Consider the following 1,135,263-nt stretch of genomic DNA (forward strand, 5'->3'; position numbering starts at 1 on the left):
AAAAAAAAAAAAAATCCCCAACAACAACAAAAAAGAAAATATACTAATCAATTCTTTTAAAATATTACATGAATCACTTTTTTATTGAATAAATGTTTTTGCTTATTAATATTAACAACATAGAGTGATAATCAAAAGATCTTAGTACTCACATTTTGATAAAGAAGTAGAAAACAATCGATACCTAAAACAATTTCTAATTCTATTTTTTTTTTTTTGGTCTTTTTGTCTTTTTAGGGCTTCACTTGCAGCATATGGAGGTTCCCAGGCTAGGAGTCCAATTGGAGCTGTAGCCCCAGCCTCCAGACACAGCAACACTGGATCCAAGCCGTGTCTGCAACTTACACCGCAGCTCTCCGCAATGCTGAATCCTTAACCCACTGAGGGAGGCCAGGGATGGAACCCACGTCCTCATGGAATATTGTTTTTGTGCTACTTATAGTGGAATAAAACATATATTTGCAGTATATGAAGGATCACTTCAGAACTAGCAACTTATTTTAATACGATCTAATTTTGAAACATCATTATATTTTTTCTTGGACTATTTGGAAAAATGAGAAGTTCAGGGAAATACACTGATGAAAATCATCCCACAGTCCAACACACAGTTCTTGATAACCGTTTTGTCTTTGTTTTCTTTTGTTCTTATAAATAGAAATATATTTTGACTTTCAAATAATTTATTTTACCTTGGCTGACTGATATAATAATTACTTTAGGTATTTTCACCTAGTAAGTCTTACTGCTTAAAGAATAATTTGGGAAAAGTATAGAATACCTTGATGGTAGTATTTTATTCATTATTTCCTTAAGAAATCTTTGGAATATGTGAGGAAGGAACACACAGATTTTTGGGGTCTGCTTTTTTTGTTCTTTTTTCTGTGTCTCATGTTCTCAGAATTGTTTGTATGTAGCAACATGCTAGTAGTGCCTGTCTGTCCACCAACCCCAGTCCATTTTGTCAACATAATCATCTAGTAGTTATAGGCATCATTTCATTACATGCTTAGAGAATTAGCATAAATTTTCCAGTTTTAAAAATGTTATTTATCTATATCAATATTAACCTACTTACATGTAAATATAGTCAAATGAATTTGTAAACCCTTTTTTGCTACTCACATTGTTTTCAAGTATTTATAATTTTTATTTTTCATTTTATTAAATAAATGATATATTATAGATAAGTTTGAGCCTAACTTCCATTAGTAATTTTAATTTTACATTTACTGCAACACTCGTAGGTCTTTCTATACTGACTGAATGGTTAGTTAAGTTCATTCAGAAAAGAGGGAGAGAAAATATGAATACATACATTTTAAGCTTTCAAAATTAATATTTCTAGGAGTTCCTGTCGTGGCTCAGTGGTTAACGAATCTGACTAGGAACCATGAGGTTGCAGGTTCAATCCTTGGCCTTGCTCAGTGGGTTAGGGATCTGGCGTTGCCATGAGCTGTGGTGCAGGTCGCAGATGCGGCTTGGATCTGGCACTGCTGTGGCTGTGGTGTAGGCCGGTGGCTACAGCTCGGATTAGACCCCTAGCCTGGGAACCTCCATATGCTGCGGGAGCAGCTCTAGAAAAGGCAAAAAAGACAACAGACAAACAAAACTAATATTTCTAGTATCTGAGTGTTGTCCTATAACATTAAATATTTTAGCCAAAATCCAAAACGTTTCTTCACGCAAATCTATTTTTCCCAAATGACATAAATTCAGTCTAATAATTTAATCATTTTAAGGAATCAAGCTATTTATTTCCTTTTTTGAAAGTTGTTTCAATCAACTGTGTGTTATGTGCATGTGTAATTTAAATTATAAGTTATATAGATTTTGTTATAGTTGGACCATATGATTAAAACATATGTGCCAATATAAATAAACTTTCCTCAACATATACCTGTATTTAGCACAAATTGTTAAATTTGACAAAATTAAACCCGGAATATTTATTTTTGTAATTACATTTTAATCTGTGCACAGCATTTGCTGATATACAAAAATGATATGTTTCTGTGTCATGGGAGTGGATCATTGATTACAAACAAAGAATAGAAAAATGAGTGGAAGGAATTTATTCTACAGATAATTGTGAAGTAATTTTTTCAACAGCACTTTCCTTTCTTTAAAATTACTATTTAATGCAATAGATTTAGTCATTTATTATTTTGTATTGATAACAACATATTCAATATAAACACTTCAGAAAGTTGTTCTTATGGAGGAAACATACTGCATTTTATTTCCAAAGATCTTTCTCTGTGCCAACAAGAAAGACAGCAGGCTTCACATACCGTTTCCTAACACAAAAATTATAATGCAGAATTTCTTCTTTCAGGCCTATGAAGAAAACACGAAACTTTTCTTTTAAAATAAAAACCCTATGTCTAGTCTTAAGTTCGCAAATCACAGATGTTTTATGGCAAAGCTCTTCAAAATTTCTTAGTTTTCAGACTTCTGTCTTAGTATCTTAAGTTCATGCTACCTGGATTTTTTCTCACAGAAATTCCAGATACCTCAATATCCTCTTCTGTTTGAGTATATATCATAACTGTTGTTATAGCAAACCCACATTTACTTTGCTTACTCTGTTTATCTATCCCTAAAAATCTTCAGGAGTTCAGGATTAGAAGCAGCCTTATTTTTCTTGGTCACAGACTCATATTTTAAGCAAATTGCCTTTTACTCAGATCTTGAACATGTTTTTTGGATTAATGCTTTACTTTGTTCTTAGAGGGAAAGGACCATTTCTTATTTTCTAAATTTCCTGATTTCAATTAAAGTATTCGGACCACTCCTCTCTATGGCCTTGAGGGTTTCAGGGTTTCACAGAAAAGTCATAACAACTAGGGAACTCCACTGTATGCATTGCCACATGGCTAATTGTTTACAATTTTTATATGATTATTTTAGAAGCCATATTAATTTATTGAGCTTTACTAAATTTTTTAAGCAGTTTGGTAATGAAATTTGAAATGGATGTAACTTTTAGAATACCTTTATGTTAAATAATTTTTCATGGGTTTTTGAAAAGTCATGCTTTTAAATTTAGGGAAATAAAATTTAATAAAAGCACACCAGAAGGAGCAAATTTAATGCTATTATAATGCCTCTAGAGGGCAGTATGAAATTAGATGAGGCTCTGTCTTAGAATTTTCTCAGGCAAGTCACTCAATATTTGAAGAGGTGACAGTGCAAATGGGACGAGGTGGTATTCTTTGTGTAATCTTATTCATGGATGCAAATAGCTGTGAAATGCAGGTCCTCACACTTGAATCAACAAGTGTTGTAGTGAGGGGATTTTTAAAATTGAGCTCTTATCTCCTTTCCAGAGAAAGAGCTTCTTTTCTCCTATTAGAGTCTATGGACCATTATTGGCACACTCCAAGTATGTGAAGCTTAGAATGTGAAAATAAGCATACTTGTTTTCCAATAGGCATTCTTTCCATGCAAGCCACTATAGGAACCACAGTTTGGGTCATATCACATTATTTTCACATATGTGGTTTGAATTATGAATTTGAGAAAAAAAAAAGATATAAATAAATTGATAATTTAGTAATCATTTCGGAAGTATATCAGATACAAGGATAATTTTTATCCTCAGAGGATTCTTTCTCTCTTTATATCTATATATTTATAGATATCTATATTTAGACAGCTTATACATCCCATGGCATATACATGTATGTGTGTATGTGTTTATAATATATGTGTGTGTACATGTGTGTAATATATGTATATATAGGTGTGTATGTAGAGAGAGTTCTAGATATAGATTTATAGATAAAATACTTCAAGTTATTTCTTAGTACGCGTATGAATGAAAAAGACAAGTAAATATAAGGAGAATGAAACCCTTACTAGCTGCTGTCATTTAACGTCAACCTTTTTTACACAGAAACTGTGCTTCATCCCTGAAGCACAGGAGATATTCCTGAGACCAGGGTGAATTATTTGGCCTGCTCAAGTAGAGAACTCTAATTTACAGCTTTTCATTTCAGTTCTTTTCTTTGTAGATGTATCTTTCCAAAGTTATAAAGTCAATTTGATTTTTCCTGAATAATCATGTCACACCCTGAGGTGATGAAAGAAGATTCAAGGCCCCGGCTGCTTTCCTGTATTCAAAACTGGTTGAAAGCGTGAAGGTTTATTCCTCTTGTTGTTGATATAAAAGGTAGGAGCAGCATGACTGCTTTACTCGTTCTTTTGGCATTCTCTTTGGGAGTGTAGAATATATTTTCTTTTGTAGAATATGCTTCCAAACTGAATACAGAATCTGAGGGATGGTTTTGCATTTTTTCCACTTTTTTTGTGAAGGAAATATTAAATATGCCCTTTAAATTTGTAGAAGTCATGCTTAATTTAAAATTAAGTGCATAAGGAAATGTAGATTTTGGTTAAAAAAACATATTTAAGGTAATTTCTGTATAGCTCACATTTCTTAGTAATCTGTGTTTATATGGTATTATGAATATTTTATGAAACCTTACAGTATCTGAGAGGTACAAAGTATTATTCCTACTTTAAAAACGGGAACACTGAATTTTAGAGTCAAAAGTGACTTCTGTAAGGTTACAGTGTAGATAAACTTTGGCTTAGGCAAGAAAAGTTTTCTGATTCCTGTCTAAAATTTCTTGTTACAAAGAAATCCTTTCTCTGTCAGAAAAGAGACATTTAAGAGGTATCACGTGGTCCATTTGCTTCCAACTTTCTCTAAAAATCAGAAGCCTTCTCAGGCTGATCTCTTCTCTCCTCCAAGACCACACATCCCTTGTGGCCAGTGGGCAGACGCCATGAACTAAAATTGTTCCTATTCCTAAGTCCAAAACAATAGTGAACTGATGGTTTTGCATCAGAATAGTCTGTTCATCCATTCTAAACACACGAGACCAATCAATAAATATATTTATGGCTCTTCTGATATTTTAATAAACATGAGCATTGTGGTGAAGCCCCTGATTTGGAAGCATACAATTGAAATTTCCTACCAGCTCCCAGGGCCTAGAAGATAACATAATGCACATTGATTCAAACAAGGGACATTCACACCTGGTAGGACTGATCCTGGCCTCATAAGTGGTTCTGCTCATTGCACCCCCATGCACACTCTAGCTTGTGAAACTCTTAGAGGTGGCTTGGCTTGTGGATCATGCTGACTTCTAGCAATAACTTCATTCTGTGGGGTCGGTGGGCCAAAATCATGGTTCCCAATCATCGAACAATCTCTAATCTGTTTCCGAACTGCCAGGGTATCTCTCTCTTCTTTCATACATCCTACCTCTGCCATTGCTGCTCATCAAATTGTGTCCAAACTAAGCATCTAAATCCCTTTATAAACTTGCCCAATTTTACTTACTCAATCAAGCAAATGTTCTTCTTCCCCACAATGTCTACACCCAATACAGTATGCCCAAGACTTCATTCAATCTCACACTTTGGGGTTCCAGTTCTCAATGCATCCAGTGGCCTTTTGGGTATCAGTATTTAGTTGCCCCACAGACAAGAAAAACTCACCTTATCCAGAGTGCAGTTCATCAACTCCACACACAAATATGTTTTCCTTCTGTGCTTCTAATCCTGGTAAAGACTGAAATCACAATTACTAGGATGTTTAAACCTGAAACTGCCATTTTTCTTGTCTGTAACTTCTGAATATCTCTGACGTCCTGAATATTTCTGGAATCCATACACTTTTCTCCTTTTCTTGAGCCTAGACCACCATCCTCCCTTGCTTAGATTATTCCAGCATTTTTCATGATGTAACCAAAGTGATTAAAACAATCATCTCTTTACTTAAAACTTTTGACTCCCTTTAGCTTTCAGGACAAAGTCCATAACTTTAACATTACTTATAACACTATATTATGTGGATTTTGCTTATTGATCCAACCATATCTGGCCTCTGACAAGATTAGCATCAGTGATGCCAAAAATTATATAATTTGTTTAGTAATACTTTACAGGAAAACCATTTCCACCCTAATTTTTAAGTGTGAGGGAAATTAAAGCCTCTGAATGTGGTAATGGAGCATTCTCACTTTGTCAAACACATCTGGCTTATCTTGTACATTTATCTTACACATTAGTTCAGACTCTTATCTCCATGTAGATTGTTATCTTGAGCACAACCTCACTCTCAGACACCTTGCTGGGTAAATCTTAGATTAGATTTTAGCTTAGATATCAATTCTTAATGAATATATACCTTATATAAGATAGGCATCTGGGGTCCTACTACGTGGACTCATAGAGCCCTGCCTTTGTTTCGTCACCTGCACATATCATGGTCTCCTGTTTTACTCATAATCATCCACGAGCCTGTAAGCTACATGAGAACAAGGGTTCTATCTCTTTTTTCACATTTCCGTCCTCAGTTTTGGATACAGTTTTTATAACCAATAGATATTCAGTTAGCATTAGATAAATGAATAAAAGTAACAAATATATAATATGTTTCTAAGCTTTGTGTCATATTATTCCTTTATTGAGAAGGCTCATATTTCTGTTCATATTTCTTGTATTCAATATTTTTTATATTTTGAAATAATCTTAAATTACACAAAAGTTGCAAGAGGAGTATGAAGAATATTTGTTCCTAAACTACTTGAGACTAATTTGCCAATTTTGATGCTTCACAACCCCTAGTACTTTTATATTTATAAAAACGAGGATACTCTCCTACATAAGTACAAAGCAACCATCGAAATCAGGAGATAGACATCAATACATCACTTCTAGCTATTTTTCAGACTACTTTCAGTTTTTGCTAGATGTACCAGAATATGTTGACCCACATGTGGAAATTGTAGATCTGATATGTAGAAGGAACACAGGCCTCTATTCACATCACTGAGCTTCTGAATTAATCAACCTGGGAGTTGCCTTGACTGAGGAATTTTCTATTCTTCATAAAACATTTCTACATTGTTTCAGCTACTTTGAATTGGGTTTTCTATTGCTTGCAAACAAAAACATCCTACTTATTAAATGACATTTAAACAATTGCTTGCTATTATTTCATACATGTTGGTCTTATATTTCCATTGGAAATTTGAAATCCTGAAAATATAGTGGACCATAATTTAGAACTATTTTATATATTTCCCAGCATCTGATATAGTATTTCATGTCTAATAAGTATTCAGTAAATATTTGCTCATTAATTATTTTCTTCCTAAAACCTTATTAGAGTTATTCATCTTTGCCTCTAAATTTCAAAGTTAGGGTATTTTATACATTTACATTATCATTAAAGAATTGCTTAGGAACAAAATTATCAAACTATACAATTTTAGGAGCAAACCTTTATTTAAATGGCTTTACTGTGATTTTTTCTTTTGTTTTTCTTTATTGTGAGATCATAAAATATTAGGTTTGAAAAAGATGTATAGATGATCTGGCTCAACCCTCTGTTATAGGCTTAGATTCCATGCCCCAGAAATAAATGCAAGTGTAGTAGACTTTCTCTGAGCTATACAGTCCTGTATATGTTATTCCGAACACTTTGCAAGACATACAGGCTTGACTATATCATACTCTTTTGAACTATTCTTTGGATCAGATACAAAATGTTCTCTGAGAAATACCTTATCTAATCTTTTTATCATATGGATTCAACTATCTTTAATGTTCTTTGCTTCTATTACTCTACTACCATCTCCTATGCTGTAATGTATTATCTAGAAAAGTCTCTTACCTTTTTCCTGCATGCAGGTATGTGTCTCCCACAATACGGTCTATTATCTATGAGAATAGAGAGGTAGAATATTGCAGTTATTAACAGAATGAGTTCTGGAGCTCCTGTCATGGCACAGTGGTTAATGAATCCTACTTGGAACCATGAGGTTGAGGGTTTGATCCCTGGCCTTGCTCAGTGGGTTAAGGATCCGGCGTTGCCGTGAGCTGTGGTGTAGGTTGCAGACGCGGCTTGGATCCCATGTTGCTGTGGCTCTGGCGTAGGCCGGTGGCTAAAGCTCTGATTAGATCCGCAGCCTGGGAACCTCCATATACCACAAGAAGCGGCCCTAGAAAAGAGAAAAAAAAAAAAAAAAAAAAAAAGAAAAGAAAAAGAAAAAAATACTGGCTGTCAATAAATAATAGTTTTAAAAAATAAAAATAAATAAATAAAAGCATGAGTTCTGGAGCTATACTACCTGGATGAAAACCCCATCTTCGCAATTGGTGGCTGTGGGAATTTCAGGAATTTAACATCTCAGGGCCTTTTGTTTCCCTATATGTAAAACAAGGAGAAGAGTAATACTGACCGTTTAGGATGGTTGTAAGGACTAAATTATTTAATATATGTAAAGTTCAAGGGACATCGTAAACACTCAGTGAGTTTATGTTACCTATAATCACTGGTACATATTGTCAATTTACAAAAGGACATTCATCAAATACAATCTCTAAAGAAAGTTATGCATAATTATTTCTGAACTATCCATACTTTGATATGCTGTGCTCTAATCTAATATATTTGCACTTACTTCTTTATACAGGTTTATCATTTATGAATTCTCTGTAATTTAAGACATTTTTAAATAAAATATAGTCATTTAAAATGATTTCAATAAAAGACATTTTTTTGTATTGGTCAACGTATTTCCAAAATCCTAAAAGACAAGCTGCCTTTGAGTTACAGAAAACAAAGGAAATAGTAAAAATGCTATGTATCTTTTTTCCTTTTAAATGTTTAACAAATTTCATGATAAAGTAGTAAGTAGAATTCTAGACAAAAACCGTATAGATAATACATAGTGATTGACAGAAGATGGGATAAATCTAATTTTTACTGATTTTCTTAAAATGACACTTGATTTTACAATTGGTTCATGTATGCAGGTGCTTCTTAAAGATTACTTCAGATATCCCTCAGATTAGGAAAAATTAAGAGGAGATGATATAGAGTGACTAGTTGAGACAAAAAGAACTGGTCATAGGATCAAAGTGAAAATAAAAGGTAAGAATAGATTTGGTGATATTAAAATATGAGATAATGATAGTCAGTAATAATGTTTTATAGTTTCCAAAGTATTTCACTTACACTCTTACTGTCCATATGTTAAAGGGAAGAATTCCCTAATCACTCATTTCCTACCTGGGTTCATACAATTTTGAACTATGGAAAGGACATATTTGAGTATTTTCTAATATTCTATTTTGATTTACTTATTCTTATTTCCAATGCAATTTATGCATGTTTTAAAAAAATAACTTTGGATTTTTTTTATTACACAGTTCGAATAATAATTATTCATCTGTATAATTTCTGTACAGAAATTCCATATCCCTTGTGTTGAGACTCTGGTACATGAGGAAGTATTGTTAAGTGGTCTGTAGCTGGGAGTTGCTGAGAAGCATCTTAATCCCCTGATTCATCAGTTGAGTGAGTTCAGAGGTGGGGTGGTAGGGCAGGGAAAAGGGTATGGAGAAAGAACTACTTTTCTTGCTCACATTTTCCTCCAGCTGGCGACTCACTCCTTTTGTGTTAACAAGCTCTTCTGGGAATATAAGTCAGGAAGGCTAGAAGTACAGATCGTTCTTTTCTGTCTCCTTCATCTAAATCATATCAACTGCTACTGGGAATTATGTTACTGTTTGAGTGGAAGCAGGGAAAAGTCTGGAATGTAGGAAAGATAGGGAAAAAGAGGAAAAGGAAAGGCTGAAAAATTGCCAGGACTTTTCAGGCACCATTCCTTTATGGACACCTTGCTACTTCCTCCTTCTTCATCTTTCTTTTAATGTTGGTAGCACAGGATTTCCTGTGTTCTTGGGCTTTCTAGAAGACACCTCTAGTATCTCCTTTATTTATTCAACATCAAGCTAACACTGGGTTGCCTTTTGGCAAAAGAGTGCTACTGATCGTGGTCAGAGTGGATACCATTTCTTTCCCAACAGTCTTTTTCTTTACATCAAACTCAGATTGACACTGAGAGGCACATATGCCAGAGTGTCAAAAAATAGGAGGCCAAGATTTGTCTTATCACTTCATTCATTTGTCTCATTACCCACCAAAAGGGGGAGTAAAGATCATAGAATTAGGCTTTCCACATGCAGTGTCTCCCTTCCAGATCCTCATCAGAACATCTCAGATCTCCATGCCCCTTTTCACTCCTTCTACACACATACACACACACACGGACACATTTCCTCTAAGACCCTCACTAATCTCACATTTTTGGTTTTGCCATATCTAATTGCATCAAAAATTTGCTTGTGTTATCTGGTGATCTCCACTACCATTGGCTTCAAGTCACAGGCCTTTTCTCCTTTCTTTATGAACTCCTATCCTATTAAGAGTAAGATATAGACTGAACCATCTAGCAGAAGCCTTGGTAAATTTCTGTAAGATTTACTGAATGACTTACAATTGCAGTCAGTATAGCCTGGTCTCATGAAGAAGGTACATTCCTTTCATTAATGTAACTTTGATCTTGTTCCTTGAAAACAACTCAACATTGTTTCATTATTGGGTATTTTACTAAATCTCTAAAACCAGCTTATAAAAATAGGCTACCATATAAGCTTTGGTAGCCAGACAGAAGAATTTTGTCTGAAACATTCAGGATAGAGGGTAGCTGCAGATAAGATCTGACCCCCAATTTTTCTCCCAGGAAAAATGAATCACTTTCAATTCATCTCACTGTGTATGGTGGGGAGGCAACATGCTAGCTTACTTAAAGGATAGTCTGAAAGTTTACTTAATCTTCTCAAGTTAACCTTTTTGATAATTTGAAATATTGTGTATCCTGTATATGACAGGAACTCATTAGCTGTTCACACATTTTTGTTGAATAAGATGACATGGGCTTACTTATATTTATTTTCTTCAAACTTGTCAAATGAGGATATTCATTCATTCAGCTAATGACCACTGCAGGCCTACTAAGCACCAGACACTGTTTTAGAATACTGCTTCTTAATCTTTTTAAATTGTCTCTGCAAAATTTATATGCATTATACAACCTTAGTAACATCTCCTTATTTATGGTGACTTTTTTTTGCTTTTTTAGGGCTGCACCCACAGCACGTGGAGGTTCCCAGGCTAGGGGTCGAATCAGAGCTACAGCTACCAGCCTATACCACAGCCACAACAATGTAGGATCCAAGCCGCATCTGTGACCTACACCACAGCTCATGGCAATGCTGGATCCTTAACCCACTGAGTGAGGCCAGGGATTGAACCCATATCCTCATGGATCCTAGTGGGTTCGTTAACCTCTGAGCCAAGTAGGAAATTCCTTTATGGTGACTTTTAAAGGGACCTAAGGAAGATATGTTCTCCTAGCAAAGGTTCCTTGGAATGACTGGTGGCAGAGAGCCCTGTGTAGATTGAGAAGTTCTTGGCCCCCCTTTCCCTTCTAATATCATAAGGGTTTTTGACCCTCTACCTTCCCTTTTTAAATATCAGTAGCCAGGAAAAGAATAAAGCCTACCGAGGAACTTGAATTCGGCTAACATATAGCATAATGCATTTTATAATTGACAATCATTTTATAATCATAAGTTTTAAATTTCTTGTAATGCAACATTGTGTTTGAAAAGTTTGATTTTTTTCTGAGATGCCTTTTTTTAATATCAAAATTATTTTATGCATAAACAGAAATTTAAAAATGGAAATGAAAGTAAAATTTCTCATCTCTTCTGGTTTTTTTTTACATTATGTTTATTAAAACAGTTTTTTGTCAGCTTATAAAAATATTCTCAAAATTAAATTATTACTTGGAAGTTCCTGTTATGGTGCAGTGGAAACGAATCCGACAAGTACTCAAGAGGATGTGGGTTCGATCCCTGGCCTTGCTTAGTGGGTCAGGGATCCGTGTTGCTGTGAGCTGTGGTGTAGGTCACAGACATGGCTTGGATCCCATGTTGCTGTGTCTGTTGCGTAGTTGTAGTTCCGATTCAACCTGTAGCCTGGGAATTTCTATATACTCCAGGTGCAGTCCTGAAAAGCAAAAAAGAAAAAAAAAATTAAATTATTTCTCAAAGTACTTTGGTGGGACTTTTGAGAAGATATCACAATTTAAAAAATTTCTTCCAGTTCTTCCAAATGTTCAGGAATCATGATATATTGATTGGCTTTAATTTTGTTTTTTCTCAGCACTCTTGAGCAGAAAGTGATTGTTTCATTAAAATCCTCTCAGGATAGTAGATTCATGGAAAATATGAATAGATCCAGACATTATAGATCTGTACTCTAAAATGAGATATGTTTCCATTTATAATTTTAAAATTCCTTACATATCCAAATATTAAAGAGTAGTATAAGAATCAGTAAGGAACAAAAATTAAAAGTAAAGAGATATTAATATCAAACCATCATTTAAACATTAAATACAATGCTTTTGTAGCAAGACAACAGTGCCATTAGTATTCTCCTTAGTTTAACTAAACTTTCGATAGCTTTCCTCCTGACTCTAGGCCCCTAGTTTCCCTTTTCTTAAATCATTTACTTAGAAGATTTATAATTATAAAGTTTTCTCTTCTCCTTTGGGAAGGAAATCTTTTTAAAATCTTCTTGATGGTTTTATAACCCAGAGATGTCTTTCACAAGGACCCGGGAACCACTCCTTTGAAATGTCTAATCAGGAAAGATAGGACTTCTCTTTCCCAATCTCTGTGGAGGGCAGAGAGCTAACTTCTGTGGGACATTTTGCTCCAAGTTGTAAAACTACCTCCCATCATAGTGATATGAGGAAGTTGACTTTTCCTTTGAATAAACTCAGCCATTAGGAAATGCAGGTGGCTCCACCCAGATCTTAAAAACTGTTCCTCTCTTTGTTTCAGTGAAATTGAGCTCAGATTGAGCTCTGGCCTTTTCCCCTTATTGCAATAATCTAGAATAAAGTTTTAATGGCCTATTTAACTTTGGTGCAATTTTTGTTTTGACAAACATTATGTTCCATGGTAGTTAATGCTACAAATGAGCTAAGTGGTTCATAATTAGATAGAATATTCTACTACATAAAATATTTTGTTTCTTAAATAGTATTGATGAGTCATCTACTACAAATGCTTCTGTAGAAATTATATTTTATGTAATAACTTCAAATTATAAGAATTCTGTATCTGATTTATCGTAACTATATAATCTTGTTATATGTGGGAGTATATGTTTGTTCTTGAATGTATGATGCATCTGTTTGTCTATAGAGAAAACACACAAAAAATCTATTTATCTGGCGCATCAGTCAATAAGCCCAGAGATGCTGTATTTGAACTTTAAATTTCTCATGCAGAGAATCCAATAAATTCTTCCGCAGATTCCCTTTGGCATCCAAGTAAATTTCTAGCGCCCTTTAAATTTTTATAGCTATTTCTCCTCTTTTCTTACCCCAGAGGCAATGTTTCACTACTTTCACAATATCTCTACGCCCTGACTTGCTGACCCCCCTCCCCCAGTGTTGAATTAACACATAGCTTCTAGACCCTGCTGGCTTCCCCCTGGATTTTGTCTTTCTGGCACCTTCCCTTTCTTTCTTTCTTTCTTTCTCTCTCACTTTTATTTTTTTTAACTCTCTATCGGTGTCCTTAGTGCATAAACCATAACAGATTCTTAGTATTCCCACAGATTAGCCTAAAAACACCCAAATCCAAGTTTCTCTGTTAATCTATATTTATGTTCATATTTATAGATGCATTACATTTTGCACAGGGTCATGTACGTAAAAACTTAACAGAATGGACCTTTATATTAGAATCGGTTATGATTCAGAATAAAGCCTTGAGGATATATAGTTTATTTTAGAAGAAGCTTATATGTCACTCATTTGTTTTCTCAACTCTGATGAGCAAGAAAAATGTCAGACGATTTTTATTAGTTTTAATTCTTTACGAGGCTTTGAGCTGTAAATATTCTTGAAAAATATCAGAGTCAAGTGACAACAAAAAATAGGAACATTACATTCTGTTGAACATATTCATTTGACAATTAAGAACATAAATATACAGTAAACATTAATTCAATATATAAATATTTATATGTACTACATCATCACATAAAAATAATTGAACCAAATGAAGTGGGGACAGTTTTTAAGTGTAATATATAGAAATTAGTTCAAATCTTATAAATCGGTTTGGCCAAGGTCTCCTTATCTGTTCTTCAGTTTTTATAATGATTGTGGATCCCCGGCAATGATTCCATCAGCGTAGTGGGTAGTGATATTGAAGGAAGCCGAAGTGATAGCTTTGACATGCTGTACCTACTCTATCGTCTTCATATTGATGTGCTGTCTATAGAATATCAAGGATTCATGCATAAAATCACTGATTTCTCAGTTCCAGTAAAGTTAACTGTAGTAAAACGTTGTCTCAAACCTCGCTTATGCTATAAGGTAGCAGCTTCTTTAGCTTTTCTGAGAAACTAATCTGCATTATTTATGAATTGATTTCAATTTCAAATGATGGCATTACTAATTATGCACTACTTTTACCTGTAGTGAAACATATCTTGATGAATATAGCTGTTCTTTGATAGGTAGCACCTCCAATGTGCAAAATTTTACTGTGAAATTTTATGAATTTGAAAGCTACTTCTGTTTATGTTGGATTAAATTCATATTTCTAAATTCAGCAGCCTCTTCCCTCTCTTTCTTGGTTCATTTTCAACTGTCAAAAGTCACAGCTTTCCCCAAAGCATTATAAATAACATAAAACAAATGTAAACGAATGAGAAATAAGGATGACAAATTCCCAAGTATTTTGGGGAGGGTAGTAGGGGATGTGTATGAAAATGCACTCTTTATTCTCTCCATAATTCAATGCTGTATCATTCTTTTGATTCAGAAATTATAAAGCAGCAATAAATCTCACAAATTTTCTTTTAGTCTTAAACCTTCACTGATCTTCCCCACCTTAAAGAAATATAAAAAGTGTACCCCAACCTATTTTTACTCTCTATATCACTGAAAATATATGGCAAATGTAGATAGCAAGAACAGTCTTTGGCTTATTGTTTTTCCTTATATGCTTGTCAAAATATATTAGTTACATAATAATTTAGGATCAAATTGTCTCCCTTGTAGAAGAATTTAACACTAATTTTACAATTTATATAGTAAAGGGGATGCAGTTAAACAAAGTTTCCTTTATTTGATAATCATTCAAGAATATTTGCACTTGAATCATACATGATATCAGTATATCTTTGACAACATAGGCCACCAGCAACTAATTCAGTAACTGTGAATAAAGTTGAATAAATATGTTTATTTTATAAATGGAAAACATTTTTTATGTCTAAAACTTTAGTGAAATTGTTTGAAATATCTTTCATTTTTTTCAAGTGTTCTTCACATGCAGTTTAACATAGTTAAATTTCATTTTTCACATAATAAGTACACTGAGTAGCTTTTTCTTTTTTAGGGTCACATCTGCAACATATGGAAGTTCCCAGACTAGGGGTCAAATCAGAGCTTCAGCTGCCAGCCTACACCACAACTACAGACAATGCAAGATCATTTAATCCACTGAACAAGACCAGGGATCGAACCCACATCCTTATGGATACTAGTCGGGTTCTTAACTCTCTAAGCCACAATGGGATTTCCTGTTTTTGTGTTCTTATGATTCTAATCTGTTATTTCTCATCTCTCATGTTTGAAAGCATAAGACATAGAGTAATTTGGATGCTTAAGTGATATATATAGCTCTCTCTATATATATGTATCGCTTTATATGACCTCCTAAACATCACCAAATAGTTATTTCACAAACTGCCTCCCTTGTAGACTGGGTTACATATTCTTAGAAATGTCACCCAAAATAACTTCCTGCAAACACACTTGTCATCAGCCTTCTTCCATCCATTTTTTCTCATCTAAAGTGGTTTTCTGATCTGAATCTCCTTTCATTTTTTTCTTTATCTTTTCAAAGAGTCTATTGTAAGAATCTCTATTTCTAGACAACCCACTTTAACTTCCTTTAGAAGTTCCCAACACCCAGTTTCTTATTCAAAATGATCTTCAGTAGAAGTGAGGGGAACTGATATTCTAGCAGTTGCAAAAAATATATAGAAATAAATTTGCATATATTTGAAACTCACATAATAGGAACTAAAATTGGAGAGGGATTACTTTACATGTGAAAGTGCTTTTCTGATTGTAAAGTGCTACACAAATTTAAGGAATTATTATGAATAATAATGGTAATGTTGATGGTGATCATGAAACCAGTAGCCTTTACTAAAGACTAGTTCAGCTATGAGGAGTTGTTCAGTTAATTTAATATTCATTGTGGAATACCTTCCAAATCACTGAACTGTCCATATTATAATAGCAGCTATTTCAGGAAGATTTTTTACATGAGTTCATTTACATGTCAGAATCTTCTTGAATGTTCACCTTCAGTGCTAATCTGTGTAAGATGAAAGTTATAAATGTAGAATCCCTATTGTCATGTGGAACAATTAGGAGGTAATTTGATAATTGACTAGATCTGCTGTTATTAATAGATTTTTCTCAAATCTGTAAATGTTTATGTTTAAAACTTATTCTACAACAGAATATAGGGATTCTATATGTGCTATTTTGCACAAAGCACAAAATCAATGGTAAACCATAAATACTGAAGGGACATCATTGTAAACTAGTTATTGATGTGCTAAAAGTCATTTACACCTGCCATGGAAGATAGATTGTGATGCTATTAATTTAAGTGGCAGTGAGTATACTAACATAGCTGCCATGTAAACCAGCAGTCCACCATCTGTAAAATTTTATGCATATTTTGTGCAGATAGCTCTACCGTATTTTGACAACCCCAAATCAGCTTTAATCTGTCAATTTCAAAGTTTGTCACCAGAAAGTTTATCTGAAGAAGCGTGCCTGCTCAATTCATGATAAATGCAAAATGAGTACAGTAGATAACACTTACAAAATGCACCATTTCTTGAAAAAATAAAATTGTTTAACATGGTTATTATGTACTTTCAAGGCATAAAACATTTTTTTAAAAAGCACATCTTAAAATGCCAATATGCAGTAGTATAATGAAAGATATATTTACTCACAGAAGGCATCTGGCAATAGCAGTAAAAGTAAAGATGCTTTTCTCGGCAATAATTCTTCATTCACATAACAATATGTAAGGGGGTAAAGAAATGGTGTAGTGATGAATTTTCATTTCTGGTTCAGTTTGAGGGAGACAACAGTCTCTTCCAAAATTAACATTTTTTTTCTACAGTATCTACAGCCTTTCCATTCCTGGTATTTAAAGCCATTTGACTTTAGCAAAGGGTAGATACTTTTACAGAAGATTCAGGACTGTCTTTCTACAGTACCTCTTCACTTAAACATTCCCCTGGTCCCATTGAGCAGTGGCTAAAAAGTATAAAGATATGGAAAGAACCTGTCTTTTAATATCAGAGAAATTATAGTAAGAATTGGGAGAAGAAAGATGTCTCAAGACAGCACTGTGTCTGATACATGATCACTCATGATTGTTTTTCCCAATTTTAATCTGTTTTGCTTTGCTGATATATGTTTCATTAAGTGAAACAGCAAAAAGGAGCATGATAGTTCATAAAAATTTGTGAAAAAATTTGAAAAACTGCATGGTTCTTCAAAAATTATATTGGGGTATAATCACATAAATTACATGAATGGGGCCTATATTTAGCTCAATATTAGGATCTATGAAAACACAAACCCTCCAGGTCAGGTACCCTAATCATAACCTTTCTCACTATTTTAAAAAGATTTTGGACTCATTTTAGTGAAAATTTTCTTTTGGCTCATACCCTTCGTTATCAGTTGAAGAAGGTTTTTTCATTGAAAAGAAATAGGTTTCATTGAGTGGAAGGTGAGTGGGGTGAGCAGGCTTGTGTCTTTTTTTACATACTGACCATTGACAGATACCACTTTCCTCAAGAAAAATGTCTATGTATTAATCTGCACATACAGAGTGTACTGAATAACTTCCATTTTTTCTTTTTTCCCTAGATATTTTGAACCTTTATAGTTATCAATAATTTTCCATTTACAGACCTCACATTGTTATGGAGAATCATGTATACAGGTTTTACATAGAGCATTTATTTGTTCTCTTTTTAAATTCTAAATGAAATCAGTTTCAGCAAAGCAAAAAATTTCAGGGGTATATTCTTCAAAACAGGAGCTTACCCTCATTGCCTATGTGGATATCTTCTACTCCTTACTATTTTGCAGTTGACCCTTTGATTACATCATTAAAACTTTTTTTGATCCAAGATCACCAGTCACTTCCTAAAGAATATGTTGCATACCATTTCTTTTTTTCTTTTCCTCTCTGCAGTGTTTAGAAATTCTGATCAACCCCTACTTTACTGTTCTGCTTCCTTAGTCTTATAATTCCTTTTTCTGTTTTCTCTTCCTGGTCCTTAAACAACTACCTGTTTCCTGGATATAATCTTCACAATTATGTAATCAACCTTCTGTCTTCTCTTTTTTGCTATCTCTAATCAAGTCCTATAAAGTCTTACAAAATAAGCCATTTCAAATCTCTCCCTAGCCCACCTTGCCAGTGCTAATTCTTTTCCCAAATGTCTCGACATTATTTAATCAACCAATATTTATTCAGTGGTAACTCTCTATCCTACCCCAGGCTTATTCTGGAGGGACAAATGTGAGGAAAAATCAACATGGTCATTGCCATCATGGTGCCTCAATTCTTGCAAGAAAATCAAAATTCAAATAATCACACAAATCAATGTAAAATTATATCTGTGAAGATTATGAGAGCATGTAATAAGAAGATCTGATCTAAGGAAAGCTGCTTTGAGAAGTGAGGCTTGAACTGATGTTTGAAGACATATAAAGACTGATAGTGGACTAGGTGAAAAGAATATATATATATATATATATATATATATATATATGAGTGTTTCAGGGCAAGGAAGAATCAGGTTTAAGGGCTTTTGTGGAAATGTTCTCATTTGTTTCTGAAAACAGCCACTGTGGCTGGAGTATATGTGAGATCAGAGGTGTCAGAAGAGGTCAGATATTGGCTTTTGTAAGCTGTTGCAAAGACTTTTTATCTGTATCTTAAGAGGAAATTTTCTAGCATTTGGGGGGGTGGTGTGTTATGACAGACATTAATTTTGAAAATATGAGATTAGGTGCATATTGGAGAAAAAACTTGAGGGAAGCTGTAGAAGAGAACCTACTGGGTTGGACTAGTTGAAGGATCATGGTGGTTTAGTCTGTTGTGTGTTGGTACCAAAGGGCAACTTGATGGATGAGTAAAGATAGTTGGGGATAAAACCATCAGGACTAGGTGATGGATTAATGTGGGGAAGGCAATGAGAGAAAGTAGAAGTTCAATGATAAAATCCTGGGTTATAAATAGGGATGCCAGAATAAATACAGTCTGCTTACATATAAATTTCAGATAAGCAATGTTTTTTTTTTTTTGGTATAATTATGTCCCATGCAATATTTGGGATATATATATCAAAAAAATTTGTTGTTTATTTGAAATTAAAATGTATTTGATAAATCTGGCAACCCTCTTTCTACCTTGTCATCTCTAAATTAAAACAATGGGAAAGAACCAGGAGGAGAACCTGGGTAAGGCTTTGCTCATGTTAAGTTACTTTTAACTCTAGGACACCTGAGAAGAAATGTCAAAAAGGCACTTGGATTTGGAGCTGAGTTTTTAAAAGTCTGAGATAAAGATTTTTTGTATCATTTCTCCAGAAATACCTCAAATTTCTTGTGTTTTAATTAAAATAATCTTTTAAAAAATCATCAATTCAGTGATTTCCCTTAATATCATCATTTTTGTTGGGAAGAATACCATTATCCCAAGGAAATAGAAATGAAATTTAATCATACAACTGGTTTATCTGTTACATTTCCCTACTGATACACTCTGTTACCAAGCCTTGCTACCACCAGCCCAGTATCTCTCGACATTAACATCTCCCGATATGTATTATCTAATTTTTGCAATCTTATTAGTTTGAACACTCCTTACTTAAAAAAAATAGTATTATGTATTTTTTAAAAAAAAAAAACTTTAGTCAGTTTTTAGTCTATGTTGCTTTTAAAATATTCTTCCTCAATTATGGTATTAGCCTAAAAGCTTGTAGTGACTTCACATTTCCTATAAAATAAGGGTCACTCTGCTTTTATGAAATAACTAAAGTGATTTTCTTGAATCTAAGAGCCTAAAGGGACAAATAGATCTTAAAGAAATGCAAATATTATGCAAAATTAATTTTACTTTTACATGTAGTAGAAATAAGCAGTTGAAAATATAAGGGAACTGGTTTAATTATCTATTACCCTGGAAGAAATGTCTTTAGAATGGAACAGTGGAGGAGTAAGATAGACAAAAATGTCAGGAACCAAACCAACCTATTATCATGTTGATCAGTTAAGCCTGAACCCTAAAACATAGACTATGAGGGTATAGTATAAAGACCTAAGTCCTTCAGGGGGAAATATATATTGGTATTCTTCACTTAGCATTTCATTATTGAGTTGAAACTATTTTAGTGGCTGCCCCATCCAAAGCACACTACTGTCACTGCTTACTCTGACACCGTTATTCAATTTTAAATCAATGCGAATGTTTATAGTCACAACCACACTATGACAGAAGGACTGGCTTCTTGACACTCATTTTCTGTTGCAAGTACTTCTGTTTTCTTATTCCCAGTGTAAACATGTATTGCTCTACCAGGTAACATAAATGTATGCACAAGAATGAACATGGTTTAATAGAAAGCAGTGAAATAAATGTCAAAACACTTTCTGAGACTTACCCAATCTTTATTGGTAGAAGATTATCCACTAAGTGCTTTTTATAAATCAGTGTATTTCTGAATCACTTTGTAGCTATTATTTTGTGATGGTCTCTTTTTTTGTAGTTAGATCCATATATGCATGCTCTAAAGAACAGAAAATAAGTGGACAAGAGCTCTTTTTAAACAGTATGTGTTGAGGACCACTGAGACAATAGAATATTAGGACAAATGGAGTCATTATTCATAAAGTAAATAAAATTGAAGTTGACTATCACGTGACCCCATACTGTACCTTGCCAATGATTTATTTCATCGCCAATGGGATGACATGTGCTAATTGGTTTTGTAGGTATGAGTCAAGTCATTCAATTCCTATGGATTATTTTTAAAGTAAGGAAGGGCATGGATGAAAAGAGGGAAGGAAAATAAGCTAACTCTGAGCTTAGGTTTGCTTTTGACAAGCTAACTTCTGGTCTTCTGTCAAAAATTTCCAATAAATGGAAAATCGACCAGTTTTTCTTTATTGTCACTTTATTGTCATAATTCTTGCTTTTGCAGTTAAAATAATTCCTAGAGCAATATTATTTGCACTTAGAGTCCATTTTGGGTTTCAGTATAACCTAAGTTTGCCTCAGCTAAGAAGCAGATCTAATTAAAAGATTGGAAATGACCCTTTTGATATCATTTGTATCTCTTTTCTTTTCTTTTCTTTTCTTTTCTTTTCTTTTCTTTTCTTTTCTTTTCTTTTCTTTTCTCTTCTTTTCTTTGGGCTGCACCACAGCATGTAGAAATTTCCAGGCCAGGGATCAAACCTGAGCCACTGCAGTATCAACACCAGATTCTTAAACCTCTGTACCACAGGGGAACTCCTAACTCCAGGATCGGAGCCATGTCTATGGCCTACGTCACAGCTCACATCAATGCCAGATCCTTAACCCAGTGAATGAGGCCAGGGATCAAACCTGCATCGTCATGATCCTAGTCAGGTTCATTAACCACTAAGCCATGAAAGGAACTCCTCTTTTACTTTTTAAACATGGCTACTAGAAAATTTTAAATTACTTATGTGACCCAATCTATCCTTCCATTGGATGGTGCTGATCTGGATCTTTGGGTTAGTTGAAGAGAATATCATCTAAGTAGCCTCGGTTCTTGCTACATTTACTTACATAACACTGAATTCTAGGAGTGATTAAAAAAATAAAACAGAACACCTGAGCTTAGATGAAGTTATTTTTGTTCATCAGAAAAACTAATTAGAAGTATTTGAAGTTTTGTTTCTTTTTCTTAAGAATAAATTTAGAATCACTGGCTGAATTTTTTAAAATATATCCAGAATTTTAGAATTGGAAAAGATATTACCTTATCCCAATTATTAACTTTCCACAGAAGAAAATGTTCTTTATCTTGTATTTCCAAGGTTATTTAGAAAGTTTATGGTCAAATGGGAAAGTAAAATTTCTAATTTTTAATAATATTTTGCCTAAGTTTGAAAAAGTATAAGGGAATTGAGTATGCAAGGAATAATTTCAGGAAAAAAACTATTCAGCAAAGCTCATCAAAAAGTTTATTTTGGATTTCCCATTGTGGCGCAGCGGAAATGAATCTGACTAGGAACCATGAGGTTGCGGGTTTGATCCCTGGCCTTGCTCAGTGGGTTAAGGATCTGGTGTTGCTGTGAGCTGTGGTGTAGGTGACAGACTCAGCTTGGATCTAGCATTACTGTGGCTCTGGCATAGGCTGGCGGCTACAGTTCTGATTGGACCCCTAACCTGGGAACCTCCATATGCTGAAGGTGTGGCCCTATACAGACAAAAAGCCAAAAAAAACAAAAGTTTATCTTGGAGTTCCCTTGTGGTGCAGTGGGTTAAGGATCTGGCATTGTAACTGCAGTGGCTCAGGATGCTGCTGTGACATGGGTTTGACAAAGAAACTTCCACATGCCGCAGGCACACCCCCCCCAAAAAAAGAAAATAAAAGCAAAGAAAAAGCAAGTTTGTTTTTAAGATTCTCTGAAAAGCCCTTCTGTACATAAATGGTAAAAAAAAAACAGTTGCTTTTACAAAAGAAATATTTTCCTTTCAAAGATGTTTTACCTATGCTAAAATCAATCAGTATTCTTTCCAAATTTTCTCAAGTCTTTTTGAAAGATGTGTGCCTATACCATAAGATTCAGTATTTAATATGGCAAGCCATTGTAATATGAGTAGCCGACAAAGGGTTAAGATTGGGAGCAAACTTAAGGCCAAACTGATTTTAAAAAGTTGCTGATGTCAAATACCTAGTCTCCTGGGAAACAGTGTACAGGCTGCACCATTGACTTGCCAATTAATCCAAGGAGCTGCATGGCCATTAGTTCAGGAAAGAGACGCTTGCTTGCCCCCTTGCCTAGAGGTAAGAGCTAGGTTTGCAGCTGCCAAGCGGCAGGATGACAGAAATAAATGAAGGAAGAAATTAGGACTAAGAATCTAAGTATTCCATTGTCTTGGCTTGGCTTCAAAGGAAGACCCCAAATTCAAATAAACTATAAGATCTTGTGTAATAGAATAGTCATTTGTGATAAAAAATCTTCAAAGTATAAAGATTTTTTAAGCATCTTAAAAACAGCATCAAAGTGCATTCTATTAATGCTTGTAAAAGTCTAAAACAAATCTTCAAATTTACCTGAAAGTTAAACCCATATCACTTTACAGACCTATAAATAAGTTTTATATAGTAAAATGTGCTGTCTGAATCAAAGATGCCACATTCAGTGAAGAAGTTATTTAAACTCTGAGGATTTATTATTATTTTCACCTTATAATCTTATTAATTTTTGTTATACTTGCTTATTTTCTTGTACACACTGAAGTTCAAGGTTTGGGATTCTTTTAATTGCCACATGATTAACATTTCTATAGGAATTTCCACATAAGAAATGATGCAATGAAAATCACCGTATTTGATCCTGACACTGAGAAATTGCTAGTAGCACATACCTACTCTGAAGTTAATTTAGAACATCCTGGGTTTGCTCTTTGAGGAGGTATTTCATGATAATTCAAAGGAAAAAAACCAAAAAAACAAATTCAACTGAATGCATCCAACCAAACAGTTGAGATCTCAAATTTGTTGTTTTAAATGTACCTTGGCAAAATCACAAGTGTGGGGTCATGAAATGCCACTAATGAACCCATTTAAATTATACTTAGAAAAGTGCTTGTAGTTTCTCTCATCCACAGGTGCAGAAATACCACTGTACATTTAACATATTATATTTCATAACTAAAATGTTTCTGTCATAGATGCACTGCCTTATTGTACATTATTTCCTCTCTTAACTGCGGCTTGGCTCATGGTGCAACACTCTGGGGATGGAACCTAGACCTTGTAGAATATAGTTGGGTACCACTTTGTCCCATGCCACCCTTTTTGCACTGAATCAGAATGAAAAGAGTTTCAGGCAGTCGACAGCTTCATCACTGCTTCCAAGTTCAGGTTGGCTGGGCTCCCAAATCTCTAGGGGTATGTTGGCTGCCAAAGCAAATTAGTCTCACTTTATCTTCAGGGCAGTGACTTTGCTAACTTTATTGGTTGTGTGGGGCCTAGGCCTTCCAACATAAGCAGATGATACATTTTAAGTTTAGTTAAGATAGTAATCCCCTTTCCACCCAAAAGGGTGCTACTGAAAGAATAATTAGAAAAGCTATGAGGGTAGAAGAATCTAGTTAGAAAATGTGAAAGAAATCAAGGCTTAGATTATAGTCAAATGTGGGCAAAAGAGTAGGGTAGTATTAATATAAGAAAACACTGACTTTGGGCCAAAAAATACAGTCTGGAAAATATTTATGTCATTGATGAAATGAAATAGCAGGTTATAACCAATACATGTTATTAAACAGGTATTTTTAAAAGATGATAGACGAATACACAATGGAAGAAGGAATCAAATGCAAGAATCACAGAGAAACTAACAGGATTGAATAAGTCAATTGGAGAGTCATGTGAAACTAACAGAAATATCCTGCCCAAATGAGACTGTTTTAGATAAGCCGCTAGTCCCTCGCCTTCAGCCTCCCAAGTTAGTGAGAAAACTGGAGGTTTGTCTTGTGTGTATGTATGTGTATATTTGTAAACAAGTAAAGAGAACTCTTCATTTACTTCATAGTGAAGCTTCTGGAAAAGAGATGGTGAAAAAAGTACAAATTTTTAGAAGTTGGACCTCAAGTTGTGCTGAGCCCAGAAATTATTAACTATGGACAGATTTTTCTCTCCATTAACAATGTTTCCTATAAATCTAGGGCAAAAGTTTAAATGGCCTGATTACCATGTATTCTTATTTGCTAAATCTGTGATGGGGTCCAGGATAATTTCCTTTCTAACAATGCTTATCTCTAATAGCAAGAGAAGAGACTTTTTCATGTACCACTGCAGCCCCAGATCATTAAATAGCACTTGGCCCATGATAAATACCTAAAAATAGTTCATGAATCAATGAGTGATGAGTAAAAATGTATTGATGATTGATTAAGTTAACGAAGTACACATGATTTGATGCAAATTTTAAATGAGCCAAGCTTGGAGAAACAGTGATCTGGAGATTTCACTCTTTTTAAATTTAATTTTGGAGAATAATAAAAGTAATATTTATCACCATAAAAACTTTTGGTAAATGTGATTTGAAATCTGTGGCATATAGTTGATTGAGATAACTCTGATTTACTCCTCTGTGTTTAAAAAAAATAATTGGATGCTGTAGTAATGATTTCAGTAGACTTTTCCTTCCTCAGTAATGAAACATATTTTTCTTTACAGTGTTAACTCAGACATTACTGCTAGTTAATTGCGTAGAGTATAAGCTCCCCTAACACCATAAGAATTCCTTACTGTCAATCTTTCCATCTTAATAGTTATTACCTCTGAACTCCATACCTATGTTGACAAGCAACAAGAAATAAATTTAGAGAGAGTAACTAAGAATCGATAAGACAAGTTAATAGTATGCTTACTTATATGATCTGCTCATGGTCACTTATCTCAAACATCTTTTCTACTCTCAGTAAAAGGTTTGGAAATAAAGAGTTAAGCAACAGCAGGACTTCTGGAAAGGACTCCAGAAATTTCAAACAGGATTTAATATTGTGTATGATCCCATTTATGATTTAAGATACAATGGATAGGAGTTCCCCTGGGAACCTCCATATGCCATGAGTGTAGCCCTAAAAAGCATAAATAAATAAATAAATAATGAAAAATGAAAAGTAAAAGAGAATAGATAAAGTTATTAATAATGTATTTAAACCAATGTATATAAAATATTATAATTACAATATATAATTGATTTTTTAAATGGTATATTTTGCATTGTTTTTCTTTTGTGTATTTTACACTTTCTACATTTCAATTAAGGCACTAAATTTTAATCTGAAATATTGAATATGTATTTTGACTTCATAAAGTTTACAGGTGGAAAAGTAGAGCCCTGCCTAAGAGTCATTTCACACATATTCAGAGTTTTTCATTAATTTTTATATTAAATTAAATCTGAATTTAAAAACTGAGTTCTGTGTTGGCACTAACCATATTTCAGGTCTTGATAATCATAGGTGGCAAGTTGAACCACATTGCACAGAACATATCTAAACACTGAGCCATTTCTCATTGGAGATGAAACGACATTTTTTCTAACCTTTGATTTACATACTAAGTACAATCATTTCCATTTCTTCTTCTTTGTGTAATATGTGCATTTAAAGATATATTTCAGTTGTTTACAGTGTGCAGTGAAACCAACTGTAGACGTCTCATTTTGGATTGTCAGAGTTCATTGAGTGTATTTCTCCCCAATTCCACACTTGATGTTGATAGTTTGATATAGATCTGGTGAGATAATTATGCTATGGGTGGGCCAGTGCTACAAATTCTACCCCCCCCGCCCCGCCTTGCCAGGACCCACCCACCTAACACACACACACACAGAGACATACACGCGCTTGTGCTGGAGTGCACTAACACTGAGATCTTTTTTTTTTTAATTCTCCCCCCACCCTCCGCTGTACAGCATGGGGATCAAGTTACTCTTACATGTATACATTTTTTTCCCCACCCTTTGTTCTGTTGCAATATGAGTATCTAGACATAGTTCTCAATGCTACTTAGCAGGATCTTCTTGTAAATCTATTCTAAGTTGTATCTGATAACCCCAAGCTTCTGATCCCTCCCACTCCTTCCCTCTCCCGTCAGGCAGCCACAAATCTATTCTCCAAGTCCATGATTTTCTTTTCTGTGGAGATGTTCATTTGTGCTGGATGTTAGATTCCAGTTATAAGTGATATCATATGGTATTTGTCTTTGTCTTTCTGACTCATTTCACTCAGTATGAGATTCTCTAGTTCCATCCATGTTGCTGCAAATGGCATTATGTCATTCTTTTTTAAGGCTGAGTAATATTCCATTGTGTATATATACCACATCTTCCGAATCCAATCATCTGTTGACGGACATTTGGGTTGTTTCCATGTCCTGGCTATTGTGAATAGTGCTGCAATGAACATGCGGGTGCATGTGTCTCTTTTAAGTAGAGTATATATGCCCAAGAGTGGGATTGTGGGGTCATATGGAAGTTCTATGTATAGGTTTCTAAGGTATCAACACTGAGATCTTTTTGAAGGACATTTACCCACACACCACTTGCTGTTTTCAAGATTTGGTATTCATTGTTGTATTATGACTTAGTTCTAAAGTTCCATCATTTCTTCTTTATATGAAGAGACTTTTTTGTTAAATTCACAAATTTTATTGAAATGTTAAGAGAAATAGATTCGCCTCAAGTTTTTTTTTTTTTTTTTTTTTTTTTTTTTGGTCTTTTTGTCTCTTTAGGACCGCACCTGCGGCATATGGAGGTTCCCAAGCTAGAGGCTGAATCCGAGCTGTAGCCACCGCCTACACCACAGCTGCAGCAACACAGGATTCGAGCTGCATCTATGACCTACATCACAGGTCATGGCCGGATCCATAACCCACTGATCGAGGCCAGCGATTGAACCCATGTCCTCATGGATGCTGGTTGGGTTCGTTAACCACTGAGCCACGATGGGAACTCCATAACTTTTTTCTTTTTTTTAACTCCAGCTATTCTCTATGAATACCTTTTGTCTGTATGGAGTAATTATTATAGCTCTAGACCCTTGTTTTTGAAATAATCTGTGACACCCAGCCTCTTTTTTTAAGTAAAATTCTGAAGCAAGAGGTTATCTTTGCATCATAATTTTTGCTGAGATCTTCTAACTTTGCCAGGTAGAGCATCTCAAGAGTGGATAGAAAATCTTGTCCAAATCCATATATTTAAATAACTAGAGAATCAATTTCTTAAGTACATATACCACAAATGATCATTTTGAAGCTCAAGTTATCTAAGTTGTGAGCAGAAATCATTGAAGAGGAAGAAAGATTTCCTTTAACTTTGAATATAATATTTAACAAATAAAATGTCTACTTGTTCATTATGAAACTTATAGCTATACATCAAATTTTAGAATTGAAAGAAAATTAAATATCATGTAGTCTAAATTGCACATCTCACGTATAAAGGAACTGAGCCCGAGAGAGGTCAAGTGACTTGCTAAGATCACCAGCTACTTTGTAGTAGATCCTGGAATGGAACCCATATTTTCTTAGTATTCTTAAAATTCTTATTTCTTTATATCCTTATTAGTAATTTTCTGAGAATTTGTGCAATTGCATGCACATAGATATAAGATTGCAAAATTATTATATACTTAATTTCAGAAGGGTGCTAGGCAAACACATAGAACAGTAGAGAGATTTGCTTTTGGTCCCTGAATACTAAAGAGGTGTCCTAAACTTTAACAATAATAACGTTGTTATCCTCTCCAACCCTGTAAAGTACTTAGGATAGAAATGAAGATATTACAAAATAAAAGCTTCAAAAATTTTGCTTTAAAACATTTAAAGAAAGAAAACATTTTATAAATAATATCCTCAAAAAATATGGAAGGCAAAGGTCAAGGTATTTAATAGAATATAAATACCCTCCAAGTATATAGTAGTTTGTTTTAGCTATTAATTAATTTAAATTAAATAAAAATGTGTCAGTCTGTATTACCAGATACATTATATTTTATCTAAAAATAGAAACTACTTAAAAATAGTAAATCATATTTTATTTGGATTTTTTGTTTGTTTGTTTGTTTTTTTGCCATTTTCTTGGGCCGCTCTCGCGGCATATTGAGGTTCCCAGGCTAGGGGTTGAATTAGAGCTGTAGCCACCAGCCTACGCAGGAGCCACAGCAACGCTGGATCCGAGCCACTTCTGCAACCTACACCACAGCTCACGGCAACGCCGGATCATTAACCCACTGAGCAAGGGCAAGGATCAAACCCGCAACCTCATGGTTCCTAGTCGGGTTCGTTAACCACTTCGCCACGACGGGAACTCCTGGATGGTGTTTTTGGATGTGCAAAGTATAATTTTTCAAGAAAAGCAAAATTCAGAAATTCATTTCAAAAGGACAGATTTTTAGACCATTCTGTTGACTGATAATAAATTCACTGCCAAACATTTCAAGTTTGTAAAGAATACATATTACAGGGTAACCTCAAGTAATATAATTTTTTAAGTAAATAAAAAATTATTACCTGAAATGATAATTATGGAAACTGAATGATAGGTACATGGCAGTTCATTTTTTTGCTACTTTTGTATATACCATTTTAACACAAATAATAAAACAGTAAAAAAGATAAAGACATACCTATTTCTAATAATGAAATCATGGTACTCAAAGTCTTTGTAGAGATGTGGTTAAAAATAACTATCAGGACTTCCCGTCGTGGTGCAGTGGTTAACGAATCCAACTAGGAACCATGAGGTTGCGGGTTCGGTCCCTGCCCTTGCTCAGTGGGTTAACGATCCGGCGTTGCCGTGAGCTGTGGTGTAGGTTGCAGACGCGGCTCGGATCCTGCGTTGCTATGGCTCTGGCGTAGGCCAGCATCTACAGTTCCAATTGGACCCCTAGCCTGGGAACCTCCATATGCCATGGGTATGGCCTGGAAAAGACAAATATATATATATATGTGTGTATATATATATACCATCCTCTTCTATGTAGTAGACAAAACAAGTTCTTTCTAAAAGTACAGGGATGAGAAGAAAACTTTGGATGTTTCAAAACTTTTTTTTTCCCATTAGTACTCTCTCCCATGTTTCTGCAGGCTTCAGTGTGCCTGCTTTTTCACCAAGAGTTATGTAGCCCTTTAGTATACATATTCCAGAATTTTTAAGAAAATCCTCCCATTCTTGTTTAATACTTATTCTTGATTATAGCTTACATTTTATTAGCAGACATCTATCATCTTCATTTAATTTCAGTATTGTGCCAATGTAAGGTAGTCTGTGTTTCTCCAGGCCACACTAACTTGGGAGTGATGAAGGGTCAAAAAATTCTGTAGCAAAGTGGCGTTTCAGTTGCTGCAGATATTTAAGTGGCGGGACAGTTTTGTAGTGGAGAGAATCATAGGGGAGAATATCTAAGATTTGTCTGGGCTTTCTCTTGAGTATTCTCAAGATAGCTAATGCTTCTCCAGTCTTTATCCTTACATGATTGAGTTTGAAGATGGGAAACGGGCAACATCTTTCCAATAAATGTACCCTTACATCCACTGGCCAGACCTAGGTCACGAAGACATGCCTGAGATCTCGGGGTCCCTGTTTGCTTTCCTGTCAATATTGAAGTTTGATTAGAAAATAAGAATGAAGGAAATACCTTTGCCATATAACATGAAATAACGTGTTATTCCATCCCTTCATTGTCATGCAGACATTAAATTTTGGATGGAGACTTTACTCCCATTCTTGATTAGTGAAAGCCAATACACCATTCACCTCTTTCCATGGTGATTAGTTACCTAGGCTTTAGCCAATTGGCAAATGGCGTTTCTCGGGCCACAGGAATGCTTTCAGGGCTAGTGTGATCAAAACCAAGCTGACAGCTTTTGTTAGATCTTCTAGTATACAGAAACTCTCTCTTCTCCTGAGAAGTGCCTTTATGTAGAGGACTGTTTTGACCATTTTGTTTCAATAAGGGCAACCAAATTTAGGATGAATCTGATTCTACAGAAGGCCAAGCAGTAAGAAAAAAATAACTTAGGTTTCATGCTGACATTGTTGAGCTGCTAAATCAAGCCACCTATGAATTCCACCAGGTAGGTGAGCAGTCAGTCCCCTTTTGTCTTGGAGCTAGTTCCTTTTAGAGTTTCTGCTAATTGTTATTCCTCAATAATGTAGCAGGATTTTGATTTTTTATTATGTTCTTAAAAATAAGGATTATATGAAAAATTTGTATTTATGAAATAAAAGTGCTTAGCAAATCTATTGTAAAGTTTTTTTTTTTTTTATGTCCACTCTTTTATTACACGGGATACATTTCGTTAAGTTATTATCTTTCCAACTGCAAGTTAATCAGTCAAAATCAAAGGAAAACCTTGCCTTGAGGTTTTACAGAGATATGTTATATATGTCTTGTTAATACTTTTGTGCTAGTTTAGCTAAAATATTTTTTAACTATATACACAGAATAAACATGTTGGTTTTACATACAACCCAAAATTTATTTGTTTCTTTTTCTGATATTTATAGGTATGAGAAATCTGATTTGAACATAAAACATGCAGAATAAACTTAAACTTGCCTCATCTAAAAATAAAAAGTGTAATTGGAATTTAACCCCTTCATGTTATAAAATTCCTAGTAATCCATCCTTAGAAATTGTGCTGGAGGTAAGGAATCTCATTCATGACCTGCATTGTCATCGGAATGCCAAAGATCTGTGGATTTCTCTTTTCTTTTCACCTTTGCTGCTGATGCTGCAGTTGCCCCTATTATCTTATATCTGCTCTGAGGTACCAACCTTTCTCTACTTGATTAGGCCTAGTGGCCCAGAGCTGCTTAGCTCCCATGCCAAGATTTCTTTGTTTGGATTGTGAAATATTTATATAAAGGAATTTTTTTTTTTTTTTTTTGTCTTTTTGCTATTTCTTGGGCCGCTCCCATGGCGTATGCAGGTTCCCAGGCTAGGGGTCGAATCGGAGCTGTAGCCACTGGCCTATGCCAGAGCCACAGCAACGCGGGATCCGAACCGCATCTGCAACCTACGCCACAGCTCAAGGCAACGCCGGATCGTTAACCCACTGAGCAAGGTCAGGGACCGAACCCGCAACCTCATGGTTCCTAGTTGGTTTCGTTAACCACTGCGCCACGATGGGAACTCCTATAAAGGAATTTTTAAATGATGATTTATTAGTCAATATACATGAGCTGTTCCCAAATACTTGTTTACTTCTTAAGTTGATCTGTAAATCCTTTACACACAGTGTCACAGACACACAAACAGAAACTCGTTTGTTGGGTTAATTTATTTAAGTTTAAAATACCATTTGTGCAATTTATGCCTGAATATATTTATACTCCTGGGTGGAAAAATATGAGAAAATTCTAGCTGGATTGCTTTCCTAAGAGCTTTCAGAATCCAGCATATATAGTACTTAGGTTAGCAATGACATAACATCTGACCTTCCAGCCTTGGCTTTTCAGTGACTGATGATGCCACTGAGAGTTTGAGCCAGCTTATGTACCCCTTCTCAACACTTCACGAAACCAAAGCATAAGACCTGAACATTTTGTGGTGTGGACTTTTTGTTCATTATTTTTATTTAAAATTAAGAATATTTAATTCTGTTACGTAATTTTTTTGGTCTCTAAGTAACCATAAGAAAAGAAAGCTAGTTTTCACATGAAATCATAAGCTCCTTTATCCATATCATGTTGTTAAGTGTGTTTTACATACATAAGAGAAATTGTATTTAAGTGTTTATACATGAATGTGTTTGAGTTAGTGCCCTTACTTTTAATATTTTCTTAAAATGTGATGGCCAGACATATGTGAAGATTACATTTAATGAACTGGCATCACCCTGCTGAGTCTTAACCATCAGTGCATGCCTGTGCTAGGCCAGGTTTCATTTCCAGTTTATTTCAATTAAGTGTCTGTAATGTAATTACATAGCACAGGAAGAATCTGTTGATGTTGTGAATTTGATTTTTAATAAGATTACTCTAAACTATAATGTGCCTTTATAACTTTGAAAATTCCTGTTAGATAATTATCTTTCTATCAGCTGTTAGGAAAAGTCTCATTTACACAATTACTGAGAAGATTTCCTTTAAGGTGTGTTACTGTGAGGACGATATTTAGAATCAGTTCTTAGTTTATTAACTGAAATATCTTTTTTAAAAAATACATCTGGCTTTTTTTTTTTTTTCTTTTTTGGCTAAAGAAAATTCCAAGATATCATACATGGAGAAGAGTTTTCATTTAGAGTAAAATACCTCATGACTTATAAAATTTGCCTTTTCTTAACTTTTTATCCTACCATCTCTGTTCTGCATGCACGTTTTCTTTGCTCTCTTCTCAACTTTTCAACTTTTTATTGGGAAATGAGGCTCTAAGTAATGGTAATCGTTAACATCATGTTGCTAATGATTACTTGGGTTTTGGATTTAAGACATCATTTCCCTGCAATAATTGCAGGGCAAGTTTCCCTTTGCAAGGAGTTTCACTGAGTTTCACTCTTTGAGTAATGTTTATTTGGTCGATATTCTCACTAACATTGAGGAGGAAGTTGTAAAAACTAATGGCAAGTGTTGTTGAAGAGAAACATCCACAATAGTAATTTTATCTTAATTATTACAGTCACTGTTATCTTAAATATTGAAGAATGTCTACACCACTTCCCTTATCTTACTCATTATTATTGATTCATCTGTTCTTTCTAGAAGATTTAAAAATTAGAAGCATATTTTCAAAAATTGATAAGTAAGGTCCACCTTAATGATCACTAAATTGAACATAATCTTATAACTTAAATATGATAAATAAATAAGCATGAGTTTGATTTTATTTTACTACAGACTTATGCTAAAACACAAATGGAATGATTTTCAATGTACAGATTTCTATTATCTAGTTATATCAGCAGCCAGGAAAGAATTGCTTTTATTTTTACACATTTTTTGATAGAAAAATTACTAATTTCATTGTTTCCATCTTTACTAATTTTAAAATCTAACACTCTAAATATAACAGTATTCAAAGGTTAAAAAAAAAGAGAGCTCTGATAGCTATACATGCTAATATCAAATACAGCATAAATAATAATTCAAATTATGAATATGTTCATTCAGTAATTAGCTTATTCTTATTTTCTTATACTTAAAATAATTTAAATCTATAATGAAATCTAATTAAATATAGAATTTCTATGACTGCTGATAGTGTATTCAAATTAGAAATTTTTTTCTTTGTTAAAATTTTAGGAACCTGAACAGGGAAATATTATTAAAGCAATTTTTAATTTATTTGTTAAGTTTTTATAACAACGCTAAGGTCTAGATAATGGACTTAAACCCTCTTGTTTAAATAAGAATACTTGACACTCATTTGTCACTGTGACTTCTTTCAGCTCCACAACTGAAGCTGACCTGAAAGCACTGCCCCCCAAGAAAACCCTTGACTGCAATCTCTGACATTAGAACTCTCTGCAGTCTTTATCCTGGACCTTTGAGACTCAAACTGCCACATTTTGTGAACTATGGTCAGTAACATACCAACCAGTTTTATTCACCAGGGATCAAACTGAGACCGAGTAAGTAGCTTGCTATACTTCTGAAATTAATAGCTATCGTGACAAGAGTTGTTTATCTTTTTCTCTTACTTTAATTGATGATCGCTTATTGGATCTCTAGAGAACAGTAAGTGACTTAGGCTAGTGGGTCCAGAATAACAGATTGAACCAATGGATTTTAACCCTTTAATTTTTCCCCCCTCCTTCTTGGCTCCTAAAATAAGAGTTGAACAGTTAAGTTTGTAATTATTCTGTTCAATACATGGTTTTTCATGTGTAGGACCATGTTTTGTTCTTATATGAATCAGCGACCTAATCTTTGCTTATTTAAACATATCCTAAAATTGGAATGATTTCATTTCTTAATACACACAGAATTGGGGTGGAAAGGAAGAATCTCTCCTGGCTTATCAAGTTTCCTTTGTAAATCTCAATCCCCTACCTTTTGAAATTACAGTTACCCATCCTTGTACTTTTGTAGTAGCAATGACAGATATTTTATTCAGAAGAAAATGTCTTTTTGAAATATTATTTTTTATTAGTACTTTTGCATATGTTAAGATGTGATAGTTATTCGGTGACCTGGTAGCCATGAACTCATAATTTCATCTTCTTTTCCAGAAGAGAGAAGACCCCTAAGGGCAAATCTCTGGTGAGGCGGTCAGGTGTGAGCTGTTAGCAGCCAATACTTAAGGTGGCTGATAGATGGCTGCACCCACCTGGGGAAGGGAATCAGTGTGGGGCCTCACAAAGTTGGCTGCAGTTAAAAAGGAGTATAATAAATATTTCTAAAGTCATGGAATATCATGTAAGTTTAGGTCTCAAAAATATTCCAAATGAATAGGTTGAGGGGCTGTTCCTCAAAATTTGAGTAGTTTTAAGATAAATTTAAAAGTACGATTCTATACAATGAGTAATTTTTACTACTCATTAATTTAGTATATCACAGTCGGTGGTACAAGAGTGAAATTAGGATAAGTGTTTGAATGAAAAAAAATCACAAACTTTTTTTTTGAGAAGCTATAATAATCTTATCTTTTAAGATGATCTTCTGGAAGGATAACTCTCACTTAGAGCATCTATTGGCACTAAAGACTATGACATGCTGTATGTATCATATTGACATTCACTCATTCGTACATTTAATAAATACTTACTATTGAGAACATACCATGTAACAGGCACTATGCTAAAGATACAATAAGAAGAAAATTTAGTGTATAGATAATTTCTGATCAAATAGTCATATAAGAGAATAAAGTTAACAAACTTTGAGTGCTTGCAAAGGAAAATTTGTGGAGATAACAAGAGTATATTGTAGATATGACGGAGTTAGTTTTGGAGTGTAGGGAAAGTTTCCCTGAGGAAATGATGTTTGAGCTGAGGTCTGAAACATAGTAGAAGTCAAAGAAGATGGTGGAGACAATTTGAAGCAGATGAAAGGGAAAATGGTGATTTTAAGGAACTGAACAAATTCCAGGGTAGGTACAAGTTTGTGAATTTGGGGAAAGTTGTTCAAAATGATAGTTATGAAATAAGCCTAGACTGGTTTATGAAGATTCTTATAGACCATAATAAAATTTAGACCTTTACTCTGAAGGCAATGAGAAATCATTGATGAGCTTTAAACAGACATATAACATTCATGAATTTTTATCTTTGAACACCCCCTTGTTACTGTGGGGTGGGACAGGAGTGAATAGTTGCAGGGCAGTGAGGAGGCTCCTACAGTTGTTTGGTGAGAGATTATAAGTTTAGACAAATGAGGAATAAATGGTTAAGATAAAGTGGTAGCTCACTTGCAGGTGTCATAGATAAGGGCAAGGAAGAAGTTTCCATTTCTGCTTTTCCAGCTGGATGGATACTTGTCAATAGGGGTGTTTTCCTCTGCTCTGTGAGCTGATTTTTACTCTCACATTGTTCTTTTTTTTTTTTTTGGAACTATAAGATTTCCCACTGCTTTACATAGAATAGACAGGTAACAGGGACCTACTGTATAGCCCAGGGAAATTTACTCAGTACTGTGTGGTAACCTATATGGGAAAAGAATCTGAAAAAGAATGGATATATATATATATATATATGTATATATGTATCACTGATTTTGTTGCATGCCTGAAAGTAACAAAACTTTGTACATCAACTACAGTCCAATGAAATTTTTTTAAAAAAAGGCTTTTCAGAACTGAGCTGTCATTCCTAAACCTTTGAGATTGGTAGCATAGAGAATGTCATACTCATTTGATCACCAGACTCTGTGACTCTTTTCTTCTGGAGGTTACTGTGGGCCTAAAGCCTCATGAAACACACATGGGGTTTTGTCAAATTCGTGTGATCATTTGGAGGCTAATTTTCATGCTGGTTCTACTGTTTGCATTCTGAGGTATCTCGTTTTTTGTGTTCCCTCTCTAAGAATAAACATTTTTCTTTCCCCCCAACATCTGTGTGCTTGAGGACAAGTGTCAGAGTACTCTCAGGTTGCATGCTGGATTTTGAAAGTGGGAAACACCTTGTTTAGTTTGCGATGTCTGGAGCAGCAATCTGCAGACCCATGGGCTATGTGTATGAGATAGCACATTATCTGACTGCAAAATGAAAAATTCAATAACAAGCTTTAGAGCTGGAAGACACTTCAATGTCTGTTTCATCTTGTTTTACAAATGCAAAAATTAGTGCTCATAAAAGTAGAATGGGCCACTCTTGGTTAGCAACCTTTCAGTGGGAGAACTAGAATTAAAATCCTAAAAATTAGTTTTTTTCCCATTATACTAGGCTTTCTCACAAACCTTGGAACACACTAGCGATTAATACATATTTCTTGAATAAATACATGGTTAAGTTAATATAAGTAACTGCATCTTTTCTCTGAAGCTTCTTCTCTATAACTCCCTTCAGTATGTATAAAATCTTTCTCCTGGGGTATTTTACAGTTCCAGTTTTTAAACCTTAATTCTTCCAAGACAAAGTAAATTGTCATCCAAGTTTCTTTTTAACAGTAGTAAAAATCAGTAGTTTGTTCCAGAACTCTTCCTCAGTTGTCCATAAAGGAAATAAAGGGAAAAAATGTTCACCATATTAAAACAAAGAAAAAGTAAAACTAATAAGTTATTCCTTGAAGATTTCCTATTCATGCTCTGCATCATCTCCTGCCAATCAATGCCAAATGTAGCTTTGGTCACTTCCAGGTGCACATTACTTGTCAGATATGTTCATGGTAGACATTTATCTGTGTTTTTCATTTGTGAAATAACAGTGGCCTCTGAACCAGTAAATCCACACTTTCTCATTTTGGTCTTTTATTATTGTATTTTTCTGAGAACATGTAGCATACTCTTGATGTTCTTGTATTATTCTTAGGGCTCTGATATCGATTCAGTCAGAATCCCCAAGCCCCACATTTTGTACCAACCATTCCCCCACTTCTGAATTGGGAGACAGAGTTGTGTGAAAATGAAGATGCATATGCAAGCAAATTGTGTATCTGAATATCAAAGAGATACAATGAAGATCATAAACATAAGCAAACCAAACAATAACAATGCATGGAGAACTTTTTGGTGGATACAGTGCCCTCAGTAATTTAAAATTTCAAAGAAAGCTACCTTCAAGTTGGCTGAATGGGAAGACAGATGCTGACACACACTCTGTAATGTCTGCTTCTGAAGGAAGTGGGGAAATATTCCAGAACGCATTGAGCATGATTAATTCTCTAGGTTAATTGACGCTATGCCTTGATCTAGATTTCTTCTTTGCAAATAGTTCCCATTTCTCCTAGTTGTTTCACCTTCACTGTATCATTTGTATCACATGCTGTGTCTCACCCCAGGGTTTTGGTAACTGAAACTCATAGGTCACCTCATTTGTGTAAATAGTCTAATTTCTCTTGACCTAGGAACAAGACAGGAATATACTTAGTCAGCTTCTTCCTGGTGCTGGTTTTTATGTTTGCGTTGTTATAGTTTACTGTGATGTTCTTTATGATATATAAGGAAGAAAGAAACTCTTTACTAATTATATGAAATAACCTATACCATCAGAATAATCTTATAAGCAGAGAAAATGATGGCCAAAGTGATATAATTTAACATAGCTAGAAAAACTTTCTATCTTAAAAACAGCTGTTGTTTTCTATTTATTTTGGTGTGTTTTTGTGTATGCACACATGTTCAAATTAGTCATTGGAAGCATTTTTCTTCTTCATGTGGTCTTCTTTTGAAATCAAGAACTTTAAGGGAGAGTATGATATTAACCATTTGATACCCTAGCATCGGTGAATGTATTAGATATTTTCCTCAATTGATGAAGATAGAAATATTGGGTTATGAGACACCAAAAAAGATTTCACTAACTTAGACATTTAAAAGAGGGCAACCATGGACTTGGAGGGAAGGAAACTACAGTTCATCATTCCAATTTGTATGTAGGAGTATGCTTGATAGATCTTGAGGACCTACTAATAGTAGGAAATAGTCTGTGAACATATGGAGGTGGGTTAAGTAGAGTCTTCAGGACTTAATTGTTAGAAGTATACTAATTTCATAGATAGGAAGGTCAGTAGCACTCAAACTAGCGTTTAAGCCAAATCACCCTTTATTCTTATTTTCTGCACTTGATGCTCAATAGGTTGAATCGAAAATGATTTTCAAAGTGAGTTGACACTGGTCAGATTTCTTTTATAATCAGGTGCCAAGATGATTATTCACACATCACATTTACAGAGGCCTTCTTCTCAAGTAGTAATTTCTATAATGCTGGTTAAAAAAAACTAGACAAGATGTAGTTTTTGAGTACAGGTTCTCAAAAAATGTGCAAAGCTGGAATGTAATTGTAGGCTGTATTATTAACTCAAAGGCTGGCATCATTTCAGCATAAAAATAACAGTTATGGGAATGAGGACCCCCTTTTTTTAATCATGAAAGAGCTTGTGTATGGATATTATGAGGGATTTTCCTGAGCCTTATTCTTAAACAGATTACACTATTCAAAGTCTCAAAGAATCAAAATCATGCTCAGCTGGGGCAGTCAATGTGCAGTCTAAACATGTGACAGATGCAGAGAAAACTTCAAAGATGCCATTACAAATGCCTGTGGAGATATTTAAGGAGCCAGATGCTACTGTTTCATGTCTTCCACAGCTCTGAATGTGTCCTGTGATCACCTTCCAAAGAGGAGGTGTGGTTCAATCTGGTGAGGAACAGAATACTACCTAATCTTTTTGTTGTTGTTGTTTGCATACATTGTATGGCTGGGGTGTGAGGGGTTGATATCAGTGACTCTAACAGGGAGGACACACATGTGAATTCGCAATTCCTTATAAAAAACATAAAGGCACAACTGCAAGGGAATTATGTATATGATGTTATTCCTTGAAAGTGCTCCTATCTTAAAAACCCTGATTTATAGGTGTGGATTGCCATGGAAGCACTTTTTTTCGCTCTAATTTTTGGCATTTATTTAGACACCCTGAGAGGTAATAAATATACTCATTACAGTCAATATTTAATTCCCATTTTGTTCTGGTGGTGAGAAATAAATTACTTGGGAGAATGTATTATTAAGTATATGTTTCATTTTCATCACTACCGCATTCTGGATAAGAACGTAATATTTTGGGATAGAATAAAGTCCCAGGTAAATACAAAAGCAGTGAAATTTAGCAAAAAAATTTTTTTAAATGCCACCTGCCTTATTTCAGATGGACTTCTGCCTTTTATATTTTTCTTCTCCTTTACAGCCCGTATAAGAGAATTTGTTTTATCTCAACTTTTAAGAGCACCATTTCATAGGCTTATTATTCTAAATAGAATAAAGAGAAATGAAGACAACTTCTAGGAAACATCTAATATTGCAAATAAAACAACCTAGAAAATTTGAGTCACTGTGTAACATTTGAGCATTTTTTTTGCATTGAAAAAGTGATTCTGCCCATTTGTTCTCTTTTATTATATGAACTATGTGCCTTAGCTCATCCTCTATTAAAAAAGAACCTGTGAAGAGACTGTTTTATTAAGTTTTGAATTGAAATTTGTGGCATTTTATAAAAAACAAAAGTCATAATTATTTACATGAAAAGGGATGGTTATAAGTGGGAAATAAATAGCAAAGAATATTTTTCTTTCTAATGTAAACATCTGGCAGTAATCCTTGCTTACACAATTAATGGGCATTTAATTGGCAATGATCAGTTTATTGCTGCAATATGAAGTGAATGTTTCCCCAGGAACAAACAGCTGTTGCAAGAATTTCACAGTGATTTAGCAAACACCAGGTGATAACTGTATCTAGAATGAAGTGTTCTGTCTTTCAGCAAATCACAATGCCTGGAAGAAAACAAAATGAAAAGTAGCATAGCCAAAGAGATCCAATTGTCACTGACATCAACATCTATCTCAAAAGCAAACTTCATAAAGCAGTAGACTAATTATGTTAGATATTATCCATGCCTCAAATATAAAGGAAAAAGTAATTCCTCCAAGAAGCAAATAATAAGTTGGCATGACAGTCGTCTATTTAAAAGTAATATTTTATGTCTTGTTGTAAAGACATAAGAGTTGATAAAACTTTTTTTGTATTCTATTTTATCCCTTTAAAAGTCTTAGAAAATTTGATAGTCATGATTCTAATTTTTTGATTAAAAAGTTATTGAAGTCATTCAATGGTTACTGACAATTATATTTTTTCTTAATAGATTTTATTCAACTGTCTAAAATTAAATGTACCATTTTTTAATTTGCATTGCTTGTGAGCTGCTTTCCCATTAAGTTTTAAATAAAAAGTTTTTTCATTTTTCATTATGCACTCTTATTACTAATTTAATAAAATGATAATAGCTGTGCAAACTTTCTGTTACTACTCAGCTTTTGGCATAGATTAAATTATACATTTTAAATGTAGCACACTGGCAGACACTCTTATTTCATAAAGCTGAGTTTCATTAGTGAAGAAAGTAATTTTGCTTCAGCAAAAAAATGCTTTATTTACTATACTATTTAGTATTAGCTCATGCTAGGGTCTACGAACAATAAACTCAAATGAACAAAGCATCAAGGGCCAATTTATAGAACAATGCTTTTATTTTTTCATGTATGCATTCTGCAATAATTCATCTCCATGACAAAAGCAGACAATCAATCTTCTTCTATTGTGCCTATTTCAATAAAATTACCATTCTCGATGTAACAAAAGAAAGCTGCCTAAGTAACAGGAGTAGTTTTATAGGCTCAAATCAATAAATTGACCATACTTAAAAAAAACTTTACCCATTAATATGACAATGCAGTTTTATGTTTAACTTCTTCGCAATAGTATTAAATTATTAAGTAGCATTGTTCTTTTTTGTTCAAGAAAAGGGTAAGAAATAAGAGAGTATGTTAAAGGAATGCTTTCACGTCTCTGTGACAAAACTTAGTAGCTCACATATGTGTTGATATGCTATCATCTTATAACTCTGTATTGAAATGCATCACATTTTTGAAATAAAAATCTCTATTTTTTTAGTCCTAAAATTATATGAAATCTATGTACTATTACAAAATGTATTATAAGATCATGGAAGAATGGCAGATTTAAGGCACTCTTATGATATATGATATTGTTTCTAAAGTGAGATATTTATGCGGTAGTCTATGTTAAACACACAAACTTAGGCACATATTTCAAAAAGTGAAACCCAATAATGTCATATGAAATGTAAGGGAAACTTTAGTTCAAAAGTTTACTACAAGTTTCCACACTGGGAAAATAAAGAATATAATAGATATACCTACATAGGCATTCTGAATAACCTGCTCTTTTATTTTTGACTAGAAGAATAAAAATTTAAGATAAAAAATTAAAACTTTTCTAGCCAATATAGAGGGCAATACTGAAAAATGTATTTCGTTTTCATACAGTATATATATAAGTGTATATATATATATATACACATATATATGCGTGTGTGTGTGTGCATGTATGTGTGTGTATATATGTATACACACACTACATATATACACACACTACTATTTTTGGTCCTACATTTCTTTCACAGAAATTAAATGGATTTATAGCAAAATTATTAGATTAAAATATAGTTTCTATATAACTTGCCAGAGTAACAGGATTAATTTGAGCTAATAACACTCATGTCATTAACCACTCCAAAATTCAGATGACTTTAGAACCTCTGAAGACTCTCTTTAATTGTATTTTCTTTTTTTCTGAATTAATGAGGCAGGCCATAACATGTTTCAAGAAAATGAAATCTTTTGTTACAGAAATGTAAATGCTATGACTTAGCATCTAAGATATTATATAGCATAGATGACTGTGAGAATAGCTTCATTGTAGTATGCAGGGCATCATAATAATTCATAATTTTCAAGAATGTATACACTAGTTATATTTAAATTCTGAATATTTTGTGCTCATATTGTCTGTAAATTTATAGCATGATCATGAAATACAGTGTGTTATAAGAATGGCATTCTACATTTGATGTTAGATATTGTGTTTGATTTTAACATTATAGTAATTAATTAGAAAAATTGCAGTAAAAATATATTACTGTAACAAAGTTGAAAGTAAACATTACTGAAAGTTTTACTATATTTTATTGTAAAACAAATGCTTTCATCAAAATGTTTTTAGGTCATAAGCGGCTTTGCCTGATGAACAGTTGCTTATTTTGTTTCCTTTCCTTTGCCCATGAACTGGTTCATTCACTTTGAGTTAATTCCAAGTCAATGTGATGTAATAGTTATTTCCTGAGGGAGATTTATTACTGACGATGAACTCTTACTAAGGAAACTTGTGTACTTATTATATATTACTCTTACTTTGTTCAAAGGAACCAACTTCAAGGAAAACTAGATAGTTGTTTTATGTTGGATGTTTCATTTTTGTCTTGCTATCCTTAGCTTTATATGCTATATAGAAAAAAAAAAAAAACAGAAGATATTCAACAAGAAATCACAATGTTGTTTATCATACCTTGACAACAACACTACTGAATCTTCTTTGAACCGTTATTTATCTTCATAGAGAATCTATGCCTTGGGACCAAGGTCGTCTTTGCTCCCAAGTCTCAAGAAAAAACTTTATAATTCAGTTATTTTTCCCTTGTAAACATCACTTCCTCTCTTCCCCATATGCCTTTCTCTCTTTTCTCCTTTTCCCCTATCACTGCCAAATCTATTTTTTAATGATTTTTAATTTTTCCATTATAGTTGGTTTACAGTGACTGCCAAATCTATTAAAGTGTAATTAATAAATCTTCACAATTTCATTACACACTTCACTTTGGAGTCAGGGCTCAGGGAATTTCCAATCAGTGCATCTGTTTCATTAATCCTGGGACTTCGCTGCATTTTGTTTAAATTATATTACCAGTATTACTATTTATGAAAGTCCTTGTTTCATTTCTTTTATGGATGAAAATATTTCTAACAACAGCACACACTGAAGAAACTAAAGCCACCTATATTTGTAGTTATATAAACCTAAAATAGTCCATTGAAATTTGATATTTTTTTTTTTCCTTTTCACTTGTTTAACAGTCTTATTCAGAGCACTAGGGTACTTCTTTTGTTTTTGTTTTAACTGCGCAACTATTGAATCTCTCTCATACCTGGTTGGTCTTTGCTTGAAGTTAGAAATTGATCTGAGACGGCTTTATTTTTGAAAGAACTTTGGCAGAGAATATGAGCTGAAACCATAATTATTAAAGAGACATCTAGGCTGACCTTTTGGTCAAGTCCATTTACACCAGTTTGATTACTAACTCTATTGCTGTAGCGCTCACACTTCCCTGTCCAACAGAATCATCTGGAGGGCTTGTTCAAAAACAGTTCACTGGGCCCCACCTCCAGAGTTTCTGATTCACTCTGGAGTGAAGTGTGTAATGAAATTGTGAAGTGACAGAGAATTTGCATTTTTAACAAATTCCTGAGGCTTGCTGATTTTTCTGATATAGGGACATTTTGAAAACTTCTGCTGTGTTAAGCAGGATATTTTAAATCTTATGATTTTGAACCTTATAATATGGTAGACATATCATATCAATTTGAGCTTTAAAAAAATATATGATTTAGGAGTTCCCATTGTGGCACAGTGGAAATGAATCTGACTAGAATCCATGCGGATGCCAATTCCATCCTTGGCCTCACTCAGTGGGTAAGGAATCTGGCACTGCCATGATCTATGGTATATATTGTTGATGCAGCTCAGATTCTGTGTTGCTGTAGCTGTGACATAGGCTAGCAGCTGTGGCTCTGATTTGACCTCTAGTCTGGGAACTTCTGTATACCTCAGATGTAGCCCCAAAAAGCAAAACAATAATTAAAAATATTATTTAATAATTTGTCACAGACTCCATTATTTCATATAATGAGGACTGCATGGTGAATGTGTTTTGATTTTTTTACATGACTCTTTTTTAGAGCAATTTTAGGTTCATGGGAAAATTGAGGGGAAGATGCAGAGATTTCCATATACTCCCTGCCCCCAACATATGCATAGCCTCCGTCATTATCAACATCCTGCATAAAGGTAGTACATTTGTTGCAGCTGATGGATCTATATTACTAATCCTAATCACCCAAATTACAGAGTCTGCATCAGGGTTCTCTGTTGGTGTTATAAATTCTATGGATTCAGACTACTGTATAATTCTATGTGTCTTCCATCAGAGTATGGTGCAGAGAAGTTTCATTGCCCTAAAAATCCTCTGTATTCCACCAGTTCATCCCTCCCCACCACTGGCAACCATGATCTTTTTGCTCTCTCTGTAGTTTGTCTTATATGACACTGTAGAATGTCATATAATTGAAATCATACAGCATGTAGCCTAGGTACAAATCCTTTTACTTAGTAATATACATTTAAGGTTGTTTTCAAGGATTGGTTTCTCTTTTTTTTTTTTAAGCACTAAATAATATTCCATTGTCTAGATATACCACAGTTTATCAATTTGACTGCTAAAGGACATCTCACTTGCTTAAAAGTTTTGGCAGTTATGATTATATCTGCTGTAAACACCCATATGTAGGTTTTTGTGGGGACCTAAGTTTTTAATTCCTTTGGGTAACTACCAAGGAGTAAGAATGCTGGATAATTTGGTAAGAAACCATCAAAACCCTCTTCCAAAGTAGCTGTACCATTTTTGAATTCCCACCAACAATGAATGAGAGTACCTCTTGTTCCACATCCTCAACACTATTTAGTCTTTTCAGTGTTCATGATTTTGGCCATTCCAATAGGTGTGTAGTAATATCTTGTTTTAATTTGCTTTTCTCGGATGGTTTTGATATAAATCTATTTATCTTCTTTGGTGAGTTGTCTCATGCTTTTCGGCCCATTTTTTAATGAACTTCTTTGTTCTTGTTGACTTTTAAGAGTTCCTTGTATATTTTAGATAATAGTCCTTTATCAGATGTGTCCTTTTGCAAAGATTGTCTCCTAGTTGGTGGCTCATCTTCTCATTCTCTTAATTGAGTAAGTTTTTAACTTGTGAATTTGGTGCCTTAGGCTAATGTCACCAGATCCTAAGATTATTCTGCAAAGCTGTGTATTTTTACCTGATGAGGCTTTTAGGGATTGAAATTATTTATAAGCCAGAATTGTTCAGTGCTCTGACTAAAGATATATTTCTTTTTATAAATGTCTTTCAACAGAGTGAATACTTCTAATACCTTGACCCCTCTTCTTTTTTTTTTTCCCTTTAGAATTGAACTATCTTGCCTTCATGTGCTTTACGTTCAATGGAGTCTACAGTCTTTCATTTCACTTCAATCACTCTCTTGCCAATTACCTCCCTTTCCATTTCTCTTTGCTCTTCAAAACTAACTCTAAATCAATCCAGTGTTGGTATTTCCTTACACTGTGCCAGGTGGCTGAGTGCTTTTGGGAAGGAATCACACTGAATAAACCACAGCTGATCTATGATCTCTTCCTCAACTAGGTCATCATGACTATCTGGAAGTCCTCCTTTCTTCAGCTGGTTTTCTTTTCTGTCAACTGTGCCTACTTGGAAACTTCTTTTTTTCAAAGTTTTTAGTTAGCTGCATAAGTATTTATACTCTGAAAAAAAAAAGGTTGTAATTTCTGCATAACAGAGAAAATGTTAGAAATTGGAAAAATTTCTTACCACTAAATCCATCCCCACACCCTTAAAGGAGCAAGAGCAAGTTAACCCCCATTCCTAAAGCAAATACCTCTTTCAGTGCTCTGGATGTACCTGTTCACAGAACATCATTTCATTTTTTATTCCCCATTCCAACTGTATCATTATCTTTTCCTCTCCCTCTTCTCCTCCATATCAGCATGAAAAACGTGCTCAGGTTTCTTCCAGTGTTTCCATGTTTCCCTCTAGAGAATACCTTCTCTCACCTTTCTTTGCTACACTTACTGAACAATATGCCTTTTCCCATTGTCACTGCCCCAATCTATATTTAATTCAATGAATTTTATTATGTTTATAGTTGTACAGTCATCACCACAACCTAATTTTAGAACATTTCCATCACCAACACCTAGCCCATCCCTCTCCCCACCATAACCTCTCCTTTTGTAACCATAAGTTTTTCAAACTTTGTGAGGTAGTTTCTGTTCTGCAAAGAAGTACTTTGTAACATTGTATCCTTTTTTTTTTTTTTCAAGAATCCACATGTAAGTGATAACATATGATGTTTGTGTCTCACTGTCTGACTTCATTTAGCATGATGATTTCTAGGTCCATCCATGTTGCCACAAATGCCGTAATTTCATTCTTTTTATGGCTGAGTAGTATTCCATTGTGTATGTACCACATATTCTTTATCCTCTCCTGTGATTTTGGACATTTAGCCATGTCTTGGCTATTGTATAGAGTGCTACAAAGAACATTGGGGGTACATGTATATTTTTGAGGGTTAGGGTTAGGGTTAGGGTTATTTTCTCAGGATAGGTGCCCAGGAGTGGGATTGCTGGATCATATGTAACTCTATTATTAGTTTTTTGAGGAATCTCCATACTGTTTTCCGTAGTGGTTGCACCAATTTACATTCCCACCAGCAGTGTAAGAGGGCTCCCTTTTCTCCACACCCTCTCCAGCATTTATTGTTTGGAGACATTTTTGTGATGGTCATTCTGGCTGGTGAAATGTGGTACCTCATAGTAGCTTTGATTTGCATTTCTCTAATAATTAGCAATGTTGACTTCTGAGTTTATAATTCAAGTTTTCTTCTGGGAATAAATATTCTCTTCCCTTAGCTTCTATACTCTGACCTCTTTTCTTCACCCTATTCATTGTTAAAATACTCTGCTGGCTCAACAAGGTGGGGTGATTCTATCTACATCCAGTCTTTCCTATACCTACAAATGCAGCCTCCACACTGGTCTCCCTCCTGAATAAAAACCTAGGTAATCCAAATGCTAACTGGAGGTCCTCTCCTAAAAGTCCTACACTCATCTTGGACTCAGTATTACTTACATCCTATTTATGTATTTCAAATTGTGTGAACTTGTAATTCTCCAAAAGCAAGCTGATACAGTACATAATATTCTACTTGAACTCAGATGTTAAAGTGTCATGTTACTACTGTACTGCATACTTGCTGTATGTCACACCACCGCTTCTCTCTTCTCTATAAAAATTAGAATGACCAAGTGATAATATATACATTGCAGGAGCACAGCAAGATATATATGCTATAATGTATGTGAAATGCTTTAACTAAAATACAAAGTGCTATAATAAAATAATAGTGGTAATCTTGTCATTATTATCATTTATCCAAATTGAAAATTAAGTAAGCACAGTTGGTCAGTCATTTTTCACTAGAATATTATTTGCCCCAATCAAAGGGCACATTTAGCTATCTTTTTCTCTTATTTGAAAGCTCCTTTTTCTGGTTTCTAGCATTTTTTTCAAAAAGCTGATTCTTCTGGGCCTTCATATAGCTCATGTGTTTATTAAAGGGCTGATTTTTTTTCACATATTTATCTTTTAAGTTTTTTTTTCTTTTCTTAAACAGGTGGTGACAGGCAAGTTTATGTACCACTTCAGTAGTTTTTACTTTTTTTTAACATTATTTGCTTGTAAAGTTAAAATTTGAGATACCTCCATTTTCTTTCAAAGTAGTATTATGTATATTTTTTGTATTGTAAGAATTTTACTACTTGTTCATCACTCTTAAGCCATCTGCTTTCTTATTATATCATAGTCTTTTATGTGACCTTTTTGAAATTTGCTTGTCCTAAACACTGTAACTCAAGTTTTACTCTCAAGCTTCCCTCCATAATTATCACAAACTCTTAACAAAGCCTGGCCACTTAATTTGAAATGTTGTATCATTTTTAACACATATATTGGTTTGCATTGATCACAACTTGGTGTGAAAATAGGTACTTTATTGTTTGATTTACCGTCTGTGAAAAAAAAAAGTACAAACTTTTGAAGATGCAGAGTTGAAATAATGAGATTACTCACACTTTTGCTATGATAAAAATTGCATGTCACTATTGAGAGTGTCATTTTGGGCAAATTTGGTGTTTTCCATCTGTAATGGCTTCATCAATTCTTTTCTTCTGCCATCTATTCACTCCCAGGTGAGTACATACAATCTATAGTATTTAATTTTTTTATGCAACTCTCTCAGAATCATAGAGCTTGTTTAAATAATAGAAATTAAACTGGCAAAAATATCAGCCAAAAAAATCAAGTAATTTATCATATTATAATTAATCTCCTTTCAGGAAGGTATTTCAATTTCCACTCACTACCAGCTTTCACTGGTTTAGAAAGGAAGGACATGATAAAACGCTTGCCTACATTGTTCTTTTTTTAAATGGATCTATATGGTTTATGACTTTATAAACATTTTATAGTTATTTCCTTTTTACAAAGTGATACAAATTTATTGTAAAATATTTAAACATTACAGAAAACAGAAATGTTAAAAATTTTTTAAAAATCTCAAGAAACTCATTTCTCAGAAAGTTTCCAGTAGTATTTGATGATACTGATTTACATCTATGTATAAATGTTATGTACATAAAGCAATAGAATTATATATATATAGAGAGAGAAAAAGTGTGTGTGCGTGTGTATATATATGCATATATATACACACATACATAGTGTACACACACACACACAAAGGCGCCCCCCCACAGCACACAAGTTACTTATTTCACTTAGTGATACATTGTGAATCTCTTCTGTTTCAGCTGAAATAATTTTGCCTCACCTTTTAAAAACTACATAATATCCCTATATGTGGTTAACTCATACTTTATCCAGTTAACATACTTTTAAATATCATTTCCAACATTTTTTTTTACTAAAGAAAAGATTATAGTTAACATCCTTGTACACATACTTTTACATGCTTATGTGAATATTACTGTAGAATCAGTTTTTGCAAAGGAAATCAAAGAAGCTACACACTGAAAAATATGTTGATAAATTGCCTTTACAGAAGATTATTCTATTTTACATGATAACTAGCAATATATAACATCTTTTATGTGCTTCATCCTTATCAACTCTAAACATTATCACTGTGTATGTTGATACAGATAGGCAAAAACAATCCTAAATTTATTTTAATTTTTTGCATTAAAAATCTCATATTCTTTAAATGGTTGTTACTGCTCTTTGCACCTCCTCCTTTTTAAAAGTTGGCTCATTCTTATTTAGTTGTAATATAGCTATCAGAGTTAGGAATAGTTAATTTATGTGTGTTTGTATCTGTTACATACATATTCCCCCTTGTTTTGAACTTTAAAACTGGCCTTGATGTAGTATTTTACCTCATAAAATGGCTATAAGTAAATTGTCTATAGTTTTCATATTATGCTTATAAAAGCCTTTCTAATTCCAATTACCTTCTCAATCATTTTTGATAAGTTTTAACTGTAACTGTAATATACTTTTATTCATTTTAATGGAATGTAAATAATGTCTTTAAAGTGTAACAGAATCTACAAAATATTTTTATTTTGCCTTACATAAACTATTTTTTCAAATACTTGACAAATATACTTCCTTATGAAAAAGGGTCTCTGACTTGCTTAAAAAGAAAAAAAAAAGCTAACATATACTCAGTACACAGACACAACTAGACGTTATAGCTAAACACGATTAGGGCTAATAGGAAAGCCAAAATATAAGTACAGGCTAAGAAGATAGTTGAAAATAAGAAATAAAAGAGAAGTTAATGGAATTAAACTGCTTATTTTAGAGGAAAGAAAGAAAGCTATGTCTTAATGGACTTTGTAGTAATGATAAGATCAACAACAATTAACAATTTACTTCTACACATTGACTTTGAACAAGAAAGTCTGAACCAAAAAATTAGAGAAGAATTTTTATTAGATTGGTACATGTTTTTGACAGTGCAAATTACTAAGTATTGAAATGAACTGCATTGGAAATCTCTAAAAACTGGATACATTTCCACTAAATCTGGAAGATCCTAACAGATGAGATTGCACCATGATTGGGTAAGCAATCCTGAGGCACCTTTCATTATTTTATGATAGCTTTGAAAATGTCTGAAACACCAGATGTACATTTATATTTTTGGAAGTATGCTGCAGGTTTAATTTGGTCTTGCCAAGCCAATTCTCAACTGGTTTCCCCATTTTTTAGTTTATCCTTAGTCCAATTCATCATGAACACTACTTTTTAATAAAAGATGCCAGCCATCGACTCTGATCAGGTTTCTTCCATGTTCAAGGACAATCTGAGATTGGTTTGTCTAGATCTTTAAATTCTTGATGCTCTGATTCCAAAATACCATTCCTGCCCAGCCTCCACTTGCATTTCTTCATGTATATCAACTGTAGCCAAACCTCTCTCTTCACTTTTTCATAGACTGACTGTATACCCTCCTTCCTCCCACCTAGCTATATGTCTATTGTTTAACTGTGCAAATACCATCCCCAATACCTGTATTGTTCTCCATCGCTGTCTATAGAAATTTAATTATTGGAGTTCCTGTCATGGCTCAGCAGTTAACGAAACTGACTAGCATCCATGAAGAGGCAGGTTTGATCCCTGGCCTCGCTCACTGTGTTAATGATCTAGCATTGCTGTGAGCTGTGGTGTAAGTCGCAGATGTGGCTCAGATCTGGCGTTTCTGTGGCTCTGGCATAGGCCGGTGGCTACCTCTCCGATTGGACCCCTAACCTCCTGGGAACCTCCATGTGCCCCAGTTGCGGCCCTAAAAAAAGACAAACAATAAACATTCATTCATTGTTCATACATACATGACATCCCAGGAAGTTTTCCTTTTCTCCTAAGTTGAGGGCACATTTGTTTATATCTTTATCTCCACCTCAAATCTGTAAACTCTACAAAATCAGTGTCTCTTTCTTATTAACAATTCTATACCTAAAGGGGCACCATTGTTTTCATATAGTATCAAGTTTCCTTAAATATATCTAATCATGAGAGTCATAATTAAGGATGCATATTCCTATGTTCAGCCTGGCTACTGCATCAGGATTCTGAAGAGTGGCAGAAAGAAATTTTATCAGAAGGAAAGTTTGGAAGTCACAAACATTTAAGTACTTAATGAAAGAGTGTTAAATAAATGAATGAGTCTCTTTTTATTTCTTTGGTATCCTATTTAAGAACATTTACTCAAGTACATTTTTCATTGACTTACCTGCTTTTTTCTCCCCTATATCTCCATCAGAATACATTGGAAAGAAGGGTGTTGGACTCAGTAAAAGTAATTGCTTTTATTAGCCAATTGACAAATGATATCCTAAGCATCCCTATAAGTCTTAAAAAACAACAATTAAATAGTGGAGCAGTGGATCATACTGTGCCCTGCAAAATGGAGCTTGAGGTCATGAGCAGATAGACCAGCTCAGTGAACCTGGCTTTCTTTCCCCATCTGATCATGTGTTATTGGTCATTGGCATGTTGTTCACTGCCGAGTTCTTTGTTTATGAGGTCACCTCCACCAAGCACCCTCGGGATATCTCCAAAAAACTCCTCATCATTTTGGTGGCCTCACACTTCAAGGGCTTTGGAGTCCTCTTCCTGCTGCTCTGGGTCAGCATCTATGTGTGAGCTCCCAAGGGTTCTAACCAGGTGGCTTCACCAAATCCATGGTTTTGTAAATTTTTTTCTCTTACTGGAAGTACCCCAGCTGCTGCTCACAATAAAGGTAGTGTTTTCCAAACAAACAAACAAACAAACAAACAACAACAAAACTTAGAATACTTTTGAGCAGCACTTTTAAGATATTAGGTAGGACTTTGAAGTAATGTGAAAGGAAAAGTTGGAAAAATGTAATTCAGTGTTCCAAGATATGTTTAAGTCACTCATTAAACTTCACCTGAAAGGGCTTAGTACAGGCACTATGACGAACAATATGGCAATTTCTTTAAAAAAGGCTAAAAATAGAGTTACCATTTGATTCTGCCATTCCTGGGCATATATGTGGAAAAAACTGTTATTCGAAAAGATACATGAACTCAAGTTCACTGCAGCACTATTTACAATAACAAAGACATGGAAGCAATCTAACTGTTCATCAGCAGTTGAAAGGACAAAGAAAATGTATATAACAATGTAATGGAATACTACTCAGCCATAAAAAATGAAATAATGCCATTTGCAGCAGTATAGATGGACCTAGTGATTCTCATACCAAGTGAAGTAAGCCAAAGACAAATATAATATGATATTGCTTATATGTGGACTCCTATAAAATACAAATGGATTTATTTTAAAAAAAGAAATAGACTAATAGACTTAGAAAACAAAGTCTGGTTACCAAAGCGGAAAGGGAGGATCAATAAATTAGAAGGTTGGAATTAACATATACACTCTACTATAGACAAAATAGCCAGCAAGGATCCGGGGAATTATATTCAGTATCTTGTAATAACTTATAAGGGAAAAGAACATGAAAAAGATATACATAACTGAATCACTGTGCTGTACAGCTGACACTAACATAACATTATAAATCAACTAGACTTCGATTTTAAAAAAGACAGGGTAGGACTGCAGAAAGAGCCAGAGCCAGAAAAACAGTGGTCCTTGATCTGCAAATAACCTTGCTCTGTGACCTTTTAAAAACCTCTTCCTTTCAAGGGGCTCAACTTATTCATCTTGTAAAATAAGGGGGTTGGAGTAGCTGATCTCTGAGGCCCCTTCATCTCTAAACTTCATGATCCTCTGATTCTTGTTTTATCTGAGAATTTCATTTATCTATGTGATTTCTTTCTTGCCTCTGAAATGATAATTGAGGGTTGATTATACGTATCCAGTCCAATTATTCATAGATCATAAAGATTCTTATTATTATATGTGGAAGATAAAGATGTATGAATGGCATAAGATTGAAATCTCTACAAAGCCTAATGACAAAAATGCCATTATATACTAAGAATTTTCTTCTTTGGAATATTACAATGGTGTTTTCTGCTGAAAAACTACATTTTAAGAGCCATGCTTAATATTTAGTGTGCTTCCATTCTTGAAGAAGAGAGCTGAATTTTAAAAATAGATGTATTAAATATGCTTTCATATAAATTTATATTACACCATTATTGGAAGCATTGAGCCATGGCAAACAATCTATTACATCATGATTTACTATGCTGTATTGTATCAACTGATGGATTATAGCATGTCATGTTTTGATATGTAAAATCTTTAAGATAATTAAAGAAGCAAACCACAAAAATAGTGCATGTGCCATTTTAAATAAAAATCTTTTTTTTCCATTCTCCAAAGTAATTTTAGACATTTTAGAGGGTTCTATATTTTGGCATAGCTGGGTATCCAGGTATTAGCTCTATGAGGAAATATATAATATACATGAGGAAAGCTATTAAAATAGGACATACGAAAAATAGCCGATGATAACTTTTGAAGGATATAAAAATTGACATTTTATAAATATTCATATTATCTGTTTTCTTCTCTGATTTTGAGTATTGTGTCAACCATGCTCTTATAAATATGACCCCTGTTTTTTAAAGAATCAATATATTTGCCTTCTTTCCTACTAGGTGTTACTATCAGCATAAAGTTGCTACCAAGGAAATAATGCAAATAATTCTTTGTTGGCCAGTTGCCAAAGAAGATACATTTCACAGAAAAATTATCTGCATTTTTAATCTGAACAATGGCATGGCTAATAAGATGCTAACTACTGATTTAAATCAGGTGAGAAAAATGTAAGTTGCCAGAATTAAAATGTGACCTTACAACCTTAAAAGTTTTAAATGCCAAATATTTATAACAGATACATTTTACATGTGAATATAAATATCATTGTTACTGAGCATGATAGACCTAATTTTTTAAAACTAAAGGATAATAATGCAATAATGTTAGAATGTGAGAAAGGTTTGAATATCTGCTATAACTGAGTTCAATTCCTGTCTCCATAATTGGCTAGCTGTGTGGGCTAGACAACTACTTCAAGTCTTTAAACAGGTTTCTTTGCTGTATAAAATGGGACAAATAATCCTCTGTTTTTTAGGGACAATGTATTGTGTGAGATCTCATGTTAAATGTGCTTCACAGAACAGGGCTGACTCCTAAAAAGGCCTCAGGAAATACTGGCTATTATTAGTGTCTGATTTAGACCTGTGATATACCTCAAATTTTTTTTTTTTTCCCTTTTTCAGGGCTACTCCATGGCATATCAAACTTCCGCAGCGTATGGAAGTTTCCAGGCTAGGGACTGAATCAGAGCTACAGCTGCCAGGCTAAGTCACAGCCACAGCAACACCAGATCCAAGCTGTGTCTGAGACCTATGCCACAGCTTGTGGCAATGCTGGATTCTTAACCTCTGAGTGAGGCCAGAAATCCTCATGGACACTATGTTGGGTTCTTAACCTGCTGAGCCCCTACAGGAACTCGAATACTTCATATTTACTCTCTGATATTCAAAGAGTTGCTTTCTCATTTCTTTTTTTTTTTTTAAATATAATGATTTTTTTTATTATAGCTGGTTTATAGTGTTCTGTCAATTTTCTACTGTACAGCATGGTGACCCATGTATGTCTTTCTCATTTCTTACTGAAATTCTGAACACATTTAATATATTCAAACGCTTTTTTTTAACTATGTTCATTGAGTAAATCCTTCATAGTTTTAGAGAGTGTACCTTTTCTCAGACCAATGTTTTCCTGCTTGGCGAATGTAAGTTGCTCATTCTCTTCTCCGCAGAAGAAAATTTTTCTGTATACTTTATATTTTTAGAAACTTCTCCAGCTCATAATAGAGCTGAGGATGATAAAACATTAAAGAATACACAAAGGAAATTCCACTGTTAATCACCATATGATGAATTATTGTGGATAATAGTTTATTTGAATCACTTCATTTGAACTTTTTGGCTACTCCATGGCATATCAAGTTCCAAGGCCAAGGATCAGAATCTATGGCAAACTTGAGTTGATGATTTTCTTTTCTGTGGAAAAGTTCATTTGTGCCATATATTAGATTCTAGATATAAGTGATATCATATGGTATTTGTCTTTCTCTTTCTGACTTACTTCACTCAGTATGAGAGTCTCTAGTTCCATCCATATTGCTGCAAATGGCATGAGTTTTTCTTTTTTATGGCTGAGTAGTATTCCATTGTGTATATATACCACATCTTCCTAATTCAATCATCTGTTTATGGACATTTGGGTTGTTTCCATGTGTTGGCTATCAAGAACAGTGCTGCAATGAACATGCAGGTGCATGTGTCTTTTTTAATGTGAGAAAAGAGAATGTATACATGCATGTATAACTGGTTCACCATGCTGTACAGTAGGAAGAAAAAATAATGTATTGGGGAAATAACAATTGATTGCAATTAAGATTACTTGATAAGAAAAAAAAAAAGAATCTATGGCAAACTGAATCCTTAACTCACTGTGTCAGGAAGCCTTAACTCACGATGTTGGGTTGGAGGTTGAACCAATGTCCCAGAGCACCAGAGAGGCTACGGATCTCATTGCACTTCAGTAGGAACTCCTGAACTTTTTAAACTTTGGAATTAAATGAGAACCCAGCTTTCTAAGTACTCCCCTCTTGGACATCTGCATGCATAGAATTAAAGACAGTGGGATATATTTTTTAAGGGCATGTGCCAGATGCCTTCTGTTTGTTCCCCTGATCCTCTTTCCATCCTCCTCCATCTTGCTCTACACCTCAGGAGGTTATTCTGAAAGGATTATGGTAACAGGGTTCTTTGCCCTCTGACTTCCTATTAGATTTGGCATGTGGGGTTTAGCAGGGATGGGAGAGAAGGTAGAAATTGAGGTTAGTTGTTTAGTCCAACCAAAATCCCTCCTTTCAGGTCTGTCTGAAAGTGTCTACATCCCTACAACACAGGTTACAACTCCTGGCAGGTGGCTATGCCCCACAGACCTCTTTCCGTCTCACTTGGTTCTGGTAACTGCCCCCTTCCTGCTCTTTGGGGCTTGGAGGTGGGAGTGCTCTAGGAGTTTTGCTATTGCTGTATAGTCCCTGGTTACTAAGCTAACCACATGACTTCGCTATATCCTTCTTGCTCTTTGTACATCTCTATATTAAATCCCCCTCCAAATTCTCAGTTTGAGTTTGATTTTATTTCTTACTGGAGGGTCTAGATCCCTAAATGCTTATTTGCATTTTTAATTTGTCTTCAAGTTGCTGTTTAAGTTGTAATTTACGTGAGAACAAAAAGTATTTACTACTTTTTATTTTGCCTCATTTAATAGTCATAAGGTGGTAGATTTATAGTGGAAGTAATAATATATGGGTTATATAACAGTGCTTGAATTGAAGTTTGAAGTTGATTAAGATATAAAAATATGTGTTGAGCAAGGACTGAGGAATGTCTGCATCTCATTCATATCAGGTTTTAAATGAAGAATGGGCTCACACAGGCAGAGTGTGGATTTTTCTGGGGTCTCACCAATCAGATGGGATTCCATTGGCTTCCACTCTTTCTCCACTCTTTGGAAATGTCATCGTAGCCAAGATAAAGTGGTTTTCAAATTTGCCATCACATTCAACATCATTTACTAATATTTGTGTTTTTGCTTAATTTTTTACAAAATTTATATATTTTTCAGAATGTAAATATTTTGAAATGATTGTTTATTGCATGGTATTATCTCCACATAATCACCAGCCTATATGTTTGGCTCCCTTATCAGCAATCCATAGTACTGCAAACTTGGATTAGTTAAGCCCTGAGGGTAATGAGAATGTCCCTTTGTAATCCTGAAACCTGCTTAATCTCAGCTGTGGAGAAAAGCTAAAGATGGGATTATGAATACATAAAATATATTGTTTCATTTAAGCCTACTAAACTCTACTGAATTCACTATACTCCTTTAGTCTAAATGTTTGCGGTCAAGAAGATAAGGCTGAGACAATATTTACTTCATTACAATCTTTTCCATGAAGTTACTTAACCCTAGATTTTTTGCAACTGGAGTTTGAATTCAATAAACATTTTAGTCAATATTTGGATAATTTTGTGAAGGTAATATGATAAAAAAAATCCTCTGTAAATATCTGATTAGAATCAAACATTTAGGTGAGTGTGTTCCCAAAAGAAAAGTGTTATAGCTACTATAATTTTATGGAAGCAAGTTTGTTATATACATGCAATTAGTTTAAGTGACAGTTTTAGAAAAAAAATTAAATGCTTTATAAGGCAGGGCCAATTAACATGAATTGTTTTGTCCACTGTATTTAAGAAATTGTATAGATTCTTGACTGCTTAGGGAGAATTAATATTTTGTTTTTCTTAAAAGATGAGAGAACTCAAAATTCTCCATACCTTGTTAAGTGACTTATAGCTTTTTTTTCCTCAGATTAATTTGAATATAATTCTTTACAACTAGGAGAACTTTACATTTCACCAGTTAATAATACTTTCAAGGGTACATTTTCATTTTGTTCAAACATCACCTTACCTGGAATCCTTTGATTTAGAATATAAAAACATTAAGCATTGAATTGTGAAGTAGTTATGACTGGCCAATTATTAACATAATCTATATAATATATTTGACTGAGACCTTCAAATAACTTATAGAATGAGTACTTTAGGAGAAGTTATATGAATTAACTCTTAGTGGTAGAATTAACTCGTATGGTACATACACAAAAAAGTCCTGTCCTATAACCCAAAAATAGTGTTATGGAGAGAAGAATACATGCAGAAATGATTAAATATTTTGCTTTATGAATATACACAGATGGTCTTAATATCCAAAAAGATCTTTTGTTTTCTTTGCATGCAGTCCTAACATAGTTGTTAAATGTCTAAAAACCTGTAAGCTTCCCTTATGAGAAGTCCCTGTAGCAAGTTTTACTACCACATTGGCTCAAAATATTTTAGCTCAGACGCTACCAAGATCTCTGAAAAATGCTTGTTCATCCTTGTGTGACTAGGAGCATGAAATACCCTTCCTATTTGGGGGTCTTTGTCCCGTAAATATTAATACACCCATTAAACTGATTTGATGCCTTTTAACTTATTTTTTTACTCCAGTGCTGAATCCCCAGATTATAATATCACTACAATGTCATTGAAGAAAGATCTGGGCAAAAATATGAAATGCGAAGCTTATTTCCTTCCCATTAGATTTATCTGTGCCATCCTGATAAACTTCCCATGCCTATCACAATAACCAAAATAAATTGAAAAGCTTTATGTCAAATGAAAGTGAAGACTCTCTAAAAATACCACAGAAATTTATTTCCCAAATACTCAATACCAACTATGTATCAGCACTTTTGGGGGTGCTCACTAATGATACATTGAACAAAAATATCAAAATCCCCTATCCTCATAATCGTACGATCTAATAAGGGGAAGATAGAGACTTTACAAAATAAAAACAAAGTGTCATTTAGGTTAGGTAGAAAGGTGAAGCAGAAAAGAAAAATACAGAGCTTCAGCTTTTTAGGGTGGAAGGGGAAGGGTAGTTGAAAAAGTGACACTCAAACAGTGGCCCGAAGGAGGAGAGGAAATAATCCTTCTGGCAGAAAGAGAGGGGACATGCATTCCTCCAAGGATCCTGGTGTTTCAGGAAGAGGAGGTGAACAGCATGGCTGGAGCAGAGAGAGTGAGGGTGACAGCAGAAGGAATAGTAGAAGTGACCAGAGGTTTGATCTTGTCAATCCTGGCAGGTGGTGTAAAAACCACCCTTTTATTCAGAGGGAGTTAGGAAGTAGAGGAATAGTGAAATAAGGATTGTATTATAAGAGGATCATCCTGATTGCTGAGTGGAGAAAAGAGAGTAGGCTGCAAGTAAACCAGACTGGACATTGTGGAGGTTATGAAACATGGTTGAAAGTGAGATGATATAGAAGTATAATCTTTAGGTTGTGGTGATTCCAAAGTACATGTTAGGCAGGAAGGAATGAATTGCCCTACTTAAAAGATGGTGGAATCTGTAAGAGTACATATTTTTTTAAAAAAGAAAAGAATGGAAAACTTCCCATTTCACCTGGATATCTGATAATTATGTTTCTATGGCATTGTTCTGTATGCTATCAGTGGTTCTATTATAGACCATTTGACTGAAAAGAAAAAGAGGGAAAAAAATGTTTATCTAAATCAAGTAAGCTAAAAATTAGCCAAAAAGTACAATAGGTTAATCATTTGGAAGTTTATCCTTAAGTAGTTGGTAGAATGTTTCGTTGGTATTCTATCCTAACAATGAGATATGTTGTTCATAAAGTTCAAAGGAAATGTACTGAATGGACCCTGACTAATATATTGCCTCTAGATCAAAATCTAAGTGTTATTTAACCAGTAACATTCAGTGCTCAAGAGAGTTACATGCAAAGCAGCAGTTAAAAAAAAAAAAAAAAGGAAGAGAAGGCGAAAATAGGGAATTAATGTTCATTAAATGTTGACTGTATAATAGAAACTATGCTTTATATTTTTCTTACATTACTTCATTTAAATTTCAAAACATTTCAGAAAGTGGAATTAAGAGAAAAGTAATTAGGGAAAAGCATGGAGGCTAGTATAGCTGGAAGGCATGGAAAAGCACAGAGTCCACATGTCTGAGAAATTGGATGAGGGATGCAGAATGGGAAGAGAGAATAAATGCTTTTATATTGAAGTTATTGAAAATTAAGTAGTATTGTGACTATCATATTTGCATATTAAACTGTTTTGGTAGCCATGTGGAAGCCGGGATTACGGGGATCTAAGGCTGGAGAGAAAGGACTAGTTATGTGGATGTGGAATCAACAAATGCACTAAGTGACTATGACCAGGAGTAAAGCAATGACTAAGACGGTGAAGATGGACTCAATTCAAGAAATATTAAAAAATTAAAACAAGGAGACGGTGGTATTACACATGAGGCTTAAAAGGAGAGAGGTCAAGAATGATTCCGCGCTTTCTGGATTGTTGAACAGAAGGAGAATATTGCTGTTAGTCCCCCCCCACTCCCCCACCACAAAGAAAAAGAAGAGAGGTGGCTTGACTCTTGTAAATAATTATCTACATTTGGATGTGCTGGTTTAAAGTTCTCTTTGGCCATCCACATGGACTAGCAGCTTGTTTATACAGTTCAGGAGAATGGTCTAAATTAAAGACTGAGACTCCAGACTGACATAGATAAGTTTATGGGAGTCGATGAAAATGGATAGAGTAGAAAAGAGCAAAAGGACAACAGCCAGCATTGAGAGAGAAAGGAGTTCATTTAAAAAAAAAATACTATGGAAGATCAATAGAAAAACTGGGGGAGAAAGAAGAGAGTAGCGTGAAGTCCTGGGGAAAAAGGGTTGGAGGAAAAAGGGAGGAGTCAACAAGTAGAAATACAAAAAGATGGTCAGAGGAGGTAAGAACCTGCTTAGAAAATTTAGCAGCAGATTTCCTTGCAATCTGGATAAGAACAATATCAGACTGGTGGTTGGAGCAAAATTCCAAGTGAAGTGGTTTAAGAAAGATATTAGCGTTAAGAAAATAAAGGGCAGAGAGGTAAAGTTCTCTGTATTACCTCTAGAAGATATAATGATCATTCCCAAATAAGTCCGCATCCTATTCTTTAGCACTTGTGAGGATATTATTTTACATTGCAGATGTGATTAAAATAAGAATTTTGAGAAATTATCCTGAATTATATGAGTAGGTCCAAGGTAATACCAGGGTCTTTATAAGAAAGATAGGAGAGTCAAAGAAGGGACCAAGTGATGGAAGCAGAAGGATGCAGTTGCTGGGAGTTTTTGTTTTTGTTTTGTCTTTTATAGGGCCATACCCATGGCATATGGAGGTTCTATGGCTACAGAGCAGCCACAGCAACTTGGGGTCCGAGCTGCATCTGCGACCTACACCACGGCTCACGCCAATGCCAGATCCTTAATCCACTGAGCGACGCCAGGGATTGAACCCGCAACCTCATGGTTCCTAGTAGGATTCGCTAACCACTGAGCCACGACGGGAACTCCAGAGTTGCTGGTTTTTACTGTGGAAAGGGACTGGAAGTTAAAGAATATGGGAAGATTCAAAAGCTGTAAAAAACAAGGTAACGGATCCCTGGAGCTTCCAGAAAAAGACAGGCCAACACCTGAGTTTTAGACAAATTGAAGCCCATTTTTTTTTTTCTGACCTCTAAAGTTCTGACCTCTAGATCTTTTAAGATAATAAATTAGTAAAAATAAATAAATAAATAAATAAATAAATAAATAAATAAAAATGGAGTTCCCGTCGTGGCGCAGTGGTTAACGAATCCGACTAGGAACCATGAGGTTGCGGGTTCGGTCCTTGCCCTTGCTCAGTGGGTTAAGGATCCGGCATTGCTGTGAGCTGTGGTGTAGGTTGCAGACGCGGCTAGGATCTTGCGTTGCTGTGGCTCTGGCATAGGCAGGTGGCTACGGCTCCAATTAGACCCCTAGCCTGGGAACCTCCATATGCCACGGGAGCGGTCTAAGAAATGACCAAAAAAAAATAAAAATTTTAAAAAAATAAATTAGTGATGTGTTTACGCACAGGATTTATGGTAATTTGTTTTTAAGAGCAATAGAAAACTAATATATTACCTTTGGCAATAGAAGAGGAATAATAGAAAAATAGATGAAAACACAGGATATATATGAGTGTGACTGTGTGTGTGTGTGCATTGTGTGTGTGTAAAGTCATTATCAAGGATTCTTGAGACTATCTTCAGGAAAATAATGCAATATGGTAGAATAGTAGGTTTGGAATTATTTTTTGGAAGGTTTTATTTGTACATAATTATATAAATATTAATCAGTGTTATGATAATCTTATCCAGTTCCTCCATACAGGTTTGCAGAGACTGAAGAAACAGAGTTGACAGTTGGGTACTTTGATATTTGTGTACTTGTCACATTTTTGTATTCCTCTACAGTCATTTTATTTTATTTATGCCAACTCCTTTCCCATGCCATTTTTGTGCTTTATAGAAATCTCTGTTCAGAGTGTTATTAATAATAATAATGTGTTCCATTTTTGTTTTTTAAAAACTAGTGGAAAGCAAATTCCTGCAGTGTAATGAGGGCCCATGACACTATTCAAACCTTCAAAATGAAGTGAAAATCCTTTGATTTTAACTTTCTATTGGTCGTCATAATCATCCCTAACTAATTCTGCAGCATAAGCATCAAGGCAGTAACATGTAAAATTTAATTTCTGTTGAAATGACATAATTCATGAAAAGAAATGGCCTAGTTTAAAGAAAAGTTCAAGTGTTTGCAATCAAAGTAATCAATAAAATGTGATCCTATATTAATAATGAAACAAGTCTCATTACTCTTCTACCCATTCACTAATTCAGGTTTTTCTCATTATTACCGACTACAAACCATAATTATAACTTATAAATATTTAGGATTAAATGAAATATTTGTCTCCAGTAAACAAATACAGTCAGTTTTCACTAACTTGATGCAGACCTTAACCCTGACTATAAAGTTTAGTAAATCACACATTAACTCCAGCCTCATATAAATACAAGTCAAACAGTTTTAAAAGATTAAAATACAGATGTTCAAGAGACAAGCTTAATCAGCTTTTCTGCTTATAACTGCTGTGTTTGGAGTTGTCCAAGATGACTTGAAGTATGCTCAATTTCTTATGAGACTCCTGTGTAATTGTATTTTAAAGTAAAACAGGATTTTTTTTTTCTCTAAGCAATGCTTTCCTTTGTGTGATTATCTATGTTGATCCTTCTGTCTGAAGTGCTTTCTTCCTTCATCTTCATCTGTCCCAAAGCCCAACTGTAATTCAACTTTTTTTCCTGATGTTTTGCTTGATTTTAAAGGAAAAAAATGCACCTCCACCTCCTTTGGGGATTTAACATTGTAACTCTGTGAACTGATCATACTTTTTCTAGGATATAATCAACAGTTCTAGATGAAAGGAATGGCTCATCTTATCTGGTGATCCCTGGGGATCATAATAGGTGTTTTCAACAGAGCAGAGCATCTATAATGACTGAGTGAAAGATGAGTTTCTACTCTCCTCCCTAAGTGGGTGCAGTATTTTAAAACAATGATTACTACCTTCAAATAATTGTTCTTATGGATTTTTCCCTTGATTCATAAAGTTCCTTAGTCCTTCTTCAAAGTCACATTTCTTAAAAAAAGAAAATTTTCTTTTTTGTTTGTTTGTCTGTCTTTTTAGGGCCACATCTGAGGCACATGGAGGTTCCTAGGCTAGGGGTCAAATCGGAGCTGGAGCCACTGGCTACACCATAGCTGCGGCAACACCATATCCGAGCCACATCTTCAACCTACACCACAGCTCATGGCAATGCCAGATCCTTAATCCACTAAGTGAGGCCAGGGATCAAACTTGCATTCTTATGGATGCTAGTCAGATTCTTTTCCGCTGAGCCACGATGGAAACACTGAAGACAGATTGCAAGCCATAGCTACTCAGCTTTATTTTAAAATACCCAGATATTCTTCCTAATGCATTAATTTATGATCATGACTCACCATTTCATGCTTCACTGGAGTTATTTGGTTTTATTGGAATACATTTAATTTACATTTAAAATATAAATTTTGTCTAAAATAATGCTATCATGTTTTTGTCCACATCTCATATCCCTGATAAAATATAATAAATAGTGTATTTGGCAAGTAATATCAGTCAGGCTCTCTGTACTAATTAATTTGATCTTAACTGCTTTATAGTTTACATCCAACTAGAGTCCACATTTAGTAGATGAAGAAAGTAAGTCAGACTTTAAGTAACATGGCTAAGTTAACATAACTGGTTTATCAGTAGTGTAGAGATTTCAACCCATGATGTGTGGTTCTCAAAAACTATATCTCAGTGCCTCTGCATACTCTTGAAGACTTTTCCTGATTTTTCTAGAATGAGATTCATGCCACTGTTTTTCCTTTTACCTTCCATGTTGCCTCACTTCTAGGCTCAAATCTAGTATAGAATTTTTCAGATACTATTAGTATTTAAATTCTTGAATATACCTGGTTCATAAGATTTGAATGCATTCATATCAAGAGCTCTATATCATACCCTTATCTTAGTGCAACTAAGTTGCATTTATGAGCTTTAGATTTCGCCTCTGTGAAATGAAAATGACAATATCCATATCCCAAGCATGCATATAAATGAGATTAAGTATATAAAATAACCAACATATTTCTTAAAACATAATCATTGCTCAATTCTATTTATTTCATCCTTGGTTAATACTCTCTGCTTTAGAATTGAAGGTATTTAGCTATAGAAAAGAATGATTATATGAAAACACATTTTTGTGTTTGTGAAAATTTCTAAACAAAAATGGCCTGCATTTTGGTATGCAATGGATTGTTGAATGCATTTTCTAGTTCTTTTCCATAACATTAAAACTGTTCCTATCCATACTGATCATCTATCTTTTTCATTTACTGATTACAAATTTCTGGGACACAAACACAATTGGGGGATGATGGTAGATAGCCTCTTGTGTGTGTATGTGTGTATGTATGTGTCAGTTCCTAGTCTTTCCAAAAAATGACTGCAAGTTTAATTATGAACTGAGAAGTGTATTTCACATAGAAGTGTAATACCTAAATTGGGAAATTCGTTTAGTTACAGTTCAATAAGGTGATTATAAAGCTCAGTTTCAGGGAGCTATTTATGTTCCACAAAACGTAGGGTGTGAATTATAAAATACATTTTTGTTCAAGTGAGTTTGTAAAGTTTAGAATCAGGAAAAGTAAAATAGCAAGGTTTTTTTAACTGAACAATTTTCCAAATTATGGAAAACATTTTTTTTTTTTTTTAAATCTCTGAAACACCTATTGGCACTTCCATAAAATACCTATTGGTATTTCATGGAACACACTTTGGGAAATGTTGATTTAATATGCAACAATTGCAAATGTTAAACCTATGTTTCCAGAGAAGTATGTTAAAAGTTGTTACTTGAGGAGTTCCAGCTGTGGCATAGTGAGTTAGAAATCCACCTGCAGCAGATCAGGTCACAGCTGTGGCTTGGATTCGATCCCAGGCCCGGTAACTTCTATATGCCATGGATGTGGCCATAAAAAAAAATGTTACTTGAAATACTGTTACATAGGCAAATTCATTTAGAAAATTCACAGAGTTCAATTATTTTCTCTTATTGAAGAAATTCTTAGAAATTTTAATATAGTGCCATGTATGTTATTAATATGCTACTAACATGTTAAAATCTCTAAGAGGCTACTCCCATTTGCGGCATAGACCAATTATGATTTGATTATTGGTCACTTTTCTGTATAAGTCCCCATTAACATCTCATGGAATACTTGTGCTAGAAAAATAGTTTTAGAAACTTGAAACTAGATCTTTTGTTCTCAGACTGTAGCCTCCCGACTAGCAGTATCAGTATCAAGATCAGCAATGCTAATTCTTAGATCCATCCTAGATCTACTGAATCAGAAACTCTGGAGTGGGGTCCCCAATTTGCGTTTTAACAAGCTTTACAGGTAATTCTGACAAGCAGTACGGTTTGACAACTACTATTTAGATGTTGGTAAGATTGAATAGAAAAATAAGTGCAAATATTTTTAATTGGACTCAAATTAGAAACAAATAGATAATAAAATTATAGAGGTGCTGTTATGGGCTGCATTTTCTCTTACCAAAATTCATATATTGAATAACCCTCACACTGTGACTATATTTGGAAACAAGGCCTTTAAAGAGGTAATTAAGGTAAAATGAGATCACATGGGTGAGCCAGTAGCCCATGTGACTGGTGCCTTCATAAACGGGGCAATTTAAGAAACGCATGCGCATAAGGAAAAGCCCACATGAGCACGTAGCAGAAGGTAGTCATCTGCAAACGAAGGAAAGGCCTCATAAGACCTCAGCGTAGCAAGTAAGACCTGAATCTTGGACTTCCAGCTCCTAAAACCGTGAGTCAATGAATTTTTGTTCTTATAGACACGAAGGAAAGGCCTCACAAGACCTCAGCGTAGCAAGTAAGACCTGAATCTTGGACTTCCAGCTCCTAAAACCGTGAGTCAATGAATTTTTGTTCTTATAGACACGAAGGAAAGGCCTCACAAGACCTCAGCGTAGCAAGTAAGACCTGAATCTTGGACTTCCAGCTCCTAAAACCGTGAGTCAATGAATTTTTGTTCTTATAGACACCCACTCTGTGGGATTTGTTTTGGCAACCAATTAATACGGGTATTTATTCAAATCATTTAACTTTTGGAGTGATTTTGCCATTATAAAGTACCAAGTTTCTTCATGAAAGCTTACAAATGTGCTAATGTTTTGAAAGAAATGATTCGAAGCATTCTCTCAAATGTTTAATTATAGCCTGGGCTGGAGAAGCCCCAAGGCTCAAAAGAAAGTTTAGACAGGAGGTAGTAGCTTTTGTTAATGTAGTTCGTTTTTATATCATTCCTTTTATTTTGCCTAAGTTTAAGGTAAAAGCTTATTTCCATACCACTTCATCCTTTTGGTGTAAGACCTTTTTGTTTTTCCAGGTAGCAGTAGTAGGATTTGGTATTTTGTTTAGAAAAAGTAAAACTTCATTGGAAAACACCTAATTTATCTTGTAAAAACTCCATTACTTTTGTCATTTATTAGTACAAAGTACATTAAAATAGAAACTATGTTTCCCTGGTTTAAAAAAAATTTATCGCACACACCTTTAATAGATGTAATACCATTATCGATTTAAATGATGTCTGTGTATTGAATGTTTTAGGCCTTAGGTGGATAGAGTTAATTCTATATGGCTGCTTGTTCTGAGACTTGCTCTGACATATATCTCATAATGGTTCCTGTTGATTGATCTAATTATATACACATGGTTTTATTGGAGCTTTGTGAATCTGGAGATACCCATGTTTGCTTAATGTTCTACAAGCACAATTCAAAACCCTTTAGGCTTACCAGGATTGTTTCCATAATCCTTAATTGAGAAAAGTAAGCCTTGAGAATTTTGAAATACCCTGCCTAAATCAAGCATCTGGACCAGGAGATTTTTCTCATTAGATTTTAAAAAATAGATTATGTATTTTTTGTGTGAATGTTATTTTAGAATGAAATGAAACGTTTCTCCCTGTGAGTGCATACAAACATCCTTACTTTATGGTCTTTGATTTTCAAACTTAAAGAATGACTATTTTTTCAGAAAGAATATACAAAATAAAATTACAGCATAGTAAGCAGTGAATTGCAGAGAAATAGTAGTATTTCAAAGCAAGGCTAATAATAACCCTTAAATTACTATGCTTTATGGATGAAGATAAATATAGCAGAATTAATTTTCATAACTGTAAGTTAATTTCACTGAACACTTCAATAGTAGGTGTGAATCTATGAATCTCACTTTTTTATTGGTCTCCTTAATATATCAGGAATCTCATCCTGATGCTTGCAACATGCAATTGTGTCTGTGATTTGTGATTTATTCCTTCTCTCTGCAGTTTTAACTATTTTTATAGTTAGAAACTATAACTATAAAACTATATTTTATCTTTTTTCTTTGTATTTCTTGAAGAATAGTTCAGACAAGTAAGATTACTCTGTTTCCTATCCACTCCAGTGTTTTGGGGTTTTAAGTGTCATTTTTAAACAAAGCTTTAGTTCACTGAAAGCCTAAGACAAACCTAAAGTTTTGAAATGTAATTCCCCAGACACATTACATTTTTCTTGACTGAATCAGTTTATTAAATAACCAAAATCAGGTGAAGCAGAAACCGGCAAAAGAGTAATGCTGATAGTTTTCTCTCATAAATCCTACCCACCAGCCCCATCAGATGTACACATGGTGAGCTTCAGTGAAAGACTCCAGGGATGGCTGTATTGGGGCTGCATGTGGTGGCAGGAGTGGGGGAGTCAGAGGACTGCTTAAAAAAGGAAAAGATTGACAAATGGGTGACTTGTTGAAGAGTAGAGAGCTTTATGAGCTCTTTAAGCAGCCTATGTAATTTACTTTCCCGGTACTTACTAACCTTGACTGGAAAAGAGTTGTCTAATAAGCTTCAGGAACTTGAAGGAAGCTAAGTGGGTTTGGGTTCGTCTCAAGTTTAAGATCAATGGATGTTGTTAGTTGTGGTATAAAAACCAAAAAGCTAAACATAACCTGAAGATGTTTAAGTGAGAGTCCAGTGTTAAAATGCACACGTGGGAAGTTACTTTCATGGTTCACCTGTTAACGAACCTGACTAAGATTCACGAGGACGCGGGATCCATCCCTGGCCTTAGTGGGTTAAGGATGCGGCATTGCCATGGGCTGTGATGTGGGTTGCAGATGTGTCTCAGATCTCGTGTTACTGTGGCTGTAGTGTAGGCTAGCAGCTGTAGCTCTGATTTGACCCCTAGCCTGGGAACTTCCATATGCCATGGGTGTGGCTTAAAAAGAGAAAAAAATAAAAAATAAATAAAAAATAAAATGCATACTTGTTCCTTTCTGAACATTTCTTGTCTTGAAAATAACTTAGGGCTGATGCACATTTCTCTTTCCAATACTGGGAGACATTTATGGAGCTTTTATTGTTAAGCACTGCATTAAATACTTTCTTAATTAATCCTCTTAACTATCTTTACATTCATTTTACAGATGTGAAAACTGAGGTATAAAGGTTTAGTAATTTGGGGGTGGGAGTCCATTCTAGTCATTTTTATTGCATTCTTTAAGCAGTATTGTCTGATTGTGAAACAGTTGTTGAAAGTTTGAACACTAAGAAACTGGAATACCATAAATACTAAGAAATTAGTAGTCTCTGTTTTCAACTCGATAACAAGAAAAAATATGTCTTTTAGTCCTCAATCCTGCTTTATCTACTAGTTCCCTCTTGACCATTTAAAGTGTACTGACATAAGAAAGTAGAAATTTAAGAATTAGAATTTTAAAAATATACCTCCCAGCATGTTTACTCTGGGTTAAAACACATGTTTTTCTTTTTTCCCCTCCCATTCAAAACATCTTTATCTGGGAAGTAATTTAAATTTCTTTGTTTATAATTCAATTGTTTTCCTTTTTTTTGTTGTTTTTTTTTTTTCAGTGTTTTCGAATAGACCAAGTATTGGCTTTTAAACCTATTAGTGATGCTCAATTGAAAATTTAATTCAGTTTTTTTCCCTAAATAAAATATACCTAAAGAGAGATGGAAGAAAAAACTTGAAATAGCAGACATGTAGCTCTGCTTTAAATCTGGATTAGCAGTAGTTGTCTTGAAAACATTGTTTAAGTTAACAATATGAAAATGTAGTACGCAGCTATAGTTAGTGAGTTTGCTTTCTTATGTGCATAATATGAGCTTGTAATGGAAGTAATGTCATATAGTATTTAACTCTGACATTTAGTGTTTGCCCTAGTAGATGGTCTTCCTTTTACTTAAGTGCCATTACTTTTATGTAGTCCATTTTCATTGCATTTAGTCCCATTTTAGTAATAATGCTTGCATGATTTACCAGGCAAATGCAATCTTTGCCCTGAATGGCACAGTGCAAGAAAAAATGGAAGCTGTTAAGAGGCTGAATGGCAAAAAAGTATTATTGACCTATGCTGGCAGCCATGTGTTTCAATTATTTTCAAGAATCCATTTGTCAAATAAGTGAAGCGATGTGGGACGTCAAGTTCAAGCTGGGGTTAGTGCCTTTCTACATCTGATATGATGTATCTTCTGTAGCCATTTAATTGAATTACCCAATTTATTTTTCAAGCAACAATGCTCTACCAAGAGCCATGACATTAAACAATTAAATATGAGTTTAAAAGTCTGTATTTTGTGTAGTTCATCATTCCTCTGCAGCAGAAAGTGAACCCAAGGGCCTGAGAGTTTCTGATTTGAGTATAGTAACTTCTTGGCTTCTGGGGAACACCCTAACTGTCTGATGTGGAAGCATTTTCAAAATAATACTTCATAATTCTTCTTTTAGCAGGATGATGGCATAAACATGGAGAAGTTAACTGAGACTACTCCATAATTCCTTGAGTCGTAACATTCTGTGTGGACAGGGAATCTCGAGGCTCTGATCATCTTTCTTACCTAACTAAAGCTCAATGATTTTAGTTAAGAAGTACTTTTCTATTTGATGTGACTCCATTTTGTGCATATAGAGGGGAAATCCTTATGAATAAAATAATCAGGCTTTTAAATAATTATGAAAGGGAAATGCAGTCAAGAAATACTTAGGTTTTCAAACCACTAACGTATTCTGAGCCATTATCACTTAGAAAGTTGTTGAAACTTTTAATGAAAAACAAGTTAAGTGACCATAACTCTTGTGTGAGTGAGGGGGAAAGATGGGGGACAATTCAAAGCAGATGTATTCTGGCTTCAGTTAAGATAACTACTGTAGAAAAAAATAAAGTTTTCTATCTTTTTAGAGGGCTATTTGATGACAAGTATTAATAATAGCACTTTATTTTAGGTTTTCTTTTGTTGCTAACTTTGACATAAAGATGTGTTTTTGATCTGAGGAGAATAACTCCTGAAATGCAGAGAACAGAAGTGACTTAAATTTTTTTTCAATTAACATTCAACAATTAAATTTTAATATGGTCAGGGAATTGTTCAGATCCTTTTGTAGAGGGATACTGCACCTTTAATTATCTGCCCTCTGGTGCCAAGCCTTTTCTTTGAGTGCTTCCATAAAAGCTTATTGCAGCTAGTTATTGAGCAAATTAGTACTTGAGTTTTGGTGAAAAATGTCTTTATTAGTCCTAAAACCGGAGTCACTGTGCATTCCCAGAAGGCGTGATTTTGTTTGATGAATAAATCTAGTAATTATCCTGCTGTTAGGGCTGTACCGCAAATGTCATAAGCAGATAAACAGAGGGAGTAAGCCTTCCGTAAATTCTCTAATTATCTATGTTGGACTACTTATCGCCTGCAGATGATTTATGAGCATATTGATATATCCTTAAGTATGTTCATTTGAGTTCACAGATGCAAATAATTAAGGCACTAGTCATTTACAAAGGAGGCTTCAGGTCAGGGTCATTTCATTATAAAATTTCAGCCTGGCTTGTACTATAAAACAAGATATAGATATAATCGCCTTGACCAGGATATTTCCTAAGAGACATTTAATTTTCTTTCCTTGTCTCCCTATCTGTACTTATTATTCTCACCCATTATTTTCATTAAATAAGACTTTGCAGCTTTCCTATATCACCTATTTTTATTTAAAATTTTATTTATACATTCTTCAAAATATTTAAATTGTTCTTTTAAAATTTCTAAAACACACTTGAAATACACATGTTTTTTATTTTGCTCTTCTTTGTTTATTTAACTACAGGTAACTAATTTTTTAACCTGTAGAAAATTATATAAAGAATATCTTGTTCATATACTTACTTTCTAATTAAGAAATCAAATGTATAAATCCCTAAAAATCTATTTTAATATGCTGATTAACTATATATGGTAGGAAAAAGAAGTTACTCTGAAAAATTGAATGTGAATATTTAATAAAAGTATTTGATATTAGTTCCCTGACACATTCAATTAGAAACAGTTTAAGAAGATGAATGATTTTAAGATATATATTTTCTATATCTTGGTACTTTTTGAGCTGTGATATTGGCATGAAAACAAACTTTTAAGGAGAGTGTAAACACGGTAGCATATTGTTAAAAAATTGTATACAAAGTTAGACAAGCAAAAACAAATTATTTTGATCATTACTAAAAGTCAAAGAGCTAAATAGAATCAAATGAATGTAATCATCTCCTTGATTATTTGATTTATGGGTAAGTATCAAGTCTGTTTTTGCCCAAATCCTTATTAAACTGAGATTTAGATTCCTAATTCTTGAAGGCTACTTAGGGTGTTCTCAAAGGATTTATTTCAGTTTCAGGTCATTTTATTTCCCAACTGACAAGAACAAATTAATTGGAAATTTATGTATACTTAAAAAAAAAAATGGAGTTGTCCCAAGAGTCTCAAACTAAGAGGGACAGTGGCTCATACCTCTAAATTCCATAGTCTACACAGATCCCTGTATGAAAATTATCTGACCTGAGATATTTGAGGCAGATTCTTAGCAGGGTTGCTACCAGTTGACAATCAAGATCGTTACCTTAGAATTTGGTAAATAAAGGGATATTTCTTTTAAATATATAAAGGTGGTATTTCATGAATCTGCCATAATAAGGCATTTTCTTTTGTGTCATTCATTGTTCTTTTCCTCTCCCCAAATACGCTCAAAGATATTTTCATCTCCTTGTGTACCCCTTACACTGCCATGTATAACAGAGATATCATTCACTTGGTTGGGATTCAAGGCATCAGACCTGATCTTCCACTATTCCTTCTCTTCCACTATGGACTAAAACAGTTAAGAATTTTAAAAGCCTATTAAAAAGAAGAATCTGGTTGGCTTTTATTTGAGCTTTTCTATAAAAATACCCTGAACGCCAATCCACTTTTAGAAATTAGCTTATCGGAAATACATAAGTGCAAAAATGTGTCTTATCACACAGAGTTTATCAGCAATGTCATTAAAAACTAAGTCTTAGAATTGAGCTTGCAAAAAAAATCACTTTCCACGTTTCTTGCAGTCATATGCAAAAATTGACATTTTTACAAGAATTACACCTTTGAAAAGTCCTTCTTGGCAAATCATTTTTGCAGATTTTCCACAAATGAGGTAAAAATGCCATTAATAATAGTTTGATGTTATCAGGAAAACTGTATAATTATTTTGTGTTTATAGAATACAGACTTACAAGTTAAATCCTAAAAGTTAGTGCTTGAAGAGGTAAACTTTTTACCCCAAATGTTATTTCAGCATGTATGGAATTATGCATCTAGGAAAAAAATCTTTAAAAGCAAATTAAAATACATAGTTCATATTTTTAATGTTATGTTGAGTTACCTCAGATCAGGGAGAAAGAATAAAATTAGGATGTAAGTTTTCTGACTTACAGTCCCGTTTCATTAACATACTCCTACTTTTCAGTTCCCTATAACTATTATTTTTACTCAAACCCATCTTTATCTTGAGATTTAGGTAAATCTAGAAATTTTAAGTGTCTCTATTTTAGTAAGAGTTCCCATTTCTAGAGTCTTTTTTATTTTTAAGAATTCTAGTTGCTCCATAAAACCTAATAAGAATAGACTTTTCCTCAATTACAGAAATTTAATTTTCAAATTTACATTTCAAGTTATGAGCGCTAAAGCCAATGACAAGGAATTGATGAATGTGGTGAGCAAAGTTTTTGAATGAGTTAAATACAAACACAGTTTTTCTTTAGCATATTCACTCATTTCCATGGTTTCTTTCATATCATTCTATTCCATCTCTTGTTATGTAAAAAGTTGCCGTAAGTTGTATATCTAAGGCATGACTGTTAGGGTATGGCTGATAGCGTCTAGTAAAGAAGAAGAATGAAACTGGTATTTAACAACTATTTTTTTTTTCCTGAGTGGGAGTTTATTTTGTTTTGTTTATATACAGTGTCATATAAATAGGCTATATGACTAAAATTTATGTGTATATACGCGTTTATGTGTGCATATATCTATATAACTTGATCTCAGAATTATCTTTCTAGGATTATTTCTGAGAAAGCATTTTTCTTTGGAGATGAAAAAAAAAAAAACAAGTTGCGAGCAATTGCAGTGTGCCTAAAATTGTGCTGAAACTAATGTCTCAGATGGGCTTGGCTCAGATATTCTGGATGCCTAATGTTAGATCACGGGAATTTTTACTCTGAAGATTAGCAGTGCAAGACAATGATTCCACTGTTGGGATTGCAGCCACTGAACTGCTGGATAGCTGGGAGGCAGAGAGGGGTCATACAGATGTCAAGGAGATCTAAGGCAAATTTTTTGACTTTCTGAAATTGGCTTTGTTGTATTGGGGTCAGAATATTTTTACTTCTTGACAAATCCTTTTATAGAACTTAAGTCCCCCCATGTCTCAGGATTTTAGGTCTCTTTTGTACCTATTGTTAAATAAAATGGAGAAGAGGACACATAAAAAAATAGTGTCATTGGAAGTTCCTGCTCTGTAGTTTGTAAATGATAATTTCATTTTCAAATGAAGACACTCGCATTCTTATTCTCTCTCTTTCTCAGTATTTCTCTCTTTCTCCCTCTCTCATTCTCCCTTAAATACTGGAATGCCCTTTCATTTAATGTTGGTGCCTGAAACTGGGAATGCATAGGGAAACAGGTAAATAGCCATCTTTCTTTGTGGACATTCAATCACTGTCAACAGCTTATTTTTATGAGTGGTAAATTTACTTTCAGAATAAGCACAGTGAAGAAAAAGAATGGGGTGCTAGAATTTAAAGAGCAATATATCACCTGAATAGTGTTCATGCATAAAATAGAATCAGATCCTATTGGACTTATAATAGGACTATTAACTGACCTACAAGGATAAAAGCACAGAGGTAGATACCTAATTCTCTTGCTCCCTGCCTAAGTGAACATTTTTCAAAAGTGCGAACTAGTAGAATCATTGATTTTCCTCTTTGCTATTCTACGATTCTCACCAAGATCTGAGATTATTCCTATTAGAATGACTTTATTAAGTCTCACAGTTTATCACAGAGGAAACAGACCTGGTAAGGAAATAAATGGAGGTTCAAGAATACAACAAATCATAGGTTACAAGTTTTATAGTAATATTATTTGAGTCTCAGAAAATTGTCATACTACTTTGGTGTTAGAGAACATTTCTCTCATTCTTTTGTCTCTTTGCTTGCTCTTGATGACTTGCTTTACCTTTTTCTTTTTGGTGAATTTATATAACCTAATTGGAGAAGTGTGTGTATTTGTTTCAAAATCACTACCCTTGAATTAATATTTGATAATAAGAACAAAAGCAAAACCCCAGTGCAGCTGGTCATAACATCTTAACACTGAGAATTTTGCTTGTTGTTTGTATGGTTATAGTGTTTTAATTTCCTACCATGTTATTGAAAAAGTATATAACAGTATTCTTTATATGTTAACATTTTCAGTTGGTTTACAGAGCTGAATCTTAGAACTACTGTACATTCTTCGTACTTTCTCCAGTTTTTAAATATTTGTTTCATTTTTTTCATCTAGAAGTACCAAAGTTGAGAAGTCAAAATTTAGAAGAGTTAAGAATGAACTGAGCAATGGGGGGGAAAAAATGTAGGTATTTTAAAATTTTGCCGTTGTTGGTAATCTGGAGAATTTACCTTCAAAGCCAGTTATTTAGCATCAGATGAAAGGGGATCAATAAGCAACATAGGAATTGTATACTCTATGGGCTATGCTTTGAATTTTGTCAATCAGGTCATTTCAGCTCTGCTATTTTGGATTCTATGACTAGATGTAGTCTTAGGTGTGGTATGCAGTGTTTTCGCTATAAGCAGAAGTGGAGAGATCCATGCAAAGCCCCATTTCCATGATCTTCTTCATGGTCTGCATTGAGCAAAGAAAGAAATTCACTTACATACCAAAACTACAACCACAAGAATTTTAATAGTGTTTTGTTTAAATTTGGTAGAAAACCCGAGGATGTGTGATTTCTAAGATTCCCTAGTATATTGCACAAGATTACAAAGGGCAAGTAGATTTTAAGATAAAAATTAATATATTTTACAGATATTTTTTTGACCCACACCTTTAAAACAAAAAGTCATTTGCAACCTTTGGCAAATAGGTTCTCTGAAAAATATTGTTGAATAGAGTATGATAACTTTTTATTTAAATATGACTCGAGATGTTAAATTCCAGCTAACGAAGAACTAAAAGAGGGCAAATAATTTTAATGAGAATACACCAAAGCCATATATATGAGAAAGCTTGAGTGCTTTAGCCAGCGTAATTTATTGCCATAATTATACATAGAAGGTAAAAGATTTCTGTAACTGTGCAGCCTTTGTTTTTGATATTTAACTTAATAGGAAGTTGGACAGACAATGTGGGAACCTAATGAAAACACTGGAACCTCAATTTAGACCTGCATATGCTAGCTAGAAAAGATACTTCCTTTATGTCTTACTGCTTCACCCCACCTCTCTACTCCTAAATGTTTCTAATATTTGAATAAAATGAAAATCACCCACCTACAACTCAAAAAATAAAGTTTTACTGTATGTTCTTTTTCAATTTTTATGTTATTTCACAGAATCTTACAGTACACATAAATGGCAGACTTGTGAAAATAACAAAATAATATGACTTTAATGAGAGCATGGTATTTATCATACAAAGTAATTTTTTAACTTACTACCTTTAACCAGACATTTTACTTACTTGCTAATTTTTCCTATTGTTAATTTATGTTGCACATGTATTCCGGTTTTTTTTTTTTTTGGTATTATGTTAAGTCGTAAATATTTATAGCCTAATAAAAAAAAGCCCTGATACATTCAAAGATTTAAAATGAAATGTAATCACATTCAGGACGAACTTTCTACATGAGAAGACTAGAAATTTCTGTGTGTTGGGGAAATACGAGAACAGCTAGGGTGCTATTCCCATTATCTTACACTACCTGCAACTTCCTCACTAAAGAAGCACTTCCTAAGTTAAAACACTGCTCCCTGATGGTGTCTCATTACATTACTATTAATAAGTTGTATGTTAGTAAAAATTAAAGATTCAGATATTTTTCTTGACAAGTAGAAATTGGAGCACTGAGGAAAGAGAACATTTATCAAAGAGGAGAAAGGGACATTTTCCCTTTCTAGGTGTGGACATAAAGATGACTTTACTGTGTTAAACTTTGATTGGGAAGAAGATAACATGAAGAATGGATGTTCTTAGTCAAAGGGGAAAATTCTGAAATAAGGTGAGCCCAGAAATGGGATCCCATATGATACGTAAAATAAGCACATGGATAGTGACGGTAGGTCTTTACCTATTTCTATCTACTTGTCTAAGATAAATACTTAAGGAGATGCAGAGGATGTATTGTTTTCATGGTACTCGATATCTAACATTGGTCAAGGAAAATAAAAGCTAATATGAATGTTGTAACATGTGCCTAATGGTTAGTGTGGTGGTAGATATTTTCTTACATATATGCCTTCATTTCTTCTTTCTTGTTAGGCGCTATGTATTTGATTCCCCATGCTCCATTGGCTCCAGAACTGTTTTATATTAAATCTTTCCTGTATCTTTCAGGCCTCTTCCCTTCCTTGATCTAAGTTTCCAAATAGTTAAAAAAAATTTACAAGTAATTCCTAGTTTTCCTACCATCCTACAAATAATTCCTTAGTTCTTCTAACATCCTATCAAAAGACCACTATGCAAAGTCACCCTTTAGCATCAGTGAAAGTTCTCTTATTTTCCTTCTGATCATGAATTATTTTAGCACTCTACCATTAAGCTTATACTTCTACTGCTTCTGAACAATACTCTCAAGAAATGACACATTTTTCCTAATTTTCTTTTCTTTTTTCCTCATAACATTTCTGTAGCCTTTACCTCCTCCCACTGCTTCTTGAAACTCACTTTCTTTGGCTTATGGTCATCATTTACTTCTCTTTCTATTATCCTAACTCTCTTTTCTTTGTCCTCATTTTATGACTCCTTCTCTTCCTTCTGTTGTTTAGAGAACATTTCTATGTTTTTCTGTTCACGTGGTTTCTCAGCAGGATCTCATCCACTGGAAGTACATCATCTATTATCCATTTACTAGTGATAACAGATTCCATTGTTCTCATTTTGATATCTCACTTGAGCATATTACCTATATGTCCAGTAGGACAGGTGCAAACCCTGCATTTGGAAAATAAAATGTATATTACCTAACAAGTGTAATCTTTGTCCTTGCATTCGCTGTCTCTAAGCTAGAAATAAGAGGCTCAATATTAGTAGTTTCTCTTTAACTCCTTATATTCAACCAATTGTCAAATTATTTTGGTTCTACTTCAGAAATGTCCCTGATTCTTGAATGTTCTTCTCCTTCATTATTGATATTCTAAATCTCATGAAAGCATTCTATTTTAAGAACCTACTACTTGTCTGGGATGGATGACCTTGCATTTTAGTTAAGGAGACATACATGTTAACCAGCAGCACCATGTGTAGAGGTGATACAAGGTACTTTGGAAATAAGAGAACATTGCCCCAACTATCTTTTGCCTATTTTTGATAATTTGGGCCATTGCAATAGCCTCCTCACTTCTGTCCCTGCCAATGAAATATCCTCCAGACCATTATTTTTTCTTAATATTGCTACTAGAATTGTTTTCTGGAGAGACAATGTAATCATTTTGTTCAACTTATTAAAATCTCTTCTAGGATCCCACTTCCTAAGCAGGAACTCATAATCTAGAACACTGAATGGATTTAAGGTGTCCATGAGACCCCATAAAAACAAATGACAACAAAAAAATGGAGTGCCATCAATTAATAATATAAAACTTAAGCTTTTTATGGTCTATACATACAATTGTACGGCGGCCATATTTTACTTCTCAGCTCCCCTTGCTCCTTCTCCACATTAAATTAATCCTCTGCAGGCATGCAGGATTTACCACCATTTCCCACAACACTCTCCATTTTTAAATGCCTTTGTAGCTGCTGTCACGTGACTCAGAATGCCATTCTCCATCACCATAGCGCATTTTTTTGCATTCTTAAGATTGATCAGACTCTTCCTAGCAGAAGTTCCAGGAGTGTTTTGTCACTATATTCTACCTGTTTATAGTAATTTTTAATCTAGTTTTGAAAAGTTAGACTTTTCTAAGTCTGTGTATATGTAATTTAATCTCTTACCACTCTGATAGTTTCAGTTGACCTTGTTTTTCTGATGAAGGACTAACACAACTTAAAAAATCTTTAGCACTTGGCATAGAAGTTGCCCAATAAAAGTTAATACATGTATGTGTAACTGGGTCCCCATGCTGTACAGTGGGGAAAAAAAGTGTGTTGGGGGAAATAACAATAAAGAATAAATTAAAAAATCAAGTTAATCAAATGACAATAAATTAAAAAAAAAAGGAAGCTATTTTTAACCAAGACCACATTTGATCTTAATTCTTATGAGAGAGGAAAGAGCCATACAAAGAACTTCAGCAGAAAATAATATATTTTGGATAAGGAGGTATGTTGTTGAGTTGAAAATGTGAGACCCAGCTTGATCAGAATATATTCGAGGGGTTCTAAGGAAAGCATCATTACTATCAGAAAACTACCAGAGGAAGGCAGTTGTTCACTGGTTGGATTCTGGGGATTTGTTTTCTCATCTGTAATTTACAAGTATACTTTAGTAAAGGAACTAGGTTCTGTCAAAAAATACTTTTGAAAATTGTTCATAGGTAGTTTGAAAGCTAATAAAGAAGATGCCATAGTAGTACAATTAACAGAAAGTAGCATATAGCCTAAAGCCATATAAATAATGAGGATAACACAGGGCCTAGACAATTACAGGGAAAAAGCATTTGGATTCAGTGGTGGTTTTGCTTGTCAAAACTGATAAAGGGAAAAATGAAACATGATACCAATGTGGAAGTCAGTCATGTTACCAGTGGTATTAAGAATGATGGAGAAAGTGTGTGTGTTTGGGGCAGGTAGGAACCAGCATAATGAAATCTTTATTAGACCCCAAGAAAGACTCAACTTAAAATATTAGATAATAGTATTGATGTATGTTGCTCAGTAAATACAGGACTAAATAAAAATAAGGATGATGTGATAGTAATCACACGTATCATTTATTGAGGCTTTATTATATCCTAGGAATGGTACTAAGCATCATCTCCTTTCATTCCATAGCGACCTGATGAGAAAGGTATTATTGCTAATGTAATGTTACAAGTAAGGAATCTGAGAGTTTTAGAGGTTAAGGAACTTGCCCCAAATCATACAACTAGAAGGATGTAGAGCAGTGACTTATAGATATGGGAAAATTGATCCCATACTCCATGTTTTCAGTCGTTACCACTGCACTGCTTCCTTTTGAGGCTATTAGGTTGACATTTCCACAATTTTATTTCCTTTTCTCATATTTTAAAAGTTCATTTTATATTGAGTTACATTCCAACCCTTAAAAACCATTACAGAAGAGTCTGTTTTCTTGGATTGCTGTTAATTGTTTTATCTTACTAAGTTATATTTTCAATTCAATAGCCTTAAAATTATGATTTAAGTATATTTTGTTTAAGTAATATAAACTGCTTAAGAGCTACTTTAATAGTCTCTCAAATTGTGTTTCTTTTAAACTAAATATTTATAATTCTGTATAACTTCTGTGGAGTGGCATTTTAAAAATAGAACATCTAGCTTTCCTTAATATTTTGACTTGTGCAATGTGTGTATTCGAGTTCATTCTCATTCCAGAAGTTTCTTCAGGACTAATTATTTTGTGTGTGTGTGTGTGTGTGTGTTTTGGAGTTAATAAGCTTAGATACTAGGGGGGGAAACAGTGGAAAGATTATACCACAGATAATTAATAAAAATCAATTAGTTTGTTAATGAGTACTCTGTCAGTACCCAAGGTGGCAGAAACCAGCTGGGGGAAAGAAATCAGGATCCCTGAATAGGACATTTAGAATTCCTGAGTCCTGCTGAGAATTCAAGAGGAAATAACTATAAGAAGCGCTTACTTGGGTTAAAACTAGCTAAATTTCCTCTTGAGATTGCAATTCCTCTAGCTAATAAATTTAGTAAAAAAGTGATTCACCTTTAGTGTATGCCATAAAGCATTTTCCAGTGCCTTAAGTACAGTGCTCACTACCCTGTATTAAAAACAAACCCATAGTTGTAAATGTCAATGACTAAGAATATTAGAGCCCTTGCATCTTTCTTATGTTAGTAGAAAAGCTGGAAGCACCCATTACCTCTTCTATGACTTTTTACATTGTATTTATATAAATGGCAAAAGTCAAACATGAGCTGCCAGGGAAATAAAAAATCTGTCTTCCAATGGTCCTTGGGCAAAAAAGCTGACAATTCCAATGACAGCAATTGACCTTCTTTAAAGTTTTTCAGAACAACCTATTCTTCCCATTGTTAATTATATTTATGTTAAAATTACTCCCTCACTATCATGTAATTATGGATCATTTATGGTATTTATGCAGAGTAAATGATTTAGATAAAAAAACTTACTCCATTTGCTATATCTTCTCTAAGGATTGAGGAAAAAAGGATTCTAGTAGAGTGATAACTTTTATATGAATTTGTACATACTGTTATATTGTAAATAAACATGTTCCAGTAATTGATAGGAACCCAAATAAGACTGCTAATGGGTCTCTTTTGAAAAATGTCTAAAAGATGTTTTCAGTATTTGTTACTCTTTATAATAAGTGTTCCAAATTCTGTGAGGAAGATTTATAGTATGGAATAAGATGTATAAAATTTATATTGAAAAATTTTGTCTAATGGCTCCCTCTGAGTCTGAGGTAGGGTCCTGGGGGTAAAAGATCATTGACTTGGCTTCATCATTATTGGCTTCCATAGACAACACGTTCCTCTAATTATCCACACAATTTCTGGGTAGGGAAATGAAGAGAGAGTTCACACACTGATAAGAGGAAAAAATGGACAGAATTGATATTAATAAATGACTCATTAAGTAGTTTTAGACAATTTTAGTCAACTAAATAAGTAAATAAGTTCATGTTCTTCTTTTCAAAAATATATGCAGACCTCTGTGCTTAAAAGCCACATTTATACAACAGGCGAAAGTGGTATCTACACTCAATTAAGTAAACTAGATTATGGTTTCCTTTTTAGCACTCTGCGATGTTTCCTCTTTTCCTCTAGTATGTTTTTAATTTCCTAAGAGACAACAGTAATAGTCTCAGTTCCACGACCTTAAATTTCTTTTAATGCATAGGATTTTTCAAATGTTCTGGCTTCTGTATATGTAGAAAATAGATTTGCTTTATTTCAAAATAGGTTGAAAAGTGAATGAATCTTATATTCATTTTAAGAATATGTAGAGATACTATACACCAATGAGGAATTCATCTGTAAATAGGTGAATTCTTAGAGCATTAATGTAAGATTTATCATTCTCCATTTAACCTTTACTATTCCATTAATAAACTAAATAACATTGCTTATTTTCATTAATTAGTGTATGTTTTATTTTTCCACCAACTAGAAAGAAGCCATTTTTTTGGAGGCCATTTTCTTAGTTCTTCAAAACCCCTTGAGCCCAAAGGGACAAAGTGCACTGACCTGTGAGATAGTGGAGGTCACTATCTAACTTCCTTCAGAGGGGCATGGTCCTATGAAACATGGCAGAACTACCTCAACCTTACCAGAGAATTAACATTTAATATAGAAAATTCAATTTTTAGATTCTAGAATGCATTTCACTTTTGGTCTTCTGATACCACAGACTTTGTCGTAGGCAGTATATGATTTTAAGCATTCTCTTTAAAATTTAAGGAAATTGAGGCTTTAAATTACTTAGTAATATTGCTGAACTTGTGTTTGAACCAGTTACCTCTCCTATGTTGAAAAATAAATGCTTGCATTATCACTGAATACTTAGACAAAATACTTAACCTCTCTGTGTCTTGGCTGGTTCAGCTGAAAATAAGGATACTAATAATGACTGTCTCAAGATTATTGTGATGATTAAGACAAGGGAACTTTTTTTTTTTTTTTCTTTTTAGGGCCTTACCTGCAGCATATGGGTGTTCCCAGGCCTCTAGGCTAGGGGTTGAATCAAAGCTGCAGTTGTTGGCCTATACCATAGCCACAGAAACGTGAAATCTGAACTGTGTCTGTGACCTACACTGCAGCTCACAGCAACAGCCAGATCCTTAACTCACTGAGTGGAGCCAAGGAGCAAACCTGCATCCTCTTGAATACTAGTTGGGTCCATTACCGCTGAGCTACAACAGGAACTCCAGACAAGGTAACTTTTTTTAAAAGAACATATAATAATGCCTGGTACACAATAAGTGCTATAGAAATGTTTGCAAAATAAATCATTTAATCATGTTAATGCAGTCAAGGCATAAAAGCTCTTCCTTGAAAGACTGCCAACCAATAGAGTTGCTAGAGGTAAAGACTTACTCCTTCATTTGATTCTAGGTATTGCATTGTTAATTCAACAAATTGTGGAACTGTTAGTATTTGCTGGGATTAATGTTAGCCACTGGAAATTAGGGAAAAAAATTTGCTGCTCTGAAATAATCATACTCTGGTTCAAGAGATGAAAGCATGCATCTGAATAAAAAATTAAAATAGAGTGTGATTGGTGCTATTAAACAGTGTTGAAAATGCTATAAATTTTGGAGTTCCCGTTGTGGCGCAGTGGTTAACGAATCTGACTAGGAACCATGAGGTTGCGGGTTCGGTCCCTGCCCTTGCTCAGTGGGTTAACGATCCGGCGTTGCCGTGAGCTGTGGTGTAGGTTGCAGACGCGGCTCGGATCCCACGTTGCTGTGGCTCTGGCGTAGGCTAGTGGCTACAGCTCCGATTTGACCCCTAGCCTGGGAACCTCCATATGCCGCTGGAGGAGCCCAAAGAAATAGCAAAAAGACAAAAAAAAAAAAAAAAAAAAAAAAAAAAAAAGAAAATGCTATAAATTTTGACTTAAAGGAAGGCCTCACAAGGAAGTTCTAGTAGCTCTTGAAGGTTTAGTAGAAATATTTCTAGTGAAGACAGAGGGAAATTATTCTTTTTTAGTGAAAACAGGATGGTTGAGGCTGCTGCTGCTTTAGTGCTGCACTCAGACTTTCTCATTCAGGGACAGGGTAGAGCAGCAGCCCAGTGTGGGCCTCTCCCGTTCTCATGCATAAAGGGAGAGCAAGAGCAAGGCGGTGAGCCAAACCATGCAGTCACACTTACTGCTTTTGTTCAGAGGTGACCTGTGTCACATATTCACATTCTGTCAACAAAAGGAAGTTACATCATCAAGCCTCAAATCAAGGGTTAAGAATCTCCCTATGGAAGAAAAGAAGTGAATAATCCAACAGTAATATAAACTATTAGAAGCATTTAGGGAGTTGGGGTGGTGGTGTGGTTGGAGTAGACTATTAAATGTAATGAAATGTAATAAAACAAGAATGATAAATGTTTCTGAACAGCAAAATACCTCTTATCTTGCTTAAACTTATGGACTTTATCAATGATCAGAAATACATTTTAGAAGTAAGACCCTGGCTGAAGAGTGGAGGAAGGCCTAGACTAGGAGAAAGTGGAGGCATAGGGCCTGGTTAAGGACTGAGAGATAATGGGGAAGGAGCTTATCAATAAATGCAGAGGGCCTAGGGAAAGTAGAATTGGCAGAGAACGTGTGGAAGGTGAAGAGTAAGGATTTGGAAAGAAAGAAGTTAGGAGGGTTCCAGGTTGGATGGTTAAGAAGTGAGATTGAATGAGCTAGGAAATATGGAGAAAATCAGTCATTATTAGCAGAGAAGAGGAATGTGATTATTCTGTCAAGGTCAAGATGAATGGAGGCTTCAGAGAATGGGACTTCTGGGCTGACTTCTCAGAAAAATGAGTGTCCATAGTGAAAGGGATCCCAGACAAAGAGAACAGAGTATGGAAGTGCAGTTGGTTTTAAACAGCATGCCATGCTCAGAAATTTTAAGATACTTAACAATCACAAAAAATGTCTTAGTATTCTGTTCCATTTTTGTTCTCAATTTTCCATCTCAGTATGAGTACATGCAAATTGAAAATGAATGCAATAAAGAGAACAAGGTATAAAAAGTCTTTACTAATTGGCTAAACTCCGTAAGGTTAAAGGCCAACTAGAAATCACGCTATAGTCATAAAATGAGTTAAAAAGATGACAAATGATAAGAAATAGAAATTTAAAACATCAATTTCTAATTTTTGAACATAAATCTTTCTTGATATTAACCTTAGTTCTGCTTTTCAAAAAATTGTTCATTGTATTTTAGGAATATAGAAATAGTGACACATAGAAATGGGCATCAATAATTAAGCAAGTTCTCTCTGTTCTATTTAGTTGATTTAACCAGAGTTAATATTGATATCATAAATATCACTGTTCTTATATAATGCTATATGTAAAGCAGAATAAAATTTTATAAAGGTAAATATTGTTAAAATGGATTTTTTTTTAATTTGGCTTTTAGTCTTTTTAAAAAAATATTATTATAGTTGATTTACAATATTCTGACAATTTATGCTATACAGCAAAGTAAACCAGCCATACATTCCTTTTCCCATATTATCTTCCATCATGTTCCATCACAAGTGAGTAGATAAAGTTCTCTGTGCTATACAGCAGGATCTCATTACTTATCCACTCCAAATGCAATGGTTTGCAACTAGTAATCCCAAACTCCCAGTCCATCCCACTCTCTCCTCTTCCCACTTGGCAACCACAAGTCGGTTTTTCATTTCCATGAGTTTGTTTCTTTGCTTGTCTTTTCTGTAGGCAGGTTCATTTGTTCCACATATTACATTCCAGATAAAAGTGATACCATATGTTATTTGTTTTTCCCTTTGTGACCTACTTGACTTAGTGTGAGAGTCTCTAGTCACATCCATGTTGATGCAAACGGCATTATTTTGTTCTTATTATGGCTGAGTAGTATTCCATTGTGTACACAAACCACATCTCTTTAATCCATTTATCTGTCTTTGGACATTTAGGTTGTTTCCATGTCTTAGCTACTGTGTATAGTGCTGCAGCGAACATACCAGTGCTGCAATGAACATATGGGCATATCCAGATATATGCCCAGAAGTGGGATTGCTGGATCATACAGTAGCTCTATATTTGGTTTTCTGAGGTACCTCCATACCGTTTTCTATAGTGGGTGTACCAGTTTACATTCTCCACACCTTCTCCAGCATTTGTTATTTGTTAACTTGTTAATGATGGCAGTTCTGACTGATGTGAGGTGGTAACTTCATTGTATTTTTGATTTGTATTTCTCTAATAATTAGTGATGATAAGCATTTTCATGTGCATATTGACCATCAGTATGTCTTCTTTAGAGAAATGTCTATTCAGGTCTTGCCATTTTTCAATTTTTTTTTTTTTTTTTTTTTGTCTTTTTGCTATTTCTTGGGCCGCTCCCTCGGCACATGGAGGTTCCCAGGCTAGGGGTCAAATCGGAGCTGTAGCCACAGGCCTACGCCAGAGCCACAGCAACGCGGGATCCGAGCCGCGTCTGCAACCTACACCACAGCTCACGGCAACGCCGGATCGTTAACCCACTGAGCAAGGGCAGGGACTGAACCCGCAACCTCATGGTTCCTAGTCGGATTCGTTAACCACTGCGCCACAACGGGAACTCCCATTTTTCAATTTTTTTTTTCTTAAGTTGTGTGAGTTGTCTGTATACTTTGGAGATGAGGCCTTTGTTGGTTGCATTGTTTGCAAAGATTTTCTTCTGTTCTGTGGGTTATCTTTTCATTTTTTTTTATGGTGCCCTTTGCTATGCAAAAGCTTGTCAGTTTGATTAGGTCCTATCAGTTTATTTTTGTTTTTATTTCCATTTCTTTGGGAGACTGACCTAAGAAAATATTTGTACAGTTGATGTCAGAATGTTTTGCCTATGTACTCAGAGTTTTATGGTGTCTTGCTTATGTTTAAGCCTTTAAGCCATTTTGAGTATTTTTGTGCATGGTGTGTGGGTGTGTTCTGGTTTCCTTGATTTACATGCAGCTTTCCTGTTTTCCCAGCACCACTTGCTGAAGAGACTTTTTTCCCATTTTATATTCTTCCGTCCTTTGTTGAAGAATAATTTACCATAGGTATCTGGGTTTATTTCTGTGTTCTCTGTTCTGTTAGATTGGTCTGTATGAATCATGTCATCTACATGGAGTGACAATTTTACCTCTTCCCTTCCAATTTAGATATTTTTATTTATTTATTTTTTGTATGATTGCTGTCACCAGTGCTAAGTTGAATAAAAGTTATGAGAGTGGGCATTATTGACTTGTTTCAGATTTTAGCGGAAGGGCTTTCAACTTTTCTCCATTTAATATTTATTGGCTGTGGGTTTGTCATAAAAGGCTTTTATTATCTTAAGGTGTGTTCCCTCTATAGCCACTTTGGTAAGAGTTTTTAATCATGAATGGATGTCAGACGTTGTCAAATGCTTTTTCTGCATCTATTGAGACAATCATGTGTTTGTTGACCTTACTTTGGTTAATGTGGTATATGACATTGATTGATTTGCTTATGCTGAACTATCCTTGTGAACTTGGGATGGATCCTGCGTGGTTGTGGTATATCATCTTTTCTAGGTGGTGTTGGATTTGGTTGCCTAAATTTTGTTGAGGATTTTTGTGTCTAGAGTCATCAAAGATACTGGCCTATAATTTTCATTTTTGGTATTATTTTTGTTTGGTAGCAGGGTGATGGCGGCTTCATAGAATGTTTTTAGGAATTTTCCTTCTTGTTCAGCCTTTTGGAAAAGTTTATGAAGGATGGGTGTAAGTTCCTCTTTGTATGTTTGGTATAATTCTCCTGTGAAGCCTGGACTTTTGTTTGCAGGGAGTGTTTTCATTCTTTATTCAATTTCATTTCTAGTGATAAGTCTGTTTATTTGATTTTTTTTTTTTCGTGGTTTAGGTTTGTTGGGTTGCATGTCTCAAGAAAATTGTCTATTTCTTCTAGGTTGTCAAATTTCTTGTCATGTGCTTGTTCATAGTATTCTTTTATGGTTTTCTGTATTTCTGCAATATCTGTTTAGATTTCTCCATTTACATTTCTTACTTTGTTTGAGTTCTTTCTCTCCTCCTCTTGGTGAGTCTGGCCAGATGTTTGTTAATTTTTCCTTTCAAAAAACTGGATCTTGATATTATGGATGTTTTTTCTATTTTTTTTTTTTTTTTTGGATTGTCTGTTTTATTGATTTCCTTTCTTCTTCTGACCTTAGATTTTGTTTGTTCGTCTTGTCCTAATTCATTTAGGGGGTAGGTTAAGTTGTTGATTTGAGATTTTTGTTTCTTTTTTTGAGGAAGACCTATATGGCTGTGAACTTCCCTTTGACAGCTGCTTTTGTGGCATCCCATAAATGTTTGTTTGTTTGTTTTTAGGGCCACATCCTCAGCATATGGAAGTTCCCAGGCTAGAGGTCACATCAGAGATACAGCTGCCAACCTATGCCACAGCCATAGAAACGCAAGATCCAAGCCACATCTGCAACCTACACTGTAGCTCGTGGCAACACCAGATCCTTAACCCACTGAGTGAGGCCAGGGATTGAACCTGCAATCTCATTGTTAGTGGTTGGATTCTTTTCTGCTGAACCACTATGGGAACTCCCATCCCATGGATTTTTAAAGGTTATGTTTTTATTGTCATTTGTCTCAAGGTATATTTTAACCTCCCTTTTGATTTCCTCATTGACTGATGGGTTTTTTTAGTAGCATGTTGTTTAGTCTCCATGTAGTCAGTCTTTTCTTTCATTGTGGTTGATTTCTAGTTTTATGCCATTGTGGTCATAGAAGATACTTGAAATAACTTCTGTAGCCCTAAATTTATTGAAGTTAGTTTCATGCCCCATTATATGGTCAATCCTTGAGAATACTGCCTGTGAACTTGAAAATATGTGTATTATGTGGTTTTTTTGGGATGTCGTATCCTGAAAATATGAAGTCTGACTTTCCTATCGTGTCATTTAGGATCTCTATTGCCATCTTGATATTCTGCTGAGAGGATCTGTCCATTGATGTGAGTCGGGTGTTAAAGTCTCCTACTATTATTGCATTCCCATGAATTTCTCCTTTTATGTCTATTAGTATTTTTTGTATGTATTTGTGTGCTCTTTTATTAGGGTCATATGTATTGACAAATATAGTATGTTCTTCTTGAATTGTGCCTTTTAGCATTAAATAGGGTCCTTATTTGTCTTTCTAAATGGCTTTCACTTTTAAAGTTATTTTAGGAGTTCCCATCATGGCTCAGTGGTTAACGAATCTGACTAGGAACCATGAGGTTGTGGGTTCAATCCCTGGCCTTGCTCAGTGGGTTAAGGATCCAGCATTGCCACGAGCTGTGGTATAAGTTGCAGATGCAGCTCAGATGTCACGTTGCTGTGGCTCTGGCGTAGGCTGGCAGCTACAGCTCTGATTAGACCCCTGGCCTGGGAACCTCCCTATGCCACGGGAGTGGTCCTAGAAAAGGCAAACAGACAAAAAAATAAATAAATAAATAAAATAAAAATAAAGTTATTTTGTCTGAGTATTGCAACGCCTGCTTTCCTGTCTTTTCCATTCACATGAAATAATATTTTTCCATCCCCTCACTTTCAATTTATATGTGTCATTTGCCCTAAGGTGAGTCTTTTGTAGGCAGTATCTTGTAGGCTTTTTTTTTTTTTTTTTTTTTTTTTTTTTTATCATCCAGTCTGTCACTCTCTCTTTTGACTGGAGCATTTAGTCCATGGACATTTAAGTAATTATTGATAAATATGTATGTGGTGCCATTTTAAACCTTGTTTTCCAGTTGTTTCTATATTTCTCCATTGTTCCATTATTTTTTTGGTTGGATGATTTGTTTTATGCTTCTCTATTCTTTTTAGTTTTTTAAATGTATTATTTGATTTTGATTTGTGTTGTGTTTTGAAGTATGTTAACCCCATCCTATATCTGCCTTCTTTAACTTGATAGAATGTGTTTGAGCCTATATGACTAGACTTTCCTTCCTCACATTTTATGATTTTGTTGTATTTTTTATCATGTTCTTATTTATCATTGTTCAGTATGTATTTATTGTCATATCATTTACCTTCCAATTATGATTTCCTCCATCCTATTTCTTGTTAATTCTTCTTTATTTAACTTTATGTCTTTATTTTTTTTTCTTTTTTTTTCTTTCAGTATTTCTTACTGTATTTTGTACTCTTAGATTTTGCTTGTTGGGAATTTTTATTTCTCCTATATTAAATGATATTCTTGCTGGGTAAGTATTCTAGGATGCATTTTTTTCCCTTTTATAAGTTATAAACTTATATAACTTCAAATATATCCTCACTTTTGATCTATTAGTCTGTAGAGATCTAGACATACCCTAAACCTAACCCTAACCCTAAGCCGTGAGCTTAAGCCTAACACTATGGCTAACACTACCAATAAGCCTGAGCCTAACCCTAACCCTAAACCAAAACCTAAGCCTAAGCCTAACGCTAAGCTAAACTCTAGCCCAAACCCTAAGCCTAACCCTAGCCCTAAGCCTAACCCTAACACCAGCCCTAATCACAGCCCTAAACCTAACACTAGCCTTAAGACTAACCCTGACCCTAAACCTAACCGTAGCCCTAGTGGTAAGCGAGAGCCGAAGCCTAGACCTAGACCAGGACCTAACTCTAGACCTAGACCTAAACTTAGGCCTAAGCCTAAGCCTAACCCTGGCCATAACCCTAACCCTGACACTAACCCCAGACCTAAGCCTAAACCTAGCCTAACTCTAGCCCTAACACTAGCCCTAAAACTAACCCTGACCCTAAAACTAGCCCTAAGCCTAAGCCTAACCGTGAACTTAACCCTAGACATAAGCCTATAACTAAGCTTAAAACTAGCCCTAAGGCTAACCCTAGCCCTAAACCTAAGCCTAACCCTAACCCTAGGCCTAAGCCTAAACCTAGCCCTAAGCCTAACACTAAGCCTAGCCCTATACCTAACCCTAAGCCTAACCCTAGCCCTAACCTCAACACTAAGCCTAACCATAGCCCTATGCCTTACCCTAAGCCTAGCCCTAAGCCTAACAAAACTCTAACCCTAAGCCTAACCCTATCCCTAAGCAGTAAGCCTAACCCTAACCCTAAGCCTAAGCCTAACCCTAGACCTAAGCCTAAGTCTGTTTCATTGTTTGATCCTTCAGGTAAACTCTCCTACTCTTCTAACTGGGAATTGTTCTTGAGTTTCTTCATTTTGTTTATATTTTTCATATTCTGTGAATTAGGGAAACAACTATTATAGTCTTGGAGAACTATTTATATGCTAGAGTGCCCCTGAGAATTTTGTGAGGGCTTACTACTTACTTTTGACATGAGGGCTGCTTTTTGTTTGGACACTTGGTGTCTGTTACCTCATTGTGTGCAGGCTGCTATCCCCTTGATAGGGTACTACATGTGCTTCCAGAGAGTTGTGGGCAATGTGCAGTGCTAGTAGCCAGTGCCTGGTTGCTGGGCTCTTGACAATGGCAAGGACTCATGGGAAGGTTGCATAGGCTGCTCCTAGTTGCAATGCCCTGGGAAGTTGCAATGACCCTCAGGCAGTTGTAGGCAGCACCCTGAGTGTTTGGCAGTGGCATCAGTAGGGCATGTGTGTTCTCAGGGGAATGAGAGCAACACTAGGTGGTGCTCAGTTGCAGTGCCCTCTTCTGTGCTGACCTCTGAGGTGACTGTGGCCACAGGTGGTGCCTGTTCACGGACCCCTATTGGCGGCGGACCATGCCTACCTCTAGGGTCTGAAATGACTCCAATATTTTGCCCCCACCACATGTAGACCATATAAGAGCCCCCACCTCACACTTAACCCATGAAGGAGGCAAAGCTTCTGGTAGCCTGTGCAAAAGGCATCTGGCACCTATAGTACCACTCTCCCTCAGTCCATGTGTATGCAAATAAAGATATTCCTGTGGTGGTCTGCCCCTCCTCCTCCTCTTGCCCTCCTTAACAATGGCTCATTGCTTGTCCTGTGGGTTCAGACCTCCTCCTGGGTTCTCTCAGCTCTGGTGCTCCGATCCCCCATACTTTGGTGCACTATTCCATAGCCCCTCAGTCTGTCTACATACAGACAACCCTAGTCCTCTCCCTGGAACTGACTTCCTGAGCCTGAGTCAGTGCCCATCCCTCTTCTAAGCATCTCAGTCTGTGGTGTCCTGGGAGGTGATACTGATGGTCTGTGTGGCTCTCTCTCTTCTTTACCCTCCTCAGTCTGGACGCTCAATTCTGAGGCTTTGAGGTCCCTTCATCTCACCTGATCTTATCATCAGGTAGCTTTTCAGAGTGTGGGTTCCTTTTCTCTTTCACAGATCCCTCTTTGCAGTGCTAGTCCCAACTGATTCCTTGTCTCCTTCCCTTTTTTTTTTTTTTTGTTTGTTTTTGTTTTTGTTTTTTGTGTTGTTTTTTTTCCTTTCGTTCTACCCAGTTATGTGGAGGGTTTCTTGGCCTTTTGGGAGGTTTCAGGTTTCCTGCCAGTGTTGAGTAGATATTCTTTGCAAATTGTTCTACATTTAGGTTTGTGGGGAGGGGGGGGAAGTGAGCACCACATCTTATTTCCCTGCCATCTTGATCCCCTCATCTATAAGAGATTTTAAAAGGAGGCCAGTTGCCTAGCTTGGATGGAAAGGAGCAGGTCAGAAAGTTTCCACTGGGTTTAAAACAATTGAGTCAGATTCTCAGCTTAACATTTCCAGAAATTCAGTTGGAAAAAATACTCAATTTTTAACTTTTTGAGCAAAAAAAAACTCCTAAGACACTCAGTCATAAAACATGATAGTAATTTGTTAAATCACAAAATATCAATTATTTACACATCTTTTTGCTCAAAAGAAAGTAAAATAAAAGTAACTTAAAGTGACTTTCAGATTAGAACTGGACAAGATACTAGTTTTTAGTCTGAAGGTAATCTTAACTGTATACATAATATTGACAGAATTCCTGAGGCCCATTCCAGATACAGTGACTCAGGTGATCCAGTGGTGAAACCAGGAATCTTTCAATATTGTTTCAAATGATTCTTACTGAGAGATAAGTTTCAGAAATATCAGCATGATGAATCAGTACTTGCTCCATACTTTTCCTTTTCAAATATGAACCGTGCAAAATTCTGACTTCTTTTTCCAGGTTATTAAGGTTAAAATTCCTGTGGGTTAAAAGTTTTGTTCCTGAGAACACTTATTAGTTGCTATGACTTATCTGAGAAAGAGGTAAACTCTTGATTTGTAGAGACGTGGTGTCTGAAGTATCACGTTTCCACACCATACCTTGGTGAGTTAGTTTGCAGACAATTCATTTCACTTAATTTCATCTGAACTGTGCCTAAATACAGACTATTTCATTGTGGTTTACAATTAATCAACTGCAAGCCTGTAATAGCTTGTCCAAAATTCTTGCCAGTGAATAGATTTCAGAATGATTCTTTTTTTTTTTTTTTCTTTTGATGTCCACACTTGCATATGGAAATTCCCAGGCCAGGAGTCAAATCACATCTGCAGCTGCTAGCATACACCATAGCTCATGGCAATAGTGGATCCCCAGCCCACTGAGCAAGACCAGGGATTGAACCCACATCTTCATGGATACTAGTCGGGTTCAAAAACTGCTGAGCCACAGTGAGAACTTCCAGAATGATTCATATTTTTTAAAAAAGGAACATAGGCCATATCATATACCAAGTGTGGTTGAAACTGTGCTCTATAGAAATAAAAGGAGAAATGTGTATGTATATCTTCTTGTTTTGATTCAGGTCAGGTCCTTAGCAAGCATGTCTTCTCTGTCAGACTCGAGGAGAAAAATCTTATGTGTTGTTTATTTACTTTGAAATAACAGTTGACAGATTGTAAGCCTAAATAATAATGAGAGTGATACGATAAGTTAAAAGAATGAATGCCTTTTTGTTTTAAAAACTTCTTTAATTCATTCCTTAATCAGATATTTGAGTCTCTCTCCCTGTTTTGTGCCAGATACTGTGATTCTATAGAGAAACTATGATCATAGTCTTTAATGTTGGCAAGATGCGAATTAATATTTTTTAACATGAAGACACATCTCCTTAGTATTGGCAAAAATAGAGATGTGTCTAATGTAAACTGTCCATTTCGTGGTATATCTTTCCATGTTTGCTAAGATTAATGAGCTGAGATTTTTCCTAGAGACGTTTACCCTAGTTTCAAAGAAACCAAGGAAATCCAAGGATGCAGTCACCCGTGTCAATAGCAAGAGCAGTGGTAGGTTTTGCTGAAATTGATTATGAATGTCTCTAACTACTGGCAAAACTGAAGTACAGTCTGTTCATATCCATGTGAGGATTAGAAATGAAAATGAAAGCAGGATATGGCAAAGGTAAAGTGAAAGATTTTGCTATTAGGTTGGTACTTTGATCATAAAGATTCAAACATATCTATCACCCTACATCTGTGAAAATGTATTAAAAGGTTAATGAAGTCTTGTACCTTTATGGGTGTTGAACTAAACTGTCAGGTCAGCAAAAATGAAAAATTTTTATACTATAGAGTGTCCTAGGAAATTCTCTGGGGGAAAAAATGAGATTTCTTTACAATTTATTTTAGAACATCCAGTATCTTAACACTGTTCTACACAATTTTGAGGCTGTTTCAAAGGAACTATGTAGAGTTAATCCTGTTTAAAAAGAAATTGGGAAGGCTCAAGAAAATTCCTTCTGTGAGAAATCAGGACAATATAGTACTGTGATTTATATACAATTTATAGATCTTTGAACAAATATTCACCACTTTAATAATTTCGGGAATACAATTGCTTCACATCAGTCTGTAGTATAAGGATCACATCATCATAAGACTGAATATCACAGTGATACTGCCATGGGTTAAATGAGCAGAGCTTCAAGTGTTATTTTTTTAAAAAATTGAAAGGTTGTGGCAGTAATAAAAAGGTTGAATGGTAATGCCTCTAATTGAACAGTAAGCCCTCTTCCCTATTAAGTCACTCTTTCATCTGTCTTTTTAATTATTTCATTATCATTTTGTACTGCAGTTCACAATGAAATGACCATTTGTGTTTAAGTGAAAGCTAATTATTAGGACTGAATTATTGTGCAGTTTATTGATCCCTATGGTGGATTAAGGGCTTTAAGTTCGTCTAGACAGAATAGTTAGCAAAATGACAAAAGGAAACATATAAGACCCTTGGGAAGAATCCCTATGCTCCATAAGCAATTAATGCCTGCCAGGTAATGGAATTTAAGTTTATACTAAATCCAGCAGAGCTTTGACATTTCAACCGCCTTATAAACACATTAGTCTAATGAATTAAGACTTATGAATTGTATTTAGACACAAGAAGGAATAGTAAGTCCAGGATATTTTTAGCTATCATTGATTGAATGAAAAATAGATCATTTTCTCTCTGAATCTGATGAAAAATGGAATATATTCTTTGTGTTTATCTCTGTTCATTCTGTTCTCTGCTGATGGGTGTGTACTAACAATTTCCATTTCCCAGGGAATACTCATCTCCCTTATGGATGTGAAAAGTATGCAGTGATAAACCAAGAAAGGAAAAAAAAATATATATGTGTGTGTATATATAGTACTGCTGAGTAAGAAGCCAAACAGCCTATTCATCTCAATCCAGTGCTGGGAAATTTTTAAAGCAATCTGTCACCACAGTGATGAACAAACCGCAGTCTGAGCTGATGATATAACCCATTGCTGTTATTTATAAGAGCATGTACTTGAGTGGACTTTGAGCAGCTTTATTCAGTCTTTCAGTTATGTAACTTTTTTTTTCTAAAGTGCTAGGTGTTCAAACCTCTTCGGAAAACCTGACACACAAAGTTTTTGGAAAAATTTCTAACATTCTTTTGATATCAACTATTTTGGCTACCACCCTAGGAAACAATTACATATTGGTGATAGCATTTAGTGCCAAGTTTCAGGTATATTTGCCCCCATCTTCCCACAAAAAATCTTAGTGTACCAACAGTGATGATTTAAGGGTCAGATAACAGTTACGTAAGTTATACGCAGTAAAAATCAGGTACATTGTATCTGTCTAGACAGCTGAATTTGCAATAATATTTTTTCCTGTGAAACTTTTGAACATAAATTAGGAGTTGGGGTTTAGCATATTCAACTACTATATATGAAATAGATGACAAGGACCTGCTGTATAGCACAAAGAAAACCAATATTCTCTAATAATATTTATGGGGAAATAATCTGAAAAATAACAGGTGTGTGTGTGTATAAAACTGATTCACTTTGCACACCTGAAATTAACAAGTCAATTATACTCTAATAGTATTAAAAAATATTAAAAAACAAAAGCAGCTTTCTGTTATGTCTTTAAAAACACGTCAAGGACGATTCAGCGAAGAGGCACTGTACCAGATAGCCAGAGGCACGGTTTAAATATTTAAGTGTATTTATACAAAATATATTTCAGGTGCTTATTGTATAAGTTTGGATTAAATTTAAAACATTCATATGCACCAGATATAATCTATTTAGCAATTGCAAAAATGTTTGCTTCCATTATATTTATGCACAATTTTATTGCTTGCATTTGACAGTGGCAAAGTAGTGATTTTAATAATCAAGCATCATATTTTGTAGCAATGGTTATGGACTTTATGGTATTTAAACTAGATTAATCAGTGAAGTATGATAAAGTCAAAAGATTAAACAGAATGTATGTGCTTAAATATAAAACACTAATGGGGGAAACTTGCACGAGGCAATATTTGTTACTATGAAAATATCATAAAAGGATAATTGGTGGGGTTCACTTTCTAGGAAAATGATAGGTTATCTTAGCTGAAGAAGTCAAATTAATGCCTAGGGAAATAGGGCATCCTTCTTATGTATAGACACGGTGCCACCTACATGAGTCGTTTGATTTTTAAAACCTAAAATAAATTTATGCCTTGTATTATATCATTATATTGTTGAATAGAAAGTATGATCCTAGAGAAAAATATTTCTAGCATTTCTTCTGATTTTTCTATTGCAAAATGACTTGTATGCACCTGGATATACATACGCAAATTGTGCCTTGTAACACATTTGGATGACTGGAAGACTCTTAATGAAGTTGAAGTTTAAATGTCCAAATATATTGGAGGGTTAGAAGTAAGTTCAAGTGAAGCTGATTAATTCACTTAATAAAAATGATAATTATGTATGATTGTGTCAAATAAGTTCTCTAAACTTAAAAATATTAACACTTGCAATTTGTTATGTAGTAATAGATAACTAATCTATTTATCAGTTTAAAATATGTAGCAGTTGAAAATATCAGACATTTATTGTCTCAGATTCTGTGGGTTAGGAATCTGAGAAAAGCTTAGCTGGGTTCCTCTGGATCAAAGAGGCTCACAAAGTTTCAGTCAAGCTGCCCAAAGGGGTAGAGTCTCACTTAAAATCTTGTCCTTTTCTCAGCTCAGTCATGTGACAGGGTCCAGTTTCTTGTTGGTTGTTTACCATGGGAATGCCCAAGTTCCTTGCCACCTGATCCTCTCCATAAGACAGTTTAATATAGCCTGGCAGCTAGTTTCCCTTAGGACAAGAAAGCAAGATGGAAGCCTCAGTGTTTTTATAACCTAGTATTAGAAGGGACATCTCATCATTTCTGCCATATTCTAACAATAAAGTAAATCAATAAGTCAAACTTACTCTGGAGAGATGACTGACAACGTTATTGACATCAGCAGGGGAAGATCATTGTGGGACCCTTGGACATGTTGCCTCCTACAGAGTCGATGGCCTAGCAAAAGAGACAGCCAACTATTACTATAGAATGTTGTGACATGATAAAAATGTGCAGAGAGCAGGCAGGTCCCTTCATGGCAGAGTGGGTTAAGAATCTGACTCTATCAACTCAGCTTGTGTTGCTGCAAAGGTATGGGTTCCCCTTCCCAAGGCTGCTTTCATTGCTCTAACTCCAGGCTGGGTCAGAGCTGTGGCTTGGATTTAGCCCCTGGCTTGAGAACTTTCACATGCAGTGGGTATACTACAAAGACTTTCCAATGGGAAAGATGATCCAAGAAGTTTAGAAAGATTAGTAGCCAGTAGCATATTTAGGAGTGGTCAAAAAGTGCATTTCTGGTATTGGGGTATGTATAAAGGCTTACCAGTTACTACAGGTTGATAGTTGCAGCTAAAAGATAGTCTATAATAGTAAAGGTGGGAATTTGGGCTTATGTGGGAAGGTAGCGGCCAAAGTCCTTATATGTTAAATTTGGTGTTTGAACTTTATCCTTAATATTGATAGAGGAATTGATAATTATAAATCTGATCAATTTTATTTTTAGAAAGACCACTCTGGCAACATTATAGAGAATAGATGTGAGAACCAAGAATTGGTTAGAAGACTATTCTGCTTATAGAGGAGGGAAAGAAATTTGAACAGAAGCTTAGTAGTAATAGCAATAGAGAGCATAACATGAAACAATAGCTAGTAGAAAGCTAAATAGATTATGTATTATGCTAGTAGAAAGCTAAATAAAAGCTATAGTGTGAATTGGATATGAAGCAGTGAAAGAGGATCAATGAAAATATATCTAGAATAAACATAGTGACATAAGTAATGTATATTCTGAGAAAGGAATTGAATTTTTGAAAAAGGAAGTAAAATTGCTCTTTCTGATGTGGTGAGTTAATAAAATTATCACGGCTTAGGGCTTGAGTATCAAGGGAAAGGAGCTAAACATAAGTCATGGAAGGACAGTGGTAAAAATCAACCATTTTCTATTACAAGCAAGCAACTATAAACAGTAAGGTGTCAGATGATAATCAGATTGATAGACACTCATCTAAGGAATTGTTAAAGCAGTAGTTCTATTCTGTGTTCATTACACACCTTTATTTTCATCCCTTTTTCTTGTAGGAATTGTAGTACCTTTAGCCAGCATCATAACGTGGAAAATAAAACGTGTGAGAATGTGTAAGGATTCCAAAAACTGTAGCCTTGGATGAGTATCCAGTGTTAAACGGTGGCAACTCTGATGAGAAAATTCAAACATACGTGAGTGATCCTTGAAATTAGACAAACTAAAATGTACCTGTCACTCAAAGTAGAGTCTGCATATCCAGAAATAATGAATAGTATAAATTGCCATACAGTTACTAGGTTCATTGCTATAATGTGCCTATGAGTCACTATATCTTGACCTTAAATGATGCCTGCAATAGAATCAAGGCCAAGTTATGCTGTGTTGTCAAGTAAGGATAGTAACAAAATTGGCCTCAAACCTTAGTGGATAAGAACCCAGATGATATGTGTTGTTTTGTGTACTTTACATAGTTTTTGAGCATTTAAAAAAGGTAAATGATTGCTCTGTATCAAACCAGAACTGCTAAACAATTGGTTTTGAAGTATCTTGTATCATTGAATCACCTAATATCTAGATGTCAAAGGCACTTAGTATGCATACACAAATAACACACACATTAATAAGTTCAATTTAACAATGAACCTAGTAATTGTCTGTGAATTTATACTGAATTCACCAAGGGTCTTTAATCACAGCAGAGATAATGAGAATGTTTAAAAATAAAAATACACTAGTAGTTAAATACTGAGATTTTATTTTTTTTCAGGAAAAACTGTGAAGCTTTCTAAATATTTAATCAAAAACTGGTAAGCATGTAAGAATACATGCTTGATAGTCCTGCATGAAAAATTGAAAGTATATTACAGATGTTAAGTCCTGCATGAGAGTTAGACACTGTGGGTTTGAATCTTGGTTTCATTGCTTAGTAGTTGGAGGATTTATATGGAAAGTAACAAACTTTATAAGACTAAGTGCAGTCATTGGCAAAAATGGAATAATAATGATACCTATTTCACAAAGGAGTTAAATGATTAATCTACTGAACAACAGTTCAAATAATATCTAGATATCAAAGGCACTTAATACAGTTAAAGTATTCTTCTATAATGATATTTCCTTTCAAGTATCATATTCTTAGTGTTTTTATTTTGTGCTTTTGTGTGCTTTATATTAAATAACGAAAAGCATAGGGCAACTTGTAAAAAAAAAATATACATGAGAAATTGTACTAGCATGCTTTGATTCTGAGATCACACTCTAGCCGTTCATATTATCCATTTGCTGAATTATTAAATCCATATTTATTGGGCATCTGTTAACCTGCCAAATCACTAAATAAGGCACTGGGGCTACAGTGATGAACAAAAACAGGCATGATCTCTGCCCTCATAGAGTTTACAATCTCTTGGGAGATGAAGATGCCAATTACATAAACAAATGCAAAAATGAAACTGACAAACTGGTTATAGGATTTGTTGCACTCATATGAAGAATGTGATATTATATCAGCTGTATTAAGTGTCAGTATGCCTATAATTTAGCTAATAGTGAATTTTATAAATGCATATATGCATTTTATTTGAATATATAGTTAACTAATACAATGCATAAATCATCTAGGCTAGTGATGAGTGAATAATAGGAAAGTAATGAATACTAATGTCTTAGCTAGCTGTAATTATGTACCTATTTACAGGTATTATCAAAAATAAAAATCGTCACTTGGGCCATATTCAATGTTAATCTCAACATGCCACCCTGTATACTTAAAATTAATTGGTCCTACTCTAAGAAACAGTAATGTTCAGTGGTAGGTTATGCCTAACTTAAATAGGGATTATTTTTAATTTTGATATATCTGTTGTACTAACATTCAGTATAACATTCAGGTTTCTAAGTGACTTTGAATATTAGAGTGTTAGAGCCTTAAAATCTACTTAGTTCAAATTTCCTCTAAAACAAATTCTTTCTATATTTCATTGGGAGTATAGTTTCACTATACTTTGAAACTCTCTTATGATCCTTAATTACATTATAATTAATATATTAAAACTGAGTTGGCTCAGACTATATTGAACGCTTGCTCTGCTCACAAAATTGCTTTCAAACTTTCAAACTTCATGATAGGATAATCTGGTGAATTTTAAGGAACACCATAACCTAGCAGCATATAGAACATATGAGCATAGCAGTGCTCGGGTAAGTAAACCTTTAGTTCCTAATATTGGTAGAGTCAGTTTTTAAAGATACTTTGCTGCATCAATTTACAAATATCTTGTTTTGAATATAAGTGTACACATTTGATAATGAAAAAAAAATCAATGAAGTGATCATTCTTACCTACATTTTCTAATGACCTAGCCACTTTATAGAAACCACATTTTTTCTTAGAATAGAAAACACTATAAATTGACTAAATTAGTGAAAGTGTATTGATTAATTTTTAATAAGATAGCACTGAATACATGGAATAGTTAATAAAACCTAAGAGAAAGTTGTACTATGAAACAATTAATTTTAAATAGGAAATATTTTTCCTGGTATGTTTATAGGTAGAAATAATACTACTAGCAGATAGAAAGATAATACTACTAGCAGACAAATTGGCAACTAAATATATTTTCACTATTGTAATTATAGAATAAACCTGGGAAATAAGTAGGAAAATGGACACTTTTTTTTCCAGGATACTTCAGCCTCATGTGAGATTTCATACACATTCTATGGAGATGCTTTTATGTGATTTATGGGTCTCCAATAGTCTCCTTTTGTTTAAAATAAGTAATCAAGTTATTCCATGGTTTGCTTTGTTTGATCCTCTTCTTTTCTGAATTTCCTAAGAAGGGGTCACTCCTGGTGTCTTTTAGCTTGGTTGAGGCATTAATCCTTGTTAAATATCTAATTTGTGTAATTTGTTTCCAGTTCCTGGAAGGATTAATTTGTAATACACAGAATGAAAACAAATTTGTTGACATATCCTAAGAGATTCCTCTATCTGATTATAATTAATTTTTTTTATAATTTGTGTCTCAGACTAAAATAATACAAAGATGCAGACTAAGTCATATTAAAATCACATATTTAGAGTTTGCAGGAAGCAATGGGGGTCAAGTCTTTGAGAAAAATTGGACTACATCAGGTTTGGGCACATGATCTAATTAATCATTGGCATCTGCGTGGAATTTTTTTCAAAGGCTCTGATGAGCATTGAGCTATAAAGTGAAATTCAGGGAGAATGATGGAGAATGAGATTTGGGCAACTTTGAGAAGTGGGAACAGAGTGAAAGGCCTAAAAGAAAGAGGATGTGAATGCACAACAGATCCTGAAGAATTGATAAAGCAATGGTGAAGAAATAGCAAAAGCAACATGTTACAAATTTGCATGAACCCTAAATTTCATTGTAGATAGAGAAGCATGTACTACAAGACGGAAAAGGCTAAATTGTTTTGTACTGAAAATTAAAGAAAAATGTAATAGGCACTTGCTGAAAAAATATTTTTTAAAGCATGCGTATCCAAGAAAATAACTATTACCAAACTACTTCTTTTTTGTGTGTGTGTGTTATAAAAATATTTTTTTTAATATTTTTTTTTATTTTCCCACTGTACAGCAAGGGGGTCAGGTTATCCTTACATGTATACATTACAATTACATTTTTTCCCCCACCCTTTCTTCTGTTGCAACATGAGTATCTAGACATAGTTCTCAATGCTATTCAGCAGGATCTCCTTGTAAATCTATTCTAAGTTGTGTCTGATAAGCCCAAGCTCCCGATCCCTCCCACTCCCTCCCCCTCCCATCAGGCAGCCACAAGTCTCTTCTCCAAGTCCATGATTTTCTTTTCTGAGGAGATCCAAACTACTTCTTGACACTGATCTTATTACGTAGGTATTAAACTATCTTCTAATCATTGAAGTAGAAATTGATCAGACTATCTCTGATCAGCTGAAAGATCAGTTTTGCATCTTCTTCTATGAAGAAACATACTACCTGTTTGAAAGAATTTATAGCATACACATGTAGGGCAAATGCTTTTCAATTCATATGACTCAAAAAGACAACTTAATTTTGGCTGTTCTTAATCCAAAAGAAAGTTTCAGGGTACCCCTAGGAGCCTTTCAAATGGAGTTCAGTTTATTGAGAGGGTGCATGGTAATTGGCTTTTATAAAATGTTACAAGGTCACATGTTTCTAAATGAGAACTGTGTGTGTATGGCAGGTGCCAAAGAAATTTACTTGAAAATGGTTTTTTTTTTTTTTTTTTTTTTTTTTTTTTGTCTTTTAACAATTAATTGCCATAGGTAAAAAGCATTCTGTGTTAGAAATTTAACTATCTCGAATAGTATATTTTCCACCTAAATGATTAATGCAGAAGCAGCAGAATGGTACTCTACTAATCATCTTAAAATCATCCATTTATTTCAATCACTCCAAGATGTTTTTAGCTATTACTACCTCAGGCCTTTGTCTACTTTACCGCAACTTTTTAGATAAGTCTGTGTTAATTTTTGAAGTTTGTTTCATGATTATTTGTCTAAGTTTTTTCTTTTCTGTTATTTTCGATATTTTTTTCCATTTCATTTGAAACACTCTAGCTTGATAAAATACACTGATTACTGAAACACTATAAATAAGCCCCTATTGTGTGGTTATGGCTACTGTCAACTTTTTTACTAAGTTTCCCCTTTTTTTATTCTTCTCTCCCCCACCCCCCTTTTTTGCTGCCCCACGGTCTATGAAGTTTCTGGGCCAGGGATCAGATCCAAGCTGAAGTTGTGACCCAACCACAGCTGCAGCAATGCTGGATCCTTAATTCTGTGTGCCAAGCTGGAAACTGAACCTGTATCCCAGGGCTCCAGAGATGCCACAGTGAGAACTCCTCCCTATTTTATTCTTTATTTGATTTGATTGTGGCTAAAATCTAATTAGCTTTTATTCTATTTTTATTGATTTTTTTAAAATCTAAAGATTAAAAATTCAGTGATCAGATGTCTCTTTTTCTTTAATTTTTTTTTTTTTTTTTTTTGTCTTTTTGCCATTTCTTGGGCCGCTTCCATGGCGTATGGAGGTTCCCAGGTTAGGGGTTGAATTGGAGCTGTAGCCACCGGCCTACAGCAGAGCCACAGCAACAAGGGATCTGAGCTGTATCTGCAACCTACACCACAGCTCATGGCAATGCCGGATCCTTAACCCACTGAGCAAGGCCAGGGATCAAACCCACAACCTCATGGTTCCTAGTCGGATTCGTTAACCACTGAGCCATGACGGGAACTCCTTTAATTTTTTTTTTTTTTTTTTTGGCTTTTTGTTTTATTTATTTTATTATTGCTTTTTAGGGCTGCACCCACACATATGGAAGTTCCCATTCTAGGGGATAAATTGTAGCTACAGCTGCCAGCCTACATCACAGCAATAGCAATGCCAAGAGCTGAGCCTTCTCTCAACCTATACCACATCTCACAGCAATGCAGGATCCCCAACCCACTGAGCAAGGCCAGGAATGAAATCTTTATCCTCATAGATTGCAGTCGGATTCATTTCTGCTGAGCCATAAAGGGAACTCCCAGTTTTTTGCTTTTTAAAAATTTTCTCTTTTCTTTCTTAGCTCCCCCTACCCTTTTTCTCATTTCTAGAATAGAATTATGTGTTCATTTACTTTTAATCTTCAGTTTTTATTCACAATGGTTATGAACTTGTCCCATACTTCAGACTTGGCTGAATACCTTCCAATGTTTGTTATACTCAGAAAAATGCTCTAATGACTTAACCATGAAAGTAAGAATTATTAAGAGGGAATTTTATGGTGATCGATAGGCGGTTGTTTAGTTTATTTGAACTGTTATTAAAGTTGAGACATCGTGTCCAAAAATATTTCTCTAAGTTTTAGTCTGGGGAATTTATTAAGGGATTTCTTTAATATGTTAGTATATGCCCCACTTTTTATACAACTACACATTATGAAACAGTACTTGTGAAGAGCTTATTACTTTACCATTTGTTAATTTTTGTGTCTCAAACTCTCTGTTTCACTGTTCATATGTTTTTCTGGCCTACCAAAGACTGAAAAAAGACTGTTGATATCACATATTGATGGGGTTCATTGTGATAATTTCTTTATAGGTTAAAAAATTTTGTTTAATGTGCTTATTGACAGTCTTTATTATGATTTTTTTGTGTCTTACATTACTTCTTATAAACAGCTTATTATATTACTATTATTATACCTGAATTTTTAATGCAGTTTGATATATTAATTATAATAATAAATTTGAATTTCTACTTTATATTATGCTTTACTGAAAATAAAAATTAGTACTCTATGCCCAGTATGACTACACTAACATCTCATATAACCCTTTCAGCAACACTATGATGTTACTGTCATGATTTCTACTTAGAGATCCAAATTTTAGGCTATAAGTAAAAGAGCACATACTTGGATAGTAAGCAGTAGATTAGAATCTTGTTTCATTTCCTTATTTATTGAATTATAGTTCACTTACCATGTTTTATTTCTAGGAGTACAGCAAAGTGATTCAGTTATCATATATATCTATTTGTTTTCAGATTCTTTTCCTTTAGAGGTTATAACATAATACTGAGTATAGTTCCTTGTGCTATAAAGTAGTTTCTTGTTGGTTATCTGTTTTATATACTAATATGTATAACTTAATCCCAAACCCCTAAGTTATCCCTGTTTGAATATTAGGTCATTCCTGTTAGACTCTCTTTGCTATATACCATAACTAGTAAATTATTCTTTCTATTAACTATTAAATTCTCAAATATTTAAAGTCATTAGTAGTGTTCAACTCATATATTAAAATACATTTTTTGGGGTTTAATCACAGAGCAAAACCCAACTGTAAGTTGAATACAAGCTTCAGAAAAATACCTGAACAGGTATATTAAAAAATAAAAACAAATAAAAATAAGAAATTAGGGCTTATAACTGAGATAGATGTTAGATAAAAATAAAGCTTGGAATAAGGCAATCTAGATTAGATATATGTGTGTATATATATATATATTTTTTTTAAATTTGTCTAAAAGGTATTAAATATATAAATATTTCTTAAAAAATAATCAAAAATACTACATACCAGACCATGAAATACAATTAAAATATTAGCTAGAGCATTATTCATAAATAAATGCTGAATAAATACAGATTGAAAAAATCATTAAATAATAAGGATTAAATACAGATGAAAGTAGAAAATAAGTAGCTATAGGAAAATTACAGAAAAAATTAGTAAAATGCTACTCTTTCTAAAGAATAGACAAATAGACTATCAACTAATCTAATAAAAAAATTAAAAGGGAAAAAGCCACAAATATATAAAATAAGAACTTGGAAGGCCAAGTAAATATTGAAACCCAGGAAATTAAAAGTAAAGAATGTTAGACTACTTTTCATATAGAGCTATAAATATCAAAAGCTTAAATGAATTAGGTAATTTTTTAAAAAAATATAGCATATTCAAATTGACCAAAGGAAACAAAATTAAACCAGACTAAATTCCCTAGAATAGATAAGTTTATCAAAGACCTAAGACCGCATGCCTTCTCCTCCACACCTCCAAAACAAGCACTAGAGCAAAACATATCACAGAGAAAATCTACTGGTTAAGCAAAATCCAGGTCATCTCAATGCTACTAAAACTGCTTCAGAGCATTAAAAGAGAAACTCCAAACATACTACGTACACTATATCATTGAAAAAAATCTAGAGATTGGAGAAAAACCTAAATAAAATATTAACACAAGGAATTTTAGCTTATTAAGAAATACTAAATCATGACCAAGTTTATTGCAGGAATGTGAGTATAGTTTAATATTAGGAAATCAATACAATTCACAAATCAACTCATAAAAGAAATTGTATCATATCCGTTAATGCTAAAAAGGCATTCAATAAAATCCAATACCTACTCTTGATTTTATAAAATGAAAAAAAGTTAATGGGAGAGAAATCAATAAATATTTCCTTAACATGGTTAAAACTATATATACCTCATTCAAAAAGTCAGCATCTTTTTACAATGAGGAATTATTTTTCCACTAGCGTCAGGAAAAAGGAAAGTATACATACTATTACCAACAGGATTTTATTGGTGATATTATAGGTGTTAGTAAATGCATTCAGGCCAGAGAAATTAAGAGCCTTGAGCACTGGAAGATGAGGTAAGTTCTCTATTGGTATGTGATAAGTAGTGCACCTGATCAAAAACACAAAAGAAACAATGAGTATTTATTGAGGTAACAGGAAAGAATTAATATATTAAAACCAGTAGCCTTTATGTAGCTTACAGTAAGTAACCCATTAGAAGACACAATGAAAGAAGATTTCAAAGGAGGTAAAATATTTATTGCCTAGAAACATAAATAAGAATGATAGAAACTTTAGAATATTCAAATATACATGAATTTCAAAATAATGAACTGTAATAGACATTAGTCTTCTTAGGATAATTCTACATTATGAGGATTTAGGTCTAAAGTTAGTATATAAATGAATTCTCAATAAAACTTCATATAGAAAAATCAAGAACAGATTAAAAAACTCTGAAAATAGGAAAAAAAAAAAAAGTAAGGGATAACCTTGCCAGATATTAGAACATACTGTGTAGAATCTTTATTAAAGGTGTTGGTTAAAGCTGTGTGTATTTGGCACATGAATAGATGAACCAGTGGAATAGAATGGAAATGTAGAAATAGATCCAAAAACACTTCATGTGTTCTCTCATGGCGCTGTGGGTTAACGTCTGGCATAGTCACTGCAGCCAGATGTGACAGTTTGATTATATTATTGGTTTAATGATCAAGTGTGTTGAATAAAGACAAACTTAAAAAAAGAAAATGTGGTATATGGTATATTATATATATACATATATAATATTATTCAGCTGTAAAAATAGTGAAATTCTGTGACTTATTGCAACATGGGTAAACCTCAAGGGCATTATACTAAGTAAAATAGAGAAGGACAAATACTGTATGACCCCATTTATATGTGGAATTACTTTTTCATTAAACCAAGGTCATAGGTGCAGAGAACTGATAGGTGGTTGCCAATGGGGGATGGTTAAGGAGTGAACAAAGTGGGTGAAGATGAAAACATTTCTTTATAAATATCATCAGAACATGATATAAATTATGTCAATGATAGAAACTTTTACATATGCAATATAGTATAATTAACTAAGAGAGTAACTCTTAAGTTTGCATCACAAAAAATTTATAGCTGTTTTTGGTAATGGATGTTAAGTAGACTTACTGTCAAATATATTTTTAAAATCTGTGTGTATGGGGGTAAGAGAAGCTCCATAAGCAAAATCGAAAGAGATGAACTAGAAGAAAATATTATCAGATTTTTTCTTAAAGTGATAATCTTCAAATAAATAGCTCTTAAAACTTGAGAAGACCAAAAAGTATTACATAAAAAGGAAATATGAGAATCAATGCAAATAGCCAAATTACCTGTAAAAATAGGAATATATGTTCAACATCACTTACATGAAAAGAAATGTAAGCCAAAATTACACTGGGAAATACCACTTCTTAGTAGCACAGTGACACAAGTCCAAAAGTTTGACCATGAACTCAGTTGGCAATGCTCTGGAGAAAAATCATTCTCATATGATACTGTTAAGCGTGATAAAATACGCAAATCCACTGAAGAATTATTTGGCACTATCAGAAAAAAAAATAACATATGTTTAGTCTTTTGACCCAGCAATTCTACTGATTGAAATCCACCCTTAAGATACATCGCCGCAAGTATGAAGCCAAATACACATAAGGCTTCTCATGTAGGTTGTTTATAAGAGCAAAATATTGGGATCAAATAAATGTTCATTAAAAGGTGGATGTGGCATACCCTTAGTGAGCCCATATGATGAACTTATTGGTATAAATTCAGGCTTTGTTTTGCCTTTTCTTTTTACCATTGTACCTGAGGCATATGGAAGTTCCCAGGCTAGGGGTCAAATGGAAGCTGCAACTGCTGGCCTATACCACAGCTATGGCAATGCCAGAGGAGAGCCACCCCTGCAATATAAACCATAGCTTGCTGAAACACCAGATTCTTAATCCACTGAGCAAGGCCAGGAATCGAACCTGTATCCTCACAGGGAAAATATCTGCTTCTTAACTGACTGAACCCCAATGGGAACTCCCAAGTTTGTTTGTTGAGATAATTCTGTCTCTATCACTGTGCATTGTGATGCTTTTGATTCTTTCTCTGGAAATCTAATAACTTTTAGTTCTTAGATTGGATTTTTTGTGTATGCTTTTGCATGTTACTTAGTTTTTAATCTTTCTCTCTACGTTATGGATATGTTTCTCAAATTCATCCTCCATACCAGTGACTTGATTTTCTGTAATCAAATCCAATTGGGACTCCCTCCAATGTGGGTTTTTATTATGCCACTCTTTTATGCTGCCAGCACCCTTTCCATCTTAACTCAGTCAGTTTTATCCTTAAGGCTTCTTGCTTCTGCTTCCTATAACTCATTTCCTCTTGCATTATTTTGAGGACAACAAGCTGCTGCTTGATTTTTTTTTTTTCAAGTATATATTTTTCTTGTGAAGGTTATTTTCAAAGTTATTGTTTCCCTTGACTATTAAAGATAATTTTCTTTTCCTTTCTACTGAAGTAGTAATTCATAGATGTATTTTTATTTGCCTTTAGTGGGCAGAGTGTTTGCCCTCAGGATAGGTACCATGTCTCACAGCTCCTGTTTCTATTTGCTTGATGGTAGGTGGTTTATCCTCTTATATCTCAGCCTGAAGCACCACCCTGAGCTTGATTTGCAATTCGTAAAGTAGTTCTGTAAACTGAGCTTCCATCATCTGTTGCTTCAGTGCTCAGCTTCTTCTGTTCCAAGATACATTTACTGTTGGAATTCTTCTTTTGAACATGATAATGCTCAATCTTCCCCAGTTCTGCTCCTTCCTTGCTTTTTTTCAGTTCTATGCTTCTGAATATAATGTGTGAATCCACATAGTTCTACTTAGGTATATAAGAGGGAGAGAAGCCAATACTTGTCGGTGACAAGGGCTGTTCACTGTATTTTGAGTTTTTGTGCATATCCTATCCTATCTTTTCTGAGAGATTTATTTTGGTCCAGAGTGTGGATTTTTTTATATATAGTACAAGAATGTGCCTTGAATTATTAGGCAGAAATCTTACCCAGATTTCGGCCCATAGCCTTATCTTTGGTTCACTTAGAATCATGAGAACATTAATTGGTGATCTGTAGGAACAATATTATGAACATCTTATGTACCAGCATTTTAAACCTGAAGCCTCAAAGCAATGTCTAAGGTTTTCTTCTTTTTTTCCAGTGATAATGTCAGAGATATCTTCTTTGAGATCATAGGGCATAACTTCTCTATTAGCTCTTCTATAAAGTTTTGTGTATAATAGTCTTTGTGTCCATTTCTTCATTCTTTCCATTTGTTTTCCATCATTTTAAATAAAAAGAGATTGATAAAAGCATTGTATTTCAAAATTCTTTGTGACTTTTGCTTGACTCTCAACGTTATCTAGTTGGGTAATGTTCAGATCTTCACTTGTGGTGGTACAAGTTAGCTATATACTACAGAAAAATAAAAATAGAACCTAAAAATTAAAAATGTGTTGAGGAATATTTGAGTTAATGAAAAAAATTATATATTCACATATGTATATGTATGTATATGTACTACATACAAGAGTAAACATATGAACTTTCAAGTAGAATTAGAAAACAACATGAGTAGTAATAAAACTAGAATTGTTATGGAACATAAAATTTCTCTGCTGTCATTATCTAGGCATGCATTTCTCAGCTTCTAAAACGTTCAGGCTCCATTTTAAAGACATGAAGTGCAGAGTCTTCCTGATTTTACTAATTCCTGGATCACACTTGGTTCTTTCTCCAACTCTCTTGTGAGTATATGGAGGCAATTACCCTGGCAGTAATACTGGTAGCTTCTTGATTCCATCATGCCCCCAACTCTCTGAGTATATGGAGGCAATTACCCTGGCAAAAGCTTTGGTAGCTTCTTGATTCCAACATGCCCCATCAGTCCAGACCTAGAACACATGTCTTCAACTCTTCCTACAATTTTTAGAAGCACTTAATTTCCAAGTTAAATCACTTCATACTTAAAATATTTAGAGATCCTTAAGGATGGAAATAGGATTTGTTGATTTGATATGATTTGGACTGAAAAATGGTTTTCCATTGCCATTTCAAATCAGGAGGTTTCTGGTATATTGGGGTAAAACAAATAAGTCCATTATTATCTAGAATTATATGGAATAAAGTATTTAAGGCTAGTCTTTAGCAGACAAAGGGAAGGTAGCATCAAGTATATACAGCTGGCTCTGTTTCAATACAATCCAGAGAATATAGAAATAAAATAATATCATGCCTTGGCAAGTTCAGAGGCCAAAGGATTTCTGTGAGGACCCTAAGTATCTCCATTCCTTATAATGGAAAGCTTTAGTCAGCTGGAAATTAGATACATGGCTAGAATCTATAATTTGTTGGATTTCAATGTAAATTCAGTTCACAGCTTTGCCAGATTTCTTATATAAATGTCAGCATGTTTACTGGGAGAGAGTGGGCCCCTGAGTATTAGAATTAGGTCATTTAAATAGGTTTAGAAATGTCTAAGCCCAAAGACCAAAATGCTAATAAGCCTCCTTGAATAGCAGAAGCAGCCACTTCAGTGATTGAGAGACTTGGCCTGATTCATGACCTTACCCAAGAAAATTTCCTTTCAAAGATGGTCTGATTTTTTTGTTCATACCTCTAACCTTAGTTCTTTTCATTATTTTCAGAGTCTGTAGCTGAAATCACATTATTCACAAGTGTGTAAATTTTATTAATTTAAAATACACATGTAGTATATACACACTTAACTATTTTACTTATAGTGATTGTGATCAGAAATGTTTGGAGATTACTGTACTAGTCAACAATATTCAAAGAAGCCTATTAAAGATCATATCTCCTTCAAAAGGCCAGAAATATAGAACAGTGTTAGCATTAGATAGAAAAATCGTAGTAAGAATGGATAGCCAGTAAAAATACGGATTCCAAACTAGAAAATCAGAAAGACTAAAGATTTGAGCAACATGGTAGTGAGGGAAAAGAAAAAGCCTTTACTAACCTGAGACTGTACATTATTTTCAAACCACTATATAACATTTTTAAAGGTAATTAAAATAAATGCAAAGGAGGAATGAATTTTAAAAACTCATACAGTGAATCATCCTAAATTCCAATATAATTAAATTTGAATGTATTAAGAAATAGATCTTTTTAATCCCAATTGATGGACTAGAAATCTGAGGCTAAAAGAGATTAACTTGCCCAGATCACACAATAAAAATGATAACAAGCAAATGAAATATACATCTATTGACTCATGAATATTTTTGCCACAGAAGAAAGAATAAGCAGCCATATGTTACAGCGTCAAGTTTTTTTTTTTTTTAAAAAAACTGAATGTTTAACAAAATTGATTTTTAGCAGTAGTTTTTAGGTTCATTGCAAAATTGACCAGAGAGTACAGAGAATTCCCCTATATCCCCTTCGCTACACAGCACAACCTCACCCTCTGTTGACATCCTGAATAACTCGTGCATTTGTTAAAATATATGAAGTACATGGACAATATAGCATCTAAAGTTCATAATTTACTTTAGAGTTCAACCTCGTTGCTGTATATTCTGTGGGTTTTGAGGACTGTATAATGGCATGCATCCATCATTGTACCAAACAAAAATTTCACTGCCCTAAAATTTCTCTGTGCCTAAGAATAGAAGAAAAATTCCTTGACTTGATGAAGAATTCCACCAAAAAAACCCCTATAAATAACATTATATGTAATGGTAAGAAACTTGAATTTTTCCCACTCACCACTCTTTTAAATACTTTACTGTGGGTCCTTGCTAGTGTGATTACAGAAGAAAAGGAAAAAAAGCATATAGATGGGAAAGGAAGAAGTAAAATTGTTGGTAGATGACATGATTGACTACATAGAAAAATTTGCAAGAATTGACCTGTATAATAGCAATGAACAAGTAGAAGTTAAAAACATTATCATTTACACTAGCACCCTCTGAATTAAATACTTAGGGATAAACCTAACAAAATATGTGCAAGACCTATAGGAGGAAAACTACAGAAATTTGAACTAAATCAAAGAACTAAATAAATGGAGAAACATTCCATGTTCATGGATAGGAAGACTCTAGACTGTCAGCGTATCAGTTCTTCCCAAGTTGATCTGCAGATTAATTCCAATCCCAATCTAAATTCTAATAAGTTATTTTGTGGATATCAATAAAATGATGCTGAATTTTGCATGGAGAGGGAAAAGAGATTACTCATCACAATATCATATAATACAGTCTGCTATTGAAGGTTTCTATTCCATCATTGCATTCTTCAGCTCCAGAAATTCTACTTGGTTCTTTTTAAAATATTTTTTGTTTTTATTAATCTTCTCATTTTGTTAACGATTTTCCTGATTTCATTTATTTGTTGGTGCTCTCTTGCATCTTATTGAACTTCTTTAAAAGTTGATTATTTTAATTTCTTTATCAGGCCATTTATAGACCTCCATTTCTGTGGAGTGGTTCCTAAAAGCTCTTTTAGTTTCTTTTGATTGTGTCCTGTTTGATTTTTTTATGATCATTACTGTCTCACATTGATTCCAGTGCATTTGAAGGGACAAATACCTCTTAGTCTTTACAGACTGGTTTTGGCAGGTAAAGACTTTTTTTCTGTCAGGTCTTTGGGATCTCACTCAAGTGGGGTTGGAGCCTGGTCATATGGCTGCTGCTCTGCCAAGTAGCATTCACCATTGGTGGGTCTGCTGCCATGGGTTTGGTTGGACATGGATCCTGTCTGGTCTCTGGACAGAGGAACTGCCTCCAATATTTTGATCAGTAGGGCTAGTGCTGGGACAAGGATCCAGAATTGGGTCCTCAGATAGCCAGCCTTTTACCAGGCGCATGGGTGGGGGGCCCTTTGCCAGCTTCCTGGGAGGCCTCCTACCAGGTATCTGGATAGGTTGTTGTTGGGCAGTCAAGACTGGCTTGGGAGTATGTTTAAGTGGGGCTGGATGGAAGTCATAGGGTTTCGTTCATGGCCCACAGTTCAAGTTGGTGTACCTGTTATCCAAGGCATAGATAGGTGGGACTCCTCCCAGATCCATTGGCAGATAGTATTAGTGCCAGAACCAAGACCATATTAGCCCATAACTGACTTTTTTTAGGGGCTTGGGCCATTTTCATGTTTGTAGCCAACCATATTTGGCAATCCTGACACCTGGGCAAAGTCCTGCATTCCCAAAATGTCCCTCTACTACCTTGGACTACTCCTGGGTTTTTCAGGCTCTCATCTGGATCCCACAAAAGCAATTTGTATTTATGGATGGCTGCTAAATAGTTGTTGCTGTAGGGTAGGAGTGGGGAGCCTCCTTTTTAGCTATCTTGCTGATATTATCATTTCACCCATCTGGGTAAGTTGTATGTTTTATTTTCATTCAATTTATTTTTAAATTTTTCAAGATTTTTGACCTGTGTATGGTATTTAATCTCCCAGTATTTGGAAATTTTTTGGCTGTCTTTATATTACTTATCTCTAGTTTAATTCCATTGTCATCAGAAAGCAGATATTGTATTAATTCTTTTAAATTTGGTAGGGTGTGTTTATGACAGACTGTGGTGTACCTTGGTGAATATTTCTTGTAAACTTGAGAACAATGAATACTCTGATGTTGTTGGGTGAGGTAGTCTATAGATGTCAGTTATATCTAGTTGATTGTGATATTAAGTTCAACTATATACTTAAATGATGTTTTTTGCCTGTTGGATCTGTGCCTTCCTCAGAGAGGGTGTTCAAGTTTCCAGCTACATTAGTGTGCATTCATTTATTTCTCTTTGTAGTTCTCTTATTTCTTGTCTCATGTAGCTTGGTGCTCTGTTTTTAGGTGCATATACGTTAAGGATTTTTCTGTCTTCTGGAAGCATTGTCTTCTTTATCATCATGCAATGGCCACCTTTATCTCTGATAACCTACCTTGCTCTGCGGTCTGCTCTGTCTTAAGTTAATATAGCTACCACAGCCTTTCTTTTGATGAGCATTAGCATGGTATATCTTTCTCCAATCCTTTACATTTAACCTACATGTACATGTATATGTATGTGTTTTATTTATTTTTGTTGGTTTATTTATAAACTTTTAACATCTGTTTAAATCACTTGTCTTTTTTAATAGTTTTTATTTTATCCATTATAGTTGATGTATAGTGTTCTGCCAATTTTTACTGTACAGCAAAGTGAATGTCATATATATAATATATACATATATATATTCTTTTTCTCACATTATTCTCCCTCATGTTCCATCACAAATGACGAGATATAGTTCCCTGTGCTATATAGAGGATCTCACTGCTTATCCATTCCAAATGCAATAGTTTGCATCTAGTAACCCCAAACTCCCAGTCCATCCCACTCCCTCTCCCTCCGCCTTGGCAACCCCAAGTCTGTTCTCCAAGTCCATGAGTTTCTTTTCTGTGGAAAAATTCATTTGTGCCATATATTAGATTCCAGATATAAGTGGTATCATATTATATTTGTCTTTTTCTGACTTGCTTCACTCAGTATGAGACTCTGGTTCCATCCATGTTGTGGCAAATGGCATTATTTTATTTTGTGGCTGAGTAGTATTCCATTGTGTATGTATACCACATCTTTTTTTATTTTTATTTATTTTTCCACTGTACAGCATGGGGACCAAGTTGCACATACATGTATACATACTTTTTCTTCCCATCTTCATGTTACAATGTAAGTATCTAGACATAGTTCTCAGTGCTACACAGCAGGAGCTCATTGTAAATCCATTCCAAGAGCAATGGTTTGCATCCGTTAACCCCAAGCTCCTAATCCCTCCCACTCCCTCCCTTTCTCCCCCTCCCCCCCCCCCCCTGCCCTGGGCAGCCACAAGTCTATTCTCCAAGTCTATGATTTTCTTTTCTGTGGAAATGTTCATTTGTGCTGTATATTAGATTCCAGGTATAAGTGATAATATATGGTATTTGTCTTTCTCTTTCTGATTTATTTCACTCAGTATGAGAGTCTCTAGTTCCATCCATGTTGCTGCAAATGGCATTACAACTGCTTAATCTGTTTATCTGTTGACAGGTATTTGGGTTGTTTTCATGTCTTGGCTGTTGTGAATAGTGCTGCAATGATCATATGGGTGCATGTATTTTTTACGTGAAAATTTTTGCTGCATATATGCCCAGGAGTGGAACTGCTGGGTCATAGAATAGTTCTATATTTAGTTTTCCAATGTACCTCCATATTTCCATATTGGTTGTACCAATTTGGATTCCTACCAACAGCGGAGAAGGATACCCTTTCCCCACACCCTCTGCAGGATTTGTTATTTGTTGACTTAACGTATGTGTTTTAAAAGTAGGTTTCTTAAAGAAACCAATACATAGGTATATTTTTATTTTTTTGTGTTTTGGTCCACTATGACAATCTCTATTTTCCAATTGGCGTATTTAGACCATTTTTATATAATTAATAGTATATATATATATTTTTTTTTTACTGTTTTCTACTTGAGGTCCATGTTATTTGTTCATATTTTTTTTCTAACACTTTAAATATTTCTACTTGATTGTTGCTTGCCTTGTTGCTGAATGTAAGTGGAATGTAATTCTTTGCTTCTCAATAATAAGGTACTGTTCCATCGCATTCCTGACCTGGCTCCTTTAGGATTTTTGTTTTTGTTTTTGTTTTTGTCTTTTTTCTATTTCTTGGGCCGCTCCCGCGGCATATGGAGATTCCCAAGCTAGGGGTCCAATCAGAGCTGTAGCCACCCGCCTACACCAGAGCCACAGCAACGCGGGATCCGAGCAGTGTCTGCAGCCTACACCGCAGCTCACGGCAACGCCGGATCGGATCGTTAACCCACTGAGCAAGGCCAGAGACCGAACCCGCAACCTCATGGTTCCTAGTCGGATTCGTTAACCACTGCGCCACGACGGGAACTCCAAGGATTTTTTTTTATTTTATTTTATTTTATTTTTTTCAAGTTTGAAAATGATATGACCACGTTTAATTTTTTTGACGTGTATCTTACTTTGTGCTCTCTGGGATACCTGGATCTATGCTTTTATTTTTTTTTGACATTAATTTGATAAAACTAGCTATAATTGTTTCAAATATTTCTTGTATTTCTTTCTGCCTTTATTTTCTACTTGGACAAGACTTCTAAATCCTTCCAATTGGAATCCCGAGGACTCTTGACCAAACCTCCTAGAGTATCTTCCACAACCTAGTTACACATAACATACAATTTCCAGTTTTATTCCTTATTAATTTCTATGAGGAAATCTCAGCTTTCTGAGGTCATATGATATACATGGGCTTTCAAATTTCTCTTATTCCATGTGTCCTTATAATCAACCCATATCAATTACAATGATCAAGAAGAGAATACTAGAGTTGAAGTAAATAAAATTTAAATGTGGTTGGAAACAGTTGATATTTACCTAAGTCATTTTCATTGCAGGCAAGTCATTTTTGGTGAGTTGTCTTATGCACAAATTAAGTAGTATTGGCACATTTGTTAGAATCACCTCAGAGTGAATAAAAAAAAAAACTTTTGCCTCTTGTTTTCAATAAGCTGTCAATATTAATCTTGTTATTCAACTATCCCAAATTCTTGTTGGTTTAGGTTTTTGACTTTATTTCTGCCAATGCTTTCAAAAGTATTTATTTATGCTAAGTACTATTGGGGTTAGAGAAAGGAATATTAACATTTAGTCTAACTTACTGCAGTTATTTTTACCTGTGTTCTTATATTGCTCTGACTTTTCATGCTTTTTTTCTGCATTGATTACCATTTCAACAAACATTTCTCCTACATAGTGATATATTTTCAGTAAATTCTCAGCAATTCTGACTTGTATTTGAATCAATCAAATTAATGAAACTGAATGTTATAGATGTTAAAATTACTGAGTTATACTCTCCTTTTTTTTCAGCTGCAGCTGAAAGTTACTGCAGATAACTGTCTGTATTTCTAAACCTCATGAAATTTTAACTTGTGTTTGAAGGTTAGAATTACAGTGCTGCTTCACCAAATGCAACCCACTTGTCTTTGTTGTTCATTGTCTTACTATTTAAATATGGCTCTTGGCATCAGTAGTAAGATTTTTGAGACGCTCTGTTAATGTCCATTTATAAGAAATACAGGGCACAGGAGCTTGCCTAACATAAAGTTAGACTATTTTTGTCATTTGTTCAAATTTCAAATAGTAATAGGCACAGTAGAGTACAGACTCTTCAATCTTAAATTTATAAAGTTTTTTGCACTTATTACTCATGAAATGAAAGCACAATTAAGCCCCAAACATATTTAACATATTTTGAAAATGTGAATTTGTATCAGGTTTGTTTTATACCTAAGTACACTGTGAAAATAATTTTTTGTTTTTTTTGTTTATTCCTGCTGATAAAAAGCCCCAACCATAGTGTCATTAAATTAGGCATACAATTTTGAACTTCTATTATTTTACTCTTGTGGTACACTTATACTACTCAAAAATTTGTTAAAAGGAAACATGACTTTATTATATTTTATCTTTTTTTGTAAAATGTGTTGTCTTTGTTGTTCTACTTAGTTTTCTGTAACTAATGAAATAGTAGTTATCCACTGATGAAAAGTGAGTATTTCAAAGATTATACAAAAATTTCACATTTTACTTTATTTAGGAAATATCTTTTCTCCTTTTATGGGAAAGTTTTCCAAGCTTGATTTGTCTAACTTTTGAGTGATTAAAATAGAAGTGATAAATAAGAATCTGTGTTAGATGCATCTGACTGCTATCTAGAAGGAAAAAAGTTCTCATGGGAAGAGGTACGACAAAGGATAGACAGTGATCTCCACAGGGAAGAGGTACCTATGTAGTAACAAACTCTCATAGCTCAGGCTTTTTCCTGTGTGATTCTTAATTTGTGATAGCATTCAAGGTAGAAATAGTACATTCTATAGAGCTTGTGGAAATGCTACTTCTTGATCTATCTTTCTTTGCAACTATAATTAGTGAAATCTCATATGAAGATTATTTGAAAACATGGTATAACAACATTTTTCCTCAAATACTTAAAAATACTTTATGACTTTAATTTCTCTGCATAGTCCTTCAGATTTGCTATATCAAAAACGGTTTGTTCACATGAGTACCATTACCCAGAAGCACTTTTTAATTTAATGAGACAGACCTCTTACTTTGAAATTGTAGATTTTAAATCCACATAATATTGTATAGCTTCAAGACAATTTAAATACATCAACAGCAATATTTTAACGCATTATGTCAGAGCTTTCAAATGTTTAACCTAGATAGGGACTTTTCTCGTGAATAGGTTTTCTAAAGACATATTAAATATTGGTTGATTTCTTTAGAGCCTTTAAAATTTTCTATATACCAAATTTGTATTTTTAAGAATAATTCGTATACTTAACAACTTACTATTATAGTTACTGTGACCATGTAAGAAATTATTCCAAAGGTAATATTGCATTATGATTGTAACTTCTATGAGTCAGAAAATCAGACAGGCCATAGAGGGTATAGCCTGTTTTTGCTTTACAATGTTTGGGACCTCAGCTGGAGGACTCCTCTACTGAGTGATAAATTCATCTGAAGGTCTATTTACTCACACCTCTGGTAGTTTATACGGTCTGTCAGCTGGGGCCTCCGTTAGGATAGGTACACTTCTGCTTCATATTCAGGATTTCTCCATAAGCCAAGTAGAAATCTAATGAAAAGTGTAGATCGGAAGGAGAAATTCTTGTTAGGGAATCCAGCAACTTATCACATGGATACTGTAGATAAAATCGGGAAGAGAAAGCATTATTTAACTGGGCACCAAGCTGCTGCAAGTGAAATGGTGGTTTTGTTATTAAGGCATGTTAGAATGGGCATTATGTGGGCAACTATCCATATCTGTCACAATTCGTATTCTCTAAGTCTGCCTGAAAATTCTCTTAAGCTTTGAGCTTTCTTTTCTATACAGTTTTATCTGCTACAAAGCTTCTAACTCAATTCTTGCTTTCTAGGGCTAGAGATAATTATATTCTAGTCTGAACCATATTTGAAATAAGTTGTTTATCATTCTGTCTGCATTCATCCCATCTTTGTGATAAATTTAAATACAGTCACAATTATGGCTGCCCAATCATGTTGGGGATAAAAATAGCAAAAATTTTGTATCCATACTCCCTTAATTGCATCTTGTAATATACCAAACTTTCTTTTACTAATTACTTAGTTACAGATTCATATGTTACCTGTAGAATTAGTCACATTTTGAGAGGGGAAAATTTTCATATGAAAGTTTTCCTAAGTAGTTTGTATGTTTGTTTTTCTGTACCCACATCACATGGAAGTTCCCTGGCCAGGGATTGAACCTGCACCACCGAAGCAATCTGAGACACTATAATGATAATCCCAGATCCTTAATCCACTGTGCCACTAGAAAACTTTAATTAATTAATTTTTTAAGCCATTCCCAAGGCATGTGTAAGTTCTCAGGCCAGTGACTGAACCTACACAACAGCAGTGACCCAAACTCCTGCATTGACAATGCCAGATAGTAGAAATAAGAAATGTAGAAGAATGAGCTAAAAGATCAATTATTACTTATTCAAGTCATGTTCTAAATTGTAAAGTACTCATGGAATTAGGGTTCTAGAGAATTTTCTTTAATTCCACTCAATTCACCCAAACTTCTCTGATAAGTTCCTCTTTTAAATCTACAATCATTTAGATTTAACGAATCACTGTTTGTCTTCTGTTTCTTCCCTTCTCCTCTATCCCCTCAATCTCCATATCCTCTTTGGTTATCTCCCCAAGGTGCTCACCTTTTCTTTGAACCTGTAATATACATTACAAGTGGTCCAGATAACTTTAACTCCACTCTGCAGAAATTCAGGAGTTTCTGAATTGCCTAAGGAAAGTCATATCTCACAGGTGGAGCATACTCAGCCCTGTCCCTCACACAATAGAGATGGTAATGGGCTTTCTCTCTCTCACTTTTGGTCTTCCTTATAACTAGCCAAATAATCCCTCTATGAGATCCTTCAATTCTAATTGGGATTTTTATTAGCCAAAGAACACTGAATAGGAATATTTGTCAGGTCTCAGAACTAGTAACTTTATTTACCTGCTTTCTCTAATTTTTACTTGACCTTTGAAAATTTTTCAAAAATGGTACAAATAAATTTTTTTAAATTTTTTTTTTTTTTGGTCCTTTTAGGACCAGACCTGTGGCATATGGAGGTTCCTAGCCTAGAGGTGGCATCAGAACTGTAGCCGCTGCCTACAGCACAACCACAGCAACGCCAGATCCTAGCCATGACTGCAACCTGTACCACAGCCCATGGCAACAGCTGATCCTCAACCCACTGAGCATGGCCAGGGATCAAATCTGCATCCTCTCGGACACTAGTCAGGTTTATTAACCGCTCAGCCATAGCTAGAACTCCTAAGTTAACTTTCTTAAAAACTATTTACATTAAACAAACTTTCCCTCATATAAATATTTAACTACATTTCTAATTCTACATTTTCTAGACTTAGTGAATACTAATTAAGAGTCATATTTAAATAGTTTTGAAATAGGAGTTCCTGTTGTGGTTCAGTGGGTGAAGAACCCAATATAGTCTCAATGAGGATGTGGGTTCAATCCCTGGCCTTCCTCAGTGGGTTAAGGATTCAGTGTTGTCACATGCTGTGCTGTAGGTTGCAGGTGTGGCTTGGACCTGGTATTGCTGTGGCTATGGTGTTGACCTACAGCTGCAGCTCTGATTTGACTGATAGCCTGGGAACTTCCATATGCTGCAGGTTTGGATGTAAACAAGCAAACAGGTAAAAAACAGAGTCCTGAAATAGATATTTTTCTGTTACTATACCTCTTTGTCTTACTCTTTTCTTCTGAAAATGCTGAGATTTATTGCTTGATTTGAAGGCAATACACAATTCTTTTGCCCTCTATGAGGAATTCTCTTCATTTTTCTTCATGACTGTTGACTCTTCTCAGATTTTTCTTTTCCATTTTGCTTCTTAGTCACATCTTCAAGTAGGAAATCAAAACCATGTCATTTTGGAGGCTGGACAGCTTTCTCAGACTATTCCTGCTCTTAGAAGTTTGAGAAACTAGCTGTGTTTTAAGCCTAAGTAGTTTTTGTCCATGTTTAGTTTCTTTGGCAGTGCATTTCTTTTAAAATTTAGTAGGCTTCTTGTTTAATAACTATCAACTCTTAAAAGGAAATTTCCTCTGAGTTATTTTATCATGTAAAAAGAATTGCTGTTTACTACATTTATAATATGATCTTTGCCTGGAGTTTCCATAATTTTTGAAAAATCTTAACAGAAAGTATGGAAGCTCAATCTTAGTTTCCCCTTAATTGCGAAACTGAATTTTAATTATCTTTGTCATTTAATGCTTGCTCAATTTTGTCTCCTAGTGTTGTCGTAAAGCACTTGGTTTGTCATATATTACAAATAACAAAATTTCTTGAATGTCTCCATTTTCTTTCATTTTAACCTGCCAATTAGCCAATTATTATCAGAACTTACTAAATTTTAAATAATCTCCTGTCAAAAACAAATAACAGCAATTAACTCAGATGAGTAACAGTCAGTTTTCTAAACTTCTTTTTTAGGATTACAAATTCATTAGGTTTATCATCTAGGTTCCAAATCTTGTTTTGTCACCCCATGCAGCAGAAACATCACCATTTTTCCAGATGAAAAATCGTCAGTGTTTTCCTCAACCTATCAGTAAAGCAAGACCATAGATTTCAATTTGAGAATTACTTGTTTCAGAAAACTCTAACTTCTGGGATTAACTTCTGTACTAAGATAAGCTGAAGTATGCTACAATAAAACCTACCTTAAAATTTCAGTGCCTTAAAAGAACATTGATTTCTTGTTTATGCAGAATCTGTTGCAGGCCTAGATGAGTTTCCAAGGAAATAGTCTTATGTACAACAACTAAGTAATCTAGGGTGACTGAAGTCCCTACCATTTTATAGTTCCAACCATCCATTGTTGTTACGAGAAAGAAAGAGAACCCAGTGGCCAGAACTGATCACTTGTCATATGATTCTGGCTGTCTGTAAAGGGGCAAGCAGTATTATCCTCTTGTGCATCAGGAGAGAAGACTGGATGATGTGAATGGGCTGTATCTTTTCTCATTGCCTGCATTTGCTGATTTTTATTTTTTTGTCTTTTTTTTTTTTTTTTTGTCCTTTTTTGGGGCTGCACCCGCAGCATATGGATGTTTCCAGGCTAGGGGTCGAATCAGAGCTACAGTTGTGGGCCTATTCCAGAGCCACAGCAACACAGGATCAGAGCCACATCTGTAACCTACACCATAGCTCATGGCAATGCTGGATCCTTAACCCACTGAGCGAGGCCAGGGATCAAACCTGCAACCTCATGGTTCCTAGTTGGATTTGTTTCCACTGCACCATGATGGGAACTCTGCGTTTGCTGATTTTTTACATCCTACCTTTTGAAAGGGAAATTAGTATCCTTCGAAAGTAGAGGCAAAGGTATCATGTGAGTATGACTGCCTCACATGAATAAAATTGAAATAGAATACCATCAACTATTGACTCTAGATATTTAGGACATTTCTTCATTCCAGATGTTAGGATATTTCTTCATTCCAGATGTTAGTTGCCATCAGTCAGTCTATTAAGGCCTACATTAAAATAGACTTGAAACTTTGTACTTACCAGCTTCATACTGGCACAGTAGAATTTCTTTATGAATTTTCAGTTCCATTTTGCTGTCCTTTTTCTTCACTCTCTTGAACATTATGTGAATTATCTTCTCTTACCATGTCTTATAAATATAGTGTATCTCCCTCTATTCCCCTCTCTTCCTTCCTCTCCCTCTCTGTCAGCAGTTATTTAAATGGCAGAATTAACAGAGTTTGGGGACAAAGTAGGTGTGTATTGCAACAATGCAAACCTCAATTGAATATTAGTCTTACTCATTTTTTAAAAAACTTTCCTTTAAAGTTTTTTGGTCTGTAATTTTTCTGACCTTTATCCTCTTACCATCAGTCTATCACCTCCGTTATCATTGCTGCCTTTTTTTGTCAGAAGTAAGAATATTCTTACTCTATTTTCTGTCCAGTTCAATAGCCTCTGCAGCATCTAACTCCAGATTTAGGAGCATATTATTTCCCATTAGCTGGAAGTCAGGGTACAGTTGCATGGCTTCACTTATATCAGGATAAAAATAGATTTCTTTTGGGGTTGACATTTCAGCGCCCAGCAGCTTGATGACTGCCTTCCAGTTAGGCACTAAGAAAAATATCATAGGGACCTAGCTTCTAGAAGCAACAGTGTTTCTTCAGTTAAAGGGTCAAATAAAATGCTTACAGGAGGAAGAAACAGATTTCATTAATATACTTAAAAATTTGGTCATTAAAATTTTAGATATATTTATTAATATCTGGGCTCTCATTAATAAATAGTCAAGAATTAGAAATAAATTCTAATAAATTCTGAATTCATGTAATAGTTTTCAGTGGTTATAAATATCCCTTGATTATTATAAAACTGTCCAAATTAAGACTTTTATTGTAAATCAACTCTACTCCAGTAACACTAAATTCAAAAGACTAATTTGTAAAGGCAAAATTTATTTCCTAATTACAAAAGAAAAATATTTAATGGATAGTGAATTTACAATTTCATATGTATTTATTTTGAAAAAGACCACCTTACTTTGAAGATCATCATATGTTTCATCTAGTCCCTTCATGTGACTTCTTAATGACCAAAAAAAAAAGTTATGTTGCATGCTTATGTATCAAAGGAATAAAAATTTTAATAAATCTTCAGGTTCATTTCTAATCAACCTTTATCACCTATTATTCATCCTACTAAAAATGGAGAAGGCAAGCTTGACAGGCATGTCAAGATGAATCCCTCAAAAAGATACATGTCAACGTTTAAATAGAAAATATGGAAATGCTAAATTACAAAAAGTGCATTTTTATTCAATCCTTTTTACGGAGATTTTAAGCAATGAAAGATAATGAGCAATTTCCTAGAACTTTGAACAGAAATCCAGTGATGAATTATTAGGACTAAAATTTCCCCTTACTAAATAATCTGCCTGCTGGTTTGGGATGAGCTGATATGAACAGCTTTAATGGAATGATTATAAAAACTTTGAAAAATGTATAATAAATAATAATTACATAACATTTAAAATGTCTGTAGTTAGGAGTTTTGTCTTTTCTCCCTTGTTTTTTTAAAATGGCTTCTTTTGTTTCATGATGTCATTATGCATTTTAAAGCCATAGAATGTCTTTTTTGTTTCTTTAAACACAAACTAGACTCACACTATTTCCTTGTGAGAACTTAATGAATATTTCATTTTCACAGCAAATTATGACATGATTATGGGCAGATGTAGATGAGATTTAGGGAGTTCAAAAGCATAGGTTAGGAATAGAAAGTAGAAATATATGCAAAAATCCTCCATTGAAGGATATTATTGTTAATTAGTGTTATTCAAAATGAGGGCAAGAATGATATCTAGGGAATATATGCCACCATGTGAAAGGTTAAATTTAGTAATGCTACTTCCTAATGCTTTTTCCTCTAAAAAGCTTCCTAATTCCTTATTGCATGAAGGTTCTAACCAGGTCAGCAAAGTGACCTCCAACAACTCGTACTGTCCAAAGATCCTGTGATGTATGTGAAATTAATTGACATGTATAGTACTTTGGTTAGGTGATTGCATATGACCAAGAATTAGTATCATGGTCTATGTCATGTGAGGAAATGTAACAAATGATCCTCATCTTAACCCAAAATGTTAATCTATAATTAATTTCAATTCATATTTCCTGGTAATTTTGTTAAAAGAAATAATTATATTCTTATAGGTATTTTAATATTTTAATATGCTTAAAACAGGTCATCATAAATCAAGAAACCTTACAAAGCATGTAGAGATTAAGAATAATAAACATAACTGTAAAATACTTTTGTATCAGTAAATTCATTCAGTATAATAAATTAATCTTAGATCCTTTTAAAATATTTCAAGTTTTTTTCAAAAGTAAAACTCAAATTTTAAAATATTTTCTAGGAAAATTGAGATAACAAAACTTAAACAGATTATTTGAAACCTATCAAATCTGTAGGGAAGATGTTGGAGAAATAAAGATGGGAATTTAAATTGCATAAATAGAATGCTAATTTCCTTTAACTCAAGATTCAAACATTGAACAATTTTTGATGATTATGTAACAAAACCTTGTTACCTTGCCACCAAATTAATTATAATACGTAGAATTTATAGTGAAATGACAACTTTCCAACACATTCCATCTAAGAAGTCATTGTAACACTGGTTCTGCCTCTTTGCCCTTTCTGCTGATGATGATTAGCCTTCGTTTCTGTGAATGAGTCTGGATTGGGCATGTCTGACTAGTACCATCCTTGTTACTCTGACTGCATCAAGTTTGTTTCTTCCCCAAAAATTGCTTCCTGGCAGGCATACTCAGCAGATTGACCTAGTAGAGAGGATGTCTGGGCTTGTGCCAAACAGGCAAAATACTGACATGTACACAAAGCTGTTCAATTTAAAGTGAAGTAGTATTAAAAAAATATTTGAATACAAAAATGTTTATTTTGTATGAGGCCATTGCATAATTAGTTTCCAAGTAAGCAGAGCTTTAGAATAAAGTAAGTCCCATGTCTTTAATTTAAAAATTTCATAGAAGTTTCTCTTCAGATCTGTTCAACTACTACTCTAAATTTCGATAAATTGAAAATATTTAAATGAAAGTTTGAATGATAGTGTAAAGAATGTGTAGCTTTTTAAAACATCTGAATACATAAGAAATCTCCTTGTAATGGAGTAGGTACAAAATTAAGATTTTGTAGGAAATGATGAAATATATTTTCAAAGACAATTCCACATATAAAAGGAATGCTCGAACTACTCATAGCAAATAAGGCGTATTGGCTTATTTTTACATATATATAGCTTTCATGAATATGTATCTCTATAATTATTTGTTTCTAGACTTGTTCATATTTCACATACTCAGCAGTGATGAATTATTTCAAAATTTAAAAATTCAATTTATATTTAAAATAGACGCAAAATGGTAGAATCTCTAGAAATGAATAAATTGAGAAATTAAAATTAAATGCCTTTAGAATTTTTAGATGTAACATAAAAGCCTTGGCATTAAGATGTAATACTGGCAAAAATATCATGTACTACAGCACTATACAGGAAAATTATGGTGACATTTTAGAGAAAGTTGAGGTACAACTTCACTCATAGTTTCACCTAATAAAATCAGTTTTAGGAACTGTTTCATCTTTGGCTCCAAATCAAAGAAAATGAAATAACTATTACAGTAAAAATTTTAAACTTAAAAAAAATTTGTAGCAAACATGATGAGAATGGTTCCAAGACTAACAGGAGGCAAGAACAATGTCTTTTCAGCAAAATTTTATAGTTGCTATGCCTTACCCTGAGTTCTTGTCATTTATTTCTTCTAAAAAGGCTAAGATCCTCATTTAGCAAATTGCAAGCAGGATTGTTTGTGAAGAGTGCATGAATCATAATTGTTAAAACACATGAATTCAGAATTAAGAGAACAAATACTTGTCTTAGATGATTAAAGGTAAAATTGTTAAATTTTATTTCCATCATCTGAGTTATTTTTATTTTTCCCCAACTTTAATGAGGCAACATTGACAAATAAAACTATATATATTTAAATTACACAATATGAAGGATTGACATATGTATACATTGTGAAATATTTACCACACTGAAATCTTTCCATATCTGGGTACATGAAACTTACAGGCCTCCATATAGATTCAATCTAAAGAAGATTTGACTGAGAGAAATCTTAAAAAAATCTTAAAAAGATAAAAGAACGAGATAAAAAGAACAACTTTATATTTCATACAAGGGAGCCACATAGGCTATCAGTGGGTTTTTCAGCAGAAACCCTACAGTCTAGGAGAAAATGGGGTAATACATTGAAAGTTATGAGAGGGGGACAACAAACAAACAAAGCATCAGCGGAGAATACTTTACCTGGCAGAACTGTCTTTCATCAATGAAGGAGAGAAAGATTTTCCCAGGTAAATAAAAGCTGAGGGATTTATGCTTGTCATTGAATTTGCCTTAAGAAATGCTATAAGAATTCTTCAAATTGAAATGAAATGAAAGGATGCTAGTGACATGAAAACATAAAGTATAGATACGAAACCATAAGTATATAGTCACATATGGAATATTTTAATACTGTACTAGGGGTCTGTAAATCACTTTAGTATAAAGTTAAAAGACAAAAATATTAATTAACTATGGCTACAGTAATTTGTTAATGGATACAAAATACAAAAGATTTAAATTGTGACATCAAGACACAAAATGAGGGAGAGGGGAGAAAAAGGATAGAGTTTTTGCATGGGATCAAGGTTAATTTATCAGCTATACATAAATTTTTCAAATTCTTTTCCATTATAGCTTATTACAAGCTAGCAAATATACTTCCCTGTGCTATAAAGTAGGAACTTGTAGTTTACCTATTTTATATATAGAAGTTTATATCTGCTAACCCCAACCTCCTAATTTATCCCTCTCCCCATCTTCCCCTTTGTTGAACACCAGAAACTAACACAAGATTATAAATCAGCTGCACTTCAATTTTAAAATAGAGTTAATTTATCAGTTTAGGATGGATTATTATAACTATGTTTTATGTAAGCCTCAAGGTAACCACAAAGCAAAAAAATCTTTAGAAGATACACAAAAGATGAACTTTACAATTTAATTTCACTATCTTGGCTTCTGTAATGATAAAATTTTGACAGATAAAGCCGGAGTATTCTTAAAATGCATAGTAAAAATATATATATGTGTGCATATGGTAACCCCACAGAAACTGATGTGAAGGAATGAACAGATACATCAATAAAAGTTCAGATTTTCTTCATATAACATTGATACCAAAGAATTATAAGCAGTCTCTCTTAGGTCTGGTCACATCATATCACTATAGGGATTTTAAATGTTTTAGTCTATTTCTTATTTGAATATATTGAAATCTACTTTATCTAAATATATTAAAGTTTTCTAACCTGAACAAAAATAGCACAGAGTTTTAGGATCAACTCTATTGAAAACCATTTGTGATCTCTTTTATAGAATCTTTACTTTCTCTGTGGCTGAAATAGAGCCTATGTCTAATTATTTCCTGAGATTATTGCAAAATAATGCCATGCCTCTAGCCAGGCATTAAATGTTGGTCCAATTCAGTCCCCGAATACAGTTGTATGTTTTGGAGCTGTTCTAGGTACAAGTTAAAACAACTTAAATAAAACAAACCAAAAACCCTACAGTATCTGCTTTATTATGAATCTCATTCAACCTGAAATTTAATTATGTTACTATGTAGGTTCATAATGTGGATTAATAGTTTTATTGTACTCTTGTGATTAGTTTCTGTTCTAATTTCTTTTTCGTTCCTTCCTGACCTTGAGGTGAAAAAACACAGAAGATGTATTCCTTCAATTTAATGCCAGTTTGAGGTGTTTCTCCTGCATCATCAGATCAATGAAAAGTAAATAGCCTACACTTCTTGTTTCACTGTGCAGTATTGATCTTTCTTCAGCTTTTGCTTCCCTTTTTCCCTGCGTCTTGTGTCTTTCAACCCCTGGGACTGAAGTGATTGCCATAGATTGGACAAGCTAACAAGCGCATGATAAGGAACCGCTTTTGTGTGTGTGTGTGTGTGTGTGTGTGTGTGTGTGTGTGTGTGGCATACTCACATACACATGCCTGGTATATAAAGCCTGCTTCCGCATTGAAAGAAAGGTGCCATTTTGTGTGCGGGGCACAAGCCAGTGAGCGAAAGAACTCGAAGAAAAAAACATGAAAGAAGATTTTTTTCCTTGCTACCCCAAATCTTTGCAGATAGTGCTAAATTTGGTGATGAAACTCCTTTGAAAAGTAAAAGACAAGTAGCCTGCGGGGAAAAGTCATATGCTTTTAGCTGTAGCTAATGACTGGATGTTGGCAGCCTATGGGTAAGTATCTACTTTCCTCAGTGTATATGCTTTATCAGGAATATTTGCTATTATGGATTTGTCTTGTTTAGTTTTGCTTTTGGTTATGAACTGAAGACTGATTGCCAACCTTAGAGCCTGAGATAGTTATTAAAATGTGGATGCCATATCCAACATCCCTAAGTAGTCATTTAAGCCACATACTTGACTTGACAAGAGGCATTAGGAAATGAATCTGCCCCTTCAACAATCTGACTTAATCATTTGTGGATTTTGAGGTAAAAGGAAGTGCTTTTGTAAGGATAGGAACTGATCTGTTTTTAAAATATCAAATCATGGAAGGAAACAAAATAACTTGATAAAGCTTAGAATTACTTTGTTTACTCTCTGTCTGTCTTTAAAATGCTCATTTCTTTCATTGTAGCAATGAAACCTCTGAGTCTTATTTTTGGGCCCTCTGCATCCATAGATTTCTCTAGCACTGAAAAAATGGATAAATGAATAATTGATATTCTATCACATGCTATCGTCTCCTTATAGGAGATTTTCTTCTATGCAGCTCACAAGTTTTCTGACATCATGTTAGGATGGTAGGGATCCAGATCTTGACTGAGTGCTTTTTCAGTCATTGCTACTAAACAGAAAGTCAGCTCAGTAAGCTAATGTATATGTAAATTAGAAAGCCACCCTGTATTTTTTTTTTTTTTTTTTATGTTCTCCTTGAATTTAGTTTGCAAACCTACACACACACAGTCTGGGTATCAATCTGGACTCCATGGAGAAAAGGGTCACATGACATAGGAAATAAACAAAGCTTTCGCTTCCCATGGGGAAACTATGACCTGTGTAAGTATTAAGATGATATGAGGACATGTGTAGCATCTTTAGGTTATTACTAATACATTACTAATTCTAAGAATATTCAAAACACACAGATTCCTTTTTCTGATGTGGAGTTCTCTGTACAGTGATTTATGAACTTCATACCAACACTATGGACACCACTGCAGTGCGGCTTATTAGACATTGCTCTCCACCTGACACTTTTATATCATTAGCCTTTTGTTGTCTGAGTAGGAAACAGTATGTGTGTAGCAAATTAAGCATGATGTTTAAGCTTTGGTGTCTTTCTCAGGTTTTACGGCATTTTATACGTCTTGGAGTTGGGTGATTGTTCTAACTCAAGCTATTAAGGAATCCTTAGGGTAACCCTAGTACTGATTTGAAAGCTATTAATTTTCTATTATAGTGTGCTAAAGATGTTCTATAGTGTGGCACTCACCTGCATTATTGAGTCAATGACCAATTGCAGAGTTGCTCTGTGGTGGTTGGAGCTTAACTCAACCCTCTGGGATCTCATTTATTATTTGCAGATATTGATTTTGGAAAAAAAAAAAGAAAAGCCAAGATGTGTGAATATAATACTGACTTAGACCTGGCCTAGAGCTGTTAACTCTTAATGCTCTGCATATGATATGAGTTAGCATATGAAACTATGACACGCTTTGTGGTTTAACACAATATAAATGATGCTATTTTCACAAATATCAGTATCACTGTGTAAATATTGCATCCCTGAATAATCTTGCTTTCTGTTCTTAGAATCTAAACTTAGTTCTTGTCTTATAATTTTCTGATGTCTTATAAATAAGAGAAGGATAATATGTCATAAATAATATGCTGGAAACAAATCCCTGGTGTGTCCTGGATATGATCTCTAGTGTGTTGGTGTATGTGTGTATAGGAGGAATCTTAGTGATAATTTATTTTTCTTAAAGGATATTTTAATTTGGGCAGTTCTTGGGGAGCTTCCTCAAGCACCCTCAGACACTATAAAAGAAGAAACAAAGGAGCATAAACATTTTGGGGGACATTTTCCCCTGGAGGAATCCAACATTCAAAAGGAAACAATGGCAAATAGGCCTCTAGGGAAACCTAGCGTTTGTGGTCTCTTGACTGAGGACACCATGAGAGCCTAGTAAGACATTGGAACCCCGATAGGCAGACAAGTTTGCAAAGTTCATTGTCATGAACCATACAAAAATCACTCTCCTATACCTTGTCTTAATAACTAAGACTTTACATTTCCTTAAAAGATTTTCTCCTTCAAATCTCTTCAATATTTTCATAGAACAGAATTTCTGGGCAGCTGAAGTTATTGGAAAGATTTGCAAATTTTTTTTTATTTAAGGTAAGCCATTTTTGAAAGTGTTGCCTGCCATTTTAATAACAATGTAAAAGAGCAAAACCTATTAAAAATTGTAATCAGCTATCTTCACAACTACCTTTAAAAGGGATTGCTGTTAATAATCCATTTACTCATGTGTCTGAAAATGCTTGATTCCCCAATTTTGTTGAAAGTGTGTGTTAGTTACTTGTAGGCCTTACAAGGATTACTCTATACCATGAAAAGTATATATGACTTTGCATTACCCCCTCTTTAGCAACAGATTTTATTTCAAAATTCGCCAGTCCTGTCTCCTATTTGTAGCTACCTCAAATGACCATGTAAGTGTCCTTAGTATATTCATTTGTTCTTTCATTTTTTACATTAAACAGAAATATGTTGTATCACTTACCTGTTCAGCATGATAGATAATAAAAATAGAAGGATAAATGAGACTTAAAAAAATTCAATACTTATTAAGGGAAAACAAGAAGGCGAAGCTGTGGATTTTAATAAAGTTCAGATATAATACTATAAATGAATGTTATAAAAACTCTAACACCTATAGTTTGTAAAACACAACTACTTTATGATAGAAGCAAAAAGAATGTATGGTATTATTAGTGTATACTAAAATGTAGAATGAAAATGTTTTTTCAGTATGAATTTAATGTTTTGAAAAAATGCCTTTTGGTTACTGATATGCAGAAAGATGTCTGTCAGAATTGCTTAATTCTGATTAATTATTGTGATTGTTTATTAAATATTTGTTTAGTATCCATTATGTGATAAAGGCTAGAGAGAGAAAATAGGAAGTATTTTCAGCTAAGAGAAGAAAACAGGATGGAGAGGAAGACACATTAATCCTTGATCCATATTCTACCTTTAGAACATCTGTTCACTGAAGACTTCCTAGAAAAATGTCACAGGGCAAATTTTACATTCTTCGTTATGTTTTTCTAAACATTAAATAATAATTGTCCTTCAAGGTCAACTTTAATGAAAATAATTCATGTGATAATTTTGTTGTTTCATTATTTTTTGATATCATATTTGTAGTATACAGATGACCTAGAGGTGTGTATAGGATTTTATTTCAAATATTGAGCAGACTGGGGCCAGTTGAAGGATCAAGCAGAAATACTCACAAATTAATGATATTGAATTTAGCTTGAATCACCAAATACCTAGTAGTGAAATGAGATGCCAAACCTCGGACATGCTTACAATATACAAAATATTTAATAGCTTAAATGCTGATATGGCTGCAAATGAGATAGCTCTTGAGGAAGTTTCAAGTAGGGTAGGGTAGAAACCCAAAATCAAAGCTTTAAAACTCAAGATTAAATACTTACGATTTTTAAAATCCAAAAGTACATTTTCAATGACACATTGGTGATCTGACACTACAAATACTTTCCTAAAATGTCTAACATTCTCTTGTATAAATAGTAGTTTTTTTTAATCTGAAAACATAATCATCAAACACATGAGTCAATATTTTTAATGAACACCTTTTTGTTAACAAATAGCAGTGACAATTAACATAAGTGGTTTTGCATGATTAAGATCATAATTCAGGTGAATCTATGGAAGCCATTCCTTTCAGCAGAATGGAGGCCAAATAGCCCCATCACTGGTACAAATTACTCTTCCTTAGCTTCTTCATAATAACTGAGACTATCAGGCTTTTCTTCCTTTTACTTATATAGTTGTTATTGGTTTTATATGTTACAGGCTAACACACAGATAGCAAAAATTAATCCTGGACATGTGAACATCAACTTCTAGTGTGATTTGTTCCTTTTTTAGTGGTCTTTGAAGTAGTACCATAAATACATCCCCAGTACAGAATGAGGCAGCCTGTCATTGCAAAAAGTAAGACATTACTCAAGAGAGGCAGTTTTAGCAAAAGGTCATTTTTAGGCTCACATGGATAGGCAATGAGTACACATCTTCTTTATCACTGTCCATTCATCCAATGGAACAATTTTATTTCTAAATTTAAGAGTTCAGAGATGCAGTTGACCTATGGTCAGAAAAAGATGCTGATGCCGAAAATGGCTTTTATTGCTTTACTGTAATTTGCCTACTCATATGTCCAGGCACCTATAGCAGCAGTCACCGCTGAAATCTACTTGGCCCAGGCTTTTAGACCCTTTTGGTTTCCTTCTCTTGGCTTTTAGCCTAGACTCAGTATTTTCTAAGAAAATTATTTAAATTTTCCCTGTAATTGCAATGTAATTTTCTCCCCCTTGACTCTCAACTGTGTGTCAGTTCATAGTCTTTCCAATTATACTTTCTAAATTCAAAATCACACAAGAACTGAAACTATCGGAGTTCCTGTCATGGTGCAGTGGTTAACGAATCCTACTAGGAACCATGAGGTTGTGGGTTCAATCCCTGGCCTTGCTCACTGGGTTAAGGATCCGGCATTGCCATGAGTTGTGGTGTAGGTTGCAGACGCGGCTAGGATCCTGCATTGCTGTGGCTCTGGCGTAGGCCGGCGGCTACAGCTCTGATTTTACCCCTAACCTGGGAATCTCCATATGCCGCGGGAGGGGCCCTAGAAAAGGCAAAAAGAGACAAAAAAAAACCAAAAAACAAAAAACTGAAACTGTCATAAATCTATGATCCCTAATTGATCCCAACTTCAGTCCTAGTTGATCATGCTTTTGATTGGCTTGTTTTGACTTCCCTGTTTCCGGGTGATGGTGTCAAACATGTTCCATGCTTTCTAAGCTTCAGATTCCTCCTCCTTTTACTCTGCAATAGGCTTCTGATACCACTTCCCACTTGGTTATTTGATGATTCTCTCTGCCACAAGGATGAAATTCCTTCCACTTCCTTTCTCTTGGGTAAGATCAGAGGGCCCAAAATAGAAAGGAATTCTGAGTTGCTCTCAGTGAAAGACATCTAACAGTCTCCTTCCCAGACTTTTTTGACAGGGAACCTTATGATGCACATCAGGGAACTGCAGCATGGTGAAACATCTATCAGCCTGAACTGCCATGGAAGCCAGTTGCTATGGAATTAGCAGATTGTATTGTCATCAGCAAGAAAGGAAATATTGTAATTTTAAGTCACTGAGATGTTGGGGATCTTTGTTCTGTAGTATAGCCAAAAGTGTGCTAATACGCCTCTACATTTAGGTGATGATCTTATTATCCATGATCCTGAAAGGGTTGATATAGTACAGCACATTTTCTTTGTACAAGAATATAATTGTATTTATACCCAAGAATATTTCTGTATCTTTTAGTGCATCAAAGGAAAAATTGTATAGTACCAAATTTTTTTTTATTTTATTTTCCCACTGTACAGCAAGGGGATCCTTACATGTATACATTACAATTACCTTTTGTTCCCCCACCCTTTGTTCTGCTGCAGCATGAGAATCTAGACAAAGTTCTCAATGCTATTCAGCAGGATCTCCTTGTAAATCTATTCTAAATTGTGTCTGATAAGCCCAAGCTCCCGATCCCTCCCACTCCCTCCCTCTCCCATCAGGCAGCCACAAGTCTATTCTCCAAGTCCATGATTTTCTTTTCTGAGGAGATGTTCATTTGTGCTGGATATTAGATTCCAGTTATAAGTGATATCATATGGTGTTTGTATTTGTCTTTCTGGCTCATTTCACTCAGGATGAGATTGTCTAATTCCATCCATGTTGCTGCAAATGGCATTATGTCATTCTTTTTTATGGCTGAGTAGTATTCCATTGTGTATATATACCACTTCTTCCGAATCCAATCATCTGTCTATGGACATTTGGGTTGTTTCCATGTCCTGGCTATTGTGCATAGTGCTGCAATGAACATGCGGGTGCATGTGTCTCTTTTAAGTAGAGTTTTGTCCGGATATATGCCCAAGAGTGGGATTACAGGGTCATATGGAAGTTCTATGTATAGATTTCTAAGGTATCTCCAAACTGTTCCCCATAGTGGCTGTACCAGTTTACATTCCCACCAACAGTGCAGGAGGGTTCCCTTTTCCGTATAGTACCAAATTTTAACTGTAATCCTTACACAATGATCATCTGCTTCTTAATGTTTAATTAAGTCAATTATCTTTAGTAAAAATTTTTAATAAAATATGCTTAGATTTTATATCCGCTAAGCTTTACATTAAAAATGATATTACAAATCATAAATACATATATATTTACATGTAATTTAACATTTATAATTATGCGTATCTACCAAGATAGTTAAGGTCTAATGGAGCCAGAGTTTGAGACCAAGTGTTTCTGAGCAGACACATGACTTTATTCCCTCTGCTATATCAATTTTTTCTGAAATTCTTTATTTCCTTGTCTTATACAATATGCATTTATCCAAATTACCATTTTACCTCTATGGATATAATTTATTACCTATTAGCTATTACAGGTATGACTTAGGAAAGTAACTTTGTCTGAATCTAAGTTTACTCAGGAATAAAATGGACATTATAATACATGCTTGTCAGTTTTTGATGAGACTAAGTGAAATAGTGTGAACATACTGTGGTAGCTTAGTTCCTGATATATGGTGGTATGTGAGCAGTGTTATATGTACTTGTTTATACTTTACTTATATCATTACCTTTTTCCTGAATTGACCAGTTTCTTTGGTTATGAAGTTATTTCTTATTTTTAGATTTGTATCACATTATCTCCCTTCTTAGCCATTTTCTATCTTTCATTTGAATATTTAATTTATTATTATATGTATTCTATTTTTCTGTTATATACATATGTCTTATTACCAGATGAATTCTGACTTTCTTGAAGTTGAGACCTAGTTCATCCCCATTTCTTGATTTATTATGTGTATACCTGATGCTACAGATAACTTTTATGAATGGGACCATCCTATTTGAATCTTCTAGTGGGAAGATACCATTTATGTTAAATCATATTTATCAAAACACTGTGCCTCTTAGAATTCTAAATATAGATCAACCTGATATGCCTTTAACTTCAAGCCATTATGTTGCTTGATAAACAGTGACATTTTCCTAACTCAGCTCAAAGAACAGCATTGGTGAATTTAGGAACAGGTTCTGTCTTGAACCTAGGGAATTAGCTCCTGATTTTTATTCATTAGTCTTTATTCCAGAATGAGGTAGATTTAATACTATTTCTTTTTCATTCAAAATTGTCTCTTCTCTCCAAATACGTATTTTTAATAATAAATGACTGGATGAGAATATACAGTTTGATGTATAAATATTTCCTTCAGCGATTCTGTTCAGATAGGAGACCCATGAAATAACAAAATTTTGAAACATGTATGGTGGAGTCGTAGCTGGAAAATTGATGGGATCATATGAGTTAGGAAGTTGAAAACATGGGCACCTAATCACATTTATCTATTTCCTGTCCTTTGCTGGATTTTCATTAGAAGAGTCTCAAAATAGAATTTTATATAATACATTTATTAACAAATACTTTGAATCACAGGATCATCCATCAACCTTGCACATGGTACTGACTCTACATTTTTTGTGTTCCTTGCCTTAAGTTGGTCACTATAGTGTTTAAGGCTTTTAACTCTTTTACTCAAAGATAATGTTTCTGAACATTGTCAGCATTTTAAATGCAAAGTGCTTCTGTAGAAACTCATGCTACGATGTCTCAGGAGACAGATGGAGCCATTGTTTTTTTTTTTTTTTTCTTTTCTTTTTTTTTTTTTTTTTTTAAGCTACATGAATGTTTGTGGAGACTGACATCCACAAAGTCTAAAGTGCTTCACTTTCAGAAAGTAACCACAATTCAGGTGGGGTGGTCAGTGCCTTTTACTCTTCTGCCACACTCAAATATAACGAAAGATTGCCTCTTCTTGTGCCCTTTGATTGTCTTATCTCTTCCCTAAAACTGCTGTTCATAACACTGATTTAGTCATTTTAAACTGACGATGTATTGGCCCACCAGATCTCAGATATAATTTCTACCATGTCTTTTTTTTGCCCCGAATAAACTAACTGTGGAAATCTTAAAAACAAACAAAACAGAAGAAAAAAACTCAAAAACAAAAACGATGGGTTAGTGAGGTCATTCTTAGAGTAGCATAGCTCTCTCTGGGAGCAGTGAAATAAAGCCTGATAGCGTAGACTCCAAAGCCAGTCGAATCTATAATTGCATTCCTATTCTGCTACTTACTAGAGAGCCTGAGCAAGTGGCCTAACTGCTTTGAAACTTAATATATCCACCAGAAAAAAAAATGGATATAATAATTCAATAATACAATAACAATATAAGGACCTACCTTATAGGGACAATGTGTGGGTAGACTAAATGAGATAGTGAATTTAAAGTCTGAAAATGCTCACTATGGTGTCTAGCACACAGTAAAGCCTTCAGTCACTTTTAGTTTCATTATCATAATCTTATTGATGCAGTTGTTAGTATGCATGATCACTTAGTGATGACTGGCCTCAGGAAGACTTCCTGGCACTGATTGTTATACCTCAAAAATTCTAATTTTTTACATACAGTGTGAAAATGCCTACAAACAATTTCTGGCTAGTGCAGTCTCTCTTTATAGGCCATGTTAGCCAAATAAAATCAGGATATTATTTGGTAGGCTCTGTTCAGAAGACTGAGTTAATTTCAGTATGTAATGGCAGTAGGCCAAGTCATAAGAGACACCCCATCTTTTTACAGGTAGATTCACGTCTGCTCTCAGAATAATGTTTTTCTGGAAATATTTATGAGCCCGCTAACAGAATACAGTGTTGCCTCTATATTCCAGATGCCTTTTTAAATTGTTATTTTCACAGTTAGTAACTTTGGTCAGATTTTGTAATTGATCTGTTATATTGATTTTTAACTTTTAGTAAGTACCATTACCTGCATTGTTTCTAAGTAATTTGGGGGAATGGTTATAACTATAGAACTTCTGGAATTTGTAAATGTGCATTGCTTCTGGAATAGTTTCTTAAAAATAGTTTACTTTTAATGATGATTCTGGTTGCTCTGTTTTCTCAAGCTCTATTTTCTTTCTATGAGATATGTTGATAAAATTTCCTATATTGATATTGACTCTATCTCCTTTGAAAAATAAACTGTTAAGTGCGTTCAAATTCACATTAGTTCTGAACACTGATGTGAAATAGCTTTGAAAATAATAGAAAATTAAAATTTAGAGATCATTTACTGAATGTCATTTTTTGTAAAGGCCACACTTGCAGCATATAGAGGTTCCCAGGATACGGGTCTAATCAGAGCTGTAGCTGCTGGCCTACACCACAGGCACAGAAACTCAGGATCTGAGCTGTGTCTGCAACCTACACCACAGCTCATGGCAATGCCAGATCCTTAACCCACTGAACCAGGCCAGGGATTGAACATGCAACCTCAGGGTTCCTAGTTGAATTCTTTTCTGCCACACCATGATGGCAACTCCTGAATGCCATTATTAAACGTAAAGTCATATCTAGACATGCTCCTTACAATTATGAAAATATGTAAACTTTATTATCAAAAAGACCATTGATAGAAAATCATGTATCCCATTATTTTTTTCTTAGACACACTTATCCTAAGTGTATAATTTCTAAAAAAAAGTCTGTTACTTTATATAAACTGATGTTACAAATCACTGTTTAAATGCAATATAAAGATGTTATATAGTATTGTGCTATAATCCATTGTATGGTTGTAGGTACCAAATCACTGTCTATCTGGCAAAATACAATACTGAATTTTAGTTAATTAATATATTACATAAATTAAGATATTTATGGTATTTATAAGTCACAATATTCTAAGAAAGAATGTGAGACAGACCTATAATTGCTCATTTCATACAACATTTTAGTTAATAATATAATCAAGCTATTAGACTTTTATGTGGCCAAATTTATTTTTCACTTAGGAATAAGGAATGTTAGTTATTTGTATTAAGGAGGCATTAAGAAGTATTTTATATTCTTAATACATGCGGTATACAGAGTTATTTGAATGAAGGAATAGATGATTCAATCAAAACCTAAGTCAGATTCTTTCCATATGTTATTTAGTGTATGACTACATTAAAATTGACCATCTTGTAGTGATTGATTTTATTTATATCCTTTAATCTGCACTTTCTACATAATTTTACAGAATTAGGAGTTCCCATTGTGACTCAACAGTAACCAGCCCAACTAGTATCCATGAGGAATGGGTTTGACCCCTGGCCCCTGCTCCGCTTAGGGGGTTAGTGATCCACTGTTGCCCTGAGCCACAGCGTAGGTTACAGACATGGCTCAAATCCATGTTGCTGTGGCATATGCTGGCAACTGTCTCCAGTTTAACCCCTAGCCTGGGAACTTCCATGTGTGTTGGGTGAGGCCCTGAAAAAAAAAGAAAAAAATTTTTTTACAGAATTAGTCACTTAGTATAACCAATGTAACTGTTGAAGCAACCATGAATCATTTTTATCAGCCTTTTTTAAATACACAGGAAAAGGTGGTGAGTTGTGAATCTTTTAGTACACTTCTCTATACAGTACAGAATGCTAACACTATTGAAGGGATGTGTGTCTTCCAAAAGCATTGTTGTGTCCTTCCAGAGGGACCTGGTCCAGCATGTTTAAATTGATCTGGCACCCTGCACATAATGTTGTCTTTCTGCAGTAGCTGTTGTGATTTCTCCTTTTTCATTTCTTACTTTGCTTATTTGGGTTCGCTCTTCTTGATGAGTCTGGCCAACGTTTCCCAATTTTGTTCACTCTTTCAAAACTACTGCTCTTGGTTTTATTGATTTTTTTTTTCCTGTTGTTTTTTAATTCTCTATTTTACTGATTTCCTCTCTCATCTTCGATTTCCTTCCTTGTACTGACCTTAAACTTTGTTCTTATTTTTCTAATTGTTTGAAGTGGTAGGTTAAGTTGTTGATTTGAAATTTAGCTTTTTTTCTGAATAAGGCCTCTGTTGCTATGAACTTCCCTGTAAGAACTGCTTTTGTGGCATCCCATAGATTTTGAATGGTTGTATTTTCATTGTAATTTGTTTTGAGGTATTTTTTGATTTCCTCATTGATCCACTGTTTTTGTTTGTTTGTTTCTTTGTTTTTTAGTAGCATGTGATTTGGTTTCGATGTAGTCAGTTTTTTCTCTTTTCTTTTCCTGTGGTTGATTTGTAGTTTCATGCCGTTGTAGTCAGAGAAGATACTTGAAATAATTTCTATAGTCTTAAATTTGTTGAGGTTAGTGTTGTGCCCCAGTATGTGGTCAATCCTTGGGAACATTTTCCATGTGCACCTGAAATGAATGTATGTTCTGATTTTTGGGGATGTCATATTCTGAAAATATCAACTAAGTCTAACTTTTCTGTTGTGTCATTTAGGATCTCTGTTGCCTTATTAATTTTCTGTCTAGAGGATCTGTCCATTGATGTGAGTGGGGTGTTAAGATCTACATTATGTTTTCCCATCAATTTCTCCTTTTATGTCTGTTAGTATTTGTTGTATGTATCTGGGTGCTCCTATATTTGGGTGTTCAGGTCTCTTACTATGATTGTATCCCCACATATTTCTCTATTTATGTCTGATGGTAATTGTTGTAGGTAATTAGGTGCTCCTATATTAGGGGCATATATATTGATGATTGTAATATTCTCTTCTTACATTAATCCTTTTATCATTAAATAATGTCCTTCTTTGTCTTTTTTTATGGCCTTCATTTTAAAGTCTATTTTGTCTGATAGGAGTATTGCAGCTCCTGTTTTCCTGTCTTGTCATTGGCATGAAATAACTTTTTCCATCCCCTCAGTTTCAATTTATATATTTCCTTTGCCCTAAGGTGAGTCTCTTGTAGGCAGCATCTTGTAGACTCTTGCTTTTTTATCCAATCTGCCACTCTGTCTTTTATTTTTTTTAATTTTTTTTTTTTTTTGTCTTTTTAAGGCCGCGCCAAAGGCATATGGAAGTTCCCAGGCCAGAGTTCGAATAAGAGCCAAAGCGACAGCAAAGCCAGATCCTAGCCATGTCCTTGATCTATCTACACCACAGCTCCTGGCAACGCTGGATCTTAATCCACTGAACAAGGCCAGGGATCAAACCCATATCCTTATGGATACTTGTTGGGTTCATTACTACTGAGCCAGGAACTCCTACTCTATGTTTTTTGATTGGAGCATTCAGTCCATTGACATTTAAGATAATTATTGATAAATGCGTATTTATTGCCATTTTAAACCTTGTTTTTCACTTGATTCTCTGTTTCTCCTTTTTCTTTGTTTGGATGACTTCCTTTTATGCTTGTGTTGTTTTTAGCTTTTGTGAATGTATTTTTTTGGTTTTGATTTTGTGATTGCCCTGTTTGTCAACTATGTTAACCCTTTACTGTATCAGCTTGCTTTTAGCCTGCTAGTCATATGGGCTCAAAACACACTCTAAAATTGATTTATGATTTTAATGTCCTTTTTCATATCTTTGTGTTTATCCTTTTACTGTTCCTCATGTTCATCTTTGCTTTTACAAATAGTCTTTTTTTAATCTGTATACTGACTTATTTAAGTGATTATTTTTCACTTGGATTTTCTCCATCCTATATCGTCTTACTTCTGTCCTATTTAGAGGAGACATTTCAGCATTTCTTTTAGAATGGGTTTAGTATTGCCATATTCTTTTAGTTTTTGTTGGAGAAAATATTTTTTTCTCCTTCTATTTCTATTTTAAATGGTAATAATACTGGTTAGAATATACTAGGCTGCAAATTTTTCCCTTTTAGAACTTTGAGTATATCTTGCCACTCTCTTCTGGACTATAGTTTTTCTGTAGAAAAATCAGCTGATAGCCTTATAGGGGTTCCCTTATAATTAACTTTATTTTTCTCTTGTTGCCTTTAGAATCCTATTCTTATCTTCAACTTTTGCTATTTTTATTATAATATGTCTCAGTGTGGGCTGTTTGAGTTCAACTTGTTTGGGACCCTCTGTGCTCCCTAAATCTTGATCTCTTTTTCCTTTAGATTTGGAAAGTCTTCAGCCATAATTTCTTCAAATATGTTTTTGATTCCTTTTTCTCTTTCTTTTCCTTCTGGAATCCCTATTATGTGTAGATTGGCCTGCTTTATATTACCCCATAGGTCCCTTATATTGCATTCATGTTTTTTCATTTGATTTTCTGTCTGCTGTCCTGATTGGGTGATTTCAATTATTTTCTTTTCCAAGTCACTTATACATTTCTCTACATTATTCATTCTGCTCTTCAATGCTTTTAACTCAGCTTGCATCTCTGCGAATTAATTTTCTAATTTCTCTTGGGTCCTCCTTATATTTTCTAATTCCTTTCTAAAGTAATCTGCATTACTGTCCATGTACACTCTTTTTTTTTTTTTTTTTTTTTTTTGGTCTTTTTGTCTTTTTTTAGGGCTGCACCTGTGGCAGGCTAGGGGTTTAATCGGAGCTATAGCTGCCAGCCTACACCACAGCCACAGCAATACCAGATCCAAGCCACATCTGCAACCTACACCACAGCTCAACACAACTCCAGATCCTTAACCCACTGAGCGAGGCCAGGGATCAAAACCAACAACTTCATGGTTCCTAATCAGATTCATTTCCGCTGCACCAAGATGGGAACTCCAGTATACACTCTTTAATTCCTTCAGTAATTTCACTATATCCTCTTTGAATTGAATGTCTGTTAGAATGCAGAGGTCTATTGTGTAACTTGCTCCCTCAGGGGAATTCTCCTATTGTTTTAACTGGGAATGGTTCCTGAGCTTCTCCATTTTGCTTATATTACTCTTATTATGGGAGTTTTGGGAAAGCAATTCCTATAGTCTTAGAGAGCTATTTATGTGCAAGATCACCCATAGGTTTCTTGTGAGGGCTTACTCTTTCATTCATTTGTTTTGTTGCCATGAGGGCTGCCTTTGGTTTGGATTCTTGCTGTCTCTTTGCTCAGTGTGGGCAGTCCGCTAGCCCCTTGATAGATGGTGTGCCAGTGTACGTCTTGCACTTGCTTCAGGAGATGGAAGGGAATGGGCAAGGCCTGTAGTCAGTTCCTGGTTGCTGGACCCCTAACAGTGGCAAAGACCCACAGAGATGTGGCATAGACTGCTCCTGGTTTCAGGAATGGCAGTGATCCCCAGGGAGGTGTAGGTGGTACACAGGGCCTTTGGCAATGGCAACAGCAGGGTGTGTGCATTCCCAGGGGATTAAGGACAATGGGTGGCTCTTGGTTGCAGTGCTGTCCTGGGTGGCAATTCCTGAGGTGACTGGGCCTGCAGGTGGTGCCTGTTCATGGACCCTTAGTGATGGCACTCCCTGCCCATTTCTGGAGTCTGAGATGGCTGCAGCAATTTGCCCCTGTGGCCTGTGCAAGAGGTGCCCCACCCCCACCCAAGAGCCTGCACATGCACAGAGAAAGATGTTCCTATGGCAGTCCCACCCCTCCTCTTCTAAGTCTCCCCCATAATGGTGCCTTGCTTCTCCTGAGGGCCCAGGCCTCCTCCTCCTGGGCTGTGGTGCTCTGCTCCCCAGCCTGTAGAGCACTGCTCCCTAGCCCCTCAGGCTATCTCCACACAGCCAATCTAGGCCTCTCCCCAGCACTGATTTCTGAACCCTGAGTCTCAGCTCCCAGCCCCTTTCTAAGCATCTCAGGCTGTGGTATCCAGGAGCAGTGGTACTGATGGTCTGTACAGCTCTCTTTCTGCTTTGCCATCCTCAGTCTGAGTGCTGTGCTTTTCTCCGATGCTTTGAGGTTCCCCATCTGTCCTGGCTGATGTCTCTGTCAGTTGGGTTGCTTCCCAGGGTGTGGGCTCCTTTCCTCTTTCACACCTCCCTCTCAGGAGTGCTGGTTCCATCCTTATTCTTTTATTTTTTTAAATTCTCTCTCTTTTTTTCCCCCTTTTGTTCTAGCCAGTTATGTGAAGGTTTTGTGGCCCTTTTTGGAGGTTTAAGATCCTGTCAGTGTTCAGTAGATATTCTGTGGCAATCATTCTACATGTAGATTTTTTTTTTAATTTTTTTGTTTGTGGGAGAAGGTGAACAGCATGTCTTTCTCCTCTGCCATCTTGATCCCACTCCCCCACAGATACTGTTAAGATCCCTCTATAAACTGAGCAGTCATTCTAGAGAAAGGGAATATGTGTGTGCGTGCGTAAGTGTGTGTATGAGAGAGAGAGAGAACAGGAATAATTCTTCCTCTTGGAAGTTTATTGGAGTTCCCATTGTGGCTCAGCAGAAATGAATCTGATTAGCATCTGGGAGGACACAGGTTTGATCCCTATAGCTATGCTATAAGCTCCTTGGGGTGAGTAAAATAATTTTGGAAAGGTGTAGTAGGTACCAAACCCTGAAAGACTAAGTAATGGGAATTTGGACTTTAAGATACCAGGCTATGAGTTTTAATATTTATATATTTATATGTAAATATATAAAATATGTATAATAACGTATGTATGCATACATCTTATTTGTCTTTATAACTAAATTTTATTTTATAAAATAGAAGCTTTAAGAAGGCAGAGTCTAACCAGTTTTGTTTACCATTTTATCTCAATTACCACTTTGCAAAGGGCCTGGAATGTTACAGATGTTGAAAAATATATAAGTCTTGACCCTGGAGTCTTGTACAAATCAAGAAGTATCAGACTTTTGATACCAAGTTACAGAAATAACCAACTGCTATTATCTGTTACTTATTGCTTTAATTTCCTATCTTCTATTTTTTCATTTTGGAATTTAAATACCTCTAATTAACAGTACTCATATATATGTATATTATACACATATATATGTACATAAGCCATATATATATGGCTTACATGTGTGTATGTGTGTGTGTATATATATACATATGCAGGGTTTTTTTCAGAAAGGGAACTCTGGTGTTAAGAAATTTATTAATAGGATTTTAAAATAGGTCCAAGAGAACATTGGTAATGATAGTCTGTAAAAAGGTAGAATTTCAAAAAGGGGAGATTTAAGGTTTTGAAAAAATAAAAAGTGCTGTTTGGATATATGAGTTCATGATGGCAGAGTTCTGCTCTTGGATGTCCAAGTGAAATAATGGTGAGGCAAAAGCTACAAAAGAGGATCTAATGTAAAAAATAATTATGCCCCAATATGCCCATCACCCTAGCAGGGAAGAATGCCCTAAGGCAAGATGGACATATTAGGAGAAGCTTGGCTCAAGTAAGGCAAAGATGACCAGGTCTGAGGAACCAGTGCCTTTAGCTGTCTCTGGTCCTTAGTCAAGACCAAAGAGAAAGGTTTTTTGAGATGGCCACTCAGATGGATCTCCATGTCTGCAAGAATAAGCATTGGAAGGACCTCCCATGCTCCGAGATCTCTTAAATCCTACCTCTGTGCCCCGCTCCCCTCACAGAGGTGCAGAAATGTTCCATCTTTCCCAGCACCACCTCCCTCCCAGAACTTCATGTGGAAGCTTCCCTTTTCAGTTCCCTGTAGCCCATGAGGAGTGCATGGAGTTTCTCCCAGACTCATGGTGGTCACAGTAGGCTCTGCCTCCACTACAGGCTTCTGGAAACCTAAGCCTATATCCTGACAGACTTGAGCTTCCTTCTTCCTGCTGTCTTCATCCAGGGGTGGGACCTTTGCACCTTTTGGTGTTTTTCAGAGTATCCTCACAGGCCAGCATTTTACACATGTGGCTCACAGAGAGTGTCTAGGGTGGGGAAATTGGAGAATGTAACCTGGAGCCCACAACCACAACCTCTGTTTTTTTTTTGCTTTCGGCAAGGTCTTGTCTCTGCCTGCAGAGGGAGGGGAATAAAAGAAGACCACAAGCTAAAAAACAAATAAACAAAATAACTTTGGCTATTTTGAGTCTAAGTTTATGGAAGTACATAGTGACACTATGCGCTACAGGAATCCCAGAAGCCATAAATGAACCAAACATCTGCTTCCTTTTTAAATCTCCACAATTAAAAAAAATTTACTCTCACTTAAAATTGGCAGATCTGGCAACACAGTAAGAGGATGCCACTGGAACTGAATAGCTGACACCCCCTGTATATGGGACATGACCTCTGGAGCACAATTTAATCTGAAGCAGAGTAATAGTTTTGTGTTTTAATACAGTCTATCTTGTGCAGAAAAGACCTATTGTGTAACATAAAACGGAATGCACCATGTGTAAAAGAAGAAAACTAGTGGAAATATCAGACAATGTAGTTTAATAAAGATTATGTAATGCGTAGCATAATATTTTAATTAGATATATTATAATTTCAAAAGAAATATAACATGAATAAATAAAAATTTAATAGAAATTTGTTACTCCTTTGATTTAATACCAGAAGGTAAATTCAAGTATCTGTCCATCTTCATAATAATTGAAAGTTTTAAATCCTTATGTATGTATGTATTCAATCTTTAAAACTCCAATTTTTGGAAAGTAATTCAGGCCATCACTTATTTCATTTCTGGAATCTGATATCAGTATAGCAAATTTGGACATGTTATTCCTTTCCGAATGAATTAAAGGCACATATTTGTATAACTACTTTTGAACTCATTTACAGAGAATTATTCAAAGTGTTTATTCCAATGAATTATAATGCCAATTTTAAAAAAGCCAAGTCTTTGATCCAAACTTTCCTAGTGAGCTGACATAGATATCTTCTCTCCGATGGTATTAACAAGTTAGTGTCTTTCATCAGTAATAGTCATCTCTTTGTGTCTTATACCAACATTGTTACCTGATCCCTCTGTAGTGCAACAGACCATTACATCCACTAGGCAATCTTGCTCCAGAGTGGATTGCACGTGATAAAATTTCAGATTTAAAATGAACGTTATTTTAAATGTGTTTTAAATTATTTACCATTCTATTATGTTTAAAGAGTACTCATTCGTACCACAGTGCTAAGTACTCATTCATACCACCATTCCAGATACATATGAAAGTACTATCACTTTACTGAGAAGGAGACCAAGATACAGAGCAGTTGTTTTCCAAGACTAGAATGGAAATGATGGACCCAGGATTCCCTGTGACTCCAGAGCTTGTGCTCTGGTATTCATAATGCTTCTCTTTGTAGTTTAAGGGGTGGGTTACCTGTATATACATATGCACATTTAAAAATCTATCAATTATTTATGTTATACATTGTGAGGAAGTATATGTGAGGAATGACTTGGCATATCCTTATAGCAGTTTACTATATGTTTTATGCACATAAGAGGGTGGATTTGAAGACAGTCCATGTTAGTGATCAGAGGAAAATCACTCAAATCCTCCAAATCTCAGGTTCTTCTGTAAAATGGGATTAAACATGAAGTTGCTATGAGGATTATCTGAGATGATAAACATTAAGGCAGTCATTTAGTAACTTGTAGGGAACTATCAATAAACTTTTCCCTGATAGAAGAGATCTGTTACATGCACTGAAAATATATTCTCACATTCTGGCTTTTCACTTTCTTAATGGTATCTTCTGATGAACAAAAATTCTTTAATATGCATTTTAAGTATAAAGTTAAAAAGAATGGCACATGTCAAAACTGTACAAAAGTGATGTTTCATTAAAAGTGAGCCCACTATGTAAGCAGCACTTAGAAATAAAACTAGAATATTACCAGCTCCTCAAAGTCTCCCTCATCCTAATTCCTGCCACTCTTCAAAAGATGATCATTATCCTAACACCAAAGAACATTTGTACCTATTCTTAAACTTTATATAAGTGACATCATAGAGTGTGCACTGTTTTTCTGCCTGGATCCTTTTACTTGAAATTATATTTGTGTGATTCAAAAATGTTGATGCATGTCATTGTGCTTTGTTCATTTTTATTGCTGTGTAGAAATCTCTCATGCTAATATTATTGACCTCTTGTTTCACTAAAGAACATGTAGGTTGTTTTCAGTTTAGAGTTACAATAAATAGTGCTGCTCTAAACATACTTCTGTATGTATCTTGCCAAACAGATGTGCAAATTTCTCTGGGGTGAATATCTGGGAGTAGAATTGACTGTTCCTAACATATGAACATATTTAGCTTTATTACATATGGCTAAACTGTTTTCCAGAGTAGCCATATGGATTTATAATTCCACCAGGAGTGTATGTGTGTTCCCGTTACTCCTAACGCTTCCACTTTAGTAACTGCATTGATAATTGCAATTTTCGTTTAGACATTTGAGTTGCTGCATGCTAATATTGCTCTGTGTGATTAATTTGAAGTTCTTTGATATCCAAAGCAGGTCATCACCATCTTTTATGCCTTGGCCACATATATGTGTGTTTGGTGGCTATTAGTTCTAGAAAGTTCACTCATGCTCTCTATTCCTCTTGGAGATAACAACAATGATTTCAGTCTCTGTAGGTTAGTTTTATAAAGTTCTTTTTTTGCCTTTTTTTTTTTTTTTAAGGGCCACACCTGCAACATATGGAAGTTCCTCACACTAGAGGTTGAATCAGAGTTGCAACTGCTGGTCTATGCCACAGCCACACAAACACCATATCTGAGCAGTGTCTGCGACCTGCACTGCAGCTCATGGAAACCCTGGATCCTTAACCCAGTGAGCAAGGCCAGGGGTCAAACCTATGTCCTCATGGTTACTAGTCAGGTTCATTACCACTGAGCTACAATGGGAACTCAAAGTTTTATAAGTTCTTAACATTCATCTAAATAAAATCATGTGATACATATATCTAGCTTCTTTGGTTCAACATAAGGCCTTAACAATTCTTTCATGTTTTATATTTATGTTTTCTATTGGTGAGTAGTATCTTTTTATATAAAATTACCATTATTTATTCATTCAATCATTTATTACAAATTTGAATCATTCCCAATTTTTGGACATAACATTTTCATTAATTGCTATTTAAAAGTTTTTAATATTATATAGCTTAGCTCTGTCCAATAGAATTTTGTATGCTGTCCACTAGACGCATAATACCATTGAGTGCTTCAGATGAAGCTAGAATAACTAAGGGAACTAAATTTTTAATTTTAATTTAAATACCTATATGTAACTAATGGCAAAAGGGATGGTACAGGTCTAGGTAACACATCTTTTTGTCTGACATATGTACCGTGGCACATTTTCTCCCACTCAGCAGCTTGCTTGTTTATTTATTTTAACAGTTTATTTTCATGAACAGTTTTAATTTTGGTAAACTCCAGTATTAATATTGAAATTTTATTTTCTCTTTGTATGTTGCTACTGTTGTACAGATAATAATTTTATTTAGGTTGACCTTAATATTGAGTCTTTGCTGAATTCCCTTATTAGATCGAACAGTGTTTTGGTTTTGTTTTGCTTTTTAATAATCCTTTTGGATTACACATGCATATATAATCATGTCATGAACAAATATATTTGGATCCTTTTAGAAAATATTGCAACTCAAATTTTATCAGGGCCTCTTGAAATCAAAGATATAAAATAGCAAAAACATTAAAAAGAACAAGGAGAAAGTATATTTCTCTAATTTAGTTACTTAGAAATAGAGTTTGAATTCTGATTTTTAAAATTTACTTTGGAGGATATCACACCAGTTCATCAAATCCTTTGTGTGTCATCTAATGGCTGCTCTGTGTCAGTTATTCAAGCCTCTCTCAGTAATAGGTCTCAAAGACACAATACAGAAATATGCTGAGTCTGTAGAGTCTCTGTCTAAGCCCCAAAGTATGCTCCAAGTGAGTGAAGACCCTTGACATGAGAAGATTATATGAGAACATAATAAAAAGAGCTGTAGCTAGGGCATTTACAAGAGCTAGACTGACACATTAAATCTCTTGAGGCCCCAAGGAGAAGCTAGAGTAAGAGCTAAGAATCTTTCTGGCTTATAGCTCTCTCTACTATAAAGAGCATTGTTGAAAGGATATAGTGTTAACAGGTAAATTGGTTTAAATAATTAAGATGAACATATATGAATAATTAATTACAAAATTAGGATGTCAACTTCTAGTTTCATATAACTCAAATTAATTCTATCTGCAGAGTCTTATATCTGTGAACCCTAAATTTTAAGAGCATATAATCTCAGAAATGGAAATTTAAATTTCTTCTTGATACTAAATGGCTGCCTACATACACTTACAGAATAAGCTGTAGGGCAGAAACTGAATCCATTTTCACTTAAACATTATGGCAGATGCCTCTAGAAATACCATAAAAATGACTAAAATATATGATGCTGTAATGCCTAGGATTAAGTTGCTGCTGATTCTTCAAGTAGTAAACAGTGAAGAATAAGATATGTAGCTTTTGAAGGGACAAGAGCTGTATCCAGTCACTGGAGTACTATTTAGAAAATATCTGTTCAATGCAGTACAGTATATTGATATTTCACATATATTTTTTTCTGAAAACTTAGCAGTGTGACTAGAGCCTAGTGCATGGAGGGGAAGATGGGACCAAATGAAGCTTATGAGGCAGCAAAGAACACCTTATAGACAATAATGAGGAAAATGGATTTTAACCATATATGAGGGGTAGCCAGTGAAGTGATTTTAGTGGTAAAATGACATGACTATGATTGGGCTTGTGGACTGATCTTTATGTAATATATAATCAATAATGCAGAGTGGACAAGAAAAGAAGAATCAAGTTTTAATACTGCGTTACGGAATTGGAACTTTTGAACAAAGGCCACGAACAATTACTAGAACTAAATTAATTCATCAGGAGAAAAAAAATAAAAATGCCTGTGGTTTCTAAAATTGCAGTAATTGCTTAAAGATAAAAAAAAATCACTTAAATCACTGGTTGAGCAATAGGGACTAATTCACTGAAAACTCCTATGGGTGGTGTACAACTTTAAAAATACTAAAAATTGTTAACGGTTAAGCCCTCTTGAGTTGGTAAGTTAATAGCATTCTAGTGAGATGTCTAGTAGAAAATGCTTCATCAGCTTAAAAAATAATAAAGATCAAAGTATAATGAAGAATTGACAATTTTTAGAAACCCAGGTCTCCTAATGTATTTTCATAAGGTATTTTATCCTAAATTAATGTTGATTATCAATAATTTTGTTAAACATTAAATTTTCTAAACTTTAATTTTGTGTTTATATACTAGTTTTTGTATCATAATTGAGAAGTGAAAGCAAAATATCTACTCTCTTTAGTACTGTATTATACAAAGGTAATATTTTATATCCTCTTAATATTTTATTAAATACTATTATGACTTTAAATGATACATTCAAACCTTCTCTGCCACCATATATATGTATGTATGTATATATATAAAATTTGTATAGTATAAAATAAGGTATTTTCAAACCTTCTCTGCCACCATATATATGTGTGTATATGTGTGTGTGTGTATATATATATATATATATATATATATATATAAAATACATATAGTATAAAATAAGGTATTTTGTCTAGAAAGTGGGAGAAGGGTGGAGTTGAGGGAATGGGAAGTATTCTTTTACTTTATAACTTTGAAATATGCTTGAATTGAAAAAAATAAAATAGCATTGGAAATTTAGATACATGTGATTTGATTTTCTACAGATTTTCATTACCTGTCCAGCCTTATTTTCAAATCAGAGTAGGGTACATTTTTAACTGCTGGATGTGGGAAATGAAATACACAGAAAGTTAGTCCAGATGAAGAAAGAGCAGGGGGAAGGAGAAAGAGGATTGTAGCTTTAACCGCATACTCCCTGACCCAAATTCTGTGGCCTCGGAAAATGCACATCAACTAGCCATAAGATTTGTTAAAATGATACCCACTGTGCTAGATATCACAGAACCACAGGGCTTGATTCATTTCTATTTATTCTTAAAGCGGACAGCTGCCAGGTAACACAAATGTGTAACTGGATCAGGGCAGATAGGGAAGGTTCGCGCTACAGACTCCTGGCTAACTAGTTGAGCCAACTCATTTCCATAACCTTGAAATCAGCTCCATGTACTATATATGCAACTGAACTTTTTGTGCTTCATTTAGACTCATTATTATGGGGGTTTCTTTTAATTTTACTATGTAATGTTTTGTTCAAATAAAGGAGTTGTATTGACCTCTACATTTTTGTGGCCAACCCATTTCTAACTTAATACATAACATGTGCTTTACTTTTTATTCCTATCTTATAATAGCTTATTTTTTGGTTTTGTCCATGCCTCAATCATGTTAAACACTAATAATGTCCTTATGGGTTCTCAGGTAACATATTTTGACTAGTAAATCCAATTTATTTAACCTTTTTTAGAAGCTGTTTTTACATTCAGATATTTTGAGCATTTGTTCTATGTTGTGTGTATAATTACTTGGTGTCATAAGAGGAAAATTATTTAACCACCGTCGTTCTCATCTTATAGTCACAAAGTAACCTGATTACCATTTGATTTTGCTAACAGAGGTGCATTTATCAGCAATTAAGAAAATCCAGTAAACTTCTGTGGTTAGTATTATGTCTAGTACCAAAACTCTTGTCTAGAGACAGAAAAAATTGTACAAGTACATTTGGGTGTGGTCATGGGGCTTGCTTTGACCAATAAGGTTTGAGTTGCAGTTCTATATAATTTGTGTCATACTCCATGTTCTTTGTTTTGTGGCTGAGGTAATTGTGAAAACAGCCACTGATTCAAAAGATGTCATAAGTTCAGAGTGGCCTAAAAGGCTAGATGAAGACCTGAATAGCTACCTGGACCCACAGTGGAATTTATGTAACTGCAAAATAGTCATTGTAATATGACATTGAGATTTGGAGATCGTTTTGCCTACAGCGTTCATTAGAATATTCTCACTGACATTCCTGAAACTTTATGATAGACATTTAATGGTACTTATCAATACAAAAATATTATGTTCTTAATGAGGTCCCTGATTTTAATTGTAATTATTTTATATATATTTACACGCTTTATATGAAATTAATTTATATTGGTTTATATAATGTTCAGGAGTTATTTTTAATCACATTTTATAATATCTAGTATTCATTTTCTTCCCAGTATATTTTTATTACCTCACTCTCATTACATTTTTCATTAAGTACAATTCTCTTATTAATACATCATTTTCCAAACCAAAATAACTCTTCCTCAGAAGCAATCGACACTTCCTTTATGGAAATACACCTGTAAAATTAAAGATGGGAGAGATGTTATTTCAGTGTTTCCTTTTTAGTAATGAAGCCTTGCCAAGAACATCACTGTTGATGTTTGGACACTAAACCCAGATGTTGAACATAATGGCACATTCTCAACAACGTCATTAGCTTATGTGTAAAGTTATGCAGTATTACTTTAATATAAACATTCACTTTTTTGGTGATTTCTTTCTGTATGCTTGATTTAAGTACCCCATCTCACATGCCTTTTAATTGCACTTTAATATTAAATTTACATGGATAGAAACCAAAGAATTATGCTAAAACACATAGCCTATTCACATGTAGAGTTAGCACCCTATCGCATTGTGGGATTTAACTGCAATTCATGTAAAAAGTGAGAACCTGAGCAAATGGAGACATGTAAATTTGAAAACTAGAATTGAGAGGAAATATTTCAATATTTCTGTGTCCTCAGGCACTTTGGATATAAAAGCATTGAGATGGAATATGAAACCTTGGTGAAATTTCACATATTTGGAAGTTTTACGTAAAATCAATGATTCGTTCTTTTTCTTCTGAATAGGAAGGAGATCAAAATTTGGGTTTTTTCTTATCCTGATCACCAAGCTCAAGATGTGAAAGAGTTAAGGTTCATTAGAATATCACTTAAAGAGAATTAGGGATGGATATTAGGGACGCTTCCTCCCTCCTCTGAATTCCACAGGGGTATGGTCGTATGAAGGCTCTGTGAAGGAGGCTTGTAGTGGCAGTGGTATAAACACTGTCTATAGCTGACAGCCTTGAAAAAAGAATGGAGAAAGAGAGGCTAAAGGTTGGGAAGGGTAGGAATGTTGGGTATTGCCGATGATGCCCTTAGGAGGACCTCTTTTCAAAGCTCAAGGTACCAACCTTTAGTAGACCAGCAGGTTAGAACAAATCATATCCCTAAATTCATATAGTTTTCCAGATTTTTCAAACATACTCAGAGGCAGCACAGAAATCACAGTAACAGGCCAAGAATAGGAAACAAAAGAATGATGGGCAAATGAGAAGGTAAAATGTTCACATGCCTGAGACACAGACTGTTTCCTGTAGTCTCCTTTAGTGTTTTCTGTGGAAGAGTTGGAAGAAAAGAGACATATGGTTCACATGTCCACTATTCCAACAAATATCCATGACAGCCTTTGAATGCAGTTTGAAATAGTGGTTAGGAATTTTGGATCTGAAACCAGAGTACTTTTTTTTTTTTTCTTGTTAAAGAATTTTTATTTAAATTGCGTTTTAAGAATTCTTTAGAATTTTTCAGATGTAGATGTTTTAATCATACATTACTCTTACGCATTCTTAAGAAAGAAAACAGAAGTAACATATATTGATTAAGTATTCCCAAATCATCTTCAAATTTGGATTATGACTCTTCTGAATTATTTTTTCATGTGGAGTCACTTATATCCATTTTTTCTGAAAATATTTTGCTCTGTACATCAAGAACTCTAGGAATAACAAAAGCACCTTATATACTTTCTCTAATGGCTCTTCAGTATTTTCTTGACTGAAAAACTAAGAAGTTGCAGTTCTCCAGGTAAGCCACAAGGTCAGCTTTGTGTACAAATAAACAAAGACTAGTCTATCCTGGTTGAGAGTGATACTAAGGTGCTATTGACTCTAAGATCAACCTATATTTCTAAGACATTAAAAACTTTAAAAAGTGCATATTTGTATTAGTAAAAAATAGTATGGAGTTAAATTTTGGTTTTTTTTGTTTTTGTTTTTGTTTTTTTTTGGCTTTTTGCTATTTCTTGGGCCGCTCCCGCGGCATATGGAGGTTCCCAGGCTAGGGGTCAAATCGGAGCTGTAGCCACCGGCCTACACCAGAGCCACAGCAACGCGGGATCCGAGCCGCGTCTGCAACCTACACCACAGCTCACGGCAACGCCGGATCGTTAACCCACTGAGCAAGGGCAGGGACCGAACCCGCAACCTCATGGTTCTTAGTCGGATTCGTTAACCACTGCGCCACGACGGGAACTCCTGGAGTTAAATTTTTTTTCACTTGAATCCATTATAGATATATTTACTTACATGTGAGTCTATCAATATATTAAGTGATTATTATTTGCATTCTTGTTAGTCTCATTCTGAGTTGGTAAGAAGATCAGCATTTTAGGTATGTTTTTTTCTCTTTTTCTTGCCTTATTCATTTGTTATCACAGTTGGAGTCCTAATTTTGAGGCCTTCTAGAACTATTATCTACAATTACAATAACCATTTATTGAATACTCTCTGTATGGAGGTGGCCCACTACAAATTCATTCTCTTTAACCACTGATGCCGCTGATGCTGCTTGAAAATGCCTATTTTATCTAACACAAAAGCTGCATAACTTACTATTTTTGCTTCTCTAGATCTGCTTTACAGACTACTTATTTTGATACCTCAGTAGCACTAAGCAGGTGTTGATCCTCAGGTCTGGCTAAGTTTTCTTGACCTCAGTTTCCCTACTTATTAAAAAAGATAGTTGGAGTTGGACTTATCCCCTAGGTTCTCATGATTAATAAGTAACAAACACACTGGTGGGTATGTAATAAATAGCATTTACTGCAGCTACTAAAACTACTTTTATTACTACCATGACATAATGGCAACTTTTCTGGAAGGCACTGAAATAGAAACGGGTACATATAATTCCATGAACTCATACCTAATTTTAATATACGGATGCTAGAGATGCTGTGAATATCAATACTGGTCGTGTTTTCATTTTTATTTCGATTTGAGAATTCAATGGACTTGATACTCTATTTTTATTTAATAAAATTACTAACTTCATTTTACAGTTCTTAGGCATTCTTCACCTTGTCTTTTTCATCTTGTTACTTTTCTTTTAGTGATTGCATTTATCTAAGCTTCATTAAATCCTTTTAGGTAAATGCAGGATATTTTTGGTGACTGGTGTATAGGGTTTATGAAGAGTCATAACAAAAACTGCACCTGAATATCAGAAAATGGAAAACTTTGCCAATCAAGCAAAAATCTTTACACAAAGAGGGGATGACTGAAAATATCTGAACAGGAGAAGGTCATAATGATTTTGGGAATTATTCTGTCATCAGTAAGAAGAAAGAGCAAGGAACTAAAAGCATGGAGGTGAGTTAGTAGGTAAATGATTCTGAGGTCTGAGGTAATGAATGACTATAATATAGCAGTTTGTGTAGGTGTAAGATAGGCAGTACCTTTGAGGAGAATGCATTAATAGAACTTGGAAATATTCTTGAAAGCTGGGACAAAGAAGTATAACAAATATACATGGGGTCAAACACTTTCCTCAGGAAAAATTAATGATCAGCAGGCATTTCTTACAGAATTTGCTGGAGGAAAAAGCAAAATATTCTTCGTTGCGCACATAAGTCTGATTGTACATTTTTTTTACTTGGAGCAATAATAGAAACAGTTCTACGAAATTAATAAAGCCTTTTGTGTTGGCATGTGAGTTCTTCAGTTACACAAAAATAGTAGAAAGTGAAGAAAGAAGTTCTGTGTACATCTGATAGACAGTATTCTCCAGTCAAAATAAGCTGAGAGAATTTTTATTTATTAAATATTTATTAAATAAAAATAGAGTATCAAGTCCATTGAATTCTCAAATCGAAATAATATAGTTTATTAGTTTTAAAGCTAGTTTTGTATTAAAGAGGAGTTAAAAGAATGAGAGCATTGATTTATAAAAGTTGCACCCCTGAGGAGCCGTAGGGTTTCTGGAGCAATTCCTTGGGATTTCTAACCCGGGAAATAGAGTAGGGTAGAATGGCTGGGAATTTGGATTCTAAAAGAATTAGAAATTATAATTTTATGGTATTCGTAGTTCTTGAATACAGGGGTTAAAATGAACTTGAGAGCAATGTCCTTCTCATTTCTTAGTACCAGTGCAATTATTAGGTTTTCTATAGAAAGTCTTAAGTCAAAAACCTCTTTCTTGATACTGACTTGAATAGTGTGTGGTTTTGATGATATGCAGTGACAATTTACTCAGGCTTGTAATGCTCAAAGCAAGGTAGGATAGGAAGAGGTCCATAAATTCACTGAAACCTCCAGGCCTCTGCTCCAGTAAGTTACACATCATGCTCTAGGCAAGGTCACTTGGCCTAAGGCATTTTTATAGACAAGATCACTCTGGAGGCATCTGAGGCACAAGTTTATTTTCTCAGGTCCCAAACCAATATATCTTGAAGCACATAGTTAATTCATTAATGTTTCTCCAGACATTGTAGCAGAAAAATGTAAGAATAAGAGGCAGTTCCCTTTGACACTGAAATGGTCATTCTTAAGGTTTTGACAGAGGATAATGTTTAATGATTGAAAGAAAGACAGCAGATACAGGATGTTGCAGCAGTTTGCAAACGCAATATTCAAAGTTAAGAGATTAAAGATGTGGTGGACTCTTGGTTATATGATATTACATAACAAACCACACCAAAATTCGGTGGTTTAAAACAAAAATTTATTATCTCATGATTTCTCTGTCAGAAATGAGTGAAAGGCATAGTGGAGATGACTTGTCTCTTTCATGACATTTTGGGCTTGAACTGGAAAAGTTGAGAGTGTTAAAATAATCTGTAGGGATGCTACTATCATATCTAGTGATTGATGCTGTCTATCAGCTGGGGACTTAGCTGAAATTGTTGCCTGAAACACTTTACAGTCTGCTTATGGTCTACTCTTGCTTAGAACATGCTGGCCAAGTTCAGACAGAGAGAGAGAGTGGGAACAGGGAGAAGTCATTTCACAAAAATGAGATATTTCCACCATCTTCTATTGTAAGGCAGTAACAAAGATGCAAGCAAGTTCAGGTGAAAAGAACATGGATTACATCTCTTGATGGAGATGTATTACAGTCACATGAAAGAAAAACATGCAGGATAGAATATATATATAGAAGTATCCCTCTTGGTTTAATGTAATCTGCCACGAGAGAAGTAAAAATTGATGAACAATGATGAGCACATTATTGTGCTTTGTTCTGGGATGCCAAACATATCTTTTCTCCTGAAGGTTATGAACCACTTGAAAAATATATATAGGAGTCAGCTTGATAGTGTTTAGAGCTTGAGGGGAAAATGAAGGTCAGGAGTTCCCACTGTGGCTCAGTGGAAACAGATCTGATGAGTAACCATGAGGATGCAAGTTTGATCCCTGGCCTTGCTCAGTGGGTTAAGGATCAGGAATTGCCATGAGCTGTGGTGTAGGTTGCAGGCATGGCTCAGATCTCACGTTGCTATGTCTGTGGCATAGGCCGGCAGCTACAGCTCCAATTTCACCCCTAGCCTGGGAACCTCCATTGCCATAGCTACAGCCCTAAAAAAAGAAAAAAAAAAGGAAAAAAAAGGAAGAAAGAAAATGCAGGAAAAACTCTAAATCAAAATGGTTTTCCCATTGAAATGAATTAAGCACCAGTCCATAGAGATGAGAAGACTTACCCCAGTGAGTTTTTTCTCACTCAGAGCAACTGGGGCAGGGTATATGAGGAGAAGAAAAATGTGATATAGAAAAAATAGATGTACATCTCTGGCCAAGGTACGTTTTCTTTATTCTGTGGAAACATCTTCAATTGGAGTACACTTGCAGTGCTGCCAGATAGAAAATGGAATCGAGGGCAAGCAAAGTCTTAACAGGTGTTGGTACAAACTTAAAGCTTCAAAGGGACTTGCTTTTTGCTGCCAAGAGGATCGATGCAGATGTACACTTTGGCTCCTTTAGACTGCATTGAAAAGTTTGTGAATTTATTCCATGCTAAAACCCACTGTTATCTGACCAGCAAGGAAACAGTTCTCCCTTTGAAATGGTCTCTGACTTGTCATGAAATATTCAAACGAAAGACAGGCAAGGTTTTGATTTTTAATGATTCCATAAAACACATTTTGTGCTCTGTTTCGGGTATGTGTGTGTTGTAGTTGTATTCAAGAGCCAGAGTTTTTAACGCATATCTGCCTCTCTCTCCCATCTCACTACTCTGAGTGGATTTGTGAGGCTCAGGCTTGAGGCTTTCACAACTGAAAAGCCTTTGCCAGCAACACAGGTAAATCACCTGCAGCTGTGAGCACTCTTCACTGAAGGTTCAATTTATTCCATGCTATAGAGTAGTAGTTCATCCCTGTAAATAATTTCATTATGCTCCTTTATAAACATTTTGGTAGAAGAAAATTCCTGGTTTAACTCAATAACATATTACACTTTCCCTGCCCTGCGAATTAGATTGATGACAGTGGCATGTGAGATTGATAATACATAGATCTGTGTTATGACAGCCATTGTTTTAGTGCCAAGTTGAAGAGAAATGCTTCCTTAAATGTATCATTGTATAAAATATTGACCTGGAGAACTTCATTATTCAAGCTGGAGAGACAGTCACTACTTAACAGTAATAAACTGTTTCTGTGTTACATTGAGAATACTTCGGGAAATATGAGAGTTGTCAAATCTCTTGAAAATCCTGTCTTTATAGTACACATGACACTAAAGCTATAGCTGTATTTTCTGCTAATAAAAGCAAAGGCACAGACAGATGTGAAGGATATCATGGCGTACTGACAAGAAACTAAGAAAAATGAATACCTAGTTGAGGAGTCGGAAAGACACAGGCCAATGACCTTGGGAAGCTTTACTCTTTTGAGATATTTTTTTGTTCTTGTAAGGAAAGCAAAGATAATGCTGCATTAGTGTAAAAAATAAAATAAACCTGAGGCTCTAAACTGAACACATGAAAAATATCCTGAAGTGTCTCTTAACCAAAAGTCAAGTTAGATAACATAAAAATAAAAAATGCTGAATGCCAGCCAGAATATCTTAGGAAAGAAAGACATTGTAGAAGTTTCCAAAAATGATATACAGAAGTGCATGTTTTTTTTAAAAAGACAGTTTAAACCAGTATGACATTTCTTTGATTTGTTAAATTAGAAAAATCTTTTCTTAATCTCAACACCTTCTTTCCTCCTGTGAGCATCGTTAATGAAGCCCCTCCCTTTTTAACAAAAACTGTGGTTAATGTTATTACAAAGGTAAAGACATCTTACATGCATTGCTTTTACAGTTAACTTCCTATTTGTGTAGAACAGAAACAACCAAAATTAAAGAATTGGAAAATATTAGCATATAACAAACTTGCTAATTGATGTTTAGTATAACTAGTCATCTTGAAGTGCCTCATTTAATACTTAAAGAATGAGTACACATCAGAGTTTAGTGATTTATTTTCTAATTGTTAGAATTTGTAATTCCGTGAAGAATATATGTGATAATGCTTAGTTTTTCACAATATCAAATCTCACAGAATACCAATAGATAATTCTATTCTAAATTTTTTCAGGTATCTGAAGCTGGTTTTATTTAACCAAAATGTCTTTGTTATGGTAAAACTTCATTTCTTTGGTAATACCTATGAGTAACAGTGTAAATCACATACTTATTTATAAAATGACTATGGAGAGCTCAATTCATAGATATTATATTTTCTCCAGTTTACATATTGTGGGTAGAATGATTTTCCATTACGTAGCATAATTATTTTGCTTTAATTTGTTAACATTTTCATAAAGAAGCATCATATTACTATATTGCCCAAAATGTTTTCAAAAGCTCTTAAAATATGTGATCCTAGAAGGAAATATAGATGCGCGCGCGCAAGCGCGCGCGCACACACACACACACACACACACACACACACACACACAGAAGGAAACTAAGAGCTAAGGAGTATGAGACATTTTAAAAGGAAAAAAATGGTGTCATGTTTCTAATGGATACAAGCAAGGTAGAATAATAAAAATGTTAACACACACCCTTACTACCAAACTTGTGTGCTTTATCTTTAATCTGTTAATTAATATGAATACAAAATTTATCTGTGCCACATGTCCTTGGATTCATTTTAAATTAACTAACAGTTGGCTCCTGCATTCCATAGTTCTAGAAGCCTTTGTTTTATTTAAGACCTGGTTCAGCAGTTCTAAAGGAACTTGAGGCTTTACATATCATTCCCCTAAGTGATCATTTCTTGCAGTCTGCTCAGTGGTGGGAATAGGTAGGGTGGCCTCTTCTTTCTCAGACTTTTCACCTTAAAAGTTGGTTAAGTATTTTTATGTTAGAAGTTCTTGCATATTTTATACCAAGGAAATTAAAAATTATTGAAAATGAAGCAGTTAATTAAAGTGCATGCTATTAATAGTTGAATATCTCCTAGATGGAACTAATTAAGAAAAGCATCCACAAATAATCAGCAAAGTGAAAGCATGGGCTTTCTGGGACAAAATGCCATGTGATAACTCATTCATGAGGTACCAAGAAATGGTCTACTTTTTTGGATATAAGACTCTAAGGCTCTTCAGCTATAAAGTCAGGTGATTCCCTTATATTATCTCTGCTGTTAGTAGCAATTTGACCATCTGGCATATGACATACATTATAGGTCCATGTCTTTCCTCTTTATGTGTTGTGCTATCAACTACACACAAAAAAATGATCAAGTATTTTTGATATTCATCAAGGATTATAAATCACTATGTAATTATAAGTTTAAGTCAAATTGGCAAAATAAATAGAAACCTTCACAGTGTACTGAAAAGTTTCTATTTATAGTTGAGCCATGGTGAACTTACATGGAACATTATACTTGAATTCGGCTGCTTCAACATAGTCAAACATATTTAAACAGTTCTTTTCTACATAGCAGTACTGTATTCTCTTAGAGAAGTTTCCATATCATTCTCCCTTTCCAAACTATCATTCTAGCTTTTAGTACTAAAAGAAAATGTAAGAGATGCTAAATTTTATTTCCTGGCAGGCGTAACATGTCAAGTAGCAGTGAGATAACCAACCTGTGTATTACTGAGATGTTCTAGAACATGTCAGGAAATCATACCTATTTCAATTGTCATGCCCCCTCTTGTAGCTGGCACTCAGGACATTCATCAGCTCCCTTCCTGTTGGGTTACTTGATATAGAATTAAACCATCAGTTCTGGTTCCAGGATTCTTCAACAGTCAAAGTAGTACATCTTAAAATGGCCATCTTAAGTAGTGTCTTAAAATGCGTCATAGAATGATGGAGAGCAAAGGTAAGAAAACCCATCAATAGGACTTTCCTAATAGTATGTTTTTTTGCCTTCATAGGGGCTAATTCTAGTGCTCCTGGCATCTCAGGTGTTTTTTGTTTGTTTGTTTTGGTTTATTAAGATTATAAGCCATTTTTTGTCTACCTTAGGTAGGTATATACATATTTATTCCCATTCACTCTCATTCTACTCCTACCTTTTCGTGTTGCATGTTAAGACTAAGATGATAGCAGGAGGCCTTGGTTAAGGGTTCTCTCTAGCCTTTCTCTACCCACAGAATCCATAGCCCCATTTCTCACCTCTAAGAATGGAACCAGAAGCCATTGACCTCAATTGAAGACAAAGCACAGCATAAAATAAAACCATTGGGTTTCAGAGTGAGAGCAGAGGGAGTAAGAGAGCTAAAGGAGATAAGGAGACAGATTGGTAATGAAAGGAGTGAGAGGAAGGAAAGGGAAAGATAGGAGTAAAGGATCCAGCAAAGGTTCTTACAGGATGGGCCAACAGTGGTGATCTCATGGGATACAATTGAGACTGCTTCTAGACCTGGACTTAATGGACACTACAGCTTGCAAGCCATTATGCAGACCTATAGCCACACGTGTTTTGTGTATTGTTTGGGTCTTCCTTTATAGGATTAATCTTGTGTTAAGATCTGTTGGTAAGGAGTTCCAACTGTGGCATAGAGGAATGGGGCATCTTTGGAGCACTGGGCTGCAGGTTAGACCCCCGGTCGGGCACAGTGGTTTAAGGATTCGGCATTGAGTATCTGTGGCACAGGTTGCAACTGTGGCTTGGATCTTATCCTTGGCCCGGGAACTACACATGCTGTGGGCCATCTAAAAAGGTGGAAAAACAGATCTTATGGTCATAGACTTTATTCTCCCTCTGTCCCAACATTAATGGTAGGGTGTTGATTAGATGAGTACAATTTTATTTGGATGAAGAAGAGATAAAATAGTCTGGGATTTAAAGTTTTAAAGTACAGGTCTGCAGGCAGAGGAGGATACATTAGCTCCCTCGTGTGTTTCTCATCTCTATCACTGGGTTTCCTCTTCCACACAAAGGAGTCAATCAAGACATAGATGCAAACTGGCCACCTCTTTAAAGATGAATTGCATGAAATGTTGTTCTTAAGTGAGAACCATGGGATAGAGCATCTGGTACTTTAGCCCTGTGAAAGGCTGGCATTATGATAATTAGTAGAGACAAATGTGCAAGTCATATAACCAGTGTTCTCAGATGCGTTTGCAAATGAAATGCCAATTTACTAATTTAAATTGGGAATCAATCTGCTCTCATAGGAGAACATCAGTGTCCAGTGGTCAGGGGAACCGAGTTCCAAGAATTGAGGCAATTGAGAAACTTAATTCATACTGAAAAATACACTTGGTAGATGTAGCTTTAGGAGAATATATGTTTTTTAATCCAGCTGGTGGTCTAAACTGTGATTTCCAAACTAAAGTACTTTGGCAGAATGTGTGAGTTGCATAGACTTAAAGTACTAATTTTACTATAAGACTTTTTTTTTTTAATCAGGAATTAGCTAAGCAATTTAAACACATTTGTATTAAACACAAAGTATGTTTTAGAGTATGCAGAGAAATGCAAAAGGCACAAAGTTATTTTTAGATAAAACAAAATGTCCCTTTTTTGAGGAGCTTTGGTACTAGAAAAAACGGGTTCCATACAAACTGGATTGTGCACCGATGGTTTTATTTCTTAACTTTTTAGTGAACTCTAATCAGAAAATTGTGGAAAAGTCTTCAACCAAATTGATAACCTCCAGTGATGAGAGGTTGGAGATGCAAGTGTGGGAGGCACACTTGACACATCCTTTCCCCTCCAGCGCATCTCTGGATAGGCTTCTCTTTGACCATTGTCCATTTGTACTCATCTTTACAGCCTCATTCATTCTTTTTTCCATATACTTTCATAACTTTTCTAAATTTATGGCTTATTTTGCATTGATTACATTCTAGGTTGACTGCTTCCTGATGATATATAAAGGGCACCTTAATCTCATGTGTTTCTAAATCACAGTGCAGGTTGACTTACTTTATAAAAGGTTTGCTAACTCCATCTCCATTATGTAGATTTTGATCAACAATTACATGAAGTAGATCATTTTTTCCCAAGTGTTTTTCTATTTCCTTTACCCTTCTCTTAACTGTTTTTTGACCTAGGGTTTTAGATAACATTGCTTTTCAGCTTTAATCTTTATCTCCAGTAACATTTTTTTTTTTTTGAGTGATCCTCATTTTAAAAAGTTTAAATAAAAGTAAAACCTTCCAAAGAAGAGCTAGGTCTTTTAATCTATGTTGAGACCATTTAGATTAAAAACTCAATTTTCCAATCTTTATGAAATCAAGCCTACTATAATCAAAACTCGGCAAAAAAAAAAAATAGCCTGAAGGCTAGCAAGTATGTGAGTTTAATAAATAATATCTTTTGTTGACTTTCCTGTTTTTCTTTTTTTCTTTCTTTTTCTCCTGTAGAGTTTTAACTGCTTAATTTATGGTCAGGGTAATTGTATGAAAGAAAGTGAAACCAGTGAGAGAGGATGAGTGGAAATGAACATTATATGGCCATCATGTGTTTTTCTATTGAATACAATATTCTAGCTCCCTTTTCCATTCATGTCTCTTCCATCACTCATATTTTATTCAATTATGTCTTTATTTTTATGGCACTTGCTTATTCTAAAACTATATTAGTTATTTAACTGCTCATTTTTTTAAAAAAATGTTATGTATTTATCTATTTTTTGGTCTTTACTGTGCCATGTAGAAGTTCTCAGGCCAGTGACTCAGCCTTCACCACAGCAGCAATCCAAACTGCCACAGTGACAACACTGGATCCTTAACCCCCAGCACCACAAGAGAACTCCTATCTGCTGATTTTTGACTATTCTTATTAAAATGTATGCTTCATGAGAGTAGGGATTTTCTGTCTTATTCAGTTGTTACCACTTAGAGTAGTATTTGATGGATCTTGGCACCCATTTTTTTTTTTTTTTTTTTTTTTTTTTTTTTTTTTTTTTTAGGGCCACACCTATGGCATATGGCGTTTCCCACGCTAGGGGTCAAATCAGAGCTTTGGTTGCCAGACTACACCACAGCAATTCAGGATGTGAGCCATGTCTGTGACCTACACCACAGCTCATGGCAACGCCAGATCCTTAACCCACTGAGCAAGGCCAGGGATCAAACCTGCAACCTCATGGTTCATAGTTGGATTTGTTTCCACTGTGCCACAGGGGAACTCAGGTACCTATTTTTAACCTTTAGTTTCTTGTTCCTCAATTTCAGCACTAATGATATTCTGAGCAGGATAAATCTTTGTTGTGAGATTGTCCTGTGTATTGTGGGATATTTGGCAGTGTCGCTGGCCTCTCTCTTCTAGATATAAATTAGCAACTCCCCAAAGTTATAGCAAACAAAAGTATCTCCAGATATTTTTATATAATAAGTGAATAGAAGAGGTAGTAAAATTGTCCCTGATTAAAAAACATTTGTTTAATAAAATTAGAAGTAAAATGAATCTAAACCTAATCTCCTTCATATAAAAAGACATAAAAGAGCGGGACCAAAGGAACTTGCTTAAACAGACAAAGGGATTTATCAATAGGCAATCCACTTGAACATAAAGTGGACTGTGACATGGAGGGAGGTCATTAAAGCAATCTGAGCAAATAGAGGGTTAAGTTGTACGGACTATTTATTTATTTTGCATTTTAGGGCCACACCTGTGGCATATGGAAGTTCCCAGGTAAAAGGTTGAATCAGAGAAACAGTTGCCAGCCTACACCACAGCCATAGCAATGCAGGATCCTAGGTGCAACTGTGACCAACACCACAGCTCATGGCAACACTGGATCCTTAACCCACTCAGTGAGGCTAAGGATGGAACCCACATGCTCGTGGATACTAGTTGGGTTTGTTTCCGCTGATCCTCACTGGGAACTCCTTGGATGAACAATTTAGAATATTAGCATTTTGGCGTGCCAAGCTCTTCATTTGTCCATAGATAGTGATGCTACAACAGGATTACAGAATTAGCTGTGGATGTTTTAGTTAAGCTTTTTTTTTTTTTTAATTGAGCTATTGCAAAATGACAGTTTTCCAATGTTATTAAATCTCTGATTTTGTCAGGACAGTGTTCTCCTATCAACTGGCCAAAAACCAAATAATGCCTACCATAGGAAGTCCTTTTAAGCAATATGATTGGCTTAAATATAGCTGCATGTTTTTTGTCATTTTCTTTTCTTTTTTTTTTTGTCTTTTTGTCTTTTGTTGTTGTTGCTATTTCTTGGGCCGCTCCCACGGCATATGGAAGTTCCCAGGCTAGGGGTTGAATCGGAGCTGTAGCCACCGGCCTACGCCAGAGCCACAGCAACGCGGGATCCGAGTCGCGTCTGCAACCTACACCACAGCTCACGGCAACGCCGGATCGTTAACCCACTGAGCAAGGGCAGGGACCGAACCCGCAACCTCATGGTTCTTAGTCGGATTCGTTAACCACTGCGCCATGACGGGAACTCCTTTTGTCATTTTCTAAATGCTTGAACAACATTTTATTCTTCAAATTAGTAAGAAAGTATATGATTATGGAGAAACTGGTGGTACAAGTAAGTTGTATGTGCTAATAAATGATAAACTATATGAATCAAAGATAAAAACCACATTTATCGAGCTCTGCTAAGGGGCATTTTCTTGATTCAAATTATTGAAATTAAATACTACTATACATTTATTTCACTGAGTTATTTATCTGAGATCCAGTAGCTAGTAAGTGATGCATTTGAATTCTGATTCCTGGTTTGTCTACTTTAAAGCCAGTTTTCTAGGATATGAACTAGCATAAATTTCTAAATACTGTCCTGTAAATACAATTTGATGAAACCCTAAATGAAAATGTTTTTTAATCCCACTTAAATATTCAACATATTATACACCTCAACAATTAAAATTATTTTTTATATAATTAGTAATATAATTAAAATATATATTGAAGATGTATAGTTATGTGTACTGGAAACAGTTTAAGATTAGACCAGATGTTTGAGTTTTATGCCAGGATCTTCATATTTGTTTAAAGACAGGTAAATCCATCCAGGAAACTACCTAACTATATTGATTTTGGCTGATTTTAGTGTTTTGTCTAGGATAGTACACTTTATCCTTTTGTTCCCTTTTCCTCTTTCATTTAATTCTTGGTGAGAAATTGGTTATTCATTTATATTCCATTCATTCATTCATGTACCTTTATTAAGTCAAGGAATACATTAATTTCTATAACCCACTAGACTGAGATGAGATTTGAGATCTTTGTAAGTTACCCAGGGGTGAAAGAATTCAGCCTATACTTTTAAACTTCTTCACTGAGAAACATTAGGCTGGGGCAAAACTCTGCATTGTAGAACTCAAAAAGTAGAATTAATTTGGTACTCTTTAGCCTTGTGAATACGTAGAGCAATCATGTGCATTTTTGGCCAGGAATTATTTGAAAATCATGTTAAAATAGAATAATCAGAAATAGCAAGCTGTAATTTTATCATTAAAACTTTTTCAAATAATGATTGTTTCTAGGTATTATTTAATATTTATAATGTATGTAGTCCAAAAAGTGATAGCACACCCTTAGTGCACAAAGGATTGGTGCATAGGTTGGCCATTTTATGTTTTGTATTCTTTAATGAGAAAAAGCATATGGTATTTGTTAATTTCTGATATTCCTGTGGGTCCCTTAACAGGGCCATTTGTTAAAATTAAATGGTGTAGAGTTTTTTTTTTTTTTAATTTTTCCACTGTACAGCAAGGGGGTCAGGTTATCCTTACATGTAAAGTTTTTTGTTTAGAGGGTATGGTTCCCTGACTCTTTGTCTATTGTCTCTTATTCCTACAGTACTCATATATCAAGCAAACTCTTTGACTATTTATTTTTTTTTTATTTTGTTGTCTTTTTAGGGCCATACCCATGGCATATGTACGATCTCAAGCTAGGGGTCAAATTGGAGCTGTAACTGCTGGCCACACTACAGCCACAGCGACACCAGATCCAAGCCACGTCTGTGACCTGCACCACAGCTCACAGCAATGCTGGCTCCTTAACCCACTGAGGGAGGCTAAGGATCAAACCTCTGTCTTCATGGACACTAGTTGGATTTGTTTCTGCTGAGCCACAATGGGAACTCCTCTCTTTGACCTTTTAGAAAATATTTTCCAGAAAATGTTGATAATAGTTTACCTTTTTCAATTTTTTGAAATCCACTTTCATTATAATTTTCTAATATATTAAATTTTTAAAAGCTTGAAAAAAATTTTGTGAGTCAACTAATTTTATGTCATATTATACATTCTCATAATACTGAATCAGCTAATTAAGTGTTAATGCTTTTAGTATTTTGATATAATGAGAATGTTCTTAATAGGTATAAAGGATGTATGCCTTTTAAAACATATTTTTGACAATTTTATAAATTTATCAACATTTTATTTAGATAATTAGGTATGAGCAAGATATTTAAGATGAACCTAGTCTTTTTTAACAGGTATATCACGTTAGTAGGACAGAAGAAAGTAATCCTCAGGAAATAAGTGAAAATCAGTAAGGAGTTTATGTTAACTACCTCATTAGAGACCTGTGAGTAAAAGTGGAAGAATATGAATGTGAATCAAGGGCAATTAGATGAATCACTCCTTGGGTGATTGAGAGAAACCAAAGATTCCCAATGAATGGATTTCTATCAAGTTAGAGTGAGATTTTCTTGTCTCTGCCCTTGCTCTAGTTTAAGGTTTGGATAAAAAGAGTGAAGACATCAAATTAGTGGGTTATACTAAGCTGGACCCAGTAGTAGATATATTAAGTAATAAGATTCATTTGTAAAAAACTTGACTAACCAGGACAATGGATCTAATCTAGTATAATAACCAACAACATAACCTACACTAGTTCCAAAAAAACGTTTAAATTAAGATACAGTTACATGAATTAACAAGAATTACTGGCCAAAGTGAATTTTTCATCACTTGTTATTTTCTTAATCTAAAAGTGGTACACATTTATCAAAGAAAATTTAGTAAATCTAGAAATCTAGAAAGGCATCAACAATAATGGCTATAATATTTTCACATATTTTGTTTTTGGCTTTATATACAAATTTAGCTATATTTCCCTACATCATCCACCAATGTTTTTATTTACATATATATGTGATTTATTTTCCCAGTTGTATATTACTTTAAATCACATATAAATTATATATTCTATACAATTATATATCTATATAGATACATAATATTTGCAGATTACTTTTCTATGATACCAATCAATACTAAACTCTGACAGGTGAGGTGTTCTTACAGAAGAACTTTTTTGGTAAAATTACACATTGGTTTCCATAGAAAATGATAATAATAAAGTAGTTTGCTTTTAAGCAACAGACAGTATCATTTGAAAAGGTACATTAATGTGTAAGTAAGTACATTAGAAGAACCCATCAGGTATGATTTTCTGAAGTAATAGTTCTTATACATACTTTTTATGGTACATTGGGTATTATGTAATTTATAAAATGTTATTACTATTATTACATGATTTATGCAATCCTGGATTTTTAATTTTAATATTTCTGTAGAATAAGTGAATTAAGTCATCCATCAACATTTTTGCATTTATATGTGATATGTGTTCCCAGTTGTTGTATATCAGTTTATATTTCTGTAACCCTCACATGAAAGAAAGTTTAATTGAATAAATGCATTACTTCACAAAATTTTCTTCTCTCTATTGGGAGTTCCCATTGTGGTTCAGTGGTTAAAGACCCAAGTATATCTCTGTGTAAAATGGGAATCCGGCCTTGCCACAAACTACAGCGTAAGTCACAGGTACATCTTGGATCTGATGTTGTGGCTGTGGCACAGGCCAGTAGGTGCAGCTCCAATTTGGCCCCTAGTCTGGGAACTTCGATATGCTGCAGGAGCATATGTAAAAAGAAAGAAAAATTCTTTATTGAATTGCAGAATTTGATACTGCAGGAGGAAAAGTCCGGTGTCTGATATATCTCATTCATATGTTTGGATAATATATGTATTACTATTTTCTGAGTACTTGTTGGATCCTCTTTCATTCTTGCAGTGCAAACTGAACCATCAGTATAGTTCATAGAAGGGGCTGCTCTTCACTGATTTTGACTGTAACTTAGGAATCCATAAAATATGCATAGTTCGAGTTTAGGAATATCATCTTTTATAATAGTTTGTGAATTCTTCCTTCAGAATAGAAATGATTCCCAAATTATATTTCTATATTCCTTCCTCCCTATCTCACCTCCCTCCCTACTAACACTTAATCAATTATTGCTTTTCCCCTTCGAGTCTAAGAAGATTTATGCTTGTCATCTGTAAATATCTTACTTAATTCTTCGTAGTCATTAGGAAATTTTTACTGTGCTTTAAAATCTTTTAAAAATTCTATTCCAGTTTTTCTCATAATTTAATCTTCTCCTTAAAAAAATCACCATGTTGCATTTTCTTCTGAATTTTTATCTTATGTATTTCTGTTCCTACTTTTAAAATGCCCTGTTTTCTAATCCTTCTGACAATGTCAAATATTTTAAAATTTTATTCTAGTTCCTCTAAGTCACATTTGAAAAATCATTTTCCATTGAGTCTGCAACATGATACCCTTTTTCCCTTGGAGCTGTAACTGCTGGTTTTTAAAGTTTTTGTTTTGTTTTTCTGCAGACCACATAATTGTTTTTCTCTTTTTATTCACCTTCAGTTAAGCAAGGGGTAGAGTAATGATTTCCATTGGACCTATTCTCTGTTAGTTTGATTAAAAGATTGATGTTTAATTCCCAACTTCTAGTAGGGTTTCATCAAGTGATGGTTCATTAGGCAAAGCTGTCTTATCAGTGGGTCATAATGACTGTAACATAACTTCAGCCCCAAGTATGACTGCTCATTATGCTTATCCTATCTTGACTTGAGTGACCTGCATTTGTTTATGATGCAGCCTGGAGACATAAATATGCATGTGGGTATATATATATTATATATGTGTGTGTGTATGTATGTATGTATATGCATGGTCTGTGTGTATGTATATATGTGTGTATGAATACATATATATATATGTATGTGTATATATGTTTGTATATACATGTGTGTGTTCTTGCCTAATAAAGTTTATGTGTTCCAGTCTTTACACTGATGTACAAATAGAAACCCTATCTACTATCAGTTTGATGAGGAGTTTTGTATTCATTTCCTGGCTTCTAGCAGGCTTTCTTTATAATGCATGGATAGATTTCTTTGGCAAAATTACATCTAAAAAGGCAAGATTGTAGAATTGAAACTGTGAGTAACTATGATCAGTTTGCCTTTGTTTTAAGGCCAAAATAAGAGAGATGTTACGTTCTGATTGGCACTTATACTGTGCTTTTTAACTGGAGAAGGTTGGGGCAAGGGAAAATAATATTTCTGCCTTGTTCAGAGGGTCCTAACAGAAGTGGGCACACAGTGACAATTTTTTAAATATTGACTATATTATATTTTTAGTTAATAAAAATCTATAAATCTCTATGAAATTCTGGTCAGAGATTAGACATCAGTGCTGATTTCTAGTATTGGTTTTCAATTATATGTATTCATATGATTTTCTGCGTCATTAATAACTTTCTAGAAGATGTTTGAGACTTTTTCAGAGTTAGAAGATATTTTAAGTAAAAAGTTTACTCAAAGATTTCAGGAGATTATTTAGCACTAAATGTGGCAATATTATGAAAAGCAAATCATACACAAAACATAATGGAATAGGTGGATTTTAAAACAAGTTATGTATTGTACAAAAACAAAGATAAAATTTTGCTTTACTTTTCATTGGTATGATCCAATAACACCTTGAGTTGTTGGGGTTTTTTGTGTTGAGTTGTAGGAGTCATTTGTATATTTCGGAAATTAAGCACTTGTCAATTTCATCATTTGCAACTGCTTTCTCTCAATCTGTAGGCTACCTTTTTATTTTGTTTTGTTTTTTAATGGTTTCCGTTGCTGTGCAAAAGCTTGTAAGTTTGATTAGGTCCCATTGGTTTATTTTTGTTTTTATTTCTGTTGCCTTGGGAGACTGATGTAAGAAAACGTTTGTATGGTTGATGTCAGAGAATGATTTGCCTATGTTCTCTTCTAGGAGTTTTATGGTGTCTTGTCTTAGGCTTAATTCTTGCCATTTTGGATTTTTGTAAGGCTTTTATAACTGTATTTTATGTTACTTTAATAAAATATTATTCACACTTTTCTGCTTTCTTATTTTTTCAAGCTGCCACTTCTCTTTGCTCATTTAACTCAGAGATCCTTTGGATTGCTAGAGTCAGATGAACTGTTTATTATCGTAGGATGCAAAGGGACCTTTGCTGACATGTTTTTTCAAGGTTCCAGCATTTCTGGCAACATTTACTGGGGAGCATGAAGAATTTCAACTTCTTTGTAAGCTTTACTGAGCAACCTATAAAAGAAGGGATGGAGGCCAATTTTAAAATGTAAATCTGGAACTCCACAAGACAGTGTTATTTTTACTTTTGTCTTCGCCCATACCAGTGAACTTGGTTTCTTTAAAAATTAGAAAAAGTCATCTTAAGCAATGCAATACTCAGGGCAGTTCAAGAATCCCGCATCTTAGATCATGAGACTTGTTTGATCTAACTAAACTTTGAAGGTGATAGACCTCAGCCATGACTTCAGACTCCTGAGTCTCATCATACTCTTGATGAGTGAATATTTTGTTCTTTTCATAAATATGTCCTAAAGATGCCTAAGTTGGATAAATAAATCAGTTTATTGAGAGAATCCTGAGACTTTACAGATATTTAAACCTATTAAAGCTTCTTTAAATATGAGTGGCTCAACTGTAAACACAATTTGAGTATACCCTTAAAAAATACCTATTAGGCTCATGAATATAAAATATATAAAATACTGACATGATAAAAGCCAGTGCTTTTATCCCATTAATAAAGCAAAATGCATTCACTCATTCGATAGGTATTTTTTGAGTAGTTTTACATTCAAGGGGAGAGGGAAAGAGAAACAAAAATGTAACAGTTCAGCAATTGCTTTTAGTAAATTGAGAGAGGTTTCGATTGTTTATGTCAGAGTAATCATGGAACTCATTCAGAAATCCTCAGTTTGCTCACCCACACACTCAGATGTAAGAAGTCTGGGACAGTCCACATAATTCCTCATGTTTCCTTTCCACATTGGTCAGGCACTCTTTGTCTCAGAGCAAAAAATGAGGTCCTAATTGAGATTTGGGGGGTCGTCTCACATGGGAAGCAACATTTCTCTTATGAAACATCAATTTTATACCCAAATCAGAAACTTGACCTTCTTTAGGGAGCCAATGACCCTATCAGGTTCATCTGGGAAGCCAAAACATGTGCCTTGTCTGCAAGAATTTTATACTGTCTTTAGACTCTCAGTCTTAGTTTAAAACTTAAAAATATAGGAGTTCCTGTCATGGCCCAGTGGTTAACGAATCTGACTAGGAGCCATGGGGTTGTGGGTTCGATCCCTGGCCTTACTCAGCGGGTTAAGGATCTGGCGTTGTCGTGAGCTGTGGTGTAGGTTGAAGACGTGGCTTGGATCCCTAGTTGCTGTGGCTCTGGCGTAGGCCGGTGGCCACAGCTCCGATTAGACTCCTAGCCTGGGAACCTCCATATGCCATGGCAGCGGCCCAAGAAATCACAAAGAAGACAAAATAAATAAATAAATAAATAAAACTTAAAAATATAAAGTATATCCATTCTTGTGAATTTTTAACTTCTTAATTTGTTACTTGAAGGCTTAAATTATTTAGTTTTTTTTTCTTTGATCACACTATTAAACTCTTTTTCACTTTATATTCTAGGACTGTTAGTCCATTTATACTCTTGTATTTGTGATATGCTTTAAAATATTTTAAAATATTTTCAAGTATCCATACCATGAACATATTAAATACAGTTTTATAAATGTTAATTATAAAGATTCATAAATACATTCTAAACATTATGAGACCTTTAACTTCCAAAAGAGATATAGGAGTATATCAAAATGGCTCCTTATCAGTACCTAATTTTTCTTTCTTCTTTTTTTTTTTTAGGGCCGCACCCATGGCATATGAAGGTTCCCAAGCTAGGGGTCAAATCGGAGGTGTAGCCACTGGCGTATGCCACAGCAATGCTAGATCTGAGCTGTATCTGCGACCTACACCACAGTCATGGCAATGCCAAATCCTTAACCCACTGAATGAGGCCAGGGATTGAACCTGCATCCTTAAGGATACAAGGCAGATTCATTTCTTCTGAGCCACAATAGGAACTCCTTAATTTTTATTTCAGTTGAGGAGAGGCTGTACATATGTATGAGGTTTCATCATATTAAGGCGAGTAATATAGCCTTGAAGATATTTTTCTGTACCTATTGTACATACCTATTATTAGTCCAAAGTACTCCAATTATGTTTCCTTACTCATGAGATCTTGTCTTTCATTGGTATGAATGTGCAGGAAAGAATGAGGGTTTACCCTGGAAAGTATGACTTTAGTTAGTTTACAAACAAGGAAATATAATCAGATAATTTTGAGAGAACACAAAACCAGAGAAATAACCAAACCATCCCAATATTCTTTTGAGTAGCTCTGCAAACTCTTACAAGCATGAAATGATTAAGGGAGTATGAAACTCACTCTTTTTAGTTTTTAGAATTTTGCATGAATCTTTAAAGTCATTAGGGCTTATGGGTAAAGTGGAAGGTTCAAAGCTGGACTAGAATTTAGGTTAATTATATTTTATCACAAATGTAATTACAGTTTTAATTAGAAAAATACCAGTATCAACTTGGCAGGTGAACCACCTGGAACTATGTAGTAATTAGGCAGATATAATGCCCTCCAAAGTGAAGCAGACAAAAACAAATAAAAATTTTTTTAAATTGTTTAAGAAAATTTAATGTGATACAAACTGGTTTTAATTCATAAACGCTTTAGGAACTTTACATTTGCATGCACAAATGTGTTCATGTTTACAGCATGTAATTTTAAAAATTTATCATAAATAGCATTTTATCGATTTTAAATGTATTCCATAGTTAATTATGAAAATAACTTTCACTTAATGCCTACAATGGATAATGGTAGTCACAATACAATTCTTTGTTTTTTAAAAATATCTTAAAATGCAGCTTTACTCTATTTAGAAATTTTATAACATCGTACCTAATATTATTTTGTGTTTTAAAATGAATTCATTTAACACCTGCACTGGAAAACCATTTAGTTGTAATATATAGCATACCATTTTAAGATCATAATTGTGAATTTATTTTCCATCTTATTCCCTTATGTCCTAAAACCTCCTTTTTTTTTTTTTTTTTTTTTTTCCTGGTTAGCACTGCTCCTGCAGCATATGGAAGTTCCTGGGCTAAGGGTCTAATTGGAGCTGGAGCTACAGCCTAAGCCACAGCAACGCTGGATCTAAGCCACATCTGTGACCTATGCTGCAGTTCACAGCAGTGCTGGATCCTTGGATCCTTTAACCCACTCATGGATACTAGTTGGATTCCTAACCCACTGAGTCACAATAGAAAGTCCCTAAAAGCTCCTTTCTAAATAGATGTTTGCCCAAGTTTGTTGAGGTCTTCATGAAGAGAAGTAAAACCTTTTTCTGTTTTCTCAGTAGAAAAGGGTAAGAGACAAAATAAGATCCAGAAACTGAAATATTGATGGAAGAGGTATATTGTGATGAAGGTGACATCAGATTTACTGTTATCAGTTATGTAAGATATCAATAATACTCATATTATGGACACAATAAATCAATCAACTTATACTTTTCCTATCAATAATTTTTGTAGCCTTGAAATGATCTCCAGCCCTGGTATCTTCTCATAATTTGGTAGTTTGATAATTTCATAATGCAGCATATGTTAGTCTACAAGGGGTAGTCTATGGTACTTAAATCTTATAAAAACAAAATTTTATAGGATTAAACATGCATGTGGAAAAATTAGAAAAAATACAAAAGTGTAAGAAAAAGACATAAATTTTTGCAGTCTTATATAATAATTTCCATATCAATACACGAGACAGAATTTTTAAAGAATATTGAAGGATCTTAATGGTAAAAAGAAAATCAACTTTAGAGAGGTAACAAATATATACAAATGAAATATCTGTAATTGCACATATAAAAATCTTAAGAGATAATTATCATTGGTGCATGTTGATGTAGAAGTGGGATGTTTACATTTTATTAATATAATTGTTTGTGGTACCAAAAATAACACAGTAAAAATAATCATAAAATGTTATATATGAAAGTAGAAAATAAGTTGATAGAGTACTTATTTCAGCAGTCAAAGAAAGGAAACTTGGTATTTTTTAAATTAATGGTTTTTATTTTTTCCATTATGGCTGGTTTATAGTGTTCTGTCAGTTTTCTGTACAGCAGTGATCCAGTCACATATATATACACACACATATATATATACACACACACATATATATACACACACACACATATATATACACACACACATATATATATACATATATATATACACACACATATATATACACACACACACACACATATATATATACACATATATATACATTCTTTTTCTTACGTTATCCTCCATCGTGCCCCATCATAAGTGACTAGATACAGTTCTCAGTGGTATACAGCAGGATCTCATTGCATATCCATTCCAAAGGCTATAGTTTGCATCTATTAACCCCACATACCCACTCCCTCCCACTCCCCCTCCTGCTTGGCAACCACAAGTCTGTTCTCCAAGTCCATGAGTTTCTTTTCTGTGGAAAGGTTCAATTTGTGTCCTATATTAGATTCCAGATATGTGATATCATATGGTATTTGTCTTTCTCTTTCTGACTTACTTCACTTAGTATGAGAGTCTCTAGTTGCATCCATGTTGCTGCAAATAGCATTATTTTGTTCTTTTTTATGACTGAGTAGTGTTCCATTGTGTATATATACCACATCTTTTTAATCCAAAATTTCTACTGATGGACATTTAAGTTGTTTCCATGTCTTGGCTATTGTGAATAGTGCTGCATTGAACATATGGGTGCAGGTAGCTTTTTTAAAAAAATTGTGCCAAGTATTCATTCAGATTCCTGAATTACTTTAATCTCTATTAGAGTTCATACTTGGAAAAGAGATGAAAAGTCGATTTCTCTCTCCAAATGATGACTGGTATGCAAACACCTAGTTATTGTTTTTGAAGTCTTGTTAAAACTCCAGTAGCTCACAATTATAAAATGAAGGCATAAATATTCCCTTCTCAGAAACTTGAATGGCCTCACTGAATTATATTAATGTTTGTATAATATCTCAACCTTTTTACTCATGAATACATGAAAAGCAGATGTTTTATTTGCATTGCTTTGAAGAAATATCAAATTTTGAGTTCTGTGAATTCTTCTGAAAACTCCAAATCTGAAAAATTGTATCAGTCTAATGAATACAGTGTCCCAAGAGAATGATTTCTAAAGTGAAGAAGTAAAAATTCTTTCCTTAGATGAGCTTGGCATCCATATACTGGATGGAAAGATATGATTTTAAACATTGATGTGGCTCTATATTTAAATCTATTGACTTTGAAATGTACAGTATGAGTCAGAACAACTGGTGCTTTTTCCTCACAGCATTTAAGCCAGAAGCATCTGCAGACCAGAAAATAATTCTGTCCTGGGTTGAGTCCCATTTTTCCCTGCAGTTTTAAATACTTAAAAACACTCTTTGATAACGACAAAAGTTGAAAAGTCTTACCATATAATTTTTACAAATCATCTTTTTGTGTAGAGTTGTGTCTCAAATGAATATGTATTTGCATTTAATATTTATACATTTTGCTGTTAAGTAGCAAAAACCAGCAGTTGGGAGTTTTAGAAGAGGTCTAGAGACATTTTCTCTGAAATGTGTAGCAAAGGAATGGATGAAGGAACTCTCCTCTTAGCCAACACATACTAAAAAAAAAATCTGTTAAAACAAAATTTTATATCACAAAGATTTGGATAAAGTGTGGGTCAAGAAATACTTCTTCCATACTAATAGCTACATGCGGTAAATAATATGCTTAATTGACTTAGTATTTAACTAAGGTATTTCCAAATCACTGGTCAGGAAAGGGTTCTTTGTTTTACACTTTCTGTTTTGAGGTAAAATTTAAATGCTTTGAGACCCACAGTTCCTAAGTGGGCAGTTTTACAAATTTCAACAAATATACACTCTTTTTGCCAACACTTCAATTCAAGATAAAATACTGTTTCCCACCTGTAGATTTCTACCCTTATATTGGTAGCCACTGTTCTGGTTTCTATTACTACAGGTTAGTTTCACCTTTCTTTAACATTACATAAATGAAATCATGCAGTAGATACTTTTCATCTGGTTTATTTCACTCAACATAATTATTGTAAGTGATTAGTGTTTTAAACTTTGAAGAATGGTTCTCAAATATCAGACTAAATCGGGCTGAAGGGTAGAGTTTAAAATTGACAGTTTTGGAGTTCCCATTATGGCTTAGCAGGTTAAGAAACCAACATAATGTCTGTGAGGATGCGGGTTAATTCCCTGGCCTTGCTCAGTGGGTTGAAGGATCTAGAATTGCTGCAAGCTATGGTATAGATCACAGCTGTGGCTTGGATCGGACATTGCTGTGCCTGTGGTGTAGGCCTGCAGCTGCAGCTCTGATTCAATCCCTAGTCTGGGAACTTCTATATGCCACAGGTGTGACCATAAAAGACAAAAAATGACAGTTTCAAGGATATTCTACAGCATATCTGACTGTTCCTTGATCGTAGAGCTTATGATACACCTAACTGGCAGTAATACTCAAGTTTTCCACACTGTCAGTCGTCATGTTTATTCCATCTCCAGAGACTACTTCTCATTCAGCTGCCTTCTAAATGAATCATTTGTGTTAATGCATGCATTTGTACCTTTTAAAATTGTTTAAATTTTCATTGCTAAATAGTACTCCATCATATATATATACTACAATTTGTTTATCCACACATATAAACAGGCAGTTGGGTAGTTTCTAGTTTTTAGCTATTAATAAAAACTTCTATAAAATATGCATATAAATACTTTGATGTACATATATCTTATTTTTCTTATATGTATCCCTGGGAGTTGAGCTGTTGGGTCATAGGGTTAGTATAGATTTAGCTTTATGAGAAACTGCTAATTAGATTTTCAAAGTGGTTGTATCATCTAAAATTCCAGTAACAATGTATAAAAATTCTGCTTGTTCTACCTCCTTGCTAAATTTTGGAATTCTCAGTTTGTAAACATTTAGCCGTTTTAATGTGTGTGTAATGTTTATCTTAGTTTAAGTGTATTAAATTTTCCTGAATACTAATGATATCAAGTACTTTTCCACATGCTATTAGCCATTCATTTATCTTCATTCCTTTATTGTCTATCTTTATTATTTTTGCCAGTTTTTAATTTATTTATGCAGTTATTTATTTTCTTAACTTTTTTTTTTTTTTTTGCTTTTTTGGGGTCATACCTGTGACATATGAAAGTTCCCAGGCTAGGGGTCGAATTAGATATACAGCTGCCAGCCTGTTCCACAGCCACAGCAACTCAGGATCTGAGCTGCATCTGTGACCTACCCCACAGCTCATGGAAATGCCAGTTCCCTGACCCACTGAGTGAGGCCAGGGATCGAACCTGCATCCTCATGGACACTAGTGAGATTCGTTTCCACTGCGCCACAATGAGAACTCCTATTTTTTAGCTTAAAAAAATTTATTATATTTGATTTACAATGTTCTGTCAATTTCTGTTGTACAGCAAAGTGACCCAGTTATATGTATATATTTTATTTTTAAAATATGTATGTATACTTTAATTTTAAACTTTAGTTTTTTTCCAAGCAGTTAGGTTCACGGCAAAATTTAGAAGGGACAGAGGCTTCCTGTATCCCTCTTGATCCCACAGAGTGTATCCTCCTCTATTACCAACATCACTCAGAGTAGAACATTTGTTACAACTGATGATTCTACATGTCAGTGTGTCAACATCATATCACTAAACTCTTGTCTTTGTTTAGTTTCTTGGATATGAATAAAACCACCTCAGCTTTCTTATTGTCAGTTTCCATGATACATTTTTTTCCATCCTTAACTTTCAGCCTGCTTCTCCTCTGTTTATTTAAGCTATCTTTCTTATACACTGCTTTTAATTCTGTCTTTATTTTTAATTCTAAAAATAAAAGCTCTGCTTTAAATGTAAGGGCTCTGTGCATAAATATATACTGTAACTGGATATTTGAATTTTTTCATCATTTTCCAGGTTTTTTTAAATAATTGATTTTTCTTTTGTCTGTTCTCTACCTCATTTTTGGTTTCATTTAGATAATCTAAAAAGTTTCAGTATTCCACTTTACTTATTCTGTATACATTTTAGTTACATCTATTCACATAATCTTTTCATGGTTGCTGAGAGATGCTTCCTTGATGTATCATCATTTACTTTAGTACCACATATAGACTCTTGCATTTACCCATATATTTACTATCCCCATTGCTCTTAAGATTTTTTTTCTGAATTTCAAACAGACTTTCTCAACTTTTTTCTTCTGAAAATAAATTCATTTCATTAGCATTTTGGAAGTATATTTCCATTGGTTACAAAATTTTGGGGGCACATTTTCATTCATAGAGCACACTGGGGGTGTCTTTTCATTTTCTTCCAGCCAATGTTGTTATAAGAAGATGGCCATCATCTACATTACACATCATACAGATTTTCTAAATGCAATGCATCTTTTTTCTTTGTTTTAAAGATTTTTCCCTTTGTCTTCATTTGCAGAATGTTGCTGTGATGTGAATAGTTATGCTTTCCTTCGTATTCTATTGACATTTTTTCCCACCAAATTTTGAGGAAATTTTATCCTCTATTGCTTTAAGATCATCATCCATTGTTTGTTTAGTTTTTGGTTGTTTCTCTGTGTTTGGGGGTGTTGGCCCCATTTTTTCTCTCCTCTTCTGGAATTCCAGTATATGTAATTTTGATCACTTGATTCTATTTCTGTTTCCAAGACACCTCTCTCTCTCTTTTCAGATTATATTACTTTAGTTTCAAGCTTATTGACCCTTTCTTCTACAGTCTTGAGTCTGGTGTTTATCACATTTAGTAAATTACTGATTTAAGATATTGTTTGGCAAACATGGTCTTTACCTCTTTCTTTTATCTCAAGGATAATAGTGCTATGCTGTTGTTCAGTGTCTGGAAATAGTTACCTTATAAATTTTGTCTTTTTTTATAGTTTTTCATGTTAGGTAGTTAAGTCCAGTAACAGTCACTCCTGTGCTGAAGGAGAAATCACCTATATTATCTTTTTTATGTTGTCTACAATGTTTATATCTGATATTACTATGACTGCTATTATTTTTGTGCAGGTATAGTTGAAGGAATTAATTCATAGTACCTAAGAAGTATAGGTTTGTGAAAGTTGACATGATGATTTGATGTGCTGTTGGGATGCAGTATAGATTTAGTGATGTTAGATAATCAAATTAGATCAACTTTGTTATAAATTACCACTTTACTGCTTTTGATTTGTATATCTTCACTTGACCCTTAAACCTTTTTCTTTATTAGAGGTCTAATTTTTGAAGTTTGGGTAAACTTTATATTAAATACCAATTACTGTTTTATATGTGATAACTTAAATTTTCCATCAGTAAAGTGCTAGTACTTAGAAATTATCATAACCAGTGATTTTCACATATTATCACTGATTTTATGTCGTTCAAACAGTTATTAAGCAAAATAATATAATATTTTAAATCTATTTTTATGACATGATATTTAATTATGAATTAATTAGAAAATTTCTTGAGGTGTTGAATTGTTCAAAAAAGCAACTCTTGATTTTAAGTTTTTGTTAGAACTTTGTCATTAGTTTGTAGATAGTCTGTATGCTTAATATGCATAAAATTTGGCATTGCTTTATACTCATGAATATACTTTTATTCAAATTATTGCCTGTTATTACTTCTTAAACTAAATTAAATGCTAAATTATAGATATTTATTGGTTATAATATGATATTTTTCTAATGAATAATAAAGCAAGAATATTCTAGTGATCTGTTTCTAAGCTTCAACAGATTTTCTCAGTCATGGCAGTCAATTTTAAACTTAGGATATATCATATAATAAAATAAAACATATTTTTACCACATCATAATGTGATATAAAAAGCCTCTAACAAATTAATAGTCTAGTTCAATTTGTCTCTCTTATTTTCAGCACATGAACTTAGGTGAGCCTTTCCATTTTCCTAATCCCAACGATCCTACCTATAAAATTACTAACATTACTAGCATTAGATCAGTGTTTCTCAATCAGTGCATGTATGGATTTCCAAGTGGAATAACTGTACAAATCTGTATTTACTCACAATATTCTATTATTTGATACAGCCAAACATAAAACGTGGGAGTTCAGATGGTGCAAATTCTCTGCTATTCCTCAAGCTGAGAAATGGAGCCTAATTCCATCTCCTTAAATCTGGACTGGAACTGGGGACTCACTTGACATATAGAATATGGCAGAAATGATATGTAATCCCTAAGGCAAGGATATTAAGTCTTTTTGCTCTACCAGGTAAGGCATCTTGAACACTCTGTGAGCCCTGAGCAGCTGTGTAAGAAATTGGACTGTCTTTAGACCATTCATTGGGAGAAAATTAGCCATGGGTCTCTAGTGCATCTGCATGTCCCATGATCAGAGTTGCTGATTCCTATTTGGGTGTGATTATCTTTTCAATAATGTTTCTACAGTGAACAGTCTTGAAAGGTATGGGTAGTGTCTCCATCAGAGCAGAGGGCAGGCATGCCTACCAACCATTGTGGAAAATTTAGGTTACCCAAGTTTAGGATTTTTCTCATGGAATATAACTTAGTGTATGTGTCGGTCTAGTTGCCTTAGCCTGTGGGAACTGAAGACTTGGAAGACTGATAGAGCATATCAGAATATATGCTGATATTGATGCTCCTTCCTGTGTTGTTAGTTGTAGAGTCATTTATCTGTGATCCAAGAGGTTCATATCTTCTACATACATTCATTAAGTTGTGACAGTCTAACTTTTTCACTTACAAGTTGGGTACAATCTCTGACTCTTCATTTCTGCCACTGCCCTACCAGACAGGCCTCAAGTGCTCAGGCTGGCCTTTTGGCCATGCCCAAAAGATACCAGCCCCTCTAGACCAGTTCCTCTGCCAGTTGAATATCACCCAGTGATCTTAGCACCACAAAGAGCAAAGGAGCCCCCCAATTGAGCATGTGCCTGTCAAGAGATACTAAAATAGTTCATTTGGTTTAAGCCACTAAGTTTTGAGAAACTTGGTTACACAGAAAGAGCTAACTGGAACAGTGCAGTTACATGAGTAGATCCATGCTTGGAGAGCATGCATCTGAACTCAGTATGACTGGATGGTCAATCAAGAGCAAAGTAGTCCCTTGGAATTATTTAGGGTAAAGGAGAGAAGTATGTGAGAGGAGCAATAACGTAAAGCAGAAGAGTGGGAAGATGTCATCTACTAAATGAGAAAGCATTTATTGAGAAGACTAAAGGCTATGTATGGACTGTTTTGTTTAATTCTCACAACTTGTATAAGAAATTTTATAAATAAACCATAGAAAACATAGAGACTAAATTACTCTAGTATAATATGAGAGAGGCTGGACTCAAAACCAGATTTGTCTGATTCCATTATTATATATTACTGCAGCATCGTGCTTCCATTTAAAAATCCTCTGTAACTTCATTAATTTGAATGATGCTCTGATTCATTTTTAGATGAGGAAAGAGAAGAGAGGGAACTAAAAACTTGGTGCCTTCCGTAAACTAAGCATTTTGTTACCGTTTGCACATAACACTTCAGTTCACACTCAAAACACCCCTTTAAAGCAGGTGATGTCATGTCATTTTGGAGTTGAATAAATGGTGGATAAGTGGCTGATACATGATTTACATCATAATCATCCAGTTCTTTTTGTTACATTATTCTTTAGTGTTTGTCTTAAAACCACTCAATTTTGTTTTATCTGACATAAAAATTCTAAATAATAATTCTACCTCTTGGCAGTTAATGTTAGTTAATGTTTGCCTAACATCCTTCTGAAGACTAAGTATTTGCATAGGTTATTCTAATTTAACATTCTTAAAATTCCAAGTCCTTAAAATTATTATAAAACAAATCCTATGGAGTAGATCCCTCATAGTCTGTGTGAGAGTATCAAATGATCTTATTTAAAAGAGGATGGTTATTATGTCACTCGAATATCTTTATTTACAAGTTAAATCTTTTTTTTCTGCCATGCCAGGTAGCCTATTAGACAAATCTTTCTCTCTTTTTCAAAAATTTCAAAGGTAACTGAAAGTTTGAAATACAAATTTTATGAAGTACAATAAGATGTTACATATCAGTTTCAACCTTAATTAATAGTGATATTTAAGAACAAACCCTGGACTAGGAATAGGAGGTTTGATAGAATCCGAAATTTGCCATTAATGAGATATATGCTATAGAGCACTTTCTCAAACCTCATGCCTGCCTTACTTGTAAACTGAAGATCTACTTGGCCACTAAAGATACATTCTAAGCTAATGTGTTATGCAATGCAATGATTATATGATTCTAAATTTTGTCAAAGACTTCATTTTATGTCAGATACTTCTGGATTGCCTACTACGTGCAAAACACTATGTTAAGTATTGTTGAGGTCTATTGTTAACAGAATAATGACCCTCCCAAATAGCCTGCCCCCTAGTTCCCTAACTCTGTATGTTTCATCACAAACAAGAAAAATGAAGGTTGCAGCGATTAAGGTTGCTAATTAGATGACCTTGAGAAAAGGACGTTATCCTAGATTGTCTCTGTGAGCGCAGCACTATCACAAGGGTCTTGATAAGTGAAAGAATGGACTAAGGAGTAAGAATCAGAGTGATGAGACGTGAGATTCAAATGGCCCTAGAGTGCTTTCTTTGAAGATGGAAGAAGGCCACAAGCAAGAAATGTGGGAAGCGTCGAGAAGACAGAAAAGACAAGGAATGGATTCTCTCCTAAAGCCTCTGGAAGGAACATAATCCTGACAACCTGTGGATTTCAAATGAGACCTAGTTAGGACTTCTGACCTTCATAAATGTAAGATAATATACCTGTGCTCTTTAATGCCACCAAATTGATGGCAACTTGTTATATATAGCAGTAATTGGAAGTCAGTACATGGTGCAAATGTGAAAAACACATAATATCTGCCTTCAAAGAGTTTGCATTTTGCCATAAGAAATAAGCTGAGTGTATACAGAATTTATACATGGTTAAAAAAAATGACAAATATACTCAAGGAAATGCACTAACACCTGAACTCAGCCTACTGTCTACTAAATTCAAGGATAAGTGACATTGTAAATACATTCATCCAGCCTGGCACTAGGTTCTAGCTCATAGTAATGATCACAAGCCAACGCCACTCAGCCACATGGGACGTAGAGTCTCTGCAGTGGAACAAATATTAAAGTCATACCAATAAAATACCAACTTGACAATAGGATGACTTAAATGAAGGGACAATACATGTTTCTTAGAGAAGATATAAGAGTGGCATTTGAAATAGGCAGAAAGGTCCCAGAAGACCTCTCAAAAAATGTAGTCATTGAGCTGAGATCTGAAGGATAAGGGAGGGTTAGTTAGTCAAAGAAGAAAGAGAAAAAATTTTTCAGGTATAATCCTTACAGCAGGAAGACGGCAGAAAAAGGACTAAAACAAAGTATCATGTGAATAGAGATGAGAAAAGGGGATAACTAACTGGCAGTGAAAAGAGGCTGAATACATAGACTTAGGTCGGACCATTCAAGGCCACTTAAAAATTTTGAATTATTTTAAAGCTAGTTAAAAAAAATTGAATAATTTTGAATAAAAAAGTGAATAGTTAGATTTGTATAGCACGAAGTTCACCCTATGTGTACTGTGTGTATGACACAGCTGTGTGGAGATAGATATATGTGGTGGGTGTGTATATATATGTGTGTATATAAATAGACATATATGTATATATCTATATACGCACAAATACATCCATACAGTGTATGTTTATGGTGTATACGTATATACATGGATGTACATATGTATGTGTGTGTGTGTGTGTATATATATATATATATATATATATAAAGTATGTATATGTATCCCTATCTATCCATCGAACCCCACACACTAACACACACAAATAGACCTGCTCTAACCCCATCAGAGATGATTTATAGTCTCAGTACCATGAGTAAATGAGATGTGGATAGAATTAAGGAAACCTTTGCGATAGTGAATTGAGTTGATGTGAAATCAAGGAAGAGGATGTTGTAAGAAGCCTGGTGATAATTGTATAATGCTGATGGAATCAGTACATACATCATTAAAAATAACTAGCCTCTATTTAATGCTTACAAGTGGCCAAGCACTATCCTTCACACTTGATATGAATTATTTTACACACCCAGAAGCTCTAGGAGATAAATGCTATTATTGTCACAATTTTGAATAAGAGTACCTTAAAGAACAGAGAAATGAAGTCAAGTCCCGATGTTACATAGCTAGAAAGTTAAGCATCAAGTATTTGAACATGGGTAGGCCCCTATATTTTTGCTACTGCTGTGGAAATTATCCATTTGATATAGCATCAAGGAAGTCATTAGAAACTTCAGTGAGAGTTGTTTTGGTGGAATAATGAGGATAAAAATCAAAAACAGTTGCTAGGTGTCTATTGACTTTCCTTTTCTCAGAAAAGTAAGAAGTAAGGAAATAGCCCCTAGTAGGAGACTACACAAGTTGTGAGGATAATGGAACTGCTCTAAGGAATTTTCCTTCATGGCAAAGCAGGTAGCATGCATCCCTGACCAAATCTCATGTCTTCTGCATTTGGCCAAATCCAGGAAAATATTCACATCTTTGTGGGCTCTTGTGTAACCCCTAGCTCTTATTCTCACTGGAGAAATCAATCCCCTTCAAAATCAACAGGAGCAGATTACCTCAATCAGTTCGCACCAAAAGAAGCACTCTTTTTACAGTTCCTGAAGCCATTCACAATTTGCAAGTTGTGAATGAGCAGGTCCCTAAGCCTGGGAAGATTTCTTATTGCTAAAAGTGATCCAGTTAGGAGAGCAGCGACCTCACTCTGTACTAAAGAAAATGTTTTCTAGCCTGACATTCATTAGTCACTAGTCTCAAAACTTTTTGTATCCACATTTAAGGGCAATAATACACAAATGCACATACAAACTGTGGTATTGGTAGTGGGAGCACTGAGGAATCAGAGATTAAATATACATAAATTTTCTAAATACAGAAAAACTGAAACAGTACCAAAAATGTGATTTTGGTTTCTAGATTCTTTCAAACTTTTTCTAAGAAGTGACTGTTTTTTCCAACAAAAACAGTCACTTTGCTCTAAGGTTTGTAAAGGTGAGAATGTTTCCCTTACGAATTTGAGTGAAAAAAATAACAAAACTTCCTTTTATAGATCAATTAACCCAATAGTGGATAACATTAAAATATTACTCAAAATTAATATGTAGGAATTTAAATAGCTTCAATTTTACTCTATCTCATAACAAAATATAAGTTTTTTTAAAAAAATTGAGAAGTTGATTTTAAACTTTAATATTTCTCTATAACTCAATATGAATTGTTTATGAACAAAAATTAAATTGAAGCACTTTAGCAGAAAGGTCTATTAAAGTTTTTCAACTAGCAGTTGAACTAAAAGGAATAGGATGCAAGCAACTGTTGCTATGATTTATAACTTACCCATTAGTTTCTCAGTAGGATAAACTGAACATATATATATATACATACATACACACACACCTAGCTAGATAGAAGTCACTTGCCTTGGGCTAGCAATTACTGTTCACCAAGGCTTGAGTGTTGAGTAGGAATTAAACATGTTGTAGGATTGATGAAGACCATAAACATAATTTTAATAGAAAGAAAACCTCATAAACTTTACTTTCCCATACCTGACTACCCACCGTACCACTTTTTGCATCATTGAAGACAGTTTTCTTATTGAGTGTTTGCAATATGATGCATCTTATAAATGAGATTTTTAATAAGGGCTAAGGAGAAGAACAGCCTTCTATAAAGCATTTAATCTCCCTTGTTTCATTATTAATCCAAAGACTGTCTTGGTTTTCTTTAAGAATTAGTATTAACCACTAGAAAATTAGGGTGAAGATATTGATATTCTCTGACGATTCTGGCATCCTTAGCACCCTGGTCTAAAAATTTCCATGAGCTAAGATGAATATGGTAAAGATAAGCTTATGTTTTCTATTTAAATTCTTGCCTGAATTTGCAGAATAATGTTACAGAGGGCCAAGTGTTTATACCAGAGTTCCCTGAATCAGAAATACTCAGGAAGTGTTTCCTATTAATTTAAAAGGGAAACATGAAACCTATTTTTGTGCTGTTCATTTAAAGAATTGCAAACTATACTGCGAAGCAGCTTTCTTAAAGGAAGCTCTAAATCGATCGCTTGGTTGTTAGGCACTAAGTTGTGAAGCACTCCTTGTTGTGAAGACTAGTTACTCCAAAGTACTTTGGACCTAACAGGATGCACAATTCTCCCTCCACTCCTAGGACTTAGGCACATGCAGTCTTTGCTTTAGCAGAAATGAAAGGAGATTTTTGTTTAGTACAATGATCACAGCTCTTTAGTTCTTTCAATGGTTAGCATTTTCCAGATTGGTCTGGCCAAGTTTTGAGGGGCTGTTCTCTTGTTTACATGATTAGCTAATCTAGACAGGAGTTTAAGGGCAACTATCCCTAGGAGGTGCTGAGAGCCAGCAGCAGGATGGGCAGAGGTGAAAATAAGGAAAGAAAATTAATCTACATACCCAGCAGGTATCGGTCATTTATATATTCATCTGTTTTCAGTTCTCAACTTGATAAGAGTGTGTCCATTTCATGGTGCCGTGCAGAGAAAATGAAGTGTGTAAGGTCATTCAATAAAGATTAAATTAAAAACATATTCCTATTGCACCCTCAGGGTCCATTAGCCTTGATGAGTGTACAAATACGTTCTTTGTTATATGTGCTCCATCCTGAAAGAGATTGTGTGCTTCACTCATTATAAATGTGCACCTGGAAAGATTGAACATTATCCCCTCTTTTTTAACTGACCTGTGGCCACCGCTGGGTTCATTAGTGCAGAACATCTTTTCCACTGGCTGAGTCTGCCCTATTGTTTGCCTTGGCCAGGGTCAAGTCAAGGGCACCCAGCCTAGATTGGACTCATTTGTCACAGGGTCTAGCAACAAAGCTGATTTCAGCAGAGACGGGGTGAATTTCATGGGGCTGAAACACAACCTTTGACACTAAGAGCCCAGGGCGGCTCAAAGTTGCACAGATGGCCTGCCACCCTTAGGCATCTAGGAACAAAGAATTGGTGAATTATAACAAAAATAAAGTTTCCACAGTCAGCATATATTTTAAGTGTTTAAATTATTTGTGAGGATTTTTGACAGTCTAAAATTGCATCTTGAGCACTTGTGATAATCGCTGTGCTTTTTAGACTATGAAGGAAAAAAACAATTCAGTTGGGGGCTTATTGCTTAACTGGTGTAACGGTGTAAAGTGTAGCAATTTAGTGTGGAGTGCAGGTTTTCCATGGTCAGCAGGAGCCGGCATGAACAATGGGTCGTGCTGAGGTAGCATGTGGAAAATGACTTTAATACACTATATAGAATGGCTTATTGCCTTGGTCAATAGGCTGCAGTGAAGATGGTGTATTCAGCCACTTGGGAAGGTTAAACCTGTCAGGGAACACCGTGACTGATATGCAGGGGCTGCTTATGAGGTCTCTAATGGAAAAACCTGACAAGCAAAGTTATAAAGGTTACACTTGACACATACTTCAGCATTATGCCTTATATTAATCCATTTTTTTAAAGGTAGGGTACTTTATATTTGTTAGAAATTGATGCCACAATAGTATTAACACTCCAGAGGAAACATTTAAACTTTGCAGTAAAGTAAGGAGCATTATAGGATGAGATCACTGCCTGGGTAAGGACACTTGTCTAATATGCTAGCAACATATTGCTCTTTCTCCCAGGAAATAACCTCTGTTCTATTATTATGCTTTATTAATATCATTCAGGATCCATAATTTCATAAATTAATAAATCAGGGCACTGTCGCTTTTTGGGTGGAATATTTTTTATAATCACATTATGGAAGGTTCTGGAAGAAGAATAAGAAAAGAGTGAATTTGTATTTAAAATGTTCTTCCTTTCTCATTGCAAAAGAGAAATTACTGAATAAAATTCTACCTTTGCACTGAAATTTCGGACTGCAGTCTAGCTTATTGTAAGTGGATGATATGAGATTCTCAAAATGATTTCCCTAGGATTCTATTCCTACTAGTGTATAATCCCACAACGATGTTATTTTGATAATCAGATATTGTGTAGTATTCTCAAATATTTGTGTGTGTATACTATATATATATATGATTTATAATATATGTGTAAAAGTGGATGTAATTGGGCACTTAGTTTACAAAGAAAGGAAAGTAGGTGATAATTCATACATTTTCTAAAGAGTTGGTATTATCTGAATTCCTCAATTTTTTAAATTTTAGCAATAAATCAATTATTTGAATATTCCCCAAAATTGCATATGATAATCAAAGAAATTGATGAAGAGTAGGCCATTTTATTCTGTTGTCACTGAGGACTCTAATATATTTTAGTATTAAAATTGTGGAAAAGCCATGAGAATTATGTAATAGTATATATAGAAGAGTGTTAAACATATAATATTTTACTTCCTCTGTCTTCCCCTTTTCTAATTTAATGAGAATCGTAGAAATTGCTCTTGTTTCTAGGTTTTAGAAGAGTTGTCTGTTTGTGAAAAGTGTTGGAGTGACAATACTGGAAAGTGAGGCCCTTTATATTATTACATTTCCTTAAATAAAACTTTCTCCAAAAGATTTATAATTTTTGTGAAATGCCGGTATTTTTGAGAGGAACTGTAATTGAGTGTTAGATTTCCAGCAAGTTTTTGACACTTTAGACATAGGATGGTAAAAAGAATTAAAAATGCAACTCCATAAAATGGCAATTTCTAGTATCTAACTATTTAAGGCAAATTGTTTTTGGCTAACCCATCCTTGTGAACTAAATTTATCTAAATAGGCTAAATTTATCTAAATAATATGCTAAATTTATCTAAGTAGGCAAATCATAGCCAGTAAAACATTATATCTTACCTGATTTAAAACTATATCAAATATGCTTATAGAATTTTATGACATGTTTTAGTTGTTACAATATTAATAATCCTGTGAATGTACATGTATACATATTATTGCTTATATATATGGCATATACACATTTTTCTAGTTGGCTATAATTAAAATTAAAATGTGGTACTTAAAATAGTACCAGAACTGTACTTAGTGGACAGTATAGATTGGCCAAATTACAATCCAATTTTTAATAAAAGATATTTGGGAAAAATACTTTAAAAACTTTTCCCTTGGTTTTAAATGAAAACATGTAAACTTTATCTCTTGTTTTCCATGCTGAAACTCTTCTTTTGGAATGTTCTCCTAATCAAAACTGAACGAATAAGAGTTCAAATGATGTGTTTGCATTCTATATGTCATTTTACAATTCATTATGTTAGCAATACACAAATTACCATAACTAAATATAGTTAGACATTATAAACAAACGTTACATGAGATTGTAAAGGTAACTGTGCATATTACAAAATGTGCTTATTACAAAAATGAATTATTCATATTTTTCTTCAGAGTCAAGTGAGATACATATGCTATGAAGGTTTCAAAGATTTATATGCAGAGGGGAAATAAAATTCTATGGTATTAGAAAAGTGGAAATAAGCCCTATTTTTTTAGAATTGAAGTTAAAGTGTCCAAGAACAGAAATCATTATTGAGCAAAACAGTATAAACTAGATATTAAACCATACCTCAGCAACACTGCAACTCTAGCCAGAAAAAAAAAATACAAAAACAAACAAAAACCTACAAAGTAGCTTGCTTATAAAGTGCTTTCCATCAAATTCTTCTAGAAAAGCTGTAGATAGATTTCACTGCATTATATTTCAGACAAACTATTCTCCCTAGAGCTAATAAAATTAAATCTAAGTGTTGGGTACTTCATATAGACCAGAAACTATGCTAGGCATCAAGGGAGATTCAAATGTATGAAAAGAGGTTCTCACCCTCCAGAAGCTTATAATCATTCCATTTGAACTAAATAAATCTTAATCTCAATAAAAATGTTTATTCCAAACATGCTTTACATACATAAACCGTTCTAAGATACATTTATTGTCTTCCAAAGTGATGGCCATTTTGAAAACATTCGAATTAATTTTTAGTCAATCAAACCAGTGAATCATCATGCAAAAGTCAAATGATGTAAGTAAAATTATTAAACTGAAGAAGTGATATTTAACACGGTAGTTCAAATTGGTATATAAGATTGAAATAATGTTTCCAAGTCCCATAGAAATATTAAACAGTTTTGCTGTTATTTTCATTTTCTGAGTTGACCACCTGTTTGTGTATACAAAATTAATTTTACATGGTTAAATTTTCCTTAACAAAAAATTGGGGGATTGGAACAACAACAACAAAAAAAGCAGCTCAAGTAGAACATGTTATCATGGTCTGTGGTCCTTTCAAACCTAATCTTCCAACTAAATGGAAACTAGATTTTTCAGTTAACGGTGTGAAATGAGTTGGTTCTGCCACTGCACTTCTCAGTGAATAAATTGTGTAATGTTAAAAGGGCATCAATTGGTATTAACTAGCAGTTTCAACAGAGGCCACAAACTGAGTGGATAAGGAAATCAAATTACTCTCTCAGTCCTTGGAGCCATTGTTAAAGTTTTTGAGGTTCTCAGAAAAAAGGAGCTTGTGCATCTTACATTGCCTTTACCTTTCTTGATGATTATCATAAAATTTTATTCCCAGAAGTTATTCTGAGCACTAAATTTTCTTAAGAATGAGCTTTGGTGAGTCAGGATTATGTGATTAGAGTTGCACCAAGTCTCAACTGGAATTAATTTCTAGAAGACACTATCCCATATCCCCTGATTCAGCATTTCATTCTTTATAGTTTCATAATAATGTCAGCCTATGGGCAATCTTACCAGCCATTTTTTGCTCTAGTTTTAGATTATTATTATGGTTATATGTGTGGTACATCTGAGAAAGGGAAGCAAAATAGTAGTCTAGAAAAATATGATATTAATATTTATAAAGTAAGTTTTATGAAAACTCAATTTTAGGTAATTTTGCTTCAGAGGATAAAAGAGCACCCCTTAGGCACAATTTGTCTATTTTTGCTCACTCATCTAAGATCCTAAACATCACTTTGTGAGTGAGACTGTGAATTTTCATAAATAGTTTCTCACTTAAGCATAAAAATGGAACTGAATATTGTGCTATTGGAAAGAAATTGTACTGTTGTCAGATTGCCCCAAAACAAATACTACAAAGTTTTTTTTTGTTTTTGTTTTTTTTTTTGTCTTTTTGCCATTTTCTTGGGCCGCTCTCACGGCATATGGAGGTTCCCAGGTTAGGGGTTGAATCGGAGCTGCAGCCACCAGCCTACGCCAGAGCCACAGCAACGCTGGATCCGAGCCGCATCTGCACCCTACACCACAGCTCACGGCAACGCCGGACCGTTAACCCACTGAGAAAGCCAGGGATCGAACCCGCAACCTCATGGTTCCTAGTCGGGTTCGTTAACCACTGCGCCACGACGGGAACTCCTACAAAGTTTTTTTTTTTTTTTTTCAGATTGAATAGGTAGGGTAATCAGCTTTGTATAAACATACTAAGATAAACATTGATAAACATCTCATAGAAGAAAAAGTACATATTTTTTAAAAGAAATTTTACTTATAAAACAATAAATAAGACTAGTACATACGTGAACCCTGAATAGTTAAGCCCTTTTTACTCAACAAAAGTGATAATCTACCAGTAGAAATATGAGCCAAGAATAACAGTCTTCCAAAATTTATTTAACAATAAAAATGTTTGTTTGCAACTGAAAGGATTTTATTAAGCAAATTGAACCCTAGATGGGGTACTGTTTCATTTTATATAAAGCCAGTGTTTGCTGATAAAATTTTTGAAAACTGAGATGGAATACAACTACATATGAAAAAAGAGATTTAAATTGCTATATTTAAATTAATCCACAATATTTTGAAAGCAAATTTAAAAATCCACTTCTATTTCTTGATTATAATTGAGTCAGGTCACAACCTCTTTGAAGAGTACATGATACATGTTACTTAAGCCACAGGACCTTCTTGATCTTTGGTTGACTTGGAGTTTTGACCTTGCCTCAAAACACAAAGCATTCCTGTTAAGTGATGGAGAGGTCACTGGACTTAGAGCACAGTTTAGTGTTTTATTTTAATAGTTCAGTAACAAGGTGAAGGGAAACAATCCTGAGAATGACTATAATAGATTTATAGCCTTTTCGTTATTAAGATCTCTTAAGATAATTGTTTGCAAAATTATAATACGATCTTTTTAGGACTTCTAGATTTAACATCAATTTATGCTGGTCATATTTCATTTTTGCTATTTTACATGTGTTAATTTTCTTGAAATTATATTTGAGACCTCTTAGGTTTATTTAAAATTCATTGCTTGACTAGAAACAGTGTATTATTCTCCTAATGATAATAAAATCAAATTATGGTTCTATTCCTCAGAAGGACTGTATGAAATGTTTGAATGTTGCTCATATGTTGATAAGTTAATTATGTGTAATTAACTTAAGTGTAAATGTATAGCATTTATATGTAAATATGTGTTTAAAGGTCTAGATGTCTTTAAATGTTTGGTAAATTATTCTAAATATTACCCTGTAAGGGAGAATTTATGATCATTTCACTAATTATTAATCTGAGCTAGAGAAGGCTATACAAACATTGGGATTCCTGAAAATCCCATTTTGAAAATTGATTCATCTAATCTCAGAGTTTCCAATATTAAAGAAAAGGTTTACAGAATGTGGGGGAAAAGTGTATTAAGAAATTTGGGGAGTTCCCATTTTGGCTTGGTGGAAATGAATCGGACTAGCATCCATGAGGATGGAGGTTCAATCCCTGGCCTCACTCAGTGGGTTAAGGATCCGGAGTTCAACAGTGGTGTAAACTGCAGATGCAGCTTCGATCTGGTATTGCTGTGGCTCTGGTGTAGGCCAGCGGCTACAGTTCCGATTCGACCCCTAGCCTTGGAACCTCCATATGTCCTGGTTCTGGCCCTAAGAAAAAAAAAAAAAAAAAAAAAAAACAGGTAAAAGAAATTTGCAACATGAACCTTCATCACATTCAAATAGCCAGTTTTTGATGAATTATAGGCATGCTGTCTTGAAAGATTTTATTTACATAAAATCAGTAAATTATTTTTCATGTAGGATTTTTTAAGAGAGACTCTTTTTATGGATGAGTTCTCTATGTACTCAAGAATTTTACTTTATTTTCTAATAATTTACCAAAAAAAAGAAATAAACTAATTTCATCATTTTTCTTCTAATATGAACTTTATGATGTACAGTTAAAATAAAAATGCACATCTTATGTACATAGTTTCATAGGTTTTGACACATCTCTACATCAATGTAACTGCCTTCAAAATTAAGATATTGAACAGTTTTATCACACTGAGTCTTTAAAGTCAGTCTCCCCAACCCCCAAATCAGGCAATTGCTGGTGTGGTTTATATTATCTTAGGGTAGTTATACCTGTTATATAATTTAATATAATTGAAATTATAAAGTTTGTTTTTGGTCTGGCCTTATTTTCTCATAATGATGTTTTGGAAATGTATACAAATTGTTGCATGTATCAGTTTCCTTTTGTTTCTGAGTAGTGTAATATTATAAACCAACATTTATTCATTCATCTGTTGATATAAATTTAGTTTGTTTTCACCTTCAGCTATTATGAATAGTGTTAATGTAATTATTCATGTAAAAGGCATTATGTAGATAAATGTTTGCATAGCTATCATGTGTACCCAGAAGTGGAATTGGTGGTCCTTTTCAGTTTCTCTCAGCAGTGTTTCATAATTTTCAGTGTATAGATCCTGGAATAACATTCATTTGGGAATGATACATTTATTTTAAATATTTTTTTTTGTGGATTATTGCATCTATATTAGTAAGAGCTATTGGCCATAATTTACTTTTTTTAATAGAGGTCTTGTCTGATTTTTTGCATCAAAGAGGTCCTTTCCGGATTTGTGTATCAAAGTAATAATGCAGGTCTCCAAAAACACCTTAAGAAATGTTTTCTTTATTTTCTGAAAGCATTTGTGTAAGCTTGAAATAATCTGTTAATATTTGATAAAATTCTGTGAAATCAAGTGGTCTCAGGTTTTTTTGTGAAAAAGTTTTCTAATTAGAATTTCAGTTTCTTTAAGGGTGACGGGTATATTTTCTATTTATTGTTTTCCCAATTTATAGTAATTTTTGTCTTTCTAGGCATTCCATTTAAACTATTCAGTTTATTGGTTTAATTTGTAATATACCTCCTATATCATTTAATACCCATAGATTTGGCACTTTGTCATTTTTGATACTGGTAATTTTTGTCTTTATTTTCCTCTTGCTTCATTTAAAATTTATCAATACTCTTGTTCTTTTTAAAGAACTAACTTGGTTTTCTTTCTACTGCACTGACTAGGTCATTGCTATTATCTTTATGTTCTGCTAATTTTTTCTCTTCTATTTGTATCTTTCTACTTTAAAAATAAAGTAGAAGATCATATATTTGAGATATTTACTATTTTCTTAGATAATCATTTAAAGCTAGAAAATTATCCTCAAAGCGTTATTTTACTTTTGTTCTACAAATATTCATGTGTGGTGCTTTCATGATCATTCTTTTCAAACTATTTTCTAAATTTATTTTCATTTCTATTTCTGCCATGGGTATTTTTTTAATAATGTGCTTAATATCAAAATGTATAGGGTCCTTGGAGTTGTTGCTGCTGTTTTTTTTTTTTCTCATGTAATTCCGCTGTGTTCAGAGAATATGCTCTCTGTAATTCCAGTCTTTAACATTTATTGACTTTTTGTGTGTATGGCCCAGCATATTGTGTATATTGGTGAGTATTTTGTATACAGTAATACAAAATTTATAATCTGTATTGAATGAAGTGGTTTATAAATTTTATAAATTATTTTTTATATCGTGTTGAAATTCAAGTCTTTGGTATTTTTTTTTTTTTTTGGTTGCTAGTTGTATTAGTTTTTGAGAGAGAAGAATTTAATCACCAGTATAACAAAATTATTTCTCACTTAGTTCTATAGTATTTGCTGTACTTACTATGTGTGTATATATTTGTACATATACTTGTTACATTTGTTATATGTGCATATAAATATATACATACATTTGTGTGATATATATATGTGTATACTTGTAGAATATATTTATATATAATTTTACCTGCATATACATTTCGTTTTTTATGTGTTCTTAATTAATTAATCCCTTGTCATTATGGCATTTCTTTCTATATACCTAGTAATATTCCTTAATCTGATGTTAACTTTGTATATTGTTAACATAGGTACTCCATTTGTCTTATAATAAGTGTTTTGCATACTGCATCTTTTCCCATCATTTTATTTTAACTTTTCTGTGTATTTATAGTGCATTTCTTAAAGTCAGGATGTAGTTTGAGTTTTGTGTTGCTACTCTTTTTTTCCTTTTTTTTTTCTGTATTGATTTTAAAATATTTTCTTTTTTTAATCCTATATTAGCTTGTTAGACATATTCTTAATATAATTCAGTTGTAATTATAAGGTTTAAATATACATTATTAACTTTTCATAGTCCATGTTCAAATAGTTTTATCTAATACTCTTTTTAATGTAGGAACCTTTTAAAATTACACCTCTGTTTTCCCATTCTGTCATTTTACTGTCATGTATTTTACTTCCACTTATAATCTTTCAAATATATTGCTTTTGTTTTGCTTTAAATAGCTGATTACAGAAATTATATTAATACACAAATATATGAATATATACATATTTATATACATAGAGAAATTTTAAAGAATTAGTTCTCATGAGTATGGAGATTTGATAAATAGAAAAATCAGCAAGCTAGTTTAGTAGGCTGGATACATCAAGAAGAGTTATGGGTCAAGTCCAAAAGAAGTATACTAGCCATACTCCATGAATTGGTGTACAATAGCATGTTTTCTGGCAATTTTTTTTCCCCAAAGTGCAAAACCAGATATACTGCTTGAAATTTTGTCCAGTGGGAGGATTTACCTTTACCTTTACCCCTGTTCCTAGGGGTGTTCTAGCAAAGGAATTGATAGTACTACAACTGTCTATACTTGGGGGCAGTGACTACATACTGTACAGAACCATTGTAAACCAGGTCTGAATTTTCTCTTCCTCTATCAATTAATTATTGGGAACTCTCCATGAGACCTTAGTATAGCAGGATTAGGGACCTTGGCGACTTGGGGTACTTCTTTATGTAACTTACTTGTGCCTTCAGGAACTGTTTTGACCCTATATACCACTTCTGTTCGATAAGCAGGTCCTGATATATATATCCAACTTTACAGCTTGGTGAGTTAAATAATACCCAGTTCATAATGGGCTGTGCAGGTCACATGGTCTTTGGTGTTCTGTCATTAAACATTCTACTCTACGAAGGTCCAATACCAGGTCAAAAGCTGTTTCTCAAATGGAGAGTAGATATTTACAGAGGATGGCCAGGCTTTATATCAAGATCCTGCAGCCTTGCACTGTGCTTTACCTAAAGGTCTTAAGGCACCAGGAGCTTCCCTATCTACATGGACACTTCAAGCATCATTGAATCTACTGGATCATATGGCCCAAATGGTAGTGCAGGTGGCATGGTAACCTGAACCTATTGTGAAGCCTTGTCTTGTTTTAGGTCCCACTCAATTTTAGAGGTCACTTGGTAAATGGACCAGGGTAGAACACCCAGATAAAGAGTGTGTTGCCTGTAAAATTCAGAAAGGCCCAGCGCAAGAGATCCTTCAGTGTGGTCTCAAAATGTTTTGTATCATCCAGACCATTTCCAAATTATTTCCAATGAATGAGCTCCACTTGGAAATTAAAGTAGAAAATCCTGCCAAGCTTTGTCTGATTGGATAGTGGAAATCAGCACGCAAGATTTATAGAATTCCAAATATGTCTCTTTGATCACAGACTAAAGAAGATATCTAAGTAACTGTGTGTAGTAGTATCAGAGTAGCCTAAAATGAAATATGTTCCTTTGTCATCTAAAAAGTTTTGCTTTTTTAAATTAAGTTCCATTTTCATATGAATTGATCTTTCAGTGTTTTAAGACACGAACTAAGCAAAGTCATCTAATTTTCTCTAGTTGATAAACCATTGAGAAATAGAAGCAAATGATTCTATACATACAGAAAAGGCAGAAAAAAAATTTAATAGTCTGTTACTTTTTGTGTGTGTGTGTGTGTGTGTGTGTCTTTTCTAGGCCCCCACCTGTGGCATATGGAGGTTCCCAGGCTAGGGGTCCAATCGGAGCTGTAGCCTCTGGCCTATGCCAGAGCCACAGAAATGTGGGATCCCAGTGGCGTCTGCGACCTACAACACAGCTCACGGCAACATCAGATCCTTAACCCACTGAGCAAGGCCAGAGATTGAACCCACAACCTCATGGTTCCTAGTTGAAATCGTTAACCACTGAGCCATGACGGAAACTCTGATGTTACATCTTTATTGAACTGAAATTCTTTGTAGACAGGAACTGAATGCCATAGTTGAGTGCAATCTTTCATTTTCTGCAAAATTAATGAATATATGTTTTGAATTAAAATCTAGTTTCATAGATATAATATATAGTGTTGTAGCAAGGAAGAGTACTTCAGGATTTTTTCTAAAACTTCTAGACTTAGTTTTTTTTAAAATTATTATATTATCTAATACCTGTCACCATGGCTATTACAAAAAAAATAGGTATTGACGAAGATGTAGAAAGTACTTGGGAATAACTAGTAGAAATGCAAAATGGCACAGCTGCTATGAAAAATAGGATAGAGGCTCCTCAGAAATTAAAAATAGAACTACCATATGATGCAGCAATCCCATGTTTGGTTATTTATGTAAAGTAATTAAAATCAGGATTTAAAAAGATACTAAAACTGATGTTCATTGTAGGTCTATAATAACCAAGGTATAGGGGGAAAAAACAGCTAAATATCCATTGACAGGAGAATGAATAAAAAAATATGTCATACATACATACAATGATAGTCATCCCGTGGTATCCATGGGGGATTGGTTCCAGGACCCCCATGAATACCAAAATCCTTAATGCTCAAGTCCCTTATTTATATATGGCATAGTGTTTGTATGTAACATGTACATAATCTTCCCTTATATTTTGAATCATCTCTAAATTACTTAGACAACTAACAATGTAAATATTATGTAAATAGTTGTAAATACAATGCAAATGCTCTGCAAGTAGTTGCCAGGGTGTGGCAAATTCCAGTTTTGCTTTATGGAGCTTCCTGCAATTTTTTTCAAATGCTTTTGATCCACAGTTGGTTAAATCCATAAATACAGAATCTGCAGATAGGGAAGGCCAACCCTGTACTAATCTGCGTTAGAAAAGAAGTTCTATAACATGTAACAAGGTAGGTGAAGCTTGAGGACATTATGCTAGGTAAAATAAACTAGTCACAGACACAAATACTCTGATTCCACTTTTCCATTTATTTAAATAAAAGTGTATTTTTCTAAGGTATATATTCACACAATCTAAACTAATTCTTAAAGAAAAATGATCCATGCAAATTAAATAATTTCCTAAATTCACATGTTTTTAATTATTGTTATGAACCTTGTTTCTTATTTTAAGGAAAAGGACATTTCCATACAGTACTTCAAAGAACAGGAAAGTCTTCATCAATAATCTCTGTTTGCTGTTCATACACTTCAAAAAGCTTTTTTATGTATTTTTATCCCCATTAGAAATATAGCATTCTTTTCATGTCCCAAAAATATTTTAGACTACTCTCTTTGGAACAGAAATTTGCATTCTACTAGGGAGAATATAAATTATATCTGTATATATTTATAATCTCTGCAATTTTCTCTTCCAAATTGGAAATTTCCCCAGAAATCAGTGGGGAAAAAAAAAAAAGGGAAAATCAAAATTTTGAGGAGATCCCCATACCTGTGAAAACTACATGAGTTTTCTAACTAAATATATTTCTAAAAAAATGGATTTCCCATTGTGGCTCAGCCAGTTAAGAACTGGACATAGGTCAGTGAGGATGTGGATTCGATCCCTGGCTTGGCTCAGAGGGTTAAGGATCTTGTGTTGCCACACAATGCAGCGTAGGTCACAGATATAGCTTAGTTCTGGTATTTCTGAGGCTGTGGTATAGACCGGGAGGCAGCTGCAGCTACATTTCAACCCCTAGCCCAGAAACTTACATATCCTGCAAGTGAGGCAGTTAAAAAAAAAAAAAAAAAAGCAAAACTTTCTATTCTGTTTATAACATTAAAGCTCAAGTTTGTATAAAGTTAATTTGCTTTGAATCATCATCTCCTAGTTTTCATACTGCTTCTCAGAAAATTGTAGACATTTTACTGGGCATTCAAAAAGCAGATTTGAACAGAAGTTTTAATAAAAAGCCAATTTAGAGAAAAGTCAGTATTATTCCAGAGTCTGTTTTTCAGGTAGATACAAAGGACAGGATTGTAGAGTCAAGAATTACTAGTGGTTTTAAATCTAACTAGGAGACTCCTCCTGCCCAATTACTCATGTCACCCTTAGGACTGCTTTTGACCTATCCCATATCTCTGATTCTGGAAAAGTATTCTGCAAGGTTCATTGATGTTGCACACTTTATTTACCTATATTTGCAACCATTTAAAAAATAAAAATTACATGTATATGCCAAAAAAGTAAAAAACATAAAGATACAAGCATAAACTATTGTATTTTAAAGGAAAGAATATAATTGTTAAATATTTAAAAGAAAACACAATAGCATTGTCAAAACATCTTTTGCAAATGTAACAAAAAGAAAAGAATTACAAAAAAATGGTGACTGGATATAATACAGAAGTGAAGGTGATGTAAAAATTAAAAAACAGGAACATGAAAAATGTCTTAGTTACAATTTTAAGATTCTAGATGATTAGGTTTCTAAGACAAAGATAATTGACAAAAAAATACTAGAGTAGAAGGACCCGGTAGAAATTATAGCTTAAAATTAGGAAATAATGATTCTCAAACTAGCATACATGTGTTTGTTTACTTCTGCCACTTATAAACTATGTGAAACTCCATAAATTGTTTTTGCAACTGTGCTTCTGTGTTTTCTGTTAGTTAAAATGTGTGCAATGATAGCATATTTACCTTATGAGATGTGTTAGGATTAAAGAAATTAATATTTTAAAGCATTTATAATACTGTGTGGCCATAGAAACATTTATATAAACAATAGCAGTAAACCACAGTCTAAAAAAAATAGTAGCATAATAAATAAAAATTACAGCCTGAGGAGTTCCCGTGTGGCACAGTGGTTAAAGAATCTGACTAGGAACCATGAGGTTGCGGGTTCGATCCCCGCCCTTGCTCAGTGGGTTGAGGATTTGGCGTTGCCGTGAGCTGTGGTGTAGGTCACAGACGCAGCTCGGATCCCGCGTTGCTGTGGCTCTGGTGTAGGCTGGTGGCTACAGTTCCGAATGGACACCTAGCCGGGGAATCTCCATATGCCATGGGAGCAGCCCTAGAAAAAGGCAAAAGACAAAAAAAAAAAAAAAAAAAAAAAAATTACAACCCACAATCCAACATTTTGGATTATAGATAATAGGAAATCAAACATGGTATACTTTTAAAAGAACAGTGGGCTTATATCTGATAAATTGATGTGCTGAATAATGTCAAAGGGTTCCTACAAGTATTTTGATGATAGAATACATTTAAACATGTAGGGGAAAAAGTCATCTAATAAATAAACAAATAAGAAAAACACTAAGAATTCTGATATGAACAAGGCTAAGCAGGCTGAAATAATGGGAAAGAATCTGAGAAAGTAAGTTTAAACTGAAGCTACAGTTGTCCTATGATATTTTCCACTCACATTAAATAAGAGGATTGCACTTAGTAGCCAAAAGGCATAGAAGCCAACACTTAGGCTTCCAGCAAGATGAATAGGAACACTTAAAAAGCTGTATCTGAGCAGATGAGTAGATGAGAAAGAAAATTTCCAACTAGCAAAAGGGAAAATAAGGTAGTTCTGTTTGAGGCTGAACTCCTGGTATGGGGGAGTAGGAAGAAAGTCATCATCTAAGAATTTCTAATTACAGATTTTGAAGATATCATTTATATTAACAGCTTGTTCTCTAAATCTCAACTAACTTAAGGTAATCTTATGGGATGTTTGAGTCTCTGAAAGGATTCATCTTCAAACTGTGATTCTCAAGGTTCCTAGAGATAAAGCACCATCAAATGTAAGTTTCAAAGCCAAATATCAAACAAAAGTTTACCATGGGGAGAAGCAAAAAAAAATTTTTTTAGCAATTTAGCACTTTAAAAACTTCAGTTAATGGAATTACCAGAAACAAAACATAGAAATTTTTGAGAAACTTGTGAGGTTTAAAATATTACCAATTTTGAGAAAATAATATAATTTAAAAACTCTAGTGTACTTGAAAAAAAGAACTTCAGCTAGACATATATAAATTTTAAAAACATTAAAATCATTTTTTAAAAACTGATATCTAGGTATAAGAAAAGAGAGTATTAGTGAACTAAGGGTATATTGAAGAAAGTATCCAGTATATAATTCAAAGATAGTATAATGAAAAGTATTAGAGTTTAAAATAGGAGTTCCCATCATGGCACAGTGGAAACAAATCCAGCTAGGAACCATGAAGTTGTGGATTCGATCCCTGGCCTCACTCAGTGGATTAAGCATCTGGCGTTGCCATGAGCTGTGGTGTAGCTCGCAGATGCAGCTTGGATCTGGCATTGCTGTGGCATAGGCCAGCAGCTGTAGCTTTTATTAGACCTCTAGCCTGGGAACCTCCATATGCTGTGGGTATAGCCCTAAAAAGCAAAAAAAAGAAAAAAAAATAGGTTAAAACATACAGAGAGTAGAATGAAATGTGGCAGATGTTTATGTAATGTTTCGCAGGAATGGAAGTAGGATAATGACTAAAAATTTTCCAGTGATATTAGTGATATTGAGCTCTTTTCATGTGAGGCCTGGTTTATTACTTATTCACTGGTATATATTATTTGTAAGTCTCAATAAATATTTATCATATTGATATATATCATAATACAACTGGATTTCCAGAATGAGAAGTGATAATCTCACATGTAAGTAATCTCTGATGGCAAGTATTTAGTCACTTGTGATGGAACATGATGGAGGATGATGTGAGAAAAAAATGTGTGTGTATATATATATTATATATATACATATATATAATATATATAAAACTCACTTTGTTGTACATCAGAAATTGACAGAACATTGTTAATCAATTATGATATAAAAATAAAAATGTTAAAAAATAAAATAAATTACTGTTATTGTTAAAAAAAAGCTTTAAGGACTCTATATTTTGAAATATATACTTCTCAACTTCATTTTAAACAAGATAATTTAGTCAGAAGTAAACAACAACATAAACTGCATATAAAGATTTATGGAATTAAACTTTCATACTTCTAGGGAAGTATATAGCTTTAAATAATTGTATTAGGAACAAATTAAGCTAGAAAGTGTTACTAAGAAAAAAATTGAAATGACAGAACAAACTCAAACAGCAATATTTAAGGAAATAGATAACAAAGATAAAATGGAACTATATGCCCCAAAATTAGTTCTTTATAAAATTTAATAACTAATTTAAATATTAACTCTTTTAATAACTCTGGGAAAAATTAGGATAATCTAAAGAGAAGAGAATTTTAGCATTATCAAAAATGATAAAATAAAATCATGGATTGAGAAAAATGGAATATTTTATTTTTACTTTTTTTTGTCTTTCATCTTTTTAAGGCTGCACCAGCAGTCTGTGGAGGTTCCCAGGCTAGGGGTCGAATCAGAGCTACAGCTGCCAGCCTACGCCACAGCCACGGCAAGGCAGGATCCAAGCTGCATCTGTGACCTACACCACAGATCATGGCAACACCAGATCCTTAACCCACTGAGCGAGGCCAGGGATCAAACCTGCAACCTCATGGTTCCTAGTCAGATTCATTTCCATGGCACCACGATGGGAACTCCTTTTTCTTTTTTTTCTTTTTTCTTTTTAAAATGGAATATTTTAAGGAGTTATTCCAAAAAAATGAGAATTTAGATTAATTTTATACTTTTCATAGAACAAAATTTAGTTTATTTTTATAAGAGAAATAAAATTCCTAAATATTCCTATAGTCATCAAACACATTGCATTGGTATTTTATAATTAATTACTGCTTTAGTAAAATAAGCATATTAGTTTTATACAGATACTATCACACATTAAAGACTTTTAAAAAACCAATAATTCTCTACTTTTTTTAAAGCGACAAAAAAGAGGAACTTTATTTTTTTTTTTTTTTTACTATTTTTAACATTGCTGGTACATGCAGATGAGGGCAATACAAATAATAAACCATAGTTGTCTTCATAGTTACAAAATTATTGAGTATAATGCCTCATTTTTCATAGACATAACTTCCTTTTTAGGTCAATTACTTGGTTCTTGATAATATTTCAGTGGTTTGTCTGTCTCTGTGTTATTATTATCTTAATGATAATAGTTGTTTATAGTTCAATATTATCTGGTATCTATCTCCACCTTTATTCCTTTCTTTTTTTTTTTTTTTTTTTTTTTTTGCTTTTTAGAACTGCACCTGTGGCATATAGAAGTTCCTAGTCTAGGGGTCCAATCAGAGCTATAGCTGCTGGCCTACGCCTCAGCCACAGCCAGGCAGCATCTGAACCTCATCTGTTACCAACACCACAGCTCATGGCAATACCAGATCCTTAACCCACTGAGCAAGGCTAGGGATCGAACCCGCATCCTCATGGTTCCTAGTTGGATTCTTTTCTGCCACACCATGATGGCAACTCCATTTTCTTGGGGGGGGGTATTATTTTTTAATTATAAATTACATTTTAATGATCTATAAGATTTTGTTTAGAATTACACTGATTATAGATTAACCTGGGGAAATTTGTAGTTCAGTAAATTTAGCCATTTTCTCTAAAACATATATTTTACATGTTATGAAAATTGTGCCAACTTGACTTTTGGAAATGTCGCATTTACATCATATGTTATTGTGTTTAACTCTATGATTGTTCAAAGACATTATCAAAGAATATCAGTAGTACTGGAGATAAGCCATGTCACTTTTTTCCCAAATGACAGTTTTCTTGATTTATCATGGAGTTGCAGTATCAGATATGGATGTGTCCTTGGCCAGTTAATCTATTCCATCTGGACTCAATTTTTACCTGTATATGCACAATTCAAAAAAGTAAACTGGAAACTGCAAGAAGGAAAAGACATTCATAGGAAACAATTTAAGAATAAAGAGATGATCTATAGGAGTTCCTATTGTGTCCCAGTGGAAAGAAATCTGACTGGTATCTATGAGGATGCAGGTTTGATTCCTGGCCTCACTCAGTGGGTTAAGGATCAGGCATTGCCATGACCTGCGGTGTAGGTTGCAGACACAGCTCGGATCTGGGGTTGCTGTGGCTGTGGTGTAGGCTGGAGGCTACAGCTCTGATTTGACCCCTAGCCTGGGAACCTCCATGTGCTGTGGGTACAGCCCTAAAAAAGACCAAAAAAAAAAAAAAAAGATCTGCAAAGAGAGATCCTAAATTAATTATTAATAAATAATTATTCTAGAATATCAATAAGATTAGGCAAAATTAATTAGAAATGAATATGTCAGCATCCCAAAATAGTCACTTTCTTTGAGCCTCTGTATATAAATGGATATGTAGATAATTCCCTCTGAAAGTTATGCTTTGGAAAGATTAATAATATTAGTTATTGCTAAACATCTATACATGTATATACACACATTTATAATGTATATACACATTGTGCATTTTTTTTTTTTTTTTAAGATTGGTGAGATCTTTATTTTTTTTTTTTTGTCTTTTTTTTTTTTTTTTTTTTTTTTGTCTGTTGTTGTTGTTGCTATTTCTTGGGCCGCTCCCGCGGCATATGGAGGTTCCCAGGCTAGGGGTTGAATCGGAGCTGTAGCCACCGGCCTACGCCAGAGCCACAGCAACGCGGGATCCGAGCCGCGTCTGCAACCTTCACCACAGCTCATGGCAACGCCGGATCGTTAACCCACTGAGCAAGGGCAGGGACCGAACCCCAACCTCATGGTTCCTAGTCGGATTCGTTAACCACTGCGCCACGACGGGATCTCCCACATTGTGCATTTTTTAAATATAGAGCATCCCTTCCTATCTGAACTTCAAGTCAGTAGTTACACATAGGAAACTATTAACTATAAGTGTTTAAAAACCTGGAAATGGAAATACAAAATATACCTGTGCTAGATAACAATGTCTAACAAAGTACAGCTTCTTTAACCTAGTTGAGCGAATCACTGTTCCTTGATTTCAGCTCTAAGCATTGCTCTCTAGTGTTGTAAGCCAGCTCAGTTTCTCAGAGCCTTAGTGTCTTTATTCATAAGCTGAATGAATTATTAATAATCATTGAGCTATTCAGGAGCAATTCCTAACTTGTAGGATGAAATTTCTAAGAATGTCTCAAATAAATGTAAATAAATAAATCTTTTTCTATTCACTGATAGATTCATACTATTGAGAGTAAATAGTGAAAAGTGTTTTGAGATCATCCATGCTCAGGAAAGAGGAAGTTATAAATTTGCTTATGCTCACAGATTTTTAAAAATCTACTACTGCATAAAATTTCAGAATGTAGCCTCAGTATGGATCTTTGAAAAATATTACCTGAAATGGATGAACTAATAAAAAAAAAAATGAACTGTCTAGAATAGTCAGGCTTAGCAAATTTGGTAAGACTTTTCAAGAGTAAAAATAAATCTGTAAAATGGAACAAATTCTCCAACTTAAAATTAGAACTGTGGCCCATGTCCATTCTTTTGCAAACTGATCTCTGTTTTTATTTAAAAAGCAGACATCTGTAGCCTCTCCACAGATTATGAGAATTGTGATCAGAAACACAACATATGGTACCAAGTGATGAATCTGAAGAGACAGAGCTAAGTTTAGATCTAACTAAAATTTCTAGGTTTCTCTTTAAAATTAAATGTAAGATACATTCTGGCGTCATTTATCATTACATAGAATTATATGTATGATATCATTCTTAATTGGTTTCTAAAAATAGAAGTATAAATGTAATGCACGCTTTTTATTGGTCTTTCCAAAAAAATCTTGTTTTTGTTTTTTGACAGATATATTAAAGATTTGTCAATAAGGGAAAAATAAACACAAACATGAGTAAATATTATCTGAAATTTCCAATGAATATGTAGGTATAAACTTCATGAATAAATGACATAGGTGGATTAAAATTTTACTTAGGTACCAAAACAATTCTGATAAAATGTGGATAATTATTTAGCCATCCTGGATTATTTTTTATACTTTATACTGCCTGATGATATCCAGCCATTCACAGTTATATAATTTAAACATAATGTAGGTTTTTTTAAACCCTGAAACTTTTTCAGCAAGTTAACCTACAATAGATATATGCAAAGTAAGTTATGAAACTCCTAGTGCAAAATGCTTAATGAACGAGATAGATGAGGTTCTGTTATTTGTAAACTCTCCATTTTATTTCAATATAAAAATGTGAGACTTACATCTAAGAATACTTTTTATATTGGTTCGGTAGAAATGGGCAGAGTTAACTCCTAGGGTTGACCAAACTTCTGGGAGCTCTCTTGTCCTTTCCCCTGATTTTAAGATATTTTTAGGTTCAGTTCTCTAATGTTTTGCTCCTTTTAGGTGCAAAGAATGATTTTACTATTCTTATGATCCTACTACATATTGGAAAAATTATGGGGCCATCCATCATGATCTTTCATTTTATGCATATTTGGACACAGAAAAATGATTGTATTTCCCTCATGCCCTTAAGAGAGGTGTGTATTGGGATGGGAACAACAGGTTTGTCATTAGTCTCTCTCTAGATTGTTCCTCGAAAAAGATCATGAAAACTCTTTTCTCTTTTGGTTTTGTCCTACATTCTTGAAGCCTTAGGTGAGTAGTTAAGAGCACAAACCAAGAAGCCAGAGTGCTAGGACTCAAATCCCCACTCTAGTACTTATTTGCTCAGGCAAGTTGGGAAAGTATTTAAATTCCCTGTACCTCAGTTTTCAACTTTCAAAACAAGGGAAATAGCAGTTCAACCTTTGTTGTTATATGCTTTAGATGGAATGATTTACATCAGTGTCTGATATTTAATAAACAGTTAAAAAATGTTAGCAGTTATAATTTATTTATAATGATTTGTCCTTCATTGGCAGTTACTGTCACCAACCACTGCTTCTTGGGTTCTTCTGGGGGAAGAGGACACCAATCTCTCTGTGGCTTAGATCCCCAGATATATCATCTATGTGTTTGTTAAGTCCCTGATTTCAACCAAATCTTGGAAGAAGGGAAAGGTGACAGAGATCCTTCTCGGAAATACAGTACCATCTAAGTCAAGGATATGGAATTGATTATCATTATTCTTTAAAAATCTCCTTTGCAAGCTCATTAGAAATCTTATCTGATCATCTCATGCTGAAAGAATTGGGAGCCTAGAAGCCTACAGTGGACTTCTTATACAATTATCACAACCTGACTCCTTGGAGTCTAAGGTTTCCAAATTCAAGATTATTTTATTGGTTTACTATAATAATTTTATTCTGGTGTAGTAATTAGTTGTTTGCTTGTTTGTTTTTTAATTGGGATGTAACAAGTTACCATGAATTTAGCACACGTTTGCTTATAGCTCTGTAGGTTAGAAGGCTAGGTGGGTTCCACTGGGTACTCTGCTTAGTAACTCGTGAAGTCAAAATGAAGTTGTCAGGCAACCTGGGCTTTTATTTGGATGTTTATGAAGGAATCTGCTTCACAGCCCTTCCTTATTGTTGCAGAATCCAGTTTCCTGCTACTGTAGGACTCAGTTCCCATTTCCTTGCTGGTTGGTAGCTCAGAGTTGCCCTTAGTATCTAGGATCTCTCAAGTTCATTCCCCCTGGCCCTTCGGTAATGTTCTCCTCACGCTTCCAATCTCTAATTTTCTCTTTTGCTACCATCTGAAGAAAACTCTTGCGTTTAGGATTAGACCCACTTCCTGTCTTAGAGGAGACTAATGAGTAACCTTAATACATTTGTAAAAGTTCTTTGCCATATGGCAGAGCACAATTAGAAGAGCAATACCAGGAGATCAAAGGGCTATTTTAAAATTTTGCAAATCACACACAGGCAAGATATGTGAATTATCTATGGGGCCTCTTCTATGTATAAAATTAATAGAAAAATCACAGAAAGAAATAGACTCAGATAGTATCAACAAATATTTTATCAACACACACCATGTGTTATTTTTTATAATGCATTTCTTGCCCAGTAGTTGCTTCATAAATTACTATTGAATGAATGAATAAAAATGAGATTGGAGGCAAGGCCTCATCATATGTATTTACTCTACATTTTGTTAGGATGAAGAATATTAATGATTAATATTCATTTGCTTTTTTCCTTAAGTCAAACCATTCTTACCACATTATTTTTAATAAACTTAGTATCTCTTTTTCAAGTATGACTTAATTCATTATTTTTAAAGTTCTGCTTTTTCATCATAGAATGTTTAATTATTTTTGTTTTTAAATTCTTATTTAACTTTGTTTTCATTTTTCTTATCTCTTACTATCTAGATGTTAAAAATAGTGTACCATTGTTTCATGGTTTTCTTTTTTGCTATCAGATATTAAATTGCTTTAAATTCATTAATGTTATAATTGCCCCCCAAGAATTTTTTAAAGAAAAACACAGTCTTTGAGGAAGAACTTGGTATAAATTTCTTATTCTCTGCCCCCTCCATCAACAAAATAGTAATTTAGTTATAAATTCTTTTGTATACTTTAATTTTTTAAATTATACGGACTCTGGAGTAAAAATACACAAAAACTCTCTTAATACTGCTTCATATGTGCCCCTGGGCTGAGACTATATGCTGAGGAACTATCTGCACTCAGGTTGAGCATATTGCCCTACCCAACATTTAGTTTCAGATTTGAGGTTTAAAAATCTCTTTATATTTCCCTTTTTTTTCTCAAATATGCATAGAATTTTATACATTAGTGGCTATGGAGCAACACCAGTTTCTCACTTAGTTGTTCTATTACATAAGGTATGTAATCTAAACAATAGAAATATATATTTACCCTGTCCAATGAAAATAAAATTTAGCACTTGTGCACTTTGATCTGTCTTGACCTAACTCATTCAAAAAGATTATATATTTGCTAGGAAGAAAGTATTTCAATAGGTAGGTGCTAAAGTGCTTAGCATCTTAAGCAACCATACAAAGTTTTGTCCTCTAGTCTTTTGGATTGTGCTTTTTTTCTTTTTTCTTTTTTTTTTTTTAATTTAATTTTGGACTTGAGAAGGAGAGCTTTTCTCACCATAGTCATCTATCTATATTGTTCGTCTACGATCTATCATTAGAAGGCATTTCTTTTTAAATATCTGCCCCAGAAGTCATAATTTCCATTTGAATCCTTTAGAAGCTGCTCACAAGCTTCTTAAATAAAATCTCTCCTTACTCTACATGTTGCCTTGCCAAACGTAATATGACAAAACATGTACTAAGATATTTCATGTACCTGCCACTTTCTGGAAATTTCTAACTTCTGGAACCATCTGTTTCCTCTTGCTGCTAAAGAGCAAGAAATCCGATTAAGAATGGTGATGACGGATGGAAAAGGCTTCTTGATTATGTATTGTGATCAGCCAATGGAATTTATTGTGGAATTTCTGTTCTTAGGGAATTTCAACTACATGATAGATAAGATTTTTCTCCTAAAGGATAAAATCAGATTGAAGGACATTTTAAATTTCTTATATGTCGTCTGTTAGATTTTTTTCACCAATACTGAAAGTTTCTTTTTATAGACTGTCATTTTGCGTGCATACATGGAATGGAGCAAACAAGTATTACGTAGTATAAATGTCAAAGGGCCTATGCATATTTTATGAAGCTGTAATAATTGGAAAATCAAGTAGAGACCAAATCAACTGAAAATAGATACCTGGGGTAATTCTAAGATCAACTAGAGAAATTTATTCCTATACTACTCAGATAATATGCTTATATAAAGAAGAATGGCCAAATAAGTATAAATTTTATATAAGATTTTATCATTTTCTCTACTTAGCTGAATTCCACTAGAGTTCTTTTTTTATGTCAGTGGAAGAAAATGTGACCATTACTGTAATTCCTTCTTTTTTCTGTTAGTGAAAATTGCAATACAAAATAGGTAATGTAACTCTACTGCTGCCCATGAACAGTAGTACCTCAGCATATCTCTACATGAAAGCTTATTTTACTATCACTTAAGGAACTCATTACCCTTTTATGAGGCTTACATGCTGCTTTACAAATATAGCACTCTAGTAACATTATGGAAGCATCATTATTCTTGCCAGTGGCATTTTTTAAAGCAAAGAAAAACTATTTTCAAAATAACCTCCCTCGTGTTCTTAGTCTTTTGTACTCTGCTAATATTTTCTCAAACTTTTGTTGAAATCTTAGGTTTATTTTAGTTCATTCACCATCTGGAAATTTTTTTAAATGTGAGTAAGCATGTATGGTTCTGATTTAAGAATCTTACAAGGTTCTTAAGGAAGTTCTTTGGATCATGTTTAATGGAACAGGTTTCAGCCCCCTTCTACATAGGAGTTGATGGAAGTTCAGCATTAACTTTAGTTGAACATTGACAGTACTTGAATCAAATATCAGAACAAGTACTTATGTCCAAAAAGGACCCAGAAACAGCTATATTAGAAACAGCTGTGTTACAGTTAGCTTAGAAACAGCTATATTACATTAACAGTTACATTAACAGTTATAGAGATATATGACAAAATCTCATGTGAGGGCTGCCTCAACTTGTTTGTTGTTAACAAAAACTAAAATATGAAATTTCAAAAGTGGTTTATTTCCCATAGACAAAAGATGCAAAATTATTTTTATACTATCATAACTCTCACTTTCTTTGACTTTTTAAAAAAATAAGCACATAGCTGAATGAATTATAGTAAATTCTTGGGAATTACAGAAAACACTGAGTATGTCTTATAGGGGAATATTATTTCTCTTTGTGTCATGGTGAAAATAAGTGCAAACAGTCAGTTCTTTGCAAAGTGCACTTCATTTGCTAATTTAGGACAGACTAATTTAAGACATGCTTCTAAATCCACCTATCTTTTAGAAAGGGATATTTGAAATATTTTTAAATATTATGATAAAATTATTTTCCCACATGACTATCAATGAGAAACTTATAAATATAATTTAATATATTTCTTAAGGCAATAAAAACATGACTTCAAGGATTCAGGAGGTAATATTCCAAGTACTACAGCAGGTACAACTAAGGGCTTGTTAACTTCTCTTGCTATATGAAAATTATAGGGTTCTAAGAATGTTGTGGCTTTCTAGAGTTAATATCTATCAGTGGTTTCAAAATATGAATACATTTGAATTGTTTATTACTATTAACCAGGCTTCTCTTTTACCAGTACCTCCTGACTATAATATTTCTAAAATCAGAACAAAGATTTCTCTCTATATCATGGAAAAGGACCTCTAAGAATTACCTGTTCAACTTCATTTATTTATTTATGTTTGGCTGGCCCTGATTTGAACCAGGATGTATGCCAGGGCAGCTGGGGTAAGATGATGCCATAGGGATATGAAAAATTCATAACGATAAAGTATCAGGTAATGAATAACAAATGTATTCACTATTCTGTAGATAACATGACGGCTAGCTCTAAAATGCTACATGTTTTTTTTTCTAGTGAGAGCTCATTATAAAAGTATTAATAGAGATTTTATTACCCATCCAGGAACTTTTAGAAGGCTAGTAAAGAGACACTTAAAAAGGGGGCTTTTCTATCTTATTATGCAGTTGTTGATGTTAACATTCTAAACACAATTTGTAGTTTTATAACTAAACATAAAAATGTGTCAAGTAAATTTGTTTCAAATTTCAGATTTCCAGATGGACATACAAGACACCTGTATATTTGGCTCAATTATTTCAGCACTATAATATACTAATTCAGTTTCATTTAATTAGATTTAAGTTCATTTTTTAAAGCTTTAGATGACTAACTTTGTAATCCTCTTGAATGGACTTTTGATTCTTTTTAACTATTATTATTGGCAAAATTTTCCCTTTTGATATAAGTCCTGGTGTATAATTGACATTACATGAACTTGGAAGTTTTCTCTCTCACTAGCTCTACTCATTTCATTTTCCCCGTTTTCTGTCTTAATCTTGCTTCAGGAGAGGAATAACATTAAAAGTACAATTATTTTAAAAAAAGAAGAAAACTGTTCAACCCCCTTAAGTATACAATAGAATTATATAACATATATATATATATATATATATATGTTTGCTTTTTTCTTAGTTTTATTTTAGCTTAGCCAAGATTTTGTTGTTGTTGTTGTTGTTGTTTGTTTGTTTGTTTTGGCTGCACCTGTGGCATGTGAAAGTTCCTGTGCCAGGGACTGAACTTGTGCCACAGCAGTGACCCAAGCCACTGCAGTGATAATGCTACATCGTTAACCTGCTGTGCCACAAAAGAACTCTAGTCAAGTACTTTTTATATTCAGAATATCAGTGCATAATATCTTGGTGGCACCTTGGGATTGGTAAAGACAGAGAACTGTTTAGGAAAACGAAGCTGCATCATTTCCAGATTTCAGAGAATTACTTTACAGGAAGCAGACTATATATATAAGCAACTTTTTATTAGGAGAAATGAGGAAGAGAAATGTAAGTTTTTAAAGTGAACGGCATATTCAGAGTTGGAATTTTAGTTAATTAGGAGTTAAAAAGAATAAGGAGCCCACCATTGCAGGGAAATTCGAGAGATGGTGGCCACTGACTGCCAACTTTTGGAGTTGATTCAAACTGGAAAATAATTCAAACATTAAAGAAACTTTGGAAAGAATATGACTTTCAAAGTATCAGTAAACCCTGATATTCCATCATTTATTAGATTAACATATATTTATTAAGCATTGACTAAATTTCAAAGATGCTGGGTACTATGTATGGTGAGGTGTAACATTCTTATAATTAATGAATATTAAAAATATAACCTCAAATGTAATTAAATTTGTAATAGTACACATAGGGAATGATCAAAGAAAATATGGAGTTGTCTCACCCATGTCCATCTGGTAATTTGTACCTCCAAATCAATATCTGTAATTAGGTTTAGTTATAAAAATATGTTATGATTAGAATGTTAATATAAACAATTGCAAATAGGAGTAAAAAATATGGACATGGAAAAGCTAAAATTAAAGGAATTTCCCAAAGTGGTGATTGTGATTGATGAATTGACTGTTAAAGGATATTTCTCTCAGGAGTTCCCTCAGTGGTGCAGGGGGTTAAGAATCCAAATGCAGTGGCTAGGATCTCTGCAGAGGTGCAGGTTCAATCCGTGGCTGATGCAGTAGGTTAAAGGATCATGCATTGCTACAGCTGCAGCATAGGTCACAGCTGTGGCTTGGATTCACTCCTGAATTCCTGACCCAGTGACTTCCATATGCCATGGATGTGACCATTAAAAGAGAGGGAGAGAAAGATGAGATACATTACTCTTCACCACCCTGATGTAAAATTCTGAGGACAGAATCTGGTGATATTTTTACTCATGGATGAGGACAACTGTTTGGCTTTATTTGTTAGCAGATATTTGAGTGTGTACTATGTCTCTAGGCATTGTTCTAGGCATTGGGAATAAACAGGTAAATAAAACAGGCATGGTCTCTTTTGCTAATATGTATGGTTTGGACATAAGTTCTAACAATGCTATTGTTCCATTTGGTATTGACAAAGCCATGATTTATCTCAAACGTCAATGATGTCAATATCTCATGTGGCAGAAGAGTGAAACATGGCACACTTCAAGTGAGCCTTTGTCTCTCTTTCTGTCTCCTTCCTGCTACTTTCTGGCATACACAGCTGCTGTGGTTTGTTCAGCTTGTATCACATATATTCATTTAGCAAATATTTCTGAGCACCTGAGGTTTTGGAGGCACTGCTTAAACCCCTGATGATATAGAGGTAAATATAGACAGAAAACTACACAAAAAATATCCTTTAATTTAATTTTGGGTAATGCCCCCAGTGAAAAGATAAAAATAGCATGTGTTGCTATTGGAGGGAATATAGAAAAAAAAATCCATGGGAATTGCTGGAGATAAATAGATAAAAGTTACTAATACCAAAGAAAGGGGAAATTTCAATAGGAAATGGTGTTTAAAAGCTGAAATATTTAGATAAATTAAGCCTGATAAAACAACTCCTTTTTTTTTTTTGGCTGGTAACTCATGAAAGTAATATGAAAGAATTTTTAAATCAATTCATCAGTTAATTTATGAAAATTTTCTCCTAGGAAATAACTACATGTGTCAGAAACATGGTGACTGATGTTTTTCTTTTAATTTTTCTAATTTTCCATTTTAGTCTGGTAGTAAAATCCAGACTAAGTTATAGAAACCAAGTTACAACATCATAACAAAGGCTGGAATATAGATTCAACAAAACACTGCGTAAATCTGGTATATAGCAACTACAAATCAATAAATTAGTGTTTCACAAAACTTTGTCTGCCTGTAGTAGGAATGTTTAATGACATTTTACTTTTGCCTCAGTTTATTATCACGGTTCAAACATCAATAACATTCTAACAATATAAAGTGTCTTCAAATTTTAAACATTTCTGTTTTAATATTTAACAGTATTTACTGTTAGCTATGGAATTATCAGTTTCTCTCAATTATCATGGAAATCAATGTAATAGAAGAAATACATTTAGATTAAGAGAGGAAAAAAATAAAACATGATCTAATCTGGGTAATATTGCTGAGCAATCTTTTCCATAGTGTGTGTCTGGAATGCTGATATGTATTAAGGATCTCTGATCAAATATATTGGAAAATGTTGGCAAACGAGGCAGATTTTTTTTTAATTGCAAGACCTCTCAGAGATCTAATAAAATATAAAATCCATCAAAGTTTTTATTGGGTAGAGTTGCTTTATAAAGTTATGTTAGTTTCAGATATATAGCAAAGTGATTCAATTATACATATGTATATATTCTTTTTTCAGATTACTTTATCATATAGGATGTTACAGAATATTGAGTAGAGTTTCTTATGATGTATAATAGGTCCTTGTATATCTAGCAGTGTTTATATGTTAACCTAAACTCCTAATTACTACCTGCTAACACATTTCCTCTTTGGTTGCCTCAGGTTTGTTTTTAAAATTTGTTTCTGCCTTGTAAATGAGTTCATTTGTGTCAGTCGCATTAGATTTCATCATGTAAATGATAACATGATATTTGCATTTCTTTGTCTGACATATCACTTATTATTATAATCTCCAGGTCCATCCCATGTTGCTGCAGATGGCATTAATTTGTTCTTTTTTATGGCTAACATTCCATTGTATATATGTACCACATCTTTTTTATCCATTCCTCTGTAGATGGATCTTAGCTTGCTTCCATGTCTTAGCTATAGGAAATAGTGCTGCACATATCTTTGGGATGCACATATCTTTTCAAATTAGAATTTTCTCCAGATGTGTGCCCAAGAATGGATTGCTGGATCATATGGTAGTTCTATTTTTAATTTTTTAAGGAATCTCTATACTATTCTCCATAGTGGTTGTACCAATTTACATTGCCACCAGTAATGTAGGAGGGTTCCCTTTTCCCCATACCCCCACACCCTCTCCAGCATTTATTATTAGTAGACTTTGTGATGATGGCCATTCTAACCCATGTGAGGTATCACTCATTGTAGTTTTGCTTTGTGTTTCTCTAATAATTACTCTAATAATTAGAGTAATGTGAGGCATGGTTTATTTCTTATTCACTGGTATATATTATGTATAATTCTCAATAAATATTTATTAATATATATCTAATACAACTAGATTTCCAGAATGAGAGTGAAAATATGCAGTCATTTTGAAATATATTTAGCCACAGGACCTTGTCCTTCACCCCACAATATCTTGCTATATGGACTCACTTTGGGAAATGCTAACATTTGTTTAATTTATGAATTGTGTAATTCCTTTATTACTATGAATATTTTCTATAAAACTTTATAGAGCAAATAAAAAAAAAAGACGGGTATACAGGATGGGAGGAAATAGTTTCAAGTGATATAACTGACAAGGGCTTAATCTCTAACATATACAAACAACTTATACAATTCAACAGCAAAAAAGCCAACAACCCAAATGAAAGGACCTAGATAGACATTTCTCCTAGTAAGATATAGAGATAGCCAACAAGCACATGAAAAAATTATCAACATCACTGATTATTAGAGAAATGCAAATCAAAACTACCACGAGATACCCCTCCTCACACCAGTCAGAATGGCCATCATTAGTAAGTCCACAAATAACAAATGGTGGAGGGGGTGTGGAGAAAAAGGAACCCTCCTGCACTGTTGGTGAGAATGTAAGCTGGTACAACCACTATGGAGAACAGTATGGAGGTACCTTAGAAAACTCTACTTAGAACTACCATATGACCCAGAAGTCCCGCTCTTGGGCATGTACCCAGACAAAACTTTCCTTGACAAAGACACATGCACCTGCATGTTCATTGCAGCACTATTCACAATAGCCAAGACATGGAAACAACCCAAAATGTCTGTCAACAGACAATTAGATTAGGAAGATGTGGTGTATATATACACAATGGAATACTACTCAGCCATAAAAAAGAATGAAATAATGCCATTTGCAGCAATATGGATGGAACTAGAGACTCTCATACTGAGTGAAGTAAGTCAGAAATACAAATACCATATGATATCACTTATATGTGGACTCTAATATACGGCACAAATGAAAAGAAAAAGAAAATCATGGACTTGGAGAATAGACTTTTGCTTGCGAAGGGCGGTGGGGAAGAGGGATGGATGGGATGCTTCAGGTTAATAGATGTAGACTATTGCCTTTGGAATGGATTAGCAATGTGTACCACTGGGAACTATGTCTGGTTACTTATGATGGAGCATAACAATGTGAAAAAAAATGTATACATGTATGTATAACTGGGTCACCATGCTATACAGTGGAAAATTGACAGAATACTGTAAACCAGCTATAATGCAAAAATAAAAATCATTATATATATAAAAAAATGATTCAGAGGAGAAATAAATAGGGCTGAGGAGAACAAAGGGATTTAAACTTTATCCATAATGCTTGTTTCTCTTATTTAAAATTGACAAAATTTGGAGTTCCCATTTTAGTGCAGCAGGAATGAATCTGACTAGTATCCATGAGGATGCAGGTTCGAACCCTGGCCTTGCTTAGTGGGTCAGGCATCTGACATTGCCATGAGCTGTGGCACAGGCTGGCAGCTGTAGTTCTGGTTCAACCCCTAGCCTGAAAACTTCCATATGCTGCAGGTGTGGCCCTAAAAAGCAAAACAAACAAGAAAGAAAGAAAAATGCCTATTATAAAGAAAACTCCAGTTATTGTGCAGTGTTTTGGGAATGCTAAGATGGCTTGAATCAAGTCCCTCCATTCCAGATCTTGCCACAGTGTATTGAAATAATTTGTACTTGCCTGGCTTATTGCACTCTGAACACTGGTATTCATGGGGGATATAAGTTCATAGATAGGGCTCTTTCACCAACTGTGGTGTTTAGGGATAGCTTTGAGAAGGACAGGTAGAGCTAAATTTGTAGACAGAAGCACTAGTAACTAACAGGAGAGTGACAAGGACATTGCAGGTAGAGGCAGTTGCAGTGGCTGAAGTAGTGAAACAGCAGAAATTTTGCAGGAAATTACTGGGGCTAGAAGTCAGGGACTGGAGAGAGTGAAGCTGAAAGCACATAGACCTAGGTCTAATGGGTGTTTGAATACCTTGCTTAGGTGTGTGCTGAACAAAGTGCCAGAAATCATGGGAGCCATGAAGTGTAAGATCAATCTGACAGATAAAAACAAAGGCAAAGGTAACAATGGATATAAGTGGTAGTTTGAGGCAGAAATACATGAGGAATGATGCAAGGGGGATACCAGACAGTATTTATTATATACCTACGATGTGCCAAGCATTTTCTTATTTGATTTCATCCACTTAATGAGCCTCTACATTTAGTAGCTATCATGAACTGCTGGAACAGAAGTTGAGAGGCAATGAATATTCTGCATAAGAACATAGACTCTGCTGCCAAGGTGCTGAGATTTGAATCCGGTTTGTGCAATTGATAGTGTGGCCACAGACATTTTGATGTAGAAATCTAGAGACTTAAAATCTAGAGACTTACAGATAGAGAAACATACATTGTGTGTCAATTCCTCTACCTACACATAAGGACTCAAAACACCACCTATCTATTATAGAACAAGTAACTTTCCCAGGGTTATGTACCTATTATGAAGTAGAATCAAGATTAATCTCAAGTCTGTCTGATTTTGGAATCAAGCTTGCTTTCCACTATCTCAGGACAATGCATGATTAATTTCTAAATACATGATGAAGAGAAGAATTTCCAGGGGAGCTCAGAGCTAGGACTCATTTCAGGTTCAGGTAGTCAGATAAACCTTTATTGAAGAAGTAGGATGTGAGGCAGACCCTGAAAGATGAATGGAATTGTGAGAACTGAGGAGGAAAGGAGTGCATTTTAAGGGAATGTAATGACATAAATAGAAGTATAATGTTAAAAAGTGCCAATATTCATAAATTTATACTTCTGACTTTGGTATTCCCAACAAAAGTATAGCCAGCTAAAATTAACAGGAAAATATTAACCTAAAATCTCTGAAATGGAGTTCCCATCGTGGTTCAGTGGTTAACAAATCTGACTAGGAAAACCATGAGGTTGCAAGTTTGATCCCTGGCCTCGCTCAATGGCTTGAGGATCTGGCGTTGCCGTGAGCTGTGGTGTAGGTTGCAGATGCAGCTCGGATCCCACATTGCTGTGATAATGTGAAATGTGAAATCACTATTAAACTGTTAGTCTAACAGTGTATAGTATGTCTCTGTTACTATACTAAGTAACAATTGAAGAAAAATCATTTCAGTTGGTACTTGCAAATTGCATATACACATATATACCCATATAAGTATATATTCATATATATGTACATTCTGTACACAGAAATACGCAAAAATACTACTCTATACATGTCCTAATATTTAAAGTAATATCATCATTATTCGAAGCAAAACACCTAGGCAGCACTTTTGGATCTTAGCACAAAATGAAAAAAATAATTAAAAATTTGTCAGTTACGATTTTATTAGCTTCAATTTTAGAACGTTGTATTACTTTAAAATAAATGCATTAAGAGAAATTGACTTTCATGATTGTGAATCCAGAACTCCTAAAATGTTCTCTCAAGGTTGAACTCTTAAGGATTACTATTTGCAGAAACTCAAATCTTACCAATTCAGAATCAAATAATAATAACAGCAACAACAACAATTATAGCTAACCTTTATAAGTGCTTGTGAATAGAATGTTTCAGGAACCCTTCTGAGAATTGCGGGGTACTTGATTTCTAAGACCATTTAATTTTCACATAACTGGGTAAGGTAGATGGTTAAAAAACTACGATGAGAAATAAATTATCCAAATCCATCCCTGAAATACTCTCACTTGTGATGGAATACTTGAATTGTCCAGATTTAGATTTTTGTCTACTCCAAGGATGTTCCTAATTGTGGAAGGTCTCTGTTTCACCTAAAATAGAAGAACACACTTGGAAAGGTATTTCAGAGTGGGCAAAATGATAAGATTCCTGCTACTAGAAATCTCTCAGGAAATACAAAGACCTTCCCTATTTGCCAGGATCTTCCCGCTTTCCACCATATGTAAATATAATTTTTTTGCCTGAGTAAAATCAAGACAATAAAGTGCTAAAATGCTAAATTCTGTTTTTATTGGACAGTATAAATACATATCCCTACCTTTTAGATTCTGTACTTAATAGAAGAATTAAATGAGAAAATTGGCATTGCTCTACAGACACTAAAATGTAAATGTCTGTGCATGTTTGAAAAAGAGCAACAAAGTCAGCTTTTTAATCTTTGAACCTGAAACTGGGTTGGCAGCCTGAAAGTGACTAGTTCTGAAGCACAGAATTTAAATTCTCCAATCTAAACCTGGACATAATATATGTACAGCCCACTATTTCCCAAATTTTACATACCAAGTTTATGAACTTGGCCTCTGTCTAAATACTATCTTCATTGCTTTAAGTTAATAATTTTTGCTCTAAATGAAATATTTTAAAACCTAATATCATATTATAAATTAAAAATAGGTTAAATGAAGTATAATTATTGTAATTTCAAAAATGTATCTATGTAGTTCCAAAATTCAAACTTGATGCCATCAGTGATAGTCTTGTTTTATACCAGAAAATGTTAGTTTTGGCCTTTTTTCCATGGTCTTTATTTTCTTCATGCTATAGTTTCCTTTATGTTGGCATTCCTTAAATGTCCTTCACTGACACCAGGCTCACATTACACTGCTCTTTGAGCAATATCTGGACTTTTTCATAAATGGTATCAGCAAACATCACAAAGATTGCATTTTGCAAAAAAGCTGTAGTCATCTATTATTCAGTTTATGTTATTTGGGGGGACTGTCAGTTTTTACCAGTTAGAATTGAGACAAATATGAAAACATTATTTCAATAAATATGCAAAAATAGTCTAAATCACTATTTTTTAATGTCAAAAAAGTTCCACTGGGTTGAATAACAAATGTTTTTAAAGTTTTGAGAAAAAGGAGTTCGTCTTCATTTCTTCTCATCTCTAGCTCCAGAACTCAGAATTTTCTTGATAGTAGCATCCCCAAGATTGGACAAGTAAATATTCAGGAAATATTCGTGACCAGTGGGTACTAGGAAGTAGAAAGGATGCAGTACTACTTGGGATGGGAGGATGTGGAAAGATACATTAGAATTGTAGTCAATGAGTTATAAGTGATGGATTGAAAGTAAGGCCTTTGAAAGCAAAAGAGAGATACTCCTTTTTAAATTTGGCCCTAACTAGTTCTAAGAAAGAGGAGACTTTGTGGCTACTTCATCCTGAGTTCCATTCTTTCCTGGAGTTCCAGAATATACTCTGGTCGGATGTCTAAAAATAGGTCTTAGATCTACAATGGAAATTTGGGTAAAAACTTCAAAGACAAGAGGAAAATGCTACTGGACTCCTGTAGACTTGATTAACCCATAGTTTAGCCCCTCTATGACTTATGCATGTAAACATTATATATACAAATGTGTGTATGTTTATAACTACACCAGCAGCATTAGGAAGTTCCTGGACTAGAGGTCAAATTGGAGCTGCAGTTGCAAACCTATGCCACAGCCACAGCAACATTGGATCCAAGCTGCATCTGTGACCTACACTGAAGTTCGTGTCAATGCCAGAGCCTTAACCCACTGAGCAAGGCCAGGGATCAAACCTGCATCCTCATGGATACTAGTCAGGTTCTTAGCCCTCTGAGTCACATTGGGAACATATATATATATAGATGTGTTTTTTTTTTAAACACATCTGCCTCTATCTCTGGCAGAAGATGAAGCCAGGTGCTGTGTAACACTTATCTCTATCACTGCAATGGCAATAATAGGACTATCTTATAAGGTTGTCATAAGGATTAAAAGGATCAATTCATTTAACATGTTTTGAATAGTGTGAAAACCAAAGACCTTAATAAATGTTAGCCCTTGTTTTTGACTAGCCATTGTTTTTGAATTGTCTAAAACCAGCCTCTTTCTAGAGATCTTGTCCATGATGAGGTGATTGTCATCACAAAAGTTTTCTGTATAAACTGCCATTTGAAACAGTTTTACTTCCCTTATTCATACTATGTCTTACCAAGTCTGCTGGAAACAAAAGAGTGCTGGACAGAGCATCCTTCTAGAGGCCACCATCCAGTTTCACTGATTTCAGTGTTACTTATCCACCTCATTCAGGCAACACAAGCACTTGCATTCTTACTTCCACATATTTTTTAAGTAGATGTTGTGTTAAAATTGAGGCCATTTCAATAAGAAAACAAGATATGCATGGTTGGTTTACTCTTGTTTCTTTTTTTTATTTCCTCAATACACTATTTTTTTTTTCTACTGTGCTTAATACTAAAAATACTCAAAGCTATCAGTTAAAAATGAGCAACACTTTGTGACAGGCATGCTTCTAAGTGACTTCATGTTTGATAATTTTAAAAACAGTTTTATGAAACAGGTATTTTCATCTCCATTTTAAATGGAGTCAGGAAGAAATTAAATAATAGTACAAAAATTAAAAAGTTGATGCATCATGGAACTTGTGTTTAAACCCATGTTTTATCTATTCAAATATGCTGGGCTTTTTTCTTCTGTTGGTCATAGTTTTTATTTTTTTAAGAGGGAAAAGAGTTTCTATCTTGTCGTTATAGTACTGCAAGGATTTTTATTCTTATTTATCATCTTAATAGAATCATTCTAATTTTTTAAGCTTTTATATCTAGCATCATAAAATTGTGTTTAAATTACCTTCTAGATTTGTCTCCCTCATGTAAATCTGAATTGATATTAAGGAAAGTAAAATAGTCTTTCCATGTTCAAATATTTTGGTCTCTGTGAATATTCCCCTTGAGGGGTTCTCCTCTATACCTCATAAATCATGTAATCACTATACGATTTTGTCATGCCAACTAAGTAGTTATAGATACATCACTAAATGACATGTGATTTATAGTTCTGGTAGGTAATCTCTGATGGCATATACCTTTTAATGTCATCTTTCATAGGACTAAGTGCCCTTTATTAGTGACTCCTAAAATTTTTTTAAAATCGAAATATAAATTTTTTAAAAGGTAATCAGAACTGTTTCAGTGTCCTCGTCAGATAGCATATGAATGTGTGTTTATCTGACCTTTCATCAACATCTGACAAACTTTTTATTATGTTTAAAAGAAAAATATAACAATTCCTATCTACACTCAGAAAGGCAGAATTGCTATAATGTTTTCCAACTCTTACTGGGCTATTAAAGATTTCTAAAACATACTTTGACTGCTCATATAATTCCTTTAATTTTTATAAAGTAATTTGGACTATAAATATAAACATTTTTCTTAATTTATATGACATACATTTATAAAAAGAAATTATAGTAAGATGATAATGAGTCACATGTCTGCTGCTTTCTATATTTTTAAGATTTTTATTGCAGTATATCTGATTTACGATGTATGTCTTGTTAATTTCTGCTGTACAGTAAACTGATTCAGCCATACATATACACATATCCATTCCCATATTGGTTATCACAGAATATTGAGTAGATCTCTCTGTGTTAAACACCAGGTCCCATTGACCATACACTTGTCCACTGCTTTCATATATTCAACTGCCAGTTTCAAATGGAGCTACCACTTTTAATTTTTATTGTTCCTTAGAGCATATCTCTTAATAATGCAAACAAATTTTAATTTACTGATATATTAACCTCTTAAGTATTATTTCTTATTTTCTGACTAGTTTGCTTGAACCTTTCATGCTTCCTCTTCCTCACCGTAATACATTCACATCACTGGTTTTGCTACTTTATTGGTTATTTTGGAACTTTATAGTTATTACTTTATTTTTGTTCCGTTCTCTATAGAAATTATTTTTTAAATCATGACTCTGAAAGTCTAGGGTATTAGCAATTCTAGAATTCACCCTTTTTATCTTCCAGATGTGTCACTTCTTAATTGACATTTTCCTTTTATTTTATCAATTGATTCTAAGTCAAATATTAATAAACATTGTTATGACTATGTAAACATTGATTACTGTGGCTCAAAGATAATGGTGAAATACTCTTTCTCATGCTAATTTTTTTGAAATATTTGGCTAGTAATTCTTTTACAGTAACTTGTAGTTATTTAGTTCTTCTAGTATTTCTAGACTAATGTCAGTTCTGTGAAATCTCTCTTTTCCTTGAGAATATTTATGGGAATCCTCCACCACCTGCTCTAGTCTGAATTCAGTATTCACTGAACCTGTTATTTATCCTGGGACTTCTCATAATTCTTCTCTTTGAGTGAATGGATTCTCTTTTTCCCTTAGTGTTATGTATCTCATTTTCTTGTTTATTCTCCTTTTTTTTTTTCATTAATTCACATGGTAGGAAATTTGTCGCATGTCTGAAATATTTATAGTTCACTCTCATACTATATCCTGCACTGTATTCTGTATTCTAGATCTTTTAAAATATTTAATACCATTGTGATTATAAGCATTTGTAAGTCATCAGTTTCTTTCCCCGTTTTTTCTCTTTCCATCATTTCGAAAGCTTTATCATTTTCCCTTTGGTCTTAAGCTTTTGAAATTATATGGCAGTGTATCTTTATGTGAATTTATTTTATTAGATTTACTGAATACTTAATGATATCTTTCATTTTGAAAATTCATGTATGTCTTTTAATAATAATAACAGTAACTAGAACTAGCATTTGCACAGCACTTAATTTGTGCCAGGCACTATTCCAAGTATTCTTGCCTGGTATATCTGAACTCATGTAATCCTCACAAGGCGATAGTGAAGGAAGTATTATTTTTATCTCAGTTTCAAAGATGAGAAAATTTTGGTACATAGAGGTTTAAGTAATTCACTAGAAGTTACACAAGGAGTTAGTGGTAGATGGATTCTAACCTAGAAATTCTGGCTTTAGAATCTTTGGAATCAGATGTTAAACATGTTTTCTGTCCAAATAAGTCTTAAAATTATGTTTGATAAATACTATGGCCTCATTCCATTGGTTACTTTTTACAGAACTACTCTTATTCACTCTGGGACCTCTTGGATAGAAGTTGTTATTCTCTAGTATTTCTCTCTTATTTGACATCATTTTATCTTTTCATTCTATGTTGAGGTAAATTTCTTTATGATCAATTTAACAACATATTTTACTGTTACCATATTTGGTGTTTTATTGAGGTAAAATTGCCTTCATCTTAATGTACATTGTATAGTTTACTGAGTTAATTCCATGTGAGCATATCAATATATGGAACACTGTAATTGCTCTGTAATATCCTATTCACCTCTTTCTATTCAACTTCCCTGCTAGTCCACAATTAACTAGTATTCTAATTTCTGTTTCTACTGAGTACTATTCATAGAAATGGAACTATGAAACATAGAATTTTTATATCTGGTATTTTTCATTTATCATAATTCTTTTTGTGATTCATCATTATAGTTGAATTTATCAGATTTGTTTACACTTATTAGTGAATAGTAATTTACTGCATGAATACACCACAATTTGTTTATACATTTTTCTGATGATGGACATTTGCACTGCTTGTGATTTTTAGTTATATCAAAAAATGCTGGAGTTGCCATTGTGGAAATGAGCTGTAGCTCCGATTTGACCCTAGCCTGGGAACCTCCATATGCTGTGGGTGTGGCCCTAAAAAGCAAACATAAATAAATAAAAGCTTCTAGATATATTTGTGACAACTCTTTGGACATAGGGTTTCCTTTATTTTGAGTAAATAGTAAGGGGTAGAAAGATCAGGTCATATGGTGATTATTTGCCTAACTTTTTAATAAATATCCAAACCATTGTCTACCATGATTTTGACATTTACATTCTGTCTAGAAGTGCATGAGCACTCTAGCTGTTCCACATCCTCATGAACACTAGGTGTGGCCAGTCTTTAATATTACACATTCTAATATGTTCAAATACTTTGCTCATTTTTGTTATTAAAACTTTACTTTTCAGAGTAGTTTAAGGTTCATAGTAAAATTGAGGAAATTACAGATATTTCCCATATACCCCTTAACCCACACATGTTTAGCCTCACCATTATTAATTAGAGTACTGTGTTTGTTATAGCTGATGGAGCTGCACTAGCACATCATAATCATCCAAAGCCCATAGTTTACATTAAAGTTCACTTTTGGTGTTTTGTATTTTATGAGTGTGGATAAATATGTGATGACATGTATCCACCAGTATGATATCCTAAATAATATTTTTTCACTACTCCCAAAATCCTTTGTGTTAAGCCTATTCATCCCAACCTCCACTGTGATCTTTTTATTGTCTCCACGTTTCTAGGATGACATATGAGGGGAACAATGTAGTATGTAGCCTCTACAGATTGCCTTCTTTTACCTAGTAATATATACCTCAGTTTCCTCTCTTTCTTTCAAGGCTTAATAACTCGGTTCTTTCTAGCTTTAAAATAATTCATTGTCTGAATGTACTACAGATTGTTTATCCATTCACCTACGGAAGGATATCTTGGTTACTTCCAAGATTTGACAAAAAATGGATAAATGTTCTATAAACATCTGTATGCAAGTTTTTGTGTGAATATAAGTTTTCAACTTCTTTGAGTAAATACCAAAGGAGTACAATTGCCAAATCATATGATAATAGTATAGGTAGTTTTTAAAAAATGGTAAACTAACAATAATCATTTTTGTTTTACTTGATGACGTATGATGTGGAACATCTCTTCATATGCTTGTTTATCATCTGTATGTCTTCTTCACTGAGGTATCTGTTCTTTGTCCCTTTTTGAAAAATTGGGTTGATTCTTATTGTTGAGATTTTTGTCTTTTTCCTTTCCTACGGCTGCTCCCACTGCATATGGAGGTTCCCAAGCTAAGAATCTAATCGGAGCTGTAGCTGCCACCCTACACCACAGCTACAGCAATGCAAGATCTGAGCCGCATCTCCAACCTATACCACAGCTCACGGCAATGCAGGGTTCTTGACCCACTGAGCAAGGCCAGAGATCAAACCTGCAACCTCATTGTTCCTAGTCTGATTCTTTAACCACTGAGCCACGACAGGAACTCCCGTATTGTTGAGTTTTAAGAGTCTTTTGTGTTATCTTGGATAACAGAACTTTAGCAGGGGTATCTTTTACAAATATTTCCTCCCAGTCAGTGGCTTATCTTCTCATTCCCTTGAAATTGTCTTTTACAGAGCAGGTTTTAATTTTAATGAAGTTCAGCTTATCAATTATTTCTTTCATGATGTGTCTTTGGTGCTGTAACTAAAACGTCATCACCTATCTAGTGTCATCTAGATATTTTGTGTGTATTATCTTTTGGGGATTTTAGTTTTGTGTTTTACATATCAGACTGCAATTACATTTTTTTTCTTAATTTTTGTGCATGGATATCCAGTTGTTTGAGCATTGTTTGCTGAAGAGACCATTTTTGCTCCATTTTACTGCCTTTGGTCCTTTGTTGAAGATCGCTGATCAGTTGATTGTATTTATGAGGTATATTTCTGAGCTCTCTATTATGTTTCATTTTTCCATTTGTGTGTTATTTCATCAGTAGCATATGCTCTTGATTACTGTTGTTTTATAGTAAATTTTGAAGTCAGGTAAATAGTTCTTCTCATATATCCTGTATCTAATTGGTTAGATTTATACAAATTTAACAAAGAATTTCATTATTTAGGTGCTAATGTAAATAGTACTGTGCTTTTAATTTCAAATTCCACTTGTTCATTGCTGGTAGTGAGGAAAGTAATTTATTTTTTTTATATTAACTTGTATCATAATAACCATGCTTATTAATTCCAGGTGATTTTATGTCAGTTCTTTCAGATTTTATGCAAAAATGATTATGTCATCAGTGAATAAAAATAATTTGGTTTCTTTTCTCCCAGTCTGTGTATCATCTGTATCCTTTGCTTGTCTAAATGAATTAACTAGAGCTTCCAGTATGAATTTTTTTTTTACTTTTTACTGAATATTTTTGTAAGGTTTTTATTTTTTCTGCTATAGCTGATTTACAATGTTCTGTCACTTTCTGCTGTAGAGCAAAATGACCCAGTCACATACACATATATATGCATATATAAATATGCAATCTTTTTCTCACGTTATCTTCGATCATGTTCCTCTAAAAGTGACTAGATATTGTTCCCTGTGCTATACAGCAGATATCATTGCTTATCCATTCCAAATGAAATAGTTTGCGTGTATTAACCCCAAACTCCCATTCATGATAAAAACACTTAGCAAAGTCAGTATAGAGGGAACATACCGTGAAGTAATAAAAGCTGTTTACGACAGACCCACAGACAACATGATACTCATTGGAGAAAAACTGAAAGCCTTCCTGCCAAAATCTGGAATAAGATAAGGATGCCCACTCTTACCACTTTTATTCAACATAGTATTGGAAATCCTAGCCACAACAATCAGACAAACAAAAGAAATTAAAAATACCCAAATTGGAAAAGAAGAGGTAAAATTGTCACTCTGTGCAGATGACATGATACTATACCAAAAATCTTAAGGACTCCACACAAAAACTACCCAAACTGATCAATGAATTCAGCAAAGTAGTGGGATACAATATTAACATTCAGAAATCAGTTACATTTCTGTTTAACAATGAATATTAGAAAAGGAATATGAAAATACAATACCATTTAAAATAGCATCCAAAAAGTTAAATACCTAGGAATAAACCTGACTAAAGAGGTGAAAGACTTACATGCTGAGAACTAAAATATTAATCAAGGAAATTAATGAGGATTCAAAGAAATGGAAAGATATTCCATACTTCTGTTTTGGAAGAATTAATATTGTTAAAATGGCCAAACTGCTTAGTATGATGTTTAAAAGGACTGATGAGAAGGTGCATGCTTTCTTTGTTCCTTATTATGGTAAGAATGCTTAAATTTCTCACTGTTAAGTTTCAGATACCTCTGCATTTATAGATGCAAGCTTGTGATTTTCTCTTTTTAGCCTATTGATGTGATGGATTACATTGATTTTTGAATGTTGATGCAGCCTTGGATATCAGGGATAAACTCCACTTCGTTCTGATGGATATTTCTTTGTATACTTTGTTGGATTCAATTTGCTAAAATTTTTTTGAGAATTTTTACAAGTATATTTATGAGAGACATTGGTTTTGAATTTTTTTTATAATGTCTTTGGTTTGGTATTAAGATAATACTGGACTCATAGAATTCATTAGGAAGCATTTTCTCTGTATCTATGAAGCAGTTTTGAAGAATAGGTATAATTTCTTCCTTAGATGTTTGGCAGAATTCACCAGTGACACTATCTGGGCCAGGTGCTGTCTGTTTTGAAAGGTTACTATTCATTTTCCTTTATAAATAGAGGCCTATTCTGATTGTCTATTTCTTTTTGTGAGTTTTGGCAGATTATGTCTTTCAACGAAATGTTTCATATAGGTTATCAAATTTTGAGTAACTTTTTTATATGGTATTAAATGAATTAATTCACTATTATATATAGATATCTCATGCTTCCAGAAATATCTGTTTAAAAGATTATCTTTCTCCTACTTAGTTTCCTTTGCAACTTTGTCAAATATCCGTTTATAGTATATGTATGGGATTATTTCTTTATCCACCTCCAGTGATCTATTATCCTGCCATAATCAAGCTAAATTATTATAATAATTTTATAATATGTATTGCAATATTGTAATATAAATTCACCAACTTAGTTCTTTTTAAAAGTTCTTTTGGATTTTCACCCAAATTTTAGAATTATTTGTCATTTTATTAAAAAATATCTCCTGTATATTTTCATTTACTATTTTTCATTAAAGCATGGTCTGCTGTATATTAATTAGAACTACATCATAACAAGAGACCAATCAAGAAAGAATTTGCATATTAAAATTTTTTGAAACTTGTGATCATGAACATAATATGCCTTTCCACTGTTTAAATCTTTTACATTGCTCTCAATTGCATTTTACATTTTTCCATTATGTAGGTCTTAAATCTTTTTTCTTTGGATTATCCTTAAGATAATATCCTTGAAATTTATACTTTTATGCTGTTATACATGGTATTCTGTATTTAATTTAATTAATTTATTTATTTATTTTTGCTTTTCAGGCACATGGATGTTGCCAGGATAGGGGTTGAGTTAGAGCTACAGCTGCCAGCCTATGCCACAGTCACAGCAATACAGGATCCGAGCTGTGTTTGTGACTTACACCACAGTTCACAGCAATGCAGGATCCCTGACCCACTAAATGAGGCCAGGGATTGAACCTGCATCCTCATGAATACCAGTTGGATTTATTTCTACTGCACCACAATGGGAACTACCTCTTTATTTAATTTTAATGTAACTTGTCCTTTGCTAGAAACAAAATCGATTTTTCTATATTGATCTCGTATTCTGAAATATTGCTATCTTCACTTATTAGTTCTAGTAGCTTTAGTGTAGATCCTAGGATCGCCACATAGACAATTATGTAATCTACACAAAAAGACTTTTACTTCACCTTTTCTTTCTGTCACTTATCCTGGGCTGTATAAGAAAGTACTCCAAAATGTGGTGGCTTAAAACAGTGATTTATCATTGCTTACTTATTTGTTGTTGTTTTTAGTTTAGTGGTTTTTCTATTGTTTCTGCCTGGACTCACTCATGTGACTGCATCAGGATTGCCTCTGTGTTATTAAATTCTTGTGGACAGGAAACAGACTGAAAACTAAAATAACTAAGTTATTTAGCTGAAAATGTCTTTTTCATAGGGAATGGAAAGAAATCTAAAACCTCTTGATGGAGGAGGTACAAAGAATATTTACATTTAATTTACTAAATATTGATATATTTTCCTTCATATTGCTTCATTCTAATTATTAATATTTTATATAAATTTTGCTCTAATTTTAAAATACATGTCTGAGTGTGTTGCATACATTTGTATACAATATATAACATACATGATATAGTAATCATTAAATATCCATGCATAGCAAAGGAAACCATAGAAAAAATACAACATACAGAATGGGAGAAAATAGTTGCAAACAATGCAACTAACAAGGGCTTAATCTCCAGAATATACAGGCAACTCATATAACACAACAGCAAAAAAAGAACAGCCTGATTGAAAAATGGGCAGAAGACTTGAGTAGACATTTCTCCAACAAAGATACAGGGATGGCCAAAAGGCACATGAAAAAATGCTCAGCATCACAAGTTATTAGAGAAATGCAAATCAAAACTACATTGAGGTGCTACCTCACTCAGGTCAGAATGGCCGTTATTACTAAGTCTAAAAATAACAAATGCTAGAAAGGGTGTGGAGAAAGGTGAACCCTCCTACACTGTTGGGAGGAATGTACATTGGTACAACAACTATGGAAAACAGTATGGAGGTACCTCAGAAAACTACATATAGAAATACCATTTGATCCGGCAATCCCTCTCCTGGGCATGTATCCAGACAAAACATTTGTTGAAAAATATACATGCACCCGTATGTTCATTGCAGCACTATTCACAATAGCCAAGACATGGAAACAACCTAAATGTCTAACAACAGATGAATGGATTTGGAAGATGTACATATCCACAATGGAATACTAACTTGGCCATAAAAAAGAGCAAACTAATGTCATTTGCAGCAAAATGGGTGGAGCTATAAACTCTCATACTAAGTGAAGTCAGAAGGAGAGAGACATACCAAATGATATCACTTATATCTGGAATCTAATATATGGCACAAATGAACCTATCTACAGAAAAGAAACAAACTCTTGGACTTGGAGAACAGACTTGTGGTTGCCAAGAGGGAGGGAGAGGGAGGGACTGGGCATTTGGGGATAGTAGTTGCAAACTACTGCATTTGGAGTGGATAAGCCATTGAGATTCTTCTCTATAGCCCAAGGAAATATGTCTTATCACTTGTGATGGAACATGATGAGGATAATGTGAAAAAAGAATTATATATGTATATATAGACATCTATGCATACATTGATAGATATAGTTAACTATATATATACATATATGGGTTTCTTTGCTCTACAGAAGAAATTAACAGAACATTGTAAATCAACTATAATAAAAAATTTCAAAAATATCCATGAACATTAATAATCTGATATTAACTCATCTAAAGAACAGTGGTGGTATTCTACCTTTCTTATTGGTATTGGTCATTTTTTTTTCTTCTTTTCTACCTCATCAGTCTTGCAAGGTGTTGTTATTTATATGAATTACTTTAAAGAACCTACTTTTTGTCTTAATTTTCTATGCTAATTGTTTTCTATGCAAATGGTATGTGCTACTTTTTTATAATAATTTTTTATTTTTTCCACTGTAGCTGGTTGACAGTGTTCTGTCAATTCTTCACTGCACAGCAAGGTGACCGAGTCACACATACATGCATGCATTCTTTTTTCTCTCATTGTCATGCTCCATCATAAGTAGATACAGTACCCAGTGCTATATGGCAGAACCTCATTGCTTATCCACTCCAAAAGCAATAGTTTGAATCCATTAACCCCAGACTCCCAGTATAACCCACTCCCTCCTCCTCCCCCTTGGTAACCACAAGTCTGTTCTCCATGTCCATGATTTTCCTTTCTGTGGAAAGTTTCATTTATGCCATATGTTAGATTCCAGATATCATATGGTATTTGTCTTTCTCTTTATGACTTACTTCACTCAGTATGAGAGTCTCTAATTCCATCCATGTTGCTGCAAATGGTATTATTTTGTTCTTTTTTATGGCTGAGTAGTATTCCGTTGTGTATATATACCACAACTTCCTAATCTGATCCTCTGTCGATGGACATTTAGGTTGTTTCCATGTCTTGGCTATGGTGAGTATTGCTACAGTGAACATACAGCAGGTGCATTTATCTTTTTCAAAGAAAATTTTGTCTGGATATATGCCCAAGAGTGGGATTGCTGGGTCATAGGGTAATTCTATGTATTGTTTCCTAAGGAACCTCCATACTGTTCTCCACAGTGGTTGTACCAATTTACATTCCCACCAACAGTGTAGGAGGATTCCCTTTCTCCACACGCTCTCCAGCATTTGTTATTTGTGGACTTGATGGCCATTCTGACTGGTGTGAAGTGGTACCTCATAGTAGTTTTGATTTGCATTTCTATAATAATCAATGATATTGAGCATTTTTTCATGTAATTGTTGGCCATCTGTATATCTTCTTTAGAGAAATGTCTATTCAGGTCTTTTGCCCATTTTTCCATTGGGTTGTTGGCTTTTTTGCTGTTGAGTTGAAGAAGTTGTTTGTATATTTTAGAGATTAAGCCCTTGTCAGCTGCATCATTTGAAACTATTTTCTCCCATTCCATAGGTTGTCTTTTTTTTTTAATGGTTTCTTTTGCTGTGCAAAACTTGTCAGTTTGATGAGGGCCCATTGGTTTATTTTTGTTTTTACTTCTGTTGCTTTGGGAGACTGACCTGAGAAAACATTTGTAAGGTTGCTATCAGAGAATGTTTTGCCAATGTTCTCTTCTAAGAGTGTCATGGTGTCTTGTCTTACATTTAAGTCTTTTTTTTTTTCTTTTTTTATTTATTTATTTGTTTTTTATTTTCCCACTGTACAGCAAGGGGGTCAGGTTATCCTTACATGTATACATTACAATTACAGTTTTTCCCCCACCCTTTCTTCTGTTGCAACATGAGTATCTAGACATAGTTCTCAATGCTATTCAGCAGGATCTCCTTGTAAATCTATTCTAGGTTGTGTCTGATAAGCCCAAGCTCCCGATCCCTCCCACTCCCTCCCCCTCCCATTTAAGTCTTTAAGCCATTTTGAGTTTATTTCCATGCATGTTGTGAGGGGGTGTTCCAATTTCCTTGATTTACATGCAACTGTCCAGTTTTCCCAGCATGACTTGCTGAAAAGACTGTCTTTGTCCCATTTTATATTCTTGCCTCCTTTGTCAAAGATTGACCATGGGTGTCTGGGTTTGCTTCTGGGTTCTCTATTCTGTTCCATTGGTCTGTATGTCTGTTTTGGTACCACACTGTTTTGATGACTGTGACTTCGTAATACTGCCTGAAGTCTGGGAGAGCTATGCCTCCTGCTTGGCTTTCGTTCCTCAGGATTGCTTTGGCAATTCTGGGTCTTTTGTGGTTCCATATCAAATTTTGGATCATTTGTTCTAGATCTGTGAAAAATGTCATGGGTAATTTGATAGGGATTACATTGAATCTATAGATTGCTTTGGGTAGTATAGCCATTTTTATAATATTTTTTTCCAACCTGGGACCATGGAATATCTCTCCATTTCTTTACATCTTCTTTAATTTCTTTGATTAATTTTCTGTAGTTCTCAGCATATAAGTCTTTCACCTTCTTGGTTGGGTTTATTGCCAGATATTTGATTTTGGGGGTGTAATTTTAAAAGCTATTGTTTTTGTATTCCTTTTCTAGTATTTCATTGTTAGTATACAGAAATGTGACTGATTTCTGAATGCTAATCTTATATCCTGCTACTTTGCTGAATTTGTTAATCAGTTCATGTAGTTTTTCGATTGAGTCCTTAGGGTTTTCTGTATATAGTATCATGTCATCTGTATACAATGACAGTTTTAACCCTTCTCTTCCAATTTGGGTCCCTTTCATTTCTTTCGTTTGTCTGATTGCTGTGGCTAGGACTTCCAGTTACTATGTTGAATAACAGTGATGAGAGTGGACATTCTTGTCTTGTTCCAGATTTTAGTTAGAAGGTTTTTAGCTTTTCTCCATTGAGGATTATATTTTCTGTGGGTTTGTCATAAATGGCTTTGATTATGTTAAGATATGTTCCCTTTATACCCACTTTGGTAAGAGTTTTTATCATGAACTGATATTGGCCTTTGTCAAATTTTTTTTTTGTGCCTATTAAGGAGATCATGTGGTTTTTGACTTTTCATTTGTTAATATGCTGTATGATGTTGATTGATTTGCATATGTTGAACCATCCTTATGAACCTGGGATGAGTCCCACTTGGTCATGTCGTATGATCTTTTTTATATGTTTTTGGATCAGTTGGCTAAAATTTTGTTGAGAATTTTTGCATCTATATTCATCAAAGATATTGGCCTGTAGTTTTCTTTTTTGATGATATCTTTGTCTGGTTTTGGAATTAGGGTTTTGGTGGCATCATAGAATGTCTTTGGGAGTGTTCCTTCTTCAATCTTTTGGAAACATTTAAGGGTGATGGATATAATATCCTCTTTGATGTTTGGTGGAATTTGCCTGTGAAGCCATCTGGTCCTAGACTTTTATTTGTAGGGAGTGTTTTTCTGACATATTCTATTTCATTTCTAGTGACAGTTCTGTTCAGTTGATCTATTTCTTCTTGATTCAGTTTTGGCAGGCTGTAAGTCTTTAGAAAGTTGTCCATTTCTTCTAGGTCATCAAATTTGTTGGCATATAATTGTTGATAGTATTCTCTCATGGTTTTTTGTATTTCTGTAGTACCTGTTGTGACTTCTCCTTTTTCATTTCTTCTTTTGTTTATTTGGGTTTTTTTTTCTCCTCTTCTTGTTGAGTCTGGCCAGATGTTTTTCAATTTTGTTTACCTTTTCAAAGAATGAGAAGAATGAGGATGAGAATGAGAATCTTGGTTTTATTGATTTTTTCTATTGTTTTTTTGAATTTCTATTTTATTGATTTCCTCTTTGATATTTATGATTTCCTTCCTTCTGCTGACTTTAGGTTTTGCTTGTTCTTCTCTTTATAATTCATTTAGCTGGTGGGTTAAGCTGGTGTCATTTGAGATTTTTCCTCTTTTTCGAGGAAGGCCTGTTTTGCTATGAATTTCCTTCTGAGCACTGCTTTTGTGGCATTCCATAGATTTTAGACTGGTTGTCTCTTCATTATCATTTGTTTTGAGGTTTTTGTTAATTTTCTTCTTGATTTCCTCATTAACCCATTGGTTTTTTAGTAGCATATTGTTTAGTCTCCATATAGTTAGTTTTTTTCTCATTTCTTTTCCTGGGGTTAATTTCTAGTTTCATGTCATTGTGGTCAGAGAAGATAGTTGAATAATTTCTATACTCTTAAATTTGTTGAGGTTAGCTTTGTGCCCCAGTATGTAATCAATACTTGAAAATGTTCCATGTGCATGTGAAAAAGTATATTCTCATTTTTCTGGATGTAATGTCCTGAAATTGTTGATTAAGTCTAATTTTTCTATTGTGTCATTTAGGACTCTGTGGCCTTACTGATTTTCTGCTGAGAGGATCTGTCCATTGATGTGGATAGGGTGTTAAATCTCCTACTATGATTGTATTCCCATCAATTTCTCCTTTTATGTCTGTTAGTAATTGTTGTAGTTATCTGGATGCTCCTATATAAGGGGCATATATATTGATGGTTGTAATATCCTCTTCTTGAATGAATCCTTTTACCATTAAGTAGTGTCCTTTCTTATCTTTCTTTATGTCCTTCATTTTAAGGTCTGTTTTGTCTGATCAGAGTATTGCAACTCCTGCTTTCCTGTCTTGTCCATTGGCATGAAATATCTTTTCCCATCCCCTCACTTTGAATCTATATTTGTTCTTTGCCCTAAGATGGGTTTCTTGTAGACAGCAGATTGAAGGCTTTTTCCTTTTTATCTAATCTGTCACTCAATGTCTTTTGATTGGAGCATTCAGTCCATTGACATTTAATTAATTATTGATAAATATGTATTCATTGCCATTTTAAATCTTCTTTTCCAGTTGTTTCTGTGTTTTTCCTTTCTTTCTTTCTTTTTTGGATTGGATGATTTCCATTTATTTTATGCTCGCATAATTTTTTTTTCAGTTTTTGTGCATGTAATGTTTGGTTTTGATTTGTGGTTGCCATGATTTTTAAGTATGTTAACTCCTTCCTGTATCTGTTTGCTTTATCCTGATATTCATATAGGCTCAAACACATTATTTAAAAAAAAAAAAGAATCTATATCTTCTTACTTTCCTTTCCCATATTATGTGATTTTGAAGTCCTTTTTTTAACATCTTCATGCCTTTCTGTTTGCTATTCCTTGTGTTTATCATTGCTGTTACAGTAGGTTTTTTTTTTCCTTTCTTTTTCCTCTTTTATATCTGTACACTGGCTTATTTAAGTGATTGCTTTTCAGTTGTGATTTCCTCCATCCTATTTCTTCGCTTACTTCTTATTTTTATTTAGAGGAGCCTTTCAGTATTTATTTTAGAATGATTTAGTATAGCTGTATTCTTTCAGCTTTTGTTTGTTGGGGAAATTCTTTATTTCCCCTTCTATTTTAAATGACATTCTTGCTGGATAGAGTATTCTAGGCTGAACGTTTTTGCCTATCAGCACTGAAAATATATCTTGCCACTCCCTTCTGGCCTGTAGTGTTTCTGTAGAGAAATCAGCTGATAGCTTTATGGGGGTTCCCTTATAATTAACACTTTCTTTTGCTGCCTTTAGGATCCTCTCTTTATCTTTAATTTTTGCCGTTTTTATTATAATATGTATTAGTGTGGTCCTATTTGGGTTCAACTTGTTTGGGGCCTTCTGTGCTTCCTGTATCTTGATATCAGTATCCTTTAGCTTTGGAAAGTTTTCAGCCATGATTTCATCATATGCATTTTCAATACCTTTTCTTTTTCTTCTTCTGGAATTTGTATTATGTGTAGTTTGGCCTGCTTTATAGTATCCCATAGATCTCTGATACTGCTTTCGTGTTTTTTCATTTGGTTTCATTTTCATTTTCATTTGCTGACCTGATTGGGTGATTTCCTTTATTCTATCTTCTGCATCACTAATTTGTTCCTCTCCATTATTCATCCTGCTCTTTATTTAGTGCCTTTAGCTCAGTTTGTGTTGCTGCAAATGAATTTTCTAATTTTTCTATGTTCCTCCTTGTATTTTCTAGTTCCTTTCTTAAGGATCTGTATTACTGTTCATATCTGCTCTTGATTTGTTGATATTTAGCCTTAATTCCTTCAGTATTTTCACTGTCCCCCCTTCGAACTCAAAAGCTGTCAGACTGCAGAGGTTTGTTTCACTGTTTTCTGCTTCATGTGAATTTTGTTCATTTAACTGGGAATTGTTTCTGAGCTTCTTCATCTTGCTTATGTTTTTTGTTTTTTGTTTTTTTGTTTTTTCTGTGAGTGTAGGAAAGCCAAACTGTGGTCTTGGAGGGCTACTTCTATGCAAGTACTTTGTATTTTTTGGGGGGTTACTATTAGTTTTTGGTGTGGGAGTTTGGATATTTGCTGTCTCTTTCTTAGGTGTGAACAGGCTGTTATCCCTAGGGTGCTGAGTGTGTTTCCAGAGAGGAGGCAATGGGTAGGACTGGTAGTCAGTGCCTGGTTGCTGGGCTCTTAACAGCAGCAAGGACCTGCAGGAAGGTGGTGCAAGCTACTCCTAATTGCAGGGCCCTGGGAAGTGTTAATGAGCCTTAGGCAGATTTACAAGGTGTCCAAAGCAGCAGGGTATGTGTGTTCCCAGGGGAGTGAGAGCAAAAACGAGTAGTGTTCAGTTGCAATGCCCTCCTCTCAGGTGATTGTAGCCACAAGTGGTGCCTGTTCTGGGACCCCTAGTGGTAGCAAGCCACACCCATCTCTGGTGTCAATGGTAACTATGGTGGTTTGCCCCTGCTAGCTGCAGACCATGCAGGAAGTACCCCATCACACTTAGCTCACACAGGAGGGGCTGCACAGGCTGCTCCTAGTTGCAGGATCCTGGGAAGTGACAGAGATCAAGTGTGTGGACACTGCCCAGAGTGTTTGGCAGTGGCAGCAGCAGGGCCAGTATATTCCCAGGGGTGTGAGAGCAACAGGTGGTGTTCAGTCACAATTCTCTCCTCTGTGGTGCCCTTGAGGTGATTGGAGCTGCAAGTGGTGCATGTTCAGGGACCCCTAGTGGTGTTGGGCCATGCCCACTTCTGGAGTCAAAGATAACTGTGATGGTTTGCCATGCCACTTGTAGACCCTGCAAGAAGTGCCTAATCCTGCCTAGCCCCCACATGAGGTGCTGCACCAGTTGCTTCTAGTTATAGGTTCCTGGGAAGGGACAGTGATCAAGCATCTGGGCACTCCCCAGAGCATTTGTCAGTGGCAGCAGCAGGACAGATGTTCTCCCTGGAGAGCGACAGCAACAATAGGTTGTGTTCCTTCGCAGTGTCCTCCTCTGTGGTGCCCTCTGTGGTGGTCGGGACTGCAAGTGGTTCTTGTTCAGGGATCCCCAGTGGTGGTGGGCCATGCCTACCTCTGGAGTCAGAGGTAACTGTGATGGTTTGCCCCCACCACCAGCAGACCATACAAGAAGCACCCTATGATGAAGCATCTGGGTGCTGCCCAGAGCACTTGGCAGTGGCAGGTTCAGGAGGGGTATGTTGCCAGGGGGTGAGAGCAATAACATGTGGTGCTTGGTTGCAGTGCCCTCTTTTTTTTGCTGACGCCTGAGGTGACTGCAGCCACGGGTGGAGCCAACTCACAGACCCCCAGTGGTGACAGGCCTTGCCTCCCTCTGGCCTCTTAGATGACCACCATGGTCCATCCTTGCCACCTGTAGATCATGCAAGAGGCACCACATTGTACTTAGACCCCCTGCTGCCCTTAACCCACAGAAGAGGTACCTGGTCACCTGTAGCCTGCATAAGAAGTGCCCAGTCTTCTGTAGCCCAAAAAAGTGGCTTCTCTCTACCTGCACCAGAGGCACCCCACCCTCTGAGAGCCTGCACACATGTGCACAGTGAGATTCCTATGGTGGTCCTTCCTCTTCCTCTCACCCTCCCCAACAATGTCACCTTGCTTCTCCTGCGGGCCCAGATCTTCTCCCAGGTTCCCTCTGCCATGGCGTTCCACTCCCCAGCCCATAGCCCATCACTCCCCTGCCCATGGCAAAGCACTCCTTAGCCCCTTAGGTCGTCCCCACACAGCCAACCCTATTCCTCTCCCTGGAGCTGACCTCTGGAGCCTAAATCTCAGTGCACAGCCACTGGCCAAGCTTCTCAGGCCATTGTGTCCAGGAAAGTGGTGCAGATGATCTGTGCAGCTCTCACTCTACTTTGCCCTCCTCAGTCCATCTGCTGCACTTTGCTTGGAAATTTTGAGGGCCCTCTTCTCTTTGTTTCTCCTTTTTCTTTTGTTCTACCCAGTTATGTAAGAGTCTTTTGCTCTTTGGGGATGTTTAAGTTCTTCTGCCAGCATTCAATAGATGTTCTGTATGAGTCGTTTTACATGTGGATGTGTTTTATTGATGTGTTTGTGGTAGAAGGTGAGCACTATGTCTTACTCCTCAGCCATCTTGATCTATCTCCCGATATGTGATATTTATCTGTGTATTTATTCCTTTTACTTATATTTGTTTATTTTCCTCTTTTATTGAAGCTGTTTAAGAAGGAGAATTAGATAATTTATTTTTAACAAAAGTACTGAAAATTAAAACTTTCCTTTTTAACACTTGTTTAGCAATATTTCACACATTCATGTACATTTTCTTTTTAATATCATTTGTTTTAAAATATTTCTAATTTTTCTCATTTTAACATGACATTAAGCTTCATTGTTTAATGTTTATTTGAGAATTACTAGATATATTTTATTTCTAATTAAGTCAGAAAATATACTCTTTATAATTTCCATCTTTTAGACTTGTTTTATGGTTTAACATATGGTCTGTCTTGCTAAGTGGTCCATGTGCACTTGAAAAGAATGTGTTTTTTGCTATAGTTGAAAATAATGTGCAATAAGTTGCATCATACTTTAGTGTTTCTTATAAAACTAAATATACTCTTAGCATATGATCCAGCTGTTGTGCCTCTTGGTATTTACCCAAAGGAATTAAAAACTATGTTCACACAAAAACCTGCACATAGCTGCTTATAATAGCTTTATTCATATTTTCCAAATCTTGGAAGCAATCAAGATATCCTTCAGTAAGTGCATAGATAAATAAACTGTGATATATCCAGATAAAGGATTAATGTTAAATACTAAAAATAAATGAGTTATTAAGCCATAAAAAGACAAAGTAAACTTTAATATATCTTACTAAGAAAAAGAATTCCATCTGTAATTCTACGCACTCCTTGACTCCAACTATATGACATTCTGGGAAATGGAAACAATGGAGATGATAAAAAGTCAGCAGTTAATAGGGGACAGAAGGGTGGGAGAAAGGAATAGGCAGAACACAGAGAATTTTTAGGGCAGTGAAAATACTCTGCATGATATAATAAATTTTATATTTTGTGTTTTTCTATATCCATAGAATGTATAACACCAAGAGTAAACTCTAAAGTATATAGATTTGGGGTGATTATGATGTATCAATCTAGGTTCATTCTTGACAAAAAATGTACCATTGTAGTGATGTTAATAATGAGGCTATGCATGAGGGCAACAGAAGATGAATAAGAAATATTCATAACATTCTCTCAATTTTGTTGTGAAACTAAAAGTTACTCTAAAAAAAAAGTCTGACAATTAATAAGTTGGGTCATGAGGGTGGTGGTATTCCAATCTTTTATAGACTTAAATTTTTTCCTTACTATTCTACAAATTATGGAGAGAGAACTGTTTAAATGTTCAGATATGATAGTAGATTTGTTTTTTTCCCCCCATAAGTTTGTAAGTTGATAATAATTAGAATATAAATATATATTTATTTATATTTAATATATTTTATATGTTATTTTATAACAATATATACCACAATTATAATATATTTATATTTAATACATATAAATATACATATCTTATGATATCAGTGGATCAAATAGATAAAGTGGTTTAAACTATATTTGTGGGTAATAAATGTAGAGAATAGGAAAATAATGGAAATCAAAAAGCTTGAAAGACCAGAGCTACAGAAGAATTTTTGAAATTAATGTGCCATCACTGTGATTAGGCTCAGAATTCTTGTCAAATTCTTATTCAGTAAATACTTTTGTGAAACTCTCTTTAGCATTTATATATTCAACTAGAAATATGTCATTTAATTTGTTGACAATACTTTGATTTGCTTTTGTATTGTTTTCTATTTGACTTGATCTAAGCCTATTTTAAATTTTAAAGCCAAGTACTTGCTCATTATTTATTTTTAATTTCTACATGGTGCCTAGAGTTCTCTAATTTATATAAACATGAGCTTTTGAATCACAAAAGTACCTGAGTTGAAAGGAATATGAAAGATCATCTAATCTATTTTCCTTAGATTCCACACTATCAAATACCCATCAAGAGATGACCAACCCTTGTTAATACATTTCCAGTAACAAGAATGATTTTCCCCTAAGAGAGTCAATTCCTTTATCGATCTACTAAAATTTATACTCAACGTTGACTGAAAATATGTATTTTCTTTGTAGAATTAATTCCAGTGCATATAGCCATAATTTTTAGAAAATAACAGGTATATAAAAAATATGACTCACAAAATAAATAACCATGGGGTTAATAAATTGCTCTGTATGCCTTTCAGTGTAACTACACACAAATGTATATGCACCTATGCACAAACTAACAAATCTGAGTATCAGAATGACGTTTCCAGGGCTATTGATAATATTTGATTTATCCGGTGGAAGGGCAGGGTATTATGAAGATCATATGAAATTCAACCAGGAATTTGCTAAGAAAAAAAATCAATGTATAAATATAAGAATAAATCATGAGTTCATTTTTTATTGGCTCATTTAGCTAATGTTTGTAAATCTGACATATGTCCCAAATGATCAATCAGACTACAAGAACTACATCCAGAGAAACATGGATTTTATATTTATTCCATTGTCAGAAGTAGGGAAAATGGACAAGAATGTACAACAAATGTCTGTTAGAGTGAACAGTGATTTGTATCAAAAAGTGGATAGAAAATTGATTTCAGTACAAGGAGCAGGAAAATCAACCATGTTCAACTTTGTAACAGGACTTGTTATAGGCTGGTTCCCAAGGACCCTGATAATGCAGCAGAAGTAGCAGTGGTGTCCATGGTCTTGTTCTCAAAGTACTTTGTTAAGATGGTTATCAAGGAGTTCCCTGGTGGTCTAGTGGTTAAGACTCAGTGCTTTCATTGTTGTGGCCTGGGTTCAATTCCTGGTCTGTGAACTGAGATCCTATATCAATCCACTGTATGCTAGAGGGATGAGGGTAGGGGGAGGGGGTAAATGGTGACCAGAGTTTCATACAGAAATAAATAAATTCAATTCATACAGCTCAATTTGTGTTTTCCATAAAAAGATAGTGTTTTATTACTGTTGTTATGCAACAGTGACATATACAATCTGCATGTGTAAAAATGCTATTTGCTCAGTATATTTTACTGTGCAATATAGTATATGATTTAGTGTACTATTTATATAAGGCCAGATGCTCCAGGTATTATAGCCATCTCTGGTGAGTTGACTGCCATCGATTATATAATGGTGTTAAAATAATTTTGGTAAACAGTTCTTATCTGTTACAAAAACTTATATACTTTTTGTATTTTTAAAAAACACCGATCCCATTAAACCAACACTATAATCCCTTGGTTCAACATTAAATATTTAGTACTGACTTTTGTTGTTCTACAAATGTTCCTTTTTTCCCCTCTCAACAGAGGTCATTCTGTTTCATAATCTATTTAAATAAGTAGTCTTTCTTGTGCTATCATGAAGTGGCAATCTCCAAGCATTTCCCATGGTTCCTTGGTGGGATGGTCACTTAATGATCAAATTAAAGCTCACTCAACCAAATCTATGGAAACAAGAGTTACTAGGCTGCAGTTCTCCTTTTCAGATTTACAGAGCATCCAGGTGGAGTTCATTACTGTGAATCACCCAGCATGATCCCCTGGCAACAGATTAAGAAAACAGTCTAAATTAGAGATGGCTGCACTGCTAAACTTACTCCTCGTTCAAAATGTAAGGACCCCCTACACCTAGCCACATACATCTTATCTGCAGCAACCTTCTATCCAGGGAGATCTCTAATACTATTTGCTGTTGTAGTTGTACAATACCTAAAATATTTATGAATCTGAAAGCTGAAAAATTACAGACTTGTAGCTAATACATTCCACAGCTGCATGTTCTTATTTTGCAAATTTATAACTGGGAACTCACTGCTAACAAACTCCAGCTTTTGAGCAATTGGAAATATTTCTCTAACTCTCCACATTGCCCAGTCTCTGTTACTCTCACTCCCCAGGCTGGGTTGACTGCAATGGTGGTACATCCTCTAGGGAGAGAAGGAGAAGGGATGGATGGAACTATATGCCATCAGTCACCAACAGCCCCTCTGGCTGATTAAGTAGCAGGTGTTAATAGGAACCCAGGGGAGTGCCCTCAAGTTCCCTTTAGCTGAATGATAGTGACATGATTCAAGGCCTGAAGGGTTTGGGACATCTGTATGAAGGGGGAAGGGAAGTGGACTTGTAAAGTGGAAAATAATAAAAGGGTATGTTGTTTGAAAGATTTCTCCTTGAATCCTTAATGCTTCAAAGATTTGCAGTTTTTGAACACTTGAACAACAAAAAGTCTCATACAAGTGTGCCAGTCATTACAAAAAGAAATGACAAGATATACTAACTTTTAAAAGCACTGTTTATTTCTATAGCTTGGGTCTTATTGGAGCTTTATTATAAATTATAAGATTTATTTCTTGTTTTGGTCAGGTATTGGGTAAATACAGAAGGAATTTGATATGACAGTATTGTGAAAAGATGTCATAGCACTTTCAAAATTACAAAGCATAGGCTTATACATAAAATATAAAAAATAGATGTGATTGATAATCCAAATTAGTGATAATTATTATACTATAAGCTATAGATTTTATTTTATCTGTAAAATGAATTGTAATCTTTTTCTTTCTCAGAGGATTTTTTTTAAAACTTAAGTTTGAGGCGTTCTCGTCGTGGCTCAGCAGAAATGAAACCAACTAGCATCCATGAGGACGTGGGTTCAATCCCTGGCCTTGCTCAGTGGGTTAAGCATCCGGCTTTGCTGTAAGCTGTTGTGTAGGTTGCAGACACGGCTCAGATTCCATGTTGCTATGGCTGTGGTATAGCCCTGCAGCTATAGCTCCAATTAGACCCCTAGACTGGGAACCTCCATATGCTCTAAAAAGACACAAATAAAATTAAATTAAATTAAAATAAAGCTTAAGTTTGACATACACAGTATGAAAATACTTTAGTACCCCCCCAAATACTATCATGCTTCTTTCTGCTCACTAAATACCTACCCCCAATTAACTATTTATTACCCAACCACTAACATCATTGATTATTTTTTGTACTTTATATTAGCAAAATTTAATTTGGAGTTAAATTTTGTCTTGCTATAATGCATTTTGTATTCTTTTGTGCTTAGTTTACTTAATATGTAACTTTTACATGTAAATTCATGAAACTTACTCTATGCAGTTATATTTTATTCATTATTATTTTTATCTTCTGTATAGTTGGATGAATATACCATACTTTATTTATACACTATGAAACTGATGGTTATTGAAGTCTTCCAGAATTGATACTAAACTAAGCATAATGTTGGTGAGGGCATTACAATCCATGTCTTTGGTAAGGATTGGTACACATTTCTGTTGGGTATAAACCTAGGAATGAAATTGCTGGATCATAGAGTAGATAGATGATCAACTTCAGGAGATATTGCCAACATCTTTCTTTTTAAAATTTTTTTATTATAGTTGATTTATAATACTCTGTCAATTTCTGCTGTATAGCAAAGTGCCCCAGGCCAACATCTTTCTTACCAATGTGTAAGAGTTATGGTTGTTATACATTCTCACAAATACTACTTTCTTTCTTATTAATTTTACAATTCTGGGGAGTGTCTAATACTTTGTGATTTTCCTTTTCATTTGCCTAATGATAAATGGAATTGATCACTTTTTCTTACATGTGTTGGCCATTTGGGTATCTTATTTTGAAAAGTATTCAGGCTCATCTTTCATGGGTAGGAGATGAATAAAATTGTTTATAATTCTAAATACAAGTCTTTTTTTGAATATAGAAATTGAGGATATCTGTTCCCACACTGAGGCTTGCCTTTTTGCATTTTAATGATATCTTATGAAGATAATATATTAATTTTGATGTAGCTCATTTATCACTATTTTCTGATCCCAGTACCATTAGAGGAAATTAACTATTAATTCCATTTAACCCTTATGAACTCTGAAAAAAAATTTTTTTTAAATTAAGACTTTATAAAGTGACAAAAACCAAAAGAAGCCTAGAAGAAAGTCAACTCAAAAAAAAATTAGGGACTTTACTGAGTAAAATTTGCACTTGTTAGTTTTTTTACCTGTAACTTGTATGCCATGGTCCATATAACATGGAGCTACTGAAGCATAAATTCATTTTATTATATTGAGGAATCATAAGATATAATTCAGGGCTTCTAGTGTAACTGGCAATGAAGAGAAAATTCTGGAAAGGAAAAAGAGGGAAGAATAAAAAATCTTCATGTAAATTCTACCCCAGTCTTTGGTGGAACTCTGAATTAAGTATGTATAGTGAAAACTCTACAGAGCCTGCAGACAGCAGTTATAGTAATGTTAGTTTCAATTGCTTTCAAATAGGGTGGGAAAAGAGTTTGTAGTTTTAGTCCAGTCAGGATAACACTGTTTAAAGGAAGATGACAAAAATTAGAATTTCTACAGATTATCTGGCCAATAGAAAAATAAAATGACGGGACTTGTGAGAAGTGGTAAAATATGACACATAGTCAAGAAAACCCAAATCAATAGAAATAAAAAACAAAATGACAGATGTAATTAGGAGACTACAATTCTAAAGAAATTATTTTAAATATATACAAGAAAATAAAGAAGATTTTGCTTACAAATCTTGAAAAGATGGGAAGCTTCAGCATAAAATGAAATACATTAAATGGAATGAATATTTTGGAACCTAAAAGTTCCTTATCTATAATTTTTTAAATGGCTGAGCTTTAAGCAATTGAAGATGGGAAATGAAAGAGTAAGGAAACTTGAAGATGGATTAATAGAAATAATTTTACTCAAAAGAGAAGAATCAGAAACTGAAGAAAAAATTAACAAAACCAACTGTCCTGTGGGACAATATCAAGTGGTCTAATACGTATGTAATAACTAGGGTGGCAGAAAAAGAAACTGTTCATGTATAGATCATGAACAGTATTTCATTTTATATTTTTATTTATTTATTTTTGTCTTTTTGCCTTTTCTAGAGCCCCTCTCGCAGGATATGAAGGTTCCTAGCCTAGAGGTCTAATCAGAGCTGTAGCTGCCAGCCTACCCCAGAGACACAGCAACGCAGGATCCGAGCTGCATCTGCAACCTACACCAAGCTCATGGCAACGCCGGATCCTTAACCCACTGAGCAAGACATGAACAGTATTTTAGGAAATACTAAGTAAACATTTCCCAGATTAAGATAAAAACATAAATCTAGAAATCCCAAGAATCTCAACCAAATACAAGATAACTGAGAGGAAAACATATACAAACACATCATAGACTCTTGAAAACCACAACTAAAAACAAACAAATGTACAAACAGAAACCTTGAAAACATAAATAACAAAATGCTTATAAATGAGGAAAGCTATGAATTAAGGTTGATTTCTCCTTAGCAATATTGAGGCCAGTAGAAAATTAAGTGGCAGCTTTACAATGCTGAGAGAAAGAAAAAAAATTCTATAGCCAGTGAATATAATCTTCAAAAATAAAAGTAAATCTAATGATTTCCTACTATTTCTATAATAAATCACCACAAACCCAGTGACTTAAACATACATTTTTAGTATTAAAATCTTGGAGGTCAGAAATCTGAAATGAATGACTCTGGGCTGCATTCCAGGCTCCAGGGGGAGAATCATTTTCTTGGTTTTCCCAGCCTCTAGTGCCTGCCTACATTCCTTGGCTCTTGAACCTTTTCAAAGCCAGCAATTGCATCACTCTGATGTCTACTTCTGTGACTGCATTTCTTTCTCCCCCTCTGCCCCATTATTTGCTTATATTTGTGTTTACTTGGGCACACCTGAATAATCTAGAATAATCTACCCACTTGAAGATTATTCATTTAATTATATCATCACTGTCTCTTTTGCCATTTTAATTAGTCTACCGCGGAATTTGGGGAGTCTTTGGGAGCCATCAGTCTGCGTTTTCTGCCTACAAAAGTAAATGAAAACATTTTCAGACAAATCAACCAGAGAATTTCTGGCTGGCATGCCACACTAAAATAAATGGTAAAGAAATTCCTCAGGATGAAGGAGAAGGACACAAGACAGCAACACATATTTAAAAGAAGGATTAAAGTTCGAACTCTGGCCTTGCTCAGTGGGTGAAAGATCCTTGAGAGCTGTGGGTTAGGTTGCAGATGCAGCTTGGATCCTGGATCCTGCATTGCTGTGGCTGTGACATAGGCCAGCAGTTGAAGTTCTGATTCCACCCCTAACCTGGTCACTTCCATATGCTGTAGGTGTATCCCTAAAAAACAAAACAAAAAGAGAAGTGAGGTATATTGGAAATGTCATACTTTTAGCATTTTGACAAATATAAAAGGTTGTTCTTTTTTTTTAAAATCTTCCTTGATTTTATGGTATGGTTAGCATTTTTGTATCCCTTTTGAGAACACTCTCTCTCCACTCCACGGTTATGTATTTTCTATAGCTGATTGTTTTAACATTAATATTTAGATTTGCAATCCATCTAGAGTTTATTTTTGGGCAAAGTATTAGGTAAGGATTAAAATATACTTTTTCCCATATAAATATCCAGTTGATTCAGCAAAGTTATTAAAAAGACGATCCTAGAATGGAATTGCAATGTTAACCTAGTCCCAAATCAAGTAACAGTTTATGTTTCATTCTTATTCTAGGTACTTTATTCCTTTCTTTTTTTTTTTTTTTTTTTTTTTTTTTTGGTCTTTTTGCCTTTTTCTAGGGCCGCTTCCTGTGGCATATGGAAGTTCCCAGGCTAGGGGTCCAATCAGAGCTGTAGCCTCCTGCCTATGCCACAGCAACGAAGGATCTGAGCTGCATCTGCAACCTACACCACAGCTCACAGCAAAGCTGGATCCTTAACCCGCTGAGCAAGGCCAGGGATCGAACCCTCAACCTCATGGTTCCTAGTAGGATCCGTTAACCACTGTGCCACAAAGGGAACTCCGGCACTGTATTATTTTCTAATAATAAAGTCTTTTTTTCCTTCCTTAGACTAATATAATACTCTCTTAATTATAATTCTGCTTCCTTATTTATGACATTTTATTTTCTTAGTTTCTTTATTGCTTATACTATAATTCCTCCAGAGTTGCTCTTGTACAGTATTGCCTTAACTATTCTTGATTTGTTAAATTGCAGTACAAACCTCTAAATCAGCTAATCAATTTATGCCAAATTTTTAGAGTTTTCGTAAGGAATATATTGCATCTGTAGAATGATGTAGGGAGAGCTGATATCTTTACAATATTGATTCTAATCTATGCATAGCTGTATTTTTTCAGTTACTTGTTTTGTTCAACTTTTCTTAATAGTTAATAGTCATGGATGAGTTTCCTCATGGCATAGTTGGTTAAGGACCCAGCATTATCACTGTTGTGGCTCTGATCACTGCTGTGGCTTGGGTTAGACCCCTGGCTGGGAACTTTATATACCATGGGTGCAGCAAAAAAAGAAGCCATAGGTTTAATTTTCTTGTACATGTTGTAGCTTTGTTGTTAGACACTTAATATTTTGATAATATCGCATTATCTCACTTTAAATGTACATATTTTTATGCATGGAAATATTCTTAAATATATTGGACTTATATTCAACTATCATATTAAATTCACTAATCTGTTGGGTTTTCCCAGTACACAATCATGTTTAAACGATAACAATTTCTAATTTTTATTTCTAATTTTTATGTATTTATTTATTTTTATTAATTCATTGTACCCGATATAGTCAGCAAAACAATGCAGCATTCCAGTGATGATACTTGGGGTCTTTCTCTCATACAGACCTCAATGGTAAAATCTTCAATATTTTATTGGTGAGTATGTGGCTAAAATAGGGTCTTAAAATGATATTCTTTATCTGACTAAGGAAGATCTGACCAATTCCTATTTTGTTAAGAGTTTTTAATCCTGAATGCATATAAAATCTATAGCTAGTGAAATAATCATGTGATTCAATTTTTATATTAATATCTTGTGTTAAATTCATTATTTTCAAATGTGTAACAATAATCCCTCTTTATTTGAGGAATACACACCTAGACATACATAATTTGATTTGATTTGTTAATATTTTGTTTATAATTATTGCATGTATGTTCATGTCAGAGAAGGTCTGTAATTTCCCTTTAGTGTAATGTCCTCATAAAACTGTTTTGGGAATCAGTATTAGATTGGCACCTGCTTTTCTCTTTTCTTAAAGAGTTTGGGCAAGTCTGTCTTATTTCCACTTTAAATTTTGGAAGAAGTCCCTGGAATTGCCACCAGATCCTGCCTCTGTGTGTGTGTCTGTGTGTGTGTGAGAGAGAGACAGGCATTGGAGAGCGAGAGAGAGAAAGAGGCAAAGAGGAAAAGAGGGAGAGAGACAGAAGAGAGAGAAGAGGGAAAAGAGAGAACTTTATAGTACATATATAACTATTCATTTGTACCCCCTTTCTCCTTTTAGTTATTGTAAAGAGAATTTTCTTCAGAAATTCTTGAAATTTATACAAATTGTGAAATTTATTTGCTTGAAGTAGTGGCTAAAACCTGATATCTCTTGATTTTTTTTTTTTTTTCATTCCTAGTAGGGACAGTTTTTTTTTTTTTTCCTTTGTTTTTTATTTGTTGTTGCAAAGGTATTTCATTTTTATGACCTTTTCAAAATACACTTTTTCTTTTATTGCAGGCCTGCTGGCAACAACTTTTTCTCAGTTTGTCTGAAAACTAGTTTACATCTTTATTTCAATACCATTTTTCAAGGATTTTTTTTGGGGGGGGTGCAAAATTCTGAGTTGGAAGTTACTTTTCATTTCGCACTCTAAATATTTGCCCATTGACGTCCGAGTACCATGATTTCTAGTGGGAAGTCAGTTACAAGTCTGTCGTTATCTTTCCCTTTCTTTCTTCCCTCCTACTTTGAAGACAATGTCTTTTTTTGGTTTTTTTTTTTTTTTTGAGATTCTTTTGTCTTTGGTTGTCAGCCATTTGACTGATGTGTTCAATTGTAGTTTTCTTAATATGTATTCTGCTCATAGTTCCTGAGCTTCTTAAATATGTATGCTGATGTCTAACATCAGTTTCTGGAAATGTTCTGCTATTATTACCTCAGTGTTGCTTCTGCACCATTACCTGTCTCCTTTCCTTTTTTTATGCTCAGATTGGATATTGTATCTTGATCTCTCTTCAATTCAGTAATCTTTTGATCATTTTTATCCTATTTAATGTTTAATCACTGAGTTCTTACTACACATAATGATTTTTCAGTGCTTTAGCACCATATTATTCTTTTTAATAGGTTCCTATTTCCCACCGATACTTTGTCATTTCTTTTTCTATGTTGTCTATCTTTTCCTATACTTTATTTAACATATTATTAATACATATTTCAAAGTCTTTTCTACTATCTTCACTATCTCAATAATCTAATGGGTCTTCTATTCTCTTTTTTTTTCATTTGAATAACAATCAAATTTTCTTTATTTTTCACATTTATAGTAATTTTTGGATGTATGCTAGAATTTATATATAAATTGACCATGAGCTTCAGATGATAACCATCTTCCAAAAGAGTTTTCTCTGTTAGATAGTTAGGGTAAAGGACAGATAACATCAATCCAATTAGTAATTGAAGTAGTTGAAAATATTTTGACACTTTAGTAAGGCCAGGTCTTCCTATGGTCAGTTACTAATCATAGAATGTGGTCTTTGGAGCTTTCAAGAGGGTGCCAAGGAGTGAATTTTCCTCATCACTGAGAGAGTATTGGAAATTGAGTTCTTTTTAAACTTCTCAGCATATTTCTCTAGTCTTCAACCTCACGTAACCTAATCTGGCAAATATTTTGTGAGTATTCTTATGCTTGAAACCTGCCTCTACCCTGGAAGATATTTGTTTCCCAAAGTACTTGAGACTATGGAAGATTTACTTTCTTTAAAAGTTTTATCCTAGCTCTCCATCATATTGTGCCATTTTTGAATTTCTAGGTTGTTCCTCCAGTTGCATGCAGCTAGGGCTTGATTGTTCTTTTCCCCAAGTAGAGACTCATTGTTCATACTAATCACAATCTTCAACTCAAGCCTACAATTACTAAATGCTTTCAGGGGAAAAAAAATGGTTCTGAGAGTTAGCTCACCTTTGAAGGATTCTCTCTGGAATTTCATTTGTCTAGTATTTGTTGCAATAACATCTTTGTGATGTCTTAAATATTTTAACTTAATTCATTTTCCTAGTTCTATAGTAGAAACATTATCTATCTCACAGTGACCTGTATCATATGTAAGACTGGAAATTAAATTTTCTTTATCAGTTCAAAATAAACACTGCGGGAGTTCCCGTCGTGGTGCAGTGGTTAACGAATCCGACTAGGAACCATGAGGTTGCGGGTTCGGTCCCTGCCCTTGCTCAGTGGGTTAACGATCCGGCATTGCCGTGAGCTGTGGTGTAGGTTGCAGACGCGGCTCAGATCCCGCGTTGCTGTGGCTCTGGCATAGGCCGGTGGCTACAGCTCCGATTCAACCCCTAGCCTGGGAACCTCCATATGCCGCGGGAGTGGCCCAAGAAATAGCAACAACAACAACAACAAAAAATTAAAAATAAATAAATACATAAACACTGTGTCTTTTTCCTAAAAAGAAAAAGAAAGGTTCTTCCTGTGGAACTTTAAATCACGGTTGTGATGGTAATTGTCTAATGACCAGTTCTCCCATAGGGAAGGCAGAGCGGGGGAAAATGAAACTCATATTTGTAGGTTTGCTAATTTTCCTGGTATAAATCCTCCCACCCTGGCCAATTTCAAGCCACCCACATGACATGACTGAATGTAGAGTTAGGAAAAGATGCACATGGAGTTCCTGTTGTGACTCACTGGTTTACAGACCTGAGTAGTATCTATGAGGATGCAGGTTTGATCCCTGGTCTCACTCACTGGGTTAAGGATTTGTCGCTGCTTCGAGCTGTGGTGTAGGTCTCAGACACAGCTCAGATCTGGCATTGCTATGGTATAGGCCTGCATCTCTTCCAATTTGACCCATAGCCTGGGAACTTGCATATGCTGTGAGTATGGCCCTAAAAAGCCAAAAAAAAAGGGAAAAGATGCACAGTCCTGCTTAAATCAGTACCTAGATTTGCAATATGTTAAAACGATTTTCTCTAACAACTAAGGGTTGAAACCATAACTTTCCCTCAGATAATTTTGGGATTGAACTATGTTGATATCCTAAGAACAACAAAAAAATTAATTCAAAGAAATGCAAGCTTTGGCTTACAGAACTCAAACAGTGAAAAACAGTAAGTATGCTGTTAATCATTGGTATCTACCATTTTATAGATATTATTTCTCAGCATTGTCATAATTATTTAATGATTTGTTGATTATCCATTAGCAGGATATTTATAGCAATAGACACTAAATGAATCTTATATAAATGAAAACATTTATGTCTTGTACATTTTCATGTGGACTGTCATAAATAGCAACAAATACAGAGCTGTGTCAAAAATATTTTTAGATGAATGATAGTACAATTAAATTATAACTGCCTGTTTTAAAACAAACAAAATTATTATTTTAAAAGGAATATATAACATTCAAAAAACCACAAAATTAATTACTATGTTAAAAAAAATATTGAGAAGTCCTATTTCTATGGCTCTATAATTAGAGACTAAGACTCAGTTAATAGGAGGAATAGGTAATTACTGTTCATGTTAAGAGAGAATAAAATAGTTTCTTTCTGGGTAGTTTATGCAGTGATTTTAGAGGCAGTGATTTGATCCCAATTAAACTTGAAATTGATCAAAAACAAGAAAGAAATGAAAAAAAGGAAATACTGTTACATAGTTTACTCCCTCAATCAAGAAGCATAAAGAAGAGGACTGTGTGGCTGGGAAAGGATATATGCAGAAACACTTCCAAGAACTGTCCCAGCCAAGGAAGCCCTGCTTTCCTATCAACTACTAAAAGCTGCAGCCTACACCTCCGTCATAAAACATCACAAACTACCACTAGACCAAATGTCACTGATGAGCTCTGAATATAGTCCCCTGCACCTACCATCACCAGAGAAGATTCCATGTGACTAAGGGACCAAACCAGGACTCTTGAAAGTAAAAGTGGTTATTAATACATTAGTAATTAAACTGCAGCACTATGCATGATTCAAGACAGTCTCAGGTAAAACAGGATGTATGGTTACTCTTGGAATTCTCAAGATGCTGAGGCTGTACCTTAGGCCTCAGGATTGAGGAACCTGCCACACTGATTGTGGCCTATTTTAGCTGACCAAAACAAGCCAGGAAAAAGTATACCTGATATTTTCAGCTTCCAACCTGACAATTTGCCTCCTTTGATGGGCTGATTTCCCAAAGAAAATAGTTTCTAGATGCTTAATGGAATAAGAAGATGACAAATATACACCACATCAGCTTTAAAGTAATATCTGGTTTATCAAACCAAGATAGTTAAAATAAATCAGTAACATTAAAGTAAGAAAGCATTATCAGCTGAGTGACCATACAAATCTTTTAATTTTTACTCTGCATTGTACCTACCCTAATTCTTACATTGTATTTCCTGACCTATCAACTTAAAATGATACAGTAGTATAAAATGTTTGCTACTATCTATCCTGACTTTGTTGATGTAGGTGTAGTTCATCCTAACTTAACATTATCCATCTTGCTGATGCTCTTCATATAATAAATTTACAATTGTCTTTTCAGTTTGGACACTGAAAAAACAAAGTTAATTAATGGATAAATAAACAAAATGTTAGTTTATTCTTTAAAACTTCCCAAGTTGCCCACAGATAATTAATTCCACCATTTGACAGAATCCTAAGAAAAATTTCTCATGATTTACTCAATCTCAATTTTTCAGGAATACTTGCATAGTTGTTCACTTCCCAGGGATGCTTCTATCTACTCTAATGCCTTCCCACCTCCATTTACTTTTCACATCTCAACTCATGTTTTACTGTTTCTAACTTCCATGGTAAATGTGCTTAGAGTGGAATGCGAGAGTATTTTACAACATTTAACAGGACTGTAATAGTATGATTACATTATGTCTCCCTTGCCAGATGGATAATTCCAAGGGATCAAAGGATTATACCATTGGCCTCATTTCCTGTAACAAGCAGAATACCTGGCATATAACAGATGCCCATTACCTATTTTATGAATGGACAAATGAATGAAAAGTAAATATAAATATTTGTTGAAACAACTAAATGAATTAAGTATGCTTATCACTTACAACAATCACCCATCAATTTTTATTTTCATATAAAATCTGGTTTGTTGTACAAAACTCTTAGAAGGCAGGAGTTCCCATTGTGCCTCAGGGGGTTAAGAAACCAACTACTCTCCATGAAGAAACAGGTTCAATTCCTGGCCTTGTTCGGTGAGTTAAGTATCCAACATTGCTGCAAACTGCAGCATAGGACACAGATGCAGCTCAGATCTGGCATTGCTGTGGTTGTGGTGTAGGCCTGCTGCTGCAGCTCTGATTCAATGCCTAGCCTGAAAACTGAGAACTTCCATATGCCACAGGTGCAGCCCTAAGAAGACAAAAACAAACAAACAAACAAACAAAAAACACCTCTCGGTAGATATATTTAAATGCTGATATTATCATCGTTGGACAGATGAGAAAATTGAGAGTTTAAGAACTGGGATGAGGAGTTCCCATCATGGCACAGTGGAAACGAATCCAACTGGGAACCACGAGGTTGCAGGTTCGATCCCTGGCCTTGCTCAGTGGGTTAAGGATCTGGCGTTGCCATGAGCTGTGGTGTGTAGCAGACGAGGCTTGGATCCTGCATTGCTGTGGCTGTGGTGTAGGTAGGAGGCTACAGCTCCGATTGTACCCCTAGCCTGGGAACTGCATATGCTGAGGGTGTGGCCCTAAAAAGCAAAAAAAAAAATAAAAAAAGCACTGGGATGATTTTTCAAGAGTCACTTATTGATCTAGTGACTGAAAGATATGTACTAATGGTACTAAAGTTGTACTAAGTTCAATGGCCAAAGAACTAATAGAAAATATAAATTCCTTTCTCTCTCTTAATGGACTTTTGTATAGTATCAAAGACTTTTGACTAAGATATTACATATAACTAATTGCTACTTAATAATACCTACTAAATAAGTGATCAAGTAGTACTGGTATTTGTTATGTTAAACTAAGCTATTAGTAAATTTATTCATAAATCTATTGGTATTTAGGCAAGAAGTCTTCCTACCACATATTTGGCAACACGGTAATCTCTTCCTGCACACGAGTATTTTTAAATAATCAGAAATCTTGCAACTTTGGTGAAGGATTTTTTATAATCAGTATATCACTAAAATTATTTTGATTGTATTATGGCAATTAATGATTGCTATTCTTGCAAACACTAAACAAATTGTTGTAGATGTGTCTTCATCATTATCCAGTCCAGTTGTCGAATTGACGTTTGAGTGAACTCTACTCTTTGGTAACCACTAAGATGTGGTAATTTTCATATGTAAGATTACCATAACTGAAGCTTGTCTCTCAAACTTTACATATTGGTTTCAATAAAGGGATTATTTCAAAATGTTTATCCTAGATCATTTAGGGTCTAGAGCTGTGACTTATAATCTGTTTGTAACATAAGTATTCCTAAGGTATTCAATTTTGCTGTCCAAGGACAGGACTCAAAGCACCCGTGATAAAAAGTATGATATGTGTCCAGTTCAAGTGAGAATCATCATAAGCCTATCCCTAAAGCAAGTCATAATATGTGCATTATCTCCTGCTATAAATTGATTATCTTTATCTTCTTTGATATTTTTTATTCCTCCATTGGAAAATGCTAGTTTCTGCCTTATAAACGCAGGTAAAATATTTTGAGACCCACTATCTTAAACAAATGAATCTTAGCCAGAGTTTTATCATATTTTTGTGCTAAAAGCAGCTGGTTGTCTTTTTCTCTCTCTCTTTTTTTTTTTTTTTTTTTTTTTGTCTTTTGTCTTCTCAGGGCTGCACCCATGGCATATGGAGGTTCCCAGGCTAGGGGTCTAATTGGAGCTGTTGCCGCCGGCCTATGCCAGAGCCACAGCAACGCTGGATCCGCGCCATGTCTGCGACCCACACCATAGTTCATGGCAATGATGGATGCTTGACCCCCTGAGCAAGGCCAGGGATCGAACCCGCAACCTCGTGGTTCCTAGTCAGATTCATTTCCCATTGCACCATGATGGGAACTCTAGTTGTCTCTTTCAAGTAACTAATCAGTAGTAATAAAGTAATGAAGTTTGAAAATGATTTACACATCATAATATATTTACATATAAAATTAGAGTAGATTGGCAATTGAGTCATAAAACAACCATTATTACTCTCTTGTGTTCAGATAGATTTTTACACTCCTGCATTAGGCCAAGAAGGTTAACAAGTATAGGCAAAGTTATTACAGAGACAAAAATCACATTAACATTGGTAAGACTTGGAAAATATTTTTTTTAAGTATGTACTAACACATAATTATATTGAATAGCCAATCAACATATCAGCACTTTTTTGAAATATAGCAGTTATAAATACTTAATGTAATTAATTATACTTTTAAAGGAATTATCGGTATAAGTTGAAAGAACTCTCATGCATTTAGAAAAGTAAAGTGGGGTAATAGCTTCAGTTATGTACAGTAGATGCAATTTGAGAATAAAAATTTTCCCTAAAATTTGTTGGAAGGAAAAATATTCATGAACCTTTGTCAAATAGCAGGTATATTTAAAATATATTTAATTAGTTTTTAAGAAGTAGAAATGATTCTGAAAATCTTTGGAGCAATTGGAAATCATTTGTTAAAATGAAATGTAATTTTAAAAATGAAAATTTTAAGGTAACTTTGGGCTTCTTATAAAACTGATTAGACCAGACAATCTCTTTTTTCTGTCTAATAAACAGAAAACATTGTTTCATTATCATGGTATCTCCAGATTTAAAGCAAGCAATACAAAATGGAAAGCTTTAGCAGTTTGAGGGAAATGAGAAACTCCAATTACAAGAGACTTTAGAGTAAGTTCCAAAAGTTACTTCTGTTAGCTCTGTAAATTGGTAAACTTTGTTCAATTTCATCTGATATGTTTGAAGAAGTAACTTCTGATTTAGGCATAGTCTTGCCCGTATACTCTTGCATCTCTATTATCAAGTATTCCCATATGCATCATAGGTTCTCAAATTGTGTTCTGCAGAAATGGGTTAGTAGGACTCATGATGAAGCAAAAAAGAATGCAACAAAGTTAAGTTTCTCTACATAGAACATCCAAAACAACTAATAGCTAACGTGTATTGAATCTCTCTAAGAGAGAGATCATGTGTGGTGAGAGCATGGGGATGGTAGAGAGATGCAGAGACACACAGAGAAATACTGAGAATCCAAACTTATTTGACCATGCTGTTTGGCAATGGCAGAAGTATATTGTTCCATTTCTTCTGAAATAGTAATCATATTAAACTTTGCTAACTTTCCTTCTTCTAAATTGTAAATCATCAAGCTCATTTCGTCTATTTCTCTTTAAATTTAAGAATCTGAACCTTAATGATGCTCCATGTTCCTCAGAGATCCAAATCTTTAAAATATTATTTATTGATATTTCCTGCCTTAGAAAGTTTTCTATAGCTTTTTTACAATTTTCCAAAAGTGCAGGTGGCCAAATCATTTCTTTTAAGATTATGCAGATTGCTGCTCCTCAAAGCTTGTTCACTCAATGAGGCTAAATACACATCCATGCAAGACGAGGATGGTTTTGAGTCAGAAAAATCCTGAAGGACCAAAAGACCAAAATAAACATGTTTTCAACTCTTCTGACATCTGGTACTCAGTGTGAAATAGCAATATTGAAAAATTGCTAAAAGATGCTTGTTTCAAAAGTTTGATTCAAATAATTATACGCTAATATCTACCAGTATCATTGACATAGTGATCAAAGAAGACTCTTCACAAGTGTGTTCAATTTGACAAAGCTATTCTTTAAATAATACTTTATTATTGGACAATTTAGACATGACAATTCATTTTAAAATATATTTTGTTCATAACAAGAGGATGTTTTTCCCCCAGTCCTCATTTGGAGAATGCAGGGAACACTTTATGTGGCTACGCACTAAACCATTTTGGTTTCCTCAGCTCAGTGAGGCTCTTGTGATAATTGTTCAGAATTGCAGTGCAGTAAAAATGGCACCATAATAGAAAACTTTCCCTAAAGAAAAACTTAATCCTAGGAGAAGTTTAAAAATTCTAAGTTGGAAATTTTTCATTACTCTCACAGTTAAAAAAAATGCTTCAAATTAGAGGAAATATGTTAAGAAATTCTCTTCTACATATTCAAGCACATTGATTTTTAGTTATTTGGTTTGTTAATTTTTCACTCAACATTGCTCATTTATCATCCACTATATATCAGACACTAGTGTATATAACAAAGTAACCTTTATTGGGTTTATATTTTAGTGGGAAGAAATAAAAAATTTAAAAAATACAAATAATACCAGAAGGTGGTAAATTCCATACAGCCATATTATGTTGCCCATGTAGTCTGGGCAATCAGTAAAAGGTAACATGTAATTGAAATTTGAATGGCACAGTAAGCCAGTTAGGCAGAAGTCAGTGACAAGAGCATAACATGAATACTGAGAGGCTAGCACAAAAGACCTTATAGCAGAAGTTATCTTGGAGGAATACACATTCCAAGGCAGTGGGAAAATGGATGATGGGAGAGTGGTAGAATTTGAAAAGAAAACAAAGTGGTATCAGAAATATCACTTTAAGTGAGTTTAAGGAATTTTTAAATAAAGTATTTTAAGCAGTGTGTGATAATATGTGGAAAAAATATAACAGTGTAACTGTAAGCAAGAAAGTAGACTATTACAACAGGTAGAGATGGTGGTGGAATTGGTTGGCCTCAAGGAATTGCAGTGGAGATAAGTTCACTGTTTAGGGAAATGTTCTGGCAGTCAACAGGGACTGGCTGTTGGATTGGACATTACATGGGGATATAAAACAAAAAAGATAATAATAACAGAATCAATAGGGCACTCTGAACATATTCTACTCAATTGTTGTTCTCAGTTGGATTAGCCTGCTTTGGTGTGTTGAGAAATATAACCAAAATTCCTGTCGTGTTTTTGCAATACTTGAACAAAACAAAGATTTTTAAGAGGACCCACACCTAGCTTTCATAAGTTAGAATATGGTAATGAAACCAAAAACAATAAGAAGACACAGTGGGGCAGTATGATTCTATAGATTAAGAAGGCTCCCTGTACTTATTCCATGTTAATATTAGAATGTTCCACTTACCAAATGGTACAAAAAAAATAGTACCATAATCTATCTTGAGTACTTAGGTCAAAATTTGAAATGATGATATGTAACCCTTGCCTCCCAAAGTGTGTTCCTTGGGACACTAGTTTCATGAGATGGTGGTGATAGGTTTGTAAAACATTGCATATTTGTAAAACATTTTATATATACACATATATGTATATATATACACTTATATTTAATGAGTAATATTAACATTTAAATTATAAAATTTCTTCGAGGAAAGCTAATATAAAATATTTCCCAAATTAGACAATTTATCATTATGTTATGGAGCAGCAAAGTCATATTATGCCTTTACCTCCCAGGAATAATAGATCTGCAGGGAAACCATGTTACCAGTAAATAAATTTGTTCAAAAATAGAAGAGCTATCTTCTCTAGAAGTCCTCTTATATAATTAGGTATTTAAACCACCAAGAGGTGGAAAGTGAGGTCAATCTCTGAATCATTACTCAGGGATTTTAGACCTCTGTGGAATATTAAAACCAAGTAATATTTTGTCATGAATATTATGATTAAAAAACAGTTTAAGGAATAGAAGTATACAGCAGTTAATATTTGCTGTGCCTAGAACTAAAATACAGTATGGAGGTACAAGGTTGGAAGTTAGTAAACTGTTCGCAAATATAAATAATTGGTACTGTAATATTTATGGCAAAGCCCATTAAGAGTTGCTGCCTGTATACCACAGGGAACTATATCCAATCCCTTGGGATAGGCCATCTTGGAAAATAATATTTTTTAAAATTGTGTATAAATATATATGTTATAGGCTTCAAGTCCCCTTCAAGGAGATTAAACCCAAAAGCCTCTGGCCATGTCTCATTGTAAGGCCCCTTCCCTTACTTGGAGGAACCTGGGCTGCTCACTCCCTACTAAGGAAGCCATGTCACCCATTCCTCACTCCTCCTCTATATAAATCTGTTCCCCATACAAATAAAATATCCAGCATGGGGAAATAAAAGCAATAGTAAAGTGAGTCAGGCCTTCTTTTTACCCACACGCATGATCTAGTTAATTGGCTAGTGGCCTATGGATGTTACATCTAATCCCTGTCTGTACAATTTCTATAAACTTTTGTGAAGAAACTTGGTTTGGTCTTGAGTAAAAGATAGTCATTTCTCTTAGTGTGGGGTAAGGGTGGTAATGGAAGAACAATAGTCACGCATTCTCTTCATTTAGGGAAAAAGTCAGTGACTTTCTGAGCTCTAGAAAAGTCTTGTCACAGCTTACACTGTCAACACTTTTTTCTTTGTGAAAGTTTGGAATCACATTTTTCAATGTGCATTAATGTACCTTTTCTGAATATATATGATGCTAATTCTGTAAAGATCCACATGTGATAGATCTTACTCTTATTTTCCCTTCTTAGCATAGAGTAGGTCGTATGAAACAGAAGCATGCAAACTGCACACATACACACAAACACACATCCATACACCAAACACACATCCATACACAAGGATTCAGAAGAACATTCTTTTCAGTTGCACTGCCTTATACTACTAATAACACACCTGTTCAGGTCATTCTGTGCTCTGTTCCAGAAAACTAGTGTTAACAAGAATAATCACAGAGCATTCTAGATGGGGTAACCTGTCTTGGAGGAAATAGCATGGGTAGCTTTTTCTCATTTTAGCAAGGACATGGGTATGTGATACTCCACCAAGTAAATTTCAGCTATTTTTCAGTTAAGTCCACCACTCTCTTTGATAATTCTAGATCTTACAGTTCCTTCCTTCTCTTCTTTCTCCCCCACCTTCCAATCTCATTTTTTTTTCTAAAAAATATTGTCACTATCTCTAATATCACTCTGTCTAATATGGTGATATCTCTAATATGATGACTTTTGCATAAAGGTTAAAACTGGGAGTGGTAATACTTTTCAAGTACATTTCTTTGTATTTCTTGAAAATAACATGAACCTGAAGGTAGCATAAAATTTATATTAAAATGACATAGGAGTTCCCCTGTGGCATAGTGTGCTAAGGATCTGGTGTTGTCACTGTAGAAGTCTTGAATTGCTACTGTGGAGCAGATTTGATCCCTGGCCTGGGGAACTTCCTCATGCCTCAGGTATGGCAAAAAAAAAAAAAAAGGAAGGAAGGAAAGAAAGAAAAGAAAGAAAGATTTGGAAAAAATCAGTACATGGACAAGTCACAGGGTGAGCATTTATGGAATTGAATAATTTTCTTAGGATTGTTTTTCTCTCACCCCCTGATAAAATGAGCATTTTCAAGATGTTGCCTAAAAATCATGAAAATTTTTGTTTCTGTAGGTTTTCTACACTTTGGAATAATTGTAGCTAAAATATGCATATATATTTAACTTAAGATGTAAAGAGATATAGGAAGCTTTTTGTTCCCATCATGTGGTATATTACAGAAGGCATGAATATTCTACAGCAAATGCTTTTTTTCTGCCGTCAAGAAAGTCTGTAATAAAGATGGGATAAATGACAGTTGAATTGTGAATACCATTCATTTTAAACCGTGATCCCACATATTCTAAACAGGACTACTAAATCTAGTGTAATAACTTAATATATTTTGATATATTGATAATAATGGTATGGGAAGAAGAAGAGAAATCTTTCAATAATATTTGAGGATTTTTAAAAAAGGAATTTGTTTTTAACACAAAAAAATACCCTGGCTTGTTCTAGAAAAAATCTGCACCATTTAGTCTCAACTACAGAAATTCAAAGGAACAAAAACAAATCATATAATAACTTAATACCACCTCACACCAGTCACAATGGCCATCATTAGTAAGTCCACAAATAAATGCTGGAGAGGGTGTGGAGAAAAGGGAACCCTCCTGCACTGTCGGTGGGAATGTAAGCTGGTACAACCACTATGGAAAATAGATTGGTGGTACGTATCTTAGAAAACTATGCATAGAACTACCATATGACCCAGCAAGCCCACTCTTGGGCACATACCTGGACAAAACTTTCCTTGAAAAAGACACATGCACCTGCATGTTCATTGCAGCACTACTCACAATAGCCAAGACATGGAAACTACCTAAATGTCCATCGAACAGATGATTGGATTAGTAATATGTGGTATATATACACAATGGAATACTACTCAGCCATAAAAAAGAACAAATTCATGCCATTTGTAGCAATATGGATGGAAATAGAGACCCTTATACTAAGTGAGGTATGTCAGAAAGAGAAAGACAAATACCGTATGATATCACTTATATCTAGAATCCAATATAGGGCACAAATGAACCTTTCCACAGAAAAGAAACTCATGGACATGGAGAACAGACTTGTGGTTGCCAAGGGGGAGGGGAAGGGAGTAGGAGGGACTGGGAATTCGGGGTTAATAGATGCAAAGTATAGCCTTTGGAATGAATAAGCAATGGGATCCTGCTGTATAGATCTGGGAACTATATATGATCACTTGTGATAGAGCATGATAATATGAGAAAAAAGAATGTATGCATGTGTGTGTGACTGGGTCACCTTGCTGTGCAGCAGAAAATTGACAGAACACTGTAAACCAGCTATAATTGAAAAAATAAAAATCTTTATTTAAAAAATATAATAAAAAATATAACAGCTTAATACAAATATAATGGCTTTCTTTTCTCCCCAAACTAATTTACTGGAGGATTGTTGTTTTTATGTAGCTACTTTAAAGAAATGATCAAAGATATGTCTTTATTTTCGTTCTACCCTTTTTTTTAACATTTTAAAATTGTTCTTTACATTACCAACTTTTTAAAAAAGTGACAGTGCTATGGACAGCTAGAAGCATTACTTTATGACTTGGAAATACTATGTGAGGTCCTGAGCCTTGGCTTTGCTGTATAGATTTAGTCACAAGGCACCTAAGCACACAGTGCCCTTTTGTACAATAAGAAGTTTAAAAGCTTTTCCCAGACCAGTTAATGTTGAAACTCTTAGCCCAATCAATATTTAGTTAGCAGCTCACAGAAATGGTGGTAGACCTCGTTCTGCACCCAGTATTTTAGATAATAAAATATTAAATCATTTCTTGAAATATAACAAGATTTCTGTTGCAGATTTAATGTGACAAGATAGTATTTTATACTGTTTTTATTAGCAGTATAACAAATGGTGAGTAATAAATTCAGATGTGGTGCCGACAGATTCAGGCTGTCAGAAATACTGGGTGGCTTTGTCTGGTTATTAGAGCAAAAAGCTAGTAGGAGGAATACATGGGGAAAATCTTTTTGTTTCTTCCAACAAATTGCAAATATTTGAGGGTATTATTTTGGAGTTCTTTTTGCTGAGATATTATTTCCACTCATATAAAATAGATTTTCCAGGATGTCAACTGTGACATAATATGCATAGAAATTATTGTTAATTTCTATAGGCATTGGACATTTTCTAATATCATTATATGCCATAACCATAGGTAGCTTGAAGGGAGAAACATCGTATTATATATTCTCTTACTTGTCATGGCACTGAAAAAATATTAGGTATTCTTGTTTATTAACTAGAACATATTTGATACACAATAACTGCATGCTAAAATAATATGAAGCAGAGAACTTTTAAGAATGATGAAGTCAGACCCGGATTAGGATTCTAGAATTGCCACTTTTTGGTTATGTATGTTTGAACAACTTAATTAAAACATCTAGATCCCAGTTCTCTGATGGATAAAATAGGACAGTGTTTGCTGAATGTATATTTAAATATCTAACAGTATTTTTCCCTTAGATGAGAAAAGCCTTATTTGAATCTGTCCCCTCCCTCAATGCTTTAAAATGAGAATAAAGGGGAAAAAAGAAAGAAAGGAAAAGGGACAGTTACAAATCTTGAATTCTAGTAATTTCACATACCCTTAGTTATTTAGAGGGAAATATACTATTATTTGAAAATAATTTAGAAATATACCCAAAACAGAAAACAAAAACCACCAAGATAATCATGCATGTTTTACACTCTTGTATAATGAATCTCAGAGATAGTTATTTAATATCAGAAAAACATTTGAGGATTCTGCTCCGGGTAATTTAGAGTAAAAGTCTTGCAGGAACTAGAATAGTTGGTGCAGGCCATGGAAAAAGCCCTCTTTTTTTTCTGGCAATTGAATGTCACAGAATGAATCAATCTGCAACAAAACTCTCCAGTCAAAGCCTACAAGTTTTTCCATACAGCTAATAGCTTTCTGTTACTCATTCTTAGACAATGTGTTAGATTCTGCAATTAGTGAAGGTTTATGCTGCTCCTAAAATCATATGTTAAAATCCTATCCACATTGTGATGGTTTGGGGTAGTGACTAGGACATGAGGGTGAATCTCTCATGAATGGAATTAGTGCCCTTGTAAAAGGAACCCTAGAGAGCTCTCTGATCTTCATTCAACAGTGTGAAGATAAAATGAGAATTACGCAACCTGAAAAAGGACCCTCACTGTAAACGACTCATGCTGGCACTCGGACCTTGGACTTCCAGCCGCCAGAACCATAAAAAACAAATCTCTGTTGTTTATAATCCTCCTAGTCTATGGTACTTGGTTATAGCAGCTCAAACTGACTAATAGGAATGCTACAACAAATTACCACAAAATAGAGGCCAGAAATCTGAAATCAAAATATCAGTAGGATTCTGCTCTCTCCAAGAGCTCTAAAGGAGAATCTTTCTTTGACTCATTTGCCTTAGGGCAGCTGCATGTATTCCTTGACTTGTGACTGCACAATTCACCTATCTGCCTTCTCTTCAGTGCCCTATTCTTCCTTTATGTGTCTCAAATCCCCCCTCATTTCTCTTATGAGAACATCAGTCATTGTATTTAGAGTTCACCTAGATAATCCAGGATTAGCAACTTGAATCCATAACTGAACTATGTCTGCAAAAACCCTTTTTCCAAATAAGGATATACTCATGGCTTATAGGTGGATGTGTCATTTGGTGGGGGTGGATATGGTCCAGTCCACTCAAAATATGAAAGAATGACTAACAGATATTAAACATTTGAGAGAAGTACTATTACTTAATGGGAAAGATATATAAAAATACAAGAAAATAGGATTCTGATTTCAGTAGCATCAGACTACTTTGATTAGCCCACGCAGAAATAATCAAAAACTGCAAAAAATTAGGTATAAGCAATTACTTGGTGTCAGTAAAAATGACCAAAAGTATACAGGAAGGAGGTGAGATTATATCCTTAAAAGAAAGAAACCAGGAGTTCCCGTCGTGGCGCAGTGGTTAACGAATCCGACTAGGAACCATGAGGTTGCGGGTTCGGTCCCTGCCCTTGCTCAGTGGGTTAACGATTCGGCGTTGCCGTGAGCTGTGGTGTAGGTTGCAGACACGGCTCGGATCTCGCGTTGCTGTGGCTCTGGTGTAGGCCGGTGGCTACAGCTCCATTAGACCCCTAGCCTGGGAACCTCCATATGCCGCGGGAGCGGCCCAAGAAATAGCAACAACAACAACAAAAGACAAAAAAAAAAAAAAAAAAAAAAAAAAAAAAAAAAAAAAAAAAAAAAAGAAAGAAACCATATTGGATAACATTTATCTTTGTTTTATGTAAAGTTGTTTAAATTTAAGCAGAAAGCTTACTAAAGCTCACTCCTACTTACCTGAAGAATTGACAGGTCAGATTTCTTTCACCAGAATAGCTGTAAAGTGAGGAATAAAGTCAAGGAGAAAAATTATCTTGGTTTAGGATTGGGTGAGGGACTCAAAATGTATATTTGAGGCCTGCCCTAATCTCTGGTTAACACTGGAACTGCATATGCGTGAGGAAAATCCAATAGTACTGGTGGGCAAAAACAAACAAACAAAAAATCTAGAGGGCTAAAATAATTAGCAAAGACTTCAGCTGCTTTCAATAGCAGGGTTAATGAGATCTGAGTTTTACTCCAATCAACTTAGTTACCTAACAAAACAAAACACACAAAAAAATAGCATTCTTCAAAGGTATCTAGTATATGCCAAAGTCTCTACAATATATTATTCAATGAGGAACTTCAGACCTACAAAGAAACAGCAATATGTGATATGTAATCAAGAGAAAAAATAGTTAATAGAAAGTGAACCAAGGATAACCTAGATGTAGTAATTAGTAAACAGATTGTAAAAGGAAAAAGTATATCTGTTTTTATTTGAAGTTTTGCTTTTCTACACAGAAATGTTAGAAATGTCTAAAGACTCTACAAAGCTACTGTGATTATTAAGTATGCTAAGTAAGGTTTAAAGGTTAATATACATACACAGATTACATGTTAGGAGAAAAAATAGGATATAAAATAGAAAACCTTTTTAAAATTCTTGGGAACAATTTTAAGAAAATAAAGATTAAAATAAATGTGAAGGATTCCTCCATGCCCATGGAATCAAAGACAAAATATTAAGGTATACATAGATGAATTTCTTCCCAAGTTGACCTATAAATTCAACACATTCTCAATCATAAACCCAACTACCTTTTAAAAATGAAAATTGGAAATTTTTCTAAAATTTACTTTCTGAAGTTTATAGGAGACATCGTGTAGCCAAAACAAAATTGAATAAGACTGTAGGAAGACTTACATTATGTGACCTTAAGACCACTGAAGTTACTATAATTAAGACAGTGTGGCACTGAAGAAGAGAAAATGGATCACTGAAATATAATAGAAATTCAAGGTAGACAAATATAGGATTGATTCATTTCAAATTTGAGGCCAAATATATTTCAATGGAAAAAATATTTTAATACATGGTGCTGAAATAACTGGATACATATATATTTAAAAACTCAGTCCTTGCCTTGTATATTTACAACCCTTAATTTGAAATGAAACATATTTATAAATGGTAATACTGTAAAGATTCTAGAAGAAAACAAAAGCAAACATTTCTGAAGCAGTCACAGAAAGCATTAACTCTAAAAGAACAGCTATGATAACTTGGACCTTAGTAAAATTAAAGTCTTCTGATCATCAAAAGACACTATTAATAAAATGAAAGACAAGACACAAATTGGAATAAAATATTGTCAAATATATGTTTCACCAAGGACTCATATCTGAAGTACATGAAGATATCCTAAACCCCACAATAAAAATAAAATACAGCACAAGTGTACAAATGATTTGAAAACACTTCACCAAAAAAGTATGTGTGTGAGTATATGTGTATTTCCTACTTATTTTTCTCTGAAGAAATCTGACTAATGCACTACTGTTACAACAATTTGGATGCATATTACAACAATATGGATGTTACAAAAATATGGATGCAGGAGAAAGTAGACACAAAAAGTGATCCCATGTTTATGATATCTATATAGCTGGTATGGGTGAGAGTTGTCTTTACCAACTTGAAAGTCAAATCCTATCCCTGCCACATCTTTATATTTTTGAGAGGAAATTATGACTAAGAGGTTATTATTCTAATGAATAGGACTCTTTCCAGCAGAGATCCAGTGTGATTCTATACATAACAATTAGTTTCTCCATGCTTGGTATTCAGGATTTATAGCTTTATTGTGCCATTGGTCCTTCTATAATTTACACATGACCTGATATTTGAAAGATGCCATTTTCTAGCTGGAGCCCAGGCTTGAGCATGCTCCCCAGGCTCAGTTACTGGATTGTTCCTCCCAAATTCTGAAACTCCAAGGAGTGAATAAAAGATACAAAAACAGCAACTCTTATAGGTTGTGGTGGTGGTGGGTGAGAATAGTGTAGCATATTAGCCAAAGGTGTTCATAGCAGTGGTTCTAACAACATCATCCTCCACTGATTCTTTCTATGTTGGTTCTTGGCATTCCTTTTCATACTTTTATTTCTATGTGTTTCCTAAGCCTAGTTCTCCAGTTTTGCCATAATCCAGTGTGCTACCCAGCAGCTTTCTAACAAGTTGCTTTATTTACTTAAGCTAGCCAGAGCTAGTTTCTGGCATTTGTGACCACGCCTCCTGAATGTACATTTATATAAGCCTTAAGACCCTTGGACATACACGTTTTAAGAAATATTCTTAATTTATGTGAACATGGGATCATGCTCAAATGTGTCACTAGCCGCAGCACTTTTTGAAGGTTCTGTTGGTTTGCTTCTAACTGCGATGGGCTAATCTTAATGTTGTAACAGCACTTCTCCATGTGTTGTCGTGTGCCATGCACACGAGAATCAAGGGGTTGGTGGAAGGAGAGCAGTGCTTTTTGCACAGGCTGGCTCCTGGCTTCCCCAGCAGGTTTACTGAATCGAAAAATTTTAGCAAGTATTCAAGTGCATGCCAAAGGTTGAGATGCACTGCAATGTATGTGGACCTACTCCTTAAATTTCATAGTGAGTTGTTTTCTGATCATTTTTTAAAAAATAAGATTCTTAGATAAGAACAGGAACATTTTTTTAAAATCTGGCCAGAAAAATATGTCATTTGAGAGAGACCCAATATATCTCAGTTGCTTTAGGCTACTCTTTGGACAAAAGGAATGTAAATAGCTTAAGGTTTTTAAAATGAGGTGATGTAAATGGGTAGAGGATTAGGAGAGAGCAGGAGAGTGGACTTAAGGATTGCCTGAATCACTGTCTTAAATAATGAGTGAGTTTCCAGTGAAAACCTGACCAGCTGTTTTCCATTAACACTGAAGCTAGTCAGAATAAATACAAGTAGTCTGTTCTTGGGGGTAAATGTTAAGAGCTGGGGATGAGGTGGCAAGAGGAAAGAGGAAATGAGGACAATTTCGGACTAAAAAACAATGAAGTGCCACAAATTACCTACTCAGTTTCCTTGAAGCCCTTGGCACCCAGGATTCAGGATCTCAGAGGAACATCCAACTTCTTAGTAGCCAAAGAAACTATATTAAGGAACACATTTACCACTAAATTGTTACTGAATTTAAAGGAAGCTGATGAATGGCTGGCAAAAGGAGGCTGTCTCGTGATGGAAGCAAAACCAGTTAAGAGGGTCAGCAGTTCTCTAATTATAATGGAGCAGTTAACACCACTGTAATTAAAGCCGTATCAGCATTTCCATCCCAAAGTGTTTTTCATGAGTTGAAACTCAGCTGCAAAAGATTCAGTCTCCACTGAAAGTTGGCATACAGGGCCCAGGAACTCATCAGGGATGGGGCAAAGAAGGGAGACTTTAAAAAATTTATTTACCAAACTTTCAAGCACAGAATATCGCCATAAAGATCTGAGGAAATAATAAATAATATATCCTTCCAAAATTTGTATGCATAGCAAACCCCAGGTGCCAAAGCCATGGTGAAAGAGAACACTTAAGACAGATTGGAAAACAAACAACAAAAATAACTTTAGCTGAAGGATGAGTAGTGTTTATTTTACAGAGAATACTTAGATATTGCTAAAAACATATTTAGTGTTCTTAAATATTTATTTGCCCAAGAAATTTAGATGACTCCAGTGAAGCTGCAGAACATACACAAACACAGTGGGGTTAGTTACAAAGGATGTTATATCACTTTTTCCCTCACACTTCTTTGATATATAACTTTAATATAAATGCCCTCATTTCGTGTTAGCACTTTTTTTAAAAAAGCATGGTTTTTTGTATGTTAATAATGATACAACGACTTACTGTGATATATAAATTTTTATTTTATACATAAGCCACATTTACACCCTAAAACATGCAGTTCAGAACTCAATAAGTAAAACAATAAGACATTAGTGACCTACTATGTATAAGACAGATGTCTAGAGGCTCATTTTAACTTTTATTATACTATGCGTTAATTTTATTTTTGGATATTACATGCACATCAAAATATAATTGACTTTATAATGTTGTTGCTTTAATATATATTACTTGTGATTTTTTAAATCACTTTCATTTTTACTTTGTAGTGTAGGTCTCAAAGCTCCTTGTTTTTAGTAACACCATTCGTTAAGGTCCAGTTTGCTCATTGTCATCAAATCTATAACTTTGTTGTTGTCAAGATGATTAAAGATAACCTTGATTGAAAAACCAGTTCAGATAACTCTTACATCAAGAAAAATAAATTGAATATTCAACATATAGACAAATATTTAGAAGGATAATTACCAAGCTGATTAACATAGTGTCAGGGGACAACTAGATGAGAACCCAGGTAAAATGACTTTAAACTTAATTGTCATATCTTATGTTTTTAAAGGGGAAATTCAGATTTGTATTATTGTTTTTAAATGAATTTAAACAATAAAAATTGAAAGAAAAATTTGTTCTAGAAACTCTGGCAATTAAGAATGAGTAGGAAAGTCTGAAGTCAGGGAGCCTAATTTCTCCAGTTCCATTTTTCTTTCTCAAGATTGCTTTGGCTATTTGGGGTATTTTGCATTCACATACATACATAAAAATTTTTTGTTCTAGTTCTGTAAAAAATGTTATTGATAGTTTGATAGGGATTACATTGAATCTATAGATTGCCTTGTGTAGTATAATTATTCTGACAATGCTGAGTCTTCCAATCCAAGAGCATGGTGTATCTTTCCATCTGTTTGTGCCATCTTTGATTTCCTTCATCAGTGTCTATATAGGTTTTCAGAGTATAGGTCTTTTGCCCCTCTAGGTGGGTTTATTCCTAGGAATATTTTTCTCTTCACTGTGATGGTAAAGGGGATTATTTCCTTAATTTTTCTTTCTGATTTTTCATTGTTAGTGTATTAGAATGCAAGAGATTTCTGTGTATTAATTTTTTATCTTGCAACTTTACCAAATTCATTGATGAGCTCTAGTAGTATAGTATCATGTGACCTTGAGATGATGACAGTCTTACTTCAACCTTTGCAATTTGGATTCCTTTTATTTCTTTTTCTTATCTGATTGCCGTGGCTAAAAATTCCAAAACTAGGTTAAAAAAAAAGCACTGAGAATGGACACCCTTGTCTTGCTCCTGATCTTAACTTTCACAAAACAGACTCAAAGATTTCAAAACCAAACTTAAGGTTATCAAAAGGGAAACATCAAGGAGGGGGGTAGATTGGAATTGGTACTACTGTATACAAAATTGATTGGTAATAAGATCTACTATAAGTTTAGGGAAGTCTAGTCAGTACTCTAGGATAGCCCATATGGGGAAAGAATCTGAAAAAGAATGGATATACATGTATAGGTATGGCTGATTCACTTTGATGTACACTTGAAACTAACGCAACTTTGTAAGTCATCTATACTCAATAAAATTTATAAAAAGAAAAAAATTGAATAGAAAAAATGGAAGTTAAGTTTTACACAAGAGAATAATATCATCTGTCTTCTATTTGCATCTGGATTTAAGGTTCAAATGGCTTCTTAACACATGTTAACTCAGAACGGATCTAAAAAAATTATTACACAGAATAGAAATAGTTCATTGATATAATAATTCTCTACAAACTAATTCAAAAATATTTTATACCTTGCCACTGACTTCCTTTTAGGTGGGTGGTTTAGTGCAATTAAAAGGGAAAAGGTTGTAGCAAGTAATGGATTGGACACATCTTGTAGTTCTTTCCTCTTCTAATTTGCCATTTCTCCTTACATGTGTTCCAAAGTTCAGTACATGCTAAATATAAGTATAAACATATTTATCATGCCAAAAGTCACCTTCTTGTGTATTTTTATTTTATTTCCAATTGTTTCCAAAATGTTATTACTCTCTACTAAAATAATTTATATCATTAGTAAAATACTATATGACAAGATTTTTTTGTTTGTTTCTTAACAAATACCAAGAAGGTACTGCCTACTTTTGTCTGTACCTAAGGTCATGGTCTCATGGCCTTCATTAGGAATAGCCCATTAATGTCTATGAGACTGTCTTTATCTCAGGTAGATAAAAAAATGCATCTTTTCCAAGTATTTTGAATGGGGAAGAATCTTTAAATGTCTGATAAGATTTCCTCATTCTTCTATAGTCCTGCACTTTTAGATTTAGCTTTGATTAAGCCAAGATATATCAAACACTGATATTGAAAAGACAATGGAACATCTCATGAGACAGTAGGAAGATTGATATCTACAGAAATATGAGTGAAATTGATATTTTCAGGGATTCTTTGATTACAAAAACTGAAAAACTAGCTCAAAGTAAGAATGAGACATATTAGTTTACCAAAGTAGAGCTGGATTCAGGACCTGCCAGGCACAGGATCTCAGTGTCATCAGTACATATTGACTCATTCTCCTATGTTACCTTTGTTCCATGTTGATTTCAGTCTCAGGTATGGCCTCTTGTCACTTGGGAGAATAACTGAAATATTTTCAGTTTAATGACATCCTGAAAAGGGAGGTTTGAGTTCCTGTTGTGGCACAGTGGGTTAAAGATTTAGCATTGTCACAGCTTTGGTGTAGGTCACAGCTTCAATTCAGTTTTGATTCTTGGCCCAGTAACTTCTTTATGCCACAGGTGTAGCCAACCATAACGGGAAAAAAAAGGAGATAGTTTTCATTCCCAGTAGTTTTACAAAATCCATTGGTGGACTTGATTACCTCTAATTGGCCTTTTCTGGGTTACATTTAACAACAAAACTCATCACCATGTCCAGGAGGATGCAGTGCCTACATATGACAGACTCAGACATGAAGGAAAAAACCATGATCATTCAAAGAAAACTAAAATTTTTGCTTCTGCAGCAATGGTATATATGTGATTTTCATTATTCCTCCTGTTCAGTGCAACTAAGCACCCTGGATGTGATATATAAATCAGACATAAGAAGACTGAAAGATATACAGAATAAGGCAGACAAAACTAAGATCTCAAGAGAGAACACAGTGATGAGTTCTTTTAATCTCATGTTATCTCAAATGGGATACTGTATAGCTGGCAACCCAGAAAAAGCAATGGATGCACAGAAAAAAATTTTACAAGGAAAACCATACACTCTCTAACCAAAAGGACCACTAAAAGGGCAGCCTAACAAGACAGGAAACTGCTATAAATGCTCTATATCAGCCTCCTGACACAGAAGATGCACACATACAAAAACTAAGTCCCCCTCCTCTAGCAAATGTAAAGCGGAGAGCCTGAACTCAGACCCTATATAGCTATAACAAGTCCCACTCACAGTGTCAGAATGTCAGTGTTCAAAATATTTGGGACCTAGGGCTTGGTTAAGAACTTTTAGATATGACACCAAGACAACAATCTATGCATAAAAGTTAAATTGGATTTCATCAAAATTAAAATATTTTGTTCCGGGAAATACCATGTTAAGAGGATGTTAGGATGAAAAGACAACCTAGAGCCTGAGAGAAACTGTTTGTAAGCCACATCTGATAAAGAACTCATCCAGACTATTTAAAGTACTCTTAAAATGCAACATAAACACATACTCCAATTATAAATAGGGTAAAAAGAGATAATTCACTGACATGAATACACAGATGGGAATAAGCATATATATACTAAGAAGTTCAATATCACTAGCCATTAGGGAAATGCAAATGAAGCCTACAATGAGATACTGCTACATACTTCCAGAAAAGGCAAGCTACAAACTAGTATTAATACTAAATCCTGGTAAGAATGCAAAGAAACTGGATCTCTCATACTTTGCCGATGGAAATGTAAAATAGTACAGACAATTTGGAAAATAGTTTGTCAGTCTCTTAAAAGCTAAACATACATTACCATATAACCAGGCAATTGCATTCTTGCTCATTTAACCCAAGGAAATAGAAACTTATCTTCGTAAAAACCGAATGCATATTGCTTTCATAAAATCATAAAGTGGAAAAATCCAAATTCAAACCATTATGAGTTGGGGACCATTTCTAATTTGTAATCATTGGAGGAAACTGGTTGAGGAGCACCCTGGACCTCTCTGTACTATCTTTGCAACTTCCTATAAAATGTATAACTATTTCATTGGTATAAGTACCTTCATTTTTGTTTTCCTCATACTAGAAAGCCAACCAATCAATAATCTTAGCCACTGGTATCTTTGCTGTTTTTGATTATAAGCTTCCCTCTGCAAAAGGAGAGGACATGTGGCTTAGAAATCTCTACTTGTATTCTGCTAGTGGTACTGATATGTTTGCCCCTTCCAAATTACAATTCAAAATGCCTGCTATTTCTGTTATAATCTTTTACCTTCAGGTGAAGTGTAGTGGGAACAATCACTAAATAATTGCTTTATTTTCCCTTCATGAATTATGTCATAATCAAATTTGTGATGTGTTTTGAGGACAAAATGATATTTCTGTGCTAAGAGTAAAAGGGGAGGGGATTTAATTATTAAATGATTAGTTAATTTTGGTGAACCGAAAGTTTCAAGTAGCAGATTTAAGTCAGAATTCATAGGGTTTTGGAAAAGTATAAGTATACCAACTATATTCAGAAATTATTGATAAAATTGAAAAAAAAATACACATTTGTTTCAAAGGGTCAATATTTTCTTCATCTAAACAAAGTTTAAATGTAAAATTTTCCTTGAACAAGCAGTCTTACTAAACTAGTTCATAATAAAATTATTTTTAAACTTAGTTTATATGAATTCCTAACCATTTAAGTAATTAAATAATAAAAAGTAAGAAACTTCAAAAAGCTTTCAAGAGGATTTGGTAAAATTTCAAACATTTTCATAAAATTTTTATACCAATAATTTCAATTATTTCACTACTCAAGCTTACACATTTCTTTAGTGTTTTTTTTTTTTTATCATTCACAGATATCACTACTGAATACCAGAATCTAATATTGTCAGGGTTTGTGATTAAATGATAAAACATTCTCTTCAATGAAGGGCTGATTTTTTTTTGACCTGGTTGTGGCTCTGGGAGTAGGATACCAGAAATAGCTATCTATTAAGTTAATCGACTGTTCATAAAAGCGTTCATAATAACCAGCTGGATTCCACACAGTGGGTCTTCAACTATATTTACCATCAACTCTGAAAATGATACGAATACTTTGATTTCAGGTTAACTAGCAAAAGTCATTATCCAAAAATTGCACAATTTTATTGCTCCAAACCAAAGTTAAAATGCATAGGAAACCAAGGAAACAGCACACTCCTACTTCCAGGTCTTTCAAAATGGATAGATTCATTTTGGAAGCCCAGATACAAGGAAAAATATCCTCTATTTATGTTTTTTTTTCTGATGTAGACGAGGACTTCCTGGCTTTCATGGAAGCCATGTTAGTACACTGAACTAGAACAGAAGAATACTTTCTTTTCAAATTCAGGCATTTGTTTATGATCGGTAAGAAAGTAAGTGCCAAAAGACAAACACCTTGTTAAAATAAAATTTTCAAAATGGTAAGATCAAGACTCTCACAAATATTAATTGAACAGAATTTATTATTTAAGTGGTTGAGGAAATCAGTAACATGTTATAATCTGTAGGAATAAAAATTTGACTTAAGAGTTACTGCAACTAGATGATGTTCATTTGCATTGTCAGGAAGAGAAATCAGTTGTATTAACAGTTTCTACAATTCTTCTTTCCCAAAGTTCAAACAATATTGCATTAAACTTTTCTTAATTAGAGACATTAAAAGAACAGGTAGAGAAGATCAAGAATTAAAAATGGGAGAGTAGGTAAGAAATGAAGTCTTACTAAGATTTAGTCAGAAAGGCTCTGCACTCCTTGAACTGTCTTTTAGAGATAACTCAATATTTTGGAGACTAAATAATATTTCTTTTCAAGGTAGTATCAGCTGAAGTTCTTTTGCCATTCATTGATAAAGTCAGTTTTCAATGGAGTTTTTAAACTGCAAATTGACCAAATAACTGAAAAAACACATGTATGGCATCAACCAGCTACCTAAGGAAATGTCCAGGTGTATGTGATTCAATTGTATACATAAAAACTGGGTTTTGGAAGTTGAATTTGAAAATCCATTTGTTTGAATTTTTTAGTTGAGCAAAGATAACACTTTGTATTTAGCACTTTTCATGTGATGGATGTTCTATTAAGAATTGAGTTCTCATTCTCGCTGCTGACCTGAAAGTGTTGTCAACATCTATTTATGGTTGAAGGTAGTACCATATTTTTAAAGAGAAAATACCTCCAAAGATTTTATATGTTTGACCTAGATTTTCTCAAAAAGATACACTATCATCTTTAACAGTGCTTTATAATTATTCACTGTGTAAATGTCATTGATATTAATTCAGATTCATTAAATGCTTAAGTTTGAATGAAAATGAGAATTTCAAAGGTAAATAAATTCCTGAAGAGTATATTTACATATGAGAGATGAAACAGAAACCAAGCCGTTTCTCATGACATCAAGATGATGTCACATTTATCTCATTCATAAAATGTCAGAAACAACTTTGACACTTCGATCATTAGGAGCAATTAGTATTCACAATAAAACATCAAACAACCTTGTGAAGAGACAAAGAAAAGACTATAAAAGAAGTCTTTTACACATTGATTTTTATAAAAGCATTTTCCTGTAGAATCGATAGATGCGTAAGGGAATAGAAGACAATTGATTTTGGAGTATGAAAATGGAGTTTATGAAGACTGCAGTCTCTAACCACAGTATATCAATACTCCTTTGGGTATTTTTGCAGGAGTTTAGGTGTTAAAATTCCTTTGAAATTTTGAGTTAGCCATGCATGGTGTGAATGTGTTGTCTCTGCTGCTCATTTGAATCATAACTGTATCTTGAACCCTGAGTTGTTAGATACAGAAAATAGGATTTGGGAAAAGTATTAAGAATATATATATTATTCAGACTCTGCAGAGCACTTGAGATATCACATATATTTTAAAATAATTTTTGAAATTAATATGGATTAAGGAATATAATAAATCTATTGTGTCATATGTATAATGGCTGGAATAAATTATTTGAATTATAATACATAAAATAATAACGTAAGTAGCCACTACCACATTTTTACATTTTTAAATACAAAAATTATTTTAGTATTCTGTTTAAAAAAAAACAAAACAGCATTTTGTATTATCTCTGGTGAATTTTACAGTAATTTGGAGACATTTTCCTGGACCTTTGAGGATTTATGGGGAATATGTGGGAATATAGATGAATGTGTAGATGGATAGATAAATAAGTATTTAAATGATAGATAAATCAATAGAAGGAAGGGAGTAGTTTTGATTCAAAGGAAAGGAACAAATGTCTGTCATTTGTATATATGCTAACTAAAAATGTTTAAAGAACAAAAATAACTGCTGCATCCAGCGCTTCAGGGAAACAGGGAATCCTAGAAGAGGATGATGCAGTATAACAGAACACACAAGACTCTTAGATTTTGAAAGTGGGGGACCAGGAGGCACTCTGTTCCATAGAATAAAGGTGCCTAGGCTTTAGCCCGTATCTTTTTATTAAGGAGGGTGATGAGATTATTATTGATGGGATTAATGAAGGTGACAAGACTAGTGGGCAGGGACAGGCATGGGTGATGACGAGATTATCTTCTTTGTAATATTAAAAGGGGGTCTCCTTAGGACATAATAGAGCTGTTTATAGAATAACATGGTTAATGCATAAGTCCTTCATCTTCTCTTTGAAGGAGACTCTGTACTTCAGAACTTTGAGTCTATATATATTTGCCTTCTGCAGAGTTCTGCTGTTCTGTGGTCTCCAGGGAATAATCTTAGATTTTATTGCACATCAGTCCAGCATGTTGTTTGTTTGATTTTTCAGGGCCACACCTGCACATTTTTAAAGTTCCTGGTCTAGAGGTCTAATTGGAGCTGCAGCTGCTAGTCTACACCATAGCAACAGCAACACCAAATCCAGGACATGTCTGCAACCTACACCACAGCTCATAGCAATGCTGGATCCTCAACCCACTGAGGGGGACGAAGGAATCAAACTGGAGTCCCCATGGATACTATGCAGGTTAATTACCACTGAGCCACAATAGGAACACCACACTTCACAGGATTGAAGCTGAGATAAAGGCTTCTTTTTTCTTATTTTCTCAATCATTTATCATTTAGATTTATTTATTTTCTAATTTTATTGGGCTTGAGTTGACTTACAGTGTTGTATTAGTGTCAGGTGAGATAAAGGCTCTTCAACCCTGAGGTCCCATTTCTTTTAGCTATACCTAACTTTGTGCGAGATGTTACATACATCCATTAGATTAAACCACTACAAAAATCCTTGACTTCAGATTAAAGAGGTAACAGATGTCATTGATGTTTCATTATATTTATATTGTTGAATAATGAAGTTAACATTCTTTCCCCTAACACCTGTTTTGACTACAGAATTCCGCATTGTGTTTCTAAGTTCCTCACAGACAAGCCAACAGTAGTATTGGGGAAGAAATCTACTTTCTGACATTTTGACCCTGATCTTACCCTGGCCATATCCTTTGTGTTTTATTTCTTATGCTTCTTATTTCAGTTGCATATTATTCTCCACTAACCTTGTCTGGTTATGACTTTTATTGTGTGCCATGAGAACTTGAACAATAGTAATAAAATTCATCTCCCATCTCCAATCTCAGCACATCCTTAAAACTTGCTAACAGATTTATTATTATTATTTTGTTTAATAGTTATTTCCCCAATACAATTTTTTTCTACTGTACAGCATGATGACGTAGTTACACATACATGTACACATTCTATTTTCGCACATTATCACGCTCCATCATAAGTGACTAGACATAGTTCCCCGTGCTACACAGCAGGATCTCATTGCTAATCCATTCCAAAGGCAATTGTTTGTATCTGTTAACCCCAAGCTCCCCAACCACCCCACTCCCTCCCCCTTGGCAACCACAATTCTATTCTGCAAGTCCATGATTTTCTTTTCTGTGGAAAGGTTTATTTGTGCCTTATATTAGATTCCAGATATAAATGATATCATATGGTATTTGTCTTTCTCTTCACTTAGGATGAGAGTCTCTAATTCCATCCATGTTGCTGCAAATGACATTATTTTGTTCATTTTTATGGCTGAGTAGTATTCCATTGTGTATATGTACCACATCTTCCTAATCAAATCTGTCAATAGACATTTGGGTTATTTTCATGTCTTGGCTATTGTAAATACAGCTGCAATGAACATGAAGGTGCATAACTTGCTAACAGATTTAGATGTGATCATGTTACTTGCTTGCCTCCAGACCTAAAGGGTATGCTTACCTATTATCCACAGAATAAAATACTAATGCACCATTTGAAATCTTTCTAAGACCTGATCTTTGTCTACTTTCTAACCTTTTCTCCCACATATCCTCATTCACTAGATACCTTTCATAAACAATAGAATGCTCCTGGAATGGAATATATTCACCTATCACAGCTTCAAAGAAGAAATCTTCTCATTTAATTTTGTATGCTCAGCATCAAGCAATCTAGTAGTTATAAAACTTAATAAGTTAATAAATGGATAAGTAAATGATAGTGTTTTAAGAGAAAAATCTCTTAAGAACCTAACATCTGCATACACAAATAGTATATATTGGTGCATGCTAGACAAAATTACAAATAACGTTATTTCAATTTTAAATATCATTAACTTTGGAGTTCCCATTGTGGCTTAGTGGTTAACGAATCTGACTAGGAACCATGAGGTTGCAGGTCTGATCCCTGGCCTTGTTCAGTGGGTTAAACATCCAGCATTGCCATGAGCTGTGGTGTAGGTTGCAGATGTGGCTTGGATCCTGCGTTGCTGTGGATCTGGCGTAGGCCAGGAGCTACAGCTCTGATTAGACCCCTAGCCTGGGAACCTCCATATGCCACGGGAGTGGCCCCAGAAAAGGCAAAAAGACAAATAAATAAATAATTAAATAAATATCATGAACTTAGAGATGATTATTAAAATACAGATAGCCTTTCATCAAAATATTGAAAACTTTTAGTGCAAGACAAGATAAAACTGAACAAGCATATGAAAAATATGACTGTTGACTCTATGTATCTGTGGATTTTTCAGGTTGCTTAAAACAATGCAATTCATAACAGCTTTGGGAAAGTCTTTAAATAATTTAATGTAATAATCTTTAAATGTAATAAAGTAATCTCTGAAATTTTACCAAATTTAGTGTATTCCAATCTATAAAAATGAAATATGCTAAAAATATGTTTTTTTCATTTTTTGGATACATTTTAACTTCAAAAGTTACTGAAAATTAACATTTATTTTTTGTTAGATATCTAAAATAATCTATTGCCATTTTTCACAATGATTGACTATTTTCCTAAACAAGTGTAAAGCACATAAACAGCTATGATGATTTTAGCGCTATTTAAAACACAACAGGGTAAAATCAATGAAGCAAATTTTAAAAAGGACGCCATAGGAAGGATATGTCAGGGAAAACATCATTGGTCCTCTTAGAATATTGTACAATAGAAAGTAAATTAAATATTTGAAATAAATGACAGCATTCTTTTTATTAAAAAAAAAAAAAAAGAAAAACAACCAAAGGGGGGAATGACTGTCTTAAACGAAATTTGCACTGTCATGAAAATTCGAGAATAACAATCAAGGATTTTAGTTGATGAGAATAAATGAAGTGAACATGTTTTAAAGTGTCAGATATTTCATGAAGAAATGACTGTTGTAAGCTTTATCATTGGCCATAGATAAAAACTAAAACTTAAAAAATTACGATATGTTTTGCCAGTATCACATTTAGATTTGGGTCTAAGTTTTAATTTTTAAATATTGAGTACATTTGGCGGGGTCATAAAATACATTAATTTGGAAACACAAGCTCTTAGGCTAAATGTAATATATTATGATTAAAATCATATAAAGTGGAGTTCCTTCTGTGGCTCAGCAGAAATAAATCTAACCAGTATCCATGAGGATGCAGGTTCGATCCCTGGACTCGCTCAGTGGGTTAAGGATCCTGTATTCCCATGAGCTGTAGTTTAGGTTAAAGACATGGCTCAGATCTGGTGTTGATGTTGGCTGTGGTGTAGGCCAGCACCTACAGCTCCAATTCAACCCCTAGCCTGAGAACCGCCATATGCCATGAGTGTGACCATAAAAAGACAAAAAAAAAAAAAAAAAAAAAAATACAAAGTAACGAATAAGAAAAAATAAGACTTTAATTAAAACACTGTTCAATTCTTCTAAATAAAGTCATATTTCTTGGTTTAATTAGATAAATATAATTATTATTTTAATTAAAGCCATTAGACATTTCAAATTTGCACAGGCAACATATCAATATGAAACCAAAATAAAACAAATGCCAAGAGCAATACAGTCCTAATTTCATGTTCCTTATGAGTCATGTATTAAGCTGAAGATGCCACCTCCCATACTGTGTGCACACACATACATGTATATATTTTCATGTACATAAACACTTGTACACAAAGATACATATACACATTTCATTTTTGCCCACACTTAGTAACAAATGTATATAGACATATGTTGGTATACCCACACATATATGTATATAGACCGATACATTTAATACGTATAAATATATCTATCTACACACATACACGTGCAAAAACACATGCTTTATTCTACATGAACAGATACACATGTATCCACAAAACCCCAGTTTCGATTAAGTACTATCAATGGCATAAACACTGGCTGAATTATGTTCATAACCATAACCATAGTTCATTATAGACTAGTATTATCTATATGCTTTAATAAATATTACCAGATTTTTAAGATTAAGAGAACAAAAAATGATATCTTTTTACCTTTTGATTTTATGGAGCAGAACTATCAAAACTGTGATATTTATACTCTATATTGGTCAACAAGCATATTTGTAAAAATTTAAAGAATTTTCATAGATTTATTTATAAAATTTTTTAAAAGGTACATTACACAACTTTAATAACTTATAAAAGAAACTCTGTTTTCTTTACTGAAGAATAATATTTTTAGTTTAATTAGTGCTCCAGGGCTGAATAGTATAATTCTTTCAAAACTCAAGAAAAACAAAGATCTAATGAAAAGTAAATCATCTTTCCAAAATATCAGTAAAATTCATTGTGATAATAGAAGTATTTGCCATACTAAATTAATTCTCTAGCTATTTTATTGGAAGTCATGGCAAAGGACCACAAATTGAGTGGCTTAAAGAACAAATGGAGGAGTTCCCATCGTGGCTCAGCAAAAGTTGGATCCCTGCACTCACTCAGTGGGTTAAGGATCTGGCATTGCAGATACAGCTCGGATCTCACGTTGCTATGTCTGTGGCTTAGTCTGAGGCTTTAGCTCCAATTTGACCCTTAGCCTGGGAACTTCCATAAGCAACTAGTGTGGCCCTCAAAACACACACACAAAAAAAGAACAAATGGGAGTTCCTTTTGTGGCTCAGCAGGTAACGAACCCAACTATGATCCATGAAGATGAGGCTTCAATCCCTGGCCTCACTCAGTGGGTTAAGGATCCAGCGTTGCCATGAGCTGTGTTGTAGGTCACAGATGTGGCTCAGATCCCACGTTGCTGTGGTGTAGGCCTGCAGCTTTAGCTCCAATCCGACCCCTAGCCTGGGAGCTTCCATATGCCACCGTTGTGGACCTAAAAAAAAAAAAAAAAAAAAAAAAAAAAAATTAAAGAACAATTGTATTTTCTCATAATTCTGGAGGCTATCAGTCTGAGAGCAAGGTGATATTGTTAGTATTGTTTTTGTTGCTGTTGTTGTTTTTGTTTTTTTCAGAGTCCTCTCTGGGCTCTCTCTATTGCTGTTGGCTGTTTTTCCCATGTCTGCACTTGGTCTTAATTGGTCTTTATTCTGTGCACGTCTGTATCCTAATTTCTTATTTTAAGGCTGTCAAGTTTACTGGATTATGGCTTACCCTAATCACTTCATTTTAGCATAATTACTTCTTTAAAATATGCCAAATATGTCACATTCTGATACACTAGGGAGTTAGGACTTCAATATATGAATTTAGGGAGACACAATTCAGCCCATAATACATTAGATTCCAAGATAATAAGTCTAATACTGTAAATTGTTCCAGCTTTAATCAGTTGAATAACAAACTATTAGTAGATTATAGTTTACCAAAATTATTTGAATTTTCCATTTTTTACTTTGCTTTGGAGTCCTGCATAATTAGGCCAATGTAGTAGGTATAACTAAGAAATTGTATCAGGCGTCTTGAAAGTGAAAATGCAAATCATTTTACATTCAACAAGTTTTATTGATCTTCATTTCCCTAAAACCCTATTCTGCTCCATCTGTTCAACCTCCCTCAAGCCCCTGGGGACAACTGATCACCCCAAATCCTGTCAACCTCTTATCTCCATATAGTTTGGCCTATCCCAGAATGTCATATAGTTGGAATTATACGGTATGTATCATTTTAAGGATGGATTCTTTCATTTAGAAATATGCATTTTTTAAAGTTCCTCCATATCTTTTCTTACCTTGATAATTTTTTATGGTTTAATAATCCCATTATATGAGTATAAAAGAGTATATTTATCTTTTGACTTTTTGAAGGAAATTTGAGTTGCTTCCAATTTCTGGCATTTATGAGTAAAACTCCTATAAACATTTGTGTGAAATTTTTATGTGGATATAAGCTTTCAACTCAATTAAGTAAATACCTGGGAACCTGTTTGCTAAATCTTATGCTAAGTCTACATTTAGCTTTGTGAGAATCTGAAAAACTGTCTTCTGAAATGGCTGTACAATTTTGCATCTTCACTAGCAGAAAAATGAGAGTTCCTGTTGCTCCACCTAGTAGTGACATTTGACTTTATCAGTGCTTTAGATTTTAGCCATGCTGATAGATGTGAAATAATGTCTCGTTTTAATTTTCAGTTCCCTAATGATGTGATTTTGAACATGTTCATATTTTTATTTGCCATCTGCAAATCTTTTCTGGTGAGGTATTCAGATATTTTGCCCATTTAAAAAATTGTTGTTGTTCTCTTTGAGTTTTTTTAAAGAGTTCTTTATAGAAGCAACACCGAGTAGTTATGCTGCGAGCCACATGGATTAGCAGTGAGATCTGGCTGTGTAGCACTGGGAACTATGTCTAGTCACTTGACGGAGCATGATAATGTGAGAAAATACAGTGTATACAGGTATGTGTAACTGGGTCACCATGCTGTATAGGAGGAAAAAAAATTGTATTGGGGAAGTAACAATTTAAAAAATGTATAAATCAACGAAAAAAAATAAAGAGTTCTTTATATGGTTTGGACCCAAATCTCATATTAGATATGTGTTTTGCAACTACTTCTTCCCAATAAATGGCTTGTGTTTCATTCACTTAACATTGCTTTTCACAGAGTAAAATATTTGTATCTTAAATCCAGCTTAACTGATTTTACCCCCCCCCCATAGGTCATGTTCTTGGTGACAGATCTAAAAAGTAATCAGAAACCCATGATCACCTATATTTTCTACTGTTGTCTTTTAGAATTTTTATTGTTTTGCATTTTAAATTTAGCTATATATCCAATTTTTGGTTAATTTTTATAAAAAGTGTTAATTTCCATACATAAATTCATTTTTTGTTTCTGAATGTCCAGTAGTTCTTGCACTGTGGGTTGAAAAGAATATTATTTTTCATTGGAATTGCCTTTGTTCCTTGACAAAGATTAGTGGCTACATTTGTATGAGTCAGTTTCTGGGCTCTTGGTTCTGTTCTACTAATCTAATTGTCTATTATTTCATTATATTACACTTTCTTAATTATTAGAGTTTTATAGTAAATCTCCAAGTTGGGCATTATAAGTCTTCCAAATATTGTCTCTTTTAATGTTGTGTTGGCTTTTCTGAGACTTTTGACTTTCCCCATATACTTTAGATAAACTTTAGAATTCTGGTTGAGAACTATTTAGAATTTTTTTAGAATTCTGTGAATACCCCAAAAAATAATTGGGTTTATTGAATCTGTATACTAAGGTGAGAAGAATTGACATCTTAAAATATTGGGTCTTGCTATCTTTGGACATGGAATATCTTTTGATTTATTTATTTTTTCCTTCAGTTCTTTCATCAGTTTTATATTTTTCCTCATGTAGATCTTGAAAATATTTTGTTAGATATATGGCTAAGTATCTAATTTTTATGGTGCTAAAGTAAATTATGTTCTTTTGAAAATTTTTTCTTTGACTTTTATTGAAACACAATTGACATATAGTACTGTGCATGTTTAACATGTTCAGCATAATTATTGATTTATATGCATCATTAAATGATTATCACAATATGTTTAGTGAATATCCATTATTCAATATAGATATAAAATTAAAGTGTTAGAAAAAAATATTTTTCTTCTGGTAATCATTCTTAGGATTTACTCCCTTAACAACTTTCATGTATAACATACGGGAGTGTTAATTATCTTTATCATATTGTATATTATATCCATAGTACTTATTTATAACTGGAAGTTTTTACATTTTGACTGCCTCATCCAGTTCCCCCTCCTCCCACCTCTGACCTGGCCACGAGTTTGATCTCTTTTTCTGTGGATTTCTTTGTTTTTGAAGTATAATTGATATACAACACTATGTTAATTCATGTTATACAACATAGTGATTTGATATTTCTATACATTTCAAAATGATGACCACAATAAGTCTAGGTGTAATACATCACCATACAAAGATTTATATGGTGTTTATTATATTCTTCACATTGTACCTTTCATGCTTGTGACTCTTACTTTGAAATTGGAAATTTGAACCTCTTGATTTCCCTCAAGTAGTTGCCAGAGGGGAGAAAAGAAACAGGTGAGTCTATTTTGTCTGAATATTGTTACTCCCACTTTCCTTAGATTTTTATTTGTCTGTAATATCTTCTACATCCCCTCACTTTGAATTTGCATGGGTCCTTAGGTCAGAAGTGGGTCTCTTGTAAATAGCATATATATGGGTCCTGTTTTTGTATCTTCTCAAGCAGTCTGTGTCTTTTGGTTGGAACATTTAATCCATTTACATTCAGTGTAATTATGGATAAGCATGTATTTATTGTCATTTTGTTAATTGTGTTGAATTATTAATTTGGGTGTTGTTGGTTTTTTCCCCCCTTCTTTTTCTGTCTTCTCTTGTGATTTGCTGACTATCTTTAATGTTATGTTTGGGTTACTTTTTCTTTTTTATGTGTGTGTCTATTGTAGTTTTTGGTCTGTGGTTCCCATTAGATTAGGATATGACCATCTACGTGTGTACAGAATTGTTTTGGTTTATGGTTCTTTTATTTTCAAGTGCATTTTTAATGTCCTTCATTTGTTTTCTCCTCAAGCTTGCTAGCTTTGATATCATATTTGTCATTGTATGATTTTCTGACTTTATATTAATTTTGTCATTACCGGTGAGTTTTCTCATTTGAAATGTTCTTGTTTCTAATTTGGGCTTTTTCTTTTCTGCTTAGAGAAGTTCCTTAAGTAGTTTTTGTAGAGCTGGTTTGGAGGTGATTAATACTTTTAGCTTTTGCTTTTCTGAAAAGTTTTTTATCTCTCCATTGAATCTGAATGAGAACGCTGCTGGGTATAGTTTTCTGGTTCTAGATTGCTCCCCTTGATCACCTTAAGTATATATTGCCACTCCCTTCTAGCTTGCAGAATCTCTGCTAAAAGATCAGCTCTTATCCTCACGGGGATTCCTTTGTATGTTACTTGATGCTTTTCCCTTGTGGATCTAATATTTTTTCTTAATATTTAATTTTTGATAGTTTAATTAGTATGTGTCTCACTGTGTTTCTCTTTGGGTTTATCCAGTATGGTTCTGTGCTTCCTCAACTTGTTTCCTTTCCCATATTAGGGATGTTTTCAGCTATAATCTCTTTGAATATTTTCTCTAGACCTTTCTTTCTCTTCTCCTTCTGGAACCCCTATGATGCATATGTTGGTACATTTAATATTGTCCCAGAGAGCTCTTAGACTCTCCTCAGTTCTTTTCATGCTTTTTTCTTTATTTTTTTCCCATGGAAGTAATTTCAACCACTCTGTATTCCATCTCACATATTTGTTCTCTACCTCTGTTATCCTGTTGTTGATTCCTTCTAGTATGTTTTTCATTTCATATATTGTGCTATCCAACTTAGTTTGCTTGTTCTTTAGGATTTGTTGTAACTTCTCTATCTGTGCCTCCAATTTTTTTTTCAAGGTCTTGGATCATCTTTAACTATCATTAATCTTAATTGTTTTTTAGGTAGATTACTTATATCTTCTTCATTTAGTTGTTTTTGTGTGTTTTTATCTTGTTCCTTTTTTCAAAAGCTATTTCATTGTCATCTCATAATATCTAACTTTCTATGTTTATTGTCCCCTTGATGACAGATATGTATATGCACAGCTTGTGCCTCATCTTGGAGTTCTCAAGGGTGGAAGTGGCTCACATGTACCTAGAGTAATTGATGGGAGTGGTGGTATTACACTGTCTCCCCTGGAGCTAGGTGATTATTAGGAATGGGGTCCATGCAAAAGTTGGCAGTTGTTCACAGTTCTCAGGATTGCTTCTGTGGTGTGTGTGTTGAGGTAGGTGGCACTGGCTTCTATGACCCCTCCCTCCTGCTTCCATGTAGCTCTCAGTTTCCTGTAATTGGCAATGTCAGCAGTTGATCCAGTAGTCCCTCCTTTTGTTGGGGAGGCTCTAGGCACTGCTTTCTGTAGCTGGGGGTTGGGGTGGGAAGTTGATTTTCTGTAGTCACTCCCTTTGTTTGACCGGTCTAAGGGACATTTTCTGTAGCCCCAAAGGAAGGGGCTGCTCCATAACTGTTGCTAAAAGATTTTCTCTCTAGCTGTAGGGCCTACACCCTTTTGCCAGTCCCTCCCTTTCCAGGCCAATGGTACAGTGCTCCCTGAAACCACTGCAAAGTAAAAAATAGATGCCAATGGGTGCCTCTCAGCTCCTTTGACTAGCCATGCAACATATGCTTCTTCCATGGTCCCCTGATTGATTGTTCACAGGGATCACAGAGCTTGTGCTATTCTCAAGATTACTCCACCAACCTCCTGTGCTGTGTGTGACTCCTAGGCTATGTGTTGTTTCCAAATTCACTTTGTCCCTTCACTGAGCCTTTTGGGGCTTTCCCCCTGCCCACCAGGCCTCTTGTGACTTCCAGGATCCTTTGTGCTATTACCAAATTGACTTTCTCAGCCACCATGCAGATCACAGCTCTGCACCCACCCACCAGGCCTTTTGTGACTCCCAGGACCTTTTGCACTGTTTCTGAGAGATTTGCTAGTTCAACAAGGTTTTCACAGCTCTCCACCCACCCAGAAGTCCCCTTGTGGACTCCCAGGATTTTTTTTGCTGTTTCTGAGATAACTTTCTCTGCCCCTAGGCAAATCTCGGCTCTGTGCCCAACCAGGAGACCCCATGTGGAATACCAGAATACTGCCTATCTTCACTGTTTCCAAATTCACCTTCCTAGGAAATTAGGGCTCTTCACTCACATACCAGGCCATCTGTGATTCCCTGAGCCTTCTGCACTGTTAAAGCAATTGCTTCAGTGTTCACCCTCCCAGCTGCTGGCTGGGGTCATGGGGCTTGTGCTATTCCTGAGTTCCTTCCATCTGCTCCAAGAGTTCCCTTCACTTGCTCCACTTTCTCTGTAGCCTTAAGGACAGTGGGCTGCTCTGCAACTGTTGTTAAGCAGCCACTGGTGGGGGGTATATTCTGGAACTGGGGCAGTTGGCATCTTGCAGCCTGAGAGCACTAGTGAGGGTAAGGCTATAGTGGAGGATCATACCCCTTCCCTCCACTACCCCTAACAATGGCACCTAGCCTCCAAGCCCAACCGGAATTCTTCAGCTTAGAGCTTCAAATATTGTTCTCTAGACTCCAGTCCTGCAAGGCTCTCTCTGTGCCATCAGTCCTAGTTTTTCCCCATGTAGCCAGTCCCAACTTTCTGTCTGAGTCTGATCTCCAAAGCTGGAGTTTCACTTCCTGGCCCCTGTCCACCCAGCTTATGGTTGGGAAGTGCAGGGCAGTGACACTCTTTGTAGAGGACTATTTCCATTTTAACTGCTTACACAGATTGCTGTGTTCATTCTTCTCCAACACTCGAAAGTCCTTCCTCTGTCTTGGCTAGTCTCTTTACCCATGTTGGGAGCTTCCCAAGCTGTGGACTCTTCCAACTCCCTGCCAGGGGCACATATCCTGACCCACTTTGTTTCTCCTTTTCTCTTCTTTCTTTTGTCCTACCCAGTTTTGGGGAGATTTTCTTTCTCTTTCAGAATTCTGGGGTCTTCTGTCAGCATTCAATAAATTATCTGGGTAAATAATTCCACATATAAATGGATTTTCAATGTATTTGTAGAAATAGGTGAGCTTCACTTCCTATTCCTCTGCCACCATCTTTTCTCTCCTCATTCTTTTTATAACTGAATAATATTCCATTGTGTCTGTGTGTGTGTGTGTATCACATCTTTATCTATTCATCTGTCCATGGGAATTACATTACTTCTATATCCTTAGTAATGTAAATAATTCTTCAGAGAATGTAGGGGTGCATATAGATTTTCTAATTAGTGGTTTTGTATCCTTTGGTTAAATATCCATGAATGAAATTGATTGATCATATAGTACTTCTACTTTTTAATTTTTTGAAGTATCTATATAGAGTTTTCCATAGTGGCTGAACCAATTTACATTCCCACCAACAGAGCCTAAGGGTTCTTTTCTCCACGTCCTGACCAACACTTGCTATGTGTTGTCTTTTTGATATTAGTCATTCTGACAAGTGTGAGGGAATATCTCACTGTGATTTTTATTTGCATTCTCCTGATGATTAGTGATATTGAGGAACTTTTCATGTGTCTGCTGATCATCTGAATGTCTACTTTGTAAAAATAGCTATTCAGAACCTTTGTGCATTTTTTAATCACTGTTTGAATTTTTGATGTTGAATTGTATGATTTCTTTGCATGTTTGCTATATTAACCCTATATCAGATATATCATTTGCAAATATCTCTGTCATTCAGTAGGTGGCCTAATCATTTTTTCAGTAGCTTCCTTCACTGTACAATTGCTATTTAGTTTAAGTCTCATTTGTTTATTTTTGCTTTCATTTCCTTTGTCTGAGGAGTTTACTGACTATGTTTTCTTTAGAACTTTCAGGGTTTGTGGTCTTACATTTAAATCTTTTATCCATTTTTAATTTATTTTTGTTCTTGGTGTAAGAAAGTAGTCCAATTTGATTCTTTTACATATAGCTGACCAATTTTCCCATTATCATTAATTGAAGAGGTTGTTTTTCCCCCAATGCATTTTCTTGCCTTCTTTGTCATATATTAATTGCTCCTATAAGTGTAAGTTCCTTTCTGAGCTCTCTTTCTAGTTCCATTGACCTATGTGTATGTTTTTGTGCCAGTACTATAATGTTTTGATTGTTGTGGTTTTGTAGTATAATTTGAAGTCAGATAGCATGATACAGCAGTTCACTCTCAAAATTGCTATGGCTATTCAATGTCTTTCACATTTCCACACAAATTTTTGAATTATTTATTCCAGTTCTATGAAAAAATGTCATTGGTATTTTGACAGGGACTGCATTGAATCTCTACATTGCTTTGGGTAGTATGGCTATTTTGACAATATTTATTCTTCTGCTCTTGTCATCCTCAGTCTCTTTCATCAGTGTCATAGTTTTCTGAGTACAAGTCTTAACTCATTAGATTTATTTCTAGGTATTTAATTCTTTTTTAAATGGAATTTTTTTTTAAAAATCTGGTAGATTGCTGTTAGAGTATAGAAATGCAAAGGTTTTTGGACATTAATATTGTATCCTGCAACTTTACCAAATTTATTGATGAGATCTAGTAATTTTTGGTGGCATCTTTAGGATTTTCTGTGTATAGTATCATGTCATCTGCCAAGAGTGACATTTTATTTTTTCTTTCCCATTTTGATTGGTTTTATTCCTTTTCTCTTATTGCTGGGGCTAGGACTTCTAATACTATGTTAAATAGCAGCTGAAAGAGTGGGCATCCTTGCCTATTCCTGATTTTCAGCTTTTTTCCGTTGAGTAAAGTGTTAACTATGGGCATGTCATGTATGGCATTTATAATATTGAAGAACTTTGCCTTTGTGGATCACTTTTATTTTAAGTGGTTGTGAATTTTGTCAAAAATTTTTACTGTACACATTGATATGATCATATGATTTTTATTCTTCAATTTGTTAATTGGAATATCATATTTATTGATTTGCAGATGTTGAACCATCCTTGTATCCATGTGATAAATCCCACCTGATCATCATGTATTAATTAACCTTTCAGTATATTGTTGAATTCAGCTTGTTAATTTTTTTTAGGATAATTGCATATGTGTCCCTGAATGATATTAGCCTGTGATTTACATTTTTGTGATAACTTTGTCTGCTTTTGATATCAAAGTGATATTGACCTCAAAAAATGAGTTCAGAACTGATTTTTCAGAATAGTTTGAGAAGGATAGGTGTTAACCCTAAATGTTTGTTAGAATTCACCTGTGAAGTCCTTTGTTCCTAGATTTTTGTTTAAGATTTTTTTTTAAACTGATTCAGTTTCATTACTGGTAATTGGTCTGTTAATATTTTCTCTTTATTTCTGGTTCAATTTTAGGAGATTTTACATTTCTAGAAGTTTGTTCATTTCTTCTAGGTTGTCCATTTTATTGGCATAGAATTTTTCATAGTAATCCCTCATGATCCTTTGCATTGGGCCTAATTTGTTGTTTTTATTTATTTATTTTTAAGTTCATTACATTTTCTACCCTTAGAGAAGTGACCTTTTAAAAGAGATTTCTTATCAGTGGTGAGATTTCTTACCAGTGGCATTTATAATTCATTTATAAGTGCACTCCCCTCTGGTCACCAAAGCTTTAGGTGTACCTCCTGTATAGGCTGCATGGGTACTTCAATTGCAGTGGGTTGGCAATCTGGTAGGTCTAGTTTGTAGCAAAGCTCTATCTTGTGAGGAGACTGTCAGATATTTGTGGTTAGGGCTGGGTCATGAGGTAGCTGACTGTAGCACCCCTCTTTGCCCAGGATTAGTGTTAGCCCACTGGTGGGTAGAGCCAGGTTCCAGAGTGAGTGATTACAGGGTAGAGTTACTGGATCTAATGCAGGCCTGCTGATGGTGGTGCTTGTTCCTAAAACAGCTGGCTAAAGTGTTCAGAGTGTCTTTGAGCTGATGTCAGCTTGCTGGCTGGTGGGGCTGGAGCCTAGCAAGTCCTGGAGCTAATGCTGGTCTGCTGGTGAGTGAAACCAGGTCTCAGGATCTTTGACTATAGAGATCTGAGAGTCCTATAGGTGGTATTGGCTGGTTGATGAGCCCAGCAAGTCCTGACATGGTTCACTGTGGAGTCCAGGGTGTGCAAAAGCTGCTGTCAGCCCACTGGTGGGTGGGGCTAGATTCTGGGGCATCTGGCTGAGGGGCCCAATCTGTCCCAAAATTAGTATTAGCCTGATGGTCCCTGGGCTGGTGCAGGCTTGCTGGTATATGGACTAGATCCTGATATGGCAGGCTGTGGGGATGTGGTATCCTAGAGTTGAATCCTGAGGTCTCTGGCTGTAGGGCCCTGGGGATCCTAGGGTTGGTGTCTGCCTGCCGCTATGCAGGCTGAGGCCCAGGGTTTCCTGTGTGCTAGTGTATAAGGCTGATCCCAGGGTTAGTGATGGACAACTGGTGGATGGGGCTGGGTCCCAATGGCTGGCTGCATATCCCCAGAAAATCTTGGGGTTAATGCCAAGGCACTGGTGGGGGGGATTGAGTTCTGGACCCTCTGATAGACACTGCTGGTTCCAGGGTAGCTGTTGTCTGAAGAGGTGTTAAGGCAGCAAGCCTTCTAGTTTATGTGGGGTGAAGGAGGCTGTGTTTGACTAGCTAGTTGCTTGGTGCGGACAAGCTGGTGGGTGCGGCTGGATGCTGGCACTAATAAGCTAAAGGGAGGACTTCAAAATGGTGCTTGCCAACACCAGCATACTTGTGGTAGCACAAGCTCCCAAAATTTGTTGTTTCCAGTGTAAGCTAGAGTTGACTCCTGCCTCTCCAGAACATCGCTAAAATTAGCAGAGGGATCTAACTCAGGTTCCTTTCAAAGTAATACTTCTGCCCTGGGTCCCAGAGATTTTGCATTTAAGAGTACAGTATTTCCCACAGCCCTCTGGCTCTTCCAAAAGTAAGTCCTTCTCACTCCTTGAGGAGACACTCTGAAAGTGTAATTACCCTCCTGTTTGTATGTCACCCATCATATGGCTTTTGACTATGCTGTGTGTCTGTGTTCTTAGTTGTAGCTTTTTTCTGCTAGCCTTCAGGTGTTTCTCATCTGTCATTGTTATGTAAGTAGTTGTAATTTTGGTGTGCTAGTGGGACAAGGATGCCCAGTATCACAACTTTTATTCAGCTTAGTACTGGAATTCCTAGCTAAATCAATTACACAAGAAAAAAAGTAAATAAAAAGTGTCCAACTCTAAAAACTCCACCAAAAAACTTTTAGAATTGATAAATGCTTTCAGTAAACTTGCAGGGTGCAAAGTCTTCATACAAAAATCAATAGCATTTCTTGGAATTCCTGTCATGGCTCAGTGGTTAATGAATCTGACTAGGAACCATAAGGTTGCAGGTTCGATCCTGGGCCTTGCTCAGTGGGTTAAGGATCTGGCGTTGCCATGAGCTGTGGTGTAGGTTGCAGACACAGCTCGGATCCTGTGTTGCTGTGTCTGTGGTGAAGGCCAGCGGCTACAGCTCTGATCAGACCCCTAGCCTGGGAACCTCCACATGCCATGGGAGTCGCCCTAGAAATGCAAAAAAGAAAAAAAAATCAATAGCATTTCTATACAATATCAACAATCCATGAGAAAAAAAGAAAACAATGCCATATATGATAGCATCAAAAAGAATTAAATACTTATGAATATATTTAATTTATGAATATATTTAATAACCAAGCAAGTGGAAGTGTACACTGTGACTATAAAATACTGATAAAATAAATGGAAGAAAAGAAAATATGGAAAAATTAATATTGTTGAAATGTCCATACTACTTGAAATGATCTATAGATTCAATGTAATCCCTATCAAAATCCAATGGTATTGTTCACAGAAATAGGAAAAACAATTCTAAAATACGCCAAAAAACTAGTACAATCTTAAGCAAAAAAGAAAAGCTGGATGCATTCAAATATATTGAAAAACTAGAGTAATAAAAACAGTGTGATATTGCCATGAAACAGGTATAGAGATCAGTGGTATGAATCATGTGTAATCCTATCACATTAGCAGGCTAAACAAGAAAACTCATATGATTATGTCAATAAGAACAGAAAAGGCATTTAGACAAAATCTAGTATCTGCATACACATACATGATAAAAACTCCCAGAAAACTGGAAATAAAAAGGAACTCCTAAAAAGAACATTTATGAAAATTTACAGATAAGTTTGTATTTAATGGTGAGATTGTAGGTTTTTGTCCCCTAAGATTGAGAATGAGGTAAAAAAAACAAAAAACAAACAAACAAAAAAAAAAAAACAGCCCTTCCCACCATTCCTATTGAACATCATTACTCTCAGGATAACTTCTGATTTCTCCTTTGAACCAGTTGATCAAGAGCAAGCAGGTTAATAGCCACATGTTTGTGAATTTTCTAAGCACTCCTGTTACTGATTTCTAGTTTCGTACAATACTGATTGGAAAAGATGCTTGATATGATTTTAATTTTCTTAAATGTTTTTTGACTTGTTTGGTGGCCTAATATACAATCTATCCTGGGAAATTTTGTGTGAACTCAAGAAGAATGTGAATTCTGCTACTATTGGCTAGAATATTCTATGTGTATGTTAGGTCTGTTTTGTCTAATGTGTAGTTCAACATGTTTTTTTCTGATGTCATTTGTTTTAACGATCTGTTGTTGTTGAAAGTAGGCTTTGAAGTCCCCTACTATATTTCTATTCTGCCTATTTTTGCCTTCCAATCTGTTAGTATTTGCTTTTTGTATTTAGGTACTCCCATGTTGGTGCACAAATATTTACAATTGTTATATACTCTTGATGAATTAACACTTCATCACTATATAATGACCATCTTTGTCTCTTGTTAGTTTTTGAGTTAAAATCTGTCTTATGTGGTTATAGCTAACCCTCATCTCTTTTCATTTCAATTTGTATGGACTACCTTTCATTGCTTCATGTTAAGCCTATGTGTAATCTTAAAGCCGAAGTGAGTATCTTGTAGGCAGCATATAGTTGGATTATATGTATATCCAGCCAATTAATGTCTTTTTATTGGATAATATATTCTACTTAAATTTACAGTGATTATTGTTAGGTGAGTACTTACTACTGACATATATTACCATAAGTCTTTTTTTTTCCTTCCTTACTTTCCTTCTGTCTTTTTTTGTAATTTGGTGATTTACTGTTTTGACTACTTTGTTTATTGTGTACCTACTATAGGTTTTTGCTTTGTGGTCACCACGAAGCTTACATAAAACATCTTGTAGTTAAAATAGTCTATTTTAAGATGATCACAACTTCAATTGTCTAGTAAATCTCTAAATTTTATTTGATATAATTTGTTATTCTTGTTACTTATTTATTTAAAATACGCTGCAAGGGAGTTCCCATTGTGGTGCAGTGGGTTAAGAACCCAATATAGTGTCCATGAGAATGTGGTTTCAATCCCTGCCCTTGCTCAGTGGATTAAGGATCCAGCATTACCACAAGCTGAGGTGTAGGTCACAGACGTGGCTCAGATCTGGCATTGCTGTAGCTGTGGTTTAGGCCAGCAGCTATAGCTCTGATGTGATCCCTAGACTGGTAACTTCTATATGCTGCAGGTGTGGCTGTAAAAAAGAAAAAAATAATAAAATGTGCTTCAATATTCAGAGATACCATAGTAGATATCTGGAAGAACATTTTACTGATGTGTATATCTCACATGCTTTCTCTAATCACTCTTGCCTCATCAGCTACATAATCTTTCTCTGATTCAGTCTCTTCTATCATTTCCAATCTTGTGGTAATTTCTGTATAAATATTTGTTCTTCCTAATATACCTTACCCTATTTCCTATATTTTATACCTTCCTACACAGAAAATTATAACTGATCCCAGGTTTGCTAGATGTATACCCTTAAATTTAAGATCTTCTTCAAACTTATGAAAATCCATTACACTAAAGATGTCAACATCATGCTAAGGCAAAGTAAACTTTATTAAATATTATTGTAATATATATATTTATATAAACATAAATATATTAAATAATATTACTAAGTATTTATTACAAAATATATGTCTTTCAGTTGTCACAGAAAATTAGTTTTATTTATTTTTTTCTTTAAGTATTGAATTTAATCTGTTTACATTTTTGTTTATGATTATTGATATACTTAGACTTATGTAACACTATTACTTTTTTTATTATTTCCCCAATATGTTTTTTTTCCTGCTGTACAGCATAGTGACCCAGTTACGCATACATGTATTAATTCTTTTTTCTCCAATTATTATGCTCTGTTGTAAGTGATTAGACATAGTTCTCAGTGCTACACAGCAGGATCTCATTGCTAATCCATCCCAGAAGCAATAGTTTGCATCCATTAACCCCAAGCTCCCAGTCCATCCCACTCCCTCCCCTTCCTCCTAGGCAACTACAAGTCTATTCTCCAAGTCCATGATTTTCTTTTCTGTGGAAAGGTTCATTTGTGCTGTGTATTAGACTCCAGATATAAGTGATATCATATGGTATTTATCATTCTCCTTCTGACTCACTTCACTCAGTATGAGAGTCTCTAGTTCCATCCATGTTGCTGCAAATGGCATTATTTTGTCCTTTTTATGTCTGAGTAGTATTCCATTGTGTATATATACCACTTCTTCCTAATCTAATCCTCTGTCAATGGACATTTGGGTTGTTTCCATGTCTTGGCTATTATGAACAGTGCTGCATTGAACATGCAGGTGCATGTGTCTTTTTTAAGGAAATTTTTGTCTGGATATATGCCCAAGAGTGGGGTTGCTGGGTCATACAGTAGTTCTATGTATATATAGTTTTCTAAGGTACCTCCATACTGTTCTCCATAGTGGTTGTACTAGCTTACCTTCCTATCAACAGTGCAGGAGGGTTCCCTTTTCTCCACACCCCCTCCAGCATTTGTTATTTGTGGACTTATTAGTGATGGCCATTCGGACTGGTGTGAGGTGGTATCTCATGGGAGTTTTATTTGCATTTCTCTAACAATCAGGGATGTCAAGCATTTTTTCCTGTGCTTGTTGGCCATCTGTACATCTTTCTTGGAGAATTGTCTATTCAAGTCTTTTGCCCATTTTTCAATTGGGTTGTTGGCTTTTTTGCTGTTGAGATGTGTAAGTTGCTTGTATATTCTAGAGATTAAGCCTTTGTCAGTTGCACCATTTGAAATGGTTTTCCCCCATTCTCTAAATTGTCTTTTTGTTTTCTTTTTGGTTTCTGTTGCTGTGCAAAATCTTGTCAGTTTGATGAGACCCCATTGGTTTATTTTTGCTTTTATATCTGTTGCTTTGGGAGACTGACCTGAGAAGACATTTGTAAGGTTGATGTTAGAGAATGTTTTGCCTATGTTCTCTTCCAGCAGTTTGGTGGTGTCTTGTCTTATATGTAAGTCTTTAAGCCATTTTGAGTTTATTTTCATGCATGGTGTGAGGGTGTGTTCTAGCTTCATTGATTTGCATGCAGCTGTCCAGGTTTCCTAGCAATCAATGCTTGCTGAAAAGACTTTTTTTCCCATTTTATGTTCTTGCCTCCTTTGTCAAAGATTAATTGACCACAGGTGTCTGGGTTTACTTCTGGGTTCTCTATTCTGTTCCATTGGTCTGTCTGTCTGTTTTTGTACCAGTACCACACTGTCTTGATGACGGTGGCTTTGTAATATTGCCTGAAGTCTGGAGAGCTATGCCTCCTGCTTGGTTTTTGTTCTTCAGAACTGCTTTGGCAATTCTGGGTCTTTTGTGGTTCCATATCAAATTTTGGATTGTTTGTTCTAGATCTGTGAAAAATGTCATGGGTAATTTGATAGGGATTGCATTGAACCTATAGATTGCTTTGGGTAGTATAGCCATTTTTATTATATGAATTTTTCCAAGCCAGGAGCATGGAATATCTCTCCATTTCTTTATATATTCTTTAATTTCTTTGATTAATTTTCTATAGTTCTCAGCATATAAGTCTTTCACCTCCTTGGTCAGGTATATACCCATGTATTTTATTTTTTTAGGTACAATTTTAAAGGGTATATAGTATTTTTGTACTACTTTTCTAATATTTCATTGTTAGTATACAGAAATGTGATTTCTAAATGCTAATCTTATATCCTGCTACTTTGCTGAATTTGTGGATCAGTTCAAGTAGTTTTTGGGTGAGTCCTTAGGGTTTTCTATATATAGTATCATGTCATCTGCATATAGTGACTGTTTTAGCTCTTCTCTCCCTATGGATGCCTTTTCTTTCTTTTTTTTTTTTTCTTTTTTGCTCTGATTGCTGTGGCTAGGACTTCCAATTCTATGTTGATTAAAAGCGGTGAAAATGGACATTCTTGTCTTGTTCCGGATTTTAGTGGGAAGGCTTTCAGCTTTTCTCCATTGAGTGTTATATTTGCTGTGGGTTTGTCATAAATAGCTTTGATTATGTTATGTTCCCTCTATACCCACTTTGGTAAGAGTTTTGATCATGAATGGATGTTGGACTTTGTCAAATGCTCTCTCTTCATCTCTTGAGATTATCATGTGGTTTTTGACTTTTCTTTTGTTAATGTGCTGTATGACGTTGGTTGATTTGCATGTGTTGAGATATCCTTGTGACCCTGGGATGAATCCCACCTGGTTGTGGTGTATGATCTTTTTGATATGTTTTTGGATTTGGTTGGCTAAAATTTTGTTGAGAAATTTTTCATCTATATTCATCAATGATATTGGCTGATAGTTTTCTTTTTTGGTGGCATCTTTGTCTGGTTTCGGAATTAGGGTGATGGTGGCATCATAGAATGTTTTTGGGAGTGTTCCTTCTTCTTCAACCTTTTGGAAAAGTTTAAGGAGAATGGGTAGAAACTCCTCTTTGAATGTTTGGTATAATTCATCTGTGAAGCCATCTGGTCCTGGACTTTTATTTGTAGGGAGTGTTTTTATGACAATCAATTTTATTTCTAGTCATCAGTCTGATCGGTTGGTCTCTTTCTTCTTGATTCAGTTTTGGCAGGCTGTAAGTCTCTAGAATGTTGTCCATTTCTTCCAGATTGCCAAATTTTTTGGCATATAATTGTTGATAGTATTCTCTCATGGTTTTTTGGTATCTCAGCAGTATCTGTTGTCACTTCTCCTTTTTCATTTCTTATTTTGTTTATTTGAGGTTTTTTTTCTCCTCTTTTTGGTGAGTCGAGGCATATGTTTATCAATTTTGTTTACCTTTTCAAAGAACCAGCACTTGGTTTTATTGATTTCTTCTATTGTTTTTTTAATCTCTGTTTTATTGATTTCTTCTTTGATCTTTATGATTTCTTTCCTTCTGCTGCCTTTAGGTTTTTCTTATTCTTCTTTTTCTAATTCATTTAGGTGGTGGGTTAAGTTGTCAATTTGAGATTTTTCTTCTTTTTTGTGGAAGGCCTGTATTGCTATGAATGTCTCTCTGATCACTGCTTTTGTGGTGTCCCATAGATTTAGACTGGTTGTGTATTCATTATCATTTGTCTTGAGGTATTTTTTAATTTCCTTCTTGATTTCCTCACTGACACATTGGTTTTTTTTTATAGCATGTTGTCTAGTCTCCATGTAGTAGGCTTTTTCTCATTTCTTTCCTTGTGGTTGATTTCTAGTTTCATGCCATTGTGGTCAGAGTAGGTACTTGAAATAATTTCTGTACTCTTAAATTTGTTAATTTTAGCTTTATGCCCCAATATTTGATCAGTTCTTGAGAATGTTCCATGTGCACTTGAGAAGAATGTGTATTCTGATTTTTTGGGGCATAATGTCCTGAAATTTTCAATTAAGTCTAACTTTTCTAATGTTTCCTTTAGGATTTCTATTGCTTTATTGATTTTCTGTCTAGAGGATCTGTGCATTGATGTGAGTAGGGTGTTAAAGTCTCCTACTATGATTGTATTCCCATCAATTTCTCCTTTTATGTCTGTTAGTATTTGTTGTAGGTATCTCAGTGCTCCTATATTAGGGGCATATATATTGATGATTGTAATACCCTCTTCTTGAATGGATCCTTTACCATTAAATAATGTCCTTTTTTGTCTTTCTCTATGCCTTCGTTTTAAAGCCTAGTTTGTCTATGAGTATTGCTACTCCTGCTTTCCTGTCATGTCCATTGGCATGAAATATCTTTTCCCATCCCCTCACTTTCAATCTCTATGTGTCCTTTGCTCTAAGGTGAGTTTCTTGTAGGCAGCATGTTGAAGGTTTTTGCTTTTCTATCCAATCTGCCACTCAGTGTCTTTTGATTGGAGCATTCATTCCATTGACATTTAAGGTGATTATTGATAGATATGTATTTATTGCCATTTTAATCCTTGTTTTCCAGTTGATTCTGTTTCTCTTTTCTTCTTTTCTTTTTTTGGTTGGATGGTTTCCATTTATTTTATGCTTGAGTACTTTTCTTTTCAGTTTTTGTGAATGTAGTGGTTGGTTTTGATTTGTGGTTGCCCTGTTTTTTAAGTATGTTATCCCCTTCCTATATCTGCTTACTTTAGCCTGATAATTATATATGCTCAAACACATCATTAAAATTTAAAAAAGTATTTTTTTTTCTTACTTCCCTTGCTTACATTGTATAATTTTGATTTTTTTTTTTAACATCTCCATGGTTAACATCTCCATGGTTAGATCTATATGCTGGCTTATTTAAGCCTCTGCTTTCCAATTGTGGTTTCCTCCATCGTAGTTCTTCCTTTTTTTTTTTTTTTTTTTAATTTAGTGAAGCCCTCTCAGTGTTTCTTTTAGAATGGGTTTTGTATTCTTATGTACTCTTTCAGCTTTGTTTGTTGGAGAAATTCTTTACTCCCCCTTCTATTTTAAATCATATTCTTTCTGGATAGAGTATTCTAGTTGCAGATTTTTTTTTTCCTTTCAGCACTTTAAATATATCTTGCTACTCTTGGCCTGTAGTGTTTCTGTAGTGAAGTAAGCGGATAGCCTTATAGGGATTCCCTTATAATTAATGCTTTGCTTTTCTCTTGCTGCCTTTAGAATCCACTCTTTAACTTTAACTTTTGCCATTTTTATTATAATATGTCTTGGTGTGGGACTGTTTGGATTCAACTTGTTTGGGGCATTCTGTTCTTCCTGTATCTTGATATCAGTATCCTTTAGATTTGGAAAGTTTTCAGCCATAATTTCTTCAAATATATTTCCAATCCCCTTTTCTTTTTCTTCTTCTGGAACTCCTATTATGCATAGATTGGCCCGCTTTATATTACCCCATAGATCTCTTATATTGCTTTCATGTTTTTTCATTTGGTTTTCTGTCTGCTGTCCTGTTTGGGTGATTTCCATTATTCTATCTTCTGCGTCACTAATTTGTTCCTCTCCATTATTCATTCTGGTCTTTATTGCCTTTAGCTCAGTTTGTATCTCTGCAAATGAATTTTTTAGTTTTTCTTGGCTCCTCCTTATATTTTTTAGTTCCTTTCTGAGAGAATCTGCATTACTGTTAATATGCTTTCTTAATTCCTTCAGTATTTTCACTGTCTCCCTTTTGAACTCAAAATCTGTCAGACTGCAGAGGTCTGTTTCACTGTTGATTGCTTTACGTGAATTTTCCTGTATTAACTGGGAACGGTTTCTGTGCTTCTTCATTGTACTTGTGTTTTTCTGTGAATTTGGGGAAGCCAAACTGTAGTTTGGCACAGTCTAGGGCAGGCTGGTGGGGTGGTTCTACACAGAAAATTATTTTTAGAACTTTTTCCTATCTTACATAATTAAATACAAAATTTTCAATATGTAGTCAAAAGTAGAGATTATTTAATCAAATTTCCTTTTATTGATGAGGAAATTAAAGCTCTAAACTGCATAAGTTTACTTGAATTTTTAATTTAGCAGTAGTATATGTATCGTTAATGTGTACCATCACTTATAGTATTATCCCCATTTAATAGTTGTGAAAACTAAACACAAAAGTATTGTCCAATGGTGAATCATAGAACCCATGAAATTTGTCCCTCAGTTCTGAGCTCTAAAAAATTATGAAATACAGCATATCTTCAATGTTTATTCAAGTTCTCTTTCTCTGGCACCCATCTTAATCTTTAATCTCATTTATTCAGAAAAAATAAATAATAGAAGTAAAAGAAGCTTTTCCAATGGGATGTTGATTCCATGTTTTTTTCCTTCTATCTTGGAAACATAATCATTATTTACAAAACTCAGCTGAATTTCAGCCAGCCCAGGAACACATGAATGACAGTTCCTGAAAGGAATATTTAACTAAGGTTTTTATGTAGCTGACAGTTCATGGGAAGGACAGACTCAACTTTCTAGAAAGAAAGAATATTAATTTTATTATTCATATTAAAAGAAAATCCAAAATTATAAAAATTAGACTCTAAAGCTAAATGTGAATAAAATTTCCTTCTTACAAAGAAATTTTAGGACCAATTACTCTTTATTTCTTCCACATGTTACAGATCTTACAAATGTCTCACATTGTAGTTACTACAAAGAGTCACCCTCTTCCAGGGTCTCATAACATATAATTAAGTAAAATAATATTTATACTGATTCAGTTGATCATGGTGAAAATAACAAGTAAGTCTTTACCAGGTGACTTTGATATAAATTATCCCTCCTAAAACTTTTTTAAAAAATTACTTTATGATAGGATTAGTTTGGTTCTCTTAGGTATACTAATGTTGTAGCAGTAGGGATAATTATAATTCATTCCTATTGATTCCTGTTTGAGTCATAGCCGACAATGGCTTAACCATTGCTTCTGGCATTTCCAAATTATCACGAAAGCTGTTTCTCCACTTCTTCACACCAAGCAGTAATTCTCGTGTTCCTGTTTAATAATCTCATTTCTAATAGTGCCTGAGCTTGAATCAATTGTCAACTTACCCATTGTGTGTAAAATATTTAAACAGATGAAATTATATATACTATAGAATGCAGGATAATAAAAGAAAAAGATAATTTTATTTTTTGTGATTGAAGTCAATTTAATACTTATATATTGAAATCCCAGTCACAATGATATTTAGTTAAGTCATGAACTTGATAATTGATTTTTTTTCAAAGGGAGTCCATAATCTTAAAAGTATTTTTCTTATTTAGCAGCTTAATATCAAAGAAGGGAAGTTAAGAATTTTTGAAACTGTAACATTTTTATTATGAACTTATTATTTTTTCTCCTTGATTGGCCTATATATAAAAATATTTTTGCTTATCAGCCTTCATTGATTAGCTAATATGTTTTCTATTTTTAAAATTAAACATTGTATAACCACTAAAAAATGTTTTGAGCATTATAAAAAATAATGTTGTGATAGTTGAGATGCTATAATTTTAGTTAAAATCAAGGAAGTTAACATTTACTTCATTGTCCACTATATATTTTTAATATTTTGGTAAGTATCTGGAGACCTCAGTTAGTAGTTTCACCATTCATAAACCCCTGAACTCCATATTGAAGCTACTGTTATAAAGTATATTTTATTTATTTTTCTGTCTTCATATCCACCCTCCTTTAAAAAAATATAAAATATTTCTATTGAATTTTTTCATCAAAAAAGAAGTTGTATAAGTACTTGCTCAATTTCAGTTCACATGAAATATCTAAAATTTTGAATCCTTTCCTTTCATGTTTTTAATGTCTCTGATTTCAAATTAACAAAATTTAACTACATGGGTCTAAACAGATAACAAACATATGAGCAAAATTAAAGTATTAAGGATTTTATGTCCTTAGGCCAGTGGCTTATCTCTTGGAGCATGTTGGGTCCCTGGTGAGGCACAAAAACACTTGATTTCATTCTTGTTCCAAAAGAAATACCTCTGTATAAATGGTCCATGTAGCAATTTGATCATTTACAATTGAGGGGCCACTTTAAATCAGAGTAATACACCCAAGAGAGCCATGGTTTCCAAAAAAAAAAAAAAATACAGTAAGCTTATACAGTAGTTTCAGGCACTGGAGGGAACAACTTCTTCATAGGAAAAAAAAATGCCTTAAAATGAAGTAGCATGTTCCACAAAGAACAAAATGTCTGCTTAGAATGAACAAGTTTATTTTGCTAAAAGTACAGTTTCCTCCAAAACTATTGTGCCTAAGTTGACCTATTTCCATTTTTCTTGGCCTAAATTCTCTTTACCTTGATGCAGTAACATCGGTTGTGTTTCTATAATTTTAAAATAGAAAAAAAGTATTAATTGAGCTAAACTATATTATAAAAGAAAGACTCTTTTATAAAGGATATTACAGAATAGGTCACGAGCACAGGAGCTCTTCCACCTCCTTAAGTGTGTGTGTATATATATATATGTGTGTGTATCTAGACAAAGTTCTCAATGCTATTCAGCAGGATCTCCTTGTATATCTATTCTAAGTTGTGTCTGAGATACTCATGTTGCAACAGAACAAAGGGGGTGGGGGAAAAATGTAATTGTAATGTATACATGTAAGGATAACCTGACCCCCTTGCTGTACAGTGGGAAAAAAAAAAATATATATATATATATATATGTGCTTGATAGTTAAGTCATACCAAAGGAGATAACAGAGGATATTGAGAAACTGCAGCTCCAGCACATTGAAATGAACCATAATTCACAGAAATATATAGCCAAAGAGGAAGAAGAATGTGTTGGAATATTCCTGGGAGTTTGAGTGATGATCACGTGTCAGTAGCAAGTTTTTCTCTATAGAACTGTCCAGAGAGTAGACAGATAATCAGAATATACCACATAAAATTAAATATATTATTAAATATTAATAAATCAAATATAATATCTGGACCATATTAGGAAATTCTAGTTCTGATTGTTTATAGGTATCACTTCATTTGCTGAATAACTCATGGGGCCAAATTGCCTATCTCCTGTAGTAGAGAGGATATGTTTTAGATTCACATGTATTTGGATATTAATCCCAACCATTGTACTCCTGACAGATGAGTGAATTTAGACAACTTACTCACTAACCGAAGCCTCAGTTTCCTTTCCTGTAAAAATGGTGCAGGTAAAAACTTTTCAGCTTCCTGGGAACATCAAAAAATTAGGCATGAAGTACATATATATGGCTCAGAATTCTTGGGAACTTGATTAATGCTATATTTCTTTCTCATTTTATCTATTTTTTTCCCTTCTTCCCACCTATGTTCTAGTTTATGTTGAAAACAGAGAGAGAGGGAGAGAGGGGAAGAGAGAGAGAGAGAGGCAGAAGGAGAGAAGGAAAGAAGGAGAGAGAAATATATTTATGAGAAATTCCATCAATAAATTAACTTTTTAAAAAGGCAGGATCAGAGTGGTGCTCAACATTCTAGGTTTATGGTACAGCGTAATTTGTACCTCTTTACTGAGTAGAGGATTTCAAATCTCCCTGCATCGTTACAGATAATTCTCAACATCCAATCATTCACATACTAAATTACTACTCCCCTTGGTAAGCCTCTAGGGACTGTTGTATTGCAAAATAATCTGAGGCTATATTCAGATATAGTAGAGAAGAGTCATGACCCGCTACAATATTTCATATATATTGGCACATTAATACTTTTCCTTCCCTGGAATTGAGGTGTGTCTAACAATCAATGACATGTCACAGTCTTACTGGAAGTATCATTTTTCCTTTCTTTTTTTTTTTTTTTTCTCTTTTAGGGCCGCACTTGCAGCAATTGGAGGTTCCCAGGCTAGGAGTCAAATCAGAGCAACAGCTGCCAGTCTATGCCACAGCCACAGCAATGCAGGATCCACAGCATATCCAAGCCGCTTCTGCAACCTACGCCACAGCTCACTGCAATGCTGGATCCTTAACCCACTAGGCGAGGCCAGGGATCAAACCCACAACCTCATAGTTCCTAGTGGGATTTGTTTCTGCTGTGCCATGATGGGAATTCTTTTTTTTTCCTTTTTAATAAAACATGAAATAATGATGTATAATGACTAATAGAACCTTAGAGTCAATGAAGCATGGTAGCAATATTTGCCATAAACACAGAAGAGACACTGTAGGCCAGAAATCTGTTTTCATCTAGTATATGAAACTTTCCAAGGTCTATGATACATTTGCAAAAATCATATGTTTACTGTAGAAAAAACATTTTTTTCTTATCTGCAGATATGGTGCATTTATGTATATATGTACATGTGTTTGTACATATATATATGTGTGTGTATATATACACACACACACATTATATATTTTAATTCTTTTTAGGGACCGCAGCTGCAGGATATGGAAGATCCAGGCTAGGGGTCGATTTGGAGCTGCAGATGCTGGCTGAGCTGTGTCTGCAACCTACACCATAGCTCACAGCAATGCTGGATCCTTAACCTGCTGAGCAAGGCCAGGGATTGAACCCATATCCTCATGGATAATAGTTGGGTTCATAACCTGCTGAGCCACAACAGGAATGTCTGTATTTTATTTTATAACTTACAAATGTTTAAAGCATACATTCATAACATATATTACAGATAAACAAATTGCCATGTGCAGTGTCATCCTATTAAGTTCAAATAAGTTAAATCAGTTTTTGTAAAGACTCATTAAAACCATGGCCAAAGTCATGTAGTCTATATCTATACCTATATCAATATCTATTTACTGGTATATATTATTATAATTATATATAATTATTTACATTTCTCTATGCACTATGTATTTCTTACATTACATATATTTATTCTAAGACATTGCTTATAAATTTTAACATCTTTTAAAGAACTTGTCTTATAATCAAAAGATGCATTATAATTAGAGTTGGTAGAGATTTTCTTCCTCAGTGATACCAACAAAATTTTACATCTTTCAAAAAATAGTCTTATATTTAATGTAATAGTATCGAAAGATAGATATAAAAATAGGTGAAAGATCGATTGATTGATTTTGTATACATAGGTGCCTGTTAGCCTGCTCTTTTTTTTTTCTCATGAAATAAATTACTCATCAGGAAAATATATTTTAGAAAACATACTACAAACAAATAATTATCTTTAAGAGCAGCAAAGTTATGCTAAATTCCTAGCTTAAATTTACAAAGAGCTCAGTTAGTATTTCAAAGACATACTTTTAATTCCAAAAGTATTACAGGAGTCTTGATATTATGTAGTGAGTAAAAGTATGGATAAAAGAATGCAGATGGTAATGATAGCAGTGGTTTCAACTTGATTGACAAATAATATTACTTCCTTTGCACAGAACCTGAGTTTAAGTTCAGTAATTATAATAAACATATTTTTATTTTAAGAAAAATAGCTATAAGCTATTTTATACTTGATAATTTTATACTTGATTTAATTGTAAATGAAGCCATGAATATATTTATAATTTTATTAAAATATTTTAAAATAAAAACACATTGATCAAAAAGTTGACACTTTTATGTCATAATTCATGAATTTGAAAATACACTGTACTGTTAAATAACTAGGCATATGAGTAAGGCAATAATTATGTGAATATGTACCATTTTTCTTAATATTGGAAATGTTGGAAAAATATTTAAATGTTTCCAGCTATGATGGTTTGAATCAATATATTATAGTTTATTTATACAATAGAGAGCAGAGAGTATGCTAATGTTAAAAATGAGAATATTAAAAAACAAAAAAACTATAAACATAGAATTTAGTTAATGTCTGTTAAATAATGCTATTAAAACTACTAAACAGGTACCCTTGTCTGGAGAAACACAAATGCTTATTATATTGCTACACTTCTGATTTTTCTGTATGAATATACCTAGTTTTATATCAAAAAAAGAAGGAAAATAATTTTAACATGAAATATACCATAGTCAACAGAACTTAATAAGAACAGCTGGGAAATATGGACAAAATTTTAAAGACAAACAATCTTGTCCTCTCACACATATTCTTCTCTAGCTTGTGTAAAGAAAGCGTAATTGCATCATTTGGTTGATGATTAATTGAATGTTTAACTTTAGGCAGGCAAAGGGATGTTAGAACCAGAAAGTGTACAGAAGTAGTTCTCCCCACATGTAGACATTCCTTGCACAAATCGCAGAACTTATATGATCAGCATCTCTTGCTCTCTCTCACCCTTAAATAATGACTCGATTGAACTTTAGAGCTGCCTTTTGCTCATATTGAAAGGCATTCCCAAAAGAAGTTGGTTCAGATTGTATTGTTAGTATTTAAACTGGCAGCAGTGACCTGATCTGAGTGTAGGCCTTCTTCCTGACCTTTGATGTGCTGTCAGAAGATAAGTTAAATCCCAGGCTTCTTGGCATCAGGTTTTAATTTGATATCGTGGAAATGAATTGCATACTCCGTACTAGGATAAATAGGGTCTGTCTCTTACCTATCTTGGGAAGTGGTTTGAGGTACTGCTTAGGTGAAATAATCAGGAAAAAGATTAGAATTTGTCAGCTTCATTACGTGTCTGGTAATTTGCTTCATTCAGAATAAGTGTTTAGAACATTTCTGATTGAGTGTCAGGCATTTATTACCTCTGACAATAGACTGTTGCTGCATGTACTATGGGAGAGCATTGGTTAACAACATATGGGAACTGTTTCTCCTGCTGCTTGAAGAAACTTTTAGCAATCCTACAGTTTTAGAAACTATGAAAAAACAAAGTGCTAGGATCAAAACAAAGAGGATGTGAGCTTGTGACAATATTGAATTCATAAATGTCTCTACTCTGCATCTGACAGTGATATATATGTGTATTATATGTATGTCTTTAGTGTGTGTGCATATAATTTTAAAAGAATGTTATATATTTTAAAAGTAACAAGAAACCTCAGAAATTGAAATTCAAAGTGGATTTATCCTGAACAGCAGTGCAAAGCTGTTTTAGCAAAAATTAAGAGCATATGCTTCAGAAATCAGCTCTAATTTGCAACGAATTGCTTCAGTAAAACCACTTATATCAGTATTGTTAATCTTAATGGTTACAAGTGACCCACGTTTTAATAATCCAGACCATCAGTTGAGTACAGATCTCTTTTTCTAATTAAAAATGTTTGACCACAAGAGGGAGTTCCTTGCCAACTGTTTACTTATCCTCAACAGATACGACAGGTCTGAATTTACAAAGAAAAATACCTTCATATATATTTAGTTTATTCTATGCTTTTAGACTAGGAAATGATGACAATCTATTTAAATGTAAGCCTTCATGAATTTTCAGAATAATATATAATTTGCACTATGAAACTTTTAGGCTAACATATTAATTATTTTTCAGGAACACAATGTTGTGCCATGTTTTTGAAAGTGCTTCCAAATTAGTACCTGCAAAATTGCAGTGCACTGGTTTCTGAACAAAACCCACACTGACATATCAAGGAAACTTTGAGGGTGAAAGTTTCATTATTGTGCACTAGTTTGCTTAATCTGCACAAGTAAAGATAGCTTTGTCTGCATAAATTAATGCACATATATTTTGCTGAATTTGGTGCCATCAGTGAATAGAGGATGGACATGAAATGTGGTGTTCAAACTCCAAAATTAAATTAACATCTTTAAAGAGAAAAAAAAAAAAACATGTTCCAACTAGTTAACTTCTTAGAATATAAATTAATATAAATTAAGGCTATTTTCCTCATGAGAGGTGCATAATATACACAATCATTGAACCATACATTATAAAACTGAAAATATCTCCTCCTCAGTAATAATTTGACTTAAAATTTTATGGAACTCAGAGCATCCCAGTCAAATGTACATGACACTGCTTTGAAAAAGAATCAGCATAATTACAAAATGCTCTTAGTTATTCAGTATTGTTTCATGCTTCTTTTCATTTAAGGTAAAAGAGTAGGATTGTTTTAAAACTTGTGATTCCAAGAGTATGATTTATCCTGTGACGACTCCCAGAGTGTTATTGCATAGCATTCGGAAGTTATACTCAGCAGCATCCTTCCTCATTCTATGATTAGAGCAAGAATTGCCTACAAGTCAAAACATGTGAGCATTTAGGGACAGACACTCCAGCAATACATATCGAGATAATTAATAAGTATAACAGTAATAAATGCTGTATTTTTGGCAAAACTTATTTGTAGAAAATGACTGCATCTCACATGTGTTCCTGGTGTGCCTTTCTGGCACTGGCTATAAATATGGGATATAAGAGAGGAAAATACCAGTAATTCTTTTTGCTTTTCCCTCCCACCCCCTATGGTTCTTGGGATTGTATTATTTTAAACCATTTTTGACACTTTTGACCACATGAAGTCATGCATTTTTAAGAGCTGTTCTTTTTACAGTAACTTGAGCTGACAAGTCAGGAGAGTCGACTTCTTTGGTGACCCAAGTAGCTTACTTAAAAGGGTTCTCCCCACCTGTTTCCAACACAGAGAAAGTGAAGTGTAAAAGGATAGTGCAGATTTTCATATATTTGAGAGTAAGAATTCAAATAGAATAAAAAACAGGGTAGGTCACTAGACACTGTGAAAACAAACACACGTATACACACACATACTCAATTACAGACAATAAAGTGTTTGAAATGAATATCATTTGTCCATGTAGAGATGAAGTCATGATAAATCTTTCAAGTCTGCGACCAAAGTCAAGATGACATTAAGCTAGAAAAATGTAAAATTTAACTCATTTTTTTTTTTTCCAGCAAGCAGTTGTAGGATATATTGTATTATACTCTGTGAAGTAAGAGGGCAGGAATTTTCACTCCCTCCCTCCTCCTTCCCTTCCTCCTTCTTCCTACTTCTCTCTCTCTCTCTCTCTCTCTCACACACACACACACACTCATACACACCCATACTTGTACTCTTCTTTGGGGTTAGTAATATTTATTTTCAACAGATACATTGAAAATATGCCTAAATGTCTAGCAGTAAAACTCAGTGAAAACATCTGGCTGTTTTGGTCTCCATAATGTAAAAGATCCAGATGTTTGAAAATATGCCTAGTGACTGATGTGTGTGTGTGTATAATCTTTTGCTTCACTGCTTGGTCCCATGAAGGCAAAACCTTTTTCTTCACTATATTATCATTATGAGCCATAATAATTTCCCAAATTTACCTCCTAAACATATAACACATTTACATTTTGACTTTTTTATTTGGTATGTCCCTCATACTATCAATGTAGGCACATTTGAAGATGAGTTAAAGAATCACACTAGTCAGCTGGAAGGGAGATTAAGGCCCCACAAGCCTAACTCCTAAATTTAACCATGTCGACAATGGAATGCCAGGGAAGCACAGAGTGACTTGCTCATAGAACTATTTTCCAGCTCTTTCAAAGTCAGGCCTAACACAAAAACTTATAACTTAGCATCCGTAGCTGATAGGGTGAAGACTAAAAGAGAAAAGGATTCCAGCCTTAATAGTTGCTCTAAGAATTTCCTGTTTATATGAACTTTTAAGAAGAGGTCATGTGTTGTTCTATTATTTCTAGTAATGTCTTAGTTTTTGACCTGATTGATAAATTTTAAATATTATATCACTGCTCTCGAGGCCTTTGTTGTCATGATCATGAATACTTTTTTTTTTTTTTTTAGGACTGCAACCATGGTGTATGGAAGTTCTGAAGCTATGGGTTGAATCAGAGCTGCAGCTGCCGGCCTACACCACAGCCACAGCAATGCAGTTTTCAAGCTGTGTCTGCGACCTACACTGCATCTCACTTCAATGCCAGATCCCCGACCCACTGAGCAAGGCCGGGGATCAAATCCATGTCCTCATGAATACTAGTCAGATTTGTTTCCCCTGAGCCACAATAGGAACTCCCTCCAAATATATTTTGATTTTGCAAAACCAACTTACAAGCATAATGCACAAATTTCATTAATCAATATGAATCCTGAAATAAGAACAGTGTAGAACTTTCTAGCCCTGTGTTGCAAGTCAGTTAAGGTGAATAAGTTTTTTATCAAAATAACTTAGGTAAATTACAATAAGCCATTCACAAAAGCATGGTTTAAAATATGCCAAAATATCCACATGCTGCCACTGGACTGAGGGCTTCAGTTAACACTGCAAAAAGCTATCTTTAATAGCTATTGGATGCTCAGCAGGATGAGCAAGCATGGGATTAGAGATAATGATACTTGTTGGAACGGCAGGGAGGCAAAGGAAAAAGCGATCGGCCTCCCTTGGCTTTATAAAAGCATATTGGGAAGAAACTTATATTCAGAAGACATGATATTAGACAGTGATACATTTAATAATCTCTATATTTCTTTTTTCTTTTAAGTTGATCCGAGACAGCTCTTTCAAATTTAAATATAGTATTGAAGTACATTGTTAAGTCTCTTCATGTTGGTGCCTTCTTTTTTCTATTTCCTTGCCTCCATTCTATTTCAGTCCTTGTTCTCTTAAGTGAATATTGGTGTACTGACATTGTAATTGAATTGTCCAATGCTCCAATCGCTCCAAAATAGTTCAAACTATTGAGGGAAGACAAACTGATCTTTCTCATGAGCTGCTATGGTTGCATTTCTTCCTTATTTTGAAATTTAAAGACTTTTCATATTCAACAAAACACAGATTTCATAGATCGGCATTTAAGTTCCCATCCTAAAAGATAGCAACGTTTACTTTTTTTCACTAACACTGATCCCATGTGAAACATTTTTTGAAACATCCCTTTTGGACTCTTGTACCACAAAGATAATTTTCCTCAGGCAGGGAATCCGTACTTTGCCTATGGAAATACGTAATCTATTTAAGTCCTACATTAGTAGGCATATGTTCTGTATGTCTTTATCCACATATCTTATGAGTGAATCACCCGTAAGAGCACTCATCTCTTGACAGCACTCATTTGAGCAATAAGATGGTAGTTATTCTAGAATTAGAGATATCTGTGTAAGAGGCCATCTCCCCATCATATTTTTCTCATTATTACAGCATAGACTATGTCATTTCCAACTTTATTTTACAAAACTGCCTATTTGCTATGTAATAGACTCTATATAAATTATTTATAAATTGATAAATTAAAGTTTGAGTAATGAATTGCATGGACTGTATATAATAACAAAAATGATCTATTTATTAAGACTTTGCAGCCATTTAAATGCATTACTTTCATCATGACTTATTGTTCTGGAGTATATATCTCCAATGGCCAAGGATGATTTTCTGTTTGTCTCTTCAATGGCCAAGGATGTATAATCCAAGATTAGGGCGAGTAAACTGAGCACATGTTTAATCCCCCTGCTCATAAGATAGTCATTTCTTTTGATCAAATGTCACAGCTCTCATCAGGAGGGCCTCTCCCATTCTCCAGTTTCCATAAACTGTTCCTTCTCTTCTTGCTCATCAGACCTAGGTCTGCTACTAAATCTCTTCTGTTACTCATCCTAAGAGACTGCATGATTCCTTGTGGCCATTTTCCATCCCACTCCTGCCATAGATAGTGCCTTTAGAAAACTCTTTTCAAATTTTTCCTATTTGTGTCATCTGCTTTCCAGAAGGATCCTCAATTATGATGCTTCTACAAATGTGCATGTATACACTGGGCACATATACATTGTATAACTACAAAATGATAATTCTCAACAGCCATGCAGCCTTACCTGAACTAACACCTAACTATCTTTACCCAAGGGTGTTATAGAAACAATATGAATTAATTCAGTCACTAGTAACTCTGTTAACTGTGTTGTGAGCTTATGTGCTGTTTTTAGCCATTACTGTTTAGTAAAGAATACAGGTATATCTATCTTTCCTTTTCACTATTTAAATTTGCTAAAAGTGATCATAACCCATGTACAGCCAATATCTCTTGCCAACCAAATCCTATATAAAGTCAGTACACTAGTTACTCAAATTCATACTTGTTAATCATACATCTTTTATTTAAAAAAAATTCTACACTATAACTTAAGCTACTTACCACTGAGAAATTCCTGAAGTAATTTGTAATTCATTCATAAGTAGGCAATACTGATTGTAAAATTGTTCTTTAATATGTGTACGCTACGTTGTGCCTTCTTAGAGGTTAAAGACACCCTGTATTAATAGGCAGTTTGTAGTTTATCAGGAGCTATTATGATAAAATCATTAATAAAACATTTACTTGAAATCACTTCCTTTGCAAGTTTGTCGAGAATTAAAATGGACAAATTAGGTATACAGTATTGGTCTCCTGGTGGGAAACTAGACACAAAATCAACAAATATAAAATTCCATGGTACAAGTAGTTTTCTATCTTAAACTTAAAAAAAAAAAATTCTCACAAATTTAATTCAACCCTCTTATATTTTAAAAGAAAACCGGAGTTCCCGTCGTGGCGCAGTGGTTAACGAATCCGACTAGGAACTGTGAGGTTGCGGGTTCGGTCCCTGCCCTTGCTCAGTGGGTTAAGGATCCGGCGTTGCCGTGAGCTGTGGTGTAGGTTGCAGACGCGGCTCGGATCCCACGTTGCTGTGGCTCTGGTGTAGGCCGGTGGCTACAGCTCCAATTGGACCCCTAGCCTGAGAACCTCCATATGCCGCGGGAGCGGCCCAAGAAATAGCAACAGCAACAACAACAAAAAGACAAAAGACCAAAAAATAAAATAAAATAAAATAAATAAAAGAAAACCTATTTTTTTTTTTGTTACTGTGCTTAAATGCTTTTCTTCAGCTAAAATATGGCTGAACCAATTTGAATACAATTTTGTGATTAAAAAGTGCCCCCCACTGTGAACTTGTAGTAATGTTTCTTCCAAAAGTAGATTATTACAACCAAATTATAAACTCCTAAAAAGAAGGGGGGACATTAAAAATGGAAACACCCATACAACCTTAAGTACCATATAGCAATGCAAACAGCATTGCTCTAATGACAGTAATCCTGCTTGCCTTAGCTGTATTCATGCAAATGACCATTTAGTACAGATGTGGCACACATTTGCATGGTTAATGGCATCATTTTTTCCTCCTATTCTACTCCCCTATAGTATGATCAGCTGTTAAGCTTAGCATTACAAATTCTATGTGCTGTTGCTAACATTAGTGAAAACATAAGGCTGGTAGTTTCCTTGTCAGTGATTTAACTAAAACATGCATATGCACAAAAAATCAAGAGGTGTAAGAAGAGGGATGAGGGTTGAAAGAGGTAGTTGGTTCCTGGCCCAGGCTTTCTCCTTATAAGAGATTCCCTTTCAAGAATGACTCTGGAATATAATCAATTTTTAATACCTGAATAACCTCAATAGTTTCAGTCTGTTTCAACTACAAATATGGAATGTATTGTGTAAATTCAATTCATATAATAGCTTTCTAACTAGATTTGTGTATAGATCTCCCCCCTTCCATTTGTAAATATGCATCTCAATTCATGAAAAGAACATTTACATTTTTCATAAGATTTAATAAATATGTAAGATATTTACTGTTTATTCTAAGAGGATAACTAATATACATATAAAATATTGTTCTTCTTATTACACATTGCCTAATGCTAAAAATTCCAGTAAGAAAGAGGGTACCATATTAAGTAAGAAGCTGACAAATTTATGGCCAAGAAAAGTGCTATATTTTCTCATTTTCTAATATCGCACACAGTCATATGTTATATATATATGTGTGCGTACACACACATACACACACACGCACACACAGAAAGAGAGATAGGCAGAGAGAATAGGGAAAGAGGTAAAGTTTTTTCTACAGTGAATGCAGTTATATTGACTTCTGTTTAACATGACACTACAATAATGTTCATTGGCTACTTGATTTTAAGATATTATATAAAACTCTTTGATTTTATTTTTTAAATATGGATATAACTTTTCAAATATTATATATTTATCATCACTTTACTAAATTTCAGAATTTTATCAGTTATTAAACCTAACCCTTAACTAAAAGGAGCCCTAATTCTCAGTTCAATATTTTCTTCATTCACTTTACTTTATCATCCCTGTAAACCTCACCCCAACATACACATTATCATTTCCTACTGTGCAAAGATACCTTTCCTTCAAAGAGAATGACATATATTCTCTTATAGGTCAGATGCCTATTACAATTCCTGATCTTTCTAAAGTCTTGTTTAGACAGTTTTATGTATCATCTCTCAAGGATATAGATGACTGATAGCTTTATATAAAGTTTCTATATATATACAATTATATTTAAATATATTTAAAATATAACTAAATCAAATTGTAATTTGGCACATCTGAAGAATTAAATTATTTTCTACTTGCTTCACTATACCCAAATTTCTGATTCAAAAATGGGGCCAGCTTCACCATTAAACAGTAGTATAATGTTTGATATACTGAAGATGACTACTATATGATAGGCTTTATTGTTATGCAGAGATTTTACTGTCTTACAGAGACAAAATATCAGAGTGACATGATGAAATAATTTAGGAAAAATTTCACAGCAATATGTATTGGAGTGGGAAAGTACAAAAACAGGGAACTTTAAATAAGCTATGATAATAATGCAAATGATCCATGTTGATGGATATAAATATGGAAATTTTTGTGCAAATGAAAAGAGGAAATGGATTCTGTAGTTGCTAAAAGTGTATAATTAAAAGGAATTAGTGACTTCTGTTTTCTGTTTCCACATGTAATGATCTTAAAAGCTTTTACTCCATCCTAACAAGTAAAAAATCTAAGAAAACTGAAAACCAGCACCTTCTCTGTGTTCTGTAAGATAACACAGGGCAAACTACTGCATTCAAAATTAGAGCTAGAGAGGCAAATACAGGGTGTCTTGTCTTACCAAAGCAGAAACTCACAAACTACAGCCTGTTCTAAGATAGGAAAACCTGAATTATGATTGACCAATTGCTGGAAGTGTAGTGAGCTTAACCAGGTTCCACAGTAAAAATCAGAGAAAATTTTCTTCTTGTTTTTGGCAAGAGAGGAAGAGAAATCATTTTGAATAAGTCAGTGTGCTTTGTTCTTCCTTATAAAACTTACCCTCAAGAGAAAACAGTTTATCAGAGCCTAACCTGCTGGACTATTTACAGAGTCTAACTAACATGAGGAAAGAAAAATAGTCAATTCTAGTGAGCTTTAGCCAAACTTTCCACTTCAGGAGGGAAGAACAATTCTGAGAAAATTTTATGAATTCTATAATGCAGAGGCAGAGATCACTAATAGACTATGATCTAATCATAAGACTAGAATACTTCCGCCTCTTCCATACCTTATCACCAGGTTGCAAAAGATCCACTTACAGAACTTCCTTTTACTTTGCACCTCATTATAAATGATACTAAACATTATGAATCATACTAAAAAGCCAAAAAAAAAAAAATTAAAGAGAGTGATCGGAACTAAACATGGCAGAGATGTGGGAATTAGCAAAGTGAGAATTTAAACCTATACTTAATAGGCTAAGGGTTTTAATGGATAGTAGACAGCATGCAAGAAGAGATGAACAAAGTGGAGAGATGAAAATCCTAAGAAGCAAAAAGAAATGATAAATTTAAAAAAATATTGTAACAGAAATGAGGAATGCAATTGATGTTCTTATTAATAGACAGACACAGCTGAAGAAAGAACATTTGAGCTAGAGGAGGTATCAGTAGAATTCTGGAACACCAAAAGCAAATAGAACAAACACAGAAAGAATAAAACAAAATATCAAAGAACTGTGAGACAACAACAGAAGCTATTTTCCAAGCCACGTCTGCAGCCTACACCACAGCTCACGGCAATGCCAGATCGTTAACCCACTGAGCAAGGGCAGGGACTGAACCTACAACCTCATGATTCCTAGTCAGATTCGTTAACCACTGCGCCACGACGGGAACTCCCATCACAACAAAAGTTTTAATGTGTGTAATGGGGATAGTAGAAGGAGAAGAAAGAAAAAAACGAATAGAAAACTATTTTTTTTTCTTTTTTTCTTTCTTTTTTTTTTTTTTCTTTTTGGGGCTACACCTGTGGCACATAGAGGTACCCAGGCTAGGGGCTGAATCAGAGCTACAGCTGATGGTGTATGAAACAGCCACAGCAAGAGAGGATCCGAGCTGCATCTGCAACCTACAACACAACTCATGGCCATGAGGGATCCTTGACCCACTGAGCGAGGCCAGGGATCAAACCCGCAAACTCATGGTTCCTAGTCGGATTTGTTAACCACTGTGCCACAATGGGGACTCCTTTTGTTTTTTGTTGTTGTTGTTGTTGTTATTTTTGTTTTTGTTTTAGAAAACTATTTTAAGTAATAATGACTGAGAATTCCCCCAAATTAATGTCAGAAAACAAAGCAGAGATATGGAAAGCTCAAAGAATACCAAGTTAGATAAATAGCCCCCCCAAAAAAATCACTACACCTGGGTTTATCACTTTCAAACAACAAAAAATAAACATAAAATGCTAAAAGAGCAAGAGAAAAAAATTCTCAGCTATTGAGAAACAAAAATAAGAATTACTTCACAGTTAAACCCTAAAACCATTCAGAGAATGCAATAAAATATTTAAAAGGTTGAGAGAAAAACAAACACTAACCTAGAACTATGTACTCTGCAAAATTACCCTTCAAAAGTGAAGGTTAGAAAAGACTTTTTCAAACAAACTAATAAACACTAGGGAGACTCATTATCAATATATCTGACTTGTAATAAATTTTAAAAGAACTTCTTTTATTTCCCTTATAATGCTGCCATAGTTTATTTTTCATTATTATTTTTAATGAATTTATTACATTTATAGTTGTGCAGTGATCATCACAATTCAGTTTTACAGGATTTCCATTCCACACACCCAGTGCATCTCCCGACCCCCCAAACTGTGTCCTTTGGAAAACATAAGTTTTTCAAAGTCTGTGAGTCAGTATCTGTTCTGCAAAGAAGTTCATTCTGTCCTTTTTTCAGATTCCACATGTCAGTGATGGCGTTTGATGTTGGTGTCTCATTGACTGACTTCACTTAGCATGATAATTTCTAGGTCCATTCATGTTGCTAAAAATGCTGGTATTTGATTCCTTTTTATGGTTGAGTAATACTCCATTGTGTATATGTACCACATCTTCTGGATCCACTCCTCTGTTCATGACATTTAGGTTGTTTCCATGTCTTGGCTATTGTAGATAGTGCTGCAATGAACATGGGAGTACATGTGTCTTTTCAAGTCATGGTTTTCTCTGGATAGATGCCCAAGAGTCGGATTGCTGGATCAAACGGTAGTTCTATTTTTAGTTTTCTGAGGAGTCTCCATACCGTTTTCCACAGTGGTTGCCCCAATTGACAATCCCACCAACAGTGTAATAGGATTCTTTTTTCTCCACACCCTCTCTCACACTTGTTTGTAGACTTTTGGATGGTGGCCATTCTGGCTGGTGTAAGATGGTACCTCACAGTGGTTTTGATTTGCATTTTTCTAATAATGAGTGATGTTGAGCATCTTTTCATGTGTTTCTCAGCCATCTGTATGTCTTCTTTGGAGATTGTCTGTTTATACCTTTGCCCATTTTTTGATGGGGTTGTTTGTTTTTTGGTATTGAGCTACAGAAGGTATTAATAAATTTTGGAGATTAATCCCTTGTCAGTCGATTCATTTGCAAAGATTTTCTCCCATTCTGTGGGTTGTCTTTTCGTTTTGTTTAGGGTTTCCTTTGCTGTGCAGAAAATTTTAAATTTAATTATGTCTCATTTGTTTATTTTTTACTGTCATAACTCTAATAGGTGGATCTGAGAAGTGTTGCTGTCATTTATGTCAGAGAGCATTTGGCATATGTTTTCCTCTAAGAGTTTTATAGTGTCTAGTCTTATATATAGGTCTTTAATCCATTTTGAGTTTATTTTTGTGTATGGTGTTAAGGAGTGTTCTAATTTCATTCTTTTCTATGTGGCTGTCAATTTTCCCAGCACCATTTACTGAACAGGCTGTCTTTTCTCCATTGTATATTCTTGCCTTCTTTGTCACAGATTAGTTGGCTGTAGGTGTGTGGGTTTAATGCTGGGCTTTCTGTCTTATTCCATTGATCTCTGCTTCTGTCTTTGAGCCGGTACCATATGGTTTTGATGACTGTGGCTTTGTAGTATAGTCTGAAGTCAAGAAGCCTGATTCCTCCAGCTCCATTTTTCTTTTTCAGTATGTCTTTGGCTATTCTGGGTCTTTTGTGCTTCCAGACAAACTTCAAAATATTTTGTTTATTTCTTCCAATTCAAGAGCATGGTATGTCTTTCCATCTATTTATGTCATCTTTGATTTCTTTCATCAATGTCTTATAGTTTTCAGAATACAGGTCTTTTGTCTCTTTAGGTAGGTTTATTCCTAAGTATTTTATTCTTTTGGATGCAATGGTAAACAGGATTGCTTCCCTAATTTCTCTTTCTGATCTTTCATTGTTAGTATATAGAAATGCTGTTGATTTCTGTGTATTAATCAGCTTTTGAATCCTGCAGCTTTGCAAAATTCATGGATGAGCTCTAACAGTTTTCTGGTGGTGTCTTTAGAATTCTCTAGGTATAGTATCATGTCATCTGCAAATGGTGATAGTTTCACTTCTTCCTTTCCAATTTGGATTCCTTTATTTCTTTTACTTCCCTGATTACTGTGGCCAGGACTTACAAAACTATGTTGAATAGTAGTGGCAAGAGCAGACATTCTTGTCTTGTTCCTGATCCCAGTGGAAAATCGTTCAGCTTTTCACCATTGACAGTAATGTTAGCTGTGGATTTGTCATATGTGGCCTTTATTATGGTGAGGTAACCTCCCTCTGTGCCCATTTTCTGAAGGGTTTTTATCAGAAATATCAGAAATATGTGTTGGATTTTGTCAAAGGCTTTTTCTGCATCTTTTGAGAGGATCATGTGGTTTTTATTCTTCAGTTTGTTAATGTGGTGTATCACACTGATTGATTTGTGGATATTGAAGAACCCTTGCACCCCTTGGATAAATCCCACTTGATCATGATGTACAATATTTTTAATGTATTGTTGGATTCAGCTTGCTAGTATTTTGTTGAGGATTTTTGCATCTATGTTCATCAGTGAAATTGGCCTGTAATTTTCTTTTTTTGTTGTATCACGGTGATGGTGGCCTCATGGAATGAGTTTGAGAGTGGCCCTTCCTATTCAATGTTTTGGAATAATTTCAAAAGGATAGGTGTTAGCTCTTCTCTGAAAGTTTGATAAAATTCACCTGTGAAGCCATTTGGTCCTGGACTTTTGTTTGCTGGAAGTTATTTAATCACAGTTTCAATTTCAGTTCTTGTGATTGGTCCATTCATCTTTTCTATTTATCTTGGTTTAGTCTTGGAAGATTGTACTTTTCTAAGAATTTGTCCATTTCTTCTAGGTTTTGCATTTTATTGGCGTATAGTTGCATATAGTAGTCTCTTATGATCCTTTGTATTTCTGTGATGTCCATTGTTACTTCTCTTTTTTCATTTCTAATATTATTGATTTGAGTCCTCTTTTTTTTCTTGATAAGTCTGGCTAAGGGTTTATCAATTTTGTGGATCTTTTCAAAGAACCAGCTTTTCGTTTCATTGATCTTTTCTATGGTTTTCTGTGTTTCCATTTCATTGATTTCTGCTCTGATCTTTATGATTCCTTTCCTTCTACTAACTTTAGGTCTTGTCTGTTCTCTCTGTAGCTGCTTTAGATGTAAAGTTAGCTTGTTTATTTGAGCTTTTTCTTGTTTTCTGAGGTAGGCTTGTATTGCTGTAAACTTTCCTGTTAGAATGGCTTTTGCTGCATCCCATAGGTTTTGGAGTGTCATATCTTTGTTGTCATTTGCTTCTAGGTATTTTTTAATTTTCTCTTTGATTTCTTCAGTGATCCATTGGTTGTTTAGTAGCATGTTGTTTAGTCTCCACGTGTTTGCGTTTTTTGCAGTTTTTTTCTTGTTGATTTCCAGTCATAGAGTGTTGTGGTCAGAAAAGATGCTTGATATGATTTCAATTTTCTTAAAGTTATTGAGGTTTGATTTGTAGCCCAGGATGTGATCAATCTTAGAGAATGTTCCATGTGCACTTGGGAAGAATATGTATTCTGTTGCTTTTAGATGGAATGTCTTATAAATATCTATTAAGTCCATCTGGTCTAATGCTTCATGCAGGGCCTGTGTTTCCTTATTGATTTTCTGCCTGGATGATCTGTCCATTGCTGTAAGTGGGGTGTTAAAGTCCCCCACTAGTATCATGTTATTGTTGATTTGTCCTTTTAAGGTTGTTAGCAGTTGCCTTATATATTTTGGTGAACCTATGTTGGGTGTGTAGATATTTAAAATTGTTAAATCTTCTCCTTGGATCAATCCTTTGATCATTATGTAGTGACCTTCCTTATCCCTTAAAATATTCTTCATTTTAAAGTCTATTTTGTCTCATATGAGTATTGCTACTCCAGCTTTCTTTTGATCCCCCTTTGTGTGAAATATTTTCTTCCATCCTCTCACTTTCAATTTGTATGTGTCCCTAGAAGTGAAGTGGGTCTCTTGAAGATAGCATATATATCAGTCTTGTTTTGTATCCATTCAGCCAGTATATGTCTTTTGGTTGGGGCTTTAATCTATTAACACTCAAGGTAATTATTGATATGTATGTTCTTATTGCCATTTTATTAATTGCTTTGGATTTGTTTTTGTTGCTCTTTTTTCTTCCCTTCTCTTGTTTTCTCTTCTTGTGATTTGATGACTATCTTTAGTGTTGTATTTGGGTTAATTTTTCTTATTTGTTTGTGTATCAAGTGTAGATTTTTGGTTTGCAGTTATTCTGAAGTTTTGATATGAGTCTATATACACGAGATTGCTTTAAGTTGTTGGTCTCTTAATTGCAAGTGCATCTCCAGTGTCCTTCATTTGTACCCACCTCTTCTCATGATTTCTGATTTTGGTGGCATAATTGCATATGGATGATTTCATATCTTTACTGTATATATACCTTTACTGGTGAGCCTTGTCATTTGTGGTATTTTTGTTTCTAGTTGTGGCCTTTACTTCTCTACCTAGAGAAGATCCTTTAGCATTTGTTGTAAAGCTGGTTTAGTGTTGCTGAATTCTCTTAGCTTTTGCTTATCTGTGAAGGTTTTGATTTCTCCTTCAAATCTGAATGAGAGCCTTGCTGGGTAAAGTAATCTTGGTTGGAGTTTTCTTCCTTTCATCACGTTAAGTATATCATGCCACTCCCTTCTGGCCTGCAGAGTTTCTGCTGAAAAACCTGCCAATAACTTTATCAGGGATCCCTTGTATGTTATTTGTTTCTTTTCCCTAGCTGCTTTCAAGATTTTCTCTTTGTCTTTAATTTTGGTCAGTTTGATTAATGTGAGTCTCAGGGTATTTGTCTTTGGGTTTATTTTATATGGAACTTGTTGTGCTTCCTGGACTTGAGTGAGTGGTTCCTTTCCCATGTTAGGGAATTTTTTGGCTATTATCTCTTCAAATATTTTTTTTCTGTGCCCTTCTCTCTCTCTTCTCCTTCTGGCACCCCTATAATATGGCTGTTGGTGCATTTAACATTGTCCCAGAGTTCTCTGAGACTCTCTTCATTTGTTTTCAATCTTCTTTCTCTTTTCTTTTCCACATCCGTAATTTCTACTAATATGTCCTCCACCTCATTTATTTGTTCTTCTGCCTCCTATATTCTGCTGTTGGCTGCTTCTAATGAATTTTTTATTTCAGTTATTGTATTTTGCATCTCTTCTTGTTTAAGTTTTATACCTTGTATCTCTTTGCTCAGTGTTTCTTGTAAATCATCCATCTTTGCCTCCAGTTTATTTCCAATGTCTTGCATCATCTTCAGCATCAATAGTCTAAAGCTTATTTTTCCTGGAGGCTGAGAATCTCCTGATCACTTAGTTGTTTTTCTGGGGGTTTTTCTTTCTCCCTCATCTGAGTTATAGTTCTCTGTCTTTTCATTTTTGTAGGTTTTTTGTGTGGTGACCTTTTTATAGATAATAGCATTGTAGCCTGTCTTACTTCTGTTGTCTGCCACCCTTGTGCCTGAAGTTGGTATGGGGGCTTGCTGTAGGTTTTCTGATGGGTGATGCCTGCCCAATGGTAGGTGGAGCTGATTCCTATGCCTCTGGTGGGTGGGATTTGTCTCTGGGTGAGATTAGAGGCTGTGTGCCTGAGGGGTCTTTAGGTAGTCTGTTTACTGATGGGTGGGCCTGTGATCCCACCTGGATTGTTGTTTGGCCTGGGGCTTCTCAGCACTGATGGTTGGGGCCAGATTTTCCCACAATGGCCACCTCTGGAGAAAGGTATTCTGCTGAATATTCCCGAGAGCTTTGCTTTCAATGTCCTTCCCTCACAACAAGCCACATTCACCCCTGTTTTCTCAGGAGGTCTTCCAAGAACTGCAGTCAGTTTTGACCCAGATTCCTATGGAGACTTTTCTTTGCCCTGGGACCCAGTGCACATGAAAGTCTGTGTGTGACTTTTAAGAATGGGGTCTCTGTTTTCCCCAATCCCATGGAGCTCCTGCACACAAGCCCCACTGGCCTTCAATGCCTGATGCTCCAGGGGCTCTTTCTCCCAGTGTCAGATCCCCATGTGTGGGAGTTTGATGTGTGGCTCAAAACTCTCACTCCTGTAAGTGAGTCTCTATGAAACAGTTACTTTCCAGTCTGTGGGGCTTCCCACCTGGAAGGTATGGTGTTGTTTATATCATATAATTGACTCTCCTACCTCTTGATGTGGCCTCCTCTTTTTCTTCTGGAGTAGGATATCTTTTTTGAAAGTTTCTGGTCCATTTGGTTGAAGATTGCTCAGTATTTGGTTGTAAATTTTGTTGTTCTTAGGAGAGAATTTGAGCTTCAGTCCTTCTATTCTGCCGTCTTAATCCCATCTCTAAAAGAAATTCTTAGAAGCAAAAATATACAGGTCAAACTTTAAGATCTACGTACAAGTTAATCATTGAAGAAAAGTGAAGAAGATACAATTGAAAATTTTATTTTTTCTTATTCTTATTTATCTATTAGATATTAATTTGTTTAGAATAATAACTATTATGTGTGCTATATCTTTGCATTTATGCTTATTAAGCTTATACTTGAGTGAAATGAATGACCACAGTGATACAAGGACAGAAGGGAGGAGATAAGATTATTTTATTATAAGAAAATTGAACTACACTTGAGGTGACAGAGTATTATTTGAAAATGCACAAGAATTACTTGTAAATGTATATTTTAAAACTCTAGGACAACTACTAAAAATTTTTTTAAGAAAGGTATAACTGATATGCTAAGAAAATGAAATTGTATCAAATTCTCAATTCAAACCACAAAAGTCTAAAAAAATATGAAAGAGAGAAAAATAGGAACAAAGAACAAACAAAAACAAATGAAAAAATCAGAAAAAATAACATGGTAGGAATAAATTCATATATACCATTACCACTTTGAATGTCAAATGGTCCAAATATACCAATTAAAGAGAGATTACCACAGGATGATAATATGAGAAAAAAGAATGTATACATGCTTGTGTAACTGGGTTACCATGCTATACATAGAAAAAAATAATGTATTGGAGAAATAAAAAAAAAAAAAACACAAATGCAAAATTCAGGAAAAAATAACATATTGTAGGTATAAATTTAAATACGTCAATACCACTTGGAATGTCAAATGGTTAAATATACCAATTAAAAAGAGATTACCATGGGATCAAAAACAATACCCTACTGTTGTCTACAAGAAACTCACTTTAAATGTAAAGTTGAATATATATTAAAAGTAAATGGATATGAGAAAACCGACCATGCTAAAATTAGTGGAAAGAAAGCAGGGGTAGCTTTATTAATTTCAGACAGAGTAGACTTATAAGCAAGGAGTGTTATTAAGGATAAAGTAGGGCATTACATACTGGTAAAGGAGTCAATTCTCTAAGAAGATTTTACAATCCTTAATATGTATGTATCTAACAATAGAATGTCAAAATATATGAGGCAAAAACTAATGCAACTGCAAGGAGAAATAGATGAATCTACTATAATTTTGGAGACTTCAGACCCCTCTATCAAAAATGAACAGATCCAGCAAGCAGAAAATCAGAAAGGGTATAAGTGATGTCAATGTCAACTGGATATAAGAATTGTTATCTACAGACTACTTCATCTGATGCCAGCAGCATACACAATCTTCTGAAACCCATGTGTAATATTCCCTAGGATAGACCACATTCTGGTACATAAACACACATTAAGAACATGTGAAGAAAATAGATCCTATGATTTCTGCTCTGAGTCTGCGATGGAATTAAAGTATATATAAATAACAAAAAATAACTGAAAAAAGCCAAATGTACACTTTTAAATAACACATGGGGCAAAGAATAAATGTAAAAATAAATTTTAAAATGTTTTGAGCAATATGAAAATGAAAGCGCAACTTATAAAAATTTGTGGGATACAGTGAAAGCAGTGCTTAGAGGAAAATGTATAGCATTGATACAGATACAGCTGATCCTTGAACAGTGCAGAGATTAAGGTACCAACTTCATATGCAGTTGAAACTCAGCATATAGCTTTACAGTAGGCCTTCTGTATTTGTGGTTCCACATCCATGGTTCTGTGTCTGTGGATTCAATCAATCACAATTGTGTACTACTATAATATATATTTATTGCAAAAAAAAAAAACCTCCTAGCATAAGTGGATCCACATGGTTGAAACCCATGTTGCTCAAGGATCAATTGTATTAGAAATGAAAAAAATACATATATCTAAAATGAGCAATCTAGGTTTCCACCCTAGGAGAAAGAAGAAGAGCAATTTAATTCAAAGTATACAGAAAAAAATAAATAATAAAATTAAAGAATACAATAAAATTGAAAAAAAATGTAATCCATTGAGAAAAATCAGTGAAACCAAAAACTTGTTCTTCAAAAAGATCAATAAAATAGATAATCCAATAGCTTAAATAACTAAGAAATAAAAAGAGAGGACACATTAATAAATAATATCAGAAATGAAAGAGGGAACATCACTAAAGGAGTTATAGAAGTTAAAAGGATAATAAAGAAATACTGTGAAGAACTCCATGATCACAGATTTGATAATCTAGATCATAGAGACTAATTTCTTGAAAGACAAAAGCTGGACAAACCCTCACAAGAAAAAATAGAATATCTAAAAGCCTATATCTGTTAAAGAAATTGAATCAATTACTGAAAAACATTAATTGGAGTTTCAAGATTAGCTGTTTGCCTACTAGCCAAAATAAGGAATATGGGGGAGGTGAAAAAGTCTGGAAAGAAGTTTAAAACTCAAAACTATGACTTAAGTAAGAAATTTTGAGTCAAAGAATCAATATAAAGATTCTGTCAAGAAGAAATGCAATAACTAGAGAGAGACTATAATGTTAGAAAAAAAAAGTGGGTGTAAGAACATCCAGTGTGATTAAATGTGGGGAGATAAGTACAAAGGAAGAGGAACTGTTGAAGAAACTAAAAATGTAATAATATAGTGAGAGACCCAATAGACAGTGTCTTAGAGAAAACCTAATGTGATAGACATCTGCTTTTGTTAGCATCCTCTGATAAAATCAAATAAATTTCTTTTAAATGACCCTTACCTCATCATGATCACATGACCCAAGTTTGACCAATGGGGGTCAAGAATGGCTGGTTCAAAAGGGCCCTAGACTCTGACAGAAGTATTGTGAAAGATCCCTCTTTCTGAAACACTAGTAATGTTTTACCTGACAGTTCTGAAATCCCCAATTTTATCACTCAATTTTATCACTTGCAGATAACCTGGCTAAGAATAAACCATGTCAAAAATAATTGAGTTTCTAAGAGATTCTTGAGGTCATTAGAGTTACCTTGAGTTTTAGCTTTTTTTTTTTTTTTTGCTAGTTTGGTTTCTTATATTTGAAATGGAAATTGGCCTGAATACCACATTGAGACCTGAATGGGATCGTATAAGAAGGAGTGCCAGTTGTTTCAGAAAGATTAAATATGCTAAAATCTAGGATAAAACAATTGAGAATGGCAATTATACAATATTCATGTCATTTGTCCTTTGAAATGACTTTTATCATTAGAGGAATTGGGCAAGAGTAAAGAAATTAAGTGAATGTGTATTTCCTTTCACCATTATGTATAAAGAAAAGAGAAAACCTTAAGCAATCAATTATTTCTTTGGTCAGTACTAACAGTAATCAAAGGTAAAAAATATTTAAAAGCAAGAAAACTGTCTACTTATTTGGAACCCTAAAGGTTGCAAAATGACTGTATGACATAATGAAATTTGATCACGTTTCCAAAAGAAAAAAACTGTGAAATGGTCTAAAAACGTATTTCACCCCCAATTTAAAAATGCAAAAGGGGAGTTCCACCTTGGTGCCTTCGGTTAAGAATCTGACTTCAGAAATTTCCATTGTGGCTCAGCAGCAACAAAACCAACTAATATGCATGAGGATGCAGGTTTGATCCCTGGCCCCCCTATGTGGGTTAAGGATCTGGCATTGCCATGAGCTGTGGTGTAAGTCACAGATGCAGATCCTGCATTGCTGTGACTGTGATGTAGGCCAGCAGCTGTAGCTCTGATTTTACCCCTAGCCTGGGAACCTCCGTATGCTGCAAGTTAGGCCCTAAAAAGCAAAAAAACAAAACAAAACAAAACAAAACAAAAAACAAAAAGAAAAAAAAGAATCTGACTTCTGCCACTTAAGTCACTGTGGAGGTATGTGTTCCATATACTGCCTGGCACAGTGGGTTAAAGGATCCGGCATAGTGTGTAGCTGTGGCTTAGTTTCAGTCCCTGGCCCAGAAACTTCCACATGCTGTGGGTGTGGCCATAAAATAAAATTTAAAAATAAAAAAAAAAAGCAAAAGAATGTGTTCCCTTGTGGTGAGCATGTTAAAGATCCAGTGTTGTCACTGCAGTGGCTCAGGTAGCAGCTATGGCACAGGATCAATATGGCCTGGGAATTTCTACCTGCAAGCAGACAAAAAAATGCAAAAGGAGAGCCTCAGGAACTCCATGATTATTTGTTCACATGGTTAGAACATAGTTGATCAACATTCTTCTCTCCTCTCACTCCCATTGCCACACAGCATATTTTCCTTCTCAATCTCTAATCAATGTGATCATTAAGCATTTACATATTTAAAATTAAGGGTATTATCTGCCAAACATCAAATAGTCAGATATTCAGAAGAATGTAGATTTTCACTTGTTTTTTTCTCATATATGTGAATGCTTAATAGCATGTAGACCAGATATTTAGCATAGTTTGTTTACCTGTTTAGTTTTCTGTGTTTATTCAACACTTTAAGAAATATGCAAATTTCTGTGTTAGGATAAGTGAAATGGGAGTAAATTTTTCTATATCTTTAAAAACCAAAATACTTTTGATTAGAGTTATTTTTGCAACAACCTCACATAAAATTTAAAGTATATGAGACACTATTAATTCCCTTCAATAAATTGTTTACTTTTTGTATAGTTTTTGGTTTTGAGCACAACTAAAAATTTATGAACGTATAATCTCATTGAATGTGAAATTCCCTTGAGAATCTGAAAGGAGTCCATCATATCCTCAGGATGATAGCAGATCCCAACAGGAAGAAAGACTGACTTCCTCTTTTTGCCTGGCAAGAGCTCAGCCAATGAGAGATTATCAAAACTCATCCAATGAAAATCCACTCTACTTTGAACTGTTAATTCATCCAGTGGATACTTTGTTTACTATAGCCCTCCCAAATTCCTTTCCCTCTAAAATTCCTTTCTCCTATCCATTTTTACAGGGGACTTGTATGCATCTTGCCATGCTGCATGGTCATGAATGGTGTGAATGAGACCCAAATGCTTCTGTGTATCATAAAGTGGGACTGTATAATGGAACCAAGCTGAGAGCCAGAAAGCATGCCATGTGGGCTACTATCGCAAAAAATGAGGTTAGGCTATAGCAGAAACCATGGTATGGACTGGTTGAGTTCTGTGCCAGATAAAGGAACATTAAGTTCTCCTATTGTGAGGATATGATGGACTCCCTTTTGGTCTCCCAACTCTGTTGAGGTTTCTATTTACTAATTTTTCACACATTTTACTTACTGTTTTACTGATTGGTTATACAAGGATATAACTCAGGAATAGCCAGATGAAGGAGATGCATAGGACAAGGTATGGGGGAAGGGGCAAAGGACTTCCATGCCCACTCCCAGACTTGCCACTTCTCCTGCATCTCCAAGTGTTCGCTAACCCAGAGGCTCTCCTAAGCCTGTCTTTTAGGATTATTAAATGGGCTTTATTATTTAGGCATAATGGTTAAATCGTTGGCCATTGGTGGTTGATTCAACCTCCAGCTCCAATTCCCTCCCTGAATGGTTGTGGGATAAGGTGGGATGTGGAGCTAAGTTTCTACTACCTGATCCTGAATTTGGACACCCTGGCAAGCAGCCCACCTTCTTAGGAGCTTTCAAAAAGTCACATCATTAACATAAATTCAAGTGTGGTTGAAAGGGACTTGTTAAATAACAAAAGACATCTTTATTGCTCTTATCACTTAAGAAGTCCCAAGGGTTTTAGGAACTCTATGCAAGGAACAGGGACAAAGACCAATTATATATTTCTTATAATCAATCACAATATCATATGTGCTCAGGAAAGCAGCACTCTTCCTCACTCTTCCTCTCCTTCTAGTTGAATTAACTTCTCATTAAGAATCTCTTTGATATGGTCATGTCCAAGATTTTATTATAGGGCAGCATTCAAAGGAAACTCTTTCTAAAATTTCAGATGTAAAATGAGACAAAGCCCCTGCATTTACATTTCATGATTTTACCCCCTGATCCACTCTGGTATCAAACATGGAAATAGGAGACTAAAACATGTAGGCTTCAAACTCTGTCTCTCTCATTTGGATCTCCCTTCTTGTCCCATCGATGATAGTCCTGTTGTGGATACTAGATTTTTCCCTTCTTCAACAGTCTATTATAGTCCACTTCCTGAGAAAAAAGTTTTACTTGACCCCTGCAAGTGTCCCTGGCCAGGCCTGAAAATTAAGCTGACAAAAACAGATTAGCAGGAGGAAATCACACACATTTCATTGGATTTTTACATGTACATGGGCGTCTTCACAAGAAATTAAAAACCAACATAGTGACCAGAGCAAGGAGCTCTTATACTTGCATACAAATAAATAATATACTTGTGAAAAAGTGACAAGACAAAGGCGTTTAGGCTAAGAATAATAAATGGTCCAGAAGTAACTGGATGGATGGGGTGCTTGGGGTTAATAGATGCAGACTTGCCCTTGGAATGGATTAGCAATGAGATCCTGCCATGTAGCACTGGGAACTATGTCTGGTCACTTATGATGGAGCATGATACTGTGAGAAAAAAGAATGTATACATGTATGTGTAACTGGGTCACCATGCTGTACAGTATAAAATTGACAGAACATTGTAAACCAGCTATAAATAAAAATATATGAAGTAACTGGGAAGATAAGGGTAAATTTAATAAGATTTGTTTATCCAGATTCTTAGCCCCAAACTCCCTATCTCAGATGATAAGAATGTATTATTTTATTCTAGTACAGAGAGACTACCTTTTACATAAGAGATTTATCTTTTACTTTCAGGGAAGAGAGGTGAATGAGGGGAGGTCAGAGTAACATTCCTGCTTTTGCAATTTTCTCAGGTTCTTTCAGTTGAAGATATGCAGTATATCATGGTGCCACAATTTGGGATAGCATGTCCTAAACACCATCATTAGAGAGGCAATGAAATTTGAATTTTATTTTATCTCTTGAGAAAGCTTGACTATCAAGTTCAATATGAACTTGAAAAATTCTACTTTGTCTTAACCCTTTCTTTCTTGTCTGATGTATTTGGATGGGTTTAGTGGCTGACAACACAGACATTTCCATACCTACAAAGAAAATAATTCATTGCCAGATATTTACTCTTACTCTTCAGGATCATACTGCAGGATTCAGCTTCCCGGCTCAAAACCTAGAAGTTGGTTACTCCCAAATTATTCTCCTTTGCCACAATCAGGAAAATTCTGACGTTTCTAAGGGAGTCTCCCAATCAAGTGGCAATTAAACACAGGGCCATATTGCTGCTGTTAACAGCAAAATGGAGCCTAATACCCTGCATCTCATCCCAGTGTACAATTTCACATTCAAATTATGTATGAGAATACATGATGGTGATGCTGGAAAGATGTCACTGGAATCTGAGTTCTTGTTCACGCAGTCAAGGAATGAACTCCACAAACACACAGGTGGCAAGCAAGCAAAGTCTTTATTATAGGAAAGTAAATAGCTCCAAGGGCTGCTGGGAAGGGGGAGAAGAGCCCCCCTCCCCTACTGTCTATTGTCCTATAGGGGTTTTTATCCTTTAAAGCTGGGGGGTACAAACATGGGATCCAGAAAGATGTGGTTTTTCTCCCATTGGCCTTGCCAGGTATCTAAATCGGTCCTTGTCCAATAGAGATTTTAGAGGTGGAAATGTCCTGTAAGTTTTATGGTTTCTTTGTCCTTCTCTTCCTTTAGACTGAGTTACCATTCCTATCACTCCTTTTTTTATCAGTTGAGGAGTGGGTTAGAGATTAAGGTCCTGTGGGTGTAGGTACACTTCCCATAGTAAACAAGGCCTGTGGGGAAGGTACACTTCCTATAATAAAATAACGCCTGTGGGAAATTACTCTCTGGAGCCCTCAAACCACAAATGCTAATCAACAGCCATATCAAAGAGTGCATCAAAGCCCATGCTCCTACACTGACTAACTGAGTTAGTATTCTGCCTCAATGGGCAGAAGCTAAGTGAAATCTGGGATCCAAACTGAAATGTTTTTTTAACTTAGCACACAATAAAGCACACTATAAGTTGAAATGGTTGAAAGGGTATTGATCTACAGTATCATTACACATGAAATGCGTTGAAGAGAGTACATAGCACGGAATAATTTAAAAATATATTTGAAGTGGTTTTTTAGTCATTATTATTATTGTTAATGTTTGTATTACAATTTGAAATTTTAATTCATCCTTCTCACACTCAGGTGACTTTAGATTAAAAAGATGAGAATTATGCATACTAAAATGCATGAGAAAACCACAATAATACACGTTGAAGTTATCATTGTATATTGCTATAAAATTTTAAAACAATTGTTTAAAAACAATGGACAACCTGAAAGTTGCAAGTTAAGTTTCATTTGGTGCAAAATTAGGACGTGGGCCCAGGAGCCAATATCTCAGGTAGCCCTGAAAAACAGCTCTGAGGAGGTGAGGGGCGAGCTAGGATATATAGGAGTTTTTGCAACAAAGGGCAGATAGCAGGAGCAAAAGAGGTCTGGGCTCACTGAAATCATTCCTGTGATATGCACCTCAGCTATCTGGGCCAATATTCTGAGTTTTTACAGCCCCCAGGGCTCACCACTTACCCTTGGAGGTGGCTACATTCATAGATAACTGTGAAATACCACTCCAAAGAGGCAGGAGGAAATAATATTAGTGTATATGATAAAGGTAAGGGGGAGATACATGCAGCCATGCACATTTTACACATTTTTTTTTCTGGTTTTATGAAGGTTACTACTAGTCATAAGGAGCAGACATCACCATGAAGGTTTTTTTCTAAATAGGATGAGATGTAAGAATTGGGTTCATAAAATCTAAAAATATCTATCTGAAGACCTCTTCTTCCAGTTTTCCCAGAGCACAGAGTGCCTTGTTCCTGATCTCCGCTCTGAGCTCCACTCATGGTCCTGTGGGTCTATAGCGGCAGTGGCTCATGATTTAATCCATGTAGATGCAGACGGCAAGTGATGGCAAATACCAAACTCCAGTTAGTTAACACAACAATTAAAGAAATTGAGTATTTCCTTGGGTTTATTAGATTTAAAATACCAAATTATTCAAGGTTATTTAATGGACCTTTGCCATTTGTTTAAACCTACCCCAAATGGAATTTTAAGTTGTCCAAATGAAGCTCAGAATTTCCTTTTTCTTAAAGGTAATATCTTCATTCCATTGTAATGGAAAAACTATTGACAGGCTTGTATAGATCAATGAATAAGTGCATAGATTTTGAAGTCAAGATTCCCTAGATGCAAATCCAAGCTCTACCATTTACTAGCTATGACACTTGGCCAAATTATTTAACCTATATGTGCCTAAGTTTCCTTTTCTATATGTGGAGGCAATGAAAATTTCTCTTATAATGCTGTTATAAGAGCTGACAAAATAGTTTATGTGAAGTATTTAGAAGCTTGTCTGATGTCAGTTCAATAGGTTTTATTATTAAACTGCAGAGGAAATTTGAAAAGAACAATTTCAAGAGGTTTTCTCTACTGTTTTTATTTTCCTGCAAATGACAATTTCTGATTATATGTGCTATAAATTTGTTTAAAAATCCTGCTGTGTCATCTGAAGTATGTGTGCATGTAAATGCTGATAGACTTCAGAACACAGTTTATAGAGACCCAAAGAATGTCCAAGATTCACTATTACTTGTTAAATAGATTTTCTAAAGTGACAAAAGTTGGTAGCATTTTTCCAAAGGGTGCTTTATTCACACTAACTAATTAAGTGAATGGGCTTTCTGGTTTTAATTAAGTGGAGTGTTTGTATGTATATATGCATGTTTGTATACTCAGAGGCAATAAGGGTGAGATTTTAATACAGAAAGGAAGAAATAGCCATCCAGAAAGTTCAAGCCCGTTCAATTAAAAATCCTACCTGATAGTTTTATGCAATGCAAAGTTAATGGACTGGTTCGAATTCCATAAAATGGTACTTTTTTTTATCATCTGAAATGGCTCATGGATCTCATATGAACATACCTAATATTTCTGGAGCATTACCTCTTCAGAGGTATAATCACACCATGTATCAATAAAGATAAAATACGTGGTAAGTGAAATTTTGCTTTCTGGCTGCTTTGGGATCATATGGCTAATGGCCATGGGGCAGACACTCAGGCAGTTAGAATAGGGAAATTCCTTAGCTCTGAGCAGAGGCAAGATTCCAAGTTATGGAAAATGAGCAAACCAGCAGGTAGGGGCAAGGGTGGCATATTCGTGGATGATTTTAAGTTTGGGTTTACAGGAGTTCAGCGAGGAAGTGTGTTCAGGATATTATTTTAGAAAAGATAGAAGAAAAAGGAATAAGTGAAATAACTGGAATGTGCATTGGCCAATTGTATTGCCTCATGTGGTCTATTTATGTGGATAGACTGATAAATCTGCAAAAATGGGGCCTTAGCTATCAGTAAATCAGCTGACCGGCTTTAAACAATCTACTTGACTTCTTCTCCAGCTTTAGTTTTCCCATTTATAGAATAAAGAGATTCAAAAATGTTAGTTGAGGGCCTACCATGTGCCAGCTGTTAAGCTAGGTTTGGAATACTATGAAAGGCAGCACAGTTCCTTTTCTGAACTGGGAGCTTGCATGATGGAGAGGAAGGCAAGTATCTGGTAAGGTACTATAAGTCCTGTGATTTAATTTCTACTTGTGGGAAGAGAGAGGGAGAAGAATAAAAGTGTACCATCCCTTAATTGCAGATGGGGGCAGAAAAGTAAGATAAGTAGATATTTGTGAGAGGTATGGAGAGAACAGATTTTAGGCAGAAAGAGTGTGTTGGAAATACTAGATTAAGGAAGCACTTTGACACAGGGTGGCAAAGAGAGGAATATAAACATCGCCAAGTAGTTAAATTATCAGATACTGTTTGCTTAGGTATTTGGGGAAAAGCAGATGCTCATGTTGAGCTAAATAATCATCATGGCACTTTCTGGAGTAGGGTGAGAAGGACTATGAGATTTCATTGCCAACAATTATAGCATCCCATCCTCTGATGTGATTGTATTCTACCTTCATTGATATGAATCAGGTAATTGTCCTGAGACACCATAGTTACTTTTTGCAATAGTTTCTCACATAATTAGTCTGCTGAGAATCCTTGAGAAATGCTCTCATCTAAATGTTTTTACAGTTATCAGAGGCTATGAATCTACATCAGGATGAGTGCAATAGCATCCCCAATGTAACCATAAACTTTCAAATTTCATATTTAGACTTTATCTTTCACTGGGTCATTGCTGAAAAGATTATTCATCATGACATAAAAATTGATAGGGATATCAAACATGAAAATGTCCCAACAATTAGAATATAACATCCCTTTCTATTTAGAAGAGAATGTATTTATCCTTCAGGTTAAACTTTGGCCCTATAATCTTTTTAATGATATAAGAGAAATAAGCTTAGGCTCATTGGGAAATTCTCAAAAAGTAGGATAGAATATTGATCATTAAACTGCAGTACAGGTAGCATTGCACACCTCCCATGCTATTGAAGCCCTCTGTATATCTAAAAATTCAGAGACACTCCTATATTTAAATTTTTATTTTATTAAAATATGATTTACAATGTTGTGTTAATTTCTGCTGTAGAGTCAAGTGACATACATACATGTATATACATATATACATTTATATATGCACACACTTTTCATATTCTTTTCCATTATGATTTATCACAGAATATTGACTATAGTTTCCTGTACCTTATGGTAGTACCTTTTTTTTTTCTTTTTCTTTTTAGGGCCACACTTGTGGCATATACAAGTTACCAGACTAGGGGTCAAATTGGAGCTAAATCTGCCAGCCACAGCCATGGCATCACCAGATCCAAGCTGCATCTGCAGCTTGCTGCAATGCTGGCTCTTTAATCCACTGAGCAAGGCCATAGATTGAACCTACATCCTTACAGACAATATGTTGGGTTCTTAACCAGCTGAGCCACAACAGGAACTCCAGAAAAACTCTATTTAGAACTGCTCATGTGACAAGAGACTAGAAATGTATCTTATGAAGAGCTTATATGACATCAAGAAGGCACCACATGATAAATTTTAATAAATTCTACGTTTATGCTCTAATACTAACATATCTAACTTATGTTTACTTTCTAACATAAAGTGGCTGTTGTATCATAATGTGTGTCATCAGATTTTAGAAATAGAAGAAAGTTGAGCATGCATCTAGTACAATTCCTTTGAACTATGTATTGGTTTTCTAGAGAAACTGAACCAATAGGAGATACATATCCTGCTAAAAAAAAAAAAAAAAAAAAAGAGAGAAAGATTTATTATAGGAATCGTTCTTTAATTATTTATTTATTTATTTTTGATTATAGAGTCTGAGAAGTCCCACAGTCTGGGTTGGCAAGCTGAGAACTAGGAAAGACAGAGGTGTAATTCATTTTGAGTCTATAAAGTCTTAAGGAATGTCAAGTTCAAGGGCAGGAGAAGATGGATGTCCAAGTTAAGAGAGAGAGAGTGAGGGAATGTAAACATTCTCCATATTTTGTTCTGTTTGAGCCCCGAGGAATTGGATGATGCCCACATACAGTAATGAACACCAGGTGCTTCACTCAGTTCCCCAATTCAAATGCTAATCTTTTTAGAAACATCCTCACAGTAACACCCAGAATAATGTTTTACCAGTGATATGGGCATCTTAGCCCATCAGATTGACACATAAAATTAACCATCACAGACTAGGTCAAGAGAAGTAATAGAGATGCTCAAGTTCACACAAACCTGAATCCCTGACTCTTGGTCCAGTGCTCTTTCACCATTAGTTTCATGCTTTGTTATGTCATGAAAAGAGCAAATACAGATTCAAAAAGTTCTAGGGAACTTGTAAGTTGTAAGAAAACATATAAACAAACCAAATAATAAAATCCATATTTATGTACATGATTGAATGTCAGTAATTTTTATCTTTGCAAAAGGGTTCACTAAAAACTCCCTTTAAGTAGTAAACCATTAGTTTACTCAATATTTTTATTGGTTTGTATAATATTCATGGCATTATACATTTATAGCATAAAATGTACTCATAAACTGCCTTTGAGTTATTTGAGTTATTTCTGTCCTGAGGGATTCTCAATCTGTAAATGGACAGATAATATAAACAAAAAAACTTGATTAGTGCCTTGGTAACAGATTAAACCATGACTATACCTCAGCCAACCTGCTATGTCATAAAAAATTATTTATGCTATTTATGACACTTAGTTTTGTGCAGGTATATAGGAAAATTTCTTGAAAGCTACCATGCAGGTTCTAAGATAGGGAAGAGTAAAACTCGGGGAGGACAGAAACAGAAATGTCTAATTATTTGACACTGTTATTTGGCTAGGGAGTTAGACATTAAAAAATAAAAGGTTTTAAAAATTGATTATCTTATTTACATGCCCTGTAAAATATTACTACTGTTTGAAAAACTAAGTCTGAGATTTTCTTATACAATTCTGCTTCTAAAATCTTTTCATCGTATTTTTAACAACCTTGATGTTCAGCAGATCTTAAACATTGTTGAAAATATACCATTCTGGATAATATGCTCTCTGTTTTTCCTCTCTCATATATGACACTAAGAGGCTGCCACTTAGTAGACACATAATACAAATTTGTTGAATGAATACATGGTAATTTCCAATGTAGGAATAATTTTAATACATCAAAGAGAATTATTCAATTTCCTGGTCTTTAAACATTTTATTAGAGGAATAAATTCTCACTGAAAACGATGGTAATCACAACTTTATTATCTCCTGTTTATTATGGATGTTACACAGTAAGTGGAAACCGGGATATCAATTGCTCAGTAGCCATAACTACCATGGATTTTCTCATATCTGTATAATCGGTGAAAGAAATTTGATCATAGTATCAAGGAGTGCCTCGCCAATAATCAAGTAATGCATTTTAGCTGTGTCCTCAACCCATGTGATTCCAACAACAACAAAATCATACTAAGAATCTCATGTTGTGATACTAAAGTCTAGATAAATTTCAAACTGTAGTCTAAGACTACTTAGATGATCTCATCTTCCTTAGCAAGCTGCCATAGCTAAGGAAGCTTCTGCAGTGTTGAGTTTAACTAAACTACTCCATAATATTACTGCCTTGGCATCTTTTTTTTTTTTTTTCTTCCCCAGTAACTAAACAGCTTAAAGGGGCCTTGAACTGATCCTAGCTACTCCCCAGTGCATGCCCTACATATGAGCCAACAGAGTCACAAGGAAGTGTAAGTTCTGATGTGACCTTGGCAAACCTGTGGTAATGGTCTTTTCTGCCTCCTATTTCCATCCTGTGTGTGCTGTTTAGATAAGACTCCTGTGAAGCTCACCAAAGCCCAGCTCTCTTTTCTTTGAACTGACCAATCTAGCCTTAGGCCAGGAAAAACTTACAAAGTGCTTCACCTGTAGACCTTAATAAAAGTATATGTCTCAGGAGCTGCAACACCCTCTCTTCGTGTTCTCTGACTTGACCTCACTGTGTAACCCCTTGAGGCATTCCCTGTACCTTCAGGACTTGTGAGTAATAATCTTGTATATCTCTCTTTCTCTTGAAGTCTTTGTTAAAGACTCACTGTTGGACACCTCAGAGACTACTTAAATGTTAATTTAACAGAAATCACAACATACTGGACTTAAGTTTCCAAATTATAGATAACATTATCAATATGATACAAGTACTTCAGTGAATACCTGAATAACTCTTTGGCTACCGACAATTTCTGTAACTTTGGAAGTACAAGGAATTTGACCAAAATAATAGGATGAATTTTACTTTGAATGCTATTTTTCTAATAGTCTATGCCTGTAGGTAAACAGCATTTAGAATGCTCTATTGAAGGAAAGAGACTTGTAAGCTCTTTGTTAACTATTTTTCTAGCAATGCAGTGAAGCCTGAGGCCACACTGAAGGGTAATTGAATGACTTGATTCTTGGTAGTAATTTGAAGAAATTAAGAAATAATTTTCCACACTATGTTTACTGACCTCATGAAAACTATTAATGTCATTAAAAGGCCTGGCTGCATAAAGATAGTCAAGTATCATGGTTGACTTAGCTTTTTGCCCTTAAATCCCTCTGTCAGAGCTGGAATCATTTCACCCTTTCTTTCACTTATTCAGTAAATAGGTATTGAATAAGTGAACCTCTCAGTTGATGAAGGAGTGACAAAAAATGAGGAAGACATGATTCCTCATGTACCTTAACATTAGTAGCTTAGGAGAATCAGATTTAATATTGGGCTCATTTTGACCTCATATGCACATTCAAGTAGTTGTGTCACTGTCTTGCCTTCCTATCTCTGAGTTGGTGTCTTGCTTCCTAGCTTGGTACTTCATTTATTTGGGGAATCATTTTGTACATGTTTTCTTTCAAGTGTTTCTAGAGACTAGAATTCTGCCCCTGATCCTCAGGGTTCATGGCCAGGCTTCCCCCACTACCACATTCTCTACATTAGCCTTGCCATCACAAGTCATTTAAAAATTGGGTAATGCCAGATTCCTCTGATTGTCTCTTTGTCTTCCATACTGGGACTCTGAAATAGATTTTGTTATTGGAACTTCTTGGTGCAAAGTGCACACGTTCTTTAACTCCAATTTCTTAATGACAGTCATAGTACCTTTGCTATATACTGGTGAGTAGCGATGCAAACATGTCAGCAATTTTGCAAGGGCAGAGAATTTTCGTGTTTTAAGCAAGATCTGCTTTACCTTCTGGGCTATGAGGTCTTGGAAAGAGAAAACTCTTGGGGGAAAGGAAACTTTTCTTTCAAACTTTCTAGATTCCTTTGGCGGGTCTAAGAATTAATTCAACATAAGACAGATTAACAGGAGATAATTTAATTTTTTTTTCATTAAAGTATAGTTGATTTACAATGTTCTGACAATTTCTGCTGTATAGCAAAGTGACCCAGTCATACACACACACACACACACACATATATATATATATATATATATAATTTTTCTCATATTATCTTACATAATGTTCTATCCCAAGTGTTTGGATATAATTCCCTGTGCTATACAGCAGGACCTCATTGCTTATCCATTCTAAATGTAGTAGTTTGCATCCACTAACCCTAAACTCCCAGTTCATCCCACTCCCTCCCCCTCCCCCATGGTGAGTCTCTTTCTTTTTTGTAGATAGGTTCATTTGTGCCATATTTTATATTCCACATATATGATATCATATGGTATTTGTCATTCTTTTTCTGACTTCACTTAGCTAAGAATCTTTAGTTCTATTCATGTTGCTGCAAATGGCATGATTGTGTTCTTTTTTATGGCTGAGTGATATTCTACTGTACCACATCTCCTTAATCCAGTTAATCTTTCAATGGACATTTAGGTTGTTTCCATGTCTTGACTATTTTGAATAGTACTGCTATGAATACCTGGGTGCATGTATCTTTTTGAATTGTAGTTTTGTCCAGATACATGCCCAGGAGTGGGATTGTTAGATCATATGGTAGTTCTATATTTAGTTTTATGAGATAACTCCATGCTGTTCTCCATAACAGTTGTACCAGTTTGCATTCCCACCAACAGTGTAGCCGGGTTCCTTTCTCTGCAACCTTTCCAGCATTTGTTATTTGTAGTCTTATTAATGATAGCCATTCTGATCAGTCTGTGGCAATACCTGAAATTTAATTTTGTACAAATGGGAACTTCACATATATGAGAGGTTCCAAGATGAAAAGTTAAAATGAGGTATATATACCATCATGAGCTAAGGACTGAATAAGAGCCTGGGGCTTCCAAGGACAGGGTCATTCATAGGATGAAAATAATAGACTGTTTAGTTATTAGATGTTTGACCTACCATTTAGGTGGGGCCACTTCAGTAATAACTCTTTTCTGGAAGAAATCCCCAATTTAAATTCTTTAGCTAGTTAAATGAGGCATTTCTCTTAAACCCACAGGATCTCAATTGCTCAAAATTATCCTCATGCAGAAGTGACACACATTGGGGAGGCTTGTTCTGAATCCCTACAGAATCAGGTTGTATTCATAACTTGTCACTCAGCATTTAATACATGATTATTTTATTAACTATTTCAATATTTTAATGCAGCATTATATAGAGTAGATGAAGAGGATCACTTCTTTCTCATTCAAGAGTAACTCAGCTCATTTAGCCAAGAGAAGGGAATGACCTAAAGCTGCTAATTTCTCTCCAACTCAGCATTATTTGCTGCCCCCTATTTAGTTAACTTCAAAATAACCCAATGCTTCAGCTTCAGCAATTGGTTAGGTGTGGTCTCCCCTAAATTTCCATAGCAGCATTATCACTGACTTCTTTAAGATTGGCTCCAAGAGTTATATTTATAAAAATGAAATATAATTCATGTACTAAAATATTCACCATTTTAAAATGTGTGATTTGGTGGATTTGTACAGAGTAGTGTACTTGTGGCAACTATTAAATTCCTGGTTTTTATCACTCATACCCATTAGCGATCACTACTCATCCCCTCCAGACTTTGGAAGCAATAATGTACTTTCTGTATCCATGGGTATGCTTATTCTGAACATTTCATCTAAAAAGGATCATGCAATATGTGATGTTTTACATCGCTACCTTTACTTAGCATAATGTTTTAAAAAGTTGTCTGTGTTGTAGCATGAATTATTCTTTTTTTCTTTTTCTTTTCTTTTGGCCTAATAATATTCTTTTGTAAGGATATGTTGCATTTTATTTGTTCCTTCATCAGTTGATGGACATTTGTGTTGTTCCTATTCTCTGGCTTTTATGAATAGTGCTGCTATGAACATTCAACTACTAGTTTGTGTGTGGACATATGTTTTTAATTATCTTGGATATGTATGGAAGATTAGAATTTCTGGCCATATGGTAACTTTATGCTTAACTTTTTGAGGAACTGCCAAACATTTTTAAAAGCGGCTGTACTATTTCACTTTCTGACCAGCAATATATAAGATTTTATATTTTCCACATCATTGCCAACACTTGTTATTATTTGTCCCTTTGATTATAAACATCCTAGTATTTGTGAAAGAGTATCTCACCATGGTTTTGATTTGCATTAACCTAAAGAATAGTGAGTCTGAATATGTTTATCATCTGTTTGTATATCTTTGAAAAAATATTGAAATATTTTGACCATTTTTTAATAGAGTTACTGGAGTTTTTACTGGTGATTTATAATAGTTGTTTATATATTCTGGATACCAAATCCTGATTAGATAAATGATTTGAAAACATTTTTTCCCATTCTCTGAGTTTCATTGTGTGGCTTTCTTCGTTTTGTACTCTGAAACACCAAAGTTTTAAAATTTAATGAAACCAAATTTATCTAATTTCTTCTTTAGTTATTTTTGTATCATATCTAAGAATCTATTGCTTGATCTAAGGTTACAAAAATTTATATTGATGTTTTCTTATAAGAGTTTTATAGTTTTAATTCTTACATTTAGATCTTTGATCTTTTTTCAGCTAATTTTTGTATGTGCTGTGTTAAATGATTATAACTTTTTTCCTTTTGCGTGTGAATATTTAGTTGTCCTCAGTGGTATAATTTGTAAAAGTTATCCTTTGCTCATTGAATTATCTTGGCACCTTTGTCAAAATTTAATCAACCATAAATGTATGGGATAATTATTCTATGTACAGTTCTATTCCACTGATCTGTATATCTATTCCTATGCCAGTACCACACAGCCTTGATTTCTATAGATGGAAAATTTGAAATTGGGAAGCATGAGTCCTCAGAATTTGTTCTTCTCTTTCAAGATAGTTTGGCTTATTCTGAGCCCCTACATTTCCACACGAATTTTAAAATTTTGACAGGACTCTGTTGAATCTATAGATGAATTGGGGGAGTATTGCCATTTTAACATCTTCCAATCTGTGAACATGGGATGTCATTTAATTTATTTTTTAATTTCTTCAAATGGTATTTTATAGTTTCCACTGTTCAAGTCTGGAACTTCTTTTCTTAAATTTATACCTAAGTATTTTATCATTTTTGACACTAGTATAAATAGGATTTCTTTCTCATTATTTATGTATTGAACTTAGATTAATTTTTTCATAATGGTCTTGCATCCTGCAAGCTTACTGAACTTCTTTGTAAGCTTTATTAGTTTTTGTAGATTACTCAGATTTTTGATACATAAGATTATAGCACTTGCAAATATAAAAGTAATTACCTCTTTTTTTCCAACCCAGATTTTTTTTCTTGTCAAATTTCCCAGGCTAGAACCTTCAGTACAATGTTGAATAAAAGTAGTGAGAGTAGTCGTCCTTATCTAATTTCTAATCTTAGAAAGCTTTTAAACTTTCATTATTTAGTCTGAAATTAGCTATGATTTATTGTTTATTTATTTTTAGGGAGTAGGTAACCTTATTAGGTTGAGGAAAATTTCTTCTATTAATATTTTGGTGGGTATTTTTATCATGAAGAGTGTTAGATTTTGTCAGATGCTTTTTCCTCTGTTCAGACAACCATGTGAAATGTGTCCTATATTTATTAATATGGTATATTACACTGATGGATTTTATATGTTGAACCAAACTTACATTCTTGAAATAAGCCCCACATAGACAGGATGTATAAATCCTAGGAATTGCTGATATATAGTTTGATAGAATTTTGTTGAGGATTTTTGTATCTATATTTATTGGAGTGAAGGGTATTGGTCTATAGGTTTTCTTGTGCTGTCTTGATCTAGCTTTGGTATTTGAAGAATATTGTTTTCATATAATGGGTTGAAGTAATATTCATCTTATAGTTTTTGCGCATACATTTTTATAACAGCTTTATTTAAAATGTCCCAAACTTGGAATAACTCTTTCAATATGTACATGAAGAAACATACTGTGGTACAATAGAATATTATTCATCTAAAAAAGAAACAAGGTATTAAGCCATGAGAAGATATGGAGGAAACTTAAATGCACATTAAGTTCACGAAGCCAACTGAAAAGGCTATATGTTGTTTGATTCTAATGATAGGACATTTTAGAAAGAAAAAACTGTGGAGACAAAAAGAAGGATCCCTGGCCAGAGATTCATGGGAAGTGAGGGAAGGAGGTATAGGTGGAGCACAGGGTAACCTTAGTGCAGTGGTGAATCATGACACTTTGTATTTGTCATAACCCATAGAACTGTATGACACAAAGAGTAAACCTTGAAATTATAGACTGTAGTTAATAATAATATATCAGTATTGGTTCATCAGTTTAGCAAATGAAGTACACTAATGGAAGATGTAAGCAATAGGGATAACTGTGTGTAGCAGTGGGTAATAGAAACTCTGTACTTTCTGCTCAATTTTTGGATACATCAAACTGTTCTAAAATAAAGTATATTAATTTAAATATATTATAGTCTACTTCACATTAAAAGCAACTTAGTCACAATAGTATTAAAAAAAATGAGTCTACATGAAAAAACGCTCAACATCAGAAATTATTAGAGAAATTCAAATTAAAACAACAATGAGGTACCACCTCACACTAGTCAGAATGACCATCATGATAAAGTCTACAAATAACGAATGCTGGAGAGGGTGTGGAAAAAAGGGATCCCTCTTTCACTGTTGGTGGGAATGTAAATTGGTACAACCACTATGGAAAACAGTATAGAGGTTCCTCAGAAAACTAAATATAGAACTACCATATGATTTAGAAATCCCACTCCTGGGCTTATATCCAGACAAAACTGTCATACAAAAAGATACACACACCCCTATGTTCACTGTAGCACTAGTCATAATAGCCAAGACAGGGAAACAATTTAAGTGTCCATTTACAAATAAACTGGATTAAGGAGATGTGGTACATATACACAGTGGAATACTATTGAGCCATAAAAAAGATGAAATAATGCCATTTGCAGCAACATGGATGGAACTAGAGATTCTTATACTAAGTGAAGTAAGTCAGGAAGAGAAAGACAAATACCATATTATATCACTTATATCTGGAATCTAATATATGGCACAAATGAACCTATCTACAGAAAAGAAACAAACTCATGGACACGGAGAACAGACTTGTGATTTCCAAAGGGGAGGAGGAGGGAATGGGATGAACTGAGAGTTTGGGGTTAGTAGATGCAAACGATTACATTTAGAATGGATAAACTATGAGGTCCTGCTGTATAGCACAGGGAATTATATCCAATCACTTTTGATAGAACATTATAGAATATGAGAAAAAGAATGTATATATATATGTGTGTATATATATATGATTGGGTCACTTTGCTGCACAGTAGAAATTGTCAGAACATTGTAAATCAACTATACTTTAATAAGAATTTTTTAATTAAAAAAAAAAAACAACCTGTGCCTATACATTTCCAACCACTCTTCCATCCACTTACTGATATTACATGTGAATGAAATTATGTTTTAATAAATGGTAAGTCCATCTACACAGATTTGTAATTATTGCTTTATGCAGTTGTTTTTAAAAATCAGTGAAGGGAGTTCCCATTGTAGCTCAGTGGTAATGAACCTGACTAGTTTCCATAAGGATGAGGGTTTGATGCCTGGCCACACTCAGTGACTTAAGGATCTGACGTTTCCATGACTTGTGATGTAGGTTGCAGATGTGGCTCGGATCCTATATTGCTGTGGCTGTGATATAGGCCAGCAGCTATAGCTTGAATTCGACCCCTGGCCTAGGAACTTCCATATGCCGTGTTTGCTGCCATAAAAAGATGAGGGAAAAAATAAGGTTAGAGAGGAGACAAAATGTATTACCAACAAATAAAACATTTATACTGTCTTTTATATTTTTACCTATGTAGTTACCTTTATTGATATTCTTTATTTTTCATAGGCATTTAAGTTACTAGGCAGCTACCACCTTGTAATTTGAATTCATTTCAGTCTAAAAAGCAAATTCACTTCAGTCTGAAGGACTGAAGAAGTTAGTGTGCTTATGATTCAAGAAGCCATCCTAGCAGTGTCATAAAATTAGCTTCAGGTGTTTTTGCAATAAATCACACAAATATTCTCCATCCTGTGTCAATAAACTCTTCCTTATCCTGCCTTATATTCCGTCTTCCCCAGTACAAATTTTTCAAGGTTCTTCAACTCTCAGAACTTATAGCCCATTTAGCCCAATATTTCAAATCTTTGGGTAGATGTGCTAATTCCCCCTTAGGTAATCATTGTATTCATTTGCTTAGATTATGCTATGACATAAAAGTTCATTATAAATCTAATTGTGGTAATGGGAGACGGCACAGGCAGATCATCTTCCAGTGAAGCAGTATGAGTTGAGGTATTTAAAGTCTGTATATGAGGAAAGGCTTCTCTGCCCGGTCATGGAAAAGAAAATGCCGTCTCTTAGCCTAGAAAATTTAGGGAGATCTGTGCATTGGATATTCATAGGCTCATTTCTCCAGATGTCATACTTCATCTCAGATTTCCCTGTTTTCATATCAAGGCCCTGACTTTGACAAGCAGGTCAGTCTCACTCAAAACCACTTCTTACTTCTTACTATGAAGTAAGTCTCTTTAAAATTGCTACTGGAGCCCTTGTTTTTCAAATCATGGATTAAAATATCAATTTCTTGAGAAAACTATAGCCTTCTTTTTTGTTTTTCCAAACCCCCCAGCATCACTAAAAGGAGTCAAGTAATTTCTGATACTAACTGAGGTAGTTTTTTTTTTCCTGGAAAACTGAGCATAAAGTAAAATTTAAGTCTCAGTCTTTGCTAGAGAGTGTGACCCAAGGCAGTGAAACTGAGGGAAAAGGGTCCAAAAGTAGAGTAAGAAGGAAAAAAGGGTGATGAGTTTTCGATACAGGGACTACCTTACAAGCCATAAAGAGATAAAGCAGAGTGCTAGCCTTGTAGGAAATCTTGGGCAAGTGGTACTTATCAGGACCAGTCACAAGAAGGATAAATAAAAATATAAATGTATTTTACATATCTCCTTACTTCTTGTTCTGCATTGATCAACATTTGTTTTATGGAAATTTGATAGCTTCATAAAATTAGTATGCTCTACCTCTTTTAGCACAACTGCTAATTATAAATATTTAGATTTAAATAGTTGTTCAGTATGTCAGTATGGACATTTGAATTAGCTGTGTGAAAGGCAATTGACAGGTCTTAGTATACAACAAATAGTTATCAAGGAATATCAAAACTAAGTAAATAAAAAATATGGGCTTGATATTGTACTTTTTAAATGAGAGGACCACAGAATGCCAAAAAAATAAAAAATATTTTTTATTTTAAAAATGTAATTTATATTCTCAAAAATATTATTTTTCACATAGAAATTAATACTTCTAAGTTTATTGTAAAATTTTTTACCTGAGCTGCATTTATATCATGAAATACTTGAATATATAGATTATGCATTTTGCTATATACTTTAATATATATTGATATATACTTAACATATGTATGTATGAACACATATATATTAACCAGAGATAAAAATACCACACCATGTATATTTAGCTACCCATAAAGTTATATTTTAATTTTACTCAGATATTTAAGAACTTCTAAGACATATTATTTTGCCTGATTTTAAAGAAAATGTTTTAAGTAAGATATTTGCTGTGAATATTTTTACAGACTCACTTTAATAGGCTAAGGATATTATTTATTCCTAGTTTGCTAATTCTTTTCAGTATGGATGTGGTTGAATTTTACCATATGTTCTTACTACATGGATGGAGTTTATGAATTTAGTTTGCTGATATTTTGTTTAGACATTTTCTGTCTAATTTAATGACTTTAATGAACATGCTTAAATAAAATAAAAAATAAAAAAATAAAAAATTAAAAAGACAGGGAGTTTCCATTGTGGCTCAGTGTCAATGAACCCAACTAGTATCCCTGAGGATGAGGGTTCAATCCCTGGACTCTCCCAGTGGGTTAAGGATCTGGTGTTACCATGAGCTGTAGGCCAGCAGCTGTAGCCCCAATTTGATCCCTAGCTTGGGAACCTCCATATGCCTCGGGTACACCCATTAAAAGACAAAAAACAAGAAAAAGAAAAATTAAAAAGACAGTCCTTTTTAGGTTTTAATATCAAGTTTTTTCCACTGCATAAAATTAGATGAATAATTCCTTTTTTATATATTGAAAAATAGTTTGGTAAGCAGGGAAAAATATATTCTATACATGTATAGTAAAATACAATGAAAAATTATCTGGGAACTATAGAATTAGAGGTTTTTTCCACTGAATAAAATATTATTTCTAAAAACTGTAGCTATTAAAAGCAAAGAATAAAGCATTCCAGTTTTGATTGGAGAACTTAAAGGACTGTGAATTTACTTTGACTTAAATATTCATGCTGAGGTAAAATGTCCATAACCACCATTCATGAGTTTTCAACTTTTTTATTATATATATATATATGTGTGTGTGTGTGTGTGTGTGTGTATATATATATATATATTTTTTTTTTTTTTTTTTGAGGAGGAGGAGGAAGAGTTGCAGAAGTTCCCAGGCTAGGGATCAAATCCAAGTGGCAGCTGTGACCTAAGCAACAGCTGGTGCAATGCCAGATCCTTAATCCACTTGCCACAGTGGGAACTCTTGAACTTTAAGTATTTTTTGATGGCCATTCTCTACAGACTGCTCTTTCTCTGCCCAATTAAAACAGCTTAATAGTCCAATTTGAGAATGGAAGGGAGATATCCATATGAACAAATACAATACCTCCTATATTTATTGAACATTTCAATAGGAAATATTACCATGACTATTTTTGTTAACTTATTTATTAGAGTGTATGGTTTTTAATAAATATTTCAAACAGCCATAAATTTATAATTTTATATGTTTAAAATCTGCTGCAGTCTTGTGAATCGTAGTATTATCAGCACACTATTTTTATGTCTTCTAAATTCTGTTCACAATAAGTTTACATTGTATGATTAATCTGGTAAAACTAGTTTCACATTTTCTCTATTAGTAAAATGTAAGTCCATATTCTGACTGAGGGAATAATATTTAAAAGTTGTAAACCTATTCAAAAAAATTCGAAGTGGGGAAAAATTATAAAAAAACTTCATGGGAAACTAAGTAATTCTGAACTGCTTGGAAAATGCCAAAGATGGATAAGAAAATGCAAAACAAATGAACCTACATAGCTAACCTATAAATTGTTCTCCTGCAAGTTTAGGCAATGACTATATTCAACTTTAGGGGTGCTTAATATAATGACTTGCATTCAAATAAACTAGTTCCTCAGTTACCTGAACCTTTCAGCCAAGTCACATCTATTTTGATGAACAATAAACAGGACAACTGCACAAAGGATCCCAACAGTTTTACTTCTATCCTGTTACTGCTGTAAGAAATTGAATCAAGTAGGCCAATTATTATGGCTGCCTTACTAGTATTTTAAAAGCAGCTAATACTGGTCCCTGGTAATCACTCCCTTGTGGGAATGGAATGTGAGATTCACATGTTCTTTTGTAAGGGTCAGAAATCACCTGGACATAGAGACCTATAGAAGACAAGAATAGGGGTGAGGAGGAAGAAAGGGGCTGCAGGGCAGAGGTGTTTGTATATTTGTGTGGTGTGGGCTTTCAGCAGGATTAGGACAGTTACCATTTGAGCAACTCAGAGATGCTTCCATGTCCTCTTGCCACACATGGCCATGGACCTGGAGCCTTCTACTCATGCTCCATATAGATGTATTTAATTTCTTAATGTACTGGATGCTGGCCAAGGGGTAATTAGCTGATTAAATTCTACTTTTTTTTTTTTTTGATTCTGTGAAGATAGCTTGAACTTGTCTAGCTTTTGCAGTTTTAGAGCTGTCTCGGCAAATTTGGGTTGTATGTCTTTAAGACAATTTCCATTATTATATGCTCACCTGACAACCTTAATTTCAGTAGAGAGTGTTCTTTAAAAATCATAGTTCAAAGATCCCTTCTGCAAGTAGCCTATCTTCCAATATTAGGATAATATTACAGATTTAAGTTTATAACCTTGCTTTTAGGGAAGTAAGTGAAGAAGTGGTTATAAAAAGGTCTTTCTTTTAGTGATGATATTCTACATATTGGTTATTGATTTACAATAACTGCTAATATTTAGAGTGATTTTTGCTGCTTTCCTTTCAATGATCTCAGTCTGTATATTATATACATATATATTCTGTTTACATACATTTAATATATTCTGTATATTGTTCTTTGAATATGATCTTTTCGGTGATTATATTCTATATATTATTTATTGATTTAGAGTAAACATTTAGAGAGATTTTTTGCTCCTTATATTCAAGCCATTTTAAATTGTGACCCTTTCAAAGGAGTGATTCAAAAGTGATTTAACAATAAGTTTTAATCAAATTCAGCTGTGTTTACTGTTTACCATGTTTGTGAACCTGGGCAATTATTCACCTTTCTGAGTCTCATTTCCTGTGTAAAATGGAAATAAGAATACCTTAAGTGTGATTATGAGTATTATAGGAGATAATGTCACATAGAAAATGATAAATACATGGAACTATGATTTTCATTTCAATTATGCACATATATGAATGGAGAGGCTTCTGATGGTCAATAAGCAATTTTGAGAAAAATTGAGAGAATATTCAATGGATAGACTGAACTATTAAGAATTGTGGTTGTATTTCAATTCAAAAATATCTCAAAATCAGACCCTAGGTATAGGTTGTCATTGGTATCATTCATAGCATTTTTCATCAGCTTCATAAATGAATATCATGAAACATTGCCAGTATTTAGACAATCAGATAATTCATAGAATTCTTAATCTCAATTCCATGGATGATTATGGTAGAAAGAACTTGCTCCATCAGTTCTTCTTGAACAGAAGATCTACTGATGAAAGAGATGCTTGGTAATTCATGTTTATTATGAAATACTGTTCTATGAATAAAGACCCTGGCAAATAATAATTCCTGCTCATGCTAAATCTGCTAGAACTCTGACTTAATTTCTTTCCAGTTTCTCTATCATTTTCCAAATCTCTTCTGTCGAACTTGAACTTGTTTGTAAGTAGGGCATTTGCAGTATATCCCTCCTAGAATAGGGTTAACCGAAATGTTGGGATACAACATTTGCCAGTCAATTTGTTAAAATTTAATGGTATATCATACTTTCAATTTTAGTTTATCAAACTGTAGGTACAAGGAAGCACTGTGCCTGCTATTTAGACTCAGGGTATGGAAGCTGATACCCCCATTTCCTTGGTTAATTCATCCTTCCTTTACCTATGCTCTGACCGTATCTTCAGATGTGTTGATGTAATAACCTTGACTTTATTCTTCATTTCAGTGTAGATGTGGATGTATTTTGTTTTTATTTGTTTTTAATATTTTAAACATATTTAAGTTTTATTCTAAAAGTACACGGGTGGTTCAGTAATAGGAAATTTATCAACAGAATTTATCTCATCAAAAGATCTTAGAGAAAAACCAAAGGATCATTTGGACAGATATGAAAAAGGTATTTGATATAATTAACATTCATTCTTTTTGTGTGTGTGTGCGCGTCTTTTGTCTTTTGAGGGCAGCACCTGGGGCATATGGAGATTCCCAGGCTAGCAGTCTAATTAGAACTGTAGCCACTGGCCTACACCAAAGCCACAGCAAAGCCAGATCCAAGCCGCATCTGTGACCTATACCACAGCTCACAGCAACACGGGATCCTTAACTCACTGAGCAAGGGGCCAGGGGTCAAACCTGCAACCTCATGGTTCCTAGTCGGATTCATTTCTGCTGAGCCACGATGGGAACTCCAACATTCATTCTTGATGAAAAATCTTAGTCAGCTAAGCATAGGCTATACATCCTTAGCTTGATCAAGATTGTATATTAGAAACCAGCTGCTTGCATCACAGCAAAGTGCAAACTGTCATATATTCCCATTCATCAGAAGTAAGAAATTAAGTCCTCTAACACCATTGTTAGAGCAGTGGTGGGGACTTCTCTATCCAATGCGAAGAAATGTGAGACATGAGTTAAAGGAGAACAAATTGTCATTATTAGTTGATGGAATAAGTGGCTAACAAAAATTACCAATGAATACTTTCAAAGAAATAAGAATTATATTGTATAGTATATTTAACTTCAGTTTAGTTTTGTAGAAACTTAAGTATCATTCATGTATAGTGGGGTAGTAAACTTGATGCCATGGTCCTAATATAATTTTCTTTGCCCTTTGAGGTCCCTCCACTATTTACATTGCTTATTCAACTACAAGCTTATTTTTAATAGATGTATGAATACATTTCTGAACCTGGTTGAAACATTTCATTGAGCAGTGCTTGTAGGAACATATAATGTCTCTTTTACTCAATAACTAGTAAAAGAATTCCCATTTTATTATGGCTGTTGTATACATGGTGTGAACTGAACTTTTGCATATTTATACCTAGTTCTAAAATTCCTTGTTGATAGATGAGCATCCATAACTGTTAATCTATTCAATTTTTTGAAATGTGCTTAAATTGTGGATACATTTGCAAGTTATCTGGACTACGGACTGTAAGCTTAGGTCTCCTAATTTAAATAATAAAAGATTTTCACATCAGTATATGAATGCCCAATATTGCTCGTGAGCTTCTAAATCATATTCCCCAAAGATTACTAAACACAATCTACTGATATCCATATAGATATCTTAACTTCAATTTCCAAACTTAACATGGTATTTCTTTTATTCCTCCCAATATTTATTGCTTCTCTTACTTTCCCTTCTTTATATCTTCACTGCTGTTGCTGCAGAGTTGCCCTTTTCCATACCTGACCTACTATTAAAAACCTTGCAGAAAAATGATTTCTGAACTTTTTTCCCCTATCCCATCAGTACTGAATTGCTCCCATCATTAACAGTGAGTCATTAATGCAGTGATTTAAAATAAAAGATGTTTCACTGGGATAGAAAAGGAATACACCAGAACACTGTAAATGGGAGTTTGATATAGCTTGAAAAAAAAAAAAAATCCCCCTTTGATATTCAGAAGTACCTCCTCTGATGTGCAAAGAACACAGAATTCAGCAAGGAATAACTTAGTTTTCTTTTTTTTTCTAAAGATCCTTTTTGAAATTTTATTTCATCTTTATTATAGTCGATTTATAGTACCGTGTCAATTTCTGCTGTACAGCATAGAGACCCAGTCCTACATATACATACATTCTTCTTCTCAGTCTATCTCCCATCATCTTGTTTTTAACCTAAGAATCCTGGAGGAAGGCTACTGTAGACCACCCAAGGACATCAGATCTCAGTAAGTTTCTTAGAAGTTATAGACACAAAGCTATTAGGCCACTTCAGGAATCACCTCCTTACTCACAGCAGAAAAAAATGGTGAGAGGAAGCACAAATAGATTATTGTTTTAATGACAAAAGCCTCCTAGAAATCTTGGGCAGACTAATGTTTATGTGTATCTTGCCTGAAGTATCACATACTCACTGTTCATCACAGGAGAGGAAAGTGAAGTGGGTTTTATTTTTATTATCTATTATAATAATAATAGAAAAAGAGAAAGTGTTTGGAAATAGGGATTGAGTTAGGAAAAAGAGAAAGTGTTTGGAAATAGGGATTGAGTTGGCCAATTCCCAGTGTCTGTCACACAAATCTAAGGGAAATGTATCCTGTCAATGTTGATAATTGATGAATCATGGTTCCCATTCCACTCCTACTTATCAAGTCATTTTCCTCACTATCACCAAAGTGTCTTTTTTTTTTTAATAATGTGATCTTGCATTATCTTACCTAAAATGTTTAGTAGATCTTTATTTTCAACATAGCAGTAATCTAGAACAGCATGGTGTCAATGGTACAGTGATGTGATATCTTAGGCTATGACATGAAAATTTTTGTGAATGATTTACTTCATTAAATCATCTTGCAGAGAATAAAAGTTGTGGTAACCCCACACTTTTACCAGTTTATTTTTATATATGATGTCTCATGTTACATGGTAAAGGACCAGCATAGATGCAGTGCAAGCAATTACACTAAACTTGGCTCTGCCCATTGTATTGAGTCTTGTATGCAATTATCATCTGTCATATGTACTACACACAAACAAATGTTGAAAACTACTAACTTGCAAGATAAGGTCCAAAAAGGCTTATATGAACCAAAAAATTATTTGGGACCCGAGTCTTACCAATCTTTTCAGCATCCTCACTCCTGCAATCCTAGGCTTTTTAGTTTCACAATGCACCCTAGTCTTTGTGGCTTTGTTTTTTGTTTCAGTACATTCTTTTCCCTCTGTGTCATGGCATTTCCATAACCTTGTCTAGTCATTTTTAAGAATGACTCTGAGTCATTCTTAACAGTCATTCTTAAAAATGACTCTGAGTCATTCTTAAAAACTCAAGTTAAAAGTAATTTCTTTCAGAAAGCTCTTGACCTCTCAAGTCATAGGTAAATTCTTCTTTTCTTATCACTTTCAGGGTACCTTATTCATACTGCTGTAAAAAGTTGTGATTGCATTATTTTATGCTTCCCCTCTTTTGACTGTAAAACCGTATAAAAATTACAAATGGTGTACTATTAATTCATATATATTTAACCGCTAACATTTTCTGGCATGGAACAGGCAGTTAATCATTTTTTTTCATCCAGGAAGCATTAAGTCAAAATAGGCAATCATCATTTAAAAAAAAACATTTTATTTTGAAGCTAAATTAGGGAGTAACTCTTTTAAAAGTTTAAATTAAATTAAATGTTGCCAAAATTTAGACCAACTAATAATATGACCTGTTTTAAGAGAGCAACACAAATAGTATATAGCTCCCAAATTGTTTCTCTGTTCAAACTGTAAATATAACTTCTGCTGAATCATTTGTTCACCTAAGTAATGGTGCTGCTTGGGAGCTACATAGTATCCAAGCTAATAATCAAAAAACATCTTGGTCATGATTTTGTTACAAATGAGCAATTAGTAAATGTTGGGATAATTAAAACCATCAACTTTTCTTGCTTATATTCCTGAGGTTAGAAATGGTGTGGTATCCTTTCCCCCCATTTATTCACTATCACTACTTCAGTCAAGATGTATTTATTTAATCATTTCAATGCATTAGATTCTTGTACTCAATTTCTGGTCCTTAGAACATCAAACAAGCAAGCATTTGCTTGGTGCTTGTGAGCAATGCAGAATTTGGGAACTTACTCTAGATGTACTAAATCAGAATGTACATTATAACAAGAACTCAAGATTTCTTTTGTGTTAAGATGACAAAGTTCTGAGAATCTAATGTATAACCTTGTGAGGATCACTGATAGCACTGTCTTATATAAATGAAATTTGCTAAGAGAGTAGAACTTAGATGTTCTCACTAAAAAAATAATAAGATAAATTTATAAGGTGATGGATGTGTTAATGCAAGGAATCATTTCATAATATATATATATATCAAATCATCACAGTATATGCTTTAAGTATCTTATAATTTTGTCAGTTACGGAGTTGCCATTGTGGCTCAGTGGAAATGAATCTGACTAGTATCCATGAGGATGCAGTTCCCATCCCTGGCCTCACTCAGTGAGTTAAGGATCTGACATTGCTGTGTGATGTGGTGTAGGTCACAGACACTGCGCAGATCTGTCGTTGCTGTGGCCCTGGTGTAGGCTGGTGGCTATAGCTTCGATTTGACCCCTAGCCTGGGAACATCCATATGCTACATGTGTGGCCCCCAAAAAATGAACAAACAAACAAACAACATGTAAATTATACCCCATTAAAGCTGAAAGAGAGGAACACCAGGAAATTGAAGTTTGAGAGGCAGTGCTTTACTTGACATGATGAGAAATCAAAGATGAAAAAAAACAACAAAAAGTGATTTGTACCTGACCTTCATGAGGCTTACAAACTAGTTAATAGAATCAATAAATTAATACACACATATGTAACCATTAAGTGTAATAAGGAAAACAACACAGTAAAATAAAATTAACAGGAAAGACAATACAGAGTGGACAGTTTAAACAGTCTTTTTATACTAAACCTGAGACCAGACCAGATGAAGGAACAGAAGCCAGGAATAGGGTAATAGCTTTCCAAGCAGGATCACGTGCAACCATCTCAAGCCCAGAAGTTGCACTTTGGTAAATGGAAAAAAAATGGCCAGTGTGGCTAGAGCATGAGTAAGGATTATGGAAACTTTGAATAATTTTGGAAATTATGACTAAACTTTCAATGTGAGCAGCCATTTAAGTGGCTTCAGGAAATAGTAGGAAGCCAGAAAATCATGGATATTTGTCCTACCTCATGTTCCTCTTAACTTTAACCTTCACTGTGAGAGTTATGAAGGGAGTTGAAGGGAGTCTATATAAAGCACTTTTTGAATGGTATCCTCTCCCTTTAAATGGCATCCAGTGTTCCTCAGTGTATCTGGAAGGAATACAGTGGTATTTTTTCTCTCTTTATAATTGTACTAAGAAACACATTAACATGAGATCTCTCCTAACTCACTTGTATTTGTAAGATATGGTAAGATATGGTATTGTAAAATAAAAGCACAATGCTGTAGAGCATTGTCAAACATTTTAATCTTGCATAACTGAAACTTTATACCCATTTGACAACCCCCTTTCCCATCTCCCACCAACCAAGAAACCTCCATTCTATTCCTTGCCTTGATGAGTTTGAAGATTTCAGATACCTCACTAGAAGTGGAATCATGCAGTATTTGTCTTTCTATGCCTGGATTATTTCATTTATCATAATGCATCCATGTTGTTGGATATTACAGTATTTATTTTTACATATAGTCATTTATTATATATATAGCCATTCCAATGTATATACTAAATTTCCTTTATGCATTCATCAGTTGGCAATTATATCGTTTCCATCTAATTTAGCTAGTATGAACAATGCTTTAATGAACATGGGAGTACAAATATTTGAGATCTTGATTTAAATTCTTTTGGATTAATACCCAGAAGGGGGATTCCTGGATCAAAAGTTAGCTCTGTTTTAATTTTTTGGAAAAACCTCCATATGGTTTTCTATAGTAGCTGTACCATGTTACATGCCCACCAACTGTGCACAGTGGGTTCCAATTTCTCTATATTCTAGCTGACACATTGTTTTGTTTTTGGTTTTTATAATGGCCATTCTAACAGGTGTAAGGTGATTTCTCAGTATAGTTTTGATTTATATTTCCCTGATGATTAGTGATATAGAACTTTTTAAAAACATACCTATGTGCCATTTGTATATCTTCTTTGGAAAATTGTGTATTCAAATCTTTCGCCTATGTTTAAAATCAGGTTGTCTTTTGATATTGAGTTGTATGAGTTTCTTATATGTTTTGGACATTAACTCCTTATCAGATATGATTTTACAGGTTGTGTTTCACTCCATTATTATTTGCTTTTGTGCATTTTCCCCCTTTTTTCTTTTATTTATGTATATTTGTGTGTGCACACATTTTCAGATTCTTTTCCATTATAGTTATTACAAGATATTGAGTATAATACCCTGTACTATACAGCAGTTCCATGTTGTTTACTTGTTTTATATATAGTAGCATGTATATGTTAATCCCAAACTCCTAATTTTTTTCTTCCTCCCTCACTCCTACTATCTCCTTTGACAGTCATTAGTTTATTTCCTATGTCTGTGAGTCTATTTCTGTTTTGTAAATAAGTTCATTTATAACATTTTTTTAGATTCCATGTATAAGCGATATCATGTGATATTTGTCTTTTTGTTTTACTTAGTATAATAATCTCTAGGTACATCCATGTTGCTGCAAATGACAGTATTTCATTTTTTTTTATGGCTAAGTAATATTTCATTTGTATATATGAGGATGTGTGTATACAATTACATGTGACATCTTCTTTATCCATTTATCTACCAATGGACATTAGGACATGCTTTCATGTCCTTGCCATTGTAAACATTGCTGCTGTGAACACGGAGGTGCATGTAACTTTTTGAATTAGAGTTTTCTGTAGATATATGCTCAGGAGTGGGATTACAGGATTATAAGGTAACTCTCTCTTTAGAGTTTTAAGGAACCTTCATACTGTTCTTCACAGTGTGTGCATCAATTTACATTACCCCCAAAAATATAGAAGGGTTCCATTTATTACACATCCTCTACAGTATTTATGATTTGTAGATTTTTAATGGTGGCCATTCCGACTGGTGTGAGGTGATATCTCATTGTAGTTTTGATTCGAATTTCTCTAATAACTAGTGACATTGAACATCTTTCCATGTGCCATGTTCCATTCTCTAGAGAAATGTCTGTTTAGGACTTCTGCCCATTTTTTTTTAGATTGGGTTGTGCTTTTTTTTTGTGTGATTTCAAGCTGTGAGCTATTTGTATATTTTGGATGCAGACGTTTTTAAGTTTGATAAAGTCCTACTTGTCAATTTTTGCTTTTGTAAACTAGGCTTTTGGTGTCATACCCACGGAATCATTGCTAAGACCAATTTTAAGGCCACTATTTTCTCTTATGTTTTCTTCTAGGAATTTTACAATTTTGAGTCTTATGTTTAAGTCTTTAATCTATTTGGAGTTTACTTTTTTATATGATTGGGGTACAATTTAATTATTTTGCACATAGATATCTAGTTTTCCAAAACAATGTTTGTTAAAGAGACTGTCTTTCTCCACTCTGTATTCTTGGCACACTTGCCAAAGATCAACTGACTGTATATGCTCTCTATTCTGTTCCATTGGTCTATATGTCTTTATCTAGTACTTTGCTGTTTTGATTAGTACAGCTTTGTACTATGATTTTAAAATAAAAGTGGAAGCCTTCAGTTTTGTTCTTTTTCAAGATTATTTTTGCTATTCAAGGTTCTTTTGGTTTCATATGAATTTTAGGATTTTTTTTCTATTTCCTTAAAAATGCATTGATTCTGTATATTACTCTGGGCAGCATGGATATTTTAACAACATTAACTTTTCTGGGTCACAAACATAGGATGTCTTTCCATTTATTTGTTTCTTCTTTAACTTCTTGTTGCAAATTTATTGAGTATTACAACTTCTTGGTTGAGTTTATTCCTAAATATTTTATTTCTTACCATGCTATGGTAAATGGAACTGTTTTCCTAATTTCCTTTTTGGATAGTTCATTGCTGGTATATAGAAACAAAACTGATTTTTGTATGTTGATTTTATGTCCTGAAACTTTTCTAAAATTGTTTATTTATTCTAATACTTTCTTCTTTTTATTGCCTAATGACTCTGGCTAAGATTTCTAGTGCTATATTCAATATAACTTGCAAGAGAGGTCATCCTGACCTTGTTTTTAATTTTAGTGAGAAAGCGTTCAGTTTTTCACTTTTGATTATGTTATCCATCAGCTATTCATATATGGCCTTCATTTTGTTGAGGTACTTTCTTTTTATTCCTACTTGCTGAGTTTTTTTTTTTTTTTTAATCATGACTGATTGTTGAATTCTGTTTAATGCTTTTACTTCATATATTGAGATAATTATTTATTCTTTATTATGTTAACATATTGCATCACATAGACTGATTTTCATATATTGAACCATCCCTCCATCCTGGGGATAAAACCCATTTGATCACGTTGTACGATCCTTTTAATTTGCTGCTGAAATTTGGTTTGCTGGTATTTTGTGAAGGATGTTTACATCTATGTTCATAAAACATATTGGCCTATAAGCTTTTTTTTTTTTTTGTAGTATCTTTTTTTTAATTTTTTTTTTGGCTGTAGTATAATGTAGGATAATGCTGACCTCACAAATGAGTTTGGATTTACTCCCTCCTCTACGATTTTTTTTGGAAGACTGAATAGAATTTGCATTATTTTTTCTTTAAACATTTGATAGAATTCACCAGTGAAGGTCCTGGACTTTGGAGAGGAAATTTTTGTTACTTATTAAATCTCCTTACTCTTTATTGGTCTGTTGAAATTTTCTATTTTTTCTGAGTTCATTATTTGTAGATTTTCTGTTTCTAGAAATCTAACCACTTCTTCAATATTAATTTTGGCATATAATTTTTCATAGTAATGTCTTAAGATATTTTTTGTTTCTGTGGCTTAGTTATAATATCTTCTTTTTCATTTCTAATGTAATTTGTCTTTTTTTTTTTTTTGTCTTTTAAGGCCGCACCTGTGGCATATGGCTGTTCCCAGGCTAGCCTATGCCACAGCCATAGCAAACCAGATCTGAGCCATGTCTGAGACTGATACCACAGCTCACGGCAATGCCAGATCCTTAACCAACTGAGTGAGGCCAGGGATCAAACCTGCATCCTCATGGATACTAGTCAGATTCATTTTTGTTGAGCCATGACAGGAACTCTGAGTCTTTTTTTTCTTACTAGCTAAAGATTTGTTAATTTTGTTGATCTTTAAAAGCTTTTTAATGCTTTTTATTGATTTTCTGTTTCTTTCCTATTGCGTTTACATCTGCTCTAATCTTTATAATTTCTTCTGCTAACTTTGTGCTTAGCTTGTTCTTTTTCTGATTCCTTGATGTGTAGAATTATGTTGTCTATTTGAGATTTTTCTTCCTTTTTACAGTAGTTTTTATTGTTATGAACCTCTCGGTTTTGACGGTATTGTAAATGTTTTGGTATGTTGTATTTTCATTTTGTTTGTCTCATTTCTAATATCCAGTTTGATTTAATCTTTGATTTATTGGTTGTTCAGGTGTGTACGGTTTAATTTCTACATTCTTACATATTTTCCAGTTTTCTTTTTATTGATTTCTACTTTCATTCCATTGTGGTTGAAAAAGATACTTGCTATTATTTCAGTTTTCTTAAATATATTAATACTTGTCTTGTGACCTAATATGATCTGTTCCAAAGAATGTTCCGTGTGTACCTGAGAAGCTTATGTATTCTGAGGTTGTGTAAAATGCTATGTTTATTTCTGTTAGGTAAATTTGCTCTATAATGTTCAAATAATTTGTTTTCTTATTGGTCTTCTGTGTGGTTGTTCTGTTATTGAAAGTGGGTAACTGAAGTACTACTGTGTTGCTGTCTATTTCTCCCTGCAGTTCAGTGTTTGTTTTATATATTTAGGCTCTCAAATGTGTGCATTTATATTTGCAATTGTTATATCATTTGGGTAGATTGATCCATTTATCATTACATAATGTCCTTTTTTGTCTTGTGTGACAGGTTTTGACTTAAAGTCTATTTTGATTGATAAAAATATGCCATGCTTACTGTTTTGGTTACAATTTGTATTATGTATCTCTTTCCATTCTTTCACTTTCAGCCTTATATGTGCAAATCTAACGGCGCTCATGGACAACATATGTCATGTTTTTTATTCACTTAACCATGCTGTGTGTTTTTAATAGGAGTTTAATTCATTTACATTTTAATTATTGACAGGGAATGATTCACTACTGCCATTCTGTTCATTGTTTTCTCTTTATCTTCTAGATCTTTTGTCTTCTTTTTTCTTCTTTTTCTGACTACCTTTGTGTTTTATTGATTTTTTTGTGGGGATATGTATTGATTCCTTTCTCATTTTCTCTCTCTAGAGATTTTTTTTTGTCGTTATCATGGAGCTTGCATAAAACACCCTTTGTATAATAGTCTCTTTTCAAGTCATAAAAATTTAACTTAAATCTCTTATATTAACTCTACACTTTTACCCCCTGCTCCCCATCCCCCACATATACTATGTTTTGATGGTACCAATTAACATTTTTTTAATATACTGTATTATTAACATATATGTAGAGTTATTTGTTTTAAATTTTTTTTTTGGTCTTATTTAGGGCCTCACCCACAGCATATGGACGTTCCCAGGCTAGGGTCTAATTGGAGCTGTAGCTGCCCAGCAACACCAGATGTGAGCCCCATCTGCGACCTACACCACAGTTCATGGCAATGCCACATCCTTAACCCACTGAGTGAGATCAGGGATCAAACCCGCAACCTCATGGTTCCTAGTCAGATTTGTCTTCACTGTGCCACAACGGGAACTCCAACATATATGTAGAGTTATAGTTTTTTTTAATATTTTCTTTAACATGTATAGCCAAAATTAAAAGTGAATTATATACCATTAGTATAGAAGTACAATATTCTGCATCTATCTATAAATGTACCTTTACCAGTGAATTTTATATGTTCATATGCTTCTAAAATATTGATGCCACTGTCTTGCATTATATTTATATCTCACTATCTATCTTATCAGTTTCCCCTAACTACCAAAAAAAAAAAAAAAAAGAGACAGCTTTACAAATATATATATCACCACAAGTTAGTGTGGCTTCTAGTTTAAAAACACATTATGCCAAGTAATAAATATTCTAGGTAACAGAAATAGTACTTCAGAAAATGTCCAGCTGGTTTTATACTTACAGTTCTGTTAGAGTCTTTTTCAGTGTATCTTTTATGATGAAGTGAAACTTGTCAATAATATTTCTAGAGTAAATATAACGGAGTTTCATGGGGATTTCTTTAAATGTTTACCTATAGAGATCAGAATCATAGCTTAAAAACACAGTCTTACACCATATTCTTCAAGCTACTTTGCTCATAGCACCAAAGGAATTTTCAAAGTAGCATATATTAACTTGTACATTTTAAAGTTGACATATTAAAATATTCATAATTTTAAATAGTTAAAGAATATAATTTCCAGAAGGTTCAAGTATTTACATTTTTTAAAAGTGACTAAATCCTCCCTTTAAATGTATCCTTTGTAATATAAATAACATAGTAATTTAATACTCTGTTTTCATATTTTTAAGTAAATGATTAAACTATTAACAGTTGGAAATATTCTATCATTCCTTATTCTCCTAGAACTTGTATTACATTTCACTCTTCTCTCAAAATTTTATTCCAAAATATATGTGTATTTTATACTTGAGAGATGTATTCTCACCTTAACATTCTTCTCTAAAAAATAAACATTAATATTAGTCTTTTTAAATTGCTCTCCTTCTTAGGCTTCAAGGGTTAATTTTCTTCTTCTAGTTTGTCATCATGACAATTATTTTTACTACATATGTGACCAAAAGATTTATATTAATAATATTTTGATAAGTATACATAAAATAGAAAATTTAGTATAAATGCATTTATTAAGAAATGGAAAAGGGTTATTATTTATTTCATAGATTAGTTCATGCTTGTTTCATACCTGAATGAGCAGGATTCACCAATAATTTTTTTCTAAACATAAGCATGGAGAAAATTTGTTTAGATAACAAATACATGTCGTTAGTAGTAGGATACTATTATAATACTGTGACTGAATTTTTAAATTCCTACAAAATTATATATAAAAATTCTCATTGGGATTATTTACCAAAATTAATTTAGACGATACATAAGTGAAGAACACTACTAAGTTTTCCTTCACTTCTGTTCTAAGTAAATAATCAGAAACCAACAGGGCAGCAAAGATGTAATATTCAATTCCTGAAGTAATTTAGATTTTCTACCTAAAACTTTCCTGTCTGAAGCGGTCCCAAATATTTTTCTACCATGAGCATTTCTCCAGAATAAGATTAGCATGAGGTGAAGGATTCCTCTCTTTGTAAACAGTGTCAAGTATTACTAAAAAAAAGGAAGGGTAGAGGAGAACCTGACTGACTGCAATTCCCAGATCAGGCACATAGGGACGTGAGTCAAGAGAAAACTAATAGGCAGGTCCTAAAAATCTCCCCCAAAACTGTCCCATTGCATGGACAGATGGAAGTCTATAACATAGAAACTCTCTATGCTTCTTTTAGTCTGGACAATCTGTAATATGGGGACTCTGCCTAGGTCTTTAAAAAATAACTTCTATATAGTAAACATAAATTTTGTCCATTCAAACATGTATGGTGTGGAATTCTGAAAAAAAAAAAAAAAAGAAAAGAAAAAGCTGATTACAAAATATTTGCCAAGTAGTTCAATTTGTCCATTTTAAAAAATAAACTTCTAAATTTTATGCCAGAGGAACTTTAACAGAAATGTTGATTTAAATTTCAGAGTTACTGACTTTGAATTTATTCCTTCTAGTAAGACTTGGAGAGTAGAGTCATTTAATTTTTAAGGTTACTCCTATTTTGTGACAATAAAACTATGGCCACATGCAGGAAATCATGTCTTTTTCTTCTTCTCTATAGCTGTAGAAACTTGAATCTAGGTGATATTAAATTTAGTTATTTAGTTCATATAAATTTAGTTGTATATTTATCAACAAAAATATATTGAAAATCTACTATTTTATGGACATATTTCTTGACCTGGAGATAGAGTCATGAATACATGAAAGTCTCTGTCTATAAGTGACTTACACTTTAATAGAGTAGACAGACAGTATAAAGGACAAACAAATGTGATAAATAGTTCAATGGTAGGTAGTGATATGTGAAATAAGAAAAAGGAGCAAATAAGGGGATCATGGAATAAATAAAAAAGGTCTATTTTATGTGGGGTGGTCAGAGATGGCCTCTCTGTGGAGGTGACATTTTAGACAAAAGTGCTGAAGTTGAGAAACAATGTACTAAACGAAATTTAAAGAAGTTTATTTTTGGCTTTGAATTCTATACACTTGTCATACCCATTAATATTTGCACATTGAGAAATGCCGCTTTAGGCAAATCATCCATCCCTTTGAAATACTATTCCCCTAAGAGGAGGCATAATGCAATTATTTAAATTTTATCTTAATAAATTACCGTCATCTTGAATCTATGCAAGATCACATTTAGATGTCCTTAGTTGAAGTTCTGGCAGTTTTCTAACTCATTTATGACCTCATTTCACTAGTTGCCAACGTATTGTTGTGGGGGTGGGACAAGTGGATTAACTCACCTTCATCCAAGTGTACTTTGTTATTACATAAACTGAGTACAAAAGCATCTCACATAAATGATGGTTTTGGCTACTTTAATTTTCAAGTTATAAAGTAACAGCTTCACTTAATGAATGACCTGCCTGAGTGCATAGGATATGAAGTCATTAAAATATGTTTTAAAAAGGAGAATGGAGGACACAAATCTATTTTAATTGATTTGTCCAAAGAACTTTCCCACTGACCCTTTCTCTTGAGGTGGTATTAAGGTGAAGGTCTTGCGTGAACATCAATAACCAAGGGCCGATGCTGACCTCATACAGGTTAATCCATCACAAAATCCTGTCCATGGAGTCAAACGACAAGAGAACATCAATAAAAGATTCAAAACAGTTTATTTTATCTGTAATATATTTCACTGCAAGTTGAAAGAAGGTGCAAAGTGGCCAGTAGTCAAATGGTCATGCATACAATTAATCTCCTCACAGAGAACTGTGTCGTTACAAGCACAGATTTACAATCGATCAAAAAAGAAGAGGGCAGATACTAGAGAGCAAGCCCCTTATATGCAATAACTTTATAAATTAATTGTACTTTTTATTAAAAATAAATCTTCAGGCAATGTAAAATTATCTTTCTTTCCCTCTGCCTGTTATTTAACAAGAACATAGTTCACTGTATGTTCAGTGTGTGCATTTTCCCCAATCACAAAGTTAATTTATCACTCAGTGAATATATTTTATTGAAGGTTTACCAGTCTCTAGGTGCCATTGTAGGTGTTGAGAGTACCCTACAGGACAAGAGACTGAGATCTTGACTTTAAGGTAGCATTCAAAAGAGGGAAGCAAACTTTAAATAATAATGGAATATAGCGTAATAGTGGGGGTTTAGGGAATTCTTTAGTCTGGGTATTCAAGAAAGGCCTTGTGGAAGAGGACCTGAGGTAAGACCACAGTATAGCTGTGTAAAGATGTGGGGAGAAGCTTTTTAAGCAAAAGGAACAGGAGAGGTGAAGGTTATCAGATGTTTATAAACCCTGTGAATGGAGCAAGGGGGATGAGAAGAGAAAGATGAAGTCTAAGAAGCCGTCTTGCAGCCTATATTAAGGAATTTAAAGCTTATTGTGTTGGAAATGGGAAGCATCAGTTGGTTTTAAGTGCTTGCATAATATAGTCTGATTTATGCTAGAGATGGCTGCTACAATAGGTTATTGTAAATCAATGCATTAGAGGGAAGCTAGAGAGAAAGTTGCTGCAGTAGTCCAGGCAAGAGATAATAGCTTGGATTAGGATTACGATTGAGAGAGCAAGAATAGATGGGATTCATAATGAGTATTACCAGTAGAGTAGATTATACTTACTGCTCTACAAAATATCATTTGTGAAGAAAACAAAGAAATGAAATGAGAACATCACTACCAATTTTTGCCTCGAGTAATTACCTGAATGGATAATTGCAACTAGGTGGTTGATTATTGGTGTTTTGTTTTGTTTTTTGCCACAGCAGTGAAAGTTTTGAGTTAACCACTAGACCACTAGGGAACTCCTTCCTTGGCTGGTTCATTTTTATATTTTATAGTTCCTTGCTAAAACTCTCTGTTTTAAACTATTATTTTCCCTAATTCAGCTAGCATTCTTATTACAGATTCTTTGGACTTTTGATAAATTGTTTGTTTCATTAGTTTTTTAGGGGTTTTATCTTGTTCTTTCAGTTAAGACAAATTTACCTACCTTCTCATTTTGTTTCAGTTTGTCTCTATGATATTACATAAAATATATACTAAATGTCTACCAAATGTCTTGACAGAGTGTCCTTCTGCAGGAGCATTCCTACATAGTCTGCATATGCCCACTGGCTTTGGTGGGAGAACTGGATCTGACATGAAAGAGAGTCATACCTTTCTCTAAACCAAGAGCTGTTCTCACCGTGGTAATAGGTAGGACTGGAGATAAAGGAGCTAGGAAAAGAACCAGAGCCACGTATGAGCCTGTGTTTCTCTGCTCAGTGGCCAGCACCATCTTATTGGGGCAGGGTAGGGAGGGAGCAAGTCCCAAGTTGCTGGAGCAGAGGCCCTGCTTTCCTATTTATTTATTTATTTATTTATTTATTTAATTTATTTATTTAGGGCCACACCCATGGCATATGGACGTTCCCAGGCTAGGGGTCAAATCAGAGCCATGGCTGCCAGTCTACACCAAAGCCACAGAAATACCAGATCTGACCAATGTCTGCAACCTATACCACAGCTCAGGGCAATGTCGGGTCCTTAACCAACTGAGGAAAGCCAGGGATCACACCTGCATCTTCATGGATACTAGTTGGATTTGCTATGGCTGAGCCACGACAGGAACTCCTCAGTGTATTTTTCAACTGAGAAATTGCAGTAGTCACTTCTAGAAGTTTGGTTTGTAATGCTTTTTAATTTTTCATGTTTCCACTTAACTACTCAATTTTTTCTTATACCTTTATAAACATATGCAACAAATCTATCATAGCTGTTTTAATGTCTTTGTCTACTAATTTTACTAATTATGTTATTTCTGGGTCTGTTCCTATTGGTTTATGTTTTCTCCTCACTATGGATAACTATTTTCCTGTTACCTTGTATGCCTAGAAATTTTTGATTAGATACTAGATATTGTAAATTCAATCTTCTGGCTACTGGATACTTTTTTATTCCCACAATTATCCCTTAGTTTTTTTTTTTTTTTTTTTTTTTTTTTGGTTGCAGATAAGTTTCTTGGAAATAGTCTTGATCCTTTTGACACATGCTTGTAAGCTTTTTAAATTCATACCATAACTGAATTTAGTTTAAGAATAATTTTGCCCATTCCTGAGGCAAAAACCATCGTGTTCTTCACTTGATGCTCATCAATAGTTTATTTCCTTTTTCTCAAAGAGCATTGTGCTTATTGCTTGTCAAGACTTTTACCATGGCTGATGCAAACAAATTCTTCTCTTAGCCCTCTGTTTGTCCTGGAGATTTTTCTCTCATTATTGTACTGTTCTTTCTCCAGCCTTTAGTAGTTTCCTTATGCATATGTACTGATTAGGACTCAGGGGAAGTCTCATGGAGTCCAGTGTAGATTTCTGAATCTCTCTCTTCTTTGCTCTTGCTTTTTGTCTTTCTCTCTCTACAGTTATCTCCTCTCCAACATTTTTCTCTGTGAGCTCTAACTGTCTTGATTTCTCTAGACTCCAAGTTCACTCTGTCTTTAACTCAGAGAGCTGGCTGGACCCCACAAAGATTGCCCTTCTGTGTGCTACATCCTGAAAACTACCTCTGACTAGTAAACTGAGCAATCATAAGAGTCACTTGGCCTCCCTTCTTTACTGGTTACCTGGTAATCCAATGTCTTAAGACTATTTCGTATGTTTTTCTCAGTATTTTAATTATTTCAGGCAGGAAATAAAACTTTTTTAAAAAAATATTAATTCATAATATTATAATGAATTTTTTAATACTTTCATGAATTTTTGTTTATTTTTAAGAATTATTTGAATAGCAAGAAAAGTAGAAATATGAGTTAAATGTATAAAAGTTACCTCTAAACATTTTTTAATTTTCAGTGGAGGTTAGAGAGACAGAAAGCAGTCTTTATTGATGTTTTAAGATAACTCTTCCAGTAAAGAAAACTATTCCAGTTATTTCCAAAATAATGAATAAAAGAACAGATTATATACATATATATCTCTAGGCTATTGGGCCTGTGAACAATGTATTAGAGCATAACATTTCAAATAAGGAATTTTGAGGTAGGCTGCTTACTTACGCATTGATGGATAACTGCCTAAAGGATTAAATGCACTTTTAGTGGACCCACTGGTTGGACTGTGGATTTTGGTTTTCTCTCATTGTTAGTTCCTATACAGCTTAGCAAAATGATTTACAGGCTGCTCATATTCTGGGTACATTTCTGTCGATATTTTTAAGGAATTCTCTATAGACTTTCTTCAATATCTTTTTTAAAAAATCTAGTAGTAATAACTAAAAAGGATACAGTTTTTATCTACTCTTTGGTTATGAATGAAATATTACTTGGATATGGTTAAAATCACTGTTTGTTCCAATGATAGGCCAAACATATGTAATTTTCCTCCAACTTTCCACAAAAGCAGAGTATGGGAAGTTCAAAACATCCTTCATTAATGACATTATGTTAGCAAGTTTAGTAGCATGAAACAGTTAAATATGAGCAAATATTGACATATGGCAAATTTGTAAGTAGCCACTAGCCTCTCTTTTTTCCAAATGTCATAGGACATTTTAATTACACAAAACTCTTATCAATGTTAATATCACTGGTGTAGCTCAAGGCAAACATTCTAGTTTGTCCTAAATCTGGACTACTCACTCTAATTTTTAAAAAAATGCACTACTGTTATAATGTTTCTAAAAGTTAGGGATCATGTACAATATTCAAAAAATAAATATAAATTTTGATACATTTTAATGGCACATGAATTAAAACTGCATTATAATGAAATTGCCACTGAACATTTCCATTAATATCAAATGAATTCATTATGGCCAGCACGGTTACAATGAATACTAAATGAATTAATAATAATGAACCATTTAAAGTGTTGCCTAATTGTTTTATTTCATTTTTATGTATATTTTGGTCCTATTTTAACTGCTGGGTTAATAGAGAATGACATTAAATAATTCATTTTCTTGCCTAATATCTAGTGATCTCTGTATTTAACCCTTTTTGTTTCACCTCAGCCTGCCTGCCTATTACCTCTTTATTTGATACTATAACACAAAATAGATTAGCAAATATAAGTTTAAATTTGATATGAAAAAGCCTTTGTATAAGAATCCTTTATACAAATGTTCTTTAGTTTTAAAAAAAAAAGTGTAATCTACATTGTTATAATTTATTAAAAAGTTTAAAATCTTAACAATTGCTTTTAAGCTATTTAGAAACCTGTTAAGTTCACTGAATATTATCAAGTCCTTCATCACTGAGTAGCACTGTGTTGGCACAGACTTAACCTAGTTTCTATCTCTTCCCTTGTGTCTGTCAAGTATCTAATCTTCCTCTTCTCAAGTAATATTCAAATCTTTAACTGTTCATCAGAGAAATGCCTTTCTTGTTGGCAGCTTCCTCAGAAAGAACAATGGCCATAGGTTGTATTGTCTTCTAGAATGTTAGCTCAGTCTTCACTTGATTAATTTTTAAATAAGTGAAAATTATTCACCAGAAAATTGACTTAATGTAAATTTCTACCTTCTTTTGATAAATATGAATCTCTGTTAATATGCTGTCTATAATTCTGTATGCTGATAATCAAATAGAATGGAATAGAATCTACACTCTTTAAATACAGAGTTATTCTTTCTAATTCATCTCCATTCGTACTAATTTATTTATGTGACTTACATGAGCCTTGCATATATTTATGTTAATATGACCTCTGGTAATATTGAGATTGATACAAGGTACTTCTTTTTCTCAAATTTCCTCTATCATCCTCCACAGTGCTTGAGATCCTCTTGGTAAGAAACGTGTTTGTAGATAAAGCATCTCCAGTATGCCTTTGAAAACAGAACAGTGAACAGCATCTCAGAAGTACAGTGCTTATAGTCATGAACATTTGTGTCATGGATATCACAGCGTTTCAACAAAATCCTTAAGAAATAGGAACTAAGCAGGTGCTTTCGGATGGAGATTTTAGGAGACAACCCTCATCTAAGGCCTGGATCCTGAAGATGATGTATGAGATCAGCAGACATTGCTTTGGGGTGCTAGACTAAGATGAAGGGTGTTTGACAGAGAGTAAAATGGTACCAACTTGGAGAATATTTTTAAGGAGTCATATGTGTTCACTGAGGCTATGATTCACTTACATTCAACATCATTTGTCCCAGCTACCCTTTGATGTTTTCTTATCAGTCTTTTAAAACTGTTTCCTTAAAGAGAAAGCTTTCTCTTTGGAATATTTTTCTGTGGAAAATCATAAATTCATTCTGGCTCTCAAAAATGAAGGATTTCAAAGGGAGCCTGAAACTGAGAATGCATACTTACTCTACATCAATGGAATATTACTTGCTGTCATTGTTTTTATAAGTGATATGGTTAGTAAATTACTAGAAGGAAATCCTCCATTTTACCATGGTGTAATAACTTAGTAAAAGCTTATAGAAGAATTACTGTGTTTTCTTGGGTGCTTGCTATTATTTGGAATTTGCAGGTAAGTTTTTTGAGGCATGACTAAACAACCCTTGCATTATATACTATTAAAGGATGTTGACTGGGGCAAGGCTGTCTTTCACATACCTATCTGAGAAGCATTGAGGATGATAATATTTGCTTTTAGGATTAGGTATTGATAAAGATTATAATAATATTCTTCTGTGGTCTTTATGCTTTCTAACCTTTATGGAAAGGTTATCGAATCAAGTTACCTAATACAGCTGTCATTTTTTTTTTTTTTTTTTTTTTTTTGGCTGCAACCATGGCAAGTGGAAGTTCCCCAGGCCAGGGATCAAACCCAAGCAACAGCAGGAACAAAGCCAAATCCTTAGCTTCTAGGCCACCAGGGAATTACCATAGCTGTCATTTTTATATTTGCTTTGGTAAAGTTCTAGCTAAAAGAAGTAAAAATTGTCCTGGGCTAGGAATGTCCCCCACCCTCTTTCACTTACAGTAATTATCCAGAGAATTTCTGTTTCAGTTTACCTATATTCTTTTGGTGAAATCCTTTCTCTTTTGGGGACTAAATCATTCTTTCTTTCATTTTTAATAGACTTTCCCAACCCGTTTCTTTAACCTAAATTGAGGAAGAGATCTTTGAAAAACCTTTCATCAAAGGGATGGCTGCCCAATCCCTGCGTATTCTATCTCAGAACTTTTCATCATGGAGGTTTTGAGAATGTTTGATGCCATCTGTGCCTCGATTTTCCTTTCTTCTGATTTTTCTTTTTTTTTTCCCCTTTTCTTTTTTTTTTCGAGCTGAGGTGCCAGCCGAGCCAGCCTGTGCCTCTGTTTTCTGCCAAAGGAAAAAAAAAGGAGAGAGAGAGAGAAATACCATGAACACTAAAATAAGAATTTTTTTCAGTGTTTCTGGTACAAGCACTGTACATTTCTACTGAGTTTTCTATAAGAATCTGTTTTTATCATCCGTAACAATAGAAAAGCCACAAGAAAACTTGTGGTCTATTAGCAGAAAACAGAGGCCCTGGCAAGCTGCAGAGAAGCACAGTCCTATGGTTGGGAAGCTGGGCAGGAACCCAAGTTTGTCCATGCCTAAGAACAACACTGTCTGCTAAAATTACAGTTTTCCCTTTTCACAAACCGCAAAGTTGTGAAACTTTACTAACTTTAAGAAAAGAACAGTTGGCCATACAAAAGATACACTTCCAAATCCATCGAACAACTTACTTATACTTGCAAATGAACCACTTGGAGTGAGTCTTAAAATGTATTTGTTCCAATTATTCTGCTAAGGTAGCAAGCAGAAAGTAATCATTTTCTATGTATACTGTGAATAAAAGACTCCAAATGTTGGTTCCAAAGAAAGCATTTGACCAATAGTTGGTAAGTGGGAGTGGAAGAAAGAGTGCTATAGAAATGATAGCCACATTTTCAAAAGCAAAGTGTGTTTTTGCAGTCTCTCTTTGCTTAAGATGATATCATAACATCAAATTAGAAAAGTCTTTTTTTTTATCTCTGATACCCTGTTTCCAAAATTTTTATAGAGACAAGTATTAGTAATTAAACATGATCATGTAACTCATCAGATCAGATATATCCATGGAAGAAAGGTACAGGTCAACATAGGTTGATACTGCATCAAGCAACTGAGTTAATCACAGAAAGTATTTTTTCTTTTCAAACTTGAGACAGTTATTAAATATTTGTATTGGTCAAGATCCCATTAGGTTATTAGGTGACTGAAAACATGCTGGTTATTTGAGCAGAGGAAATTTAATATAAAGAATTGTTTACTGGTAAAAAGTAGTGAGCTACAAATGGAGAAGGGAAGGGACACTGGAAGGTTCAAAAGTAGCGGATCTCAAAGGACAGTTACTGCCTCCAGGTTAAGAAGAGGAGAAGGAAATTACTAAGGATCAGTTGAATTCTTTTTCCCACTGTTGAACCTCAGAACCCTTCAAAGAAAGCAGAGCTCTCAAAGGAAGAGGCAGCTGCCTGAGGGAAAGGAAAAATGTGGACTGGCTCTGGTCTGTAGAAGCAGCATACTGTTGCCCGAAAGTGTGGGAATTCAGAGCTGGAAGCAGCTGGAGGTAGAGACAGGGCTACCCAGGATGTAGCTGGAGCTCCCTCCTCCAGGCAGCAGGGTTCCCCTGCTGAATCATAGTCATTGATGGCAAGACCTGAAAACAGAGTGTCTTCTACTGCAATTGCCTTATGGAATTGATATAGGACAGAGTAGATATTCAGCCTCATGGCCTTAGAGATGAGTGGCAAATGTTCATCAAACACAATATGAAAATTGGCTCTTTATTCTGTGAGCACAAAAACACAACAATCTTTATTAAGAATAATTCAAAGATTTCTTTCAGCATTCATTTTGCTGTGTATTTTTTATATCCATGAGAGGAGATAAGTTCAGGCTCTTCCTATGCTGCCATCTTGAATTGCCCTGTGTCTTTCTTAATTATAACTGTGCCCTTTCATCAGAAATATATTTCTTATATGTAGAATAATTTGCTTAGGTGAGTTATGTTTTTGTTTTTAGAGTAGAATTTAAAAATCGCTTATCTTTATGTACTGGAAATTACTAATAAGAATGATTTTGGGGTTTTAGTTCTTATATAAATTACCCCAATTCCCTTTTACCCTTCACCAATTTCTTATTATTTATAATTTTCAAACTTCTCACATAGAAGTATTCATGGAGAGAATTATTCTAGTTATGGCCTAAATAAGTGAGGACCTGCAAAATAACTTTTTATGACATTTATTGTTACAAAATGCCACAAGCTATATTATAATAGATAATTCTCTACAATAAAATATTTCAGTCTCTGAGATGACCCACTTATTTCTAATATGATTAAAACAAAATTTCAGTACAAATGAATAATTTATTTAATAAACATATTGAGTGGCTATTATCAGCAAAATTCTCTGTGAGACTTGGTGACAGAAATACTTAAGACCTTGGTCTTAACTTTTAATTACTGAGTGGAGAATTTGGTTGTAACATATTAATTGGTATTATGTACATTTAATGTATTAACACAAATTCTATACTGAAGATTTTATTTCTGATTTTAATGTCTATTAAAAGTACTAGATCCTACCTGTCACATTTCCAGGTGTTAGCTACTTTGTAGTTCTACAGTTCATATTTGTTAAGGGTTTTATTCTGAATTAGGCTCCCATTAATATCCTGTAATTAATTAAGTTTTTCTCTCACATTTTGAGTTTGAAGATAAAAGGTGCAATCTACCTTGGCATTGAAACTATTCACAAAACCATTGAAGTTCACTGCTTTCACAACAGACACTTTATTGTTCATAGATTAATTGGTTTTCTGAGTTTATGTTATTAATGAAACTTATGAGCAACTATTCAAACATCAAACACCCAAAGTTTTTAATACATTTTTTGTTTGTTTTTCACATTACTCATTTTATTGCAAAAACTCCATTAGAAAATAATTTTGTAATATTTTAAACACATTAGAAACAGGGAAAGGTGAGATCGGCAGGAGAGACCCCCCAGAACCCAAATCTTTTAATGCAAACATCATGATGCTCTCTGCTAGCTGTCAACCTGCCTTCTCTTCCTTCCCTGCCAGGCTTTGTAAAGAGCAGTTTTTGTTCACTCTCTCCACTTCACGTATCCTTTTTTTTTTTAATTTTATTTTTTATTGTTATTTCCCCAATACGGGAAGCACGGAGGGCCCCAAACAAGTTGAACCCAAACAGACCCACACCAAGATATATTGTAATAAAAATGGCAAAAGTCAGATAAAGAGAGGATTCTAAAGGCAGCAAGAGAAAAGCAAATTATAAGGGAACTCCCATAAGGCTATCAGCTGATTTCCCTATAGAAACACTACAGGCCAGAAGGGAGTGGCAAGATATATTTAAAGTGCTGAAAGGAAAAAAATTTGCAACCTAGAATATGGTATCCAGCAAGAATATTATTTAAAATAGAAGGGGAAATAAAGAATTTCTCTAACAAACAAAAGCTAAAAGACTACAGCAATACTCAACCCTTTCTAAAAGAAATACTGAAAGGCCTTCTTAAATTAAAAAAAAGAAAGAAAAAGAGAAAAAGGAGAATTAGGAAGGAGGAAACCACAATTGGAAACCAGTCACTTAAATAAGCCAGCATACAGACCTAAACATGAAGATGCTGGAGGAAAAAAAAAAGACATCAAAATCATACAATGTGGGGAAGGAAAGTAAGAAAATACAGATTCTTTTTTTTATTTTAATGATGTGTTTGAGCCTATATGACTATCAGACTAAAGCAAGCAGATATAGGAAGGGGTTAACATACTTAATAAGTTTTGTTTGTAATTTTCCTTTGTAAGTCTATATCAGACAGCATTAGCAGAATTCTGGGCTAAAAATAAATCATTTTCTGTCTCATACCTACAAGTTAGAGTCAGTTATATCAATCTTATCAAAAATTTTCCTCATCAATTCAAGTTAAAACAAGATTTCTATGACTTCAAAATTAAAGTATTAAAAACTAAACAATTAAAATGACCCTTTGCAATATATCTTAGTAACAAGAGAAAAATAAGTAAACAAATGAATTCAATTTTAATACTTAGTAATATTTTAGCATAGTAGATTGTGATTTAAGACCTTAGCTTTAAATTACAATTAAGAAAGAATACAGGACATTTCAAAATGGCAGCATAGGAAGAGCCTGAAATTAGCTCCTCTCATGGACACAAGAAATATACAGCACCATGAGAAACCATTCCCTCTGAAAATAACCTGAAAACTAGCTGAACATACCTGCTCCACAACAAAGCATAAAAAGACCACATCAAGATGAGTAGGAGAGATGGATAAATGCTCTCATCAAAAAACTTGACCTACAGTGTGGCAGCATACAATAGAGAGGCATCTCCCCAGATGGGCGCTTCTCCCAGAGGATTGAAGGGTTAGCACTCTACCCCATGGGATTTATACTGAAGAGATGAGCCCCCCAAACAGCTGGCTCAATAAACCAAATGTCCAAGGGTCCCAAAGTACTATGGGGAATTGAGAATCTCCTTTTAAAAAAAATGAGTTCCCTTCACATTACATATTTTTATTGAAATATAGTTGATTTACAATGTTATTTTCTGCTGTAGAGTGAAGTACAGTATTTGTTATTTACAGACTTTTTAATGATGACCATCTTCACCAGTGTCAGAAGATACCTCATTATAGTTTTGATTTGCATTTCTCTAATAATTAGTGATGTTGAACATCTTTTCCATTTTTAAAAATTTAACTAGAGTATAGTTGACTTACAAGGTTGTTATTAGTTTCAGAAGCACAGCAAAGGGAATCAGATATATATACACACACACACATACTAACACATTCTTCTTAACCATATAGCTTATTATAGATTACTGAGTAGATTTCCCTGTACTATATATTAGGCCCTTTTTAGTTATCTATTTTACATGTAGTAGTATGTATATGTTTGTCCCATTTCCCTAATTTATCCCTCTCTCCCACAGCTTCCCTTTTGGTAACCATAAGTTTGATTTTGAAATATGTGAGTCTGGTTCTGTTGTATAAATTACTTCTGGATCATTTTAATTAGATTTCACATATAAGTGATATCACATGATATTTATCTTTGTCTTATTTATCTTACTTAGTATGATAATCTCTAGATCCATCCTTGTTGGTACAAATGGCATTATTTGGCTCTTTTGTGGCCAGGTAATATTCTATTGTGTATATGTAACGCATCTTTAGCCTGTCTTCTGTGATGGACATTTAAGTTGCTCCCATGTCTTGGCTATTGTAAACAGTGCTGCAGGGAACATTGGAGTACATGTATCTTTTTCACTGGTATGAGGTGGTACCTCATTATAGTTTTGATTTGCATTTCTCTAGTATTTGGTGATGTTGAACAACCTTTTATGTGCCTGTTAGACATCTGTATGTCTTCATTGGAGCAATATCTATTTAGGTCTTCTTCTAATTTTTTGATTGGGTTATTTGGCTTTTTTTTGTTGTTGAGTTATATGAGTTGTTTGCATATTTTGGAAATTAAGCCCTTGCAGTCACATCATTTGCAAATATTTTCCTCCATTTATGTAGGTTGTCTTTTTGTTTTGTTTTACAGTTTAAGTTCTTGGGGTATTTTTTTTATCAAAGTATAGTTGATTTATAAGGTTGTGCCAATTTCTGCTGTACAGCAAAATGACCCAGTCATACATATATGTGTGCATACACACACACACACACACACACACACACACATTATTTTTCTCATATCTTCCATCATATTCTATTCCAAGCAATTGGATATAGCTAGGCTTTCATGTGGTTTCCTTTCTCTGAGACCCAGAAAACAAGCAATTTGAAAAGTGCCGAGGCTATTAGTGAAGGAAAGTCATTTGCAAATCTGAAAGCATTGTCTGGTATTGAGGATGGTGGTGACATTCTCCCAAGAGAGGGAGGCTAGCTGATGCCATCGTTGTTCTCCCCACCTAGCCTACTAGCACAGGTGAGTAGGCTCAAATATGGGTGTGAACAATTATAGCATTATCTTGTTGCCTTAGTGAAGCTACAGGGCTCCTGAAGTTACAACACTCCTGTTATGTCACTAGGGCTGGTGAGGGGGAGAAGTTGTGACATTGTCCTGCTCCTGGTCTAAAGCCAACATATATGCATAGACAAGGTAGTTTTCTCCTACACTGGTGAAACTTGTGGTCATACACAGTCAAGTCATTTTCCCACTGCCTTTCTGAGCAAGAGAGCAGTCCCACTCTCCAGTGGGCATGTGCAATGTACACAGGGGACACAACTGGATGGTCTGGCTCTGGTAGCCAAAATGGCTGGCATTTCTGAGTTCATTGGGACTATAACAATTGGGAAGGAAGTTTTTAGCAGGCTACCACCCAATGGCATTTCAAGACAATAGACTGAAACACAACCCCAGTCTTCATGTGGAAAAGGCATCTTTACTTAACTGGAGCTTTACCCTGAGGGTCAGTCTTCAGGTTTCCCACATATGTAGAGGCTAAGGATGCATTCCAAGGGAACATAATCAGAAACATTATTCCTGCACATGACCTTGGTTTCAATACAACTCAACAATACTCCCCAGAAAGGATCTTATACATTCCTCAGGAGCCCTTATTTTCACAACTTCACCCAAGGGACAGATCGTTTGGTCTAGAGGCCAGCAGAAATTATGATTTTGGCATCATAGGAATGTATCGACTTGCATACTTTAAAAGCTGCTTTCTGAGGTTTTTGGTTCCAATCAACCTGAAACTAGATGTCAAATGAAATTCTTCCATTTGAACACTGACAGGACTCACATATGTTCAATAACAAGGACATATCAAAAATAAATGAGGAAATATAGTCAACCACAAAGATTCAAGAGACAAGAAAGGGCTAGGGCAAGTTTGAGAAAGGAGGGTTACCACCTACACAGGGCCAATCTTTCAACACTGAGAAACATAGAAGTTTTGCCTAATATAAAGAACCAAACACAAAGAGCTAAGAAAGATGAGAACACTGAAATATTTTCCAAATGAAAAAACAAGACAAAATCTCAGAAAAATAATTTAATGATTGAGATAAGTAAATTACCTGATAAATATTCAAAGTAATGGTAACAACAATTCTCACAGAAGAATGGATGAAAACAGTGAGAACTTCAACAAACAGACTATATAAGAAAGTTTCAATCAGAGCTGAAGAATATGGTAACTGAAATGGAAAAAAAAATAGAATGTATCAACAGCAGATTAGATGATAGAGAAGAATGAGTCAGCAATCTAAAGGACAAGTAGTGGAAATCACCCAATCAGAAATGCCAAACGAAAAGATAATTTAAAAAAAAGAAGATAGTTTAAGAGATCTCTGGAACAACATCAATCATATTAAAATTCACATTATAGGAATCCTGGAAGAAGAATAAAGAAAAAAAAAAAGGGACACATATCTTATTTGATAAAACAATGGCTAAAAAATTCCTTAACTTGGAAAAGGAAACAGACATCCAGGCCCAGGAAGCAAACAGAGTCCCAAAGGACTTGAACATAAAGAGGTTCGCAGAAGCCATATTATAATTAAAATGTCGAAGGTAAAAGAGGTAATTTTAAAAGCAGAAAGATAAAAACAACAAGTGATGTATAGGGGAACTCTCATAAAACTATCAGCAGGTTTTTCAGCTGAAAATTTGCAGGTCAGAAAGAAATGGTATGATACATTCAAAGTGCTAAAAGGAAAATGCTTGTGTTCAAGAATACTCTGTCTAGCAAATTTATCTATGGGAATTCATCACCACTAAACTGACTTTACAAGAAATGTTAAAGGGACTTTTTTTGTCTTTTTAGGGCCAAACCACCCCTGGCATATATATGCAGATTCCCAGGCTAGGGGTCAATTTGGAACCACAGCCACTGGCCTACACCACAGCCACAGCAACACCAGATCTGAGCCACACCTTTAACCTAAACTACAGCTCATGGCAATGCAGGATCCTTAACCCACTGAGTGAGGCCAAGGATTGAACCTGCGTCCTCATGGATACTAGTCAGATTCGTTTCCACTGAGCCATAACAGGAACTCCAGAGGATTTTTTTTAAAGCAGAAAAGACCATAAGTGTAAATAAGAAAATATATGAAAAAAAAAACTCACTAGTAAAAGCTAAAAATATAGTAAATTTAGTGGATCAATTGCTTATAAAGACAGCATAAAGGTTAAAAGTCAAAAGTAGTAAAAATCAACTACAACCATGATAAGTAAAGGATACACAAAATAAAAAAATAAGTAAAATATGAAAAAATATAAAACATGGGAGGAATAAAAGATACTTTTAGAATGCATTTGAATTTAAGTACTAGCAACTTTAAATTGATTTAATTAATATATAAATATGAACCTCATGGTAACAACAAACCAAAAGCTTATATAGATACATTAAAAAAAAGAGAGAGAAAGAAATCCAATCATAACACAAGAGAGAACAAGAGAAGAAAGGGACAGAAAACTACAAAAACCAGAAAACATTTTAAAAAATGGCAATAAGGACATACCCATTAATAATAGCTTTAAATGTAAATATAATGCATGCCCCCCAAAAAGTCACAAACAAAATAAAACTGACCCTGTATTGCTGCCTAAAAGGGACTCACTTTATATCTAAAGATACCCTCAGGCTGAAAGTGAAGAAATGGGAAAAGCTATCCAATATAAATGGAAACAAAAAGAAATCTGAGGATAGCAACTTATATAAAATAGACTTTAAAACAAAGACTGACAAAAGATAAGTTCATTACATAATGATAAAGATGTCAATCAAATAAAAGACCAGCACATTTGTAAATATTTGTATATCTAACACTGGAGCACCTAAATAAATATATATAAAGCAAACATTGACAGCCACAAAGGGAGAAATTGATAGTAATGTAGTAATAGTAGAGGACTTTTAATAGCCTACTTTCATCAATGAATACATAAGGCAGACGAAAAATGTCAACGATGAAACAGATCTTAAATGACACATTGCAACAGATGGGCTATCTATCTATCCACATACACACACAGAATATTCCATTCAAAACCTGCAAAATATGCTTTCAAGTGCACATGGAACATTCTCCAGGATAGATAACATGCTGGGCTATTAAACAAATCTCAACACATTTAAGAAAATTAAAGTCATATCAAACATCTTTTTTATCACATATCAAAACACTGTAAAACCAGAAAATAATTACAGGGAAAAAAACTGTAAAAAAACAAACAAACAAACAAACAAACAAAAAAAAAACAAAAAATACAAGATGTGAGAATATACAATGGAGAAAAGAAAATCTCTTGAGTAAGTGGTTCTGGGAAAACTGGATAGCTACATGTAAAAGAGTGCAATTAGAACATTTTCTCACTCCATATCCCAAAATAAATTTAAAATAGAGTAAGGACTAGCATGCAAGTCATAAAATTTCTAGGAAAAAAAATATAGGCAGTAAGCTCTTTGATATTGGTCTTAGCAATATTTTTTGGATCTTTCTCCTCAGACAAGGGCAACAAAAGTAGAAATATACAAATGGGATATATAAAACTAAAAAGCTTTTGTACAGTGAAGAAAACCATCAACAAAACAAAAAAGAAACCTACTGAGAGAAGATGTTTGTAAATTATATATCAGAAAAAGGGACTGATACCTAAAATATATAGAAAGAACTTAGACAAGTTAACATAAAAATTAATTTAAAAATGTGCAGATTAAATGAATAGATCCTTTTCCAAAGACAATATACAAATGGCCAACTGGCTCATGAAAAGACGTTCAACAACACTAATAATCAGGGAAATGCAAATCAAAACCATAATGAGATTATCACCTCACATCTGAAAGAATGGCTATTATCAAAAACACAAAAAATAACAAGTGTTGGTGAGGATGTGGATAAAACGGAACTCTTGTGCACTGTTGCTTCCTATAACTGTCCTGGTTAACCAAATACACATAGTAGATGCAAAAGACATTTGTTGGCTGCTGACTATGTGGGGATGCTTTAAGAGGTGCATGGGGCTATACAGGTGAAGCAAACAATGATGTTGCTCATTCTTGGGGAGAAAATTGTGCAATCATGATGAAATGAGCTATGTGTCTGTCACCAAGAACTCAGCCTACTTATTTAATGCTAATGCTATGATGTCTGCTATTGTGCAGGTTAATGAGAACGAAGAACTATGTGGGAACTCAGAACTGGCTAAATGTTCTTTGTGAATCTGATTTTAAAAGATGATTGAAAGATGCTTGATATTGGCCCAGAAGAGAAAGGGCGGGGAAAACAGAGTCGGCAGAATTTGTTTATAACCTGGTGGTAGGGGAAATGTAAACATAATTGTAATAGTATAAGTGTAGCTTGAGAACGTATTTGAATTAGCTGTAGCCTGTAGGGGGTTATGGAGAGCTTCCTCCACATAGCGTAACGCTTGAGATTCATCTGTGTTGTACCTGTCAGTGATTTGTTCCTTGAGTCTTACTTCATTGTCTAGTTGTACTACTATTTACCAGTTGATGGAAATTTTGGTTGCTTCCAGTTTTCTTAAGAATGCTATATGAATATTTTCTTACAGGTATTTATGTAGACATGTGTTTTCATTTCTTTTGAGAAATACCTTAGAGTGGATAGATCACACACTAACTGTATGGTTAACTTTAAAGAAACTGCCGAACTTTTTCAAGATGACTATCTCACTTTTCATTCTCTCAGCAAGGTATGAAAGTTGGAATTATTCTGTATCTTTGTCAACATTTGGTATTGAGCATCTTTTCAATGTTGGTAATTCAGGAAATGGTGTTTTACTATAATTTGAGTTGCATATTCCTGAAGATGTGTAATGCTGTACACCTTTATATGTACTTATTGGTCATCTGCATATATTCTCAGTGAGGCACATTTTCTCTGCGAAGTGTGTATTTTCAATTATTTAGCCCATTTTTATTTTTAAAAATTTTTATTATAGTTGATTTACAATGATCTGTCAATTTCTGCTCTACAGCAAAGTGACCTAGTTATACATATATATACATTATTTTTCTTACATTATCCTCCATCATGTTCTATCAGAAGTGATTAGATATAGTTCACTGTGCTAAACAGCAGGATCTCATTGCTTATCTACTCCGAATGCAATAGTTTGCATCTACTAACCCCAAATCCCAAGTCCATCCCACTACCCCTGAGCTTGTCACCACAAGTTTGTTCTCCAAGTCCATGAGTTCGTTTCTTTACTGTAGATAGGTTCATTTGTATCATATATTAGATTCCAGACATAGGAGATATCATATGGTATTTTTCTTTCTCTTTCTGACTTACTTCACTTAGTATGAGAATTTCTAGTTCCATCCATGTTGCTGCAAATGACATTCTTTTGATGGCTGAGTATTATTCTATTGTGTATATGTTGCACATCTTCTTAATCCATTCATATGTCAATGGATATTTTTGTTCTTTCCATTTCTTAACTATTTTGAATAGTGCTACAATGAACATAGGAGTGCATGTAACATTTTGAATGAAAGTTTTATCTGAATATATACCCAGGAGTGGGATTGATGGATCATATGGTGGTTCTATATTTAGTTTTCTGAGGTTCCTCCACACTGTTTTCCATAGTGGTTGTACCAATTTACATTCCTACCAACAGTGTAGGAGGGTTCCTTTTTATTCACACCCTCTCTGGCACTTGTTATTTGTAGACTTATTAATGACGGCCATTCTGACTGGTGTATAGTGATACCTCATTGTAATTTCCATTTGCATTTCTCTAATAATTAGTGATGTTGAGCATTTTTTCATGTGCCTGTTGGCCATCCATATGTCTTCTTTGGAGAAATGTCTATTCAGGTCTTCTGCCCATTTTTCAAGTGGGTTGTTGGTTTTTTAGCCATTAGATTGTATGTGTTTTTTGTATATTTTGGAGTTTAAGCCTTGCCCATTCCATCATTTGAATCCATTTTCTCCGATTTTGTAGGTTATCTTTTTTTATGGTTTCCTTTGCTATGCAAAAGCTTTTAAGTCCCATTCATTTATTTTTGTCTTGTCTTTACTTCTATTGCTTTGGGAGACTAACATAAGAAAACATTTGTATGGTTGATATCAGAGAATGTTTTTCCTATGTCCTCTTCTAGGACTTTTACAGTGTTTTGTCTTATGTTTAAGTCTTTAAGCCATTTTGAGTTTATTTTTGTGCATGATATGAGGGTGTGTTCTAGCTTCACTGATTTACATGCAGCTTTCCAGTTTCCCAGCATCAGTTGCTGAAGATTTTCCCATTTTATATTTTTGCCTGCTTTGTCAAAGATTAATTGACCATAGGTGTCTGGGCTTATTTCTGGTTTCTCTATTCTGACCCATTGGTCTGTATGTCTGTTTTTGTACCAGTACCAAGCTGATTCCTGTAGTTTTGTAATATTGGCTATAAGTCTGGGAGAGTTGCTTTTTTTATTCCCCCTCAGGATTGCTTTGGCAATTCTGGGTGTTTTATGGTCCCATATAAATGTTTGGATTGTTTGTTCTAGTTCTGTGAAAAATGTCATAGGTAATTTGTTAGGGATTGCGTGATTCTATAGATTGCTTTGGGTAGTATGGCCATTTTAATAATATAATTCTTCCAATTCAGGAGCATGGAATATCTTTCCATTTATTTCAGTCCTCTTTAGTTTCCTTGATTAACATCTTAGAGTTCTCAGCATATCAGTCGTTCACCTCCTTGGTAAGGATTATTGCTAGGTATTTAACTTTTTGGGGGTGTGATTTTCAAAATTTTTTATATTCCTTTTCTAATATTCCATTTTTAAATTAGGAATATCAATCTTTTTTTAATTGGAAAAGTTTATTCTGATTACCAGTCCTTTCACATATGTGTTTAATAAATGTATTCTCCAATCTTTGGTGTGTCTTTTTATTTCTTAGATAACATAATAGAACTTTTGTGGGGAAATACTTTAATAAGCATTTTTTTCTTTTTTTTTGCATTTCTTAGTGCTTAATGGCCATCCTGTTCTGCAAGAGGCATCCATCTCAAGTAAGATTATTATTTATTTTTTTTTGAATCAGGAATGAAAAAGATGGAGTCAGTTTTGAGGTTTCTGTTTCTGAAAGAAAATTGTATCAGTCTTAGAAAACAGTATTTTTGAAAACATAGATTTATCAAAAGAAAAGGCTTTTTTGGATTTTTTTTAAACTTCCATTAATTCACCAAAAAAAAAACCAGTCTATCCTGAGCCACTATATGATATAAACTCTTAAATTCCTGAATAAAAATTCTCTCTTCTTCCCTTGAAGAGTTTACTTGAGAATGTGAATAATTAGACTAAGGATGTGTCCATGCCCAAAAGAAAGAGGAATCAGAGGGCTCACATCTGGAGGAGTGGCAAATTACAGGAAGATTTTTGAGGAAAACATGCCAATAAATAAGAGCACCCTGGTGTCCTACCCATACTGAAGTCCTGTGGACACCAGAGTACAGAAGAAAGCAATCATCACTGGGGCTTTTGTCTTTTTTCTCAATTTGAACTTTGGCAAGGTTATTTCATTGATAGTTCAGTCCCAGCCAGAGGCAAACACAGTAGAAATTGTGACAGTAGAACAGGTATGATTGCTTGGAGAGAGTGAAAAGAACTCAAATTCGCATCCTTCTGTTCTTTTAGGTTATATAAATGTCTTAAAAATTCTTAAGTATCTTTGAAGTTGGGGTGGAGATCAGATGCCAGGAATGCAGCTGTGATTGGACAAAAGACATCAAAAGTTCTAAGGTGGGTGACTCAAAGGATAGAACAACTGAATTCATGGATGGGGGGGGCTTAGGATGGGGTCCAATCTACAATAAGGAGACAACATTAAGCTCTTTAGGAGAACTGCTGGTACAGAGAATACTCTTCCACTAGCTGTAGCAGTAACAGAAGATTTTGTAAGTCTCCCAGGAGGAGCACCAGCCTGATAATATCTCAGATATTATCAATACAGCAACTAGGCCAATTATTTACTCTGCATTACAGACTATCAAAGAACAGAATATACTGTTCATAATATACTGCCATCTCTATTGTCCTTACCTACAAACACCATGTAACCTATATTCTCAGCAGTTTAGAGAGAAGTAAAATGATTTGGAGGAAACATGGTAGATTGGGAGTTTGTCTGAAAGACTGATTCATCAAAGTGTGACTAAACCAGTGAAATGGTTAGAACACTTCCCATCCTAACATTATGTAGAAGATGTAGTGCACAGGAGAATGATTAGATTCGTATTAGGCTCTGATGGTTTGCTGGGTAATTTCTAAAATCACCACATTTGCTTGGACTATTATGTAGTCTCCGTCTGAATTTTTAGCCCTTGAATTTTAACTATTAGGAATAAACTAGACACAAAATGTAAGAACAACTCTTTGAAGTTCCTCTCTCCTGATTGCTAGGCTTTCTTTTGCTTCACATATGCAGCTTTTATGACAGAACTTTTCAATTCTTAATTCATTCTCTCCTTACCAGGGAGAAGGGGAAATGTGGGACTGACTTAATGCAACTCTCCCAGTGCTTTTAAGTACCTCTGACTCCTTAGCTCAGCCAAGCCCACCCTCCTCATCAGTGGTGATTTTATCCCTTCCCACAGTCAAGTTTTCTCTGCTGTGTCCTCATGCACATCTGAATCCAGATTATGAATATGGATCAAGATCCACGCCATACTCATAAAAGGACACCTTGCCTTCTTCATTTTTATAATACTTTACAACATTTATGAGGTTTTCCCAAAGGAGACATTTGCTGCTGAAATCCCAGAGAGGACTACTAGGGTCCTATTGAGAATCTGGGTCTGGCCCCAGTCTTGCTAGCCTATTACTATTTTCTTTTGGTCCATAGCTATCTTCCTTTCTCAACAATAGGAGATTGGACTGTTTTCCAAGTTTAGGGAAAACTAACCCTGAGAAATCTGAAGTGACGTCAGCTGATAAAAATACATGTCAGGAATAAAATAATGTGGACTAAGAACTATTTCACGTCCCTTGAAACAGGGGGAATCCCCTATTATATACCTGTGATACTTAATGTGGAACACTGTAGTGACCAGGTGTTTCTTCCATAAAATCTCCAAGCTAGAGGCAAGCATTTCCAAACACCCTGATTGAGTTTCCTGGTAAGCATTCATGCAAGTAATACATCAAGATTACTTTCATTGATGTGAAGAACTATGGGGAGACCCACTAATGGTAGGGTATTACATTCTGATAACCACACTATTTACACTTATCATCCAGAAAGGCAGAGAACCAGACTGTTCCATTAAGCTGTCAATCAGAACTTATGAAGAAGCACAGATTGTATGTTACTAGTTTAAATGTAACAAGGCATGAAAATTATAGGATTTTGAGAATGCTAGTCATTCTTTTGCTCTAAAAAGAACATTCAAGAAATTATCTCTGTTTTTTTTTTTTTTGAAGTGATGAATATTTAGGCTCTCACAGGCTCTTCATTCCTGTGCTTTTACAATCATGTCTCCAGAAAAAGAGATATAGCTTGATCTCTTACATTTCTACAGCACTTTACAGTTTATAGGGCACTTGTATGCACATTACTTGCTTTCTAAATGATATTCTGCACAAATATTTCCTCACCTCAGGACCACAAATTCTAAAAATGTTTCTTAGAAGACTATTAGTTGGCTTTTAAAATAACAAATTTGCAATTCTTATTATGTTGCAACAACATTTTGAATGTTTTTAGTGCATATTTGTATGACTTTATTTTGAAAATAGCTAGAGTGTTTTAAGTATTACTGTTAACTACTAACTTGGAGAAAAACAAGTTAATGGAGCAATAGGTTTTATTTTGTAAAATAAGGCATTCCTATATTTCATTATTTATAATTTTATTGGGAAAATATGTGCTAATGTAAACAGTTTTCATATATGAATAAAACATAAGGCAGAGTAGTAATTAATATAAAAGGATTCAACAGCACATAAAGGTTGTTAATATATCTACCTCTTTATATATCAACACCAGTTATATTTCCTTGTAGAAACTAAAGATCTAGAATCAAGCATGCTAATTAATTAGCTTCATTCTCAGTTAACTTGAAGGTTTCTTAAAAAAAAAAGAAACATCAAGTTGACTTGAGCAAGGGAAATGAACACTTCAGATAAAGATCAAGAGGAGAAAGTATATGGAAAGGAAAGTGGAAACATGTCAGCTTGCTTAGCAGGAATAAAGATCTCCTTTAATAACTCAAAGTGGAAAAATCTCCTACCTTGTCATTAAATATAGTGTAATTCTTAGAGGAGCATCAGTTATATATAAATGAGATTATGGGTTCTGCCTAAGTATGATAGAAACAAAAAATATCTGGTATGGTAGAGTGGAAAAAAAGAATTAGAGGAATATTCAAAGCTAATGTTCTTGGTGGTGTCGCTATTGGAACAAGCAGTTTAGTGAGATTCCTTTAATGTGTGGAAATAGGACTTACTGGTTTGTTCAAGAGAAGAAGATGAAGATACTGTTCAAAAGAGGACAGAGTTCTCATTGGAAGGACAAGAAATATAGCAGAACCAGAAAATCACTATAACTGGTTCTGGGTTCGGGTCCCCTTGATGGACATTTGCACAAGAGTATGTGGATCACCACACTACTACTCCATCTTTAAGGACGATGTCTAGTTATGCTCTCCTTGTTTACGTGTTGTCTTTCCCCACACACCTTTAATCTTAGTGTTTGCTCTAGCTCGAAGCTTCAGTTTTCTTAGTTTCAGCCTCTGCATAGACGTATTTGGTGCATTTGTGGGAAGCCATTTTTCAGCTCTCTTCACAAATTGCCCAGTTTGTCTGCCAGATCAACTCATACAACTATGGCCTAAGTGGCCATGGCTTGGGGAAAGAATGAAGACACATGGCTGGCTTGTACTGGCTAGAGCTTCAGGTGGGGCAATTTTCTCAAAAAGGGTTATTGGCATTGTGTGGATTAAGATGAACAAATCCAAAAAAAACCACATGTCTGAAAGGATTGTTGGCTTTCTTATTTGCCTGTGATATTTGCATTTCTGCCTATATCTCTTGTGGGGTTCTTCTAAGCTTTCTGTTTCTACATAATATTCTTCTCACTTTGAGGACTAGGAAACACTCTCTGGTTGTTTGTATCAAGAACTTGGAAATATGAGAAGATAGTCATGGATGAATGAATAAATGTTTGTCCACAATCTTATCCAGTCAGTTAGGATATAGTACCCCCTACAATATTCTACCTTATGTGGTTTCTCCTTCCTAGCACTCTATACCTTGTGTTCCTTTTCTTGGGCATTCTGTTGTCATTTCTCCCATATAACTTACTGAAGCTAATTTACAAAACAAAACAAACAAAAGCTTTGATTCTGGTTAAGCTGCTTGTATCCCAGGTCTTTGTTTTTAGTGATTAGTTTTGGCTCATTTGAAGTCCATCAAGAGGACACTATTTCAAGTATTAATATACTGCAGATAGAGTAAGTATATCATCTAAATCATATCCAATTATTATTGACAGGTGGAATTGAGGCCCTGTGCTAGTCAAGAAGCACTTTTTAAAAATTTGGTGAGGGGCGGGCAGAGCAAGATGGGGCAAACACATCAAAAAACACATTTACATGTAAAACTGCTCTCACAGAACATCAACTGAATGCTGGCAGAAGAACTTAAACCTCCAAAAAGTACAAGAAACTCTTGACATGACTGGGTAGAACAAAAGAAAAAGAGAGAGAGAAAAGGAATCAGGACAGGACTAGCATTCCTGAGAGGGAGCAGTGAAGGAGAAAAGGAACCTACCTCCTGGGAAGCCACCTAACTGATGAAAAATAGGCTGAGTTTGTGGGACCTCAAAGTCGCTGAGAAAAGCATAGCAGCTGGACGGAGAATAGCAAAGCAGAGTGAGAGCCGCACAGATCATCTGAACCACTGGCCCAAACTCCACAGCCTGAGATGCTTGGGTGGGGGCTGGGTGCTGAGACTCAGGCTCCAGAGGTCAGTCCTGGGGAGAGAACTGGGAAGGGCATGAGGGGCTAAGGAGCAGTGCGCCATGGGCTAAGGAGGGGAATACCACAGTAGAGGGAACCTGGGAGAAGGTCCGGATCCGCAGAAGCAAGGCTCCATTGTTGGGGAGGGGAAAGAAGGAAGGGTGGGCTGCTATAGGAAACTCCCTGTGCTGGAGTGTGCACATGCCCCCAGGCTTAGAGGGAGGGGCGGATCTGTGGAAGCTATGGGCAGTGAGAAGCCTCTTGCTCATTTAAGGGAGATTAGGTGCTTCTTGTCCAGGGCTTCTTGTGCAGGCTACTAGTGGCTAGGCACTTATTGTGCGGGCTAAGGGCATCAGGAGGCTAAGTGCAATGTGGTGCCTCTTGCATGATCCACAGGTGGCAGGGACAGACTGCGGTGGTTGTCTCAGAGACCAGAGGGAGGCATGGCTTGCCACTACTGGGGTGCTATGAGTGGGCTCCACCAGTGCCCCCACTTACCTCATGGGTTGCCAAAAATGAAAAAAAAGAGGGCATTACAACCAAGCACCATACGCTGTTGTTCTCACTCCCCTAGGAACACACCCATCCTGCAGCTGCCACTGCCAAATGCTCTGGGTGACCCTCAGACACTTGGTCACTGTACATTCCCAAGACCCTACAACTAGGAACAACTGGTACAGCACCTCCTGCATGGGCTAAGTAGGACAGGGTGCTTCTTATGTGGTCCGCAGGAAGCAGGGACAAACCGCTGCAGTTATCCCTGATTCCAGAAGTGGGCATGGCTGTGGCCCACTGCCATTGGAGATATCTGAACAAAAATCACTTGCAGCCCCATTCACCTACAGGGCACCACAGAGGAGGGCATTGTGACCAAACACCACCTGTTGGTGCTCTCGCACCCAGGGAACACACCTGCCCTGCTGCTGCCACTGCCAAACGTTCCAGGCAGAACCCACATGCCTGATCTCTGTCACTTTCCAGGATCCTGCAGCTAGGAGAACCCTTTACAACACCTCATATGTGGGCTTAGTGAGACGGGTTTTTTCATGCCTGGTCTACAGGTGGCGGGGGCAAAACACCGTGGTTATCACTGACTCTAGAGATGGTCATAGCCTGCTCGCCATAAGGGTCCCTGAACAGGCACCACCTGCAGTTCCAATAACCTCAAAGGAGGGCATTGCAATCAAACACAAGCTGTTGTTGCTCTTACTCCCCTGGGAACACATACACCCTACTGTTGCTACTGCCAAATGCTCTAGTCACCTTGAAGATCTGCCTGGAGCTTATTACCACTTCCCAGGGCCCTGCAACTAGATCTGCCTGTACCACCTTCCTGCTGTTGAGAGCCCAATGACCAGGCACTGACTTCTGGCCTACCCATTGCCTCCTTCTCCCTGAAAACACACTGAACATCCTGGGGATAACAGCCTGCTCCCACTGAAGAAAGAGACAGAAAATATTCAAAATCCCACACCAAAAATAAATAATAACCCCCACAAAAATGCAAAGGGTTATTCTTGCATAGAAGTAAGCTTACAAGACTAGTTTGGCTTCCCCAAACTCACAGAAAAATGAAAGCAACATGAAGAAGCTCAGAAACCATTCCCAGTTAAAACGGGAGAGTTCACCTAAAGCAGTCAACAATCAAACAGAACCCTGCAGTCTGACAGACCATTGAATTCAAAAGGGAGATAGTGAAAATACTGAAGGAATTAAGAGATGATATGAACAGTAATGCTGATTCCTTTAGAAAGGAACTGGAAGATACAAGGAGGAGCCAGGAAAAGCTAGAAAATTCATTTGCAGAGATACAAACTGAGCTAAAGGCAATAAAGACCAGAATGAATAATGCAGAGGAACGAATTAGTGACATGGAAGATAAAATAATGGAAATCACCCAATCAGGAGAGCAGACAGAAACCAAATGAAAAAACATGAACCAATATGAGACCTATGGGATAATATAAAGTGGGCCAATCTACACATAATAGGAATTCCAGAAGAAAAGGGGATTGAAAATATATTTGAAGAAACTATGGCTGAAAACTTGCCAAATCTAAAGCATACAGATATCAAGATACAGGAATCATAGAGGGCCCCAAACAAGCTGAACCCAAACAGGCCCACACCAAGACATACTATAAGAAAAATGGCAAAAGTTAAAGAGCAGATTCTAAAAGCAGCAAGAGAAAAGCAAAGTGTTATCATTTTAAGGGAATTCCCCATAAGGCTATCAGCTGACTTCTCTATAGAAACACTGCCGGCCAGAAGGGAGTGGCAAGATATATTTAAAGTGCTGAAAGGAAAAAATTTGGAACCTAGAATATTCTATCCATCAAGAATATCATTTAAATTAGAAGGGGAACTAAAGAATTTCTCCAACAAACAAAACCTAAAAGAGTACAGCAATACTAAACCCATTCTAAAAGAAATACTGAAAGGGATTCTCTAAGTTAAAAAAGAGAGAAAAGAGAAAAAGGAGAATTAGGAAGGAGGAAACCACAATTGGAAACCAATCACTTAAATAAACCAGCATACAGATCTAAACATGAAGATGTTAAAAAAAAAAAAGACATCAAAATCGTACAATGTGGGGAAGGAAAGTAAGAAAATATAGATTCTTTTTTTATTTTAATGATGTGTTTGAGCCTATATGACTATCAGGCTAAAGCAAGATATAGGAAGGGGATAACATACTTAAAAAACAGGGCAACCACAAATCAAAACCAACCATTACATTCACAAAAACTGAAAAGAAAAGTACTCAAGCATAAAATAAATGGAAACCATCCAACCAAAAAAAGAAAAGAAGAAAAGAGAAACAGAATCAACTGGAAAACATGTATTTATTGCCATTTTAAACCTTATCTATCAATAATCACCTTAAATGTCAATGGACTGAATGCTCCAATCAAAAGACACTGAGTGGCGGATTGGATAAAAAAGCAAAAACCTTCAACATGCCGCTTATAAGAAACTCATCTTAGGGCAAAGAACACATATAGATTGAAAGTGAGGAGATGGGAAAAGATATTTCATGCCAATGGACATGACAGGAAAGCAGCAGTAGCAATACTCACATCAGACAAAATAGGTTTTAAAATGAAGGCCATTAAGAAAGACAAAGAAGGACACTATTTAATGGTAAAGGATCCATTCAAGAAGAGGGTATTACAATCGTCAATATATATGTCCCTAATATAGGAGCACTGAGATACCTACAACAAATACTAACAGACATAAAAGGGGAAATTGATGAGAATACAATCGTAGTAGGAGACTTTAACACCACACTGACATCAATGGACAGATCCTCTAGACAGAAAATCAATAAGGCAAGAGAGATCCTCAAGGAAACATTAGAAAAGTTACTTAATTGACATTTTCAGGACATTGCATTCAAAAAAATCAGAATATACATTCTTCTCAAGTGCACATGGAACACTCTCAAGAATTGATCACATACTGGAGCACAAAACTAACCTCAAAAAATTTAAGAGTATAGAAATTATTTCAAGTACCTACTCTGACCACAATGGCATGAAACTAGAAATCAACCACAGGAAAAGACATGAGAAAAAACTTAATACATGGAGACTAAACAACAACATGCTACTAAAAACCAATGGGTCAATGAAGAAATCAAGAAGGAAATTAAAAAATCCCTTGAGACAAATGGTAATGAAGACATGTCAACTCAAAAATCTATGGGATGCCACAAAAGCAGTGCTCAGAGGTTAAGTCATAGAAATACAGGCCTTCGTCAAAAAGAAAAAAAATCTCAAATTGACAACTTAACCCACCACCTAAATGAATTACAAAAAGAAGAACAAACAACACCTAAAGTCAGCAGAAGGAAGGGAATCATAAAGATCAGAGAGGAAATCAATAAAATAGAGATTCAAAAAACAATAGAAGAAATCAATAAAACCAAGAGCTCATTCTTTGAAAAGGTAAACAAAATTGACAAACCTCTGCCTATACTCACCAAGAAGAAGAGAGAAAAAAATCCAAATAAACAAAATCGGAAATGAAAAAGGAGAAGTCACAACGGATACTGCAGAAATAAAAAAAAAAAAATGAGAGAATACTATGAACAATTGTATGCCAACAAATATGGCAATCTTGAAAAAATGGACAACTTTCTAGAAAATTACAGCCTGCCAAAACCGAATCAAGAAGAAATCAACTGAATAGACTGATCACTAGAAATAAAATTGAATATACCATAAAAACACTCTCTACAAATAAAAGTCCAGGACCACATGGCTTCACAGGTGAATTCTACCAAACATACAAAGAGGAACTTATACCCATCCTTCTTAAAATTTTTCCAAAAGGGTGAAGAAGAAGGAACACTCACAAAAACATTCTATGATGCCACAATCACCCTAATTCCAAAACCAGACAAAGATACCACCAAAGAAGAAAACTATATGCCAATATCTTTGATGAATATAGATGCAAAAATTCTCAACAAAATTTTAGCCATCTGAATCTAACAACATATCAAAAAGATCATACACCATGACCAGGTGAGATTCATCTGAGGTGCACAAGGATGGTTCAACATATGCAAATCAATCAACGTCATACAGCACATTAACAAAAGAAAAAGTCAAAAACCACATGATAATCTCAAGAGATGAAGAGAGAGCAGTTGACAAAGTCCAACATCCATTCATGATCAAAACTCTTAGCAAAGTGGATATAGAAGGAACATACCTTAACACATCACAGCCATTTATGACGAACCCACAGCAAATATAACACTCAATGGAGAAAAGCTGAAAACCTTCCCACTAAAATCCGGAACAAGACAAGGATGTCCACTCTCACCACTATTATTCAACATAGAATTGGAAGTCCTAGCCACAGCAATGAGACAAACAAAAGAAATAAAATGCATCCAAATAGGAAGAAAAGTGGTAAAACGGTCACTGTATGCAGATAACATGATACTATATATAGAAAACCCTAAGGACTCAACCCAAAAATTACTTGAACTGATCCACAAATTCAGCAAAGTAGCAGGATATAAGATTAACATTTAGAAATCAGTCACATTTCTGTATACTAACAACGAAATATTAGAAAAGTAATACAAAAATACTATATACCCTTTAAAATTATACCTAAAAAAATAAAATACATGGGTATATACCTGACCAAGGAGGTGAAAGACTTATATGCTGAGAACTATAGAAAATTAATCAAAGAAATTAAAGAAGATGTAAAGAAATGGAGAGATATTCCATGCTCCTGGGTTGGAAAAATTCATATAATAAAAATGGCTATACTACCCAAAGCAATCTATAGGTTCAATGCAATCCCTATCAAATTACCCATGACATTTTTCACAGATCTAGAACAAACAATCCAAAATTTGATATGGAACCACAAAAGACCCAGAATTGCCAAAGCAGTTCTGAAGAACAAAAACCAAGCAGGAGGCATAGCTCTCCCAGACATCAGGCAATATTACAAAGCCACCGTCATCAAGACAGTGTGGTACTGGTACAAAAACAGACAGACAGACCAATGGAACAGAATAGAGAACCCAGAAGTAAACCCAGACACCTGTGGTCAATTAATCTTTGACAAAGGAGGCAAGAACATAAAATGGGAAAAAGACAGTCTTTTCAGTAGGTATTGATTGCTAGGAAACCTGGACAGCAGCATGCAAATCAATGAAGCTAGAACACACCCTCACACCATGCATGAAAATAAACTCAAAATGGCTTAAAGACTTACATATAAGACAAGACACCATCAAACTGCTGGAAGAGAACACAAGGAAAACACTCTCTAACATCAACCTTACAAATGTTTTCTCAGGTCAGTCTCCCAAAGCAACAGATATAAAAGCAAAAATAAGCCAATGGGACCTCATCGAACTGACGAGCTTTGGCACAGCAACGGAAACCAAAAAGAAAACAAAAAGACAATTTAGAGAATGGGGGAAAACCGTTTCAAATGATGCAACTGACAAAGGCTTAATCTCTCATACAACTCAACAGCAAAAAAGCCAACAACCCAATTGAAAAATGGGCAAAAGACTTGAATAGACAATTCTCCAAGAAAGATGTACAGATGGCCAACAAGCACAGGAAAAAATGCTTGACATCCCTGATTGTTAGAGAAATGCAAATAAAACTCCCATGAGATACCACCTCACACCAGTCCGAATGGCCATCACTAATAAGTCCACAAATAACAAATGCTGGAGGGGGTGTGGAGAAAAGGGAACCCTCCTGCACTGTTGATAGGAAGGTAAGCTAGTACAACCACTATGGAGAACAGTATGGAGGTACCTTAGAAAACTATATATACATAGAACTACTGTATGACCCAGCAACCCCACTCTTGGGCATATATCCAGACAAAACTTTCCTTAAAAAAGACACATGCACCCACATGTTCACTGCAGCTCTATTCACAATAGCCAAGACATGGAAACAACCCAAATGTCCACCAGCAGATAATTAGATTAGTAAAATATGGTATATATACACAATGGAATACTACTCAGCCAAAAAAAAGAACAAAATAATGCAATTTTCAGCAACATAGATGGAACTACAGATGTGTATTTTGTGATCAGTAAACTGAGATCATATAGATAGGTACAGATTTATCTATAGATATCCATATATCACTGGTTGGAGGTATTATTGATCAAAAGTAAGGAAATGGTATAATAAAGAAATTATGTGATTCATTTGTTTAATGTCTTAACTTGACTCTGAGCCTTACTTTCCTCGCTAAGTCGTGAAACCTACATGAAGCTGAACCCATTGCCACATGTGTGATATATTCTCAGTACAGGTAGTATTTTCCTCATACAAGTTTACTGATACCGTTTTATATTTTCATATGAGTGTTTCAGTGTCTTCTAAGGTATCAGGTTCTTTATAGTTGCTGCTAGTTTATTCTTAGGAATTGATAGGAATGATGAAAGCAAAGAATGAATATGTGGGCAGAGCAAAAATGGAAATCTCAGAAACTAGGAAAGTTTATTAATAGAGATAATTTTTCTTTTGGTCTTGCTCTTGAAACAGAAGATAAACTCGCCTCTATTACTTTCCTTGACTATTTTCTTGCTTTTCTTTTTTGGGGGGTTATTTCGCAACAGTTGTAGTAAAGACCTTTCATTGGTGAGTAATAATAAAATATTATTTTAATTCTTTTGATACAAGAGAATCATGGTCAAGTATAATTTTAAACTAGATACGATTTTCTTTTAAAGTATATTCTGTTTGTAAGATTCAAGGCTGTAAAGTATTATGACGAAATAAAACATTTTGTATTTCTAATTTGTCTTTTATAAAAATATAAGGTTTATGTAAAATTTAAAAAAAAAAATCAGTTTGACTTTGAAGTATTTGCAAACTAAGATTTCTCCACCCTGATGATTTTATTTTTTTTATGTACAAGGCTAAACAGGGAAAAAAGTGAAAAATATTCCTCATTAACAAGGAATGGAATTATTACATCAAAATGAGACAAGAGTTAGCTGAAGTTAATAAAAGGGCAATAATTTCATTAAAACACACTTTCTATGTATAAAAACTCTTAAATTAAATTTTCATATATGTATTTATAAATAATTTTGTGTTTTTAGAAAAGGCTATATTTTATGTGTTCAATACAATTATTACTTTGAACAGTTTAATATACTTGAAAGTACAGAAAATGATTTAAACTATTATTCCTCTAAAGGAAATGTCACATTGCATTTATTGATCCACATGTAAGTAGGTTGGTTTTAAGTCAATAATTTACTATTACAAAATAGGAATTAAATGTTTCTATAAGTAGCTTTTAGAATTTATTACAGATATAAAGAATCTAATTTTCTACAAATAACTTGTTTTTCCAGTATAATTTAAAATTATCTTATTAATAAGCAAATGTTATTTAGATTCCAAGATTCTTGGAAAATGCATTTTTGAGGCATTTCTAACAAAAATGGCAACAACAATTTAGCTGGTAATTTCCTATTATATTCAAATTGTTAAAATAGCTCTTTTACTGGTTTTAATAAATCCTCCTAGATTTATGCAAATATACATGAAATATACAGTTTCTGTATATTTGCACAATTTAATTTATCATACTTGATATCACTTTAGATTTTTCTGTTAAAGACATAAAATTTTAAAATTTAAAAAAAACAGTAACTTGGAAATACATATTAGAAATTAAATTAAATTGAAACAAATGGAATAATTTTGATAGCTTTGTTATACTTTAAAAATAGGATTAAAATTTAATATTCTATACATGAAAACTTTAATTCTATTTATGGTTCTATCCCATGGTTTAAACTCTCATAAGATGATTTCTTTGATTTCATAAAGGAAGGATTGTTATTTGTAAAGAATCAAATGTTAGTTTCTCCTCTGGAAAATTCTAGCCATGCAGATGACCATCTAATCTAATTCAAAAGAGACAATCTAACCTCAGTTTTCCTGATTTATTTGACTTCTCATGTGAATTCTCCAGCCTTTTCAGCCTTTTTTTCCTATCACTTAATCCTCAAAAATATTATGAGAATTGGTAAAAAAAAAAAAAATCATTAATTTGATTATCCTTTATTCCCAGGATAATCATCTCTGTGGTGCTATATTTGGCAGATGTTGTTGCCCAATAAAAATCTTCTCACTTATGCTACATATGTTTTTTAAATTGTATTTTGCATTTTAGATCTGTGATTTTGTATGTCTGAAATATTTCTCTCTTAGTAACATAGTTGTCATTCTTTATAACATTGATTCAGCATTGTAACTTTGATTCTTCTGATAAGCCTCCAATCTCATCTGGACTATCAGACTTCAGAAAATCAGCCTGAAGATTTAGACATGGATTCTGGGTATTAAAGAGTTGTCCAGATTTTGCCAGGTCCAAGGGGAATTCCTTTTTCTTAGAGGTGAGTGAAAGGATTCTATATACTAGAAGGTAGAAGTACAAACATTTGAGAAGCATTTGAGAAATATATAGCATATACGCATTTGAGAAATATATAGCAATGAGGCACCCAATGATAACTATGATGGGCAAAGTTGAATGTCAGTTTGATTCTCTAATTTTTTCTTATCCTCCTTTGTATATAAAAAGAAAAAATATAAACTAATATTCCTAGAGTAACCCTGTAATTTATTTGGAATTATTTTTCTCTTGTTTGATAACAAGTATATTGGTCCAGTCAGATTGCAGAAATATCAATTGAAGCCATTTTGTAGAGTATGTATTTTCTTACACTATTCAGGATTGTGAGAGGTATTAAATATCCTGTGCAAGGATAGAGAGATGGAGAGTTGGCTTGAAGCTAAGGAAGGTCCCCTCCTAATTATCCTACCTTAGTGTATAGTCAAAGAAAAGGAATGACCCTTGACTACTTTCTCCTTTCCTTTTCAAGAAAATCACTCTTTAGTTGCTCATTTCTTTTCCCCATGGTCAGGTTGGCTGCATCTCCAAACGCTTGTAAGTACTGTATGTTCTGACATATCCTGAAGTCATGCATTAGCACCTTTTCATTCAGCAAAGGGTGAGAACAGATATCTTTTGGCAGCTGACAGCAGGGAGAAGGCAGAAAGAAGGGGAAGGAAACTGGAGGATGGGGACATGGTGGTGGCCTAGTGGCTAGCAGGACTAATGCACCAGCTGTGAATAATCCCCTTTTTGCCTGCCATCTACTCAACAGATGTCTCTCTGTCATTGTCATGTCCTCAAGCTATCCCAGTAAATGATGTGTGCATTACAACTGAGTCACCAATGTGCAATTGAACCTCTTCACAGCTCAAAATTGTTGATGTATGCACACGGAGGGCCCTGTGCTTGTACTGTACTCTTGTAGGAGCTGGGAGGGGCTGAGGGGGAGGCATCAGAGAATGAGAATGAGAAAAAGGAAGCAGGAGCCAGAGAGGGTAGTGAAATGTCAAGGTTACCTTGTTTTGCCTGGAGAATTAAAAAGAGGGGCATTAATGTCTGCCTCTATTTGGTCTTTTGACTCTCTTAGGCTGAAGCAGCCCCTTGCTGCTCTGCTAGATATACATATCACTTTGAAAGATTAAAAAATGAAGAATGCAGTGATCTGTATTGTATATATGCTTTATTCTGTGGAAAGAATGTTAATAAATACACTGTGAGCCAGCAAAGTTTGCCAATATAAATAATGTGGCATTTCAAAGTCTGTCAGTAAATGTAATTGAATTTTTCAATGTAAAAATACAGTTCAGTTATAAATTGGAGTCATGCTTGACATTAGTTGGGCATTAGAAGATATTAATTAGATATCGCTCACTTCTTGTCTCTGGTTTCTTTATATTAAATGAAATTATCAAGAAAGAGAAATTTGCAAGCATGCAATTTGGAGATTTTTATTCTCAAAAACAAGCTGCCTGGTAATTTTTAGTAGAAAAGAATAAATGCTTTTTTTTTTCCCCAAAAAAACCTTGTCAGTGAGCTGTCTAAAACATGCCCTTCCCAATATGAACACAATATGGAAAAGCTAATCCATTTTAATACTTTGTAATGATAATAAGCTACAGTGAACAAGTAGCCTAGGGAAAAGAGCATAGTAGTCACCTTTAAACAGAAAGAGAATAGCAAGTAATTGTACATTTTTACACTAGGCTGATGACAACATTTCCTGTGACTTTGAACTTACTTTGGCTGTCACCAGCCTGGCAAACATTCTGCATATCAATCAGACAGTTGTATTTCTTGCATGACATTTGCAGCATAATGTAGACATTTACTTATGTGATCCTTGTATGTAAGCAGACCGTTTATATGTAAATAATTGTGTTCCTTCATGCTACAGATGCTGCATGTACAATTGTTAAGACCTTTTAGATCGCAATACCACATAAAATTTTCTGGTATTGTTGTTATTCTTGCTTAAATTTGTCTTCATCCTTCCTTGGCATGGTTCACTCCTGCATGTGTGGTTTATGTGGTTGTGCATGGTACTGTGTTTTACAGCAGTTCTATTTCTGGAATCACAGTCCAAATAATAAACAATGTTTGAATCTTATTTTTCTTGAAGATTTGTCATGTTGATTTCTTGTTTTGTGTTTACTAAACTTCTGTAAGTAATTAGCACAAAAAAAAAGTCTTATCTAGATTGACCTAATTCACATATTTTTCTATTCACATATCCCTGGGCATATGTGCATATTTTTTAATACTTCCTCTTACTTTGACTTTGGGAGGACATACTATTTGAGGGACCAGATTTTTTTAAGCTTTCAATTTAAAATTTCTAAGTATCCAGACTTTCACTCATTACCTTCCTTCCACATAGCTTATTCTTTAAATACTTAATATTGCTTTTTCTGAAATAAAGTGTTCCTACATTGCATAATATGTTACTTATAAATATCTTTATTGATACCATTTTCTAGCTGGACTCCTCTCCATGGTGAGCATTTTGATTAGCGTTCATCTTTGGGACCAGTTAGTCATTTACCTGGTTTGAATTAAAAAGCACTTTAGATTCACTTTGCTTTCCATAAATAATATTCCAGGAAGTATAAGTTAAACCGTTATATGTATGTATGCATGTATGTATGTGTGTGTATATATATATACACACACATACATACACACACACATATATATACATATAGTTTATCTACTACAATTTGTATATTGTTTCTTTTAGCTATTAGCCTCCTCCGTTATACATGTACACTAATTTTACTGCCTCCTTATCTCAAAATTGCAGTAGAGGTATCTGAAGTAGTATAGTTTGATTGTTGATTGACTTGTCTAATACAACAGAATCAGTATATGAGCTTTCTCTTTGAGTCATAAATTCTTGCTCTTTCCAGCATACATCTTGAACAGTCTACTTTTTTAAGCCTTATAAGCCTATAAAGTTGACTTTGATATGTTTACATTAGTGGTAAAGAACAGTGTTTTATATTTTTTATAATATAATGGCAGACTGGGAAGTTAGCAAATTTTCACAATCTGAAAATACCTTTAAGTAAAAGAAATCAAAGCCAGGAATGTCTTTCTCTATTAGATATTTTAGTGTTGATTGCCTTTATAGAAAATAAATATATTATTACCTCTAGTGAATTTACTTAAGAACTGTCTTCCAGGAGAGAGGAGTGATGTCATCAAGATGGCAGCACAAGTTATTCCTAACCTCATTTTCCCTCACAAGAACAACAACTAACAACTATAATTTATGGTTAGCACACTACTGAAAGAATCCTAGAACATGGGATTGAGGCTGAAGCAACCCCCTACACCACAGAAACCAAGAAAGACTTCATTAGAAGGTAGGAGAAATGGATACACATTGACTACCTGAAAGTATGGTTCTTCCAGTAGTGCCCAGCATTGTGGGTCACTTCATGGAAGCTCTTACTCTGGATTTACCCCCTGGAGATGGAGGGGAATTTGTGAGGCTCAACCCTTAGAAATCTGATTGTGCCAGAGAAGAGGGGGAGGGGCTCCCCCAAACCAGCACTCAGATCTTTACAGACCAAGTTCCTATCTGCAGCGCCCAGGGAGTAATCCCAACTAGCAGATTTGCTCATCTGCAAAACCAAGTGGAGAGGCAGTCAGACCAGGGATCTTAACCAGATTCAGGTCTGCCTACTTCAGGCTTGTAAACAAGGAGTTCTGCCAGGGTTCATGGGCAAAGCAGGCTCCAGGCATGGTGAAAGAGCTAAGTCATAGCCCACCTTCTGTGAATCTTGGCTCCTACCACACAGAAAATGTAGGAGTTACCTGAAGTGGCCCCTTTTCAGTCCTGCCCAGATAGAAGCCAGAGTCATAGCTTCACCCATAGCAGAGTGTGACCCCAGCTCAGTCTGTCCGTAAAGGTTGGTGAGAACACATAGAAACTGTATAACCCAATAACTCACAATCCAAGAGACAGCAGAGATTATCATCCCCTGAGCAAATTCAGTGGTTCTATTTGGGTAGGAAATAGGCGCATGGATCAGCTTGAGCCAAAATCATGAACAAAGAGCCTATGTGGCATTAACTGTTTCTCTCACTATGTCCAGGTAGAGAAACTAAATTTGTAGGCACATTTATTGCTGAAAAGAGAGCCGTTAGCGCTTCTGACAAGGGAATCTTACCAGAGCACATTAGAAGCTGTATATCCCATCCCACAGCCCTGGGTACAGTGGCACTTGAACAAAGAGCACAGCCTATGACTTTCCTGTCTGCAAAGCAAAACCAGGGACCTCAATTATGATATGCTTGATTCAGGTACTCCAAACAATGAGCCATGCAGGCCCTGGTCCCTCTACAGCTGCCTTGCTTGGGCAGGAAAGTTAATTCATAACCTCACCTACTGCTGAGTTTAACACCAAGTCCTTACCACCCAGTAAGCCTTACCAGAGAATCAGAAAACTATGAACTCCATCCTATAGACTCACTTGGGTAGAGAATCAAGCCAGTGACATATTCTCCCCCTCCTTCCAATTGACCTCAGGGTCTATTTTGAGGCAAGGTAACTGAGCTCTAACAGCAGACCCAGCCTTTGCAAGGATGTTACAGCAGACAAATCCAGAAATCCAAACTGAGCTGACTAGTGAAGAATTATATCAGCAAAGTGAATATACAAAATCTGGCAGAGGAGACCACATACGCAAATGTACAGATGCCAACATGAGAAATCAGGTAAATGTGATACAACCAAAGGAAATTATATGTATCTATGAGCTATAAGACAAAATTTCATAATTATACACTTAAAAGAGGATAAACTTTAAGTTTAGTGAAGTACATGAACACACAGACAAGTGAAATTAGGAGAAAAAGGAATAAAGAAAATGAAAATTGAGAGAAATCAAAAAAAATACTTCAGAAGTCCTAGAGCTAAAAAATACAATAAATGAATTTAAGAATTAAATACAGAGGTTCAAAAGCAGACTCTTCAAAAGAAGAAGAAATAATCAGCAACCTGGAAGACAGGACATTTGAAATTATTCAGTTAGAAAGCCAAGAAAAGAAAAAAAAAGAAAAAGACTGAAGAAAGCCTATAGGACACATGCAATAAAACCAACAATATTCACATTATAGAAATTCCAAAAAGAACAAAAAGAGAAAGGGACAGAAAGTATATTTAAATCAATAATGGCTGAAAACTTCCTAAACTCAAAAAGAGAAATAGACATCCAAATCTAAGAAACCCCAAAGACTCCAAATAGGGCTACACCAAGACACATTATAATTAAAGTGCCAAAAAAGTCCAAGACAAAAGAATATTAAATATTAAAAGCAAAAGAACAGACAGGCATTATATACAAGTGAGCTCCTCAGACTATTAGAGGATTCTTTTCAGGCATGAAGAAAATGAGATGACATATTCAAAATATTGAAAGAAAATATCTATTAACCAACAATACTATATCTAACAAAGCTATCCCTCAGAAATAAGGGATAAAGACTTTCCAAACAAGCAAAAGCTGAGGAATTCATTATTGTAAATATAGAGTTAAATTTGGATTCTGTAATATGGTAATGGTTGTTTGTAATTCACTTTACAAAGTTAAAAACAAATGTAGTAAAAAAGAATCATAATTATAAAAATTTGTTATTACTTACACAAATTAAACACATGTAAATTGTAACATCAATAACCTAAAATGTTAGGGTGAAGAGGAATAAAAATGTAAGGCATTGGGATTCTATTGAAGTTAATAGTTTAAAATAGGATGTTATAATTTTTAAGATATTTTATGTAAGCCTCATGATAACTGTAAGGGAAAAACCTGCAGTAATTATACAAAAGGCCATGCTAAAGATCAAAGCACACACACACAAAAAGATAGCAGAATAACAAAAAAACAATGAACCTACAAAACAGCCAGTAAACAGTTAACAAAAGGCAATAGTAAGTCCTTACTTACCAATCGGTACTTTGAATGTAAATGAATTAAATTACTAGATCCAGTGACTAGTTTTAAAGGTACATATAGACTGAGAGAGAGATGGGATGGAAACAGATATTTCAAGCAAATAATAACAAAAATAGCAGGAGTAGCTATACTTCTATCAGACAAAACAGCTTTAAAAGTGGTAAAAAGAGACTACAGATTTCATTGCACAATGATAAAGAGGTCAAGCCATCAAGAATATATAACAATTGTAAATCCTTAAACACTAATTACTACAGTGCAAAAACTGAGAGAAGTAAACAGTAATACATTAATAGTTGGGAACTTTGATACTTCACTATGAACAATGCATCAATTATTCAGAGACAGGATAAGGAAAGAGCAGATTTGAATACCAATTTAAACCTAATAGAAACATACAGAATATTCTATCCAAGAAGAAAAAAATACACATTCTTTTCAACTGCACATGAGCATTTTTTAGGATAAACAATTTGTTAGGCTACAAAACTAGTCTTGGCAAATTAAATTTAAACCATGTCAAGTATATTCTCTGACCAAAATTATATGAAACTAAAAATCAGTAACAAGAAAAAAAAAATGGAAAATTCACAAATACAGTCATCCCTTTGGCTTCTTCCAGGAACCCTTGTGGACACCAAAACTCAAGACTGCTCAAATCCTTTATATAAAATAGTATAGTACCATATATACAGTCAGCCCTCTGTATCTGAAGAGGCAAAACCTGCAAAATTGGGCTAGCTGTACATGGAAATTAACAGAATCCTCCTGAAAAAACCAATGGATCAAAGAAGAAATTAAAGGGGAAATTGAAAAGTTTCTTGAAACAAACATAGCAAAACTTATGAGATATAGCAAGAGCAATTTTAAGAGCAAAGTTCATAGGGATAAACACCTATAGTAAGAAACAAAATCTCAAATAAACGATGTAATGATAGGCCTCCAGAAAAAAAAGAATAACCTGAGCCCAAAAGGTAGCAGAAAGAAGGAAATAATAGAGATTATAGCAAAAATTAAAAAATAGAGAACAGGAAAACAAAAGATTAACCAAAATAAGAGTTTGTTCTTTGAAAAAATGAACAAAAGTGACAACTCATTAAACAGAATAACCAAAGAAAAAAAGAGAAAGGACCTAAATCAACAAAATTATAAAGGAAAATGGAGATATCACAAGTGATGCCACAGAAATACAAAGAAGCATAGAGGCTACTATAGACAACTATACATCTACAAACTGGACAACTTAGAGGAAATGGAAAATTCTTAAAACAAAATTCAAAGACTGACTCAGGAAGAAATAGATGGTCTGAATATACCAATTCTAGCAAGAACATGGAATCAGTAATCAAAAACCTCTCAATGAAAAAGTCCAGGACTGGATTGCTTAACTGATGAATTTTACCAAATATTTAATGGATTAATGCCAATCCTTCCTCAAAATCTTCAAAAAATTGGGAGAAGGAACTTTTCTAAGCTCAATGTATGAGGTGAGCATCTCCCTGATTCCAAAGACAAAAGAGTAACAGCAAAAACCTATCAGAAAAGAAAACCACAGATAAATATCCCTGATACATATAGATGCAAATGTTTTCAATAAAATATTAGCAAAACAAATCCAGAATATTAAAAAGGTCATTTGCCATGATCAAGTGGGATTTATAGCTGGGATGCAAAAATTGGTCAACATATACAAATCAATTGATGTGATATATCACATTAATAGACTGAAAGAAAAAAGTCCTATGATCATCTGAACAGAGGCAGAAAAAGTACAAAAGTCAACATATATTCATGATAAAATTCTTAACAAATTGTATGTACAAGGGACTGTACCCCAAATAATAAAGGGCATATACAGTGAGCCCACAAGCAATAACATACTTAATGGTAAAAATTTGAAAGCTTTTCCTCTAAGACTAGAAAGGATGCATACTCTCACAACTCTCATTCAACATAGTACTGGAAATCCTCACCACATCAACCAGCAGAAAAAAAGAAATCAAGGCATCAAAATTTGAAAGGAAGAAATAAAGTTGTTTCTAATTTATAGGTGACATGACTTTACATATAAAAACCTAAAGACTCCACTATAAAAGAGGTCTAAACAATGAATTCAGTACAGTTGCAGGATATAAAATTAATGTAAAAGTAGCATTTCTATATGCTAACAGCAAATTATCTGAAAAATAAAACAATTCCATTTACAATAACATCAAAAAAAGATAAAGTTGGTGAAAGATCTCTACTCTAGAAACTATAAGACTAATGTAATAAATAAAAAAAGACACAAACAGAAAAGGATCCCATGTACATGGATTTGAATATATTGTTAAGATGTCCATTCTACGAAAAGCCATCTAATGATTCAATGTAATTTATATCAATATTCCAATGGCATTTTTTACAAGAGAAAAGAGTAAAGCAATCCTAAACTTTATATGGAAGCACAAAAGACTGCAAATAGCCAAAACAATCCTGAGAAAGAGCAGGTGGCATTACACTTTCCAAATCTGAGCAATGCTGTAAAGCAATGGTAATAAAAACAACATGGCACTGACATAAAAATAAACAGAGAGGTCAGTGGGACAGAACTGAGAGCTCAGAAATAAATGAAAGCATATATAGTTAATTAAAATCAACAAGGGCAGCAAGAATACTCAGTAGTGGAAAGACATACTCATTGGTATATGGTGCTGGGAAAATTGGATATTTACAGGTAAAAAAGTGAAACTAGATGCCAATCATAATGCATTTATATCTGTGGAATTTAAAACACAAGCAGGAGTTCCCGTCGTGACGCAGTGGTTAACGAATCCGACTAGGAACCATGAGGTTGCGGGTTCGGTCCCTGTCCTCGCTCAGTGGGTTAACGATCCGGCGTTGCAGTAAGCTGTGGTGTAGGTCACAGACGCGGCTCGGATCCTGCGTTGTTGTGGCCCTGGCATAGGCTGGCAGCTACAGTTCCGATTGGACCCCTAGCCTGGGAACCTCTATATGCCGCGGGAGCGGCCCAAGAAATGGCAAAAAGACAAAAAACAAACAAACAAAAAAAACACAAGCAATAAAATCAAAAACAAATGTAACTACATTTAAATAAAAAACTTCTGCATAGCAAAAGAAACAAAGTGAAAAGATAACCTACAGAATGAAAAATTTTCAAATCATACATTTAATAAGGGGTCAATAATCTAAAATACATAAAGAACCCATACAACTCAACAGCAAATATATATACATATATATACATATATATATATATATACACGTGTGTGTGTGTGTATATATATATATGTTCAACATCACAAGTCATTAGGGAAATGCAGATCAAAACCACAAAAGGTAATACCTTACATCTGTTAGAATTCTACCTATAACATCTGGACTATGTACTTAGTTATTACTTATAGGAAATGAGTAGTAGAAATGTGTCTTAATTCTAAGCCAATGGAGTTGAGAAGTGAGTGTGCTTTCTCCTCTCTTATTATGTCATTCTATAGCAAACTTGGATCTAGTTAATAGATGTAGTACCACAAAAAGATGAAAGAAGATAGCATCGATATGAAGAACTCAGGCCAGGAAGAATAAGAGTAGTATTGTGTGTGTGAAGAATTATATATTTTTCTATTAATTTCTAGTGGTTTCTATTATGATAAACCATAAGCACTAGGATTTATTAAAGCAGTTAGCAATCTACTATTATAGAAAACAGTACCTTAACTTGAAACAAAAAACTTAAAATATTTTGCAGTGGTTTAGCAGTCAGGTGATAGGTGACAAGGAAATTAATATCCAAAGGAAAGCTTTCCTCTGAACCTCACATGAAAATTACTGAAGAATAAACTGTTCTAAGCAATAGGGATTTCAGGGTATATTACAGCAACACTCGTTAACTTAACTAATACAGGTGACTAAGTAAATGAAGTAAAGATCAGATAAAAATGTACAATTTTGAACTTTATATTGCCTACTTACAAAAATATATAGAACTCATTCTGTGAATGAGCAGCACCATGGCACAGTTTCCAGAAAACTAACTGGGCAAACAGTAAAATCATGAAGAAAGTGTGGTGATATAAGCAAACTGTCAAAAAATATTGAACAGCAGAAACCATAACCTCAAATAGAAGTTACCATGATCTTTCATGTACAGTTCATCATGAGTTGGAAACACTGAATTTTTTCAGAGCATCACCTCTGTACCATATGAATATTATATATAACACTTAGTGAAAAAAAAATGCACAAAACCTCCAGATCCTAAGGCAAAGTAATGTAAACTGTTGCCACAGCTGCCATAGTGCACTTCTTCCTTCCGTTAGGATTCAGGGTTATAGAGGCAGTTTGGTTTCTGTGCTCATTTGCATTCTACATTTAGAGACTGGAGGGGATTTTTTGGAAAAAAAATGTAAAAATCTGCATAAAGGAGAATAAAACATTCCCTGGGAACCACCTTAACCTATATCCTAAGGGAGAACCTGTTTTCACCTTTTTACATTTCTGCTTAAAAATTATGCAAAAATATAATGGGATTTTGCAGTTCATTTAGGCTGTTTTCTTCTAAGATAAATGATAATAATGGAGTCTCATGTTGATTTTATCCATATGCATTTTAGTTATAATTAAAAAAAAATCCTGAACTCACCTCCTTCCATTGACATACCAAATATACAAATGGAACAATTTCCTGTGAAAGAAACCCAAAAACTAGCTGAGCAACTCTTACACATCAGGCAGACCAAATAAAATAAAATAAAATAAAAAGCACATACATATAGCAGAGGTTGAGACACAATCTCATCATAACACTACTATTGTCACAACCCATAATCAAGAACTCCCTGTAATTCTGAGCTTTTCTTTGAGGAGTGAAGAATTTGACTCCTGCAGCTAGCATTCCAACTTTTAAGATTTGTACCAGAGAGATTAATCCCCCTAGACATCTAGCTTTGAAAGCTAATGGGGTTTGTGTCCCTAAGACCCTCAAGGCTATTGTGAATTTAGCAACAATTCTTAAAGAGTTTGCATGGACTCACCATAATTATACCCTAGGGCTCAATGCAAAGACAGCTCACTGAAATGACACTTCTACTAAAAGAAACTCATTGAAACTATCTTAAAAGCTCAGCCTGAGAGGAAGGGATCTAATTTAACACACCAAGAGCCCATCGAAATACTCTCCAGAGACCTCAGAGATGGTCACGAGCCATATTTGTGTTCTCCCTTTGCCTTGCTCCAAGTTACTGCTATCTCCCTGAAAGGAACTTCTGACCTGTCTCTGCCTGGGTTTTGTGGCTGCTACCCAAGGGACACTTCTTGATCACATGGCTCTGATGACCAGCTGGGCTTACATCCCTGGGTTCCATAATAAAGTAACAAATGGAGAAATAGTTTTTAAATAGTTTTTAACAAGTTATGAACCCAGGACACAGTTCAGAGACACAGACAGAAACATCTAGTCTCCCAAAAAAGAGGCCTATTTATTTTAATAGCTCTGGCCTCAGGACAGGCTTATAATTAAACACACATCTGAGAGCCAACTAAAGTCCTCTCTGGACTACAAAGATGACTTTGTAGTCTCCCTCTGCCTCACCCCAAGTTACCAGTATCTCTTAAATAGGATCTCATGCACACATCTGGTACTCTAGCTTTTGTGGCTGCTGCACAGAGGCCTGGATCTAGTGGCCAGTAGGTTTATGTCCACAGCCTCACCAGGATTGTAGCAAAAAAAAAAAACAAAACAAAACAAAAAAAAGAAATCCTTAACTGACTGTCATCCCAGGGCTCAATGAGTAGAAACAGACAGAAATAATCATTTCCCGGTCTTTCTCTGAAATTTGCACATATTAAAACCTGCTGCCTGTGAATCTGGTTTCCAGTCAGCTTGAATTTAAATGTTAACTGAGATTTTTCCATTTACTACAAGGAACCATTCAGAAAAACGTAGGGTGCTTAGACTATCACAGAGGTTTTAGAGACAACCAAAAACCAGGGCAGAGTGGTATAATAGAGTTTATCTCCTACATGAGGCTACACCTGCAAGACTGGGATGGCTGGCTCTTTTATCTAATTTATAGAAACCAACACAGATGGTGAAGAAACTGAGGAATATGTTCCAAGCTAAAGAAAAAGGTAAAACTTCAGAAAAATTAGTGATTTACTTGATAATGAGTTCAAAATAAGGGTCATAAAGATACTAAGGTCAGAGGAACAATGGATGAACCAAGTGAGAATTTTAAGAACAGGATGGAAAATACAAGAAAATAACAAACAGAAATCTAGATGGGTTTTATCTGCATGGTAGATAAAGCAAAAGAAAAGATCAGTGAACTAAAGGACAGGGCAGAGTAACTGAGCCAGAGTAGGAAAAGAAAAGTGAATGAAAAAAAAAATTATACAAATTAAAAATAAGTTACTCTAAAAAAAAAAAGATAATGGCTTAGAAAATTTTTAAAAAAGAGAAAAAATGAAAAAGAATGAAAATAGCTTAAGAGAGGTGAGAGAAAGGGGACAGAAAATTGATTTGGCTGAAATAGTGGCTGGAAACATCCCTAATCTGGAGAGGGAAACAGACATCCAGATCCAGAAAACCCATGACATTCCAAATAAGAACTCAAAGAAACCCTAACCAAGGCACATTATGATTCAATTGTCAGAAGTTAAAAACAAGGAGAGGATTTTAAAAAGCAATAGGAGAAAAATCAACTTGTTAAATACAAAGGAACCTCCACAAGACTATCACCAAATTTTTCAGCAGGAACTTAGCAGGCAATAAGGGAATAATATTCAAGGTGATGAAAGAGAAAAAACTTTCAACCAAGAATACTCTACCCAGCAAAACTATTTTCAGAATTGTAGAAAAGTTAGTTTTCAGACAAGTAAAACCTAAAGGAGTTCCTCATTACTAGAGTAGCCTTACAAGAAATATTAAAGAGACTTCTATTAGATGAAATGAAAAGGTGCTAATTAGTAACAAGAAAACATCTGAAAGAATAAATCTCATTGGTAATAGTAGATGTATAGTAAAATTCAGAATAATCTGATGTAAAGCTGGTGGGTTAATCACTTATGAAGATAGTATGAAGGTCAAAAGACAAAAATAGTAAAAAATCTATAAATAGAGTAATTTGATAATGTATATATAAGATTAAAAGCTGTAAATTATAATATCAAAAAACAAAACTTGCTGGGGGAGCAAAAATGTAGAGCTTCAGAACACATCTAACTTAAGTTTTTTTTTAAACTTAAAACAAGCTGTTATAAGTTATTTTACATAAGTTTCATGGTAACCACAAACTAAAAACATTTACAAGTATAACTCACAGACATATTCCAGACCATCACAGTAAAGTGAGCCACACATAACTAAAGTTATGTTTATACTATACTGTGGTCTGTTAAGCATGCAATAATGGAATGTTTAAAAAAAATTATATACCTTAATTAAAAATACAAACAAAAAATATTACAATAGTGACATCATATATCACCGTAAAATTATAATAGTAATGAAAAAGTTTGGGGTATTGTAAGAATTACCAAAATGTGGTACAGAAATATGAACTGAGCAAATGCTGCTTGAAAAATGGCACCAATAAACTTTCCACATGCAGGACTGCCACAAATTTTTATTGCTTGTTAAAAAAAAAAAAAAAAGGCAGTATCTGTGATTATAATAGGGTGAAATAAAATGAGGTATGACCATAGTATAGACACAAAAGAAAAAGAGGAAGGAATCTAAGCATATAACTAAAGAAAATCAACAAATCAAAAGACAAAAACAGGAGAAGGGGAAATGAACAAAAAGGATTATAAAACATTCAGGAAACAATATGATGGTAATAAATCCATACAATAATTATTTTAAATGTAAGTGGACTAAATTCTTCTATCAAAAGACAGAGTGACTAAATGGATACAAAAATAAGACATCTATATGCTGCCTACAAGAGATTCACTTTGGGTATAAGCTACACACAGACTAAAAGTGAAGGAAAGGCAAAAGATATGGAAACTAAAATAAAGCTGAGATAGCCATACTTCTATTAGGCAAAATAGACTTTTAAGACAAATCTATAAAAAGGGGCCAAGAAGATCATTATAATAATGTTAAAGTGGTCGATCCAACCAGAGTATATAACATTTGTAAGTATTTATGCACCCAACATAACAGCACCTAAATATATAAAGCAAATATTAACAGACCTACAGGGAGAAATAGACAGTGATCTAATAATAACAGGGACTTTAATATCACACTTGTATCAATGAATAAACCATCCAGATAGAAAGCACAGAAATAAACCCATACAAATACAATCAACTGATTACGGCAGAGGAGCAAAAAATATATAATAGGGAAAGGATCATCTCTTTAATAAATAATGTTGGGAAAACTGTACAGCCACATAATGAAATAGAAGTACTCTTCAAAACGCACACAAGAAATAACTCAAAATGGGTTAAAGATTTGAGTATAATACCTGAAATCATAAAACTGTCAGAAAAAAAACATAGTAAGTTCCTTGATGTCAGCCATGGTGTTGATTTTTGGATCTGACTTCAAAAGCAAAGGCAAAAAAAAAAAAAAAATTTAACAAGTGGGATTATATCAAACTAAAAAGATTTTGCACAGCAGAGGAAACCAACAAAATGAAGAGACAACTTATAGAATGGGAGAAAATATTTGCAAATCATATATCTGATAAGGGGTTAATATCTAAAATAAAGAACTAATATAATTCTATAGCAAAAAAATCCAATTAAAGAATGGAAAGATATCTATTCAGATCCTCTGCCCAAAAAAGACATATGAGAAGATGCTCATTAATTATCCCAGGGAGATGCAAGTCAAAACCACAATGAGATATCATCTCATACCTGTTAGTATAACTTACCAAAGAGACAAGAAACAGGAGTTCCCATCATGGCTCAGTGGAAACGTATCTGACTAGTATCCATGAGGATGCAGGTTTAATTCCTGTCTTTGCTCAGTGGGTTAAGGATCCAGCACTGCTGTGAGCTGTGGTGTAAGTCACAGACACAGCTCAGATCCCACAGTAATGCGGCTGTGGTGTAGGCACACAGCTGCAGCTCCAATTCAACCCCTAGCCTGGGAAACTCCATATGCCTTGATGCAGCCCTAAGAAGACCAAAAAAAAAAAGTCAAGAAATAAAAGCTAGTAAGGATGTTGAGAAAACAAAACACTTGCACCCTTATGGTGGGAATCTAAATTGGTGCAATTACTATAAAGGACAGTACAGAGGATCTGCAAAAAATTAAAAATAGATATAACATGATCCAGCAATTTTAGTGCTGGGTATTTATCTGAGAAAATTAAAACAGTAACTTGATATCTGCACCTGCATATTTACTGCAGCAATATTTATAGGAGCCAAGCCATGGAAGCACCTAGGTGTCCATCAATGGATGAATGGATAAAGAAACTGTTGTATAATGTGAAACTGATATATAACATGAGTGGAACTTGAGGGTATTATGCCAAATGAAATAACATCAGATTGAGAAAGATGAGTACCATGTGATCTCATTGTAATGGAGTCTTAAAATGATGAAATAGAAGTTCCCTTGTGGTTCAGTGGCTGGGATCACTACTGCACCCTCGGTTGAATTCTTAGTCTGGGAACTGAGATTCCGTATCAAGCTTCTGAAAGCCATGGCCAAACAAACAAACAAACAAAACACCTCATATATACGAAGAACAGATTGGTACTTCCCCAGAGGTGGGGGGTGAGTTGAGCAAAACGGATAAAGGTTCTCAAAAAGTACAAACTTCCAGTTATAAAATAAGTCATAAGGATGTAATACAGCAAGGTAACTATAGCTAATCATACTGTACTATATATTTGAAAGTTGTTAAGAAAGGAAATCTTAAAAGTTCTCATCAAAGAAAAAAATGTTCAGTGATGGATGTTAACTAGACTTAATGGTGATCATTTTGTTATGCAAATATTGAATCATTTGTATGCCTGAAACTAATATAATATTACATTTCAAATATATCTCAATAAAAACCAAATATATCTCAATAAAAAATGAAGTGGCCAGAGTTCCTGTCATGGCTCAGTGGTTAACAAATCTGACTAGGTGCGGGAAGCCAAGAAAATACAAGAAGCCAAGGAAGGGAGCTTGCCTGAACGGTGCAATTCCGAGGGCAGTCTCCTAATAAAAAAAAAAGGAGGCCTGCCTGAACAGTGCAGTTCCAAGGACAAGCTCCTAATCAGGAAAAGGGGCCTATCTGAACAGTACCATTCCAAGGGCAGGTTCCTAAACAAGGGGATTTCTGCCTGCAGGGCACAATTCAGAGGACAGGCCCCAGAAAACAATAAGGCTCGCCTGCTGACATAGGTGGAAAACTAAATTTCCCAGGAAATAATTTCCATTTTGTGTTGCTGAGTGGGGATTGTTCCATGAATAACTTAGTCTTTTCTGTTATTCACTTGCTATTCAGTTTTTTTCAGTCTTTCCTGATTATTCACTTATTATTCTTATTTCCCATTCTTATTGTCCTGTGGTAATTTGTGACTTAGCAAAGTTACAACAATAGTATAATAAAAATTATCCTGAAGGACTTTTCCCCTATTTAAATCCAACTTAGTTAAAACATAGTGTTTATCTATTAACTAGTTATATAGTAACTTTAGAATTAGGATTTTAATGAGGTCCATAGAAGTTAGCCATGTCTTATCCAAAAAACCTAGCTGTGAGTTTTGTCTTTGATTTTAAAAGCTTTTTAGTGATAGTTAGTTTAATTAAGTTGGTTTATATTTACTCACAGTGTCTCCCTGCCATAACGCTTTGAAGATAAACACCAGTCTACAAACAAAGTTTGTAAATGCTAAACTCTTGTGTTTTATGGCCTCTTCAAAGTACTCACTAAGCTTAGTTAAGATAGAGATCTTAAAACAGGATGCATAGCTGCTATACCATGTAATAGTTAACCAATGTACTTTTAACACTGTAATGTAACCTGTAGTGAAAAACTGTCTATATAATCAACCACTGTTGCCAATAAAGTTTGAGCAGTCCAGTGCCCTGAAAGAAGGGACAAAGAGGCTGTCTCCGTATGTACATTCAACGACGTACATCCCTCTCCGATCGGAAAATGCATACTCCCTGGCCGCCAGAGCTGGCCTCCAGCAACTAGGAACCATGAGGTTGCAGGTTCGATCCCTGGCCTTGCTCAGTGGGTTAAGGATCTGGCATTGCCATGAGCTGCAGTGTAGGTCACAGACTCGGCTTGGATCTGGCGTTGCTGTGGCTTTGGTGTAGGCTGGTGGCTACAGCTCCTATTAGACCCCTAGCCTGGGAACCTCCATATGCCGCGGGTGTGGCCCTAGAAAAGACAGAAAGACAAAAAAAAAAAAAAAAAAAAAAAAATGAAGTGGCCATATACAGTATCTTATGAGATTTATTTTGGTCTTATTTATACTGTCCCATGAGGTAATTCAGGTAACTTGGTTCCTTCGGCCTTGTGGCTCTGCCATTTGCTGGAACCATGCTGTCCTCTGCAACCAGCTATTATTGGCAGAAAGAAAAGATGAGAAAGATACATTTGCTTCATAATTTTCTTTGTAGCACATCATTTCTACTCACATTACTTTGGAGAATGGCGTGGTCCTATCTAGATGCAAAGTGGTGTGGGAATAGACTCTGCTGGCAGTGGCTTCCCAGTGACAACTCTGTGTCATGTGAGGAGTGTGTTTATTCCCACATTGGTAATAGAAAACATTTCACAAAATATCAGAAATGACATGAAAGTTTAGAAATGTAGAAGGTGGACATAGTCAGACTGAAGGGCAAAATCAAAGTCTAAAATCTATCTTGAAAAGGACTTCAAGACAGTAGTTGGAGAGGCAGTGAGGTGGTAGATTTAAGAAGTGAGACTTGGCATGGTGACCAGTATGACTTGGTGAGAATCACAATAATGATAGCCAGGAATTCCTATCTATTAACAAAGCTAAAATCAAAAAAATTAAACTCGTAACACCTATCCTCCTGAAACTCTTGCAAAACATTGCAGAGGAACGAATATTCCCAAAAGCATTCTGTGAAGCCAAAAACATTACCCTGATACTGAAACTAGACAAAGATACCACAGAAAAAGAAAATTGTAGACCAATATCGTTGATTAATATAAATGCAAAATCCTCAACAAAATATTAGCAAACTGAATCCAAGAGTACATTAAAAGGATTGTAATTATTTATTTATTTATCTCAACTTATTAAAAGCATTGGAATTTATCCAGGGATGAAACAATTTTTCAATATATGCAATTGATTTATTTATATTCAATTTATGTATTTATTTATTATTTATTGTAATTTATTAAAAGGATTGGGATTTACCCAGGGAGGGAAGGATTCTTCAATACATGCAAATAAATTTTTATTTGATTGAATAATTCATATTAAAAAACTGAAGAGGAGTTCCTATCATAGTGCCGTGGAAATGAATCTGACTAGGAACCATGAGGTTGAGGGTGTGATCCCTGGCCTTTCCCAGTGAGTTAAGGATCTGGGTGTTGCCATGAGCTGCAGTGTAGGTCACAGATGTGGCTCAGATCTGGTGTTGCTGTGGCTCTGGATAGGCTAGCAGCAACAGCTCCAATTAGACCCCTAGCCTGGGAACCTCCATAAGCCGTGGGCATGGCCCTATAAAGACAAAAGACAAAGACAAAACAAAACAAAACAAAACCCTGAAGAATAAAAACCATATGATTTTCTCAATAAAAATATAAAAATTCAACACTCATTTTTGACAAAAACTCTCCAGAAAGTATGCATAGAGGGAAACTACCTCAACATAGTAAAGGCCATATATGACAAACCCACAGTCAACATCATTCTCCATGGTGAAAAGCTGAAAGAATTCCTGCTAAGATAAAGAACAAGGCGAGGGCGCCAATTCTCAGTACTTTTATTCATCATAAATTTGGAAGTCTTAGCCATGTCAATCAGAGAAGAAAAAGAAATAAAAAGAATTTAAATTGGGGAAAAAAAAAGTAAAACTGTCATTCTTTGCAGACGACATGAAGCTAAACATAAAATATTCTAAAGACACTACTAGAAAACTATTAGTACTCATCAATGAATTTGGTAAAGTTTCAAGATACAAAACTAATACACAGTAATCTCTTTCACTTCTATACACTAACAACAAAAGATCAGAAAGAGAAATTACAGAAACAATCCCATTTACCATCACATCAAAGAAAATAAAATACTTAGGAATAAAGCTACCTAATGAGGCAAAAGACCTATATTCTGAAAACTATAAGATAGTGATGAAGGAAATCGAAGATGACATAAACAAATGGAAAGATATACCATGTTCTTGGATAGGAAGAATCAACACTGTCAAAATGGCATACTACCCAAAGCAATCTATAGATCCAGCACAATCCCTATCATACTACCAATGACATTTTTCACAGAACTAGAACAAGTAATTTTAAAATTTTTGTGGAAACACAAAAGACCTCAAATAGCCAAAGCAATTTTGAGAAAGAAAAACAGAGTGAGAGGAACCAGGCTTCCTGACCTCAGACTTTACTACATAGCTATAGTCATCAAAATATAATGGTACTGGCACAAAAACATAAATATAGATCAGTGGAACAGCATAGAAAGCCCCCAAATAAACTCATGAACCTATGGTCAATTAATCTATGACAAAGGAGGCAAGAATATACAATGGAAAAAACAAAGCCTTTTCATTAAGTGGCACTGGGAAAACTGGACAGCTACATGTAAAAGAATGAAATTAGAATGCTCTCTAACACCATACACAAAAATAAACTCAAAATGGATTAAAGAGCTAAATTTAAGACTGCATCCTATGTAACTCTTAGAGGAAAACATAGGCAGGATGCTCTTTGACATAAATTGCAGTATATTTTTTGACCCATCTCCTAGAGTAATGAAAATAAAAACAAAAATAAACAAATAGGACTTAATTAAACTTAAAAGCTTTGCACAGTAAAAGAAACCATAAAACAAAAAGACAATCCACAGAATGGGAGAAAATATTTGCAAATTAAGCAACCAAGAAGGCATTAATCTCCAAAATACACAAACACCCCCCCCAAAAAAATTAAAAATTGGTCAGAAGATCTAAACAGACATTTCTCCAAAGAAAACAGATGGCCAAAAAGGACATGAAAAGATGCTTAACATCACTAATTATTAGAGAAATGCAATTCAAAACTACAATGAAGTGTCATTTCACACTAGTCAGAATGGCCATCATCAAAAGTCTACAAACAGTAAATGCTGAAGTGGGTGCAGAGAAAGGAGTCCCTTCTACACTCTTGGTGGAAATGTAAGCTAATGCAACCATTATGGAGATTTCTTCAAAAAACTAAATATATAACTACCATATGATCCAGCAACCCCATTCCTGGGCATACATCTGGAGAAATAGATCCATAATTGTCTGTATAATTAATTCAAAGGGTACATGCACTGCAATATTCAATGCAGCACTATTTACTACAGGCAAGACATGGAAGGAACCAAAATATTCATTACAGAGGACTGGATAAAGATGATGTGATACATATATACAATGGAATATTAGCCATAAAAGAGAATGATATAATGCCACTCACAACAACATGGATGGACCTAATGATTATTACACTAAGTGAAGTAAGTTAGAAAATCACAGGAGATCACTAATACGTGGATTCTAATAAAAAATACTACAAAAGAACTTATGAAATAGAAACAGACTCAAGATTTCAAAACCAAACTTACGGTTACCAAAGGGCAAACATGATAGGGAGGGATAAATTAGAGCATTGGGATTGATATATGAACACTACTATATATAAAATAGACAGGTAACAGTACCTACTATATAGCATAGGGTAACCTTCTCCATAATCTATATGAGAAAATAATCTGAAAAGGAATAGATATATGTATAATTGATTCATTTTGCTGTACACCTGAAACTAAAGCATGTTTGTAGCTCAACTATACCCCAATACAATTTATTAAAAAAATAAACTCAAATAAATTAGAAACATAGCAAAAATTAGAATTAATCAAGAAAACTAAAATGTGGTTTTCCAAGAAAAATCAAAGTCTGATCAACTGGTTTATGGAAGAGAGAAAAGGCAAAATTAATATTAAAAACATTGATTTCAAAACCAATTTTATGGTTACCAAAGGCAAAACCATTGGGAGGAGGGAGGAATTGGGTGAGAATAACATATACACTCTACTGTATAAAATATACGATTAACAAGAACCTACCATATAACACAGGGAAATCTACTCAATAGTGTGTAATAACCCATATGAGAAAAAAAGAATGGGTGTATATTTATATGCATAATTGATTTAGTTTGCTGACACCTGAAACTAATACAACATTGTAAGTTAACTGTACTCCAATAAAATTTAAAAAATTATTAGAATACATAAGCATTGATTCCAACATTTCAAAAAGTGTGATATTATATATAAAGTTGCATGTACTAATACTAAACAAAAATGGCAATGAACAAACAATTCTTTGTTAAGTTAATGTTCTAGTGCAGAGGTAAAGAGAGGGTTGTTGGAGGTTTGCAGGGGAATGGAAAGGGAGAGAGAGGAAGTTGCTTAACAGATTTTATGAGAACATAATGCTAATTTAAAAGCAGGGCAAGGAAAATATTCAAGAAAAGCTAATTTTATACAAAGATAGATATGGAAATTCTTAATACAAGATTATCAAAAATACAGTGTTATTAACATGATACTGTTTTTTATAGAATATTATTAAAAGAATAATGCATTATGACCATTATCATAGGATTTTCTCAGTTTAATATTAGAAAAGTAATTAATATAATTACTCACATAAACAGATTAAAGAAGAACCATTATGATCACCTCAGTAAATCTTGCAAAAGAAGTTGATAAAACTCAACATTTATTCTTTATTTAAAAAAAAAGACTTAGCAAACTAGGAATAAAAAGAAAATTTCCTTGATTTATAAGCTATTCAACAGAAATCTCCAGCATGTGTCATTTTAATTAAGATACATTATAAGTATTACTATGCAATACAGTAATAAGACAGGGCTGCTCACTTCAAAGTTTACTCTTTGAGTTAGTAAAGGGTTTAGCTCATTCAGAAAGAGGAGTTAAAGAAACCAGATGTGTAGTACTCAGAATGATGTGACTCTCATTATTATAGATTATAAGACTATCTACTCAGAAAATCCAAGAATAATATTTTAAAAAATTATAATTCATAGAAAATTGAGGTAAAAACTAACATCTATGAAAAAATCTGAGCTACACTTACAATAAAATTTACCCTGCTCATAACAGTCTGGTTTTATCTTTAGATATTCACTTAACCTTTTTAAAAAAATTAATTTGTAAGTAATAATAAAATGTTTGTTTCCCACATTTATGGGTGTTGTGAGTGGTAGTAAGAAATTGCTTGTGCCTATTAAGTGTTTAGGAGGTAATAGCCAATAATCAAATAATGATTTGTTTTTGAAACATTTCACATACTGAAAAAAATAAAATTTATGAAGTTATTGTTATTTTGGAATGTAAAAATACCAGTGATGTTGATAATGGTATTTTAGAAATCTCAGATGGTCAGATTTTTCTGCTCTCAAACCAGAAAAAAAAATTTAAATTACTATAACAGGTAATTTAAATATGATATAATTTCTCTTTATTCTAAATATTGCAATTTTCAGCTACCTCTGAAAAAAATCATTATTATAAAACAAAGATTTCTAATAATGTTTGTGTTTATTCTTATACTAAAAAATGGGCATTTGTTAAGTTTGTAACAATATTTTAGTAATTTCTAGGGACGTCTTATTTTGTATCATTCACAAACATAACTCTAAAGTTTTAAATGTAAAACAAAGCATTGCCCTAGAAAGTTAAAACTGATTAAAGTCACAATGTGCTCTTTTGTGCTAGTGTTTTTAATAAAATATTATCAGCGGTAAAATGTAAATAAAAAAGCAAATTGCTTCATTCATCATGTATTTTAAGCAGTTAAAATGAATGAACTCTCCTTTGAGAAAACATCTGACTAAGCAAAATAATGGTTATGAGTTTGAGAAAATGTTTAATGAACTTACTTGTTAAAATGCAGTTGTTATTTTAGAGCCCATTATTGTATGTTTTAAATTAATTTGAGTTTCTTTGCTCAGAGACTTGTTTTTTCTTTTTCCACTTAAGGTACCAAAATAAGTGACCTTAATTGTTAACTCATGTGGATGGCAGTAAGTTACAAGGTGGGAAATGCTGGTTGATGTATTATTATGTGAAGAATGGAAGAGTGTATCCATGAATCTTCAAATTCACTTGTCTGGTATCAATTTAAAGGCAAAGAAGTTGTCAATGATCAAACAAGATTGTTCTGCAAACAGTTCATATTGTAAGCATTGTGACTGATTGATATTCATCTCCTATTTTTTTTTTTATTCCAAAACATACCTTTTACCACACACACACACACACACACACAGCCATTTTCTTAGGGCAATGAGAGCAAGTGTTCACTCTGAAAATATAAACCTTATGGCAGCTTCATTCATAATTGCCAAAACTTGGAAGGAACCAAGATGTCCCTTCAGGAGAATGGCTAAACTGTGGTACATCCAGATAATGGATTACTATTAAGTACTATAAATAACTGAGCTATCAAAACATGAAAAAACATGAAGGGAACTTAAATGCATATTAGTAAGTGAAAGAAGCCAATCTTAAAAGCTATATACTGTGTAATTCCAACTATATGACATTCTGAAAAGGCAAAACTATGGAGACAATTAAAAAAAAAAAAATCCGTGGTTACCAGTGGTTAAGGGATAAAGAGAAATGACTAGGTGAGGCACAAAGGATTTTTAGGCAGTGAAACTAGACTGTTTGATGCTGTAATGGTAGGCTACATGACATACATTTGTCCAAACCCATGGAATGTACAACACTTAGAGTAAACCTTAATGTAAACTCTGGACTTGGAGTGATAAGGAGGTATCAGAGTAGGTTCATCAATTACAACAAACAAAGTACTCTGCTGGGAGATGTTGAAAGCAAGGTAGCCTCTGCATGTGTGGGAAAAAGGGATATGTGATAAATCTGTTTTGTGCCATTTTGCTCTGAACCTAAAATCACTCTTTAGAAAAGTCATAGTAAAAAATGAAAGCATAGCCATACAAAATAAGGCTTAATACTAAGAAATAGATAGTTCTAAACCATGAAAAGCCAATCAGATGACTCATTATTAAATGAATTGATAATTCAGGTCTCTCCCTTTATGACGAATATTTTGTTCACACACATAGTAGGAATTTAGTAGATACAAAGCAGTATTTCATTAAGCTAACAAGTATGTAAAGTGGAAACCTACATGAAGGTAAGAGGAAAACTTTGGGAAAGGTTCATCCTAGCAATAATAACAGATCATAGCCAAAGACATGTTGGTTTGGGATATTTATATTAGAATATCCAGGGAGCATGGGGGATAACAAAAGTGCATAGTTTGAAATTACCAGGATGGGTTTGGATCTAGAGTCATCTCTTAGTCTCTTAATAGTTTTGTGATTTTGGACAAGTTAATTTATGTTTTAACCAAACAATGCCTCTATTTGTTCATTTTTGATGAGGTATAAACAAGGTAGACATGAATATTAAGTGATTATAACTAGAAATAGTACACAGATAACATTTCACTATTAGAATCAAGATTTCAGAAGCATAAACCTGACATTCCCTTGCAATCCAGATCCTGTGGGACAAGTTGTGGAAGCAAATAAATATGTGTTGATTCAGTAAATAGAAAAATGTAGAGACAAGAAAATATATACTGGATAAGAGCTGTATTATGAAAGATTACTGTCAGTTCTGAAGGAAGGAAGGAAAGAAAAGAAAAATCAATACCTATACTTACTGTCTTCATAGTTTAAAATAAATTCAAAATATATATTCTTCAAAAATGTGTTTGGTATTTCACTAGTGAAACTGGGCATTTAATATATTCTGGATATGATTTTGCATCATATAATATACAAGCATTCATTCATTCATTCACTCATATATGCAACATTTCTTAAATGCCTATGATAAGCTAGGTATCAGGATAGAGCCTTAAATAAGACAGTGTCCCTGTCTTTCTGAAAATCATATTCCAAAGTGAAAATGTGATATTGATAATTCTGATTTCATATTTCTTTTATCTCTCAAATAGATTAAAACTAAATTATATGGTAAAGTATTCAGAATCTTGAGAAGTATATTTTTAAAATTTATTTTTAATTTACATATAGTAAAATTCACTCTTTAGTGAACTATTCTATGAGTTTAGACAAATGCATAAGGGTATATAACTATACTATTATCGAGAGATAGTTTTATCACTCCTCCAAAATAATCCCTTGTAAAAGCAAGTTTTTGGTAAAGAGTAAAAATGTTTCAAAGAAAATAAATTCAGCATAAGAACAACACAAGTGGCTCAAATTACATAAAGTTCCATAAGCTTAGTCTTAAGACATATTTAGTTTCAATCACAAAAATGAGTGCAAAGTACCTTCACGTAAAACAAACAAACAACAGGAGATATAGTCCTTATTAGTAAATACAGGAGGGTCTTATATAAGTGAAGTATCACTATGTATGGAAACTGCAGAATCATTACTATTCACTCCATCTCTTTTTCCTACTCCGCATAATCTCTTTTGTGGCTCTCTGTGTGACTGCTCACCCTGTTGTCTTGCCATAGCTATTCTCAAGCCCTGTGTCCCCAAGATATTACAGATTTGGTACCCACATGGAACTAACATACACAAATTCAGGTCCTGCAGTACAAGAAAGAAATGAGATGTGGCCGGGGAAGTGAATCATATGACGCACAGAGTTACCCATTTTAGAGGGTATAGTTGATTTTATCAGTCTCCCACCTCCATGCAATGACACTTCAGCAAGAAGTGTAGCAAAAGTAGGAGTAATATTAATAACAATAATACCAGAATTCCAGGGTGAGGAACATGCTTTATTTTGAAAAGATTATTTGAATCATCACTATCAAATTCCAGTGAGATTACATCTCAAACAAAAAAAGGAACTATCAAATAGGAAAAGTGATAGACTATATTAAAAGTTAAGCTAAAAGGAAAAAGAAAAGGATTCCAGTAATAATGGCCAATGCTAAAATAAACCAGCCAATGTTAGAATCTTGAGCATTGAGGAAGACTTACAGGTTCTCTGGAAGAAATTTTGCAGATAAACTCCTCCTAATTTATTGTGACTAACTTCAATACACTAAGAAATAAACACCATTTTATTGCATGGCATTGACAGTGAAAATAAAACATTAATGTTTAAAAATGAGTTCCTGGACAATCAAACTTAAGTTTGTGACATTAGATTTTTGACACTGCCTGCAGCAATTGATGAAATAATCTATTTATATCCCTATAATAACACACACTTGTGATATTGAACTAGAGTGTTAAGATCATCTCCAATTAAAGTTGTATATCCTATTTCTTTTGCTTTTAAAATTTTTGAAAAGGAAATGGTATAAATAGAGTTAAAAGTTACATCAAGTGATCAAGTGTCTGGGGGAAAAATAAAACACCTGAAATACTGGAAACCAAACAGAAAGAAGAGACTCAAAATGGTAAAGAGATATGCAGAACACATCTTTCCCTCCTACAAAAGCCAAATTAAATAAAATAAAATAAATCAATGATTCTATTTGAAAGCTAGGAAAAAACAGAGTGGGAAACGATGATAACTAAAATGTTTGCAAAGTGTTTTTTCAGAATCTGAATTCTATCTAAAAGTTATAAATATTATTAGTTTAGTGAAAAAGATTCCTGACTCAGTACATAAAAATAGCTCATTGCCAAAAGAACCTATTGCCAAAGAATAATTATTTATTTTATATAAATATATATATTCGTATTTGTATTCATATGTAGATTAAAAATTATAAGCCATCTTCCATGTTTTCCTTTTTGGCCTGAATGGTTCTTGTTACTGTGAAGTAAAATCTATTCAAGTGCATTGGCATGTGCACACATACATATTCACACATATATAGAACCAAACTGTGTTTTGCTATCTTCCAAACACAAGCTTAATAATGTTTAAATCAGTCATGGACCAATAAATCTACAACAAAAATTACTACACATTTCAATAGGGTCAAAAAACATAACCAAAATTAGTATAATAAAAATCCTACACTGATGAGAGGAGCTTGGCTAAAGCATCTATAAACTCTATGCAAAACAGACATATATCTATATAGAGAATATATTGTGAAATTTGCAATAGAATAATCTGCAAAAATATTTATATTTGTTCTATCGTCTGATGTTTAATGCTCCATCTTTCATGGGAAAAATGGCTGTGTTTTCCATTCTCAATCCATGTTGAGGACTCTGAGTAGATACTTTCAGCTATTGTCACTATAATGGACAGTCTTTTGAGCTTCAGAAAATGGACTTTGAACTACATTTCTAGCAAGTTTTGATAGAAAATACATGCAGCAGATAGAGGTTTAATGTAGTTGAATTGCCCATTATTCAGTGATGACTAATTACTCATTTTGTGGTGATCCAGGCCTGTGACTTCTTTCTTTTTTCCCTCTGGCTGCCTGCCTCTGGCCATTTCACAGTTCATTAGCACCTTCAACATCTGATCAGCAAGAGAAGAATTTAGACATGACTCAGATCAGTCAATTTTACAGTTTTGTATCACTGGAACTATAGTTTCAGTGAGATATGCTATTGAAACTAATACCTAAAAAGGAATTCTAAAGTTTTTTCTGAATTTCAAATAATAATTTTCTGTCATCAAAAATACTCAGAAACTGATTACATTGACTTGGCATACCTAAAATTTTTAAGGATTTTTTTCCTATCATAATCACCTCCCTTCTCTTTCTTAATAACTAACCAGCATTCTCTGCTTTACTGAATAATGTAGACACATGACAGACATAGAATGCGCTGGATTAAAATCATGCAAAGAACACACTGCATTAAATTTAAAAATCTGCCTTACATCACCAACAATTTAAAAATCTGCCTTACATCCCCACCTTTTTAATGGCTTTTGCTCAAAGTAAATGAATAGTCTAGTAAGCCAATTCAATCATTTCAGCAGTATTATGATACGTATGTAATATATATCTACATACAAATGTACATACTTATAATGATACATTATGTAAATAACTATGTGATATATTTTCATGTCATATTTATAGTGTTTTATCCAGTGTAGTTCCTCACATATGTGTAGGTCATTTATATATTTGCATGTACATATATATTCTCATATTCTAAGATTTGTGTTTTTTTAAATGAGTGGACATTTACACTTAATTTGGTATTGCTTCTTTCTTTAGAAAATAATTGTATGTTAAAATTAAGAAAACAGGCACAAGCCCAAGTAACTACACTTGTGTAAGCTTCAGTTTCCAATAAAGTTACTGTGAGACTTAAATGAGAAAATGTATATCACATATTGACCCAATACCTAGGCTATAATAAACAATCAACAGAACACGTCTTATATTAAGATTATATGCATATATGTGTGTTTAATTGCCTGTGCTTATGGTTTCAGGGTGAGAAATTTTACCTCAGTGTCTATTGCTTACTTGTCATCCTCACAATTTCCCAAGGCATGTATATTCCATTTGCACTATTATAGCACCATCTATACAATTAAGCAGTGTGAGGAATCTTTTACATTTAAAAGGGCTAGAGTCTAAAAGTGTGAGTTCTAGTTTTGATCATGGTTGAATGAACTGTATATAACTGTGAATAAAGCATTTGAATTCTCAGACCTGCAGAAAGGCTCATTCTTTCTCAGACCTGCAAAAATGCATATTCCTATATTCTATTTTCTTATCATATAACATGTAATTGAAATTTTTTTGTAATCCATCAAGGATATTAAAGTGGATATTCTACTACAACAAAAAAGAGCAACACCTATAAAGCAGTTTGGATTCTATTCTATAAGCTTCTAGAGAGGTTTGAACACTAGAGGGACAAGAATAATTTTAAATCCCAAGAAGACAAAGATGGTACTGGCTTGTTACAGCAGGAACCTAGACAGTTTTCTAAGACTGGGGCATGTGTGGAGAGGTGGAGAAACTTAGCAAAGTAAAGCCTTAGGAATGAATGAATCTATTATAATAATTTCAACTAAGACTTTCTCATGGACAAAACTCAAACCTGTCTCTCCCATTTTTGCCATATCAAAATTTTCAATTAATAATATGATAAAACTACTTGCATATTCAACTTCATATCTGATTCTCCACATGAGAGACACTTGATCATGACCAAGGTCCAAAGAAGATGTCATGATCAAATACAGTATCAAATCCAAACCTATTAGGTATAGTTTTAACTGGCCCTCACTCAAATCACTAACTCCATTTCACATAATTTTATTACTCCAATCTATTCTGCAACCTCATTAAAATATTTTAAAACACTTTCTCCCCTTGCAACCCCTTCCTCTTATCCACATAGCATATTTCTATGTCTACACCTAGACAAAGGGTTCCTTCACCTATTTTTGTCCATATTATCTGAACTTATAGAAATGATTTATATAATGGCCAACACAACCACATCATTTGGGGATTCACTGCTCATTTTGTTACCATCTTATCTTGAATCTTACCATAGCATTCTTTTGTGATCAGAGTTGTACTTTCTACAAAGGAATAAACCAAGTAAGATATTTTCTTCTCACTCCACTATCCTTTTTTTTTTTTTTTTTTTTTTTTTTTTTTTTGTCATTTTTGCTGTCCTATTCTCTTAGTAAGATGCTGAAAAAATTTCGTAAAATGAGACCTTTCTTAGGATATACTAAAGACACATTAAGGTAGCGTCCCTCTGTGATTTACTTATCCAATGCTATCCTCATTCTTCTCCAAAATTTTCTCTTCCTAATCCAGTTCATGCACCTTTTTTTGTCTTTAGAAAAACATATTATCTCACATCCTTATCTTCTCCTATTTTTTTGTGTGTATACATCATATTTACACGAAGACAAAAAAATGTCTTGTTTGGATTTCTTGACTTCTCACCTTTCTTTTTCTCTGTTATCTAGGAACATTTCACAAAGTGTTAGGGACACAGTAAGCATTTAATAAATATTAGTTGAATTGATTGAATGAGAATGACTAAATGCTCTGAGCTGAAATACATATGTAAGTATTTAGCTAGGAAAGTACTTTGAAGAATAATTGGATGACTACAAAGGAAGGAGCAAGTGAAAGACAGTGACAAAGATCAACCGAAGGGAAGTGAGCATTATCAGGAAGAAAAAAAGAGTAACAGATGTTGACAGAGGAGAATTTCTCTTAAGAAAGGTCAGTATTTCCAAGATGATGATATAACATTAGGCAATCTATGTATCTCATTTTTATTTATGTTTTTAAAATAGAGAATCTTTGGAAGTTCCCTAGTGGCGCAGCAGGTTAAGGATCCGTTGTTGCCACAGCTGTGGCACAGATCACAACTGTGGCGTGGGTTCTATCCCTGGTTTGGAAATTTCCATATGTCGTGGTGCAGCCAAAAAAAAATACATCATCTTTGTCCAGTTTATTATTTTAAACTTCTTTGATTAATATAGGCTATGCTCAATACATGAAAATAAGTATTTGGGTGAGTTTTTTTTAACCAAAAAAAGGCCAATTTTATTAATTTTGTAAATATGACATTATTATCCTTTTTCAAGAAAAAGTTAAAATAAGATACCTTGTAAAAGTCACTGACAGTTTCTTTTTGCAAAAATGTACTAAATTGCTGAACACAGGTAAACATCACTACAAAAAGGAGATGCTCATTTTTATAAAATTTTCCTGATTATAACGAGAAGGGGAGAGACAGAGTACATGTACATACATAAATGTTTGTGTGTATATGTACACATACATATATATATACACTTTATAAAATATATATGTATATATACTTCATATAATATATGCACTCTATAAAGTATATATGTACTTCAGTTTTTTGGTTTCTTTTTTTTTGTCTTTTGTCTTTTTAGGGCTGCACCTGTGGCATATGGAGGTTCCCAGGCTAGGGGTCAAATCGGAGCTGTAGCTGCCATCCTACACCACAGCCACAGCAACGTGGGATCCGAGCCGCATCTGTGACCTACCCCAGAGCTCACGGCAACGCTGGATCCTTAACCCACTGACCAAGGCCAGGGATCAAACCTGCGTCCTCATGGATGCTAGTCAGATTCATTTCTGCTGAGCCATGATGGGAACTCCTGTACTTTAAAATAAATATTCACACTTTAAAAAAGAGATAGACACAAACACATGTACGTAAAGAGAGAAGACTCTATAAAGTAAGATGTTGGTAAGTCTGAAACTCCAAACTCATTTATATGTTGTTACTATAAGCCAATGAGTAAAAAAAACTAGGCTAAACTACAGTTGGCATTTGAACAGTGTGGGAATTAGGGTTGCCAATCCTCTATATAGTCAAAATTCTTTGTGTAAGTCATAGCTGGCCCTCCCTCATATATGTGGCTCCTCCATATCTGCACCTGCAGATTCAAGCAACTGCAGATTGTGTAGTACTGTGGTATTTATTATGGAAAACAATTCAAATATAAATGGACCCACACAGTTCAAAACCTTGTTGTTCAAGGGTCAACTGCAGTTCTTTCAATGAAATAGGAATATATTTGAAGCATTTCTCCAGTTACTAAGTACGTTAAAAATGACTACTGGAACATAAAATGGAGATGTTTTTGTATTGAAATCTTTGTACATCAGTTTACTTATTTAAAATATTTTCTCTCCTGTTGAATATGAATTAAAACCTTTGTTCTCAGATATTGATACATTATGATTATTAGGCTCAATATCTTCCATAACCTAAATCTGGATATTTTCTTGAAATTTAAAATGGAATTAATATAACCAATATCTGAGCAATATGTTCCACTAAATCCTTTGTTACTAAAGTCTCATTATAGAAATAAAAACAAAGCACGAAGAGAAATACCACTCTAACAATGAATTAACCTAAGTGTTTGCTTGCTTTTTATTGTTGTCAATAAGCTCTTAAAAATAACTGTAGGTGGGTAAAATTGCATACTCTTCTGTTTATTTTTTGTCACATTTCCAATATTATAAAGAAACTATTTGTATTATTTTAATTCAATTAATATTTTGGAATTACCATATGATTCTATTTCATCCCTATGTATATACACAAGAGAATTAAAAACATGTTCACACAAAATTGTATATGAATGTTTATAGCAGCATGATACATAACAGTCAAAAAATATAAACAACACAAATTTCCATCAGCTGATGAATGGATAAATATATTAGATAATTATATCCATGCAATGGAACATAAAAAGGAATGAATTACTGATATATGCTGTAACTGGATGAACTTTGAAAATCTCATGCTTAATGAAAGAGGTCAAACACAAAGGTCACATATTTTATGATTCTATTATACGAAATGTCCAGAATAGGCAAATTCATAAGGGATAGAAAGAATGTTAGCTTTTGTCAGAGGCTAGAGGGAGGGACTGAATAGTGGCTACTAATAGGCACAGAATTTCATTTTAAGGTGGAGAAAACATTTTGGAATTAGATAGTAGTGATGGCTTTACAACATTTATCTGAATTTTCTCTCAAACTAAAAAAAAAAAAAATTCTAAAAGTAATAATTGAGTTTAGCCTTGTTTAATTTCACTGAGTTTTGGAGAAAAGTTTGCAATATTTGTCCTACTTTGGAGGTTTCTCAAATTTTTTTAGGTCCACACCCTCAGCATATGAAGGTTCCCAGGCTAGAGGTAGAATTGATGCTCTAGCTGCCAGCCTACACCACAGCCACAGCAACTCCAGATCTGAGCCACGTCTGTGACCTACACTACAGCTCACAGCAACACAGGATCCTTAACCCACTGAGTGAGGCCAGGGATTGAACCTGAGTCCTCATGGATGCTAATCAGATTTATTTTCGCTGAGCCACAATGGGAATTCCTGGATTTCTAACCGTAACAAAAGATCTTGAACGTGAAAATTCCCTGTGTTTCCCACCCCCCCAAAAAAAGTGAAAACATTACACTTTATCTGAATTTGCAAATGAAAAGTATAATTTCTAGAATGTCATACCAAGAAAAAAAATTAAATAATTGTAAATATGCATATCTAGGATTAAAAAAGTAGGAGTTACAATTAATAAGGTTCTTTCCTAATTTTGTTATCTTGACATCTCATATTTCTATTTTGTAGGAAAGAAAACATATTCACTCGTAAAATTCTAACACGGAGATGATATCTAAAATTATATGAAATTATCCCTTATAGCTCATTACAATAAGGCTATTGATAAGAAGTAATGAAATAATGAATCCACATTGGAAATCCGAAAAATAACAGTATATATAATTTCCACCAATTTTTATTTAGTAATACTCAACTAACCAGCAATCTGGAGTTCAAAGGACCTGGTATAATATAAAATAACAAAACAATCAAAGGAGGGAAATTCTAAAAGACGTATATTTTTATCTATTATAGATAGTAACCAGACAGAAAAATATAAAAATAATTCAATATGGAGTACAGGTATCAATTTGAAACTATGTTTTCCTGGCAATTAATCACTTCCTATGATTATCTAAATGCCTAAAGTATTTTCACAAGTTTCTGCCTTCCATGCAAAGAAAAAAAAAAAAAAAAAAAAAAAATCCTCCACTGCCCTCCTATGAAAATCTTGTATTTCAGCCAGGTCTGTCTTGCAACAGGAGTCTAAAATCTCAAGCAAATCAGGAGCCATGAAGGAAGAAGGCCTGGAGACTGCAGAGTATGAGGACAGGTCAACTCTGAAAGTCAGAGCCAGAGGTATAGTCAGAAAATCAGACTGTGCTAATGTGGATATCCAGGCCTAAGATTATGAAATTATATCTTTAAAATGCCTCATCACTAACACACTTTATTAAAAAATAAAACAACAGCAAAGCTGTATACTAGAACAAAAGACAAGAGTCCAAAAAATAAAAGTTAAAAAAAAAAAAAGTGGGGAGTTGGCAATATAGAAAGGCATAGAAAAAAGGCCACAACTTAACTTAGGTAAAAAGAAGAAACTTCCAAAAACAAATGGTGTAAAATTGAAAAAAATATCCCTGCTATATATGTGTGCTTACAGTTTTAAAATGAAACTTGAGTTGTATTTAATTATTTCTAGCAACTAAAACACATTTAATTAGTTATATTATTTTGAAGGATATTTTAAATGATTTGTTATTAAAACCAATTATTTAAAAATTTAAAAAAAATTGGTTTGATAGTCTTTTGGGTGTTAAAAATCTGAAGGTGATTTTAATATTCCACATTCTTAGGTTGGAGCCGGCAGCCAGCAGTTGAAATTGACATGTGAGAGTTCTTCTAAGTCCCAGATGCTAGCTGCCAACTGCCTTTTTGTTCTTGTTTCCTTGGAAACGGAGGTTGGTTTCATGAAAACAAGGTAAGTACAACTTTTACAGGAGAGAAATGGAACACTCCTTTGTCAGCCTGCTAGCTGAGACTTGTAAGTGCAGCTTTCCAGAAAACACTGAAGTTGGAAACCAGTTGAGGCATTGAGAAGTATAAGACAAAGCATCAGTACCCTGGTTCTGCCTGTTTGAATTGACTGAGGGAAAAATGACCCAAAAAAGTATTCAAAATGATCAAAAAAAAATGAAACAGCCAAAACTTTATCAAGTAAAAAACAACCTCCAAAAATGAGATGCTTTTAAATTTTCAGTAACATTGAATAGACCATTATTGAGTCATAGTCCATAGTTCTCAGATATTACAAGAGTAACTCACGCCGTAGTGACTGGGGGACCAGGTGAGAATGAGAGGAAGTGAAAGGGACTCTTCTCTCCCAGCAGTGTTTTGAAAAAGGTTTTCAACTAATTCTGATTTTCCTTATCCTCTCAGCCTTCATAAATCATTGATCTGATCTAACCATCTATTTTTTTGGGAAAAGGGGCACTAAGTCGAAGAAAGAAAGTTATTCATATTAAAACTGAAATCTAGCTAATGGCAAGTCAGGCAGAGAACTTAGCTCTCTCCTTGCTTCAAACACATTTCTGTTTTATACAGTGTTACAGATTGTTGCTATTGTAAGGATTTTAAAATTCTGCTAGTCATTTTATTTTTCTTTAGGTATCATCAACTGAATGTAAAGAAATGTAATCATGGTTTGTAAGGGCCGTTCATAAAATATAAGGGTTTAAGCACTTACCCATTGAAAACCAGTGGTTACATTTTTAACATCATAGTCAAGTTACCAATGCTATACATTATAAGCTGGAAAATACAGTAAAAATTAGGACTGGATATAACTTCATTTAAAAAAATAATCAGAGATGATATTTTTGTTTTAATTTAACTTTAACAACAGGATCTATTTGGAAAAAAAATTTACCTTCTAAGACTTGAACCATATTGTGTGGAGATTTTTTCTATCCCTGAAGTGGATTGCAGGCCACAACAAAGGCTATAAAAGCCCCCAGCCACATCTGTTAACCTGTTTAGGTGTTTTAAAACATATTTACATTTTAAAAATTGGAATTCCTTTGCCTATATCACAGTAATGACTTGGTAAATGGTTGGTGTTGTCTGCTATTTTAAGGGAAAAACAAAAAACAAAAAAAACTGTCTCTTTAAAAATCATGATAAAACCCAGAACTTAAAAAGCTAATTTCTATTTCAGTGAATCAAAGAACAGTGATTAAACACAAGGTTCCTTCAATGATGTTCCATCACAGCCTTCATGTTTCCCATCACACTACATATGGTCCAATTGTTTACAGATTACAAAAAAAAATCCCTGCTCAGATGTTAAAACAAGATGTTTTCTTCACTTTCAAATGGCAGGCTGACTGCCAATTTTTACAATTAGTTATTCTGTGCAAAGAAAAAAAAGTTTAATTATCACAATTTCTGATGTTTGGACATTGCTCTTGTGATGGCTATCAACCTGAGGCCTGACAGAAATGAACCCCAGTCCATGATACAGGGAAACCTCTTGGGAAGACAGCTTTTTGTGATGGAGAGAGAACCACAAAATAAGCAGGGCAAAGCATCTTCGCCAGAAATAGGTATCACAGCGTCAAGGCACACCAGCCACCTGCCAGCGACAGCATTTCCCTGTGGCACCGTCTGGCAGGCAGAATTTCACAGTGTTAAACAATAGTGCTGCACACACCATGAGTGCACCTATCCATGGGTCACTGATTCTTTAAAAAGACTTGCTGAAGGAGGTAGAGTGATGATGGCAGGGCAACCAACTGACAGAAAAAGACTCTCATTTAGATGCTAAATCCCTGTTTATTGCATGAGCTCAAAGTTGATGTTCTCAGCCCTTAGAGGAATTGTTTGGCTCTACATTCAGTGGTAATAGTGTTGTTAGTTGGAAGTTGAAGAAAATAGAGTAATGGATTTATATACTTAGAATTCTATGCATTATATATTTCAGTGCCTATCCCCCTTCAAGCCTCCAAAGTGCCTCACTTTCATTTAACAGGTGATTTAAATTTTACATTTTAGATGTAATACGACCAGAATAATACAAATGGCCCTAGAAACGATGATGGTAGCAAGTGAGCTTAAGGGAAGGGTCTCAACTGATACAGTCACAGTTTTCTTGGTCCTGTCTCACCATAAAATACGGGCCAGACTCATTCTGCAAGAGTCGTTATACCCCACAATTCAGACCAGAGTAGACACCCAATTTGATCTTCTGATTGGTCTCAGGCAGGATACCTTATTTGCATGGGGAACAGATTATACAGACGTGGTTTGAGGAAAGGGCAACATTCCTTCTCTAGCAGAGAGTGAGCAGCCCAGGCTGGTCAAGGTGGGGGAAGGGGCATGACAATGAGACATCGCCAGAGGCTTTTGGGTTTAATCTCCTTGAAGGGACTTGAAGCCTATAATAGAACCATGCTAAATTCTTGTATTTCATTTTGTTTAGCTTTAATAGGATTCTGTGTTAAGAATGAGACTTTTAAAAATTACTTGAAATGGGTAACAAATATGTGTTTCAGGAAGAATTGTGCTAATGCTAATGTGGTGTCTAGTGATGCTTCCTTATGCTTTATATGTATAGGAAAAAGGAGAAGGTAGGTGGATACCAACTTTTTGAAGTTTGGCAATACCTGAACAACTTTGCATGCTATTCAAGGATTTTGCAAAAGGATGAAAAGTTTTTGATTATTAGTTAAAACCTAAAATTCAAGACGTTTTGGCTACCTCTAGGGACATGCATCTCATTAAAATTGTATAAAGACTTTTAATAGTTTAACAGTTGAAAATGTTTTGGTGAGAAAAAGGGGCATTCAAATGACAATGGAAGTTATAATGGACACTGAAATTCTTTCACCTAGCCTCTAGTCCCATTCCTAAGACTGTTCCACCACAGTTCTAACTAACAGGTCTATCCCTCTATATCTCTGTTTATCATTGTTAGACTAAACCAATTTGCTCTCCTCTAGTTAAAATTGCTGCTTTTTCTCTCTCTTCTACACCTGAATTTTTTAGTTTTATTATGGTTTCTCTAATTTTTAATAGGTAGTTTTTGTATTTTTTTCTTTCTGCTAGTGATTCTCATTTTAAATTGCTTTGCATGAATTTTAATTATGTAAGGAAAACAATTTCTAAAAATTCTAAAATGTTATTTATAAGACTATTACCTTTAGTGACTCATTTCATTCTGTGCAAATAACTGTATACTTGTAAGGCTGTGACACAACAATCAAAGAAATTTCTCTTTGGTCAAAAGTTTCTCTAATATGGAGTTCCTTTGTGGCTCAGTGGGTTAAGAATCTAACTAGTATCCATGAGGATGCAGATTCAATCCTGGCCTTGCTCAGTGGGTTAAAGGATCCAGATATGCTGCAAGCTGTGGTATAGGCCTCAGACGTGGCTAAGATCTAGCGTAGCTGTGGCAGTTGCAGCTCTGATTCCACCCACAGCCTGGGAACTTCCATAAGCCATGAGTGCAGCCTTAAAAAGACAAAAAAAGTTTCTCTAATACAACATATACCCACATTATATAAGGGTATATGGCACATAGAGTTTATGCCTATATGTTGAGACAAGTCACAGCTAGCATTTATTTTCATTATGTCACTTAAAACTTCTCTCCAGGTTGTGAATATGCAAAATAGAAACTGGTTCAAAATTAAAATAATCCTATTGAAGCAAAAGTTTCATAGAATTTTTATATTATTTCCAATTCATTCTTCATTTATTCATTCAGTGAATTGTTCATTTAGAGACATACTATGGCTACTCATAATATTAAGAGCTATTTATTGCTCTAAAGACTTTACTATGTAGTAGAAAGATCAGTGGTCAGCTCCTATTCATCAATTTTTAAAGCTAACGCTAGATCATTCAAACTAAGTATTGAATCTCTTTTCTAGCTGTTGCCTTCAGTAGCAACAGAGCTTCTTGTTTTAGGGAGCAGGGAGTATATCCATTTCTACAGTGTTCTTTACATCTCTAATGCCTCTGGCAGCCACCTTTTTTATGTCTACCTTATTAATTGTTACTATGTAAGATAATCTTTGTACCAAGAATTGTATTTGCTCAAAAGAGCTAGGAAGAAATGGACTTCATAAATGAAGACATGTTTCCCTTAAAACGTTGCTAAAACCTACTTTTCACACTTTTTTTGGGGGGGTTTGTCTTTTTAGGGCTGCACCCAAGGCATGTGGAAGTTCCCAGGCTAGGGGTCAAATAGGAGCTGTAGCCGCTGGCTTATGCCAGAGCCACAGCAATACCAGATCCGCACCGTGTCTGCGACCTACACCACAGCTCACAACCATGCCAGATCCTTAACCCACTGAGCTAGGCCAGTGATCAGACTCCTGGCCTCATGGATGCTAGACAGGTTTGCTAACCACTGGGCCGCAATGGGATTTTTTTTTTTTAATTTTACACTTTTTTTCATTATGATTTAAAGAAGAAGTTAGAATCCCTTTAAAGGTCGTAATTCACATAAGCTTAATAAAATTTGACCTGACTCTTGGGTTTACTTATCTACGCTTCATTAGATATTTCTTTGATTCTAAAGTATTTAACCTAATTAGTCCAAACAGAATGGTTTGGCATACTGTTTGTTTGTTTGTTTAGGGCCACATCTGTAGCATATGGAGGTTCCCAGGCTAGGGGTCCGATTGGAGCTACAGGTGCTGGCCTACACCACAATACGTGGCAACGCCAGATCATTAACCCAATGAGTGGGGCCAGGGATCGAACCCACAACCTCATGGCTCCTAGTCGGATTTTTTTCCTCTGTGCCACAATGGGAACTCCTGGCACGCTGACTATGATACCATATATAGTTCTCAACAGTGTTAAGTTTGGAGGGTCAATTCAGATCATGAAGCCATGACTAGCAATTACTCATGCTAATAATTTTAAGTCTGACAATAGTATACTGAAGAGTATACAGAATTTAAGTATTTCTGTTCCTTTGCTGAATGAATGGATAAAAGCTGGGCCAAGTCTCAAGAAACCACAACTTCAATTCAACTGAAATGATTTTTGGATTCCTGAGTTCTAGTTATCTCTCTTGTAGGGTGAGATGCTCAGATACTGTCTGACTGTAACCTATTTTATGCATACTTCCCATATGCTGCTCAGAAGAGGAATTCAAGTGATAGTACAATAGGAATGATCCCTACTCTCCAAATACTTTCATTTCAGATGAATGGCCAAAATTTTCATCTGTAGTGTGACTAACTTTGAGAAATACAGTGTAAATCCTGATGAATATCATGTGCGTATTTTATGTTATTTATTTCTCAAATATATACATATTATTTGCTGAGTGATAAGTACCCTACTACGCACTAGGACATCGCGTTACAATATTATGATATATCAGACTAGCTCATGGCTAAGAGTGAAATATGTCCTGTGAGCAGAGAAATTATCATAAAAGAGACTGGCTATACTAGGAAGGATGAGGAAAAGGTCTTTACTTAGAAATGAATTTGGGATTGAAGCAGGTGAGAGCAATCTTGAGACAGATGAAATAACATAGAGGAACATTTCACAGTTTGAGCAAAGACCAACCCAGGGGATGGAAAAAACACCTGTTTTCCTAGGAGATGGTTTTAAACATTATGTGCTATTTTTTTTTTTTCTCTTCTTTTCCGGCAACAGAACCCTTACTTCAAATGATATATCACAGAGTAATTTCTTATTATATAAAATAAATAAAGCTATGGTAATGAAATATCAATTTTAAGCAAAAGTTCTTAAATTTAGTTGATTTTGCCATTATCAATTAGCAACAACAAATCTTTTTCTAAAAAAAACACTTAATAATCTGGAATTTAGATTTACTGTCAAAAATAACACTTAATGGCTAATAATTTTTAAATGATTAACTTTTAATGAGATTGCAAATGAGAAAAGAAAGGTCTTCTGTACACTTAGATACCATTTCTGATGTTCTTCCTTCCATTCTAAGATCCTAATCTTTCCTTCATGCATTATACTATTTATTGCTAGATATTATATTTGGATATTTTTTATATTGCTCATTCATTATTTTAATGTGTCACATTTTTCCTCTATCTCCTTGACCATATAAAGTATATTTATAATAGCTGTTGTTACAGACTGAATATTTGTATCTCCCTCTCTATGTTGAAATCCTTACCTCTCAGTGTGATAGAGTGCCCTTGGAGTTCCAGTTGTGGCTCAGCAGTTAACAAACCTGACTAGTATCCATAAGGGTTCAATCCTTGGCCTCGCTCAGTGGGTTAAGGATCTGGCATTGCCATGTGTTGTTGTGTAGGTCACACATGTGGCTTGGATCCCACATGGCTGGGGTTGTGGCTGGCAGGTGCAGCTCTGATTTGACCCCTAGCCTGGGAACCTCCACATGCTGCTGGCGTAGCCATAAAAGGACCAAAAGAAAAAAGAAAAAAAAAAAGAAACAGTACCCTAAACAGATGCTGTATATGGCTGCACCTTGATCTTAGACTTCCCAGCCTCCTAAACTGTGAGAAATAAATGTTTCTTGTTGTTTAAGCCACCCATCTATGGTATTCTGATAGATCTGCCTTAAATGGCTAAGGCAGTTGTTTTAATGTTCTTATTTTTAATTCTGTCATCTTTGTCATCTCTGAGTCTGTTTCTATTTATTGATTTTTCTTCTGAATATAGGGCCCATTCTCTGCTATTTGCATGACTAAAATTTTTTTATTTAATATTGGACATATGATTTGACATTGTTGATAGCTGTATTTTATTAATCCTTTATACAACTATTAGGCATTGTTCTGCTATTCCACCAATTTGCTTGGAATGAGTTTTATCCTTTTGAAGTTTTTAAGTTTTCCAAGCATAGGTCCAGAACACCCTTCAACCTGTGGCTAATGTGTCTCTAATACTGAAGTAACTCCTTTGAGGATTCTACCCCATGCCCTGTGTATTAAGAGTTTGTTCCATTCTGGCTTGCTGGAACACAAATCACTCCCAGCATGATGTGATCTCTGTGGTTTAATCTTTCAAAGCTTTTCTGGTGGCTGATTCCCTAAAGTATTTACCTCACATGCAAGTGTAAATAAGTACTTTGCAAAAAAACTCAAAGGGACTCTTCTGAATGCATTCACAGTATTCTCTCTGTCTCTGTCTCTTTCTTTCTGAAAATCCTAGACTTTCCTGAATGCTGAACTCTTGATTGCTTAAATCAGGGAAACTGAGTCTCTTAATGGGTTCTCTAGTCCCATCACATTCCTGAAAACTCTCTAGAGAGTGAAGTGAGGCATGTTTAGGGTTCCTTTCAATTGCTTGCTTTTTCTCAGGGATTAGTGTACTCATCTGGCCATTGTGCAATGTCTGAAAACCACTGTTCCTTATATTTTGTTCAGATTTCTAGTTACTTAAGGTGAGAGTATAAATTTTGTCCATGATCCTTTTGTACTAATCATTTTCATTTTTTTCGTTACAGGGCTGCAAGTGCAGCATATGGAAGTTCCAAGGCTAGAGATTAAATCCAAGCTACAGCTACAGGCCTACACCAGAGCAACTCAGGATTCGAGCTGCATCTATGACCTATGCCACAGCTCATGGCAACACCAGATCCTTAACCCACTGAGCAAGGCCAGGGATTGAACTTGATCCTCATGGGCTGAGCCACAATGGGAACTTCCTCAAATTACTTTTTTAGTTGACATTTTTTTTTACTGAATTACAGTACAATGTTGCATCAGATTGAGGTTTATAGCAGAGTGATTCAGTTCTCTCTCTATATATATACACATACATATTATTTTTCATATTCTCTTCCAATGGTTTATTTCATAATATTAAATATAGTTCCCTATTCTATACAGTAGGACCCTGAAGTTTATTTTATATATAGCTGTTTGTATCTGCTAATACCTAACTCCTAATATATCCCTCCCACATCCCCTTTCCTCTTTGGTGACCATAAATTTGTTTTCTATATCTGTGAGTCTGATTCTTTTTTTATAAATAAGTTTATTTGTATCATATTTAGATTCCACATATGAGTGATATTTTGGTGATTTGTCTTTCTTTTTCTGATTTACCTCACTTGGTCTGATAATCTCTAGGTCCATCCATATTGCTACAAATGGCATTATTTCTTTCTTTTTTATGGCTGAGTAGTTTTTTATGTACAGTATTTTTTTAATATATGAACTATTCAAACAATTTTAATAAAAATATTATAAGTAGAAAAAATATTGATATCTTCAACAATTGTGTTGCAAATATAATATGAGTAGAAAAGAAAGGAAGAGCCATCATCAGGTTGTACAAAACAAGGATGCAGGGTTTGGACTCATTCTCTAAGCCAGTGATCTCCAAACATGAGGTATGTCCTATTTGCAAATGATAAACCAATGAGGAAGCAAATATAAAAACAGGTCTTTAAAATGCATTTTATAAAACATAAAAAATATATGGTAAAACGTATAGTGTACACATCTAGTAGCTACCTGGATATAATACAGAGGTAAAGATGCATGAGTATATGTTCAATATTTTTTTTTCTTAATCAGAATTGTGTGATTAAAAATTCTAGAGATTACTGTTCTAAGCAAATTGGGCAGAAGCAATTGAAATTTCTTAAACAAAGAAGTACAGGATTGCAGCAGTGATTTATGAGGATTACCCCAGTGTCTCTGTGTAGAGTTGTCCCAAGGATTACTACCCCAGGGAAATAGAATGAAATTTTATTTTTCACCACTTCCCGAATATTATAGTATCTCTTACGTCTATTGCTGCAAAAGGATGTTCTGTACTAATGGGATCTAGTGGCCATTTGAGATCATTTTAAAGGGTGACTAATTTGGAATATTATTTCATTAGTACAAAACATCAAAAATAGAAATTTTCCCTGTTTACGTAGGCATTAGAATTCAGGCCTGGAGATTGAACACCAGAGGACAATTGGGCATTTGCTTTTGTAGTAAACTACCAAACTACATTCTATGCCTCATTCCAAGTAGGGGAGGGAGCTGGCAGTGTTCTCTAGATCCTGAGAAGCCTGCCTAAAGGCATAGGGTTATAGAAATTCACTTGCTTTCTGTTTGAAGGAATTTCAGCCTGCTTCAGGTCACTGTGAGGTATAAGTTATTCTCAGTATAAAAGAAAGTGTGTGTATGTGTGAGAATTAAATTTACTTCGGCAAAGAAGAGGGAAAAGAGCCTGGCATTTAATCTTAACAATTAGCTAGCTTGGAAAGCCTTTAAATATCAAGAAATGAACACTTTAAATATGTAATAAATTGGCATTTTAATGCTGCTAAAAGGGGATGAATGCAAATATAAAGACCATAAATCAAAGTTATTCTTTATCTTTAAGATGTTGGCTCCAATTAATATATAGTATTATAAAAATGTATTATAAAATTAAAAACTAAAAAATGTATACTGCAATTACTTATATTTGAAAATATACTTATTACTTGAAACATTTTCATTAAAAATAAGAAAACAAATGCCATAAAAATGATTATACTATATTTTAAAATTATGGTTCTAAATCTACAGACCTGTGCTGTTGAGTATAGTCACCACTAGCCGTAGGTGGTTATTTAGAATAATTAAAATTATATAAAATTAGAAATAGCTTTTCCATAACACTGGCCACATTTCAGGTATGGCCAGGTGCTACAGTTTTAGACAGCTCCGTCACAGCATTAATATAGACTAACTCTTATATCTAAAATAAATGCGGAGCGTTCCCATCGTGGCACAGGGGAAACGAATCCGACTAGGACCATGAGGTTGCAGGTTGGATCCCTGGCCTCACTCAGTGGGTTAAGGATCTGGCATTGCCGTGAGCTGTGGTGTAGGTTGCAGACACAGCTCGGTCTGGCATTGCTGTGGCTATGGCTTAGGCTGGCAGCTACAGCTGACTGGACCCCTGGCCTGGGAACCTCCATATGCCGCAGGTGCAGCCCTGAAAAGCAAAAGAATAAAAAATAAAATAAAATAAATGTGAAAATAATTTGAGAAATTATAATCAAACAATGAAGATATCATCTACATTTACATTTGTATGTGGTGTGCCTAAACATAACTATTCGAGTATTTTTAAAAAGACCCCTAAATTTCTTTTTATTTTAGGGATACTGAAATGAAACCATTTTGATAGGCATTTTACATCTCAAAATGGAGCTGTAGAGGGTAACAAGTTATTTTCATCCATGTGATTAATTCATAATGCACACCACTTATAATAATGGAACTGCTACAATGGTCTGTTATCATTCCTTCAATTAAACATGGAAATAATACGTTTCACAAGTATAAAAATTAATATGCATTTGGCAATCTATCAAATTAGCTCATAATCATTGTGAATTTCTCAATTAGAACCACAAACCCTTGCCTTACTCAGAATCATATTATGAGAAATTTTGAAATAAAAGTATAAAGTGGATCTTTTAAACACATCTCCACTAAGTTTGATAAGTAATTATTATAATTAGTGCTTTTGGTGAAGATTTTATTAGGGGAATTCAGTTTGCTCCTGATTAAAAAGCCCACCTAAAGTAAGTAGATTCATATTAAGCAAAGTTTAAACAAATGAAATCTAACATAGGACCAAAAAGATAACAGGATGTGATTTAAGGAGGAGGTATCTGCAGTTTAGCCCTAGTATATTTAGGTATACTTTCGCTTTGTATTTAAGCCCTAGTATTTAGGTCTAATTTAATCCAACCACCAATTTTTACAGATGAAGTGAATAAGAGGCAAATATATATGCATAAATTAAGTGGCAGACCCAAATACAGTCCAGTTTTCTTGAGTACCAAGGCAGGGTGAGGCCCTTTCCCTTTGTACTCATTTCAAAGGAGCTGAAAAAAGGTGACATAAGCTTAACAAAATCAAATAGAATCCAATGCCTTGTCTTATCATTAACCATTTGAATAAGGAACATGATAACTTCCAAGGTTACACATAATTCATATCTGACATTCACGAGAATAGGAATAAATGTCCACTAAACTGCACATAAATCATTATGGAATAACCCTTTTAGACAGTAACAATTAGATTGGTAGTCAAAATGAAAATGATAAATCCAAAGTCTTGACTTAGCATACAAGACCCTGAATGATCTGGATCCAGCCTAAATTGCCCTGTTTACATAGAAACACAGCTTTGCTTTAGTCAGTAATGTTTTCATCTAACACACATTTACTATAGTTGCCTACCATGTATCTCACATTATTCTGGACACTGAAACTGAGCAGGACCCTGTGGGGCTCCTGGGCACCCAAGCCTTTCTCTGTCCCCCATTTCTTGTTTTTAGGAAATAAAATTCAGCTTCCATGACCTTCCCTGAGTTCCAAAGGGCAGGTTCAAACAGTTGTTAAAAAGGGAAGGAAGGGGATGCAGAGACCAGGGAGGAGCAGTCAAGAAATAATAGCGCAGCTTTGGGGCAGGGTCCTGGTCCCTTCAGGAGGAATATAGATAATCACATCTTTTAGTTATTCCGCAGAACTAAAACCCCCAACAAATGGAAGATGTTAAAAAAAAGAATTCCTTATTCTGGAAAGAAGACCACCAGACCACTGAACACCAGCTTTGAAAACAACGCAAGCTTGCCTCTACCCTGATCCTTATCTGAAGCCTATTTTTCACTCCCAAAACTATAAAACCACCTCCCAATCTCTCCTAAGGGTGTGTGTGGGGTGGGAGGGGCACAGTCTTAAAGGCATTAACCTGCTGTGATCCTCATTTGCCTAACAAACAGTAAAGCTATTTTTTTCTCCTTCAGATTCTGGCAACAACATTAAGATTTGTCCCAGAAGGCAGGTGTTATTTACTACCTTCAATGAATTGAGGAAGATGGAGAAACAAATATTTCCTTTTTTCTTGAGGGTATTTATTTTGCAATAAAAGAAAATAAATAATTGCAAAAGTTAATTGCCAGCTGTGACAAACACCCTGTCTATGGATATACTTAAGATTAGGTCAGTCCGGGCAATAATGGGATAACCCATGATTTGAATTTGAAATGATGATTAAATATTAGCTGGGCAAAGAAATCCAAAAAGGGTTTTCTAAAGAGACCAACCCAAATTTCTCCTGAAGCTTAAAGTCATTTATCTAAATGCCCCCTCCGTATTTTTTAGATGTTCTACAGTTTCTTCAAACTTAACGTGCATAACTGAATTGATAACCTCCTATTTTACTAAAATCTCAATTTCTCGTTGCTCTTCCCTTGAACAACCTAGATGTCTGTGAATATCTTTGACTCCCTCTCTTTCATATCTTCCACTCAGCTACTGCATACTTTCAAATCAACCTCTCAAATGTTTTCCAAATCCATTCTTTTGGTCATTATCTTCACTCTCTTGTTCAGGTCTCTGTCATTTTTCACTTGGATGGCTGCAATTTCCTGCCAGTAGGTCTCTCTTTCTTTAGGTTACCATGCCTCCATCCATTTTCTGAAGACACAGTAACATTTCAGGAAGCAAATATGAACATGCCACCCTCTTGCTTAAACCCTTTTGAAAGTCCTTCACTGCCCTGAATTATATGAGCCATGTTCTGAGAGCTGATTTCTCTACCTCTTCTCAGGAACATCCTTTATCATATACCAATTAAAAACAAACAAACAAAACCTTCTTTCAGTTTTTCCAACCCATCAGGTTCTTTTTGCTTCCAGAGTCCCTACATTTGCTAGTCCCTTGGCCTGAAATCTCCCCATCACTTTTTTTCTCCTTTGATGGAAAATTCCTATTTAACTCTCAGGATTCAGCTTAAATGTCACCTCCACCATTAAGTATCCCCACATCCTCTATATCTAGACAAGTTGTCCAGGTCTTGCTCCTTTAGTTTTCCTAACTTCCTTTATCAGAGCATTCATCACATATTTTCAAATGACTAGAAGTAATGAAACAGGAACTAACTGCATCATCTGTAGCTGGCACATAGAATAAGCTCAGTCATTATTAAGTGAAAATCATAACTTCCAGGATACATTTTCTATGTCTTAAGGTGAATGTTAGTATAATAGACTTAGATTTGAATATGCTTTCAGTTTTAAACTTCTCTGATTCTATGATAGGTATCTTATGTTCATAAACAGTTCTTGACTACACAGCTTTCTACTGTACTGTTTCTTTTATACATTAAAGTTTGAGGTCCCTGAGATCAGTGTTCATTTCTTATTCATGTCTCTGTTCCCAGGTCCTACCACCCACAGATACTCAATCTTTATAAGATGAATAAAGAATAAACAGGAGTTCCTGTCATGGTGCAGTTAACGAATCTGACTAGGAACCATGAGGTTGCGGGTTCGCTCCCTGGCCTTGTTCAGTGGGTTAAGGATCTGGCGTTGCTGTGAGCTGTGGTGTAGTTTGCAGACGCAGCTCAGATCCCACGTTGCTGTGGCTGTGGTGTAGGCTGGCAGCTACGGCTCTGATTAGACCCCTAGCCTGGGAACCTCCATATGCCTTGGGAAGTAGCCCTAGAAAAGGCAAAAAGACAAAAAAAATTAAAAAAAAATTTAAAAAAGAATAAATAAGTAGGGAATACAGTATTTCCCAAAAACTATCATTTTAAATTTCTCAAAATTACAATTATAGCCTTCTCTCAGTGTCTGTGGGGTGCTGGTTTCAGGAGTCACTGTGGATACCAAAACCCATGGATGCTCCAGCCCCTTGTATAAAATGACATAATGTGCTTTGGCCTTCCATATTCACATATTCAACCATTTGTGGAACTAAGCAACCATGGATGATGGTCCTTGGTTGGTTGAATCTAGTGATGTCACACCCTCGAAGAAGAGCCTATTTTGTATTTATTTAAAAAACATGTATGAGTGGACCTGCAAATTCAAACTCATATTTTTCAAGGGTCAATGTATTTTATGTAATGCCTTGTGAAACACTAGATTCAGAAATATCCTAATATTAGCAATTTTTAAGTAAATAATTTTTTAAAAGCATGTGATATGGGGCAGTGCAAGTCTTACTAACCTCTTCTTTCCTCTGTCATCTTAATCAAAAGCTGAGCCCATGTTTTATTCATTCCTTTGAGTAGGAAGGAAATGAGACTAGTTGGCAGACAATAATTGGTAAATAAAATTGTGACTACTTGCATTTGCTCTCCACCCTCAACTGCTATTCGCTAAGCAGCCTGAAATCTCCCTCTGCCTCAAAATTCAGGAAGGAAAGAGACATATCACCATAATAAGGCTTATATCTCCACTATTCATAGTGCCTTCTGTGATGAAAGAAACAAAATTACTCCAGAGAATAAATGCAATGACCTGTTAATTGGGATTCTAAGAAGTTAGGACACTGGATAAAACTAAGGCTTTGTTGGATCATGAGATGAGAATAAACTGATGTTAGGCCAAATATCAATTGGACTAGAAGGGAATGTGAGAAGGAAAATCATTATGGTTTTTTGCACTATGGAACATATATCTCTCATATATGAAAGCATCTGATCTACACAGATGTTTATTTATAAATATCATCAATCACATTTATTCCCAGGGTACAACTTCTTGTTCACTATGAAACTGTATTTATATTTGTTTGGCTAGGCTAAATGTTGAAGTTTTATTCTGCTAAAAGAAAATATTCATTTAATGATATAATGTTATATATTAAAAATAATTCAGAAACTAAGAATCATTTCCCTTCCTAGATATCTCAAAATATTCTTTCTCTGTTTAAGTAAAAAGAATCCTAAATGCATCTGGTTTGGCTCTGCTATCCACTGGCACTAGCTCGTGGGAGAATCACACAACTTCCTTAGACGCCATCTGTAAAATGAGGCATTTCATTATTTCACTTATAAAGTTTGATGTGCACACATCTGATAAATGTATCATGCTCACAGGATATGATGTACTCATGATGGAGAGGAGAGATTAGCTTCATATATCCTGATATGTTTACAATATCAACCTTTACGTTTGGGTATGTAGATTTATTTATTCTTGTAGCAACAGTAGAAAAGTACACATACCTTTAAAATTAAAGACCTTCCCACATTCCCAAAATGCCTGAAGTTGACAAGTTAAATAAAACTAATGAACTGGTAGCTGTATTCAAGGTAAAATTAAAGTATTAAAAAATTGTAAAGGATTGTTCATATATATCTTTCCTGTTCAAACTAATTCATATTTAGATGGGCTTGCTGAAAGCCTCAATATTTTTTTTCTTTCACATTCTTTAGAACCATGGATTCTGACTAGAACAATATCATACATTTAATTATAGGTTGAGTTTATCAATAGGTTAATGTCAGGATAAATGATTTTTACCCTAACAAGACCTAGTTTTCTTTTCTCTCTTTTTCTAACTCTCCCAAACTTTATTTTCAAACTGTTTTGTTTATTGATCAAATCTTAAGAACCTATCTCATTGGTCGTGGATTCTGATTAGAATGTGCTTACGTATTAGTTATTTCTTGTTGATCCTTGATATTTTTCTGCATTAGGAATGGGTCAATGTATAGTTGTATTGACAGAATCTCTCTTTGAATGGTTCAGTTACTCTGATATGTGATTGATTCTATGATGCCACATTGTTAAATATAATGTTGATTAATAACATTTCTGGAGATATTAGGCACTGCTTTAGTAAAACAAGTGTGTATATTGTTCTAAGAAGCATTAAAATGTATAATATAGGTAAATATATTAGGAAACAACTGTGACTTAGCAAAAAAGAAATATGCTCTATATGTATATTTATTAATATGTATGCATAGAAATAGTTTGCTCTGAATATAAATACACACATTTTGTTTATACACTCAAATACAACTTATTACTGTGGTGGTAAAAACTGATGGAAAGGAGTACAACAGAGTCATTTTAAGGAAATGAAAATCTGAGATCCAGATTTTATTCCAAGCCTGCCATTTTTAATCCTAATTTATATCACCTTGGCAAGTTATTTAATCTATTTTATTTAGTTTCCTCATCTATAAGATGGGTATATTAATAATATTCCATATAGGACTGATGTGAAATAATGCAGATAAAATGCTTAGGATAAAGAAGGGGGCCTCACATAATTGCACATGGAAGTAACATAGTTTTAAAATTAGACTTTTTTTCTTCCTGCTTCTGCTGAGACCGTTGAGATATTAAATGTCAGCTGTTCCAACACTGCAAAGTGAAAATCTGGACTACTTATATAGGACTTGCTAAGGAAACAGCCTAGGTCCTTAGCTGAGCTGACCACTCATCCTCAATCTATAGAGATGAGGAGGATACAAACGGTCATTGGTTATTAGTCGGAAAGCCTCATCAAGGAGCTGTCAGTTTGAAAAGATGCCCAGCTTTATCCTCCAGAGCAGAAATGAAATGTCTTCTCCCTCAAACAAGTAGAGTTTAACATGTGGTTCCCTGGATTCTAAACCACAGATTTGGCTCTATGCCTTAAAAAGAAAAAAAAAAAAAATGTGTGTGAGAGGTATCATTACTCATCTATGGAGAGAGGAAATAGAGAAGAGGTAGCTTCAGAATCTTTTTACATTCTCATCTGATACAAGAACAAGGATGCCTGAATGTTCCTCATGAACCCTAAGTGAACAAGTGGAAGAGAATGGGCTGGAGAGCATTAGATGCTAGCTGTATTCCACCTGAGAGAAGAAAGACTGTTTCTCACAGATCACGGTGAACCCTGTGAGAGAAGATCCAGAGCTAATTTGAATCTTCTATAAGACTGTGTGGAGAGGAAAAGTGACCCCATCCAGGAACAAAAAGGAGCAATGACTGGATTCTAAAGGAAGAGAGAAGGAATATAAATGTGTAATTGAAGGAAAACGTATTGCTTATGTCCCAGAGAGCACTGCAGACATTTTTCAGCAGTTTTAAAGGCAATGGAAGAAAAAGAGACAATATGACTCACTCACCCTTCTTTTTTTTTTTTTTTTTGGTCTTTTTGCCTTTTCTAGGGCCGCTCCCACGGCATATGGAGATTCCCAGGCTAGGGGTCAAATCAGAGCTGTATCCTCTGGCCTACTCCAGAGCCACAGCAACGCAGGATCTGAGCCGCGTCTGAAACTTACACCACAGCTCACGGCAACACCGGATCCTTAACCCACCAAGCAAGGCCAGGGATCGAACCCGAAACCTCATGGATCCTAGTCAGATTCGTTAACCACTGAGCCACGATGGGAACTCCTTTTTTTTTTTTTTTTTTGGTCTTTTTCACCCTTCTTTAATCAGCTATAAACTTTGGTCAGAGGTGGCCTCTTTCGTGGCTGCCTGTCCTTCCTCATGTTCTGCTTCCCCACCATTCTGACCTTAAAGCCACCTCCCCCAGTACAGCAGATGAGACTCTAGGGGGGGACGTATGAGATCAAGGCATAGGGGTGGAGGGTGAAATATGGCCAAATGATAGGATAACAGGACAATCTCTCTAAACTTTCTATCCTTGCCATAGTCTACCCAACTCAAAGGCTCCTGGGCTGGGCAAAGAAAAAAAGCTTTTAAAAATACAATTTGGAAGTTTTGAAGATTACCTTGGTCTAAACCTGTGCTGGTCAATACTGTAGACATTAGCCATGCTTGACTATTTAAATTTAAAACTGGGAGGGTGGGAAAAACACATAGACACTGCTGTATAAAATAGGTGAATGACAAGAACCTACTGTATAGCGCAGGGAAATCTACTCAATAGTTTGTAATAACCCTTATGTGAGAAAAGAACGGCTATATTTATATATGTCTGATTCACTTTGCTGTACATCTGAAACCAATACATTTTAAGTCAACTATACTCCAATAAAATAACGTTTAAAAAGATTAAACTGATATAAAGCTTAAAAAACCTTCTATTAATTCAAAAATAAAAAATACATCAAAAATAAATAAATCATTAGAATTAAATGAGATTACAAATTCACTTCATCAGTCACACTATCCCATATTTCAAGGGCTTAATAACTACACATGTGGCTACTTTATTGGATAGCACAGATATAGAACATTTCTATTAACACTGGCTCTAGATGTACTAATTATTGAACTGAAGCTTTTGCCTATTTTTTTATTACCGAAAGTCCTCAGGAGACATTTTTTATTTTCTGAGTATAAGCAGATAGCCTTATTTCAGAGAACAGAGTTAAATGGCTGGAATAGTTGAAATAATAATGATCAAATATAATACCTATGAACATATTTCCCTCCATATTCATTTTTTTTTTCTTGGAAAATTTTAAGTGAAGTGAGAAAGGAATATTACACAGTCAGTGAAGGCATTTAACCGGAATAAAATGATATATATATATATATATATATTTTTTTTTTTTTTTGTCTTTTTGCCTTTTCTAGGGCCACGCCTGCGGCATATGGAGGTTCCCAGGCTAGGGGTCTAATCAGAGCCATAGCCACCATCCACCGCCAGAACCACAGCAGCGCCGGATCCTCGACCCACGGAGCAAGGCCAGGGATGGAACCCACAACCGCATAGTTTCTAGTCGGATTCTGCGCAACAACGGGAACTCCAAAATGATAATATTTTTAATGTTCCAAATATTTATTCTAAATTTTTTTTGATAGAAAAGAAATAGATTTATTAAGATAGGATGCTTGTGAGAGATGCAAGTGGGCAGGCAGGGAGGCTCTGCCTATTCTAAATTTTAAAATAGTCCTAAAATTACATGTTACTTACATGTTGCAAGTAATGTAAATATAATTTTCAAAGGATTGAAATTTCATAAAAGTGTTTTCAAACTATTGTGAATTTGACTTGTCTTGATAATAATATAGTATTTAATTATAATAATTTAATCATTAACATAAATTATTCAACACAAAAATCTTGGATCTTCATGAGTTCTAGCAATCATTTCAGTTTTCTTTTTGGCCCTGTGCATAACTCAGACAGAAAACAAGTAGATTTAGTCCACTTATAAACATATTATATTTGTACTTTTTTTATCCACTACTTTCCCAAGATTTCATGTGACATGTTAAAAACATAAAATCACGTGAAATACTTCATCATGAACACTGATCCTACAAAAATATTCTTAGCACATTACTCCTTGGGGAAATAAGTGTAATCTTCTGTTGAAAACATATGGCAAATTCACAAATAGTGCTTTTGCAGGTGTTTTAGACAGGGATAATGTTGCTTATAAATCTCTAGGAAAATAATAGCCTGTTAGTGCTGGAGGAGCTAGAGCACTTCGAGTCCAACCCCTCCTTTGACAGATGTGGAAATTGAGGTCCATTGTCACTTGCCTTCAATAGCAGTGGAACTGTCACTTACAATTGTTACGAACAGGTGATTTACAATGGGAAAAATGAAATTCATGCACTGGCCCTGGTATGTATTTGCTGGTAAATTTGGGCAAGTTGCCTTACATCTCCAGACTTTGTATTCTTTCCATTAAACTGAGAAAAATAATAGAATACTAATCTCATAAATTTCCTGTAAGACAGATTGTTTGTAACATGTACAATTGATGTTAGCAGTCATTTTTTTCTTCTCATTTAGTGCTTTCAATGTTTCTGTGATCACTTGCTTAAAGTCACATGACAAAGTGAATGAAATCATAGGCCATTCACCTTCCTCTGTGTTCACAAGCCTTTTCCCATTTCCTTCCCCCAAATAAGTGACATACTTTTCTCAAGAGAAAATTCTATCTTCGTATAAATGAGCTTTGTGTATAGGACTTTGACATTTGTTATATCCGCCAAGACAAACTGGGGCCAAATCAATGTAAGCAGAAGAGGAAGAAAGAAGAATGGGAGACTGAACCAAGCACCACGCACTAGACAACACAGCCTGTTCTGGGGAAACAAACTGGCTGTAGAAGGCAGGGAACTGGATCTGGTCTAGATTTCTCATCCAAAGTACATGACAAATCCAAATACACTTCAGGCAATCATGAGGAAACACCACAGGGCAGGGGTTGTACAGATGTGTCAAATAAATGAGAGGGTATCACCTGACCAACAGAAGTCTGAAACAGTGCTGAATGGCAGAGGCCTCCAGGATGCAGCAGCTGTTAGTTCACCCTGTCACCCCACCACCTCTCAAGAGGTCGAAAAGCATACTCCTGACATCACATCTTGCTCTGTACCCTGAAACATTTGTGTCCAATTTGGTTTTGAAATTCAAGGGGTTTTTTGTTTGTTTTTTGGTTTGTTTTATGTTTTCTCCCGTGGTTTAACCAAATTAATTTTCATAAAATAGTGGATCCTGCAAGGATAGGTGACCAAATGGTAGAAGGAGAAGTTTTATGGGAAATATTAAGGGAAATAAATTCATCCCTCATTTGTGAAAATTTGTTGCACTGTATCAGGAGCTCCAAACTGGAAGGCAAAGCACATCACAAGAAAGTAGGTGGCAATGTGCAGATCAGAACTGAAGTGGATATAATTCATTCTGGAGTATTAGGCTCCCTGCTATGCATTTGCACTCACATATGTAAAAGAAAAAAGGATAATAGAATTTATGGAATAAGACAGAGCTTTGGAAATTACATTCAATTAGGGATTCATACTTTTATATTTTATATTTATCAGGAAAACCTGATAACTCTCATGTGAAAAAGGCAATAACTTACCAGTCCCCAAAGTTAGTCTTTATTACCAACCCTCGGAGAGGTTAGTATCCCAAAAGTCTTGGAAGATACTTATCCAGTTATATTAGCATATCAACAAGATTTGTTTTCTTGCAAATATTTATCATATTCAATAATCATCTTTTTTAGTTTTGCTTTTTCTCGACCAACTAGAATATAAGTTTATGAAAAGGCACACCGATCACTGCTAAGCATTTAATACAATGCCTGAAATAAATGGTGCATAAATTTCTAACATTAAATCTGAATCCATAACCTTATTTTTATTTCACATACCATTTGTTTTATTAAAATTATTTTATAAATATCCAAACATGTTTGCAACAGTTCCTTCACCTGGAATATTAACTGATTGCACATCTTTAAAAATTTTCTCTTATTTGTTCTCCATAACAGCAAGAGTAAAAATCACAGATTTATTTGTATGAAATGTGATTATATTTAATTTCACTCCAGCAGTATGCAATATCCACAAGTGATTTTTTTTGCATGCTTTTTACTGCTAACATCATGCACAGTGCCTGGTATCTACAAACTCTCAATAAATCTTAAAGAATGAATAGGAAGCATCATACTCCCTGATTTCAAACTGTATTGCAAAGCTATAATAATTAAACCAGTATGATACTGGTATAAATACAGACATGTAGTTCAATGGAACAGAATAGAGAGCCCAGAACTAAGCCCCTATATGTTCAATTAATTTATAACAAAGAAGCCAATGATATGCAATGGTAAAACAAGTCTTTTCAGTAATCTTGGGAAAACTGGGCAGCCATCTGCAAAAGAGTGAAACTATACTATCATATGCTATCATACACTATACAAAAAAATACTAATTCAAAATAGAATAAAGATTTGAATATAAGAACCTGAAATTATGAAACTTCTAGAAGAAAATATGTGGTAAGCTCCTTAACATAAGTCTTGGCAATATTTTTTTGTAATGTGACACCAAAAAGCAAAAATAAAAACAAATATAAACAAGGGGGTACTATACCAAACTAAAAAACTTCTGCACAACAAAGGAAACATCAACAAAATGAAAATGCAACCTAGGGAAGGGGAGAAAATATTTGCAAATCATTTTTTCTGATAAGGGGCTAATGTCTAAAATATACAAAGAACTCATACAATTTAATAACAAAAAAAAACCAATTTGATTACAAAATGGGGAGAACACATTTTTCCAAAGAAGACAAAAGGATGTCCATGGCACATGAAAAGATGTTCAACATCATTAATCATTAGAGAAATGTAAATCAAAACCTCAATGAGCTACATCCTCACACTTGTCAGAAGGGCTATTATTAAAAAGGACAAGAAATAACAAGTGATGGTAAGGATGTGAAGAAAAGAGAACCCTTGTGCATTCTTACTGGGAATGTAAATTGATTCAACTTTTTGGAAAATAATATGAAGTTCTCTCAAAAAATTAGAACTAGCATATGATTCAGTAATTCCACTTCCACTTCTGAGAACCTCTCCCTCCCTCCATCTCTAAAGCTGTAACAGAACCTGCTAACCGCTTTGTATAGAAGGATGTAACACTCAGTGACCAGCTGCTAGGAACCAGGTATATAGGCATTCGTGTCAGCCCTTTTGGAGAAAATGGAAATAAAATCACTATCTCAAGAGATATCTGCCTCCATGTTCACTGCAGCATTATTTATAATACCTAAGACATGGAAATAAACTAAGTGTCGATCAATGAATTAATGGATAAAGAAATTATACACACACACACACACACAGTTTTATATATATAATAGTTATATCTACATGATAATTATATATATTTATATGTGTATATATAAAATTTATATATACACACATATACGTACAGTAGAATATTATTCAGTCATAAAAAATGAAATCTTGCCAACATGAATAGAGCTCAAGGGTGTCATGCTAAGTGAAGTAAATTGGACAGAGAAAGACAAAATACCACATGCTCTGTCTTACATGTGAATCTGAAAAAAAAGTTAAAAATAGTAATAAAACCAAAAACTCAAGCTCATAGAAATAGAGAATGGATTGGTGGTTGTAAAAAGCAAGGGTAGGGAGTGGAAGAAATAGGTGAACTGTTTTATATTTATTGTTTTATATTTAAATACACTGAATAATATATTTTAAAAAATTAACAGCCCAGCAGGAATTTGGGGAAGGATAGGGAAATAGTCTAATTCCAGACCAGTAAACAAGGAGATTGTGAGTGGACGCTCCATTAATTTAGGGAGGAACAAGATCTATCTATATGTAAAGTATGTCTCAGTACACTCTGAGGAAGCTCTAGATATAACTATAACATAGCTGCTATTTGTGCAGGTCCATTTCAACACTCATTCTTAGAGATTACACAAAACAGGAATAAATTCATGTAACACACTAAAAAAATTTGCTATTCTATATAACTGTGTAATAGAATTATCAAGAGATCAAAAAAATGAGAGGAAACATTTCCATCATTTTGCTGAAAAAAAAATACCTACAGTCTGTTAAAATTGTTTTTCTATAGTCTCCAAGTTCATATCAAATTTCTTTGGAAAAGTAAGAATTAACCTTGTGCTCAAGGATCAAATGTGTTTTCCTTTTTTACTATACTTTCTTATATCTTTTAACCTCAAAGTGAAAATACCATCTTTGAGAAAAGGGCTGTACTTAGCTACTGTGCAATTATAGTCATTTACCACTCCCTGATTATATAAAGGAAATGAACAAGTGGAATTATAATAAAAGTACAAGAAAGAAGCTTACCTAGATGATGAGTTGTTATCCAAAGCACTATTTTTTTGGCCACTGGGAAAAGTTTCTATGAGAAAATACTTGAGAATATTTCCTGCCTGAAATCTTAGGTCTTTGAAGTCACCTAAATTAAGCTAAATAGCATCTATTTTAAAGGCTTATTGAGATTCGTATCCATGTAGAACAGGTTGGTTATAAACCCTTTATATTTATCATTAACATTGTACCTCATTTCAGAAGAGATCCAAGCATCACAAGATGCCCTTCCACAAACATTTACAAATCCAGTAACTTCTGTTTTAAATAGTACTTTTAAGAGGAGGGAAATATATGACAGATTAAATTATGTCTTTAACCATAAGTGCCCCTGGAATAAAACCAACACTGCTGCCAAGAAGCCATAGTTGTCCAGCATTGAACAGAAACAAATACAATTTTAGAGGGTGCAGTAACAGTTCTTCTCTGCCTCCAATAACATGCTATAAGATTAAAGGTTAATAGCAGTATAAATGCTATAATTATATAATGTTGTGTTCATTTTGATTTCAGGTTTACAAAAACTTTTTGTTTCTGTACTTTTAGGGACATGGGGAAAAAAGAATGAATATCACTAATATACCACTAATGCTTTTGTCTGTACTCTTCTTCCCACCTAGAATATTTTGTCCCAGTAAATATCCACTTATAAAGATCATATTCAGCTTCTAAAGGCTAACTGAAATGATACTTTATCACTCTTAGCCAATTTCTCAGCTAAAACTCATCTCTTTCTCCCTTGAACATAAACTGTATCTCTGTTTAAAAAATGACTTGGGGATACTATAGATTTTTATACAGTTTTAAGAACTCATATAGGAGTTCCCATCATGGCTCAGTGGTTAACGAACTTGACTAGTAATCATCAGGTTGCGTGTTTAGTCCCTGGCCTCACTCAATGAGTTAAAGATCTGGCATTGCCATGAGATGTGGTATAGGTTGCAGACGCGGCTCAGATCCCGCATTGCTGTGGCTGTGGCGTAGGCCGGCAGCTACAACTCTGATTCAACCCCTAGCCTGGGAACCCCCATATGCCATGGGTGCAGCCCTGAAAAGACAAAAGACAAAAGGCAAAAAAAAAAAAAAAAAACAGAAATAATATAGATAAATATCAGGCAACCTATACCTAGTTCCCTCAGTGGTGACATCCTACCTACAGAACCATATTACAACCAGGAAATAGGCATAGATGTAACCGAGCAACTTTATTCACGTCTTACCAGTTTTATATCCACTCATTTGTGTTTGTGGGTATATTTGATTTTATTCAGTTCCACATTTATGGATCCATATACCTCCAGCACACTCAAGATGCACAATTCCATCATAAGGACATCCTGTGTTACATCTTATAGCCAAAATCATTTTTTTATCTTCCTACCTCAACTTGTGTCAATCACTAACTGTTCTTTAATCTTTATGATTTTGTCATTTCAGGAATATTATGTAGGAGTTCCCATTATGGCTCAGCGGAAATGAATCTGACTAGCATCCAGGAGGACATAGGTTCGATCCCTGGCCTCACTCAGTGGGTTAAGAATCCAGCATTGCCATGAGCTGTGGGAGACTTGGCTCAGATCTGGCATCGCTTTGGCTGTGGTGTAGGCCAGTGGCTACAGATCCGATTTGACCCCTAGCCTGAGAACCTCCATATGCTGCAGGTGGGGCCTTAAAAAGACAAAAGAAAAAAAAAAGAATATTGTGTAATTAGAATCATATAATAGGTAACTATTTGGAATCAGCTTTTCCCATTCAGTGTAATTCTCTTGAGATTCTTCCAAGTTGAGTATGTCAATGATGGTTCTTTTCCACAGCTGAGTAGTATTCTGTGGTATGAATATGACGTTTGTTTACTCATTCACATATTGAAGGATCTGGGGTTGTTTCCACCTTTTTTTTTTTTGCTCTTATGAATAAAGCTGCTATGAAAATTCATGTAAAGACTTTTGAGTAAACCTATGTTTTTATTTCTTTGGAATAAAAGCCATAAACACATTTTAAAGTTAAGGAATTAATAAAAGATTAAATGCTTCTGGAAATGGAAAAGTTGAAGTTTCTAAGGACCTGGGTAACTATGAGAAATAAGTAATGTGTCTTTCACTCTTTTATTGTGAAACTTTGCTGTCTTTTTATTTTTTGTCAATCATGCAAAAAATTTAACCTTACATTATAAAAGATTATCAAGACAAAGCTCACTGCACTATTGATCATCAGTCCAGTATTTGGTAATAAAATATGCTTAACATTTGGATACCAAGTAAATGATGTTGACACTTGACTAGGAGACCAAAGCTATGCACAATTTTTCTCTCTCCTTCTCTCTCTTTCCCTCCCTTCCTTAAAAATCAATCTTACGGTTCTTGCTGAAATTCATAATTATTTTGGTCTTCATCATAACTGGATTTACTTTACATGACATAAAGGTAGATATTGTTCAACAACTTAATGGACATTTGAGTTGAGCAATTTTGGTTCTATTTAGAGAGACAATATTGTGATTGTGGCATGTGCTGAACACACGTAATAAAAAATTAAGAAATGCAGTAAATTATATGCTATGCATTCCAAATAATATATTTTCTTTGACCTTTTTATTGAATAATTGAATTGTCTATTACTTGCAAACAGCCAGAGAGTTACTGCTGATCTTGATGTTTTTTAAGATGCTTGTCAGTCAAGGATAGGTCTTTTATGCAACACTTTTTCCTGAGGAATGTCTGAGGCAATTTTCTAAGAGAGACAAAATCTTTGCTTTCTAATTTACTGAAAAGAATGAGCCCACTCGGTGTAGCTCCTTTTATCTCACTATGCTTTTATTTGGATTCTCTTTTTCTGTAACTTCTTTACCAATGTGAAAAAAAAGTTCATATTTCTTCTTCCAATTTTGGAAGGTAATCCATGGCTTAGATTCCATACCTTTATAATTCTCTGCTCTGCTTCATGTAGCTTCTCCTTTTCTGCCTTCAAATATACAAAAACATCATTATACAAATTTATTTTATTTGGTGTTCTTAGCCTTTCTCTCCCTTTTAATTACCAAAATTATCACACATATGATCTATATCATTAAGTTTCATTTTCTTTCCATCTAATCTTTTTTTAAAAAAATTATTAAATGCTTTTATTCTCATCACTCTGGCTAAAATGATGATCCCAGATTTGACAACCATAATCTCCTTATTCCAAAGTCATCATTACCACCATCGTCATCATCTCTCCATCCTCAGGCTGCCTCACACCAGCTGTCAACACTGGTTACTGATTCTATCTGAAACCCCCCCACACACGCACACCAATGGTGCCTAGAAAAGTTTGTTGTTTTACTTCTAAAGCATTTTAAAGTTGCACTGTTTCTCCTCCATCTCCATGAATATTTCTAAACTTCTCCTGTCTCAAATTTTAAAACAGAAGTGAGGTAATCTAATTAAGATGCCATTTAAGAGAAAGTTTTAGGTTTGGGTCCTGCAACTATGGAATAGTGGCTGACAAGGAACCAAGCCCCCAAAGGGGCAGTAGGCCACATTCCTTCAAATACATTATACTTTATTGAAGTCCTAGAATATACCCTGAATGAAAGAAAACATCCTTACACAACAAGCAAGACTTTTTTGCTGTCATTAGAAAAACAAAAATCTTAGAACAGAAAAATTAAGGTAAATGATTCTGTTACGCCTCATCCTTCCTAAAAAGTGAAAAGTTAATGTCATATCTAGCAGTCTTAAAAGTTTTCACAATGCTTCATTCTGAATATTTGATGTAGCTTCATCTTGACCTGAATTCTGTTTAAATGCAGGTTTGAAAGGGAATACTTTGTTACTCATCTGAGTCATAGCACCTTCCTTTGCAATGATATCTCCAGATCACTTAAGAAACTAAATTCAGGGTGGAGGGAGAGAGTGGGATGGCTTGGGAGTTCGAGGTTAGTAGATGCAAACTATTACATTTAGAATAGATAAGCAATGAGGTCCTGCTGTATAGCATATGGAACTCTAACTAATCATTTATGATAGAAGATAATATGATAATAAGAAGATATAAATGTATGTATAACTGAGTCACTTAGCTCCACAGTAGAAATTGACAGAACATTGTAAATGAACTATAATAAACTTTTGTTTTAAATCTGTCTAAAAAAAAGAAACTAAATTCAGATGTCAGGAATATATTCTCAATAAAACAAAAACCAACCAACCAACAACAACAAAAGAGATCTTTACAAGAAACTGAACAATAAATAAATAAATAACCTTTTTTATCTTCCCAAAGAATGACCCAGTGCCATTTCCATTATTTTAAAAACTAGGGAGTTCTCATTGTGGCGCAGTGGTTGACGGGTCCGACTAGGAACCACGAGGTTGCAGGTTCGATCCCTGCCCTTGCTCAGTGGGTTAACAATCCGGCGTTGCCGTGAGCTGTGGTGTGGGTTGCAGACGCGGCTGGGATCCTGCGTTGCTGTGGCTCTGGCGTAGGCTGGAGGCTACAGTTCCAATTGGACCCCTAGCCTGGGAACCTCCATATGCCGCAGGAGCGGCCCGAGAAATGGCAAAAAGACAAAAAAATAAATAAATTAAAAAAAAATAAAAACTAAAGCCATCAAAATGAGATATTATCCTTAGGGAAAGGAGAAAAATACAAGCTTGGATATATACGATACTCACTTTCACCCAATAGAGTTAATATAAATCTTTGCAGCTGTAATCCTGAAGAAATGAAATTAAAATGATGAATATAAACTATTGAAACTCCTCATATAACAATGACCCCTTTTGGCCTTGCACTTCTCTCCTTCCCCCCATCTTACTCTTACATATCCCCGAACATAATAAGCCTGCCACCACTAATGTTATAAAGTAGTAATTGTTCCTAATTGGTAGGGAGGCGACAGACCATTCTGGTAATGTTGTGAAACTGTAAGAAAGGAGGAGTGAGAACATTCACAGGCCCAGCAGTAATTATCCACTAATTTGGCCTGTTTGTGTGGGGACAGCTCATTATAGCCCTTAAGAAACCTCAGAATAAAGAGGGAAAGTAGGTAGGAGGCAAGGTTAAATAATTAGTGTTCAGCAGGTTTTTGTATAAAGATTCAAAGAATAGGATTAAAGGCGGGAAATGTGACCAGAGTAACAATTAAGAAATGGTAGAATATTCTGAACTAAGTTTTATGTTTTTGTGGGAGTAGGGGTATTTAAAAATCCTATCATATGGCATAAAAAATGACATGTCACTTTTATTACATTCTTGCAATTATGACCCTGATCATCCCTTTATATTTTATAGTGCCAAACTGATGCCTAAAAAGAAATCTGTTCTAATGAGCTCTAAAAGAAATTTTTGGGTTTCATAAAATAATGTGTAAGAAAGTTTTCATACTGTTTTACTTTAACATTTGTAGATATGTTTTGTGGGTTGAAAGCATATTTTTGTATGCACAGGACACACAGAGTTTGCAAAGAAATTGTTATACAACAATAAATTTGTTAGTTACCCAGAATTTCTGAACATCTCACCTATATATATATATCTAATACTGCTATTTGAAGAGTAAGCATGTTATATACATATATATAGTATACACATACATATTTGACAAATAGTTCGTCTGTATATAAGTGTTTTAAAGATTTTCTAAGGGTATCATTTTTAACATTCTCCTTAAAAGAAACAATATTTTTCCAATCAACTTATGTGCTTACAGTTAAAGCTTTTTGTCCACCTAATAGAAAGTGAGATCAATAGATGAATAATTTTAAGTTAAATGAGCTCTATAATTTGATTCACCCCCCAAAAAAACCTATAAATATATATACACATTGAAGGACTTTGGGCAAAGTTCTAGAATACTATATACTACATCACTTTGCTAAATGGTAAGAATATAGCTTAAATCCAACAGATTTAAGCTAGACTGTATTAATGTAACAAAAATTATATATTTTATCCTATATGCATTAGATAATTCTGCTCTATTATAAATCAAAATGAACATCCCTGAAATAAGAGCTAGGTTAGAAATGTATTCTGCTGTTAATAAGGGGAATTGTAGGGTGCCAATATGAGTAAATTAGTAAAAATCATCACCAACATTTGAAAACAATTCAAAACATTAGCCACAAACTCTGTCTACTAAGGCTTAAACATTATCTTTATTTATGAATAAAATAACTGCAGTGTATGAATGATTGCATTCATTATTGTCATTTTCCTTCTCTTTGAAATATTTTTTGGTATCTTTGAATGAATGGCATGTTTTTAACTGCTTAGCAATTCCTGAAGCTCATGTCATATAAAACTGAAAAAAAAAGAAATTTATTTCTATACTACATTTTCAAGCTTTTTTTTTTTTTTGTATTCTATTGGACTAGTGGTTATCCACATTATTTTTCTCAAGATCACTTAGAAGACTACCAATAACTCCATGTCATTTTTTTCATTTTGCATTTTTACTCTCCTTTAATATCTTCCTACCCACCCCCAAAAAACCCCAAAACAAAACACTTCTGGCTTGTTTTTTTTCCTAGCAGAAAAAAGAAAAATGTGATAAGTAGACAAGCCAGAGTTATTTCATTTAACACTTGACTAAAAATTACTTACTGCTTTTGAACTCCAATTTCTATGAATACAATAGATTATAAATGCTCATTCTGCAGTCTGAGCAACAGTATCTTGAACATATCCTTAGGTTCTTAAGTTTGATAATTACTTTTCTTCTAACATTAAATCAGTACATAGATTTGTTGTTATGTTTTATTTGATCTATTTGGATTATCACTGAATTTCATTGCTCATAGAATAAACTACCTATCTTTATTGTAATATTTTGTCTGAATATGATCAATGTAGTTTTTGTGCACTTCTAAACTGGAATAGTATAGATCATTACTATAGAACAGATGCTAATATTCACCAAATATTCTGTGTATTCCCTTACATTTTTCCATCCTTTCTAACAGTTATCATGGGCTCATGTTACTAGTTCTGGCTACTGGGCTGAAAGTGTAAGTTTTAACTGGCACTTCCAAAGACATTGAAGAATGGATCATATACATCCTCTCTTATCTTCCTCCACTTTGAAGACGATGGAAAAAACATGGAGATATAATAGCAACACAATATAAAGCAAGGCATACCAAACTAGTTTCCCATCAAGAAAATTAAATTTCCATTTTTTCTACCAGCAGTAATTTTTTTTTTTAGTAAAAACTTTAGGTATTATGGATTTAATAATTAAGGAAAATAAAAACATCTTACCAGTATAACTAAAAACCCAGGTAAAAGAAATAAAATGGTATGTGAAAACCACTGAGGCAATCAGCACTGGAGGGTCCTTTAATCCAGAGAGAAGAAGCCACAAATAAAGAGCTGAACTTTTGATAGTATCTTTTCCCTTGAATTTTTTTTTTTTAAGTGATTCACCCATGGCATATGGAAGTTCCTAGGCTAGGGGTCAAATCGGATCTGTAGCTGCCAGCCTACACCACAGCCACAGCAATGCAGGAGCCAAGCCATGTCTGCGACCTACACGACAGCTCATAGCAATGCCAGATTCTTAACCCACCGAGCAAGATTAGGGATCAAACCCACATCCTCATGGTTACTAGTCAGATTTGTTACTGCTGAGCCATGACAAGAACTCCCTAAAGCTTAATTTATTATTATTATTTGCTGCTAATGGCATAAAACAAGTAATTCATCCAGGTGACCAAAACAAAGAGGTAGAAAAAATGGTGTCTCTTTTTGCAAACTGAAGGGGCTAAAAAGACAAAATTATAGTTTGCAGCTATTTAGGCAATGAATGATTTGAGGAGTTAAGATCTTGGAAAGAAAAATACACGTAATTTTTAAGGAGCAGTAGATTAATAACCAGGTGACTGTTTTTGTTTTGTTTTGTTTTGTTTTTGCTTTTGTTTTTCTGTCTTTTTGTCTTTTAGGGCCATACCCACAGCATGTGGAGGTTCCAAAGCTGGGGTCCAATTGGAGCTGGAGCCGCTGGCCTATGCCAGAGCCACAGCAATTGGGGGAACCAGGCCGCATCTGCAGCCCACACCACAGCTCATGGCAATGCCAGATCCTTAATCCACTGAGCAAGGCCAGGGATTAAACCCACAACCCCATGGATACTAGTCAGGTTTGTAACCCACTGAACCACTATGGGAACTCCAATAATCAGGTGACTTTGTAATAGAAATGATAGATGACAGAAGACAAAGGAATGCCATACTTAAAGTACTAAGAGAATAGAGCTGCCAACCTAGAATTTTATACCTGTCTACAACATCCTTCACACATGGAAGCCAAGACATTAATAGACAAACAAAAATTGAAATACTTGGTCACAAGGAAGCCAAACTAAAAGAGATAATAAGTGGAAATCTCCAAACAAAAGGAAAATGATCCTGCACAAAAAACATGATCCTAAGAAAGGGATAAAAAGCAATGTAGAGGGGTAGAGAGTCAATATATAGGTAAATATGCATGGATATTGACTTACAAAATAATAAATTTAGTATAGTTCAGTCAAAACTATATGCAGAATTAAATTCATGAAAACAATACACAGATTTTGAAATGGTGTGAAGAGTTAATATATACTGAACTCATATTTTCATACCTAGTATAGATTCTAATTTATGGTAGACAATAATGAATTATTAATGCATCTTTTAATCTGTGGTGATTATAATCTGTAAGTAACAAGCTAATGAAGGATAAAATGATAAAAATATTTAATCCAGAATAAGACAAAATGGAAAGAAACTATAAATAGCTTGAGAAATAGAAAATAAATACAAGAACCTACCTCAGAGATATCACAGTTTTGGATCCAGACCACTACAGTAAAGGGCACAGTAAAGTGAGTTATACAAATTTTGTTTCCCAGTTTATATAAAAGTATGCTTACATGACACTGTAGTCTATTAAGTGTGCAACAGCATTATGTCTAAAAATTTGTACATACCATAACAATTATTTTATTGCTAAAATACGCTAACCAAAATCTGAGCCTTTGGCAGTCATAATCCTTTTCCTGATGGAGGTTCTTGATTTGTTATTGAGGGCTGTTGACTGCATAAGAACTGCTAAAGGCTGGGGTGGCTGTGGCAATTTCTTAATGTAATACAACAGTGCTGCATTGATTGACTCTTCCTTTCATGAACGACCTTTTTTGTGTGTACTATGAGAACACTTAGGATTTGCTCTATTAATGACTTTCATATACAACATATAGAAGTGTTAAATCTATTTTCATGTTTCACATTACATCACTAGTGCTTATTTATCTTATAACTGGAAACTTGTAGTACCTGACTATATTCATCCAGTTTCCCCTCCCTACAAGCCTACCTCTGGTAACCACAAATCTCAAAGCTTAAAGTTTTCCTACTCTGCCATTTTGACCACTCCCCTCCCACCGTAATGAATTATTTCTCTGTAGCACACAATGCTTTTTTTATGGCATTTTACCCACAGTGGAACTTCTTTCAAGATTGGAATCAAATTCTCTCAAATCCTGCTTCTATTTTATCAAGTAAGTTTATGTAATGTTCTAAACCCTGTGTTGCCATTTCAACAGTCTTCACAGCATCTTGGAGTTCATGTTGTGTCTCACTGGAAACAAATCCGACTAGTATGCATGAGGATGCGGGCTTGATCCCTGGCCTCACCCAGTGGGTTGGGGATTCAGTGTTGCCATCAGCTGTGATATAGGTCACAGATGCGGCTCAGATTCCGTGTTTCTGTGGCTGTGGCATAGGCCAGCAACTGTAGCTCTGATTTGACCCATACATAGCCTGGGAACTTCCATATGCCACAAGTGCAGCCCTGAAAAAAAAAAAGCAAGAAAAAACTTCACAGCATCTTCAGCAGAAGAAGATTCCATCTCAATAAACTACTTTCTTTTCCTTTCTTTTCTCATCCATAAGAAGCATCTCATCTGTTAAACTCTGATCATGAGATTACAGCAATTTAGTTACATCTTGACATTCCACTTCTAATTCTAGTTGTCTTGCTATTTCCACTATATTTGCAGTTATTTCCTCCAGTGAAATTTTAAACCCCTCCAAATCATCTGTGAGAGTTAGAATTAACTCCTTTCAACCTCCTATTAATGTTGATATTTGGCCTCTGCTCCTGAATGTTATTAATGGTATCTACAGTGGTAAATCCTTTCTAAAAGATTTTTTATTTATTTTGCTTGAATTCATCAGAGGAATCACTATCTATGGTAGCTATGGTCTTATGAAATGTATTTCTTAAGTAATAATCCATAAAAGTCAAAATAATTCTTTGATCCATGGGCTGCAGAATGGATGTTATCTTAGTAGGCATAAAGATAATATAAATATTATTGTTTAGCTCTCAAAGCTCTTGGTTTCCTAGGGTATTATCAGTGAGTAGTAATATTTTGAAAGGAATCCTTTATTCTGAGCTTTAGGTCTCAATATTGGGTTTAAAATGTCCAATAAACCATGTTGGAAACAGATGTGCTGTTATTCAGGATCTGTTGTTCCATCTATAGAGCACAAGTAGAGTAGATTCAGCATAATTCTTAAGGGTTCTAGGATTTTCATAATGGTACATGAGCAATTAGCTTTAATTTAAAGTCACCAGCCACATGAACCCCTAACAAGACTCAGCCATTCCTATGAAGCTTTGAAGCCAGGCACTGACTTCTCCTCTCTAGCTATGATAGTCCTAGATAGCAAAGTCTTCTAATAGAGGACTATTTCGTCTACATGGTAAAATATTTTCTCTAGTGTAGTTAACCTTCATTAGTTATCTCAGCTAGACCTTCTGTTCTGGATAACTTTTTGGAGCTCCTACATCAGCAATTGCTGTTTCGCCTTGCACTTTCATAGGGCAGCTTCTTTCCTTCAACCTTATAAACCCATATCTGATAGCTTCTAACTTTTCTTTTTCTATTTTTTCACCTCTCACAACCTTCATAAAATTCAAAAGTGTAGAGCCTTGCTCTGGATTAAGCTTCGATTTAAAGGATTGTTTTGATTAGTCTGATCTTCTCTCCTGATCTCTTCAACTTTCTCCACATCACCAATAAGGCTACTTTACTTTCTTATCATTTGTGTGTTCACTGGAGCAGGACTTTTAACCTCCTTCAAGAACTTCTCTTTGCATTTACAAATTGGCTATTTGGCCTATTTTAGCTTTCATCATGCCTTCCTCACTGAGCTTGATTATTTCTAGCTTTTGATTTAAAATCAGAGATATGTAACTCTTCCTTTCACTTGAACACTTATCAGTCATGGTAGAGTTATGAACTGGCCTAACTTCAATATTGTTTTATCTCAGGGCATAGGGAGGCCCAAGGAGAGAAAGGAATATGGGAATTGTGGGTTGGTAGAAAAGTCAGAATACAAACACTTTTCAATAAAGTTTGCTATTATATATGAGTGAAGTGCATGAAGTCACAAAACAATTATAACATTAGGATCAAAAATCAATAATCACAGATCTCCATGACAAGTATAATAATGAAAAATTGACATTTTGTGAGAATTTCCAAAATGTGACATAGAAAATTGAATGAAATGCTGTTAGAAAAATGATGCCAGTATACATGCTCAATGTGAGATTTCCACATACCTTCTATTTGTAGAAATGTGCTATCTGCAAGTGCATTAAAATGAAGCCAATAAAATGGGGTATGCCTGTGGTAAGATCATAGACATAAGATCAATTTTATAATTAAACCAAATGTAAATAGGGTAAACATTCCAAGTAAAACATAAAAATTTTCAATTAAAATAAAAATTCTAATTATATGCTATTTAAAGAGATTTATCCTAAATATAAGGACAAAAACACACTGAAATAAAAATATCAAGAAAAAAGAAAGGAAATACAAGCTGAAAGACAATGGTTATTGACATATTAATGTCAGAAACAGTAAACTGCAAAGGACTATTACTAGAATTAAAAAGTGATTTTGTAATGATTAAAAGATCAATTCAGCAGGCATATACAATTATGCTAAATGTATATGCACTTAATAATGTACCTAAATTTTAAAGAAAGCAAAAAGTGTCAGAACTAAAGATTAATAATAAATCTATAATGGTGAAATAATTCTTCATCCAATAGCTGATAGAACAGGAAGAAATTTTCTAATAGGCATAAAGAAGATATGAACAATACAGTTAACTCATCTGAATTGACATTTGCAGAACAGTACACCCAAAAATAATAGGACATATATTTTTCAAGTGCACATAATTTCTCCAAAATTCCCCACATGTAAGATGATAAAGAAAATTTCATCAAAATTAAACAGAAATTAATCAGCTATGACTTTCACTGCAGGAAAGTTAGGTGAAAACAAATAGCAAAAGATTAGAATATTCCAAAATATTTGAAAACACACTCAGTGGCCATGTGACTAAAGATTAAATCATAATTGAAATTAAAAATACTCTGGACATTCCCACCGTGGCACAGCAGAAGCAATAAGACTAGGAACCATGAGGTTGCATGTATGATCCCTGGCCTCGCTCAGTGAGTTAAGGATCTGGTAGTGCCATGAGCTGTAGTGTAGGTCACAGATGCAGCTCAGATCTGGCATTGCTGTGGCTGTGGAGTAGGCTGGCAGCTGTAGCTCTGATTTGACCCCTAGCCTGGGAACCTCCATATGCTGCAGGTGTGGCCCTAAACAACGAACAAACAAAAACAAAAAAAAACAGAAACAAAACAAACAAAAAATACCCAACTCTGAATGAATTATAGTAAAAGAAGAGATAACAAATTTGTAGGATACAATTAAAACTGGCCTTAAGTGGAAATCTGTAACTCTCAAAGGTTATAGTAGAAAAACTTTTTTAAAAGGCTAAAAGTCACTTCTGATATACAGAGAAAGCTGAAATTCATCAGAAATTGGGAAAAGAGGAGCAAGATAAACACAATATTAAGAAAAGGAAACAGTTAAGATCAGAGAAAAAATAATAATGTAGATAATAAATACATATTAGAGGGAATAAAAAAACTTGATTTATTTAAGAGTAATAAGGAGTTCCCATCGTGGTGCAGAGGAAAAGAATCCGACTAGGAACCATGAGGTTGCAGGTTCGATCCCTAGCCTTGCTCAGTAGGTTAAGGATCCAGCATTGCCATGAGCTGTGATGTAGGTCACAGATGCGGCTCGGATTCCGCGTTGCTGTGGCTCTGGCGTAGGCCAGCGGCTACAGCCCGGATTCAGTCCCTAGCCTGGGAACCTCCATATGCCTCAGGTGTGGTCCTCAAAAGACAAAAAAATAAAATAAAAAAAAAATTAAAAAAAAGAGTAATAAAGTGAATAGGTGAAATCCTTGGTACAAATGTTCAAGGGAGGGTGAAACCTCAATTAATTAATACCAGGAATAAAAAAAGATAATTATAGATGCCACAGCAAATAAAAAGTGGACAAGATAATATTGTAAAAAATTTATGCCAGTATGAAATGATGTGAAGAACAAAAACTTAATTTCCAAAATATACAAAGAGCTCATACAACTCAATAACAAAATAAAATACTCAATTAAAAATGGACAGAAGACCTAAATAGACATTTATCCAAAGAAGACATACCAATGGACAACAGGCACATAAAAAGATGTTCAACATCATTGATCATTAATTATTAGAGAAATAAAAATTGAAGTCCCTGTTGTGGCTCAACAGGTTAAGAATCTGAAGTATCCATTAGGATGCAGGTTTGATTCCTAGCCTCATTCAGTGGGTTGAGGATTTGGCATTGCTGCAAACTATGGTGTTAGTAGCAGATGCAGTTCAGGTAGCAGATGTGGCTTGGATCCCACACTGCTGTGGTTGTGGTGAAGGCTGACAGCTGCAACTCCAATTTGGCCCTTAGCCTGGGAACTTCCATATACTGTAGGTGTGCCCTTAAAATAAAGAAAAAAAAAAGTGAGGTACCACCTCACTCCCGTCATAATGGTCATCATCAATGTTTACAAAAAACAAATGCTGGAGATGGTGTAGATAAAAGGAAACCCTTCTACACTGTTGGTGGGAATATAAATTGGTGTAGCTACCCTGGAAGACAGAAGCGAGATTCTCAAAAAACTAAAACTAGAACTACCACATGAACCAGCAATTCTACTCCTGGGCATATGTCCAGAGAACACCATAATTCAAAAAGACAAATGCATCCCAGTGTTCACTGCAGCAAGACATGGCGACAACTTAAATGTTCATCGATAGATGAATGGATACAGGAGATGTGGTACATACATACAATGGAATACTGCTCAATCATAAGAAGAGAAATGAAATAATGACTTTGCAGCAACATGGGTGGGTCTAGACATTTTCATATTAAGTGAAGTCAGTCAGAAATAAAAATAATATTATCACTTATATGCAGAGTATAAAATATGACAAAAATTAACCGATCTACAAAATAGAAAAAGACACATGGACATAGAGAACGGACTTGTAGTTGCCAAAGGAGAGGTTGGGGGAGGGATGAATTGGAAATTTGAGATTAGTAGATGTAAACTAATATATATATATAAGGTATCTTATATATTAATACATTACATATTAATATAAGTAAAATAACATATATTTATATAATAAAATAAAAGTTCTACTGCCCTACTGTATAACACAGGGAACTACATTCAATATCTTTTGGTAAACCATAATGGAAATGAATATGAAAAAGAATAAGAGTGTGTGTGTGTGTATCTGCATCACTTGCTGTACAGTAGAAACTAACATAATACTGCAAGTCAACTATACTGCAGTAAAATAAATTTTAAAAATTTATGCTAATATACTTTGAAAGTAGCAGAAAATGGAAAAATTCCTCAAAAACCAATCTAAAAGACAAAAGTGTAAAATCTCAATAGAAGAAATTGAATTAAATTAAAACATTCCCAGAAATAAAGCTATGAAAACGAAGTGTCATTTATCAGTAAAATGTGTACATGATTATGGCATATAGCAATAATAGAAGAACCATTGCTATACATCATGTGAATAAATTTCCCAAGAGTGATATTGATTGAAAACAAAGGACATTCTGTGTAGCTCCTTTTATTCACAGTTCAAAAGAAGAAAACCAACCTGTGGTCTTAAAAGTCATAAAGGCGTCTTCTTTTGAGGGAGGAATAAACATGGAGAGCACAAGGGGGCGCTTTGTGGGAAGCTGGAATATTTTATTTCCTGAATCTGTTTGTTCATTATACTGATGTAGTCACATCATTTAAATTCACCAATTAGTTAATTCATGATGTGTACACTTTCTGAATAAATCATTGGTTCTCCAGCAGTCCCTACCCCACGCCCCAAACACACACTCTGCCAGAGGACCTTCTACAATGCCTGGAGCTATTTTGGTTGTCACAATTTGGCAGGAGTGCTACTGGCATCTAGTGGGCAGAGGCCAGAGATGCTGGTAAACATTGTACAATGCAGAAGACAGCCTTCCTCAACAAAAATTTCTGGTTCAAAATGTGTCAATAGTATGAAGTTTGAGAAATTCTGAGATAAATGATAAAATTTAAAATAAAAAAGGGATAAATACATAAACATGGACTTTGTGAGGAAGTTTAAATATATAAAAGACCAACTCCAACAAAAGACACCATGTATATAGGACATGCAGAAATAATTTAAAGTTAATGAAGTAAGAGCACAAATATTTATATTTAAGGAAGACTAATCATAAACAAGAATTTTAATCCCAAGTCTACAACCTTATGCATTTATTTGTAAGGATTTTAGGAAAATTCCAACTAAAATCATACATGCTCTAAGACAAAATATTTTTAAAAATAAGGGAAAACAAATATGCCCTAAAGCTTACATATAGGAAATTAGTATTATAAATCTTGATTTCCTATAAGCCAAGTCAAAAAAATGAAATGATGGTTTATGTAATTTTAATTTTCTGATTAAACATACTAATTCAGCATGAGAAAAAAGAATTCCTGACCCAATTTGAGGGGAATTTGTAATATGAAGAATGTATAAAAGGACATTGAACATAATGTTGTAAATTGACTTCAACAGGAGTTCTGAATAAGATATAGCAATTTTTAAAATATGACTATATATTTTTAAATCCATATCAACATCTAGGGTGCAGTACAAAATGTCGTAAGTGTCACCCTTTCTGAATGGCAGATGAGAAAGAAAGTGGCTGGGATGGCCATCAGAATTCTGCATGGATATACAGAATCCAAATCTCTATACCAGAAGTTCACAAAATGAGCAGTCTTCCTCTCCCTCCTTGGGCCAAAGCTATAAATAAAGTTTTATTGGAACACATTTACACTCAATCATTTACCTATGGTCTGCCCCTCTTTCACTCTACAGTGGCATGGATGAAGAATTGTGACAGAGACCACATGTCTTGAAAATCTAAACAATTTACTATGGGGCCCTTAAAAAAACTGCTGACCTCTACAGAGGGAAAAACACAATACCCTGTCCATCCTCGAAGTATCATAGCATTGGGTAAACATCGGCAGAGGCAGTTCAGTAAATAGTTTTAATGTCCGATTAAGCCTTGGAATAGGGATATCTTATGTTATCAAAGAGAGGGGAACATAATTACAACTTTTTTATGAAAACTAGATAGGATTCCATGTATTTTTTCCGTAAGCAGATGACCTAACAATCTTAATATAAGAAATACTGGCTCATTTGTCTTTTAATAAAGTGATAAAACTGTGACTATGTACCTGGATGAAACACCTTGTTCTAAATTTCCCAATTTTTAAAATCAGAAATTCGAATTAAATCAGTACCATGGTAGAAAGGCTTCTAAAGATGTCCTCTCCTTGCTTCCATCTCTTGGTTATTCAAACAAGTGCTAATTTAGGTGCTGCTGTGAAGACACTTTGCAGATATAGTTAAGATTACTAGTCATCTGATCATAACAGTAGAGATGATCTTGGTTTCAGGCGGGTTCCATGTAATCACATAAGCCCTTCAAGGTGTGAAGGACAGCAGAAAAGACCTTCAGTGAAATGGAGTGGAAAAGGAAACCAGAGAGATGAGATAGGAAGGGGTAGGGAGATTTGAAACATGAGAAAGATTCCACTCATCATGCTAGACTTAGAAGAGGAATAAAGATAGCTGGAGAAATACATAAATATTCCTATTAACTTCTGAGCCTATCTCTATCACATTTAAAAAAATTAATTTGGCTACAAACTCTTTGATGAAAATAATTTTATAATGTCTTTCAGATATAGAGAAAAATGTACACTATTGCTTTATTATAGTTGTTATTCTTGTTATTATTATTATTAGCCTAGAAAAATATTCCAACTTGACAGCTGATTGGTAATATAATATGAATTTTTAGGATTTCAGTCTCATTATAGTAAAACTTCATCAACATTCTTTACTATGTAAGCGTATGATCTAAAATATTCTAGAGTCTACATTGTCCCTATATGCATGTGAGATATTTGTCTTTTATTACCCATGTATTTTGGTGCTGGGTGCCTAGAACTGGTTTATATACCTCCTATGCCTTTGGATCATGATATTTGGAAAAAATTAATAATAGCTAATTATAAGTGATTATGGACCACTGAAATAAGTACATTAAACCCCAAAAATATATACCTACACCTCAACATTTTTCTAGCAAAATATCCCAAATGTTTGTCCCTAAATGCTAAATATTATGGAGGGAAAGTCAGAGTAAAAGGAGACAGTATTCACTGATTACAGGTAAATCATCCTACTTTTCCAAATTTTGCAAAATAGTATGACTAAGTGACCATGTTATAAGGTTCCTCCCTTGACCTTGAAAGGTCAATGTGAACGAGAGTCCCTGAAGCTGTAATAAGCATCATTTGCTTTACAGTAAAACTACTTCTGACTACATTAAAGTATAATATAGTCATATTTCTTTCTATGATTTATGGTCAGTTGATATTTATGATGAGCTGTCCTACTGATGTGATGAAAATTTTCAGCTAAACCATTCTTTTGACTAGTATTGGTGAAATGGCTATTTGAATTATTAGCACAGTCTATGAACATATTACCTTAATTTAGTGCTCTTAATAAATGAGTTAATTGGTCAAGGATAGTGTATTTTAGTGGTGGGGGGGATTGCCCAGATATTTCTCAAAATTAAATATTTTGTTAAAGCCTGAAATTTCAGAATGGCAAAATACCAGTGGTTTTAATATACCATATTAACCTAATCTATAATTTCCTCTCCCTAACATCAAAAGTTATAAAAAAAAATCCAACTTTTGGTAAACTTTTTTATAATATTTAATTCTAAACTAGAAGATGTGTCCCTTTGTTTAAATAGAAAATAACAAATACATATGCAAGTCCATGTTAACTATAGGAACAGACTTTAGAATAATTTTTTCTTAGGAATTCTACGAACTATTTTAGATTAACAGTAATGTGGTCAAGTAAAATAGCAGATTGCATAACACTGTAGCTTCATTTTTTCATTAAAAAAAGGAAAAGTTCTTCTAATGTCAGCTTGAGGACAGAAGAAATAACAAAAGGCATTCATGGGACTTAGAGTGCCTGAAACCGTGTGAATCTAGTAAATTTTCCCTTGGGATGATTCACATCTAAAAGTGAGACCTTCCATGTTCCTGTGAAAAGTGGGTTTTGGTTTATTTTTTGGTTAAATTGAGGAAAATATATTAAAATTTTTTTTCTTCAAGTTTTCCTGTTAAAAATGTATTTTAGGAGTTTCCATCGTGGCTCAGTGGTTAACGAATCTGACTAGGAACCATGAGGTTGCGGGTTCAATCCCTGGCCTCACTCAGTGGGTTAAGGATCCAGCGTTGCCGTGAACTGTGGTGTAGGTTGCAGACATGGCTCGGATCTGGTGTTGTTGTGGCAGTGGCATAGGTAGGCAGCAACAGCTCTGATTAGACCCCTAGCCTGGGAACCTCCATATGCTGTGGGTATGGCCCTAAAAAGACAAAAGACCCCCCAAAAATGTATTCACACCCTAGGAATGTAATGTTTCTTTTCAGTATAATTTTTATGTGTTTTAAAAGATGTACTCCACCAAAAAAAAAAAAAAAAAAAAAAAAAGGAAAATGAAGAACAATGTCAAAAAATTTTTAAATGGCCCACTCATTCTTAACTAATGAATAAGCCAGGGTCATATTGAATGGATATGATAGGAGGAAATGTATGATAAACATATATTTAGAGAATTTTATCCAAAAGGATGATCAAGCAAACAAAAAGAATAGCGAGAGACAGTATTTTGAAAACAGAAGCGCTTGAGAAATATTTTCCAGTTTTAAAATAGGATAACTATTTGCCAAATGTTTAAGTTGGGTGACTGCTACAATATTTAAATTTTTGTATGAAATTAGCAGTCTTTTGGCAAAAAAAATTACACAAGACAACTGCCAGATTAAAATACATACACTCAATCTGTCCTTTAACTCACCACTCATCCTCTCCTCCTGTTTTTTTTTTCCCATTTTCTTTCTTATTTCTTTAATCAGAGTAAAGAAGCACTTTTTTTTTGTAATCAGAAATGGAAATAAATCCTGAATGTGTGAAGAATGAACACAGTGATTAATCACAGACCATTCTGAGTTTATTAAAAGCATTCTGCTATAATATTTTTAATCCAGAAGACTCTATTTCTTGTTTATAGAGAACCCAAAAGAGCTGAGTAGGAGCATATGTTCATGTGTCATCTTTTAAATGTCCACATAACAACTGTTCATTTGCTAATATCCCAATTAGGTATAACATTAGATATAGAACCACTATAACTAAGAAGCAATTGTTATAAATTAAAACTGGTCCTATCTAAAAGCAAATGCAGGAGGCTTTGAATGGGTTGCCCTTTTCTATCTCAGTCTTTTCCTGAGAAGCAGGATTTTCATTCCTAAATGTACACACCTGGTTCCTTTGTCAGCCATTCTTCTAAATGAAAATAGTACCCATGAAAAAGGCATCAACTACTACAGCCCAGACTTCAGTCACAGGAGGGCTTTCTTTTCACTAAAGAGACTCTTATACTTTGTATGTAGCAAGTGCTTTATACACTTCCCTTTTTGTCAAATGAGATACAAAAAGATCTGTACTCAGTGCTGAGAAGTAACAACATTGTATTTTAGTGCTTAATCAGGGACATTCTTAAGGAAAACAGGCGCTTCTTTCTCTGTGAGCATGTAATGATGACAAAAATCAATTTTACTGCAGATATGCTACTTACTGCCTTGATTTACACTGAATTACCAGTGGTTTTTACCTACCATCCCGTTTGCACTATCAGTGCGAGTGTCAACATAGTTGACAGGATAAACCATAAGATTCAAAAAGGTAATTCAACATTTCAACAATTCACTTCCTTTTATGTTTATGAAACATTGACATAAAATCATATTCAATGATTAGTTCGTCTTGATAACAGAGTCCAGCCACACTTGGAGATTTATTCATTTCCAGATGTAGTTCTCCAAAGAGATATTAAAGAGCCTTCATTGTTTGCTGATGAATCTTTAATTCAATGAGTTATTGAATTACTGGAAAGTGTCACTGCTGTGGATTTCTTTTACTGACTGTTCATCTGGCAAGCATTCAGTGATGTCAATTGCTCAAGGCTTTTTTCAGTCTTTTAGCTGTTGTATACTTTTCTCCAGCCAACACAATTCAATAGCATACTCTCCAATATACCTCTGTAGTTTGTTTCTAATTTTAAAAACTGAAAAAGAGCTTATGAAATCTATGTTTAAAATATTAAATTTCTTTTCCTTTAAATTATGAATGGTTCATCTCAATATTACATCACATCATGACAGACATTGTGACACTATTCAACATATTCTTTTGCATGAGATAAAATGAGGTAAAGTTTTGACATCTATAATCCCAGAAGAACTACAACTTTCATCACATTTTTATTGCTTATTTATAGTTTAGCCAGTTTCTTTTGAATTATTTCCTCTCTCCCATGAGTTAGATAATTCTCTGACATTTAAGTTTCTCTTGTTTTTAACATATTTAGAGGTAGTCAATGGAGCTGTGTGTTAGTAGAGTCTTCTAACTCCTTTGTGTTATGTAAATAATCCATTGTTAAATATAAGACAAATGTATTGTAAACCTTTTAATTAATATAAAATATTACAAATTACCAAAATAACAGATGGACATAACTTTAAGAACTTAGAAAAGTTTTAGGAAAAATTTTCATTATTACTGCAAAACTAAACCAACAAACTGTGCTTATTCACTATGTTTTTACATGAGTATAACAAAAACTTCAAGATTTCAAAATCGTGTTTTTTTTTTTTTTTTGGATGATAGGAGGATACAGAGATTAGAGGGGATATAAACAAAGACAACTAGCAAGATCAAAATATAAGTTCCAGGAACAAACTGAGTTAATCTCTAAAAATGCACATATTTATACCATAAATATACCACCACATCAGAACATTTTAGAAAACACAAGAACACAAGCATAGATTCTATCTCATCAGCACAATGATGTCGTTTATCATGTAGTCTCTGGAATACTGCTCTATAGACTCATGAGAGAAGGAAAGTGGTGAAAGAAAATGACATCGTAGTATTATTATAAAAAAGAGTTTTGACCTCATAGACCTATCACCTGAAAGAATATCAAGGTAATTCACCTTTGGAAACACTAGACTAATGGAATGGTTAAATAGAAAATTAGTATTTAATTTATTCTAATTATCTCTCTTATCATATCTATTCTCTCCTACATTCCATACCTATCCTGTGTATTGATTAAAGAATTTCAAAAAATTGCTACCATGGCAGTGTTGAACATCCACATATTTAGCTCAACAGAGGAACTGATTCAGTAATACAAAATTAACTTTTGCAAATACAAAAACAGAAAGAACTAGAAACATCCTATTTAATATTTTAGTTATCTTTTTAAATATATGAATTTATATTTTAAAAAATATATGAAATAAAATATTTGTTAAATCTTATATGAGGTTTAATGTTAACTATAGGTGACTTTTTTTTGCTCCACATAACATATCTTTAATTGCATATTAAAAAACAAAGAAGTATGCTTTACAGTAGGTTTGAAAAAAAATATCTATTTCGAAAAGGAAGAACAACCTAGAGTTGTTTTGACAAAATATGAAAGAGAAAAACTAAAAAAAACAGTGAATAAGAAATATAAGAATATTTTCAAGAAATATTCAAAGAGTAGGAAAAAAAGGAAAGTAAAAGAGTCTCTAATGAACTGTATGATACTACCATATGAGGATTATCTAGGTCAATATTTTTCATAAGAAGTAGAAATAGGTAACTATAATGTTTGATTTGTACATTGTAGTTTATTACTAACCATAGATTTAATAACACAACTAGCAAGATAGGAGAATTTGGTAGGAAGTCTGAACTTCACGCAGAAGTCTGGAGACCAAGGGAGACGATCATAAGACTGAAAAAAAAAATCTTTCTTGAGAAAACTGTCCTTTAAATTTTGACCTCAGGGCTTTAGTTTTTTTCTTCCAGTTTTAGACGAAGGCCTAATTGCAGAGACATCACACTCTAAACCACCACAAATCATGATGGCAGATGCCTTCATATATCAGAAAACAAATGATCTCCTATCTTTTATTAATATAGATTCCTTCTACTGAACTTCTAAAGTTGGCAACATGTTATGGCCATAGTTATTTCCTACCATATAAGAATACAAGCCTGAAATAGGATGTCGAGTAGAGGCAAGAAAAAATAAGCAGAGTGGTGACAAGGAGAAACCAACTGAACTCTAGTCCTGTCAGCTCTATCTGATACCAACCTCCATCTTCAACTTCCCATTTTTATGAGTTATTAAATTTTTACTTCAACCTAATTGGGTTTAGTGTCTGTTACCTGCAATAAAATGATCCAGACTAATACAATAATTCATTTTATCTATCTCCCATGGCAAACACCTGAGTAGAGTTATAAGGCAAATTTAGTAGAAGGTAATTTCCTTTTGATAGTCATAAGTTTAATTAACATACTTTTTTCCCCTTCTAATACCAGTTCTGAAATCCCTGCATGGAGTCCTATGCTAAATTTCAGGCTATTATGTTGGGTACAGGGTGGGGAATTACACAAGGAATAAGGCTACTTCAGTAAATTGTTTCATTAAATTCTGCAGGAAAATGTGTTAAACATAAGGTATATGTATTTGTCCAAGAATAAATTCTTTTTTTCCCCTTAGAGATAAATATCCCAAATACTAGGGTCCTAAATCCTATATGTTAGTCATAGAAGACAAATTTTTATGATTTTTTGACACATTTGTACTGCTAGACTTCACTAAAGCATATGAAGCACACATGTTACCCTGACAGCAAAGGAATGAAAATTATGCTCTATATATATTTTTCAGTGGCATCTTTGTAGACCTTGCCAGTATCTGAACTGTTAGAACATGGTTGAATGTCAGTTTTGTGCAAGAATTTTTAAAGCCGCTTTATTATAGTGCTGAATATATTTGGCCATACATTTTACTATGCAGAAAAAGCAAACTTTCTCCAAACATGAAATTTTATAAACATCTATTAATTGTTCAAGGTAGCTAAACCCTTGAATTCTACATATTTTATTAAGATGATATTGCTTTTTAGTGGTTTTACTTCTTAAGAAAATAATATAACATACCCTTTATTTTAACACTGAGTTTCTGTATATAGTTTCAATAGTGACCTCTTCTGTCAGACCACTTTAAGAAAGTGCAGAGTTAAAACAGCACTATAGGATTTCAGATTATTCAGAATATTTTAAAAGGAATGAGTTCATTAGTAAATACATGAGAATTTTAATTAAGTATAATAAATATTGAAAATAACTTCACAGTTTTATCTTTTTATTCCACCCTCTTATTGACACTATTCTCAGTTCTTTAAGAAGGACACTGAAATCATAGCTAAGAGACAGTTTTCAGGTTTGAAATAAATTGGACAGGCCAGTTTTTTAAAACTACTTGCAAAATTTTTATAACTTAGTATTAACACTGAACTTGTAATTTTTAATAAATATTCAGTATCATACAAAATACACATACTCAAAAGGAAAATTCACCCCACCAATATGGGATCATGCTGAAATTAGTTTAACTGCCTATCTACACATACACATACACACGATTGTGAAAGTGAGATGATTCTGTGGCAAAAAAGTCTAAAGTATGGCATATATAGGATAGAATTTAATTGTTATTCATGAGAATGAAGCCCAGTTAGGCATGACTCCATAAGGAATTTGTCACAGAGGACCTTCCAGTTCATGGTTACACCAACCTTGGGATGTGGCTTTTTGTCCTCAGGGTCTCTATGTCTTAGGTATTACATCAGCATTCCAGGCCATAGAGTAGAATCACTGCCCACTAAACTGATAATGTGATTTTGTGATTTGTAAGTTTAAGTTATTATCCTCTTTCTTTTTTTAATGAGTGGATATATTTGGCTGATCTTTTTTTCCAATTTTTTAAATTGAATGAAATCTATATATTTTCAGGTGTTTTTTTGTTGTTGTTGCTTTTTAGGTCTGTACCAGTGGCATAAGTTCCCAGGCTAAGGGTTGGAGATTCAGAGCTGGAGCCGCAGCTGCAGGCATATACCACATCCATGGCAATGTGGAAGCTGAGCCATGTCTGCAACCTAGACCACAGCTCACAGAAACCCCAGATCTTTTAACCCACTGAGCAAAGCCAGGGATTGAACTCACATCCTCATGGATACTATTCAGGTTCCTTACTGCTGAGCCATAATGGGAACTCCCAGTTTCCTATTTTAAATAAAAGAGAATTTAATGCTGTGATGTTACCTTTGAGTACAGCTTTATTATAATTTGGAAGTTTCAGATGTATTTTTTACTTTTCAGAAAATTATTATTTCAACTGCAGTTTTTTCATTGATGTAGGAATTACATCATAAATTTAAGATTTTAAGAATATTTCATAATTTTCAAAGGGTTGAAAAATTTGGGGATCAAGTTTTTTCCTGTTGACTTCTACTTTAATTGGCCTCTGATCAGTATATGTTGCTTGTGAATTTTCTGATTTTCAGAATTTATGTTTCCACTGTCCCCCCAAATATATGTATATACATATGAATATTATACATATATAATGTTAACTTTTCAATAGCTTGCACTAAAAATGAAACAAGGAAAATTTTTAAATAATAGACCATATAAACATGTGATCAGTACAAAAGGTTATTAAATTTTATTTTTTCATATGAAGTATTAGAAATTTTATATATATTTTATACTCAGATCATATCTCAGTTTAGCCTCATGTCAAATGTTCAATTTGTGGCCAATGGTTACCATATGAGACAACGTCTACTTAAGATTAGAAGTAATGCAAGCATACTGCCATGCATCACTGATAAATAACATGATATTCTACTTGAAGTCCTAACTAGTCTAGTAGATAAGAACAAAAATAAAGATTGGGAAGAAAGAAACAAAACCTCTTTTTAGTCAGAGATGACATGATTTTCTGTGTAAAAATTCCCCCAAATTGATGCCCACAAACACTCCTGTAACTAGTAAATGAGGCAGTGAGGCTGCAGGATACAGAAGTAAGGTTAATACAATAGTAAATTGCTTTCTATATACCAGCAGTAAACAACTGGAAATTTAAATATGTGATTTTGGGAGTTCCCATCATGGCACAGTGGTTAATGAATCCGACTAGAAACCATGGGGTTGTGGGTTCGATCCCTGGCCTTGCTTAATGGGTTAAGGATCTGGCATTGCTGTGAGCTGTGGTGTAGGTTGCAGACATGGCTCGGATCCCACGTTGCTGTGGCTGTGGTATAGGCTGGCAACTACAGCTCCAATTAGACCTCTAGCCTGGGAACCTCCATATGGCAAAAAAAAAAAAGATAAATAAATAAATAAATAAATGATTTTGACTTTATCTTGGAAGAAAAATGGATTTTCTTCTTCATTTTTAAAGCTTAATAATGAAATATCCCAGTAGAGAATTCTAGTTTACTATCTCCAGGTACCAACCAGGCACCTTGAGTTTTCATTGTATTATTTTATTTTATAAATGATTTTAATTCTACTTTTAAATATTAATTAGATTCCATTGTCTATTTTTCTGTTTCAGATGCTACAAATACCATGCTGTGTCTTCTTTGCTGTCTTCTACATTTGTTACTTTCTCACCTTTCTTATTTTATTATTATTGTTATTAACCACTTATTTTCTTGCCTTTCTTGTCACTTCTCTACAGATCTCTTACTGCATTTCTGATTGTACCAATTATTCTTTTGGTAACTATTAATTTTAGTTTCATTTCTAAGATATATTCTGAGATATTTCTTTCTTTATATCGTCCAGTTCTAAGTCATATCTTTTTATTTTTGATTTATTTTCAATTTTTGAATTTAAATATATGATTCACGTTGTTGTTTTTCTTTCTCTCTCTCTCTCTTTTTTTTTTTTTTTTTGTCTTTTTGTCTTTCTAGGGCTGCACCTGCAGCATATGGAGGTTCCCAGGCTAGGAGTCTAATCATAGCTCTAGCTGCCAACCTACGCCACAGCCACAGCAATGTCAGTTCCAAGCCACATCTGTGATCTACACCATAGCTCATAGCAACACCAGATCCTTAACCCACTGAGCGAGGCCAGGGATCCAATCCACAACCTCATGGTTCCTAGTAGGATTCATTTCTGCTGAGCCACAATGGGAAATCCATACTGTTGTTTTTCATTTGTACTTTCTTGTTTAATTATCTTCAATTTCAACCTGAATTATGTTTCATGTCTTGATTTCAGTGATGTGCTTTACTCTGCCTAAGAATTTTTATTATTTTTATTTTTAGAATTTCTTTACAGAGATTCTGAGTTTTTCTTTGCCAGGTTTAGCTTTCTAAATGGAAGTTCCCAGGCTAGGGGTCAAATGGGATCTGCAGCTGCCAGCCTGTGTCACAGCCACTGCAACACCAGACCCAAGCATCATCTGTGATGTACATCACAGCTCACAGTAACACCAGATCCTTAACTCTTGAGTGAGGCCAGGGATCAAAACTGCATCCACATGGATACTAATCAGATTCATAAATAAGTTCATTGTTTTAAAATTCCAGATATAAGTGGTATGATAGTTGTCCTTCTCTGACTTACCTCACTTAGTATGGTAATCTTTAGGTCCATCTGTGATGCTGCAAATGGAATTATTTCATTCTTTTTTATGGCTGGGTAATATTCCATTGCATATATGTACCACATCTTCTTTATCCATTCCTCTGTCAATGGAAATTTTGGTTGCTTCCATGTCTTGGCTATTATAAATAGTACTTCAATGAACATTGGGGTGTATGTATCTTTTTAAAATATGATTTTCTCTGGATATATGCCCAGGAGTGGAATTAGTGAATTACATGGTAGTTCTATCTCTTAAGGTTTTTTTAAGGAGCCTCCATACTGTTCTCCAGAGTAGTTGCACCAGCTTATGTTCCCTCCAATAGTACAAGAGGGTTTCCTTTTTTCTGCACCCTCTCTAGCATCTGTTGCTTATAGACATTTTGATGATGGCCATTCTGACTGGTGTGAAATGATACATCATTGTAGCTTTAATTCACATTTCTCTAATAATTAATGATGTTGAATATTTTTTTCATGTGTTTTTGGCATGTCTGTATGTCTTCTTTAGAGAAATGTCTATTTACATCTCTGGCCATTTTTTGACTTTTTGATATTGAATTTCATGAGTTGTTTGTATATTTTGGATATTAATCTGTCATTGGGCACTTTGTAAATATTTTCTCTTATTGTGTGGCTTGTCTTTTTGTTTTGTTTATGCTTTCCTTTGCTGTGCAAAGTCTTTTAAGTTTAATTAGGTACCATTTGTTTATTTGTTTGTTTTTATTTTCATTACTCTCAGAGATGGATCTGAAAAGATATGGCTGTGATTTTAGCAAAGTGTCCTACCACTGTTTTCCTCCAAATATTTTAGAGTATCTGGCCTTACATTTAGATCTTTCATCAATTTTGAGTGTATTTTTGTGTATGGTGTTAGAGAGTGTTTTAATTTCACTTTTTACATGTAGCTGTCCAGTTTTCCCAGTACCACTTATTGAAGAGACTGTCTTTTTTCCATTGTATATTCTCGCTTCCTTTGTCACAGATTAATTGAATATAGGTGCATGGGTTTATTTCTGGGCTTTCTATCATTTTCAATTGATTTATACTTCTGTTATTGCACCAGTACTTACTGTTTTTATGAGTGTAGCTTTGTAGTATAGTTTGAAGTCAGGGACGATTCACCAGCTCTGTTTTTCTTTTCTCAAGATTGATTTAGCTCTGTTTTTCTTTTCTCAGGATTGCTTTGGCTATTTGGGGTTTTTGCATTTCCATAGAAACTAAAAAAAAAAAAAATTTGTTCTAGGTCTGTGAAAAATGCCAGTGGAAATCTGACAGGGATTGCATTGAATCTGTATATTTCCTTGGGTAGCACAGCCATTCTGACAATATTTTCCAATCCAAAAGCATGTTATATCTTTCCATCTGTTTGTGTAATCTCTGATTTCCTTCATCAGTGTCTTATAGTTTTCAGAGTACTCTATAGGCTATAAGGCAGTGGCATGATATATTTAAAGTGATGAAAGAGAAAGACCTACAACAAAGAATACTCTACCCAGCAAGGCTCTTATTCAGATTTGACAGAAAGAATAAAAGCTTTACAGATAAGCAAAAACTAAAAGAATACTGCACTGCCAAACCAGCTTTACAAAATATGCTAAAGAAATTTTTCTAGGTGAAAAAAGAGGCCACAAATAGATACAAGATAATTATAAATGGGAAAGTTCACTGTTAAAGGCAAACATAAAATAAATGTAGGAAATCAACCACATATGAATATGATGTCAAAACCAGCAATCATGAGGATAGTACAAATACAGAATACTGGAAGTGCTTTTGAAATTAAGAGACCAGCAACTTAAAACAATCTTGTACATATATAGACAGTTATATTAAAACCTCATAGAAACTGTGATTCAAGAAACTACAATAGATATACATACAAAGAGAAAAAGCAATCCAAACACAACACAAAGGAGAGTAATCAAATCACAAGCAAAGAGAACAAAACAGGGAAGGGAAGAAAAAAGACCTACAAAAATAAATGCAAAAGAGTATTTCTTAAATCCAGTATCATATTTCAAGAGTTGATAAATTGTGTCCAGAGTGTAACTCAAGGATTAAGAGAATCTCAAGGGCATTGAATTCATATAAGAAGTGGGGCAAATATAACTGTAAAATGCGACAATTTGAAAAAAAAAATGTTAACTTTAACTATGTTATAAAATACTGTCCTATAAAAGGGGAGAGAGATTTTATCTCTACATAAAAATAGAACTAGAATGACCAGGTACCTAATACCTAGTATTCTGTGTCCTTATCTGAAATTAGTTTACATGGCACAAATATTAATATTTCTACTTATATTTAAGTATTTCCACTTATTTTTATCTTATTAACATAATTCTTTATATATATAATGATTTTTATTTTTTTCCATTATAGCTGGTTTACAATGTTCTGTCAATTTTCTACTGTACAGCACGGTGACCCAGTTACACATACATGAGTCACTTATGATGGAGCATGATAATGTGAGAAAAAAGAATGTATACATGTGCGTGTAACAGAATTATAATTTTTAGAGGTTGATATTAATTCACACAAAGAAGCCCACCTCCAAATCTAAGACTAGGTTACACTTTCATCCAAAAGGCTTTATTTTTAAAAATAATAAGAAAAAAGCTGTTTTAAAAATAGTGTGCTATCCATTAATTGGTCCCATGGTATCATTACAAAGGACATTTTATAGATCATTAGTAGGCCAAAGAGGCCAAAAAGCAGCACAAATTTATTTTTGTATGACATTATATCAGGTTAAACTGTGCAAAATTAAATATGCATTAGTAAGCTAATTTTAGATAAGCATACAGAATCTCAAAGAAGTTAAGCAACTTGGGTAAGATCAGACAACTCATAAATGGCAGAGACAGTATTCATGTATCACGAGCTGAACCTGGCTCCAGAACTATCCATTGTGACATGCCCTATGTACAAAGCAGTCTTCCTTTAAGAGAGATTCCGGGAAGGTGTTATTAGTCTTCAAATGATAACCTCATTATCAATAGGGACAGCTAAAATATATTGTAAAGATAAAGTTTGCATTGGCAGAGATCATGGATAAATTATTTCTGTTCGGAAAAAAGGGCAATTGAATTTAAATTGTCCAATTGGCTTTCTACACTGATCCAATTTTCCTTGGTTAGTTCTAGGTGCCTTAAGCCTGAGAGAAAATTTTTGTATATTCCATTAGACATTTAGTCTATACAGCTTTCCTCAATTTTAGAGAAACCCAAACTATTATTCTCATGTACAATGGTTCTTATGAGACAGAGTGAAAAGAACAAGTGAATTTTCAACAAGTTAACTTCTACTCTTATCACGTATATACAACTCCATGAGATAAATATTTCCTTTAGACTGTCAATGGGTTTTTCAGATGTTTTTAAGTTGCCCATGTATTAAATTTAATAACTGATGTAATGTCCATATAGACCAAGCAAGGAAAAAAATTTGTAAAATCATTTTTCACAAATAAGTGTTCCATTTTTGTAATAGAACTCTGACAACTATGCCTTCACATCAGTTACGGTAACATGAGAACTATCAACAATTTTGTCAGCACCATGACATTTCATCTCCATAGCTACGTAGTCTATTTCCTTGACTTTCTATTTACATTATATATTATTTATCTGAAAATATTTGAGAGCACACTATCTTTGTTACATAAAGCTAGACTTAGGGGAAAAAAGGAGGATATCAACGTTAATTCACTTTGGTTAAAATAATTACATAGATAATACTAGTAATACTTTTTCTGTGCTTCACCTGGCAACTGGGTTTTTTAAGGTTAAATCAAAGAAACTTTACCATTACTATCACCAAAGTCATCAACAAAAAGATTTTATCAAGCCCCCCAGAATGTTTTATATGGAGCTACTTAAATAATATATTGGCTTGAGGTATCTATGTAATATCTCAGAGTTTCAATTATCTCCTGGTATTTTATTACATTCATTCTGTATCTATTTTTTTCTAGACTAGTGAATGGTAAATTTAAGATTGTGAAAGCTATCTACATATACTCTTCTAAAAGTTATTAAAGTTTTTAATTCTAAAGAAACCTTTTTAATTTTAATTGCATAATTAAGTAGAAATTGTTGAAACTTTAAGGTCAGATAATTACTTTTAAAACTGACTGACATAGCTGCCATAGAGTATTTATGTACTTATGCATCATAGAGTAAAACTACTCTCCGATAAAAACATCCCCATGGTGCTCATATTTGAAAGTACATGAATTAAATATGTCTCCGTCATCTCTGGTGGTACATGAGATTTTTATGTCATAACTAGGCTTTTGTATTTGTTTTATGTAAGAATACTAGTATGCCACTAAAATTTTTATTTTTCTGTAAATGTCATAGTATAAGATATAAAAAAACATAGCATTGCCTTCATGTAAAATATTCCAGTGTAATTTATACCTCAATTGCCTCTAAATCCTATTAATATAACATTCCTTCCTTCCTTCCTTTTCTTATGGACTGTAAGAATATTTACTTTAAGTTATATTTCTGATTTTCAATTGTTTAATTTTATTTCTTAAACCCATTTCCCCTCATTTTTGTAATACACTGAATATAGATATGATATTTTTATGTCATAATTTCCTAAGTTTGAAGCTAATGCATCAAAAACTGTTATCTAGTTAGATATAATTAGATTTAGTTGAACATTATTTAAGCTAATATAGCATAAACGATTAAAAGTCCAGGTACAGGGGTTAGATTTCCCAGCTCTAACATTTCTGCTTGTGTGCCAGTGGGCAAGTTACTTGAGCTCTTAATGCCTCAGTATTCTAATCTGTAGAGTGGGGATAATAACAGCATCTGTGTCACTGCGTCATTGTGAGGACTAATGGAATAATCCACTAAGTGAGACCTCTGAATAATATATGGTACAGAGCAAGTATGCATTAAAGTTAAGTATTTGGGGGGTTTTGTCATTGTAGTTACTACTACTATATAGTAATTATTATTATTATTTAATTTGAAAGCTAGCTCTTTAAAAACCCCACCAGGCACAATACAGGGCCAGACACTGAAGATATAAAGATGCATAATACATGGCCACTTTTGAGGGAAAGTAAGAAACCAAAGAGAATAATATATGAGAGGCAAAAAGAAGAGGATGGGAAAAATGTACAAAAAAGTTTTGAAACTACTCAGCTTGGTTTTATGATTAGGTCTAAGGAGACTAGATTTATAAAATTCAAGCAGTAAACAAAATTTGAACTCTATCTGGAACATCTAAAAGTCTGAAGCTGTCATAATTTCCACAATAGAAATTTTTTCATTAAATCCCTATTTCCAAAATTGTTTTCAATTGAATATTTAATATATGTCCAATAAAAAAAAAACTAATTATTTTTCATAACATGGGTCACTACTTAACAGTGTGCTATATACAGCTATTTGTTTATTTGTGTACTTATTGTTTTCCTCAATAAACTCTAATTTTCAGGAAGGTTGAGATATCCTTTGTATGTGCCACTGCTCTGTCAGTGCTTATACACAGCATATGGACATGTGGGGTTACATTACATGGCATTTTCAAAACTGATTTGATCTTAAGAGTTTTGTCACTGCGGGTCACTTTATGGAACTAGTATTCCTTGGAACATACTTTGGGAGACATTATGCATTATGCAAATATTTTCAGTTTGATTCTCTAGGCCCACTTTCATTCTTTTCCTCTCACAACTTCCCCCAGATGCTGACTGCATTGATAGGCTCCCTTTCCCTCTGCTTCTGGTTGGATTCAGTCCATCAGAGGCAATAACAAGAGATCCAGAGGAAAGGAGGAGAATGGATGGATGGGGATATTTATTCTCCGGGCCCCTCCTCTCAGGTCATCATGGATTGGCCGCAGGTCTACTGAAGGTCACAGCTACCACGAAGTGATTCTCTCCATAAAGCTACCTTCTTTATGTATAGGGAAACTCCCCCTACCCTTGTCTTATCAGGCTAAACTGGGGAGACTTCCCAGGTTCCCAGCACTCCCTTTTTCAAGTTCTAGGTTATTACACTATCACTTGTTAGTTTTCCAAGATTCTGCCAAGGATGTCTTAAATTGTGCCTTTGACAAACCCTCTTCAAATGCTCACTTTGGTAGGACCATCTGTTTCTCGCCAAATACCTATTTCATGCTGAGCTATAATCCCATTATATCTTTAGTCTTTTAAGTGGAGGGGAATTTAGGGAAGGTCTGTCTCAAAATGTCTTCAGTCTGCTTGGTAGAGACTTTAGAAGTCTACTAGTAGGCAACATGAAGTCAGAGTATCCCTGTATGTAAAATGTTACCTGCGTCACAAACACATATTTCATTCCTGTGGAGAAGGTCCGTATATTTTCATAAATTCTTAGAAACAAATAGGAGGATAATCATGCTCATCTGATTACAGTTCCTGCTCTTTGGCAGTTTTCTCTGCACTAAAAATTAACACATGTGAAAAAGGACATGGGTATAAGTGGAATCTCTATATTACTGAACTATTCCGAGTTGCCCCTCCTATCACATCCCTAAATAAAACTCTAAGGCCCATAGTAAAGGGGAAGAGAACTGTGTCCTGTGAAAGTGGTCAATGGAACATCCTGATCATAGAGACTACAGGGTTTAAAATAAACTTCCTTATATAGAACTATAGAAAGCTATAGTTTCTTCAGATATATCCATTCCCTAAGTAGGGCCTGAATTAAAGAAAATACATAATTTCTACACCAGCTCCCAAGAAATGAATGATCAGGAAATAAGGAATGTAGGAGTCTTCCCTCTCCTGTGAGCTTTCACAGAGCAATGCATGTGTCCCTCTCCTCAAGGGTTGTCACTGTCCTCCCAAACGGGGAACTTTGCAAAGAGTATCCCATTTGGCCATGTTATGCTTCCCAGGAGGTAGGCATTGTAAGCTTTTTTAAGTTGTCAATGCAAAATTCAGGAACCTGATCATGAATAACAAAGTCTTGCTCTCAAAGCCACTTACTAGGGACCTGGAGACTTCAGGAACATTAATTTACCTGTATAAGCATTAACATTCTTGATTTTCAAAAGCATGATTTAATGAATATGAGAGATGTAATGGTAAAAACTTTGATCTTCCTAAACCAAAAGAGGTCTCTCTTATCTTTATTCAGGAATGTATCTTACTAGCATTTTACTAATTGGATACATAAATTAATTCCTTTCTGGAGAAATCCATCTCATTTCATTTTGCATACTATAATATTCCCTAGGAAATATTTTATTATATGTTTTGTTAGGTGCTAAAGATACAGGAATGAATGAAACTAATAGGATTCCTGCCTTTACAGATGTTGGTCTACATTTTTAAAATTTAGATATATGTGGAAAATATATTCCACAAAAAGTTGCATACTTTACAACATTGAGTATTTGACATAATTTTTTGACTCTATGCATTTATGTTCATTTTGCCAGTTTATATATATATATATATGTGTGTGTGTGTGTATTTTTTTTTTTCTTTTCTTTTTAATACAGCACTGGTGGCATATTGAAGTTCCTGGGCTAGGGGTCAAATCGGAGCTGCAGCTGAGGCCTACACCACAGCCACAGCAATGCCAGATCTGAGCTGAGTTTGCAGTCTACACTGCAGCTTGTGTTAGCACCAGATCCTTAACCCACTATGCAAAAACAGGGATCAAACCCATATCCTCTTAGACACTATGTTCAGTTCTTAACCCAATGAGCCACAGTGGGAACTCTATAATTTTCTTGATACCAGGGAATCTGTATTTTTCAGTGTGGAACCCCAAATGTATACAACAAGGCCTTGGTCATAAGAGAGAAATATATGCAGAGGAAATTATTTATTTAAAAGTAAAGATGAAGTACCATATTTTTATGCTATTTTGTCTCAAAATTAAATATTAAATCTATTGTATATCTGATTGTATGGTACATAATTAGGTAGTTCAGGGGAGCAGAAATCTTTTAAATGGTAAAATGGCTAATGTTCCCAGTTTGGTTATAAAAAATAATCACATTTTAAAAAATTATTGGAGCGTTTATAGAAGAGTTTCTCATGATGTGGCTTTCATACAACTATCAGTGTTCCTAAAAATACTAGTACACTAAAGTTTAAGAACCACAGCCTCTCTCATTACTTAACAATTACATTGTAATAATGTTAATACCAAGAACAATTGTAATAGTTTCTTGGTCTTCATAGTGATAATTATCAATGCTAAAAAGGAAAGCTTAGATTGTCTAACTAGAGAGATGATCAAATGCTTCAGGGAAACCATTTACTATAGTTTTCTAAGGCCATAATAAAGAGCTCCAACACTGAGAGGATAAGAAGAAAGATGAAGGCTACCTCAAGCACACTTCACATTGCCTTAGAAAGATTCATTCACCTTCAACTGGTGTGTGGGGATACAGTATCAGATTAAGCAGTAATGGCTGTAATAAAAAAAGGAAAATATTTGTATAATGTTATGCACTTGTTTGTGTTTGTAGACACCTTCCGGAATATGTTTTTGTAATGAAATTTACAACAAAAGCAATATACGCTTTTCTAATTTAACAGGGACAAATCATCTTAGAAAAGCGTTTTGGCACCTAAGTGTGACTTTCAGTAAATAAAGCCTTGGGTAGCATAGTCTTTTGTGTGTAGAAGGTATCCAATAAATGTCTGTTTTTAAGAGTAAAAGTAACATTTTGAATCACACAGCCAAAATGAAGGAATTTGTTGAAATTTTTTTTTTTTAATCTAATGAAGATAAGCATAGTCATAGGCTCTCTTGAAGTTGTAATAGCAAACCCAAGACTTAAAACTAGGGTGGTATCATCCGTGGATGCAAAGTTAAACATTTAGGATTATAAATACATTTGCATGGCCATTAGAGTATAACTGAGTGCAGTTACCATCTAAGATTTTGAAAAAGAGACTTAACATTTCTACAAAGGCAAAGTGATATTATGCAGAAGTTCAACATATGGAAGATGAATGCAGAACTGTTCTGGGTAAAGCAGAGAAATAGCCCTCTAGAGGTTTCCCTATCTCACCTCCCTCAGGGCCCTTAGGCAACTCTGCAGGGGCCAAGGACTCAACTATATTCAATTTTAAAACCCTTGGGAGAGGATATCAAAGATTAACCTGACTTTCAGAAAAAATATATTTTATTTATCCTTCTTCATTTGCAGGCATTATAGAAACATCCGCCAATATTTACTTTGCCACAAATAATTCATGTTTGTTACTTCCTCAAATAATCTTAGCTTATCATATTATGAGAAGTGCCTTGGACACTCAGAGAGTAAGCACAACTTTACCTTTGTACATGTCCCCTTAGAGATCCACACGGTCCTAGAGTTAGGCCTCCATGGGAGATCAGTCAAGCTCTGGGTTTCACCACAGAGCCTCAAGAGTTCTCAAATTTCACATACTTGACTCAGTTACATGACAGTAGTTTAGGAACTCTCTTTGTGGGCGGCATCGCTTCACAGACCTGACAGGATGGATAGGGAATGGCCCTTGTGCCTGATCCATAACAGTCATTGCCTGTTACACACATTTCAAGATTCATTCTGGCTATGAAGATAATCGAGGCAGCCGACAGTTACCCCGCAGCTGCATGGATTTATGATGGCACTGTCAAGAAAATGAGCCAAAATGACACAGTAGCTGGCTTTAGCTGCAAATAATGTGATAGGCTGTAGAGTGGTGGTGTAGCAGCTGCTGTCATTGCAGGTAATAGGCAATAAAGAAGGCTGATAGCAATACCTGTCATTTCTTAATGGCTGACTTCACTGAAGAGCTTTCGTGGCCTTTAACATGGAGATAATAGAAGATACAACAAATTTTACAGCTTTCACGTTGCATTCATAATTTATCTTGAGAGTACTACCCCAACAAGGACAACAGTTGTCAGCCTGAGAAAGTACAGAACTGCCTTTGAATTGTGAGAGATTGTCTATTATTATCAAGAATGGAATTCAAGCACAGAAAATGCCCTGTGTTCTTGGGCTATGATTTCTGTCCGAATGTGTTTAGTTTATTGTAAATCTACTCTAGTGAATATTTTGGATAGGATACATCACTGAGTGATTTAATCCCTCTACCAGGAAAAAGCATGTACATTTTTTCTCCGTAATATGGAAGCTTTGCATTGAGGAGAGTTTTGTAGAATGAGCTATAAACCAATGAAAAACGGCCTGCCTGCTTTCTGAAACTACATTACATTAGTTGAGGGCAAAATGACTAGTTTTAAAATATAGTGCATCTAATTTTTAAATGAAAATGGAAACGTCCATTGGTTTTATGCTGATTTTTAAATTTCAACATCAATGTTAATAATAGTTACTAAAAGCATGGTACAAGTAAACACCATCATTACCTCACTCTGCTTTTAATGTTTTTACTTTTTGTCCTAAAGGGGTATAGATTTTATTTATTTTCCACAGAGTTAATAGCTCCAGACTATGAGTAATATAAATTTATTAATGTTGATTTTGATGAACTCTTTAAATTGTTTCTTCTACATTATATTCAATAAGAGCACCCAGTGTTACAAAATGTATTTTCATCCCTAAGTACTACTTATACTCTAAGTATAATACCACTTAATACTTCTTAACATGAAAAAAAAAATACAACTGATGGAGCACTATTAGATAAACATTTATAATGGAGTATTGGAGTGACATGTAATTTACAGAGTGTATTATTGTATGATTTCTTTTACTTAAAGCAAATTTAAAAAATAACAAGAAGATATATAACCTTAGAACTATGAATCTAGTAAGGGCTAAAAGGCATGAGCACAGAATTTTTAATCTAAATCAGCATATGATGAATGTGTAATTGACATATCACAGAAGTATTACATAGACACAAGCTTATTTAATTACTTTCCAAATGAAATATGTGCACTGTGGGTAAACTTTTCCTGTTCTTGGATAAAATTTTAAGTCCCATAAAGTCTCCTTTCATGTTTAGGTAATAATTTGCTTTATCGTCAGCACAATTTTCAAATACAATACAGATCTATTTCAAAAATCAGAGATTCAGTACTTTTAACAAATTTTATCAATTTCTTTTTATCAACAAATTATCAACATGACTTAGCATTGAGTCATTTATACCCAAGCTGTTGGCAATGGGTAGAATATGGTTCTTTCGTTCCATAGTTATCACTAGCTGTTAAATGAGATTTCTGAACCTGTGTCAAGGTTATAAGCTATGGAGGATTTCGGAACAGGGCACATTCTTTCTAAAGTAGATAGCAGATTAATTTAACCTTTGCCAGGGCTTTCATTGTTTCCTCAATGATTTCTACTCATAGTTCTTACTATCTATAACAAACACTACTCAGTTCCAGATGTTACTTGTAGCTTTCTCCATGGTCCCTAAGAATTGCTGCTATAGTGATTTTGTCCCTTTAGGCAATGCTATATAGAACCCCAAGTGATCATAGGCTGGCTCTCTCCCCTCATGTATGACACACTTGCAATCATGGGAAACACTCAAATATCATGCATTCTAGCAAACTTAGGGTGTTTGGTTTATCTCAACACAAAAGCAACTCTTCTTATCTCTTGCTTTGTCACCAAATTAGCATATAATCACCTAAATGCTTATGTTTCTCAAGGAGAAGGGCAGTCAGAACTCAATCCACTATGTCACTCATCCAACTGCAGGGATCATCGATTAAGTCTAAATGCATCCTTGTTAAAGAGGGCAAATACCCCATTTTCTTCCCCACCTGAGGAGGTGGGACTTGCACCTCTTCAGCAGCTCTCTACAAAAATACTCCTTATAAATTTTCTCCCAACTCTTTTAAATCCTTCTTGGAGGTGTCAGAATCACCTTATCCAGTAGTTCTCCAGGAATGATCATAAATAGATAAGAACATCCTTTAATTAGTTCAAAGGCTTTGGGGTATTAGTTATTTGGTTTCCTAAGTATAAGAGTCTAAATGCCCTGAAATATACAGGACACTCCTATTTCCTCCTAAAAAAATTGCCAACAATAGAGAAACACTAATCAGTTTAGTCATTTTGGGGATAAAAATATCCATATTTCTATCTGGCATCGTATTGTTGTTTCATATCTATCACGTGTTGCCACATCAGTACAAATTTAAAACCTCACAACCAAATGCATATTTTTAAGAAAAGTAAAATTTGCTCTGGAGCTTAGAGGTAGTGGGAGAGATAACATCTAGGTGGGGAAATTAAGAGATGCTTCATGGAAATGGACTTGAACGATGTTGACAGGTACAGATATTTACAAGTAGTGGGAACAGGATTATTTGTGCTGATCTTGATTTTGTAACTTGTACTTCAAAACCCTAGGTAAAACATTCATTTACATAAATCTCTAAAGTAAAAGTACTGTGGAGATTAATAGTTTATGAGCATAAATAAGACTCATACAAAAGCTGTTTTATTGCCCAGATTTATACTACTATGCTCATTAGGTAATCTCTATACATACATAGTTGTCAAAAAACTATTCACTCTTATTTTTGATCTTCATGAGATGAGAAAAGCTTTAGGATCATTTTGGATGCATAAGAGTATTCTATGTCCACAACTATAGGCTCCTTTTAATACTAGATATATTTCTTTCTTTTTTTCTTTTTAGGGCTGCACCCGCAGCATATGGAAGTTCCCAGGCCAGGGGTTCAATTGGAGCTGTAGCTGTTGGCCTCTGCCACAGCTCGCGGTAATGCTAGATCCTTACCATTGAGTAAGGGCAGCGATCGCACGAACCTGCATCCACATGGATACTAGTTGGATTTGTTACCACTGAGCCACGATGGGAACTCCTAATACTAGATATATTTCTGAAAATGACTAAAAAAAATACTTTTTTCAGTTCAGAATTTCCATTCAGTATTATTTGCATTGGGCCTTGCATAGATGTTTTAACTGTATGCCTTGTACTTGTGTCACCTTTGTTTCCCCTGGACTTTATATTCTACATCCCACCTTTGTTTCCCCTGGACTTTATATTCTACATCCTTTATCAACAGGATAAAGGCACAATTCTTCAGCAGCGCTTACAAAATCCTAACTTCCTTTTACCTCCGGCCTCATTTCTAATTACATCCTTCAGTCCACAACATTTATCTTCCAAGTCTGATTATCTATTTGTAGTTTCCCACAAGAAATACATTCTTTATCTACACTTGATGCAACCATGATTGTACCTTCCATTCCCCTCATTCCTCAATTTTTAAGTTGATGACATGTCACTTTCTCTTAGATGCTTTCGGCAACTCCCTATGCCCAACTCATATTGTACTGAGCATCCCTTTTATTTTAACAACTTTTAAAGTTTTATAGCTGTTTATTGTCTGTGTGCTCTAACTATATTTTAAGTTCCTTAAAGGAAAGAATATTGTTCACTTTGTGTTCCTGGCACTAGCAGAGTACCCAGTACAATGTCAAAGCTTAATAAACAATGGAAGATTAAATTACTTATACAAGCTGCACAGAATAGAAGACAAACTTTTTTAAATTTTATGTAACAATATGCATTATATCATATGATTTTATTTCAGCATGTTATGTCTTAGGTCTTTATCTCACCTCTCCAATTCTCAGAAGACAAGGATAGTCTGTGATTTTAATTTTCTTTGTAAATATGTGTTATAGTTAAATAGTCTCTTAAATAATATGGTAAATATTATTTTTAAATATTAAATTAAGGCTATTATGAGAGTTTATTTTAAATATTCTATTAAATTTTTTTAAGTATCAAGTTGACTCTTGAGGATTCTGATATCTCCCTTAACTTTATGAAAGATCTAAAAATTCCACCTTTAAAAGCCTTAGGTTTGTAAAATTAAATTTAGCAGATATAGTCTCAAATGTATGTGTATATATAGAATGTAAATGTATATATATTTACATATTTGTGAAATATGTATGTCTACACACACATATATGCAGAGAAGAAGCTTTCTATACATGAGCAGACATGGAAAAGAGATAGAGAAAACAATGAAGGTGCTTATGTTCTCCAGTGAATCTGAAGAATTTATAACACTAGTAATAGGAAAGCCTCAAGGAAACCCTTAGGTGGATTTTTGATGGAAAATGACAAGATTTATTTCTTCAGGGGAAGCAATTTTAATCTTTCCATTTCACTCAGGCTTCCTAATTTTGTGTTTCTCTTGAAGCATTTTATTTCCACAAACTTAAGTTCTTCTCTTTTTTTTTGTCTTTTTTGCATTATCTAAGGCCACACCCATGGCATATGGAGGTTCCCAGGCTAGGGGCCTAATCGGAGCTATAGCTGCCGGCCTATGCCAGAGCCACAGCAATGTGGGATCTGAGCCACATCTTTGACCTAAACCACAGCTCACGCCAACACCAGATACTTAATCCACTGAGCAAGGCCAAGGATCAAACCCGGAACCTCATTGTTCCTAGTCGGATTCGTTAACCACTCAGCCATGATGGGAACTCCTGAAAAAGTTCTAAGAGAGTGGAGTCTTGTTCAACCTTACTGAATACCCTTCCCCTCCTTTCCTCTCCTCAATTGTATTGCAAGCAATTAAATCTTAAAGTTAGGGGGCCCTTTCCAACTAAAGGATCTAATGAGGATGCGTGAGCATGAGGTTCTCAGGGGTAGATATATCAATGTGCTAATTACATTGTTAGGTGATTAGTGATATTAATCAATGAGAAATTCAAGCAATGGTTACTTATTTCATCTACAAAAATAAAGAATTTTAATAATTGAAATAGGTATATATGAGAATGGTCATTTACTTGAGGATGCTGTAGCTAGCACTAGGATTTCTTAAAGCTTCTGACTGCTTAGTTGTTTGATGCTGCCATTACATCGTTTCCAATGGTTCTTTGGTGTTTCCCTGAAAACTCCTCTCTAGCCACTCTGTTATTCTCCTTCAGTTTTACTGTGTTTTGAGGTTATTCAATGAACTATCAAGTTCTTGAATACTGGTCATACAAGTACATGCTTAATGTAAGATGTTTACTTTTCTCCTTGTAGTCTAGAAGATACACTACTGCCTAGACCCCAAAAATACCTCAGATATTACATTAAGTGCCAGTGTCCTATTTAATAGATCATCAGTCTTATCAATACCCTCTTTACTTTTTCTATGTATAGTTATAACACTTGAGGAACATTAAAAGAGCAGAGGAATGTGTCATGATGTATTACAGATAAAAGATAATTCATTATCTTTTTTTTTTTTTTGCACTTCCCTGATCTCATGTACTAAGCTTCTCTCCTTATAAAATAATAATACCTAAACTCTTAATTTCTGGATTCTATTGTACTCAGTGCAGTGAATAGTATTGATTTGCATTGTCCTTAGTTTGCAAAGAATGCTTCACAAATAAAAATAAACCTATCATAACAACCCCATGAGATAAGTTTCATTGTTAACTCCACTTTCTAAGTATCAAAAATGAAGCATGGAGAGATATAAGTAACTTACTCAGGGTCACACTGCAAATAAGGGAGAAGTCAAGATAAAAATACAAACTTCTGACTTCAGAGGTTATAACCTTAACCATTAGGTATGCACCACATATATGTCACTTACACATTATCAATATTATAGTCTCTCCTTTTTATATCTTTAATATTATGATGATTTGATTTATGTTTTGAATTTTAACCATAATGAAAATGTTTCCAGAGAAATTAACTAGTATTCATGAGCTCACCTTATTAAATTAAAATTATTTTTCTGAAACAAAGTCACATTTTTCACCTTGTATTCCTTCTGGGACAGCTCTAGTCCCATTTGTGGTTGGCACTTTCTAGTCTGTACACAGTGGGACCTTGATATTACAGTCCAAAACAGTGCAAATTACACTCTAAGTGTTATTTTTTTTAAAAAAAAAAAAACACAATCTCAAATTATAGGCATGCCGTAGGCTGAATTTTTAGACAAAACTATATAACTTCCATAAAGATTTAATTTGATCAGAAATGCAATAACTAAAAGAATAAGGGCTTAAAAATGGACACTAGTGACTAGGAAGTGAACTTTTGTCTTGATACAAAAATGGGAAATTAATTCTTGGGCCTCATGAGGCAAGTGAACAGATGAAACTTAGATCTGTATTTAAACTATAACCTCAATGGAGAAAATATATATTTTTCCTTAATAATGTTTTAAGATTAAAGTATCATTTATCCAATGATCTTATAGTGACAGCAATATTGTTTTGGTCAGAATTGGGCTATATATCTTTATAGTCCTTTTACTTTCAAATATTCTGTCATGAGGAGTTCCTATTGTGGCGCAACAGAAACAAATCTGACTAGGAACCATGAGGTTGCGGGTTTGATCCCTGGCCTTGCTCAGTGGGTTAAGGATCTGGCGTTGCCATGAGCTGTGGTGTAGGTTACGGATGTGGCTCAGATCTGGTGTTGCTGTGGCTGTGGTGTAGGCCAGTGTCTACAACTTTGATTAGACCCCTAGCCTGGGAGCCTCCATATGCAGCAGGTGCAGCCCTAAAAGGACATAAGAACAAAAAAAAAAAAAAAAAAAAGAAAGAAAAATTCTGTCATGATATTTTGGTTACCCTCTCATATGCAGTATAAGCAAAATAGTGGCTGAAAGATGTCCCCATCCTAATCTAACTTGTGAATATGGCTATACATGGCAAAAGGAATTTTGCATAGGTGTTTGAGGTTATGGACCTCAAGATGGGAGTGTTAATGGGTTATCCGGGTTGGCCCAACCTAATCACCTGATTCCTTAAAAGAAGACATTTTTTTTTGGTTGTGGTCAGAGATACAACAATAGAAGAAAAGTCAAAGAGATTCAACATAAGGAGGACTTTATGTGCCATTGCTGACCTTGAACATGGAGGAAGGCACCATGAATCAAGACACATGAGAAGCCTCTAAGACCTACAAAGTACAATAAAATTGTCCAAGAGCCTACAGAAAATAATGGATATATCCCTACAAATACCTTGATTTAAGACCAGAAAGACTAGTGTTGGACTAATGACTTATAAAAACCATACGACAATAAAATTACATTGTTTTAAAGAACTAAATTTGTGGGAATTTATTACTGCAGTAATGGAAAATTAACACAATAGCTGTGTATAATTTATTTTCTATCTCATCTGAGAATTTCAACTTTAAAATGGAATAATATGTTTACATTAGCTGAAAAAATCATTTATTTTTAATAAATGCATAAATCTTATAGTTACTTAAAATACGTATCATTTTAATAAAATTTAGTTTTGTTCATTTAGAAAAGTTTTTTAATATGAAACAATGAATCATGATATAGGTCAAATATAGGTTATTTGTACTGAAAAAAAATTAGGTTTTTTGAAGTATAATTGACATAAAAAGTTTAGCTTTAATGAGTATAATTGACATAAAAAACTTTGGCTTTAATGAGGTATAATTTACATATTAAAATTTCAGCTTTACTGAGGTATAATTGACATATATAATTATAATTATTGATTTTTTCTCATATATATTTTTTAAAAATAAATTTTTCAACACCAATTTATTTATTTGCTTATTTGTTTTTATATTTTTTATTTCTCGTTCCTGACTTCATCTGGCTTCATCAAGATTTTCATTTAATTGCCTCTCTTTCCTTTCATTAAATAGAAGAAAGATTTATGTTCTTTTTATTGTTTTTAGTTTGTTATTTGAAAAAAATCAAACATATTTTATCTTTACCTTCATCTGGAACAATATAACCACAATAAAATGTTTTTATTTTATGATTATATTTTTTTCACCACAGATTTAGCTGTTTGTTTTCTTATAATTATTTCTCTCAGCTTACTCTTTCCCTTTGGATTTGATTTCTTTCTCACTAAATTCTAGTGTGTATTTACTAAAGAAAATCAAGTAAACACAAAAGAAGGCTGTAATAGAGAAAATGAGGAGCAAAAAGAGTACCTATGGAAAAAAAATAGAAAAATGATAAGTGTGTAATGGGTTTTAATGAGTGTAAATGTAAATGTGTTAAACTTTCAAATCAAAAAAGGAGTTATTGGCAGACAGATTGTTTTAGAAATAATTCAATTTACTGGCATTATACATTTGTTCAAATTCAAAAAATGTACAACACTAAGAGTGACCCTTAAGTTATACTATGACTTTGGGGTAGTTAGTATATGCTGATATAGATTCATCAGTTGTAACAAACGTACTCTCTGGTAGGGGTGTTAATAATGAAGGGAGCTATGCATGGTGTATAGGCAGGGAATATATGGTAAATCTCTATAAATTTGGCTGTGAAAGAAAAATTGCCCTAACAATGACTTAAATATATGAATGAAAGTAAGCAAACAAGATCAAAGTGAATAGATGAAGAAGGGTATCCCATGCAAATGATAGCTAAGAAGAGAGCTGGAGTGGTTATACTAATATCAGTCAAAATAAACGTTAATGCAAAAACTTATAAGAGATAAGGAATGATATTATATACTGATAAAAGGGTCAATCATCAAGAAGGTGTAAAAATTATAAGCATTTATGCAACAAAAGAGTCCCAAGCCAAAAGCTATCAGAGGAGGAAAATAATACATATTAGGGTGGCGATCAATAAAATAGACAGTAGAAAAACAACAGAAAAAAAAAATTCAAAAGGTATTCCTTTTGAAAAGACAAAAAAATGACATTTAGGTAAACTGATGAGGAAAAAAAAGATAAAATGTAAAAATAAATACATCAGAAATGAAAGTAAGGATCATTAACTACCAACTTTATAAAAACAAAAAGTTTTATAATAAAATATTATAAATAATTATATGCCAACAAATTAGAAAATCAAAATGAAATGAACACATTTCTAGAAACACAAAAGTACCTAAATCGATTTAAGAAAAAATATAGAAAACAGACCTAAAATAATAGATTAAATTAGTATTCAAAAACCTCCTAAGAAAAAGACTAAATGCCACACGCACTCTAGCAACCATTTAAGAAAGAATTAATTACACCAATTCTTCTCAAACTCTTCCAAACCATACAAGAGGAGAAGGGCGTTCCCACTGTGGCTCAGCAAAAACAAACCCGACTAGTATCCATGAGGATGTGGGTTCAATCTCTGGCCTCTCTCAATGAGTTAAACATCAGGCATTGCTGTAAGCCCGTGGTGTAGGTAGAAGACACGGATTGGATCCCGGGTTGCTGTGGCTGTGGTGTAGGCTGGCAGCTGCAGCTCCAATTCAGCCCCTAGCCTGGGAATTTTCATATGCTGCAGGTTCAGCCCTAAAGAGAAAAAAGTATATATCTATAAGAGGAGAGAACACTTCCTAACTCCTTCTATGATACCACAATTATCTTGATACCAAAACCAGATAAAGAAATCACATACAAAGAAATTTACTGAATAATAATCTTTATGCATATAGATACCAAAAAATCCTCCACAAAATACTAACAAACCAATTCCAAAAGCATATTAGAAGAATTATATATCATGATTAGATGGGATTTATCCAAGGAATAGAAGCCGTTGCTCAACTTAAGAAAATCAAGCAATATATATCTTTTAAAGGAATGAAGGAAAAAAATCATACGATGATCATATCAATAGGTGAAGAAAAAGGCATGTGACACAATTCAATAAACTTTTATGATAAAGAAAAAGAAAGCACTTGAAACTTGGAACTGAATTTTCTCCATATGATAAAGGGCATTTATGAAAAACCCACAGCTAACCTCACAGTGGTGATTAATCTTAAGATTCCTCTTAAGATCAGGAACAAGACAAAGACGCCCACTTTCACCAATGTAATCAACTATTTTACTGAAAGTTCTAGCCAGAGCAATTAGCCAAGAAAAAGAAATAAAAGGCATTCAAATTGCAAAGGAAGAAGTAAATCTATCCATAGGTGATCTGCAAATCTACAAGAAAGCTAGTAAAACTAATAAACAATTTAGCAAAGTTGCAGGTTACAAGATCAACACACAGAAAGCAGTATGTTTCACTAGTGATGAAGAGTCCAAAAATAAAATTAGAGAAGCAATTGTACTTACAATAGCATACAAAAAGGTTAAAATTCCTAGAGATAAATTTAGCTAATGAAGTAAAAGTCTTATATTTTAAAAAGTACAAAACACTTGTGAAAAAAAAAGAATGACTAAATAAGTGGAAAGACATCTCGTGTTTAGGAATTATAAAACATTATTGTTAAGAAGACAGTATTACCAAAAGCAATCTATAGATATAATGTTAACTCTTATCAAAATTCTGTCTTTTTTTTTTAGAAAAAGAAAGTCTGATATTCTAACGTATATGAAGTTTCTAAGTGCTCTGAATAGACCAAATATTTTTGAAAAAGAATAAAAAAGTTGGAGGACTCCCGTTTCTCAATTTCAAAACTTTTTACCAAGCTACAGCAATCAAAGCATTATGGTATTGTTATGAAGAGAGACAGAGAGACCAATAGAATATAATTGAGAATTTGTAAATAAACCCAATATATCTATAAGGCCAACTGATTTTTGACAAAAATTATCAAACCCATTCAGTTAGGAAAGAACAGTTTCTTTAGCAAATGGTGCTAGAACAACTATATTTTTACATATATAAAATGAAGTTGGACTCTCAACCTCACAAAAATTAATCCAGTATGTGTCAGTGATCTAAATATAAGAGCTAAAACATTAAGTCTCTAAAAGAAATTATGAGCAAATCTTCGTGACTTTCAATTTGGCAATGGATTCTTAGTGGTGAATACAAAAAGCATAAAAAACAAAGAAGGAATATATAAACTGTACTCCACCTAAATTAAAAACTTTTGTTTAACAAAGAACATTATCAAGCAAATGAAAGAATAAACTACAGAATGGGAGAAAATATTGAAAACTTATATATCTAAATAAAGATTATCCAGACCATGTTTAAAAACCTCCTACAACTCAATTACCAAAAGAAAACAACCAATTAAAAATGGGCAAAAAACTTTCATAGATATTTCTCAAAAATATATACACAAGTGGTCAATTAACACAAGAAAATATGGCAAAGATCATTAGTCATTGGGGAAATGCAAATTAAACTGCAATGAGATATCACCTCATACCTATATGGATGGCTTTAAGGTTTTTTGTATTTTGGGTTTTGTTTTAACAACAATAACTAAAACTGGTAGAGAAACAGATAAATTGGAAACTTCACACACTGCTGAAGAAATGTCTAACGGTGTAGGCACTGTGAAAAACTGTTTAACTATTCCTCAAAAAGCTTAGCAGAATTACTCATATAATCCAGCAACTCCACTCCTAACTGTACAGCCAAAGAATTGCAAACGGGGACTCAAGAAGCTAATTTTATGCCAAGGTTTATTATAGTTTATAAACTACAGTCAAAAGGTAGATAACAAAAGTCATCAATAGATGTTGGATAAACAAAAGGTGGTATATCCACATAATAGAATATAATTCTTCCATAAAAAAGAATGAAGTTTTTATATACGCTACAGCATAGATGATCCTTGGAAACATTATACTAAGTGACATAAGTCAGACACAAGAGGACACATATTGTAGGATTCTACTTATATGAAATAACTAGAATAGGTAAATTTTATGGGCATAGAAAGTAGACTCAAAATTACCAATGATTGAGGGTAGAAGGAAATGGGGAATTATTGCTTAATGGGTATAGAAATTTTGTTTGAGGTAAGGAAAAGTATAGAAATAGATAGTGGTAATAGTTGCATAATATTATAGTGTAATTAATGCCACTAAATTATACACTTAAAATGCTTAAAATGTAAAATTTTTATGTTGCATGTATTTTATCACAATAAATTTTTTAAATAATTTCATATGTACACAAATATGCCTGTATACATATAAAAAAATTCTTAACAGAAAAAGAAGAAATTTTGGGGGAGTAGCCAGGAGGAACTGCAGTATTAAACGGACTTCAAGTTACCTCTGCACTGTTCTCCATAGTGCCTGTACCAAAGTAGAGAGTTCCCTTTTCTCCACACACTGTCTAGCATTTGCTATTTGTAGACTTTGGGATGATGGCCATTCTGACCAGTATGAGGTGATACTTCATTTTAGTTTTGATTTGCATTTCTCTAATAATTATTGATGATGAATATCTTTTCATGTGCCTTTTGGCCATCTGTCTGTCTTCTTTGGAGAAACATCTATTGAGATCTGCACATTTATTTTTTTTTTGGTTTTGAGCTGCCGAAACTATATATTTGATAATTCTGTGAATGACAATAAAGTCATTTATTATTCTTATAACATGAATTCAATAATAAAGAAAATGAAGTCAGGAGTTCCAGGCATGGCTCAGCAGAAATGAATCCAACTAGTACCCATGAGGATGCAGGTTTGATCCCTGGCCTTGCTCAGTGGTTAAGGATCTGGCATTTCCATGAGATGTGGTGTAGGTCACAGACGCGGCTTGGAGCTGGCATTGCTGTGGCTGTGGTGTAGGCCGGCAGCTATGTCTTCGATTTGACCCCCTAGCCTGGGAACCTCCATATGCCACAGGTGCAACCCAAAAAAGACAAAAAAATAAAAAGAAAAGAAAGAAAATGGAGTCAAGATAGTTGACGTAAAAATTAAAACATGATTTAAAAATTTTGTGATTACATCATGTATAAGGAATGTGCTTTGTTTCTACGAAAGTATATTTTCTACTTCTATTATACTTTTCTATTTTTTTTCTTTTTGTCTTTTTAGGGCCACACTTGTGGCATATGGTTTCCCAGGCCAGGGATCAAATTGGAGCTGTAGCTGTCAGCCTAGGCCATAGCCACAGCAATGCCAGATCCAAGCAGCATCTGTGACCTACACCACAGCTCATGGCAACGCCAGATCCTTAACCCACTGAGCGAGGCCAGGGATCGAGTTTGCCTCTTCATGGATACTAGCTAGATTTGTTTCCGCTGAGCCACAACAGGAACTCCCACTTTTCTATTTTTATATGGTCCTTATTATATTCCACATGTATTCATTCAATGTTTACTGAATGCCAAGTCATGAAGAAGAAAGTATTCTTTCTTTCTATCTATCTATCTATCTATCTATCTATCTATCTATCTATCTATCTATCTACCTATCCATATCTCCAACACTAAATTTCTTATCAAATATCATTTGATCCTTCCATTCAGTCCCCAGTGTTGGCTATATTTTCCTTTTGACTTTGGGTCTTTATAAATGTAGACAGACTCAAAGGCTGCCATACAGATTCAAGTATTAGAACTAAATCATTTGACCGAAAACAGTGACTATGAGTTTTACATAAAAGGTATATCTTCAAAATTATATTGAGAATGGCAAGAGTAATTGATAATAATTTATAATTTGCAAGTTTCTTTATGTAACTTCAAGCACTTTGTTCAGGAGTAAAAAAAATCTTCCCTTCGATATAAGTCTTGTACTTGTTCCAAAAAGATTCAGAGATTAAGTTGTTCACCATCAAAACCTGTACACACAGAATAGAGATCAGGAAAAATAGTTTCTACTTTAGATTTTCCTATGTGAATGAAAAGCTGTCATTAGTGTCAGCAGTCCTTTAAAAATGAATAACAGAGTAGTCATTGCAGAAACAAACTTGGAAAACCTAGTTAAACTTTTTTACTTTTTTTTTTACTTTTCTTATTATTCTTTTTTTTTTTTTACTTTTCTTTTTAGCAGATGAGGAAGCACTGGCTTTGAGGGCAGGGCCTGACTCTAATGGCAACATCCTGAAGGCAAAAGAGGAATCCAAGGCTGGATTTAGGAAATAAGATTATTTTCAGTCTTTACTGATTTTTATTATACTCCTCTGAACATGTTCCTCACAAAGTGAAGAAGACACAGCAAAGCTAATCTATGACATATATTATGTGTATACACACATACACACACACATATATATATATTTTTTTCAGGATAAAAGCTTCATACAGCCTCTTCTGAGATATGGAATATATATTCAAAGAAACATCAGTATTTTAAAATTGTTTATAGTATCTTCCTTACTATGCTTAGTTATTTCTGATGAAGACTTTGTTTGCATCTGGGTGTCTCCTGTATATTCCTAGGGGCAATTTGATTACCGGATTCAGGTTACTCTGGTTTTACTTATTATTAGGCAAAAATTATATTTAATGTGCAGAAAAGAGAAAGACTTACTAGAGTTTTAACAGGAGTAATTTTAATTCAAATAATACTAGGCTATTTCTTTGGCTGTTATTCAAATAAAAACATCTCATGCAAGATGGGAACTAGGTCTTGACACATTGTTCTAACTTCACACAATCACAGACATGGACCTAGGGGCTGGTTTTGAAATGAAGAACCTCCTTGTGACAGCTAAATGCAAAAGTTCTGGTTTTGAAAATATAAAACCATTATTTTTTTTCTTTATCCTCTTCCCCACTCTTATATCTTCTGCTTCTCCTGCCCAATTTACAAGACTCTAGGCTTCGAAGCCACAGTGCAACAAAAAATGATCTCAACTCACATTGATTTTCATTATTCATATTTTATAAGGCAAAAATTAGCTGACACAATTGTGTAATGGCTATAGCAAGAGGTAAATGAATAAACAAACATAATCCTATTTTTTAATATGTGGCCATCTATGATAATATAATTCTGCATAGATTTTTTTTTTTTACATAGAAGTGAAAAGCACCAACTGAGGAGAAGATTTTCAGTGTCAGTGAAGTTAAAACATGTCAGCAGCAGTTCCTTCTGTGAATATTGTCTCACATGAAAGGAAGGATGGATTGAATTCATATCTGAAATAAGACAAGATTTTCCATCTGACCTCATTATGTGTTTCTCTGGAGTGCATCCCTGGATTTCTGCTGGAACTGAAATGTGTTGTGTGGAAACCAAATATAAAACAGCTCAGTACCACCATAACTGACTCTTAATAAGACAGGGTATTTATTGTTTTGCCACAGTCATCCCTTAATGCTAAAAGTCATAATGATGTGCTGAATCCCTTTGTTAAAGCAATCCCCATAAGTGAAGGCGTGTACTAATGAAAGGGTTTATGCCGCACGGCTGGAAGCAAAGATGAAGTCGCATTACTGTATATCACGGAGATTTACATGGAGAATATTTTATGGAAAGATTTTTAGAAACTCGTCCGTTGCATCCTTATAAATAATTAAACATACAAATTATCATTGTTACATACAGCTGGTTTCCTTTTCTATGAGGATTGGTAATCGATTCAAGAATATATTGCTTTAAAGGGATTTATAGCCTTTTTTATTATTCCTGATCATACTAGAAAATTATTCAGAGGTCAGAAATAATAGAAAAGTTTCCTCTAGATTAATTTAGTGCTATAAAGAGATTTCCTATATATCATTAAAAAAAGTATCTCTTTTTTCAGTTTTATCTGTACAAAGGCTTAAATTCATAATGCATGTATATATTTATATATATCATACTAAGGGAAAGAAATATTCCATTGTTTAGATTATTATTGTATATAAATTAATACATATGTTTACATATACACACATTACTTTTTTTTTAATTTCCCCAATAAATTTTTTTTCTACTATGCAGCATGGTGACCCAGTTACACATACATGTATACATTCTTTTTTCTCACATATATTTTAATATAGTAAATGTAGGGAAAATATAAGTTAGAATTCCAAAATCTACCACCGTTAAAATATTTCATAATCTGAGCTATCTTGTAAATTAATTATCATTATACTTAAGAAAAAATCACCTGCAGTCAGCTACTTAGAAGAGGTTATTTCAAAGATCTCTATATATTTATATATAACATAGATATAGTGAGATATACTATTTTAGTACAATTAATGTTTTCTATACACTTAATAATTTGACATATAGTTCATATTTTTAGTTACCACAGCAACACAGTGTTAAATCAGTGTTCATTTTATAAAACAGTAAGTACCAAACTATAGAATATAATAAATAGTTTACCTTGGACACGTTTTGAAGACTCAATGGAATCATTTGATCAAAATGTTCCATATGAACCTTAAAAACTTCTGGTACACAACGAAACATTTAAATTTAGTCCCTGAGGATAATTAATTTTTTGGAAATGGAAAGACCATGTTATCTGTGACACTTTTTACTTCATAAAAATCAACTAGTTTATTCAAAAAGTGGCTACTTATGAAATATATACTGTATCCCAAGCATTACTGCATTAATGCTGGGAATGCAGAGATTAAAACATCTCTATGCAGGAGGCTACCCATCAAATACAGAGCTACCTGCCTCATGTACAGCTGATGTGAGAAACAAAGTTAAAATTTTACATACAGGATAGTTTACCTTCTAGGAAGTGGAGCTTAATCCTGCCACCCTTGAAAGATAGTAACTCATTTCCAAATAAGAAAATAGGAAAGAGAAAAAAAAAATAACCATGAAGAAACTTAGCAATCATGACTTTAACCAAGCCATGAAGGCTAATGCTATCAATGATGCCCTATGAATATTATCACATGCCCTTGACATGTGTTAAGAAGCTATCTCTACCTCTCTGCTCTTTTTTCCAAAAATGTATAACCCCATCCTAGACTGAGAAAAAAAATTGAATAAACTTAGCTTAGATGATGGTTCTGTATGATATTTAGCCAGTACTTCTCGAGACTATCAAGGCCATAATAAATAAGAAAAGCCCAAGACTCTTTCACCTCTTTCAACCAGGAAAGCCAACCAGGGAACCAAGATAACTAAATGTAAAGTGGTTCTCTCGACTGGGTATGGCACAGAAAGAGGAATTTAGGAAAAATTGGTGAGATGCAAATAAAGTCTAGAGAGCAGTTAAAAAACTCAAAAAAGTTTACATATGTTTACATATAACTTTAAAGTCTAACACTCTATTCTATTAGGAATGAATAACTATCATTGCCTCAACACCCCATCAACAACAAACTACCTAATGGTCAAGAATGGGGGAAACTCAGCATTCCGTGTAGCCAGGACAGCATCACACAGCAAGTATGATGTCACAGATTCTAACATGTGGGTCCATAATTATGGATTTGAACCAACCTCAGCCAATGGTTTGCAAACCATTTGCTACAGAACACTAGAAACTTTTAAGACTGTGCTTATCAGTAAAAAGACATAGCCTTAGCCACATCCCTATCTCTAATTTAACTATGCTGTCATAGAGTCACATATTATTACATTTTACAAGAAGCATCCTTGACTTCAAACAAAACAGAAGATCAGTTTGAAAATTAGTAATATAGATAAGTGCTTGTGGGACTTTAATGCGTATACAAACCAGAGAGTATCTTGGTAAAAGCAGACTCTGATTCAAGAGATATAGGATAGGGTCCAGGATTTTGCATTTCTAATAAGTAATGCCCACCACCAGTGATGAGAACATTGCTTGTCAGAGAACAACACTTTATGTATGAGACATCTAGATCAAAATTTTAAACTGTTCTCTTATCTATAAATTTTATAGAGGGAAGTTTGATGTTATTTTTAATAGGTCTTATAGTTTTTACTAACATAAAGCATTCCTTCATAGTTAACTAGTTTTCGGTTGGAAAAATATGAAAGTGGGGTTTTCTGAGCTACAGCCCTCTCCATTCCTGATCCCTCAGTAACCCCAACCTCACCCTTATTTCTTGTAATAACCCTCAGAAACATGACCTCATCCAGCCTTCTTCCCTTGACCATCTTCTCAGCTGTGTCTTTCTAGAACCAGTCATTTCAACAGTAATATTAGACTCAACTGAGATGTTTCTATGCCAAACCCAGTCTCAAGCAGCACTCGCTATTAATTACACCTTTACAGAAAAATAGAGGAAAGTAGATGTTTCTGGTTTTTAAAAACCTTTGCTTTTATATTTCATCTGGGCATGTGACTCACATTTTAAAAATTATTTCATGTTGACTCTTACTACCTTCTCTATAGGGTGTTGCAAACCTTCTACAACCTCAGAGGCCAAATTTTATTCCAAAACACTTAGCACTCAATCTTTCTGTTTCCCAAGACTGAGATTCTTGAGCTCAAAACATCTTTCCCTCATTCCTGATACTTCTTCAAACTACTGAGCAGACAACCTTGAAAACAGACAACCAGTCTCTTTTGAGTGAATATCACATCCTGTCCTCATTCTCTAGAAGGTCAGGGTCACCAATAACCATTTGCCAATTCCCTTGACATTCTTTTTGCTCAGGGTCACCAATAACCATTTGCCAATTCCCTTGACATTCTTTTTGCTGACACCATGGGATAGCTGATTTTAGACATAGTTTTGGGCTTCTTCAACTTCAGATTGCTTTCTGAGCTTCTACTCAGTTCTTTTATATCTGCTTTGCTGCCTTTTTCAAAAAAAAAAAATTCTGTAAAAGACCATAACATGCAAAAGTTTTATTTGACCTCTAGAATCCAGTTACCTGGTTTTGAATCTTAATACTACCATACTCTATGATTTAGAGCGAGTTGCTGCAGTTTATGTTTCCATATATAAAATCAAGATAATAACAGCTCCTATCTCAAATGGTCACTTTATGGATAAAATGGGTTAATATGTAAAATGCCTAAAACTACGACAGATAGTAAGTGCTAGATAAATGTCAATTAGTCCTATTACCTATCTACAACCATTCTTTTAGATAGTTTACCCACTCTCATTTCATCAGTGATCTCCTTATAGATGTTTCACATCTATCTGTATTTCTAACTCAAGAGTTTTTCAATATAACCACTTTTGACATTTGGAGTTGGACAATGCTTCCTTATGAGGAACTGTCCTGTACTTTCTAAGAGTATCTTTATATTAATATCTCTTTGATGCCTCAATGTATGTCCAAAGGTGAATTTACCATATTCTCCTCCAAGATAAGTTTTACCTACTTTCTTAAGTATGATAGAAAACTTAGTGATCTTGACTTTTCTCTCTTGCTTTCTATAATCTAGTAAATTGTGTAAAATATCCAATCCCATTTTTTTTTACCATTTATCCTTTATGCATTCCCACGGGCATTATCAGAATCAGCCCCTCATTCTTTCAACAGAGTTATGCTGACACCCCCCTCAGTGGTAGACATACCCTAGTGATAGTAAGACAAAAGTCCAGTCATCACGAAACTTTCATTCCATTGAGGGAAATAAGTAAAAAGTAAACAGATTAATAAACTGTGTACTTTTGAATAGTGATACTGTCATAAAGAAAATAAAGCACAGTAAGGGGAAAGAAGAAGAATGGAAGATGATCTTTTAATTAGGGGGCAAGTAAAGGCATTTTGGGCAAGATAATATTCCGGTACCTCACCCTTGAGGTGGCAATGAACATGGTACTTATGAGAAAGAATACAAGGTCAGAGTGTTGGAGATTACTCAATATGTAATCCTGTTCAGATTTGAAAGGAAAGCTTGGGGAGTTCCCATCCTGGCTCAGCAGAAATGAATATGACTAGTATCCATAAGGATGCAGGTTCGATCCTTGGCCTTGCTCACTGGTTTAAGGATCTGGCATTGCCACGAGCTGTGGTGCAGGCTGCAGACACAGCTTGGATGTGGCATTACTGTGGCTGTAGTGTAGGTCAGCGGCTATAGCTCTGATTTGACCCGTAGCCTGGGAACATCCACATACTGTGGTATGTCTCTAAAAAGACAAAAAAATAAATTAATTTTTTAAAAAAAGAAAGGAAAGCTTGGAGCCAGATTGTAAAATAAATGCACAGGCAAAAAATCCTATATATCACCAAAAATGAAAAGTGATAGATCTAAGGTGCTGAAATTTTATTAGTCACTTGATTTCTTTGATTTCCATGTTATAAGTATATTCATGTGTTTTATAAAAACTCCCCATTTGTACAAGTTATATTCCAGTCCTGGCTTAGAAGAGAGCCAATATTCACATTATGTGTATAAAATGTAGACAACTGTATAAATAAATAAACATCCAAAGATATTTTGAAAGCATTTGAAAGTCGTAATATTTTCATATAATTACTATAGCATTAGAAATCTCCATGAAAAACATGTGAATTTTGGTCTAATACTAATAAAAAATACTAATAAAAAATGCAAACTATGAGATCACAGAAATTATTTCAACATAGTAATTACACATGGCACTTTTGCTCTGTAAGTGATTTAATATGCAACATATTTAAAATTTTTTTAAATTTTTTAAAAATTTTTTTTGTCTTTTCAGGGCCGCACCTGCACCACATGGAGGTTGCCAGGCTAGGGGTGGAATTGGAGCTGTAGTTGCTGGCCTACACCAGAGTCACAGCAACACAGTACCCAAGCTTTGTCTGGAACCTATCCCACAACTCACAGCAATACCAGATCCTTAACCCACTGAGCAAGGCCAGGGGTCAAACCTGCGTCCTCAAGGATGCTAGTCAGATTCATTTGCAATGAGCTACAATGAATATATATATATATACGTATATAGTCTTTTCAGGGCCGCACCCACAGCATATGGAGGCTCCTAGGCTAGGGGTCGAATGAGAGCCGCAGATGCCGGCCTATGCCAGAGCCACAGCAACGCCAGATCCAAGCCGTATCTTGGATCTATGCCACAGCTCATGGCAACACCGGATCCTTAACCCACTGAGCGAGGCCAGGGATCGAACCTGCAACCTCATGGTTTCTAGTTGGATTCATTAACCACTGAACCACAACAGGAACTCCCAATGAGCCACAATGAGAACTCGGTTACATATGTTTTTTTAAAATAGCAAAGTCAAAAAATTAGCTTCAAATGTTCGCAGTGCCTAAAAAAACAGCTAGATTTAAGGGTATGTTGCTGATTTGCTATCAAAAATTCATTTTCTCCCCCTCCAAACTCTCCTTGCCCCTGCTTTAAGAATTTATTACTTAATCACTAAAACCTCTTTGGCCAAAAATGCAATTTAAAAAAAAAATGCCTGGGATAAATATTATTAAATTTCTTGTCTCTTTGTTTTGTGGTTATTGTTTCATTACCTTTGCTTTTCAGAAATGGGTTGTATGCATTCAATTTCTTCAGATGAAGAGGTAAACTAAGGACAGACTAAGGCAGACCTAATTTAGCAATATCCTTATTTGTATACTTAACTAAATCCTTGACTACCTCATTCTAAAGTAGAGGTTTTTTTGTTTTGGTTTTAGTTTTTGGTTATTTATTTATTTTACTTACAGATGCCCTTATTAGCCCTCTTTCTGTGGTGACAGACACCTTCCTTGCTTCTATTAGTCCTCACTAGATTAAATTACTTACATCAGGGCACTATTACATGTCCACTTGAGCTGGTGCTGTGTAGCAAACCAGCACTGGTAGGGAGTGAATGGTTATCAAGAGAAAGTTTACTTTCAATGTTAAGAATTAATTTAGCTGAATTGGTACAGTGAAAGTAGTAAAAACAATCCCCTCAATGTTGTTTGTCAGGGTGTGTTATATCACCCTGGATTGCTTTGTCAATAATCTGCCTGGCCTGCAAGCTAAAAATCTAAGATTGCTTGGATGACTGACAGGCTGGAGATAGCTGATAATTCTAAGGAATTGGAGGTGTAAAATCTTTAAGGACCATGTCTACAGTATAAATGCCAGGGTATCTCCACATCACTCTGTACTTACAAAGGCAACAGCATTGTTAATGGCAGGCTGTCTGTCCATCAAGTTTGCTACCGGCGGATTTATCCCTCTTTCACTCCTTATCTTTCTTTGCTGTGTTTATTTCGAAACCAGCTGCAGAATAAATTGCCTCTTGTCTTCACCTCCTACACTGAGTACAATGATATGTTCTGTAAAGCTTAAAATCATGGTGTTTTTCAAGCTCTTCTTTTTCAGAACACTGACTTCTAATTTTGTTTGTTTATGAATATGTATTGTTTTTTTTTTTCTCCTGTGGGGGCTTTTAGCAGAACACTAAAAATGACTCTTATTTACTTGGCAAGGGCTCAGGATCTAGATAAAGGTGTGTGTGTGTGTGTGTGTGTGTGTGTGTGTGCGATATTTCATAGAGAGGAAATAAATAGACTTAAGATAACCATTTTGTTATTGCTTTGAATAATTCATTACATCCACTCTGTTTTTAATCAAATAATTAAAATTAATAAACAGGCAAATGAGCTGAAAAACTATTTCTATTAAACAATTTCAGAATTTAATGGAGTTTGAGGTCTCCCTCTTTTATGCACATCTGTCCATTTCTACTTCTCTAACTTATTACTGGGAGGAAAGAAAATAATCGTGATTGGACAGATTTGAAGATCAAATGCAGAATGTCCATACAATGTCCAAGTTCTTCTATAACCTGAACACTCTCATGCTGCTGGTGGGAGTATAAATTGGGTCAATTACTTTGAAAACTTTTGGCAAAGCCTACTATTAATATGATCATACATATAGATAGTTTGCATTAACAACTCCTCTCCCAAAGATATAGATAAACATTCTCCAAAAGATATGCATAAAAAAAAATCCAACAAACATTTTTGAAAGCCAAACAATGCCTATAAAATGGGCATGTAAAATATATACATAAAATATGTATAGTATATGTATAAACACTTTTTAATATGGATAAAATTTTTAAAAGGTTTGATCAACACTAGAAAGGATAAAAAAATTGTCTACATATTCATCCACTGGAATACTATATAATAAGGAAATGAAGAATCTGAAGCTATACATAAATGGATCTAACACGGAGCCAAAGGAGGCAGACATGTATACTCTATGGTTCTATTCATATACATTTAAAACCTTAGTATAAATAATAAGCTAGAGGTGACCCTTGGAGCATGGGTTGGTCATGAGGAAACTCTGGAATTCTGGTAATATCCTGTTTCCTCACATGGATTCTGGTTAGATGTTGGCTTTGATTTTTTGCTGGGTTAAAATTCATCAAGATGTATATTTACTATTTGTGAACTTTTCTGGATCAATAGTAATACTACAGAAAAGTTTAAACTTCAAAACTGTCCATATTTTCAGGTAGTGTGTGCAAGTACATACTAAATTATAATTAGTAAGCATCTCCTATGTTCCAACTAAATGGTATTTCTTGGTTATTTTCAGAGGAAGACAAAGCTAAGACAAAAGGGAAGGAGGGCTTTGGTAATTATTTGTGAAAGGCACACATATATGATATGAGTAACACGGAGTTCTCTTGACTATTAAGTTATGGGCATTTAGCCACACGTACATGTGCACACATGCTCATTTGTGTATACTTAATTGAATATCGTGGCCTCCTAAATTAGTAAGTGATGAGGGCAAACAATCATCAGTCATTATTTTGCAAGATAAAAAGTTTCTTAAATTCTTCTAATCATCTGATAGTCAATAGGAAGTCATTTTTATTTGAACTGAATATTATATGAAATAACAGAAATGCCATTCATTCATTCATAAAATCTTTTTGAGGACATGTACTTCTGAGTTGAACATTGTGCTAGGGCCAAGGATATGGAAGATGTAGAGTCCTTGCCTTTCTGTGGAACAAAATGACCTTTTCCCTTTGATAAACCTGCCAGCCCTTTAATATCTCCCAGTATTTTAAATGCTATGTCAGCATGTTCCATTTACTGCAGTGTCTGACTCAAGAAATAGCCCAGTGGTTCATGTACATTTTTAACCTTTAATCATTAAGATGTGCATTAGTCAGCTTAGGCTACTATAACAAAAGTCCACAAACTAGATGGTATAAACAACAGAAATTCATTACTCAAAGTTCTAGAGGCTACAAAGTCTTCCTGGCTTGCAGATGGCTGACTTCTCACTGTAGCCTCACATGGATGAGAGACACAGACCTATGCATGTAGTATCTTGTTCTAAGGGCACTAATCCAATCATGAGGACCCCACTCCCATGACACCATCTAAACCTAGTTATCTCCAAAAGTTCCTATCTCAAAATACTATCACACTGGAGGTTAGAATTCCAACATATGGACTTGAGAGGAGGATACAAGTATTCAGTACATAGTAAGAGGCAATATTTGGTGACGGCAATTTTTTTTTCTTTTTGGTTTTTAGAGTCACACCATGGCATACAGCGGTTCCCAGGCTAGGGGTCAAATCAGAGCTATAGCTGCCAGACTATGCCTATGCAGTATCCTATGCCAGCTGTGTCTATGACCTACACCACAGCTCACAGCAATGATGGATCCTTAACCCACAGAGTGAGGCCAGGGATCAAACCTGCAACCTCATGGTTACTAGTTGGATTCATTTCTGCTGCGCTCAGTGGGAACTCCAGATGATTTCATATTTTAATATGTTGGCATATTTTCAGCCTCTGTTATGTCAGTGCCCTTACCCCCTCCACGCCTTTTCCTCTTCAACAATGACATTAAAAAAAAATTCATAAAGAGTATATTTGCCAATTATATTTCATTTTATACCTGTGCCAATAATTATGCAAGGAAATTCATTACTATCATTACCGCTAGACATTTCTCATTATCACTGCTTCGATGTAAAATAAATGAACAATTAGAATAGAAATCTATTATCACAATTGTCTTGTATGTAAAAATGATTTTATTCCTTAGAATGATGTCATAACAAATTGTCAAGTTAACTAGAAGCTGTAGTTTCTGGACTCCAAAACTCGATTTAGTTAATTTAATATTTTGTTATAGAAACACCAAGATATAATGATATCTCAACAAAACAACAAATCTCTGTTGTTTTGGAAGTTTATGTAATTATTATTATTACTCTTATTTTGTATTTTTAGGGCCGCATCATTGGCACATGAGGTTCCCAGGCTAGGGGTGAAATTGGAGCTGTAGCTGCTGGTCTACACCACAGCCAAAACAACTCAGGATCCAAGCCATGTCTGTGACCTACACCACAGTTCAAGGAAATGCCAGATCCATAACCCAATGAGCAAGGCCAGTTATCAAACCTGCATCCTCATGGATACTGGTTAGGTTACTGCTGAGCCATGACAGGAACTCCAAATTTTTAATGTGGAAATGTTCTAGGAATATTTGCCCTTTCCATTTTGTCTGGAACAAATCCCATTTTCTAGTTGAGCTATATTTTTAACAATCCAAAGTTAGATTTCCCTATGGTTCTTTCTAGTAGTGTTAATTCTACCACATCATTAAATCAGTCATATGCATTTAATATACTCTAGTATATTAAATATATTGACTGTAGGTCATTAATGCCAAATTTTTTAAAGTCTGAAATATGTGAACTACATAGCTTTAAACATCCAAATATTAAGAAGGTAAAAATATTAATGTGCATCTATATCTTGGATATAATCAGAATGGATTAATAAAAGCTTACTGTTTTTTATCTAAATGATTTCAGAAATCATGCTCTATCAGGTATGTGTACAGAGTCAACAATGTAAAGACAATCTCTTTTTCTCTCTTGATCTTCGAACAAATAGTGGTGTGTACTGGGAAGCTGCCATCACCATGAGTACAACAGTAATAATTTCAAAGAAGTGGCCAGGAAGATATAACTAACTGGATGTAGATGGCATGCTAAATAAACCAGTTTGCTATTTTTAATATTCGTATGAATGCTAGCAGATAGTAATGGCTGGTAAGGCTTAATAAAGTATGTGGAAGGGCATTCTAGGTGATAGAACACAATATACACAGACATGGAAATGAAAGAGGTGTCCAAGAAACTTTGATTAGACCACTTTGACAAGTAAACAGAGCTAATTTAAAAGGTAGTAATAAGTAATAGTCAAGACATGGAAATAACCTGAGTGTCCATTAACACATGAATGGATAAAGAAGCTGTGGTGTCTACACACACACACACAAACACACACACACACACACACACACACACGCATGCCCATATATACACAGAATGGAATATTACTCAGCCATAAAAAGAATGAATTTTTGCCATTTCAGCAAGATGGATGGACTTTGGGGGCATTATACTAAGGAAAACAAACCAGACAAAAAGAAACAGAAATACTATAGAATATTTTTTACTGGTGGAATCTAAAAAATACAAGAAACTAGTGAATATAACATAAAAGAAGCAAACTTACAGATATAGAAAACAAAATTGTGCTTACCGGTGGGGAGGAAAGAGAGGGGTAATATAGGGCTGAGGGATTAAAAGGTACAAATTGTTGGGAGTAAAAGTGGCTCAGTGATATATTATACAGCATGGGGACTATGGCCAATATTTTGCATTAACTGAAACAGTAAGTAACCTTTAAAAATGTAAGAAAATTAAAAGTTTTTTAAAAGTGAGTAATAGAAAAGGAAAGATAGGCTGAGGATAGGTAGTTCTAGAATAAATAAATTTGGCTTGACTCAAGACTTGGTACTTGGATACAGCTCCCAAAGCAATTTCAGTTTCAAAATGTATCAATAAAAAGTAAATATTTTATTTAAGATTCCACAGGGCAGGAGTTAAGAGAATCACACCGTATACCACATAGTAAAACATACTTAAATTCTCCATTAGGATTTCCTATTCTTCCTCAAATTATTTTGTCTTGTATGTTTTGTCTCTTCTCTATTAAGCCTCCAGATTCCTTCTTTTTGCCTAAACCATTCAGTTCTCATCTTTACCAAGTGTCCATTATTCAGGTAAACAAAATCTGATTGGTAGCCTTAATTAAATCTTATCTTTCTCTTCTCAGATGTTTCCAGCCATATCCCTCTAATTTATTCAAGGAGAATGGGAAAAAATCTCAGAGTTTCATGTTCAGTGTTATTTAAAATAAAGAAAAACAAATTCAAACAAAGAAATATTAAGGATTAGACTATCTAATACAATGCAAGGTAGGTGCTTAGGAAACAGAGAAGAATAAGAGAGTTTCAATGAAATTATCAGTTTTCATATCTGATTCTTCAGGCTGACCATAAACAAAACACTAAGAGAAATGAGCCAACACATACATGTTCAAAGTGTAGGACCACAAAGCAGAAAGCACCTATGAATGTCAGCAATGCGGCTTTTACTCCAAATAGAATAGACCCAGCAGCGTGTGTTTATAATGTCATGCACAGGGCTTTCTTGAAACTCTCAATTTTTTAGAATGTTTTTCTTTTGAGTTTCTCTTTCCCACTCCGTCTGTAAACTTGAACTGATTGCCTCTGTTGTGTCCCAACTGCAGACCTTCCCGGTGATCCCTGACACAGAATCAAACTCACAGTTTCCACTCTCACACCTGCTATTACCCTTTCCCTCAAATACACCATTTATCCTGACAGTAAGTAAACTTATCTGGAGAAGTATTCCTTGTGGAACTGTAGTTTCTTTCAGATTATCTGAAAGATCAAGTTTTAAGTTTTCCTTTGATACTAAACATAGGTCTTTTCCTTCTATGATCAAGCTTGGAACGTACCTTTTTATTTCAGGTGGAAAACACCTTGGAGTGATGATAGTAAGCAGCACTTAAGTTTATATATAGAAGTTGTTATGAAACCTATTTTGTCACATCAGCCTGATATGAAAGATAATATTGCTCAAGAAATGCTATAAAAATGGCCTCTATGTGCTAAGTGAGAAAGACACTGACTGATGGAATAAATTCTGTCCAAAAAAACCCTTTTTCTTTTTTAAGGAAAAATAACAACAGAAAATAGTTGACAAATCTTTACCAGACAAACAAGTTTTTGTTGTTGTTACTGTATTTTGTGAAACATTATGACTTCTAAACAAAGTAATAAACATCAGTTTCAGGAAGGAAATATTTTTGCATTTTATATATATAAGATAGACTGGAAATGACACAAAGAGTTATTAACAAGACTTTTTTTCTTTTTCTTGTCTTTTTTTTTTATGGCCACATCTTTGGCATATGTAAGTTCCCAGGCCAGGAACTGAATCTGAGATGCGGCTTTGGCAATGCTAGGTCATTTAACCCACTTTGCCAAGCTAGGGATTGAACCTGCCACTCTGCAGTGAACTGAGCCGCTGCAGTCAGATTCTTAACCCATTGTGCCATAATGGAAAATCCAAAAAAATTTTCTTTGTTGAAAATATTCAATACCTAGATTGTCTATAACAAGTTTATCTTATAAGAAGCATATTTTCCAGACTCAGAAGATTAGTGTAATGAGTTATGCACTATAGCCTCTTACACTTGTACTCACCCATCTGCAGTCTCACTTTGATGACATGGGGAGACACCTTCCAGCTTCTTATAGTTCATGGCCAGGTGAACATGCAAGTCTGTGGTCAAGGGCTGCAGCTTCCCTTGCATGTTTTTCCTGCAGTAGTTGGAGACAGAGAGAAAGATGTTGATTCTAGCTCATCCAGTGTGTCCCTTATCCTGAGTATTGCATAATCCAGTTTTCCTTTCCACTACTAGTCTGACTGACACCTAATGGCTAATAGCATCACACTCAATATCGGATGTAGAGACAACAGTAATGCAGAGATACCTATTCCAATTTCTATAATTGTTCTAGTCCTTATAAAAAATTCTTACTCAATATCACATATGTTGTTCTACCCCCCTTTTTTTGGTCTTTTTAGGGCCACACCTGTGGCATATGGAGGTTTCCAGGCTAGGGGTCAAAATCAGAGCTGTAGCTGCAGGCCTACGACACAGCCACAGCAATAGCAACAGCAACACAGGATCTGAGTCACATTTGTGACCTACAGCACAGTTCACTGCAAGGCTGGATACTTAACTCAATGAGAAAGGCCAGGGATAGAACCCGTGTCCTCATGGATACTAGTCAGATTCGTTAACTGCTGAACCACAATGTGTACTCCATACTTTCTACTTCTTTCATCAAACTGATACAGAAACAGCTAATAGGAGTTCTAGATATATGCTGTCCAGTATAGCAGCTGCTAGCTACATGTACCTACTGACCAACTTGAAATGCTAATTGAGATATGCCACATCTATAAAAGATACATGAGATTTCAGACAGAAAAAATAAAAATGTTTTATTTTTATTATATTGACTACATGCTAAAATAATATTTTGGATATATTTATTTAAATTATTAAAATTTGTTTCACCTTTTTACATTTTTAATGTGGCTACTGAGCATTTTAACAACACAGATATAGCTTGCATTTGTGGTTCACATATGTCTACAGGACAGTAATGTTACAGAGGAATAAGACCTTAGAAATGAGTTATCAGAAAGCAAATGTTATAGTGAAATTAAGGCATATGCCTTACTGGCTTGGGTGGTTTTTTCTAAGGGCACTGAAGAACTTGGGGAAGAAATGTTAATGCAGAGCTTGTAATTCTCAGCTCAAGATCTGGTTAAAGGACCAGAAAGCTTCTATGCCTGCCCCCACAGAAACACTGTCTCTTTTGATGACAGGGCCAACATTTCTGTAAAACAAATGGAAAATATAATTATGAAGATGACAGAATTACAATGGAAATTGAATTCCCAAAATTGTGGTTCATGTAATATTAAAGTTTGATCAGTCACTGGGAAGGAGTAAGATGCTGGAAAATGGAGTTGGAACAAGTAGGCTGACTTTGGTGAAACTGGAGACATTAAACACCTAAATTCTATTGAACTTTGTTTACTAGAAGCAGCAACTTTTTTCCCCTTACTGAATGAGCAAGTCTCTTTTTGGATGACGAATGTTACAAAGATTTGGACTCATTGTATTAGTCCAGGTAGCTGGGAATGATTGGAGAAGCTTGTTTGACTTATTAACTATAAACAAGAACCAAATGTGGTCTATACTAAATAAACATGAATACCAGGATAGCTTTGGTACAAAATAAGGGAAATAAAGGGATATTGGAGTATTAAATTAGAAAAACCTGATTAACAATTGTCTAAATATGTGCACTCAAAAAGTCCCAGAGCTGATCTCTTCATCAACACTATGCAGAAAGCATTTGTTGGGGGAGTGAAAGCATACTTGATGATCTCAGGACTGGTTAGCTACTGTAGACCTGGACTGACCATAGCAACTGCTCTTTAATGAAACTGAGCTTCCTAAATACAACAGAGACGAATAGGCTGTTGTTGGCTGGGGAAAGGGCCAGCATTTAATCAGAAAACACAAGGCAGAGGGAGGAGGCAAGATGGCAGAAGAGTAGGGGGACAGGCTCGCCCTCTCCCACAAACACAACAAAAAAAAAACCACATCTACAGGATAAACGACTCGCACAGAACAGCAACCAATCGCTGGCAGAAGAACCTAAACTCCAATAACAGCAAGAATTTTGTGATATTACTGGTTAAAACAAGAGAAAAGAGGAGAGCGAGAGAAGGGGAATCCGAGATGGACGGGCACTCCTGAAAGGGAACTGCAGAGGAGAAAGGGATCCCGCACCCTGGAAAGTCACCTATTCGACAGAAAGATCAACTGAACCGGAGGAATCTCTAGATGCAGAGAAGAGTGTAGCAGGAAGTTGGAGTTCTGAAAAGCAGAGTGAGAACCGAACGGATCATCTGAACTACGGGCACAGTCACCAAAAATTGAGATGCCTGGGTGGGGCCTGGGCACCAAGACCTCAGCTCCGGAGGTTAGGCCCAGGGAAAAGACTGGGGGGTGGGTGGAGCGGAGACTGCTTGGGAGGTCTAGAAACTGGTCTGTCAAGTTTGATGGGGCAGAGACTGCCTGGGAGACTAGAAAGCAGAGCGTCACAGGGGGAGGGAGCAATACTCTAAGGGCGAGGAAGTGGAAAACCACATCAGAGGGAACCTGGGAGAAGAGCCAGGTCTGTGCCAGTGTTGGGGAGGGGAGAGAAGAAGGGGTGGGCCCCCAGAGAATACTCCCCACACCACAGCAAGCTTACCAGCCTGCTAGCTATCAAAAAGTTGTGCTTCTCAGTGCATCCTCCCCACCCCCTCCACCCCCCACCCCCCCCGCCAACCCTTACGAACACGAGGGACCTGGGGATGCCTGCCATCCGGGAGGGCTGGCTTCAACAGTTGCCTGAAGCCTACCACCACAGGGGCTGTCCCTGCCCTGACACCTGCTTGCCCTTTGGAGGGGCTACACCCCCGCTGAGCAGCACCAAACACAACCAGCCCCCAGGAAAAGGCCTGCAGCCCAGAAAAGCTAGAACAAGCTTGGCCAGGCCGTGAAGAGATCTGCCTAATTCTCGGACAGTCCTTGGGGCTGCTCTGGGGAAGAGCCTCTTGGGTTTGCAGTGGCCCAACTAGCCGCTCCAGCCCTCGAGGGGTGCTGCACTTCTGCGGAATAGCTGCTCAGCACTGCCAGCCCACTGGAGGAGCCCCTGCAACCCAGAAAAAGCTAGAACAAGTTGGCCAGGCTGTGTAAAGTGCTGCCTACATTCTCAGAGAGTTCTTCTGAGTCAGGCTGCCCCGGGAAGAGCCTCTTGGGTTCTCAGTGACCCAGATAGCTGCTCCAACCCTGGGGGGCGCTGAACTCTGCGGAACAGCTGCCCAGCACCGCCAGCCCCCTGCGCCAGCCCAAAAACGCCAGAGCAAGCTCTGTGCAGCTGAGTGAAATCTGCTCCCATCGTGGTGTGGATCTCCCAGTCCTGTCTGCCCTCAGGAAGTCCCCCTTTGCTTCAGAGAGACCCTGTTAGCCCTGCCAACACTCCAGAAAAACCACCCTGTCTCAGAAAAGACTGACCAACAACGCCAGCCCTCAGGAAACATTCCATGGCAGTGACAAGGCAAACAATGCCTGATAACGGAGAGTACAACTCCGCCAGGAAAAAAAAACAACAAGCAAGATGAAGAAACTGAGAAACCACCCCCAGTTAAACCAACAGGAGAACTCACCTAAAGCAGTCAACAATGAAACAGATCTCTGCAGTCTGACAGACCTGGAGTTCAAAAGAGAAATAGTGAAAATACTGAAGGAATTCAGAGAAGATATGAACAGTAATGCAGATACCCTCAGAAAGGAACTAGAAAATATAAGGAGGAGCCAAGAAAAACTAGAACATTCATTTGCAGAGATACAAACTGAACTAGGGGCAGTAAAAACCAGAATGAATAATGCAGAAGAACGAATCAGTGATATGGAAGATAGAATAATGGAAATCACTCAATCCGGTCAACAGACACAAAACCGAATCAAAAAACTGGAAAGCAATATAAGAGACCTATGGGATAATATGAAGAAGGCCAATCTACACATACTAGGAATTCCAGAAGGAGGAGAAAAAGATAAGGGAATGGAAAATATATTTGAAGAAATTATCAATGGAAACTTCCCAAATCTAAAGGATACTGAGTTCAGGATACAGGAAGCACAGAGGGCACCAAACAAGTTGAACCCAAATAGACCTACATCAAGACACATTATAATAAAAATGGCAAAAGTTAGTGATAAAGAGAGGATCCTAAAGGCAGCAAGAGAAAAACAGAATGTTACCTACAAGGGAACCACCGTAAGAATATCAGCTGATTTTTCTACAGAAACACTACAGGCCAGGAGGGAATGGCAAGAGATATTTAAAGTGCTAAAAGGAAAAAATATGCAACCTAGAATACTCTATCGAGCAAGAATATCATTTAGAAGGAGAAAAAAAAATTTCTTTCCAACAAACAGAAGCTAAAAGAATACAGCAATGCAAACCCCAGGCTAAAAGAAATACTGAAAGGGCTTCTCTAAACCAAAAAAAAAGGAAAGAAAGAAAGGGAGGAAAAAGAAAAAAAAAAAAAAAGAAGAGGAGGAAGAATGAGGATTGAGGAAACCCCAATCAGAGAGCTCACTCAAATAAGCCAGCATACAGATTTAATCATGAACATGCTTCAAACAAAATAAAATTAAAAAGAAAAAAATAAAAAAGAGTCATCAAAATCATAAAATGTGGGCAAGGGATGTTAGGAAATAAATAGACCCTTTTTTGTTTGTTTGTTTGTTTCTCTTCTTAATTTTAATATAGTAATGAAGTGTTTGATCCTACAGGACCATCAGGCTAAAACTCACAATAATAGGAAGGGGTTAGCATACTTAAAAAACAGGTCAACCACAAGCCAAAACCAAACATGACATTTGCAAAAAATGAAAAAAGAGAAAAACACTCAAACAGATAATAACCAGAGACCATCCAACCAAAAAAAGAAAGGAAGAATGGAGAACCATAGAATCAACTGGAACACGAGGTTCACATGGCAATAAATACTCATCTATCAATTATCACCTTAAATGTCAATGGACTGAATGCCCCAATCAAAAGACACAGAGTGGCTGAGTGGATAAAAAGGCAAAAACCTTCAATATGCTGCCTACAAGAAACTCACCTTAGGACAAAAGATACACATAGATTGAAAGTGAAGGGGTGGGGAAAAATATTTCACGCCAATAGACATGACAGAAAAGCAGGAGTCGCAACACTCATATCAGACAAAATAAACTTTAAAACAAAAGACATAAAGAAAGACAAAGAAGGACACTATTTAATGATTAAGGGATCCATCCAAGGAGAGGATGTTACTATCATCAACATATATGCCCAAATATAGGAGCACCCAGATACATACAACAAATATTAACAGACATAAAGGGAGATATTGATGAGGTACAATCATAGTAGGAGACCTAAATACCCCCCTCACATCAATGGACAGATCCTCTAGACAGAAAACCAATAAAGCAACAGAGATCCTAAAGGAAACAATAGAAAAGTTAGACTTAATTGATATCTTCAGGACACTACATCCAAAAAAAGCAGAATACACATTCTTCTCAAATGCCCATGGAACATTCTCAAGAATCAACCACATATTGGGACACAAAGCAAACCTCAATAAATTTAGGACCGTAGAAATTATCTCAAGTATCTTCTCTGACCAAAATGCCATGAAATTAGAAATCAACCATGGGAAAAGGAAAGAGAAAAAACCTACTACATGGAGACTAAACAACACACTACTAAAAAACCAATGGGTCAATGAGGAAATCAAAAAGGAAATTAAAAACTACCTTGAAACAAATGATAATGAAGACACAACCTCTCAAAATCTATGGGATGCTGCAAAAGCAGTGCTCAGAGGGAAATTTATAGCGATACAGGCCTTTCTCAAAAAAGAAGAAAGATCCCAAATTGACAACTTAACCCTCCACCTAAATTAATTAGAAAAAGAAGAACAAAATAGACCTAACATCAGCAGAAGGAAGGAAATTATAAAGATCAAAGAAGAAATCAATAAAATAGAGACTCAAAAAACAATAGAGAAAATTAATAAAACTAAGAGCTGGTTCTTTGAAAAGGTAAACAAAATTTTGACAAAACCCTGGCCAGACTCACTAAAAAGAGGAGAGAAAGAACTCGATATAACCAAAATTATAAATGAAAACGAAGAAATCACAACAGATACTGCAGAAATACAAAAAACCATAAGAGAATACTATGAACAACTATATGCCAACAAATTTGTTAATCTGGAAGAAATGGACAATTTTCTAGAATCTAGCAGCCTGCCAAAACTGAATCAAGAAGAAACAGACCAACTGAACAGACCGATCACTAGAAATGAAAGTGAAGAGGTCATAAAAACACTCCCTACAAATAAAAGTCCAGGACCAGATGACTTCACAGGTGAATTCTATCAAACACATAAAGAGGATCTGGTGCCCATCCTCCTTAAACTCTTTCAAAAGGTTGAAGAAGAAGAAATACTCCCAAAGACATTCTATGATGCCACCATCACCCTCATTCCAAAACCAGACAGAGATACCACCAAAGAAGAAAACTATCGGCCAATATCATTGATGAATATAGATGCAAAAATTCTCAACAAAATCTTAGCCAACCGAATCCAACAACATATCAAAAAAAAATCATACACCATGACCAGGTAGGGTTCATCCCAAGTTCACAAGGATGGTTCAACATACGCAAATCAATCAGCATCATACACCACATTAAAAAAAAAAGTCAAAAATCATATGATCATCTCAATAGATGCAGAAAAAGCATTTGACAAAGTCCAACATCCATTCATGATCAAAACTCTTACCAAAGCGGATATAGAGGGAACATTCCTGAACATAATCAAAGCCATTTATGATAAACCCACAGCAAATATAATACTCAATGGGGAAAAACTGAAAGCCTTCTCACTCAAATCTGGAACAAGACAGGGATGCCCACTCTCACCACTGCTCTTCAACATAGTTTTGGAAGTCCTGGCCCCAGCAATTAGACAAACAGAAGAAATAAAAGGCATCCATATAGGAAGAGAAGAGATAAAACTGTCACTGTATGCAGATGACATGATACTATACATAGAAAACCCTAAGGACTCAACCCCAAAACTGTTTGCACTGATCAATAAATTCAGCAAAGTAGCAGGTTATAAGATTAACGTTCAGAAGTCAGTTGCATTTCTGTATACCAGCAATGAAACATTAGAAAAGGAATACAAACATAAAATACCTTTTAAAATTGCACCTCACAAAATCAAATACCTCGGAATACACCTAACCAAGGAGGTAAAGGACCTATATGCCGAGAACTATAAAACTTTAATCAAAGAAATCAAAGAAGATGTAAAGAAATGGAAAGATATTCCATGTTCCTGGATTGGGAAAATCAATATTGTAAAAATGGCCGTACTACCCAAAGCAATCTACAGATTCAAGGCAATCCCTATCAAATTACCCATGACATTTTTCACAGAACAGAAACAAACAATCCAAACATTTATATGGAACAACAAAAGACCCAGAATCGCCAAAGCAATCCTGAGAAACAAAAACCAAGCAGGAGGCATAACTCTCCCAGACTTCAAGAAATACTACAAAGCCACAGTCATCAAAACAGTGTGGTACTGGTACCAAAACAGACAGACAGACCAATGGAAAAGAATAGAGAACCCGGAAATAAACCCTGACACCTATGGTCAATTAATCTTTGACAAGGGAGGCAAGAACATAAAATGGGAACAAGAAAGTCTATTCAGCAAGCATTGCTGGGAAACCTGGACAGCTGCATGCAAAGCAATGAAACGAGAACACACCCTCACACCATGCACAAAAATAAACTCCAAATGGCTGAAAGACTTAAATATACGACAGGACACCATCAAACTCCTAAAAGAAAACATAGGCAAAACACTCTCTGACATCAACCTCATGAATATTTTCTCAGGTCAGTCTCCCAAAGCAATAGAAATTAGAGCAAAAATAAACCCATGGGACCTCATCAAACTGAAAAGCTTTTGCACAGCAAAGGAAACCAAAAAGAAAACAAAAAGACAACTTACAGAATGGGAGAAAATAGTTTCAAATGATGCAATGGACAAGGGCTTAATCTCTAGAATATATAAACAACTTATACAACCCAACAGCAAAAAAGCCAATCAATCAATGGAAAAATGGGCAAAAGACCTGAATAAACTGTTCTCCAAGGAAGAGATACAGATGGACAGCAAACACATGAAAAAATGCTCAACATCGCTGATTATAAGAGAAATGCAAATCAAAACTACCATGAGATACTACCTCACACCAGTCAGAATGGCCATCATTAATAAATCGACAAATAACAAGGGCTGGAGGGGCTGTGGAGAAAAGGGAACCCTCCTGCACTGTTGGTGGGAATGTAAACTGGTACAGCCACTATGGAGAACAGTTTGGAGATACCTTAGAAATCTATACATAGAACTTCCATATGACCCCGCAATCCCACTCTTGGGCATCTAACTGGACAAAACTCTACTTAAAAGAGACACATGCACCCGCATGTTCATTGCAGCCCTATTCACAATAGCCAGGACATGGAAACAACCCAAATGTCCATCGGCAGATGATTGGATTAGGAGGAAGTGGTATATATACACAATGGAATACTACTCAGCCATAAAAAAGGATGACATAATGCCATTTGCAGCAACATGGATGGAACTAGAGACTCTCATCCTGAGTGAAATGAGCCAGAAAGACAAAGACAAATACCATATGATATCACTTATAACTGGAATCTAATATCCAGCACAAATGAACATCTCCTCAGAAAAGAAAATCATGGACTTGGAGAAGAGACTTGTGGCTGCCTGATGGGGGGGGGAGGGAGTGGGAGGGATCGGGTGCTTGGGCTTATCAGACACAACTTAGAATAGATTTACAAGGAGATCCTGCTGAATAGCATTGAGAACTATGTCTAGATACTCATGTTGCAACAGAACAAAGGATGGGGGAAAAACTGTAATTGCAATGTATACATGTAAGGATAACCTGACCCCCTTGCTGTACAGTGGGAAAATAAAAAAAAAAAATTACAAATAGAAGTACCCTATGATCCAACGATTATACTTCTGGTTGTTTATTTAAAGAAAAGGGAAGCGCTGACTCAAAAAGATATATGCACCTCTGTGTTCACTGTAGCATTATTTACCATATTCATGATATGGAAGCAACAAAGGGTTGATGTACAGATGAATACATAAGAAAGAATTTGCATACATACATAATGGAATATTACCTGGCCATAAAAAAGGATGGAATCTTACCATTTACAGAAACATTGAGTGTATCATGCCATGTTAAATGAGTCAGAATGAGAATCATAAATACCATATGATTTCACTAATATGTGGAAACTAGAAAACAAATGGACAAACATAATAAAACAGAGGCAAACTTATGGATACAAAGAACAAACTGGTGGTTGCCAGAGGGGAGGAGTGTGAAGGGATACACAAAATATGGAAGTAGATTAAGTACAAGCTGCAGTGTTAAAAAAAAATAAAACATGATGTAATTAATGTACAACACATCGAATATAGTCATATAGTCAATAATATTGTAACTTTGTATGGTATAAGATCAAAACTAGACTTATGATAATTTTGTAATGTATAAAAGAATATCAAATGCTTGATATACTTGAGACTAATATAATATTGTAAATCACCAGACTAATGGACAAAAAGGTGGTATATACAGGCAATGGAATATTATTTGGCTATAAATTTTACAACTTGGATGGATTTTAAAAACATACTAAATGAAAGGAACCAGCCACAAAGGTCCATGTATTACATGGCTTCGTTCACATGAATCTCTGGAATATGGAAATCTATAGAAACAAAAATAATAGTAGTTGCTTAGAGCCTGAGAGAGATGGGCGTGGGGGGTGGTAGCTAAAGGGTGTGAGGTTTTATTTTTCTAGGTAATTCAAATGTTCTAAAACCGTGTGTGATGATGGCTGTACTTACCTCTAAGTATACTAAAAACCAATGAGTTGTATATTTAGATGGTGAATTCTATTATGCATGCACTACATCTCAAAAGACTGTCTTAAATAACAACAGTAACAATTTAATTGTTCTCAATTCCAAAATTTGGGCAGGATACATGTGGACAACTAGTCTCTGCTCTATGTAGTATAAGTCAGGGTAATTCACAAATTCACATCACTGTCTTCACCAGAGAGCTCAGCTGGGTTTTAAAGAAAAAAAGCAAGCTAAGATGGCTTCATTCACATGTGGCTACAATAGCTAGGGGCTGATCATAAAGCCATTTTTATGAAAATGAGATATTTGTCAAATCTGCTTTATCACAGTCAAAGCCTAAAAGATTCAGTTCATAAAGTCCACCTATAGATGAGAAGAGGGAATAATAAGAAAAATAACTGATTGTAACATTTAACACATTTTCTATTTTAGGCACTGTGCAGATATTTAATTCTTATAACTTTACTATGAGGAAAACATTTTTAAACTCTTCCACATTTTATCTTTATGTGGAAGATAAAATGTTCCACATAAAGATAAAGAGGAAGTTCAAGAGATTGTTATATTACACATATACATTTATAACTTAATATAAAAGCATACATCTTTGTCTATCTACCTATTTTAAGTTACTCTATTTTTCATCTCCTACCTAATGCTGGAGTGGCAACTCCATGAGAGCAGGAGTTTGTACACCCAGTGACAACTGCTCAGTAGATTTGTGCTGAGTAAATAAATGAATACCGGAATTAGTTAATTTTGGTTACTTTAGTGCTTTCTTTTCCATCTTCTATTTTTAAATTTATTTTTACAAAATTAAGATTATGAATCATACTTATTTCTATCCTACTTATAAAAAACATTCTTTATTGTCACTAACTATTCTTCAGAAGCCTAACTTTTTAATGACTGGATAATATACTACATGAATAAACTACTTTTACTATACAATTCCTAATTGTTGGTCATTTCTACTGTCTAATTTGTTATAAATTATACTGTAGTCAATATTCAATATAACTTAAAAAAATTTTTTTTTTTTTGTCTTTTTGCTATTTCTTTGGGCTGCCCCTGCGGCACGTGGAGGTTCCCAGGCTAGGGGTCGAATCGGAGCTGTAGCCACCGGCCTACGCCAGAGCCACAGCAACGCAGGATCCGAGCTGCATCTGCAACCTACACCACAGCTCACTGCAACACTGGATCCTTAACCCACTGAGCAAGGGCAGGGACCAAACCCGCAACCTCATGGTTCCTAGTCGGATTCATTAACTACTGCGCCATGACGGGAACTCCCAACTTTTTAAATTTTTTATCTTCAATTCTTAATTCCTAAGAAGTAATAGTGTCCATATTAATGACAATAATTTTATGTCAATATTTTTACCTTTAAAACTGTGCATATTGACAATTTGTCATCCAGATATTTTGCACTAAATGAGTAATGATTGAGAATATACCCTTTATTTTGCTTTCAGCAAGATTGGCATTCAAATTTTTAAATAAATTGCAAATTTACTTTCTTAAAGAGGAATTTCCTTATTTTGGTTTCGTATTTTCCAACACTGTTAATTTAAAGCCACAATATGAAGATCTTTTAAAGATATAGTTGTTCTTGAAAATAGTCTACTTTGGAGTTCACAAATGATAACTAACCAAGAGTTCCTGTCCCTGAGTTCAAGGAAGTCTTCTTGAATCTTGAAGAGTATTTCAGTTTATTATTGTCATAGGAAGAGAAGAGAATGAAATTATCAACCTGGGCAGGTGGTGTGTTGAGAAATCGGAGAGGTGATATAACACATAAGAAATATTCTACCCCCAATCTCACCTCTGTCCAGGATTTGTTACTGAGCTTTTGTGTTCTACTACTGCATTTTAATTTACTACCAGGAGATTGTCAACTTTTGTGCTGACCTAGACTGAAACGGTTATCTGCTCTTCACATACTTGTCCATGCAAATTTAGGTTCTAATAGTGATGAGGCATCATATCTATTCACAATAAACTTCAGCCTTGCCTCCATGGTCAACTCCCATACCAGACACCTCTACATCTACTTCTCCATGTTTCTAGTTCCTCATTTGCATTGTGCTGGAATTTCTCCATATTTCCCACTGTCTTTCTATAATCAACTTCTTGGAATTCTTAGACCCACAATTCCCTCATCTCTCCCTGTATCATGATAAAACTACTCACAGTTGTTGACAACAATTCTTGCTTATACTAAAGTAAAGGAACTCAGGTACAATGTATCCAGAATCCCTGAGAGAAAAGAAAAAGAAAGTAGTATCTATCCTATATCTATGCTGATTAGATTTGACAGATGACCAAGAGGCTTGTCTCAGTGGAGTGGTGTTGTTTTCAATTCGAGAAATAGCACCCAAATATAACTGCACAGTTCATATATAATAAAAGGACAGAATATTGTTCTTCATATATAATGAGATTTATATTTCAGTTGGCTTTAAAAAGACACAATAGTTGAACATTAATTCTAACATGGAATTTCCTTTTTGTAAAGATTTTCAGATATGTAGATGATTTTAAATGAGACAAGGTTATTATTCAAATATATTCATTTAAATCTTTAAGAAAAGAAAAGGAGAGAAAAGATGGCAAACTGCTCAATATCTGGGATACTTGAGGAACAGTCAAACTTAGAGCCAGAGATTGGTCTTAATAATCTTGAAGTCTTCTACATTTAGAATTCTATTTTCTGTGTTTACTTTTCTCACAGACCCAATGAACCTGGCAAGCCTACTGTAATTAAAAATTATAATTTGGAGCTGGAGCAAAATGGGAAGTTAAATGTAGACACACCTAGGCAGCAGGCAGCACTTCTGGCAGTCTGTTCTATTGTGTTTTTCTTCATGATTTCTAATCCAATTGCATATTTAAGAAACTTAAACCTTTTTAAAACTGAAAGAACTCAAGAGAGAAATTTTTTTTTTCTTTTATAGGGACTTGTATCTCCAAAAGAAAAGCAAAACTCTCCTGCCAAAGGAAAATGTTTTTGTCATATTTTAGTTTTATCATTACACGTGGGTGGGAGGATGGAAGTAACCCAACATGTTTCTTGCTGTCATATTTCCTTTTTTTTATACTTTTGTTTTAAATGCTGTCATTGAGTTCAGGGGCCAGGAGAGGGAGATGTTAATATGGAGATCATAACCTGAATCTTCTAGGGGGGTTTCTTTTGTTCTTGGTTAAGTTTCTATCAGGTTAAATTGGGGAGTGTTGCTGAGGAGGCCACAGTTTTGAGGGCTGTAAAAGTCAAGAATCTTTGTTTTCAATGATAATCTTATAACAAATGGGAGCCAGGTGTGCAATATTTGAGTTGGCTGCCTTTCAGAGTTTTTATTTATTTTTCTTTAGGTATGCAACAGCTAGGCAGGCTAAAATAAAAATGCAATCTTGCAGTGCCTATTTTGCATGGTGTTTAAAATTGTTGAGTAATTACACAAATTATAAGGAAAATATGAATAAAAAATGCAAGCCCTTGGAACAGCACATGAACTCTGGAATCCTCCCAAAAATAATAAGGTTTTCTTCCTCAACTATTGGGATCACATGACGTCACTCTTTTTGTTAGTCTGAGGCCACCCATCTTGTTTAAACCCCTTCAGACATACATTATAATTAGTCACTGATGGTGTTTATGAATTACCAAGTCAAAGAGGTGGAAGAGACCTAGAAATGACCTGGCCAACCTCTTTGGACTACTCAAAGTATTTGGTCCAGTTCAATGGTAAAAATAAAACTAGTGATTTGTTCTTGTACTTCTGAGCTCAGTTAGCAATTTTCTCCTCATAACACACTTGCTTCCATTTCATAATGTGAGATCAGTAGTTGATGAGAAAATTAATTTTTTTAAATAAACACAGGAGAATCCATATTTACATCAACTCCCAACATTTTTCATTTTTCAAAATAGCAGAACTTGTAGAAGAGGACTTTAACTGCCAAGCATTTATTTCCTCATCGTTTAATTTCTGTACCTTGATTTCTCTTAGATAAAATCTCTACCCATTTGCTTCACAGATGGGCCAATCATACCTACAATTCCATTTGAGTTAGGCCAGTCCAATAAGGACATCATATTGTCTAGACCACCAGTGGGTCATGCAACCATCTCTACAACAAACCAATTACAATGCAGGACTTTAAGAGACTCACCACTAAGAGAGTTGCTCTCTCTTAGTACTATGGTTGCTGGCAGGACATAGTTGAGATGCATTGCTGCTGGAAACCATCATGGGAGCAAAAGAGAAACCATCTGAAAATGGGAACTTTCCAGTTCGTAGAAGTACACACAAATAGGTAGGATAAGGGCAATGTGTTCCAAGAAATCCCAGATTATATGAGTTCAAAAAAAATCTGTATTGTATCGATTCTAGTTTATTACACATTTTTCTTGAGTCTTGCAGGAATCAAATTATATATTCTTTACATGTAAGACTGGTGCTCCCAAACCATCATTAAAAAAAAAAAATGAGGTATAAAATAAAGCATAAGCGCCTTTGGATTGACTTTTTTGTCTTCTACCCCAATTGAATTCTTAATGTTAACATATTTTTAAAGAGTTATTCTGAATAAGAGTTATTCTAAGATGCCACAGAAGAGGGTATTTGAGAACTAAAATAATTGCCTGAGAAATGGAAAGAAAACCATGCTCAGATATTTTTAACACCTCAACTTTGTATTACACTTAGAGATGAGGATGATGAGTAACAATCCAATACGGAGTTAATCCTGTCTTATTACAAATGTGCATTCACGGGAACATAAAGCATTTTTATATTTATTGAGGAAAATAATATTGAGCTATGTGTAAAACTAGTCAAACACAGACAAGTAACGTTTCTTGTCCTTTCCTTTTTAGCACATACCCATTGTTTATGTGCTTGAACTCTTCCTGTTATTGACACAGTATGGACTAAGATTAGAAAGGAGATAATTTAAGGGCAACTTTATACCTGAAAAGTTTAAATCATTGGTTTTCCCTTACAGAAGATTCCCTGGGGAACATAATACAGGGAATCATGGGCAGTTTACTGCTAGTTGTGATATGTATTTGTTTGATGTAAAAAAAAAAAAAAAAAAAAAAAACCCAATGGTTTCTCTTTAAAAAGAAAAAAAAAAAAAATAGCCTCCCTGGGGACCAGAGAGTAGAAGGTCAAAACAACTTCCTAGTTTGCATGCTTTGCAGCTTGTTTTCCAATAGCAAACAGTTCAAGTAATGACACTTTGGTCTCTGGTATAGTGGATGCGGCCCTGAATGCTGTGCACACCTACCACTGTGCCACTATGATATAGAGGTTCTGACTTGGAAGAGATTGAGGATTTTCAAGATGAAACCCTACTCTGTTCCCCTTCTACTCTCTCAAACTTTGTTTGTGATACTCCTCCATTCTTACTCATCCTTACTTTAGAAAGGGAAAACCTTGGAGTTCCCATTGTGGCGCAGCAGAAACGAATCCGACAAGGAACCATGAGGTTGTGGGTTCGATCCTTGGCCTTGCTCAATGGGTTAAGGATCCAGCGTTGCCGTGAGCTGTGGTATAGGTCACAGATGTGGCTCGGATCTGGCGTGGCTGTGGCTCTGGTGTAGGCTGGCAGCATCAGCTCCGATTGGACTCCTGGCCTGGGAACCTCCATGTGGGTGAAGCCCTCAAAGGACAAAAAAAAAAAAAAAAAAAAAAGGGAAAATCTTTGTCACACTTATATACAACACTTAATGTCCCTGCTTTTCTTTATCTAATGTCATTTCCTTGTAACAAGAATTTAGAAAATATAGCACAGCAGCAGCACAGTAATGCATTAAGGACAGCATATTATACAGGGCCAAATAACTTAGTGCCAAATCTGATTAGGATATTTATAAACATTATCTCTAAAGGTGCTGGTGTGTGTGTGTGTATGTGGAGAGAAAGGAAGAAAAACAAATACACACATTAACATATGTTCGATCAAACATATTTTGGTTTTTAAATTGTTTTTTTAAAACTATTTTGTTAATTCTTTACATGTCATTGTGTACAACATGAAACACTTAAGAAAAAATGCTGGTACACTAAGATAAGCTATTGGGCCTCATTGCCAAAATATATTGCTTTCTTACTGGAAATCAGAATCCCAGGATTGTTCTTAAATTCCTTATACCTAAAGCTTTATGGCTTTCACAGTAAAAACACATGCCTAGTTTCTACAATCTTATTTGAGAAATGTGATAGGAATGTGTGGGGATAGGACATATAAATCACCTATCTTATTGTTAACATGCAGATTCCCAAATTGCATGAAATTTCAAATATTAAGAAATTAGGAAATAAAAATTCGAAATGCTTGTGACATATTCCTTGAAATTTAAGGCACTATTTGATAGTATAGATGAGGAACCTATATTTTATATTCATATGACAAACTGTGGTCTCCATTTTTCAATGATTGAGTAAAAATTTCCACATTTGATGAGGATGAATATTGTAGTATTGTATTATTCTACTTAGTTTTTGTATACAAAAGTCACTGCTTCATAATGATATTAAGTAATATGTATTGCCCTGCATTTTCTGAAGAAATTTAAGTGATGATGGGGAAATCTGAATAGAACTATTACACTGAAATGCACTGCAAAATAATTAAACCTTAAGAATGGTAAAATAATTTTTCTATTATTATATGTAGGCATAAGAAAAATCTAAGAAAAATTAGTATACAAGCATCATAAATATTTAATTTTTCTAATGTAGCTTTATAAAAATTATCTTTAGGAATTGTCTTTATTAAATTGTATCTAGGGCTTTGGAAAGAGAAGAGGGTTGAAAAGAAGTACTGTAGGAGAATTTTTAGAGTTGTGAAATCATTATGTAAGGTGTTTTAAAGGTGGATATATGACACTAAGCATTTGCCATAACTCATAAAATTTACAGCACAAAGAGTGAAAATGAATACAAATTTTAAAATGTATTAATAATTTAGAACACTGGGGGATTCTAGGATGAAATGCAGATTGTGACAAAATGATCTGTATTATAAATGTATGAAATAAACTTACACAAGATGGTGGGGAAAATATACTGGTGTATGGAACTCTGGAAACAAGGGAAGTCTACAAGACTAAATGCAAAAGCAACTATCCCTAACAACTATATTCTAGTTGATTACATGCTATTTACGGCTGTATGAGTTAATAATTCTAATCTCTTATGCATGCATACTCAATTTGAACAATTAATTAACTGGATTCTAGATGATAGAAGCCAGGTTTCTCACTATTGGTGTAGGAGGTTACAAATAAGCGAGGGGAGGAGGCCAGAATGATCCACATGGTAATGAATTAAAGTTGAATATATCAATTAAGAGTCATGTGAATACTTTCTAGTTTACCTTTACACATATGTATTACAATATATGTATTATATAAAATATATATTTAAATGTATTGATAGATTCAGACATATATGTGGGTTCATATACTCATATGTATTTCCTTGCTCAGCCAGCTAAGAGATCCTAGAAGCAATGACATACCGGTAGCAAGAAGCATGCATAATGCCTAGAGCTTTATTTCCAATACCATTCTCCAATAGAAGGAACCAGGACTTCTTAGAGAATGATGAAATCTAAACTGGAAGAGTATGAGCAACAAAATAAATGCAATTGCATTGGATTATAATCCAAAGGATAAAATAATTATCCATGATTACATAATAACATAAATAAATGATTGAAAATATATATCACAAGAATTTCATGGAGTTCCCATCGTGGCACAGTGATTAACGAATCTGACTAGGAACCATGAGGTTGCGAGTTCGGTCCCTGCCCTTGCTCAGTGGGTTAACGATCCGGTGTTGCCATGAGCTGTGGTGTAGGTTTCAGATGTGGCTCGGATCCTGCGTTGCTGTGGCTCTGGCATAGGCTGGAGCTACAGCTCCGATTCGACCCCTAGCCTGGGAACCTCCATATGCTGCGGGAGCAACCCAAAGAAATAGCAAAAAGACAAAAAAAAAAAAAAAAAAAAAAAAGAATTTCTGAATCTCTCATGAAGAAGAACTCTAAATAATTCATATACTCTACTCTCAAGGAAGTAGAATGTGATTCCCTACCCTTAAGAAAGGGCTGCAGAGAATGACTTCCTTTGCAGAAGTAGAACACAGAAAGTGAGAAAAGAGTAACTTTAGTGCAGAAACCTCCAAACACTACCTCAGCCAGGAAGGTAACCAAAGGTGATAAAATCATGTTGAAGCTTATATCCTTGATATGACGTTATGATAATAGCATTTGCTTCTGTGATGTTTTGCTACAAATTGTATTATTCTAGTTTAAGCACAAGAAAAATACCTGACAAATCCCAGTTGAGAAACAGTTTGCAAAATATCTTACCAGTACTCCTAAAATATGTCAAGGTCATCAAAACAAGTAAAGTAGACAGAGAAATTAGGAAAAATTTCCATTTACCATCTCAACACAAATAATAAAATACCTAGGAATAAACCTATCTAAATTGGCAAAAGATCTGTGCTTGAAATCTGTAAGAAATTGAAGAGCACATAGACATATGAAAAGATATATTGTGTTCTTGAATTGGAATAATCAGTATTATTAGAATGACCCAGAACAATATGCAGATTCTATGCAATCCCTGTCAAAATACCAAGTGCATTTTTCACAGAAATAGAACAAATAATTTTAAAATTTGTATGGAAATGTTGAACAAAAAACAAATAGGCAAAATAATCTTGAAAAACAGGAACAGAACTGGAGAAATCACATTTAAGACTACAATGCAAAGCTACAGTAATCAAAGAAGTATAGCACTGGTACAGAAATAAATACATAGATCAATGGCACAAGATAATTCACAAATAGGTCCACACACTTATAGATAATCATAGACAAAGGATGCAAGAATGTAAAATGGAGAAATGACAATCTCTTCAATAAGTGGTATTGGGAAAACTGGATAACTACATGTAAAAGAATGAAATTAGAACATTCGCTAATACCATATCCAAAAATAAACTCAAAATGTATTAAAGACCTAAATGTAAGACTAGAAACCATAAAACTCCTAGAAGAAAACATAGGCAGAACATTCTGACATAAATCACAGCAGTATTTTTATGATTTTGTTCTCCTAAAGGAAATAAAGTAAGTAAATAAATGGGAAATAATTAAATTAAAAGCTTCTGCATAGCAAATGAAACCAACAAAACCAAAAGACAACCTACTAAGTGGGAGAAAATATTGAATCCACTTTAGATGCATGGTTTAGAGGACACAGCTAATAATCTGATAGCCCATCAACACCTAGAAGTAAATAAGATCCATTTTGAAAAGGAAGTGGCAAGTATATTTTAGTTTTATCAATTTTGTATCACATATATATTTTTTTTTCCTACTGTACAGCATGGTGACCCAGTTACACATACATGTATACATTCTTTTTTTTCTCATGTTGTGTTCCATCATAAGTGACTAGTCAGAGTTCTTAGTGCTACACAGCAGGATCTCATTGCTAATCCATCCTGAAGGCTACATTCTGCATCTATTTACCCCAAGCTCCCAGTCCCTCCCACTCCCTCCCCTTTCCCCTTGGCAACAAGTCTGTTCTCCATGTCCATTATTTTCTTTTCTGTGGAAAGGTTCCTTTGTGCAGTATGTTAGATTCCAGATATAAGTGATATCATATGCTATTTGTCTTTCTCTTTCTGACTTATTTCACTCAGGATGAGAGTCTCTAGTTCCATCCATGTTGCTGCACATGGCATTATTTTGTTCTTTTTATGGCCAAGTAGTATTCCATTGTGTATATATACCACATCTTCCTAATCCAATCATCTATCAGTGGATATTTGGGTTGATTCCATGTCTTGGCTATTGTGAATAGTGCTGCAATGAACATGTAGGTGCATGTGTCTTCAATTTTTAAAACAACTTGGATTTGTACTATCATTTCTATTTAAAAAAATACTCAAGTTCTTGGGAAGTTAAAACCTTCTCTCAAGTCAATCAGTTTGCAAATGATAAAGCTTGGGTTTAGACAGGTTTGTCACTATGAGTTCTTACACTATGTTAGCCTGCTCATAGTAAAGGAAATGCTTCTGTCTTTGTGGGTGTTTTTGTTATTGTTTGACCCTGTGCATATCTGGAGGAAAGATTCCTTTAAAGGAGAAACAAGGAAAACACCAAAGTTGTTTCTATTCATTAGATAGATCAGGGCAAGTATGAGAAAATTCTCATGAAAACACATAATTTTCTCCTTGTTATTTTTATGTTAATTGGATAATAACACTGATATGTAGAAATAGTAGCATTTCATATCTACTTATAGTCAGCTACTCAGTATTCTCAATCTGACTGCCTTTTTAGTAATGTACTGGGTGGTTTTTCATTATTTGAAACACAGTTTTGAATCTGAAGAAATTTGTTAAATCAGATTATGAATATCTGGACACTAGGTCCATATGGTTTGGAAAGAAAGGGAGTGAAAGATCTTGATTTAGTTAAGTTTGTGGCTCTTATTTTCGTGAGGATTCTTGAACTAAGTGCTTGAATAAATTTAGTGAAATGTGTTTCATAGATGCTAAGAACATCTAACTTTTAGGAGTTACTTTACTTCTTGGCAAATTGTTGTTTCTTTAAAGCATTTCAAACACCCAATAAAAGAGGTTCATGTTCCATTAGCACATTCATAGACAACAATATTTGGATATATTAAGTGAAATGAATCAGAAACACATGTATTATATTACTTCTAAAATAAACATGACTTTAAAAATTATTGGGAAAATGTCTAGCAAAATAGGTTGTTCCAAGACCAAAACATTTTAAAAATGGATTAATACATTTCAAAAAGTTTAGAAGAAAAAAAGAAAAAAACTGTTTTGAAATTAAAGGAGAACAAAAGGTATGCTAATTTGAATAATTTGTATTTTATTTCAGAATTCTCTCTGATTTGACTCAGATAAAAATATTTTAAGTACATTAATAATGTCATAGGAGTTCCTGCTGTGGCTCAGGGGAATTGAATCAGACTAGTGTCCACAACAATGCAGGTTCAATCCCTAGCCTTGCTCAGTGGGTTAACAATCTGGTGTTGCCATGAGCAGCAGTACAGATCACAGACTCCTATCAGATCCAGCATTGCTGTGGCTGTGGCATAGGCTGGCAGCTACAGCTTCCATTCAACCCCCAGCCTATGAACTTTCATATGCAGCACCTGTGGCCCTAAAAAGCCAAAAAAAAAGTCACAAATAATTGTCCGATTTGACACATATAGAAAGAGTAGTAAACAATGTCCTCTTGACATATAAGATCCTTCATAATCTTGCTCTGGCCATCTTCCATATTGCAACAGAGTAGGAGAAAATAGCAGAATATGGTTGGATCACACAACTTGAAGAAAGATCTTATCTCTTTGAAGGTAGTGATTGTATCATTGCCCCATACAGTATCCAGGACTTAGTAGGCATCTAATACATTTTTGTCAATCAGATTAATTAGGATCACTCAAGAGTAAAGAATATGGAATTTTCAATCAGATAATGGAATTGAGTGCCAGTGGAATGAAAAGATTTTCCTCTAAGATCATGATAAAGATGTGAATCCATGATTTCCTAATTCCCTTCTATATCCACCTATATCTCTAAATGGAGATTTTTCAGAACTATAAATATATAGTGGTAGTTACACAACTCAAATAGTGAGACCTGAAGGAATATGAAAGTTAAAGGATAAGGGTGAAAAATATCTTAATCCCTACCTATTTGCTGAAAACAAGCAAACCAAAAAAAAAAAAAAAAAAAAAAAGAGCAGAAAGATGTTGGGGAAGGAGGGAGTTAGAAGATGTTCAAATACTTAGAATTCCAAGGAAGTCACACCGTCTCATTCATTAGATGAGTCATTCAGATGTTTTCAAAACATCACTAGAATTTTCCAAATATAGATTTGCCTTTGAGTTTTACAGATACTTTCACATCATATAATTTCACTGTTGATTTTTATAGTGGATGGCCTCACAGAGCAAAGCAACTCAAAACTTTCAGGGTAAGATGCACCTCAGATTTTATCTACGCCTTTATCTTTTCTCATAGGAACATCTTAAAACAAATAAGATTTACAACTGAGCTTCTTGATAGTACAATATAAGAAAAGTGTCATTTACTCTTTGGCAACAAATTAATACAACTTTAGGAAGATCAAATTGTTTAAATTTATTCAAATGGTGATTCTATTTTATTTTAAGCAGAGTAATATAGTAAATCTAAATATAATTATTTTTCATGAAGCATGTAGATTTTTCTCTTAACTTGGGAGATTTTCACCATTTCATCCTATTGAAATTTGTCTAAGGAAATGGAAAATATGGCATGGACTATTTATTGATTTAGGGAATTTTTATAACATTTAATTCAATTTTATGCACAAATAATTATATCATTGAATGACTTCAATATAATTGTATATTTTTTTTTGTCTTTTTAGGGCCATACACACAGCATGTGGAGGTTCCCAGGCTAGGGGTCCAATTGGAGCTATACCCACTGGCCTACCAGAGCCACAACAACATGGGATCTGAGCCACATCTGCGACCTACATAACAGCTCCCCAGCAATGCCAGATCCTCAACCCACTGAGTGAGGCCAGGGATTGAACCTGTGTGCTCACAGATGCTAGTCAGCTTTCTTAACCACTGAGCCATGACGTGAACTCCTTTTCAACTTATCTTTAATCTTTTTCCATTAGATTACCATTGAAAGTGAATTGAATAATAGTGGAGTCCACATCTTGATTTGTACTGAAGAGAATGCGACTTTATATGGGTTAATTTCCTTATGAAGTTTCTTAAAACTCATCAGTAGCCAAAATGAGACACAAGTTAACCTAGACTGCAGATTAACATGAAGAAAAGATTTAGAATTTGCAACCAATGGGAAAACAATTTATCGGTCAAGTTGCAATGTTGTTATTTGCTACTCGATAGTGATGGTACTCATGTCTGTTATATAACTATTAATATGGGCAATTGTATCTCTGTGATAAAGGATAACATTTCTCATTGAAATGTCTAGTCTTATACACCTTCCTAGTCATTTTTCAACAATCAACTCCTTGTTACATCCTTTACAAAGTCTTATCGCCTTCTTCACCACCCGGGTAAAGTCATCCACTCTCTCTTGTATACTTTCAGAACACTCATTTCATCATTACATAATTATGCTTACCTATAATACAGTGTGTTATGATTATCATATGATTATTTCCTTGAATAAAAGAATAAATTGTGGAAGGCAACTTACTGAGAAGTATTCATATATATATATATATATGTGTATATATATATATATATATATATATCCTCAATATTTGCCATAGCACTTACACAAAATAATAGCAAAAACATCTTCAGAGATTTTTTGACTACAAATCTTATAGTCATCCTCCAAACAGTACTCTGTCTATCACATCAAATTTGTCAACAAATAATATAGACTTTGTTGAGTATATATTATCTCTATTGAGAATTTGATGACCTTGTACCATGCCCACTGCTACCATACTGGCTAAAGTCACTATCAGGTCTTCCTGAGTTATTATAATTGCTTTCTGACTTCTTGCCATGATTCTATGTTTGCCTACCACCAATGCCCCTGCAATCTGCTTGTCTCAGTCATCTACACCTACTACATTAGTCCACTGATCTTGGTCTTCAGTTTGAAAATTTCAGGTAAAAATAATACCTCAAGTAAATTGGGAGGGAGTCTACAAGTCTTTGGAAATTGGAGATTTAGTCTTTGGAAAGAGTTGGAAAACAGTGTGTTAGCTATCAGTGCCTGAAATTGGTAAAGCACAAGAGAAAAGTTGAGCTCAATGAAGGACTGGCTGGTTCCCCAGCAGACATAAAATGAATAAAGTCTGAGTTCTGAACTTTAATGGACTAGATGCTTCCTGAGTCCAAATGGCAAGGAATAAATTCAAAAGTGCACAACCCTAACAAAAATTTAAGTCGAACAAAATGACATGGGAAAAATACAAGATTAAGAGTATGATTCTGAGCCTAACTTCTCAGTTAAAGAAAAGGATCAAGTTCAAAAATCAAATCAAGGGTTGCAGCCTTCCCACTCTCATTCTAGATGGCCTCATAGCAGCCACCATCAAAGTGAAAGAGGATGAGGTAAAGGATGGATGTAATTAATGAAATTCTTACCTTATTAAAGGCAAATTTTAAGATGCCTATTGCACTCTTGAAGAAATGCTATGCCAAAGGAACAAGCTTTGATTTTTAAAAAGCTTTTGACTTGTTGAGACATAAAAAAAAAAAATGCTTAGCCAATAAAATTTCCATGAAAAGTAAGATGAATTTGAATTTGGCATATCCTCCAAGGAAGCCAGGCTCCCAGTACTCCTATTTGTTGCAGCCGAGGGGATGCCACTAAAACTATGGGAAATAACGGACAAAGAAGCTCTTTCCAAAGAGCAGAATGAGAGCCTTCAAAATGTTGTGACTTTGAATTACTCTCTTTCTTCCCCTTGTGATATGTATACATTTTCCTTAGAAATATTTAATGTAGTGATCCTGTCCTACCGCTATTGGCTGCATGTGCCAACATACGTCTTTTGTTAAAATAAAAAGCTATCACATTCAAGAGGTATCTTGGACTTTGAATTGAATGCAGTGACTGGGTAACGTGTTGGACATTTTAAGTGAGTATACTATTTGTGAATGGAAATAGAAAAGCATATTTGGTGATCAGAAGAGCAGACAGAAAGAGTATAAGTAGATAGATTAGAGGGTCCCCTAAGAAAAAGAACTAGAAATGATTTTTTGACTTAAGTCTTTTTGGTCTGAGCCATTTTGTGATCTAAGCCTGGCTACAGTGCTTACCCTTGAACAGGTCTCAGTAATCAAAAAGGGAACAAATGACATGGAACAGAAAAAAAAAAAAAAAAAGGCAGTCAAACAGTTCAGTGATAAAGCAGAGTGTTAGTTCCTCCTCAAGGGATATATATAATAATACATTTTTGAGTGATCCAAGAGCTAAGGCTTCTACCCAAGTGGAGGATGGAATGTTGTTGACCCTCCTGACTTCAATCAACTAGAGGTTGGGATCTGCTGACCTTTGTCCCAATTCTATGCTGAATTCTCCTCTACTCAAGCTCCTTCATGAATATTCATATACCCTTAGCCTAAAACTTCCACAACTTTGCTATTTAGGGAGATACTACTTTGGGAGAGATCCAGTTGTTCTCCTTACTTGCTGCAAGTAATTAATTTTTCCTTCTCCCGATCTTTGACTTGGTTGTGTCTACTGACTCAACACCCACCAAAAGGTAAACCCAATTTTTGGGTAACAGGAGAATTTGGCTAAATGCTTACATTCTTATTTATTCTTCCTGAATTTATAGGAAGGTTACATTTCCCATCCTCCCTTGCAGTGTGTGAGGTCATGTGTTCCCTTCTGCAGGAAACATGCTACATAGAATTGAAATGAAGAGTGAAAAATCTCCTCCATGGCAGAGAGCATATAATAGACTATTCAAAGCAGATCTACGGACAAAATATTGTACCTAATAAGATAATAAACTGAGTATCTAAATTTAAAAAATTAAAATTCAGAAGTCAGCAACATTTTATACACTGATTAGAGTCAATTAGAAAATGTTACAGGAAAGATTCTATTTACTGTGACAACAGAAATCATAAAGATATTAGGGTTAAACCTAGTAAAAATATCTTTATGGACAAAATTACAAAATATAATACAGTGTTATAAGACAACACCAAATACATTAAGATGTACCATACCTTCATGTACTGAAATACTCAATCTTAAGATATCAAATTTCTACAAAGTTATTTATAAATCAAATGTAATTACATTAACAAAAAAATTTTTAATGAAATCTGACAAATTTCAGCAAAAGCTCACCAAAGAACAAAGAATCAAAAATAGTTGGAGTTCCCATAATGGCACAGCAGAAACAAATCCAACTAGGAACCATGAGGTTGCAGCTTAGATCCCTGGACTTGCTCAGTGGGTTAAGGATCCAGCATTGCTGTAAGCTGTGATGTAGGTTGCAAATGCAGCTTGCATCTGACATTGTTGTGGCTGTGGCATAGGCTGGCAGCTATAGCTCTGATTAGACCCCTAGACTGGGAACCTCCATATGCCATGGGTGTGGCCCTAAAAATACAAAAGACAAAAAAATAAAAAATAAAAAAGAAAGTCAAGAAAATTTTGTAGAAGTGGAAACAGTTAACTAGTAAGATGTCAAGGTTATTGTAAAATGTTAATCTTTATAATAGTTTCAGAAAAGAGGCAAATATAAGAGATTTGAGAGTTCAGAAATATACCACATTATATAGAAATGTTGTCAGACAGAGGTAGTATCAAGCAAAATCTCTTGCTATTATTTAACTATTTAATAATTAGTGCTGGAGAAATTGATTATCCATAGAGAAAAGAATTTAACGAATATGTATATTCTAAAAATGACAGTTTATGAAAAAATAATGTGATACTGTTTTATAATAATCATATATCTTGGTGCACAGTTCAGGCAAAGAGCTCCCAAAACCTTTGTAGCTAAGAGACATGGGAGCATCTTTTCTTATAGTATTTGCTCTTCTGTCCTCAGTTTCTCAAATAGCTCCAGAGCAATAAATGTGAAGGGAATGCCTTTTCTTATTCATAACAAGACATTTTCACCCACACCTGAATTTACATTAATGAGATGATTTTTTTGAAAGCCCCTAGATACTCACAGGATGGGGGTTGGTTTCCAAGGGAACCAATAATGTGATTAAACGATTGGAACTTTCAGATTTTCACACCCTCCCCTTCACCTTTGGAGGGAAGGGCTAGAGGTTGAATGAATCACCAATAGCCAGTGATGATTTAATCAATATGAACTGAAGTTTGACACTTGCCATCAGCCTCTACATGGATTAAACCATGAGCCACTACAGCTGCCAATCTGAAGCACCACCTGAGCAGAGCTTAGGGTGGAGACCAGAAGTAAGGCACTCTGCGATCTTGGAAAACTGGAAGAACAGGTCTTCAGATAGTTAGCTATTTTTAGGAAAAGACTTTATGAGCCAAATTCCTACATCTCCTCATATCTAGAGAAACACTAAAATCCTTCATGATTACTGATGTCTGTGACTGGTAGTGACCATCATGACACCAGCAGCAAACTTCTGTAAAATGTGTGCATGGCTGTATGAACCTCCCCCTTCACCTCTGTCACTTGATATTTCCCCTTTCCTCTTTGGGGTGCTTTTTCAGACCTGTCTGAAATACTGCCTCCTGGGCTATAGTTAAGTGAACAAAACACAGGATGTTATGGTCATCTATTAGTGCAGCTACTCCCAAGGGTGAGCCAGTGAGTCCTGAGGGAACTTAGGAAAAAAACAAAGAATATTGGGCCATAGCTCAAAGGAGTGATTCCAGTAAACCCAGACCTTTACATCTTTCCACAGAAACTGGTTTTCTATACATCTTTTGTTCCTACTATCTTCCCTTTGTTGTAAAAAATCCTATATATCCTAGCTTCCCTGTCACCTCCTCAGAGTGGTTTCTCAGGGCTACCTGAGATTCTATTTCCCATGCTTAAGTCTTAATTTCCCCTAAATAAAACTTAACTCTCAACTTTCACACTGTGCATTTTTTAAGTTGATACAATAATGACTATATAATGAAGTATCCATAAAATTCTGTAAAATATGGGCTTCAAAGAACTTCCAGGTTGGAAGTACATGGAGGTAATGAGAGTGTATAGAAGTTCTACCTCCCTTCCTCCATAACTTTATCATGTATATCTTTACTCCATCGGGCTGTTCCTCAGTTATATCCTTTTATAAAAATCAATAACCTAGTGAGTTAACTGTTTCTTGAGTTTTGTAAACCATTCTAGCAAAATATCAAACAAGATGTCTGGTCAGTCAGAAGCACATGTGAAAACCTAAATTTTCAAATGCTGTCTGAAGTCAGAGAGGCCTTCTTCTTAGACTTCATTTTCTACCTTTGGGATCTGGAGCTAATTCCCCATAGTGTGATATTAAATTGAATTGTATGATACTTAGTTAATCTGAAAAATTGGTTGGAATGGGGAAAAAAAAAACCTTTGGTGTCAGAAGTGTGAGAGTGTAGCACATTTGAGAAAGAGAAGCATTATTTTCTTTCAAAGAAATAAATATACAAAGACAAAATGCATAAAATATAAAAATAAATGTAAGAAAGTTTCTTTATAGTCTTTGAATAAGTAAAGATATCTTGGAAAAAAGAGAAAAAAAACAGAAATGGCAAAGTAATAATTCATTAAAATTACTACGTTGAAATGAAAACACATATTTCCAAAAAAAGAAAAAAAAAGTTAAAAACTAGCCACAAGCTGGTAAAAGATATTTGCAATGGAATAAAACTGACATTGAATTGGCATCTAGGCTTTATAAAGAACAACTATGAACTAGTAAGGAATTTCCAAACACCAAATAAAAATTTGTGCAAAGGTTTGGAATAGAGAATGGACAATGAAAATATGAAAAGCATCTCAATTTCACTCTACATGATGACCTCAAATGAAAACTAAATGAAATATTTCCCTTCCAAAATTATCAAAGTTAAAAGACTAACTATAACAAATGTAAGTGATGATACAGATAAGGGCATAGGTTCATCTCTGACAGGCAGAAATATAAATTGGTACAACTACTTTGGAGTGAAGAGTTCTTGTCCTATAAAACAGCAATTCTCAATTCAATTATTTACCATAAGGTAATTCTTATATAGTATAAGACTACACGATATTACTAAAATAGTGTTTACAGTAGCACCTTACCCCTGAAGTAAGATACTAAGTCTAAAATAATACACAAAAATCTATCAAATACTCAAATAAGAACTAATTACTATCTAAATGGTTTAAAAATGTGGACATACATTAAAAAAAACTTTTCCAGTTCATTTTGAAGATACTATTTGTCTGAAACCAAACAAAAAGTATACTAAAAATTAATCTAGACACTAACTTCATTGTGATTATAACACAAAACATGATAAAATATTAATAAACTTGAAATAACAGTATATAAAAAGAGAGATGCAACTTGGAAAATTCTTATTTAATCCCCCAAATATAAGGATTTTTCAGCATCAAAAAATGTATGGTTTTTAAATTACTGCATTTATGGAGTAAGATCCATGAAATGCCCATAAATAAAACAATCTAAGAATCATGCAAGAAACTTGTACTTCTTCTGGCACTAAAGTGTCAAAATAACTGACTGACACTAAACTTACTCTGGTGTGGTAAACAATCATAAAACTGGGGACAAAAATGCATGAGGCAACTATTTTCAGACACTGGACAGCAAGCAGTGCAGACTGTAATTCCTGAGAAAAGAAATACTCACATAATGAGCCCCATGATTATTCTGGATTTCTACAGGAGAAGAGTATGGCTGCTTACATGAGGTTACCAAGGAGCAGTTGCTACAGGGCAAATGCAGATAACAGAAATCAAGCAATACTGCGAGACTTAAAGAGTTCAAGCTGGAGCCAGAAAAGAGAAATTATCTGAGTCTCAAAAAGGCCCTAATTAGGAGTAAGGTCCATACCTATAATAAAATCCACTCTAGACTGGCCTTAACAAACCAAAATCCAGGTCTCAACAAAGTCTTTAAAGGAGACAGAATTTGGAAGTAGAACTCAACCAAGAAGAGACTGGAAAAAATACTGGGCTTTTTACAGATCTACAGTATTTTGGATCTCTGTTCAAGATGTCAACCAGAATCAAACAAACACTAAACAATAAATTTTTGGAAATTATTCAATACGTCATCCAGAAGATTCAGTAGACAATCAAACTTTGTTGGGCATTCAAGTAAACGAGAGAATGTAACCACTAATTAAAAAAAAAAAAAGTTAAAACTGAACTCAAGATAGTATACTGTATATCACATATACTGACTTTAAAGGAAGCATTATATATAACAGTGCTATATTATGATGCTTGCTTTAAAGTCATTATATATACATATATGTAATTTCAGATGAGAAATTTAAAAAATATTATTATTATTTTTAACCATACCTGCAGCATGTGGAAGTTTCTTGTTCTAGGATTAAACTCACACCAGAGCTGAAAGCAGAGCCACAGCAGTGACAATCCTGGATCTTTAAACTGTTGAGCCACAAAGGAACTGTGAGAAATAAAAATTACTTTTTAAAAGTCAGACTGGGAGTCCACATAGTGGCTCAGAGGTTAATGAACCTGACTAGTATCCATGAGGATGCAGATTAGAGCTCTGCCTCTCTCAGTGGGTTAAGGATCAATCACAGGGTTGGGCCTACAGCTCCAATTAGACCCATAGCCTAGGAACCTCCCTCCATATGTCATGGGTGCTTCCCTAAAAAAATAAAATAAAATAAAAAGTCAGACTGGAAATTTTACAACTAAAAAGTATAATAACTGAAGAAAAAAAAAACTTAACTTGATTTTCTTAAGAGCAGATTAGAAGTGGCCAAAAAAGAGAGGAGGTGGTGAACTTAAAGGCTCATCCAAATAGTTTATGAATCTTGCTTATAGAAGCTTTTAATACATACATTAAATATGGTTAAGACCAGGTTCCTTCTCATGGCTTATTATTTAGTGTTTTCCTAGACATTCTTGAAGGTTCATTTTTCCATGTGAATCTCATCATTACATTGGTACAAAAAAGTTGTATTTATAATACAATTGAACTTGTACCAATGAATTTGTATACCTAAAAGTAGTAGAAAAATATGTGTCAAATATATTTTAATGAGAAAATATCACATATGAAATTTAACAGCATATACATAATAGATTTCTCAAGATGGCTCTTTGGAAAAGCATTTTCTAAATTCTCATATGCTTCAAAATGTTTTCTCTAGCTTTAAGAGTTGAAGGACAGTTTGAATGAATATAAAATCCTTAGTTCATACGCTTTTCTTGCGTTTCTTTCCTTTCCCCATTGTGGGCTTTTTCAATATGCAGTCATAACTTTAATTTCTTGAAAGTTTTCTTGGATTGTAAAACCTACGTAAGTTTGTGATATTAATTAAAACAAATGGAATTCTGGTCCAAATTTTTAAGGGAAAATATGGAGAAGAGTATGTCCATAGTAAAGCTCTGAAATAGTCTTCAAAATGTTTGTGCATATGTGCAGTTCTGTCTACATACACAGAAAAGATCTAGAAGGAACCCAGTCCTTCACATGGGTGATCTTGAGTTTCTATACAAGCAGGAAGTAAAAGCTAGACAGACTTGTAAGCTTCTTAAACATGAAGGCACTGCCACAAAAACACAGAACTTTGGAAAAAGTAGAAAACTTATAGGTTCAGGCTATTAAAGGAAACAAATGTCTGAACAAGCACTGGATGACCAAGCTAACCTAGAAAAAAAATAACCGTGATAGGAATCTAATTTTCAGAATTGCCATGTTACATTATGTGTAACACAGAGTCTTAAACAAAATTTCATGAGACATGTAAATTAACAGGAAAGTATGACTCACATGCAGGAAATAAAGTCAATAGAAACCTTCCTGAAGCAGTCCAGTTGTTGGACTTACTGGAACAAGACTTTAAATCAGTTTGTTTTACTATTTTTAAAAATTAAAGAAAAAGTCTATTATAGACATAATTATGAAATAATGTCTCATGAAACAGAAAATGTGAATAAGGAGATAGTAATTATTAAAAAATATTCTGGAGTTGAAAGTAAAGAAACTAAAAGTAAAAATTCACCAAAAGGACTCACTAGCATATTTGAGCTAATCAAAGAAAAAAATCCATAAGCTTGAAAGTAGGCAATTGGTATTACCTAATTGGAGGACTGAAAAAAAATAAAGCAAGTAAGAAACCTGTGGGACCCTACCTATCACACCAATATACACATAATGGACTTCTCAGAAGAAGAAAGAAAAAGCTTATTCATTGTATTTGAAGAAATAATGGCCAAAACCTTCCCAAATTTGATGGAAATATTAGTTTACACATCAAAGAAGTTCAATTAACTCCAAGTAGAGTAAATTCAAAGAGCTCCAACACATTCAATGTTCTCCACAAAATTTTATGGGCTGAAAATTAAAACTCATGGTGTAAATATTTAATATTTAACATTTTCCAAAATAATTTTGGCTATATATGAAATTAGATCCTAACATGACATGTGCTCTAGCTAAGTGGCATTAAAAAAGTTCCTATTTTTGGAAGTTTTAAAAAGAACTATTTCCTTCAATGCTTCATTCCGCTGTTGGATATGCATTATTTTGAAGCAGACTAAAGATATAGGTGTTAAATTAAAAAAAAAAAAACATTTCCTTCAATGCTTCACTCCACTGTTTGATATGCATTTTTTTGAAGCAGACTAAAGATGTAGGTGTTAAAACTGTTCACTATCTCTGTGTGAATGCTCTGAATTACAGTTTTTAGACAATGAATATGTTTTGGGTTTTTTTGGTTGGTTTTTGTTTTTTGTTTTTTTTGTTTTTTTAACCAATGCTCATTGATAAGAAGAAAGAAAAAAGAAGTCTTAATATCCAAGGCTTGTTTTATAATAGGAGAATTTTGTTATAGGAGAAGACCTACAAGTAGGGAGATGCTCCACGGAAGAGCCTGAGAGGAATGAAAACAGGCTGTGTTTGGAGAAGGACCATTTGGGTACCAAAGAGTCATGTTTGATGTGCACCTATCAGCCAACCACAGTCTTCTTGAAAACACAGCACTGATTTTTACTTGAGTAGACCTTCACACCAACTGCATTAAGTACACTTGTCAAATTTATCCCCAGTAACTTCAGCATTGAGAAGCAGAAGCAGTAACTCCCATGCCATGCATCTTCTCCTGATAACATTTAGCAAGTGCAGGAGGATGGATGTTTATGTGTAAAATCCTGCAGGTCAAAGATAAAGCTAAAAAGGATGCCTAGTATATTTATGAAAGAGAATATTCATCCATATTCCCATTGGACCAAAGTAAACATCTTTGGGACTCCTTAGCCAGGTAAGCACGTAGGGGACAAATCCTTTATATGTATTCCTCTCTCCTTCTGCACAAACTTATAAATGGATTCATTTGCATCATTCACAATATTTGCCTTTCACTAACTATAAAAATACATATTCATAGTAAAAATTAAATTCAATTCAGAGATGAATAAATTAAATGGTTCATTTTTTTTTACTATCCTCTTATTTCATGCTAACTTCTTGAGATAAGCAATACATGCTGAAAAATTTTTTTCTAAATCTTTGGATCAATTTCCACAATTTCTAATTTTAAATTTTAATTGTCTAGCTTATTTCTCCCTTATTGAATTTTTCAATATTAAAAGTCATTAGAATTCTATTTACAAACAATTGTGAAAGTTACAGTCTCCACTTTTCATTTTATCACTAAATGAACTGCATTTATCATTTGCATCACTTGTATCACTAAAAGATTTAAAAATCAGATTTCAAATAATCTTAATATTACAATTTTTCCCTGAAGGAATCTCTATTAGTAGCCTTTAAAGTTTGTCTTAACCATCATATATGCCCAAGTATTTCTTAATTAAATAACACTAGTTTTGATTCAGTTCTCAAACTGTGTTTGGACATGACTTTGTAAAATGTTTATTGGCAATAAGTTTCTTTTACTTTAAACAAAAGCAGTTAAATATTACATAATTAGGGGTCAAAATGTATTTTTCAGCAAACTAGAAAAATGGTAACAATTCTATTATAATTTTATTTGGGGCTTGTTTTGTCAAATTCTTGATACTTATAAATTCCAATATTTTAAATTTAAAATATCATTTGAGACCTAGTAACAAGGTCTATTGTGTAAGCCTCTGCCTTCATACTGATATTATCATAAAAGCAATTTAAGTCAAGTGAATTGATTTGCTGTGACTATTTGGTAATTAAGAAGCAATGTTTTCTAACCTCTCTGATCACATGTTAAAGTCTCCTAAATGTAACAGTTTGAATATCAACAATTTCTATTAACATGCAGTCTAAAAATCCAGTATTTCTAGAAAATCAGCCCTTTACAAGTATTGTTTCATGCTTCAAACTCTACCGACCTGATAAAATGGTTGACACAAAAGACATAATGGTAAAGATATGTTTATACTATTTCCTAAAAGTTTTTAAATGCGTAAAGTTTGTAAAAATTTATACAATTATGTATTGTACAATAAACATGCATGTGTATAAAGATATGTGTATACACACTCACTGAGCTTCAAAAAGTGGATCTATTGCAAGAAAATCAATGCCATCAATTGATTGTATCAGTTTAAACTGGTAAGAAATTACCTTATCTAAATTTGTGTTGAACTAACAATCATACAAATTGATTCTATATGCTTAGGAAACTATGGTGACTAAGAACTACAATTAGCAGCTCACACAGTCTTTATGTCATTAGATCAGATTCAGTTTAATGCTGATTGAATTACTACAGATTTTGAAAGTTACTGTGAATTTCTATTAAAAATTACAAATTTGGTGCTTTTAATTTCATTTTAAGGTATATTTTCATGAAAACAATTTGTTATTTTCCTGATTATCTTCATCTGGTTCTGTATTTCTGATTAATAGCTAAAGAGAAAATAAAATGTACTCAATAAATTTATAGTAACGAAAGTTTCAAATCCCTTCCTTAAAAAAAAGTACTGTAATAGAACAATGTAGATTAATTCCTAGACTGGGGACACAAATGCAGGAAGGGAAGATAAGGGTTAATTATTCTTTCAAAGTGGCAAGAATTATTTTTCATGAGAAGTTTTTTTGAGGCACAAGGCTCCCGTAAAGATATTTTGGTGAGAGGTGACAAAATGAGGCCTAACTGGGAGGAGAACCATCCTCCGTGCTCTGATATAGATCTTAGCTTTTGTAACTGAAGAAATGCTAAGTTACTATAAATAGTATGTTTCTTCTTTCACCTGAAGAGAATGGCTTTGATGATGAAAGGATGGCATGAAACACCTGGAAAGTCAAAGACACTGAAAGCCCACACACCATAGGGAAAGTGGAAAATGCTCAATAGTATATTTAGAAAAACTAGGTCCCAGTGCAAAGCCAACACATGCAATTAATAGATACCTATCAGGGGGCCATGAGGTACTTATTTTAGGGTGAGAGCCAAGTGAGAAAACATGTCATGAATACATACAAATTCACAGGTATTTTGAACTCCACAGAGGTTCAAGAAAAGCCCATATTGTTTCTGTTTGTTTTGTAACACAATCTTATAGCAGGCAGTTAGAAAAGGAACTACTTACCAGATGAACTTCATGAGAAAACTTACATACAGTAAAATTTATATAACATAATTTTGACCATACTTGAATTAACCATAATTAATTTAAGGTTACAATCTCAGTGTTTCTAATAATAAAGCAAGGATGAGTCAATCATAATTTCTGTGAAGAAAGAACTATATTGTTTTTCTCATTTTAATTTGCTCGTCTGTATAGTAAACTTGTTGTATGCTGGTAAATTAGATCCAATGTAAATGTATATGTGAGACCAGAATCTGGTAGACCTCAAGCTCCTAAGGGTTTTTTTTTAATACTTATGAGGTTGCTATGTATGATAGAAACTTGTTTTAATCTTAACTTCCCTTTTGCATACTGGTGGGAAAAATTTATCCAATAGGTGTTTGAATAACTTGAGATCAGCTGACTGGGGAACCATTCTTCTATGACCTAAGCACTTCGCTAGAGTTTAAACATTTAAGCCTCCTGATAGTTAACATCCCATTTAGGCTCCAATTTTTATCCCCAGTTTTCTTTTTTTTTCTTTTTTTTTTTTTTTTTGCCTTTTCTTGGGCTGTTCCCGCAGCATATGGAGGTTCCCAGGCTAGGGGTTCAATTGGAGCTGCAGCCTCCAGCCTACACCAGAACCACAGCAACGTGGGCTCCGAGCCGTGTCTGTGACGTACACCACAGCTCACGGCAATGCCAAATCCTTAACCCATTGAGCAAGGCCAGGGATCAAACACACAGCCTTTCTGACTTACTTCATTTAGTATGAAAATCTCTATTTCTATCCATGTTGCTGCAAATGGCATTATTTTGTTCTTTTTATGGCTGAGTAGTATTCCATTGTGTATATATACCATATCTTAATCCATTCATCTGTCCATGGACATTTAGATTTTCATGTCTTGGCTACTGTGAATAGTGCTGCAATGAACATATGGGTGCATGTATCTTTTTCAAGGAAACTTTTGTCCGGATATATGCCCAAGAGTGGGATTTCTGGGTCACAGGGTAGTTCTATATATAGTTTTCTAAGCTACCTCCATACTGTTTTCCAGAGTAGTTGTACCAATTTACATTCCCACCAAGAATGCAGGAGGGTTCCCTTTTCTCCACACCCTCTCCAGCATTTGCTACTTGTGGACTTATTAATGACGGCCATTCTGACTAGTGTGAGTGGTACCTCAGTGTAGTTTTGATTGGCATTTCTTTAATAATCCAGTGATGTAGAGCATTTTTTCATGTGCTTGGTGCCCATCTGTATATCTTCTTTGGACAAATGTCTATTCAGGTCTTTTGCCCATTTTTCAGTTGAGTTTTTTTTCTTTTTTCTGTCGAGTGGTCTACGTTGCTTATATGTTTTAGAGAGTAAGCCCTTGTCAGTTGCATCATTTGAAACTATTTTTTCCATTCTGTAAGTTGTCTTTTTGTTTGCTTTTTGGTTTCCTTTGCTGTGCAAAACCTTGTCAGTTTGATTAGGTCCCATTGGTTTATTTTTGCTGTTATTTATGTTGCTCTCAGAGACTGACCTGAGAAAACATTTGTAAGGTTGATACCAGAGAACATTTTGCCTATGTTCTCTTTAGGAGTTTGGTGGTGTCTTGTCTTACGTTTAAGTCTTTAAGCCATTTGGAGTTAATTTTTGTGCATGGTGTGAGGATGTGTTCCAGTTTCATTGATTTATATGTGGCTGTCCAGTTTTCCTGGCACCACTTTCTAAAAAGATTCTTTTAACCATTTTATGTTCTTGCTTCCTTTGTTGAAGATTAATTGACCGTAGGTGTCTGGGTTTATTTATGGGTTCTCTATTCATTTCCATTGGTCTGTCTGTTTTGGTACCAGTACCACACTGTCTTAATGACTGTGGCTTTGTAATATTGCGTGAAGTCTTGGAGAGTTATGCCTCCTGCTTAGTTTTTCTTCCTCAGGATCGCTTTGCCAATTCTGGGTATTTTGTGGTTCCATTTAAAATTTTGGATTGTTTGTTCTAGTTCTATGAAAAATGTCGTGGGTAATTTGATAGGGATTTCATTGAATCTATAGATTGCTTTGGGTGGGTAGTATGGCCATTCTTACAATATTAATTTTTCCACCCCAGGAGCATGGAATATCTTTCCATTACTTTGAATCCTCTTTAATTTCCTTGATTAATGTTTTATAGTTCTCAGCATATAAGTCTTTTACCTCCTTGGTCAGGTTTATTCCCAGATATTTGATTTTTTGTGGTGCAATAATTTTAAAATGGTACTTTAATTTACATTGACATTTCCACTCACCAACAGTCTAGTGAATTTGTAAACCACAATTCAAAGCAGTGTAATATTCATATAGCACTCCTCAGAAAGTTATTAATTTTAAAGAAAAATAAGTGTAATCTTGCAAATTAAAAGTTTTAAGGCTTTTAATGTAAGATTCAACTTATCTTTCTCTCATGTAATAAAATTATCATAAATGAAAGTATGTATCTTTTTATTCAATTTAGAGTTGTCTTTTTAAAGTACATATGATGAGCAAAGTGTGCAAAGGTATAAACATATATTTCAAGTGTAATGGTGTACAACATTCATTATAATAGTAAGTAAAGCAATGCCATAAAAATGAAGAAAACATCCTTCAACACATTGAGAGTTATTTTTAAAGCCTGGCCCATTAGGTTGGAACCAGAAATTTCCAGATAATGCCCACATTTGCATGAAAATAAATATTTTACAATGCTTTGATGGTTTAGTACATACTTTAGAATGGATGGTAGCACTGGCTCTGAGAGAAGCAGAAAAAAGAAGAAGAAAAAAACAAAAAAAAAGACCTGCTGATTTATGTGGAGTAGCTTAGAGAATAGAAAGCAGAACTTTACTGAGGAGATATGTAGTTAATCTGTGCTCTCATCAGAGATCTGGTGATCCAGGGACGCACTGGGATATAGGAGCAGATCATCCACCTGGTCCCAAGAGAGATTGTGGCCCACTCTGTCCTCCCTCATGATCCACATTCACTGTTAGCATCATGACAGCTCAATCCTGGGTACAGAAGCTTAACGAAATCCTTTGGGCAGAAGTGGCTATCTTGCTCTTGTGAGCTACATAACTCTAACTTTTAGTGTTTCTTTTCTACCAGTCCCATCTCTATTCTGGAAATGCTTATTACCTTTTAATTAAGATGGAAGTACTGAAGAGAATGAAACATTATTTTGCTTAAGCAGCTTGGACACAGACTACTGTACAAGCATTCATTTTCTGTACCACTTTTTCTTCACAGGAGGATCACTGCATGAACTTGAACAGAGGTTGGCAAACTTTACCCATGAAGGATAAGATAGTAAATATTTTAGGCTTTGTGGGCCATGAGGTCTCTCTCACAGCTACTCACAGAACTGTCATTCTAGGGTGAAAGCAGCCCTAGATGGTACATAAGCAAACAAGATGCCTGTGTTACAATAAAACTGTAATTATAGACACTGCAATTTGAATTGTATATAATGTTTAAATTTCATAAAATATTCTTGTTTTTCTTCAACCATTTAAAAAAGATAAAAATAATTCTTAGCTCCTGCTTTACAAAGGGAGCTGTACAAAAAATCAGGAGACAGGCTGGATATAGCCCATGGGTAGCATGCTCATCCTTGAGTAGAACAATATTGTACAATGATGAAAAATAATATTTAACATAAATTTTAACTTTTTAAAGTATTTCATAGTAGTTGAATTTGTTTTGATAATTAATTCCTAAATTGTATCATAGTTCTGGCTTAAAACTTAGTTTAAGAGAATCCCAATTTACTGAAGCAGTGAGTATGGAGTTGCAATTTTAAAATGTAAAACTCATCTGTAAGACTCCATTCTTACTACTGGGCTAATTCATTATGTAAATGATGTCCAGGGAGTTCCTGTCGTGGCACAGTGGAAATGTACTAGGAACTATGAGGTTGCAGGTTTGATCTCTGGCCTTGCTCAGTGGGTTAGGGATCCAGGGTTGCCGTGAGCTATGGTGTAGTTCGCAGATGTGGCTCGGATCTGGCGGTGCTGTGGCTGAGGCGTAGGCCGGCGGCTACAGCTCTGATTAGACGCCTAGCCTGGGAACCTCCATGTGCCGCCAGTGCGGCCCTAAAAAGAAAAAAGACAACAAAAACAACCAAAAAAACCCCCAAAAATGATGTCCACCATTGTGTTTTATATTTGACATAGAATAAAATACTTGTTATGCTATTTATTTTCATATAAAATCTAAACATGTATTAAGATTAACCTTATTAGAAAAAATCTGGCTCTTTAGCCACCAGTGAGATGGGTATAATTTTATAAGGTTGACTATTTACTTATGCAGTCAATATTCTTACTGGTCAAAAAGTTCCACTGATCCTTCAAGACTGTCTTTCACCTCAGAGACTGTCACTTTACATTTACAGTTAATATTCTTTCTCTATTAGTTCTGCTTCCTGAGACACTATTGAAAGTATTAGAAATTATAGCCCTTGCTGGGAACAAAGGGAGGAGATGGTGTCAAACAATGAAGCCAGGAAGCTACTTCGGTGAGTATGATGTTTGTTGAATAAATCAAATTTAAGTTGTCAGGAACTGTATTCTTGCTCTAAGTGTTTCTAGTAATAGAACCATTTCCAGCTAAATGCTTATTAGTTGGGAGAGAGAAAGAAGGAGAGCGATCAAGTAATTTACAAACTCATCAGCAGTCTTTATGTTTTTACCTTGCCTTGCAAACTAAAGCAAGGTGTGCCAGTACCTACTAAATATTTGATCAACAATGTCCCTATTCCCAGTTCTTGGCATACATTACATGCCCTAGGAATGTTCTTAAACAAACTGCAATATCAGATTCACTTTAAACCAGTTTAGTATCTCATTTATTTAGCTTTTTAAGGAATTTCCATACTGTCCTCCATGGTGGCTACACCATCATAATAACTGAAGTCAGACAGAAAAAGACAAATATCATATGATATCACTTATATGTAGAATCTAATAAAAATGATAAAAATAACATTTATTAAACAGAAGCAAACTCACATATTTCAAAATCAAACTTATAGTTACCATAGAGGAAACCACAGGGGGTTGTGCAGATTAGGAGGAGGGGAAGAGCACATACACACTACTTATAAAATATATAGAACATATATAGAATGGATATATACATATATCTGATACACTTTGCTGTACACCTGAAACTAAAATAACATGGTAAATCAACTATACCCCAATATATATTTTTTTAAACTCTCACATAATTTTAGTGTTTTAAGTTCCAGGGAGCAGCCCAGGGTGGTCAAGGTGGGGGAAGGGACATACAGTGAGACATGGCCAGAAATTTGGGGTTTAAACTCTTTGAAGGACCTTGAAGCCTTCTACTTCTATGGGACCCTACTTCTATGGAAATTTTCCAGGTCCCCAGAAATATTGTTCTTGTGGCCCTTTTATCATCATCAAAATGTTTTCTTTTGGAGTTCCCGTCATGGTGCAGTGGTTAACGAATCCGACTAGGAACCATGAGGTTGCGGGTTCGATCTCTTGCCTTGCTCAGTGGGTTAAGGATCTGGTGTTGCTGTGAGCTGTGGTGTAGGTTGCAGATGCGGCTAGGATCCCATGTTGTTGTGGCTGTGGTGTAGGCTGAAGACTACAGCTCCGATTCGACCCCTAGCCTGGGAACCTCCATATGGCACAGGAAAAGGAAAAAAGACAAAAAAAAAAAATTTTTTTTCTTGTGAGTACTTAATATAATATAATATATGGAATTAGAAAGTGCTCAGTAAGTTTAAGTTATAATTATTTTCCCCCAATACTACTTTTTAATCTAACCATTCTGGTAAATGAATGTGTAGTAAGTTGTTTAAGCTGGTAATGATTTAAAGTGAACTTTGTGTAGATACTACTAAAGAAAGACCAATATATGTATGTCAGTGCCAACAATTAAGAGACTGAGAATGTTTTAAGATGATCAACTCTTTTCGAATTCTTCAGATCCTTTAATTCAGTAAATTACTTACAAGACTATATATATAGGTAGCCATTTATAAATCAGCGACTAAATATCTGTTTTATACATTGACTTCCATACACATTTTAAAATGTAAATACTCTTAAATATACGGTTCTCACAACAACTTTATGAGATAAATACCATTAAAAGACACCTATATTGTGCATAGAGGAAACCAATTCACAAATATACTAAGCCATTTACCCAAGATCCAATAGCCACAACCATAAGTCTGATTCCAGGGATCACATCCTAAACCAGCACAAGATCTCATATGGCAGGACTGCTTTAATATCTATGATTAAAATTCAAATTCAAATTAGAATTTCATATATAAAGCCTATATGTTAAAAACAAGACCTAAAATCTAGGTTTCCCCTCAGTTTTTCTCTTTTTTTAATTGAACACAGACTACAATAATATTGTGATATTACTCAAGCATAAAATATTTATTAAGTATCTACTATGATCCGGGGTCGTCATATCATTTTAGACATCTTTGTAAACAAAATACACAAAAATCCCTATTATTGAGGAGTTTGTATTCTAGTGGGTAATTTCAATTTTCTTTAAATTTTCTTCTCTACATTGAAAAATGTTTAAGAATTTATTTATAGTAAACATAACCAATATTCAAATATAAACAATATTCAAATATAATCATTTTAGTAAATGTTTTGACATCCAATGTTCAGGCAAATGAGACTGTACCTCTGTTTTAATTACTATCTTAGTGCTCACTAGCAGGCCTTTCCTCCCTCATTTTTTTGTTTGTTGTTTAACAGTTGCTAACCATTGTAATTTATTACTAGCTAAGGGGCAAGTTAGCCAGCCCAAGGACGGCCAGTCTTCATGCCATGATCACTTGGCTTAGCTTTCCCTGAAAGAAGTGAGGTCATGGAGTTCCCGTCGTGGCGCAGTGGTTAACGAATCCGACTAGGAACCATGAGGTTGGGGTTCGGTCCCTGCCCTTGCTCAGTGGGTTAAAGATCCGGCGTTGCCATGAGCTGTGGTGTAGGTTGCAGACGCGGCTCGGATCCCGCGTTGCTGTGGCTCTGGCGTAGGCCAGTGGCTACAGCTCCGATTCGACCCCTAGCCTGGGAACCTCCATATGCCGCGGGAGCGGCCCAAGAAATAGCAACAACAACAACAGACCAAAAAGACAAAAAAAAAAAAAAAAAAAAAAAAAAGAAGTGAGGTCTATCCTTGGGAAAGCAGAGTGAAATTTTATTATTTCCATTCATAGCCCTTCTTGGAAGTCCTGAGATTAGTATTTATTCCACTTTTTAAATTATTTTATTCACCTTATTACTTTCAAAGTAGGTTGCAATACAAAAATTACGAATATTTTTTCTTTCCCATCATTTTAATATCTTTAAAGATTTCCTAGATTAAAACAGTATTTATAAATAATAAGAAAGTTAATGTTTAAAGAAGTTATTATTGTTTTAAGGGAAAATTTATTTTTTTGAATAGGTTATAAAGGCCCTAATACTTCCTATAAAATGGAAGATTATCAATGTTAAAATTAAATATATGAACTCCAAAAAAAACTCTTAAACAAACCAGTTTGTTTTCATGGCAGTTCACAGGAGAAAAAGTATGATTTTACATTTCCTCCCTTTTTCATAAAATAAACAGAACTTGAGAATTGGGCAAAAAATTTCATGTATCTTTATGGAGGAAACTACTAGGAATCTATGACTGCTTAGCATGTATATGTAAATATATCTAAATATATGTATGCATATTCACACACAAACCTGTATTATATATATGGGGGGTGTGTGTGTGTGTGTGTGTGTGTATACATATATATATATGAATATATACACCTAAGTTGAGTATATATCTCCAATTTCACACGTTTAATATAATAAACATTTTTAAAAAGTCATGTTCTCAGTTGTAAACTTTCTCATTAGTTGACAAATATAAGAAAGCTCTGGAGGATACTTAGCTTATTCCACAGAGTTGCTAGCAGAATATTTCTGACTCAGACACCCAAGCAGATACAGGAGAAATTAAAGGGAAGGCAGAGAGATTTTTAAAACCTCAAAAGGCATCCCTACATTGAAAGAACTTCACAGAATCATGAATCTATACATTTCTGAGATACTGTTTAGTTTCAATGTTTCTTTTTTCTTTAGGTTCTATAGTTTCTTTCTTTCTTTTTAATGGTGAATAGGATTTGGGAAGCACAGCATGGAGATTGAAGGGTTATATGTAATTCTTTTCACAACTATCAGACTACTGATTAAGACTAATAAGAGAAGAACTGAAACTTTTTTTTCACCAACCATAGAACTATTCTTATTCCTACATTAAGAAATCAAATAATTGTGAATATTAAACATCAGATATAATAGGATATTAGCTATATTTACTAATAAGAATAAAGTAAAAAGTATCTTTGTCTCTAAATTCAAATTATGCATTGTGTAGTCCAAAAGTATTATAGCACAAGTAAGAATTCGTTGTGTGTTCTAGATGCTTTTCAAATACAGAGGGGAAAAGGAACTGATAACTCCTAATTTTTAAAGGCTATTCAACATATGAGATGTAACATACTTCCAAAATAACAATAAAAAACAAATTCTCTACAGGAAATTGATGAACAGAAAAAAAAATACATACAAAGACATAACTTCTCTAATATTGTTATTAAAAAGAACCTATAAATAATAGACGTTGACTGCTTTCCTATGTATATTACAATATTCATATCAAACTTAAATAACAAAAATAATAAAGCTGTATTTAAGAATGATAAAACTATTCTAAATATGTTTAGGGCTGAGAAAGGTTTTTACATAGCAGCAAAGAGAAGAATGAAATATTGGTGTATTCAAGCTGCTTTTCACTTTTAAATGTATTATTTTAAATAAAATTCACTAATAGGTAGCTACCAAATTGATTAAAAAGGCAAAATACCTTATAACTGAGCATGGTATTCTACCAGCATTTCTACATTTTTAATATCCTTGATTTAATGTTTCTGGAGCTTCAGTAACGCTAAAGTGGCCTTTCTTGGTAAACATGTCACCACAAAAATGTAATACATGCGTTCCATATCATTTCCTGCATTATGTGTGTGGGTTGTGGTTGTTTCTTTAGTTCCCATGACTATTGAGTGAGGAAGTTGGGTTTAATTCCTGGCAGCATAGTAGTTTATTCATTACATTAAAGAGCAGATCATATTTCAAAATGTTTTTCTGAGATCATCATAAAAATAAAAAAGAAATGGCAGGGTTATCAGCTCTCATTACTAAGTGCCCAGTAAATGTTAAAAACAAAAAACAAAACAAAACAAAAACACTAAAAATAGTCGCAGGAAGCAATAATTTCTATGACAAATTGTTGGGCTGTTTACTTAGTGTGCTGAGTAATATATTTTTGATCAAAGATAAACAGTTTAAAAAGTTAAGTTTGTGTTGCTGTTGGAGGGGGAAGGGTAGGGAGGAAATTTCTAGTCCCTGAAGACTGATGTACCTTGTAAAACAATCTGTCTTCAAACCAAAATGAAAGAGAGCCAAAACCAGCTCTGAATTACATGATGAGACCCTGGAGATGCCGTTCATTATACAATTTGCTATAGCGGTTTGCAGATGTCTCATTTTGTGGGTCAGATTAGGCATTTTTTTTTTTTTTTTGCTTGTTTTTTAAATGATGTTGCACAGTGTTGGTTTTAAGTTCATTCCTGATTTCTGTCACCATTTCCACACAGGGCACAATGTCTATTTTGAACAAAAGGACATGCTGTATCGCTGTTTCAAAACTGTAACTGATGAAAGAGTTTCACTCTGGCTCTGAAGCAAGTAAGGTACTTACTAGAAATGGCCCTTTTATATAGTGCATCCAACTATAATATTGGAAGGCTGGACTTGTAACCACTCTATAGGGAAAGTACCCAAGAGTACACGGTGAGATGATCAGCAAAATGCCAACTCCAAGCTGCAATGAGGCAATGATTTCAAATGACCCATTTTGGCACATTTGATTATAAGGATGTAATCCTATAGCACATACATAGTCTTTGCTAAAGTTAATAAAACTTATCTTATGAGCTAAGGAGCCCTGCTCATGAAATATTTTCTTCACAGATGTGTTTGAAAGTTGAGTTTGGGGTTTTAACTGAGGTCTTATTCAGGCAGTGATGACTGTAACAAGGGAAACTTTTTTTTTTTCTTAATTTGAGAAAAAAAGATATCATTATGCCTTGGGAAGTATTATATTTTCCATAATCATCTGCAATGCTCATTAGCCTTATTATATCTGAAGCACTTGTATTTGTTGAAGTAGAAGCAGCTGAGATAAAAGAAATTTGAAAGTGAAATCATTACACATTGGAGTCAGTGCCTTTTTCAAACTGGAAGCTTGCACTATTACTCTTAATGAGCTCATGCCCCAAACACTCAAAACGAAGTCATATTCCTTAACCTCTTTTGAACCTCTGATTTAAAACTACAAGGTGCTTTCGTAAGAAAAAAAAAAAGTCGATCCTGATTTTTATTAAACTATCTTTCATTTTGGGGAACAATAATCTCCTCAAACTATTTGATGGTGATGTTTAACCACGTCTAAAAATGTAATATTTTTATTGGTTAGGATTTTAAGGAAAATCTACTTTAGGAAGTATTTAAAAATTTTTAGGATTAAGTATATGTAATCTAACCCATAAGCACTTGCTAAGCATAGGTACTTAAAATTTAAGAAAATATATGCATGGTCAAATTAGTTTCTGTGGTAAAAGCATATGGGACTAAATACATGACATTCATGGGGTATAAGTAAAATTGGTGAAAGCTGGATAAGATGGGCGTGTTGGACCCATTCAACATTAATATCCTGGTTTGCTATCATTCTGCAGTTTACCATTGGCAGGAAGAAGGCAAAGTGTACCTAGGAGCTCCAAATTATTTCTTTCAACTGCAAGTGAATCTCCAATTATCTCAAAACTTTCAACTAAAAAATAAATGTCATATTATTATTTTCTCTATCTACATCTTCTAGTTTTACATAAGGAATAGACATTTTAATATTTTAATAAATGTTCTAGCTATTTTTAATATACAACACAGAGTAAAATGATATATCCTAAATTTACCATATGAGAATTAAGGTGCAGATTATGAAACTTTCTAAGGCAATAAAATACAATGTTTAGAGGGAAAGAGAGAGGGAGGGAGGGAGAGTTTCAGTAGTTGAAAAGGAAAATATTTCCCCAATACATTTTTACTGCACCTAGGGAAATCATTGTTTTAAGTCACTAAAAACTACATATTGGTGTTGATTTGATTTTAAGCTAATGCAATCCAGCTTTACATCCTATTTTGTAAATCAAAAGAAACACAGGACAGGGGAATGCTTACGCTGTAGTTCTAGAGTTGGAGGAAGGCATCACTCTTAATTAAGAAGCAGTAAAGTGATATACAGTGCTGTAGGAAAAGTACTAGATCAGAAGAAATGAAAACATTTATGTTTAATAGTTTCCTTTTGGTGACCTTAACTATGCTAATTTACCTTTGATAAATTGTGACAGAGACTGTCAACTGAAATGGTCAACATAGTCGTTATTTAAACAGTAACATTTTTGCAGTAATAATCTTGAATGTGTTTAAGACATAACTCCTTTTGTGAAATAATAAGCTCTTCTCAGGTCCCCAGAGCCTATTATGTTTCATACTGGTTTCTGGAGTGAGCAGTGGGCATGGCATTAAGGTTCCAGCAGCATGATGTTAAACCACAGGCAAACTTTAGGACTTTCAGAGTCACACAATCTATTTTGATTAAATGATAAAATTATGATTGACATTAATTTACTGTGGTCAGGTAAACTGTGTATCTAAGCAGAAGACTAATACAACTAAAAGAACTGTATTTCCAGGTGCTTTGTATTTCATTCCTCTATTACCAGTAAAATGAAGATGAGAAGATCCAGCTCCTCATGGTAAAGACTTAATTTCCTCTTAACACTAAAGTGATTATTTTATCTACAATAAACTCACAGGTTAGTATTTCAGTGTCAAAGGAATGAACTGAGGAATTGCCTTTGTGTATAGGAATTCACCTTGAGTCATTGCAGTTGGAAGTAATCAGTTTGTTCTTGTGATTTCACATAGATGTTTACCTATATTTAAGCTCCTTTAGAGGTTTCAAAGATCAGACCACCAAGCCAGCATACATTTTCCTAGAAAACTACGGTGGCAAAAAAAAAAAAACAAACACTGTAGGCCAAGGAAACACTATTAATTTTCTGTCATTTGTGTATATGCTATGCCAAAACGGCACGAGAAAAATCTAAAAAAAAACAAAACAAAAAAACAAAAACTCAAATGCCTCTATGTTATTCAATATCCAATATCCTGATGCTTTAGAGGTTAGAGCTATTGAGTTTGCCAGTATATTTATAAGTCTTATAAAATGTTTATGTTCTTTATTTGGGGGGTTTTGTTTATATTGTCTTTTAGAATTTCCTAAAAAAATGTTTACAAAAATCACTGTTGAGGTCAGGTAAGAGGTAGGAAAATAGAGGACTATTTTCATATTTTAAAGAAATGTATACTTAATATCCAGGTGATTACTCATTAAAATATATTTAAATATATATATATCAGATTTGACTTTATTCTAGCACACATGATAATGTGGACAATGTGCTTTTAAAGTAATTAGATTTCACTAAAACAAGAAGTGAGATGCTCTGAAAAGTTGAAATTCACATGCAAATTTTTTTTATAATCTATGCAAATCTCAATGAAAGCAATAAAAATGTACTGAAATGAAGGTGAGAAAAACTGTAAGAAATATATATTTTTTTATGAATTCTATGTGTCTTTTAATACTCCAACATCACCAGCCCATCAAAAGAAGATGCAAACATGGGCAATAATCATGTTCCAACATGTTTTAATGTTTTCCTATTCTGCTCATGTAAAAAACTCACAACTATGCATCTGCTTTTAGATTTTGTTGCTTAAGAGTTTTATTTGGCAGTGTAGGACATTAGAATATGTTTTAGTTACCAGTTCAACTAATTTCATTCGAAATGTTTAGATAGATGAATGGGCCCCATTTGTTTGCTTGCCCCAGGGGGCCCAATAATTGGGTGGGACTATCAAGATCTGTGTTTTTTTTAATAAAGACAAAGCCTCACTTCCTCCAAGAACCTCACCCGTGCTATGAGGCAGCTGGAGCTGAGTTGACCCCTGACTTCCCCCCCTCATTTATATGGTTTTCCTTTATTGTGTCATCTAAATTCCAATCATCTCTGTATACTCATGCCCCTGACTAAGCTGTTTGAAGATAAAAAGCATTTCTCATGTATCTGTAGATTTCTCAAGTACAGCAGCAATAGTGCACTTAATAGTTGCTCATGAAAATGTCTATTAAGATTTATTTTGAATTTTCCACTTAAGAATATCAGATATTTAGTACATATTAGGATGGATGAAATGAACTTGATTTTCTGATTTGCAAACTTCTAGCATTCTCATGAAATTTAATTTTTTTCATTTACCAATACCTGCAAACTTCCCACATGGAAGGCAACGAAGGCATTAATGTTTGTTCCTTGCTTAGGCATTGGCTTTTTTTTTTTGTAGTGACACATGTAAAGACATTTAACAAAATCTAGTGTTTTGGTTTGAAATGTGTCCCCCAAGATGGTGTTGCAGTCCACTAACACCCAGTACCTCTGAAAGTGACCTTATTTGGAAATAGAGCCTTGGCAGAGGATGGAGTTAAGATGAGATCATTGCAGCAGACCCAAATCCATTATGACTGTCTCTTTATGAAATGGAGAAATTCAGACACAGACACAGGGAGAATGCAATGTGAATATGAAGTCAGATACCTGAGAGATGCACCTATAAATGAAGGAATGCCAAAGACTGCCTGAAAACCACCAGAAGCTGGATATAGGCAAGGAACAGATTATCCCAGGTGGCTCTCAAAAGGAATCAACCTTGCTGACTTTTTGATCTCAGATTTCTAGCCTCCAGAACTGTGAGACAATAAATTTCTGTGGTTCAAGCCACTCAGTCTGTCATACTTTGTTAAGGCAGCTCTAGGGAACTAATTCCTCTATAAACAATTGCTAAAAAAATATTCTCAGAACCGCTTATTACTTGGAGAAAATATAAATGGTTAGAGTGACTAACCTGTGAATAGTTTATTTTGAAAGAATTTCCAGAATAGCCATTGGGAACATGCAAAGAGAAGAGAGAAGTCCAATTTGGGATGAAGGCCTATGCAAAAGCTGACAGCCTAGTGGGAACGAGGCCAGGTGGGTTTTTATGATTGGCTTTAGCATAGATTGGGAGATTGGGATAGCATGAAATAAAAGCAGGGGAAAGGGGATAGAAGATCCTCAACTTTCTAATTGTGTTCTTTTATTCTCCCTTCACTGCTCACCATTTGCTTTTTCCTAACGTGATACCTGCCAGGGAGATCATATGAGCAAAGCTTCTCTGCTTCTAAATTAGCCCAGAAGTTTGAAAAAAAAAAAAAAAAAAAGATTCCTGGTTTGCTTTCCTATGAAGATTTAAGATAAAATGTAAAGAGCAAGCATGCTGATGATAGAAAGGTTAGACTCAGATTTTATATTTTTTAAAAAGGAATTTTTAAAACACATATTGTGTGTGAAGAGATGTAGCAGGGTACTAATAGTGTAGGCCTTTTAAAAATCAATAATTGGTGTTAGTAATAAGAGCTGTGCTGACAACCAGCTGTGAAACTGCCCTCATTCCTGCAGCGCAGAAGGGGAAAGGAACCAGGCAATGATTACCAACTCCAAGTATTGCTTGCAGTCAAAGCTTCATTAAAAAAAATTAGTAAAATACCCTTTTTACCTTAAAATATGTGTCCCAGTATTGAAAGAGGATCTATATAAAGAGTTCAGAATAGAACTGCGGCAAACTGTTCAAATCAAGAGTATTTCCCAGTCGGGCAACCGGCCTACATTGTAGAACTTAGTCTTTAGTCAAAAGCTCTTCTTCTCCCAATTAAAGAAAAAAGGTTGAGGTGCCCACAGGCCTTTGCAGCATGTTTGGTGTGACTTTTAACCCCTCATTCCACTTTCTGTATATGCCTCTTCTTTATACCACCACCTGACATCAGGGAAAAATCTAGTCTCTATTACAAATGAGGCTGTTAGCATCTATCTTTTCCACAATTTTTAGAAGTCAGTGCTGAAATTCACGGTTGATCCTTGCTTGGCTCCTATGAATGCCGGCTGTGAACATTTAGTCATTTTTATTCAAATCAAAGGAGACATTTTTGTTACTATGTATATACTCAAAAAAGTGCAGCAACAGATTCCATTTCTTATCATAGTATTCCTACAAACCCAGCATTCGACAGGTGTTGTCTTAATGAAGAAATATATCTAACCACTGAATAAGGAAACAGATTTTCAGCTTTGACTTTTAGCTACCACTCACTTGCACATGACCTTACAAAATCCCTTGAATTTTCAAAGCCCATTTCTCATTTTCTTTTGTGCTCCCACGGAGCTGATCCAATGGTTTTTAAGGGAGCTCTGAGCTTGGACAAGCTCTGAAGGGCATGGGGCAAGGCAAGAAATGGGCCCTATGCTCCCTGCTTACCGTCCTGGAAAATAGGTATGATAATACCAGCCTCACAGGGGGCCCATTGCAATTAATGTTTGGAAAATGTTTTGAAACCCCAGAGTTACAAAAGGCAATGTCAATGCCAATTATTTAAGCGTCTTATTTCTAAATACTATTCAGATTATTTTAAGCCACTTTTTTTTGAAGTACATATGATACAAAGATAATTAAACTACCTGGGAGCATAAACCGATGGTATAATTTTAAGTTTTTGTTTGTTTTTTCTTTTGTTGTTTTTTGCTTTTTTTTTTTTTTTTTAAATTGCCTGAGTAGAGCATCTCTGGGACATGGATCATCTAGCTGATTTCAGAATCTGAGTTCCATAGAACTGTCCCATCGTTAAACATCAAGGAAAGGAATCTATGGGAAGGGTAATTTGCTGTGTTGATTTTGATTGTAGTTTTTGAATTTCCCAGAAGGTGATGATCCTTTGCTTGGCTTTGTGTTTCAGATAGATTTGAGGAGGGAAACTCAACAGTGGCAAATGAAGGAGGGGATGTAAAGAAACATGTCTCACATTTTGTGTTGAAGAGAAAACTTACAGCCAAAAGCTTTGCAGAAGATCCTATATAACATTCATGTTTTAAGCTTTGGTAACTATACTTTACATACCAACAAGTGTTTGCTGTATGAATATTTCTTAGGCAACACTGGAATTAAAAACAGAATCTTAAGTGTTTCTAAACAATCTGTGTAAATGGGCATTGTGAGAAATCTTTGACTGTATAAACAAGAGAGCAAGTTTAAAATAGAGAAACCAGATTAAGAATATGTTTCTGAAGATCAGTCTATTGTTTGCCTTAATCATATAACCTTTTTTTTTTCTTTCTTTTTTTAACTACAAAGCCTGGCCCTTTACTTGGTACAAAAAAAATTGAAGTGTTCACTCCTATATATGAAACTAGAATGGACACTCAATATTGGGTATGTGGTAAAAAGTGTCTTTGGATATAAGTCTATTAATACTTTTCTACTTGGCAATGTTCAAACTAAACTATGTGTCTTTCATGTTCTAGTAATTTATGTCTTTTTTTGCTTTATTTGCAGTTTATTTAATATTTGAAAATACTTTTTGTCTCAATTAGCAAATTAGCAGTTTATCTGGGTGGAAAAGCCCCATCTGAGTTACTGAGTTACAAAGCGAATTGTTCTGCAGCTGCAAAATCAAGTGCCTCAGCTGAGTTAATGCTTTTCATTTCTTTTGCATGTGTCAGCATTAATGGAGGCAAGCCTCTATGAAGCCTTGCGTGTGAAGATGGTGCTGAGCAGACTAGATTCTATTCTGTTAAATGCTTTCTGCTTTCTCTCTCTCTCTTTTTTGGAATAAGGCACAAAAGGAGACTTCAAATCAGGCTGAACTTCAAGCAAAAGTTAATGCTATTCTCTTTTGGGTTCAACCACCCACTTTGCTTAAGGTCACTAGTTGAGGCTAATGCAGCTCAGAGGGGCTGCAGTAAACTTGGCATCTCCTTGATTAGGCTCCCTGCTGATCTAATACACATACTAGCTCACTTGCCAAGTCAAATAACACATTTAGTGAATTGGAAATAAGATTTAAGTGGGCCAGCACAATGCGGCTTGCCCTCTCATCTTTTTACCGAATCCTTCTCTTTGTACGAAAGGCTGTGAAAACTGCTCTTGTTAGAGGACTTAATCTTCATTTTTTTCCTGCAGATTATTTGGAAACAGGTCAATTGAATGTTGGAGCTGCTAACTCCTCCCACTACAGAAAGAACCCGCTTGTGGCATACTGATTGCATCATTTAAATGAAAGGCTCTTATTATTTAAGAGAAAATACTATAGTATAAGGGTCTGTTAGAATTAATAAAAAGAAATCCTGATATTAAATGCACGCCTTTTAACAATGTGTTTATTTCTTTGTCTTGGAGATGCTTTTCTAAAGCGTGCTTTGCATTAACTGCTGATGAGTAATAGAGGGGGACGATCACATCAGTATATATTCATCTCCTGTAGCTGTTCTGCTGCAGTTAATTCTTAAATACAGTAGGTTATAATAGGGTGACATTTCTATAGTGCCTTTCATAAGAGCAATCTAAAGCATGTCACATAATGTTTGACTTTGAACTATTCAGGTTCTTCGTGACACAAATCTCAGGGTAAATTTAGGCATTCAGTGGTTTGTTTCTTTTAAAAAATGAGTCATTGTATTTGTTACAGTTTGAAATTTATCATAGATTCACAATAGATTATCAAGATATCCATGCCATAATAATCTGTAACTGTCCTTATCTCTGTGGTAGATGTTAAGGGTTATGATGTGTGTGGACTTTTTATGATCTACTTATCTCTTATGGTCATATAGATTTATGTGTATCTCTTTTCTGACCAAATCTGAAATCAGAGCTTGCATTCTGAAAAAATAAAATAGATTTACGTAAAATCCAAGTACTATTCTCTGACATCTGCAAGTTAGAGAAAAATGGATCATAATACCCTCCATACAGACATTCAAGTTGCCTTGTTTACAAAGTTAAACTTTAAATAAGTGAAATTTAGGATGTACCACAAGATTAAGTATTCCCAGAATGATTTGAGGGATTATAATAAATAGACTATCAGTTTCAAGGAACACTTCTACTGTCTAAAATTTACGTTTCCAACAGTTGTTTCTGAATGGAAAGGATTAACCCAAAGCAACAAGCTTTTCTAGGAGATGTGAAATAGATTATGTAGCTTATACTGTTTGATCATCACAATTCACTCTTAAAATACCAGATCTCTCTATTGCCTATCTTCACTGTTTGTAAAAAAGCATTAGCAGTAATAAAGAACTAGTCAATTTAGCCTTATAATCTAGACTTTCATTTTTCTATTTATTGTTTTATCACATTTTGTCACTTCCAAGGAACTACACAAATATGAAACCATTGCTGTTTTTGTCACCTCCTGCACTATGATACTATGTCTTTCTTTTGCTTGTTTTGGACACCAATAATGTTAAAACTCATCTTTAATAGGAACAATAGGAAAACAAGAGGATTATAAAATTAAAGCCATGATCAAACATGGAAAATTATGAAACATGAGACAATACTTAGTAATCTTTTTTTTTCTTGGTAAGAATTTTTTTTTAATAACTTAGTTGCAGATAGATGGCATCTAACCTCAAGGTAAGAGCTGACTGCAATAAAGCCTTCTTTACCTCCCTGCAGTTTGTCAGGAGAGAAAATGAAAGTGGCATATTGATGTTCCACTGGTTAGAAAATATGTTTTTCCTAGATTATTATTTTCCTGAGGTTTTCTTGTAATAACTTACAATAATTTGGGACATTAAGACATCAGCAACAAATACAAATGTATAGTTAATAGTTTTAAAATATCCATCACAACTATCTTTTTGGATAACTAGAAAAAAATGTGTGTTTTGTTGATGTTCAAATGTTCAGAAGTAAATAAAAATTTAAACGTGGATACTAAGAATGTCTGGGAGAGGGTTTTGTGAATGAAAGTTCAAAATAAATGCCAGGAAATATGTTTTGGAAAGAATGGCTAATTAGTATTTTAGCCATTCCTTTCTCAAAGACAAATGTTTGCCAAAATAACACCTGTTTAATTCTTAGCATCAAAAAAATAATAATTTTTACTAGCTACTTTTGACATTTTTTCCTTTCAGTTTGAGATAATTAGCTTAAGTATAAATGCATAACATCCTAGTAAACTATTAGGATAAAATGTTTTTTAACAATTGTATTTACATTTGCTGCCATTTCAGACAACAATGAATTGCAAACTTACCTTCCTTTTTTAATTTATAAGCTTAGTATAATATTTAACCTAAATTTAACTCCTCACATTTTTTTTTCTTTTTCCATCCTCAAATAATTACTCTCTTGGCTATAGGTTGGAAAGGAGCATTTCAGTTTTACATGTGTGCATAATTTTTCCTTCTCACCAGGGCCAAAGTATGAAGTCATATTTCATAACTGACATATATGGTATTGTGCACGCAGGAATGATATCAGGACATAGTACATGACCTACATCTCGCTAAAAGGAATTTGGCCCAGTAAGGGTATATTTTTTCCTCAAATGACTGTGAGTCACTACTAGCAGAAGAACCAGGACCTAGAATTACAGTCTCTCAAGTGCAAATTCACAGGAGGAACTGGGAATTACCTGCTACTATTCTCACCCTTAACCAGTTAGTATATACAAACATAATAGGAAATTGCTAAAGAGAATACTCAACTGGTACAGAAAACTGGTAAAAATGATAGCTCCCTACCACCATAAATACAGTTACTAATGATACCAAAAGCTGTGTTATTAAAAGTAGGTACTGAGTTGTAAGGTTATTAATTCCTTATTCTAGCTGTAACAATGTAATTCATTTAATTTACATAAAGTAAAAAGTAATAAATGGTGAAATTCTTATGCCTGAAATAACTCTTCTAAATTACAACTGGAAATTGCACTATATTTTCACTGAAACTGTTTTTTTCCAGCTTTATAACTTTGAAAGTTAAACTTTTTTTCCAATCACTTAAGTGAATCTTTATCTTCACCATTAAGTTGACAATGCAGCACATTTTATTGATAAATATAAAATTGATTTTCCAACTTTAATTCCTATATTGTATCTTTAATTGCCAAATAGGCATTTTGGTATAAGGAAATATTTTATTTCATTGTAATTACTTTCCCTTAATTGAAATAAAGGAATAATGAATTTATAAACTAGAAAGTCTTGTAACTAGAGTTTGAAAAACAGCATGCAAGATGCATCTTAAAAATAGCTTAAAATTTAAAGATTGGAAAATCATATTGTTCTAAACTTTCATCTTTAATTTCATAAACATTTTTAAACATCCATTATTTTCCAGATATTGCCTCCCAGTAGTTTTTCCTCACATTAAGGGATGTAGGTAAATACGTCTAGAGCTACAGCCATTTGATTACAGTGACTATGTCTTATTTACTTATTTTTTTTAATCTTGACTTATAAGGTATATATCCAGTCTTTAGGTATTCAATAAATATTTACTCATTGGACAGACTAGAAATTCCCTGATGGATATCTACAGTTTGTTTGAAAGCTATTCGCAATTGTTCATCTGGAAGAAAAGGCACAAAAATACTTCAACAGAAACTACGAATGAAAAACAGAAGGGCCCTAAATAATTAGGGTAAATTTTTAAAAGTAACTTTTGGTCAAATACAAAACAAAAAAACAAAAAAACAAAAAACAAACAAAAAAAGAAAACCGAACAAAAAATTTCTTTTATTAAAAATTATAAAAAACAAGTTGAACATATTTTTTACCAAAATAAATAATAATAGTAACTTACTACTTCTTAAACCCCAGTTACAGTAAACATAGCATTTGTGTAAACTATCCAATAAAAATCATAACCCACATTTGAACAAAATTCATTCAGTAATGGTCATTTAATCTAAGTCATAACAGCACTTCTCAGGAGAACTCAGGGTGTTCATTTATAATAAGTATGTTACACTCCTTAACAAATAATATCAGAATAAAAAATTTAGCTTGCTTCCTCCTGTATTCAATTCCACTTCTGAAATGGACTTTGACATTTAAAAATGTCCTTACTACTGAGAAGTCAGTTAGAAATGGGCATATTCCATCACCTCCACTATCCAGTTTTACTATCATCTGTTTTACTGAAAATCATGCCAAAAATCTATACTCTGCTGATAGCTCTACTTTAATACAAACTACAAACCACATTAATTTTTCATCAAACAACACAACTTGCTAAAACCTGATAATATCTACAAAGGATGTGCATAGATAGCAGTAGAATTATAATTCTTTCTGTGCAAGAAAATGACCTTCTTTACTCACTAATGGAAATACTTTATGTCATAACACTTCACCCTATTATAAATGCACTTCTTTCTTCTCTTCCCATCTATTCATACATGGATAGTACACATGCTCTCAACAGTGTGAACTCTCCTCAATTTACAACACTGTAAAAATGTCCCTGCATTTCTTATTATCTGAGTTGATGGACTAATTAGAAACAGTCAAGGTTATATCCAGGTGTGCTGATAAAAAAATGTTTCTAATTGGCTCTGAGACTGAAGATAATTCAATTACAAATCTTTTCCATTTGGTTCATTCTTTTCTTCCTTAGAAAGGATTATGTTGATAGGATTCAGGTAATGGAACTTGGTAGCTTAGGAGAAGCATTAAAACATCCTTCCAGCTTTCAACTAATGTGATTAAATTTTATGAAGTTTGTTTTTCTTCTTAAAATCTTACTGAGGTCAAGTGCTCATGTGATTCGCTTAGAACAGGGTTGAGAAGTTGGGTGAGTTGAAGAGGCGTCACTAATCTCTTAAAATGTGCTCATTAAAGTCCTAAAAAGATTTGAAATACTCATTTCCCCATATCACAATACCCAATAAATGGAAATACACAATTCTTTTCAATTAAGTCTGTTATAGACCTTTGACTGAAATGTTTCTACATAATACCTTGAGAGTACATATGTACAGTGATTAATGCACCTAGAGTGATTTTTAAAAAATTGGTTTTAAACCTTTGTGTTGTCTCTAACCTAAACTTTTTCTCTGGATATTTACCAAGCTCATAAAAATAAAATGCATTGTTTTCTCTTACTCCCAAGGAAATATAAGTAGCAGAGATTAAACATATTAATTCCATATAGGCATTTAAAATTTGGCAAAAATATTAAGCAATGTTCATTGTCCAATATCTCCATTTTTTGTGTGTGCAAAGAGCTTGAATTGCATGGTATCGTCATTCTCCTTGAAAGATGAAAAAACAATGTATTAGGTTATAACAGGAACATTTTAAGATTTAGTATCCAGAAATTAAATGTATCATGAAACGATAGGTGGAGTTTAATGTACAACCTATCAGTGTGGGTCAGTGACCTGGAACATTTTCAGGATTAGTATGAATAGAAAGTATTCCCTTCTATTTTCTCTCCATGGAGAATCTATTTTAGTATTTCTCTCAGTAGGTCAAAGGCTCTTTCCAGTAATTCTAAATAGAAAAGATTTTAGGAATCAAATTATATTAATGAAGAACACTACAAAAAGCTAGAAGAAATTCATGCTACATTTGCATACAAACATTTATGTATAAAGCTATAAGTATGCATAGCAAATTCTTCCATATCACTTATGGATCTATACTTATGCTTACACATATTTTCTAAAAGAGTAGATTTTTTAAAAAGAAAGAAAAAATAGCCTAGAGCTGGAGGTATCTGAAAAATGCTTAGCTATGATATACAATGTAGAGAAATCTGAAGGCACTATAAATACATTTCACAAAAAGTAAGTATTGGTAGCATTTAAAGGAATGCTCAGTCTTCTGATTTATATTACATATACTTTGTATATGATCACTAGAAATTTTATTAAAGCAATCATTCCTGGAGTTTGATAATTACCTTTGAGTGAAAGAAGGTACATGTCTCAGTGGAATATCTCTCTTGCCTTGGAGGAAATATTAATTGGAGTCAATTTTCGATTAGATCAAAAATGTTGTGAAACTGCCTCATCTGCAAATCCCTTATCCCTACAATGGAGAATGTTCTAATGGGTTGCCATATGACAACCTCAGTAGAATACCAGCTATCTCAATAGAGTACCAGCCTGCAGAGTTGGTAAACAGATTTACACTTGATAGAATAAGTGAAATAAGAACTTTAATTATGTAATTTATAAGTTGAAATTTTTCAGTTCATTAAATTCCAGAAATAAATTTATTTTTCTATTAAATTTCAGAAGATATACGTATGTATGTATACATGCATGGATATGCATGTACATTATGTATAGACATGTATATATGTACATGTAGATTTATATGTGTGCATATACACATATCTACACCTCATATCATGTATATACACATATGTATATATGGCACTATAGTTTGATTTACTCTTAACACTTCTTTTTCACAGTTTTCTATGGTATAGTAGGAAAGGGGGCAGCTTTTATACCTTTTGAAGTTATCTTAGACTAAGGAATTTACTGCTTTTGTCTAAATGTTATCTTACCTAGCTAGTAATGATAGCCATGGAAATCATAGTAAGAGGAAAGTTAATATTTTAAGCCAAATAAACTAGCTATATTTTTTAACAATATGATGGATCTCAATATGATGCCTGTGGTTAGTGAGCCCAATTTTTAACTCACTTAATGTAGATCGTATTAGATGAAATAAGTAAACTCTGTTTTTTCAAATATAGTTTGTGTTTAAAATCAAATTTGGATCTTTCATGAATCTTCCACAGTATTTATACAACTTAAGCTAAAGTCTATAGCTGTCAAGTGAGGCATGTTTCTCATTGATGCTCGCTTTAATGGGCACTGCAGAGCTGATGGACTGGAAGATTGCCCAACCTGCTGTAATTGACATAACCGACCATTTGACCACCCCTGTGCTTGCTTTAGATCCCATATTAGTCTTATGCTTTTTGCTTCACAAAGCTGTAGAACAGCTGCTCTTCAAAAGAACATATGCTAAGGACATGGTAACTAAATTCAGCCCCAACCAGAATCTTGAGGAATTCTTTGAGACAAATATGCCAAATGACAGTATTAATCCTTGAGTTACCTCTGGAATCTTCAGTATCACATGGATCAAAGAATTGAGTGCATGGATGTTTATTAAAACTTATTCACTTTCCCAGGGAAAGTTGTGTGTTATCAATGCTTTTGGTTCTAAAGGAAAAGAATCTTTAAAAGGAACATTTTCACTGTCATATAAAAAACAAAGAATAAACAAAGCTGAGATCATTTTCTAGGACATGTATTTTGCTTTTGTCTTTCTCATTTTGACAGTCCATCTTAAAGATTTTTTGTTTTCTTTAGGGTTTTTTTTTTTTTGGTGTTTTTGTGCTTTCTTAACAACATTAAGCATGATTTAACTTCAGGCAAATAAATAGAAAAAGTATTAAATGATAGATTATTTCTAAATAAATACAAAGCCAAGAGAATTATATAATACATTAATCAAGCTAGGTTAGGAAGGTATTTACCACCTTACCAACTTTAGACACACACACACACCCTTGTAGGGGATGATCACAGAAAAGATGGGAATATGCATTTCTCTCAAATTACGCTTTTTGGCACTAAATTTATCATTCACAGTATATGTTGTCTTTTAGACACCTAAATCTTTACTTTGACATCCTAACCAAGAGAGTTAGGTTGTAAGGAACAGAAAGGGGAGTGGGAAGTACAAACTACAGGCAACAAGGATATGGTGTATAACACAGGGAATATAGCCAATCTTTTGGAATAAATGTGAATGGAGAGTAACCTCTCAATATTGGATAAAAATTTTTAAAAGAAAAAAAAAAGACATCACACGTTTTCTACTGAAACCTGTTAGAATCATTCCCTTCCTTATTAGATGTAACTTTGTTTGCAAAGCCTGTCACTTTTGATCCATGTGCTTCGCCATCTCATTGACCGCTGTGTACTTTTTCATAAACAATTTACTCTCTCCCAAGATAATATGCTAGTAGGTCACTGGACAGCTATTCCTTTCTGAGGCACTGTCATTCCTGTGGCTTGGGTTCGAGCCTAGACTCAGAATCTTCCACATGCCATTGGCGAGGTCCCTTCCCCACCAAAAAAGCAAGAAACACTGACACTCAAGGTCATATGTTAAGGAAGGTGGGATTTCCCTGAAACCAGGATGAGCTCATGCAGGCCAGAGGCAGGCACCATCTAGTTAGCCAGTCTTTCTTGTGGTTGTTATCAGTCGTTTTTGTTGCTGGCTTAGTGTGTTCTTTATGATGAGTCATTTAAATATATATATATATATATATATATATATATATATATATAAGTAAGTTATATATTATACATCTAACAAATACTGTTATGTACGAAGAAAGATCAAATTTAAAAGTTATTAAGTTGACAACTGACAATTATATTACTGTTAAACATGGTAGGAGATACATATACATTTTTACTAATATCCATTAATGCTCACTGGTGTTTTCCAGTGTTTGAGTGTTTATTTTCCTAAGTTATGGTTCTTTGAAATGTTCTAGGAAAAACACAAAAAGATGACATAATCCTGTTAGACAATTTCCAATGTGAAATTCGAGACTGACCTTAGATATAAATTAATTAAAGCAATATTTATTTAAATGGCAAAACCAGAAGAAAAGCAAAAAAATTTTTTTCATCATTAAAAAATAAACAAGGAGTTCCCGTCGTGGTGCAGTGGTTAACGAATCTGACTAGGAACCATGAGGTTGCGGGTTCGGTCCCTGCCCTTGCTCAATGGGTTAAAGATCCGGCGTTGCCGTGAGCTGTGGTGTAGGTTGCAGACGCGGCTCGGATCCCGCGTTGCTGTGGCTCTGGCGTAGGCCAGTGGCTACAGCTCCGATTCGACCCCTAGCCTGGGAACCTCCATATGCCACGGGAGCGGCCCAAAGAAATAACAAAAAGACAAAAAATAAAAAAAAAAAACAAAAACAAAAAAAACCAAAAAACAATAAACAAGCTTATATGATGCAGCATATACACAGATGCCCAGGTTGAAAATGTTTTTAGAAACACTTGTAAACTACTCAACCAATGTAAATAGACATATTTTCTACATTCTTAAATATTTATTATGGAACAAATATCAATACTTTAAGATAAGGAAATTAGAGATTTGCATGTTTTAAAACTATTTTTCAGAATGGTAACTTGAAAGTATTAAGTATTTGTTATTTGTGATACATTTTACATTATTCCCTTTATTGCTATCTATTAATTATTGAGAGCAGATTTTTTTTTTTTTTGGTCTTTTTTTAGGGCCACACCCACAACACATGGAAATTCCCAGGCTAGGTGTTGAATTGGAGCTACAGCTGTAGGCCTGCACCACAGCCACAGCAATGCTGGATCCAAGCTGCATCTGTGACCTATACTACACCTCACAGCAATGCCAGATCTTTAACCCACTGAGCAAGGCCAGGGATGGAACCCGCGTCCTCATGGATTCTATTTGGGTTCATTACCACTGAGCCATGATGGGAGCTCCAGCAGATATTTTGTATTTTATTGAAATATCTACTTTTTTTACAGCGGATTGGAGAATAATATTTGCATTTGTTATTATTCATTTTTTCTGTTTTATAACAAAAGCTGTGAAACTTTTTATAACCCTAGCACAGAAAAATGTTTCATTGATTATTTTCTTCAGTCATTAGTACTTAAAAACATGTAAACAATTTGTTATTAAAAAGAAAGAATAATTTATGATTTTAGCAATCCCAAGAATTCTTAGGAATTCCAATTTATCGTTCCTGAATTGTGAAGTTTAGTATCTACTGGAAATCAGAAACACTAGGCTTGGATGAGTTCCAGAATTTTGTTTGTGACCTTGTCATGTTCTTTAAGATAAAACATGACTCAAAATTGTTGCTGGTCAAATAGTGCCAGAGGCTGTACTCAATGTCCATGGTGGATTCTTTCCACCCCTTCATACTTATAAGTCTTTAAGTGAAAAATTTAGAGCTTAAACCTACCTTAAAACACTTTCCATGAGTTATCTTTGCACAGGGCTCCACTCTTTATTCTAGTAAGCTTTTTTTTTAAGGCACTGCTGACTTGACAAAATATTTCAACCTAATGATAGACAATGAGTATCTATATTCACAATACTTGGTTTTCAAGTTACAGAAAACCTAATGTTGTAATTCAAAGTTGGGTTATATTTGATGTCAAGCATCATATGATATCACTTATATGTGGAATCTAAAAAAAAAGAAGGATAAAAATGAACTTATTTGCAGAACAGAAACAGGATCACAGACTTTGAGAAACAAACTTATGGTTATCAAAGGGGGCATGTAGGGGGAGAGAAGTACTGGGGCTTGGGAATGGCATAGGCACACCAAGGTATATGGAATGACTGGCCAACAAGGACCTGCTGTATAGCACAAGGAACTCTACCCAATATTCTGTGATAATCTATTTGGGAAAGGAATATGAAAAAGAATGGATGTATGTATATGTATAACTGAATCACTTTGTTGTATAGCAGAAATTATCACAACATTGTAAATAAAATATACTTCAATTAAATTTTAAAAATGAAACAAAAATGGTGGGTTACATTTATGCAATGTGCGCTAAGTTCACATAATTACTCACACAGTTTTGGAATGTACTTCACATAGAAAATAAGTTATATTAGGGATTTAAAATCCCTCATTAAGGGTTTCCAGCTCTCTTACTTTAAGTGACTGCAAAATTTCATATTCCACAAGTAGAACTGATATACCACTTTCTTAGAAATATTAAAGCTCCCCCAAAATGTATTTCAATCTAAAAGGGTAATGGAGTAATCCAGTCATTTAACTTTGTTTATAGACTATTTTACAATATATTTATAGCTGTTAACTTAATATGTAATTTGAACTGTTTGTAAGTATGTTCACTTTATTTATTTATTTTGTCTTTTTAGTGCCACACCTGCAGCATAAGAAGGTTCACAGGCTAGGGGTTGAATCTGAGCTGTAGATGCCAGCCTACACCATAACCACAGCAATGTGAGATCTAAGCTGCATCTGTGACCTACACCACAGCTCATGGCAATGCCGGATCTTTAACCCACTGAGTCCAGGAATCAAACCCACATCCTCATGGATGCTAGTCAGGATCGTTAACTGCTGAGCCATGACAGGAAATCCAGTATGTTCACTTTATAACTCCTAGAATCAATCTATAATCAAACATGGCTTGTATCACAAAATTTTAAATAATGTCTCTAGGACAATTTTAATGATGTTCTAAAAACTTTATGAGAGAGTTAAGACTACTTAATGATTGTCAGAAAATTAAGTGATTTTTCTGCTTTATATTTCTTATTCTAAGTTTTCCTACAGCAAAAGTTCTCTCTTAGGTTGAATGAAACAATGTATATTAACGTTTTGTGTGACGTGTAAAATTTACGCAATAAAAGTTATACTATGACTTTATCAAGTCTGAATATGTTCTTCTGGCATTAAGACTGGGATTCTTTGGTATTTCAACTTGAAATATTTGTGATCACACTATTCCTGGCTCAAAATACACCTGTATCCCTTACCCCTCAAAACCTTTTTTTTAAAGCTAACTCTGTTGCTTTATTAGTTTATTTTTATTCTTGACCATTTCCTAAAGAATAAATGGCTCATTCCAAAAGGTACAGGTACCATATTTGGAAATGTACAGTCTAAAATGCCTAGGACTAAGCATGGTTAGTCCTAGCTCTCTTTTAGATTCTATGATATTAATGGACTTTGGCTACTTTATCTGTATAGAAAGAATAAAGAAAGGACCTGTCAAATATCAGTGGCCAAACAATGGAACATAAATGGTCTTTAAGTAATTTTACTTTAAGAGGGTAACCATGGTTTTTTTTTTCAAAAGTTTATTCTAATTCATTATTGGTATATAATTCTTGGTAATGATTCTAACATGCTTATAATTATTAAAAGCACCAGCGAGTAGTTCTATGGTAAATGTGAAACACATACCTTACCAAAGTATGCTTGTCTATGTCCTAGTTGGTATATTCCAGATATCACAGCCTAAAATTTTATAATACAGCTTACCATTACCTTTGTAATGCTGTTCCTATCAATGCAGGACTAGTCTCAGACCAGACCATTGAGTACTAAATCACCTATGGCTCTTACTACAAACTCAAAATATCTACCCCATATGCTATTTTCCTCAGGTCTACACTCCATATTTCAGGGTCTTTATTCATCCTCTTATCAGTTTACATTGGGTTTGTACATCAATTTTGAATGGCTTTATAGGTACTTTCAGGTTCTAATAGGGGTCAACTAGAACACGAAAGAAAACTATTCATACAAAAACATTTTCTCTAAACCAGGAGTTGACAAACCATGGCCTGTGGCCCCAGTTCAATTTACCACCTCTTCTTATAAAGTTTTATTGAAATACAGTCATGTCTACTCATTTACACAGTGCACATGATTGCTTTAGAGACGATTTAATCCACAAAGCCTAAATATTTACTCTCTAGTCCTATATAGAAAATGATTGGGAGTTCCCACTGTGGCTCAGAGGAAATGAATCCAACTAGTATCCATGAGGATGTGGGTTCGATCCCTGCCCTTGCTCACTGGGTTGGGGATCCAGCATTGCCTTGAGCTATGGTGTAGGCGGCAGATGAGACTCAGATCCTGTGTTGCTGTGGCTGTGGTGTAGGCTAGCAGCTGTAGCTATGATTGCCCTAGCCTGCAAACTTCCATATGCTACAGGTAGGGCCCTAGAAAGATAGAAAAAGAAAAGGATTGAAGGACTTTGTTTAAGACAATGTTTTTATTTTAGTTTACTATTTTTTATATGTTAAACCAATGTTTTTAAATGTAATCAGAATGGAGGGCTAATAAAAGCAATTGATGGGTCCTACCAACATAATTTGATTCAGCCAATCTGAGTCTAGATTCAAGAAGTTGTATTTCTCATATGTTCCCAGCTAATACTTTTGGTTGGAAGAACACATTTTTACATTTGAGAACTACTGTTCTTAAGCAATTTCCCTTTTTTTTTTTTTTTTTTTTTTTTTGGCCTTTTAGGGCTATACCTGTGGCATGTGGAGGTTGCCAGGCTAGGGGTCAAATCGGAGCTATAGCCGCTAGTCTACACCATAGCCACAGCCACACAGGATCAGAGCTGCATCTGAGACCTACACCACAGCTCACGGTAATGCCAGGGATCCTTAACCCCAATGAGGGAGGCCAGGGATCGAACCTGCATCCTCATGGATGCCATTCAGCTTCGTTTCCACTGAGCCACAAAGAGAACTCCACTTTTCTCTTTTTAAGAAGCTATTCAGATGTGGTATAGGTTATGCAAGCCAATGGGAGAGTCAGTTTTAAAGAGCAGATGAATATTGGTGTTTTTTTTAAATTTGACTCCTATACGAGCCTGGAAAAATAGCTCTGCTAAAAGAAACAACTCAAAGTGATTCTCTTAAAAACTTGAAATCTTGGAGTTCCTGTCATGGCTCAGTGGTTAACGAATCCGACTAAGAACCGTGAGGTTGCAGGTTCGATCCATGGCCTTGCTTAGTGGGTTAAGGATCTGGCATTGCTGTGAGCTGTGGTGTAGGTCGCAGATGCAGCTAAGATCCCATGTTGCTGTGGCTCTAGCGTAGGCCAGCAGCTACAGCTCTGATTAGACCCCTTGCCTGGGAATCTCCATATGTCATGGGTGCAGCCCTAGAAAATACAAAAAAAAAGACAAAAAAAAAAAAAAAAGAAAGAAACTTGAAATCTTGCCTTTAATAATTAACATCTTCCCCATTAAATGATTCCTATCCTTTTTAAACCTTGTCCTCAATCCACAATAAATGCTATACCATACACAATTTGAAAACTTTTAGTATGACGATACATATTTTACCATTAAACACTTTGAGGTACATTTGTATCTATATGTATAGATAAGAAAAATACAACTTACCATACCGAAGGTTTTGATTTCTCTAATGTTTTAACTGGAGACTAAAATTTAGATCCTTCAACTTTTATTCCAAGACTCCTTTTCACTAAATTGTTCTGCCTATCAAAGCAAACTACCTTAATTTGTTAACAGATTTAAAAACGTAAAGTTGGACCACCATTGTTAAAACTGCTAATGCAAGTTAAAGAGAGCTGGGCATTTGAACTTCCATTGCTACAGATTCTAATATTTGAGTCTGTAATAAACTACAGTTCATGCAGAAAAAAAAGTCAAAATGTGAATTTGTGGTGGCTGTGGTCAATGAAAATGTGGTTTCCTACATGATGATATACAGTTGGGACCAATAGTTTATTATTATGATAGAAGCATCCTTTTGCTGGGTATTAACCAAGTGTCATTAGGCAAAAGCAGTTGTGGAAGTAGTGGTAAGATGCTCACCTTGGTTAATGATTTGGAAAAACATCTCTGGAGATTTAAAAGTAGGTGCAGTATATCCGTTTCTTTTATTGACTTTGATGCACTATTGGAAATTGAAACCACTTCAGATGAATAAAACCCAGCCTATTAAAGTGGGATGGGGAAAAAAGGCCTAGGTGAGATTAATATTTAACATACTCACAGCTGGTAAGTAGATTAAACTACAGTAGTAGTAGACTGGTCTCAGCATCTTTCTTTATTTGATTTTTAGGCTACAAATGTGGGCCTTTATGAGAATATTTTAAGGTATTAGTCCTGAATAAAATTATATGATGGATTTTGATATTAATATCTTTTGATTTTCATAGATTTGTTAAAGGATCATTTTAATAATAGAGATTTTCTATTTTGAGATATCTAGAAAGGAAGAATATATAAAAATAAAATTATATAGTTTTTCTGAGCTTTACACTGTAATGATCTGAAGAATATGACAAAAAATTGAGGGAAATAAATAATGTATGTATTGAAATTTTGTTTTATAAGTATTATTTTTAGGGAAATAGATTAAGAGAATGTGTTAGACTGAGTCATTCCTGTTACTATTTTTAATTTGTTTTAAGTGCAAGATTAAGAAATACACAATTTTAGACTAATTCACTTAATCTTGAAATAGGAATAAAGCATTGGAAAATATCTTGAATAGTCAGAAAATGTGTTTTCTTAGGTTTGCCATTGACCAAATATGTGACTTAGAAACTTTTTTTTTTTGAATCAAACACCTTTAACTGAAATACATTTTATTATTATCTAGTTTCCTTCTGAAACAAAATCCTAGGAGTATATATGTTATGCTTCCATAACCACAGTTATGGAATATGATCACAGTCTTGTCACCAGCTCCCTATAGTTAATTTTACATCAGTTGGCAATTTTTCAATAAAACTAGAACTGTAGAATTACAGTTCAGAAAGATATATACAAACATGCAAATATATATTTGAATGTCTAAAGATACATTTTAGAGATGTATAAAGCCTCTAGGATAATAAAGAATACCAGCAGTTACCTCTTGCCTTGAATGATTCTAAAATTGACCATGGAGTATTTAGAAACTGATGACATTTCAAGGCTGCCTGAGGCTCCTTCAGCAACTAAGGGGTAGTCTTAATCCTAGGGGCATCATTTTGGAAGTTTGAGCTACAACTACATAACTATTAATAAAATGTACCATCACTTTTTTTTCTTCTAAAACCTATGAGAAAGTTATTTTTGTCGGCTTTTCATGAGCAATAAACGATGAAATATTACAAATAGGACCTCTCAAACGTTATACCAAGTACAGAAAATGATTTAATGTTTTCTGCCATTGTTTCTATATTAGTTATATAGTTTCTAAAAACTAATTAGAAAAGTTTTGTTCTGTTTTTTAGTTTTCAAACATAACTCAAAGGTGGGCTGTCTCCAGTCCCTGCAATATTCTATCCAGCTTTGTATTAACTTTCAGTATATAAACACTAGAAGTCTCCATATCATGTCGGGAAAAGAAAACAAGTGTCTATGTGCTTAGAGAGATTTACATTTAATATTACGACTCTAATATTTTTAAAGCTTCTTGACATTTTTCAAATTTATGAGTATTTTTCACCACCATGAGGATTCTCACCCCACTCCCTACTCCCAGAACTTCAACTAGAGAAAATGACTTAAAAAGCTGGTATTTTGCTCTGACCACCCTCTGCCCTGAAAAGCCAGGAGAGGCACATAATCCCAAGAAGAATTCATTGATAAAATATCATGCTATAAGTCTCTATTGTTTAGGGAAAAAAAAATAGACGTGGTTTGACACTGAGACCAAAATGTAAAGTCTGGTAAGCACATTCTTCTAAGAAATATTGAGAAGGGAAAGGAAGTCAATTGACTTGGGAATATGGTTCAAAAACATCACCAACTGCATCTGGTGATCATATGCCAGATCCCTCTTCTCTTGTGAAAATCAGTTGAAGTCTAGCATGGTCAGTTGTTCAGAAACATTCCCTCAATTCCTGAGTTGTCCTTGGGAATTTACTCTTCAACAGATCATTTACTCTAGTAACCTGATCTTATGCTTTTCATTTCCTATTTAATTCAAAGATATCTAGTTATAATACAGCTTTTTATCAGGCAGCATAAAATATTTCCAATCCTTCCCCTGAATGTAGATCTAATATCAGAAAGTAAAGTTTTTTGATTTGTTGTTGTTGTTGTTGTTGTTGTTCTTGTACCATGTACCTCATTTGGCACATATAGAAATAATTCAATCTTCATTTCTCCAAATGGGGACTTTAAAAATCAAGATTATGCTTTGTCTCTTTGCTCTTTTGTTTCCTGGAATTCTTAAGTACCTCTAGAAGAAAATTGGGTCGCTTGTTAGATTGAGTTGAAGAGCCTTAGGGATCCATTTGTCAAGGAAGTCTATTGGGTCTGCCTCAGCTACCCCTTCAGGCAGTCCAGTAATTCTGACATTCTAGTTCAAGATAGTATCTTAAAACTATTATCCCTGTTATAGCACTGTATATCTCTCATTTTGAACTGTGACTTTACCATCAGATTAAGCTTAAGCATCTGGGAGCAGTATTTAATGTTCTTTTTTTGTGTGTGCCAGAGTCAAAGTTTACTGCTTTTTAATTTTAACCTAAAAAAAAATGGAAACAAATACAAAAATAAAAAGTCAACCTACTGTCACAGATCTAGTATGGAATAGATTTGTTCTTTTCTAGAAAAGCTACCTTGAAAATGTTAGACAAAGGTGTGTTTCTATCCTTACTGTTTAATCTTACCTCCTATATTGTGAGAGCCTTTCTGTATCAAGTATTTTTCTTGATTTTGCGTATTTCTAGAAACTTTTCTTCGGAATAAATTATACCTATTCTTTTGACCTAAGCCTTCCAAGTGCCGTGATTAAAAAAAAAAATTAGGACGGCATTATGGGCTATCATTGACACATCCTTTGGCTGGCTCCACCTCATCTCCTCCTTCACCTCCATTTACAATTTTTAGATACATGGTCATAGAGGTCAAGTTATCCAAACATTAAAATCTCTGCTTTATTACCTCCTCTTAAAAGATGCATGATGATAATGATCTATTTTGATTTATATGCAATTTTTGCATTCATCAATCTATTTCAAAATAAGGTTATTTTACCCGACAATATAAATGCTCTTTAATTACCCTAACAGAACTATAGCTCAGATCTTTGAATCACTACGGATTAAAACATCATTTCACAGCCAAACAGAAACATGTTCCCAATCACTGAACTTGAATTATTGTTATGTAGCTTGAGGCTTGTATTAAAATCACTGAATAATTGCAATCAGATTATTATAATCAAGTACAGGAACAGTAATTACAGGTTACAGTCACTTTAAGCTGGCCTGGAAGTCCTATATTCTGAGCATATGCATATTAAAAGTTTATGCTAGTGATAAAATTAATGAACAGGACTGTAAGCACTTGTCAGTAGGAAAGATGTCACATATCTTACCATATAGGGAGTTAGGTTTTCACCTTAAGGAAAATCTGTGCCTACCTATTTTTCAGAAGTAAGATTATTAAAAAAATAAACTCAATTGCACAATCTAATAATGGTTATTTTAGTATCTAATAAATTTACCACATCTGTTATGATGATTAGTATTTGGGGCTTAAACCATTAAAATGAATAACACAAAGAAAACTATGTAAATTTGTACATATTTTGTGTTCTCCAATGAACTGTAACTGTACAAATTCTTTAAAAAAGGCAGTTTTTAAAAATTCCCTTGAGATTGAAACCAAGTAAGAAAAAGTAAAAGACAAAAAATGCAATCTTTTTCAAATGATATGATCTTATTTTGAAGAGATATAAAACAAAAATGTACTTGATATTTGCTGAAGTAGAGTATTAAAGACAGATATTCATGTTGTGCTAATATTCTGATTAAAAGACCAACCCTATTTAAACTTTAATAATCTTGTTCTTTTATTCCAACAATGAATATGGCATATGAGATATCAATTGTATTTTGATAGTCAGGGTCTAAAATTGGAACTTGAAGCCGAAAGAAGCCTAGAGCCCTAGGGGTCCAATCACAGGGAAATGGCTCCTGCACACATGTGCCAACCACTGAATCATTTTATTACACTATCTGACTCACAATGGAAATGGGGACAAGAATGAACATACAACCACCTAAGTAGAAAATATATAGCCTGTGATTGGGCAGGGAAATCAGAAGGAGAAGACCAGAAGAGGTTAAGTATGTAGGTGACTTCAAGGGAATTTCACTCCAGCGCCTCAACGAGAGGTATTGCAGAGGATAAGTGCACAACACCAGATGAGAATAAATACAGAATGACATTTTGTATGGACAAGATAGGCCTACAGACAAGTAGATGAATCTTGTGCCAGGTTCACAGGATTTCTACAGTCACCATGACAGACAACATAAGCCAGATAAAAGGCCAACCAAACACCCAGATGCTGTTGCTGGAAAATTACATACTGGAGCTCAGCATCTGGGTCTCACAGCTGCCAAGTCCACCCCATGGGTGCCCATGGTGCTTGGCTCAGATACTAGGCCAGATAGAAAGGGGTGGGCACCATGGAACAAGCCGATCACCACAGTGAACAAGAAGAAGGTAGAAAGCCAAGTATATAATAAAATAGCATGGAGCTGCCAATGTGGTTTCAAAGCATAAAACCATACTTCAGTGTTCCAAACATAATGCTGACAGTAGGTTTTTCCTCACTGGTGTAGAGATGATTTAAGAGGCATTAGTGGTGGGCCTGTGGTTGGTTACACTCAGTTACTGAATGAAGGACGTCAGTCATAAAAGAAATTATAATTCGGCAATGGGTGACAATGCCCTACACCTTTACATCAAATTAAAAATACCTAGGAGGATAGCTAAGAATGAGAAGAGACATTTGGTATAAGAGCCTATATCAAAAGGGTAAAAATGTGTCAAATCAATATACAAAACAGCATGTAAAATTCAAAATGGCAACAGGGTAACAAAGTGAGCTTTATAGCCTCCACTGGTTTCACCTCAAGATTCTAAACCCCATCAATTTACAGCAAACGTGCACCTCACTGTAGACTGTGTTCTTAGGAACCTACAGCAATATAAACACAATGAGAGGATATAATGGGACTCTTGTGCCCAGGCTTATGAGGCTTGGTGGGTAGATTTTAATTCATCATTAAAGAAAGTAAATGACTAATTTTCTAATCAGTGTATGTTTATTTTCCTGTGGTTTGTTTTATTTCTCATTTAGTGCTTTATTTGCCAGATTCAGAAATACCTTACAAATATTTGCTACAATTTATATTAAAATATTTATAATATTGTGTATCTTTATTTTTAGATTACTTTTGGCTAAGAAAATGTATTCTGACTTATTAATAAAAGAGATAAGTGAGAAGAATAGGGCATAATATCTTTGCATTTAAAAAATACCCTATTAAAGAACTAAACTATTAGTCAAATACATATGTGCACACATATGTATGACTGAGTCACTTTGCTACACAGCAGAAATTGGCACTACATTGTAAATATTAACAAATAGTATTTTTGACTAAGTATATTAAGTATATTTGGCTACCTAACTAAAGATAATAAATTCATTCAACTTTTAGTCAATACGGATATTTTTGTATATTACTTCTTCACAGGTGATTTTCTGAAAATTTTGTTTCTAAAATAATTATGCAGCTCCCTATTTGAATTTATTTATTGCATTACATTTAAATGTTTGCTTTTAAACACACTAATGTCTATTTTTAAAAAATTAATCATTTATATGTATAGTGTAAGACTGAATGGAACATGAATATATTGCTTGAAATATATGTTTACCTATTCCACTTTAGTTAGTAATTATCTTTCCCCATAATACCAGTATTAAATTGTAATTTGAATAAAAATATTGATAAAATAAAACTCCTCTTTATTTGAAACCACAGCTTATACTACTTTGTAATTGTCAGGTTAGTCCAGTTGTACTCTTCAGGAGAAAGGATTATGCACACAATTTTCACCATTTTATCCCCACTCCACATACCCAACACACAGTAGGAGCCACAGGACTGTCTGATGAATGAATGACTATGTCAGTAACTCTTTTATTATTGATAAGGAAAAAATTTATGCGTCTATAGGTAGGTATTAAAAATGTATTCACAAAGAGAAGCTATTCTCAAACATTTCATCCTAGGACTCATCTATATTCTTAAAACTATGTTGAGATTTTCAAAGAGCTTTTCTTTATATAGCAATAAACCTATCAATGCCTATCCATATTAGAAATTAAAACTCACAAATGTTGAAGGTATTTTAAAATAATTTATTAAAGGTTAACAAAATATGTTTTTATGGAAATAATTAAATGTCCAAAATAAATAAAAGTGAGAAGTGTGGCATCCCTTTATACTTTTGCAAATCTTTTTTTAATGTCTGGTTGGGCATTCAATCTGTTACAATATTACTTTAAATAATGTACATAAAAAAAACTTGGCCCCACATAAATATACAATAGGGAAAGTCGAGAATCACTACCCTAGAGAATCTGTACTCAAATCTCACTAAAACTGATTTAGCAATATTTCATTCTGTATTAATGGAATCAAAACTTACAGATCAGGAACCGAAAATCATAGGTTCTCGTAATTAACTGTTTGCAATATAAACTTATGGCCTTAATGATAAATGAGTACCATAAAACTTTGATATGCCTTTAAATAATTATTTAAGTAGATATTAGAATAATACATGTTAATGACTGACAGCTATTCTAGGTCTTTGGAGAACAAATCATGAAGTAATATCTTCTTTACTGATACTATGTCTACCTACCTACCTATTTATTCATCTATTTATCAAGTGATGCTTTATTAGTGGGAAAAATTTCCTCATAAATTTTAGCAATGTCACTGTGTTCTTAATTTCAATCATTTCATAGTTCCTCTGTTCAAAAAACACACAAAATTGATAAGCAGGTTAGAGATGTTAAAACAATCTTTATATAGGCATGCCAAAATAAAGGTGAAAAAGTAGACTGTAATTATTTTCACCAAAAACACTCAATTTTAGAAATTTACTATATACCCTAATTATGAATTTTCTCATGTAAAAATATGGGACCAAAAATAAATTTTATAATAAAGTATGCATGATTTCATATTAACTAATTAAAAATTATTCATTGAGAATATCTATGTATCATAGGTGTTGGGGATAAAACAATAAAGAAGATAAAGTACCATGAAAATAATTGGTATGAAAAGTCTTTCTAGTGGAAGAAAAAAGGTAAGTTATCAAATAAAAATAGTAAAATGTCACCAAAATTAAATACTTTACACTTACTTGTTTGGCAAAAATTAGTAAGTCTTATGATACTATTATTAGAGATGATGTAGGCTAAAAGAATATCTTTTTTTTTTTTTTTTTTTTGGCTGCACCTGAGGCATGTAAAAATTCCTGGGCCAGGGTTTGAACCCACACCATGGCAGCGTCCAGAGCCACTGCAGTGATAATGCTGTGCCACAGGAGGACTCCTGAAGGAGTATCTTAAATATGGCTGGTAGCAGTATAAATGGAAAGACGTTTTAGTTTTGCCTTGTAAAGTTGAACATAACTTAAGACCTAGTAATTCTATTTCTAGGTACATACTCAAGAGAAAACTTTGCACATTTGCACAAGGCAAAGTGTTAAAAAAATACCAGACACACAGCAAAAGTGTTAAAAAATATCAGAAAATCAGTACTGTAGACAGAAAATTTTTTTGATATATTTATACTATGAAATATGACACAGTCTAGAAACAAATAACTATGGATACCTGCAACAACATGACTAGATTGTGCTTAAGCACAGTAAGTGGGTCACCGAAGATTACATTCAGCATAAAGACATTTTTAAAAATTAAGGACAGTTAAAAACTTGTTGTTCAAGCATATATGTGTGTTTATGTGTGTGGGTAGGTAGGTGAATATTTATGAGTTTTAGCAAGAAAATGATAGCTACCTCTAGGAAAACATGAGGATAGAGAGAGAAGGAGCATGTTAGAGGAACTTATGTTTAATGTTTTAGATCTTGGGGATGAATGTTAGGTTCAAGGGTATTCATTGTATCCTAAATGAATGAATAAAAATGGAGACCATACAAGGATCAAAGATGGCAACATGTTAAAAGCCAAGGATCATGATTAACCCAATGTTGTGCTCCTGAAACTAACACATGTGTTCGTGTGTGTGTGAGTTTGTATGACACATATACACCTTTTTTTTGAGGTAGTTTTAAGTGATAAGTATAACAAAGAAAAATAAAACAATATTCAGAGAAACTTAGGAGGTATTTTTTATACTGGTTATGCACATATATGTGAATGTTTGTATATGTGAACACACATACGATTTACAGAGTGTTACAGTTCTGTCATATATCACTATTCTCATGTTATTGAATGAACAGCATGGTGCTGAGTCAATGTTGCAATATCTAAAAAACTGCAGAATCAAAAATGAAAATTATGGACTTAGTAGTCAGACAAGTGTGGAGTGAAGGAGAATTATTTACGTTCACTTGGGTCACCACAACCAAAAGTTTCCATACTAGAATTGTGTTAGTGTGCAACACTTGCATTTATTTTTAAGATCTTTGTAGAGAATAGTCCTGTGAAAAATTTTATCTATTCTAAGGGTGTTCTGAGGCTGTTGTGAAATCGCACATTGTTTTCTTCGTGGGGATCCCGAGTTGAGGGGAACCAGATGATTTCTGTATTCCTGAGCTATTTAAGTTTTATTTGAGATATGGGGAACTATGCAGCGAAGTGATGTTTTCAGTTTTCTTGTGTTAATTATTGAAAAGCAGAGCTAACTGAGGGCTCTATTTGTAACAAATATATAATCTATCTGAGTTTTTTTAAACCACGTTTCCGTCTCATTTATTTGTATTGCTCTTTCTTTTTTACCCTCATCTTAAGGTATTCTATTTTATTCTATTAATTCAACCTCATTTCTTGATTCTAAAAATATAAACACATGGAAAATAGCCAATAACTTCATTGGTTATTATGTCTGTAGCAAAAAAGGTATTCTTTACTCCTTCTCTACATGCAGTCATTGTGCTAAAGAGACTTTTATTTCATGTGTATGTGTGTGTGGGGGGGTGCCCCCTCCAAGAGGTGTGACTCAACCAATCAATTAAGGTAACTAAAAATAGGCTAAACAAAGGCTCAGTGTGATGTGAAAATTTATCATTTGTCTACAAGTATATTTGTTCAATATAGACTGTCAATCTGTAGAAAAGGAAAAGAAAATTAACTCTAAATAAGGCCTTAGCTAATATAAACTGAGGAGAAATTGCAGTCTTCTCAGCACTGAGAAACTAGTATATTCTATACAATATCTCCTCAGAAAGGCTTAGAAGTTCCAACTATTTTCCCTACACACAGATAATATAGAGACTTCTCAAATATGACAGCAAAGTTTTTTTTTCCACTAAATTTTCAATTATCATATTTATGGCCTTTTCCTGAAATAATAGAATAATTTTCCTGAGCTCCACCAGAAAATATTCTTAATCTTTAGGTTTTTTTCAAAAATGATAATAGCAATACTTTACATTTTAAGAACCACCATTATTTTCCTTTCTAGTGCTTTCTTCCAAAGAGCTCAAAGCATTGCAAAGTGCCCTTAAAAAAGTTATATTCATGTTTCCCTTCCTTTGATCCCTGTGATGAAATGCAACCACCTCTATGGTGAAATACAGCCACTGCTTATGACAGTGAATAACAATTCCATACAATTCACAAGAAATAACATACCCAATTAAAACTGTAAAGGAGTCTTAGAAAGACAGACTTTAATTAGCGAAGCTGGAATGTAGCCAAGCAAAAAAAGTCCCATGAAAAGTGGTCATGACCTCATTTTAACACTCTGTCTTATTCAGAAGACCACATCTAGAGTAGCCCATTGCATCAGGCTGACTTGGTGCACTGATTGATTCAGCCCTGAATAAATGGGAACAATGTCACATACTTAATCATCATCTGCATTTATCAAAGCAGCCAAAGATTTTTCCGTGGTGAACCTCCTCCATCAGTTAACAATCCTGTGCGTATCCATTCATGAGTCATGGAATAACAGTGGGTCTACCCTCCCCCTTAATAACCATTTTTTTGACAATATGTGTTATCAAGTACAAAAAAACAAAACATACACATTTTATATAATATTGTAACATCAAAGGACAAAGTAATTTCAATGTAAACATTAGATATTCAAGAGCAACCATCTTTAATCCTAAAAATAACTTTTCTAGAAATGTCTGTAGCTAAGTATCACCAGTTCCTCCATCCAGTCATCCTGACTCACTAATTTCGTGTCTACAAAATGTGTAATAACAGTGGATAAGAAATAAAAATAATTAAGGAAAAGAAAGATAAGCCTTATATTGTACTAATTACTTTAAAAATAGCTCAGTGATAATATGTGATTTAGAGAGGGTATCCCGAGTTGCTTATTTATTTATTTATTTATTTGTCTTTTGGGGGCCACACCCACAGCATATGGAGTTTCCCAGGCTAGAGATCGAATCGGAGCTGTAGCTGCTGGATGACGCCACAGCCACAGCAACAGCAACATGGGATCCGAGCCACATCTGTGACCTACACCACAGATCAGGGCAATGCTGTATCCTTAGCCCACTGAGCAAGGCCAGGGATCGAACCTGCATCCAGATTCATTTCCACTGAGCCACAATGAGAACTCCCCTGAGTTTTTTTTTCTGGATGACAAGTATACATTGAAATCTAATCTGTAATTAGCATTCTGTGTTATTGGATTTTTTGATATAATACTGGGGTTTTATGCCAGTTTCCTCCCTGAAATTGCTGTGGAAGAACTGGGTTTCATATGTTTATTTCTTGCATGCCTTCCATGACAAGGATGTCAAGGATAGACTTAAAGCATTTCCAATTACCACTTTTTCCATCAGCTTTGCCCCCCACAATTACTTATCTATTTCCCCATTCAGCAGTTGCTGTCCTGCCACAATGGAGGCACGGGCTGGTGCTATCAATGGTTGACATTCATCTCAACTGACCTAAATTTGTGACTATATTAAAGTAACCACACTTCAACAACCAAAGATTTTGTTTACACAATGCAAAAGTGGCTCAAGATTTACATTTAAATTTCATTCCTTAGAAGAAATTTAAGGACACCTGTAGCTTTAAAAACTCTTAAAGCAACTGTACAGTCAACGGCTATAGAATTGACTTAACGGTTTTTACATCTGTAGTAGAAAGCTGTTCTCGCCTCTTTCTTCCCAGCATTCCTTTCCCCTTCTGGTGACAGCATCAGCTTCCCAGGGTTCAGGGGGTGCCAGTCTGTACCGCCCCACTCCCATCAAAGACTATGTGTGTGACCTAGGTTTGACCAACATCCTTTCTCCAGGGCAGCTTTCTATTTCCTTTTGAATAACACATTACAAGACTACTGTCTTGGGATTGTTAAGTAGTCATGGCATTTGCAACACTGTACACCTTCAAAGGGTAAAGGGATATAAGAGAAAAAGGAACAGACTATAGACACTGGGTCTTAAATCTAAGCACTTTTCCATGTTTGATTGCCAAGCTGATTCTTTAGTACAATTTGATCATGTGAAGAGTACTGACCCAAATACTGATTGTAAACTATGAAACATCACTGTGCTAGGATTGGGTATCCAGAGATATAATGTAGCACAATATAAAGGAGATGTTGTCCCTGCCCTCTTGATGCTAACACACTTGCAAGGGAAGTATTAGATAAATAAGTTAATGATGAAATATAACATGTTAATAGAAAAATGAACATGGACAATGGACAACAGGGGAACATACAAAAAAACATGGTGAAGGAAGCTTTCATTAGAGGCTATTAGAACTAACATCTTCTAAAAAGTAACTTTAAAATTGTGTTTTATCCAGATCCTCTTCAAGTGTGGTTTTAGTCTTTTAAAGTGTTCATAGCTTTTACTAAGTAACAATAATGATATGACCAATAACAACTAACAGCTATTGGCTGCATCTCTGGTTATCAGTGGATGGAATTTATATCTTTTATCTCATGTGACCTTATAAAGTATTCTGTTAAATTAAAATTATCACAATTTTACCACTGAGGAAACAAAAGCATTTCAGTTTTTAAATAGTAGCTAGTAATTGGAGGAGACAATGCTTGATCTCCATAAATGTTAACTCAGAGCATGTATCCCTCACCATGACCCTGCCAATAAATTTCAAGCACTGCAGGTACATATAATGTAGAAAGAGACCCCCCCCCCTTAGTATTACCTTCTCCATTAGGAAAATTACTCATAAGCATTTATTCATGCATTATTTTCCCATACATATAAAGCATAGTCTCTAACTGTCTTACATATGCCATATATTCGTAAGACATGCCTGTAATTTACTTCCCCCTAAAGGTGGTGTTTAACATAGTTATTTTTTATGTTTAAAAATTTTATCCAAGGGAGTTCCCATCTTGGTAAATCTGATTAGTATCCATGAGGATGTGCATTTGATCTCTGGCCTCATTCAGTGGCTTAAGGATCCTGGGTTGCTGTGACTCTCCCATAAGCTGGCAGCTACAGCTCCAATTCAACCCCTAGCCTGGGAACATCCATATGCTGCAGGTGCAGCCCTAAAAAGAATAAATAAAGAAGTAAATAAGAAAGAAAACATAAAAAATTTATCTGAGTTGAAAGTTTTTCTTCTAAGTTTGCGCAAAAGTTACACTATCAGACCATTCTTTCTTTATGAAGTTCATATATTTTAATTCTTATAGTGATCAGACTTTCTCTATGACTGTGTCCTAACTAATCTTTTAACACTTTCTGTGTCCTAACTAATCTTTTCCTAGCCAACTTTCGCCTACTACCTCAGCATCAGGAGGCAGGTTTACCCAATAGCAGCAAAGCTTTGGAATGAAGTAGAAGATTCAACTAGGAAGATTATCACTGCCATTTACTCCCAGCCTTTCCTGATTTTCCCATCATTACACACATACAGGTAGATCTACCCATAACCTTTTAGACTGCATGAAGGAAGAAAATAAACAGAAACCATAATTATGTACAAAGTCCCTACACTGCACCACTCACAATGCTGAGCCCTGGAGACTCCTTGGTGCACAAAGTCAATCAATGGGTTTCAGGTCTCGAGGAACTCCTTGTGAAGACCAAAAAGTACCATCTTCCCACAGTTTTTGTTATTTTGCCTGCTGTGATTACTAAAATTAAGGCAAAGAGGCATGGAGGACAGTGTCACAACTCTTCTTCATTTGTCTTTTCATGACTGGGTCTATAGCTACTGGCAAAATATGTTTAAGCAAATATTGAGGAAAACTTGAGTTTTCCTTAGTTGTGCCCTTCCTGTGTCAGTCATGAGTTCAGTTTGGGGGAAACAGTGTTTCATCTTGGGTGGCCAAACCAAATGTTTTTGGAAGTTTACTGGACTGGATGTCATCAAGTGCAAAAAAAAAATTCACTGCAAAACTCTCAAGATTACAATTAAGGCAATGCAGAGCCTTGGACTTCCAGGAAGAGAGAGAACACACAAAAGGCTTTACACGAGCTGTATGCCAACCAAAGAAAAGTTTTCAGTGTTGCTTACCCAAAAATCTCAAATCATTTTAGGCTTCAATATTATATTTGTTATTCAGCTTGTGAGATGTAGCTTGTAAGCTTGGAAAAAAAAATGTCATTTACTGCTCCCATCATTTTCACCATGACCATTAGAAATCTTGACAGGTATGAGGTCTTTTCTCAGATTAGTTTTTTTTCCCACGGACTCTCTGGATCCAATTATTTCATTTTTCAAGGGCAAAGTAACAAGGAACACACCATATCATATCTATATATATTGTCACATGCAGCTTCTTTGATAAAACCACCAGAGAAGGAAAAATGCCCCTCACAAATAGGTCCACAGTTTCAGAGTCAGCTCGTCTCACTTCAGCGTTTCATGATATGAGCTGATTTTTCCAGTTGGTTGAAATGTTACTATTTAAATACCTCTTATCTATATCAGTGATTTATTAAACTCTTACTATGTGCTAGGCAGGAATATGTATGCTATCTCTTTTCAGCATCACAGTGAACATGAGGTAAGTAGTATTATCTTCCTTTCACAAATGAGCAAAGAAAACCTTAGCAGGATGACTTTAGCTACAAAGATGCACAGTTATCAGGAAAACAGGACAGTCTGGAATCCATATGGAATCTAATATGCCACGACCTGTGTATTAAAAGACACACAGATCTGCACCCAAAAAGGAAGCATGTTGCCTACTTGAACATGACTATAGAAAAACAAACTCTTTGCAAAGATCTTACATGTCTGTTTTAAGATCATAGGCAAGTAGAGGTTTATTGCTACTTGCATGTCCCAATTAAATGAAACTGGAATTTTAAACACATGATTACTATCATTTGATCAGGTGCTCATCAGTGAGAACAGAATGGAATCAAAAACATCTGTCTTCACAGTACGTGTCCACTACTATCCACTTCTCGGACCATGGATCTCAGTGCCTGTATGTGTAAAATGAATCATGGGGCAGGAATTTTGGTTGCAAAGACCCTTTCCAAACCTAAATGTAAAATTTTAAATTTTAAATCAGATTACCTTAACCTCATACAACTGGGCAGTCTACCAGCCTTATTTCTACATTCTACTCTGCAATGCCAGAGTAATACCATAGGGAATTAAGGTGTATCAACTCATATATTCTCAGTATGAGTTTATGGACCCATATTAAAGAAAAAGATTATTGTACATATTGAGTTTCTATAAACAAGTGAAGCCAGGCCAATAGGATTTGCCTCTATTAGAAAGGATAAGAAATAAGCAAACAATCTCTGATTCCATTTCTTTCAACTTAGTGATTTTTAGGTTTGTTTACTATGTGCCAAACACCACTTAAAATTAAAGTAATAATTTAGAAGTTATTGCTTTAAAGCAAAGGAAGAAAAGGGTCTCTGCAGGGAAGTATTTCCCTAGAGTCTTCCTAATACTGATTAACACTAGTTTTTGAAATGTTAATTAGTTTTGAGCTTAACAGCTAGTCATTGTCTAAAAGGGCATGGAGTAAAACTTTTTTCAAAGTTTGGACTAAGGACTATTTAACTCTTTAATACCAAAGACTGGCCATTTACTCCATTGCTGGCTAGTGAACCATGAGAATGCCAGGACTGATTAGCTGTGGTGATTAGCAGGCTGATATTAGGACTACAATCATTGTCATTTGCTTACATTGCTAGAATACCTTAAAAAAAATCTAACTTTTATCACTGCAACATATTGTATTCAGTAGTATTATAGAATGTATATTTTAAAAACTTACCAACTATGGATAGGTTTAACAATGTGTACAATTTTAAAAATAAGATCTAAAATTAATTACACTGTATTTCAGTGATCATCTTTGTCATTTAATTGGTGTAATGGTAGAAAATAGAGCTTATTGTTTTTAGACTACATCTTAGAGACCATATTTATTGTTCCTTCTAAATCCATGCCATTTTAATTTCATATTTTCTTATTGCTTCTCGGTAGAGCAAAACATTCTTAAAAGAACATTCACTAAAAATGTCATAAAGAGAATAATTCTTATGGGGAAAGACGAATTTATAGGAAACAATTACAGTTTGAATAAGACAATGGAAATTGGAAAAGTAGTAGGAAACATTTGCTTTACTCAGAAATGTTTGTCTGTAAAGAAAAAAATGTCCCTAAGTCTAGGTGATATGATCATATCTATAAACTCAGTATTTACTACATTTTACTACTCAGGAAGAGAAAAATTAAGAAATCTGCCCAAAGTCTTAGAACTAAGTGACAGATCTTGTACTTGAGAATGTTCTTTCTACTACTAAATTATTTTGTCTTCCTTTATTATTACTTAAGCACAGATTGGTAGTCTTTTCCCTTTCTGTATTATTTTTTTTCTTTAATGGATTTGGTTGAAGAATCTGGTCATACACAGTTTCAAACCATTGCATGGAATGTAGTACTATACTGCAGAAGATTCTATTTAATTATCTATATAAAAATTAAACTATTTAACATTTAATTAAATATTTAAAAAAGAAGCTGTTCTTGAGATTATAGTAAAGGACTGGACAAACAACCCCAAGTGGAAAAACTTGAGAACTATCATAATGCTGGAAGGTACACAGTGTAACCTAAGGACACAAGTGGTAGGAAATAAAGGAATGACCAGGGTAGATGATCATCTAATAAGAGTGATATTTGCAAAAGACTTTTCTGCATGTGGGTCTAGAATTTGCTGCAAGAGCCATGATGCAATGAGGAAAACAAGAAGTTGGGCTGTGAATGGAAAACTAAAGCAGAAAAGTAGTGGAATAAAAAGGATCTTAGAAATGTTCTAGGAAAAAACCCTCAAATTTATTTTTAATGGTTGCCTTCTTACATAAGCACTCTTAATAATGTTGTTTTTTCTTTACTAGCCAGTAACATGCAGGGGATTTTTTTTTTTTTTAAGGTCACTGTCTTTAAGCCTTTTTTTGGTACATTTCATTTTCCTCCACAGTCTTTTGAATTTATGTATGGCTCTTTCATTTTGTAACTATTAGTATGCATGCACTGTTCTTTACTATCAAATTCTGTGCTTGCAGTTTGCTCTTGTATTTTTCTTAGCCATCTAGGACATTTGAGTAGATTTGTTAATATTCAGTTTCGTTTTCCTATTATTCATAAAGGAGCTATAGAAACTGAACCAAGCATGAGATGGTCCACAGAGCTGAGTATAAATGGCAGCCAAACATAAAGACTTGCTGGGATGTGGTTAAACTCTTCTTCAGAAACTGCTCCAAGCTGCCATGCTTAAAGAAAGAAAAAGCCAAACAACACTCCTCAGAGCAACATGATGGTCTCACTTCAGCTTCTATGATATTGTCAATGACTTACAAACCACATTGCTTATGTCTTAAAACAGGTCTGCTATTAATGTCCAAACTTTTCAGCTGGAGTTGGAATGGAAAAACCATTACCATGACCAAGTTATTCAATTACCTAACTAAGCTATAACCAATCTGCATACCACGTAAATGGCAATTTTCTGAAATGTCTTTTTAATTTAGACCATGTTCTTCTGTCACACCAATTAAATCTATTAACCCACAGTTTAAGTTTAAAATAACAAAGAACAATATACTAGGAAATCTGTATATAAGGGCATGAATGTGTATGCATGTGTGTGTGAGAAAGATGTAGTTATATGCATAATCACATAACTGTTTAAATATTCCTTTGATTTTATAAAGTCCTTTTTATAGTTATCTCATTATTAAATATTCCAAATAACTTTTATCCTCAAAGGGATAATATTCTGATCATTCTTCTATTTACTATGATTGGAACCAAGTGATCTGTAGTGAGAAGTCTTTGCCGTCAGTCAAGGCTGAGTCTGAGGACAGGCTCTGCCACTCAGGAGTATGTGACCTTGGGCAAGTGACTTTGCTTTTCTGATCACCATCTGTAACATGAAGATAATAGCACGGATTCTAAAAATGCAAATGGGAAAAATCTCTTCATACAGAAGTGTATGCTGTCTGCCTGGAATAAGGCTGCCCATTCTCTCCTATGATGGTGACTTTCATCATCCAGAAAGTCACCAATCTGCTGTCCTGCTTTTCTTACTACCTGCAAAGCAGAGTAATATCAGAATGGAATTACATTTTCCAAGCCCATCAAGCTTCGAATGAAGCCTTATGCTAACGGAGAAGTAACCAACACAGGGAGCTAGAATATTCTATGTTTAGATAGTATGCCCAATTTCCCCTTATGGACAGATTTATATGATTAATTTCATAAGAATATTAATTAATTTACAGTGAAACTCAGCAGAGCAGGCCAGACCACTCATGTCTGCAGATAAAAAAGTAAAGCAAAATAATCACTGGGAAACTCCTTTGTAAAAATGGAATCAAAGCAAAGGGGAATTAGAGTGAGCAAACATTTTAGCATCATCATGCTAAGAGAGCCTGATAATGTTTCCCATCTCTCAATAGAGATGACCTTAATAATATTGGTAGCCGGCACTATGGAATGCTCCTTATGTGCTAAGCACTGTTACATGCATTTTATATGAATTAACTCATTTAACATTTGTAAAAAAAAAAAAAAAAAAAACCTGTAAGAAGTTCTATTATTTTCTCCATTTTATAGTGAAGAAAGTGGCACAGAGTGGTTAATTAATTTCCATAGTATCACAAAGCACAGGAGGAACATGAACTTGCCAATGCGCCTAAATCCTCACTGTATGTTCTTTAGAATCTTTTGCTTTTCTGAAAAAAATTGGGGGTATGTAGGTGCTGCCATTCTTTGCCCATGATTTTTATTTTCAATTACCCCTCCCCACCGATATTTACTGGTCCTTCAGGGTCTCAACAACAGTGACATTCAGGTGTATATCTGAGGGAAAAACAAAGCAGAAATCACACAAATGTTCAGGAAAAAGCACTTGAGGCAAGAAAGAATAGTAAGTACAAAGACATTGTGGCTCTTTGTTAATCTGTTTGGCTGATTCACAGCCCAACATTGCACAACTGGGAACTTTCTTCTCAGCATAGTTCTCCTTTAATCTCAGCATTTTTACTATGAGAGGGAAATCATACTTATTCATACTTCATTTGGTTACAGGTTCAGGGTTGTTACAGATATGAATATATATATATATAACTACTTCCCATATTGTGTGTGTGTCTGTATATAAACCAGTTATGTAGACCCAATTAGAATTCTGGCTCTACAACTTACTAGCTCCCTAAGTTAAGGCTAATTATTAATGTCTCTAAAATTGTACTTATGATAAAAGGAGAAAATATCAATCTCAGAATAATACTGTGAAAATAAATAAAGCTCTGAATTTAACACTCAAACACATAGTGTTCAGTATAGGGCAGTTTCTCCTTCTATATATGCTGAACAACCAGCTCCCTCTTACTTTTTTGGGAACTGCATCTTCAAACTTCCCTTTCCTACTGTATTATCTCTGCAGGCATTTAGGAGTCTGAACAGATCTAAAGAGAGAGAGAAACCTCCTAGACTCTGCATTAGCTTCCACCTACAACTTATCCCATTGCTACACTGGAGATAAATTTTGAAAGGCATTATCTACTCACTCTTCCCTTCCTCCCTCCCCACTTTAAGTCTCCCATTCTCTCTGTTCCAACTTGACATACTACTCATGTACTGCTCCACTAATTATGCTCTTGCTGAGGCCACCAAATGACTCCACATTGCCTAAAAAAAAAAAAAAAAAAAAACTTTATTTGTTGTTGCCAGGATGTGAGTACCACATGATAGAGCTGGACATTGTCAACGTTCTTTCCTTACCAATGGGAGAACTCTTTCATTTCCACGACTCTATAGACCATATGTATGGCAGTGAGTCCCAATGCTGTTTGCAACCAAGTTTCTCCCGAGCCCAACCTCAAGTATCTGCCTACTGCTTAAAATGTTTTAAAAATAACCATGTCTGATGCTGTAACTTATTTGCCTCTCATTTTTTCTGATGTCAGCAACTATCACCTTCATTTGAATCACCTGCCAAAGCCAGAAACTTAAGTCATTCTTTTCAAAGAATCAGCTTTTTGTTTTGATAACTTTTTTTCCTAGTCTCATTGATTTCTGCTCTAATTTTGATTACTTCGTTCCTTCTTCTTGGTTCAGTCTGTTTCTCTTCTTTCCCTAGTTTTTTTAAGGTGTGGAAGTTAGGTTATTAGCTTAAGATCTTTTCTCTTTTGTAATATATGCATTTAGTGCTATAAATTACCCTTCAAAGACTGCTTTCGATGCATCCCACAGATTTAATGAGTTGTATATTCATTTTTCATTTAGTTTAAAATATTTCAAAATTTCTCTTGATCCTTCAGTTATTTAGAAGTATTTTGTGAAACATACTTTTCAAATATTTGGGATTTCCAGGTATCTTTATTATTAATTTATAGTATAATTCCTTTAGGGTCTGAGCATATACTTTGTATGATTATTATTCTTTTAGGTTTGTTAAGGTGTATTCAGTGACTCAGAATGTATAGTCTTTCTTGGTGACCATTCTGTATAAATATAAGAATATGACTTCTGCTGTTTTATGAAGATTTCTATAAATATCAATTAGATTAAGTTGACTGATAATAACGTTGAGTCATCTATGTATTTATCTACTGATTTTCGGTCTGATTGATCTCTAATGAGGGCCTGAGAGATAATGAAGTTGGAAACTACATTAGTTGACTTGTCTATTCTCCTTTTAGCTCTATCAGTTTTCGTTTAATATATTTGGTTGCTGTGTAGTTAGCTTCATGCGTGCTCTGAGTTTATTGTTAAGACTGTTATATCCTCTTGAGGAATTAACCCTTTTATCATTATGTATTGACTTTATTTATTTATTTTATTTTATTTTTTTTTTGTCTTTTTAGAGCTGCACCCATGGCATATGGAGGTTCCAAGGCCAGGGGTTGAATCAGAGCTGTAGCTGCTGGCCTACACCACAGCCACAGCCACAGCAACCCCAGATCTGAGCCTTGTCTGTGACCTACACCACAACGCATGGCAATGCCAGATCCTTAACCCACTGAGCGAGGCAAGGGATCAAACCTGCATCTTCGTGGTTCCTAGTCGGTTTCATTTCTGCTGTGCCACGATGGGAACTCTTTTTTTTTTTGGTATTGACTCTTTTTATCTTGGATAATTTTCCTTGTTGTAAAGTGTGATTTGTTGAGAATTAATACAGCTATGTCAGCATTCTTTTAATTGGTGTTAGCATGATATAACTTACTCCATTACTTGTTTCATTCTTTTATCTCTGAATTTTAGTTTGTGAAGTTTCTATTGGTTTATCTATAAACTCACAATTTTTTTACTCAACCATGTCTAGTCTACAAATGAACCCACCAGAAGCATTCTTTATATCTGTCGGTATTTATTATATCAAGTATTTTCTTTTATTTCTTAGAGTTTCCATTTTTCTGCTTACATTACCCATTTGTTCTTTCATCTTGTATACTCCTTCCACATTAACTGTTTATTTAAAAATTTTTTTTGTCCGATATTTCCAAGACTGAAGTTATAGCTGAACTGTTTTGGATGACTGCTTTGGCTCTTCAAACTATTTTTTTTTGTTTGTTTTACTTCTTCCTAAAATGAAAGGCATTTCCTTTTGTTGAAAGAAGGATATATGTTGGGCAATAAGAAACGAGGTAAATAGGCCTTTATTGTGAGAATTAAATGTTATTGCTCCTGCAGCTGCCAGAGGCTTCACTTTCCTCTAGTGTTTTTGGTCCCTACTCTTTCTTGACTTTGAGCTTCTCTTAGAGGGTTTATTTTAACCTTTCTCAGATTATTGTATGTAAAGTGTGTTTCTTGCAGACAAAATACAGTTGAGCCTAATTTTTTATTTTAATTAGGGTACTTAGATGATACACTTAAAGCAATCATGGATATAGTTGCATTAATATCTTCCATATTTATATTCCAATTAGCGTTATATTATATCTTTTGGAATTATACCACAGGCTTTGGAGGTTTTATTCTATTTTTTTCATCTTTTTATTTATCAAAAAATATTACTAACTCTATCTTCAAAGTCTGTTTTGCTCTATCTGCTTCTATCCACCCTTAGGATCATAGCACAGTCTAAAGTTATATTCATCTCTTATTTGGTTTGTTGCAATAACTTCTAAGCTAGATTTCTCCTCTTCTACTGTCATGCCTCAACAATCCAGTTTTACGAAGAACAGTCAGAATAATTGTGCATAAGTATGAACTGTCCTGCTACTGGGATTCTTTGGGGGCTATTTCTTTCAGAATAAGAAAACATCTTAAACTGGATTATAAGTACCTATACACTTTCCCTCTAGCTACGTTTATAACTATATTTAACTTAAAATACTATATTAGTTTCAGGTATATAGCATAGAGGTTCAGTTATATTATTTTTTAGGTTTTTTTTCATTATAGATTATTACAGGATACTGAATATATTTCCTTGTGCTATGCAGTAAATCCTTGTTTTTTATGTATTTTATACATTGTAGTATGTATGTTAATCCCATACTCCTAATTTATCCCTGTTCCTCCTTTCTCCTTTGGTGATCAAAAGTTTGTTATCTATGTCTAGTAGGTCTGTCTCACTCTGTATAAATTAGTTAGTTTTTAATTTGTTCTCTTTTTCTTTTTTTGGCAATGCCTACAGCTTGCAAAAGTTCCTAAGCCAGGGATCAAACCCAAGCCTCATCAATGACAACACTGAATTCTTAACTGCTAGGCCACCAGCAAAATGTTATGTTATTTTTTAGATTCAATTTATAAGTGATATCACATAATATTTCTCTTTTCTGTCTTCACTTAATATGTAGATGAGAACATATACAAATATTTTGTGACATAAATCATACCAATATTTTCTTAGATCAGTCTCCCCAGGCGAAAGAAGTAAAAGCAAAAATAAATGAGTGGGACCTAATCAAACTTAAAAGCTTTTGCACAGCAAAGAAAACTGTAGACAAAACAAAAAGACCATCTACAGAATGGGACAAAGTATTTGCAGACAATGTGACAAACAAGGGCTTAGTTTCCAAAATATATGAATAGCTCATATGACTCAGTATCCAAAATAAAACAACCCAATCAAAAAACAGGCAGAAGACCTAAATAGACATTTTTCTAAAGAAGACATATGGATGGCCAGTAGGCACATGAAAGGATTCTTAATATCATTAATTATTAGAAAAATGCAAATAGAAACTACAATGAGGTATCACCTCACATCAGTCAAAATAGCCATCATCAAAATGTGTACGAATTATAAATGCTGGAGAGGTGTGAGAAAAAAGAAACTTCCTACACTGTTTGGTAGAAATGGAAAGTGGTACAGTCACTTGGAAAACAGTGTGGAATTTCTTTTAAAGAACTAAAAATAAAGCTACCAAACAACTGAGCAATCCCATTCTTGGACATGTATGCAGACAAGATGAAAATTCTAATTCAAAAAGATACATGCACCACAAAGTTCACAGAAGCACTATTTACAGTAGCCAAAACATGGAAGCAACGTAAGTGTCCATCAGTTCATCAACAGATGAATGGATACAGAAGATCTGGATCATATATACAATGTAATATTACTCAGCCACAAAAAAACAATGAAATATTGTCATTTGCCACAACATGTTTGGACCTAAAGAATAGCATACTAAGTGAAGGTAATGTGTTTTGTTCACTCTATGTCCCCAACTTTCTGACATTATGCTCGTCACAAGAAGGGAGTCCAATACATATTTACTCAACAAATTAAATGAAATACCATTACCAATTAATAACTTAAAATACCTGCTGTATGTCTATTTTTTTCTACAAAAGTTAGTTAAATTATGCTTGCCTCCTTTCAAAAAGTTTCATATAGCGAAAGAATATATGCAAGCACCCAGCTGTAAGTGGCACTCCAGAGAAGGAAAAGAGGTGGTATGGTATGACACATTCAAGTCATTAATTAAGAATTATACATATGAGCATTATGTCCCACAGCTAGAATGTAGTCAACATGGACAAAGGAATAAAGTTGGATCTTGATTTGGTGGTAGGTAACAACCAATGGGAAAAATGAAACATGGTGATGTTAATTCCCACTTTGGAAATTCTTCAGCACAGTTTGACAATAGAAGAGAGATCTTTTCTTGTGTACTTCTTGGAATACCATACATTTGCATCAAAGTTCACACTGGAGGACTTGGAATGACAATTTAATGTTAAAGATTGTATAAAAAGACTTCTGTTTCTGACAAAATGTGGAAGTGCATTCAAGAAATTTTCAAGGGAAGGGAAGGAAACAAATTGCTGACTAGAGAAAAGATGTTTCTAAGTGCATGGGGGAGCTGTGAGAACAATAAAGAATGTAGTTGGGGGCCTAATGCAACAAGAAAGCCACAAACCAGGGAAAAAAGCAAGAAGCAATGGTGTTTGCCCTGGGGAATATGCCAATCTCTATCAATCTAGCATCTGTGTCCACACAAGCCAAGAGAACGGGCTTGGAACTATATGGAGAGAAAAAGGAAACTTGGGAAATACAGCATAATACTAGACTGCAGAAGGGCAACACCCCAGTCAATCAACTAGTAAAAATCTGCCAAAAAGAAGGAAAGGGTAGAAATTCTTGCCTGTCTTCCAAGAGAAATTCTAAGCAGTCATATGAGTTTGGGTTCATAATTCATATCAACGATTTGGCAAGAAAAATATAGCAGAAAATTTAAATACTCATCAAAAATTACAAAAAAGAAAGATCTCTTTAAATCTGTGTGACAGAGTTCCTGTAGATAAATAAGCAAAGGACATGAGTTTATAATCAATTATTACCCCCAAAAAACCATGTAAATAATAAACTACTATGAATGAGAAGCATTTGAAACCAATAAACAAAACCAAGAAACTCCACCAAAGACCTCAGACCTAAAGAAGTGACAAATGATGGGACAAGAAGGCATTTAATACAATTAAAGAAACTAAGCAAGATATTAGAAGAATAATGAAGAACTAAAAACTATAAAAAAAAATATGACAAGGCATGAATCACTACATGATTTTCTTGCCAAAATGTTTAAATTGGGTCATGAGGAAACAATCAGACAAAGCCAGGTTGTTCAACATTCTACAAGACAACTGTATTTGAAGCTTCAAAAATATCAATGCTATGAAACAGGAAAAAAAATAAAAGGACAGTCTGGATCAGAGTTCCTCTACCTCAGCACTACTGACATAATTCAGGGCTGCGTAACTCTTCCTGGTGGTAGACTGCCCTGTACACTGTGGGATGTTTAGCAGCATCTCCAGGCTCCACCCATTAGATATCAATAGCTCTCTCCCCATCTCCCACAATTTGGGACAAACATGTCTGTGAATACTGCCAAATATCTCAGAGGACAGAATGGCACCCAATGCAAAGTACCGTTTCTAGATTAAAGACACTAAAGAGAAACGACAAGCAAATACAGTGCATGATCCTTGACTGGATCTTTGATTTAAAAGAGTTTATAGTTTACAATTTATATACAATATACGATTGTAAAGAAGATGATATTATAGTAGTGTAATTTCTTGGGAGATATATGTTGACTTATTGAGAAATAAAATAAGATACTATAAGTTTCAAATTGTCAAAAAAAAACGCATGCATACATGTATGTGTACGTGTGTGCAGAGAGAGGGATGTAAATATGCAAATATGGCAACATATTAACAATCGTAAGTTTAGGGAAAAGGGAGATATATGTTTAAGCCACCATACTACCAACTTTATTACATATTGAAAAAATTGAGAAACAAATATCCTATCCATTCTTCAAGGCCTAGTTTAAATACCAACTTCCTCATTAAATTTCCCTTCCTTATTCACATCCCTCTGATAAAACAGTAACCATGAAGACTTGAATAACTACTAACAGATCCAGAAGAAAATTATTTTAATTGATATTAGAAATAAGTTATACACATTAACAACACACTGGGAGAAATCAAGAGAGTGAATGTATTAGAAAATGATGTAAAGAAATTACATAGAGACAAGGAGATGAAAAATGTGAAAAAAGAAATTAAAAGACCAGAGAATACAGTGAGGTGATCTGCCATATGCCAAATGAGATTGCCAGAGTAAGAGGAGGCCTGAAGAGGTATAGCTAAGGGGTTTTCAGAATTCATGAATAACATAACCACTGAGATTAAAAAGTCTCAAATGAATTACAACAGTCTGGCCCTCACCAGCAGAATGTTTAAAGATGTACACTTCTGCGATATTCTGACTCAAATTACAATGTGTGGGTTCTCCTACATCACCAAGCTATTCTCTGACATCAGTTGGGTGTCCTACAATTTAACTCAATCATGACACTATTTATTTACCTGGAAATTGCATCAGATCCCACAGGTTAAGAACTTAGTCCTAAAAGATTGTCTCTTCTTTCCCCCTCCACAGCCCTATAATTCAGAAACAAATCACCTGAGCACTGTCTGCTGTAGATTGATTGGAAGCCTCAATACCTTCCCCTCTCGGGATTAGCTGATTTTCTAGAGCAGCTCAAAGAACTCAGGAGAAACACTCACATACTAGGTTACCAGTTTATTTAAAAAAGATATAACTTTGCCTTTCATCTGGAACAGGCAGGTGGAAGAATTTGCATCAGGCAAGTTATGGGGAAAGGGCCAGAGCTTTCACACCCTGTTCAGGTGTTCCACTCTCCCTCAATTTCGATCACTATGTTCATCAACCCAGAAGGTCACCAAACTCAGTCCTTTCACGTTTTGTGGAGGCTTTATTACACAGGCATGATTGACTGAATCACTGGCCATTGGCTATTCAACTTCTAACCTCCCTGTCAAGTGGACAGGGCTAGGGCAGGACTGAAAAGTTCAACCCTCCATTCCCATAATTGGCTTCTCCTGGCAACCAGCCCGCATGCTTAAGTGCATTCCAAAAATCACCTAATTAACATAAACTCAAGGGTGGTTGAAAAAGACTTATTATGAATATTAAGACACATTTATAGTTCTCACCACAGGAAATTCCAAGTGTTTAAGAGCTATGTGCCAAAAAAAAAAAACCAAAAAATGAAAACCAAATATACACTTTCTATTATAAATCATAATATCACATTCAAGAAAAAAGGAAATCATCCCAGGGATGAAAGCAATGAAAAAGGTAAATTGATGCAAATCTAAACAAATTTGGCTATTAAGATAATAATGTCTGTGGAGTCAAACAAGGATAAGACTAAAACATTTGACAACAATATTAGGTAAACTGAATGGAGATTTAGAAGCACTAAAACACAATATTATATTGCATTGATGAAGGCAGTTTATTGATTCTACAGTTTTTAAATTTAAATATGCTTTTAATGTTTAACAATAAAATATGCAAATGAACATTTAAACAGTAGAAATAGACACCTAGTTGTTGTCCAGCTTGTAAGTGGGGAAAAAAAATCAACTATATTTTATAAAATTAACCAATCCAACAGAAAAAAAAAAACCCAAATACCACAAATTTAGAGATGTGAAAAAAACTCAAAAACAAAATACAGTGATAAAATATGAATCATACCAACAATTAAATATAATTGGACCAACCACTTCAGGAAAAATATAAGCCTTGCCAGAATGCTTAAAAAACCCACTCACACCTCCTTATACCAATCAAAAAAACAAAAACAGGAGTTCCCATCGTGGCGCAGTGGTTAACGAATCCGACTAGGAACCATGAGGTTGTGGGTTCGGTCCCTGCCCTTGCTCAGTGGGTTAAGGATCTGGCGTTGCTGTGAGCTGTGGTGTAGGTTGCAGACACGGCTCGGATCCCGCGTTGCTGTGGCTCTGGCGTGGGCTGGTGGCTACAGCTCTGATTCGACCCCTAGCCTGGGAACCTCCATATGCTGCGGGAGCGGCCCAAAGAAATAGCAATAAGACAAAAAAAAACAAAAACAAAAGCAAAACCAAAAACAAATCTAGAACATGAAGATACAGAATATAGGAAGCAAGATGGGTGGGAAAAAAGTCTACTAAGCAAATATTACGAGCAAAGAGTTATGTTACTCATTGGCCAAAACATACTTTGAAACAAACAGCATTACTAGTGATAAAGATTGTCATTATGCACTATTAACAAATTTAATTAACTAGGACAGTACAATAATTCTTAAACTAGTGAGAATTTAAAATGTACATTCAGAATACACAAAGCCAAAAAAATAAGAAAAAGAGAAAACAGACTGATGGAAAAAATTGTTAAACCCTACAACAATGTAGGAGGAAATATGAACACCTCTCTTAGTGATAAATATAGAGATATAAAAGTTAGGAAAAGCATCGCACATATTAGTGAATCTAAACATAATATTGCTTGCAAAAACAACACCTGGATAAAGCACTTTCCTCTTCCTCCTTCCCCAAACCTGGCTTTCACACCAAAATACAGGAATAGTTTACACAACTTGATCATCTACTAAGCCAGCAGTAACTCTAAAGAAATGTTAAAGAATTGATACTCCATTATCTGGTTATTACAAATTAGATTGGGAAAGAGTGACAATGAAAAAAAGTTTAATACTAGAAATTAAAGAAAAAACTAACACACATGTCTAAGAGGAAATTATAGTGAAAATTTAAAACTACAAGTGAAAAAATAAAAATAGGATGTAACACTTGCTGGAAGCAAGAAAAACTATATAGAAAAGGAAAAGTACTTAAGTATTTATATTAGAAAAATAAATTGAGAATAATTAGGTAAGAAGCTAAAAAAACTAATAAAAGTGAAGAACGCAACGAGAGGGAAAAAAATATTGGTGAGATATAAATTCAGTATTAAATAGAATCAATAAAGCCAAAGTATCTTCTTTGAAAAGATTAATACAAAAAACTTCTGGAATCAAGGGAACAAAGAAGAGAAAATATTTGCAGTGAAAAGGGGAACACAATTGCCAATGCAATAGAGAATCAAAGGACAAAAGAGTATCGTGAAAATATGTATGTCAATAAATTTGAAAGTGAGATGAAATGGGTACAGTCTTAGAAATTTATAAATTACTAAATTATTATTTATTTATTTATTTTTGGCTGTGCCTGAGGCATCGTGGAAGTTCCCAGGATGACTCTCAGTAGATAGAAAATTTGATTGCTCTGATAACAGAATAAGTTGTTTAAAAACTTCCCCTTTCAAGAGAAGTAAACTCCCAGGTGAAAACATAGTTGGAGGAGGAACAAAGAAAGGAAAGGAAAAAGAAGTAAACTGAGACACAGTCTCAGGTATAGTCTAACCTTGGCTTCATCCAGAGGTGCACCTCGAAAGTATAATCTCGCAGTAGTGTCTGGAAGTAGGAAGCCCTAGCTTTTGTAACCTTGGGTTTATTGGCTACCCTTGGGTGAGGGGCTTAATTTCCTAGCCATCTCCAGGTGAGATGACCTGGCTAAGTTCAGACAAGAGCATCCTCAGCCGCCACAGGTGTAAACCATTGGCTCTAGCACCCAGCTGCAGTGGAAACCAACCAGTAAAGGGAGTTTGTGAAGAGCACTAAAAATAGTTTTAGAAAAGGTTTGCACCATTTGAGATCTTCCTCAACTCACGGAAGAAGATATGGAGCACTGTGTCACTTGTGTTAGAAAAGACCCTTGATTTTACAAGTATTACTGGGATGTTTGAGGTAATTCATCTCTAGAATGAAGCAAAACAAATCAAATGGATTTGCCTGCCTGGCAAAAGGGGGCTCCTTTATCTCAGTTTCAGGTGGGACCATGAAGGTCAACAACAAATAATTGGTAGCATTTCCCTTGTATTCTAAAGACGTATTCCAGACTTGTAGAAGGGGTATACCAAAAGCAGTGTATACGTCTTCTAGCACCCACAGACCAATAATGGAAGACTGAAGTCGAAGAACATTGGGAAGAGAAATATTTTTCCAGAAAATCTGAGAATGTGGTTAACGTGTAAATACTTTCCAAGCCCTCCCCATAAGAAATGAGTAGAGGCTGCATCCTCCTCAATTGAAGACCGGAGAGTTTGTGACGTGATCGCTAGAAGTGGGAACATAGCAGATTAGCATCTGACTCCCATTGAAGAAATCTAAATGTGAGCAACAGTGTGGCTGAGTCACAAGAGCAGAGAAACAGTGAGACATTGGTAGCAAATTGTCCTAGTGCAGAGAAGACACATGTGGTTCCAGAGGCTTGGATATGGACCACAAGAGAAAGCCTAGAGCAATGAGAAATGAGACATTCCTCAAGACAGCCACAAACCATGAAGGAGCAATGGCCTCAACAACAACAAAGAACAGTCTGTGTAGGGAACACTCATCATCTGAGTGGTGCTGTCCTGGAAGGAAACTCCTCCCATTTCCCTTCACCTTTGGAGCTGCAGTTGAACCCCCCACAAAGGGTTATTTGCCTGTTTATCTATCTATCTATCTATCTATTGATTGCTTTTTAGGGCAGCACCCGTAGCACATGGAAGTTCCTATATAGGGGTCAAATCAGAACCACAGTTGCCAGTCTATGTCACAACCACAGCAACACGGGATCCGAGCTACACCACAGGTCACGGTAAGCTGGATCCTTAACCCACTGAGCAAGGCCAGAGACTGAACCCATATCCTCATGGATACTAATCGGGTTAGTATCTGCCTTTTCCTGAGGGTGTGGATCCAAGCCCTCCTCTGCCTCCTCCAGGACTTCTTCAGTGAAATTGAAACTCCTTCGCTGGTGCTCTCCCATGGCTGGCTTCTCCTCCTCCTCCTTCCTCTTACAAATATTTTAAAGTAACTCTGGTTCATTGTTTTAAAAAAATCATATGGAGTTCCCGTCGTGGCACAGTGGAAACGAATCTGATTAGGAACCATGTGGTTGCAGGTTTAATCCCTCGCCTTGCTCAGTGGTTTAAGGACCTGGCGTTGCCATGAGCTGTGGTGTATGTTGCAGACGTGGCTCAAATCTGGTCTTACTGTGGCTGTGGTGTAGGCCAGTGGCTACAGCTCCAATTCCATCCCTAGCCTAGGAACCTCCATATGCTATAGGTGTGGCCCTAAAAAGACCAAAGGGGAAAAAAATCATTAAATTGCAGAAGTAGCTCAGGGGATCAAAAGCCAGCTTCACGTATTTCCGCAGCCTGGTACACAATGTCCTCTTCTAAGACCCTCCTCCTTGCCCCCCATCTATGTGAAACACTAAAGGGGCCCCAAAAGTAAAGTAGGGAGAGGGAGAGTTGAAATGGGGAAAACATGTTTGCTGCACATATCCTCTTCCTTCTCCCTATGGACTCCCTCACTTAAACAGCAAGGTAAGATGGAAGAATCTTTATGTTGTAAACTTAAGGAATCATGCACTTGGGCCACCAGACTGGACATTTTAATTTTTCAAATAATGTTCTTCTGATGACTAAAATTTTTAAAATAAGGAAATAAAAGGACAATATACATTAAGATTTCATTTAAGAGGAAGGAAAAACATGTCTATGGAGTGGGTTCAAAGGGTCACTGAGACAGGAGAAACTTTTTTTTTCGGCTTGTATCTTAATTTTGGCTTGTTGAATAAAATAGTTATCATCATGAATTCATGTGTTTCCCCAGGTACCTCAAAATGCAACCTTATTTGGAAATAAGAGTCACTGCAGATGTACTTCGTTAAGGTGAGGGCATACTGGCGAAGAGTCAGCCCCTAACTCAGTATGATTGAGTCTTTTATTAAAAAGAAGGGTGGTAGGACACAGGCAGCTACACAGGGAAAAGACCACCTGAAAATTAAGAAGGCCTTCTACAAACGAAGGCAGAGTTCCAGAATAGATCTTCCCTCACAGCTCTCCCAAGGAAGCAACCCTGCCAACCCCTTGATTTGAACTTCTGGCCTCCAGAATTGTGATAATGAATTTCTGATGTTAAGCTGCCCAGTTGGAAGTATTTTGCTGTGGCAGCCCTATCCAACTGATTCAGCTACTCATTGGTAGAGGTGGTTCCTTATGTTCTAATCACTAATTTACCTTGGTCGTTTCTGTTCTTAAGTATTGGAAACTTCAGCTCAGGAATTTTGCTCAACATCAAAAGGCCTATGTGTTACCTAATCTTTCGGAGTTACAGGTTTTCATTTGAAAATACATACAGATGAAATGTCATCCTGAGCTTTGAATCTTGTAGTGGCTTCCCATTGCAAGGACATGGCTATAGGAATCCAAGATCCTTCACCTGGTCCACAAATCTCATATGATCTACAGGGTGCTTGGATCTCTTAGACTCAAATGCTTCCTTTTGTCCCTTTCTTTGCCTCCTTTAGCCACATTGGCCAAATAACACAAGTTTATCCTCTTCTCAGGACCTTCGTACATGCCTTCCTTTTATCTTTTGGTACCAACCACCATCGCTAATGAAATCTTAACCCTCACCATTAGTAGCTATACCTCATTGTCCTGCTTGATCTTTTTCTTCACATTTATTTGTTTCTGATATAAACGTATTTATTGGTGTGCTTACTGTCCTTTCTCTTTCCCCTAGAAATTAATCTCCTTGAGGAGAGGGACTGTCATTCTTGTTAATCCCTGCATCCCAGTGGTATGAGACAGTAAAGGGGCTCAATCAATATTTCTTGACTGATTGACTCTAAAATGAGCAGGATGGCCTAATTTCTTCCAATTTATAGGACTAATTACCTATACTTTTCACATTTTGCTTTTTAACCTAAGTGTAAAGTCTAGGCCTTTCACAGTAACATTATCATTCCTTTTCCTCACTTTCTCCAATCTCCATTTATGCTGATTAACAGCCCAGACTAGATGAGAGCTGACGACACAGAAGTCTTCAGAACATGTCATGCAGTCAATTCCTCGCATGCAATTCTTAGATTAAAATGATAAAATTTAGAAATATCCAGTTCTAAATCTTTCAAGAGTTTTTTTCCTGCAACTCCCAAAAAAGTCCAGAAATATTAGATTGGTCTATTTCATTTCTTATTCTTTGGACACTGGTTGATATTTGCTCAAAATAGTGTTAGTACTACCTCTAGACTTTTGCCTCAATTACAGTGGGAACTGATATCTTAGTAATGCTTTCTTCTATCTACATGTTCATTACTACCCTCTCATGATTTTCTCACCTCCTTCAATTATTTTAACTTCCACTAAAGCAACTATTTTTTCTTAATCCACCCTGCTTCTAGCCTCTGAGTATTAATTTATAACCTGTGATATTTAAACATATATCTGGGTTCATCAGTACTATGTGAGGATATAACAGCAGACACATAAGGGTCTGAGGAGTAATTTCATTACTAACAGTATTCTTCATGCTTATAAAGAAACTAAATGACAAAAATAAGTACTGCAATAATGGCAGTGTATCAAACTACAAAAATTTAGTTGAAGAGTTAATATTTAAAGCTTGCACAAAAATAAAATTAAATTTCTTCCCTCCTCTCATTTGTGTGTTCTTATGGAACACAGATGAATTCAGTTGCATAAATATCAATCAAAATGCTATGGTACAAAGTTCTGGAGCTCAGGGTTACAAAAACATGTGAGCCCTTACTGTATTCATAGCACAGAATCCATAGTTATGGATTTAATGACAGAATATGCATTCTGCAAAGTTCTCTGTATTAATTGCTTTACAAGTCTTGGCTGCTTGGACAATAATCCTACAGTGTTTGAGATGACAAAGTTCATACTGAAAAAATACTTCAGATATCATATAAATTAATGTAAGATATTGTACATAAATAAAAAGAAATAAAATAGGCAACAAACTTTAAATAGAAATAGTTGGAAAATTCATACTTTGCCAATATTTTTTAAGGTTTTGTTGTTTTATAATCTATATCTCCTCCTATTCCAAATTTTTTTTAATTTGCCATCACTAACCTTGAAGAGATGCTGTTGACTGCTGTTAAATTTAGCAACATTTACCAACATAGAGAAATAATTAAAATGCAATAAGGTTGTTGTGTTAATGATGGTATGTTCAAAATACATGATATAGGAGTAAGGACACAGATTTCTTCAATTTTAAACCACCATAAACACATGTTCTGCTAAGATTAAAACCAGTGCTACAGGAAGGAGAGCTTGTATAAAGAATCCCACCCCATACTTGAATGATTTCAAGGCCTCTCTGAAAAGTTTCTACTACCCTTCCTGACACTCTTCTGACATAATGCCTTCTCAAGCATATGAGGTACACAGATAGCCATTTCTTACTACCTGCTGGGAAAAATAACCAGGCATCATGGGCATCCCATGTAAGCACAGATTCTCAAATCTGAAACACTCTCATTCCAAAGCCAGGTCCTGAACCAAAGGCTCCTGAACTCTACACTACTGGGCTATGGATCTGAACTGGAAGGCATGTCTAACTTCTCCACACTGTGATCTGTTTTTCGAAAGTATAGTTATTACAAACAGCCAAGGGGCTCCAGTTAAGCACATGGCGACTTGGAAAATGTATCTGTGTCTGTACTGGCTTTCATGAATATTTGAACAAAAAAGCAGGAAACAGAGGAATCCATCCTAAGATCAGGCTTAATGTACAACTTTACATTGCCAGTCTCAAGGTGGCATTTTGGCATGGAACTCAATTTTCTCTTAGAATAATTTGCATTGGGATTATGGGCTAAATGTTCTCAAAGTGTCTAAGCTATAATTCTTTATGAGACTGCACTTTGGCATTTAACTACAGCATATGCAAGCCTAACTTACAGGCTTAGACTTTACGTTTGTCCAAATTCTCTAAACGATGCCAGCCAACTTTTAATGAAAAGCATTGCTTCTCAACATGATTTACTTGCTCTGTGCATTTTTTTTTCCTACGGGGATTTTTGCTTTACATTAAATATAAACTGAACTTTTGCTGAGACTTCTACCATCGATTTAAATTCTCTTTGTAAATCTCCAATCTTCCAAAGACCCAATCCCATGCAAAGATAAAATAGTAATAAATCTGACTTGGTTTATTCCATGCTATAACTGTTTAGACTGTACAGAATGACCTTCTTTGTATGAAGCTAACATTTCAAAGTCCACTGGGTTTGTGCCCCTTATGATAAACCCTAAAATCCTGAAACCTAGCCCAAGACAAAGAGAAAAAGAAGAAGAAAAAATAGAATTGGAGAAAATGAGTGGAGGAAGGGAGAACAGTAAGGTTACTAGAAACTGCAGAAGCTGCATTATCTACTTATAATGTGCCTATAATACCACATTGGTCAGCAACTATAATGTAAAAGGTAATGTGTAAGAGGTTTATATGCTTCTCAGAACTATAAAGGGAGTGTGAGTGGATTTTAAACATTTTGATTAGCACCACAAAGATTTTAATGCTTTATTTAAACAGTTTGCTATAGGGCAAACACATTTGGTAGACAAGTGAAAGGAAAGCATGGGCATCAGTTTCTCTGTTTTCTATTAAGTAATGTTGCGAAGTAAGCAGAAGTTGGATTCAGATATCAGATAATTATCTCCACACTGTGTGTCACAGTAAATAATTTTAATTGGTTTAACTTCAGGGACCATTACTGGCCTAATTAGAAACATGAAAAGGCTACAAGTATTAGGAAATATCCTGAAGGAATGAGAACATTAGCAATTCTGTCAAGCCATTTTTAAAATAAGTACACAGTAGCAGCCACATTTCAGTGAAAGGCAGGGTACTTGAAAGGTGCTTTTAGGAAAACAGTGCTTGTGAGTGTGTAATAAGAGATCTGTAACAGGAAGCATAGAAGTGGGGTAACAGGCTGACATTTATGCTATCACTGTGTTAAAAACATGCTCATCTTGTTCTGATTGCTGGTTTTAAAAGACGCAGGTTATTTTCAAAGTAAGGGAACAATAACTGAGGTAGAGTAAACTCTTATGGAGAATACATTGACCAAGTCCTGAAAGAGAAAAGGTTTTCCAAGTAAAAGAGCTATACCCAAACACCTTCAGTTTGCAGGGGAGTTGTACTGAGTAAAGGATTGTACTGTGTGAACTTCAATCTCTTCTTCGCCTAAGGTTCCCAAGATTCATGTGAAACAGATGAGTATTATTCTTGGAAACATCTATATACGTTATACACATGGCACTGGGTGTATGACTTAGTTTATATTTAGAAAATGGCTGTGTTGTGAATAAAAAGTGAGATAATCTGTCCTTTAGGCCAGAGATGTCACTAAAAAAGAAATACCTTGGGACTTTCAGAGAGTTAGATTTTTTCATCATAGAAAATAGCTAGAATGCCATACCATGTTTAAATACAAAAATAATATCAAGAACTTCTAATTAATAGTTATGTGGTACAATTCTGTTCCTTTTCATTTGTCATCTTGTTTCTAGATTTCCACTTTCTGAAACTGCTGATGGTAACATTTGACGAACTATCCTCTTTAGGATATTTAGATTTTAAAGGGATCATCCAAGTTTAAAGTTAAACCAAAATCAACCATGTTTTTAGACATTTTTATTTGCTTTAAAAGCAAAGAATAGATTAAGTCAATAGAAAAAGGAAGGCATGGTAAATCATGGACCACTTTAAGAAAGACTGCATCACTAGAGAAGAGTCAGTTATATAATTTCACACCTTTGGTATCTGGGCATATTGTCAAATACTATGTAGTAATATAATTGAGTATTTAAAAGACTAAGAAAATCAGTAGTCTCACCAAATTGGTCAGACAAAAATACACATGTGTGTAAGAATCCTACTCACAGCTTCTCCCCACAGACCCCCACACTTGGACACACTAATCCAAATATGCACAGAAACTGATTTTTCCAGTTTGTGCTTTTATACTGAATGCCCTAATATAATGCTACCAGTTGTCATAATTATCTTTTTAAACAGTGTGTGTTTTAAAATGCTGGCAAATCTTATTTGACCTATGTATAGACAATAACAGAATCACCTTCAACAAGATTCCAACAGATTATTTTTGTGGAAGAATATATAGTGCATACAGACAAATGAAAGAGAATTAATTCATATGGAATATTTCTTAGGTGCAAAATAGATTAATTGCTTGTAGGCTTGTTAAGGAAAACACACACACGATTGTTGATCATTATAAAATAATACTTCCTGCCTGCCCACCAAGCACATGTTCCATATTTCAAATATCTTCCAAATAGAGAAGAGGGTGGCGGGGGTGGGGGGTGTTGGGGAGAATAAAAATGTGGTTGCTTATACAAATATACATGCTCATATACGTACACAAACATACATACATATGTTCAGATATTTCAGCTTTGCCCATATGTTCCGAAAATAGCAGGCTGGAAAATTTGTACCCACACATCCTGTTCTCAGAGTAAGGAAACAAATGAAGACAAAATTTCCCAGGACCCAAGTTATTCAAGAAGAGAAGGTACTTGAGGATACTTCATTCTTTCAGCCCTGAACACTGCAAAGTAACCTTACCACACAAATCTACTCCTCAAAATTCCAGATGTAACCCTTAAAGAGTTCTAGATTACTTCCTCTCATATCCTCTTCAAAAAAATCAAACTTCCACCCCTACATTCAGGGCTTGAATAAAGGAATAAAGGTATAGACTGTGGTCTGGGCCTCAGTTTAAGTTTCCCTCTAAAATATTTAGCAGACTTCTGGATGATGGCAACAATTCCATCATATATTTCACCCTATTCTCTGATAATTTCTCTTCTGTAGAGTGGCTAATAATGTTCATTGGTAAAATAATATTACAATTATTCATATTGTGCTCTTGAACTCAGAAAATATGAATTGTGTAGCAGAGTATGCATTGCTTTTTAGCTGTCATAGACCTGATTTAGATGCCTGGCTTTATCTTTTACTATTTAATGTCATTACTGAACATTGCTGTTTTGTTTTGTTCTTTAGTGAAGTGGAGATAATGACTGTGTTGCAAGAAAAAGTGAAATGCTGTACATAAAGCACCTGGCTTGTAGCAGTATAAGCAAAAGTTTCCTAATACTGTTACGCTGTGTTGCTGTGTTACACCTTAAGGATGTTTTGATAAAATAGGTATAATCACGGGATAGTTGCAAAGAACTTGCGTACAGAACACAGGTCAAGTCACTTTAGATTCTTCCATGCTTTCAGGTAACCAGGCTTTCTAATAAAAACATCAAGTCTGTAGCAGGACCCCCCTGTGACCCCCTTCACTTCGTCATTGCCTCTCCTTCCAATCTCTACGAGGTCCTACAATTTTGTTCGTACAATCCCCATTCCATCCTCTTTCCAATGCTGCCTATATCCACCTATCACAGGTCTGGGAGTGGGCACTAGGTGCACGAGGGGCCAACTAGAATCCCTTCTTAAGCCCCCAACACCTGGACAAAGTTAACTAACCCATGAGCAGGGCTGTCACTTATTAAGGAACGAGCTATGACTCAGAGAGAGAAAGGCAATCAGTTTTTTTCAGACATTGTTAGTAACTAAATTCTCTATTACTTAAAGTGGGTCAAGCTAAAGATGTCAGTCAGTCAGAAGTTTCATTAGAGAGGAGCAAAAATTAAAAGATGGACACACAGTGTTTTGGTTTGGATTCCCTCAAGCCATCCTGTTCAACTATGTTCCTACTCCTATCTCCTTATTGAAAGTTCTAAACACTCCTCCTTCCTTTTCTTTTTTTTTTTTTTTTTTGCTTTTCTTTGGTTCTTGCAATAAAATTTCTGATTGTATATAATTCTATGCTAAGCTATAGAAATTCTATGATTTCTGATTATAATTCTGCAACTATTTCATAGTAATGAAATATTTTTCTAAGATGAAATTAGGAAAATAATAAGAAATTTCTACTACTTGCACTCATAGTATTTTGTTTTATAATTGGCAGACAAGTCTATGCTAAATTAAAATTCTTAGGCTAAAAAAAAAAAATAAACCGATTGCCTTTTAATGTAGTCTGAAGTTTTCCACTGGGTCTTTCCCATCACATGAGATCTCAAAACCCAAGGATCCCAGCAGATCCTACAGATTTAAACTGCTAATATTCTGTTAAATCTTTAGGGCAGAAGTGAGTAGAGCCCAAGTTCACTGCATAAGCAGTGAAGACTCAGTTAAAAAGTGTACTCAGGTAACTTCATAAATGCACTAATGCAGGAGTTTAGAAACTTCTGCTTCCACTATAACCTGGTACAAAACCAAAGGCAAGAAGTAACAGGGAGGAAGCTTGCTTCTTTTAAGTCTCTTTATTCATGAACACATATTTTCCTCTAGATTCTCCTAGATTATTATTTATATAATTATTATTTATACAAATAATTATTTATTCAATGCACATTTTACAACTAGCCTCTGAGACCCTGATTGGGCTGCTTATAAAAACACCTTCTTTGATACTGATTATCAGACTGATTGTTCATCATGGGCTACTAGGAAGCTCACTAAAGATGTAAATATCTGGGCCCTACAGCACAGATTATATTTCAATATTTTGAATGGCACCCGAGAATCCATAAATTTTGAACAAGCACCCAGGTGATTCTACGGCAGTCAGTTCAGGAGCAACATTTTGCAAAAAAAATTTCTAAAAAATATTTTTTTTTCACTTATCAGATTTTAAACTTAGAAAACCTAACATAATGTGGCAAACACTTGAAAACATTTTTAACATTAATTTACCCAAATTACAACTGATCGTACTTAAGATTTTTGACTACCCAAAAGAATAAAGTTAATTGTTTGGTTACAAAGAAATTTCAGACCTTTGTAAGGCATCATATTTTCATTTGATGTCAGTCAGTAAACTGAACCATAATGATAGTAAGATTGTTCTTTAAAGGATATGTAAAATTACTGTATTTCAGATAACTGTATAAAGGCAATATTTATCTGTGTTGCTTTTAACTGATTATCTTAAGTTATATTAATTTTTAAAATGAGATATTTCTGTTTGGTCTAAAACTTTGGAAGAATTTTTGGTTTCACTGTAGCAACCACAAGATACTGATGCTACTATTATAATCATGATAACAATTGCACTCATATATATAAATCATCATATGAGAACAAGTTTTTTTATTTTCTTTATCAGTGGATGATTCCTATTCCCAAAGGAATTTATTTAAATCTTTTTAAATCATAGAGTATGCATTGATATAATAAATTGATAATAAATTTATATGAATTATACACAGTAAAATTATTTAAAACTTCAATCCCATGATCCCTAAGTGGGATTTAATATAGAAGTCATGTAGTGCACCCACATCATGCTCTTTAAGAAGAAATATAATTCTAATTGATAACATTTATATTGTCTTTTATTTTTAGAACTTCATGGATGTTCAACAAACTAGGTATAAGTTCATAAAATTATTTAATAATTTATAAATATAAGATACAAGATGAATCTTGTATGTGGGTCAATAGTAAAATAAAAATGAGGAAAAAAAATTGTTAATTCTTCTTTTCTTTAAACATTTAAAACTGCAACTTCCAAAGTGTGACATGACCTTCTTTACCTGTCTGAATGGTAAATGGAGTTGATTTTTTAAATTACTCAAGTAATCCATGACCACAGTAGAATACCTTAGAAATGTAATATGTGGTCTGACCATCCTTCCTTTACATCCTAATGTCTATATGTGCCTTTATTCATTTAATCCATTCTCTGTTACCACATGATTTTACATGTCTTGATTTTGGCCATTATAAACAGTGTTCCCTATAGTGAACATCCCTAGCCATACTCTTAGGCAAAAATCACCCAATTACATTGATATTTTAGAGGAAGGTAATCACTGTATTAAAATGTACCTATATTTTTAAAAGCTTTGCATTGGTAATAAACAGCATTGCCTTTTACTTTCCAGGATAATGTTTTAAACAGCACGAATCCATCACTACAAAAAATGTATTTTTTTTTACCTCTATACTAAAGTTCTGAGTTTGGGGGCTTTTTTGTTTTTGTTTTTGTTTTTTGTTTGTTTTTTTCTGTTCATATTATTGGGGCAGTTTTCTTTATAAAATTGGAGTTCATTTTACTCAGTTTTAGAAACATGTGTGAAGTGCTTAAAGGTCCTAGCATTTTGTTTACCCAAAAGTTTTCATGACACTGGAATTCATCACATGGTAAATACAGAGGAGATGAAAAAATAAGAAGCCCATATTACTCTGGAGTTTCTTCTCAAACAAAAACCTTAATAAATTGAGAGTTAGACTGTGTTATACATGGATTATCATCTTTCAAACAATGATAAGTTATTGAAGTATCTCCAGTACTAAAATAGTCTTGAATGGTTTGTGTCTTTGAAGTTTCAGAAGTCCCTGTGTGACTTGGTTTAAGGGACTATGCACAGTATATATCATTCATTTCTTTTAAGCGGCATTTATTTTATATATAATGTGCTAGAAGTCTTGTGGAGTACAAATAAAAAAGTATCATGTAGACAGGGAAAAATGCAACTAACCATACAAAATCTATATGTTTAGTGTAATATCAATGATAAAATCCATAAATGTTTTAAAATTCAGAGGAACTAGAGTCTACTGTGATCTGAAGAAGTCACAGAAAGTTCGGGAATTGGAGCTTGGGCTGAATATTTAAGGAAGGACAGGATTGGGCTACTAGGCTAAGATAGTGAGGAGGAAAGGCATAATAAATAATTCTGAGCATAATAGTAAGTTGTGATGTTTGGCATAGATGAATCTGACAAAATGATAAAAGACACTATGGAAGACAGTTAAAGTAGAGGAACTACTTAGATTACCATTTATATAATACAAATGTAAGATAATAAGGATTGACTGATAAAGAATTGATAATAAATGGCATTGATAAAGAAAAGGAAGTTACATCTATAAAGGAAGAAAGAAATTTGACGACAATTTGGGTATCAGATTGAGAGAAAGAAAACAAAGGAAAAGGGAGGGTACAAGGATGATTTACCAAAGAGACTGAAAATGAAGATACCATTATCACACATGGAGAATGAAGGACTGGGGTCAGATAGACTAGTTTTGACTTGTTTAACCTGAGATAATAATGTGAGCTTGGAGTTGGAAACCAGACCCTAGATCTGAATGGGAGAGATCAGGCCAATTCATTGTGAATCTTGATAAAAGTTCTATCTATCTGAAGCCATGACTAAGTGAACTCATCAAGAGAAAGAGAGAGAAAGTTTTAGGACCTGACCTTGGAGAAAGCCCATGGGTGGTAAATGGGATGAAGGAGTGAGGGAGGAATAGAACTACAGAGTATGTAAAAGATGGCAACTCCTGTCAGGTAGCCCAGAAGTCTCCAGGAAATGACTTTTTTCTGCAATAGGTGGGTGGACAGTCTACAGCAAACATAATTTTGTCAGAATTGTAGATTAGCTGATGTTACCTTTGATTTCTTTCATTTCTGAAACAGATTTCTTCTAGCTTCCAAGAACCTAAATTGATTTCTGACTAACCAAATCGTTTCTTCAGAATATCCCAAAGTCTTGAATTTTCCCCATCTTTCAAGCTCTATAATTTTATTCAATTCTGTTCTCTTTCCTCATTCTAATTAAAGGATCAAAAAAAGGGAAATAATCTTATTCTCAAATTAATTCTCAATAAAGAGAAATTGGTCATTCAAATCATCTCACAAAATTCTAGGAATACTTTCACAAACACAGGTAGATCTCTAATCCTTGAACTCCCATGGATCTGTCTTTGAGTTTTCTCTTCTTCAAAACTGTTATTTATCTAAGAAAACCTTTGCTTACACTAGGATAGTTAAGCATCTAATATCATAACCACTGCTGTGAAGTTACTATCCCGTAATTTCTAGTTCAGTCATGTTACAATGGATCAATATCTGGGAGTTCCCATTGTGGCTCAGCAGTAACAAACCTGACTAGTATCCATGATGATGTGGGTTTGATCCCTGGCCTCATTCAGTGGTTTAAGGATCTGGAGATTCTGTGGTTGTGGCACAGGCTGGCAGCTGCATCTTTGATTCGTCCCCCTAGCCTGGAACTTCCATATGCCACTGGTTCAGCCCTAAAAATAAAAGGGTGTGGGCACTCTCTGGAAGACAGAATTTTTCTGGAATTTGGGGACAAAATCAAAGAAAATAAATGATAGATAAGAGTTAAGCTGAAGATCAGCCATAGAAGATTAAGGAAACGATAGCATCCTATAAGGGATATTGGGCAGCTCTGAAATTGCTAGTCCTTGAGCTCCATTTGGGCAGCATAGAGCAAAAAAGACTAAATGATTTGTGCTAATTAAGAGGACTTGCATGACCAGAGTGCCCAGAATAGGTGAAGTGTTGGTTGTTGGATCTTCTGCCTGCAAGTATGTCAGGCAAAGAGATTAGGATTGGAGATTTCAAATTGAAAGTCCTATTTTGAATTAAAGAAAGGATGTAGATATGTTGTTGAGAAGGCTAATATAGAATGAAAAAAAAGTTGAATTAAGGAAAGTGATAAACTGTCACCCTTAGCTGTTAAATGCTCAATTTGAATATGTGGGAATCACCAAGGATGTGGGGACCATACGGGATAAAAAATAAAAACAGTATGTATTTCTTTCCATCTTTTTTTTTTTTTTTTTTTTTTTTTTTTTGGCAACATCTGCAACACACAGAAGTTCCCAGGCCAGAGATCAAACCCATGCCACAGCAGCAACCCAAGCCACAGCAGTGACAATGCTAGATGCTTAACCCACTGAGCCACCAGGGAACACCCATATTTCTTAAAGTTATTTATTAAAGAGAACCTCAGTGTACAAGACAGTAAAAGTAATAATTTAAATATCTATTTCCCAGAATTTTTCTTAGCTATTATATGATAGTAAAAGTGTATATATTCAAATAGATTGGAAAATATGAGTTAACAAAGAAAATCATGGGGTTTTTTTCTACTCTGTTTTTGGCATTTTAAATTAATTAATATTGTGAGATTCTAAGAGGAAAATTTATTTTATGCATGTTGCTTTACCAAAATAATCCTTTTTCCCCTCACTTGTGGGATCTCTCAAGTGATAAAATATTACTTGAGTTGCTGCAGAAGTCCTCTGTAAAAGGGGATAGAACTAAAACTTCAATGGTTTGAGCCACAGGGAGTCTGACACTGAATCAAAGGGAGATATATAGGAAGAGGTTAGCCAAAGAAGGAGACTTTGTACTAGTGGCATGCATTTTTTTTTTTGTCACCAGGAAAAGAAGAAAGATGCAGTGGAAGGACCGTTGGGGAAAAAATTCTGAAGAATGCAGAGGCTGAGGTGGGTTTGACTGAAAGTGTAGAGGAGCAAGCAGCAGATATGGATGTTACTTACAGTCCATCCATAGTAAAGGAAGAGATTAAGCTAAATGAGAATCAACATACAGGACTGAAAATAGGATACACTGAGAGTTTGATTGTTAAAGTTATACATAGTGAGAGATGATGTTTAAATCTTGTTAAAGAATTCAGAAAACTTGCAGATATGCCTGTTTGGCAAAAATAAGTTTGGAATCATACTTAGAGAAACAAGGTGACAACATTTTAGCTCATTATTATCAGAAATGGAGATATAACTTGGTTTTATCTCCCTCTAAATATCTATGTTGAGAAAAATATCTCTACATTTCTAATTAAGTGTTTAAATGAAAAAAAAAATACTAACTGAAATTTTAAAAATCGGTCCGATTTTCCTACTTGATTCTGCATTTGAAAAGGAGAAAAAAACAAATAAACATTAACTTGGCTTTTACTGCTCCATTTGGGTCCCTGTTGTTTGCCTCTGCAAGTGATTCACATTTTCATGCAAGACTTTTCCAAATGTTTCAGCAGTGTGAATTGGGGTTTATATCTGTGACTATCTCCAAGCTTCTTTATCTGTCCTAGGCAGCAGGTTTCTTATCTGGCAGCCTTATAATTATGGAAGAAATTGCATATTAATGATTCAGTGCTTACATAAACAACTGGCCTTGGAGAAATCTAATGAACCAACTTTGTAGGATTTGATTTTGCCTAATTAAATGTAAATAATGTTAAATGTTGTATATGCCAGAATTTTTACAGTACCTTATGATTTTTTTAATGTACATGAAGCATTATGGATTCAGAGTTTTTAACAGTTATCTCTTAATTCATCTATTAAGTTAATATGGTTTGACATAAGATACACTCTATGAATGTGAGATACCAGCACATGTGCACACTAAGTGTTTATGTATGCAAGGTATAATTCTCAATTGCTGGGTTTTTTTTTTTTTTTCATTTTTTAATGCTCCTCCTTTGAAGTTGGCAGCTTGTACATTTTTATCTGAAGGTCTGAATCCGCATCATGCTTTGAAGGAGCAAATGGCTTACATGTGGTTTTCCCTTGCCTGTCTCTATTACCCTCTATCAGAATGAAATTCATTCTGACATAGTTTTTTACTTAAGCATATGCACCTGATCTTTTCCATCAGTCCTATGCTAACACATGCCATCATTTAGGGATATGTACAATAACTGGTTTTTAAAACAAGAGGATAGTGTCATTGGGAAAAAAAAGGTAATTAAGTTTACATATTAGAATAAGATAGTAATATTGTATGATAGAAAATTGTTATTTGTATGTGTGTATGTCCATTAATTTTTAAAATGAGATAAAACAAAAAAGAGTGCCTAGTTTCCAAATTGGTCCTCAGCCCATAAACTTTAAAAGTATTTTGCAAAAGAAGATGAGGCTAACAATCTTAGATATAAGCAGCTTTGAGCCATCTACCATCGCTTACTCAATGTAACATTTTGGAGCAGTTGCATGTATTGATGACATGGTTCTATAAAAGCAGTAGTCCATTCTGAAAAAGGATGGGTGTGTGTACATGTATAACTGAATCACCTTGCTATACAGCAGAAATTATCACATCATTATAAATCAACCATACTTCGATAAAACTAAAAAATGAAAGGATAAAAGTGGTAGGCCATAAGTAAAACAGATAAAATAACTTTTTATATAACGATAAGTCAGAAACTTTGCTTTTCTTAACACTGGAGTCTCTAATTAGCCCAATCATCCTGGTCTTTATGGTCCTAGATAGTTCTTTTTTAAAATGTGAATCAGTGAAAAATTTGGGCAAGTTAACTAACAACAATTTTTGTTTGTTCGTTTGTTTTTAAGGCTGCACCTGCAGCATATGCAGGTTCCCAGACTTGGGATCAAATCAGAGCTGGAGCTCCCAGCCTGTACCACAGCCACAGCAACGCAGGATCCAAGGCACGCCTGCAACCTACACCACAGCTCACGGCAACAGCAGAACCTTAACCCACTGATAAAGGCCAGAGATTGAACCTGTATCCTCATAGATACTAGTTGGGTTTGTTACCCCTGAGCCACGATGGGAACTCCATGACATTTTTTAATTGGCTTTTTTGGAATATTTCTTAATTGGGTAAAAGTAATCTATCTCTAAATCTCTAAACCCATAGAGCAATATTCACCTAAAATTTTCTCTCAAAACTTTGTGGTATGATAGGAATAATACCAGGTAAAACTCAGGTCTTATCAACCCCCAATCTGGCCTAGTTTATGTCATACACCTTCTCTGTTATAATAGGTAGGTTAATTTTTAAGTTAATTTTCTTTACCAAGACTCAGTTTCTCAACCTGCAAAATAGACAAAGTAATAATTTAAGATTGTATTTTTTGAATAAATGTAATAGAATATACAAGGAAACTAGCATGCCTATTGTATACACTCAGGGCAGTTTTTCACTCTAATTGCGGAAATATCTCCTGAAGCCCATATTCCTACCTCACTATTGCCATTATTTGACACTTAGGAAGGATTAGTATACTGTCACATTTTCTGATACCACAGAGACAAGTAATAGCTGTTGGTTACGTTCTGAAAAGTTAATTATTTTTTGAAATGTTTCGAAACAGAAAGCAAAAACTCTTTAAAAATGGACTAATACTTTAAAGTATCTCACTTTTAAGTATGATACCAATATACAAAGAACATTCATTATTTCATTTCACAACAATTCAGATATGTTTATTTGTTGAGTGCTTACTATCTGTGAAATATTGTTCTAGGTGATGAAATACAAACAGTGAACAAGGGATAATGTCTCTACTCTCATGGGGCTTCCCACTTTGTGGGAAAGACAATAATAAACAAATGAATAGTAAACGATTGACCTCTAATGGAAATAATTCTGGTGAAAAGATAGAAAGTGATTGTAGGGGGCAGGGTTGGCTATTTTAGATAGGATGATCAGAGATAACTTATCAGTAGAGGTGATATTTCTTCTGAGATCCAGATTATGTGATAATAAGCCATGAGTATAAAGAGTGGAGAAATGTGTCTGTCAGAGAATAGCCTGAGCAAAATTTCTAAGGCCACAATAAGTTATTTTGAGAAATAGAGAACAATTCAGGGTGGCCAGAGCACACTGAATTGAGGCCTAGAATGGAGAAGAATGAGAACTATTTTTAAATGGCACTGTTTATTTAAACTTTTCAATATTCATTGCTAGTAAGTATAAATATAATCAATTTTATACGTACATTTGTTCTGTATCCAGCAATCTTGCCAAACTTACTTATTAGTTCTTATAGCTTTTCTCTAACTTTCACTGAATGTTTTACTTACATATTCATGTCATCTAAAAATATAGTTTTACTTCTTTTCCAATCTGAATGCCTTCTATTTTTCTTGCCTGACTTTACTGTCTAGAACCACAGTACAATATTGAGTAGAGTGGTGAGTGTGTATATTTCTGTCCTATTTTTCTTACAGGGAAGAAATTTAGTCTTTCATCATTAAATATGTTGTTAGTTATAGGTGTTTTGTAGATAACATTTATCAAGTTGAAGTTCCCTTTGAATCCCAGTTTGCTGAGTTTTTTTATCATAAATTTCTGGATTCTGTCAACGCTTTTTCATTTATTGAGATAATTTTTGTTAATATAGTGAATTGCATTTAGTTTTTAATGATGGATTAACCCTAGATTTCTGAGATTAAGCCCCATTTGATCATATTGTGTTTTTTTTGTTTGTTTGTTTTTGTTTGTTTGTTTTGTCTTTTTACCATTTCTTGGGCCACTCCCGCAGCACATGGAGGTTCCCAGGCTAGGGGTGGAATCGGAACTACCACTGCTGGCCTATGCCAGAGCCACAGCAACGTGGGATCCTAGCCGCATCTGCAAACTACACCACAGCTCACGGCAACGCCAGATCCTTAACCCACTGAGCAAGGCCAGGGACTGAACCTGCAACCTCATGGTTCCTAGTCAGATTCGTTAACCACTGAGCCACGACAGGAACTCCTATCTTTTCTATATATTGTTAGATATATATTGAAATTATGTTTAGAATTTTACATCAATTTTTATGAGCAGTATAATTTGCTACTAATCATCCATTTATTTTTCATCTCAAATTTTGTAGCTTCCCATTTAGAAGTTTTATTTAGGTATTTTGTTTGGTTGCTTGTTATTTTATATCTTTCATATCTCAACTATTTTTTAACATAGAGGATACGATTATAACTGTTTTAATTCCTTTCTGCTCATTCTAATATCTGTTCTTATGGATTGATTTTTCATTATGTATATTGTTTCCCTGCTTTTTTGCATGTCTGATAATCTTTGATTGGATGCTAGACATTAATTTTACCTCACTGTATTCTGCATATTTTGTACTTCTACAAATATTCCTGAATTTTCCTTTGGAACAAAATTAGGTTACTAAGAACCATTTAGGTATTTGATGATAATTTTTAAGATAGGAAACAGTCCTCGGTTTACAACTAATTATTTTTCACTATTGAGGTAAGACCTCCTTGAGTAGTGAACCTAGAGTCCCATAAATTGTCAGTTTTTCTTATCTAGTTGTTGAGAGCAGGCATTATTCTGGACTCTGTGTAACCCTTGGCACTGTTCTCTTTAATCCTGATAGGTGGTTCTTTCTCTGGCTTTGGGTGGCTTCTTCATATTCAAGACTCTGATCATAGCTCTGTTGAGTTTTTTCTGCAGGTCTCTGGAGCCCGTGCAACTCTCTCTTCTGTTTCTCTGCCCTGGGATATATACTTACCTTCACTTCCCCAGACTCTCAGCTCTATTTCCTCAATGCAGGAGTAGTACTGGGTTCCCTAGAGTTTTAGCACTCTGCACCACAACCTGGTCTCTCTCTTAAGGCTGCCAAATGTAGTTATAAAAGAGCTTACCTAATAGAGTTCCCATCTCTCAGGAATCACTATTCATTGTTGCCTGATTTCCATTGTCTTGAAAACTTTTTATTCTTTATATTTTGTCTTTTTTGTTACTTGGGCCTGGAGGATAAACCTGGCCCCTCTAATCTCATCTTCATCAGAGATATAAGTCATTTGTTTTTGTTTTGTTTTGTTTTGTTGTCAGTGGAATGAAAGCAAAGTCATCTGCTGAGAATGAGAATGGTGGAGGGATTGAGTTTTAACAAGAGAAGGAAGGACATGAAATAGTTATCTCAGAGAGTAGTCAACGAGCCTACCACTGAAAATTATTAGGACTGCTATCATCATATGTAAAATTAAATAGCTCCAAACTAAGGGGTAATATGAAAAGGGTTAAAATAAGCCTGCATAAATTAAAACATCTTTAATTCCTCAGGTTAAACTTGTCTTTATTTTTCTTCTGAAGCTCTCAGTACTAGGCCTTCATACCTAATTCTACATGCACTTTAGATGAGGAAAGATTTAATTACTTCAGCTAATTGAAAAGGAAATGTTTTCTGGTGTCAATATTTAAAGGAAAAAAGTAGAGTAGGCTAATAGTTTTCACAAATACTTCATTATAAAAATATAGTCTTACCAATTGTGGTTACTGATGTAAAGAAAATGTCAAATAATAATTGCATGCCTTTAAATGATTACTCAATTGATTGAGAAAAACTGATGGGCATTGTTTTCTACACAGATTTTGAGCCTTTCTGCAATATAGGCCAAATTCCATAAGGAACATGTTAGTTCTAACTGTTGCACATAATGTTAGTTTTAATCTCTCCTGCCCAAGATTTATCTCTCCATTTACATTTTTACATCTTTTGATAAATCTATTTTGTGATTTCCTCAATGAATGCTTGCTTTTATTTTTTCCCACATACCAGAAATGTAACAGAGCAAACTATGTTAGCTTTTGATTTATATCTTCCTGGCTTTATGTCATTTAGTATTTGTAGACTATGCCTTCACTTTGAGTTATTTAGTGTATGCCACTAGATCAATGGAAAACAAGTGTATGCTTTTGAGTCATGGATGGATTTAATATAGAAACTTAAAGAAGTGTTTGTTGGGATTTAGGAATCTATAATTTTGTATTTCTCTTAAGTACTTTCACCAACATAATTAATAATCACTAATTTTATAAACAGATGGATCCCTTTCTATTTTTTGCTAATTTCCCAAATTCTTGAACAAATTATTTTGTTCATTTTTTTAAAAAAATACCTATTATGTGCATAGCATTACAGAAGACCAATGGTGGAAGCAATGACAATATGTGATCATTGTCATCAATAAGAATTAATTTTTATTATTAAAACAAGATTTACACAAATAAAATAGCAGGTGAAATACAAAATACCTGATAATTGTATAATTGGTGGAGTTATTTCTACAAATAATGGAATTTTTAGATTTTCTGAAGAGAAAGATCTAATTGTGAAATGATCATGGAAGGCAGCCTTATGGATGTACCACTGAGATGGACAGTGGGATATAAATCTTTTTTTAGAGGGTAACAAGCAGTAGGGAAGGCAACACAGAGAGAGCGTTTTTGAGAACTGAGGTGGAGAGACCCATGGTTACATGGCAGGGATATGGAAGGTGGGGACAGCATGGCTGGAGCAGAGATTTTGTTGGGAAAAGGTGAAAGTAAAGGTGAATTGGCGTAAGATTGTCAAAGGTGTTAACTTCAAGGCTAATGCCAACTTCAGACTATTTTAGAGGCCTGATTAGCCTACCAAAGGCTTTTCCAAGTGTTGGCTGGAAAAATTTACATCTCTTTCCCATTAACAGTGAGCCATTAATTTATGGTATTCACAGGCGGCTGAAAGTTCCAGTTTGGTCAATCTTGCCAGTTTAAAAGTGTCAGTCTAACCAAGTCCTTCAAGCTCACCCAGTGATATTTACTTCCCTGAATTCTGCAAACTACCCATTAAATATATTCACAATCATCTTGATTTAATCTAGGACTAGACAGACCTCAAAAAAAGAATTTCCCTTTCTTCCTAAATGCTCACAACTATTTTAAAATCTTTATCTGACCATTTTCTTACTTTTTAGATGTTTTTCTGGCCTCTTTTTTTTCTTACAATGTGAAATGACCTAAGAATTATAAATGACATTGAGGAAGAACAAAGCAACCCAGCAGTTGGGGAGAAAGCTCAGTATGTGCCATAATTTTCTGCTCTGAAGAGATAAACTGATCAATGATATGCTACAGTGATTTTACCAGAAAGCCTGTTTATTGTTTTGGCTTTAGCACATTAAAACTAGCAATGGTTCAATAAGAAGGGTTCATGTTAAGAATTTTCTTGCCAAGTATAAAGTTCCTTGTTGATTTCATAGATAGTTTCCCCCCAGGAAATCTGTGCTCAAGAGGGAGATTGCTGAACCCAAGAGAACTTGCTTTCATTCGAAAAACTATAAAGAAGCCCACAACACAGTGAATGAAACATCAAGAAAATGTAAACATCTTTATGGTGGTGGAATTCCCTAAATACAGCACAAGGCTCTTGTGATCCAAAACAGCTGTTTTTCATGTGTATCTACAACCAGGCACAAGGAGAAATGCTGCTCAGACACCTAGGGTCATTTCAAATCATCTTAAAGCATCTTTGGCGCCCTTAAATATTAATGAAAGTCAACAAGCAGTGAAGTCTTTGCCCTACAGGGACTGTCACTGGTCAGCTCCTTGCTGTTTGTTTGAGTTAATCAAATTACTGTATCATTGGTGCATTTGTACCCTCCACCATTAATGATGAGTGTCTTTGAAGAAAAAGAGGATGTCTTGGCATAATGGCACATTAATCCTGTGGGAGATGGGGGAGGGGTGCTCTTTTACCTAGACTGCCCTTGTATGTGAGGTGCAAGCGTAGATGAAGATCACTGGCGGAAATCAACCTTTAATAAGTCTGTCTAAAAGCCACTTCACGTTATCCCAGCTACATAGGAAATACATATGCAAAGAAGAAAAAGAAGCTATGAAAGGAAGAGTTTAAGGCTGTTAATTTGTTAATTTGGTTCCTCTGATGGAGTATCTGGATATTGGTACAACTCTTAATATGCATAGAAGTAGTTCAGAAAAATTACTCCTGCCGTAGAGCTAATTATTATCAAAATGACAAATATTCCCGGATGATACTGACACTACTTATTTGCACTTGGAAAAACAGACTTTTCTTTCCAGCATCGAAATGGTTAAAATGAAGAAGCCAGGTTATTACACATTTCAATTCCAGAGTCAAATATAAAAATTTCTATTATAGGGACAATTAATTACATCTCAAAATGGCAAATGTGCATCCTTGTCAGGTAGAGTGTACTCTGATGGCCTTTCCTCAAACACTGAATGTGGAGATTTGATCTCTTCTAATGGTGCTGAGAAAAGGGTAATTACGCTATGGTCAAAGCTAATTTGCTTTCTGCCAGATGAACTGTTGTATTTTATTGTACGCTGACATTTTAAAGTAATTACGGCACTGTTGACCTTAGACAATTCCAGTTGTATCGCTGTCTACAGCTGCAGCGCTCCGTCTACCTTTGGCTGGCAGACAGTGGCTGTAACGAGGTAATGACACGGACAAAGAGCACCATATGGGGCTCCTTTGAGATACACAAAGCCCAGTGAAAGGAAACAAGAAAATTTTAACATCATCATTACAGTCACACATCTTTACAGCTATAAAGGATCCTGTCCACACTTGCTTGTGCGCATGCACATACACAGACGGGCAAATAATCTAAACACATTGCCGGCTTATATTTTAGGTGTGCGCGTGGGTGTGTATGAGCATGCGTGAGTGAGCCCATATGTGTGTGCGTGCCTGTGTGTGTGTGTTTCTTTTGTAAATGGCAGCATGCATCAAGAAGAAAAAGAGATCAGGTAGAACTGAACATGACGGACTGGTCTTCCCCTGACACAAGTTCAAAGGCTAAAGACTATTGATTGAGATAAAAGCTCAGGTTCTTATCTAATGTTAAAGACACGCCTTGTTGTCTGAAAGCCTCGCACATAATTAGGCAGAAAGAAGAGCCCTTCAGCCAGAAAATCACTATAAACTGAGCTTCATTAAACTTAGATATTAGTTAATTTAAAGGAAGAAGTTATTATTCATTGACATATTTTAATGAGCTATCTGGCTGTCTTTTCTACAGTAAGAAATAAAAACGCGTTCAGAGTTCGGCCTGGTTAATGTATCCCCGCTAAGACAGCAAAATATATTAGTATCACTAGGAAAAAAAAAAATACTTTATCCTCTTAAGCCAAAATGTACAGAATATTGAGCTACGGAATTATTGGGAGAAAATTGGGTTTTACCATCATGTTAAATATGTTATTCTGTTTATTAGAGTGTGTGAAAATGGACTATGGAAATGTGAGCTTATTTACAATAAGCCATGGGCGTTGCCTACATCATAGCTTATAGCCTACTTATGTGACAATTACATGGAGCCAAAAAAAAAAAAAAAACCAATTTATTTTCTTTTGAATTGCATTTTTATCATTCAAGTTTTTTTCCCCCTAGTAATTATTGGAAGGGCACTTGTATGACTATCTTACTGAGGAAAAAAAGTTAATTTACAAATGATGTTACAAAGATAGCAGAGATTTCTCTAGTGTCCTCAATTTATTTTTACTATGGGATTTCTTTTTCCCCTAAAGTTTGTTGGTTTTTCCTAGCCCTTCTCACTTTCATTAGTATTTGGAGATCTCTATGCCAATAGAGATGTGTATGTGGTGTGTGCGTGTGTGTGTTTAAGGCAGTGTTCATTTGACAGATTCCCATTCAAAATTGGAATTATATGGAATTAAAGTAAACATTAAAATTATCATTTCTGTAATGCTTACTTTTGGTGGCATGTGACCTAAAATTTACCTTGTTTGTAACCAAGTGAGAAGTTCTAAAGTAGATGCACTAGTCTCTTTTTAAGTCACATTTTTGTTTTACCTTTAAAACTTAGGAAAAACTCATTGATCTATATACTGTATTCATTGTGAAGGGCTAGGGATATATTAAAGCTATTTTAAAAATCCTTCTAACTACTGAATTCCACTTGCAATTTCTGATATTGTTATAATGACTTAACTGTTCTGACACTATAATTTTGCCATAGATACATCCAAACAAGATCATATATTAAAAAGAATTGTGACAAACACATTTTAGAATGCGGAAGAGTAAAATATAAAAGCAATCCAAGCATATGAGGTGGTACACTAAAAAACTTAAAATCCCAACAAGTTTGCTCTTTGCAGATTCAGACCTGAGTCCAAAACTAGAAAACACAATTGGAAATAGGAACAACCTATTTGTATTCTCATTGTTTGCTGTTATTAGGAACAATACCTCACACCTAGGAGCCAAAAGTTTCATCTCTAAATACCCTTGATTGAAAACATTCATTCCATTTGTTAATGAGTAAGACGATGGAAGCCTACCATTTCATACTTTTAGAAACTTTTAGAATATATTCACTTTTTCAAGAGTTTACCTAGTGATGTGAAATAGGTATTTTACTGTCTAATTTTTCTTCTCTCCAAGTCCCAAAAAGTAGAAAAAAAAATAAAGGGAAAGAAGACTTTCAGAAAGCTGAATTAAAAAAAAAAAAAAAAAAAAAAGAGGAAAGAAAAATCTCAACCATATTTCTGAAAGAGGAATGGTATGAGGGAAATACGTGAGTCCAGAGAAGTCACAGAATCAGGAAACAAGTTCTGATAGATTGAGAGTGAGTGGGAGAAAGAAAGAGAGTGACAAGAAGTAAGAAATCACTTCCCTGAATTAAGAGTGAGCGGTGCAATGAGAGAAGCTGAGAGACAGATAGATGGAGTTGGAAGCACAGATAAGGAGAGAGCTATACTGTAGAAGCAGAGTGATTGTAAAAGACTACTGAATAATAAAGCAGGTGCATTGTAGGCAAACCCACACCGGAACATTAATGGTGCTATGTGGGTCTGGATCCCATAAAAAGCCCAATTATTTTGAAGCTGATGGAATACTAATGGAAACAAATTAATAAAGGAAACAAATCACACAAACACAAAAACAGAACTAAAGACATATAATGGCTCTGAGTTCCAATCCTTACTCTTGATTTTTTTTTTACTGTTACTTACACTTCAATTCTTTGAATTCTGTTCTATGAATGGGATAGGCAGGGAAGATTGGAAAAATTCTGAAATAACTGCAATACTAGTGCTTTAATCCAATATCCCGGTAATTACACTGATTATTTGAAAAAGAGAAATATTCATACCATTCAACGGTGGCAGAGAGGTATTTTTTTCCCCCCATGCAATGGAGTTGTCAAGCAAAACCAGAATTGGAAAAGAGAGGCACAGCTTTCCGGAAGGTTAGAATTTTAAAGCAAGTGCTTAAAAGTCCTTGGAAAAGTTTTAGAGATGGGTTGGAAGCAAAATGATTCTTTCAACTCACTTAAAATGAGCTAGTTTTCCATGCAAAGCTATTTTGAGCCATAAAAAAACAGTAACTCTAATCAAGTATATAGATTCATTAAGGACCATACTAGATCGAGGTCAAATATGTGACCCTCCAATCTGGGTGCACTTAGCTCAGGCAATACTGGCTCATCATTACTATCTTGAATTTATTGTCCATGAAATAGGCTGTTGCCTGCTTTTCTATCAAAACAAATATAAAGACTAATCCAGCACGTAAAAATGTAAGTCAGAGTATTGAATCTTTGTAGCTGGACTGGATATACTGCAAAGCTACAGAAGCGTGCTTAACATTTTTAAAATATCTTCCATAAAATAATGTACTTTCTCTCCTAAAGATTCATTGCAGAGTGGCTTTCATTAATTTCAGGAAATGGAAGCCAATCTTTGTTAGATCTGCCTTTTTAAAAAATGGGTCTGTGCAGCAAAGTTTAAGGAAGCATCAGTTTTTTGTGTATCCAGAATAAAACTTTCCAGGAAAACAAAGGCACAAGGTTCTGAGGAAAATGTAAGTGATTAAAACACCAATATTATTAGGAGGACTAATTTTAATGTAAATATTAAAGGCTTATTTAAAATTTCATCTTAAAAAGAAAAATATGTATGTATCAGTTTGCATATATTTAAATATTTTTATTACTTTCTAAAGCTTTGAGATGAACAATCCTATTATCAAGAAGACTTCTTTCAGCAAGTAATGGCTAGAAATTAGTTTGGTGCTGATTTAACTAAAATAGTCAGTTTATATATTATTTTAGCATTTTCACAATGTCTTTATTGGGCAATTATATAAGGATTAAAAAAGAAGTAATTTAAGATTATTACAAAGTTAATTAAATTAAATCAAATCTTCGATTACTCTTAATTTCCATTCTCATATAAAGTTTGGCCTTCAGTAAAACTTTTTTCCCCTTTCTATCACAAGGTAAAATATTTCTTGCTATAATCCGGACCAGCTACAATTTCCAATTGTGTCAGGAAACTGCTCTTAAGCTGATTGTTATTAGATAATGCATTTTACATAGATTAGCCTAAATTAAGAGTCAGGAGGAAAAGCTTTCATTTTTTTTTTTTTTTCTTTTTCTGAATGATGAGTAACTGTCAGTGTGCGGATGCCTCTTTTCAAGGAATGTGTGAAGCTGTCACCCTGCTACATCTGCAGGACAATCCAGATGTTACACATATGAAATCTGGGTCTCGGCATGGTGATGATTGTCAAATGAGAACAACCTAATTGTATGCCCAAGTCTCTATAAAATGACAATTTTGGAAGAGTTGAAGAAGGCCAATATCTTTCAATTATTTTTAACCAATATCTATTCTAAGTTTGCATTATCTTATTCTAGGGGAGTATTAAAAATATTTTATTTTAGAAAGGAATGAACTATACCTCATGTTCAGATTTCATTAGTATTTATAGAAGAAAAAAATTTGTATTTTTGAGGTTTTCTCTAATCATTGCTATTGAGGACGACAAATTCTGATCTGAGGACAGTGTACGTGCCACACTGGCATCTGAGCCTGTTTATGCAGGTGACGGCTGGTTTAGGACACCTCTGAACTGTCACGTACCATTTGAATTAATGAGGCCATACAGGTCCAAGGTCTCTAAAAAGGCCTCTCTAGATTAGGGTCTATTAAACCTGCCACAAGCTGCTTAGTGTTATAAAAGTGACAACAGAGGCTCTTTTGGCTTACCATTTTGTTCTTTTTTTTTTTTTTTTTTTCCATTTCCTTTTACGTTTTTTTTTTTTTTTTAGAATATTGTAAAAATAAAATTCTTATTCTTCAGCAAATACTGTGCAAACTTATGCCGAAGAAATTCCTATAGATTTCTCAGTCACTCCAACAGTCTTTAATGGGTACCAATATGCAAAACAGGGAAGAAAACACACTATCAAAAATACAAATTAGGTAGAAAAGTAGGTTTAAGAAACCGTGTGATAAGTTGATAAATGAGGCAGTTAGTATTATCTTGTTTTGTTATAAAAGGTTATTAAATGTAGCTGCATTTTAGCACAGTAAAATAATAGAACCTGCAAAAAAAAAATGGCCTTGTAATTAGGGATAAATAGAAAGCATTATCTCTGCTTAGGCAAAATCCAATATTTAGCTGACGGAATAAAATATCATGGTATGTTCATATGAAGAGCGCAAATATCAACAAATAAAGAAGTGATAATTAACATTCTTTAAGGATCACATTTAATATCATTCTCCTGACAATAATTTTACTGTCACAACATTGGCTTCATATTTTGTTGCGTATCCTTTGTTTGCTTCCTGTATTATTTCAAAACTCTTCTTCAGACAACTGTAGGTTTTTTCTGGACCATGAATATTATTGCATTAATGGACTTCTGTTTTTGCTTAGAAAAATTTGAGTGCAAAAATCAATTTAGCATCTCCAAATCTATTAGGTGCTTAGCCTTTAATTTGCTTCACATTAACATGAAATGGTCAAAATATGAGGTTATTTTTGGAGTGATTATTATGATTGTAATAAGGCCTGACACTTGCGCCACTTCAAACACGTAACCACCAACAGTTCCATTACAACAAAAGAGCTCCCAGCATAACACATTTTAATAGTCAGAAGAGTTGTGAATTCACAGCTTTGCACAGCAGGTGTGGCTGCACATCTTTGCACCCCTAAATACACTTGCTCATCTAATCTGACAGATTAGACAATGGCACAAAACCCCCTTCACCGATGTCTAAACAAAGACTTCATTTCGAAAGAGACAAAGCTTCATGCAGACTGTGTTGCCACTAATAACTTTTCCGAGCAGAAAACAATGTATATTTTATTAATGAAAAACAAATTGCGGCAGGGAAGATGAATGTCTTGGCTTTTCTGACATTTGAAATAATTTGCTTTCCTTTCCCTTTTGTGCCTTTAATATTTACCTTCATATCAATCTTTATGCAATTTTGTTAATTAGCTATGGTGCTGGCAGCGGGGGAAACATCGGAAGGCATCACAGACCAGGACCTTAAAACCCAGGTTGCAAGGGGAAAACAATTTTGTGATTTGTGTGTGTGCGTGCATGTGTGTGTGGGAGGGGGGGGGAGTGAGATTCAACTATACCAGCAAGCATCCCCTTAATTAAAGCCAGAGGAAAGATTGACTTTGGGGCACCCACACTTTGGTGGCAAGGCTCTTGGCAAAGAATTTCAAGTAAGCAAAGGCAACCTGATTTTCTATTCAACTTCATCATAGCTAAACATGAAAAAGTGAGACTGGAGATGTGCATATTTACCATAAGGGAATGGACTAAACATTAATGGGCTCCGGGGGCTTATTTGGAGGCAGCTGCACTTATCATGAATCAGGAAAGGGAAATAGCAGTCCTGGTGTGCTGTAGGTCAGTCACAAATGCCGACTTGAGAGAGCCATAAATCTCCACCCTGACTTCAGCCTGTGAGTCGCAGAACACCCTTCTAGCATTTTCCTATAATTTAAAGATTATGTAAGGTATATCGCGTGTTCGATGAAAATATTAATTTAGAAATAAATCCTGTAAGTGCTCTGAGGCAGCGGCTTCTGCCGCAGTTACACTTCAAACAGGACAGGCTGCTAGTTTTGTCAACAGTAGGAGGTCATGGAAGGCTGCCAAAGAAAACAAACCTTTTTCAATAAAATGCTTTCAGTTCTAAGTAGTCACAGAATATCTCCTGTACTGTTTTATTACTGATATTTAAACTTTGATATATTATCTTTCGCTGACAATTTCTTGAGTCAGAAATCTTAATCATAAAATGAAGTGTAGCACACACACCAGAAAGGCAATTAATCACAGCAAACTCTTTCCGGAGAGTTCAAATAATTTTGTTATTTTTGTTGAGGGGGCTGGGAGGCAGAAGACAATAGTAAAACTTATGGTGTAAACTGTTTCTCTTTCTTTCTTTATTTTTTGTTGCTCCCTAAATATAAATGACATATACTAGTGAGGAAAATCTTGAGCTTTCAGAAAAAAATGATAGAAGTTTCCCAATGAAGGAATGGTTTTATTAATGATAATAATAAGGTACAGTGTCATTTTCATTTATCAATATGGTATAATTGATCCTAAAATAAAAATGTTCTTCATCTGTCTCTTTGTGTAAGTAGATAAAAATGTTAAAATATGAGATAAAACGTGCAATGGATATTCAGGTTTGTCATATACTTAATAACCTAAATTGAACATTAATGCATTTGAAAATATTACCCAGGTAAGGAAAATGAAAGTTGAGGTAATTGATTTCCAAAACCACCTCTCATTTGTAAGGCCAGCATCGTGTTGGAAGACTGGTTACTAAAATTTTCATTTGCATTTTCCAACTAAAGACACCACATTTGCTACTAGATATCTATTAATGGCCTTAGAGCTTGGAAAGTAAACATATATAATTATCAGCACCAAATTCTATTAATTAGGTACAAGGTTCTATGCCAAGTGCCTATTCCATACTCACCAGTGTGATTCATAAGGAGATTTTTTATTTTTTACCTTTTATTTTTATTCAATTTCTAAAGATATATAAGAAAAATGCAAATAGAAAATAATATAAATGAGGAGTTCACATATTCTTAATAATATCCTGGAATTGTAAGACATAATTAACATTATAGAGTGCCTAGAGAACCCAGGCAGAAACAAAATGAGAATTGAAGTCTCAATATTAGAAGTGTTGATGCAAAACTCATAGGCATTTCTCTTGCTTGCTCCTTATTTTCTCAGAGTATGGTTCAAGCGTTTTAATACTTACCTTGGTATCTTGACTGGCTTTAAAAGTAACCTATGCATGGAGAACTCTGACACCTCAGTGCAGGCATTATCAGCATGGCGATATCTGTAAGCTATGCATGGCCACCTTTATTGTTTTACTGTTTTAAAAGCTATGTTCCACTTTGAAATTACATTAAGAATATAAATTTCAACCTCAAAATTATGATTCTATACAACGGAGGCAGAATGTGTGCTTTGTAGCACAAGATCCCTTTCATTTAATATTAAGCATTCATCCTCTCACATTTTTTCTATTTTTGAAAACTATTTGAAATGAATAGACATGCACCATAGGATTCTAGACCCTGTAGAATCCCAGGGCCCATGCAGACTGAAGCCTAGCAGCCTCTTGTGCAGACACTGCCAGCAGAATATTTGAAGTTGAGGTAGCTTAGGAAGAGGCTGATCTTCACAGAAAAGCCAGAATTTCTAAAAAAAATAAAAAAAAATTTAAAGCCATTTTACCCCTAATCATAGATAAGCATTAAAGATATTAAAGCATGGCTGTGATCAGGCAATTTTTTCTCTGGCATACTTTTTAAGTGACGTCTAGTGTCTGCACAGTTTAGAATGAAGGCCTGATGTTCTTATACGTCCCATATAGCCTCATTTTGAAAGCCATCAGCTATGTGATCTTCCTGAATCCCAGCCCGTCTCCTTCTTTCACATAGCTAAAATGAATGGAAAAGTACAGAAATTATTTTGAAGTGATGTGGAATATACCTTGTTCCAGCTGTCCCATGACATGGCTGAGATTGGCCATCATGCACTGAAGTTGATTCCTTCACATTAGTCTATGAAGAATGCAAGCCCAGACTCCTCCTTTCTTCTTCTTTTTTTTTTTTTTTTGAATAATCATGATTGCTTACTTCTAACCATACACATGGAAACAAAAGTCATCACAAGGCATTAAGAAAACAGAGACAATGTCCTTGATCATTGGTTGTCTTTCACTGAATCAATTTTGAGTTTTAATTCAAGTTTTGGCTATGAAGCTGTCTAGAGTCTTATGGTACAAAAGGTATAGATGCATTTTCTATTTGGTTAGCATGAAATACAGATGTCTGATACTGTTGAGCTAGCACTAAAGATATTGATTTTACAAACTGAAACTGAATCTAATTGCTTACTGTTAAGACATAGTATCTTGGCTGTGATGGAAATAAAGTTTGGAAATGCCAATTAAGAAAAACCTTTCACTATACAAGTAGGATGTTGTCTTTTTTTTTTTAATCAAATACAGCCAGGATACCAAGAATATCCATTTAAAAGATTTTGCAATTACTAATTTTGATAGATGATTAGTATTCTAAATCCTCTTGATTGGAAAAATACTTAACTGAGAAAATACTGAACCACAGAGAAAGAGATATTAGAAGGGAGAACTATAGTGTAATTAAGAGTTTGGGGACATAGTTGGCACAGTAGGAAAACAAGGAAGTTTATTTATCTATTGATGTCCACGAATAACAATCAATAGTTGCCGTTAACATCTTGTGACATAGGTTAGCATTTTGTTTTACAGTAAATAATTGAAGATCATTATATAGGATTATGTTATAGGCATTATATTATCTGCTGAGGTTAGAGACTTAACATATAGTCCTTATCTTCAAAAGAAACCCAGTGTGTAAGAGGAAAATTCACAGCAGTTCTTGGTTCTCCACTAAAATATTTATGACCCTCTATCATCAATTTCTGCAACACTACTGAGGTCCACAGGGCTGCCTAGTCAGCTCTCTCACCCATTCTTCATAGCAACGCTTTCCAACTCAGTATCATTGCTCCAAAACATTTATCCTAATTCCAATTCCCCACACCCCGGGAATAACCTTTCCTCCCACTCAAAAGGGAAAATAGAAACCATTGAGAGTCAACTCCTTCAACTTGCTGACATCCAACATATACTTATCCTGAGTCCTCTTTCTCCTCTCTTTTGCCACTTTTATCATCTACAAAAATTGTTGCCACCAACGCTGCACATGAGTAACTTTCAGTCATTCTCTTATTTGACCCTGGGATAAGTTGATGCTAAAAAGACATTACTGTTCTTGAAGAATATCCCCACACTGCATTCTCCTCACCTTCCTGGCTTGTCTGAATATTTTACTTTCCCCAAACTACTTTGGTCATTTCTATGCTAGGAATTTTCCCTGGTTATTTTCCATTGTTTTCTCCTTAAATATGGATTTTAATATGGTTCTATCTTTAAAATACATGAAATCATTATTTTAAAGCCTAGCATAGCAAGAGCAGCAGAAATTTTTGTTTCTTAGTGGCTAAAAAAAATTATTAAAAAAGAATTTTGCTTCTCTAGTGTTATATTCCCTTATTCTGCTATTTCTTTTGTAGTCAACCACAGTATTCAGTTAATGTCCATTGTGTACAAAGCACCATACTATGTGCTAAAGAAAGTTATCCAGGATTTCTGCCCCGTCTATAGGATTAACGCTACATCCATTATGTGACACTCACACTTAGCCTTTGTGGTCATTACCAGGATGTAGGAACACATCACCTTTTGATTTAGTTCAATCACGTGGCAAAGTTTTGCCCTCATCTGAACTTTTTCATCAACCCTCTCGAGTCTTAACGCATATACCACACCCATCATTAACAAGAATGTGTGTAGACTCTGGAAACTACTGACACCCAAGATGTTCTATAAAAACTGAAAAATAATGTAATTTACTAAGTTCATTTTATCTGTGCAAGTAACTTAGGCTACAAAATTTACTGAATATATATTAAGAGCTGACTCTTTTCTCATGCCTTACACTTTCCCTTGGGTCAAATAATAAAGATATTTCAGTGATTTACATTGGAGCCATGCTGCAGGGGCAGCCGGACATGAGCATGGAATCTTACTGCACAGAAGCTATCACAGTATTTTAATGAAAAAGTCTGCAAAATGGATTATGCTCTATTCTAGGGTGCCATTCTTTTTTACTTCATTAAGACAGGAATTTATTTAAAAAAGCACATACGCAACTCATGCGTCTTTTTTTTTTTTTTTTTTTTCAACAGCTGCTCCTGTGGCATATGTAAGTTCCTGGGCCAGGGACTGAATCAGAGCAGCAGCTGCAGGACTATGCCACAGCCATGGCAACACAGGATCTGAGCTGTATCTGCGACCCACACCATAGCTTACAGCAATAGCAGATCCTTAACCCACTACGCAAGGCCAGAGATCAAACCCACATCTTCACAGATACAACTGGGTTGGGTCCTTAACCTGCTGAACCACAACAAGAACCCCTCGTATGTGTTTTAAATGTTAGGACAAGTACAGATTGTGAGTAATTTACTGACTGTAATCTCAGGGCATGTGTTTGCTAAGTGAACTAGGTTTTACTCTTGTTCTCTGGAGACTTCTTTCAATAGAATCATCATCAGTAATTTATGCTGCTTTGTGATATCAAAATATTGAACTATCAGTGTTAGTGGAAAGAGCAAATTGTTCTACTCAATCACCCCACCATTTTAAAATAGCCAGTATCTAAGTTTTACTCTCTTCATTCACCAGGTCCAGACAGTAGGGGATGAAGCTGGGAAGGTGGGAGACAACAGTAAGTAAAGATATAACTTGCTGGAATGACCCTTAAGGATGTGTTTTCCTGCCTGAAGTAACATTTGACAGAAAAATTAGAGTAGACACCATCTTCACTTTTATCTTTCTCCTCAAATAACATCCTGTCAAATTACCTTCACAGGGTATAGGAGAAAGTAAAGAAGATGCAAGATGGTAGTAATGGGGTTGGACAGGGTCTTCCAGGGCTCCAGATATCACCTTCACAGATCTTGTTGCTTTGCCCAATTTGAAGACATATATTGTATAAAAGGCTTTTAGTATTTCTGATAACTACTAGGTTGATATTTAAACTGGAAAATTCAAAATTATGTGGAAATTAAACAACATGCTCCTAAATAATAAATGAGCAAAGAAGAAATCACAAGAGAAATTAGAAGATACTTGAGGTGAATAAAAACAAAAGCACAAGAGATCAGTACTTGTGTAATACAATAAAACCATCCTTAAAGAAAAAAAAAAGGTCTATATCTAGATCTAGAGCCAAATATCCACTTTAATAAAGGACAAAGACTGTAAATCAATTTTCTGCCTTAAAGACCTGGAAAAAGAGGAGAAAATTAAACTCAAAGCAAAAAGAAGGAAGGAAATAAAGATTTAGACAGAAATAACTGAAAAAGGGAATAAAAAAATAGAGAAATTCCTAAAAACAAACAGAAAAATCTCTAAATATACTGATAAAGGAAAAAGAGAGAAGACTACTAAAATCAAGAATTATGGTAGTGGCATTACTTCTCACTTTACAGAAGTAAAAAGAAGTATAAGGGAATACTATAAGTAATCCTATTACAACAAATTAGGTAACCTGAATGAACTGCACAAATTCTTAAAAACACACAACCTACTAAAACTGATTCAAGAAGAAAGAGAAAATCTGAATAGACCTAAACAGATTGAGTTAGTAATAGAAAAACATTTAATAAAGAAAAGCCCAGGGCCAGATTGTTTCATTGATGTATTATACCAAATGTTTAAAAAATAATTGATACCAATCCTTTTCAAACTTCTCCAAAAAGAAAAAAAAAATAGAAAATAAATGACTGATTCTTAATTCATTCTATGAAGACAGTGTTACCCTAATTCTAAATTCAAATATATTATAATAAAGTCACAAGTCAACATTTTTATGACTATAGATAAAATACTAACAAACAAACTTTAGTATGCTTTAGTAAAAAGGATGATATATCATTACCAAGTGGGATGTATTCCAGGAATGCAAGATTTGTTAAGCATATTAAAATCAATCAATATCATACATCATACTAACAGAATAAAAAAATATGATCATCTCAATAGATACAGAAAAAGCATTTGACAAAATCCAACACACTTTCAGAACTAATACCCAACAAACTAGGAATGGAAGGAAATATCCTCAACCTGATAAAGGACATCTCAAAAAAACCCACAACTAACTTCACACTTAATGATGAAAGACTGAAAACTTTCTAAGATGGGAAACCCACAAGAATATCTGATCTTTTCACTTTTATTCAGCACTGTATAGGATTTCTAGCCAGGACATTTATGCAGGAAAGATAAATTATCCAGACTGGAAATGAAGAAGTAAAACAATTTTCAGATGGCATGATTATATATATATAATATATATAATATATAATATACACACAGACCATATAATCAGAGCTGATGTGTTCAGTAAAGTTACAGGATACAATATTAATATACAAATATTCAACTATATTTATATATACTAGTCATGAACAATCTGAAAATGAAATTAAGAAAACTTTCCTATTTTTCAGTAGCCTCAAAAGGAATAATATATTTAGCAAAAAGATTGTAACCAAAAGAATTGCAATGCTTGTATGCTGAAAACTAGAAAATATATTAAATAAATTAAAGTTAAATAAATGGAAAGATATCCTCTGTTAATAGAACAAAGTTTTAAGATGGCAATATTTCCCAAATGATGTTCAGATTCAGTGTAATAACTATGAAAATTCCAGGTTCCTTCTTTATAGAAAAGAACAAACTCATTCTAAAATTTATGATGGAATGCAAAGGACTGTAGATAGCAAAATCAATCTTGAAAAATAAGAATAAGGTTGGAGGACTTACCTTTCCCTATTATAAAACTTACTATAAATCTATAATAATCAGTACAATATGGTACTGGCATGAGGCTAGATATATAGATCAAGGGAAAAAGTAAGATTTGAGAAATAAACCTGTTCATCTGTGGTCAAATGATTTTTGACAAAAGTTCAACCAAGGGTATTCAATGGGGAATTATAATATTTTCAACAGATTTGGGGAAACTTAATATCCACATGCAAGAGAATTAAGTTGAATCCCTCACACAATATATAAAAATAAACTCAGAAAGTATCACAAACATAAATGTAAGAGCTAATACTATGAAAATCTTAGAGGGACTTATAGTAAATTCACATGACTTTGGATTTGTCAAAGATTTCTTAGGTATGACACCAAAAGCAAAAGTTACAAATGAAAAAAAAAAAGATGAATTAGACTTTATCTAAATATAAAAATGTTGTTCTTCAGAAGATATTATCAATAAAATGAAAGACAATTACAGAATCCATAAAATATGTGCAAATTATTTATCTGATAAGCATCTAGTATCCAGAATATAAAAATAACTCTTAAAGAGAAATGACTCAATTACAAAATGGGTAAAATAGACATTTTTCTAATGAAGATATGCAAATGGCCAACAAACTCATAAGAATGAGATTATCAGTATCATTCATCATTGGAAGAATGTAAGTCAAAACCACAGTGAGATACCACTTCACACCATAGGGATGTCCATTAAAAAAAGAGAAAGAGACAGAAAAATCTAACAAGTATTGTTGAGGATGTGAAGAAGTTGAAGTCACATACATGGCTGGTGGGAATATAAAATGGTGAGGCTGTTTCTAGCTGACATACAGAGATACCATATATCACCACTACTCCACCTTTAGGTATAAACCCAAAAGAAATGGAAATATGTGCACAGAGAAATGTATATGCACATGTTCATAATAGGATTATTATAATATCCAAAAAGTGGAAATAATCCAAATGGCCATCAACTGATTAATGGGTAAAGAAATGTGGGATACCCATTTCCATGATGAAATATTATTGAACAATAAAAAGGAATGAAATATTAATACATGTTTTGACGTGGATGAATATTCAATATATTAGACTAAGTGAATAAAAAAAGTAACAAAAGACTACATATTGTATGACTCTACTTATGTGAAACATCCAGAATAGGCGATTCCATAGAGACAGAAAGTAGATTAACATTTGCCTGTGGGTAGGAAGAGCAGGAATTAGGAGTTGTTGTTAACATGTAAAGTATAACTTTAGGGGTGGTGGTAAAGGAATTAGGTAGTGGTGATGGCTGCAAATACTGCAAATATACTAAAAACCATACTGACAACCTCGTTAAGCATAAAGGAGAAATGAACTTTGTTGTTTTGAGCCATTGGAATTTGGGATTGTTGTGTTACCAGAGTATAAATTACACTGTCTGACTAATGCAGTCAATAGACAATTCTTGGAGTTCCCACTGTGGCGCAGTGGAAACGAATCCGACTAGCCACCATGAGGTTGAGGGTTCAATCCCTTGCCTTGCTCAGTCGGATAAGGATCCTGTGTTGCCCTGAGCTGTGGTGTAGGTTGCAGACATGGCTCAAATCTGGCATTGCTGTGGCTGTGGCGTAGGCCGGAAGCTCTAGCTCTGATTAGGCCCCTAGGCTGGGAACTTCCATATGCCGTGAGTACGTCCCTAAAAAGAAAATAAATAAATAAACGAACAAACGAACAAACAGACAATTCTTCTGTTTACCTACAAATTAAATTAGAAAACCCAGGATCTCTCATAATCTCACTACAAAGTTCCATCATCCTACATTTATCAGATTATACATTTCTGTATTAAAGCAATCTTGATTTGATATAAATCTTTATATGCCACTGAACATATATAACTATTTTTAAGTGCCATAGACCTTAATGAGGACCTTAAAAACTGCAAATAGACAATAGATATTTGGAAAATAAATCTACCTACAAATATTTGTTAAATGTTACCAAACATTTATTTTTTATTTCTATGATTTTACTTTTATTACCATCTTAGAGAACAAGAAGGAGTATTAATGCTGGGTAATTACATTCTTATATGTCAAAAATTTCCTTTTGCTATTTTGAAAATTAAACCTCCTTCAAAGAATTATAATACCCTTAATATTGATGTATAAATGTCACTATATCACATTTAAAGAGAAGAAAAAATGATCCTAAGTAAAAATGCACAGGGTTGGTAGAAGATTTATTGTATATGCATCTGTCAACCTTCAATTTTGGAAATCACTTTATGATTTCCAAATGCATCATTTTTTCAATTTTCAAAAATCCTTACCTGTCAAAAAATTCTATTACCACAACAGCTTTCATTCAAATCTCCTTAATAATTATCATAGATGTAGGTGTGTTTATGTTAACTGTGTGAGATTCACATGTAGATCATTGTCTTACTTTTCCCTTTAGAGCTCACAGGGAAATTTCTTCTTAGATTGTATGTAAGTAGTCAAGGGCCTTACGCCTGGAGTAATTGCATCCCCAAAAACCAAAATCAGGTCCCAGATTTCTAATGTATCAAATATCCCTGCCAGCGTCATAATTTCTATTCCCATTAAATAGTGGAATTCTGTTTTCCATTGCTATCCTAAATAGCTACTGCTATGGTGGTCATTTGTTTGGCAAAGCAAATCTAATGAGGTATTTAAATATAAATGTATAAGTGAATAATTTTCCTTTACTCTTTTGCTTAAAATACTCCAGTGTGCTTAAACTAATATCCGCAAACTTTACCATGGTCTACCTGAAGCTGCAAAATCTGTTCTCTCCCTGTACTTCCAATCCCGCCTCCCTCTAGAACCATGAGGTTATCCAAGCATTAGGACCTTCCACTTATTTAGCATATTCTTACTTCTACTGCAGGTTTCATGTGGCTGGATCATTCTCATCATGGTGTTCTCAGGTCATATATTGCTTCTTCAGAAAGAGGACTTTCTCTAATTACCCTTGCAAAAATATTCCTATCACTATAAATAACATTATCCAGTTTTATTTCACTTACATAAACTTCCTGGTTTATTTCTTTACTTGTTTATTATTGGTATTTCATATCTAGAATAGGAGCTTCATGAGAACAGACAATGTATACTCAGTGCCTAGAAGATTGCTAAATTGGGGAATGACTGAAATAAGTGATTATGCTGTGAATGACTCTGACACACCACATTACAAATGATTTTGACTCTCCCCATCCCCCACATCAATGCAAGCACATCAGTGCCCACAACTTTCCTCAAGTCTTTCAACACTTTTTTGTCAAACAGCTGATCTCAGAGATCCTAAGAGCAAAAGAGCTTCTGCAAGAGTCATTTCAAAAATGTATTAATAATCATTCATTTGCACTGTTTATTATTGTACACATAGTGACAGAAGCCTAGTTTAAGGACCATAGATTGCTGCATGAAATATGCTTGTTTTCCTCGACCCCAGTGAGCGTTCTCTGTGCTCATCCAAGGGCAGAATTTGGCCATGTGTGGTTAGTTGATTACAACAAACATATGGGGAAAATGGCTGAGAATGCTCAAATATTGAAACCATATGTTACTGCATGGGAAACTATGCCTTATTAAAAAACAAAACAAAAACTGAGAATCCAGCTAGAAACATACAGCTCAGGGCTTTTGCTTTCAGAGTTTAAGCAGCTCTCAATTTGTTAGACTGAAGACTTTCTTTCAGATTGAACTCAGGCTTTATCTCAGACCAGCTACTTATTTAAAATATTTCTTTTGACTACAGAAGCTTCTAAAAATCAAACATCTTGCAAAATTTGAAAATTCACTAAAAAGTAAAAGTATCCTGAATCTTATGAGATTTTTAAAATTCTATTTTAAATACCATGAAGAGTTCATAGCTTTTATATATATTGCTCATGTAAATGGAATGTTTTAACTCTTTTTTTGCTCAATTAACATCACATCATCTTCATAGAGGAATGGAACAGATAAAGAACTTGAATGACACATTTATAAGATACTAGTCTTGTAATTAAAGACTAAAAAAATTTAGATCAGAATAGGATTTGCACTCCAAGAGATGATGACTAACATCTAAGAATAGACCCATACATGTTGTCTTTTGGTTCTCAGATGAACTTTGCTTAATGGTCCTTCATTAAATGTAAGTTACTATCAATTATAAAATACACCACTATTAAGAAATAAAAATTCTGCCAATTTAACTATGATGCAATGCTCTCTTATATAAAATGTAATACACATTCTGATTTTAACCAGTTTAAAATGTGAAAATATATGCATGGTCGAATCAGTGAAGTATGCTAGCATACTGGGTTGAATTTTGGCTTAATGCCCTAGTATAAAGCACCAAATCCAAGGCACTATAAGAGATTCAAAAAATTTGCTTTTGATGGATTCAAACTTCCTTTCCCATTTTGGTACCTGTTCCCTTAGCTAAGGAGCTCAATGCCCTCCCCTCCCCATCTGAAGCCATGCAAAGAGCCCTGGCAGGAGGGAGTCCTTTACCAGCTCTGCTTTCCAGGGAGGAACAATACTCCCAGACTTCTGTTCCATCTTCCTTCTTCCTTCTGGTGACTGTTAGATATTGGTCTGATAGACTACCTTAAGCCAGGAAATTTGATAGCCAAAGATAACTGTATCTTATTGTAACAATATTTGCTTTTTAACTGCAGACTCCAAGTTCACAAATTTTAGCCCAATCAATTGTCACCTACAGTGGATATGGAACTGTAATCACAGGTTACATTCTGAGATAGAAAGACAATTAATACATGTAATTTATATCCTCATGTGATTCACATATATACTACAGTAAAGAGAATATCAGTTTTCGGGATTCACTAAGACCTTATTTTAAGGCCTACTATGTGATCTGGAAGTTGCTTAATATTTCTTAATGCTGTTAATTCTGTTTTCCTCGTTGAGGAAGTGCAAATAGTGACAAATACATTTTATAAACTTTATAAGTATAGATAAATATAAGTAGTATAGCACATTTTAGCATAAAATTATGCTACAACGTGATGCAATGTATAGTTATCTAATTATATGCATAATTATATATATATAATAGAAACATGTCATATATAATTATTAAACATGTTATATATAATTGTTATATGTAATTGTTTTGGAATTGTTTTGGAATGTCCATCAATTTACACATCAGACCTAAGTAATATGAAGCACTTGAGCTCTACTAATTCTATGATAAATCACTAGCTGTTATACCAGAAGATTTTCTTCCTAATTTTGTATGTATTGTTTGGATATTCTTGTGTACATATCAAAATCATTTACCTAAAGATCTAGGCAAGTTTATAAATGATATTGCACATCACAATTGTTTGAAATGCTTTTATTTTTTTCTTGCATGAATGAAATTAATTTTCTGTTTCATTAATATATTTTTAAAGATTTGTTCATGATGTTCTCTATGCAATTTTTTTCTTTTGTTATAATTTAAAACTGTAATGCTTGGTAATAGCACACTCCTACAATGAGAATGACAGATCTTTTATATCTACTGTATTTCCCTGATTATTTTTATCTTTCCTGAATGGCCATTTTTCCTTTTCTCTTAATTCTCCATGTCTTTAATTTTTAATTAAATTAGAACCTACTTCTTATTTTTTCATGATCCCTCTTCAAACTTCCACGTTTGCTTTTCCTGTTTCAATCAGACTATAAATTCAATAGGTCTAAGCTTGTTTTTTTAAGATAATTAATAATTAAAACATATTTATTGATTAAAAGATTAATTTGTGTCCATGTCTGTACATAACTATATCTTCATTGATTCTTATAAGGTTCTATAAATAATTTTTTTTCAGTTTGCTTAAATTCTCCCAGTTTCAAATATTTTCAAGCAAGTGCAAAATCTAAATATTTTACAGAAGATTCCCTCTAGAAAAATTCTATTGCATAGGGTCATGCTACCCACTGAGCAGGTGATTAGACACTGAAACATAGAGGCAGCTAAATGGAAGTAAAGAAGAGTGGTTTTGACCAAAATTCACAATCAGAGTTCTCCCACTGAATATGGCTGAAATGAGATAACATGCTAAGGAAGCAGAGGAATGAAGGGAAAAAAATAAGATGGAGTAAGGCTAGATAGTAAAGTGAAATCATTTGAAAATGAAAAAAAAAATACTGGAGAACTGGGTAGATTATGGTAAATGTGCCACTGGACAGAAAAGACTTCAACATTTTAAAAGGAAGAAGGCAATCAATGGAAGAGAGGACAAAATTATGGACTTGACAGTCAGTTTAAATGTTAATGGGGAGTTCTGGAGCATGTAGGAGCAGCTGCTGACAGGAACTCAGGATACGTCAGTTTTAACTATCACCTCCAGCCAGTTGAGTCCCAAGTACTGTCTCTTGACTTAACCTTTTTCCTAAACTCCAGTTGGGTGGGTGGGCTTGTCACTCAGGGATACAAATTCAGCAACTGAGCTTCTATCCAACTTATCCTGCTATTATTAGTCTACAGACACATATCTATTTCTGTCAATTTGTCTCTGTTAACTTCACCATACACATGCTTCTCTTTTTCCACTTGCCTTCTAAAAATACACTACTTGATACATTGACAGTGTCACTACATGTGATTTGAAATCTAGAAACTTTCAAAGGAAAAATGTTGAATGGAAGAATGAACAAATTGATGGATGGATGGACACCTAAATTTGTTGACTACTTATTATCTGCCAAGTGCTATTCTAGTTGCTTTGCATATAGATGTGTCAAGAGTTAAATTCCCTGTCTTTATTGGTAGATACAGACAAAACAAACATAGTATATGCCCATTTGTGTTAAGAGCCATACACTATACAGTTGATCTCTCTTACCCATTCTGTCCATCTCCCAACCCCTTACCTCTCTGATAACCACTAATCAGTTCTCTTTCTGAGTTTATTTTATTATTTTAGATTCCATCTGAGTGAAATAATAGTATATGAAATAATGGTGCTCTATGTCCTTGTCTGATTTATTTCACTTAGCATAATATTCTCAAGCTGTATCTACTTGTTGGAAGAATATTTTTTATAGCTGAGTAGTATTCCATTCTGTGTGTGTGCTTTTTTACTCATTCACCCATCATTGGACACTTATGTTGTTTTCACATCTTGACTATATTATAAAAGTTGCAATGAACATAGAGGTGCATAGATTTTTTAAATTAGTGTTTTCATGTTTTTCAGATAAATATCCAAGAGTTGATATGATAGCTAGGTCCTATGGTAGTTCTGGTAATTTTTGAGGCATCTCCATAGTTTTTTCCATAGTGACTGCACCATTTTACACTTCCCAAAACAGTATGCAAGCTTTCCCTTTTCTCCATATCCTCTTCAATATTTTTATATCTTGTCTTTTCAATAATAGCTATTCTAAAAGGTGTGTGGTGATATCTCACTGTGGTTTTGATTTGTATTTCCCTGGTGATTAGTGATGTTGAGCATCTTTTCATCTACCTGTTGTCCTACTGCATGTCTTCTTTGGAAAAATGACTATTCAAGTCCTCTGCCCATTTTAACTGGATTGTACATTTTGTGGACATTAAATTGTATAAGTTATTTATACTAGATATTAAGCCTTTATCAGATATATGATTTGTTAGTAATCTTAAATTCAGTAGGTTGTCTTTTCATTTTGCTGATGGTGTCCTTAGATGTTCAGAAGCTTTTTATTTTGATGTGGTCATACTTCTTTAATTTTGCTTTTGCTTCCCTTGCCTTTGGAGTCACATTCACAAAAACATTGCTAAGACCAACATCATTCTAGGAATTTATGGACTCAGGTCTTACATTCAAGTCTTTAATTCACTTTGAGTTAATTTCTGTGTATAACGTAAGACAGTGGTCATCCTTTTACATGTGGCTGTCTAGCTTCCCAATACAATTTATTGAAGAGACTATCCTCACTCCACTGCATGTTCTTTGCTTCTTTGTCATAGGTTAATTTTCCACATATATATAAGTTTATTTCTGGGCTCTCAATTCAGTTCCATTAAGCTATGGGTCGAAAACAGACACAAGTGCTGGTACCATACTGCTTTGATTACTGCAGCTTTTTAGTATAGTTTGACACCAGGGAACATGATACGTCCAGCTTTTTACTTCTTTCTCAATATTTTTTGGCCATTTTTAGGATTATTTGTTATAGTTCTGTGAAATATGCCATTGGCATTTTGATAGGGATGATATTGAATCTGTAGATTGCTTTGGGTTATATGGACAATTTGTTATATGGAAAATAATCACAAAATGGTAAGAATAAATGCATGGATACTGATAAGAGGGCTATTATGATAGATAGTACAAGAATTGGTGGTCTTCCTAGAGTAGTAGTGGGAAAGGAAATTATTAACAGCAAAGGTTAACAATTGGATATGTGATGGAAAAGAGAAGAGTCAAAAAGGATTCTAAGATTTCTTTGCCCAAGTAACTGATAAAACAGAGCTCATATATCCTGACCTGAGGCAGAGAGAAGACAATTTAAAGCAAAAAATCAAAGTTATGTATTTTTAACACTTTTATTAAAATACTCATTACCTAACTTAAATTTCACTCTATAAGTATATATAATTTAATGATTTTTAGTAAAATTAGAGTTGTATAGTCATCAATCTAATTTTATTCCATTTCCGTTATCCCCTAAAAGATCTTTTGTGCCCTTGTGCAGAAAATTCTATATCTATCTCATGCCTGAAGCAATTTGGTAGATTTGCCTATTCTGGACATTTCATATAAATAGAATCATACAATATATAGACATTTTTATCTGGCTCCTTTCACTTAGTGTTATGTTTTGAGATTCATCCATGTTATACTATGTATCAGTACTTCATCCCTTTTTTATTGCTGAATAGTATTTCATTAAACAGATATGTTACCATTTCTTTCTTTGTTGTTTTCCAACTTTGGGGCTATTATAAATAATGCAATTTTGAACATTCACATACAATTCTTTGTAAAAACATATTTTTATTCCTTGTTTTTATTCTCCTTACAGAAGAATTGCTGGGCTGTATGGTAAATTTGTGTCAAGTGTTTGGCTTTGAACTAGCATTCAGGTAGAGATATTGTGTAGGTATCTCATGTATTGGTCTAGAATTCAGGAAAGAGGTAAAGATAAAGTTCAAATTTAACATTATATACATGATTTCAAAACAACTGTTGGCTGCATAAGGTCAGATAAGTAGTAAGCGTACTTAAAAAAAGAGAAAGGTCTAAGGATTAACTCCTAGGGCATGCCAATTTAACAGTTAGGAAAATGATGAGAATTCATAAAAAGAGAGTAAGATAGAGCAAACAAGGAACAGCTAAAAGCAGACACTTTGTGTGTCTTGTGCATCATATCCTCTTGGCCAATGTCTAGGCTCGGCTGAAATTGTGGTAGACAATTCCAATCAATGCTAAAATCTTCCCAAGTTTTTCTACTTAACTGCTTCAAGGTTTTTTTTCCAAAATGAAACAAATTCACTCCAGCCCTAGTAGTGTATGAAATCAAGAATCCCACAGCAATTATTCAAAATGAGAAGATGGGACTCAAGATCATAAATGTCCCGGTCTCCTATCCTTTGACAAGATAAATTTTGAATTTCAGAATAATGAAAAGGCTGACTAGCATTGATTCAAGGGAAAAGAAGAGAAAAGAAAAGGAGGAAATTGAGATGCATACAGAATCTATTTCTGGGAATTTTGCTGCAAGGCAGAGGAGAAATGTGCCATCATGGTAAGTAGATAATCAATGAGATGGATCATGAGGGAGATTTGTTTTAAAGATGGAGAATGTTGTGTTTGTACAGTGGAAGAAACACTGAAAATGAAGGAAACAGGGGGGGATTGCTGAAGTATGTCTTTGAGTAGGTAAGGAGGTGTTCCATGGGGACAGAGACTGTTTAACTCATTTTTATGTCTATCACCTACCCATGTCTGACCCTAGCTGATACTCATTAAATGTTAAAATAAGTATTCAAAGTTTACAAAATTATTGTATAGCTTCATTCTGGCAGAAAAGAACAAAACAAAACAAAAACTAAACTAAATTTACCAGTGTTCCAATCATTATTGTAAGGTTTTACCTACTGTGTGATTTTGTTTGAGATACTTTTCTATTTAGACATGTGTTTTGAGACCTTTATCTCAGTACTTAAATGGAAAAAAAGAGAAAATTTCAGAGGCAAAATATAGTTGATATACCTATGCTAAAGATGTTTTGTTGTATCTTGCTGTGTAGCTAAAATATGCCTAACACTTCTGACTGCCACAAATACCTTTTTCACCGCATATGTATTTTCTACATATGTCCCCATATGCTTTCCTATATGCATACTTCCTGACCTTAGTCTTGGCTGGTAGATAAGGATACTCACCTTTTCCATCTCACTTGCTACAACTGGCTACCTCTTGTTTTGCAGCAAGTATGTCTTGCTATAAATCCACACCCAAGAATTTACAATTTCACTCACATCATTTCTCTTAGACCTAGTTTTGTGTCTGTGTAACTGGACTCCATAAGGCTTTTCAAAATCTATTCATACAGTTTTTTTAAGCCTCACTTTGGGGGAAGGAAGTCAAGAAGAGTAATTGAGTTCTTGGCCTCTCACTTTCACTTCATGCAGAGATATCTTAGGAAACATAAAAGGAGTTCCATTAATTTGCTTAATTAATTAATCAATTTTTATGTTAATTAAAGTATATTTATGTAAAAAAATCACTGGGTAATATGCTTTCTAAGTTTCCAGGTCTAACATTCCATAAAAAAAAACTTTGAGAGTTTCTGTTGTGGCACAATGGAAATGAATCTAACTAGTATCCATGAGGATGCAGGTTCCATCGCTGACCTTGCTCAGTGGGTTGGGGATCCAGCATTGCTGTGAGCTGTGGTGTAGCTCACAGATGCAGCTAGGATCCTGAGTTGCTGTGGCTGTGGTGTATGCCAGCCTCTATAGCTCTTATTCGACCCCTAGCCTGGGAATTTCCACATGCCTTAGGTGCAACCATAAAAAGACAATAAAAAGAAAAAGAAAAAAATCTTTGAATGGTACTGTGTACATTAGTATTATTTTGATAATTATCAGAAGTGGAAGCTAATTTATCTATATTCTGGGGTCTGCAACATAGCTGCCAGTTTTGTTGGGAGTGTTGGGAAAGGGAAGTAGTGATCCTTGTAGGAACACAAAGGATAAAAAAAGACACCAGATGAGGGTGAACGAATCTGCTGATAGGCAAAGGCCATAAAAAAAAAATCAAACTATATTGCAGACAAACTTTGCTTAAGACCAAATTTTGTCTCTGAAATGTCAATTAGAGTGAATGGATTAAGATGGCAGAGTAGAAGGCCTGGAGCTCACCTTCTTTCATAAAAACAACAAAATTACAACCAAATGCTGAACAACCTTCAATCAAATGGACTGGAAATCTCAAAAAGAAATCCGACTCCAGAAGACAAAAAGGAGGCCACATCAAGATGGAAGGAGGGGCAATTATGCAATATAAGTGACCCAATACCTGTTGGATGGCAGCTCACAGACTGGAGAGTGACTATATCACAAAGATCACCTATAGGAGTGAGAGCTCTGAGCCCCACATCGGTTCTCCAAGCCTGGGGTTCTGGCACTGGGAAAAAAGCCCCAGGAGCATCTGGCATTCAAGGCCAGTGGGTCTTATGCACAGGAGCTCCAAAGGATTGGGAAAAGCAGAATCCCCATTCTTGAAAGGTGCACACAGGATTTTGTGTTCACTGGGTCCCAGGGCAAAGCTGAGACTCCACTGGAATCTAGTTCAGACCTGACTACAGTTCTTGGAGGATCACCTGGGAAAATGGGGGGTGACTGTAGCTCATTGTGGGGGAAGGACTTTGGAGGTGAGGGTCTCAGGAGTGTTCATGGCCATGTGTTACTCTGGAGGTGGCCATTTTGGGAAAATCTAGTCCCACCATCAGTGCTGAAAAGTCCCAGGCCAAACAATAATCTGGGTGGGATGACAGCCCCACCCATCAGTGAACAGGCTGCCTAAAGACCCCCCCAGGCACACAGCAACCTCTAACCTCACCGGAGACAAAGCTCCACCCACCAGAGGGTTAGGGATCAGCCCCACCTACTAGTGGACAGACACTAGTGCCTCCCATCAGGAAGCCTACACCATGCTCCATACCAACTTCAGCCACAAGGGGGGCAGCCATCAGAAGTAAGAGAGGCTACAACACTATTGTCTGTAAAAAGGAGTCCACACCAAAAACCTATAAAAATGCAAAGACAGAGAATTATAACTCAGATAAAAGAGAAATAAAAAAACAAAAAAGCAGCCAAGTGATCTACAGATTATCAGCCTCCATGAAAAAGACTTTAGACTAATGATGCTGAAGATGATGCAAGACACTGAAAATAAACTGGAGGCAAAGATTGATAATTTACAGCAAACATTGAACAAAGAAATAAAAGATTTAAAACTTAAGCAAGAAGAGATGCAAAATACAATAACTGAAATTAAAAATTAATTACAAGCAACCAACAGCAGAATACAAGTGGCAAAAGAATGAATAAGAGAGGTGGAGGACAGACTAGTGGAAAACAATGATGCGGAACAGAAAAGAGAAAAAAGACTGAAAAGAAATGAAGACTCTCAGAGAACTCTGGGACAATGTTAAATGAACCAACATCCATATTATAGGGGTGCCAGAAAGAGAAAAGAGAGAGAAAGGGACAGAAAAATATTTGAAGAGATAATAGCTGAAAACTTTCCTAATATGGGAAAGGAACCACTCACTCAAATCCATGCAGCACAATGAGTACTATATAAAATAAGCATAAGGAGGAATACCCCAAGGCACATACTAATGAAACTTACCAAAATTAAAGACAAAGAGAAAATATTGAAAGCAGCTAGGGAAAAGAACAAATGACATACAAGGAAACCCCAATATGGTTATCAACAGTTTTTCAGCAGAAACTCTGCAGGCTAGAAGGGAGTGACTCAATATACTTAAAGTGATGAAAGGAAAAAAACTCCAACCAAGATTACTTTACCCAACAAGGCTTTCATTCAGATTTGATGGAGAAATCAAAAGCTTTGCAGTTAAGGAAAAGCTAAGAGAATTCAGCGACACTAAACCAGGTTTACAACAAATACTAAAGAAACTTCTCTAGGCAGAAAAGAAAAGGCCACAATTAGAAACAAAAATACCACAAATGACAAAGCTCTCCCAAAAATGCATACATACAGTAAAGGTAGGAAATCATCCATGCACAAATATGCTACCAAAATCAGAAATCATGTGAAGAGGAGGGTACAAATGCAGAACACTGGAGATGCACTTGCAATTAAGAGACCAACAACCTAAGACAATCACGTATATGTATAGACTCCTATATCAAAATTTCAGGGTAATTGCAGACCAAAAATCTGCAACTGACACACACAACTAAGAAAAATCAACTCAAATACAACACTAAAGATAGTCATCAAACCACAAGGGGAAGAGAACAAGAGAAGAATGGAAGAATAAAGAGCAACAAAACCAAATCCAAAACAGTTCATAAAATGGCAATAAGAACATACATATCAATAATTACCTTAAATGTAAATGGACTAAGTGCCCCCACAAAAAGACATAGACTGGCTGAATGGATACAAAGACAAGATCCATATATATGCTGTCTTCAAGAGACCCATTTCATTTCTAGGAACACATACAAATTGAAAGTGAGAGTATAGAAGAAAATATTCAATGCAAACGGATATCAAAAGAAAGCTGGAGTAGCGATACTCATATCAGACTAAATAGACCTTAAAATAAAGAATATTATGAGACAAAGAAAGATATTACATAATGATCAAAGGATGAATCCAAGTAGAATATATAATAATTGTAAATATATATGCACCCAACATATGATCACCTCAATATATAAGGCAACTGCTAACAACCTTAAAAGGAGAAATTGACAATAACACAATAATAGTGGGGGACTTACCACCACACTTTCAGCAATGGACAGATCATCCAGACAGAAAATCAACAAGGAAACACGGGACCTAAATGAAACATTAGACCAGATGGATTTAACAGATATGTAGGAGAGAGGACAAGATGGCGGAGGAGTAGGGGGACACGCTCGCCCTCTCCCACAAACACAACAAAAATGCATATCTACAGAATAAATGACTTGCACAGAACAGCAACCAATCGCTGGCAGAGGAACCTAAACTCCAATAACAGCAAGAAGTTCATGACATTACTGGGCAGAACGGGAGAAAAGAGGAGAGTGAGAGAAGGTGAATCCGAGCGGGACGGGCGCTCCCGAAAGGGAACTGCGGAGGAGAAAGGGATCCTGCACCCTGGAAAGTCACCTACCGGGGGAAAGATCAAACGAACCGGAGGAATCTCCAGATGCAGAGAAGAGTGTAGCAGTAAGTTGGAGTACGGAAAAGCCGACAAAGAACCCAACGGACCATCTGAACTACAGGCACAGTCACCAAAAATTGAGACGCCTGGGTGGGGCCTGGGCACCGAATCCTCATCTCTGAAGGTTAGTCCCCGAGAGGGGGCTGGGGGACGCCTGTTGGGGGCTGGGCACCGAGACCTCGGCTCCAGATGTTAGGCCCCAGGCTGAGGGGGCGGGGCGGAGCGGAAACTGCTTGGGAGGTCTAGAAACCATTTGACGGGGCAGAGACTGCCTGGGAGACTAGAAAACAAAGCTGTCGCAGAGGAAGGGAACAATACTCTAGGGGCAGGGAAGTGGAAAGCCGGATCAGAGGGAACCTGGGAGAAGAGCCTGGTCTGCACCCGTGCGGGGGAGGGGAGAGAAGAAGGGGTGGGTCCCCATAGAATACCCCCCACGCCACAGCAAGCTTACAGGCCCGCTAGCTAGCAGAAAGCTGTGCTTCCCAGTGCATCCCCTCCCCCCACCCCCGCCACCACCTACGCTCTCACCGGACCTAGGGCTGCCTGCCATCCAGGAGGGCTGGCCTCAACAATTGCCTGAAGCCTACCACCACAGGGGCTGTCCCTGCACAGGCCTGCTTGCCCTTTGGAGGGGCTACACTTCCGCAGAGCAGCACCAAACACCACCAGCCCCCGAGAAAAGGCCTGCAGCCCAGAAAAGCTAGAACAACTTTAGCCAGGCTGTGAATAGATCGGCCTAATTCTCAGACGGTTTTTCTGAATCAGGTTGCCCTGGGGTGGTGCCTCTTGGGTCTCCAACGGCGCTGCTACCTACCTAAGCCCCCAGGGGATGCTCTAGTGGATCAGCTGCATAGGACTGCCAGCTCCAGGCAGGACCCCCTGCAGCCCAGAAAAGCTGCAACAAGCCTGGCTGAGTCGGGAAAAGATCTCAGACGGTTTTTCTGAGTCGGGCTGCCCTGGGGAGGAGCCTCTTGGGTTTCCAGTGGCCCTGCTACCCGCCCAAGCCCTCAGGGGGTGCCCCACTCCCATGAAATAACTGCTCAGCACCACCAGCTCCCTGGAAGAGCCCCTGCAGCCCAGAAAAGCTGCAACAAGCTGGGCCAGACTGTGAAAAGATCCGCCTACATTCTCAGGCTGTCCTTCTGAGTTGGGCTGCCCTAGGAAAGAGCCTCTTAGGTTCACAGTGACCCAGATAGCTGCTCCAGCCCCCAGGGGGTGCTGCACTCCTGAGGAACAGCTGCCCAACACCGCCAACCCCCTGCAAGAACCCCACAGCCTAAAAACGCCAGAGCAAGCTCTGCATGACCAAGTGAAATCTGCTACCATTGTGGGGTGGACCTCCCAGTCCTGTCTGCCCTCAGGAAGCCCTCCTTTGCTTCAAAGAAACACTGTTAGCCCCATCAACACTCCAGAAAAGACACACTGCCTCAAAAAAGATTGACCAACAACGCCAGCCCTCAGGAAATATTCCACGGCAGTGACAAGGCAAACACTGCCCGATAACAGAGAGTACAACTCCCTCAGGAGAAAGAAAACAACAAGCAAGATGAAGAAGCTGAGAAACCACCCCCAGTCAAACCAACAGGAGAACTCACCTAAAACAGTCAATAATGAAACAGATCTCTGCAGTCTGACAGACCTGGAGTTCAAAAGAGAAATAGTGAAAATACTGAAGGAATTCAGAGAAGATATGAACAGTAATGCAGATACTCTCAGAAAGGAACTAGAAAATATAAGGAGGAGCCAAGAAAAACTAGAACATTCATTTGCAGAGATGCAAACTGAACTAGGGGCAGTAAAAACCAGAATGAATAATGCAGAAGAATGAATCAGTGATATGGAAGATAGAGTAATGGAAATCACTCAATCTGGTCAACAGACAGAAAAACGAATCAAAAAACTGGAAAGCAATATAAGAGACCTATGGGATAATATAAAGCGGACCAATCTACGCATAATAGGAATTCCAGAAGGAGTAGAAAAAGATAAGGGGATGGAAAATATATTTGAAGAAATTATCGATGGAAACTTCCCAAATCTAAAGGATACTGGGTTCAAGATACAAGAAGCACAGAGGGCCCCAAACAAACTGAACCCAAACAGACCCACACCAAGACACATCATAATAAAAATGGCAAAAGTTAGTGATAAAGAGAGGATCCTAAAGGCAGCAAGAGAAAAACAATGTTACCTACAAGGGAACCCCCATAAGAATATCAGCTGATTTCTCTACAGAAACACTACAGGCCAGGAGGGAATGGCAAGAGATATTTAAAGTGCTCAAAGGAAAAAATATGCAACCTAGAATACTCTATCCAGCAAGAATATCATTGAAAATAGAAGGGGAAATAAAAATTTTTCCCAACAAACAAAAACTTAAAGAATACAGCAACACAAAACCCAGGTTAAAGGAAATATTGAAAGGGCTTCTCTAAACCAAAAAGAAAGGAAGGAAAGGGAAGAAAAAAGAAAAGAAAAAAAAAAAAGAAGAAGAGGAAGAACTAGGACTTGAGGAAACCGCAATCAGAGAGCAGTCACTCAAAAGAGCCAGCATACAGATTTAATCATGAACATGCTTCAAACAAAATAAAATTAAAAAGAAAAAAATAAAAAAGAGTCATCAGAACTATAAAATGTGTGCAAGGGATGTTAGGAAGTAAATAACCCTTTTTGTTTGTTTGTATGTCTCTCTTCTTAATTTTAATATAGTAATGAAGTGTTTGAACTGATAGGACCATCAGGCTAAAACACACAATTATGGGAAGGGGTTAGCATACTTAAAAAACAGGGCAACCACAAGCCAAAACCAAATATTGCATTTGCAAAAAATGAAAAAAAAATACACTCAAGCAGATAATAACAGGAGACCATCCAACCAAAAAAAAAAAAAAAAAAAAAGGAAGAATGGAGAACCATAGAATCAACTGGAACACGAGGTTCAAATGGCAATAAATAATCATCTATCAATTATCACCTTAAATGTCAATGGACTGAATGCCCCAATCAAAAGACACAGACTGGCTGAGTGGATAAAAAGGCAAAAACCTTCAATATGCTGCCTACAAAAAACTCACCTTAGGACAAAAGATACATATAGATTGAAAGTGAAAGGGTGGGGAAAAATATTTCACGCCAATAGACATGACAGAAAAGCAGGAGTCGCAACGCTCATATCAGACAAAATAGACTTTAAAACAAAAGACATAAAGAAAGACAAAGAAGGACACTATTTAATGATTAAGGGATCCATCCAAGGAGAGGATGTTACTATCATCAATATATATGCCCCAAATATAGGAGCACCCAGATACATACAACAAATATTAACAGACATAAAGGGAGATATTGATGAGAATACAATCATAGTAGGAGACCTAAATACCCCCCTCACATCAATGGACAGATCCTCTAGACAGAAAACCAATAAAGCAACAGAGATCCTAAAGGAAACAATAGAAAAGTTAGACTTCATTGATATCTTCAGGACACTACATCCAAAAAAAGCAGAATACACATTCTTCTCAAATGCTCATGGAACATTCTCAAGAATCGACCACATATTGGGACACAAAGAGAATCTCAATAAATTTAGGACCGTAGAAATTATCTCAAGTATCTTCTCTGACCACAATGCCATGAAATTAGAAATCAACCATGGGAAAAAAATGAGAAAAAACCTACTACATGGAGACTAAACAACACACTACTAAAAAACCAATGGGTCAATGAGGAAATCAAAAAGGAAATTAAAAACTACCTTGAAACAAATGATAATGAAGACACAACCTCTCAAAATCTATGGGATGCTGCGAAAGCAGTGCTCAGAGGGAAATGTATAGCAATACAGGCCTTTCTCAAAAAAGAAGAAAGATCCCAAATTGACAACTTAACCCTCCACCTAAACGAATTAGAAAAAGAAGAACAAAAAAGTCCTAAAGTCAGCAGAAGGAAGGAAATTATAAAGATCAAAGAAGAAATCAATAAAATAGAGACTCAAAAAACAATAGAGAAAATTAATAAAACCAAGAGCTGGTTCTTTGAAAAGGTGAACAAAATTGACAAACCCCTGGCCAGACTCACTAAAAAGAGGAGAGAAAGAACCCAAATAACCAAAATTATAAATGAAAAAGGAGAAATCACAACGGATACAGCAGAAATACAAAAAAACCATAAGAGAATACTATGAACAACTGTATGGCAACAAGTTTGACAATCTGGAAGAAATGGACAATTTTCTAGAATCTTACAGCCTGCCAAAACTGAATCAAGCAGAAACAGACCAACTGAACAGACCGATCACTAGAAATGAAATTGAAGAGGTCATAAAATCACTCCCTACAAATAAAACTCCAGGACCAGATGGCTTCACAGGTGAATTCTATCAAACATATAAAGAGGAATTGGTGCCCATCCTCCTTAAACTCTTTCAAAAGGTTGAAGAAGAAGGAATACTCCCAAAGACATTCTATGATGCCACCATCACCCTCATTCCAAAACCAGACAGAGATACCACCAAAGAAGAAAACTATCGGCCAATATCATTGACGAATATAGATGCAAAAATTCTCAACAAAATCTTAGCCAACCGAATCCAACAACATATCAAAAAAATTATACACCATGACCAGGTTGGGTTCAACCCAGGTTCACAAGGATGGTTCAACATACGCAAATCAATCAGCATCATACACCACATTAAGAAAAAAAAAGTCAAAAATCATATGATCATCTCAATAGATGCAGAAAAAGCATTTGACAAAGTCCAACATCCATTCATGATCAAGACCCTCGCCAAAGTGGGTATAGAGGGAACATTCCTGAATATAATCAAAGCCATTTATGAGAAACCCACAGCAAATATAATCCTCAATGGGGAAAAACTGAAAGCCTTCTCACTCAAATCTGGAACAAGACAGGGATGCCCACTCTCACCACTGCTCTTCAACATCGTTTTGGAAGTCCTAGCCACAGCAATTAGACAAACAGAAGAAATAAAAGGCACCCATATAGGAAGAGAAGAGATAAAACTGTCACTGTATGCAGATGACATGATACTATACATAGAAAACCCTAAGGACTCAGCCCAAAAACTGTTTGAACTGATGAATAAATTCAGCAAAGTAGCAGGCTATAAGATTAACATTCAGAAGTCAGTTGCATTTCTGTATACCAGCAATGAAACATTAGAAAAGGAATACAAAAATACGATACCTTTTAAAATTGTACCTCACAAAATCAAATACCTCGGAATACACCTAACCAAGGAGGTAAAGGACCTATATGCCGAGAACTATAAAACTTTAATCAAAGAAATCAAAGAAGATGTAAAGAAATGGAAAGATATACCATGGTCCTGGATTGGAAAAATCAATATTGTGAAAATGGCCATCCTACCCAAAGCAATCTACAGATTCAATGCAATCCCTATCAAATTACCCAGGACATTTTTCACAGAACTAGAACAAACAATCCAAACATTTATATGGAACAACAAAAGACCCAGAATCGCCAAAGCAATCCTGAGAAACAGAAACCAAGCAGGAGGCATAACTCTCCCAGACTTCAAGAAATACTACAGAGCCACAGTCATCAAAACAGTGTGGTACTGGTACCAAAACAGACACACAGACCAATGGAACAGAATAGAGAATCCGGAAATAAACCCTGACACCTATGGTCAATTAATCTTTGACAAGGGAGGCAAGAACATAAAATGGGAAAAGGAAAGTCTATTCAGCAAGCATTGCTGGGAAACCTGGACAGCTGCATGCAAAGCAATGAAACGAGAACACACCCTCACACCATGCACAAAAATAAACTCCAAATGGCTGAAAGACTTAAATATACGACAGGACACCATCAAACTCCTAGAAGAAAACATAGGCAAAACACTCTCTGACATCAACATCATGAATATTTTCTCAGGTCAGTCTCCCAAAGCAATAGAAATTAGAGCAAAAATAAACCCATGGGACCTCATCAAACTGAAAAGCTTTTGCACAGCAAAGGAAACCAAAAAGAAAACAAAAAGACAACTTACAGAATGGGAGAAAATAGTTTCAAATGATGCAATGGACAAGGGCTTAATCTCTAGAATATATAAGCAACTTATACAACTCAACAGCAAAAAAACCAATCAATCAATGGAAAAATGGGCAAAAGACCTGAATAGACATTTCTCCAAAGAAGATATACAGATGGCCAACAAACACATGAAAAAATGCTCAACATTGCTGATTATAAGAGAAATGCAAATCAAAACTACCATGAGATACCACCTCACACCAGTCAGAATGGCCATCATTAATAAATCCACAAATAACAAGTGCTGGAGGGGCTATGGAGAAAAGGGAACCCTCCTGCACTGCTGGTGGGAATGTAAACTGGTACAGCCACTATGGAGAACAGTTTGGAGATACCTTGGAAATCTATACATAGAACTTCCATATGACCCCACAATCCCACTCTTGGGCATCTATCCGGACAAAGCTCTATTTAAAAGAGACACATGCACCCGCATGTTCATTGCAGCACTATGCACAATAGCGAGGACATGGAAACAATCCAAATGTCCATCGACAGATGATTGGATTCGGAAGAAGTGGTATATTTACACAATGGAATACTACTCAGCCATAAAAAGAATGACATAATGCCATTTGCAGCAACATGGATGGAACTAGAGAATCTCATCCTGAGTGAAATGAGCCAGAAAGACAAAGACAAATACCATATGATATCACTTATAACTGGAATCTAATATCCAGCACAAATGAACATCTCCTCAGAAAAGAAAAACATGGACTTGGAGAAGAGACTTGTGGTTGCCTGATGGGAGGGGGAGGGAGGGGGAGGGATCGGGAGCTTGGGCTTATCAGACACAACTTCGAATAGATTTACAAGGAGATCCTGCTGAATAGCATTGAGAACTGTCTAGATACTCATGTTGCAACAGAACAAAGGATGGGGGAAAAACTGTAATTGTAATGTATACATGTAAGGATAACGTGACCCCCTTGCTGTACAGTGGGAAAATAAAAAAAAAAAAAAAAAACAGATATTTATAGGACATTACTTCCAAAAGCAGCAGAATACACATTCTTCTCAAAAATACATGAAACATTCTCTAGGATGGATCAAATTCTGGGCTACAAATTAAGCCTCGGTAATTTTAAGAAAATTGAAATCATATCAAGCATCTTTTCTGACCACAAAGCTACATGACTAGAAATCAACAAAAAGAAAAAAACTGCAAAAAATGTAAACACATTGGAGACTAAATGACATTCTACAAAACAACCAACGGATCACTGAAGAAATCAAAGAAATTAAAAAAAAAAAAACCTAGAAGGAAATGACAGCAAAGATAAAACACTCCAAAACCTAAGGGATGCAGCAAAAGCTGTTCTAAGAGGGAAGTTTATTACAATACAAGCTTACCTCAGGAAATGAGAAAAACCTCAAATAAACAATGTAACTTTACATCTAAAGCAACTAGCAAGAGAAGAACAGACAAGACCTAAAGTTAGAAGAAGGAAATAAATCATAAATATCACAAATAAACAGAAATGAAGAAAACCATAGAAAAAAAATCAATGAAACTAAAAGCTGGTTCTTTGAAAGATCAACAAAAATGATAAACCCTTAGCAATACTTATCAAGAAAAAAAGAGAGAGAACTCAAATCAATAAAATTAGAAATGAAAAAGGAGAAGTAACAATGGCCATCACAGAAATGCAAAGGATCATAACAGACTATTAGGTGCAACTATATGCCCATAAAATGGAAAACCTAGAAGAAATGGAGAAATTCTTAGAAAATTACAATCTTCTAAGAGTAAACCAAGATGAAATAGAAAAGATGAATGGACCAACCATAAGTACTGGAGTTGAAACTGTGATGAAAAAACTTTCAACAAACAAAAGTCCAGGACCAGACGGCTTCATAGGAGAATTCTATCAAACATTTAGAGAACAGCTAACATCTGTCCTTCAGAAAATTTTCCAAAAAAATTACAGAGGAATGAATACTCCCAAACTCATTCTATGGGGCCACCATCATCTTGATACCAAAACCTGACAAAGATAACAAAAAATAAAGAAAATTATAGTCCAATTTCACTAATGAACATAGATGCAAAAATCCTCAACAAAGTACTAGCAAACCGAATCTAACAGTACATTAAAAGGATTGTACATCATGATCAAGTGGGATTTATCCCAGGGATGCAAGGATTCTTCAATATCCACAAATCAATCAGTGTGATACACCACATTAACAAACTGAAGAATAAAACACATATGATCCTCTCAACAGGTACAGAAAAATCCTTTGACCAAATCCAACCCCTATTTCTGATAAAAATCCTTCGGAGAGTGGGCTTAGAGGGAACCTACCTCAATATAATAAAGGCCATATACAACAGACCCAGAGCTACCATCATTCTCAATGGTGAAAAGCTGAAAGAATTCCTACTGAGATCAAGAAAAAAACAAGGATGTCCACTCTCACCACTACTATTCAACATAGTTTTGGAAGTCCTAGCCAGGGAAATCAGAGAAGAAAAATAAATATAAAGAATCCAAATTGGGAAGGAAGAAGTAAAACTATCATTATTTGCAGATGACAGAATACTCTAACTAGAAAATCATAAAGACATTACCAGAAAACTGTTGAGTTCATCAATAAATTTGGCAAAGTCACAGGATACAAAATAAATAGAAATTAACTGAATTTCTATATACTAACAACAAAAGATCAGAAAGAGAAATTAGGGAAACAATCCCATTTACCATTACATTGAAAAGAATAAAATACTTAGGAATAAACCTACCTAAAGAGACAAAAGACCTGTACTCTGAAAACAATAAGATGCTGATAAAAGAAATCAAAGATGACACAAACGTATGGAAAGACATACCAAGCTCTTGGATTGGAAGATTATCAATATTATCAAAATGACTATACTGCACAAGGCAATCTACAGATTCAATGCAATCCCTGTCAAATTATCAAGGACATTTTTCACAGAACTCGAACAAAATATTTTAAAATTTGTTTGGGAGCACAAAAAACCCAGAATAGCCAAAGACATCCTGAAAAAGAAAAATGGAGCTGGAGGAATCAGGCTCCTGGACTTCAGACTATATTACAAAGCCACAGTCATCAAAACTGTATGGTACTGGCACAAAGACAGAAATATGGATCAGTGGAACAGGATAGAAAGTCCAGAATTAAACCCACACACCTGGAGTCAATTAACCTATGACAAAGGAGGCAAGAATATACAATGGAGAAAAGACCAGTCCCTCAATAAGGGGTGCTGGGAAAACTGGACAGCCACATGTAAAAGAATGAAATTAGAACACTCCCTAACACCATACACAAAATCAGCTCAAAATGGATTAAAGACCTAAATACAAGACCAGATACTATAAAACTCTTAGAGGAAACATAGGCCAAACACTCTCTGACATAAAACGACAGCAATGTATTCTCAGATCCACCCCTTAGAGTAATGACAATAAACACAAAAATAAACAAATGGGACTTAAAAGTTTCTGAACAGCAAAGGAAACCCTAAACAAAACAAAAAGACAACCCACAGAATGGGAGAGAACATCTGCAGATGAGGTGACTGACAAAGGATTAATCTCCAAAACTTATAAACACCTCCTACTGCTCAATACCAAAAAAAAACAAACAAACAAACAAGCCCATCAAAAAATGTGCAGAAGATCTAAACAGACAATTCTCCAAGAAGACATACAGACGGCCAAAAAAGACATGAAAAGATGTTCAGCATCACTCATTATTAGAGATACACAAATCAAAACCACCATGAGGTACCACCTTACACCAGCCAGAAGAGCCATCATCTAAAAGTTTGCAAACAATAAATGCTAGAGAGGGTGTGGAGAAAAGGGAACCCTATTACACTGTTTGTGGAAATGTAAAATGGTGCAACCATTGTGGAAAACAGTATGGATATTTCTTAGAAAACTAAAAATAGAATTACCATTTGATCCAGCAATCCCACTCCTGGGCATCTATGAAGAGAAAACCATTCCTTGAAAAGATACATATACTCCAATGTTTATTGCAACACTATATACAGTAGCCAAGACATGGAAGCAACCTAAATGCCCATCGACAGAGGAGTAGATAAAGAAGATGTGGTACATATATACAATGAAATATTACTCAGCCATTAAAAGGAAAGAAATAATGGCATTTGCAGCAACATGGATGGACCAAGAAATTATCATGCTAAGTGAAATTAGTCAGACAGTGAGACACCGACATCATATGCTATCACTTACATGTGGAATATAAAAAAAGGACACAGTGAACTTCTTTGCAGAACAGATACTGACTCACAGACTTTGTAAAACTTATGGTCTCCAAATGAGACAGTTTGGGGGTGGGGGAATGGGCTGGGGATTTGGGATGGTAATGCTATAAAATTGGGTTGTGATGATTGTTGTACAACTATAAATGTAATATTTAAAAAATCAACTATAAATAAAATGTCAGAATATTCAAATAACAGAGGGTAAACATATAAATACATATATGCAAGTGTATCCACATATGTATGCACACATTTTATACAGGCACCTATGGTTTATAATATTCTAATAGGAGAGAATGGTACAATGTCTAAATCCATGACTCATAACCTCTGAAAATAGTCTAGACAAAAAGTAAGAAAAATAACTTCCTGATTCGGTTTCTAAAACATCTACATAGATATACATACACGGATGAAACATGGTGCTTATGTACTCAAGAATTCATTCATTTTTTTGAATACAATTTGGAGATTCAAACATATTAAATGAACATGCTGTATCCCCACACACAAAATACAAGACCTCATCCTAAGTTAGTTTTCCATTGGTCATAAGTTCCCCTTTAGAGGAGTCAGCACTTTATCTAAAGCAAATCTCAAAACTGTAAACAATATCTACCACAAAATAAAGATGTAAAGCTTATCCATTTCTTTAAAAAAACAAAAACAGGTAAACTTTTTTTTTAGATAAGCATTAGGGTACTACGTAAATTTTTACATTGTTAAGTATATGCTTCGATTTTCTGTGGTTTCCTTGAACAGTTTATATTTTTTATGCCAAAAGACCACAGTCTGTTTTATATGAATCAGTCCAGAAAACACAGCTGAGAAAGTGGATTCTAAGGAGTCCACAATTTTCCTATAGATTTGTTTGAGAAATATCTTAATATTTCATAGTATGTCAACATTCTTATGTCTTTCTATCATGTGGCATTATACATTTTTTTTGTACAGTTTACTTCATAAGCTTATCAGTTACAATGTAAACTTAAAGTAAGTCTTGTCCTCAAACCATCACCTCAAGGCACATGATTATAAATTAAAAACAACTTCCGTTATTTTTCCATAATGAAATTGAACTTTATGACTATAGTTTTGGTACATTATTTTCATGATTTTTAAGACAATAGCAGTAATATAATTACTGCTTACAAAAACATACATTTTTTTTTTCTTCTTTTTAGGGCCATACCCACAGCATATGGAAGTTCCCAGGCTAGGGACTGAATCGGAGCTGCAGCTGCTGGCCTACACTACAGCCTCAGCAATGCTGAATCCAAGTTCTATCTGTGACCTACACTGCAGCTTGAGGCAACGCCAGATCCTTAACCCATCAAGCAAGGCCAGGGATGGAAGCCATGTCTTCACAGAGACAACGTCTAAGCCTTAACTTTCTGAGCAACAATCGAAACTCCCAGATAGAGATTTTTATAATCAATACTAACTAACCTTGTTTTATCCCATGTATGTAAAATTAGAATATAGCTCTGGAATTGGGATCAAAAAGTGAAACTGATTTTTATATATCTTTAAAATGTTTTAGAATATAGCCTAAATTTTGTCTAAATTCAACTGGAGCTACTGTATTTTGCAGCTAGATTAACTTTGTGACTTTGAAAAGTTCTCCACATTGCTTTTTATACATCAACTTCACCATGCAACAGAGGTGACTGAGAGACATACTTTGTTGGTTAAAAATATTAGAGTAAGCACTGTCCTCCATGCAATTTTCAAATAAGAATCAATCAAATCTTGTGTAGCAATGAGTAAATTTTCACTCAATTTTAACCAGCTTGGCTCCTCCGAAGGTTAAGGTAGTTTAATGGTTGAAAGCACACTGTAGTGAAACTAGCTGCCCAAGTCAAAGGGTACAGAATTAGGATTTCATTTCATTTTAGCTATTGCCATGTCTGTTTTCTGTCCAAGCTGCCCTTGCTGCCATTTAACCCATGCTTTTAAAGACAAGAGGGGTTGAGAACTTGAGGGCCTCTGGCTTCATTTTAACAAGGTGTCACTAGCACTTTGGTATATAATTTGTCATAAATGTCAGAGGTCACTGGATGCTCAAAACCTACAGCCAGCAGATGGTCATTATGACAGAAGTTATGTTTCAAAGACAAAGGATGCATTGTGGTATTTATTTTAGGGTGTTAGTGTTACACTTCAGAATACACCTGAGAAGATTCTAGTTTAAATCAAATCATTCTTGTGGTTGACTGCTTAAGTGGTAGTAACAAGAGATGGAGTGGCTTTCAAAAATATTCCATTTGGTTATTCTGGTCTAAAATTTATACCACACAATTCTTTATTTATCTCCTCATGCTCTAACACTGATTATGGATTTCCTAGTTCTTATTTGTGTGTAGAGTTAATAAAAACAAAATTAAGTAAAAAATTATAATTAAGTAAAAATTATTAAAATATGTTCATAGGAATGACTATATCTAGCAGCCAGACCATTGAAATTATATAAAATGTTGAGATATAGATGAATTTCTATACTATAGTTAAATATTATCCAATAGCAGTGTCAGTAAAAAAAAAAAAATAGAAAATATTTTGTCAGATTCCAGTACACTTCTACATGTGTTTGTAAGTTTAAACTTTACTAATTTCTTCATTATCTTACCCTAGTTTTTACTTATGCCATTTTATTCTAAACAATTAGCAATTTGGATAGGTCCTAAGAGCTAATATTAAAAAAGGAAAACTCAAATCTCACCATGTTTCCATCAGGCCACTCCAACGAAACTGGTGAAATAACTTTTTGTTAAATAAAGAGGTATGCAAATTCTCAAAAAACACTTTTTGTTCTTAAAATCGTGAGTTTAGCAGAAAGAAGCCATGGACATAATTAGTCCAAATGGATAAAAAGATACGCATTTCTGTTAAAATTCATGATCATGAAGAGAGTAGATCATGAAGATAGAAGTATCTTGAGAGTGGCTGAAAACAAAGAGAAATCCTAGTGTTGCCCAAGTAGAAGTGCACAGCTAAATGCCTGAGTACACAAAAAAATGTGAATACAGGTGTATCTCTTAATACATGTGATAATTTATACAAACCCCAGGAAGGATGTTGACGGTAGCTGCAAGAACTTCAGTTATCCACGTATCTATGAGATCACCAACTGAATTAAAACTTAAACTTCCTGTGAACACAAAATTCTGTACTACACTTGCTGATAACTTTTCTCACAAAAGATAGAGGGGCATTAAGAATTGTTACTATGAAATTCACTTTGATCTATAAGGAAGAAGTGTTTAACTGCAAGTTGCAGTGACCTTGATAGAAGTTAGGACATTATACAGTTAAACTTAGCTGCATGCAACAGAAATGCAAAATTAACTGGTTTAGTGCATGAAATTGGACTCGATGAAAAAATCCAGAAGTCAGTGTACCAATATCCAGGGTTAGTGTAGAAATATCACAAATTATTGCAGATGCTAGGCTCCTCCCAGCACTTCATTCAAAACACAATAGGAGATTATATATATATATATATGCTGTGTTCTTCTTGCATTGTGCTTTGTACATACTGTTTCTGATGTCTGGAATATCTTTCCTCTCTTATTCATTCATGAAACTCTCTCTCAACCTTTAAGAGCTAATCCAAACAATAATCCAAGAAAGCCCAGAGAAAGTGGGAGAGTTTTGAGAAGACATATCTGTTAGATGATATCTAAGCTCCTTTCTGCACAGAGGTGGGATAAGGCCAGCTAAGGGTAGCCAGATGGATCAGACTCAGAATTTTAGGTCAGATGTTAGATCTCATTCTAAGCAAGAAAGTTAGGAAGAGTTAGATTTGGCCCACGAGCAAATGCCAAAGTGGAGACAAAATGGAAAACGAAGTCACGTGGCAAGTCCAGTGAGATGAAATTAAGGCTCAAATAATGGTTCACATTAGGTGGAAATGTTACAAAATGAGATCAGCTTTATTTAATACAAACTTGAATAATGAATTTAATATAAACCTTAGTGATTTCCATGAGTGTCTTTGGATTTCTTTAAAAATGTCTCTGGTTATCTTAAATTGTCTTTTCTAGCTGCCAGATTCAGTTTCCTCAGCTAATGGACTTTCAAGACAAGTTACAGCACTTAAGCAAGATGACACACATAAAGCACCCTGCTTGGCTGCTGACACAAAGTACTTAATACCATGTAGCTTTAAAACGTACGAATAGGTTCAATATCTCACCTAAAATAAAGAGTTAAGATGAATCTACAGTGTCCCAATTTTCAAAAAGATAATGGTTAATGATCACTTGAGAGCTTGCTTGGAGGTTCTAGCAAGGGAACGCAGCTACTTGTATACCCTTGACCGAAGAATTGTCCTCCTCTGTCTGGGACAGTCATCCTCTTTGACCGAGTGTGCAGCTTTGGGAGGGATGCGCATGGAGCAGTGAGGGAGGAAGGGGACACCCGCCTAGACAGCCAGATCATCCGAATCAATCCTGGCGATCAATGGGGTGACAGATGTCGCAGCCAGATAACCCTCACATCCAATGATCACTTGAATAATCTGCATACATAAAGCTGAAATCATTTTTTTCTTTGGGTTCCAGCCCCAATCCTAATCCTCCTTCTGACCTCTCTCTGGCAATGTCTTCAGCCTTTCTGCATTATTCAGGCTCAAATATTTTAGTCCTATTTGAATCTTTCTTCCTCATTCTTACATCCATTTGCTTGTCAAGGTATGTAGATTCCAAATGATTCGTGTCACTCACATCCATTCCCATTGCAGAGTTCAAGTCCTTGCTTCTTCTCTCCAGGATGGCTTCAAACCACCGTCACTGCTCTTTCACCTTCTATGCCTCCTGGACACTAATGCATCCTCCAGAATCTTTCCTATTGAATTTCAACTCATTTACTTGAACCCATCATTTCAACCTGTCAGTATCAGTCAAAATCCTAATTCTGTCATCTCCCACTTGTTATCCCTCTCTCCCCAACCCTGCTTTCTATGTCATTATCTAAATCATAAAATTAAAATGATAGGCAATAAGATGAAGCAAAGAGCTCTACTAATACAATTGGAAACCATTTCCAAGGTTGATATGAATTCAAAGCAATTTAATTAAATAAATATTTGTTGTTGGCCTTCCATCTACAATGCATGGAAAAAAGCATTTCAGTCTTATCAGGCATACAGCCCTGCTTTGAAATTCCAGTTTTCTACATGACAGTAACTTGGAAAGGGATTTTTAAATCCACTTAGCAAGAAAAAATGGTAATATAATTACTTAACTTATACATTTAATGTTAATAATATCAGGAAAGGCAATCTAGTTCAATTTTCAGAACATGGTAAAAGTTTAATATACTTTCTTATTTATTTTTTAAAAAAGTCACCATCTTGCTAAATATGTAGAAACACAAAGAGTAAGTTCCTGTTCTCAGAAAACTTACACTCAGTCAAGAGGAATTACAGACGTGATTTTAAAAAGGTACGTAAATATTAATAAAAATGTTGACTGGGATAAGACCCAGTGAAATTCAATGGGGTCTAAAGGATTGTTCATGTAATTGATTTGAGGGCAATGGGGAACAAAAAAAAATTTTTAAAGGCTGTTTTGAACGAGTAAAGCTGAACAGAGAGCTATATGTAAGTTATAAGCTTAGGGAGAGAAAGCCAGATAAAAAGATAGTAACATTACTTTTTTATCTTACTTAACACTTACACTGCATTTGAAACTATTGACTGCTAATCTCTTGGTCTTCCTTCTCTCTTCTCCTTTATTTCAAACTACTTCTCCCTCAAGATTGTGTCCAAAATCTTTACTTACTCTTCAGTCTTATTTCTCACTTCTTTTTCTCTGCTCCTATCATAATTATTGATGTTTCCTAAGTTTGGTCATTTACTCTGTTCATATCATCCTATTATACTCTCCTCAAATAATCTTATCTAGACTCAAGATTTCAAATCCTTATTAGAGAAATGCAAATCAAAACTATGAAATACCATCTCACACCAGTGAGAATGGCCTTCATTCATAAGTCCACAAATAACAACTGCTGGAGGAGGTGTGGAGAAAAGGGAACCCTCCTGCACTGCTGGTGGGAATGTAAGCTGGTACAACCACTATGGAGAACAATATGGAGGTACCTTATACATAGAACTACCATATGACCTAGCAATCCCACTCTTGGGCATATATCCAGACAAAACTTTACTTGAAAAAGACACATGCACCCGCATGTTCATTGCAGCACTATTCCCAATAGCCAAGACATGGAAACAACCCAAATGTCCACCGACAGATGATTGGATTAGGAAGATACACACACACACACACACACACACACACACACACACACACACACACACACACACACAATGGAATACTACTCAGCCATAAAAAGAACGACATAATGCCATTTGCAGCAACATGGAGACTCTCATACCGAGTGAAGTAAGTCAGAAAAACAAATACCATATGATATCACATATCTGGAATCTAATATATGGCACAAATGAAACTTTCCAAAGAAAAGAAAATCATGGACTTGGAGAATAGACTTGTGGTTGCCAAGGGGGAGGGGGAGGGAGTAGAGTAGACTGGGAGCTTGGGGTTAACAGATGCAAACTATTGCCTTTGGAATGGATTAGCAATGAGATCCTGCTGTGTTGCACTGGGAATTATGTCTGGTCACTTATGATGGAGCATGATAATGTGTGAAAAAAGAATGTATCATGTATGTGTAACTGGGTCATCATCTGTACAGTAGAAAATTGACAGAACACTGTAAACTAGCTATAATGGAAAAAAATTAAAAAAAAAATAAAGATTTCAAATCCTGCTTGTATCTTGGTAATTTCCCAAACTAGATTGCTTCATAGGACACCCTCTTGAGCTGTAGATTTATATTCACTGGGCTCCTAAACTTCTATAATCAAATACACATTCACTTCTAACTCAAGTCAAATTAGTTATCATCTTAAAATGAACAATCATTCATTCATTCATTCATTCAGCAAAGAGTTTTGAGCCTTTGCTATTCCCAGTGTTACTACAGGCATCTGGGCTTCACCAGTGCATAGAGGTATAAATCCTTGTAGAACTTACATCAAGTTCACTCTGGCAATGGGATTTCTATATTGTGATTTTGACCTTGATCCCATCCCACCCCCCACCAATTCCTTCTAATCCTTCAATTAATCTCCAATGTCTTCAGGATAAAATACAAGCATCTCAGAATAATATTAAGGAAAAAAAAAAAGACAAACTAATGATCTAACCTAGACTAAACCAAAAAAAAGTCATTTTTTGCCATAGTTTGCAATTTGTAGTTTGTAATTCACCATGTGAGCAATGCTCTAGCTCACTCTTAGTCTTTGCCCTGGCTATATGTGCTATTCTGGAAAGTTCTCTCCTCTTCATCCCTGCCACAGCTAGCTAATGCCCACCCATTCTTTGAAACTCAGCCAAAAGCTCTGGCTCTTCCACACTCATTCTTCCATTTCCCTAGGATAGATTAAGAGATCTTCTCTATATTCCTAGGAATATTTTACATACCCCTATCATAGCACTCATTCAAATCTATAATAAACATTTACTTTTTCTCTCAGTACAAATACTTTCTGAGCTAATGAAATATGGTAACTTTGTTGTAATTCTGATTCCCTGTGCCAGTTATCAAAATCACACTTCTCACCTCCAAATCTATTCTTTGCCTGGTTTGGTAAAACTAGAGCTAGACTCTGCAAATGTTTCTCCTTTGCAAGCTGACTTGATGCAAAGCTTTAAGAGAGGGCACTGGAGTAACACAAGTGAAAAACACACCATTATCAGGCACCAGCCCACTCACACCCTCTAGTAGTTTTCTTGGCCACGTGACAAACCTTTTGTGGGGACCAGCTCTGGACTGACTGCCTCCTCCAAGACGTTTCTCTGTCATTCTTTAGGAATGTTTCCTTAGGGGACACATGTGGGTCATCCTTAGGGGCCAGCTGGGCCCACTTATCACCTCTGCAGATTACTTAAGCACCAGCAGATTGTGTGTTTCTGTGGCAATCCTGCTTTCTCCCAGAAGCTCTGAATCTCTGCATTTACAGGAGATTCCTCTCCTAAGTTCTTAGTTTCTTCGTATTTACCCTCTCTTGGCCCAGTAGCTGCTTTCTGTATCTGCCTTTTCCCTAGACTTAGAATCCCTTTTTATCCTCTTTTTCTAGTTAACTCTTCATATCAATTTTTCCCCATTTAAATGTGTGCGTGTGTGTTTGTGTGTGTTTCTCCTGGCTGGACTCTGATGTATTCCCTAGAACAATGCTGGGCACATATTGAGAACCAAATAAATTGTAGTTGAATTACTTAAATAATGATTAAAGAAAGAGGCTATAGGTCAAACTGCTCTATTAGCTGAAGTAAGAATCACTGAGAATTCACACTTTACTAAAGATGGCAACCACTTATATATGAGAGGCAAGACAGCCAATGATAATACCACAATTATGAGCCTGAGAGACTGGAAAATAGTGGTACTATTAAAGGAAATGGACAGCTAAAGAAAAGAACTTCTTTGGAGAGAAAAATGGTAATTTTAAGTTATTTTTTTAAAAATAATGAGTTTATCACTTGAGAGAATGGCATTTCCTGGGGTGTCTGGATTATATGTGGTTATATTAATCGAAGAGCTAAAACATACAATCCCAAAATCTCAACAAATGGCTTAATGGGAAAGCTGTCTCCTTCTGTTGACATAACAGCTCAATGCCAGCCTTTGGCCAGAGAATTCTCATATTGAGGTATAGGGAACCAGACTCTCTCCATCTCACAGTTTACTTTTCTTCAGTTCTCACATGAATTCATGCAAGAAAAAAGATAGAGAACGGAAACTGCTTTGGGGAATCGCTGGCTATTTTCTTATTTTTGTGGCCAGTTTAAGAAAGAAATAGGAAGAACAGTCTCTGTCTCTTTGGTCTTACTGTATTGTATTAACTGTCCAAGTTTATGTGAAGTTATCCTAAATGGTATCCCTGTGGAGTGTGATATGTGAGTAATCAACAAAAACTCCCTTTCTAAGCAATACAATTTTGTATGGGCTTCTTTACAACATTATTTAGTTAGCTTGCACTCAAACTAATAGCTCTACTCAGTGAAAACTTGGTATATTGCATACAGCTTATAAACAAAAAGCTAGCCTAACTAAATGGCTGTTCCTGACAATGGGTACTACTGAATATTCAACTTGTGAATCCTTACCTCGCAAGCATTCTATATGCTGTTTTAGGAGAAGTGTTTCCTTGGCATAATTTTACGTCTCAAATATAACAATGATAACTAACACTTATTAAAATATCACTATGTGCTATATCATGTCAGGAGTGAAATATATAGAGTATTTTACTAAAGTCTCAGCAACTGTCAAGTACTGCCTTAGCCCTCACTATTTCCATTGGAAATGTGTTTCTTCCAATGTTGGGAACAGATGGAACCTTAACCCTCTATACCTCTTGATCCCTTTTTCCTCTTTTATTTAACAACCTGTGCTACTGAAGCTTCTAGAAGCTGCCCAGGAGTTATCATTTGAGAACGAATTTTAGGGAGAAATGGCAATATCATATTCTTAACATGCTTTGAGAAGAATTCAAAATTAACTTCTACAAAGAAAAAGTATTAAAATATTTTTAATACCAAATGTTAAATATGGGTATTACAAATGTAATATTTTAGCAAAAAGACATCTGAATAATAGCTAATACCTATAAAAAATTATAAAGCTTCCCATTGAATTTGGGATCAAATCCAGACTCTTTAAATTTTCCTCTATAATATGAATCTTGAGCCACATTTCCAAAGTCTTTTTGAGCTATTTCCTTCTCATGTTTCACCTACAGTGGTGGTTTATTTCTCCTGCAGTTTCTAGAATATTCCAAGCTCTTTCCTATTTCACTGACTTGCTGCATGGCTGTTCTTTCTCCCAGAAAATTTATTCTTTTTATTTTTCTCCTGCTTGCTCCTTCCCACTGTTCATCTTACTTCTGAAGAGGAATTTTCCCTGAGTACCTAGTGTGGAGTAAACTCTCTTAATATTTGTTTTCCCTAACACATTCTAAAGTTGCTTCCTAGTATTTATTACAAGTAATTATATTTATTTTATGTGTTTATTTAATATTAAAGCCCTATCCTTAATTTCATTTTTTATTTATTCAATAATTCTAGTAAAGAGACATTAGAGTGTAGTGAGGAGTTCCCGTTGTGGCACAGAGGAAATGAATGCAACCAGTAACCATTAAGACATGGGTTTTATCCCTGGCCTCACTCAGTGTGTTAAGGATCCAGTGTTGCCATGAGATGTGGTATAGGGTAGGTCACAGACATGACTTGGATCCTGCATTGCTATGGCTGTGGTATAGACCAGCAGCTACAGCTCCGATTCAGTCCTTAGCCTGGAAACATCCCTATGCCATGGGTGCAGCCCTAAAAAAAACAAAAAATAAAAATAGAGTGTAATGAGAGATATCTATACAATCAAGTCTTTTTGATGTAAGATTATTTTGAATATGTTCATTCTAGTTTGTTCTAGATATGTAGCGTTGAGTAACAACTTATATATTTTGTTTTCTTTTTACTGCCTCACCTGCTACTTATGGAAGTTCCTAGGCTAGGGGTCAAAACAGAGCTGCAACTGCTGCCCACACCACAGACACAGCAATATTCCATCCGAGCTGCATCTGCAACCTATGTCACAGTTTGCAGCAATGCCAGACCCTTAACCCACTGAGTAAGGCCAGGATTGAACACACATCCTCACAGAGACAATATCAGGTCCTTAACCCACTGAGCCACAGTGGGAACCCCTTCCCATACCTTAATGGCTTAAAATAGCAACTGCTTTAATATACCGTATGATTTTGTAGATCAGGAATTAAAATGGAGCCTGGTTGGATGACTACTTTTTTTTCCTAATGTGGCATGAATGGAGGATAGGTTAGCCGTTAGATTTCAAGATGGCTACATGCACATTTCTAGCATTTTAGTGAGGAAAGATGGGAGGAAGGCAAACTTGACTAGATCCTCTCTAACATGGAGGCCGCTCGTTAGTCAGACTTTTTTTTTATTTTTCCACTTATAGTAGAAATGTCTCTCACTTTACTAATTCTCAAAATATGTGGTTTCTAGTCAAACATTTCATATAACAGCTCACGGCTCCAAGAGCAAATGTTCTGTCCTAGCAAACAAGACAAGAACCATGGCTTTTATGATCTAGCATCAGAAGTCCTAGGTTGTCATTTCCAGCACACATTGTCCATAGTAATTGCATGGCCACCCAGACTGAGAGGGATAGGAAATTGGCCCCACTTCCCCAATAAGAAGTACTAAAGAACTTGTAACTATGTATTAAAGCCTCAACAATATTCACACTCTCCAATATTGTGCTAATTGAGTTCTGGAAAAACAAAAATCATACTCCAACACTTATTATTAACCTTTTTTAAGACTTAGTTTCTCCATCTGTAAAGTGGAAATAATAGCAACTATTTCATAGTATCATTATGAAAGATAAATGGTAGTCTTCAGGTAAAAATCTTAAAGTAATAACTGGCACATAATAGACACTTATCAATGATAGTCCATGGTTCTTTGCATTTCCATAAGAGGAACTAGCACACTTATTTATAAATATATCTAACTTCTTTCTTTATTTTGAGTTCTTAAAAGTAAGCAAACTTATTTCAAATGACTAACCCTTATAAAACAAACAAAAAACTGTAATTATAATCTGTAGTTTGGTTTACAGAGTTCTTCCATATTTATTATTTATACTTTTAAAAATGTCATAAATGGATAATCAAAGGTTTTGACCCTGTCAAGACTACATCAGATTTAAAATTGTTAATTCAAAAAAATATTTGATGAAAAAACCTATGTTAAATGATTTCTAAGGTAACTTCTGGAATCCTATGATTCTGGAAATTATTAAAATTTTAATTGGATATTAACTGAAATAAAATATATGTACTGAAAGGGAACAAATAATAAACATCACCCTAATTAATTGTCACAATTTTAACACAGCTGTGTAACCAAAATGCATGTTAATTACAGGTAAGGTTACAAGTACTTAAAATATTTGTATTATCATCTCTTCTCAAATGTAAGATTTCTTTGCTATTTATATTTTAAATCAAAGAAAAATGTTTTCAAAGATTAAAAATATTTAGTTACCAAAATGGTAAGTTTACCTACCTGGATCTTCAAAGTTTGGCTTTATACATAATTGCTTAAGGTGTTTGATTTAGGAAAAAGTGTTTACTTTAAAGATTAATAATTGAAATTCCTCCTAGTTTTATCACTTATTACCTTAGAAAAAAAATTTTACCTTTTATATAAGGCCTTATCAAATAAGCTACCAGGTATATATATATGTATGTGTATATGTATATATATACACACACACACACACACGCACATACATATAATAATATAAATAATGATAAAGTACATATATATTCTACACTTGGATTTTCAGTAATTAAATTAAGTCATTTTATTAATGGTGTTTCCCTAAGAGGCTAATCACTAGTCATGATACTGAAAAAGTTAATAATGGAATTTAAATGACACTTGGAAATTGTGATTGAGTCCCTAATGGATGTTCAAATTTTATTTTCCATCAAAATACCTACCTAGAGAATCTTCAAGATTATAAAACACAAATATCTTGATATTTAGTGAGAGGGGAAAAAAAACTTTTTTTTTTTTCTTTTTCTAAACTGTACTTGGTCAATTTTCTTCTCCTGTGGTGTATATATTATGAAAGACACCTATTTAAACATGGGTATCCATTTCCCACAGAAGAGCAAATAAAATAAAAATGTACTCAAAAGCACATCCTACCTAGAAATTAAAAACTTGAAAATAGGGATAAACTGTGTTTGACTTTGTATTTCACTTGGTGATCAGGCTTTTTATATAGCATATACAAAATAAACCATTTCTCTTCAGACTTACTTAAACACAACAATTCCCATGCATAGCTTTTGGCAGTGGGTTTCAGAATTTGTCTTGTAAAAAGTATGGGGGAGAATTAGCCACCAGAAAATTGAGGAATGGTAGGTAGGTAACCACTAATTAATGAAAAAAGAGCCCCAAATAACTCTAAATATTTAGGCTTGATGGTTTAAATGTGCTTATGATGGTGACTATTAGCCTGTTGGAGAGATGGTCAGTTCATTCATGGCACAATGCAGGTCCTCAGAGGCACTGCTGTGACAGGGAAACAAAGGGTGGGGCGGCCCCACCCTCACTCATTCTCCCCTCCTGCAACACCCCTGCTCACAAAGCCCCTTTCAACCGCTCCTTTATTCTGGATGTTTACTTTTACTCATTCAGACCTCTTTTTGCTATCTCATGCGCAACAGTCCCCAGCACTTTGCAAGCTGGACTCCAACACAACCCCACCATAAGCCTACCAGTGAAGAAAGCAAACCTCAGGCCCAGGATGTGATACTTTTGTATAAAAGCTTTCTGAATTTTCACTTTTTACAAGACAGTAATGAAAGGTACATTTATGCAAGCTAAAATAAAGTTCCTGGAGAGAACTATTCTGTAGTAACAAAGAAAAGTTATACTATAAGTGTTTGAGGGATTTTTGCCTTGATATTTCAAATAACCAACCATAGGGAAATACCACCACCTGAATGATATAAGAATGGTAGAATAAAATATCTGTTGTATTCTAGAGTTGGTGTGCTTGATTTTTGAATTTGGTTTTATTTTTAAGGCAATTTTTATAATTTAGAAACTTTTATATCCTAAGTATGAGATAAATGAACGTGTATGTGATATTACCATATCAAATTATATATATAATATTTCCCTATGATATGTGATCATATACAAATAATTTTTCAGGCAGTTATACCTGCAAAGGGGGAGGGGACTTTAAAATTAAGATACTCCTTAATTATTTATCAAGATAGTTGACAAAAAATAATTTACAAATATCTAATTTTTTAAAAAATAGCATAATCAGATCAAAAGAATATGTATAATGATATCACCATTTAAAGCTGGAAATTTCAACACCTGTTTAAATTTATTAGATAATTCTTCAAATCAGTTGTGTAAAATCAAGTAGATTCTATTTAATCTCATATTTTGAACAGGAACTACCATATAATCTAAAAGATATTTTAAATAATCAAATACTGGCAAAATCAATGAGATAACTGTTTTTAATTTGAATTAAATTAATCAAATATAGGTTATTAAATCCAATGAAAACTATAAATTTACTGCCCCATATTTTTATGTTATAAAAATGTCATTTTAAGTCAGCTTTGATTTTTATTTTATTTTATTTATTTTTTTTGCAATACTCACCTTATTACAGTAGTCTAAAATCAAACCCACAATATCTCCAAGGTATCTTTATAGTGTAATTGAAAACATAATCCAGAATGACTTCAGACTTGACTTTCTAACTCTGACTCAAATATTAATAATTTTATTTTTGCCCCTTAACTTCTAGTATTTCCTCTAGCTTTTTTTTCAGTGTTAATTAAATCATCTCTATTTAATGATTTTTATTTTTTTTTATTTTATTTTAGTGCTCTGGCAGTTTTCTACTGTACAGCAAGGTGACCCAGTCACACATACGCATATACATTCCTTTTTCTCACATTATTATGCGCCATCATAAGTGACTAGATACAGCTTCAGTTTTTTAAATGAAATGCATATTTTGAAATCTATAGGAATCCATACCCTAGTAGTCAAAATTGACACGACTATAATAAGATTTTACACAACTATAATATTGTGTTTTTCCTAATATCTTTAAAACAAAAGTTAAAATAATTTTTCTTAGCCAGGAAAAATGTTTCTATTCCCCAGTGCACCCACCTTGACTTTAGAAATATGCCTATATTCAATCTACCATTTAAGATTTTAATTGTAAATTATTAAAAATGATGATTTAAATTTTTTTGATAATAAAAGTTACATAAACACATGTGAATATTTCACTCACTTCTTTAAATGGGTAGCTCCTGTATGCATTTTTAATTGGGATGATCCTGCTCTTCTAAACTCTCAGATACTTTCACTGAAGCACATGTGCATGCAAGCAATGATGACCCTTTAGAGTAGTCATAAATTTAGTTGCTGGGAAATGAGAAGGCTTCACAGATGACTTAATTTGCTGTGGGAACCTGTGCTTCCTCTGCGCATAACCTCTGTATTTGGCTGCCTGTGACCTTCAGCGCCATCCACCTGCTGGAAGCCATGTTTGATTCTCTGACCAGGGAAATGCCTGCCTGACAGCAGAATGGTATCATAGGACAGTGTGATGGAATTTTTCTTTCTCTGTCATCATTAAGGGGGTTCCCCCTATGGTGAGGGAAATGAAAAGTACGATTTAATGTTCTCTGGAGAGTGGCAGGGGGAAAAAAGGCTCAAAGCCTTGCATGCTGCTTTCGTAGTGGGTCATTTCAGTCCTTGTGGTGAATGGGATGTCCCAATGGAATTTGCCATAGACTGGCCTGAAAAGAAAGGGATTAAGACCCTTTTCAGGATGGAAATGTAACAAAAGGACCACTTTTATGATGTAGCAGCATAAAATAAGGGGCTCTATTGTGCAACTGATTGCTAAAGATCTTTGAATTGGGTAGCCTAGCCTGGTAGGCCCTGTTCCCAGTGGGTTTGGAGGCTTGTATGGAATGATACGTCTACACTAGAAGCAGAGTTCTGCTCTCATTTAGGGGCAAGTAAGAGATTATCAGTTTGTTCCTACACGATTTTTTTCCACACCTACGGAAAAGTGGCCTGTAGGGAGAATATACTCTAGTGAAAGTTGCTGCTAATTAAAACAAGTAATTAGTGTTCCTCCAGGCTTTGCGGTTTCACTCACTTTTGCCCGCCAGACAGCATTAGTTTAAAAGCAATCCAATTTCTAGCAATAACAGACTGTAAAAAAGTCATTTAACAAGTATATAAGTGTAAGGTTACAGTTCAGGAGTTGATTTATCTCTTCTGGGCTATTTAGAAATACCATAGCAAAGTTGAAGAGAAAGAAAGTTAAATAGGTTTTAAAAAAATTAACAGTAAGAAAAGAAAAAAATGACTACATGCCTCAGTCCATTTACCAAAAAAAAAAAAAGGACAAGCAAAATCTGGGAGCATGTGAGATTTCCTAAATTGCATTAGGAAACCAAAATTGGATTTAATGCTGTTTTCTCATAGAACCCTCACTTAGCATTTTGTAAACAGATCATTTCATTAAGTCCTATTGTTTCTTCTCCCGCCTTTGCTGAAACAAGGACTTTTTATTGACTGATTCTCATTGAAATGAATTTGAACAGTAGAGTTGAACACAACACGTTATTACCTCCTTTTCTTCCACAATTCCAAAATGACTAGCATGGCTCTAGTTTGCATATCTGGTGGGAGGATTTAGTTAAACTAGAGAGATCTGAGAAAGATTAAAATATTTTATTATAAAGAGATATAACAGAAATTAATATTAAAAACCATACCTACACTGAATCATGCCCTGCTAAAATTCTTATCTAATTGCTCAGTTTTTATAACCTGACATCCTTCTATAATTGCTGCCTTTGCTGCTAAAAAATGATCTATTTCTGAGGTTGATATCATCAAAGACATGAGTGCTATTGTGCAGGCAATTCAATATAGTTCATCATTAAGATCAACCATAAGTCTACTTTCCCCTTAACAAATGAACTTATACTACGTTAATTAGTGCACACAATTTTCAAATTTGTGGGTTCTCCAAAGCTATATTTTTTTTACAAAAACGAGATGCCAAACAAATCTTTGCTACGTATTTTGTACAGTGTTAATTGGATAAATAACATTCTATAGGTTAAAAAAGTTTATGAAAAACTGTTAATACCATAAAAATGACAGCTATTGTCACATATTATATAGTGGATTCTGAATTTAATCATCTTCTTTAATAGATCACCATTAATGAAGTATTAAGTACTTTAATTTTGATGGTTTTAAGTTAAAATAAGACTGCAGACCAATCCCATTTTAAATATCAGTTTGGAATATGAAGATGCCCTGCATAAAGCCTAGCAGTTTGTTTAAATTATGAAATAAATTTTCATCATGTAACTTACAAACTCTAAACCATATTTCACAATTTCAATATATGCTGTCCCTTTCCTAGAATTTATTTCCTGTGATTATTAGAAGTGTTAAGAGTTTTGGCAACCAAGCTCAAAAGAAATTTTGCATGTAGAATAGGGTCAGTAGGTAGACTTTATTTGAACCTCTGCTTAATTTTTTAAAAACATCTATGAGAAGGAAAAATATACTTGGCTATAACATTAAAAAATTTTTTTCCTAGGAAGGAATCTATAAAATAATGAAGACTGCATTCATTACTAAGTGTATTTATGGTACAGATCATTTTGACAATACTCAGCTTTAGAAATTCGAAAATCACTTTATAATTTTTGCAGAAAGTTCAATGTGGTATATTGAAAGCCTTTCTGCCATATCATGCCTTTTTTTCCTGATACTTAGAACAATGTTCAGCTGGCATTTTAAGATATTTTATTTTTTTTTTGTTCTGCTTTCTAATGGTATAAAGCTTTCTTACAAAATCAGCCTTTGATAGTATTTGATTTTCTTAAATTGAATTTAAGCTGCATCTATCAAGTCTCTTTTTGAGCAAAGAACATGCTTTTTATTTCAGGGCTGATAAGCTGGAGAATGTGACTGTGGCAGCACAGACCTGGGGCACCAGAGGGCAGACTGTGCAGAGACCTGTGAGGCCTCTTTAAGGATCATGATGGAACCATAAAGGACCCCATAATAGCTCTCATTTTATGTATTAAGCCATATTTGCACAACAATTCCATTATAATACAAAGATAATCTTTAGAAGTAATTTTACAACAGCAAATGTATAAATGCTGAGTCTCGAGTAAAAGAAAACAATTTTCTTAAACCAAATGTCTTTCATAAGAGATTTCAGTGGTCATCTGATTCTGTTTTAAAGATAATTTGACTTTATGATTCACCTATTTCTTAAATGCTTATCTCAAATATAATTGTTTTCACTTGGAGTTGAAGTTAAAAAAAAAAAGGAGAAAGAGAGAGAGAACAGCAAAATAACCCTTTGCGATTTGCTTTACTGTTCTGGAGTGCTTTTGTCTAACCAAAGGAAACTCTAAGCACACAATTATTAGTATTAAGATTTATGTCTCCAAGAGTTCAATACCAACTCCATAAAAAAAATTATATACTGAAAATAATGATGATTCCAGATCTTCTATACATTTTTTATATATTTCTTGCTATATAACTACTTAATTGAAGTCCACTCAACTGGACCATACAGAAGACAGATATGGTATTATCTTTGTATAATGTAATAAAGATCAATAAATGCTTATTGAATTTAATATAATTTATTTGATATTTTTATCAATATCTTACAAAAGCCATAGTGTAAATAGCAACTTTCATTGCAAAATAATTTAGGAATTTCTGGCAAAGATAAAATATATAAAAGACTATAGCCTATGAAGCATAGTATTTAAAGACCAATCCTGTGTCATTCCATACCAGGATATGCTTCTACAAAGTGTAAGATTCCTCTACTTAACAGCACTAAACAAGAAAAGTAAAATTAGCTTTTATGAGCATCTGCATCAGGCCAAGCACTCATTTATCATAACAGTTTTGGAGATGAAGTCTCAGGAGCTTAGACAGGTTAAGAAACTTCCCCCACCAAGGTAAGTTAAAAGGGATTTATTTTAAAAATCAATGCCTTCACTGAAACATATTTCTAAAGTACCTACTATGTGTCAGTCTCTGCCAAAGTCCGCTGTGACCATCCGTGGACAGGTGCATGAGTTCCCTGCTATCTGGAAACACATTCCAGTAACTAGACAAATGAACAAGTAAATATACGATATAATGTTAGTGATAAGTATAACAAAGGATATAAAGATAATTTTTAATCCATAAACAAATTTGTATCAAGTTAATGGCAATCTTTTCCCTATTATTTTGACTTTTTGAGCCTGCATTTGGGCCTTTACTTTTATTTCTATTCTATTTAATCCTGGAAACTTTAGTCAGTTTTTCCCAGGTTTGAACTTCCCTTGGTCCCAGATGTGTTCACTCTCTGAAAAGACTCTGGTCACTTACACCATACATTTCATGCCATCCAGAGCTAAGGTGAACTGCGTTCAGCTTTTGCAGATTCACTTTATTCTTTAGAATTTAGACTGCCCCTTCAAACTTCTCCCTGAGGAGAACTGATTTTTCAGATCCCATTGATTCCACTAAACTTTATCCCTAGGCTGTCTTTACTTCTTCCCTTCTTTGATGCTATTTGTTTGGTCCTGCATCTTTAATCACGGAAACTTTGAGATACTTGCATTTGTTTTCATCTTCAATATAATAGCTAACACTCATTAAATGTCTATCATATAACACCATTATTCTAAACACTTGTCTTTACAAAATGCACCTCATGTAATTCTCCAACTTCATAAAGAAAAATATTGCTGTCATCACCATTTTACAAATTAGAAAAATGAGTTGCAGAGAAGTCATATACCCAGGACCATATACTAGTAACTAATGAAGTCATATTTAGAAGAAGGCAGTTAAGTGACATTACTGTTAAATTTCATATTTCATTCTTTTATAATGCTGGAGTCATCTTTGTTTTTAAGAGATGACCATGGAATCAAGCCTCTTTTCCCCCAGCATTTTGAAATGTGTTTCCCTAAAGTTTAGGATATAGGTTAAATTATATTTACTGTTCTTCCTATAGTTATTATAAATTCCAAGTTAACATTATACCCTTCTAGGCTTTTAAATACCACTGCTTTAAACCATGTTTCCCTAGAAAGGTGAATAGAAAGAAAAGTATTAGGCACTGGCTGTGCAGCTAGAGTTGCATTCAAATCTAGTTCTGCTGTTTACTAGTTGTGTTACTTTGGGCAAATTATGTAAATTATGTAATTTCACTTAGACTTTGTTACTTTTTTTTTTTTTTTTTTGCTTTTTTTAGGGCCACACCTGCAGCATATGGAAGTTCCTAGGCTAGGGGTCTAATCGCAGCTGTAGCTGCTGGCCTATTCCATAGCCACAGCAACGTGGGATTCGAGCCTTGTCAGAAGCCTACACCACAGCTCATGGCTGGATCCTTAATCCACTCAGGGAGGCTAGGAATCAAACCCATATCCTCATGGATACCAGTCAAGTTTGTTACCGCTGAGCCACAAAGGGAACTCCTTGGTTACTTTTTTTTTTTCCTCTCTGAGGACAGTATATGTCTTGGGGTGGGTGTCATGGGAATCAATCTAGTACAAGTGAAGTGGCTTAGCACATGCTTTGCACTCAATAATTTTGACTTTATTTTTGTCTGGAATTAAGATTGAACTGGAAATTATCCTCATTATTTCTTAAAAGACTGAGAAAGAAACTTTTGTAAAAATTAAGTCAAGTTTTATCAGATGCTCTGTTGTTTGGCTTTTTAATTTATCATACTCTTGCTGGAGTTGGCCATGTATTCACTCATCATTTATTTGCTTATTTATTCATCAAGCCAAGCAATAACTATTTTGCCAGGCTCTATGCTAAAGTGCAGGATTTCAGTGGTATGTAAGAGATGGCTCCTGCAATCAAGAAGTTCATGTTCATATGATGTGATAACAGGTATGAGAGAAGTAAGCAAAGGAGCTTAGTTTATGTTATATTGTGTAGAATTATCCACATCTTCTCTCTTGCAAGGTGGTCTTAAGTTCCCTCAATTTGGTTTCAGTAAATGGTAAAAAAAGCTTATATTAATGTCCAAGTCCATAATTTTCTTTTCTGTGGAAAGGTTCATTTGTTCCCTATGTTAGATTCCAGATATAAGTGATTATCATATGGTATTTGTCTTTCTCTTTCTGACTTACTTAACTCAGTATGAGAGCTTCTAGTCCCATCCATGTTGCTGTAAATGGCATTATTTTGTTCTTTTTAATGGCTGAGAACTAAAAAAAATAAATAAATAATAAAAATAATAAAATGATTTTAAGATTTCAAAAAAAGCTTATATTAATGTTATTTTATCATCTCTGAAATACTATAATCACATCATGGTTGGTTCTCTTTTTTTAAAATCCCTACTTAAATGCCATCTACTACATTTCCAGCCTAAGGTATATAGAATTTTCTGGAAGTAGAATGACTAATTTCCAACCAGTATTACTTTTTACTCCTCATATTAGTTCAGTTTGTACAGATGTGTGCAAAATATTATGTTTTAAGTCCTGTCCAATTCACCTGACATCTTGTTGAAGGTATAAGTTTTCTAACAGATCATCTGCTCTATTTTCCTAATGATTTCTGAGGACCTCTCATACCCCCTTTTCTACTTCATTATTTTCATTGTTTCTCAAAGAAACTTATTTTATAGTATTTTCTGGGCATTTCTCCTATATCTCCCAAATCTTATTATAGTAATAATTTCTGCTAAAGTTAGCCTGAATATGTCTGGAGAATAACCAACAGCAGAATACTCAAGCCGTTGCTATGTGGGGAGCACTCAATTTAGACTTGAAAATACATTGGAACTACCATAATATCAATCATATAATCAACCATAATATCATTGGATTGAACCTCTAGAAAATATAATAACAACTTGACATACTATTGTCTATATGGAGTAATATTTGCATGAACAAAGGCAGTCTTAGTGACCTGCAACCACAATTCAACATATATATGACAGAGACTTCAAGTACTAACTTTTTTTTAGCATTCTATAACTCCTATAGTTTGTTATTCATTCCTTCGTTTGCATTTCTGCCACATTTATTGGTTTTTTTACCATCTGCCTCTTATCTGAGTATGTAAACTTCATGAGAACAAAGTTGAATTACTACTGTGCTGCCAGGGCATTCCTCAAATACTCACTGAATAAATGACATGAATCGGATAATACAACACTGAAAATATAATGAGATCAAAATGCTTGAGTTATTATTATAGAGTATTTGGAGAGATACTTGTTAAAAGAGATATAATTTTGACATTCTAGAGCAAAGCAGTTTTGCAATTATTGTATAATTTTATAGTTTATGTTAAGAGTCATAATTTCCATGTGTGGCTCCAATTTGTAATACGTCACTTCATCTTGAAAATTATGTTTACTCTCATGGCAACTTTACTGCTATATCCACAAAATAGTGAGTAGTCTGTAGAATGTAGGCTTAAAAGCAAAGTTTTCTTTCATTCAAATCCTTACACCAATAATTTCATTTGTAAAACAATTTTCTATTTTATGTGCACTATGGTGCCAGTCACTGAATACAGGGTGCTATAGATGCAGAAAAGAATGATATAATCACTGCTCTCGGGTATTTTCTGGGTAAACAAGATGAGGAAATCTACTGTGGAAGCAGAGTATAGAGAAGCCTAGTATTTTTTTTTTTTTTTTTTTTTTTGGCCACGTTCCACAGCATGTAGAAGTTCCCAAGCCAGGGGTTTGAACACAAACCACAGCAGTGACAATGCCAGATTCCTCCAATCTGCTGAGCCACCAGAGAACTACTGTCTATATAAAACACAGAATTCCAACAGAGCAAGGAAGAAGGAAGCAATGAAGGGCAGAGTTATCAAAAAAGACATCCAACTGGACAAGATAAGTTGAGTTCTTAAAAAATAAATAGAAGTAGTACAGGATGATCAAAATAATCAAATTATAACATGCCCACAAGATTTTATTTACCATGTTTACTAGCAATTTCCACTAATTCAATTTGATTCTAAGCAATTTGATTCATGTTTCATGTATACCTTCTTTGTTCTCATAGTAAAGAACAATCTGTAATACGTGAGCTTTGTCTTAAATGCAAATGCCAACAGTACTCCTGCTTCTTATTTAATTCATGTATCTCAGCAGTACAGTGAGAACAATGAATCACATTTTGAAGCCATTGCTCCCTCCAAATAAACAACATTATTTCCTTACAGACTTCAAACTCTAAAAGATGTTGTCAATACTCCTTAGGACAACTTTCTTTTAAATAAATCTAGACTTTTTCACTGCTTTCAAAACTTCCACCTTTTCTTTCTTTTTAAATTGCTATGGAATTGCTAAAAAGCCATTGAAGACTTTACCCTTGTCTCATCACCATTAAAATTGATGTTGATTAACTAATAAACAAATACATAATTTCTTCTGCAAATAAATGAGCCCTCTTTTTTTTGTCTTTTTTTGTCCTTTTAGGGTCACACCCATGGCATATGGAGGGTCCCAGGCTAGGGGTCTAACTGGAGCTGTAGCCACTGGCCTATGCCACAGCCACAGCAACACCAGATCCTTAACCCACTGAGCAAGGCCAGGTATCAAATCTGCAACCTCATGGTTCCTAGTCAGATTTGTTTCCACTGTGCCATGATGGGAACTCCAAAAGGAGCCCTCTTGACCAAAGTTTTCATGGTAATGTATAAGAATCATTTTTATACATTTGCTATGGCCTAGAACTGTAGATAAATTAATTAATATTATTTTTATTTTTAGGGCCACAATTGTGTCATATAGAAGTTCCTAGGCTAGGAGTTAAATCAGAGCTGCAGTTGCAGCCCTATGTACATCCATAGCATCACAGGACCTGAGCCGCATTTGTGATATACACTGCAGCTTGTGGCAACAGCAGATCCTTAACTCACTGAGCAAGGCCAGTGATCAAAACTGCAAAGACATTTTATTGGCTTCTTAACCCTCTGAGCCACAACAGAATTCCCTAGAACTACTGATTTATTATAGAGAACTACCTAGAAAGTAAATACCTTGATAAACTTTTCCAATATATTTGTTAAGAAGTATACAGTCTTCGAGAGGCAGGATCAAGATAGTGGAATATATATACACACACATGTAGAGTGATTTGCACAGAACATCTTCTGAACACTAGCAGAAGAACTTAAACCTCCAAAAAGGGGAATAAACCTTCCACATAACTGGGTAGAACAAAAGGAAAAAAAGAGATAGAGGAAAAAAAAAAAAAAAGGAATCAGGATGGGACTAGTACTCCTGAGAGAGAACTGTGAAAGAGGAAAGGAACCCACACCCTGGAAAGCCACCTAACTGACAGGGAGATCAACTGATATGGAGAGACCACAAAGCCTCATAGAAAAGCATAGCAGCTGGACTTAGGATGGCAAAGTAGAGAGATAGAGCCACACAAACCATTGGTACTGTATTCCAGGACACCACAGCCTGAGACACCTGGGCAGGGGGTGGGTACTGAGACTCAGGCTCCAGAGGTCAGTTCCAGGGAGAGGAATAAGGTTGGCTGGGTGGATACAGCCTGGGGGGCTAGGGAGCATTGCACCACAGGCTGGAGATCAGGACATCAGAGGCAAGGGAACCTGGGAGGAGGCCTGGGTCCACAAGAGAAATAAGATGCCATTGTTGGGGAGCACAAAAGGAGGACGGGCACACCACCATAGGAATACCTTTCTCTGTGCATGCACTGACTCTCAGAGGGCATGGCCATGGGCACTGAGGCACCTCATACATGAGCCATGGGCAACAGGGCCCTTCCGCATGGGCTATAGTGACAGCACCTCCTGAGTGAGCTAAGTATGAAGATACACCTCTTGCATTGTCTACGGGGGGACAGGACAAGCCACCACAGTCATCTCAGACTCCAGAGGTGGATGTGGCCTGCTACCATTAGGGGCCCATGAACAGGTATCCCCTGTGGCCCCAGTCACCTCAAAGTTCAGCATAGAGGAGTGCACTGCAACTGAGCACGACCCATTGTTGCTTTCATTCCCATGAGAAAAAAACACGCCATGCTGCTGCCACTGCCAAATGCTCTGGGCACTGCTTACACCTGCCTGAGAGTCATTGCCACTTCCCAGAGCCCTGTAATTTGGAGCAGCTTGCACCACCTTCCTGTGGGTCCTTCCAACTGTTAAGAGCCCAGCAACTAGGCATTGGCTACAAGTCCTGCCTATCACATCCATCTCCCTGGAAGCCCATGCAGCACCCTATCAAGGGGATAATAGGAAAGAGACAGCAAGTATCCAAAGTAAAAGCAGTCTTCATGCCAAAAATAAATAATAAGCCATCACAAAATACCCAGAGGTGCTCTCATATATAAATAGCCCTCCAAGTCTATGGTAGTATTTTTCCCTAAACTCACAGAATAAGAAAAATATAAGCAAAATGAAGAAGCTCAGGAACCATTCTGAGTTAAAAGAACAGGAGAATTCTGTGAAGGAGCAAACAATGAAACAGACCTCTGCAGTCTAACAGACACTGAATTCAAAAAAGAGATAGTGAAAATACCGAAGAATTAAGAGCAGATATGAACAGTTATACAGATTATTTTTGAAAGGAACTAGAAAATATAAGGAGGACCCAAGAAAAATTATAAAATTCATTTGCAGAGATGCTAACTGAGTTAAAGTCACTGAAGAGCAGAATGAATAATGCAGAGGAACAAACTAGTCACTTGGAAGGTAGAATAATTGAAATCACCCAATCAGGAAAGCAGACAGAAAACCAAATGAAAAAACATGAGAGCAATATAAGAGATCTATGGAATAATACAAAGTGGGCCAATCTATGTATAATAAAGATTCCAGAAGAAGAAAATGAAAATGGAATTGAAAATACATTTGAAGAATTTATGGCTAAAAACTTTCCAAACCTAAAGGAAACAGATATCAAGATAAAGGAAGCACAGAGAGGCCCCAAAAAGTTGAACCCAAACAGGTCCATGCCAAAATTTATTACAATAAAAAAACGGGAAAAAATAAAGTTAAAGAGGATTCTAAAAGCATCAAGAGAAAAAAAAGAGTTAATTATAAGGGAACCCCCATAAGGCTATCAGCCGATTTTTCTATAGAACATGAGAGTGGCAAGATATATTCAAAGATTATTTTTTTTCTTTTTAGGGCCACACCCATGGCATTTGGAGGTTCCCAGGCTAGGGTTTGAATAAGAGATACAGCTGCCAGCATATGCCACAGCCACAGCAATGCCAGATTCGAGCCGCATCTGAAAACTGCACCACAGCTCACAGCAATGCCAAATCCTTAACCTGCTGAGGGAGGCCAGGGATTGAACCCACAACCTCATGGTTCATAGTCAGATTTGTTTCTGCTGTGCCAAAATGTGAACATCATATTCAAAGTTCTTAAAGGGAAAAATAGGCAGTCCAGAATACTCTACCCAGCAAGAATATCATTTAAAACAGAAGTAAAGAATTCCTTCAACAAACAAAAATTAAAGGAATACATCAATACTAAACCCATTCTAAAAGAAATATTAAAAGCACTCCTCTAAATAAAAAAGAAGTAAGAAGAAACAGGATAGAGGAAATCAGAAAATAATCACTTAAATAAGCTAGTATACAGATTTAAAAGCGGAAAAAAAAAACCTATTGTAAAAGTGATGATAAGCACAATGAGCAGCAAAAAGATAACCATGAAGTTGTTTAAAAAAAGGACATGCAAATCATAAAATATGGGTATGGAGAGTAAGAAAATCTCTTTTATTTTTAGAATGTGTTTGAGCCTATAGGACTATCAGACTAAAGCAAGCCGATGTAAGAAGGGGTTAACATACTTGAAAAACAGAGCAAATGCAACTTAAAACCAAACAATACATTCAAAAAAACTAAAAAGAAGAGAATACAAGCATACAATAAAAGGAAATCATCCAACCAAAAAAAAAAGACAGGAAGAAATAAGAAACATAAAATCAAATGGAAAAACAAGGTTTAAAATGGCAATAAATACATGTTTATCAATAATTACCTCAAATGTCAATGGACTAATGCTCTAATCAAAAGACAGAATAGCAGTAGTAGCCTACAATATGCTGCCTACCAGAGACTAACCTTAGGGCAAATGACACATATAAATTGAAAATGAAAGGAGAGAAAAAGATATTTTATTGCAAATGGAAAAGACAGGAAAGCACGAGTTGAAATACTAAAATCAGACAAAATAGACTTTAAAATGAAGGCCATAAAGAAAGACAAAGAATGACACTATTTAATAATAAAAGGATCAATTGAAGAAGAGGATATTACACTCATCAATATATATGCCCCTAATACAGGAGCATCCAAATACATACAACAAATACTAACAGACATACAACGAGAAATTGATGGGAATGCAATAATAGTAGGAGACGTTAACACACCCATTCACAGCAATGGACAGAACTTCTTTGCAGAAAATCAATACGGCAACAAAGATCCTAAATGACACAATAGAAAAGTTAGACTTAATTGACATTTTCAGGACATTATATTTTTAAAAAATCAAAATAAACACTCTTTTCAAGTGCACATGGAACATTCTCAAGGATTGACCACATATTGGGGTACAAAACTAACCTCAACAAGTTTCAGAATATAGAAATTATTTCAACTATCTTCTCTGACCACAATGGCATGAAACTAGAAGTCAACCACAGGAAAAGAAATGAGAAAAAAACTGACTACATGGAGACTGAACAACATGCTACTAAAAAACCCCAATGGATCAACATGGAAATCAAAAGGGAAATTAAAAAAAAAAAAACCCTTGAGACAAATAATAATGAAAACACAATGATTCAAAATCTATGGGATGCCGTGGGAGTTCCCTTTTCAGCTCAGTGGTAACAAACCTGACTAGTATCTATGAGGCCATGTGTTCAATCCCTGGCCTTACCCATTGGGTCGATCTGGAGTTGCCATGAGTTATACCATAGGTCTCAGATAGATCTTGGATCCCACATTGCTGGAGCTTTGGTATAGGCTGGCAGCTATAGCTCTGATTCAACCCCTAGCCTGGGAACTTCCATATGCCACAGGAGTGGCCCTGAAAAAAAAAAAAAAAAAAAAACTATGAGAGGCTGCAAAAGCACTTCTTAAAGGGAAGTTCAGAGAGATATAGGCCTTCCTCAAAAAAGAAGAACAATCTCAAATCAACAACTTAACCTACCACGTAATAGAATTAGTAGAACAAACAAAATCTAAAGTCAGCAGAAAGAAGGAAATCCTAAAGATCAGAGAGAAAATCAATAAAATAGAGATTAAAAAAATAGAAAAACAAATCAATAAAACCAAGAGCTGGTTCTGTGAAAGGGTAAACAAAATGGACAAACTTCTGACCAGACTCACCAAGAAGAAGAGAGAAAGAACTCAAATAAAAAAATAAGAAATGAAAAAGGATAAATATCAATGGGTACTGCAGAAATATAAAAAACCATAAGAGAATACTATGATTATATGCGAACAAATTTGACAACCTAGAAGTGGACAACTTTCTAGAAATGTACATCCTGCCAAAACTGAATCAAGGAGAAAAAGATCAAATGAAAAAACCAATAACTAGAAATGAAGTTGAGTATGTAATAAAAACACTTCCTGCAAATAAAAGTCCAGGATCAGATGGCTTCACAGGCAAATACTACCAAACATACAAAGAAGACACATCTTTTTTAAACTTTTCCAAAAGGTTGAAGAAAAAGGAATATTCCCAAAGACATTCAATGAAGCAACCATCACACTATACCAAAACCAGACAAAGATACTACCAAAAAAGAAAGTTACAGGCCAATATCTTTGATGACTATAGATGCAAAAATTCTCAAAAAAATTTTAGCCAACTGAATTCAAACGCATATAAAAAAGATCTTACACCACCACCAAGTGGGATCCATCACAATTTCACAAGGATTTTGAGTGCTGGTGGTATAGTGGTGAGCATAGCTGCCATCCAATTTCATGAGGATGGTTCCACATATGCCAATCAATCAATGTCATATACCACATTAACAAAAGAAACGTCAAAAACCACATGATCATCTTCCATAGATGCAGAAAAAGAATTTCACAAATTCCAAAATTCATTCATGATAAAAACTCTTACCAAAGTGGGTATAGAGGGAACATATCTTAACACAATAAAAGCCATTAATGAAAAACCCACAGCCAATCTAATACTCAACACAGCAAAGCAGAAAGCCTTCCTGCTAAAATCTGATGCCTACTCTTATCACTTTTATTCAGTATAGTATTGGAAGTCCTAGCCACAACAATCAGGCAAATAAAAGAAATAAAAGGTATCTAAATTGGAAGAGAAGAGGTAAAATTGTCTCTGGATGCAGATGACATAACACTGTATATAGAAAACCCTAAGGACTCCACACAAAAACTACTCCAACTGATCAATGAATTTAGCAAAGCAGCAAGATACAAGATTAACATTAAGAAATCAGCTGCATTTCTGTATATAACAATGAAATATTAGAAAAGGAATATAACAATAAAATAACTTTTAAAATCACACCTCAAAAAATTAAATAGCTAGGAATAAACCTGAACGAAGAGGTGAAAGACCTACTGAGAAGCATTAATCAAGGAAACATTAATACATTAATCAAGGAAATTAAAGAGGATTCAAAGAAATGGAAAGATATTCCATGCTTCTGGATTGGAAGAATTAAGATCGTTAAAATGGCCATACTACATTAATCTACATTAATCTACAGATTAATGTAATCCTTATCATGTTGCCTATCACATTTTTCACAGAACTAGAACAAACAATCCAAAAATGTATATGGAACCATAAAAGGCATAGACTTGCCAAAGCAATCATGAGGGAGAAAAACAATCAGGAGGCATAACTTTCCAAGACTTCAGACAATATTACAAAGCTACAGTCATGAAGACAGTATGATATTGGTACCAAAACAGACATACAGACCAAAGGAACAAGAGAACCCAGAAATAAACCCAGACGCCTACAGTCAATTAATCTTCAACAAAGGAGGCAAGAATATAAATGGGAAAAAGACAGTCTCCTCAGCAACTGGTGCTGGGAAAAATGAACAGTTGCATATAAATCAATGAAACTAAAGCAGGCCCTCACACCATGCATGAAAATAAACTCAAAATGGTTTAAAGACTAAAACATACGACAAGATACCATAAAACTCCTAGAAGAGAACATAGGCACAACATTCTCTGACATCAACCATACAAATGTTTTCTTAGGTCATTCTCTCAAAGCAATAGAAATAAAAGCAAAAATAAACCCATGGGACCTAATCAAACTTACAAGCTTTCACACATCAAAGGAAACCATAACAACAATAAAAAAAAGACAACCTATGGAATGGGAGAAAATACTTTCAAGCAATGCAAACTACAAGGGCTTAATCTCCAAAATATACAAATATATCGTACAACTCAACAGCAAAAAAAAAAAAAAAAAGCCAAAAAATGGGCAGAGGACATTTAGATGGACAACAGGCTCATGAAAAAAAAATGCTCAACATCACTAATTATTAGAGAAATGCTAATCAAACTGCAATGAGGTACCACTTCACACCAGTCAGAATGGCCATCATTAGTAAGTCTACAAATAACAAATGCCAGAGAGGGTGTGGAGAAAAGGGAACCCTCCTACATTAGGCGGAATATAAATTGGTTCAACCACTGTGAAAAACAGCATGGAGGTACCTCAGAAAACCAAATTTAGAACTACCATATGATCCAGCAATCCCACTCTGAGGCATATATCCAGACAAAACTTTCATTGAAAAAGATACATGCACGCCTATGTTCATTGCAGCACTATTCACAATAGCCAAGACGTGGAAACAACCTAAATGTCCATCAACATGTGAACAGATTAAGACGATGTGGTACATATGCAATACTACTCAGCCATAAGTAGAACAAAATAATGCCATTTGCAGCAACATGGATGGAACTAGAGACTCATACTAAGTGAATTAAGTCAGAAAGGGAAAGACAAATACCATATATCACTTATATCTGGAGTCTAATATATGGCACTAATGAACCTATCTACAGAAAAGAAACAAACTCATGGACATGGAAAATGAACTTGTGGTTGCAAGAGGGAGGAGAGATAGTGGGATGGACTGGGGATTTGGGGTTAATTGATCAAACTATTGCATTTGGAGTAGATAAGCAGTAAGATCCTGCTGTTTAGCACAGGGAACTATATCTAATCACTTGTGATGGAACATGATAGAGAATAATTTCTGAAAAATAATGTCTATATAACTGTGTCACTTTGCCATACAGCAGAAAGTGACAGAACAATGTAAATCAACTATAATATTTTTTTAAAGTATATGGTATTTAGTCAACCATCATTTGTTCTTTAATTCCCAGTTTTAATAACAAATTGTATCTTACTAATTGTTCTCCCAGTGAAGGTAAATTCCAAGATCATGAGTTTTAAGAGTGTAGCAAATACCTTTTCTGCCCTCATCAAATATTTGGCTCTCCTCCCTAAATATCTAGTATCTCCTTGAATAACTCACATTTATTCCGAACTTTCCAAAAATGTCTAATTCTTCCTATTTCACTGAAAACACCCTACCTACATTTAGCAGAAGCTCACTTGTTGAAAAGAGCACTGCAGCTGAAACCCAAAAATGAAGACCCAGTGCTTTGTTCTCTATTCTAGACCAATATGATATAAACAAGCAACTTATTATTCTCAGTTTTCCTGGGCCTGAGATATGACAAATGAGAAAAGTAGATGAGATCACCTCTAAAATTCCTTATGGTTCTTACATTTTATAATTCTATTATAAATCAGTCTTAATGACAAGGACCCTCAGATTTTATGTAGTTAAATTTATTCTGGGATTTCTTTTGTTGCTGTCCTTATTTTTCACTGTGTTTGTTTTCCTGTAACAACTTTGATGGATAGGATCCTCTTAATCTGTCCTTTGCCAAGCTGCATGATCTTTAGCAATTAAATTAGTCAAGCTGATATAACTCATGACCACCTCCATACTAGAAATTTTGATGTAAATTCTGTACAACCCAACTTGAGCTGTGAAGATTTCATAAAGTACAATTTTCCTGTTATGTATGACACTCTGTTTACTTTAGAATTTTACTGATGGTTTCAAGTTTGCCTGAACCAATGGCTCAGAGCACCATCTTAGAAAAAAAGAAAAAAAAAGAAACTAAAGAAGGTGGTGTTTTTATTTGTGCTGGCCTTCAATTCATGCTGTATGTCTCATAATGCAACCTAGCATGAGACATGTGATTGAGGTTACTCTTATCAAACAACTGTTCAGAGAGAACTGTGTGTGATCTCAGTCCAGTTCTGAGCAGAGAGCTGTCCACCTGGAAAAGCCCTCAGCTCAGCGGAAATGAATATCCTACGCATTGTCAGTCTCATCCGAGAAGTTCAAAACTAAATGCACCTGTGGACCATATTAGTCTTTTAAACCTTCAAAGGGGCTCCTGTGCAGCATCAAAGATAGGCCCACCTCACCTGACCCCATCAGTTCATGAATGATGATCTTTTTAAGACCTGTAAGTCAGCTTTAAAAGAGAGTACTAAAAGAGGATTTAATAAAACAGAACCAGGAACATTGCAAATAGGAAAAATTTAGGATGGTCTAACATTGCAGGGCTTGAAGGCATTACTCCTGTTGTATTAAGCAATCCAGTTTTAAATGACCAGAGGAAATTGACAGTAATGAAATAAGGAATACTTTTAAAGAACAGTTTGTTACTTTAGAAAACATTTTAAGATCCTTTTTTAGACAAAAGTAGAGTAATTCAACACCACAAAAAAATCTAAGAATGTATATTTATATGAATTTTAGGTAATTGATACATGCTTAGCGATAAAGATAATAATGACAATTTTGATCATGAAGCAATACGAAAACAGAAGACTTTAAATGGAAGTTCCTCCCTTGAGCTTACCCTAATTTATCATCATTTTAAAAAGGCTTAGTAGTGTCATTAGGAAGTACATGGTAAAATACAATAACAAAATTAACTGTGTTTTTAGAACCACTGATATTAAAAAAGAAATGTTGCTTGAGGGCTTCTATTCCTCCCCCAAATTCATGGCATTAAAACCAAAGCTAATTTAATGTGGTCATGTTATTCTCAACCTGAATCTTAAATAAATTATATTACCGATTCTAAGACATATACTATCCTATGAAACAAACTTTGATGCAATTACTTAAAAAATAAAACACTTTTTGCCTTCTTTGAAGAATTTTGTGTGTTTTAGGTCTTTTGCTTGTTTGTTTTACTTTAAAATTATGTACCATAATTAAAAATAAATCAAACTTCTAGATTTTATTTAGGCAACCAACTAGAGTTGTAGCCTCTCAGGACTCTCAGATTTTTGTTTTACTTTTTTCCTTCTTTGGTTTGATCCTTGTTTTTTTCTTTCTCTTACTTTTCAACTGCATGATAAATTCTGGATTATGTCTCAATGAAATTTCAATACCAGTTTTAATGAAGTGGCTGAACTTTTAACCTTTGAACCCAACACACTTTAAAACTATCACCAATACCCATTGCAATTTTTCTGTAGTTCTATGTCAGCTATAGTGAGGGTAAACCTTTTAGTGTATAGGACCTTATTTATCCAGGTTTTTGTGACAACAAATGGGGAAGATTTAATTTCTTTCCTGGTTGTTCTCAAAATTCTTAGAAAAATAAAATGCTGGAGCCTCTAACCCTCCACACACCCCAATCCTGCTCCTCTATTAGTAATTGATTTGCAAATAAGGAGCTCCTGGGTGTCAGTTTTTAATGGAAAATCACTTATTCATAACCAGCCTTAAAACTTCCCAACACAAAGGGTTATTTTTTTTTACCAAGTCATCTTATAGCATCCAAGCTCATCCTATCTATTCAGCTATGCACTTCTCCTGCAAGGTAGCTGGAGCATCATTTCCTAGAATTCCATAGCCAAATACCTGGGGTGCTTTCAAGATGCTCAAAAGGAAAGAACATTTTGTAAAATGTAGAATTTATACTTACATTTTCCTCTTTTTGCCATTATAAACATTAATAAATGCCACTCTATGCTATGTCCTTCTATCAGGAACCAAAGATCTGACAGTTCTCTGCCTTTATTTGTAGGAGGAATAACTTGATGAGCAGTGAACACTAGAGGGGGAGCTTATCCGTTCAGGAGAGAGAAAGCTTCAGACCCTTTGGGAAAGTATCAGAGTGGTACTGGAGCTACTGACTTAGACAAGTCAGGCTAAGATCTGGTCAGCCATGGCTCAGAAGTCAAAAGGTCAGGAAGGGTAGGTAGTCAATTTAACTGTCCTTTGAAAAAGGCAGGGATTCATAAGCCGAACTGAGAAATTTAGCTGCTGCTCATGCCATGATTTGGAATATTTTTAAAACCCCTCTAGAGGCAGTTTTAACAGGAGAAGCAGGATTACAGAGACTTTTTCCCCTTTACTATGACTGTCTGTCATTTAAATGTCTAAGGAATGATGGAATGAATTATCATAAAATTTTGACAAATTTGATGGCTCAAGCAAAAGGGGGAAATAGGCATTCAGATTATTAGGTTCTAATAAGACATGACATTTAAAATAAGTTTACATGGGAGTTAGACCTTTGCTTTTTTTCCTCTTGATTTAAAAACACTGAGATTGTTTTCTTTGAAAAGGAAAAGACTTCAGTTTCTCTTCTCTCTAGTTTAATAATTAAAAGTTCTATTTTACCTCTTACACATTTTTATCCCCTGTAACCATAATCCATTTGCTTTCCACAATTTACCTGAGTTTGACAAATCTTAAAATCTACCGTGAAAGCTGGCAGAATATTTTAGTAAATGTATTTAGTAGAATTTTAGTAGGAAAAATGTAAGCAGCTCTTTCATTTCTTATTAGTTTGTTTTTTCTGTGTTACAGCAGAGTAGATAAAGCTTATTGACTTAAAAAGAACAAATTGTATTTTCAAAAATGAAAAAATAATAAAAAGGGATTAACCAAAGTACTGGAAAACAAAATTAATTTTCTCTGATCTCAAAGAACAAGTTCTGTTTGTAATAAACTATTTCATTAACCCACATGAGTAAGCTCTAATATGATTATTTATATTATTTACTAAAGAGTCTAACTTTTTTTTAAGGATAATTTAATCACAATTATTCTGACTTTTGGAAATATCTTGAACTTTTAAATACTTGGGGACATTTCAAACTATGTACCTGTTAATGCTATAAAATTATTTCCTTAAAAAATAAAAAGAAAATACAACACACACAAAAAAAAAACATTTCTAGAATGACTTTCATTGTTTCAGACTTTGACAACTAAAAGTAAAGCAGAAAAAAGAACTTGATTGTAGTGAGTAAACTGAGGATGATGTAATCATTGATCAAAACCTGACTTTTTCTGGGAGTTCCTGTTGTGGCGCAGCAGAAACAAATCTGACTAGCATCCATGAGGATGCAGGTTTGTTCCCCCGCCTTGCTCAGTGGGTTGGGGATTTGGCGTGGCCATGAGCTGTAGGGTAGGTGGCAGATGCAGTTCAGATCTCTGTGTTGCTGTGGCTAGGGAGTAGGCCGGCAGCTGTAGCTCTGATATAACCCCTACTAGTCTGGGAACTTCCATATGCCATGGGCACAGTCTTAAAAAAGCAAGAAGTCCCCAAACAACAGCAACAACAAAACTCTGACTTTTTCTAAAATTACTTTATTCACACAAATAAAAAAATGTGGTTTAAAAAGATTGTTTCTCCTGGTACATTAAAAGGTTGGTTTATCTTTGCTCTACCGGGGATTTCCCAGAATGGTGGTGACTAGATCCTTAAGTTCTCGTCTGAGATGTTCCCATTGTTGCTCAACAGAAATGAACCCCGTTAGTATCCATGAGGATGTGGGTTCAATCCCTGGTCTTGCTCAGTGGGTTAAGGATCCAGTATTGCTGTGAGCTGTGGTGTAGTCGCAGATGCAGCTTGGTCCCCGAGTTGCTGTGGCTGTGGCGTAAGTAAGTAGCTACAGCTCCAATTCAACCCCTAGCCTGGGAACTTCCACCTGCTGCAAGTGTGGCCCTAAAATAATAATGATGATGATGATGATGATGATGATGATGATGATAATAATAATAATAATAATAATAAAGTCCTCAGATTCTAGTGGTTATTGCCCAGGGTTTTTGTTTGTTTTTTTTTGTTTGTTTGTTTTATTTTTTTTGTCTTTTGTCTTTTGTCTTTTTGTTGTTGTTGTTGTTGTTGTTGTTGTTGCTATTTCTTGGGCCGCTCCTGTGGCATATGGAGGTTCCCAGGCTAGGGGTCGAATCGGAGCTGTAGCCACCGGCCTACGCCAGAGCCACAGCAACATGGGATCCAAGCCGCGTCTGCAACCTACACCACAGCTCACGGCAACGCCGGATCCTTAATCCACTGAGCAAGGGCAGGGACCGAACCCGCAACCTCATGGTTCCCAGTCGGATTCGTTAACCACTGCACCACGACGGGAACTCCTGTTTTTTAAGTCTAGTAGGCATCTCCCACAGGCTTGGATAGCAATAATTGCTTGAACATTTTCATTTATATAATTAAATAATGGAGCAGAGGGAGGTTGAATTATATATATTAACTATAAGTTTCTACAGTTTCATATTATGAAAGCCAACTCTTGGGCTACTCAGTAAAATCTACATTGAGGTTACTGGTCTGGCCCTCTAAAGCATCTTTTATGTTCTGCGCATAGAGAACAGTGCAAATTGTGAGAGTGAAAAGTTAATGGGCACACTTCCTGGAGCTGAGAGTATGCAGCTTTGGAGTTATGTAGTTTGGAGGGGAACATGAGCTAGCTAAAAAAGCATAACTTTCCCCTTGTACCGTCAGGGCTATAGCCATGTAACTCACTCAAGATAAATGTTTAGCTAATCATTCATGGTCCCATCACAGAAGAAAAAAAAAAAGTATCGTATGTTAGAAAATGCTTCTTAGTCTCCTGTGAGTGTTAATTAACTGAAATATTTCAGTTCTTCAAATCAGGTCATAAAGTAGGTAGCCAAGAGCAAGGTCATTGGGACTATGAGTAAATAAAATACACTTGGAAATTATATCCAACATGAATCAGACTTGTCCCACATCCCTTGATCTGTTTGGTGCTTGATCTTTCCAATATTTTATTTATATATATTCCAAGTGACTTATTTTCTATAAATCTTGGATTTTTAAAATTTTCCTAGTTAAATTGACCAAATTAAGATATTTTCTCTAATTCTAGACTTATGCTTTATAAGATAGTAAATTTATTTCTGTTTTATTTTTCATCTTCATTTTATGTTTTAAGAATTTGAAAATAACCACCTTACTTTAGCAAGAATGGCCATCACCAAAAAGTCTACAAACAATAAATGCTAGAGAGTGTGTGGAGAAAAGGGAACCCTATTACACTGTTGGTGGGAATGTAAATTGGTACAACCACTATGGAAAACAGTATGGAGATTCCTCAAAAAACTAAAAATAGATTACCATTTGATTCAGCAATCCCATTCCTGGGCATCTACCGAGGGAAAACCATGACTTGAAAAGATACATGTACTCCAGTGTTCATTGCAGCACTATGTACAATAGCCAAAACATGGAAGCAACTTAAATGTCCATTGACAGAGGGGTAGATAAAGAAGATGTGGTACATATACATAATGGAATATTACTCAGCCATAAAAAGGAAAGAAATAATGGCATTTGCAGCAACATGGATGGACCTAGAAATGATCATGCTAAATTTAGTCAGACAGTGAGATACCAATGTCATATGCTATTACTTATATGAGGAATCTACAAAAATAATACAATGAACCTCTTTGCAGAATAGATACTGTCTCACAGAATTTGAAAAACTTATGATTTCCAAAGGAGACAGTTTGGGGGGTGGGGGGAATGGGCTTGGGATTTGGGATGGAAATGCTATAAAATTGGGTTGTGATGACTGTAGAACTTAAATGTAATAAAATTCATTGAGTTAAAAAAAGAATTTGAAAATAATTAGAATACTGCTAATTGATAGAAAAATAAAAATCAAAACTACAATGAGCTACAACTGCACACCGGTAAGAATGGCCATTATTAAAAAGTCTATAAATATCAAATACTGGAGAAGGTTTAAGAGAAAAGGGAACTCTTCTACACTGTTGGTAGGAATGTAAATTGGTACCACCGCTATGGAAAACAGTATGGAAGTTCCTCAGAAAACTAAAAATATAATTACTGTATGTTCCAACAACCCCACTCCTGGGCATATATCGGGACAAAACTATAATTCAAAAAGATATGTGCAAACCTATGTTCATTGCAGCACTAGTCAAAATCGTCAAGACATGGAAAGAAACTAAATGTCCATCACACAATGTAATACTACTCAGCCATAAAAAAGAAGGAAATAATGCCATTTGAAGCAACATGGATGCAACTAGAGATTATCATACTAAGTGAAGTAAGTCAGAAATAGAAAGACAAGTACCATATGATATCACTTATATGTGGAATCTAAAATATGGTACAAATGAACCTATCTAGAAAACAGAAACCAATTCACAGACATAGAAAATAGACTTGTGGTTGCCAGGGGGAGAGGGGAGGGAGTGGGATGGAGTCTGGGAAGTTGGGGTTAGTAGACACAAATTATTCCATTTAGAATGGATAAGAACAAGGTCCTACTGTATAGTAAAGGGAACTATATTCAATGTCCCTGGGCAAGAGGTTGAACCCATGCCATAGCAGTGACCCAAGCCACTACTGTGACAATGCCAGATCGTGATCCTTAACCCACTGCACCACAAGAGAACTCCCAGTACAGCATGGGAATCCATGTCAACATTCTTCCTTCAAGGGTTTTAGAATTCACTCTCAACATTTCATGGAAATGGCCTGCTATTTGTTCTGTGCCCCACTGATGATATATTTTACTTTGAAACACAGGCAAGACCAGAATGAGAGAGAGAGGTAAGAATATATTTATAAAGGGGAAAAATAATAAAAACTGATTGCTAAAGATTTGAAATCAAATGATGGACTTTTTACAAGCACTTCATATAACTAAAGCCCAATATCTACAGAGAATTGTGTTAGGAAATGTAATTAATAAGATAGGAATATATATGTCATTACTATCAAGTTGTTCTCACAGACCTTCCTATTTCAATCAACCAATCAATCAATTAATCAATTAAGTAAAAATATATTGAACACCTACCATACACCACACAATTTATTTGACTCTGATTTATTATTGTGAATAAGATCAAGAAGGGAGTAATATTATGAAGCTTACAACAGAGCAGGGGTTCAGGTAAGTATGTGGACAAGTTTGATAAAGCGAGAGTAGGTTATTATTGGTGGACATAGGAACACTCACCTAGATTTCAAAAATCGAATATTTCTAGGAAAGTGGCAAAACAGGCCTGAATGGATGAAAATAATGACATTACTGTGGAAGGAAAGGGGGGAAGTTGAAAAAAAAAAGAATGTTTAGGGAAAATGAGCAAGACAGTGCAAGGGAGGGAATGGTGGGAAGTAGGTAGGTTAGCAAAGGCCATGAAATAAAGGAAATTAATAGCCACGTATGAGTCCAGGTCTATCTGGGAGTAGTGGAGAGCTGTCAAACAGTTGTTAGCCAGAGAAGGATCAAAGATTTGAGAATGCCTATCTTCATAATGTGGAAAATGGATGAAGAGCAACAAAACTGGAGGCAAAGAGTTCATGTGGGAGAGATGACTGTGGTGAAACTAAAACAGCGAGGCGTTACAGAGAGAAGCAACCCTATCTGTCAGCTATTTAGAAGGTAGAATGGACAGAGAGGTTAGTCTTAGATGAGATGTGGTAGTCAAGGTTATAAACAATGCATTAATTATACTCATTTCACTGTAACATTAATTGTGTTTGTGCAAACTGACTACAACCCCAAATTTGCTTAAATGATACCATAAGGAAGCACTCAGCATAAACAATTGGTCCCTCTATATATTCTTCATATATATTTGCTGGGATTTTTTTTTGACTTGTAGTCAAGTTTTCTCATTTTACTGAGAATATGATACTTTTGTAACCATTTTAATTTTACTAGTAATTTTCAAGTTAAAGATAATTATATGAAGAAAAATGTCAAAAATAAGAATAATTGTGGCATCCTGAGAATAATAAATGCTTGCCAACTGATGAATCACAGAGAAAATACTTAGTTATTTACAATCTTTTTCCCAACTTTAAAATAAATGGCAATGTTGAACAAAAAAAAAAGGCACTTTAGAGACAAATATCAAAATATTTACAGACTTGTTTTTGTATAATTATTCATACAAGAATATACAGAAACCTTTTTAATTTATTTACTCGTTCAATAAACTACTATTTTATGAAGTATATGCAATTATATTATGTAAGTTGTTTAATACAAAAGCCATGGGGTTTAGATGGCTTTTAAGATTCCCTCATTCCAAGTGTATTATTTGTATGTGTTTTTGCAGAGAGGGAGAGAAAGAGCAAGAGGAATTTAGTTTGTACCAAATAATTCACCCACATTCTGAAAAACAGACTAAGGGAAAAGGTGAAAATATCTAGGCAATGGTGAAACTTGAGATTTACCTGGAATATTTGATCAATCTCAGGATTTATAGTTTTCATGGGAGTATATCCCTAGTTCCTTTAAAAGTATAGGTGCCGGATCTTGTTATCTGGCAGTCCCCCCCCCAATAATAACCATCCCAGTGGTTAAGGAAGTAAGTACATGAGATGGGTTAGAGCATGAGTCAGGATGTGCAGTATGAAAATCTGTTAATTTCCTGCTCTTGAATTGGATGTCAAATGCCCACTTTGCTGATGAAGAAATTTTCATTGCCTTAAAGTCAGAGCAAAATTACTGTCTTTAACTACTTATATCCCTCTAGTCCTTCCATGAGTCAAGCCAAATATTAAGAGAAAGAAGTGTAGAATATATTTGCCTATTCTTAATATTTCCTTGGGGTTCTGAAACCCAACTACATCTAAAATTTTAGTTGCTAAAAAAAAAAAATCTATAAAACATGGAGCCAAGTATGTTTAGACTACTGTTGGCAACCAAGTTGACTGGAGACCACAAGCCAAGCAAAAAAATGCCAGGTAAAATTTCTGTTACAGAAAAATTGCCATTCCCGCATTTATTAAGACTTCTATGTTACTTAAAGAAAGTTTCCTTTAGATAGATACCATATGTCCTGCTTTTCCTGGTACAATTCACGGTATGCCTGGCTTTATTAATAACAGCTCTTTCTTCTAGAAGTATATAAATTTGGATGATAATATATGTGGTTACCTTACTAATAGATCCTTGAGCAACACTTGTATATAGTGCTCTAAGAAGAATCTTTTATTTTGGACATGATGATAAAGGGACATGGGGTTCAATATTAATCATAGCTTTTGATATTGCAGTGCTTCAAGAAAATGATATTGGAGTTCCCATCGTGGCGCAGTGGTTAATGAATCTGACTACGAACCATGAGGTTGCGGGTTCGGTCCCTGGCCTTGCTCAGTGGGTTAATGATCTGGCGTTGCTGTGAGCTGTGGTGTGGGCCACAAACACGGCTTGGATCTCGCATTGCTGTGGCTCTGGCGTAGGCCAGTGGCTACAGCTCCGATTTGACTCCTAGCCTGGGAACCTCCATATGCCGCGGGAGCGGCCCAAGAAATAGCAAAAAGACAAAAAAAAAAAGAAAAAGAAAATGATATTAATAAAAACAAGAAAGTCATAAAATAATGAGAACATATCAAAATTGTGTAAACAAAGCAGTGCATATATATTCTTTGTGCAGCTGGTGAAAATAACACTCAAGGATCCTTAAACTTTACAGTTATTTTCATGATAGCATTCTTTTTAAGAAAGTTCTATCAGGGAATTTCAAACTTATCTCTGACTCTGGTGTCTATGTGTGATGGTTGTTGGAGATTTCTAGTAGTTCTCATGAAGGGTGAGGAGAGCAATTTTTTCCCCATCAGTGAATGACACAATCTTTTGCCATTCAGCAGAAAATTTTAAACTTCAGAATATCACCATGGGAGGTGCTACATACGTTATCCTTTGCTCATCCAATACAGCTTAGTTAGTTACATGGTGCAAACTAGGAAAGGTATTTAATGAAGTTTGAAAAACTAAAGTGAAAATTGATAAAGAATTGATCAAAAAAAAAAAAAGGATTGAAAGTACCCCTAGCCAAAGACCCAATTAAACCGGTGGCTTGAAAAGTGTTAAATGTGTTTATTTGCACTTTCGAAGTTCAGATTTCCTCATACATTTTCATACTGATGGAGATAAAATGCTAAAGTCTTAAATCCCTCTATGCCATGCTGAGTTGCTAAGGGCTGTTGAGTTTTTGTTATTTCTCCTCTCGAGTTAGCTCTGATTACGCCTGCTGAGTGAAAAATTTGTATTTGCCGACAGAAATAGGAACCACCCCACGTGCACTTGCACTCAGCAAATGCTCCAATACATCACAAAGATTTGCTCAACCCACCTTCAGAGGCCAAATCGAGCATGTTATTTTCTGTTTAGATCTGATTCTGGAGCCTATCAGTCAGGAGTGTTTTCCAATCTCTGATTAAAGCAAGGCCTACAAAGCTGGAAGTGTTCACACACAGTCTCATTAGAGCGCCGGATAGAGTGACCCAGGCCTTCTAGCACAAAGCTCTGAGTGAACTTCAAATATGAGAGTGCATCAATCAAATCCAAGCAAGGCTTTTATGTCATTTTTCTACTTTGCCTTTAAAGTCCTATAGGAATGCCCTTTCCAGCTGTACAGCCGAAAAGCATTCAATAGAAACAAAAAAGCAAAGGCCCCCAACCCCCTGCCCCCTCCAAATGGGTTTGGTTTTACCTCCCCCACCAAGCATTAGAGAGTCTTCTGTACGTTTTAAATTATTTAGCATGTTCAACAATGCAACGAAGAAGATGTTCACATTACTTAATGGCTCTGTATTAGTTATTAGTACCCATTTGAAAAGAAAACCAATAAGGTCAAAGGCAATGAAACTGCATATTGTACATTACAAATAGAGGTAGCAGAGGGATTGGAGAAAAAATTATAGCAATGCTCATGGAAGCTTTTCATTCCTTGCCTCCAACACTAACTCCCAACTTCACCTCTCTCTTTTTTGTGTGTTGGCTTATACCATTAAGAAAACCAAAAACATTTTTTTAATTAAAAAAATAAAATCATAGAGGAATATCAAGAGTCTTGGCAGGAAAGATAAGATTTAAGTCAGAGAAAGAGGAGTTGGGCATTTAGTTAATGTTTGTTCTATACACTGCTCAGGGCAATAGAGTCATTTTCAAAAATACATCTTTAAAAGATAAGCATAAAGCAAAACAATATAAATTTGCCCACTAATATCATTAGAGGAAAATGCATGAGGGCAGTTAGCAGTGATTATTAAATTTAGGTACTTTTGCTTCCAATACCAGGCCAAAAAACATTACAACGCAAGTAACATCAGTATGAATTAAATAAAATAAGGCTTGTGAAGCCTGAAAAACAAAATAATTTAAAAGGAGAAAATAAATCTTTCCTGCAGTATAAAGTTTCCTGAATTTTACACTTGTCTTTAAACAATGAATAATTGGACTCCTCAAAATATCCTATATTGATCCAATTAGGAAGAGCAATATACTGAAAATATAGTGTACATTGAAATATTGGGCAGATACAGTGCTTATTCAAGGGAATTCCCTGCATGTGTACATTTGTTTCCATTTCTAAACTTTACTAAATATGAGGCAAATACTACCCACAAATAGCACTTCATCCACTCAAATATATTGCAGCATGTAAAACAGTGTTTGAATTTAGAGCAATATATATTTTTTTAAATTTAGCATGTGTTTCTTTACAGGGCTTCAGATGTTTGGAAGAATTATGCAGATTTTATAAATGAGTACTAGAGCATTATGCTACTTGATAGTGCCCCATCTGTGCTTCCCCTGTAGTGTTTGACGGGGCATCTGTGTAAATTGCCTTTTTTTTTTTTTTTTTTAGTTAATTGGTTTATTGCATAAAACTTAATGCACTACCTGATAAAAACTTTTGTTCACTTCAGCACTTTTCCTCTGTAGAGCTGATGTTCATCTTTAGCTTTAGTCAGACTTAACTTTTTCCTTTTGTAGATTTCTAAACTAAAAAATTACGGGAAAGTTTATCCCCTCTGTATAATAGGGCATATTACACTATGCTTGTGTGCCAATAAATATTGAGTATAAGCAATAATATAAGTTGCTCACCCCAATATTTCATATATTTTGCCATTGCTTCCCAACTAAAATATTTTCTAATATGTTCTTTAGAGATATCTTAAGAAAAGTTTTTTTAAAAAAAGTTCCTAGTGAAGAAACACACATAGTTATAAAGTGTATACAACCAATCTTTCTTTTCTCTCTAGGGTGTGCTTGCCTCCATTTAAGTTGTTTAAATTATGTCAACCTAAGACCAAAAATCATGATGAAATGAAATAAACAACAAAAAAATGAAACATTATAAAATCAGTTTTTAATTTGCCTATATCTTGTTTAGGAAAAAAATTAGGAATCCTAGATGATAAACTAAATTTTTCAAGTTCATCTCAATATCTGTACTCTGGAGAAGCAAGAGAAACTAAAGTAGATGGACAGAGAAGAGAAATTCTGCAAACACTGTGTGGGTAACACAGATCATCGGTGAAGGGTATATGTTCTGAATCCAACCAATATGAGCTATGTAACTATGGGATTTTTTTTTTTAATCTACACCCCTGTTACTTTATTTTCAAAATGATCTCATAATAGTATTTACCACACAAAGTCACTGTAATAAATAAGTTTATACTTGTCAACACATAAACACGTCTGACATGTAACAATTGCTCAAAAAATATTAGCTCTTATCATGTTAATTTTGGTGAGAATAGCTATTTTGCTAGAAAGCATAAGCTCACATTAGTTCACTCAATATATCTGAAAAAAAGCACCTATTACTTTTTCAAAATTTAAAATACTTTTTTTATGAAACATATTTAATTCAAGAAGACTTCTCTTAGTATGTAAAATATATTCCTTTTTGAATAACAAAGAGGATAATACTATAGGAATACATTGTATTTTATAAATTTTTCTAATTGAAGACAGCATAGTCTGACAGTTTTGAATTATCTAACTTTAGAACTATTTGTTTCTGATTCTCACATAATGGTCATCATATAGGAAAGTTCCACAAGTTTTAAATAGCATACTATGTGAACATTTTTTGTATTTATAAGTTATATAAATTATATGTCAAATGCTATTAACTATTTAGTGTACAATGACATCATAATTGATATAAAATATGATGTACTGGTGTTTGTGCTCCATTATTTTCTCTGTCAGATATTTTTTTTAAAAAAAAGAAGAACATACATTGAGTTTTATCTTGAATTTACCTTATCTCAAAATTTGGAAAGTCTGTCAATGAGGTACACTCTTATTCATCTAAAAATTCTATGCAAATAAACTAGCCAATATGTGGAATTTGGAACAAGATTTCAATATGTGAAAATAAAAATCAAAGTGTCAACTGCTCTGACTTGGAGCAAAATGAATCATGAACTAAACCCTCGCACTACATAAACATATAAAAACTTAGTAAGCTCCTCAAGTGTTCTCATACTAGCATATAATATCTATTCTGTCCAATAGCATTAAAAGTTGTTCTGTGGGATAAAAAATACTTAAATGCATTTTGCTTCAAGGTTTAAAGTATAAAGAGCTGTTCTAGCAGTTGCTCAACACTCAAAGGGAAAAAAAGAAATATCGATTTTATACCAGTCATGAAAACTATTGAAGAAAGAATATTTTGTAGTAATAGTTTGCCTTTCCCATGTGGCAGATGATACCTAGTACAATCTTAGTTGAGAGGCAACAATACTTTCACACTGTTTTTTCACATTAAGTATACCAGTTACTCCAAAATCTAGTTTCTTCATTCCTTCTTAGTATGTTCACCTTCACATAGACCAGAATATGAAAATTATACACATGAACATACACACACACACAATGTGTCCCCCAAAGCTAAAAATCTAATAAAAAATCCTTCAAATCGTCATGACTAGGTTTGGAAGATTTGTCATTAAAGAAACATTTTATAAAAATTAAACTATATGTGATTTTCCAGCCATTTATAATTCTCAGTGGTATATGAGATAGAATTATTCATTTTCCCTTGATAAAATAAAAAAGTTATTAATCTTACACTTTTGCTTGGTATTCTATGCTATTCTATAAGAGTTAAAGATTATGTATTACATTCTTAAAATATGTGTGATAAGCAAATACTATTTGCAGAAGATTGGACCAGATTAATTTTTCTGAGCTTTATTCAATATTTACTTGACAAGATGTCCAGGACTCCTGGTAAATATGTTAAAGTGAGAGCAAAGTAAGTCATAGGCACAACTATGAGATCATTTCCATGTACTATCATACATAATTTACTTTCCTGTCTTGAATAAAATCTCCCCATAATTTTTATTTTATTAACATTTTTTACAAGATGGTATACCTTTTCTAAAATAATACTCAATTTTTTATTTATGAAAACACAGAACTTTGTGGCTACCTTCAGTATTATCATTATTACTACTTTCAGCCAAGGAAAAAAATAAAAGAAACCAATTTTTTAAAACCAGAATTTCTTATTGAGTAATTGGAATTGGTTAAATGAGAGGCAAAATACACACACTGACAGTAGTACTGACAAAGCAAAAAGTATCCAGCCAAACTTAAAGAATTTCCTAAATTTGCTAATCATTATTTTTTAGACCAAGTTTCCACCCACCTACCCCCACCATTATATCAGGTTGAAGTGTCTAAAAGAAGATAGACCCCAAAGAGCAGTTTAAAATGCTTTAATTTTTTTTTAATGTGATACTGTTCTTTTTAAGGGTTCTTTCATATGTGATCAGTCAGAGATACTGACTTTTGTGAGTTAACACAAAAGTGAAATAGCACTTTTAAGTGCTGTCTCTCTTTGGAGATTTAATGCGCTTTGTAATATCTCTGAGATCAGTCAGGGAGAGACGAGAAAAAAGAAATTTGATTTTGAGTCTGGACCAAAGCTCAGTGACTTGAGAGGCACCCAAACATAATGAAAAGGAAGAAGTTTCAAAGAGAAAGTTGGCAGCTATGACCAGAATCCACAGGGCTAGCAGGACTGACATCAACCAGAGGCAGATTTAGAGGGGTACCCTATGATCTCTCTTGATACCATTGACACTTCAAGACCCAGTTTCATTGGGGAACAGTCCAGTAAAAGAACATCTCCAAAGGACACAGCATGGTTGCAGTATTGAGAAAGACATGAAAATGCCAGCACCAAGGGCCTAAAGCTGTCCTTTTCTCCTCCAAAGATCACATACATCTGGGGAAAGCAAAAGTCAACATCTGAAACCTGCTCTTTCAAGCTTGACTTGAATGATATAAAGTTGGCCGTATAATAGCTAGATGCTTACCTTTCTGACCTAGGTTCAGCCCAATGTAAGAACAAGTTATTAGTTGATCCCTGGTAGTCTTCACTTACCTCCTGGTGAATAACTTTCTACTCTTTTTTTTTTTTAATTAAAGTAATAGCTAAATTTGTGTCAAATACTGAAAATCAGCACAGAATGCTTCTATCTCTTTGTTATTTCCAATGTTTTCAAAGAGCTATGTATGAAATGTAAATTCTGAATTTGGTATAAACAGCACTTAAACAAATAATAACAATAAGGACAAGTAGATTAAAGAAATCATGCAAATGTTTTATGCTAGAATGTGTGTGAATGGATGAGTGTCAGAGTTCCATAGACCTTTAGGACACTTATACAGCACAAGAAGACAAAAATCAAAAGGAACTGTAATAATTATGCAAAGGGTATTAAAATTATAGATCAAATGGGATACATCTTGATAATGTCTACTCTAAAATGGCATCTTTCCCCAGTTTTGTAGGCTAAATTACAATTGAACTATAATTATAGAAAGTTTTACAGATTTGCTTGTATGAGAATTATGTTCAAAATGAATAAAAGAATTGAGTTATTTGTCAAAATAACTGAAGTAAAAATAAAAATATCATTTTTAGTCTAGATTAAAATTTCACTTTTAGTCAGACAATTGAAGAACCAATAATGACCATTTTAAATTTGCTTATGCTCAACTTCGATATGAAACAGAATTTGTGTCCGCCTTTGGTATTATCATTAACTTCTAGTGTATCATTTTGGATATATCTTCATGACGTCAAAATATCTGATTCATTCGATATAAAGAATTAGTTAATTTAGTGAAAAAGTTAATCTAATGTCTTTTTTTTTTGTCTTTTTTAGAGTCACATGTGCAGCATATGGAGGGTCCCAGGCTAGGGGTCTAATCGGAGCTGTAGCCTCTGGCCTATGCCAGAGCCACAGCAATGCGGAATCTGAGCCGCATCTGTGACCTACACCACAGCTCACGGCAATGCTGGATCCATAACCCACTGAGCAAGGCCAGGGATCGAAACCGCAACCTCATGGTTCTTAGTTGGATTCGTTAGCCACTGAGCCACAAGGGAACTCCTAATGTCTTCTTTCATAGAACATTGAGAATTTAAGTATTAGGAGCCTAGGTTAGCATTGTGTAGGCACTTTCAAACTTCTTCAACTGGAGCACAAATCAACACTACACCTTTACACTAGCCAAGATGTCTATTTTGTGAAAATAGTTCTAAAGGAATTCCTATGGAACCCACATTTTTTGAGGGAACAGAAATTTGTTTTATCTTAATTATTAAATGAAGTAGATGCAAATATGTAATTTTAATCACATAAAAGCTAGTTAAAGATATATGTATTATCTACAGGGCTTTATTCCTTATTGTCAAAGTTCAAAGGAGATTGACTGCATTCTAAATACTGGCAAAGAAAACATAATCGTATCAAAATACCAGAAATCTATTTGAAAGATATTTATTAATATGTGGTCTATGGTTATTTATAAACAAGTGTTAAATGTCAGTGATAAAGTTAGCTAAAATATGAAGTTGGTCTTTTGTATATTATACGTATATAAAACAAAGTAAGTTTTATCATCTAGCACCCCAAACCTTTCTATCTCTTTGGGCATCTCTCTTTTCTCTTCAAATCTACAGAAGTTTTTTATTCTCAAATGAAATACCTACACTACATGTAATCCTTGGCTCTACTTTAAAAAGAAAATTATTCCTCTGGTCTTTATAGAACTACTACACCCAGGAATCATTTACTTTAGAAATAAGTCTATAATTTTGTCCATACACTTCTATTAGCTAGGTAAAATTCTGCCAAAAATAAAACACTTTCTTGTTAGTTTGTAGAGTCTTTTTTTTAATCTCCTAGTCTTTATGTAGCTAGTCTGTGAGTTTCCTATGAATACTATCTATATTTTCTTTGTAAAAAAACCTATAAAGTCATTTGCATGACCTAATCAATATAAACCAATATGAGAAAACATAAGAGAGAAATCCTATGGCAATCACTGAGAGTAATACATTCTACTATTTTTTCTATGCACATAAAATCATAAGTGTTTTCATAAATGTGTCTATGAATTTTTATGTCAATTATGCCATTCCACAAATATTCATTCAAATCTCACTACATACCATGCTCTGAAGATCCAGATGAACAAAACAGATGACGTTTCCATTCCCATGGAGTACACAATCTAGTGGGAAGAGACAGAATATGTTAAGAGTAATAAAATGAAGACAGGATACACAAATAAAAAGAGAATGGAAAGTACCTATATGTACTTATGTATTTTATGATCTAACTGATGTTGCTAGTGTGATCTTTCTCCTGTTGGATTTCCAATCATGACAACCCTATTTACCTAAAAGAGAAAGTTGATGAAAATAATAAGGGAAATCTACCTAGGAAATCTGTTGTTCTACGAGTTTTATGGACTTTAAATGACTTAAAACATCTCCTAATGAGAAAAATCTAGGAGTCCAATTCAACTAACATTTAGTGGATAGAGCAACACTAAGTGATTTGATTTGCAAATACATAGCCCCTTATTTAAGATTTGCTGAGTTATTTTTATCCTTATTATTATGTAAGTGTACTTTATACTCTAAAAACATGTGATCTGATAAATTAACATTCTAGCCCTCCATCTCTTCTACTGCTGTATTGTTGAATACACCATTATAAAGCAATTCAATTGTTGGAATAATATTTACCCATGTCCTCTCTTTAGTTTGGTGATGTATTAACTTAAAAAAAAAAAAGTTTCTCCTGGTTTTAAAAATGTCCTGTTAGAAATTTGTTTCTGAGTTCTAATTGCTTAAGTACTATTAGCTTTATCTCATATTTGTTTTTCATGTGAGTTCTGATTTCAAATCAAATGTGATTTTCAAAATATTATCCTTTGATTTCACAAAATAATGTTTGTTTTACTAGTATGTGAAAATTCTGGAAATTTAATTATTTTAAATAAAATTTAAAATTCTGGAAATTTAATTATTTTAAATTGTTTCCAATATTATCCACCAATAATAATAAATAAGAATTTGCTATCACTGATTTCTTTTAAATTCTTACTCCTTAAGTAGTCTACATAGTTGAAGAATGATTCTCATGATTTGTGACTGTCCTTAAAATACACCAATATATTTTATTGAATTAAGTTAGTAAGCCCCTAACTTCTCATGAAGCTCTTAAAACAATTCAGTGAGGACTACTGGAAAAAGAATCAAAAAGGCAAGAAGAGCTACTCTAAATAAATATGAAAGCCAGGTTTTCTAGGTACATATTTAAGTCAAAGCAGAAACATTTCTGCAATCTTTATTATTATAGTTATTCTATCTAATAACTGTACCAGGGAGCTCCACATACTATAAGGAAAGGTTGCTATGAAACTTGTTTGAAATGTTAACAACTCTATTTAGTATAGGATTCCATGATTACATGGAAAGCATTTGATACATACCATCTCATTAATTCTCTTTATAATCTTTAAAACCATTAGAACACATTTTTTGAAAAGCTTAAGTTGGCTCTCAGTCTTCAGCTCCTTCAGAGGACACTTGAGAAGGCATGGAAGGAGTTTAATTTCAATTTATTACTTTGCAATATTCTTTGTGCGACATATAGGAGAGAAACTGATATAATTTTTCAAAGGATAGTTCTAAAAATATGAGTTATTTGCCCAATTTAATTCTAATTTCATTGATAGCTTAAACACCAGCTTTTATTATGAGAAAACATGTCTATAGTCATGTTCCAATTGCTGGGTTTCTGTTTTTCACTGTCCTAGAGGAGAAAAGCACATTTCACAATTTTGTCTAGAGGATATGAACTAAGGTTCATTTATCAGGAATGATAGTATCTCAAACAAGTTGAATGCAGGAATTTTTAAACTATTTATTATTGCTTTCCAAAAATATTTACATTTAATAAAATGAGCCATATATGGTGACAGATTTTGTGTCACCCTTCAGAGATGTATCATCTACTGCTTAAGGCCAAAAAGTGAGTAGTTTCCATAATTAGTAAGCAAAATTGAATAATTGGACTGTGGTTCATGAGGGTTTTTTTTTCTCTAAGAAAGAAGACAATGTAGTCTGTAAGTCCCAATCAAGTGGGCTTACTTCAGTTATTCTTTTTAAGTACACAATTATCTTATGCTCATTTAACATAAGTACAAAGAAATATTTAAACATAGATTTTTTTTTCCATTCTCTTTCACCAGAAAATCCACACAATAGTTTTCTATCCACTTAGAGCTTTGTTTGAATAAAATGTACTCTTTAATTGTAACATAAATTTAAAGATTAAGAAAAAGTATAAAGTATTTCCCCTAATAAATGAAACATTTTAGAGTTGTATGAATTATAACATTGTGAAAAGACACAACCAATTTGACTCATATTTGCCTCTAAGGCAAAGATTTATTTTAATAATTATTATTTATCAATATTATATTTATTGTATATCTTTATTCATTGTATTCTCACATTTTGTTGTATAGTAGAATGTGTTTTTTGCTAGGCAAAACCATAAAGTATTTAGAACTTGATGATAAACTGAAAAAGTTTTTTAATTGCTTTTCTTTTCAATCATTTATTCATTCATTCATCAATTCAGCTGATATAAACTGAAGGTCTACTATGTCCAGAATGCCAGGTATATAACCATTAAGAAAATAAAATTATAGCCAGAAAGGAATTTGGAATCTAATTCCAAGAAGGAAATGGGATCTTACTGTTACTTATTTTAAGCCTGAAGGATTTGTTCTAATCCAAATTTTCTTTCTTAAAATTTTGGCTAATCTTGGGGCCTTAATTCATGCAAAAAATTGGCTTTGGTTTCTTCTATCTACTGACTGACACCGTGAAGAAATACCCAAATAATTAGTGTGTCTGTTACTTTTCCAACTTCTGACCCAAGGCTGGATTCAGAAAATGTTGAGTAGATGAGCATTTTTGCTTCACCGTATTTCTCTCTGGTTGAATCATTAAATTCTAAGATATTGTGCAATCATTCCATCCTTCCATGAGCTTTAAAGAAAATTCAAAAAGACACATGGAGCCTTCAAAAATCAAGCACTAGAAAAAATGTATAAGGTAGATATCCTATAACACTAACAATGGTAGATTATTATTGGTGTTAAAACTTGTAGAGAACCCTCAGGGTTTTGACTGCCTTGAGGCATGTACAATTTATACAGGAATCATTCAATGAATTTTATATATATAATATAGTACTTGACCTCCAGAAGTTTATATCCTTGGAGTCATGCATATAAACCTACGTGTGCTTATGTGTATACACATACATATGAATAAGGAATGGAGGAGTTAAATTTCTGGGGCCTCTAAACTTTAACATTTTCCAATAGTTTTACCTAATCCTTACGCTAAAGCCCCAGCCTTTTCTCTACACAGTATTACCAAATGTTGGCAGCAATAATGCGTCTGTTAGTATTATAAGGTCATTCCCAGAAATACCATCTCAAAGAGGCAATAGCCTTGGGCACATTGTTTGATCATGGTAGATCACAAGATTACAAGCGTAAAAGTGGGACAAGGAAAAATAGGTGTTAAGTATAATACTATTTCAGAAATACCCTAGTGGTTATATGTCACAACTATAACATTTTAAAAGTTAGATTAGCTTATTCTTTTACTTAAGTTTGATTTTTAAAAAAAGAATGCATATATTTTATTTTCACTAAGAAATTTCCATGTAACATTATCACAAATATATTATTCTAATGTTATATGTAATATTATTTCATATGAATTAGATACACTGGAGAAAAAAAATCCAGTGTATGAATTAATACACTGGAGAAAAAAATTAGAATGAATTAACACATTGGAGAAAAAAATCACCTAGATTTGCTTGCAACTTTATTGCTACATGTCTTTGTATTTTAAGTGGAATTTTTTATGATAATTATATAATCAAAGAAAAGGATACTTTTATCAATTCTATAGCGGCATGTCTACTCATATGGTTCTGACACAACCTAAGCTCCAGTAAATCAGAGGAACAGTTGGAAGTTTCCTTTGGCCCTAGAGAGAGGCAAACAATTGCAAGGCCTTGTGCATCAAAGAGGTTATTAAAGCAACTGTGAGAAAGAGCACATTTGTTCATAAGGGAAGGATACAGGTAGGATGTTGTTGGTTCAAAAGCCAAACTATCTAGGTAAACAGATGCCCCTTGTAGATGTCAGTTTAGATGATAGAAATGGTGGTAAGCAAGATGAATAACCAAGCTAAGCTTGGCCACTGCATAAGCCACAGGAATATAAATTTCTACTCACAAAATAGGTAAAGAGCACACTAAATGGCAAACATCTTTCAAGTAAAGAATTAAAGCGAACCTAAGTTCACTGATAGAAAATTATGTCATGCTTCTTACACAACTCTGATTTAAAAGGTACTGAAATTCATTCCTGTTATGATACAGTCATTCTTCTCTAAATGACGATGGCTTCTGCCAAGTAGATAGACAAAGCTTAGATTATGAAATGGGGTATGTCCCAAAAGATATATTCAAATAGCAAACTCACAACTTGGTATAGGAAAGCTGACACTTAGTGAATGGGTCTTTGCTTTCAGAATCCCACATAAATATGAGGATTTACTCAGATGCTATAGCTTAAGTGATGGTTTATTCATAAACATTGGATTATAAAAGAATCCATATGTTACTTTTATGAATTATGATTCCTTAATTTTATATCATTGATGTGAAAATAATGGGATAAAATACGACTCAATTTCACAAAACTCTCCGGGAGTAAAATGAGGGGCAGACAGCCCAAGTTTTCAAGGTAAAGTTTGTTCTTTGATTTCCTTCACAACTACAAACACCATTACCTAAGTAAAAGTTAATTCCAGGTCTTCAGTAACTTCAAAGAACTCTTTGCACTTTAGGTTTAAGGGTGTGCTTTTTAATAAGAAAACATAATTTGTTAGCAAATTCAAAATATTAAGAATTGGTTTTGCCCCCCTGTGAAAAAGGGTGAGTGTGTGTGTGCACCTGGTGGCTTTATCTCAGCTCACTGTAGAACAATTTTCAGTTTATCTAAATGAACCACAGACAGAATTGTCCTTGTATATAGATGAGAAGAATACAAATTTAAACAATATGAATTAAAGATCATTGAAATGAGAATCTACTAAACCAAATGGAAAAAAAAATAGTACTTCACCTAACTTAATTGTCTATACTGGAAATTTCCTCAATAGAAAAAAAAAATCCATTAATTGTATCATATGAGATAAGGCTTAAAATGCAAATACATTGACAAGTACAATGTAATTTGTAAATGAATGATAACAGATTTTTACTGAAATTTTAAACTTTAAATAAAAGCAGTTATAGGGAGAGTCTGAAGGTAATGGGAGCCCAAATTTAACATATCTGGAGGGGGGGCGGTGCCACAAAAAGAGAAGGAAGGCTTTCCTTAGATTAATGTCATAATTAGTCCCATTGTCCAGCCATTTTGGGACTAAAGTGATTTTCAAACCGTGTTTTTTTTTTTTTCTTTTTTTCTTTTTTTTTTTTTGTCTTTTCTAGGGCCACCTCCCTTGGCATGTGGAGGTTCCTAGGCTAGGGGTCCAATCAGAGCTGCAGCCACTGGCCTACACCAGAGCCACAGCAATGAGGGATCCGAGCCGTGTCTGTGACCTACACCACAGCTCACGGCATGCTGGATCCTTAACCTACTGAGCAAGGCCAGGGATCGGACCCGCAACCTCATGATTCCTAGTCGGATTCGTTAACCACTGTGCCATGACAGGAACTCCAAACTCTTTTTGACACCTCAGATTTACCACTGTGTTTCATTTCTTCAACATATTTATTAAGCACCTACTCTCTCTCAGGGATTCAGGATATAGCAGTGAACAAAATTAACAAAACTCCCTTCCCTCAAAGAACTTTCAACCTGGACAATAAATATATAAATAAGCACAGAACTGAAAGAGCTTTGGTGATGAGTCAAGCAAGGAAAGAAAACTGAGATCTTGGTATCAGTAGGTTTGAAATTTTTAAACTAGGCTAGGATAGAAGGTATAGAAAGCTAAGTAAAAACCTGAAAGAGATGAGGGAGCAAGACATGCAACTATGCTGGGGAAGGGCATGACGAAATATCTGAAAAGCACAGTGCTGAAAAAATTTTATTGAATTTCACACCAGCTATATCTTTGGGCCACCTCCATAGTATGGGTAGTTCAGCTGTAAGCTAGTATTTATCAATGTGTTCTTATAAATTCATATATTATATATTTGGACAATACATGTAAGCATGTGTATTTATATTTATGTATGTGTTATTTTTGAAAACAAAATTTCATGATAAATGTTTCAATTTATCTTATATAATAGATAAGAATGGGATATAATAAATTATAAAGAACTCTTTTTTTATTCTGTTATTTAAAGTAAGTTATAATGCTTATCAGAATATTTTTAACTGGGAGGGTAATTTATAGACAAAAATGAGAATACCCATTGTTATAGCTCATTAAGTCTTTTTTAAAAAATAAGCTCCCTAATATAACAAAGACCTAATGAATTTTATAATTAGGAATTACGGTACTTCTTTTTTAACTTTATTTTTTATCTTTGGATGAAAATTATGATAATTCTGCATTATCTTCCTGGTTAAAAAAATTGTGATACATGTTTGTGAAATTCAAGGGAACAACATCAACCCCAGTGGAGTCAGATTGGCCTAGATTTGCAAGCCCGTTTATCTTCATAATGACAGTATGACTGCGACACCTCACCTTAATTCTACAGAGGGGCTGCATGTAATATTAGGGATTTTTACAGAAAAACATGATGCAGCTTAAAAAAAAAAAAGAAAGCTTTTCTGTAGCAAATCAATGCATTTTAACGCATCCACTCAGTAGCTGTAGCTTAAATATGGTTTGGGAGATTTTGCGAAAGAGAAAAAGAGAAAAGGGAATGAAGGCAGGAGGAGTGGGAAGGAAAATTTAAAAAATGATACTGCCTAGCTACAAGCTGCAGAGGGAAATTAATATTCAAAAGGTTAAGGTGTCTGTGAAATGTATGTAATGAGTAACACTCATAGTTTGTTACTATAGGTTCATTGCTTCTAATGTTGAGGACGGCACATGGATAATTTACGATTCCCATTGTCCCCTCTGCAGGGATTAATTCTGAATTATTTATGTACCTATATACGCAGAGAACTGAAACATTTTAGTTAAAGTCAGCCACTCACTCATAGTCTTGAAATTATGCAGCCCTTGTTGCTAAAAATGATGTTAGCCTCTTGTGATTTAAGTCATAACATTTTATTTTCAGTCCCACTGAGAGAGAAGGCATACAGGAGGGGGAAAAAAGATATATTTTTCCAGAATAAATCTCAGAATGCATTTTTTAAAGATGTAAATAGATAATGGTAATTTTGTTGAGTCAAATTATTGTTGTTGAGAGCATGTAAATAAACCTTTATTTTATTCATGATTTGTGTTTTTGTACTGGTATACTCTACGACCTGTTTTCATACTGGGAGTTTTAAATACAAAGCCTTGGCATTTCAATAAAGGGAATTCCACCCACATACTAATTAATCAAAGAATGAAATTTCATTTTTGGAAAACTGTTCTAATCCATTCAGATTTTACACAAAACCGTTTCATTTAGGCAACTAAATTCAGAAGAAGTACTATTTCCACTTACTCTTCTGTGATTACTCACCGCTATTAAAGGCTTCTTTGACTATCTCAGAATTAATGAAAAAATGCAAGTATTACACATTTCTCTGAAAAAAAATAATGGATTATATTCTGGACTGATAATGTGTTTGATAGGTGATCGCCTTGTCAGTGTAAGACCATTTTACCATATTTAGTAAATTGGCTTTTGAAACACTGTGTATATTTAACATTCATTTTTTCAGGTTTTAGTATAAATTATCAAAATCTTGAGAAATCAAAGTGTCTTATACATAATTCTTTCAAGAAAAATCTGAATTAAAAAGTCTCCAAACAACTGACCCTGGACACTGTTGGAATTCATATTACTCAGTCTACTTTGATCTTAGGAATCATGTTTCCCCAATAATTAGGGTGCATCTCAAGTAGACACAATGCTGAAGAGGGTATCAAGTATGGAAATAGATAAGGAACTCAAAGTTTGCAAAAGCAAAAGAATTTATACACACACACGTGTGTGTGTGTGTGTGTGTGTATAGACGCCACCTATAAGACATCAATTTCCCTTTTAGCGCCCACCCCGTGCAATTCAACAATTGCTAATAAATTAGGAGGTGGGGCATATTGATGTACTGCTTGACTGTAACACAAAGAAGTGTAGTTAGCAAAAAGCTGCAGTGGGTAATGAACAGTATTTTAACTCGGCAGTTTAACCTCCTTGTCTGTCAGCTGTGACCTTTTACCAACCCCAATGAGAGTCTGATTTCTCACTTTTGCTACTCACTGCTGGATGAGTGAATGTAGAATTTGACAGCAAGAGGTTTTACATGAAAAGGAAAGGTACTTAAAAAGCATGTTTTGTGATGATAGGCTACATTTATTCACTGTTCATTACGCTGGGTGCAGCAGCAGCGTTGGTGGATTGATTGGGTGTGAGCGGCTTGTCTGCTGTGGAAGTGAAGAGGCATTATTGACCTGCATGGGAGCTGGAGTGACCTCAAGATGACCCCCTTTTCACCTGAAATTGACCTTGAAAATAACCTAGGGTTCATTCCCATTTAAATAAGGGGGAAATTCTTCAAACAGCATGTGAATTATTAGAATTGATATATTGAGCATTTCCTTTTTTCCTTCCTCCCTTTTTTTAAAAAACTTTTACAGAGATAAAGGCATATAGGGGGTAAGGCAAGTGTTCGCTTTTAAATTTCCAGACTCTGCAGCTGCTCTGCTTAGTGTTTGTACAGATTTATGGAGGGGGCCAACCAGACTTTGGACTGCTTGATGTAAAATTTTACCATTCATCATTATTGATTAGAGTCCACACTCTGTGACAGAGCCCAAACCTTACTATGACAATTGCTATTTCAGTTGTTATGGACCATAATGGGCCATAGGGATGATTTAAAGGACCACAATAGCTATCTGTAATTACACATGAATAATCCATGAATTCTACACCACAACGTTTATGATCAGACCCTAACAACCAAGGTTTGAGACATTTATTCTTGTTTTCTCTTTGGCACCTGTGCCAAAAGTTGCCAATTTATGAAAATCTAAGAATAAGCTTAATCTCTTCCCATGTTCAAAGTTAAGTTTTCACTCTTAAAAATAAATCACATAATTGAAAAGTGATAGAATATTGCCTTTTGACAGAGATTAGCATTTACTCAATTAGCATCAAGTAAATACATTAGATATTTGGTATAATAGCTGATAGAACCAGAAGAGAGAAAGTAGACCATTTATTATTACTGTTTTCACTTAAAAAAATTTTTTTTACTTGAAGTCTTGTGTCTTGTCTTTTAGCCAAAAAGTTAAAGGAAAAAAAACCTAGAGCATAAACTAGATTCAATGGTGCCATGCAAATGTGATAGGTCTTACACAAGTTTTAATAACTGTCAAAACGAATACACTAACTGAGGGATTTACATCTTATACCTCAGCAGTAAAGTATTCTCTAATTTTATGTGGAATGAAGAGCTAGAAACATGTTTGTGTAGCGAAATTATGCATACGTGTGGCCTCTAAGGTCCAGAGAGTGCTTGCACAAATACAGCTAATAAAAAAAAATCACATTTATTAGTGGCTTCTCAAGATATTCCCATGACCAGAACATATCTTGGAGTGAAGACCACCCTTGGACATGGTCATTTTAAAGATATTTTTAGGAGTGGCCAACTTTTCCTTGATATTTCCAGAAGACTTCAACACTTATGGATTCAAGAATAGGAAATCTATGCAGTTTTTGTAAACTTGCTTCTTCTAGCTCTTAGAATGTGTAACCAACTGCTAGATTTAGTCCATCTTGAGATTTTGATTTCCTGACAATTCAGGGGAAAAGTTTTGGCAGTGTTTTTGGTCTGTCTACCACATATCTCAGGAAAGTGTCCCTTCTGCCTGGATTATACAATGTTTCAGTAGTTCAACCGATTTGGGGCATAGTAGTTTAACTCAGAAGCATTTTTCATACTGTTCAAATATTTACATGGAGGGCTACAGGCTTATTAGCAATCTGGTCAAGTATTTGTAAATCTGGATCAAAATTCTGACAGGATATTTATTGCATTGACTTGACCTATTTTCTATCTAAAGCCCTACTCCATAATTCTTGTTTCATTTGCTGTTAATCCTGTGCATAAAAGGCAGTAACCACGACATTTGTACACAATAACACTCTAGCATCCACACAGGAGGATTCTACTAATCTGATTTCTCTCCTGCTTCCCTCAGTGTGTGAGATGCTTACACCTGTGACTGTTTCAAAGCTCCATGAGGCCCTAACTTAACCAATGCATGTTATCTATTGCATTTTCTTTTCCTCCTCTCTCATTACACTGATGAACCCCTGCAAGGGTCCTCAGCAGGTTAGAGGACCTACAAATTGCAATTCTAATTTAGGATTATATCCTGCTTTTTTAATTCTTGGGAATTTTTCCTTCAAATTCTTCTAATACTGAAAAGGGTTTTGGCTATTCTGCTAAGTGGGTTTCACTGCAAGACTGAAATGTAACACTTAAGATTTTAAAAGCAACTAATTTAAAATTAAAGATGACAGGTTATTTTTTCCAAGTCATGTAAATGAATTTTTTCAAATACTGTTTTCTTCTAACAGTTCCCATTCCTCTACACATCAAATAAACTCAAAGCAGGGACATGTTTTCTTGAACAGCAAATTCTTTACAGAATATAAGAAAAATAAAGTCTTGTAATTGGTGTGACATTAGAAACGCATGTACTTAACTAGTCAGCCTCCATCTCATCTTTGTTCCTACCTCTCCATAAAGGATAAGGCAGTTTTGCCCAAAGGAAGATATAAAAGAGAATCCTCGTTAAAAGGTACATTAACGAAAAAAGAACAGCTTTATTGGGGACATGTGCAGAAAGGGATGTTTGAGGAGTAAATGATAATTTACTTTTGAGGTATATTAAAAAGGTTTAATCTTACTGATCATGAGTTAAATTGGATGTTTTAATCAGTTAGCGAGTGCCAAAAATAATTATGCCAGAGCGCTTAGTCTGCAGAACGTGTACACAAAGCATATAAATCCTTTGCTTCCCCAGGGATTTCTCAGAATAACACACAACTAAAAGACAAAAGCAGTATCAAACTCATATAAATTAACATTGCAAATGATCTGAAAAATATAATAAATAACATGATCCCATCACTTTGAATATGCAACACCAGGAAGGGTGTCCAACACAAATATATGCATTAATCTTCTGTATCCTTACTGAACTTTTTCAGTAAACTTTTCTTCCATTTACTTTCTACAGTTCAATTCAAGGTCATTCCTTTCATTTATAGAGTTGGGCTGGGTGACAGAGCATAGAAATCTGTGTTCCTTTTAGAAATGAATGTGAAAAATAGGATTATTTTCCTAATGAGTTTTTATTGAGGAAGTAAAATAAAGGAGTTGGACCCAAGGACCTTGAGAATCTTTTGAAGTTATAAACATTCTATGATTTTAGGATTAATATTTACCACAATTTTGATACTATCTGATTAAGTAATAGATTATAAAGATATGGGTAAAATCATTTCAACTCTTGAATAATGAGTTTTGAACTAAATTATTTCTAAAATACTAACAGTTACAAAGGGTAAGGCAGACCATATGCTTTATCCCATTTATGTAAAAAAATACGTATAATTTTATGCATTAAATTTGCTGCACCCCTTAAATCCCCATTTAGATTTGTTTTTACATACCTAATGTGAACTAAGTACCTCTTGATAGTTTAGTTCATTTATAACAATGTAATTTGAAATGATGGTATCTTTACCATTTTTTCTATTGAGAATTAGATAACTTTTTAAGAGCAAAATGTATTTCCTAACATAAATAATAAAATCTTTTGGGCCATAGATTACTTCCAGTATCTAATTAAATTTATTTTTTAAGTGTAAAAAAAAAGGGGGGATTAGAGTTTAGGCAGCTGAAAAGAAAAAAAATACTAAAAGTGTCTAAAATGTGTGTTTCTCTTTAAAGAGTAGAATTAACTCTGGAATATTTATTCATGTTTGATGTAAAAGCTTATTTTCTGGAAGTTGATGATTATTGAAAGCTAAAAGAAGAGTGGGATGAGGTTAAGTGAATCATCAGTTACACATCTGATGCTTTTCCCATCTTGTAACTTAATTGGTTTACACTGATTTTGTACTGGAGTATTTAGAGACAACATGGGGGCTTTTCTGCAGATCTGAACAGCTGCTTGATTTGTTAATGAACAAGGTTATCAGTAGCCAATTGCTCACAGCTGAAAAACTGCATGTTCCTGGTTAATCCATTGGAGAAGGGATTTTTTAGATGTGGCTTTTGTGTTTGACACTGTTGCCTTTGGGGCAATTTGGGCACATCCACCTTTCCCGATCATAACCCAGTTTCATTATATGCAAAAGAGAATTACTACATACAAAATTTTACTCTGTCTAATGGATATAAAGATTCAATAGAATTACTCCTTTTTAGAACTTAGAACAAATGTGTCACCTAAATCATGTATCATGTATCAGTTATCGCTACTATTAACGGGGGTCAAATATCCCTTATAAAAGGTAGAGATCTCTACCCACAAGTTTATGTGTAAGTACACATGCACAAACATAACATTATTTGCAAACAATATGAGAATGTTTATATACGTCAGTTTAACAGATTTTTCCATAGAATTATATTGAAATTGACTCCCTTCGGTATCAAAAGAATTCTATTTTAAATAAAAAGTTTCTAACCAATCATATGGGAAAGAAGCAATTAAGTACCATGTTATAAACATCAATTAAATGTTTTGCTCCAAATAATAGGCTTTACCCATTGACAACAAAATGTCTATTTGCAAAAGAAATATGCACATTCATCAGTGTTACCTCTTCTAGGATCAGGATGATCGAAAAACTATTTTTTGCTTGTTGAAATAGTTCTTCATTGAAAATGCAGTTTTCATTTTTTTTCTCAATTTTCAGCATAAGTTCAATGGTCAGCTAAATAGTGGATGGGTGTGTGTGTATAGTTCTAATAACAATTCTGAAAATGAGACAAAATATAATTCAAGTAAAAGATAATTCAATCCTTTTCAGTAGATTGGTATTCTCTCCTATTCCAGTGGTTTTCTTAAATATCATACGATGCAGAAGAGATACTTCAAATGACAGGATAGTGAGAGACCTAATTTTTGTACTTCATCACTTATCTTTGTAGTCAATGCTTCCATTCAGAGAGTACACACAAAATAATCAAATGATGAAATGTCAAATGTGGCACCTCATTAAAGTTCTAAAAAAAAGACAAACTTCATAAATACACTTGAACTTAAATTTTCAAATTGGATTTTTACACATTATAAATCAACTATACATCAATAAATTTTAAAAATAAAAAAATGGATTTTTATTTGGTATATTATTAATGAACATATTATCATCATTCCATTTTCAGAAAATATTACCTTGGTTTATAAAAATAAGAATTCTTTTTGATGTTTCTGAAATTAATCTGAAATTTAAAAAAAAAAAAACCTTCAAGGTCAAGGATTATGATTATTTCCTTTCATATACCTTTGATTCCTTTGCCTTTCTCTTGATTCTGGTTAAAAGCAGATCTCCTCTTCTTCCACCCTCACATCCATACAGCTAAATATGGCTAGAGAAAAACACTCCATCATGCTGACTGGTCTCATTTTATATTCTTGTTCCCAGCCTACAGTGGGCCCTTAATGATGTCATGTAATCATTACATGTCTCCATTACATTCACATTTCTATTCTCTTAGACAAGTATCTCACATCTTCTCACTCTTCAGATCTCAACATCATCCTCCTGTCCTGACTCAGTTGATACCATTTTTTCCCTTAACTGAAAAAAAACTGAATAAATCAGAGAAGACCCTCCAAAGAATCTACCCTTCACATTCACCAGTACATATACTTGGCATACTCTGCCTTCCTTCTTGATGTCATTCATGTAATTTCCAAGATCTTTTGTCAGACAAAGTCTGACTTTCACACAAGTTCCCATTTTTCATCCTACTCAAGGACATAGCTCCCAAAATTCTGTCCCTCACTTTCTCCTATAATTTCAATTACTTATTCCTGCTAGACATTTCCCATTGGCAGATGAGAAATAATACACTGATTATTATAAAGTTATTTCTCACATTTTAGGACAAACTTTTTTTCATTTCTTCGTTCCCTTTTCAGCACAACTCAACATACTTTTCTGTTTTATGTCCAATTCCTTCCCACCCATTCTCTAATACTGTCACCCTAGTCTGCACTCCACCAACACCACCACCACCACCGTCACATTCCGTAATAGTAAATCCAGTGATCAGTTCTGAGTTCGTGTTCTACCTGATTTATCAGCAATTGATGGAATTGCTTACTCCTCCTTCCTTGAGACATTTTCTTCACCTGATATCCAGACAACAGTCTCCTGATTTTCTTCCTACCTACAACAGTACTTCTTTCTCTGTCTCCTTTACTAGCTCTTTCTCTTCTCCGAGGTCTCCTAATTTGAATGCTTTTCAGAATTCACTCCCTGATCCCTCTTTTACATCTATGCCCCATTCATTGCTGATCTCACATTCTTCCATGGTTTTAAATAGCATCTATATGCTTACACACTCAAATGTATACTTCCAGTTTAAATATATCCCCTGAATTGGTAACCTGACATAGCCACATAAATGTATAATAGACAAGTTCAATGTATGTCCAAATCTGATTTTCTTTTCCCATATCTGCCTACAGCCTTTCAGATTCCAGTTGATGACAACTGTATCTTTTAGTTATTCAGGCCAAAAGCAATTTTTAATCAATCCATGAATCTCATCAGCTCCACATTTGAGTATCTAGGACCTAACCACTTCTCAACTCTCTTGATAGCATTCTAGTCAGAACCACCTTCTCTCATCACCCTGGCAGGTCTCCCAATATCGACCCTTCTCCTTATTCTTACTGCAGCAGAACAGAGCAATTCTACACAAAGTAGTTGTCATTATGTCTTATCACTGCCAAAACTCAACATTAACTCTCCATTTCAGTTAGGGTAAAAGCTGGGATCCTTACAACAGCCTAAAATTCTCAACAGGAGCTAGGGCCTGCTTCCTCTTACTGTATTTTCCATTACCCTCCCTCTTTCTTGCTCATTCTACTCTAGCCACACTCAACAACTTGGGGCCATTCCTGTAGTTATTTTCTTTACCTGGGCCATTTTTCCTGCAAATATTCATTTAGCAAATACTTTTCTCCCAAGTCTTTGCTCAAATCTTACCAATGTGGTCTAAAAAACACACTTAATACTGAAAACTGAAATCTTTCACCCAACACTCTTGGTCTGCCTCAGCCTACTATAATTTTACTTCCATAGTACTTGCCTATTTATAATTCATTATTATTTCACATATTTACTGAATTTATTTTTAATTTCTGTTTTCTCATATCATTAGACTATAAGTATCAGAAGACACCATTTTCGGTTTTTATGATCAATGTATCACTACTTTTTAAGACTCTGCCTGATAGTTATCCAAGAATATTTGTTGAAAAACTTCCATTAAATAAAAAAAGAGCAGGAATTTAAAATGTATGTAATATTTAATGTCTTTTTGAAGGGCCTCATTAAATGTCTCTAAATGTAGGCTTTGCTTTGCAAATCTTAGTTTTAAACCTATACATTTCAATTAAACAGTTCAATAGTGTTTCTTCAAATATTTATTAAACATTGTCTCACACAGACTATTATGGGGGCATGGAAAACTTAATCTAAGGAATTCTACGCCAACCAACAAGAAGAGGGTTCTAGATTGGATCAGGATGAGGTCCTGTCATTTAATCAGTCAATACGTAGTATGTGCTTACTGCATGTCAGGTACAGTGAGAGTCATAGAGTAGAAATAGTTTCATCAGTCTGAATCTGAAATACTCATATGATATTTAAGTCACAATAACTTGTTGACTTTTCTATGCACAAGTCTTGAGCCCAATAGAGTTGTCTAGGCTGGAAATCATCATTATATCACTCACTGGTGGTTGAATTAGTATGTGTACATAAAAGAAATAAAACTATAGACAGAAATTAGAAAATATAAGATCATATATCTAAATTTCTAATTTATTGAAGTACATAAGGTAAATCAGATAAACTTTTATTTTTTTGTCTTTTTTTTTTTTTTTTTTTTTTTGCTATTTTCTTGGGCCGCTCCCGCAGCATATGGAGGATCCCAGGCTAGGGGTCTATCCAGAGCTGCAGCCACCAGCCTGTGCCAGAGCCACAGCAACTCGGGATCCAAGCCGTGTCTGCAACCTACACCACAGCTCACGGCAACGCTGGATCGTTAACCCACTGAGCAAGGGCAGGGACCGAACCCTCAACTTCATGGTTCCTAGTCAGATTCGTTAACCACTGCGCCACGACGGAACTCCAAGATAAACTTTTAAAAAATAAATTAATATTAGAAATTAAGGGAGATGTTCCCTAGTGATTAAGAATCTGGTATTTTGCTTCAGCGGTATTGGTTTGTTCTCTGGCCAAGGAACTTCTGCATGCCATGGGTGCCGCTAGAAAGAAGAGAAGGAAGGAAGGAAGGAAGGAAGGAAGGAAGGAAGGAAGGAAGGAAGGAAGGAAGGAAAGAAAGAAAGAAAGAAAGAAAGAAAGAAAGAAAGAAAGAAAGAAAGAAAAAGAAAGAAAGAAAGAAAGAAAGAAAGAAAGAAAGAAAGAAAGAAAAAGAAAGAAAGAAAGAAGAATGAAAGAAGAAAGAAAGAAAGAAAGAAAGAGAGAGAGAGAAAGAGAAAAGAAAGGAAGAATGAAAGGAAAGGAGGAAGGAAGGGAGGGAGGGAAGAAGGACTTCCCAGCTCTCTAAGGTATCTAAACTTAAAAACTATTTAAAAAAAAAGAAAAGAAATTAGGGGACTAAAAGCACACAACACATTACCTATTCCCTTTTCCCAATTCTGCTAAATTTTTTAAGATTCTGAAACATTTTTCTGAATGAATATATATTTTATACATTGAAGTGCTAATTTTAAAGATTTCATTTCATGATTATATATTTTATGATAATCATTTAAAATATGCGTAATTATATTTAATCTGTTTAATTAAATATAATTAATATATGTTTAATATGTCCACATAATATGCTATTTAAAATAAAGTGAATAAATCACTAAAAAAATAGACCAAATCAGGTGGAATTGAGTAGGTTTTGGCAATCCGAAATCTCATGGAGAACAACTGGGAGAAAACGATAAAACACAAAAATCATTCATTTGAAGACACTGAACAACTAAGGAGGCACCAAGAACTGAAGGTCTAAAATTCTGGGGATAGAGACAATATTAGTAAGTGAGCTGACTTTGCATCAGCTTTTGCCATGGAGTTTTGCCCATTCTAGGGTTGAGCAAGACACTGAGATTTGAGGTTTTGGACTAATAGAGCATTATTTTTGGGAAATAGAAGAACCAAAAGAGCTTCTGATAAAGATTTAGAAGAGAGACTTAAGTATTTGACTGGGTTTCACCTCAGAGGAAAGGCCAAATTCTGGGGTTGTGCAGAATAGGAAGTTAAAAGCTAAAGCAAAAAAATCTCTGAGATGCAAACTGAGGATTTCACCAGCCTCATAAAATAGAAGAGTATGAGATCTGTCAAGAGAATGGAGCCACAAAATCACCATCCACTCAAATGGAAACTCTAGAGGTTCAGGATGAATGAGAAATAGGCCAAGATGTGCCAGGGCTGCAACACCACATTGAAGCAACATTGTTCTTAATTTGCTAAGATGATTTACTACTTTTGTCTACCACAGCAAAGAGTGACCATCCCTCTGAAGAAAGGTAACATCATCTGCAGCCCTTCCAGTTTTTATATTTAATAACCAAAATTTTAAAAAATTAGTTGGCATACCAAAGACAGAACTCCATGTGTGAAAACCAACAAAGAAAACAAACAAACAAACAAACAAACACAAAAAACACCCAGGTCCGCAGGTGATCATGTAGTTGTTAGAGTTAAGAGACAGGTTCTAAAATAAGTATGATAAATATATTCATGAGAATGAGGGAAATAAAGATAGAGGGGAAAATTTAACACAGAACTAAAACATTTAAATATAATCAAATGGACTGAAACATAAAGTATCTGAAATTAGAGACATATCAAATGGTATCCACAGCATGTTAGACATGGAAAACTGTTCGGCAGAATAGAATATATCCAGGTCATCAAAATATCCAAAATAATAAAGGCAAAGGGAAGGAAAGATATAATAAACTACAAAAATCATAAATAATGAGGGATAAGTAAAAAAAAAAAAGTCTACTACATATGTAACTGGATTCCTAGAAGGAGAGGAAACAGAGAAAATGGAAGATAAAGAATATTTGAAGACATGTTGGCTACAGATTTGATGAAACTTATAAAAGACACCAACCCACAGATTTGAAAAGTGCTATTATTCCCATACAGAATAACTAAAAAGAAAATTATACCAGAGCATACCACAAAAAGACTGCTGAAAAGCAAAGACAACTGAAAATTAATCAGCAGTGAGAATGAATGAACTATACCACACACACACACACACACACACACACACACACACACACACACACACACACACAAATCTATGAATCTAAAAACATATCCCTATATGAAAGAAGGCAGGGACGCAACTTTATGTACTGCATAATTGCATTTATATAAAGTTCAAAAATAGGAAATCCCAATCTTCCGTTCTAGAAGTCAGGATGAAGAATAGTGACTAGAAAGAGGTCTAAGAGGCATCTGGGGTCTAACAAAGCTTGATTTCTTAATTGGGGATCTGGTTATATGGGTTTGTTCACTTTGCACAAATTCATGATATATACATTTAAGATATCTGACTTTTCTGGATGTACTTTATGCTTTACTAGAAGTTCACATTTATGTATGTACCTAGACATTGTCATACTCAGTGAAATAAGTCAGACAGAGAAAGACAAATGTCAAACGATAGGTCTCACATGTTGAAACTAATTTTAAAAAGTGAGAAACAAATGAACTCATTTACAAAACAAAAACATATTCTGAAAACGAACATGGCTATAAAAGGGGAAATGTGGTGGGGAGGTATAAATTAGGAGTTTGGGTTAACATAGACACACTACTCTGTATAAAATAGATTACAAACAAGGACCTAATGTATGGCACAGTGAATCTACTCAATATTCTGTAATAACCTGTATGGCAAAAGGATCTGAAAACTAATGAATATACGTATATGTGTAACTGAATCACTTTGCTGTACACCAAAAACTAACACATCATTGTAAAGCAAATGTACTCCAAGAAAAAATAAAAATAAAAGAAATTTTAGATAAATTTTTAAAAATAGTGTTGGAAGAGAATTAAGTCCCAGGTCAGTGGGGTGGATGAAAAATAGTTAGGAATCAATTAGGAAAGTTTTATTTGGCCCAATGGGATTGTCTACTTGACTTACCACTCAAAAATATAACAAAATGAAGTAACTATAATTATTAGTTTTATGAAGTTCTGCAATAAACAAATACAGCTACTTATGAAAAACATTTTGTTAAAGATATAAAAAACTCATGAAATTCTGATTTCTGAATACTGACAATGCTTTAACTAGCAGCAGTTAAAGGACAAATTTTTAAGTCAGGTAAGAATTCTTAGACCAAAAGAAACCAAAAGAAAGCAAATAATCATCTCATTTTTAAGTAACAAATACATTCAATTTTATCACTTTTTTACACAGTGCTGCTAACTATATAATTTTCTAGTTGATTTCCTTCTTTTCAGTCTTTCCTGACTGACAATTTTTAAATAATGGTATTAGAATTTAGGTGAAAACAGAAGACTGTGAAATGCATGAGTCAGTGGGGGTGTATATATTTAGGCACAGAGTTAAGATGTAAATTATTGTAAAAGGATTCCAGGTTATTTATGAGGATTATAGATATTTTACATGGTAAGAGATGTGACAGAAAAGCTGGTTCAGTAGCAATAATAGTAGGTGACGTATCAGCAGTATAACTAAGTGCCAACCAAAGTCTTTCACAGTTACTATGCCAGGACTAAAATAGAAATTAGACACATGTTTCTATCAGATGGGGGCTCATTGCTAAGATGCAGCTGTTGCCATCAGCACAGAAATTGAAGATAAATAGATTCATACTTTAAGAGGTTATTGTATCTTCTGATAATCTAATTGCAGGTTATACTTTTCAAGGACAAGAAGCAGCAAATAATGAGATAGTAGGTGATTTCAAACACCTTGTCAAGCAGTGATTCTCAAAGTACATATCAAAAGTCTCTACATAATTGCTTCTTTGCAGCTCAGTTAACTCTTACTTAAGTACTATGGAAAAGACTGGTAGGTAGTTGTCTCTCGATATCCATTCTCCCCCTTTTTTTTAATAATAGAATCCCAATTTTTGATGGGTTGCCATGTACCCAGCTAAAAGACTACATTTCCCAGCTTCCTTTGCAGATGTAGCTATGTGGATGAGATTGAATCAAGAAGGTGAAAATTAAATACATACTTGAAAACGGGGGAACTATCCTCTATCTCTTCTTCACTTATTTTGCTTCCTAGTACCTACAAATGACAACTGGAGTTCCACTTGACACTTTGGATTCTATGGGTACACCCTAGTAATGATAGAGAGAGGACTGAAAGAAACTGATACCTGAAGTAGCTTGTTCTGCCCACCCTAGGGAATGTTAAACACTAGAGAAAAATTAAATTTTAAGCCTAAAATTATTTAGAAGAAATTTAATATGCAACTAAACAAAAATCTGATGCAAGTACATACTAAATAGAGGAAATGGTGGGCACTTACTGTTGCAAAAAATTATGAAAGAGAAATAAAGCTCACTTTTGCATAGTGGAAGAAACCTTAGAATTTAAAGTGAGTGGAAGCATAGGCACTGTACAGGCTGTAGTTCAGTAAGTGAACAATATTTTGATCAGAAGTGCAATTTAATCATATCTTTCTGATCTAATTTAAAGAAGGTAATTTAGATCTATTATCTGCCATAATTAAGAAGTTAAATGAAGATTAAAATAAGTCAAGATCTTATTGGGTAAAATATCTGGACCACCCTATGAATGGACATTTGAAGAGTAAACTCAGATAATAACTTTCATTCAATAAATGTATTCAGGGCTCTGAGTTATGTGGGATGCAAGATCACTGTATTGTAACTAACACAGAGATAAACCTAATCAGTTATGGACAATACAAAAATACCAAACCAAAGCAGCCATTCCTTAATTTATGTGATTATACTAATCTGTATTTAAGGTTCACTTAAAATAAGAAAGGCTTAGAACTATGATTCTGTTATTGAAATCACCACCAAAACAATATTGGATCCTCTGCTTTCTGCCCTATTGAGTAGCAATTAGAAAACAAAAGATTAGGAAAAAATGCCCTAGAGTTCTGAGATCTATGCATAATTGTCTTCTGCTCTTGATCCTGAGAAAACAATCCTTCTGCATTTGTTTTTCAATGAAAAGTATGGGGCAGTATTTGGTAAGGAACACCTCCTGTTTGTATAGGTTTAGGATACAAAATTCAACATGAGTTAAGATTTATTTTGTAACCATAGCACTTAAAATCTTGTTATAATGAAAGAAGAAGTGATTGTTCCAGCTATATATATGTATTATTCTATATATTAATAGTCATGTTATATAATTATGTGTTAATATAATACATTATATATTATATATTATAATAATATAATGACATATTTTGTATATTATATATATTTTATATATATGTATGAAATCATGCTACCACCAAAAAATTCCCTATTTAGGCCTTTTTTCTATATGTATTTACTGACCTTAAACATATTAAAACATATACCAAAAATATGTGTAAGCAAGCACAGGAATATACTTCAAACATTTACATTTACTATGGGCACCCATCTTTTGCCTTGAAAATTATTATAGACTTTCCCCATTCTCTAACTATGATAAAAATGCTCTTGGGTCTCCGGTTTCAACAGTCACTATTGACTCAGTGTCTCTAGTCTGTTATATGTTCACAGAGTCAAGTCCATCTGTAAGGAGTGGGAGTCTATTTCTCCACCCATTAAAGAAGGCCCAGTTTTATGACTTGTTTAATGAATACAATGTGACAGAATTGAACTTGACCAAGTACTGGACCCTGGGCCTCAATTGCAGTGTTGCCCTGAGGCTGCCTTGTAAGGAGCATAGACTCCTGGAGGATAACAGGTCATGAAGAAATAAGGTTCCACAGCCAAGAGTCTACCATATTTGCCATCATGGACATCCTAGCCCATCAGATTCTCCAGTGAAATATAATCATCTGAGAAGAGAGGACAAGATGGCGGAGGAGTAGGGGGACACGCTTGCCCTCTCCCACAAACACAACAAAAAAAGCACATCTACAGAATAAATGACTCGCACAGAACAGCAACCAATCGCTGGCAGAGGAACCTAAACTCCAATAACGGCAAGAAGTTCGTGACATTACTGGGCAGAATGGGAGAAAAGAGGAGAGTGAGAGAAGGTGAATCCGAGCAGGATGGGCGCTCCCGAAAGGGAACTGCAGAGGAGAAAGGGATCCCGCACCCTGGAAAGTCACCTACCGGGGGAAAGATCAAACGAACCGGAGCAATCTCCAGATGCAGAGAAGAGTGTAGCAGTAAGTTGGAGTACGGAAAAGCCGACCAAGAACCCAACGGACCATCTGAACTACGGGCACAGTCACCAAAAATTGAGACGCCTGGGTGGGGGCTGGGCACCGAAACCTCGGCTCCAGAGGTTAGTCCCGGAGAGGGGGCCGGGGGACACCTGGGTGGGGGCTGGGGACCGAGACCTCGGCTCCAGAGATTAGTCCCCGGGTTAGGGGGGCGGGGCAGAGCAGAAACTGCTTGGAAGGTCTAGAAACCATTTGATGGGGCAGAGACTGCCTGGGAGACTAGAAAACAAAGCTGTCAGAGCAGAGGAAGGGAGCAATACTCTAGGGGCAGGGAAGTGGAAAGCCGGATCAGAGGGAACCTGGGAGAAGAGCCTGGTCTGCGCCCGTGCTGGGGAGGGTAGAGAAGAAGGGGTGGGTCCCCATAGAATACCCCCCACACCACAGCAAGCTTACAGGCCCGCTAGCTAGCTGAAAGCTGTGCATCCCAGTGCATCCCCTCCCCCCACCCCCGCCACGCCCTACGCTCTCACCGGACCTGGGGCTGCCTGCCATCCAGGAGGGCTGGCCTCAACAATTGCCTGAAGCCTACCACCACAGGGGCTGTCCCTGCACAGGCCTGCTTGCCCTTTGGAGGGGCTACACGTCCGCAGAGCAGCACCAAACACCACCAGCCCCCGAGAAAAGGCCTGCAGCCCAGAAAAGCTAGCACAAGACTAGCCAGGCCGTGAATAGATTGGCCTAATTCTCGGATGGTTTTTCTGAGTCGGGCTGCCCCAGGGAGGAGCCTCTTGGGTCTCCAACAGCCCTGCTACCCGCCCAAGCCCCCAGGGGATGCTCTAGTGGACCAGCTGTATAGGACTGCCAGCTCCAAGCAGGACCCCCTGCAGCCCAGAAAAGCTGCAACAAGCCTGGCCGAGTCGGGAAAAGATCTCAGACGGTTTTTCTGAGTTGGGCTGCCCTGGGGAGGAGCCTCTTGGGTCTCCAACGGCCCTGCTACCCGCCCAATACCACAGGGGGTGCCCCACTCCCATGAAATAACTGCTCAGCACCACCAGCCCCCTGGAAGAGCCCCTGCAGCCCAGAAAAGCTGCAACAAGCTGGGCCAGACTGTGAAAAGATCTGCCTACATTCTCAGGCTGTCCTTCTGAGTTGGGCTGCCCTAGGGAAGAGCCTCTTAGGTTCTCAGTGACCCAGATAGCTGCTCCAGCCCCCAGGGGATGATGCACTCCTGAGGAACAGCTGCCCAACACCGCCAACCCCCTCCAAGAACACCACAGCCTAAAAACACCAGAGCAAGCTCTGCATGACCAAGTGAAATCTGCTACCATCGTGGTGTGGACCTCCCAGTCCTGTCTGCCCTCAGGAAGCCCTCCTTTGCTTAAAAGAAACACTGTTAGCCCCATCAACACTCCAGAAAAGCCACACTGCCTCAAAAAAGATTGACCAACAATGCCAGCCCTCAGGAAATATTCCATGGCAGTGACAAGGCAAACACTGCCCGATAACAGAGAGTACAACTCCCTCAGGAGAAAGAAAACAACAAGCAAGATGAAGAAGCTGAGAAACCACCCCCAGTCAAACCAACAGGAGAACTCACCTAAAACAGTCAGCAATGAAACAGATCTCTGCAGTCTGACAGACCTGGAGTTCGAAAGAGAAATAGTGAAAATACTGAAGGAATTAAGAGAAGATATAAACAGTAATGCGGATACGCTCAGAAAGGAGCTAGAAAATATAAGGAGGAGCCAAGAAAAACTAGAACATTCATTTGCAGAGATGCAAACTGAACTAGGGGCAGTAAAAACCAGAATGAATAACGCAGAAGAACGACTCAGTGATATGGAAGATAGAATAATGGAAATCACCCAATCCAGTCAACAGACAGAAAACCGAATCAAAAAACTGGAAAGCAATATAAGAGACCTATGGGATAATATAAAGCGGGCCAATCTATGCATAATAGGAATTCCAGAGGAGTAGAAAAAGATAAGGGAATGGAAAATATATTTGAAGAAATTATCGATGGAAACTTCCCAAATCTAAAGGATACTGGGTTCAAGATACAAGAAGCACAGAGGGCCCCAAACAAACTGAACCCAAACAGACCCACACCAAGACACATCATAATAAAAATGGCAAAAGTTAGTGATAAAGAGAGGATCCTAAAGGCAGCAAGAGAAAAACAGAATGTTACCTACAAGGGAACCCCCATAAGAATATCAGCTGATTTCTCTACAGAAACACTACAGGCTAGGAGGGAATGGCAAGAGATATTTAAAGTGCTCAAAGGAAAAAATATGCAACCTAGAATACTCTATCCAGCAAGAATATCATTTAAAATAGAAGGGGAAATAAAAATTTTTCCCAACAAACAAAAACTTAAAGAATACAGCAACACAAAACCCAGGTTAAAGGAAATATTGAAAGGGCTTCTCTAAACCAAAAAGAAAGGAAGGAAAGGGAAGAAAAAAGAAAAGAAAAAAAAAAAAAAGAAGAAGAGGAAGAACTAGGACTGAGGAAACCGCAATCAGAGAGCAGTCACTCAAATAAGCCAGCATACAGATTTAATCATGAACATGCTTCAAACAAAATAAAATTAAAAAGAGTCATCAAAGCCATAAAATGTGGGCAAGGGATGTTAGGAAGTAAATAACCCTTTTTGTTTGTATGTATGTCTCTCTTCTTAATTTTAATATAGTAATGAAGCGTTTGAACTGACAGGACCATCAGGCTAAAACACACAATTATGGGAAGGGGTTAGCATACTTAAAAAACAGGGCAACCACAAGCCAAAACCAAATATTGCATTTGCAAAAAATGAAAAAAAAAAAATACACTCAAGCAGATAATAACAGGAGACCATCCAACCAAAAAAAAAAAAAAAAAAAAAAGGGAAGAATGGAGAACCATAGAATCAACTGGAACACGAGGTTCAAATGGCAATAAATAATCATCTATCAATTATCACCTTAAATGTCAATGGACTGAATGCCCCAATCAAAAGACACAGAGTGGCTGAGTCGATAAAAAGGTAAAAACCTTCAATATGCTGCCTACAAGAAACTCACCTTAGGACAAAAGATACATATAGATTGAAAGTGAAAGGGTGGGGAAAAATATTTCACGCCAATAGACATGACAGAAAAGCAGGAGTCACAACGCTCATATCAGACAAAATAGACTTTAAAACAAAAGACATAAACAAAGACAAAGAAGGACACTATTTAATGATTAAGGGATCCATCCAAGGAGAGGATGTTACTATCATCAACATATATGCCCAAATATAGGAGCACCCAGATACATACAACAAATATTAACAGACATAAAGGGAGATATTGATGAGAATACAATCATAGTAGGAGACCTAAATACCCCCCTCACATCAATGGACAGATCCTCTAGACAGAAAACCAATAAAGCAACAGAGATCCTAAAGGAAACAATAGAAAAATTAGACTTCATTGATATCTTCAGGACACTACATCCAAAAAAAGCAGAATACACATTCTTCTCAAATGCTCATGGAACATTCTCAAGAATCAACCACATATTGGGACACAATGCGAATCTCAATAAATTTAGGAGCGTAGAAATTATCTCAAGTATCTTCTCTGACCACAATGCCATGAAATTAGAAATCAACCATGGGAAAAGAAATGAGAAAAAACCTACTCCATGGAGACTAAACAACACACTACTAAAAAACCAATGGGTCAATGAGGAAATCAAGAAGGAAATTAAAAATTACCTTGAAACAAATGATAATGAAGACACAACCTCTCAAAATCTATGGGATGCTGCGAAAGCAGTGCTCAGAGGGAAATTTATAGCAATCCAGGCCTTTCTCAAAAAAGAAGAAAGATCCCAAATTGACAACTTAACCCTCCACCTAAACGAATTAGAAAAAGAAGAACAAAAAAGTCCTAAAGTCAGCAGAAGGAAGGAAATTATAAAGATCAAAGAAAAAATCAATAAAATAGAGACTCAAAAAACAATAGAGAAAATTAATAAAACCAAGAGCTGGTTCTTTGAAAAGGTGAACAAAATTGACAAACCCCTGGCCAGACTCACTAAAAAGAGGAGAGAAAGAACCCAAATAACCAAAATTTAAATGAAAAAGGAGAAATCACAACGGATACAGCAGAAATACAAAAAAACCATAAGAGAATACTATGAACAACTGTATGGCAACAAGTTTGACAATCTGGAAGAAATGGACAATTTTCTAGAATCTTACAGCCTGCCAAAACTGAATCAAGCAGAAACAGACCACCTGAACAGACCGATCACTAGAAATGAAATTGAAGAGGTCATAAAATCACTCCCTACAAATAAAAGTCCAGGACCAGATGGCTTCACAGGTGAATTCTATCAAACATATAAAGAGGAATTGGTGCCCATCCTCCTTAAACTCTTTCAAAAGGTTGAAGAAGAAGGAATACTCCCAAAGACATTCTATGATGCCACCATCACCCTCATTCCAAAACCAGACAGAGATACCACCAAAGAAGAAAACTATCGGCCAATATCATTGATGAATATAGATGCAAAAATTCTCAACAAAATCTTAGCCAACGGAATCCAACAACATACCAAAAAAATTATACACCATGACCAGGTTGGGTTCAACCCAGGTTCACAAGGATGGTTCAACATACGCAAATCAATCAGCATCATACACCACATTAACAAAAAAAAAGTCAAAAATCATATGATCATCTCAATAGACGGAGAAAAAGCATTTGACAAAGTTCAACATCCATTCATGATCAAGACCCTCGCCAAAGTGGGTATAGAGGGAACATTCCTGAATATAATCAAAGCCATTTATGAGAAACCCACAGCAAATATAATCCTCAATGGGGAAAAACTGAAAGCCTTCTCACTCAAATCTGGAACAAGACAGGGATGCCCACTCTCACCACTGCTCTTCAACATAGTTTTGGAAGTCCTAGCCACAGCAATTAGACAAACAGAAGAAATAAAAGGCATCCATATAGGAAGAGAAGAGATAAAACTGTCACTGTATGCAGATGACATGATACTATACCTAGAATACCCTAAGGACTCAACCCCAAAACTCCTTGAACTGATTAATAAATTCAGCAAAGTGGCAGGCTATAAGATTAACATTCAGAAGTCAGTTGCATTTCTGTATACCAGCAATGAAACATTAGAAAAGGAATACAAAAATACGATACCTTTTAAAATTGTACCTCACAAAATCAAATACCTCGGAATACACCTAACCAAGGAGGTAAAGGACCTATATGCCGAGAACTATAAAACTTTAATCAAAGAAATCAAAGAAGATGTAAAGAAATGGAAAGATATTCCATGTTCCTGGATTGGAAAAATCAATATTGTGAAAATGGCCATCCTACCCAAAGCAATCTACAGATTCAATGCAATCCCTATCAAATTACCCAGGACATTTTTCACAGAACTAGAACAAACAATCCAAACATTTATATGGAACAACAAAAGACCTAGAATCACCAAAGCAATCCTGAGAAACAGAAACCAAGCAGGAGGCATAACTCTCCCAGACTTCAAGAAATACTACAAAGCCACAGTCATCAAAACAGTGTGGTACTGGTATCAAAACAGACAGACAGACCAATGGAACAGAATAGAGAACCCGGAAATAAACCCTGACACCTATGGTCAATTAATCTTTGACAAGGGAGGCAAGAACATAAAATGGGAAAAGGAAAGTCTATTCAGCAAGCATTGCTGGGAAACCTGGACAGCTGCATGCAAAGCAATGAAACGAGAACACACCCTCACACCATGCACAAAAATAAACTCCAAATGGCTGAAAGACTTAAATATACGACAGGACACCATCAAACTCCTAGAAGAAAACATAGGCAAAACACTCTCTGACATCAACATCATGAATATTTTCTCAGGTCAGTCTCCCAAAGCAATAGAAATTAGAGCAAAAATAAACCCATGGGACCTCATCAAACTGAAAAGCTTTTGCACAGCAAAGGAAACCCAAAAGACAACAAAAAAACAACTTACAGAATGGGAGAAAATAGTTTCAAATGATGCAACGGACAAGGGCTTAATCTCTAGAATATATAAGCAACTTATACAACTCAACAGCAAAAAAACCAATCAATCAATGGAAAAATGGGCAAAAGACCTGAATAGACTGTTCTCCAAAGAAGATATACAGATGGCCAGCAAACACATGAAAAAATGCTCAACATCGCTGATTATAAGAGAAATGCAAATCAAAACTACCATGAGATACCACCTCACACCAGTCAGAATGGCCATCATTAATAAATCCACAAATAACAAGTGCTGGAGGGGCTATGGAGAAAAGGGAACCCTCCTGCACTGCTGGTGGGAAAGTAAACTGGTACAGCCACTATGGAGAACAGTTTGGAGATACCTTAGAAATCTATACATCGAACTTCCATATGACCCTGCAATCCCACTCTTGGGCATCTATCCAGACAAAGCTCTATTTAAAAGAGACACATGCACCCGCATGTTCATTGCAGCACTATGCACAATAGCCAGGACGTGGAAACAATCCAAATGTCCATCGACAGATGATTGGATTCGGAAGAAGTGGTATATATACACAATGGAATACTACTCAGCCATAAAAAAGAATGACATAATGCCATTTGCAGCAACATGGATGGAACTAGAGAATCTCATCCTGAGTGAAATGAGCCAGAAAGACAAAGACAAATACCATATGATATCACTTATAACTGGAATCTAATATCCAGCACAAATGAACATCTCCTCAGAAAAGAAAAACATGGACTTGGAGAAGAGACTTGTGGTTGCCTGATGGGAAGGGGAGGGAGGGGGAGGGAGGGGGAGGGAGGGGGAGGGAGGGGGAGGGAGGGGGAGCTTGGGCTTATCAGACACAATTTAGAATAGATTTACAAGGAGATCCTGCTGAATAGCATTGAGAACTATGTCTAGATACTCATGTTGCAACAGAAGAAAGGGTGGGGGAAAGATGTAATTGCAATGTATACATGTAAGGATAACCTGACCCCCTTGCTGTACAGTGGGAAAATAAAAAAAAAAAAAAGAAATATAATCATCTGAAAAACCAAAAAGCAAAAAATCAGCAAAAGAATTACCAAACTCATGATGGATAGTAAATTGCTACTGTTTTAATAATAGAATTTAAGATTGGTTGAGCAATTTAAGATTGTCTGTGAGCAACAGACAATTGATTGAGTGCCACCTCTCACTCTCTGCAGGTAGACCCCAGAGTAACACCTTTGATTTGGACAATCTAACTTAATTTGGCCTTTTTTCAAATATCTACTATTAAAACAACTTGAGGAGCATTTTCCATCTTCATGGTCTGCAGCCATGAACTACTGCTGTCTCTGCCCATCCAAGCCCTGTAACTCTGCTCTATGTGCTACCTCCTTCTCTGAGATGTCACTGACCTGATCTGTTCTGTCTACAGAATTCCACCAGAATTCTGGAATTCTTAGATATCAATTACATTTATCCAATTAATTTTTTTAATTCTTAAAAAAAATTGATATATGCTTGAAAATGGCCATCGAAAGAATGAATAAACAAGGAAAAAATTCACACCTTAAGCTATAGAGAATTTGTTAAGTAGATAATTTAAGAATAAATACATATCGTAAAAGATATATGCTGACATATGCAGACATATCAAAAAGTATACAGTCATGAAGTATATGTGTCCTGAGGTTTGGGAGCTAACTACTAAGGTTTCCTCATTTGGGTATGATGAAATCTTTAAACTTAAGTCCTCAAATACAAAAGTCCTCATTCTGCTTTGAATAGCCAAGTTTGGTTTTATCCTCTAAACACATTTTAATCTACTTTCAAACTGATTTGCTTATTGCAAAATCCTCTTGGCCTATCAGTAATTGCTCAATGCTTAGCCTCAGCTTCGTAGAAATCATCAGCTGAGATACCATGGTGTAAACATTTCTGACCCTGAATACTGCTGAATACATCCACATAATTATAATGTGTTCCTATAATGTGCTAGGATTTCTGTAAAAGTTTCACTGAAAATGGCAATCATGAAGTGACTAATGCAATTGTGACCTGAGAGGTTTCTATAGTTTCTACTTTTCTATCAAGAAATAAAGTAATAGATTTATTGGGGCATTGGAGAGTCTCTCCTTGACTCATAGTTTCTTTGTCCCTTAATTGTCCCTTTTCGCATACAATCAAGGGCCCTTACATTTGGTTCAGAGAATTTCACTAACCACCCTACTAAGATTTTGTCACATAACCGCTCATACCCATTACAGACTATTTAGAGTCTCCCAGCTATCAGCTGCTTCCTCTAATTGTCTGCCATTCCAAATTAAACTAGTTAAACACTATTTAACAAGTGTTAAGTTTTTATGAAATTCCAGTGTATATCTAAATAAAGTTAACGATATTTTTAATAGTCTTCTCTTCTTCCTTTAGTAAATCCTTAAATACTTTCTCTTTTCATAGAGTTTAGAGAACATGCTCTACTATATGTTTACTAGAGAATCGTGTATAACAATTTACATTTATATACAATTCTTTGGCTGAAAAGAAGCTCAAGTAATATGCAAAGTCTAGAAATCCAATGATATTTTTATCAAAATAGCCCACATTTTGTGCATTCAATAGTGGAAACAGAAAATTAGACCCTTCTCCTGCAAACTTTCATTCTGCACATCTGGGCCAATTTAACAATCAATGCTGCCCCACTTGTTAAGTTAATTCCTATTTCTCATCAAGGGGAGGATATAATGCCTACTCTAGGGTAATGGCATGGTAATTCTACATAAATTCAGACTTATTGATTTTTATATTTAATAGAGTTCTGAAACCCAATTTCCACTGTAAGGGTGGGGAGGTGTTTCTCACACCAGCAAGTAATCAATCCCACACCAGCTGAGAGTCCTACAATTTAACCCAATTCTGACATTACCTGGAGTTAGAGTTAGATTCCACAGGTTGAGGGCTCAGTCCCACAAGTCTGCTCTTCCCCCTACCCCTGCCCCACCCCAACAAACCCACTTCAGATGCCAGAGTCAAGTCCAGGTTATTGCCTCATCTTTTGACCAACTGGCTGTAAATTTGAAGCTCCCACAAACCCCTCCCAATCTTTGGTTTTGATTAATATGCTGGAGTGGCTTACAGAACTCAGGAAACCCATTTACTTACTAGATACTGTATTATTACAGGATGTAACTCAGGAACAGCCAGACGGAAGAGATGTATAGGGGGGGAAGGCATGGGGAAAGGGTGTGGAGATTCCATGCCCTCTTCGGGTGTACCACTCCTCCAGCACCTCCACCAACTAGGAAACTTCCTGAATGCCTGCCTTCCGGTTTTTTATAGAAGTTTCTGTACACAGGTATAACTGATTATATCAGTACCCATTGGTGACTGCCTCAACTTCTAGCCCCTTCTCCCCTCCCAGGAAATCCAGGGGTGGGACTGAAATTTCTACCCTTCTGTGGTTGCCTGGCAACCAGCCCACACCCTCAGGTGCTTTCCAAAAGCCGTCATTAACATAAAACTAGTTGTGGTGGTAAGGATCTTATGATTAACAATGCTTTGTCTTTAAGACTGAAGAATTTTCAGCAACAGAGGCCCTGAGACTCTATTGCGCAAAAGGTGTTCCCATTGCTCTTATCACTTAGGAAATTCCAAGAGTTTGGGGAAACTATGAGCCAGGAACTGTGGATAAAGACCAAATTTCTGTAAGAAATCTGTATTTGAACATCAGAATAACCAAAAAATATTTCTCATAAGTCGCCAAGTTGCAATATTATAATCTATAACCCAGATTTAATCACTGGTCTCTGGACATTTTTCTGAGCCTAGTATTTCACCTTACTCTTTAAGTTCTGGAAATGTTACCTCCCTGAAGTTCTGTGTCCTCTGAAAATTAAATTTTTGTCTTGCTCCTTTTCAGTCCTTCCAGGGACTAGAGCAGGGGTCTCAAACTCAAATTCTCGTGGACACCAACAAGAAACATAGTAAAAAGATGCAAGGTAATAGAGTACATTGAGGCTTGTATGTCCCATACAAAAACAATAGCTGGGAGTTCCCATGGTGGCTCAGCAGTAAAGAACCCGACTAGTATCCATGAGGATGTGGGTTCAATGCCTGGCCCCGCTCAGTAGGCTAAGGATCTTCCTGAGGACCATGAGCCATGATGTAGGTTGCAAATGTGGCTTGGATCCCACATTGCTGTGGCTTTAGCTTAGACAGACAAATGTAGCTCCAATTCAAACCTTAACCTAGGAACTTCCATTAAAGAAAAACAAAAAAAAAGTAGAGCTGCTTAGCTGTGACAGATTGTTGTCATATAGGAAAACTAAATCTATTTTCTTAGCATTCAATTATTCAAAAGAATATCCTTATATCCCTATTTTTCCAAGAAATTCCCCAAAGATTTGAATGTTGGCAAATAAATAATGTAATCATAACTTTGGTCACACACACACACTCCCACTCAACCACACACCCCTGTAGGCAAAATCTGGCTCAGAGCTCCATTTTACATTTTCGAGATTAGTGTTTGTCTCAAAAACCCCGGCTATGTGATAAATGGGACTCTTTATATCAATAAAAATATTAATAGTAACAAAACTTTCTTTGAAGGAATGTTGAGTTATTTTCAAGTTAGAAAAGAAATAGACTATGTATTTATTTATTTATTTATTGTCTTTTTGCCTTTTCTAGGGCCCCTTCCTGTGGCATATGCAGATTCCCAAGCTAGGGGTCGAATCAGAGCTGGAGCTGCTAGCCTATGCCAGAGCCACAGCAAAGCAGGATCCAAGCCACGTCTGTGACCTACACCACAGCTCACGGCAACGCCGGATCCTTAACCCACTGAGCAAGGCCAGGGATCGAACCTGCAACCTCATGGTTCCTAGTCGGATTCGTTAACCACTGAGCCACAACGGGAACTCCAAGAAATAGACTCTTTAAAAAATGATTCAGAACATTCTGGAGTGGCAGCATGGCTGCGAGCTGAGAGTACTGGCTCTGGAATCACACTGTCCATCTCTAAATCCTACTTCTGCTACTTATTAGCCACGTGAACTTGGGCAAGTTAAGTAAACCTTCTGTGCCTTAATTTGCTATTACAGTTGAAGTGATTGTAAAAATAGTAGTGCCTAACTCAGAAAGAGTTAAATGATTTAGGATTTTGTGAATCTCTTAAATCAGTGACAAGTGTATAACTACTATATATATGTTTATTGAGTAAATTTCACATAAATGAATTGTCTTTGAAATATTTATGTACTGAAAAGGTAGACTTAACAAGCTTATACCCAGTTGAGTTGCCTGAAAAGTCCTATAGGGACCAGGAAAGAAATGTAAATCTGTCATCCCAGATCACTGGGAGAAAATTCAGTGTGAGGTGATTATCAAGTTATAAGGAACCTCTGCAAAGGGGCTTAGAATTAATTCTGCTTTTTTTTCTCCTTGTTAAGATGGTGACTAGGATTGTTCACAAAGAATCTGGCTATCAGCCAATAATTCTAACCACCCAAGAGAAGTTTCTATAGCATGAAAGTGAACAGAATTATTCTGTTAAAATGACCTTTAAAAGCAATCAGAACTCAATCTAAATTAAGAAGAGGAATACATTCACAAAGTAGGTTTTAACTTATCTCAAAAGCAGTCAATCTTTGGATCTATAAAGTAATTTTGTCAGTGGATTCTGATGTCTAAATGAATTGTCCATATAGGCACGAGTGACAGGTAAGCTATGTCAGAGATGAGAACCCATAAAAGACAAAGAGGCCTACCATGCCTGGTGACATCCTCTTGAAAAGTTATTACATGGAAATGACTAATTCTTGTGGTCAGTTTTCATTTCCCAGATTCATCCCTGATAGATTCAAGATGTTAATTTTCCTAGATAGATTGGGTATAGAGATAATATCTGACCTTTATTGGCTAAGTGTTCTAGGTTATTGAAAAGAATTTATTGAAAAACATGTTTTACTATATGAAGGAGTTAGGATGTGGCTAAGATTCACTGGTTCTCCACAGGGAAGGAGGAAGATTTTGCTTCCCAGGGAACATTGCGGTTGTCACAAGTGGGCGGGGAGGTGCTAGTGACATCAAATGGGAAGAAGACAGGCATGATGCTACACACCCTACAAAGCATCTTTGACCCTCATTGACATTTGAGGGTCAAATGTCAATAGTGCTGAAGATGAGAAACCCTGAGGTGAAGAGGAATCATGTTAACTACTTTATCTTGGGCTAAATTACGAAGACAAAATTATATTTTAACAGAATTCGGCTACATAAAACTGATAATTTTGATTATGCAGTGAAATATGAAGCTAAGAACATGATTTTTGTTTTAGTCAAAACTGGTTTCAATCCTACCTCCTCCACTTTCTAACTACATGAGCTGGGGTCCCTCCGTGTCCTAGTTTTCTCACCTATAAAATGAAGTTATTAACAATACCTATTTCAAAGAGTAATTATGAGAAATAATAAGTCCTTGTATACAAACTACCTAGAATAGTGTATGGCCCAGAGAAGGCACTATATAAATGTTAGCTAAAGATAAGTATTGTACATTTGTTTTATTTATCATCATTCACTTACCTCTAGAGTAAATTCCTTCTCTCTCTCTTTTTTTTTTTTTTTTTTTGTCTTTTCTAGGGCTGCACTCGCAGCATATGGAGGTTCCCAGGCTAGGGGTCTAGTCTAATCGAAGCTGTAACTGCCAGCCTACACCATAGCTCGCAGCAACGCTGGATCCTTAATCCACTGAGGTCGTCCAGGGATCGAACCCACAACCTTGTGGTTCCTAGTCAGATTCGTTAACCACTGAGCCACGACAGGAATTCCAATTCCTCCTCTTTTAACCCTATTGCTGAAATAGTAAATATGGCCTTGACTTTGGTCTTCTGAAAGAACATAATCATTTTACAATACTACACCTATTCTTCAGCTTCTACCATTTCCTCCATATTGGCTTATCTTTACTATTTACCATCAATAAGCAATGCAAAGATATAAAGCATGCTTTCTATGTCTTCTCATTGGTTCGGACATTCCTAATTGTTGAAAATTAAGGTTTATTTTGTATGGAATATTTCCAGATTCTGTTTCTTTCAACTGTGACACTAATTCAAGAAAGTCAAGTGGCATAATAGCGGTATACAATATTCTGATATATTTGAAAAGTTTTTTTTTTAATATAAAGACCTTGAACTCTGTAACATACAGAAAGGTGTATATATTTTCCAAATTTTTTTTAAATTGACTAGTTATATTTTTCTAGACTTTCTGCTGTTTGGTCTTTCATTTTTCCCAGTGTTCTTAACAAAATCTTATCAGATACTTCAGAATATCTTCACTTTTCTGAAGGTTGAAATAAGAATTTAAAAGTGTAGAGAAATACTCAGCCATCATGATGTTTTTGGTAGAGTTGTGTTCTCTTTAATTGAGGGCTTTACATTCATTGGGAATAAAAAATCTGTTTACTCTGCTGGAGAAATTAGGCTCTGAAGAGATTGTTTCAGTTTTCTTTGTTTATGATGATTTGTTAGCTCTCAACTGCAGAAATAATTTTGTTGTTTGCATTAATCTATGGTGGCAGTATTAACTTCACATCATACATAAATATAATTATTGATCATTACCAGCTGTAATTTAGTGTTGGAATTACAGATTTACATAATTGTGCTATTAAGTATAAACTTGAACTTCATATCTGGGGTCACAAATAACTGGAGGCAGTAGAAATAGAAAATTCTGATTATATGTCATTCATATTTTAATATACACTGTTGCAATTTTGATCAGTGTTAATGTAAATATTTTTATGTACTTTATAGCAACGAGATGCTAATGGGTGGAAATTACAGCAATATTGACCTAGCTAATAAAATGTAATACATTAGTAAGAAAGGATATTTATTATATGCTTCAACTATTACATATATTATCTGCATTAGGAATGTGAGCTTCATCACGGGTGAAGATTTTTAAACCAAATACTGTAAGCTTCTTCTCATTCACATACATGGCTTTTCTGTGCCATGTGGATTCATAAAAGGAAATTCTACTTCTGTGACATTAAAATATTCTTTTTTGATATAATTAGTACATGAAAAAAGTCTCTGATAATCAATCAACAAAGTTGACTAGCCTAGAAATATTCTTTAAGATGCTACATATTTCTGTACTATTTAAGTCTCAATAAATCTATTATGTATAAACTATGCAGTAAGGCCTAAATTCTAATCTTAGAAATTACATGAGCTAAAATACTTCACAAACACCAATACTTATAAGAAAACTTTCAAATGCAATAAATTGAACTATGATAACTCAGTAAACTTCTAACACTTTAACACTAAATTGAGACATTTTTTAGAGCTATCTTTTTTGGGATATATTAAATTAAAACTGGAAAGGATTGTAAATATTAATCTACTTTGATTTATTTTACTAATTCCTATGTCTTATTGAATTGTATGAGATTGCCATTTTTAAGTAATATTGATCAATTATTAGCAATTTCATATGATCCATCCCAACTGTGTATGAATCTATTCATCTGTCTATTTATCTGCTTGTCTATCTGTCCACCTATCTATCAATCTACTTAAGCATTTTTTTCAGTTAAGATAATATATAGTCATGGACAAAATTCTAAAATACACCAAAGGTAAAAATAAAATATAAACTTTTCGCATTTCTCTTCTATCCTTAGTTTGTTCTTATGCCCTAATTCAATTTTCCAGCTATGATTTATTTATTTGTATAAATAGTGTTATACAAATAGCTCTTAGTCTGAAACTTTAATATTTTCAATAAATTTTATGAAAATTATGGCAATATCACATAACATAAAATTTATCATCTTAAACATTCTTAACTATAGAATTCAGTACTAAGTACATACACATTGTTATGCAATCAATTTCCAGAACTCTTTTCCTCTTCCAAAACAGAAACTCTATACTTATTAAATAATTCCTTATTCCTCCCTCCTCCCAGTCTTTCTGTGTCTAGGAATTTGACTATTTTAGGTACATCATATGAGTGGAATTATATAGTATTTGTTTTAGTTTGGTTGGCTTACTTCACTTAGCACAATGTCCTCAAGTTTCATACATATTATAGCATATGACAGAATTTCCTTCCTTTGAGGGCTAAATAGTATTCCATCATATGCCTATACCACATTTTGTTGATTCATTCATTCATCATTGGACACTTGGGTTGCCTCCACCTTTGGCTATTGTGAATAATGATGTAATGAACACGAGTATGCAAATATATCTTTGAGATAATTTTTAATTCTATTGGCTACATTCCCAGATGTGCAATTGTTGGATCTTATGGTAACTATGTAAAAATTTTTAAGGAACAGGCATACTATTTTTCATAACAGCTGCACCCTTTCACATTTAAACCAACAGTGCACAAATGTTACAATTTTTTCACATCCTCACCAAAACTTGTTACTTTCTGTTTTTGTTTTCAGTTTTTGTTTTGTATAGTAGCCTTCCTAGTGGATATGGGCTGGTATTTCATCAGGTATTTCCCTGATGATTAGTGATACTGAACATCTTTTCATGTGACTGTGGCATTTGCTTGCCTTCCTTTGGGAAATATCTATTCAAATTCTTTACCCATTTTTAAATCAAATTGTTTATTTTTTCATTGTTGAGTTTTAGGAGTTCTCTATATATTCTGAATATTAATCCCTTATCAAGTATGTAATTTGATAATATTTTCTCCCATTCCATAGGTTGTCTTTTTCATTCTGTTCACTGAGTATTTTGATGCAAAATTTTCAATTTTGATATTGTCCATGCTATCTTAAGGTTTCTAAGAATTTTGTAGTAAAATATCTTGGCCTTTCCAAGTATAAAAATCGTAATATCTGAAAGTAATATTTTCTTCTTATTCAACATTTTTACATTATGCTTTCCTCTTGTATAATTGTGCTGCTTGCTACTCTAAGAACACTAGTAAAGCATAGCGATGATAGTTGGTATCTTTCTTTGTTACATGAGAGAAAAATGAGATCCACACAAGTTGTTTCTTACTCAAAAGTATATATAAAGCAATTTTCAGAGAAGGAAAAAACTACTGTGTTATTGTGTATAACTCATTAATCACTTTGTTGTTTGCTATTGATAATAAGGATGATGTTCTTGTTCTTGTTTGGTTATTTTTGTTGTACTCAGGAAGGAAAAAAATGCTTGAGTAAAAAACATGTACATATAGATTTTGATGATATTTATAGGCAGAGGTTTTTGGAGTTGAAGTTTTAAAACCATGTTTTCACAAGCAGATATACTTCAGAATACTAACACTAAGAACCCTAAAAGAGTTCTGACTCCTCATGAGGACAGTGATGTAGAAAATGCTTAGGTGAGTGCTCCCCAAAATACATTTACTCCAAAATGTTTTGTTTCCTCTCTAAAAATTCCGTTGCAACTCTTCCAATAAGTAAAGTGGAGAAAACCTCATTTGGGTACTAAGGTCCTATTAGTATCAGCAGCAACACTTTGCAGCATCAGTCATTTTTGTCAAGAAAAGTTTTGAAATATGTCTACAAGTCTTTCAATAAATAAGTGACAGTCACTTGGACTAGGAAATAGATATATACATCCTGAACTACTAAGGTAGTTGCTGGAATAATAACAGTAGCCATCATGACAACAACAAACAGAGCTTACTACATTTCTAACAGTCTGTTAGTAGATAAGGTGAATATTTTAAACACTTAAGTCTAAGTAAAGAGAAGGCTCCATGTACTATAAAGACTTGGAAACTCATTCAACCTTTCTACAACTCGATTTTCTTCTCTGTAAATCAAGGAGACTTGTGAAAAAGCTTTGAATTTGATTCCATTTCATAAAAGACAGTTAATATTTATCCAAATATGAATCTTTTCCTTTATCCTAGCTGTGAATTTCAAGGGGTTTTGTTTGGCTTTGCCTTGCTTTCAGTAATGCTCAGGTGATCACGTAATACCTATAAATGGGAGGGAAAAAGGGAAGAAATAGAGGAAGTATCAAATAAGGGTAAAATAGGAGAAAATTTGTTGTTGTGGCTATTGTTTGGTTTTCTATTTATTTATATGATTCCATCAGTTTGGCCTTCTTTGTGAAGTCAGGGGAAGATAGAAGCCCTTCACTCCTCTCACTTTACACAGTATACCAGTGTCCTCATCCTCTTCACCACCAAGCCAAGCAGTTGTCAGCACCATTCATCTCAGCCAATTTCTCTAGCTGTACACTACACACCCATGGTTCAAGTGTTCTTAATTTTCCAGATTATGTGGGTCTGTAGTTTTTCTACTAATCTTTGAAGCCAACTGCCTACATTCCAGTGTTACCTAATTACTTGCAGTTTACCCAGACTCTTTCATATGTCCAGGTCTTTGTCCACCAGATTTTCTCTGCCTAGTATGTTTCCTCCACACCTAACTCTTTCTCACTTCAGTCACCTTCCATCCACTAATACCCCTGGCTGCCCTAAAGTTCTTCTCTCTAGCTCTCAAATCAACATTTACTCATTTAACAATATTAAATTCAAATGACAATTCATTCAATGTTCTGCAGCTAAATAAATATTGGCTACCTTTTTATTTTTTTTTCGCATGTCTCATAAGCACTCTAACCTTCTTCATCACACTACTTTTAATATTTTAATTCAGGGAGTTCCCGTCGTGGTGCAGTGGTTAACGAATCCGACTAGGAACCATGAGGTTGCGGGCTCGGTCCCTGCCCTTGCTCAGTGGGTGGAGGATCCGGCGTTGCCGTGAGCTGTGGTGTAGATTGCAGACGCGGCTCGGATCCCGCGTTGCTGTGGCTCTGGCGTAGGCTGGCGGCTACAGCTCCAATTCAACCCCTAGCCTGGGAATCTCCATATGCTGCAGGAGCGGCCCAAAGAAATAGTAAAAAAAAAAAAAAAATATATATATATATATATATATATATTTTAATTCAGTCACTGGAATATACACTAAATGAAGGTAGGCATTTTTACCTGTTTTGCTCATTGTTGTTTTCCTAAAATCACTTCTGATTGGTGGCAAGCGCCTAACAAATATTTGTTGCATGTTGCTCTAATTTGTTGGCATGCTTCTACTAAACTACAAGTCACTTAGTACGGAAGCCCTGTTCTATTAATTTTAAGGTCTTCCCTTAGAAGCCAGAACATAAATAATTAATTGATTAATGCTTGTTGCAATTGCTTGCTTCAAATAATCTAATCTTAGTCTATCATATTTTGGAAACCCTATATAGTTTGCACTGTGATTATAAACCAAAGGGACCTAAGTGAGTTTTCCAGCCTTGTTAGCTTTTGAAGTTATTGTTCCTCTTTGCCCTGACATGAAGCATTTGAGATGCTTCAGAGATGCTGATATGAGATCGGGTCCAGGAGGCTACTAAATTTACCATCAAGGTTCCAGGCTCCACAACTCAACCTCAAGAAGATAGTGAAAGTTTATTACAGGAGACAGAATGCATTGGAAACTAAAGAACTCTGCTTATTTATTTTCTTAGTCTGCTAGCTTTCTGAAAAATATGTATATTGGATGAAACTTCTACCTCTTGAGCCAAAAAAGTATGAAGTAAAAATAAAATATTATTTGTAAAATGCAGCACCAGTCCATGCACAAGTCATGCAAAAGGTTTTTCAGTCCTAACCTGATTTACTTACAATGTGAATTACTGTCCTTTGCATTTAAAGTTTCCTCATTTGTGAAAGGGGATAACAATGCAGACCTCTTCACAAGATCACTGTCACTTAACTAATTAGTACTGTAATTATAAAGTACTTAGAAAATATACCGCACTGTACAAATGCCAAGTGTTGTTATTAGAATCATTTGAGTGCTCAGCTCATCTAGATTTACTACTTTAGCTAGGCAAATAATTCTAAACAGTAAAAAAGCCTCAACTATACATACTAATTAATCTAATTTAAACATTTATTATATACTGTAAATATGCCTTGTTAAAATATACATTTTAGTTAAGGCCACTATTAAAACCATCCTTCAGAAATTGAGTTGCTTGAGGTCTGCATAACATGAATTCAACTTTGGCCTTTCAGAGTGACAGTTTCGATCACATTCACCTTACAAACAATTTCTCTGTTGACTTATTTGTTTATTTGACTGAATGCTGATTGTCAGGGATTCAGCTAACATTAATTTTAAGTGATGATAAAAGGGGGAAAATTGACACATTGTCTTTGCTTTTGTAGCAAAATATCTAAAAAGAAACAATAAATTTTTAACTGCCATGCTATTATTTTAGTCTAATACCCATTAGGGGACCTCTTCTGGAAAGGAAATATCCCAGAGTAGAAGATGGAAACATGATGTGTGTTTTTAGGGAAAACTTGATTTTGGCAGTGAGAGCCACACTATCTCTGTATGTTAAATCTGTGGGTCCCAGAGGTGATAGAACCTTAACAAAGCTGAGTGTGGATACTTATGGCCACAGTACATCAAAGGGCAAAACATAATGACTAATTTTCCATGTAGAATAAAGAGATTCTGTGAGGTTTATTTTTCTTTCTTAAAGGAAAAAAATTAACTTGTTTGTAGTAACAGCATTTTGCCCATTATAGTCAAAAGCTGAATTCCATATTTAGGTTTTTCACTTTCTTCCAAAAAATATAAGCTAGCTGGTCAGTTGGATCAATATTTAAACCTTTTATTTTTTTTCCATAGAACTCAAAGTAGAATTGCTATGGCTGAGTATAAAATACATTTCCCCCTTTAAATGCTACTTTCCGATCCTTGTAAGGGCGCTCCTCTGTCAGAAACCTAAAGACACATGTTAACAGTTGTAAAATAATAATAAAATATAAAAATAAGTAACTGGAAGCTTTTCTGACTTTTTTCACATTCTGATCAATGAAACTTCTCTTCAAACTCTAATTACTACTCTGCATTTCCTAGTGTAGACTAAATAATTACCTACACTTTCCCTTCAGAAACTAAATGTGCCAATAAGTGAAGTTATTACCCCATCTACTGACTCTTCTAGCACTATCTGTTACAAAACAATGTACTTTCATCAAGGACCATCCACTGGAAACAGCCACCCCTCTACAGCCATAAGTGGGTTAGGAACTACAAACATCAGAATACACACCATGAAGAAAACTTCAGAACATGAAGCTTTAATTATATTTACTTCTTGGCTCTTAGTTGCCAGAGCCATCAGGTAATTTCAAGTTTCTTTGCCATCACAGTGAAAGAAAAGTCACCATTACAGTTATCAAATGAAATATATTTTTGAGATTAAAACAACGTACTGGAAAATGAATTACAAAGAAAAATTATGTTTTAGTGAAATTAATTGCAGTTCCTAAGTAATAGAATGAACATTGATGTATTCGTCTTTGAATATTCCATGGCCATAGTGAAAATAAAATTTTCATTTATAAAAATGAAGTAAAATTCCATTTGTCTTTCTATTTCCAGCTCCTCCTTATCACATGTATCTTCTATCTACCTTTTTAAGTTAATTACATGAGTAAGATTATTAATTGTATATGGTTAATCCCTGAAATCACTGGATTTTATTTTTATACTTTATTTAGTGTTAAACACAGGTTTATATGTAATCCTTTCAAATAGCCTCATCTCATTCAAAAGGTCACTTAGACAAATTTTTATTTTGATAAGAAACTTATTTAAACTATATTTTCAGCAATCTGACATCTCCATTGATGGTCATATAACCTTTATAAGGGACATCTGAGGTATCTAAGGAAGCGTTCATCATAAAATTTAACTACTAATTTGATATATGTTTTTAATAGAAGGCAGAAATTGCCAACCCATAATAAAATATATAATTATATATTATTAGTCTCTCTCTCTTTCACTATTTTATTTCCATCGTGCTGGCCTGTTGGCCTATTTCTTGTGTTGCTGTATAGTGATATCTTGATTTACAAAGTACCTTAGAGTGGAGCAATTATATGAGAAATCAACAGTGTATAAAAAAGAAAAGCTGAAGTATTTGTCATGTAAAATGTTCCTCTTTGCAATTTTAGCTGTATGACAAAAACACTTGAGCACAGGTTATTTGAAATTCATGGGAAGACATGAATTCTGATGATTTTAACTTACTTAGGGATCACATTTATTTTCTCCTTTCATTTTTAAAATTCTATTCCCCAGTTAAATTAGGAAAATATTTGATTATTTTTCATGGATTATATTGACTGGGCTCTTAATTAAAATGCTCCTTGTAGAATGACTAAGTTGAGACCTATCTGGTAGATGATTCCTCAACATAACAGAGTGGCTAGAGCTAGGACTTAACCCACACATCTTTTCACTGCCCCACAGTGATGTTCAGAGCATCTTCAAGCAAAGGAACAGAAATGCTTTTGTTTGGTTGCTTCAGTTGCTTGGTAGTGCTTCCACTGGTATCTGGAAAGGACTCTAAGACAAATCTGATTGAAGCTTTTTAGCATCAGTTGCTGGAGTGGAGAAGTGGTTGTAATCATTGCTCCTATCTATCCTTTGCTTCTCAAAAAAATGTATCACTCACCCCAACCTCACCCACTCTCTCCATGCCAACTGCCCTTCGGAATTACTAGAGTGGAGGGGCTTGGTCTGTTCCTGGAGCTGACAGCAGTATCTCCTTCCTCCCATCTCTAACATCTCAGATAAATTGCTAGGAAGGCACTCATTCTAATTACTAATTTTCTCTGAAAAAGAAGTTTGTCATGAGTGAGTCATACTTATTAATAAAACTATTACTCTGCCTTTACTAGCATTGCTTTCTACCTTGGAAGTTAGCCCCTTATAACTTAAAAACGTAGTATAGCTTTTGTAGGAATAAGACTTTAATGTACTGAAAGAGGAAACAAATATAAGTGATGATCTAAGCTATGGGCAGATAGGTAATACACTCTAATCTTCTGAATTAAAATAAAACTTCTATGGTATACAGTGACAGTTTGGAGACTAGGATATAGTCCTAATTTTGACTTTCTGAAATTGCCAGCACACCCAAAAAATCAGCTAATACTGCAACTTGATCCTTAACTTCTTGCGGCCATTTCTAGATCTGCTCCAAATTACTCTTAGTTATTCCTACCTCTAAAAATCTTAGAAGTGGGCATGGCTGTTATAGAAACAAAGGCAACATGTAAAAATGGGCTGAAATGTAAGGAAGGCTAAGAATGAAAGAGGTCTCAATCTTCTATAAACGCATTTAGTGATTAAGGCAACAGTATATTCTGTGTAGAATTACCACACTTCAAAATAAAACTATAAGGAGATATCACTCTAATGGTTTCCCTTTATCTTTTACACAGTCAACTACAAACATCAAATACTGAACAAAACTTTGATTATTCAAAAATACATCAGAAGCCTGTGAAAATCATGGAAGCAATGCCAAAATGTCCTGGGGCAAACACTTTTTAGGCTGCTAGCACAGTCTAATACTACTTAAGATGCACCCAACTCTTCCATTTCAAGGGTGTGCTTTTCCTCCAGGCATGTATTTTGTAAAGGGGAGATAGTGCAGGCTTTTGTATTGCTTTAGCTTTGACTCAATCTCAGTGAAAAATTTTATTACTTAAAAATAACTTTTTCTTCCTCCTTGAATGTATTTCTGTAAAATCTATCAAATCCCATTTGTTATTCTTTCACCAAAAATCAGTAGGAATGATTACAGTTACCCAGTTATACAGGTCAAGCTATAAGTTTCAGAGGATTAGTCCCTTTGCCATAAAAAGTGAAGTAAATAGTTTTAGAAATTTGATCCAACTTCATCCTGTTCTGCCAGCTAATCTATACAAAGTACCATGAGACTTCATGTGACTGATTTATATTGTTAAATCAAAGTCCCCTAAAGTAATGGAAATTATAGGGGTAATAAAAACAACAATACAGTTGACCTTTAAAGTACAGGGGTTTGAACTGCATGAGTCCACTTCTATGCAGACTTTTTCCACTAAGTACCTACTAAAGCACCAGACTGTCTGAGGTTGGGTGACTCCACAGATATAGAACCATGGACAAAGAGGGCCAGACATGAAGTTGTTAGGAATATTTCTACACAGAGAGTTTGTGCCCCAAACCCCTGTGTTGTTCAAGGGTCAACTGTAATAATTAATATCATTCTGTAGTTCTTTACAATATGCTAATTCAAAATGAGGTTTTGTTTAGTCCCCAAATGTCCTGAACATTATTGTCCTAATTTTGTTTCCAGCTTCATTGAGATGTAGTTGAAGTATAACATTGCATAAGTTTAAGGAATATAATGATTTTTCGTATATGTATATATTGCAAAATAATTACCACAAGTTTAGTTAACACATTTGTAACCTTACATAGTTACATTTTTTTGTCCTGTGATTAGAATATTTAAGATTTCTTCTCTTAGCTAAGGTTGCTAAGAGAAGAGATTTTAAACCTTCAAATATATAATACAGGAGTGGTAACTGTAGTTAGCATGCTGCACATAACATCTGCAGAAAGTATTTATATTACAACAACAAGTTTGTACCTTTTGAGCACCTTCACTCATTTCCCCCACCCCTCACACCTGGCAACCACTGATGTGTCTCTCCTTCTATGAGTTTGTCTTTTTATATTCCATACGTAAATGAGATTATATAGCATTTGTCTTTCTCTATCTGACTCATTTCACTTAGCATAATGCCCTCAAGTTTCATGTTGTTGCAAAGGGAAGGACTTTCTTCTTCTTATGGCTGAAAAATATTCTTTTGCCTATATATGCCACATTTTCTATACCATTCATCTGTCAATGGGCACATAGTTTGTTTCCTTGTCTTGGCTATTGTAAATAATGCTGCATTAAACATGAGGCTGCAGATATCTCTTCAAGATCATGACTAAATATCCTTTGGTTATAGACCCAGAATATGATTGCTTAAACATGTGATAGTTCTTTTTTAATTTTTTTGAGGAACTTCCATAGTGTTTTCCATAGTGACTATACCAATTTACATTCTTATCAACAGTGTACAAACATTGTCTTTTCTTCACATCCTTGGCAACACTTATCTCTTGTCTTTTTGAGAATGCCATTCTAACAAGTGTGGGGTGATATCTTATTGTGGTTTTGATATGCATTTCCCTTATGATCAGTGACATGGAGCATCTTTTCATGCATTTGTTGGTAAATTGAATATCTTCTCTGGAAAAATATATGATCAGGTCCTCTGCCTACTTCTTACTAGGATTGCAGTTAACCATTGAACAATGTGGGTCTGAACTGTGTAGGTCCACTTATTGGTGGATTTTTTTTTTCCCACTAAATGCATAGTGGAGTACTATAGGATCCAAGATTGGTTGAAACTGTAGATGTAGAGGAATTGCATGTACGTGTCCTCTTATAAGTTATACGCAGACTTCTGAATGTGTGGGGGATCATTGCTCCTCACACCTGTGTTGCTCAAAGGTCAACTGTGGGCTTTGTTTGTTTGTTTTTTATTGTTGAGTTGTATAACTTCCTTATATATTTTGGATATCAATTCCTGATCAGATATGTGGTTTTCATCTAGACTTTAGATGAGTCTAGTTGTACAAAATACTTGACTTGCTAAAAGACTGCCAGATAGACTCCTTATAAAGTATTAGATGGTACCTAAAGACAGAAAAGACAAGCTTATTTATATATTCTTGCTCTTAGACACATCCCCAAATTTCACATAAAAACTGAAAAGAGGAGTTCCCGTCGTGGCTCAGTGGTTAACGAATCCAACTAGGAACCATGAGGTTGTGTGTTCAATCCATTACTCTAATAATGATGTTGAACATCTTTTCTTGTGCCCTTTGGCCATCTGTATGTCTGGTTTGGAAAAATGTCTATTCATCTTCTGCCCTGTTTTTTTCTTTTTTCTTTTCTTTTCTTTTCTTTTTTTTTTTTTTTGATTAGGTTGTTTGCTTCCTGTTATGGAGGTGTATGAGCTATTTCTATATTTTGGATATTAACCTCTGTTGGTCATATCTATCATTGGCAAATGTTTTCTCCCATTTAGTAGGTTATCTTTTTGTTTTGTCAATGATTTCCTTTGTTGTGTAAAAGCTTTTAAGTTTAATTAGATCCCATTTGTTTATTTTTGCTTTTATTTTTTTTTTTGCCTTAAGAACAGATCTAAAAAAATATTGCTGTGATGTATGTCAAAGTGTGTTCTGCCTATGTTCTCTTCTCAAAAACAGACACATAGATCAAATGGAACAGAGCAGAGAGCCCAGAAATCAATACATGCACCTAAGGTCAATTAATCTAGGACAAAGGAGGCAAGAATATACACTGAAGAAAAGACAGTCTCTTCAGCAAGTGGTGCTGGGAAAAGTAGACAGCTACATGTAAAAGAATGAGCTTAGAACATTACCTCACACCATATACAAATAAACTCAAAATGAACCAAAGACCTAAGTGTAAGACCTGAAATCAATATTTTAATTAAAATCAATATTTTAATTAGATTTAATAGGTCATAATAAATATTTGTTTTTTGACTTTAATTCTAACACTCTGAATCATAGGTATAAAGGCTACTGGATGTTCTTTCCCTTAAATAAGGTCTGAAAGGAGAACATGGTCAATGGGAAAGCTGATCCCTTCTACTCAACTGTAGGTCATGGATACCCCATGTTTAACCTTCAAAGAAACAGGAGAAAATAAGCTTTCTCTACTCTTCTAATTCTCACCTAAAATTTTGATTAAGATAAGCCAATCGCAGGCTTTTTCCTCTGGAGATCCACTGAAGAGACAGCTCTAAAGCTCTCCCTCCACCATCCCTTTGTTCTCTCCCAGATTAAGAAGCTCTTTGTGCTAGCCTCAAAGCAGAGGACTCAGACTATGACCCTCATTCAAGATCAAGTCCTGCCAGAAACACTAGAGTATTCCCTCAAGGCTGCCTTAAGCTTACCTCCTTATGTGAAAGTCACACCAGAATCCCTTTCTCAATCCTCCAATTTTTTCGTTATGGGAAAACCAATAGCTAGCTGAGAAATGATCTAAGTCAGGAAAAAACCTAAGTAAAAAAAAAGGAGATACTTAAATGTGTCATGCTGTATGCAAAGATATAAATTAACAAAACTATAGGGAAAGACAACCCACAGTGGGATAGTCCAAGTTCTCATGGTGAATTGTTTTCTAATAACATGAAGATAAACTTTGTTTCTTTTTTTTTTAAGTTTTGCTGGCTTGTCACACTTTGAAGGTGGCTCTTGAAAAATATTTTTAAAGTGAAATCAGCAAAAACATCTACACTTTTGTTCTCAATGGTGATTCCAATATAAAGTTGCTAAATTATTTAGCACAACTGTTCATACTCCATAAAATAAAATGTCCCTTCTCATAAGAATAATGGAATGTAAGCCTGTGTTTTGACAGAGGTTTAGATGTGTAATCCTGAACTCGAAAGAGTTAAAGACATGAAATTTAATACAATAGACCACAGTGAAAGATGAAAAGTCACAAAAATCTTAAACCATAGAAAAGTAGCCTTCAACTTTCAACTTAAATATTTAAAAATGAAACATTTCGGCCTCCGCTTTAGAAGAAATATAATTAACAAAGTATTCCTTTCAGGTTGTAACTGTTGGCCACTTAAAATAAGTTGATCTTGGAAATTAAAAGAAAAAAAGTTACAGATTTTAAGTAGATGCATCATAAGTGAATCTTTGTCCATACTTATAAAACATAGATATAATACTATTTGCTACTTCAGCAGTAAATTCCACATAGAATTATACTTTGCTAAATTCAGTAATCAGAGGGTCTTGTTTTGTTTTGTGTTGAAATAAGCAAAAAATAGGATTATGTGGAGATGGAAAGATCTAGATGTACTTTATTATAAATTTAATTAATATTTTATACTAATGGATAAAATAATACAATTTTCATTATTTTGATCTCAAAATTTTAATTTTATGGGAAAAAGAAAATCCAATTATAAAAGTCAGAAAGTCTATTTTTGTAAGATTATTCTAAAAGTATTGAAAGAGTAGATTTGAAATTTAGAAGTAGAATTTACTGCATGGATTGTCTCATATGAGTCAGAGACAAAGAGAAACTAAATTTCTTCTATCTTTGCAGACCTCATCTTGCACATTGTTTTACAAAAGCTTAGGTCTTAAAAATATTTTTCAAATTAGTTTTCTATTAATATATTTCATACTTAATGTGATATATCTTCTTCCATAATATCTAAAAGATCTTTGAATTGTGCTCAGATATTTGAACTGGGTTGATTCTTTTCCACAAATTGTTTAACTACAATTCAGTTTCAAGAAATTTTTTTTTGGTCTTTTTGTCTTTTTAGGGCTGCTCCCGCGGCATATGGAGTTTCCCAGGCTAGGGGTCTAACTGGAGCTGTTGCCACCAGCCTACGCCAGAGCCACAGAAACGCCAGATCCGAGCCATGTCTTCAACCCACACCACAGTTCATGGCAACACCAGATCCTTAACGCACTGAGAAAGGTCAGGGATCAAACCCACAACCTCATGGTTCCTAGTTGGATTCATTTCTGCTGCGCCACAATGGGAACTCCTCAAGTAATTTTTGAAACCAAGAACTATATGACACACAAATTACAAAAAAATGTTTTAATATAATAAAGTGTGAAGATCTAATACAATTTTTCTCTTCATTCCATATAAAAATGATTTTGAAGAATATATATATACACATATATATGTATGTGTGTGTGTGTGGTTTATATATACATAAACCACTTTTACAAGTTAAGTTTACAATGGCTAAGGAAAAAATTAACCTTTTTAAAGAGGTTTCCTTTGCCAGTACAGTGAATTCTTAATGAGAACAATGCCTGAAATCTAACAAAAATTCTAGAGACTTACAATCTTGAACCTATTTTGTCTAAATTATTACCATGACTTCCTATAACCAATGTATTCCCAAGGTACACTGCTATGTGATACATTTCTCAAAAAAAGCTGCTTATTCACTTCACGCAAAGGTCTACCCCAAACGTAACTTGCAGTACCTAACAAGATAATCTTTATTCTCCTCCTCTGGACTCTTTCCTTCTCCTAACAGCAGGAATAATCTTCCTCATATATCATTTGTAATATGTTATTCTCTATTTAGGGACTATTTTCTTTCTTATGGATCACTAATATCATAGGAAGTCCTTAAAATGTTCTAAAGAAAGGCATTTGAAAGGGTATAGAATATTTATAAATATTACAGTGTTGCTATTCTGGTGTTGGTTTATTCATTTGTTCACCCAGTATTAACTGAGTGCCTATTTTGTTCTGGGCACAGTGAGCATTGCTGTGAAAGCTGTAGTAATGCAGGTGTGATGAGGCAGACCTACATCCTTTCTCTCCTGTAGCTTACATCTTTGTGGAGGAGAGAGACAATAATGATCTAGATAACTGACCAGACAAAGACTACCAAAATACCTACAGTTGAACAAGTTGTATCTCTTACTCATCCATGGAGGGAGAACACACACCTTGGGAACTGTAGTGTGTCTCAATAAGGACATTAGAAAGAACTTACAGGATGAGAGCGCTGGTTGGATAATACTGGGGAGAGATTACAGGCAATTTGGGGTTGTCATAAAGAAGGAACAATTCTATGATTGGATATCTTAATAAATCTCATTTACAGAGCAGGCCGATAAAGCCAAGGTTAAAGCAGTAATTGGTTTTAAAAAGTTCTAGTCACTCATTTAACGAGAAGGGGTTGGTGGTTATTCTGTGGGGTGCACATTGACCTTGCTGATGTGAATGTTCTCTGACATTACATTGAGCAGGAGACCATCATGGCTCAGCTGTGAGAGGGAGATCAGTTTGTAATGACAGTGAGATTGAGGTCTAGGTTTAAATGTCATGTCAGTTTTGTTTTTTTTTTCTCATAGATAATTCAGAAGATAAATAGGCTAAAAATAATAAATATCACTAGGAATAATTTCTATAATGTGGCCAAGAAAGATGTCTTCATAAAGATGACATTTACAAAGACCCAGCACATAGTGATATGAGGAGAATTTAAAAGAACCTACCAGGCAAAGACATGTGCAAAGAATCAAGGAGATAAAGTGTTGGGGATATTTGAGAACCAGAAGGAAGAACAGCATATCTGCAAAAAACAAGGGAAGCATTGAAAGGCTGTAAGTGTGGGTGTATGGAAGGACTAATTAGTGACTTCATCCTAAGCCCAAACACAAGTATCTGAGTGTGATGGGCTGAACTGTGTCCTTTCCAAATTTGTATGTTAAAGTGCCATCTCTAGTACCTCAGAATGTGACCATGTTTGGAGATAGGGACTTAAAAGAGGTCCTGACATTAAAATGAGGTCATGATGGGTGGGCCCTAGTTAATTAAGCCCAGTGTGTTTATAAGAAAAGGAAAATGGGATACAAACAGGTACAAAAGGAAGGCCATATGAAAACACAAAAAGGCAGCCATCTCCAAGGTGATGAGAAAGGCCTCAGGGGAAACCAACCCTGCTAACACCCTGCTCTTGGACTTCTAGCCCCCAGAATTGGGAGAAAATTATTTTCTGTTGTTGAGATTTCTATTGCTTAATAAATTTAAGTGATATTGTGACTGTTCACCAAACTAATGCACTGAGTTACCAGGACATCAAGTTTCAGTGCCCAAAGCTATAAAATCAATGCTAAATGTTAAAGAATGAATGTTTAATTTTGATAAAAAAATTAGGTGTTATATAGTTAGTGGTACCAAAAATATTCACTTCTCTGGGCTTCAAATCTAGAGTGAGGAGTAAGGACAAGAAGATGACTCTGCTCTTCTAAATCTAAGGTCATAGAATTTATCATAGGGGCCACTGGACTCATACTTCCAAAAATACAACTTTGTATTTATACCATATCTTTCTTCTGAGCAGTTCAAAACACTTCAAAGACATTTTCATATCAATTCTCACAGCATCCTGTGAAAGCAGGTAGGTGGGAAATATTATTATTCCTATTTGACATTTATATACACCTACTCACTTGATTATAAGATCATTTTAACTGAATATAGAATTTTCTCAGGGAAAAGAATATATGCCCAGAAAAAAAGTGATGTTCACAAGAAAAAATACTATAAATAAGCATTAATATCACTTTTATTTGCTGAATAACCTGAACATTTGTAATATATAGAATGGCCCTTAAGATTTTAATTTAGATATTATTTCTCCTTACTTTTATACTCCCTTGAAGAAAGGAATATTAACAAAATGGCAGCTATATTTTTCTTAGGTAGCACCAAACTGAAGATAATTAGTCTGTTTTATCTACATGTTCAGAATATGGTGTTTGTTTCACTTTAAGGAAAGTATTGAAATATTCTTAAGTCTAAAACACTAAAAAATATCAATTATTCTTATTTTTTTCTTTAAGCAGTATATATGATAATTTGCAATGAAAACTAGATTTTTATCAGGAAATTCAGTTGTAAACATAAATGCAATGTCAAAATTTCTTATGTTGAGAAAATTCTCTATACCTCTACTTAGATCCTCCTCTTTGAAAGAATAAAGACAATCCCTAACTTGTGGTCCTTCCTTATTTCACCACCTTTGTCTTGTATCATTCTCTCTCTCATGCTTCCTGTACTTCAGATTCACTGCCTTTCAAGCAGTCATATATTTATTCATTCAATAAATATTGACTCAACTTTGTAAGACATAGAGGTAAAATATTGAATTAGACCAAATTAAAAAAAAAAGAAAAAAGATGAAGTCTTTCAATTTGCAATTAACATGGATGGATCTTGAGGGCATTAGGTTAAGTGAAAGACAACCAATGGAAAAAGACAAACATCATATGATTTCACTCATATGTGTCATCTGAAAACAAAAAAACAAAGAAAACAAAAAAAAAAATGTAGATACACAAAACAGTACTAGTTACCAAAAGGGAAGGGATGGAGGAGAATGAAATGGGTAAAGAAGATTAGCTATACATTGATGGATGAAAACTAAATTTTGTGTGGTGAGCATGCTGTAGGGTATATAAAGTAGAAATACATTGTTGCACATATAAAACTTATATAATGTTATAAACCAATGTTACTAAAAAAAAAGACAAAAAGAAAAAAAATGAAATAAGATTCTTTCCTTCAGGGTGTATGCCTGTAGCAGAGAAATAAGTAAACAAATAAAATAGTTCCATATTGTCATAACTGCTATAGCGATATTAAACAGTGACGTGGATGGAGGACGCCAAACAGAGGTTTTTTTGGGTTTTTTTTGAACAGTGGTTAATAAAAGTATATATGACAAGGTGAAATTTTTGCAAAAATCTCCAGAAACTGGACTGGTCATTTCAGGAACTGAATTAATTTTAATCAGAAATAACTACAGATCTCAAAGATGTAAGGTTGCAGTGAAAAAAGTAAGCAATCAAAGTAGATTACAAAATTAGTTAAGGTCAGCCAGAGCAAAATTGAAATGGAAGACCCTTTCTTTAAAAATTATTAAGAATTTCAAGGTGGTGATAGTAAAACATTAAACCAACTACTGGGCCTGATTAGGGACCCTGTGCAACTATCCAGACTGCATCCTCGTGAAGCCAGGCCTCAAACAAGTGGCCAATGTGAATTGGAGGTCCCTATGGGATGAGAGTATATAAGTGGGAGCACTGGATGGGGGATGGGCAAACCATGAAAGGTCTGCTTATTCTGGTAACAAATGACCTGGAAGATAGAGACATCCACCAGAATGTGTGATAAATAGGGATGTACATTCTAAGGAGAAATGCACCTCACTGGGAGCAAGAAGTAGGTCAGCCTCAAACCCTACTTTTCTGCGCAGTTGTGTCTATACATGGCCCTGAAAAGTACATTTTCTTTCTAGGTTCTAGGCTTCTGCAACTCTGGAATGAGCCCCACCCTCCACCCTGACTTCATCATCACTATGAGATCCAGGAGGTAAGGACCAAGTCTGACTTACTTGCTCCAGCTCGTGGCCCATAGTAGCTTTGCAATTATATATTAAATTGTGACTGGTATTATGTATTTGATTAAAGTGACCTGAGGAGTAAATAATTCCATCATGTAGTAAGTGACATTGAGGACATTTTTGGAAGAAAATATAATCAACATTGGAAATTTTTATATTATGAAGTTATATTTGGGAAATAACCTCTTAAAAGAGGAAATTCTACCTTATTTTTTAAAATCTGTTAATAAGAGTAAGTAAATAAATGTATTTGCCATCATAATGGTAGAGTAGATCAAACACTAGACTGATTCTAAGCACCAAAACCTCTAGAATGTTCTCAGTTCTCATTCTCTTATATCTTTTCTTCCAAGAATAGGATATTTAGTAATTAACATAAGATTATAAAAATATTCCATAAGTAAAGAAAGAGCTATTAAAATATGATGACAGACCATCAATCAATCTACCATTTTTCATGTAATTTGGCTAACCAGGGAATTGAAAGTCACTTGAAACATCTACTAAAAATTACATAGTGAATCCAAAGAATGCCTGAATTATTCTTCTTGTGATTTTCAAAAATGATTTAGATTATTCATAATCTATGACATAAACTGTGTTCATCTTCATTAGTATCATTATTAACACAGAGTGTCACTTTCTTATCTAAAAGGAATGAGCCACCTGCATTGCCTTCAAAAGGAGAAATATACAGAAAAGTAAAAATAGCATAGTCAATATGTGGAATTCTGAGTATTCACAGATATCACAAAAAGGGCCTAGGTTCAGATAATACCTTGGGATTATGATTCCCAAACTGTCTGAGAATATTACTTGAGATTCTTTTTTAAAAATATACAGATCTCTGGAGTTCTCTTGTGTCTCAGTGGGTTAAGGATCCAGTGTTGTCACTGCAGCAGCTTGGGTCACTGCTGTGGCATGGGTTCCATCCCTGGCCCAGGAAATTTCGCATGCCACAGGTGTGGCCAAAAATAAGTAAATAAATAAATAAATAAAACCCAAACTAAACAGACTCTCAGTCTCCTCTCAGGGAATTCAGTTTCAACGTGTATGTGATAGGAACCGGAAGTATATAATTTTAAAACTACTTTAAAGTACTGTTTATGTTTGCGCAACTTTGGAAAAAAAATGAGTTAGGCTTTTTAAAAGAAACAAAGCTGATCACATATTGACAGAGACCAATATGAATGTATATATTAATCTACATCTAGTTTTTTCAAAGAGATTTTCAAAACAGAAAAAAAACTATAAAAAATTTCTAATTTTTTGATAGGATGGCTTTACTAATATTAGTTTGTTTTTAGCGATGTCTTATTTTTTATACATTAGTTCTCCCTACCCTTGGCCAAGGGTTTCAGATTTCTAGGAATGTATGTCTTTCATGCATGGCCTAGCACATACTCAAAGATCTCTTTCCAAACTAGACTGTTAACCTCCTCTAGGTAGAGAAGCTAGGATGCTTAGCTAGGTACTTCCTAAGCCGTATGAGAAAATGACTTGCCATTACTTGGAAATAAGCTGCTAACTCCATGAATATCTATTTACAAACATGTTTCGATTACCAACAATGTATTCTACAGTGTGCAAAAGTGAATATTCTCTGTCTTGCTCTCCCCTTCTCACTCTCACGAGCCATTTCCCATGTCAGTGAGTCCAACTGGGATCTTATGTATAGACTCAACTCATCATATGAAGTTGGCCTGGCTGTATAGGCACAGAGGGCATTCACATTCCTTCCACAAACCTATCCTAACAACACTGTTATCTTCAGACCTTTTGTGCCATTCCTTTCCACCAAGTGAAAAACATTCAGGTTCATTACACGCCTTACATGTATATGTGAATACTTCCAACAGAATCATATTTGAAAACACATCCCTAAAATTCCTGGCATAGTGGGCACCCATGTTGGACAGACTTGGAAGAGCTACAGTCAAAATAATTAGTTTTCAATTTATAGACATCCATTATCTATGGAAAAGGAGCCAGAATAAACCCCTCAAACTCTGCTTCCTTCATATAATATCCTCTCAAGTGCCAGTTCAAGCACTAATCACAAGAACTTCATTATGTAGATTCAATCCATGTCTAATATTTTATAGAAAATGCCGACTGAGATTAAGTGGTTTGTCATGCAAAAATTAGTTGTGAATCTAGTATTTATGACTCAGAGATCCTGAGTTTCCAACAACAATGCACTTTCCTCTTTTTACATGATTTTGCCTCTCACTGATTGGAATGAACTTCTGCAGTGAATCAAATCAATGCATTTGACCTTGAAAGACTGACAATCTGATCATCATCCTCTACCACACTTTCCACTTTGGAGAATATGCCATGGGATTCTCCCACAACTTCTTTCACTCCACCATAGAATTTCCTTTTCTTATCAGTGTACATAATGGAAATATTAATGGACTAATATTATTGCAGTCATTGTATTTTCTGGAGTGCAGATTTTCAGGTTCAGCAATTACAAAGAGAGAAGAGATTGAAATGCATTAATGCTGCCAGAAGACACCTCCTTCACAGATTTAGAATCAGTGAGATGTGTGGCGGGAAAGACTATGTGTTGGCAGTAGGGCTCGATACATATTTCAAGAGGAAAGTGGAAACTATCTTCCCATGGTTTGCAGCCATAGATCTAAAAAGATCTTACAAGTGAAAGGCTGCAGGCCCTGCCTTCTCCTTCATCCTTTCCCAGGGTGGGGACATGGATTTCAAAATTAGATGTGTCAAAGCATTCACCATTTATTGCTGAAGCACATGCCTAAAACTGTCTCTTATTTAAAAAATATATTAATTATACTTTTGCCCTTTCATCATGTAAATTTAGAGCTCATGAAGGGAACCAGATGGACGGCTTTTGGAAATGAATCCTTCCTTTGATTAAAACACAAGGAATGAAGTTTCTATATGCTCCATCTCTGAAAAGCTTCCTCCAAAAACTTTTAACATCATTGACCTGGTTGGAAATCATGAATGTCAGGTTTCCACTGTGTGTGGGTATATGTAGAGGAAACTATGAAAAGGGTAGTTGCAGAAATTTGGCATCTTGCACGAAGTTGGCACAGCTAATCTGGTTCAAATAATGGCTTATGATGGGATTTGGAGGTGATTTTAGGTGAGTTGGCAGAATGTTTTTCATATTAAAATTTGGGAATTCATGAGATTCTGGTACTATGATGTTACTTCTGAATATCTGAGAAAAAAAGGAATAAATAATTACATAAATAAGTGCATTATAAATAAACTACAACAAGGAAGCCCATCAAGGCCTAAGAGGAAAGACTCATCACTAGGCAGGAATCTCAACAATATATTAATATTTACAAAATTGCTCATATCTTGCAATTCAATCTGAGGCATGGTTTCAGCCTTCTTCCTTTTCTGGTTGCACTGGCTTTGGAACACAATCCAAGAGACAAGAGCAAGAGTAAAACTAAAGGCTGTTGCTTAAATTAATGTCCTGTCTTATTAATTTTATGATAAAATAGAACTCCTGGCATAATAAATCCTATTGGTTTATCTATTTTGATAGAAGTTTTGCTGATTTTCCTGCTATTCATTAAGCTTAGTTGACTCTAATATTTTATTCTAAGGTATTGACAAAATGCTCAGTTGTGTATTTGGTGATATTTTGTTGTGTGCTTCCTCCAGAAACTGAAAAGTGAAAGTTTCTACTTGGTTGCCACTATGCTGGGTTTGTCATAAGACTTGCATCCTTATTTCTCAAATAATAGTTTTTAAAATCCAGGCCAAAATAAAATGAATTGTACATTTTATATAACACAGTATTCAGACTTAGTTTTATATAGAAGAATCATTTTCCTACTTTGATGTAACTTCCATCAATAGTGATTTGAGATGCAACAGCATTAAAATAATAATTGATTTCATATGTTTAAGAATTACTTTGCCTTCTAACATGGTGTGGTTTTAATTCTGAAGAGGATTTTGTGAAATGTTTCTTCAGCTGAAATGATTTCCATGGTGTTAAGTATAGAAAAGTATACTTCCTTTGGACTCATTTTATTAGCATCATCTTGAAACTCTACATCCCTAAAATGTACCTTATTTTCTGATTATTTTCTATAACCAATACAACTGAGGAATCATAAGGATAAGAAGAAAAGTTGCATATTTTAACGTATAGTGATATCAGACTAAATTACAAATGATTTAAATACTTGGAAGTACTGAAAAAAAATGCCCATCATATATTCTCCATAAATAAATTATTGTCAGAATATAAATTACAATCCCTTTTATTATATGCATCAGAAAAAATTTGAGAAAGTGTTATGCCGACACGTATTTAACAATTTTAGTGGGATTTTTTTTCATATCATAAAATTCATTCATTTCAAGTATACAGTTCAAGAGTTTTAGTAACTTTACCAAGTAGTAAAACCATGACCATAAATACATTTTTAAAATATGTCATACCCCCAATAAGACCCTTCATGCCATTTACAGTTAATTCCCCTTCCCATTCCCAGCTTCTGGGACAATGGACAGTCTACTTTCTGTCTATATCAATTTCCCTTTTCTGGACCTTTCCTAAAAGTGGTCTTTTACTCTGGCTTCTTTCTCTTAGCATGTTTTTGACATTCAGCCATTACTTCAAAGGTATCACTATTTGTTCTTTTTATTGCAAAATCATATTCCATTACATTGACATTCCACATTTTACCTATCCAATCATCAGTTAATGGAAAATTAGGTTGTTTCTAGTTAGGGGCCATTATGCATATGCCAATGCTATCATAGCAAATATTTCAAGGTGTTGGGATTCCAAGTGCTTTTTATTTCTTCCATATACATTTCTGTACATGTTTATACTCTCTTAATAATTAGAGTGAAGGCAGTTGGGGTAGTAGCACTGTATTTTTACGGGGCTTAATGTAAAATTATGAGAAAGTAGATGTTTTTAGAAATTTAGATCCCACTTGTATGATTTGTGTGACAATTATTTTCTGCATCCCTATCCCCTTTATGCTGATTTTTATAGAAGTTTAAAAACTAACAAATTTGGAAATTTCCCAAAATCGTCTTAAAAATAAATACAAAATAGCCAATTTCATTTGTTGAAAGGGGATTTACCCAAACATTTTTTTTAACCTGACTTACTACTTTAATTTTTAATCACTACTACCTTATTAAAAGTTTGAGTATTTTGATGAGACTCAGTTGAATGCATGTACAAATAAACATAAATATATTTTAATAATTTATAGAATGTATCATATATAACACAATATACCATATAAAAATATAACAAGAGAAATGTGAATGAAGACTTTCCTTAACAGGAGTGACAATTTGAAGGAATACAATGATTCTGTTTTATTTGAATGGTTTTGATGTATTACAGTGTTTGTTTTTAAATCAGTTACACTCTTCGTTTCCAAACATCAACTTATTACGTATTTACTAGGTCTCCTCTATGCTAAGAATTTACCGTGGGAACGTAAATCATGCAGTTATGCTTTCAGGGAACTTTAAAGAGCTAAACTTATGAAAATTAACCTTTGAAAAGACGAATTAAGATTAAATACTAACAAGAAAGCGGAATTTAATTAGCTATCCCCAAATTAGTTTTGTGTTGTGCTTTCAAATCAACAATCAAAACCTAAGTCATAAAGAATCTATAGATGAATCAATAAATTCCTCACCAAAAGTAAATTGATCCTTTGTGTATTGTCCTCATTACCATCATCACCATCTTCATCATCCTCTTTTATAATTTTGAGAATCTGTACATTTGAAGTTGGGGGGAGAAGGTTCTATTGTGTTTTAAAACCTGCCTCAATCAGTTCCAGTAAACTGGAATATCACTAACCTCCTGAAGCCTGGATTAATAAGTTGATTGAGACAATTATGCAAATCTCATTAAGCCCTTAGAGCAAAGCAGAAATTTCAGCTAGTATATGTAGGATACCCCTTCCCTGGGAGCTGACACTGCCAATGGCACTTTCTTCTGGGAGCTTGAACTGCAAACTTGGCTGATGCATTATGTTCATTGATGACTGGGAAGAACTTGATAAGTTGAATTTAGTGCTAAATCTAGAGAACTTTGAAGAATGGCTAGCCTGAGAAGATGAAGCTATTTCAGAATTGACAATGCAGTCCTTAGATCAAAGTGTACATTTCAGTAGATACAAATTAATAATAAACTTATATAGTTTTCAAACCAGTATCCCACAGTACCAGGTTTAGAAAGAAAGCCTCTGACATATTTATGTCAATCTTATAAAACTAGAATGATAATAATCTACATTGTTGGGTGAGACTGGACATTAAATGAGACAATTTATGATGTTTTGAGCACTGTTTTGTTAGGATAAAAAGTACCCAATACATGTTAGCTATTTATTGTCATAAAGTGTGTAGAAAGACACTGTTGAAATCAACAGGAATGATTCTCCATAAATTATGTCATTATACACTAAGGTGGAGTGAAAGTAGTCAGGAAGCTTTTTGAGAAAGTATTGAATGGAGTCTAGGTCCTTTATATTTTCTTAGAGAAAATGGTGCCTGAAGTGGCATTCTGAAGTGGCCTCATACATCTATGGCAATAGATTAGTGGAAAATGGGAAACGCTATTTTCTGTCATAATGAAATAGCAAACAATAAACATAAACTTTTAAGCAAGTATAATATTGTATTAAAGTCAAAACATAGAAAATCAATTTCAAAAATACTTCAACATGATTCCTTTATGTATTTATTTCTGCTTGATGTTTGTTTCTTTTTTGAAACATATTGGGTGACCGATTACTGAAAACAAAATCAATAAAATATACCCCATTTTCAGCTAATTTGATTGCTTTTTTTATTTTGAAATAATTTAGATTCACATGAAATTGCAGAGAAGACCTGGGTCCTTGTCACCCAGCATTTGCCAACAGTGACATCTTCCGTAAACATAGTACATTATCAAAACCAGAAATTGACTAGCAAAGGTCAATTAACTAGACCATAAATCTTAGAGTTCCCCAGTTTTTGAATTCACTCATTCTTGTTTGTTTTTCTATATAGTTATATGACATGCTACTACGCATACATCTCTTATAACCACCCCCACAATTAAGATACAAAACTGTTTATTCATTGCAAAGGAACTCCTCCTGCTGCCCCATTAAATCACACCCTCCTTGCCTTCCCTAATCCTGGGTAGCAAATTTTTGGTTTACCTCTTTTTAATTTTAATGATTATTTCTAAAGAAAATAATTTCAATTTAAGACACAGAAAGAGTCAATAAAAATTCTTATCTATGTTTTTTTTAATGCATGCCATGTAGAGAGATTATAGATTCCTCATTGGGGGTATTTGGAATTGGGTCTTATAGGTGTAAGATCCATAATATGAAATTTTCAACTCTGGCAAGAATTCACAGAAATATAAATTTAGTTTATGAAATAATTAGATATTGACTGTCACTGACTTTTCAGGTGTAAAAGTTAATTTTTGTGGGTCACCACTGCACATTCATTACTGTTTCAAATGATTGTTATTTTAGAAGAGCATAAGAAAAGAAAACATTAGGCAATAATTTCCATTTCTATATGGGAAAAAGAAACCCACTGCTTTGAAAAACAAACAGAAATCTTTTTGGACTTAAATAAAATCTTTTATTTTTTTCAACTGCAAATTTCTAGTGAGCCTGTATAACTAGAGCTTGAAAGAATAAGTAAGACAACGTTTTAATAAGCATGTATATAAAACAAAATAGTAAAATGCCTTTCTTAATGCTAGGAAATTAATCTTTGAATAACAAATTTTAGGGCTCTCAATCTATATCCTCACATAATTTTAAAACTGAATATTCTCAAGGTTTTTCTTTCTCCTTCCCCAAAACAAAAATTATTCATTTGGCTTATTATATAACATCTCCCCAACACCTCGATTCTATTATCAAGTACAAGTCTTTTGTAGTTTTAAAGAGAAATAATAAAATTGGCTTTTTTTTTCACAGCAAGAGCTGTAGGTAAGTTTTAAGGAACTGAAGCATGAAAATGGAGGACCCAATAGTTGAACTGCATGGAAATGTTAGGCAGCTCATGCTCTGTGGGGCTAAATCTGCATATACTGGCAACTCTGGGGTCAAGAACCTCAGAACTCCAATTCTTATCTCATCGTTGATACTTATTTTGTTGCATGAGCTTTAGAATTCTAATACTCAGGTATTGAGGTATATGCAAGTTTCCTTGAAACAAAAAGTATTCGTGTGTGTGTGTGAACATGTTCATTGAAAAAAAAAATGGACAGTTTTATATCCAAAAATATGCAGGCCCACTACATATATTTTTAAACTTCTATTTACTTATAACCCCATCTTTTTCCACAGAGATTTGAATCAGATTCTAGGGAATGATTTTGAATAAGAAGTAAGAGAGAAGCAGAAAAATCAGAACCAGGGAAAAGATTATGAAGATATGCTGATGATAAGAGTCTGCATATCTAACATGATTACGTTTTCTTCAAATTTGGATCTGACGTTTCCATCGGTGAAATCAAAACGGGAAACATAGTTATGTGCCCTTATTAGAAAGGAGGAAGAATTTCAATTTCTCAAATTTATATACAAGTCCTTATTTCCTCAAAAAAATATATGGCAAAGACAAACAAATTTTATTTTAAATTTTCTTAAACATTTCCTAAGAGTACTTGGCAACATAGTAATAAAATGCACTTTTGTGAATATGATCCCAGGGAAGATACCAAATACTCTGCAGAATGAGTTAATAGCCAGTTCTGGAATCAATGGGACCTCAAATAGCAGTGTCCTCCTCAAAGTAAGAGAATAATAGAGCACCCCTTATTTATTATGTTCTTTGAACTGAATTCCACCTAAGTACTCTTCTGGTAGTCTAAAGCAGTTCAGGTTTCCAGTTTAACTTATTTTAATGAATGGTTAAATGCTTCCCTGAACTTGAATTTTGAAAAGAGCCCCAACTGCTATGATTTTGCATTGTTGTTTAGTTTCAAAAAAAGCAGCTCTAAAAAAGAGTGCTAAAGCTTTCTGTTATGAAGTCATGCTGATATCAATTAATGGTTGAACCTGATTAATAGAAATTTCACTACCATACAAAGAAGAGGTATCTATGAGCAAAGGCAACAATTACCGCCAGATCAGGTATCTTAAATGCCATAATTTTGTGTGTGTTAATTAACCAACAATTTCAGTTGTATCAGTTTAGTGGCAGGAACATAACATAAAAGATAGCACAGCATAACCAGAAAGAACCCAATCTGGAATCCAATGAGCTTTCATTATCCTTTTAATTCATGATGTAGTTTGTTAGTTTATGATGGACTTAAAGTATATAAATGCATTGTCAGATCACTTTCTCCTTTCTAACTCTACTGTTTGCAATTTAATTATATTGATAGTTCTGGATGTACATTCTTTTCATTGTGTAGATGTCTGGGACAGGAAAGCACTAATTAATTCATGTCTAGGAAGAAAAATACATTTATTTATGTCTAAATAAAAAACAAAAGAGCAACTCTTTCACAAATAAATTCATGTGACAATGCAAGATGTTCTTGCTTGATTTAGATACTTGGTCTTAAAAGAAGGTATCAAATAATAAGTGGCTCAAGTTATGCAGGAATATTGAAAAAAAAAAACTTCCTTTAATCTGTTATTGACAGAAAGGTGACTCTTCTCTAAATTTCATTGTGAAGATTCCTTCATGCTGAATGTCAATGAGGCTTCTGTTTATGTGCTTTCGCAAACAAATAATGAAAGTGGCATGATCCTTTCTATATCAGGCCAGATGAAGGACTTGGAGATCTCCTAAAAAGAGCTATCTGTCATTGAATGTGAAAAAAAAAAAAAATGGATGAAACTATTTTATTTTGTCAGTAACTTCAGTCAGGATCTAAAATCAGTACAACTTGTATATACATAAACTTGTGGTTCCTGGACAGAAGAGTATCCAAAAGAGGTTTTTAAACAAATAAAATGGCTATTGTCAGCATTATGTCAGGTAAAAATAAAACAAATTTAGGAAAACACTATATCCTTTTTGTCAAGTCTATTTATTTGCTCATTTTTACTTTTGCTTTTCTCCACTCAACTTAATGTTTCTTTGTACCCTTTCTCCCTCCTTGAGTCACCTAAAAAGTAAATGAAGTTTTTGAGATAAGCTGCAAACAAGTAAAACCATATGACAGCTTTTGCTTGAAATCTGACAACTATGGTTTTAAGCTCCTATTCTACCACAAACTTGCAATTACCCTAAAAAATTACTTCACCTCTTGGGCCTCAACATCCTTATCTGAAAAAAAAGTCTAATATCTACAGGGTAGGATTATGGAAAGTTAACAGGTAACATATGATCATGTTGCCTAATGCCTAGTAGATGCTAAATGAATAGTAACATCAAAGTTTTATTTTTCTATTAATGCATTTCTACTTCTGGTGATGTACCAGTCAATGGTGCCTAAATGAAGTTGCCTTCCAAGTGACGGAGAACTTAATTTCTAATGATAAATTTCAATCAGTCTCTCTATTCTCTTATAGAACTTGTGAGGGAATTCTAAAAGCATATCCATGATCTTAGTTCTCATCACATCAACTCCTTTCCAGAAGCAAATTGTTGCTGTAAGAGTGAAGTGGTAGCTAGATGTGCTAGAGGCCAGGGGACAGGAACAAGAGAGAGCAAAAGGAATGTGAAAGACAATTTAGTGCTTCCTCCTAGCCTGCATTTCATCTTACCCTTTGCTGTCTATGAACTATTCATCAGCATTAACATGCGCCAAAATCTCCTTTGAAATTTTAATCAATTTAACATTGGTGTATCTATAGATTAGATGAAATAACTTTTGCTGTCTCTTCCAAGCACCTTTGTCATTTGAATGGCTTACAGCTCTCATATTTCTCAATATGAATTTCTAGATATCCTTCTATTTCAATCTTGTTTTCAAAGGACAAGGTGGAAGATGACAATGGTAATGAAGATTAACTGAAAGACTAATTATTTAGTCACTGGTGGGGGGATGAGGCATACAGCTAAATCTTTCTGTCACGAATATTCATAACTAGTTCAGTTTAAATGCCAGATTTATGAGAGCAAGTGATCCATCTCCATCATGCGCCGGATGCTTTATTTAAGGTGGGTTCAGAAGAATCTTAATTTTTCATGCAAATCTATTCACTATATATCAATCCTAAAACACTGTTCTCTTTCCACTTGCCTGTGTATGTCCTACTTAACACTTAACCACAGACATTTAGATTGAGTCAAATAATTACTATATATTAGGAATCCCTGTATCTTTCAACATTCACAAACACTTCTTCCTCTGTTTAACCCAATAACAGCTGATTTGATTGGTGACAAGCTTGTTTGCCTAAACAGAACATGAATACATTACTAATTAGTAGATTTAATTGCATAAAGGGGGTACTTTATTTGCACCTACCAACTTTTGATACTATAAGTATTTTAACTGTAGCTTATATCTAGTATTAAATTAGCACATGATTTAAATGCTGAGTTGGCCATAGTAAGTTAATGTCACAATTAATGTAAAGAAGCTGTATTATAAACATGTTGTTTATCAAATGCATACAATTATAACTATGCCCAATTAAAATGATAAACATATCAATTGAAAAGAGATTTTTCTTTTCCTATGCCTAGATAATGGGTTTTTCCATCTCAGTTAATAAAAACAATAAATAAAAATTATTCAAGGAAATTTCTAAGTTATATGTAAATAAAAATGAAAATTAAAGGAGTGTAGTAATTGGAGGAGAACTATCTGTTGCTTAAAAATTCATCCTAGATCAAATCAAATTCCAGAAGGCTATGGATTCTTCAGTTCTTACATATATGAAGCCTTGTTCTTGGTAAAGCTATATTAAGAACTTGAAGCAAAAACCAGTATTTTAACCTTTCCCTCTGGTAACCCTTGAGGCACTGCTATATGATAAAAGAGAACATCTGACAAATAATTCTAACAAGCAGTTCTCTAAAGTAATCTTTTCTTGACTAAAGGGAGAGATCTCAAATCTGATATTTAGTTACGGTTCATCAAATATAATCCTAAATTCATGATCATGCCATTTAATTCTCAGTTTTCTTTTGGCCACGTGCTTTTTCATTTTTCATTTCAGGGTACATGTCAGGCTACTAAAAGTTGTTAAGAGTACTTTTATCAACTGGTCTGATGAGCAAAACAAGTCATGGTTTTGCATAGTCTATATATCTCCCTAGGCCAAAGGAATTATTGCTGAGTATGGATTACAACCCACCAGAACACTGGTAGTATATCAAAGTCTACTATTCCAATTCACCATGACATACACAGTTATGAACCCCAGGAAATAGCATTCTAAGTTGATCCCCAAGAAAACTATTTGAAATAAGATAATATTGTCCTTTTGGGGTATCTCTTCCCTCAGTATTTACCCAATACCTTCAAGCTTCTTTGGGATCCCTGACTATCCCCAATAAATGAGTCTTCCTTCATATCTCTAAAGAAGAGAGATATGAAGGAAACTGCCACTCTCTCTCACTTATAAGGACCCTTGTCCTTCCATTGAACTCATGGGGATAATCTTGCCATTTCAAGATCCTTAACCACATCTGCAAAGTTCCTTTTAACCTCATAAGGTAACATATTCACAGGTTCAGGTAATCAGGACAAGAACATCTTTGGAGGGCCTTGATTCTGCCTACCTCGGTCTATATGCAGCAAAAATAAAGGAAATAAATCAGGGCAAGGAGATTTAAACATCTATAGCGGAGGGACTATACTTCAAATATTTCTTTAACTATTTTTGCTTCTGATCATGTTTCTAGAAATGTAGTATATCATTGCTGTAGAGAGCTGGAAGGAGGGTAAATTATGCCTGGGTTGAACCAAATCTTGTCTCCTCATTTACTAATCATGTGTCCCTAAGGGGCCAGTTATTTCAGCTCTCTGAGTCTCCATGGTTTATACCTGGAAAAGAGATGATAAAAATATGCTCGTCTCAAGGGATTGTTTTAAAGATCATATGCTATAGTCTATGCAAAGTTCTTAGTACAATCATTGGAAAACAGTAATTGCTGCCTCTTAGACATGTTCTTTAAAATACGTAGCATATTCTGTAAAGTACTGTTAAGGGAGTGGTGTATGAATGATCTTACCAATGATGTCACTGTTGGATTTAATCATGTAATGATGCAGCTTTCTTTGAGTCTTCATTGTACAGCACAGGAAATTAGAATTTTAAGCTCTAGCACTTTAGTCATCACCCTAAACTCATAACAATCAAGACAACTGCATCTTTAACTCTATCCTGGTCATTTAGCACTTGGTAAATTAAACAGGTTAGAGATAACTTTTAAATCATCTTGACCATCTCAGTTGAGGTAAATATTATATTTTTAAGATGTGATAAAACATTAGTAACTGAGATACAGTCTTCATATTATTACTTGGGATCCTCTTAAAGCTTTGTTCATTATATGTAGTATTAGCCAGTCAATATCCTTTTAGCTAACTAAAGCTTTTAGAGTTCATGCTTCAGTTTATTTCAATATGACATGTTTTATATGACAGCCAGCTCCAGGAGGAAATTTTTGTTTTGACATGTACAATTAATACTTTAAAACTAGATGGCATAAAATTAACACCTCCATGACACCAAGGAAAGCAAATCAAGAGAAGGGAAAAGGAAAGTCTTACTCTTCCTAGACAAACTAGACAGATGACCTCTAGTCTAGTGATTTTTGAAATTAAAAAGTTCTTCTAACTTTCTTTTTTTTTAATTCATTTTTTTGTTTCCCCAATACATTTTTTTCTACTGTACGGCATGGTGACCCAATTACACATACATGTATACATTCTTTTCTCTCACGTTAAGTGACTAGATGGTAGTTCCCAGTGCTACACAGCAGGATCTCATTGCTAATCCATTCCAAAGGCAATAGTCTGCATTAACCCCAAGCAGCCAATCCATCCCACTCCCTCCCCCTCCCCCTTGGCAATCACAAGTCTATTCTCCAAGTCCATGATTTTCATTTCTGTGGAAAGGTTCATTTGTGGCATATATTAGATTCCAGATATAAGTGATATAATATTGTATTTGTCTTTTTCTGACTTACTTCCCTCAGCATGAGAATCTCTAGTTCCATCCATATTGCTGCCGATGGCATTATTTTGTTCTTTTTATGGCTGAGTAGTATTCCATTGTGTATATATACTACCTCTTCCTAATTAAATCATCTGTCAATGGACATTTGGATTGCTTCCATGTCTTGGCTATTGTGAATAGTGCTGTAATGAATATGCAGATGCATGTGCCTTTTTTAAGGAAAGTATTGTCTGGATATATGCCCAAGAGTGGGATTGCTGGGTCATATGATCAAACTGACAAGCTTTTGCACAGCAAAAGAAACTGAAAAGAAACCAAAAAGACAACTTACAGAATGGGAGAAAATAGTTTCAAATGATGCAACTGACAAGGGCTTAATCTCTGAAATATACAAGCAACTTACACAACTCAAAAGCAAAAAATCCAAAAACCCAATGGAAAAATGGGCAAAAGACCTGAATAGACATTTCTCCAAAGAAGATATACAGATGGCCAACAAGCACATGAAAAATGTTCAACATAACTGATTATTAGAGAAATGCAAATCAAAACTACCAGGAGATACCACCTCACACCAGTCAGAATGGCCATCATTAATAAGTCCACAAATAACAAATGCTGGAGGGGGTGTGGAGAAAAGGGAACCTCCTGAACTGTTGGTGGGAATGTAAGCTGGTACAACCACTGTGGAGAAGAGTATGAAGGTACCTTAGAAATCTAACTTTCTTAAGCTAGGCTTTAATATATCCAATTGCATTAAAGCATTTTATTTTTATTTTTTAATGATTTTTATTTTCCCATTACATTACAGTTTGTTTACAGTGTTCTGTCAATTTCTACTGTAGAGCAAAGTGACCCAATCACACACATATATATACATTCTATTTCTCACATTATTTTCCATCATGTTCCATCCTAAATGACTAGATATAGTTCCCTGTGCTATATAGCGGGTCTGCCTGCCTGCCTGCCCATGGACAAGGATAAGGCCTGAGGGCTGAGGCCACCCTGGCTCCTGAAACCTACAACTCTGTTCCTTCAGGGAAACTTCTGTGCTGACTACTTGGCTGGGAATGATCAAAGCTCAAGTCCTTTTGCCTATTTCATAAAGAGGTCTGAGTCTCAGCTCCAAGAGAGTTTCTGAATGTCTCAGCACATGGACTGACAAGCACCAAACAAGCAGACACAAACAAAAATGAACAAATAGAAATCCAGCTGTTTTCCTTCTTCCAGAGACACTCTTTGAGAAATTACCTTAAGCATTAAATCATTTTAGAACAGATAACCAGATCTAATTTTACTTCAAGCTTAATTCCCAAACTTGTAATGCCAGCCCAAGGAACCAAAAAAGGCATGGTGTTGGGGGTGACTAAGGGCATCATATCAAACAATTATATTGAACTAATCCATGAGATAGAAATACTGGAATTTCTAGGAAAGACTGGATACAATTCAAATACATCAATGTCTATACATCCTGTTGTGTTTCCCTGTGCTTCATCTCTATTTTTCAGCAAATCAAATCTACACTGTGTTCAGGTATCACATTTATCTCCCTAGAACTTTAACTCTTTTGAGGTTATTTTAGGGTTATCAAATTTTGGAAAAAAGTTGCCATTAATTTTAATTAATTTAATTTCATTTAATGATAACAGGATCATCCAAAATAAAATAACGAATATTTCTGTGACAGGAAGCTAGACTGTACTATGGAAAAGGTTTTTACAAAGAGAAAAATAATTCTCATAATTTTTCATTCTGCAATTAAATGGAGAAAATTTCCTCAATACTTTATAAACTGAAAAATTAAAGTTAGAAGCTCTTTATTCAGATAATTTTATTAAAACTGTTGTACTGGTATAAAAATGCAACATTTAAAATATCTATTCAACATTGATCTGATGTGAGACAAATCACTTTGTTATTTTGGTTTGGAGATGCTATCTAGTAGGCTTTTAAAAATTTTATTGTAGTTGATTTGCAATGTTCTGTCAATTTCTGCTGTATAGGAAAGTGACCCAGTCATACATATATATACATTCTCTTTCTCATATTATTTTCCATCATGTTCCATCACAAGTGACTAGATATAGTTCCCTACGCTATACAGCAGAATCTCATTGCTTATCTACTCCAAATGCAATAGCTTGTATCTACTAGCCCCAAACTCCCAGTCCATCCTCCTCTTTTCCAAGGATTTAAATGGTAATATTTCTTCTTTTTTTGCTTTTTTTTTTTTTTTTTTTTTTTTTTTTTGCTTTTCACAGCTGCACCTATAGCATATGGAAGTTCCAAGGCTATGAATCAAATAGGAACTACATCTGCAAGCCTATACCACAGCCACAGCAATGTGGTATCTGAGCCACATCTGTGACTTAACACCACAATTCATGGCAACACTAGATCCTTAATCCAATGAGCAGTGAGGCCAGGGATCAAACCCACCTCCTCATGGATACTAGTCAGGCTAGTTACAACTGAGCCACAATGGGAACTCCCCAAGTGGCAATATTCTGATAACTCCAGATTGTCAATTATTGAAAGTTCCTATAGCCTAAAATGAAGGTGCTCAATTCCAGCCTCTTTATATGAATCTGAATTCCCAGAAAGCAAATAAATTTCAAATGGACTATATTTAAACCTAGTGAATCTGATATAATAAGACTTATAGAAATATAACTCAAATGGAAAAATCTAATATAAGCTAACAGAGCACACAAGATAAGTAGGCTGAACTAAGGTAACTTGCCTTAGTAGACATATTATAAGCTACTGGAAATTAAAGGAGTTTTACTTCATTAGAAAGGACTAAAATGAACTCGAAGTTATTTGTGTAAATAAATAATTATATATTATTAATAGATAAATTATATACATATTTTGGGGACTTAGACTGAATCAGAAAAGTACAGTCAAGAGCAGCCTATGGAAACCATTTTACCACCTATTTAAAAATGATTGATTTCTGTGCCACTGGCCAGAGATGGCACATACAGAGCAAGTACTACAGCTCTTCTTTCTACTGAGTAGAAAAATTAATCTCATTGATTAGGAAACTTTTTTCCATTGAGCTTAAAATCTGGTTTCTAAGCAACTATTACTAATCTACTAAATTGGTATGTGAGATAAGAATTAATTCTCATCCTTGAAATCAGTTATCACAGAAATAGCCACCATCAAACCAATATTTCTGTGAATGTTTAGCATTACTTTGGTTTGTTGCCATTAAATAGAAGTGTTATAGGAACAGAAAGACATATAAAGGAAATACTAAGAGGAGATTAATTAGAAGTAGTGTTTTTGACCACCTTAGAGTTTCTGTCTATAATTTTTAAATAACCAACATGAACTCATTAAATCAAGAAATATTACTGTATAATACCCAGGATTTGATACTGTTCTAAAATGTAAAATATATCAATAAAAATATTTTTAAAAGATGAAAACTCTTGCTTACATGAAGCTTACATGTCAATTTGGAGAAAAAGACAGTCAATCAATCAATCAAATCCACATCTTATTAGATTGTGATAAATATGAGAGAAAAAGAAAAACAGAGAAGGAATTCCCAGTTTTATTTCTTACCAAGTGAAGAGCTTAGAGGTTATCATCACTCTTACCTTTACAATAAGAAAAACTAGACAAACTGAGAAAAAATGACTTTTCTGACCCATCAGAAAATTGAGATCATAAGGTAAATGACTACTTGAAATCTGTTTGGAAAGGTACATCCACAGAGATATAGCAGATGAGAGGAGCTCAAATGAAGCAAAAGCCATAAGCTTCACTGTGAAAACTCTAAGTAACAATTTTGACAAATGATCCAAGAACTGAAGTACAATTTCAAAAGTTTTAACATAACTGAAATTGTAATATCAGAAGATGTAGAAAGAGAAAATGAAGCAGAAGAAATATTTGAAGTCATAATAGCTGAGAACTTTTTAACATTCATCCAGATTTAAAAAAAACACACATGCACACACACACACACACACACACACACACACACAGATCCAAGAATATCAGAGAACCTCAAGTAGAATAAATTCTCCTCCTTTCCCAAGAATGAAGACCTAAGCATTTATAGTCAATCTTCAGAAAACACATAACAAAGAAAATTTTGAAGGATGCTTAAGGTTGAAGTAGAATGCCTTGACTATAGACAACTGGAATAATAATTAAGGGACCTCTTCTCAGAAACCATTTAAGAAAGAAGAAAGAAGCATCGAATATTTAAAATGTTGATAAAAACCCAACTAATCAATCTAAATTTCTATATCCAGCAAAACTATCTTTCAAAATAGACACATAAAGATTTTTCACAGAGAAACAAAACTGAGGGAATGTCTCAGCAGACCAATCTTGTAAGAAAAATTAAAAGAAGTTTTTTATGATGAAGGGAAACCACACAGATTTAAACTTGAATCTACATAAAAAAGAAGAGGGTTGGAGAAGTAATAAATGAAGGTGAAACAAAACCTCATTTTTCATTTGATCTAAAAAAAATCTGCTTGCTTAAAGTAATTATGGTAACAATATAGTGAGTAATTGTAGGCTACGGATAAGTAAGATGCATGACAACAATGTCACAAAGGATGTCAGGGAAGACTGAGAATGCTCTGAGTTACCTGTACTACCTGTGAAGGTGTATAGCTATTTTTGAAAATTGACTTAGATTCATTTAAAATGTATATTGTAAACTCTAGAGCAATAACTAAATTTTTTAAAGTATAGTTGATATAGACTGACAAGAAATTAAAATGGAGTCATTCATATAAGATGCTTAGTTAATATCATAGATGGCAGAAAGAGGGAAAAACAGGGAACAAATGCAGTGACTAAACATCAGATACAATTTAGAATATAAATGATGCAAATATACCAATTAAAAGATGGAAGTTAAATGAGTGACCAACAATAACAAAAAAAAAAAAAACAGAGACAAGAGTACACTGCATAAAGTAAATTCACTTCAAATATAGACTCCATTAGGTAAAAAGAAGAGAGATGGACAAAAATATAGCAGAATAACACCAAGTAAATATACGCTGGAGTAGCTATACAGTAATTTCAGACAAAGACAACTTCAAAACAAGGAAGATTACCAAAGATAAAGGCAAGCGTTACATAATGTCAAAGTCACCTTCTAAAACCACATAAAGATTTTATAAACGTCTGCACATAATAGAGTGTCAAAATGCATGTGGCAAAACTGATAGAATTAAAAGAATAAGTATACAAATTCAATAGGATAATTAAAGACTTAAACACACTTTTCCGGTAACTTACAGCTCAAGTGGCAGCATATCGCCAAGGATATGATAACTGGAAAAGTGTTATCAACAGCCTTGATCTCAATGACATTTACACAGTGTTTCACTCAACAAAAGCAGAATATACATTACTCTCAAGTTCATATGGAACATGCACAAAAATAGTCCATGTTCTGGGTTATAAAACATAAGAAAATTTAAAATAATATTAATACATAATTAATAACTTCTAAAAAAGAAATTACCAGACTAAGGTGATTTAACTAGTTAATTATACATTCAAGGAAGAAATTCCATTTCTTTCAGAAAATGGAAGCAGAAGAAACATTTCTTAACAAGTTTTATGAAGTCAGTGTTACCCTAAGATCAAGTGGCTTTTGCAGAACTATCATTTTTATTTTGCATATGCATAGCCCATTGGTCAGTCTGAAACCTAAAGAGAGATCTATTTCTTAACATATTTCTTAAAGCCTACTATAGGTTAATTAGGATTAAGTTCATTTTTGCATCAGTCAGGGGCTAACCCAGGAACTAATAAATGCAATTATATTTCCCAAGATATTTCTTTTCTGTAATATCACTTGGTACTTTCCAGTCCACGGAGTTTCACTTTGTGGTTTTCTGGTCGGAAACTGCACTCTTCTGTGATTGTACTGCCTTCAGGGTTACATGGCAGGAGGGCAGAGGGAGAAGGGGGAAAAATCAAACAATTTAGCACTACCCTCTTTGAGATGAAACTCCACCAAAGAGAAAGTTTCAGCTGCAGTGCAACCTGGGTAATGAGTGCAATACAAGAGTGAAAAAAAGAAGAGATTTTCCCCACTTTCTAACTTAAGGAATTTCCTTTTCTGCTCCTTAAATCAGAGCTAGAGCTTTCTCCTTGATCTTTCTGAGTCTGAACCATAGTGCTCACTACTGAGTTTTGTAATGCATTGCATTCAGGCCAATAAATAATGGAGGAAAAAAATAAATTGTTTTATGTTACTTCCCTCTTTACTGTTCTTCCCTCTGCTGCCTGCTGATATTTACTTTGCAGTATCCTCAAATGCTGCTCAAGCAATTTGAGGATGTTTGATACTTGCACTCAGTGAGAGGGAAATGTTGACATGTGTTTATCTTTACTAAGACTAGAAAATCATCCTTTTTTTAGTTTTTCAACATTTCAGAGGAATTTTAAGCCACCATTTAACTTTAGAAATTTGTTGTCTTACATTTTGTGAACCTTCTGAAGGGAGTTTAGATGGGCTCCATTTAGAATAATTTAGGAGGATAATGTTTAACCTGATGGCATACTTAAAACTTTATACCAATCCAAAGATCCCATGTGGAATATTCTCTATGGTAAGTTCTGACTCTTCAATTTCTTATTTCAGGCCCTAAAACTGCCGTCTTTCATAGATTATCTCCACACACCCTCTGGAGCCTTCAAAAATATGTACTGGGAAGAGGAAATTCACAGGTTTTGATCCCAAAACAATTTTACTTTTCTTTTTAAAAGGATAAAAAGAAAACCATATTATTCCTCTTTCTTCCCTCAATGTTTACTATCATTTATTTTCAACTATTTTCCTTTCTTTCAAATGTGAAGTAGAATTTATAAATATATCTCTCCATTAAAAAAAGGAATTCAGCCAGCCATTCACCAAAAACAAAATAACTCTAGCCAGTATCTGATTATATTATTTTTATTCATATCAGAATACAAATATATAATTAGATTGAAAAATTCATTAGAAACTTTAATTTCAAAGACGTGATGCACTGTCATCCTTTTATTATTTTACATATATATCTATATATCTATATATATCTATGTCTATATATATAAATAAAATATGCCACAGGTTTGTTTTTGTGCATGTATTCTTTGATTCCAGAGAGCTTCTCAGACTCTCTCTAATGCAATCTGAATTTTCCGGGAAGCTAGAATGCAGAGGGGCTAAATGATGTGGCTGAGATAGCACTGATATTAACAAAAGTTGAATTGGGTTTTAGATCATGTAATACCTGGAACACAAATCTCTCCATGCAACATTGTCTCTGAGGAGTTCAGGTTTAAGGAAACTTGCTTTCATCATTCGTGTAAAATTCTTCAGCATCATTTCCTTTCTTCTATGGATAAAGTTAAGACTAGAGATTTATCTTCATGATTATGATTAGAGGTTGGATTCTCCTATGGATTCAAATATGTTGGAAAAAATGATATGGTGAGCCTGACTCAAGGAAATGCTAATAACTCAGATTTAATGAATAAATACATTAAAGCTTCTACTGATTCTGCAACAAATTTCATACGTAAAGTTACCCGACAAATTCATTTGATGAGTTAAATGAGAATATACCTTCTAATTTGTTTTCATATTTAATTATCCATTTATTCTTTTGATTCATAGGCAGTAATTTCATACTGTTGATTCCCTCTTGACCTTGTGCTTGTAACTGAATCCTGAGATCTGGCTTGTGGCCCAGGAATATGTAGAAAATTGTTTATATTAGCAGCAAGCTGCCTTGAGCTGCAATGCTTTGATTTAACGTTATAACTGTACTAAAAGTAGCGTAGCTTTCCCATGTACTCTCTTTTCTGTTCAAATCCCTTGTCATTATAACAGATGTTTGGATTATTGTTCTGTAAACTATGTCAGAATTTCAATCTCTAGTATCTGTTTATTATTCTCCAAGGGTGATATTACAAATGTTCTCATGCACAGTTAATACTTATAAAACAGTCTGTCTTATTTCCCACAAAAAACAACCTACTAGAAAGTTTTTGATAGTCAGAATAAAGATACCTAATTTGAGGAGGAGTGTTTTAAGTGTATGTCAGTAAATGATTCCAACTAAAAATGGGCAACACTTTAGAAAGTATTCCAGTCAGTAAAATAAAAACTGCTTTTATCTGAAGTCTGATGAGATACTGATTTTTAAAATTGTATTTAAGTATATGTGTAGTTAAAATTGAAATGCCACAATTAAATAATTTTATTCTGTTATTGAGACATAATTTAATTTATGTTAATGTCTGTGAAAGCCATATTTGCTGATAAAATCTCATGGTTTGAAGTGTACACTATTAAAAAAATAAAAGAATTATTGAATCAATAATGAATGTAAAGTCCAGATGCTTATAAAGATATGAGTAACATATGCAGAGAGCATCATTGTTTAAAATGTGTACTTGAGTAGAAAACCTTACTACCTTAGGAAAAAAAAAAAAAAAAACAGGGTCACTGACAGCTTTTTAAAATACATTTTTAAAGCCTGAACTATTAGTTTCCTCCTGTTGTTTGAATGAGTTATTGCAGCTTTTACAAGGGCATGAAATGAGATTTCCTGAGGTGACGGTCCCATTGGATGTTGACGAAGAACCAAATCTCTAATATATCATTTGTTTCTCCTTTACATTTTTCTATTTTAATTCTTACTCTGTGTTCCTAACAGAGCCATATCAAATAAAGGAGCATTATTCCCGCTTATTACAAGAGATGTGAGCACACTAATACTCTGAGGATTAATCTGACTGATTATAGAAAATGAGGTTTGTAGCCAAATTAGAAATGTTTACGTAAAAATAAGGTTTTTCCCTTATTTACCATACATACATTTTTATCTTTTTTGCTATATCCCATAACCAGTTCCTTTTTCTTTTGAATATAAAAATGGCATTAAAAACAGGACAAGGAAGAGAGAGGTGCCTACTCTTTGGAAATGATTTAGAAGGAGAGTGACAGAATTCTTCTGGGAAATAAAAGGAGAGGGGAAGGGAGAGTTTAGGAAAAGGGTCAATTAACTACTCCATCAGCCCCATCGAAAAAGGTGCTGTATCTTTTACTTCATTTGTTTCCCTTGAAGAGTGGACACAGCTACAGCAGGGTTTGGGGTCTGCCAGAATACCAACGTGCATTATGTTTGCATTTAGGATTTTTTAAAAGGAAGGGGGGGGGAAAAAAAGCACAAGGTCAGCTTCGGAAATGATGAATGCCTTTTTGCTGAAAGCTGTACTGAACGTCCTTGAGTTTAATCAAAACTATTTGTTTTTAGTCAGCTTTGCTGTTGTCTCTTTTACTCTTGTCCACTGATAGCTTGACATTAATGACATCATAAATCATGTGAAGTGGCGGCTTGGGTTTGGTAGCATTTCAAGTGTTTGTTGAGATGTCCTGGACTATATGAGGGGCTGGTGCAAGGTTGGATATCATCCTGCACTGAATCTTTATGGCACAATTCGGGCGGTAAAAGCACAGAGTGCATTATTAGTGTGACTTTGTTAAAGAACGGTCTGGCTCCTCGTTAAACACAGACTTCAGAAAGAGATTATTGAGGCGTTGGATGTATCTTTAATTCTGTTTCTTAAATTTTTTAAGACCTGATTTTCAAATCTCCTATGAAAATAAAGCCCTCGCCCTCTGTACTCGTTAGTTCCTGAGGCTGTTCAGTGTCTGTAATGCCAAGCTTAAGAGTCCATTTGCACTGCTCACATCTGCAGTGTCCAGTCACTGGAGACTTGAACGGGGTGTACAGTTCGAACAATTCTATCACCTACACTTTTTAAAAGGCTCTTCTTAAGCATAAAGCATCATCTGGACAGTGAAAATGTGTTCTTTGAAAAATGTCTAGCTTTTATCAGTTTTTTGTTTCAGAATGATTTCACTGGATCTTTCTATGTTTTATGGCTTGTTATCTATGTGACTGTTCTCAGAACATGCTTTTCATTATCATTGTACTCTACTGTTAAGGAAAGAAAAGATTATTTTTTAACTGTTATTTGTTTAATGGTAGTTTGTTATAGTGCAAATATATATGCACTTATGAATAACACGCAGATCATTTACTTTCTTAGGCCAACATATTAACAAGTTAAAAGAGTCGTTTTGTTTTATAAGGCAGCTGGCAAAAAGAGTGGTCTTTTTTTCTCTCATAGACAAGGACTTCATCTTGAAATGTGCTTTGCATATTATAAAAGAGGACTTTTCGCAGTGTTGAGATAGTTTAGCCAAAATATATAAACACTTGTCCAGATTTTAACAGAATACACAGTTTTTCGCTTACATTCAAAGTGCGTCAAAATTAGATCACTGCTGTACAACAAAGAAACTGAAAAGAATGACATCAAATAAAATCAATCATTTGACAAGATGGATAATTTAATCCTTTTGTTTTAAACTGAACTTGAGAAGAAAAAAAAATAGGCTGTGCATAGATGTAAGTCCAGATTCTTAAAACTATCCCTCTAGATATTTATTTGTTATTTTTACATAAATACCAAGAGGTTATTTCTTTATATAACAACAAAGTTTTTTTAAAAGTAATTTTGTGAAAAGAACCTAACTTGATATAGTATTAAAATATTTTTCCTTTTTTTAAAATGAGGTATATTGACAATATTAATGAGTTCGAACAACATTTGAATCTTCTCTAAATAGGACTGGTGCCTGTTACAAAAGGATTTCTTTTCTCCATGATAAATGATAGCAAAGTATAACAATAAAGCAAATCACGAGTGAGCTCAATATAATTAGAGCAATATAATCCAACTCATTGTGACATGTACCTTAGCTCTACGGGTTTCTTGCCAAATCTGAGGGAATATTAAAATGATTTTTTTAGATTAATGTACAACTTTAAGAAATGTTCACAATATCATCATATAGTTTCAGAGTGATTCTCACTGTACTGTTTGAAGAAGGCTCTTATGTATGTGAAGTAATACGCGCATCTTTTAAAACTCAAACTTCTACCTCTTTTCTGTACGTCTGTCTCCCCAGAAATGACAAGGGTTTTCTTGTTTTCTTTGTTTATTTCTCATTGAGTATTTAATAGTCTACACTTTCATCTGATTCAGACATGATAGAATTAGGCAGACATTACTTTTCCCAGACCCTAACAATGTGCTATGGTCAAAAGAGCTAGATTTTTTTGGGTCTGTGCTAGTCTCCTGGTTTTAGCTACACCAAATAATTGCCTTTATCCTAAGGACAGAGAGAGTGAATTTCAGCTTCAGGAAGAGAGAATGCATATCTTCAACGAGACACCAATGTTAGGCTTGCCTGGCTGTGCATAGAGAGTCACTGATATGACTGGCCCAGAAAAAGTTATCTTAGGCTTGAGAGTGTGCAGTTTTCAGTTTTCTGCATCCATCTACCTTGGAAATACTTCTAATACATCAAACATACACTTAGCAAATCTCCTTTTTCCTCTGAATAAAAATAACATTACTTGTAAGTGGACATATAATGCTTCCTTGGTAAAACGATGATATTTTTGCCCTTTTATTAATGAAGTGCAACATCGAACTGATTCAATACTTTCATTTACTAAAGGATTGATTCTAAAGAACTTTACTTTCTAGACCTTAGCAGGAAAAGATTGGCAGAACTACTTGGAGAATCTGCCTCATACAGAACCACTACTAGCACCTCTCTCTTGAACATGAGAGGACATGCTTGTCATGCTTGTATTACACATGTATGCACACAAGTTTATTTATGCACATTATTATAGCAAGATCAGGTAAAATGCTGAATTAACAGTTTCATTCATCCTGAAGATTTTCATTTTAATTTAAGCTCCTATTGGAAGCCTGGTGAAAAACAGTCAATTCCAAGGTGAACCAAACTCCAGATCATGTATAAATTGTGAATGATAGTGAAGGATCTAAGGTACAATTTATTTTTAACTAACAGACAGCACCTGCCAGTATTTGTATATCAACCTGTTATTCAAGTCCTCTGTATGGATGGTAAAGTGATGTATTTCACACCTAATAGTCTTTTACAACTAATCATGAAGTATATATAAAGTCTCATAAGTAAAACCATCTAATTTGGCAAAGGCTGTATTACAATGAAAGAATCTGCATCATAAAATAAACCACAGGAGCTTGTTTTCATGATTGCCAAATGCAATTTCATAAGTATATTGCCATAAAGATCTTCTGAGTAACTTTTTTCTTATGTGAAGGTGGGGTTTACAGAGGAATGCATCACTCAAAAATGCTTAAATGTTTTTAGGGAGGAGAAAAGACCCCTATTCTTTGATCAATTGCTCCAAAACGATAGTGCAGAAGAAGAGGGCCACCACTGGCAGGGGCCCTTCAAGGGCATTCTTCTTGCACAGCTACACAAGTAAATCAAGTGCAGAAAACTCACTTCTGTTCTCTAAAAGAAAGTAGAACTGGTAGATAATTAGCATTTAGATGTACTCCATGGAAAAATTCTCCTTAAGCAGAAACTTTTCCCTATTGGATTTCTCCCTTAATTCTCTTTGAGTTTGAATGTGTTCTTTAAAACTAAAAACTAAATATTATCTATTAGTAAATGATGGAAACCAAGTGAGAATGTCGCTATGGCATTGGGTATTCATAGAAAACAGGTCGGCCTCATAAGGCAGTACTGGTTGTTCACTCTATGAGAATACCCAACCATGAGCATAAGAGGGCATGAAATATAGCTCTCACGTCATGCATCTTGGCAAGATGGTTCCTCCTTTATTTGGACTAAAAACAGAAGCTCACCATTCTGGACATTAAGGAGGCTGTGTTTCTCTAGAGGCAGTAGATTTTTCTAATTCACATAATGGTCCATGTGGATTATCACAGGCCTTTGCGGAAAGCTCTTCATTTTACTTGTTACACAAAAAAGAATTGCAGTAACAAAAGTGAGTTTAAACTTGTTTGAGGTGAGACAAATCCTGAACCTTTAAATTACATAAAACTAGGAAATTTTAGAAATGTCTTCTATAATACCTAATTTCTAATGATGAGACACCATTTCCCTTCGCTGAATTCTTCTAACCAAATTGCTTTATTATTTCATAACTATTTATCTTTTCAGGATTATTGCACTTTCATAATATTTAAATTCCTTCCAAATGGTTACCTATAAATGTGTCCAAAGCTTATTCACATCCTTAATAGGGCTACAAATACACTCACTTTTTCCTCCCAAGTTCACAAAGACTAAGAACAAAAACTGAGCTAAGTAAACCTCTTTGGGAGAAGAGAATTTCTTGAATGCGCCAAAATTTTCAAATTGAAGCATTAAAGAATATAATTTGGCCTATTTCCTAAGGTTATTGATATGCTTGCGCTAATCTTGCACTAGGTCAGGGTTAACCCCAAAGAATAAGCTATTGAGCTTTGCTAATATCTTTGTGGTACTTGTCAATAACAGTCTGGCTGTGACTCTCGTTTTCAAGTCTCAATCTCAAATAGTGTTTTCTGCAATAAATACAGTAAAATAAACAAGGATATTTTCCCAAGCTGTGTATAAAATGCTGTTTTCTTTAATTAATATTTATTGACCACCTACCATATAAAGACATTTAGAGTAAAAAAGGGTTTATGAGAAGTTGGTTTTATAGATTTATCTATCCTTTTCCATCCCATGAAGAGCTGTCTAACACTGTTTAATAGAAAATACACTTAAATTTCAGCTATATCTTCTCATGATAATCTCTTACACTCAATGAGATAGTCATAGAAAAGTGTCCGTTCTATTGAAGACACGTTGGATATTTTTAAAACAGCTTTAAAAACGTGGAAACCTTTTATGTACTTGCTTTTATTGAGAGTGCTAGTGAATAACAGAAAATCACAAGAGGTATATGACGTATGGACTCCAAAGCAGTATTTTACTATAAAAGCATGGAACCCTGCTGGCATATGTAATTTAATGTGCACCAAGCCTCCCCTAATTCAATCAGGTCTCTACATCCCTTCTTTTATATTCCAATTGGATTTCACGTGCTAAAGCCATCAAGATTTTCAGGATGAAATGAATGCTTGTATTAATCCTGCAATTTCCATTTAAAACACAGCATCGATTTGATTAATAAGGTTTGATGCTGAATAATTATATGGCAAATATGTAGGCTATAGGAAAACCACAGATGTGACCACCAGCAAAAGCCTTGTGGGAGAAGGAGGTCAAAGGAAAGCAATGGCCATGACTGAGGTGATGAATTCTTTGGCTTTTCTTTTATGCAATTAACAAGCAGGGCTTCTATTAATTTGCCACCCCCAGAGTCCTGACTGGTCAGATGCGTCTGGGTCAAGGGTCATGGGGCAGAGTAGGGGTCAGCATCACAGCAGCCCTGAAACAAAATGGGAAAACTAAAGAAATCTAAATGATATGGCTGAGTATACATTCTGTAGTACAGAGGGGTGGGAGAAAGTGCATCTCCTTAATGTTAAGATTGCTGTTTTAGAATAATAAAAATGTTCTCTGCACATTTAATTCAAAGTAATCAATCTAAGGTGCAGTGGTTGAGCATCCAATAAAAGAAAATCAATGTGGTCTCTACAAGGGAAGACAAACAATGCTCGCTTTTACTAAAGGGATTATAGGTTAACATTTATTCAGTGTATTGTAATCTGATGTCAAGTGGTATAAAATCAAGCCAACAATCCATTACCACCCGTTATAGGCTAGGTGCTGATCTCATGCAAATTGACTTTACATAGAACTTATTAAATCATTTCTGTGTTCTAGCTATGAAACATTTTTCTACAGTGACTGAACTTCAATGAATTTCACTTCACATCTTTAATGAAAGTTTATCAAAAAGATGAACATTTGTCATTTCAAAACAAAAGACTTTTTACAATTTTTGTATGCTTCAGGTTATTAGCTAATTATATAAAATACATATTATTTTAGGTTTTTATGAAAACAAACCAAAGAGTTTGGTTATGATACTGGACCTGAATTATTTTCCTTTCATTTTCTCTTATTTCACTATTGCAAATGTCATTGTACCAGTTAGTCTATTTTTATATTTCTGAGGCAAATTGCAATGCCTATCTGAATTTGTATAAAATTTAGATTTCCCTATAATTTAGGAGAAATAATTCCTGTTTTATCAGTGCTATGCATGTTCCTAGTTTTGAGCTTATTTTCTGTAAAACAAGTCTATATTTTATATTGTAGACAGGAGATCAGAATATTTTTAATAATATGTCTCATAAAGTAGATTTATATGAGTTCCACCATTTGGGAATTAATTATTATTGAAATTATAAGTATCTTAAATATAGGTAACCTAAGTGATGAATGGTTTTTGTGGGGATTTTTTGATAAATGTCTTAATCTAGTGTATCCACTCTTTGCTTGGGTGATAAAGATTTAGAGTGATTACTGCACCTCCCCCCAACAAAAAAATGTGGCGATCTTTTGAAGTATTAGAAGAAGTTAGTGATCTTTCATTAAACATAATAAAAAATGGCTAGCAAACCTGTCAAAGATAGCGTTTTTTCAAAGGCAACTGTGCTTATTGTTAGAATTGGGGCCACTTTTAAGTGTGAGGAAAATCATTACCACATGTTTGAAAATATTGGTGATATTTTGCAGATTGTATTACTCTGCAGCCTGGTGCTACTTCAAAACATTTCAGAATTTTGGTAGTACCAAGGGAAATTGAATTTGACACTATTTTTATTATAAAAGCTAAGTTTAGTTTACCACCCTTGCTTTGATGGAAACTTTTAACTTTTTATTTGTTTGGAAGCAGAAGTCTGCCCATTCTGTACACAAGACATACACCTAAAGCTTATTATTTAAACTCTTATTTACAAAGTTAAATCAATACCTTGTTAAATTAGTCATATATTTGGATTTTTACAAATACTGAGTTGTGAATTTTATCGCAATGGCTCCCATTATTATCTTTCTCAAATACTGTGATTTTAACTGAAGAGCCAATACAATATGTTAGATAGAGTTATTCACATTCAGACTGTGAGTTCTAAACCTGGATTTTCTCCAGTATGTGGATTTTATCAGGATTTTTCATGAGCCCTACTTTATTGTCTCATTTGTATTAATAAAATAAGGCACAAACACTTGCTCATTTCTCCTGTGCATAAACTGTATTTGCAATTCTGCTTCTCACTCTAGAGCCAACAAACAAACAAACAAAAAACCTTTAAAGCTTTAAATAAGTAAAAAGCAATTAAATACCAAAAAAAAGTAAGTGAGCCTCTGGAAAACAAAAAACAAAACAAAAATAAATAAAACTCGTTTCTTTTCATTTTTACTCGTGAAAGATTAGCTTGCGTTAGGGGATCTAGATAACACGAAATCATTTCACAACCAGAAACGATGAAGATATGAAATCTAGGCTAACAGTAATGGCAAAAATAATTTCAAACTGAAGGCAAAACCACTTCATTTTGTGCACAATGTCTGAATGCCTTCCACTGGACTTTAAATAAAAAATGGAAAACATTTTAGCAAATATAGGGAAGCACTGAGTATATGGCACTGAGAGGCATTTTTGATGTTTTTGCATTTTTGTGCAAGGAGAGCCATAAAAGGTTGCCAATGGGGTATTGTAAAACCACAGTTAACAGTGAATTTTAGATAGATATAACCAGTTAAAGGTGATTGAATATCAAGGGTTGAGTAGTGCTTATTATACCTGCTGTTGGGAGACTTCAATTCATTATTGTAACAGAATGAAAACAGCATTACTGCTGTCCAGGACATGCTTGTAGTATTGATTGAGTTTCTCCAAAGTCTTCTTTTAGGATGCAGAGTGCAGTCAAACATGCACAAACATCACTCAGTTCCCCTGATTCTGTCATGTGCTTCTTGTACCTCAAACGAAAGCAGCCTTGAGACACAGCAAAAGGCTTTTTTATTTGAAGGCAGACAGGGTCTAAGCCTGACTCCAGGGGCTATGCAGATATGGTGACCTTTCTTCCAGAGACCAGATTTTACACTCAAATTGTCATTAAAGCTCAATTTTCCCTAGAGGTTCCCAGTCAACTTGTGTACTCTCTCCATTAGGGTTAAAAGTCAGAGTGGCACCATGCCCACCATGCATACTAAATGAAAGGGAACACAAATAAAAGGGGGGATGACCTGCCCTCCTAGAGAAATGGCATCCTCCACAGTCTAAGCAGATGGACTCAGGGCCGGTCAAAATCGCACAAATCCAGGATTAACACTGCGGCCTCGGTTTCATAGGGTCCCATCTCTAGAAATGTATCTCTGAACTACGATATTATTTCCTCTTTTTAATTTCAGAACCAGTAATCACTACTGACTCAGCCTGTGTAGGTCTAGAAACCCTACATCTTTCTCACACCCTCTGAGTACATATATGAGCTTAATTGATCAGATAGTTTAGAAACAAAAAATCAACAAGAAAAGGAAGAAAAGAAAAAAAAGGCATTAGTTTATAACAAAAAAAAATGAACTGCTTTGGGGGTCTTTATCAAAATTCCAGAGTAAGTGTATCCATCAATAGAATTAAATAGAAAAATAGATTTTTTTTCTTGCCTGTGTATGTTGCCTGAAGACAGCATGACCTTAAAAAAAAAAAAAAAAAAAAAAAAAAAAAAAAAAGCCATAATCTCTCATTCTCATAAGGCAGCTCATTTTAAGGTTGTCTCATAAATGAAATTTTCAACGAAGAAATGTCCAAATGAATCAGCCTAACATTTCAGGGATGAGGGATATCCTGGATCTATTGATATGTTGTGTTGGCCCCCACAGACCTACACAAGAATATGCTTCACCTAAGTAGAAGCCTTTCTACTTAATTAAGTACCTTATGATTTGAACTGCCAATGCAAACAGCTCCATTTTCTCCTTAAAATAGGGAAAGGTGACAAGAATTGAAATTGTTCACAAAGACATTTCTTAGGACTTCAAAAATTCCGTTATAGGGAACCTAATATTGGGTAAACCCTATTCATATCATACCTATAGATTAAAGTAGGAAACTGTAAATCTGAAACTATGATATATGCCACACTATCTAAATATGAGATCTAGTATCCGCATTTGGCCTACTGGGTTGGTTTTTTGTTTTTTTGGTTTTTTTTTTTAAATCTATAGGTTTGGGACAATTCTTTCATTTAAAATGGTGTTTTGATTATGCCACAGTGTATATTGTAGCAAGACTTTCATTGTTTATCCAAAAGATATGAGTTCTAGCCCTGATTCTATTATTTATAGTGAAATCTTGAACAAGTCACTTGCTCTCTTTGAAGCTATTTTTAATCGCAGGCAAAGGCTAATGACATATGCTTTGACTACTTCTGATATTAAATGGTCTAATTCAAATAAAAGTTATGGCAAATTGTGAAGATGATAGATTGGTAAATCCTACTGTTACCAATCTGCTTCCCAAAGCTTAAACTACCTAAGAGGAACAAAATTCCTCCTGCTAAACTTTGAGGCCATCATTGCTTTATAGATTTGCTTTGCCTTTTCCTCTACTCCAAGTTTCCCCGAAAACAGATTTTTTTAACAAGATGCCAAAGTCATCTTAATTAGGTGAATCCCAAAGTCAAAGTCATCCCTTTGGTCTTTTGTTTCAAGTCTCACCTCCATAGAGGCTTTATCCTAAATGAGCAGGGAGATACCACATTCTTCCCTTGAAGTAATGACTCTGATTAAAATACATACAGCTTTTAGTGACATCATGATCTCTAATTTGTCCCAAACTACATATTAACTTGTTTTCAGTCTGATCCATGCCTTTTATTTCATAGCAATGAAACCATTTTTTTTCCTAATAATGTTCAGAATCACTTAAGCATTTTGGCCTGCCTCACTAAATTGTAAGTAAAAGGGGAGCAGTGTGGGTCCTGTTCAGGTACTGAGCTTGATACCAAAGATACCACAATGAACTAGTCCTTGTCTTATCATGAAACACATGTGTCTTTGTATTTATAGTCAATTAAAGATAGCTCCAAACTTCCCACATGCTTTTCCAGGGTCCATGGAGGGGAGCTAATTCAATCTCCTTCTTCCCCGTAATGATTCTTGTGACTTTTCCTGTCCTCTGGAGGAAACTGCATAGATTGTACACAGTGTCCAATCAATGAACTTGACAATCTTGTATATGACTTTGTTCTCATTCCTAATGTCTCCTACATTCTCATCCACCCCCAATGCCCTGCAATGTCTTGGTAAAGGATACTAGTTCATACCATTTGAGAGCAAATTAAAATAACTATCATTTGTTGGTGAAGGCCTGCTGTGTCCAAGGCCCTTGCATCACATGACTTACATCCCTCACCACAAACTATTTTTTCAGATGAAAAAGTTTGGGTTCAAAAATGTAAAATTAACTTTATTCATGCCACAAAGATAGTAAATATCTGCTCTAAGAATTCGTGAATTCCTTATCAGGTCATTCTGACTTGGAGGACTGTAATATATTCCCTCCCAACTCAGTATATTGACTTCCTTCACTATATATTGATGTTCATAACCCCATTTGGGGGCACTTATTTTGGTAAATATCTGCATTGCATGATGCTTCTCAAATTCATCATTGCTCATGTTCTAAGTCAAAAAAATTCCCTGTGATCACATTACACTTTATAGATTCTCAGAGCACTTTTACATAAATAATCCCATTTGATGCTCATGAGAAACCTGAGGAATGCTGGACAGGTGTTTTAACCCACATTTTGTCATGAAAACAAAAATGTCTTTAGGTTATGGGATTGTTCAAGTTATCACCATTATAAGCCACAAAATTGTTACTTGGCTTCTTGCCTCCCGATCACACTCCAGAGCTCCAAAGTTTACAGTGTCATGTATCATTATGTGCACCTATACAGTTTCAAAGTTATTGGTACAAATCTAACAGTCAGGAAATTCAGAGGTTCAAAACTCCCAACTTTCATTTTTTATAACTGGACTTAATTGCATCCTTGTAACTATTTCTGCCTGAGATTAGAAACAACATAGGCACATCCAGGAAGATGCAGTCCAATTCCTAATGATCCAAGAAACACTTCAGGAATAAAGATGTTCTGATTGTTTTGTGCTTTTTTTTTTTCCTGGACTTTTCCTCTTTGGCCTGTTGGCCTGCCTGTTCTCACAAAATGAAGTGAAGGTGACTGGCCCAGGGTCACTGGTGCCTGCTCACATTGACATTGGAGAGAGGCGGCTTAGCCAGCCTAGGCTTTAGACTCTGCCCTTGGCCTTCACTGCACCCACTGCTTACTCCTGAGGCTCTTCCACAACCCCAAAGTCCATACTGAAGTTACTATCTTCCTTTGGTCTCAAACCAGTTTTTAGTTACTTGTGTGGATTTCTTTGGAGCAAAATAATTGTAGGATATTCTCTAGGGCTGCTGGGCTGCAGGAGATTGCAGAGCCATCTCTGGCCCTCTTAACATCCTGGCCCCTCTACTCTAGGACACACCCCACTTGTGTCCTACATTGATTTCAAGGACCTCCTTGACCTTAGTCTTGTTGCCACCCCAGACTTCCTCTTAGAAGAAAAATATGAGTTCCCTCTGCTACTGAATGCCAGAAAATCCACCAAGTGTTATCATTATCAGATGCTCCTCTTCCACCAAGCCTCTTCCAGTATCAGTTGCATTTATTAATTATTTCTTTAATAAAAGTTTTATACAGCACTTATTATTTGTCAGGCACTATTCTAAGTACTACTAATATTAATTCTCTTCTACAAATGAGGATATGAGCCAAAGAGAGGCCAGAGTGTGCCCAGAATTATGCACGTAGGAAGCAGCAGAGCTAGAATATGAGCCTTGGCAGTTAAAAATGATGGATTGTGAGAGTGATTCTGATGAAGTATATTAACCACACCAGAGTAATGAGGACCTTAACAAGATGCCATTTATAAAATTTATCCAAATGGTCTCAGAGACATAAAGTGCCTCATATAGACTAGTGCATTATGCTTGTCTGGACTAGTTGACGATCCTAAGGAACTATTCTTACAGGCATGGTTCTATTTATGTGTCAAGAGATACAGATGGCTCTTTCAGAGCGGGAAATAATGAATCTGTTATATCATATTCTATCCAGGCCAGGTGTGCATTCCAATAATAAATGTTTTATATTTAAATTCAACATGGTCACTTAGGTGATTATAGTATAGATAGTTTTTACTTAAATATATTTTACTCATAGTCCTAGCAGAGTTTTTGAAAAGAATAAATAGTCTATATCAGAGAATATATCTGAAATTTTCATTAAAGTAGTGATCTCCAATATCTTAGAAAAATAAATGTTTTATCACCTCTAACATTTTGTGAAATTAGGCTTACAGTCATAGACACTCCTAACAATTGAATTCTTTTTTCCTGATGCATACAATATTTTTTCCAAAAACTAAATGTTTGCTATACACTTAAATAAGGAAAATCATCCATTATAGTAGATAGTTTCATCTTCCGGGCAAGATAAAAATCACAGGGCCAGATTTACCCCCTCCCCCCAATGAAATAACCAAAAAAATGAACAATAGTTTTGAAGATATTGGACATCAGGCAAACAAAAGACAGGAAACAAATGATGCAAGCCCTTTGATTTTTCCCAGTCCTGGTTGTGAGAGGGTTTCTGGTCTGTGGCACAGGAATGAGGAGCCCAGGAGAAGAACTTGGCAGAATTTGTGAGTTGAGGAGATGAAGCAGAGAGTCCAGGGAGATGATAGCAGCTGAAGTTCACAGGACAGAGCTCCAGAAAAGAGAGAACTGAACAGAGACAGAACCCTGGAGATCTGCAAGGAGGTCTGCTTTGACTACTGGGTGTTTGGGTGCCAAGCATTTCATGCTCTGAGGAAACTATGAGGCCACGGAAAGAGGCATCCTAGAAGAGAAGAGGTAAAGGGACTCCCATGGGACCAGACTGGCACTCCCATGGGACCAGACTGGGAAAAAATAATTAGAAGGATCTTGCCTGCAAAGGTGAGGCTCTATAGACTGAGCATTATTTGGGCTAATAAATCTTATAAACCTTAAAAGAGAGATCACCAAGGGGGAAAAAAAAAAAAAAGAAACAGTTGCTAACTCAGCTGCATCTCAAAACAAGGCACAAGAATACTTATAGGAACATGAAAATATCCAATAACCTACAAGGTAAATTTAATAATGTTTGGCATCTGGGAGTTCCCATCATGGCACAGTGGAAATGAATCTGACTAGGAACCAAGGGGTTGTGGTTTCGATCCCGCCTTGCTCAGTGGGTTGAGGATATGGCGTTGCCATGAGCTATGGTGTAGGTCGAAGACTCAGCTTGGATCTGGCATTTCTGTGCTGTAGCGTAGGCTGGTGGCTATAGCTCCGATTACACCCCTAGCCTGAGAACCTCCATATGTCACAGATGCGGCCCTAAAAAAGACAAAAAGACAAAAAAAATTTTAAAAATGTTTGGCATCTAATTAAAAAAATACCAATCATGCAAAAAAGGAAGACTCATAAAGAAGAAAATAATCAATTGAAATCAACCCAGAGCTGACACAGATGTTAAAATTAGGAGGCAAGGACATTAAGACAGTTTATTATATGTTCAAAAGGTTAAGTGAAGATGTGAAGGAGATGTGAAGATATAAAAACACCTGAATCAAATTTATAGAGATGAAAAAAAGCTGAAAAATAATGAGCAGAGCATCAGTAGGCCAAGGGACAACTTCAACTCATCTCGAAGTTCCCAGAGAAGAGGAAGGGAATTGATTATTTCAGTTGCTGATGATAATGTGTAGAAACTGAAGTATTCATACACAGTTGGTACAAACTTTAATAATATGATCATTTTGGAAAACAAATTGATTAACAGAAAGTTTAAAAAAAAATTGACCATATGACCCAGGCATTTCACTCCTGGGGGTTCATCTGCGAGAAATGAAAGTATATGTCCAAAGACTTGTACACAAATATTCATAGAAGTTTCATCTGTAATGGCTCCAAAATGGAAACGATCCACATTTCCATCAGCATGTAAAAGTATAAGGAAAACTTAGTACAATCCATATGAAATACTACTCACTTATAAAAAGGAATGAAATAGTCCTTCACACTTTAGCATGGGTGAATCTCAATTATACTACGTAAAGAAGCTAGACCAAAAAAAACCTATATGATTTTGTTTATATTAAATTCTAGGAAATGTACACTCATCTATGGTGACAGAACATCATCAGTGATTTCCTGGGGGCAATATGTCAGTCCGAAAAGGTTGAGAGAAAGGGATTACCAGGAGGCAAGAGGAATAGGACGATAGATATGTTCATCGTCTTGATTATAATGGTAGTTTCATGAGTGTATGCATGTTGAAAACCCTTCAAATTAACTTAAAATTATTAAATTTATTGTATATCAATTATATATTAATAAAGCTGCTTTGTGAAACCACATACACAAAGAATGAAAGAAATAGTTTCACATGAGAAAAGAGTTTTATAATGTAATTTTATAGTACATGATGGGACCAATTAAATTTTGTTTCACCTTTCACCTCTTTCTCTAAAGTGCATTTGAGTCATTAATCATATGTCAGATTCTTTTAAGGAAATTTTTTGACAGTAAATATGATATTTTCCATTATATTGAAAATAAATTTATAGGAAATCCTCCCATTTATTTTATGTATTTTTATTGAAGTATAGTTGATTTACAATATTGTTGTTAGTTTCAGGTGTACAGAAAAGTGATTCAGTTATATTTTTTTAGATTATATTCCATCATAGGTTTCATAAGCTATTGAATATAATTTTCTGCGCTATACAGTAAATCTTTGCTGCTTATCTATTTTATATATAGCAGTTTGTATATGTTAATCCTATATTCCTAAATTGTCCCTCCTCCCTCCCTCTCTCTTTTGACTATTATTAATTTGTTTTCTACATCTGTGAGTCTATTTCTGTTTTGTATAGATTCACTTGTATTATTTTCATGTTTCACATTTAAGTGACATCGTATAGTATTTGTCTGTCTTTGACTTAATTCACAAAGTATAATATTCCCTAGGTCCATCTGTGTTGCTTCAAATGACAATATTTCATCCTTTATGGCTGAGTAATACTCCATTGTGTATATATCACATCTTCTTAAGCTAATCATATGTTGATGGGTATCAGGGTTGTTTTCAGGTCCTGAATATTGTAAATGGTGTTCCTATGAACACTGAGGAGTATGTGTATTTTCAAGTTAGAGTTTTTGTTTTTTCTGGATATATACCCAAGAGTGAGACTCCTGGATCATATGGTGTTCGAGTTTTAGTTTTTTAAGGGACCTCCATACTGTTTTCCATAGTGACCACACAAATTTATATTCACACCAAGTGTCAGGGTTAACTTTTCTGCATACCTTCTCTAATATTTATTATTTGCACACTTTTTTGATGATAGCCAATTATTTTTAGGTAAATAATTAAATGTGCTCAGGAATAACTCATGCTTAATATATAAATTCAAGAGTTTTCATCAGAATATAATGATCTAAATTCATATAATGTGTGTTTAATATCTATGCCAAAATTATTGGGAAAATAAGTAGCTTGATTTAATAATATATGTTTCAGAAAAAAATTAAGAAAAAAAATTAAAACTGGATTAAATGTATCATTAGTGGATTGCCAAGAAAATTTTGAGATTTGAGTATTATTTTATGACATTTGTCTCAGTAATGGAACATTAAAGGAATTTAGAGTTTAAATTAATCTCAGGCAAATATACCTAGACAATCATAAAATCTTAGGTGAGAATTATCACTAGGGATTTTCAGACTCTTTACCAGAAGATAATTTTGCAGAAAATTATCCCTTTCAGAGAATATTTCCAATGGATAACAGAATTACTTCTACAAGATCAGAGAGAATCCTATCATGTGAGAAGAAGTTTCTAATAAGTTTTTTCTTCTTTTTGTCTCTTCTTCTCAGAGTTCATCTTTAATATTCCTTCCAGGATTTCTGAAATAAAGATTGGATTATGACAATCCTCTATTCTAAAGCCTTCCCTAATTTTGCAGCGTTGAAGTAAATATTTAGAGTGCATGCATCATTATTCTCACTGCTATCACCACCACCTCCTATACTTTCTAAGTTTAAGATAAATAGAATTTTTTAAAAATTTGTAAACACGTATATATTGACATTCTCTTATGTCTTACAAAGATCACTTTTCAGCTGTGTGGGGACTGGATTGGAAAAGAAGAAAGAATGCTCTGTAGACTGTTCCTCCCCTGCTTTTCCACCTAAAGATTCCTAAATAATATGTGGGACCCTAAGGCAGTATCAACTCACTTACAAATTTTGCCCATTTGCCAAGACAGATGCCTTGTTTCCCTCCACTAAGCTTCTTTATCATTGTGTACATACTTCTATCATAATACCGATCTCAATTCAGCATAATTATTTGTTACCTTGCTTTATTTTCCAAGAGTTCCTTAGAAGTTAATATAACACTTCTTACTCTGTCATCAGGGTCCCTCAGGGAAAGCATGTCACACTCAAGAGGAGGAACCGAACAGATCATAACCTCACAATGTTTACAAGGTGTAGGTAGAGTTGCATGAAACATCAGGAGATAGTGAAGCACCCTGGGTTGGACAGTCTAAAGAAGCTGTTAGTCTTCTAAGCCCCCAGGGACAAAAAGACAGGGGCTGTTCCCAGAGCTGTAGCTATGGCATCTCCTACCAAGTGCCTTAAGAGAGGAATTCAGCCACTGACAAACTGGAACTCAGCCACTGACAAAGTTATCTTTAAGGAAGCACAGGAAAATAAATACCCTGACTTTACTCTGCACTGGCCTTCTGAAGGCAAGGGCACTGGGTGATGTGATTCTTAGAAGCTAGCCTCTGGACACAGGCAGGCTGTAGAGTGGGAGACGGCTCTGTAGGACAAATGCAAATCCTCTGGCATTCAATCCATGGAAACTAAAGGAGTGATTGAATCAATAGATGGAAACATGAATGAGAATCTTGACATGGAAAGAGAATAGTAAACTTGGACAGAATTTATATGGATCTTATTATCTGACTACAACAGAATTAAGATAGTGGCCAAAGATTAAATTTCAAGTCTCTAGAAACTCAATGTCAGTGCTTCATGAAGTGTTTTCCAAAGACCACTCACATCAGAACTAACTAGATTCCTTGTTAACTACACAGATTTCTAGGCACTATATCAGGCCTAGTGAATCAGAATCTCTAGGGATAATGCCCAGAATAGAGTTTTTCACAAGTATACTCAAGTACCTTGAGTGATTTTGATGTTTTCCTTCCTTCCTTCATTTCTTTCCTTCCCTTCTTTCTTTCTCTTCCTTCCCTCCTTCCCTTCCTTCCCTTTCTTCTTTCCTTCCTTTTGTTCTCTCTTTCTCTCTTTATTTTAGAATCACTAATCTGAAGATTTTTAGAACTATAAACTACAGAAAAAGTTTTGGGCAATTTTCTCCAATTAATCACTTTCCACTGGTTTTAACCTTCCTAATAAACCCTACTCATTATTTAAGGTATTATTTTTAATCTGGAGATTACATGAGACAAGCAAAATAGTTATTGCAAAAAAATTGCCAGGCTATGAGCCCCTTGAGGCTAAATTGTCACTCAATCAGAAGGAATCTGTGTTGGAGTGGCATATCCCTTTCCTTCTTCTTTTCCTGTGCAGAATGCATCTCAGGGATGTTTCAACTCCCCAGCCCTTTGTCATAGACAGGTGGTCTGGAACCAAACTTAGTCATTACTATGCACCCTAATCCCAGAGGTTCCACAGCCCTTAGATTAGCAAAGCAAGCTCATTTTCAAGAAGCTTAATGTTGGTGATACTTCATCAGGTATTAGCAAACAGCCCCCCTAACAAACACATCATCAGAAGCAATGCTGCTGAAAGCAGCAAGTGCCAACTTGAGGATGACAGCCTAGTTCCTAACAAAGCCCCACCAGGGACTCATTATGAGGTGGGGGGAGGCAAGGATGGTGGGCCACATGTGTGAGCTGCAGCAGCCAACCTCTGAACCATGGCTCTGCATATCGGTTCACTGAGGAAATATCCAGGATGGGAATTGGAGCTGTGTGATGTTGTTATTAGAAATTTAGAATTTTCTTCTTTTTCCTTTTTGCCATCTAGTCCGAAGGAAATAATATGTAGGGGATATTTTTTTTAGCTTCAAGAAAATAGAATCTATGCTATCCAAGACATAACTTCTCTTACTGATAACTGATACACTAATAAAATACATTGTATTTTATGGCACATATTCTAAGCAGGCGTGTCCTACTGTGTTATCTCAGCGGGGCATTCTGGGGGACTTTAGAATTAACTAGTGCTCAGAAATATTTAAAATCCCTTTGAAAAGAGATTAGCAGAGTACAATAATAGTTATAACAGTAGAAATATTGTTACCTGGTACATATTGAGTAGTCTGTTAAACAGATGTGCTAAGTACTTTGCATATATCATTTGTTTTTAACAGCAATCTGATGTTATATTGTGATCTCATTTTTTTCCTGTCTTATAGATGAGGAAACTGACACTTGGAAAAACTTTGGCTTAAATTCCAAGCTCCCATAGCTGGTAAGTGGCAGAGTTGGAATTCTAGCTGAACAACTACATGTCCTTTGTTTTTGGTAAAAAAATAACCTTGCTATCCCTTTGATATATAACAACTTTAAGTCCACAAAGGTCACGAAAATTCTAGAAACATTTACATTGTCTTTTAAATACCCTTTCAAAGTAATATGTGGAATGTTAGATATACATGAACTGTGAGGTAAAATCCTAGATTTTAGTCTGACCATGGTTTAAATAACAGTTGTGGTAATAATTAGCCAAAGGATATAGGATTTCAAAAATGTTCCTATGAGGAGTTGACAGAATGTATATCAATTACCTGTGCCAGTAGATATTCATTAAATGGTGCCCATTAAGTTAATGGATGATGTGGTCTTTATACTAAAACTCAAGGGGTCATTTTAAAAGGTGGTTGCATTCAGATGCCAAAGTCTTTCTGACCAGAGCATCCCCCCCCATAAAGTGAATACATTCATTTATATTCACTAATTGTCCTTCTGAGAATAAGAGCACATAAGAATTTTGGAGGCAGAGATTCAGTTTTGCATAATAATAATTATTTTTTAGCTTAAAACACACACACTTTTACCTTCAAATTAAAGTATATTTTTATTCCCTGATTGAGATTCTTAAATCTGAAGCCACAGCTCAAGATCACAGTGGAAAAGCAGCTTAGAAAAATAACTACAGTGAAATATAGGTATGTTCATAAGTTGTTTAGGTGGAATAAGATATCGTTAAATAGAGCTGAGGAAGTCAAGGGACTCTGAAACAATGATGTTGTCAATGTGGACTGAGGAACAATGGGAGGGCGATGTCAAGATATCAGGAGAGAAAGATGATGACCCCAGTACTGATATCACAGAAGGAGATAAGGGTCTTGCATTTGGTAGATAAGAGTGATAAAGATAAAGAAAAATAGTTCTAAATACGAAAGTTTGGAAGCAGCATTAGGAAACAAGGAGTGTGCTAATTCCCTAATACAGGTAAACGCCCAAAGCCAGTTTTTTTATGCTCTTGGATTCTCAAATTATTCTAGAGAAAACGCTATAATAAAACAAATGGATCCATGATAAACTCAGCCAAAATCAGCTACTCATTGCTAACTAAGCAATACTTTAATTGGTCTCTAAGTTGACTACTTTTGCGTAAAGTTGTTTCATTCCTTTAAGAACAAACCCAGCTCACGCTTACCATCTGCAAATAGACTCACTGTCTACCTAAGTGAGATCAATATTAGTGGCAGTGAACTTCCTCCATGCCTCTTTGTTTCTCATCAAGACCCTCAGCTTCTCTTTCCATCTTCTCCTCCTTCTCTCCCATCACAGACAAAAAAGTAATTTAATGGCTCATTCAGTTATGACCTCATTCCATTCCTTCCACATGCTCTGAGAGCTTGTCCTCATAATCACATCCTCTTCTCTTCTCTCACACACCTCTTTCCTTTGCCCTCTCTCCCCTACATCCTTCCCCTCAGAGAGTAAGACTATAAACATGCCCACATTCCTGCTCCCATCATACTCCTTTCTTGCCCACCAACTCCCTTTTTACTGCTAGATTACTCCAAATATCAGGAAAAAGAGGAACCTTCACCTCTTCACATTTTATTTTCCCATTTGGTCCATTGATCAAGTGAATCACTTTCCCAGAGGTATAACAATTATCTGCCAAATCTAAGATATTTTTTGTCCTTCTGTCCTTGACTTTAACTGCTCTGGAGCATCTTTATCATCACCCTCCTCCAGTGCCTTCCATGCTGCTGCTCTCTCAAAATTCTCCTTCTAGGACTTCCTTTTGGGCTATTTCTCATTCTTCTCCCTAAACAAAGGCTTCCAAAGTTTCTATCCTTGGTCCCTGTAACTGCCTGACTTTAACTATTATTTCTAAGCACATATATATCTACATCACAAGTTTTACCTCAATTCAAATCTCCCTTCTGATCCTCTCCACCTCGAACTGAACCCAACACCCTTCTCAGATCTTCCAGTTTCACAACCCTAGGCCTCTCTGATTATAATATCCCCTCTTTTCCTTAAATTCCAACAGAGGCGTCAAATCACAATATCTCAGTCATTTCTTCTATCAGCATTTTCCTCACCCTATTTCTTCTTGTGGCAACAATTTCTTTTAAATAACATCTTTAAAAGTTGGAGTATAAATCTAAAAGTTTGGAATCTAATGAATATAAAGATGGCAAACATATCTACAAAGCTGGGATTTCCTCATTCCACTTTGAACCCATTTCCAGTCTCTCACTCCAGCCTTCCATAAACATCAGGTTTTCAGAAAAAGAGCGAAGGAAAGAACATTTTTGAGATTCCAGGAATCTCTTAATTCTTCACCCTATTGTCAACATTCAGAGACTCTTAAATTTTGGGTTATGCACTGGCTTCCCAGAATCTCCTAGCCGTGCCTGCTGGGATTGTCCCTTTTTCAGCTTCTTCAGTCCTTCTTTGAAATTCATCTTTTTTTTTTCATAATGGTATTATAAAAAAACTGAGATTTGGAGTCAGAATGGAAAAATCATCAAATCCTAACTCATTGCCACCTGCTGACTATGAGACAAGATTTTGGAGAAATATTATGGAATATTGGTTTGTTTATTTGATATCTAGCACTATTTGATGGTGCCCAGTCAGGTGTAACAATATGGTTATGCAGACAATACCTAAATGAAGGTGCATTTCTGGTGAACATGGTGGCAGGAAAGGAGGCTCTTCCTTTTACCCTTGCAAATAATTTCTACTTTTCTTTGTTCTATATCATTCCTTTGACAATAAATATAATTATAGTTATGTTCTAATCTGTTTATTAAAATGCTTTAAAGTATCCTTTTTTTATCCCAGTGAAATCAGAAGTGGAAGAGGCTTTAAAAGAATGGCCATGCTGGTAAGGTTGCTGGAAAGCTGTAGGGGGTGGGTTTTGGGGGAGAGGTGGCAATGCTGTTGGACAGATGGCAGGGGACAAACTGAGAGGCACAAAGGGTCGGCTGGCAGCCTCAGGTACCCCTTTTTCTTAGCCAAGATTCAGAGAGATTTAGGGGTGTGAAGAGGAGTGAAAACCCAGGTGGACAGTCTTTCTTAACTAGCACTAATTAATTAATCTTGGCTGAAAAAAAAAAAAAAAAAAACAACTTCTACATAAAAGAACCCTGCAGATCCTACAGAGCTGTTTGTTCAGAGCTTTTGGATTAGGTTTGGCCATTCCAGATTGCAATGGGCATCCCATGTGCCACCTTTTCACCTCAAACTTATTTTTTAGGGTGTGAGCATACGATTCAGAATTTAGGAATTTACTGCCATCAATAAAATTCCCTCAGTCTAATGTTGATGGAATTCATGTAGCTTACAATGCTGTAATTCTATCTTTACTACTTATTATTTTTCCATCCTCTGTGATCTAAAATAGTCTTCAGCATAGTGGTGAGGAGCAGAGTCTGTGAAGCCAGAGGATCTAATTTGTAGTATTATCTCTACCACTAACCAGCTACATAATCTTGGACACTTCATTGAAATTCTCCTTCAATTTTCTCATGTATATAATGGGAATTATAATACCAACTTCATAGTACTATCAAGAGAAATAAACAAATTAATATATGTGGAGTCCTTAAATCATGCCTGGCAAGTGTTTTAACTTAGCTACTAGCCTGGCACATAGTAAATTCTATGTAAGTGTTAGCTGTTGCTGCTGCTAGAAGCTGTCAGAGTAAATTCCACATGCTATATTATTACTTTAAAAAGAGTACACTGATCTATCAGCTCAGAAGAACTTATTCAAATGTGCCAGATAAATGTCTAAATACACTTACTCATCAAACCAAACATGAATTTACTCTGTTAAGTTGAAGAGATGCACAGTGAAAACAACCATTTCTTTAACAGAATATTGTTTAAGTTTTAGTAACTCAATATAGAATTAAAATAGTTTATAAAAGCATTTGGCAGACTCCAATGTTGATCAATTTCAAAAGTAATGTGAGAACAAAATAAAATGATCATTCAATGGATTATTGATTCATTCAATAAGCAATTACCATATGCCTTGCCAGTACAGGGGTTTGAAGAAAGATGCAAAGAAAAATGAGACTCATTTTCTACATTTTTGGAGTTATAGATCAGTAAATAGAAATCAAATAAATAAATTTAAATAATGGAATTGAGCACAGTGAGAGTCAAGTATGAAATAATTTGGTAACATAAAGAAGGAAGTGAATTGTATATGGAAGGAAGGGGATATGGTGATGATTTGGGGGTGTCTATTGTTAGGCAAGCATCCATCCCTGCCTTTAAGTGGGATCTCTCTGTACAGGGAGAAAATAAATTTGTGTTATCAATATTCTTTTGTTCTCATACTGAAACTTTTTTTTCAGCCAAACCTGTGAAAAAATATAACAAGCATGTAGGCTTCACCCCAAAACACAAAGCATTCAAAGTCTTCACACTTAGTAGGAAAAGGGTAAGTATTGTGAGGAATATCAGTGAATTATACTAATGTAATATTATAGTTAATATGTGGAATGCCTAGGAGGAAAAAAAGTTCCAAAAATGTACCTGCAAAGAACCCATAGGTAGAGCTTTAGGTGAATCATAGGAGAAAGTTTTTCCTTGATGCTTATGTTCTCCTGGACTAATGAGATCTGTGAGGGTCCTCATGTATTAATTAGTGCCATGGAAAAATGCAGGTAGACCCTCAGCACATCTGTAAAGGAAGACAGATCATTCCTGAGAATTGTTCCCACCATGACAGTCATTCAGTCCCCTTCCCACAGTCATTTGTATTCCCTCCAGTCAAGTGTGAAGTCAAGAAGCAGAGAGGGCATCTCAGTCTCATTCAACATTATCTAGTAATAACAGTCAACTTTCTCTTCTTCTTCAAATGCAATTCTGTAAGAAAATAAGTTCAAAAACTATGGTACAACTTGGGAAATATTAAGTGAGACTGTAAGATGAATAAATAGTTGTAAAGCTTTTTTAAACTTGACTACATGCAATACACACAAATTAAGGTGTTTGATAAATAGCAAATTTCATACCGTAACTTTAAGACATAAACTACCAATAGACATACCTTTTTAAAGGCTAAGGTTTTCGGTTATCATTAGATTCTCTAAGTCTGACACTGAGTGTGAGCTCAGGAAGTTAGTGGGATAGAATACTGGGGGGCTCAAGCCACAAGAAACTTTGAATAGCATCCATGGTAACCAGCTCACTCTGATGCTAACATTGGCATCATAGCTCAAATTACAGACATCATAATTAAAACAGTGACCTGCTGTAGTCCATTTAGAAACATTATGGATTCAGTCTCTTTTTGTGTTAATAACAGCAGAAATATAAAATACAAAGGAGGAAATGTGACAAGAAATCGACAAGACCTAAATAAGGAAAATTTTAAAATGATAGGTGTGTTTAAAATAAAGATTTGAGAAACTGAAGAACTTTATCATCTGAACCCATTATCTAAGGCACTACTCTTCTCTCCTTCACTACTCATAATACTATCTAAGAGGTCAAATGCAAGTAATTTCCTTGTCTATTTATTTTCTGTCTTGGAATTCAAAAATAATCTTATGAAAGTAAGTCCTTTGTTTTTCATCTTTACTCACAGCTGGCACACATTGTAACAATTCTTAATATGTAAAGTGTCACTATAACTTGCTATAGAAAAATAGTGGGCATTAACATATAAATAATAAATACAAATTGATAATAAATTTTAAAAGGAAAAATTCAGTGAGTTCCCATCGTGGCACAGTGGTTAATGAATCCGACTAGGAACCACGAGGCTGCAAGTTCAATCCCTGGCCTTGCTCAGTGAGTTGAGAATCTGGTGTTGCCGTGAACTGTGGAGTAGGTTGCAGACACTGCTCAGATCCTGCCTTGCTGTGGCTCTGGTGTAGGCTGGCAGCTATAGCCCCTATTAGACCCCTAGCCTGGGAATCTCTATAGGCCATGAGAGTGGCCCTAGAAAAGGCAAAAAGATGGAAAAAAAAAAAAAAGGTAAACTTCAATGAGTAGTCAAAAACAAATGAAAATACATGGGGTAGAATTTTGACCTCTGGTATTTGTAAATTTGATAATAAGCATAAAAAAAATTTTTAATTGTGTGTGCCCTTTGACCCAGTAATTCTACTTCTTAGGAAGGAATAGGAGATTTGCTGAAAAAAAAGAGTATGGATCATCAGTACAGAGTTCTCTCTCATAGAAAAATGGATAAGAACCACCTAAATATTTACAATTGGGCTTATGAGAAAATTAAGTATGCTATAGCCATATGAAGTAATGACATGAAGCCTCTAGAAATTGTTTTCAAAGAATGTGAAAAAATTTGGAAAAATATACAGAAAATTGAAGACAAAAAATGGAAATTTGATGGCAATGCAGTATTGCCTACACAGTATTATCTTAATTTGGCAGTATATATTTGTGTAAATATATATTCAAAAATTGGGACACCAACACACCCAAATTAGCAATGATTCTCCCTGGTGTTACCAATTGTTTCCCTTAATATGCTTTTCTTTATACTTATAATGTCTACAGTGAACATTACATTAATTTTATAATTTTCAAAGTGAATTACAGTTATTATTTTTAATCACCAATTAATTTATTTTCAGAATAATCCAGAACTTAGCTTTTCAGGCTACAGAGGACCTATTATGAAAAGGAATGTTTTCTGATACATGTAATCTAATTGTTTCATTGGAGAAAATTCACCCTCATATATATTTCTACTTAATTTAGTTTAGATCATGTAATTTATATTGTTGGTGGTCCTTCTTTTTTGGCACATTTGGTAGTTAATTTTTTCATCGATTAACATGAACTTTATTAGTGTGATTGAATACCAGGGGCCCAATGCCTGCTTTAGAAAGAAACAATAATCTATGATCCATGAATATGGATGGTAACTGAATGCTCAGTTACTCACTTTAGAGCTGTTACACCTCCTCAGGGTAGAATCCAGATATCATTGTTGTTTTAGATCTTTCTGGATGTCAAAATACATTTCCTCTCAGGTTACTGATGATAACAAAACATAATTCTTTTTTTTTTTTTGTCTTTTTGCTATTTTTTTGGGCCACTCCTGCGGCATATGGAGGTTCCCAGGCTAGGGGTCGAATCGGAGCTGTAGCCACTGGCCTACGCCAGAGCCACAGCAACGCAGGATCCGAGCCGCGTCTGCAACCTACACCACAGCTCACGGCAACGCCAGATCGTTAACCCACTGAACAAGGGCAGGGACCGAACCCGCAACCTCATGGTTCCTAGTCGGATTCGTTAACCACTGCACCACGACGGGAACTCCCAAAACATAATTCTTAAACATTTAGAACACAAGAAAGGCTCAGAAGAATTTTCTCTCTGTGTCATATACCTTTCACTCTCATTGATACTAGATGAACCTGGATATTGTTTCAAATGTGGATTCAATTAAATAAGCCATACTTATATCAGTGTCAAAGTTTACATATCATTTCTGTTTTAATACCTTATTGGCAGTTTTATTCACCAAATTATAGACTTTCTTCCAAATCTCATTGTCAATATTCAGTCTCATGTTTGAATTCAGTATAAAAGTTCTTGCCATGTTCACTTCACTTTACCATAGTCTTCTCAAATCCATCTGTGGCAGCTGCAGGGATGAATGCCAAGATTTTCAGACATGAAATATCCCAATCTAGTAGACTCCAGATTAAACCCATTTCTAATCAAAGGCTTGGGTTTTTCGCTGAGTCTCACATAACGTATGTAAAATCATCCACTGTGTTAGAAATTTTGATCCAATCTGGACTGTGCTATACAGTCTTAAATGTAATGAATTTCAAGCCAATAATTTTTCTCTGGACCACTTGGAGGTAACTCTCTCTTCCTGACAGGGTTCTTGGATTACCACCACAACTTTACAATTGGTTTTAACAGTCATCTTTTCTGTCACAATTTTAGGTGTCTGAAGAAACAAGCACCTAGTCTGCGGATACTTATATTTTACCTTTTAGTTTATCATAGCAACAGTGAGGGCTGGTTCATTACCAAAACTTTTTCCCAGAATGCTGATGGCCCAAGCCATACCAAGTCTAAATATGTTGAAAGAAGTCATCCCAAATGGAAAATGTCTTAACTGACTCTTCTAGAAAGCAAGAAATGAGACAAAGATTGAGGTGATAACACTCTGGGGGAGGTGCTAGGCCTGGTGGTGAAGGTGAGAGAAAAAGCTATGCAAAGCAAAAAGAAAGGTAAAACCAATGCATGAGGTATTAACACGCTGGTTGCTCTTAACAATGAGACACAAAGACACATGGTGAGCTGCCTTGTCCTTGTGTTTCCTGGTAAGTTTTATAAAAAGGAACCATGTCTTGAGGAGACAATGGAGGAAGAGAAAGAAAAGAGAAGAAATGTGTGTGCCTGACTCCTTCCCTTTCTGTTGGTCCAGATGCCCCTCGCAGAGAACCAAGTCCTCAAACTTCCAAGATGCCCATAAAAAGTCACAAAGTTGAGGGCAAACAGCACAGGCAACACGTTGCTCAAGAAAGAAAAAGGAGGAACATGTGGGAATCTGAAAACTGATCTGAGGTTGGTGTCTCCACAAAGGCATGGACACTGCCCTCTATATAGTTTTTTCACATGCACAACATGTGAAATTTCAGGCTCAAGTATTTGCATTCCAAACTCTGAATTATTCTTCATGTTAAGCATATTAGAAAGATAGGAATTTAAGATTTATGGGAAATGGAGTGAGTCAAATATCTTAAGTAAAATCTCATATATAAAAATTATAGATTATATCAGTAAAAAGTATTATTTTAATTTTTGAATAGAAAAGATACAAAAGTGTTCAAAAATACTTTTAAAGAATCTATAGCCAATCTATAATTTTGTCTATTTAATTCTTCATCTAAAATTGTATTTTCATATCAAAAGAGTTTTAAAATAAGATTTGGAATGTGTGGAATGAAATACATTGAATTTGGAATTTTTGATCTATTCTGACAGTTATAGCACCATTAATAATACCATGAGTGATAATCAGGAAAAATGATGAGAAGAGCAATAGGCTAAAGCTTACAGAAACAGTTTGGTATGTGCTACAGAGATAGTATAGCAACTTGTGTGGGGAGGTCAAACACTCTAGTGTGTATCAAATTGAGACTTCTGCTTAAACTCCAGGACAACAGGAAGGGTAATATTTAACATCTCAGACAAAGGCATAGTATTTATAGATACAGATACCCCTATACCTCTACATTTACATATGAATGTATTAGAACTTGGTTTATCTAGTTTTCATAATATAGAGATACATTTGGAGAAAAAAAGGAAGAGTCTAGGACAGAGAAAAGCTATCTAAATTCATACAATAATTAAAGCCAAGGATATGACTGGGGGCAGCATTCAACCATCAACAAGTGCTAACTTACTTTTAACTTTTATACCTATTAATTGTAAGGTTTTGAAAGTTTATTCCTAACATCTCTGTCAGTAACTACAACTCTTATTTGTCTTCTAGGACCTCCTTGAACAGGTCACTTCCTCTGGTCTCACTTCTGAGGACAAGCAAAATCATCCTCTATTTCATGAGATATTGGTTAAAGCTTTGAAACTTGTATGGGATATATTGAGGAAGCATAATCTACTAAACTGTCCCTCAAGCTCTGGGTAAATCTATTTCAAATATTTAATTTCTACAAATCTATGTATCAAGAGAAGTCTCTCCATGAGGGTCTAGTGTCTGTGAGAAAATTTCAGTGTAGGGACATTCTGAAGGTTTTTATCTGACCTTTCTTTGGTTTTAATCACTGAAGTTCTCGACAGCTTAATAAGTTGAAGGTGCTGGGTCACAGTCTAACTTAATGAGGCCTGCCACAGAGACTTGGTCACCTCTGATTGCTCCCATAAGTCTCAGCACATCTGGTATACTGTCCTTGGGTGAGAAATGTTTTCCATAACTTTCCTCTTGTTCACTAGCCTGCATATAAATTGTTTTTATTAACCCAAGAATGATACAGCACTGTATATTTGTGTGAGCTTTTGCCATTTGCAGCTTTATACTACAGAAAGAGAGTTGATTGTTTTCTCCAAAAATGGAATTAAACACTGTTTATCAACCAATGCCTTCCTTTCTATTTTTCTACTATTATTTAATAGGAGCCAAACTAACCTTCCACTTGACAAGAGAGTAAAGAACTAAACATTGTAACAAGACTTCTTGAGACAATTTATAACATATCACATTTGTGGGAGGTGAAGAGCCAGATAACCACCATAGATAAATTTTAAAGGTTATTCCATTGGATAACATACCTATTTGTAAATATCTTAGCAGTATTCAATTGTATATGGAAATATATGTAGTTGGATGATTGACATATTTCTTTGTCCAGAATGATAAAGTGATAGACAATTTATTCTGTTTTATTTCAGTATATTTTACAAATCAAATGAAAGTCATAGTTCTGCTTTCTTTGCAATTTCCCATATGGATAATAGTAGCATGGAAGTTGATCCAGATGGATAAAACTACAATTTTATCGTCTGGCATTACATCTGTATCCTCCATGTTAACCTTAGTTATGGAGAATGTGTCTTAGGGCCATTATAGTGAAGTAAAGAAAATTGAGTGTCTTTATAAAGAAAGCAGACCAAAGACAACATGACCATATTTTTAATAAGAAAAGTCTTCAGGTGGAAGTAGTTTGTGCTGGAATCCATCGTTTTTTTTTTTTTTTTCTTTTCTTTTTGCCTTTTCTTAGGGCCGCTCCTGCGGCATATGGAGGTTCCCAGGCCAGGGGCGTAATCGGAGCTGTAGCCGCCGGCCTATGCCAGAGCCACAGCAACACCAGATCTGAGCCGTGTCTGCAACCTACACCACAGCTCATGGCAACACTGAATCCTTAACCCACTGAGCAAGGCCAGGGATTGAACCTGCAACCTCATGGTTCCTAGTCGGATTCGTTAACCACTGTGCCACAACAAGAACTCCTGGAATCCATCTTATCTTCAAAAAAGCCCAAATATTTGCATACTGAAGTCATCTACCAACCCATCATTGACGTTTATCTTTGAACAAAAACAATGCTTAAATCATTCTCTAACTTAATCCTATCTAACCTGGATTCATACACAAATACCATATTGTTCACAGAAGTATAGAAAAGAAAGCAGAAGAAGCTAGATAATGTCAGAGGATGGCTAGTTGTTCCATTAAACACAAGGTAAAAACCAGTTCTGTTCCTAATTAGGTCAGTTCCATGATAGAATACTTAGAATTTCTCCTGCATCAAGCTATTAGCAGTTTTAGGAAGAGTCAAAGCAACATTCTAGTCATGCTAATTTTAATTTCCATGTTGGAATGTTCAAACACTGATTAAATTTTTCCTGTGTCATACTGTATGTCACTAATATAAATTTCTGTGTAAAGCAATGATTTTTGCTATGACCACATAAGGAAGTGTAACTACTACTATTTCTCTTCTGTGCTCCTTCTCTCTTACATAGTATCCTTCCCTCACTCACCCAAAAGCTTGGAAGTTTTGTTACTGTTTACATTTTATTACTCAGCCACCTTTTCAGAATTTCCTTTAACTTCACACCAAATAAATGTTAATGAGTTGTAAGTTTCATGCAACTCCAATCTGATGCTTAGATTCAAATTTTAAATAGTTTTATGGACTCACATGAAACTAGCTACCAGATACCTCTACACCATATATAACCAAAACCTACCTGCTGTTCCTCACCTGTGGTCTCATTCTTGTCCAATGGGATGCCTCATTGACATCCTTCTCTAGACAATATTAAAATGCAGTTTCTTAGAGTTCTCCTTGTACCCTCTAGGAACATCTCCTCTATCACATTGTTGCTAGCTAGTCAGTTAACTATGAATGTCTAATGGTTTTGTTTTATGTTTTTTGTAACACTGCCCACTCCTCCACACCTTGTGAAAGTATCTTTTAGTCAGGCTCTGCAAATGCTTCCCTTGGATAGTCACAGAATCTTAGGGTTTTAATTTGCAATCATCACTGTACAGTGTTTGAGCCTGAAAGAGGCTCAGAGACTTTCTATTCCATCTCTCACATTTGTAGCTAAGGGAAAATGCTGTAGGCGGCAAAGAAAGGACTAAAACACCAATCACTAGATTTCAAGTTCACAGCTCATACTGCAACAGCTTGCACTTACAATCTATAAGAATGGCTGCAAATTAGTCCTCTGCAAATTGGCAGTCTTAAAAATGTCAGTACTCTCTGCACTCCTGTATTTTTCAAGGTTCTCCAGAGAAACAGAATCAATAGGCTATTCATATAGATACATGTGAGGGAGTATTTATTGTAGCAATTGGCTCATATGGTTATGGAAGCCAAGAAGCCCCTTGATCACCTGTCTGGAAGCTGGACCACTAGGAAAAGCTGGCGGTATTATTTGGTCCAAATTGGAAGTCCTGAGAACCAGGGAAGCCAATGGTGTTACTCCCAGTCTAAAGATGGTGCATTCTTACAAGTCCCAGAGTCAGAAGACCTGAGAATCAGGAGCTCCAATGTCCAGGGGCAGGAGACAACAGAAATTCCAGGTAAATTAGAGACAGAGAACTTGCCCTTCCTCTATTTTTAGTTCTATTTGAGCCCTTAACCAGTTGGAGGATACTCAACTGCAGTGGGGAAACACTTCACAGACACACCCAGAAATAGTGTTTGACTGGCTACCTGCGTATCCCTTAGCCTAGTCAAGTTGACAAACAAAATTAACCAGCCCAACAGCATACGTCTTCCAGAGAACCCCCAACTATGAAGCTATTTATACCGGGCTTCATATTTGTCAGTTCCCTGCCTCCTTTTTCACCCCATTTTCCCTCTTTATTTTCTCAGACATACTTGCTCACCTTTATCACATCTCTTAAGTCTGCTTTTATCTGAAAATCACCCTTTAAGCATTCTCTTCCCAAACTAGAGCCATTTTAATTTCATCTGCTTCCATATAAATGGCTCGTAAGATTCACCTTCCCTAACTTCTCATCAGTGTTGAGGTTTCATGGTAATGATGATAAAAACCAAAAGTATTTTTAGCCCTCCTATGAGTCGATCACTGTGGTAGCACTGGGTATATTTATCAGGCACCTCAGATGCACCATTTCAGGTCCTCCCTGCCTCACCTCTCTCTTGTCCCAGTGCCCATTATATGACTGCCTCTGAGTGGGCTGTGGCCAATTTTATGCCTGGATAGTTTCTTGCATGTTCATACCATCACTTCTCCCTCAACTACATGGTCCATCATGGGTAGAAGGGAGGTCCTTACAACCACATAATGAAAAAAGAACTTGAGTCTTTTCACATATGTTGGTGGTAGTCAAAAAAGTGGACTACCATTCCATAGTATCCCCACTTTTAATTTTTCTAAAGGACAGAGTTAAGGAAACTCTTCCCAGCAGGCAGAGAAGAGAAATACTCTGCATCATTCACTTAATCTGGAGGGAGAAGTGATCTGAAGTATGGTCACACAACTCATGGATAGTGGGAACTGCGTTGGTTCTTCAGTCATGGGCAGAAGGATGAAGTTGGAGGATTAGAGGTAAGGAAGTGTTGAGTTGAGATCTATAGAAGGGTTTGTGGGGTACGTGTAAAGCGCACGAGTCTCTGTGTGTCCAGTTAATCCTCACAAACAAATGTTCCCCACAGAGTAAGCACTCAAAAACAAGATGGGTAGGATATTTTGTCTTATAGATATCAATCAGCTTGTGTCTTCTGCTACCCCAGGGCCTAAATGAGCATGTACAATGGGACTAGGAAGAGTGGGCATGGTGGAAGCAATGGAAGCTATGCATGTGCTCCTTCTCACAAAGGCCAGTCTAGGTATTGCCTCTTCTTAAGGTCTATCAGCAGCAAGACTGAACCGGAGCCCCTTGGCAGAGCACCATTCCTTGAATTTGGTGGCAAATGGATTATATCAGAACTCTTATCTCCTTAGGGAATTAGCCAAGTGAGGGTGAAAGAAATATCCCAGATTGTATTACCAATATGAGAGAAGGTCTAAAAGGTAAGAGATATCCAGGAACTGAATACATTTCGGGTAAAAGTTTAGAGAGGTGATAACAGATGAGGCTAAAGAAAGAAACAAGGTCAGATGAAGAAGCCTTAAACATGCTTTCAACCCACAAAGGATATTTCAGTCAATTATCCCATGTAATCTGAACAAGGTTAATCTCAGTTTTCAATGTGCCTTAAAATAAAAAAAATAAATAAATAAATTTTAGGAGAGCTGGAGAGATTCTAGCATTTGAAAGCAGATCTGTTTCCAATCCTCAAGGCCCAAACCTTTTCTTTGCTTGAGTCTTCTGCAGGCCTCTCTCCATAAAAGAAAGCATAGACATCTGGGAACTGTACTAAATGCCTGAGACTTTCATTATGAGTGTCCTCATAGAATCTCAGTTGGGAGGTAGTTTAAACGACTAGTTTCTTCTTGGTTCCCTTGTTTTTAATTTAAAAAAATGCACTTTGTTTCTTATGAGAAATATAAGAATAATATAAGGAAAAATAAATATCACATTGAAGCTTTCATATAAATTGAGAATCTTCCAAGGCTGAGTTACAAGCATCTGCAATTCAGGAATTGGAAACTCAAATGCCTTCAGTTGTTAGACAGGTAAAGAAAATAAGTGAAATGGAATTAGTGTGCAATGGTAGAGAAGAGCATAGAAATTTTAGTTAACCATATTAAATATACTTCTTTCAAAGACATTCAATTTTTTTTAAATTGAACTCATGTCTGTAGGCTCACTTTTCAGTTTCTAGTACATGGTACCAAGATGTATAGAGTTGATGGTTACCAAAATTTGATAATAATCAAAATCACAGGGCAATCTACTAAAACATTCACATTTCTGGGTTTTACCTAAGATTCTTTTTTTTGTGTGATTTGTTTCAGTTTATTTTGTTTTTATTATTTGTCTTCTTTTGATCAGGAAAATCACTGATTTAAGTGCATTTATTCAGCAAGTAGTTTATCTAATATTTAATATTTGTCAGCAACTGTTGTAGGTACTAGGAATATAGTAGTAAATAAGCCTGTTTTCCAAATCTCATGAAGCTTACATTCTAAGTAACATAATTGAAATAGGCATGTCTCTATTATCAATGACACCCTAATAAGCTATATTATGTTTACACTATTAGCCAAGGATTGATTAACATTTAAATCAGTCATTTAAAGAAAAACTACTGATTCATATGTGAGTAAAACAGAACCATAAGATTATAATATTTTTCTGATCCTTTATAACTTCTAATATTTAGAAATAGTAATTCTATGTGATAAACAGTTCTATAAATACAGTTTTATAAAATTATTAGGATACAATTGCTTACATAAGTTTTACCCAATTAATATTAAATTATTCATTGAACTTTTACTAGTATTCAAAGTAAGATATGAAAAAATTAAAGTAACTTAGAGATTAAATTTGCCTATTTTCTTTATTCTATGAAAATGACTTTACTCCATATCTTCTTCTTCCTACAGCATCTCAGTGAGGTCTTTCATTTTGTCCCAATTTTTAAGGGCTGTTTATAGGAGGGAGGTTAATCAAAATAAGATAAGTTGTTTAAGACAAATATTTTATAGCCTCCTGCAGGATAAAATTTTCCCCAAGAATCTTGCATTTTTTTCTTTTGAGTCACATCAAATTGTTTTTTCCACTTCCACCCATCCCGGGCTCTTCCACTGGGTGGTCAACATACTGTCTACTTAAAAGCAGCTGGGGTAAAAACCACTCTGCATAACCTCCATTTTGATATAAAAATTACAACTCCCAAGAGTCTCAAAGCACTGTGGTCCTGACTTGCTGCCCTTGGCCAACTGTTGTGGCCGCTCAAAAATTAGCCCACCAGTAAGGAAATTAGAAAAACTCTGGAATGTATTTTTTGGCCAGAATAAACTCAGTCTAGAGGGAGGGAAAGAGACTCTCCATTTTATTTTTCAGGGTAATGTCTATCACATGGAAAACTTGATGAACACTCAAACCAAGATTTCTTTTTTTTTTTTTTAAACATTTTTGGCTGCATACTCATTTCAGGTGGACATTCCTTTAGCCAAGGTTCTTTGTGAGCAAGCAGCTGCTGTGGAGTCACTTTGATAGTTAAACAAGAACAAAATATTTTTCCTTTTGAAGTGGTTAAAACAAGATTCTTTAGCTATCAAAGCAGGAACCATGTAACATTTGCTAAAAATATCTTATTAGACTGGTTCTTTCTTCACATTTTGTTCATTCAGTCATTTTATTCAGTACTTACTAGGTGAAGGGCAACAAGGAAAGTGCTTCATTTTTTTGTTTTGATGTAGAAAAATGAAATATTTTGCTAGCTAAGCAATTCACAGTGATTGCATTATTACCAAGCCTCCTCCAGATTACTGATTTTTTACTAAGGGAAGAGAACTTGTTGGATAAATTCAAATGCATATTATACTTGAAAACAGGATGCTCTATCATTACATATGAGAGAGAAAAAGCTCTAGTGTTGCCAGAGTTAATAACTCATACATTTCATAGGAACAAGTTTGTTTTTAGGTAGCTAAAACATAATAATTCCTAGTGATTTTTCTTCAGATCTTTCTTGTAAGCATACATCTGCTTCTTTTGAGATTTAATTGTAGATACTGCTTACATTGGCCAAAAAGAAAAATGTCTGCACTCCCTTCAAAACACCACTCATTTTGCATTTAATTAAAGGCCTGACTTCAGTTGATCTAGGTTCCACATTTCTGTTTTCCACATTTTAATTTAGAAGCAATGGGCTTACTAAATAAAAGCACTCAGGGTTTGGGGTGATAGTGAGGGGCAAATTTCATTGCAATGTTAAGCATAGCATTGGACTGGTGTGCTCACAGTCCTTACTGATTTTTTTGCCAAGGAAATCCAATCCATGATAAATAAGCAAATGTCTGAGATCACTGTGGCTCGCTTTCTGATGAGGCAGCTGCCTCCATGCTGTGTTTGTTGTTCCGGGATATTGTAAATACTAATATTTTATAAGCTCTGGAGCAGTTCAGAAATGAATCTCATAAACATAATTCAGTATTTCCAAGTTTTGAAAAACACACAGCCTGAATCTTCCTCTTGGTCAGTCTATGAGTTTGGCCCTCAGCTCCAGTAGCTGTGATGGGCAAAGGAAACTTAGGAGGTACAAAGTCTCAACTACAGCCTTTCAGAAAGATAGGAAGTTTGAGTTCATGTGACCGTATATAATTTCTAGTGACTTAAAATGATAGAATAGAAAAGAACATCTGCATTTAAAATTTATAAAAAGTGTTGTAGCATAAATTAATAAAACCAGTTTCAAAGGATAGATTTCCGTAAAAAAAAACAAACAAAAACAAACAAAAAAACAAAAACACAGTGTTGGTTATTAAAAAGGCACCAAAATTACGTATTTTCTTTTCTAGCAGAAACAAGGAATGTTATATCGTATTTCCATGCAAAGCATCAGTTGAGGATATTCTGCTAAAACACTGATTAAGTCACATTCTTTTTGAATCCTCACTTTCCTTTGGCCAGTTTTTGGATCTAACCTATATCTGGGGTCTTTCTCCTTATGTGGTTATTTCTGTATTCACAGAACCCAGCCTTCTTGCTCTTTCCCCATTCTTCCCTTCCCATTCATAACTGACTCAGGTCTTCTTTGAAGGTGGTGACTCTTCTGCCATTGACCACTTAAGTTTGATTTGCAAAGAAGTGCCTCTACATGGAGTCTGTTTATCATTCCTAGAAGTACAACCAAAAATAAAGATGCCAACTCCCTTTTATATACTGGAGAATGACTTAGTTAATTTTATTATACAGCTTAGTGGATATGCAGGCAAATGCAGTAAGGACTAAAATAACATCTAAATCTTACATCATGACAACCAATAAAAACATATCGATTAATACAAGGCTAAAACAGATACTATGTGCAAGTAATAAAGTAGATGAAAATATTTTGTAAATTCTATAGCACTACACACACATCACTGTGATTGTTTTTCCTTTAAGACATAGCACTGAGAGTGAATTAAATAAGATGCCAATTGCCTATTAAAAATGTAGCCTTAATGAGAGTTGGGAACCCCCCTTTTTGTATAAAAGGGCAATAATGATGGAAAGACCTGCTACATGTGGGATCTTTCTTTTCTTTATCCTAGGTCAGCGATGCTATTTGGGTAATAACTGATGAAAGGACTAGGGTGCCAACCAATTTGCAGTTAAGTGGCTAATTAAGACCCAAAGCAAAGCTGCCAGGAGGTTGGGTCTCCTAGCTTTAAAGTGACACATAAAAGCAATTAGAATGGGTCTGGCTTTGCTAGGACATATTTAAATTTGGACAAAATTTTAGACCAGTTATTATTTTATGTTAATATATTCTTCCATAAGACAGCATCAGAAGAAAAGGGAATCGTTTAGGACATAAGAAATAAATTACTTGGATTTGCTGAACTTTGGCTGTGAATAAAAATCAAAACTATAAAACCATTTCTATGTTTGCAGTCATAATAGGGGTAGCGGAGTCATTATATTTCCTAGTCTCAGAGGAAAAGAGAATAGTGCATGGAGCACACTGTTACCCAAGAGGAGAAAACCTCTTAATTCTTGGGTGTGTTGTCACCTGTCTGTCATAAGGCATGAGTGTGACACCTAGCCCAGAATGGCAAGTTTTTTAGAACTGTTATATTTCAACTTGGGACAATCCAGTGTTACATTTAAATATAGCTGCTCTAATAGCAGAGGAGGGGAAACAGATTCTTTCTGGGTTTAGAGAGAAGGTTTGACGTTGATGAGGAAAAGTAGAGAGAATTGGAAAAGATGGAGATGATAAGGGAAATTATCCATATATAAGGGAAGAGTGGGGTGGTGGAGAGCAGACAATTTTTAAAATCACTGTGCCAGCGGCATCATAGAGTTGTGGGGAAGCACAGTCCATTTATACCTTGCTCTTGTGATTTATGATGTCACCATTAAACCCCTCGATGGCATTATATCCTTGTAATTTGCAGTTGCCTAGCATTTTTCCTATATACAACTCAATAACTCATTGTGTAGCTATTTCACACACACATAAACACACACATTAGTGTGAATATGTGTGTGCTGAATCTGTCGTCAGTGGAAACCATGGTTTTTGATATAATAATAAGTTGGGTTAATAAAAGGCAAGAAATCATGGGCCAAGTATGTAGTCACCGTAGCACCGGCTTTGTCGTGAGGCATCATAAGGAGGCCCAGTATCGCATGTCAATATAAACAGACATCATTTAGACCGTGTTGCTAGTCTTTGTAAGAAATAGAGAAGCAAACTGTTTGCAGGGTCAGCCAAAAGTCACCATGCAAGAAAATACATGAGATTGCACAGTGATAAAGAAGGAAATATATTCACTTCACCTCAACATTAGAGTAATAGGATTAGAAATATTAAACCTTCAGGGCTAAATTCTGCTGTCCCCTGAAATGGGTGCTAGGATCTCCTCACTGTCCAAGGATCTCTCTTGGTAGGGCCAGTAATTGTGACACCCTAAAGCTCGGAGAGAGAAGGTTTTGGAACAAGATGATAACACAACTAGTCATTAGCATTTCTGTGGGTGTGAGAGGTAGTGTTTCGACATTTCTTATGATAGCTTTTAAACTGACTTCTGTAATTATTCTCCAACGGAAATATGAATGCCAGCGACTTTCTGGGGAGTTATTTTTATTTCTATTTGAATATTTTAGCTGCAATGCTGGATATGCACTGCTGGATCTCTGAGAATGCTGTTCGAAAATGCTATATTTATAAAATGACCAAAGAGCACATGCTGCCTAGATTAAATTTATCCCAAGATGAGAGGTTTTATCTCCAATCATCTGCTTGTTGACTAATCTGGGCCCAGCTTGTGCAGGTTTCTTGTTGAAATGTAACAGGCTGAAGTGATCCCGGTCCTAAAGGGGTATGCCTTTGTCTTTGCCTTTGCTTCCCTGAAACATGGAGATAATGAACACTGCTGCTTTAAATTCATCACGCCTTAGAGTGACATCCTCATTGAATGAGTCTGCTAGTTTGATGTGAGAAAAAGTGGGGTGCTCTCTTTAAAGGAGTGTAATAGATAAGACCACAAAATTACTTCGCTTCTCAGGAATTGCCTTTTAAATACATAGGACAGCTTTTCCACAATGCGTTTGAAGCCCACATAAAGTATAATTCTGGAGTATTTGTTTCTGTGGATTTGTAGTCTCAGCTATTCCGTGGCCTATGTCACATTATAATGTCATTATTTTCACGTGAGTCTCATACATTAGACTGTGAGCTCCTTGAGAAAAGGAAACTTTACTTGCCATGTTTATGTTCTTACCAGCATTTCACACAATTCCAGGCACACTGTAAGCATTCACAAAATATACCTTAAGAAAGAGTATCTACTCTGTGTTTAAGATATTTAATGATAAACAATGCATCCCAGTTATGGGCAGTAACTTCTTCCATGGGCCTTTCTTGCTTTAGCATTTAGTTATAAAAATCTAAATTGGGATTAGATCCTGTGTCTTGCAGATCTACCTTTCATGAAGAAGGAAATCAGTAAGAAGGATATTCATAACAAGCTCAATATCCCAGCCTCTCTCTTTAGAATCTTTTAATGCCAGAAAAGAAAACTTAACGAATGAGAAACTCTTAAGAAATAGAGTTTTGGAGTGAGCAAAGAATCATTTGCCTTTCTCCTATACTATACCAGGGCTTATCAAAATTTCTAAGCAGCTTTACTGCTGGCAACATTTTCTCCCATGGGTTATTTCCTTTTCTATTAAGTAATTCCTTAATGCCCAGGGAGTTAAACATTCTGTTGAAAAGAGAGTTCTTAGCATCTTCTAAGATTCAAAGCCTCACTGCAATGTTTTTCTTGATCTTTTATTTTTAAAATGCTACCTGTATAGTTAAAAGTCCCTCTCATGATGTATTTATTATAATGATATTTTTAAGATTATACACATTTGAAGACAGATGTTGTAATAAGAGTCTTACTCTGAAGCACTTTCTACCTCATTTTGTTCTGTTATTTAAAACTTTTCTGAAGCTAGCTAAATATCTGGTCTTTTATAATTCTCATCCCAATACAAAATCAGAATAGTGGCTAAAGAAAAAGGAAAAATCAAAGATTTGTTGAATTCTGTTTTGTTTTCCCTTAGGGCTGATGTAAGCATCACCTTTCCAACTTTCAGGCAACATTTAAGAGGTGCATGAGAATGTCCACCAAAAAAATGAGATCCTTTTAAACACATTTTGTGAATGCATTTGATATTTCTACACTAATGAATAGCACACATTACAATTATTGTCAAAAGCAGAAAAATTTTTTTTATTTTTAAGTATACATTATTCAAGCATAAATTATTGAGATTAATACATAATCAGAAAGAACTTATTTATTTATCAATTTTTCTGCTCTCCTGCTTTTGATTAAAATCATAGACTAAAGTCTTTGAACTAATTCCAGTTGTCTGATGCATTATTGACCTTGTTCAGGGTAGGAGCAGTTTTTGGAAATATGTTGCTCTTCAATATCAGAGTGATGAATTATCTGAAAGCATACATGGTTTTGGCATTTTAAAGAGAGTCGCAGAATGGATACATCATACAGAGGTGTGAGTGTGTGTGTGCATGCACACATATGTGTGTAATCCTCAAATGAAGAGACATCTATTCTGGTAATAGCTGTGTACCTGGACCCCTCTACAATTTGATTGTACATCAGTTATGATGTGTCTCTTTCTAACAGGAAGGATACTGATCTTGATGAATAGCTAAAAGGTAAGATCATTCTTAAAGGTGTGAGTGATTAATAATGGCCATGCATAGATTTTTTTCTAAGAGTGTAAATAATATATATCATTCACATGAAGGGCAGGAGTTTGGCAGAATGATTCATAGTGCATTTAAAAGCATAAAAAGTCAAACCTGAGGTCTCTCCTAAGCATGTCAAAGAGGAAGCTGGTTTAGTCATTTGAAATATCGGAGTGAATGTTGAAATATTTGAGTGGATGTATAAAAATCATATGCCTCATGGGACACTGAAGATGGAGCTAATATTATTAATTACCTCCAATTAAACACAATCAAAATTTTCTCCCTTAGTAGCCTAAAAGTAATAGTATTATAGAAATCAGCGAATGAAAAACAAAGTAGTACCTGTGTACTTGGACCATATATTTCAATCCAACCAAGACTTAGTCTATGATTTTAGATTGGATATGCCTATGGGAAGCTACTGTATTAGCAGAAACCATGGTTGTAACATGGTCAGCATTCATACTGAAGTACATTGGGGCCTATTAAATTGTTAACCAATGCAACAAGAGTGACAAAACTTGAAGACTGAAGAATTATTCTAGTGGTTTTATTGAAGGACAATTACAAGTAATTTGTATGGTTGGTGATTGTTAATCCCTTACTGATGGTCTAGAGGTCATGATATTTTCACAATGCACGAGAAAAGAAACTTCCTAGTGATACACTGCTTGTCATGCTCTTCTATGGCCTCATACCACAGAGAATGCGCATGTCACAGAATCAAAATCTCAACTCTGGAATCAGGGCGGGGTTCACCTTTGCTTCCACGAATCCCAGGTGAATGGAGGAGCATGAGAATGGTGTCTCTTTAGTGTGAAGTTGGGAAAGCATATGATTATCAGAATAAACTGTACAGAGGAAATATTGATGGATAGATAGGATCAAATGTCTATATCAATTGGGGACACAAACAAGAATCATCATTTATACGCTGAAGAATTAATTTGTAAGCTTCTGAATTTTGAAAAGACTTTATTAACTTAACATACTAGAAAAGATTTCCTGAATGTTGTTTCCCTCATTTGATACCTCTTCCTGTGAGGACAGAGGTTAGCACCGTGAGCATGAGAGCAAGCCCAGAGACATTCTCTCCCTCAAGTTATCATGGCCTTTTCCTGTGTTCTGAGGCCACCAATGTTCCCTGCAAGTCAGGGCTTGTGTAAACAAGCCAAACAGGAGGACTATTGATGGATGGAGATCTGACAAATACACTGACACCATCAGAAGCACCACTATTGAATGGGAAGGGCAAAAACATAGCAAATACCAAAGGATCATGTCACTGGTGAGACTTCTCTATGTCAATGTTCTTCATAGTATTTTCAGAAACTAAACTACCTTTGAGAAAATCTAAGATAATGATATGCTTTACTGACTTGAATACAGCAGAGTATACAGCCCTGGCCACTCCTCTAATACTTACTCTCCCAAAATACGTATTTTGAGGATCTTTTTACCTCTGGGTGTAGGGGTGCTGCCAATATGTGTGTACATTACAGGTGTAATCTTATGAGTATCTTATGCTTCTTTGGCTAGCAAGATTTTAAATTTGTTCCATTCCACTATATAATACATTTTAGGATTTGGGAATTTTTTAATAAATACAGAATGTGTTGCTTATAATACATAATCAAACACAGAAACAAAGTTCATCTCTAGAATAGAAATATCTAAATGATTGTCTGCATCTGGTAAGCACTCTGGTGAAACATTGTCATGTATTATACTATAAGTTCTAACTCCAAGTTATATGTCTCAGGATAAGTAAAAATGAAAGCACCAAATGGCTCAGAGAAATCAGGGCTGGAAAGCTGATGGTTAGGCAGGTAGATAATAGTAGATTTACTAAAAGTTTACAGTAAAAGGCTCTCCTCCAAATTTCTTTTTAGGTTATGTCTATTTGGGGATTTAAAACAAGTGCTTTAAACCTTTCTCAACAAATATGTTTTTTTTTTCCCCCTTAATTTTGCCTCTAGAAGGTGAGGGTGAGCAAATCAATCCTCTGTTCTTTTTGTCTCCTGTCTTCTGGTAGTGAACAGATACCTGATTGTTTTCCCCATCCCATGTGGCCTGAGTCATTAGGGACTCTGCTATTTCTCCAGACTGTTGCCTATCATGATCTTTCCCAAGTGTCCCTTTCTCCTGTCCTTTAAAGGAATTGTTAGGGAGCAAGTGGATGCAGCTAACCACACAGTAAGTTCAAAGATGATCTTGCCTTATTCTCATGCTTGTTGTTGTCATGGCTGGGAGGTAAAATAACATATAGAATAAGAATGAGATGACAACTACATCATACGTATATTTGAAGCATGAAGGGGGAATCAAATCATTGAAGTGGTAACACACACAGTCATACTCACTTTGGATTTCCCCAAAGGACACAGTCTCCAAAATCCATATCTGATTTTATTCCTTCTGTGATGACACAGATCCTTCCTTTCTTCCTTTCTTTCTCTTTCTTTCTCTAATGATCATCACCTGGTCCTATGCAACTTCTCAACTCTTCAAGACCTGGAAAGATCCCAGGTTTGCTTGGGCAAAAGACTTCCTATGAAGAGGTTTCTGACTATGGAGTTACTAAAGATTTCCAGCCTTAGAAAATGGTTATTACCCTCTTATTTTATTTTCTTTGACTTCCTCATTCTTCCTTAATCACCATAGAATCATCTGCAGATTAGCTCTCATTTAAGAGCCAGATAACTTCATAACTTAGCAAATTAACAGTTTCTTACCAAACGACCAGCAAAGAAACAATTTGATAGAACAGTAATATAAGGAATCTGTCTTTTTCCACTAGAATCTTTCCAGTTTTAGTCATCAATAAATTGTACAAAGGGGAGAAAGTATAATTTTTTTGGGATGCATTTAGATCCTTCATTCAGAATGTAGTCATACTTTAATTTTAATTATTTGTTTTAAATGTATTTTGTTCGATTCATTTGAAGCAAAATATACATGATTAGACCAAACAGGTGTTTGAGTGAGAGTGGTTACATAAAAATTAAGGTGAAGTATTCCCAGATTGTCTGGATACAAATTTAATGACATAATAATTCTCAAGTATGTGCTAACTCCTATTAGACTCCATTGATTTATTTATTAACATCACAGAGTTCAGGAGTATTTTTCTCTTTCACTTTGAATACTTTGTAGTGGCTATTTGAAATTACTAAAATAAAGAAGGACGAGGAGGAGGAAAAACAAAGAAACTCCTCCAGTGAAAAAATAAAATAAAATCCCAGGAATACATTCGAATGATGCTAAACTCTGCCTCAGTTATGTCTAGTCCCTTCTATTTCAAACTTACAAGCCCTTTTGGTGTCATCATTCTTTAACACACTTTTAGGTAAGTTCCAAAGAATCCATTAGGTATTAAAATTCCAGAAAAAGTATCTGTTGGAGACCAAATGTACATGTATATATGTTCAGCATCAGAATGTTAGAGAAAACTTCTCTAAAGTGGCCCATATGTTCTTCTAGGAAAAGCAGCAGTCCTGACAGTGAACCATGAAATATTCTGGAGGCAAATGGCAGAGTGCCAGTATCTTAAGGGACAGCATTTTCCACTTTAAATAACAGACAAAATAATGCTTTAAAATGTCTTTGGTGATGTATGATTCAGTAAACCCTTCAAGGCAATGTAAGGAAAATCTTCTCTTCATAAGACTGAATTGGGAAGAAACAGTCAAAAATTAAGAATTGCCCTGCCAGACAGGATAAAGAATCAATTGGCGTCTTTCTGAAATTCAGGAAATTCAATAATCAGTGGATTATTAGGAACAAGACCCCACATGCTGAAAGTGATTCTTTACAAGTACTAGATACAGAGATAACACAGGACTCTTCAGAAAGCCCTGAGCACAGGCATGCATCAAAAGAAGCTAATTTGGAACTACCAGATAATGAAAAAAGCTTTTTTTTTTTTTTTTTTTTTTTTTTTTTTAGTAGGCCTCTGCAAATGGGGACTTTTGGCAAGGGGAAACCAATGCTTAATTGAAAGATAAGCAATTTACAGGTAAATATCAAACTTTATTTTTTCATTTCTCATTTGATTTTAGTCATTTCTAGTTCACTTACCATGTCTAAAAATGGCAAAATCTCTGTCATAAAATAATTTGGATTTAATTGACATTCCCCAAGGCAAGCAAGCTGGAAGTATAATAATTCTTTTGAAAGCAAACACTCTTTGATGACTACAACATCAAGTATGATCAGAGAACTTTTCTTGGTCATTTTATAAGAGTCTATCCATCTTTGTGTGACCTAAAACACCAAAATTAAAATGTATAAAACAATCCCTTAAACATTATAAATAATTAGTGGGGCATCTGGGTGCCTACAAAAAATTATTTTCATTATAATGGAGGGAACATTAGACTAAATCATTTACTTTATACATGATTTTACTTTAAATTGTTGAATTTATCATTAAGATGTGAAATTTACCCCACTTGAAATCATTACGAGTTCTTTTCTTTTTTCAAAACAGAAAAGTTAGAAAAAAAGAAAGCAAAAGAAGGCAAGGAAACTTTTAAAAATTTAACTGAAAAATGATTTCTCCAAGAAATTGATTTTAACTTTAGAGTTATTACTAATTTTTTTAGTTTCTTGGCATTATCATAGTGTTCATTGACTACTAAACCAGGATCATAAAACATGCAGAAAATACATAGTTCGAATTTCTTAGGTAACAATATTCTAGATTATGGCTTTTCCTTGTGGTGGGAGGTTGTAATTGTGTCTAAATAATTTGGAGAAAAGGATATTGTTAAAGTATTTAGGACATATAAAAATTTAAATCTAACATTTGTAGTTAAATAAATATTAAGGTAGTAATCGCGACAGTTACTTAAAAAGGTTTGCACTTTCTATAGTGGATGGTGGCACAGGAATAAGATCAATGCATGTATGTACTCCATTCATTTGAACATTTTTAAAGTATGTCTAAATATTTAGCATGGAGCACCCAGTGGGTGATCAATGACTATTGTGAGTGTCTGAATTATGTCTAATTGATTAACTATATTTAAATATAATACAAAATTCAGGGCCCAAACGAGGTAGAAATGAAGACTTAGAATAATGGGTAATAAAGTAGTTGCATATTTGTCTAGTGTCCAATAAATGCATATGAAGATTCTTAGTAACCAGGCAATACCTTCCTGTTCAGATTCAGGAACAATCCCTTCATGTTATTTATTGTCAATGTGTTATTTCCTAAGTAATGTCATACCTCACAATACATGGAAAAGGCAGTAATACCATTTTTATTCATAAATCCGTAGCTCTTCATAATGGATTTGTATTGAAACAAATATAGATCTTCTTGCTACTACAGTTCCTTAATGCCACCTGTTTAGCTACATTGTTACTCATGATGCTCCATCACCCAACCGTTTCATTGTGTTATCAAAGGTTATAACTGTTTCATTATATCTAACTACATCCTTATCCTTATTATTAGCCTTCATGATGAGGACCACATATAAGTGAAAATCCTACTCAGAACATGTAGGAAAGTGTGAGTTGTTATTCATTTTCTGTTATTTAAAGAATTTTATAACTTAAAACATAGAATAGCACATCTTCCAAATATATCTTCCCTCAAAATCTTTAGTTAAAATCATTGCATTCCTAGAATGTAATACCTTTTAGTGTTGACCACACCCCTGTCTTCCATATACAGCCACCAGTGAGGAGACTTAGTGAGGGTGCTATGAGCTGTGCAAGAAGAATGGTCCTGTGGACATAGGGAATATCCATCCATTTCCAGCAAAGCTTAAGACTAACCCAGGGGAGTAGGTTACCACATCAATCATTGGCAAAAAAGAATTTTGATCATAAGGGCTGATGGGCATCAAGGAGCAACATTCTAGAAAGCCCTCAGAGAAGATAGTCACAGCCACTCCCAGAGATCTACCTGGCATTCAGTGCAAAGCCTGTACGAGGAATAATGTAACCATCCTGGGTTACAATCTCTGGGTGCAGAGGAGGGCACAAAGCAAAGTCTTTGTCTGCTACTGTTTCTGCCACATCTGCTGCTATAGATCACAGAAGCCATATGACCTAGACATGAAGAGCTGACAAATGACACTATGTCTGATATACAGGTTTCAAACCCAAGGGTTAGAGGTAGACTATCAATAGCCTAGGGCCCTAAATTTGTCCTGTGTTCAGTGAGATTTATTCAAAATCAACATGTTAGGACTATTGAGGAAGCTCAATCTCATGTGATCCCATGAAAGAAATACTGTGCTCTGATCTCAGAGTGCCTGACCTGGATGGCAGTCTTGGATCCTGTAGGTCCTAGCCCTAAAAATTTAGTGGGAGGCATTTCACAGTGCAGAGCTCCCTAAGATAGAGGCTAGAAGCAGTGCCTCCGCTTGCTGGAATTATGTTTTCCTCCAGTTTCTAAAAAGCCCTTTGAAGCCCTGTCTTCTTATAGCAACAATTCTTGTCCCTTTCCATATTACCAGTAATTGCATTTTCAAATGTATTGCTAGAGAGTAGGCTTCCCAATAATATTAGAAGAGCCTTGCGGGAAAAGATCATGTCTTCCATTTTTGCTCCACTTTCTAAAACCTAGCCCAAGGCTAGTCACATAAACGTCAACAAATACTTCTTGGTTAATGAGAGCTAGTTACTAAATACACTTAGCAGGTAAAATATAGAACTGCTAAACAAGAGAAGTCAAGAGTCATTGATATTGTGAAGGTAATTGTTGCTGGAAAAAAAGTTCCTAGTTAGTCATACTTCATTATTAAGTTTTCAACCTAAAGAAAACATTGCTGTATGCCAGTTCTTTGGCTGCAGTTAAGGTGCTAGGTGGATATTCCATTTCTTAAAAATATTCACCAAATTAAGTCTTTGATATTGTTTCTTTTCCCTCTCTCTACTTTTATTAATGAGAACATTAGTAAAATGTTCTTCTTTCTTTTTTATTAAAATAAGTTCAATATTCATTTTCTGTAAAATTTAATAAAGACCTTTCTCTATGGCTAATCCTCACTCCACAACAATGTGTTAAGTGAAGTATCACTTTTTATATATAGTCTTTTCCATATTTATTCATAGTTCTAATTATTTGAATTTACAAGAGCATGACACAATTTGTGTACACATATGTATTGTACATTATTTAGTTATCTATATACCTGCATGTCCCATCTTTGTAAGAAACTAACATTTTTAGGCTAATGAGTGTATTTCTTATAGAACATGAAGTACTTTCTCAGACAGAGAAGGAGTTGAGAAAATATTCCTATATTTGATTAAAGTTTAATCCCATCATTGGATGTCTGCTTTTGAAATTTTTTGAGAACCTTGACATTCATTAAAATACAAATGAGATTTAAGTGTTATATAGGCATCAATAATTAAGAAATACCACATTTAAGCAATTCTGGGGTAATAGATTAAATAGGTTAAAAGTGAAACTGGTGTGGCTTTCCCAGGGAACATATAGGTACAAGTCCCAGGGGATATATTTGCTTCCCAACAATTCCTCCCCAAAGCAACCCAAACTCATCACCCTTCAGCACTACTATCTACCCCTACTACTACCAGTACAACCAAACACACTAGATTAGTCCTTTGAAACGGAACCCACACATTATCCATAATCCTGTTCTCAAGTAAATAGCACCTAGTAGTAGTCTATTAAGTATTTATTGGGGGAATAAATGAAGATCTACATTGATTTGCTTTCTTAAACTGATCCAGTCATATCTGAGTCAACACATGAAAGCTAATAATGTTATTTCCTTTCTTCCACAAATTTTAGCACAAGTTACATAGCAATAATAATCACTTTGCCAAAGTTGTGAACATTATACAGGAAATGTGTTTCATGGTTACTAGGCCACACAGCTCACTATGCTCATTCTTCTCAAGGGAAACTAAGAAAGAGGATGTAGGTGACTTTTCTTTTCCATTATCACAGTGAGAGAAAAAATAATACAATCATGTGTATCTTCATTTGTGAAAATATTATATTAATCCAAAGAATAGATGGTCTTATTATTTTATAAAAAGAGAAACAAACATGGCACACTGGAAAAGGTAAGGGTGAGGGGAAAAAATAAAGTGAAGATGAAAAATGTATGCTTTGTGGTAAAACATTGTGTCAGTGAAAAGTCATTTTATCATTAAGTGCTTAGAAACTGGCTACAAGATAGTTCAGATAATAAGACATTGTCATATGCTTTTTAAATTTAGAGTATCTTTTGAAATATGACAATGTTTATCTCCTTAAAATTTAAGATACATATACTTGTGGAATATGGAATACTAGGGCTTGCAAGCATGTTCTGATTATACTAAAATTAAAAGTCATTGAAATTAAAAGAGTTTTTTTTAGTCCTACTTCTAGTTCAAAATAAGATAATCTGCCATAGCATCACCATCAGGTGGATTCAGGAAGGTAATTATTTTGCATGCTCAATTTGGGTTCTTAATTCAAATGCAGGAAGTTACTACAGGTTTTAGAGTAGAAGAGAGCCAAGATACATAAACTTTATTGTTATTGCTGTCCATTTGACAAGATAGTGTCCCAAATGCGTGGACATTGGCCATTCATATGGAAAACAAAAGCCTGTTTATCAGCTGATTAGTGGTGCTCAAACATGAAGCCTGGTTCCCAGCAGTGAAGCTCCCTCATATTTCTATTTCTCACCTAAATTATAAATTATGTGTGAACAGAACCATTTTCAGCATCCAAATGTTCATCATAATAAAGCACATCTTCCACAGATGACTGCTGACCTTTCAACTTTGGTCAGCACTTTGGCAGCTGGCATACTCATAGGAAAGTAGGATGGAGGAAAGTTTCCTGGCACTGTCACCTTCCTTTATTTGTATGGCTTAACTCTGAAATGAGGAAACAAATAAGTAAAGCCAGAACACTGCAAATATTCCTTATGTGAAATGATTCTGGTGAATGCATTTATTTCCCATCAAATTTTCAGGATTTGGGGGAGACTGAGTTTTTGTTGTTAACTCATTTTATTAGTTTTTTCTTCCCCAAAATTTATCAGTTGGAAATGATTATTATTCATTGTATGATTTCTAACAAGTGGTTACTAACACTCAATTTAGCCAATTTGGTATCTGACCTGCTAGATCACCCAAGAACCATCGAAGATTCTTACTCTACCAATGAGAAGAGATTTAAATATAGGGCTTCATCTTTCCTCTTTGGAGCTTGTGGACAAGGTCGGTGATCAGTAAAGAGCAAATTAAAAAAGGCAAAATAGATCCTGGTATTCATGCGAATGGTGAATCTTAAATCTGATAGTAAACCACGACTAAAAATAATTATAATTTACTGAATACCTTTAATAGAGACTGCACTAAGAGTGGTATAAAATATATTCTTTATTAATGTATGCAGCTTGTAGACAACGTCAGGGCTCACACAGCACAATTCTCACAAGGCAGCCTTCTGGATGGGTGCTGCATACCTGGTTTTGACTCATGCAAGCAACAGAGTAATGACTGCAGTCATGAATATGTATAGCCCATATTAAATATTAAATCTCTTTCCATCTCCATTTTGCTTCCTCTCCATCTGACCATCTACTTGTCCAAGGCATTTGTGGGCCCTTTTTACAAGTGAAGCAGTATAAAGGCTATTCCCTGTACTTTAGGAACTAATCATCTAATTTGATTGGGTAAATGGATGGGTACTTGGCATTCATGCTTCTTTCTAATGACTCCCAAGTTCCTTTTTGGAAATCCTCTTCTTCCCCTGGTGTGTGAATTCATGTCACTCCTTGTTCCTTTCCTTCTAGAAACAGGCAGGAGGTCAAATTATTCTTTTTCCTGGACCACTAGCAGAGTAGCAAGTTCTATCTATGACCTAAATATGTCAATTGGATCTTTGCTTCTAAGATGTTAAGGGGACTCCTGTGATTCTAGAATAGCTATTGCCATGATGGTATTCTGACCACTCTGTTTCAGCTGTTATAAAGTTACTTCCTATTTCCTAAACCTTGTTCTTCTTGAATTTTCTAGAATTATGATCTGAGTCCTGGTCTACCAGCTTCCTGTTAACTGTGTGAACCCCCACCCTGACCATGGTATTCTTCTAGTAATTTCCCTTTAACTTTTATTAGGCAGAGTTTGTGTCTGTTGCTTACAAAAGAGAATCATTACTGATATATGCTGCATGTAATTATGAAATATAGTTTATAATACTATATTATAATAAATATAAATACTATATTATAAATAAAATAGGTGACACTGGGAGAAGAATGAATAAAAACCTCAATGTAGTTAAAAAAGGGGGAAATGGTAGTGGCCTCAGCTAATCAGGAAAGGATAATAGAGAGAGTGACACTGTGGGAGAGCAGAATTTCAGTGGGTACAGTGGGATGGGTGATAAGTTTTCAGAGAGGGAGAAGGGGTAAAATGTCCTCAGGAGACAATGAATAGGTCCACTTAGATGGAGTGAGGATTGCTTCAGAGTGTTCTTCCTGCCACAGACATTTGTTTAGCATCGTCTAGTTGTGGGCTCTGCTGGAGCACAGGGTTCACGTTGGGTACCTGCCCCTGGGGAGCGCAAGGGCCTTTCCTCTCAAGGAGAGAGGAAAACTCTTAGAGTGGTTAACGCAAATTTTTGATTACTGCTCCAAAGTTATTTTGTGAGAAAAATAGCCATCTTCTCCAAAATAAATTTTTGATGTTGCCAATGCATTATTTACAGGTAGAAAAAGCAAAGTAAATGCTAGATTTAAATAAATGCATTTTAAAATGATAATGAACACACTTGAAACCTTCAAAGGTAGCACTCCATGAAAATTGTGAGAATTCCTAGCTTCATTGGTTCTCACTTTAACACTTGCAGTTAAGTGTAAAAGCATTCATAAAAATACATATATAACCTATATGTGAAGGAAAATTTAATTTTATAATCATGATATTGTGATTGCATTATGTAACTCTCAGAAAAATCCTTACTCAAACCTCTGCTTTTTTTCTGATAGATGTTAGCTAGTTTCTTTTTTTTCTAATCATTTTTTTTAACCTTTAGGGCACAGGTAAAGCAAAGATTATTTCTACAGGTTATCTTATTGTGAACACAGTTTATATCTTCTTGGTATACCTCACTATACTATTGGTGTTTGAAACTCCCTTAAGTATAAAGAGTAACTTCTTACTTGATAACCAAACCAAACCTTCCCAGTGGAGGAACACTGGGTGGCAAACAGCCACATGTAACATAGTGGAAACATTTCTCAGGTGCAGTATGAAGTATAGAATGCCCACAGAGATATCTGTGCATAGCCCCAAGGGGGCCCGACCCAGAACGACTGTTCCATTTCAGCTTAACTTAGAATAATTATCAATAGCAGTGATTTCTCATGGTTGGAATTAAGCAATGTTGGACATCTGGATATAACATAGTCTATTTAATCAATCTTTTACAGTTCAAATTTAGGTGGATTCCATTTTAATTACCTGGATTATCTGATTATTTATTTTGGATATATTCCAAGCAATAGAATTGTTAGTATACATACATTTTCAAGGATTTTGGCATTTGCTTGTTTTTTTTTTTTTTTCAGAAAAATTGCACCAATTTATACTCAAAAGTACTGTATAACTCACTGCTCCATAGGCTCTTGAACTTAAGTCCTTAAGCCCAGAGGGAGGAAGAATATGTGCATTGAGGGGCGGGGGCACAGCACGGGATAGTAGTGACAGGGAGTAAATCCTGTTGTTGCCCGAATGTCTAAATAAAATAAAAACAAAAAATAAAATTACAAAATAAAGTTTAAGTTGCCAGGTTTTCATATCCTTGTTTCCCTGTTTCTCTGTATTTGCTGTATTTCTAAGATACAACTTCTTTCTAAATTTAAATTTTTTTTTTTCTTCTTAGGGCCAAATCTCTGGCACATGGAAGTTCCCAGGCTAGAGGTCGAATTGGAGCTGCAGCTGGAACCTATGACACAGCCATAGTAATGCCAGAACTGAGCCACAGCTTGTGGCAAAGCTAGATACTTAACCCCCTGATCAAGGCCAGGGATTGAACCCACATCCTCAGGAACACTATGTCGGACTCTTGATCCACTAAGCCACAATGGGAGCTCCTAAATTGTAAATTATTTTGATAGAAAGTAATAACTTTCCTAAAATATCATCACATAGTTTCGCTTCCCAACATGAGGTTCTGCATTCAGCCACCATATACCAGTCTCTCTTATCTATCTATCACTATTTATCTCTTTTAACTATGCAAATGAATCAGGGTGTGGACATTTTCCACCTACATTCCTCATCACATTTGTGTCTTTCTTCATACTCTAGGCTCTTTCTCCTCGTAAGACCTCTTCTAAATCTCCCTTCCTTCAATTTAGAGTACAAGCCCCACCTCTGCCATGCCGCCTCCCTGGCCACCACCTCGCAGTGACCATTTGTTCCACTCCCCAGCCCTGGCACTGTATCTTTGCCCCCTAGAGGATCCCTATATTGGCTTAAATGTACTCGTGTATTTTGGCTGAATAGATTCCAGAAGGAAAGCATTTATCACCTAGTTTTTTGTTGTTATTGTTGTTGTTTTTAGGGACCCATGGCATATGGAAGTTCCCAGGCTAGGGGGTCAAAGAGGAGCTACAGCTGCTGGCCTACACCATAGCCACAGCAATGCAGGATACAAGTGGAGTCTGTGACCTACACCACAGCTCAGGGCAACGCCGGATCCTTAACCCATTGAGCCAGGCCAGGGATTAAAACCGCAACCTCTTGGTTCCTAGGCATCGCTTCCACTGCGCCACAACAGGAGCTCCTATCACCTACTTTTAAAAAATAACTGCCGGCTGGGTATTTCATCCCTTCTCTTGACCACCTTACTCTTTGTCATTAGAGAGAGAAATTAAGTCTAAATAGAAATAAAAAAACTCAGAAATTTTTTTTTTTTATTTTAAAATATGAGACGTTCTGCTATTCTTGATGATGGTGACCCACATGGATTTCTACACTTTGAACATCAAGAACTTTTTCTTGAACTCTCACCAGGAATTGTCAAGATATGATTGATCCATAGGTCATTACTTTTCAAAGTAATTGGGATTCCTCAACTGTATAGTAGAAATCTTATTAAATATAATGAAGAGTTAAAATAGCCTCATTTTGAAAAGGCTCTAGTATGAAGCAGTTGTTATTCCCAACACAATTCTTCCTACTTTCTCACTAACATTGCATAGACATACATACACAAAAGAACCTTTGGTTTAAAATAACAATTATTCTAATATCATTAAGAAAAAATTTTCAAGCAAATACTGAGTAGTAATCTTTAACTTTGGCTCACTCAAATCTTCCTCCCCCATACAAAAAGATAAATTGGTTCTTTAAATGTGCATATATTTAATTTCTTTTGTTGAAAGTTGCAATGTGGCCTCCTCTTTCCTTTCAAATTAAGTCTTCATCTCATATCACTGGCCTATATAACTGCCATGCCCAGGTTTTTCTAATAACCAGAAGCAATATTAGACTAATCCTGAATTTTAAAACAATTTTATCTGTGACTTTCAAGTTTAATAGCTCTAAATGTGTCAATCTCAATTAGGATAGGAAGATTTTTTTTAATTATTGTTTCCTTCATGAGGAACATCATAAAAAGGTAGTAGAAGTATTACTACAAACAAGGACTATGTGAAAACATGTTCAAGTGTTGAATATAATCATTTCTGCTTGAACTTCTCAAATATTAAAATGTTGCACCTTCAATAGTGGCCTCTTTGAGGAAAACAGTAACAACAGAATCCAATCCTGTTCACTTATCTGGGCAAAGGCATATTTCATAGGCAATTAAGGAAAGATTGGTGGTTAAATATTTCACAGATTAACTTCCTGAAACTCAGATGAAGTCTGTATAAGATGACTTTCCTCTCAAATACTTTCAACTTCCAAACTATGAAAGCAAAACAAATCATTGTCCATATATAATAGTGAAATACACAGCATTCTGTCCTGTTTCTCCTTTTAAACATTTTCTCTTCTTTTATAGCAGGCAAAGGAGAAAAGCATAACCAGGAAATTAACTCCCTCCTGTTTTTCTCCTTTTAACCCACTCACACTCTCTCTTCTTCCTCTACGTCTCTCTTAAAATTTTGCATGTGTCCTAAAAATTGCCAGGTCATAGCTGTGGTTGAGCTTTGCCTTCATGGTTCTCTGTGGAGTATTTAGAGTGACACAGAATGCCATCTCTGTACTAGGTAAACTGTTGCCCGGTTATGCCTGGCATCAGAAGGTTGGCCACAATGGACCAAATTCATGCCCATCAAGGCAAGATCTAGAAGCTTTGGCTCTGGGCAGCTGGGTCTCTTCCTCACCTCAGTGGAAGTGAGAGTAGAAGCCCTGTCCTTGCACTATGGATGGTCAGCAGAATGGAGTGGCTCAGTCATCTGAGAAGAGGCCAGGCTTATTTTCATTACGTATTACTCCATCACTTCATGTTTGTTATCTCTCTATATCTGTAGTTCACGCAGCAGACAACTTAATACACGTTATTTAAATAATCATCAAAACCTTTCCTACTTCAGCACTTTCCACCTTTCTCTGGAAAAGCCTGCACGTTTGTAGGATTTATAACGGCAAGTGCCTGAAGTCAAGTTTTAGTTCCAGCAAATGGGGGGTAGAGGCGACTTTAAAACAAACTGATCAGACATTGAAACAACAAAGAGGGAAGATTAAGGCAGTCTGTGAAGATGAAAGTGTAAAGAGATCTGGGGGGAAAAATAGCTTGAGAGGAGCCTTTTAAAAATCAAACAGAAAAACTCATCAGTTGGCTCTTACTCCTTTTTTTTTAAACTTTAGCAACATGTGCAAGGGGTTTTATTTATCAAGTCAGGTCTCTCATTTTAAATTTTTAAAGAGAAGTAAGAGGAAATTAGGCTCATAACTCTTTGTTAGTTTCTCCAAAGTTACTTAGCACTGTTGTCACTAGAAAAACAATCATTTGAGAACATTTACCATCTAGAATACATGGAACTCAAGGAAACCCATGTGCTCATGTGAAAATGCTTAGTTGCTTCTCCAGTACTGATTTTGTGCATACGTAGAAAACTTATAATACTTTCCCTTGTTATGTGTACATTTTTTGGTTCAATAATGCCAAAAAGTGAACTTAGAGACTGAGAATTATGCTGACAGTCACCTGTCATTCATTGTCCTTTATTCTGACAACCTCAGGCATTCAGGCATGGATTTATGGTTTTTTTTCCCCCTTTTGCTTGATTTTTAAAGGAGTTGGGGGATGGGGGAGAATATCAGAGGATTCAGTCTTGAATAGACTTTTGTTTTGCTCTTTCTTTTACCTCTTGACTGTGTCAAATGCAGTATGTCTCTCATGCAGTTTCTCTCTTTAGAGAGCTTCGGCTGGGCTGGGCCAGCTAGTTAGTATTCAGAGACAAGGCAAAGAGGATAAAATTCTCCTCTCTGCTTGCTGAGACTGCAAATAAGCAATTAGACTAAAAGCAATGTATTGGAGAAAGAAGGCCATCGCAGACATCATTGTTGACTGGAACCTGCCAATATAACTTTAAAATTGCAAAAACTTCATAGCAGGGAGAAATAGTCACTTAGAGGCACATAAGTTGGTTAAGACACTAAGTCAGTATTCGTTACAGGCATTTCTGCTGTGTAATGTACTCTGTGAACTGTAAGGTTTTCCATTTAATCTTGTTTACTTATTGTAATGAGAAACAAATGGGTGAAATTAGCAATGGTGATAGAAAAATCCAACCTTTTATTGTATTGCATGTTATGAGAATGTTTTCTGGGATTGGCATGTTACTCCCATTTTCATTTGAGCTCACTTAAAGGATTGTAATGGAGGGCTGAAGGTTACAAACTGTTTTATGTCTGACCAAGCAGTATCATATAGCTCTGCTGAATGAGAGGTTTACACAATTTATGCCAGCCATTTGCTGGGTATCAATGATGGTATGTGAAGTAACTCTTAAGACTCTTCTTCCTCCCTTTAACGTGGAGATTTTACACCGGGATCTAGCAACTGATGCATTTCTTGTGCAAATGTTCACATGCAGTTACTCTGTTATTAAACTGAGATTACCTATTTCCATTTTGCTATAGACCAATCTCTAGAGAGCCTTCAAGATTGTCCAATTGCTGGGAAGTAGCAAGTAGACTCTCTTGATTTGATATATTTAATCTATCCCTTTTCCTCTTTCCACCCCCATCTTTCCAAACCACGTTTCTCCAAAGTTTAGAAATGCTAGCCTGATGAATTTATTTTTATATATTCTAAGCCAGGAAAAAAGAAAGGAATCTGGATTATTGACATTCTTTACCGGAACTACAGTAGACTAGAGTTAGCAGAAAAAACTGCTAATCATCACAGTTTTCGTGTTGGAAGCAATTTGCCTATAATTAGTAAGTTGATAAATACCAACAAAATGGGTGCTAAAACGAACAACTCTTGTGCTGAGAGACATTTGACTCTACATTACACTTTGCATTTTTATATATGCAGCATTACATTTTGTTACAAAGAACGACAACTTTCGTGGCAGCTGAAGCACTCTAATCTGTCTTCTGAAGGAAAGCAGACATACATCTTAACATAACAACTTCTTTTATAAAACAGATCTGTTTTTGCAAGGAGTAAGCAATGCAAGGATAAGAAAAGAAGTCTTTTATTTGTTTTATATTAAATGGTAGCAAAAGATGGAAGGCTTATTTTGCTAGATAATGAAATGCCATAGCATGTATAATTAAATGGTACCAGTGTCTTAGAGTGTATTCTTCATTGATAATACCAAATTCACATTTGTTTATAGATGTCTTTTTTTCTATATTTCATGTGACATGACTTCTGTATTAAATGCTTCCGCTAGAAATAGAATCAAACTCAGGGCCATTTTTGTTCAATTCGAACAATGAAATGTGTATGGTATACTAAAATACAAGAAATGCATAATTCAAATAAATAAGATATGGTATATTGTATCTTTGAAATTAATTATATGTGTGAAAAGGTTTAATAAAACACTAGCTTTTGCAAAAGCCTAAATCACAATAGGTGGCATTATACATAATAAATAATGGTATGTGATAGCTTTATCAATGGTATGCTGAAATTCTGATTCTCATAGTTATCAGAAAACATACCACTATAAATTCAATCTGTATGATCTGATGGAACAAAAGAGATTATCCAAAGAAAGAAATTTTGAGGATATAAGTAAAGAAATTTCTTTATGTGAACATGCTTTGGGAAACATATACATTTTCCTAGTCCTTTTTAAAATCACAACTGGCATTTATAGACATTTGAGGAGGATCTTTGTCTATAACCACTTTATAGGTAGCTTGATTAGCACCTGTGGTTATGAGAGATCTTACAATGTCTTCATACTGCAGACAATTTGGTAAGTGGATTAACTGCTAGTTATCAAGTAACTTCTAACATAACCTTTAAGCATGATAATGTACGAAAATAGAATGTGTATATGTATGTGTAACTGGGTCACCATACTGTACAGTAGAAAAAAAATGTATTGGGGAAATAACTATTAAAAAAATAGAGTTACTCAATTTCTTTAAAAAAACAACATATATTCTTGCATTTTAATACATTCAACTAAGTTCACTTTTCCTTTCCCTTTAAACAGAATACATTTGGTGTTCCTAGATACTGAATGAGATGGGGAAAAAAATGACCCCCAGCAAAAAAAAAAAAAAAAAAAAAAAAAAAAAAGAAGAAAAAAAGTGTTTTTCTTCCGCTTTTCAGAACATTCTATAGTGGGTGGTAAAATATTTAAGCCATTTCAAAATCATGTAAACCATCCCAAATATGTCATGAGAAGAAGAAGAGACTGTAATTCATTAGTTTTCTGCAATGAATCAACATGAAAGAGAATATTTTCAAGGCTCAATAGCTTTGTTTTCACTTACAGTTCTTATCAATAATTTTATACCATGAGCACCTTGCTTTTTTGAGATACAGCATATCTTTGATCATAACAGATTATTATGAAATAAAAAGGAAAAGGTTTTAAGAAAGTATATGTTCAGTTATTTCTAAAGTATATGCTCATCCCATTTATTTTTTTATTATTACTGTTCATCTTCATATCAATCCTGGTTAAAATTTGGACTTTGATTCATTCAGCATGCATGTTTTTAATGATAACTTTAATGATAATGATAATTCAGATGAAAATTCATTTTGTATATGTAAATTTTTCACAGTGTTTTATTTGATAAAAACAAAGTAAATATTTTCATATTTAAAGTTAATTTTGTAACTCCTTTTGAAAAGCCTTCTCTTGCTTATTTGCCAAATTCAAGAACAATGAATTCAATGAGACTCTGAAATTAAAGAATGAAGCTATGCAACTTTGATCTGGTCAAATTTGCTGCCATTTTTTCCACTATTTTTTAATTTAAGCTTTTTTTTTCTTTCAACACATGACTTGATTTAAGATACAGCCATCTTTTGCAAGTGGCATAAACCTATCTTTATGGAATACTTATTCCTTTCTAGAACAAAATTTCATACAGTGAGCTACAAAAGTCTGTCTTTGTGCTTGGTTTATTCCCAACCTTTTTTGCCATTCAAAAACAATGCTGACACATGCATGAAATGACAAATAACATTAGTGTAATAAAGGAGTTAAACCAAACCCAAAGCACAGTCATATATTAAATTGTTTTTAAAAATACTGACCTAAGCACCTTTATGAGATGTTATTAGTAAAATATGAAGAAGAAGAAAAAAGACATTTGGAAGTGAGATGTGCTCTCCTTTGTAGCCTCTATAATTGTTAATTTACCATCATGTTTGCTTGCAATGCCTTTGTCAGATATTATTTCTTGTCTCTATATCAAAGGAGAGATTTTGAAGCCTTTTTTCTGCATCTGGTGACTACTGGCAAGTCTCAGACCAAGCCTCCCAGAGCTTCAGCAATACATTCAAAAAGCTTTTGGTAAAAAGCAAAAACAAAACAAAACAGAAACCTTTTAAGCTGACCTTCATATCCACTCATCAGGTCAAAACTTATGTTTTACCAAAAGAAAAATTCTAACATTTCAACATCAGCTTCGAACACCAGAACTGTCACTCAGTGATGATTTTTCATTAAGACCTGCTGTTGAATAGCTCTTGCCCACTCCCCTACAGAATCAAACTGTTATGTCATCATCTCTTGTAAGTGGTGATTTTCTAGAATATGATGATTTATAAGGCTTTTCTGAAAACGGCTGGCATTTCCAAGTAGATGCTTTGCAACACAAAGTAAGTCCATACAGAGTTAAGATGTGGGGGGAGTTTATTTTTCATTCATTTACTTCTTCCTGAGCAGTTAAGTAAAAAGGTTTATGGTAAAACTTTTCCTATTGGCAACCAAAAATGGGAAAAGAAATAATTGTAAAACATACAGCATTAGAACCATTCTCTACTCAGATCCAACTATGTGGAGAACTATTCAATTAGGCCTCACAGTTACTTTTGATGAGGGCTGTTGAGGAATAAGTGGAAACATCTGTTACCCATGAACCACCACAGTGGCTACACAAGAAAAACAGTTTTCTATTGATTGGGACTGGCCTTCACAGAACATTCTTATTAGTATGCTTAGAACAACCATGCAAATGTCTAAGCCAAATTAATTATTCTTGGCATTCCCAAGAGATAATCCTACAGTCATTTTTTACCAAAGGCAGGGAGCAGGGGAACCCTTCCTCTATACGTGTTTTATTATGGTGAGTAATGCCTAATTGTCCTACTCTATGTTGCCCTATTTTACCAGCTCCAGTCTGAATTCATTCTCATCCTCTCCTTAAAAGTTTGAAACCCCCTAGTGACAGGAATATTAATGTGCCAACACTGTCATATCTATTTCAGCTCATACATATGCAATGTCTTTGTTTTCAAAGATTTATGTCAGACTTTGCTGAAGAGAGGTATTCTACCATTTTAGATAATAGCATGCCAAAGTGATGTTACAGCCACATTCAGCACTCGCTCAAGCAAACGGGAGGGGCATCCATTCCTTCATGGCTTAAACTCATAGAAACTGTTATTTATCCTTATTTGATGAGAAAATCTTTCAGGGGGAAATGGTGTATTTTTTGAAGAAGATTATGGCCATCCTGTGGATTATCTTTTAATTAAGAATGGATGATTTGTGCCCACTCTGCTGTAGCAAACATCTTGCTGCTAATGAAGTTTAAAAAGACTTACTTTATTTAATTACAGCTAATCACCAGGGTAAAATGTGGAATTTTCTTTGATCCTACATGTATTGTGGTAATCCCTTTGGCAGATAGCTTCTCCTCAAAATATTTTAGGTCTTTCAATCGGTCACATCTTAGCAAAGGTAGAACCATCTTATACTAAAGAAATGTCTTTCATTCCTTCTGTAGTCACTTATCCTGACATAAAAATTGCAGGATGTTTTCTACAAGTTTTAGATGGTCCTTTAGACACCAAGTGTGGAAGTCCTCAAATATCTGAGTATTTTATTTCATCCAATATTCAGAATAGGATTCTTTGGTCTTGTTCAATGATTCAATTAAACCAACGTTATTGCACAATGTCAAAGTACTAGGAACTATGCTGGATACTAGAAAAGAACTATGAAGAGAATTCAGGCCCACAATAAGCCAATGTTTGAAGATGAATTGTGTTCATTTTCCATTACATTCAGTCCATGTGGATGTAAATAGGTAAATGTGCTTTAATCCCAGAGATTGTTTTGTCTTTGGTTTAAAACCAGAAATAGGTTTAGGCTTTGATTTGGTTTATTTCTAATCATTAGATTAGAATTATTTTGCTTACTTGAACTTTCTAAGATAAAGCAGAGTTATCCTTTTTATCTTGTTCCTCTCTTGTGTCTTCTTTTTGGAATCAAGTACAGTGTGTTAACCCCATTTTCTTGCTTTATTCTTTCATGAATCTCAAGGAAACTTATTTTAAGAACCCATCATGTTATGTCAACCCTTATTCCAGTTGATATCTGCTTTTGAGTTTTCATTTTTATAAATACCAGTCTTAATCCTTCCCACTAAATGTAATAAATAGAATGCAATTCTTTGGTATGATTCCTAATATTTACCCTTTTGAATGTAAATTACACTTACTTCTGAAGTACAAGCCCCTCCCCAAAGTTAGTGTGGTATATGTTTTTAAACGCCAAGAGGTCATCTTATTTTTTTTTAATTCCTTTTTCCCCCCTTTTCTATGGTTTGCTCTTTTCTTTTTATAATTTGTTCATGTGGTCCAGAGATGTAGGCTTATCACATTGAAGGGCCCTGAAAGGCCAGGGCCTACTGGTTCCCTGAGAGAGAAGAGAAGAGGGGTGGAGAGCAAAGGGGATGCAAGCAGCAGAGACCTGCACCAAGCGGGAGACGGGACCAGGCCCCTGACCTCTTACTCCATCCCAACTTCTGACACATGCTTAGAGATGGATCTGAACAGAGCTTAGATAGCCTGCTTTTATTTGAAAACAGAAAACAAAACTTTCTTGTAAAATGACTGCATCTTAACTAGTCAAAATGAAAGAAATGACTTTACAATTGGCTGGTTTCAAGAACATAAAAATCAAAACCGATCAGTTCCGCAAAAAAGAATTCTTATCTAGGCAAATAAATTCCTTTTGAAGCTATATAGATAATCTATTAAATCATTACTCCGTCATTTTTTTAACTTTAAAAGAAAAAAAGAATCTTCTGGGCAGAACCATTTGCTTCACATCACCAAATCTTTTGCACTTTAACAATCTGAGTTTCTATGAACTCTTGGCTTGTTTGGATTTGAGCGATTTTGAGCAGATTTGCTATCAAATCAGTGCACAGGTCTCTCTCTGGCACTAGGGTTCCTATCACGCAACAGTGAGAACGCTCTTCACATCATCTGCATGTGACTGCACACCCCAAACAGTCCCACATACCAGGAGTAATTGATCTGCCACTTAACCCAAAATTCTCAGCATCTCAGTAATAAGCAATTAAGACTTCCAAAGTGATTAAGTTTGGAGGAAGCTCTTCAAAAATGCAATTCCTATCTTTAAGAAAAATTAAACATTATAAAGTAGGAGAAGCAAAACAGAATTTGCAGTTAGTTCCTGTAATACATTAAACATCTGCAGTTTTGTCTCTCCACTGGGATGTGGGGTTGTGCTGAAGTCACATCCTGATAACATCTGCACATCGCTGATAGTTTTTGCTTTATTCTTTATGGTCCGCTGATGAGAGATTCTTCAACAGCCCTTCATCAAGACCCCAGTTGGATTTCTTTGCTGGTGACAGCCTTAAAGGTGGTCTCATTTACATTTGAGAAAATGTCACAATATAGAAAGATATTTTCAGTTTGATGTTTCATCCCTTCCTTTTTTTATCCGGATGCTAGTTTTAGCTTTTCAAATGAATGTCGATCTCAAAATAGATTTTCCATGAAATATATTTTGTCTGATTTTTGAAACACCATGTCTACAGCAGAAGATTTTTTTTCCCCAAAAAGTTTTCAGCAAGGACTGGCACCTCTGCTTCTACTTGCACTACAACAACAATGCCAGGTAGGAGCTAGCTGCTTTGACATCCAGGAACAAAGAATGTACGACTGTTTTAAAGGTCAGGTGACTATAGGATCTGAGCTGGTTTTGCTGTGCTAATGACCCCAATTACACTGAACATAAATAGTCAATAAACAATGGCATTAAAATGTATACAAAAAATGTTTATTTTACACTTCCAAGAAAATTGGCAAGTTCCTCTCCTGCTCCAGAAATGCTTCAAGATCCTAGAAGTCTTAAAAGATGGGATCATAAAAAGTAATATAATGTATTTTCATAAATAATCTTAGGATTTACGAAAGGATTATTTATGTTGCTGAATACAACTTTATGGATGCAACTAGCTGGTGATTAATGGCAGTATGTAAGATAATTTTCAGAAGCCCAATGACCTATAAACTTCAAAAGGATTATTTGATTTTGAGTATTTATTTTCTTAACCAATGGAATTTTTCTTTACCCACTGTGAATTCAGAGTTGACTAAGTTGTTTAACTGACATCCTTTTTAAGAGTTGAGATCATAAAGCATCTCTTTTTTAACATTTTTATATAACTCTGATTTCTGATGTAATTTTGTTGTGGTTAGATATTATATACCCTATAAGATTTCCTCTTGTTTTTTATTCATTGAGACTTATTTTTTGGTCTGTCCTGTTGTCTATCTTGGAGAATTTCCCATATATACTTGAAAAAAATGTGTATTCTGTAGTGTTGGGTGATGTGTTCTATAAATTTTAGTCCAAAAGTGTTGATACCACTCTCCAAATTCTTTATATTCTTAGGACACTTTTGTCTCTATGCTCTATCAATTATTGAAGAGTAGAGCATTAAAAATACCTAATTATAATTGTGGATTTGACTATATCTCCTTCCCTTAACAGACTTTAGGGCTTTTGCATGAGGTGAATACACATTTAAGATAGGTCTTCTTGATGAACTGACTCTTTCATCATTATAAATTGACTCTTTTATCGTTATGAAATTCCCTCCTTATTTCTGGCAGTACTCCTTGTCTTGAGGTCGACTTTGTCTGATATTTATATAACCACATAGCGAGGGAACACAGATTTTATTTTTAAGTGTCTGGCTACATTTGTGGGTCAGATATTTAGAAAGAGTGCATTAGCTCACCTGTCACCTTGCATTCCCATAAAGATCAAGCACAGGGCAGAGCTACCCTCTCTGATGGGTAAGCCACAGCCTTCTGAAACGTGAGCAACACAGGATGGAGACAAACCATGTGAAAAATGAGTGAGGATATAATAGAGATAAATCAGAGATAAATTATGATTACTTAGAAAAATCATATCTGTAATTTTAGTTATTTTGATATTGTCTGTGATTTTGAACTCAGTCATGAGCTGTTGTGGATTGAAAAGTATCTCCCCAAATCCATATCCACTCAGAACCTCAGAATGTGATCTTATTTGGAAATAATGTGTTTCCATGTTTTTTGTTGCTAGCATTGACCAAAAACACAATAGTACGTGAAGTTTTTCCCACCCCTTTAGATAACACTCACCTTGCCTCTGAAGGCAGAGAAATATTTTTTATGGATTTTTAAAAAATACAGTGTGTGTACATTCTTATAGAAACTCCACTTCAGGTTTGCCTAGAGAAATGTATTACTTTATATATCAAGTTACCTGATAAATGCAGAGGAGAAAAGCATAAAGTTATGAGAAAAAATACTAATGAAGTACAAGTCATTTCCAATTTTGTGGGGGAAAGTCTCTTTATCATAGATTATCAAGGTAGTATCTCCAGAATATGTCAAACACAAGTTCCCAAACTGTGGGATGGACCCCCTTTGGCCCATTTCCGCAGTCTCTAGAAAATGTTAGTTCTTCATGTATAATTGAGGGATGTACCAGACTTCCATTGATAACTTTGTCTTACAAATTTTTAGTTGTATCTGGAGGGATTCAAAAGGCAAGTGTTGCTCTATTAAACTGCTGCAGTGTTGATTCCCGCTGTTGGGCATGGTCCAGCCCCCTGAATGAGGAGACAGCTGGCATAGCATACTGTCCAGTTTTCTTCCAAATGCACTTTCTGACATGCTTAGCAAATAAAACTTACACTTCAGTATTAGGTCTATACTATGTATGCAGTCCATAAGTCTCTCATCTTGTGACTACTTGGATTAACCTCTGGATTTTGCTATCATGTGAATAACTGAGATTTCCTAATGCCAAAAGGTGCCCACTACTGTAACTATTCCTGGACATGATTTGGGGTATGCGGCATACAAATTCTTTCAAAAAATTCTTTCCTTTGCAGAATCTGTGTATACTTATGATTCTGTCAAGATAGTCTAAATGTGATCATCTATAGTTTAATTGGGGATTAATAGTTGTGGACAAGCCTAAAGATGTTCTCAAAGAGAAGTTACATATGTACTGTTCTTTCTTTTATGACAACATTTCCATCACGTCCTGTGACCTATAGTGGCCCGTTCAAATCTAAATACCATTTTCCCCCCAATCTAGGTTGCTAATTTCAAACAAAATACAGAGTTTGCTTGCAAATTCTCCATCTCTGTTAATAAGGTTGTATTCGACATTTTCTCTTTAGCTGGTTTCTTCAACCCCATGGTCTCCTGGTTCTCTTCCTACCTCTATGATCACCCTGATTCCTTCTCTACATTTACTTTTCCTACTTTCCTTCAAGTTTAATCTTCCTTTCATAGACTTTTGTCCTTTAAAGTTTTTACAATGACTTTGAGGGAACCTCAGTGCAGATGACTCTCAAATCTACACAATAGTTAAAAATTTAACTCTATTCTTCATAAATCTGTTCTTGCGTTTTATATTTCTCTAAACTATATACGTCAACAAGTCTCAAAACGTAAAACATCTCTGAATCACTACTCAACCATCCCCTTACAGCTAATTATTCTTCACATGCTATAGCATCAACTCCAAATATTTTTTGAAGGTATTCTTTCCTCTCCATTTCTGTTGCTAAATCATATTGTCAGTAATGTACAATATGTCACCCACCCTCAAAAAATGTATATATGTGATCATAAATTTATCAATATAAAGGATGTTAGCATAAAATTTACAAATTATAAAAGGTATGAATTCTTCATTGTAAATTCCATACATCCAATTCATTTTGACAGAACGCTTGTGTGGATTTTTGCCAAATTCTTGAACCCATAACCAATATATGGTTGCACCTTCTGAATAAATGCAGCTGAAAAAAACTTAGTGGAACTTCATTCATTAAATAATAACTTGAGCAGCTTCAGAATAATATTTTTTATTAGAAGGCTATCTCTTGAATTTTTGTGCCATTCACAATGAATGACTATAGCCATGATACACTTTTAAGTTTACTTTGCATTATTATACTTTTCTCCATTATGCTCATAAAATTTAAACAATTAACAAAACAGTAAATCAAGTCATGATTGTAGCATTTTACCTGTATTGAAAATACTCCCACAGTGACTGATTTCAAGCTATAATCATAATGTCCCTAAACACTGAGTAGGGAGGAGATGTGGAATAACACATAATTTTATCTTACTTCAACCGATATAGATATGTGTGGCCTCAAATGTACAGATAATTTAGTTCAAAGTGAAGAGTTCTGAGTATTTTTAATACAAATTATTTAATTCTAAATTTATCTAATTTGATTTTTAATTATGATTGTATACAAAAACTGACTTACAAAAAAACCTGTAAACTTAGCAATTGGCTCTCTTGAGCCAGTGCAATCTGGCTTAAGTCCCTTTCAGTTTTCATTTTTAAGAGAATAAAGTCTGAACTTTAGACAGTCTGCCATTCAAAAATCTCCATTGGACCCTCCATATATTTCTCACCATTCAACTTCATGTTGTAATTTATCCTACCCATGCTTAAATTCTCACTCTTTCCAGGATACTTTCTATATTCTTACACTGTACTTTTTGTCTGGGATTTATTACTCCCCATCCTTAAGTTTCCAAATAGTATCCACACAACAAGATAATTAATGAAATTCTGTGTGAATTTTCCCCTTTCTCTCTAGCTAGCAATTATTCTTCCTTTTGTTTCCTTTCATATAACACTTCATCTGTGCCTCATGCCTCCTTATAGCATGTATTTTCTAACTTTATGCAGTATACTTTCATTGCATGTCTATGATATATGTAAGGGAATATTTTTATTACTGTGAATAAGGAAATAGAGACTATGTTCTAATGACAGTTTAGAGAGAAGATGGCAAATCCACAATTGCAGTAAACTACGTTAAGTGCTATAGTAAAGGGATGTAACTTTTGCTAGGAAAGCCAAGCAGAGAGAAAGAGGGGAAAATTATGAGGCTGACAAAAATTATCTGTCTCATGTCCTGAAGGAAGATAATATGTTTGAACCATAGGTATAGCAGGAGTGAAGGGTACATGAAAGGAAGAGACAGAAAAGAAGATGTGAAGGCTAGGCACAAACCTTCTGTGACAAGAAGCTTGAACTTCATTCAGTGGGAAATTAAGAACTTTTAAAGGATTTTAAGCAACTATCAGTTTGACAGCAGTGTGGAGGATGGATTGAAAGGATGAAAGATTGGGAACGGAAAACCAGACAGAGTTTTAAAAAATTTTTGGAGAGACATGCTAAAACACTGAATTCAAATAGTGACAGAGAAATGGAAACTCAGGAGTTCCCGTGGTGGCGCAGTGGTTAACGAATCCGACTAGGAACCATGAGGTTGCGGGTTCGGTCCCTGCCCTTGCTCAGTGGGTCAATGATCCGGCGTTGCCGTGAGCTGTGGTGTAGGTTGCAGACGCGGCTCGGATCCTGCGTTGCTGTGGCTCTGGCGTAGGCCGGTGGCTACAGCTCCAATTCGACCCCTAGCCTGGGAACCTCCATATGCCGTGGGAGCGGCCCAAGAAATAGCAACAACAACAACAACAACAAAAAAAAAGAAATGGAAACTCAGTTAAAATCATGAATACTTAGTGATGCGATCTTTGAGTAAGAAGAAAGAGTCAAATGACATCTAGGACTAAGTCTTAATTCAATAGATGAGTCCTGATACCTTATATTTAAATAGGCAAAATAACCATATAATTGATCATTGAAACCAAGATAAATTTAAGGGCTAAAGAGGATGCCTAAAATAATGGAAATTGTGGAATTTTAAAATTAGTTTGTATTTACTATTTTTTAATATAATGATTTTTTTTCCCCATTATAGCTGGTTTACAGGGTTCTGTCAATTTTCTACTGTACGGCATGGTAACCCAGTTACATAAAAAATGAACGAAATAATGCCATTTGCAGCAACATGGATGGAACTAGAGACTCTCATGCTGAGTGAAGTAATTCAGAAAGAGAAAGACAAATACCATATGATATCACTTATATCTGGAGTCTAATATACCAATTGTTTTTATTTCATTTTAGAACTATGTAACAGCCCTACTCAAAAGTCAATTTCAAAATTAAAATTATTTCTGAAAAACTACCACTTCTATTTTAATGAATGGACTGTATCAGCTTGTTTGGATGTGGCTATGAATTATGTGTACTATGCCCAATTCCAGATATATTTCTGCTCAATAACTTTCATGGTTTGTTAAGAACATTATTTTATCTGTTGCTACAATGTTCCAAAATCTGTTTTCTTGCCTTTATTTTTTTCGGCTGCACTTGAGGCATATGGAAGTTCCCAGGGTAGGAGTCCAATCTGAGCTGCAACTACTGGCTTACCCCATGGCCGCAGCAATGCCAGATCTAAGCTGCATCTGCAACCTATACCACAGTTTACATTAACATCGGAGGATGCCTTAACCACTGAGCAAGGCCAGGGACTGAACTCACATCCTCATGGATACTAGCCAGAGTTTTAATCTACTGAGCCACAATGGGAACTCCAACATTTTTTTTGGGGGGAGGGCTCTTTTTTTCCCCAAAATTTGTTTTCTTATGGTCACTGCAAAAACACATATTTTTATCTTCAATGATCCATTAAAAGAAGTAATAATTGCATTTCCAATAATATCATTTGTTTTGCCTACATCAAAATAAACTTCCAAAAGCTTTATTTGTATTCTGTAAATTGGATAAAAAAAAAAATTTTAAATCATTCTTGGAATTAATATTCTATTTGAAATATCTGATGATGTTGACATAAAATTGACAGCATTTAACTGTTTATGGAGTTTTTCTTCTACTAACTGGTCAAAGATAATAGTTATCACTTTACTTTTTATGTGCAGAAGAAACCTTAAAATAAAAATTGAAATTAATTGAGATGAGCTGTCATCTGATCTAAATGAAAACTCATGTTTCAAAGAATGGTACTGTACGTTAACACATCCACCGTATCTGCAAGTTTTACATAGTTTACTTTAGACCCAGTCTCCAAAAGATATTTCTTCACCTACATAATGTATACTGATGTTACTTGAGCAAATTTGCCCTCTTCTATTTGCACGTACGGTTATGTCCCTTCATGACAGTAAATATCAGCCATTTACATGACAGCTACAATGTTAGCCTTTTGTGGCAAGTTGGATAGTCAACATCAAAATATCTTGTGCTATCAAAAGCCAGTAAGTAGTCTTTTGTTCAAGAAAAATGCACTTGTTTTTTTAATTTAATTTTTGCTTAAGATGGAATATATTACAAATTTTAAAATTATTCTCCAAAACAATTGAATAATTATAGATTTTGCACATACACTAAGTACCAAAATTACTGTAGCAAGAGTATTTAAATTACTCTTGATGTCTTCCAGGGCAAGGCTGCTCAGCCTTTATTACCTGCTATGTTTCATGTATACCCAATTTATAATTTCCCATGTTTCCCATTGACTCCACTGATTGATAACTTCATGCATCTCACAGAGCCCTATATGGGCCCTGGCACAACTAATTAGTCTAACAAGTACCATCAGGGCCATCAGCATGTAATACCCCTCCCATTACCATGTGGATACCACATAGAGTTAGCTGTCTTTGGATGAATTGGGAGTTTAGCCATACTGTGTCTGCTAAAAGCTCGGAGAAGAGAAGTGGTGTCTCACCAGTTACTACCACTAGCAGTAGAGTGAAAACTGTTCAGTGTACATACATCTCACACATTACTCTGAGCCCATGTCAGAAACTAGAATAAAAAAGTCGAGTTCTACTGAGCCCATCCAAGACTATTTTAATTCAACTATTAATAATATTTCATATTAATAATACTTCATCAAAAATAAAACATTGGAAACAGATAAAACTAGACAGGATCTTATGCCAATAGGAATAAATTGGAACTGTTTCAGGGAAACTGAGATGTATCATCACCCGACTACTAAGTCTTACTCTACTGGCCAAATAAATTGATTTGAATTCCCAAATTACATATTGTTTTCAGACTCTGTGTGCACACACATTTTATTAATGTGTGACACTGCTGGCAGTTTTTTGATTTTAATTTTTGGTTCAAAATTCCAAGATGTCTTTTTTGTATCTTTATATTTTTGCCTCTAATGAGAGTGGCTTGCCAACATTCACCAAAGTCTTTATATTCTTCCTGCCTCCATTTGCACATGTTAAAGAATACTGGAGGAGGTGCAAACTTTTAGAGGGAAGAATTTCAGTTTGGAGTATATCAAAAGTCAAGTATCTGAGAGACATGCATGGGAAATTAAGAAGTTGGATTATGGATCTAGAGCTCAAATAGAACTCTGTGCTGAAAATACAGATTTGGTATCATAAGCTTCTAAGAGGTTATTTGAAAACATGGGTGTGAGTAGCACATTTGCAGGGAGAATGAATAGAGTAAGAGGCTCAAGTATAAAACATTGAAAAACAATGTATATTTGTATTCATATCTAAAGACTCTGGTACTGCAGAACCTACTTTCAGCTTAGCATAAACACTTCTTGTGCCAAGACTACAATAAAAATCACCCTCAGAACTGCTCTCTCTAGGTATGCCCCCAGCAGCCACATTTTCACACATAATCTCACTTTTAGCCATGAAGGCTAAGCCAGCTCTTATGGGTTGGCATTCACTCTGAGCCAACTGGAATCACACATGGTGAGGAAGTGTAACTGGAATGTAATATATAAACTGTAGGATGATAGGGAAGCCTTCTTCTCCATCAAGTGAGAAGGAAGAGCATGAATGCAAAGACAAAGAGAGGAGACATAGTAATGACCACTTTCTCAGTTTCCTGATACAAACAATTCTGTTGTTGATTCAGCCCTTAAGTTATTCTGCAATTGTTAATCAAGTACCTTCCATGTTCCAAGCACTCGTTGGTAGTCATGGCCACAGTGATAAAGGACTTAGTTCCATGACCTCTTGAAACAATCCTTGATATATTCCTTTTCTTAGAATCGTATCTCCTTAAAATAGATCTCCTCTTGACTCAGTCTTAGCTTCAGGTGGTTTTTATTGATACAAACCAAAAAGTCTAAGCTTTTATATGGCTAATATTTCTGTCTTCCGCAGAAATAAAAATGGTACCTTAATACATTATCTTTCATTGATGCTCAATAAATGTATAATAATGGAATAAATTAATTTCTATATTTTTTCAATAACCTTGTAATTCCTACCAGAACTCTAGTATTAGCTTCTAGGAGCAAGGCACTTTGTGGCAAAAAAAGGTTTATTCCCTTAAACATTCTACCATGCAGTGTGTCCAATCTACTTTAATCAGAGCCTTCTAGCTTGCTTATTTCCAGAAGAAAAAAAATCTTTAAACAGAAAAGTTATGGAGTACAGATTGAAATCCAACTTATTTGCATGTTTCAAAGTAGCATTTCAAGCATGTGTCTCTACTTAGATTCCTATGGGAAAGCTGTATTTATTGCTAGCTATATTTAAGGATAGCTTTGTGCCACTTATTTTTTATCTCACTTAAGGAACTATTACATGAGTGGAAAACATGTTATCCTGGAACCAGTTAAATCATAGGTTATTATGATGTTTAGTTATCCCTTAATTGTTGCAACACATTCTCTCTAACCCAAAGCCCTGAGGCAAACAGTGACATGAACACAAACTATATGGAAGAAAGCATAAAGTGTAGCTCTGACTGTTACACTCAGCATGGGACAACCAAACTTTCCATGAGCATTTATGGAATGAAATTAGAATCCTGGTACTACCATTCTCTGTCTTTGTAACTTTTGGAAGTTAGTAAAATTCCTACCCCTTGATTTTCAAATTTGTCTCCTATGGTGGCTGTGAGGATTAAACAGTGAAATCCAAATAGCTTGTTTAGCCCAGTATTTTGTTTAAAAATGTTAGCTAGTATTATTTGTATTGCTATGACTTTTTTTTTTTTTTTGCCCTAAGGAGCAAAGAAAAGAAAAGAGCAGAAAATTATATAACAAGGTAAGCTATTCAAAGACCCTCAGCCATGGTGACTACTGGCCAGATCCCATTCTCCTATTTGTGACTTATTTTCAGACTCCACATAACATAAAAGGCTGCTTTGTATCTGTGCATTCAGGCTCCAGAATATAAATTGAAGGTGTATTGTCTCTTCTCCACAGAATCTGCAGTGTAATAGTCTGTTCTTCAAACATTATCACATAGCTGATTATTTATCTATAGCTTATGTTCCTTGAAACTTATGTCCTAAGAGTAGAATTAAACAGGGCTGAATTCCACATTGAGTCTGGCAATGGGAAGATGAGTGAATCCACAAAGCTTTCAGTGTTGTCTTCTAGGTTCCCAACCTTCCATTTATGTTCCTCTTTCCTCATGTCAATGGTAGTTCCACCCACATATGCAGAAACATTGATTTTTCTAAGTTTCTTTCTACTATCTTTCCCCTACACATGCTCATCAAAAAAAGGAAGAGATCTAATCTCTGCCATTTATAGATGCAAACTGATTGATTGACTGATGACACTTGAGTGTGAATGAGTGTCTGTAAATGCCTCACCATAGTCAGCTTGTGTATTTTAAGTCTTTTGTCTCTAATTATGGAATGAAAGACTGTATCTCCATTAAAGTAATTTCAGGCATCTGTAAGAAGAAAGGCAGGAATGCTTCCAAGAGATAAGGCCTACACTAAAGGTAAATCTGCTTGACTCCTTTTAGAATAGTTGTACTTACATATAGAAGGGACATGAGGCCTCTCCTTGAAATGGACTCTTAATCTTTTAAAGGTAGTAGGTTCAAAAGGCTCTGTTAGAAGACTGCCCCTGAGTGCCTAGTTGCTACTTTTTCCTGATATCTCTGTAGGCCTAGAGCCATCCTTTCCAGGATAAGCGTTTTTTTTTTTTTGCTTTTTGGTTTTTTTTTGGGGGAGGGGGCAGCTGGTGGGGGTGAATCTCTTCTAAAGTAGCTTCACTCTACTCCAGAACAGGCCACACAATGAAAGCAGAGGGTAAGCAACTAAAGCATAGTAGGTAGTCAGAAGGCGACTGAGGCAGGCTACAGTGAGTTAAGACTAGCAGTCAGCATTATCACATGCTCAAAGATAATGAGTAGAGATTTCAGCTCTTTGGATTAATGAGATGCTCAATGAGCCTGGAGCAGACATACAGAAATCAAAGTCCTCAGCAAAAGAAAATAGAGATAAGATTTTCAAGATCAGGTCCCAGGCAAAGCTGGGGTCTTTGGGAAGAACATGGCAGAATGAAAGTGTTGGTTTAGGAACCAAGACTAGGTGGATAACCAAAATTCTAGTCCTTGGAAATAGTTACCACCTTGGACTGAGGCAAGAGGGTCCCACGCTCTGTGCTTGCAAGAGCTCTTCTGAGTTCTTCTGTTAGCCCTGCAACTTCCCATGCAGCAAGGAGGACACGATGCTAGGAAGACATGCCAACCTGGATGCTGAGCCCACTCTTCTATACCCTGCTTAAATGGCCCTAAGCTTGCTTCTGGGGCCTGAATAGACTCTTTCCTGTCCATTCTCTCAGTAACTGACAGCACCACCTGGTTGGGTTATTCCTAGTCTGCAGCTATGACTATGAGTTGGCTGTTTGGGAAAGGGGAGGGTGGACAGAGCTTCAATGTGGACAGGTGGCTGTAATATCCACACATGTGTACATAACATCTTTCAAAGTACAGAGTAAAACTGGGACTGGGAAGAGAAGAGGGAATGATTAGGGGCCTTCCATTTGTGTTCTCGTCCTGGTGCTTCTTAAATTTCCCTGACCAAAGAAAAAAGGGACCCCCAAACTTGTGATATCTCCTTGAATGTCCAGGTAAGAATTAAGAAGTTACAGGACATAAGGTTACTAGATTTCCAAAGGTAAGGAATTAATCATTTCATTATTCTTCCTTTCATACTTGAAGGATAAATTCCCTATTCTTTTCTAATTATAGCCCTTTCTCAGAAGAATAACCACAAAGTCCCAAATGTATAGGGTTTTGCTTATTTAATTAGCACTCACTTAATGTTTTTGAAAGATTCCAATTTGGGGATTACAAAATCAAATATCTTGGGGCCAAGGAGTAGTAAAGGCCTGTGGTAGCTTCAGGGTGTAGGAATCACCCAATAACATTTGCATTGAAGAAAAAAAGTGAATAAGAAAATTTTAGGTATACTGCTTTGCCACCTCTAAATAAGTTCTTCCGCTTCTTGACTTTCTAGACTATCCCTATGCTTTTTTTGGTATTCCTGGAATGAAATTTCTTTTTAAAAAGTGTGTTATTAGAACTTACATTTTAATTAATTAGCATAATGTATGATTTGTGTTCTTAGTTTCTTTGCTTCTCATCACCAAATCTATACAAAGAATATATATTCAATAATATTGTTCATAATTCTATCTCTATCTGTGAGATACTTTGATCTATATGTCTTAGAATTAGTCTGGTTAAAACACAAGCTTGCATACACAAAAACACATTTTGCTTTGATATAAATGGTTTTTCATGTAAGTACATGAATATTTTGAAATCACACAAGTGATGTGTAATATGTAACTTTGGGCACTTAGAAAGTTGATTCTTAGAGAAAATACGGAGAGTATAATTGTTAGTGAAAACCAAAATTTAAACAATAAACTAATTAGTATTGTCACTTTTAAATTAGTAATTTTAGGAAGATAGACATTTATTTCATGGCTCAGTGTATTTTGGGAAGTCCTCTTTGGGAAATTTGTGGGTACCACTGGTCCAAATCCTTTGAGATATTCTTAGTGATGGTTAATCTTCATAAATTGAGGTCAGATTTTATTTTTAGAGAAGGAAAAAGCCAATCAAAGCCACGTCTGCTGAATGAGGTGAGTGATCAAGCTGAGTCATTCTTCTGATCAAAATCAAAGCATGCCTATAAATCCCAGAGTTGTGTGTTTATGTGGCTCTATAACTTTCTACTGGCATTGAAACCAACCGTAAATCAAAGTTACAAATATGTTCTGAGTATCATTAAAAGGTGTGATTAGCTTCCTAAGATAATGATTTTGAACAAAAGTTAACATTTGTGTATATAGCTTTTAATATACCTTTTTAAAAGCAGAAAGACATTAGTTTTTCTTCTCACACTATACATTAAAATGATATCTAGGTGTATGTAAAGTATCCTTTTTAGAGTAAACCATAAAAATCTAGAAGAAATTACAGACAATTTAGCTAACATCCTAACAACAAAGTGAGAACCTTTAAGGATATATTGACATTGACACAATTGATGGTTAAAAAATATATATATCATATAGGCATTTATAAAATTAAAAGACAATATATGGAAAAAAAGAGATTCCATACATTTACACATTTTTGAAATGAAAAAGCTTGAATTGTTATACTCAGTAAAAAGACAGAACCACTATTCTGGTCTATGAAAGTATAAACTGGCAAGATTTTCCCCTAGAGCAAATTGGTGATATGTAAGAAAGGCCTGAAAACCATGTACACTCTGACCTACTAAGTTAATTTTTAAGAATGTATTTGAAGGGAATTTTGAACGAACACAAATATTTCTTCATACTGGTGAAGGGAAAGAAAATCTGATGCCCAGCTACAGAGGATTAAATTAGTAAATTTTGGTATTTCCATGTAAGAGAATAATTAAAGACAGGGACATGTTTATAATATACAGGTTGTCAAACAATAACGCAACTGTAGCCATTTTACTTCTTTAGACAGACATTTAATCTATTTTCAAATACTCTTAATTCAATAATTTAATGAGGAACAGACGGTTGGCATTTTGTGTGTGTCTGTGTAGAATTGTTACTTTTGAAGCACTGCTATGCTGCCTGTTATGTAAGTTCTTCTCTTTCTAGATAAAGGGTTGTTTCTGTTCACACACATTTTCTCACAGCCACACCGTACACTCAAAGCCACCTCAGAACCAAGAGGCACAGGAGCTTCCTCTGCCACCCGCATAGAGCTGCCTTCTTTGGTGGGCGCATTGTACCGATTTACTTTTTCTTCCTGAGAGATGAGGTTTCTACTTTCTAAGACATTCAGAGTAGGTGATTTAAAGCTTGTGATTATCACTTCAGGATTGAGTCTGGTTTTAATGACAATTTAAATCACAGAGAACAACACTGCTCAATCTCCCGATATCCTTTCCATACCAGATGACCACTTAAATCCTATCTTCCTGCAGATCTTTGCACCTTTTCACATGTGTTTTCTTTTACTTAAAGCTAAGAATATGATTTGGATTAATCATTTATTTGAGTGTGTGAAAATTTGAGCTCCTTCATCATATTTCAGGTTTGTTTAATAGCTTAAAGGGGTTAAAATACCATCAACGAGATGGCCAAGCCTGCATTCAGCTACATAGAAGAGGGCATTTTCTCAGTACTTGGAAAGAAAATCCTAAAAGAAGATTTTTTAGAAATGTTGCTAAGTCCCAAATGGAGCAAATGATTTTTTTTTTAAATCTGAAAAGACAATATTAATAAAGGGGTGATGTTGAAAAATAGGCGATTTTTTAAAGGTCTATTTAAAAAATCACATTTTAATGGATTTTCACAAATAATTTTAATCAACAGTTGTATGTTGTGAACTCAAGAAGGTAAAATTTATGCCCGGTTGGATTTACTTACTAAAGCTGTAGAAAATTAAGCAATTTATTTTGAATTTTGTTAATAAGAATAAAGTTCTATGTAAGTCATAATACAGTTGAATTTCTCATTTGGCAAATGTGATTTCAGAGGAGCAGTATAGAAATGAGAATTAAAATCATGGGCTTTGGAGTCAGACATAATCCACTGGAACCACAGTCTCGCTGCACACTATCTGTCTCATGTTGGGCCAACTGGTTTCTATTTCCTCCCAGGCACAAAAGACATAATAACCATGTCTTGCAAGTTCATTAACAGATAAATGAAATCATACATGAAAGGGTTTGGTGGAGTTCTTGCCTCATAATAAGCACTAAATAAACAGTAGTTGTCATTATCACACCAGTTTTGACCCTCAATAATTTCGTGTTGTTCTCCTCTCCCGAACTGCCTCCTCACTATGTTGCCTCTTCAAGGTCTATTTCAAGTAAGACTTCCTTGATTTTTGTGGCTTTAATTGATCTAATTGCTACATGAGTGATTGTTATCCAATCACTCCAATGAATTATAAACTGCAAGAGATCAAGATAATGCCTCCTATTGTTTCTGAATCCTTTAAAATTTTGTTTTAAAAAAAATAAAAATTTGTTAGATCCTTGTCCTGGTTAGTTATTGCTGCATAACAAACCCCAGAACTTAGTAGCTTAAGGCAACAAGCATCTTATTATGTCTCATGGTTTTTGTGGGTCAGGAATTTGGACAGAGGTTGGCCAGATGGTTCTTTATTTTACAGGGCACTGACAGTGTAATTGGTAGTATTCAGCTGGTAGTTGGACTGTACAGAGTGTCAAAGATGCCTTTATTCACATTCTGGGGCTGTAGTGGGGTTGATGAGATTCTGCTCAACAGGTGTGCTAAAGCCTACATGGGGTGTATGCATGTTCTCTAGCCAGCTTGGTGGGCTAGAGAGTACTTGCTGGACTTCTTACCTATCAGATCAAGTTAGCCTGACCTTATATGGTTAGCATGGCCTTATATGACTAAGAAGTCAGTTACATCACTATTATTGGTTGAAGCAGTCACAAGCCTACCAAAATTCATGGGGAGAGGACATAGATTCCACCTTTTAGAGAGATGAGTGTCAAACAGCTTTTGGTTATGATTTAAAATTTCCATGGTCTCTTCTGACACCAAGAGTCAAAGTTTTGAGAGTAGAGACTATGTTCTGGTATTTCTATCACCAAGAGCATTTTACAGATCAGGATATATTTAATAACTAAAAATAACTATAAACTTATTTTAAAAAGGATTAATTTTCATTTTAATAGTCTAGAGATAATCATACTAAGTAAGCCATACAAAGCCAAATACATGATATTACTTATATGTGGAACTTTTAAAAGATGACACAGGAGTTCCCATCGTGGCACAGTGGTTAACGAATCCGACTAGGAACCATGAGGTTGCGGGTTCGGTCCCTGCCCTTGCTCAGTGGGTTAACGATCCGGCGTTGCCGTGAGCTGTGGTGTAGGTTGCAGATGTGGCTCGGATCCCGCGTTTCTGTGGCTCTGGCATAGGCCGGTGGCTACAGCTCCAATTCAACCCCTAGCCTGGGAACCTCCGTATGCCGCGGGAGTGGCCCAAGAAATAGCAACAACAACAACAACAAGACAAAATAAATAAATAAATAAATAAATAAATAAATAAAAGATGACACAAATGAACTTATTTACAAAATAAAAACAGACCCGCATACATAGAAAACAAATTTATGATTACCAAAGGGGAAAATGGGGGAGAGGGATAAACTAGAAGTCTGAGATTAATGTATACACACACTACTAGATGTATAATATATAACCAACAAGGACCTACTATATACCATGAAAAACTGTACTCAACAGATAGTAATAACCTCAAAGGGAAGAGAATAGCTATATATGCATGTATAACTGAATAACTTTGCTGTACACATAAAAAATATTGTAAATAAACTATTTTAGTAAAAAATAAGAATTTGATTAAAAACTTGCCTTTGTTCATATTCTGTACAGTTAAGAAAAATCAAATTATTTAAGTTTTTCATATCAGAATCTAGCTTTACTGAATTTTACGACCATGAAACCATGACCATACTGAACACTTCCTTATTACTATCACCTAAGCTTTTTTAGTTTTTGCCTCAATAGCCCCTCTTTCTCTCTCTATTCTGTGTGTGTTTGTGTGTGAGAAAGAGAAGATCTGAAGTCAAAAATATGGTGTTTTCAACCAATAATACTGTGTAAGCCATTCCTTTTCTTCAGAGCCAAACTTTGACTTTTTAATAATAGTAACATTAATATTAAATTACATAATATATAAAGTTTCACACAGCTCTAAAACTGTGCGACTGTGGGTTTGCTATTATTATGATAACCATGGGGAAGCAGCACAGAGTGAGCAAAAGAGTGTTGCTATCAGAGACAACAAGACGTGGAGTTTTGTTCCAGACCTGCCACCTGCTAGTGGTGTAAATTTGGAGGATGATAATTTCTCTACGAAGTTCCCAAGGTTGAGGTGAATTCAGTGACACACCATGTAAAAAATAATCTTGATAAACTGTAAAAGCTGCATGCCATGACTGGGAAATATTTCTCTGCCTTCTTAAAGCAATGGAGTGGTCACACAGGATTTTAGATAGGCTCTGTCCTTACACTTTCGGACAAGTCTGGAGCACTTCTGTGTACAGGCTTCTCTTCTAGAATAACTACAGCCCCAGAACCTGCTACTAAGCCCAGCCCATGTGAAAATTACTCTCTGTCCTTACTAGGAGGCTGCATTTCTAATCATTGAAAACATGCATATTATCAGGGAAAGTCACTGATAATTCAGCCGCTGAGTCAGGATAGAGAAGTTATTCATTACTGGGTTCAACCCAAGGTCAAAAACACGAAACCCCAACCATTAAGCAAAATGGTGACAGGCATGGTAATGATGACCCAGAGTGAATATATTGCTCATGGGAAGCAAGGTCAGGAATACAGCAGGCCTGGAAAAGGTTGCCAAGTCAGGCACCCACAGTCCATAGTTGAGAGGTGTATATGAAATAGCACATTCTAGATGGAGGCCAGCCACCAACAGAAGAGGCTATGGAAACCCTCAGTGTCCAGCTGTGTTTTCAAATTTCATTTCTTTCCTCCAAAACTCTTTCTTCCCTACAGTGAAGACCTCCTCACCTGGTCACACCCTGTGACTACATGGAAAGGGATAAATTCTCCTTGCTGCTGAAGAAGGCATTTGTTTGTCCTCTTAGTCTCAAAGTAGGAACTAAGCTTACTTTCATAAATCCATGTTCTCAGTCAGCTTCAGTTCCACTCCTTTTTTAGACATGTTACACTTGAACATTCCCATTGGAAGGATGCTGAATTCAGTAGGCTTAAGGACTGCAGAATTTTTTAGAAATGAGTATCTATGTTTTCACATTTCTTTCATTTATCTAGGCTTTACCGAAAGCATCATTATATCAAGGCAATATAGAAGACGTATAAATTTGTGTCGAGTGCCTGGGTGTAAATAGAATTGTAATGGTTTGGTTATGGGGCTGTATAATGTGTGGTAATGTATAAAAATATAGTAAGGAATGGCCAGCTTCTGCTTTCTATTGTCCTGGGAGGTGGCTACAGAAACACCTATTCAGATACGAAAGTCAAGAAAGGGTCATAGTCTGCCTTGCCTTTGTTGAAGGCACCTTTTTGAAGCCCAGTTCTTGGCCTGCCACTGCCGAGGACTCACTCAGCTCTGAGTGTCTGGGAAATGGCTGTTTCATTAAGGCTCCTGAACCCTATCATGTTACACTTCAGAAGTAGTGACCAACTCACTTAAAACAAAGAAGCTTTGACCTTTCTCCCCTCCTTCAACCAAAAACAGATGAAGTTAAAGTGACTCATTTCCGGCTTTAAATATTCTCTAAGAAACAGTTTCTCAAGTAGTTTTGGGCCTCGGGGATTTGTTTTTGTTTTTGTTTTCAGTTGCGTTTTTGCCTTTGTTTTATCTTACATTTTTACATAAATATCTCATTTCCGTCTTGCCAAGGTCAACCTATTACTTATATTCATGGTGCTGCTCACTATTTTTTTTTTTTCCTTCTTACTTTCTTTTTTTTTCCCTCCCTAATCTACGTTGTTTATAACCATGACCCTTGATCCTCCAAGTCTTAAAACAGCTTGGCTTTCAGCATCTAAATCTGACAAGGTCAGCATTTTTCTGTTTATTCTGAGAATGCTATTTACCCTCTGGGATTTTTTAAAGCAATTCTGTAAAACATCACTTGGAAAAAGTTTGTAGCATTCGTGGAGACTTCCATAAAAGACCACAAGAAATGACAACTTCTTGCTCTGATTTTTGAACTCTCAACAATCATCCTACCTGATTTTGTGATGTCTAAGTAGCTTCACTAACCAACAATTTTAAAATAAAATTATAGTTTTAAAATCATCTAAATGATCTAAATACTTATTTCTCCTCAGTAGGATGTGCTTGCCAACTTGAATTAAGAACTTGTCAAATAATTCTGCTTTGTCCTTCAGAAATTTGTCCTTCAGAAATTTCTACTCAGAAATTACATTAAGTTATGAGTTAGGATAAGGAAAGAAGGCAGGCCTTTTCTGTACTTAAGCCATAGGACAAATCTACTTTTGATGAGTATGTTAAGTTGTGATTCAGTTGGGGATCATAACTTGTGGTTAAAGAGGCAAAAGCTGTTTCTGAACTGATGAAGTTAAGAAGGTTATTTTAAAAGAGACTAACATACTTTTCAGAGGTTCACAGATAATCCACCAAGCCTGGATACACTTCTCCATTCACGGGAGCTGCTCCAAACTCCTCCGCTTCAGCATCAACACCTCAGATCCCAACAACCCTTGGGATCAAGCTGAAAAGAGAACTTTCTAGCTGTGCAGCTTCAGTGCAGAACATGCCTCCACTAAGTACAGTGAAGCCAAAGTATGTAATGCATTCAAATCTCATTAAGAAGAGGCTTATTCACTAGACTGTGAGAAGAAAACATCCAACTCTAGCCAGAGCACTGCTAGTTCAGAGGGCACTACATTGGCAGATAAGACATCCTTCTGGTGGCAGATGAAGGCTGGAGAGGGGGTGAGAGGCCACTCATGCCACTGGGGATCTATGTAGTTTCTTCAGGGAAAGTAAGGATGCTGGAATCTCTGGCTCGGGAGAAGCAAGGAGCAGGTGGTGCCTGGGAGGATAAACACTGCTAAGTCTGCATTTATTCCTTTAGCTCTAACTGTACATTAATTCAATAAGATGTCTAATAAAATAATGCATTTTTCAAAATGCTTAGCTTGCACTTCAAGAGGGGAGGGCATTTGTATTATTTACCAAAGAATGCATTTTGAAAGAATTGGTGAGTAAAGTAAGCTGGCGCTGTAGGCTGCTCTGGCCTCCAGGGGTCACCCTTCCCTTTAATGACTGTGTAACAATAGTCTGAGACCCCCACCCTCAGGGACTTTGGGCTTTTAGCAATTTCTTGTGCCCTCCTAACTCTGAGGATCTCAGACATTGCTTATAGGTTCCAGAACGTGTGCTGGTTGCCACTCCCCCCTCAGCGGGCCATCTGTCTCTGTCTGTTGCCACACCCTTCTGCCAGCAACCTCTTCCTGTTGGAGTCTGACTCCTCAAACACTCTTTCTGCCCACCTCATACCATTTTGTCCTGTGTGTGGATATGGGCCGGTTTTGTTACACCCTCAGCACAACCAATAGCAAGCTAAGGATTTGTTTTGTTTTGTTTTTTATAAAATTTTGCTGGAGGCTTAGGAATAGCCCAAAGAAAAATCTATGACAGGTCACTGCTTTGATGTGACTCCTCTCAGAATGTTTGTACACCTCCTAGGGGTTCCCTACTAAATGTTTTCTTTACACACCCACACATACTCTTCTTACTTCATGTTATCCTGAACAGCTTTCTTTTCTCTCATCTGGAATCAAGACTCTCACATCCCTCATGACTGCCACATAGGGGAAAATTCATTTTCCTGAAAGGAAATCTGATGTGATATACAAAGAATATAACCCCTTTTATCACCAAATATGCCAGCTTCTCTCTCCAGTGTCTCAATTTTCTCATCAGAATAAAATATTTGCTTTACCTTATTTTAAGGAATATGGGAAGGGGAGGAGGCTGTGCAATTTAAAAGGTAAGATGTTTCTGAATTCTAGGCATTCATTTTCATACAAATATTGACATGCACCTAGGTTCCCTGTTCCACTGGGGAGTTAGTGACTAAAATGATGTACCCTCTGTGATTTAAGGAGTGGTCCTAGTATCTTGGGATCACTCAGAATCAAAGGAAATAAGTTCAAAAGCAGAGTCACAAGTACACATGGATAAAGAAAGAACTGGGTTCTAGAGGCTGGCAGTATCCTATCAGTTCAGACCTTAGGCAGTATAGACCGAGGAACTGTTACAAGTTAGAAAAGATGGTGACACTTTGGGGGGCAAAGCAAAGACTAGAGAGATTGTATGTGTAGAAGCAACAGATGGACCAGAAGATTGCAAAACTGATCTCAAATTGGGCTTATTAATATACTATATCCCCTCAATGAAATGGATTTCTCTGTAAAAGGCTAGAGATGGATTAGAAAAAATCCCAATTACTTACTTGGGCTAAGCCAGGGACAAAGACCAGGGACGTGAACACCAGGCTTCTCTGAGGTCTGCCATTGTGCTTTCACCTGCCCTACTATCCAGGGGCTTACATCAAGCATGTAGGCAGGTTGGTAATTTTATGTCTCTACAAACCAGGATAGCTAAAATATTTGCTCCCATTCATTCAAAGGAGGACCTCATGAGGAAAAGAAGGAAGATTCCTGTTGGTGGCAGTTTTCACCTGGGCCTCAAACTTGAATAATTTACTCAGTAAATCAAAAACATTTCTGAGAAGTTATTTCGGTAACTAGCTATTGCTATTTGACCAGCTCATTCCCACTCCAAGTAGACTTTCAAGGTGTTTCTCCCAACAAGGTATGTAACTTTCCTCGGAAATTTTCTAAGATACCTAATCCTTTAGTATTAGCCATTTCTCAACGATGTCCTAGTATCCCTTATAAACACGGGCCCTGGGCACCATCTAGCTGTTCTACTTCTCTACTTCTCTGCTAGTCTTATGCTGCTGTCCCTTGGAGTTACTGGTGTCAGCACCATTAATACACATCCTTCATTCCCTACTTACCTACAGGTTAGAAAACAAAGAGTGCTTTTGAGAGCAAAAAATCTCTCCTCAGGAAGACTCCCACTAAATGCTGTTGAATTGGAATGAACAGAAGTGGTGGGTTTAAGGGCACAAGTACAGGAGAGATAGAGGCCAAGATGCAGAAGATGGCTATCTAAGATACTGGATGTGCTAAGTCAGGTGAAGTTTGAAACCACTTCTTTGTGTCGCTATCTGAAGAAAGTATTTAAGATTTTTTCCTGAGAAATAAGGCTACATTCTTACTCATTTAGTAAGTAGAACTTTGGACTTCTCAACACAGCTCTTTTATTAACATGCTTTGCATGTAAACTTCTAATTGATTTCCTTATACTCACTTTAAAAATGAATATATTTTTCCACATTAACATTTTATATAACATCATGGTCTAGACATGTACATGTACTGCTAAAATTAAATCATCAATAATCACTATCTAAAATGAATTACATTCCAAAAGCTCTGGCTAATGATTTATCTCTTCTTCATGGAACCGATCTCTATCAGATTGATTTATGTAGCAGCCAATCATGTTTCAGTAAACTGCAGCATGCGCATGCATCTTTAAGTGATGATAAGCTGTGACTGTCCATTTATTTATACAGCACTAGTAATGAAAAAAAAAGAAGAAATAAAAGAAGGAAAAATAAAGTCCCAACCTCTTTCAGAATCTTCCCACGATGGCCAAATCTTCTAAAAAATGATAATGGCCAATTCTATATTAAGTTTCAGAATAACTGATAGACTAGGATCAAGCATATGTAAAAACATACACAAAAATGGTGAACATTAAAGTGGTGACATTTGATACAGAGAATTTTTTGCCTTTGCATGTTTACATTATTTGCTTTGATAGCAAGGTATCTTCCTGCACATTTACATTATTTGCTTTGATAGTAGATGCTTTTGTTAGTTGTTGAAGTGATTGACAACCTCATGCTGTTCTATTTAATTGCCTTTTCTGCAATGCAAGGTTCTATGTTTAGAAGACACTATTTCATAAATAAATCCAAGGAGTGTGTGTGTGTGTGTATCTGTGTGTATTATAGATGTTTCATTTCTCAAGCCAATTCTGTAACCATTCAGCTACAGCTGTCACCATATTTATCTGTATTTACATTAGGGTTCATTCTCATCCTTCATGTTTTTTGCCTTTTCTATATTTAAGGAGATTAAATGGATCTTCCTCAGAGAAAAAAGAGCCTTTTCTTACATTTCAATTTTGAGGGAAGGGTGGAGGTAATGGATATGTATTTTAGCAGAACATGTAAAATGTCCAAACTTTCAAGACCTAAGCAATTTTTCCTCACCAGACTATCTCTAAGATTTAAAACCTGTAAGGATTTTGCATTCTTCCTGAAATTACATTCTAGCTTTTGCATTTGTTCTCTAAATTAATAAAGTCCAAATAGTGTTTTTCCCAGTTAACAAAATATAATATAGAAATACTCTTAGGGAGTTCCCATTGTGGCTCAGTGGGTTACGAACCAGACTAGTATCCATGAGGATGTGGGTTTTATTTCTTGCCTTGATCAGTGGGTTAAGGATCCTGTCTTTCTGTGAGTTGTGGTGTAAATCTCAGATGAGGCTCAGATCCTGCATTGCTGCAGATGTGGCCTAGGCCAACATCTGCAGCTCTGATTTGACCGCTAGACTTGGACTGTCCATATGCTTCAAATTTGGCCATGGAAAGAAAAAAAAAGAAGGAAGGGAAGGAAGAGCAAGAAGCAAGAGCAAGAAGGAAGAGCAAGAAGAGAAAGAAGGAAAAGAAACACTACTGTTAGTGTTTTGTCACATGATGATTTCAAAAATATTCTCTGATTGAGAGCTTGGTCACTCTCATCATAGACAATATATGAAACTCAATCCTAAGGTCTTTAGTGATTTATTTTTAAAAAAAAAAAAAACTTAACCTAAAACACACGTGGTATAAATACTCTCATGACTTTGCCTCCAACCCTCTGTTGTGAGCTTAAGTCAAAGAGACAGTGATTTTAGAGGCTAAGAAGTAGAGAAATGAAGCTCAGGCCAGTGCTTTCAACTGATCCAAGAAATAAAAATTGTACCAACTGTGATTGTATAAATTGTTAAACGCGGCAGGACAATGTAGAGAAAATGCTCAAATTTGCATCCTCACACTACTATTTGTAGCTATGTAATTGTATCTCTTAACAATTCTGTGTTGTTTCTTCATCTGTAAAATGGAACACCATGGGTACTTTCTAAGAAATGGCCACCACTGGATGACCTAGAAGGGAGGGAGCCAGAAGAATAAGTATGTAGCTCTCACTCCTTACATTCTGAATCTCCTCTCTCATTGGCTAAACCCAACCTTAATCCAGAGGGTGGGATTTCCCTGATGTAATTGATAGGGCAAGTCTCCAGGGCAGAGGCAGGGTGGAGAATGGTGAAGAGTATATTATTAGAGATAAGAAAAATGTCAGTATATATGTGAAAGAAAGCAGTAAGGTCCTGAAATAAAGAACCCAGAATCAGATTTGGTAATACTGTCAGATCAAAACTATGGAGGAGTAACGCATAGGTGGGGCTCTAAAGAATGAGAAGAAGCCAACCACATAAAGAGACAGAATTCTAGACAAAAAGAACAGTACTGGCAATGACCCCAAGGTAGGAAAGCACTCTTTGTACTAGGTGATTTGAAAGAATACTCTTGGCTCCATATAAGTCAAGGTAGGAATGTAGACCTAACTGGTTGGGCAATGGGTTTTAAAGAGGAGAGTGACATTTGGAAGAACCCTGTGGATGCTGTGTCAACAATGAATTGAATATGAAAAATGAGAGAAAGAAAGGGAAAAGAACAATTAAAAAATAAAAGCTGAACATACAATAGATTAGATGTCACAAGGCAAAACCAAATGATTAAATACCAAATGAGTCATACAGACCACAAAGCACTTAAGTGTTCAGAGAAGGGACAATGCCTTTCTACTTGAGATAGTAATGAAAGTTTTATTGGAAAACAGAGTTTAAACTGAACCTTAAAGGCTGATATAGAACTAGAACAAACGGAGAGACAAGGAGAGCCAATTCCAGAGCAGGAATGAAATGAAGTCATGTTAATTACAGGAATATTGGGTAAAGAATGAAGGAGGCTTTATTTGGGGGAAAGGAACAGAGGAAAATGGAGTTGGATTGGATTGAGAAGGAAAGAGGATATACATGTTTCTGGGCATTAGTGAGTTAAATTTCTGCTCTTCCCAGAAATTTTAATTCTTAACCAGGTCTTTCAAAAAATTTGGTGAAATTATCAGGTTACTTTGGACACTAGAGAAATACTTTAGTATTCATTCTCCCCCTCAATCTTATCAGGTAACCAAGCTATCAGCTACTGATCCCATGTATGCAATGATGGTTCCCAAAGATCAGAAATACCCAAATTAAAAGGTACTCAAAAATTTCATCAAGCCAGTGACATAAACATTGCTTACATTATCTACTATTTTAGAGTATCCACCACTGGATGACCTGGAAGGGAGGGAGCCATTGCTTTTTTGTTGCAGAAAAAAAGAAAAAAACAATATTTTGTTCCATTTTTTTCAACTGGGAAATACTTGACTTTATTGATGATAGAAAAGGAGTTATCTTTTTATTGACCTAAAAAACCTTCAGACAAGTGGAGACAGCACTTAGAAATTTGTGTAAGGATATTAATTTTAGTTTAAAAGATGAATATTGAAAGCTATTTTCTTGAGAAATTAAGGCTTCAACCCCATTCTTATACAATGCATGTATATTTCATATTGAACAGTTTGGTTATATTTTCCCTAGAAAATAGCATTGAGTTTTCAATTCATTTGTTTTTTTTTTAATTATACAATGCACTTCTCTCTTTTAATGGAACAGATGTAACTGGTAATATACTTATTTTTATAAATAATTTTAACAATATTTAATAAATATATCAAACAGTGATGTAAATATCACATATTCAGATGTGGAATTGAAGAGTCAAAGCATTTAAAACATTTGCTCAAGGTTACATAACAAGTAAAGGGCACAACTATGACTTGATCTGAGAAATAATTGGGGAAAATCACTTTCTCACATCCCTCATTTGCAGTATTTTTTAACCTCCCTCTGAGGACAGGAAAATCAATAGTAAAATACACAGTTTTAGTCCCCCTGTGAGGAAGGTGAAAGTTTTAAGTATGTTAGTATTTCACAAATAAGGCTAAGAATGACCAGGTGAAATTGAAGTAAAAACGAAGTACATTAGGGACCTTTGCTGAGATTCATGTTACAAGCTGGTTTCACTTATATGTCCCAAACATACCTTATATGCTTTGTCTCTGTGATCGATTGCTTGATTCATTGATACCTCTCTTAGATTTTAAGAAAATGAACAGGTAAATATTATTTCAAATTGATTCATTCTTGAAATGTCTTGGTTCCATTTCTATGCCCACCTGGTGCCCACACTTAGTTCAAGGCTATGCTAAATTTCCACCTCCTCCATGGAGACTTTTTGACTACAGAGACCATTATCTATCCCCCTTTTCTTCCCATACTTCACATTTCTGTGAGGCATTACCTTTCGTCTAATGAGTATAGTCTTAGCGGGTTAAATTTGTGTGTCTATCTTACCTCTAAAAGATAGGAGTTTGGACTCATTAAAACCTTTCCTCTCACCAGCCCATTACAGCTCTCTGTTTAAGTCTGGCTACCTTAACCCTCTTTACTGGGAATTTGAATCTTAAGCAAAAAATGCACAAACAGAATAGAAGAACAAAAGAGAACACGAGAAAAAAGTCTTTTTGGAGAACCACCTCAGAAGCATATGCAGTAATTCAATCAATATCACTGAATTAATTTTCAATGAAGAGTACATAAGGAAATAATTATCAAGAAAACTATTCATTGAGTTATATTTTCCTAATAAGATCTGAAAGCATAATGCAGACTATTCACTAACCACCATATCTCCTATAAAATGAAACTTCATTCATGTTGAAATTCTACAACTTTTTGCTAATCACTAGACAAAGACTTTTATCTCATTGTTAAAATCCATTAATAAGACCAACAGCAGAGAGAGGAATGTGAAATAGTCAAATTGAAGTAATAAAATGAAGTTTGTCATGCCCCATGGCCTTTTCTGCAATATTTTAGTGCATTCCTTTGATAAGCAAATACCAAGATCACATTGCATTCATAACATACTATGAACTTGCACAAATAGAGATTGATTTCTTTTTATTTTTCAAAAATTCTAAATGACTCAGTGTTTATGAACAGCATCATTTATGGTATTTTGAAAGTTCATTGTGTTGTCAATGATTTTCACAAAGAAGATGAAAAATACAGAATGCAGTGTATAGGAGTATCAATAAACCACAGAAGTAAGAATACTGGCTACTGGTATACAACTTACTGTTTAAAAGAACGTCATGATTGTGAGTCAAACTCTTTATGTTATATGAAAGGAATTTCTACACAGAAATTAAATAAACTTTAAATACCACTCGCATACATTTAGAGAAAAAATATTTTCCAAAAAATTATTCAACTATATATAGTATATAATAATCTATATTATCACATACATCTAAAACTTTTTCAATAACTAGCATAAGAACATGTTTAATTTTTACCCCAAGTAAATGTTGGCTTTTTATACACAAATGATGATAAAGATTGTTATTTTTCACAGTAATGCTTAAACTACTTGGCTTTCCTAAATCATGTAATTTTTCCTCTCTTAATACCCATTTGTATAACTGTGTATGATGAAAGTTAAGAAGTGCCCCATCAGGAAGGGATGAAAAGCTAACACTTGAAAAATTATAAACTAAACAGAAGTGATGGTTATGGTTCTCCTTTCACATAAAAAATCATCAAGTATTTCCTGTTTTGTCCCATTTCTCAGTTGGAACATACTCTCATAGAGGGAACATGAATAGATTAAAATCTAACTTTCTTCTTCTTTAAGAAAACATAAGCATAATCACTTTGATTTCTTTTAAGTAGTTCAATAAACAATGAGAACTATTTTAAAACTACAGGCATTCCATGGGAATTTCTCTGGAAAGAAATAACTTGTGTTGAGTGTCATTTTATGAGTTAAGTTTATGGAGAGTTATAATCTTCTGGCAATGTAGAATGCAGTAAAAACTAATTCATACATGTCCCTTTTCATCCAGTGTATATAGGAGACCCAAATTTTATTTGTTGGAAATGACCTAAGCTGATTTTCATGAGAATTAGGAAGATATTAAAATTGCAGTTATTTTTTTCAAAAGTTTCGTTAACTTATAAATGATCTGCTTGATGCTGAGTGCCCTGGGATGTCTTGGTCTGGTCCTCCTAGGTTTTCCAGATCATTGTCTGTGCTGAGAGGGTTCTACACCATAGACAGGGTGTGGAGACAGGGAGGGGAGGACAGCAGGAGATCACTTAACCCAAGTTCTTCTGCACAGGACCTAGAGAAATTTTATCAAGATCTTAGGTTGTCTTACCTGAGATAAAGGAATAAAACATTAAGGAGTAAGACACCAACCCCTAGACCTTATAAAATTAGGCAGGATATAAAGAGCAGTTGTGAGGGGTCAACCACATATATACATCCATGTGGTCCAGGGTCAAAAATGTCAAAAATATATTGATATATCTTGGGAATTGGTAACTTCTCTAAGGCAGCCCTTATTAAAAATACCTAAAAACAAATAGGCCTGCACATTGTTTTCAGAGTTGTGGAGGAAGTAAACTAGAAGGCTATGTCATACTCTGCAGGTGAGGTGTGGGGGAAGCTAGAGAAGGACGAGTAATCTTTGTGATCATCCAGAAGAAATAATAAATTGAAGAAGAGTAAGGTTTAGAATGAATATTATTTATTCACCAATAATATTTATAAACTTTTACACTATTCTGTCTCTACCTTCCTAGGATTCTAGTTTTCATAATGAATAGGAGTGTATGAGCAATTAGCCATTAATAATTTCATGCTGGAATAACAGTTTGCTTTTATATTGCACGCATTTGTCCATGTCAGCTGTCAGCTTACTTGATATTCATAACCATTGACCACATTTTATGAGTCAGAAAAATGAGGATTAGAAATACTTGTTTCCCCAATTATAACAGGCCTATGAACTAAGACTGGAACCTGAGTTTCTGATTTTCTATTTTGCTGTGCATGGAATGAATGTGTTTGAATATATCTCTTTTCCTTTGAATAGAAAAGAACAGGGATGGTTTCCAAAAGCAAAATTGAAGTTAAAATATTGTAGCCAATGTGTTTCACATTGTGGATATTTTAGTGACAATAATTATTGACTGCCTTGTTGAGACCTGCTTTTGTGTGTCCATTCCAACAACTAAATCTTTTAAAAGAATGTTATTTTATTTTTTTTCTATTACTCAATGAATTTATTAAATTTGTAGTTGTACAATGATCATCACAACCAAATTTTATATCATTTCTGTCCCAAACCCCCAGTGCATCCCCCACCACACAAACTGTCTCATTTGGAAACCCTAAGTTTTTCAAGGTCTTTGAGTCAGTACCTCTTTTGCAAAGTTCATTCTGTCCTTTTTTCAGATTCCACATGTAAGTGATAGCATTTGATGTTGGTATGTCATTGTCTGACTGACTTCACTTATTTCACTTAGCATGGTAATTTCTAGGTCCATTCATGTTGCTAAAAATGCTGTTACTTTGTTTCTTTCAATGGCTGAGTAATATTCCATTGCACATATGTACCACATCTTCTTTATCTACTCCTCTGTCAATGGACATTTAGGTTGTTTCATGTCTTGGCTATTGCAAATGGTGCTGCAATGAACATTGGAATACATGTGTCTTTTCAAGTCATAGTTTCCTGTGGATAGATGTCCAGGAGTGGGATTGCTAGATCAAATGTTTATTCTATTTTTAGTTTTCTAAGGAATATCCATACTCTTCTCCACAGTGGTTGCATCAATTTACAATCCTGCCAACAGTGTAATAGGGTTCCTCTTTCTCCACACCCTCTCCAGCACTTATTGTTTGTAGACTTTTTGATGATGGCCATTCTGGCTGGTGTAAGGCAGTACCTCATAGTGGTTTTGATTTGCATTTCTCTAATAATAAGCGATGAACATCTTTTCATGTGTTTTTTGGCCATCTGTATGTCTTCTTTGGAGAATTGTCTGTTTAGATATTCTGCCCATTTTTTGATGGGGTTGTTTTTTGGTATGGAACTGCAGAAGGTGTTTATAAATTCCAGAGATTAATCCCTTGTCAGTCAATTCATTTGCAAAAATTTTCTCCCATTCTATGGGTTGTCTTTTCATTTTGTTTAGGGTTTCCTTTGCTGCACAGAAACTTTTAAGTTTGATTAGGTCCCATTTGTTTATTTTTGTCTTTATCGTCATTACTCTAAGAGGTGGATCTGAGAAGATCTTGTTGTTGTTTACGTCGAGAGTGTTTAGCCTATGTTTTCCTCTAAGAGTTTTATAGTATCTGGTCTTATATATAGGTCTTTAATCCATTTTGAGTTTATTTTTGTGTATGGAGTTAGGGAGTGTTCTGATTTCACTCTTTTACATGTGGCTGTCCACTGTTCCCAGCACCACTTATTGAACAGGCTGTCTTTTCTCCATTGTATATTCTTGCCTCCTTTGTCACAGATTAGTTGACTGTAGGTGCGTGGGTTTAATTCTGGGCTTTCTAGCCTGTTCCACTGATCTATGTTTCTGTCTTTGTGCCAGTACCGTGTGGTTTGATGACTGACTGTGGCTTTGTAGTATAGTCTGAAGTCCAGGAGCCTGATTCCTCCAGCTCCATTTTTCTTTTTCAGGATGTCTTTGGCTATTCTTGGGTTTTTGTGCTTCCAAACAAACTTTAACATATTTTGTTTGAGTTCTGTGAAAAATGTCCTTGGTAATTTGATAGGGATTGCATTGAATCTGTAGATTTCCTTGGGTCATATAGTCATTTTGATAATATTAACTCTTCTAATCCAAGAGCATGGTATGTTTTTCCATTTATTTGTGTCATCTTTGTTTTCTTTCATCAGTGTCTTATAGTTTTCAGAGTACAGGTCTTTCGTCTCTTTAGGTAGGTTTACTCCTAGGTATTTTATTCTTTTGGATGTGATGGTAAAGAGGATCATTTCCCTAATTTCTCTTTCTGATCTTTCATTGTTAGTGTATAGAAATGCCATCAATTTCTGTGTATTAATTTTGTATCCTGTGACTTTGCCAAATTCATGGATGAGCTCTAACAGTTTTCTGATAGTATCTTTAGGATTCTCTAAGTATAGTATCATATCATCTGCAAATAGTGACAGTTTTACTTCTTCCTTTTCAATTTGGATTCCTTTCATTTCTTTTACTTCTCTGATTGCTGTGGCTAGGAATTCCAAAACTATGTTGAATAGTAGTGGTGAGAGCGGACATCCTTGTCTTGTTCCTGATCTTAGCTGGAATTCTTTCAGCTTTTCGCCATTGAGAATGACGTTAGCTGTGGGTTTGTCATATATGGCCTTTATTATGTTGAGATAGGTTCCCTCTATGCCTATTTTGATTTTCTTAAAGTGAAGGGTTCAGGTATTTATGTGGTTCTTCACCCTGCAAATATTCTGTCAGGATCTTTGGATCTTTTCTCTCCTCAACTTCCCAAGCAGGATACTGATGTCAAGATCTCTCTCACCCTCCTTCCTCCCCCTTCTCTCTCCCTCCATCTCACTAAAACACTCAACATCATTATTGCTCCCTTGTGGTTTCCTCCTTTTAGACTCTTGCTGCTCATATCCTATCCCTCCAAAGTCCCACTGTTCCTGTATGTGATCTTCTCTGCCTGTTTTATTTTCATGATCCACAATTCTAACATTTCTTGGTTCCGGGAGCAGCTCCCCAGACTTGGTGGATGAAATCCCACATCCTTATTAAACATTTATCACTAAACTTCTTTCCATTTTCCTCTGATCCTCAGATAATCAATTTTAAGGCTGAAGTTCATCCTTCTTGGGGGGCAAGTGCATGATTCACCATGGTTCACTCTTTTCATAAAATGATTTCTTGACCATAACAGCAGGCTCATCCTCTGAAGTATAGATGATTGATTCAGGATAGGTGACTAATTATTGGTGGATAAGTTATCCTTAGTCACTACTTATTAATGACTAAAAGTAGATTTAATCAATAAAGGGTCTTTAGGAATTACAACATGAGAATTTTAATTTAAAGAAAATTTTAAATATGTGTATATATATATATATATATATATATATCTGTATATAACTTAAGCCAATATTACTTGACATTCTGGCTATTAGTGGTATTGTGCTTCTGACTTATATTTAGTGTGGCCCCTAAGTTTGATATCAAAATGACACTAGAAAGTGAAAAATGCCTTTAGTTGACTGTGCTTGAAGATATAATGGAGATGGAAATGCCACTCAAATATTCATCAGACAATCCTTCATATCATTAGGTTGTAAATTTCTAAAGTTCAATTGCCATAAATATATACTGATTAATTTTCAAAAAGATACATTAATCAGTAATCATGGATAGTGAAGACTACATAGTGTTTATCATCCCTAAATCATAAGTCTACATGCATCAGAGGATTAGCATAGATTCAGCATAACCATAGGCAATTCAGAGCTATTGAGATCCTTTCAAAGGATGCACTTATACAAGGGTACCAAACCACTAACTCTTAGAAATGGACTAGCCCCAAATTTCCTGTTTGGACCAGCCCTGCAGAGAATGGTACATTTCCAGAGTCACACCCCAGTTCAGGATCTCTCCTCTTCATTTTCTCAGATAAACTCTGTGTAACCTCGAATGACAAGGAGTCATCAAGGCTGAGTTCCTACCCTACAATCCAACTGACATCAAAGTCAGGCCCATTGCTACCAGAGACTGCCAGGCAAAAAGTGTGAGGAGGACCAACAGAGACAGATGCTAAAGGAACAGTGGAGAGGGGAGCTAAAACTGTTGATCACAAGCGATGGAGATGCTGTGAGTCACCACCAGAGGCAATGTGGAAAGGCTGTCATTTTCTGGATAGCAGCAGGAGTGCACGTGGGCCAAGTGGGGTGGCTCACACTAGAGAAATAATGTCACACTGCCCAAGAGTGAACTTACAAGTGGGATGGCTAACAGCAAAAGGATTCCCCACCAGCAGCTCCTAGGCCAGGGAGGACTAAATCATTCACACAGTGCCTGTGGAACTCTCTGCAGGGCTCCATTAATCTGATCGTCTGCACTCATGCACATGGCTTGAAATGCCTTCATCTCTGTCATCTATATATACAAGCAAAGATTGTTCCCTCTCCCTGTCATCAGGAAGGACAGTGACAATGACTGAACAGGCTCTGCAGGTAGGTACAAGTTGAAGAAACAATATAACACCTTTTACATATCCCTCTTCTACCCTATGAGACATTTGTGGATCAAAATGTAAATCCTTCATTTTAGAATGTACTGGGATGAAGGTGGGCATAGTTTCTCAATGTGATGAATGTCCTATACATCTGACATGAATATTTAGTGAATATAACGACTTTCACTAACTCTTATCTCAAAGATGTCTCTTTTTTGGGTGTGTGTGTCTTTTTAGGGCTGCACACATGGCATATGGAATTTCCCAAGCTAGGGGTCAAATCAGAACTGTAGCTGCCAGCCTACACCACAGCCAGAGCAATGCAGGATCCAAGCTGCGTCTGTGATGTACACCACAGCTCATGGCAACAATGGATCTTTAGCCCACAGAGCAAGGCCAGGGATCAAACCCACTTTCTCATGGATACTAGTCTGGTTTGTTAACCACTGAGCCATGACAGGAACTCCAAAGATGCCTATCTTTGAATCCCAGTACTTTGTTGGTAATTCTCTCACAATACTTCTATCACTGTTTTGAAATACAGTAATTTGCTCACCTACTAAACTCATCCATTCAGCAAACATTTCTTGAACACCTATCATGGGCCATTACTGTGCTTGGTGCTGTCTTCTTTAAAAATAAGAGAGAAAATTTCATACCTTCATGGAGTCACAGCTCATATTATAGACATTTTAAAAATTAAACTATTGGTAAAAGTACAATTCATATGTCATGAAGAAATGTCAGTTTCCCAGGCTGTAACCCCCCGTCTTGACCAATTAGCCTAGCCTGTGTATGCCCAGTAGTAATCAGGACAATGGCTGACACAGAGCAGAGGCTTACCAATACATTATTAAAATTATCTAATGTGTATCATAACAATTTCTTTTAAGATTGTAATAATTTGATTTGTGACATTTTAGAAGTAATACCATGCCCTTCCCATCAGTGTATTGATTTTCATTCCTTAAATTTAAAATGTTCGAAATTTTTGAAAAAATATTTGAGAGATACAGACTAGTTTGAATGTGCTAGTTTCAGATTTGAGCTGTACTTTTGAAAATCTAAGACAAATACTTAGTGTAATACTGTAGTATTTGAACCCAATTCAGAGATCCCAGTCTTTTAGACACATAGTCTAAAATCCTATCCTGCTTTTCCTCATTTTAAGTGAAGTGCTTATGAAACCCACATTAGTTATTTAAAACTCTCAAATATACTTTTGAACAGGATATCGAGGCCAGAGAGAAAAATGAAGCTTTTGAGAAGCCCCAATGTCTATAAGATTCCACTAGTCTGAAAGTGTGAGTGATGCATCTATAAGACTCAGGTAGTCTTAGTGAAATATTTCAACTACCCAGCGAAATCTAAGTTTATATCTCTGTGCTATTCTGGAGGTTTGCCTCTGCTCATTGATGCTTCCATGGCTGACAAGGAGTTTCCTACAATCAAAGAGTTAACACCTGGGACAGCAGTGGACCCTTGAACTCTGCTCCAGCACTAAAGACAGTATTGGGCTGTTCCTATGCAACAATGCTTGCAAAACATTTGGCATATCAATCATGAACAAATCTGAAAGGATCCATAAGCTCAACTCAACAAACTCTGAAGAATATGTCTTTCCTTGATTTGTTACACAGGTTTGCAAACTCAGTTATTTAAAAATCCTCTACCAATTGCATGCTTTCTATCTCCTCTTTGCTTATGACCATCAGAGATAAATAATCTCTAGCAAAACTCAGGGCCAGAAAAGAGATGATGGATAGCTTGCTTTTTAAAAACACTTAAATGTACACTTAAATCTGCAATTGCCCCCATTTACTTTTTGTAAAGTGATGTGATTCAATCTATGAGGCTTTCTTCTAAGATACTAAGACACAAAAACATACTGTGTCAACCCTCAAGGAGCTTAAACTTTAGTGAGAGGCAGCATATATCCCCCCAACTAATGCTGATGTAAGGCAGAAGCAAAAGACAACAGTAGACATATAAATGCAAGATCGTGAGGTCACAGAGGATTAAAAAAAAGGGTGAGGGGATATTTACAGGCAAATAGATAAATTTATTATCAGCAGGCAGTGACATCCAGTATCTGAACTTTGTAGGCTATGATACCAGAATGAAGTAATGGGGGCTAGAAGCACCAAAAGAAGCAGAATCAAGAAGATGATGTGTTTTATTGAATACAGGTGGAAGCAGCGAGGACCTGGGGCCAAGGATGGCAGGGCGTTCTCCTTCAGACACAAGACATGCACTAGATGCATCTAACCATTGTAAAGCTATCCGCGGGGATTATTTATTCAGTTTAGGTTTGGGACATTATCCTTGTGAGAATCCAGATGCTTTGGTACATTTTATCTTTAGAATTTAACAGAAAATTCTATCCTTGCCTAGGGTGGCATTTGCTGCTATAAATCATGACATGCTGGGTTTTAGCTCTGGCTGTAATCTGAAATATGTCTCCTTTTTAACTTGCACTAGTGGTCCCAGTTCTGCCCTCAGGAATGAACAGAGATTAAGTTGAATCCCTCCTCTGTGTGGCAGCCTTTGAACTGTCATTATAAGGGGCCCCTTTCATTCACTTCCCCAGGTCCTCAGCTCTCTGAACTATAAATGGTGGTATGGACTCTGCTACCTACGTATTCTGGTCATCTTCTGCTGCACATACTGTAGCTCGTCACATCTCTCCTAAAATAGGAGACCGAGTCAGGGCACAAAGTTCCAGAGTGCTATGACTGGTAAAAGCAGACAGGAATGGCTTCCTTCTGCATCTTGTGCATTATGTTTGTAAAGACATTCTCAATAGCTAACAGACTTTCTAAGCAGCCTCTCAGTTTCATGCTTCTGAGTTTACAATGTACCCACACTTGGAGACATTTATCATGTGGACTTTGAAAATCCGTCTGTTCCCATGCAACTTATTTAACCTTAGAGTTGAACTTGACATTACTTTTTAGAACAGCACCAAAGATGTCTATCACATCTCATGGGGAAAAGGAGCATTTATTACCAGAATTATCAAAACAGCTGCTATTTCTTGAGCTCCCATATATGCCAGACAATATTAGTCTTCTTAATGAATTACATCCTCTAAAAAAATTAGATTTTAATCATAAAAATATGAACAAATAGCATGACATCAAGCAGTATAAAAGGACCTAATATGAAAAATATATATATATCATGTTTTTACATAATATGTGTAATACCCTAATCTTAGATGTTTTTAACCTAACTAGTTCTTGGCAAATATTTTATAACATTCCATACTGGGCCATCTAAATCTTTCTAAAAGCTGTATTGTGGATGTACCACCATTTGCATCTCATTTAATTCTTAGAAAAATCCTGTGCATGGGTCTTATTACCATCATTATACATACAGAAAACTGAGGTTTAAATCAATTATTACCCAGCTTAATGCCACACATCTGAAAATGTAAGCGTTCTAGTGCATATCTGCCTGACTCTAGTGTTTATCCATGTATAGCCTCTCTAGAAAAATATTTTCATGTACGAATTTCACAATATTTCACAAGTAGATTTTTATGTGCACAATCAGTCTTCCTTTACATTTTGCAGTTGGTACAATAAGATTTTAAAAGTGGCTCAAGCATTTTACTATAGCCAGAAATATTAAAATAGACTGTCCTGACTTAGCTCAGCTTTTGGAGTTCACGGACATTAGTGATTTGCCAGATTCTATTTGCAGAATGAAATAATATAGTCCATATTCAATTAAGTACTGTTAATTTCTATACAACTTTTTTTGTACAGGTGCCTTTTAAAAATTTTTAAAAGAAATTGTTATAGCATCCAGAAATATCTCAAGTCATGTACTTAAAATCTGAGATTTACTTAAGTTTTAATATTTTTATTTATCCTATTTCAGAAAGCCATAGTTGGTCCTATCTCCTGGACTCATATGCCACCATTGTCTCTTGAATAAAGCTGCTAATTGCATGCAGAAAAATATTAAAACATGATTACAATTCTGCTAAAATAACAAACATGCTAAGTGTCAACAAAGTATTCTAAGTCTGTTGTACTTCATACTGAGTCAAAATAGATGGCTTAAATTTGTTCTTTTCAGTGTCCGTTTGAGAAAGTGAAAAAGATACACCTGTTATATAAACACATTCACTGTGCACCAAGGCTGTTCATCTTTACAATAAATAAGATTTTTGGGTACTCTTACAATTCTCAGTTCAATCTGAGTGATACTGGCACCTCTCTAATCAAATGTATCCACATGATATTGTATGCTGCATTACAGTACATTAATAGCTTGTAAAGTGAAATTGATGCTGCATGATGGACTGTTTTCCTGAAGCAGTGACAAACTTATCAATGATAGATGCACTAATGGATATGTTGAATTGCAATAAATATAAATGCAGAATAGCAATCACAGAGCATTAAAAATGTCATCTTGGGAGTTTAGGTATTTATGAGGCTGAGCCAGCTGGAAACATGAGTGGTGTGTTCCTATGAGCACTGCAACTCCGAGGTTCCAAGGAAAGCAGAGGCCCTTTCATCAAATAGGTCAGGCCGCCGGCAAATTGTTGTCACAGCTGTGCCATTGTCAATTAGGCCTCCAATGACTCAGCCCTTTGTTTTTTCCTGCTTGCACATCTCACCCCACCTTTTCTCTGGGTCTGGGTGCTTCACTCCTGCAACCTTTCCAACACATTTCCCCTCAGTGACTCTCCTCACATGTTCTGATTCATCTTCCAGGCATTGATCTAAAACTCAGAGAAGTGACATCAGGGAAGCATCTCAGCTACTTCAAAAGGCACTGCTATTCCTTCTGGGCTATTTCGGCATGTAGAGCCCAACAGGCCAAGCAGAAATGTTCTGCACTATTACACATTTGTCTCTGATGTTTCTGGTGCACCTGCCCAACCTTCCTGAACCCTAAAGACTTTGTTTCATGTCAGCAAAATCCAACAGGACAGAAGGGTCCAGGATTCAGTGGGGGACAGAGGCATCTCACACGGTTTTCGTCATGCTCAAGCAATTATCCCAGCATCAGGACCACGTCACATGCTCACACTGCATGTTTTAGGCAGAAATGGAATGTATGGGCGGACCTCATTGTGGAATTTTTTGGAAACACTCTGGAGTGGTAGGTTAAGAGCAACATTTTTTAGTATATGCCTATCTCAGGTTTGATAATGGTGTGTTTTAGTTACCGAAATATGCCCTATTCATTGCTTGGGTTTTTGTCTGAATCCACTGTTTTTACAAATTGGTGCAGATTTGTTGTCAGCATATTAAAGTAAATTACTCAATACTTTTTGGAATTAGTTGTCACAGCGTGCTCTTGATATGCTCTTAATATTATTAAACTTGAGGTTATTTTAGAAGATTACTAGACTTGCCAAAATAAATATTTGATAATTATAATTCACTTTCATATGAAAATAAGCTTGTTTTCTCATCATCACAAAATTCTTCATAACTTAACTCTGTATTAAACTTGGTGGTGTTCCTTTGTCACTGTTTTTTCAGAAGAGGTAAATAAAATTAGTAACAAAACTAAAGAGAGTAACAATGTACAACAGAATGAAATAAAAATAACTGCATGACGTTTTTTTAGTTTAAACATGCTATTCTTCATCTAAAAGCCTGGACTTAATAAATAAAAAGTAAAGGACTCTTATAAACCTGACCCATCAGTGAATTCTGGTTGATTGTTGAATCAATTGTAAAATATGTAGAAACCACTCAGCCTTAAAAATCTAGCTTCAATATAATGCTAAAACTCACCCAAATCTGTATTGATATTTTGATTTTTTAATAGTTGACAAACTATCAAAGACATTTCACCCCCAATTAGTAAATAGAAGGAAACTGTCAAAGAAAATTGTGAGAATTATAGATAGTTAAGTTTATTGGAATTCTCTTCACTATCATTAGTTCTCAAATTCAGTTAAAGAACTTTTTATTCAATGCTAGTTATAATCCAAGCAACTTTTTAATCTCTGGTGATAAAAAAGCTATCCACTGAGTAAATATGTATTGGGTATCTATTATGTGTCAGTCAAGGGAGATAAGGGAGGAAGTAAGATCCTGCACTCATGGGGTCTTATATCATGCCAAGATAAGGGGGAAGATAGAATACACATTTTAAGGTAAACAATAAAATATATTAGATACTGATGAGCATGATGCAAAGAATTAAAATAAGGTGATGCCAGGTGAATCACTGTTTGACTTTCTTAGAATGTTCAGAAAAAGCCTCTGTGAGGTCGATGTATTAAAGGTGATAAGTGAATCATATGAAAACAGGGAGAGCATTTCAAGTGTTAGAATAGTTTGTGCAAAGGTCCTGAGACAAAAAACAAGTTTGGCAAATTCGAGGATCAGAAAGGCAATTTGACAGAATCAGAGTCTTTGAGTTCAAGATGTTTTATTCCAATTGTGCCATTTTTCTTTGAAGAACTTAGTTCTTTACTCAAGATAAAGAAGTCACTGCTGTGGCAAGTCTCCATCTCTCTGTAAATGGCTAGTGTGATTGTTTATTAGAGTATGTATGTGCCCAAGCCTTAGTCATTGTCTTCTTGTACTTTTTTCTCTCAACTAGCCTTGGGTCTTGAGCCACTGTGGGACCTGACTCTACCCTCAAGGCCAGTTCTCAGCCTTAAGTACACCTAGAAGGATAAACAGCCTTAAGGATGTCTAGATAGGTTAACTTGGGAATATGTAAGCTTGAATCAGAATAGACATGCCAAGATGCTCTGAGCATTTTGGCTCTCTAAAGAGTTTCTGCACTGGACCAGCTCAGACTGAAAGCAGCCTTCTTGCAGCCCCATTACAATGTGTCGTCAAAATTTTCAAGGGCATGATGGGAGATATGGGTCTCGTGCTCTTTGAATACAGGACAGCCCTGTTCTTTGGAAAGAATTTTAGCTTGATGAATTCCTTGTTTGAAATTCTGATAAGCAAATCTCTGTTAACTGAGTGATAGCATTGCTGCCTTTTATATATCCCTAGATTTTAATGAAGTCATTAAATTCATTTTTAAAAGAAGATAAAGCAGATATCAACCCTGACCTTGAGTGTCTCATTGATAATCACTTTTCTTATAATGGAATGACAATTTTGGTTAATTTTTCCCAGAAAAAAAAAAAAGTTAACCACTTTATGACTCAGTTCCCTCATCTGTGAAATGAGCGAATTTGTTTAGAGTGCTTCTAAGGTCCCTCACATTGTTAACATTTATGACTAATAAAATACAATTATTAGATAAATGGAGACTTCTATTGTGTTCTGTGTTCATAATAAAGGAATTCCATGTACACATGCACCAGAAAATATGCTGCCTATAACTTTGTATAACAGAGACAATGGTAAGGCTTATTGCAGTGATACTATGAAGGACAGCAAGCAAACTGCTACTGAAACAAAAATGGAAAATTGGAATTGAATTACATATATAGATAAATTTGTCAGTTGATTCAGTTTCCATTTGAATTATTATTCTCTTCATCTGGATTTCTCAACTTCATAAAGCAGTATCAAAATTAGTATTTTATTTTTAGGCATTTAGATCGTTTCCCTAGACATTGTTGACTTGTATTCCATGGAATTTCATGGTCCTTGCTTACAGTTTTGCTTCTATATAACCTAAGAAGAAGGCTTTAAAAAGTGATGGTTTGGGAGGTCCAAAAATGAGCTGTAGGGACTCCTTTCTATGACTATCCTTCTGTGAAAATGTCTCAGAAAAACCCACTGGTCTGAGGATGACCTCCAAGATATTTTGATGCCAGTTCATCTTCCTAAAAGTGAAGAATGAATTCTCCAATTTGCCTACATATAGCCAGGTACTCCAACCCTGTTTAGTATAGCATTCAAGTGTTGACAAGGATGAAGTATCTACTCTGTGCCAACGATTATGCCAGGTCCAGGAAACACAGAGAAGCCATTGGAGAATCCGCATGTAGATTTATTTACCCAATGAGTATAATCTTAATTTAAGGTATCAGCAGTGATGGTAGGCCTTTGTTTCTTGTTGTCAAAAGAAAAATCGAAATTAAGAACAGTCTCTGGAATGAAGTTCCCTTCATGGCTCAGTGATTAATGAAGAAGACTAGGATCCATGGGGATGTAGGTTCAATCCCTGGCCTCGCTGGGTGGGTTGGGAATCCAGAGTTGCCAAGAGCTGTAGTGTAGATCGCAGATGCGATTTGGATCCCGCATTGCTGTGGCTATGATGTAGGCCAGTGGCTGTAGCTCCAACTCAGCCCCTAGCCTGGGAACTTCCATATGCCAAAGGTGCAGCCAAAGAAAGCAAAAAAAAAAAAAAGTCCCTGACACCTTTCTGAATAGATCATAAGGAATAAAGGATAGAAGGAAAACTAAATTCTTAATCAGAAGGTGGTGTAGTTTTATTCTAACTCCTCATTATTACTCTGGTGTCAATCACACACAGAACAGTTTGAGGTTGTGATATTTTCATTCTAAGCCTGTTGTGCCACAGTTTGCTTTCATATTAGAGATGAATCAAGAAAACCCTGAATGTAGTACAGCCACCTGACAAGGTTAGTGTTACAGAATAAGACCTACACAACTAACTGGTGCTGAGTTTTGTTTCACTGCACTGTGCTGAGCCTATAGGAACCTTGAAAGTGAGACACCAAGCATAGTCACATCCACATGGGTGCCGAGGAAAAGAAGGGCTGGTAAGTGGAAACTAGCAGCAGAATGAGCACTGAAGCAGTGCACACATGCCAGTGCTGAGATGTTTCCCCTCATCTGCTCTTCTAGTTCTAACAGCAGAGGGAGAGACTCCTAACAGGTGCCACAGCAAAAGGCAGGAAAGAACCTGGGGATACAGGTTCTTGCTGTAGTTTGAAAACGGTTTATTTCAACGTCCAGGAAATGCAAAATTGGAGCCTCTAGAAACAGCTCACTGAGGAAGAGAGAGGGATTGTATCTCACTCTTGTATATCTGCTTATTCAAAAACACACAAGTTACATTAAAATCCTAATTCATAGTCAAAATGTCAATATAACATGAAATTTGAACAAGAGTCTCATAAAACAGCTTAATTATTTCCATAAACATTTTGAATTTATTCTGAACAACACTAACAGTTGCTATAGTATTTTGGGGAATATGAATCTTATTTTCTAAAACCACATCTTTACATCTAGACTGATATAGTTGTACTGAGAACTACTGCAATCTTTACTTCCAAGCACAATATTCAACATACTCTTAATGAGAAAAGTGAACAAAGATACAGCAGTTTCCTAACCAACACTTAGGTGATAAATCAGGCCAACTAATTACATCAAAAATTTCAACAAAAATATTGTATTCTTTAATGTAAATGTGAAATTTTAAAAAAGTATGTTTCAAGTAAAAAAAAAAAAAAAAAACCACTATAGTTGGTTTACTTATTCCAGCTCAGCAGCATAAAGAATAAAATAAGATTGTTTCTTAGACTCACAAAAGCATGTTCACAGAGTATACTTATGGCCATTCTTGCTTTACCTCTCCTGGAAGCTATGTGTTTAGTCAGTACCTCTGCATGACATTAATACACAAAAGATAAATACACTCACACAAGTAGTATCACCGCTCTCTGTTCACTTACTACAACATTCATTCAATCTATTAACATTTATCATACACCTTCTAGGTGACAAAAATTGCACTAAATTCTGGGTTAATGAAAAAAAGATATAGCCCCTGTTTTCAAATAGTTCACAGTCTTTTCAAGGAAATGACAAGCTGACAGACCAGAAAATTAGACCCACATTAGACCCAAACACAGCCCTGAGTGTGGAGATGGGTGGTTGAAAGTAGAGTCATGAGCTGAGTGTTGAAGTTTAAATTCAAATTAGCCAGCTAGGAAAGAGTTAAGAGTTCCTGCAGAAGAATCAGTATGTGCAAAGACCTAGAGGTATGAGAAACTGCAAGGAGGGGGAAAGAGGGGTCCTGTAGTCCATGGAAAGTATGGGTCTTTAGCTAAAGGCAATCGAGAACCACTTTGGGAAAATCACATTGCAACTTGTGTGGGATGCAATAAGGACACCCCAAACTGGACATAGTTATAGGCTAATGCAAGAATTCAAACAAGGCACTGGAAAGGTCTCAGTTTCTTTAAACTCCTTATCACCATCACCTTTGCTAATATTTGTGAGCATCATATACACGTTTTCTCACTTGATCCACTCAGTAACAGTAATGCCATTATTATGCCCATTTTACAGCTAGGAAAAGTAGGTAAGAGGCTTACCGTCAAAAGAGTAATCAGAAAAGTCAAGATTGAAACCCAAGAGGTTTTTTTTCTGTTTGTTTTCCTTCCTAAGACTGCACCTGAGGCATACAGATGTTCCCAGGCTAAGGGTCAAATTGGAGCTACAAGTATGGTCTACACCACAGCCATGGCAACACCAGATCTGAGCCACATCTGCAACCTACACTGGATCTTTAACCCACTGAGCAAGAACAGGGATCAAACTTGTATCCTTCTGGGCACTTTGCCAGGTTCATAACTCAAACCACAATGTGAATTCTAAACCCAGGAAGTTTGATATTAACACCTCATGCTCAACCATAACTCCATGCTATTTCACATGATTTACTGAATCTGAACACAAGTCAACCTACTACTTTCTGAATATAAAGCAACAAGCGATAGTGAGGCAGGGAGCAAACTACGACTCAATAATAATGCAGCTTCCAAAATGATGAGTCCTCCACCCCTATATGTTCAGTAGAGATAAAAGGGAACAAATATTCAAAAGTATTTAAGAACACATTTTGTGACCAATAAATGAAGATTTAACTAGAAATCTACTATAGATTTTTTCTTAAAGAAAGTCAAAGGCAATCAGTTGCTCTCTTTGCTCATAGGTCTTCCTGAAGTATAATTTTATTTTAGTGTCCCCAATTTATTCCTAACAGTTGTATGGTTACATGATTCCAACTTGTTCACTTCTGACTAACCCATTTTCTATGAAAAAAATGTTATAGTCATATTATTGTACATATGTTACATTATCAAAATATTGACTATTGAACTTAGTATTTCATTATTTTGAGAAGATATGGCAATAGCACTCTACTATAAACACATTTTATTTGAGGTGACAGTTTCCAGACCCACTCATCCAAGCAAGAACTTCATTATTTCTGGCAAGGATCCCAGAGAGGATCTCCGTAACTCAAAAACTTAAATATCACTCTAGTTCAAGACCAACTATTGTAATACTGCCAAAAAATGCTTGAAATGCACATACCCCCAAATTGATCTTAGGAACAATAATGGATATAGCAAGAATCTAATTTCCAATTTCAAAAAGACTTAATATAGAAATTTATCCATAGATGCAGAGGTAAGGCTTTGACCACAAATGAGAGGTACTAGAAATCTCCTCTTACGAATTGTCTACTTTTCACTCAGTAGGATTTTTTAAAATATTATACATGTCAAACTAACTTGTTCCACATTGCTAAAGAACCTCAAACTGAAAACAAAAAAGTGAAACTGAGTCACTGCTCTACAGCAGAAATCGACGAAATGCTGTAAATCAATTACAGAAAAAAATTTTTTAGAACCTCAAACTATATTTAATGAAAGCCCAAAAAGGAGATTAGACGGTGCTTAATAAGTTTTAAAAAAGTGTTTAAAATACTGAAGTGCAAATAAAATCCATGTACTGAAGTTTTGAATTGTTAACAGATACTTCCTGTTGCTATCATTTAACTTCTTTTAGCCTTAAGTCCATGCTAAAATAATTAAGATCTGTCTTTTAAATTATTTTGAAGCTGAACAGACAAACTATGTGCCATGGGTTGGACTGTTTAAGTCCTTTGAGAGTAGGGACACTGTCCATTCATTATTTTATGCCTAGACCAATAATGCCATGCACCTGAACACTACTCACTAAATATTAGTTAAATGAAAAAGTGAATGGAACAATGAAAGTAATAGTGAAAGCAAAAGAATATAAACAATACTCAGATGACTCAGGCAAAACTATTCTTCTATAGGAGAGAAAGGAAAATCCAAAAGCCTGGGTTATTAAACTTAATTGTCCACTGTAATTGAATTCATATGATAACTTAAATTCAGAAGATAATTTCTCTCCAATTACAGACACAATAATCTGATATGGGCACAGTTCCAGCTTGAACACTGGATCACTGGGATCCCTCAGAACTAGCCCTGTTTTATTGGACTTTCTTTCTCAGAAGATGAGATTATTTCTTTTTTTTTATTTTATTTTCCTATTGTACAGCAAGGGGATCAAGTTATCCTTACATGTATACATTACAATTACATTTTTTCCCCCACCCTTTGTTCTGTTGCAACGTGAGTATCTAGACAAAGTTCTCAATGCTACTCAGCAGGAAGATGAGATTATTTCTTGCCACTGTTTAGAACTTATATCTGCTTATATCCATTTCTATAAGTAACAAATGTGTTAAATAAAACATCTCTATTTTGATCAAGATAAAATAAAAATGAATTAAGCTACACTGAGTCCTAATTTCTGATTAATTTTTCATCAGTATTTTAAGTTTAAAAACATTTGCTAAATTAGCATAGATCTACCTTCTTACATGTTTATTTTCCTGTCATTTAAAGCGACAAATCTTTTGCTGATTTAATTTGAAATAAAAAGGCATGTACAGCTTGTAATCTAGAACATAAGCATGGTATTTTATTCCAATTTTATAATCAACATATTTCTCATCTTAAAATAGAAAAACAATCACAAAAAGTGTGCAATAATTACTGTTAAAACCACAAAATATTATATAGGAACCTAAGTGAGGGAATGACCTAACATCTACTTAGAATTAAAAATTAAAGTATCTTTTCCTAATGTGGTTCCAGGAACTTTATGAAATATTTGTCCCTATTATTAACTCTTGTAACTTTTCATGGCTCTGTGGTTTTTAATTATTTCACAGCATGACATGAACTGAATTCTCCAGAGGCAAATACTCATGAGTTCATCTTGATTAGTTTCTACCCAGCATTTACTTGGAGGAAATAAGTTAAAAACAGCATTTTTGCACAGTATTTCATACAAGCAAATGTCTTGGGTATTTTCACCAACTCTAAAGATTCAAGTTTTCCCAAACTGGCATTCTCATCTTTGCTCAATTATCCTTGATCACCTTCTGCAATTTGACTGATAAATTTCATTCATTTTTGTATTAAAACCCTTGGTATGCAAAGCTCAATATATTCCTTGATTGCCTTTGAATTAGAAAAAAATTTAAGAATTCGATGTCCCAAAGTTTAACTTACCTTAAAAGAGATTGGTTTTCATGAACTCTTGTTAACATGACCTAGGTTCTCTGGCCAAAAGCAATACAGACACTGCCCTCTCTTCTCCCTGAGCCCCAGTGGGTGGATGTTTCCCCTCTCTGTCTGTGATAAGCACTGCGGAAGACTCTGAGTTTGTCCTCACTCCTGATGCCACACACCTTTTCTTGGCACTTCATCTGGTGCCAAGGGAAAATCCCTGCAGAAATTTTCTTATCCATAATCTCTTGACAGATGGTTCTGCTGGCAAGAGCCTTAACTCTAAGGAGCACTTTAATAGGCTTTTATTCTCCCGCATTGCCTCCTCACAGGTTTTTTTTAATTGCACATTGGTTGATGCCTCAATATCCTAACAGGCCAGATCATCCTTGCCCCTTGGAGTACTCCCAAGCTAACCTGCTTTTCTGCTTTTCCTTTCAATAAATTTGCAAAGCTGGTTTCCTTTTAAGGTTTCATTCTTTTTCTGCTCCCATATACAAAGGGAAAAAGGCTCATTTACTTTAAAGCACAAGCTGAATCAACATTGAGCTGCTTAAACACAAATCAAGTATTTTGTATGGGCAAGAATAAGATTGGAAACCAGAAAAGACACAATCTTGCAAATAACCCTCCCCCTTTTTTTTTTTGACATTTCATGTGTTCCTCTGACAGATGCCTTTCTTATGTAGTTCATTTTTTTCTCTCTCTCCCTCTCATCTTAGAGAAAGTATTTTAGCAAAATTAAAAGGAATCATACCCTGAAATTAGAGATTCAGTTGTATCTGTGTTCCTTAAGATAGTAAAGAGAATATTCATTTATCAATTCTTTCATCCATATCCTTAATTGTGATGAAAATAGATAATGCAAAAGTGGATAGCAAATTGAAATGCCTATAAATTTAGGCAAGGAATTTTAGCCAAGTGTGGGTTATGGAATGGTGAGAACCATGGCAAGCTGGTTCATGTATACCATTTTCAAAGGACAGTGCCTGCTCACCTCCAGCCCATCACTGTCTGGTAGGTGCTCCAACTCTTGCACTGGGAGAGCTGTTTCTCAAGAAACTCTTCATATCTGTCATTTTATGTGAAAAATCTCTTTTTAAGTGTTGGAAGAAACAATGGATACTAAGCCCAACACCTATGGCCTAGCCTCAGCATGAATACTGCTATATGAGGGCTTCTGATTGAGAGTATACTGAAATGAAACCAATGCAACTACCAAAGCACAGCCCCTTAATTATCAGCTTATTTCTCACACGTGATAAAGATCATAATATAGACAAGTTTAATAAAAAACACAGTAACCCTTATTAAAAAGCATTACGAAGGGCATTGGCCCAAGAACAGGTAAATGGTGTGGACAAAGTGTAGCTGAAATCTGACATGAAGGACGAAGTTTAGTAAAATTAATAATTAAAAAGCAATTTAACAAAGAGAGACTAAGAAAAATTTGTTTAACCTGGCCTTCTTTCTCTACATGTAACATTAGTCTATGTAATAATTTAGTTTTGTCCTAATTACACAATTCATGCTAAATGTACAAGAACAAGTGTTTTAAATTTCTAATTCCATTACTAGTAAGATATTAGCTTATAGTCTTCTAGAATGTGTCTATATACAGATTTATACATGTGATTTTATATATTTCGTGTTTTATGCATATATGCTGATCTTTCATTATAAAAATCATGTACTGAACATATTATTTCATATATTTACTAACGTATTACTACACTTTATTCACTCAAGATTAAGTATACTATCAACTTTTCCCTATTTCAATAAATAATCTTCCACAATGTGATATTTAAATAGCTACATAGTATCCCATTGTTTGGATATAACATAGTTTATCTGGCCAATTCCCTTTACCAGGTCAATTTTTCTTTTCCATTTTTTTCTTTACAATAAAGTGTCTGTAATTAACAACTGTTCACTTATCTTTGCGCACATTATACCTTATTGTGTCAAAATATATTCATATTTTGCTCCCAAAAGATTGTGCCAATTTACAATCCTACAACTGTGATAAGTGAATTCATTTCCCTGCATTCTCAACAAAATTGGATATAATCTCTCTAATTAGTTTAGGTGAAAAATAGATCATGTAACATTTTAAACTTTATGAAAACCTTTCTCACATGTATCAACTGTATTACTGTTTTCCTTAAGGTTTTTTTTTCCCCCCCTCTTGACTGACTTGTAGGACAGGTTTATATAGTACTTCTTGGAGCCAGCAAACTATTAACATGAGGTAAAGGGAAACATCCAGAGAGCCCTGTGGACTGTCAGCTAAAGTATCTGGATCCCTGCCAGTGGCAGCAATGGACCTCTCTGTCCCTCTGTTTTGGCCCCTGATACTTGAGGCTAGTCAGACACTTTGCATGTTGTGCGAACAACTGATTTCATGTTGTCAAGTTGACTGGGTCACAGGATGCCCAGAGGTTTGATTTAACATTATTTCTGGGTCTGTCTGACAGTTTCCTGAAGAAACTAGCACTTGAATCAATAGTCTGGGTTAAGCAGACTGCACTCCCCAATGTGGGTGGGTATCAGCAGATCCCTTAAGGGTTTAAACAGAACAAAAACTCAGAGGAAGAGAGAAGTAGGTCCCTGCCTGACCACTGAGATGGGACATGGGTCTTCTCCTGCTTTGGAACTGGCACACCCTTAGGGCTCCAGTTCTCGGGACTTCAGGTTTGGGCTGGATTTGGGCTGGAACTACCCCACCAGTTTCCCTGGGTATCCAGCTTGCAGATGACAGACTGTGGGACTTAGCCTCCTCTATCATATGAGCTAATTCTTGATAATAATAAATAAATCTCTTAACAGATAATCATGTTGGTTATATATTAAGTATGACAGCATTAGGATGGGAAAGTAGGGAATTTGTCAGTTAGTAAACTTCTCAATAAGTAGACTTTAAACATTAATAACTTGCCATCACATACATGTAACTGGGAAGATAAATATGATGCCAATACTAGTGCCCATTGCAGCCTTGTTCAGCAGAGTAAATAATACATATTTTGGATAAAATAGTCTAGGTGTTCTGCAAAGAAACATCCTTCTGCATATAGGGCATGATTTTGGAAGGATGACTTGGCTCAGTAGTTGCCATATACAGGGTCCTTTGAGCAGCTGATCAATCTCTTTGAGAAATGTCTCCCCTCTGAGAATTGATTCCTCTCATTGGACCCAGAATCACTGAATGACTTTGGAAAGTAACCTCCTGTACTTCAGTGTCCAATATGTAAGATGAAAATGATAACTGCAGTAATTACCACATACTTGTTATACAAAGATGAAATATAAATTTAGATGATTGCCTGATACAGGTAAGACAATTTTTTACCTGTTATCATCAGTGTACTTTTTCATGTTTCTCTAGCTTCACTAACCTGATTATAGTAATTTTTATCTTTGATGTGTCCCCCAAAGATGGATTTTTTGAGGTCAAGGGTTTCCTTTACTTTTACATCACAAAGTCACACATTATCTATAAAATACTAGGCCCTGAAAAGATATTTAATGGTAGATAAGTAGGTGGCCAAATCACCCAGCTGAATCTTTCCTGTTTTAATTCCCCTTTCTGGTTTCTAGTTCTAGCTCATAATTACTCTTTAATAAGTTGGACAGTCTTTTAACATATATATACACACACACCGTCCAGTTAAACTGTAAAAAGAATTACATCTAAAGTCAATCAAAATATACTGAACCCCAACCTTAAACAAGGTACTCATTGTCTCACGGCTGTTTCTCTCATTAATGGCAGGTTCATCACAGAGGACTTGTTAAGGAATGGAAACTGATACTGAGCAAAATAGCCTTCACCTTAAGAGGAATATGGTCAGTTTTATAAGATCATAATTTAGAATCTAAATAAGAGCATTATCAAAATGTGGTCATTAGGGATGAAAAGTACTGTCTGTAGAAAAAATCATCAGTGTGGCTATTGAAACGCATGACCTAGACAATTCAGCTTTCATACATTAGAGACCTGTGGACACACCAAAAGCTAACAGAATGCTGGTGTGTTTTTAAGGTTTATGAACAACTACTTTTCTTGTTTCTTCCTTTAGAGGTAAGGCCTGTTTATACCACATATTAATAGTTCTGACTTGCTATGTAGGTGTCATTCATGTGAAAAACAGTTCATTCCACATGGTTCCAAAAATGACCAACACTATCTCAAATTCATAAAATTGAACATGTTTTCTATTAAAATAAATTATTAAAAGTTATGTCTTCCATAGCAGGCAGAGAGAATTCTGCACCTCCAATGCAAAAAGGCTACAGTGAGGTTTTAGAATATAATGGAATGCTAAATATAAAAAGGCATTTATTTTATATAGTCAGTTCATGCTTTGGTATTCAAATCAAGAAAAAAAAAGATTTTCAGTCAGTCTTTACACAGAATGTTGGAAGATGGAAAGATATGAATATATTAGCGATTATTTGGGGTAGTTTATATGCCTAAAAGTTGGTCATACTGTGTCTTTTCCTACACATCCTAAAAACTCCAAAAAAGTGTCCTGGTTGGTATTTAAATAGAATTAAAGAATGTTAGATCTTCAAGGAAACTTAGAGCTCTTTTTAGCAATTTTTTTCTATATAATCATTAGGAAGGGAGGTGTACTCATTAGGAAGGAGGGTGACAATCAGTTATTAAAGAGATTTTTCCAAAAAAAATACATTTAACTACTGGTACAACCAAAACTCATTCCCAAGTTTGGTGCATTTTTGAAGTATAAAAAGTCTTCCTCCTGTAGACAAAGGCAGGCTTTGATTTATATAGAGTTGAAAGCCTCAAATTTTAAAAGATCTAAACTCAACTAGGATACATTCACACTAGGAACCACCATGGAAATAACACACATTATCCCAATTCTATGGGTCTACCTATCACACTGCATAAATTGGAAAGAACTGACTGTAACTAAAAGAAGATAAATCAACTGTGAGCATGCTCTCACTCAAGACCAACATATCTATTTATTAAAGTATTAAAATAGTTCCATACTAGCTCAGGGCTCCACACACACCCTTGGTGCCCTTTGTCTGGAATCCAAGTCTTCCCATAAGTCAGCAGCCCCGGGTTTTAAGTACTAGCATGTCAGGAATCTCCAAGACCCAATTCCTTCTCGAGGCTGGCTTCCATTCTAATCATTGGTGTTCATTGTTGGTAAATATATTAATATTGTCCCTGGAGCCACCTACTCCCTTTTCCTTCTATAAATGTGAAATAGCAGCATTTTATTCAGATTCCCAGATACATCCTTATTTATATGAAGATAAACTTGGCATAACAAATAAGGGTTATTTGATGAATTAAAATTAAGAATCTGATTTTCAAGTCTCCAATGGTTCCAAAGAAAACTCAGCTAAAGTGCTACTTAAAAAAACCCAGGATAATTACTGAAAGATTAAAAGATACTTCTATTTATAAATAACATTCAAACAAGTTTAAGGTTTTACCCCAAATCACTGTCTTGTGGGCATCATAACTGTGTCCTTAAGTAGTGATTATCAATATAAATTATATCTTCAAGTCAAGAGCATGGTGGTCGACTTAGAATCCTCAAAGGCTTAGCAGTTGAGTTCCTACCTCCAAAAATGCCCCTAAACCCTATGCAAACTGGCCCTCCACATTGAAACATTTAGTATGAGGAGCAGTCAGAAATTCTGGTGGAAAGTAATCATAAAACCCCCTTCCCCTGAAAAGACAAAAGCCAACAGTAGAATCAAATTGGTGTTTGAGCTTAGATTGAAGGAGGAACTTATAACAGAATAGGACATAAAAGGCAAAGCAGTGCAGAATAAATAGAATAGTACGTAACAGGAAGGGATTCAAACCAATATAAACAACTGCAAAGGGCCTTATTGGCAGACTTTCAGACACAGAATTTGAGGAGGAGAGAAACATTTAATTGTTGAGTAATACTTCTTAAATGATGTTTTACCTCAAGGAAATCATATCAGTGAAGAATGTGAAGACGGCTGGGCAGCTGCGTCCACCCGTTCTAACCAGAGCCCAGCTGCGGGAAGAAAAGCCAGAAACAGAGAAGACAAAGAATAATGAATGAGAGGATCAAATCTAGAAAGAAAGAGAAATTAAAATGAGACAGTGAAAAATTAAGCTGCAACTCAGGCTAGAAAAAGAAGCTTTAAACAAACTGTAGCAAGTGTAATTTAGAATGTTTTTAAACTATTGAAAACAATTCTTTCTGAGACTGATTTTTAAGACTGGCAGATCCTTGAAATCCTTGCCCCTGTGGTGGAATGACTGAAAGATAGAACTATGCACTCACAATGTGGGCCACTGGGTTGCCATGAGCTGTTTATAAAGTGGGCATAATTAAGAAAATGGGTGCACATTTGGCTATTATTCTCTATCTTCTAAAACCAAGTACAAAGCCTCCATAGTTCTCCCATACAGAAAATATATGATTTGTGTCTTTCCAAAGTATACTGGAATACTGGAAATGTCATTATTGAAATGATAGCAGTCCAGGGCCTTAAAATTTTACAGTCAACAGACTTAAGGGAAGCAATTCAGCTCAGTGGTGAGCTCAACTCTCAAACTACCTGTATTTGAAACCCATGATGCCACTTTCCACCTTAACCCCTTAAATTTCTTAAGCCCTTTAAACTTCAGGTTACTCCTAACTAAAATGAGAACTGTTATAACTGTTATAACTCCAAGGCTTATTAGAAGGACTATGGAAAACCCTTAGTAGATTGCTTGCCAATGGCTCGATAAATGGTAACTCAGTCTGTGTATCATGCATGTCCTCTCTGGTACTCTCCAAAAAGATCTGTTTTGGTTTAGTATTAGTGCCTATTGTTAACACATGTTTACTAAGTCAGTAACTCTTAGATGATAAAATCATGTCTACAATGAGTCAATAAATGAATGTGTGCTGAGCACTTTCCCTGGGCTCAGCACTTCCATGGGTAATAGAATGGAAAACATATGGGCCCTGTCCAAAAGGTGCTGATTAAATGCAACAACCTGTGACATCTCTGTGTTCAAAGTGGGTAGGCTAAAAATCTAATTTTAACAGGTGTTAGAACTCATGGTAAACCAGTCAGAACTGGAATCGTCGAAGAAAGATTCAGAGACCAAAGAGAAAATAAATTAAGTCTTGGAGAATGCATAGCATCATGACAGGCATGAAGAAAAAAAAAAAAAAACAGTGCTTCCTACTAAAGGACATGATGCCAGCAGGATGATAAGCAAATATGGAGTATATCTTGAACCTGGATTGACTAAAGCGAATGTAGCTTTTTTAACAAGAAAAATAGGCAATGTGGTTGTTTTGTAGAGTTGGAGTAGACTGTGGAAGGCAAGAGTCAGAGGAGTTTTTACTTGAGAGGCTGTGTGATGAGGACTGTGAAGGAAGGTGATAAACAGTGTTTCATAAGGACTGGCCTTGTTAAGGTATGAAGGGACATCAATATCAGAGGAGAGTAGTATAAGAAGGCATAGGGATATTGCAGTTATCTAGATGTGAACTGTGATGTAGGAACTCAGGGCAGGGAAAGTGAAATGGGGGTGTTTCTGTGAGTAAACTGGCAGTCACTGGAGGGTTTTAAGCAAAGGAGTGAAATTATCTGATTTACCTTTTAATAGGTTTCTATAACTGCTCAGTTGAGAATACTTTGATAAGGTCAAGAGGGGGAACTGGGAGACCTGGTAGAACCCCATTTAAATACTTTAAGAAAAAAAAATGATGGTGTCTTGGATCTCATATGATTGGAAGAGGTACGAAGTAGCTAGAATCCATTTATGGTCAAGAGGCTTGACAGGCAGTCTCATAGGACTCCGCCCTTGGTCTAAGGTGCTGCTGTCAGTCTTGAAATTCTTATTAATTGTCAAATAAATGGTATCATTTTATTTTTATACTAAGCCTCACAAGTTATGTAGGCAGTACTGATTATGAATATAAAAGGATTTATTAATGCATTGGAGTTGGAGCTATGAGAGAAAGGAAAAAGTGATTACTCTGAGGTATTTGGTTTGAATATTTAGAAGAATGGATTAAGTGAGATACAAAAAAACCACAGAAGACATAGAAATTACTGAAAAGGGTCGGAAGCTCAGTTTTTAACATATAAATTTTGAGATGTTTTTTAAGCATCCAAGAAGAGATATCTGCAGTTCAAAGAAGGGTTTCAGGCTGGAGATATAAGTCTAGAGAACCAATATTTGGGTAGTATTCAAAGCTATAAACTGTAGAGAACAGCTCTGTATGGAGTATAAATACTTAAGAGGACTCTAGCACTGAGCCACAGGGCAGTCCCACCTGTACATATCTGGTGATGAAGTGCTAGCAAAGGTGACAGAGCAGGATTCAGAAGAGTGTGTTGCACTGGACACCAAGAAATTAAATGTATTAATGCTGATGGTAATTTGAGTAGAGTAAGAGTTGGGATTTTAGTACTGAGTTTCACACTATGTAGATTATCTGGGGTAAGAGCTGTTTCCATGAAAAGATGGAGGCAAAGGCCTGATTAGATTCAAGAGAGGAGACAACTAGGAAACTACATGTATAAACAGCTCTCTGAACAATTTTGCTCTAAGTGGTGGAAGAGAAAGGGCTAGGTGCTGGAAAGGAAAGAACTGGTACCAATGGGACAACAGGAAAGCTGGATGTTTCAGTGGGCATCTAGAAAGGTAATAGATGATAAGTCAATTTAAATTATCCATAGTTTAGACTTTATTCACGGAAGTGAAATGGGGGGAGGCGGTGTAAAATAGATTAGCCTAGAATACAAGTGTAGAGAGAACAAGAGAATTGTAGAAACCAATATTCTTGAGTAATAAAACAAAAATCAAGTGCACTGGGCTACATGCCCAAATTTAACTCCATTTAAGTGTAGCTGTATTTCCATTGGCAAATTAGGGTTATTATCTGAATAATGAAATATCCACACAAAAGCATTACTCCAAGTTAGCTGGATATTTTACACAAAAAGAGGTTCTATTGTAAATGAGAAAGCCTATTATTGGATCCATTCTTTCTGTTTTTCTGTCTATAGATTGTGAACAGGTGGTTTACTTGTAGAATATTATTTAGAAATAAAATCAACCAGAAATTTCTACCTGCCAGCTGACAAAGAGGGCCTCTTCTTCTACTAAATTTTCATATCCCTTAAATGAAGCATAAACAGGACCACATAATCTGGGCTGAAGCATACTACTTGTGAAAGTGTACGTAACTATCTAAGGAAACCAAACAGCAATGGTTGCTCTTCACAGAGGATTCAGCAAAATCCTCACCACTCTGGCCTAGTGTGACTTGTAACCTTTACAACAAAATCCAAGGGGAAATAGCTTTCTGAGCAAAAATTGGCCACACAAACACACACGAAAGAACATAAAGGCCAGTCGACCAGCCCTAGAAGTGGAAGGAAAATTTGGGCCTTTTTCAAAGCAGGAGGAAAGGCAATGTCGTTACTCATTGAAATGGCACTGATGGCAGCCGGCTCAGACCTCAGCAGGCACACAATGCTTAGAGCAAATGCAACGGTTCAGATTGGAGGACTTTGGATGCTCCTGTTTTCCTTTATTTTCCAAGACAATCCCGCTGACAATGACTATTGTCTAAGGATTGGAGTCGAAGAAGAATTATAGAGAAACGTAAGAAATGTCACAGTGGAACTGACAAATGAGCCTTATTATGACGCCGACAGTGGCACCAAGGGACATTTTGTGGCAGAGCATGAATGTTACTCTAGCAACCCAAAGAATATTGCTACTTTTTCACTTCAGAAAGTGCCCCCCTCCTTTTTAGAGGCACTTCAATAAAGAGCTCAAGAAGAGGAGCTGGGAAACCAGCCAGGGGAATACACTTGGCATAACCCTGCTTCCTCTGGGTCCAGAAGGTGGCAATGACAACACCATCACTCCAGTGCCTGGGTGGGGGGGGCAGATAGGGTAGGGGGTACCTTGGGAAACAGGGAATCTTCACCAGAAAAGCCCACATATCAACGTTCTTCCAGGCACACAATGTTCTCTGTAATGTCTTTAGTTGAGCATAGGTGGTATTCTTTTTTTGGGTCTCCAAGATTTCCCAAACCTGTATTTCTGGTCACCTCTCTGACACTGTTTCATTTTTATTAATAACAACTATAATATTTGGTGTACCTCACATCTACACACACCATGAAATCCTATGAAATAGAAATTATATCCATTTTAGTGAACAGAGGTTGAGACAGATTACCTAATTTATATGAAATAAATTATAAATTAGGTATATTAACAGAGATAAGATTTGTGAAGATTTGGCATTAATTTTATCAGAAATCTAGGCTTTTAATCACTAATGTATCACCAGGCCAATAGATAATGAAACGATGTACAACTAAAAATGAGTAGGTACATCCAAGTATTGATCTATCTGCTTGGCCATTTTTTTTCATCTCCTAACAACAGAAGAGAAAAATACCCAATTTGGACAACATGAAGGTTAGATTTAGAGAAAAGTGTAACATCTTAAATTGTTTTCAAAACTATAAAATTTAGCATAAATATTATAGATCATCAACAGCTATAAAAACTGAGCTAAAATGCCCTAATTTTCTTTCTTTACTCAAAGGAAATCAAAGTATCAAGTAACCCAAAGCATAGGGATGTTTATTACAGAACTATTTTGTATTTAGAATTAATCAAATGTTTATAATAATCAATTTATATAAAGTATAGCTATTCTTCAGAATGTAATTTATAGTGGTCTCAAAGTACTTATGATGTAAAAATGAAGATAGGGTACAAAAATTTATACAAAAGGTAAAAATTTTAAGTATTCATATAAATATTAAATGAATGCCAAAATCTGAGTTATTTTTAGCATATTATGATTATAGGAGTTTCATAGTAGAGCAGAGTTGTGAATTTATAAGGTTATCATTGTTACATTAGAAGGCCCCAGTTTGTTAATTTTTTTTCTTTTATTTACATTAAAAGCATTTTCCCTTTTCTCAACATATTTCTAAAAATAGCTTTTTGTATTTGTAAATTATAACATTTTGACTCTAAAATTACTCATGACTAACCCCATCAGATTGGTAACTCCTTAAAGGACCAAAAAACATTGCAGCAACTCAGTAAATACTTAGGAGGTGAATACCATTTAATACAAAAATATATTAGGAAAGTTCATGTATATAAAAAACTAAAACAGTTACAGGAGATAGAACATAGAGGGGGGAGGACATAAAAGCTATTTTCTTTGAAACTTCACCCAGTAAGGGCATCATTAGCTGGGGATGGGGGTGGGGTGAAAGTAGATTATACCTCCAAAGGCTCTACTTTCCCACAGTAGTCTTTAATATTTCATTCATCAGACATTTATTGATCAGAGGACCGTATTGTTGACCTTGGACTCTTGTGCCATTAATTAAGGTGCCATTAATACTTAATACTGAGACCACAGGTGTGAAACAGGACTTATGGTCACCCTCTTTGAGCTTTTTTGGGTGCAGAAACCGAGGTAGCATTGTGAAAGTAATTAAGGTGCTTCCCCCCAAAAGTGGTTCCGTTACTATTTCCATAGCTAATTTTATTATAAAACCACTTCCACAAATCATGTCGTATCCCTTCCTCTATTTACTGGGCAACATTACATAACTCCTCTATGCCCATGCACTTTTTTGGAAGTAGGATACAGCAATAACTCAAAGAAAACCCCTATTTATTCCTAAATTCCAGGGTTAGATAAAAAATGAAATTTATCACAATCTAAAGTGCTGAGTAGTAAGCAAAGGCAAAAATCTTGAAGAGTATAGCAAGTGGATGGTGGGAAATGGGAGAAACAGATTTCGATAGGGAGTTTTTCTCTTGCTTTCCCTAAGAGGATATTTGATAAGTGACCCAAAGAAAGTAAAGAATAAGCCGTGAATATGTGAGGGGGAAAAACAATCCAGGAAAAAGGATCAAATGCAGAAACTCTGAGGCAGCAGGCTATGAGAAATACTAAGAAAGCTAATGTGAGTGAAATGGTCACTGGGAACAGTGAAGTCAGAGGGATAGCCCAGTATCCGATCTTATAGACGCTATGTAGAACTGAAACTGATAGAACATAAAATTTCTATGATTTTTATATATTTCCATTATATCCAATTCAGCACTCATCTTCCCAAGACTTATGCTCTAATATCATTGGATTGTCCCAATACCAATCTTGATTATTTAAAATTCCCTATTTCAGAAATTTTATTTCCATTTTGGATTTCCACACTTAAAACTGAAGGTAGTATTGTAGTCTGCCTGGTACATGTACACCAAGATTTTATAAAGCACGCAGTATCCACAGCAATTGCTTGGAGCTCAAAAAACAAAACATGAATTCAAGGAGAAGCCTTTTTTCATCAGCATTATTCTTAATGATCCCTGCAAACCAACTTTTTCGAAGGATAAAGAAAAAAAACAATGTCCCTTTTATTGCCATGATCCAGGGTGCACTGCTCCTGCAGTCCATCCTTTGTAAACTACTCTACACAACTTTTACAAACACTGTATAACATCCAGCTTTAAATGTTTAACTGATTACCTAGGTGATTTCCACTGGGTCCTCCCACATACATTTTAAATTCTGCAGATCAAAAGCCAAATTCATTTGATTTCATTCTTCTCATTCACCAAATCTGTCCCCCAAATCCTTTCTAATTTAGAATCTTTAGGGGAAGGGGGAGAGGCATTTCCTCAGTTGTGAGTCAGAAACCTACAAGTCAGTCATTTCTTAACCAACCACAACCTTTAATCAACCCCAAAAATCTATCAATTCCACTTCCCAAAATGTTCAATACCTGCTCTTTGACAGCCATCAGCATACAACTAGTTACTCAGTAGCCTCTTTCCTCCCTCTCCCTTAGTTCTCCCTACTCAACCCCAACCTTTAACTTTTCCCTCTATGGTTAGGGTGATCTTTCCAAAATGCAAATCAGATGTGCCCCAAATACTTCCGTGGCTTCCAATGACAAAAGGCTCAAGAACATATTAATGCCATGAAGGGGACTGCCCAAACCATTCAATTATTTCTTTCTCACCCTTTAAGCTCCAGCCTTACTAAACTCACTTCCTACCCACCCCATGCCTTCTCATCTTCTGAACGTGTTGTTTCCTCTACAGAGAACGCAAATTTTACCAAGATCTTACTTCAGATGATACTCTCGAAAAGCTTTCCCTGCCACTACTTCCTAGACCCCAGGGTTTTTCTTGTGTTCCCAAGGGTCTGTTCAGCAAAGTCATCTTTCTCAAAGCAATGGATGTTCATCTACATCTTAGTTTCCCTAGAACCCACCCCAGTACTGGAAAGACTCAATTCTAAGAACGAGATTTGAAAACCTGAAATCCTTTCATTTTCTGTCACTAACGCTAAGCTTTGAGATTTTTTTCACCCCAGCAAAGAGAGATTGATTTCAAAGAAAGAGTGAGCCAAGTTCTTACTTAAAGGGAGACAAAGGAAATAATTACTTTGGTTCTAGGTAGAGAAAGAAGAAAAATATCAGATCAGGATTCAAGTAAGCCTCCCACGCAGGGGCTTACAGAAATATCTAAAGGGAAAAAGGTAACTAAGATAAGCTATTATTGAAATCCCAAATAGTTTGAAGGATGGGTCCTGTCCTCTTTGGTACTCCACCGGGAGCAGGGAGCCGAATATTACAGAACCAGGTTCATTTTGCCTGCACTCAGCAAACCAAAATGCTGAGATGACAAATTTTGTAGCAAAGAGAGGATTGATTGGAAAGGCAGATGCTAAAGTTTGTAGCAAAGAGAGAGTTGACTCATAAGGCAAGAAAGGTCTGCAGCAAAGAGAGGATCGGAAAAAGCAAGAAAGCGAAAAGAGGACAAAGAAAGTCTTTCCCCGTCTTCTTCCCCTCTCTCCACCCCCGCTCCCACGCCCCTACGGAGTCATCAGTCTTCTACCGCTAAAGGCACAGGGCCTGGGTATTTATGGGTAAGGAATAAAGCAACACGGCAGTCTGAGGCATGCAGAACGTGTGGGCGTGGAAAAATGTGATTGGAAAAAAGTGTGATAATTCTCGTTCTGCGCAGGCGTAATAGGCTACAGGCCTCTGCACCTTCAAACATGGCAGGCACTTAGCACAATCAGTGTGTCGTTTTCAGACCTCTGAGCTTAAAAAGGTCATCAGGCAGACACTTGTGCAGGCCCAGTTAGAGGTCGATGGTCCTATCCAGTGTTAACCAGCTCAGCTCAAACTAGACACAGCTGATTCCAACTCCTAGAAAACACCTGGAGCTATGTGCCTGCAGCTTGGAAGATGTGCAGGTCTTTTGTAGCAACAATTAAAATGCCCTTGATGCGTAAAGGCAAGGGCAAATACAGGTGATGCGTAAATACAGGTGAAATGTATTTCACTAATGATTACCCATGGTTTCAAGGGCAGAACAGCCCTGGGAGAAGATCTCAAAAGATGATACTAAAAAGGCTCATTAAATATTTATCTTGAAATAGATCATCTTTATAAAATGACAGTAACAGAGTAGGATTCCTGCAGTAGTAGAAATACAAGAGGAGTGGGATACAAACTTCAGGTTTTTCCTATAAAATACATAAACAATGAGAACAGGGATGTGTAACCACAGAAGACTCTCCTGATATGTGGGAAATTTTCTAGTTGAAAATTCCTGTCACCATTTTTGGCCATGATACATGTTTGAATTCCAGGGTCCTGACATTTTCAAAAGATTTGTACTGTAATGGCTACAGACGTCCCATGTATGCTTGAGTCATTTATACTTATAATTCATCACTTTCCCACCAAATTACCAATATACCTAAAAAGAATTGGGAAAAGCCAGTTATATATTGTGAAATATTTATGACTTATTTTTGGATTTCCTTATCTATTTTAAACATTAGCTGATTTAAACAAATACTCTCAATCCCCACTCAATGAGGGTACATCTGATGCCACTTTAAACTGAACCAGAACATTTGCTTTAAATTTTCCAAAATAAGTTCTATAGAATTACAATGTTTTCCACTAAATAGAACTTTTTATGTGATATTTTTCTAGTTGTTGGAAAAATGTGTTATCAATTAGAAGTCTAATTAAGGAGACAGAACAAGAACAAAAACAATTTTCCCATCTTAACCTAAAATTATTATTCAAGAAGTTTTTTTTGTTTGTTTGTTTGTTTTAAATTTAACTTAAAGTAAGATCCAAGTAATCATGGAGTTCCTGTAGTGGCTCATCGGAAATGGATGTGACTAGTCCATGAGGATATAGGTTCAAGCCCTGGCCTCCCTCAGTGGGTTAAGGATCCACCATTGCCTTGAGCTGTGGTGTAGGTCGCAGACCCAGCTTGGATCCTATGTTGTTATGGCTGTGGCGTAGGCCAGCAACTACAACTCTGATTGGACCCCTAGCCTGGGAACCTCCATATGCTGAGGTCGCAGCCCTGAAAAGACAAAAAAGAAAAGATCCAAGTAATATTTTACTTGAATAAACAAGTCAGATTTTTATAATCACTTTCCTATACTTGAAAGCTATACTGACATCAGCAGTTTTATGAAAACTTTTAGCACTTCCAAAAACAACAGGTAGCAGAGATCACTATAATGCTAATGGCCATTTTCTGCGGTTTTACATTAAAAAAAAAAAAAAAAGCTGTTTTGCTACCTATAAAGCAAAACAAAGCCCATTTATAACACTTTTATTTGCAGTGCTCATTCTTTAAGTATGGCCTGAGGTGAACATTTGCAATGCCATTTAAAATATTTTATTATTTATAGCATTTTTTTCCTCAGATATATGAATGGATGACAAGAAGGCTTTATTTTATAGAACATTTGCTGGTCTAAACAGTCTTTGGGCTCAGCACGATTTGCTGTCCTCTTATAAAAACAATATTATGTAGTATTGATGAGCTGTTTTTTTCTTACCAGATCCATCCCACTTCTCAATAAAATCAGTCAGGAGTCCATGATTAGCTAACATACATGGTTGAAGTGGGTGTTGGTACAAATATCTCTGTTTAGTGCATTTTGAGTAGACTTTAATTTGTATTAGTAAAACTGCATGTGCTGGTAGTTAGGGACAGGAATGCTGTACCCTCAGATTTGGTGCTAAATTGAACACTTTATTTGGGGAATTTAAATAAAAGAGCACAATACATTAAGATTTTATGTAAATAATGCATTTTTTGCCTAAGTATTTTTTTAAATTTAGCTCATTCATTATTTGTTTATATTATGTACCTCTTTATTTTACAATGTTGAATGATGTGAATGGTGGTTAGTTATGCAGGGTGTTTGGGAACATTATTCTAATGGAGAAGATGGGGAGATGGAGAAGAACACTCTCAGTTTAATTGAGATATATTATCCTTAATACTACCAATGCTCCCTAAAGTAGTTAAATTCTCATATTTCTGAAAGTGAAAAAATATAAAATTTAGAGAAGTTAAATGATTTACCCAGGGCCATACACAAATAGTAAGTGGCAAAGGAAAAAAATGAAAATCGGAGCTGGTTGGGTCTAAATACAGAGACCTTGTTTTTAAACCTCCACGCCACATGCCTCAACATAGAACTGGTTCTTCTATTACACTGTGGCCTTCCCCTTTCCTAGTTTTGTTTGTTTTTTTGTTTTTAATGGCCATAGCTGCACCATGTGGCGTTGCAGGCCAGGGACTGAATACCACCGAAGCTGCTGACTTATCCCATAGCTGCTACAACACGGGATTGTTTAACCCACTGAAATTGGCTGGGGGATCAACTAGGTGCCTCCCCTATTTGTTCTCTTCAATTTGGTTCTTTCCATCTCAATTTTGACTTGTCTTTATGCCTTTCTTTGGTTCCTATCAAGATAGACTATCCCACCTGAATTAACATGCAAAGGTCAACACAAACTGTAGGGGTGAGAGGAATCCTATGCCAATAGCCACATTAATCCGTGTGCCCTTGCTGTAAGCAGAACTTTTGACAGTCCACTTACTTGAAAGTTTTTATTGGTTTTGGAGGTGGTAAGAAAAGAAAAAAAGAGCTGGACCGTCAAGAAATACCAGTCACACACCATTCATTAAGTGCTTACTTATTGCCTGGCACTGAGTTTAGCCATTTATATACAGTACCTAATTTAATCCCTACCACAGCCTTGTGACATAAACATTATTACTAGTAATTTACTGAGGAGAATTTTGAGGCCTGGAGGCATTATGCCTTTTGTCCACAGTCATACAGATTAACAAGCAAAAATCTGGATGCACATTTGATTAACTGCAAAGATTGTGATATGTTAGCCATTCGATTAAACTATGTTTTAGACTTCTCTGCTGTCCTTGAAAGAATATTTTGAGTAAGAGAGAAATTGACACTCACATGACTCAAGATCATTTTCTCAGCACAGGAATAGCAAACTTTCACTAACCACTTCCTAAAAAGTATCAAAGAATCATTCTTTTGAAAGAAAAAAAAAGGGGGGTTGGGGAAGAGGAAGGGATGGAGGAAGAAGGGAAAGAAGGAAGGATGGAAGAAAGGAAGGAAGGGAGAAGGGGGAGAACCCAAAGTTTTCAGCCAGATGAGCAGATAAATTATAAAATCAAAGCACAATTTTCCTTTTCACTATAGTAGAAGGAGTTGTCTTACATTTCCACAATTTTTTTTTTGTCATTATTTCTATCAGTTTAGTCACTGGACCACTGCTTGCAGCAGAAGAAGCTGAAGCAGGGGCAATGCCAAAGGCAAGGACCACTTTTCAATGACAAAGAGATCCCAATGGCGACCTGTCTTCTCCTAAGTTCCTGACTGGGCCCCACACCAGGGATGCCCTCCTAGAGTCTCAGGACAGCAACAGAGCCTGAAGGCGATGTTGAAAGCTTTCACTTACCCTATCATTCTGGATTGCATGTTTCCACTCTGAGTGTGGACAAGAGGGAAAAAATAGTAAGTACAGCCAACTGCCAGAAACTTTTCATTGCTTCAGTGCCTATCTATTTATCAGCTGGATGACTCTTATTTTTCCATTTTTTAATTGCTTTGTTTGTCTTATCCCTTTTCTCATGGCACTTTCTAAATACCACTTTGGAGAGTCTTTTATGTTCAGAACAGTGACAGAAACACAGAGATCTCAAGCTAAGCATGAAAGCCTGGGTCTAATATCTCCTTGATGCTCTCCTCCCGTCTCACAGGTCTGCTTGCTTATCTTGCTGCTATGATGATATCAGGACCAATACCAATGCTTATTGAGGAAAAACTAGGAGTGGCAGAAAAGCAGAGAGAAGTAATTCCTTGTCAGAACTGTTTGATAACTCATCAAATTGCACCCCCATTACGCAACCTGACAGCCTACAATGGTGAAGAGGGCAATGGAGAAAGTGAGAGGTTGAGAAAAACTGCCTCCTGAACTTTCTTGGCCAACTGTGTAATGCTCTCCAACAGGAAAGAGGAGGTAATCACAAACATTCACTTTTTATTCACTTAGATGCAGGAATGGATTTGAACATGTCTGTGGAGTGCTTTGAGGCTTTAGAAATAAAGGCACTCTACAAATACATATTTCTATGCATGGGTGTGTGTGTGTGTGTGTGTGTGTGTGTGTGTGTGTGTGTGTTCTTGAGTAATAGTGCAGAAAGGGAGAATTTCATACATGATCTGCAAGTACATTTCATAGTCTCTGTATGTTGTGTGCTCATATATCTAAACATTTTTTATAGGTAAGCTGCTTTCTATCTTATGAAAAATGTCTCCTGGCTGTTTGGGGGTCTTAAATATCCATGGTACAAACTGGCAGCTTAGTGCTTTTCATTCAGTATCCAGCAGACAAGCAAATCCCAGGGCTGAGCTATTGATCCAGCTGAACTCACAAGCAGTATGTCCTTATTCTTCTGGTTCAGTAGCCTTGGATGTAGTATACAAAATAATTTGTTGCATTCTTCAAAGCAATTTTCCCTTGGGGTAGGAAAAACACAGTTGGAAAAATGCAAAGATATTTCACTACATTCAACAATAAAAGGAACATTTTAAAGAAGTTTACTGATATAGAGAAGTCTGCTTGTTTATGTTCGATGCTATTTTTGTTTTATTTTATTTTGTGACTATTTCCATGAAAAAGGTCAGTGGGGTAAAACTTTAATCAAAATCCTTTTAAAACAATTTTAACCTGCCCACAGTAAGCTAACCTCTTACTCATTTATCATTCAGGGTTTAGAAAAAAGACTTAATATTCAAATTAATGTTTATTAATGTTATCATACTATTATTTGTATCTTTACATTTTATTCATTTTTCTAACTTAAATATAATATTATCAAGATATGAAACAATATTTTTCTGTTTCACATGAATGAAAAAGAAGGGAGAAGACAGAGAAACAGTTGGTGATCACTATGAAAAGAAGGAACACATCAAGGTCCTTATTTATTAATCTACTCTCTTTTTTAGAGGCACAGGGTTCACATGCTCAGGAAGATGACGTGCATGTTTAGTGCAGGGTAGCCTGTTCAGCTTTGAATTCAAATCAGAGCTTGACCAAGATCTACAAGCTAAGCGGTCAGTGCTAGGGTCTCTAGGGCTCAATTTCTTCACTTATAAAATGACCCTACATCATAAAGTCAGTGTGACATTCAGGCTAAAAAAGAAATGTATTGAAAGTATTTAGCACAATCCTGGAAGAGAGTTACCACTCAAAAATAAATACTTAATGTTATTAGCATTACATATCAGTAGCAGTAATAGTAGAGTCATGGGGACATAAAACTATGTATCAAACTCAGACAAGTCAAAGTCTTAAGAAAACTTTTTACTGCCTGCACATATTAGGCACTGTCTTAGACAGTGTACTAGGCACTGGGGGATACCAATTAAGAAGAATAGGATACAGTGTCTTCCCTAAAGAACCATCTAGTTAAAATGATACATGGGAAATACATTTAACACAAGACAATTAAGTGTCAAATGAATAATAAAGGAAATCAAATGGGGGGTTAAAGGAGATACAACTCATAGAACAGCATAGTAATAGCATTAATTATCTGATAAAATGGCAGAACTAGGAGATATACATGTGTGTGTGTATATATATGTACCTTTATATATGTATATATATTTACAGAGAGAGAGATGATCTCTTCAACATTTTTATCAATTTCTCACACCCATACAACAAAGATAAACAGTAAACTGTCAGAAACACAACCACTTCAGCATTATCTAAATATTCAGGAATTCTAGGAAATCAGTTTCTATTGGATGAGCTTAAAAAGCCAATCATAAAAAAAGTGAGTAAAGCAAGGCTTTAAGTAGCCTCAGAAACCTCGTGTCAAGTATTACATTTCAGTTTGCTTCCAAGAAATTAATCAGGCCAACAAAGCTTATGTCAATAAGAAATGGGGGGAAAGGGAGGTTTTTTTAAACAAAAGCAACAATTGGGCTATAATCATATAATCAATAACTTCTTGTAGCAGGTGTATGGATAGTGCCCAAAGCATCAAACTGAGGAGGATTTACACACATGAAGAATGAAAGAATCATTGGCTAATTAGTAATCATTTTGGCGATCACATCAAATAGATGTTAATGAATTAAGACAATATTAATTACTACTAGCTTCTTCTTATTATACACAATTTGGTTGACTTTCAGGGAACAAAGATAAATTTATACTCAAAATAATCATACCAGGAGTTCCCATCGTGGCTGAGTGGTTAACCAACCCAACCAGGAACCATGAGGTTGCAGTTCGATCCCTGGCCTTGCTCAGCGGGTTAAGGATCCTTCATTGCCGTGAGCTGTGATATAGGTTGCAGAGGCGGCTCAGATTCCAAGTTGCTGTGGCTCTGGTGTAGGCTGGCGGCTACAGCTCAGATTAGACCCATAGCCTGGGAACCTCCACATGCCATGAGTACAGCCCTAAGAAGACAAAAGACAAAAAAAAAAAAAAAAAAAACCAAAAACAAACGAAAAAAAACTCATACCTGCTGCCCAGTCTCCTATTTTGCTAATGTGATCTCATATTGGTGAGATGTGAAAGTAAAAACTATTTAAGAGATCTATATAAAATTTAATTTTATTACTTTAGATTTTCTTGTTTATTTATTAGTTTAACAAATGTTTTGGTTGCTGAGGACACCACTATGCATCAAACACATATATAGTGATAAAACAACATGTATAATGTTATAAATTGCATATTACAGGAAAACTGTTAAGTAATGAAAAATAGCTTTAAGAAAAATGAAGCAGAGTAGTACATGAATAGAGATTCTTTTTAAAACTCTCTAAGGAGGTCAACTTTGAGCACAAACTTCAGTGAAGGGATGGGGCGAACGATGCATGCAAAGTCTAGGACAAAGTCATTCTAAGAGGAAGGGATAGGAAGTACAAGGCCCTGATGCTGAAATAAATTCAGGTTATTTTAAGAATACTAAAATGTTTTGATGCAAAGAGGGGTCTAGTGACTTGCCTGAAATTCTGCTCTAAATTTTTAAACTGAGAATTTTAATTTTTCTGTCCACACATGATTAACTTAGTTTTATGTATCCACAAACTGCCACTAGCTGTGTTCTGTCAAAATACAGAAGAAAGATGTAACCCTAGGAATCAGGCACTATTAAAAGCAGAAGCAAACAATAGTTAGCAGACATGGCAAACTACAGAAGTAAACCTGCAATGTCTTAAGCTACTTGAAGTACTAGCTACAAAATATTTTTATCCTACAAGACTTCAGGGCCAGAACAATTTTTCGGAGAATTCTTTAAGCTTAAAGAAAAAAATAATTCTCAAAGTAGCAACACTGTTTTAAAGTACATTTTTAAAAAATGCTGCTTAATTCCACCTCCAATTTAAAAAGTTACACAAAAATTAAAACTGTCTAATAGGATCAGTAAATAGGTGGTTTCAGTTTGTGCAAAAGTCTATCACTTGATAGTTGCAGCCTAATTGATCTAATTGATGTGCTGAAAGTGATTCTAAAACTTCGTTTTAGTATATTTAGCAATGTCTGCTATGCCATTTGTTTTGTTTTGTTTTGCTTCTGTCTTTTAAGGCCGCACTCGTGGCATACGTAAGTTCCCAGGGTAGGGGTCAAATAGGAGCTGCAGCTGCTGGCCTACGCCACAGCCACAGCAATGCCAGATCCAAGCTACATCTGCGACCTACATACACCACAGCTCACAGCGACACTGGATCCTTAACCTACTGAGTGAGGCCAAGGATCGAACCCGTGTCCTCATGGATACTAGTTGGGTTTGTTACTTCTGAGTCATGACAGGAACTCCTGCTATGCCATTTTAAAATCAAGGAGTAAAAAATGTAATTGTAATGTATACATATAAGGATAACTTGATCTCCTTGCTGTACAGTGGGAAAATAAAATAAAATTTAAAAATAAATAAATAAAATAAAATCAAGGAGTAACAACAATTTTAAAAAAATGTAATAGAGGGTTAATATCGTTAATATATTGAGACCTCTTTCAAATGGATAGTCAAAATTCTAACACCTCTATGGAAAGAAAAACAATGAGCAAATTAAGTACAATAAAACCTAAAGAAGCAGAAATATAAGTGACCAATTAGCGTAAGAAATATTTCATTTCTCTAGTAGTAAGAGAAAAAATTAAATCAACCATGAAACTCTGTATTAGCTTAGTAGATGAATAAAAAATAAGGGAGAAAAAAATCACTCATCAGTGCTAATGAGTGATTAGTGAAACAGCCACAATCCAGTGCATAAAAAATACTTTGAGAGTTCCAGATCTCTCATCAATGTATATCTGTTACCAAACCAGGGTTCTCTGCATAATAAAGATAATTGTTCCACAACTTTATCATTATGCAGAACAAAATTAATCTAATCTGACTTCTGTTTGTGTTTTAGTCTATCTTGGGTAAAGATTTAATTATTATCTGGGTCATATACCAATATTTCAGATAACTGATGCTACTTTTTACAAATTCATTTGGAAGGAAAAACCTAAAAGAAATCTCTCTCTCTTTATCAAAACTGACATAGCAGTGATTTTTAAAAATGAAGTCCAGAGATGACCTGGATTCCTATCCAGACATATTTGAGCCTGAGAATTGGAAATTGTAAACTTCCAGGAACTGCTGATGCACATAAGTTTGAGACTCACTGACCCAGAAGAAGCAAACAGAAAAATTAATCCATACTGCACACATCAGGTGTCATAGATGTGCCTCATAAACACACATCTGTGAGGCAGCAAGCATGTGAAGTAAGGCATTAACACTTACCAAGGCCCTTGGAACATCAGCCCGCAAGCCCAGAGAATGGCCTCCAAGGATAGATGTTATTAGACATTCCAGGAAGTCCTGGGCACTGAGGCTGAAGTGAATGCACCATAACAACTCCAGAGACAGAACCAGTCACCAGCCAAACATTACCAGGCCAGCAGGAGAGCAGCTGCATCATTCCCATACAGGGCATTTCCATCATGGCCACCTTTCAGGTAAGCACATACACATTTTGACCTCAAAATAAGCCTTTTGCCTTATTCTATTGAAAATTAAAATGGATCCATTTTTATGAACCTATGCTTATTACTGACATCCTCAGTGATCATGAATTGCATTGTCAAAAAAAGATGAGTAGGTATTCAAACTCTAACATACAGAATAATGAACAAATTCAGAATTAAAAAAAAAGCTACACATGAGAACCCTTTTTCTTGCAATTATGGACAGGTGAATGGTGAATATGGTATCTGACATGATGGTAGGGCTCTGCAATAAAGTATAACTTGGTATCTATCAGCCTGGGCCAGTTTCGTGAAAGGGAAAAGAACTGTATTTTTCCTCTTGCAGAGCTGTAGAAAGGAAATTATATTTTTATTTGTTATAGGAATAGTTTTCCATTGTTTCTTAGTTTCATTGAAATCAGTTTTTAAAAACATTTCTGAAAACATAGATAAATTTTCCTAGGTAAAAAATTGTGCTTTTATCTACATTTTCAGTTTTTCAATATACAAAGAGAACTTGCAAAATCACTTCAGCATTTCTGTAAAAGCCCAAATGTAAACAAAAAGTAAACACAAATGCCAGGAGTCTGTTAAAATTCGACAAATGTGTCCTCTACCCACTCTTCTTTGCTTGAATTGGGTTCTTTGTGTCCCATTTCCCCCAGTCTTGGCCAAGTGCATTTTGTCTCTCACTAGTGCCCTAAAGATGATGCAGTGTGCACAATGGTGTGCATTCATTGCAGTGTCATGTGCAGAACTGTGGTTCAAGTTCCCTTCGTTGTTTCCTCGGGGCAACCATTTCAGGGAGTGAGTTGTAATTGTCCTTAAGGATAGGCACTACAGAATTTTGACTCTCTCAATAGCTAAAAATCTTTTTTCTTCCAAGATATTTTTAATGCAAACATTATTCTTATTTATAGTATAGGAATAGTCCATAGTCATAGCACTTTCAATAGTACATTAGAAAAAAAAAGGATAATATTATCTTTGTCTTCCCCCCTGCCAAGATGTTCATAGCTTTGGAGAGTTTGGCTGGTATTTATTTTTATTATAATTTTTATGAAGGGGAATTAAAATTTAGAATATGTATAAATGATAAAGTAATTCCAAATAGCAGTTGTATCCATATTCATCACTGATCACTAAACAGGACTGATTATAAATGTACTGGGAGACTATCAGAAAGGCACTTTTGATTTACTTTACATAGATAAACAAGCTATGTAAAAAAATGAAAGCACAATGCCTACTGAATTGTAAGTGATTAAACATTAATGACTGTAAAGCTTAGTCAAACACTGAAAGTCTTAAAGTCTTCCACAGTACATCATGTTGAGTGTCAACGGATAAAACAGAATGCCAATATTAGTTGGAATGTTCTTGAAAAGAGTTAAGCTTTGTCAATAGCTATAAATGTACATGTGCCAATATCTAAATATCTATCAATCTCTACCCAGTGTTTGTAGAGGCTCTATTCTGATCATACCAAAAATATTCCAGTAGTGAGAGGCATTGAAAAAAAAAGTCTGAAAATAATTTTATATTCACTTATCTGTTTCTTTTGTGCCATGTATATGGATGTATATGGTATTGATATAGTCAAATATTTATTATCTACTCTAAAAGAAATTTGAGATAGAATGAATAAATTAAATCTTTTTTTTCTAGCCTCTCTACCAAGAGGAATGTTGTAGTGAAAGCAAGTTCAAACCAATGTGTGTCATATATCAAATAATCATTAAAAAGGAGGTACAAAAATAGTCTTACATCCTAATTTTTGCAGTCTCAGGGAAGTCCCTGACCTCTATCCTCAGCCACTTTGACAATCATCTTACAGAAACAAAATGTAAGAATTCAGGATGGGTGGCATTGTAATCCCAGAGCTCTTTTTTGTCCAGTGACCTACTCCTATCACAGATGAATTTCTTACCTTATCGGACAAAAACAGGTTAGTTGATCCAGCTATTGAAAGATTATTTTATTAACTTCAACATAACCCTTTTGTCCAAGGACACAGGGGAGCAAAATACTGCCTATACACGTGGGAAATACCCACAAGCAGAAGACCATTTAACAAGTTAAAGTATCACCAAAAAGGTACAGAGGGACAGTTTAGATGTTGCAAAGCACATTTGTGGTATAGTTGGGAATTGACAATGGATCAGGCATGAGATGATATTCAGGAATAATTTTTAGTACTATTAGGTATGATAATGTGATTTTGACAATGTAAGAAGACACTTTCGTCTTTTCTTTTAGAATTGGATGTTATATTGTCTGTGTCATATTTGGTCTTGTCTCTCCCCTTACCACCATTCCACCCCATTTCATAGAAGAGTCATGAAATCTTTGCTTTCAATTACCACATCCATTTAACTGTAGATGGATTTGGCGGACTACATTTATTTTTTTTTTTTTTTTTTTTTTTTTTTTTTTTTTTTTTTTTTTTTAATTTTATTTTCCCACTGTACAGCAAGGGGGTCAGGTTATCCTTACATGTATACATTACAATTACAGTTTTTCCCCCACCATTTCTTCTGTTGCAACATGAGTATCTAGACATAGTTCTCAATGCTATTCAGCGGGATCTCCTTGTAAATCTATTCTAAGTTGTGTCTGATAAGCCCAAGCTCCCGATCCCTCCCACTCCCTCCCCCTCCCATCAGGCAACCACAAGTCTCTTCTCCAAGTCCATGATTGATTTTCTTTTCTGAGGAGATGTTCATTTGTGCTGGATATTAGATTCCAGTTATAAGTGATGTCATATGGTATTTGTCTTTGTCTTTCTGGCTCATTTCACTCAGTATGAGATTCTCTAGTTCCATCCATGTTGCTGCAAATGGCATGATGTCATCCTTTTTTATGGCTGAGTAGTATTCCATCGTGTATATATACCACATCTTCCGAATCCAATCCTCTGTCGATGGACATTTGGATTGTTTCCATGTGGCGGACTACATTTAAATACTCACTTACCTAGCTAACATTAATTTCAGCTTTATATAAGAGAAAGTACTGACATCCAAAGATCTGGGTTTGAGTTTTTGCTCTATTGTTAATTTTGAGTCTCATAACTTTGTTAAGAAAAATCACTTAACCTATTTTTATTCAGTATCTTTGTTTCAAAGTAGGATCTCTCTTATCAATTACTTGTTATTTTGAAGGATAAAATTAATAGTAAACTTAAAATTTTTTCATGAGCTGTGTTACATCCATGTGCGGTATTATTAAGAAACTTCCCTAAGAAAATTGCATATAAGAAATGCAAATAGGAGTTCCCGTCGTGGCGCAGTGGTTAACGAATCCGACTAGGAACCATGAGGTTGTGGGTTCGATCCCTGCCCTTGCTCAGTGGGTTAACGATCCGGCGTTGCCATGAGCTGTGGTGTAGGTTGCAGACGTGGCTCGGATCCCGCGTTGCTATGGCTCTGGCGTAGGCTGGCAGCTACAGCTCCGATTCAACCCCTAGCCTGGGAACCTCCATATGCTGCGGGAGTGGCCCAAGAAATGGCAAAAAGACAAATAAAAATAAAACCCATACTTTGCCAATTTAAAAAAAAAATAAATGCAAATAAGGGGTAACACTTACATGCAGGATTCAGAGGGCATAATAACTTCACCAACTGACATCCCAGTTCTTTGGAGGGAAAAGACTGTATTTTTCTGGGAAAATGAACTGAGGGTTCCAGGTTTGAAAGTTAGCAGGAAAAAGACCTGGGTGGAAGAGGAAGCTGTGGTACATAAAGAACCCAAAACTGTGGGTGAAGAAAATCCTTGAGGGAGGGAAGGAGGAGCAGAGATTCAAAGCAAAGTTTAAGATAAAGGAATTATAAAATCAAATAAGGCCACCTTTCAGTGGTCTTAGATTTTTCTGCAAAATTATTTCACCTCACCAAAATCTTCATATATATGGATTTTTGTGGAAACCAGTGGAAGGACTAAACTTCACATCCAGTAAGATGAGAAATACTACATACAGATATCAGAGGAGGCAGTGTTTAATTTCTTATGGCAGAGTAAATGCAGAAGAAAACCCTCAGAAATCCACAAGAGTTGGATTGATGTGACCAATCATAGGCTCTGGAAGTCAAGGTTCTAGTCAAATTTACCAAGATGAGTGAGAGACTAAGAGGCTTCAGCTGGCACAGCTACATGCACATTTAAATATAACACACGGTAAGTAACCAAAAAAAAAAAAAATGATGTCAGAGAGATTTTTATATGATATTAAAAGAGAAGATATCATTTCCAGTTGAAGATATCAGAAAGTTTTCATCCAAGAGAGGGATTTGAGAAGTTTTTGTTTTGTGCTGATTGATCTCATTTGGCTTGTTTTATATTAAAGCCTGAGAAGATAAAGCCATCCTAGAGAATTTATTCCCCTTCAAATGAATACCCAAATTTCATTGCAGGATTTTTTTCTTCTTTTTAGGGCCACACCCACAGCATACGGAAGTTCCCAAGCTAGGGGTCAAATGGGCGCTGTAGCTGCCAGCCTATGCCATAGCCACAGCAATGCAGGATCCTTAACCAAGTGAGCAAGGCCAGGGATTGAACCCGTGTCCTCATGGTTACTAGTCTGGTTTATTACCACTGAGCCACAACGGGAACGCCTCACTGTAGGAATATAAAATTTACCTAAATTTTCCATTCCCACCTTTATTTTTTGTTGGGAAGATTTTTATTATTTCATTCAGTAAGTCAAAAAAAGTTTACTTTGTTACTACTGTGTGGCAAATACAGTGCTAGATACTGAGCTTACAAAAATGAGTAGAATACCGCGTGTCCCTCAGAGAGCTTACCCTTCAGAGAAAGGGCTTGCTGCCTTGTTTCACACTATACATTTGGTTTATAAGGATCACTTCCTAAAAAACATTAATGTCTAAAACTATGTTCTGACATGTTAAAAGTTGATGATGTACAATGAAAGACTTTATTTAATTCCATTCTCAACATACTGACAAATATTTTGGGGGCATTAAAAAGGATCACCTTTCAAAGACAATTTGAATTTTATCCTATTTCTTCAGTTTTATAGTAAAATACAATTTGAGATGAGCCTAAAAACATTAGAAGTCTCATCCATGTCCTTAAAAAAAAACTTCAATGAGATCACTGAGGACACAGAAGCTTATAGGGAGGCGATTATAATCAGACTTTCTTAGCTGATATTTGTATAGCACAAGAATGCAGTAAACTATGAACTCAAGAATCTGGTATTCTATAATTATACTTCTCATGATAAATAAGTAAATTGGCATTCCAATTTAGTAGAGAAGTTTCTGCTTTGAGAAATGTAGAATCTAATTCAGTGTTTCTTAATCTCTTTTAGATTATGGAATTCTGAGCCACAGGAAAAAGCTATGGGTCTTTCCCACAGAATAGTGCACATGTGGACCCACACAACACCTTCTAATATAGATCAAGGGTTTTTCAACTCCTCCTCTAGTTATTGGAAGAAACAATTAAGTTCACTAATGGTTACAATAAGTGCTATTATTTGCAAAAACGTGATACTTACAGGACTGGAAGCAAATTACTCATTTTAAGATCTCATGGTAACTGTAGAGATAGGATGTGAAAATGTTGTTTTTGTTTTGTTTTGTTTTAAGGCCAATCAAGAAGCAAGAGAAGATTCCAAGGTACTTGACAGACAAGACAGTCTTGCTCATATTCTACACTGGAGCCAAAAGCAATCCCTGCAATATATATACAGTAGATGCAAAATAACCTTAGTTGTAAAAAGCGAAGGTCATAGAAACTCCCACCAAGTAAATATTCATCCTTACAGTTCTTTGCCTGATGCTAAATGGTTCTCATAATACTTCTAAGGTAAAGACTCCCCATCAGATTCACCCCCTTGCACTCCCATCCGCCTCTGGCAGGGTCTGAGTAGCTTTTGCATTTCTACTGTGGGTAGGAATCAATCCTGTGGCCATTAGACCATGATCTCTTTTGTTTTAAGACAAAATGTTAGAGCTTAAGTATTGCTGTAAAATGAAACAATATCTTTGGCACTGCATTTAAAATAACAACCTGCCTAAAGGCAAAATTCTCTTCCCCTCATCACACAGTGATGAATCTCTATTTCACATTCTGTGCTTGTTGGGCAAGCAGCCCCACCCCCAGGCACTGTGAGAGAGAACCTTGAGTAGATAATGAGTGCAGAACCTGGGAGTCAAGCAGTGCATGAACGATCTGTTGCTGTGGGTGCAAAAGAAATTTGGCCCAAAGCACAGCCATTAAATATATACTGTGTTGATGATGAGGTTGGGAAAGGGGGACTGAATAATGCATTTTGATATTTTAAAGATAACCTTCTCTTCATCTAAATATCTTGGTTTAAAGAAAGCCATTTTTACAAAGAGGAGAGTAATGCCTTTTCAGACATACTCTTTTGAGTATGTCAGAGGATATGTGCATCATATTTGTCTAAAGATTAGCACAAACTATATTTTACTGATATATTTGAAGTAATTACTGAAAAAAATACCCCGAGTTCCTTGAAATCTTTAGAATTAAGAGACTTTGGCTCGAAATGCACATTAAAGAAATATTCCAAAAGTATAATACATTTTTGTTGCATATTACCTTAAAGTTAATTGGAGAAATGTTTACATAGGATCATTCACTTTGCACCATTGTGGAAAAGCTCACATTTTGTGGAAAGTTGTCCAGACCCTGACTATCACACCACAACAAATCCAACTTTCCAATAAAAGACCATTATATATAGCTCTTGGGATGCTGTGAAGAAGTACCGGAAATTAATTTTTTAACACCAGTTAGAATACATCTATAAAGCTTAAAGATCACATATTCTTTCATGATTCATAGCACAATACAAAAGAAAGAAATCCTTAATTTAAAATGATCATCTGTATAACAATGACTGAGGACAAGCAGATGTTTTGCTACATTAAACAAGGTCTTAAAATCTTACATTAGGGGTTAATAAACTAGGGTCAGTGATCCAAATCCAGCCCATGGCCTGCTTTTGGATGGCCCTCAAGCTAAGGATGGTTTTTAAAATTTTAAAGGGCTGTAAAACAAAACAAAACAAAGAGGAATGTATGAGAGAGACCATATGTAGCTCCCAAAGCCTAAAATATTTATTATCTGGCCACTTTCAGAACTACTTTGCCAACCCCAAGTTTAGAGTCTAGTATACTAATAGTTAGCCTTAATGTGCAATTTTGGATCCAGTTGGAAATGTCACATTATTACACTAAAGATAGTTCTCTTCTGTAGCAGTCAATTTATGCCATTTTAGAAGCTGAAAAGATGGAAAATTTCCCCAACAACAAATCAAATGTTCGAATTTCTAGTTAATTTAAATCACACTAACTAGTTTTGGCTTCCCTATCAAAAGAAATGCTGTAGAAATAAAGTTCTACAAGGATAATTTTAGTATTGAGCAATTTTTTGACATATTTATAAGGAACATGGATGTGCGGTGAAAGCACTGAAAAATTCTTATACCCAACTGTGATATTCTTTTCTATAAATTCTTCTTCAGAAAAAGCCCTATCTCTCCATATTTTTTCAATATATGGCTTCACCTAAGGATATGTGGGTATTTTAATCTAAGAAATTTTCAAATGTATTTATTCAATAACATAAAATTCTTTTAATAAGCTTAACTATCTTGTGAACTAACTATATTGTTTGGAATTCAAGTTCAATATAACTATCATTAATTTATTACCATAACTGATATTATTTTCAAATTATATGCATGGAAACAAATCTATTATGGTATGGTACTAAAAAATAAGAACAATCTGGCCACAATTAAAGATTTCCATATCATAAGCCAATAATATATTCCAGAATGGTCTATTACATTAAATAGGAATTACTAAAATAATTTTAACAAAGTCATTGTTCTCTTTTAAATAGGTCATGCTTCTTGTAATGTGGAATTAGTAATTGAGGTTATATCTCTGAATAATAAAAGTGATATAGAGAGATATAAGTACCATGAGAGATAATTAAATTACAATGCTTTCACAAACTTAAGGTAAAAGAAGCATTTGAAAACCACTAAAACAATTAAGAGAAATAAAATTGCATTTTGATATGTGCATTTCTTGTGAATCGGAAGTTCTCTTTTTAAGCCTTTATTAATAAGTATGCTATTTACTATTTGTTGTAATTTTAATTTGAGATGGTCATTCTGATACCTGGGATGCCCCAAGAAATGGTAAAAATATCTACATCACATACCTATATATTTCTAAGTTTTTGAGTAATGAATTACTGCTATTTTACTTAGAAAGAAATATTTTTGTTGGTAGTCTGTTTTTAAATCTTTGACGAACTCTACGTCAAACAGGGTCAAGCCACAAATAATGCCCAGAACAACTTATGATCCAGTAAAGATCAATGACTTGTAATACAGATTTGAAAGGATGCGGATCAATGTAAGTGCTGCAAGATTTTGCTCTTCATTATTTTAAAACGAATGCACATCTTCTGTGGGTAAAACAGCCCAAAGCAGTCTCTTTTAAATCATCTATTCCGAAAGATACAATACCTCAAAACAACAAGCCTTTGACATCTGTGACACAGGAGACATGCAGAAATCATTAAGGGTATCCCGAGGGGCTTCCAACAGTTGCTCCACTTTAGGGTGGGTGTGAGAAGGTTTAAAATTAAATTACTTTAAAATAAAGTTAGAGCACTAAGCGATTTCCTGCTTTTGACTCAGTAGGGTTTCCCGTGAGAAAAGAAAGTAGGCAAAAAGCTCAGACAGACAGACAAACATATTTACCCCTAGGTGGAAGGTACAAATTAAATTAGCCCGTTACAAAGGGGAGATGTTTTCTCCTTCTGTTCAGATGTCATGGTAGTGAGGAAACATAGTCCGGGGCCAAGAAAAATGGCACAAATGCATTCATCTGAGCTACCATTCATCCTGATCCAAGGTCTAAACAGAACACATAAAAGAACAGCACTGTTGAAGGACTTCCTCTCCCTAGTTACCAAGTTGAGACTTGCAAAGGAATATGGGAGCAGGGGGTGGGGTTCTTTCCAGAATGTTTCAATGTTGTTGGAAGTGTCAGAGGATGTTATGGAGTTAAAGACTGAATCTGAAATCACATCAGTATAATTTGATTCCATATTTCATGGAAAGAGCTGTATTTTATGGTACACAGTATGGTGTGTTTAAAGGTACATTGTGAACTTTCTTTCCCTCTGTAGCTGGAAACCAATATAGGCACTTCCAAAGAGTCAAGTATCTATTATAGCGCCTCATTAATATGCATGTTTTTGGCACTCAGTTTGGTTCAGCTGGTATGCTTTCCAGTATCTCATTCTTTATTTATATGAGACTAGGAGGTGTGACCTATGGAGCCAGTTGGCTGTCATGAATTGGAATATTCATTAAGCCTCATGAATTATGCATTAGACTGCTTATAATACTGAGATCCACATTTGATCTAGCCAGAACTCTCAACTGCTTCCCATTCTATGGAGTGATCCACATTTTGGTCAAACTATGTATGTGTTCCATACACTGCAGAAGGAGTAATTGTATATTTGCTACCAAAAATCCTGAGAGATTTTGCAACTCATGTCAAACTAAATGGGTTTCATATTTTTGGCATGTTTGAAGGGCACAGCAGACACGGTTCTCCTCTGGCAAATGAAGTTTGAGTAGTATTCTTCTCTAGGCTGATTACTGTTTCCATCCATTACTGCCCTTGCCTATAAAAGTCACCAATGACTAGTGAGCAGCCTGGATTACAAAAGATATGTAGCTATGCCCTGGTGTTCCACACATAATGGCAAAGCCAACTATAAAGGACATGGAGGGTGCTTCTAAGAATTTAGCTTCTCTTATCTAAAATAAGGAAGTCTCTTCACTGACAATCTTATCATTTTTGCTGCCTTTTTTTTTTTTTAGGGATAGGTATATCCAGGCTATATAAAATCTAACTTGTAGATTTTCCTGATGTTATAAAACTTTATCAGAATTCAGAAACATGTTGTATTTAATAGGTATTAGATATTTTAATTTTTAAAATATATGCTCAATATTAAATGTATGCCTAGTTTAAATATACACTTTGAAATAGAAAGACAAAAAACAGCTGAAAAGCACTGGTAAAGATTAATATAATTTCTTGCCCATATTGGGAAGCTCAATTGCTAAAGGCTTTTTAGATTCTTAGAACAAGTTATTCAAATTAAAATTTCACCCCCAAAATCTATTCTTAAGTAAAAAATAGGTTTTATGTAGCATCAATCTCAAACCTTTGATCACCATTCCCTTAAAAATGTTTCTACCCTTTCTTTCTTATGTGTAAACCTGCCTTGGAAGGAGCTTCTATCCAGGGAAGTAAGTATTAACAGTTAAACTCTAAAACGTAATTTGAATTTAGTCCATTCTGTTTGATATATTCTGGAAGCCTAGACTAAAGAATCTATAGCCGGCTCTACAAAAGGTCATGGGTGAGTCCTGGGTAAAATAGCATTGTTTACAGATTTTTTAGTGAAGAGATTAGCTGTCATTTATTTTCACATACCTAACTGAGGAGCTTTAGTGGTTCCCAGCAAGACTGTGTTCTCTTCTCTTTCTTAGCCTGTCACATCCTTGTCAGTTTCAATAAAATTACTTACCTGAATTATGCAAATGAGGTTTTGTTATGTCCAGCTCCCATCATTGTTCATCTCCACTACAGCTGAAAATTCTAGCAGACCCCTTGCTTACACTGTCTGATTCCAGGACTCCTTGGGTCAAGACCTTTCAACCTCAGAGCTTGACTTATGCCACAATCATTTGACAAATCGCCCAGACCCTCACAAAAGGCGGTTGAGCTCCAGAGTGGCTGTTCTCTCTATACACCACTGTTTCTCTGTTTTGACATTTCCTTCTCACTTTTCCTCTCAGTAATTAGACAAAGGGAGAAAAAGACATTTGTGTTTAAAGAATGCTTTCATTTAGGACTGTGATAAATGGCTCCCCTTTCCAAGAAGCTGCAATCCCACTGCAGGACAGAAGGTTCCTTCACAAGGGGGCCTGGACAGCGGAGGCCGCCCACCAAAGCCTTCCCGGACGTCAGCTTTGCCTCTAAAAAGCCTGCAGAGGGTGTCCACTGATTTTATCTGTATTTTCAGTAAAACTGGAAAAGGAAAAATGTAGCATGATCTTCTCATATTAAAATGAATGTGGTTGTAAATACAAGTTACACCGAATCTATAATTTATGTGTTTCTGGGAACATTTGATATTATAAAACAAATTTGGAACAAAAAAGGCACTGTGATTTTCTTAAGCCGTCTTGGTACCATTAAAAAGTCTCTGTTCAAGTACTAAATTCCAGATTATAATATATCCCACTCCCCAGTATGTTTCATATATCATCTTGAAAAAGAATGAATTAAAAGAACTATCAGAGATCTGACATTTTAGTGGCCCATGACAAATTTGAAATATTTGTGGGAAAGTTTGATCATGTTCTTTTGAAAATAAAATACAACTCATCATGTTGCAAAAGAGAAAACTGGCATTGTGATAAAAAATATTTTTTAATCGAGAGTAACTTATGTCAACTATGTTTTTATAAGCTTCATTCAGAGTAATGAGTTAATGTTTATTGTTCCATTCAGGAGGGAAGATTGCCAAACATGCAAAATAACTGAAACTGTCTGTGACTCAGTGTTTCAGAGTTTCCATGAAGAATGAGCATGATCCTGTTCTTGCTATGGTTAACCTGTCACCTTTGTTCATGGTAATGCATTCATTAGAAAATCACCAAATGCCATTCCCAGAGGGGGCAAATCACTGCTATGGTCTGATATCATACTTGGATTAATAAACTGAAAAATCTACCTTTGAAGTTTAAGGTATGAGGGATAACTTTATTCACAAATTAATGGGGGAAAAAAGAAAATTTGGGATTTTTTACAAAGTACTCATTAGATGTTGACCTATGGAATTTATCTGATTAATGAAGCATCACTTTTAGACTCATTTATGTTAATCCTATGAAATTATGACACTTTAAATATTTGTAAGAAAGCATTGCTTTAAGATTAATTTAGGAATTAACAGCCAGCTTTTACAAATAGCTCCTACTAATAGATTTTCAATAATATTTCTTTTAAGAAAATGAAATCTGTTGCATGATTTCAAAAGGCCAATGTCAATTTGTGTAAGCAAACTATTTGTGGTTGCTTCCTCTTTCTTACATTTAACTGAGGGAGCTAAAACAATATGTGAATAAACATGCCAGAGCTTCTATCTCCAAAACCGAAACAAAGCCAAAGGAGGAATCAGTTTCATTTGGGTTTTTATTGAAATCTTTGTGATGGAACGGGGTCTTTAGATGTTTCCCATGTAAAAGGCACTAGACCAGGCAGCCTGATATGCTTGAAATAGTGTACCCTCAGGCCTAAAGGCCAGGACACATTCCACTTCAGAAATCTTTTCTAGCATGTGGGAATGCATTTAGTGAGAAAAGGAAACCATGGGAACTCTTTTGGTAAACCTTTAACTAATACAGTATATATTTAGTTTATGGTTTCCATTTATTCTGTGAATAGAACAGAGCAGAGGTGAACCTGCCAATGCATAATTGAAAATGAGTATCCATAAAACCTTTCAGACCCAATGTTTCAGGAGCAATATAGCTTAATGTGAAAAGGAGTTCATCACCTTTGACAAATATGAAGTAATGTTATACATATAAGTTCTCATTATAGTACCAAAAAAATCTAGAACTTTAAGTATAAACGTATCCCTAACTGAAAGTGCATTGTGTTAGTATATGAAGATCTCTAAAGATTTCTGGGACTTCTCTTTTGACTTGATTTTGTGTGCTCCAATATCAGTACACTCATGTTTTTAAAGTTTGGTCTGTTTATTTGTAGTGACCTATTACATGCTTCCGTTTGATTTTTCACAACAAAATACATGTTTATTTTTAACGCAGAAATGTCTGCTTTTTCTGGTTGATCATACTCAACCAAATGATGATTTTCTCTCTTAATTTCAAACAATGAAAATCTGGTTTAATTCTTTACTTAGTATAATCTCCTTCAAAAAGGATCCTGATTATTCAGAAATGTCCCAATCTAAATTTATATGCTCACTAACATGCCATTTCCTTAAAAACAGGGATAATATCCTATTTCTTAAGTATGTCATAAACACTTAGTAAATGCTTGTCGAAAGATGAATTTTTATTGAACAACTGTTATGTGCTATTCATTTCTGCTCCTAGGAAGCTCACAATCTAAAAATAAAAATGAAAATAATATATAAAATAACCATAAGATAAAGAAGAAAGCTGAAATGCTATATGGGCCATGTCATAGGGCTTCAAAGGAGCTGAAAGGACTACTTACAATGATGGCTATTAGAGCATTTGGCAGATAGGAAGTATATCTATCATTGACTAGGAAGAAATGTACTTATTAAAATGATTCATTAATCAGAAGAAGTAAATTTCTAGTCTTTATAGATTAGATGCTCTTCTATAGTTTGAGTTAAATTTTTCATGATTCTCAACTATTTGTGTAGTTCCACATATGACAGGATTTTTACAGAAGTTGGAAATTTCCTTACCTATTTTCAAAAATTTTATTTCTCATTAATCAGTCACGAAGTGATTAAAGAATGTGCTTAATCCATAGTTATGTGTCCTTCATATTTTTTCTTATCCTTTCAACCAGATCTTTCTACTCAGTAATTAGCTGTATAACAGAACCCCCCAAAAATAATTCTTGCTGGAGTTATTATAGCTGAGAAGAACATGACCTCTTTATGGAAGTTATATAGTCTGAAACAAGATTGCATTTGATTTTGAAACTTAACTATGATAATGATTTCTAATTTCTGTTCTAGAGTAGAAATTTATACAATCTGATTTATCAAAATGGCAGCAACTTCTTTTTTAGCTATTCTTCTTCCTATAATAGGTTTTAGAATACTTATGAAATACTTAGTGTACTTTTGAACTATATAGAAAAAAAATGACTGCCATTTTCCTATCATTCTCCAAATAAAACCTGCTCCTCCTTCTGCATTTTTCATTTCAGTGCATGGCGCTATTTTACACATTTGTTTCTTATTTCACCTCTTTCTCACAGCCTTAATCCAGAGCCTCCTAAATTCTCTCCTCCACAAAACATTAGACCCTTAACCTGTCTTTCTGCCTTCTGCCTCAGAAGTTCTATGTCATCTTCCTTCTATAGATAGAGCAGTATATATAATGCAAATCTAAACACACTGCGGCTCAGTCCTTCAATAGCTCCCACAGAGACTTCAGGATAAAATCAAAAGCTTAGCAGAGCCCACCACTCCTCCATACATAGAACTCATTTTCATACCTTACTTAGAGATTTGCATTCTGCTTCATTGATCCTTCATGCTTTCACATGGTATTCTCATGGCTGGAATGTTCCTGTTACACTCCTCAGTCTCCACTCTACTTACCTGGTGCTATTCTTAAGTCCATCAGTTTCTCCCAGAATCCTTCCTTGACCTGGTGTCTGCTATATATACCTTTCTGCACTCTCATCATCACGCCTATTAATTTGTCTGTATTTGTTTGTTTATACTGCTAGGTCTTGAGCTTTTCCAGTGTAGAAAATTTATTCCAGGTTGTTTCTCTTAATTGCCTAGAATTTATTTATCTTTTGATTAATATTACCAAATGAAGAAACTTCCAAAACAAAAGAATGGAGACATATACCATCTGATGACTGAATATCCTGTCCCCAGTAAGAGCAAGGAAAAAAAAGTTACAGCAGTAGAGATAATAATGATGATATAAATTCAGCATGTCTCACTGAGCCTATGTATTACATCTAGAAAAAAATTAATATTAATGGATACAGACTTTCAGTATCAGCCAATATATAAAGAGTTTAGAAATTATCACCCGATCACACATCAAGAAAAAGGTGGCCAATCTGAAAATCAGTGGGTCTTCTTGGACTTTGAAGAGAACTAAGGTTGCAAGGTAAACCACCACCCTGAAACCTGGAGAAGAGGTGCACAGCAACACAACCAAGATTTGCTTCTGAGGAGCGGAAGCTCCTGAGCCATAAACTGGTAGAAACACTTGGAAGTCAATTTTTGTAAATTGAATTTGGATTGCATGATAATAACAAACTCCTGGGAACCACGATCTCAGAGAAGTCCTCACACTTTCATGGACTTTACTTCCAGGAACCCTACCAGGTTCTTAACAGTGATGATGTATAAAAGATACCCTTCTTGCTCTGAAAGGGGAAAGGAAAGAGCAATCAATCATCGTGAAATATTCCCAGAGTCTTCTCCACAACAAAGGCCTAAACTCCAGGGAGGAAGTCTTTGCCAAAGCCTTATCCTAATCGAGGTCAGTGTAATTATTCTTCTCCAGTTCCCTATAGCCTCTCTCTTCTACCTAAGGAGAAAAAAACGTATTCAACAGGAGTCAAAGCCACAAGGAAATAGGTTGGAAGTTTTGTACGCAGAAAAGAGAATAGAGGAGAGGTAGGGGAGTTAGACTTTTGAAAGTCACAGCCACAAGACACTGACCCACTAAAACATGAAGATTTAATTGGAAGACAATAGAATGCTTTCCTTTCCCTATATCTTACTACCATTTCACAAGGACTCTGTATAAATAAAAGTGGATTCCAGCTGGAAGAGTTACAAGACACAGACATCCACTGGGGAGGAGTATGAGAATCCGAAGGTCAAGGAGGAAGAAAAAATCCGGGCAATAGAGGAATTTAAGCCCTCTGGTACATAGAGCTACAGCACATATTACTCACAGTCAATTCCCAGTCAGATGGGCCATCAGTCTGAAGGCCTATTTACCTCAGTTGCTCTTAGCCAATGCAATATGTATGACTTTCAATAAAATACCAAGGCATAAGGAAGAAAAAACAGTCTTGAGAGAGAAAGCAATCATCAGAAATGACACAGATGTTGGAATTATCAAAAAATGTAAAACAATTATGATTAATATGTTAGGATCTTTAATATGAAAAATAAAAAGCATTCAAGAACAGATGGTTTATGTAAGTAGAGAGGTGAACACTCTAAGGATGAATCCAAAAGACATGCTAGAACTAAAAACATAGTAAAAGGAGTTCCTGTCATGGAACAGCAGAAACGAACCTGACTAGGAATCATGAGGTTGAGGGTTTGATCCTGGCCTCACTCAGAGGGTCAAGGATCCAGTGTTGCCATGAGCTGTGGTGTAGGCCGCAGACTGTGCTCGGATCCAGTGTTGCTGTGGCTGTGGCATAGGCCAGCGGCTACAGTTCTGATTCAGCCCCTAGCCTGGGAACCTCCATATGCCTCCGGTGCAACCCTGAAAAGACAAAAAAAAAAAAAAATGTAGTAACAGAAATGAAGCATGTCTTCAATGGCCCCATTAGCAGATGAGCAGTGCCAAGTAAAAAATCAGTCAACTTGAGGACAGGTCAACAGAAACTTCCCAAAATGAAATGCAAAGAGAAAAATAAATAAAAACCAACAGAATATCCAAGATCTGTGGGAAATTTTCAAAAAGTGTAACAAATGCCTAATTGGAGTATTTCTGCAGAAGGAAAAACAAAGCAGGAGAAATATTTAAAGTAAAACTGTCAAGATTAATAATAGACCTTAAACCATGGATTAAAACAAAACAAAGACCTATCTAAGCATTTCATCTTTAAACTGCAAGAAGTGGAAGACAAAGAGAAAAACTTTTAAGAAACCAGAAGAAAAGACATCTTACCAGAGAGGAATGAGTATAAGAATTATCGTTGACTGCCCACCAGAATTCAACAATGGAAGCAAGAAGAGAGTGGACTGAAATATTTAAAAAAACGGCAGATTAGAATAAAGAGCTCAGAAATAGACCTGCACAGATATGGTCAACTGATTTTGGACAAGAGTGCAATTTAATGGAGAAAAGAGTCTTTTCAACAAATGATGGAGTTCCCATCATGGCTCAGTGGTTAACGAATCTGACTAGGAATCATGAGGTTACGGGTTCGATCCCTGGCCTTACTCAGTGGGTTAAGGATCTGGCGTTGCCATGAGCTGTGGTGTAGGTTGCAGACGCAGCTCGGATCCCCAGTTGCTGTGGCTCTGGCATAGGCTGGTGGCTACAGCTCCGATTCGACCCCTAGCCTGGGAACCTCCATATGCTGTGGGAGCAACCCAAGAAATGGCAAAAAGCCAAAAACCCAAAAAAAAAAAAAAAAAAAAAAAGTGGTACTGGAACAATAGGCATCCACATAAACTATAAAACCTGGATGCAGACATAACAACTTTCACAAAAATTGTCTCAAGGTAGATCATTACACCTAAATGCAAAATTCAAGGTAGTGAAACTTCTGGAAAGAAACACAGGAGAAAATCCAAGTGACATAGGATTTAGATGTGTTTTTTGTTACAGCACTGAAAGCACAAGTAAGGAAAGGAGATTTGAGTTATATTTTATTAAACTGGTCTTTGAAGGATAGTATTGGGATTATGAGAGAACAGGTCATATATTGGAGAAATATTTACAAAACATATATTTAATAGGGGGGATTATACCAGAATAAACACTTAGGGCTCAACACAGGAGAAAAAGCAAGTCAAAAGAAATGAGGAAAATATCCAAACAGACGCATTACTAGAGATTACCTATGATAGCAGATGAGGCTATGATAGGACAACCCACATAATTGTCATTAGGAGAATACAAATCACACTCCTGGATGGATTCCTAGAGCAGAAGAACAGAATGATAGGTAAAAACCAAGGGAGTCTAGAAAAAGCATGTACTTTAGTTAATGTATTAATATTGGTTCATTATTGCGACAAATATACCATACAAATATAAGATTTAATAATAGAGGAAATTCTGTCTGGGTTATATAGGAAAAAACTCTCTATACTAGCTTTGAGAATTTTCCATAAATCTGAAACACTCTAAAACAAAAATTATATTAAAAATATGTATAGAAATTGATACATGTCTTTCTAAGGTCAGATGTATACATGGATAAAGGGAATTTCAAAGTCATTTTCAACTCTGTATATACCTTATTTTTAAACACAGTCATTTTTAACATACACTATAATTCATGATTCAGTTAGCAAGTGCTTCAAACCCTTTCAACAATTCTTAGCATACAACTTGACCTTTAAATTTTTCATACATTTTTCCATAAGAAAAAAAAGTTTCCTTGTAATGAGCTTGATCTTCTGCTGTACTGCCTATGACTGTGACTAACAAGGGCTGACAGGGAAGCATTCTCTACCCCGCCTCCTTCCTCTTCACTCCCACTGGCCATGCTGGTGAGGCTCCAGGGTGAAGTGGTATATGTCAGCACCCCCAGTGAGCATGACTGATATAACCTGGGATGAGAGAGCAAATAACCATTGGCATAGAACACTGGCAACTATCTCATGTTCTTGAGAAAACAAGTCTCCAGTTGCCAGCATGGACAACTATTGACTTGGGGTTTTCAGCAAGGGAACTCCAGAACAATTTGAAGTGGAATAAGCTATCGCTTAACATACATACTCCTCAGCTTTTCCATTTGCTAAGTGATCAGACATGAAATGGCCCCTGACTTTATCTCCTCATGAGAACAAACCCTGAGGTAAGGCTCAAGTAAGATGTTCATCACAGACTGTGCTCCACAAGGTCAGCGTGATCCAGGTGCTAAATTACTCCCATGAGATGCAGGTGCTGAACTATTCTCAGAGTCACAGGCTCCTGGAGTGAAATGTTCTTAGCCATATTCATTCCCTCCATTCTCCCTCTGAGCAGGGACAAAGCGAGGTCAAAATAGGCCCCCAGAGGGTAAGAATGAGAAAGAGATGTATGCAGTCTTTCCTTGGCAGACGAATATTCATGTTTACGAGTTGGAAGCCTCTGGCTCCCTCCCTTGAATCAGGGCCTGCTGCAGTTCAGGCTGCTGCAGGATGTATTTGTCTTTCCCTGCCCATTATTATTTTATTGTTATTACTCTCATTCCTTCCTAACTGTGAGCCAATGAGCAGAATTATTTTTATTTACTCTGATTTTTGGATGTTTGAATATATTACTTCAATATAGTTTATAATCCCTATAATAGCACATAATGGTTATACTTTAGACATTTAAAAGCAATTGGGCACATTCAATATGCTTGTGACATATAAGTTTATAATGCCCTATCTCTTTCTGTATTAAATGTTTCATGTTAATAAATTCTAGCCTATTTTGTATGTTTCATATTTGAGTGTATAAACTCATAAAAATAATAATAACTGGCATGAATTTTTCTGGTAAACTTGCAGTGTGAAAATATAATGGAACTACTGATATCAGAAGTAAAGCTCTATAATTGAGGAAATCAAAATGAACATAAAGATATTCTAAAATTCAAATTAAATAGGATTCTGACCAGATCCAGAAATAACATCTTAGATGCATTTGAATAACACTTTTTCTAATGTCAAAAAAGCAATGTACTCTATATTATGGCTGAGAATGATCTGCATACAGATGAATCACCCTCTGTCTGACCCAGACTCCTCACAAAGAGCAATTTTCATTATAAACTAATTTTTATGTCATAGGTTCAACATCATCTATGTCACTAATACAACATGCTTTCAAAAATGGAGGGCTCTGCCATACAGAAGTTCTTCAGCCTCTCTTTTTGGCAATTCTAAGGAGAAGGATTAATAACTAAACATGGTAGAGCATGATGACATGACATCATCCTCAGAGGTGATCCAAGACCCAGGGCCAGACCAGAACTCACACCCCTGACACATGTGATTGTTGAAAGTCACAGCTATTGCTATTGTCCCATCAGACACGTGAAAGGTGACGGAGAGGATGTATGCTGGTGGCCAGAGGGAGGGGCTCATCATTCTTGGAAGCCATTTGAGTAGGCAAGACTTCACTTTATTTTTCCAGAAGAAAAGCATGGCATTGTATACACATAAGAAAAGTAGAGTGTGAAACTAAGGGAGAAGGCACTTAAATAAACTGGCCCACAGGGTTTCAGGAATTTAATAAGCATTATTTCAGTAGCTTTAGATTTAATCTCATGCCTATACAAGCTAATGTTTTGTGTGCTGAAATATTTAGCAGCTTTTCTCTCTGGTCTCTCATTATATATATTCATGCCATAATGCCATTTCTTTTCTAGGTTGACTCATAAACAAAAAACTATTTTCTATCAGTTCCCCCTGTTGATATTGGCCAACTTTGGTCTAATAGTAAAACTGTATGTCTGAATCAGAATTGTTTTTTTCTTCTGAGGCAACTATACTCATTTCTTTCTGTTTTCACTTCCATGGAAGGTACACAGCACCATGTCCAAGGAAAATACTATTAGGTATTATATCAATTACCTGTAATAAAACAGTGGTTCAAACAGTGGTCAACTTGCAATAGCTGCTCAAAAATGACTGTTCTGTTAGATAAGAGAAATTAAATTTTTAATGACTTGATGCAATTCAGCTGGACTTTAAAAAAACGACCGTAGCTAAGCTCTCCTTGAACAGCATCCAAACCAGAGTTTTACCATTATTGAACCTTAATAGCAGTTCTCCAGTGTATTATCAAATGATGTTCATGGGAATTCATTTTTACTATGTCTTTTTCTATTGAAAAATCAGACTAAATTACATTGATACTGGAATATTTGGGGTCAAAGAATATATATGAGATAAGGAAAAGCTGGGAAAGTAAGAGAATCATTTCTGGATATTTCTTTATTACTCAATGAATTTTATTACATTTATAGTTGTGCAATGATCATCAAAACCAAATTTTATAGCATTTCCATCCCAAACCCCCAGTGCATCCCCCCACCCCCCAACCTGTCTCATTCAGAAACCATAACTTTTTCAAAGTCTGTGAGTCAGTATCTGTTCTGCAAAGAAGTACATTGTGTCCTTTTTTTAGATTCCACATGTGAGTGATAGCATTTGATGTTGGTGTCTCATTGTCTGACTGACTTCACTTAGCACAATAATTTCTAGGTCCATCTATGTTGCCACAAATGCCATTATTTCTTTCCTTTTGATGGCTGAGTAATATTCCATTGTGCATATGGACCACATCTTCTTTATCCACTCCTCTGTCGATGGACATTTAGGTTGCTTCCATGTCTTTGCTGTTGTATATATTGCTGAAATGAACATTGGAGTACATGTGTCTTTTCAAGTCATGGTTTTCTCTGGATAGATGTCCAGGAGTGGGATTGATGGATCAAATGGTAATTCTATTTTTAGCTTTCTGAGGAATCTCCATACTGTTTTCCACAGTGGTTGCACCAATTTACATTCCCACAACAGTGTAATAGGGTTCCCTTTTCTCACACCCTCTCCAGCATTTATTGTTTGTAGACTTTTTGATGATGGCCATTCTGGCCGATGTAAAGTGGTACCTCATAGTAGTTTTGATTTGCATTTCTCTAATAATGAGTGATGTTGAACATCTTTTCATGTGTTTTTTGGCCATCTGTATGTGTTCTTTAGAGAACTGTCTGTTTAGATCTTGTGATTTTTTTTATGGGGTTGTTTGTTTTTTTGGTATTGAGCTGCAGAAGTTATTTATAAATTTTGGAGATTGATCCCTTGTCAGTCACTTCATTTGCAAATATTTTCTCCCTTTATGTGAGTTGTCTTTTTGTTTTGTTTAGGGTTCCCTTTGCTGTGCAGAAGCTTTTAAGTTTAATTAAGTCTTATTTGTTTATTTTTGTTCTTATTATCATACTCTAGGAGGTGGATCTGAGATGTTTCTGTGGTTTATGTCAGTTTGGCCTATGTTTTCCTATGAGTTTTATAGTATCTGGTCTTATATCTAGGTCTTTAATCCATTTTGAGTTTATTTTTGTGTATGGTATTAGGGAGTGTTCTAATTTCATTCTTTTACATGTGGCTGTCCACTTTTCCCAGCACCACTTATTGAAGGGGCTGTCTTAGCTTTCAACTTGTTGCTTTGGATAATACCAATTAACCAATCAATAATATTATATTTTACCCTTTGAAATTATGTTGCGAAGAAGTATATAATTAATTCAACATATCTTTGCCTCAGGAAAACTGAAGTGATAAAAATGAAGGACCTTTATAAACACATAGAAATAAAGTACTTTTATAAATACTTAGAAAAAATTCTTCCTTTTTTAAACAATAGCTATTTTCTTAATTAATAGAGGCAGCAGTAGTTTCCTATTTAATAAAATTAGACAGAGTGTACACATATTTTAAAAACTTTAAATTTTAAGTAATATTTTGAGTACACTATCATTTAGAGATGTACAGTTAAAAATCCTCCACAAAGCATAAATGGAGATGTTTGAAAATCACTAAAATACAAATCAACAATATTTATATCATATAAATCATTTACATCATATATATTTATATATGGCTGAAATGGGAGAAATAAATATAATAAATGCTTTCAAAGTACTGATTTGAAAATTGAATTTGCAAATACCACAGTAGAGGGACACAGGCCTCTAAAGTTTTTTTCTAACTCCATTTGACTCACTATGTGATCTGGGCAAATCACTTCATTTCTCTAGACCTCAGTTTCTTATTAATGCAGAATTGATTTTAAAAATTTGTATTTCTGGTGTTCCCTTTGTTGCACAGCAGAAACGGATCCAACTAGGAACTATGGGGTTGCAGATTCAATCCCTGGCCTCAATCAGTGGCTTAAGGATCTGGCATTGCCATGAGCTGTGGTGTAGGTTGCAGACTTGGCTCAGATCCTGCATTGATGTGTCTGTGGTATAGGTCAGCAGCTGTAGTTCTGATTTGACCCCTAGCCTGTGAACCTCCATATGCCACGGGTGTGGTCCAAAAAAACAAAACGACAACAACAACAAAAAAAAAACACTTGTATTTCTTTTTGTCCATCTGCATTTTTAGAAATTATGCATTCATTTCCATTACTATAACGACCATCATTGAATTAGCTGATATTTAACTATTAGACATCAGAATGACAGGCTTGGTTGCTTGCAGAGTCTGTCCTTTCTAATTATTCAGTATCCATTTATGATCAGCTGTTGACAGATTATGTCAGTTGTTAAATATTTTTAATTACATCCAAAAATATTTCTTTTCCATTTTTGACTGCAATCCATCTTTAAAAGTATATCTAACCTCTTTACAAACATTACCAAGAACTTAGAAAATTTTAATTCAATCTTCTCCTATTTTCCACATTATTATCACGTCTTTCATTTTATCTAACGTCCCATTCTCCAAAAATAAGTTTATCTTCCTACATGATTGCCAACATTATTTATTATTTTGCTCATCAATGCTTTTATTATTTTCATTCCATCTTTGTGTTTTTCTTCTTATGAAAATGTGTTGTTTTAAAGTTATTTCAGAAAGTGTGGGAGTAAATGCATTGCCTTTCTAGTCCTAAGAAATCTTTTTTTCCCCTTATTCTTGAATGATGCTGGGCATAGAAAATTATGCAAAAAAAAAAAAAATTCCCTAAACTCTTTGACATTAATTTACTACTTTCTGAGAATAACTTACACCAATTTCCCCGTATTTTGTTTTTTCTGCCCATTTACATTTAAAATTTTCTCCTTATCCTTGATGTTATGCAGTTTTATTACTGTGTATTCACATGGACTTATTTATATTTATCATGTTTTGAATTAATCACCATATCTTTACAAGTTTTGGATTTGAGTATTTGTTAACTCATGAAAGTTCTTCAGACCTTTTTACTTTAAATATTCCCCCTCTCCACTTGTTTTAATTTACTCTGTATGAAACTCCACTGGGTGTTAGTGTATCTTTTTGATCCATCCTCCATGTTTCTCCAAAGACATCTCATATTATTTATTTGCCTCTCTATGCCCCACTTTGGGCATCTTCCACAAATCAGCTTTCCATGTTACTAAATCTCTCTTCAGCTGTGTCTAGACCCTTCCATATGAATTTGATTTTTAATAACTATGTTGTTGATTTATAAAAATTCTTTGGTTTGGTTCTTTTTCAAATGTACCTATATATCTTTACATCCTGGAAAATGCTGTCTAATATTGGAGTTTTAAAATCGTAAGATCATCATCTCCCTATACCTATACTTCACCTTTCAAAAGCTGTATCACTCATAAAGCCACCACTTTAAACTCTTACTTTACTCCTTAATTAAGTTCTAGCATGTTTTTTGTTTAATAAAATGAATTAGCATCTAGAAATCATGGCAGAATACAAGAGTCTTCAATACAAATGCCTGCAGAAACAATGCAAATAACTCAAAAAAGGAGCCAGCCACTGGAAACTATATCAGACTGGGGAGAAAATGGCTACTCAAATGCAGCCAATTGCTGCTATGTGGAATGTAGACCTACTACTGTTGGCAGATTTTTCTGATTTTTTTTTTAAGAGAATCCAGGTATCCTGATTTTTCTATGAAATCTCCCTAAGTCTCATTGTTGGAAATCAATTCATTTTTTTAAGATTTTATTTTTTCCATTATTGTTGATTTAAAGTATTCTGTCATTTTCTACCATATAGCAAGTGACCCAGTCATTCATATATATATATTCTTTTTCTCACATTATCAACCACCATGTTCCATCACAAGTGAATAGATATAGTTCCCTGTGCTATCCAGCAGGATCTCATTGCTTATCCATTCCAAAGGCAATAGTTTGCATCTATTAATCCAAGATTCCCAGTCCATCCCACTTCCTCCCCTTCCCCCTCGTCAACCACAAGCCTGTTCTCCAAGTCCATGAGTTTCTTTTCTGTGGAAAGGTTCATTTGTGCCCATATATTAGATTCCAGATGTAAGTGATATCATATGCTACTTGCCTTTCTCTTTCTGACTTACTTCACTTAGTATGAATGTTTCTAGTTCCATGCATATTGCTGCAAATGGCATTATTTTGTTCTTTTTTTATGGCTGAGTAGTATTCCATTGTGGATACATACCACACCCTCTTAATCCAATCATCTGTTGATGGACATTTAGATTGTTTAAATGTCTTGGCTATTGCGAATAGTGCTGTAATGAACATATGGGTGCATGCGTCTTTTTCAAGGAAAGTTTTATCTGCATATATGCCCACGAGTGGGATTTCTGGGTCATATGGTAGTTATATATTTAGTTTTCTGAGTTACTTCCATAGTGTTTTCCATAGCGGTTGTACCAATTTACGTTCCTACCAATAGTGTAAGAGGGTTCTCTTTTCTCCACACCCTCTCCAGCATTTGTTATTTGTTGACTTAAAGATGGCCATTCTAACTAGTGTGAGATGGTACCTCACTGTAATTTTGATTTGCATTTCTCTAATAATTAGTGATGTTGAGCATTTCTTCATGTGCCTGTTGGCCATCTGTATATCTTCTTTGGAGAAAGGTCAATTCAGGTCTTCTGTCCATTTTCAATTGGGCTGTTGGCTTTTTTTGCTGTTGAGTTGTCTAAGTTGTTCATATATTTTAGAGATTTAGCCCTTGTTGGTTACATCATTTGAAACTATTTTCTCCCATTCCATAGGTTGTATTTTTGGGGTTTTTTTGTTTGTTTGTTTTCCTTTGCTGTGCAAAAGCTTGTCAGTTTGATTAGGTCTCATTGGTTTATTTTTGCTTTTATTTCTGTTGCTTTGGAAGACTGACCTGAGAAAACATTTGTATGGTTGATGTCAGAGAATGTTTTGCCTATGTTCTCTTCTAGGAGTTGATGGTGTCTGTCTTACATTTAAGTCTTTAAGGCATTTTGAGTTTGTTTTTGTACATGGTGTGTTCCAGTTTCATTGATTTACATGCAGCTGTCCAGTTTTCCCAGCACCACTTGCTGAAAAGACTGTCTTTTTCCCATTTTATATTCTTGCCTCCTTTGTTGAAGATTAATTGACTGTAGGTGTCTGGGTCTGTTTCTGGGTTCTCTAATCTGTTCTATTGGTCTATATGTCTGTTTTGGTATCAGGACCACACTGTCTTAATTACTGTAGCTTTGTAATATTGTCTGAAGTCGGTGAGAGTTATGCCCTCTGCTTGGTTTTTGTTCCTCAGGATTTCTTTGGCAATTCTGGGTCTTTTGTGGCTCCAAATCAAATTTTGGATTGTTTGTTCTAGATCTGTGAAAAATGTCATGGGTAATTTGATAGGGATTGCATTAAACCTGTAGATTGCTTTGGGTAGTATGGCCATTTTTACAATATTATTTTTTCCAACCCAGGAGCATGGACTATCTTTCTATTTCTTTGCATCCCCTTTAATTTCCTTGATTAATGTTTTATGGTTATCAGCATATAAGTCTTTTAATATATTTTTAGGAAGCTTCTTGTGGCCATAAAATCTTGTCTACTGGCCATATTTGGAAGCACACATTTGGGAATCATACACCTTGATCAAAATGTTAGCTTTTGTAAAGCAATTCACTTCTCTAAGCATTAGTATCTATATATGTAAAAAGGAGACCATGAGCTATTATGATAATTAAATAAGAAAAAGCAGGTAATGCATCTTAAATAGTATTTAATATATAGTAGTTTTTAAAATAAAGCTCTAGAGCATAAGAATCTTGAGGCTTGTGTATATTAAACTTTATCCCTAGTATCCAATCCAGAGTGGTACTTATTAGAACTTATTAATAACTCAAAAACTACTAGTTGAAAAAATGATTAATGTTAGTTGAATCAATTTTAGCTTACAAAGTCGATCATATCTATTTACTGTATAATACAATAGGGTTAGTTTATAGTTTCTATAAAGTTTATGAAATTAGTATAAAACATAACTATCTATGAATCAATTCACTTAACTTGCTAAGGTTTTTCCTGAAAAAGGTTAGACAAAATTACACGTGACAGAAAATATTTTAAATCTTAGTGGTTCTACTTACTAGTGTTCTTTACATAGAAGCATATAATAAATAGCTATTGTGTACAAAGATCCCAGCATCTAGATTCTGGAAAAGGAGGGGAGAGAGAGAGACAAACCTGATGTTGTACACAATTTTTGTGATCTGAAGGGACTTAGAGTTTATTAAGAGAGAAAATGATGCATATATAATACAAAGGGAGAAAAAAGGAAAGTATGTATAGAAGGAAGAAAAGTATTGGCTAAAGCAACTAAAAGATTTCCATAGACACCTCAAGTTTCTAAATAATGCATTGGTGTTCAGAAAAGGACCATTTTAAATTCTCTTTCATATACATGATGGTTGGCAATGTGCATCAACCATATCCCAAGACTGAGGAACAGGCTGTTAGGGGAGTCTTTTAAATCCTCTTAGATGCATGTCTGAAGGTCATGGTTCTAATGTCATGTATGTTTGGAATTCAAGAATATTTGTATGCTTACATATTATCTTAATTTGGCTCTATTTTGAATTGATTTTCATTCGCGTTATGGGAAAAAAGCACATTCTAAGTACAGTTGTGGGCTCAGTAAATTTTTGAAGTTCAAAGTCAGGTTCTATCATTTTATTTAAATATTTGGGTGAATTCAGATATATTAAAATTGTGAAATTATCCATGGTTTGCCGTAGATGATCCAGTTTTCTCAGAACTAAGCCTCGTGCCTAGATCCTTCTTGTGTGTGGATTTGCTGAAATTTGGGCACTATCAGCATGCCATATCTAATAGCAAGAAATCAAATTAATAAATTTTACTTTGTGAAGTGCCTATGATATTTTCTTAATTTACAAAAATTAGTTTGAATATGTTCATTTCTCACTAAAAACTTTGGTTGCAAATTTATATCATTGCCAAAAATTTCACAATGTAGACTACAATAATGAAACTAAGAAATAAATACATTTTCTCTGCCCCACAGCTATCCTATGAGTGAGCTTCCATCTGTTTGCCTTTTGTTTTTGTTTATGTGAAGTTTTACATTGTGCCATCAATTTGTGTTGTATTAACTTAAAAGCCAAGACAAAAATAATAAATTATACCCTTTCACCAACATTTTAGTTGACTCACTACAAAATCAGATTTGAAAATTTCAGTGAGGTCCTAACAGGTTTAATGACACTACCTGAAGAGTATTTGCTGAGGACAAACTCCAATGTGAAGAGAATGAGTAATTTCTTAAAGGACAAGGACCTAAAGGACAACATCTGTATGTCACTAGTGAGAAGTAAGTACACTCAAGGGATAAGTCCAACATCCAGAGAAGACATTTCCAGGGTGGCCTATTATTCTCCTTTTTATGGAAAATGCCTCCAACTGGTGATTCTCTAAGGATTTGAGCTAGTGGAAGGGTTTCTTGCATCTTCTCTTTCATGTGGACTATCAAAGGAGGGAAGGGGGGCAGAGCTAATAATATATAAAGAATAAAACTTTATGTGTACCATAATAAGTTGACTCACATTTTAAAGATTTATATAAAAGGTAAAAAGTTCTGTGTATAAATTGTTCTCTTTTTTTTTTTTTTTGTCTTTCTTTTTTTCTTGTGCTGCACCTGCGGCACGTGGAGGTACCCAGGCTAGGGATCTAATCAGAGCTATAGCCACCGGCCTATGCCAGAGCCACAGCAATGCCAGATCCGAGCCACGTCTGCGACCCACACCACAGTTCACGGTAATGCTGGATCCTTAACCCACTGAGAAAGGCCAGGGATTGAACCCACAACCTCATGGTTCCTAGTTGGATTTGATAACCACTGAGCCATAATGGGAACTCCTAGATTGTTCTTTCTATAGCTTATTGTGGATGTGGTAGTTTCCACACATCTTCATCTTCAGTCTCTTTATCATCATAGATTTGTTCAGTAATAACAATAGCTTTGGCTCTAAGTAAGGGTCTTTCTAAGGCCAGGTTAAAAAGAGTTGCACTCTATTTTAGCCAAAGTTTTACTGAAGTCATGTCATTGCCTTAATCCAAAGAGTGACACCACTTGAATGTACCAGGCAGTAAAAGAAGGTTTATCAGAGTAGATGGCCCCTGTCACCTAAACTAAACTTTGTACCTTTTCAACTACAAGGACCTCCATTTTTTTTCTTTGCTTCTTCTACTGTTTTCCATATTTGTCAGATTTTTGAATTATAAATATATTGTATTTATTAAGTAAAACTCAATTTATGAATTCATATTCCCTTTGTTAATAAACATATGAAGAGAGATATTTTGTGATCATTGCACTGCACTAAACTATGACAACTCAAGCAGGTGTCAATTTAGTCCCCTCAAGTCATCTTAAATCTATGTCTAATTTTTATTTGACCTTAAAAATATATGTACATGTGTATGATATGTATGCAAAATAGGTTCATAAACCATTTTTGTAGACTAATGGATACTGATTTCAAGTTGTTTTGGAACAAATTCAGATTTACAGGATCTCTTAGCACATGTATGAAGGATACTTCTCTCAAGGGGGGAGAATCTGCAAAAGAGAATGACATTTATGGTAATATTTATGTATATGTGCTGAAAGTGTATATATATATGTGTCAAAACAACCATAAATATATACATGATCTAAAAACAATAGCAAGTGAGCCAAAAATTGAATGTGATTTTAAAATATTTTAAAACAATCAAACAAATATCTAGAAAGGGTTAGGGCTTGCAATAATTAGCTAGTGCAGTTCTATATTTGTAACCACTGCTCACAAACAGGCTTGGGTATTATTTTTCACTGAAGAAATAAACGCTTGTCTTTAGACTGACTCCCATGTGGCAGAATCAGGGCAAGGTATTTATTGCTATTCTGCACCTCTTTGAAAAATCAATCCAAAAGAGAACCTCTGCAGAAGACCCACCCTTTTTTTTGTTTCTCTACTATTCTGTGTTCTGAAAATGAACTAAAGTGAAAAAAAGAAAATGAACGAGGCACACAGAAAATAACAACATGATGAAGAAAGCAAAACCACTGTTTCCAAACATGAGATTAGAAAGTGTTTCCCTGTCCTGGAATTCCCCTAGAGTTACTCAGGACAAGAATCTGGTCCACTGAGATCAAAGCCAGGAAGAACAAAGAAAGTCACAGTGATAAACAGCCTACTAGGAAGAAATCTCAAACAAACACTGACAGTTTGTGAAATTACTGGGATAAAAATCAGCTGTTCAAACTAATCTCTCATTTCGTCCATCAAAATAAAGATGGAGCTTTCTGTGTCCCTGATGAAAGCTGGGCACCCTGAGACTGAGTATTTTATTTAAGTGGGAGAACTGTAATTTTTTTAGCTCATTTACACTCACAGTCAACCAGTTTTTTCTTGCTTTCCCAACAAGGAATCATTTTGAAAAGAGAAGCCATGTCTATTCTCACTGTAGACTGTAGACTTTATGAAACTATGAATAGGCTAGAATTTTTGAACAGTATCAACCACACTATTCTGTGATAGTGTGATTCTAAGGTCTTTCTGTAGTATGCAACACTGGTCATGCATAATACTAATAAATACTAATAAATAAATATCTTCCTGAGTTTTCCCACTTCCTAATTATTTGGACAAAGGCAAAATGTAATTTAGAACAGAGTCTCAGATACACTGGCATTCCTACCTGGAAAGAAAATATCTTTATTTTTCTATAATTAACAAAATCTCCTCAAAAATTCTTCATCTTTCTGGGTAGTGAAGATAGTGTTAGAGGTGATTATAATATAGTCCAATTAGGTAACCTTAGTCCAAACTTAGTAACTGTGTTTCTGATTAGACTACTCAAGAAAATGTTCAATCTTGTAAAATTCTACTCCCTACCCCTGCTCCTCTCTGAGAAGGCATCTTGATGTATAGGACAGTGTTGGCCTGTGTCTTGTGTTGAGAAGGGAATGAGAAGGGCTTTTCAATGTGCATGGTTCCTCTAGTATCTGTGCAAGTCTCTGGCTACAGAGTGAATGGACAAGCTCCTCCCTTATTGGTGACACCTGAGAAGCTACTGTAGACATCTGGCTCTCTTTTTGTGACATGCTGTCACTGTGATGTCAAGATTCTCTGTACAAGATGACCTCTTCACTCTTGGCTAAGCTCTGAAGGCCCACCAGCCATATTGTAGCCATTTCTCCCCTTAGAGCAAATATGGGTCCCTGTGTGCTGGGTACATGCCATGGAGAGGGAGAAACTGCCCCAAGCTAATAAATCTTGCCCTTTCCTGCCCACTAAGTGCCAAATTGGAAGTGATCTGGCTTGAGGCTTCTCCTGAAAGGGCATCATCATGCCTGTAAAAGCACATCACTAGTACATCAGTAAAGGTACATCACTAGTTCCTGTGTCCCCATAGAAATGTCTTGCTCCTTAAGACCCAACAGTGATTGAGGCAAGGATGTGAAAGTACTTACAAATGAGAAACCTGAATTATTACCACTTTTTTATTTGTGTGTCTCTTTCTCTCCTTCTGTGCCTATAAGCACTGGAGACTACAAGGGGTAGATTTCAGTTCTGCCACATATTTTTTTTTACTCCCTGTTGTCAACCTCACAATGGAGAATTCTTGCCAGAAGGACCATTATTTCTACACTATAGAAAATACTTTGTGATCTGGATTCTAAATACTTCATTTTATTTACTAAGGAAATTTACAGAATTATAACTCCCCTCAAAAGATTTGGTTTTTTGAAATGAAAATCTAAGTGGACAATACATCCTAAATAAAGACCTTGGAAAGAAAGAGAAAGAAAGAGAAAGAAAGAGAAAGAAAAGAAAGAAAAGAAAGAAAAGAAAGAAAGAAAGAAAGAAAGAAAGAAAGAAAGAAAGAAAGAAAGAAAGAAAGAAAGAAAGGAAGGAAGGAAGGAAGGAAGGAAGAAAGAAAAGAAGAAAGGAAGAAAGGAAGAAAGAAAGAAAGGAAGAAAGGAAGAAAGAGGAAAGAAAAGATCTTCTTGTTCCAGAGATCATGTGCTATCCCCAAGCAGCACAAAAACTCAAAGCATCATTGAGTGGGAAGTCTCAGAGACAAGTGAGTCATAAAATACAGCAATACATTAGAAAATATTATCCACATTATGCTTTAAACTAATATTTTTAGATATACATAAATGATACAAGGTTTGACACCATGACCTTATCTTTATCACCACACCTTCCAGGTTGAAGAGAATCATAGACTTATGATAACACAGACTCTTGATCAATCATCTTGCATTATGGAAATCAGGCATCTGAAAAGTCTTCTGTAAATCTGAGCTGTATCTCCCCAGTAAGGACCAGTGAAAATGAATGAGTGACATAGACTGATCTAAAGCTCAGGGAGCAATTGGACTGCCTGAAAGAATGAAGCATGGTTATTTGCATTTCCCAGTGAGTGATTACATGAGATGTTCACATGAGAGCTACCATGGACCAGGTTTAGTGAGAGCCTTAGAAAGAATTTGGTGGTCAGGGTTGGCTTTTCTCCCCTACCCTATTCTTGCAAGTGCCCAACAAGTGAAGAGGGTAAGGCTGAGGTTGAATGATAGCAAGTAGAAAGAATTAAAGCAGAAATTCAGGACTATAAGTATAAAGGCTAGTTTACAGCAAAGAGGAAACTCCCCTCTGTGGTGTTGCTAAAGCCTCTGTTCCTATGTTCCCTGAGGAAATCAATTCACAAAAATATGAGATTACAGAGAGATGATGTCTCCATTTGGAAGGCAGATGGGTAGGAGATGGGAGAAGGTTGCATATAGGAAAAGAAGCCAAAGAAATGTCCTAGGATTCACAGGTAGGCAGTCAGAATAGCTGGTAAAGAACTCTTGTGTTTCTGACAGGAGAAAACTTAGTTGCCCTTTTACTCATTTTCATAGAAAGTTTTTTGACATTTAATAAAAATTACATAATTGTCTTTTCATTCTCTTCAAACAAATCAGGATACTACAAAGTCATATTTGTAGTCATAATGTATTTCATTTTTCTAAGTGGGCTGTGGATCTAACTGGCTCCTAGTCAGTGTCAGCTGAATTTGGCTTCCTCTGTATACCTCAGGGAACCTGAGGGACACACAGGTTAGCTGCATGCTCATAAAATAATAGTTAAATGATGCAGTGGAAGCAACTTTTGCCTGGATAGGAAGAATTAAACTCCTGTATACCTTCAAAACTAGAAGAAGTGAAAGTCCAATATTCCTCCTTCTTGTCTCCATTAATTGTGAACCTGATAAGAATAAGTACCCTCCTTTGACAATGACGACCAAGGCCATTTATAAAACAGAGTTTCATGAGCAAGCTTACTCTGGAGCATCTAAGAATGGGCCAACATTAAGTATAAAAAACTATTTTAGAGTTCCCATTGTGGCTTAGTGGTAATGAACCCAACTAGTGACTATGAGGATGAGGGTTTGATCCCTGGCATTGCTCAGTGGATTAAGGGATCTGGTGTTGCCATGAGCCATGGTGTAGGCTGCAGACACAGCTTGGATCTCACATTGCTGTGGCTGTGGCATAGGCCGGCAGCTACAGTTTTAGTTCGACCCCTAGCCAAGGAACTTCCTTATGCCATGGGTGCAAACCTAAAAAAAGCAAAAAGAAAAAAAAATTATTTCAAGGCATCCTAGATCCTCCCTCTCCCAAAGTGAAAATGATATTAATATTTGGTGGATAATTGAATCAACCAAATATCAAGTCCTTGGGTAAAAAGAATATAATCTATCCCAAACACTTGAACAAATCTGCCATGGACAAATAATTACTGTCATAAAAAATATTTTTTAAAAAATCTATGAATAATTTCATGCATTTATTCAACAAATACTTACTAAACAACCACTATATGTCAGATATTTTTCTAGGGTCAAGGGATACAACAATTAACAAAACATGAAATTCCATGCCCTGTTGACAGTGATGGTGTTCCCCACCTGATGAGTCCTGCTAGAAAGCTTAGACAATATTTCTACTCTACTCGAAACAACTGCATAAGACCTTGTAGCAGCACATGCTGTTAACAAATCTCACTTGAGGAGTTCCCGTCCTGGCGCAGTGGTTAACGAATCCGACTAGGAACCATGAGGTTGCGGGTTCAGTCCCTGCCCTTGCTCAATGGGTTAAAGATCCGGCGTTGCCGTGAGCTGTGGTGTAGGTTGCAGACGCGGCTCGGATCCCGCGTTGCTGTGGCTCTGGCATAGGCCGGTGGCTACAGCTCCGATTCAACCCATAGCCTGGGAACCTCCATATGCCGCGGGAGCGGCCCAAGAAATAGCAACAACAACAACAACAAAAGACAAAAAAAAAAAAAAAAAAAAAACAAATCTCACTTGTATGTCCCATTAATTTTCCTATAATTTATTTTTTTTCTGATACATTTTTATTACTTACTTCCAGTTTATTTTACTTTTGATTCACAAACTACTGAAAATTCTCTTTTGGAAAAAAATGAGAGAAAATTAAACCAAATTTAAAATTCTCTTGATCATTGTGAAGAAAAGCAAATCCTCATTCCTTGTTGGTAGGAATGTAAATTGCTAGTGCCACCATGGAAAATAATATGAATTTTCCTCAAAAATTAAAAATATAATGATATGAGCCATCAATTTTACCCCTAGATATTTATCCCAAGGAAAACAAACCACTAATTACAGAAGATATATGCGCCCCTATGTTTATCACAGCATTATTTACAATAGGAAAGACATCAGAAGCAACCCAAGTGCCCATCAATAAGTAAGGAATAAGTTAGGTGTAGTATATATACACAATGGACTATTACTTAGCCATAAATATGAAATCTTGCCATCTTGCCATTTGTGACAACATGGATGGGCCTAGAAGGTATTATGCTAAGTGAAATAAGCCATTACAGAGAAATACAAATACTGTATGATTTCACTTTAAGGTGGAATCTAAAAACAAAATAAATGAATAAATATAACAAAATGGAAAAAGAGTTATATATACAGAGAACAAACAGGTGGTTATGGTGGAGGTGGGAGGAGAAGGAAAAGGTGAGAGAGATTAAGAGGTACAAACTTCTTGTTGCAAAATAAGTAAGTCACGGGTGTGAAATATGTAGGGTGGGTAGTACAGTCAATAACTAAGTAATATCTTTATAGTGACATAACTGGACTTATTGTGATCATTTTGAAATCTATAAAAAAAAATCACTGTGTCATATAATGGGAACTAGCACTTCAAAACAAACAAACAAAAAGAGATTCAGATTTGCGGTTACCAGAGGCAGGGATTCAGGGAAGGGAGAATTGGAAGAAAGTGGTCAAAAGGTACAAACTTTCAGTTTTAAGATAAATAAATACTAGGGATGTAATGTACAACATGATTAAAATATAACTAACTTCATATGTCAACATAAATGTTATAGATGAAATTTAAGAGAGTAAATCATACAAGTTTTCATCACACACAAATGTTTTTTCTATTACTTTAATTTTATATCTATAGGAGATGATGAATGTTCACGTCTTATTGTGATAATAATTTCATGATGTATATTAGTCAAATTATTATGCTTTATGACAAACTTTGTGCTGTATATCAGTTATATCTCAATAAAACTGGAAGAAAAAATAAAATAAAATTCTTTGATCTAAAGTATTTTTTTTTCTGAGCTTCAAATTGACTGTTTGGATTCTATTTTTTTGATGCTCCATAAGCATCCCAAGTTCAAACACAAAATCAACCATTTATTTCCAAAATCCTTTTCCTCTATCAACTGTATTACCTGGAATGTTAATGCTACCACCAAATTGACCAACTCAGAAATCTAGTTGTGATCCTCAAATCCTTCCCTTCCATTATCCAACCTAAACCATCAAGTCTACATTCTGACTTTTCTATAAACCTATCCCTTTCCATTTCACTGTCACGGGCATTGTCAGGTTTAAAAACTCTCAGCCCTAGTTACATAGATTCCTACAGTATGCTGCTCACTTCCCTTCACTCTTTAAAAAGATAAATCCTTTAAAAAAATATATGCAAATCTTACCATGCCATTTCACCTCAGTATTTCATTGACCACACCCTGCCCCTGCTCTAGTAGGCCCTGTCTTTCCAATGAAGTTTATGTGTTCATGTTTTAAGCCTGATGTGTTATTTGCAGGAATAAACTTAAATAACAAGTTTATACCCTTATTATCAACATTTGAATTAAAATATAATTATAGATTCATTAGAAAAGTAAGGGGTTCAGGAAAAATATGATGATAGAAGAATTTTTTTAAACTTTTTCATATGAGTCATGACAACTTCCTTTAAAAAAAGAAAATTGTAGCTAAATTAGATCAAGCTCCATGGGTGATAGTCAAGCTTAATAAATCACCTTTCAATCAGCTCTTACTTTCATGTCAAAGCTAAAAACAGAATTATAAAAATCAATATATTAAGAGAAAAAAGATAAAAATGAAGAAAACAATAATAAATATATAAGATTATGTCAGATGGAGAAATTGAGAAGGAATTATCTATAAAGAATAGGAAAAAGCCATAAAGGAAATAAGTTAGAAATGAAAAAAATAAACATTAACTTCTGTTCTTTTTTATTTTTCTTTTACACATTCAACTATAGTTTCATCTCTTCAAAATTGTTTTAAGTGAATACACTTGTCAAACCCTCAATTTTATATTACAACATAGTTTTTAATTTTAATTTTGGCCAATATTAACAATATTTAAGAATAATATCCAGTGCCTACTCCTAAAATTTCTTGAGAGTGACAGATTTATGTGAACTTTTGATTTTTCAACTAAGATATTTGTATTTGTCATCAGATACTTGTTGGGTTGACATTTCCCTTTAGATGACAAGTTTACTGAGTTGAATAGTGTCCCCCCCCCAAATTCATGCCCACTCAAAAATTCAGAATGTGATCTTTGGAAGTAGAGTCTTTGCAGATATAATTAGTTAAGATGCAGTCAGATGGAATTAAGTTGGGCCCTAAATCCAATGACTGGTGTCCTTACAAAGAGGGAGAGATTTGGACAGAGATACACAAGGTTAACACCCTGTAACAACAGAGAGAAATTAGAATGATCGTTCCATAAACCAGGAAATACCAGGGATTGTCAGCTACCACCATAACTAGGAGAGATGCATGAAACAGACATTTTCGTAGAGGCATCAGAAGGGAGCATGGCTCTGTTGATCACTTGATTTCAGACTTCCAGCCTCTAGGATTGTGAAATAATTTTCTTTTTTTTTTCAAGCTACTGAATTTTTATGGAAGCACTGGGTAACTGATACAATGATAAAATTCTTCTTTATACTAAATTCCTCTGAGATTGAATTGTAGGAGAGATTATGATAAATTTGGTTGCAAAATCAAACAAATTCTTAAAAAATGATTTGTTTAGAAGTGTGATTTCATGTATAGATGGATCATCAACTCGCTCAAATTTTTCCTTTTTCTTACCATAAAATTATTTTTTTAAAATCAAGTTTATAATACCTAGGTAATTGAAACAAGAAAACTCAATAAAGTAACTCAATCCAAGGATATCAGATCCCCCTACCTTTATCCAATTCCTGCTCTCACTCCCAAGGAAATGTACAAAGCCCATAAAGGTCACACACCAGATGGGACTCAATCCCAGGTTTGAGCCACCATTATCACTGGGGGCTCTTTAACCACTCTTCATGAAAATGGGCTAAACTTTAATGAACTTACTTGGAAATATTTCAAAATAAATAACTTGAAATGGACTAATTTTTCAAAGGAAGAGGGGACCTTGGAAAACATCTGCTTCATTCCTCCTCTCATTTTAAAGACAAGAAAACTAAGATCAAAAGAGTTCAAGTGGCTTTCCTTGGTTATACAGACAATTAGTGGTAGATTCATAGCTTGAACCCAGATCTCCAAACTTTTCTGAATCTTACTGCCCTTCTACTGCAGCTCCCACCTGGAGTGTCTGGCTTTGATCAGACGTTAACAAACTTTGTCTTGCCATTTCTCATGTTATAAGAAGTAGTCAAACGTGTTCTTTGATTTTGCTTTTAGTGAAAGCTCTATTTGAGGAGTCTTCAAATTAGATGATAAAATATACTAATAAGTAAACAAAGCATTCAATGTAACTATTCCTTAAGAGAATTATAGTGTGCGTGGCAGATGCTAGACTGACAGACTTGAAGCCTTATTTCCAAATTATTATGTGAAAATTTAAATCACAAAAAAAGTATATGAAATAATTGTATTTATGCTTACCGACCTGGAACAATATTTCAGTATGTTGATAGAATGAGGGTAACTTCCAAGATAGAGATTAAAAAGAATTACAAACTGTGTCTATAACCAACAGAGATGTTAAAGTAAAACACACACACTTAGAAATGTGATAAAACAAATACCCACATACAATCATAAATGACAGAAGAAAAACTGTCACTGAGAAACAGAAATCTTCATTTAGAAATCTACCATAAATTTAAAGGTGTAATCAATGGCCAAGTTCTGGTCCTACTTGGTGCCAAGAAGAAAAATAATGGCTAAGCAGATACAATTAATCACTGTATTTACATAACTATCATTTTCCTATGTAAAGAGCTACCCTGGTGAGTGTTATAACACTTGTCAATTAGTTCTAATTAGTGTTTCTGCCTCTAAATGCTTGACTCCATTTTCAATTACAACTGTTTGCCTATCTTAACAACCACTGTACTAGATATGCTGGCAGGAGGCCTGATACGTTTTGAGCGGAAACTATCCCGCCACATCCCTACCCAGGTAAGCGACACCATGCTGTCCTCTGTGTGGGTGATTTCTTGGACTTGATGTGGACATCCAAGGATGACCCAGTTGTTGGCTGCCCTCATTAAGATAATTTAAACCTCTTTCTCAGCCCCAAAACAACTAAAAGCTTCACAATGCAATCATTGATTATTGCAATGATTTTGCAATAATTTTGCCACAATCAGAATTGGGTTTGTCCATCCCTTACAGTATATCTACAAACAACTTAGAAAACAGAGGTTTAAGAGATGACAATGGAAAGACGTTATGTAAGCAAGGGCATTTAACACATGATGTGGAATAAAGTTTCTCATTCATGAATATATTGGCAGTAAGAGATGATATCTAAAGATGCGAAATTATATTTTATATACCCTTCTATATTTCCTTATCAAGAGAATTGTGATTTTCTTGGAGATGGCAACAGACACAACTATTTAAAAACTGTTTTGAAAGTATGAGTCTTCATGTAACTTATGTGATTTATGAAAACAATAATTATCCAGAAAATAAACTTTATCCCTAACTAAAGTTTCCTTCTGATTTGTTCTGACTTTTATCAAAATTCACCTATGCCTACAGGCTCTGCTCTCTCAGTCTTGTGGAACCTAAAGGGACTGTATAGCAAATGGATAGAGGTGAACGATGTTGCATTCATTCTTTCAAGGTTCTTGAAGTGAAAGTTTGTCAGCCTGGCAAGTGGGCTATGGCCTTAGTAAGACCCAAACTTGCAGTGATTTCAAAAGGTAAGCAGATTTATCCTGATGCAGAAGAGAAAAACAACACCATCAATCTTCTACATCAGAAATGGAAGCCAAGAGTTCCTGCTGTGGAGCAGGGGGTCAAGAATCTTACTGCAGCAGCTTGGATCACTGAGGAGGCATGGTTTTGATTCCCAGCCTGGTGCAGTGGGTTAAAGGATCTAGTGTTGCCGAAGCTTGAAGCTGCATAGGTTGCACACTGCAGGTTGGATTCATCCCTTGACCTGAGAACTTCCATATGTTGCGGGTCTGACCATAAAAAATTTTTTTAATTTAAAAAAAATAAAAAGGAAGCCATATTTTATATCCTAAATTAATGGTTGGACACCAAAAAGTATTCATATAAAGTTAAGGAGATTCAGCATCTTTATTGCAGTATCTTCTTATAACTGTATAATGATTCCTAGGTTCAAAACATGAAAGTTAGGAAATCAGGAACTCCTGAGACCTAGTCCTAAAAAATCATAGGAATGTGATCTCAAGTAGGAGATGCCTCATGAGGAAATAACAGGTAGATCATTTTCAGTTTTATGTATTTAGAAACTTCTTTTATTTCTCTAACTCCTGTCTAGAGCAGTTTAACACCCCTCATCTGAAATAAGAAACTGAGTAGTGAGAAACAACTCTAATATCTTTTTTTTTTTTGATGCAAACAGCAAGAGGATTTTTATTCCAAGAGCGCTGGGGCCCACAGTCGTACGCCACACAGGGGTAGAGGACTGCAGCCAACTCTAATATCTTAAAATCAAAGTGTAATAAGTTTGCACTGATCAGAAAACCAAACCAATAAAGGATCCAAGCAACTCCTCCCATCAAAAAAACTCATTGCATGGAAAATCTGACTGATTTCATGTATATCAAAATATTCCTGAGTCCAGTTATGTAAAATGTTATCACTGCTTTTTTTTTTAACATAAACACCCAAGACATTTCCTTTAGGATTTAAAAAAATTTTTAGACTATGTCATCTCTTAAAAGATAATTATTATTATCATTCTCTAGAGGCCAAAGAATCATTGGTGAAAGTTCATTCTTCATTCCCATATATAATCCAGAAATCTTAAACATCTATTTGAGGAAATAATGGTAAGAATTAAGTAATTATGGACTGTACATATGGGGTATGTTGGGGGTTTCTTAGACTTTCAGCAAACTTAACTATTCCTTTTCTTTGCACAGAAGATACATGGTCATATATGATAGCTTTGAGATAATAGCTTTTTTTTTTATGAAGAATTATACCAAATTATGTTTTAGGTTATAAATTACTGTAATAAAATTGTTAAATTGGTATTATAAATTGATTTACCCTTTTTTGGAGGGAAATTTGCAATTTCTATTAAATATTTTTAATAACTATCATATATCAAGTGCTCATTGTATGTTAGGCACTATTCTATGTACTTATAGTCATGCTGAAAACAAATCCATAAGGTACGAATACATTTCACTAAATCCTAAAAAGCCACTAATTATGAGGGGTACCTTTACATTATGTATATCTAAGAGGAAGGAAAAAAACCTCTGTGAATTACACTGTGTACACCATTTTCGTGTCATTTATAATTTTTATTTTTACTCACTCAAAGAGCTCTTTTACTTTTAGATCTGTACTTTACCACATAGCACTCCTCTGCGTATATAACACTGAATATATAAATTAAATCAATTGGTTGAGATTCTTTACATTTGTGGTCCAATTCTTCTTGAATACTGTTTTGACTCAGAGTTAACAATGTCAGTATTTTTCTGCCAAATATTATCTGCTAGTCCATCAAGATTGTTGGCGATGCAATATTTCTTCATAAAATTATCTACTCACTCTCTGGAGTTTTTTAACAGGCTCTGACACACATTTGATAACTTTTGTTATTGTTACTTTTTTAGAAAATAAAAATTTCAAAAGATTTTCAGACAACAAACAGAACTCATGTTCATGCCATCAAGGTTCTTAAATGGCTTTTGAGGGGGTTACAGGTGTCCAGTCACAGAACTAGTAATAACAGCCTAGGTGGACATTTATTAGCAGTGACATCTATGTCATGTGCTATCCGGCTGACAATGACTTAAAATGGCACCAATGCAGAGATGGATTCTGGCCTCAGAGGTATTAAAATATGAGAACAAATGAAATACTAAGAAGCAGAAATAATTACACACAGCTTTGTCTAGTGCTCTATAGTTGGGTTGTGTGTAAACAGTGCAAGTATGTAACCCAGCTCTTCAACCTGCTAGATACATGGCTTTGGATAGTCTATTCATCCTTTTCACTCTTTAGTTCATTCATCAATAAAAGGAGTATAATAATATTAACATTACTTTTCGAGGTTATTTTGAGAATTAAGAGCAGTAATTAGCAATGCATTTGGGGATACAGGCATACTCATAAATGTACAAGTGTATAAATATAGAGATAGAAATATACATGGGAATGGCCATTGTTTTTATTGGTCATATCTAACTATTAAGCCATAAACTATTAAAAATAATGAAGAAGGTCTCCATATGCTATTATGGAACAATAACCAACCTATACTAAATGACAAAGCAAGTTTTTAGAATAAAATTGTCTCATATTCAAAGTAAACAAAGCAAATGAAAAATCATACATATGTATGCTTATGTTCATATGAGTATATACATGTTTTTATTTTATTTATTTTTATTTTTATTTTTATTTTTATTTTTTTTTGGCCTCCTCACAGAATATGGAGTTCCCTGGCCAGGGATCAGATCCAAGCTGCAGGTGGAAACTGAGCTATAGCTGTGGCAATGGTGAATCCCAAATTCACTGTGCTGGGCCAGGGATCAAAATTGTACATGTGTTTTTTTTAAAAAGTCTTAAAGATTATTTTCAAAAAAAAAAAAAAAGACAGTGGGAAAATAAAATAAATAAATAAATAAATAAATAAAAAGATTATTTTCCAAATGTTAACAGTAGTTGTATCTGAGGGATAAAATTACCTCTACTTTATACACTCCTCTATTTCTTGAAATTTTACATTGTTATAAAACATTACAATCAGAAAAAAGTAAAAGTCACTGTGAGACTATGTATTCATATATTATACACTTATTCAATTTATATCTTAGATATATATTTTGAGATGAAACTATATAAACCAATAGCATGTTAGGAAGATAAGAGAAAGGTAATTGGGTCTGAGCAATAACTTTCCTAAACACTTCATCAAAAATAAAAGGGCCTTGATCAAGAAATTTTTTTTTCTGTTAGTCAATATTGACTAACAGAAAAGTATTCCTTCAACATCCTTTGACATGCCTTATTTATTCTCTGTATCCTTTCTCTGTTTTATGTTTCAACGAGGAATATTCCTTCCCCAACATCTGCTAGCTAGCTACAGAAGATCCCCTCACTCCTCTGAGTAGAAGTAGTCCTACTAAAAAAAAAATGTGGCCCATTTCCGAGTTTACCCTCCAAATATGAATTTAAACAGCTGCCTCTAATCATTTGCACAAGTTTGGGAATCTACTCCTCTCCACCTGGAATCCTGCTTTCCCTCTGTCCAGATCAAGTTCATGACACAGCCATAAATGTATTTGATATATGGATGCTCTCTGCAAGCCAAGCCACAGACCTATCATTAAAAACACATTTTGAATTTGTATGTGATTTTTTCAAACATTTACTTTCAGGTAAACAAAATTCTTTGCATAGAAGAAATAAGAGTAATAGAAGCCAACAGATGAACAGAGAGATGAGGTGGAAGGTTCCGCTTAGAAAGTACTTGTTTTAATGTTAGCTCAGATTAATCCATGAAATATTTTGTGTATTGACACCAAAGAGAAGGAATAATACCAGAGGTTTACAATGACTTGCAACCAGAAGTATTTCATTAAGGCCTCTTGGCTGTCAACTAATGAGAAGTTTTCTCTCATGAAAACTTAGTTGATTCTTATGTGCAGGTACTAAAAGGTAGATTTCTTAATACAAATATCTTGACATCTTTATTGTTAGCATAATGGTATAAATTGGTAAAAGCCTTTGGAGAGATAAGTAAGAAAAATGCTACTATGCAGATTTCTAAATTAATTTCATAATCATACACCTAAGAACTAAGAATACTGAATTCTTAGTATGGGCCTAGAACTTTACTAAGCAGCAAGGATTACCCAGTGATGTGCTGGTAAACCTGCTCTCCAGGAAGGAAAAGGAAACCTCTAATTTGCCTTTTCCATTGTGTAAATAAATACCCCCACCTCCATCCCTGCCAATTTTAAATTACCAAGATTTTAACATCCAGCTCATAAAATTCCTGAATAATTAACAATCAGTCAGCTCCAGGACATCATCACATTTTTATCCTCAAAACTCACATTTATAATAGAAATGATCACCCCTGTTTACAGCTGTTTAAACTGAGACAGAATCGGTGCTGTTAATTTGCCCAAGTTCATACTGTCAGAGGCCATGGGTTGTCTTTCTCTGCTTTATGCTTTTGCATATGTATTATAATTCTAATCTTTTTTCAGAGAAAAAATGTAAATTAGCAACCAAAGAATAAACTAAATCAGAAAGAAGAAAACTCAAAGCCAAACTTCCCTCTGGTGTGCTATTTGCCTAGAAAAACCTGCCACGGTAATGGATTCCAATGGGGTGTATAACTTAGCAGTTAAAAAAAAATACTCTAGCCTGAAAACAGAACTGACAAAGCTTTAGTACATGCTTGACATCTTTTTTTAAGATTTGTTTTTTAAAAACTACTTTTAGTAGCTATAAAAGAAGAGTTAATCAAGGGTCTAAAGTTGCTGGGTCCATAATGTGATATTTTGTGGGAAAAAGTGAATCACTCCTTCTAAAATGATTATTCTTTATTTAGTAACAAGTGTCATGCTGCTGCAATATTATAAATATTTCTGTAAAAGAGTAAAAGAATAACTCTTACAGAATATTTTCTGGAGCAAAATAGGCTACAGAAAAAGGAGATTCAGAAAGAACTACATGAATGATTTTTCCATATCAATTATAAGAATTATCCTTTCAAGGAAGTCTTGGAAATGACTATTTCAGAAGAGAGCTAAGGTAGGAGAAAGAAAAAATACTGAGTATGTAAATCACTCAGCACTGAAACCTGAGTTTGAATCCCAGTATTTCTACTTATGATCTGTGTATTCACAAAGAAGCTGCTTAGCGTTTTTCTGACCAAAAATAGAAAATAATTATTGTCCAGATTCAAGTAATACGATGATAATAATAGCTAATATTTTTTCACAATTTGAATGTGCAGGCCTTGTGCTAGGTGAATCACATGGACTATCCTTCATTCCACATTTTGTATACATATAATGAAAGGGAATGAGCACTTCAAGAACTGAGGTGATGCCATCTCTTCTAAAAGGTTGTGGTTTCTTGAGGTCTGGAACTGTGTCATGTTCCTCTCTGTTTTCCCATGTATAATACCATACTAAATGCATGAGTGAATACAGGAATGAATAAATATGTTATGTTATGGGCAGTGGTTGAGAATCATCAATACTATACTGTGAATACTATCATGTCAATATTATATGTAATATATATACTATTTTATATCAATACTATATCATGTGTGTGTGTATATATATATATCTCATCATATATATATCAATACTATACTGTGAGGAGTTCCTGCTGTGGCTCAGTGGTAATGAACCTAACTAGTAACCATGAGGATGCAGGTTCAATCCCTGGCTTTGCTCAGTTGTTTAAGGATCTGGCATTGCCATGAGCTGCGGTGCAGGTTGTAGACATGGCTTGGATCCTGCGTTGCCGTGGTTATTGCGTAGGCTGGCAGCTGCAGCTCCAATTCGACCCCTAGACTGGGAACTTCCATGAGCCACAGAGTGCAGCCCTAAAAAACAACAACAACAGCAAAAAAAAAAAAAAAAAAAAAAAAAAAAGGTACTATGAATACTATCATAAACCCAGAATCTCAAACGTGCATGTACTTGTTAAGTGTTTTGAGTTCCAAAGAACTGGGTTTGGGCAGTATTTGATAAGTTAATTAATAGCATTTGCCAACTGAATTTAAATATGCCAATGAATTTATAAGTAATCTATTAGAAAGTATTTTTTTCTGCTGGGTTGTAATAGAAAGAGCTTTGCTTTGAATACCTTAGAAATTACTTTTTTACCATATCTTTCTTTTCCAAATTGTGAAAGTGTCAAACTGTCCTATTTCTGCCTCTGATTACCTTCCTATAGATATTTACCATGGCAAGGACTTATAATAGCGCATTGGATAGAAATAAAACAGTGTTTGTTAGAGCTCTCCAAATCAACAGCAACAGTCAAAAAGAACATACCCTAATGGCAATGTGCTTAGCTTCATTTCCTTGTTTGATTTTTTTTTCACTATTTCTATGGTTTGAATTTGTTATTTTGAGCTAATAAGACCAACATTGCTAGGATGATCTGTTTAGAACAGCTAATATTTCTACTCTACTGTTACATCCCACATATATGAAACCTTATGCTCCAAATCACAAGGGAGATGAATACAATTCATTATCTTATAAAAATGAAAACAAAAGCTAGCAAACAACACATGTCCTACTATAATAGATTGGAATTGCAAGCTTTTTTATAGGGCAAAAAACATAATTTCCCTCATTATGAATTGTTCTAAGCTTTTAAAAAATCAATTTTTTTCCCACATTTTTAGAGTATTTTGTGAAAACTGCCTTTCCGACCACATGGTTATATTTCCATTATGATTTCCCATTTATTCATTTTCCTACTCTTCACATTATATTCTTTCTGGTACATTCTCTTTTTCTTTCTATCTATTCCATTAGACTTTGGGCAGAAACAGTACCACACTTTTCTTTCTTTCTCTGGTTCCTTACATAGTACATGGAATATAGCAAATAAGCCTCATGTACATTGCTGCTAAATGTTCAGTCATTTAAATTGTTTTCTTTGTAATCTGCTAGTGCCAAAAGAGACAATGGAGAGGTGGTGAGGGGAGAGAATATTTGTTACTTTTTTTCCAGCCCTAAATATTAATCCAGTTTTTTTGTTTGTTTTGCATTGATTGAGCACTGTTAGAGAAATCTAAAGTCAAATAGAGTCTTCTGAAGAGAGATCTTCAAGAGGTATAAAGGAATTTTTTTTCCCTCAATAACCAGTAAGCATAATTCATTCACTGGAAGGGGGAAGAGTTAGGATAATCCATAGAGATCCTTGTATCTTGTAGAACTAGTAGTACATAATTTACCCCCCCTCTTGGCATTTAATCCAGGGAGTATGCTCATCAGACACATTAACACAGAGGTTAAAAGTTTCTCAAACTTCTAACAGATGGACTATGAATCAAAGATTTGTGCTGCATTCTTCTTGATAAACTAGATCTGAGCACTCTCATGAAATTCCTCCATACCTATAGTATTAGCCTTGCCTGGCAGATGACGAGATTCAGTTAGGGTTCATTAAAATCTGGGTATGGGTACTCCTAGACAAAGAATTTCATGTTTCACCAGCTCCAACTCAAGAGTAACATAATTACAATGTTAAATATTTGTGAATAACCCCAGTCCGCTACATTTGAGAACACTGGCTTTCCGCTAGAACTCACTCCTCAAAGATTTGAAGCATTTTAGAAAATGCAGAGACTAGAGGCAGGAGGGGAGGGGAAAATTAGAGCCAACATGATGCCTTTGAGGACTCATTTGACTATGTCAGTATATCAAATGAAAGGAGTGCCATAAAGAACAGGTCAGGTATTTTACAAGCTGCTTAGAACTTAGCCTATTAGGAGTAGCTGCCCTGGAAAAGGATTCAAAGGAAGTTGAATAGACTGCAATGAGGTTTCATGACCATCCTGCAGGCCAGTATCACTAGGGACTCCAGAGAACAGAGAGAAACTCACAGGGTCTCAGGATTGGGATATTGCCAACACTTCAGGCATTCAAACTGTAATCTGATGGGAGAACTGCAAAAGAAGGATTCCCATTTTAGCAGCTTTGGAAAGAACCATAAAACACTGTTATACGGAAAACATCCTGGCTGGCTGGCTGGCTGATTCCTTTCTAGACTCCTTCTAAGACACTTCTCAGCAGACTAGAAAGGATACAAAACTGTGAAAGAACTGAAAAGGATGAACAAGAAGTGACTACTAAAGGAGCCAGTGGAATACAATGCTGGAAATAAGTTCTACCAGAAGGGTTTCCATCAGCAAGAGATAGAAGAGTAAATGTTTATCACCTATGGAGTTTCACCTATGGAATGTCAGGGAAGGTAGAAATAGTAATCTGGAATTAGTAATCCATGATTCTGGCTTCTGACCTCCCAACTCCATATCAGAAGGTAGGCCTTTTCAAACGTAAACTCCAACAACAAAAACAACAACAACAAAAATTTAGAGCACCTAGTTAATGTGCCTTGCAAATTTCACCCCCCAGTAATTTATATTTCTATATTCAAACAATTTGTTGTCTATCGGATATAAAGTACCATTATACCTGCTTATACACTGGAAAAGATTTATTAACATCCATATACTCTGCCAGGGTTAAGCCTAAATTAAAAGATAATTCACTTCCCCAGCTACTTAGATTACCAAAAAAGATAGCCATATAAGATTACTTTGCCTTTTCTGACTTTAAAAAGTTGCCTGCTTGCTACCTTTTTTTATCTGAAGCCTGTAGGCAGATTCTAATTTGGCCCTGCAAAAAAATCTGTTTGGCCCTGGGCTGAGGGAAGATGTTAATTTTCATGACTGTTTTAGAACACATCAAAATTCAGTATGCATTTTTTTCAGGATTTCAAAGCAATATGCTTAAAACATGCAATTTAGAACTAGAACATATAGAGCATTTAAAAATATTCAGGTTTTACCAAGAATCCATCCGGTCTATTATTGCAATAAGTAGGATACAAAGATATCTTTATCTGCTTGTGAATGAAACTCTATCTACTTAGAAGAAAGTTCAAAATAAAATTTTAGCTCTCTTAATTCTACAGAGGTTTTCTAGCTTTGACAGTAGAAATTTGGTGTAGTTGGGGAAAAGGCAACTATAAAATTGAATATGTATTATGCCTTTCTCAAAAAATTTTAAAGAAAATGGTTTCTAATCTTTAATATTTGTCTTTAAGTAACACCCTTAGCTTAGTCAATAAATGTAACTAAAAAAAAAAAAAATGAGTGAGAATATGAATCATTCCACAATGAGAGTCTGTTAAGATGGACATATTTAACATTTCCATAGGCTTCATTTTCAATATTTACACTCTTGTATGTCAAGCAATGGTGACTCTTTCCTGAGACCAGTAGGTAAAACTTCAAAAAACAGTCCAAAAGAAATGAATTTGTAATTCTCTTCCTCAATTACAGGATGCACTTATAATGTGCTCCCTCAGGAAACTTTAATATTTGTTTGGTTCAATTTTTATAAAATTAAAATTGAATTGGGTTTGGTTTAGTGTTCACAAATGTATTCGTTATCTAAGGCTCTCATAACAAAATACCACAAACTGGGTAACATAAACAAGAGAAACTTATCTTCTCATAGTTCTGGTGCCCAAGATCCAGGGGTCAGCAGGGCTGCTTACTTCTGAGGCCTCTCTCTTGGCTCAAAGATGGCCAACTTCTTGCAATGTCTCCACATGGACTTGACCCTGTGCTTATGTGTTTCTTGAATCTCTTCTTCAAGAAACATAAGGAAGCTCCCTTTCACATAAGGACACCGGTCAGATTGGATTTGTGCCCACCTGAACATTTAGACTTAATTATCTCTTCAAAACCCTATCTCCAAATACAATCAAAGTCTGAAGCACTGGAGGTTAGGGTTTCAGCATATGAATTTTGAGGGGACTCAATTCAGTCTTTAACAACATTGTTCACTGAGTCATGAGATGTGTTGTGATTTAAATTTTGAGTTGGTTCAATTTATCCAGCAAGTCATTAGTAGCACACGGGCTAACATGAAATATAGATAGATAGATGATAGATAGATAGATAGATAGATAGATAGATAGATAGATAGATAGATAAAAGCGATATAAAATGTAAGCATAAAAGAAATAATATTGAAGTTCATTTTAATTAAACAAATAACCCCCCCAGTTCTGTTACCACATTCTAGACACTGTTGCTCCATGATATGTTTTAATTAAAAGACAGACTCACTGGATAGATTCTTAAAATAGCCCAAATAGTTTTTATATGTAATAAAAAAGTAATTACTACCATTGAAAATCTATGGTATACTGGGTGCTATGGATAAATCTGTTAAATGTGTTATTTTAGTTATTGTCAGAACAGCTTCAGAAGTAGAGATTATTTTCCTAGTCCTACTAATGGAAAAACCCAGCGGTAAAAAAATTTTAAATATCCTGCCAAAATCACATGCTAGTAAGTGATAGAGCCCTAATCTCAACACAAGTCTGCTTGTCACAAGGACCCTTTCTTTTTTTTCCTTTTACCACTAATCTAAACTATCTTGTGAAGCCTCAGCAGAATGTTCAAAGCTAATTATGTTCAGTTCTGTCAGATGAAATATTTCTGTAACTATTAAGAATATCAAGGGGAAGGATGAAATCAACTTATATGTATTGATTTACATAGGATGTATTAAGTACTGTGGTGGGCACTGAGTGTAAAATGTTGAACAGGTCATCATCCTTCAAGAAACTCACAAACTGGTCAGGAAGACAGTCATTTACATGACACACTGTAGCACAATAGAGTTAAGTTCTAGAGACTTTTATTCAGTCAGCAGATTGTTGAAGGCATTATTTAGTAAAAGTGTAAGAAATCCTCTACACTATGAAATACTACAGCATTTCTTACCATAATATATATAAATATCATTTTAAAATTAAAACATAACTGGATAAATGACTAGGAACCCTCCTTGCATGTTCTTAAGGCCCAGTTCTATCACATTCTATTTCAGTAAATTCCAACAAAGCTCAGCTGAATTGTTTCATTTAACTTTTACTATAACATTTTTACAAACTACCATTTCTGGTCAATGATGCTTTGGCTATAGAACTGAGTACATGTTAATACTTATTTTGTACATTGAAATCCAGCTCTCTATTTACCAAGCATAAAGGCAAGTGCCAGTTAAACTACTCTTTGTTCCATCTTTCTGATGTTCAAGTGCAGGAACAATTATCTCCATCAATATTCAATGGCCTAATCCTAAGCAGACAGTGCCACAGTGTAGGCAATAGTCCTGTTAACATGCTGTTAATTTTTGGGCATAGAGGCAGAAATGGACTATACAGTTACTGAAAACGCACAGCAGTACATTTCCCTAAGGTAAAATTCTCTCCGCACTCTCTGGTCTACCTCCATTGATAATAAGGGAATTAGAAACATTTCAGACTTGTGTTCAGCTTGTTCAACTTTTTAAAATTCTCAGAGAGAATTAAACTTTCCCAGTTTCTTGAATAACAAGGTTTGCAGCTCTCGGATTCAAGCCATATATCTCATGACCCCACCTACCTGCAGCTTTATTTTGTTTGGTTTGGTCTTTTTCTGATGTAATGCTTTAAATAGCCTTTATGTAACATGAGTTGTTGCCTAGATACTTGAAATCTAGACCATTGGACTTCAATTAGAAATCCTTCTATAAGAACGCCAACATAACAAGAGCCATAAGAAAATGTAATGCAAATAATATTTACAACTGCAACAGGGACAGAGAGAACTTCAGTAGTGTTAAGTAATTTCATTAAGATCACAGTGTTGACTGTGTATGATTAGTTCTCGCCCTCTTTTGATTCTTTCAAAAAGATTGAAGAGTAGGGTGGAGGAATGTAGGAGGCAAACCACCATGTAAAATCATCCTTTGGGAGAAAAAAAGCTTAGAGGAAGTGTGGGTAGAGAAATCATGTAAGATTCAAAGAGCAAGAGCAACAGTAGGAGACATAAAACCTCCTTCTTTATCCATTTCTTAATAGGCTAAATACATTCCTGTCAGCTGTCCTTGAGAATAAAATCTGTATTATCTTCCTTGTGACTTCAAGTTTGACCTTAAAAATTATCTAACCTCCTCTAAGTCTGATACAATTGATTGTTAAATCCAACTTATTTAATATTTTCCACTGAATATAAATTTTCAGCACATTTCCCTCTTAAAGGTGTAGAATTACTTAAAATGCTTTCAGATCACGTCCATTACTCTTTCTTTCCTTTTTGTACTTCATGAAGATCCAGATTTTCAAGTGCTAAATAAATATCAAGCATATTAATATTAAAGAATGAAGCTCAAATACATTTCTTCTAAGTATAAAGATAATAAACATCAACTTTGTCAATGTTATCCAAGTGGAGCAAAAGCAAAAAAGTTTGATCAGTTTGGAAATTTTGTTGACTTGGGTGAACATGGCAACAGATACTCATTTTTCACAAATTTGAGGGAAAGGGACTTCACATCTTTATACAATTCTCTAGTTATAAAGTAAAGTGCAGAATGTCCCTGTAAGAATATTTCTTGTTTCTTTGCCAGATACAGTTCCTAAGTACTATGTTTATATAACCATCTGCCATGTTTACACAGGAGAACTCAAAGGCAGAAATCTCTCATTTGTCAAAAGCACAGCCATTCCCCTAAGCCTATCTGTTATATAAATTAATATGGAGAAGATTAGGATCTTTCTCCATAAATGGTCATTAATTTAAAAGCAGAGTCGGGCCTGATGTAAAAATGGAAGAGTGGATGACTTTGTGTTTAAAATCCTACCTTCCTCCTGCCGCTCACCATCAGAAATCTAGTGACTGCTGATTGTCTGGTAGCTTTCATTCTGCACTCCACACAGACGATGCTCCTGCACATGTCCTTCCCTTCATTCATTCAACAGACATTTGTCAAGCTACCACATATCATCAGGCAGTGCTCTAAGTAGGTATTTTGGTTACACCGATGACAAACAGAGATCCCTAGCCCCATGGAGCTTACATTATAAGAAGGAAAGCAGAAAGAAAATAATAAATATAATAAATGAGTAAGTTATAAAAGATGTTAGCAGATAATATTACTATGTAAAAAAGAAAAGTGCAGCATGGTAATGAGGATTGTAGGGAAAATGTAGGGAGAAGACTGTGCTTTCTAAGTGGCATCACTGAATCTCCCCAGGAACTAGAAGTTAGCCATGAGAAAATCTGGAGGAGAGGTTGTAGAAGGAAAGCCCAATGCCCAGAGGACCCAAAATCATGATATGCTTGATGTGTTTGAAGAACACATCAAGGAAGCCCACTGTGGCTGAAATGGCATGAACAAGAAGGAGAGGACCAGGAGAAGAGAGCAGAAAGAAACAGGCTGAGGAAGACTGAGGATCCTGGTAGGCCACTGGGAAGCTGTGGCTTTAAGTCTACCTTTTATCTCATTCCACAAAGTTCTGTGCTTTGTTAAGTCTCAGAGCTGACTAGTTTAATGATACATTTATTTATTCATTTATTTATTCACTCAACAAATATTCATGGGGGGCATAATATGATACCAGTCATCAGGATAGGCAGGCAGGATACAGAAGTAAGCAGAAGCATGTGTAACCCCTGTCCTCAGAGAGTTTATCATCTAGTGAGAAAAAGAGACAGTAATCTAACAATCAGGAGAAGCCAGCAGAGCAGAGGCATGGTGCTCTGAGAATCTGGAATAGGAGGATGTGACTTAGTGGTGAAGGTCAGCGAACATTGCCCAGGGAAAGCAGCAATTAAGTGGCAAAAGATAAGGAAATGCTAACTAGGCTGTCTAGGGAAAAGGGGTCAGGGGCACAGCAAGCAGCAGGCAGTAGCTGGGTGATTGCAGGAGACTGAACGAGCTGGTGAAGAATAACGGAGGTGAGTCTAGAGAGGGGCTTAGGTAGGGGAAAGTTGAATTGCAGGGGCTCAAAGGGCACAACAAGAAATTTCTCTTTATCTTAAGCCCATCGGGAAACTACTAAAAGATTTTAAGTAAGGCAGTGATTCATCATATTTGTTTTAAAGATTGCATATGGATTAATGAGTTTTTATGTCTGTCCTCTAAATAATTTGCAGGCATCTAAAAGGAGATCCTGAAAGAGGTAACCCTGAACTCACTAACAGAGCTGGATGAGAATCATAAATACTGTAACCAGCTGATGAGAAAAACAAGTTGGGCAGAGAAATTATTGAGCAGCCCATCAATTAAGTCAGGGAGTGAAGTCAGATTCTATGTCCTAAGCCTGTAAAATATGGCTTTCATTAAACTATTAAGATGTCAATGAAGAGCAAAATATTATTTCAGCATGAATACTAAATCCCTTTCATTTATTTGATAAGCATTTTGAGGCCTAATGATATTAAGTGACATTCCCAAGGTCACAGAGAAATTTCATAGCAGTGCATTCAGCTAAATTGCTTATAAAAAAAAAAAGAAAAATGGGCAAATTAATTTAAAACTCAAACTGGAAAGTGTGGACATGTTCATGACCCTTCACTCTTTTGTTTTCACTTCTAAAATGTTATGGGACACTTATGTCCATATAGCTTTTAAAATCCTGCTGTTCTCTGGGCACAGTTCATAAATCCCAGTCAATAGTCTCATCTGCAGTATCTTTCTCACAGTTGTGTATTGAGTCTTCTCAAATTAGTCCTCAGAGGGAAAGCCATTGGTATGTACCTTTCCTCTCTCTCATATTCGGCACTATCTCCTCACACTATTATCCCTGCCACACACATTTGATTCAGTCAACAAATACTTACTGAGCATCAACTGTATACCAGACAGTCTAATAAGATACAAAGATTTAAACAAAATTAAATTCCTATTCTCCAAAAATTCAGTGTAGTAAGAGCCACTGGCAAGCAAATGAGTGAGAAAAACAATGTCACAGCTTCTCTTTAGAGCTGGACACAGAATACTGTGGAGCAAGACAAGTATCACACCTAACTGCCATAGAAGAGGCTGTACAGAAATGACCAAAGCAGCTAGTTCTGATGGATTTTGAAGAGCTTTCCGGGCAGACAGGGGAGAAGGGGTATTTCAGGCAAACAGAACTGCACAAATAAAGAGCTATTCAAATGGTATAGATAGCTAAGGCATGGGGTAAGAACAAGGAAGTAAGACATGATTCGACTAGAAAAGTAGCCAGAATGTAGATCCTAGAGGAAATTTTACACCATTAGAAGGATTTGGAGTTTTCTGCTTAGAGCAACAGGGAAAACATGAAGGATTTTTTTTTTTAACAGATATAAGATGTAAGGGAAGACGGAGCGAAACTGCTAAGATTTGCCTCTTCGATACAATTAGAAAATATTCCTTTATTTCAGTGAAATCCATCATTGTTCATCTAGGACCTTATCATGTGATTAACATGTTGTCCCCATCGCGAAGGCATATCTGGTATCAATAGAAACAGTAGTCAGACTTCCTCCGAGTTTCCAATATTTTTTTCTCCGTTATGTATCTTGTAAATTGTATAATTGAACAAATTTTCTTTTCCCCATTATAAAACCCAGAGGCAGATTTGAAACCTAGAGACTTTAGTCATATTATTTACTTGCTGTACAATTCTGTGTTTTAACACATGTATAGATTGGTGTAACCATCATCAGAGTCAGAATACAAACCAATTATACCTCTCCTCTACCTAAAATGTGGCAACCTCTGCTCTTTTCACCACTATATTTGTCTTTTCTAGAATGACATATTAGTGAACTTATACAGTGTGTAACCTTTGAGACTTCACTCATTATAGCAGTATTTGTAAGATTCATCTAAGTTATTGCTTGTATAAACATCTTGTTCCTTTTTTTTGCTCAGGAGTATTCCATGATGGATACATCACAGTTTGTACACTTACCATTAGAAGGCTTCAGACGGCTTTCATTTTAGGACACTAATATACAAAACTGCTATCAACCTTAATCTACAAGCATTTGTATCAATCAAGTTTAATTTCTATAGATAAACATCAGGAGTGATATTGCTGATTCATATGGTAGGTATATGTTTAACTTCATAAGAAACTGCCATGCTATTTCCAGGGTGTATGTACCATTTTTACATTCCCACTAGCAGTGAGTGAGAGGTCTATTTGCTCTACAGTCTCACCAGCACTTGGTATTGTTGTATTTTTATTTAAGCCATTTTAATAGATATATGGTCTAATATCCCACTGAGGTTTTAATCTGAATTTCCCTAAAAGTTAAGAATACTGTACATGTTTTCATGTACATATTTTCTTTGGTCTTTTTAATGCTATTACATTCCACCTTTGCTTCTTTCTTTCGTGTAAATTTACAATGGAATTTATGTTGCTTTTCCTCTGTGTTACTGAAGAAACTTAAAACATCTCTGGGATATGTGTGAGTATAAATGAATAGGTTAAATTAAATACAAAATAAAGCCTCATAAATGTAGCATTACAACAAATTCTAATTCAAGTTTTTATTATTTTAGTCTTATCTTAGATGTATTTTTGTGGTGTATGAAAGATAAAAACATTGTATTTTTCTCTGCTTATTTCTAAGTCTGTTATTTTCTAAATTCTGGAATGAAATCTAGAAGGAAAAAAAAAACAGTAAATCATTGAAAGCAGACAAAATAATAGTTTCAACAAAGAACCCCAAGGAATTGTTCTTTTGAAATGTTATTACATTGTCTTTGTATTTATTTGGCTCTGCCAATTGAATTCTGCAATTCCTGTTTTCTGCCAGCTCTAGAGAGATATAGAGCCAAATAACTATGGGTTTTTTGATCTAGTTGTCACCAAAAAGTTTGACAAAAGTCCCTTAAGCATTAGAAATATATATATAAAACATTTACAGCAGAATCAGAAAAAGCTTGAAGTATAACTGAATTAGTTCTACATTAATCTCATGATTTAGACCAGGCTCATTAAAAGCACAAATATCGTTACAAACACAAGATTATTTCAAATGACATGATTCATGTTCGTGATAGCTGCCAAAGAAGTTTTGGTAAAATACGGTAGTTTCAATTAACTTTTCATTTGAAATTGTGCATGTAAAATATACAGCTAAAAGCAAAACTCAAATACTGTACTACATAAACAAAAATGCCCCCATCGCCATTCCCTAAAGAAGCTAAGGCAAATGTTTTGCCAATTCGTAACAGGAGCTCACTGTGCTCAGAGCACTTCAAATGAAATGCTTGCCTGCTAAGTCTATGAATCTAAGCCCCTAAAATCAAGAGGTGTTACTAAAAGCTTCAGAGTGGTCTGTCTGTGTGTATTTTTTTTTAAGTTTATCCAGAGGATTAGGACTATCTGGTTTTGGAGGAGTGTGTGACTTTCTGACCCTGTTGATCTTCTTCTCCTCAAAATGGCTAAAGAAGGTTTACCTTGAGATTAGTCTGTGGTTTAGCAGAATTTCAAAAGTAAAAAGACCTAATATATTCTCCACTTGGTTGCTGAACTCTTTAGAAAACAAGGAAGGGAATTAAAGACAGAGAGAGATAAAAAAGAAGGAAGGAAGGAAGGAAGGAAGGAAGGAAGGAAGGAAGGAAGGAAGGAAGGAAGGAAGGAAAGAAGACAGGCAAGAAGGAAGAAGGAGGGTGAGAGGGAGGAAGAAAGAAAGAAAGGGAGGAAGAGAAGAAGGGAGGAAGCAAGCAAGAAAGGGAAAGATGTTTCTGGAACACAATGAAGGCTCAATACATATCTGTCCAGGGAATAAATGAATGAATAGACTTAAAGGAAGATATTAGAGTGTGAATGGATTTAGCAATGCATAAATGATGAATATTATATTCTTTCTTCTAGATAAGGTGTGAATTGTGCCAGAGGATAAGTAGATGGGGAAAAGACTGCTTCTAAATATAAGAGCAGAGTCCTGGAAAAGGACACAAAAGATGTCCAAGAGTTTTCTAAAGAGGACACTAAGATGCAAGTAGTTCACACAATTTCGCCTAGAGCTGGCCCACCTTAACTTTATCTAAACATTGATAAATTGTTTGATTGGTATACCATGTTCATAGCCAGGTTCCAAGGGCAGGTTTCCTAGGTTGTAATTCTATCACCCTTTACTATCTGCCCTTAAGCTTTACCACATCTTTTGCTTCAGTCTCTTCATCTGTTCAGTGAAGGTAATAACAGAATCTATGTAATAATGCTGTTAGGAGTATTAAGAATTAATGTAAATTTAAAAAACTTGGTTCAGAAGCATATCGAAGCTTTACTGTATTGGCTCTTATTTCAGTAATACTGAATGATGAAAAATATACCTAAGAGTTTCTGTTGTGGCACAACAGGATCCTCGTCATCTCTGGTGTTCAGGGTTCAATTCCCCACCTGGCATAGTGGGTTAAGGATCCAGCATTGCACAGAAACAGCTGCAGCTCAGATCTGACCCCTGTCCCATATGCCATGGGGTGGCCAAAAAGAAAAGAGAAAAAAAGAAAAATCTATCTGCCATTGTCCACAAAGAAAAAGTGGGATTATCTTTTTTTTTTTCTTTTTTTTGGTCATTATGGACCTCAAAATTAGCCTCCTGTCCATTTAAGCATTCATTCCTTTGTTAGATAAAGGCTTTCCAAGACAAGTTACCTATAAGATCTTAGAACTGCAGAACTGAGAAATGCACAAGGAAATTATTCTTAGGGTATCAAGAGAGACAATCCTCACAGCCCCCATTTGTGACCTGCAGCTTGTTGAATAAAGCCAACTGCCAAGCAAAGAAGTAAGCAACTTGCTGAGTCTCAGCTCTGGAACATAACTGTCAATTATTTATTGCCAGTAGTGCCTCACAGCAAACTGAGAGGGCAACTACTTTCTTTCAGTAAAACTATATTGATGGCATTCTGGAAAAAAAAAAAATAGCATGTTTTTTGAGTTCAAATTTGGCCATAATACCTAAAGTTAATGTTCTTAAGATTGTAAAAATTATTGGTGATGATAAGAAAATGAGATGATATTTTTATATTTTAATTTTAACGCAAAGAGAGAAAACCCCAGCAGAGTTGGCAGGAAAAGCAACTGGAAAGGATTCAACTCTCCCAAATATTCATCAATATAGAAATGGTTTTGAACACAAGTGATGAGGAAATCCCACAGACTGAGTTGGCATGGACTTAAGAAATAACACAAAAAGCTGAAAAGGTTTAGTCCATGCAGAATGGGAAGGAATGAACTGCCTTAAAAGGGCAGTACTTCATAGAATACTAAATTTTTAATTTATTACTTACTAAAATGTTTTCAGTGTTAATCTGTTTACAATTTAACAAGGTCATTCACAAGTCAATCAACACTTAGTACTGAGGGCTAAAGATAAAATTGCCCATTGAATGCTTCAAGAGCTTTCAAAAATACCTATTGATCAAAAGTGATCATTGGTATAGCAAACTTTCATCTCTTTAGGGATCTGCTTAACCACAGACTTTCTCTGGAACCAATCTCATAATACAGCAACACTTTGGATCTTCAGCAACCTCATTAATGGCTGCCCTGTGCTCCCTGTCTACTTTTAATTTCTTCTAGTAATAGAAAATACTTCATAATGGAAGATTTAATTAACTGAGTTTCCAAAAAGCTATTTACAGTGAACTGGGAACATTAGCTTTAATTTTTATTGTTCAAGAATGAAGATACCCTTTTTACAACAGATTAAATGCAGCAGGAAAACAACATTTTAACCACACTAAAGCATGGGAACCCACTGGCAGAAGTCAATTGAGCTGCTGAGAAGACAAGGGCTTTGACAATCTGACCTGAAAAGAGAGGACTTGCTTGAAGTTTTCTAGTCCTTTCCTTAACTTTCCTTGGGTGACTCTCAACAGGCCTCATTCATATCTTTAAAAACTCTAACCTGGGTGAGACCCACTTTCCACAACTGGCAGGAAAACATTAGAGTAAGGTGTGCACCAGTACGGAGGGTCCTTTCCTTCTTCACATCCCACACGAGAGAATCTTGTTTATTTTTCAAAGAAATATATAAGAAGTTTCCCTAAGTCCATTAGAAATACGACTTTTACAGCTAGGTCCTGTTTTAAAGAAATATTTCACTGGGCGATGTTAAAGAGGGTGAAGAAAGATCAGTGTGACATTGACAAAATAGAGAGGTCTTGAGATCAATCAGCTAAATATCTGAACAAAAATTTTTTTCCTTAACATTTAATAATTTATAACCTTTGTGCTTGTCCAAAATAAGCTTATTATACACATAATTTGATTGGCTGTTATTTACCTGACACACTGATAGAGCACCCATGTGGGATTGCCTCGTCCTAATCCCACACAGACACATATATTTGTGGCATGCATACCCTTTCTTTTAAAGTGTGAATTTAAAAACCTAATGAAAACTAGCTGCTGAATATTATACACTAGCCATTTTTCAAAGTGAATAGTTTTCACAGTTTTACCTTTTTCTCTTTTAGCTAATGAAATTAGACCACATACAGACTAACATTTTGTGAATTGCATTTATTAAATCAAAGCCAATTTGAGTTACAGAGGCAAATGCATCCAGAAGCAATAAATGCCCTGTGAAAAAGCTAGAAAGATAGCTTAAAGGTTTATAGCACCAAGTTGCTTTTTATCTGTGAAAGACCTGGGTTCAATTCTTTCTTTCCACCTATGTAAAACTGACATTCATGCCCATATCATGATTTGTGTCACAAATGCCATATTGCTGGTTTGCTACAAGCATGGACGTTGAACAACGAATGGCAGCTACATATTGCACATTTCTGTAAAAGCAGAAATCATGAGTGTTGATATGTTTCTAACTTTATTATACACAGACTAGGACCAGAAACTTACTTGTAAGAGCTCTAAAATTTACTCTTCAATAATAGCAGAATAATTTTCATTTAACATTATCCAAAAAAAAGCCTTGATACGGTTCACAAGAACCAAGCTTCAAAGACAAATACCAAATCCTTTTATCCAGAAAGATTTAAATATTGTAGCTTTTATTGTGGTTGGACCTCTGAGGCAACTGATTTAAGAGGTAACTTTTGTAGGAGTTTACTGCTCCCCCAAATAATTCATTACTGATGGTTATTCTGTCTTCTCAATTAATCAGGTTTGAAAGTGCTTCATTTGGTGCATTTGTATTGTTTAAATAAATCTGGAAACACTAACCCTGTCACGTTCAGGGGTCGAGTGTGGGAATGAATCTGTAGACACAGAGAGTAAAATACTTCAAGGCGTATCCCTAAGAGATTTCCAGCTGGACAATCAGAATTTATTTTCCAAGAGGAGGGTGTCCCCATGCAAGTGAGCCCTATGGTGGGTTTTAAGTTCTCCTTAACCTGTCTCGGCAAATTGCATAAATCACAGCAATAAAGTCTTCCTATTCAGCATGTTAGGACTAGGGAAAGCTGACCAGTTTTTGACCTCTTATTCTGGGCCCCAACTGACCCTAACTTAGAAGTTCAAGCGGTCAATTGCAGGTCACTGAGGGCAGTCTCAGAGTCCTTTTTATTCCACTTGGGCTGCAAGGTTAAATGTACACGGCATAGGTATTTTCCTAGGTTTTCTAAATGTGCTGCTCATGGAGTCCACAGCCAGATGACCAAAGGGGTGAGGTGGCAGGGGAAGAGAATAAAAAAACAAACTTTAGGTTGGTGTCCTCCTAACCAGCTCCACTTTAGTATACACCAAGTCGGTCGTTTATCAGTATAATGGATCTACAGACAGCCTTAAACAATTGTCAAACATTCTTTTAAAAGCCATTAGTTTTTCAACTAATATATATCTGTTTTGTGCATTTGTTGAACCCTTCACTTGTCACTGAGAACGGCCCGTTAAACTAAGCAGAGGCCTGATCAGTTTTCAGTGAGCGCTGAGCCTCAGGGTTCACCTGGGTCAGCCACAAGATTTATGAGGCCCAGTGCCAGTATCTGATTGGGACTGTTAGTGCTAAAGAAAGCTGACACTTCCTCCCTTTCCCTCCTCCTCAAGCTCGACACACAAAGTCCAGTACTTAACTTGTACATTCCCACTGGCTGCCTAAGAGGCAGCAAAATTGATGACCTGTACAGACACCAAAGTGGACATCAATAAAAAAAGATGGATGTGAACGAGTGGAGTGACATGCCTCATTGCTGAGGGGACTGAGGAGGGGAGAGAAAAGATTAAAAAAACACTGGAAAGTTATTTATATAAGCTTCAAGGACAAGGATTTTGTCACTACTTGCCTAAGGATTTGCCCTTAAAATATTCTTTCCTCTGGCTTCTATCCTTCCCCAGTTGACCAAAAGTCTGGGGACCTTTGGTAATTACTGTATATTTGTAGTTGTTGGTTTAAGTTAAGAAATTTTTGTTAATAATGTTTGCTCACAAAAGAGCGATACCATGATATGGACTGAAAACTGTGGAAATATATGCTAGAAAAATGTAGGGTAACATTTTCAAAATGAGTCATGATTGATCAAGCATTACCATTGTGCTTCTTAATTAATAAGGATGGTTAAAAGCTAAGCAGATTTACATTTTCTATAAATTTGTAAATGTATTTATGCTCCAAAACAACATGCTCATTTTGAAGCATCTCCCAAGGAACTTCTCTAAAACACTAGGAATTATATTCTGGAAGTTGAAATCCAAGGAATAGTTTACAAATGGGAAATGAATAATAGTAACTTGATTAGATATTAGCGTATTGAGTATGTTTTCTATTTTAAAGTGCTTGTTAGGAAAGTTATTTGGTAACTTATTTAGCATTCCAAAATAGATCCCCATAAAGAGAAGTAAAATGAATAAAAGAATCATTTTCAGTATTTCTTCTCTTTCATTCTTGATGTGTTTATTTGCCCTCTGGGATGTTTTCTGCATGCTTATACATTATGTAAATTGTGATCCAAATCTAAAATGTGATTGAGGTTGGGAGTGATTATGTACTCAGCCATATCAGAAGAAGTGGCAGACTTGCTAGATCACACTTTTACAAGTGATTTTTCCACACTAACTCTGATTTGATTTTGATGTTTCCTTCAGCAAACATGGTCTGATGGTCCACTATTTTATAGTAAAGAAAAGTGAAAATATATGGAATTTATTTTTTATTTTTATTTTTTATTTATTTATTTATTTATTTATTTATTTATTTAATTATTTATTGTCTTTGTGCCATTTCTAGGGTCACTCCCATGGCATATAGAGGTTCCCAGGCTAGGGGTCGAATCAGAGCTGTAGCCGCTGGCCTACATCAGAGCCACAGCAACTCGGGATCCGAGCCGCATGTACAACCTACACCACAGCTCACGGCAACGCCGGATCCTTAACCCACTGAGCAAGGCCAGCGACCAAACCCGCAACCTCATGGTTCCTAGTCGGATTCGTTAACCACTGAGCCATGATGGGAACTCCCTATGTGGAACTTATTTTTAATAATTTCAGGTACTCCAGAGTATAACAGTATCTACTATGTTGAGATAAACCCATGTTAGGTTCACAATTAAGACAAAAAGATTTAATGCTGTCACGATGTCCCCTTTGTGTACAGAGACCGAGCTTGACATCTTTAGGAACTGGAGTTTGAAGCTCTTACCATTTCAGCAATGTTAAGATGCTGAACTTTCACAGTTTACAGTCTAGGGTCTCTCATTGCTCCTGCCAATGGCAGAATTCTGTTTTGTACCAGAATCACAACATAACTTGTGACAAAGTAGAGGAAGTCCTTTATTTCTGGTCACTTTGTTTCCTACATCAGAATAGCCATCCCATCTAGAAGCAAAAACCCTAAGTGAGGGTCTCTATGAAATCCACTCTCTCGGCCCAGTCCTGATCCAGTTGACCTGCTACATCCAGTATTCATACAGCAACTTTTGAGTGTGAAAGTTAACTGTTAAGAGAGTAATATCAGCCAAGTTTGGTTAGTCACCATTTCCAGTCTAAAACGGCATATGGTATACCATCAAATAATCTGTCAGAGGAGGCTTCTCTCCACCCTGCTACTTTGTCTGATACCATCTTAATTTTAGAAGTGGCACTAAACCAATCTCTCCAGTTTCCCCAAGTAAGACATCACATCTTTGCTCTTGAGATGCTCACAGACTCCTGACATACCTCTGACTTTTCTCCAAGCTCGACAAGCTATCCTTATTTCTACAAAGAAAATGAAATCTCCAGAGACTTCAGCGAGATCAGAAGGAAGGATGTGCCTAGGTAGTCTCAAGCTCAATTTATGAGCTACTGAAAGCAGGAAAATGATATGAGTTTATAAAATCCCTGACCAGTGCATGTTAAAAAGGGTTTTCAGAGTTTGAGTGTGAGCTACTTATTTTTATTTCCTTTAGGAGTAAATGGGGTTTCTGTCTGTTATTATATTTTTTGTCTGTTTGTTTTTGTTATAGTAATAAATTGCTTTGATTTTTTTTTCTTCCCTCTTTATAGTGAAGACAGAGTTGTAAGATTTACCTAGCATAGTGCTTGGCACCAAGTCAGAATTCAATACATTTTACTTGATTTACCCACCTCCCTCTGGTCTTCTTTGCAGCTGGGCCATCATCTACCTGGGGTATGGAATTTCAGGCAACCTTAATCAAAATACATCGCTGAACATTTTGACTGCAGTTTGGAAGTTAGCAAAGAGGTCCCAGGTAACAACACTCACTTTCTCCAGCCTAACAAAGTCTCTTATACCCAGTACCTGTTCATTTTCATTTAGATGCACAATTATCACTGGAGACTTTGTCAAAAGATGGTTAGGAAACTGTGGTTACATTCTCTGGACATATCACTGTCCACAAGATCATTCCAAAGTGTTGACTGGGGATCCAAGAATGACCTTTCTAAGGGGTTCAGTTTCATCTATTTAAGAGAGGATTTGAGTTCCAAGAGGGTTCAAGTGAACTCTGGTTCTTCAAGGACTAACTCTTGATCCCCTATCTGCCAGGATGCTCCAGATCTTTTCTTCCTAGTAAACTGACAACATGGATTTCCCATTAGCATCAGGCAATAATAGTTGAAAATTTCCTCAAGCTGCTCAGGATTAAAGTCTAGTATGTTCTTTTCTGGATAGGCACATACACATCTTCACTAGGGACACTCTCAGTGAAAAAGTCCCAAGGAGACATCTTTCAGGTTTATTAGAGTAGAATGAAAGAATTCTTAAAATCTTAATTTAGGGTTTATAGTATATGAGAAGATTCTCAGATCACTGGGACTCAAGGGATCATGGATATCAAGGCAGTGGACCTCCTTCTAGGTCATGGGATTCTGGGAAGTGACATTTCAAGGTTTCTACAGCTTAAGGCAAATAATTTTTTCTGTCTCACTTGATTCGGAAAAAACAGCTTAACAAAGCCTTCTTGGTGTCTTTTTATGCAATATAAAATGTTCCTGGACTTTAAAAGGATATTGTTAATCTAAAAATCATGGATTTTACCAAAGAATAAATGTACCTGGTATATATAATAAAGAGATTAAAAACAACTTCACAGATAAACACAAAAGTTTGCCAACTCTCAGATGATTTTTACTAGTAGTTCTTTCCCTTTAAGAGAGAGAATCATGGTAAAATGAATCAAATTATACTCCTTTCTCCTTTGGTGATATTTAATGTTATTTTTCAGTTAAAAATCATGTATAATGACAATTATGCATGAAATCTAAAAAGGAAAGTTACTAAGAAGTAAATTGGAGAACCAGTCAATGTTGGTAGTTTATGGGATCACAACCAAGTGAATTCTCTAGAATTAATTGATTACTGTAGATGTTTCAATTGAAAGATTGAGTTGTAAAGTTAATATCTCCACCTAAATCTTTATTTTACATGCAAGTATATAGCTACATACTTTGCATTTTCCTTTCTGAAGACAGGTCATAAAATTACCAGATACTAATACCAACACAATATCAGATATTCTATCCAGGTGTCTCCCAATAAGAACAAAGTGTTCCAGATATCTTAATGATTTGGAATAAACACTACACTACCCAGTTCTCACAGAATTAAAAAAGGAAAAAGAAATCCACTGTCAAGCTGTTTTATTTTTATTCAGAAATATAGTGTTATCAGTCTTTGGCCACTGACAAATAAAACAGTGTCAGGATGGACAGCAGAGAATGCTCTTGAATAGTCCTATGTTTTAAATATTTGTTTACTCCTACCAAGCAAGTTCGCACTAAGTATCTATGCAATTTCTAGTCATTAGGCATTCTGATCATGTAAGAACACTTTACAGGGAACATGGGTCTAGTTCTTAACCGTGAGCAACTGTTTATCGTGCTACCACAGCAAGATAGCCTTTTGCCACCATGATCAAAAATTTTATTTCCGCTCAAAATATGTCTCAATAAAACAAGAGTTTGCTTATGAAATTCCTTCTTCAGTTATTTGAACTTGAGCAAGTAAAATATTTATTTGGCAAAATTACTATAAGAAAAATATTTTCAGAAGTAGATGTAGTTGAAGATAGCCTGTCTCCTTCTTAAATGGAAATAGAATCACAGTTATCTTAAAAGATTAACTACTATCATTTACTATCATCATCATCATCATCATCATCATTATTACTTTTGTAGGAAGGAAAGGTAAAAGGAGAAGGATGAGGCCAAGGAGGAAGAATGAGAGAAAGGTGTCTTTATTTTTGCCCAGAGTTATAAAGGCTTTTAATCAATAGTTCTATTGAAATATGTATCTTACCTCTTCCTGGGACTCTAACTAATTCACTGAAACATCTGTTAATAATTTTGGACAAATGGTACAACCAAAGTGAAAAATGGCAGGTTACGTAGTTAATTTAATTAAATGGATACTTGCATTGATCCAGTAAAGCTATGCATTACAATAGCAGAGTGCCCCACTCTGCTCACATAACCCAGGCAACCATCTTCATAATCCATGCAACCATCCCACCTAAATTTAATGTTCAGCTGCTCATAATCATTAAGACCTCCAATGGTTAAATAGCTTTCTTTGCCATGCTGGCATCCAATTTGTATCTTTCCCCCAGACAGAGCCAACATTCTGAAGCACAGAAATTTCTCTTTTTTAAAAAAATTACTTTCTACTACTTATTCTATTTTGCTGTGATAAAAAAAAATCTATATTGCAAACTGTGGGTAATACTTTGCATTGTCTATTCCCAGGATAACTTTTTAAACTATGTTGTGGCTCCCGATTGTGCTGATACTCATTCGACAAACAAAACTTACACCTCAATAAACAGCAAGTCTGCATATTAGATGAGAAAAAGATATGTAGTAAAAAGCATAGTTTCTGAAAAAACAAGAAAAATAGAAAAGCCTGCAGTGCAAATTGGAGAATGGGATTTTGCCCCCTATTCCAGAGGATTGCTTCTGTCACCAAGTTTTCTCTCATTTCCATGAATTGTTTTTTCTATTAAGACCCATTGGGGAAATAAAAGCAAAGGGTAGAGCGGAACTTGCTGGAAATGACAGATGGCTCTTCTTTAATGACTTATAAAAGTGGCATCTCAAGTTTTACTTTACGGAACACAGAAGGAAAATGCTAAGCGATGCGATACAGATTTTATCTAACATGCCCATTTTGCTTGTTTGTAGGAATATTCTCATTTTACAATTATGATTATTAACACGTGTCTAAGCAGTACATCTATTAATCTTAAAAAGATTAGGCAAATGCAAATCCAATTCTCCTTTCTAAATTATTATTAAGGATGAAGTCCTTAAAATGAAGATTTTGGTCATTAAAAGGGGAAATTCATAACTAACTGACTAGTTGTAGTATATAAAGGAATTCTCTTCAGCCAAAGCAACTGTCCATTAAAAATAAAGAACCTTAAGTTTGCTACTCTATGGCAGATATTCCATGAAATATTTCTTACGAAAATTAAGTAGTATTTAAGTTAAATCAAATCTCAGTGAAGTTTAAAAAAACAAGACAGGCATTCATGTCATGGCTCACTGCTAACAAACCCGACTGGTATCCATGAGTATGGGGGGTTCAATCCCTGGCCTTGCTCAGTGGGTTAAGAATCCAGCATTGCTGTGGCTGTGGTGTAGGCCGGCAGCTGCAGATCCATTTTGACTCCTAGCCTGGGAACTTCCATATGCTGCAGGTATGGCCCTAAAAAAAAAAAAAAAAAAAAAAAGACAAATCCAAAATGCCTGAAACCTGAACATCTCCTTTATAGATAATATCACGCCTATGTTTTAACAATACACATTTACTGCATACAAGTAGAGTGACAATAATGAAATTTTTTTTTTTTTTTTTTTGTCTTTTGAAGGCCATACCTGTGACATATGCAGGTTTCCAGACTAGGGGTTGAATCAGAGCTGTAGCCACTGGCCTACACCACAGCCACAGCAACATCACATACAAGCTGTGACTATGATCTATACCACAGCTCACGGCAACACTGGATCCTTAACCCACTGAATGAGGCCAGGGATTGAACCTGCATCCTCATGGATGCTAGTCAGATTTGTTTCCACTGAGCCATAATGGGAATTCCAAATTTTGTAACTTTGTACTTAAGAGTCCTTGTTCTTTTAATAAAATGCTCCTATAAGAAGCTTTGTTCTCATAAAAACCACATACTTAATAACTGTTACCTATTTTTAAAGTAGAAAACAGTATTTCAATGTAAGAAAAAAATTACTATTGTTACCCTATTTGTCTGAATATATTTTAGACAAGTTTATCAAAAATGTTTTTGGGACTTCCCATGTGACTTACAACATAACTATTTGGTGTTGCTCCTACAGTGGCTGTAGCTTGACCCAGGCTTAGAAGCTCCTACATGCCGCAAGTGCAGCCAAAAAGAAAAAAATAAAAACATTTTTTAAAATTAAAAAATGTTTTTATATGTCTTTGGAAGCTCACTCATATTCTGCTTTTCTTTTTACATCCTATGTGTTTAATGTTAGGCCCTTAATTGTACATCGTACAGCTCAAAGAGCAAAGTGGCCATATTTTAAGATAAGAATGCTCAGATTCCACTTATTTATATGATGCTATATATATATATTTTTTTTTTTGGCTCAAAGAAGCCAAAAAGTAAAATATCTTTTTTGATATGTCCCCTTATTCTTCTTATACTTAATATGGAATTGAAGAGTTACAATCTTAAATCATTTGAAAATGTCTAATTATTATCTTCTTCCTAGACTTCACAAAAATCATAGAATGATGGAATCAGCCAAAATCAAACAATTTAAGAAGCTTCTTTATCTGATTTTTAGTTATAAGCATTAAACATCCCCAATTATATTTTCTTATCCTCTTGAACCTCTAAACTTTTTTACAGCACTTGAAGAGCTTAGTGTTATGTCTTAAACTGATCCAACGCTCTGTAGCTTGCTTCATCTGAGACAAAGACCAGGAGACTCTCTTTTCCTGTGTCTTTAAACTAGTGCATAACTTCTGTTTAAGAGCCTAGTGACAACTGTAATGGATAATTTACAACCTACAGAGCTTCTAGATTAAATAACAGAGGTTCTGTAAACCAACAAGCTTCAGACTTTGGTGAAAGCATGGGTAATTTGTTTATTGCCCTTTCTCAGTTGCTCAATTACAATTGATCTCTGCTGAACAGTCTAGTGCTGCTAATTGTTGGGAAAGAGGGAAAATAACTTAATCTTTATAGGCATCTCCTGGCCTAATGTTAGTCCTTGTGATTCAATGCCATAATCTCATCTAAGTACAGATAAATGGAATTCATACACCTAACTGTAGCCAAGAACTTTTTAAATTAATTTATAAACAAGCAAAGTTGAAGGAGTTGTTTTTCTGAACAGAAGAAATGGTGACAGATTGTATCTGATATTGAGCCAATGACTGACAAACAATAACACCTGATTAGAGCTCTTGTCCTGACAGATCACGTATTTGAATTGTACTGATAGGAGTTTAATCAGGACTTAATCTCCTTATCTTGTCTAGGTGTTGACCAGCTTTAAGTATGTAACATAATACAGAACCCCTATAGGCATTTCCACATCAAAGCCTGAAGTGCAGTGGTTAGGTGTCTTCCTAATCTTATTTTTTTCCCATTAATAGTGTTGAAGACAAATACCTGCCACCATCAACTAAGCATGTCCTAATATAGTCTGTTTAACTTGTGAGCTGTTTTAGAAAGGTTTGATTTATTCATACTAATCCTTCATTTTCTTGCCCCACTGCATTAGAAAGTGAAAAGTATTATACACATAGCTGTGTGTAAAGCATGTCCTAATTTACACTGTTTAACTTTTGAATTATTTATTTTAGAAAGGTTTGGCTAATTTATTCTAAACCTTTATTTTCTTGACCTAACATTTTCAATATTAAATTATATCCACATACACATGTGTGTGTTTGTACAGTATGTGCTTTAAATTCCAGCTTCTCACTTTAATACACATATAACTTAAATGTCCAATTGAACAAGTAGCACATTAAAACACAAAGCAAAATCATCCTTCAAATCTTTTTAACATTATGCATAACTTTTGTAGATCACTCTCAGACTTAATATTCAACTTTTTCACATTAACATTTGTTTTTTAATCCTTAGGGCACTCTAATGAGAAAGAGCATGTATGATTACTGTCCATTTCCTCTAAGTTAACACCATTTATTCAACTGTAATTTATCCTATTGAAGACTAGCTACCCAAAATTGTTTTTTTTTTTGCCAAAAAGTATTTGTCACATGCATGTTTTCATGTTTTTACAACAGATTGAAATTACTTTAAAAAATTAAAGTAAAATTAATAAAACTGATAAGCAAAATAATTAAAATTTCATAAGCCAGATATTACATAAATAGAAACAAGAACTTTTACTTTTGGTGTTTAATATACTCTTACTAGTGTTTTAATTATTACAAATATTCAACAGCCTACTTAATTCTTATGGTAGTATATACCCAAAGTAATGCATAATACTTCTATTTTGCCTAATGTACTTCAACTGGAAGATATTGACCTCAGAGATGAAACATATCTTAATCTTACCAATTGGAAAGATCATTAAATTCAAAGGTTCAACTCAGTTCAAGTTAATTCTTCATAAAAGAAATTATTTCAAACCAAATAGAAAATTTTTCTGTTATTTTCTTCTTTCTTCAAGGATTGATTCTTTACATTTCGCCCAACTTAAAACACTATACTTTGGAGATTTATTTTTATTTTGCCTCCTCTGAAAGTTTGGATGAATAATTTCACTTATTCCTAGTATTAAATTTTTTTTTTGCCTGCTTGTATTTATTTATTTATTTATTTATTTTAATAATTTTTTTATATTCCCACTGTACAGCAAGGGGGTCAGGTTATCCTTACATGTATACATTACAATTACATTTTTTCCCCCACCCTTTCTTCTGTTGCTGGGAGGGGGAGGGAGTGGGAGGGATCAGGAGCTTGGGCTTATCAGACACAACTTAGAATAGATTTACAAGGAGATCCTAGTATTAAATTTAATCATAATGTTAAATCAGATGCTAAATATCCAACCATCCATGATGCAACTAAATGTGATTGGTTTTAGTGGGATATTCCTATTTAAATTTGAGGCTTGGGACCACCTACATAGACAAGATAAAGTAGGCAAAGGCATCGTAAATGTTGCCTCAATTTTCACAGAAGGATTTTCAGCAATTTTATTTTTTGAGAATTTCCACAAACATCCATAAACATTACTTTATGGTATTTTATTTAACTCAGAAGGTAATCTGTGATAAATGCCCCTGTACTGTCATATACATAAAATTTTGAGATAAATTGAGAGATTTTAAATAAATGTAATCCCTTTAAAAGATATATATTAAAGATATTTTAGAAGTCTATTTTAATAATGTATTTTAAAAGTAACAGAACACTTGATTTATGTAAATAATGGTCTAATCTTGGAATTATTGATAGGATTTATTAATTTAAATTTGGAAAGATCATATATCTCAAAAAAATGGGTAATATTGAGGTAAATAACACTGTTGGCCAAGTAGCACTGAGGCATAAACAGGAAAAAATAAAATAAAAGCCTATTATTTCTTCACTATGAATTCTTCCTAAAGTAACTCAGGTACTTCCATTTTATTTGAATATTGCTTTTTGTTTCCTCTATTAAGTGGTGCTTAAAAACCACAACTTCAGTCAATCAGTAAACAGGATCATTACTCCTAAGTGTTTCAGATTCTAAATCAAGGGTTTCATTTAATTTTCCTAGCAGAATAATGCATATAGATGAGGATGTCAAATTGCAAATAACCTGTATTAGAATAGCGTTTACAGTGCTTATGGTAAGTAATCAACATTATTGACTTAGCTCAGGGATTTAAAATGCTGAAAACACTAACAGAATAAATTGATTGGAAGAATAAAGAAGTACATCACTGTGTTAAAGATTTGAAATGAAAGTGAAACCCATTATATGATTTTGTAGTTTAAAAGTACATGTGCATATACAGATATGCACGTAGATGGATAATGTGGGCATTATTGATTTAAATTCTCTATTGGGATTAAAGGGAGAATGCCTAGTTTCGTTTCAATGGTAATGTTGGTATTCATTATCAATATGATAAGATACAAATTGGTGGCTATGTAATACAGATTTAATGCCCCTGCTGAACTTTTTTCCATTAGTAGCTAATGGCTATTCCTGTTTACCTTCTATGACTCCAAATGCACATTCCATCTTCTTTTCTGTGATCATCATAGTTGTACAGGAAATGATTTTGCTAAAAATGAAAATATCCTACTTTATTTTAAAAATGATAGAACTTGCATCTGTAAACATGACTTTAATTTATGCCTTCCATGATGTGTCAGCATTCTCAAAAAGAATCTTGTTCTGAGTTTATAAAATAGAAGTGAAACATTTTATAACTTGGAATAGCTAGTAAGAAAAAGGCTTGCTGAAATTATTAAAGTGAGACATTTAACTTGCAGAATAGTTTATATTTTTTAACATATATACATAAGGTGAGCATCTCCTTTCCATTTTTAAAAATCTTTTTATCATGATAAATAAATCTATCCATTGAATTGCTTTTCTCTATATAACAACAGTTTATTTTTAGGATGGCTTTCAACTACTAAGTTGGATTTATTTTAGAGAAAGGGGAGTACAAAAACTCCTATTAATTTATTTTAATTAAGCCCATTACAATAATCCCTGGGGAGAACACAATTAAGCATTGAATAAGAAACAATAAAAAATCAAGTTCATTTCCTCTTTGCAGTTGAGTTCCCTTAGTCATCTCTTTTTCTCAAAATAAACCCTTTAAATTTTGTAGATTTTTCGGTGAAATAGCATAATTGTAAATGAGGCTATAATACTACTACTTAATATTATTGCACATCTACTGTATACCAATGTTCTAAGTATTTAATGTACTTGCATAATTCTCCCAAACTTATGATACAAGAAATAACCCAATTAAAAAACAAAGAATTTGAATAGATATTTCTTCAAGGATATACAAATGGCCAATAAGCACATGAAATAAGCTTAATATTATTAGCTATCATGGAAATGTAGATTAAAACCATAACACCACTTCACATCACATTATTACTATAATCAAAAAGACAGGTAATAGAAAGTGTTGGAAAGAATGTGGAGAAAGTGAAAGCCACATACACTGCTGGTAGGAATGTAAAATGGCCCAGCACCTTTGCAGAACTGTTTGACATTTCTCTTAAAATATTAAAAAAAGGATTGCTATATGATCAAACAAACTCCTAGGCATATACTTAAGAGAAAAAAGGACAAGTTCACACAAAAAAATTATAGAGATGTCCATAAGCATAAGTGGAAACAATCCAAATTTCTATCATCTGATGAACAAGTAAATAAAATATAGTATATCCATTAAATGGAATATTATTTGACTGTAAAGAGGAATTATCTGATGTTACATGTTACAGCATGGATGAACCCTATATATATATTATGCTAAGTGAAAGAAGCTAGACACAGAAAATGACATCTTGCATGATTTCATTTTTATGAAATATCCAGAATAGGCAAATCTATTAAAAATGTAGGATTGTGTTTGTCTAAGATTGACACAATTTGGGGAAATGGATGGACAGTGACTGCTAATGACAATGGAATTTCTTTGTGAGGTGATGAAAATGTTCTAAAATCAATTGTGGTAATGGCTGTACAAGTCTATGAATATATTTACAAATCATTGACTTATACACTTTAAATGGGCAAGTTGTATGATGTGTGAATTACATCTCAATAAGCTAATTTTTGAATATTTTTTCCTGTTTTTTTTCCCCAAAGACAGCAAGAAAACTATAGAGAAGTTAACTTACCCAAAGTGACAGTAAGGGGTATTCCTGAACTTAGCTCATGAAATCTGGCTCCAAAGTTTACATATACACCCACTAAGCTTACTGACTCTGCAGATGGAAGTTTCACTCTTTAATGTAAAGACAGATTTCATTTAATCAAATATTTTATTTAAAAAGCCACTCCTCAACCTAGCTCCAAATGAAAGTTTTATGTGTTAACATAGATGGGTAGTTCTTTCTGTAATTAAAAAAAGTGACACACAGTGAATAACAAGGTTGATTAAGTCATTTCAAGGTATTGTATCATTAATTCTGAATGTCCAGATTCTTAATAAATTAGGACACTCTAAGAAAAATGTTGCTAACAAATTATCCACAGATATTCAGAGTTTATACGTTTATTGCTTTAATGCCAAAGACTTGTAATTATTATACAATTATGTTTCTTAGTCTAGAAAAAAGTCAAAATACACTTGTTGTATTATTATGGTTAATTTCTCCTTTTCACTTAGGATTTTGTTGAAGGCTTATGAAATTTCAGAATGGATTCATAAGACTTCACAGCTAAGGAAACTAAACGACATGCTAGTAAAATTACACAACTGAAGAAAATGTGACTCAATGAAGTCCATTAGTTTATAAAGTCACTAGATCCTACAGACATCATTATCAGTACCTTTAAAATAATAATAATATGAATAAGCAGCACTTATTGAAAACACATTTTGGCCAGGCTGTTCACTGTATATGTCCTACCTAACTTCATAGCAACCCTATGCAGAGCAGGTATTACAGTTATTTCCACTGCATAAATGAGAAAATTAAAGTTTGGGAAAGTTAAGTAACTAGCTCAAATCATAGAGCTCCAAGTGGTGGATCTGGGATTTATACACAAGGTTTTGTGATGTGTTCTAAAATATCATACTGAACCTTAATCACAATCAATTCAGCAATTTCATTTTTTTATTAAAAATAAATATTAGGACGTTCCCGTCGTGGCGCAGTGGTTAACAATTCTGACTAGGAACCATGAGGTTGCAGGTTCGAACCCTGGCCTTGCTCAGTAGGTTAAGGATCCGGTGTTGCTGTAAGCTGTGGAGTAGGTCGCAGACACCACTCAGATCCTACATTGCTGTGGCTCTGGCGTGGGCCGGGGGCTACAGCTCCGATTAGACCCCTAGCCTGGGAACCTCCATATGCCCGGGAGTGGCCCTAGAAAAGGCAAAAAGACAAAAATAAATAAATAAATACATAAATATTAGGAGAGCTAACACATTATTAAAAACTGTGACTCAGATTTGAATCATAAAATAAAATCAAATCATAAAATAATTATTTGTTCATATATTTTTATATTCATTTATTACAATTCTATTTTACGATATAAAACACAAGTGAAGCCCACAATAAAATTTATCATCACAAAAATAATTTATTAGCCAGAACTTGTACTGAAGAGATATTGTGACAGACTGTAACCTTCATCCCCAGACAATATATAATGGCAATAAAATATTTTCTCATCCTATTGCATAATTAGGCAGATTTATACCAGAGAAACACACTTCTAAACTAACACATTAACTATAGTGTTAATTTCATAGTTAATTTCATCACTTTTTTGGTGTGTCTTTTAACAAAGACTTTGCCTCAAAAAATGATAGATCAAATCAATCACTTCGGAGACCCAAAGCAATGTTAATATTTGTGCACAACATAGAGATGGCTGCCATAGGAGGCAAAAGGGCATCGTCATCTCACTAACTGTATACAGCTCACCTTGAATGAGACAAGTCTGATTAACCAACACTCCCCTCTGCCTGCCATCCTTCTACTGGCCTGACTTCTCTCTGCTCCTCCCCACACTCCTCCAATGTCCAATCCTCTCTCCTTGGGATTCTTCAACTCCGAGTCCCTGGAGGCAATCATGATAGTTATCCTGCCTGAACTTCAAAGATAATTAGTTAGAATCTACATCATTCATGCCATAACTTGTATACTAATCATGTGTTACTAATCATGTATTTTATCGACTGAGCTTATTTTCACGTTTATTTTTCCCTCTGCAAAAATGATCATACAAATCCTATGAAGAAAGACACTAAACATCTACTGATTTGTCATCTAAATTTTACCTATGAAAGTTTTATGTGCACACTGAAAGCTTACAGACGTTAATGTACATGTCAGCTAACAAAAGCAAAAAAAAATTCATTTATCATCCAGATACTTCATGGAGCATGTCCCTGGGGTTCTGCAGATTCCTGACTTGTCTTCAGGCTGTAGATCCCTCTGCTTTAAGAATTGATCACAGTCATTTTGAACAGAAAGTCCTGTCTAAAGACAATGGAGGAGTTCCTGTCGTGGCGCAGTGGTTAATGAATCTGACTAGGAACCATGAGGTTGCAGGTTTGATTCCAGGCCTTGCTCAGTGGGTTAAGGATCTGGCATTGCTGTGAGCTGTGGTGTAGGTCACAGACGCGGCTCAGATCCCGTGTTGCTGTGGCTCTGGAGTAGGCTGGTGGCTACAGCTTCAATTAGACCCCTAGCCTGGGAACCTCCATATGCTGCGAGAGCGGCCCTAGAAAAGGCAAAAAGACAAAATAAAATAAAATAAAGACAATGGAATTATATAATGATAATTATAATCAGATATATATTATATTAACTATTTTAATAATATAATGGCATTTGTATCATTATTTCTCCCATTGAGAAATACAATCTATTCATTTACATTTGGATTAAGATTTTTATGTTAACCATGATTCATAATTTTCATCTGGGGACAAGCAGTTTTCTCCTTGAGTAGATTAAGGTATTTGTGCTACAGTATGCTTTATATTTCATGAGACTTTTTAAGCTTTTAGACAGAAATACCGATGTTCCAAATTGGTTATTTTGAAACAGTAAAGCAACTTCCAAATTTATGGACTCTTTACCATACACTTACTTATAAGTTCAAAGTAGTAATCCCATCCACCCAACCCATACATTCAAAAGAAAAAAAAAAAAAAGCCTTGTTTGGCCAGTTGATCTTCCTTTACTTTGTCCCTAGGAACATTAGGATTTCCATTTGTTTCTGTTGGGATTGAAAAATTTAATTCTGCTGCTGCAGGCTAGATGGGGGATATGCTCCATGAAGCAGCAACTCAGAGCCTATTTCTCGTCGCACATTATTGCTGCTGCTGCAGATGCTCAGAAGAGCTGCACCTTGGGTGTCTCATGTTGTGGTTATAGGCATTTATTTGGCATCATTACCCCAGAAGCTAGAGGGTCCCTGTCTGCATATCCTGTAGGGCTCCCCAGTAGACACAATTTTGTATGACCATTGGTCGAGCCTCCTGTTAATGACGATGGCTCCATCCACTGTGCTGATGTGTGGAGCTCTCTCTAAAGGTCCTGGTCAGGAAAAGTTAGGCATCTAGTATAACACTAGACTAGGTTTTCTGTTCTCCCACCTGCTACTCATCTTTATGTTTTGCTTAGTATTCTTAAATACTGTCATTTTACTCTGAAAAGTTTATGTAGTATACAGAACTCGAATACACTAGATTAGGGCTAATTGCAAAAAAAAAAAAAAAAAAAAAAAAGCAAACAAAAAAAAAAGGTGTGCTTCTTAAGAAGCTCAGAAGCTCTTATGATTTCAATTACATTTAGACCAGGAAGGATTTTGTGCTCTTTCCTAAGAACAAATTTAGAAAAGAAGAAAAGAGTTAGTAAGTAGATTTTCCCCTCTAGGAATTTTTAATATTATTTTATTAAAATAGAAAAGTGTAAAATGTGAAATGTATTGCAGTTTCATCATTTGACTCTAAATATCAGTCTGCATTTGAAATCATTTTATCAGTAATTACTGTTTCACAATCCGTTTGCCACAATTCTAAAACCCAAATGGATTTGAAAAAAAATTTCATAAGATGATTAAAAAATTCATTTGGTAGCAAAATCTGAATCAAATTATTTGAGGTTATTTAGTGTGAATATTCACATTTTATTTCGGAAATATTTATAACTGTGATATTGTGATGTTGCCCCAAGCCCCACTGGCAATAGACATTACACATGACATATGTACTCTCCAAATGCTAAAAATTCTAAATTATGATAGAACATTTAGCCCCAAAGTTTTCATATAAAGGGTCATGGATTGAGAACTATGTAGCTGAAATGTTAGCACTAACTTAGGCATAACACATCATGCCTAATGTGTCTGTGTGTGTGTATTTATGAACAAATGCAATTGAAATAAAAGCTAGGAATCAGAAGAAAAATTAAGAAATGTTAAGCTTCAAGCTATATAGTATTGTGTAGAAGAAAACTGAAAGAATAATGAGCAGAAACTTTAGCTAAATGTATTCACATCTTTATAAACACATCCATATAAGTGATCCAGGTAGCCAAAAAAATTAGTGTGTCGTAGAATATTTGGTGACATAGAAAATGTTCACAATACAGTATTTTTTTTTTTCTTTTTAGGGCCGAACCTGCAGCATATGGAAGTTCCCAGGCTAGGGGTCAAACTGGATCTGTAACTGACAGCCTACACCACAGGCACAGCAATGCCAGATCCTTAACTCACTGAGCAGGGCCAAGGATAGAACCAGCATCCCATGGATACTAGTCAGGTTCTTAATCCACTGAGCCACAAGGGGATTTCCCACAATACATTATTAATAGAGAAGCAAGTCAAAGGTTGAATAAAATGCAACTTTTATTAACCAATGTACATAAATATATAGAAAGTAATGTGGAGTTCCTGTCATGGCTCAGTAACAAATCTGACTAGGAACTGTGAGGTTGTGGGTTCGATCCCTGGCCTTGCTCAGTGGGTTACGGATCCATTGCTGCCGTGAGCTGTGGTGTAGGTCACAGACGCAGATCGGATCCCGTGTTGCTGTGGCTCTGGTGTAGGCCAGCAGCTACAGCTCTGATTGGACCCCTAGCCTGGGAACTCCATATGCTCAGGTGTGGCCCTAGAAAAGGCAAAAAGACCAAAAAAAAAAAAAAAAAAAAAAAAAAAAAAAAGAAAGAAAAAAAAAAAAAGAAAGTAATGTGAGCAAATATGCAATAGCAGACTAAAGGTTATATCTGGGTAATGGGCTTTACAATGGTTATTATTTCCTACCCTTTGGTTTTTCCTTAGTTTCTTTTTTTACTGTAAAATTGTATTGCTCTTGCATTTTTTTTAACTAATGTTTGTTAAGAAAGACTAAGGCAAGATGAAAGAAAAAACCTGGACAAATACTTGAAAAAAAAAAAAAATCATATGATTACTGACCTCAGATGCTGGGTAATTGCTTGCCCTTCCCTGGCTGTGTATATGAAGAGCTGGTGCAGGGTTTGCTTCCTTTGGTGGGTTAGATTTCATTTCATGAAAAGAGAGTTACGCAGAAAAACACAGCAAAGCTTTAGCATTTCTGGGCTGTGCTTTGTATACAAAGATGATGTTATTGACTCCCTGACACAAGGAAACTTCAGTATTTCTTCATGGCTGCAATTACCCAATTTGGGAAATGAACCAGACACCACAGCTTCATCTAGATGATAACTATAGACATAAAGTGCTGTGGCTGCCATTTTCTTTCCAACTTCTATTGCATTCAGCAAAGCAATAACACACAGTCCTAAATTCCCATTCTCTTCAAATTGTATATGCTCTTTAAATTAACTATTTTCAATTAAGATTGTAAATATTACTCTTAGTCAGCACACTATATGTGGCATCATCTTTGTGTTACAACGTAATTTTTTAATAAGCTTATACAATACTATCTGATGGAAGTGCTGCAAAGCAGGAAACATTTTCAGAGAAAACAAGCCATCAATCTAGATTTTTATGAATTTATATCCTTGAACTTTGAAGCCCAATCTGAATATTGATCTAAACTTCCCATACCAATCTCCAGGTCTCCAGGCCACATGACTCCATATGCAGAGTAATTCCTCGTCCATCAGAGCTTTTAGTCAAGGTTATAAAGTATTTTGTTAATATATCAGCAAATACCTATTAAATCTCTTAATATACATAATCTTTCCCCCCTTTTTTTTAAGTCCAAAGCACAAGTCTTGCCCTGTCCTTGGAGAATTTATATACTACTTTGGAAGAACAAATATTCATATATGAGAAGTTAAATCATACTACAAAAATTCAAATAATGTAAGTCAAGAGAGGTCACATGAAGCACATGATTGAATGCCAAATATCTGTAAGTACTTTTAAATCAGAATATTGTTGATTCCTGGGGTTTGGACATACATAATACAAGAGCATGAAGGAGGCAGGTCTGAGAAGGAGGCAGGGTTTCAAATGTGCCTTGAAGAAGTTGCAAATTATGAGCAAGGAGGATGACACACAGGAGAAGAGTATGAGTCCAGATTGAGAAGGGTTAAGAATAAGAATAACCTAATAGCTAAGATTCTCTTGAGGTTTACTCTGCCTGGCACACCATGAACCTGTTCATGAGCACTCTACCAAAAAACAACCTTCCCACTGCTACCATTCTCTTCCTCTCTCTCTCTCTCTCTCTCTCCTATTAATCTGATTCATTTTATTCATGATGCTTTCATTATCAACACATATTAACTTATTTATTCCTTTAATGCCAGCTCCAGGTAGGCAGGGACTTGTTTAACCACAAAATCCCTAGTGCCTGAAACATTTTCTAGTTCAGAGTCACACATGATATATAGTTATGAATAGTATCATCTCCTTTTACAACAAAGGACCTTAATGCAATCAGAGGTTAAAAGAACAGCCCAATGCCACATAGTCAGGATTTGAATTCAGGTCTCTCTTTACTCCAGAATTACACATTACACTATACCCCAATGAATCATTAGGAAAAAAACAAGTTTCTCCCTTTTTGCAGAACATATACATTTTCTGGAGTTTCTTGTTTGAGTTCTCTGTTGTTCACTGTACCCTAATAGTAGGAAATAAAATTACAATGAAATTCAGGATCAGATTATAAAGGCACTAATTTTCAGGTGAAGATTTCCAAATTTTATTATAATATATTATAGAATATAAACAGATTTGGGGAAAATAATGTAACATGTCATGTTTTATAGGTTGGTTGAGAAAAACTAAGCCTAAAACCAGAACTTGAAGCAATTGCTGAGGGCAGTCTTGAGCATATTACAGTCTAGACCAGGTTTTAGCAGTATATAGGAAGGAGAGGAAGTGTACTAAGAGGAATTACAGAGAAAATTTAATTTTTGATATGTAAATCTCTCTGCCTGCATAATCTTCTATTTCTCCTCCATAGGAATCTTAGCCTTCAAGACTTGTACAAATCTAGACTCTTCTAGGATTCCTTCTTATGGAATTCTTCCAGGAATTCTCGGCCCAAGGCTTTTAAATCACTTTGCACATGCTCATATAGTGTCACACTAGAGTGTAATAGGGCTAAGGATATAGGAAAAAAACAAATGCAAAGATCTTCTTAGAGCTCCTTGAGAGCAGGGAGTAGATTTTATCCATCCTCCAGCATCTACCATAGTAACGAGTATTTATGACACTAACATTCATTGCCTGGGCTAAGCAGATGCCCTGAGATTCTCAGACCTGGGTGTGGAAGAGAAGTGGCCATTCTGACAGAAATAGCACTCCAGTCCTGGGCTGGAGCGATAGCTTAGGAGTTACTGACAAATAGAAATGCCTAGAAGAGGAGCCAGGGAGAATGATACATGCAAATTTGGATACTAAATAAGCTGAAGTGATAGCCAGGTATCAAGTTGTAATATTCTGCTAGAAACAAGAGGAAGGCTCCTGAAGTTCTGAAGTCCAAGACTGAAGATGTGGGATGACTGTCTTACTCACATGAAGATGAAACTCACAGATGTGAGAGTAGATGTAACCCCTAAATTCAGAGCAGCTGTAACAACACAAGACCAAAGAGCTAAGAGCTAAATTGTGGAAGAAACCCACACAGAGGAAGTCAAGGGAGACAGGGCTACCCCATGGCGAACCACAGAAGGAATAATACAACATAACTCCTCATTGAATTTTATGCAAATTTATTTTAAAAAGCTTTTCTTTGCAAATAATATTGCATGTACTTCTTTTATATTCAAAATTCAGCTTCTCTGAAAGTAGCTATTGGTAGACATCAAGTTTCTCTTGCCCTCTCTGCCGTGTTATTACCAAATTGTGAGTATTTTGGCCCCTAAGTGTATGTGGGTGACTACTGGGATAGAGTTTTCCATCTAATCAGATATTGCTTATTCACCAAATCTTGCACAGAATGCCCTGATTAAAAGGAAGTTGTGCGAGATTCAGTAATTTCTCTGGATTATCATTAACCACACATATTGCATTTTTATTCTAACAGATATTCTGCATCAACAGATTGTAATTCACTAGCAAGGTATAAAGTAGGCATTAAAAGTATTTCTAAACTATCATATAAGATGATGTATGAAGCATTTCACATAATAGCAGACTAAGTAGCATAAAATATTAGTCAAGTACTAACATAGTCATTAATACTCCTCTTTAACAAAAAGCAATTTCACAGCCTCATTTACCAACTGGAATATCCCAAGTCTACTTTATAATTATGCTTTTTATTCATCCCTGTAAATTCTATTTAGTGCATTTTGGCAATTTCTTAACATAAATGTCCTGGATGTTGTTAAAGTGGATTAATGGCTTTATAAGTAATATATAATACACATATATTTAACTGTAGGTGATTTGACTTATAGCAATCACTTTTCTAAATACCCTATTGTATGTTTAGAGTTTATATTATTGGAACTAATTTTCAACCTCAATATTTTACAACATCTCCTTATGATGTTAGTTTTATAAATAAAAGAATATGGAGGACTGGGGTTACGGTCAGCCCTAGCTCTCCTCATACTGTTTTGGCCTGAGGCATGCCTGAGGATGGAATCATTTCAGGTGGATTAGAACTCAGATAAATAATCATAAAAGTCTTGCAACAGTATCTCCTCTTTAAAAATATATATTTCCAACTCTTTTCAATGTGGATGGAATATCAAAGTAAACAACTTCATTAGGCATGTGAAAGCACATTTTAGAGAAAGTACATTTGGCTGAAAATTATAAGCATCTTTCTGCATCAGCCTTTTTTGAATTTAAGGACAATCTTTCAATTAACTGGGCCTGCTGCTACATACTAAATGTAGTTTGAGTCAATAGCAGTTTGGTTGGACATTCAGAATTACAGCTCCTGGAAGTTCTTAAAAGGTCACCTACTCCTTCTCCCTGCACTTAGGCAAATAAAATTGCACTTAAATATGGAGTGAAATGACAGAAAGGAAAGAGTATATTTACTGAAGACAAATAGTAAGCCAAGAACTGTAGGTACCAGGATGAATAAGCCCAGGCCTCCATCTCAATGAGTTCACAAACTTGCTTGGTTTATGGGGATATAAACAAATAACTGAAATAATGCATGCATAGTTTTTGCATAGTGCCTGGCGCATAAGTGCTCAGTAAATAGTGGTCCTTGTTTTAGCTCTTAATAAAGTGCTCACTAAATGCAAGAAGTCATCATGCTAATGCACAACAGTCCAAAGAAAACATGCTCACATTTTTCTCTGTAGGACCTCAGATCAAAATAATTTGATTGATTGATCCATTCAGTCAATCATTCCTTCATTCCTGAAAGGCATCAATTACAGGGTAGTGACTAAGAATGTGGACTTTAGCAACTGTGTGGATTCCAGTCTAAGCTCTACTACATAACTAGCTGCTCCTTCATTAGTTGAGCAGGAATGCAGCTATTTTAAAAGAGTGTTTTGAGGGTTGATGAATTTGCATGAATAGATACATGCAAAATGCCTGACACAGAGAAAGTGCTTTAAAAATTCAGAGATTATTATTTTCATCACATAGGTATCATATATTTATAGGGCAAAGTACTAGGTGTTCTTGGGGACCAAAATGAGTGCACCCTTTGCCTCAGCCACATCATCATTGTTCTTTCCTCCCTCTCCACTCCAGTCAGACAGCCTTCTTTGGCCTCCTTGACATTGTCACCATTTGTTCCTCCAGCTAGTGACCTTCCCTCATACTGCTCCTCTGCCCAGAAAACCCTCCTTCCTTTCTTTCTTTTTCTTTTTTTCTTTCTTTTTTCTTTTTTTTTTTTTTTTTTTTTGATTCTTATTAATTCCTCCTATTCAGGCCAACTATCCCTTTCTCTGGAAAGTTTTTCCTGATTGTTTAACTTAAATCTTGTTCTTTGCTACCTGCTATCACAATACTGAGTTCCTTCATGGTATGTATGTCGGTTTGCAATTGTCTTATGATACTTAGGTCAAGTTCACTCTTCTTTACTAGAGAATAAGCTTGATGAGGACAGGCATCTTATATGTTTTTCTCAAAACTGTAACCCAACTTTTTTTTCTTTTACAACCACACCTGTGGCATATGGAAGTTCCCAGGCTAAAGAGTCAATTGGAGCTGCAGCTGCCAGCCTACACCACAGCCACAGCAATACTGGATCCAAGCCACACTGCAAACCTATGCCATAGCGTGCAATGCCAGATCCTTAACCCACTGAGTGAGGCCAGGGATCAAACCTGCATCCTCACAGACACTATGTCGGGTTCTTAACCCACTGAGCCACAAGAGGAACTCCTCTATCCCAACTCTTAGTTCAATGCACAGTGAAGTGCACAGTAATCTTTCAATAAATATTAATTGAAAAGATGAATAAATGTACTCACAACATTCTGATTTTAAGCAATATAGAATCTCCTACTTTAAATCTCAAATAATAAAGATCAAAGCAAGGTTAATGAGGCTAAGAAAACAGCTGCATGGATCTAATTATCTCATTTAACTTATAAAACAGCTCTATAACACTAAGATTATCATTTGCATTTTGCTAGTGAAAAAAATTAAACCCAGAGTATTTAGGTGGCAGAAGAATTCCAGTGAGAATACTGGAATTGAAACATAAATAGGACATATTCCATTCTTTTCTGTTTATTACACTTTTCTATAAAAGCCCTACTAAAGAGAGACAAGGCCTCATTTGATAATGCACATGGAGGCTGAAGACAAAACTCCAGAAATTAATAAGTAAGATCCACTGAGTATGGTATTTTATCTTCTCTCTTCATTTCTAAGTTGCACAGTTTTGATATTGAGAACCACTAGCCTTACATGTTCTCAAAGTGGGTGAGAATCTCTGGGTTTCTTTTGAACAATTCCATAGCTGCATTTACAGCAGTCTAGGAAATGGCATACTTTATTTATACAATGTGTTTTGGTTTTGATCCAGTCTTTCTTTCTCTAGCCTAAGGCCATAAAAATAATGTCTCATTCAGGCCTTTGACCATGTGTCCTGAGCCAACAACTTGTAGATTCTATGTTAGAACAAATCATAATCTAGAGGTTGCCAAGGACTACGCACTAATCTTCTAGTGTTTTTTCTCGTTAGCTATTATATTTATTAGAGGTAAACCCTCAGCCCTTAAAACATTAATTCTTAGTTTATAAAATTGTTTCAAATTATGAACCATATGTATATTTGGTAAAACAAAAATTCAGGGAGTTCCCTTCGTGGCTCGGCAGTTAACCAAACTGATTAGGATCCATGAGGATTCGGGTTCTTTCCCTGGCCTTGTTCAGTGGGTTGGGATCTGGAGTTGTCATGAGCTGTGGTAGAGGATGCAGATGTGGCTCAGATCCAGCATTGCTGTGGCTGTGGTGTAAGCCAGCTATAGCTCTGATTCAATCCTTACCCTGGGAACTTCCAAATGCCATGGGTGCAGCTCTAAAAAAAAAATAAAATAAAAAAGCAAAAAAATTTCAGAGTAGTGCAGAAGAGTATAAAAGTTAAATGTTCCATTCCCAAACTATCTCCTATTTCATTACCAGTGGCAATTTATTATAATGATTTTTATTTTTATTTATTTTATGGTGACTAATACTATATTTTAAATAAAATATTTATAATTCTATGTCTTCATCACTTTCCGATAGTATCTACTAACTTCCCACTATGAGAAATAAATAATTTAAACCAATTATATGACTTCTTACCCCTCTACTCCTCCTATTCCTTGTTTTGATTGGTCATGTCTTATAATTTTAGTTTTTCTAGTAGCTACATTTTACAATGAAATCCTAACCTCGACCCTCTACTTAGTCTTTACCCCCCATTCTTAGAGAATATTTACTTACTATGCACCATGTAGGATGAGGAAATTAGCACACCTACATGTCCATCTCTGCCACCTGTTTTCTACTAACTTTCACTGGGTAAACATGTATACATAGTGTTGAAGTCTACAATATTTACATTCTATTCTGGATTTATTTTTGCTTTCCACGTTTTGTTTATGTATGGATTCAAAGATTTGAAAACAATATATCCCATTTATATAATTATTGTCATTCAGTAGATTTTTTTTTACTGTGAAATTAATAATTAGAGGGTCTCCAGATTTCTATAGGATAATGACTGCCACCTAAATTTGAATTACCAGCATCTTCCAAAAACTATTTGGGATGAAGAGAGAGCAAATAATACCATCTGGAACCCATGCCAACATCAGAACTAGTAAACATAAAAGAATATTAAGTGGGAAACCCTGACCCAAGGAGAGGCAGCTTACTGGTATTCTCCAAGGTAAAGAATCAGTGTTGGGAGATAATACTTCATGAGGTCTCAAGATTCTGCATATGTTATGAGCAAGTCATTGATTGTATTTTGTTTCAGATTACCTATTCAAGCTTGTTTTTACAGTAAACAGCCACTGAAAATAGAGATGGTGTTTCCATGTGGACTAAAAAAGTTAGGCTTGCTTTGGGAGATGTATAGAGTATCACCCTCTCGAACATAGTGTAGTATGCTTACTGCCCAGTATAAGAATTTGGATTTGCAAAGCTTAGGGTCTCCCTCCTACAACATATAACCAACTTTATGTGCATATATCCTATGGCCCTCTTTTCATTGCTCTATGGAAAGTGTGATTCAGGGAACCAGCAAAAATAATACTGGTACTTTAATTATTGCTACTGCTGTGAGTGAGTCCTGTGATCCAGGAGTCCTGTGTCTTCTAACAGCATCCATAAAACCATCAGATTAGCTTACATGTAGGGTAAAATCTCAGACTCTTTATTCTTGACAGGCAGTGGAGACCATGAGGAAGAGAGAAGAGTGCCCGGGGCTCCAGTGGTGGCAAAACAGAGATAAGACCAGGCAGGATTCCACCACAGAAAGAGATATTCCTATCCTGAGTGGAAATACTGAGAGATTTGATACCTCGTGGACCCAAGCAAACGGTTCCGAGAAAGTCAAAGACCTTTCTTTTGAAAGTATGCACACTACACATGGCCCTTTGGGGGAAGGCAACATTCTGGGAAGGAAGGAATGTAGCAGTTACAGTGTCCCCTAGAGGTGAATGAAAAGAAGGCAATAGATGCAGACAAGGGTCCTGCTGAAGCGAGACAGTATAAGGAATCAGGAGACACACCAAAAATAAAAACTAAATAATGTAAAAGGTAAGAGGAGTACTCCTTAAAAAATAAAAGTCCTTCACACTGTACTATAGCAAAAAAAATATGGAACAATTAAAACTGAGAAGCCTACTAAGTCTCCCTATGCCTCCCTCATCCAATACCCTGTTTCAGTGTGTATGGAACACTGATATGTTTAGACCACAAAAAATGCCTTTAATTTCAATAAAGAAACCTTAGATTACATTAAGCAGAGATAAAATAACTTTCTGATCACAATGAAATAAAATCCAAATGAATAACAAAACCATAACAACAGAAACAAAACACTCTTCCACTTAGAAAACTCTGTTAACTCTTGGGGGAAAGGGGAAATTGTAAACATAAATAACAGAATTTCTAAAGTATGTTAATATGAACTACACAAATACCAGCCTGTGGGATACAACTAAAGCAATGCTCAGAGGAAAATTATTTGCTTTAAGTATTTGTTAATAAAAGTGAAATAATACAAGTAAACTTCTCACTCAAAGGCAGAAAAAGAAATATTAACTGAAAAAAGAAAATAAAAAATTAATGAGTTAGAATTAGAAAAATAAGACAAGTAATAAATAAAATTGGTTATTTGAAAAGTTTAATAAAATACATTAACCAGTAGCTACACTAAGAAAAAAAATGAGAAAGTACATAAACTCAAAAAATGACAAGGAGAAAATAACCATTTAAACAGAGGGAAATTTTTAAATTATAGAGACCATTTTGCACAACTGTATGCAAGTAAATTTTAAAACAAAGGAAACTAATGTTAAAAACAGGCCAATCTGAAAAGAGAAATAAAGGTAATAAAAAAACTATTCTACAAAAACACACTAGATCCAGATGGCTTCTCAGGGGAAATTTATCTGATTTCAAAGATCACATCCAAATCCCACATACACTATTCCAAGAAACAAGGAAAACATATAAGTACTTTTTACTTATCTACTTATTTATTTATTTTTGTCTTTTTAGGGCTACATCCCCAGCATATGGAGATTCCCAGGCTAGGCGTTCAATCTGAGCTGTAGATGCCAGCCTATGCCACAGCCATAGCAATGCAGGATCCGAGCTACATCTGCAACCTACACCACAGCTCACAGCAATGCCACATCCTTAACCCACTGAGCGAGGCCAGGGATCGGACCTGTGTCCTCATGGATGCTAGTCAGATTCATTTCTACTGACCTATGATGGGAACTCCTCCAAGTACTTTTTAAAACTGAGTATAATATTTATACCAAATCTGACATAACCTACACAAGAAAAAGCAACTAACATTAAACTGCGCATATAAACATTGTAGTAGTTTGCTAGGGCTGCCACAATAAAATATCACAGATTGGGTGGTTTAAACACAAAAATTTATTTTCTCACATCCCTTGAGGCTGAAGTCCAAAATCAAGATGTTGACAGGTTCAGTCTCTCCTGGGCCTGCTCTCCTTTGCTTGTAGATGACCACATTTTCACTATGTCCTCACATGACTTTTTTTGGTATGTGCACAAACACACACATTTCACACCAGGGGTCTCTTCCTCTTCTTACCAGATCAGGAGTCAGATCAAATTAGGACTGCACCTTCAGACCTCATTTAATCTTTTTTTTTTTTTTTTTTAGGGCCATACCCACCTTAAAATATGGAGGTTCCCAGACTAGGGGTCAAATCAGAGCTGTAGCCACTGGCCTATGTCACAGTCACAGCAAAGCCAGATCCAAGCCGCATCTGTGACCAAAACCACAGCTCACAGCAATGCCAGATCCTTAACCCACTGAGCGAGGCCAGGGATCAAACCTGAGTCCTCATGGATGCGTCAGATTTGACTCTGCTGAGCCACTATGGAAACTCCAAGACCTCATTTCATCTTAATTAGTTCTTTAAATCCCTATCTCCAAATACAGTCCCTCATGACTTTGGGCAGGGGGAAAACAGGATTCAGCCTTTAACAAACATTTCTCAATAGTCCTAAATAAAATGTTAGCAAACAATTTGACAACAGAGCAAAATATAATTATACATCATTCATAACTAAGTAAAGTATATCACAAGAATGTAAGAATAAAATCACTAGCCAAAAATGTCAGAGGCGTATTCCTTTTGACTTAGGCTATCTCAGCTCTAGGAGTGTACACAGAAAATATCTCCCTACATTTATAAGTCCACATTTGTACACCATTATTGATTACTGTAGTATCTTTCAAAAACATAAGACTTCGTGATCCAAATGTTCATCAACAGGAGAATATTTGAGTAAACTACAGTACATCCACAAAATGTAGTCATAAAAAAAGTGAGAGGTCACAAGGCACATACAGTATGCTGTCTTTTGTATATAAAGATAGAAAAATATATACAAACACATATACATATGTATGTATAAGAAAACTGTGTGTATTTATGTCTATATAGAGAGAGAGACACACACATGTAAATTTATTTTTGAAAAAGAAACGTCTATGAATTGAAGGGGAAAAAAGAACAAAGAGAATAGAGATGTAAGTGAGATGTCTGTGAGTGTGTCTTCAAATAAAATTTTGATTTTAAATATTTTACTGATGGAAAAAAAAATTCCAAGAGAAAAAAGCTAAAAAAAATCAAACAAATTAACCTATTTATGCAGTAAATTGGTAGTATACTCATCTAGAGGAAAGTCTTGTTTTAATGGTCTTTTGAATAAAGACTCTGTATATTCTTTGTGAAATATATTCTAAGGACATAAAGAAAAACAACAAAAAAAAATCTTAAACCTCACTAGTTTTATTTTCAGGAGTAATTATGATGCTGCTATTGCTATTTTCAGAGTGATCAGAACTAAATTCTGCAGTACTTAATAAGGTGTGCTCGACAGATGTCAGGTTTAAAACTGGTATTTCCTCATAAATGGCAAGTTCATATGGGGCATTACAAAACAATGGGAGGAGAAGGGCATGGGAGCATTGGTGGTGGAAACCAATTCTGTAGTGTAAGTAGGCAGAAGAAAAATGTAGTGCCCTTTCCTCTTCAATTTGAGGCAACAAGGTAACAATTGTGCAATTTAAAACTTTTAAGTCAACAAATACTCAAGTTTTGAGAACATTTGAGAAGCTCCAAACCTTAGGTCAGGCCATAAATGTGTTCATGCTATATAAACTAACGAAATTTGGAAGGTTTAACAAATGTGTTGCAGTATCTTTTCTGAGTGACAGTCCATGATGTCATTTCCTGGCTACATGAAATCAGCCTGACCCAAAATAACAACTCTTTTTTTTCTAAATAAAATATGTGTTAAGAATTAAGCAAGTTATCCATATGTATTTGGATATAACATCCAGAAAAACAATCCAAACCTTTGGGTTTCTGGAAAGCCATCTTCCTATTTTGGAGACCTTACATATCACCTTAGACAGGTAGAGGAAATGAGTATTTTGAATGATAGAGCTTGCATGACAGAGTAAGAATGATCGGATTATGCAAAAACAAATGAGAAAGATCGTACATCATTTTTAAAAATTTAGTTCTACAAATTCAAAATGAGAGAGGCCAGGTTTAATTCCTGTTAATAAAACCATGGGTAGTCATCATTTACATCCATACTTGTTACCTGGCCTTCGCTAATCAAGATCATCTTAATTGTTGCTCCGAAGGACACGTAGCCTCTCCAAGGAGCATGTAGCCTAAATAAGAAATTTGCCAGAGTTGTTTTCCAGGAAGTGGGAGTCAGCTGTGTCTAGTTCCAGTTCAGTCCAGTTAAGACTGGATAGGACCACCAACTCTCACACTGGGAATGCATGAGTGTCCCCTCACTGACCTTTTGACATCTGAAGGCCCCAAACTCCACCCTCAGATCCTGCCATGGGACCATTTCCTGAAGGCAAGTCCGGTGAAGGTAACTGTAGCTCAATTATGTCTGCATGGAATGACAATTAACCCTGCTTTTTTCTTATCTCCAATCACCTTTCCCCATACCCTTCACACTACAGACCAACCTGCTACTTTATTCTTTATCCCATAAATAAAGCCCAGCCCTTTGCCTTTAGGGATATGGATTTGAAACCTGTCCCGTCTCCTCACTTGGCTGCCTTCTGAATAAACACTCTGCAGCAAACCTCACAGCTCAGCATTTGGCTTGCTGAGCATTGGGGCAAAGGAACCTGGTTCTGCAAAATTAATTTTATTTGGTTTTATTTTATTTTTATTAATTTTTGGAAAGTTGACCATAATGATATAGGTGTGGAAAGATGAATACAGTCACAGGCTTTAAGAAGAGAAATACTAACCAAGTATTAATGCCCTTATTCTGTATACTAAAAATCAAGTCTAGATACTGTTTAATTCCAGGTATCCTGTTTTTGAAATGATGTTGATATAATGTATAAAAGACTCAATATTCTGACCTCTTAGTTTCATGACTTTTCAATCTCCAATGACCTCTCCTCAGATTTTAGTTTGTCTCCCTCCATCCTATGGACAGTGGCTCACAGAGTAAGGAGGGATCTGTGCATGTTTATGTGGATTCTCTGGTGCTAAACTATCAGTTCTCTACATGTGAGTATTAGGAAGAAATTAAAACATCTCCATGTTTGAAATTCCCTCTAGAATAATTAAAACAACTAGGGGGCGAGGGGTGGGCAGAGATCTGGTCAATTTTAAGAGTTCAACAGATGTTTCTAATGTGCAGCCAGGGCTGAGGATCCTGCTGTGAACAGTTCCTGTGGGCTTCATGGGCAAGGATTAGTTATTTCCCTGACAGTGTTGGTGAGATCTGAAAGGTGTGCTTTCTGAGTTCATATATTTTCAAATTCTGATTTATTAAAGCAAATTTACTTATTTAAGAATTACACTCTGGGTACCTTCCCAAAACATTAACTTATGCCCCAGGAATTTATAAACATCATTTACCAGAGAAGGGGAAAAAATGCTTGGATACCATTTTGATAGAAGCTTTTAAATCCAGTATTATAAATAAAATCGATGAGATGTTTTTTCCAGGTCAGATACTAAAAGTGTTTGGTGATTTACATATAAATATTTCACAATAGAAACATGACCTAGTAACTACCTCAGTGAAACACTTTTTTTTTTTTTTAGAGCTATTTTAGCACAGTAGTTTTGAATTATAAACATCCACTATAGGGTTGAATATCTTAGGGGAATGAGAACGGAAGTTAGTCTCACATTCATAGGCTGATAGAAGAGGACAGAAAGGATGTAATTAAATGTAAAATAAATATATGCTTTGTTTTCTTAAGAATGGAGTAAGTGGTAAAAACTGTGGTAGAGCTTTTAATCTGTTGCTATGCCAACAGAAAATTTTTAAATGGATCCAAGAAATGGGACAATTTTCAGGAATATTAGCACAACCAATTTCAAATAAGTAAAACTGTATTCATATTCCCCCAAGGGAATAGAGTCTTGAGGGAATTAGTGCAGAATTAATTGATCAGGTTTTTCTTTTTTTTTTTTTCTGTAGCCACAGCAGGCATGAGACACAGAATCTCACGCTATATTTTTCTGAAATCTAGATCTGGATTTAGGTTACACTATTTGAGGATTGTGGGTGGTACTATTCCCCAGTGTGTAGGTAGCAGGACAGCAGGTTTCTACCACTTTAAGACTAATTAATATGTATAATAAGAGACAAAAGTCAGTAAATCTTGACCTGCATTTCTCAGCATAATACCAAGATGATATAGTTTTCAAAGATAAAAAACATCTTAATAAAATACATCTCATATGCAAATTAGCAGCATCCTTTCTGAATCAGACAGACAGATATTATTTTTCCTAGAAGAAACAATGATGATAGATGACTTGAAATCTACAAATATAGAAAATTAAAATTATAAATTTATCCAACTCTACAAGAGACAGGATTTTAACAACTGGATATTCAGTATAATGACCAACTTCACAGCTTTCTCAGAAGTAAATACAGGCATTTTTTTCTGAAGGAAGTTGTTTTGTTTATATTGTAAAAATACATTTGGGAAAATATTTTAGTATATCCAGAGGGTCTTTCCTTAACTCTAGAGCAAGTCAAGAATAGATTGCCTCAGCAAAAAATAAGATGAAAATTTAGTTCAAATGCCTTTCCCCGAGGTATGTCTGTAAAGAAATAGATAATTCACAGTAATTAAAAGTATTTTCAATTAAATGCTTGTCAGTATGGGTGAGTATGCCTTATTGCCTATGAGAGAAAAACCCCTACTTCAGCTTCTTTTCAAATGTTTATTTTTAAATTCCTTAATTATCAAATGGAGCAATTGTGAACTATGGTTCCTTATCATATGATGGTTTGTTTTTTTTTTTAATTCTAAAGCCTAGTAAATATTTGAAAATGGGTATCCTAAGGAGGAAGCAGCATTCCTTTTTTTCCACTAGGTTTCTGTCTTTTATCCTTGGTTTTTGCTTTATTTTTTAAACATGTGGGAGCTGAACAGATCCACAAATAACTGTTTGAGCTCTTCTTTATATCTTGAACATATTCACATAGAGAGAAAGATTGCCTGTTGGCTATTGGCTATCACCCAGTTTTACTTTATCTTTGTTTTCTGAATAGCGAGCCACTACTATTACTTACATTAATATTACATGACAAATGACAGCTTTATCGTTACAGTAGCACCCTTTAGCAGTCAGCTAACGTGACTATGCATTTATCTAAGAAATAGAAGTTCCACTTAGAAATATTTCTATACTTAGCATACATTATTTCTTGGAATATCTAGAATGTCTAGATATCATGGGGTACAGTTATAGCTTATATTAGTTACCAATTTAAAAAAAAAACAAAGAACAGGATTTGGTAAACATACATCATCCTTTGTTTAAACAGGCCTGATTGTCCAAACTTGTGTCGCAAACTGCCCCCCATCTCAACAGCAGCATTTGGGAAAATGTTAATGAGCATAGTCGAATACACACAGGGAAATCTCATCTATACCAATAGCATTTAAACTTTGTAAAGACGGCATACTTTCTTTCTGAGCAGAGTCCAATATATAAAATAGACATACAACAGTGACCTTCACTTTAGGCTCTTCTAGGCTTCTGGGTACCTCCAAGAACTCTTAGAACCCCAAGGATAGTTTGAAAACCACTAGCCTTAATTTTCATCATGTTCTTTCATCATTCTTTCATCATATTTTTTCCAACTTTTCCCTTTTAATATGGAGTACTATATATTTCAGTCTGTAAACATTTGGAAACTCCTCCACCATCTCAATTATATTAGCCATGATTTTTCTAGATCTTCTGTCTGATGTTTTCTTCAATCTCTCCATGCCTGTTTCCTCATCCATAAAATGGGAATTATAACACTATTTAACTTTTTAAAATATTACTATATTTATACATTAGCTTTAATATAATTAAAATATTTAATAGTACATAAGCATTTTTATATATTATATAGTTGCGTAGTATGATACAGTAAACAATTTTTTTATTTATATGTAGAAAGTGCTTGGGAGAATAAAGAGTAAATAAAGCATTTGTCAAATACAAAAATAAATGCTCAAGTAGATCTGATGTACTTTTATCAGTGTAAAAGCAACATTTTTTTTTTTGTAAAAGGCCAAAATATTATTTTCTATTTTGTTTCTAATTTTATTTTTTAGGCTAGTCCATATTTTGTTGATTTCCAAGGCTGAGTTACACCAATACTGAGTTAAAAAGTATTCAGGAAATCTCCCATCGCAGAGATTTCATTTTCCATATATGGACATTCCCAAAAGTCCAGAGACTCAGCTACACATAGGAAGGTATCTGTGGTTCTCTTTCCCCTTACACTTGCCCTCAGTCAATCTCATCTGCCACTTGGCAGGCACGCTACCACATAGCTTGTTCTCATCAATTTGGTCTGTCAGTACATCAAGGAGCTAAATAACATCTCTAAAACTACATGCTTTCATTGTTTACTCTATTTTCAGAACATGTAATACATGTTAAATATGGCAGCAGCCCTGCACCTTCAGAGACACCTCTCTCTTTACTTCTCTCTCCCACTTTTGTTTACTTGACATATAATGAGGGCTGGGATCATTATTGGCTTAACTTTTAGGATGACTCTAAGGATCTTTTTATTGGGAAAGAGTAGGAAGAAATAAAACAACTTGCATCAAAATCATCTTAGTGGCTTAGGTACCAAGAGAAACACGAATGCAAGAAAAAAATTCACCAAAGTAAAACACCCAATGCCAGAACAACAGCAAGTTCCTGGTTGCCAGAGATGTCAGATTGTCTTTTCTTCCCACAGTTTTGTCATAATTGTATTTGTTCTGCTTATTGGACTATCTTAGGGGTTCCTAGTATCCTTGAAATTAGTCTGAGTAGACAAACCACTGCTCAAAGAATCCCTCATTTAATGTTAAAAGTAGTTTAAATGACTAACCTGAGATCTTGAAACATGCATAAATGAAACCAAAGTTCTACGTAAGAACACACAATGAACTGTCCAAATTTGGCAAGATGTCACACCACAATCACATTCCTGAAAATTTTATAACTGGAGCATCCATCTAGTATCCTAGGTATTTCAAATAGAAACCTTCATGCTTTCTCTTTATTCATGGGTTTAAAATAAAACCAAAAACTTTTTAAAGCAATGAATTCTTCTACTTTAATGTGCTAAAACACTGCTTTTTATAAACACCTTTTTTTCTTTTTTTAGGGCCTCACCTATGGCATATGTAAATTGCCTGGCTAGGGATTGAAAAAGAGCTGCAGCTTCTGGCCTACACCACAGCCATAGCCATAGCAACGCCAAATCTGAGCCTCATCTGTGACCTACACTGCAGCTTGCAGTAATAAGACATCCCTAACCAACTGAGCGAGGCCAGGGATTGAACCCACCTCTTCAAGGATATTAGTCGGGTTCTTAACCTACTGAGCCACAACAGGAACTCCCATTATTTTATAAACATTTGTTTAAAAGGTCTTGCTCTTTATAAAGGAGATACCCATGACTGAATTGTCAAATTCTCAATTAGTAGAAAAAGATTCTAAAAGTGGATAGGTTAAATTATACTTAAGGGGAAGTTTAAGTAAGATCTGCAAAATCTTTCTTACTATATTCTGTCTGAAGTCATTGTATGGGAATACTAAAATTTTAGCTAATAATTTAAAGTACTCAACTTAATTTTGATTCCACAGATGCTTATTAAGCACCAACTGCGTGAAAGTCACTGTGCTAGATATGGCACTAGACTTTGAAGACGTGCAGTAATGTACAAATCTTCCTTGATATTTTCTTAAGGACCATACAATCTAGTGAAGAAAAATATTACAATTCCATAAGTAACTATTATAATAATATCTAATGTTTACTAAGGACTATACATTATATACATTACCTATATTAATGCATTTAATCCTCATCACAATCTTAAAATTTATTAAACTGGTTAAAGTGACTTGTCCAAAAACCACAGAACTATTTGTGACAGAGCCAAAATTGAACCCAAGCAGTCTGGTCCCCAAATCCACATTCTGAACTATTATTCCTCCTACTGTATCAAACAAAATTATCTTATGTCAAATAAAATTAAAGGGTGTAATGAGAATTAAGAAAAAACTAGGAGTTCCCGTTGTGGCTCAGTGGTTAGCGAATCCGACTAAGAACCACGAGGTTGTGGGTTCGATCCCTGGCCTTGCTCAGTGGATTAAGGATCTGGCATTGCCGTGAGCTGTGGTGTAGGTCGCAGACGCGGCTTGGATCCCACATTGCTGTGGCTCTGGCGTAGGCTGGCGGCTACAGCTCCGATTGGACCCCTAGCCTGGGAACCTCCATATGCCGTGGGTGCAGCGCTAGAAAAGACAAAAAGACAAAAAAATAATAATAATAATCAATGGGCCAAATAAACATATCTATCCTGCATTGGTTTAGTTCCACTGTAATAGGAATTTGAGTGAGGCCCATAAAAGTTTGTTTTTTTTTATAGTTCTTTGTCAACATGTTATATTTTGTTCATCTCCATTACTGTAATAATTATACCCTATGTGTCTTAGCCCATTTGGGCTGCTCTAACAAAATACCATAGACTGGGAGGCTCATATACAATGGAAATTTATGTCTCACAGCTCTGAAGGTTGGAAGTCCAAGATGAGGGTGCCAGCATGATTGGTTGAGGGCCTCTTCTGACTTTCAGACTTCTTGTTGTGCCCTCACATGGCTAGCTCTCTGGTACCTTTCTTATAGAGGCACCAATCCCACTTATGAGGGCTCTGCCAGAGGACCTACTTCCTAATCACTTTGGGAATTAGATTTTCAATGTGTAAATTTGGGGGGGATGCAAACATTCAGACCATAGCACTACATTTACATGGTAGTTCATTTTCATTTACTAAGCATTAGAATTGTTATTTTCGTTTTACAGGTTAAGAGACTAAGGTTCAAATAGTTTAAGTATTTTTCCAAAGTACCCCAATAATTAAGTTACAAAAAAAGTCTCAAAGGTGAATATAGAGTTGGACCTTAAAAAACAGTAGTATTTCAATGATTAAAAATATGATGGAATTTCAGGCAAAGGTTGAATAAAGCACAAAGATAAAAACATGGGGGAGGAAACCATGGGTAATCTAGTTTGACTGTGGTATAGAATTCCTCTAGGAGGTAAGATGGTTGATTGTGATTTCATGAATGATCTCCAAGAGAAAAATCCAACAAGCAACAAGAGCCATGAGTAGGGGCTCTAGAGAGCTAATGCTGCTGACAATAAAAGATTAGAAGTCATATTGTGGAAGTGATCACTGAAGCTATGAGAATAGACAGAATCACTAAGGGAGGGAAAGTAGATCTAGGGTTATAGCAGGAGGCCAGGGAACATGTCAACATGAAGCATGAAGTAAAGAGAAGAAAGCCATGACTAAAGTAGAGGATAAACAGTCATCAGACCAAAAAATAGAATAAGATAACGGTGTCCAAAAAGGCAAGAGAAGATTTCCAAGAAGGATGGGGTGGCCAAAATGTCAAATGTTCTATTTTTTAATATGCAAAAAAGAAAAAGAAACATCATGTGTTTTCAAAACACCTGTCCTAGGAACAATGCCATACAACATTATAAAAAGTGTGTATGGACTTGAAGTTTTCCCGGGTGAGGAAAAAAAATTAAAACATCTTTGTACTCACCGAAAAATAGTATGCAAATTTTACAGGACTACTAAGCATAGTAATACTTTGTTTACTCAATATATATCTTAAAAGAAAACACTGATATTTCTTTAAAAATACAATATAAATCTTCATAATAGTAGGTCATGTGACCTGGCCTTCAGTCAGTCAAAATCTAGTCATGGTGCACATGCAGGTATATTCACATATTCAAGTCCTACATTCAAACAATTTTTCTCAAGTGAGTAGAAATCACCTTAGGTAAGAGACCTTCAGCCCAGGCCTCACCTCCCAAAGTATTTTTTCAACAAAGTGAGAACTTTGGAAAAAAAAAATTTGTGATCCAAATGTTTTTGGTTTTCTTTACCAACTCACACATGGTCATACCTCCTATTAGCCCAATGACTTTCCGAATTCTTAGCAGTTTTAACACACATGCATTATATATATCTCAGACACTAAAATTTTACCTAGATCAATTGAATGTACTGAAGGCAAGACTGAAGTACTAATTATACAGCAAGATTTTCCTTTGTCCTCTATGCAAAATATTATTGTTAAAAAGGGACCTCCTTTCTCTTTTTCCTACTTCACCACTCTCTCCCTCCTTTCCCTTGCCTCTCTTTTCCCACTTTTGCTATTCTTTGTAAAACTGAACATATACATCACTTTGATATTTCTTCTTAATGACTGCAACATTACTCCTGGAGCATTTCTCAGCCAACCTGTCTCACCTGCGCCAGTCTTAGGTAAACCTAAGATTGGAATTTCTATCCCAGTCTAAGGGGATCCTTTCTCATCTTGCCCCTAGGCCTCTGCAGTACAGAATCCTTGGTGTGTCGGGATGCTATTCGATGATAAGGCAGGAGCAGAGATTAGATATGTTCTGAACTATATTCATGTTCTCTCCTTTTTAGTTGCCTAGGAGAGGAAAGAAATCTTTAGAGAAATATTTCAGAAAATCTTTTCTGAATTGATATGTAGTGCATTTCTCCTTTTTTATACAAGGTGACAGTGTGTGTGAGATGTAAAGATGAGTTTGCTCAGGCAATTACCCCTTGTTGATAGCAGATTATTTCCTCTGGCAAACTCGAAAATAACTTGTTGGTATATAAGTTACTGCTGTTCTGGGGATGTAGTAATTTACTCTCCTGCCTTTTTTATGAGCACATTTATTTTAATCAGTGGAGTTCAGAATAGCTCTTTTTCATCTAACTCCATCTCTCTTGGAGTTATGCACCTTCTAACATATAACGAAGGAAGGTCCTTTTGCACACACAGGAGAGAAGAGACAAGATGTATTGCTGAAAAAAAATGGTCTCGGCACAGGAAATCATATCCCATGATCTTTTTTTCCATGTTAAAAACACGACATTTATTCTTTACAGCTCTAGCCCAAATTATTTTTTCTGAGGAAAACAATGTCTCACCTCACATAGCAACTCAACATTATCTTTCATTCTGGGGACTGATAACATAGAGTAGTTACACGTGTAGGGTGAAGGAGAACATGAAAGAATTCAGGTTGGTAAAATCAAAACAACCTTTTAAGAAATATTGCAGGTTATCTACCTTACACAGAATGCCTGTGGGATAGAAGCAAGCTGGAGCAGTTTACTCCTACCATTTTGAAGATGAAAAAAGGAAAAGAGTCAAGAAAAGTAAAAGAAGACATTTCCATGACATCTGGGAACTTTAATAGGGATCAAACACATATTTTAACTAAGTTAACATATAACATATATTTTAACTAAGGTCCCTTAGCTCTCCTGAGATACTTAAGTTCCCTTAGCTATCTCCTCACAGAGATCTTGTGAATTCTAATAGAGGTATAGGGAAAGAAAGATTCACTTTCATACATTAATCCCTGGCTAAGTTGAGAAGAATCCACATGTTTCTCCATAGCTGGTTTTCTTGTTTTTGTTTTCTCCTTTTTTTAGGGCTGCAGCATATGGAAGTTCCCAGGCTAGGGGTTGAATGGGAGTTGCAGCTGCCAGCCTCCACTGCAATCACAGCAACACCAGATCAGAGCTGCATCTGAGAACAACGTCATGGTTTGTGGCAATGCCAGATCCTTAACGCAGTGGGCAAGGCCAGGGGTGGAACTGGCCTCAGGGACACTACGTTGGGTCTTAACCTGCTGAGTCACAATGGGAACTCCCTATACTTTTTATGTATGATGGAAGTTCAGTACATGATACAAACGTAGTTTTCCCTGGTTCATAGTAACAATGACAATATTACTGTGCAGCAGGTACTCCACTACTCAGGTCTTCCCTACGTTTCCATAACGCAGTACAGACACCAAGAGCGAGAGCCATGCATTCCTGAGAGCCTCTGATGCTGATCACTAATATTCCTGTTACTCTTTTCCCCCAGTCATCAAACTCTAAGAAGTGATTTTCCTCTCATCTTGAGGAGTATTAAGAGGACAAAAGAAAACTAAGGTTGTAGAAGCCTTTGGCTTTCTTGAAAATAAGTGGAATGTAATTTGAAAGCATTTCTTGTCCTTCTTCCATTGAAAGTTCTCATTAAGGTGAAAGCAGAACATCACAAATAATTTTCTTGTTGACAAAGGTGGGGAAAAAGAGAAAAATCAAGAACTGCAAAATGATTTTACAAATAGTTCTGTGACTCTTCATACAAAACATATCTAAGCAAGTCAGCAGTAAACATGAAATCATCCAAGCAAATTTATAAACCAGTTCAGCATAGGTCCACATCAGCGGTAACATTTCACCTAGAAAACACATGCATCTATGTGTTAAGTATCTTAATAATTAAACAGAACAACAGCAGAGGTTTCTACAGCTCTTGTTATTATTGTTGTTTAATAAGTAAAAGTTCTCTTATCTGCCCAGCAGTAAATTTGATTTCTATACCTCAGGTGATTGCAAAAAGAGATCAAATCTATGCTGAAGCAGGAATCCATGGCATTTTAAAAAATATATTTTTAAAGTAATGAGTTTGCAAATCTATTTTCCTTAAACTGTTGTCAAATCTGGAAATATATACTAAAGAGATGTTCAGTTTTCTTTAATATAAACCCTCCACCAAGAGAAAGGAGAAAATGATAATTACATATATAAATATAATATATATTTATCAATAACTATACTCATGATTAACTAGCTAGTAAACTAATATTGAATATAATGCAATTAGAATCATGCAGGCTTTTGTAATTTCTGATGAGTATAAACAATTTAAATTTTAATATATCACAAATGTCACTTCTATTATCTGACTGATATTTTAAAGTAATGAAATTAGTGAGAATTATTTTATTTTAATGATACAATTGTTAAGCACTTTGTCAGTAAGAAGCACCACAGACGTCTCAAATAATTAAGAGTAGCTAAATCATCCAATATGAAAATTATAGGAAATTTAAATATCTGGGAGTCTTTATAGTGATTCCCTGATCAAATAAAGGTACAAAAGGAAAACAGAAATTCCTTGTAGAGATTCCAGGAAAAAAATTAAATGAAATAGCTAAAATAACAGGAGTTCTCTTGCGGCGAAGAGGGTTAAAGATCCAAAGTTGCCACTGCAACGGCTCAGGTTTTTGCTGCGGCATGGGTTCGATCCCTGCCCAGGAACTTCCATATGCCATGGACAGAGCCAAAAAAAAAAAAAAAAAAAAAAAAGATGTTACTTTTGGAGTTTCCATCATGGCTCAACAGAAACAAATTTGACTAGTATCCATGAGGACACAGGTTCAATTCCTGGCCTCGCTCAGTGGGTTAAGGATCCAGCGTTACTGTGAACTGTGGTGTAGTTCAGAGACATGGCTGGGATCTGGCTTTGCTTTGGCTGTGGTGTAGGCCAGCGGCTACAGCTCTGATTGGACCCCTCTGAACCTCCATATGCCGTGGGTGTGGCTCTAAAAATTTAGAACAAGAAGGTAAAAATAAAACAAAATAAAATAAAAATCCACAAAGACTAAAACTTTGTCACAGATAACAATATTACATCTTATTCATTTAAAAATACAGTGTGAATGGAGTTCCTACCTTAGTGCAGTGGATTAAGAATCAGACGGCAGTGACTCGGGTTACTGCACGGGCATGGGTTTGAACCCTGGCCTGGAACAGTGGGTTAAAAGATCTGGCACTGCTGCAGCTGTGGTGTAGGTTGTAGCTGTTCAGATTCAGTCCCTGGCCCAAGAACTTCCATATGCCATGGGTATAGCTATAAAATTAAATTAATTAATTAAATAATAAAATGTGAAGAGCATTAAATCACCTCTAAAATATAGCTTCTTCCATTCTGAAATCCACTCTCACACCACTACTCTGAGCAATTTTGCCAACAGGAAAGCTTGTTTCTCAAGTGACTCAATTTAGTCATTTTTAATCCCAAACCAAGGATATAGAATATAATAATTATCAATAAAAATAAAATATTGGTCCTAATAAAACTTTAAAAGTTATAATTGGCTGGACAACTTTCTTATATTTAAGCGTATCAACTTAAGTAAGACTTTTTTTTTGTGAGAACTTAAATTATATAAATTGAAAAGATGCTTCTACACTAGCAACACTGATTGAAAGGCTTAATACTGGTTCCAAAAAACTAACTGATTTAAATATCATTAGATACATTATTATCTGTTGAAAAGGCAAGTGAGTTGGAGAGGGGGTAGTAGAAAGAATCAAATGATTAATACATTACACATCTTGCATCAAAAGGTAAATTTTAGTAGTAGTTAGGGAAGTATGGGCCAGGGAGCTTCTGAAAAAGGGAATATATGCCACAGAGTTGCACCCAGGGGGCTGAGTGATGAAGAACTAGCTGCTGCTATCAATGTTTTCTCTTCTTCCCAGCTGTTTTTAACTGATGGTGCTGGGGAGGAATAGAACTACTACAGAAAAAAGTCTATCTATGGGAGAAAAAGAAACATAATATATCTAGTGGTGAAAAGAATAGTTTCTGAAACCAAGTGCCTTGGGTTAGAATCCCAGGGCCATCCCTTACCAACTTGTGACATTGGTCAATTTATGGAATATCTTGGTTATCCCTTCTACTCCAAAGAGAGAGAGGGGGAAGGAAGAGGAAGAAAGAAAGGGCGGAGGAAGAGGAAGGTGATAGTTCCCCATCTATAAAAAATGGATAAAAGGCTCATTTGAAGATTAAATGAATTCTTATACATATAAAATCTTTAGAATGATGCCTGATAGATAATAATGCCTCAATAGATGTCAGCTAACATGCAAAAGCAAAATAAAGCAGGAAACATAGTGGTCAATGGTGGCAAAAGCCATAATCTTCCACTTCCATAGAACATAAGATGATTTAGTTGGAAGAAGGCTATTTTTGAAGAAAGAAGCATAATGCAGTAGATAGTCAGAAGAAAAAAAAAAAAAAACTGTTTTTAACTGTCCTGGTTCTGCTATTATTTTTCTGTGTGGCCTTGAGTGAGTCACTTAACATCTGTGCATCTCATTGTTCTTATCTAGAAAGGAAGGAATTTCCATTTGATGACTTCCAGGGACTCTTCCAACTCTAAACATCCGCTTGTCTATGATACCTAAGGAAGAATATCTGGCACTCATCGCATGGCTTATACTTATAAGACTGGGTCTTTTTTTATGCATTCATTTCTACCTCTCAAAGGATGCAACAAGCAACCAGAAACATGTGGAGGGTGGAATATTGTAATGAAATAGAATTAGGTCCACAAAGGGAGTGCCATGTAATTCCTACACTCTCAGAACCACATGTGTGTGTTCTTATGCATCTGTACCAACAAATTTTATGTACTAAAGTGTGGTATACCTTACCTTGGTACTCTGACAGAATAAAGTCCCACCACATAGTGAATTTTTAAATTGAGGCATTTATTCCATTTCATTATAATGTATAAAATTGTTAGTTTACACTCCAGTGCCCAGAGGTAAATTGAAGATGTGTACACAAAGTGAAACTATTCCTCTAATAAAATCACTGACATGTTAAGAGGGTTCTCATTTTAGTTATTTATGCTGTTTTCTTTCATTCTTAAAGATGACGGTGTCCTTTATTACACATTCTGAATGTGTGTTGTATTTGTACAACATATTTTCTCTCCATGACCCATTAAAGTAGCATAATGCTTTCTATATTCATGCAACTTGTAGCACACAACCTATAGTTTTAAATATTTTTGCATTCTTTCTCAGAGGAAAAAAAAATGAGTTTTGTAGTGAAGAAAAAAAATGTGGCCAATTTTGTCATTTTTATCTCAGTTTCAACTTAGCATTATCTTAGGCTTAGTAGTAACAAATGATAAAATGACAAATAAATTCTGACATTCCCTGCATAATCTACATTCTTGGCCATCGAATCTTGATTTTACCAGTCTCTTATGAAATGTTTTTTAGAAAAGAAAAGAGAAAACTTCAAACATGACTGCCAATCTAACCCATTCCGTTATGTGTGTCATGCTGCCGAAGCGCACTTGGAATCTAGAAGCACCAAGTGCCACAATTCGCCTCCTTGTGACTCATGGCACCAGATGACAAGCAAGCCTCTGTCCTCCAACAGCACCAGAAACAGTGAAGGATCCGGGTGGGTGTTCGTGGCATTGTGAATAGATCTAGTGGGAGGCAGGAGTCCAAGGCTCAGGCTTCCGGCACGTACCACCATGCTGACAGATGGCATATTCTTGGCCACGGTCCCAGGACCTTGGTCACCTAGTGAACTTTCCCTGACTCTGTGCTATGTCGACATTCCAGACACCCAGGGACACAAGCTTACTTATGAATCATTCTGCTATAAGCTGCCTCAATGTGTGTTTTCTGAATGAATGTTCATAAAGGTATTTTGCCTAAATCAAAGTAAGGCTGTTCAGCACTTTGTCACACAATTACCATGGGTTGCATCAACACAGAAAGTGTACTTTGTAATTTAGTCCTAATGAATTTTTTGACCCATAAATCAATGAACTTGTTACAGAGTGAATAATAATATTTGCTTCCTGGAAGCATGTATGATATCAACAAGGTCGCAGTTTACTGTCATTTTTAATAGGGGGAAAAAAAAAGTACTCAAGGGGCATTTAACATATTTTGACAAGGTGACCCACAATTATCCATTAACGTTGTATTTGTCTAAGCCCTACTGCATTGATATTCAGGGACCATGTAATAGTTCACTGATGTCCCACTTGGGGGTAGAGAATAAGGCAAGTGGGATCTTTCCAAGGTCTTTCACAGCCAGAATGCTTCTTCCTATTGCTGTATTGATTAAACATTTGGATAGTTAATCAACACAGCTCAGCCCTTTTAACCTGCCATAGGCAGTATACAAAAAAGAAAAAGAAAAGAAAGAATGAAATGTCTGGGAAAATGAGGATGTAGTTTTCTTATTTTCAAATGTGACAGAGAAATCGTATCTTTATAGACAATGGAACTATACTAAAATACAGTGTTCAATATCTGGACTTTTCTGGAAGGTCTTTGCTTGACTTCACTTTTCAACTTTTTAAATGAGTGAAACACTCACACTCTTCGCCAGCATGAAATGGTGTCCTTGACAATCACATATGGTCAGTCCATGCTTGATTTCTTTTTCAGATATAATATTCCTGGAATTAAAAACAAACCTAATGGGGGAGTTCCCATCATGGCTCAGCTGTTAATGAATCTGACAAGCATCCATGAGGATGCGGGTTCGACCCCTGGCGTTGTTCAGTGGGTTAAGGATTGGCGTTGCTATGAGATGTGGTGTAGGTCATGGACGCGGCTCAGATCCTGCATTGCTGTGGCTGCGGGGTAGGCTGGCAGATGTAGCCCTGATTCGACTAGTCAGGTTCGTTATTGCTGAGCCACGATGGGAACTCCCAGACCTGTTTTGGATTTCAAATGATACCTGCAACTGAACGTACTTAATCCATGTACAGTCACATTTAGTTATACTCTAATTTATTTAACCCATTTATTTCACAAAATAATTTCTAACTCTTTACTTAAACCTGATTTTTCCCAAAGTCATTTTAATATAAGAATCATCAACCAGGAGTTCCCGTCGTGGCGCAGTGGTTAACGAATCCGACTAGGAACCATGAGGTTGCGGGTTCGATCCCTGGCCTTGCACAGTGGGTTAACCATCCGGCGTTGCCGTGAGCAGTGGTGTAGGTTGAAGACGCGGCTCTGATGCTGTGTTGCTGTGGCTGTGGTATAGGCCGGTGGCTACAGCTCTGATTAGACCCCTAGCCTGGGAACCTCCATATGCTGTGGGAGTGGCCCTAGAAAAGGCAAAAAGATTAAAAAAAAAAAAAAAAGAATCATCAACCCTAATCATATCTACTTTATCATAATATCCAGGTAGGACCTAGAAATGCATACGTTAACAAGCACCTTTGGAGATTCTCACGATCAGAAAAGTTTGGGACCCACTAATCTAATTTATTATTTATCGATTTGTTTCATAGGCCACAGATAATTCAGCTCATCTTTTAAGAATTTAACTTAAAAATGCATCTGCAACAAGATTTTTATCTGATTAAGTAGAGTTATTAAGCACATTATAGTAATTTACATATGTAAATTTATTCACCTTGCCACTGAATTCATTCTATTTTTGTTTTTTATGGCCAAGAAGTACACAATCATGTATGTGTGATTACATTACATATATTATAATGTCTATTTTCAAGGAAGACTCTAACCTGTAGAGACTGTGAGATATAAAAGAAAGTGTTAATTGCTAAGTTTGTAGCACTATTATTACACACAAACAGACAAGTAATTTCTAGTACTTTTATTTTATAGCCATTGTTATATGGAGTCCCATGCCCTTTGAAAATGTGGGAATTCTAACTTAAGTACATAACTATCAAGTGCTATCATTCTAATTTACAATCATCTGTGCATTTATACTACATTCTAATGTGTACTATATGAAGCAGGTATTTTGATCACTTGCATAATAAAATAACATCCCTATGTGTTTCTCACCTGAGCATACTCCTAAAAGAAATAGTCTCATTCATAAGCTAGAACAGTACAACTGAATTTGCTTTCAGAGATTTGAATTAAATGAAACACAGCAGAATCCCAGTTTATCATCAAGGAAAATAGGCATTTTTTAATACAAAAATTACATTGCAGATCTATACAGTTGCACTCTGTTACTCTTAGGGTACTTTTCCTATATTTTTTTTTCATATTCAGCAACAGCTTCTAGGAATTCCCACTGTGGTTCAGTGGTAACGAACCCCACTAGTATCCATGAGGACACGTGTTCGACCCCCAGGTTAAAGGATCCAGTGTTGCTGCAAGCTGTAGGGTAGGGCACAGATGAGGCTTGGATTCCACGTTGCTGTAGCTGTGTTGTAGGTAGGCAGCTCCAGCTCTGATTCGACCCCTAGCCTGGTAACTTCCATATGTCACAGGTACAGCCCTGGGCGGGGAGGAGAGAAAACAGCAGCTTCTTTGTGCATCTTATGTGGGTCCATGATGACCAATGGATGTGTACATTTGTAAAACACTGCTTATAAATGAAAGTTCAGGCAATAACTCAGGCGTAAAGCAAAGCTATCAATACAACCAGGAAAAAAAAGTTGCCATCCTCTGTAGGATAGTTTAATCAGCCTCACCCAAGTGAGAAGAGATAGCATTATAAATGCATACACTGCAGCAAACTCATGATCACAATGGACAGATTCCTCTGTTTGCTAAAAATAGAGATCCCATTGTGGGGTAATTATCTCCCTGAAGGTTTAGAATAAGATGAGAATCTTTCTCAAAAATAGGTCACTATTAACTGGAAAAAAATGATTCTAGTCTTAAAAAAAAGACTAGAAAATTAGTGGTGGGCATTAATTTCTTGTTATTTATGAAAGCACTTTGGGAACAAGGCCCATTGAGCCTTATTTCCTTTTTATGGAAACAGACACCATTATTCAATCTTGTCCCATCTTTTTATTAATAGGTGAAAAACACCCCCAGGGAGTTCCAAAGCTTCAGCAGAAACCAAGAGCAATATAATAATTCTACACCTATGTGCTCTTGCTCAGCCTAGGAATCCTCCAAACTACAGGGAACCCAAGCAAGACTCTGTTAGGCTGGTTCAACCTTCCGAAGAGACAAAATGACAATATTATTTGAGCAGTGGCCCAAACCCAAGAACTCACCAAAGTATTTCATAATCTTTCTTTAGAGATGCCTTATTTTATGTTAAGAATGCCTGCTGTAGGTACATCTTTTAAGTTGGACATTTTTGTGCATGATAATAACATCCCAAACTGAGATTCTTAGCAGAAATCATTTTTTAGACTCCTATCTTCTGGGTTAAAAGCATCAGTCAACAGAAGATAGTGGATTTTTGGACAAAGAAAAGAAAAACTAAATCATAAAAAAAGAAAAGCCATAGAAAATACAAGAGAAAAATCATAAAGGAAATTTGCCTGCCTTCACTCTGGACAAGCAAGCCAAAGACATATACAAAAGATGTTATTCATACCTAAAGTTAAGACTCTTTGACAAGATCCATTCTCTGAAGAAACTGGATTCTTTTTACTGGATTGGTCACAGATAACTCTGATGCTGATGTTAAAATCTATTGCAGCCACAATATATTCTAATGAATGACTAAAACTTGTGAGTAAAATACAGCATATAAAGATAAAAACAGAGTAACTCCCATTCAACTATGTTACTAGTTGAGAAGGCTTGACCCCCAGATTTTGTGCCAGATAAACTGGCTGATCTTATCTACTTCATAATTAATCCTCCCTGATGATGAATTTGTGGCGAGAGAAGCAAGAAGCCAACAATCTAGAACATTGATCATATAAGGAGATAAAGGAGATAATTTTACTGAACTACTATAGTTCACTCAAGAAGGTAAGAAGTTGAACCTCTGTCTCCAGAGGTTACTATTTGAAATGTTAAGGCTATCAGTCAGTCTTCTCCCCTGGAAGCAGAAAGAGTATAAACAAATAAGCAAATAGATGACAGTTGCATGGAAGGAAAAAAGGAACAGAGATTGAAAAGGATGATAGTAGAATGGAAATAATTTATGAGAAACACAAATTTTTCACATACTTTCAAATGTTAAGATTTTACTAGATAATTATAATATAGATGACATTGAATGAAGTGTTACTGATGATATCAAAGAAGTATTAGCTGACTTGACATCTGAACCAAAGAAACCACAATCTTATGGGTCGGATATGAGACTACTGTTAATTTTCCTGTTAAAATGTAATGAATAAAATGCTATTGAGTTGTATAAGTTGTTTGTATATTTTAGAGATTAAGCCCTTGTCAGTTGAATAATTTGAAACTATTTTCTCCCATTCCAACAAATACCATATGATATCACTTATATCTGGAATCTAATATACAACACAAATAAACTTTTCAGCAGAAAAGAAACTCATGGACATGAAAAACAGACTTGTGGTTGCCAAGGGGGAAGGAGTGGGATGAACTGGGAATCCAGGGTTAATAGATGCAAAGTACTGCCTGTACAATGGATAAGCAATGAGACCCTGCTGTATAGCCCTGGGAACTATATCTAGTCATTTATGATAGAGCGTGATGGAGCATGATGCTAAAAAAAGAACGTATATATGTATATGTGATTGGATCACTTTGCTATACAGTAGAAAACTGACAGAACACGGTAAACCAACTATAAAGGAAAAAATAAAAATCATTTTAAGAAAAGAAAAGAAAACGCTATTATGTCACATGGGCCAACCAGGAAAGAATAAACCTTAATGAGGTGCCATTTTGTAATGGATGCTTCATCCTGGCCTGCAGTTCCAAACTCCAGAATTTTGATCTAAATTATCATTTGAGCAATTATCACCTGACCATAATAATAATGTAACATGAAAGGAAAAATTTCATGAGATTTTATTTTTAAATGATTTTTTAAATACGTTGACCAATAAAATATGATGAAATAAATGTTCTGGACTTAGCTAAAAAAATTTACCTAAGTATAGCTATGTGAGAAAACCACAAATAATATAGATTATTGGTTTGGTATCAATTAAGGAAATAAAAATCTTAGCCATATAAATCAAGGAATGCATCTCTATGGCGGTTTTGTCCAAAGACTTGTCATTTCATAATCCTGTTTCATTTTACTCACTGATAGTTATAAATACACCCACACATGCAACCTGAGTGGTTCTACAATCCATGTTATTCCATGCTGTCTTGTGTTGGAGTATTGATACTCTTTGGTCTTACTCTCTCCAGGGACAAGCCAAGCTAGGGTGCAAGTGAGGCAGGCCAACGTCAATGTTTTAAAGCTAATAAAATGAGAGGAAATGCCTAAGGTAAAAATCAGAAAAAGCCAAGCAAACTGTTATACTTAGGTGAGAGGAGGGCAGCAAATATGTAAACAAATCTAAGACTGTCAGAAGTCAAGAGGAAGACATCTAGAAGCATACAGGGAAAACGAGAGCTTTGTGAGAAGAACTGAAATGTGGCCACTAATAATTTGCTGTCACTGGTCCCTGGCTACATGGTGTGAGACATGGTAAAACCAAATGGTTTATAACCCCTGCTATGCAATAGCATCAGCTGGAGAACTTTTAAAATCCCCATTCCCAGGTATCACCCAAGACCATAGGAAATACTTCTAAAAGCGGCTGAAGTAAGTTCAATGTGCAGCCAATTGTTGAAAATCATTGGTATAAAGGCATATACAAAGTGGATTATTTCCCTTTATTGGGAATTAAAAAGCAGTAAAGAAAATCCCAAGTCTTTCTATGATTGTTTTAAGTTCACACTTTAAACAGTCTTCAACATCTGGGTTTTTATGACTCTTCTGCTATTGCTCTCAATCTGCTACTTGAAACTTGAAGATGTTTATTCCTCTCCAATGCACACTCTTTAATGCATGCTTATCATCTGTTATCTAGCACAGAGTCATGCTCTTTTTTTTCTTTACACACTTTTCAGAAGGATAATATATGCAAACCAGTGTTTTGGTGAAAATAGTACATCTAAGTTGAGTATTACTCCCCCAAAGTATTGTAAAATGAGCCTCAATTATAGCCCCAGTGTTACTTTCTTCATTGACCAATCGAACATCTTCCCTGAGAGCAACCAACCAGTATTAGCTTGTTAAATCATTTGAACAACTATAGGCCATCATTTGAACAACTATAGGCCATTCAACTATATACAAAATTGCATGTAAACATGTAGACTGAATCTAAGTAGCAAAAACTCCATGTGTAAACTCTGAATAAGATGAAACTAGAAGGATTACCAGAAAGAAAGCAATTAGGAAGGCAGAACTGTGAACTATAGCTGAAGAAAACAATAATCATGGGTCATTTTGACAAAGAGTTATTGGCAATGAAAAATAAACAGGCCACACTTTGGTCTCAATTCCTAATGCTCAGTAATCATAAGGCATTCACTTTTCCCCTTTAGCTCTTTAGTTTTTGCCTTTATTGGAAAGTCTCCAATCTGTTTATGTTGTTCTTAAATCGTAGATAATCAAACTATTTCAAAATCCTATGTATTATGTCATTTACATATGCTAGTATCATATGTGATTCTTTCCAATAGAACTCATGTTTATCAGGTTAGTTGTGCTTAGTGCCTTTCTTATTTGTCTCTGCATGCTCCTTTGCTCCTATAATGCCCATTGCTCAAACCTCATTTATTAGGCTACCTATTCCATGTAAACCTGATCATTAATGGCTCCTGACTTTTCAAGGTCATCTTGAAATATAAGTAGATCTTCCAAGGTTCTTGCTACCTCTCCCAACTTAGAGTCTTCCATGAAACTTTATGATCATGTTCTATATTTTATCATCCAAGTCACTGATAAAATGTTAAATATTACCACCCTAGACAGACCCTGCAGAACATCATTTGATGTGTCCTTTTAGGTTGCCTCTGAAACATTAATAACTTCTCATTGAATATGATCCTTGAACCAGTCTGTACCCAACTAAGAGCCAGAGCTGTATTTCCCTAGATTGATAGCACTATTTTAAATCTCTGTGCTACAACCCTGAGGAAGGAATTTTTGTATTTTCCTATTCTCTCTCATAGAGATAGAAAAGATTTTTTAATTTTAGCAGCTTAAAACTTTCTGGTCAACATACGCCAAACAATAACCCAGGATAATTTAGCACAGTTCATAAACGTGATATTTTCAAAAAGCCATAAAATGAACTCCCCATTAATAACTCTGACTATAAAGATTCATCATGGGCTACAATTCTCACCTCTTTGAACTTAATGACAACTCAAGTCAATGCCTTCCTTTTTTCCTTTGTTGCATCTGCTATTGGGGTGGAAAAGACTGTTGTTGGAAAGGACTGTTGTCCAGGCTCCAAGAAGTCCAGACAAGGTCTCCAGAGACTTTCTATTTTTCCTCCAGATCCTTTTACTGACATTAATGATGAAGCAGCTTTGTCTGTGTCTCTGCCTTGGTTAGCTATGCCTTAGTGACAGGGCAGCTCCAGATGCATTAGATCAGCAGCTGATGCCATCATGTGAATGTCTAACACTTACTTTAGGTAGGTGACACTTCTTAATATTCAATCCTGTCTTCACAATGTCGACTTGTCCCACCACACATGGGTGTTCTTTTTATCATTATTATTGGGATTGTTGATATTTTTGCTTGTGATTTCTCTAAAGGGCATATTTTAAAAAAATAATTATTTATAACCTTTAATGCCAGGAGAGCAGTATAGCATGCCTGGAAGAATATGCATCACAGAGTTATTGTTTAGAAATGGTAATTAATTTTACAGTCAACAGTAGTGTGACACACTGTCTCTGACTAGACGTCCACCGTGGCTTCCTGCCAGTCCTTTGTAAGAATATTAATTGACGTCCAGCACTAAGCAGCCTCTTTGCTGTGGTTTTGAATGAAACAACGTGCTTCAAATTAAATAAATAGATTCTAAACCCGCATATTCAATATCGGATTATGTATCTTAATATCACCAAAATACAATTTGCATCCTTATTGTTCCCTCTCTTAATTGAGCTTAATTGAGGTATGACTGGTAAATAAAAATAGAATATACTTAAGGTGTACAATGTAGTCTTTTGTCATTTTCCTCTTTTTCTGTTTCCTTTTTGTTCCCTCTCTCACATGCCCAGCTCTTAAAGTGTCTTTATTATTTGCCTTCCTTTAATTTTAACTCACTGCTTTTCTTCTTACTTCTTACAATATTTGGTTGCAGGGAACCTCTGCAGCAAATACGCTATGTCTCCAACAATCCTCAAAGATTTACTCCTAGGTTACTGCTTTTTCTCATTCCAAGGTCTCCCAAATGACAATATTCTACAATTTTAGTAATACCGTGGATGATGTGCACATTAACATGCCAAGGATGGCAGATCAGGTGGAAAGGCCAGCATTTAAAAAAAAAAAAAAAAAGTTAAAATTCGAAATGACCTTGACAGGTTAGAGAACTGGGAATATAAACAGGATTTTGTTTCATGGGAGAAAATATATGTTTATTCATGCTGAGGGGAGAAAAACACTGCACAAATAGAGTAATGGTTAGCTACAAAGGGTGTGGAGTGGAGTGGAAGGGGGCCAGCTTCTATGCAGCCAATTGCCAGGATCATAAATTAATTATGAAGAACTCGAGATACCAGGATGTAGAAATTGGAACATCAAATCACTGTTAGGATTTTTTTAAAAATATAATACCTAGAAATTCACAGCTTATATGATAAGATTGCTGGAAAAAAAATCAGAAAGGATAGTGATTAAAATGAAGTTTCATGCCGCAGGTGCAGCCCTGAAAAAAGAAAAAAAAAAGTCTCAAAAGTACTCTCCATTTCCACACAAAAATAAAGTGATGGAGTTCTTAAGATATTAACTTTCTGTTTTAAAGCAAGCACAGCAGTCCTCTGTAACCTGCATGGTTTCTTTTGGAGAGAATTTTTATGAATTAAATTATTATTATATCACCTGAATAAATTATTCACATAATAAATACAATTTTAAACTGGCTGTGAGTACTTTTTTCTTTCTGAGGATTTTTTTCCATTTAAAATCTTATAGGAACTCTCTGTATTCAAAAGGAGGAAAACTGGTGGGGGGGTCTGGAGCACAACCAGCTCCTCCTCCAGTGAGGGAAGGACAGATCTAATTGAGGTCAGGAATAAAAGTGCCCACGACACTATTCAAATCTGAATCTCTGGTCCACCATTTCAAGGCTCTTTCCACTGAACTGCACTGCTTCCTGAAAAACAGGTCCTATTTTGAGCCATTCTTGATTATCACAGATTTGTTTTACTCCCATTTTTTACAGTCTTTTACGTTTCTTTTCTCATGTTCTCTCACTTATTTCCCAAAAGTCATTTGTTATGTAACAGATGCACATGTGTTCCTGTTTATAAATATTCTACACTAAGTGTAACATGGAGAAATGAGGGGGGGAAAGGTGACTATGACTCTCCAACCCTCAAACTAGAAATGTTGGGGGTGTGCCCTGTGACTCAGGGGCCAAGGATGCAGAGGAAGACCCAGCAGGAATGCAGAATCTGGTCCTGTATCATTGGAATTTACCCCACCTGTTTTCCCCACCATCTTCAGTCTTTCCAAAGTTAGGGTGTTTGGTGCTGTGGAGGATCACCTTGGGAAAATCAGTAGGGTATCAAGTATAACTCTGTGATGATATTACAGCAAGCAAGAAGCTTAAAATAAAATTCATTACCAGGGAATTGAATCTAGGGAACATGACTTCATTAAAAAGTATGACTTTATAAATAACTACACATAAACAGACTGCTTTGCCTTAGAGACTAATGTATTTCAAAATTATTATCTACTTAAAATATTTTACCTCAAAGAATTCACAATTAGCTTTCAATATTTAAACAGTACATTAGAAATGGAATGTTTATAAATATCAGAAATAAAAGCCACTTCATTGCAGTATGAACATATGCTAACACACCACATACGGGCTTTTGAATTTAATGCTTATGTGGCTGACTGTATGTTTCTTTTTTTCTGAACTGACATAAGGGTTTAGATAACAGCAAATACAAATACATGAAATGTCAGATTTAGAAGATAGGGTTTAAACATTTGTCTTTCAGAGAGTATTGTTAAACTTAACTTTTATTAACTCAGGGAATCAAAGAAAAATATGGCGATGTTAGTGAACCTTTGAAAATCTTTTATTTTATCACTTTTAATGCACATTTAATATTTAACATTCATCTTATTACAGACAGGAATTGTGAAATGCTTGTGCTTTCTCTAAACAGTTTTAAAGTTCAATGCACAGTCACAATTCAGAGGGGAGATTTCACACATTTATGGAAAATAAGCCATTTTTGCAGTAAAGTTGCAAAGTGTGAAAGAATTCTTGTTTTATCTGCCTTACTTATCATGTTTATGAGTTATTTTGCCTCGAAGTAAATTGACAAGTTGTCAATGAACAATAGACAGTGCCCTAGCTAGGCTTTTCACAGGTTCAGATGCCTTTGGGCAAAAGGGCTAAATCTGTAGTTGCAATCTAGCATATGGAGCACTGAAAAAAGTGGCAACAGGGTGAGAGACATTCCCTGCAAAATGCATGCGGTTGTTGCTCTCTAACCAATCTGCTTGGACCACTGTACATTATGAATTCATGCTCCGTCGCCTTGCTGTCCAGGAATAGGATTGCTTGCCTCCGTGTAACAACTCGTTTCCATTTTATCCCCAATGCTCTCTGGTCCATTTTGTTACTTTAAACCATTTTATTCCTCTGAACAATTATTATTAAATATTCATCTTTAATAATAAAAAGCTACTTCCTCATTTTAGGTGACTCTCTGTGGGCAACTTCCCACACAATCTTATAGGAAGGAAAACAATCTCAGAGTCCCTTTTCTCTGTGGTTCAGGATGGACCTTGCCTTCCAGCTCTGGCCACCATGTATTAGAATTACCGTGCTATAACATTTCATGTCTTTTCTCCCATCGCAATTTTGTAGAATGCTATTTTGAGGCTATTTCGTGATAACTCATATAGACAAATAACTTACTAGAGAGCTACGTGGTCTTTCAATAGATGGCACTCTTTGTTCTGAATCAGTCCAAATATTGTTTTGCCACTTCACTCAAAGGCCCATTGTTTTGAAGCTCCTACCCTCTTGGTATACCATTCTTTAGGTCGTATAGAGGGATGTCATTTAGGGTAAAAGTTAGGGCTGGGATTTCTACCCCCAAGAAGCACAGAGGACCACAAAGTGCAATTGTATTAGGAGGGAGTTCCCGTCATGGCGCAGTGGTTAACAAATCCGACTAGGAACCATGAGGTTGCAGGTTCAATCCCTGCCCTTGCTCAGTGGGTTAAGGATCTGGCGTTGCCGTGAGCTGTGGTGTAGGTTGCAGACCCAGCTTGGATCCCTCGTTGCTGTGGCTCTGGCGTAGGCCAGCAGCTACAGCTCTGATTAGACCCCTAGCCTGGGAACCTCTCAGATGCCGCAGGAGCAGCCCAAGAAATGGCAAAAAGACAAAAAAAAAAAAATTGTATTAGGAAAAAAGCTGAGCTTTGAATATAAGGGAAACCAAGTCCCAGACCAGTGGTGGATGGTGGTTAGAGTCGGGCCAAGTTTGAGAGAAAGGATCAGAGAAACTGCATGTCGGGAAGAAGCATTGTGGTAGCTGACTCAGAATTTATTGTGAACTCCAAGGGGGATGACTATTAGCCTTTATGGCCCTCCATCCCATGATGCCTGGGTGGATCAGGCTGGAGCTCAAAGACAAAGTTCAGAGACCAAGTAGGAATATGGGGTTTCAAGTTTACCCTCACACCTTCTGTGCCCTACCTCCACTATTATTGACAATTTTGGTACCTGAATTACAACCTTTTCCTTATCTCCAGGCATCATCTCATGTCATTTCCACTCCAAGCAGGTGCTCTCTTCAGTATTTGTGATCCTTCTCCCATAAGATCTAGTCCAGGGTTCATCTCAGTTCCACTTAAATGACCTTATGCTTTGGCTACACTCTGGACCTTATCCTCATTTCTGAAATAATCCACTCAAAGAATGGGCCTCCTACTCACTCCACAATGGTATAATTTACCTCTCCTGCTACTGTATTAAAACCTACTCTTCAATGTGGTATATATACACAATGGAATACTACTCAACCATAAACAAGAACAAAATAATGCCATTTGCAGCAATATGCATGGAATTAGAGATCCTCGTGTAAAGAGAAGTAAGTTAGAAAGACCATATGATATCACTTATATCTGGAATCTAATATATGGCACAAATGAACCTTTCCATAGAAAAGAAACTCATGGATTTGGAGAACAGATTTGTGGTTGCCAAGGAGGAGGGGGAGGGATTGGGATGGACTGGGAGTCTGAGGTTAATAGATGCAAACTATTGCATTTGGAGTGGATAAGCAATGAGATCCTGCTGTATAGCACAGGGAACTATATCTAGTTGCTTATGATGGAACATGATGGAAGATAATGTGAAAAAAGAATGTGTGTGTGTGTGTGTGTGTGTGTGTTAGAGAGAGAGAGAGAGAGAGACTAGGTCACTTTTCTGTACAGTAGGAATTGACAGAACACTGTAAACCAACTATAATGGAAAAAATAAAAATCATTTAAAAAAAAACCCACTGTTCAAACTCAGCATGTTCACCACTTCAATTCCTGCCTACTTCAATTCCCAAGTCCATTTACCTTTTTTATTGTTGATCATTTTAATGACAATATTACCAAAACCCCTAATTCATTCTCTCTATATATATGTAAAGTATAGTGTCAAAGAACACCTTTCTGGAATCAGAGAGTCATGGGCTCAAATTCTGACTTTTGCCACTTTGGAAAAGCTGCTATGCTTTACTTTTTCACCTGTATATTGAACTTAATATTTAACAACTACTCTGTTTATTGAGAAACTGCTATCTCCAGGTACCACAGATTTAATAAGGTGACACAGAGTTTCCTGAGATCAGTCTCTTTCTTTCCCCATACCCTCTTTCACTTCTGCTACAACCAACCTGCAAAACTCTAATCTGGGATCAATACCTATATCCATTTGTGTCTGCCCCTGCCAAACATACCTGGGAAAAAAAAAATCTTATGATGATGCTATAAATCTTGTAAATTTAGGAACTCTTAATTCTTCAACCCTACTGACAATAGGGTTGATGCCCTTTCCCAGGACTCACACCAGCTGATCCAGTTTTTTTTACCCATTCTCTTCAGGCCTACACCTGCCTAGCTCTCTTGAAGAAGATAGTTATGCCTGTTCCCTTTCAGAGAAAAGGAATGTTAGATGAGTCTAAACTACCTCAGTGTCTGACCCCTTCCCCTCTCAACATAAAGTCATCCTCTGGTATCCACAAGAGGTTGGTTCCAGGACCTGCTCTGATACTGAAATCTAATCCGCAGATACTCAAAGCCCATAGACTGTATAGTCACTGAAAAAAATCTACATGTATGTGGACCCAAGAAGTTCGAACATGTAGTGCGGAAGGGTCAACTGTGTATCTGTCATTATTCCTCTTTCTTAGAAATGGTGCCCTACACCTCTCCAAGGCTAACTCCTCCACCTGTGTTCTTTATACCATTCTCTCTCTATGCAAAGCTGCTATACAGAACTCATAAATATTTTAAGGTACCCTCATTGCTATGTGGAACCAAGTTTAATGCACAAAGTAGGAAAAGCCTTATCTTTTCTCCTCTGTAACTTGCACTTTACTCTGCCTTTGCTTGCAATGTCTACTGTTTGCCAGTTTTTGCAACAGTTTATAAGAATGGAATGGTTCCTGTTTTACTCCTTCCCCTTATCTTCCCTCTGGAGGTTGGTGCTAATAAATGAGGAAATGACAAGGATGGAGGAAGATGCCAAGCAAAGGAGAGAGGAGTCTGTCAAGAAAAACCTATAAAATGAAATATGTAAGCCAGATAAGAAAAAGTTACATATCAATCTCTTTGAAAACAGGTATACTCTAGGATGATATCAAAATTAATTATGCCACAGCCTGGGAATTTCCATATGTCAAGGGTGTGGCCCTAAAAAGACAAAAAAAAATGTTCCTAGGAATTCCCATGTACCTCGGCAGGTTGAAGATCCTACATTGTCACTGCAGCAGCCTCGGTAACTGCTGTTGCACAGGTTCTATCCCTGGCTAGGAACTTCCACATGACATGTGTGAGGCCAAAATAATAATAATAATTATTATTATAATGCTCCTAATTGTTTGAATGCCATTTCTCCACTGAGACAGTGTTACCCAAAGTAGACAGATTACCAAAGTACTACAAAGCTTATTTGTGCTTTACATCTAAAATATAAAAATTAATCCCATAATTTTAACTAGGCCCTCAAAAAGAGCTCCAAATGCCATCTGAGGCATGCAGGTAGTAACTCCTCCAGGGGGACGAGCAGGATGTACACCTAAGTCAACGCAGCTTTCCAGAAGTGTCAACACAGAAAAGGCAACTGACCAGATGTCTACCATTATAGCTGCATTGTATTGGCATACTTATTACCTACTTTTAAGTTTGTCTTACGTTTTTTTAATATTTTTTCCTTTTCTCCTTTTGCCCAAACACCCCAATTCCTGGTTTTTTTTGTTTGTTTGTCTTTTGTCTTTTGAGGGCTTCACCCTTGGCATACAGAGGTTCCCAGGCTAGGAGTCGAATCTGAGCTGTAACCACTGGCCAATGCCACAGCCACAGAAACACCAGACCTGAGCTGCGTCTGCAACCTACCCCACAGCTCACAGCAATGCCAGATCCTTAACCCACTGATTGAGGCCAGGGATCAAACCCACATCCTCATGGATGTTAGACAAGTTTGTTAGCTACTGAGCCACGATGGGAACTATGCAATTCCTGTTTTATTTTCCTTTTTCTTATCCATCTCCTCTTTTCTTCTTTCTTCAACACAACTTTCCTATTTGCCTTCATTGACTCTAAGAAGAGTTAAGTGGGATCACATGGCTGACTTTCTCACTTTACAAATGAAGAAACTGAGACCCTGTTGCATTGTTTGAAACTATTTTCTCCCATTGTAAGTTGTCTTTTTGGTTTTTCTATGGTTTCCTTTGCTGTGCAAAAGTTTGCAAGTTTGATTAAGTCCCATTGGTTTATTTTTGCTTTTATTTCTTTTGCTTTGGGAGACTGACCTGAGAAAACATTTGTAAGGTTGATATCAGAGAATGTTTTGCCTATGTTCTCTTCTAGGAATTTAATGGTGTCTTGCAAGGGCTTAATCTCCAAAATATACAAATAACTTATACAATTCCACAGCAAAAAAGCCAACAACCCAATTGAAAAATGGGCAAAAGACCTGAATATACATTTCTCCAAAGAAGATATACAGATGGATAACAAGCACACGAAAAAATGTTCATCCCTGATTATTAGAGAAATGCAAATCAAAACTACTATGAGATACCACCTCACACCAGTCAGAATGGCCATCATTAATAAGTCCACAAATAACAAATGCTAGAGAGGGTGTGGAGAAAAGGGAACCCTCCTGCACTGTTGGTGGGAATGTAAGCTGGTACAACCACTGTGGAAAACAGTATGGAGGTACCTTAGGAAACATTACATAGAACTATCATATCACCCAGCAGTTCCACTCTTGGGCATATATCCAAACAAAACTTTCCTTGAAAAAGTACATGCACCCACATGTTCATTGCAGCATTATTCACAATAGCCAAGACATGGAAACAACCTAAATGTCTATTGACAGATGACTGGATTAAGAGGATGTGGTATATATACACAATGGAATACTACTCAGCCATAAAAAAGAATGACATAATGCCATTTGCAGCAACATAGATGGAACTAGAGACTCTCATACTAAGTGAAGCAAGTCAGAAAGAGAAAGACAAATACCATAGGATATCACTTATATCTGGAATCTAATATACAGCACAAATGAACCTTTCCACAGAAAAGGAAATCATGGACATGGAGAACAGACTTGTGGTTGCCAAGGAGGATGGGTAGAGAGTATGATGGAGTAGGAATTTGGTGTTAATAAATGCAGACTATTGCCGTTGGAATGGATAAACAATGAGATCCTGCTGTATAGCACTGGAAATTGTGTCTAATCACTTATGATGGAGCATGATAATGTGAGAAAAAAAGAATGTATACATGTATGTGTAACTGGGTTACCTTGCTATACAGTAGAAAATTGACGGAACACTGTAAACCAGCTATAATGGAAGAAATAAAAATCATTACAAATGAAAAAAAAAAGAAAGAAATTGAGACCCAAAAGGTTCAGTGACTTGCCCAACATCTCGCAGTAATTTAAAGCAGAACCCCAAGACTAACTTGCAAGACTCTTGAAACTAACCCTGAATTTATTCTGTTATGCCCATAATCTTTTCCATCTCTGACCTTCACAGTGCAAATGTCCTTCAGACATTTTTGGCATAATGAGAATAAAAGCAATGAGGGGCTACAATAGTGGCAAGATACATACATACATGTTTGGTAAATGCAACAAGCTCCTGACTGGCCCACGCTTTCTTGTGATGAAAGAATGCCATAAACCAAACCCAGAACCTTTTCTAAGCCCCTGCTTGCACTTAACTTACTCTTTAATAGCACATTCACCCCTGCCCTTTCATGTACAAACATACCATTCTTTAAATGATGCATTTTAAAATTTTAAATCATCAAAGGTGAGTTTTTAGGTGTAACAATTTTTAGTCCTTTTGTGGAGATTTCTGATATCAATTAATCAATATCTCTTTTCAGAAACAACTGAGATTTTGCAGGTGGGAATTTAAAAGATTACATTGTTTTATTTGTATTGCTGATAAAAAACATGTTGGAAAACATAGTCTGGAGCTAAGTATAAATGGGCTTCCTACTTGCAAGCCTCTGTGTCATACATTTCCATGTAGTCACAGGAAAATCAGCTGGACAACTGCTGACCTCCTTTTGTGGAGTGGGTTCACTCTTCTGAGCAGCAAATAATAAGCTGTGCCTCTGGCAAGAAGGGGCTCTAAGAGGAAACCAAGAGTCAAAGGAGCACATGCTCAGTGATCTTTTCCTTCAGCTCTGTGGGAGAGGGTGACTGGAAGCTTTCTGCCAAATACTTCCAAAAGGGCAAAGTTCCTATTTAATGGACCATAAATTCCTGAGGTTCCCTATGACATTTCACCGGGTCACAACTTTTTTTAAAAAGATTCCACAGTCATAAGGTGCCAAGATCATCTCAACAGTTGACCCCAGGCGATGTCTATAGTGACCTCCTGAACCCTCTCTTCAAAGGAGGAAACTGTAGACAGAAAGCATCTCTTTACAGACATGGAAACAACCCACTCAGGCCTACTCAAAGGCCATCCACTCAACCATGCATCTGGAAAAAACATGGATAACACTCCCCACCAAAAATTATAGAAAATAAATAGAAGTAAAAGGCAGTCATGACATCATGTCTAAGAGAGAAACAAATATCACTAGTAACAGGTGCAGAGTTGTCAAGGCAAAGCTGAGAGATGAAATCAGAAGTTACTTTAAGAAGTAGTTTGCAATCACCAAGATTTTCTTTTTGGTCCAGAATAGCTCTTTTAAAATCAGCAAAATTTCTTGACCTCAGCATCTTTATGAGAAAGCACGTAGTTTGCTTAAGTCTAAGAATTCTGATACCTACCATGTCCTTTGACTATCACACTAGTTTTGGGACCCAGAATTGCTGTTAATCCACTCATGGTTCCAACTTGCAGATAACATTATTCTTTAGTAGGGAGCCACAGGGAAGTAAGTATCCCCTGGAATTCTGGGGCCCAAGACAAATCCAGCATCAAGGTGAAGTGTCAGAGTTCTCGTCATGGCTCAGCAGTAACAAACCCAACTAGTATCCATGAGGAGGCAGGCTCCATCCCTGGTTTCATTCAGTGGGTTAATGATCTGGGGATTGCTGTGAGCTGTGGTGTAGGTCGCAGACATGGCTCGGATCTGGTGTTGCTGTGGCTGTGGTGTAGGCTGGCAACTAAAGCTCTGATTCAACCCCTAGCCTGGGATCTTCAATATGCCACATGTGTGGCCCTAAAAAATTAAAAAAAGGAGGGGGGGTGTCTGTGGCTTAAACAAAAATGGTGCCTTATAAATAGCTATTTCAAAAAAGTCAATTACTATTTAATATTCTAAAAATATTTATAAAGATGTGGTAGGCTGAATAATGGCCCCCAAAGATGCCTATGTTCTTAATCTCTGGAGTCTGTAAATATGCCAATTTATGGGGTAAAAGGAACTTTTCAAATCTTATTAAGCTAAGTATCTTGAAGTGGGGAGATGATCCTGAATTACTCAGGTGGGTTCAGTATAATCAGAAAAAAATCTTAGGAGAAGAAGATATGGAGGTCAGAGAGAGGAGAAAGTGATGTGACTACAGAATCAGAGACTGGAATGATGCTACCATGAGCGAAGGAATGACAGCAGACTCTAGAAGCTGGAAGAGGCAGAGAATTGATTCTCTCCTGGACTCTGCAAAAGGAAATAGCCCTGCCTACTCCTTGACTTATATTTCTGACCTCCAGTTGTAAGAGAGAAATCTGTGTTGTTTTAAGCCACTAAATTTGTTGTACCTTGTTATAGCAACAACAGGAAATTAATATAATAGGAAAGTAAAATTCAACTGAAAGGGCACTCTGGGGGGGGGCAGATTATTCAGGCAAAGGATCTATTTTGGGCAAGAAGAAAACTGATAAGAATTTAGCAGATGCAAGTAAACTTGAAGTTCTTGATTTTTGTTTTGTGGAAGAGCCTAGATTGTTGAAAGAAGGAATACACAAGTGAAGATACATCCCTAGCCTTAATTTACCAATCAGAACACAGACATACCTGAGTGTAGTTCAGTCCTTACCCAATCATACATCTTTGGAGAGAAAACCACTTTGAAGCCTGTCTCAATGAAAAGGTATATATTTAGAGACTTATATCTGATTCTAGTTAAAGACATCTGGTGTGATTATATCTCAAGCTCATACTTCATTTTTTTCCCTGAGAGAAAGTTTTATATGAACAGCCTTCAAATATATTAAAGCAATGGCCATAAATAGTTTTTTTTCCCTGTCATTCAATTGATAGGAAAAACCATATGAATACTCTGTACTACATGTGTGAAGCAAATCCTTTACACATAAGGAAAGGAATTTACTCTGATTAAGCAATGCTGAGCATTTACAATGTACTTCCTAGGACTTGCTAACTTGAAAACTGAAGACAACTATTGCAAGTCTCCTCTGAAGAAAATAATGTGGATATATACAATGCTGTATACATGAACAAGTATTGCTAATATTATAGTGTCCTGGACCTACAGGTTGAGCATGTTGATCATATAAATAATTAAGAACCCCTCATGCCACAGTCACTCAACTTCTTTTAATAGCAGACTTTTCTAAAATAGATTTGTACATGGGCTTGAATAGGCTTAGATATGATGGTAGCTCTCTTTCTTCCAGATTCAGTAGGAGTCAAAATAACTAAACTTATTTGATTGTTTTCTGTAATATATATTCCCTGTGCTTTGCTGACCCTTTTACAAGAGTTCCTTATCTCTGTGTCTATATTAGGTGTAACCCCTCTAATGTCTGTACTGTGGATTATGCCATCTCACTACCTCTGGCTTTTGGTGGCACTACTGTAAATTTCTAATATGTTTAAGTTAAGAGGTACTAGTGGATAACTTCACCATGAGCTCAAGATAACAGGCCATTCAACCCAGTGAAGAAACCCCCAGTGCGGCAGGAACGAGAGACATCAGGGAACAACCACGTCCATGTACAACTCTGAACAGTGAACATCACTATGTAGTAATTTCACTCCTTTTTTTTCAGCCCAAATTAACACATACTGAGAGCCACTAGCAGGGTTTATGTTTGAACTCTACAGGCTGTCAAGAACTCAGTGGGGTTTTTAGGAGACTCTTTAGTACTCTTTAGTTGTATACATGTCAGAAAATATGTGTATTGGCATCAATCTCCTTGTTCCTGTATCCATTCAGTGAATTTACCAGTAATGCATCTTTTACTCTTGTTTTAAATAGGAGCTCATTTTTATCATCAGCAGATATGGGTAAGAGAAAAACAGTCAAAAATGAAGATGAATTTAAAATTTATTGATGATATAAAATTAATTATGGGTTTAGAAAGGTCTTAAAATGTTCTATGGGATCAAACATAGGAATACAGGAATTTAAAATATTCTGTGGGAGTAAATCAATTTTGGCTTCCAGATTAGAGTACTAATTGTCCTCTAGTACTTAAGTAACTTTAGAAAGATTACATAAACTTTCTGAAACTTATTTTTCTCCTCTGTAAAATGGAGATAAAAGTAACTAATTTATGGATCATAAGGGTTACATAAGATTACAAGAATTAAACAAAACATGTAAAAAGCTTTGCATTGCAGCTTCCACATAAAGAGCACTAAAAAAATTGTAACTATTATAATTTTATTACAATTTTCAATATTATGAATGATAATATTTAAAATATTATTAAGTATATACACTGAATTGGTTTCTAATCAAATAAGAAATATCATTTTGTCACTTGATGAGAAGTTCAAGGATAGGGAGACAGGGCCAATGTAGCAGCTGCAAAGTCCTCAAAATCCCAGACTCCTTTCTTTCTCCTCAAGCACACCTAGGATATGACTCTTATCCTCATTATCACAAGACGACTCTGCTTCCTACCCATCCCCTCCTTTAATATCATACCAATACTTCAGACATTCAAAATAAAAAGGTCCAGGATGGTTAAATCTACATCTCCTTAAAGATGATTCACCCTGTGATTTTTGCTTATCTCTCATTGGCCAAAACTACGTCCCATGAACAGCTTTAGCTTCTAAGAAGCCCGGGAAATATAGCTTGAAAGACTGGAAAAAGTTTAAAGAAGAACCTTCTAACTAAGCATGTTGCCACGACCAACAAAATCAGGATTCTAGTAGTAAAATAAAGAGAAGCAAATGAATATTGAATAGGCAACCAACAGTCAATGCTATACTATTTTGATGACTTTGTGATAAATGACCAGAGGAATCCCGATGTAACAAAACTGAGAGAGAACCAAAGGCTTCTCACATAACCCTCTTTTTCTTGACTTTTCTTTAACCACAGAGAGACTGTTTCCCATATTTTTGTGTTTTCCTTGCTAATTGATCCACCTCATTTAAGGGACCCTTCCAATATAATAGCTCATTAACATTGAACTAGGTTCAGTCTTGGCTTTTTTTGGTTTCCTCTGAAAATCTTTAGTTATCCAGTGACTCATTGTTTGAGTCTAGGTTCATCTTTGACACTCTTCGAAAAATATCTCCACTTGATTTCATTAATTAAATGTGTTTAAGGAGTTCTCATCGTGGAGCAGTGGAAACGAATCCAACTAGGAACCATGAGGTTGCGGGTGTTTAAGGATCTGGCATTGCTGTGAGCTGTGGTGTATGTCGCAGATGCTGCTCAGAGCCTGCGTTGCTGTGGCCCTGACGTAGGCCGGCAGCTCTAGCTCCAATTAGACCCCTAGACTGGAACCTCCACATGCTGTGGGTGAGGCCCTAAAAAGATGTAAAAGACAAAAAATAAATAAATGTGTTTAAGATCATTTTTATTACTCTTTCTACCAGACTATCATCACCAACTCTCTGCTTAAAACAAATAACACAGCCTTGGACTTCTTAAATCCTGTCATTTCTCTCTCTCTAACATTTTTACATTTAGCTTCTCACAAAGTCCATTAATTCAGCCTTTTTCTAGACTCCTTTTGCCTCACCTCTTCTCCCATATCAAATCAGTTGCCAAGACCAGCAGTTCTTTACCTTGAATAGTTTTTAATAGCTATGATTTTCCCCACAACCAATAGCCTAGACCAGGCCACCATTCTACTTTGTCAAGGATACTACACGACCACCTCTTTTGCCTCCTTTCAGTCTTGCTCACCTCCAATCTACTCTCTACACTCAGCGCAAGCTCCCTAAAGGCCAGACCTGATTGTAACAGTGCTCCCCTGCTTAAATCTCTCCAAATCTTCCCAGCTCTCACAGGGTAAAGTGACATTAAAAGCCTTCACAGTCTCCTTTCTCCCACTCACAAACTCATCCTCTAAATTCCAATCACACTAGTTTTATTTAAACTTCTTCCAAAGTCCCATGTCCTTTCACTTTATAGCTTTTCATATTTCATTCCTTCTACCTGGAATATTTCTCCCCTTGCCTAACTCACCTTTATCCTTTGAAACCCAGCTTATATGTCACTTCCTTCAGGAAGCTAATAGTTGTGTCTGTGACCCAGATCTTAATCTCACTGGACCTGAATCATTATTATTTCTTCCTTGCTTGATTTCCCAAGTTCAGCTTTCCTTCATCAAAAAAACCTCCAAATCTCACCTTCATATTATGTTGATGACTGGATATTAGTAACCTCTAGTGATTCCTAATTTGTATCCTAAAAGTAGTTGAAAATTTTTATTCACAGAGGTCAAAACTCTCATTTCCAATTAAGAAATATATAACATTTCCAAATTGGTCTGACCCAAGCAGAAAAATGCACTATTACTCATTGCATAACTGAAATCCTCTGGTTTCTGGATCTTCAAGCATGTCACATGGGCATTTCAGAATATCTTTCCCCACCTCCCTTCAAGCACTCACTCCCCTCTTTCTGATACTTCATAAGACTTTCTTCTCCACAAAACTGTCCTTTGCAAGATCTTAGATTAAACCATGCCAATCATTTCAGCACTGACAGTAATGTAAAATGTGGTTGGTTACATTTATTATGTTTTCTTTTTTCCCCCACTTTATTTGTGGAGAGGGTTTCTTTCCTCACTGAAATTCCTTAAAAGAAGGGATCTTGCCTTTGATATACTTTAATATAAGATATATACTAATGAGGTCATCAGAAATTATAATAAGGTTTAAAATAATATTCTACCTAATTTGCTTTGTTGAAATCCTGTTTAAAATTCAATGATAGCATGACAAACATCTGCATGACTGAAATATCATTGTTTTCATGTGATTTGGGGCTTTTCAGCTATTGGAAATGCCAAACTTGTTTCCTAAGAAATATTTATGTAACCATGAAGTAGAGAACATGATAGTAATCAATTCACATAAGAATGGATAACAAGGAACACTAAGACTTATGATAAATGATGTATGAAAGAACACTAAATTAGACTTGTTGTCAGACGTAATTAGAAGACAATTGCGATGTTTCTTCATGTCAGTATCTTCTATCTGACAAGGGTAAGATACCTTTATTAGTTGGTATTATCTTAACCAAAAAGAATTTAGCTAAGCAAGAGGAATTTTGTAATGTTCTCAATATATTTAAGAAAAATAATGAACACATAACATTTAAATGTCTTATAAACTGCCAAATTATTAATGATCTGGAGAGACTATTTGCACTTTCTCATTTAGAAGTTGTTCCGACTTTAATTAAATATCTTTACGCAACAGTGAAGCTCTCTTTCTAGTTCTCTGCCTTGTGGATGTGGATTAATGGGTGGAATACCCAGAGAGTTCTGATGTGCCCTTTCATTGAAGTGTCTAGAATAGCTCCAAAGTGAAACAAGAATGGTGATGGGGTCAGGCCTTGAGAGGTGGGGTTAATGCTGGAGAATGTGGAAGAGAAGAAAAGAGGACACAGTATTGACTGCTTCCCTAACAAGTTATTATCTGAAGTGGCTCACAAAAAGGAATTTGAAATATAAGCCAACAAAGTTCAGGATGTCTTGTGTTCTTCCAATCACTGTTGACCATATTTCAATGCCTAGAGTTGTTAATATTATGGAACTAGATATTTTTAATGATTTATACTATTTCCCCAAAATGTATATCAGCCATTTCAGAAAATGTAAAACTCAGACTGTTCACAGATTTCTAGACAATGTTTTAAAGTATATTTCCTTTCTTAATTTTCCAGAAATGAAGTTTTCTTGGATATCACTTTCTTTCTCTTATTCATTGAAGTACTGAAAGATTAAAACTTGCTTCTTGCAAGTGTAAATTATAGATATTTTTTAAAAAGACACAGTAATATGATTAAGCTACACTGCTAAAATTAATTTGAAGCTAGCAAAAAATTATAAAACATTTTTGCTCTAGCAATTATGGGGAACTGTATGTATCCCTTGACAAGTTTTCAAACTGAACAGAAATATCTGCCTTGTTAGAGATTTTTTAAATGTCCTGGTTAAGTTTTCCTTAATTATTTCTCCCCTTCTGTCAGCTGTGTTATTGCCCTACTGGTTTAAAGGTTAAACAAAGTACTAGATCTGTCAAAGTGAGTGAAACCAACTGGTGAGGAGCTATCAAAAGGTAATCAGGGCTAATAGGTACATAATGGCTATCAGGGTCCTGTTTGCACTCAGATACATCACTGCAGACAGAACACAGCTTTCACTGATGTCCTTGTTAAAGAAAACATGGAGAATCCAGACATTCTGTGGCTAAAACCAAGAGAACAGACAGATCTCCCTCCCTTACCCCCATCCCCAGGACAAAAAGCTGATAAAACTCAAGCTCTGAAACTAAGAGATTGAAATGTGCATTTGTGTGGTGAAACTATGATTTTAGAACAGACCTTTCAAACTGTGTCCTTACTCTATGTTAATTTTTAAATTAGTAGAATTCTCACAAAAGATGTAGCTTCTTTCAAAGATACCAGATAAACCAGTGTGTCTTATAGGCCCTTTTAAAGCAGTGTTTACACCAAAACCTCATTTAGGTGAAATAAATCATTTAAAGAAAGAAAATAGGAAAATATAGATAAGCACAGCTTGTAAGGCACTTGGGGTCCGAAATTCTTCTACCTACATTTTTTTGTTTTTTTTTTGTTTTTTTGTGTTTTTTTTTTTTTTTGGTACTTTTGAAACACTTTCATAAATTACTGCTTTTCCTAACCAACTAACAAAGTATAAGCTCTACGTCTTCCTAGCTGTTACCGAGAACAACATCTACACTATAACTGCTGGCTGCATGTGATTTTACTGCTTCATCATTTTGACAATTATCTGTTGTGGCTTAAGTGCTTACAAAGCTTACTGTAAACAATAATGCAAGGCATTAAAGCTTTTATTTACTATGTGGTGAAACGAATTCTTCTTAGTTCTTGCCATAGCTGACAGGAAATAAAATCTAAGATACATGGAAGAAACAATGGGCTGCTTACAGTACTAGTTTAATCTCTTGGAGGCCAGCAACTAAGCACTGAATAAAGGTTTATTTTTCAATTATATGTATCCATGTATCTTGGAGTTTTACATAATCTTCATGAATAACAATACCACACGTAACTTCATTGAAATTAAGTAAGGTTTCCACAGACTGTTTCAGAATTGAGCTCGCAGTCTGCAGAACTAAGGAAAGGGCAACACGGTGCTTCTCTGCACAGAAAGCTTTGAGAGACAATCTTTGGAGTTTTCCCATTGGGTTGCTAAAGCCTGGAAACTTTGTTCAAATAAAATCATCTAAACAAGTTGGAAGCTAAAACAAGTACCAAGAGGAGAAATATCTAACAGCACTCTTTCCCATCCCAACCCACCACAATTTGGGGGTTTCAGAAAAACAAATGGAAATTAAAGCTGTGGTAGCTTTAATTTGTCAACCCACGTCCTTAGCCTCAGATCACTCTCCAAGTCAACAGACTTCCAGGAGTCGTGTTTTCATAGACATTACTCTCCATTGTTATGCTCTATTTTATAATGGAATTGAAACCCTAGGGTTCCCTCTTACCAGTTAAGCAGAACCTTTCTGAATGCATTTTGTTCTGTTGTTTTTCCAAGAAATTTCCACTTTGTTTGAAACCTGATTTAAATTAGCCCTTCCAAGAAAGGCTAATTCTCACAAGAAGTTTGAGATCTTTATCTCAGAAAGTATGGGGTTTTTCTTGTGACTCACTGACAGGTCTTCATCAGATCAAAACCCCAAGTGACAGGTTCATTCTCTGATTCTGTACTTAACTTACACTATATAAATTTCTTAGATATTATTAGAATTTGCCACCAAAAAAAAAAAAAACCATGGGTCAACATTACAGGCAATTTTGCTTCCTCAAAATACAAGGAAAATCTAGATTAAAACAAATCTTATGAATTATTATTGACCAGATACACACATGTGTTTTTCCCTTCTTTCTGTATGATCACGTGTGGGTATACACACCTATGAAAGATGGTTCTAGTATCTAGGCAAAATAAAAATTAATCTGAAAGTTAGGAGAGAAAAGGGATCAAACATTGGTCTATTCTACCAAAATATCTCATGAAACAGGCTATTCTGAAATCCCCATTCACTTTATGGGGTTATAGCTGTGATGTTTTGAGAGACAACATTCAAATATAAGTTACTGTAGAATCCATCACTTATTTTCACTTTGGCATGAATTGGTTTCTTAGTTGAATGGTTCTGGGAAAATGTAAGCAAGACAATTATGTTAGGGAAAGGTCAAGAGAAAGAGATATTTCCCAAGAATTGTGGGTTTGGGTATATCACTTCACTGGAGGGTTCGGGAGCTCAGCACATGGGAACAAATTGACTCTAGATTGGAGAAAGGCATCTAGAGGAAAATGAGGCAATTATTCACTAAAAGCAAATTCCTATACCTCATATTGTGTACTATCATTATGCATAGCTTTTTCTTCTCTCTTTCTCTCTGCATATGTATCAATCTAGATATATACATAGAGTAGTCCTACAATAAACACATGAATATTTGTAGTTTCACAATATTTTTATTTTCATATTACTATTTGCAAATATCTTTCTTGATTATGCCTGTGAAGTAATTTATATGCAAATAGCAGTTACGTTATATAGGCCAACATGTCTATTTCTCTCCTTAAATGATATTGCCAGTTTACTCCTAGCTCTCTCTTCTTTTGGAAAGAAATCAGTTATTAATATATATGCCCAGTTCATACTGACATAAGCTCAAGTTTTATAAAAGGTAGGATAGTAGACAAGAAATATATCTTGATTTAATATAATTAAAGACAATTACTGATACTCAGTAAACGCTATTGACTGGTGATTTTTTTTTCTTCAGTCACAGCTCAGACACTTATAAATATTAAATTCTGTATTAGGAAAATCATCTAATAGGCCATTTCATAGGTTTATTTTATTAATATGCACTTTAAAGCTTTAATCTTCTCAATTTTTTTTTTTTTACTGTTTTCTCTAAAGGATTTCAGCATGTCAAAACCTGACTTCTGAAACCCTGAGGTGGTAGGAAGATGATGACCTCATATTAAATATTAGGTGGTTTTTCTTTGTGACCACTGCAATGAAAGCATGTGTATCACAATTGATATTTTCCCTGAATTCCACCCACTTCCACTTCCACCACTGCACAGTCTTTCAAAAAACAGGAACACACTAACAATATGTGTGTTCATTCCCTATTCAGGGGCCACATTATATATCATGAGACTCATTGAGAGTAACTAATATACAGTCTTCTCTTTTTGCTAGTGTAAGTTCTGGGGCAGAAGGAGAAACAAAACAGGTGTGTTGATTATAAAAAGCAGCCCAATATGTTTCACAGAGAAGTCTCTCCAGAATATTGGTCAGTTCGTAACAGTTAAACAACATCGAAAGACCTGTGGCTTAAGTACTGAGAGCCCAGAGCAAAAGAGCTCAAGTTCCAAATAGAATGACTTCTATGTATCACACATAAAAAGGGGGTGGGGGGGAGGGAGCTTTTACAAAACAAAGAAAGGGAAAAGGGTTTTATTTATTTATTTTGAAATGGCCCTTTCCCTGTCCTTTTTCTATATTGTTCCCATTGGCATTACCCCCAGATAGGCTTGGGAAAATCTATTGTTGTCATAGGGGTAAAAAAAAATTTGCCACCTGTAAGCCATTAGGCCTGGCATAAAAATCAAGCCTGGAAACTGCCAATGGTTCTATGTTAAATTTTAAATGAGCAGATAACAAGTCAGAGGCAGAGAATGACTCAATGAGTCCAAGACCCAGAAAAGAACATTTGGGACTCCATGCATTTAATCAGTACCACCATGACGCTTGAGCTGACACCTGCAGAATGTGTTGCTTTGTCATTTGTTCCCTTAGAGAATAAATGGAACTTCTGGAAGTGGAGCTATAGAAATTGGAACTATAAAATCAGAGTAATATCAATATTTAATCAGCAAAAGTATAATTATATCATCTCCTCACAAGATGAGAATATTTTTGTATTTGGAAAAATATCCCATTCTCATTCTCTAATCATTCAAGTTAAAACTCAGAATCAAGTTTCCACAATTTTTTTCAGCATATTAGAATGGTAGGGGGAAGTAGAGTCCAATGGTGGGATTTTGATAGCTTCTAGAATGCTGAGTTTCTATGTGTGATAATTGCCTTGTCATCAAATATAATTGCTCATGACTTGAAAAACAACAAAAAGACTACTGTATAAAACATTCATATAGAAATTAAAACAAGTCAGAGCAAAGAGCAATTTTATAGCTTCTCTTGTATCAAGCACTTCAAAAATTGCATTTACACTTTAATTCTACCTCAGTTGCACTTAGAAATTATGACATTGGCTTCCAGACATCCTTATCACCTAACCTGGGGTCTCAGAGGTGTCCCAACAAAATGGATTTTAAAGTCTGCTAAGTGTATTGCAGGAAATTGATGCAAATTAAATGCCTCTATTAAGCAATGACCAATGTGGATCTCTCTTAAATTTGTTAATGAAGATTTTAGAAATACTTATAAATATTCTGGTATTTGGAAACCTCATTTATGAGGCAAATTCTTCTAAGATTTGTTCCATGTTGGTAATACAAGACACATTTAGAAAAACTAATGTCTTCATTTAAAGTAAGATATCTGACATCTAGTAAAATATTCAACATTCAGTAGTGTTTTAAATAGAGCTAATAGCTACAAATAATACATTTATTCTTATGATTTCTCAAATTCCTTTCTAAGCAAACACTATAGACTCCATCTCTTCCCTATCTCCAGAACTTTTCTTCATCAATTACCCACTTATTTGTCTGCATCTTCTTCTTCTCCACTGGTTCATTCCCCATAAATTAGAAACAAAAATCAATTTCTCTCTTTAAAAGAAAATTATTGAAAACAAGTATTCAAAGAAGTATTTGTATACAAAATTTATGGCAGCACCATCACAACAGCCAGAGGTAGACATGACCCACATGTCCATCAGCTGATAAAAGGTTAAACAAAATGCAATATACCTATATAATGGAACACTATTCAGCCCTAAAGAGGAACAAAGTACAAATGCATGCTACATGTGATAGAACTCAAAAACACTATGCTAAGTGATAGAAATCAGACAAAGATTGTATGATTCCATTTACATGTATTATCAAAAATAGGTTAAGTCCATAAATACAGAAATAAAAGTAGTGTCAAGAAGCTCCCGTCGTGGTGCAGTAGTTAACGAATCCAACTAGGAACCATGAGGTTGCGGGTTCGGTCCCTGCCCTTGCTCAGTGGGTTAACGATCCGGCGTTGCCGTGAGCTGTGGTGTAGGTTACAGACATGGCTCCGATCTGACGTTGCTGTGGCTGTGGCGTAGGCTGGCAGTTGCAGCTCTGATTGGACCCCTAGCCTGGGAACTTCCATATGCCGCTGGAGCAGCCCAAGAAATGGCAAAAAGACAAAAAAACAAAAAGTAGTGTCAAGGCCTGTGGAAATCAGGAGCAGAGGAAATGGGAGCAGTCACTAATGTTAGTTATCAATTTTGTCCTACTTATCAAATCCCTAAGAACACCTGACTTTATATCTTCAGTGCAGTGACTCTAAGTCCCTTCAAAGTAGGGACAATGTCTGTCTTATTTATTCATTTATGACCCAGTAAAGCATAGTTTCTAGGAAATAGGTACTTAATATTTACTGAATTAAAGTTTATTATAAATTTCCTTTCTCATTTTCCTGCAGCAATTGACATTACTGAACACATTCATCCTTCTTGACTTCTATGCCATCACCAATCTGGATTCCAGCTCACCCAAGACTGTTTATATTTACCTTCACCTGCACCTCAAACCTTGCTGTCCCTCAGTTCCACCCTCCCTGTATTCTTATCTCGTTTCACTCCATATGCTCACCTGAAGCAATCTCTTCCACTTTTCCACTTTCACCTACTACTGGTCAATCTCAATTTTTCCCACTTACCACCCTAATAAATGTTATTCATCTTTCAAGTCCCAGGTCAGTTGTTGCCTCCTCAGGAAAGGCAAGTCTGAGGCCCCTCTCATCAGCCTTGAAATAAAAGATTAGATATCCTTGTCTTGTTTGGTTTTCTCTCTAGACCCCTGTATACCTACCCTTTCATGGACTTCCCACATTGAAAAGCATTTTATTCTTCACTGTCTTTCCCTGCACCCAAGCTTCATAAATGAGAATAAGGATTCCATCTTATTTGTTACTCTACCTCCAATGGCTAACACATAATGAAAATTGGTTAACAAATTTATCTAGAGCTCCAAGCTCTCTTTTAAGAACTTATGTAATACTTAAAACAGCTTATTAAATCTCCTCTGGAAGACCTGCAGACACTCCAACTTGGAGATGAACTTATCACCCCCATTTACACCCCCACCAGACTTTCTAAATTCCTATCACAATATGCCACTATCAACCATGTTGACTAATTAACCTAGTTATTAAGAGTTATCTTGAGAGTTTCTTTTCCTCCAGTCCCTATACTCATATTCTAGATCTTGTTCATCTATTTCAATATCCATCCCCTATTCCCGAATGCTCTGCCACTACATTGGTTCTGATTCTCATTCACAATATCTCCCGGGATTATGACAAAAACCCTTGAAATCTGTCTTCTTTCATCCAGTTTCTACCCCTCCAACTTAGCCTCCTCATTGTCACCAGTTATTTTTCTGAACAGATCACATTATGTCATAGCTTAAACATCTTCAGTGCCTCATCAACTAGAGGTTGAAGAAAAAAACACCTTCACATGAGATAGAATATGCTCCAAGATCTGGTTCCTTTTTATCTTTCTAGATGTATCTTCCATACCTTTACATCAATTTACCTAACCCTCCAGCCCATACCAAACTAGTTTTTGCTTACAAAACCTGCAAACTCTTTTATGCCTCGATGTCTGCATACGCTCTTACAAAATTTTACTCATCTTTAAAGACCCAACACAAAGACGCTAATCTCTTTGAGGCATTCCCCAGCCTTTTCAGTAAGAGTTCCTCCCTCTTTGTTCAGTCATAGAATGCCATCACAATGTATTCTAATTATCACTTTGCACTGATCACATTATAATTATTTCTTCCCAAGGCTTTCTCCCCACCCTCTAAAAGTCAGTGCATTTTGTACATGTCTTCTTGGCTTCTACTGCCGTGCTGGATATAGACTAGATGCTCAATGAATGTTTGATGAATGAATGAGTGTATGTGTGTATACATACATGTATTTATTTACATATATACATATATATAATACATTGAATATGAAAGTAAATTTGATTATATTTGATTTAAAGTATATTTGTAATTTAATACATCTGTGAATTTCCAAGTAAATGTTACACATTCCGAAGTAGTTATTAAAGAGTTCACACTATGGACAGATGGTAAAGAATAACTGAGAATCCTGAAGGATACATATGTGCTCACACATTCTCCTTCATTCTCTCTGCCTCGCTTATGCCTTCCTGGCCCCACCAAGCCTGTCACTTTTCATCTTCCCACCCTGCCAATTCCCATGATCAGAGAAGGCAAACTGAAAAGGGTGCCATTGGAGAGGATAACGGGTATAGAAAGGCCATGTAGTCTTGGAGGCTTGGAAAGTGTACTGTGCTATATGACAGAAAGCAAATGTTATAAAAAGCACCTCTATTAACCAATCATGACAGCTAATGAGTTTCCCAATGTTTATCTATCAGGCCAGATCATAGTTTGAGATGCAGAAAATTTCACAAGGAAAAAAAAAGGCAATCCATATTTCCCATCTTATCTCTGCCTACCTTGACTTAGAGGGCATGTTTCCTTTTCATGTTGCACTTTTTTTTTTTTCATTATAATGATCTTTATTTTTTCCATTATAGCTGATTTACAGTGTTCTGTCAATTTTCTGCCTTTAGAAAGAGTGGCATTTTTGTTATTTGTTCATTTGTTTTTTTGACCTGCAACACTTTATTACTCACAAAATAGGTGTTAATGATCAAAATATAAAGTTATATGCCTGGGTGATATTTCAGTATCAACCCAAATAATCTGAATTTTAAGAAAGTCCTCCTCCTTTGCTCTTCAAGTAATGATTATGATAGCTATCATGGATGATAAAAAGATCCAAGGAAAAATACTAATGTTATGAGGGAATATGGTTTGGAACTACATAAACCATACTAGAAAAAGAAAAAAAAAACCCTACTAATTAGAGAATCTTAATAAATGTTTTTAAATATTAATTGAGATACCAGAAAATCTAAAATCATCTCTATTTGAAAACCCTAGGTTATTTTGAAAGATGAAAACCAAGCTAACATAATCAAATTATCAGATGTTTATGAAAACACTTTATCACCAATTTAATCCATTTGTTATTAATGTACCATATCCATAGTGGAAAAGCCCATTTACTTAATAATTTAGACCAGAAAGAATCACTAACGTTTAGAATAAAAGTAAGAATATCCAAATTAATATCTTGGGAAGCAATTTAGAAAAGTTAAGGTATAGTTACTTTTATTAAGTTTTTAGTTTTTGCTTTTTTTTAGGGCTGCACCCACAGCATATGGAGGTTCCCAGGCTAGGAATCCAATCAGAGTTATAGCTGCCAGCTTACACCACAGCCACAGCAACATCAGATCCAAGCCACATCTGTGAACTACACCACAGCTCACAGCAACGCCAGATCCTTAACCCACTGAGCGAGGCCAGGGATCAAACCCGCAACCTTATGGTTCCTGGTTGGATTCCTCTCTGCTGTGCCACAATGGGAAGTCATTTTTTGTTTTGTTTTTGCCTTTTTTTAGGGACTTTTATTAAGTTTTTAATTCATTCTTAATTACTGTTAGCAAAAATTAATGAATATCTTTTCTTTTTTTACAAACACCAACAGCAACAGCAACAAATACAAATAATCATAGCACCCTGATTTCCCAAATCTGATATTACCCTGGAGTGGTCAGTTCATGCCTGCGGATAGGACCATAGATCAAGGTGGCATAACTACCAAATAAGTTCCACAAATGAGGCTACTGAAACAAATAGTAAAAGCAATAAAGTTAGATTTATTTCTGAGCGGAGAGAATTGAAAGAGAGAATGAAAAGCAGGAAGGAGATGCTATGAAACTGAATTTCAGATCAACCTATTATGGATGAGGGGGACTTGTTTTTGCCATGTGATCTTTCCTCATACCCTAGGTCCTTAACTTCTATTACTGTGAACACTCCAGTTCTTTAAAATAAAGTCACACCATTTTTTTTCAAGATTAATATATAAAAGAGTAAAATATTGTTCCTGGGCTAGGACCCTGTAAGCTAAGTTTCAGCCTGGAGCACATTTTTATAGCTGAGTTATAAACCTTTGAAAATAGGTGTTTAGAATGGAAATGTTAAGAGACTCCTAACTGTAGTGGCACAAATAGGCCTGGCATCATTCGTCTAGAAAAAGTATATAGGCAGCTATAGTATTAAAGTTCACACTCCAGATAAAGGAGACTGAACGTGGTCAGGTTGTGTTCTACCAGTGATTTAATCACCCTATGGAATGCAAGTCATGGTGATAGGTGGCAGGGCATGCAAGTGGGTCGGGAAAAAAGGGAAAGAAAGGTTAACATGTCATTTGGATGTTATTCTTTTCTTGAGGTGTCATGGAAATGTCCTATGACAAAATGAACTAACTGAAACTGCCGGCAACAAATAATGATGGGAATTGTTACATTGTAATGCATTTTTTATTGCTCTTAAATCATTCAATGCTATTTAATATAATGTTTAAACAAAGTTATGTTGCCCTTATAAAAAAAGTAATTTTTGATGCAGAGCATATTACATCCATATACCTATAGAAGAAAACAAATTTCATATGTAGAATAGTTGAAATAAAATAATGGGGCATTTAGAATCATCTAGATTGTCTACCTTTCTCTGTTTCCTATTTGGAAATGAATTTTTATGTTCTTAAAGGTAAGGGTTCCATGATAAATTGTGCCTAGTTTACACTGTATCTTTTAATATTTGGGATATATTTTGCAATATACCCTCTTGCTTCCAAATATATCTTTCTTCTGATATAATTTATCTCCTCCCTGAGTGTCCCCATGGATTCTCAGTAATTCTTTTTTCACAAGATAAGTCTATGCACAACATCTTCAGTAAACTTAAGTGTGAAAGTGGTACATGGTCATGTAGCCATGTAGCCTTTAGGATGCAAATACTCACATAATTAAATCATTTACTTCTATAGCCATTACTTGCCCAAAGGAAGAAGCAAAGAGGGGGAGATTTCATCTGTCTCGATGGACAGATTATTTCAGATAAATTAAATAGATACAGAGAAGGCTCTCCAGTTAACTGTTCAAGGAGCTGGAGATCCAAACCCATAGAGAAGGCTCCCAACTTCTTGCAGTTGTTCCTGACACAGTAACAAGTTAGTGGAACTGGTAGGTCCATTGAATACATCTGGGTACATTAATCCTCAGATTCAATTCAGAAAATTTGCTTGTGAACTCCTATTTTTAAAAAGTATGTCGATATTTTTAATTATGTGACTCCTGGTAACTATTCAGACTGAGGTTTTACTGTACGCTCTCACATTAGAGGGAAAAAAGTCAATCTCATTCTTCAGATATTGAATACAAATCTTTCAAGTACATATTCAAAGATGATTTTGGCAAACTCCACAAACTTCCTGTTTGAAAATACAGCTAATCTTTCTTATGTAAATATCACATGTACATACAATACATCAATATTTCCAAAACTAATCTTTCAAACTACTTGAAAAAATAAATTTAAAAAGCTTATTTTTGACAGTGTATAAATCATACAATATTTGGATAGTTTTTTTTCAAATTTTTCTACTCTTTGCTATTAGATTACAGAGGTATGAAAATTCAAAATAAGTAAATGGATATGCTTTAAATTATCATGCTGTTGAGTTACTATGCATTTAAAATAAAGACCTAACTATGATTCAGGCATCTAAACTTCCTGAAAAGATACAGCGTTTGGATTCACTGTCCTTGCCCCAGTCTTACTGCAGGATTCAATACGGTCTTCACTAACAGATACCGACACTGAATTGAGACTTGGAAGGTTAAAAAAATCTCCCAGCTGTTCACCTCTAAAATATACTTATTTGTCATTTTTAGGATTCCCTATTTATCCTTTCCAGGTGTCTCAAATAGTTAAAAACAAGCAAAATAAACATTTTAAAGAAATGTCTCAATTCCTCAGTAATTTAAAATGCTGTGAATTTTCAGAATGCAAAAGTACCACTAAAAGATTCTTCTTGGGTCACATAACCATTCTGTGGATCTATTTGTGGCTCTTAATATTTAATAATGTTGCTGCAGGAATTCATTCCTAATCAGGAAATGTGTCATTTGCCCTTGAGCACGGTCTACGGAGTCTGAGAATAGTGCCAGGCACACGCCATAGGTCATGTAAGATGGCCACCTTGTGACTAGCTGTTATAAATAAGGGCTCTGGGGTCAAACCTGTCTGTTCTTTGAAGAAGTTGGGAGGTTTCACCCCGAAAGCAACACCAGCCCTCAGTCTGGAAACTAGGTCCCCAAGGAGACCATGGGCAAGCACTTTCAAATAGCTCAGAGTGAGAGAAGAGGCACAGCAAATGTCAACTTACATAAACCCATAAGAGAAGAGATGAGAAAATAGTGTCCTTTTTGCAAGGGCAGAAGTCTAACTTTCTTAGGAAAAAAATGTGCAAAAAGGGGGGGGGCACTAAAAAATACAAAGAAGTGGACAAAGAAGTAGTAATAAATTCAGGTGTTGGTCCTTATTATATGCAGATAAAGAGTTTGGATTAAATAAATTGTTAAAAGAAGGAACACAAGTTTACCTTTATCAATGACACAGGTTGTTTGGAGGGGGTATGGGCTTTTTATACAATGAGGTCAGTAGGAATATTTAGTCGTATCAAACAAGATGCAATGAATAAATAGATTCATTATAAAGAATTACTACAATGTCATAGATAGTTATAGGAAAATACACACCAAGGAAAATGCATAATTCTATAGCCCAAAGGATTATGAAATGTAAATTGCCCCCAAAGGTTAATCTTTAGATGTCTGCCCCTGACCAATTCTCTCTTGCATTCCTAAGGCCTAGGACATTATCTCCAGGGTCCTCTTCCTAGACCAGTCCATCATTTCCATTTCATTGAGCTAATAAAATCATTGTCTCCATTACCTCTTCCATTACCTGTCATTCTCATGTCTTATTCATGTTCTACACTTAAGCTTCTATATCTCTTTCCCCAGAATCCTAAAACCAAAGTATGCTAGACCAATTGTACAGAGACTGGACAAGATCATTTAGATTGTACTATATTCTTTTGTGCCACGGTCCCTAAATATCTTGCCTTAGAAGATGTATTTTAACCTACAAAAGTTTTATCTACCTTTGTGTGGCTGATTTCACACAAATATACTGAGAAAGGGATAAAGCACTATATATACAGTGTATATATGTGTGTATATGTAAATATATACACACGTACATATACATGTATATGAACTGATTTCAGTAAGACTTTTGTTGTGTATTTTAAATACTACTGTATTAATCGCAATGGCATCTACACATAGCTTCATGTATGATTTATTATTTATATATATATGCAAGACTTTGGTGTGTATTGAGCCACTTGGAATAACTGTTTCCACCATCACTCCTTAAGAACACATAGCCTATAGTAGTAGATATCTACTGTACTAATCATTGGGATCTGCCAACTGGTGAGTTCAGTCTAAAACAATCTCTACTAAATCAGCATCTCCATCCAATAGAAGCTCCTACCATGGTGCTTTCACACAATAATGGGGGACTGGCACTAGGTGAATCTGAGCTTCACCTTTCCTAGAGGTGATGTTCTCACTGCCCTCTCAGCCATCCATGCCACCTCTCAACTGCAGTGCCCACTCCCTTATGCACTATTACCCTGACCTTTCTTTGCAGACACCAAAATTTACTTGATAATGTGTCTTGACTCCTCCTAGTTCTTTTATGAGAGAAAATTACAAGGTCATTATAGAGTAATCTTAAAGGATGAGTACTGATGCCGAGAAGATCAGGCATCATACCAGGCAGCAAGGGAAAAACAATTCTTCCAGTGGATCTCAGACCGTGCCATGTGAGTAGTCCCCAAATAAGCAAGTCTGACCTAAAAACTCTTTAGGAGATATTGCTCAAAACTAGGAAGACTTGAATACTGAGAGAGGTATAAATAGATCTTAATTCTCATTCCCATGAACATGAATTTATACCCATTGTAGGAAAGACTCCCTTCCACTGAATGAGGTGGTGCTAAAAAATAGTCCCTATGCTCCAAGAACCCAGTGATCTTAATCATATCATGTTTGAGGCAAGAACCAGAAATCCATTTAGAGTTCTCAGAATAAGACACTATATGTACTTGCCTTGTGGTGCAGTGGGTTAAGGATCCTGTATTGTCACTACAGCATATGGTGTGGGTTCAATCTCCTGCCCCTGAACTTTCACATGCCCTGGGACAGTCAAAAAATAAATAAACAAAAGAGGACACTATGCATCTGCATATTCACCAATCCTATGGTTTTACAGCTAGTGATTCAGTATAACTGCAAAGACTTCTCTTGGGAGTGCTTTAGAATAGGATCAATTTTACTTAGTTTTCCCAGGAAGGTTATATTATAACTTATAAGTTGACTTGAAGTTATAATTAATACTCCCTTTCATACCAAAAATATCACAATTTTGAAAGATAAATTATATATATCCACTGTAACTATAAGATATCCTCAAGTGTTAAGTACTCCAAAACATCATATAGGATCACAATGTGTGCATTCTTACTCAGACTTCCTTGTCTAATGTAAGTTTTCTTGTCCTCAGCAGTCTCCTGAGAGTCTAAAACACAGACTCTTGGGTCCCAGTCTATATCTCCTAGGGAGCATCTTGGGAATGCTTGTGCTTAATAGGTGCTGAAATTGATTCTTCTGAACACAAAAGTTCAGTCATTGACACTCTTAAAATTCTAGTTTGGTCTCTTGCTTTATATTTAACTGCATCACTATTTTTTACACTTCCTCTTTCTCTTTTGCCTTAGGAAGATTTACTTCCTAAACTTTCCAAGCTTCATTTTTAACCTGGAGTACTTCTGCACCTTAATTTGCACTCTTCCACCCTCACATGTTCCCTCCCACCTATGGATAGGGCTTCCCAGTGGTACACTGACTGGCTGGTACAGCCCAGTATGTACATCTCTCCCCACCTCAGGGAGGTCACAGAGAGAGCCTGACATCAGCCATGGTGAGAGTATTTACACCATTCTGGAAATGCTACAAATGACTTCTCCCATGCCATCCCCACAACCCCAGAGCAGCTTGTTAAACATTAACCAGCACACCACTAGCTAAACATTTATACCTAATTATTCTACTAAACCTTTAGACAAACAAAACAAACAAACATCACATGTTCCCTATACAGAGCCAGTCTTACATATGTAGGGAAAAGCAGATACAAGATTTCATATCAGAATACTGCAATTCTGCTCTATTTCCTGTGATATTTTACTAGAAAATTTATTTTTTAAATATCAAAAAAATGTTTAAACTGTAGATATTTGACTGAAAATTCAGATTGCTCAAACTCAAGTTTTTTTTTCAAGTTTAAAAATTATGAAATCATTTTTATCACAAACTTTACAAATTTTATTACAAATTTTACAATGTAAAATTGATGCATGCTCATTACAGAAACATCACATTTTTTAAATTTTCTCTTTGCTCTATGGACCCAGAAATATCTATTTTTAACCTTTTGTTCCAGTTTTCACTGAACATTCCATTATAAAGCTCTTTCTACATACTTTTATACAAAAGTGTAGGAATTATATAATATTCTGTTGTGTGGATATAATTTGATTTATATGATAGTCTGATTTGTTTCCTTTTGTTTAAAATGTGAGTAAAACAAATTTGTGTTATTAGAATAGCACTACTATGAGCACTATTAAAGATTTTTGCATATATCTTTAGATTTAAAATAAATTTATTAAAGGAGAATTGCTCTGTTAAAGTCTAGTTATTTTAACGCTTTTGGTAGATACCATTAAATTGCCCTTCCAGAAAATTAGTGACTTGGATCACCAAAACTCATCTTCTACACTGTTAAGAATGTATTTATACACACACACATATTTATACATAAAACAATTGTTTCTAACCTCCTGCTTTTTGGAGCATTTCTGTAATTCTGCGGTTGGGATTTCTTCAATGAAATGACCATGACATTTATTAAAAAAAAAAAAAAAGATGCTGAACTTTCAAGAGAGATTCCTTAAAATGGCTTTGGATTAAATTTGACCTCTTAATTCTAAACTTGAACCCCCAACCAAAGAAAGTACAGATTTTTCTCATTTATGGTCAAAAGCCTCACAGCACATTTTTTTAAGAATATATTCATCTGAAGGTTTCAGTAATAGGGTCATTTGCCACTGTTTGAGAGAAAGAGAGAGCGCGAGAAATTCTTTTTTATTTTCTAAGATTAAAAATAGTTCAGCCAATAATCACTGTCTAGTAAAAGGGACAGGGTGTTTTTTCTAACCACACCAAACAACAGCAACCCATAAATTCTATAAAGACAGTTTAACAGGCACTTAAACATAGTTAATATAAATATTTTAATCTTTTATATGCATAGTTGAGGTTGCCTTGGATTTCAACCTACTTCATTTCTTAAATAGCACATCATTATTTGCCTAGTTGAAGAATTGTCATGTAAATATTGGTATTATACTTCAAAGGAGAAAAAGACTGTTGATTTTCAAATGAATATTCAATGATTTCTGATACCTTTGATAGTTGTTCAAGTAGGTAAGCTCTGTGCTTAAGAACAATTTACTGGAATATATTGGTGATTAAAAAGCTATCATAGGCTCTTATAGGATGTTGCTCATTTAGACATGGAAAAAATAGTACACTTTTCATGTCCGATAATTCCTAAGATACAAGAGATAGTATAATCCTGCCTGTAAGGGAACATACATTCTGTGGAGAAAAAAAAAAAATATATATATATATATCCAAAATTAAAAAAAGCATGAATCAAAATCATATCCAGCTTTCATATGCATGTGTCAAATGTTTTCTTCTTATCTGACCATAACATTACTGGATCTCTTAAATGGCTTAGGATGTTATGATTCTTAAAACAAAAATGTGTTATGCTCACTGAATTTAAGAATGTTAAAAAATGAACTTCAGTTTATGAAATTATTCATGCTGGAGGCAAACCCCTTTGTATTTCATGTCAGAGACCTGGTGGGAACCTTCAAACAGAAATAGTAAGAAGAAACATCTCCTGATTATAACACATTTTATTTTGAATGAAAATCCCATGTTTTGTTGACAAAAAAGAACGTCTCATATATCAAGAAGAAAGTCTGATCTTAAACAGAACTCAGTAATAGTTGTAGCAGACCCAATTAGCAAACCACAGAAAAGATCCAGAAGAAAACATAAGATTCCTTCTCTCTCTGTTTATGTCACATTCCTGACTATATCTAAATCCAAAAAGACATATTTTTCCATTAGTGTTAGTCTATGGAGAATTTAATTGATAAAAGAGAAGCTATAGCCTCAAAAACAATGAATTTTGACCTCACTAAAATATCCATTAAATAGAAAACCATGACAATGAATATTAAATTGAATAAGCTGTCTTAGGCTTTAAGATCTGGTTCCTTTTAGTTTATTTAAAATAAATTGTTTCTTCCTTTTTTTCCTTTTCATGGGAACTTTTTTAACCACTAGATTTTTGTTTGTGATTATATGAGAACAAAGTTAGTTACAGGTAAATAAAATAAATAAATACACAAACAACATTGAGATAGTATATTAAATAAACCCTAAAACATAAAATGAAACAGTTTATAATGAATGATAAATTCATGCAATGCTTAGGCAAGATAACTTTGAAAGCCCCAAATTCCTAAACATATGTCATTAATCACAGGCACAAATTAAATTTACATTTACATTTGTCTAGGTTCTCAAAAAGTGGTGACAACATAAAAGAAACAAACTTTGAACATGGAAAAAAACAATCAAACTGACATAGCAGTTTCAGTGCTAGAGAAAACTTACTGAAATCCTTTCATTCTAATTCTTTGTAGAATGTGGAAACATGTATTCTTTTCAGCCTTTGGCTTTATCTACATAAAATAATCTGATTAAATGATCTAACCAATTAGAAGAGACAGCTGATAACTTCATGTCCTAAAGAGGGGTTGTTTCATACCTGAGGAGAGCAACTGAGGGAAATCAGGGTCCAGCCAAGGTCCCAGCTAGTAAGAAACACTGTCCCCATCACTGAACAAGGATGATGAAGTCAGAACAGAACACAAAGATGAAGTGAGCACCACTGTGGTCTAGTGAAAAGGGCAAACATGACAGCATCAAAGACATGTAGATGCAGAGTCTGGCTCCATTTTAATTCCTGTGCAAATGTTGAGCACTTTATATAACATTGTTGAGCCTCCACTTCACACCTAAAATGTGAATAATAATAGTACAATTTCTATAAGCTACTTCAAAAAGTAAATGAGACGATGTTTGGAATAATAGGAGCACTATGGTCAGAATAAGTGTGGGCATTTATTATCATTAAACATCCAGCCTACAGTGGTCCACATACTCAGAAAACCGGTGTAACTCATATGCCTTCTTGAGCAGAAAACGTTAGAAACGGTTTTTGTACTTTCATGATTATTTGTGGCTACACTTTTGGCTCCAGCAAGTCTGGAAATGGTTTTAAGAAAGGACGTGCTATGGCAAGCAAAGAGGGATTGAACAGGCATCAGTCCCTCCCTACCCCACCCAACTTGGAGAGTGTTGGTTCTACAGACCCAGGATAGGCCCAGAGTCCTAAAGGCTGGGAAGCTGTAGAGGTACTGCCCTGAATTGTGTGTATGAGTCTATGAAGCAGGGAGTCCTCTGAATAGATAGGCCACAGGAAGGGGGTGGGGGGGCGGGGAACAGTGTAACAGGACAGGTCTCAAAAGGCCCACTGGCCCAAGCATGCTTCCCCAGCCCATCACTGCCCTAGAGATTCACCAATTGATTATGCAATGAAAGGTGGTCAGGATGCATAAACAATCCAGGTATGCATCACGCATGCCTATTACCTGGAAGGGGGTCCGCAAGAGCAGATTAGCATGGATTATTTTGTCAGATTAACTAGCTGTAATTTACGGCCCTGAAGGGAAGAGCAGAAAACCTGTGAAAGAAGCAGAATGGCAGGGAGAAAAGCAGCTGAGGCACCAACGAAGGAGTAGGAAGGAGAGCCTCTGAAAAGAGAGGAGAGGGGCAGCAACATAGAACTGGACTGGGCCACGTTCTCACACTTGACCCTGGAAGGGAAGGATTGCTTCTCAGAGGTGCCAGAGAATTCAACTAGGTTCTTAACAAAGTCCCAACAATTCAGTGAGTTAAAAATAAATCACTGATTGATAGCAAAGGGTATCTCCACCTTATGAACCAGCCTGAAAATACTCAAGAGAAAGTATTTTGCCTCCATTGTGCCACTACATTTTAGCAATTATGAATAATATAGAGGAAAATGAGATTTGTAAGTAAAGGATAATTTTGTCCTGGAAAAGCAAAAGAGAAGGAACTCCATACAGAAATATACCTCCGATGCACTATTACAAAGCAAATACCGCAATGTCTCCTTTGCCCTCTCTGGTATAGTCTTGGCCACTAACAATCAGCAAAATACTAGGTAAGAAGGTAGATGGCATGTATGCTGTAACGGTGCAGAACATATCCTGTAGAGCTAATAAAATCTTAAGTAAAGTTAAAAGAGCTGCTCCAAAGTGTTTATGTTACCTAACTGAAGTTTTATTCATTTACCAAAATGCAAATTGAAGTTTTTGTAGCTATTTCACATCATCTAATTTGTGTCATCTAAAGGGGGACTTGAAAAGTTATTGAAAAGCCCACTTGCTATGATGCAAGTATAAAAAATATGAAAAAATGCCCTCTTTGCTCATAATGAGTTTTGACATGTATCAAAAGCAAAGAGAAGATAAACATTTTAGAGCCCAATAATTGAAAATGGGGAAAGGAAATCTGCTCTATAAGATAAAATATATTTGTTAATTTTTTTTATTCAAATACTTTTTTCATTTTCGTAAAATAATATTGGAGATGCAGAACCATTTTCTCAGCAGGAAAAAACATCTGATATTCAGATTTGTACCAGCTGACTAGTTATGGAGGTGAGTCAAAAGTAATATTTACATCTCCCTAAATACTTGTGTATATATTTGTCATCACTAAGTGAGGCTTTGTCCATTTATCCAAAGCAAACTTCAGCAGAATTTGAGGAGTGAGTCAGAACATCCCTAGGAGCCAAAAGGGCCATTTGCTCTATCTTTTACACTGCGAATCCAAGCATAATCAATGGACAGCAGTAACCTTCGCTATTTCAATAAATAAACATAAGTTAAGGAAAAACACATGCAAAAGTATCTAATCACTAAAAATCCTTTTCTATGTTACATATTCAGCTTTGAGCACTAGCTTTAAACATACAGATTAGACTTGAGAGACATTAGTTTTCAGGCCATCTAGTCAATTTCCTATAAGTGTTGAATGGCTAATCATTAGAATAATTTTATAAGGCTTTTTGTTGAGTTGTTGTTTTCAGTCTTCAGCTAAATGATTCACCAATGGAGTCAGCAGTGAACATTGTTATCACTGGTATAAAATCTTTCTGTTTTTCATTTGGGAGCATAATTTTGTTATTCTTATCCTCTCAGTTGTGTTGCTAATGAGTACTAAAAATAACTGTTGTATAACCAATGTTATTCATCACTAAACTGAGAATTTAGAAGCGTTTAAAAAAAAAATTGGCTAGAGAGTCAAGACATGAGAAATACACTGGAGACATGGTTTTGTGGGTGAACTGTCCTGTTATGATAAATTCAACATCTGTCGTTAGGGCATTACGTTCATGCCTACTTTATATGGGTGGCGTGAAGGAGTTAATGAACTTCTGCCCAAGTGAGTAATGTGGTCCTTTCTCACTGAAAAGATCAAGACCAATACCTTTCCCAAATAGTGTTGAGTAGCAATGAACTTCCTCATCCTTGTGAACAGAGCTTGACAGACATTGTCAGATTCTCACTCCTGAGGTATCATTGTCATTCACTCTGCATTAACCCCGCTAGGAGCTACTGCTGGATTTAGCCTTCAAAGTCTCCTCATTATTTGACAAGTTAGAAGAGGTAGTGGAACTACTAGTAATTGGGGAACTACAACTCCATCCCAGCAAGTGACCTTGTCCCCAAACTAAGCTCTGGCTGGCCCCAGGTAGAACACCTTAATTGGCAGAGTAGTTATTATTGCAGCTCTTCAACAGGAGTATTCCAGGAAAGGAATGGGTGGGAAGAATTTCAGCACAATGCAGTGCAGATGAAATGCTGATAACTCCATCTGAGGCTGGCATATTGTGAGCAAGTGTCACTAGCTTTGGATTTATCTCTGTCACTTATTTTCCATCTCAAAGAAGAATTTGATTTGAAGGTTCAAAAAATCAAGTCCAAATGAAAGAAAAGTCAAAATATTTTTAAGTAGGAGGTCAGATTTTCTTCTGCCCTCCTATTTTAAAAATCTGATCCCTCAGCACAGAGTCAGATTGATACTAAGTTGATATTCAAATAACTTTGGTAAAAAGTTTTAATTAGTTTTTAACTTTCCAGACTTTTATGCTCTTAAGTACCATCTGAAGCTGGAAACCACAAATAATACAAAGGCTATTTCTTGATTCCTAATAGTTTGTTTTCATGATCAAGCGGATTAAATATTTTAGATCTCACTAGAAAGCTGAGACCTAAAAAGTTCGAATACTAATGAGAAGATTTTTATGAATACCTTAACCTTGACATGCCTTGCCACAAGTAAAAAATAAACATGTAGAATAATGTCCAGTGCTTCAATTAATGGAATACTCTTCAGTTACTTACATAGGAACTATTCAAGTCCTATGGAATATTTTGACCTACTGCTTCAAGTCTGTTGGGTTTTCTAAAAGTTAAACCCTAGTTATATTAGTCTTTTGACTTACAAAAAAATGAATATCTTAAATTCATTCCTAGGATTTGAAATATTCCTTTGTAACTTTGTCACCAGTGGCAAATGGCATACCACTCCTCTCCCTGCTAGTAAAGAAGGGAGGTCCAGGGTGGTCTGTGGACCTCATCACCAGGCACAACTTGCAAAAGTGTGGGTTGCAACATCAACAAAATATACATGCTCACTGCTGTTCCCCAGAGTAACTCAACACAAGGCAGGAGGTGCTAGCTTTTTGAAATGTTACCTAAGGAAAATATGATTTATATTATCCTTTTTTAATACTTAATGCAACTCTAAGTAGAGTTTTAAATACATAGTAATTACTTAGTAGAACATCATGTTTTCAAAATTTATTCACATTCTATATGCAAAAGGGGGGGAACATAAATGGAGCCATCATTATCACCTTTTGAATTTGTGTGTGTGTCCAAGCAGCCAATCAAAATAATTGAGGCAAAGAATAAAAGGTGAAAAATAAACTTATCCTCAAATTATAGTATCAAATTATCAGATAAAGGTACATGTATAAGTCTAAATTATCCAAATTCACTGGGTCATTTTGTAATCTTCGTTTTGCCACTCTCAAAAAATATAACCTACTTCATTTAAGTATAACAAATGAATATGAAAAGCAAAAATTTCTGGTCTTGATTTATATATTTGAGATCTAATTCCAAACTTAAAAGGATGTATTCTTTAGTTTCTGATGGCTTTTATGATTGACTTTTTTTTTTTCTTCTTTTTAGGGCCATACCTGCAGCATATGGAAGTTCCCAGGCTAGGGGTTAAATCAGAGTCACAGCCACAACAAAACCAGATCCCAGCAGCATCTGCAGCCTACACCGCAGCTCATGGCAATGCCAGATCCTTTAACTCACTGAGCAAGACCAGGGATCAAATCAGCATTGCATCCACATGTATATTAGTTGTATTCTTAACCCTCTGAACCACAACGGGAGCTCCTATATGATGACTCTTATTAGTGAAAATTGTCATTGAATTCATGTTTCTCATACCTTTTACATTAATAGCATAAATCCTGGGTTCTTCTGGGTGCAGAGAAAAAAAAAAAAAAGACAGCAGTCTTTGAAGCTCAAGAAACCTTCAGCTCTTGGGATGGCAGCTGCAATAGTAATAGATTCTAGGAATGCTAGGTAATCAAAGAAATAGAGTGACCATTAGTTCCAATCTGCCAGGACTGAAAAAGATTCCTGGGATGCAGGACTTCTTATGCTTAGTGATAAAACCAGTAATATCCTCAGCAAACAAGGAAAAGTTGGTCATCCACAGAAAGTGCCCCTTAGCTAAAATCATACAGGTATGTTTATCTAACATTCTCCCGGCAAACTCATAACCAAGGCAAAATAGTTCCTCTTCAGCTTAGAGAAATAGAGGATGCAAAGGGGAATTTTTTTGTAGTATTAATCTTAAGAATGTAGAAAATGAAGGTGGCCTTTTATAAGCATTTTTAATGCATCTTCTGAATTCCTGTTCTTAAACATTGCCAAGCTTTCATTAAAAGTACAAGGAATACTGCTAAGGGTTATACTCTATAAAGAAGTAATAGATAGAGTTCCCATTGTGGTGCAGCAGAAACAAATCCAACTAGGAACCATGAGGTTGCGGATTCAATCCCTGGCCTCGCTCAGTGGGTTAAGAATCTGGAATTGCCTTGAGCTGTGGTGTAGGTTGCAGACACGGCTTGGATCCTGCGTTGCTATGGCTATGGCATAGGCTGGCAGCTGTAGCTCCAATTTGACCTCTAGCCTGGGAACTTCTATATGCTGTGGGTGCAGCCTTAAAAAGCAAAAAAGGGGGGAAAAAGGTAGTAGAAAGCTAAATACAGTTGTACACATTCCATGTTTTTGTCCCAATAAAACATGATGGTTAACTACACTATTTGTTTTCAAAGTCTCTTAAGATCCCATTTTTTTCCTCTTAGCCATTAGACAGGGAATTGTCTGAAGGACTCTTAACAAAATGATGTGACCTGAACCCATAAAAAACAACGTATCAGGGTATCAAGTTATGGATGAAAGATTAGTAAGTAGTAATGGTTTGAGCAGAACAACCAATAATTTCTTCTCAGTAGTCTTTCTGAAGCAGCTGAGATGCACAGCTACAACTCTGCTAAATTAAACATTTAAGCCCATCTTACAAGTACCACAATACACAGGTAGAAGTAATAAGTAATAATGAGTTTTGGGCCATTGAACATTGTGAATTTTCCCAGTGTACTGCAATTATAGAAACATCTGTGCTAAATAAGTTCTTACTGAAAGCTAGGGGTGTTTAATAATCCTCACAATTTCTCATTATCAACCCTAATAGAAGAGAGAGTAAACTCTGCAAAAGTTTACTATTTTCAAAGAAAATTGCCAGGAAGGTGATCACTTCTGGTACCACATTTCTCTGGACGATAAAAACGCTGGAGACAATCTCCTTGGAAAAGAACATTAAGCAGAAGCTTTAATAACATGTACCGAAGCACAAGGCAAATAATGCCGCTTTCAACAGCCAAGCCATTCTGGCTAGAGTGTCCCCTGCGCTGCCACCTGACAATCAGCAGATGGATGATGTTCCTCGGCTTTCTTCACTGCCTCTGACAGGAGAGTCGTGTCTAAAAATACACAGAGCTTTCCCCAGACCTGTCCTAACCACCAAAGCCCCAAATGAAATAGCTTCACACCTGCTGATTGCTTCCCACAGGGCTCCTTCCAAAACAAGTGCAGGTTTCAGGGCCAGGATCTAAATAACATTAACAACCGCTAACGGCCAGCTACTGCTACTGAGAGAAATGTCACTCCTCGGGAGAAATGTGGGTGACTTGGATGTGAGTATCAATGGTTGAATAGGTGCCTCTATAATTAGTGTGGGAACAATATAGCAGATATTACTTTGGAAGAAGGTAGCCTGTGAGAGCCAGTGAATGTTCATAACTGGCTAAGTCTGTGATGAAAAACTGACAAACAGAGCCCATCATAGAATATGACTGCTCATTATTATCAAGGACAAAAAGCCATTTGCATCCAAGCCTGTCAAAATAATAGCTGGCTTGAGTTCTATGACCAAATGATAGCATCTCTATTGCCAGACCAGACATGAAAACTAGCTTTAAAACATGGTTAAGGTGCTTTGAAACTGTGATAGTTAATTTTTGTGTCACCTTGGCTGGACCACAGTGCCCAGATATATAGTCAAACATTAGTATTCTGCATGTTTCTGTGACAGTGATTTGGGTGAGATTAACATTTCTATTGATGGACTCTGAGTAAAGCAGATATCCTCTGTAATGTGGGTGGGCCTCGTCCAATCAGCTGAAGACCCTAAGGAAACAAAAGACTGACCTTCCCTGAGCAAGGGGGAGTTCTGCTAGCAGAAGCTTTTGGACTTGATCAGCAGCATCAAGTTTCCTCTGAGTCTCTTCCCTGGGCCTACTAGACCACCACTCTGCAGATTTTGAACTTTCCAGCCTCCATAATTGTGTGAGCCAACTCTTTAAAAATCAATTAATCAATCAATCAGTCAATTCTATTGGTTCCATCCTTCTGAAGAACCACAAAAATGAAATAAAATCAACATCCTGATTCTATCCAATCCTTCTATTTTTTCTGCTATTATTATTAGCAACATCTATTATGTATTATGTGGCAAGTTCTATGTTAAATGCATTATACGCACATACATGATGTGATTACTATCTTCATTTGACAGGGACAAAGGCTTATAGAGGTTGGTCAAACTGTTCAAGAACAAGAAACAAGTAAGTGATAAAAGCAAGATGCAGGTCTAGGTCTGGCTCCTTTAGAGGCTGAGCATTCCACAACTGTAATGGACTGTCCTTCCAATAAATTAATAGCAGAAAGAGGAAAGGAAGGAAGGGAGGGAGGGAGGAAGGAAGGAATAGCAATTCAAGATACACACATTTGGTTTGAAGAAATTTTATCATTAACCACTCTCATTGCTTGTTTTACAAAAAAAAAAAAAAAAAGATATCAAGTCTGGTTTCAGCCACCATGCATGCTAAACAACTGGTCATATAACCTGACAAACCATTCATGCATTTAAGCCACTGTTGTCTTATTCATATGTCAAATGTATGTGATGCTGAAGAAGTCCCTTAACCTATCTGGACCTCAATTTTTTTACCTTTTGAAAAAGAAAGGAAATTCAGACAAAATGATCAGTAGACTTCCTTATAGCCTGGATGGTGAGGGAGACCCTGTTTAAATGGAAAAATATTACGTGCTTTAAAAATTCTTTTGAGAACTAAATAAGAATAAACTTGAAATTGTGGGGGAAATGAAAATGCATTAGGCACATATTTGATTTAAAAATCGCTTAAGTGAAACTGTCACGCCCAGTGTGGGAACGCAAGTAATAATTTGAATAAAGTTTTGATTCCAGTGATTGTGATTCATGAAGCATTTTCACATGGAGGATTGATAAGCTTGATTCAAAGAGTGTTTTGCTGCTTTGTGGAGGTGCTGCATTCATGCACTGTTGTTATTATAATCCATTTCCATGGAGTCCTAGTCCTAGGATCAAGCCAAATACCCTACTTCTCCACTTCCCCCACCCTCTTCTCCCTCTCAGCCCCAGCCACTCCAAGGATATCTCTAATACCACATTGGCTATGTCATTACTACATGCTTGTCCCCCATGTTTCACTCCTATTTGATGGTAAGTGCCATGAGGACTGAAACAATACCTTTAATTCTTCAGTATCTACTGCCTACCATAGCACCTTAGCAACTAATTATACGGTAAGTGCTCATATTCATGAAGTAAGTAAATAAATGATTGAGAGGCTTGGCTCAAATTACTATTCAAAATGACTCAAGGTGCTTTTAAAAATCATTCTGATAACTTTCTGATAACTAACATTCACTGAACATTTTTTTGTGCTGGCATGGACCTTACGATTGATACATAATAGCTCACTTAATCCTGCTCTATGCAATCGGTTAACACTTGCATAGCATTCAGATCAAAGTCTTTTTCTTTTGTTTTTAATTTGAAGACAACACAAAATTTTAAAAATTTGATATTACTGTGGCAAAAATGCTTAACATGAGATCTACCCTCTTAACAAACTTTTAAGTACACAGCATAGTATCATTGCTATAGGTTCAATGTTGTAAAGAAGATCTCTAAAATTTACCCATCTTGCTTAACTGAAAAGGTGTACCCGTTGAAGAGTAACTCCTCATTTCCTTCCCTTCCAGTTCCTGACAACTACCGTTCCACTCTGATTCTCTGAGTTTGACTATTTTAGATACATTAGACATGGTGTGGAATCATGCAATATTTGTCTATGATTGGCTTCTTTCCCCTTTCATGGTATCCTCGATGTTCACTGATGTTATGACATATTGCAGAGTTTCCTTCTTTTTCAAAGCTTACCAAAATTTCACTGTATATATGTACCACATTTTCTTTATCCATTTCCCTGTCGATGGACATTTAGGTTGTTTCCATATCTCAGCTATTGTGAATAGTGCTGCAATGATTATGAGAGTCTGCTATTTCTTTAAAATCCTATTTTCAATTTTTTGGATAATCTGATTAGTGAGATTGGCAGATGACATGGTAGTCCAATTTTTATTCTTTTGAGGGACCTCCATACTATTTTCCATAGCAGCTGCACCATTTTGCATTCCCACCAACAAGACACAAGAGTTCTAGTCTCTCCACATCTTCACCATGAACTGTTCTTAGTCCTTCCTAAATCTAGTTCTTCATATTTCCACCCTAGGAGCTACCCCAATATCGTCCTCATAAATTTTCTTTTTTTCTTAGTTGGAAAAGCCAGTTCTCTCCTGTCCTAATTGACACACAGGCCCTGCCCTTAAAGAGCAGAATCCTCTCTTCCCGTCTAAGTGCCAGGATTACTTTTGAGGCCCACAGGGATGAAGCATAGTGAAAAGGCAATTCACATTCTGGGAAGTTTGATGTTCTTCTACACAACTTGTTTTCAATCTGTGACTAGGATGAAGCAGGCAGCCATTCCAAGTGCAAAAGGTAAGGAGGCCCTCCCTCTCACAGCCATTCAAGAACAGGGTCAGATGCTCTGAGTAAGGATCTCCTGAGATTTTGTGTCAGACATGTCTCCTTGCCTCACCCTTGCCCAGCTGTTGTCAGGCTCTGTTTAGAGACAGAGGAGGTTTGTTTCTTCTAAGAAGAAACGTTTCTGGCTGTAGGCCCATAGGACTTTATATTGAACCAATTCTTTCTCAGATACTACAATTGCAAAGCTGCAGAAACAGTTTTCATCTTAGAATCTGGGAGCATCAGAAGCTTCAAAGGACACTTGAGGATTTTGAGGGATTGCCCAGTGCAATCCAGATCTATACATCACTACTTCCTATTCTGATTACACAAGTCCTAATTCATGCAAGTTCCAGAATTTGCTCTGTCTGATGCTTCATCACTAAAATACATAACAATGAGGGAGAAATTGCTTCCCAAGTCATTTCACCATCACAATATAGGAAGACCAACAACCCCTGAAGCCTCACCCAAATCAGGGAGGGAAGCGTAGTTGCTCCTTGGAGAACTAGTGAGAAATGGGACAGGGAAGATATCACCAGGACTTAAGCAAGAATTTCTTAATTGGGAGAGTGATAAAACATAGGAGGCCTTTAAGATAGTCTGTGAGCCCTTGAACTCTTGAGGGCTTTATAAAAAGCATATAAAACCATCTGTCCTATTAGATAGATACTCACTGGCCTTATTAGATTTCAATTCCATAGCTTAAAATTCTCTTTTGCATGGTTAGCTAGCTATAGGCCTGGTAAGTGTTCAGATACATTATTAACTCTAGAAAAAATAACCACATTTAAAATATTTATATATATACACATACAGTTTATATATATACACACATTTTATATATATAAAATATATATACACATACCCATACAGTTTTTCTATAATGTTCAATATTCTATTTGCCTCATATTTTTTAATATCATGTTGGTGATAATACCTATTTCATAGATTATTGGCTTTTATCTCTACTAAAAGTCCTACAGCTGAAATGTTCCATGGATCAACAGAGCACATATGGAAATGAAATACGTAGGTCTTGCATCTGTCATAAATAGCATTTTGAAAGAAAGCGGTCATTTCTTCACTTGGTGCAGATGCAGATAGCTGGTACAATCAGAGTTAAAGATTCACTTTATTAAAATTAAAACTTTACAAATTTGATTGTGCCGTAATTACAATGATGCTATAGTAGGAAGATACTAAGGATGACACTCCTGAATAGGACATACATAAAATTTAAAAATTAGTGTAGTAGCTTTATCCAGTACTCCTATCTTCATGAAGAGCTGACCATAATCCTTAAGAGAATCATATCGTTTTGACCCCTTTCTGTTATTATATCTGCTTCTCTTCCAGGATTTCCTTTTTTAAAAAATTTTTGACCATACCCAAAACATGTGGAAGTTCCTAGGGCCAAGAATCGAACCCAGGCCACAGAAGTTACTCAAGTTGCTGCAGTGACAACACTGGATCCTTAACCCACTGAGCCACGAGGGAACTCCCTGAATTTCCTTTTTTAAGAGTCACCTTTTTTTGTTTGCTTAATCCTTTCTTTCTTTCTTGCCCATGTCCCATATCTATCATCTCTCTAAACATAAAACTATTTCTGTACATTATCAGGAAATAGATATTGCAGCTATTTATCCTCACAAAAGTCCTTAGACTTTTTTATAATTTGTTTATGATTTTGTTTTCTCTTTGGTTTTACTGAATAGTTTTAGTGTTATATGTATTTGCATAAGTTAATTAGTTAACATTTTTCTCCCCCACTAAAGTGTAACATCTTGGGAAAAGTATACATCTATATTTACTTACCACTTTATCACTGTGCCTAGCACATAGTCAACACTCAATAAATCAAGGAAGGAATAAATAAAGAAACTTTACGAAAATGTGTCTCAGTTTCTGATCTTTAAAGTTATCAGGTTGAAACCAGAGATCTCAAACCATCAATTCCAGCTCTTAAAATTCTTTGACCCTAATTAAATATTACACATGCTTCATACTGTGAATAAGTATTTTTAAGGAAAACTTCTGAAGAAACCACTAAAGAAAAATGTGGAGTTTCCATTTTGTCTCAGCATTAACAAACCCAAGTAGTATCCATGAGGATGCGGGTTCAATTCCTGGCCTTGCTCAGTGGGTTAAGGATCCAGCATTGCCATGAGCTATGATGTAGGTCACAGACACAGTTCAGATCCCAAGTTGCTGTGGTATGGCTTAGACTGGCAGCTATAGATCCAATTTGACCCCTATCCTGGGAACTTACATATGTTGAGGGCACAGCCCTAAAAAAAAAAAAAAAAAGTTACTTAGCCAATAGATATTGTAGCTAAAAGATCAATAAAAGTTTTAAAAATTACCATTCAAATTATGATAATAAATTCTCCATTTCCATTGATATGAGATTAAAGATACATCTTCTACCCGCAAGTAAGAGCATTAAAGTAAGTGTGAAAATCACTATACAAAATGATTAAGACCACTGAACATTTTGGAGAATGGTAGGGCCAAAATTAACAATATGCTGAGGCAAATAAATTTTGTCCTCCATATCTTTCCTTTTGTGTTCCATTTCTCACATTTTTGGGCCATTACATCCCCACTACTTGCAGCAAGATATCATCACCTTCTATCTCTCCATTGGCTATCCTCATATTAGAGACCCCTACTCCTACAACTGAACCCGGGTCATATCCCCTACATGCACACCGTGAATCACTCTATTCTACTTCTCCATTAAAACTTACCTCCCCTTCCTTCTATTTCGTCACACTGATCTTTACTAGGTGTCAGTGGTTGTAATGGGTTATTAACGAGAAAACTCATCCATTCTAAAATGTTATGTAGTTAATTAATGTTACCTCCCTGAAGATAATAGGGCATATGTCCTCTTAAAGGCTTTTAAGAAATGACAGTAACGGTGGGAATTTCAGGCACCACTGCAGACTGATGAGGGAGATAGATTTTAAAGCATGGGGGCCTCTCATTGATCCTCAAATTATTCCTTGTAGGCAGCTGCTGACTCTGCCCATGAGTAAGCCAGTTTCTCTCTGGAGAACTTTATAAACAGCTTGAATTTCATTGTTTGACATGGTTGAAGCATAGTTCTCTCTCTCAAAATTACCTCTTTTAAGGTATCATCTGTTTACAAAGCTGTGGTGTAGATGTTCTCAAGACTAGGCCTGGGTACCCCTGGCTCTGAGACTGAACAGGTCAGCCTGCCCTAGGAGACAGATGCATTTGGAGGTGTCTTTGAGTAGCCAGCTGATTTACTGATTTAGCTGATTTTCATTTTGGATTCCAATTCAAGCACAGACACTGCTAGAAATAAAAGAGAATGCTGAAATCCCATGGTATGTCCTGCTCTCCCAGAACAAAATTTCCCCATCTGTGAATCTCCTGTTGATATTGGGAGAGTCACCACGTGCAGAGATGGGAGACACAGGCCAGGAGAGGGAAGCCCATTATGTTGTCAAGAGCTAATTTTGCTTAATCTTCTTGATCTCCATAAAGAGCATTCTGAGACCCCATAGGATTTAAACAAAAAAGATAAAGATGAAGAGGGACTGCTCAAGCAGAGCCAATGTAATACTTATTTATTAATGTAGTCCATCACAGTGTGTTTACATGCCTAACCAAAATTTAGAACTGTCTGATTGAGAACAGAGGAGGAAAACTGATTGTTGGATCCAGGCAAAATAGGCTCGCTCCATGCCTATGTATGTACATTTGGAAAATGAACTAAAATGATATGTGCCATATTAAACAAGCTTCCACTTAAATTTTTTTTTAAAGATACCTAAAAACATAAATTTGTGGCTCTGAGCTTATCCTTAAATAGAAATCTCATCTCAAGAAGAGAATCTTTCCATGGTTAATAGCAGAATTAATATTAAAGAGGCCTTATTCTTTACCCAAATGTCTTCTGGGGAGAAAGGAGGTGAGAGAGGGGGTCCAGAAGGGATGGGGATTCTCACAGCTTAAGGGACCAGCTTTGAGACCTGAATCATTAAATCAGATCAGCATCGGAAAATACCTTAAAAGCCTCCAGCTCAATCAAGAGGTAGTATATTTTGCACTTGAGTTCTTCCAGTGACAGGAAACTCATCACCCCTTCAGTCATCTCATTCTAGTTTTGGATATATTTCCCTTGTAATATTTGGAGATCTATGCCCTTATAATTCTACCCTGTTGGTCCTACTCTGCCCCTCAGAGCCAACCACACAGAATAAATGTAATATTTCTAACAGAGTATGGGCCTTCAAATATTGGAAGATCGTTTTCTTTGCACACCACCACTTTTTCTTTCTTGTTGACTTAGTCTGCAGCTTTAAATCACAATATTATTGCTGAAAGTTTTCCAAACTCCCTAAAGTCTTCCTCCTTCCAGAGATGTATATCATAAAGTCAGACAACTTTTCTCTGAATGAAATTTGCCCTCTCTTATTTGGGTGGTTGGTTAACCTGTAAGATTGTCTACTTGAGCTAACAGTTTTGGACATTATAAATTTAAAAGGCATTTACTTGAGGAGTTCCCATGGCAGCTCAGTGGTTAATGAATCTGACTAGGAACCACGAGGTTGCGGGTTCGATCCCTGCCCTTGCTCAGTGGGTTAAGGATCTGGCGTTGCCGTGAGCTGTGGTGTAGGTTGCAGATGCGGCTTGGATCCCGCGTTGCTGTGGCTCTGGTGTAGGCTGGCAGCTACAGCTCTGATTAGACCCCTAGCCTGGGAACCTCCATATGCCACAGGAGGGACCCAAGAAATGGCAAAAAGACCAAAAAAAAAAAATGCATTTACTTGAAGAGGACAAATGCTGTTCTTACATATCTATTTTCAAATCCACTATGGCATTTTCCATAGCATTCATACACACCGGGCTTGAAAATGCCCTGAATGAATAAATGAATGAATGAAGGTTCCTTGTATTCTAGTACTTGAAGAGGGTTTGATACTTTACAAAAAATTAAATCCATTATTTGAATGTCACAACAAACAAGATGAAGTATTACTATCCCTAGCTCATAAAAATGAGAAAAACTGCAACTCAGAAGTTAGTGTATTTTGAAGAAAATTTTTTACGGGAGAAAAATGACTTTAAACTTATTCATTCCTATACTACTATAACATACACTCATAGAATCTCAAAAGAACTAGATTTCTATATAATATCTTCATATTATAGAAAAACCACTAATTTTTACAGTGCATTTTTATTTTACTATAATACATTTCTTGGCCAAAAGGGAAATACTTTAAAATATTTTTCCTGATATAAGGAAAAAGCCGCAATAACAAGTTACGCCTATAGCAAGACAACTTATTTTTTGAATACCAAAAATTTTTAACAGTTAACGTGACATTTACAATATGAAAACCATTCTTTTTTAGATATATCGAGGAAGAAAAAGTCAAAGTTACTAATCCATTAAATAAGTGTTTACTGAGCTTCTATTATGTCCAAGATAATTTAAAGTAATAAGGTCCCAAAGAATAAAAGACGGAGGCCCAACCCTACAGAAAAGTATGGCCTGGGGACATCAGTATGTGAAATTAGGAGATGTATGTATATGATGGGATAAAATTTTACAGTGGAAGCAAGCTTTCTAAGGAAATCATAAAGGAATCATTATTAGAGGGTGGAGGCAAAGTATATTCCAGACAATCTATATGCATTGGTTGGTCTTCAATAAACTACGTCAGAGAATTCAGTATGGCCTATGCCTCTTTCGCTTTCCATTTCACATCTATTTCAGGTAACTAACTTCGACTCTGTCTAACTCTCTGAGGTCCATGGGTGGAGGACAATGTGGCAGAGACTTCTTTTGTTACTGCCCCCAGGAAATTTAGAACTTTCTGAAGTATGCACCAAATTACTCTGACAAGAGTTTCCTTTCTCACCAGAGATGTGCAGAGTCAACGGGGAGTTTCTGGGGGTGCCCAGGAGCAATTCTCCCAGCCAATCTTCCTGATCCACCTAGTACCCACATTCCCACTCCACTGCCAACAGGTCCTGGTGCACTGGCCACTTCATCTAGCTCTCTAACTGTTTGCCTCTGCTTTCCTGCTCCCAGCTGTGCCCCTGACCAAAATAGGGAAAAGCCCCTCTCCCAACTCTGCTCAGGCCAAAGCCCATCCTTAGCCACCTTTGTCCACCCAATCTCTGCTATAATTAAAGAGCCCAAGGAGACCTGCAATGAGGCCTGTCAGGGCCTCCTGCCACTCGTTTTATATATATATATATATATTTATATATATATTTTTTTTTGCTTTACTGAAAGTCACTGGTAAACTATTTCTCAACTCTCACCTCCTGTCTGATGATCCAAATCCTTTAACTTTTAGTCATCATACTTATTTCATAATTGTTACATTCTATTTATGCTTTTCCCTCTATCTCTATAAAATTTCTCTGAATCTAACTTGAAATTCAAACTGCATCCCAGTCTTCCCTTAAAGTACCTACATGAACCATTTATTCATGATGAATGTTTTTTTTTAATTCCTACAAATAAAAGGATTTCCATAGCTTCCCCAAAACTCCACAAATATTTCATGAGCAATTCATGCCAAAACGAGACTCTCTGTGAAATAGCGACTTGGCCTACACGACATCAAAGCATCTGCAGACTACTATCTGTTAGATATCCAGGGCAGGTGGGGAGGGGATTTTATAGGCTTGATGCCAGGTCCCCTGCGTATATTCTGTATTGCTGGACAAACTAGCAAACCTCATGTAACAATATGGTATAACAAAATGGTGATCTTGACACCACTTCTAGAACTACAGAGCTAAAAAAAAAAAAAAAATGCCACGAGTAACATCATCTTGAATCTTATGTGAACTGCTATATAAAAGAATGAAACTATATTTAGATTAAATGAAAGTCACTTCAAATTTAGAAAATTCCAAAAAAACTTTGTGTCTCCATCTTCATATTCAAGCTCCAGTATGATATAGTTCTAGGATAGACTATTTGATGTAAATGGTCTACTTAAAGATATTTAAAACTATGAGATCATGATTTCCTATGTTTTGGCAGCTTGCTTCCTCGTTCAGAACCTGGTTCCATTCGGATACAAGAGGATGGGCTGCAGACCCTGATGTGGTCAATGAAACTCCCAAGTGGATAAAGCCCCAATTGTCAAGGTCTTTGAGCAGCATCCTTCCCACTGACCTGATATCTAGGTACAGTCACCTCTCTCCTCAAGAGCTCCCTATGCAGGACTTTCCAATAACTTACAGTTTGGTATTTCACTTGTCAGCGCCTGACTACAGATACTCCCATTCTGCCTCCAAGGACCTTCTGTGGACCTCTGGGCTCTATTTTCCTTAGGTACTATCTTTTCAATGAATCTCCATACCCTACTCCAGAAAGATATTGTTTCCAAAATCCTTGCTTGCTCTAAGGGAGTATCTTTAAAGATCTTCTGAAAAGAGGATGGCTGTCCCTATTCACTCTTATAATAGCCTGACAATTTATTAGGTCCTGGGTAAAGAATATTTAGAAACCAATGCACAAATGCTAATAACTGTGAGATCACTTAATGGATATAAATGTTTCACACAAGTGTTGCACAAGAAGAGGCCCATTAAGTAGATGTGTGAATCTGGAGGAGAAGAAAAAGTAATTCCATTTAATAAGATGTTTCCAGCATTATCTTACTAATTTGATGAGGAGCAGGTACAGGCCATATACCACTTATAAAGTAATTACAAATCCTTGATAATTGTTTTTTTAATTAACAACAAAATTAAAAAAAAAATTCCTGCTACCCATTCCCACTTCTCTTCTGGATTAATTGTGGTAGATTCAAGAAAGGCAGTTTATGCACAAGAGATTTTTCTCTCCCAAATTACAGGGTGAAGAGAAGCAGAATAGATACTCTTGCGTAATTTACAAAGGCGGGAGGGCCTCTTTATTCCACTCCTTTTAATGTTCCAAGAAAATCTGCTGATCGTTTCTGACAAATTTTTACTCCCTTATTAGGGGAGAGACGATCTCACTACAGACACTTGCTTTACCCTCAGCACTTACTACCATGCTCCATCTTCAATTATTCTCAGCACTTAATACCACACTCCATCCTCAATTATCCTCAGCACTTAATACCATGCTCCATCCTCAATTACTGAAGGTCACAGAGTCGCATGAGACCAACAAAGAGAATTCTGATCATCAGCCGTGATGACAAGACCATCAGCCTAAATATAAAGAGACCTGCGAAGTCTACAGAAACAAACACATATTACTGTGATAAATCCAAATACTTCATACTGCAAGCAAATGACTGATCACTTAGATAGCCAGAATTGACTCCCCATGTGTTCAGACTTCTATTTTATTTCATATCTGCCATTCTGCCTCTTCCCATGTTCCTCTAAGGTGAGATCAAATATCCCTCTCAATGAAAGAAAAAGGGTTGATGAGTGTTCCACGAAAATTGATCCCCTCCTCTCTATCAGAATCTTACCAAGTGTTGAAGCTTACAATTAAAAGTCATCTACTGGGAAGTAATTTTCTTCTCTGAGAATTTTACCAGCTACTTGGCTTGATAATACTTGTGTCAGTTTTTATCGTCTTTGTACTAGGATGAAAAAGGATGCCATTTTTCTTTCATTCTATTTTATGCCTAGGAATTGATATTGTGCTTTAGGGTAGGATGAAGATGGTAAAAAAGATCCTAATCTATTGAATACATTTTAAAAGGGCCCAAAAAAAGGGCAATTTGGGGAAATTTTAAATGTCCTATGTGTGTCATTTCTTGCCTCTCCCATGGCCATTGAAGGAAATGGAAGGGAGATTGTCACAATGGCAATCAATGATTCATAAAATAAAAATACATGTAAAATGAGCTGATCATACACCCCCATTTGCCCAAGGACAGTCTTGACTAATGCCTGTGGTCCTAACATAATTATTAAAAGAGCCATTTTTTACCATCAAAAGTATCCCAATTTTGACAGTAATTATACCGTGACCCTATTTATGATAAAGTTAGAAGAAAGAAGCCTTAAAGTGGCCTTCTGAGTCACTGTGAGGCTTCTGCTGGCACTCAAGAAGAAAATATTTCAAGGACTAGGGTCTGGCGATACCTGTTTTTTACAGGTTTTTGCCTTCAAGAATCAAATCTTTATAACTTTATAATTAGATGTAAAAATCATTCCATATGATAAAGGATAACAGTCAGTGTTCAATGACTGGAAAGTCAAGAGACTGAATATATTACAAGACATCTCACCTGTTTATATCCATGTTCATAGATTCAAAAGACTGTTAAATTTCTCACATTTCTTTGTTCATACAACAGATACTTAGTGAGTATGATGGAATGTGCTAAGTGTTGTGGGGCATACACATCAAACCAGACACAGACACTGCCCTCATGGATACCATAATCTAGTAGAGAAGATGAGAAATGTATATAATAAATGTTCATGAGAAGGGAAATGATACAGCACTAAGTGAACTCAGCAGGAGGGAGATGACATTCTTATTAGGGGACATGAGACGCATACGGGGCTAACCATCCTGGCTGTTAACATTTTGAAATATTTCTAAATTCTCTACTTACTTAGGCCACAAGTCCTCTATGATGCCCAAACAGGAGCCTTAGAAACAGATAAAAGAATTTAGCAGCATTGGGGGCCTGCTGGGGATGATTTTGGCATCAACATGGTCAGCAGGGCCTTGGGTCTCAGCTTTCTCAACCAGGTCATATGAGAAATGTTGGTTTTCAGATGCATACCCAGCCAGGAAGTATGGCAGCACACCCAGCTGCCTCCAGCTGCAACAAAACATCAGGCTCCAGCCACCTGATGACCATGTCATTTATTCCCTGTCGAAACACATTCACATAGTTGCAAGAGAGTATTATTCTCTTGATTTTTACCAAGGGTCACTATAAGAAATGACCATATGAATACATTTTCTTCAGAGCCACTATTAAAGATATTTTCTTTTATTATAGCAATCCATGATTAGATTCCTGTTAGAGTTTATTTCCGGGAACATTTTCTTCTTACCAATTGGTATATATCTTTTTATTAGAAAATGAATACTACATGATTCATGAAATTTCTTTATTGGCCTTTGTGACCTGCACAGGAACTAAATTTAATGTGCAATTGTAGAAACTATCCTTAGCTTAGATTTCAAATCCAATAATCTCCTCCACTCCTTTATATGGTCCCTAGTATATCAGCCTTATCTTAATATTTTATTGCATATGTGTAACCCACATCAAATCTTTCTAAAATAAGCAACATAGTAATAAGCAATAAGTACACAGATATTTGTATATTATATATTAAATATTTGGAAATCTTAAATAGAATTTTCATGAAGGTACTAAACAGATGAAGTATTCACCTTAACTCTAACTCTCTTATAGATAGTCTCATATAATTCCACCTTTTCTTGAGTGCCTACCACAATTCTTGGCATATATTTGTTGAATAATGGAATACATAGGTACCACCTTGAGAGAGTGTTATTCTCAAGATTATAACAGGGGTAAAATATCACCATAGTGATGTGAAAATCCCTTCATTTTCTAAACTAAATGTATAACAAACACTGCTGAGAGTAAATTCATCATTGTCTGTGACCAGGAAATGTTTTTTGGTTTTTTGGACATTTCATGGTGTTTGATATAGCAGGGATTTGTACTAGAATGCAACTTAGAGAAAAATCCTGTCTGCAACAATAAAGCAAAAGTTTCCACTTAGCAAGAGAATATCCAACATATCTGCATCCCAAGGAGCCCATTCATTTTCAGTTTCTAGGGTTGTCGTTCCCCGTTGGATCTATAGCAAATTAAGAGGTGTGTGATTCTTGGAGCTTTGTCACTTACATTAATAAAGACTAATCATGTTTAAACATGTTAGCACAGCAAGCCCAGGGATGTGGGATAGGATGCTAGCTTTAAAGTAGAATTAGTAGTGTGAAGGAAGCTCTGTGAAAAATCGTGGAGGGAAATTGATTGAAAATGAAAATGAGGTGTCTTTTGAAGGAGATGGCCTAGAAGCCTGACAGTGTGAACTGACAAAATAAGGTTAAAAATATAATCAGAAAAAAAGCTGGCCTCTATGAGATTCAAATAACTCCTGCTTCTCTCTAAGCAACTGCATGAAAAGGAGGCAATAGTGTACCAACTATATGCATACTGCACAGAAGATAGCTTTCAGAAAGAGGTCCAGAGCAGGAAACCTGTGAACATGAAGACAAAGGGAAAAAATAACAAGAGATCCCCCTCTTTAAAACCGATAAGATTCCCCCATCCTTTTCCCTCCCCTCCACCCCCCCGCCCCCTGTCATAAACACACACACACTGTCTCTTCCTTGCTCCCTCCAACTTTGAAACACCTGGATGAAGTATATATAAAGCTTTCTTATCTCTCTGATGGGGCCCCTCCAACAACAGGAGACTGCTGATTTCTGCCTTCCCTACTAGTTGTGAAGCTCAGGTCCCTCTTCTGTTCCTGCTCATGTAAATGTCTATGTTTATAACGCATCTTAACCACTAGCCATGATGATGATACCTACATGTATCCCTCATGGTTGCTACAGAGAACTGAGGCATCACCTTAAGTACTGATAGGGATGGAGTCGACACAGGTCGTTGTAGAAGTCCCGCTAAAGGACCATATTTAAAGAGGGAAACTTAGGGGACATTGGGAGATCACTGTAAGTGAATAAATTGCTCAAGAAAACCATCAGTGCAAGGCAGGCTTGCCTCATTAGTGGAGCCTTAGAATTGCCTCAGGTTGTTGGGTGGGGGATGGAATGAGGCCTGCATTCATATTCAGACCTAGGGCAAGAGTTTGAGGACTACCCTTCTGCAGATTTGAATACACACCTTACCAGATACAAAGGAGGAGCTAGTACTCCCAGAAAGGAAGAGGCAGTCTTCCACGCCCCTTGGAGGATAAAAACTGTAACCACCGTGCCTGCCCACTTGCATCTCTTACAAGCATCCTATCTTAATAAATCTATTTCTTGCCTATCACTTTGTCTCTCGCTGAATTCCTTCTTCGTGGAGACATGAAGAACCTGAACCTCAGTGAGTCCAGACACAGGGTGAGTGATTCTCATTTGAAACTGTGGGTTTAAGTCCCAATCTGGGTTTAGGCCGGGTTCAAGTCCCAGGACGTGGGTCCTGGCTAGGTTCTGTCCTCTGGGTTCTGGCCAGGTTCAGGCAGTCAATACTGTCAGTTTCAGTACCAGGTACTCTGTCCAGAGTGAGAACAGCCATGTGCCGTGTGATAAGATACGGAGAGTGGAACCTACACATTTTACTTGGAACTCCTTTCTGAGAGGGACAGAAGCTCACACACAGGGTACACACAGTAAATCAGGTTATAATGAGCCACAAACTGCTTGTTAAGTATTGTGAGCAGTTCACAACCTGCGCAGTGAGCACTGCTGCCTCAGGGTAAGTAGCTCTTACAAATAAGGAGTCAGGACCTCTGAGGGCCATATTCATTTTGTGGTAATTTCCTCATATGAGGTAAAATTTCTTTATTTAATTATTTGTCCTCTCGTATTCAACTGAGATTAAACATTCAGGGCCAAATACATTAATATAAATTTACATTATGCTACAACTCTTTCACATAATTGTTTAAATCAATAATAATAACATGGAGGAGGAGAAAGAAAAAAAATAATTCCCTTCATGCTTACTATGTGCTAAGAGCTTATGTGCATTATCCCACTGGAGCCTGGTGCCAATAAAGCCAGGATTATTTTTGTCCCCATTTGGTGGATTTGAGATGGATTGAGAGAGAGAGCTAAAATTTATACACCTATGACATTATGTGAACATGGAGAGCAAAAGCTTAGTCTACCAAAAAGTAAGCATTTTGTAGAAGTCACTCTTTTACCCCAAATGCAAAACATCACAGAAGGGCTCTCATCCACCCAAATGATCTTAGCAATGCAGCTGCTTACTGCACTTTGTTTAATTGATCATTGTCACAGGAGGAAAAAGATGATTAAATAATAAGGCAAGACATCTATTAATACAGACACTCGTGTATTTAAGTATTCAATTTAAAGATGCCTGTGAAAGTGTTGGATATTGTCAAAACATTATAGATCATAATTGATGCTGCCTTTAGCAAGGGATGTCCTTCTTACTTGGAGGGTCTGCTTATGAAGCCATTAATCTAGCGGGGGACAGAGCTCCTGTGCCCTCAGAGGCTAGATCACTAACCGGGTGATCTGGGTATGGAGTGAAAGGGAAAGGCATGTCGTAATTTCTCTTCATCGCTCTCTCCCCTTATCTATGAACAGTTGACAAGCGGAATAGCTTGTGTGGGTGAGTTGATCAGTAGGAGTGCTTGGGGGAGGCGGAGGCAGACAGCTCTCCCAAATTAGCCTGCTGCCAGTCTTGGTTCGCTGGCACTTTGACACCAATGTTAGGACGTAGAGCTTTATTGCAGTGGCACTTTGGCAGGATACCATTTCACAAGGAGCTTCCAGCTCGGAGAGGGAGAACAGGCCTGTTATTACCGGATGCTTTAAATTCATGGGCCTTGCAAATGGAGAGATGTGTTTGTCAAGGAGTCCACATTTAAAGAAATACTTGATGTAGACTTTTTCTGTGGGTGAAACTCACTTAACCCTCTGAGGTCTCACATTTCAGCTGAGACAGAGCAGTGGTTAGCTGAATTCTAAAGAAGGAATGATAAGGCTTATAAATTATCTTCTAAAACCCAAATTTACTCAAGAATGCACAGTGGTAATAAACATTTATAAATGCCAAGAATAAAGCATTTACTGAGAAGGCTGATGTTAGATTGTACCTATTTGTCAAAGGATTTCACTGGAAGCCTTTTAAGTAAATTCCTCCAGTTCCAAGGGATAATTTGTAGGTTGACACAAATGCTGTGATGTGTTGCAGATGCTGTAAGCTCTCTAATGCTGTGAGTGTGAGCAAGGCCAGCAGTGAGACCCCTACACACTTTTAAGTTATAAGCAAACAACCATGTTCCATGGGGCACAAAGTGTGCAGGTTAAACCTGTGGGATGGAAAGTAAGGAAACCAATTCAGTGAAATTGGTCTCACTGCTCTAGAGTCATAGCTTTTGAAAGTAAGGGTGGACTTTTAATCAAATTCAACTTAGCAAAGTTAACCCAAAACATATTTAATGATGACTATTATGGAATAAAAATTAGGCATAATTGGTAAGTGCTTCACAGTATGATTAAAACTTTTATTACTTTTTCATCATCATAACTGTGATTCCTCTAGAATGTGGAATCAACATGAGTGTAACCATAAAGTCCCCAAACTTTGTGCCAAAGCACCCCAGAATGCCACAGTGAATTCTTCATAGGATATTTTTTTAATTTTACAGGGAAACAAAGACATATTCTCTATCCCTCAGATATACAAACTACTTGCTTGAGGTGGTTCCCAGTTTCAACATCAGATTGTGCTAGATTTTGATGATGTCTGAAATGGGGCTTTTAGCCATTGCTATGAGCAAGTATCACATGAAAATCAATGTCACATCTGGAACAGAAACTGAGGCTAATAACATCTAGCCTAATTCCAAAGTTTGAGAAGTTGTACAGCCCAATATATGCACATATCCCATTTATATGTAATATAGGGTAAGAACTGAAAATGTTTGTTCAATTTGCATGTGTTTTTTTATATGGCCATTAAATTGTTAGGACATAAATACTTATTAAATTGTTTGGACCCAACACTTCACACAACTGTTACATATTTCTTTTGGCCTGGAGATGCTATGAGAGAAATTGCTGAGACGCAAAGTGCTTTGCAAACAAAAAATGTTCGAAAACCTCTGAGCTGAAGTTTTCCCAGATCTCTCTCTCCCTGTCTCCCTGTCTCCCCTCTCTCCTTCTTCCCCCCTCCCTTCCTGCCTACCCCCCACCCCCCCTGCCAACACACACAATGACACACAAGTCTAAAGGGATTTGGTCCTTTTTTCCCTTTCAATAGCTATATATTAATAGATATTATTGAGTATCCAAATATGCTAGGCACTGAGTTAGAAGCTGATATTCCATGTGAGTGGAAGTGAAAGTCTCTGTTGTCGTGAAGCATAGGCTCTTAAGAGACAAGCAGCTAATGAAAAAGTGAACAAACAAACACAAACTACAAAGTGCTCTCAAAAATAAGAAAGTCATTCCCTAACTGCAGGGGCTCTTTTTCCCACTCACCAGGCTACAAAATTATGCTTGGCTTCCCTCCAAGAACCCCTGAGAGATTCTTAAATCACACACGCCCACCTGCCCACAATACTGGGGGGTAGGTAGCATCATTATTAACACACAGCATCCAAAGTGGCATGAAAGAGAACGTCAATGGAAAAAGGCCCTGGACATCTATGGAGTCTCAAAGCAAAGGGATGGAGGTGTGTATGACAGGGAGTTTGGAAAAGGCAAGAAGAAAAGAAAAAGGATCCTGGATGGGGACCACCCTTATAAGAACAGCATCCTCAGGCATGACCTCTCTGACTAGTCAGCTACACTAACAAGCCAGTAGTCCCAGAACATGCCACTTTTCCCCCAGTAAAAGCCCTACTTATTACTGATGCCTGAATAAACAAAACCGTGCACAGCGAATCTCCTACTGAACGTACACTTGGCTCCTCCCCCTTCCTCTTCTATCAGGAAGGATGCCTGACAGAATGCAGCTACTACCAATATACCCCACAGTGCTTTCAGAGCCACACAGCCCACAGTAACTTGGAGATGTGCTAGTGTGCCCTTGAAATAGCTGTGTCTACACACACGCACCAAAGAAATGCTTCGAAAATTCAAGTAACAGAGGCAACTTCAACTAGAACAAAATTTCCTACCTCTATGCATGCATTTTTACTTGGAAAAATTTATGGTTTATGCGAGAGCATTAGTGTTAGTGAGAAAATCAAATAGCGACCTTGCCTCTCCAAAAAGAGTGAGATTTCAGGAGTAGAGTAGCTTTCTTCCTTCTTAGATTTGCCTGATTCCAGGGATTCTTGGAAATGTCACTTATTCAGTGCCATCAAAGGAAGGACAGTAACTTCTAAGTTATGATTTAGAGCCAATGAAGGGTTTTTGTGAGTTTCTTCTTAAGAGAGGCACTCAGGGGATATGAAATTATCTCCTGCCTACATTTAGCAAATCAAGGTTGGAGGCTATCCTAGGCCATCGGACTCGGAGCTGTGCAACTCACAACATGCATTCTCAGCAAGAGGACTAGAGCAATTTGTCTTCTGTGAGGGAAAAGTAGAAACAGAATAGAGGGGCTGGAATTTGAGAGGTGGTGCAATGTTCAGCTACCTCAAGATATAGAGACAATGCTGCTGGTTGTTTTTGCCCTGCTGCAAGGATGGCTGTCATTATGAGATGATTTGCCAGCCTCCTTCAGCTCATGAACCTTCTGGGTAGGAGCCATGCTTATCCCTTCATTGCCGCATGGTGTGCAATAATGTTGGCCGTGTCTCTGCTGTTAGGTGTTGTCAGCTGCTGGGGAATCTTCTACACAGGCATGTTCTCTTTTTTTCATCTGAGTGAGAACAGTCCTGCACAAGGAAAGCAGGCTTTTAACAAGAAAAAGGGTAACATTAACCTTGAAGGGTTTTTTTAGAAAGAAAAGAGTCAAGCTTTTAAAAAGCATTATCATGTTGTTCAGTACTATTTAGCACTTAATTGCACACTTTTGTTTTGTTCTCTGCTCAAATTGCTCAAGTCTGGAGCTGGACATAACCTTAGCCCTCATCTAGTCCAACCCCCTAATTTTAAAGATTTTTAAAGAAAACCCTATGGAGAAGTTTTTTTAGCAGAGAAAATATCAGGAACCATATTTTCAGGTTCCTGGATTGCTGTTTGACCCATTCTGCCTATCTCAAATATTCTACAAAACAGTAAATTTGAGATTGCAAAGATGGCTATATCTTCATAACTGTGCACAAGTATTTACCTCCAATGAATTTTCAGGTTTTCCTCTTTTATTTCTGTTGTAAGTCTAAGAAGAAGTTTTAAAAATGAGAAAAACACAGACAAAAAGAGTGGTATAAAGGCTATGGGTATTTTTCTTTTCAAAAATAATAGCTCATAATAGCTACAGGTATTTAATGCCTATTTCATACTAGGATAATTCTATACTAGGGATGAATAGGTGGGCAAAAGTGTAGACATGCTCTCTATGTTCAAAGAGCTTCCAACTTGACAGAGGATTCCTACTCCTCCATTTACTGAGTGTTTTCTGTGTGCCCAGAGATATTGAAAGAACTCCAGTGTACTATCTCATTAATCCAAAAAGAGCACTGCAAGGTGAGTAACAGTCCTTTTATTAGCATCATTCCACCTCCTAGGTGAGAAAACCAAGGCACCATGAGTTAAGGTCTGCAAGGTCTGGCCAGTGAAGATTGGACTTGAACCAGGGAATCTAAAGCCAGCCCCCACTTGCTTAACCACCATGCTACATTGCCTCGATGAACTGCAGACTGGAAACATGATGGGAAATGTACAAGTGCCATTAGAGAAGCCCACAGTGTTACCTTCTCCCTTCCAAAGAACTAGATTTGTAAGTTAAAACCATTAAATCTAATCATGGGCCCCTTAAATCTGGCTTAAAAGAAGGCACAATAATACCCAATTTTGAAATGAGAGAAATTTCCGGAAAGGGCAATAACCCAGATCTCAAAGACATTTTATGACACTGGGACAAAACATCTTTCATTTAATTCAGATAGAACAATCAAAAAATCACATTGTCTAGAGTTCCTATCATGGCTCAGCAATAACAAACCCAACTAGCATTCATGAGGACATGGGTTCGAGCCTCGGCCTTGCTCAATGGGTTAAGGATCCAACATTGCCATGAGCTGTGGTGGAAGATGAGGCTTGGATCCTGTGTTGCTGTGGCTGTGGCAAGGTCAGCAGCTACAGTTCCTATTTGACCCCTAGCCTGGGAACTTCCATATGCCATGGGTGTGGCCCTCAAAAGACAAAAAAAAAAAAAAAAACCTCACGTCTTTTTAGTGGGCAAACCTCTATGATAATTGATGCCTTTAGTTACTGGGCGGACACTGCCTTCTGGCCACCGCACAGTTTAAGCAGTTCTGCTCCTTGTCACTATGCCATTAGATGAAGCATTTTTCTACAAATTCTGCCTTGAACTTGAAGGTAGGGTCATCAGCTGGCCTGAACTGGAGAATAACAAGGGATTCCCCAAAATGCAGATTTGAATACTAAAATCCCAACAAACCCAGGCAACTGTCTCTTTCTAACTCACACTTAATCTGGGGTCTGAGTGCACAGGGAACTTATACAGTCCATTTGAATTGGGAGACACCCAGGTCTGCTCATCTCTGCGCATCCATCTCTGTTTTTATTGACTCCATGGCTGATCTGAGCTGGTGAAATTCATGGTCCCTCTTTTCAGCAGCAAATGCACAAAGCCACAGTGCTCGGGTAAGTTCAGCCTTCTCTAATGACAAAGCACTCCTTTGGCTGTGCACTACCTGGGCTATAGATCACCTAAGCTCTGGAGTGGCTCTCATCTGAGCCTTCGCTTGGGCAGTCTGCTCTGCTGCAGGCATCAGCCATGGGACACCATGACCATCACCTCAGTGACGGCATTTGCAATTGTCCAGCCAACAGCCTCAACTGTGTCCCACACATCTGAGATCATGTCTCAGGCTTGCTTGTGCCTAAACAAACCACTCAACCAGGTCTTCTCTGCTGCAGCCACTGCCTATTATGAAGGATTTTCTCTGAGAAGGTTTTCCCCAGGAATTCTAAATACCAAATACGTAAAGGGTCCTTCTGCTGAGGTTTCCTTTTCAACACATGACCCTCAGTTTCACTACCCATCCCACAGCCAAGAGAGGCTTGAAGCCTGGAAGTGAGCCTGCACACTGCAGTCTCATTCCTACATCTGCCCCTTCTCTCTCCCCTCACCATCAGAAGGCCTTACACTTCCCCCTAATGGGAACTTTGCTTACATGTTCTCCATGTCTGCAATGAGGTTGGCATGCAGAGTAAAGCTTATGGGATTTAGAAAACCCTTCTACTTGAGAATCGAGTTTGCTTCTCTAAACTGAGCTATGGCCTCTATTCTCAGGGATTCAGTTTGAAGCTATAAATGCTATTGGTTCGATGAATGAGGAGTTACTAAGCAACTTGCTAAATACATCAGCAATACTTTCAAAAATATTAACCTCATTATACTTTTTTAGTTGTCTTAATTTGGTACTGGCTTTCTTACTTTTTTACTCTATTTTTTACTACTATGATAGCAAATGAATCTATGGCAACGTTGCCTTCACCAGAATGCACAGGAAGCAAACAAGAGCACGGTAAGGACACCTGAGGGAGGGTGACATTTGAAAGATGATTTTCCACTTGCCTGGCCAGCAACAAACTATTCCATCAAAACAGTGAATGAAAGATATCCGTATGACTACCATTAAGATGGCTTATTTAAATTAATTTCCTAAAAAAGGCTTTTTTTTGGTCACCAGAAAAACCTGAGTTTATCTTCAAGTATAGGACTCCTTTCCTCATTGATAATTTCATTTCAGATATACTACTCTATCATGGGGTGGGTTTCAACAAGATATTTCACATAGAATCAGAGACTATTAGAGCTGACTAGCTCCCAAGAAATCATCTAATCCAGTCTTTTTAAAATATTTTTTAAACAGCAAAATTATGAATTTTTTCCCTAAAAAAGTGTATTTCTCCAAAACCCCACATTGAAAAAGCAATGGTACTCCTCCAGGTGAAACCAGGGTGGGGCATTGGCCCTAACCCACAGTGATGTCTGGTACCTAGGAAGCAGCACCCGAAAGAGCCTTTATGTCAAGCACTGCCAACCCCTGAGGACCAGGAAGCCTGTATTCAGAGAGGCCTCTCACTGTCCAGCTCACACTACAGATTGGGCTTATTGACTCTCTTAGCACAATTTCATGCTAGTTCACATTTTGGCAAAGGTTGGGTGCTTCTCTTAAGGTTTTTTTCCTTTGTTTTTTGTTTGGAGTTTTTTTTTATTCATTTGGATTTATGCCTATTTCAATGCCCAAGTCATTGGGAGAACAGATTTTTGTTGCTTTGTTTTTTTTAGTAGTGATATGCCTTTAAGCTGTAAGTCAGTAGAAGAAACTGATTTCATTTTCAAAAATTCTATATACAGATAAAGTTATAAAATGGCAAAATATAGCTCTAATATTTACCAGCACCTCTTTGAACAGGAAGTTTAAGCACTCAGTTAAATGCTAAAATAAGCCACATGCACCCTAAGAGAAATTTCAAGAGACAATTCTAAGAAGATATTTCTTCCCCACTTCACCAAATCATTATCTGATGTAAAGCAACTAGAATTGGTGTTGAGGACTTAAACAACAGTATCAGAACAAAGAAAAGAAATTTTAAATGTTAAACATGTTGTCCGGATCACAGAAAGATGAGAGCCATAGGCTTTCTTTCCTCTCTTGCTCCCTCTCTCTCTCTCCCTGTCCCTCTCCCTCCCTCCCTCTCTCTCTCACAAACCTAATTCCTGAGCTTTGAACATCCAGTGAGTCTTATTATACTTTGGAGAACTTAGTACAGAGCTTTAAACTTCAGGAACTATGAGTTCTTTAAAGCCATGGAAGATTGATTTCATGTTTTTCTTTACAGCATTTTGATGTGGACTTGGCAAGGAATGAGGTTCCTGTGCTAATTTCCTCTCGCTCTATGTAATTAGTCAGCATTTGAAATGAGGTAACAGGATATAATTGTCTACTGACCATTGCAAGCCCATTTGTTTATGACACACTTTCCCGGCTTTTAGATGTACAATATTATTACCCACCTCTTCATTTGTGTTGCTGTCTCTTTCCTCTGTTTTAATTTCTCCAGTTCTACTCCCCTCAATCCCTGCTTCCTTTGTGGGCAATGCAAGAAGGCACTTTTCCTTCCAGCTGGCAAGGCATTAAGGAGGTCTGAAGGGGGTGTACAGAGTGACTTACACACTCCCCAGAGGCCAATTACACTTGGAATCCTCCTGATCTGCCCCGATCAGGGAGTGGGGCTTCCCTCTCACAGCCTATTGTGCTAGCTCCGAGCCACCTGATCAGCCTGGTCATACCCAGTATTTAAATTAGGGCATCACCAATCCTGGACCCCATGTCAGGGCCTCTAGGTAACACTGGGGAATAAATTAACATTCTGTTGTTGTTCCAAAGCCACATGGACACCATTATTAGAAACCCATCCACAATGAAGGGGACTGTTATGAAAGTCTCAGGAAGAAAAGGGGTGAAATAGCATCATGCAATTGTGTGCCATTGCACTGGGTGTTAATGCAACAATTACTGTGTCATCTTTTTTAGGTTTGGTGAAGGGACGATAACGGTTTAACGCGGCGTCATGTTATGTGATGAGTTATGTAAGTTTACTGCAAACATTTCTTTTAGGATTGCCAAATACAAGGAAGGAAGGAAAGGAGGGAGAAAGAGAAAGAAGAAAGAGAGGAAAAAGGAAAGAAAAAAATGAGAAGGAAAAATGAAAAAAACATATATGCAAACAATTTATGTGTTAGCTTGAATTTTAATCCAAATCACTGAAAGGCTAACTTAAGTGGCCAAGCTAGTTTAGAGAAATACTTACATAACAAAACCATAACAGAAAAGGAAAGCTAATGGAAAAGAACTAATGGGCAAGTTAGCATACATCAAACAAACTGGCTGAGTAAGAATAATGTGAGAAAATATATGTTTCAAAATCAATGGCAATGTACTTTACAGAATTTTAGAAAGTGAGGAAAAGGACTTTGAATTTATTGAGGACAAATCTTGGCAGGATATCATGATAAAAATGCTTTCATTTGACAGAAAAAAAAATTGTTGAGAGTTCCTGCATTCTTTTTGTGTTTTTTTCCCCCAAAGCAATTTGTGATATTGCTACTGAAATTTTGCTGTAAGTTTCTACAATAAGTTTCAAAGTCCTTGCATTCAAAATACAAAACTATTATATACTTACATCAATCTATATATCAGCCATTTTACTTACATTGCTTTTATAACCTATTTTATACAGTGTTCTGAAATGAACATGAAAGAAGGAGGGAGTGAAATCATATCCTTTAAATAATTCAAACAGCTTTCTAAATGAGGCAATAAAAATATTTTTAGGTAGAATGTATTGTCATTGTTCTCTCTTGAGAAGCTCTGTGTATAATAATGATATAAAATAATACTCAATTACCATTTTATAAATGTATAAATCAGAAATGATTTTTTACTTGGCAATAAAAGGGCAATTCAGAGTTAATATAATTTCCAAAATTTTAGAAACATTTAAAAAAATTCTTTGCTATTTTAAAGTAAAAGTCATCAAATTTTATGCTGATTCCAAAGTATATTTTGTATCATTTTTTGAAAAAGGGAGTTTTAATTGCATAATCATCTTATTTTTTATTATCTTTCCGCATAGCTTAGATTAAGTAGAAATAGAAAATAAAACTGTGCCAATAATAAAAATAAGAGAAATGATTTCAAAAGTAGTTTAAAATGTAATTCAAATTTATGACATTTAGAGAAATTTTAAACTGTGTGAATCTTGTCAGTTTGCATTTCTGTTCCCAAAGTACATAGATATATTTTCTCACAAATTATATCTTTAAAATACTTACTTCATATATAAAGAGTTCAGATAGATGATATTAAAAATAGTGTCTCAATAGATGAACAGGCAAATATAGGAGAGGAAGTAACATAAATTAATAATAATCATGAAAATTATTTCAGCCTTACTGGTGATCACATAAACGCAGATGACATCAATCAGATATTATGACAATCAAATGTACAAAGACTTAAAAATGAAAATGCTGATGCAGGTATAGTGAATAAGCACTAAATGGTGATAATAAGTACTATATCACTGGACAATCTGTATCACTGGTCTTAAAATTTTTCGTACACTTAGCTAATTTTCTTCTTGGACTACATATTAAGGAACCAATACAAAATTCAGGCAAAAATGTAGGCATAGTAATTTTTATTACATATTATTAATAGAATAAAAATATTATTTGTGTGATGATAGGATAGTGGCTAAGGAAGTTACATTGCATTATATATAACATTACACAGCTATCAAGATCAACTGCCAAGAAGTTTTTGTGAAATAGGAAAATGCTCATAATATGATTTTAAACTTTAAATGCAAGCCTAGAAACTGGCATACAATGGAATTCCAACCCTATTTTTAAAGTAAACATCCATATGGAACATTCACTCTTAGAATTCAGCTCCCATGCTGTGAGGAAGCTCAAGCAGTCTGAGTCAAGCAGTTCTACAGAGAGTCCCCAAAAGAGAAGAACCAATAGCTACTGTTGACCAAGTCTCATGTGGCCATCCTGCCAAGATACCAGATATGTACGAAAAACCATCTCAGACCTTCCAGACAGCCCATCCACCAACTGAATAGCACCAAGTAACCTCAGACTATCACATAAGAAGTAGAAGAAACGTCCACTGAGCCCTGCCCAAATCCAAGACCCACAAAATTTTGAGATAATATCAAATGATTGTAAATATGGAAATAGATAAATGAGATAGGTAGATATGAATCTGAAGGAAATGATTGGAAGAAAATATTCTAAAACATTTATAGTTGATATCTTTGGGTAGAATGTTTATCAATAATTTTAATATTCTTTTTTTTTTTTTTTTTTGTCTTTTTTAGCTATTTCTTGGACTGCTCCCATGGCATATGGAGGTTCCCAGGCTAGGGGTGGAATCGGAGCTGTAGCCACCGGCCTAGCCGCGTCTGCAACCTACACCACAGCTCATGGCAACGCCGGATCGTTAACCCACTGAGCAAGGGCAGGGACCAAACCCGCAACCTCATGATTCCTAGTTGGATTCGTTAACCACTGCGCCACGACGGGAACTCCTAATTTTAATATTCTTTTGTGTTTACCATGTTTCCAGTGATAAATATATACATAGTACTTTTATTTGAAAATGTCATTTTTAAAAGAGAAAAATGCATTGATCATTATTGTTTAAAACAAAATACATCTTTAACAGATCATATCCACAAAAATATGACAAAGGCTTTGGATTAAATTACCTCCTTGGGAATTAAATGACCAAATTATTAAAATGTTTAAAATAAATTTTAAAAAATTAAAAAAATAAAATAAATATGCTCTTCTTCAGTATTTGCTATTTAAATAGCCTTTTACAGAATCTAGTCAAATTTGGAAAACAGTAAATGATGAATTTATACATGGGTAATGTTTAGTTCTGAGATCCTCAGTAATGATAATGAACTCACATACCACAATCTACTTTGGGGTTGGTGAACCACATCATTCATTCATCAGTTTATGGACATTTCTAGTTTTGTTCATCAATTTCATTTTAAATTCCCAGGATCTGAATTAATTGCAGGTGTCTGCTTCCAAGAGGAGTGTACCCTTTAAATCACACATGTCAGTGCATTACTTACATCATGTCACATCCTGTTATGCCTCTTCCCACTATGAAATGGCATAACATGACACGACACAAGAGAAATGTATTGACATAGTACAAAATGTCAAAAAATAAATACTAAATTTTAGCAGATAATATGGTACAGATATTTTGAGTTATCTTAATTCTTCTGAGCAACTTGTTTTCCTTATTAAAGTTGGTTCTTGAGAAAGTGGATGGCAAAATTGTTTGTACTTAATCCTGGGAAACTCAACTTAAGTTGAGAAGTTCAAAATGTTAAGTGATAACATGGCATAGGAGAAATATTTACATTTAATCAGACAGTGTTTTTAAAATATTCTACTACAAATTCAAACCATCAGAAAATTACGTAGAATTTTTTTTTTTTTTTCACCCACGTCATATATTGGTTCCCAAGGTAGGGGTCAAATTAGAGCTAGAGCTGCCAGCCACAGCCACGGCAACGCAGGGCCTGAGCCACATCTGCAAACTACACCACAGCTCATGGCAACTCGGGATCCCTGACCCACTGAGCAAAGCCAGGGATCGAACATACATCCTCATGGATACTAGTTAGATTCGTTTCCACTGCACCACAACAGGAACCCCTATAGAAATCTGATGTATAAGGTCTTTTGATGAATAAGGTCATGAGTTCATGAAATAAGAGCACTAATACAGAAGGAATAATTTTAACGGGTTGTACAACCAAGGGTCAGGATTTGCAAACCAAAATTCTAACAATGGCCTAGTGGTCAAAACAAACAAATGACAGAGGGAGGCTAGGCTAGGCTAGGCTAGCAATGGGCAGGGCAAAACATGCCTCATGCTCAGTGTTCAGCTCCAGCCAACTGTGGCCTTTTGGTAAAATGTGGGTCTAGTATCCCAGATCTTCTTGCTCTTTAGGAGAAGGTTTTCTCTGTGTGAAACATATTTATTTTTAAATGTTGTCAATTAACGGATAATTTTAAAGCATGAACAGGTTAAACAAAACGTACCTGTGTGCAAAGAGAGGTGGCCAAGAGCTACAGCACCCCCTCTGCAGTCTCAAATACTCCCAATAATCATTGAGTTCATGGATGACTTAGGGAGCTCAGCCGCTGGGAAATCAATACTGTATAAATTAGAGAGGAGCACACCTTCAAGAGCAAATTTCCATTTTTTTTTTTTAACTAGGCTAACTTTGCTCTATGATTTCAGCATTTACAAGACACCCTCAAGCCTGCTGCTAACATGGAATAGTGTTAACACAAATAAAGCTTAAACATTCCCATTGAAAAATAGAAGCTTAGTCTAAAAGGAATTTTTATAGCTACATGTTCCAAAAGGCAGTGTGAACCAGAATTCCAAGCTAAAGTTTGTAGTCACTTTCCATTGATTTCACTAAGGGACCTGAGGACAATAGACCCAGGAAAGAGAGATGGGTGGTTATTAAATTCACAAAAACTTTGAAACATAAAATTTTAATCCAGTTTTGTTACTCTCAAAAACAGCACAGTTTTGTTGGCTACAGTCAAAATGACATTTACTGATGAACTATTACTACATGTCGAGTATTAGCAAGGGCTGAACATAAACGAAAGTGAGTAAAGCTTTGTTTAATAGATAAAAGAGAGTTTTGCAAACAAATCATTTTAATAATACAGTGTGATTTCCTGCTATAAAAGAGGAAAGAACAAAGTATACCTCCCAAGAAGAGAGAGTGATCAAACCCAACTGGGCATGGAAGAATAATGTTTTGAGGAAAAGGAGACACTTGAGCAGGTCTGAGCCTAGAGACTGAAACAGTGTGGCCAGCAGAGAGAACCATGAATAATTAAATATGCATAGAGAATGGGGCTCAAGGAATTTTCGAAAGGAGAGAGCAGCAAGCTATCCCTAAGACTTTGAGCTTAATTTTTAGCAATGAAAAACTTTTGAAGGCTTTTAAGCAAAAAAGTATAAGCAGATAAAATCTTTTAGAAAAATCACTGAGAACAACATGTAGGGCTAGAAGTGGGGGAAACTCAGAGAAGGAGATGAGCTGTCTCATTTATTACTCTTGTCAATAACCTATGGAAAATCATGAAGGCTTAATATTTTTCATAAGCAAAACTGAGAAAAAATAATTCCTAGTACATATTACATAAAGTATAATAAATATAACTGTACTTTTGTTTTACATTTTTCTTTTAACTTTTTAGATCATGTATAGTGTGTCTAAACTGCTACAAAAGGGAACATTAGTAGAACTTAAGTTCATAAAGAAAATCACCAATGATTAAAATCATATAGCAATAAAAGTCTGTGTTGAGGAAGAAAAATCACAGCTTCTAATCTCAAGCTAAAATTTTTGTCAGATTCTCTTGACGCTTATTTACAGGAGAATTTATTTTTTTAAAGAAAGTTTTATTCTTTTTTTAGAGTTGGTAGAGCATAGAAGTGTTTTGGTATCTATCTCAGTCTGGGTGCCCAGAGAGCAGAGTTTGAGGGTGCATCACCTCCAACTTTATCAGGGAGAGCAACCTTGGGAGCAGGAGGAGTGACAGACAAAGAGGCATGACAGGGAGGGAGAAAAAGCCTCAACAAGGACTTGAGGACCCATTTGAAGTTGGGCACTGTTAAGTGCAACTGAGTGCTCTAACTCCTAGAAACTCTGTACCCAGCTTTTCAGAACAGCTCTTGGTAGCAAAAGGGGGAAACATTCTACCAGCTCCTACCTTCCATGGGTTTTAATCCAGGCTTAATATCACCCAATTAACTCCCTACACATTTCCCAGTTGCACATGTGTAGACCTCCAGCACCAAGGTGGTCAAGCAGTTCCGCTCACCTGACAGTCAACGCCTGCGCAGGAGGCGAGAGGCACCACGTGGGTGCTGTCAGATTGCACCTGTATGACATCAGTCAGAGCCCACTCAGAGCTGCCTGCTGCTGAGGAGGCTGGGACAAGACAGGTGAGAACAGTGGTATATGATAGTGAGTCTGACTTCAGAAACAAACTTTACCACTCGTCAAGGTCAAAGGAGAATATCCACAACTCTGCAAAAGGCTATTAAAATATTCCCCCCTTTTCCAGCCACATATCTGTGTAAGGTCAGACTTTTTTCATATAATTTAACCAAAACAGCATATCACATGTGAACAGAGAGGCAGACATGAAAATTTAGCTGTTTTCTCACTAAAGAGACTTGGAAAAATGTAAACACTATGGCACTCTTCTACCTAAATTTTGAAGGAGTTTGGAAAAATATACTTATTTTTCATAAAATGTGTTATCTTTTAACATGTATGGGTTTACGATTACTTTTTATTAATTACTAAATATTTTTAACTTCTCTATTTTAATCTCTCCTATAGTAAATATCAATAGATACAACCCACAACCCACATAAACAAAAGCTAGTCAGCATTCTCACTCCTTAGTCTTAAGGAAGTCTGACACTAAAAAGTCTGAAATTTATTTGTGTAAACCTCCAACTTCATTTTCTTTCTGTCTTTTTTTCTTTTTAGGGCCAAACCCACAGCATATGGAAGTTCCCAGGCTAGGGGTCAAATGGAACCTGCAGCTGCTGGCCTAAGGCCCAGGCTACAGCCACAATAATGTAGAATCCTTAACCCACTGAGCAAGGCCAGGGATCAGACCCACATCCTCATGGATACTAGCAGGATTCCTAAGGCCACATGCAAACTCTTCTTCCTATCTTTTCATGTCCCTGCAGGCAAAGGGTTTCTTTTTATTGCCTGAACTAAATTTTTATGGTGAGTATATTAAATACTGTTTATTTATTTATTTGGTTATCTCGTTTTTGTTTGTTTGTTCTGAGCCCAGCCCATTTTATTAAGTTCTACATTAATTCTAAATTTTTCAGAGTTCCCATCATGGTGCAGCAGAAACAAACCCAACTAGAAACCATGAGGTTTTGGGTTGGATACCTGGCATCGATGAGTGGGTTAAGGATCCAGCATTGCCACAAGCTGTGGTGTAAGTTGCAGATGCGGCTGGGATCTGGCGTTGCTGTAGTATAGGTTGGCAGCTACAGCTCCTCCAATTAGACTCCTAGACTGGAAACCTCCATAAGCCATGGTGTGGTCCTAAAAAGACAATCAATCAATCAATCAATAATTTTTTCAATAATTCTTCTGCTTTTTAGGTATTCAGTGACATCACCAGAAAATAATGAAAACTGAATTTCCTTTCTAAACTAGAGCTCCATTCCTATTTATTTGTGTCATTGGTTACTACTTCCCAAACAATATTAAGTAATAGGGTGGCAATCATTTTCATCTTACTCCTGATTTTATTCAGAATCTCTCCAGTGTTTCTCCACAAAATAAGATGGTGACAGTTGCTATTGCAAACACTTCACGATCTTTTTTTTTTTTTTGGTCTTTTGCCTTTTGTCTTTTTAGGGCCATACCTGCTGCATATGGAAGTTCCCAGGCTAGGAGTCAAATGGGAGCTGCAGTTGCTGGCCTACGCCACAGCAATAGCAAGGTAGGATCTGAGCCACATCTGTGACCTATACCACAGTTCACAGAAACGCCAGATCTTTAACCCACTGAGCAAGGACAGGGATCGAAACTAGAGTCCTCATCGATACTAGTCAGGTTCATTAACTGCTAAGCCATGATGGGAACTCCCTTCAAAATCTTAACAAAATATGCTTCTGGAGGCAAAAGGGGGAATTTTTCTACCAACTCCTACCTTCCATGGATTTAATAAGAATTGACCAGGAGGAGTTCCCATCATGGCTCAGTGGCTAACGAATCCCACTAGGAACCATGAGGTGGTGGGTTTGATCCCTGGCCTCGCTCAGTGGGTTAAGGACCTGGTGTTGCCGTGAGCTGTGGTGTACATCGCAGACATGGCTCGGATCCTGTGTTGCTGTGGCTCTGGCTGATTTGACCCCTAGCCTGGGAACCTCCATATGCTGCAGGTATGGCCTTAGAAAAGACAAAAAGACAAAAAAAAAAAAAAAAAAAGAATTGCCCAGGAGAGCTATTAGATTTAACTAGATTCTTTTGAGGTTTGGTAAACAGAATAATGGCTCCAAAGATGTCCATATCCTAATTCCCAAAACCGGTTATTATGTTACCTTACACAGTGAAATGTACTTTGCAGATGTGATTAAAGTAGGGGCCTTGATTTGGGGAAATTATCCCAGATTTTCCAGGTAGCCTGCATGTAATCACAGGGTCCATACAAGAGGAAAGCAAGAGGGTCAGAGTCAGCAAAGATGTGATGACACAAATTGGAAGAATGAGGAAGGGGACATGAGCCAAGGAATGCATGTGGCCTCTAGAAGCTGGAAAGGCTTAAAGATGTATTCTTCCCTAGAGCCTCCGTAAGGAGTACAGCCCTGTCAGCACTTTGATTTTAGGGCTGCTGCTCTCCCAAACTGTAGGGTGATAAAGGTGTGTTGTTTCAAGACATTGAGTCTGTGGTAATGTGCCACAAAAACAATAGGAAATTGATATATTAGGCATCACTAATAATGATCATACTACTTTTATTTATGACATAATGTTCAAATTAATATATGAAATCATAATGACTTTTTTATTTGAGGATGAGAAACTAGTTTGGGTTATGGTGTTCTATTATTTAAATATTCTCCCATTTTAATTTTCTGATATTTATTTAGTATATTTGCATCTATGTAGGTGTTACAGTAACAAGATTAATCCCTAGGTTTCACTGTAGTACTAACTTTGTCACACTTTATTATCAAAGTTTACTAGCTTCATAAAATTACTTGAGAAATGTTCCCTTTTTAAGCTCTCAATCAACACATACACTATGGGAATTTTTAATAAGCGAAACTTTGAGCACACAAAAGTTAAAACTTAAATTTACTTCTTAATTCTTTTACAAATTGTAGGTCTACTTAATTTTTCTACCTCTTTTCAAACCAATTGTGATACCTTATGCCTTGTTAGGAACTTTCCTATTTCACTGAGTTTTTTAATTTATTAAAAAATAGCATAGAATGATGTGCAAAATTTTCTTAAAATGTTTAAACCTTTCCATTTACTGATACATCTCCCCCTTAAAAACTATAAATGTCTACATTTAATTTTCCCTTTACTTGTCCTTGTTTAGATATGCTAGAAGTTCTTCTATTAGTTATTCTACCCTTTTTACTGTTTTCTAAAAAAATAAATAAATAAATCTATGATTAAATCATATTTTTTCTCTTGAGTTTATGTTTGCTTTGTTGTTTCTCTTCCAACCTTTTTGATTAAATATTAATTGATTTTCATCCTTTCTTGTTTAATAAACAAGGAACTCCAGGCTATAAATTTGCCTTCAAATCATGACTGGAAATACCACAGAGGTTTTAATTTAGAAAGTTTTTCATATCTCTCTAAATATGCTATCTAGTCTGAAATGCTACTTTAATCCAAGAGCTCTTTGGCAAAATGCTTTATTTTGCTTTTAATATCCAACTGGTGTGAATTTTTTGTTTAGACATGCAATTAAGTTTTCATTTTATTGCAATGCCATTAAAAAACATACTTACATAGTTTCCACTCCTTGCTTTTAATTACAATTTTGAGGGTGTATGTTTGGCTTATGATCACTTTTTGTAAATGTTTCTGAGGCATTTGCAAAGAAAATATTGTTTCTATAAAATACAAAGTTTTTATATAGATACATCTATATTTTATAAATTTTTTAGTATATACACATGCCATATATAGTGCATGTAAAAATATACATATAGATATCATTATTGTTAATTACATTTTAAAGTCCTCTCAATCCTTACTTTTTAACTTTTGATCTGTCAAAGACTAAGAATAGTATGTGATAAAGCATCCCATTAAAATTGTTTCTGTCAGTCTCTCCATGTATTTCTAACAGTCTATGCTACATAAACTTTGATATATCTTTATATTTATACATAATGTTTCATGACTGTTATAACTTTATTGTGGACATTAGCTTTTATTATTGTAAAAATATCACATTGCATGCTTTTTATCCATGAATTCCATTTTGTATTAAAGTTATATTGCTTCCTCAGAGTTTTTTTGTTTATTTGTTTGGGTTTTTTTGTTGTTGTTGTTTGGTAAGTCTGATGTATAGTAAAAATAAATGTCCTTATAGTTAATCTTCTCTTTCATGTTGTTTTAGATTCATTCCAAAAAGATTTGGGTAAGTCTATAGCCAGCCTAAACTTTTTTAGAAGTAACATAATGTTCCTGCTAATATTTCTGATAATTTTGCTGTATTTTTAGAATATAATAATTTCACCAATAGATGTGTGGTAAAAATTAGTATTTCTCAGTACTTTGTGAGATATTTCTATTTTTTTTAAATCACATAGTTTGCAATTGAATCTTCTTCTGTTATATCTTTGCTTATTACTTTTGTCCGTCTACTCTTCTCACTTCTTATGTATGTAGACTAGATCATATAGCTCTGTCCATGTTACTAAATTTTTATTATTTTCAATTATTTATACTTTTCCTGAAATTGCCATATTTTATCACATCTATTTTTTATTTTACTAATTTGATTTTCTTCCTGTCAATTTTTTATAGCTTGTTTCCTTTGATGTTACTAATCTAACAGTTGCTAATTTTGCGTCTCAATTTTGTTTTATTGTCATAATTGCTTATTAAAATCTAATGAATGTATTTTGAATCTCATTAGAAACATGTTTCAGGAATTTTATAAAATTTGTCCACGTTTCTGAACACAGACATGCTATAGAGAACATATCCTCTGAATTCCAATTCTACAGGGCAGTTCCCTGCTTTTGATCTCAAGTAACTGCCCATTATATTACTGCCTCAGGCAGTAATCCATTCAATACCAGCCTTCTAAGGGAAGGAGCCCCATGCTGTGGTCTCATGCATGATGTGGCCATTCTTCCCACAGCTTGACTTAATTTTTTAGAACTCTGAAAGTTGAAAAAGAATATACTGGGCAGAGTTGAGAATATTCATGATACCAGACCAAGACAATAAAATGGTCAAAGGAATGGAGATAATATTTGACCAAGATGACATATGGAATACATGCATTTTTTCCCCTCATAGCTAAAGTTATTGAAATGATAGAAACTGTACGTTCAAATTACATTAATGCACATCAGTGGAAAAAGCAGAGCATCACTAGTAGACTACTATATTTCAAGACTTATTGGAAAACATACCATAATCAATCACATAAGCAAAAAGGGAAAGCAAAACCCCAGTAAGAAAGGTACACAGAAAATCATTAGGTTCATCATTACCCACTGCCCAAAATAGTCAGCAGAGGTATTTTCCTGGAAGCTGCATCTAATACAATAAATACCAAATATTAGGTCTGGAAAGGCAAAGTTTTGGCAGAGAGCTAGCAAAGCCAGGAAGAATAGGAATCTCTAATTCCTAGAAGAACCTGCACACCACATACAATAGTATGTAGGTCTCTATCCTAGAGTCACCAGAAGCAATCTATAGATTGTAAATAAGAGTATTTAAACACAAAGATGAGGAGAAAAATAATAATCATCAAACATTTGAAGAATCAATCAGCATGATAAAGACAAGGAAATCATCAAATAAAGAATTAAGAGCTGGAGTTCCCATCATGGCTCAGCAGCTAACAAACCCAACTAGCATCCACGAGGACAAGGGTTAGATCCCTGGCCTCACTGAGTGGGTTAATGATCCAGCATTGCCATGAGCTGTGGTGTAGGTCACAGACATGGCTCAGATTCTGTGTTTCTGTGGCTCTGGCGTAGGTTGGCAGCTACAGCTCCAATCAGACCCCTACCCTGGGAGTCTCCATATGTCTTGGGTGTGGCCCTAAAACAACAACAAAAAAAGACAAAAAAATTAAAATAGAAAAAGAATTATGAGCTAAGAATTTAAAGTTTGCCTAGGAAAGGAAACAAATATTTCAAATATATATATACTTGATATATTTAGAGAACTTCCAAGGGATATTTCCTAAACAAAAAAGGAAACAATGATCTTAGAAATTTTAAATGATTGTCAAAAAATTAGGTAGAAATTTTGAAGCTAAAGTGAATAAAAATATGGATAAAGAATCAACTCACAGGAGTTCCCGTGTGGCACAGTGGAAATGACTCTGACTAGTATCCATGAGGATGTGAGTTCAATCCCTGGCCTTGCACAGTGGGTCAGGGATCTGGCATTGCTGTGAGCTGTGGTATAGGTTGAAGATGCAGCTTGAATCCCACACTGCTGTGGCTGTGGTGTAGGCCAGCAGTTGCAGCTCTGATTCAACCCCTAGCCTAAGAACTTCCATATTCCATGGGTGCAGCTCTGAAAAGAAAAGAAAGAAAAGAAGAAAAGAAAAGAAATGAATTCACGAACTGAATGAGGAACCTGAAAGATCTTTTCAAAACGAGGTACGAAAGAACAAAGTAATGATAACACTGTACAAAAAATATATAAAAGACATATCGATAGTAGAATTATAAATTCCAACATCCATTACATTAGATTTACAAAAATATATAAAAGACATATCGATAGTAGAATTATAAATTCCAACATCCATTACATTAGATTTACATTAGAATTACAGAAAGAATGAAGGAAAGATAATGATCAAGAAAATTACAGAAGAAAATTTCCCAGAGGTTAAAAAAAAAAAAAATGTATAACTTTGGGCATAACTAGGGCTCAACAGAACTAAAGAAAAAAAGGTATTCATAAAGATAAATCACAGTAGAGCTTCAGAAGTCTAAAAAAAAGAGAAAATCCTAAGTTTTTCATGGAGAAGTAAAAAATTCCCTATAAAGGAATAAGACAGTGTATTTGTATCAAACTTTTCAGCAAAAACTTACTCTAGAGGACAATGGAAAAATGCTGTCAGAGAAGCAGAAGGACATTTTCTTAAGTCTATTTCTTGACCCAGCTAAAGTTTTAATCAATTATAAAGGAAACAATAATGGCATATTCAGAAAAGCAAAGACTCCAACATTCTACCACCTTTATGTCCTTTCTAAAAATAGCATCTGAGAATGTTCTGTTTTATGTCAATGAAAATCTCAGTGAAACAGATTATAAAATGACCCAAAATGTTTCAAGAAGTAATGGAAAAGCTGAACAAAATAATTACTGTCAAAATTTTTAAGTTTATGACCCAAATGGTACCAAACCCAGATGATTTTATGGAAATTCATCATAAACACTCTCTAGAACAAAAAATCCCCATGAACATAAAAAAATAGGGAATGTGGAAGTTTGCATAATATATTCTTCAAGGCTACCAAAATTCTGATAGCAAAAATCAGAAAAGGATAAGACAAAGTAAAATTTTAGTCTGTCTGCCTTATATACATTTAAGATATTATTAACAAATGAATCCCATAATCCAGCCACAAAATAAAATATTATTATCAAACAGACTATCATAGAATCAAAAGGTTGATGTAACCCTAGGAAATTTATTATAGTAATTCAGTATAAGAAGTAGATTAAAGGAAAATATAACCTCAGTGGATACCAAGAATTTTTAATAAAATGCAACTCCCATTACTGATGCTTCTGCTACTCTGAATCTTA

At 35.0% G+C, this 1,135,263-nt stretch overlaps 2 long non-coding RNA genes and 1 pseudogene across 3 annotated transcripts; 2 read left to right on the forward strand and 1 right to left on the reverse strand.

Moving 5' to 3' along the window:
- On the forward strand, positions 52,222-52,460 carry LOC100621673 (annotated as a pseudogene).
- On the forward strand, positions 66,643-149,720 carry LOC110259423. Its single transcript, XR_002341821.1, has 3 exons — positions 66,643-66,959; positions 99,249-99,386; positions 147,449-149,720. It is a non-coding gene; the product is annotated as an uncharacterized LOC110259423 (long non-coding RNA).
- LOC102157568 lies at positions 377,221-960,150 on the reverse strand. Of its 2 annotated transcripts, XR_002341822.1 has the most exons (6): positions 952,522-960,150; positions 834,915-835,062; positions 734,015-734,076; positions 703,362-703,447; positions 527,351-527,467; positions 377,221-377,702 (listed from the first exon to the last, which is right to left on the reverse strand). It is a non-coding gene; the product is annotated as an uncharacterized LOC102157568 (long non-coding RNA). The 2 variants fall into 2 exon arrangements; XR_002341823.1 differs by lacking the exons at positions 703,362-703,447; positions 734,015-734,076; positions 834,915-835,062; positions 952,522-960,150 and adding an exon at positions 557,457-557,567.

The sequence above is a fragment of the Sus scrofa genome, chromosome 2, assembly GCF_000003025.6.
Source record: "Sus scrofa isolate TJ Tabasco breed Duroc chromosome 2, Sscrofa11.1, whole genome shotgun sequence".
NCBI classification, from domain to species: Eukaryota; Metazoa; Chordata; class Mammalia; order Artiodactyla; family Suidae; genus Sus; species Sus scrofa.